Source organism: Microcaecilia unicolor, chromosome 8 (genome assembly GCF_901765095.1).
Source record: "Microcaecilia unicolor chromosome 8, aMicUni1.1, whole genome shotgun sequence".
In the NCBI taxonomy this organism is placed as follows: domain Eukaryota; kingdom Metazoa; phylum Chordata; class Amphibia; order Gymnophiona; family Siphonopidae; genus Microcaecilia; species Microcaecilia unicolor.
In genome coordinates, this window is record NC_044038.1 from 163,404,993 (window position 1) to 164,426,470 (window position 1,021,478).

The 1,021,478-nt window shown below is 44.4% G+C and overlaps 8 protein-coding genes across 17 annotated transcripts; 6 read left to right on the top strand and 2 right to left on the bottom strand.

The window, feature by feature from the left end:
- The first annotated feature begins 134,893 nt into the window (after positions 1-134,893).
- ADRA1B (adrenoceptor alpha 1B) lies at positions 134,894-177,870 on the top strand. The gene is given in 6 exon segments (XM_030213423.1): positions 134,894-134,915; positions 136,459-136,713; positions 136,716-137,065; positions 137,067-137,311; positions 137,313-137,407; positions 175,856-177,870. Coding segments are annotated over 6 exon segments (1,533 nt in total). The 3' UTR covers positions 176,422-177,870.
- A 12,112-nt stretch (positions 177,871-189,982) lies between these two features.
- On the top strand, positions 189,983-219,540 carry TTC1 (tetratricopeptide repeat domain 1). The gene is made up of 7 exons (XM_030212688.1): positions 189,983-190,517; positions 194,862-194,922; positions 198,938-199,050; positions 202,735-202,771; positions 207,637-207,785; positions 213,031-213,085; positions 219,281-219,540. Exons 1-7 carry the CDS (start codon positions 190,047-190,049, stop codon positions 219,415-219,417), a joined length of 1,023 nt encoding a protein of 340 aa, XP_030068548.1. The 5' UTR covers positions 189,983-190,046; the 3' UTR covers positions 219,418-219,540.
- Positions 219,541-228,707: 9,167 nt separating this feature from the next.
- PWWP2A (PWWP domain containing 2A) lies at positions 228,708-299,211 on the bottom strand. Of its 5 annotated transcripts, none has more exons than XM_030211498.1 (3): positions 298,293-299,211; positions 266,262-267,220; positions 228,708-230,042 (listed from the first exon to the last, which is right to left on the bottom strand). In XM_030211498.1, the coding sequence occupies exons 1-3, from the start codon at positions 299,159-299,161 to the stop codon at positions 230,029-230,031; spliced, it is 1,842 nt and encodes a 613-aa protein (XP_030067358.1). In that variant the 5' UTR covers positions 299,162-299,211; the 3' UTR covers positions 228,708-230,028. The 5 variants fall into 5 exon arrangements, with proteins under 5 accessions (XP_030067358.1, XP_030067355.1, XP_030067357.1 ...); XM_030211495.1 differs by having other exon boundaries at positions 265,533-267,220; XM_030211497.1 differs by lacking the exon at positions 228,708-230,042 and adding an exon at positions 261,873-262,121.
- A 49,737-nt stretch (positions 299,212-348,948) lies between these two features.
- On the top strand, positions 348,949-355,365 carry FABP6 (fatty acid binding protein 6). The gene is made up of 4 exons (XM_030212846.1): positions 348,949-349,078; positions 350,031-350,206; positions 352,550-352,639; positions 355,272-355,365. Exons 1-4 carry the CDS (start codon positions 349,012-349,014, stop codon positions 355,323-355,325), a joined length of 387 nt encoding a protein of 128 aa, XP_030068706.1. The 5' UTR covers positions 348,949-349,011; the 3' UTR covers positions 355,326-355,365.
- Positions 355,366-374,255: 18,890 nt separating this feature from the next.
- On the bottom strand, positions 374,256-442,442 carry CCNJL (cyclin J like). 4 transcript variants are annotated; one of them, XM_030213198.1, is made up of 7 exons: positions 442,356-442,442; positions 423,755-423,864; positions 423,337-423,434; positions 400,426-400,636; positions 383,594-383,893; positions 379,322-379,481; positions 374,256-376,202 (listed from the first exon to the last, which is right to left on the bottom strand). In XM_030213198.1, exons 3-7 carry the CDS (start codon positions 423,412-423,414, stop codon positions 375,761-375,763), a joined length of 1,191 nt encoding a protein of 396 aa, XP_030069058.1. In that variant the 5' UTR covers positions 423,415-423,434; positions 423,755-423,864; positions 442,356-442,442; the 3' UTR covers positions 374,256-375,760. The 4 variants fall into 4 exon arrangements, with proteins under 4 accessions (XP_030069058.1, XP_030069056.1, XP_030069060.1 ...); XM_030213196.1 differs by lacking the exon at positions 442,356-442,442 and adding an exon at positions 441,910-442,305; XM_030213200.1 differs by lacking the exon at positions 442,356-442,442 and adding an exon at positions 441,812-441,838.
- Positions 442,297-521,792, top strand: LOC115476681 (electrogenic sodium bicarbonate cotransporter 1-like). Of its 3 annotated transcripts, none has more exons than XM_030213193.1 (22): positions 442,297-442,615; positions 451,934-452,094; positions 454,321-454,470; positions 459,222-459,283; positions 459,784-459,941; positions 463,280-463,367; positions 467,694-467,848; positions 468,941-469,057; positions 470,125-470,299; positions 472,904-473,037; positions 476,919-477,190; positions 480,397-480,467; positions 486,868-487,059; positions 492,613-492,726; positions 493,379-493,540; positions 497,644-497,822; positions 500,166-500,238; positions 506,811-506,879; positions 512,094-512,267; positions 514,079-514,231; positions 516,794-516,881; positions 520,509-521,792. In XM_030213193.1, exons 1-21 carry the CDS (start codon positions 442,320-442,322, stop codon positions 516,845-516,847), a joined length of 3,009 nt encoding a protein of 1,002 aa, XP_030069053.1. In that variant the 5' UTR covers positions 442,297-442,319; the 3' UTR covers positions 516,848-516,881; positions 520,509-521,792. The 3 variants fall into 3 exon arrangements, with proteins under 3 accessions (XP_030069053.1, XP_030069054.1, XP_030069055.1); XM_030213194.1 differs by having other exon boundaries at positions 521,218-521,792; XM_030213195.1 differs by lacking the exons at positions 442,297-442,615; positions 451,934-452,094 and adding an exon at positions 453,334-453,471.
- Positions 521,793-530,095: 8,303 nt separating this feature from the next.
- LOC115476533 (ankyrin repeat and KH domain-containing protein 1-like) lies at positions 530,096-852,066 on the top strand. Its single transcript, XM_030212956.1, is given in 42 exon segments — positions 530,096-530,793; positions 541,991-542,144; positions 584,535-584,691; positions 587,059-587,206; positions 596,560-596,707; positions 603,951-604,184; positions 610,594-610,688; positions 616,222-616,459; positions 624,359-624,550; positions 641,096-641,205; positions 646,633-646,720; positions 660,349-660,476; positions 667,896-668,039; positions 670,031-670,133; positions 689,736-690,479; positions 725,165-725,310; positions 725,403-725,514; positions 727,343-727,488; positions 729,056-729,198; positions 735,801-736,014; positions 763,697-763,872; positions 765,405-765,567; positions 782,473-782,568; positions 783,263-783,379; positions 789,875-790,040; positions 790,222-790,681; positions 797,807-797,953; positions 813,232-813,302; positions 813,305-813,380; positions 815,686-815,735; positions 815,738-815,770; positions 815,773-815,859; positions 815,862-815,916; positions 815,918-816,402; positions 816,405-816,892; positions 816,894-817,035; positions 817,038-817,301; positions 840,225-840,383; positions 841,505-841,756; positions 842,709-842,884; positions 843,353-843,520; positions 851,521-852,066. Coding segments are annotated over 42 exon segments (7,590 nt in total). The 5' UTR covers positions 530,096-530,538; the 3' UTR covers positions 851,581-852,066.
- A 7,042-nt stretch (positions 852,067-859,108) lies between these two features.
- On the top strand, positions 859,109-883,025 carry LOC115476062 (eukaryotic translation initiation factor 4E-binding protein 3-like). The gene is made up of 3 exons (XM_030212191.1): positions 859,109-859,468; positions 875,788-875,961; positions 882,794-883,025. The coding sequence occupies exons 1-3, from the start codon at positions 859,333-859,335 to the stop codon at positions 882,823-882,825; spliced, it is 342 nt and encodes a 113-aa protein (XP_030068051.1). The 5' UTR covers positions 859,109-859,332; the 3' UTR covers positions 882,826-883,025.
- The last annotated feature ends 138,453 nt before the right edge of the window (positions 883,026-1,021,478 follow it).

Genomic DNA, 1,021,478 nt, shown 5'->3' on the forward strand with positions numbered 1-1,021,478 from the left:
AGAAAAGATCATTTTATTTTCATTATAGTGTTTGGAATATGTCCACTTTGAGAATCAGGTGCTCAACCCTCTTTTGGAGAGGGTGTAACACAGAATAAGTCTTTGGTAAAATAAGTTGTTTATATAACCTTGAATGAAACAATATAAGTTCATTATTTATATTTATTTACTTATTTAAGCATTTTATCCCACATTAAACATGAATTAGGGTGTTTTGTGGCTCTACATGAGAATTGTGATGATATGATCCCTTGTTTCATATTGTTGACGGTCTGCATTTTCCATATGGGTGGTATATTGGTGTATTAGGTTCTGCCCAGTGTAATATTTATGGTACAGTAAGGTTCTGAGTGTGGTTTTGCACAAAGTTGTGCATAGTGTTTTGCAGTTGAGCGATTGTGCTTAGAATATGCTTTGAGCAACCACTTTATTCTTTGACATATGATACATATTTAATATCTAAATTTAATAAAAGGTATTAATTGTGACTTTTACTTTTATTTATTTATTTTTTCTGTGTGTTATCAGACAACTATGGATTTAAGCGCCACCCCTGGCCCCACCCCTAAACCCCGCCCCCTTTAGCCTCCCCAAACAGTTGGGCCACCAACCGCCTATGCGCACACTAGGGCTGGAACTACTGTTGGGCCAGTTGCAGCTCCAGATCAGCGAGCGGTAACCCAAAGTTGGACTTACCACCTCTTTGTAAAAGGACCCCCCACAGAGCTCGCTCCTATTTTCTTTCCTACTACCTTCAGGTCTTCAAATTATTTTCCTGGAAGTACACAAAATATATGATGCCTCATCTTCAGTACAAGCAAAGAACTATTTGCAGTTCTTGACAAGTCAAAATGATTACTTGTGGGTGTGATATGTAGGGGTAATTTAGAGTATGCACACAGCCTCCTTCATTGTCGATTGATTGATTGGCTTTAATTCAAAACTGTGGTCAATTATTTGAGTTATCCAGGAGTCTTTTTACTAAGGTGTGCTGAAAAATGGCTTGCGGTAGTGTAGGCGCGGGTTTTAGGCGCGCGCTGATCCATTTTTCAGCGCACCTGTAAAAAAGGCCTTTTAAAAATTTTTGACAAAAATGGACATGCGGCAAAATCAAAATTGACGCCCGTCCATTTTGGGTCTGAGACCTTACCGCCAGCCATTGACCTAGCGGTAAATTCTCACATGGTAACCGGAAGGTAATGATCTAAGTGCGTCAAATGCCACGTGACACATGTCCGATATGCACGTCTGAAAATAATTATTTTTCGGATACGCACATCGGATGCGTGCCAAAACTTAAATTACCACAAGAGCCACATGGTAGCTGAGCGGTAACTTCATTTTGGTGTCTGAACTTAACTTCAAGTCGGTGTCAGAAGTGCTGAGATGTAATTTAATTTCTTGGGAAGCATCTTCCCCAGGGAATACAAAAATGTCATAATGAAAAAAACATATACATTTTAGAAAACGGTCATCTGCAGGAAGACCTTTCTTCAGATTCACACATTTGCCTCATCCTGTGTACAAAGACTGAATGCAACAGAAGAAAAACAATTTTGACTAGAACTGTCTAATAAAATGACCTGAGATTCGGTCTGCAGTTAAAAACGGAAAGGATGACTCAAAAGTATCTTGCATCTTTTCTCCAGTACTAAGAAAAAAGTAATAGAGAGGTTTTTCCAGAACAGATATATTTCAACCTTGTTTTACATCCCAACAGTAATGTGAAAGGCTTCAAAGAAGTTATTACTTTTCTTTCTATACACCTTTCAGTTCTGACATAATAATAAATAACAGCATTCAATTCAAGCCAAAAAAATGACCAGAATAATCTCGCTAACAGTTTTTGTTAGTGCAAGTCCAAATTCTCAGTTCATAAAACCATCAAGATGAAGCTTTGTTACACTACCGGCTACCTAGCACTATGTTGCAAAATTAGATTTCTGTTTAAAGAAAAAAAAAATTTTAAAAACTGGGGTGAATATCACCCCAGCCTTCGGTCATGGCAAATGTTGTTCTAGCAGTGCAGCAGACATGAAGAAAAGAAGACTGGACCAACGTATATGTTAAGTTTCCGACTCATGGGGGGGGGGGGAAGAGAGGAGAGGGAGGGAATGATGTGAAGGCAGTATGCAGTCTGGATAAAAGAAACTTGGGGGCCTTTTTACTAAGCCACTTGGACGCCTACGCACACCCAACGCGCGTCAGTTATGACCCATGAGGGAATTTAATTTGTGACGCGCGTCCTCTACGCCCACCTGAAAATAATTTTTATTTTTTTGGCACACGGTGAAAATCGGGCGGTAACTCCGACTTGATGTGTGTAGGCGATTACCGCACGGTTAACACAAGAGACCTTACCGCTAAGTCAATGGCTGGCAGTAAGGTCTCAGACCCAAAATGGACGCGCGCCAATTTTTATTTTGACACACGTCCATTTTTGGCAAAAATTTTACATGCGGCATTTTTTTATAGACGCACTGAAAAATGGATCTGCGAGTGCCCCAAACACTCGCCTACACTAGCGCAGGCCATTTATCAGCACACCTTAGTAAAAGGACCCCTTAATTTGTAGACCAAAGGGAACTAGAATTATGGAGCAGGGGGAGGGGGCAAGAAGGGCTAAATTAGGGAGCAGAATAACTACTCTCTGTTGTGCTCCAGGCTAACTCCCTCCCCTCCTCTTCCTTGCAGGCTGCCTGGAAGGAATGGGCTACAGCAGAACACCCCTTTTACTCTGGAGTCTGAAAAAACTGGTGGGATTTTGTTCCACGCCGTTCCCCCAGAAATTAAACCCTGTGTAATGGCCAGATTTTGAGCCCCGGATCACAGGGTGGTGCATTGCCCCAGTGACTGTTGCTGCAGTGGGTGACATAGAGCAGAGCAGAGCATAGGATAAGAAAACAGAGTGAAAAATCCCTGGGTACTTGACAACAAAAGCTTATTGTACCACTTCCAAGCTCTGGTTCCAGCTGAGCCAGAGGCCCATAAGAGCTCCAGGAAACAGTCAGCTCAAATAAACGAAAGAGTGTTCAGGGCCCTTTTTACTAAGCTGCGGTACAAGGGGCCCTGGGCTAGTGGCATCACTAGTTTTTGCTGTGCACAGAGTCACCTTTTACCGTAGCGGGTAAAAAGGTGGAAAAGAGAAATGGACGAGTGGTAAGTTCAAACTTGCCACACGGCCATTTTGGGGGGAGCATTACCGCCACCCATTGAGGCAGGCAGCATGTGGCACTGCCTGATTACCGTTGGGTAACCCCTGCACTAGAAAATCAGACTTGATTTTCTATAACGCCAGAAATGGCACACACTGAGGGTGAAACTACCCCAGCACACACATTAGTCCGGCAGTAAAAGGGTCCCTTAGTTATTTAGGTCCCCCACATGTTCACCCTACATTCATAATGCCATCTTCACTGTGATTAATGCTCTCAGACACTCCTCCATCCAGCGAGAATTACTATTGATATCCAAATACAGCTTATTTCCCTTATTCATTGACAGTCGACTTGATGGTCTGATGTTCTTGCAGTGACCTACTGCATGACACAGTCCATCAAAAACTAAAATATTTTTATTTTCAAATCATTATTAGCCATTTTGTTTTGGGTTAATGTGACTATTTTGGGAAGGATGATGTCAAATTTCCTCACATCACTATATTTATTTTTATTATTCTTCAATTTCATTTTAATTTCATGATTTATTGTTTTTCAGATAATCTGTTTAAGGCGGATTGTAATAATATAAATAAATGAAATGATTTGTTTTGTTTTGTAATCAGTGCATAAAATTCAATACAAATAATCACATGAAAACAATGTATAATTAAAACTGATCTAGCACCCACAAAAAAAAAACAAACCCAATAAAAGCCATAGCAACATAGAGTCAACAAGACAAAGAAGTTCAAAAAACATAGTTATAAAGCCATAAACAGCAAGAGAACAGCAAATACGCCAAAACCAATATCTGCCACCGCAGTTTCACAAGACCTAATAAACCTAATAGGATAGCAGCTCAGTCACAAAGTTTTACTGAATTTAGGGGATGTTTTACAAAAGTGCAGCAAGTTTTTGCACTTATCGTGCTTTCACACAGGGCCGCCGAGAAGGAGGGGGCAGGGGGAGGGCCAAAATTTCTCTGGCCTGGCCTCCAAGGATGGACCCGGTGCAAGCAAAGTTTCGAGGGATCCAAGGAGGGAGCACTAGAAGCTTCTTCCTGTCTGCCTCTCTCCCTGTTCCTGCATGCCAGGACCCGGGTTATGGAGTTAATGCAATCGTCTGGGTCCTGGCACACAGGAGCAGAAGATGACAGGCCGAGGGAGGAGCAGTAAGACAAAGGAAGGTAAGAGGGAGGGGGCGGCAGCTTGAGTGTGGGGAGGGTACGTGGCATGGTGCAGTGGTGGCTGAGGTGGAAGGGGATGGGGCCGTCCTGCCCTGGACCCAGCTGTGTCTCTCAGCGGCCCTGCTTTCACAGCAAAGATTATTGTACAGTAAGTACAAAGGCTGTGTGGTAATTGATGAGGGTTTGACTAGCATGTTTTTTGCAATGACCAAACTGAGGGCCCCTTTTACAAAGCAGTGTAGGCATCTATGCGTGCTGAACGCGCACCAAATTGGAGTTACCGCCTGGGTTACCACGTGGCCCTTGCGGTAATTTCAATTTTGGCACACATCCACTATACATGTCTGGAAAATATTTTTTTATTTTCTGGCGTGCGTAACCAAGTGGAATTTGATGCACGTAGGTCATTACCACCCAGATTCTTTACCACTAGGTCTATGGCTGGCGGTAAGGTCTCAGACCCAAAATGGACGCGCAGCAATTTTGATTTTGCTGCACGTACATTTTCAGCCAAAAAAAAAAGGCCTTTTTTACAGGCATGCTAAAAAATGGATCGGCGCACACCCAAAACCCACGCCTACACTCCCAGAAGCCATTTTTCAGCGCACCTTTGTAAAAGAACCCCTGAAAAGTTCATTAGCATGCTCAAAGACTGTTTGCAGTTAGGGCGGATGCACTTACTACCTTCTCTTGAGGAGGCATTGAGAAACCCTCATTAACTGCATAAGTGACAGTCAGGGCTGTGCCGATGCGGTAAGCGGGGTAAGCACCGCAGGGGGGCGCCCACGTCTGGAGGGCGCCACCGCGGTGCTTACCTTCGCCCCGCGCCGCCGAGGCCTTTAAATCTTTTACCTCGGTCGCAGCAGCGTCAGTGAAAGCGCTGCCGACGTCTCCCTTCCCTTGCACTCGTTGGTTCCCTCAGTGTCCCGCCTTCTTCTGACATCAGAAGAAGGTGGACACTGAGGGAACCAAGAGCGCGAAGGGAAGGGAGACGTCGGCAGCGCTTTCACTGACGCTGCTGCGACCGGAAGTAAAGATTTAATGGCCCCAGGGCGCGGAGGGAAGGGCAGAGAGGCATCGATGGGAGGGCAGGGCCCAGGGAGAGGACAAATTGCTGGAAGGGGAGGGGAGAGAGGATTGCTGGCTATGGATGGAGGAGGGAAGGGCAGAGAGGGACAAGGATGGACATGGGGGCCCAGGGAGAGGACAAATTGCTGGAAATGGAGGGGAGGGGAGAGAGGAGGATTGCTGGCTATGGATGGAGGAGGGAAGGGCAGAGAGGGACAAGGATGGACATGGGGGCCCAGGGAGAGGACAAATTGCTGAAAATGGAGGGGAGGGGAGAGAGGAGGATTGCTGGCTATGGATGGAGGAGGGAAGGGCAAAGAGGGACATGGATGGGAGGGCAGGGCCCAGGGAGAGGACAAATTGCTGAAAATGGAGGGGAGGGGAGAGAGGAGGATTGCTGGCTATGGATGGAGGAGGGAAGGGCAGAGAGGGACAAGAATGGACATGGATGGGAGGGCAGGACCCAGGGAGAGAGGAGAAATTGCTGGAAATGGATATAGAGCAAGAAATGAAGAAGAAAGGAGAAAAGTAAAGAAATAAATGGAAAGGAAGCCCTGGAAATGGAGTTAAGAGGACAGATAGCAGCAGAATCAGATACTGGACCAGCATGATCGGAAAAAGAAAGTCACCAGACAACAAAGGTAGAAAAAATCATTTTATTTTCATTTTAGCGTTTGGAATATGTCCACTTTGAGAATTTACATCTGCTATCTTATTTTGCAATGTATAGCAATTTGTTTCTAAGAATATTGCTGACAATTCCTTTCAGTGTGGCAAGTGGTGAGCAATCATTTTCATGGGGGGGGGGCGTGATCATTTTCACGGGGGGGGGGGGGGGCGGCGCCAACTGATAGTCTGCAGGGGGGTGCCAGAGACCCTAGGCACGGCCCTGGTGACAGTGGGCCTTTTTACAACACTGCAGAAAACTTTGGTCATAGCGCACCCTACAGGGCTCTTTCCTGTGTGATAAGGGCACTTCTTGCTGCTGCCAGAAAATGGCCAGTTTTCTATTTTCTGCATTAATGGCCATGCACTAATGTTGACAGCTCAAAAATACATATGTATAAGGGAAACAAACTGGTATAATGTCAATGCTACAAATCTAATACCAGCTTGAATACTGAGCAATTTATCTCACAGTTTCCATAAACTAATTTTTATTTTTTTGTTACATTTGTACCCCACGCTTTCTCACTCATGGCAGGCTCAATGCGGCTTACATGGGGCAATGGAGGGTTAAGTGACTTGCCCAGAGTCACAAGGAGCTCAATATATTAAATAAAGGAAACCTCAAAGCTTCCTAGTGAGACAATTCAGTAATGAATATCTGCACCCTCAATGGGTGAATCTCAACTATATTTGGAACAGAGTAATATCATTGGTCTCTATAACCAATGATGAAGGGAAAAAAACGAACCAATATAGAAAAAACTCTTTATACAGAGAAAAACCAATGGTTTCCCAAAAATCCCCCCTCGTTTCTCAATACTTAATTAGCAAAATGGAACTATGAGAGAAAGTGCTTAGTTATTCTAAAACTAGCAATCTAACTGTCCAAAATAATCAGCAGATTTATATTTCAAAAACAAAAACCCTGAGTGGTGCACCAATCAGTACTTATCCGAGAAGGGGATATGTAGATCAAAATCTCCTACTGTCTTCCAACGATTTTCCACAGTGTCACCATCCACCAGCCATCTCTTTTCCAAGCTGAAGAGCCCTAACCTTTTTAGTGCTCCTTTTACTAAGCGGCGGTAAGCCCAACACGGGCTTACAGCTCGCTATTTAGGAAGTACCGCCAGGCTACCGCAGCGGTACTTCCCACCCCTACCATGCTGTTTGTAGCACTGGATACTACCCAGTGGTAATCGGGCAGTGCCACTCGCTGCCCAGATACTGCCGGGTTAGCGCGGCAGTAAGGGCTCCACCCCAAAATGGCTGCACAGCAAGTGCTTTACTTGCCACTTGGCCATTTCCTGAAGGAAAGCGAGACCAGCCCTTTTACCAGACATGGTAAAAGGGGGCCTCGGCGCACGTGTAAAACATGTGCCGATGCCGACACAGGCCCCCTTTTGCCACAGCTTGGTAAAAGGGGTCCTTAGCCTTTCCTCATATGGGAGGAGTTTCATCCCCGTTATCATTTTGGTTGCTCTTTTTTGAACCTTTTCTAATTCTTCTATATCTTTTTTGAGGTACGGCAACCAGAATTGAAAGAAATACTCAAGGTAAGGTCTCACCATAGAGCAATACAGAGGCCTTATAATATTCTTGGTCTTATTTTGCATCCTTTTCCTAATAATTCCTAGCATCCTGCTTGCTTTTTTGGCTGACGCCACACATTGGGCAGAAGATTTCAGCGTATTGTTCACAATGACACCTAGATCATTTTCTTGAGTGCTGACTCCTAAGGTAGACCCTAGCATCAGTTAACCAAGAGCTAGTGTAACCATTTCAAAACATGTAACAATCACAGGAAGTACATTCTTTGTCCCTACATTATATGCATGAAATCCCTGGGGTAATTCTACAAAGTCCTTTTCTATGGAAAACACTTTATAAAATCATCCCTAAAAATAGTGGGGAAGTTAAAATTTATAGATAATTAACAGGAAGGTGAACAACTAGACCTCCATGTCCCATTCCTTCCACCAATTTGCACAAGACATCATCTCACTTAGCCAGGCCCAATCTTGGACACAAAGAGGGGCATAATCAAACAAGGCGCCCAAGTTTTCCTGAGAGCGTCCTCGCAGGAAGTCCCTGCGACGGGGTGGGGAAACCCGTATTATCGAAACAAGATGGGTGGCCATCTTTCACTTTGATAATACGTTCTGGGGCGCCCAAATCTCCACTTAGATTGACCTTAGAGATGGTCATCCCTAGAGATGGTCGTCCCCGATTTTCGGCGATAATGGAAACTGAGGACACCCATCTCAGAAACGACCAAATACAAGCCCTTTGGTTGTGGGAGGAGCCAGCATTCGTAGTGCACTGGTCCCCCTCACATGCCAGGACACCTACCAGGCGCCCTAGGGGGCACTGCAGTGGACTTCAGAAATTGTTCCCAGGTGCATAGCTCCCTTACCTTGGGTGCTGAGCCCCCCAAACCCCACTCCTCACAACTGTACACCACTACCATAGCCCTAAGGGGTGAAGGGGGCACCTACATGTGGGTACAGTGGGTTTTGGAGGGCTCCCATTTACCACCACAAGTGTAACAGGTAGGGGGGATGGGCCTGGGTCTGCCTGCCTTAAGTGCACTGCAGTACCCACTAAAACTGCTCCAGGGACCTGCATACTGCTGTGATGGAGCTGGGAATGATATTTGAGGCTGGCATAGAGGCTGGAAAAAATATTTTAACATTTTTTTAGGGTGGGAGGGGGTTAGTGACCACTGGGGGAGTAGGGGGAGGTCATCCCCCTCCGGTGGTCATCTGGGTCATTTAGGGCACATTTTTGTGGCTTGATCGTAAAAAAAAAAGGACCAAGTAAAGTCGGCCAAGTGTTCGTCAGGGACGCCCTTCTTTTTTCTATTATCGGCCGAGGACGCCCATGTATTAAATATGCCCCAGTCCCACCTTCGCTATGCTTCCAATACGCCCCTTGGAACTTTGGTCGTCCTCGCGACGGAAAGCAGTTGAGGGCACCCAAAATCGGCTTTCGATTATGCCGATTTGGGCGACCCTGGGAGAAGGACGCCCATCTCCCGATTTGTGTCGAAAGATGGGTGCCCTTCTCTTTCGAAAATGAACCCAAAAGTGAATATGAGCATCTTAGCATTAGATATGAAACCGGAATTTTGATCCTACCATTCGGAATTGCGTGCCACATTCCAGGGCCTCTCCTATTTCATTTACAGTTTAATAAGAACATTTCTGTAAGGGATACTCTCTCAGGAATTTTTTTGAAAAAATCCAAATATATACAGCACAGCACAATGTCCCTCGCAGTACAAACTGTCCCTTCTGCACAAGATATCTGTACGGGATTAGTTTACACCCCATGAATTAGGTCCACTGATTCTGCACATTAATTGGCAATTACTTACAATATAAACAGCTACACAATGTTCTCATCCATCACAGCAGTCAAACAAATTAGGTAAATCTGAACCTGACCATGAATATTTCATGCCCACTGTACCCAAACAAAGTGTTCACCCCTTCCACCTTGTAATAACAGATATTACAGAGTTTTCTTTTTTTTTTTTTTTTTTAAGTAAGCATTTCCATCTGAAGATGTCTCTGATTCATTAGCAGAAGGGTATAAGCTGTGTTGGGATAGGCATGTGACAGATTGTGAATGGGACTCCTTTCTTTATGCATTTCCAGATTCAGGTAACATTTAATTATTTATTTATTTATTTGTTACATTTATATCCCACATTTTCCCACCTATTTGCAGGCTCATTGTGGCTTACAAAGTATTGTAGTGGCGATTGCCATTACGGTTGATAACAAATACAAGGTTATGTTATGGTCACAGGTAGAAGTGTTTCAGGCATCATGGGGTCGAGGATGATAAATTGTCCAGTACGATCATAGACTATCTTGTGTTGCTGGGTGTGGGGATTTATGTTGGATCAGTGGGATAAGCTTTTTTGAAGAGGTGGGTTTTCAATGATTTCCTAAAGTTTAGGTGGTCATGTATTGTTTTCACTGCATGCGGGAGTCCATTCCATAGTTGTGCGCTTATGTAGGAGAAGTTAGATGCATGAGTTGTTTTGTATTTTAGCCCTTTACAGTTTGGGTAACATAGTAGATGACGGCAGATAAAGACCTGTACGGTCCATCCAGTCTGCACAACAAGATAAACTCATTACATGTGGTATGTGATACTTCATATGTATACCTGGTCTTGATTTGTCCTTGCCATTTTCAGAGCATAGATCATAGAAGTATGTTCAGTACTGCCCTTGTTCTAAACTTTTTGAAGTTAACATCGAAGCCCCTGAAAAGCTCCACTCCATCCTATTCAGCCATGATCAGGGCACAGACCGTAGAAGGCTGCCCAGCACTGTCCTTGTTCTCCAACTTCTGAAGCTGAAGCTGAATCTGTCCAGCCACAATCAGAGCACAGACCGTAAAAGTTTGTCCTGTACTAGCTTTGCTTCCCAATTACCGGTGTTGCTTCCTAATCTTCGTTAAGCTTCTTTAGATCCTTTCCTTCTAAACAGGATTCCTTTGAGTTTATCCCACACATTTTTGAATTCCGTTACCATTTTCATCTCCACCACCTCCCATGGGAGGGCATTCCAGGCATCCACCACCCTCTCCGTGAAAAAAATACTTCCTGACATTATTCCTGAGTAGGCACCTTTTCAACCTCAATTCATGTCCTCTAGTTCAACCACTTTCCCGTCTCTGGAAAAGGTTTGTTTGCGGAATAGTACCTTTCAAATATTTGAACGTCTGTATTATATCACCTCTGTTTCTCCTTTCCTCCAGGGCGTACATGTTCAGGTCAGTTAGTCTCTCCTCATACGTCTTGCAACGCAAATCCCATACCATTTTTGTCATTTTTCTTTGAACCGCTTCAAGTCTTTATATATTCTTAGTAAGATAGTAACTGAACACAATACTCTAAGTGGGGCCTCACCAACGACTTGTAGAGAGACCTCTGTAAGCCATTTAGAAGTTGCTAGTTCTTGGAGAAATTGTCGATTGGTTGAAGATGAATAAATTAGTGAAAATGTGAAGAAAACAGAAATAATGTTAATTGGAGAGATTTATAATGATATTGTTCCATCTACAATATGTTTGAATGATCAGGAAATACAGATATCAAGTCAAGTTCATAGTTTTGGTGCAGTTTTGGATTCATATTTGACCTTTCAATCACAAATTCTTCTAGTGATAAAAAATATTCATTTTTCAAATTTCAAATGCTAGGGAAATTGAAAATCTCAGTTATCAATATCAGATTTTCATTTAGTTCTTTAAAGTTTAATCTGAAAGGACTTGATTATTGCAATTTATTTTATTTAGGTTTGATGAATACTAAACTCCATGCATTACAAGTGATACAGAACTCTGTTGCCAGACTCATTTCTGGATATTCGCGCTTTCAACACATTAAACCAATTTTGTATGAATTGTCAATGAAAAAATATATTGTGGATACATAAGGCAATTAAAAATGAATCGGCATATTATCCGTCATCTGTTCTAAAGATATATGATCCAAATCATGCATTAAAATCTGAAACAGCTGCTCGTTTACACATTCCAGTATGAAGGAAAGTGGCAGAATGAAGAAACTCGCAGATGTTTTTTTTTTTTTTCAATTGTTGGTCCAGTATTATGGAATCAACGTCCACTGAATATACGAACAATTACAGACACAAAGCAATTTAAGAGACTTTTAAAATGCCATCTGCTTGCAAAGGACTATGGTGGCAGCACAAATTATCAAATGATGTAGCAGATAAAATAATTTGAAGATGAAAAAGTGCAGGAATTTGCTCGTGAAGACTTAAATTAGTGTATTATGGATGAAACATCAGTACTAAAAGAGAAAGGCAGATGCATAATGTTATTAGTATGGCGGCATTATTAAGGGCCCTGTGTACTACTACTACTACTACTTATCATACTAAGGTGAACTAGCGTTTTTAGCACACGCTATAATTAGCACTCACTAAACACTAGATGGTGTCTCTAGTTTTAACACAGCTTAGTAAAAAGGGCCCTCAGGGCACCTTTTACCAAGCTGCGGCAAAAGGGGGCTGGCGCTGGAGTTGGTGTGTGTTTTACATATGAGCTGAGGCCCCCTTTTACTGCAGCTGGTAAAAGAGAAGTCGCGTCTTCCTGCAGGAAATGACCGAGTGGCAAGTAAAGCACTTGCCATGCGACCATTTCAGGGGGGAGCCCTTACCGCCACTCATTGGCGGTAAGGGCTCCTGCATTAACCTGGCAGAATTGACGGTGCACTAGGGGTGGGAAGTACCACTGGGCTGCTGCAGTAGCCCAGCAGTACTTCCTGTATAGTGACTGGTAAGCTCGTGTTGGGCTTACCACCGCTTAGTAAAATGAGCCCTAAATGTGTAAATGTTTGATTTTTATACATTATCCCCCTAATTCTATATATAGCACTCAAAACTGCTCACATAAATATGGGCTTGCACCCAATTTGCATATGCAATTTAATTGATATATGAGCCAATTAGTGCTGATAATTGGGCACTAATAATCAATTGTTGGTGCTAATTGGCATTAATTTAAATTGTGCATGCATCTTTAGGCACCAGGATCCATGCATAGCCATGGGAGGGACATGGGCGGATCAGGGGTGTTCCTAGAATTTGCGTGCAGTTTTATAGAATAAGGGAGATCAACACTTAATTTAGGGGCATGAGCATTTATAGCAGGTTTCAGCTGGGTGCAGATCCCAGCATCAAACGCTATTCTATAAATGGTGCCGAACTCTAAGTGCCGTTGATAGAATAACTACTTAGTGAAAGCAATCCACCACGGACCCTGAAGAAGGTTCGAAACTTTGGCCATAGTTGGCTGTGATATAAAGATAACGCCGAGCAGCTGAGCAATGAGTACAGATAAGTTTTGCCACTAAAACATATACTAATTAAAATTGAGTTATAAGGAATAATTAAGGGTGGATGGAGGTTTTTGCCTACGATGAGTACGAAGGCTCCTTGATATAGAAGGCTTATTGCCACATCAAGTAGAAGCTTCCTCTTTGAGGCTTTTTCCTCCATTTTTTACATGTTCTTATCTCTCCATGTTGGATAAGAGCATGATGCATGAAGTTAGATAATTGAGTTGTGATTCTCTGAACAGGACTATATAATTGGACATTATAAGGTATATCCTCTCTAGCTCACATTATATGTCATATGTAAAGGATGCACACACATGGATATTTTATAAATGTGCAAATCGTAACTCTGCCCATGCTAAACCCAAACTCTGCCCCTGAATGGGTTGCGTTGAAATACAAGCCTTCTTGACACTGCACATACCTTAACACACAATCCCTGGAGAAATTTTATAAATGTCCTTTTACTCATGGAAAATTCTCTACAAAATGAAAGGACCAATGAAAGCACTGTATCTATGAGGTTAAACATACAGAAACCTAAAAAAGAACATGTCCATTGCAACTGAATTCTACTTTAATTAACAGGAAAAAAGAAAAGACCACTCAAACCCTACTTAATATCCTTCATCACGGCTTATCCAAAGCAGGGTCAATGCTTGGTTTGAGAAATGAGTCAGTGCTTTCTTCTCCCTATTCCTTTGATTATAGAAGACTAATCCAAAACATAATTGAAATCATTTTCACTCATCTCAGTTTTTTTTATCTTAAGCCTTTGAAAAAAAGGTCACTAATGAACTGGATTAGTCTCTAGGCTGCTCTTGCAATAAGAGAGTAAATGGTCTCCTCTGGGTCTGGCAGGGTGAAATCTGTAAAAGGAAAATAAAATTTAAAAACCCACTTAGCAACAGGGAAATAAAAACAAAGGTAAACTACAGCCACAGTGAAGCCTACTTTTCTCTGAAATATCAATGTTGCTATGGCAACTCCTTTATCACTTTGGGCCCGTTTACTAAACCGCGCTAGAGGCGGCGCGTTAGTGCTTTTAGCGCAAGCTAACCATTATCGTGCGCTAACTGTAAAGGTGCCCACACAGTGCGCGCTAATTTTGTGCATGTGCTAAAAATGCCAGCGCACCTTAGTAAACAGAGCAGCATCCCATAATGCAAAATTTAAATGTGATAAGAAAGTGGAATGGAAGATATCACACAGTTCCACCCAATTATTTATTAGTCTGACAAAAGGAACATCTCTACCAGAGCTGGTTTTGGTGCAGGTGGGCCCCCCTGGGTAGAAAAGTCCATGTTGCCACCCCCTACTGGTCTCTGCCCCCGAGGACAGGGGACATTTTTGTAACCCCATATGCTTTTAGCAATATAGTAAGTGATGGCAGAAAAAGACCTGCACGGTCCATCCAGTCTGCCCAACAAGATAAACTCATATGTGCTACTTTATAGGTATACCTGACCTTGATTTGTATCTGCCATTTTCAGGGCACAGACTGTAGAAGTCCGCCCAGCACTAGCCCCGCCTCCTAACCTCCAGTGCTGCCACCCAATCTCTGCTAAGCTTCTGAGGATCCATTTCTTCTGAACAGGATTCCTTTATGTTTATCCCCCGCTTTCTTGAATTCTGTTTCCGTTTTCATCTCCACCATCTCCCTCGGGAGGGCATTCCAAGTATCCACCACTCTCTCTATGAAAAAATACTTCCTGACATTTTTCTTGAGTCTGCCCCCCTTCAATCTCATTTCATGTCCTCTAGTTCTACCGCCTTCCCGTCTCCAGAAAAGGTTCATTTGCGGATTAATACCTTTCAAATATTTGAACGTCTGTATCATATCATCCCGTTTCTCCTTTCCTCCAGGGTGTACATGTTCAGGTCAGCAAGTCTCTCCTCATACGTCTTGTAACGCAAATCCCATACCATTTTTGTAGCTTTTCTTTGCACCACTTCAATTCTTTCTGAAGGATCAGGGGCAGCAGAGGCAAGTCAGGCGAGGCTATGGGGTATTTTGAGGTGAGCATTTATCTTACACTGACAGCAGGCAGGTGATTGGCGTGGTGTGACAGGAGGATTTCCTTTTCCATTTTTTTCAATTAATTTCGAACTTTATTCCTAACAAAAATTTTGTAACAGACAGAACATTTTTAGCACAGGCCCCATAAGTCTGGCAGCTGAATGTAACCAGTTAAACTTATCCAGATAAACATACTTGGCAACTATCTATATGGCTTAACTGAAACCACATCCCCAGAACACCCCAAACACCACCTCAAGATAACCAGATACATTTTATGGCTGGGGAAAATTGTAGGAAGACAATAGTTCATTTACCTTTCAAAATGCAAAAGCTATTTGATCCTTTTTGAGGTATTTAGCACTGCTTAAAGGAGGGCAATTTTCAAAGCAGTTTATGACGGTAAACTGCATTTTAATCACATTGATTAGCTGTCTGAAAATAGCCCTTTCAAAGTGCAGCTAAAAATATATAAACAGGATGGAGTTGGCCCAGAGGCTGGTTGCTAAAATGGTCGGTGAACTTCATCATAAAGAGTATGGGGACAGACTTAAAAATCTCAATATGTATACTTTGAAAGAAAGACGGGAGAAGGGAGACATGGTAGAGACATCTAAATACCTATGTGACATAAATGCACAGGAGCCAAGTACTTTCAATTGAAAGGAAACTCTGGAATGAGGGGGCATAGGATGAAGGTGAAAGAGGATAGACTCAGAAGTAACCTGAGGATATACTTCTTCACGGAACGGCTGGTGAATTTGTGGAAAGACCTCCCAGTGGAAGTGGTGGATATGGAAACAGTATCTGAATTCAAGAGCTTGGAACGAGTACATAGAATCTCTAAGGTAGTAATAAGGAAAGTAGATGGCATGGATGGACAGACTGGATAGGCCATATGGTCTTTACCTGCTTACATTTTTCCAGTGGAATACCGAGGGCAGGGCGGTGTGGGTGGTCCGCCCTGTGTGAACGCTGCAAGGGGGTGCAGTGAGCTGCCACGCAGCTGCCGGCTCCGCTGGTTCCCTGCTTCCCTCCGACGTTACTTCCTGTTCTGGGGTAGGGAGCTGACAACCGAGCGACTGCTCCCTGCACCCTCAGGAGGTGATGCTTGGGGGGGGGGGGGGTGGAGGTAAGACGCTGGGGGGTTTGAGGTGATGCGCCAGGAGGGTGATGCGCAGAGGATGGTATGCAGTAGCTACCTACTGCACCTGAATACATAAGAAACCTGCAAGCTTGAAGCAGTGTACATTGAAGTACAGTGGATATTTTCCGTCCCTGGAGGCCTCACAAATTTTAAAAAAACACACACACACAAAACTATTTGGGCTTATTGGGATTTGAGCCTGAGTCATTCCCCTCCTTCTCAGCCCACTGTTCTTTTAGGATAAAGGTGAGTTGGTTGATGTCGTGTATCTGGATTTTCAGAAAGCTTTTAACAAAGTTCCTCATGAGAGATTCCTGAGAAAATTAAAAAGTCATGGGATAGGAGACAAAGTCCCTCTGTGGATTAGGAATTGGTTATTGGACAGAAAACAGAGGGTAGGGTTAAATGGCCATTTTTCTCAACGAAGGAGGGTGAATAGTGGAGTGCCACAAGGATCAGTACGGGGACCGCTGCTATTCAATATATTTATAAATGATTTGGAAATCGGAATGACAAGTGAGGTGATTAAATTTGCAGATGACACAAAACTATTCAAAGTTGTCAAGACACATGTGGATTGTGAAAAATTGCAGGAAAACCTTAGAAAACTAGAAGACTAGGCATCCAAATGGCAGATGAAATTTAATGCAGACAAATACAAAGTGTTGCACATTGGGAAGAACAATCCAAATCAGAGTTACCCGATGCTGGGGTCCACCTTAGGAGTCAGCACTCAAGAAAATAATCGAGATGTCATTGTAGACAATATGCTGAAATCTTTTGCCCAGTGTGAGGCAGCAGCCAAAAAAGCAAACAGGATGCTAGAAATTATTAGGAAAGGGATGCAAAATAAGACCAAGAGTATTATAATGCCTCTGTATCGCTCCACGGTACAATCTCACCTTGAGTATTGCGTTCAATTCTGGTCGCTGTATCTCAAAAAAGACATAGCAGAATTAGAAAAGGTTTAAAGAAGCGTGACCAAAATGAAGGGATGGAACTCCTCTCATATGAGGAAAGGCTAAAGAGGTTAGGTCTCTTCAGGTTGGAAAAGAGACAGCTGAAGGGGGATACGATTGAGGTCTATAAAATCCTGAGTGGTGTAGAACGGGTAGAAGTGAATCAATTTTTCACTCTTGCAATCAGTACATAAATACTTAAGTATTGCCATACTGCGACAGACCGAATGTCCATCAAGCCCACCATCTTGTTTCCTACAGTGGCCAATCCAGGTCACAAGTACCTAGGAAGATCCCAAAGAAGTAGAATACATTTTATGCTGTTTATCCTAGAAATAAGACGAGGGGACACTCGATGAAATTACATGGAAATATTTTTAGAACAAATAGGAGGAATATTTTTTAAAGTCAAAGAATAGTTAAGCTCTGGAACTCGCTGCCGGGGGATGTGGTAACAGCAATTAGTGTATCTGGGTTTAAAAAAGGTCTGGACAAGTTCCTGGAGGAAAAGTCCATAGTCTGTTATTGAGATGGACATAGGGGAAGCCACTGCTTGCCCAGGATTGGTAGCATGGAGTGTTGCTATTCTTTGGGATTCCAGAATCTTGTTACTCTTTGGGATTCTGGAATGTTGCTACTATTTGGATTTCTTCCAGGTACTTGTGACCTGGACTGGCCACTGTTATAAGCAGGATACTGGGCTAGATGGACCATTGGTCTGATGCAGTATGGTTATTCTTATGTTCTTACTCCTCTACTTGGCAGGAGAGTCTATTTGGCCATGATATAATATGACAGCAGTCCAAAAGAATTCCTCTAATGACACAAATGATGATCAGCCATGGGGACAAAGTCAAGAAAACTTTATTGGAAGCACCAGCAATGTAGATCCAACACAGGCCGTGTTTTGGTGGGCACAGCCACCTGCATCAGGATTCACAAGTCTTATTCTGAATGTACAAAACAGAAAATATATCTGGTGCATAGAGTGAATAGAACTAATTGGCTGTATTGTGAACCAATTCACAGTGCTAATAGCAGGAGCAGTAGAGACGACGTCATGAAGCAGTATATAAAATGTTATAATATCGACAGTTCTGTGTTGCCACAAAAATGTACATGTCCCTTGTCTTGCTCCATTCATAGTCTGGACATTTCAGTTTGTAAAATGTATGCTTACACTAGACATATCCAGTACTTGGACGTCCATTTCTCATATATTTTAGAACTGGCTGTATGTCGGCAGATCCTGGACGTCCAAGTGGTGGATACATCTAGCCCAGTGGTTCCCAAACCTGGTCCTGGAAGCACCCCATCCAGTCAGGCTTTTAGGATATCTACAATGAATATTCATGAGATAAAGTTGCATACAGTAGAGGCAGTGCATGCAAATCTCTCTCATGAATATTCATTGTGAATATCCTGAAAACCTGACTGGCTGGGTTGCCTCCAGGACCAGGTTTGGGGACCACTGGCCTAGCCATATTCTGAGTTGGACATCCTTTCTAAAATGCCATTCCACATATACTGATGTCTATCTGTGCCTCTGTTTCTCTCAAGAATTAACAGATAAGGGCAATTCATCATGATAGAGAATGTTCATTCACATCTGTACACCCAAACAATAAAACCATTAGAGCAGATACGTTTTTCATTTTTGACCACCATTAACGCTAATACATGGACATTTAATGAAATGAAATCCCCTTTTCTGAAGTACTGTGTCTTGCAGCCAAGAAAAGTTGCATCTTGTCCAGATGTCTCAAATTTCCGTCATTAATTATTGACCTGCTTGGGGTGGGAAGGGACCAAGAGTCGTACTGTTATTTTCTCCACAGATCTGGCTTCATCCTCTCTCAGTTATTTCCATTAGTTAAATGCCTGCTCCCCTTTTTCTTCTCCCCGTCATGTAAAAAATATGAAAGGGGTGGCAGCTTCCAGAGCACAGGCAATGTCTGTCATCCTCGCAAATACAACCCAGCTGATTAGCAGAGTCCGTGGAAGGCCAAAACACTTTCCCACAGTCACATTTTTCACTCAGAGATATAGAAAACCGTGTATCATTTAATTTTAGACCATTATGTCTTTGATTGCCTCCTTTACCCTTCACTGCTTTTTCACATTTGTTATCGATTTACTGGAATAATTTAACGAGGCAAAACATCTCATCTTAATAAAGAAGCCAGGACAGCAGCAGGTGAATAAAATTGTGATTTTGCAAGAAAGCAGTATTTAAGGGCAAAGAGGGTGTGACAAACTGGTAAGAGAAAAACATTCTCCAAAACCTGCTAGAGCCTGGTTACTTCTCAACCCTACAGTGGTGATGGTCATTTGCATTCATATTGTATTTTCGCCCAGAAAGATCTGCAGAGCAATAATGTCTAAAGTGTAGAGATAGGGGATGGGATGGTATTACTCAAAGCTTGCAAACAATGGACTCTAGAAAGATTATCAATACTGCTATCAGATAAACTTGAGACCTAGAATGGAAGGGACTTTTCAAAGTCACACAAAAATGCTCAGTTTTATTTTGTGAAGGGGAAGGGGAAAGGGGATGGCATGAGATTTGATATACTGCCTTTCTGTGGTCACAATCAGTGGTTTACATATTATATACAGGTACTTATTTTGTACCTGGGGGTGGGCAATGGAGGGTTAAGTGACTTGCAAAACCACCAAGGTGAAAAAGAACGACGGTGTCCCACGATAATCACAAGAGCAAATAAAGGAGTGGGAACAGAACCAGGCTCTTCAGAAAACAGACCGGAGATGTCCAGTATTTGAAGTACCCTTTTTCAAAGAAGACTCAACAAGGTACCCTGTTTTGGCACTGGAGTGCCTTCCTCAGGAGTCTGGATACTTTGTCTTGAAAAGGGTATGGCTGCTATGTGCTGCTAGTTCACAGCGAACTAGCGGACGCATAGCAGCCATACCCTCTACAACAAAAGAAAAGTCTTTCTTAAGATCAACATGTTACTTACAAGAGACTTCATCCTTGTAAAATACTAGGACTAGGGGGCATGCAATGAAGCTACTAAGTAGTAAATTTAAAACAAATTGGAGAAAATATTTCTTCACTCAATGAGTAAGTAAACTCTGGAATTTGTTGCCAGAGAATATGGTAAAAGCAATTAGCTTAGTAAGGTATAAAAAATGTTTGGATAATTTCCTAAAGGAAAAGTTCATAAGCCATTATTAGGATGGACTTGGGAAAATCCACTGCTTATTTCTAGGATAAGCACCATAAAATGTATTATACTGATTTGGGATTTTGCCAGGTACTTGTGACCTGGATTGACCACTGTTAGAAACAGGATACTGGGCTTGATGGACCTTCAGTCTATCCCAGTATGGCAATGCTTATGTTCTTATGATTCCATGAAGAAGTATACAGCCCATGAGTTATAGAGGTTAGGGGGTCTTTCTTCAGCTCCAACTTTTCTGAGAGGGTGGCCAGGGCTCAGGAAGGAGTTCCTGCACCCTACAGGTAGAGAGAGTGTTAGTTCTGATGTGCCTAGGACTGGAATGAAGGGGTCCACTGAGGAGGCTGCATCCGGCCTCACATCCAGCTTCACTGAGGGGGCAGTCAGGGCTCTGGGAGGAGCCTGGACCCTGACCCCCCAGTCAAGAGGTCATTAGGCCTTGTGTACCTGCAACTGGAGGGAAGTGGATCCAGTACAGATGCACTAGAGAAGAGAGGTTGAACAGGGAAGGAATTAATCTGTGTTCCTACAGGTGTGAAGAAGAGCTGAAGAGGAATCAGCAGAAAAAAGAGGAAAGCTCTAGAAGCTGAAAAGGCAGGGAATCTAGGTTAAGAGTTGACTGATACTCTGAGTCAGTGAAGATGAAGAGGATTCCAGCTGCAGCCACAGTTTTTCCTTCTTTAAATTTTTTTTTTGTGTCTCTACCCCATGAGTTTTGGGCCTTTTCATAAGAAGAAATCACTCCAATAAACTGTGTTTTGATTCAGAATCTGGCCTGCACTTTGACCTCGCTGGACTGCCTCTTTTGGGTAAAAGGACTGCAAATGAGGAAGATGTCTCTTAGAAGTAGAAACTTGGGGTTTCATTCTCTCCAACCAACACAGCCCCAAGGGTCAGGAGCATAGAGTTATACCCTTGCCCAACACCATTCACCACCCAGACTGGGGGTGTAAGTCACTCTAGGGTCCTTTTACAAAGGCATGCTGAAAAATGGCTTGCGGTAGTATAGGTGCGGGTTTTGGGCGCACGCCAATCCATTTTTCAGCATGCCTGTAAAAAAGGGCTTTTTAAATTTTTGCCAAAAATGGATGCGCGGCAAAATCAAAATTGCTGCGCGTCCATTTCAGCCGTTGACCTAGTGGTAAAAACTCATGCAATAACCGGGCAGGAATGACCTATGCGCATCATGTGCCACTTGACGCATGTCCGATACTCACATCCGAAAATAATAATAATAATATCAGACGTGTGCCAAAAATGAAATTACCGCAAGAGCCACGTGGTAGTCATGCAGTAACTCCATTTTGGCATGTGTTGTGCACAAGTAGACGCTTACGCGGCTTATTAAAAGGGCCACTCTATGGATATAAATTGGTGTGGGATTTGAGATGTTCTCAGGGCGGGGCTAAAAGTTGTACACCTCCTTGGGTGAATCCATTCATAAAGGGGTCCTTTTACTAAGCTGCGCCAATGGATTTAGTGTGTGCCAACAAATTGCATTATCTGTTTAAAGTTATGCCGGCATTTTCAGCTTTCACACTTGAATGTATTAGTTCCACTGAATATTCACATAACTTTAAACAGATAACATATCTATTTAAAGTTATGAGTCGCCTGCCCCATTGACCTTCTAAATGTTAACATAACCTTTACTCCAGTGGATGACACTGCTTTTTAAGACAAATAATTCATGTGATATGTAAAATTTGGTCACTGACCCTGCAGTTATTTTTTTGGCAGTCTTACTAAAAAAAGCAAAGCATCCATCTCAAAAAACTACACTGGGAAATGTTCAGCAACAGAAGAGACTGACTGCATATCTCAAATTACCAAGAACAAAATTACCCCTGATAAAATACCTCAAAAGCAGAGGGTGAGCTTTGGAGAAGTAGGAAATAGAGAAACTAGGTAATAAAAGGATAGAACACTATCCTCTGTTCAGAATGGATGCTGGCAGTTGTCAAAGACATTATGGAATTAAGCAAAACGCAAGATAAACTGCATTCTTAAACTCAAATTTTATACCACATACATGCATATACATTCCATGGGCTTGCCGCACAGCAATTTGGCTTTACCAAGGGGCTCCTGGGGTAACCCAGCAGTAGTTCTGACCCCCCACTGGGCACCATTCCCGGCACTAGAAAATCTTTTTGCAATTTCTAGTGCCAGGGCATGCCCAAGGGTAATCAGGCAGCACCACACACTGCTCGGTTACAGTTAGGCTACCGTGAAAGTCCTTACCGCCTCCTAAATGTCCCAGGAAATAACTTAACGCATGGCCATTTCCTTCCTTTAAAACAAAAGTCTTTTACTGGCGGCAGTAAAAGGGGGCATCGGTGCTTGGAACACCCGTACACCGATGCCACCACAGGGCTCCTTTTACTAGTGCTTGGTAATAGGAGCCCTTACAGGGGTATTTACTAGGGATGGAAAGTCAGAAATTTTTTGTTTTGTGTCGTCTCCCATGCTGTTTAGGGGAATATTTATTTTGTTCTGGGGTCCCCTCTCCTTGTGTTGTCCCAAAAGATCATTAGGGAAGTAGGGCACCTGGACTGAGGTGGGGGGGGGGGGGGGGGACAAGAGGGGCTTTGGATCTTGGGGGAGGGGAGCTCTCATTTGCAAAACTGTCATAAGCAAATGAAAACCTGCTCATTGTAAATGACTGCTCATCCCTAGTAGTTACTAATATCAACTCTCTTTAAATTAGTCAAATCAATAGTGTCAGGTACTAAGCATCATGCAAATAAGAACAACAAACATACTCTGAAATGTCTATATGCAAATGCTAGGAGTCTAAGAAATAAGATGGGAGAGTTGGAATATATTGCACTAAACGAAAAATTGGATAAAATAGGCATTACTGAGACCTGGTGGAAGAAGGATAACCAGTGGGACACTGTCATACTGGGGTACAAAGTATATCGTAGTGATAGGGTGGACCGGACTGGTGGAGGGGTAGCATTGTATATTAACGAGAGCCTTGACTCAGATAGATTACAAATCCAGCAGGACACAAATCACACCTTTGAATCACTGTGGGTTGAAATTCCATGTATAAAAGGGAAAAAAACGGTGATAGGAGTGTACTACCGTCCACCTCGCCAGGATGAGCAGGTAGACACAGAAATGATAAAAGAAATCAGAGATGCGAACAAAATGGGCAATGTGATAATAATGGGTGACTTCAATTATCCAAATATAGACTGGGTAAATGTAACATCGGGACACGCTACAGAGATACAATTCCTTGATGAAATCAAGGACAGCTTTATGGAGCAACTGGTGCAGGAGCCGACGAGAGAAGGAAAAATTCTAGACTTGGTCCTTAGTGGAGCGCATGATCTGGTGAGGGACGTTATGGTACTGGGGCCGCTTGATAACAGTGACCATAATATGATCAGTTTTGATATCGACCTTGAAGTAACTGTACACAGAAAGTCAAATACGTTAGCGTTTAACTTTAAAAAAGGAGACTATGATAAAATGAGAAGAACGGTTAAAAAAAAAACTTAGGGGGGCAACTGAGAGAGTAAAAACTGTACAACAGGCGTAGACGCTGTTCAAAAATACCATCCTGGAGGCCCAGGCCATACATATTCCGCGAATTAGAAAAGAAAGACGGAACTCCAAAAGACAGCCGGCCTGGTTGAAAAGTGAGGTGAAGGAAGCTATTAGGGCTAAAAGAAACGCCTTCAGAAAATGGAAGAAGGAACCGTCTGAAAATAACAAGAAGCAGCATAAGGAGTGTCAAAGCAAATGCAAGGCGCAGATAAAGAAGGCCAAGAGGGATTACGAAAAAAAGATAGCATTAGAGGCAAAAAAAACATAGTAAAAAATTTTTTCGGTATATTAAAAGCAGGAAGCCGGCAAAAGACTCGGTTGGGCCGCTGGATGACCGAGGGGTAAAAGGGGCGATCAAGGAAGACAAAGACGTAGCGGAGAGACTGAATGAATTCTTTGCTTTGGTCTTCACCAAGGAAGATTTGGGTGGGATACCGGTGTCGGAAATGGTATTTCAAGCGGACGAGTCGGAGAAACTTACTGACTTCACAGTAAACCTGGAGGACGTAATGGGGCAGTTCGGCAAACTGAAGAGTAGCAAATCTCCTGGACCGGATGGTATTCGTCCTAGAGTACTGATAGAAATGAAAAATGAGCTTGCGGAGCTACTGCTAGTGATATGCAACTTATCCTTAAAATCGAGCGTAGTACCGGAAGATTGGAGGGTGGCCAATGTAACGCCCATTTTTTAAAAAGGCTCCAGGGGAGATCCGGGAAATTATAGACCGGTGAGTCTGACATCGGTGCCGGGGAAAATGGTAGAGGCTATTATTAAAAACAAAATTACAGAGCACATCCGAGGACATGGATTACTGAGACCGAGTCAGCACGGCTTTTGTGTGGGGAAATCTTGCCTGACCAATTTACTTCAATTCTTTGAAGGAGTAAACAAACATGTGGACAAAGGGGAGCCGGTTGATATTGTGTATCTGGATTTTCAAAAGGCGTTTGACAAGGTACCTCATGAAAGGCTACAGAGGAAATTGTAGGGTCATGGGATAGGAGGAAATGTCCTATTGTGGATTAAAAACTGGTTGAAGGATAGGAAACGGAGAGTGGGGTTAAATGGGCAGTATTCACAATGGAGAAGGGTAGTTAGTGGGGTTCCTCAGGGGTCTGTGCTAGGACCGCTGCTTTTTAATATATTTATAAATGATTTAGAGATGGGAGTAACTAGCGAGGTAATTAGATTTGCTGATGACACAAAGTTATTCAAAGTCGTTAACTCGCAAAAGGATTGTGAAAAATTACAAGAGGACCTTACGAGACTGGGAGACTAGGCGGCTAAATGGCAGATGACGTTTAATGTGAGCAAGTGCAAGGTGATGCATGTGAGAAAAAAGAACCCGAATTATAGCTACGTCATGCAAGGTTCCACGTTAGGAGTTACGGACCAAGAAAGGGATCTGGGTGTCGTCGTCGATAACACACTGAAACCTTCTGCTCAGTGTGCTGCTGCGGCTAGGAAAGCGAATAGAATGTTGGGTATTATTAGGAAAGGTATGGAAAACAGGTGTGAGGATGTTATAATGCCGTTGTATCGCTCCATGGTGCGACCGCACCTTGAGTATTGTGTTCAATTCTGGTCGCTGCATCTCAAGAAAGATATAGTAGAATTGGAAAAGGTGCAGCGAAGGGCGACTAAAATAATAGCGGGGATGGGACGACTTCCCTATGAAGAAAGACTAAGGAGGCTAGGGCTATTCAGCTTGGAGAAGAGACGGCTGAGGGGAGACATGATAGAGGTATATAAAATAATGAGTGGAGTGGAACAGGTGGATGTGAAGCGTCTGTTCACGCTTTCCAAAAATACTAGGACTAGGGGGCATGCGATTAAACTACAGTGTAGTAAATTTAAAACAAATCTGAGAAAATTTTTCTTCACCCAACGTGTAATTAAACTCTGGAATTCATTGCCGGAAAATGTGGTGAAGGCGGTTAGCTTAGCAGAGTTTAAAAAGGGGTTGGGCGGTTTCCTAAAGGACAAGTCCATAAACTGCTACTAAACGGACTTGGAAAAATCCAAAATCCCAGGAATAACATGTATAGAATGTTTGTGCGTTTGGGAAGCTTGCCAGGTGCCCTTGGCCTGGATTGGCCACTGTCATGGACAAGATGCTGGGCTCGATGGACCCTTGGTCTTTTCCCAGTATGGCATTACTTATGTACTTATTTTCTTACTCCTGTTACTCTATCTTATCTATCTGTGTTTGACGGGTCTGGGCTTTCGATAGCCCAGACCTGTCAATCAAGTGTGGGAGGCGCTCAGGCACAATCCTCCTGCACTTCCACCCCATGATCAGAGAGAATTGCATGCTTAAATTTACATGCAATTATCACTGATCATAGGTCCGGTAAAGCCCCACGCTGTTACAGCGCTATTTTTAGAGCGCTGTTTGGAACAGCGCGGGGCTTTCGATCATCTGCCAGATACTATGCTCCATCTTTGCTTACACCCTATGCTGTCTATTAAAATGTTTTATTGTGTATTGTGTTGACATTGTAAGTAGCATACTATCCACCTTATAACTGAAAGAGAAAAACGCCTAGATTTCGACCCAAATCGGGAGATAGACGTTTATCTCACAAAAATGAATAAATCGGTATAATGGAAAGCCGATTTTGGACGTTTTCAACTGCACTCCATCGCGGAAACGTACAAAGTTGACGGGGGCGTGTCGGAGGCGTGGCGAAGGTGGAACTGGGGCGTGGTTATCGGCCGAGGAGAGATGGGCGCCTTTCGCCGATAATGGAAAAAAAGTATGCGTTTGTAGCTAGAATTTAGGGCACTTTTCCTGGACCCTGTTTTTTCACGAATAAGGCCCCAAAAAGTGCCCTAAATGACCAGATTACCACCAGAGGGAATCGGGGATGACCTCCCCTGACTCCCCCAGTGGTCACTAACCCCCTCCCACCACAAAACATGATGTTTCACAACTTTTTATTTTCACCCTCAAATGTCATACCCACCTCCCTGGCAGCAGTATGCAGGTCCCTGGAGCAGTTGTTAGGGGGGTGCAGTGGACTTCAGGCAGGTGGACCCAGGCCCATCCCCTCCCCTACCTGTTACAATTGTGCTGCTTAATACTTAGTCGTCCAACCCCCCCAAACCCACTGTACCCACATGTAGGTGCCCCCCTTCACCCTTTAGGGCTATACTAATGATGTAGACTTGTGGGCAGTGGGTTTTGAGGGGGATTTGAGGGGCTCAACACACAAGGGAAGGGTGCTATGCACCTGGGAGCTCTTTTACCTTTTTTTTTGTTTTTGTAAAAGTGCCCCCTAGGGTGCCCGGTTGGTGTCCTGGCATGTGAGGGGACCAGTGCACTACGAATCCTGGCCCCTCCCACAAACAAATGCCTTTGATTTATTCGTTTTTGAGCTGGGCGCTTTCATTTTCCATTATCACTGAAAAACAAAAATGCCCAGCTCACAAATTGTCGAATAAAACATGGATGTCTATTTTTTTCGAAAATACGGTTTGGTCCGCCCCTTCACGGACCCGTTCTCGGAGATAAACGCCCATGGAGATAGACGTTTTCGTTCAATTATGCCCCTCGATGCCATACTTTGTATTATTGTTTGAATATTTTTACTGCTGTAATTGTATACTGCTTATGTTTGACTTATTCTTGCTGTACACCGCCTTGAGTGAATTCCTTCAAAAGGGCGGTAAATAAACCCTAATAAATAAATAATATGCATTAAGGGAATTGTATATGATTTGTGCCCCTTAATGCCCATTAAATGCAAGTTGTGTTATTCCCGGAAAAATAATGCCAGCTCCAAGCAGTCATTTTTCCTGTTTGGGAGCATCAAGCTGCTAACACATGGCCCGCAGCTCCCGGTCACCATCTTAAGGGGGCCGTAGCACTATCAATAGCCCCACCCCAACCCCAAAACACACCCTAAGGCATCCCACCATAACCCCCCCCCCCCCCCCCCCACACACACACACACACACACACACATTCCCTGAAGCACACTGCTAATATACAAGATGGACTGAAATAGCAGACAATATGAAGGTACAAGTTTATTTATATATATAAGGTCATATAAGGTCATATAAGGTCACAAGAAGCAGATATTTTCTATGGAAAGGAAAGTCTTATGGTTTGAAAACCCAGGGAAGGTAGACTCAGGAGTAACATCATTAAATAGGAATATACATTTGTTAGCATGCATTCAGTTCATTAGCATGACAATTTAGTGCATGCAAACTTGATTTACACGCATTAACCTACAAATTAACACACATTTAGTTGGTACACATGCATTAAAAATGTTCTAGAATATGTTACTTTTTAAAATTAATATTAAAATAAAAGGCGAAACAAAAATGAACAGAACATTTTTGCCCTTTCAGCATCCCTATCAAAAATATATTCTGTCAAAAAAAATTATTTGCAGAAAGGACAGTAAATACATGGAATGGCCTCCCAGTGCAGGCACAAACTAAGAAAATTCAGAAGGCCTGGGTAAGCACAGGGGATCCTAGTGGAGATGAAGTGGTTGGAAAGCCAGATGTCTGTGAGAAATTGGGTAGAGTTGATGGGACATTTGGACCTTAACTAGTACCTTCATATTCTCTGCTATTTCAGTCCATCTTGTACATTAGCAGTGTGCTTCAAGGAATGTGGGGAGGGGGATTATGGTGGGATGCCTTAAGGTATGCTTTGGGGCTATTGATAGCGTTCCAGCCCCTTTAAGATGGTAACCGGGAGCTGCGAGCCATGTGTTAGCAGCTTGATGCTCACAAACAGGAAAAATGACAGCTTGGAACTGGCATTATTTTTCCAGGAATAACACAGCTTGCATTTAATGGGCATTAAGGGGCACAAATCATATCAATTCTCTTAATGCATATTATTTTTTTATTAGGATGTATTTAACGCCTTTTTGAAGGAATTCACTCAAGGCAGTGTACCCTATATATATATATATATATATATATATATATATATATATATATCTCACACGTCAATATTTAGTATGATTTAACCGGCCAGAAACCACTCCTAGCTGGTTAAATCACATGTTTAGGGCTAACCACTAATTTTTAGTGGCACCAAACTGAAAACTGGCTATTTGGGGAGAGTTCTGGGGGTGGAGTCAGCACTGGGCTGGTTGAGTGCTGATATTCAGCACTTAACTGGCCAGAGTAACCGCATAAATAGGACCACATTAAAAGTCGGTCCTGTCTTTATGTGCTGCCCCATAGCCGGTTAAGTGTTGGATATTGCACTTAACTGGCTATGCGTTAGTGGGCTCTGCAAGCCTGGAAATTCAGTTCCAGTGCTCAGACATGACCTGGCATTGAATTTCCAGATTTAATGCAAGATGCTGATCACCGCTGGCTGAATATTGGGCTCATAAATGCCTAGATCTTGAAGTCTTATTTCCTAGAATTTGCAGTGGTGACCAAAATAAGATAAAGCTGTCTTCCAAATTTTCTAAGGCTTTGACTAGGAAAAGCAAAACATTTTTGTCCTCTGGTAGGAATTATCTTTGTACAGTTGAGTGGGAACATCAACGTAGACCAATGTCAAATTCCCGATGACTCAGCATCCCTAATAATAGTCTTACACATCACTGATATCTTTAGCAGTTGACTCATCTGAGTTTTGTTTGCCAGGTTTTGGAACGATACAGGATATGGATCATGTCATTTTTAATTTTCCTTTCCTCCTCATTTGAAACTCACATTAATGGGGCAATTGCATCCACCCATTGTATGGAAAAATGTAGCATGGGATGCTTTTCCAAGGGCTGATGGTGTCCATTTATCAAAGTGAAGAAGTGTCTTCAGGAGCAGACTGGCTAACCTACTGAAGAGGGCTTTAATTAGAATCATTGGGGCAGGGTGATCAAATCCCCCAGGTAAATACAAGCCCTCAGGCAAGTGAAGCATTAAATACCTCTACACAAATGGGGAAAAGGGACAACATCTGGAAAGCAGCATATACTAATGCCCGAAGTATGGGAAATAAGGTTTTAGATCTTGAGGCTATGATGAAGGGGCTGATTTGGATTTAGTGGCAATCACACAGACATGGTTCACAGAGAATGGGGTGACTGAGATCCTGCAACAAGATGCAGCCAGCTGCATGACAGTGCACGAGAAGTTTTTGGGACTGGGCACGCATAATGGCAAGGTCTATTTACTTGACATCCAGGGCAATGTGACCCAAAAGTTTGAAATTCAGTTTCAGTGTTGGTTTTTCATCTAATCCACAAGGCTATTTGACTTCAGACAACACTTGACCCCTGACGCAGGCCTCACGGCCGAAACACGTCACGTGTCGGGTCAGTTGTGCCATTGTGAATAAAGACCTTGTTCAGGAAGACACTCATTGTGAGAGGACTTTTTGTTGGATCCACTGTTTGTTTTACCCTATTGGTTTTCCTGTAGAGAGCTCACCTTCTGTGCTTCATTAAATATTAAATATAATATTAAAGCCACACAATTGCAGTACCTACAGGGTAAGGAAGAGGCACTATGGGTCAATTTGGAAAGAGGGAAAGGCAAATATATTTACATTGGTGTGATATACAAGCCTCCTTCATAGACAGAAAAAGTGGACAGAGATTTAATTAATTAGTGTTTTGATAGACATAATCTATTATCAGTAGGGACAACATATTTATTAATTTAAGCAATTATTTATTGCAGGGAAAAGTGAACAAAGACTGAACACAGCCTCTTACCCCTGGCTTTTCGAACTTCAGGCAGAAACATCATTCATATGTAGCAGGCAATTGTTGTGTTTTCTACTTTTGTTGGGAAACCTATTATGTCATTGATGGCCATTTAAGCCTTACGAGTTCTGACTAGCATACAAAGTGATTTCTGAATAGAATATTATCCTTTTATTATGCTGCCCTGGTATACCTTAATCCTTTCCAAGTCTCGCAGCTTGGCATTCATTCATAAGCAATCACTAGACATCCTTCCTATTCCCATGTTTCTTGTAGGCACAGATACATTAGCATACTTCCAATATATCCTTGATGTGTCACTATCTGAGCCCTTTCTATCCCCAAAGCAATATTAACATAAAGTAGTTTCGTGGGAACCGTAGTTTCTGCTGTATCTTCTGCCAGTGCTGACTTAAAAAAAATAATTTATTGCAGAGCAGATGTAGGCAAAACTAAAAGTACACACAGACACTTGTACCTGATTCTTTGCTAGAAAAGTTAGGGGTTGATTTGACTGGCAATTAACCAGAAGAGGTTCCTGGTCAGTGAAATCACTTGTGTGGGGCTATCCGGGGGTATTCAGTGACACTTGAACTGGTTAACACTGCTGAATATCAGTACTAACTGCTAAAGCCATAGCCAGCTATTTTAACGTGGTAACATAGTAAATGATGGCAGACAAAGATCTGTATGATCCATCCAGTCTGTCCAACAAGATAAGCTCATTTTACATGGTATGCAAGACTTTATATGTATACCTGAGTTTGATTTGTCCTTGCCATTCTCAGGGCACAGACCGTAGAAGTCTGCCCAGCACTCTTCTTGTACTAAAAGTTCTGAAGCTAACATCGAAGCCCCTTAAAATTTACACTCCAGTCCATCCCTATCTATACAGTTATGATCAGGGCGTAGACTGTAGAAGTCTGCCCAGCACTGGATTTGCTTCCCAATTACCAGTGTTGCCACTCAATCTCTGCTAAGATTTCGTAGATCCATTCCTTCTCAACAGGATTCCTTTGTGTTTATCCTACGCATTTTTGAATTCCATTACCATTTTCATCTCTACCACCTCCCGCAGGAGGGCATTCCACATATTACCACCCTTTCCATGAAAAATACTTCCTGACATTACTCCTGAGTCTGCCCCCCCCTTCAACCTCAATTCATATTCTCTAGTTCTACCGCCTTCCCATCTCTGGAAAAGGTTTGTTTGCGGATTAATACCTTTCAAATATTTGAACGTTTGTATCATGTTACCCCTGTTTCTCCTTTCCTTCAAGGTATACATGTGAGCAGTCCGGAGCAGTCTGGAGTTGTGAGCAGTCCAGAGTTGGCAGTTATGCGGTTAAGTGCCAATATTTAGCAATTAATCACCTAAGTTAACCAGACAAATCAGACTGCATAAAAGTCGGTCCTATCTTTGGTTTCATGTAAACGTTTACTTGCTGAATATCACACTTATCTGCACATAACCAGATAGTTAGTGGTGGTTGACTGACATGGCCCAGGATTGAACATCTGAGCATAACTTCAGTGACAGACAAGAAAATGCTGACCAATACCGGCTGAATATTTACCTTTAAGAGTATAGGCTTGAAAATGTCATCTGTGCATGAACTATTCCTCCCCTGTCCTGAACATAGCCACAGGAGCCCCTCATATGGTTGCCGTAATATCGACCCTTAGTTGTTGAATGGTTTAAGACTTGTCACGTGTCAACTGAGCTTGTAATCGCTTTCCTGAGGGGTAGAGACTGTTGGTGAGTTGGATGCTCACTGATACTCTGTTATGTTCAGCAGGTGGTAGCAAGGCATGCAAAAGAAAGACCCCAATTCACAATGGAGCCAATATTCAGAAGATTGATCTGGATAGGATCAGCACTTATCCAAACAATTCCCTGGATTTTCAGAAGCCCTTGCCCAGATAGTACCACTGAAAATCCGGGCAGACTGCTTCAGCACTAACTGAACAGCGCTGGGGCCATCTAGAGGCAGAGTCTGGGTGGAGCTGGGAGTCATGTAGTCAATATTCAACAACTTACTCGGATGCTACCTGTGTACTACCGTTGAAGGTTGGCGGTACCTGGATAAATTCCGGAGGCCATCCAGAACCCGGATTTTCAGTACGAGTAGCTGCATATGACCTGGCATTCAATATCCAAGGCTAAATCAGCCTGCAACAGCCAGTGTTTTAAAAAATGCTGACCGCTATGGGCTGAATATTGATCAGAAAGAAATTTTGAAAAAGTTATTTTGTCTTGGAGGTTATTTAGGGGCATAATTATCGATGTAGGCTACCTTTAAGATGTGTAATTTTACCACTATCTCATGCTATGTTAGCACAGGTCCCATTTTATGCAGTCAGAGCTAGAGACTAATAACTGGAGTTAACAGTAAAATAACACGTCTTAACGGTAGCCCATGCTTATGTTTATTTCGTACTTGATATACTGCTTTTACATAGGTGAGGTCAAAGCAGTTCTCAGTAATAATACATTTATAAAACAAGCAAAGTAGCAAAGGAACTCCATAAAATCATAGGAAAGTAAAACACTCACACTCAAGGAGTAGTCTAAGCAAAAAAAAACACACAACCACCCCCCCCCCCCCCAAACTCTTCACGTGTTAATCGCTGACAAGGCTAATCCAATGAAGCGCCAAATGCCATTCTGAAAAAAGGAGCCTTCAGAGAGGATTTACATTTAGGGAAATGCTTTGATGTTTCACTTATATATACTATATACTATATACTTATAAGTGCAGAACACAGTTCTTCAAAAAGTAAGTCAGAGTTTATCTGATTAAAGGAGGAAATCGCCTCAAGAATGAGCCCTTCCCAAAATTTTCAACATGGGATAAAGGCTACGACTTCATCATCATGGGCGTTTCAATAAACCTCCTCTTGTTCTATTCTTTTTTAACGTTTTTTGTCTCAGGGAGAGGTTCAGTGTTGGAACCACTATCTACATATGTGGATACTTATTTAAGACCTATGGTTCAAGAAGGAAAATCATACATAAAAGATTCTACACACTTTATGAATATTCTTAAAGATTGGGTAGGACCCTTAACAGATATACAATTGGTGACCCTTGATGTTGTTTCCCTTTACACTGTTATCCCACAGAAAGAAGCTTTAGCTGTGATCAATAGATTTCTTAGCCAAACTGCTATGTATAATGAACAATTAATTTCTTTCGTTACAGAGCTAGCCTCCATCGCAATGGAAAACAATTATTTCTGTTATGGGAATAGGATTTTTCAACAAACATCCGGGGTAGCCATGGGTGCTACCATGGCTCCCTCGATAGCCAATTTATTCATGAGAGAATTTGAAGATAGACATGTATATGAATGTGCATTTAAAGATAAGATAAAAATTTGGATACGTTTTATTGATGACGTTTTCCTTTTATGGCTAGGTGATCAAACAACACTAGATCAGTTTGTGACATATTTAAACACTTGTCATGCCAATATTAAATTCACTATGAATGCAGATTATGATCAGATCACATTTTTAGATGTAAAAATACAGAAACAAATTGATCATTTTGAGACTTCAGTGTTCAAAAAGAATACAGATAGAAATACACTGTTGCATTACACTAGTTGTCATCCAAAGCCCTTAAAGAATAATTTACCATTTGCTCAATTCTTAAGGTTTCGGAGAATCTGTTCCAGAAAAAGTGATTTCCGCTGTCAAGCGCGAAAATTACAGGAGAGCCTCCTTGAACGAGGGTACCCCAAAAAAGTAGTTAAATCTGCTTATAGAAGAGCAAAATACATTGACAGACAATTGCTATTACAGCCAGCAAAAAGGGAGAAGGATCAAGATGGGACTATACATACGTATGTTTTAAAGCATACTTCGCAAGCGCATTATGTCTCCAATATTATTAGGAGACATTGGAATATTGTTCAAACCTTGCCTCAATTTGCAAAATCTGCAGTGAGAATGGCATACAGTAGAGGGAACAATTTAAAGGAACTTTTATGTTCGTCAAAATCTGACCCTCAGAGAAGTATGATTTTCAATGGGCACAGTAAATGTGGAGAATGTTTGATGTGCCCCATCATGGTGGAGACAAGGGAATTTGTCAATCCCACTTCTGGACGAAAATATGTCCTATATGTTAACACTACATGTAAATCTATAGGAGTCGTCTATTGCATCCAGTGCCCATGTAATAAGATCTATGTGGGTCAAACTAGTAGACAACTATATGTCCGCCTCATAGAACACAGAAGTGTTATTTTAACTAAAAAAAACCACATCACCTTTGGCCATACATTGCAATGAAGTTTCTCATGGTTTTAACACGCTTAGGTGTTTAGTTTTACAACAAGTGGATAGGCGTGTACAGGGAGAAGACGCCCGTTTATGGCTTTTAAGAAAAGAACAATGGATTTTTCGTTTTAAAATCAATGAGCCCACTGGGTTTGAATGGAAAGATTGAATGGATGCATTTTCTTTGATAAATAAATGAACATGAAATAGATGTTCCTCTTTAAAAAAAGTGGGTTAGTTTTTTGTAATCTGAAGACTTGTGATTGGACACTGACGAGAGCGTGTGACGTCACAATTTGCATATATAGGACCGCCATGTTTTAAAAGTCTCTGCCCTTCATGCTACCGTCGGCAAGAATGAACGGATTGTAAGTAGAGGTAGAAGTAAACAGATTGTTTTATTAGGAAGTATATGAGGATTAAAAATGTTTCCTCCTTTCGTACAGGAAATGTGACCGGACAACCGGGTGATTATGCGGCTGTGGTCCTGAAGTAGCGGAATGTGAAACGGGACCGTTGACCACAGTTAAACCACGGTCTGAGAGGAGAAAGCTCACAGCCAGCCAAAGTTAAGTTAAGTGGAATAGTTGTATATAGTGCATTTGGCAGAGTGGCTGTTTTGGAGCATTTAGAAAAATAACTTTCAAAAAACGTTAAAAAAGAATAGAACAAGAGGAGGTTTATTGAAACGCCCATGATGATGAAGTCGTAGCCTTTATCCCATGTTGAAAATTTTGGGAAGGGCTCATTCTTGAGGCGATTTCCTCCTTTAATCAGATAAACTCTGACTTACTTTTTGAAGAACTGTGTTCTGCACTTATAAGTATATTGAAGAAGAATTGGAACCAGTCTCCCTGTGTTTATATCTTCACTTATATATACTGTCATCTACCAACATTTGCTTATTTCCGATCTGATGAAAGGGAAAGAGAAGGGAAATGGGACTTGATATACCGCCTTTCTGAGGTTTTTGCAACTACATTCAAAGCGGTTTACATATATTCAGGTACTTATTTTGTACCAGGGGCAATGGAGGGTTAAGTGACTTGCCCAGAGTCACAAGGAGCTGCAGTGGGAATCGAACTCAGTTCCCCAGGATCAAAGTCCACTGCACTAACCAATAGGCAACCTTCGAAAGCTAATCAAGAAATGTATTAAGTCATGTCCAATAAAAAAGGTATCATCTTATTTTCTTTTCCATGTTTTATTTTGTTTTATTTCTATTGATTACATTTAGGAAAAGAAAGTTCACACTAAAGAAAGGGGGGAAGGTCATTCCAGAGTTTGAGACCAAAAAGAAAAAGGCAGAAGACCGAGTAGCTTTGTAATGTGCAAACTGAGGAGGCGGAAGCACTAAAAGGTGACCATCTAGAGAGTGAAGGGAACAAGTAGGAGTGTAAGGAATGATAACAAATATGAGGGACTACCATGTTAATAACTTGCCCCCTTAATTAAAGAAAAAAGAAATGTCTCTAGAAATCAAAATCACTGCTATATGTAATAAAAGTGAGCCAAGTATAGGACAATCAAGCCATTGTGACATCACTGATGAGGTTGGCTCTTATTGGTGGAATGAGGCATTATGACATCACAATATCAGCTCTGGTTACCAGAGACAGAAACTTCATACTGAAGGGGGAACTTATCAATGTGAGCTATTGTTCAGATATTTTAGCACAGGTCCCATTTTATGCAATGAGACCTAGTTACTGGCACCTGGGGTTAACAGTAAAATAACACATCTTAATGGCAGCTCACGTTGACAACTTCCTCCTTAGTATTTTTAGTACTACCTGTACACGCATATACACAGAATACTTCAGCCTGGTGAATATTGAAGCCAAATAGCCTGAATGTTATTCAGGTGACAAATCAAGGAACTACTGCAGATTTGCTGTAGAAAGGATGTCAACTGGATCCAGATTTGCAGGACAGGGTTGATCTAGTCTGGGTCTGCCCCATTGCATGCTGGGACTTCTAGTTCTGATTTCCCCATTGCACGCCATAAGAAAAAGCAGGACTACAAGTCCCAGCATGAACTCTGGTAAACGTAGGACTGGATTAATCCTGTCCTGTGAATCTGGATCCAGTTGGCAGCCTTACGTTAAGGGCTCCAGGGTAAATAAAGCTGCTGTATGTCATTGTGTTGCTCACAGCTCAACCAGAACAGTTGCACTTGCATCTTATAAAACCATAAATCCTGTGTTTGGCAATCAGCATAGATATTTCTCTTATTCATGAAGCAGAGAGGTGTTCGAGCATATGTACAGCTGTCAAGAAATGTGAGCTCGAACTCATGCCAGCATTTCACCACACACCATGTTTCTTAAAGCTGCGAGCACACATGTAATATTTCATTTCATTTAGTAAAATGTATATGCCATATCTCACCGAAGTATACTATACAGCTCAAAGTTTACAGCAGATACCAATCAGACAATACACAGTTTTACAAACACCACACAATAAACTAAAATGCAGTTATAAACAAAAAACCACAAGAGACCCCACCATTCGCACCTCAAATTAAAATCCTTCCTTGTAAAAGTTGCTGATACATTACAGTCCTACTCTAATTTCTGTGCAAAAGCCTTTGCAAACTAAAAAAAAAAAAAACCTTCAATAACTTGTGGAACTTTAAGAGTGATTTACAATGTCCATAAGCTGGTAAAGTGTTCCAAAACATGGACTCTGCCCTAGAAAAAGTTGCTGCACAAAGACTGCATCACTGACAATGAAGGGATTTCTAGCCAGGGACCTAATCCCACCGGAATTCAAAGCTACTGAAGTGTTAAACATCTTTATTACACTCTTTTTTTCTTAGTTAATTCATGATTTCTGTTCAAAGTGTCCCACTTCAACCTCGATTCTTTTGACACCACTAAGCTGTTGGTTCAGTAGTAGCTCAAGGTGAGTTATATTTCGGTACACTGGATATTTCCCTGTCCCCAGAGGGCTCACAATCTAATTGTGTACCTGAGGCTATGGTGGGTTAACTAATTTGCCCAAAATTGCAAGGAGCAGCAGTGGGATTTGAGCTGGGCACCTCAGGATGTCAAGACTGTCACAAGGAGCAGCAGTGGGATTTCAACCAGGCACATCTGGATGTCAAGAATGGTGCTCTAACCACTAGACTACTCCTCCACTTCATTTAAGCATATTTGTGCACTCATACATGCATATATGCCACTTTTCTGGTTATTTACAGTGTACTTGGCACCTAACTAATTAAGTTGCACATGCAAATCCAGAATACCACTGGATTTGCACGCACAACTTAAGTCGCACTATATAGAATCTGGGGGAATACTTCTCATATTTCAGTACGCATGGGTCGCATATAATAACATGTCATCCGCAAACATACTGATATGATATTATTTGTTTCCCACTTTTATTCCCTCTAAGTGGGTATGATTTCTAATTTTCACCACCAAAGGCTCTAAGAATAGCAGGAACAAAAGGGGTGATGGGTGGGGGCATCCCTGCCTAGTTCCCCATATTAACTTGAAACTCCTAAAGACTAACTTGTTCGAAAAGGCATACTCAAATGACCCAACCTAAATGCCTTAACCATGCAAACACAACAATATAAATGTTCGTTTTGGACTTAACCTACTTTCCCCTTGACCCCCAATATGTCTGTCAATTCTGATCATTATCTGTCACTACTTCACTTTGTATTTGTTCATGCCGGTATTAGTGATTGGCACTATTGCACCACGTAAGCCACATTGAGCCTGCAAATAGGTGGGAAAATGTGGGATACAAATGCAAAAAAAAAAAATGTTAACACCTACTTTATAGAATTGCCCCCTAAATGAATTCCCCAGGGTAACTGTTCCATCAGAAACCAGAAAAATAATGCAAAGGTCAGTAGCCCAAATGGAGCACTGGATCACACCCAAATTCACACCCTAATTCATATCTGTTCATGTTGAGTTGGGCAAATGGTCAAAACTGTTAACTTTGTGCACAGAACATGAGGCTACACTTGCCAAGAATTTGTGTACAGACTACAAGGCTGTAGTTGCCAAGAATTTTTTCCCATAGACACCAATTAGGAGAAGCCCCTTAGAAGATCTTCTCTTTCACTTAAAGAAAAACCACACAGTCAAATGATTAAACTTCTACTAGTTAAACTAATATTCTCTTATTTTAATCCTACACATTTAATAGGCGTTCAGTGAAATTAGCACTAATAATTCTAGTCTGAATTCCAGAAGTTCAATAGAGGTGTTGGCATGGGGGTCCCATTCCCTGGCTGCAGTAATTCTAAAGCTCGTCTCTGACATTACGTGCAACTTTACCAAACAAATCCTGGCTGAGAGGGTACATTTCTCTGCTAGGACACAAAATGATATGGCGTACAATATCCAGATATGACAGACTCCTGGCTAATCGTTCTATTTGTCTTATCTCTCATAGACCCCAGGGTTAGCGTTCTGGAGTGTAGTGAAATCCTTCTGTGCTTTTGCATAAAACTGTTGTTATAGGGCTTTGCAATGTCACTCTTCAGGAATTGTGTCTGCCAGAACAATTTCTCCTATTTTGGCTTATGCTTTAGTTCTGTGTATTTTAGGGTTGCCAGGCATCTGTTACAAATCAGGCTGGTTGTTTGCCATGTGTCCGTGGGTTGGTTGGTTAGTCAGAGTCTGGCTTTGCCCTGAGTTGATGAGACTTACAGTTCAACCACAAACTTTTCAAATCTGCAGCATTACTGCATGGCCCTTAGGAACCATTTTGACAGGGCCAGCTCTTCCATTAGACAGATTAGATGCCTGCCTATGCCAGCAGCATTTGCAGGGAGGAAGGAAATAGCAGCAGTGCAGTGCCAGAAAATCCAACAAGACAAGCCAGAAAGCTACAGCACAGCAGCGGGCCTTTGAGTACCTGTGTTCTTAAGGATGGCCATGTCCTGCCCTACTCCTGCTGAAAGCTTGCATCAGAGGAGGCAGGACCCTGCAGGCCTGGAATGTGCACAGGTTCTCCAAGGCTTGGTGATGTGTTTCAGAGGGGAGTGGCAGCAGGAGGAGGAGATACTGGACACAGCAGGTGGGCAGGGGAGGAGAGATGTTGGACATGGCAGGGGGGGAGAGAAGGAAAGATGATGGACACAGTGGGAAAGAGGGGAGGGAAGAAGAGATACTGGATCCTGGAGGGAGTAGTACATGGCTAAAGGTTTGGCTAGGGCATTAGATACTTGGGCTGGTTAATCAAAATCTTCTTCTGCAACAAACGAACCAGGCAGAACTAAGGAAACCTCGAACTCAGGAAGCAATCCAAATGGTGTATGATGAAGGCTGCATTTAAATGGAACTCCTGAGTCCATAACTCTGTCCACACATCTTTCTACTTCATTCTGTCTGTTATGATGGGAAAATAATGGGAAAGGTTCAAATCCTATAGTTCTCACCGTCTCTACTAACTGGCCTTCTCCATGAAGCTGGTGGCATTGCATAGGAGACTTCAGTTACTTGGGTTGGTACACAGGCAGTCCCCCAATAGCAAAATAAAGCTTCTGGACCAATACAAGAGTTTCTGTGGGAACCTGCTCACACATTGACATGCATGGATGATGTGGATGTTGCCACACACCATGGCTATACACCATGAGTTTCTCCCTTATATGGTGTATAGCCCCACCCAGCGCATCCCAGGATACACTGGGCAGGGCTGGGCACCACCATTTTGCAGTATCGCAGGAAGAGGAGGGAGGCAGGCCACCCTCCCTCCTCCAACACACAAGGTAGGGGGGTAGGGGGGACTGGACCACCAGGGACCCCTTGCTGGGAGACTAGGGGGGTTGGAGACCCACCAGATCTCCAGCCCTCCCTGAACCTGGGTGGGGATCATCGGGGGGATCAGAGGTCAGCGGACCTCCAGCTCCCCTGTTGCTGGGGGGGGGGGGGTTGGTTGGTCGCCCACTAGGCCACCAGGGACCTTTTGCTGGGGGAGTTAGGGGGGCTGGAGACCCACCAGATCTCCAGCCCTCCCTGAACCTGGGAGGGGGATCATCGTGGGGACTGGAGGTCCACTGGACCTCCAGCCTCCTGTCGCTGGCAGGTTTGCTGTTGGAGGAATGGGAGTAGGGCCGGTCAAACCCGGTAAGCAGGGTAAGCACTGCAGGAGGGCGCCTGCCTCAAGGGCGTCACTTTGCAAGCAATCAAGCTCTGCTGAGTATCTAATCTCTTCTGCTCATCTCAGTCTGGCTCCAAAGCTGTCAGCTCTCTGTCCCGTCCCCTCCCCCTTCCCAAGCAGAGAAATATCCTCCTTGTGTTTGTCAGAGGACATCACTGCTCCAACTGAATCTGGCTCTGAAATAACTTGTGGGAGCTCAGCTAACCTCTGTCCTCTGCCCAGAGAGGGTTCAGACAGAGACAGCACAGCAGAGCCTGGACCCTTGTTTTGTCAGAGACTGCTGTTTAGTGCTGCACCTGACCCACCCTTTTCCATCCCCACCCCCACCCCCACCCCCAACACAGCAACTCACAGGACAGGAGTGCTAGATGCCTGCTTTCAATTCCTAACCATCACCTATCTCTCATTCCCACTTCAGTAACTCCTGTTAGTCTGTCCAACTCAGATTGTAGAATATGTTAGTTTATGTTGATTAAGTCTGTCCTAGCTAGATCCTAAGCTGTGCTCGATGGGAAGGCTATTGTGCTGCATGCAGAGTCTAACTTCTTAGGATTTCAGGTTAATTTTTGAAGAATTTGAAGAGGGGCTATCTCTGCTCTACATGTGTGACTGCAAGGTCAAGTGTCTGAATAGGGATCTGTTTGTTAGATTCTGAAATTTTGATAACACATTGTTTTTCAGAGTTGGCAAGACTGTCTGTTCTCCTAATTCCTGGTCTGTGTGCTAAGTTATTTTTCATCTATACTGGTGTAATATTTTCAATGATGCCATGGCTGGTAAAAGGGGTGTGTCTACTGTAGGGGCAGAGCCATAGTGATCCCGCCTCTGGATGGGTAGGGGCGCCGACTAATAGACTGCAAGAGGGCGCTAGAAACCCTAGGGCCGGCCCTGAATGGGAGCCTGCCAGTATGCAAATACATGCTAGACAGGGCTCACCATTCCTCCCCAATGATCTGCAAACACTAACGGCAACTCGGAGCTGATGTACGGTTTGCCGCGGCCAGCGACCCAATCTTTGGCGCACTGGCCGCTGATCATTGGGGATGAATATGTTTAGCCCTGTTTAGCATGCATTTGCTTGCTAGTTGCATTCAGAGCCCTTGAGCGTGTTGTTTCACGCACTCGAGGGCTCTGATCATGGGGCGTTAGCAAACGCCGGCGCTAGTATGGCGCTAACAGCTTCTAGCACCAGCGTTTGCTTCTGATCATCCCCCTGTAAATGAAGAAGTAACTTTTATAGCTGTGAGACAGCTCCAAATGTGGATGCTATTTTAATTTATATAATTCTCCTGTGTGCACTTTTTCTTTCCTATCGTATATTATATTTCCTTTGTTATGCTTTTGGTTTTTATTTGTTATCAATAGAAATCAAACAAAATAAAACATGGAAAAGAAAATAAGATGATACCTTTTTTATTGGACATAACTTAATATTTCTTGATTAGCTTTCGAAGGTTGCCCTTTCTATTGATAACCTTAAGAGTGGATTAACACGGCTACCACACTCCTCTACTTAAGATGGTTTTTATTTGTAAACCGCTGTGATCTGTCCTTCACATACAGCTGTATATCAAGTTTTGAATGAATAAATAAATAAACCAGTAAAGAGAGTGAAACTGATTTTGTGAATTTAGGTGTGGCCAAGCCAGCTGCACCCCTGGTTTTAATTCTGGCTCAAAGAGGGTTCATTCTGACAAGGACATTTTGTAAGTGATGACTACCATGATTCTGACTCATACTGAGATATTACTCAGTCTTGTTGTGGTTGCCTTCATACAGGGGATATAAACACACAAAAAAAACAAAAATTAAAAACATAAAAAATGAAACATACTGCTTCCAGAGTCTCACATTTGGCCTGGTTTTGGAGAAAATACAGTTTTATTTAGAGTACCAGACAACTAGCAACACTGCTCATTTTTTAAGGCTAACGACAATGAGTGCTTTTAACCAGTCATGTCTGTGAGGAGGGCGAGGCCACAGAGGAGAAACCTTTGGGACCAGGCCCTTGATTTGTCTGAGGGGAAGGAAGAGATTTTGGATTTAACTCTCATCTTTTTTCAATTGTAGCTCAAGGCACATTATATTCAGGTGCAGCAAGAATTTCCCTATCCTCAAAGAGTTTACATTCTAAGGGCCATGTTTACTAAAGCATGTTAGTGTTTTTAACATGCCTACAATTAGCATGTGCGCTAACCGTGTAGACGCCTATAGGGATATTGTAGATGCATACACAGTTAAGGCACCCTTGAAGCTCTCTGGTTGAGGGCATCCTATGCCATGGACCCAAGTCATGGATGCTCTGGCTCAGAATGCCCAGGCAGGAGTATCAGGGCCAAGAGAACCTGACCATGGGATCCCCATGGTCAGGCACTCTGAGCCTAGGCATTCCTAGCCCAGGCAATCCAAGTAAGACCCTTGAGCTAGAGCTTTCCTGACCTGGGAATTTCAGACTGGACACACCTGGCCAGGGCACCTTAGAAAAGAGAACCCATGACTTCTGGTCATGGGCCTCCCTGCCAGACAGCTTCAAAACCTCTGGAAAACTCCAATGGACCAATAATACTTACCTAGTCCCTGAGTCCTCATCTTCTCACTGCCACCATCTTGAAGCTCAACTGATGTCATTGAAATCAGCTGAATCATCACCATTTTCAAAGATGATTGCAGTAAGGAGGACATCAGATGATTTCATCCATCACTGATTTCCAGAGTTTTGGGGACTCTCTGGTCAAAGGCCTACCAAACCTGCACCAGGAGCCCAGGTCAGTGGTGCTTTGGGCCATGGGTTCCCTTGTCTAAAGTGTCCTGGCCAGGTGTGTCCTGGTTGGTTCTGGCTCAGAATACCTGACCTGGGTTGCCTGGGATATGAGTGCCTTGGCTTCATGTTCCTACAGTTCCATGGTCAGGTGCTCTTGTTTGAATTTAACATCTTGGGTTAAAATAAGAGATTAAGCATTGCTAGTTTAAATTAAAACTTTTATTTGTTATGAAGGTGGGGAGAGTTCACCGTGGGGGGAAAAAAAAGAATTGTTTCCCAACTAACATTTTAGACACATACGACTAGGTTGTATAAATGGCACCTACAAAATTGATGCTGAAAAATAGCTCTTAGTGCTATTCTATAAACCATACTTAGTTAGGCGCAGTTTATAGAATAGCACTTAGCACCAGGAACCATGACTACATTTAGGCGCAACCATTTAAACCAATGAAAACCTGTTGTAAATTCCCACGCATAAATTAGGCACAGGTCCCAATAATTCTATAACAATGCACATAAATTTTAGGAACATCCACAACCCGCCCATGCCTGTCTGATTGCCACACCCCCTTTTCGAATGCACACACTAGAATTTATGCACACCTCTTTATAGAATATGCCTAAGGTGTATAAATTCTAATTATTACCAATTAGTGCTGATAATTGCTTGTTATTACCCAATTATTGGAACTGATTGGCTCATTAATCAATTAAGTTGGCTGCATAAATTGGACGCATGTCCAAATGTGTGCGCAACTCAAAGCACCATATATAGAATCCTTGGGATAAGCTGTCCTTTTTCATTGAGCATTTCTGAATTCTTCTGAAAGTAGGTTCTTTGTCTCATTCCCAGAGCTTCAGTGGTAGATTTATTCTGAATGTCAACAAGCATATTTGTGATGAATTCTCTGTTCAATATAATCTTGGCTTCTTCTGAACACCAGAAGGAACTTTCAAGTTTAGTGTACTTAATGAAGCTTTCCATTGTGTGAACAACCTAGAATTGTTCTAGTCATCTCTGAATGCTTTGGGAGTTTGGATCAACTAAATTCCTAAACCCAGATCTGTCCAAAATTTAAAGCCTAGATGTTTTTCACAAAACTTATTTACTTATGATGGATGGAAAACATTTTGTCTTTGACCAAGAGACATTGAAAACAGTTATGCTGGGCTGGGATTATTTTCCATAAATAACTGAGGGCTCCTTTTGCAAAGCTGCGCTAGCAATTAGCGATGCGCTGAATGCGAAGAAGCTCATTCTATTCCTATGGGCTTCTTTGTATTCAGCTCTGCTACTCAGTAGCGCAGCTTTGTAAAAGGAGTCCTGAATTTTTTTTTCATTTTTTTTTAGACAGAAATGATTGTGCTTGTGTGTTTGTAAAGGGGATGTGAACTGCAGGTCAGCTTTACTTCAGCACAATCTCACATTGACTCTAGTTTTGGACTCCTGGTGAAGGCATAGGCCGAAACATTGACCGTGCTGAGTCCACTGCTAAGTGAAGCTTATAGCTTCTTTATTTGCTGTCTTCTAGCAAATGTGATACTTTATATATATATATCCAAGTTTCATTTGTTCTTGCCATTCTCAGGGCACAGACCATAGAAGTCTGCCCAGCACAGGGTTTGCTTCCCAATTACCGGCGTTGCCACCCAATCTCTGCTAAGATTCCATAGATCCATTCCAACCAAAGGAACTGCTGCACCAGTCCATATTAATAAGTTGTGCTCTTCAATTAGCAGAGAGGCATGTTAGCACTGAAGTTTAGTGACATCACAGCCACTGACCACTGCAGTCCTGCTTTTTTCTAGTATTCTCTGTCTCCAGCAAATTTCTCTAAGTAGGATTGGTCTAGCAAGGAAAAAAGGAAACAGGCATTTGACCATGGCAACTCTATTACTAGAGGCCTATGAACCCTCCAGTGGAACTCTAAAGACACAATGATGCCAGGCATAGGCGCTGACTCCATGGGTGCTGTGGGTGCTCGAGCACCCCCAATATTTGACCCGCCAGAAGTTCCCAGTCAGCCCGACCTGCTCACCCTCTTCTCCACCAACAGTCCTCCGCCCTCACCTTCCTGCGTGCCACCCAGAATTTAAAAGTCATCTTACCTCGGTGTCCTGGCGGCAGCTCTGAGAGAAGGGAAGACTGAAGCGCCGAGCCAGTTCGCCTTTCACTGCTGCCACCGGGACCCCAAGGTAAGATGACTTTTCAATTCTGAGCGGCACGCAGGAAGGCGAAGGAGGAGGACTGTTGGGGGAGAAGAGGTCGGGCTGGGGTCGGACTGGCACTCGCAGGAGAGGGGGGGCCTGGAACTCAGAGGAGAGGGAGGGGGGTCTGGAACTTGGAGGAGAGGGAAGGAGGGGGGCCTGGAACTCAGAGGAGAGGGAGGGGGCCTGGAACTCAGAGAGGGAGGGGGAGAGGAAGGAGGGGAGAGGAGGGGAGGGGGAGGAGGAGGAGGAGGGTGAGAGGGGAGGAGGAGGGGGAGGAGGGGGGGGATGCACCACCTGTAAAAAAAAAAATTTCAGCACCCCCAATCATTTTGAAAAGTTGGCTCCTATGATGCCAGGGACTGGATATATATAAGAATAAAAGATTTGTTCCTGTTAACCTGACTTGTTACACTGGTCATTCCCACCTTTTCTGGTCTACTTTTATTATTAAGAGAAACATAGGATCTGATGATAAGCACCATAAGCTCTATCTGGTCTGCTCAGTTTCATTCCTGGTCTAATGCCAGAGACCCCAGTTTTTCTCTCCCTTTCTTGCAGCTAGGGATCCTGGGTCTTTATTCCAGGCTTTGTTGAATTCCGTCACTGGGTTTTGCCTGCATCGCCTCTCTCCTGTGTGTTTCCTATTACTCACTGCGTTCCAGTGCAACTAAATGCAGTGGCTGCAAGATTCCAGTCAGGGAAGCAGAAAACACCACATGACAACCAAACAACAAAAACAATTTATTTTGGGAAGTGGCTTCTGAAAAATTCTTCAGTAGCTCAAAGCACTGTTCCGCTGCAGTTCTAATTTGTTACAACGGACTTTCAGCACCAGTAGTCAATTTCACAGGGAAGATTTCTGCCAGAAGCAGCTTCCAAAGGGTCAGAAATTCAGTGCAAAGAAAGGCCTCTCTATACATGCTACACATTTTGTTGTTCACAACCTCTTCAACTGCAAGCAATGCAAGAAGTACAGAAATGATGATTTCCTTGCAGTAGAAATACAGAAAGGAGTTGAATTTGCACAAGTTTGTAACCTGTGAGTGGTAACCCCAAGCTTCCACCCCTTGCAACTGCTCATCAGTGCTGATTCAATCCATTTCTCTATCTTTGCTAAGAAGAAACTGTCTTTATGGCATCTTGAATGCAAGCACTGTTGGGTGCCCTTTTCCATGTACAGAGAGAAGGCAAATGAAATCTACTCTTTCAATGATGCATTAGTAAAAATCCATCTCAGAGAAACACATTAATTCTGAATTTCTCTGTTTTTGCATTAGCCCATAACAATTAGTCTTAGCTGTTCAATGCCAGAAACATCACCAGTGACCACTGTTCATTGATTTGGATCTGGGGAAGGATATGCATGATGGAAAACAGGTCAATGATAGTCAAAAACTGCTTTCTTCAGTTGCTCTCTTCTGAGGACGTTTTGACATGAATTATGAGCGCCAGGTTGCCTTTTAGACGTTAAAAAGTCTTTTTCTCCTACTGGCTTGTACTATTGTAACACAAACAGCATTTTACAAGACTTATTCACTTTTGAGATGTACTTAAACTGGCACTTAAATGTTTGTCTCACATAAGTCTCCATTATACAAAGCTGTGATATGCATGCAAAAAGCAAGGGAGTGTGGTCTGTGTGTGTTTTGGGTGGGATGAGGGCATGGCTAGTCCATAGACATTTATTCCCTATTTCAGAAGGGGACAAAATATCTATGTCCTGAAAGATAGACATTGGGAGTTACTGTATACCTGCTGCTGCCAAGCATGTTTACAAGTTTGTAAACAGCTGCTATTGAGCAGCATTGCACCGGAGGGATATGAGGAGGCTGCTACCTTTATTCCCCAGTGTTTTTTTCTCCTCATATGCCAAACTGGCAACAGATAATAACCAGTTGTGTATCCAAGGTCAAAAAGAACTGATTACGAGCTAGCAAGTCTTTCAGGGCCCTTTTACCAAGCTGCGGGAAAAAGGGGCCGTCGCTGGTGCCCGTCGCATCTTTTACACGTACACCGAGGCATTGGAGCCGACTCTGTGGGTGCTGTGGGTCCTTGAGCACCCCCAATATTGGAAAAATTCCTTGTATATGACCAGGGAGGGAATATTTCCATTGGACTTAGCACCCCCAATAATTTTGAAAAGTTGGCTCCTATGCACCGAGGCCCTTTTTTGCCGCAGCTGGTAAAAGGGAAGTCTTGCTTTCCTACAGGAAATGGCCGGGTGGCAAGTAAAGCACATGCCGCGTGGCCATTTCGGGGAGAAGCCCTTACCACCACCCATCGAGGTGACAGTAAGAGCTCCCAGGTTACACTCGGGCGCTACAAAAATAAATACATTTTTATAGTGCTGGAAATGACGGTGTGGTAGGGGTAGGAAGTACAGCCGGGCTGCTGCGGGCTTGGGCGTTGGGCTTACTGCCACTTAGTAAAAGGAGTCCTCAATATTTTATCCCAGTATTCAGCCGGCAGCAAGCAGCATGGTTAGCTACTACCGCCGGTGTTGACCCTGGATATTCAACGCCAGACCATTTCCGGTGACCAGCATTGAATATCCAGGGGTTTATTTTGGCCGGCTCAAACTTAACCAACTATGAGAATGTTCAGTGCTGACCGGTTAATAGTGGGCAAAGAAAAGACTTCTATTTATGCAGTCCATTTTGCCTGCTAAATTTAACCGGCCAGAGCTTGATTATTCGTGGAAGCTGGCTAACAGGGGCATAATCGAAAGAGAAGGGCACCCATCTTTCGATACAAATCGGGAGATGGGTGTCCTTCTCTCAGGGTCACCAAAATCAGCATAACTGAGAGCCGATTTTGGGAGTCCTCAACTGCTTTCCATCATGGGGATGACCAAAGTTCACGGGGGTGTGTTGGCAGCGTAGCGAAGGCAGGACCGGGGCATGCTTAAGAGATGGGCGTCCTCAGCCGATAATGGAAAAAAGAAGGGCGTCCCTGACGAGCATTTGGCCGACTTTACTTGGTTCCTTTTTTTTCATGACCAAGCCTTGAAAAGGTGCCTGAACTGACCAGATGACCACCAGAGGGAATTGGGGATGACCTCCCCTTACTCCCCCAGTGGTCACCAACCCCCTCACACCCCCAAAAAAAATTTTTTTAACATTTTTTTCCAGCCTCTATGCCAGCCTCAAATGTCATACCCAGCTCCATCACAGCAGTATGCAGGTCCCTGGAGCAGGTTTTAGTGGGTGCAGTGCACTTCAGGCAGGCGGACCCAGGCCCACCCCCTTTCCACCTGTTACACTTGTGGTGGTAAATGTTGAGCCCTCCAAAACCCACTGTACCCACATGTAGGTGCCCCCCTTCACCCATAAGCAGGGGCATAGCCAGACACCCAATTTTGGGTGGGCCTGGGCCCAAGATGGGTGGGCAGAAGAACCCCACCCAGTCCTACAGGTGATTTGGTCTCTCCTTCTCTCACCTGCATGCCATATGGTCTCAAACATCCCCCCTCTCCCGCATACCTTTTAAATAGCAGATTTTCACTGGCAGTGAGAAGCAACTAATACACACTGGTCGTCATGGTGACCCTACAGCCTTCCCACTGCTGCAACTTCCTGTTTCCGCATAGCCGGGAATACGTCAGAGGGAAGGCTATGGGGCCGGTGTGAGCAGTATGTATCAGTCGCTGCTTGCTGCAGGTGAAGATCTGCTATTTACAAGGTATGCAGGAGGGACAGTTGTTGGGAGTTTTCAGCTAGTGGGGCCTCAGAATCCCTGCCAACCACATCATAGATGTGTTGCTACTGGGTGGGCCTGAGCCCAAAGTGGGTGGACCTGGGTCCACCTAGGCCCACCCTTGGCTACGCCACTGCCCCTAAGGGCTATGGTAATGGTGTACAGTTGTGGGGAGTGGGTTTGGGGGGGGCTCAGCACACAAGGGAAGGGAGCTATGGACCTGGGAGCAATTTAGGAAGTCCACTGCAGTGCCCCCTAGAGTACCCGGTTGGCGTCCTGGCATGTCAGGGCGACCAGTGCACTATGAATGCTGGCTCATCCCACAACCAAATGCCTTGGATTTGGTCATTTTTGAGATGGGCGTCCTCGGTTTCCATTATCGGCGAAAACCGAGGTTGCCCATCTCTAAGGTCGACCATCTCAACATTTAGGTCAACCATCTCTAAGATCGACCCAAATGTTGAGATTTGGGCATCCCTGACTGTATTATCAAAACGAAAGATGGATGCCCATCTTGCTTCGATAATACGGGATGCCCTGCCCATTCGCGGGACGTCCTCAGAGATGGGTGCCCTTAGAGATGGTCGTCCCTGTTCGATTATGCCCCTCCACATCACACAAAATAGTTGGTTATCGGCTAGCCACTAAGTGCTAATATTCAGCGGAGAAAACCGGTTATCTCATGCTGAATATTAGCGGTTAGCTGGGTAAGCGCTATTTATCCAACCAGGAAATCCAGGTGGATTCTATAGCACACACACACGTAACTTAATTGGCTCAAAAAGCTAATCAGCATTGTTAACAGCACTTCAGCAATAATAAGCACTAATTGGCATTAATTAGAATTTATGCACAGAAATTCCTAAGTGTATTCTATAATGCAGTGTGCCTAAATTTTAATGCACACAGGCAAAAAGGGGCATGGTTATGGGCGGGGAATGGGCATTTCGTGGGTGTTACAAAATTTACACACCTTGTTATAGAATATGACCCTGTGCATGTAAATCTACGCAAAGGGATTTACGCCAGGTTTTTGTGGGTGTAAATGGCTGCATGTAGGTTTAGTCACAGTGAGGTCCACCTAAGTGTATTCTATATACCGTGCATAAATGTAAGCGTTCCTTATAGAATATGCCTAGGTGAAAATGTTTACCATGTGGATTTTGTGGGCGCCATATATAGAATCCCCCTTATATATTTATTTATTTCTTTAATGGATGTTTATGCTGTATGCAGCTGGCACATAAACATCCATTTCTCCTCTATTTTATTATAGGTTCTACATCTGCAGATTCTGTTCTAAAATACTGATGAAATTTGAGACACACTAACCTGTACATCTCAATTCCTATTTCTACAACCTGTCTAAAATAGAGCTGAGATTGTCTCCATAGTGTAACTCAGTGAAAAAGAAAATGTTCAGCAGGACTAGGTTATGTAGCTCAATGGTAGCATCATCTAATTACTGGTACATAAGTACATAAGTACTGCCATACTGGGAAAAACCAAAGGTCCGTCAAGCCCAACATCCTGTTTCCAACAGTGGTCAATCCAGGTCACAAATACCTGGCAAGATCCCAAAAAAGTACAAAACATTTTATACTGCTTATCCCAGAAATAGTGGATTTTCCCCAAGTCCATTTAATAATGGTCTATGGACTTTTCCTTTAGGAAGCCGTCCAAACCTTTTTTAAACTCCACTAAGCTAACCGCCTTTACCACATTCTCTGGCAATGAATTCCAGAGTTTAATTACATGTTGAGTGAAGAAAAAGTTTCTCTGATTCGTTTTAAATTTACTACATTTTAGCTTCATTGCATGCCCCCTAGTCCTATTATTTTTGGAAAGTGTAAACAGACACTTCACATCTACCCGTTCAACTCCACTCATTATTTTAGAGACCTCTATCATATCTCCCCTCAGCCGCCTTTTCTCCAAGCTGAAGAGCCCTAGCTGCTCTAGCCTTTCCTCATAGGGAAGTCGTCCCATCCCCTTTATCATTTTCGTCGCCCTTCTCTGTACCTTTTCTAATACCACTATATCTTTTTTGAGATGCGGTGACCAGAATTGAACACAATATTCGAGGTGCGGTCACACCATGGAGCGATATAAAGGCATTATAACATCCTCATTTTTGTTTTCCATTCCTTTCCTAATAATACCTAACATTCTATTGCTTTCTTAGCCACAGCAGCACACTGAGCAGAAGGTTTCAACGTATCATCAACGATGACACCTAGATCCCTTTCTTGGTCTGTGACTCCTAATGTGGAACCTTGCATGACATAGCTATAATTCGGGTTCCTCTTTCCCACATGCATCACTTTCAGCTTTCAGCTCAACCCTTCAGAAGGTAAAAGATTTTTACATTTTGTTGGGTCAGTATTCAAAAGCACTTATCCAGAGAACAGCACTTTTATAAGCAGTTCAGGTAGAATGAGCAACCAGTGCAACCATGGCACGGAAGCGAGGATGCCTGTTTTCAGAAGTCTGAGCCAGAGCAGCTGCAAGGTGAGGACATACTCTGAACTTGCTGGGACCGGAGGAAGTAGGGAGAGGAGAAAAAGTGAGAGTGACCGTTACTGCTGCAGCCCAGGAAGTGGGGGTAGAGAGAGTGAAAGGGACTGCAGTGGTGGAGGAGAGGGGGAGAGGCTCCTTCACTGAATTACAAGAGACATTTCTCTTGAGTTAATAGTATAAACAGGAAGAGGAATGAGTGCTGTCATCATGTCTGTTTTCACATCATTTTACATAGAGATGAAGCAATATCACAGGATGAATCTCAAAACCGTTCAGCAAACGATTTTTGACTAATTCCATATGGAAGAAATAAGTCTGCAGAGAGTCTGAAAATACATTCGCTTGCATGGCTTCCTCGAAGCACTGAGTCGCTCATCTGAGACATATTGAACTAAGTATCTGGTAAGGATTATAGAAGAGTTATGTGCCATTTACATGTGCAAACAATGTGTATATTGGCATGATCATATAAGAACATTTTCATAAGTATAGAGATAAATTTAGAAAAGACATACAAATCAGAATTACATTACATATTGCATATATAACCCGCCATTTGAACAAACATCCAGTTCAGGATGTGTCAAGTATTACTAGTATTTTAGAACAGGATCTGCCAATGTAGAGCCTGCTCTAAAATACATGCAGGAATGAATGAATATTCGTTGGTCAAATGCAGTAGGAGCATCCATTTTACAAGCACTGATGTCTAAACTTTCAATGGGATCAGCAGGGAAACATAAATGATGTCTAAACTTTCAATGGGATCAGCAGGGAAACATAAACATGTACATTCTAGAGCATACACATATATGTCAGCCATTTTAGGCAGGGGCGTAGCCAGACACTCAATTTTGGGTGGGCCTGGGCCCAAGATGGGTGGGCAGAAGAACTCCACCCTATCCCACAGTAATTTGGTCTCTCCCTCTCTTGCCTGCATGCCATATGGTCTTGCAAACATCTCCCTCCCCCGCATACCTTTTAAATAGCAGATTTTCACCGGACCGAGCAGAAACTAATACACACTGCTCATGTTGGCCCCATAGCCTTCCCTCTGATGCAACTTCCTGTTTCTGCATAGGTGGGAATACATCAGAGGGAAGGCTGTGGGGCAAGTGCACAGTATGTATCAGTCGCTGCTCGATGCAGCCAAAGATCTGCTATTTACAAGGTATGCAGGAGGGACAGTTGTTGGGAGTTTTCAGCTGCTGTGGCTTGGGGATCCCTGCCTGCCAAATCATAGGTGTGCTGCTACTGGGTGGGCCTGAGCCCAAAGAGGGTGGGCCTGGGCCCACCTGAGCCCACCCTTGGCTACGCCACTGATTTTAGGAGGAAATTATCAATGTGGGCCATTAAGATGTGTTGTTTTACTGTTAACCCCTGTTATTAGTAACTAGGTCTCATTGCATAAAATGAGACCTGTGCTAAATAATAATCAATAATAGGATTTCTAACACACCGCTAGTCACTTGATATTCTGACTGTTTTCTTGTTTACTGAATTGATTATATCCACTATGTTACACTTGTTCTATAAGTAATTAATTGTATATCTACTCTTGAATGACGCTTGACATGATATAATATTGTAAGCCACATTGAGCCTGCAAATGGGTGGGAAAATGTTGGATACAAATGCAACAAATAAATAAAATAGCACGCCCTGTGGTAAAATAACACGTTTTAACAGTAGTCCATACTGATAAGTTCCCCCTTAGTGTGAAGAGTTTCAGTCTCTGGGAATCAGAGTTGATACTGTGATATCATAATGCCTCATTCCACCAATGCCTGAGCCATCCTCAACACTGATGTCACAATGGCTTGATTGCACTATATTTGACTCACTTCTGATATTGTGATGTCATATTGCCTCATTCCACCAATGCCTAAGAGCCAACCTCAACAGTGATGTTACAACAGCTTGATTGTCCTATACTTGCCTCACTTTATTATATACTAGTAAAAAAGGCCCGTTTCTGTAGGCAAGGAAACGGGCCTTAGGCAGGCAATCCCCCCCCCCCCCCCGTGCTACGGCCCCCTCGAACCCACCCCCTCCCGCGAACCTGTCGATCCCCCCCACTCCGGAACGCCGAAAACTGCCGCCACCGTCGTTGTTGTGCTACCTTCCCTTCACTTCCCGTAGGTTGTTCAATCATCTTCTTAGAAAGTTTAACTCCGTGCGTCTGACGTCAGACGCACGGAGTTAAACTTTCTAAGAAGATGATTGAACAACCTACGGGAAGGGAAGGTAGCACAACAACGGCGGCGGCAGTTTTCGGCATTCCGGCGGGGGGGGTTCGACAGGTTCGCGGGAGGGGGTGGGTTTCGAGGGGGCCATAGCGCGGGGGGGGGGGGTGACAGCTGATTCCGAGGCAGTAGGAGGAGTAGGAAAACACGCGCACTCCTCCCCTTGCCTTGCAATCAGCTGTATTGACGTCAGTGACGTCCTGCGTGTCTGCCTCGCAGACCACTTGCAGCCAGGGACCCACGGTCCCAACCATGGAACGTTGGAGGTGAGAATTATTATATAGGATAGCAGTGATTTTGATTTCTAGAGACATTTCTTTTTTCTTTAATTTAAGGAGGAAGTTATCAACATGGCCTATCTTTAGTATATTTATTTATTTATTTGGATTTATTTACCGCCTTTTTGAAGGAATTCACTCAAGGCGGTGTACCGTAAGAATAAATCAAACATAAGCAATAAATAATTACAGCAGTAAAAATATTTAAATAGCAATACAAAGTATGATGTCAACACAATACATAATAGAACATTTTAATTGATATGTTATTTTACTGTTAACCCCAGTTATTAGTAACTAGGTCTCATTGCATAAAATGGGACCTGTGGTAAAATAGCACGTTAGTGGTAAAATAACATGTCTTAATAGTAGCCCACGCTGATGACTACATCCCTTAATAACATATACATTTAGGTTTTCTGAAGCTATCATAGCACGCTATATCCTTTGCTAGTATCACTTTAAAGGGGGAGGGGATACTGGGAAATTATGGGAGAGACCATCCCTACTCCCTTCAGTGGAGTGCTGCATAAAACAAGAAACTGTCTAAAACCTAGATAACCTAGAAGCAGGTTTGCATAAACATTAATTCCCCTTCTGAAATGGGGAATGCATGTGTATCTTTTTTTACCCTCCCTAATCCCACCCAAAATATACTGGGATCACACTCCCTTGCCATCAGGGGAGTAGCTACAGGGGGCCACGGGGGTCTGGGCCCCCACAAATTATGTCCGAGCCCCTGGTTTGGCTGGTGGGGGTCCCCAACCCCCACCAGCCAAAGCTTTCTTCAGCACCGTCTCCGGCACAGCCGCGTTCCTGCCCTGCTCTTCTTGCTCCTCCTGTCCTGTGCACGCTGACACTCCTTTACGTGAAACTGAGAAGGAGCGTGAGCGTGCACAGGACAGGAGGAGCAAGAAGAGCAGGGCAGGAACGTGGCTGCGCCTGAGATGGCGCTGAAGGAAGGCTTCGGCTGGCAGGGGTTGGGGACCCCTGCCAGCAAAGGTATTTATGAGGCGAGGGGGGTGCAAGGAGGTGAGGGGGTGCGAGGAGGCGCGAGGTGGTGGCAGCAGAGGGAGAGGTGAGGTGAGGTGAAGCGAGGCATGGCGGTGGGGGGGGGGGGGGTGGCACTCAAAATGTGCCCCTAAACTCGCCCCCCCCCCCCCCCCACCATAAGGTCTGGCTACGCCCCTGCTTGCCATATGAACATAATCACATTTTTAAAATGTATATCCTAGATTTCTAAAATCAGGATTTATTTATTTAGATTTTGCTCACACCCTTTTCTGTAGTTGCTCAAGGGTTACATTCAAGTGCACTAGATATTTCCCTGTCTCTGGGGGCTCACAATCTAATTTTGTATTTGATGCAATGGAGGGTTAAGTGACTTGCCCAAGATCACAAGGAGTAGCAGTGGGATTTAAACCCACCATCTCTAGAGGTCAAGACTGGTGCTCTAACCACTAGGCCACTCCACATGAATGGAAGAGACACATCTAAATGCCAGTCTCTGCATGTCCAAAACACAAACAGGTCATCTCAAATGACCGCCATAACATGCCATTTCAGATAGCTTTCCATTTTTAAATTGTTTTTACATTTTGAAAGACATGCCTCTATTACAAATGTACATGATATGTAAGTGGATTGAAATGTTTTGTGTCACTTCTCCTGAAATGACTGTTAATATAAATCCTCCTCCACAGCTTTCAAGGCAGAACAAGCATGAGGTCTGATAACAGTTAAGCAAAAGAGCAACACCAGTATTTAAGATAAGACAGACACTTGGCTAAGGAGTGTTCATGTTAGTAATGAAGTCAGGCGGCTCCCTGACTGCACTCTGGTCATTGGAACAGATTTTTCCCCAGCATAGAATTCCTGATTCATGTAATCCTTCTGAAGTACAAAAATAACCCTCCTCTTCTAAAAACAGTCTTGCAAATACATCACAGGCCTGGCTTTCTCAACAGATTTTAAGATCATTACATGCTGGTTAGTAACTGAGCCGTGTGTTTTGTTCTTCCCGTTCGTGGGTCTATTTTGAATGCTTTTCGGTAGTACTCTGGGATGAAACACACAGACCCTATGAAACAAACAGATACTATCGCTGAAACAACGTGCTGAAAACTGCATGCGCATTTTTAGGAAATGTCATCTTTCACCCTATCCCAGTAAATCAAGTGTGTGTTCCAACCCCACGTACTTCTGGCTAATTAAGATTGGCTAGTAACTAACTTGTTAGTCTCACTCACACACACAAGGATTGGCTCGGGCAGCACATACTGCAGTGGGACATGTTTATCCACTCCTACCCTAGCTGAGATAATATTTAACCATCTCTCTGACCTCACATGCAACTTTCTTCAAATCAATCACCTTACTTTCTAATTCTTCCTACTTTCTTACTCATCTATATGTTACAACTTTGCCTTACCCCTCACTACCAATTATAATGTTCTAGTACATATTGTGTTGTCATTGCAAGTAGTATACCATGCCATACTTTGTATTGTTGTTCGAATATTTTTACTGCTCTAATTGCCTGTTGCTCATGTTTGATTTATTCTTACTATACACCGCCTTGAGTGAATTCCTTCAAAAAGGCGGTAAATAAATCCTAATAAATAGATAACTAAATAATAGTTGTCTTGAACAGAGACATTTCTTAACCAACTTTAAATAATAAATATTGCCAAACACAATTCTTTTCACAACAATATGGTAAATACTTAATATCAATGTAATTGTGTATTCTATATTCTCTTATGTATAACAATTCTTTAATAAAATAAATAAATAAATTCTTAATTTACTGCCTTTCTGAAGTACAACCAAAAGTCGTTTGCATATTACATACAGGTACTGTCTCTGTCCCTAGTGCAGGGGCATAGCCACCGTGGGGGGCCTCGGGGCCTGGGCCCCCCTACTTGAAGCTCAAGTCCCCTCCAAAATTGCAGCACCAGATATCTGACAGGGATGCTCAAGCGTTGCCAGCCAAAGATTCATTGCCAAAGCCTCTGCCTGTGCTGCCTAAGCAGCAGGAAGTTGGCGGGGTGCTCCAGAGGCTGATGCAGGCAGTTCTGCACATGCTCAGCTCATTGAACTTAGCAGGCACAGAAATGCTATCGTCGGAGGCTAGAGGGCTTAGACAGCACGGGTGGGGGCTTCAGCAGGGAATCTCTTTGACGGGTGTAGCTTGAGCATTCCCGCCAGCAAAGGTATGATTCAGCTAACAACATGTACTAATTCTCATGCTATCTGCTTAGGGCACTTCAGTAAAGAGACCTCTAAATGGAATATGACAAAACACAGCATATACTATTCAGCTAAGCAGAATTATGTACAACTCTTCTGCCAAGCTTAATATTCCAGTTCTTAAAGCGGTACAATTCCATTTCTTTCCATAGTATAAACATTACTGTAATTGAGTCAAGCTTTATTTACTGACAACACATTTTCATTGAAAAAGTTCAAGGATAATATGACAATAAGAAAGTGCTAGAGCAAGCAGACTATTTTATGGTTGTTCACTTAGTAGTACAGCTTTCGTTCATAAGTTTGCTTGTCTGTGATTGTGCTAGTAATGCACTCAACTTTCATTTGCTTGGAATGCCCTCCCATGGGAGGTGGTGGAAATGAAAACGGTAATGGAATTCAAACATGCGTGGGATAAGCATAAAGGAATCCTGTGCAGAAGGAATGGATCCTCAGGAGCTTAGTCGAGATCGGGAGACGGGGCTGGTGGTTGGGAGGCGGGGATAGTGCTGGGCAGACGTATACGGTCTATGCCAGAGCCGGTGGTGGGAGGCAGGGATAGTGCTGGGCAGACTTATACGGTCTGTGTCAGAGCCGGTGGTGGGAGGTGGGACTTGTGGTTGGGAGGCAGGGATAGTGCTGGGCAGACTTATACGGTCTGTGTCAGAGCCGGTGGTGGGAGGCGGGACTTGTGGTTGGGAGGCAGGGATAGTGCTGGGCAGATGTATATGGTCTATGCCAGAGCCGATGGTGGGAGGCGGGGATAGTGCTGGGCAGACTTATACGGTCTGTGCCAGAGCCGATGGTGGGAGGCGGGGATAGTGCTGGGCAGACTTATACGGTCTGTGCCCTGAAGAGCACAGGTACAAATCAAAGTAGGGTATACACAAAAAGTAGCACATATGAGTTGTCTTGTTGGGCAGACTGGATGGACCATACAGGTCTTTTTCTGCCATCATCTACTATGTATTTGAGGAATAGCCTTGTGGTTAGTGCAGCAGACTTTGATCCTGGGGAACTGGGTTCAATTCCCACTACAACTCCTTGTGACTCTGGACAAGTCCCTTAACCCTCCATTGCCCCAGGTACAAATAAGTAACTGTACATAATATGTAAACCTCTTTGAATGTAGTTGCAAAAACCACAGAAAGGCAGTAGATCAAGTCCCTTCCTCTTTCCTCTGTAAACACCTCTTCCAGAATTAGTTCTATTTGATATTTATACCCTACTTTTATAAAACTAAAATAATTCTTTTATACATACAATATAAACACAAAATATCATAATCATGTAATCCTTCTGAAGTACAAAAATAACCCTCCTCTTCTAAAAACAGTCTTGCAAATACATCACAGGCCTGGTTTTCTCAACAGATTTTAAGATCATTACATGCTGGTTAGTAACTGAGCCGTGTGTTTTGTTCTTCCCGTTCGTGGGTCTATTTTGAATGCTTTTCAGTAGTACTCTGGGATGAAACACACAGACCCTATGAAACAAACAGATACTATCGCTGAAACAACGTACTGAAAACTGCATGCGCATTTTTAGGAAATGCAATATCTTCATGTACCTTTGATTGTAATAACTTTTTGTATTTATCATTCCGTTAATGGTGACTACCATTGCGGCATAATGTAAGCCACATTGAGCCTGCAAATAGGTGGGGAAATGTGGGATACAAATGCAGCAAATAAATAAATAAATAATATTGCCAAGGTAACAATTCACAAAAATAAAGAATAAAGAAAACAAATATAAACAATTCACTTATGTAACCAGTGCCAACCAATTGAATTCCTTAAAGTATAAAACCTTAATGGCCCTGTTTACTAAGCAGTGCTAAGGGCATGTTAGTATTTTTAGCATGTGCTAATGATGAGGACATACTAAATGCTAAGTTGCCCATAGGAACTTATGGTGACTCGCGCTAAACAGGGCCCTAAATCAAATAAGCCCATATATAATTAAAATAGGGCTACCACCTAATAAAATTTGGGTCAATAAACTTTAAAATGAATTCACATCACCCTGTACTCATTAAAAAAAATAACATCAGCTACAATGAATGGAAATTCAACATTACCTGGACTGTAATTGGCATTAACCTACATGAAAAAACAGGTCTTTATTTTCTGACATCATAGTGCATTTTTCCAGTGCAATATTAAACAGATAGCTAAACAAGTCTAACATTCATGGAAAATACTCAGGGGGTCTTTTACAAAGGTACAGTAGTATTTTTAGTGTGTGCTAAATGCTAGAAACACCCATAGGAATATTTGGGCATCTCTAGCATTTAACACACACTTATTTTTAGCGCACGCTAAAAATGCTAGTGTGTCTTTGAAAAGGCCCACTCAGACTCTTAGGGGCCCTTTTACTAAAGCTTAGTGTGTGCTAAATATTAAGAAGTTCATCGGTATAAAATAGACTTCTTAGCATTTAGTGCATGTTAATTCTGTTAGCACGCGTAAAAGGGCCTCTTAGTTTCCAACAGCTTAATACAGATAAGTATGGACAAGAGACTTACTGCATGATGACTGTTGAAACCAGAGTGTGGCAGAGTCTGAATTGATTGTCCCAGTTCAACAGCCACTGACAGAACTGGCTATTAACTGGGTGAACAACCAGCATGGGAAATGAATGGAGATGAATGCAGTAGTTGATGAATGTCAAACCAGTAAAAAAGGGTGATGAATTAGCAAGGTAGGAAGTGAGGAGAAGGAGGCTTGTGACCTTGTCTAATTGTGCTGGAGCCAAGATGGAAATTTTTAATGTAGGGAGAGCGAGGCACAGAACTATCCAAGGTGCTAGAGGCTCTAGAACTGACCAGTAAAGTCAAAGGTTACACCTGGATGAGGTATGAGCAAAGCAGGTCTCAAGGAGACTAGAGAGAAGAGGTCACAAGCAAAATTTAACATATGAGGTAAAGGTTACAGAACCAAGCAGGAAGTATCTTTCAGTGCAATACAAATTGAATGTAAACATACACACACAGCAGTGGAGGTAGAACATTTTAAAGGACATCTACAACCCAGGTAACTTGTTACCTAGCAAAGGAGTCTTGGGATTTCATTTCACAGCTTCAAAATTATTCTTTGTTGTAAATAATCATATACTAGACAATTTAGTACAGCTTCCTGTTGGGATCTTTAAAGAAGGGAAGGCTGATACCAACTCAACTGAGTGTTTATACATTGAAAACCTCATCCTTGTTAGTGCTGTATGGGTTAGATCAAATTTCTCGAACTTAACCCATTGAGTCCCTGTTAGCCTATAGAGTTCCGGAATAATGGATTTGCTCTGACCCTCTTTTTTAACCCCTGTTGTGCCTATCCTAGCAGCAAAGATCCTTGGCCAAAGACCACTGCTCCCCATGAAACTGGTCAGTAGGTGTCACTGTTGAGCAATGACTGGGACACCATCCCATGAGTGGAATTCCACAATTTACCTCTATGGCATTCCCAATCCCCAGTCAGATCAGAGAGCCAAAGCCCAGCTCAGCAATGAAGCCTAGGTCTCAGCTTACTTGTACATAGCACTGCCATTGCTCTCCCATTTCAATATATTCATATCCTTCCATTTGCTTCCTTAGATCTTTTTATTATTATTATTATTATTTTATACTTCCTTCATTTTATTGTTTGTATTCATCCAGTGTTTTTTCTTCTGTTATAACACACTTTTGTCTGTCTTCTTTTCCATCAGTCCTTCTGATACTTCATACATTTCCCTATTCATGTTCTGCTATAATTACTTTCATCCATTACTCTCTCGCTCTTTGTTCTGGACAAGTACTTACTCCTGTCTTCCGGTTCAGTTAGAACCAATGCCAGTATCCTGACAGCAGGAGCCTCATTTAGAACTACCTGGGACTTTTTTTGCCCTATATTAATAGTCCCCTGTGCCTAGTCTGCTCATTACAACTTCCAGCCCTGTAACTGAGCCCCCAGCCCAGCCTCAGATATCCTTCTAATTATTCATCCTCCTAGTCAACCTTTATGTTTTAATTATCCACGCTCCTGCTTTATGAGTCACAATATTTCCAGTCTCCTCTTTCCCCACAGAAGAGACCACAGATTTATTAAGAATGTGCCCAGGATGCTTTGTGTTTCCGTGAAAATGAATTAAAAGTATGTGCTAGATATAATTGAGTCTATTTCATTTCTTCTACAGTCCATTTTAGCTGTTTTTTATTTAGTTATTTAAAAAGCTTTTATTTTATACATTTTAATACTCATTTTCAATGATTCTTCTTGCTAATATGTCAGTGACAAATAAGTGAGAAGTTCTGTTTCTCAGACATGGCTATTACACATTATTGCGGCTTTAGCCAATAAGCCTCTTTAATTGTTGGAGAAGTGCAATTAGCAGACTCTTGATTGTGTTCCTCAGTGGCAAAGGAGGTAAAGGGGTTACTGTTGTTCGTGCTGGTTGGAACCTTCTTGTTGTACTGTTGTAGACATCTCTTTTTTTTTTTTTTTCATTTCTCCACTGTGATCCTGACTAGATGTAGTTTTTCTAGAAGCCCAAATCATTTTGGTTCATCAAGATTCTCTTGGGAGTTTTTCAAGGCCATTCAAAAGCTGCTGATGCTGAAACCACAGTATCTACAAAGAAAAGAGCCAGAAGAGGAGGAACCTAGTCTGTCTTCCTTAAATCAGATGAAAGTGAACTAGGCAGAGGGAAAAAGTCATACTTGCACAAATAACTTACAGCCCAGAAAATGAAAATACTTAAAGAAACTCAGATAAGCACGTCTTCCACATCACCCAAAATCCAATAGCAGGGCTGGTGAATTGTTGTGGAAACTTGAGGGGGGGGGGGGGGGGGAGAATAAATTATTCTCAGCAAATCTAGCAAAGTATTTTCACATGGTGACCTCATTGTATAACATTTATAGCAAATCTCAGCCAAGCAACCACTACAATGGAAGTGTAAAGGGAAAGAATCAGAAATGCTTATTGGCTACATGTCACCCAGGGTAAAAAGGTGCCCTCCCTTAGCTTAAACACGAGGTTTAATAATAGTGGCAATGAGAGTTCAAACACTTCAGGAGAAATATATCCTTGTGCAGCTATAGGCCATGGTGAACCAATTCATGGACCCAGCAAGCAGAAGGTTCTGAGACTTTAGGAGCTGAGAACAGCGAACTGGAATCCCCCAGGAGAGTCCTGCATCAAAAGAGCAATGAGTGGATAAGTACATAAGTAATGCCATACTGGGACAGACCAAAGGTCCATCAAGCCCAGCATCCTCTTTCCAACAGTGGCCAATCCAGGTCACAAATACCTGGCAAGATCCCAAAACAGTACAAAACATTTTATGCTGCTTATCCCAGAAATGAGCAGTGGATTTCCCCTAAGTCCATTTTAACAATGGTCTATGGACTTTTCCTTTGGGAAGCCATCCAAAACTTTTTTAAACCCCGCAAGGCTAACCGCCTTTACCACATTCTCAGGCAACGAATTCTGATCTGATAAATGTACCAGTTCGCCTGAAATGCAACACAATCCATGGATATGGCCAGGCAGATGAGAGGAGAAACTGCTGAGATGAAGTAGAGCTATAGGTACCTTAGGAAACTTGTCTGGGACCTGTGGAAGTTCTGCTACCCTTGGTTTCACTACCAGTGATGTGTGAGGTAGAAGCAAAAAGAGAAGCATGGCTTTGCCATGAAATTTACCATCACGTGAAGCCCGATCCCCATGTATTCTGTCTTCAGTCAGTCCAGATGATCCGATCATCAAAGGTACCATTAGAAGCAGTTTCATGACTGGCAGATGGGGAGATCCATTTGAAAGCACTCAGTAATGGTAGTGGATCATTCAGGAAGAGCTAAACACTATGCCAGCTGATACTCAGCCAGCAGTGGTCAACATTTGCTGACTGTCACTGTCTAAATTAACCTCAGATATTCAATTGCAGGCCATGTCCTGGCATCAGCATTGAATATCCTGTGCTAATCTGGGGCTGTTTCAGGTGGAGGTGGAGGGGGATCAAAGAGGCTAAAGGATCCCACCCACTTTAGGAATTGCTTTGAACATCCCACAAGTAGTTAGTTAAATGTTCTAATGCATGCTTATTAGGTGTATCATTAGTATTATGCTAACACTGTATTATATCTCTGGTATTTGAATTCCAGTGCTCTTAAATGTGTATAGTTTTGACACTGTTTCACAGTAGTTCTATTATTAGGTTTCAATTTATCGTTTTCAAGTTTACCTCATTTATTGTATTTATGTTTATTCTTGGTTATTTTACTATTGCTATGCTAACAAAATTGTAAGTTTTATGTTAAACTGGACCTGCTGTACACTGCCTTGGGAGAACCTCTTCATAAAGGCAGTTAATAAATCCCAATAAACAAATAAATAAGAACTGCACACAGTATTTAAGGTACAGTTGCACCCATATATCCAGAGCCGGGCCATACTCAGAAACAAGCAATGAATATGCACTACTGGGAGTAACTGGGTACCACTGATATTCAGTGGCAGTAGTAATAGCTGTCTGATCAACTTAGAATAGCCCTCTTCCATTCTAAGTAACTGGATACCTATCCAGGCACCACTGCTGAGTATTGATGACACCTGGATATCTCTCAGTTCCACCTAGACTCTGCCCAGATAGTAATGTGGAGGGGCATAATCGAACAGGGCCGGCCATCTCCAGGGCTGGCTCCGTAAAGGGGCTGAACCAACCGTATTATCGAAAAAGATGGTCGGCCATCTATTCTTTCGATATTACGGTCGGTGCCGGCCAAATCTCAACATTTAGGTCAAATGTTGAGATCGCCGGATTTAGAGATGGCCGGCTTCGGTTTTCATCCATAATGGAAACCGGGCCCGGCCATCTCAAACCTGGCCAAATGCAAGCCCTTTGGTCGTGGGAGGAACCAGCATTTGTAGTGCACTGGTCCCCCTCACATGCCAGGTCACCAACCGGGCACCCTAGGGGGCACTGCAGTGGACTTCAAAAATTGCTCCCAGGTGCATAGCTCCCTTACCATGGGTGATGAGCCCCCTCAAATCCCCCCCCCAAACCCACTCCCCACAACTGTACACCACTACCATAGCCCTTAGGGATGAAGGGCGGCACCTACATGTGGGTACAGTGGGTTTGGGGGGGTTTGGAGGGCTCAACATTTAAAAGCACAAGTGTAACAGGTAGGGGGGGGATGGGCCTGGGTCCACCTGTCTGAAGTGCACTGCAGTACCCAATAAAACTGCTCCAGGGACCTGTATACTGCTGTCAGGGAGCTGGGTATGACATTTGAGGCTGGCATAGAGGCTGGCAAAAAAATACTTTTTTTTTGGGTGGGAGGGGGTTGGTGACCACTGGGGGAGTAAGGGGAGGTGATCATCTGGTCAGTTTGGGCACCTTTTTGAAGCTTGGTCCTGAAAAAAAAGGGACCAAGTGAAGCCGGCGAAATGCTCATCAGGGCCGGCTGTGTTTTTTCCATGATTGGGCAAAGCCGGCCATCTCATAACCACGCCCCCATCCCGCCTTGTGTACCCTACCAAAATGCCCCCTTGAAGTTTGGCCGGCTCTGCAACAGAAAGCAGTTGAACCCGGCCACAATCGGCTTTCGATTATACCGATTTAGCCGGGTTTAGGAGATGGCCGGCCATCTCCCGATTTGTGTCGGAAGATGGCCAGCCATCTCCTTCGAAAATAAGCAGGATAGTAACATAGTAAATGACGGCAGATAAAGAACTGTACAGTCCATCCAGTCTGCTCAACAAGATAAATTCATTTTACATGGTATGTGATACTTTATATGTATACCCGAGTTTGATTTATCCTTGCCATTCTCAGGGCACAGACCGTAGAAGTCATGCCCAGCACTGTTCTTGTACTGAAAGTTCTGAAGATTCTGGAATCCTAAAGAGTTACAAGATTCTGGAATCCCAATTAGTAGCAACATTCCATGTAGAACCCCAAAGAGTAACATAGTAAATGATGGCAGATAAAGATCTGGATGGTCTATCCAGTCTGCCCAACAAGATAAACTCATTTTACATGGTATGTGATACTTTATACCCGAGTTTGATTTATCCTTGCCATTCTCAAGGCACAGACCGTAGAAATCTGCCCAGCACTGTTCCTGTACTAACGTCGCAGCCCCTTAAAATTTACACTCCAGTCCATCCATATCTATTCAGCCACAATCAGGGCACAGACCATAGAAGTCTGCCCATCATTGGTTTTACTCTCCAATTACCGGCGTCGCCACCCAATCTCCACTAAGATTCCATGGAACCATTCCTTCTAAACAGGATTCCTTTGTGTTTATCCCACGCATGTTTGAATTCCGTTACCGTTTTCATCTCCACCACCTCCCGTGGCAGGTCATTCCACGTATCCACCACCCTAGTACCGAGGTGATCTCCCTGGCTTTTCAGTGGCACTATCTGAGATGTGGTAAGAGCAGTTAATAAGGTTGTGTTTAAAAACGAGTTAAACAAATTCCTGGATGTAAAGTCCTTAGGAGTAAGGAGTATGGATCATGCTACTTTTTGGGATTCTGCCAGATACTTGTGACCTTGATTGTCCACTGTTAGAAACAGGATACTGGGCTTTCATCTGACCCAGTATAATTCTTGTGTTCTTATCTGAGAGTTTGAGATCATGTCCAACATAACCTGGCGTAGGAATAAGGTTATTCCTGTCATGGTATGCACAAATGTTATTTGACGGCCTTAGAACAGCTCCCAAAAACATAAAAAATAAAATAAAATACAGGCAACAGTAATGTAGCCAAGACATACAGATTCAGAGCACAAAGCCAACGTGATGAGAATCACAGCCAGAAAACACCACACGCACCTTCCAGCTGCCCTCAGATAAGGTCACAATCTGTCACCAGAAATATTAAATAAGAACTTCAGCTTATTAGCTTCCCTGACACTCCCCTTCAGCATTTTCCCATAGACACAGAATGGTGGAAAGCCCATAGGACATTTGACCCCTGGGAAGTAATTTTCCCTACAGTAATTCTGGTCAAGATGAGAATAGCCATCGTTTTTTTCCAGAAGTATGAAAAAAGGTTTGCTCATAGTATAGTATTTCTCATAATTGAAGCTTCCTGCTGCAGTGTTTCTGTTGGTGTCCCTCACTGCCCTACCTCATATAGAGCCAGTGTCCCTTATCTGATCCTTGGCAGGCTAAGAGTCCACAGTCAGGAAGCCAAAGAGCAATATGGTTAGGAGAAAAACAGAGGAGATGCAAGCTGTATGGACAGAGAATAGTGCAATACAAAAAAAGAGAAAACAATCTAATTAAGAACAGCAAGTACAAGAATGCTGAACAGCACAACCTGAAAATACAAACAAAAGAAAACAGAAGAAAAAATATTACAACTATAGAATTATTATAAAGAGAAAAACAAGAAAGCAGAGAAAAAAAAAGGACAATAACGAGAGAAAGAGAGAGAGAACTAGTGTACGTATGACAGCACACAAAGAAAAGAATTCTGTAAATGGGGCCCACAGTTAGGTGCAGGAAAGAACACCGAGGTCCCACAGAAAAAAAAGTGAAGAGTGGAAACAGGATCAGGCTCTCCAAATCAGACCCAAGACACTCAAGATGAGTTATGGATGAGTCTTATCGATGATGACTCAACCAGTGGCGTACCAAGGGGGGGGGGCGGTCCGTCCCGGGTGCCAGTGGGTGGGGGGTGCTCCGCTCCCGCCGCCTTCCGTGGCCGTTCCCGTGGCGCCGCACATTTAAAAAACCGGCGAAGCAGCGTCGCAGCCAGGCAGCGCCTCGTGCCCTGCTTGTAAAAAAAAAAAAAATCAAATCTCCTTCCTCCTTCTCCTCCTCGTCTTGACGTCGACTCGGGCCTTCCAATCAATTTGATTGGAAGGCCCGAGTCGACGTCAAGACGAGGAGAAGGAAGGAGATTTGATTTTTTTTTACAAGCAGGGCACGAGGCTGGGGTCTCAGAGGGGAAAAGGGGAGGGGAGAAGGGGACTGGGGTGGGGATCTCAGACAGGGGAGGGGGAGGGGAGAAGGGGACTGGGGTGGGGATCTCAGAGGGGAGAAGGGGACTGGGGTGGGGATCTCAGAGGGGAGAAGGGAAGGGGGAGAGGAGAAGGGGACTGGGATGGGGGTGTTCAGAGGAGAGAAGGGGACTGGGGTAGGAGACAGGGGAGGGGGAGGGGAGAAGGGGACTGGGGTAGGGATCTCAGAGGGGAGAAGGGGACTGGGGTGGGGATAAGTACATAAGTAATGCCATACTGGGAAAAGACCAAGGGTCCATCGAGCCCAGCATCCTGTCCACGACAGCGGCCAATCCAGGCCAAGGGCACCTGGCAAGCTTCCCAAACGTACAAACATTCTATACATGCTATTCCTGGAATTTTGGAGTTTTCCAAGTCCGTTTAGTAGCGGTTTATGGACTTGTCCTTTAGGAAACCGTCCAACCCCTTTTTAAACTCTGCTAAGCTAACCGCCTTCACCACTTTCTCCGGCAACGAATTCCAGAGTTTAATTACACGTTGGGTGAAGAAAAATTTTCTCCGATTTGTTTTAAATTTACTACACTGTAGTTTCATCGCATGCCCCCTAGTCCTAGTATTTTTGGAAAGCGTGAACAGACGCTTCACATCCACCTGTTCCACTCCACTCATTATTTTATATACCTCTATCATGTCTCCCCTCAGCCGTCTCTTCTCCAAGCTGTATAGCCCTAGCCTCCTTAGTCTTTCTTCATAGGGAAGTCGTCCCATCCCCGCTATCATTTTAGTCGCCCTTCGCTGCACCTTTTCCAATTCTACTATATCTTTCTTGAGATGCGGCGACCAGAATTGAACACAATACTCAAGGTGCGGTCGCACCATGGAGCGATACAACGGCATTATAACATCCTCACACCTGTTTTCCATACCTTTCCTGATAATACCCAACATTCTATTCGCTTTCTTAGCCGCAGCAGCACACTGAGCAGAAGGTTTCAGTGTGTTATCGACGACACCCAGATCCCTTTCTTGGTCCGTAACTCCTAACGTGGAACCTTGCATGACGTAGCTATAATTCGGGTTCTTTTTTCCCACATGCATCACCTTGCACTTGCTCACATTAAACATCATCTGCCATTTAGCCGCCCAGTCTCCCAGTCTCGTAAGGTCCTCTTGTAATTTTTCACAATCCTGTCGTGATTTAACGACTTTGAATAACTTTGTGTCATCAGCAAATGTAATTACCTTGCTAGTTACTCCCATCTCTAAATCATTTATAAATATATTAAAAAGCAGCGGTCCTAGCACGGACCCCTGAGGAACCCCACTAACTACCCTTCTCCATTGTGAATACTGCCCATTTAACCCCACTCTCTGTTTCCTATCCTTCAACCAGTTTTTAATCCACAATAGGACATTTCCTCCTATCCCATGACCCTCCAATTTCCTCTGTAGCCTTTCATGAGGTACCTTGTCAAACGCCTTTTGAAAATCCAGATACACAATATCAACCGACTCCCCTTTGTCCACATGTTTGTTCACTCCTTCAAAGAATTGAAGTAAATTGGTCAGGCAAGATTTCCCCACACAAAAGCCATGCTGACTTGGTCTCAGTAATCCATGTCCTCGGATGTGCTCTGTAATTTTGTTTTTGATAATAGCCTCTACCATTTTCCCCGGCACCGACGTCAGACTCACCGGTCTATAATTTCCCGGATCTCCCCTGGAGCCTTTTTTAAAAATGGGCGTTACATTGGCCACCCTCCAATCTTCCGGTACCACGCTCGATTTTAAGGATAAGTTGCATATCACTAGCAGTAGCTCCGCAAGCTCGTTTTTCAGTTCTATCAGTACTCTAGGATGAATACCATCCGGTCCAGGAGATTTGCTACTCTTCAGTTTGCCGAACTGCCCATTTACGTCCTCCAGGTTTACCGTGAAGTCAGTAAGTTTCTCCGACTCGTCCGCTTGAAATACCATTTCCGACACCGGTATCCCACCCAAATCTTCCTCGGTGAAGACCGAAGCAAAGAATTCATTCAGTCTCTCCGCTACGTCTTTGTCTTCCTTGATCGCCCCTTTTACCCCTCGGTCATCCAGCGGCCCAACCGATTCTTTTGCCGGCTTCCTGCTTTTAATATACCGAAAAAATTTTTTACTATGTTTTTTTGCCTCTAATGCTATCTTTTTTTCATACTCCCTCTTGGCCTTCTTAATCTGCGCCTTGCATTTGCTTTGACACTCCTTATGCTGTTTCTTGTTATTTTCAGACGGTTCCTTCTTCCATTTTCTGAAGGCGTTTCTTTTAGCCCTAATAGCTTCCTTCACCTCACTTTTCAACCAGGCCGGGTGTCTTTTGGACTTCCGTCTTTCTTTTCTAATTCGCGGAATATGTATGGCCTGGGCCTCCAGGATGGTATTTTTGAACAGCGTCCACGCCTGTTGAACAGTTTTTACTCTCTCAGTTGCCCCCCTAAGTTTTTTTTTTTACCGTTCTTCTCATTTTATCATAGTCTCCTTTTTTAAAGTTAAACGCTAACGTATTTGACTTTCTGTGTACAGTTACTTCAAGGTTGATGTCAAAACTGATCATATTATGGTCACTGTTATCAAGCGGCCCCAGTACCATAACGTCCCTCACCAGATCATGCGCTCCACTAAGGACCAAGTCTAGAATTTTTCCTTCTCTCGTCGGCTCCTGCACCAGTTGCTCCATAAAGCTGTCCTTGATTTCATCAAGGAATTGTATCTCTGTAGCGTGTCCCGATGTTACATTTACCCAGTCTATATTTGGATAATTGAAGTCACCCATTATTATCACATTGCCCATTTTGTTCGCGTCTCTGATTTCTTTTATCATTTCTGTGTCTACCTGCTCATCCTGGCGAGGCGGACGGTAGTACACTCCTATCACCATTTTTTTCCCTTTTATACATGGAATTTCAACCCACAGTGATTCAAAGGTGTGATTTGTGTCCTGCTGAATTTGTAATCTATCTGAGTCAAGGCTCTCTTTAATATACAATGCTACCCCTCCACCAGTCCGGTCTACCCTATCATTACGATATACTTTGTACCCCGGTATGACAGTGTCCCACTGGTTATCCTCCTTCCACCAGGTCTCAGTAATGCCTATTATATCCAATTTTTCATTTAGTGCAATATATTCCAACTCTCCCATCTTATTTCTTAGACTCCTAGCATTTGCATATAGACATTTCAGAGTATGTTTGTTGTTCTTTTTTGCATGATGCTTAGTACCTGACACTATTGATTTGACATCTTTTGTCTGATCTTTAGTTGTATTTAAGGGCACCTGGCCTACCATGGTCTGTTGTGCAACCTCACTATCCAGAAACCCTATCTTCTCAGAGGGGAGAAGGGAAGGGGAGGGGAGAAGGGGACTGGGATGGGGGTGTTCAGAGGAGAGAAGGGGACTGGGGTGGGGGTCTCAGACAGGGGAGGGGAGAAGGGGACTGTGGTGGGGGTCTCAGACAGGAGAAGGGGAGGGGAGAAGGGGACTGGGGTGGGGCTGTTCAGAGGGGAGAAGGGGGCTGGAACTGGGGGCTGAAAAAAGGGGCAGAGAGAGAGAGGGGACAGATCCTAGATGGAAGGGGGAGCGAGAGGGAGGGCAGACCCTGGATGGATGGGAGAGGGAGGGCAAATGGTGGATTGAAGGGGCAGAGAGAAAGGGCAGGCAGTGGATGGAAGGGACGGCAGAGAGGGCAGACACTGGATGGCAGAGAGAGAGAGAGAGAGTGAAGACAGATGCTGGATGGAAGGAAGACGGTGAAAAGAAGATGAGGAAAGCAGAAACCAGAGACAACAAACTGTAAATAAAATATATTTTTTTATTTTTTTTGCTTTAGGATAAAGTATTGTAGATGTGTTAAATGTTTATAATAGAACATGTAAATAAGGTAATCTTTTTATTGGACTAATTTTAATACATTTTGACTAACTTTCGGAGAACAAAACCCCCTTCCTCAGGTCAGGATAGGATACTGTAATAGCACTATACTGTACTGACCCGAGGACGGAGGTTTTGGCCTCTGAAAGCTAAATGTATTAGTCCAATAAAATGGTATTATTTTACTTTCTATATTTGTTTTATTTCTATTTGTTAATTTGTAAAGTGGTGATTGGTACTTGTTAGGTTTTTTTTTTCAAATTTACATCTGCTGTCTTTATATTTTGCACAGTACTAGGGGACAGTTTCTGTTTCTGTGGTGTTGCATTGTATGTTCAGTTTAATTTTTGTCTAAATAGAAAGTTTATGATTACTTATTCTATAGTGGATTAGAGTGTATCTGTGTTTGTGAAAAAGACATGGCTTTCAGTTGGCATTGACTGTGCAGGATCTACGATCTGTACTATTCTGTCTGGTTTCGTTTTACAATAGGTGAATTGATGTTCTAGTGCTCACTGTAGTGTTTAAGATGCTTTCCTTTTCCTTGTGTGACTCGTAGAAATGACTGCTTATGGTATGGTAGAATTGCTCTATAGGTCCTGAGTGTTTTGTATTCTCGGCATGCCTAGTACTGGATTTGGGGGGGGGGGGTGTTAAAAAATGACCGGCCCCGGGTGTCAACTACCCTAGGTACGCCACTGGACTCAACACGATACCATGCTTCGGCATTCACCATGCCTCCTTCTGGAGTTTACAGAGGTATAAATAATTACTAAAATAAACATATAAATTGCTTAAAAACAAGTGATATACAGATAAAGAATCACTATGATATACTTATATATTCATTGAAAGGCTAAAAATGAGTTACAAAACAAAGACAAAAATTTAAAAAGTATGAAAGAAGACAAGCAAAATGTGCAAAGGACACCAGAATGCAACCTTGTTTGTAAAATAAAAATAAACTGGTCTTTAGAAAGACCGTTGCTGAAAATAAGTATGGCACATAAAATGCTCTGTTTCATCTCGTGGGACTTTTGTGTTCTTTCCACTTTTTGTGGTATTTTTTTTCCAGTATTTACGTCCTAACTCTAACCCAATTTAATTTATAATGACTTAAGCGCCCAATGTTGCCGTTCTAGAATACTTTCTATGCACTCAATTTTTTTACACCTAACCTTTGGTGCCCATTCTGGAATCTACCCCTTCCAGTTTATTTCCTGCATTATATCCTCCCATAAATGAAGATGACCAGTCGCAGGTGTATGTGTCCTTGACTTTGCAAACTGCGGGCATATTTCAGAATGCAATCTTTCAAGAAGAAGTTTGTGCATTTTTGCAAAATAGCAAAAGCTGCCATGTCTGCCTTGAAATGGAGCTATTTCATTCCTTCTTTCTTAAGTTATAAGATTGTCCCCTCTCCACCTTGTGACACTGTTGCAGTGTCATACCATGGGTTTCCCATGCTTGGGGGCTACTGTTTACATTGGTGCCACCCCCCCCCCCCCACCACCAAACACACACACACACCCCACATCACAAAGGCCCCACACTTTTGGGGGGGGGGGAGTTAACCTTCCAGCTTCTCCTGTAGCGCACCCCTCATGCTGGTAAACAGGGGTTATACCCCCCCCCCCCCACACACACACACACATCCTGTTGGTACGCCATGCTACAGCTGTCCTCTGGACTCATCTATCTTTTCTACTAACCTGCCTAGTTCCTGGTTTCAGACAGGAGGCTCTTGAGCTGTTTCCCAAATGTAGAGGCATAGACGGCTACAAGAAGAATGAGATAATGTGCCCTGGGGGGAGTTCAGTCAGTGAAAGAGGCTTTTTGAATAATCTGTACAATCTGCTCACTTTCTTGGCGTACTACTGTACGCCTAACAAAACAAAACATAGACTCAGCCCTGAACTGGATCAAGCCATTAAATTCTATTCTCTCCCAAATTCTGCCCAAATCTTCAAAAAACATCCTCCACATGTCAAGTAGATATTTACAAAAATATTTACAAGCAGAGTCCTGCGGAACATTCTGTGCTTGACTTGAGAGAGATGGTACACGTTAACCTTGATAATATTTGTGCCAAAAAACAGAGAAAATAAAATTGGTGTACATGAAACACCTATTCTACCTTATTTTTGTGAGTCTGAGCCATGTGGGACCTGTGTTCTCAGGCTGCTATCTCGGTCTTATGAGAATACTAGTAAAAAAGGCCCGTTTCTGGAACGAATGAAACGGGCGCTAGCAAGGTTTTCCTGGGAGTGTGTATGTTTGAGAGAGAGAGCCAGAGTGAATGTGCGGGTGTGTGACAGAGTGACTGTCTGTGTGACAGTGTGTGTGTGAGAATGAGAGCGTGTGACAGGGCCCCCTCCCCTGTTCCTAATGCCCCTCACCCCGTTCCCTCCCCTCCTTTTCCTCCTTTTCCTCCTCCTTCCCACACTTTGGGTTCCTTAAGGCTTTCAAAAGTCTATGTACCCCCGTGACCCTAATGCCCAGTATTCGGATACCCCACCGCTTTCCTCCTCACCCCTTCCCCAAGATGTAATACTTTCACGTCCTTCATTTTTTTAAAAAAGTGTCCTATCTACCCTATGTACAAATGCCCGGCATTCAGATTGTGTTCCTTTCTTTCTTTCATTCATTCAGAACTTGCCCCCCCCCCCCCCCCCACCTGAACACTTTTGGTTCCTTCAGTCTTTTAAAACTCTCCTATGTACCCTGTGTGCTAATGGCCAGCATTGAGATTGTTTTCCTGTCCCAAATTTGCATGTCTTTCAGTCATTCACAACTCCCCCCCCCCCCCCCTTCTCCAGTTTAACACTTTCGTTTCCTTCAGTCTTTTAAAACTCTCCTATCTACCCTGTGTCCTAATGGCCAGCATTCAGATTGTTTTCCTTTCCCAAATGTTCATGTCTTTCAGTCGTTCAGAACTCCCCCTCCCCCCATTTAACACTTTCGGTTCCTTCAGTCTTTTAAAACTCTCCTATCAACCCTGTGTCCTAATGGCCAGCACTCAGATTGTTTTGCTTTGCCAAATTGTCTATCACTGATGTCACTGAGGTCAGTGCATGCCTGCCTAGCAGACCACTTCCGACAGGCACGGTCCCAAGCACGTCCTGTTGGAGGTGAGAATTATTATATAGGATAGGCACCTGTGTAGCTCTGCCCAGAATCTGTCTATATGTACACTATCCAGCTTATTTTCGAAAGAGAAAGATGCCCATATTTCGACCCAAATCGGAAGATGGGCGTCTTTCTCCCATGGGCGACCAAATCGGTATAATCGAAAGCCGATTTTGGGCGTCTTCAACTGCACTCCATCGCAGGAATGACCAAAGTTGACGGGGGCGTGTCAGAGGCGTGGTAAAGGCGGGACTGGGGCATGGTTATCGGCCGAGGAGAGATGGCCGCCTTCGGCCGATAATCGAAAAAAGAAAGGCGGTTTTACAGCGATTTTGGGTCACTTTTTCTGGACCCTTTTTTTTCACGAACAAGTCCCAAAAAAGTGCCCCAACTGCCCAGATGACCACCGGAGGGATTTGGGGATGACCTCCCCGGACTCCCCCAGTGGTCACTAACCCCCTCCCACCAAAAAGAAAGAACTTGAAAAACCTTTTTTTCCAGCCTGTATGCCAGCCTCAGATGTCATACCCAGCTCCATGACAGCAGTATGCAGGTCCCTGGAGCAGTTGTTAGTGGGTGCAGTGGACTTCAGGCAGGTGGGCCCAGGCCCATCCCCCCTCATACCTGTTCGACTTGTGGTGGCAAATGGGAGCCCTCCAGACCGCCCCCAAAACCCACTGTGCCCACATGTAGGTGCCCCCTTCACCCCTTAGAGCTATGGTAATGGTGTAGAGTTGTGGGCAGTGGGTTTTGGGGGGGATTTGAGGGGCTCAGCACACAAGGAAAGGGAGCTATGCACCTGGGATAAATTTTTGAAGTCCACTGCAGTGCCCCCTAGGGTGCCCGGTTGGTGTCCTGGCATGTCAGGGGGGCCAGTGCACTACAAATGCTGGCTCCTCCCATGACCAAAAGGCTTGTATTTGGCCGGGTTTGAGATAGCTGGGCCCGATTTCCATTATGGCCAAAAAACGAATCCAGCCATCCAGCATCTGATCAATTGGGGCACTTTTTTGAGACTTGATCCTAAAAATAAATGGACCAAGTACAGCCGGCGAAATGCTCGTCTGAGCCGGCCATCTTTTTTCCATTATCAGGCGAAGACAGCCACCTCGTAAACATGCCCCTGCCCCGCCCCCGTCCTGCCTTCTATACCCTGCCTTGAAGATTGGCCGGCTCCGCGACAGAAAGCAGTTGGCGCCGGCCAAAATCAGCTTTCGATTATAACGATTTGGCCAGGTTCAGGAGATCGTCGGCCATCTCCAGATTTCTGTCAGAAGATGGCCTGCAATCTCTTTCAAAAATAAGCTGGATAGTTGAAAAGGGAGCATGACCATGGTCAGGTCATGGGCATTTCTCAAATCTATGCATATGGTTAGAGAATACACCCGGTCCGCACATAATTTAGGCATCAGCATTTACACCGTTTTACTTGGCATAACCGCCCACGACTGAATTTAGTCACATGGATGGCCACTCAGTGTAGTCTATAAATCATGCCAATATTTAAGCATATTTTATAAAGCACGCCTAAATCTAGGTGTACTTTATAGAATACGCTTATGCGTATTTTTTTGGGTGCTGAATTTTCAAGCACCGCATATAGAATCTAGTCCTATGCACATAACAAGCATGTAAAAGTCAGTGTCTACTTTATAAAATTACCCCCTTAATGCAAACAGATGTAAAACAACTGTTATTTATTCAGCAACAAGCTGACATGTTATTCTTCACAATCACATCCGCCTCTTTCCCCTTTCTGGCTGCTGCTCAGATTGCTTTTCTGACCTGAAACTACCCATTTGTTTAAACGATTGTGATTGGCTAAAGAGCACAAACGCTCAGTTCTGTTCAGTGCACTTTGTGACCTAGATTTTTGTGTGTGTGTACCTCTAGAGAGGCTTCACTGAAATCCAGCTGTCCCCAGACATAGATGTTGTGAAATGCTCTGACAGGCTTAACCCTGTCTCTTCTCTGAGACATTTCATATGAAATACAACAATTAAACTAGTAAACGGATAATATGGACAATACTCAATTCCTTGCCACAGATCCCACCCTTGCAGTCTGCATGGGACGAACCACCCCAAATCTAATTCATTGTACTAACCACTCTGTATTATTCACACCGGAGTCTGTAACCACCTCTCCGGAACTATGTAGGCCACACTGAGCTTACAAATAGGTGGGGAAATGTGGGATACAAATGTAACAAATAAAATATATACAATAAATAGCAAATCCTCACTGCTAAGATGGCACCATAAAAGAATACATTTAACCCAGCAGAACTATGTAGCTTTGCCTTCCATGTAGAGAGGGGGAAAGCATGAATTCATTTTGTAGTTCAAATAGATTTTATTGAAAGATTTGCATATTGAACAAACAAAAAAAATTATTTGCCACCAGCCTCTGCTCTCTATCTCTCATCCAGCATCTAATCCAGTCCTCCACAATATGACTCACACCCAGGCATTTCATTTACTTATGAGCTCCAAAGTGGGATAATGTCAAAAGCTTTGCCAAATAAGTAAATCACATCCAAATGCACATGTAGATCTCCATATGTGTCTGTAGGTTATGTTTCCATCATCAGTACTGTACACAAAAATATATTACATATAGAGTTTACAGACACAACAAGTTGTAGAATTAGCCCATGTTTGAAACTTGTGAGCAGTAGTAGCAGTGCTCAAGGCTTTTAGGGGTCCTTTTACAAAGGCGTGGGAGGGCTAATGCATGGGTAACACATGCCAAATTGGCTCTACTTCTGTGGTAGCGCATGCACCCGATAGTTTGGCACGCACCAAATCCCACAGCAGAAAATATTTGTCTATTTTGTACTGCGGGGGGGGGGGGGCGTTTCCAGTGGTAATCGGTCGCACGGCCACATTGGCACATGCTGCATGGTTACCGTGCAGGAGTGCATGAGCCCTTACCGTTAAGTCAATGGCTGGTGGTGAGGGCTCAGGCCATAAATAGGCATGCATTAGTTTTAATTTTTGCGCACGCCAATTTCCCGGCCCATTAAAAAAATGGCCTTTTTTCCCAGCCGTGGTAAAGAGTGGCCCATTGAATGCCCAAAAGATATGCTTGCACTACCGCAGGCTACTTTTTACTGTGGCTTTGTAATTTGGCAACTGTCCATTTACCATCTCTTGTCAACCTCTGGAGTTATGTGACTTATTTGGTTAGATGGAGTGTAGCCTGTCTTTTCATTGTGAATGTGGGGTGCTTTGAGTCATGCTTATAATTTGTGCTTATTAATGTGATTGTATTTTAGAGGTGTTTTTAAAGGTGGTATTACACTTTATTGATGTGTTAGATTATTATTATTATCCACAATTCACAAATAATTTGTCACAGTCAGTGTTAGCCTGTTCCCTTCATCATGATTCGAGCCTTGCCCAGGGGCTTGGGAATCATGAAGATAGTACCTAATGCTGCTATCTGTAGTTGGGCTTTTGTAATTTATTCCAATTTTAGACAGTCCAAATTTCTGCATCCTGATGGAATTGTTAGTGCCCTCATGACAACCACTGTTGCTTTCTTTTCCCAAGTGTTTGCAGTTTCAATTTGCACATCTTGAGATTTTGTGACTTTTGTGAATTCATTATCTTCCATACTATTGTCTCTTGCAATGGTTATATCAGTCAACCAAACATGGCTCTTTTCAAGGATATTAATGTCTGGGATGTTATATTCTAGTTGTTGGTCAGTCTGCATTTTGAAGTTATATAAAATTTTCCTTGATTATTTTCAGCAACTTCAGTTATGGTCTTGGTTCCAATGTTTCAGGTCTAGTTTCAATTTCTCATGTTTTGGGGCCTTGTTTACTAAGCCGTGCTATAGGTGCACTAACATTTTTAGTATACACAAAAAGTTAGTGTGTGCTAACACTAGAGACACCCATAAGAATATATGGGTATCTGTAGCATTAGCACACTAGCCCATGTTAAAAATGCCAGTATGTCTTAGTAAACAGGGCCCTAGAATGCATGGCATTTTAAGCTTTTTTAGAGTGTTTTTGGCATTTTTAGTGGCAATTTTCAGCAGTTTTTGGTGTTTTGAAGTGGGCAAGGCATGCTCTATATGATTTGACCATCATTTTTTATTTTTATAAAAAAAAAAATTTTAAGAGTCCCTGAGGAATTTAGTTGCAATATTTATAAGGTTTTAAATTATCTTCTTGGTCCTTTTGATGTAACTTCCTTACAACCAAAGAGAATTTCTGCAGATTTTTTAGCCTTTTTTAAGATTACTTTTTTTGGAGACTTGTGACCTCTCACCTGTTGCTCACACATATAAAAAGAAGCAAAAAGAGTGGGAAATTCCTTCCACAACAATCAAACAAACAGACAGGGTGGAGGGGCTTGGGGGGATTCCAAGATGGCCACATGCATTTAGGAGAGCTGTAGACCTCATTTCCTGATATTAAATATGCCGAAAAGAAGAGGCAAGACAGCGGCCCGAGCTTCCCCAACGCCTGCCCCAATACCTGCTGGTCCAATGGACCAATTTGTGAGGACTCCAGTGCAAGACAGGGAGATCGAAAGCGGTTCCTTAGAAAACGCCGGCATAATGGAGGAAGTATCGACATCTCCAGGACTCGATGTTACCCTGAGCCCCGATTTGAGAGCTCCGCCCTTGCAGCCAAAACGGACTAGCTCTCCCTCCGAGGGAGTGAGCAGCCTGGTGCCAAGGAGCGGAACGGGCCTGGTCTCGAGTGAAGCTCAAAGTAAGCATTTTGAGAGGGAGTTAGGGGGATGGATAGTACCCCCCAGAAGACAGCAGTCCGATGTCATCTGAAGCAGGTCAACGAGGCACAGAAAGTGGGAAGATTCCAGAATTTTCGATGAATATGCCTCCTGGGATTATGGAAAAACCAGCAGAGGTAACTTTGGATACTTTGTGGGATTTAGTGGCTCAAATGGTACAATCAGTGGTGTAGGAAGGGGGGCAGGATGGGCGGTCCACCCCGGGTGCATGCCGCTGGGGGGGGTGTCGGCTCCGCTGGTTCCCTGCTCCCTCTGCCCCGGAACAGGTTACTTCCTGTTCCGGGGCAGAGAGGGCAGGGAACCAGCGGAACCAACGCAGCTCCCAGCAAGTAAGAATGCACTCTGGGGGGGGGGGGGTTGATACGCCAGGAGGGGGGTTGATGCGTCGAGGGGGTGTCGTGCTGCACCCGGGAGGAGTGCGCAGCGGCGAACCGCCCCAGGTGGCAGCCACCCTTGCTACGCCACTGGGTACAATATTTATTGCAACAAACTAATGCTGTTTCTCAAAAAGTTAATGTGATTGAAAAAAGAGTGGAGAAAAATGAAACATAAAATCTCTCTCTGAACGGTTTGATATTATGGAAGAAAACGTTACAAATATAGGAAATATGGACATTTCAAACCTCAAGAGTAAAGAGGAATTATATGAAAACCACATGAGGAGATATAATCTTTTATTAATTTTCCAAGAGTAAAAATGGTAAGCCCATTAGAAATGTTAAAACGATATTTCAAAGAAGTGTTAGAGATAGCTGAGGCAAATTTACCACCAAGTGTATTATGTGCACAAAAAGAACAGGAGCAACCACAGCAACAAACATCTTTGGATGTTACAACTCTTTTGGAAACATCAGATACGGAGCAGGCCACCGCGGCAACTCTGGTAGCTGCGGTGGCTTTACTACCGGACAAACAATGGTTGTTCAGATTGTTCTTTAAACACAAAAACAAATTGTTTTGGGGCCTAAGGATACTCTTATTTCCAGGTTTCCAGGGACACACAAAAGAAACGAAAACAATTCCTGATATTGAAACCTGCTGTGTTACAACTAGGTGGCACATTTTATCTTAGATTTCCCTGTAAGTGTATTGTATGTTACAACACACAAAAGTATGTTTTTGTGGATCCATCTCACTTAACAATGTTTGTAGCCTCAAAAAGAGCAGAAGGAGTGTAATAGTATAAGTCTTGTTATTTTTTCCTAGATGCAAATTTGCTTTGAAAAAGTTTCCTTTTTCCTCCTATTTTAGAATCCTCCCCAACATAATGTGGACTTGAGTGTTGTTAATATGTGATATATATTTTTTTTTCTTTTTGTTAATTTAATACTTTCTAATCAAGTGTAATTCCTTGAATATAAGATGTAAATGTATAAAAATAAAATAAAAAAACAACAACAGACAGGGTGGAGGAATGTTGCAAAGAATGAACAGAAGTCAGCTAATCTTCCAAAAAGTTTATTCTCCTCGAGCAACCACATGTCGCCTGGACTCAATCGATTTTCCACTCATTCAAAAAGTACAAAGATCAGGGGGCGCTCAATGAAATTACAGGGAAATTCTTTTAAAACAAATAGAAGGAAATATTTTCACTCAAAGAATAGTTAAGCTCTGGAACTTGCTGCCAGAAGATGTGGTAGCAGTGGTTAGCGAATTCTGGGTTTAAGAAAGGTTTGGACAAGTTCTAGGAGGAAAAGTCCATAGTTTGTTATTGAGATGGACATGGAGGAAGTCACTGCTGGCCCTGGGATTGGTAGCATGAAATGGTGCTACTATCTGAGATTCTAAAATTTTGTTACTCTTTGGGATTCTGGAATCTTGTTACTTTTTCAGATTCTAAATGGAATGTTGCTACTATTTAGGTTTCTGCCAGGTACTTGTGACCTGGATTGTCCACTGTTGGAGGCAGGATACTGGGCTGGATTAACCATTGGTCTGACCCAGTATGGCTATTCTTATGTTCTTATCTACATGAGTTGGTCAGTTTGTGGTTTAATACATTCAGGCTTGAATTTCAATTCACACTGCATCTATACTCTTGAGGATGTATATGATAAAACAGCATTGAAATTCTAATGCTCCGATACTTATCCAGACCATTGGAAAGAAAAAGAAATTCATCAGTTTATTTTTTTATTACTAAGCAAAATCATGCAGTTCATCAAGAAGTTACAGTTTGATGAATGTCTGTGTTAGTGGTGTCAGCCCATTGCTATTACTTTAAAGCTCTGTAGCCATAGGCATGAATTTTATTATTTGTTAAGCATTACATGCTGCTAGAAAATGTTCAGATTGACTCTCACAGCATTTTATGACAAGAACTGGACACATCCCACTCCTCCAGGAACTCCTTGGATTTAACCCTGCCTATCATTTATCATGTCTAGATGTTGCATTTCGCCTACATTGACTATACGTGGACTAAGGAAATCTCTGCAATAGGAGTAAAAATTCAGGACTGACATATTCTGTATAATTTGAGTACCTTCTTTTATGTCCCCTTAATTCTTTTGACAACTAGTACTAGACCAGGCAGAATATTATCATGGACAAATACCTAAACAATTCCAGGAGCAATTAAATATATTGTAGAAATAGGAAAAGATATCTCTACTACATTCAGAGGGTCCGATATTCAGCTGGCGGCAGTAAGGAAAATGCTGACCCCCTTAAGACATAAGAATAGCCATACTGGGTCAGACCAATGGTCCATCTAGCCCAGTATCCTGTTTCCAATAGTGGCCAATCCAGGTCACAAGTACCTGGCAGAAACCCAAATAGTAGCAAGATTCCGGAATCCTAAATAGTAGTAACACTCCATGCTACCAATCCCAGGGCAAGCAGCAGCTTCCCCATGTCTGTCTCGATAACAGACTATGGACCTTTCCTCCAAGAACTTGTCTAAACCATTTTTAAACCCAGATACACTAACTGCTGTTACTACATCCTCCGGCAAACAGTTCCAGAGCTTAACTATTTGTTGAGTGAAAAAATATTTTCTTCTATTTGTTTTAAAAGTATTTCCATGTAACTTCACTGAGTATCCCCTAGTCTTTGCACTTTTTGAAAGAGTAAAAAAATCAATTCACTTCTACTCGTTATTCCCAAATATTCAAAGCCGGGACCTGTGAATATCCAGTTATTTTTAAGCTGGCTAACACATAGCTGCTTAAGTCAATATTTAGCACTTAAGTGGCCATGAGCTAAGGCATAAAAATAGGACAGACTTTTATGCGTCCCTTTATGCACTAAACCTGACCGCCTACGGGCTATCAGTTCTGCCCCCAGATTGCCCCAGCATAGCTGGCTTTGAGTTAGGCACTAACCATAGATTGCAGGGGCACTTAGCTGGTTAAGTGCCAATGAAAATTAGTGGCTAGCCCCAACCAACAATTTAACTGATATGGAGCCAGCTAAATTGCTTTGAATATTGGCCCCATAGTTTCCAACTTCTAATAACTGAGGGATTTCTTAATAGAATATGGCATAATTTCAGCTTGGTGTGATATGTGTGCACCAGAGGCATATCCAGCCTCAGATTTTTTGGGTTCTCAAAGGTGGACTGAAGGGACAATGTATACCCCCCTCCCCTGGCATGTTAAAAATAATATCTTTGCTGGCAGGGATGCCGAAGCCTCACCAGCCAAAGAAATTCCCTGCTGAGCCACTCCTCTCCTTCTTGCACTGCTGCAGTAACCTGTGAACTGAGCATGAGTGAAGAGTCCCAGCGTCCTTGGCTGGCGGCACCTCATCAGCTTCCGTGAGGAAGAGGGGAGCAGCTCGGTAGGGAATTTCTTTGGCTGGTAGGGCTTTGGCATCCCCATCAGCCATCTAATGGGTACAGTGCTGGTTTGGAGGGGGCCTGAGATGAAAGTGGTGGGGCTTAGCCCCCCCCCCCCCCCCCCATGGCTAAACCACTAGTGTGTGTCAATGAAGATTACAACTGAATGCAGAATATTTGGATGGTTTTACAGACAAGTTGTCTAACCCTCAATTTGCAGATTTGTGGATTTTTGGATCTTGTGCCTTAAGACATCAATATTTATCTAAGGACAAGTGGACTAAGTGAAAAGCTAATTAATGTCTCAGAGTTTTGCATGCTGAACCAGCTATTTCCGCTGGCCACATGGTCACCTGGGCAAACCACCTCAGGTGCAGAAATGGGCTAACCCACTTGTCCATACAACTATCCATTTAATACCCAAAGATGTTCCCTATTATTATCTTATTTTTAATGCAACACAGAAAATTCTTGGACTGAATAGTTCTTTTATTTCACTAGTCTCAGAAACCATTCATTAGTGATGATGCATGGCCCACCAGTGCAGAAATAATAATTCACAATGAAACCGGAAATTCAATGCAGATCACCGGATATGGCGTTGCATTGAATTTCCGGCTTTAGCACCAGCAGTGTACTAAAACTGTGTTGCTTACCGCCACCTGAAAATCAGCCCCTTCATTTCCAATTTATTATACCTGTGAAGTAACAGCATTAGCATATTTTATTCAGTGCTAATAAATACCTTTGCTTTACTTTCGTACCTTTGACTGCAGAGATGCCAAGTTATCCAGTTTTGAACGTCCATTCCAAAGCAGTGTGGGTTAGTAGTGCTTGATCCTGCCCATTGAAATCAGTGCTGCGAGTTCCATAATGCACCAGGATGGTGTGGTTAGAAATCCAGGACTGACCCAAAATCTCCAGCCTGGAACTGGGTAACTTGGCATCTCTGTGACTGGCTGTATCTGTGAAGGCCATGCTCAGCCCTTGCTCACATTATCATACCTGGAATCAGCAGGATTGCACAGGGACATCCCACTTTGCCTGAAGTTATGATTTTTTGAGGTGGAGAGGGATATACATGAAATAATATAGAATATAAACAGAGATGCCAAGTTACCCAGTTCCAGGCTGGAGATTTCGACCCAGTCCTGGTTTTCAACTTCCATTCCAAAGCAGTGTGGGATCTGCAGTGCCTGATCCTGCCCATTGAAATCAATGATGCAAGTTCCATAATGCACCAGGATGGGGTGATTAGAATTCCAGAACTGGTCCAAGCCTCCAGCCTGGAACTGGGTAGCTTGGCTTCTCTGTATAAACCATGGATAAAACTGCTACTTTTTCTGAAATGGCACATTATCCATTTCCAACTCTGAGTCAGCAGGAAAGCAGGAGTCATTCCTTTGCATGTAAGAATCACAGCTTATAAACAGAAGGAGATATAACCTGTTGTTTCAATATTTATGGGGCATCAATTTGCTGTATTGTTTGAGTTTCAACTTTGCCCTTTCTGCATGTCAGACAGATCCCAAAAAAGAATAGTGATCAAAAGAGTGACAAAGCTAGAAAACAGCTGGAATGGAATCCACACAAGATACCAAGGCAGAGAGTAATAGCTAAAATGGGATCTGGACTGGATAATACCCAAAAGCTAATGAAAAAAGGCAACGTGTGCTGGACCACAACCAATCTGGAGCAGGGAATTGAAATCTGACTGAAAACAACCAAAACAGACTGTTGAGCAGGAAGCCTAATGACCTAAAGTAGCTATTAAGGGAAGCAGATGTTCACTGACAGAGCCCTGTGTTTTTTTTTATCTATGCTTATTGCTGTCCGTACACCCTTTATCCTGAATTGTTTTCCAATGGATAATTACTCAGTTTGATCATGGAAGACATACCCGGGGCCAAGTCCATGTGCGTACCATGTGTAGGTTTGTAAAATAGGGCAGCTACATATGGACATCGTGGAATCACCACTTCCATTTGTAAGCGCCAACATCTCAACCTGGAAGCTGCTGGCTCCATGCAGTCATTGTTTTTCAATGACTGTAAAGCAGGGCCGCCGAGAGGGGGGACAAAATTCCCCGGGCCCGGCACCGGAGTCAGGCCGCTGGCGCTGCAGTCCCCGGTCTCACCTGCCTGCCCTCTGCTCCGTCCGCCACCAGGCCCCCTGCATTACAACTGGCAGCACCTCAGCTGAGCTCCGTTTGGAAAGGCAGATTACCTCCCTTCCCTTCGGGCCCTCCCTGTGTCCCGCCCTCGCGGAAATCGGAAGTTATATCAGACGAGGGCGGGAAACAGTGAGGGAAGGCCTGAAGGGAGGTGATCTGCCTTTCCAAAGAGCTCAGCTGAGGCACTGCCGATTTTAATGCAGGGGGCCCGGTGGCGGACGGAGTCGAGGGCAGGCAGGTGAGACCGGGGACTGCAGCAGTGGTGGGGGGGCTGCGAAGGCGGCAGCAGGGGGCGGCAGTGGGGCCTTGTCCCGGGCCCGGCTTAGTCTCTCAGCGGCCCTGCTGTAAAATGGATGCTCCTGCTGCCCCCCTGGCAAATACATGTGCTCTCCTGCAGGCATTTTAGGAGAGACTCTACACCAGCAGATCCTTTTCTAAAATGCCACTGCAATTGAGCACGTTCCAACCCAGTTTGTAAAATGGATGTTCATGCTGTATGTTGGCATGGACGTTCATATCTCATGTACAGAATTGGACATCCATATTCTAAATTGGATATCCTTTCGAAAAATTCCGCTTGTAATGCCTCGCACTTCGCTATGATTGTTCTTGCAACATAAAGGTTACTTTGAGTTTACCATTACAGCTTATTCCCTATGCTCAGTGGTGAACAGATGCACTGCTAATAAGATATCTGTAATCACAGCACATGGAAGCTGAGTAAATTGGAACTATTTGCTATGTCTGTGTTTGCATCCTCACTTATTTCAAAATGCTTTCCTTTGTATTCTTGCAAAGGTTTGTACTGTAAGTACTCAATGTCATAACGACTATAATCTAAGGCAAGCCTGGAGGCCCAATGGCAATGCATCTGGGAGGACCCTAGTTCAATTCTTAATCCAGGTCTTCTGCTACCTGGTTTAGGTGGAGCCAGGAATGCAGCAGAGACAGCTCCTGGGAAGGAGGCAGATATGGTAATTACTTAAACAAATTAGAGAACATATTTCTTCAATCATTGTGAAATTAAGCTTTAGAATTTATTGCAAGAGAAAGTGGTCTAAGCAGGGACATAGCTAGGTGGGGTCACGGGGGCATGGGCCCCCACAGATTTAGTCCAGGCCCTTGGTTTTGCTGGCGGGGGTCCCCAACCCCCTCCAGCCGAAGCCTTCTTCAGTGCCGGTCTCTGGCGCGTCGCATTTGTTGATTTGTGCTGCTTAGTTGAGTCCTGACGACCTGCACATTCTTTTAAGTGAAAGTGAGCATGCTCAGTTTCACTTAAAGGAACATGCAGGCGTGCCACGTTCACTGATCTGTCAGGACATCAGGAGGAAGAAAGCACAGATCAGCGAACGTGGCGTGCCTGCATGTTCCTTTAAGTGAAACTGAGCATGCTTACTTTGACTTAAAGAAAGTGCAGGAATTCAGGACTTAAGAAAGCTGCACAGATCAGCGAACGCAGTGCGCCAGAGACCGGCACTGAAGAAGGCTCCGGCTGGCGGGGGTTGGGGACCCCCGCCAGCAAAGATACCTTATGGTGGAGGCGGGGCGGCGGGGGTGGGATCAGAAGTGGCAGCGGAGGGGCAGTTGCGGGGGGCGGCTTGGAAGTGGTGGGGGAGGGGTGGCGGCTGGGGGAGGCGGGCCAAAATGTGCCCCCCCACCCTGGGCCCTGGACCCCCCTCCCACCGAGGTCTGGCTATGCCCCTGGGTCTGAGCACTTAGTTTACAAGGGTTTAAACAAGGTTTGGACACGTTCCTAAAAGAAAAGTCCATAAGTCATTATTAAGATGGACTTGGGAAAATCCACTACTTATTTCTAGGATAAACAGCATAAAATCTGTTTTACTCTTGTGGGATCTTACTAAGTACTTGTGACCTGGATTAGCCACTGTTGGAAACAGGATGCTGCCTTTGGTCTGTTCCATTATAGCAATGCTTATGTACTTATGGGCTTCTGTTCTTCAAAAGGAGGGGGGAGGGGAGAACTGCCTAGTCAAAAATAAAATAAGGACCATATTTTAATCAAGCCTCTGCATGCTTCTGGATCTTGAAGGCTCTGGAAGCTTCTCTGGTTTCTCCAGGACATTTATGGAAATTAGATGCTTTTCATTCCACAAGCATAGCCTTCATGATATGATTTTATTTCAATAATGATAATGTTCTCCCTTTCTCTATAAGTACACATTCCAAATGCATTTCTATCACAGAAGCTGATACAGTCCTTATCACAACTGGAAGCATTAACAAAGTGGACCAGAAGCACTTCTACAAATGAGATTCATTACTGCTCTACATTACTCCAGGGAAGGGGGAAAAGCAGATTTCAATTTACAGAAGTAAACAGACTGTTGAAACATTCTAGCAGCAGAATTAAATCTTGACAGTACATAATGTTTCCTTTTACTTGATATATATATAGTGTCTTTCAGCGAATTATAAATTGCTGAGGAAAGCATGGCGCACTGTATCTGCTTCAAAGCACAACTTATTAAACATAAAGAGAAAAAGTAAATTGTTTCAAGCTCAGATGTCTTAGGGTGTTGCAGAAGAGCAAATATCCTTCCACTGAGGACCCAACCTCAAAATCATTTCTCAGAAAATGAAACCCGAGGTCAGCTGTTTAAATGATAGGACAATGTGCTTCTTACAGAGGGTGCAGTTCAAGGATGTATAATCTTCTAGGATCTGTCTGAAGTACTACACCCACTTTTAATAAAAGTCAGTTAAAGAGGCATTTCTGCCTAGCCAGCTCAAAATAAAATGGTTGGACTGAAATGTTCCCTGGGGCTGTGCTTCTTACTTACTTTAATACAACACAATACAATACTGAAATGAGTATAATTGATGTAAAATGTTGCAGCTACAGAAGAATGCTTTTGGTTTATGTAAATTTGATAGGGTTACGCCTTTGTTAATTAGTCTTCATTGGCTTCCAACTGAAGCACAATGTTATGATATGTATGTTTATGATACTGTATTGTAAAATTGGATTTTTACAACAAATTACTTTCTTATGCATTAGTCTTTGTTATGTATTCTATACTGTTTATTGTAAGCCACAATGAACTCAGACTTGTTTGGGATAATGTGGGCTATAAATGTCACAAATAAATAATTAAAATACATTTCAAAATGTGAACTTTGGTTTCTAGGATTTTGTAGGGTCAAATATCAAGATATCTGATGCAGTTATTTGCACTGTCCTCCTCTACATTCAAATGATTTCTTGATGCTTCATTACCCTTTGACAAAACTGGTTTATAATATAAAAAGTTTCATGTTGCTATATTTACTTACCAAGTAGCAAGGTACTGGAATGCCTTCCCTTTACATGTTAGATCTGAGACTTATTTATTCATTGGGATTTATTAACCGCCTTTATGAAGAGACTAGTAAAAAAGGCCCGTTTCTGACACAAATGAAACGGGCGCTAGCAAGGTTTTCCTCGGAGTGTGTATGTTTGGGAGAGTGTATGTGAGAGTGACTGTTTGAGAGTCGGAGTGAAAGTGTGATTGTGTGAGAGAGAGCGTGAGTCTGGGTGTGAGTGTGTTTGTGAGAGAGTGTGTGTGTGAGAATGAGAGTGTGTGCAAGTGTGTATGTGAGACACAGTGTGAGTGAGAGTGTGTGTGTGTGGGAGAGAGAGAGAGTGTGTGTGAGACACAGATTCTCTGTTTGAGTGAGTGTATGAGACCAAGCGAGTGTGTGAGTGACTGTGTGGCACATAGAGAGTGAATGTGATACAGTGTGAGACAGAGTGTGTGAGAGTGAGAAAGACATTGTATATGAGAGAGAGAGTGTGAGCCGTGCCCTCCCAATCCATGGCCATCTGTCCCCTGCCCCCTCCATTCATCCTTTTCCAGCAATTCCCCTCTGTCCGTGAGCCCTGCTCTCCCAATCCATGGCCATCCATGTTTGTCTGTCACCTGCCCCCTCCATTCATCCCTATCCAGCATTTCCCCTCTCTGCTTGAGGCCTGCCCTGCAATCCATATCCATCCATGCCCATCTGTCCCTCCATTCATCCCTATGCAGCAATTCCCCTCTCCCTGAGTCCTGCCCTTCCAATCCATGCCCATCCATGCTCATCTGTCACCTGGCCCCTCCATTTTTCCCTATCCAGCATTTCCCCTCTCTGCCTGAGGCCTGCTCTGTAATCCATATCCATCCATGCCCATCTGTCCCCTCCATTCATCCCTATCCAGCAATTCCCCTCTCCCTGAGTCCTGCCCTTCCAATCCATGCCCATCCATGCTCATCTGTCACCTGGCCCCTCCATTTTTCCCTATCCAGCATTTCCCCTCTCTGCCTGAGGCCTGCCCTGCAATCCATATCCATCCATGCCCATCTGTCCCCTCCATTCATCCCTATCCAGCAATTCCCCTCTCCCTGAGTCCTGCCCTTCCAATCCATGCCCATCCATGCTCCTCTGTCACCTGGCCCCTCCATTTTTCCCTATCCAGCATTTCCCCTCTCTGCCTGAGGCCTGCCCTGCAATCCATATCCATCCATGCCCATCTGTCCCCTCCATTCATCCCTATCCAGCAATTCCCCTCTCCCTGAGTCCTGCCCTTCCAATCCATGCCCATCCATGCTCCTCTGTCACCTGGCCCCTCCATTTTTCCCTATCCAGCATTTCCCCTCTCTGCCTGAGGCCTGCTCTGTAATCCATATCCATCCATGCCCATCTGTCCCCTCCATTCATCCCTATCCAGCAATTCCCCTCTCCCTGAGTCCTGCCCTTCCAATCCATGCCCATCCATGCTCATCTGTCACCTGGCCCCTCCATTTTTCCCTATCCAGCATTTCCCCTCTCTGCCTGAGGCCTGCCCTGCAATCCATATCCATCCATGCCCATCTGTCCCCTCCATTCATCCCTATCCAGCAATTCCCCTCTCCCTGAGTCCTGCCCTTCCAATCCATGCCCATCCATGCTCATCTGTCACCTGCCCCCTCCATTCATCCCTATCCAGCATTTCCCCTCTCTGCCTGAGGCCTGCTCTGTAATCCATGCTCCTCTGTCCCCTGCCGCCTCCATTCATCCTTTTCCAGCAAGTCCCCTCTCGCCCTTCCATGACCCCCCCCCTCGCATCCATGCTACGCTCTCTCCCATGTCCCAGCCTGGCCCGCCCTCTTCTTTCCCCCCCCCCCCTTCGCATCCATGCCCCCCCCTCGCATCCATGCCCCCCCACCCCTTCGCATCCATGCCCCCCCACCCCTTCGCATCCATGCCCCCTCCTTCGCATCCATGCCTCGCATCCATGCCCCCCCACCCCTTCGCATCCATGCATCCCTTTTTTTTTTTTTTAATTCTTTTTAACTGTACCTCCGTGGCGGTTCGTGCAGCGAAGCGTCAGGGAAGGAGGCGGCGCTCCCGACGTCTAGCTTTCCCTTCGCTGTTTTCCGCCTTGTTTTGAAGGCGGAACACAGCGAAGGGAAGGCTAGACGTCGGGAGCGCCGCCTCCTTCCCTGACGTTTCGCTTCCGGATTTGTTTGTTTTGTCGCGAGGGCGGGGCAGAGAAGGCTGGCTGGCTTGAAGGCTTCACACCACGAATCCCCGAACCCTTCAGCCTCAGCCTGGGAGTGACGTCAGATGGCTTCAAGGCTTCAGGCTTCAGGCTTCAAGGCTTCAAGGCTTCAAGGCTTCAAGGCTTCAGACTTCCGGCTTCAAGCTTCCGGCTTCACAGAACGTTGTCCTGAGAGAACTTAGGCTTCCGGCTTCAAGCTTCCGGCTTCACAGAACGTTGTCTTCAGAACGTTCACGGTGCGTTTTATTATATTAGATTCACCCAAGGAGGTGTACAGCAGGTACAGTTTAACAATAGTAAAATAACCAAGAATAAAGTAAATACAATAAATGAGGTAAATTTGAAAACAGTAAATTGAAACCTAATAATAGAACTAGCTTTCTTATATTGTAATCCATACTGAACTGCTTTGGGTCTGCAACAGAATATAACTCCCCCTGTTTACAAAGCTGTGTGGCAATGCAAACACAGCCCATTCAATATGAATGGGCTGTGTTGGCATTAGCACACTGGCATTTCTGCTTAGCCAGCTCAAAGCTGAATTAAAATCCTGCCTGAGGCTGGGTTTTTTACTTAACTACAGATTAGTGTTTTGTACTTCCTTAAAATAATAAAATAACTATTAAATTGTTTGAATACAGATGGCTGCTCTGTATTGATAGGGGGGGAGAGGACCTACCACCTAGACCAGTTAATAGTGCAGGGTCCTGTGCATGAACAAACTGAGTGGCGCTATCACTAGTGCAGGGCTCTTTCACATGCTGAGACCTCTTTAAGAGGGTCTTTTACTAAAGTGCCTTCACGTTTTTAGCGCATCTCTAACATTTAGCGTGCCCACAATTTTAGCGTGTGCTAAAAACGTGAGAGCGCCTTAGTAAAAGATGCCCTTAGTGCAGTTATAAAATGGCCCCATTTTCCATTTTCTCTATAAATGGTCATGCACTAATTTCCCCATTTGCACATGGTCATTAGCCAGTGAGCACATACTGGCACTTAGTTTCTAGGTGGTAAGAACTCCTGCTCTAACTATGTGCTAATCGGTTGGCATGCGGCAATGTGGCTATGCTAACTGATTAGCGCAGAACACGCCTACACTCCACCCTGAATCAACAGCCAGCCCGCAGTACTGCTTTTTAACCTGCGGTAAGCACGCATCAGTGCTTACTGCAGCTTACTAAAAGGGCCCCTGAGTCTGTCAGGTTAAAATAGCCAGATAAACTCTAAGAACTACCAGGGCTTTAAAAATCACTTGCATTTATTATGTACTAGTAAAAGAGGCCCGTTTCCGACAGAAATGAAACGGGCGCTAGCAAGGTTCCACGCCCCCATCCCTACCTCCTTCCCTCCCTCTGTCTCTCTCCTCCAAGTTCCAGCCCCCCTCCCCTCCGAGTTCCATGCCCCCCTACCTCCCTCCTTATACCTGCTGCATCAAGAACTGATTTCCTTCTGTTCCCTCCACAAGCTCCAGTCAGGGCAGAGGAAACATTGTAGCAAACTGTAGCACTTCTGCATTAACATGACTAGAACTGATTTATTTCCTCTTGTCCAATCCTTGGAGAAAGGAAACCTCAGAGACACACATAGTCTGATTCAGAGAGTGAGAGACAGTTACAGAGGGCTGGGATACAGTGCCGGGCAGCTACAGACTGGGGCTATTTTGCTGGGAGGCGATGAGAGACAGACCCATGACAGATGGCTGAGGGGGGATATGATTGAGGTCTATAAAATCCTGAGTGGTGTAGAATAGATAGAAGTGAATTGATTTTTCACTCTTTCAAAAAGTACAAAGACCAGGGGACACTCAATGAAATTACATGAAAATACTTTTAAAACAAATAGGAGGAAATATTTTTTCACTCAAAGAATAGTTAAGCTCTGGAACTCACTGCTGGAGGATGTGGTAACAGCGGTTAGTATATCTGGGTTTTAAAAAAAGGTTTGGACAAGTTCGTGGAGTAAAAGCCATAATCTGCTATTAATATAGACATGGGGGAAGCCACTGCTTGCCCTGGGATTGGTAGCATAGAATGTTGTTACTCTTTGGGATTCTGGAATGTTGCTACTATTTGGGTTTCTGCCAGGTACTTGTAACCTGGATTGGCCACTGTTGGAAGCAGGATACTGGGCTAGATGGTCTGACCCAGTATGGCTATTTTTAAGTACTTATGAAGAACAGTAGAATATGTTGTTTGTGTTTTTAATCACCAGATGTGTGGCAGTGCTTTACTTGTGCTTGCTCTATGTCCTGCAAAAGCTTTTTTTTCAATTATTTTTTTTCCATTCCAACCCTGCCCAGTCCCACCCATCTCACAGAAGCTCACTATCCCCCTTCCTTAAGAGAGGTGCATTCCTGCTGTTTTGTTGTTCATTGTCAAACAAGATGTTGGTTCAGTGCCGCATCACACTTTAACCCACATGAAGTGCTGCTGAGCTGGCTCAGTATTGGGCTACATGGAAAGAGGTCATCACTTCTGCATGAAAAGGGTCTGAGGATCAGGGATGCCTTCAGGGTTAGTAGATTTCCAGGGGCTCACAGCATTCTTGTACTTCTGATAGAGGAGGGATGAGAACAGACCTATCATTTGTCATGGGGGTAGGATGAAGATCACCATCTGGGCAGGGTTTTCTTGTTGTTTTGGGGAAGGAATGGGAGATTGGACTCCAAGCAGATTTTTTGTTGTTTGTTGTGGTGGGAGTGGCAGGAGGATCAGTGTCTGGAAAGTATTATTTTCTGTTGGACGGGTGGCAGAAAGTGGTTGCCAAAGAGGCTAGTCTGCTGACCTGTAATGCAGACTTGGCACTCTAGCCCTTTTCAGACCTCCTCTGCTAGATGTTGTTAACATTCTGATGACTCTGATCATGATAAAGTTAACACACTTTTTTTTTAATCATAGGGAGATATAAGCTTGAAAGTTCATTATCCCCCCTCACTTAAATAATTAGCATGCACTTAATATGTTTCTAAACCATCATGGTAAGGATGTACTGATATTTTATTATAACAGGGATGGCAATGCATTTTGCTTCATTTCACATTGCATCTCATCTGAAATAACACAAAAATCCCCCAGACAAAATATGTTATTTTATTTCTGCCATTCAGCACATGCTAAATCACTTTAGTGCATGCTAAAATGATTTGGAGTGATATAAGGACAGAAATGAAACCAAATAAAATTTAATTAATTAATAAAAAACAAAACAAAATGAGAACCAAAAGGTTTTTTGTTTTTTTTCTATGTACCAATCGCATGGTAGAAATAACTTTCCTTGTGCACCACCCATGGCTTAGGAAGGAGCATATGTGGAAGGAAATTTTGACATTAAAAAATGAGTGTCATTTTCATCTTTTTGCTTACCCTCAGGGATCTTTGATTCAGCTAAATTAAAGGGTCTCTCTAATATTGCATAAGAAAGCAATAGCTGGGTGTTAAACAGCACGTCTAACAGCAAAATGCATCCAAGAAACATTTATCACTCCAAAACCTTCTAAAACAGTTCTGGCCACATCAAGAGAAAACATCATGCTTTTTCTCTAAATAGATTTCTCTGTGTTTACCTGATGGTAGCTTAATGAGAGTTTAATCCTGAGAAACTACTGCTGTGCACTTTAATCTGAAAAGAGTAACTAGTAGGATAAAGCGCCAAAGGTGATTTTTCTCTCTGCCAATGTGTCCTTATTTATTTGGATTAAGCTCACAACTTCTTCAGTAGCAGCTCAAGATGAGTTACATTCAGGAACTGTACGTATTTTCCTGCCCCTGGAGAGTTAAAATCAAAGAGGCACTTTTACTCAAGTGTGTTGAAATTTGGGCTTAATGTGTTCTAATGCCCAGATTTAATGTGACTCTTCTTAGGGCTTTTTACATTTTTTATTTGCAGGTCGTGTGCTAATGTTACCATTAGTGTGCAAGACCTGCAAAAAGTTAACATTTACTGCCTTCCATACAGGAGGCATTAAGTGCTCCCATGTTAAGTAAAGGGTTATGAATTTGATAAACCACCTTTCCATGGGTACAGTCAAAATGGTTTACTGTATATTATATGCAGGCACTTTCTCTGTCCCTAGTGGGCTCGCAATCTAAAGGTCCCTTTTAGGAAATGGCCATAAGCCCAATGCTGGCTTACCACTCACTAAAAGGGAAGTACCGCCGGGCTTCTGCAGCAGCCTGGTGGTAGTTCCCTCCCCCAGCATGTGCCATTTCTGGCACTGCAAAAATATTTAAATTTTTGTAGTGCCGGTGTGTACCCGGCAGTAATCGTGCAGTGCCATGCACTGCCTGGTTACCACCAGGTTAGCGTGGGACACCTTACTGCCACCCCAATTGGTGGTGGTAAGTGCTCCCCCTCGAAATGGCCACGCAGCAAGTGAAGCACAGCCATTTCTTAAAAAAAAATAAAGACCTGTCTTTTACCCGCTGCGGTAAAAGGGGGTCTCGTCGCACATCAAAAACACACACCGAAGCCAGCGCAGGTTCCCTTTTGCCACAACTTCATAAAAGGACCCCTAATGTTTTTGTACCTGAAGCAATGGAGGATTAAGTGATTTGCCCAGGGTCACAGGGAGCTGTGGTGGGATTTGAACCCAGTTCTCCAGGTTCTCAGCCCACTGGCCTAACCATTTGGTTGTTCTTCTGCTTTATCCAGTTAGAACATGCTAGTCAGAATGGCTAGTCACACCCTCTCTCTGCACCTCTATAAAAATATATTTTTGTAAATAGTTAATGTGCACTTAGTATACAAAAACAGGCAACATACTTTAGTGTTTTATGATAGCCTGTTTTCCTGTGCTAATGCCATGTTAAGGGTTTAGTTCTCTTTAGTAAAAGGTCCCTAATTTGTATCTGAGGCAATGGAGGGTTAGGAATGATGGTGGGAGTATGAACCTGACTCCCTTGGTGCTCAACCTGCTGCTCTAGGTTACACCTCCATCCTCCACCTTAGTTTATATGCTATTAATTTCTTACCAAGGAGTTCTTGCCTGTTCTGCTCTACTTGCTGAGACACCTTGGTTTCATAATGATTTAGCAAGAGATTGCCAAGATCCCCCTCGAGCACCTCAATGTGCTAATGTGGGTACTGGCTGGACAAGAATTTCAATTAGGAACTGGGAAAACTACTAGAAAGGGAACAAAGAAACAAAATGAAAATTAAATAAACACTTTCTGCTTGTACATTGCTACTTGGTTCTCTCCCTCAAAATCTGAAGGTTCAAACTAAAACAAAAACCCAGTCAGAGTGCTAGATGCATGCTCATTTCAGTTTTAAATTCTTTCTACAAGCTATCCTCTCCAGTGAAGTAAACCATAGGCAATTCAGGACTCCTATCAGGAGAGCAGTCACTGAGGTCCCGATGATCAAAATTCTGGCACTGTACAGATCAGTGCTGGAAAAACAAGGCTGGAACAGTGCAGCATAAGAGTTACCTAATTCTCAATGCTAATGGCATGCAAATATAGGCACACTTTTAGCCTAGAGCATTAGGAAGTAAGGAGGGGGAAATATTCCCAACTCATGCACAGTCTGACTGGGGAGCAGGGAGCCTTGGCCAGGGGGAGGAGATGAATGTGGACCACTTTTAAAATTCCTCCAGTCCTCAGGTCCTGCAGATGGGGAAAAAAAGCCTTCTGGCTCAGAAGGATACCTTTGGGAACATGCAAAGCTGCTGCCACCTCTCTCCCTCCCTCATCCCTGCAAACCAACCTGAAGCACAGAACCTGAGCACCGAAGCTGGCGGCAGATGCATTGGGTTAATAAGGCACCTTGTGGTGGTTTGGGCTGCCCTTGAGCGGATTTCGAGCAAAGTTTGGCTTCCAGATTCATACAGATGCAGGTTCCCTGACTGTATTTATATCCGTACAACTATGAAGAGTAGTGCCCGTGTCTATCTCTCTCTCTCAACCATTGTCCTCCAAGGAGGGAGGGAGAAAGGGAGAACTGTTTGCCACTAGACAGTGCAACCTTCACCACCCCACAGCCTTCTCACAGATCCCACACCTACTCCCAGTCTTCTGCTCCTGCTGCTGGTTTGTTGCTGTCCAGTCACCTAGCGCAGCTCTGAGCTGCCGTCATGTTTCGAGTGGTAAGGGCGCCCTTGTTTCCCATGCTGTTCTCTCAGCATTGTAGGGAGTAGGAAATTACCTCATTTTGACTACATTTACATGCAATTGCACTATCCTTTGGCTTGTTCACTGTTCCATGTGCTAGAGCCCTCTGTGCATTCTGCACTAGTAAATGCGAGAGCTAGTCCGGCGCTAATGGCCTCTAGCGCCCGCATTTGCTTCTGATCTATGAGTTATGACCTTTTTTTCATTACAATTGCTAATTATTTCTTTCTGGATCACAGTGCTGTGCTGCACTTATAGAATGACTTTCCTCCTCGGAGCTACAGTAGGTTATTAACTGAGCAGGTAGTGACATATTAATCAGCTATCAGCAGTACATAAGTATTGCCACATTGGGACAGACCAAAGGTCCATCAAGCCCAGTATCCTGTTTCCAACAGTGGCCAATCCAGGTCACAAATACCAGGCTAGATCCCAGAAAAGCTCAGTACATTTTATGATGCATATCCCAGAAATAAGCAGTGGATTTTCCCAAGTCAATTTAATAATGGTCTATGGACATTTCCTTTTGTAAGCTGGCCAGACCCTTTTTAAACCCCGCTAAGCTAACCACCTTTACCACATTCTCTGGCAATGAATTCCAGAGTTTAATTACGCGTTGAGTGAAGAAACATTTAAATTTACTACTTTGTAGCTTCGTCGCATGCCCCCTAGTCCTAGTATTTTTGGAAAGAGTAAACAAACAATTCACATTTACCCATTCTAATCCACTCATAATTACCAGTCTTTGCATCCAAAGATGTTCCTCCACAATCAGTCTATGAGGAGAAGAACCTGAATTTAACATCTCTTCTGAAAGACAGAGCTGCATAGGAGCCAGCTGTGTGGGTGCAGTGGGTGCTTCAGCAACCCTAATATGTCAGTGCTTATTAGCCCTCTCCTGGAGGCACACCTAGCCATCAGGAGCCTGATATTCTTCCTGAGAGAAGTTTTCAGCAACCTAATACAATCAATGGTAATGAGTCACGCAGACTACTGCAACAAAATATATGCGGGATGCAAAGAACAACTCATAAAGAAACTCCAGACAGCCCAAAACACGGCAGCCAGGTTGATCTTCGGTAAATCATGTTTCGAATCTGCCAAACCCTTCTGAGAAAAACTGCACTGGCTCCCTATCAAAGAACGTATCACCTTCAAAATCTGCACCTTGGTCCACAAGATTATCTATGGTGAAACCCCAGGATATATGGTCGACCTGATTGACATCCCAGACAGAAACAGAACTAGAGCATCACACACCTACTTAAATCTCCACTACCCGAGCTGCAAAGGTCTCAAATACAAACTAACCTATGCATCAAACTTCTCCTACATAAGCACACAATTATGGAATATACTCCCAAAGACTGTGAAATCAATTTACGACCATTTAGACTTCAGGAGATCATTAAAGACCCCTGTTTAGGAAAGCATTCCCCACCAATCTAACCTAGATGCCTCCAATGTGCAACACAGCAAACCACAAGCTGCACTGGACACTACATATTACCTCCTATCTTTGATCCCTAGGCACCTGAACATATTAGTTTTACTCGACCCTAATATCAAATTGTATCTGTTTCCATACTGTTCTAGGTGATCGCCTTGACCGGCAAGATGTAAGCCACATTGAGACTGCAAATAGGTGGGAAAATGTGGGATATAAATGCGACAAATAAATAAATATTCAAAAAAAGCTGAACTCCTAAGTTAGGCTTCTAAATGACTGCCCTATTTTCATTCAAAGTGCTGTGATAAGCAGCTAGCATGGGTTTTACTGAAATTAAGGGGTCCTTTTACTAAGGTGCACTGTAACCCCCTCCCAAAGTCACCAAATCCCTACTGTACTCACATATAGGTGCCCCCTTCACCCATAAGGGCTATTGTAATGGTGTACAGTGGGAGACAGTATGTTTTGGGTGGGTTTTGGAGGGCTCAGGGGACAAGATAAGGGAGCAAAGGTGAGATGTGCACCTGGGAGTATTTTCATGAAGTGCACAGATGTGCCCTCTAGGGTGCCCCATTGCTCTCCTGGGATGTCTAGGGGACCAGTCTACTAAAAATGCTGGTTCTTCCTACATCCCAATGGCATGAATCTCTACATTTTGCACTTAGCTTTTCTTTTTCAAAAATGAACCATAAAACAAAACGTCCAAAGCACAAAATCTTGCTCAAAACAGTATTGTCGAAAAAAAAATAAAAAGATGTTTTTCTTTTTCAAAAATGACCTTCTTTCCTATTCGGATTTTGGACTTTTTGTGCAAAACGTTCAAAGTTGGACTTAGACGTCATATCAAAAATGCCCCTCTGTGTTACACAGCTTGAGCCAATCAGACACCAATAATTGTAAATAACTGATAACACTCAAACATGGTGGCACTCAAGGGCTTCAAGAGAACTGTTGATATGATGCTTCTGTAATTTTAATTGTAATAACTTAAAAATCAAATTCCTAATTTGATGTATTGTGGATTTTACCTACTGAAATATTACACAATGTTTGATAACTATAGTGTCCTTTTTACAGACAGATCTGCAGTTAACCTTCAACATGCCATGGGACAACTCTTATCTTAACTGTAAACATACCAATAGAACATCATTTTCATAACTTCAACATAGCAAGGAGAAAGTGTTTCTTAACCTTGATTGTGTCATTTTGACGCCTACTATTAACCATAAACATGTCAAGAGACAACACGTCTATAGCTTCAGGATATAATTGAGAAACCCCTGCTCTTAACCACTCAAAGGTTATGGGACAAATCGACTATTAACCTTGCCATGGATTTGCTCACCTAGTAAATGTTGACTCAGAAGAGTTCAGGAAGTAGAGTGATTGTGAATACGTTATACCATTGCAATTGGGACCTGGATTTAGCTGTTTTTTCAAGCAAGAGTACAAGCTGACCAAAGGATGAGTCCACTGTCCAACACTGGAGAGAGTGCTTGAAAAACTCTTTATTACTGCTGATACAGAAGGACCCAACACGGTCCGTGTTTCGGTGTCACAAAACGCCTTCATCAGGGATCTCGTTAGTATTCAAAGATATATGTATGCTGTGTGAACAAAACTGCCCGAAGGCATCCACTCAAAAAAGATATACAGTGCAAATGAAACAACAGATACTTGTGGGCAGGTTTGTTCACACAGCATCTTTGAAAACTAACGAGACCCCTGACGCAGGCTTTTTGTGACACTGAAACACGGATTGTGTCAGGTCCTCCTGTATCAGCAGTAATAAAGAGTTTTTCAAGCACTATCTCCAGCGTTGGACTCGTCCTTTGGTCAGCCTCTACTCTTGCTTGATTGGACGATTTGACGTAGAGGTTCTTCCTGTTTTGTTGTTCCTGCTTTAGCTGTTTTTTGCCATAGAATAGCCATATTTGGAAGAATCTATTTTTGAAAGAGATGCCAGGTGGAGGTGAAGAAGAAGAAGTGAAATCAGCAGGAAATTTACATCACAATACAAAAACATTTACAGGATTACAGAGTCCTTGCAAGAACAAACCTGCTAGTGGAGGAGTAGCCTAGTGGTTAGTGCAGTGGACTTTTATCCTGGGGAACTGGGTTCAATTCCCACTGCAGCTCCTTGTGACTCTGGGCAAGTCACTTAACCTTCCATTGTCCCAGGTACAAAATAAGTACCTGTATATATGTAAACCATTTTGAATGTAGTTGCAAAATACCACAGAAAGGCAGTATATCAAGTCCCATTTCCCTTTCTGCCTTGCACCCTATCCTTTCTACTGTCATACATTAGGTCTACTTCCCCACCCTCAAGATTTTGAAAGTATTAAACTCAACAATCATGATCATCCCAGAACCAGTCTTGCCAGAACAATCCAGTAAAATGCATAATTGGATATCGTATTTTTAAATATAAGGACAATTTCCAAGTAAATGAGCCATTAAAATTGCCCCCTCCCTGCAGGTAAAAGCACACACTGATAGGTCTTTGAGTCCGTATGGTTGTCAGCATCTATTGTTTTTCTTTGACTACAGCAGCCTCTTGTTGCCCCCTGCCCAACCCCCTAGATAACAGCCTAGTGTGCATGATAGTTGTATCAGATTATTTGGGTTAAGGGTTGGTGAAGGGAAGCTCTACAAAGGTTATAAATCAGTTTGCACAAACACATGTGAATCAAAAGTCTCTTCCCACAGCTGTATCATCTCTGAGGCTATCAAGCCTGTGACACAACACAAAAGGTCTCTGAGTTATGAAACACGAAGCTCTTAACATGGTCTTGGACTGATGCATGTGTGCAATATAATGTTCTCTGGTGATACTCTACTTCTTCCTAGAATTCTCTCTCTTCAAACCAAAGATAAACATAAAATAGAATTCATTTGTTATTTGTAAATGTTTTCATTTTATTTAATTTATAGCTCGTCCCTTTCTCAGCTTCTGAGTCACAAAAAAATAAATAAATAAAAATTAATAAAAACAAATAGACCAAATAAAAACATTCTAAAACATTGAATTAAAATCATGCATGGCTAGGTGCTTGTTGGCCAACATTAGAAAGCCCAGAAGTGATAGATTAGGGGGCTCATTTCAAAACAGAAAAACATCCAAAAAGTGGCAGATAGATGCTTTTTTTTTTTTTGCCAAAACGCCCAAATCGCTATTTTTGAAACTTATTTTTAAGGCGGTTTTCTATGCAGTTGAAATGCAGTACATACAAATCACAAGGGGGCGAATTAGAAGCATGTTGGGGGATGGATTTGGACATTCCCAAAAACTGGATATTTTTCTACTATAATGGAATAAGGTAAAATCGCCAGGGGCTAAAAGTTTGACGTTTTGGTCTAGACCTGTTTCAATCACGACTAAGTCACAAAAAACTGCTCTAAATGATGAGATGACCACTGGAGGGATTAAGGTATGATACCCCTTTACTTCCCCAGTGGTCACTGACCTCCTCCCCCATCACCACCACCCCCAAAGATGTGAAAGAAGCAGTATATACCAACCTCTTTGACAGCTTCAGATGTTATGGTCAGTCCTATTAGAGCAGCAAGCAGGTCCCTGGTGTAGCCTAATGGTCAGTGCAGTGCACTGTAGAGAAGAGAACCCAACCCACATCCCACTCTAACTGGTACACTTGTGGTGGAATGTGTGAGCCCTTCAAACCCCACCAAAAACCTACTGTACCCACATATAAGTGGCACCTGCAGCCATAAGGGCTATTCTGGTGGTAGGAACTCTGATGCCCCTCCCTGCAATCTACCAGTAGGCACCACCCTCCACCCCCCATTCCAGTATTGCCTGTCTCTCTTCTACCGCCCCCATTCTCCCACTCTTCCCCTTTTTTCAAGCTGATTATTTCTTCCACTTCACCTCCCCCCACCCTCATTCCAGCATCTCCTCTCCTTGAACCCTTACCCCCCACCCCGGTCTGGCATCTCCTTCACCTGTATGGTCTAACTTAAAAATGTATTTTTCTAAGCAGAGGGTTTCCATTGCAGGAGTGATTCAAACATGCTGCCCCACCTCTGACACAACTTCTTTTTCTGCCTGGGTAGACCACGGCAGCAGAGGGAGAATGCCGAGGAGGCCAAAGGCAGCATGTTTGAATCACTCCCATTCCAGAAGCCCTCTGTTTAGAAAAAAACATTTTTAGGTTACACCAGGAAGATGAGGGAGCCGCTGGACAGGGGTAGAGAGAAGGGGAAGATATACCAGCCCAGCGTGTGCTGTTTCTGGTACTCCCAAATGTTGATGCCCCCCTGCCATGCATACCCTGCTCACTGTATTCCATTGGCTCTGCCCACTAGGGGGCCCCACTGCTCTGCTGGGATGTCTGTGTGAACAGTCTACTAAGAATGCTGGTCCCCCATACATCCCAATGGCTTTTTTTTGTGCATTTTTCCCTTGGACATTTTTTTTTTCCGAAAATGGTCTAAAAAGATAGAGAACCTGAGCGCAAAAACATCTACCAAATGGACATTTTCAAAACAAAAAGTTGGATCTTTCTCTGGTTTGAAAATGGCCATGTTCGCTACTGTACTTTTAGATGTTTTCCACAAAACATTCAAAATTGGATTTAGACGTCATATTGAAAATGCCCCTCCATGTGAGTTAGAGAAGAGTCTTAATTACCCACCACAAACAGCGCTAGAAAACGAGCATTTTTAGAAGAGAAACAACAAAATGGCAACATTTGGGTAAGACAGAGTCTGTTCCTGTTTTTTGTCTCAGCAATTTTGTTCTCCTTTAGGCTCCCCGCTCATGTGGAACCAAGGCTGGGAACCAGTGCTATGAGCTTTAATTTACAAATACTTGAGATCTGCCCTATTTGATGTTTTGGCATTCTTTCCTTTCTTTGATTTTAGTCTGTAAACCACTCCAGCCTGTTTCTAAGAGAGAGTGGTATAGAAAATATCTGAATAAAGTAATAAACATAAACTTTTATTTTTTTTTCCCAGTGTTTTCTCCCTTCCTAATTTACTTTAGGCCAATCAGTGCAGCAAACTCTCCAATTGCAGGCCATAAACCATAGGTGATGGCTTATGATTCCTTCCCCACTGTGAGAATTACCTCTGCAGCTGACTGAGAGCAGAAGACTTGAACTGGGAATTGAGCCCCTCAAGGCTGGACTGGAGTCTCCCAGAGCAGACAACTCTGTTGGACCTGGAAATCAGAGAGAATGTAGCTGGATGTGGTGTTAAGAACTAAAGGGGTTTTCAGGTAAGTCATGGAACAAAATGTACATACTGTATAGCAAAGAAAAATACACAATCCTGAATTCGCCAAGTCTAACTAAAAAATACAGAGAAACAGTTGTCATAAAGAATAAACACAGGGATCAAGAAAAGCTGCCACTAGACCAGTGTCCAAAATCCAAACCCATTTCTACTGCTTTATTATTATAAAACTGACTTTATGTTGTTGATAGTTATGATCAGTTGACTTTGTCACATGCCACAAACCTTTATGTAAGGAGAGTAAATAAAAGCAAGAGAAAAAGGAAACCGATATGGTTCTCCAAGCAAGTGGCTGAGAAAATAAAGGCTAAAGAGTTGGCGTTCCTGAAATACAGAAAGACTCAAGAAGAGGAACACGGAAAGGAATACCGGATGAAACTGAAAGAAGCCAAGAGAGAGATACGTCTGGCGAAAGTGAAGTGGAAGAACAAATGGCTAGAAAGGTAAGGAGGGGTGACAAAAATTTCTTCAGGTATATTAGTGAAAGGAGGAAGACTAAAATGGGAATTGTGAGACTGAAAGATGCTGTGAACCGCTATGTGCATAATGATGAAGAAAAAGCAAATTTGCTAAATAGATACTTTCGTTCTGTTTTCACAGAAGAAAATCCTGGAGAAGGACCACGATTGACTGGCAAAAGTACATATGAGAATGGAGTGGATATAGCACTGTTCACGGAAGAGAGTGTGTACGAACAACTTGAAAATCTAAAGGTGGACAAAGCCATGGGACCGGATGGGATCCACCCCAGGATATTGAGGGAGCTCAGAGAGGTTCTAGCGGGTCCTCTTAAAAATTTGTTTAATAAATCCTTTGAGACGGGAGAGGTTCTGTGGGATTGGAGAACAGCGGATGTAGTCCCTCTTCACAAAAGTGGTGATAGGGAAGAAGCTGGAAACTACAGGCCAGTAAGCCTCACTTTGATTATTGGAAGAGTAATGGAAGAGATGCTTAAGGAAAGGATAGTGAATTTCCTGGAAGCCAATAAGTTGTAAGATCCAAGACAACATGGTTTTACCAAAGGTAAATCGTGCCAAATGAATCTCATTGAATTCTTTGATTTGGTGACCGGAGAATTGAATCATGGACGTGCTGTAGACGTGGAGGGGCATAATTGAACGCGAACGCCTATCTCCATGGGTGTCTATGTCCGAAAACGGGTATGTGAAGAGGCGGGACAGACTGTATTTTTTAAAAAATGGACGTTTTTCAGCTGGGCGTTTGTTTTTTTAGCGATAATGGAAACTACAAACGCCCAGCTCAAAAACGTCCTAATCCGAGCCATTTGGTCGTGGGAGGGGCCATGATTCGTAGTACACTCGCTCCCCTGACATGCCAGGACACCAACTGGGCACCCTAGAGGTCAGTGCAGTGGACTTCAGACAGCACTCCCACATGCATAGCTCCCTTACCACGGGTGCTGAGCACCCAACCCCCCTCCCCCAAAACCCACTACCCACAAATGTACAATACTACCATAGCTCTTAGGGGTTAAGAGGGCACCTACATGTGGGTACAGTGGGTTTTGGAGGCCTCCCATTTACCAGCACAAGTGTTACAGGTAGGGGGGATGGGCCTGGGTCCACCTGGCTGAAGTGCACTGCGGTACCCACTAAAAGTGCTCCAGGGACCTGCACACACGCAGGCCTCTAGGACTTGTTGCTGCTATATACCAGTTGACACCTGAAGACTAATCTCTCCGAAAACGTCCTTTATTGGAATAAGCATGCTTACTCACAGTTAACTGCAGATCAGAGGTTGTGCCCCACTGGCAACGAGTCTCCCTGGTACTGAGATTAGCAGTAGGTCAGAGCTGGCAGAATGGTGTACAATGCCCTCTTTCAGCCACATTCAAGGCAAGATCTAAGTTCTGTAACGTGGCTAACACGTGAAAGGGATCTAAAACTGGCTTACAAAAATGGCCACTACCTCATGGACTACCGGAAACAAAACAGGGCACACTCTGACCCAGTAAGCAGGGGGAAAAGCACCATGGGAGTAGAGCCTACCAACTACCAACATCGTGAGCATTTGCCACAAGCTAGTGGAATCACGAAGCCCAATACCCTACACCCACCACAATGCATTGCTGATGTGACTCTGCAGTGCGCACAGAAAGGGTGTCACACTCACCCGAGAGCCACATCAGAACCAGGGAAAGGCTGTCACAGGATAGAACACATTCTGCTGTCATGGAGGTGGGTAAGGCATTTGAGGCTGGCATAGAGGCTGGAAAAAAAGTTTTTAAAGTGGTTTTTTTTGGTGGGAGGGAGTTAGTGACCACTGGGGGAGTCCGGGGAGGTCATCCCCAATTCCCTCCAGTGGTCATCTGGTCAGTTGTGGCACTTTTTTGGGACCTGTTCTTGAAAAAAAAGGGTCCAAAAAAAGTGACCCAAAATCGCGGTAAAAACGCCTTTTTTTTTTGATTATCAGCTAAAGACGCTCATCTCTCCTTGGCCGATAACCATACCCCAGTTCCACCTTCACCACGCCTCCGACATGCCCCCATCAACTTTACCCATTTCCGCGACGGATTGCAGTTGGAAACGCCCAAAATCGGCGTTTGATTATACTGATTTGGGCGCCCACGGGAGAAAGACGCCCATCTCCCGATTTGGGTCGCAATATAGGCGTTTTTCTCTTTCGATTATAAGCAGGATAATCTACTTAGATTTCAGCAAAGCTTTTGACACGGTTCCACACAGGAGGCTCTTGAATAAACTTGACAGGCTGAAGATAGGACCCGACGTGGTGAACTGGAATAGGAACTGGTTGACGGACAGAGGCTGGTGGTTAATGGAATTCGCTCGGATGAGGGAAAGATGAGTAGTGGAGTGCCTCAGGGATCGGTGCTGGGGCTGATTCTGTTCAATATATTTGTGAGTGACATTGCCGAAGGGTTAGAAGGTAAAGTTTGCCTTTTTGCGGATGATACTAAGATTTGTAACAGAGTGGACACCCAGGAGGGAGTGGAAAACATGAAAAATGATCTGCAGAAGCTAGAAGAATGGTCTAAGGTTTGTCAATTAAAATTCAATGCGAAGAAATGCAAAGTGATGCATTTAGGGAGTAGAAATTCATGGGAGACATATGTGTTAGGCAGTGAGGGTCTGATATGTACAGACGGGGAGATGGATCTTGGGGTGATAGTATATGAGGATCTGAAGGCGATGAAACAGTGTGACAGTGTGGTGGCCGTAGCTAGAAGGTTGCTAGGCTATATAGAGAGAGGTGTGACCAGCAGAAGAAAGGAGGTATTGATGCCCCTGTATAAGTCATTGGTGAGGCCCCATCTGGAGTATTGTGTTCAGTTTTGGAGGCCGTATCTTGCTAAGGATGTAAAAAGAATTGAAGCAGTGCAAAGAAAAGCTACTAGAATGGTATGGGATTTGCGTTACAAGACGTATGAGGAGAAACTTGCTGACCTGAACATGTATACCCTGGAGGAAAGGAGAAACAGGGGTGATATGATACAGACGTTCAAATATTTGAAAGGTATTAATACGCAAATGAACCTGTCCCATAGATGGGAAGGCGGTAGAACTAGAGGACATGAAATGAGATTGAAGGGGGGCAGACTCAAGAAAAATGTCAGGAAGTATTTTTTCACGGAGAGAGTGGTGGATACTTGGAATGCCTTCCTGTGGGAGGTGGTGGAGATGAAAACAGTAATGGAATTCAAAAATGCGTGAGATAAACATAAAGGAATCCTGTTCAGAAGGAAAGGATCCTCAGCAGCTTAGCTTCTACGGTCTGTGATCTGAAAATGGCAGATACAAATCAAGGTCAGGTATCCACATAAAGTAACACATATGAGTTTATCTTGTTGGGCAGACTGGGTGGACCGTACAGGTCTTTCTCTGCCATCATCTACTATGTTACTCACGTTACCTCCGAGCTATGCGATGATACCTTTCCCCCACTTTTGTCCAGAGTGCCTGCAGTTAGCTGCACACAAGCGAGGATACCTGGATCAAGTCATCCCTAAATTTAGATTTCTACAAGCGCAAGTTAAATCAACATTCTAATTAGGAAGGTTAAATGGTCAATGAACTTCATGTCTTCTTCCAGTCATATTTCTGTAACTACGGAAAAAAACAGTGTCTATGCACAGCTTGCTTCCTTCAGTCCAGATAAGTCAGGACAAACTATGATTTATTTCTGTCGGACCCATATGGTAAAATGTTCCTACACTGGACAAGTTTCATAATGCCATATAATTGTATTCATTTAATGTCAATAAATTATTTTTCAGGTCAACTTTTCATTAATGTAAAAGGAAATAAAGTCTTCCTTTCACTCCTATCCTCATCTATAATTGTTCAGCTGTTTTTCCTTGCTTCCTCCCTCCTCAAGTGTTACCCTTTCTCTCTGCCTTTTATTCCTGCTCCAGAGTTATCTCTATCAACATTATTCTTCCTTCCTTGTTGTTCTTTCTCCCTTCTGCTTTTTTACCCTATCATTTCTCCAATTCTGACTCTACTATCTTCTCCCTTCTACAATCTCTACTGTTACTGATGTTTCCCTGTCTGTATTCTGCATCTCCTAAATCCACATTGCACTCACTTCCTGATCCTTTGCAAACTATGAGTATCCACACGTTATGTTCTTAAACTCGAGTCTCCACCAATGATAGGGCAGAAGGAATGCATTTTTTTTTGTCCACAGATAAAATGCACTTCAACTCTGTGCTACACACCACGATAGCCAAAGATACTTCTTAAAAGTGTGTGTTACGAAGGCTGCAACATTTGTTAAATGTATTTTCACAGCAAAATGTAGTGGAGAAGTCCTCTGTGTTTGGTGCAGTAGGGTAGGTGGTTCCTCCTTAGTCAGTGAGCAGGGCCAGTCTTAGCAAGTGCGGGGCCCTATGCAGACCAATTTGGTGGGCCCCATCCTAGCCCCGCCCACCCTAGCCCTGCCCCCACCCTAGCTCCACCCCATTGATAAGATTATTCCATTTTTAGAACATTTTTTTATTTATGAAATTTCAAATAAAGACAAATGAAGCTAAACTTGTACAAAAAAACTGATTGAAATAATAAGCACAATGCTATCATGAAACCTCCCCTCCCCAGAAATTATTCAGTTCAAGTCCACTACAATTAGTAGTTCCAATTCTCATAACAAAGGAGAATAAAGGAAAAATATTAAGAAAAGATCCAGTACTTTCAAATTCCCCTATTACTCTGTAACCCATCAAACCAGAGAGGCAAGTAGCCATATTAGTTACTAAATACTTTGAACTGATTGTACCTACTTTATATCAGATTTTGCTACTTTATGATTTCCATTCTCAGATTTTAGCTTAGTAATCTTTTCTTCCTGTGATTGCAGTCTAGCTTCCAAATGACTAATTCGAGGTGTCATATCATTAATTACTGGACGGAGTGTTTTAGCTAAATCTGTTATTGCCATCCAAATTTTTATCAGGAGAAATATCTGCAGATCTACTGTATGTGAAAATAACCCAGATATGTTAGAAACAGCCTCTTCCAAGCCAGAAGATCTTACTTGCTCAGCTTCTCTAGCAACTAATGATGTTGGGACAAATCCCTCTCAGGGAGGCAGACATTTCCAACCCTTGCACCATCCGCAAGCATCGTTAGATGAGAGAGACACTTCTCCTGATCGCCTGCCTGCATGGAATCCGATTTCGATTTGGCATAAGTGCACAACTGTTGGCGTCAGCAACGATGGCTCACCTCACGTCCTCACCACCTCCGACCAGGCTCCAGCTTTTCCCGCTCAGTGACTCCCGCCCTCGCGTCCGGAAACAGGAAATAGATCAGAAGGCAGGACATTGAGCAGGAAGCTGGAGCCTGGAGGTGAGCTGTTGCGCTGCAACTGTCTGTCGTCGCCATCGGAGGCAGGGCCGTATCTGCCTGGGCTGGTTCGCTGGCATCGCTCAGTTAGTCGCCGGGGTCTGGGGACTCGGGAGCTGACAGCGGGCTCAGTGGGCCCAAGCCGGGGGTGGGTGCCTCACCGGTGGTGGCGGGAGTGGAGTGGCCGAGCCGCGGGAATGGGGATCATCTCAGGCGACTAAGGTGAGCAGCGGCGGAGGTCGAAGCAGAGGCACGAGCAAGGCAGAGTTGAGGCGCTGCGCAGGGCCCCCTTAGGCGCGCCGTGCGGGGTCCCCTTAGGCGCGGGGCCCTATGCGGTCGCCTTGGTCGCCTCTGCCTAAGACCGGCCCTGTCAGTGAGACCTAGATATGGGGGTTGGAAGTGAGTTAAGCTGCACGTTGTTGGGGGGGGGGGGGGTTATGCATTATATGGTTAATTATATTTTTGACAAATCTATGAGCTGAAAATTCCACTATATTTGTATACCTCTTATTTTTGAATCCAATTCAATGTTATGTTCAGATTCTTTTGAAAAGGTTGGCATCCCGTAGCCAGCAGGCACCATGTTTGAAGTCTGGCACAGACTAGAGCACAGTGAAGTGATATGAGCAGAGCATTTAGTCCCTGATGAAGCTTGATCAAATAGTGAAACAGGGAGCCCCATTGGGCACAAGAATTAAGCTAAGTATCTCTTTGCTTAAAGTTGCAATAGTTTATGAAGAACTGGAAAAGATACATTATATAAATACTTGAATTATAATGTTCAAAGACATTTGGAGAAGTTAAAGTGCACGATATATGTATAAAATGAAAAATTCACTATCTGAAGGTTTCTAAACCGATGAGAAGATTGGAGTCCAGTATGAGCTGGCACTATGACATTATACTTGCTGCCAAGTTGGAACAATTCAGGTCTTTTTCCTCCAATAGTCATGATGTTCAAAAGAATCTGAACATAACATTGAATTTGATTTAAAAATAAGAAGTATACAAATATAGTGGAATTTTCAGCTCATAGATTCATCATAAATACTTAGTTTTTGCTGAAATACTGTCTAAATATTATTTTGAACAATGGTTATTTTTTTTAGCATAATTACCACACTATCTCAAAGATGAATGACATGCAATGACATTTAAACACCAGCTGAAAAGATATTTGTTATGCCTGGAATATTATGCATTTGATGATACTTCTTTTTTGATTACTTAAGGGGCCTGGATGTTATCTTTAGTGTAGTCTGGTTTACTATGCTTTTGATAATACCTCTTTTTGTTTACCTAAAGGGCCTTGATGTTATTGTTTAGGATAATTGAGTACCATGTAACTGTATATTTTCTAGATTTTATTGCATGATTTTATGTATGTACTTTTGTTAGCCACCTTGGATAAAGGCGGGTTAAAAATAATAAATCCAACTCCAAACATCCATGTGTATTGTCCACATTTTATGCTATATTTGTCTTGCTTTTGTATCTATGTGCTATTATGGATTATGGATATTTTTATTGTGAGGCATCTATGACATGTTGGCTGGATTGAAAGGCATATAAATAGAAAAATGAAATGACATGTACAAAAATAGTATATTTCCTGGAGTCTATTTTGTTGCATATGGTAGGGAACATTAATGCCCCTTAGAGAATTAAGTAGCTTGAAATAAGTTGCTGACAGAATCCAGTTCTCTAGTCTGTGTTAAACTACCTTAGCTATAATCCATGACCTCAATATATATTTCTGAACTTCAGTTACAGACATCTACACAGCAATAAATAACAAGAAAAGCCAACCATAAATAAAACCACAGGAAGTGTTTCATGGGTTCCACAGCTAACCACTAACATACTTTCAGAAATCAAAACCAGTGATGACTTTAGGTGTAAGTAAACCATTTTGGCTTGGTAGACACAGTAAGTATTCATGTTTAATTTCTTAAGAGTCTTAAGCAAAACCTTTTATGTGGTTTGGGACCCAAGCGCTGATTGAAATGATATGGAGCAGACTGTTGGACAGACTGGATGGACCGTACAGGCCTTTATCTGCCGTCATTTACTATGTTACTATATGGAGCTTTAAATGAAGGTGAAATACCAAAAGCCCGGGTCAGACCAAGACAATCTGAACAAGTCTGGTTACTCAGAAGAAGCAGCCACTGTAAACAGAAGATTCAGTTCTGAGCAAGTTAAGTTTAAATATTTTCCATGTTCAAAATATTGCTCCCTTTTACTTTGTAAACATACTTGAATATTTTCCCGATAACAAACAAGGTTTGCCTCTTTGGGATCCTCATTCAGTCAGAAATTACAGCTTTCATATCACAATTCACAAATCAGCAGCACTGGGTATGTTATGACTAAACTGATTCAGCATATGAGGGACAAGAATTTAATAAAATGAATTCATTGTAGTGACCCCGTACCATCATATGAGCTAGGGACAGAGAAAGTACCCGTATGTAATACATAAACTGCAATGGCTGTACCACAGAAAGACAGTCTATATGTAATGAGGCTTATTTTCAAAGCACTTAGACTTACAAAGTTTCATAGGACTTCACATAAAAGGTCCCAGGTACACATGTAACTGTTACCCCCTTATATTGTATGGGGAGCCTTCCAAAACTTACCAAAGACCTTGTGTGCCCAACTATACACCACTATAATAGCCTTTATGCCTGAAAGTGTGACCTATATGTGGCTACAGTAGGTTTTTGGTGGGTTTTGGAGGGCTCACACATTCCACCACAAGTATATCAGTTAGAGTGGGATGTGAGCCTGGGTCTACTTCTCTACAGTGCACTTCACCAACCACTAGGCTACTCCAGGTACCCAGAAGTGTAGTCAGGTTGTGACCCCAAGGAGAGTGGAGAGCAGACTATGTACGCACGTGTGCACTACGTAGGCATGACAGACTGCTGAAAAATAGGCCCTGGCACCATCGGAATCCATGGCATTCCACCTAGCTGTGCCTCTGCAAGGACCTACTTGCTGCTCTAATAGGACTGGCCATAACATCTGAAGCTGTCATAGAGGCTGGTATGTACTGTTTCTTTCACACCTTTTGTGGGTGAGAGGGAATCAGTGACTACTGGAGGAGTAAGGGGTCATGCCTTAATCTATCCAGTGGTCCTCTGGCTTGTGACTTAGATGTTATACAAACAGGTCTAGCCTAGACCAAAACATCTAACTTTTAGCATTGGACATTTTTGCTTTGTTCCATTATTGCAGAAAAACATCTAAGTTTTGGGAATTCCCAAATCCCACCCCCAACACACCCCAACATGCCCCCTTGCGATTTGCACGCACTGCAGAGAAAAACCTCTCAAATCCAAGTTTCAAAAATCATGATTTGAGTGTTCTTCAGAGAAAAACATCCAAATGCCACTTTATGCTCTTATAGCGAATACCATGAGGGCAGCAATAATATAACAAAGATAAACAAGAGGTACAAGGAGTCCATGTGATATTGGGGAAAGAAAATAAAGATATTAAGTACTCTGGAAAAGATTATGCACGCTAGTTTTTTTTTTAATGCGGGCCTGGATTGGAAGCCAATAGAGATGAACCAATGATGAAGAGCCATGGTCAAACTTCTTAAGATGAAGGCTGCAGTATTCTGAAGAATTTGAACTTTTCACTGGAGTTTAAGTGTCATCAATGCACAAAGACTATTACAGTAATCTAATGAAGATAATATAAATGAACCAAAAAAGCAAAGTGTTCTTCAGAGAAAAATGAAAGAAGATGGTGGCATTGTCTTAACTTTAAAAAAAAATCAACCCGATAACATTATGTACTTGTGGTTCCAGAGAACTAGTAGTATCAAGAACAACACCTAGAAGTTCTTTCTATCTGCAAAGATAACCCATCTGTTAAAATGAAGTCCACCGGAATGGAATGGGATAGATAGTTTTTAACCATAAAAGCTTAGTCTTATTTCTGTCAAGCTGCAAACCATTTTCTTTACATCTGTCTTCTATCATAGCCATACAAGTTGATATGAGCGATCACAGTCTCTTGGAGTGACATTGCACACAGTGCTTTTTGCAGCCTACATTTAAATTAAGGTTTGCCAGAATCCTGAAGGTTTAGGCTGCTTTATTCTGATGGATTTCAGAAATGCATTTTTTAGTAACATCAACAAATGATCTTGCTCCAAATTTTTAAACAAAAAACCTTCAAAGGGTGCTGTTTCTTTTTTTTTCAGTGTTATCATAGACACAGAATTAAACAAAAACAGAGAATATTTTCTTGAAAATAAACTACTAAGACAATATTATTAATTTGGATTTTGCTCACATCTTTTTCAGTAGAAGCTCAAGGTGAGTTATATTCAGGTACACTGGATATTTCTCTGTCCCTGGAGGGCTGACAGTCTAAGTTGTACCTGAGGCAATGGAGGGTTAAGTGATTTGCCCAAGATCACAAGGAGCAGCAGTGGGATTTGAACTGGAGTTCAAGACTGGTGCCCTAACCACTAGGCCACTCCTCCACTCCTGTTAAATTATTCCCTGTTGTTAAAAACCATTGCACACAACCAGCATCAAATACTCTGACTTGACATCATTTTCGCTCATGTTCTTTCTCCTTATGCTAACTGTAATAACATATTAAGGTGTTATGGTACACAGTAGGATATCACCACACCCTGGGTGTTTTAGATACTTATCCATGCTTTGTGTCTCAACACAAAACTAGGGCATAGAATAAAACAGCATGTACACACACTATAATGTACACATGCTACAAACAAGACTTTAAATAGCAAATATTTTTGCAAGAAGCTTCCACCCTAGCCCCTCTCTTTTTAAAAGCTAAGTGTAACAACCATTAGTTGCAAAGTCAGGATCTGTTAGGCACACATTCCACAAGCCAAAGCGCCAGCTGTTGAAAATGTGTCCGTTTGTTTATCCAAATCCTTTTGGGAGGCCTTAGTTTAGAGAAACCTTTAGTGCAAACATACAGCAGAGTGGTGGCATCAGTGGTGTGCTGGAGCAGGCTCTCACAGGCTCGCAGAGCCGGTTGTTAAGTTTTTAAGAATTTTGGGAGCCGGTTGTTAAAGTAGGGCCCTCTATGGCTACTTTAACAACTGGCTTCCAAATGTGGCTTGGGCCCCCTGCTGAATTCCCTTTACTTTGCTGGTGGGGATGCTGAGCCCTGCCAGCCAAGTAAATAGACTGCTGCTGCTTCCTGCTCCTTGTTTCCAGCTCTGAGCAGCAGGCTGGGACTTCTCCAGCATGTGTGAGAAGTTTCAGCATGCTGCTCAGAGCAAGACGTTGGGAGTGGTGGCAGTCCATTTATTGGCTGCCAGCAAAGGTATGTCTAGCGTGCCCGCATGAAGGGAGGGAGGAGAGAGAGGCAAGTGTTGCCCCCCCCCCCCCCCACCCAGCCACCCCTAGCCCTTCCAACTGCAGAGCTGGCTACGTCCAGAGAAAGAGCCTGTTGTTAAAAATTTACCAGCACACCCCTGGGTGGCATTGAGCAGTGCAGCAGGTGGGAAGCCTGGAGTGAGGAAACACTGGGACTCTGAAAACAGCAGCCTAGAAGATGAGGAACCTAGGCCCCATCTGCTGAAGTGAGGAGATACTGGGACTCTGGAAAGAGCAGTCTGGAAGGTAGGGAGCCCAGGCCCAATCTGCTGAAGTGAGGAAATACTGGGACTCCAGAAAGAGCAGTCTGGAAGGTAGGGAGCCCAGGCCCAATCTGCTGAAGTGAAGAGAAACTCAAATTCTGAAAAGAGCAGCCTGGAAGGTGATTAACCAAGGCCCCATCTGCTGAGGTGAGGAGGCACTGGGCTCCTGAGAAGAGCAGCCTGGAAGGTGGGGAGCCCTCTGCTGAGGTGAGGAGGCACTGGGCTCCTGAGAAGAGCAGCCTGGAAGGTGGGGAGCCCAGGTCCCATCTGATGAAGCGAGGCAATGCCAGCAGCTTAATGTAGCATAGCATGAGTAACAATAAACATGGGGACAGGTGGAAAACCCAAGTCCTGCTTGGCAAAGTAAAGGAGGTGGAAGTTGTGTAGAAATGTAATGAGGAGAAAGAAATTAAAAAAGAAGAGGAGTGGATATGAGAAGGCTGGAGAAGGCAGGGTAGGGGGATAAGGGAAATAAATGTGTCAGGAAGAGACTGGGGAAAGGGTAAGCCAGAGACCATTGCATGTGGACAGTTCAAAAGAAAGAGTGGACCACACACAACTCATTCATCCACACAAATCACAACCCATTCATACATGCAACCACCCATCTACTCACACACCTCACCCCTTAACTACATCCCACCCTTCCCACACACTGTACTCAGTGCCTACAACGCTTACACACAAACATCATACCCCACAAAACCTTTCTGTTCTTCATGTGTCCTGTACCCACTGTCAACAAAACAGAACAACAGTAACCCTTGCAGTCACGCAAGTGAGTCAAACACAGCAAGGGTGACAAAAGAAAGAACAGTAGATGATGTCCAAATAATGTCTTTATTATAGCATCCAAGACGCCATGAGTTGTGTTTTGCCCTCAGATAGCCTTCCTCAGGAGTCTTCTAATGGATGTATGTTGATTATGAGCTAGTCTTAACGGAATACACATGATGTCTAAAATCTGTTGCTGCTATCTTCCAAATTTAAAAAGTGTGTGAACGTTCGGACTCTTCAGAGTACAAACTTGTGCATGTAAGATTATAGAATGCTTGCATTTTCATGGGTAAGTGCACACTTATGTGTGTAATGACTAGCAGGACAGAAGTGGCGTAGCGTGTAAATGCAAGAGTCCATACACGTGGATGGGCATGGACAGGGCTCCCACTTAGGCACATAACTTGAAGAATATTGTAAGTTACCTGCACCCTGCTGCATTTATGTGACCATAGGTAGGCTAGATATAGGCTGGTATAATTGCCAGAGCACAAATGTTAGACACACAGATACCAGGCTATGCCAGTATCCTAGAATGGAATCTGGGTGCCCAGATGCCATTGAATGGGGCTGTCACCGCACAGCACCAATGCACCTAAACATAGGCAGCCACTTATAGAATTGCCCTCTATTGCCCTGCCATCTATTAGCCAGGAATAATCCCCTTCCACCTTCCCTCTTGATAGTTGAATTCTCTACTTGTGATACATTTGTGGTTTGAAGGCTCTGTTGCTTTATTTTTCTAGTGCTATAATTAGTCATAAAAAAATAACATGTCACTCTGCCTGACGTTTTGTTTAGCATATTCAGTGATCTTTGTTAAGAAGAAAGCTGAATAAAATTAGTTGTATTCAGAAAATGCATTGGTGTCAGTATTCTTCCCTTTATGGAAATACGGCGGATAATGATGTTCTCATCGGAGTAGATTTATGGCAATTCAGACCATGAAAGTAATAATAATAAACTACTTTGACAAATACAAGGAACCTTTAAGATCTTGGCTCTTTTCAAATCTACTGATGCATTCTGGAGATTAAAAGAAAGTCTTAATGTAGAACCTTCAGGGAAATCAACATCCAACATTAATCCATAACCATGTTATCTCCGATTTAGATCTAATAATGCCATATTTCAGTTTAGAACAGGGGTTCTTACATAATCCTTGGGACACACCCAGCTGATCAGATATTCAGGATAGCTGCAATGCATATGTATAAGATAGATTTGCATACAATAGAGTGCATGCAAATTTATCTCATACATGTTCATTGTGGATATCTTCAAAACCAGACTGGCTTGATGCATCCCAAGGACTGGGTTGAGAGCCCCTGGTTTAGATCCACTAATGAAAGAGTTCTCAACCCAGTCCTTGGAACACACACAGTCATGTTTTTAGGATATCCACAATGAATATGCATGAGAGAGATTTGAATACCAAGGAAACAGTGCATGTAAATGTATCTCATGTATTTTCATTGTAGACATCCTGAAAACCTGACTGGCTGGATGTGCCCCAAGGACTAGGTTGAGAAGCACTGCACTAATGTGATGTGTTCAGAAGCAAAATAAATAAAAATGATGTTTTAGTAAAGAGACAAAAATAGTCAGATCCTCCAATTACAAGTTAAGATCTTTTCTAGATTCTGCAATTTATCCGAGAAGGAAAAGTGTACTGTGTAGAATGTATAACTGGTGCCTTTAAATGTTTTTTGATCGGAGAGGGTGTTACATAAGCTTTTACAAATAAAATATGCTTTTTATAATAGTGTTCAAAACAGTGCCTAGCTATTTAAGGAGCTGAATGAGACTGAGCTCCCATATTCTGCCAAGCTCTAGCGTACCTAGGGCAGGATGGTGGGGGCGGGCCACTCTGAATGCCAGCAACGATGGGGTGCGTGGAGCAGGTGAGCACTGTCAGTTCTGCTGGTCCCCTGCCCCAGAACAGGAAGTTGGCGTCTGAGGGGGCAGGGGACTGGCAGAGCCAACAGTGCATGCCTCCTCCGTGGACCCCCTCACTTGGAGGAGGAGGTGTGTGCTGCCTGGGGGTGGTGCATGCGCTCTGCACGGGGGAGGGTGCTATGCCCTGAGTGCCATATAAGGAAGGTACATCGCTGCTGCCAAGTGTATACATTGTAAACTATTTAAAAAATACCTTGCATATGTAGAAATTAATCTTCTAATGTTCACTTGAATATTATGGTCTAAACTAAGGGGCCCTTTGACTAAGCTGCGATAAGAACTAACATGTGCAGGTTAAAATTCACTACAGCGGGGTGCGCTCAGGCATCCCACAGTAGTTTTGTGTTTGGCACAGGCTACCCATGCACTAAAAAAAAAAACTTAGCACTGGGGGGGGGGGGGGGAGGGGGTGTTTGGGGCAGAGAGTAAGCATGCCCAGCACTAATCAAGAATGAGCTAAAAACAAGAAACTTACCTGAACCCAAGTAAAACCAAGCTTCTATGGGTTACATAAGTACATAAGTATTGCCATACTGGGACAGACCAAAGGTCCATCAAGCCCACCATCCTGTTTCCAACAGTGGCCAATCCAGGTCACAAATACCTGGCAAGATCCCCCAAAAGTACAAAACATTTATTCTGCTTATCCCAGAAATAGTGGATTTCCCCCAGTCCATTTAATAATGGTCTATGGACTTTTCCTTTAGGAAGCCGTCCAAACCTTTTTTTGAACTCTGCTAAGCTAACTGTCCCTACCACATTCTCTGGCAACGAATTAGAGTTTAATTACACGTTGAGTGAAGAAACACAAGTAGGCACATACCTGACATCAAAATTTCTTTTGGGAAATACGAACTCCCCCTAAAATCACAGGTCAGGAACCTTGGAATACAGTTAGATTCAACACTTACTCTGATTCCCCAAATCCAAGCAACCTTCAAGAGATGCTTCAATCACTTGCGACAACTACGCTGCCTCTCTCCTTACATCGAGAAGGAAACTCTTATCCCAGTTGTGCACGCCATGATAACATCAAGACTGGATTACTGTAATGATCTCTACACTGGTCTGACTACTAAGGGACTTCACTGCACCAGCTCCAATTGATTCAGAATGCTGCATCACACCATTTTTGCAAAACCTTCACTGGATACCAGTATAGTAACATAGTAACATAGTAGAATGATGGCAGATAAAAACCTTAACTGTCCATCCAGTCTGACCAACAAGATAAACTCATTTTACATGGTATCTAATACTTTATATGTATACCTGAGTTTGATTTGTCCCTGCCATTCTCAGGGCATAGCCCGTAAAAGTCTGCCCAGCACTATTCCTGTACTAAAAATTCTGAAGCTAATGTCGAAGCCCCTTAAAATTTACACTCAAGCCCATCCATATCTATTCAGTCACGATCAGGGCACAGACCATAGAAGTACACCCTGTACCAGTTTTACTCTCCAAATTCCGGTGTTGGCACCCAATCTCCGCTAAGATTCCATACAGCCATTCCTTCTAAACAGGATTCCTTTGTGTTTATCCCACACGTTTGAATTCCATTACCGTTTTCAACTCCACTACCTCCCACGGGAGGGCATTCCACGTATCTACCACCCTCTCTGTGAAAAAATACTTCCTGACATTACTCCTGAGTCTGCCCCCCTTCAACCTCAATTCATGTCCTCTAGTTCTACCACCTTCCCATCTCCGGAAAAGATTTGTTTGCGGATTAATAAATACAGGGCTAACTTTAAAACTCTACGTCTAATCTTCAAGGCCTTAAAGGAAATGGCCCCGAGTACCTGAAGAATAGGATGATCCTCTACATACCTCCAAGGACACTAAGGTCCTCTCAAGGACTATTACTAACCACATCCTCTCCAAGAGACATTACACGATGTGATTCTACGCAAGTGAGCCTTGTCCAGAGTAGCCACCACACTTTGGAATACATTGCCTGAAAGGTTCCACTTAACACAAGACTTTTCTCTTTATCCAGGCCTTTAATAGAAGAAGTAACTAACTTGCTAGTCGCACCCACACACATAGACACACACAAGGAGTGACATGGGTGTATTGCAGGATATGCTTATCCACTCCTACCCTAACTAAGATAATATTCAACCACCTTTCTGACCTCATGTGCAACTTTCTTAAATTAGTCTCCTTATTTTCACACCTATCTGTTCCATCTTTATTTACACCCTATGCTGTCTATTAAAATGTTTTATTATGTATTGTGTTGACATTGAAAGTAAGGGAAAGGGAATGGAACTTGATATACCACCTTTCTGTGGTTACAATCAAAGTGGTTTTCATAATCCTGGATTCTATATTTGGTGCTTGAAACTCCGCATGGAAACCGAAGTATATTCTATAACAATGCGCATAAAAAGCAATTATCAGCACTAAATGGCATTAATGGAGATTTACACACACAGCTCACTAACCCTCCTGTTTACTAAGCTGCGCTAGCGGCTACCGTGAGCTAATACCGACCGCATCTATGTGCATTATTATAGAATATTATAGAATACACCCGATCTGTGCCTAATTTAGATGTTGGGATTTATGCCAAGTAAAACATGGCATAAATGGATGCAACCAAATTTGGTTGTGTAATGAGCCGCTTGATGTATTCTATATACTGTGTGGAAATTTAAGACTATTCTATAGAATTTAGGTGTAATTTTTTTTCTGTGTGGATTTTTCAGGTGTTATATATAGAGTCTAGCCATAGGCGTAGACTGGGGGGGCGAGGGGGGGCAATGCCCCCCCAAACGACGAGGACGTGGACTGGCGCTAGAATGAAAAAAAAAAAAAAAAAACAAGCAGGCACGCGCTCGTCTCCGTCCGCTTCGCTGCTTCCCTGCCCTCTCTGTCTGCGTCCCGCCCGAAAGGAAATGACATCAGAGGAAGGCGGGACGCAGACAGAGAGGGCAGGGAAGCAGCGAAGCGGATGGAGACGAGCGTGTCTATCTATCCCCTCTCTTCCTACCCTCCGGCGCAGGCAGCACCAATCTTCTCTAAGCCTTTCTTGTTCCTGGCAGCGGTAGCGACGTACACGCTGCCTTCAGCTCTGCCCCGAAGCCTTCTCTTCAAGTTCCTGTTCCCGCATAGGTGGGAACAGGAACTTGAAGAGAAGGCTTCCTGGGCAGACCGAAGGCAGCGTGTACGTCGCTACCGCTGCCAGGAACACAGAAAGGCTGAAGAAGACTGCTGCCTGCACCGGAGGGAGGGAGGAAGAGAGGGGGTAAACGGAGTCACGATCGTGGACCTCGCGGGGGGGGGGGGGGGGGGGGGGGGGTGGGGGGGGCAGCAGAGGGAAGATGAATGGGACTGGGAGGGTGGAGAGCAGAGGGAAGGAGTAAGAGATGGATGGGACTGGGAGGGGTGGGTGGGTGGGTGGGGAGCAGAGGGAAGGAGCAGGAGATGGATGGGACTGGGGGGGGTGGGGTGGGGAGCAGAGGGAAGGACCAGGAATTGGATTGGACTGGACTGGGAAAGGAGGTCAGAGGGAAGGAGCAGGAGATGGATGGGACTGGGAGGGGTGGGAAGCAGAGGGAAGGAGCAAGAGATGGATGGGACTGGGAGGGGTGGGTGGGGAGCAGAGGGAAGGACCAGGAATTGGATTGGACTGGGAGAGGAGGGGAGCAGAGGGAAGGAGCAGGAGATGGATGGGACTGGGAGGGGTGGGAAGCAGAGGGAAGGAGCAAGAGATGGATGGGACTGGGAGGGGTGGGTGGGGAGCAGAGGGAAGGACCAGGAATTGGATTGGACGGGGAAAGGAGGTGAGCAGAGGGAAGGAGCAGGAGATGGATGGGACTGGGAGGGGTGGGAAGCAGAGGGAAGGAGCAAGAGATGGATGGGACTGGGAGGGGTGGGTGGGGAGCAGAGGGAAGGAGCAAGAGATGGATGGGACTGGGAGGGTGGGAAGCAGAGTGAAGGAGCAGGAGATGGATGGGACTGGGAGGGTGGGAAGCAGAGGGAAGGAGCAAGAGATGGATGGGACTGGGAGGGGTGGGTGGGGAGCAGAGGGAAGGACCAGGAATTGGATGGGACTGGGAGGGTGGGATGCAGAGTGAAGGAGCAGGAGATGGATGGGACTGGGAGGGTGGGAAGCAGAGGGAAGGAGCAAGAGATGGATGGGAGGGGTGGGTGGGGAGCAGAGGGAAGGACCAGGAATTGGATTGGACTGGACTGGGAAAGGAGGTCAGAGGGAAGGAGCAGGAGATGGATGGGACTGGGAGGGGTGGGAAGCAGAGGGAAGGAGCAAGAGATGGATGGGACTGGGAGGGGTGGGTGGGGAGCAGAGGGAAGGACCAGGAATTGGATTGGACTGGGAAAGGAGGTGAGCAGAGGGAAGGAGCAGGAGATGGATGGGACTGGGAGGGGTGGGAAGCAGAGGGAAGGAGCAAGAGATGGATGGGACTGGGGGGGGTGGGTGGGGAGCAGAGGAAAGGAGGCAAGAGATGGATGGGACTGGGAGGGTGGGAAGCAGAGTGAAGGAGCAGGAGATGGATGGGACTGGGAGGGTGGGAAGCAGAGGGAAGGAGCAAGAGATGGATGGGACTGGGAGGGGTGGGAGGGGAGCAGAGGGAAGGACCAGGAATTGGATGGGACTGGGAGGGTGGGAAGCAGAGTGAAGGAGCAGGAGATGGATGGGACTGGGAGGGTGGGAAGCAGAGGGAAGGAGCAAGAGATGGATGGGACTGGGAGGGGTGGTGGGGAGCAGAGGGAAGGACCAGGAATTGGATTGGACTGGGAAAGGAGGTGAGCAGAGGGAAGGAGCAGGAGATGGATGGGACTGGGAGGGGTGGGAAGCAGAGGGAAGGAGCAAGAGATGGATGGGACTGGGAGGGGTGGGTGGGGAGCAGAGGGAAGGAGCAAGAGATGGATGGGACTGGGAGGGTGGGAAGCAGAGGGAAGGAGCAAGAGATGGATGGGACTGGGAGGGGTGGGTGGGGAGCAGAGGGAAGGACCAGGAATTGGATGGGACTGGGAGGGTGGGAAGCAGAGGGAAGGAGCAGGAGATGGATGGGACTGGGAGGGTGGGAAGCAGAGGGAAGGAGCAAGAGATGGATGGGACTGGGAGGGGTGGGTGGGGAGCAGAGGGAAGGACCAGGAATTCGATTGGACTGGACTGGGAAAGGAGGTCAGAGGGAAGGAGCAGGAGATGGATGGGACTGGGAGGGGTGGGAAGCAGAGGGAAGGAGCAAGAGATGGATGGGACTGGGAGGGGTGGGTGGGGAGCAGAGGGAAGGACCAGGAATTGGATTGGACTGGGAAAGGAGGTGAGCAGAGGGAAGGAGCAGGAGATGGATGGGACTGGGAGGGGTGGGAAGCAGAGGGAAGGAGCAAGAGATGGATGGGACTGGGAGGGGTGGGTGGGGAGCAGAGGAAAGGAGCAAGAGATGGATGGGACTGGGAGGGTGGGAAGCAGAGTGAAGGAGCAGGAGATGGATGGGACTGGGAGGGTGGGAAGCAGAGGGAAGGAACAAGAGATGGATGGGACTGGGAGGGGTGGGTGGGGAGCAGAGGGAAGGACCAGGAATTGGATGGGACTGGGAAAGAGGTGAGCAGAGGGAAGGAACAGAAGATGGATGGGACTGCGAGGGGTGGGGAGCAGAGGGATGGACCAGGAGATGGATGGGATTTGGAGAGGTCAGGCACAGCAGAGGGAAGGAGCAAGAGATGGATGGGACGGAGGGATGGTGAGCAGAGGGAAGGAACAGAAGATGGATGGGACTGGAGGGGTGGGGAGCAGAGGGAAGGAGCAGGAGATGGATGGGACTGGGAGGGGTGGGGAGCAGAGGGAAGGAGCAAGAGATGGATGGGACTGGGAGGGGTGGGTGGGGAGCAGAGGGAAGGACCAGGAATTGGATTGGACTGGGAAAGGAGGTGAGCAGAGGGAAGGAGCAGGAGATGGATGGGACTGGGAGGGGTGGGAAGCAGAGGGAAGGAGCAAGAGATGGATGGGACTGGGAGGGGTGGGTGGGGAGCAGAGGGAAGGACCAGGAATTGGATTGGACTAGGAAAGGAGGTGAGCAGAGGGAAGGAACAGAAGATGGATGGGACTGCGAGGGGTGGGGAGCAGAGGGATGGACCAGGAGATGGATGGGATTGGGAGAGGTCAGGCACAGCAGAGGGAAGGAGCAGAAGATGAATGGGACGGAGGGATGGTGAGCAGAGGGAAGGAACAGAAGATGGATGGGACTGGGAGGGGTGGGGAGCAGAGGGAAGGAGCAAGAGATGGATGGGACTGGGAGGGTGGGGAGCAGAGGGAAGGAACAGAAGATGGATGGGACTGGGAGGGGTGGGGAGCAGCGGGAAGGAGCAAGAGATGGTTGGGACTGGGAGGGGGGGGGAGCAGAGGGAAGGAGCAAGAGATGGATGGGACTGGGAGGGTGGGGAGCAGAGGGAAGCCTACTGGAAAGAAGACACTGCATAAAACAGAAGACACTGGGATCAAAGCGAATAGAAAAACTAAATGATCAGACAACAAAGGTAAATAAAAGTTTATTTTATTCATAATTTATTAATTGAAATGTGTCAGCTTTTTGAAATGTGCATCTGTGATATTTTGCCTGTAAATTTCATTTCCTTCCTCCATATTAGCATATTCATTTGCATATGTATATATGCAAATGATATGCTAATATGCTCCGCCCATTTTTTTTTTTTTGCCCCCCCCCCCCCCAAATGAAACAGTCAAACTACGCCTATGAGTCTAGCCCTTATTACATACAGGGATTTCTTCTATACCTGGGGCAATAGAGGGTTAAGTGACTTGGCCAGAGTCACAAGAATCTGCAGTGGGAATTGAACGCAGTTCCCCAGAATCAAAGTCTGCTCCACAAACCACTAGGCTACTCCTCCACTAGCAACAGCAGGGGTGGTTTTTGCCTTGCACTGAGGCTCTTTTACCATAGCGGGTAAAAAGGCCGAAAAAAGACATGGCCATGTGGTAAATTACCACATGAGAACTTACCACCACCCATTTTGTAGGGGGAAAGGGCTCATGCAGCATTCCTGCATTAACCAGCCTACATTACCATAGTACAGGAACATCCCCTCAAAAATAGTTTTTTTTACTGCACGGCTAGCATGCACACATTTGGCAGTTACTGCAGCATACCTGAGCATGTTTCACAGTATTAGTCACAGATTAGCACCTAACACAGCTTAGTAAAAGGGCCTCTTTCTTGGAAATGGAAGGAAAAAGTATTAGTGAATCAGGCACTTGATTTTAGAACAGTACAATTATAAAGAATCATGGATATCCTATATAATAATTCTCACCTCCAACGTTCTATGCTTGGGACCGTGGCTCCCTGGCTGCAAGTGGTCTGCGAGGCAGACACGCACGGACGTCACTGACGTCAACACAGCTGATTCCAAGGCAAGGGCGCGTGTTTCCCTACTCCTCCTACTGCCTCGGAATCAGCTGTCACCCCCCCCCCCCCCCCGCGCGCTATGGCCCCCTCGAAACCCACCCCCTCCCGCGAACCTGTCGATCCTCCCCCCCCAGAACGCCGAAAAACCGCACCCCCCCTCCCGCCGCTGTTGTGCACTACCTTCGGGAGTTAAACTTTCTAAGAAGATGATTGAGGAACCTACGGGAAGGGAAGGTAGCACAACAACGGCGGCGGCGGTGGCAGCAGTTTTCGCTGGCACGGGGGGGGGGAACGACAGGTTCGCGGAAGGGGGGGTTCGAGGGGGCCGTAGCACGGGGGGGGGGGGGAATTGCCTGCCTAAGGCCCGTTTCCTTGCCTACAGAAACGGGCCTTTTTTACTAGTTACTATAGAATACTTCCAGAAAGTGGTGAGTATTATTAAAAAGGTTCCAGCAATTATGTCTGTCTGAGTCACTTGCACCCTCTTCCTGTCCATGCTTACACTTCTCTCTTTCTGCTGGTCTACCTCCTGGCCTTATTTTAAAGGATATTTAAGTGTATTTAGGAAGAAGTTCTCAAGGTGGGTTACTGTTAAGTCATATTATTTTACCACGTCAGGTTATTTTGGCTAAAGTTACCCGACTTGTGGTAAAATAACCCTTCTTAATGGAGCCCATGTTGATAACGTCCCCCCCCCCCCCTTTTAGCCTATGGGTGTCTCAAGGTTACCGCCAGCTGATTTCTACCACGACCTAAAAAAGCTACCACGGCTTAGTAAAAGTACCCCTTAGAGCCCCTTTCACAAAGTGGCAGTACCTATATCGCTGCTTTGCCATGCGTCGTCTCAGGACTACCGCTGGCCCACCACAGGAGCTGGCAGTACTGCCCCACCGTGCACCATTTCTGGCACGACGGATATTTTTTGTTTGGTACCAGGGGCTTACCCGGCGGTAATCAGGCAGCATTGCGTGCTGCCCAGTTAGTGCTGAGTTTGAGCGGGACCCCTTACCACCTCCTAAATAGGTGGCAATAAGGGTTCCTCCCTCCTCACGGAAATGCACAGCCATTTTATTTTTTGCCTTTTACCCACTACGGTTAAAGGGATCTTGGCACGAGGCAAATCCATACTCCGATACTATCACATGGCCCCTTGTACCGCAGCAAGATAAAGGGGGTTCTTACTAAGCCAATCTGAGTGAACATGTGCCAATTCACCCATGCAGATAAACAGCTTAGAGATAGTGAGACTTACCATTTACTCAGAGAAGATCCTTTGCCTAGATTGCAAAAAGAGATGCAAAATATAGTGGGTAATGCATTTCTTTCTAATATGCTTAATGTTTGAGAAATGGCTTTTTTGTGTAAGACTCATCCTAATACCCTGAAGATATACTTCATTGCAAAGATCCATAGATTACTGGAGGATCTGAAAGGGTGGTGGATACGTGGAATGCCCTCCCGCGGGAGGTGGTGGAGATGAAAATGGTAATGGAATTCAAACATGTGTGGGATTAACACAAAGGAATCCTGTTTAGAAGGAATGGATCCACGGAATCTTAGCGGAGATTGGGTGGCAACACCGGTAATTGGGAAGCAAAACCAATGCTGGGCAGACTTCTACGGTCTATGCCTTGATCATGATTGAATAGGTATGGATGGGCTAGAGCAGTGATGGCGAACCTTTCAGAGACCGAGTGCCCAAACAGCAATCCAAAATCGAATTATTTATCGCAAAGTGCCGGTACTCATTATGGGCGGGGTCACCACATATGACTCCACCCCTATGATAGCCACACCCTTTACACCAGCCATGGCGCATATAAACAGACATCATTGAAAATATTATACTAGTATAGGAGAAAAAATTAACATGATTTTCTTTCATTATAAATAATTTCTGTAAGCTTTTACAGCTCCAGTATACCCAGTGCAAAATAAGACAGCAGATGTAAATTCGCAAATTGGACATATTCCAAACATTAAAATGAAAATAAAATGATTTTTTCTACCTTTGTTGTCTGGTGACTTTGTTTTTCTGATCATGCTGGCCCAGTATCCGATTCTGCTGCTATCTGTCCTCTTAACTCCGTTTCCAGGGCTTCCTTTCCATTTATTTCTTTACTTTCCTCCTTTCTTCTTCACTTCTTGCCCTCCATCCATGTCCAGCAACCCTCCGCTCCCCTCCAGCCACAAATGTCCAGCCACCCTCCTCTCCCCTCCAGCCTCTCATGTCCAGCCACCCTCCTCTCCCCCTGCCCTCCCTCCCAGCACCAGGCAGCCCTCCCTCCCAGCACCCAGCATCAGGCCTTCCCAGCACCCAACATCAGGCCTCCCACCCTCCCACCCAGCACCCAACATCAGGCCTTCCTAGCACCCAGCACCCAACATCAGGCCTCCCTCCCTCCTACCAGCACCCAACATCAGAGCTCCCACCCAGCACCCAACATCAGGGCTCCCTCCCACCCAGCACCCCGCAGCACCCAGTAGCCTGCCCCCCTCCCACCCAGCACCACACAGCACAAAGCCTCCCACCCACCCAGCACCAGGCCTGCCTGCCTCCCTCCCTCCCAGCACCAGACCTCCCTCCCGCCCTCCCTCCAACCAAAGAAGCATCAGGCCGCGCCTGCCCATCCTCCCTCCCAGCACCAGAAACCCCCCTCCTCCTTTGAAATTTAAAAAGCGTACCGTCCTACTCCTCAGGGTTAAGGCAGCATGCGTCGGCAGTGAAGCGTGGTTCTTCGCTCGTGCGCCTTCGGTCTTCCCTCTGTCTCTCAAGCTCTGGTCCCGCCCCATAGGCGGGACCAGAGCTGAGAGACAGAAAGGAAGGCCGAAGGCACGCCGCACGAAGAACACGCGTTTTGCTGCTGCTGCCGGCGCACGCCGCCTTACCCCGAGGAGTAGGACGGTACACTTTTAAATTTCAAAGAAGGAGGGGGGTTCCTGGTGCTGGGAGGGTGGGCGGGCGGCCTGATGCTTCTTGGTTGGAGGGAGGGCGGGAGGGATGCCAAACTGGTGCTGGGAGGGAGGGAGAGTGGGCGGACCAGCGATGGCGCGGGTGCCAATGGAGAGAGCTCTGCGTGCCCTCTCTGGCACGCATGCCATAGGTTCGCCATCACTGGGCTAGAGTGTAAATTTTAAGGGGCTTTGGCGTTAGCCTCAGAACATTTAGTACAAGAACAGTGCTGGGCAGACTTCTATGATCTGTGCCCTGAGAATGGCAAGGACAAATCAAACTCGGGTATACATATAAAGTATCGCATACCATGTAAAATGAGTTTATCTTGTTGGGCAGACTGGATGGACCATAAAGGTCTTTATCTGTCATCATTTACTATGTATATACTATTGTATCTCTTTGTAATACAGTTTTAGAGCACTTGAGTAAATTTGTTGATATAGTGTTACAACCTAAGGCCAAATTAGTTCAGTCTTACATCCAAGACATTACACATTTTTTGAGAGAAATTAAGGGGGTACATTTATCCCCTAGTTCAGTATTTGTATCTCTAGATGTCATATCTCTATATACCAATATTCCCCAAAATTTAGCTTTATGTGTTATACAAAGGATTTTGGAATCTCGACCTTCCCCTCAGGGAATATCTATTACAGTCATCAGCAAAAATTATTTTTATTTTCAGGGACTATATTATGAAGAGCCTAAGGGCGTAGCAATGGCAGCTTCTTTAGCTCCTCAGTAGCCACCTTAGTACTGGCAGATTTTGAAGAAAGATATATTTTAATTATAATATTATTTTTATTATAAATATTAATTAAAATAAAAAATTTCTGAATGGAAGCTTTTTAAAGTGATGAGAAGATTGGAATCTGACAAAGGCTGGCACTAAGTTTTCTTTGCTTGCTTCCACACTGGGACATTTGAGGTCTTTTTTCCTCCTTTGTAAGATTTTCAAGATTTTTGAATGAAATACAGAATGTGGTTATCTGATATAAACATTACAAACGTGTATGAGCCTTCAGCTTCAAGGATTGTTTATACATTTGATTTTTGCTGAAGTGTTGCCAAGTTTTGGGTTGAATAAGAGCAGTTTTTAGAAGACCTTTTTTTGTTGGAGAGGGAGAAAGGGATCAGCTTCAATTGTTCTTGCAATGGTTAAACTCTTTATCTGGTACTTTGCAATTTACAGCTACCATTAATGAGCAGCAAATGGTATTCTTGGATGTACTTGTATATAGACAGGGTGTTGAGATTTTAACTACTTTACATCACAAGGCAGTTACTAAGAATACCTTATTACGGTTTGGTAGCTTTCATCCCTATGCTTTGCGATCTAATCTCCCTGTGAGTCAGTTTTTGAGAATTCGGAGGATCTGTTCCTCTTTAATGGAGTTTGGAGTACATACAATAGAAATCAAACAAAATAAAACATGGAAAAGAAAATAAGATGATACCTTTTTTATTGGACATAACTTAATACATTTCTTGATTAGCTTTCGAAGGTTGCCCTTCTTCGTCAGATCGGAAATAAGCAAATGTGCTAGCTGACAGTGTATATAAGTGAAAACATTCAAGCATTACTATGACAGTCTGACAGGGTGGGAGGATGGGGGTGGGTCGGAGGTATGCATGGGGACATCAAAGCATATCATTGATATTCTAACAGGATGGGTGTGGATAGGTGAGGGGTGGGGTGATCAACAGAGACATACAGCTTTATGGTTTATAATGGGCTAGGAACCCAGGTCCTTGTTAAGTCCTTTCTGTTGGGTGTTAAAATATTCAATCATTCTGACTTCAAAGGTCTTACGTTCTTGTATGGTTTTAAAGTTACCTTTCAGTATTCTCACTGTGAAATCACTGGTACAGTGTCCTGGTTCTGTGAAGTGCTGTCCCACCGGGGTAGGGGCCCTACTGGCTGTATTGTTCATGTGATGTCTATGTAAATTGAATCTTGTCTTAAGCATCTGGCCTGTTTCTCCAATATAGCATCCTTCGTTACATTTTTTACACTGAATGATATATACCACATTGGAATATGAGCAAGTGAAAGATCCCTTTATGTTGAATATCTTTCCTTTGTGGGTAACTGTGGGGTCCTGTGAAATATTTTGGCATAGTTTGCAACTGGATAAATTACAGGGACGTGTGCCCTTCTGTTCCTTTTCAGTCTGTGATGGAAGTTTACTTCTGATTAGCTTGTGTTTTAAGTTGGGTGGTTGTCGGAAGGCCAGTACTGGAGGGGATGGGAATATCTCTTTCAGTAATTCATCCTCCTGGAGTATAGGTTGTAGATCTCTTATGATTTCCTCAGTTTTTCCAGCTCTGGATTGTATGTCACTACAAGGGGGATTCTGTCTGTGGATTTTTCTCCTTGTACTGTAGCAGATTCTCCCTGGGTGTTTTGAGGGAGGAGGCAATATTCTTGGAGATTATTTTGGGGTTGTAGCCTTTCTGTTTGAAGGGATGCACTCAGGCTTTTAAGGTGTCTGTCTCTGTCCCCTGGGTCAGAGCAGATACGGTGGTATCGTGTGGCTCGGCTGTAAATGATGGATCTTTTTGTATGTGAAGGATGGAAGCTAGAGTTGTGGAGGTAGCTGCATCTGTCTGTGGGTTTCTTGTATATAGATGTTTGAATACAGCCATCACTGATTGAGACCGTGGTGTCCAAAAAATTGACTTTTTCTGGGGAGTAGTCAATTTTGAATCTGATTGTAGGATGGTATGTATTGAAGGCAGAATAAAATTGTTTCAGAGTTTCTTCATCCTCCGTCCAAATCATAAAAATGTCATCGATGTACCGGTAGTATTTTAGAGGTTTGGTCTGGTGTGTATTCAGAAATGTCTCTTCCAGCTCAGCCATCAAAAGGTTGGCATATTGGGGTGCTGTCCTGGTGCCCATCGCAGTGCCCATTATTTGCAGATAGATATCATTGTTAAAGCGGAAGTAGTTGTGAGTTAAAATGAATTTGATTAATTTTGTAATAGTTTCTGGTGAGTATTGATGGTCCAGTGTGGATTTTTTTAGGAGTCTTCCACATGCAGCTATGCCATCCGCATGTGGAATGTTGCTGTATAGTGATTCTACATCCATCGTGACCAGAAGGGTGTTAGGTGGTAGTTGCTTGATATTTTTCAATTTATTCAGAAAGTCTGTAGTGTCTTGTATGAAGCTGTTAGTTTTGTGTATGAGAGGTTTCAGAATTCCCTCTATGAATCCAGATATTTCTTCCGTGAGTGTGCCAATACCTGATATGATTGGTCTGCCAGGGTTTCCCAATCATATCACAACTCTAGCTTCCATCCTTCACATACAAAAAAAAGAGATCTACAACCTATACTCCAGAAGGATGAATTACTGAAAGAGATATTCCCATCCCCATCCCCACCAGTACTGGCCTTCCGACAACCACCCAACTTAAAACACAAGCTAATCAGAAGTAAACTTCCATCACAGACTGAAAAGGAACAGAAGGGCACACGTCCCTGTAATTTATCCAGTTGCAAACTATGCCAAAATATTTCACAGGACCCCACAGTTACCCACAAAGGAAAGATATTCAACATAAAGGGATCTTTCACTTGCTCATCTTCCAATGTGGTATATATCATTCAGTGTAAAAAATGTAACGAAGGATGCTATATTGGAGAAACAGGCCAGATGCTTAAGACAAGATTCAATTTACATAGACATCACATGACAATACAGCCAGTAGGGCCCCCACCCAGTGGGACAGCACTTCACAGAACCAGGACACTGTACCAGTGATTTCACAGTGAGAATACTGAAAGGTAATTTTAAAACCATACAAGAACGTAAGACCTTTGAAGTCAGAATGATTGAATATTTTAACACCCAACAGAAAGGACTTAACAAGGACCTGGGGTTCCTAGCCCATTATAAACCATAAAGCTATATGTCTCTGTTGATCACCCCACCCCCTCACCCTATCCACACCCATCCTGTTAGAATATCAATGATATGCTTTGATGTCCCCATGCATACCTCCGACCCACCCCCATCCTCCCACCCTGTCAGACTGTCATAGTAATGCTTGAATGTTTTCACTTATATACACTGTCAGCTAGCACATTTGCTTATTTCCAATCTGACGAAGAAGGGCAACCTTCGAAAGCTAATCAAGAAATGTATTAAGTTATGTCCAATAAAAAGGTATCATCTTATTTTCTTTTCCATGTTTATTTTGTTTGATTTCTATTGATAACCTTAAGAGTGGACTAACATGGCTACCACACTTCCTCTACTTAAGAGAGTACATACAAGAAAGTTAAGGGGGCCCTTTTACTAAGCTGCTTAAGTGCCTATCTGCGCCCAACGTGGGCCAATTCTGAGTTACCGCCCGGCCACCATGTGGCCCTTGCGGTAATTTCATTTTTGGCGCGTGTCCACTACTCACATCCGAAAATATTTTTTATTTTCTGGCACGTGTCAGCTACGCACGTCAACTGGCATTTGACACACGTATGTCATTACTGCGCGGTTACCACGTGGACTTTACTGATAGGTCAATGGCTGGTGGTAAGATCTCAGACCCAAAATAGACGCACGGCAGCTTTCATTTTGCCGCACATCCATTTTCAGCAAAATTTTAAAAAGGCATTTTTTACAGGTGCGCTAAAAAATGATTCTGTGCACGCCCAAAACACGTGTCTACACTACCTGCAGGCCATTTTCAGCACGCCTTTGTAAAAGGACCCCTAAGTGAATCATCTTAAGATGAGGGGTTATCCTGTATCCATTGTTTAGAAAAAGCTTATTATAGAGTGAAGTTGCTCCAAGGGAAAGCTCAAAGTTGCTCCAAGGGAGGAGTGGCCTAGTGGTTAGAGCACTGGTCTTGTAATCCAGAGGTGGCCAGTTCAAACCCCACTGTTGCTCTGTGTGATCTTGGGAAAGTCACTTAACCCTCCATTTTCTCAGGTACAAACTTAGATTGTGAGCTCTCCTGAGACAGAGAAATATCCAGCGTACCTGAATGTAACTCACCTTGAGCTACTACTGAAAAAGGTGTGAGCAAAATCTAAATAATAAATTGCTGCAGTGTCAGACTACTAGGGTGAATGATAGAATAGTAGCTGTATTCCCTTATACCACTTATATATTGGCCAATATTGAGTGTACATGAATGTTTTGCTGAAAACCTTTTAATTGCATATCAAAGGGGACATACGGTTGGGGGAAATACTTATAAGAGAATTGATTACACCCTCCTCCTTTCGGATCACATTCATGGCCATGGGGTGTGTGGCGACTGCCAGTGGTGTAATTCAGCAATGACAGGTTTAGAATGGTGCCCTCTTAATCAGAATAGATGCATCATGGCAAGAAACAATACTGATTGCAATTTGACAAATGTGGTCAATGTGATATAATGTCTGTATGGACTTTTGTACATAGGTTGTTCATCTAGGATGATTAAATTGCAGCTAATTGAACATAAATCCAGAATTGTCTGTAAAAACGCTCAGGCACCATTGGTATCACGCTGGTTAGAAAAGCGCCACACTTCCATGGATATTAAGTGGAGAGTGTTAGAGATAATACGCATGGGTTGGGAGGGAGGGGATATTGAGTGATTGCTTAATCTTCAGGAGTATTGGATTTTCTCATTGGGTACAGTTTCACCTAATGGGTTAAATTTGGAGATTGATTAGGCATCTCTGTTGTTAGCTGGCATTTTTGATTGGTGTACTGTAGGTTCCGGGAGGGGGGGGGGGGGTGCTGAGTATTTAAATGTGTCAATGTGCAATGAGAAATCTACGTCATGTTGTAATAGCAAGAGGTGTCTAAATGAAATGGTGTCTTTGTAATGGTAGGTGGTTTTTTCATGTGGATAGTTTTAGATTGGTTGTGCTTAATAGTAATAGTAATTATGCAGTGAAGAAATATTCTAGCTTAATGTATTTGTTGTGAATGGCTGTTTTAGTGTGTAGTGTATTGATCATCTTGCAGAATGTCTGTTTTAAGTTTGCCATGCTTTCCTATCAATTTGATGGAATTCTTTATGTTTTTTGTTTTTATATTATGATTTTTTATACTGATATTGTAAACCGTTCTGTTTTGTGCATACAATTTGTAACGGTATAGTAAATGAATAAACGATAAAAGTTTTCTTTTATAGGATCTTTCATCCTGACACAACGTAGTGAAACATGGCCCATGTTGGCATGGGTCTGACCTTTAAAAGATAAGTTCTAAAGATTGCTCTTAATGTTTGTATATGAGATTTTCTAAGAAACTAAAAAATGAAAAAGCATTATCGTGCAATTATGACACATGATGACGATGCAGGCAAGTCACAGAATATGCTCCTGTGTGAAACAAATTGCTGCTGAGGCTCTGTATAGTTGCTACCCACTTGTTCTAGGAAGTTTAGAAGTGAACTTTAAGTGCTGGGTTCCTATTACTTGAACCTTGTTTGCCCCTGCTGTGTTTGTTTTGTGTTCGACTGTTTATTTTTTATTTCACCCATGCTGCATAAAAGCTATTCAGGCTACATGAGAACATATTAGACTCTGTTCTAGAAAAATAACTCCTATGCATAAAGCCTGCATGCATATCTTCCTGTTGAACAAAATAGGGGATATAGCATCATTATGAAATGTCTGTGCCTCAGTTACCAGACCACTCCTCTTTAAACAAGAAGTGAGGACACTGCAGTTTACATAAAGGAAAAAGGGAAATAGGACTTGATATACCTTTCTGTGGTTTTTGCAACTACATTGAGGGGTCCTTTTACCAAGCTGCAGGAAAAGCTCTTATCCATGCAATGAGGAGCCCTTACTGATGCTCACTGAGAGGGTGCTAAGGGCATGCTGACTGCTCTGTAAAAAGGCCCCTCAAAGCAGTTTACATAGTATATACAGACCTGAGGCAATGCAGGGTTAAGTCAGCAGCTGTAGGGGGAATTAAACCCAGATTGCCAGGATCAAAGTCCGCAGCACTAACCACTAGGCTACTCCTCCACTCCAAATACTGCAAACCTTCAATTAATTTACAAATTTGGATTGCTATATAACATAAGACCTATAATATTTCATTAAAATGAAGAAAGAGTATTATTATAAGAACAAAGCAAGCATTTCCCAAATTCCAAGTGACTACACAGATATTAAATACTGTTCATTCTCCAAAATAATATCTGCTATATTTCCAGCCAGTGAATACGAAGATCTTTTTCCGATCAGCCTGGATCGTGTCATTACATTGTCGCGTTGAGCGGACCTTTTTGCCAAAAGCAGGGAATGAGATTTCTCCACAAATGTTTCCGATCCTGATTTCTGCGTCCGACCTGAAGACAGAAGCTTTCAGCAGTTGACAGTCGGAAGCCTTCGGCTGTTGTCCGTAGCTGCACTGCCCTCTAGCGCCTCCCGGGAAGATCGGGCTTTCGGTTTTCGGTGATGTCACACGCTGTCATCCAAAAGAAAGCAAAGGCAGCGGGACGCGGCTCCATGCAAAGTCGCCAAAGTGTTTACAGACTCTTCTTGGAGCAGCATGGTATCCCAACCAGGAAGGACAGACCTTCTACCAGAACTTCTGAGGATGGAGGCTACACAGAGCTCCATTCATTAACCAAAAGGGGGTCTCGACCCCAAACTCCTGCTTTTATTTGATTCTGCTAGACTTAACTCAGAAAGCGGTTATGCATGAGGATCTACTCTGAATACAGATGTGGGCAAAGTTCACCAAGCGGACACGTCAATGTTGTGCACCAGGCTTCCGAAATGGGTTTAGTAACTAACCCTGGACTTGATTTTACTGTTTTGATCATGAGGTAAGAAGACACTTTTGCTGCGGACTGGAGTGGTGCTTGCTATGGAGGATGTTTTTTAAGATGAGTCCTCCCTCCCGCTGAGAATTCCTCCTCCTCGGATTCTTGGAAACCTCGGTGCTCACCAACTGAGCGATGGAGAGAACTTCAACCAAACCGTGGGCAACGCCACCTCCCAGCCCCTGAAGCTCACCAGGGCTGTGACTGTTGGGATCATTCTAGGAGCCTTCATCGTCTTTGCAATAGTTGGGAACATCTTGGTCATCCTTTCCGTAGCCTGCCACAGGCACCTGAGAACTCCCACAAACTATTTTATCGTTACTTGGCAATTGCAGACCTACTGCTGAGCTTCACTGTCCTGCCCTTCTCTGCCACCAGAGAAATCCTGAACCACTGGGTGCTAGGCCAGGATCTTCTGTGACATTTGGCGGCCATGGACGTGCTCTGTTGCACGGCTTCCATCCTCAGTCTCTGCGTGATTTCCATAGACAGATACATCGGAGTACGCTACTCTCTTCAGTACCCCACAATTGTAACCAGAAAGAAAGCCATCCTAGCTCTGCTGGGCGTTTGGATTTTCTCCATGGTCATATCCATTGGACCTCTGCTCGGCTGGAAAGAGCCGGCACCCAGCGATGAAAAAGTGTGCAAAATCACGGAAGAACTGTTCTAACGCTGTCTTCTCCTCGTTGTTCTCCTTCTACATCCCTTTGATCGTCCTCTTGGTCATGTACTGCAGGGTCTACGTAGTTGCCAAAAGGATAACGAAAAATTTGGAGGCAGGAGAAATGAAAGAAGGGTCTGATTCCAAAGAATTGACTTTAAGGATCCATCATAAGAACATGCATGGAGATTCCTTTAACAGTTCCAAGGCCAGGGGACCCCATCCTCGGTGCTCCTTGTCTCTCAAACTGCTTAATTCTCTCGGGAAAGAAGGCAGCAAAGACCTTGGGTATTGTAGTCGGCTTCTTTGTCTTATGTTGGTTACCTTTCTTCCTAACTCTCCCTCTTGGTAAGTTTTGGTTGCAATGTTTATGAAATATCAAATTACTTCTTAATCTTACGGTTGCTAGCTAATAACGTACTCTCTGCTTATTCATTGTAGTCGGGTTCTTTGTCTTATGTTGGTTACCTTTCTTCTTAGCTCTTCTTCTTGGTAAGTTTTGGTTGCAATGTTTATGAAATATCAATAACCCGTTACTCTTACTGTTGCTAGCTGATCATTTGCTCTCTACTAGGCATTCATAACTAATCAGTTCTAATTGTTTACTCTGACATGCATTCCAAAATTAAGCAGCGTAGATAAAGTAGTTAAGCTTAAGTCCCAACTTTGGAAACTACTCGTTTGAGATCGTGACTGAGCTGGGATGCATTGCATGCCAAAAACAGCTTACACTTTTGTCAAAGATAAAACGGCCAGAATTTTAGGGTGATTATATGGGATGGATGAGATCTGTCTTTCCTCAGTTCTTCACAACTAGTCTGTATTGGTTTAAACATAGATCAAACCGGATAAATTTCTCAGCCCATCAGAACATCAGGAGTGGAACTCGATGCATTTTTTCCCCTGAATTGGAGTTTTAATAGCCTTGTGATCTTGGGCAGTCACTTAAACCCTCTATTGCCTTAGATTGTGAGTCTTCCTAGACAGAGAAATATCCAGAGTACCTGAATGTACTCACCTTGAGCTACTACTGAAAAAGGTGTGAGCAAAATCTAAATAAATAAATAAATTAAATTAAATAGAGGCGCAAAAGCTGCCCCCTTTCCGTCCTCCGGATTCACTTTTTCTTGATTAAGTTAAGCTTCACAGAAAACGGGTTCTAAGAAGTCCAGTTGATTTCCTTTAATATTCTAAAACTGCAACCGGGCACCAGAACCGCTTATTATTAAACTTTGGAACAAAAGAAAATGAATGGAAGATCTTTACAGAAACCTTCCCTAGATCATATAGTTTATCTCGATTATCATCTTTAGCTTTAAATTTTAGCACTGATCTGTAACTAACCTTTACAGATATGAAGATGTTCACAGGTTTAACCCCCTTGCAGCATGCAAAGAGTTTGGGGCATTAACTTTTTTTTTTTTTTTTTTTACTTTTTAGAGGTCTCTTTATTGATCGATACACAATAGAAAAGCAAAAGTTACAAATATGTACAGTCTCTATAAATACAGCACAGCTAAGCAATGAGTACCTATTTCTTTTTACAAGGTTCCCAAAGATGGATCCCCCCCACCCCCATTGTTAAGCATAAGGGGGCTGTCTCCTCACTCAGCACCTTGTATAACCCATATTTGGTGCATTAACATTTGCTGGACTCAGCAGCTGGGACTAAAGCAGAGCCGCCTTCTTGGCTTGACACTGAGTAGTCTGCACTGCAGCAGTTCTTACTGCACTAATCATTATATATTACTGTCACCAGATTATTTATGGACTATATTGGAAGACCACTGTATTCACTTTAGTAAACCCTCAACTATACCAAAACCAATACTTTCTTATATACCGCAATAGTCCCCAGAAAGGGTCCAGTGTGGTTTACATTATATAGGAAATAAAGATCATTACAATGTACCCAGAAATAAGACATAATGTATAATAATGACTGAAGAACCCGACTATATAAAATTGTTCATTCTATAGAACATTTTAAACAATTTTTTTTAAAAAGGACAACTAATTAATTTCAATCCTGATAGCAGTCGGGAGAGAATTCCAGTAAGGAATCACAAAAATAGAGAAAATAGTTTTAACTATACTAGAAAATCAAATTCCCTTTAAAGCCAAAGGTCATAAGATCAACAAATTATGCAACCGCATGGAAAATCTGCCCATAGGAATACAGACTAAATCAGTAATAAGGGGAAATGTGAGACCATAAATGGCCTGGAACACTATACAAGCTGATTTAAACAGAATTCTCTGTTGCATTGGAAGCCAGTATAAAGCTACCCTTTGAGATGAGACACAATCAAATTTTCTGAGATGAAAAATCAGCCTAATAGAGAAGTATGCTGAATGAGTTGTAATTTTCTTAACAGTTTGGCCGATAAACCGGAATAGAGAACGTTACAAGGACTAATCTGTGAACTAACAGAGAATAAGCAGATTGATCAACATATGACCTTACCAATCTTAGTTCTCTCAGTTTATAAATCGTCTTCCTCCAGAGCTGATTGACCTAGGGCTCAAAAGTCAGAGAAGAATCTAGAATCACTCCACGGACTCTAGATTTATCCTCAACTGGAAAGATCCTATCTTGTGCAACAACAATCTGCTTAGATATAGCAAAATCAGAGTTACTAAACCAAAGAATTTTAGTTTTATTGGAATTGAACTTCAGCATATTGTCTAAGGCCCAGTGTTGAATCCTTTCCATACAAGAAGATATTCAGTCAACAGTTTTATTCAGATCATCAAAGACTGGTGCCAGCATCAAAATATCATCTGCATAGGATAACAACATCTCATCTGAATTCAGCTGAATGTCACCTAAGGAAGCCATTAAAAAATGTAAAAATACGAGGGGACAGAGGGGAGCCCTGGGGCACCCCACAACCCAGAAACCAAAAATGGTTGAGAACATCATTCTTCTAAACACTATAACTCCAATTTATTAAAAACTCCTGAAACCACTTCAACCAGGTAAGAGCTGGGAGGTATATCACCCCAAGCTTGACAGAGCAGCCTGTATTTTCCACAACAGTCACGTGTTTCAATTGGGCTGAGGAGCGCAGAGACCAAGTATTTGAAATCCCTGTCATTTCCTCCTGTCCTTGCTTCACCCGAGCCCCAACCCTACATGTGGAGTGTTGCTTGCTCTCTTGCCCCTCCTGCTAGTTCTGATCACTGGGGGGCAGAAGATGAGTTTTAAAAATGGGACCACTAAAGGGTTGGGGGACATAGGAGAGGGGGGAAAAGAGAGGGTTGAACATAGGAGACAAGCTGGAGCTGGAGGGGTTTTGAGAGACAGAGAAATGGAATGGGCCTGAGTGTGAGTGAAAGAGAACTGACCCAGCTGCATCATCAGAGGGGCACCCTTCTGACCTGTGATGGTCTTTCTTGCACTGTGTCCACACACTGAGCCTCATCTGTGTTAGTAAACCATGGAATTATCTTTATCATTGTATTATAAGGTCATTATACTAAATTACTTTGAACTCTGGTGCTTCAAGTAGTCACACTAAAGCTTGTCTGGGTCTACAGTTTCTCATCGGTGCTGTCATGGGGTGCACTGGCTGCTTTTACTAGGACTTTACACGGAAGATTTAATAAAAGTACCTTTGCCAATATAACCGACGTGTAAACTGTATTCGACGTGTTTGAAGTTGTTGGAGGGTTTCACTATGGGTACAAAAAATTTTAGTATGATAATTTAATAAGCTAAATATATGTTTCCCTCAGAAAACAACCTAAAAATATATCTGTGTTAGCAGTGTCCCCCTGTCCCCCCCCCCCCCCCCAAGGTGGCTCTCATGCCTTCATTTCTCAGAGGACTCTTATCATAGGGTAGGGTACCTGCCTCATTTAGTAACAACACCTAAGGGATTTTCTGGATGTTACAAAGATCACCAGTGGTACTGGTGCGATCTGATGGCATTTAGATAGATTGTGGATTGTGCTTAAGTAAGGGCCTTGCCTTAGTAATGTTTTATTTTATTTACTTACTTATTTGTAACATTTGTATCCTGCATTTTCCCACATATTAGCAGGCTCAATGTGGCTTACAAAATACCGTAATGGTGTACGCCAAGTACAGTAGGTTTAAACAATACAAATTAGAAAAAGGGTCAGGTAAAGTAGGGGTAAAGGGATACAATAAGGGACAAGGAAATAAGAAATAAAATATTCATTGCAATGCATGTATAGAATTGAGGCATTTAAATAGATTCAATAGAATAGGCCTTGCAAAACAGATAGGTCTTTAAGTTCATTTGAAGATTTGATGGTCGTGCGTTGTTTTCACTCTCTTTCGGTTATGCATTCCACATTTGCATACCTAAGAAGAAAAATTGGAGGCATAAGTTGATTTGTATCTTAGTCCAATGCAGCTTGGATAGTGAAGGTTCAGATATGAACTGATTCTGTTTCTGGCTGGAAGATCTATTAAATCAATCATATATCCAGGGGCATCACCGTAGATTATCTTGTGGACCAGAGAGCAAATTTTGAAAGTAATGTGGTCCTTGATAGGGAGCCAGCGTAGTTTCAATCGAAGAGGTTTTGCGCTATCAAATCTTCTTTTGTTAAATATCAGTCTAGCAGCTGTGTTTTGGGCTGTCTGGAGTTTCTTCATAAGCTGCGCTTTACAACCTGCATATATTGCAGTGCAATAATCAGTGTGGCTCACTACTATTGATTGTGTCAAATTACGGAATATATCCCTTGGATAATTTGTATCTCTTAATTATTTTTTGTTATACCTCCCTCTTTTAGTGGTCTTAGAAGGGGTTTGATTGTTTCTAAGGGGGGTCTTTTACAAAGGCACGTTAGTGGTTTTAGTGTGCAGTAATGATTAACGCACGCTAAACACTAGAGATGCCCATAGGAATATATGGGTGTCTCTAGCATTTAGTGAATGCTTATTTTTAGCATGCGCTAAAAATGCTAGTGTGCCTTTGTGAAAGGACCCCTTAGTGATTCTTCTTCTCATTGTTATATAGCTCTGTGTTTCTTAAGCAAGTGTATACTTGTGAATTATAGTCATAAATTCAATAAATATAATATTTTAAAAAAAGGAAAGCACCCAAGCCTTTTTAGCTGGTAGTCCAACTGGATCCACTCCCTGCCTTGCACCAGCTAGGGAGGTTCTGCTGTAGCTCTCATGCACCTTGGCCCACCTTGCTGTCCTCTCCAGCAAGGCCATGTACTGCTCCAGTTTTCCAGCCATAGACCTTCACCCTCCCACACCTGCAATGCTCCAGCTAGGTGTAAGTCTGCATTTTTTCTTTCAGTGATCCATACACTGTTGTCTGGGTGCTGTTCCCATACAAATGCTTATCTGGGCTCAGGTGCCTCTACAGCTGTGACAAAGTATAACCATTGAACAATAGCTCGGATGAGCAGGGCTAGTTCTAACACAGATCCACTGACTCATAGCAGTGCAAAGTCTAGCACATACTGGCAAAAAGAAGAGGTGGGAAGCTTTTTGCTCACCAAGAGGGAGAACAGGAGATTCAAAATTACCTGGAGCCTGCCACAGGAGGGAGCTCTGCCCTCCAAGAGCCGGGCAGCCAATTGCTTTCGGGAACATCATTGTGATGTCAGCTGTGATGCCTACAGTGCACCACCCCTTTATCCTACCTTAGGGTAGCCAGTCCTGGCCTTGGAGGACAGAACCCTGGTCTGAGCATCAAGCATGGCAGCTGCCATGTAACTCGCCTGCCCTCGCGGATCTTAATTAACATTGGCAGGAACTTACATTGCATTCGCAGCACCTTCATGGTAAATGGCTGATTCTGTGGCTAGCATGATTTGTAGATGCAACATGTGTCCCCAGGACCAGTAGATCGATTATATGACCAGCAAGATTGCCAGCAAATATGGCTTTATGACTATTAGGTTGGGGGAACGGATTGGCTTTTATCACCTTACGGTAGTAATTTTGCAATTTTATGTGCTAGAAAATGAATACAGCCATGGGATGAAACTACAAGTTCTGAGGTGACAGTTTAGGAACCTAATATCAAACCTTAGATGCGACTATGAACCTCAAAGCTAAGTAGACACTATTGTAATTAAAATTAAAAATAATGAGCAAACCTATAAATGTTGGTTACAGATTTTCCATTCTCATGATTTGTTTTTCCTGGAAATTAAGTGCCTTCACTAAAATGAGTGTTGCCACAGAGCGCTAAAGGAACATTGACTAGAATCACATTGCAAGCTCCTCAAATTTATCTTCTTACAGTATAACTGAAAAGCTTAACCCATAATCCTGTAAGAGGCTTGCAAAAACAGTACAGTATTTCTAAAGGAAATACTGGAAAATATGCACGATAAATAAAACATCAAGCCACACGTTTAACACAAAGCCCGGCTAATCTTTTCTAGACAATTTGGACACCATGTGCCTTCTGTTTAATTAACATTTGGCAAGATCTGGAAATCTCATCGGTCAAAAACCTAACGGTGGAAACTGAGATGCTGACCTGATTTTAAAGAATTAAACCAACGCAATGAGAATAAATATATATTTAATTTTCAAAATCTAGTTCTGAGATTTAGGGATTAATTTCTTACTGATATTATAGTTTCACTGATAGAGTATTTGAAATCAAATGTGCTTGGTTACTATTCATAGCGTTAGGTGTATATATATTTTAGGAAATGGTTTGCTAAGGCTTTTGCATGAAGACAGAAATCTGTAAGGTTAGTTATTTAATGGCCTCTATGCTGAAGTTTACACACACAAACAAAGGGACAATCAATATCTAAAGTGAATTTTTACTCTTTTAATGGTACCTTATTTTTTGACTTCCCTTATCCAACACTAGAAAATATATCCACAGCATTCCTCACAAATAAAATAGCATAATTGTGACCATAAACAACCCCTAAGGGTAAAACCTTAAGGAGGGTTGAAACCTCCAAAAGAAAACACATATGTAACAAATCAAACTGTGGTGCACTCATATCCAAAGAATTCTTTATGCAGCTGCACTTACAAAAACATATCACTTTCTGTGAAAGTTTGTTCTTCCACTCTTCCTGAAAACAGATATTTCAGTTTGCAACATTTATTGTAGTTCAGGATCAGAGATGCCCTGCTTAGGTTTAGCTAACATAATCCCAATTGACAGAAGCAGATTTCAAATAGCCAGCCTGTACTTGCAACTCCAGACACCCTTTTAGATAGCATTATTCAAAAAGACAAGACCAAAATGTTTTTCTCTCTAATTAAAGAGGAGTTTATCGAAATCAGAAACTTTCACCTAGAACCGATCCTTGCATGAGAAGAAGCCACACCCCTGAGCTCACGAGGCTGTAAAAACTGGGCATGTGCTGTTTTTTCTGTCCTGGGTTTTCAGAATAGTACAATCACCCACATGTCCGCTGGTCGGTTTGGGGTTACCCCTTCCATTTCAAGGTATTAAAACTTTCAACTGTCTTCCTCTGTGCCAGAGGTTCCCAAACCTGGTCCTGGAGGGCCCCCAGCCAGTCAGGTTTTCAGGATACCCGCAATGAATATTCATGAGAGAGATTTGCGTGCACTGCCTCTACTGGGAGCTGGGGGGCCTCCAGGACCAGGTTTGGGAACTACTGCTGTATGCCTTCCTTTTTATGCTCGCTCTCTCTCTCTCTCTCTCTCTCTCTCTCTCTCTCTTGATCTCGATAGACCGATCTTAGGGGCCCTTTTACCAAACCATGTTAAGCGCTAAGCGAACCTTAATATGGGAAAAACTTGCTGCAAAATGTATTTATTTATTTATTTATTACATTTGTACCCCGCGCTTTCCCACTCATAGCAGGTTCAATGCGGCTTACATAGTGTAAGCTCTGTCGAGCAGGGACTGTCTCTTCTTGTTCAAGTGTACAGCGCTGCGTACATCTAGTGGCGCTATAGAAATGATAAGTAGTAATTGGGATTACAAAGTATTGGTGGAGAGAAATAAGTTGAGTATTATCGGAGTAATAAAAGAAATAAGAATGAAGAAATGCAGGGATGAGGGGAGTAGGAGGAGTATGAGCAAGGGTAAGTAAGCAATTGGAGGGGTAGATGAGGTGGAGGGGGTGAGCAAGAGTGAAGGGAGTAGGAGAGGTCTGAGTAAGGGTAGGTGAGCATTTGGGGAGGGGTCGATGAGGCGAAAGGGGATAGAACAAGGGATAAGCAGGGGGAAATGCATTAAAGCTTGTTTTGGTACTTTGTCAGTACATGCTAATTGCTCACTATTTTTTTTTAAATATTTTTTGGATGAGGAATGGGCATGTAAGGTTATCCAGCCAGCATGTTCCATTAGCATGCAATAACTGGATAACGCAGACTTAGCGAGGGAACACTTACTGCCTCCTGTTAGGAGGTGTTAAGTGCTCCCACCTTAATATTTTTGCAGGTCTCACCCACTAATGGAAAAATTAGCACAGGGCCTACAAAAAGAAAAAAAAAAAGTCCCATTTTAGGACCTGCTAGAAACGGGCTTAGCACAAGGGAAAGTCCTGTGTTTAAAAAAAGCTAAGCCCGTTGCATGGTGCATCTTAGTAAAAAAGCTCCTTAGTAACTCTTTCCCAGCACCTTGACATCTTTTCAAGGAATACTGAATTCTGATTTTTGTCTGCTCATCTTAAGATGTCCCCATGATCTACAATTGTGACATTAAACACCAGCCCCTTGGGGCATCAGTTACCAAATATTTGGCCTACAGAATAGGAGTAAGGCAGTTTTAGGAAGGAAACATTTTAAATTAAGAGCTATTCACCCAACCTTATTGGTCTTTGTAGGGAGGTGCAGACTCCTGTCTGAAGAAGGAGAACGCTCTGAGTGACTCACATTTATCATCAGAGATTGGGAGTTTTTTTTCTTTTATTTGAAGAGAAGTGGTGGTTACCAATTTACTAAGCTCTTTGAAAAGCAATAGCTTTGGTCTAAAAGGGTGGTTGAGAAGCTGGTGTTTTGCAGACAATAGAATGATTCACTGAAACAAGGTAGAAGGCGAGAAGAAGGAAAATCATGAGCATGCTTTGAGCAGAGAGAGACGGGCTGGAAAGATATGTTAGCTACAAGCTAGCAAAATATAATATGGGTACAATAATACAAACACCAGTCTACCTATTAGTGTAATAACTGTCCCTACGAAACACACCTTTGTTTGCTAATGTCCTGTACTGCTGTAGCACACAATATTTTTTCCAATAGTATCTTGGTCCTTATCAAACAAAATCAATTCTTGTATACCACTAATAACCCATTTCCAGGGTTCAGTGCAGTTTACATTCCAGGGGCCCTGTTTACTAAGGTGGGTTAGTGTTTTTAGCATGCCTACACAGCACACGCTAACCATGTAAGTGCCTATAGGGATATTGTAGGCACATACATGGTTAATGCACGTGCATGGTTAACGTGCGTTAAAAATGTTAAAGAGGCAATAACACTGCTTAGTAAACAGGGCCCTAATTGAGACAAAAGCTGATAATGTTCGTCTGAGGTATGAGAACAATTAGAGACCATTGATGTAATACATGAGACCAAAAACATTATAGGAAAGGATAATGGACGATACTAGGAGGTAGAAGTCAATGAATTGTTATGAAGCAAAAATGCCACAAAAATCATGAGGATTTATTTTAAACTGTGGATAAAGTAATGTGTTGTGTTAATCCCATAAAATGCACCTAAATGAAGTTTAACAAATAAAGGGACCTTTTTACTAATCAGCAATAGGGCTACCACCAGAGTAGCGCATGGCGAATCGGCTCTACCGCCAGGATCTCCCAGGAGCCCGGTGGTAGTTCTGGTTCTGCTGCACGCCATCTCCGGAGCTCAAAAATAGCTTTAATTTTGTAGCACTGGTGGGTGGGGAGTGGGCATGCCCTAATCATGCAGTGCTGCACACTGCCCAATTACCACCAGAGCCTACGGCAGTAAATGGCCACACACCAAATTTTTAAGTAGCGCACGGCCATTTACTGCCTCTATTTTACCCGCTTTGGTAAAAGGTGATCTCAGCACGTGGGATAGCCACGTGCTGAGGCCACCTTTTTCCGCCTCGTGGAAAAAGGGCCCCCAAAACAGAAAACAATAATACCGTAAGATGATACTGTTTTTTTCTGGACTAATTTAATTAATTTCTTGACCTGTTTTTAGGAGTTAAGGTCATATCAGCATAAAATGACATTAACAGGAAAACTTTGGGGCCCTTTTTACTAAAGCTTAGCACGTGCTAACGGACATTAGCATGCACTAAGTGCCTCGTGGCCCATAGGTATAAAATAGGGCATGCAGCATTTATTGCGCATTAATGTTAGCGCACTAAGGGGGTCTTTTACTAAAGCTTAGCTCAAGTCATCTGCAGCAGGACCCATTTTATTCCTACAGGCCCTGCTGCAGATAACTCGAGCTAAGCTTTAGTAAAAGACCCCCCTAAGGGGCCTTTTTACTAATGCGTTGCCGAGTGGCAAAAGGCTTGCCTCGCGGTAACCCGGGTCTACTGCTGACCCAACGCAGCTGTCGGCAGTAATTCTGCCTCGAGCGCATGCCATTTCAAGCACTATGGAAAATAATTTCAGTATTTCTAACATGGCGCTAACCCAGTGATAATTGGCGCTGCCCAGTTACTGCCAGGTTACTATGGGAGCCCTTACCACCACCTCAATGGGTGGCAGTGATTCCCACCCCCCCCCCCCCCCCCATGGCCATGCAGTAAGAATAATCTTACCGCATGGCCATGTCTTTTTTAGGGGCTTTTTACCTGCTGCGGAAAAAGGGCCCTGGCACCATAGCTGTCGAGAAGGGGAGAGGCAGGGGGGACAAAATTCCCTGGGCCCAGGCCTCCAAGGGGGGCCCAGCGCCGCAGTCCCACCCGCCCTCCGTTGTCGACCGTCTGCCTCCTGCATTGAAATCACAGTTTCACCTCCGTGAAAGCAGCGCTGCAGGCAGCAGAACCCCTCCCTTCAGCCCTCCTTCCCCCTGTGTCCCGCCCTCATCTGACGTAACATCCGCGAGGGCGGGACACGAGAGAAGGAGGGCCGAAGGGAGGCGTTCTGCTGCCTGCAGTGCTGCTTTCACAGGAGTTAGACTGCAATTTCAATGCAGGGGCCCTGGCCCGGTGGCGGACAGAGGAGAGGGAGAGGGAGCGATGGCGACCTCAGGAGGGGTGGAGGGGGGAGCTGCAGTGGCGGCGACCTCGGGGGTGGAGGGGGGAGCAGTGGCTGCAGCGATCTCAGGGGGGAGCGGTGGCGACCTAGGGGTGGAGGGGGGAGCGGCGGCAATGACCTTGGGGTGGGGCCCTGGGGGCGGCCTTGCCCCGGGCCCAGCCCAGTCTCTCGGCGGCCCTGCCTGGCACATGGCAAAAGCAGGCCCCGCCGCTACCACAGGACTCTTTTTACTGCAGCTTGGTAAAAGAACCTCGTTGCTTTAGTAAAAGGGCTCCTTTGTCTTTCCAGATGAATTTGCAGATATTCAGGGTAATGTTACTTGCCAGGATGTGGGCTTTTATTTACCTCATCCCCACAAAATGGAAGATCAGCCGTAGAGAAACAGGACCATTGTCAATTTTGCTTTGGAGGGAAGAAGTAGATGGTCATATAAGGCTAATGCACAATATTGATGCCCACCCCAAGAGGTTAAAGTCCTAAACTGTGTTCTGTTTTGTAAAGGTGAATAACAGAAAATAGAGTGTGTTATTCTATTTGTGAATTCTAAAGGGTACTGTTAACTATTTTACCATGTATAATTATGCATTTGTAAGAGCATTCTCAAAAATTATGCAACACTGCTATGAGCTGAAGGATCACATAAATCAACTCATTAGTTTTTATAATGAAAATCAATGTACATTGGCAATTTTCTGTAAAATGTAACTACACCTTGTAGGCCACAAGAAAATCAGTACAAAACTCATTTACATATTTATGGAGATGGCCTGGTAATGGTGAAATAATTTTATTACGGGTTGAGGGCATTACTGGGGAGGCAACCACAGGTTAGTAAAACAACCACTTAGGCAGGTATAAACACAGACACACAATTTACTCAGCTTGTTCCTTTTCAAACCTGCCTCTATCAAATTCTCGGTACCTTTTGTTTACATTTATTGGTCAGAGGCAAAGCCAGCCCTCTGATTCTTTTTTTTTTTGGGGGGGGGCCCAGGAGTTGACTGGGTGGGCAATGCATTTCTTCCCCCCACTTCTGCATTTTAAAATATTATCTTTGCTGGCAGGGATGCCAAAACCACGCAAGCCAAAGAAATTCACTGCCGAGCTACTCCCCGCCTCCTCATGTTGCTGCAATAAAGAACAAGTCGGTGGCATGCCTTCAGCTGCCAACACCAGGATTCCTTGCATATGCTTAATTCTTGCTTGAAATGAGCATGCATGAGGAGTCCTGGCATCAGTGGCTGAAGGAATATATGGGTGTCTTTAGCGTTAGTGCGTGCTAAAACTGGTAGCATGCCTTAGTAAACAGGGTCCAAAAATATTTGTTCACCTGCTTAAGGTGATCATCTATGCTGTGTCTGGCCAAAGACTGCTTTAAATCTACTTGTTATTGTTACTATGACTTCTGAACAATTCTTATGTATTTATTTATGCATTTGTTATCCAAAAACAAGTTTTGGTTCAACTCTTTGCAAAAGAAGGCAAATATTTCTGTCATTGTCTCTTTTTTATTTAAATGATATAAAATAGTAGCCTTGTAAAAGTGAAAGGGTTATTTTCTAAAGGTGTTTTTGCACATATAGAAAGGAAGGGAAGGGAATTTAGCTCACTCCCTTTCAGTAGTAAGTCAAAGTCCAGTATCCCCCAAATTCTATAGATAGTGCTAAAAATTGTGCGTGCAAATTTGGGCATGTGTCCAATTGGCATGTGGAATTTAATTGAATAACGAGCTAATTAGCACCAATAGTTGGGCCCTAACATTCAATTATCAGTGCTAATTGGCATTAATTTAAATTTATGTGTGCTGTAGACTGCTTTGAGAGCATCTATGAGGCTTGTAGGCAATATATAAGACTGTAACATATATAAATAAGTAAATAACTACTTGTATGCACAGGATAATTTTATAAGTGCATATTTACACGTCCGGATCTGCATGCAAATTTTACATGTGCCTCCAAAAAGGGGTGGGGCCATGGGACGAGCAGCCAAACAACCGCAGCTTCACCTCGGAGCGACCACCGTTCCCCAGGAGTTGAGCCCCCAGGTGCAGGTGGCCACCAGGATTTCTGGATACCAACAGGGTCCGGCGGCCAGGCAAAGATCAGTAGGTCCAAACCAAAAGTCAGGGCAGGCAGCACAGCAGAGAATGGTCAGGTTCAATCCAAGAGTCTGGACAGGCAGCAAAGCAGAGAATGGTCAGATTCAATCCGAGTGTCAGGGCAGGCAGCAAAGCAGAGAATGGTCAGGTTCAATCCAAAAGTCTGGACAGGCAGCAAAGCAGAGAATGGTCAGGTTCAATCCGAGTGTCAGGACAGGCAGCAAAGCACAGAATGGTCAGGTTCAATCCGAGTGTCAAGTCAAACAGGAAAGTAGACTGCAGAATGCTCAATACAAGCACCAGACCTCCACAACGATAGAAGCCGAAGCAAGGTATGAAGGGAACCACGGTTCTTAAATAGTCCCCTCGTCGACCGTAACCTCAGTCAGCTGGGGAGAGCAATCCTGGATTGGTAGGCTGCAAGAGTGGGGAGGAGCAGAGTGAGAGGTGGCCAAACCTGCACTACCGGCGAGATGAGAGACGCGCCGGAAGGAAGCCCCGCCTCACAGATGCTGACAGTCCACATGGCCGGCCTTCAGGGTGAATAGGAATGGCTGGCCATGCGACTGAAATGAGCTGACCGGTGTTGACTGCCAACATGGCCGGCCATCGCCCCGAGATAGCGACCGGAGGGCTGACCTTCAGGATCGAATAGATATGGCCGGCCACGTGACCAAAGCGGGCAAGGCTGACGCTGACCGCCAACATGGATCGCACCACAGGTGAGGAATGCAACAGGCACCCATTTGTAAAATAAGATTCAAATAAGTGCCTGCTGATTTCTTAATCTGGGCATCATGTTATAAAATTATTCTCAGATTGTATAGCAAACACCAGCTATATCAGGAACAAATTTCTGCCTGTGCAGAACCTAAAAAACTAAGGGTTAGATTCTGTAAATGACACCCACAGATAGGCCACAAAATGATGCTGCCCAGAGCAACCTTTACAGAAAACTAGCCTGGCGCACTTTTCAATGCTAACTTTGGGCGGGAACATTTATGCCTGCAAAAGGCTGGTGTAAATGCTCGTACCCAACTGATGGCAATTAGGCATGCAAATTCAGGTATTCTGTAACATCGCACCAAGGGGCCCTTTTACTAAGCTGTGGTAAAAAGTGGCCTGTGGTAGTGCAGGCACGTGGATTGGGCGTGCACTGGGCCAGTTTTTACTGCATCTGTAAAAAAGGACTTTTTTTAACGGGACGGGATAAGGGCCTGCGGTAAAAATTAAACCAATGCGTACCCAAAAGTGGCCTGAGCCCTTGACACCACCCATTGATCTAGCAGTAAAGGCTTGCGTGCTACACGCCCGGTGACCATTCAGTATGTGTCAAGTGCCGATTACCACCAGAATCACCAGAATAAATAAATAATCCAGGTGTTATGGGCGCATGCCAAATCTGAAATTAGTCTCATTTGGGCATGCGCGTAGAGCCTACTGCATCTTAGTAAAAGGGCCCCCTAATTTCTGTGAATGCCCTGACCCACCCATGCCCCTCCCAAGGCCACATCCCCTTTGGAGTTGCACACTGTGAAATTTAGGTGCACGTTACAGAATAGGGTGTAGGGCACATCTGCATGTAACTCCTAATTACTGCTAATTAAGTCCTTGTTAATACCAATAGCGGATTATTATTCCCTAATTAGCTAATTAGTTTGCATCTGGATCTGTGATGCACACCCAAAATTGCATGGCCAACTTTGGGCAACAAATTTAGAATCTGGGGGTAAGAGTCTTCAGTCATTCCAATGTCTATTCCTTTAACACAAATACTTAATCTTCATGTAATAGGATTCCAAAGGATGTTGTTATTATGCTGTTCATCATAATAAATGCTCATTTATTTAAGAAGCCAGTAATATAAAGCTCTTCAAGAGAAATATGTTATCTGCCTATCAGACAGCTATGGGAAACCAGCTGGAGACTGAGAGAGGAAACAGCATTTATGTTTTTATGAACCATATTATGGTACCATGTCTGTTAAATTTTGGTTTATAGCTTTATCAGGATAAAAATAGCACAGTTATTTAGCAGTGAGAGAGTAATGAATGAGACAGCCTGTGTGCACAGAATGCTAGTGCCTAGACAGGAGGAGAGCATTTAGAAAAGCTTGCATTCCAGAAATACCAACTCATACCATGTTTAACTGCCAGTGTGCAGCATGCAGTTAATGTTTGCAAGAAAATCCTACCCAGCAATGCAGGACCAATGCAGTCCAAGCATGAGAACTGCACACAGGGACTTAAAGAAGCATGCAGTAAATCTACCAGGAGCTTCCTCTATTCATTGCAACTTTCAGGACAACTGGAAAGATTTACATTATTTTCCTCTCCATGGTTTTGAGGGTAGCAGCTCAAATCCTGTAATGATAGGCTGCAACTGAGCAATAATGCACCAACTTTTCAGCGACTCTCTGAACTTGAAATGTGTCTGAAATCTTGCAGGACATCTATTTTCTTTTCTGCAGACATAAAAATGGAGATTCCAGCAAAATGTAGACCACATGAAATAAAAGTACTGGAGAGTAGCAATTTGTCGGTTATGTAATTATGACATGAAATACAGATATACATAATTCATAGTTACACTCAAGGGTGGACTGACCATTGGGACCCAAGGACCCACACCATCTAATCATTTTTGATAGGTGATTAGGAGCCCATGACCCTTATTGACCGGGAGCCTAGATCCCTGTCTGTCCACCCCTGTTACACCAATGCATCACTTACTGACAGCTGGGTCTAGAACTCCCAATCACGAGTGTCTGCATTACAACTGTATGTCCCTCACAAGAGACTTTCTTCCTTCAGATGGTTGTGATCTACTGTAGAAGTACGTTATCTAAAACAGGAATTGACTGGGCAAATCTCCATACATTTCCCATTACTTCCATTGTCAGAAGCTGTTTCTCCTTCAGGCTGCTGGCTCCGACTCAAACCTATTCCCCCTCCTTCCCCCTGTTCTCTCCTCCCCAACTCTTCCCTCCCCATTTTACCTTATGTCCCCCACCCACTCTGGGTCACCACCTGATCTAACAGTCCACGCTCAATGGGGCCCTTTTACTACAGCACACCAAAAAGAAGCATGCACTGGTGTAGGCATATGTTATGGATGCGTGCAGGTCTGTTTTTCAGCATGCTGCAGTAAAAAGGGCCCTGGTGCACGGCAAAAATGGCCACCTTTTTACCACAGCTTGGTAAAAGGACCCCTTTGTGTCACAATCTACTGGAGGTATTGGGGGAGGTCACCTCCTTAATCCCCCAGTGTTTTTGTCCCCTACCCCCTCCAAAAATAAATGATACTATAAGGCCCTGTGACAGTTGGGGGGAAAATAGATGTATAAGGGGGTCCTTTTACAAAGCTGTGGTAAAACGTGGTCTACAGTAGTGTGAGTGCATCTTTTGGGCATGTGTTGGGCCATTTTGTACTGAGGCGGGGAAAAAGGCCATTTTTTAATGGGCCGGGAGATGGGCATGCGCAAAAATTAAAACTAGTGTGCACCTGTTTATGGCCTGAGCCCTTACCGCCAGCCATCGACTTAGTGGTAATGGCTCATGCGCGCGCCAATGTGGCCATACTGCCAATTACTGCTGGGAATGCCCCCACGGTAGAAAACAGAAAAATATTTTCTACCACGGAATTCGGTGCGCCAAACTCAGAATTACCGCCAGGGCACATGCTACCCCAGCAGTAGTGCTGATTTGGCTAGCGCTACCCACGCTTTAGCCCTCCCGGGTCTTTCTAAAAGGGCACCTAGGTTTCTAAAATGCCTGTGTACCAACATGTAGACATGTATGTTCTAAATTATCAACACACATGTACATGTGCCAGCACATTGGCGTATATGTTGCAGAATTCCCTCCGTTGATATTGTAAAAATTGACATTTGCAAAATGGGTGCTACCATTGCATGTAGCCAGCTCATACACATCCATTCCTGCTTGCATTTTAGAAAAAGCTCTATATCAACAGATTCTTTTCTAAATTGCTAGTGGAATTTGAGACATCCCGACCCCAACATCTCAATTCCAATATCTAAGTTCTATCTGGAAATTCCACAGCTGACTGGTATCCACGTGGTCTTGTGCTGTTCTTAGAAATGTTCATTTACCCCCTTGTTTACTAAGCTGTGCTAGCAATTTGGGCTGTCTCTGCATTGCTGCATGGCAGCCACTAGCGCAGCTTAGTAAACAGGGGAGTTAAATAGAACTGATGATGTTTTTAATTGGAATGTTGGTCAGCAACTGAAAATCATTCCTTTCCCGCGTTAATCACTGCTGTTAGAACTCTCAACCTGCACAAGCATTGTGGTTTAATTCTGGCATGCAGAACTTCAGAAGACTAATCTGGGAATGTATTTTTAGTGCAGAGCAAGCATCTGGCTTTAAGTTTTGATTAGGAGTCACTCATCTGAGACTATACACCATGTCTTAAGCCAGAACCTGATAACAGCAGGTTCAAAAAGTCTAGCTAGTATTATAATCCTACTGTTTCATGAGTAAATCTTGAGCTTTGTTGTCAGAAAGTCCATTTTTTTGGGCACTATGTCAAGATGTTGTTGGAATAGTAAACTATCTTTTTAAGCAAAAGTGAAAGACACAGATGAAAGCATTTTGGAAATAATTGTACAACAGTTAGGTGCCATCAAGACAGAAAATGCTTCTCTTACATGAGTAAATCATCATTCACTTGTAAGTAGCAATTTTCAGAAAAGATACCTGTTATACTTCCATGCTTGTGACATGCAGAGATTTCAAGGAGGTATGTTTCAGGTGTGGTTTTTGGGTGAATCTTCAAGATATCCATGTATTCTGTATTTTATGATGGTGATACATGTATATTCCAGAAAATCTCCCTCTGCTTTACACCTGTTTTGAGTCCCACCTAACCACTGGCTAAGTTCTCATTTGGACTTGGGTTCCGGAATGGGAGAATTGTGCATACCTCTCTGGCATTCAAAACCACCTTGAATTGCCCAAAAATGAGTGTTCTGGAGGACAGCTCCTTAATGAGTTTCTTGCAGACATGCAGGTTTTCAAAATCCACTTCTTATATTACTATTATTATTATTATTTGTTACATTTGTATCCCACATTTTCCCACCATTTGCAGGCTCAATGTGGCTTACATATAACCGTTAACAGTGTTAGTCAATTACGGTTTGAACAAATATATAGTATGAATGAATACAAAGTGATATTGTGGTATAATGAGGTATATGTATGGTAGGAAACAGTTGGGGGGGAACTTAGAGAGGGAAAGGGGGAAGAAAAGTCAAGTAATGTCCATTGCAGTCTTTGGTTATGTTGTGTCGCAAGTGACCGGTATTTTTATGTTGGGTCAGTGGGGTATGCTCTTCTGGTCTGTCTTTAGTGCTTTCCAAAAATTTAGATGGTCGAGCGTACTTTTTACTGCTTTTGGCAATGAGTTCCATAGTTGTGCACTTAGGTAGGAAAAGCTGGTTGCATAGGTGGATTTGTATTTGAGTCCTTTGCTGCTTGGGCAGTGGAGGTTTAGATATGATCGTGCAGATTTTGTGGAGTTTCTGGTTGGCAGGTCGATGAGGTCTGTCATGTAGCCTGGTGCCTCGCCATATATAATTTTATGAACAGTCGTGCAGATTTTGAAAGTGATGCGTTCTTTGATTGGTAGCCAGTGCAATTTTTCTCTTAGTGGTTTGGCGTTGTCGAAACGTGTTTTTTCCAAATATAAGCCTGGCTGCTATATTTTGGGTGGTCTGAAGTTTCTTTATGATTTGATCCTTGCATCCCGCATAGATTCCATTACAGTAATCTGCATGGCTTAATACTGTGGACTGTACCAGGTTACGAAATATTTCCCTCGGGAAGAATGGTTTTACGCGTTTGAGTTTCCACAATGAGAAAAACATTTTCTTTATGGTGGATTTCGCTTGGGTCTCTAGTGATAGGTTATGGTCGATTGTTACTCCGAGAATTTTCAGGCTGTCTGAGACAGGGAAGGTGTATCCTGAGGTGTTAATGTTTGTGGGTTTGTATGTATTGTGTTGGGGTGAGATAATGAGGCAGTGTGTTTTTTCTGTCTTGAGTTTTAGTTGGAATGCATATGCCCATGAGTTCATGATGTTTAAGCTTAGTTTGATTTCGTTGGTGATTTCCGCCAGATCATGTTTGTATGGAATATATAATGTAACGTCATCAGTGTAGATAAATGGGTTGAGGCCTTGGGTGGATAGTGTCTTGGCCAGTGGTGTCATCATGAGGTTGAAGAGGATCGGTGATAGTGGTGATCCTTGCGGTACTCCGCAGCCTGGTTTCCATGCTGACAATATCCAGCTCATAATCAAAAGTGATCGCCGGCCATTTCCCGATACAAATCGGGAGATGGCCGGTGATCTGGGAAAAGCAGCAAAATCGGTATAATCGAAAGCTGCTTTTTTTGACAGCATCGCCGCTTTCCCGTCGCCTCGCCAGCGAAAGTTCAAAGGGGCGTGTCAGCGGAGAAGCGAAGGCGGGACATGGGCGGGTATGGGTGTGGCTACCAGATAGCCGGCTTTCGCCGATAATGGGAAAAAAAACTGCGTTAAGCAGTATTTCGCCGGGTTTACTTGGTCCTTTTATTTTCACAACCAAGCCTCAAAAAGGTGCCCAAACTGCCCACATGACCAGTGGAAGGAAGCGGAGATGACCTCCCCATACTCCCCCAGTGGTCACTAACCCCCTCCCACCAAAAAAACCCCCACTTTAAACACTTTTTTTCCAGCCTGTATGCCAGCCTCAAATGCCGTACCCACCTCCATGACAGCAGAATGTGTTCTGTCCTCCGACAGCCTTTTCCTGCTTCTGATGTGGCTCTGGGGTGAGTGTGACACCTTTTCTGTTATTTGCACTGCAGTCACATCAGCAATGCATTGTGGTGGGTGTAGGTATTGGTAGTTGGTAGGCTCTACTCCCCTGGTGCTTTCCCCCTGCTTACTGGGTCAGAGTGTGCCCTGTTTTGTTTCCTGTTGTAGTCCATGTGGTAGTGGCCACTTTTGTAAGCCAGTTTTAGTTCCCTTTCCTGTGTTACCCACGTTAGAGAACGTAGTTATTACCTTGAATGGTGCTCAAAGAGGGCATTGTACACCATTGTGCCAGCTCTGACCTACTGCTAATCTTAGTACCAGGGGACTCTTTGCCAGTAGGGCACAATCTCTGATCTGCAGTGAACTGTGAGTAAACGTGCATATTTCAAGAAAGGACTTTTTCAGAGAGATTAGTCTTCAGGTGTGAACTGGTGTGCCAAAGTTATACAGCAGCAATAAGTCCTGAAGGCTGTATGCAGGTCCCTGGAACAGTTTTAGTGGGTGCAGTACATTTGTGGGTAGTGGGTTTTGGGGAGGGTTGGGGGGCTCAGCTCCCAAAGTAAGGGAGCTATGCATGTGGGAGCTTTTCTGAAGTCCACCGCAGTGACCCCTAGGGAGCCCTGTTGGTGTCCTGCCATGTCAGGGGGGCCAGTGCACTAAAAATGCTGGCTCCTCCCACGGCCAAATGCCTTGGATTTGACCGGGGTTTGAGATGGCCGACATAACTTTCCATTATCGCTAAAAAACTAAGCCGGCCATCTCAAACCCCGGCCAAATCCAAGGCATTTGGCTGGCCAGAACCATATTATCGAAACAAAAGATGGCCGGCCATCTTTTTCGAAAATACGGGTCTGGCCAGCTGTTTGCGGCACCGCCGGCCATGTATTTCGCCGGCACCGTTCGATTATTCCCCTCTATGTTTGTTTTTGATTTCACTTGATATGTTCTTGTGGTTAGAAAGCCCTTAATCCAATTCAGAGTGCCACCACTGATTCCGAAGTATTCTAGGATTCCTAGCAGTATGTTATGGTTAACCATGTTGAATGCACTTGACATGTCAAATTGGAGGAGGAGAATGCTCTTGCCTATTGCTATTTCCTGCTTGAATTTGGTTATGAGAGTGAGTAGTACTGTTTCGGTGCTGTGTAGAGTTCGAAATCCTGATTATGACTCATGTAGTATAGTGACTTTGTTTATTTAGTCATTGAGTTGCTTGGTCACCAGTCTTTCCATGAGTTTGACTACTAATGGGATAGAAGCTACTGGGCGGTAGTTGGTAATATCATTTGTTTTTTTCTTACTGTCTTTCAGTATTGGGGTGAGAAGAATGTTGCCTTTTTCTTGAGGGTATATACCCTGTTGTAGCATGAAGTTTAAGTGGGATGTGAGATCTAGTATGAAGCGTTGGGGGGGCAGATCGTATAAGGTAGCTAGGGCAGGTGTCCAGTTGACAGTGGCTATTTGAGTATTGTTTAATCGCCTGGGTAACTGTGTCGGCAGTGAGTAGAACAAAATTGGACCATATTTGGTCAGCAGGGGTTGGGTCTAGACCATCAATGAAGTTTTCTGTGTTCATGTTGTTCTGAGGTAGGGTTTTGCATAGATTTATGATTTTTTCATTGAAATATTTAGCAAGGCTGTCTGCGGATGGGATGTCAGTATTGGTTGTTGTAACCGGTGTTGTGTCTAGTAGTTTGTTCACGAGATGGTATAGTTTCTTCGTGTCTTTATAGTCTGGCCCAATTTTAGTTTTGTAGTACGACCTTTTGGTCTGTTTTATTGCGTATTTATATTTCCTTTGTAGTTGTTTCCATGCGTTGAGTGTTTGTTTGTCTTTTATTTTTCTCCATGCGCGTTCCAGTTTCCTAGTTTGTGTTTTTAGTTTTTTCAATTCTTCATTGAACCACATATGTGTAAGTAGCAAACTTGCCACTGTTATGTGTCAATTGTGTTACATGGTTTCTTCTGATGTGTAGTGCCCTATAGGAAAGTTATTTATTTTCATTTAATTTCATAATGATTTCACATACGATACCCTAAGAGGGAACTATTCTTTTAGCTGGCAAATTCCACAGTCCCCACCAACCACAAAAAAATGTTATAATGGATCTGCCATCTTTTTTGTGGTTCTATTTCATTTGTAAATCAAAACAAGGTTTTGGAAATTATTCCTCTATTGCATCAGAGGAACACCTAGGTGAAGAAGGGAAGCCCCCTCTGAAAACATGCTGTGCCTGTGATAAAAGATGTGCTACTATTCCTCTCTTTCTATCCATCTCACTCTCTGCTCTCCCTCCCTCCTCATCTTTTTTTTTGTTACATTTGTACCCTGCGCTTTCCCACTCATGGCAGGCTCAATGTGGCTTACATGGGGCAATGGAGAGTTAAGTGACTTGCCCAGAGTCACAAGGAGCTGTCTGTGCCTGAAGTGGGAATTGAACTCAGTTCCTCAGTTCCCCAGGACCAAAGTCCACCACCCTAACCACTAGGCCACTCCTGCATTCCCCTCATTCTCTTTCCTCACTAGTGTCCCTATCTATCCACATCCCCCTTCTCTCGTCTCATGACCCCCACCTTGTGTGCATTCTCTGCACCCCCCCCCCTTTCCCCAGTGTCCCTCTTACTTTCTCCCCTGCTGCCCAGCAAACTGCAAATGCCCACTCTCCTTTCACCTCTGAGTGGTTTGCTCTAGCACAGTGACAGTGTTCCTTCTAGCAGGATATGGCAATGGAAGTGTCCCTTCCTTTGGCAACAGACACAGTTCTGACCCACAGCAGCTGTCCTTCCTTCATTAGCAATAATAGCTCCTCCTGCATGTAGACCCCACGTCTTTCGCAGTTACATTACACACAGCCACTGTGTCTTCTTTCGTTTATAACAGCATGTCTAAATGCCAGTTTATGCATATCCAAAACGTGAATTGGACCCTTTTACTAAAGTTTAGCATGTGCTAAATGCTAAGAAGCCTTTTGTGTGCTATGCTTTAGTAAAGGGCCCCTTTGTGTTTGAGGTTTTAGTTGTTTCTTTTTTATCTGTATTTATTTTGTAAATTTATTATTTTTGATTAGGTTGCAGGAATACATTTTGGGGAGGTTTATGTTGTATGTTTGGTATTGTGCCATTTTATTATTTCATAGGTTAAGCTATAAATTGCATAGAACTGTTTGGGGCCCTGTTACTAAAGGGTTGCCTCGTGGCAACCCAGACTACCACTGGCCCAATGTGGCTGCAGGCGGTAGTTCTGCCTGGAGCGTGCGCCATGCCCGGCGCTATGGAAAATAATTCCATCATTTCTAGGGCAGCGCTAACTTGGCTGTAAGGTTAGTGCTGGGTTACCATGGTAACCCTTACCACCACTTCAATGCTCCCTCCACGTGGCCACACGATAAGAATAATCTTATCGCATGGCCATATCTTTTTTTAGGGGCTTTTTACTCGCTGCAGTAAAACGGCCCCCCACTGTTACTGCAGAGTCCTTTTTACCGCCACTTGGTAAAAGGAACCCTTTGTGATCTGTGGTATACACGCGTTTCACATTCAAAAAATTAACTAACTAACCCCCTGTTTATTAAGCCATCCAAGTGGCTGCCGTGCGCTAATGCCAACACAGTCCATTCACTTTGAATGAGCTGTGTCAGCATTGCTGCAAGGCTTAGTAAACAGAGGGGGGGGGGGGACATTTCCCCTGAAATTCTAGGAATAGCTCAACCATAAGAGCAAAAGAGTAACAAATCACTTCATGCTTGCTGGATGTAATTAGTCGTTTTTTTCTTACAATGTCACATTACGTGATACACACTTCATAGACCAATGGCATTTAAGGTCACTTGTTGTAACAGTTTCCCAAACATGGCTACTCTGAGGAAACAGGGTAACTGTTCAGTTGCAACTTGCAGAACTTCTAAACGGCTGACTAACTGCTATGTTTAATTGCTAAGTGGTGAGTATTACTGCTTGCTCTGTGAGGTTCTAAAATAGGGAAGAATACAGAGTATGGATTCCTTCTAAAAGGGATAAATTGCTACATCCCAGATACTGTAACTCAAGATAAGATGAAACATTCCAGCAAGATCAGAAAAATTAACCCAACAGCAATAAATTAAATGTGCATTCCTAGAAAGATCTGTAGTCAAAACACATACTATGTACATTCCAAAATAAGACTGTAAGAACAGTACACACGCATAATGCATTCCAGAGACAGACAATTAACACAGCGCTCATAATATCTGCATTCCATGATCATATACACATGACAGTTCTTATTGTCAGCTTAATTTAACTACTAAATTCACCCCCCCCCCCCCTTTTACAAATCCGTGCTAGCAGCTGCCTCATGGTAATGCTGACACAGTCCATTCACCTATTCACTTTGAATGGGCTGTGTCAGCATTACCGCATGGCAGCCCCTACTGCAGCTTTGTAAAAGGGGGGCGGGTCAGTGCAGTCTCTGGTTAAGTCCTCATTCTACACTTAGGGGCCCTTTTACTAAAACTTAGTGTGTGTTGAATGCTAAGAAGCCTAAAATGGGCTTCTTAGCATTTATTGCACACTAATTCCATTAGCCTGCGCTAAGCTTTAGTAAACGGGCCCCTTAGTGCAGTCTCTGGTTGAACCCTAATCCCACGTTCAGTGCAGTCTCTGGTTTAGCCTTCATTTCACATTTGTTGCAGTTTTTGCTTGAGCCCTTACCCCAGGATTCTATATATGGCAAAGGCGTAGACAGACCTCAAGGTGGGAGGGGGCACATTTTGGTCACCACCCTGCCGCTGCCCCCCCCCCACTGCCACCGCCCCCCTCCGCTGCCTCGCCACCCACTGCCACCACTGTAACATCTTGGCTGAAGGGGGTCCTCAACCCCTGCCAGCTGAAGACTTCGTCCAGCACTGGTCTCCGGCGTCGCCACATTGCCTTCCCTGCTCTCTCTTCCTTTCACATCCAGCATGCTCCTTTTAATGAAACTGAGCATGCTCAATTTCACTAAAAGGAGCGTACTCAATGTGAGGGGAAGAGAGAGCAGGGCGGGCAATGCAACGGCGCCGCCACAGACCAGCGCTGGACAAAGTCTTCAGCTGGCGGGGGTTGGGGACCCCCGCCAGCCAACCAGGGACCCAGAGCAAATTTTGGGGGGCATGGCCCCACCTAGCTATGCCACTGATGTATGGCACCTTAATTTCCATGCAGAAATCAAAGCATATTCTATAACAATGTGCATAACTTAATTGGTTAACTAGCTAATCAGTGCTGTTAATTGGATGTTAACAAGCAATTATCAGAACTATTTGGCATCAATTAAAATTTATGTACACAATTCACTAAACGTATTCTGTAATGTGGTGCTCGTAAATTCTAAGTCACATAGTAGAAAAGGGAAGGTGGCCATGGGCAGGGTGTGGGCATTTCTAAAATCTATGCACGTTGTTATAGAATACATCCACTCTGCGCCTAATTTAGACATCAAGATTTATACCAGGTTTTAGTTAACATAATTGACTGCAACTAAATTTAGTCATAAGTACATAAGTAATGCCATACTGGGAAAAGACCAAGGGTTCATCGAGCTCAGCATCTTGTCCACGACAGCGGCCAATCCAGGCCAAGGGCACCTGGCAAGCTTCCCAAACGTACAAACATTCTATACATGTTATTCCTGGAATTTTGGATTTTTCCAAGTCCGTTTAGTAGCGGTTTATGGACTTGTCCTTTAGGAAACCGTCCAACTCCTTTTTAAACTCTGCTAAGCTAACTGCCTTCACCACATTTTCCGGCAATGAATTCCAGAGTTTAATTACACGTTGCGTGAAGAAAAAGTTTCTCCAATTTGTTTTAAATTTACTACACTGTAGTTTAATCGCATGCCCCCTAGTCCTAGTATTTTTGGAAAGCGTGATCAGACGCTTCACGTCCACCTGTTCCACTCCACTCATTATTTTATATACCTCTATCATGTCTCCCCTCAGCCGTCTCTTCTCCAAGCTGAATAGCCCTAGCCTCCTTAGTCTTTCTTCATAGGGAAGTCGTCCCATCCCCGCTATCATTTTAGTCGCCCTTCGCTGCACCTTTTCCAATTCTACTATATCTTTCTTGAGATGCGGCGACCAGAATTGAACACAATACTCAAGGTGCGGTCGCACCATGGAGCGATACAACGGCATTATAACATCCTCACACCTGTTTTCCATACCTTTCCTAATAATACCCAACATTCTATTCGCTTTCCTAGCCGCAGCAGCACACTGAGCAGAAGGTTTCAGTGTGTTATCGACGACGACACCCAGATCCCTTTCTTGGTCCGTAACTCCTAACGTGGAACCTTGCATGACGTAGCTATAATTCGGGTTCTTTTTTCCCACATGCATCACCTTGCACTTGCTCACATTAAACGTCATCTGCCATTTAGCCGCCCAGTCTCCCAGTCTCGTAAGGTCCTCTTGTAATTTTTCACAATCCTGTCGCGAGTTAACGACTTTGAATAACTTTGTGTCATCAGCAAATTTAATTACCTCGCTAGTTACTCCCATCTCTAAATAATTTATAAATATATTAAAAAGCAGCGGTCCTAGCACAGACCCCTGAGGAACCCCACTAACTACCCTTCTCCATTGTGAATACTGCCCATTTAACCCCACTCTCTGTTTCCTATCCTTTAACCAGTTTTTAATCCACAATAGGACATTTCCTCCTATCCCATGACCCTCCAATTTCCTCTGTAGCCTTTCATGAGGTACCTTGTCAAACGCCTTTTGAAAATCCAGATACACAATATCAACCGGCTCCCCTTTGTCCACATGTTTGTTTACTCCTTCAAAGAATTGAAGTAAATTGGTCAGGCAAGATTTCCCCACACAAAAGCCGTGCTGACTCGGTCTCAGTAATCCATGTCCTCGGATGTGCTCTGTAATTTTGTTTTTAATAATAGCCTCTACCATTTTCCCCGGCACCGACGTCAGACTCACCGGTCTATAATTTCCCGGATCTCCCCTCGAGCCTTTTTTAAAAATGGGCGTTACATTGGCCACCCTCCAATCTTCCGGTACCACGCTCGATTTTAAGGATAAGTTGCATATCACTAGCAGTAGCTCCGCAAGCTCATTTTTCAGTTCTATCAGTACTCTAGGGTGAATACCATCCGGTCCAGGAGATTTGCTACTCTTCAGTTTGCCGAACTGCCCCATTACGTCCTCCAGGTTTACCGTGAAGTCAGTAAGTTTCTCCGACTCGTCCGCTTGAAATACCATTTCCGACACCGGTATCCCACCCAAATCTTCCTCGGTGAAGACCGAAGCAAAGAATTCATTCAGTCTCTCCGCTATGTCTTTGTCTTCCTTGATCGCCCCTTTTACCCCTCGGTCATCCAGCGGCCCAACCGATTCTTTTGCCAGCTTCCTGCTTTTAATATACCGAAAAAAATTTTTACTATGTTTTTTTGCCTCTAATGCTATCTTTTTTTCATAATCCCTCTTGGCCTTCTTTATCTGCGCCTTGCATTTGCTTTGACACTCCTTATGCTGCTTCTTGTTATTTTCAGACGGTTCCTTCTTCCATTTTCTGAAGGCGTTTCTTTTAGCCCTAATAGCTTCCTTCACCTCACTTTTCAACCAGGCCGGCTGTCTTTTGGAGTTCCGTCTTTCTTTTCTAATTCGCGGAATATGTATGGCCTGGGCCTCCAGGATGAAATTTTTGAACAGCGTCCACGCCTGTTGTACAGTTTTTACTCTCTCAGTTGCCCCCCTATGTTTTTTTTTTTACCGTTCTTCTCATTTTATCATAGTCTCCTTTTTTAAAGTTAAACGCTAACGTATTTGACTTTCTGTGTACAGTTACTTCAAGGTCGATATCAAAACTGATCATATTATGGTCACTGTTATCAAGCGGCCCCAGTACCATAACGTCCCTCACCAGATCATGCAGACCAGCACTCAGCATATACTATAATATACACATAAATTAAAGCGTACTTTATAGAACATGCTTTCATTTCTGCACAGAAATTGAGGAGTGATATATAGAACCTAGCCCTTAGTCCACACTCAGTGCAGTTTCTAGCTGAATTGCCACTCCAAGATCAACACAGACCGTGGTTTATTTGTAACTCCTTGATCACAGTACCTTTAAAAAGCCCCAAGGTCATCTAAAATATAAATCAGATAAAATACACCCCAACATAAAATTGCATAAAACCAAAATAACCATAAATACTTCAATGCCTGACTCAAAAAAATAATGTTTTCAATGGCTTGTTAAACTGAGTATGTACATCCTTAGACATATTATTCCACTATAGACCCAGATCGCTTTTGAATATGGATTACAACATTTCTACTAAGGTTTTAAGTAAACAAATTGAATGGATTATTTCTCAAATTATACACCAAGACCGAATTGGTTTTATCAAGGAGTGAAACAGTTCTGATAACATTAGACATCTACTTAATATTATTTGGTTAGTGAGCTACAGGATGATTCAGTAGTTATTTCTTTGGATGTGGAGAGAGCTTTTGATAAAGTAGAGTGGCCCCATCTTTATCAAATTTTAGACAGCTTTGGTTTTGGCTCATGTTTTATTAGCTAGGTTCAAGCTATGTATTTGTTGTCAACTGTGGTGGTGAATGTTAATGGTGGATGTTAATGATTGGCCTTTTCCTGTCTTTAGGTTAGGATGTAGTACCTGGTAGGACTTGCCCCTCTCACCTGTTTGCCCTTATTGACCCTTTAGCTTTTTGTTTAAGGACAATGGATAAGGTGCAAGGAATTTGTGAAGGGGAGGTTCATACTATTTCTTTATAAACAGTTGATATTTTAGTGTATTTGATTGATCTTAATAAATCTCTCCCAGCATTACTCAATTTCTTTACAGATTTTGGGCTGCTGGTGGGTTGTGCAGTGTACTGTGAAGAAGGCGATCCAAGCCCATAATCCCCTCCCCAAAACCCACCAAAAACCTGCTGTATCCACATATAGGTGACACTTGCAGACATAAGAGATATTGCAGTGGTGTATAGTTGGAATGCCTGTGTGGCCAGTCTATTTAAAAAACAAAATAGACATTTTTCTGGTTTGAAAATCATTTTCAGTACTTGATTTTTGGACATTTTCAGTAAAACGTCCAAAGTTGGATTTAGACGTCATATCGGAAATGCCCAGTGCCGTAGCGAGGGCGGCTGACACCTGGGCAGTTCGCCGCTGCGCACCCCCCCCCCCCCGGGTGCACCTTAGTAAACAGGGTGCAATGTTTGTTTAGTTTTCCAGTGCAGTAGTAAGCAGATGCTCAAAAGCAAACACCAGCACTAGAGGCTGTTAGTGCCATTCTAGCGCCGGCGTTTGCTACCGCCCCATGATCAGAGCCTTCGAGCGCATGAAACAACGCGCTCGAGGGCTCTTAGCGCAAGTAGCTTGCAAATGCATGCCAATCAGTGCTTAACACATTCATCCCCAATGATCAGCGACCAGCGCGCCAAAGATTGGGTCGCTGGCCGCGACAAACCCTACGCCAGCTCCGAGCTGGGTTTGCAGATCATTGGGGAGGAATGGTGAGCCCTGTCCAGCATGCATTTGCCAGCGAGGGCAGTTGAGGACGTCCAAATTTTGGACGTTTCTGCAATGGGTAGTTAAGGACATCCAAAATTGGATGTTTCTATGAGAAAGACGTCTTTCTCAAAGAAACATCCAATTTTGGACGTCCTTAACTGCCCATTGCAAAAACGTCCCATCGCTATACCTTCGACACCCCCTTGAAATTTGGCCGTCCCTGCAACAGGGCAGTTGAGGACATCCATCTTCTGATTTAAAGATGGGCATCCTTCTCTTTTCATTGGTCTCCAGCCCAGACCTGTCAAACAAGTGCGGGAGGATTGTGCTGAGCGCATGCTCAGGCACAATTCTTCCGCACTTCTACCCCATGATCAGAGATAATTGTGCTGCTTAAATTTGCATGCATTATCTCTGATCATAGGTCTAATAGCGCCCCGCACTGTTCCAGCGCTATTTTAGAGCGCTGTTTGGAATAGCGCGGGGCTTTTGATCATCTGCCTGTAGGTGCACTGATATTTCAGCCCCCTCTGCAGTGTTTGCTTCAGTATCCCTGCCTGCAAAGGTATAATCACAGGGGTGGGGGTAATAGGTTGCCATCTCAGTCCACCTCTGGGCTTCTCCCCCCAAAAATTGGAGGGCTGGCTGTGCCCCTGCTGGAGGGGTAGTAGGCTACCTTAGCTGCAGAAAGTGTGGGATATAGCTGGGATGGAAAAGTTAACCTGTGTGTTAAAAAAAGAAGCCTGGGAAATTGTATAGGATATGGGAGCCTTTTATATAATTTGCTTTTAGAATTCTAGTCCAGTTTGCAATTGGTGGCTCTATGTATGCCGATGCTATTCTTTTTTTTTTTTGTAAGTTTTCTAAGAAATGCAGAGGTACTTTGCATTGTGTAGCACCAATATGCATGGGAGAGTTTCCATGGGCTCATTTTACTAAGCTGTGGTAAGCGCTAGCATGCACTTACCACAGTTTACAAGGACCAATCACATCACAGGACATGCTCAGGCATCCTGCAGTAATTCCCTGACCTTTGTATGCAAAACGTGCACTAAAAATCTTTATTTTATCATGGAGGGGGCATGACTGGGGGGGGGGGGGCAGAGAGTGAGAATTTCTGTGCTAATTAGCACAGCTACATTACTGCACACTAATTCATTAGCGCAGGGTTAGCACGTGATTCCTTGCTGCCTACTAAATAGATGCTAATAACAACATTAGTGCATGGCCATTAATAGGAGAAATAGAAAATCAGCCATTGTACTGCTGCGGTAAAAATGGCCTTGGCATGCGGGAAAAACCTGTGTAAACCCCATGTTTTCCTTTTCCCTTTTGTAATGCCTTCTCTATCCTTTGGTTGGAGTGTCTCTACTCCTTTTACATAGTAACATAGTAACAGTAAATGATGGCAGATAAAGACCTATACGGTCCAGCCAGTCTGCCCAACAAAATAAAGTCATTTTACATGGTATGCGATACTTTATACATATACCTGAGTTTGATTTGTCCTTGCCATTCTCAGGGCGCAGACAGTAGAAGTCTGCCCAGCACTGTTCTTGTACTAAAAGTTCTGAAGCTAACGTCGCAGCCCCTTAAAATTTACACTCCAGCCCATCCATATCTATTCAGTCACGATCAGGGCACAGACCATGGAAGTCTGCCCAGCACTGGTTTTGCTTCCCAATTACTGGTGTTGTCACGCAATCTCCGCTAAGATTCCGTGGATTCATTCCTTCTCAACAGGATTCCTTTGTATCTATCCCATGCATGTTTGAATTCCGTTACCATTTTCATCTCCACCACCTCCCACGGGAGGGCATTCCATGCATCCATCACCCTGTCCGTGAAAAAATACTTCCTTACATTACTCCCGAGTCTGCCCCCCTTCAACCTCAATTCATGTCCTACCGCCTTCCCGTCTCAGGAAAAGGTTTGTTTGCGGATTAATACCTTTCAAATATTTGAACGTCTGTATTATGTCACCCCTGTTTCTTTTGATTGTTTTCTCCCCCCCCCCCCCCATGCTTAAACAGTGGGTGGAGGAGAGGGGATGTCATTCTTGGAAGTATTGTTTGTGGAACTCTGCTGGTACAGAAACATTACAGGATTTACTGAGAATTGTGCATGATGGGACCCTTTTCCAAAGGTGTGATAGGCTCTATGCGCATGTGGCGCACACCAAAACGAGACTACTGCCAGGCTAGTGCACCCCCCTGGCAGTAATTTCAAATTTCATGCGCACCCACGCTACAGGGACAAATTATTTTTTTATTTCCTACTGCACACAGCATTTCCAGCGTTAATCAGCAGCTGGCGTGTGCCGACTGGTCACCATGCATATAGCAAGTCTGCCCTTATCGATAGTTCAATGGGTGGCGTTAAGGGCTCAGCCCATAAATAGGCCTGTGCTGTTTTCAATTTTACCGCAGGCCCTTTTCCCGGTACATTGAAAAAAAGCCCTTTTTCCCAGATGCGGTAAAAACCGGCCTGGCATGCGCCAAAAACACAGGCCCACACTATCGCAGGCTACTTTTTGCCATGGCTTAGTAAAAGGACCCCTCTGTCTGCGTTATTTCTTTGTTCTGTTCTGTGTTCATTTCAATATTTAAAAAGTAATAGAAAGAAAGAAAGAAAGAAAGAAAGAAAGAAAGAAAGAAAGAAAGAAAGAAAGAAAGAAAGAAAGAAAGAAAGAAAGAAAGAAAGAAAGAAAGAAAGAAAGATTTTTCCAAAATGTTACTGCTACATTCTGGCTCATTCTTCGTTCTGTGCTCAGTATAACCACTGACCGAACCATCCTTATTTGCTCTCTGTATTCGTTGCTTCCACGGTCATTCTGTGCTCAGCAGAATAAATATTTAAGCTCTCATCCTGTGGTTAGTTCACAGTAATGCCAGCATAGCTCAATGTCAGCAAAAGCTTTTCATCCAGAATTTTTTCTCAATTCCATTCCAAATACAATTTCAAGGACTATAAACACCAGGCTGCATTGGCATGGGACATGGTAATCCAGAATTAGATTACATGATCACATGGAGTTGGGTTGACAGCGCTGTAACCGCTGGTCGACATTCTACGTTCAGCGTAAGTGCTGACTAAGCTGTGTAAATAAAATATCCCTTTGTGAACTGCATGTCTTCTGCTTGTTGTCCCGTTTAACGAGTCCTAAAGCTGAGTGCTCTGGACAAAGTCATTCTGTTGGGGCCATTGCAACCACTGCTTATTTCTAGGATAAGCAGCATAAAATCTGTTCTACTCTTTTGGGATCTTGCCAGGAACTTGTGACCTTGATTGGCCACTGTTAGAAACAGGATACTGGGTTTGATGGACCTTTGGTCTGTCCCAGTGAGGCAACGCTATGTAAACAATACAGGCAAGAAAAGAAAGAAAAGGCATGAAGGGCAATTCTATAACTTGCAAATCAAGAAGCTAAGATTCTATAAATGGAGCCTAAAAAATCAGCACCGAAAAAAACCCGGCTTAAGGAGTATTCTATAAGCTGTGCCTAAAGTTAAGCAGAGAGGTTGCACATAAATTTAAGTGCCACTGTTTGCACCAATGAAAATATGCGGAGCACTCATTTTCTACAATTACATGTGTAACTCTAAACCACACCCCCAATCTGCCCCAAAATACCCATGACCCTCCTATTTCCATGCCCCCTTTTTGGGCCACATGTAAATATTAGGCACGGATCCTGTGCCTAAATTTACATGCATTAGTCCCAATTAAATCTAATTAGTGCCAATAATTGCTTGTTAAAAAGCCAATTATAAGCACTAATTGGCTTGTTATTCTATTAAATTGCGTGAGCAAATTGGAGCCGAGCCTAGATTTGCATGCGCAATTTTTGGTGACTTTTATAGAATTAAGGGTAATTGTGTGCCAGTGTTTACAGAATACTAGTAAGTACACACAGGACTGGTGCCTTAATTGACAAATATACGAAAATGTGCTAGGCGCTATTCTGTAAATATGGCGCACATGTCGCTTAGGGGTCCTTTTACTAAACTGCATTAAACACTAATGTGCGCTTACCCCCGGATTCTATATAGTGTGACCGAAATTACACATGCAAATTCAGTCATATTCTGGATTTGCATGTGCATTTTAATTACTTAAGGGAGGGTCCAAGAAAGCAAAAAGGCAGACGATCTGCAAACTCCAAGATGGAAAATCAACAGAGCAGATCGTTATGAGAAAAAATATAATTTATTAATGAACACTAAAAATGTATATACAAATCAGCCCGACACAGGCTGTGTTTCGCCCAGCAGGGCTGTTTCAGGGGCTACACAATGATCCTTTACTGTCAAAATATGGTAGATGTGCTGAAACCAAATGTACTGAAGACCGCGATCATAAATAGCGTTACCAGAATCAAGAGAGTGTCCGACGTATTTTATGTCAGCACTTTTTTCTGGTTTATTCGATTGAGCTGTTTTTTCAACATATACACTAGAAGATTTACGATCGCTGTTTTAATTACTTAAGCCAGTCAGCGCCAATAATTGCCACTTAACAAGCAATTATTGACACTAATTGGCATTAATTAGAATCTACACGCACAACTTGATAGGTGTATTCTGTAAAATGGTGCACATAAATTCTAATGTGTGCTGCCAAAAAGGGGGCGGAGCCATGGGTGTAGAATGGGCAGGCTGTGAGCATTCTGGAAAAAAATATGCCCAGGGTTATAGAATGCACCTGCTCTGCGCCTAATTTAGGTGCCAATATTTACACCATGTTTTAATTGGCGTAAATGGATATACCTAGAGTTAGATGCAGGCATAGCCGCTAGGCATGTTCTTTAAACCCACTAAATCTTGGCATATCTTACAGAATTTGCCTGTGAAAATATTTTTGGTGCCAATTTTTCAGGCACCACATATTATTTATTTATTTACTGCCTTTTGAAGGAATTCACTCAAGGTGGTGTACAGTAAGAATAAATCAAACGAGCAATAGACAATTACAGCAGTAAAATTATTCAAATAACAATACAAAGTATGGCATAGTATACTACTTACAAAGTCAACACATTACGTAATAGAACATTTTAATAGACAGCGTAGGGTATACGCAAAGATGGAACATATAGATAGGTAAGAGAGTAAGAGGAGTTAGAAAATAAGGTGACTAATTTAAAGAAAGGAGCACATGAGGAGGTCAGACAGATGGTTAAATATTATCTTAGCTAGGGTAGGCGTGGATAAACATATAAAATCTAATCCTTAATGTGAAAAATAGGCTTACCACAAAATGAGTTAAATGCCTGTCAGTGCATGCTAATCACATATTATATTTTTTCCAGAAGAGGGGGTGTCATGGGTATGGAAGTGTTATCCAGCTAGAGCACTAAAAGGAGCACTTAGGGCCAGATTCTATATATGGCACTTAAAAAATCTGAACAGAAAACATTTCCACCTAAGCTTATTTTATAAGGTTTAGGCAAGGTGTATAGAATACGCTTAGTTAATATCCCAGCACCTAAAACTATGCACCTCCATTTACAGCAATGAAAACATGGTGTTAATCCCTGTGAGTAGGTTTACACGCACTGGGCCATATTCTATAACAACACGTGTAAATTTGGGAATGCCCACGAAATGCCCATTTCCCCACCCATGGCCATGCCCTTTTGAACTGCATGCTGTAGAATTTAGGCACAGTATATGTCTAGCAAGTTACATGCGTAAATTCTAATTATTGCCAATTAGTGCTCATCATTGCTTGTTAAGTGCTGTTAAAAATGCTGACTGGCTTGTTAAGACAATTAACCACCTTATTTTCGAAGGAGATCGCCGGCGATCTCCTGAAGCCGGCCAAATCGATATAATCGAAAGCCAATTTTGGCCGGCACCAACTGCTGGCTGTCGCGGAGCCAGCCAAACTTCAAAGGGGCATTTCGGCAGGGTACAAAATGTGGGACAGGGGCGTGGTTAGGAAATGGCCGGCTTCACCCGATAATGGAAAAAAGATGGCCGGCTCTGATGAGCATTTCGCCGGCTTCACTTGGTCCATTTATTTTTAGGACCAAGCCTCGAAAAAGTGCCCCAATTGACCAGATCACCACCGAAGGGAATTGGGGATCACCTCCCCTTACTCCCCCAGTGGTCACCAACCCCCTCCCACCCAAAACATTTTTGTGCCAGCCTCTATGCCAGCCTGAAATGTCATACCCAGCTCCCTGACAGCAGTATGCAGGTACCTGGAGCAGTTTTTTATGGGTGCAGTGCACTTCAGGCAGGTGGACCCAGGCCCATCCCCCCCACCTGTTACACTTGTGGTGGTAAATGTTCAGCCCTCCAAAAAACCTCAAAACCCACTGTACCCACATGTAGGTGCCCCCCTTCATCCCTAAGGGCTATAGTAGTGGTGTAGAGTTGTGGGGAGTGGGATTTGGGGGGCTCAGCACACAAGGTAAGGGAGGTATGCACCTGGGAGCAATTTTTGAAGTCCACTGCAGTGCCCTCTAGGGTGCCCGGTTGGTGTCCTGGCATGTCAGGGGGGTCAGTGCACTACAAATGCTGGCTCCTCCCATGACCAAATGCCTTGCATTTGGCCGGGTTTGAGATCGCCAGCATTAGTTTCCATTATCGCCGGAAACCGATGCCGGCTACCTCTAAAGCCGGCCCAAATGCTGACATTTGGCCGGCTCCAACCGTATTACTGAAATGAAAGATAGTTGGCTATCTTTTTCGATAATACAATTCAGGCACCGCTTTACGGCGCCGGCCAAATAGATGGCCGGCGCCGTTCGATTATGCCCCTCTACATTACGCATGCTGTTTGGAAGGCCCCGGGCAGTAATTCCAAATTTGTCACACACCAAAAACAGGGCGCTTACCCAGCAGTAAACAGCAGTGGGCATGCGCTGCATGCTTACCGCCCGGGTAGCACGTGAGACCTTACCACTAAGTCAATGGGTCATCTTAATTGTGCTGGTTTTCATTTTGACGCTTGTCCATTTAATGTCCCTTAAAAAAAGGCCCTTTTTCCAGGATGCAGTGAAAACTGGTCCGGCGTGCACCCAAAAGACAAACTTGCACTGCTGCAGGCCACTTTTTGCCACGTCTTAGTAAAGGGTCCCACTATGAGTAGTGCCCAGTACAAGGCACACCACACCTGCCATTGAGAGGGCATAAGATATCAGCGCACCAAGGCCACTTCGCATTAGTATTCTATAATGGGTGGCACACCATAATGGCAATATAGAATTGGCACTATATATGCCCCTTGTGGCACCTACGTTTTGGTGTGACCTTATAGATGTGCCTAACAAACTTTCCACTTAGCTTATGAGGATGCACAGACTCTTCCTGTTGTCCACGGACGGCAATGGCCAATGTTTGAATGACTTCATCAGGGTCCGTGGCATACCAGCTCACAAGAGCCAAACAGCCATGGAGTGAAGTGAGCTGGTGTGCCACGGACCCTGCTGAAGTCATCGAAACTTTGCCCATTGTTAGCCGTGGACAGCAGAAAGAGTCTGTGCATCCTCAAAAGCTAAGCAGAAAGTTTGTTTGGACTTTGTTGAAATTAAATTTTGGGGAGGTTTTTCAGCCTATAATGACAGTAAGTACCCCTATGATTGATCGGCTCTGTTGCCAAGAAGGAGTCTGTTGAGGCTTTTCCTCCTTATTTTTAGAAAAATTGATAAAAATAGATAAAACATAAAAAATATGAATTCAGTAGTATTCATTGGAAGAGGACTATTTCTGAGTTGTTTATGAAAGTAGCTATCCTCGGAGACTCTCTAAAATTGTTTTATAGACGTGCAAGCATAACTCTGAAATGTTGACCATCTGGATCTTGGTTATATATATATGGCTTCTATGCTTAGATGATTACAAATTATACACTTATTTCTCCATTTTCCAACTAATTAGGAATTCTTTAAGGGTAAAAAAAAAATCAGCGTTTCCACTGATAATATTGCTGGGTACCTTTGCCAGTAGAATCAAATATGAACGTTTGAATCACTTAGAAGTCCTCAGCACAGAAAAGGTACAAAATCAAATTTGAGGAAAAAAGATGAGGCACTGCTACCCTTCAGTCTGGGGGTATAATTTCTGGGAACTGCTTTGTTGGGGATAAGGGGAGAGGAGAATAATACAAATGCAATGTTCTCAGCAAATGGAGTTCATGTTTTGGGCTCCCTGTTGGTGGGATCTGATGTGTTAAAATGTTTGTTGAAATAAAAATAAAATAAAATATAAGCCAAGGGAAGGATGATAGGAGAAATTGGGTCTTTCTGATGTTTAATAATTAATTTTTTGCATAGGGTGTTTTATCAGTGTTTATCGGTTAAGACCTAAAATTAGAAGCCCTAGTTATAAAGAACAGGTGATTCAGTCCTGAAATATCCAGATTGTTTTTAAAGTAGAGTTGAGAAATAGAGGACTGATCCACCTGTTCTTTATTACCCGAACCCTCAATGCAAGGGAACAAATGTAATGCTAAAGCTTCACTAAAGCTCACTCTATAATAGAATAAGTATGGGAGAATGAATAATCACATTAGATCTAAAATACAACAAACAATGAATCAAAAAAAGTGTGAAAGGAAGCCTGGGAGATGATAAATGCACCCTGTTTCCGAACCCCTTCATCAGAAGCAATCGAGTGCTATGGGTGAAGGGGCTCCAAAATAGAGCGCCTCATAAAGCAGAAGACATCAACATATGCACATCAGTTCCAACGTCCTATTTGTTTGACAATAGTGATATACTGCATCACAAAATTACAATGCTGGCATCTGAAAGTTTGATTGGGAGTACTACTGTTATTTTACTTTTATACTGTTTCCAGGAGAATTTGGTTTGAAGTATTGCACATGACTTATGATGCTTCACATTTAATTGCCCTGCACCAATAACCAGGAGATTTAGGTTGGCACTATGAGAATGAACAACTGCCAAAAATAATGGCAATTTCATTAATATTGCTCATTGAACCGATGGACTCAGTTCATACATTGAACATCTCCCAGGGTTCCCTTCACACTTTTGTGATTCATTATTTGTTGTATTTTAGATCTAGTGTGATTATTCATTCTCCTATATGTCTTCTATTATAGGGTGAACTTTAGTGAAGCTTTATTACCTGAAAGCAGGTGTTCAGCCTAAGACGATCTAATGAGAAACGCAGTCTGCTCTGACTTGTAAATTTTCAATTTTTCTTTTTCATTTCAGGGTCGATGTTCTCTGTGATGAAACCCCCCCAAACACTTGCCAAGATAATTTTCTGGCTTGGCTACTTCAACAGTTGCATCAATCCCATTATCTACCCATGTTTCAGTAAAGAGTTCAAGCGAGCATTTATTCGCATCCTTAAGTGTCAGTGCCATCGCAGAAAGCAGCCAGGGTGGTGGGCTTACCACTGCCGCAACTGGAACCATGTTTCTTTTGACCATTCCAGGAAAGACTCGTTGGATGACAGCGCAAACTATCAAAATGGAAGCCAGAGAACTTTGGCCTCAGGTACCTACAGCCCCGGCTACCTGAGTAAACTCACTCATCCCAAGGTGGAGATGGAGACGTTCCAAGACTGGGAACATTCAAATTCCATTAAAAGTCCACCTCTGCATTTGCACAGTCAGAAGGACAATGTCTTTACCTTTCGGATCATACCAGAGCACAATGGACATAGAACTGACCACCATAAATCTGACCAGAGGGTCTATGAAGCAAAGCATGACACAATAAATTATCAGACTCAAGTCAGAAAAAATAGTAGCTGTGGAACTAGCAAATTCTAAAGAACTATCCTTTGAAATACAACAAAAAGTATAGTGGGTTTAGACTTGAGACTTCATATAGGAAAGAAGAGATAAGCATAAAGAACATCTTCTACTATTGACACTGTTCTCTCCAGTACCATAAGGGAAGTCTCTTTACTCTGCTAAAAGACAATGTGGTGTGAAACTAGAAGGATGGTAAACCCTTGGACTCTAATGATAACAAGCATAAGACATAAGGAACATACAACTAAATACACAATACTGTATTACAGAGCATCAGGCAGCATTTAGTCAATCAGATTGTTTGAATGACCAGCAGTTGCCCTCACTTGAGTTTCTGAACCTGGTGCTGCCATACGCAATGGAACAGAATTTATACCACCACTGCACACAGTGGGAAAAACCCTTTCCTCAAAACTTTCTTTAACAAAAGAAACCCCCATAAAGATTACATAAAGCCCCTCCCTACACAAGAGAAGTGACAGGTGCTTTATAATAAGTTCACAGGTGTATCTTAATGCAGTAAGTGTTGGCTGCCAAAACTTGTCACCCCACGACATTGACCCCATGATCCTCTCACTGAAACCTACTACAATATGCATGCGCCACAGGCACCAACATTTCACATTGACTGGGGGTGCCAAACACAATACAAATTATCCCTCCCTGGACACGGTGAGGGAGCTGGTTCATTATTAGGGGTGCTCTTCAGAGCTGGCTCTTCACAACCTCAAGTAGCTTACACAGTCACATACAACACGGACAGAGAAATTGGAAATGACCCAAACCTCCTTCCTACCCTCCTCAACATGTGTACAATGTATGTGTGTACTCCCTGTATGTACTTTACTGTACATGTGTTCATGAAGATAGCTATGCAGTTTCAGGGGCAATTCTATAACTAGGCACATGCAGTTAAATGTGTTTTGAACTCCAAACAATATGATGTATCACTGTCCAATAGTCCAACAGTAGTATATGCACAGCGGGGGTAATACAAATCATTCAATAACAACCCTGCGCTTATAAATCACTTCAATCACATTTGTAAGAAGTAGGCAAATCCAGTTAAATAGGAGCCTCAGCAGCAACTCATTTCACTTCAGGAACACATCCTGTGACTTGCCTGCATCGTCATCACTTAAAAAAGATAAGTTTTAAAGATTATATGACATATAACATGTACAAGTAAAGTGCTGTGAAAATAAGAGTCATAATATATGGAAGCCGATGACGAAGCAGGCAAGTCACAGGACCTGTTCCTGTGTGAAACAAGTTGCTGCTGAGGCTCCTAGTTAATTGGATTTGCCTACTCCTTACAAGTGTGATTGAAGTGATTTATAAGCACAGAGTTCTTACATGTGTCTTGTGCACCTAAGCAGTGCACTAATTGGCACTCACATGTGCAAGTACACTACACACTATTCTATAAGGTAGTGCATAAGTGCTATGCTCTTGGATTCTATATATGGGGCCAAAAAGATCAGTGCTGAAAAAAGCGCTATTTATAAGCCGCGCTTAAAGTTAGAAGTGGATTATAGAATAGTGCTTATGCCTGGGAATCACACCTAACTTTAGGCGCATCCATTTGCACCAACTGAAACGTAGCGCAAATGTACATGCCTACATTAGGCACGTATCCCCCCTCATTCTATAACAACATGAGTAAATATTAGGAATGTCCCCATTCCGCCCATGACCCTCCCATTTCCACGCCCCCCAATTTAAACTCACATATATAATTTAGGTGTGGCTCCCTCACCTAAATTTACATGTGTAAATACCAATTAAATCTAATTAGTTCCAATAACTGCTTGTTAAAAACCCAATTATTGGCGATAATTACCTTGATATTCATTTAAATTGTGCATGCAAATTCAGCATGTGCCCAGATTTGCGCATGCAATTTTTAGCGACTTTTATAGAATTAGAGGGATGACACACAGATTTGTATGCCCAAATTTGGGCATGTTCCTGAGACGTGCACACAAATGAATTGAATAACAAACACAGAAACATCAAGAATTGGGTGCTAACAACCAATTATCAAGGTTAATTTGCATCAATTAGAATTTGTGTGCGCATCTGGATGCATGCTATTCTGTAAGGCAGGGTGCCTAACTCCCATAGCATGTATCTGAAAAGGGGGCGTGGCCATGAAAGAGGCATGGGTATGTGTCAGGGGCATTCCAGAAAATTATACGCATTGTTACAGAACACTGCCTCAGCGAGCCTAACTTGAACGCCAGCATTTACACCTGGTTTTGGCAAGTGTAAGTCTTGTGGAGTGGAGGAGTGGCCTAGTGGTTAGGGTGGTGGACTTTGGTCCTGGGGAACTGAGTTCAATTCCCACTTCAGGCACAGGCAGCTCCTTGTGACTCTGGGCAAGTCACTTAACCCTCCATTGCCCCGTGTAAGCCACATTAAGCCTGCCATGAGTGGGAAAGTGCGGGGTACAAATGTAACAAAAATAAAAAAATAAATGTTAGGTGCAGGAATTGGTGCTAAGTGTGATTCTATACAGCATTTGTGTCTTTTATAGAATCGCGCTTAGTGATGATTTTTTTCTGGTGCCAAATTCTGAGCCCCATTTATAGAATTCCTCCCAGAGTGTAACTGTAAGGGGGCACAGATATGGCTGAAGTATAAGTAATATGGGTATGTCACTAAGGGGTCCTTTTACAAAGCGCCCTTAGCAGGCTTACCACTCCCTAAAAGGGAAGTACCACCGGGCTACCAAAGCAGCCTGGCAGTAGTTCCCTCCCCCAGTGTGCACCATTTCCAGCACTGCAAAAATATTTCAATTTTTTTAGTGCCAGTGTCTACACGGCGGTAATCAGGCTGTGCCGCATGCTGTCCAGTTACTGCCAGACTAGCGTGGGAGCCCTTACCGCCACCTCAATGGATGGTGGTAAGTGCTTCCCCCCCCCCAAAAAAAAAATGGTGCACGGCAACTGCTTCACTTGCCGCACGGCCATTTCTTGAAAAAACAAAGACCTGCCTTTTACCTGCTGCGGTAACAGGGGGTCTCGGCGTGCATCTAAAACATGTGCCAACTCCAGTGCAGGCCCCCTTTTGCCACAGCTTCATAAAAGGACCCCCAAGTGAGCAAAAAATGAGCACCAAGAGCCTTCAAAACAGGGACAAATCTTGAATTCATGGACCCGACACGGGCTGTGTTTTGGTGCACAGCACCTATATCAGAGGTCATCTAAAAAAGCAAATATCAATCAAAGTTTTGGTACCTTGTAGCACTTCAGGTTGGCGTTGTTGGAAAGAATGGTGGCTTGCCACCATTTTTTCTAACAATGCCAACCCAGAGTGCTAAACGGTACCGCAACTTTGGTTTTTGCATCTGCTATCACCCTTAGATTGGGTTCATTGTAATTGATAATTGCCTTTTTAGGCAACTCCGAAACATGGTCTGTCAGGTCCATGAATAAAAGATTTCTCCTTGAAGGCTCCTGGTGCTTTTTTCGTTATATGGTTTGTGCTTTGACCTTCTCCGTTTTGCTGTATGTCACTCAGTGACACATGCACCTTACAGAATACTATCAATTACTTGCACTGTATGTCGCACTTAGGTGCACCAGCTTATATCAGCCATTGACCTGATGTAAGTGACCACACTTAAAAGTTTGGCATGTCAAAACAGCTTTCTGATTGTATCCTATAATGGCTTAGGTCTTCCCAGATGCTATTATAGAATCGGCACTCAGCATGCACCATTATGGCACCTAAATCAAGGCACAAGTTATAGAATTTCCCCTGTGTGCATTTCTACATGTGTATGGTGTGTATACAAAAATGACAGCAAATGGCTCGGGATGACCTGGGTTTCAAATGTTCATATATGAATACATTTGCATAGGAGTCTGTAGATATTTGAGTATGTGTTTTGTGTGTTGGTGGTGTATTTTTTCATTCCCTCTGTATTACACATGAACCTGAATGTGTACGAATGAGTAAGTCCTTCTGCAGGCATACATTAGATACACACAGGTACACAAAAAAGTCTGGTGCTTTTGGGTTTCTCTCATACCTCTCTGCTGGTCCATTTCCCTATGTTGCCTTTATAATGCATTGTCACTGTTACTTCACTGAACATTAGCACTTTAGAAATTGAAAGGAATGTCAAGTATTAATAAAACTAATTTACCATTTTATTTAAAACTCTTTTCTAATTGAATCCTTGTCGGTTGTTTTGGCTCTTATCAAACCCTGTCATAGGGTGTTTATCATTTCTCCCTCATTGCCGCATATTCTTGATAAAATCAATAGCTGTTGGATACAGTTGAGTTGGATTTGGCTTGTTTCTGTTCTCCTGTTCCTAGTTTAGCATTTATTGTCCAGTCACTGGCCAAGTAATTAGTAAATTGCACTGAGATTTTGATCTTGCGCTATGACCTAACTCAGAATCCTGCACCTTGGGCTTTCTGGAGTCAAGAGAACACAATATACAGCCTGGTGGTCACCGGGCAAGGTCACAGACATCAACATTTCAAAACGATCAGGGCTGCCAAATACAAATTACCCCTGCCTAGACACAGTGAAGGGGAAGTGGGGATCAAGAATACATCAGGTATTGGTCTGACAGAAGATAGCTAGGAATTACCTAGGTAACATTATTGGTTGAAAATGTTCCTGTCCCTCTGCAGGCAAAAGTATTCAAGCTGTTTCTCCTTGTGGTAATTCTGCCTCTCCATAAAAGGGAAGAGCTGAGAGTGAGGTAGGAGCATTGCACTCAAATAATGTATAAAAATTTCATTCTGGAATACGTGCACCTCCTTTATGTCAGTAACTTTGCGCCTGTTAATTATTATTATTTTACTATTTATATTCAGTTAGTCAAGACAGTAGAAATTTTATTGTGGTGAATGCACCTCTAAGACTCAACACGGTGCCATGTTTTGGCAATTCTGCCTGTGTCAGGAGTCTGTGAGTGTGCGGCCTCAAGTACATCTACTCAACAGGAGTTGCCCATTTGGTGCCACCGAGGTGCTGCTGTGGTGCAGGAAGTTATCACGTGATGGGGAAGAAGAACAAAGTCTGTCCACTTGTTTTCAGCATAGGCGTGACACAGGAACCCATGGATCACCATGTAAAGGTAATTCAGGAAGGGACCCAAACAAACAATAAAGCACAAATTAAGGAGGCTCCTTGAGCCCTGTATCTACGTCTCTTCTCCCTGCTTCTCTCCCACTACCTTACCAAATTTAAAAATTAAGGGGTCAACATTCAAAGTGATATAACTGCCCAGAAACTTTTCCTGGCCAGTTAAATCACTTGAGCAGAGCTAACTGGTCATATTTAGTGGCATTAACCAGATAGTACCACTAAGAATGCCTGGTTAGTGCCCATGCAGAAACCGGCTACTTGGGGGGGGGGAGCATTCTGTGGGGCAGAGTCAGCACTTGGGGGCCGATATTCAGCACAACAGGCCAAAGGAGCTGCATAAATAGGACCACATAAAACACAGTTCTGCCAGCTGACGACATTTGCAACCCACTGAACCCCCATCAGAAAACCACGCCAGTCAGCGGCAGTGCTCCAAACTGCCAACGCCAGCACCCCAAGTATGTTCAGTTGTCACTCATAAACTGAGCATGCAGTAGAAGTCAGCATGATGTTGTGATGATCTCCACATGTTGGAATGCTGCAGCTAACTGCCACGGTTTTCTGATGGGAGTTGGTGGGCTGCAGATGTCATCTTCGGGCAGACCTTTGAGATCTCTGCCAGCTAAATGAATGGGTGAGCCAAAGGGAAACATGAGCAAGCCCAGGCCCTTTCAGCCCCATGTGACTATGTCCCTGCTCCAAACTACGCCTATGGATGAGTGGCCAAGGACATGACGAAGAGAAATAAGATGAAGGAGAACCAAGGGCGAATCAGCCATTTCATTCATTTCAAATTATTTTACCTGGAAGCAGATTTCTTTCCGAACTCAGATCATTTGAGGTAAAATGACTCTAGTGTCTCTGCTCTCTTGCTATTGAAGTGACCCACTCTCTGTATGTGAAAGAAAAGTTCCTCATTGTTTCTCCCATTGACCTGACAAAGAGAGGATAACACTCAAAAGCTTGCCAAAGATGCATTAAGTTACTCCAATACAAAGGTATCACCTACATCTTGGTTGTTGACCCTTCTTTCCACATATCCAAGTGGACTAAAGTAGCTATCATAATTCCCTGATCAACCCCTTAGAAAAAAAAAACATAACAAGTATGGTACGTGAAGATCATTCTATTTAAGATGCAAGAATGCCACCCAGAGTCAAAGTAAGGTATTCCTCCAAATACACTTTTCAGGATATCCAGTGAATATTATGATGGGAATGGAACTTGATATACTGCCTTTCTGTGGTTTTTGCAACTACATTCAAAGAGGTTTACATATATTCACGTATTTATTTTGTACCAGGGGCAATGGAGGGTTAAGTGACTTGCCCAGAGTCACAAGAAGCTGCAGTGGGAATTGAACTCAGTTCCCCAGGATCAAAGTCCACTGCACTAACCACTAGGCTACTCCTCCACTAGCACTTGCAGATCACCAATGCGGCCGTGCAGGCTTCTGTTTCTGTGAGTCTGACGTCCTGCTCATATGTGCAGGACGTCAGACTCACAGAAACAGAAGCCTGCGCAGCCAAGTTGCTGATCTTTAAGGGCAGGCTTCTACATGGAATGTTGCTAGTGGAACAGCAACATTAACATTCCATGTAGAATCTCAAATAGTAGCAACAGAATCTCAATAGTAACAACATTCCATCTAGAATCTACAAATAGTTTCAACATTCCATGTAGAATCTCAAATGGGGAAAGGGAAATGGGAGTTGATATATCGCCTTTCTGAGGTTTTTGCAACTACATTCAAAGCGGTTTACATATATTCAGGTACTTATTTTGTACCAGGGGCAATGGAGGGTTAAGTGACTTGCCCAGAGTCACAAGGAGCTGCAGAGGGAATTGAACTCAGTTCCCCAGGATCAAAGTCAGCTACACTAACCACAAGGCTACTCCTCCACTCATTAGTGATGACTTTCTGCCAGGAACCTTTTTGAATCTCCTTACTTTTGACCACTGCAGCTGAGGTGGAAAGAGGAACCCACAGATTATCCTCATTTGTATAGTGCATACCAGATATATGCAGTACTGTACAGACACAGTCCTTGGAGTTTAAAATTTAATAATTTATTTGTTACATTTGTATCCCACATTTTCCCACCTAATTGCAGGCTCAATGTGGCTTACATAATGCCGGAGGGCATTTGCAGACTCCGGTGTGAACAAATACAAAGTTATGTTATGGTAAGATAAAGTTCATGTGGCACAGCCACATTAGGGAGTCGTTCAACAGTAGAGCTGTGTTATGTCCATCACGTAATTTGGTGTGTTACCGGGATCTGTCATTTAAGTTGGATCGGTAGGGTATGCCTTTTTAAACAGGTTAGTTTTTAGTGATTTCCGGAAGTTTAGGTGGTTGTATGTCGCTTTCAAGGCTTTAGGTAATGCGTTCCACAGTTGTGTGCATATGTAGGAAAAACTGGATGCATAGGTTGATTTGTATTTAAGTCCTTTGCAGCTTAGGTAGTGCAGGTTTAAATATGTTCGTGTTGAATCGGATGTGTTTCTGGTTGGTAAGTCGATCAAATCTGTCATGTATCCCGGGGCTTCGCCGTAGATGATTTTGTAGACCAGAATACAGATTTTGAAAGCAATGCATTCTTTGATTAGGAGCCAGTGTAGTTTTTTGCAGAGCGGTTTTGGGCTTTCAAATCGCGTTTTTCCAAATATAAACCTGGCTGCCGTGTTTTGAGCAGTCTGCTGTTTCTTTATGGTTTGCTCTTTGCATCCCGCATAAATTCCATTGCAGTAGTCTACATGGCTTAGTACCATTGATTGTATCAGGTTGCGGAAGGTTTCCCTCGGGAAGAATTGTTTCACGCATTTGAGTTTCCACATTGAGTGGCACATTTTCTTTGTAGTGGATGCCACTTGGCTCTCTAGCGTTAAGTTACAGTCCATTGTAACTCCGAGGATTTTCAGGCTGTCTGAGATAGGAAGGGTGACGTCTGGCGTGTTGATACTTCTGGGGATGTCCGCATTGTGTTCAGATGAGAGGAAGAGACAGTGTGTTTTTTCTTTATTGAGTTTTAGTTGAAATGCCTTTGCCCATGAGTCCATGATGTTGAAGCTGAGTTTGATTTCGTTGGTGACTTCTGTCAGTTTGGTTTTGTAAGGGTTTGGTTTTGTATGACATCGTCTGCATATATGGAAGGGTCAAGGCCTCAGCTGGATAAGGACTGAGCTAGTGGGGTCATCATTAGGTTGAAGAGGATCGGTGATAGCGGTGATACATACATAGTAACTTGTAGATGATGGCAGATAAAGAATCATGCCTTTAACTCTTTCACTGCCATCTCCCACATCCATTATCCTACTGCATTTCAATGTTTTTCTAAACATTATAACTATATATGATATTTTCTTTCATACAATAATGATACTTCTCTGCACTTATTCTACTAAAATCTATAAATCGTGCCTAAAATATTGGCACCAAAAAACCCACTTAAGTACTATTCTATAAGCTGTGCCTAAAGTGAGGCTTATAGAATAGTAAGTCCAAGGGGGTCCAAGGGGGTACTGGGGGTTATGTGTAAACTTAGGTGCAAATGCCCCTCATAAACAAGCACAGAATGCCCTTATTATATAATTGGACACATAACCAAAAACTATGCCCACAATCTGCCCCAAACTGCCCATGACCCTCCCATTTCCATGCCCCTTTTTTTGGACGTGCATAAAATTTAGATGTGGCTTACACACCTAAATTTACGTGCATAGATCTTAATTGATTCCAATTAGCACCAATAATTGCTTGTTAAAAAGCCAATTATTGGCACTAATTAGTTCATTATTCAATTGGCTGCACGCTTAAATTTATACATGCAATTTTAGCAACTTTTATAGAATTAGGGGGATTGAATCTTAATGTAATTTCTGTTAAGCAATGGAAGACTTATGGCTTATCTCATCGGGTATTATAACTATCTTATTTAACTAGAGGAAAGACTTCAGATGCTCGGCTTTCAACAGAGGTTTTTTGACTAGTGAGGAAGCTCGCCCGGCGTTCATCTCAAAAACTTGCACATATATAGAATTGAATGTACTCAGCAGCAAGTACCATTAAACAGAGTTAATCAATCATAGAATTGCATTTGGTAATTATTTTTCATGAGAGAAAAAAAAGTTCAAATTTTGATATATTGACACTTTCCCTGGTTGCACATATGGTTTACAGTGATCTAGCTTATAATAACTGCTAATTATACAGCTGTATTAACGGCTTAGATTTGAATTATGATGATCTCTCCTTTCTACATTTTACATGTATATTGCATGCAGTGGCATAGCTAGACCTGACATTTTGGGTGGGCCCAGAGCTAATATGGGTGGGCACTATGTATATATAGGTGTGAGTAATTTTGTGGGGGATCCTAAATAATTTTTAATAAACAGTCTGCCCAACAGCTGTCCTATAGCAACATAAACCACATACATATTCGGAACCTATGTTGCAAACCTTAAAACCACCATACCGAGAATAAAAAACACTGAGGACCTATAGAGCAATTCTACCATACCATAAGCAGTCATTTCTACGAGTCACACAAGGAAAAGGAAAGAATCTTAAACACTACAGTGAGCACTAGAACATCAATTCACCTATTGTAAAACGAAACCAGACAGAATAGTACAGATTGTCGATCCTGCACAGTCAATGCCAACTGAAAACCATGTCTTTTTCACAAACACAGATACACCCTAATCCACTATAAAATAAGTAATCATAAACTTTATATTTAGACAAAAATTAAACTGAACCCCCCAAGATGCCAGACTCTGCATACAATGCAACACCACAGAAACAGAAAATGTCCCCTAGTACTGTGCAAAATATAAAGACAGCAGATGTAAATTTGAAAAAAACTAACAAATACCAATCACCACTTTACAAATTAACAAATAGAAATAAAACAAATATAGAAAATAAAATAATACCATTTTATTAGACTAATACATTTAGCTGTCAGAGGCCAAAACCTTCTTCCTCAGGTCAATACAGTATAGTGCTGTTACAGTATCCTGACCTTAGGAAGGGGGCTTTGTTCTCCGAAAGTTTGTCAAAATGTATTAAAATTAGTCCAATAAAAAGATTACCTTATTTACATGTTCTATTATAAACATTTATTAACACAGCTACAATACTACTTTATCCTAAAGCAAAAAAATAAAAATATATATTTTATTTACAGTTTGTTGTCTCTGGTTTCTGCTTTCCTCATCTTCTTTTCACTATCTTCCTTCCATCCAGCATCTGTCTTCATTCTTTCTCTGCCATCCAGTGTTTGCCCTCTCTGCTGTCCCCTCCATTCAATGTCTGCCCTCTCTCCCTGCCCCTTCCATGCACATCTGCCCTCTATCTCTGCCCCTTCCATCCACCATCTGCCCGTCTGCCCTCCCTCTCTCCCCCTTCCATTCACTGTCTGCCCTTTCTATCCCTTCCATCCACTGTCTGCCCTTTCTCTCTGCCTCTTCAATCCACCATTTGCCCTCCCTCTCCCATCCATCCAGGGTATGCCCTCCCCCTTCCATCCAGGATCTTTCCCCTCTCTCTGCCCCAGCCCACATCTCCCACCTGCCCCCCTTTTCAGCCCCAAGTTTCAGCTCCACTATCCCACCAGTCCCCAGTTTCAGCCCCAGCCCTTTTCTCCCACCAGTCCCGAGATTCAGCCCCCAGCCACTTCTCCGTCCCCTTTTCAGCCCCCAGTTTCAATCCCAGCCCTTTTCTCTCACCAGTCCTGAGCTTCAGCCCCAGCCACTTCTCCGTCCCCTTTTCAGTCCCCAGTCTCCACAGTTTCAGCCCCTGCCCCTTTTCAGCCCTCAGTTCCAGTGCTAGCCCCCTTATCCCACCTACCCTCCTTTTCAGCCCCCAGTTCCAGTCCACTTCATCCACATGCCTTGCATTAGGGCCCCCCCCTTTTTAGCCCCAGACCCATTCTCCCACCTGCCCCAGGCATGCCCCATTTTCCCACCAGCCCCAGGCATGGCCCCTATTTTCCCTACTGGCCCCTTCTCCCATCTGAGACTCCCCTCCCCTCATCTGAGACCCCCTCCCCACCCCTTCCCTCCCCTTCTCCCATCTGAGAACCCCCTCCCCACCCCTCTTCCCATCTGAGACCCGCCACCCCAGTCCCCTTCTCCCACCTGAGACCCCCCCCCCCCCCCCGACCCAACCCGACCCGACTACCAGCTCCGTCAACATCCCTCTTGGTTCTCCTGCCACCACCCTGCCTTTGAACAAAAAATAATCTGTGAAGCCATTTCACAGGCAGCACTTCACGTCTGCCCTGCGTGCATTGCAAAAGAAGGAAATCGCCTTGTCGTCTTCGGGCCTTCCCTCACTGTGTCCCGAGGCGGGACACAGTGAGGGAAGGCCCGAAGATGACGAGGCGATTTCCTTCTTTTGCAATGCATGCAGGGCAGACACGAAGCACTGCCTGCGAAACGGCTTCGCAGATTTTTTTTTTAAATGCCCGATTTTCCGAGCGCTGACTGGGTGGGCCTGAGTTGTGGGCTACAGGCCCACCTGTAGCTATGCCCCTGATTGCATGTAAGTTAGATGCCAAGCATTGATAAAGAAGGCTAAAAGAGAATATGAAGAGAAACTTGCCACAGAGGCAAAAACTCACAGTTACAACTTTTTTAGGTACATCAGAAGCAGAAAGTCTGTGAGGGATTCCGTATGACCATTAGACCATGAAGGAGAAAAGGGGGCACTCAGGGGCCATTTTATAATGGCGTGTAAGGGCCTACACGTCCAGCATGCACCAAATCGGCATTACCGCCTGGCTATCGCATGCCCCGGGCAGTAATTCTGAATTTGGTACATACCAAAAACATAAGGTAAAAAATAATTTTTTATTTTCTACTGCGGAATCGCTCCTGGCAGTAATCGGCAGTTGGCACGCACTGGATGGTTAGCGCATGGATAACGTGTGAGCCATTACCACTAAGTCAATGGGTAGTGTTAAGGGCTAAGGCCATAAATAAATGTGTGCTGGTTTTCATTTTGCTAGACATCCATTTCCCGGCCCAATAGAAAAAAACTTTTTTTCCAGATGCGGTGGAGAAATGGTCCAGAGCGCATCCAATACATGCGCCCATACTACCGCAGGCCACTTTCTGGCACGATTTTGTAAAAGGGCCCCTCAGGGAAGACAAGGCCATAGAGGAGAAACTGAATTAATTCTTTGCTTTGGTCTTTACGGAAGAAGATGTAACAGATCTACCTGTACCATCTGGTTTTCAAGGGTGACAATACGGAAGAACTGAAAGAAATCTTAGTGAACCTGGAAGATGTACTGAGCCAAATCGACAAATTAAAGAGTAGCACATCACCTGAACTGCTGGCCCCCAGTTTCTATTTATGGCACTAAAAGATATATGCCGAATTTCGCACATGATTCTGAAATGCACGCTCATCTTAATTGCTTAATAAGCCATCTTAATAGCTGAATACTAACCATCAATTATTGGCATTAACTGGCCTCAGTTCGAAGTTGTGCATGCATCTTGCTGTGCACTGTAACACCGTGCGTACAAAACTTATGGCGAACAACTCAATAGGGGATGTGGCCATGGGTGGGGCATGGGCATTCTCGATGTAGGCAATGTTAAAGAATTCAGGAGATCCACGCCTAACTTACGAGCCAGGCTTTAGTTGGTGTAAATCCTCTTGACCAATGTTTGGCATGCAAATCAGCTCTAAATGCTATTCTACAAGCAGCAGCCAACTATGTGCACTGTTTATAGAATTGCACAATGCACCAAATTTTTTCAGCACCCTTACTGAATCTAGTCCTTTATCCATTGCTGTCCTGTTTTCAAGGGGTTATTAGTATTAAAAAAAAATAAAAGGAAAAATGCCACACCCACTATGTACACCCTCTTTGTACCTCTTCCCCCTCCCCCATAGTAACCTTTGGAGTCCGAGTATTCATCTCATCCATAAAATACTGTATGTGTACAACTCAGGTACAAACTTAGATTGTGAGCCATCCTGGGAAAGAGAAATATCCAGTGTACCTGAATGTAACTCACCTTGAGCTATTACTGAAAAAGGTGTGAGTAAAATCTAAATAAATAAATAAACCTTAGGCCCAAATCAAAGATGGCCGCCAGTATTCAAGTTGGTGGTCCTGTAAGTCGATTTAGTGCAGAATTAAGCTATAGAAAATAACGAAATATTTCTGCTGACAAATCTGGCATACAGTAAATGCACTGCTTAACTAAAATCTGCCTCTCTCTTTTTGCATTCAACGGGGGTTTTTTCTTTATTTATTTTCCTTGTACCAGACGTTCCTTACACGTTCAAATACCATTCAGTTGCCCGGACCAAAAATGGCTCCTACGTAGTACGTACTTCGGAGAGTGACGTTGGTTTCCAAACGAGTCGTGCTTTTTTTCTTTACGTGCGCATGCGCATTATAGTGTCTACGGAAGCCGTTGTGTGTCATTTTGACGACAATAGTCCTCCTCCTCAGACTGATAGTAGGTGTATTTCTGCTCGGCTGGTGTTAATGGCTTCTGTTTCAGTGGCTGAAGAGGAGGCGGTGCGGCCACGGCATTCCCCCGCAGCTAATGAAGTGTCTGTTGTCTCTGGATACCAGGGAGCCTCCGGGTTCCCTTTGGCGGTGGAGCAGGAAGAAGAGGATGACAGCTTTTATGATTGCAGCGAGATTCCGGAACATGGAGCTTCCAAGGAGGACTCGGTGGCAGGGGCTGATCCTTGGGATAAGGACTCCGGGGAGCCTCTGGGGTCCAGGACCGGACACGGGTTGGAAGATGTCACAGAGCGTGCGGGAGTTGAGCAGGAAGACTCGAAGGAACCGGCAGGGGCCAAGCCTGGGCAGGAAGTTTCCGGAAAGCACGAGACGACTGAACCCGGCCAGGAGGCCTCAGTAACTGGAGATTCGGGGCAAAATGAAACGGAGTTAGAGGAGGAATTCTTACTGGAGTTAGAGAAAGAGCTGACCGAGGAGGAGAGACAGGTGGGCTGGGGAAGGGGGAATAAGCACAAGAAGAAGAAAGGGGAGTGGCGTGAGAATGGTAAGGCCTATTAGGTAGCCAAGGATCTCTTACACTGATGGGACTCCAGCTTCAAGGGTTCTGCTGGAATCGCCATTATAATCTGCTACAGGGAGCATACTCAGATGTAACCGCATGGTTGTGTTAAGTGTCTAAGTGGTTGCCTAGAGTTCACCCTGTCACTGTTCTGCAGGGATGAGGGGCACATGCACTTATTTGTTGGTTGAGGGCCAGAGCTAGGACTGTAGGGCCAGTAGGTTGAACAAGCAAGGCCAGTGACTCGGTGTACACCAGAGTCTCTTGTCTGAACCAAACCTTTACTACTACTATTAATCATTTCTATAGCACTTCTAAACTTACGCAGCTCTGTACATATTATATGCAGGTACTTTCTCTCAAGGGCTCACAGTCTATGTTTTTATACTTTAATGTAATCCTCAACTGATAAGGTAACAGTTATGCTTCATATACTGAGTGGCCAACTATTTTTGTCTCTCCATTATTACAGGAAATATTTTCTTACTCCAATGTAAGTAGACCATCCCACCTAGGTGGTGAGGGTCACACACAGTTCTTCAGTGCTGTAATTAGTGCAGTATACACGATGTTAACACTTGGACCCCAGTGCACAAAATCTAATGCTGACACTTGGAACAATTAGCACCGGAACTGCAGGCATTTCCAAAAACACACCGCCAGGTCAGGGGTGGTATTCGGGTTTTGAGGAGAGGCTTTTGTCTATATTTTTCACATTAAGTTGTCCGGGTATTGGCTTCCTTTGAAACTTGTACAGCCTGTAGTGCTGATAGTGAGAAACAAAAAGCATGTCAACGAGTCCGAGTAAAGACAAGGTGAGAGCAGGCATCGGTGCCTGTTTTCCTGCATTTTAATGTAAGCCTCTCAGGCATTTAAACCGCATCGGGCCCTTAGAGTTGCAGACAGCTGGTGATAGACTTAGTGGCTATGCTAACAGATGTTACCTTTCACAACTGAGATCCTGCTGCTGGATATTTATTCTTCTGCTTAGGGCACCTGGTTGAAATGACAAAATATCTACAGAGGATTCCTCCTTCCCTGAAACAAGAGGGGTGTAGAAGTCCTTCACACTGAGCAAGCCAGCAGCTTTCTTCAAGTTCTGATGCCCTCAGTTGCTTTTATAAATTCTTTTACATACAGTTACCTTTTAGGTGCTAGCCTGTGAGGACTTAGCAAGGCTGAAAATTCCCTCTGAGTATTTGCTGCAGGCTTGGCAAAAAGGGTCAGTGGTGGGAGATGGAACCTATGACACATTTGCTGGCATGGGTTTCATTACAAAATTGGGGGGAGGGGCTTCTGCTGCCACACCATCCCACTGATTATCATAAACACTCCAGTCACCTTTGGTCTTTTGAACACATCATGTTAACCAGGTTTCCTAAAGGTTCTATGCTTTCTTCTTACACATTACTTTTGGGAGGGGATAATCAGCTTCACAGCTTCCAAGCACATGCTATGTTGTCTAATTACCAAAATAAACTGAAGATTACCAAAATAAACTTGCATCAGGCGTGGATGCTGTTTAAAAACACCATCCTGGAGGTTCAGGACAAATATATTCCACGTATTAGAAAAAAGGGAAAAAAGACTAAACGTCAGCCGGCGTGGCTAAACAGTAAGATAAAGGAAATCATTAGAGCCAAAAAAACAATCCTTCAGAAAGTGGAGAAGAGAACCAACTGAAAGTAACAGGATAGATCATAAGGAATGCCAAGCCAAATGCAAAGCGGAGATAAGGAGGGCAAAAAAGGACTTTGAGAAGAAATTAGCGTTGGAAGCAAAAATACATAGTAAAAATTTTTTTAGATACATTAAAAGCAGGAAACCAGCCAAAGAGTCGGTTGGGCCGCTGGACGAAAATGGTGTTAAAGGGGCGATCAAGGAGGACAAAGCCGTAGCGGAGAAATTAAATGAATTCTTTGCTTCGGTCTTCACCGAGGAGGATTTGGGGGGGACACCGGTGCCGGAAAGAATATTTGAAGCGGGGGAGTCGGAGAAACTAAACAAATTCTCTGTAACCTTGGAGGATGTAATGGGTCAGTTCAGCAAGCTGAAGAGTAGTAAATCACCGGGACCTGATGGTATTCATCCCAGAGTATTAATAGAACTAAAAAATGAACTTGCGGAGCTACTGTTAGAAATATGCAATCTGTCCCTAAAATCGAGTGTAGTACCGGAAGACTGGAGGGTAGCCAATGTTACTCCGATTTTTAAGAAGGGTTCCAGAGGAGATCCGGGAAATTATAGACCGGTGAGTCTGACGTCGGTGCCGGGCAAGATGGTGGAGGCTATTATTAAGAATAAAATTGCAGAGCATATACAAAAACATGGACTGATGAGACAAAGTCAGCACGGATTTAGTGAAGGGAAGTCTTGCCTCACCAATCTAATGCATTTTTTTGAGGGGGTAAGCAAACATGTGGACAATGGGGAGCCGGTTGATATTGTATATCTGGATTTTCAGAAGGCGTTTGACAAAGTGCCGCACGAAAGACTCCTGAAGAAATTGCAGAGTCATGGAATCGGAGGTAGGGTATTATTATGGATTAAGAACTGGTTGAAAGATAGGAAGCAGAGAGTAGGATTGCGTGGCCAGTATTCTCAGTGGAGGAGGGTAGTTAGTGGGGTCCCGCAGGGGTCTGTGCTGGGTCCGTTGCTTTTTAATGTATTTATAAATGACCTAGAGATGGGAATAACTAGTGAGGTAATTAAATTCGCCGATGACACAAAATTATTCAGGGTCGTCAAGTCGCAGGAGGAATGTGAACGATTACAGGAGGACCTTGCGAGACTGGGAGAATGGGCGTGCAAGTGGCAGATGAAGTTCAATGTTGACAAGTGCAAAGTGATGCATGTGGGTAAGAGGAACCCGAATTATAGCTACGTCTTGCAAGGTTCCGCGTTAGGAGTTACGGATCAAGAAAGGGATCTGGGTGTCGTCGTCGATGATACGCTGAAACCTTCTGCTCAGTGTGCTGCTGCGGCTAGGAAAGCGAATAGAATGTTGGGTGTTATTAGGAAGGGTATGGAGTCCAGGTGTGCGGATGTTATAATGCCGTTGTATCGCTCCATGGTGCGACCGCACCTGGAGTATTGTGTTCAGTACTGGTCTCCGTATCTCAAAAAAGATATAGTAGAATTGGAAAAGGTACAGCGAAGGGCGACGAAAATGATAGTGGGGATGGGACGACTTTCCTATGAAGAGAGGCTGAGAAGGCTAGGGCTTTTCAGCTTGGAGAAGAGACGGCTGAGGGGAGATATGATAGAAGTGTATAAAATAATGAGTGGAATGGATCGGGTGGATGTGAAGCGACTGTTCACGCTATCCAAAAATACTAGGACTAGAGGGCATGAGTTGAAGCTACAGTGTGGTAAATTTAAAACGAATCGGAGAAAATGTTTCTTCACCCAACGTGTAATTAGACTCTGGAATTCGTTGCCGGAGAACGTGGTACGGGCGGTTAGCTTGACGGAGTTTAAAAAGGGGTTAGATAGATTCCTAAAGGACAAGTCCATAGACCGCTATTAAATGGACTTGGGAAAATTCCGCATTTTTAGGTATAACTTGTCTGGAATGTTTTTACGTTTGGGGAGCGTGCCAGGTGCCCTTGACCTGGATTGGCCACTGTCGGTGACAGGATGCTGGGCTAGATGGACCTTTGGTCTTTCCCAGTATGGCACTACTTATGTACTTATGTACTTATCCATTTTTATTCTTTCCAGCTAGATGGAGTGTTGTAAATAAATCCATATATAAGGGGTTGGAAATGTGTGTGTAGCGGAGAAAAATAAGTCTATGAAAATGTACTGGAACATGACCAAATTTGGATTGGGGTCATGGGAACCAAGGAAAAAAGCATACTGTTTGAATATGGGCTAGGGTATTCCAGAGAAAAACAGATTGGACCATAGGGAGGCAGTTCTTCAACAGAGGAGCATCAATATATTGAAACATAGTGGTTAGGCTGTTTCTCCTTAAAACTGCCCCTCCTCTCTTTCCTTTCACAGTCATACATAGATTTACACAGACCTGCACACATAGGTACAAGCAGAGAGATTGGAAAGAATTCCATGAGCTAATTCTCCACATGCTTTCTCCTCTGTTTCTAAGTAGTTCAATTGCTAGGCTGTTACTGTCCCATTATGTATCATTTATCTGCTTATGAGGTAAACATTGTTTTTCTAAGGCACTTTGGGTAACTAACTTTTTACTTGCTGGTAAGTTCATTGCAATCCTTTGTAACAATGCAAAATATTCTTGTCTTTTACAGAGAAGACAAGAGGAAAGCACTACATTAAAAGGAAAAGGAAATGAGCAATTCAAAAAAGGAGGTAGGTTTTTGTTGGGAATGCCTAAAAATATGGGCCCTGTTTACTAAGCTGCTGTGTAGGCGTGCTAATTTTTAGCGAGTGCTAAAAAGTTAGCACATCTTAATAAACAGAGCCCTGTAGTCCAGGTAGGCTTGTTGAAGTTCAGTCCTTGAAGACCACAGATGGGTCAGGTTTTCAGAATATTCTAATGAATATGCTAATTTCTCTCATGCATATAGAGGCACTGAGTATGTAAATCTTTCATGCATATTCATTAGGAATATCCTGAAAACCTGACTCTTGTGGCCCTTGAGGACTGAACTTGGGCTAGCCTGGTGTAAGGGTTGGTAGACACTTCTTGTTTTTGTATAAATGTAATAGTCATGTCATTCTGATGTACCTCGGGGTTGCTGGGAAAACTGGCAGTGACCATGGAGCTGCAGCTGAAAAAGATTGATGTATAAATAATACAAGTTTGAAAGTGCATATTTTACAGTATGACGTGTGTTCCCTTCCTCTATTCACAAACTCGGGCAATTCTGTGTGGAGGACTCGGATGCCAGTGCAAGTGCAGTAAATTGCACTCAGGCTTTGTGCAGAGTTAGCATGGTTTTAGCATCCAATTTGTTGGTTCATGATACAAAACGAGATTTTGCACATAGGCTAACTTTATGCAAAGCTTTATCTTAGACACCAGCATACAGCATATTTAGAACCATGGGAATGAGGCTCATTCAGCACTGATGCAGAGAGATACACAGAAGACTTAAAGCCCCGGCATTGTGCTGAGCCTTTAACGCCAAGTCTGAGGAGGTATTGAAAGATTAGCTGGTGGTTCTTCAATGGTGTATTAGCATTTAATGGCTGCTCTTTTTCCTGCAAGCATTTGGCCCCCATAAAGAGCATAGGGAAAGTAGGATAGAGGGAAGTGTTGACAGTACTGTGCTAAGGGCAGTTACGCTGCACACAGGTCTGAGCAGAAAAGAAAAATTGTATCGGCACACATGCTGAAATGCTATTCTGTGCATCAGTATAAGCACTGCATATCTTTTATGCACAGAAAAGCATTCCAGTACATATGCAGGTTTGTACTAATACAATAGTTCCCATCCCTGGTCCTGGAGGCACGCCAGCCAGTCAGTTTTTCAGGATATCCACAATGAATATCCATGAGAGATTTGGAGGCAGTGGATACAAATCTGTCTCATGGATGTTCATTGTGGATATCCTGAAAACCTGACTGGCTGGAGTACCTCCTGGACCAGGGTTGGGTGCTATTGTTTTCTTGCACAGACATGTGCACTGCACTATTTGCCCTTAGCACAGAACCTTGTGCCCATGTGTCTGGTGTTCTCTTTCTGATTAGCACACAAGTTTGTGCATGTCCTAATTGCACGCAGTGGCATAGCCAAGGGTGGGCCCAGGCCCACCCAGTAGCAGTACTCCTATGATGTGGCTGGCAGGGATCCCCAAGACCCACCAGCCAAAAACTCCCAACAACTGTCCCTCCTACATACCTTGTAAATAGCAGCTCTTCGCCTTCAGTGAGCAGCAATTGATACATAGTGCTCGCACCGGCCCCACAGCTTTCCCTCTGCTGTATTCCCGCTTATGCAGAAACAGGAAGTTGCATCAGTGGAAAGGCTGTGGGGCCAACATGAGCAGTGTGTATTAGTTGCTGATTGCTGCTGGTGAAAATCTGCTCTTTAAAAGGTATGCAGGGGAAGGGGATGTTTGAGAGATCATATGGCATGCAGGCAAGAGAGGGAGAGACCAAAGCACTTGTGGGACGAGGCGGAGTTCTTCTGCCCACCCATTTTGGGACCAGGTCCACCCAAAATTGGGTGTCTGTCTATGTAATTTGTTTACTGCATCGGCATGCAAATATTAGACCTGTGTTATGCTTGTATTAGCTAGCTATGTGCTAAGCCATCAGCACATGGCTTTAATAAAAGCTTTCTTTCGGCCCATCAGTGTGTCTCTTTGGCTGGCAGAAGTTGTGTAGTTAATAGAAGTATGGGGTACATGTGTGTAAATGGTTTGGTATATGTATATTTGTATTGGAAGCCTATAGGTTTGTGTTCATGAATGTATAGTGTGAAAGGGAGTGTGGAGAATATATGGTGTGGTGGGGGGAGGATGAGGGGGTTTGTCAGTAGATAGGGGTGGGTAGTCACTGTCCTCAAGAGCCATAGCCCAGTCTGCTTTTCAAGATTTCCACAATGAATATCACAAGATCTATCTGCATACAATGGAAGCAGTACATACAAATAGATCTCGTTTATATTCATTGTGGAAATCTTGAAAATCCGACTGGGTTGTGGCCCTCAAGAACTATAGCAGTGGTTCCCAAACCTGGTCCTGGAGGCACCCTAGCGAGTCAGGTTTTCAGGATACCCATTTACCACTACACTCTGTCTCCCTCCGTTGAACCAATTTTTAACCCAGTCAGTTACTCAGGTTCCATACTAAGGGTACTCTGTGTATTTATGAGTCAACTGTGCAGAACGTTGTCGAAGGCTTTACTGAAATCTAAGTGAGCCACATCTAGTGTCCCTCCCACGTCCAACTGTTCGGTCACCCAGTCAAAGAAATCAATCATATTTGTCTGACACGACCTGCCTCTGGTGAAGCCATGCTGCCTCGGATCCTGCGTTCCATTCAGTTTGAGAAGCCTCGCAATCCTCCCCTTTAGAAGCATTTCCATTAGTTTACTCGCCACAGAGGTTCAGGAAAGCAATTCTGAGAGATCAGACCAGGTACTGGGAAGACTTAAGCAGGAATCTTGGTCAGTTGCACCAGATGGGAAAGGGAAATGGGACTTGATATACTGCCTTTCTGAGGTTTTTGCAACTACATTCAAAGCAGTTTACATATATTCAGGTACTTATTTTGTACCAGGGGCAGTGGAGGGTTAAGTGACTTGCCCAGAGTCACAAGGAGCTGCAGTGGGAATCGAACTCGGTTCCCCAGGATCAAAGTCCACTGCACTAACCTCTAGGCTACTAGATGGTGGAATATCCAGCAATCATTGTTCTTCAAACCAGTAAACTTTAAGCAATGTGCAAATATATGACTATAAAAAACCATAAACGATATATAGTGCTTCATTACTTCAAGCTCTGTAATGTCATGATTTTAAACTTAACGTGCCAAGAGATTGGAAGCCGGTGCGGAGTAAACAGTACTGGAGTGGTACACTCAATTCCAGTCCCAGCTAGTGGAGCTCTATTAGAAGGTATTGTAATATGTTTTGGTAAATGCCCGCCTAGTCTTGCTATTCACCTGAACCTTTTAGAACTCCATTATTATTGAACAATTCAGTTTTGGTAAAGTTTCTTGACCCAGAGTTAATACAATTTAAGGTAGAACTTGATGCATGAGAGCAGTGGTGACAAAGATCATAACTGAAATCAAATTTGATGTATAATCATTAGAGGGTCCCAGAAAAGCAGAAAGACAGCTGGTTCGCAAATGCCAGACTGGCAGACCAAGAGCAAACCAAAACAGTGACATAGTCCAATGAGGTTTTATTGTGGCAACAGGTGAGGGATCCAAACAGATGCCCAACTTGGCCAAGTTTCACCTTACCTAGGGCTGCCTCGGGAGCAATGATAACCAGATCAGTGTAGATTTCAGTAAACACCAACCTGATTTTAACTTTCTCTCACCTTCAGGGAAAGAGTGTTGGACAGCATGGGAGAAGGATTAAATATAAACAGAGATTCAGTTTTGGTGGTGGTTTTTTGTTCTTGTTGGGTTGGTTTTTTGTTTGTTTTTTTTATAAATGGCCAATAAATCTTGGTTTATATTTAAATATATACAGTACTCACAACCTCCTTACATATCACTGCCTCTACTCTTGCACTTCAAATGTGTATGTGTCTTTTATACACATTCAGTAGCACATCCAGTTTTTATAATCCTGTTGCTTGTTGAGTATGTTTATTTTTTTTTTACACATTGTATCCAAGGTAGTAAATATTGCAAATGAAGTGAGAAATAATTGGCTTTTCCCTTCATTTTCTATTTTCAGAATACACAGAGGCAGATGCCCTGTACACACAAGCTCTCCAGATTTGTCCAGCTTGCTTCAGAAAAGAAAGGTCCATTCTGTTCTCCAACAGAGGTGCTGCCAGGTTGAAACAGGTATAGTAGCTGGGTGAACGGTACAATAGATGAGAAAACATGCTGTGCTACTTGTTCCTTTAACAGAATAACACCTAGAATGTCTTTGGATAAATAATTTTGTACCCATTATAATCCTAAATTGGAAGGGTAAAGTTTCTGCTCCCCGGATCTGCTGCTGCTCCCCTGGAATATTCCATTGTTTTGGCTTAGAGGGCTTTAGCTACCTGATATATATGTCTACTGTGGAAAGTAATAGGAAGTTCTGTACTCTGGCTTCAGTAATAATACCCCAAAACCTAATTTATAAGAAATGTAAGCTAGCAGGGACTCGGATACTTGTCAGGATAAAAGGGGCAATGATTGGAGGAAAGTGCATAAAGAGAACCCGCTGCCTTGTTCAAGAAAGCTGAAATGAGAGTGGACGTTCAGCATGACAGTGACCTGAAGCCAAAACTCCAGTGGAATAGCTAAAGAACAAAAAAATTACATGTCTGGGCCTCAACCTCAATCCACTTAAATCTGTGGCATGACTTGAAAATTACTAGCAGTGCTCCATCAGGAACTTCACAGATCTTAAACAGTTTTATAAGGAAGCATATTGACAAAACTAGGTGTGCAAAGTTGGCAGACCACTGTTGCAACACTAAGTTGAAAATACCACAAAAATGCTTCCAAGTATCCACTTGGGAGTGGAGACTTAACTAAGTACTGCATTTTGGGTGTCTGTTTGGGGGGGGGGGGGGGGGGGAGGGGGTTGACGAGGGATATTTATTTATTTTAAAAACTCAGTCTACCTATAAGCCTAAGCGGATTACAATCAACACACACTTGGAGCCGTATTTTCAAAGTACCTAGACTTACAAAGTTCCATAGGTTACTATCACGCTTATTTTCGAAAGAGAAGGACGCCCATCTTTCGACACAAATCAGAAGATGGGTGTCCTTGCAAGGTCGTCCAAATCGGCATAATCGAAAGCCGATTTTTTTGACACCCTCGACTGCTTTCCGTCACGGGGACGACCAAAGTTCACGGGGGGCGTGTCGGCAGGGTAGCGAAGGCGGGACTGGGGCGTGATTAGGAGATAGTTGTCCTCGGCCGATAATAGAAAAAAGAAGGGCGTCCCTGACGAGCACTTGGCCGACTTTACTTGGTCCATGTTTTTTCACGGCCAGAGGGTTATGCCTGTTTAAAACTTTATTGTATAACTGGGATTAGTTAGAAATGTTCGTTAGTGAGGCATATTTTAAAACTATGTTTATTTGCCCTGCTGTAGCCTGCCTTGAATCTGTATAGGATAGAAGCAGGATATAAATTCCATTTTAAATTCAATTTAAACGTGAAGAGGTTCAAGAGGGGTATAACCTTTCTGCCAACTCTGGAACATTGCACACTGCTAAACACACAACTTTAAAAGGCACATCCGTTTTCACTAATAGTAGTTAAGAGTGCATTTTAAAGATTGTGTTACATAATAACATTTTCAATAAGCTTCCTAACAATTGCAGGGACCAATTCAAATCAATTCTTGTATACCACTAATATCCCCTTTCCAGGGTTCAGTGATGTTTACATTCTAGGTGAAAAAAAGCAAATAGTGTTAGTGTGAGGTTTGAGAAACATTAGCAACCATTGGATTAATGCATGAGACTAAAAACATTAAAGAAAGGATAATGGATGATAACTAGGAGGTGGAAGTCATGATTGTTATGAAGCAATCTTTGGGAAGAGAGAGGTTTTTAGCCTCATCCTAGAGTTAGCTGTTTTCTGTTCTGATGGGAATAGGTAAAGCGTTCCATATTTTAATTCCAAGTACAGTGAATAGAGAGATGAAAATCTTCTGATTTCGTATTGTCTTTTGGAACGGTGATGCTAGCATCTGTTGTTGTTTCAGTCTGTTACCAAGAAATAGAAGGTTACAGTAATCCAAGTGAGATAGGACTAACATTTGGACTAGTGCAAAGGCTTTTTGGTTGAAGAATGTTCTAACTAGACATTAGCTGTCTTCTTCCATAGCTGGTTAATATGGGAAGCGAAGGTGAGTGAAGAGTCAAATAAGACCCCTAGTACTCTAATCAAATAAGTACCCTAGTCAAATAAGTTCCCTAGTTTCAGATTTGACTGTAAAGATTTGACTATTGATCAAAGATATTGAAGATGGGATCTCGACTCCCTGATTTCTCAACCACAGGATGTGTTCTCATCGAGCTCCTACATTCCAGGATGAATAATACTCTTATTTGCTAATTTACTGCTCAAAGTTTACTTACTTTTGCTCAGTCTACATCGGGGAACCATTCCTGAGTGTTATTTATTTTACTTTGAGTTTCCTTTCTTCACTTGGTTAATTTCATTTGTTCTGTTTGGCTACGTGCAACTTCTTGCCTCCCTTGCTTGACTATCAACTAAATGGTGGTATTGTTAACAAGCACACAAGCATCTGTTTTAATGGGAATATATTCTTTCGTTGATGTGGGTTTTTGTGGAAAAATTAAATGCCAAAATTCTGCTATTGCTACATTTTAGATGTAATATGATAGTGACTTCAACAGAAAACTGTGAAGCATCCTTCTAAAAATGTACTTAATGTTTACTGTAGAGGGTAATTTTATAATAGAGCAATTGGTTCAAGGGGGCAGTTAGGTGTTTGCTTAAGCACTATTTTATAAAAAGATATAGGCATCTGTCGTTTTATTTTATTTTTTATCAAACACTAATGTGTGCAGCAGAAATCATGCCTACCTTGCAGACAGGAACACTTGTGCTTGTTCTTAGTAGATATAAATATCCACGCCTAGATTATTCAAGTACCCACGTAGATTGGCGTGTTTGTGAACTCAGCTCAAAGTGTACGCCGTTCTCATGGCATGTACTTTTTATACCAGTCAGTATTTTCTAAGAGGCTTTCATGTGTGTAAATTACTTTATAAAAGTGCATAATAGCATGTGTTTAATATGTGTTCCTGCATTGCTGTTCATTAAGAATACAATTCTTCTGGTCAATAGAGCATTATTGTACATATCCTATAGCATTTATTAAATAGCATCAAACATATAAACGGCGAGTGACCGTATTCACTCGCAAATGCGCAGTAGAGACCTTCTCTGCCCCGCCCCCACGTCAATACGTGATGACGGGGGGCGGAACACAGAGGGTCTGTACTGCGCATTGCTGAGGGAGGGACACCACCGTCTAACGCTCCCCCCACCCGAGTCACCGCCGCCACCCACCTTCTACCCGGTCGGGCCCTCGCTCCACTATTGAAACAGCGAGTGTCCGGGAACGCAGCACTGAGCTCTGCTGAGCTGCCGACATCGCCCTTCCTTCTTCTCTGCCTCTGTCCCGCCCTCGACGACATTATGTCACACGAGGGCGGGACAGGCAGAGAAGAAGAACGAAGGCCGACGTCAGCAGCTCAGCAGAGCTCAGTGCTGCGTTCCCGGACCCTCGCTGTTTCAATAGCGGAGCGAGGGCCCGGCCGGGTGGAAGGTGGGTGGTGACGGCTCGGTGGGGGGGCGCGAACTCGGAGGGGCAGCGGCGAACTCTGCGGTGGGGGCGGGCCTTTCAACCCCCCCTTCCTATAATAGCCCGTTTTTACGGGCTCAAAGGCTAGTTTATTAAATAGGTCGCACAAAATGAGTAGTATGAAGATATTTTGCTTACCTCAAGATGGTAAATACTAATCAAATTTTGTTTGTTTCAGGACAAGATGGATTCTGCTATAGCTGACTGTAGTAAAGGTAAGTGTTTGACATTTTGGATGATGCACTTTGATTTATACAAAAGCAGATATCTGTAAGGCACAGGAAGCAGAGTACACTATTTGTCCTACGCACTTTATTTGTATTATTCCAAAATGTAGTGTGCATAGATTATGGGCTGACTAATAATGTTTGTTAGCTTATGCTGGTCCTAGTCCTTGAAGTGCCAACAAGCCTAATGTGTATGCATGAGAGAAATAGGAAAGGGAAATAACACTTGATATACCACCTTTCTGTGATATTTGCAACTACATTCAAAGCGGTTTACATAGTATATACAGGTATTTATTTGTACCTGGGGCAATGGAGGGTTAAGTGAGTTGCCCAGAGTCACAAGGAGCTGCAGAGGGAATCAAACCCAGTTCCCCAGGATCAAAGTCCACTGCACTTACCACTAGGCTACTCCTCCACAAGCAACATTCCATGTAGAATCTCAAATAGTAGCAACATTCCATGTAGAATTTCAGATAATAGCAACATTCCATGTAGAATCTCCAGAAGCAGCAGCAGCAGCAGCAACATTCCATGTAGAATCTCCAGAAGCAGCAGCAGCAGCAGCAACATTCCATGTAGAATCTCAGATAGGGAAGGAAAATGAGGGAAATGGGGCTTGATATACTGCCTTTCTGTGGTTTTTGCAACTACATTCAAAGCAGTTTATGTATTATATACAGGTACTTATTTGTACCTGGGGCAATAGAAGGGTAAGTGATTTGCCCAGAGTCACAAGGAGCTGCAGTGGGAATCGAACCCAGTTCCCCAGGATCAAAGTCCGCTGCACTAACTACTAGTCTACTTATCCACAGTATATTTTCATAAACTAATTTTCACCTCACAGAATTTTGTAAATAGTATGCCATAGACCCAATATATTGCAGATGTTGGTGTCTCAAGATGTGTGACCATGTTATAGGTGAATGCATATTACACTAGGTCTACAGTGTATATATACCAGCAATTCTCAAACTGGGGGCAGTGAGGTCAAGTATATCTGTGCTGAAGAAAATTACCCCATCAACACTTGCTCAGAGCAAGTGGACTGTACATGAGTACTAGTGCTGTCCAATTCATGATTCGGATTGATTCATTTCGGAAAAAAATCAAGAGTCCTGATTTGAGATTTCCTCACCTCTCTCCCTCCTGCTGTCACCCAAGCCGAAGCTGCTGCTGCTTCCTTCCCACTGTCATCGAAGATGTTGCTGCCTGTCTCACTTTCTATTGGCGCAGGCTGCCGGCTCTGCCCTGGAACAGAAACTGACACCAGAGGGGTGGGACCGGCAGCCATGCCAAGCCGCCAATGCAAGGAGCAAGGAGGTTGGATGAAAACAGGAGACAGGATGACATCAAAGTTGAAGCCAATTGGGTTAGTCTCTCTTTCCCTTCCCCCGTGCAGCTGTCATCCCTGTATTTCAGCACTAAGCAAACAAGCATAGGAGCCAACTTTTCAAAATTATTGGGGGTGCTAAGCCCAATGGAAATAATCCCTCCCTGGACACATACAAAGAATTTTTCCAATATTGGGGGTGCTCAAGCACCCACAGCACCCACAAAGTCGGCTCCAGTGCAAACAAGCATACGAGCTGAGCTGCTGCACTTGTGTTGTTTTGGGGGGTTTTTTTTATTGCTGGTAACATTTTTATTTGATCCCACTTATATTTTCAAACATGCCAGCTTGTGCAGCATACAGATCAGGGCTTTTTTTGAGGGAGTACTTGGGGGTACTGAGTACCGGCACCTTTTCCATTGTTTCTAAAACTGACCCATGGACCCCAAGTTTTAATGAAAGAGCTCAAGCTCTACACATCAATTCTGCCTTGTCATAGATTCTGTGACTGGCCTGGAATAAAGTAAACATTTATATCCCACATCAAACATGAATTGGGTTGAATCCTGAGAGCATTTAAAATCGTTTTTTTCTGTGCCTAAATTAAAGGAGAAAGATGGTTTAAGGGAACTTGCTCTATTTGTTTTGTGGAATGCAGTGTTATATATTATAAAAATGCACTTAATATTTGTTTATTACTATTTATAAGAGAGATATTGAATAATGTATATAGATGTGTCCTGGAAAAAATGATGGCTAAGGGAAAGCAGTAGTAGAACAGTTGGAGCTGAATGGCAGTTATGTTTTTCCAAATGGTGATGCATAGCTTGATGGAATGTCCTTGTTGTAAGACCAAAGTAAATAATTTCTTAGCTTCTTGTTTAAAATCAAGGAGGAACAAATCTGGTGGAGGGAAAATGAGTCTGCTTTGGTTCCTACTGATCTGTACATCTGTCGTGTTATTTCAGTGGATGGAAACAGTCAGGTGGGCTTATAGGGAAGGAGCGGAGTACAGGAGGGGAAGGGTTCTTGGGGTGTGTTCTTGGTCTCCTCTGGCAATAGCTTTAGGATTATATTTTTATGAGAACATATATTTGAATTTGATATCGTGCCCTATTTATTCATGAAGGGCCCTTTTTTGTGGAGGTGGTGGTGGGGTATGTTTTGAACTTAATTTTAATTCTGAACAATAATTGTGGAGATAGTGTAGACATTTTACAGAAGTAGAGGCTGATGCAGTTTAACCTGTCAGCACAAATGCATTTTTCTGTGTTTAAAATGTTCAGTTGCTGCTGCCTGTTTGTGTTGTTTATTTATTTATTTTATTTATAGTACATTTCTACCCCACATTTTCCCACACATGCAGGCACAATGTGGCTTACATAGGATTAAGTAAAATAACAATACAGTAAGAGATATGGTAAGAGACATTAAGCAAGGAAAGGGGCATATCAGTATCAGGGAAAAGTAAGTGGGACTATTAATCGGTAAGAGTATAGGGGGAATAGGCCAATCCAAATAGGTGAGTTTTCAGCAGCTTCTTGAACAGTTGGTGATCCATTTGTAGTTTTAAGTATTTCGGCAAAACATTCCAATTCTTAGCACTGGAGTAGTGGAAAGACAAAGTGAAGATCGATTTGTATTTGGCGCCTTTACAATTTGGGAAGTGCAGGTTGAGATACGAGCGCGAGGTGGCTACTGCGTTTCTGGGTGGGAGGTCAATAAGGTGAAGCATGTACTCCGGAGCTTGCCCGTAAATGATTTTATGAGTTAGCGAGCAGATTTTAAAAGAGATATGTTCCCTCACGGGCAACCAGTGGAGAAGGAAACACAGACGTTGAGCATGTTCAAAACGTGATTTTCCCAGGATTAATCTCGCCGCAGTGTTTTGTGCGGTCTGGAACTTTTTCAAAAGATAATCATGGCAACCTGCGTAGATCCCGCTGCAATAGTCTAGGTGAGATAGCACTAACCAATGAACAAGGGTACGAAACAGTTCTCTAGTTAGACAGTATCTAATCTGCCGAAGCCTCCACATTGCATTGAACATTCTTTTAGTGACAACTCGTACATATGATAGTCCAGATGCAAATGCTTGTCCAAATTCACCCCAAAGAGCTTTAGACTACTAGAAATAGGGAGAACGTAGTCTTTTCCAGTGAGGGTATCTGTTGGGAGTGTATAGTAAGGGGAGTGGAGAATAAGGCACTGGGTTTTATCCTTATTTAACTTGAACCGAAACACCTTCGCCCAAAGTTCCATTGTAGAAAAGCTTGCAGCAATTAGATCTGAGATTTCAGCTACTGTGCTACAAAAAGGAATGTAGATGGTGACATCATCCGCATAAATGAACGGGTTTAGACCAAGGTTGCATAGGGCAGTAGCAAGTGGAATCAGCATGATATTGAACAATGTAGGTGACAGGGTTGAGCCGTGAGGCACCCCACAGGAGGCTCTCCAGGGAGCGGAAATGGTCGATTTCACTTTGACCTGGTAAGATCTAGACGACAGGAATCCCTTAATTCAGTGCAAAACAAAACCGCCCACTCCAAACGTATTTGTTATAATATTAGCATAGGTCTGAAGCTATGAGCCCCTATATTTCAGTTCAACTGAATCAAATCAAAAAAACAATTCATATGAGCGAATTGAATCAAAAACCTTTTGAGTGACTCACAGCACTAATGGGAACTGCTATTATTTGATGAGCCGGCTGGTCCCCTTAGTTGGGAGGACAGTGTGAGGAAGTATTGGGGATGCAGTACTGATATACATCAACATTATATCATGTTTACAATATATGTTGGGTTACAATCCTTGATCATGTTACAGTGTTACAAGCAATGCAGTGTTAAATTGTTTGTATCAGTCTACAGTGTATTATTAACATTATAGTGTAATATATTTTGCTTTGCTGTACTTATACAATACAGTAATTGAAATGCCTAATTCGTGCCTGTATAATGGTTGTTCATAAACAGTGTTTTCCAAGCTGTTTCTGGGGTACCCACAGCCTCTCTGTCAGGATATTCTCAAGGAATGTGAAAAATGTAGTTCTGTTTTGTATTGTCTACTCAGTTTTACCCCTCCCCCCCCCTTTCAATGCTTTTCATTGAACTTGTAAACTGCTTAGATTTATTTTTTTTTAATCTATTGGCGCTATATTAAATAAATTGAGCTTGATGGCATTGATCCACCATTGGGGTCACACGCTTTCTCTGACTCTGCAAGTGGGGTGACAGCCAAAGACAAGATTGCTAAGCACTGTTTAGGAGAGAACATTAGCACTCACTACTTCCAGTGCACGCTAAGGTCAATCTTGCTTATTTATTATGGATATCATGGCAAAAACAGCCAGCCAGGACTAGCTTGAGAAACACTGGTTTATCTTGCACTGCTTTGTGCTCTTCAGTCCAGTCCAATAATTTATAGCAGCCATACTGAGCATCAAACACACGCCTCATTGCCTGCTGTTTTGCTGAATGCTGTACTAGGGTGTTAAATGTTATTTCCTTTTCAGCAATTGAATTAAATCCTGATTACATCCGAGCTATACTGAGAAGAGCAGAACTGTATGAGAAAACAGAGAAACTGGATGAAGCCCTTGCAGACTATAAATCGGTGTTGGAGAGAGATCCCTCAGTTCCACAGGCCAGAGAAGCTTGCATGGTGAAGTTTCTTCCTCCTCCTAAAGCAGTTCTACTGCTCATGGCTTCCCATATGTGCATAGCGGCATAAAGGTTTTAATGGGCGAGAGATCAGAAGAGTTGGATGGGGTGTTTTGATGGAGGATAGGGGTGATGGATCTCTAGGCTTGCAGTCCAGTTGGACGTCAATCTGAGATCCAGCACCTTGAGTGTATATATACAATTAGCCTGCAGATTTAATTTAATTTTGTTCACCTTCCCAAGTCACCCAGCCCAGTTATCACTGCAACAGTCCTCAACTGGAGACCATACATCAGAGCTTTTGCCAGATCGCTGCAAATTACACTCCCTAATTCTGGGGCTATTAGGTGGTGGTTTTGAGTGATGATTGCTGTTCCCTCACCCCAGGAGCTGTAAAGGCTGTCTTCATAGTGTCGTCTCTTAACCCAGAGGGTAAAAGACCTGGGGCCAGATGCACTAAATCATTAAAGCACTTCCCTTACCGATTCCCTTAGCGAATCGGTAAGGAACGGGCATGCATTAAGGAAAGGGAATGCAAATGAGCTGCTCGTTGTAGCTCACTTGCATTCTCTATTCCATCGTTAAACAGTCGGCCAATCGGCCGGTCGAGCATGCGCAGAGCAGCCAAGCGTTATGCTGGCTGCTCTGCGCATGCCAAATACGCCTCCCTGTGCCGCCCGGATGCCACGCTGCTCACCCCCTCCGATGCGGCTCAATCCAGAGGACGCCCATCCAAAAAAAAAACGTGCATTTTGGCAGTCATTCTCCCCCCCCCCCCCCCCCCCCCCCCCCCCCGCAATAATAAAAACGTCTTTTTTTGGCAGTGCTTCACTCAGCTGAGAACTGGAAGTCCCTGAGCCAATCACAACGCGTTCAGCCGAGTTAAACACACTGTGATTGGCTCACAGACTTCCAGGTCTCTCAGCTGAGTGAAGCACTGCCAAAAAAGACGTTTTTATTATTTGGGGGGGGGGGGGGGGGGAATGAAGGCCAAAATGGACATTTTTCTTTTAACGGAGCCCTATTTTTTTTTTTGTTTGTTTTGTTGCAGTTTTTCAATCCCGCGCAGCCCCAACGAGAGGTACAGACCTCTCGTTAGATTTTCCAGCGTTAAGGCAATCGGAAAAGGTTAGTGCATCTCATTACAATAGGGTTTCTACACAGTTTGCTCATCTGCATTCCGTTTTCGTTAGCTGCTACCGTCGTCGGAAAAAAGTCTTTAGTGCATGTCAGGGTTTACTACTTGCTCGTTAAGTTTAGTGCATCTGGCCCCTGGTGTGGGTTTTTTGTTTTGTTTTGTTTTTTGGAGGAAATGAGGTGATTTAAAGCTATAGCCAAGTTTAAAGCTATAAAATGGATTCAGCTATAGCCAAGTTTAAATTTGAGTTCCATTTACCAAGACAAAAATCAAACGAGAAGACACACATAAGAAGGGTATGAGGCTAACACAACAATTGATACCTTAAGACTGACCAAAAAAACAAAAAGGAACACAACTGCTTACAAAACAGTAGATTAAAAAAACAACAAAGCAGTGGAATCAAATACATTTATTTGGAATAATACCCGACGTGGCCACGTTTCGCCCTTAGGCTGCGTCAGGGGTACAAACTATAAGAACAAAACACAAATATAAAAACATATATAACCATTTAACAATCTATATATATAAAAGGCACCTTCAACATTCCATGAAGCCTCAAGCCGGAAACTTGAGGCGCCAGAGATATCCGTTTTGGCAATGAGTGTCTGGCCCGCCCTCTCGAGGGCGGAGCATTCACACTCAGTGAAACGCCATCTCCCCCTGCCCCTCGGCGACCATTTCCCACCTCCGGAGGACTAACATCGCCCGAACAACGGCGGAGGGAGGGAGGCGGGCAGCGGCGACACGTGATCTCCCCCTGCCCCTCGGCGGCCAATTCCCGCATCCGCAGGACTCCCATCACCCCGCACAACCTCGGACTCGCGGACGGAGCCAGCCAGCCTGCCTGCCTCTCTGAACGTGCGAGGAAGGGAACCACCTTCAGCAGACGGAGCCAGCCTGCCTCCCTGAACCTGTGAAGAAGGGAACCAGCTTCACCGTCACAGTTTCACCCTGAAAGGCGGAGCGAGGGGGGGCACTCGACCCTGAAGCTGCGAGGGGGAAACGGGGAGGCCAGGAAGGGGAGGAGGGAAGACGGGGGAGAGGGACAAAGGGCGGAAGAAAGAGGGACCACCATCCTGAAAGGCTCGGGGGGGGGGGGGGGGCAACCCTGGAGCTGCGAGAGGGGAAGGGGGAAAAAGTCCGGGAGACGGACGGACCACCATCCTGAAAGGCCCAGGGAGGGGGGGGGGGAACTCCCTGAAGCTGGGATTCTCTCTCACACACACACTCTCTTTCTCGCACACACACTCGCGCATTCACTCTGTCTCTCACACACTTACTCTCAAACATACACACTACAATGCAGAAAAAAGGCCCCAGACGGAGGGGCCACGATCCTGAAAGCCAGACAGCGGGGGGGGGGGGGGGTCACAACCCTGAGGCGCTGTGGGGAGGACCACATGGGAAGGGGTGGAGAAGGAAACGGGAAAACGAAACACAGGGGGGAGCGGGAAGGACGCCAACAGACGGAGGGGGGGCCCCTGCAGCACACTCTCATTCTTAAACACACACTCTCACACACTCACTCTCTCACACACACACTCGCACATTCACTCTCTCTCTCTCTCTCTCTCTCTCTCTCTCTCTCTCTCTCTCTCTCTCTCTCTCTCTCTCTCTCACACACACACACACTCACTCTCAAACATACACACTACGATGAAAACCTTGCTAGCGCCCGTTTCATTGCTCTCAGAAACGGGCCTTTTTTACTAGTGTCATAATAATACGTCGGGTATTATTCCAAATAAATGCATTTGATTCCACTGCTTTGTTGTTTTTTATCTACCTTAAGACTGATAATTAATAAAAACCTCAGAAACAAAATCAGAAGAGAAAAAAAAACCAGACACATTCATCATCCTACATAAGTAAATTAGTATTGCCATACTGGGACAGACCGAAGGTCCATCAAGCCCAGAATCCTGTTTTCATCAGTGGCCAATCCAGGTTACAAGTACCTGGCAAGATCCTAAAATAGTACAATACATTTTATGTTGCTTATCCTAGAATTAAGCAGTGCATTTTCCCCAAGTCCATTTTAATAATGGCTTATGGCCTTTTCTTTTAGGAAGCTATCCAAACTTTTTTTTTTTTTTAAACCTTTCTAAGCTAACTGCTTTTACTACATTCTCTGGCAATGAATTCCAGAGTTTAATTACATGTTGAGTGAAGAAGTATTTTCTCCAATTCGTTTTAAAATTACTACTTTGTAGCTCCATTGCGTGCCCCCTAGTCCTAATATTTTTGGAAAGAGTAAGCAAGTGATTCACGTCTACCCGTTCCACTCCACTCATTATTTTATAGACCTCTATCATATCTCCTCTCAGCCATCTTTTCTCCAAGCTGAAGAGCCCTAGTTGCTTTAGCCTTTCCTCATAGGGAAGTCATCCCATCCCTTTTATCATTTTTGTCGCCCTTCTCTATACCTTTTCTAATTCCATTATATCTTTTTTGAGATGCGGTGACCAGAATACCACACTGTATTTGAGATGCGGTCGCACCATGGAGCGATACAAAGGCGTTAATAATGTCCTCATTTTTGTTTTCCATTTCTTTCCTAATAATACCTAACATTCTATTTACTTTCTTAGTTGCTGCTGTCATACACTGAGAAAAAGGTTTCAACGTATCATCAATGATGATGCCTAGATCCCTTTCCTGGTTGGTGACTCCTAATGTGGAACCTTATTACTTAGCTATAGTTTGGGTTCCTTTTTCCCCACATGCATCACTTTGCACTTGCTCACATTAAATGTCATCTGCCATTTGAATGCCCAGTTTCCCAGTCTCATGGGTCTTGTAATTTTTCACAGTCCTCTTGCGATTTAACAACTTTGAATAACTTTGTCTCGTCAGCAAATTTAATTACCTCACTATTTACTCCCATCTCTAGATCATTTATAAATATGTTAAAAAGCAGCAGTCCAGGCAGAGACCCCTGGGGAACCCCACTATCTGAGAATACTGACCATTTAACCCTACTCTCTGTTTTCTATCTTTTAACCAGTTTTTAATCCACAATAGAATACTACCACCTATCCCATGACTCTCCAATTTTCTCTGGAGTCTTTTGAGGTACTTTGTCAAATGACATTTGAAAATCCAGATACACAATATCGACCAGCTCACCTTTAGCCACATATTTGTTCACCCCTTCAAAGAAATGTAATAGATTGGTGAGGCAAGGTTTCCCTTCACTAAATCTATGTTGGCTTTGTCTCATTAATCCATGCTTTTGAATATGCTCTGTAATTTTGTTCTTTATAATAGTCTCTACCATTTTGCCCGGCACCAACGTCAGGCTCACTGGTCTATAATTTCCCGAATCACCTCTGGAACCTTTTTAAAAAATAGTCGTTACATTGGCCACCTTCCAATCTTCGGTACGACACTCGATTTAAAGATAAATTACATATTACTAACAGTAGTTCAGCAACTTCATTTTTCATCCTAGAGTACCAATGCCAAAATAATCAAACAAGTACTACTCAAAGGATTGCCTAAGTAGCCACATTTTCAGGGCTTTTTTAAACTTTAAAAGTTTTTGTTCTGTGCTTGTTTTACTCTCGTTAGAATGCCATTGAAAAAAGCAAAACAATTAGTTTCTCCTACAGGTCTCCAATGTTTTTTCTTCTACCTGCTGTGGCCTGATACAGTGTTTTTTCATTTGCATTATGTTGGTGTGTTGAGTGAGAACCCAATGCAATTCATGTAATACACTCAGATTGACGTCTGTGTTTCTGAAGTTAGGAATAAATAGCCCATCTGTAGAAATGACTAAAATTAACCGTTGCTGAAATACTTTGGGAAACCTTTGTGACTGAGAGAACAGGCTGCAGCTATTTCACCTTTGGACTTACGACAGTAATACTACATGAGAAAACTTCAAAAATGCAATGCATAGATATTTTTTGTTTATAGCTTCTAGCAGAACTGTTGGGATTAAAAATGGTTTTTATCTGAGTCCTGGGATGCAGCAGGATACAAAGAATATATGAAAAAGTGAAGCAATAGAACTACTTAGATTCAAGTAAAATAACCATATATATTTGGGAATGATTTGCTTTCATGAATTTTCTTTGTGTCCTTCCATATTTTGTAGCGATTGCCCAGACAGATTGAAGAGAGGAATGAAAGACTAAAGGAAGAAATGTTAGGTAAGTAAAAGCTACAGAGAATGTGCTATGCAATGAATACTGTAGGATAAAAACACGTCTGGGTTGATGTACATGGAATAGGTATCTCCATGCATACTGACCTGCCGGGACAGAGCTGTGTGGACCATCTGTGGCAGGATGTTTACATGACTGGGATGTATGAAGGCAGAGTTGCTGGAGGGATGCAGAGAAAGTGATGTAGTGATGGATCCAGTAGATAAGGCCCAGATGTATGTCAGGAGGAGCTGAAGATTGCAGAATGTCTCGTGGAAACATAAATAATAATGGTTCTGTGCATGTTGTCTGCTATGGACAGGGCAGCTTTTGAGTGAAGTGGGGGAAAAGTTTATTTGGACAGTTTATAAAGTAACAATATACATATGTAAAATTGCACACAGTAGTGTGAATATGCATACTTTTCCTACAGGGGACAGAGTCTAGGCAGTGTCAGTGTGTTGATTAGATAAATATGCTAATATACACATGGACAGTTACACCTACTTTCAGGCCAGTGTAATGTCTACACCTTCAGTTTAGACATGATTGCTGCAGCATTTGTGGTAGTATTTTATGGCACCTGTGTAGCTTTATAAATACAAAACTACCCTCATACCTATTGGTCTTGCCTGCAAGCAGCTCCCATACACCGCAGCTTGCTAAGCCATTGACTGGGGTTTGTTTTCTGGCTGTAGTAAGCCTTTCTGTGGGAGCGTGCTGGGATTTTCGTGTTTTATTGTACAGAGTTAGGTTGCATAACTGTTTCAGAAAATATTTAAAGCTTGGTGTTCCAGTTGATGCTTGGCTGTGCCCCAGAGAATACCATCCTGGCAACCATGGATGTTGAATCCCTTTACAGCAACATCCCCTATGAGGGTGAAATGCTGGTCATCAGGAACCTTGTCCTGGATCCTTCTACTGTTGGATCTGGCCGAGAAATTCTGCCACTTGGTCCTCACACACAACTATTTCAGATTTGAAAGAGGACTTGTACCTGCAAATCGGTGGCACTGCCATGGTACCCACATGACTCCAAAATATGCCAACATTTTCACTGCTGTCTAGAACACCTCTTCTTCAACTCCTGCACCCAGGCACCTCTATTTAAGATAGCATTGACGACATCTTCATCTAGACCCATAGAGTTGAAACCCTTATATTCCATCAGGAATTTAACAAACTCCATCCTACCATCAGTCTGAGCCTGGAACAGTCCACACAGCAGGTTCACTTTCTGGATACCACCATGCAATTACTTGAGGGACACACAAGAACTGCGTTATACCAGAAACCCACTAACACACACATCTACAAGCTTCCAGCTTCCACCCATCATGTACTACTAGTTCCATTGTATACAGCCAAGCCTTATACTACTATTCAGAATAGTGCTTGAGTTTTGAGCATCAGTTGGGGGGGGGGGGGAGGCTTAATTCCATCACTCTAGGCTTGAATAGTAATGTATTCATGGCACACTACAGGTGTGAATGGACTTAACTATGCTGAGATCATCCTTCTTTGTTCTCTCTCATCCATCACAACTATGCAGCCATTATCTCTCCCTTTGCACACTCTGCCCTGCATTTACAATCATTTATTTTTGTGTTCCTCTCCCTCCCCCATAGGTTTTCCTATATACCAGTTGTTTCCAACCTTTTTTCATGTAAAGGGCTGCAAAGTAGACAGGAGAAAGCTCCAGGGTCCACCAAAGGTTTTTAGGCTTACACATGTCATTTTTACTTTGGCTTATTAACAGTTGCAAAACTCATAAATGAGACTCCTGAATAACACACTTAAGAGATATCATTACATGTGCACAGAGGATCTGTGAGGGACGGGAAGGGATTGGAGAACTGAACAGCTAGTAAAGTACGAGTTTAAATGTACACTTTCCACCCATGAAGTTCCATTAAAGTTCATGAAATCTGATGAGGTTCACAATCACTAATAACGTTGCCAGCTCAATAGGTCATAATTGGACCTTTTGCCTAACTGGGAATGGAGGGGATTCAACTTGATGCCATCATACCAAAGTGTTTGATTTTAGCTGCATGTATGATGTGCCTTTGCATGGCTTGTAAAATCTGAGCCAAATGGGTGCTAACATTTATTCCTGCTCCTGACAACACTCACATTCCACACAAACTCCTCGCCGGAACATTCTTGCTCTACTAGTACACGCCTACAGCGCTGCATGTACTTTTAGGCACGACTGCAAATCATTCTACACACAGAAAAAGGTTTTTAAAATTGCCTCTTATATGGCTAATGGCAGAAAAATTAGCACACCTAAAGGATGCAGCACTGTTGGGGAAACGGGTAGAGAAAAGGCACTGCGAATCTCCATGACAAAAAGGCATGTAGTAGAGACTGGCTGAATTCCAGTTTTAGTGCCAAAACTGGCACTCCACCCTTCCCTGGGGGCCTACCTTTCAAATCCTCATGGTGTAGTGTTACCTCGGGGTAAGAATGATCCCCCAGTTGCTTCTGTCCACGCTGGCTCCAGTCTCAAAATGACTGCCACTACCTCCAGCAGCAGTCTCTTGAGGCTGCCATGGAAAGTCACAGCAGCCATTATGAATGCAGAGTCGGCATGGAGAGGAGTGATGAGGCCAATAGGGTGTGAAAAGTAGTCTCCGCGTTTTGGGGAGGGGGGAGGGCCTGTTTTTGTTTCAGGGGAGGAGGGAGTGAAAGGGGGGCCTGCCTGTTCCAGGTGGGGAGGGCATGCTAGTACCACTTTTTTTTTTTTTCTGTTTTGGCTTTACCTGTATCCATGCAGCAAATTTTGGCTGCAGATAAAAACAATTTCGGCAGAGTGCAGCTAGCATTGAAGCATTCTGTGTCCATACTTTACTCCTATACATTTGTATCTGTTCCTGAGCAGGTATGTTTATTTTTATTCAAGACAAGTAAGAACAGTCATATTACAGGTAAATTGCCTGTGAAAATGTCATTTTTATAATATATCCCAGCCAACCTATCCCCTCCAGATAACAGCTCTAGCAAATCAAGGGCCCTATTCTTAAGACCCTCAGCTAAATTATGCAAAACCAGATTTAAATATAAACACTTTTTAATTAACAATCCAAAGCCAACCCCTCCCCCCCCTTTCCACCTTACCCCTTGTCAATTACTAGGCCATCAGCATTTTGAACATAACAAGATCTAAAAGTTTAACAAATGGCTCCGGGTAGTCAGGGTCCCAAGCAGGTATAAATATAGACAGTTGCATTTTAGTTGTGATTGTGCAGGTTTTGTGAAACTATTTTACAAAGAAACACAATAGCCTCAGAATAGGCACCTTTTTGAACCTCCAATCCAGATGACCTGTTTTAAACTTACCCTCTGTATGTCTGATAAGGCTGGTGCATAGCATAATAATGCAGCTATTGTATTTGTGGCTCTGAACAGGATAGGCTTCACTGTGCATCTTTCACAGCACAATTTGCTGCTTTGTAACCAGCGCTGCACCCTTTGCTTCAGTTGTGAATAGTTCTGTTTGGTTTGTTTCTTAAGTAAGTTTGCTTACTACTACTACTTATCATTTCTATAGCGCTACTGGACATATGCAGCGCTTTACATTTGAACATGGAGATACAGTCCCTGCTCGACAGAGCTTACAATCTAATTAGGACAGACAGGACAGGTAAGGGATAAGGGTTAGGACAGACAGGACATATAAGGGATAAGAGACAGTTGAAGTGAGGATGATAAGGTGAGGGTTCTGAACGGGCGAGTGGGGGTTAGGAGTTAAAAGCAGCATCAAAAAGGTGGGTATTTAGCTTAGATTTGAAAATGGCCAGAGATGAGGCTTGACATACCGGCTCAGGAAGTCTATTCCAGGCATATGGTGCGGCAAGATAAAAGAAACAGAGTCTGGAGTTAGCGGTGGAGGAGAAGGGTGCAGATAAGAGAGATTTACCCAGTGAACGAAGTTCCCGGGGAGGAATGTAAGGAGAGATGAGTGTGGAGAGGTACTGAGGAGCTGCAGAGTGAATGCACTTATACGTCAATAAGAGGAATTTGAACTGCATGCGGAAACGGATAGGAAGCCAGTGAAGTGACTTGAGGAGAGGGCTAATATGAGCATAACGACACTGGCAGAATATTAGTCGTGTAGCAGAATTTTGAACAGATTGAAGAGGAGAGAGATGGCTAAGTGGGAGACCTGTGAGAAGCATGTCGCAGTAGTCTAAGCGGGAGGTGATGAAGAGTGTGGATGAGGGTTCTGGTTGTGTACTCAGAAAGGAAAGGGCCTTCTTGACTAGCCATTTGACAAGGCCTCTTTTTTTCATCCTCCGATTTAGGTGAATAGATCACTTAATATTTAGAGGACAGCTTCTAAAACGACCCGCCCAGGTACAAAATCCCATGGGTACTTTTGCACTTGTGGATTTTGTACACATTTTCAAAGGGAAAGTTTGCATAGGTATAACTGCCCAATAGCCTTTGCATCTGCATTTTGTTCATTTTGGCCTGGGTAACGGCACATGTCCACTGGATTTTCAAGCGTGTAAATGCTGTTTTCTAATCTTGCCCAAAACCCATACCTAGGAATAGCTCCCCTGAACACTGCAGGTCTTTCTCACTGGATTAAGGTTTTCTAACAGTTTTCACCTGGCTTTCAGAAAATTCTCGTATGTTTTGTATTTCTATTTTTTTTCCCTTCATTAAACTACCCAGTGATGATAAAGACGAAGCTCTGACAATGTCTTTGGAGCACTAAAAAGTTTGGTTACCACTGCACTTTGTCTCTAACCAATAGAGATGGGACATCATAAATAAATGTTGGTGTACAGTATAACAGATGTAAGCTCAGATGTCTGTTTTCCAGCCTAAAACTGTGCACTTGACCTAGACTCCTAGAGTTACCTGAAGTTTCACTTTAAACTTTGACACCTAAGTCTTAATACTGAAGCTTTATTTAAATTTACATCCGCTGCTTGTCCTTCTACACTTTAGATTTGTACAGTAGGCCCCTACTTTGAGCACTTACCTAACTAGCCCCGCCCTCTTTTAGGTGCTTAGCAGGGGCTTTGTTTTCATTTAAGACAGGTTAAAAGAACTTCAAGAAAACTAACTGCAAAAAGTGTACCCAACCATTTATCATTCATTACCCTGGTTATCAGTTTTTCATTGCATTCCACCTCAGAACTGATTTGTCAGTGCAAGCTACTTAGGGCAAGATAATGTAACAGTAGTAAATCAAGCTGATGTGCATCATGGAAATTAGCTTTATAGCGTTCAAATTGCTGCTTCCCATAAAACCAAATAGATATTTTTTCAGAAAAAATAATTGGAGTGGAGGAAGAGCAGCATGATGAGAAGCAGGGAAGCTATGTTCAAATCCCACTGCAGCTCCTTATGATCTTGGGCATGTCATTTAACCCTCCATTGTCTCTGGTCCAGTCTTACATTGTGAGCCTTCTGAAGACAGGAAAATACTTAGTGTTCCTGACTGTAACTCACCTTGAACTACTACTGAAAATGATGTGAGCTAAATCCAGAGGGCCTTCCCTCCATTGAAGTAGAAATTTTACTAGTTCCTTGGCATTATTAATTGAAGTCAGATAGGCCTACCACATATGAATTTGTGTGCCAGAATAGTGCGACAAGATTAAACTTGTGGCAGGGATATATAAACACAGTGAAGTAATCTTATCAATTTGGACCATTTACAAAGAGAATTTCAATGCTTTTTTGTTAAAGCAGCCTCAAAGAATTTCAAAGAAGATGAGAAAAAGATTCACTCTTTAAACATGAAATCCACGCCAAAAAGTAGAATTTTAAGGTCATAAAATACTAAGCTTAATCCAGGTGAGTTTTTTTTTTTTGTATGCCGTATAAAGACATCAAGCTCTTGAAATGAGTTTGGTATCTTGTAAGAAGGGTGCTGAAAAAAAAAACATTATGAAGTAGGGCAATATATTATTTTTTTTTTAGCTGTGGTCCTGCCTGTTCAAGACAAGTGAACATCAAATCTATTTGCCAAGTCCTTCTAAATGTGCCATTCAAACAGAACATGGGTCCTGTTAAATAAATCCCAAGGTTATTTAATGATCATTTTCAGACACTTAACAATCTCTGGTTGTAACTTGAATCTTGAAAGGCAGAATGGGATAGTGAACCTGGGCTTTACAGGGCAAATCTCGGACTTAAGGTAATTTGGTTGCATCTTTCTGGTTTGTTCTTCTCCAGGTAAACTGAAAGATCTTGGGAACCTGGTGCTCCGACCATTTGGATTGTCTACAGCAAACTTTCAGATCAATAAGGATTCCACAAGTGGTTCATATTCTGTCAATTTTGTGCAAAACCCCAACAATAACAACAGATAACAGGAGCTTGACTGAATTATAGTAGTGGAAAGAATTTGCAGTAACATTGCCTGCAGCACATAGAAAGCAAATTTTGTAGATGTTAAACCTGTGTAGGTATTTATGGCCAGAAAAAAAAAAAAAGACTGGTGATTACTTTTCATGCTGTCTTGAAACTGTACTATGGAGGAATGCTAGGACCTTCTGATGACTGGACCTGCCTTTGTGGTGATTGGAGGCTTTTTCATTTGTATGGTTTACGCTTATTCCTTGCCTCCTCGTGCTGCCATAACCAAGAAATGGGATAGAAAGGTTATGTTTGTTCATCAGCAGAGGAAGATGTTTCATTTATGATTGAGTTGGAATAAAATATTTAATGTCAAATGCAACAAGTGTTATGAGATCAGCAAAGCCACAGGATGAGAAGTGTTACATTTGTATTATCCTTGCACTAGATGTGATTAACTGCATGTATTTTATGCAATGATACTCTTAAACAAAAACCAAAAGTTCTGATGGCCTTTTCAGTACTTGTTCTTTGTAATAAAAGCTTTTTCTTGGTATGCATTGTGGTTTACCATAAAAGCCAGAAAAATGGCAGTGTTCTAAGATGTGTAAGAACCTAAATTACTGTAAACTAGTTCTTGCTAGTCTTGTGCCAATGGGCAGAGGCCCCTGGTTTGAGCAGACTGTTTTCTGCACATCTGCTTGGCTGGCAATGTTGCATTCACTGCTGTTTGATAAGGAGGAGGAGTCATAGGGTTATGTTTACTAAGGTGCCTGTAAATTTAAGGCAGGCTGATACTTTGGCCTGGATTCCTGCCGAAATTTCTGGTGTGGAGAGGTAGATCTTGGAGTCAACAGCATAAAGGTGATACGAAAAACCGTGGGATGAGATCAGAGCACCAAAGGAAGAAGTATAGATGGAGAAAAGAAGAGGTCCCAAGACAGAGCCCTGAGCTACACCAACTGATAGTGGGATAGAAGTGGAAGAGGATCCACCAAAGTACACATTAAAAGCTTCTACTTAGACCTGAGGTTCTTTAATTAGAGGCCCTTCTCTTCCTCAAATACCCTTGTAAATGTATTATTAAATATGCTTTCTTTGAACCTATTCAACTTTCTATTTTCATAAACTTCAAGAAAATGACATATGTGCTGCCAACTGAACTCACTGTATAGCTTTAACTGGATAATGTACATTTAGAGTGCTATTCTGTTTAGCCTTTTGTCTTATGGTCAGTTTATTGATCTCTTCCTATAATTTTCCTCCCCCCAAATTGTGGACTGGATACTAGATCACTTTCTTACCAATTATTTCATGTTCATGCACTTGGTTTTTCATGCCTTAGTGTAGCATATGTTGTGTTCAACAAAATGTTGGTTAACACTGGATCTGAGAGCGACCTCTGTGGAGCCCCACATGTACTAGGAAAGGTGATACAGAAAAAAAATGAATAAACTCAATATTCGTACCAGGTTGACACATAGACATTAATACCTGTTATGCACATTTGGTTTTCCAACCTCGTTGCACCTAATAGCAGTTTGTTTTTTAGTTTACCATTTTCTTTTCCCCTCCTTTTCTACCCACATATACAAGGAAGAGTTAGTTCAATGAAATTCCTTAATTTGTGTATTGTTTTCCTTTAGCAACTTATATCCACCTTACTAGGCCTGTTGTAGCTTTTTAGCCAGTGGTATTTGAAGTTCTGCCAGTGACCATGTAGAATTCCCGTTTCTGTTTCTACCTTGGCTTTTGAGGAGGGCAAGATAGATAGGAGGCTTTGTTTTATAGCTTATCTTGATGTCAGTATTGCGTTTAGGGGGTCTTCTAAAAGCATCTAGACACACAAATGGCAACTCACATAGCAATGTTAGAAAGTCGCACTTTCCCAGACATGGAGATTTAAAGTGGGGAATGTAAGTGTGTGGTATGGGTATGCCTGAAAAATAGACATGTCCTTTCCATTTTAACTCTCAATTTTTTTTTTAATTCACCTTGGCTTTTGCATCTGCCCCAGGGCATGCACACGTGCCAGTTCCCAGTTGGGGATCTGGGGCCTCATGCATAGGGCAGGTGCAAAAGCTGATACGCCCCACATAAGTACATAAGTAGTGCCATACTGGGAAAGACCAAAGGTCCATCTAGCCCAGCATCCTGTCACCGACAGTGGCCAATCCAGGTCAAGGGCACCTGGCACGCTCCCCAAACGTAAAAACATTCCAGACAAGTTATACCTAAAAATGCGGAATTTTTCCAAGTCCATTTAATAGCGGTCTATGGACTTGTCCTTTAGGAATCTATCTAACCCCTTTTTAAACTCCGTCAAGCTAACTGCCCGTACCACGTTCTCCGGCAACGAATTCCAGAGTCTAATTACACGTTGGGTGAAGAAAAATTTTCTCCGATTCGTTTTAAATTTACCACACTGTAGCTTCAACTCATGCCCTCTAGTCCTAGTATTTTTGGATAGCGTGAACAGTCGCTTCACATCCACCCGATCCATTCCACTCATTATTTTATACACTTCTATCATATCTCCCCTCAGCCGTCTCTTCTCCAAGCTGAAAAGCCCTAGCCTTCTCAGCCTCTCTTCATAGGAAAGTCGTCCCATCCCCACTATCATTTTCGTCGCCCTTCGCTGTACCTTTTCCAATTCTACTATATCTTTTTTGAGATACGGAGACCAGTACTGAACACAATACTCCAGGTGCGGTCGCACCATGGAGCGATACAACGGCATTATAACATCCGCACACCTGGACTCCATACCCTTCCTAATAACACCCAACATTCTATTCGCTTTCCTAGCCGCAGCAGCACACTGAGCAGAAGGTTTCAGCGTATCATCGACGACGACACCCAGATCCCTTTCTTGATCCGTAACTCCTAACGCGGAACCTTGCAAGACGTAGCTATAATTCGGGTTCCTCTTACCCACATGCATCACTTTGCACTTGTCAACATTGAACTTCATCTGCCACTTGCACGCCCATTCTCCCAGTCTCGCAAGGTCCTCCTGTAATCGTTCACATTCCTCCTGCGACTTGACGACCCTGAATAATTTTGTGTCATCGGCGAATTTAATTACCTCACTAGTTATTCCCATCTCTAGGTCATTTATAAATACATTAAAAGCAACGGACCCAGCACAGACCCCTGCGGGACCCCACTAACTACCCTCCTCCACTGAGAATACTGGCCACGCAATCCTACTCTCTGCTTCCTATCTTTCAACCAGTTCTTAATCCATAATAATACCCTACCTCCGATTCCATGACTCTGCAATTTCTTCAGGAGTCTTTCGTGCGGCACTTTGTCAAACGCCTTCTGAAAATCCAGATATACAATATCAACCGGCTCCCCATTGTCCACATGTTTGCTTACCCCCTCAAAAAAATGCATTAGATTGGTGAGGCAAGACTTCCCTTCACTAAATCCGTGCTGACTTTGTCTCATCAGTCCAAGCTTTTATTGGATTCCCCTGGGGGGGGGGGGGGGGCAGAGGTCATCCTCCAGTAACTCCTGTCTGTTGGATGCCTGGATCAAAATGGCACTTTTGACCTCCTTAGCAGAAGGGTCAAGCTGCCAATTAAGGAGCATCTAAGAATCACTCCTACCTCCCACTAGACAACAGGGACATCCTCATGAGAGCTGGGAAGGGGGTCTAGCGTTAACTTGCTTCACCCTTTTCACAACTGGTGGGCCTGCTGTCTAGTTGCTGCAGCCAGGCGTCCACAATGTTCCTGGCTGCAGCAAAACTAAATTTGAGCACATCAGATACTTTTAAAATCACTGCTCCCATTAGATGTGCTGGCAAATATGTCCTTGTATATGTTTTAACAAGAGGCTCTTCAGTTGGCAGAGCTTTTTACAAGAGGAACTGAGCATGGCCTGACCTGGCTGTCCAATGCAAGGTGTGACTTTTACAGTCCCTAAGGTCTTTTAGCTTCATCAAAGTGTTTTTTTTTAATTATTATTTATCCTTCAGTAGAGCTGGAAAAATCATAGAAGCCAGATACTGAAGACAAAAAAATAACATAAGAAAATAGAACAAAGTAAAAAGCAAAAAAAAAAAAATCCCTGTCTCCAAAATTAACAGGTGCCTAGATTGTCAATATAGGGCCCAGAGTATTGACAATGTGTGTATTGCTCAAGGGAAAATACATGCAAGTGTAAAATAAATTTCCCACAGTAGTATTAAAATAAGTCTTCAGTTTATTGCAGAATATCTTAGTCCTACTTTCTTCAGAATGACGGCAGAAAAAGACCTGCACGGTCCATCTAGTCTGCCTACGATAAACTCATATGTGTATACCTTACCTTGATTTGTACCTGTCTTTTTCAGGGCACAGACCGTATAAGTCTGTCCAGCAGTATTTCCCGCCTCCCATCACCGGCTCCGGCACAGACCCCGTATAAGTCTGCCCTCCCCCATCCTAGCCTCTCAACCACCAACCCCTCTTCCCCCCGCCACCCAATTTCAGCTAAGCTGTGGATCCATTCCTTCTGCACAGGATTCCTTTATGCCTGTCCCACGCATGTTTGAATTCCGTTACCGTTTTCATCTCCACCACCTCCCGCGGGAGGGCATTCCAAGCGTTCACCACCCTCTCTGTGAACAAATACTTCCTGACATCTTTCCTGAGTCTGCCCCCCTTCAATCTCATTTCATGTCCTCTCGTTCTACCGCCTTCCCATCTCCGGAAAAGATTTGTTTGCGGATTAATACCTTTCAAATATTTGAACGTCTGTATCATATCACCCCTGTTCCTCCTTTCCTCCAGAGTATACATGTTCAGGTCAGCAAGTCTCTCTTCATACGTCTTGGAACACAACTCCCATACCATCCTCGTAGCTTTTCTTTGCACCGCTTCCATTTTTTTAACATCCTTCGCAAGGTACGGCCTCCAAAACTGAACACAATACTCCAGGTGGGGCCTCACCAACGTCTTATACAGGGGCATTAAAACCTCCTTTCTTCTGCTGGTCACACCTCTCTCTATACAGCCTAGCAACCTTCTCGCTACGGCCACCGCCTTGTCGCACTGTTTCATCGCCTTCAGGTCCTCAGATACTATCACCCCAAGATCCCTCTCCCCGTCGGTGTCTATCAGGCTCTCCCCACCTAACACATACGCCTCCCTTGGATTTCTACTCCCTAAGTGCATCACTTTGCATTTCTTCGCATTGAATTTTAATTGCCAAACGTTAGACCATTTTTCCAGCTTCTTCAGATCTTTTTTCATGTTTTCCACTCCCTCCGGGGTGTCCACTCTGTTGCAAATCTTGGTGTCATCTGCAAAAAGGCAAACTTTACCTTGTAACCCTTCGGCAATGTCACTCACAAATATATTGAACAGAATGGGCCCCAACACCGATCCCTGAGGCACTCCACTACTCACCTTTCCCTCCTCCGAGCGAACTCCATTCACTACCACCCTCTGGCGTCTGCCCGTCAACCAGTTCCTAATCCAGTTCACCACTTCGGGTCCTATCTTCAGCCCTTCTAGTTTATTCAAGAGCCTCCTGTGGGGAACCGTGTCAAAAGCCTTGCTGAAATCTAAGTAGATGACGTCCATAGCACGTCCTTGATTTAATTCTCCTGTCACCCAGTCAAAGAATTCAATGAGATTCGTTTGGCACGATTTCCCTTTGGTGAAACCATGTTGTCTCGGATCTTGCAACTTATTGGCTTCCAGGAAATTCACTATCCTTTCCTTCAGCGTGGCTTCCATTACTTTTCCAATAACCGAAGTGAGGCTTACCGGCCTGTAGTTTCCAGCTTCTTCCCTATCCCCACTTTTGTGAAGAGGGACCACCTCCGCCGTTCTCCAATCCCTCGGAACCTCTCCCGTCTCCAAGGATTTATTAAACAAGTCTTTAAGAGGACCCGCCAGAACCTCTCTGAGCTCCCTCAGTATTCTGGGGTGGATCCCGTCCGGCCCCATGGCTTTGTCCACCTTTAGCTTTCCAAGTTGTTGATACACACTCTCTTCCGTGAACGGCGCTCTATCCACCTCATTTTCAGGTGTACTTTTGCCAGTCCCTCTCGGTCCTTCCCCAGGGTTTTCTTCAGTGAAAACAGAACAAAAGTATCTATTTAGCAAATTGGCTTTTTCTTCATTGTTTTCTACATAGCGTTTTGTTGTATCTTTTAGTCTCACAATTCCCTTTATAGACTTTCTCCTTTCACTAATATACCTGAAGAAGTTTTTGTCTCCTCTCCTTACATTTCTAGCCATTTGTTCTTCCGCTTGCGCCTTCGCCAGACGTACCTCTCTCTTGGCTTCTTTCAGTTTCATCCGGTATTCCTCCCCGTGTTCCTCCTCTTGAGATTTTCTATATTTCTGGAACGCTAACTCTTTAATCTTTATTTTCTCAGCCACTTGCTTTGAGAACCATATCGGTTTCCTTTTTCTCTTGCTTTTATTTACTCTCCTTACATAAAGGTCTGTGGCCCTGTTTATTACTTCTTTTAGCCTGGACCACTGTCCTTCCACTTCTCGTATGTCCTCCCAGCCCATCAGCTCCTTCCTCAGGTATTCTCCCATTTTGTTAAAGTCAGCTCGCTTGAAATCCAGGACTTTGAGTTTAGAGTGGCCGCCATCCACATGAGCCGTTACATCAAAACAAACCGTTTGATGGTCACTGTTTCCCAGGTGCAGTTTGTTTTGATGTAACGGCTCATGTGGATGGCGGCCACTCTAAACTCAAAGTCCTGGATTTCAAGCGAGCTGACTTTAACAAAATGGGAGAATACCTGAGGAAGGAGCTGATGGGCTGGGAGGACTTATGAGAAGTGGAAGGACAGTGGTCCAGGCTAAAAGAAGTAATAAACAGGGCCACAGACCTTTATGTAAGGAGAGTAAATAAAAGCAAGAGAAAAAGGAAACCGATATGGTTCTCAAAGCAAGTGGCTGAGAAAATAAAGATTAAAGAGTTAGCGTTCCAGAAATATAGAAAATCTCAAGAGGAACACGGGGAGGAATACCGGATGAAACTGAAAGAAGCCAAGAGAGAGGTACGTCTGGCGAGGTACATCAGATATTGGCTTTGGCCAGGTACATCAGATATTGGCTATCTTTTGCGTTTGTATGGTTTCCCCTTATGAGCAAGAACCAAGGCCACAAATATTGCTCTCGTGTGTACTTGTAAGTTGACCAATTCTCCCTCACCTTCCCTAAAAGGAAAAACTCCTGATACTTTTGAAATCAGTACTGACCTATGCATCAGCATGGAAGGGCTCTTTGGGTATATATACTCAACATAATCAAAATTTCAGTCATTGTTAGAGACGTTTAGAGAACAGCCACTATTGTTACCTGGCAGATCAAATGTCATAAGAGTCATGTATGTTGTTACTCACACACGTGTTTTGATTTTTATATTCAGCTTTCAGCTAGTTGGCTTGTAAGTATGAGGGGGGGGGGGGGGGGGAGAATGATAATTTATAATCTTACATGCACATTTGGTGGATGGAGGAGTGGCCTAGTGTTAGGGTGGTGGACTTTGGTCCTGAGGAACTGAGTTCAATTCCCACTTCAGGCACAGGCAGCTCCTTGTGACTCTGGGCAAGTCACATTGAGCCTGCCATGAGTGGGAAAGCACGGGGTACAAATGTAACAAAAATAAATATCATACCATATTTATTCCTTTTTATTAAAAAGATACGTGCTACTAGAGTGCCTAATAGCCAAAGCCTCTGTTTAATTCTGTTTGAGAGAGAGGACATCACATGGATTGCTATGAGGACATTGATCTCTTGCCATTTGCCCTCTGGACAAGTTAATGTAAATAGCCTCCTATGGCTAGAAACCAAAGACAAGTATTGATCTTGAGTATTGCTTTAAAATCCCTCACTGTTGGAAATGAGCATCCATAAGTAAGTATTGAATGATGTATTAGAGATTCACCAGCACATCAAGTCCCTCTTAGAAATAAAGCTTTGCATTCACAGTGAACACAATAGACAGTCCTGGATGGTTTCTGTTGTGAGCTGAGTCACACTGACTGCCTAAGCATTGTAGTATTGTTTTCCATGTGATCTGGAAGACAACTTAGTATTTAAAGATTGTGGGTGAATGTACTTAGTGTTCTATGGCAGGCTAAGGGAAGATCCACGAGAAGATACAACCATAATGTTTAAGAAAAATCAAGACTTTATTTGAATAAATGTTACACAACATTCTTCCACATTTAAACTCTTGAGCAAACCTGAAAGCTGAATCACAATTGTTTCATTCTTTTCAAGTCTATGAAATGAAGAAGGCAAAGTGGCTGTTCAAACTACTTAAAGGATGGGTGGAGCACAGCTTAAATATTAAGCAGCTAAAGCAAAAATACAGCACTGTAACATCTACATCGTTAAACATCCCTGACAACAAGTTTCATTAATTTAGCAAAAAAATTAAAATTAGAACAAAACTACAGTACTTTTCAGGGGAAAAAGTAGTGGATTTTCAGGTTGACATAATTTCCAAGTTGTTTTCTGATGCATTATCTCTCCCCACCTCCTTCCCCCCCCCCCCCCCCCCCCCCCCCCCCCCCCCCCCCCATGCCCATGCCTATCCCTTCCCCTTCTTAACCTCTCCCCACCCCCCACCCCATGAAAATTTGCCAAGCTATAAAACAATCATTACTTTATATTCCAGAATCCTAGGTCGCCTGCACCTCTGGGGCTACATGGGAGAAGGGCCAGCCCCACCCTCATCCTCCAATTAGGAGGAAAAAAGCTCAAAAGAATTTTATAGTCTTATGAAAACTCAAAATGTTGCATCTTACTCTGAAAAATAAAAGAAATAAGAAACCTGGTGTACAATAATTTAGTGTTTTCTAAAACTACACAGTCTTTCAACATTATAAATAAATTAAAATCTGCACCTACAATACCATACTGCATCCTTAAGCTTTTTCTCAACAGAACTTGTTATATGATTACCAAATCTGTCCTTTTCGGCACATTAGTGCGTTTTACCCTTTAAGTAAACAAGGTATATTGTGCTGAAAACAGGAAAAGGAATGAAACATGCTTCTCTTTTGTTCCTAGTCTAGCAACTCATTTTATTTGTGTTGGGCTTAGCCCTTCTTTTACAGGTGCAATATATTACAGGGAAGGGGAACCGGATGCATCTTGTCAGTCTGCAGAAGGTTAGTTGACTTATTTTTAGCGTCAAGAAATACTTGACTATGTAGTTTAAAAGCATATACCCCACTCACTGCATTGAGATAATTTTGTTATTGTTTGAAGAGCTGTTGGAGAATAAACTAGTACTGTATGAACAAAATGTTACTTACGAGTTGTTTATTAAGCTTTTTAAAGTGTGCCTCTCTCCATAATGGCCATTTCTTCTCCCTCTAAAGAAGAGAGAAGGCACCAATTTTTTTTTAAATAAATTTTCTGTCTCCTGTTTCTAAAGAAAATTGCATTATCATGCATCAAGATTGACAGGACCATGTATTCACAGCTGCAGAAGGAATGTAAATAAATCTGCCAATGGACTGCATGGGTGACACTCATAAAAATGAGTGACATCAAATCATGGAAAGGTCTTGCAAGTTTAAATAGGAGCCACCCTTACTACGTACTTGGTCAGAGTAGTTCCATCAATCCAACTTCTGTTGCCTCCTGCTGGATTCTGTTAGTCCAGATAATCTAATTCTCTACAAAGGGTAAGTATCAGGCAACCTGCCAGAACTCTTCATCCTGCTACTGCATGTCTTACTGTTAGAAAATAAAAAAAATTGCTGCCTTTTAGTGATGCAAATAACTAAAGTTTGAGTTATAATGAAAAACCTTTCATCACTAGTTGGATTTTTCTTTTTGAGCTATTGGGCTCCACAGTACCTTGCTGCTCAAAACAGCACGGTTATCTTCTCAGAGGAATTACATGCTGGAAAAGGCTGCAGAAATCAGTCGGGAGTGGATATTCCTATTTATGCAAGAGATAAAATGCCAGCCATGAGAAAGTATGAACTTGTCCCCATTTGCCTTCCATTGGGGGTGGCTCTTTTCTAGCACCATTCTTCTGTATACTCTGCTTGTTCTTCATATGGAAAAATGGTGGCCTTACAATGCATCTGCTTTAAAGGCATCAAGGGCAAGCTCTATTCACACAAGCAATAGGCACAGAATTAAACCTTTTAGTAAAATTTGGAAAACAAAAAAACTATACCACAAGAGAGAAAATATTAAGGTTCCAGATGTCCAGTCCTGTTACGCCATTTGGCTCCATCAAAGCGGAAACAGCAGAGTCATGACAAAACACGTGTGTGATTCCTGGTTCTGAGAATTCAAGGTCCTTTTGTAGGTTCACATCGGCCTGTCTTTTCCCATTTCATGCATTATTGCAAAAGATTTATAAAATATTTCCTAAAATGTCTTCTTAAGATTCAAAGCAGAAATGATTTACAATAGATAAACATCCTGACAATGGTGTTTCTGAAAGTTTGTTGGGGTTTTTTCACAGATTCTAGTCACTTCTTCATGATGGGATCCCAGAGGGGGAAAGTTAACACACTACATTTCAGTCCTGCCATTGTTTTTGCAAGCATGAGCTGAGCTGAGCTGTTATTGCTCCTCCTCCTCCTGGCAGTATAGGGAATTTCCAATACACAGAGCAATCCCCCTAATGTCTCTGAGCTAGAAAAAAAGAAAAAATAGTTTAGTACTTTACAGATGACGATCTTTAGGAAGGCTATAAAGTTCTTGGTCATAGTCCAAACAATTTAATAAGCATTGCAAAAGACTTTATTTGCCATAAAAGCCGATGTTAGTCAACTTGTTCATGGCCTTTCAGAGGAAAATAATTCCACTGTGCAACCCTATAAAATGTTTCATCAACCAAGCTTGGTATGTTGGTATCTATTAAACTCTTTGAGTCAGCCTCTCCAGCACAGGTGTAGCAGTCTACTATTTGATATACTTGGATTGTTTAGTCCGAGACTCAGATTGATTTCCTCCCCGCCCCCCCCCCCCCCCACCACCACCCCCATGGCGTGTCTGTGGGGGAAGTGACTTGTACATGTGGCCCACCATAGCAAGTGAAAAGGATCAGGGTAAGTTGGAATATTTTAAGTAGGAAGTTGCACAGTTATGGTTATACTTCAAGATCTGATATCAGTAAAGAACCATGTGTTGTTCTTTAAGCAGTTACTGGTATGTTAGTTATGGGCTCAATAACACTTCCATATTAAAATCTGTAAGTCTGCCTTAATGACTGTTGCACTGAGATCAGTGGTGTGCTGGAGCCGGCTCGCAAGAGCCGGTTGTTAACTTTGCTCAGCTCTTGCAAGCCGGTTGTTGAATTGCGTGAGCCGGCTCTCTTCCTCCCTCCCAATCCGGTCCCTTAAGTCAGCGACTTCACGAATTCCTCGAGGTCGCTGCAAGCGCTGACTCTCCCACGCTGGCGCTGCAGGTTCGCATTTTAAAAATGGCCACCGAGACTTCCAGAGGTGGCCTCGCGAGACTTCTGCCGAAGTCTTGGAGGCCACCCTTGTAAGTCTCGGTGGCCATTTTGAATCGCAAACCTGCAGCGCCAGCGGGGGAGAGTCAGCGCTTGCAGTGACCCCGAAGAATTTGTGAAGTTGCTGACGTAAGGGACCGGATCCGAAGGGAGGAGGGAAGGAGTTGAATTCGCCGAACTCGGGAGGGGGTGGCAGGGGAGAGAAGGGAGTCACTGGGCATTTGTGAATGGAATGGAGGGGAGGGGAGAGAAGGGTTGCTATAGATGCAGGGCAGGGGAGAGGAGGGTCACTGCTGGACATAGGTGGATGGAGGGCAGGGGAGAGGAGGGTCACTGCTGGACATGGGTGCATGCAGGGCGGGGGACAGGAGGGTCACTGGACATGGGTGGATGGAGGGCAGGGGAGAGAAGGGTCACTGCTGGACATGGGTGCATGCAGGGCAGGGGACAGGAGGATCGCTGGGTATAGGTCCATGCAGGGCAGGGGACAGGAGGGTCACTGTACATGGGTGGATGGAGGGCAGGGGAGAGGAGGGGAGAGAGAAGAAATGCTGGACATGGATGGAGGGGAGAGAAGAGTGAGGAAGGAGATGAGATGAGGGAAAAGGAAGAGAGGAGAAAAACTGCACATGGATGAAGAAAATAGGCAGAAGCTGAGGACCAGAAATGAAGAAGAAAGGAAGAAAGAAATAAATGGAAAGTAAGCCCTGGAAACGGAGTTAAGAGGACAGATAGCAACAGAATCGGATACTGGGCCAGCATGATCAGAAAAACAGTCACCAGACAACAAAGGTAGAAAAAAAAATCATTCTATTTTCATTATAGTGTTTGGAATATGTTCACTTTGAAAATCAGGTGCTCAACATTAAAAGTTTATATTTATTTACTTATTTATGGCATTTTATCCCATATTAAACATGAATTAGATTGGAACCTGCGATCATTTAATTTTTTTTTCCTGGAGAGAGTAATGCATTCCCCCCCCCCCCCCCCCCCCCGGCTATAGCCAGCTCTGCAATTTTTTTTGGGGGGGGGGCGCAGAGGTGGACGGGGGGGGGGGGGGGAGCCGAGGTGGACCGGGCAGAGAGCCTGTTGTTAAAAATTTACCAGCACACCACTGACTGAGATGCTGTTTTCTCTGAAAACTGGGTAAAATGGCTGTGAAATTTCATAACATTTACTTTGAGAGGTTTTAGAGACAGAAAAATCATTTAATTGTTTGTTGTGAATTTTTTTTATACCGCCTGTGAACGGCAATGCATGTCCAAGCGGTATACAATCTAAAAATGTAAACAACCAAGAAAAAAAGCTCCAAGAATTGGACAGGAAAGAGGACACCATTCGATCCAGATTAGGCATTCACTCGTATTAAACAACAGTAATGCTGTGTTGTATGAGTTATCTAATTCAAAACTCATGTCCATTTTAAAATCAGATTTTGCATCTGATTAGAGAACAGCCTGATGTTGCACTTTGGTGTTTAAAAAGCTCTTAAATTTGGATGTTTTGCAGAAATTTGTGAAATTAACTGCTTCTAACTGGGTTAAAACTCCAAAGTATTTGGAGGTCCTTTTACAAAGGTGTGCTAGCGTTATTAGCACGGGCTAAAAATAAGCACGCGCTAAACATTAGTCAGCCATATATTTCTATGGGCATCACTAGCATTTAGCATGTGTTAATGATTAGCGCGCCCTAAAACCACTAGTGCACCTTTGTTAAAGACCCCCTTGATTAGCAATTGTTACATGGCAAACAATGGCTTATAAGACAGATTGTCTTCCTCTACAATTTTCTACCATTTTAGGAAGAGCGGCTAAATTCAACTCTCAGTTCTACGCCTAGAATTACCCTCTACATATGACCTATTCATTGATGGATATGGTTATAGCAGTAGCTGCTTTCTGCAGGTTTCTCCAGCCTTCACAGCAGCCTGAAGCAATCGGCCACCACTCTCTGCATATAGCCTTGTATTTTTCACTTAGTAACCTTCTAAAGCAGTGCTTATTGATCATTTTGTGGTTGTGTCCTATGGTTACAGCCAAATAACCCCTTCCCCAAGGTGTAAAATGATAAAGACTCGGAGACGAAGGGGAGGAATATGTAGAAGCTGACAAAGATAAGGTGAAATATTAACAAATTATTTCTTCTATTCTGTGTTTACAGCTGAAGAGCCAGAAGCAAGACCACAGGAGACAAACACAAATAGGAATGGAGGTATGGTAGACCCTGAACAATTTTCAGAGGATTGTGTTCGTGAGGAGCTGGCAAAACTAAAGGTGGACAAAGCAATGGGGCCGGGTGGCATACATCTGAGGATACTGAAGAAACTTGGGGACGTTCTGGCAGCTCCACTGGCTGACTCTTTCAATGCTGAGTGGTTCCGGAGGACTAGAGAAGGGCAGATGTGGTCCCTCTCCACAAAAATGAAAGTAAGGACAAGTTTGGGAACTACAGGCACTGTAGAAGTTTTTGACTTCTGTGGTAAGTAAATTAATGAAAAGCTTTTAAAACAAAGAATAGAGAAGTTTCTGGAATCCAATGGATTACAGGGCCCAAGGCGGCATAGTTTCACTAGAGGCAGGTCTTGCCATTCAAATCTGATTAATTTCTTTGACTGGGTGACCAGAGAGAGATGGATCGAAGGAGACCGCTAGATGTGGTGTATTTAGATTTTAGCAAAGCTTTGGTAAATGGAGCTCACTCTGAGGAAAGGGATGTTATCAGTGTGTGCGGCAAGGTTTGATTCTTGGGCCGTTTTTTTTTTTTTTTTTACATTTTTTAAGTGATATTGCTAAAGGACTGTCTGGTAAGATTTGCCTCTTTGCAGATGATACTAAAACTAGCAATAGAGTGGACACCCCTGATGGTGTGGATAACATGAGGAAGGAACTAGCAAAGCTTGAAAAATTGTCCAGAAGTTAGCAGCTAAGATTTAGGGCCCTGTTTACAAAGACATGCTAGCATTCTTTAGCACACTCTGTGTAGACGCTCACAATATTCCTATATGTGCCTACACAGCGTGCGCTAATTTTTAGCACATGCAAAAGAATGCTAGCACGCCTTTATAAACATAGCCCTCAATGCTAAAAAATGCAGGGTCAAGCATTTGGGCAGCAAAAACTTGAGGGAATAGTACAGTTTAGGGAGTGAAGAACTTTGTGTATGAAAGAGAAGCGGGACTTGGGTGTGATTGTATGTGATGGTCATACAGGTAGAAAAGGTGAAGGCACATAGGGAGAGGAATGGCCAGTAGACAAAAAGAAAGAGGTAGAAATGCCTCTGTTTGATGAGACCTCATTTAGAATGTTGTGTACAATTCTGGAGACCATCCCATTTTGAAGGTGCAAAATTGCCCCAGAGGGCAGCTACTAAAATGGTCAGTGGTCTTCGTCATAAAGTATATGGGGACAAAGATCTGAACATGCATACTTTAGAAAAAAAAGGTGGGAGAGGAACATTTAAATACCTGCAAGGTATAAATTCACAGGAGGAGAGTCTTTCAATTGAAGGGAAGCTGTGGAACGAGGGGGCATAGGATGAAGGTAAAAGGGGAGAGACTAGGAAGTAACCTGAGGAAATATTTCTTCATAGATTCATGGAATGGCCTCCCAGTGGTGGTAGAGACAAACTATATCTGAATTCAAGAAAGCATGGGCCAAGTATATAGTATGTTTTAACGGAAAGGAAGGGTTTGTAGGTGCCTTGGATGGACAGATTGCAGAGGCTATATGATCTTTATCTGCCTTCATTTTTCTCTGTTTACCTATGGAAAGCCCATCCAGGTTGTGACCTCAAATGCAGGTTTTGTGACCCCACTTGGAGTTCCAGCCCACAGTTTGGGAAGCTGTGTTCTAAAGTTTCATAAGACTAAATATTCAAACCACTTCTTTCATTTCTTCTGCTGTTAATCTGCCCCCCCCCCCCCCCCTCCAGTCAAGCATGGAAATACATTTTTAACCAGATGAACAAGCAGCACTGTTTGTGCTGATCAGAGCACCACACTGGCAGTGCTACAAGTAACTCATAAATAAAATAAGGCCAGGCAATTTGCACTCTCTCCCCTGGCTAAAGGAGTTGGAGTCTTCCAACAAAAGTGAGAGACTTAGCTCTCCAACCAGTGCCCCGAGAGCTTGCCAACATTAGAAAGCTGATTAGGTTGTGAATGTTAATGTGGTGGTTATATTTGTAGTCTCAAAAAGATGGAAAAAGGAATCTGTCTCTGTAACAATGCTAAATCCCTAAGATCCCAATAAAAATAACAATTAAAGCTTCTCAATACATCTTAAACAATTCGTTTGATATAAGGGAAAATACCTCAGTGGCTCTCATGGCTCCAAATAAGGAGCCCATGGAAGAACCTCATAATCATACCACCATCATTGGTCATAAACCCTTACTTTGTATATGAACGGTGACACTCAAATTTGTATATAAACTTGTGACATATTCCAAATCTCAGTGCAAAACTACAATTACTTTACAATATCATTCATGTAGAAATACCCAAATGATCATGAACACTTAAAATATCTTAGAAAACAAATCTGATGCCTTTAAGTTCAGTGGAGTTGTCTGTTTCGCCGACTGAGGCTTCGTTGGGAGCAAAAACCATCACAGCTTATATAAGACAGGCAGAAAGACAGAAGAGCTGAAAACCAGCATAACCTTTTGCTGTCTAAGAACTAATATATATATATATATATATATATATATATATATATATATATATATATATATACAGTGCACTCCATTTAAATGCAGGTCGGATAAGCGCATGCTCTGTTTAACTGCATGCCGTACTTCAGTCCTGTTTTTTGCGCCATCAATTTCTATGGGGACAAACTTCGGTTTAGCGCACCACTGATAAGTGCAAGATTCGCTTATATACATGGTTTAAGACCGCTCCTTTGCAGGAAAGACTCCGCATAAGCGCACGCACGGAATATGGAAGCTGATTGGCACGTGACAAAGGGGAGGTAAATTTGAAATCTCGTTGGTTAACTGCCACAGGCAGAATAAGCAAAAGAATGTTGTTAGAGTGTACACTGGAGTCATCGTTGTGCAACTGTAAGACGTTAACACTGGCTGAACAAATAGAAGTTCTTAAAAAATTAGAAAACAAAGTCAAGCATCTATTGCTAAAGAATATGGTGTCAATACCAGTCAAATTTCACGTATCTTGAAGCAGAAAGACCAGCTTCTGGAAGACTGGCAAAACAATACGAATCCACACCGGAAACGTAAACGGGCGGGAAAAGCTGAGGATGTAGAAGATGCTCTTCTTCGGTGGTTTTCTCAAGTCAGGAGCAGACAGTTTCCTGTCAGTGGTCCACTGTTTATGGAGAAAGCTAATCAGCTAGCTGAAAGTCTTGGACTAACTGAATTCAAAGCCACTGTTGGATGGTTGGAAAGATGGAAGGAGAGGAACATAAAATTCAAGAAACAGCATGGTGAAAAACAAGACGCTGATGACTTTGGTGCTGAAAATTGGGTTGTTTCAGTTCTTCCTACCATCTTGAACGAGTTTGCACCTCATGACATTTTCAATGCTGACGAAAATGGTCTCTACTGGCAAGCGATTCCTGATGGAACACTTGCATTCAAACAAGCCAAAACTACAGGAAGTAAAACGTCGAAGGACCGAATGATGATCCTCCTTTGCTGCAATATGGATGGGAGTGAGAAGTTGGAACCACTCATCATTGGAAAGAGCAAACAGCCCCGTTGCTTCAAGAATGTTAAGCGACTTCCTGTGTCATACAAGGCTAATGCAAATTCATGGATGACTGGGGAAATTTGGAAGCAGTGGCTAAAGAAGTTAGACACTAAAATGCGGGCACAAAAGCATCAGATTTTGTTGCTTTATGATAATTGTGCTGCACACAGTGATGATGTCAGGCTGTCTAACGTCAAGATGGTCTTCCTGCCACCAAACACTAACTCTCTGATTCAACCTATGGATCAGGGTCTAATAGACAATTTCAAACAACATTATCAGGCTCTTGTGCTATGTTGTCTGATGAGCATTATGGATGACCAGACTGGCAAGGATAAACGTGCTGTTGAACTGGCTCGTAATCTATCACTGTTGGATTCCCTACATATGCAGAAAGAAGCCTGGAATCATGTTACACGGGCAAGCTTTGTTAAAGATGTGGAGAGGGATGAAACAGATGCAGCTGTTGCAAACACGTCAGATGAACAGGCTATTGACATCCCAGCCGGTGTTACTGAAGAGGAGTTTCATCACTACGTAGCTGTTGATTACGATCTACAAACAGCTGACGACAGCACTGATGTCAAGATATGCGCCTACGCGCAGGCAACGGCTGATGATGAAACAGATGATGAAATGATCAGCGAAGCACATGCTGACGAAATTCAACAACCTCCTGTCGTTTTTGCAAGAGCGCTGGATAGTCTCAACACCGTGCAGGCCTATCTGGAGGCCACTGGATGTCAGTGCTATGACAGTTTTTACCGTCTGGCAGACGTAGTCTATGGAACTCACAGACCCAATAGTGTACAGAGGACTATGACTGATTACTTCAAGTAAGCCTTACGTCAGTTAACAGAGACTGTATGCTGTATGTATAATAAACAGTACTGTGCATATGTTTATCAGATGTCAAGCTTCTTTGGGTCACAATGGTTAAGTGCACGCTTCGGTTAACTGCATGCATTTCTTTGGTCCAGACCCTTGCACTTAAGCGGATTGCACTGTATATATTAAAAGCTATCAAATGGTCATTACTTATATATATTTGTGTTTTAGATTTCATGAGCACATAATCATTGCGCTGGTTTACAGCGGTTTTCAGCTCTTCTATCAGCTTATATATGCTGTAACAGTTTTTGATCCTGAAGAAGCCTTGGTCGGCAAAACGAACAGCTCCACTGAGCTTAAGAGCATCAGATTTGTTTTCTAAGATAAGTGTTCATGATCATTTGGGTAATTCTACATGATATTGTAAAGTAACTGTGGTTTTGAAATGAGAATTGGAATATGTCACAAGTTTATATACAAATTTGAGTGTCACCATTCATATACAAAATAAGGGTTTTTGACCGATGATGGTGGTATGGTTGTGAGGTTCTTCCATGGGCTCCTTATTTGGAACCATGAGAGCCACTGAGGTCTTTTCCCTTATATCAAACAAATAGTTTAAGATTTATTGAGAAGATTTTTTATTGGGATTTTAGAGATTTAGTAGTTATATTTATAACTTTTAACCCTATTTAGGTTTATTACTTCTAGCTCTAGATCTGAGCAATTTACATGTATAAGATACATTTACCTATCACCATGAAGCTTCTTAATTCCAGAGCCTATAGCCTTGTTTCTACAATATGTACCTCAGAGCCTAGAAATAGCAATAGTAATATTTGTTTCATATTGCCCTGGAGCCATACTAAAATGTTAATGATAACAGCACTGTGATGTTTCAAAGGAGTAAACTGTCTCCCAAATACCACCAACTTCATTCAAAAATCACTGCATTAGAGGAACTAAAACTCAGAGCAAATATTGTAAGACTGCTGATTCACAGGGGCGGGGGGAACTGCAGTGCCACCCAGTGAAATCTGCCTAATTAGCTTCTGACACAAAGAATGTGCTTTGTTCTGCTGACTAAGAGATATCGGGGATCCCAGTGGTGTGTGGGAGAGGAAACTATAATCCTCACCAACCAAAGAGAAGGCAAAAGTGCAAGAGGTCAAACACCTTCGTAATAGTACTTAAAAGATCACCTTATTGCCACACCAACGCTACCACCAGCACTCCTTGAGAACTATAGGACTAGTGAATGCCAGATCAGCTGCAAAGAAATCCTTGGTGATCTATGATGTCATACATGAACAGCATCTTGACATCCTAGCAATAAGTGAAACCTGGCTAGATGAAAGTGGCTTCAATATCCAACATCAACCAAGACCAGGAAGACAGGGTTGGAGGTGTAGCAGTCTTGATTTGGGATACAATCAAACTGTGCAGAATCTCCATCCCCTAGCTAAATGAATCAAAATCTCTTTTAATAATCCATCTTGAAGAGGAGAAACCAATCTGGCTACTCATGGTATACCAAGCACCTCGTAACAACACATTATCTGTGCAAGAACTCCTAAACCTGATTACTCGTGACCCTGAATTACCCTAGGATGGTGATCACACAGGTATCAATTCTCCAACCCATGAAAAGGGTCACCTACTTGATTTGGTATTCTACAAAGGGGTTGACATCCCCTATCATGGTCAGATCATTTCCTAATTACATTTTCCCTAAGTGACCACCTGAAACAAATGGCACATCACAGAGTTTGGAAGGAGATCAGAGACAAAAAAAAAGAAAAGCTGACCACTGAGAATTTCCTAGAGACCGTGGATTATCCACAAGTGGATGAAAAGACAACTACAGTGTCGGAACAGGTTGACATTTGGAATACACACTTAGCCAAGACTTTAGGAAAAACGGCACCACTAAAGAAAAGGTCCTATGCCTCACTCACAAACACTCACCTTGGTTTTCTCCAGAAGGACGGATGAAGACAAGCTAAACTGTAGCAAGCACTCAACAAAGTATTGCCAAGCCTTAACAGCAACCAAAAAAAAAAACAATTATTTCTCTCAATGCATTGCACAGGCTGCCAATTCAACCAAGCAGCTGTTCAGTATAGTAAACAGCCTACTGCAACCCCCACAACAGAACAGCCTGCCCAGTAAAAACTGAACTGCAATGATTTTGCTGCATACTTTACCAACAAAATTAAAAGTCTCCGCCAGGATTTACAGGTAATCCCTCCCAGCCTCCAATCAGTTAACCATGCGTGCAAAAACTCGCCTCCTCCTGACAGCAACACTTTTAACCCAATAATAGAGGACAGCCTTGACAAAATCCTCTGACCTGCTCCCTCGACCCCTGCTCATCAAAGATAGTGCAGCAGGCAAGTATGGGCCTCATAGAAGGTGCCACTAAAATTGTGAACTCCTCTCTTTCTAATGGGCAACTACCAACAGCATTGAAAAGGGCAGTGGTTCACCCTTTGCTAAAGAAAAACAACCTTGACCATGAGAAACCTGAAAGTTACCGGCCAGTATCCAACATTCCATTTCTAGGAAAACATAGAACAAAGAATCTGTGTCAACTCAATAATTGGCTGGAAGAGAGAAACTGGCTAGATCCATGTCAGTCTGGATTCAGACCCAGTTATGGAACAGAAACATTCTTCATATCCCTACTACATGATCCTCAAAGAAACTGAGACGGCAGAAACAAGTATCAGTGGAACAGTGCTTGCATGGTTCAGATCCTATCTATCAGACAGGCAACAATCCACAATGTCTGACAGCACCTCATCGCCACCATGGCCACTGACCTGCGGGGTACCACAAGGATTGATACTGTCACCTATTCTATTCAATATCTACCTCAAGCCACTAGCCGAGCTGATTAGGTCAATAGACACTCAGTTCTACATCTACATGGATGATATGCAGCTTCTTATACCCATTGAACCTGACTTACCTACAGCCCTGAATAAACTGATTGTCTAACATCAATTCAAGTGTGGGCTAAGCACAACAAACTTTGCCTGAACACAAGTAAAAATGAGCTTCTCTGGGTCCCTAACACAAGTGGACACATACCTGACATCAAAATCTCTTTGGGGAAGTACAAACTCCCCTTCAAATCACAAGTCAGGAACCTTGGAATACAGTTAGATTCAACACTTACTTTGATTCCCCAAATCCAAGCAACCTTCAAAAGCTGCTTCTACTATTTACGACAACTATACTGCCTCTCTCCTTACATTAAGAAGGAAAATCTTATCCCCCTTGTGCATGCTACACATCAAGACTGGATTACTGTAATGCACTCTACAATGGTCTGACTACAAAGGTTCTGCACCAGCTCCAATTGATTCAGAATGCTGCAGCATGACTCACAGAAGGTTGCAAGTGACATGACCACATCATACCATTTTTGCAAAAACTTCATTGGCTACCAGTACAATGCAGGACTAAATTTAAAACTATGTCTGATCGTCAAGGCCCTTAAAGGAAATGGCACCGAGAACAAGATGAACCTCTACGCACCTCCGAGGACACTAAGGCCCTCCCAAGGGATATCCCTAATCACACCCTCTCCAAAAGACATTACACGATGTGATTTCCGCAAGCGAGCCTTCTCCAGAGTAGCCCACACACTCTGGAATACAGTCCCTGAACGGCTCTGCTTAACACAAAACTATCTGTACTTCAGGAAGGTGAAAACTTGGCTCTTCAACCAGGCCTTTAATGGAAGAAGTAGCGCACACACACACACGAAGTGACACAGGCTGCATATACTGAAGCAGGACATGTTTATCCACTCCTGCCCTAGCTAACATTTAATCATCTCTCTTAGCTCATGTGCAACTTTCTTTAGTCACCTTGTTTTCTAACTCCTCTTACCTATCTATATGTTCCATCTTTTCTTATACCCTACGCTGTCTATTAAAATGTTCTATTACATATTGTGTTGACGTTGTAAGTAGTATACTATGCCATACTTTGTATTATTTGAATATTTTTACTGCTGTAATTGTCTATTGCTTATGTTTATCCTAATTAATAAATAAAATACAAAGAAGTCAATCAACAAAGAACAAGAGCGTTGTAGTTATCCGGTTTACGCTGCATCTAGGTAAGTGAAACCAACATTTCAGCCACTGTGCTGTGGCTTTCTTCGGGGTGGGGTAAAGTCTGCAAGGACGGCTGGAGTGTAGGTTTCACTTACCTAAATGCGACACAACCCGATCAGCCACACTAGCCTAAGAGAACAAACAAGTGTTAGCTGCACTATTTATTAAGATTTATTAACCACCTTTGGGAAGAAAATTCACCAAAAGCAGTGTACAATGGGTGTGGCTTGGAGCTCACATTCATTTCCCAGTAGCTGGCAGAGCCAGCTTCCTTCTACTGCTGGTAATGTGGTTTCTGAATTGTAAACACTGAAGCAGTCTGCTGCTTCTAGCAATTTGCAGTCCCTGTTGCCTGCCAAAAATTACCCCCTGAAAACTGTATCTTGTCAATGTATTGTAATTTTTAAAGGCAAAATAGTAATAATAAAATTCTGTTATTCAATATTTCACAGACCTTGGTGTTTATCTTGAGAAAAGCATGTAAGCTCTTGTGCCGATGTAAGACTACAAAGGAGACCACTATATGTCTGAATTCTTAAACTTCTGTGTATCATGACAGAAGTAAGTGAGCAGACTAAATGGGCTTTATGGTCCTTAGCTGCCATCACACTATACCAACTATTAAAGAGTATTTTTGATTTGTGCTTCTCAAAGGGAACCAATGCATGGTTATTCTTTGCAGTGCAAATATTGCAGAATGGTGTTAAGTTTGAAAAATTCCATCAAAAATTTCACAATTAAAAAAAAATAGAGAAAAATTCTCATTTCTCTATTTCCTGCCGCCCCCCTCCCTCTTTGACCTTTGTTTTCAGGAGACAGGAAAGTCAGATTAGCAAAACTTGCTACCATTACAATCCGCATACATAGCGAGCTTGAACTGTTCCAGAGGCATGCAAGTTGTTGAGTACATAAAACATAAATCATCATGTACTCTGCAACCAGAAAAATACAAACATTTGCCAAAATAGTTTTCTGGCCCTTAATATTTCTTATTTTTATATTCTTGGGTTGGTGTACTGATAAGAGCAATGCATTTCCTTTTGTTTTTATGTATCTGCTCTTTCACACCCTAAATTGTGGTCAGTACATTAATAACAGATGTTGGTTTCTGCTGAGAAAAACAGCTGAAACTAGAGATTATAGTTTGGTTCATCTGCCTGCATGTACGGGCATGGTAATCTTGGTAAGTACTTGCCATTTACTCTTGGGAAGGTCACAAATAACAATGTCTTCGTACCCTGCATTTTTAACACATCTTTCGCCTGTGTATACAAAGGTGCACTATAGGCATGTTAGTGTTTTTAATGCGCGTTAAACGCTAACGCGCCTATAGGAATGTATTTAAAGGCGCGTTAAAAATGCTAATGTGCCTTAGTAAACATACTCCTTTGTGTTATGCTACTTTATGTAGGAATTTCACAAGTTCCTACATAAAGTAGCACAGCAGCAGTACCTTCCAGCATTTGTTCCTAAAATGCTTCATGTTGCCAGCTTTAGGCCCAGGTTTCCTGCTGCTCATCTGGATCTCTAGTTGAATTGGAACCAGACCTGGGGGTTTGACAGCATCGTTCTGTTCACAGCTACCCATGGCCTATACCCTGTTCCATATTCCTGTCCCCCTTCCTTCTCGTGGGATACCTTGTCTGGTCACTGCAGTGAGCAGTCCTTGGCCAGGGAACTAAGTACCAGGGTGCCTTCTGGAGTATGAACTACCCCAACATGATTCTGAATCCCTCAAAATGTAAAACAAGCTGGATCTCCATCTGCCTCCTCGTAATGTATCTCCATTAAGCCTTTTCAAATTCACTTAATGAATGCACCACCACCTCTGTTGCAAAATCACCAAAGAAGCCCCCCCCCCCCCCCCTAACCAGAAGTGGGTCTCTACAGCCTTTAGAATTCAATCTGAGATACCACTTCTGGTAGGTAGTTTTACATACTGGAATCCCTTTTTTTCTCTTTCTAACCTATCAACCCTATCAAACTGTTCTTGCACCACACCAGGGGCGTAGCCAAACAGCAGATTTTGGGTAGGCCTAGACAAGAAGTGGGTGGGCACAAGTGTTCTCCCCCCCTCCCCCACCAGCTTCAAAAAATATCTCAGCTGGCAGGAAAACACTGCTCTCTACCTTGGCAGCCTGCAGCAGGCATGCGCTGAAAACTGAGCAGGCGCAGTTGCCAGTATCGGCAGCTTAGGAAGCTGAGACTTCTGAAGTGGAGAGCAATGTTTTCAGCACCATCAGGAAGAGGTCTTCAGCTGGCGGAGCTTGGGGTCCCCACCAGCTACCACTAAATGTGTGCTGCTGCTGTTGGGTGGGCCTGAGCCCTAAGTGGGTGGGCCCAGGCCCACCTGTGGCTACGCCACTGCACCACACATTCCCAATATAGAAACCCTCTACTCATCACTTAGAATCAACCATAGTTGCCAAACCCCCCCCCCCCCCCCCCAAACTGGAACTCTCCCCCTAATTTAAGAGATGAATTGAACCACTGTCTGTCTAAAGCACCCTTAAAAATGCACCTCTCTTCCCTAGCTTGTAGACACTTGAGCGAATCCTGTTTGGTGAGTTCTGAGAACAGGATCAATTTCTGCTCTTTTCCATCCCATCACTAGAGTGACCTAATTCAGTGTATATTTATTTTCTTCCCTTAAATATTAAGTTGTAAACTTCTTTGCATCGTCCTCAAGAGCAAGAGAGTGTATGCCAAATGATAAACTAAACTGAATTTGTAATGTTGGACTCTGAATCCAGGCAACAGGAGTCTCCTTGAGTGGTGGCCAACTCTTTCCTGCCTGGGTGCTCTGTACCCTACCAACAAGGCTTCACCCACCCACCTCTGTCAAAAGAGTAGAAAACCTGACAAAGGGATTGAACTGGGACTTTCTATGCAGCATTGACCATGAGCCACCATGCTAGATCAGATAAAGGCTGGTTTTAATTTTTTCTTCTATATTTCATTTTCATCTTCAAGCTTTCTTTTTTTTTTTTTTAATCCTAACCAGTATCTCTGTAATATCCTGAAAAGTCTCTACTGGTCATGTCTATTTAGCCAATGGAAGTTATATTATACAATAAAAGCTATGACTGGAAAAACAAAAGTGATTTGACAACTGTATGATAAGTTGAAAACAGAATGATTAAATGTGTTTTTGCACGAATCACCCACTGTTGCTGGCAGGCCTGGATGCTACTAAGGCATTTGACCAAGTGAATTGGGACTACCTTTTTCAAATACTCAGATACGTGGGGCTGTCCGGGTGGTACTTGCATGCAATTGATACCTTATATACTGACCCTGGGGCCCGGGTCCTCGTGAACGGAATGTGCACTCCGCGTTTTTTGGTAAGACGGGGCACTAGACAGGGCTGCCCCCTATCCCCACTTTTATTTTTGATTTATCTAGAACCCCTGCTCCGTAGCATCATAAAAGATCCAGAGGTACAGGGAGTTCAGTTGCCACATCTCCAGATCAAAGTACTAGCCTACGCGGACGATATTCTTTTAGTGTTGACACACCCCCAAACATCGCTGCCAATAGCTTTAGACCACATAGCAGAGTTTGGATACTATTCGGGTTTTCAACTTAACTCACAGAAATCTGAGGCGCTGCCAATACCTCTTTTGGTGCGGGAGCGCTGGGAGGGAAGGTTCCCGTTGAAGTGGACCACGGATTATTTGGTCTATCTGGGGGTTAGAATACCAACTTCATTAACACAACTTTACAGAATTAATCTAGCCCCCTTGTGGAGGGAGACACAACACACCTTAGAAATGTGGCAGCGCCTCCCCTTGTCTTTGTGGGGACGGGTGGCTCTGTACAATATGATTTTGGTCCCTAAATGGCTATATGTGGTTCAGGTGTTGTCCCTTTTCTTCCTATATAAAGATGAACGGAAATTGCACAGACTACTTGCTAGATATCTCTGGAAAGGGAAAAGGCCCAGGGTCACACAAAAACAGACATATCTTCCAATACCTAAAGGAGGGCTTGGGGTTCATAGTATACAGCGTATGTCTGTGGCGGGTTGTATGAGACACATTACAGACTGGTTCAGGGGAACGTCCTATTTTTCATTTCCCATCACTGAAACCATAATGGTGAGCAGGTGCCATTTTAGTTATTGGCTACATGCGCCAGCAGGCAAAGCACCTACTGCTAAAGGATGTTCTCCTATCTTTATGCCACTAAGACGGACATGGCGATGGTTGTGCAAAGCTGGGGACTTTGAGTGCCACTCCTCCCCCTTCCTACCGATTGGAGGAAACGCAGATTTCCCAGCGGGCACGGATACTGTGACCTTCCGGAAATGGAGAGAGGGGGGGACAGTTTTTTTGTTCCAGGTGCTAACAAAAGAGGGAAAATGTAGGTCCTTTAAAGACTTATGTGAGACTGCTGGACTCCCGGTACGGGCCACTTTTTCTTATCTACAACTGAGTCATTACATTGCCTCCCTCCCTCGAGTCTCTTTGACCTCGCAGAGACGGAGGCAACTCACAGATTTGCTTGACCTGGAGGCGCAGCTTTTGGTTCCTCTTAAATTCTACCATTTTAAAATTAAAGAACTCTGCCCGGAGATAACATATGATCAGATTGCCAGGGCTTGGACTGGAGATTTGGGTTGTCCTATAACTGGTGCAATGGTACAAACTAATCTGGTTATCGGATATAGGACCTTCAGAGATGTGACACTACGGGAATCCCAGTATAAATTTACGATGAGGCTCTACATTTCACCACACAGAGCGTTCAGGGCTACCATGCGTCCCTTGGATGATTGCCCCAAGTGTGCGAGACCTGGAGCACACTTGGGACATATGTTCTGGTTGTGTCCCCCGGTCCGTGCTTTCTGGGTTCAACTCTGTGCCTTTGTCTCAACTGTTTGGGAGTTGACATGGTACCCCTTTCCCGCTTTATTGTTCGACAAATACAGAGTGAGGGGGAACCGGAGAAGGGGTATGCTACCTTTCCTCCGAAGGGCGGTTGCTATGGGAAAGAAAACGATCCTACTGAACTGGATTTCATCAGAGCCACCTTCTGTGTCAAGATGGCGATCCCTCATGATCTCCCTGGGTGCCCTGGAACGTAGGGAGGTGAATGACTTAGCATCCCCACGGGGAGATAGACTATTACAATGTTGGTTACTGTTCTGGGATACCTTGACCCCCACGGCTCGCAGTAGAATCCTGAATGGGTAATGCTCACGGGAGGGAGGGTGGGAGGGGGGTGGGAAGGAGGGGAGTTAGAAGGAATAAGGCGGGAAAGAACAAAATTATGGATGGCCAGTTTGAATAAGTTGGATGTTTGTTAAGTTGTTTGAAATATACTTGCAATGTAATGCATTTCTTCACTTCATTATCACTTGTAAACTTATGACCATCAATAAAAATGATATAAAAAAAAAAAAAAATGTGTTTTTGCTTATTCTGAGAGAGCACTGGTTGGATTACTTAACCAGTTAAACTTCTGTTATATAACCACAGTGACTTAATTTAAATTGAGCACTTGTGTTTCATCAGTGCTTTAACTTTTAAAGAATTGTAGTGATGCAACTGATACAGTATGAATAGCTTTACAGCACTAGAGTGCCAGGTGTGACAGAGAATTGAATGGTCAGGTCACTTTACATTGACATCACCCCAGGGCATAAACCAAACCTATGGCAGCCTAAAAATAAATACACCCTGCTCAACTGAATAAGGGTGGTGGAGGGGAAGAGGAGCCTAATGATAAAATCTAGGTACTCAAAAACTGGAGCTTAAATAATTTTATATCGCAGCTTTTAATAAGACTAATCGCACCAATGAACTTATAGTGAAAAGGAGTTGTAGGAAATTCATATGTTGTCATTAACGGGAGCTGCCACCATTGTTATTAAAGGTTGCACTAGTGGTAGCAGAGACTTCAGTACAGGATGATGTTTCATAGTATCCATCTTCATTTTAGTTGGAGTAATTGATAGCAAGGTCTCTTTTGTCCCCCCTGGTTTTTAAGTTTCTTCATGTACCCTCCAGAGCTATAGTGTTTATGTATGTGCTAGTATTTCAGTGTATGTTCTAATTTGGAAATCACGGCAGCCATTTTGACAGAAGACAGCATGGGCTACCAGGACTATACAGTAAGCAGGGGGGAGGCACTTTCGCAGTTTAGGAGGGGGGGGAAGTGGGTGCTCTTTTTGTTTATGGGGGGGAGGGGAAGAAAGAAATGCTTGAATATAAACTCTTGGTTTATATTTGAGTTAACCCCCCCTTTTTTTATAGGGGAAAAGTTATCTTCGATTATGTTTGAGTATATATGGTAGTAAAATATATAGGCTGGAGTCCCTACTTCCGTGAACATAAATATTGCCATGCTGGGACAAAACAAAGGTTCATCAAGCCCAATCCAGTTCCCAAGTACCTAGCAAGATCCCAGAACAGTAAAACAGATTTTATGCAGCTTATCCTAGACATAAGCATTGGATTTTCCCAATTCCCTCTTAATAACTGCTTATGGATTTTTTTTCCTTTAGGAAATTATCCAGACTTTTTTAAACCCTGTTAAACTAACTGCTTTTACCACATTCTCTGGCAACTAATTGAAGAGTTTAATTACACAATGAGAAGAAATATTTTCTCCGCTTTGTTTTAAATTTTAAATTTACTACTTAGTAGCTTCATTGTGTGCCCCCTAGTCCTACTAGGTTTGGAAAGAATAAACAAGCAATTCAAGTCTACCCCTTCCACTCCACTCAATATTTTATAGACTTCTATCATATCTACCCTCAGCCATCTCTTCTCCAAGCTGAAGAGCCCTAGCCTCTGTAGTCTTTCCTCATAGGGAAGATATCCTTCTTTGTACCTTTTCTAATTCTCCTATATAATGTTTGAGATGAGGTGACCAGAATTGCACACAGTATTCAAGGTGCAGACGCACCATGGAATGATAAAGTCATTGTTTCCGTTCCTTTCCTAGTAATTCCTAACATTATTTGCTTTCTTAGACGCAGCTGCAAACTGAGCAGAGAGTTTCAACTTAACGATGACACCTGGATCCTTTTCCTGGGCAGCGACTCCTAATTTGGAACCTCACATTATGTAGCTATAGGTTAGGTTCCTCTTCCCCACATGCCTCACTTTGCACTTGCTCACATTAAACAGCATCTGCCATGGTTCCAGGTAACATAAGCATAAGTACTAGCTCCATGGGTACTGCAGCCAGCCTTCCAGTGTTAAGTCCTGTTTTATCGTTTTAGTGTTTACTGGTAAACACCACAAAGGCAAGAATTAAATTTTTACAAATTTTGAAACTGTGATAGGTAAATGGAAGTAGAGTGACAGTTCTGACCCTAAAAATGTTACTGGGTGCCATGGATGGGCCATTTTGGTCTTTATAATCATCTGCTACGCTACCATCACAAGCCAAAGTATATGGAATGGGGCATGCCTTACTAAAAAAGGAGTGGCCTAGTGGTTAGGGTGGTGGACTCTGGTCCTGGGGAACTGAGTTTGATTCCCACTTCAGGCACAGGCAGCTCCTTGTGACTCTGGGCAAGTCACTTAACCCTCCATTGCCCCAGGTACAAATAAGTACCTGTATATGTAAGCCACATTGAGGCCGCCATGAGTGGGAAAGTGCGGGGTACAAATGTAACAAACAACAAAAAAAAAAGGCCTAACCTCCTGCGCATTATGTGAGGAAAGGAAAGGTGGACATAGCCTAGCAGGACAAGCACTACAGAATGCAGAGTCCAGCCTCTGTGCTGCCAAGCAACCCTGAACTGAGGGAAACCACTGGTGGGGGGGGGAACAGCACCACAAAAATCAACATTTTAAAACAAATACTGGTTGGAAATCAGCTGCAATTTGTTCATTTTTATTATTATTATTGTTGGTTATTTTTGGGTGGGTTGGTTGGTTGAATTCCATTCTTTACCAATGCTGCTCCTTAAGTAGTTTATGTGGGGAAAATATGAATCAGTAACTTAAAAGGGATATTTTATGTAAATTGTCTGCTAGAATATAATTACCCCCCCCCCCCCCCCCAAAAGGCCTAACCTACCTCCATGCCTTCATGGTGAAGCAGTCTACCCTTTTATTTTTATAGGAAGTACAATGGTACCTTACTCTATGGAAGAAATAATCTAAAGGGCCCCTTTCACCAAGCCGCACGCAGGTTTGCCACACACTAAGTCTGCCTTTTACCTTCGTCCAGTAAAAGGTTTTTCAGTAAAAGGAAATGGCTGTGCGTTAAGTTGAACACTTGCTGTGTGGCCATTTCCTGGGGGAGCCCTTACCACTTCCTATTACTGCTGGGCATGCCCCCACAATGCAACCCCCAAAAAATGGTGCACAGTGGGGGACCAGAACTACTGTCCTACACTGCATGCCATTTCCTGCCGGAACTATGTTTTTAGGATTGCGCCACACACTGCCTGGTTACCACTGCACTACCGCAGGTAACCGGAAATAGCTGTGGGGCAAGTGTTCAACTTACCAAACGGCCATTTCTTTTGAAAAAGAAAAAAAAAATCAACTTTTACTGGGTGGTGGTGGTAAAAGGGCACCTCAGCGCAAGGCAAACCCGCGCATCAATGCCAGCGCAGGGCCCCTTTTATTAGCGCTTGTTAAAAGGGGCCCTTAGTAAGAGAGCCATAAGTACATAAGTATTGCCATACTGAGACAGACAAAGCCCAGCACCCTGTTTCCAACAGTGGCCAATCCAGGTCACAAATACCTGGCAAGGTCCCAAAAAAGTACTAAACATTTTATACTGCTTATCCCAGAAATAGTGGATTTTTCCCAAGTCCAATTTAATAATGGTCTTTAGTTTGTAAGCCCTCTGGCGATAGGGAAATACCTACCACAGCCGATTGCAACTCACTTTGAGCTACCACTGGAAAGGTGTTAGTTAAATGCAACATTAAAAAAAAAAACACACACACACATGTCCCAGCACCAGGGAAATTTTTCAAAGCAACCTCCCTCCCCCCAACACAAATGATTTTTACTTGTATGGGACCTTACTTCTGGAATTCATGTAAAACAGGGATTATTATAGAAACATTTCATTGTTGGAAAACAAGAGACTGAAACTTAATCTAGTAGTTCCTAAGCCAAGCATGGAATTGGGTCACACATGCATGATAGCTGTTGAGGCATCAATTTTCTACGTTATAGTAGGATGAGCTGGTTGTGCTGTTTGACTCGTGGGTGTGTGTTAAAGATGGTGGAGAGAGCACCAAGTAAATCTTTCCTTATGGATTTTTAAAATAGGATTGTTCAAGTGTTTGTTGTTAATGACAGAATATAAAGATGTAGCTTAAATAGTATAAATTCCACAATGCTTAAACGTAGTAGATGATGGCAGAAAAAGACCTGCACGGTCCATCTAGTCTGCCCAACAATTTAAACTCATATGTGCTACTTTATGTGTATACCTGACCTTGATTTGTTTCTGCCATTTTCAGGGCACAGACCGTAAAAGTCTGCCCAGAACAAGGCCCACCTCCCAACCACCAGCCCCGCCTCCCCCCACCGGCTCTGCGATAGAGATAGGAGATAGATAATATAAAGAAACATTTCTTCAGAGAAAAGGTTTCAGGGGTACGGATCTATGAGATTCTGAAATGCACAAAGCAACAGCCAAGATCCTTACGTGAAGTGAAATGAGGCAGGCCAAGCAGATGGGTTTTATAATAGTTTTCCGCTATTAGTTGGGCTACAGGCACACTGTCTCACCACTATAAAAACTCTGTTAGTGAAATTTGGCTTATTAGGTTATTGATAAACAATTTTCCATGAAATCCAGGAGTAGGGAAAGAAGTTAGGAGTGTTCACAAGATATTCACACCTGTAATTCAATTGTGCTGTGATTTATTTATTGGGATTTATTAACCGCCTTTATGAAGAGATTCAACCAAGGCGGTGTGCCCATGACTGTAAAATAGGGGATACTATTTCATCATATTTGCAAGAGTTGTATGAAAGCAATTCCATTTCAGAGAGAAACCCTAAGGGTAAAAGAGGTTGTAAAAGGTTAAAATAGTTTATAAGTTTGAATAAGAACTATATTAGATCTTACTATTCTTAGAGGCAAAGAAGGCCTTCCTAATTATTCCTCTGCTTCCCTGTAACCTGCTGGAAGATGGTTGAGCTATCCATATCTGGGGAACAGGTGAAGAGCACTAGGGAGGCATAGCTAATGGAAAAATTCACACTGGAACTGAAAGACTGGTCCATGGAGAAAATTTGGGAGATGAGATGGAGTACCCCATTGCCTGTCAGGTTTTCAAGATATCCGGTGTTTCCCAAGTTGGTCCTGGAGTACCCCCTTGCCACTCAGGTTTTCAGGATATCTGCAATGAATATGCATGAAAGATTTGCATACAATAGAAGCAGTCTATGCAAATCAATCTCATGCTATTCATTGCAGATATCCTGAAAACCTGAGTGGCAAGGGGGTACTCCAGGACCAACTTGGGAAACACCGGAGTACACCACAGATTTAAGGATGACCTAAGACAAATAAAAATGTAGGGAAATGATTTGGAAAAAATGTTATCACAGACTATTGATAAACAATCATTTAGTGCACTGGACATGCTGCTCTCCAAACTCCTGTATGGACAGTGTAAATGAATAGAGGTGCATGAAATTGATGTAAAAGAAAAGGGGAACCTGTTTTTATCATTTTGAATTTACTCAGCTTTACTTTTTTTTTTCTCTTGCACTTTTTGTTCAGGACCATACTGGTATTCTCACCCTCCCCTGCAGCACAGCAGAGACTGTAATGGCACCTGGCACCACACCCATGTCAACACTGACTTTCCCCAAGAGCCTAGTGGGCACTGTGCCAGTATGCAGCTGCTGGGTGTAAGTCACACCCATGTCTCGCTGGAGGCCCAGCAGAAGCCACAATAGCTGGTCCCACACCAAAGCTGTATGCAGCTTGCCCAAATTTTTGCAGTCTGATGTTTCGGAAACCACTTTTTTATTGGAATCATTTCACCATAATGCCACATTTTTCAGTGGCTGATCAGATTACATCTTGCACTTAAACATCCCTAAGGGCCAGAAGCTCTACCCAAAACAAGCCTGTGGAATCCCTCCACTCATCTTCTATACACAACTGTCACCTTGATTGTACACATTTTGGTTTTTTTCTGAAATTAACAGGGCTTCTTGGCAGGTTTAGCTAACACACAATAACTGCATCCTGCAGATGTACAGAAATAAATGGCCAAGAGTTAATCTGACGGCAGTGGGGAATTAGAAAATGTAATAAAAATCCACAATGAAAAAAAAAAACTTAAGCCTAGAAGAATACAAAGAACAAAACCACCACACCGCAGCTGTTATGACCTGACGGTACAATCTCTTGGTAACCACACCTTCCACCATTAACATTCCTTTTCTAAAGATATCTAACCACAGCATCACATTATATACTTATAAATCAACAAACTGAATAGGCTTAAGACAGGCTACAAATTCAGGCAGTTGACCTTTTTAGATTTGTAGTCATCAAGATAGGGCTGTCATTGCATCACACTATACATCTTCAGATACGCGTCTCTTCCCTTCATATTATTTAAATTGAAAGATGCGTGTCTCTTCCCTTCATATTATTTAAATTGAAAGATGCGTGAAGAGAGACAGAAAGGTCTTAGAGGCTCTTTTACTAAGCAGCTTAGGTACCAACCCACACCTCCCGCAGCTAGAATGGCCTAAAGTGGCAATTGCCACTTCTACATTAGTTTTGTGATCTGCAAGCTAAGTGCACAATAATTTTTCTTTTGGAGGGAGAGTCAAGGCAGAACATTGGCATGGATGCGCTAACCAGCTAGATAGCTACAGAAGCCCTTAGCACCTCCTAAATAAGAGATGGAAGTGCTCCTGTGGTAACTTTTTTCAACATCCACATGCTAACGGCACTTGGAAACGTATTTTCAATGCTTTGAAAATGAGCCCCATAGCCATATATCCAAGCCCTTGTTGACAACCCTGCTAAAAATGGGGCTTAGTGTGTGAGGAAAGTCCCATTTAAAGGCTCCCTAAGCCCATTTCTTAGCACAGCTAAGTAAAAAGGCCCCTTACATCACATAGATTTGAAACTTGTGAATGGTAGCACTACTCATCAAGGTTGCAACCATCCAGATCTCCATTTTAAATACCTAGAAGTCCCTCTCTCCAACGTGGGAGTACTTCTTTCATTCTTCCACCTGATACTTAGGTTCAAAAGGACTGGGGATAGACTGTAAACTTCTAAGGAATTTCCTTGTAAAAATGTACACAACCTGATCAATGAAGCTTGAAGTAGAAATGTAGTAAGTTTTGAAGTGTCCCTTAAACAGGAGGAAAAAACTCCAACCTTTACAGACTTTATCTAACAAATGGAACCTCAAACCTCCAACAAGGGACCATACATAAGTACTTATAACACCTTGTATATACAGGAGTAGATTACTATCATAGGTTCCTACTAAGAAAGGAGAAGAGAAAAAAAGCCCAAACGAAAAAACTCATCTTAAATGAGAAAACCGTATGGGTTAAAAAACTGTCCTCCCCTCTTGTAAAAATTTAAAGACTCTGTAAAAGGAACACCAAAACCAAACCTACCTACGCTAACCTCAACCCAGAACCAGACTACCTATTAGGAGACCTCTCGGGAGAAGAGAGCCCCAAGAAAACTAACTCGGGCACTAAAGCAGTAGGAGAAAACCCAAACCTGCCCGGTCTTAAGTAAACTTAGAAGCCCCCCATGGCCAAGCATCCAAAGTGAAAAAAGTTTTTATACTTAGCTTTGTCCCAACATGGAAACTTCAAAAAGAACCTGCATAGTTGTTTTGTGAGGAATGCTGGCCACTAGCGATCTGCAATCCCCCAAGGGCTCCGGAGCCTTACAAGAAATATATTTGATTCGACGAAAAAACGCCGACCCTCCAACAAGAGCGCCTTGTTTCGCCACCCTCGTGGCTGCTTCAAGAAGGGCGCTTTAAATCCATCAGCTACTAAAAAACAACGCTGGAAACCAAGTCTCTGTCGTATAAGTGCCACAGATGGTGCCCTTCCTGTAGTAATTAGGGGGGGGGGGTGAGGCTAACATTACAAAATATAGTAGGAATGATGTATTACACTCATCCTGCTACCAACTTTACACTCTTCAAAGCTACATTCTTCTAATTTGACATCTAAAAGTAGACATTGCAATGGCCAGCAGTTGAGGACACCTCCATCGGGGATCTAGTTCCTTGGAGCTGTAAAAAGTATCCTCAGTAAATATACATATTCTGCATATGCACCAAGATGTCAATGAAGATACTCCTTTATAGATTTAAGGAAATGGATCCCCTGTGTGGGTGAGCTCACCTCTTGGCAATGTACCAGGAGTACTTTAATTACAGTCTAAGAGCTTAAAAAGAATTAAGCAAGCTTTGAACTTAATGAAGACAACAGCAGGATCAGTGCAATGCATCATTCCTGCTATAAATTACGTGTGTTTAGCCTCTGGCCCAAGTCATAAGTACCACCATGCTGGGACAGACCAAGGGTCCATCGAGCCCAGCACCCTGTCACCAACAGCGGCCAAAAGAACAATCAATTCATCCCGCCCATCCTAGAAATACTGCATTATTCCCTCATCTATTCAATAACATTCTGTGGCTTTTTCCTCCAGGAAGCCGTCCAACCCTTTTTTGAAGTCTGCTAAATTAACCGCCTTAACCACCTTTTCCGGTAGCGAATTCCAGAGTTTAACTACACATTGAGTGCAGAAAACTTTCCTCCGATTCGTTTTAAATTTACCACACTGCAGCTTCATCACATGCCCCCTTGTCCTAGTATTTTTGGAAAGCGTAAACAGACGCTCCACATCGACCCGTTCCATTATAGACCTCTATCATATCTCCCCTCAGCAGCCTTTTCTCCAAGCTGAAGAGCCCAGCCTCTTCAGCCTATCCTGATAGGGAAGTTGTCCCATCCCCTGTATCATCTTTGTCACCCTTCTCTGCACCCTTTCCAATTCGGCTATGCCTTTTTTGAGGTGCGGCGACCAGAATTGAACACAATACTCGAGGTGCGGTCACATCATGGAGCGATACAACGGCAGAATAATATCCTCATTTTTGTTTTCAATCCCTTTCCTAATGATACCCAACATTGTATTTGCTTTCCTAGCCGCAGCAGCACATTGAGCAGAAGTTTTCAACGAATCATCAATGATGACCCCTAGATCCCTTTCTCGGGACTCCCAACGCTGAACCTTGAATGATGTAGTTATAGTTTGGGTTCCTCTTTCCCATATGCATCACTTTGCACTTGTTCACATTAAATGTCATCTGCCATTTAGACGCCCAGTCTCCCAGTCTCGTAAGGTCCTCTTGTAGTTTTGCACAATCTTCCCGCTATTTGACTACTTTGAATAACTTTGTGTCATCGGCAAATTTGATTACCTCACTAGTTATCCCCATCTCTAGGTCATTTATGAATATGTTAAAAAGTAGAGGTCCCAACACCGATCCCTGAGGGACCCCGCTAACTTCCCTTCTCAATTGCAAATATTGACCTTTTAATCCTACTCTCTGTTTCCTATCTTTCAACCAGTTTTTAATCCACAGTAAAACACTACCTCCGATCCCATGTCCCTCTAATTTCCTCTGTAGTCTTTCATGAGGGACCTTATCAAATGCCTTCTGAAAATGTAGATACACAATATCAACCGGCTCACGTTTCTCCACGTTTGTTTACCCCTTCAAGAAATGCAGCAGATTAGTGAGGCAAGACTTCCCTTCACTAAATCCATGTTGACTTTGTCCCATTAATCTATGCTTTTGAATGTGCTCTGCAATTTTGTTCTTGATAATAGTGTCTACCATTTTGCCCGGCACCGATGTCAGTCTCACCGGTCTATAATTTCCTGGGTCTCCTCTGGAACCTTTTTTATGTTTAAATCATTTTTATTGAGTTACAAGCCAACAATAGTGCAACAGATTATCATGTTTCTATATAATCTTATTTAACTCTATCCTCTGTAGTCCCTCTCTTGCCCCTCCCTTCTCCTCCCCCCTCCCCCTCCCCCTCCCCCTCCCCAATTGGTAGTGCTTCAAAGTCTTATCTTGAGGTTAGATTCAAGTCTCGAAAAAGGAAACTCTGGAGAGTCAGTTAAGGAGCTTACTCCTTGCCGCTGGCTGCAAGGTATTCCAGAACCTTTCCCAGGTTTTCTGTAAAGATCTCCCAGCTTCAGAGTCAATATCCCTGATGTTACATCGTTCTAGCTTCAACAGTTCAATCATATGGTTCCGCCACAGTCCCACTGTTGGGGTCGTCAGATCCCTCCAGCAAAGAAGGATTGTCTTCTTACCAATCAACGCTGCCCGCTGCAGGAAGGATATAAAGCCCGGCGGTGCTGGCTTCGCATATGCAAAGATCCCAAACAGTAATAGTGGATGTTGTTGCACTGTATGACCCCAATACTTTTTAACCTCTGTCAGGATCTGTGACCAATATCCAATGATCCTCGGGCATGTCCATATCATATGTCCTAAATTCACTGGTTCGTGCTTGCATTTTAGGCACTCCCCTGTCTTTCCAAAACCTGCTTTATATGCTCTCTCTGGAGATATGTACATCCGCATCGCAAGTTTATATTGCAGTTCCCAGTTGCGTGCAAAGATAGAGCCTTTTCTGATTGATTGCAAGAAATCTTGAAACTCGCTGTCTTTGAGCTCTTTCCCTAACTCAAGGGACCAGACCTGTGCCCGATGCTTATAATCCAAGTCCTCCGTGGAGTCCTGCAAAAATCTGTGGTGGTATCTTAATGGGACTTGATTTTGTGATCCCAGCATCAGCGCATCATTTAGTGTGTCTTGTACATCTTCACTCAAATGTTCCCATCCCAATGCTATTAGATAATGTTGCAGCTGAGCATAGGCGAAAGTGTCCTTTGTATCCAATTTATAGTCAGTTTGTAGTTCCTCATACGATTTAAGTCGTCCATCATTAACTAGTTGATACACATACAGGCATATTTTCAAAGCACTTAGCCTTCCAAAGTTCCATAGGTTTCTATGGAACTTTGGAAGGCTAAGTGCTTTGAAAATATGCCTGTATAGTGTATTCCGTGCTTTCCCCACTGTCTAAACACTGGGGAAGTGGTGCCTGTTGGGAAATCTGGATTGTTGTATAATGGCAGATAAGGAGCCACTGCTGCTGAGAAACGGTGTCTCCTGCACAACCAGCGCCATGCCTCTCCGGCAGAAAGCACCAACGGATTTCTCCCAATTCTAGTTTCCTCTTGGATGTGTGTATCTGCCAGCCTAGGTGCGCTGCTGGGGAAGTCAATGCTTCCACCGGTGTCACCAAGAAGTACTGCTGTCCCCTTAGCCAGTCTCTAATATGTCGTAGGGCACAAGATATCGTCAAGTATCGTATACTTAAAAGCCCCATTCCCTAAATGTGAATGTAATTAAGTAAAATGATAAATAAAAAAAATTTAAAAAAAAAGCCCCATTCCCCCATGCTCCCTCGGCTTCTGTATCTCCTCTATAGAAAGTCTGGGGCGCCTCCCTCTTCATAGAAATTTCTGCATAAGTTGCTTAAGTATTCTCTCCTCCTTCTGTATCAGAAATAATGGCAGCATCTGAAATCGATACAGCCAACGAGGAGCCACTACCATGTTAAGCAATGCAATGCGCCCTGATAGGGAGAGAGGGCAAGCCTCCCAGAGTTGTAATGTGCGCTTGGTCTCAGACAACAGCGGGAGCACATTAGTCGTATACAACCTGGACATATCTGTTGTTATGTCCCAAATAGTGCAATTTGTCTGTTACCCATTGCAGGGGAAAGTGGCCACGCCATTCATCTTTTACCTCTGCTGTCTGTGGGAGCGCTATTGATTTTGTCAGGTTTAATTTGAAACCCCACAGCCTCCCGTATCATTCCAGTACTTGCAGAAGGCTATCTAATGACTCCTGTGGGTTGTCTAATACTAATAGTAAGTCATCCGCGTATGCTAAGACTTTAATGTGGTGTTCGCCTATCTGTGCTCCTTGTATCTCTGCCACAGCCCGTATCACGCACAGCAAAGGCTCTAAAGAGAGCAAGAACAGTGAAGGCGATAACGGGCAGCCTTGTCTGGTCCCTCTATTTATGGAAAACTCCCGTGTTCTTACCCCGTTAACCAGTAAACTAGCCCTTGGGTTTGTGTACAGCGTTTTAATTGCCTGAAGGTACCAGCCCTGTATTCCAACCCATTCTAAGGTTTCAAATAGGAATGGCCAAAGTACTCTATCAAATGCGCGTTCCGCATCTAAGCTTACTACCAGCCTTTTTGATGTTCCTACCGTGTTCTGCATGATTGCTACCAATAATTTCCATGTGTTAAGTACTGACTGTCTCCCCCGCACGACTGGAACCTTTTTTAAATATCGGCGTTACATTGGCCACCCTCCAATCTTCCAGTACCACGCTCGATTTTAAGGATAAATTACAAATCAATAACAGTAGCTCTGCCAGCTCATTTTTTAGTTCTATCAGTACCCTAGGGTGAATACCATCCGGTCCAGGAGATTTGCTACTCTTCAGTTTGCAGGACTGCTCCATTATGTCTTCCAGATTTACAGATATTTCAATAAGTTTTTCCGACTCTTCAGCTTCGAATACCCTGTCCGGCATCAGTATCCCACCCAAATCTTCCTCGGTGAAGACCGAAGCAAAGAACTCATTTAGTTTTTCTATTTCTTTGTCTTCCTTGATCGCCCCTTTTACACCCCAGTCATCCAGCGGGCCAAACGATTCTTTTGCCGGTTTCCTGCTTTTAATGTATCTAAAAAAACTTTTTCGTATCAGTTTTCGCCTCTTGCGCTATCTTTCTTTCAATATCCCTCTTTGTCCACTATTGATGGTTTGTAAGGTGTTTATTTATTTATTTATTTTCGGGGGGGGGGGGGGGGGTCAGGTCACCGATACAGAACTTTTTAAACATATTTTCTATTTGCCCATTGCAGCTGGGGTGGAAGCTCCTGTGGTCCCCTGGTAATGTTTCTTAAAATATACATCATTGCTTCAAGGCAGCACCCTAGCCACTTAATAAAACCCTCTCCCAACTCCTTTTCATCCGTGAGCAGTAACACTCTCCTACAAATCTGTTTAAAACTATTGGTATTTAAATTTAAAGTAAATTACTTTAGAAGTTGCAACCAATATGCCCAGATCCAAACATGAGAAGAGTGAATAGGAGCCCTACTCTGGCTTTGGCTGTGAGCAAGTGTGTGTGTGTATATATATATGTATAATCTTTTATGACAGATGCCTGAATGTACGGCACAATTTGGAACATAAGGACAGAGCCAGGCGGACTTCTATGGTCTATGTCCCAGAATCACCAAGTATATATATGTGTTCATTGTTGATTTAAATCTGTTACAGTGGCCAGGGTTGAGAGCCTGACAACTGCTGCTACTGCAGACAAGCTTTAAACTTAACCTATTTCAACATCTTTGTGTATTTTTTTTTAAATAAATGTAAAATTCTGAAGACCACAGCAAAAAGGGTAACTGGCAGAGTAGACTGATGAACCATGAACTCAGATTTGAATTCAAATCCTACCATTTGTGACTTTTGGCAAGTAACTCTGGCTTCCACTCAGATTATAAACCCTCTGGGGCAGTCACATATTTTACTTGTATAGTAATCTAAAGTTATAAATGCCAAAATATTAGCAATGACAGATGCCACTCAGCTACTAGACATTCAATTTAAAGTGGCACTACCAGCAACAAATTATAATAATGAATTTGGCAATTCAAATTACCACCACCCTTTTGTTGCTCCAATTCTCATTTGACTTCTGAACCGATAATTAGGATTTTTGAACATGCTTGTTTAATTAGCTACAAGCAGCAGCACTACTGCAAAATAATTAAATTTCAGCTTTGTTATGCCGATCCTTGTCAGAAGCCCAAGCAAGTGTCTCATAAATCATAGACAGCATGAATATAGCAGAGAGGAGAAAGATACATACGGGAGAGTTCTAGGCTGGAGAAATCACAGGAGTCAGGTTCCTTGAGTGCCTAAAAGTGGGCAAATGTACTAATAGCACTCAATAATGACATTATTGCATGTTTATCTGTCACAAGCAGGTATGACTAAAATGGGTCTTGCAACAGTAAATATGCAACAGTGGCATCATTATGCATTGTTAGTCACCAAGGGGTCATTTATTAATTAATAAAATCAAAATCCAGGGTGGGGGGGGGGGGGGCTAAAGAGCAAAAATGCTTTTTTTTTTTTTTTTTTTTTTTAATTCTCAAGGACAAATTTTCCCTAGAACCTCACCATTTTTGGACTGGCCCTTGACTTTTGAAAATATATTTCCACACCTGACCCAAAGTACAGCAAGTATAAATTTCATTTAACATAAATGAGAGAAAACATGAAGCCAGAAGGAAAGGTGTTCCATGAACAGAACTAAAACAAAGTTAGGAAACAAACTACTTTTAAGCAATTTAGTACAGCTGTTTAAAATGTTCTCCCATTCCAACAGCTGTTTAGCAAACAAAGGGAAATCTCTAAATTGAACAAGTTAAACAAAAAAATCATAAATCATACATGGCCATACCCCCCCCCCCCCCCTTTTCCAGGATCACAGAGCACAAAAACCCAGTCTGTTGATGGGTGTTCTCCACTGTAGGAAGCCCTGCCCTATACACCTCTCTAAACTGGGGGTTGGGATTCCAAATGGGGGTCACCAAAATCATATTTGAGGGTCACAACCTGGGTGGGTTCTCCATAGGTGCATCATTAGTCTGCAAAGTGTTGCACAAATTTCCTCTGGCCTCCATCATGCGAGGGCAGCCACAAAAAGAATGTTAAGCACTGCTCTAGGGAAACAAGAGGGGAAGTGGCAAAGCCTTGACCGAGAGCAGTCAGAGGCAGAGTTCCTTAGATGACACAACCCATTTAGTTTAAAATGCTTCATCTAAGTTCCACATTCAGGTACCAACAACTTTTACAGAAAAGAAAATGTAGAACGCTTCCTTAGGGGTCCTTTTAATAAGGTGCGTTGACAGCTTTAGCATGTGCCAACTGCTAAGTAAACCCATAGGTAAACTAAGGGCCCTGTTTACTAAGGTGCGTTAGTGTTTATAGCACGTCAACCATGTAGGCGCCTATAGGGATATTGTAGGCACATACATGGTTAACGCGCGTTTAAAACATTAATGCGCACCAACGCTGCTTAGTAAACAGGGCCCTTAATCCATTAGCACACCTTAGTAAAAAGGAGTCCTTGATGTTTACAATAAAAGGAGACAAGACTCAACAATTTGAACAAAATACTTTAATGTGTGTATAAATATTTTTAAAAGGGCAGTTAAAGCTACACTTAATTTAAGGGCATAATTACATATAAGTGAAAAGGGCTCAGTGATTCCATTTTTGGCATGAATAAATACAGTAGCTGGGACTTTAAAATTCCATTGATGTTTCATGTCCTACTTGGAGTGCCAGATGGCATTCGTTGCAATAGCTGGTATGAAAAAAAATCTACTGGAATGATGGCCGCTGGAAAAATACACAAAAGCAATTTGGGCTTCACATCTGAAGATTTAAAAAAAATAAAACAGTTGGCAATTTTGTGAATCAAAATTTTTAGGAAATATTTTTTGCATCCATTCTAAGCTGTCTGAACACATCTCCCCCTACATCCCTCTGTAAGAGAATGCAGAAAACTTCCCATCTGGTTACCACAGGATAGCAATGTAGAAAGGATTTCAGTGCAAGTCTTACTCTCATTAACTATCCTGCAGCTATGCAAAAAAAAATATATATATATATTCCCACACATTATGCACAGGAAACTTTGCACTAGGTCCCAGGTAATTTAGAGGAGTGGGTATCTAGAAGTACCTCCCCCTCACGCCAACCCCAGCACCCTGCCCCAAATTGCTTTCTGCACCAGCCCTAGCCTCCCTCTCACCAATCTAATCCTTCTCAACACTCTCCTCCCTTATTCCAAAGGTAAAACAAAATAGCTGATGGTCCCCCCATATCCGCACAAAAATCCCGTGAGGGGGTGTTCTAGTGGGCCCTTCTCTTCCTGCACCTCTGACTGTATAAGAAAACTCCCTGGTGTTTAGAGGCACTCCCCCCCAACCCTACCCCCCCCCCCCCCCCCACACACACACACACACATACACATCACCTATTTAGTTCAAGGCAGGAGCAATGCCGACTCGGCTGCTGCAAGTTGAATTTCTTCCTTACATGGTAAACTGGCCTGCCTAGTGCGTTCCAAGGTTGCTGCCATTTTGAATTTGAAGGCACCAGAGGCAGGAGTGAGTGAGTGAGCATTATTCCTGCCTTGAAGTACACCAGGAAGTTTGTTTTGCTTTTCCTCCTTTCAGGGTTCTAAGAAGGGATGGGGGCGCAGTAGACAACCAAGGATTTTGACGTGTTCATGTTAGGAGTGAGGGTAGGTTAAAATCTGGTCAGGTCAGGGAGCCTGAGGGAGGCCACTAGACTACCAAGGATAGGGGCCGTGCAGAAAGCTGTCAGGCTGCTGGCAGTCTGAGTTAATGTTCCTGTCGGTGCCTGAGCCAAGCACCGCTCAGGCACTGTCAGAAAAGGTGACATTTGGCAATAAAGCGCAAATTACTGCCAGGATTTTAACATGGCAGTAATCTGCATGCTGACATATTTTGCAGTAGATTGCAGGTTCCAGTAGAAGGCTTTCTTGCAGAAAAGTGCAATAAGGAAATGCTTACTTAATGGCATGAAAATAGATTTAATAGAATGGGGTAAGGTTTAAAACAAAAAAAAAAAAAACTTGTGAAAATAGATTTCTACAGAATGAAAAAAAGGAGAGTGATGACCAACCCCACCCCCTTCTTTCACCTTGTGTATTGCTTAAGGTCTTCTCTATCTACAATCCCCATTAGCACTACTTAATCCAATCCCATATGAAATGATACGAGATGTACAGTAACTTATCACCCCATTTGTGTGACTCCTCCTTCCACCCATCTGACTTAAAGGTCCAAATTTCAGGGTATTAGGACAATAAAATGTGTTTTGCAGCCTATTATTCACAAAAATACAAGTCACTGAGAGACAATTTCAAATTATGCAAATTGAGAAAAAAAATGTTTGGGTACTTTATCTGTGGAACTAGCTTCAGTCAGTCTAGGTACACATAACTCAGATACTCTTGGCTTTTGAGAAGTAGTTCCCAATCCTGGTCCTGGAGGAACCCCAGCCAGTCAGGTTTTTAGGTTATCCACAATGATTATTCATAATAGAGATTTGCATGCACTACCTCTATTGCATACAAATCTCTCATGAATATTCATTGTGGATATCCTGAAAACCTGACTGGCTGGAGTTCCTCCAGGATTGGGAACCACTGCTTTTGAGTGTACTGAGGGCACAAACAGCTGCAGGAGCTTCTCATGATATAGCATGTAGATTAGAAAACGCCTAACCATGGCTGAAGTAACGTTTGTAGCCGCAGTGAGGGCAATTTTCAGACATTGTACACAATTAAGAGGCTTTGAAAAGTTCTTCCCCGTCTAGTACAAGCCTAGAGCACGACATAGTACCGTGCGGTCTTTACAGATTTCACTGGAGCTTTAGGTAGTTCCAGAACCACACTAAATCACTTTAAGGGTGTTTGGTACAAACCCAGAAGAAAAGGGTAGTCCACGGGTCTCTTAGGAACTGCAACTTGATGCTAAACCTCTCCAGGGCCCTTAATTTACACGAGGAGCTCCCTGATTTAGTCAGAGGTTGAAACGTGGCACAGGGAATAAATCCTTTAACTTACAGAGCATTAACATTAAAAAAAATAGCCTTAAAGTTGTTTATTCAGTCTAAAGAGCATATGGGATTGTATCTCAAGTCGATCAGCTCACAGACATTTTGACCCCAAGTGATTTGGGGTCTGCTATTTGGAACTTTTACTTGGAGACTGCCAGGTATCTCAGGGCTATATCAAGTAACATAAGGAAGAGAGTATATACAGGTTGTTTTTCTGACTAGCTGCAAGAAAGATCTCCAGGGATCCCAACAATGGCCAAAAGGTTAAGTTATCTGAGAAACTCACAACAGATTCAGATTTTCTTCATTTTATTTACAGGTTTGTACATTTTCAGCACATTACACAGATACCTTAAACCGAGACTGGGGGGGGGAGAAATTAAATACATCCAAAAAGAAACAGTTACACAACTGACTATTCACGAAGTGTAATTTTCTGATCATATCTCTAAGAGTTCAGAAATAAGTAGTTAGAAGAGATCTGACCACGATCTAAGTTATTTACATATGCAAATCGTGTTTAAGAACCTGACTGTGCAAGACGCGAGTCCCAACACAGCATTATAAGCATTTGATTCCAAATATAGAGCTCCCCAGCCCTGTTTTCAAGTAACAAGACACCTCCCCTTGCTAGGCAGATAGATGTGTGTGCGCAACAACTACATAACAAATCCTCATGTTATCTCCTTACCTTCCCCTCACGAAGCCCTGAATTCTACCCTCCTCATCCAGGATTTATTGTAGCACTGATTGATCAAGCAACCTTAGCCACTCAAATAGCAGGACTCAAATATTTTCCTCTTTAAGTTTCTGTTATTTCAGAAATGTTACAGTACAGACATGGAGGGCTCTGAAAATCAACAGACTGCACATGCTCAAAAACTTTACAGCTCCGCTTTCCAATTAGTGTAAAACTGCACACTAGCAAGGTTAGTCCCCAGTTCCCTACTGCTGCTCTGCCTTTGTCAGACGATTGTGAAGAGTTGGGATATGTATGAATAAGGAATTACATTTAAATCCTTTAGTCTATCGTAACTTTCAAGTAGTAGTTGCAAAATAGAAAGGTTACTTTACTGCAAACAAAAAGTAGCCAATCTGAGTAAAACCTTCTCTTATTTGGCCAAGTTTTATGTTCTAGTGGTTATGTCTGACTAGGCTAGAGTGCTGTGAATCCTCCAAACTGGTCTTGCCTACCTTACTTTCCGGTTCACGTTTCAAACTGTGTCAGCAGGGCCCGCACTTCAGGGGTGAGCTGCTTAGCAGCCTTAGCTGCCTCTGTGATGGCCTTACGGTACAGGCCTTTTCTCTTCTTGTTAAAGCGCAATTGGAAGTTTTCTAAAAAGGGACACAACTGCGACAGAGCAAGGAAAGATGTTGTTGGGGACCCAAACCATGCAATGCGGGCCTCCTGTCGCACTAAAAGGCCGTTATCTTTCCGGCTTACAGTTATAGAAAGAATGCGGGCTGGCCACCAGGGGAAGCCGTAAATCTTTGCCCAAACAATGTCCCCTACACATATGGTCCTGCCATCTGGGGTCACGCACTTAGACACATTTTTGGAAAAGACTTTAATTTTCAAGGAATTACTCAGCTTTTTGTCTTCCTTAGAGGAGGAGGAAGAGGAGGAGGAGGAGGAGGAGGAAGAAGGCGCGTGCATATTGCCTGGGGGGAAATCAAAGTTTTCAGTAGAACTACACTCCGAGTGGGAGGATTTCAAATCGTCTGTGCTGTCGCTACTACATACGGAGGCACTGGAAGAATCGGGCTTCTTTTGTTTTAGGGTCATGTAAACTGTTATATTGCTTTTCCTGCCTCTCTTGCCCAGTGGCTGCTGTTCCTCCTGCTCAACAAGCGGTACACACACTTCGCTTGTGTCCTGAACCTCAATACTGGCCTCTTCAGGACCTTTTGAGGGGGCCTCACCTGCTGAGCGGGTAGAGGTGTAGCGAGGTTGGGGCTTGGCTGCCATCTTGCTGCTCTGCACTCTCTCAAGTCCAGTCTTGAGGGAGGAGTCATTTTCTTCATTCCTGTACCTTTGGGGTTTTAAGCGCAGCCGGGGTGGGAGGGTACCTGAGCTGGTGTTCTGACAGCGTCGTGTGAAGTGAACCTTGGGGTGTGCACTTTTGCAGGAGGATGTTTCCCGCTGTTTTCTCTGTGCCTTTTCTTTGGCCATTTTCAACACTTCTCGAGCCTTTATGTGATCCATATTCTTACTTTGGAGCACTTTCTTAGTGTGTAACTGAGCTTTAGAAGTGTTTGCTGGAGCAGAAACTCGCACCACTCTACCTCTGCTATGAGAAAGGGTGGGAACCTTGGCCACAACATTTCGTTTGTGGCTCTCGTTTTGACTTTTTCCATCCACTCTGTGATCAGTTTTCAGTTTTTTATTCACAGTAGCTACATTGTCGTGCCTTCGCTTTCTACTCTCCTCGTGTTTGGAAAAGTCACTGCTGCCTCTTTTAATTTCCTTCTTATCTGCCACAATACTGTTTTTACATTTGTCACATAAGACCTGCCTAGGTCGCAGTTTAATTGCGTTCATTATTGAAGGGGGTTCTTCCCTGTATATTTTCCGCTTGGGCCTCTTAATTTTCCGTGGAGGTGGCTGAGGTATTGACTGGTTATATGTGTCCCTGATAAATAAAGGAGGGGGATATGGAGCTCCTTCATGGAAAAGTGGAGGCGGTTTGGAAGTCCACTGGTTTTGTGCCAAACTGGACTCGGAAACCTGAACTGGAGGAATGTCCCCCAGAACAGTGCCTTCCTCGCACTTTGCTGCAGTGTCTTCTTGGAATGATTTACTTTGGAGCTGAATGGCTTCTGGTTTATCCTTGTATTCCCTTTTAGGAAATATGGTCACAGGGATTCCATGGGGTCCAAACCTACAAGACAAAATACAAATGTAAGTTAGCAGTTTCACAGTTAACGTGCAACCCATCTGTTAGATCAGAGCTCTCATGTCTTACAGCTTAAAATGATGAAAATAGATGCAGCCTTTACATTTCACTTTTCCTGTCCAGTAATTTATCAGCAATCCTCAACACTCACTAAAACATTAACTTCCAATAGAACCCCTCTAAGCATTAGGCTTCATCAATTCTAGCAAACCGAGATATGCCAGATAAACAGAATTCCAGATCAGCTCCCAACTCTGCAGAAAAGGCACTACTTAAAATCTTAACACCAATCTACTGAAACACAAAGTCCAATCATCAGTTTCCAAATAAGAATCTTTGCAGTACAAACATACTGTTCAATGGGAAGGTTCAAGAACCACAAACTTCTGCTACAATGGACAGAAAGCCCCAAAAAGAACAAAAATTTAAAAACAAAAACGTCAGTATCATCACTCCTCCCACATGAATGCAAATCGAGAATTGTGTGGTTTAATGCAGGGGTGGACAATCATGGTCTTCAAGGGCCACAACCCAGTCGGGTTTTCAAGATTTCCACAATGAATAAGCACGAGATCGATTTGCGTATACTGCTTTCATTGTATGTAGTTAGCTCTCATGCATATTCATTGTGGAAATCTTGAGAATCCAACTAGGTTGTGGTCCTTGAAGACCATGGTTGCCCACCCCTGATGAATGCATTAGCACTACACCACCAAATTTATAGGCCAATGTAATAAACTGTGCAAGGCTCAATGTAACTGTTTACTTCCAATTTAGCACTGGTTTTGTGCACTGTGACTTATGTAGCCAGGATTGTAGGGCACAAAAACGGTGCTAAATCAGAAGTAAATCACTAATCTTAGTGCAATTAGCACAGAAATGCATACTACTGAGCTGCCTAGGGATTTATTTCTGACCCAGCAAAATGCACTAAAGCATAAAGTTTGCTATTGGGGGAAATAAACATTTTTAACTTCCCACTGACCAGTTCAAATCAACAAAAATTAGTCAGCCAGTTCAGACATGGGATCCACTGACCGAAGCCCCACTCCCCCCCCCTCAAAGACACTCAGACCACCTGTCCCCTGTTTACCCCACCATTCGATGGTCCAGAAATAACTTCCTGGACCCAGAGATTTATCCATGCATCATTTTCTGACATTTGGAAAAATGGCAAGTACCTAGGGTCATCTGATGTCACAGCCTCAGCTAACCACCACCATGTTCCAACTTAGCAGAAAACATGCATAAACAATGTTTTCTCAAGTCCAGGAAAAGTATTGCCAGGAATGATTAATAGATGGGTTAGAGGATCTCCCTATATCAGGGATCCCAAGCCAGAGTGCCTCCAAAATTTACTTCTACTTAAGAATATTTGAGATTCCAAAAATAAGTGTTAAAGTGAAAAGTTCTTTTAATGAAGACTTCACGGCTGTAAAAAGCCATCAGAAGTAGAAAATTAACACAGAAGACAGACACACACTTAGGGCTTCTTTTACAAAGCCGCATTAGTAATTCCCATGCAGCTAATGAAAGGAAACTTGTAAGAATTGAATGGACTTCCTCTCATTTGCTGCACCAGGAATCACTAGCATGGTTTAGTAAAAGAGGCCCTTAAAAAACCTAACATGAATTTAGCATATTCTTGCTTCAATCAGCCTAAGTGATTCTCTATATAATTTTTCACTGTGGTACAAATAATCAAATACTTTCATCGTACTTATCACTAAGAAAACATTTATTCCCACCTTCTCTTTTGGACTTTCAACTCAATCAGAATCAGTTTTCATTGAGCAATGGACTTGAAGCCTTCCTTCATTACTAATCAAGGTTATTCTCTGATTTTTTATAAACTTCTTCCTAGTACAATTAATGAAGGAACATTCCTTAACCAGAAGGCACAATTTCCCTCAAAACGACACGTATGCCCAAGTTCCGTGACTGAGCAATGGTTGAAAGTCCTTTTCTCCAAGAGCTATGAAAGGTAACTTCACAGCATCCCCAGACAGCCCAGGGAGAAGGGGACCAATATCATATGGATCACAAGTAGTCTTACACTAGTGTTTTACATACTATTATTGCACTGCTTTATACCATTCACTAACAAATAATCTGAAAACTAACATTTAGAGAGGTTAGTACAGGGGTAGGCAACCTGCAACCCACAAGACCATGAGACATATGTATAGAAAATGTCATTAACCAGGGTTTTCGCAATTTTAAATACAGTATTTCACAACTATTTTTAGAATAGCCAGTCTAGCAGTTTGTTTCCATCAGGTCCAACATTATGTAACGCTGCAACCTGTTAAGGATAGTACTGCCATTCTTGCGGCCCTCTGTGTATAAAGGTTGCCCACCCCTGGATTAGCAACTCCAGTAAACACTAACCAACTAAAATCTGAAGGCCAACCATCAATTTCCAAATAAGACAGAAGAGACAAGACTACAACTTAAGTGTAACTTAGTAAAAATATGGAGATGTTTTCATCCCACTCTGAGAAGCTAACTGTTCTTTAATGTACCCCATAGCACTTACTAAATTCCATTGCATACCTAAATATGAGTATTTATCGTTCCTAAATTTATTTTGTCTTAATGATTTGCTATACTTATGTATTTGAAGTTGTATAAAAAAAGTAACATGTTTTAAAATATTCATTTTGTTTTCCATAATATGCTTTGAAGTGTGCTAAGTTCCAACTCGGTTTACAAAACTATCTGTACATGAACATTGTAAGATTAACACTGATAAATCCAATTTCATGTTAGTTGACGAGCAGGTTGGAAAAAAATCACATTCAGTGAGCTGCTTTTTATACAGGGCAGGATCATCTATCCTAAACTAGCTGAACCCTGTTCTTAAATTACCAGTACGTTCCTGTGCCATCTACACTCAGAGAGAGCTTGCACAAATGGCAAGGTTTATTTCTAAGTCAGTCAAACAGGATTCATACAATTCAGATAAATTGGTTCCATGTTCCCCTCTCTCTTCTATGCTCTTGAAGACCTCCTCATTCCTTCTCTGCTGCACTCAAGAAAATCATGCCTTTTTGTCCAGAAGACATAATGGAAAGCTAATGTTTAGGGATACACAAGGCAAAAACTTCAGTCCATTTAGAATTTTACACAAATTTTCAGGGATTTGTTTTCACTGTATTAAAATGAGTATCTGAAACAAAAAAGTTCTCATGAGCAAATTATGTGTGTTTATCCTACAAGTGCTCAGTAGTGTACCAAGGGCAGGGCAGTCCGCCCCGGGTGCAGGCAGCAAGGGATTGCACAGAGCAGTTGAGCAGCTTGTTGGCTCCGCAAGTTCCCTTCCCCCTCTGACATTACTTTCTGTTCCGGAACAAGGGACAGGCGGAGCCTACAGTTGCATGACTGCTCCACGCACCCCCAGGTGGTGAGGATGAAGCGCCTTGGAGAAGGGGTGATGTACTTCAGGGAAGGGGTAGCAGTGATCCGCCCCGAGTGGCAGCCAACCTTGGTACATCACTGCAAATGTTCAGACAAATAAGTTAATTAAAAGCAAGTTAAATGAACCAAGTATGTGCTAATGAAACAATATACCCACTAGTTTTGAACTATTAAGTAAACTGAGATAAGGAGTTGAGTGGCCTGGTATCACATTTCTTTGTGTGGCTTCTCTGCCTGGACTTTAGAAGAGTAGACTCTACAGCAAGGTATGCATGGGAACATTAGCTGGTCCTCATCTCCACCCACCCCCAGTCAATTCTTTTCCATCCCTGCACCATTCCCCCCCCCCCCCCCCCACCCCCCGTTTTCTTTCCCAGCTCCTTACCCAACCCATATTTAAAAGATCTGGTAAATTCAAAATAAACTGTTAAAAATGCAAGAAAAGCAAATGATTTATTTATGGATTGCAACAATTTCAAACTGTGTAAAAATAAACCATCTACACAGCCAGACCTTAGTTTCATTCTATGTTCCTTAATTGTTTGTCCTGCAACTGAAAAAGAATGTTCTGATGTGCTGGTGGCAGGAGTTCCAAGCAAGGAGCAGGCAACCTACTGGCAACATGGGACCCCTGTTGCCAGTAGGTAGTAAGATATGAGCAGAATTCCTTGTCAGAGCTCGTTATCTATGTATCCACTTTTATCAATCACTGAAGCTGTTTCCTGTCTCTTAAGTCTCAAAAACTCTGCCTTCGATTCTTCTCGTTTTGGACATTTTGTTGGCAGTTCGGTAACCTCAATTACAGCTTGATCTGCTATCAGTGCTTGTAGTCTAATTATAGCACTTTTATGCCCTTTTTCATCAGATCTAAATGACTTCAGCCTTGGATCCAACACTCCTGTCAAGTGTGTCTCTAACTATAAAATAGCAATCCAGGTGGTCTGCAAGATGATTCTTTAAGGATGCCATTGCATGGCTGAGTTTTGCAACTGTGAGGTGCCATGTCAACTGATATTTTGTTGGGACCACTAGATGTAGTGAAGGCTTAGTATCTGTCAACAGTTCTTTTGTAATCCTGTCAAATGGTTCCAACACCGTAACAACTTGTGCCAGCAAGGAGTCATCAACAGTGCACAATTTGGTCAATTTGTTTGCATCTGATTCACTGGCAATTGCTCAAAGCTCCTCCATATTCTCTGCCACAGATTTCAATGTCAGTAGAGCACTGTTCCACCGAGTTGACATGCACTGCTTGAGCATTTTTCTTCAGTGAATAATTAATTTTCATATGCTTATTAGTGAGTAACCACCTGCTTGCACGGTCTTATAAAGCTCGCTGTGGAGGTCATTCAAATCAACTTAAGCTTTTGATGGCTAGAGTCCATGAGATAATATGAGCTAGATCACAACCTATCCAGACCTCATCTCAAAATGCTGCTTCATATTAGCTACATTATCAGTCACATCGATGGACTAGCTCGATGGAGATTATACTCTGCCAAAATGCTCAAAACAAGTTGACAAATATCCTCAACAGCTATCAATGGTCTCTTGTTGCCAAAATTATCAAATACATGAGCTGCTCTTTTAGATTGTTTTTAAGCTGAGGTATTGGTGCCAAATCTCCAAGTCAAAAGATGTGCAAAAGGACATAATCTGGGCCCCATTCACTTTTCATCTGTCCCCTCCCATACTCATGGATTTCCCATTGTCCCCATCCCCGTGCACACTTCTACTCTAGAGAGAGATACTCTGCTTGGGGCAATATTCCACCAAGAGGGAACAGAACAGAGGGTTTGTGAGAGAAGCGAGAGTTGCATTGTATTTGCTCCTTTGATCACAGCCACTGAGGATCAGGTCGACAAATGTTCTGTAGGGGTCTTTTCCTGCTGTTTCTCCTTTGTGGTTAGGCCTGAACCATCTTTTCCTGAACCAAATATGGATTCTGCAGCTGGAGACCTGAATACACCATTTACCAGCTTTCTACAAAGGAAAGCTACTTCTTGGCATAGCTGTGCTAGCGACTTCCATCAAGGACATGTGTACATGCACTAGCCTTCCAGTTATCTCCTGGGAAGGTGTGAAGGAGCGTGCACGAGGCAGAGTCTCTGGGAACATCTGGGAACCATGGAGAGGAGTTTGCTACCATCAGGCTTGTGACTGATAAGATATTCTTGCTGGAAGCTCATAAGGCATCTTTATTATGACCGTGGGTACTGTGCTAGACAGAAGTATACAGTTTGTGTTTGGTCCATAGGTGCCACCTGGACCCAAAGGAATGCCAATGGTGGGAAAGAAAAGAAAAGAAAAGAAAAGAGAAAAGAAAAGAAAGAAGTTTTAGAGAAGAAAAGATTGCCTGGTCGATAGTTCTCTCTCGGAAGAGAGAATATTTTTCCCAAACAGTTGTGAACTGAACTCTGTGCTGTGCTGCACGAAGTACAGTTTACAAGCAGCTCTGTGGCTTTCTATGAACTGAGTAACCAGCTGCACAGAGCAGGGACTATGGACTTTTCATGATCTACAAGGGCTCACAGGTACACTCTGCTAGAGCCGGCAGAAATTCGATTCTGCACATCATCTGAACTCTGGGACCTATGGGTCCACAAGGGTGAGAGACGCAGGAATTTTCTTCTTAAAACTCAGGTTTTAGTTAGGTTTGGTTTTGCCTGTAACTGATTGGTTGTCAGTATCCTAATACTGCTGTTCTTGGTAATTTTTCTCAGGATATTATAGTTGTATAACTATATGGGTGGGGTTTTTTTCATATATCTATTGGTGTAATATAATCAGTATATTTTGGTAGTGTACAGAGTTTTGTAACTTTCTTTGCATTTTGCCATATTGTTATTTTTGTATCTATAATAAATAATATATTTCCACTTTGGCATTATTCCTTTCATTGGTGCAGCCTGTCAGCAGAGCCTATAGGCCAATTAGGTACACTCATATCCTTAGCAATCGAGTCCAGAATCATTGCAATTTAGTAATTCTCTGCCCACCTAAGTACCTCTACAATTCAAAGAAGAGCATATTATGTATCTATAATAAGTTAAAGCAGGAGTTCACAATCCAGTCCTGGGATACTCCCAATCAGGTTTTCAGGATATCCTCAATGAATATGCATGAGATAAATTTCTTATGCATGCTCACTGTGGATATCCTGAAAACTTGACTGGGTGTGGCCCAAGAGCTGGGTTAAGAAAACCCGATTTTACATGAGGATTTTTTGAATATTGATAGCTTTAACAAACGGTTTTCAATTTTTCATAATTTTTCCAGCTGCACATTTCTAATCAGCTGATGTCAAGGCACTTGATAACCCTCTGAATGGCTTTCCTTGACCCAGAAATTGTGTCTTGTACCTTTGAAATTTGAAACTGGCAAAGTTAATTGTGCACCACAGAATGCAATAATGCTTGAAGACAACCACAAGAAACCATTTTTGACTCGTCTATCCATAGAACATTATCACAAAAGGCTTAGGGATCATACAGGTGTGTTTTTGCAAATTTGAGACCAGCACCGATATTCTTGAATGGCAGCGGTTTCAACCTTGCTACTCTCCCTCTCCCACAAATCCCACCTTTGCCCACTGCCCTTAGCTGGCGAGACCTGCAATTCTTTGCATGTTGTTCTGGGATGTTTGGTAACTTCTCTGATGAGTTGCTGCACCCTTGTAATAGTTTTGGCAGGTTGGCCTTTTCTGGGAAGATTCAACATTGCTCCAAGTCTTCTCCAGTTGGAGATAATAGTTCTCACTGTGGTTCAGTGAAGCCCTAGAGCTTTTGAAATGGCTTTGTAACCCTTTCCAACCTGACATATTGCAACAACTTTAAATAATCTCTTCTGGAATTTCCTTTGATCATGGCATAGCATTCTTGTAGAAACTTTGTGGCGACTACTTCATTCTCATAGTTACGTTTCAATATATAGTGAGGTTTAGATTCAACAGGGCTGGCTGAAATCAAGCCTGGATGTGTTTGATCAACAGAATCTAAACATCAATTACATTTGTCAAAATGGTTGCTTGCTCCATTGGTTAGTTACTTTTTCACATGGGTGATATAGGTGTTGGATAACTTTGTTCCTTAAATAAATGAAGTTAGAATTTAAAGACTTATATGTTTAGTCAGCTTCCCTTTGTCTAATATCACATTTTGTTTAAATATCAAGAAGCATTCCGTTTTACAAATACAATAATAAGGAAATCAGGAGACGGGTAAATATTTTATAGTTTTGAGAAACTATCTAAACCACAAAAAGCACCAGTCAAGAAAACATCAAAATACAAAATCAGTTTTTCACTACACAAACAGGCTCATCTTCATATATTCTGCTTCCATAGTGCACTAAGTAGTCAAAAGATCATGTTAACTGTTAAACTAAATAAAATATGGAGCGGGCTAAGGCATTAACAGTGGCACAACAGTGGCCTTATGTATCAAAGAAACAAGCTCAGACTCAGAACTGCTTTTACTGTAGCAAGACCTAGCAGCCATAGAGCAGCATGACAGTCAAATAAAGACTTGCTTCAGCCCTCTGTCATATTATTTAAGGTTTGAGCACAATTTAAGTCAGGATGAATTTTTTTTTTAATGAATTAATCAGCTGATACACACTCTAGTTGGATACGTTTAGAAACTTAGAATTTGCTTGCTCTTTTTTAAGACAACCATACAAGACAAAATGATGGTCTGACTTCTAAAAAAAACATTACTCACGCACAGATAATGGATCAAGCCACTGTGCACATCCATCCAGTGCATGAAAACCTGTGCAGCCTTCCCCACCCCTTTTGAGAAGGCCAGAAGGCACACTTACCGATTCATATTAAAGGGTGACTAACTTATGCAAGAAAAACACTATATCCTCCAAAAACGAAAAGGTAAGGGTCACTGCAAGACAGTGCTTGTGACATTGGACACATTAAACATATCACTACCAGGAAGACCATCTTCAATGACAGATCCTTCAGAGATGAATTCCTGAGCGGCTCAAATAGCAGGCTCTCCAGGATCTTCAGCACAAACACCAGGTCCCACTACAGGACTAACAACCTCAGAGGAGGGGGAGGGGAAGACATATGACCTTTAATGCCCTGAACACCTCCATCTGGGTTGTCCCTCTTCCAGAACCATCTGTCTGAGGGATTTATGGAGCAGGACGACAATAAAGGCCTCCTTAAACCTTCCAGAATAGGATTCTTATTCCACAACTCCTCCACCAGCCAGGATGCCACTTTGGAAATAAGGGATGCCCTTCCCACAGGCACACTATATGGGATTCATCTGCCTTCAGAAAATGGATGAAGGAACCATCTGAAAATAACAAGAAGCAGCATAAGGAGTGTCAAAGCAAATGCAAGGTGCAGATGAAGGCCAAGAGGGATTACGAAAAAAAGATAGCATTAGAGGCAAAAAGCATAGTAAAAAATTTTTTGGGTATATTAAAAGCAGGAAGCCGGCAAAAGAATCGGTTGGGCCACTGGATGACCGAGGGGTAAAAGGGGCGATCAAGGAAGACAAAGACGTAGCGGAGAGATTGAATTAATTCTTTGCTACGGTCTTCACCGAGGAAGATTTGAGTGGGATACCGGTGTCGGAAATGATATTTCAAGCGGACGAGTTGGAGAAACTTACTGACTTCACGGTAAACCTGGAGGACATAATGGGGCAGTTCAGCAAACTGAAGAGTAGCAAATCTCCTGGACCGAATGGTATTCATCCTAGAGTACTGATAGAACTGAAAAATGAGCTTGCGGAGCTACTGCTAGTGATATGCAATTTATCCTTAAAATCAAGCGTGGTACCAGAAGATTGGAGGGTGGCCAATGTAATGCCCATTTTTAAAAAAGGTTCCAGGGGAGATCCGGGAAATTATAGACCGGTGAGTCTGACGTTGGTGCCGGGGAAAATGGTAGAGGCTATTATTAAAAACAAAATTACAGAGCACATCCGAGGACATGGATTACCGAGACCGAGTCAGCACGGCTTTTGTGTGGGGAAATCTTACCTGACCAAATTTACTTCAATTCTTTGAAGGAGTAAACAAACATGTAGACAAAGGGGAGCCGGTTGATATTGTGTATCTGGATTTTCAAAAGGCGTTTGACAAGGTACCTCATGAAAGGCTACAGAGGAAATAGGAGGGTCATGGGATAGGAGGAAAAGTCCTATTGTGGATTAAAAACTGGTTGAAGGATAGGAAACAGAGAGTAGGGTTAAATGTGCAGTATTCACAATGGAGAAGGGTAGTTAGTGGGGTTCCTCAGGGGTCTGTGCTAGGACCGCTGCTTTTTAATATATTTATAAATGATTTACAGATGGAGTAACTAGCGAGGTAATTAAATTTGCTGATGACACAAAGTTATTCAAAGTCGTTAACTCGCCACAAGATTGTGAAAAATTACAGAAGGACCTTACGAGACTGGGAGACTGGGCGGCTAAATGGCAGATGATGTTTAATGTGAGCAAGTGCAAGGTGATGCATGTGGGAAAAAAGAACCCGAAAGCGAATGCTACATACCTGTAGATGGTATTCTCCGAGGACAGCAGGCTGATTGTTCTCACAAATGGGTGACGTCCACGGCAGCCCCTCCGATCGGAGATCTTCCTAGCAACAGAGTTTGCTAGTTCTCGCGCGCGCCCGCGATGTGCGCATGCGCGGCCGTCTTCCCGCCCGAAATCGCTCGTGTTCGCTAGTCCCATACCAAGCAAAAACAAGACAAGGGATGACACAACTCCAAAGGGGAGGTGGGCAGGTAGGTGAGAACAATCAGCCTGCTGTCCTCGGAGAATACCTTCTACAGGTATGTAGCATTCGCTTTCTCCAAGGACAAGCAGGCTGCTTGTTCTCACAAATGGGGTATCCCTAGCCCCCAGGCTCACTCAAAACAAACATGGTCAATAGGGCCTCGCAACGGCGAGGACATAACTGAGATTGACCTAAACTTTTCCAACTAACTGAGAGTGCAGCCTGGAACAGAATAAAAATGGGCCTAGGGGGGGTAGAGTTGGATTCTAAACCCCAAACAGATTCTGCAGCACGGACTGCCCGAACCGACTGTCGCGTCGGGAATCCTGCTGAAGGCAGTAGTGAGATGTGAATGTGTGGACAGATGCAAATCTCTTCAATAGTGGCTGACTTCAAGTGGGCCACTGACGCCACCATGGCTCGAACACTATGAGCCGTGACATGACCCTCGAGAGTCAGCCCAGCCTGGGCGTAAGTGAAGGAAATGCAGTCTGCTAGCCAATTTGAAATGGTGCGTTTCCCCACAGCCACTCCCCTCCTGTTGGGATCAAAAGAAACAAAAAGTTGGGCGGACTGTCTGTGTGGGCTTGTCCGCTCCAGATAGAAGGCCAATGCTCTTTTGCAGTCCAATGTGTGCAGTTGACGTTCAGCAGGGCGGGTATGAGGACGGGGGAAGAATGTTGGCAAGACAATTGACTGGTTCAGATGGAACTCCGACACCACCTTCGGCAAGAACTTAGGGTGAGTGCGGAGGACTACTCTGTTATGATGAAATTTGGTATAGGGAGCATGAGCTACACCAAGGCTTGCAGCTCACTGACTCTGCGAGCTGAAGTAACTGCCACCAAGAAAATGACCTTCCAGGTCAAGTACTTCAGATGACAGGAATCCAGTGGCTCAAAAGGAGGTTTCATCAGCTGGGTGAGAACGACATTGAGATCCCATGACACTGTAGGAGGTTTGACTGGGGGCTTCGATAAAAGCAAACCTCTCATGAAGCGAACTAAAGGCTGTCCCGAGATTGACTTACCTTCCACATGGTAATGGTATGCACTAATCGCACTAAGATGAACCCTTACAGAGTTGGTTTTAAGACCAGACTCCGATAAATGTAGAAGGTATTCAAGCAGGGTCTGTGTAGGACAAGAACGAGGATCTAAGGCCTTGCCATCACACCACACCGCAAACCGTCGCCAGAGGAAAAAATAACTCCTCTTGGTAGAATCTTTCCTGGAAGCAAGCAAGACTCGGGAGACACCCTCTGACAGACCCAAGGAGGCGAAGTCTAAGCTCTCAACATCCAGGCTGTGAGGGCCAGAGACCGAAGGTTGGGATGGAGGAGCGCCCCCTCGTTCTGTGTGATGAGGGTCGGAAAGCAGTCCAATCTCCATGGTTCTTCGGAAGACAATTCCAGAAGAAGAGGGAACCAGATCTGACGAGGCCAAAAAGGAGCAATCAGAACCATGGTTCCCCTGTCTTGCTTGAGTTTCAGAAAAGTCCTCCCTATCAAAGGAATGGGAGGATACGCGTACAGGAGACCTTCCCCCCCAAAACAGAAGGAAAGCATCCGACGCTAGTCTGCCGTAGGCCTGCAGCCTGGAACAGAACTGAGGGACCTTGTGATTGGTCTGAGTGGCAAAGAGGTCCACCAAGGGGGTGCCCCACACTTGGAAGATCTCGCGAACCACTCTGGAACTGAGCAACCACTCGTGCGGTTGCATGGTCCTGCTCAATCTGTCGGCCAGACTGTTGTTTACGTCTGCCAGATACGTGGCCTGGAGCCACATGCCGAACCGGCGTGCCCAGTGCCACAAGCTGACGGCTTCCTGACACAGGGGGCGAGATCCGGTGCCCCCCTGCTTGTTGATGTAATACATAGCAACCTGGTTGTCTGTCTGAATTTGGATAGTTTGATGGGACAGCCAATCTCTGAAAGCCTTCAGAGCGTTCCATACTGCTCGCAACTCCAGGAGGTTGATCTGTAGACCTTGTTCCTGGACGGACCAAGTCCCCTGGGTGTGGAGCCCATCGACATGCGCTCCCCACCCCAGGAGTGACGCGTCCGTGGTCAGCACTTTTTCGGCTGAGGAATCTGGAAGGGACATCCCAGGGTCAAATTGGATCGAATTGTCCACCAATGAAGGGAGAGGAGAAACCTCGTGGACAGACGGACCACGTCCTCTAGGCTCCCAGCAGCTTGGCACCACTGAGAGGCTAGGGTCCATTGAGCAGATCTCATAAAAAGGCGGGCCATGTGGCCGAGCACTCTCAACATCTGCCGAGCTGTGATCTGCTGCGACGCCCGCACCGAGGAAACAAGGGTCAGCAGATTGTCGGCCCTGGTCTCTGGGAGGTAGCTCCTATGAATTCGAGTTTCTGAACTGGAAGAAGGTGGGACTTTGGATAATTTATCACAAACCCTAGCAGCTCCAGGAGTCGAATAGTCACCTGCATGGACTGCTGAGCTCCTGCCTCGGAGGTGTTCTTTACCAGCCAATCATCGAGGTAAGGGAACACATGCACTCCCAGCCTGCGCAGAGAAGCCGCTACTACGGCTAGGCATTTGGTGAATACCCTGGGCACGGAGGCGAGCCCAAAGGGTAGCACACAGTACTGAAAATGCCGTGTTCCCAGACGAAATCGAAGATACTGCCTGTGAGCTGGCAGAATCGGGATGTGTATAGGCATCCTTTAAGTCCAGAGAGCATAGCCAATCATCCTGTTAAATCATGGGAAGAAGGGTGACCAGGGAAAGCATCCTGAACTTTTCCTTGACCAGATATTTGTTCAGGGCGCTTAGGTCTAGGATGGGACGCATCCCCCCTGTTTTCTTTTCCACAAGGAAGTACCTGGAATAGAATCCCAGCCCTTCTTGCCCCGGTGGCACGGGCTCGACCGCATTGGCGCTGAGAAGGGCGGAGAGTTCCTCTGCAAGTACCTGTCTGTGCTGGAAGCTGAAAGATTGAGCTCCCGGTGGGCAATTTGGAGGCATTGAGGTCAAATTCAGAGAGTACCCTAGCCGGACTATTTTGAGAACCCACTGCTAGGAGGTTACAAGAGGCCACCTTTGGTGAAAAAATGTTAACCTCCCCCCAACCGGTAGGCCGTCCGGCACAGGCACTGGAACGTCGGCTATGCTCTGCAGGAGCCAGTCAAAAGCCCGCCCCTGACTTTTGCTGGGGAGCCGCAGGGGCCTGAGGCGCGCGCTGCTGACGAGAGCGAGCGCGCTGGGGTTTAGCCTGAGCAGCAGGCTGGCAGGAAGGAGGATTGTACCTACGCTTGCCGGAAGAATAGGGAACCGTCCTCCTTCCCCCATAAAAACGTCTACCCGAAGAGGTAGAGGCTGAAGGCGGCCGGCGGGAGAACTTGTCGAAAGTGGTATCCCGCTGGTGGAGCTGTTCAACCACCTGTTCGACCTTGTCCCCAAAAACATTGTACCCCCCCCCCCCCCCGGCAAGGGGCATCCGCAATCCGCTGCTGGATTCAATTTTCCAGGTCGGAGGCACGCAGCCATGTGAGCCTGCGCATCACCACACCCTGCGCAGCGGCCCTGGATGCAACATCAAAAGAGAAAGACCCCCCTGGCCAGGAATTTCCTACATGCCTTCAGCTGCCTGACCACCTGCTGAAAAGGCTTGGCCTGCTCAGAAGGGAGCTTGTCGACCAAGTCCGCCAACTGTCGCACATTGTTCCGCATGTGTATGCTCGTGTAGAGCTGGTAGGACTGAATCTTGGCGATGAGCATTGCAGAATGGTAGGCCTTCCGCTCAAAAGAGTCCAAGGTTCTAGAGTCTATGCCCGGGGGCGCCGAAGCATACTCTCTAGAGCTCTTGGCCTTGTTGAGGGCCAGATCCACCACACCAGAGTCGTGTGGCAACTGAGTCCGCATCAACTCCGGGTCCCCATGGATCCGATATTGAGATTCGATCTTCTTGGGGATGTGGGGCGTAGTTAAAGGTTTCGCCCAGTTCGCCAGCAACGTCTTTTTGAAGACATGATGCATGAGTACTGTGGACGATTCTTTAGGTGGCGAAGGATAGCCCAAGAGCTCCAACGTCTCAGCTCCCGGCTCATCCTCCGTGACCACGGGAAAGGGAATTGCCGCAGACATTTCCCGGACAAAGGCCGCGAAAGAGAGACTCTCCAGGGGAGAAAGCTGTCTTTCAGGCGAGGGAGTAGGATCAGAAGTAAGACCGTCAGACTCCTCGTCAGAGAAATATCTGACATCTTCCTCTGCTTCCCACGAGGCCTCCTCAGTATCGGACACCAGCTGGTGGACTTCGGTCCGAAGCTGCGCCCGCCTCGACTCCGTGGAAACACGGCCACGGTGGGAGCGTCGAGAAGAGGACTCCCGAGGCGGGGACGACGGAGCTCCCTCCATCGACATCGCCGGGGAGCCCTCCTGGGAGGCGGCCGGCACCGGCACCGCAAGCGGTACCGGGGCGGGCGCCCTCACCGCAGACGAGGGCCCAGCCATCGCCTCACTCGACGGCACCGGCGGCGCAAGCACCCCCGGTACTGGAGAAGGGCGAAACAGCTCTTCCAGGATCCCCGGAAGGACAGCCCTGAGGCTCTCGTTCAGAGAGGCTGTGGAGAAAGGCGGTGGGGCCAGTACCGGCGTCGAGCTGCGAACCTCTTCCGGGGATGGAGGCGGTACCGGGCTGTCCACAGGGGAACGCATCGACACCTCCTGAATGGAGGGTGAGCGGTCCTCCCGATGTCGACGCTTGGGTGCCGGTGGTACCGGCGACCCAGAGCTCTCGGTACCACGCTTGGAGGGTGACCAATGCCGGTGCTTCTTTGCCTTCGCACGACATCGGTACCCCCCGGTACCGAAGAGGAAGACGTCGAATCCAAACGCTTCCTCGGGTCCGGGTCCGAAGAGGGTCGATCCTGGGGGGGGGGGGGCTGTACCGCGGGAGCCCTCGAGACAGGCGGAGACCTGCTTATGGGCTCACCACCACCAGCAGGGGAATGGACAGCCCTCACCTGCACTCCAGACATCGAAGCACCCTCCGACGACATCCTCAGGAGGAACGATCCCGGTCTCGTAGCTGCACCCGACGATGACCTCGATACCGAAGGCCTCGATGTCGATGCCAGTACCGATGGACGCGGTACCGAAGTCAATGCTGGGCGCGGTACCGAAGGCTCCGATGCCGAGGACCGCGGGACTGAGGATGTCGACGCGCCGGATGAAGCCCCGAACAAACTGTTCCACTGGGCTAATCTCGCCGCCTAAGTTCTCCTCTTCAAAAGAAGACAGAGATTACAGGCCTGAGGACGGTGCCCAGCCCCCAGACACTGAAGGCAAGAAGCGTGCCTATCAGTGAGAGATTATCCGGCCGCACTGGGTGCACGGTTTGAAGCCGCTGGAAGGCTTCGATGACATGGGCGGAAAAATCGAAGTCTGCGATGGTGAAAAAAGGGGCACCAAAAGCTCACCAAAAAACGAACGAGTGGCGAAAAAAGCCGCAATCAACCACGAAAGAAAACTTACGGGCCAACACTAGAGATAAAGGAAAAAAAACCGCGAATCGCAAGGTATCTCCAAGGGGCGCGGAGCAACCGAAAAAACAGCCATCCCGAGCCGCGGAAAAAAGGAGACTAGCGAACACGAGCGATTTCGGCCGGGAAGACGGCCGCGGGCGCGCACTAGAACTACCAAACTCTGTTGCTAGGAAGATCTCCGATCGGAGGGGCTGCCGTGGACGTCACCCATTTGTGAGAACAAGCAGCCTGCTTGTCCTCGGAGAATTATAGCTACGTCATGCAAGGTTCCACGTTAGAAGTTACGGACCAAGAAAGGGATCTGGGTGTCGTTGTCGATAATACACTGAAAACTTCTGCTTAGTGTGCTGCTGCGGCTCGGAAAGCGAATAGAATGTTGGGTATTATTAGGAAAGGTATAGAAAACAGGTGTGAGGATATTATAATGCCGTTATATCGCTCCATGGTGCGACCGCACCTTGAGTATTGTGTTCAATTCTGGTCGCCGCATCTCAAGAAAGATATAGTGGAATTGGAAAAGGTGCAGCGAAGGGCGACTAAAATGATAGCGGGGATGGGACGACTTCCCTATGAAGAAAGACTAAGGAGGCTAGGGCTTTTCAGCCTGGAGAAGAGACGGCTGAGGGGAGACATGATAGAGGTATATAAAATAATGAGTGGAACAGGTGGATGTGAAGCGTCTGTTCATGCTTTCCAAAAATACTAGGACTAGGGGGCATGCGATGAAACTACAGTGTAGTAAATTTAAAACAAATCGGAGAAACTTTTTCTTCACCCAACGTGTAATTAAACTCTAGAAAATGTGGTGAAGGCGGTTAGCTTAGCAGAGTTTAAAAAGGGGTTGGACGGTTTCCTAAAGGACAAGTCCATAAACCGCTACTAAATGGACTTGGGAAAAATCCACAATTCTGGGAATAACATGTATAGAATGTTTGTATGTTTGGGAAGCTTGCCAGGTGCCCTTGGCCTGGATTGGCCGCTGTCGTGGACAGGATGCTGGGCTCGATGGACCCTTGGTCTTTTCCCAGTGTGGCATTACTTATGTACTTATGTCTATGAAGAGGAGAGTTCTCCCTTCTCCAGCAACAAGGTCTCCAAGGGCAAAAGGCACTTGATGTCTCTCAAGCACCATTCATCCATGTTATTTTATTCATTCATTCCATTATTTAGCCCGATCTCCCGATAGTGCCCAAAATGGGTTACAAAGTTACATACATAACACATCATAAAAATGAAATATAAAATTAAACATCTGTTCCAGCCTCATATTTTTCATTACAACTCCATTTGCTAAATTAAAACAGCCTTATAAAATCCTAAAAGATCATTAACAAATCTCACAGAGAGAGGAACCTTATTCCACAATCAGGTCATAAAATGAGTAAGCTAAAGAACGCGCACACTCAAACTAAAAAGACCTGGCCAAGAGGACTCCACCTGCCTTCTTGCAGTTCCAGGTCCATCCTGGATCTCTTCAGCTCACAGCCCCTGTCTCCCCTCCAAGCTCCTCAGCTTGAAAGACTAAGGACTTCAACACAGCAAGTAATGATTTCTTGTAACATCTACGGTCCCAGACTCAAAAAGCTGACCAAACCACCTTGGGTCAGTCCTTCCATATCTCCATCTTATAATGCTCAGGCTCCAGAGGTGTAATCCTACTTCAGGGATTGCTCTCCCTGCCAAAGTCCACACATTTGCAGAAGGGCTGACAGGTAAGATTTGTCTTTGTGGATGATATCACTCTGTAATAGGGTAGACACCCCTGATGGTGTGGATAGCATGAGGAGGATCTAGCAAAGCTAGAAGAATGGTCCAGAAATTAACAACTAAGATTTAAAAAAGAACATAGGATCATACACTTCGGCTACAGAAACGCAAGAGAGCTGTACCATTTACAAAGATCCCATTTTTTTTCTATGGATGTGAGAGCTGGGCCATCAAGAATGCATGACAAAGTCTCAAAGTAAAAAGCTTTTTTAAACTTCAATCTACAATAAAAAATGCTAACCTCTTGAATCCCACACATTATGGATTTTTAACCATTTTAAATGAGCTCAAATGAGAAAAAATTGGCCACCAGAAAGCAAGTATACAAGGACAGCAAAATAGCACCAGCTGTAGAAATAGATACTTGCTTCAATTGGAAGGCAGATATTTGAAGCATTTGGGATTTACTAGAAATGCTCCCCTTCCCTTATAGGTCTCACTTGGCCTACAGGAAAGCTCACAGAAAACTTAAATCACCCAAATACATGTCTCTAATGTTCACTATGGGACGTTTACTGAGAAATAGGCAAAGGGCAAAAATAGGTTTTTAAAACATAAAGTACCAGCTAAACGTTGGGGGAGCCAATGACATTTTTAATTTTTGTTTCTCCAGTGACCTGTAGGGGTTTTTACCTGAGATCTCACCTTTGCTGGTCTTGGATTTTAGCCTGAGCCTGTAACCATCAGAAACCAGCTTGGTTACAAAGGAAAATTACTGCTGAGCAATGCAAGATGACTTCATCCAAGGACATATTCTGTGTTGCAGACTTGCCTGCTGTCTCCTGGGAAGATTGGAGGAGAGAGTCACACATGGCTCCAGGAGTATCTGAGCAGACAGGGAGGTTTGCTTGCCATCGATAACAGAACAGTTTCATGGCTACATACAACAAAGGCTCGCTTCATGGCCGTGAAGCTGGCTGGACATTATGTCACCATATGTGATTGGTCCACAGGTATCATCTGACCCTTGGATACCAAAAAGTTTGGACTGAAGAGAAAGAAAGAGAAAAGGCGATGACCGGAGGATTTGCAGGTGAACAGAATGCTCAAAAGAGCCAGAGACTGATTTTCCTAACACCAGTGAACTGCGTGCCTTGTAACCAACTGACAAGGCCTGCTCAGCTACAATATCAGGCCTTATCTAAGACTGTACCATTTGCATCCAGAATTCAAATCTTGGACCATATTCCTGGACTGAGAGACTCGCTGAGAATTCAGCTTGAGTCGAGAGGAGAAATCCGCTTCGGAACTATTGGAAGTCTGCCACAGACTGCAGGGTGAGATCGGGATTTAGTCCTATGTCCAGGGGGATAATCAGTCCTTGTCTTCATTCTGAGACCATTGGGTTATGTCATGACTTATGGTCTGTGAATTTAGCTGCTACGATATTTTGCATAAGACGTGTGGTATAACTTCTGATGCTAATCATTAGGAATTCAGTACTGTATTTGGTTGTGTAATCACTCATTTAGTCCATTAGGATAATCATATGTCATTAGTTGTATTTTGGTTATAATCTCTTTGTATAGCAAGTTATTGTATTTTGCTTGGCATTTTGCTGCAGAACTATTTTTATACATATATTTTTCCTTAAATAATAAATAATATATTCTGTGGCATTGTTCCTTTTCCAGCACAGCTAGCTTGTCATTGGGATAAAGAAGTACACTTCCCTAGACACAAGTCCAGGATATTGCTACTTAGTAGTGTTCTGTCAGCCAAGTACCTCTTATATAGAACATACCCTACAGACCCCCATCTTGGAGGGGAGGAGTGATGGGGCTGTCTGTTCACAAGCTCTGTATAAAGTATAAAACCCCAGTTCCCATACACAGGTAAAATGATTTTTTTTTTCAGAAGTCCATCACTTTAAAAGGGAAATATGGAAATGGGAGAGCAACAAACTTGCAGAAAGAAAAGCTGCATCACCCAAATACTCCGATGGCCAGTGCTAGCAGCAGCAAAGGAGAAGATAATCACTGGATTAACAATAGCAGTTTCCAGTTAAGATCAAGTGAACTTTTAAGAGGGAAAATCTAGTACCTACTACTATGCAGGGTTGGATGAAAAGCAAGAATAGCAGTTATCTGCCTCCAGCATCATTACTGTTTTGGCACAGGACCAAACCGTACACTCAGTGGATTGTCAGCAGCAAGAAGGATGGGTCACTAGGGCAGTAACTTAAAACAGCGCAGCACTTCCTGATCAGAATTTTAAAAAAATCCTTCAAAAATATACTAATTCGTGTTTATGTCTTTAAGAGAAGAGGGCTATTTAGGAGTCTACTGGCTACATCATCTAATCTTTCTGCAGTTATCTGTGTGATAATTGTTAGGTAGCCACAGAGGTAGTGATTGATACTGCAGGGACTGAGAGTGACCCCAGTAAGAGCATGACATGCCTCATGCCGTTAGTTCCTCATTCACGTTCAACTCCCAACCCTAAAGGATCCACAGAAAGGAAGTCACAAAAAAGAAGAGGTGTGGACACATTAGTATCAGAAGATTTTGCACAATCCCTTCTCAATGAGGAAACCGCCTGCATAGATAGTGGGCCATCTTCAAACAGAGCTATGCAATATCATCAGTGACAATATCCATCAATCTTGGTTTCTAAGGAGGCTGGTCCTAGTCTGAAGACACCGTTCTCAGTTAAAGCAACAGCAGGAAATGGGAAACCCACCAAACTGACTCCACCCCCCACCCCCCCAAAGCCCTTTACCTAGTGGGGTGGCAAGCCAGCCTAATACCACCACAGAGCAGATAAGGCAATCTACATTGATATCCCACAGCAAGAAGCAACACGCACCGGTGAAATTATTGCCTTGGACACTGATGGTGAAAAATGTAAGATTTAAGCAGCTACTGCAATTAACTCCAAAATTACAAGATCTGCTCAACAGCTTCAGAAGACAGGAGTATTTCAGCCATGTGAATGGTGGACAAGTACAGGAGAAACAAGAGGCAGTGAGGACTCTTCTGAGGCACTTTATTCAAGATGAACGCACCGGGTGGGAATTCATCTACCTCGCGATATGGATGTTGGTAGAGCAGCATCAAGACTGGTTACATGATGCAGGCAGTGCACAGCTTGAGGCCCTGAGTAAGGTCATCCTCATGCTGCTTTATGGATATATTATTGTCAACCACTCCAATTAAAATGCATTTTTTAGATTAACAGGTTATAAAATGTTATAAAACAAGCTCCTGGAAGAAAAAAAAAAGTTGCAAATCCCTGTTCTCACAAGGAATCATGTAACTACAAAACTTTGCTCAAAAGCCCTCACCTAGCTGCATGCAACCCTGTGAGATCCATGGGAGAATGGTAGGCAATAATACATAATGCTCTGATTTTCTGGAAGAGGTATTGATGGCAACATTGCAGGAATATCAGCACAAGAGGCAGTGGGGAATGCAGCAGAGGAAAAAGGTAAGCAGCACAGAATCTTGCTACCTTTGGAATCCTGCCGCGTACTCTTGGTCCTTCCTAGCCTTGGGTGCCCGAAGGTACTGTCTTGCCTTGGACCCTGAACAGTACTTGTGACCTGGATTGTCCCATGCTAGAAACAGGATATTGGGTTCAAGAGACCTTTGATCTACCCAGTATGGCAAGTCTTATATCCATGTGAGTAGCTTCCCCTTGCAGTACTATCAGCACCCTATCAGCTAGCATTTCCTAAATTACCTCATAGCTAGAGTGAGTGTTCACATCAGCTTCACAGGTTAGGAAATAAGACCAATGCCAGGCAGATTTCTATGGTCTGGGTCACATAAATGGCAAAGAAACTAGGATCAAAGATGGAGCAGGCTTCAACATTAAATCCACAGTTAGGAAGTAGGCCAAGTGCCAGGCAGTCTTCTATGCTCTGTGCCCCAAAACTGGCAAAGAGAGATAGGAGATACAGAAACCTATGGAACTTTAAGTCTAAGTGCTTTGAAAATGAACCCTTAAGTATGCCAGATAAAACTGTGGCCACCTTGTTGGCCTGGGCAGGTCTTTTTCTGCTGACATTTACTATGTTCCTCATCACCCGAGGACAGAAATAAGCCATACTTTTACTAGTTGATAGCAGCTACCTGTATTCCTCACTCCCCTCCCCCACTCAAGGAGACCCTTGTACAAGGTCACAGCCACAGAACCCTTGGGCATCTAAGATTGTGGATCTGTGGAGGCCTTATTAAGGTCCCACAGCATTTCTTTCTTGCCCACCAACCACCTTGTATAGTGAATAGGTATTCTCCATGGTGAAGGAATATCTTGAGTCCCCTCAGAGCCAACACCAGAGTTGGTAGAAAAATTATTTTCCATTAAAACGTTCTTCCGCTGCATTTTCCTTCAGCATCATTACAACTCTAAACAAAGGCCCAGGGGAGTTACTAAGCTAGCTCTCTTGGTTCCAGAGGTTATCTGTCCAGAAATTAAAAAAAAAAAAAATACCCTTTTCCCTTACCCTTCTTATGGTGCCTTGAGATGTTCATGATGTTAGTTATTCTGCTTTGCACCCTTCTACCTGTATTTGTCATTATTCTCCAGCCAAGCAAACAGTGTGTGACCAGAGACCAACCACCATTTTAAGTTCCATTAACTGTTATAAACCAGGGGACTACAAGAGAACTTTTCCTCTTCTTTCAAAAAAAAAAAAAATCTTCCTTCATTCCAGTCCTCCAGCTCTCACTCTACAAAGCCCTGGAAACAGCAGCCAGCCTCTACGATATTAAATGACTGGAGTGTTGAAGCTCCACAACGTTGAATGCTAAAGAATGAAATGGAGTTGGCTCCTGGCTCTTGAGGGCCAATAATGAGAACTTGTCAAAGAGACTTCACCAGTTGCCATCCTGACTGCAAAATCCTAGATGACTGCCCACTTTGTGAGGACTGCTTCCACAAACAGCAACTGAAAAATGCAGTGTATTTGAAGCAGGTGCCAGAACTACCAGGAATGAAATTCATAGTCATGTCTTCACAACTGGCTTGGAACAAGCACATCACTGCAGGAGATTAATTGCACTGGATGGACCTCTCTCTAGTCATTAACACATATGCAGTGCCAGCCTATGTTTACAGGGAGCTGCCAGCCTATGTTTACAGGGAGCTGCCTTCCTTATCCAGGCCTGTGTGTGCCTTGCTTCAGTTTTTCCACAGGGAGAGATAAAATGGATCCACTCTTCTGGAAGGCCTCAGACTTCTACTATCTTGTTGGTACTATTTCACAGGACAGGCAGATGTGGAGGAAGGAACCAAGTTCAGCAGAAATAATGAATGGCTCCTCCTATGTGGGAAAGGCCAGTCCTCTGGGTGTGGCTGGTTAAGCTGAAAAAGTCAGGAGATCAATCTTGTCCAACTGGTCTTCATTATATAATCCAGTAAAAGTAAACATAGAAAAATGTAGGCAGGTGAAGACCATTTGGCCTATCGATTCTGCCCATTCATGCCATCTACTCTCCCCATCACTTCCTTAGAGATCCTATGTACTTGTCCCAAGTTCTCTTGAATTCAGAAACTGTTTTCATCTCCCCAAGAGATCATTCCATTAATTCACCACCCTTTTCGTGAAGAAATATTTCCTTGGGTTACTTCCAAGTCTCTCTTTTCACCTTCATCCTATGCTGTTCCAGAGCTTCCTTAAATTGAAAAAAAAAAAAAAAAACATCCTGTGCGTCTCTCTCCTCTCGCACCTTTCTTTCAAAGTATACATATTGAGATTTTATGTCTATCCCCATACGCTTTGTGACGAAGACTACTGACCATTTTACTGACCCTATAAACCAAATCCATCCTGTTTGTATCTTTTTGATGGTGCGGTCTCCAGAAGAACAGCCATACTGAGTCACACCAAAGCTCCATCTAGCCTAGTATCCTGCTTCCAGAAGTGGCAAATCCAAGTCACAAGCACCCCATAGAAACCAAATCAGTAGCACCATTCCATGCTACTAATCTCAGGGTAAGCAGTGGCTTTTCCCATGACCATCTCAACAACAGACTATGGGCTTTTCCTCCAGGAACTTGTCAAAACTTTTTTTAAACCCAGATTAACCGGTGTTACCACATCCTCTGGCAGCGAGTTCCAGAGCTTAACTATTTTTTGAGTAAAAAAATATTTCCTCCTACCTGTTTTAAAAGTATTTCCATGCAATTTCATTGAGTGTCCCGAGTTTACTTTTTGAATAAGTGAAACATCTATTCTCCTCCACTCAGGATTTTGTAGATCTGTCATATCCCCCCTCAGCCGTCTCTTTTCCAAGCTGAAGAGCCCTAACCTCTTTAGCCTTTCCTCACATAGAAGCAATTCCATCCCTTCTATTATTTTGGTTGCTCTTCTTTGAACTTTTTGTAATTCCACTATATGTTTTTTTAAGATACAATGACCAGAATTGAACCTTATCTAATTCTACTATATCTTTTTTGAGATACGGTGACCAGAATTGAATACAGTGAGGTGAGGTTGCACCATGGAAAGATATAGAGGCATTATAATCTTTTTGGTCTTATTTTGCCTACCTCTCCTAATAATTCCTAGCATCCTGTTTACTTTTTTGGCCGCCACCGGACATTGGGCAGAAAATTTCAGCGTATTGTCTATAATGACACCTACGTTTTTTTCTTGAATGCCGACTCCTAAAGTGAAGTCTAATATCAGATAACTAGGATTCGGATTATTCTTCCTAATGTGCATCACTTTGCATTTGTCTACATTAAATTTCATCTGCCATTTGGATGCCCAGTCTTCCGGTTTCCTAAGGTCTTCCTGCAATTTTTCACAATCCGAATGCTTTGACAACTTTGAATAGTTTTGTGCCATCTGCAAATTTAATCACCTCATTCCAGATCATTTATAAACATGTTAAATAGCATCGGTCCCAATACAGATCCCTGCAGCACTCCACTATTCACACTCTTCCATTGAGGAAAATGACCATTTAATCCCACCCTCTTTTCTGTTCAATAACCAATTCTTTATCCACAGAAGGACATTGCCTCCTATCCCATGACAACTGGCTCACCTTTATCGAAGGAATTTTGCTCAGAATTCAAATTACATAGAGAGTAACATGGACAATTTAACTGAACCCTTTGAGAGTGAAAAATTGATATAACAAATGATTCTACATGAGCAAGAAGTGGTTATGATTTTGAAAATGATATAATAGACCAGAAACTTTGAATAATAAAATGAATATTATTATAGATGATTAATATCGACATTATTATTTTTCCCAGAGTTCCGGTTATGACTCCTAAAGTTTTCCTCAGAAATATTTCCTCAATTATTACTTTAAAAGGAGTGAAGCCTGTGAAAACTGGGACTACTTTAATCAGTGGGATTTGAATTAGAGACTTAAGTATATGTATTGTTAAATAACTTCTGGTTTTTAAAAGAAAGAATGTAATCAGGTGTATTATTTCTAATATTGAACAATAAGTACGTTTTCAATGAAATGATTTGACTATACACCGTATTGGCCTTGAAGCTAACCAGATGATCAATGTGGAATAATGAATTAGATGAGTAATATCTGGGGATAATCAGGTTAATACCACTTTTTTTTTCTGTTTACTGTTTAATTGATCTCCTTATCTTGTTTCACTCTCCCTATTTAGTGGTCTAAGGAAGAGAATAGAATTACCTGACAAATAATTCCTATATATTACTTTGTCTGTATTTCTGGCAAGTTGTTTTATCACTTGTAAAAATTTAAATGGTTATAAATAAAAAAAAAATAAAAAGAATCCAAATTACAGAATCTTGCCAGCACTGGTAATCACAATATTCTAAATGAGTTCTCAGCAGAGTCTTATACAGAGGAATCATCACCTCCTTTTTCCTACTGGCCACTCCTCTCCCTATGCACCCAAGCATCCTTCTAGCTTTCACCGTCGCCTTTTCCACCTTAAGATCACCACATATGATCGCACCCAAGTCCTGGTTCTCTTTCGTGAACAAAAGTTCTTCACCCCATATGGAGTTGTATTGACTGGCTTAGAATAGATTGATGTTTTTCACTATTCATTAGATATTTCCACTATACCAGTTTACATTCCGATTTTGTATTTTGCCATATTTACCAGTACTGGCAAGACTCTATAAATTGGATTCTGAGCAAAACTTTTTCTTTTATGACGTTGGGAAATGTATTTTCCCTTTTAAATTATGCCCCTGGTTTGTCTGTTGTTTCAATAAAAGGATCATTTAAGTTCCCTTGATTTATTTGTACAGTTAAGTCTCCTATTACATACTTTTTTTTCTAATGGGATATGATCTGTACATTGCTTTCAGCTGCTCTAGGAGTAGGAGGTAAAGTAGCAATTTTGTTGGTGCCAAGGGGTCTTCTCTGGCAACTTTCCCCATATCACTGTGCCACAGTGTTCATGCCACTCTCCATGCCAGTTTACCCCAATCTGCCTCTGAGTTTCATAAACCTAAATGGAAATTCCCCAATGAGAGACAAAGCTAGAAAAAATAATCTGCAAAATGAAACAAAAATGGAAAAAAGGACAAAAAAAACATTTTTCCATGCGCATCTTTATTATACCACCTCATCCTATTCTGAGCTGTTCCCTTGCATTAATTATTGTATTCCCTCCTTAAAGCTATACGCCAAACTTTAAGGGCATACAAATCATTTTATATACATATGCATATCTCCAACTTACATCTCTATCAGACTACAGATCCCAAAACTGTCAGGTTAAGGCATATAGTAATGAAGACTGGTTGAGAATTCAGGTTCATACATACACACCCTGAGGCAGCGAGCGTTGTACCAGATGAATTGAAGGCTGGAAGCTAGAGAAGTTTTCCTTTTCTGAGATATTAATTTTTTGCACAATATCCGAGTTTGAAAATTTAATGAACTGGAAGTGAGTCATTTAAAGAGTCAAAATAAGAATATATGAATGCAGGGTTTTTTTTTTTTCTACCTGTGATGAATATAGCATGAATATATCAGCTCTATTATAGTTACTGAGGCTTGTTCCTCCATTATATAATATTCATGTGATCTTTTATTATTTTTTGAGCCTTGGAGTAATATTTACAAGGAACTAGACTATGTGTGATTTTTTAAATTTTATGTTCCCTTGTTCCCATTTAAGAGATATAGGGCTCCTATTTTACAAAGTCACGCTAGTGATTAGCGGCACGCCAAATGCGCCAAAACCCTTTCAATTCCTATGGGCCTCGTTGCATTTGGCACACGGTAATCACTACCGCAGCTTTATAAATGGCGCCCATAGTGATGTAGGCCTCAACAAATTTCATCACGATCTAGGAGACAGCAGCAGAAACCTCTTTTGCTGCGGCGCTCTCTCCCCCCCAACATTGTGCCTACTGAAGTTTAAGGATTGGGCGGGAGGTAGTAATCCATCACAAGGTCTGCCACAACTCTTAGAAACTGATTCACTAAGACTCTTCCCATTCTATGTCTATGAGGGGAAAAAAAGTTTAGTAAATCAGCCCCTTAATGCGCCACTTCATATTGCTGGCAGAGGCCAGCGGCCTCTGTTTACAAGGTGTGTTGTCAACTGGATTATGGCATCCCCTTAATATGTGAAGCAATTCCTCTTTGCTTTACCTATCACCATGGCCTAGGTCCCAACCAGTCTCTCTCTTTCACATCAACCCCCCCCCCCCCCCCCCAAGATAATCAACCAAGTAACCAACAGGATTGGTGCACCCTGCCACCTATTTTCTCACTAAAGGGGTCTTTTACTAAAGGTTAGCTTGAGTTATCTGCAGCAGGTCCCATTTTATTCCTATTGGCCTTGCTGCAGATAACACAAGCTAATCTTTAGTAAAAGACCCCCTCAGCTGTCTTCTGCTGCTTCTATCAGCACAGAAGACACCACAGTTCTCCTAAAGTCACACAGTGAAGGACAGTCAGCTGGTCTCATGGATCCTGAGTTTGAGATCTGAAACCACAAGAACAACCAGAAGCTCTGGTCCCACACAGCTCAAATTTACCTAACAGCATAAAGTGACTTTTAGGAGCAATGTCGTTTCTTACATATTTAAAGCTGCTTAAAATAATCAGGGGGTATGAAATCCCAGCTGCCAAGGTGCAATTTCCAGGCACCATGGTGACCTGGCACCTGGGATTTGTCAAGCCCTGCAATACTGGAATGCTACAATGGCAAACAGAACATTTTTAGATTTTCACTTTTTTTGTGTATTGTTTTAACATGTACTAAAACCAATTAATGCATGTTAAAACAATTTAATGTGTACTAAATGATAGTGCATCCCTACTGCAATCAGCCCTTCCCTCACTTCACCAAGTGAATGTTACAGCTGTCAAGATTTCTGGGTCCTACCATAAAGAACCATTTTAAAACATGGGCTCAATGTGAACATGAGTGGCTATGGGAGGCTTCTGCTTAGCAGGCGAGGATAAAAAGGAACTCGTGTGTACAGAGAGTGAAGTAAATATTTAAGTGATGTTTCTGCAGTGTCTAAGTATGATAATGGGCATCTCTTCTCACTCTGCTTATCTCTTTCCTCCAACCATCTGCTGACTCAGAAGAGCTAGTTCCACAAGCCAATAGAGCAATGTCAAGTTCAGCTTCCTAAAGAGTTGATGCAGACAGCCTGGGTTAAAGCCGCAGAAAGCATGGTTACTGACGCAAGCTTTCCGCAAAAAAGAAAAAAAAAACCTGCAGGATGCAGTATTCAACGTAACTCATTTAGAAACGTGTCCCTTTCTGTCAATGTGTGAGAAGTGATTGGCTCATGCACCAACAGGAATGGGGACATTTAAAAAAAGACCATATTTTTTTTTTTTTGGGGGGGGGGGGGGTTCCAGTTGAGGGGGGAGGGAGGCGCCTCTTATTACCTTTCTAAGCCACTTCAGACCTGGCAAATTTCTAACATTTTGCCTACCTGGCAGACATCAGCACACGCATATTAAAATATGTGGAAAGGAGGCCATTAGTTACACCATAGCAATGCAAAGCTATGCACCAATGTCTACCATGCAAAACTGTAGTGTTAAAACCCTTTCTGCACAACTCAACCAGTAAATGGTGTGCAAGACCTGTGCTTCTGCCCACGGTAGCTTTATGCATCAGCCCCCTTCTGCTGCAGATGCCTTACCAAACAGTATATTGTACATCAGAGTTGATCACTATTTTCCCAACCGATTCCCGTGTACTTGGTCTGCAAAAATTTTAAAGCAATGCAATATGCCTGAAATTAGCTTCTAGACCTTAGTCTGTTAAATTAAGAAGCAATTCATATATTCAAAAAGGAGAGGGGTCATGTGGAAAAAGAATTTCACAATAAAGAAGGTAGGAGAGGTTAAAAATTCATACAGTTTATTCAGTTTTCACCAAGAATTAAAGCCTTTTTTTTTTTTTTTAAATATACAAGATTTGAATATGCTAACAAAAAAAAAGCCTTCTGAAAAACTGTCTTAAATTAGGTGACTTGAATAGTGGAGAGGGAAGGGAAATTATTAGCTCAAGGTGAGTATTTAGCACAAAGAGAAGCAGCCTACTGGCTGACAATCGGAGTTCAAATGCTGCTTCTTTCACTGACCCTTTCTTGCAACCAAGGACGGTGAAGTAACTGCTAATGTTCTAGGGTAGGAAAATACCTACTGAACTTACCTTGACCTCAGATTTGGAAATGCAAGTAATTAAATCCAAATTCACAGACAGCCAGAACAGAGTCAGAAACCCCATAAATTCGTATTCTTCATTGCCAAGTCCTAAATATAGCTCTTTCACTATACCTACCCCAGCTGCCCAGTCTTGATACTGACACTACATCTGTATCAGTTTTGTTTGTTTGTTTTTACTTCCACCATTCAAACTCTGTATTGCCCAAACTCTTTTCCCTCTTATAAGACTAACAGCAGCATGGGAGATTGGATACCAAGCACTTCAAACTTGCTGAGAACCACATAATGCTAGAAGAAAACAGAATTGTTCCAAAGACAGCATTACCTACAAATGTGTGGATCAAATATAGGCCAACTTTTAAAAATGGGGAGGGGCCATCAGCTTGAAGGGGCTAAAAGTGGAAAAAGGATGGTGAAGGCTGACTAGTGGGCACTGGATGGGGACTGGGACCAGATGGAATATAGGTGGAGGACAGTGTGCTGGGAAACAGGGAGACAGTAATATACTATCACAATATACGTGGGGCCAGGTGGGCTTAGGAAAAATTAAAGTGTGTGAAGGAATAGACCTTATTCTATTTACATAAATTATTCCAAGTGTGATTGAGCAGCCAGGCCAACCATAATGGAAGGGGAACCACTCAAAACAACAGGGTCATTAAGAACACTGCCCCACCCGCAGCCCACTGTGCCATCCACATTCTCCACCAATGATCTTTATTCTCACACTGATGTTTTGTTTTGTTTATGCCAACACAGCGACCCCTATGAAAAAAAAAAAAGTGAAACCACTGATTTGGTGTATTTCAGAATCATGGAATATGCTTTTAGTATATACTAAAACTACCATATAGCGAGTATGCGGTTTACATTTTTTATAAAACACTTTAAAAATAACTAGAATAGATACACTCCACTGTGCTGAACAACTGTCTCATAGGGCCTCTGGAAGTCACAGGAGGCTGAATTAAAAGTTGCAGTGAGGTGGTTGTACAGACCAGATCAAAAGCACCCACTAACCGTAGGTCTGGACAACCCTACTTTACACATTCCTAACTCAAAAACCTAATAGTGGCTTTAGATATTTGGAATTGGGGGGGGGGGGGGGGGGGTAGGGGGAGTGAACTACAGTACCTAACTTAGGAGCCCTTTTATTAAGTTGCAGTCAAGGGGGCCCTGCACTAGTAGCAGCGGCCATTTTTGCAGTGCGTTGAGGCCCTTTTTACCGCAGTGGGTAAAAAAAGACAAAAAAAAAAAAAAAAGAAACAGCCATAAGGTAAGTTTGCACTTACCTTGCAGCCATTTCAGGGGGAGTACTTACTGCCGCCCACTGAGGTGGGAGTAAGGGTTCCCGCGCTAACCCGGCAGTAACCAGTAGCGCAGGAAATGCCACTAGAGGCTGCATTAGGCCTGCAGTAGTTCTCATTTGCCATGCGGCAACCCTTTAGTAAAAGGGCCCCTTGCCATTTCCAAATACAAAACTGCTAATAATCCTGTCGAAGTAGAAGTGCTATATGCAGAATTAACATTAATTTTAAATACTACAATAACAGATCAAGCACTTGAGTTTAAGAAATGCAGCATGTATTAGTATACAAGCTCATCCTTAAATGACCCCACGCCTAGTAATGCATTGACCTAGTTTTCCTTTATCCTTATTTGCAAGTAGTTTATTTGGTTGCCCCTGACCTCGAGGTACAACCCTGAGCCTTGCTCCCTGCTTCCTAGACCCCATTTAAAAAAAAAACAAAACCTCCCCCCCCCCCCCAGAAACTCTCTGCTTCCTACTAGGCCCTCCTTTAAGGTGTCCATTAGGCTTTACAGGTCAGGACTCACCGTGTCCCACAAAAGCATCTAATCTATACCCCAAATACCTAGAACTCAATATTGCCGTTTGCTCTTTGCATTCCAGCTCCAAATAAGCATCCTCGTCCCTTCCCGACACCCCAAATCACCTTGTGCCTCTTAAGAGTCCAGTTCAACCTCACCTTTTGGACAGGTCCATGAGAACCCCCGAGAAAATTCTCTCTCCGAGCTGGAAAGAAACCACTAGTGCGTCCTCTATGATGTGATCCAGAGTGACCCAGACCGCCGAGCCCGGGATCAGTTCCGCCACGGTCCCAGCCTGGGGCGGCTGAACCTCGGCCGCCGACTCCTGGGGCGGCAGGTCCGGCACGGGGGGCTCTGCGGCTGCGGACGGCTCTTCCATACGTAGAGGCTCGGGCGCATGACTGCAGAGAGGATCCGCTCCCCGGGGGAAGGTGCTGCCTATCGAGGCATCGGGCTCCTGGCCCCGGCCGGTGCTGCTGGGCTCGGGCTCCGGGGCACAGGCAAGCTCAGGCGGCTCGCACACCCTGCACGGCTCGGGGGCAGGATCGGCCTCGGAATCCACCGCCGGTGAACGGGGCTCTGGAGGCTGCAGCGGCTCCTCGTCCTTCGAGGCGCTCGACGTCCGCGCTCGCTGCCCGCACTTCCCGAGACCTTGTGCCGACACACCCTCGCGAGCCGCCGCCTCCCTCTCCCCAGCCCCGCTTCCTCTCGCGGGGTCCGGGCGCTCCGACTCACTCCGCTCCGCTGCCTCCGGGACGTCGGCCTGCGGGCTCTCGCGCTCCCCCGACCGGCTGAGCTCCGGAGCTCTCGTACCCACCGGAGCGGCTCTCAGCTGCTGCTGCCGTTGCGGCGGCAACTCCTCGGCCTTTGCAACTAACGGCTCGGAGGAGGCGACGGCAGGAGCGCTGCAGGGCACCAGATGGATAGCGCCGGCCTCCCTCCCGGGTATCGGTTCGGGCTCCGGCTCGGCCTCCCCACCGTCGCCCGAAGCCGTAGTCGCTGCAGCCTCCGCAGCCACGGCCGCCATTTTCTTTCTCGCTTCTCCTGCACGGGCGAATCGATGCTCGGCCTTCACCTTCTGCGGGATAAGCCCACCCACTAAATCCACAGCCACGTTTCAATTGGCTAGCCCGTCTTGAGTCCACTTTGCTATTGGAGAGAGTGAGTATAGCTCAGGCCAGTGCCCGCCACATAGAAACTTTCCGTTGGTCTGGGTTATTGTCAAACATTCGAACTAGATTTGGAACCCACAGGCTACCATGCTTACAGAGAGAAAGTTAAACTGCGATTGGATGAGTACATATTCATCTTACTTTCTATTGGTGAAGTTGGACATCGATCAAAGATTTTTTTTTTTTTGCATTTGCTTTTCATTGGTCACTGTTCCTATCAATTACTCTTGCTGCTGGCCTGGGTGTACTTGGGAAGAGTTGAGATGCTTGAAAGGGCTGATGATGATGAGAGCTATCCAACACTTTATTAGCTGTCCTTGATTGTACTATCCATATTTTAAGAGGAACTGCCAGTGAAAATATTTGATAGTGTGAAAAAAATACAATAAAATAGTGGACTTTTTGTTTAGAATGTTGCGTGTTAAGTAAAAAATACTAATGTTCTGCCACATTTATGGCCCCTACATAAGAATTTATTACCTATAACTATTTCTCCAATTTCGTGTAATTTAACATTAAAAATGAGTGGAGGAGGGTCAGCAGTTCTATGGGAGAAGTTATAAAACCCTTAGTGAGCACTCAATTCTATACTTATTTATTAGGATTCATTTATTTATTAAGACTTATTTTCCACCTTTTGGAAAGAATTCACTCAAGGTGGTGTACAGTAAGAATATATCAAACGTGCAATAGACAATTACAGCAGTAAAAATATTCAAATAACAATACAAAGTATGATGTGGAGGGGCATAATCGAACCCGCCCAAGTTTTCATGAAGGCGTCCTCGCAGATCCCGTGAAGGGGCAGGGAAACCCGTCTTATCGAAACAAGATGGGCGTCCATCTTTCGTTTCAATAATACGGTCGGGGACGCCCAAATCTCAACATTTAGGTCCACCTTAGAGATGGTTGTCCCCGGTTTTCAGCCATAATGGAAACCGAGGAAGCCCATCTCAAAAACAACCAAATCCAAGCCCTTTGGTCGTGGGAGGAGCCAGCATTCGTAGTGCACTGGTCCCCCTGACATGCTAGGTCACCAACCGGGCACCCTAGGGAGCACTGCAGTGGACTTCACAAATTGCTCCAAGGTGCATAGCTCCCTTACCTTGGGTGCTAAGCCCCCCCCCCAAAAAAAAAAAACCAACACCACTACCATAGCCCTAAGGGGTGAAGGGAGGCACCTACATGTGGGTACAGTGGGTTTCGGGTGGGTTTTGGAGGGCTCACATTTACCAGCACAAGTGTAACAAGTAGGGGGGGATGGGCCTGGGTCCAACTGCCTGAAGTGCACTGCACCCACTAAAACTGCTCCAGGGACTTGCATACTGCTGTCATGGAGCTGGGTATGACATTTGAGGCTGGCAAAACAAAAAATTGTTTTTTTTTAGGGTGGGAGGGGGGTTGGTGACCACTGGGGGGAGTAAGGGGAGGTCATCCCTGATACCCTCCAGTGGTCATCTGGTCAGTTTGGGCACCTTTTTGCAGGGCCGTGCCTAGGGTCTATGGCGCCCCCCTGCAGACTATCAGTTGGCGCCCCCCCCCCCCCCCGGACCTGCCTGGCAATGTGCTCCGCATCCGCTAGCGAGGCTCCAAGGCGTGTGGATGTTAAAGAATAAAGTGGTTGCTCAAAGCATATACTAACCACAATTTCTCAACTGCAAAACACTATACACAAACTTGTGCAAAAACACACTCATAACCTCACCAAACCATAACAGCACTAATTCCAAGGACAGAATGAGCTACAACCTTATGCATGGAAAGGCAGCACTGTAATTACACCGGGCTCTAAAACACCAGTACACAACCTAGTGGAAAAAAAAAAAACACCAAAAAGGGCTGAAAATACTACACGCTAGTTACCTCAAGAAGTCAGACTCAGCATGCAGCAATACTAGAAAAATTGAAACTTACATGCAAAATATCACAGATGCACATTTCCAAAAGCTGACATATTCCAGTTAATAAATTCTGAATAAAATACTTTTTTCTACCTTTGTTGTCTGATCCTTTAGTTTTTCTATTCGCTTTTCCAGTGTCTTCTGTTTTATGCAGTCTCTTCTTTCCATTTGATATTTTTTCTCTCACCATGTCCATCATCCTCCTGTGTCCTTATGCGTACTGCCTACCATCTGTAGCCCTGTCCCTATCCTTCAGTGTCCCGATCCAGCTCTTAAATTCAGCAGTTTCCCCTCCATCCATATCCAGCATTTCTCCTCACTCCCCTCCATCCATGTGCATATACTTCCCTACCCTCCATCCATGTCCAGCACCATCCCTCTTTCTCTCCTACCCTTCCATCCAGTGTCATCCCTCTTTCTCTCTCCATCCTTCCACCCATTACCCTCTCCCAATCCTTCCATCCATTGTCTCTCTCTATCTCGACCCTTTTCCATTCAGCATGTCCTCTCTCACCCCATCCTTCCAGTGTCTTTCCTCTTTCCCTACCTACCAGCATCTTCCCTCATTCTGCCCCCTCCTTCCAGCATTTTTCCTCTTTCTCCTTTCTTTCATCCAGCATTTCTCAGTCTGGCTGCTAGGTTCTCCCCCAGTTTCTCCCCAGCAGCTTCGCTCTCTCTCCTGCCCATGTCCCCTCTTTCTCTCTCCATCTTTAAACTCATCTCTCTCTCTCTCTCTGTACCCCTCTTCCATCCAGCATCTTCTCGCTGGCTCTCACCTGCTCTTTTCCATGTCCCCTCTTTCTCTCACCATCTCTCTCTAGCTCTCCCCTGTTCTTTCCATGGCCCCTCTTTCTCTCCCCATCTCTTTCTGGCTCTTCCCTGCTCTTTTCCATGTCCCCTCTTTCTCTCACCATCTCTCTCTAGCTGTCCCCTGCTCTTTTCCATGTCCCTGGCTCTCCCCTGTTCTTTTCCATGGCCCCTCTTTCTCTCCCCATCTCTTTCTGGCTCTCCCCTGCTCTTTTCCATGTCCCCTCTTTCTCTCCCTATCTCTCTCTGGCTCTCCCCTGTCTTCCCAATCCTGGGACCAGCATGTCTTCTTCTCTCTCCCTTCCCTCCCAGCTCCCACCCCTCTCTTTGGGAGTTCAGCAACTATTTGTCTTTCCTCTCTTCCTCCTGGGATCCAATAAATATCCATATCTCTTCTCTCTCTCCTGTTCCCACTTCCCCTCCTTCTGTGGGTCTAGTATGTCCCCTGCAGGTCCTAGCATCATTGCCCCCCCAGTCCAATAATCTCTCACTCTCTCTGCTGTGCACTGATCCAGTCATCTCACTCCCTCCCCCACTCAAAGCTTGCTTTAGATTAATGGCGGTGGCAGCACTCCACCCGGGCTGTCTCCGATTCTGCCCCCCAAAAAACAGGAAGTCACGTGGCAGTACCTGGCAGAGGAAGGCGCAGACATAAGAAGAAAAAGAAGCGCGGGGCCACCTGCAGCAGCCTTCAGACATGCGCTGTCGGCTCTGCCAGTCCTCTGCCCCCGGAACGGGAAATTGACATCAGGGGGCAGAGAACCGGCAGAGCCGACAGCGCATGTCTGAAGGCTGCTGCGGGCGGCTCCGCGCATCTTTTTCTTGTTATGCTGGCTGTGGAAAGAAGCGGCGCCGGCGGCAGCAGAGGTTCAGCGTAGGTCTTGTTTGTCGGGAGTCTAGTACAACACGGTAAGCGGGGTAAGCGCGACGCCCTTGAAGGCAGGCGCCCCCTGCGGTGCTTACCCCGCTTACCATGTTGGCACGGGCCTGCCTTTTTGTGGCTTGGTCGCAAGAAAAAATGGACCAAGTAAAGTCGACCAAGTGCTCGTCAGGGACACCCTTCTTTTTTCTATTATTGGCCGAGGATGCCCAAATCTTAATCACGCTCCAGTCCCGCTTCGCTACAGTGCCGACACGCCCCCTTGAACTTTGGTCGTCCCAGCGACGGGAAGCAGTTGGGCGACCCTAAGAGAAGGATGCCCATCTCCCGATTTGTGTTGGAAGATGGGCGCCCTTCTCTTTCGAAAATAAGCCTGATAGTATACTACGTACAGTGTCAACACAATACGTTAATAGACCATTTTAATTGACAGTGTAGGGTATAAGCAAAGGTGAAACACACAGATAGGTAAGAGAGTAAGAGGAGGGAATTATTTATTTTGGGAATGATTAAAGCAAACGTGAATAGGGGGTTAAGACTTAAAGCAGCTTCAAAAGGTGGGCTTTTAGCCTCGATATGAATAATGCCAGATACAAACAGGGTCATTTTCAAAAGAGAAGGATGTCCATCTTTCGACATAAATTGAAACATGGATGTCCATCTCCCAGAGAATTCCAAATCGGTATAATCGAAACCCGATTTTGAACGTCTCCAACTGAAGTCTGTCGCAAGGACATCCAAATTTCAAAGGGGCGGGTCAGAGGTGTAGTGAACGTGGGACTTGGGCGTGCCTAACACTTACTACTACTACTGCTACTTGACATTTCTAAAGCGCTACTAGGGTTATGCAGCGCTGTACAATTTAACATAGAAGGACAGTCCCTGCTCAAAGGAGCTTACAATCTAAAGGACAAATGTACAGTCAGTCAAATAGGGGCAGTCTAGATTTCCTGAAAGGTATAAAGGTTAGGTGCCGAAAGCAACATTGAAGAGGTGGGCTTTGAGCAAGGATTTGAAGATGGGTAGGGAGGGGGCTTGGCGTATGGGCTCAGGAAGTTGATTCCAAGCATAGGGTGAGGCGAGGCAGAATGAGCGGAGCCTGGAGTTGGCGGTGGTGGAGAAGGGTACTGAGAGGAGGGATAATCGAAAAAAGCAAGGACATCCATGACGAACACTTCGACGTTTTCACCCGGAAGTCTTTTTTTTATGAATAAGGCACAAAAAGGATTCCGAAATGACCAGATGACCATCAAAGGGAATCGGGGATGACCTCCCATTAATCCCTGAGTGGTCACTAACCCCCTCCCACCCTCAAAAAACATCTTTAAAAATATTTCGTGCCAGCTTCTATGACAGCCTTAGATGTCATACTCAGGTCCATGACAGCACATGAAGGTCCCAGGAGCAGTTTTAGTGGGTACTGCAGTGCACTTCAGACAGGCAGACCCAGGCCCATACCCCCCCCCCTACCTGTTACATTTGTGGAGGAAACAGCGATCTCTCCAAAACCCACAATAAACCCACTGTACCCACATATAGTTGCCCCCCTTCACCCATAAGGGCTATGGTAGTGGTGTACAGTTGTGGGTAGTGAGTTTGGGGGGGCTCAGCACACAAGGTAAGGGAGCTATGTTCCTGGAAGCATTTTATGAATTCCATTGCAATGCCCCCTAGAGTGCCCAGTTGGTGTCATGGCATGTCAGGGGGGCCCAATGCACTAGAAATACTGGCTCCTCCCACGTCCAAATGGCTTGCATTTGGACATTTTTGACTTGGACATCTTTGGTTTTGAAAATCATCGAAAGTAAAAGACGTCCAAATCTAGGGACGTCCAAATTTAAGGACGTCCTTGGATTTGGATGTCTTTGACAGTATTTTCAAAACATACAGTGCTGTGTATGTCTAGTAGTGCTATAGAAATGATTAGTAGTACTTTATTCACCATGATCTGCAAGCTGTTTATTCTGAACAAAGTGCATTCAACAGAGTTGAACAAAGGATGGCGCCATTAATTACTACTAGCAATCATTTCTATAGCGCTACTAAACGTACACATTATCTGCAGGTACTTTCTCTATCCCTAGAGGGCTCACAATCTAAGTTTTGGTACCTGGGCAATGGAGGGTTAAGTGACTTGCCCAAGGTCACAAGGAGCTTCCAGTTCACTACTGACACTGAACTGGAAGAAAATAATTTTAATTTCACTGGGAAGACATTTGGATGAACTTTGGACACAGGTGGTAGCTGACAATTATCCAACAGTTGCTGAATATATTGAACCAGTGAAATTGGAACTTGCGAAGCAAAATTTGTTGTCCCGAGATCAAAAATGGCGGGATATTCGTGTACGAAGTCACTGACTCACACTGTGAAATGTGACAAAAAGTGGTGCATGAAAGCAAACAGCTCATATTTCAATGCGATTACAGACAGATTCCACTTCCCTTACCTATCATAGTTCAAACTAGTGAAGAACTTAATGTTCCTGAATAAATGACGAATGGAACGGTGTGCAAGATTCCATCCCTCTTTCCAGCTTTGAGTTTAAAAGTCAACATCCTTCACCGTCCAGCTACAATATTTCACAATATTCTATATGGCCTATGATGTTCATCAGTCCAGTCTGTATTGAGTGGCAGGATGTGGAAACATGTCATCACTACTTGGTGTCTGTGGTGATGCTGCGAAACCACACTGCCACGCACAAAAATCAGTCTGTTCAATCTAAACTAATCAGATCTTTGAGAGTAGCTGCCCATCAGCAACGTGAAATGATGGTGGTTATAGCACATGCTGAGAATGGAGAGAGTGTGGAGTAGCATGATGAAGATGATCTGGATTTAAGTGGTCTACCTTTTCCAGAAAGCAAGTCTTCCTATTTGTACAATGACAGATCATTTTTCTTCATTGCGGCAAGACACATGAGTAATTAAGTCACAAAGCAATTCAGCATGCTCAGCATTATGTGGTGTTTGCAATGCTGTACTGATTACAGACTGACTTGATATAGTATCACTGTTTCCTGTAGGCCTAATTAAATTGAGTACATTGTTTATTACAATATTTTCCATTAGTAAACTAGAATAGACTGGTATTAAAGTGTTTTTGCTTTATTAAAACAGTGGCAACTACTTTCCGTATTCTTAACCATCACTAGTATATGTCTGCTTCTGAAAAAAAGACTGTCCACATATTTTTAAAGATCTGTTATACTATGAATGCAAAGATATTACTGTATGTGACATAGGTCACACAGAAAGTGGGATATGTAACTTCAGTGGGTCTTCAAGATTCACAGAAACATCTTCGATATACAGTGGGGGAAATAAGTATTTGATCCCTTGCTGATTTTGTAAGTTTGCCCACTGACAAAGACATGAGCAGCCCATAATTGAAGGGTAGGTTATTGGTAACAGTGAGAGATAGCACATCACAAATTAAATCCGGAAAATCACATTGTGGAAAGTATATGAATTTATTTGCATTCTGCAGAGGGAAATAAGTATTTGATCCCCCACCAACCAGTAAGAGATCTGGCCCCTACAGACCAGGTAGATGCTCCAAATCAACTCGTTACCTGCATGACAGACAGCTGTCGGCAATGGTCACCTGTATGAAAGACACCTGTCCACAGACTCAGTGAATCAGTCAGACTCTAACCTCTACAAAATGGCCAAGAGCAAGGAGCTGTCTAAGGATGTCAGGGACAAGATCATACACCTGCACAAGGCTGGAATGGGCTACAAAACCATCAGTAAGACGCTGGGCGAGAAGGAGACAACTGTTGGTGCCATAGCAAGAAAATGGAAGAAGTACAAAATGACTGTCAATCGACAAAGATCTGGGGCTCCACGCAAAATCTCACCTCGTGGGGTATCCTTGATCATGAAGAAGGTTAGAAATCAGCCTACAACTACAAGGGGGGAACTTGTCAATGATCTCAAGGCAGCTGGGACCACTGTCACCACGAAAACCATTGGTAACACATTACGACATAACGGATTGCAATCCTGCAGTGCCCGCAAGGTCCCCCTGCTCCGGAAGGCACATGTGACGGCCCGTCTGAAGTTTGCCAGTGAACACCTGGATGATGCCGAGAGTGATTGGGAGAAGGTGCTGTGGTCAGATGAGACAAAAATTGAGCTCTTTGGCATGAACTCAACTCGCCGTGTTTGGAGGAAGAGAAATGCTGCCTATGACCCAAAGAACACCGTCCCCACTGTCAAGCATGGAGGTGGAAATGTTATGTTTTGGGGGTGTTTCTCTGCTAAGGGCACAGGACTACTTCACCGCATCAATGGGAGAATGGATGGGGCCATGTACCGTACAATTCTGAGTGACAACCTCCTTCCCTCCGCCAGGGCCTTAAAAATGGGTCGTGGCTGGGTCTTCCAGCACGACAATGACCCAAAACATACAGCCAAGGCAACAAAGGAGTGGCTCAGGAAGAAGCACATTAGGGTCATGGAGTGGCCTAGCCAGTCACCAGACCTTAATCCCATTGAAAACTTATGGAGGGAGCTGAAGCTGCGAGTTGCCAAGCGACAGCCCAGAACTCTTAATGATTTAGAGATGATCTGCAAAGAGGAGTGGACCAAAATTCCTCCTGACATGTGTGCAAACCTCATCATCAACTACAGAAGACGTCTGACCGCTGTGCTTGCCAACAAGGGTTTTGCCACCAAGTATTAGGTCTTGTTTGCCAGAGGGATTAAATACTTATTTCCCTCTGCAGAATGCAAATAAATTCATATACTTTCCACAATGTGATTTTCCGGATTTAATTTGTGATGTGCTATCTCTCACTGTTACCAATAACCTACCCTTCAATTATGGGCTGCTCATGTCTTTGTCAGTGGGCAAACTTACAAAATCAGCAAGGGATCAAATACTTATTTCCCCCACTGTATACTACCAAAGCATCTACTGTCAACAGGCCTCTTAAAAGGTAACGTGCTCTAGACTGAGAAATGCATCCTAGTGTTATTTACTATATTAAAATGAGCTGCAGAGACTTGCTATTTTACATCATATATTCTGTAAAGCGGTCTAATGTGAAAAGCATGAGAAAGAAGTTGCACAGATTTCACACCCTTCAGGATATAGAATTCCCTCCGCACAAAGCCATCTGTAGCCTGTGCAGCTAAACAGAACCCTGTGATGGCTAACCACAATGGAAAGGATCATCGCTGCTTTTCACATGACATGTGATGTGACCCAAGGAATGATGAATGACAGACAGGTTTAGCACTCTTAATCCTTGCATCTGATATCTCTCTATGTATCTATATCTATATAGATCTGGGACTTAGCTAGGTGGGGCCACAGGGGCATGGGCCCCTGCAGATTTAGCCCTGGCCCCCTGCTTTCACCCCCTCCTGCCGCCGACCCTCCCCCGCCATATTCGACCCCCCCTCCCCCCGCCGCCAACCCTCCCCCGCCGCCACCATCAGGTACCTTTGCTGGCAGGGGTCCCCAACCCCCGCCAGCTGAAGTCCTCTTCAGCGCCAGTCTCCAGCGCGTTACTGATCTGGATTCTGTTTCTGTGAGACCTGACGTCCTGCATGTAGGAACGTGCAGGACGTCATAAGTGCATAAGTAATGCCATACTGGGAAAAGACCAAGGGTCCATCGAGCCCAGCATCTTGTCCACGACAGCGGCCAATCCAGGCCAAGGGCACCTGGCAAGCTTCCCAAACGTACAAACATTCTATTCATGTTATTCCTGGGATTTTGGATTTTTCCAAGTCCGTTTAGTAGCGGTTTATGGACTTGTCCTTTAGGAAACCGTCCAACCCCTTTTTAAACTCTGCTAAGCTAACCGCCTTCACCACATTTTCCGGCAATGAATTCCAGAGTTTAATTACACATTGGGTGAAGAAAAAGTTTCTCCGATTTGTTTTAAATTTACTACACTGTAGTTTCATCGCATGCCCCCTAGTCCTAGTATTTTTGGAAAGCGTGAACAGACGCTTCACATCCACCTGTTCCACTCCACTCATTATTTTATATACCTCTATCATGTCTCCCCTCAGCCGTCTCTTCTCCAAGCTGAATAGCCCTAGCCTCCTTAGTCTTTCTTCATAGGGAAGTCGTCCCATCCCCGCTATCATTTTAGTCGCCCTTCGCTGCACCTTTTCCAATTCTTCTATATCTTTCTTGAGATGCGGCGACCAGAATTGAACACAATACTCAAGGTGCGGTCGCACCATGGAGCGATACAACGGCATTATAACATCCTCACACCTGTTTTCCATACCTTTCCTAATAATACCCAACATTCTATTCACTTTCCTAGCCGCAGCAGTACACCTAGCAGAAGGTTTCAGCGTGTTATTGACGACGACACCCAGATCCCTTTCTTGGTCCGTGGAACCTTGCATGACGTGGAACCTTGCATGACGTAGCTATAATTCGGGTTCTTTTTTCCCACATGCATCACCTTGCACTTGCTCACATTAAATGTCATCTGCCATTTAGCCGCCCAGTCTCCCAGTCTCGTAAGGTCCTCTTGTAATTTTTCACAATCCTGTCGCGATTTAACAACTTTGAATAACTTTGTGTCATCAGCAAATTTAATTACCTCGCTAGTTACTCCTATCTCCAAATCATTTATAAATATATTAAAAAGCAGCAGTCCTAGCACAGACCCCTGAGGAACCCCACTAACTACCCTTCTCCATTGTGAATACTGCCCATTTAACCCCACTCTCTGTTTCCTATCCTTCAACCAGTTTTTAATCCACAATAGGACATTTCCTCCTATCCCATGACCCTCCAATTTCCTCTGTAGCCTTTCATGAGGTACCTTGTCAAACGCCTTTTGAAAATCCAGATACACAATATCAACCGGTTCCCCTTTGTCCACATGTTTGTTTACTCCTTCAAAGAATTGAAGTAAATTGGTCAGGCAAGATTTCCCCACACAAAAGCCGTGCTGACTCGGTCTCAGTAATCCATGTCCTCGGATGTGCTCTGTAATTTTGTTTTTAATAATAGCCTCTACCATTTTCCCCGGCACCAACGTCAGGACTCACAGAAACAGAATCCAGATCAGTGAACGCACCGGACTCGGAGACCAGCACTGAAGGGGACTTTGGCTGCCGGGGGTTGGGGACCCCCGCCAACAAAGGTACCTGGCGGTGGCGGGTTGGCAGCGGCGAGGGGGGGGAGGGTTGAAAGGGATGGGGGAGGGGTGCCGGGGGGGCTAAAATGTGCTCCTTCACCTCGGGCTCTGGACCCGCCGAAGTCTGGTTATGCCCCTGATATAGATGTAGAGTACATATTAAAGTGGTTTAAATGAACTAGAGCACTACCCATTTAAACCCCAATCAGCAGTCTGGGAGGGGATATTCCATGGTACTTAACTGTGTAGTGCCACTAAATATCCCCTTCTGACCAACACAACTTTATCTGGTTAGTGCCGGGGTGATCCATGGGTGGGCCCAGAAGAAATGCAGTCTCTGGCATATTCCCTGCTGGTGTCTATCTAAACTAAATTAATACAAAATCCTACAAAGGTCACACAGGATGTATAGAGTAAATGTACCATTCCATAACATCGCTAACTTCCAAAATTCAAACAAGCATCCAACCCAGGGGCGTATCTGTAATGGGGCCACGGGGGCCAGGGCCCCCTTAGATTTGGCCCTGGATCCCGCTACTGACGGCCCTTGCAACCCCCTCTCCTGCCGCCAACCTGCCGTCGCCTACCTTTGCTGGTGGGGGACCCCAACCCCTGCCAGCCGAAGATTATTGGAAAAGTAATGGAAGCGATGCTGAAGGAAAGGATAATGAATTTCCTAGAAGAAAATGAGTTGCAAGATCCGAGATAACATGGTTTTACCAAAGGGAAATCGTGCCAAACGAATCTCATTGAATTCTTTGATTGGGTGACCGGAGAATTGAACCGTGGATGTGCTATAGACGTAATCTACTTAGATTTCAGCAAGGCTTTTGACACGGTTCCCCACAGGAGGCTCTTAAATAAACTGGATGGGCTGAAGATAGGACCCAAAGTGGTGAACTGGATTAGGAACTGGTTGACGGACAGGCGCCAGAGGGTGGTGGTGAATGGAGTTCGCTCGGAGGAGGGAAAGGTGAGTAGTGGAGTGCCTCAGGGATCGGTGCTGGGGCCGATTCTGTTCAATATATTTGTGAGTGACATTGCCGAAGGGTTAGAAGGTAAAGTTTGCCTATTTGCGGATGATACTAAGATTTGTAAAACAGTGGACACCCCGGAGGGAGTGGAAAACATGAAAAAGGATCTGAAAAAGCTAGAAGAATGGTCTAAGGTTTGGCAATTAAAATTCAATGCGAAGAAATGCAAAGTGATGCACTTAGGGAGTAGAAATCCAAGAGAGGCGTATGTGTTAGGCGGTGAGAGTCTGCTAGGTATGGATGGGGAGAGGGATCTTGGGGTGATAGTATCTGAGGATCTGAAGGCGATGAAACAGTGTGACAGGGCGGTGGCCGTAGCTAAAAGGTTACTAGGCTTTATAGAGAGAGGTGTGACCAGCAGAAGAAAGGAGGTGTTGATGCCCCTGTACAAGTCGTTGGTGAGGCCCCACCTGGAGTATTGTGTTCAGTTTTGGAGGCCATATCTTGCTAAGGATGTAAAAAGAATTGAAGCAGTGCAAAGAAAAGCTACGAGGATGGTATGGGTTTTGCGTTACAAGATGTATGAGGAGAGACTTGCGGACCTGAACATGTATACCCTGGAGGAAAGGAGGAACAGGGGTGATATGATACAGACGTTCAAATATTTGAAAGATATCAATCCGCAAACGAACCTTTTCCGGAGATGGGAAGGCGGTAGAACGAGAGGGCATGAAATGAGATTGAAGGGGGGGCAGACTCAAGAAGAATGTCAGGAAGTATTTTTTCACGGAGAGGGTGGTGGATGCTTGGAATGCCCTCCCGCGGGAGGTGGTGGAGATGAAAACGGTAACGGAATTCAAACATGCGTGGGATAAACATAAAGGAATCCTGTGCAGAAGAAAGGGATCCTCAGGAGCTTAGCCTAGAATGGGTGGCAGAGCTGGTGGTTGGGAGGCAGGGCTAGTGTGGGCAGACATATACGGTCTGTGCTGGGGCTGGTGGTTGGGAGGCGGGACTAGTGCTGGGCAGACTTATACGGTCTGTGCCGGGGCTGGTGGTTAGGCGTCGGGGATAGTGCTGGGCAGACTTATACGGTCTGTGCCAGAGCCGGTGGTGGGTGGCAGGGATAGTGCTGGGCAGACTTATACGGTCTGTGCCAGAGCTGGTGGTTGGGAGGCGGGGTTGGTGGTTGGGAGGCGGGGATAGTGCTGGGCAGACTTATACGGTCTGTGCCAGAGCTGGTGGTTGGGAGGCGGGGTTGGTGGTTGGGAGGCGGGGATAGGGCTGGCCAGACTTATACGGTCTGTGCACTGAAGAGGACAGTACAAATAAAAAAAGTAGCACATATGAATTTATCTTCTTGGGCAGACTGGATGGACCATGCAGGTCTTTTTCTGCCGTCATCTACTATGTTACTAAGTTATTTGATTCTTCTTTCTGAGTCTGACTCTGACGTCCTGCACGTACACAATGTGCAGGTCTGACGTCCTGCACGTTGTGTACGTGCAGGACGTCAGAGTCAGACTCAGAAAGAAGAAACAATGAAGGAAGACCCCCCCGCCAGCAAAGGTAGGCAACAGCGGGCGGAGAGTTGGCGGCGGTCGAGACGGTCGTCGGGCGGGCCACAGAGGTGGTTCTGGCGGCAGCGGGGGGGCGGCAGCAATGGCGCCCGGGGGGGGGGGGTTGCCGGGGGGGGGGTTGCCAGGGGGGGGGCTAAAATGTGCCCCCTCACCTCAGCTCTGGACCCCCGTACCGGCGAAGTCCAGATACGCCCCTGATCCAACCTAGGAAAAGGTAGCACTGTGAATATTGCAGTTGGCCTGAGAACACAGATACCTATTGTGAAAACTAAACAAGCTGGATTACTACACATTTCTACACAATTATTCAGTGCTAACAGAACCTGGTCTCAGCTACACCCACTGAACACTTATTCTCACCCAGTAGAGTATAAGTAATCTCAAACTAAAAACAGAAACATGTAGACAAAAATTAAACTGAAACTTCAAGAAGCCAGACTCTGCATCAGTACAGCACCAAAGAAACAGAAATGGCAATGCATTTCTCCCTCTCCTGTGTAAAGTATAAAGTTAGCAAATGTACATTTCAAAAGCAGATATAATCCAAACACCAAATAGTAAATAAAATTATTTTTTTCTACCTTTGTTGTCTGACTATTTTATTTTTCTAATCATGTTGACTCCAGTCTCTGGTTTCTGCTTTCCTCTTCCTTCTCTTAACTCTCTCTTCATGGTCTCCTGTCCAATCTGCTATTTCTTTTCGTCCTGCCATCTTCATTATTTCCTACCCTATATCTCTGAGATTTTTTTCTTTTTAACTTTCTTCCATTTGTTTTTTGCCTCTCTGCTCATATTTCACGCCTCCTTACTAACCAGTCTTCAATCTCCCTCTTTTTATTGCATCTTCCTACAGCTTTCAATCTCCTTCTCTTACCTGGCCCTCCCATTCCCCATCCTCTTATTCTCCAGTCTTTCTCTAAGTCTGTTCTCCCCCCCCCCACCCCTGTCCTATCCAACAGCTTTTCTCCCCTCTCCTTACAGCATTTTGTCTCTGTATCCCCCTCCCCCCACTTTGTTTAGCATCTTCCCTTTCTCTTTCTCCTCCTCCTCCACCTTTTATCTAGCATCTCTCTGTCTATCTCCCTTCATTATCTCTCCTCTGTCTTTGTAGTCTCCTTCTACAGCATTACTCTTTTGTCTCTCCATTCCCTCTCCCATGTCCATCATTCCCCATGTTTTTATTTATTTATTACATTTGTACCCCGCGCTTTCCCGCTCATCGCAGGCTCAATGCGGCTTACATAGTAACAAGAGAATACAATCTGTAGTATCAGAATCAACAAAGGAGGTATATGATGGGACAAAACCCTCATCCACACCCTTGTCACCTCTCGTTTAGACTACTGCAATCTGCTTCTTGCTGGCCTCCCACTTAGTCACCTCTCCCCTCTCCAGTCAGTTCAAAACTCTGCTGCCCGTCTCATCTTCCGACAGGGTCGCTTTACTCATACTACCCCTCTCCTCAAGACCCTTCACTGGCTCCCTATCCGATTTCGCATCTTGTTCAAACTTCTTCTACTAACCTATAAATGTATTCACTCTGCTGCTCCCCAGTATCTCTCCACACTCGTCCTTCCCTACACCCCTTCCCGTGCACTCCGCTCCATGGATAAATCCTTCTTATCTGTTCCCTTCTCCACTACTGCCAACTCCAGACTTCGCGCCTTCTGTCTCGCTGCACCCTACGCCTGGAATAAACTTCCTGAGCCCCTACGTCTTGCCCCATCCTTGGCCACCTTTAAATCTAGACTGAAAACCCACCTCTTTAACATTGCTTTTGACTCGTAACCACTTGTAACCACTCGCCTCCACCTACCCTCCTCTCTTCCTTCCCGTTCACATTAATTGATTTGATTTGCTTACTTTATTTATTTTTTGTCTATTAGATTGTAAGCTCTTTGAGCAGGGACTGTCTTTCTTCTATGTTTGTGCAGCGCTGCGTATGCCTTGTAGCGCTATAGAAATGCTAAATAGTAGTAGTAGTAGTAGTAGTAGTAGGTGTGAGAGAAAGGATAGGGATAGGTAAGGAGGTGGGGCGATAAAGGAGAAGTTGGGACGAACATGGAGGGTAAGAAGGTTGGTAGGAGATGTTTTCTGAGTCATTGTTATTAATGATTAGTTGAACTGGTAAATAGATGTATTGCTTATGTTTGCTTATGGTATGTCAGGTCATTCGGGTATACCTGTTTGAATAGATGGGTTTTTAATAGTTTCCTAAAGGGAAGATTCACTAATTGACCGAAAGTATCTGGGTAGAGCATTCCAGAGTTGGGATCCCAGATAGGGGAAGTTAGATGCATGGTAAGTATTGTACTTTAGTCCTTTGCAATTGGGAAGGTGTAGGTTAAGGCATGATCGTGAAGATGTTGACATGTTTCTGGTCAGAAGCTTTAATAGATTGACCATGTAACTTGATGATACTCCATGGATGATCTTGTGGATTAGTGTGATGGCCTTAAAGTTGACTTGTTCTCTAATGTTACTATTACCTCACCCATTTCCAGCATGTTCCTTCTGTCATCCTACTCTCCCTTCTGTATTCCTATTCCCTCCCCAATTGCCCAGTGTCTCCTCTATCTTCCTACTTCCCCTCCCACATCCAGTATCTCTCATGTCTTCCGATTCCCCCCTATGTCCAACATCTTTATTAAAATTCTTATATACCACTATGTAACACAAATGTTTGTTCAAAGCTGCCACTTCCTGGGAGATGCAGCAGTAGCAGATGGGGCAATAGTAGTAGTGGGCAGGTGAGCTGACTGGGAGCCAAGTGAGGCTGACATGCAGGGACATTTTGGAGCACAATTTGTCACCACTAAAAATTTGCCACCTAAGGTGATTGCCTTACTTGCAGGCTGATTTACACATGCAACTTTAATTGCCATTTATAAGAAACCAGGAGAAAAGGGGTAATTTTATAACAGGCACAACATGGGTCAAAGTGAGGAAAGTTCCAAATAACCAAGGCAAACAAGAAGTAAGAGTATCCAAGAATGTATTTGGCCAAAGTCAACTGATCCAAGGAGACCCTACATGGGTCGTGTTTCAGCTAAACACCTTCCTCAGGGGTCATAGCGGTCCAGATTAGTCAGTTTCAGAGCATTTGTAAATGGAAAGAACCATTGGAGCATTGGAGCGATATGTTCTGCGTGATGTAACACATAGTTAACTCTCCGAGAATTGGAGAGTTAACTTGGATACTCTTAGATTTTGTTTGCCTTGGTTATTTGGAACTTTCCTCACTTTCACCCATGTTGTGCCTGTTATAAAATTAACCCTTATCTCCTGGTTTCTTATAAATGGCAATTAAAGTTGCGTGTGCAAATCAGTGTGCAGTGTGCTTAACAAGCTAATCAACACTGATAATTGGCCACTAACAAGCAATTATTGGAGCTAATTAGCACTAATTAGAATTTACAAGTGCAACTTTCTAAGTGTATTCTGTAAAGTGATGCATGTAAATTCTATTGCGTGGATCACGAAAGGGGGTATGGGCATGGGAGTGGCATGGGTAGGTCATGGACATTCATAAAAATTATGCACAATGTTATAGAATACTCTCAATCTGCGCCTAAATTAGGTGCGGGCATTTACACCAGGTTTTAGTTGGTGTAAATTTTAGTCACGGGATCAGTAGCTACACATATTCTATAAACTGCATCTAAATTTAGGCAAAGTTTATAGAATAGCACTAAGCATGTTTTTTGTCAGTGCCAATTTTTTAGGTGCGAATTATAGAATCTAGTGCTTTATGACCCTAGTCACCAACTAGCAGTAGCCTTAGAAACATCTGGCATTCATCAATTCTCAGCAAAACAATGTTACATATTTCCACTGGAGGTCTCTCTAGGTTGTAAAATTTACACATATTCTAAGTCCCATTACAGGAAACTGGACAGATTAGCACAAGGTAGAAATTTGTAAGCAGTAGCCCCTATCATTAAGGTTTCAAGCTTAGCTATCAAGGATTCACACATTTTCCACAAGCATTTGGAGGGCAATTTACATGAGTAAAAAGCATTTTACTCTTGCTAAATGATTGTCTGAAAATTGCCTTCTCTTATAATAGCTACAATTTCATGCATTTTTCCATAACATGGATCGTGCTAGCTGTATTGAGAGGAGATGTTCCTGAAGCTGTGTAGGTAGGTGGAAAATAGGGTATGTAGTTTGAACTCTCAAATCTACGCAGGGCTGATGCAGAGCATTGAACGCCCTATGCAAACCTTCAGACTTATGTGCCCCCCGATGCATTTTCAGATCCCATGCCCATGCCAGTCAGCTCCCTCTCCAAGGTTAAGATAAGTAACCTCTACAATCATGATCATCCTACACCAGTTCTATAAAAACACATAATTGCACATCGTGCTTTTAGATATTAATGTTTGGTTAGATAGATAGATAGATAGATAGATAGATAGATAGATAGATAGATAGATAGATAGATAGATAGATAGATAGATAGATAGATAGATAGATAGATAGATAGATAGATAGATAGATAGATAGATATAGGGTACATGTATTCCGCCAACTCCCAAATGATGGTTCAAAGCGGATCACAAAATACTGTGAATGACTCAAGAAAGATCACAATAAAAACTTTCTGAACAGATAAGTCTTTAAAGGCCTCTTTTACAAAGCCGTGCGTGGTAGTGATTCCTGCTTGGCAAATGCGACAAAGCCCATAGGAATTGAATAGGCTTCATTGCATTAGCCATGCTGAGAATCACTACCAGAGATTCTCAGCATGGCTAATGTAAGATACTATAGTTAAGTGATGCAAGGTTCCACATTAGAAGTCGCCGACCAGGAAAAGGATCTAGGTATCGTTGTTGATGATATGTTGAAACCCTCTGCTCAGTGTGCGGCGGTGGTTAAGAAAGCAAATAGAATATTAAGTATTATTAGGAAAGGAATGAAAAACAAAAATGAGGACGTTTATAATGCCTTTGTATTGCTCCATGGTGCAACTGGACCTCGAATACTGTGTGCAATTCTGGTCACTACATCTTAAAAAAGATATAGTGGAATTAGAAAAGGTACAGAGAAGGGCGATAAAAATAATAAAGGAGATGGGATGACTTCCTTATGATGAAAGGCTAAAGCGGCTAGGGCTGTTCAGCTTGGAGAAGAGACGGCTGAGGGGAGATATGATAGAGGTCTATAAAATAATGAGTGGAGTGGAATGGGTAGATGTGAATTGCTTGCTTGCTTTTTCCAAAAATAGTAGGACTAGGAGGCATGCAATGAAGGTACAAAGTAATAAATTTAAAACAAATCGGAGAAAATATTTCTTCACTTAACTTGTAATTAAAATCTGGAATTTGTTGCCAGAGAGTGTGGTAAAAGCAGTTAGCTTAGCGGATTTAAAAATGGTTTGGATAACTTCCTAAAAGTCCATAATCCATTATTAAGATGGACTTGGGTAAAATCCATTGCTTATTTCTAGGATAAGCAGCATAAAATGTATTGTATTGTTTTGGGATCTTGCCATGTACTTGTAACCTGGATTGATCACTGTTAGAAACAGGGTGCTGGGCTTGATGGACCTTCAGTCTGTTCCAGTATGGCAACACTTATGTACTTGGATGACTGGTTCACCAACCCTCTCCTTAGTCCCCTTTTTACCTGCCTGTAATTTCACTAATATAGGCATGTGACAGTGTACAAAATAAACCCTGTTCCCTTTAAGTACATTCCTTCACAGGACCACCTTAAGAAAGTTCTAGCTTTAGACTGCCTAGTCAGGATGGGGAAGTAAAAACCCTGAGCATGCATAGAACAGAGGCCCAAAGCAGGAAGAAACAGCCTTCAGAGTAGGTCTCCATGAGTTACGGACAAGTAACCAGAAGAGTGGCCAAGATAGGAGAATATTATGAACTGTAACCTCATGGATTGATAGAAGCCAGACCCTTTCTTGTCTGACGAACACTGACCTTTAAGATGATAGGAGTGGAGGAGTGGCCTAATGGTTAGGGTGGTGGACTTTGGTCCTGGGGAGCTGAGGAACTGAGTTTGATTCCCACTTCAGGCACAGGCAGCTCCTTGTGACTCTGGGCAAGTCACTTAACTCTCCATTGCCCCAGGTACAAATAAGTACCTGTATACAATATGTAAGCCGCATTGAGCCTGCCATGAGTGGGAAAGCGCGGGGTACAAATGTAACAAAAATAAATAACAAAAAAAAAATAAAATAAGAGGTTTGTAAAAGGAGCCCCACATTTCTCCTAAAGAAATAGTAGGAAGATGAAAGTTTCAAATCAGTTAAGAGAGACCTGTCATATCTGAACCACGTTATAAGAAAAGGAACCCTCCCGTATTGAACTCCCAATAAGGCAAACATGAAACATTTGCTCTTGAACATCTGCGACAAAGAGGGAATGACAGTGAATTATGTATAGAAGTATCCTAAAATAACTTGGGATCCTGTTTTGATCATATTGGTTTTTGGATAGGTTGGGTCCGAGCTAGGTCAGGTTTGCAGGTAATAGCAGACACTGTTGGCTCTTTGAGATACTGTGACATCTCAGCAGTGAATTTCTCTTGACTAGGGTTCAACTGTTATTAGTTAATTGTAAGTACTGAATGCTCTTGGTTTGGTAGTTGTCTTTCCTGTCATAATGAAATTCTTTTTTTCTGTGCTTTTTTTTTTGTAAACCGCTGTCATGTTACAAAGCTGGAACTGGAGCGGCAGTGGCAAGCAAAACCACCCCACACTTGAGACAGGACAGAACTCTGACAAACAGTTAGGCTTCACCTGCACCTGGCCACTTTTCACCAAGAGTTGAGCTCCAGGCTTCACGTGGCCGGCAGGACTTATGGGACAGGGCAGGACTGGATAACAGCTAGGCAGCAAAGGGGACAGCAAGGCAGGGAAAGGATAGGCTAAAGGACTGGACTGAAAGCTGCGAGCAGCCACTGAAACAGGGAACAAACACAGCTAGACAGGAGACTGAACTGAAAGCTGCAAGCAGCCACTGAAGCAGGGAACAAACACAGATAAACCCAGAACTAGACAAAGACATACAAACAAGACACAAGACTGGGAAACAAGTAATACAGTAAACAAGCAAGACCCTAAACTAAACATAGACTAACTAGAACAGGCAAGAATTCAGGCAAGAACAAGAGCAAAGAAACAAACTCAGGCTGAAGTGCAACAAGCACCAACATACCAGGGCCTTAGACGCAATGCAAAGGCAAAGCCAGAGAGTTTCAAAATGGCTGTAGCAATCACCAGGCAACTACGGGTGCTGTGTAGGTTCAAACAAAGCAAGCAAGTCTGGCAGTCTGGAAGATCTGGACCGGACTAGGCTGAAGTCTGGACCGGGTAGGAACAGCAAGACAGTCTATGGCAGTTCATAGCAGCCACCGGTTCTGGCCACCAGAAGGCGAGAGGAGCATAGACTTAACAACCACCCTAATCTGTTTGTTCAGAAAGGGTGGTATAGCAAATTTTAATAAACATAAATATCTTGTTTTGGTTTGGCTGCAGCTGCTTGACATTGTCCCCCCCCCCCCCTCCAAAAAACACACAATGGGGTAAATTCATCCAGCGGCACCAGATATTCAATGCTGGACCAGGTCTGAATATCTGGGTTTATGCGAACAGATGGCACTTATCCAATCAAGGAACAATTTTTAGCCCTTAACTGGATAATTATGTGAAACTGGACAAAGACAGGACTGTGTTTTATGTGATCCAATTTGTCTGGTTACCTTATCTGGTTAAGTACTGACTTCGTCCTGACTCTGTCCCCATTACTGCCTACAATATAGCAAGAACGTAGCCAGACCTGCCATTTTGGGTGGGCCCCGAGTTAACCTGGGTAGGCTCTTCCCACCTCAATACATACATACAATTTTTTTAAAACTTTCCCTCTGCCCCTGCTGTCATCATCTTTCTCCCCCCACCCCACTGAAGGGAATCAGGGATGACCTCCCTTTACTCCCCCAGTGGTCACTAACCCTTTCCCACACACACCCCCCCCACCTCCCAAAATGTGATTAAAAATACCAGCCTCAGATGTTATACTTGTTGGATTATTTGTAGTAAATAATTAGCAGATTTTAGTACACACAGCTTCAGCTTTAGAAATGTTAATTTCTTTCTTCATCTCTCTCTCATTCACCCCTGAATAATTCACTGCTGAGTCACTTTAAAGTTGAAGTAACAAAACATCTGTTTACTCACAGTTTGTAGTTAGATTATAATCAGACAGGCTTTTATATACATATTACTATACATTTGTATTATCAGCTCCTTCCATGTGCTTAGATGGTAATGGATGCTCACACCACCATAGATCCTCTCAGGTTAGGAGAGATCATGAGCTCCATGTGCTCCATGTGCTGCATCTGCTGCATCTGCTGAGTCTAACCCCCACAGGAAGTTGCATAGCTGTGTGACCTCTCTAAGTAATTCACATCAGAGGTCACAGAGTAATCACAGAGAAATAATAGGTGACAGGCAATGCATGTAAAATACAATTACATTCCAACAAACCCCTTCTCATGCATAACTGTCATGCAATTATTTATTCATACAAAGTCCAAGCTTTATACGCAGATTCACAAAATGTTCTCTGGGTAACGGTTTGGTCATGATGTCAGCTGTCATCTCACTGGTGTGACAATAGTGTAGACTGATGACCCCTTCTTTCGCCAACTCTCGCACGTTGTGGTATTTCGTTGCGATGTGCTTGGTGCGTGACTGAACCTTGTCATTCTGTGACAGTCGGATGCAGCTCTGATTATCTTCCATTATCTGGATTGGTCTCTGTTCAGCTATTCCAAAATCCAGCAAAAGTTTTTCAATCCACATCAGTTCTCTGCACGCTTCTGATACGGCCACGTATTCAGCTTCTGTAGAAGACAAACTCACAATACTTTGTTTATGACTGGCCCATGAAATTTGTACATTTCCATACATAAACACATATCCACTTGTGGATTTATAATCAGAATGATCCCCTGCCCAATCTGAATCACAGTAACATATTAGTTTTGGATTACTATTGGCTGAAATCTTTAATTTACAATCAATGGTACCCTTTAAATACCTTACCATCCTTTTAACTGCAGTCCAATCTGATTTGGTAGGTGAGCTGACCCTTCTGCTCAAAATTCCTACTGCATTTGCTATATCAGCCCTGTATGTGGTAGCTAGATATAAAAGCTTACCTATGGCTGATCTATATTGGATGTTATCTGGTAAAGGTTCTCTTACTGTTTCATCCTTCAGAAAATCAGTGATCATGGGAGTGCTTACAACTTGGGCATCTTGCATACCTAAACTTTCAATAAGCTCATTTATTTTCTGCTTCTGGCTTAGAAGATAAGAACCATCATTTTGTTTCTCAATTTCTATACCAAGATAGTATGACACATTACCAAGTTCTTTTATCTCAACATTGTGGTTTAAACACTTTACAATGTCCTTGTACTCTTGCTCACTTTTGCTTGCAATGAGCAGATCATCAACAAAAGCTAAAATGTATGCATATTGTCCATTTCTGCACCTAGTGTACAAGCATTTATCTGCTTCACCTTGCTTAAATCCTAAATTTGTCAATATTTCATGCAATTTTTCATTCCAACATTTTTCACTTTGCTTTAATCCATAAAGACCTTTGTTTAATTTACACACTAGCTGTCTTTGTTTTGTATTTATGAAACCTGTTGGCTGTTCCATGTACAAGTCTTCAGTTATATCTCCGTGAAGAAATGCTGTTTTCACATCAATGTGGTTGACTTGCATGCCTTTTGAGACTGCAATGCTCAGAAGTGTTCTAATTGTCGTGTGTTTCACTACAGGTGCAAACACTTCATCAAAATCTTCTCCATATTTTTGAAGATATCCCTTTGCCACTAGTCTGGCTTTATACCTTTCCACTTTTCCTTGTGCATTCCTTTTTAACTTGAATACCCATTTGCATCCTATAGCTTTCTTGCCAGGAGGTAATTTTGTAAGAATCCAAGTATTATTTTTATCCAATGCATCAATTTCTTCTTGTGCAGCTTTATGCCATTCAGCAGCTTCTTCTGCTGGCATTTTCTCAATCTCATCCCATGTTAAGGGCTCTTGAGCTTCTGCTGACTTTGTTAGGTAAGACAGTCTTGGGGGTGGAACACCTTTGTTTTCCCTGGATGAGCGTCTGACAACAGGTTGGTCTGACCTTTCCGCATCCTCTAAATCTGAGAGTCCTTCTCCAATTGATTCCCCTTCTCCAACTGTACTGTCTTCTTCAATGATCCTTTCTGTGTCTGCTTCCTCTGTCTGTTCCTCGTTAGATACAGATGAGTTGCTTTCAGACATCTGCCTTGGTATGGCATTTATATACACTGGCATGTCTATTATGGTTCTAGTTTCATATTCTGGATGATAAGGCTCATCTGGGATAATCCAGCCTTTATCAACCCTTTTGTTTTCATCAAAATATGTAACATGTCTTATGCCAACAATGCCAGTTTTCAGATTCAAAATTCTATATCCTTTGTGTCCTGGAGCATAGCCAACTAAAATGCCCCTTTCTGTTGTGGAATCCAGCTTATGCCTTCTTTGCTTTGGTACATGAGCATATGCTGTACTCCCAAATGTTCTTATGTGTGACAGGTTTGGCTTCCTACCATGCCATGTCTCATGTGGTGTGCGCTCAGCGCCTTTAGTTGGCATTCTGTTTTGTAGGTACACTGCTGTGAGAATGGCTTCTCCCCATAGTCTTTTAGGGAGATTGCTATCTGACAGCATACATCTGGTCATTTCCACAAGTGACCTAAATTTTCTCTCTGCAACAGAATTTTGCTCTGGTGTATAAGCTACTGTTGTGATATGCTGAATGCCTTCTTGTTCTAGAAATGTGCGCATGCTTTGTGAAGTGAACTCACCACCATTGTCGGTCTGAAGAACCTTTGGTTTTCTTTCAAATTTATTGCTCACCATGGCTACGTATTTCTTCAGCATGTCTGTGACTTGACTTTTTTCTTTCAGCAAATAGGCCACACAATATCTAGAGAAATCATCCAAGAATATTAGCACAAATCTGTTATTTCCCAATGATGGGATATTAAACGGTCCACATAAGTCACTGTGTATTAAGTCCAGTACTTTATTACTCCTATTTCCTGTGTATGCAGGAAATGAGGGTCTCACACCTTTTTGAGTAACACAGTCTATGCATTTCTCCATTTTACCAGCATCTGCACTTATCTGAATGCCGGTGGCCAGTTGCTTACTGTAAAGATCCTGGATCACCTTAGAATCACGATGTCCCAGGCGGCGGTGCCAGATTTCCAGACTACATTTACCATCATTCTTCCTTACTTGCGCCATATGTGAGGCTTCACCTGAAATGCTCAGTTTATAAACATCATTATGCATAAAAGCTTCAGCATACACTTCATCATTTTTAGAGATTGTGCACTTACTGTTTTCAAAATGAATCACAAATCCCTTCTTATCTAATGTAGATACACTAAGCATATTGCAAACTGCTTGGGGAATATACAAGACATCACTTACAGGAATTTCTTTAACTTCATTAGACACTTTGCATTTTAAGAATCCAATACCTTTTGCTTGGATCTTAGCAGTCCCTGCGTTTGCAGTTTTAAGAATACCTTCTTCTGGACACATTTCCTGAAAGAAATCTTTACAATTGGTTAAATGGCATGTGCTCCCCGAATCCAAAATCCAAGTACTTTCATTTGAATTATTATTTACCATAGTCAAAGATTTTTCTGCCATTAGAAAGCCCTTGTGTTTATCTTTGTCCTTCATACATTTCCTGGTTTGAAAATTCTTTAGTTCCATTGGCTTAGGTGAGCTAGAGGGAGTGTTTTGTGTTTCCTTACACCATTTAGATACATGTCCCTCCTTTCCACATGAGTAGCAAATCAGCTTGCCCTTGGGTGGAGTTTTCCCATAGCTCCGCCTTCCTCTGTTCTTTGCCAAGAAATTTGTTTCATTTCTCTCTGACTTGCTTTGAGAACACATCTCCTCAGAATCATTTATTATGCATTCCTGCCTTAGTTTTGATGTTGCCTGTTCAAAAGATTGCCCTTCAATGGCCTCATTTACAGACCTAAAAACATCAAACTTCTTTGATAGTGAGGTAAAAAGAAATGCTCTTTTCAATGCATCACACATGGGAATTCCAGAAAGTTCTAACTTTTGAAATGAAGACATAAGATGCATAATGTGATCATTACATTTACTTTTATCCCTTAATTTGGTTTCATTCAACTCTGCCAACCAAATTGGTTGCTGCTTTGCATATGTAGTTGCATACATAGTTCTCAGTTTATATAAAATGTCCTTTGGTGTATCTTTTCCCTCCACTAATATGGCTTGTTTCTCTGAGAGAGCTTCCAAAAGCATGCACTTCACATAATAGTTTGCATTGTCCCATTCAGCCATATTTTCAGCTGTTCTGTCTTGGTCTAAGCATATATTTAATCCTTTTGCTCGAAGGAGACATATGAATCTTAGTTCCCACTGCTGATAATTAAACTCAGTTAATCTAGGCACCTTGAGAGAATAGAACAATGGTGAATTTCTTCCCTCAGCCATTTTCTTAGCCTTCTGTCTGCTGTGTGGGGGGAGAGAGAGACAGACTGAATCTTTCCTTTAAAACTTAAGAGAAAAATGTGGCCTTTTTTTCTGCCTGGTAATATTTCTCTTCTTTTTCAATTCCTGGCCCTGGGCCCATAACCCTTTTGTTGGATTATTTGTAGTAAATAATTAGCAGATTTTAGTACACACAGCTTCAGCTTTAGAAATGTTAATTTCTTTCTTCATCTCTCTCTCATTCACCCCTGAATAATTCACTGCTGAGTCACTTTAAAGTTGAAGTAACAAAACATCTGTTTACTCACAGTTTGTAGTTAGATTATAATCAGACAGGCTTTTATATACATATTACTATACATTTGTATTATCAGCTCCTTCCATGTGCTTAGATGGTAATGGATGCTCACACCACCATAGATCCTCTCAGGTTAGGAGAGATCATGAGCTCCATGTGCTCCATGTGCTGCATCTGCTGCATCTGCTGAGTCTAACCCCCACAGGAAGTTGCATAGCTGTGTGACCTCTCTAAGTAATTCACATCAGAGGTCACAGAGTAATCACAGAGAAATAATAGGTGACAGGCAATGCATGTAAAATACAATTACATTCCAACAATACTCAGGTCCATAAGAGCAGCGTGCAGGTCCCTGGAGTAGTCTAGTGGTGGATGAAGTGCACTACAGACAGGTGGACCCAGGCCCATACCTACCCCTACCTGTTACACTTGCGATGGAAATTGTGAGCCCTCCAAAACTCACCAAAAACCCACTGTACCCACATATAGGTGCCCGCCCCCTTCAACCATAAGGGCTACTGTAGTGGTGTACAGTTGGGGGTAGTGGGCTTTGGGGGGGAGGGTGGGAGCCTCAACAGACAAGATAAGGGAGCAACGGTGAGATGTGTACCTGGGAGCATTTATTTGAAGTCCACTGCGGTGCCCCCTAGGGTGCCCCATTGCTCCCCGGGATGTTTGTGTGGCCAATCTAATAAAAATGCTGGTCCCTCCTACATCCCAATGGCTTGATTTTGTGCATTTTCACATGGATTGCACAAAAGCATCTAGCAAATAGCCATTTTTGGAAAAAAAAAAAAAAAAGATAGATGTTTTTCTGTTTTGAGAATGGCTATATTCTCCACTTGAATTTTGGACGTTTTTAGCAAAACGTCCAAAGTTGAACTTAGACGTCATATCAAAAATTCCCCTCTTTGTTTCATTGTAAGTCTAAGTGCTTTGGAAATATGCCTCTAAGTGCTAAGATTCTGTTATAGAATACTAGCATAAATCAGCATCAATGCACCAACATTTTGGCGCTGGACACGACTAAATGCAGCACTTTAGCACATAAACTTACCGTATTCTGTGAGTTATGCACATAAATGTTGGGCCTGCCCATGACCCACCCTTGCTCCTCCCCTGTAAATGCCCTCTTGCATTTATAGAATCACTCAGCAAGCATTTAGGCAAATCAGGGTACACCTACCTGTGCACGTGCTAGTGTTCTGTACATTTAAGTGTGCAATCATCATGTAAATTTAGGTACCAAGTTACAGAATAAAGGGGATATTGTGTTAGAAGAGAGTAGACTTCAGGCATTTGGCCTCATATCAGCTCAGGGAGATGGGAACATCAGTACCACTGCACACACTGGGCCAAAGACCATGCACTAGTGTTCAAAATGAAAAGCAAGTTCCTGCTTTCACATTTGAACCTTGCTACAAATACAAGGTAGGTGCAGACACTTGCAACAGATTTTAGCCATAAAAATGTACATGAAAGTTTGAAATCTATGTGTGTTTTATCCTTCCCTGACATACCATGTGTTTGGCAACACTCCCTTCTCAATTCAATTAAAGGTATGTACTGGATGGAACAAATTTCAGATACCACAGATATAATGCTTTTTACCCATATAGGTTTCTTTGATGATTGTCCTCACCAACCTCATAGGGCCATTTTCTAGGGTTGCCAACTAGATCCAGATTTGGTTGATAGGGTTGATCCAGTCCAAGTGAAGGAGTAGCCTAGTGGTCCGTATAGCAGACTGATCCTGTGGAACTGGGTTCAACTCCTACGGCAGCTCCTTGTGATTCTGGGCAAGTCACTTAACCCTTCATTGCCCCAGGTATAAATAAGTACCTGCATATACTATGTAAACCACTTTGAATGTAGTTGCAAAAACCACAGAAAGGCAGTAAATCCATTCCCTTTCCCTAACCTTACCTTACCTCTATGCTGGCCTCAGCCACCCATGCTTAAACACTGGTTGTCGTCTCCACCATGCCAACCGTAGAGGCAGCCAAACATGCATACTTTATCCCTGCTTTTTACATGGATAAAAGTTCTGTTGTATAACATGCATAGATTTGAAATTGCATGCTCTATAAACATTACTTTCCCATCCCACCTAAAACATGCTTCTGGGACTGAAAGTATACATGTCATAGAACCCTGTCCTGGGACAATGCTGGCAGCCTTTTATTTATGTAAATCAGTATTTAACTAGCTAAATGGCTCCTGAAAGCTGCAATTCATAGCAGATACATGGGTATTATGGATTAAGAGATGTGTGCACATACAGGCACACATTTAATCATACACAGTTACATACACCTGCAAGTACACATACACACGTAAGCTCAGTTTCTAAAAAGATTTCCAGTTTCCCTTAGCTCATGGAGGAAGCAGTGTTCACATACTGTCCTTATCTTGTGACTCCCTGTTTTACACTCCAATCAGAAATGGCAGCTTATTACTATGGTATAAAGTCCAGTTGACCAACTGTTTCAGTATTTACTTAAATGATTCATGAGGTGCCTTATTCATCTCTATGAACAATGAGTTTATTGTTTAAGCTATGGGGCTTAGTATTTATTATCATAATCTTTACCGCAGTCCCTGTTCCAGATCCCAAAAAAGTAACATTCAATTCTAGTATGCCACAATAAAATAGAAGGGCACGTACTTTCTCTTCACTGCCAACTATACCTACAATCTCTCTCAGTTTTCAGGTGAAAAATCTCTAGAAACTCCATAACGCATCGCATTATGCTAACAGTTCCCACTAGAAGTCAACGTCAACTAAAAATTGTTGATTCCTGATGAGCAGATGATCGAAGCTGTAGATTTCACCACCAGAGTTGTCAGTATTACCCTAGTTGGAAGTCAGTTACACACAGAAATGACTAGAACATCACCATTTACATGCTTTCCTGGCTTCTTATAGAATATACACGGCTACCACACCTGGCTTCTTATAGAATTACTTCCAATGTTGACATGCAAGAGTTACACACTCTAATCTGCACTCTTATTACTTTGCTGCTTGACTACTGCAGTTCGGTTTACTGTGGTATCTGAGCCTCTGACCTAAAGCATCTCAAGACATCTCCAAAATGCTGCGATCAGGTTGCTGTGTAACACTTCTAAATTTGATCATGTGACACCATTATTGCATCATAACCAATGGCTTCTTGTATCCTTTCAGCTCAAGTTTAAGATCCTTCTGCTTGGCCATAAAAGGTCAATTGTATAACTGAGTGCAACAGGCCTCGCGGTCCAGGCATCTAATCCCTTCTCCCCACCACAGTCCATCTCCTCCTCCCTTCCTGATCTTCTTTAAAAATGTATTTCCCTTTTCAGAGGGGCGCCGGCGTGGCAGCCATTCTCACAAGCTGCCTGCAGCTGTCCTGAAGCTTTCCCTCTGTGCCACAATCTGCCCCCCTTGTACGCAATTTCCTTTATCCTCCTGGGCAGCTTTGAAACAGGTAGAGGCAGCCTATGAGAATAGCTGCTGCACCAGGGCCCCTCTGAGAAGGGAAATAAAAATTTTAAAGAAGACTGCAAGGTGAGGAGAATGAAGGGAGACGGACTGTGGTGGGGATAAGAGGAAGAGATACCCAGACTACATAGTAGCAATGCAGGTGGGGAGATCGGGGGGAGGGGGGATCAGGGGCCCCCTTCCTTAATTTCTGCCCTGGGCCCCACTATATCTAAAACTCTCCCTGACCGAGTGCCTCCAATTAGGTGCCTAGAGGGTGCACAGTAGAATCCTTATTCTTTAGGTGCCTACTTTCCTTTATAGAATACTAGCATAATTTGATATCAATACTAGCATAAAGGGGCATCAACACCTCCTTTCTTCTGCTCGTACAGAGGGGCATAACCAGCAGAAGAAAGGAAATGTTGATGCCCCTCTACAAGTCATTACTGAGGCCCCACTTGGAGTATTGTGTTCAGTTTTGGAGGCCGTATCTTGCTAAAGATGTAAAAAGACTGGAAGCGGTGCAAAGAAAAACTACTAAAATGGTATGGGATTTGCGTTGCAAACCGTACGAGGAGAGACTTGCTGACCTGAACATGTACACCTTGGAGGAAAGGAGAAACAGGCATGATACAGACGCTCAAATATTTGAAAAGTATTAATCCGCAAATGAACCTTTTCCGGAGACAGGAAGGTGGTAGAACTAGAGGACATGAATTGAGGTTGAGGGGGGGCAGACTCAGGACTAATGTCAGGAAGTATTATTTCACGGAGAGGGTGGTGGATATGTGGAATGCTCTCCCGCGGGAGGTGGTGGAGATGAAAATGGTAATGGAATTCAAACATGCGTGGAATAAACACAAAGGAGTCCTGTTTAGAAGGAATGGCTCAGCGGAATCTTAGCAGAGATTAGGTGGCGACGCCGGTAATTGGGAAACAAAATGGGAGCTGGGCAGACTTCTACAGTCTATGCCCTGAATGTGACTGAATAGGGATGGACTGGAGTGTAAATTTTAAGGGGCTTCGACGTTAGCTCCAGAACTTAGTACAAGAACAGTGCTGGGTAGACTTCTACGGTTTGTGCCCTGAGAAAGGCAAGGACAAATCAAACTCGGGTATACATATAAAGTATCACATACCATGTAAATGAGTTTATCTTGTTGGGCAGACTGGATGGACCGTACAGGTCTTTATCTGCCATCATTTACTATGTTACCATCCAGCTTATTTTCGAAAGTGATCGCCGGCCATTTCCCGAACATAAATCGGGAGATGGCTGGCGACTTCTCAAAAGTGGCGAAATCAGTATAATTGAAAGCGGCATTTTTGACAGCATCACCGCTTTCCCGTCGCTTCGCCGGCGAAAGTTCAAGGGGGGCGTGTCGGTAGCTTAGTGAAGGTGGGACATGGGCGGGCATGGGTGTGGATACCAAATGGCCGGCTTTCGCCGATAATGGAACAAAAAAAAAAGTGGCGTTAAGCAGTATTTCGCCGGGTTTACTTGGTCCTTTTATTTTCACGACCAAGCCTCAAAAAGGTGCCCCAACTGACCAGATGACCACCGGAAGGAATCAGGGATGACCTCCCCATACTCCCCCAGTGGTCACCAACCCCCTCCCACCCTAAAAACACAATTATAAACATATTTTGCCAGCCTCTATGCCAGCCTCAAATGCCGTACCCGCTTCCATGACAGCACAATGTGTTCTATCCTCTGACAGCCTTTTCCTGGTTATGATGTGGCTCTCGGGTGAGTGTGACACCTTTTCTGTTAGGTGTACTGCAGAGTCACATCAGCAATGCATTGTGGTGGGTGTAGGGTAGTGGGCTCTACTCCCATGGTGCTTTTCCCCCTGCTAACTGGGTCAGAGTGTGCCCTATTTTGTATCCGGTAGTCCATGAGGAAGTGGCCATTTTTGAAAGCCAGTTTTAGATCCCTTTCTTGTGTTACCCACGTTCAGTGGCGATCCTAGCCAGCATGACACCCGGGGCGGATCGCCGATGCGCCCCCCCCCCCGGGTGCAGCGCCCCCCCCCCCCACAGCAAAATGACACCTCCCCCCAGCGAAATGACACCCCCCCCGGGTGCACGCCGCTGGGGGGGGGTGCTGCGGCGCGCGCCTGTCAGCTGAGTTCTCTAACTTCGCTAACTTCGCTGCAGCTCCCTCTGCCTCGAAGTAACCGCCCCCACCGCCCCCCCCCCTTGGTACGCCACTGCCCACGTTAGAGAACTTAGTTATTACCTTGAATGTAGCTGAAAGAGGGCATTGTACACCATTCTGCCAGCTCTGACCTACTGCTAATCTCAGTACCAGGGAGACTCTTTGCCAGTGGGGCACAACCTCTGATCTGCAGTTAACTGTGAGTAAACGTGCTTATTGAAATAAAGGACTTTTTCAAAGAGATTAGTCTTCAGGTGTCAACTGGTGTGCCAAGGTTATACAGCAGCAACAAGTCCTAGAGGCCTGCGTGTATGCAGGTCCCTGGAGCACTATTGGTGGGTACCGCAGTGCACTTAAGGCAGGCGCACCCATGCCCATCCCCCCCCACCTGTAACACTTGTGCTGGTAATGGGAGCCCTCCAAAACCCACTGTACCCACATGTAGTTGCCCTCTTCACTCCTAAGAGCTATGGTAGTGTTGTACATTTGTGGGTAGTGGGTTTTAGGGGGGTTTGGGGGGCTCAGCACCCAAAGTAAGGGAGCTATGCATGTGGGAGCTTTTTCTGAAGTCCACCGCACTGACCCCTAGGGTGCCCAGTTGGTGCCCTGGCATGTCAGGGGGGCCAGTGCACTACAAATGCTGGCTCCTCCCACGACCAAATGCCTTGGATGTCGCCGGGTTGGAGATGGCCAGCATTTTTTCCCATTATTGCGACGTTCGATTATGCCCCTCCACGTTACGTTACTATGTATTAATATATCCTGCCTATGTCCCACCCATACTTTGTCCCTGTGTACACCCCCATGCTAATACATGCTCGATCTATCCACTACCGCCAGCTCCTGACCTCCTGTTAAAATTTTCTTGTCAAAGGTAGGGGCTGCTTCTGATCTTCGCTCGGAAAACGGCTGTGCATCCCTTGGAATGCACCTTTGAATACTGATCAGCTCGTTTGCATGCGATTCCCATTGGCTGGTACCGGGGATGGAAAACAGTCCACAGAACCCCTTTGAGCATCGCCTGTTGAATACCGTGATCATTAAACCAGTTGGATCCAGTCAAAAACACACAATGCTGGCCTGGTAAGTATTGTGCATCCGGCCCTGCATCTAGTCCAGGCTGTATAGAATGCCGTTGAAAAATGTGCACTCCATGCAGTACACGTCTCTGATCTTGTTTGAATGTCCTTCAACCACTGATGAAACTCCCTGATAACAGAGTTCTAATCTTGCATCTCATATCACAAGATACCGTTTCAGAGATTAATTTAGGCTCTGTATGAGAATAGTTCTGCTGATATCAGTTATCTAAATCAAGTTGATATCATAAAGTTATAAAGTCTTAACTAGATCAGATGCTTTGATATTTATCTTTTTTCTCTCTCGAAAAGGAAGAGCCTGGACATTATCAACTTATCCAATTTCCCAGAAGACTTCATTAGAACAGAGTTATGAATTGCAGTGATTCATATTTCAGGTTTAGTAAGGGAGAAAGGGGGTGGGATTTGATTACAATCAAAGGGCCCTGTTTACTAAGCCATGCTGTAGGCATGCAAACATTTCAGCGCATGCTAAAAATTAGCACATGCTAACGCTAGAGACACCCATAGGGCCAAAACACAGCTGTGTCGAGTCGTGTTCATCAATCAATACATTTTTAATATATACATTTAAATGAGCACCATTTATAGAATTTTGGGGTAAGCCATTTTAGCACATAATTATGGAATAGCACATAGGTACTGTACTGCCATTTATGTGTGTCAGTGAACCCTTATACCCACATGGATGGTATCACGAACCTGGAATATCAAATGCGGAGCCTGATGTTTGTACCTGCGATGTACTTAATACCTTTCATCTGAGTATCACCAGTTTGAGCACGTCTACACTTTGGGCAAGCCTACTCTGATGTCAGACGCCTTCACTTTAAAACCAGGAATTTCACAGTACTTCATTGCCTCAGCTACTACCTTCTTGGAGTCTGGTGTGCTTTCAGTTGTTCCTTACCTGATCTGACCATTGCCTGGATCACTGCCTGCCCTGACTACTGCCTGGATCTGACCTCTGCTGGATCACTGCCTGCCCTGACTACTGCTTCGACCTGACCTCTGCTGGATCGCTGCCTGCCCTGACTGATGCCTGAAACCTGACCTCTGCTGGATCGCTGCCTGACTTGACCACTGCCTGGACCTGACCTCTGCTGGATCGCTGCCTGCCCTGACTACTGCTTGGACCTGACCTCTGCTGGATGGCTGCCTGCCCTGACTGCTGCCTGGATCTGACCTCTGCTGGATCGCTGCCTGACTTGACCACTGCCCGGACATGACCTCTGCTGGATCACTGCCTGCCTTGACTACTGCTTGGACCTGACCTCTGCTGGATCGCTGCCTGCCCTGACTGCTGCCTGGATCTGACCTCTGCTGGATCGCTGCCTGCTCTGACTGCTGCCTGGATCTGACCTCTGCTGGATCACTGCCTGACTTGACCACTGCCTGGACCTGACCTCTGCTGGATTGCTGCCTGCCCTGACTGCTGCCTGAAACCTGACCTCTGCTGGATCGCTGCCTGACTTGACCACTGCCTGGACCTGACCTCTGCTGGATCGCTGCCTGCCCTGACTACTGCTTGGACCTGACCTCTGCTGGATCGCTGCCTGCATTGACTGCTACCTGGATCTGACCTCTGCTGGATCGCTGCCTGCCCTGACTGTTGCCTGGATCTGACCTCTGCTGGATCGCTGCCTGACTTGACCACTGCCCGGACCTGACCTCTGGTGGATCACTGCCTGCCTTGACTACTGCTTGGACCTGACCTCTGCTGGATCGCTGTCTGCCCTGACTGCTGCCTGGATCTGACCTCTGCTGGATCGCTGTCTGCTCTGACTGCTGCCTGGATCTGACCTCTGCTGGATCGCTGCCTGACTTGACCACTGCCCGGACCTGACCTCTGCTGGATCGCTGCCTGCCCTGACTGCTGCCTGAAACCTGACCTCTGCTGGATCGCTGCCTGACTTGACCACTGCCTGGACCTGACCTCTGCTGGATCACTGCCTGCCCTGACTACTGCTTGGACCTGACCTCTGCTGGATGGCTGCCTGCCCTGACTGCTGCCTGGATCTGACCTCTGCTGGATCACTGCCTGCCCTGACTGCTGCCTGGATCTGACCTCTGCTGGATCGCTGCCTGACTTGACCACTGCCCGGACCTGACCTCTGGTGGATCACTGCCTGCCTTGACTACTGCTTGGACCTGACCTCTGCTGGATCGCTGCCTGCCCTGACTGCTGCCTGGATCTGACCTCTGCTGGATCGCTGTCTGCTCTGACTGCTGCCTGGATCTGACCTCTGCTGGATCGCTGCCTGACTTGACCACTGCCCGGACCTGACCTCTGCTGGATCGCTGCCTGCCCTGACTGCTGCCTGAAACCTGACCTCTGCTGGATCGCTGCCTGACTTGACCACTGCCTGGACCTGACCTCTGCTGGATCACTGCCTGCCCTGACTACTGCTTGGACCTGACCTCTGCTGGATGGCTGCCTGCCCTGACTGCTGCCTGGATCTGACCTCTGCTGGATCACTGCCTGCCCTGACTGCTGCCTGGATCTGACCTCTGCTGGATCGCTGCCTGACTTGACCACTGCCCGGACCTGACGTCTGCTGGATCGCTGCCTGCCCTGTCTACTGCTTGGACCTGACCTCTGCTGGATGGCTGCCTGACTTGACCACTGCCTGGACCTGACCTCTGCTGGATCGCTGCCTGACATGACCTCTGCCCACACCTGACCTCTGCTGGATCGCTGCCTGCCCTGACTACTGCCTGGACCTGACCTCAGCTGGATCGCTGCTTGACATGACCACTGCCCAGACCTGACCTCTGCTAGATTGCTGCCTGACTTGACCACTGCTTGGACCTGACCTCTGCTGGATCGTTGCCTGCTCTGACTACTGCTTGGACCTGACCTCTGCTGGATCGCTGCCTGCCCTGACTGCTGCCTGGACCTGACCTCTGCTAGATCGCTGCCTGCCCTGACTACTGCTTGGACCTGACCTCTGCTGGATCGCTGACTGACCTGACTACTGCCTGGACCTGACCTCTGCTGGATCGTTACCTGACTTGACTACTGCCTGGACCTGACCTCTGCTGGATCACTGCCTGACTTGACCACTGCCCGGACCTGACCTCTGCTGACTGCCGCCAGCCCTGACCACTGCCTGCACCTGACTTCTGCATAGATCTGTCCTTGCTTCCTTCTGTCTGAGCCCAAATCCTCTCTTTCGCCCGACTTCCTAAGTCCTGTTGGCCACCTGAACCCAGGGGCTCAACTGCTGGGGAACGGTGGTCGCCGCAGGTGAAGTGTTGTGCTTCTGATTGCTGGTCACTGGATCAGCACAAGGGCTCACTTCTATTCCTGATATCAGTGACAGATGGCAGTAGTCTATAAATTTAAGCAGGAAAATGACACTTGAATTTAGGTGCCTGATGTAGAATGAAGGGGCCAAATAGTCAGAAGACAGAGTTGAAAAAAATCAAGAAAACAAAACAGTTTAGTTCATTTGCTGGTATAAAAGTCACCTGCCCAATGTGACCACATTATGGTTTGCATCTGCTTGCTACAATATAAAACACACAAAAATGCATAATTAAAAAGTTCAAACATGGCATCTTACATGAATAAAAAATGTGTCAAATTTATAAGGAATACCACACTGCATTAAAGGCCTACTCTTACAAATTAATACATTGAAAACAAAACAAAGAATTTGTATTTGATATGATCAAATACTGGTACATATGAATATAATTTTATTTTTGTTGCTGGTTGATTGAAAGTACAATATCACTTTTAAAGACTTTTTTAATAAGAGATTTGCAGATCATGACTGGGATGTTGCTATACCTGGCTATAATCTATTCAGGAAGGACAGAGTAGGAAAAAGGGGTGGAGGTGTGGCATTATAAGCTAAGAACGATATCCAAGTGACAGAACTGCGGGACATGTGGGGTAGGGAAGAAGCACTGTGGGTTAAACTGGAAAGAGGGAAAGGAAAATGTATCTATATCGGAGTGATTTACAGACTTCCCTCACAATCGGAGGAAATGGACAGAGACTTAATTGAAGACACCTGCAAGATAGCTAGGAAAGGGGAAGTACTACTGATAGGTGACTTCAATATGCCGGATGTTGATTGGGGTGTCCAGGCTGCGGGGTCATCTAGAAGCAAAGAGATCTTAGATTCCTTACAGGAAGAATTGTTCCGGCAGTGGGTATCAGAACCAACGCAGGATGGAGCTGTTCTGGACTTGGTGCTTACGAATGGAGAGTACGTTTCTGACGTCAAAGTGGCGGACCATTTGGCATCTAGTGATCATCGTATGGTATGGTTCAATATTAAAACAGAAGAGAGGGATTGAAGGTCCTGGATTTCAAAGGAACTAACTTTGCCGAGATGGGGGAATTTCTCAAGGAACAGTTAGCGGGATGGGAACAGCTGAAGGATGTAGAACAGCAATGGACGAGACTGAAAGGAGCTATATTAAAGGCGACTAACCTTTATGAGAGAAAATTATATAAAAGTAAGAGGAAAAGAAGGCCTCTCTGGTACTCAAATGTAGTAGCTGAAAAGATAAGGGAAAGGAGGCTAGCCTTTGCATGTTATAAGACGACTCAGAAAGATGAAGACAGGAGAGAATACCTAAATAAGCAAAGCTGGAAAAGCTATCAGGAAAGTGAAGCGGCAAATGGAGGAAAAGACAGCTAATACGGTAAAATTGGGGGACAAGACCTTTTTCAGATATGTAAGTGACAAGAGGAAGTGACATAATAGCATTGTGAGGCTCAAAGCTGAGGGAGAGAAATATGTGGAAGATGATAAGGAAAAAGCTGAACTGCTTAACGATTATTTTAGCTCTGTGTTCACGAATGAAAGACTGGGGTAGGGCTGCAGAAAACAAAGGCTAAAGGGGATGGATATATGGTAGACGAAGACCCGTTTATGGAGGACTGTGTTTGTGAGGAGCTTGCCAAACTAAAAGTAGACAGAGCGATGGGGCCTGATGGGATACACCCGAGGGTGCTTAAGGAACTCGGAGAAGTTCTGTTGGCTCCACTGACTGACCTCTTCAATGCTTCCTTAGAAACTGGAGTGGTCCCGGTGGACTGGAGAAGGCCAGATGTGGTTCCTTTGCACAAGAGTGGAAGTAAGGAAGAGGTTCGGAATTAGAGACCTGTAAGTCTGACCTCGGTGGTGAGTAAGCTAATGGAAACGCTTCTGAAAAGGAAGATTGTGACATTTCTTGAACTACGTGGAATGCGAGACCCAAGGCAGCATGGCTTCACTAGTGGCAGGTCGTGTCAGACGAATCTGACTGTCTTCTTCGACTGGGTGACCAAACAGTTGAATGTGGGAGGAGCACTTGATGTGGTATACTTGGATTTCAGCAAAGCCTTTGACACGGTTCCGCACAGGCGACTGATAAATAAATTGAGTTCCCTCAGTGTGGGACCTAGAGTAACTGATTGGGTAAAAAATTGGTTGAATGGTAGGAGACAGAGAGAGGGTGGTGGTAAATGGAGCTTGCTCTGAAGAAAAGGAGGTCGTCAGTGGAGTACCGTAGAGATCGGTCCTAGGGCCAGCTCTTTTTAACGTCTTGTGAGCCGATATTGCGGAAGGGCTATCTGGTAAGGTTTGTCTCTTTGCGGATGATACTAAACTCTGCAACAGGGTGGACACCCTGGAGGGTGTGAATGACATGAGGAAGGACCTAGCGAAGCTAGAGGAATGGACAGATATTTGGCAACTAAGGTTTAATCCCAAAAAATACAGGGTCATGCACTTGGGTCACAAAAATACGAGGGAACGGTACTGTATAGGGGGTGTAGTGCTTCAGTGTGCAAAGGAAGAGCGGGACTTGAGGGTGATAGTGTCTGACAACCTTAAAGCTTTCAAACAGGTAGAAAAAGCAACTGCCAAAGCTAGAAGGATGCTTGGGTGCATAAAGAGAGGAATAACCAGCAGGAAAAAGGAGATGATAGTGCCATTGTATAAGTCTCTGGTGAGGCCTCATTTTGGAGTACTGCGAGCAGTTCTGGAGACCGCACCTACAGAAAGATATAAACAGGATGGAGTCGGTCCAGAGGGCAGCTACGAAATTAGTAAGCGGTCTTGAATGCAAAAATTATAGGGACAGGCTTATGAACCTCAACACGTATACGCTGGAAAAGAGGAGGGAGAGAGGAGACATGATAGAAACATTTAAATATCTCAAGTGCATTTATGTACAGGAAGAGAGCCTTTTTCAAATGAAGGAGAGCTCTGGAATGAGGGGGCATATGACAAAGTTAAGAGGGAACAGGCTTAGGAGTAACCTAAAGAAGTATTATTTCACAGAAAGGGTGGTGGAGGCGTGGAATAGCCTCCCAGTGGAGGTGATGGAGTCGAGGACTGTTCCAGAATTTAAAAAGGCATGGGATAAGCATGTGGGATCATTTAGGAACATGAAAAATTAGGGGTTACAGAGGATGGGCAGACTGGATGGGTCATGTGGCCTTTATCTGCCGTCATGTTTCTATATAACAAAAAAGAAATATATTAGATTTTTAGTTATTCAATATGAGTTTGTATTAAGGAACATATGATTTTATTGTAATTAACATATCCCATTAGCTTACATTTTTATTATACAAATATGTAAAAATAGTTGATCATGTCATTATACAAATTCTTTCTTCTGTTTTCAACTAAACATTATTGTAGACGTTTTACCATACTGTTTTGTTTTCTTGAATTTTTTCCAACTCTATCTTCTGACCGTGGACTGTGTGTTAGCTTTTTTTTTTTGCCTCTCTTTGATAGTTTTGAGAGTACACATATCCCTTCCTGCCTGCCCTAACTTAAACATATCCCTGGGAATACTTGCTCTTCATCTCAATGAAATTGTGCATATTGTGAAAGCAGATGTGCACGTTTTGCTGCTTCGAAGGAAACAGTGTTCGACAAGACAATCTACTGAGGTCAATGCCTTGGAAAACTGTTCTCACTTTTAAGAATGGTGAAAGGAGATAACACAACAACTTAGGAGTTTAGGGTAATAAAAACTATCAGCTTACTGTGCTGACATCTGTAGCTTTGATCCCAGCCTTTGGCTTACATTGGTATAGCCTGGCAAATGTTTTCCTCTTACTAGTGCTAAACTGGGCCTTCACCCAAAGAAGAAAGAAGAAGGGAAGAGTTTAAGAAGCAGAAACTGGTCCAGGTTCCTATCTGAGTAGCAGTGCTCTGTACCTCTGTGAAGGAAAGCTAAGTATGATACACAGTTTCCATTTCTCGGGTAGTTGTGGGCCAAGAAGGTTGCAGAGGGCGTTGGTTACATCCTTCTTAGCAGGAATAGAATCACAGGCATTGCATGATGACTGTTGTGCTTGGAGTTTGTGGGAGAGGTGATTCATTAAATATAAATAAAGACATACCTAATGGCCCTACTCAGAGTGCCTAGGTTCTGAAGGAATCCATCTATGCAAGTACTATCACTGCCATGGCTGGAGTAGATGGGAAGAGAGGCTTAAAGCCAGGGAAACCCTTACACCCACTGAGCAGTTGAAAATAAAGACTCATGACACCATATATCCAGTAGAGTCCAATTCTAATTCCAAAGAGCAGGAGGAGATTGCCGGGCTCAGATGAAAAAGTAAAAATTAGCTGGAGTAACACGGAAAAGTACTTCTCGAATGTTCTAATATTCTGAAACTAAATCAGTACCTTCAAGCAATTGGTTTTGTGATATGCAGATAGAGTAGAATGTCATCAGTAACCAGCAAAGACAGAGCTGTGATGGATAATTTCACAATCAAAAATATCTCCTCCAATTTTCCCACCAGTGGCAGTGCCTTAAAGGTTAAGAACCCTTCAAAATATTTATGAACGCTGGTTCACTTACAAATGGAATTGCTTTTCTTATCTTTGTCCTATCTCTATGTGTAGCTCATGCTTAAAAACACTGCAGAACGCTTCATCATAAAGTCATAAAATGAAGTCAGAGACATTCAAAGCTCTATTTACTTAAAATGAGGAGATCAGAACTGAGACATTCAGGTTGGGATGTGTAGAATTCCAGTAGCATTTAAGAGAAAGACCCGCTAATGTAGAGCCTTTTCTAAAATGCTTACTGGGGTGCAGGTGTATTTGTCACATGTGTAATGGGAGCATTACACATCTTTGGGATTCTGGAATGTTGCAACTTTTGGAGTTCTTGAATGTTGCTATTCTTTGGGATTCCGGAACCTTGCTACTCTTTGGGATTCCAGAATCTTGTTACTGTTTGGAGTTCTGGAATGTTGCTACTTTTTGGGTTTCTGCCAGGTACTTGTGACCTGGATTGGCCACTGTTGGAAAAAGAATACTGGGCTACCACTGGTCTGAACCTAGTATGGCTATTCTTATGTTCTTAAAGATATACACTGAAAAAATGAATGGCACAGACCACTTGGCACATATAAATGCCACCACTTCCATGTATAGTTGCCCCATGTCACAAACCTACACATGAATGTGCTGCCATTAAGTAGTGAAGCCACAGTTTTAATGTAGTTTCATTTTGGAGGTGGAGTACATTAGATTAAAGAGAACGACTCCCTTAATCCCTGGTATAAAGTCCTAGCTGAAACAACAGTTTTCAAACCTATGCATGTTGTTGAACAGTTGTAAATGCCAATGTGGAACGTTTTCCCTGTACACATGAATTCCCTTTGTGAAATGGGAAATATAGGTTTAGGCCTACTCAAGCCCCCCCCCCCCCCCCCCCCCCCCCACCCCCTTGAAATCTCTATATAGCAAGTGTGAGCAATCTCAGTCCTTGAGGGCCGCAACCCAGGATTTCCATAATAAATATGCAAGAGATCTATTTGCATACAATGGAGGCAGTGCATGGATTGGTCTTATGCATATTCATTGGAGAATCCCTGAAAACCCGATTGGATTGTGGCCTTCAAGGACCGAGGATGCCTGTCTATACTATATAGTATAGATTTCCATGTGTAAATAGCAGCTTTCTGAAATCATTTTTTTCATGTGTATGTGATGTAAATGTGTAAATGCCAGTATTTCCATGTGGAAATCATGAATAGAGCTTCTAAAATAACCCCCTCTTTGTGGAAATAGAAATACTTAAGTTATTGGTTTGTACTGAACAAAATGTTCCTTGATACTGAACCTCCAAGGCCCGATAATTACATCTTTCTGCCAAGTCAAACATCTATTCCAGTTTTTATTTTGATTTTCTGTTTTATTTTTAATGTGAACACAACACAATCAAAGCATCTACATTCTATGGTACAATACTGTCATTTGTGACGTGGCTCAAAAACTTGTTTAACATCTCACAATCCAAAACCCTACACATGATTTTAGGATTTTCTGTCGAGAAGGCTTTATTGGATTATGACCCAATGATAACAAATTGCAGGAAGACCTTGGGGAAATGGAAGACTGGGCATCCAAATTTATTGTGGACAAATGCAAAGTGATGCACATTGGGAAGAATAATCCAAATTATAATTATCTGATGCTAGGGTCCACCTTGGGAGTCAGCACCCAAGAAAAAGATTGAGGTATCATTGTAGGCAATATGTTGAAATCTTCTGCCCAGTGTGTGGTGGTGACCAGAAAAAGCAAACAGGATGCTAGGAATTATTAAGAAAGGGATGGCAAATAAGACCAAGAATGCTATAATGCCTCTGTATCGCTCTTTGAGATTCCGGAATCTTGCTACTCTTTGGGGTTCCGGAATATTGCTACTCTTTGGGTTTCTACCAGGTACTTGTGACCTGGATTGGCCACTGTTGGACACAGGATACTGGGCTAGATTGACCACTGGTCTGACCCAGTATGGCTGTTCTTGTGTTCTTAAAGATATACACTGAAAATAAGAATGGCACAGACCACTTGGCACATATAAATGCCACCACTTTGGCAGGCATAAGTGCTCGCACCCAAAGTTAGGTGTGAAATACACACTAAGCTAGTATTCCACACTGAGCACTCTTCACAGATTATTCGCTTAGCGCGGATTATTCCGGTGCTTAAATTTGGGCGTCATTTGCAGCATCTAGTCCTTTGCATTAGTTTTGGCATTGTGTGTATGCTAAGTGCACGGTAATTATATTTTCCTAAATTTTTTTGAGGGGTTAGGTCATGGGCATTCCTGCACTAAAAAGTTAGTACATCTACATTACTGGTTAGTGTACATTTAACGTGGGAGCCAACCGCATTAGAAATGGGCTTAGCGAGCAGGAAAGGACCATGGAAGGGTGCGCTAAACCCATTTTTTAGCACAGCTTAGTAAAAGGATCCCTTAATTATATATGCCTGAGGTTTATTGGATCACGTCATTTAATCTCAGTTTATGAGTTACTGAACTAAACATGATGGGTGGTGAAAACGCTTTGAAATGCTAACATAGATTAGAAATGGTATTAAAGCTGGAAACATAATAATAATTTGATATCTTTATAACTAAAATTTGCAGTTGTGATCCTCTATGTTCAACCTGATGTTATAAATATGTTAATAACAGGCAAAACTAATACCTGGGTGTACATATCAATGATGGACAATGCTGGCCCACATTTCCTGACGGGCTGGTCTCCTATATTCTCACCCTTTTAGAATCCCCAAAAAATAAAACTAAACATTTGAAAAATGTACGATATATTTGCTGAAGAACCTATCTCAAACCAGTTCTCGGGACACACCAAGTCAGTCAGGTTTTCAGGATATTCACAAGGAATGTGCATGAGATAGATTTGCATATAAAGGTAGGAATGCATGCAAATCTATCTCATGCATATTCATTGTGAATATCCTGAAAACCTGACTGATTGGGTGTGTCCCAAGGACTGGGTTGAGAACCCCTGGCACTGTGCTATGGTCTTAAACGAGACACCACTCATATCATCCACTGTTCCTCAACTTCACATCTCATAACACTAATCTTTATCTCTTACATCAAAGGTCAGTAGGAAGATTGTCATCCAGAAGTTTTAAGTACACAGAGGAGGTCATGGATTTGAGTTCATTTGCCTCGCTTCTCCGTGATTTAATTAGTGTGATTACTATGGGAGTCCACATGAAAAATGCACAGAAATATAGGTTAATATATATATATTTTTTTTTTAATGGGTGAGTGTTCAGCCCATGGCAGTCAGCATTTATCTTAAATACTAACAACCATGGGCTTTTTATACCTCAATATTCAGCACCAAGCCATATCCAGGTCCTGTCACTGAATATCCAGATACAATGTGGCCTCTGGAACCTAACCAATTACCAGAAATATTCAAACTGGTACCCAGAAAACTGCCCAAATAAAGGTGTGGTTGCCAGATTTTTGCCTTGCAAATCTGAGGCACCTGGGCGGGGTCAGGCAGGGCAGGGTGGGGTCAGGAGGGTGGAGTAGGGTAGGGTCTTCCCATGGCAATTTTCTACCATACAAATTGTAAATCTTCACCTCTCTATCTCCCCTTCCAAGTTAATCATCTCCACCTCTCTCTCCTCTTGCTTCCCCCTTCCAGCTCAGAATCTAGTTCTCTCTCCTTCCTCTACCCATCCCCCCACCCCGGCACTGCCCCTCACATGTCCCTTTATGGCTCATGGCACCTTTCCTCTGGTCACAATTAGAAAGTACAGCACTGAGATGCTATGGTTCTTCTTAACCTCACTGTGCTTCTCTACTGGTTACCTCCCCTCTGATATACACTTCCTGCTGCCGTGGAGGTGGGACCCAGCAGAGTCGCACAGCAGAAATTTAGGCTTATTCTATAAAGCAGACCTCAATTAAGGTGTACTTTATAGCATGTACTTAGTCAAATTTCATTTTGGCGTCAAATTTTTAGGTGTGATATATAGAATCTAGTCCTATCTGGCCAGTGCATTATGATTAGCGCGTACTAACCAGATAGCTTAGAGTTAATGTTGGAGTACTTACAGGCCAATGATGAAAAACAAACATGGGCGCTAGAGGCTATTAGCGCCATACTGGCGCCCGCATTTGCTACCACCCCATGATCAGAGCCCCCGAGCGTGTGAAACAATGCACTCACAGGCTCTGACCTCAAGTAACATAGTAGATGACGGCAGGAAAAGACCTGCACGGTCCATCCAGTCTGCCCAACAAGATAACTCATATTTGCTACTTTTTGTGTATACCCTACTTTGATTTGTACCTGTGCTCTTCAGGGCACAGACTGTATAAGTCTGCCCAGCACTATCCCCGCCTCCCAACCACCAGCCCCGCCTCCCAACCACCGGCTCTGGCACAGACCGTATAAGTCTGCCCAGCACTATCCTCGCCTCCCAACCACCAGTCCCGCTTCCCACCACCGGCTCTGGCACAGACCATATAAGTCTGCCCAGCACTATCCCCACCTCCCAACCACCAGCCCCGCCTCCCGATCTTGACTAAGCTCCTGAGGATCCATTCCTTCGGCACAGCATGCAAATGTATGCTAAACAGGTATTTTATTATTCCTCCCCAATGATCAGTGGGCAGAAGACCAAACAATGATGTGCTACCCATGGCAAACCCTACTCCAGCTTGGAGCTGGCATTATGGTTTGCAGAACATTGGAGAGGAATGATGTGCATTTGCATGTTAACAGGCCCCCATCCCCCAATGAAAACCTCCTCCCTGCAGGAGCCCCCGAGCCCCCCCCACAGGAACCCCAACCCCCCCCCCCCCCCCACCCCAAGCCAGCAACACAGGGGCTGGAGGTCCCCTTGACCCCACCAACATAAGTGGATCTCCAGCCCCCTAACCCCCCTTGCACCCCAATAAAAAAAAATCCTGATGGCCCAGTGGGCTGCAAACACAAGCCCCCGGCCCGGTGGTCTAGTGGTCCGCTTCCACACATCCCCTGTACCTGAGTAGCAGAGGAGGGAGTAGTTTTATTGCCACTCTGAAAGTGGTGGCACCCACCCCTGCCCAGTGCATCCTGGGATGCACTGGGTGGGGCTTCACCACCATATAAGGGACCTTGTGTTAGGGGTGTAGGGTTCTTTCCTGCCCCCGAAGAGACCACTAGACCACCAGGGCCCTTCAAGGTAGGAGTGGGGAGGGCGCACTACTGTGTGTAGAGGGGAGCAAGGCGGGGCAACAGTGTGCAGATGGGGAGGGCCCAGAGCACTGTCAGTCCACCCCTGATTAACACACTAATGTTTACGCCTGCCTTTTACAAGGTGTGATAGCATCTAACTGTTGGCAGCAAATGTTGACTTATGCTTTATTCTACAATGGAATCTGAACACACAGATGATCTTGTAGAATCCGCACTCTACACCCCACATTGTACCGTCTATATTGGGCAACCTTTATAAAGGCATTTCTATCAGGCACACCTAATGTAAGGCACCAAATTGAAAACCCTACATAGCAGTGGCATAGTTACATGGGGCCATGGGGGCCTGGGCCCCCCAAAAGAAATTCACACTGAGCCTCTAGTTGGTTGGTGGGGGTCCCCAACCCTCGCCAGCTGAAGACTTCATCCAGTGCTGGTCTGCGGTACTTTCACTAAAAGGAGCATGCTGGACGTGAGGGGAGGAAATGTGGCGGCACCAGAGACCAGCGCTGGACGAAGTCTTCAGCTGGTGGGGGTTGGGCCCCCTGCCAGCCAAGGTATTTGCAGCAGCGGTGCTTCAGCTGGTGGGGGTTGGGGACCCCCGCCAGCCAAGATGTACAGTGGTGGCAGTGGGGGGGGGGGTATGGCAGGGCGGCAAGGCGGTGGAAGGCGGCGGAGAGGGGGCAGCGGCAGGTCAGTGACCAAAATGTGCCCCCCAACCTTGGGCTCTGGCCCCTTCCCACCTCAAGGTCTGGCTACGCCCCTGCTACATAGGGCATCATCTTGATCTTTTCTGTAGAGTTCCTTCTTTGGTTTTTGTTGGTTTTTGTTTTTAACATCTGGCCTGTCTCATCGATGTAGCACCTCCTCATGCTACTCTTTTTGAGGAGGACTTAGAGAAGAATCCCCTTATGATGAATGCTTTTCCCAAGTGGGTGTCTGTGGAGTCCTCTGCTTTCTGCTGGCACAGTTGGCAGCACGGTATAACGCGAGAACCTTTGCCCTTCTCTTTTTGAGTTTTTGTTAGAAGCTTGCTTTTCACTCATTTTTATCTCAGATTAAGTGGTTATGGGAAGGCCAGTACTGATTGGGTTGGCCCTGCTTTTGAGCCAGAGAATATACAAAGCTATTTTGTGGCTTGCTTAAATATATACATTTTTTTGGAAGGTGGAATAATGGAAGTAGTTTCAGCCATCTACTGGTTTCCGGTATACAGATGTGGGTAGAAACAATGGTGGACTGAAGGATGGAATGCTGTAGAAAAGAGTTGTGAAACTAAGAATCTCTTCTTCCTCAGTCCGCAATGTGATGTCATCCCAGTGTCCATCCTCTGTAGACAAATGCCTATTGCAGTTGAAGCAAAAATCCTCATACCTACATTACAAAGATACACAGATACAGCCTACAGAACACATACTGGGGATTTCAGTTCACAGGCAAGGTAGGCAGTTGCTTTCAAAGGAGCCAACTTTTCAAAATTATTGGGGGTGCTAAGCCCAATGGAAATAATCCCTCCCTGGACACATACAAGGAAGTTTTCCAATATTGGGGGTGCTCAAGCACCCACAGCACCCACAGAGTCGGTTCCAATGGTTGCTTTGATTCATACAAGACACCATACAAGCTTCATACAAGCTTCATACAAGACACCACAGACTTTCTGAATAAATTGAAAAATATCAAGCAACTACCACCTAACACCCTTCTGGTCACGATGGATGTAGAATCACTATACAGCAACATTCCACATGCGGATGGCATAGCTGCATGTGGAAGACTCCTAAAAAAATCCACACTGGACCATCAATACTCACCAGAAACTATTACAAAATTAATCAAATTCATTTTAACTCACAACTACTTCCACTTTAACAATGATATCTATCTGCAAATAATGGGCACTGTGATGGGCACCAGGACAGCACCCCAATATGCCAACCTTTTTATGGCTGAGCTGGAAGAGACATTTCTGAATACACACCAGACCAAACCTCTAAAATACTACCAGTACATCGATGACATTTTTATGATTTGGACGGAGGGTGAAGAAACTCTGAAACAATTTTATTCTGCATTCAATACATACCATCCTACAATCAGATTCAAAATTGACTACTCCCCAGAAAAAGTCAATTTTTTGGACACCATGGTCTCAATCAGTGATGGCTGTATACAAACATCTATATACAAGAAACCCACAGACAGATGCAGCTACCTCCACAACTCCAGCTTCCATCCTTCACATACAAAAAGATCCATCATTTACAGCCAAGCCACAAGATACCACCGTATCTGCTCTGACCCAGGGGACAGAGACAGACACCTTAAAAGCCTGACTGAATCCTTCAAACAGAAGGGCTACAATCCCAAAATAATCTCCAAGAATATTGCCTCCTCCCTCAAAACACCCAGGGAGAATCGGCTACAGTACAAAAAGAAAAAATCCACAGACAGAATCCCGCTTGTAGTGACATACAATCCAGAGCTGGAAAAACTGAGGAAAATCATAAGAGATCTACAACCTATACTCCAGGAGGATGAATTACTGAAAGAGATATTCCCATCCCCACCAGTACTGGCCTTCCGACAGCCACCCAATTTAAAACACAAGCTAATCAGAAGTAAACTTCCATCACAGACTGAAAAGGAACAGAAGGGCACACTTCCCTGTAATTTATCCAGTTGCAAACTATGCCAAAATATTTCACAGGACCCCAAAGTCATTTACAAAGGAAAGATATTCAACATAAACGGATCTTTCACTTGCTCATCTTCCAATGTGGTATATATCATTCAGTGTAAAAAATGTAAGGAAGGATGCTATATTGGAGAAACAGGCCAGATGCTTAAGACAAGATTCAATTTACATAGACATCATATGAACAATACTGGTGCCAGCAGGGTTCCCACGCCTGTTGGTCAACATTTTACAGGACCAGGACACTGTACCAGTGACTTCACAGTGAGAATCCTGAAAGGTAATTTTAAAACCATACAAGAACGTAAGACCTTTGAAGTCAGAATGATTTAATATTTTAACACCCAACAGAAAGGACTTAACAAGGATCTGGGGTTCCTAGTCCATTATAAACCATAAAGCTGTATGTCTCTGTTGATCACGCTCCCCTCACCTATCCACACCCATCCTGTTAGAATATCAATGATATGCTTTGATGGCCCCATGCATACTTCCTACCCACCCCCCTCCTCCCACCCTGTCAGACTGTCATAGTAATGCTTGAATGTTTTCACTTATATACACTATCAGCTAGCACATTTGCTTATTTCCGATCTGAGGAAGAAGGGCAACCTTCGAAAGCTAATCAAGAAATGTATTAAGTTATGTCCAATAAAAAAGGTATCATCTTATTTTCTTTTCCATGTTTTATTTTGTTTGATTTCTATTGATAACCTTAAGAGTGGACTAACACGGCTACCACACTCCTCTACTTTGATTCACTGGAAATCCCCTAAATTAAAGACCAGGAAAGCACAGGAAGAATTAAACAGAACTTTCTCTATGGGTTCAGGCTCTTCAAGGATAAGAGTTCTCTCAGTCAAGGACAGAGAATTATTTATTGTGCTTGGCTCCTACACAAGGGTCAATAACACCCATGTTAGTGATTTACTACAATCTTCCATTCATACTGTGGAAGAGAAAAGGGAGGGGTGTGTTTCTTGGTCCAAAGATGATGAGATGATAGTTTTTTGGAGGTGGGATTTCTGAGTACAGTATGATTTATAAGAGAGCACATTTGAACAGCTAGCATCCAGGGATCAGTTGTTCTTCTGTTTCAAGCAGCCTACCCCTTTCCTCTTCTGCAGCGGCAGCATGTCTTTCACCGGCAAGTATGAGGTTGAAAATCAGGAGAACTATGAAGCATTTATGACTGCAATTGGTGAGTAGCACAACCATGTCTGATCTGTTCCTTCATTTTTCTGTTTTGTGCATTAATAGCCATGCACTAATGTTGCCATTTACATGCAGCCATTTTTTAAAATTACCATGTGATCACTTACCACCACCTGTTTTGTAAGCAGTAAGGGCTCATGCAGTAATCCTGTGCTACAGATCAAGAAAAATAATCCACCAAAGTGGAGAACTCTGAGATCCCACGAGATGCAACAGCAATAAAAAAGAGTGGGAAAACGACCATGGATTCCAGAGATGAGTTGGAGAGCCTGATTTTCTTAAAAGAACATTTATTGATAAAAAGATTTGACACGGCAACATGTTTCGGCCGATGGCCTGCCTCAGGAGTCTTTTGATGGAATTTCTCCAATGCATTGGTTCACGTGACCAGAGTAGATGATAGTAACATAGTAACATAGTAGATGACGGCAGAAAAAGACCTGCACGGTCCATCCAGTCTGCCCAACAAGATAACTCATATGTGCTACTTTTTGTGTATACCCTACTTTGATTTGTACCTGTGCTCTTCAGGGCACAGACCGTATAAGTCTGCCCAGCACTATCCCCGCCTCCCAACCACCGGCTCTGGCACAGACCGTATAAGTCTGCCCAGTGATGATGTTGAATGTGATCGTATGGTCTTTTTCAAGACCTCTACTTCATGTTTTTTTGCTATAAAATACCAACATTGAAGAAATTGTTTCTATTTTTCAGCATGTACATTCCCTGCTGTAAAAGTGCATTTGTTTATTCAAGATTGTGGTATACGTTTTTAATGCCCTGGTGAGGAGGGTAGAATGGCTGAAGTTTACTTCAGGAAAACAGTTTATAAGTTATAAATCGAACTACATGAGTCTAGTAAAAATTGCAATGTGTCATTAAAAACCACAGGGAAAAAAGTTAACAGCTCTGCTCCTCTCCGCTTTCCCTTCTTTTAGGTCTTCCCAGTGATGTCGTTGAGAAGGGGAAAACATTCAAATTTGTTACCGAAGTTGTCCAGAATGGCAATGAATTCTCTTGGTCTCAGATATACCCTGGGGGACACACCATGACAAATAAGTTCATTATTGATCAAGAATGTGAGATGGAGACAATGGCTGGGAAAAAATTCAAGGTAAGCAAGTTTAGGTCTGTTCTGCAAAAGCTGTTCTCTGATTGTTTCCCTGGAGGGATTAAAGGGCAGTCAGATAGGTTGCACTTGAGAGGTGTCTAAAAGAACAGGAAACCCCCTTTTATTATTTTTTTTCATTTTGCTGGGGAACATAATCAGGGGTTCATAAGTCAGCTTTTTCAGCAAAGTAGTTTGAATTCTGCTTTAAAACATGCTGCAGAGACTTTGCTCCAGTAATGGTGAGAGCTCATCTTCAGTTGGTTTAATTTTCAGGATAATGGAAACTTTTTCTGCATATCAGACAGAATTTATTTCCTTCACAAGGTTTTTTTTGTTGCTAAAAACAGAACATATGAATATGCCCGACACTGACCTTGTTTCGCCCACACAAGGGCTGCATCAGGGGCAATCCAAACAACAAACCGGTGTTATATATTAAAATCTCATCAGCCTTGTTCACAAGATGGCAGCTAAACACAGCAAATCAACTCAGGGGTCCTTTTACTAAGGTGCGCTGAAAAATGGGCTGCGGTAGTGTAAGCGAGTGTTGTGGACGCACGCAGATCCATTTTTCAGCACACCTGTAAAAATACCTTTTTAAAAATTTTGACCAAAAATGGACGTGCAGCAAAATGAAAATTGATGCGTGTCCATTTTGGGTCTGAGACCTTACCGCCAGCCATTGACTTAGCTGTAAGGTCTCACACATTAACCAGGCAGTAAGGGTCTATGAACGTCAAATGGCTTTTACCACCTGGTAGCGCCATGCGCCAGAAAATAAAAATTATTTTCTACGTGCACCAAAAATGAAATTACCGCCCGGCACATGCGGTAGCTGGGTGGTAACTCGGAATTGGCACACGTTGGGTGTGCGTAGGCCCTAACACAGCTTAGTAAAAGGACCCCTGTGACTGATCTGCTATTTTTTTCTACCACATTGGATCCTGAGGATCATCTACCTCGTTGCTTCTTTGGACCAATTTGATCTACAAATCCTTTGTGAATATGCAGAATCCCAGAGATGGTTTGTGCCACTTGAAGGCCTGAAATTTCGAACTCTCTCCTAGACAAAGTTAACATTTGCTCCATTCTTGCTCATTAAGTAAAATGCTATTTGGCATTACCTCTTAGCTGTTCTAAGGGAGCAATTATTTATTTCACCTATATTGTGGCTATCAGTGGCCTAACAAGTCCGAGCACCTATGTTAGCTCAATGGCCGGTGTAAACATTTGTATCTAACTGTAGGCAGTTACGCAGGGCTTTTTTGAGGGGGTATTTGGGGGTACTGAGTACCGGCACCTTTTCTATTGTCTGCTAAAATTGACCCCTGGTCACCAAGTTTTAATGAACAAGCTCAGGCTCTACACACCAACTCTGCCTTGTCATAGATTCTGTGACTGGTTGCAGAAGGCCTGGCTATTGTGAGGTGGGTCCCTCAGTGATCACCCCACCCCTGAAGGGTGGCCTGGCATTTGAGTACCGGCACCTTTTTCACTAGAAAAAATGCACTGGCAGTTAGGTGCATGACTATCAGCAATCTAAGACTTATGCGCACAAGTGCTGGGCACACCTCTAACCCTCCTATCAGGGGCAGCCCAAGGCATCTCCTCCCTTCCTCGAGTTTACCTTCTTTTTCCATTTTACAAAAGACAGCAGCGATTCCCATACGCTGCCCTGCCACCGGCACCGGCCTCTTCTCTATTGTGGCCCGCCTTTAAGGAAACAGGAAGTTACATCAGAGAGGCAGGCCACAGTAAACAGAAGAGACCGGTGATGCATAGCACTAACCCAGTGGTAATTGGGCAGCGCCATGCGCTACCCAGTTACTGCCGGGTTAGCGTGGGAGCCCTTACCACATGGTAAGATTAATCTTAGCCACATGGCCATGGCTATTTTCAGCCCTTTTTACCCACTGTGGTAAAACGGGCCACGGTGCACGGCAAAAATGGCCCCCACTGCTAGCGCAGGGCCCTTTTTACTGCAGCTTGATAAAAGTGTGTGTGTGTGTGTGATAGATATTTTGTTATCCACCTCAGACCCATTTTGGGATTTAGCAGTGTACAAGAACCCAGATTAGTTTAGATTAAAATGATAAATTTGATATTCAGTGATGGAAGAGAACACTGTAAATAAAACGTATGCCTGAGTGCCATAAATAACCTTATTATCACCATAATCAGAAACCACTAAAAGCCATTACCAAGCATGGCATACTGGAGATGTCTTTCTTGTGGGCTGATGAAACTCTCACTGTGGTTTGAATGCCGAAGTTTTTCTGTGCATGTATTTAATTTGCCATCATCAAGCAGCCCAAGGCCAGGTATAATGACTGGGTTTTGTTCTAGGCAACTGTTCGTATGGATGGCGGGAAAGTGGTCGTGGATTTTCCAAAATACCATCACAGCTCTGAGATTGTTGGGAACAAATTAGTGGAGGTAAAGACTGTGGGTTTTTTTTTGGGGGGGGGGGGTTTTGTGCCAATAATACAAATTAAGAGGTATGTTTACTAAGGCGCAATAGCATTTTTAACACGTTATTAAAGTTAAGGTGTATTAAACGCTAATGCGCCAATACATTCCTATGTGCCCCAGGGTCCCCCCCCCCCTTTTCTCCCATTCTGTTTAATATAATGATTGCCCCACTAGGTAGATTACTAGAATAAAGTGGCTTTAACACCTTTATTTACGCTGCTGATGTCACACTGTATATACCATTTCTAGACAACTTAGACAAAATGCTGTGTAGAATTAAATCAGTTTTGGATCTGATGGAATCTTGGGCTGCTTATTTTAATTTGAAATTAAATGAAGCTAAAACCAAGTTCCTAATCCTAACCAATTCTGCCCCCCCCCCCCCCCCCCCCAATGGCTAATATAAACTTCACTATTGACAGTGTGTCTTATCTTTTTCTACCACCTTGAAAATCATGGGAAAAACTATCGACCAAACCCTATCATTCGAGCCTCAGATTTCTGTGGTGATTTCTACTGTATTTAATTATCTGTGGAGATTGAAAAGACTGAGGCCTTTCTTTTCAAACTCACTAGTTCACTCTTTAGTACCATCTTTAGTGCTATCAACGTTTGATTACTGTAATGCTGTTTACTCAGGCTTAAAAGTCCCTCATCAATAATAGCTCAGAGCAGCCCATCCTGTATGTAATGCCCCTCGATTTACCAAGTCACCTCCTCTTTTCATCAAGTTGCAGTGGCTTCCAGTAAATGCAAGAGTCACCTTTAAATTATATGTACTTGTTTATCAAATTTTGTTTGGTCTTCTACCTGATTATATGCAACACTTGTTAGAATTACCTTTATGTAATGCTCATCCTTAGTCATGTGCACCTTTCTTTAAATCAGTCACCTTACTTTCTAACTCTTCTTACTCTCTTACCTATCTATATGTTCCATCTGTTACGTATTGTGTTGACATTGTACGTAGTATACTATCCAGCTTATTTTCGAAAGAGAAAGACGCTCATATTTCGACCCAAATCAGGAGATGGGCGTCTTTCTCTCATGGGCGCCCAAATTGGTATAATCGAAAGCTGATTTTGGGCGCCTCCAACTGCAGTCTGTCGCGGGAACGAACAAAGTAGACGGGGGCGTGTCGGAGGCTTGGTGAAGGCGGGACTGGGGCGTGTTTATCAGCCGAGGAGAGATGGGCGCGCTCGGCCAATAATGGAAAAAAGAAGGGCGGCAGTAGTGAGAATTTGGGCCACTTTTTTTGGACCCTTTTTTTTCACGAACAAGTTCCCAAAAAGTGCCCCAACTGCCCAGATGACCACCGGAGGGAATTGGGGATGACCTCCCCTGACTCCCCCAGTGGTCACTAACCCCCTCCGACCAAAAAAAAAGAACATTCAAAACTTTTTTTTCCCAACCTGTATGCCAGCAGTATGCAGGTCCCTGGAGCAGTTGTTAGTGGGTGCAGTGGACTTCAGGCAGGTGGACCCAGGCCCATCCCCCCCCCTACCTGTTACACTTGTGCTGGTAAATGGGAGCCCTCCAAACCGCCCCCCAAAACCCACTGTACCCACATCTAGGTGCCCCCCTTCACCCATAAGTGCTATGGTAATGGTGTAGAGTTGTGGGGAGTAGGTTTTGGGGGGGATTTGGGGGGCTCAGCACCCAAGGTAAGGGAGCTATGGACTTGGGAGGTATTTTAATTTTTTTACTTTTTACAAGTGCCCCCTAGGGTGTCCGGTTGGCGTCCTGGCATGTGAGGGTGACCAGTGCACTATGAATCCTGGCCCCTCCCATGACCAAATGCCTTGGAGTTGTTCGTTTTTGAGCTGGGCGCCTTCAGTTTCCATTATCGCTGAAAACCGATACCGCCCAGCTCAAATCCACCCAAATGCGATGCATTTGCCCAGCACCAACCGTATTATCGAAACAAAAGATGGACGCCCATCTTTTTCAAAAATACGGTCTGTCCCGCCCCTTCATGGACCCGTCCTCGGAGATAGTCGCCCATGGAGATGGGCATCTGCGTTCGATTATGCCCCTCTATCATACTTTGTATTGTTTTTTGAATATTTTTACTGCTGTAATTGTCTATTGCTCATGTTTGATTTATTCTTATTGTACACTGCCTTAAATGAATTCCTTCAAAAAGGCAGTAAATAAATCCTAATAAATAAATATTTAATTAATTTAGGGGCCCTTTTACTAAGCTGTTGTAAAAGAAGCCCTGTCCTAGTAGCAGTGGCTGTTTTTGCCACACACCAGGGCCCCTATTACTGCAGCAGGTAAAATGCCCCAAAAAAGAAATGTTTGCAGTAAGTTTGCACTTGCCATGTGACCATTTCGGAGGGAGCCGGTAACCCCCGGCAGAAACATTTTTCAAATAGTTCCGCTAACCCTGGAAATGCCGCCAGCACCTGCATTGGGCCAGCGATAGTTCCGGGTTGCCACGCAGTAACCCTTTAGTAAAAGAACCCCTTAGCCCATGAGATATTTTTTTCCTGCGCACAAAAACCATGTGTTTTTCCACCACAAAGATGTAAAAATCACTCAGAGCGTATGTCTTTTGCCTCAGTAACAGATGATTTGTCTTTTCTTGCAGACATCAGTGGCTGGCGGCATAACCTTTAAGAGAACCAGCAAACGGATTGCATAAAATGACAGCTGGTGTTCAGTGTGTAAACAAATAAACTGTTTCTGACTGTGTTTCCTGGTGTCTTTTTTTTTTTTTTTTTTTTTGCTGAGCACAGATGATCAAACACTAGAAGGCTTACTTAGAGGTTCTTAACTGCTGTCTTCTGTGGCTGTTGTTTGGTAACTTTTGATGGGTTTTGTACTGATACTCTGCCACAGGGCACTAGAAGGCATTGCTTTATAATATAGAAACATGACGAAAGATAAAGACCAAATGGCCCATCCAGTCTGCCCATCCTCTAACCCCTCTTGCTTTTCCTAAGCGATCCCATGTGCTTATCCCATGCCTTCTGAAATATAAGTTATATATATTAGTAATGAATTCTAGAACCTTAGTCAGCTGTGGTGACTTGTCTTTGACCAGCATGGGAAACAAAAAATCATAGTAGATAAGGGCTAAGAAAGCCTACGGGACCCTTTGTGCCAAACCCCTGCTCAAAGTACATTGAGATCCCATATGAAATGCTAATGATGGCAGCTCAAGACACCTCACAAGCAGGGTTGTTCCACTCATAGCATCCATGAGTAGGGGGAGAGGTGAAATCCCTCTACGTTGCCACCTATAGTGCTTGGGAGGTAGGACTGCTAATTTTTTGAAAGAGAAAACCTCACCACCTACCACTGCCTATGCTCCTCACCTGCCCCACTTCATGTCACAACCCCTATGCTATCCACCAAATAACTGAAATGACAAAGGCAGTGAAAGCTTTAGCCCCTGCAGGGTACATCAAAGGTACAAAAGATTACAGGTATACTCTTCAGCTCGCACTGAGCCACAATCAGTTCCTTAGATCACCAACGTTCATATGGTCCTTTGTACACACATAGGTAACAGTACAGGGTGACAATTGCCACCCCCCAAAATAGGTTGCCAGTCTAACCAACAAAGCAGTTTTTCCCTAAACCTGATCCTGGAGGCACCCCAGCCAGTCAGGTTTTCAGGATATCCGCAATGAATATTCATGAAAGATTTGCATGCACTGACTGCCTCCTTGGTGTACAAATCACTCATGAATGTTCATTGTGAATATCATGAAAACCTGACTGGCTGGGGTGCCTCCAGGACCAGGTTTGGAAACCACTACACTAAAACAACAGAATCGGGGGGGGGGGGGGGGGGGCAGTACTTACACAGTAGTCACAGGCATGACAAGTCACATCCCACTTCCTCTAACACAACTTCCTGTTTCTGCATGGGTGGGATGCAGAGGAAAGACCTTGGGTCCCACTAGAGGCAGCCCGTTTTAATCACTACCACTTCCAATGACAGGACAGAAGTTTGGAGAACCACAGGGGGAGGGAGGAAGAAATGATTATGATTCTAGGAAAGACTTGATCCAGTATCTCTAAGATTCCATATTTGACTGCTTTACCAATCCTGTGGACAGATAATTTCTCAATTTCTGTCCTCCATCACTCCTGTTCAGTTCACTTTTGGCACCAGGATTCCCTATGCTCTGGACTACCAGGTTAATCATTGCCCAAGTTCTCTGTCTTATTGCAAATACAGTACTGAAATAAAAAAAAAAATTAAAGCACAGGATAAAAGTCACCAATAAATGTGAATTATTAACTGCTTTTCTGAAGAGTCACCCAAGGCGGTGTACAACAGGTACAGCTTAACATAAGCAGCTTACATATATATCAATAGTACAATAGCCAAATGTAAGCACGAAATATAATCAGGCCCTGATGCTCGGAAGTAAACGTGGGTGCGCAATGCTCAGCGACTGAGAGCTCGGGAACCAATGAGTTAGGAAGGGCAGAGAGCTGAAGTTTGAATGGGCTGTGTTATAACAATAGTTACATGTACCTTAACATCTTTGTCATTGTCAGGTTGTAGGTGTAGCAACCTGAAGAATTCAGGAGTAAAGGTTTGCTTGAATCCTCTACCAATGGGAAAATACTCAAGAGCTGGCCTTATCTGTGGTCACTTTGCCACAAACCACAAAATGGAGGATTAACACAGGCGCACACTGGCGTCCCTGCGGAAGAGCTTTGAAACAGAAATTTCTGTAGGACGTGCCAAACCTCACAGTGAATAAGCAGTGCATATGCAGCTCGGATAAGTTGTCTCCTCTGGGGTTCTTTATTCCAGTGTCTAGTTTTGAGTTAAATAAGGTTTTGCTAATAGTACATGCATGGTATGTTCAGGGAGAACTTATATATTGATGATTGATTTTTCTCCATAAGGGTTCAGGCATTCACTTTATATATAAAAAAAATTGGAAAGAGGATAGATATCGGAGGATATGCTATGATATGCTTAGCCGGTGGTGGGAGGCAGGGCTGGTGGTTGGGAGGTGGGGATAGTGCTGGGCAGACTTATATGGTCTGTGCCAGAGCCAGTGGTGGGAGGTGGCACGGGTGGTTGGGGGGCGGGGATAGTGCTGGGCAGACATACAGTCTGTGCCAGAGCCGGTGGTGGGAGGCGGCACGGGTGGTTGGGGGGCGGGGATAGTGCTGGGCAGACTTATACGGTCTGTGCCCTGAAAAAGACAGGTACAAATCAAGGTAAGGTATACACAAAAAATGGAACATGTGAGTATCTTGTTGGGCAGACTGGATGGATCGTGCAGGTCTTTTTCTGCCGTCATCTACTATGTTACTATGTGTAGAGCTGTTCAGGTGAGCCACTTTTTAGCAGTATGACTCACTGAAATTTTGCTCGGCTGTATGTACAGCCTATACTGAATCCCCTTTCATCCCTCAATAATAATAAAAATAAAAGTAGAAGATATATCTTTAGAATGTTCTCCGTGTACTTCCTGTTTAACCCTTTGATGCTCACCAGTACATTTAGGGATTGACTCTTTTTTATTAGTACTCATCTGTGGTCAGGCAGACTGGTGTCCTACATGTAAACTTGTTTCCTTCTTGAGTTTACAGAAAAGGATAGAAGCTTCAGGAAGGAAGTAGAACAATAAATATAGTGGGAGGCTCTAGTGGCTGCAGAATCCTCCTCTGGCTATAAAGCAGAGACTCCCCCATGAAGCCATGTCTTAGGTTTTATATCTTCTGCCCTTTGACCTTCCATCTTCTAGGGAGAGCCTTCAAGCCAAGCCTTACCAATGCAGAGCTCAGAACTGCAGAGCCTAATACTGTACATAGGTTACTATCCAGCTTATAATCGAACGAGAAAAACGCCCAAGTTCCGACCTAAATCGGGAGATGGACGTTTATCTCACAAAAACGAATAAAGCGGTATAATCGAAAGCCGATTTTTGGGCGTTTTCAACTGCACTCCGTCGCGGATGCGGACAAAGTTTATGGGGGCGTGTCAGAGGTGTGGCGAAGGCGGAACTGGGGCGTGGTTATCTGCCGAACAAAGATGGGCGCATTTCACCGATAATGGGAAGAAAGTATGCGTTTTTACCTAGAATTTAGGACACTTTTCCTGGACCCTGTTTTTTCACGAATAAGGCCCCAAAAAGTGCCCTAAATGACCAGATGACCACTGGAGGGAATCGGGGATGACCTCCCCTGACTCCCCCAGTGGTCACTAACTCCCTCCCACCACAAAAAAATGATGTTTCACACATTTTCATTTTCACCCTCAAATGTCATACCCAGCTCCCTGGCAGCAGTATGCAGGTCACTGGAGGAGTTGTTAGGGGGTGCAGTGGACTTCAGGCAGGTGGACCCAGGCCCATCCCCCCCTACCTGTTACAATTGTGCTGCTTAATGCTTATTAGTCGTCCAACCCCCCCAAACCCACTGTACCCACATGTAGGTGCCCCCCTTCACCCCTTAGGGCTATAGTAATGGTGTAGACTTGTGGGCAGTGGGTTTTGAGGGGGATTTGGGGGGGCTCAACACACAAGGGAAGGGTGCTATGCACCTGGGAGCTCTTTGACCTTTTTATTTGTTTTTGTAAAAGTGCCCCCTAGGGTGCCCGGTTGGTGTCCTGGCATGTGAGGGGGACCAGTGCACTACGAATCCTGGCCCCTCCCACGAATAAATGTCTTGGATTTATTCGTTTTTGAGCTGGGCGCTTTCATTTTCTATTATCGCTGAAAAACAAAAACGCCCAGCTCACACATTGTTGAATAAAACATGGGCGTCTATTTTTTTCGAAAATACGGTTCGGTCCGCCCCTTCACTGACCCGTTCTCGGAGATAAACGCCCATGGAGATAGGCGTTTTCGTTCAATTATGCCCCTCTATGGGGCTCATTTTCAAAAGAGAAAAATGTTCAAGGGACATAGGATTTCTTGATGAAATCAAGGACAGCTTCATGGAACAGCTAGTTCAGGAGCCGACAAGAGAAGGAAAAATACTAGACTTAGTCCTTAGTGGTGCTCATGATCTAGTGCAGGGGGTAACGATACGAGGGCCGCTTGATAACAGTGATCATAATATGATCGGTTTTGATATTGGCATTGAAGGAAGTGAAACTAGGAAATCAAGTACGCTAGCGTTTAACTATAGAAAAGGTGATTACGACAAAATGAGAAAAATGGTGAAAAAAAGACTGAAAGGAGCAGCTCGCAGAGTAAAAAACTTGCATCAGGTGTGGATGCTGTTTAAAAACACCATCCTGGAGGTTCAGGACAAATATATTCCACGTATTAGAAAAAAGGGAAAAAAGACTAAACGTCAGCCGGCGTGGCTAAACAGTAAGATAAAGGAAATCATTAGAGCCAAAAAACAATCCTTCAGAAAGTGGAGAAGAGAACCAACTGAAAGTAACAGGATAGATCATAAGGAATGCCAAGCCAAATGCAAAGCGGAGATAAGGAGGGCAAAAAAGGACTTTGAGAAGAAATTAGCGTTGGAAGCAAAAATACATAGTAAAAATTTTTTTAGATACATTAAAAGCAGGAAACCGGCCAAAGAGTCGGTTGGGCCGCTGGACGAAAATGGTGTTAAAGGGGCGATCAAGGAGGACAAAGCCGTAGCGGAGAAATTAAATGAATTCTTTGCTTCGGTCTTCACCGAGGAGGATTTGGGGGGGACACCGGTGCCGGAAAGAATATTTGAAGCGGGGGAGTCGGAGAAACTAAACAAATTCTCTGTAACCTTGGAGGATGTAATGGGTCAGTTCAGCAAGCTGAAGAGTAGTAAATCACCGGGACCTGATGGTATTCATCCCAGAGTATTAATAGAACTAAAAAATGAACTTGCGGAGCTACTGTTAGAAATATGCAATCTGTCCCTAAAATCGAGTGTAGTACCGGAAGACTGGAGGGTAGCCAATGTTACTCCGATTTTTAAGAAGGGTTCCAGAGGAGATCCGGGAAATTATAGACCGGTGAGTCTGACGTCGGTGCCGGGCAAGATGGTGGAGGCTATTATTAAGAATAAAATTGCAGAGCATATACAAAAACATGGACTGATGAGACAAAGTCAGCACGGATTTAGTGAAGGGAAGTCTTGCCTCACCAATCTAATGCATTTTTTTGAGGGGGTAAGCAAACATGTGGACAATGGGGAGCCGGTTGATATTGTATATCTGGATTTTCAGAAGGCGTTTGACAAAGTGCCGCACGAAAGACTCCTGAAGAAATTGCAGAGTCATGGAATCGGAGGTAGGGTATTATTATGGATTAAGAACTGGTTGAAAGATAGGAAGCAGAGAGTAGGATTGCGTGGCCAGTATTCTCAGTGGAGGAGGGTAGTTAGTGGGGTCCCGCAGGGGTCTGTGCTGGGTCCGTTGCTTTTTAATGTATTTATAAATGACCTAGAGATGGGAATAACTAGTGAGGTAATTAAATTCGCCGATGACACAAAATTATTCAGGGTCGTCAAGTCGCAGGAGGAATGTGAACGATTACAGGAGGACCTTGCGAGACTGGGAGAATGGGCGTGCAAGTGGCAGATGAAGTTCAATGTTGACAAGTGCAAAGTGATGCATGTGGGTAAGAGGAACCCGAATTATAGCTACGTCTTGCAAGGTTCCGCGTTAGGAGTTACGGATCAAGAAAGGGATCTGGGTGTCGTCGTCGATGATACGCTGAAACCTTCTGCTCAGTGTGCTGCTGCGGCTAGGAAAGCGAATAGAATGTTGGGTGTTATTAGGAAGGGTATGGAGTCCAGGTGTGCGGATGTTATAATGCCGTTGTATCGCTCCATGGTGCGACCGCACCTGGAGTATTGTGTTCAGTACTGGTCTCCGTATCTCAAAAAAGATATAGTAGAATTGGAAAAGGTACAGCGAAGGGCGACGAAAATGATAGTGGGGATGGGACGGCTTTCCTATGAAGAGAGGCTGAGAAGGCTAGGGCTTTTCAGCTTGGAGAAGAGACGGCTGAGGGGAGATATGATAGAAGTGTATAAAATAATGAGTGGAATGGATCGGGTGGATGTGAAGCGACTGTTCACGCTATCCAAAAATACTAGGACTAGAGGGCATGAGTTGAAGCTACAGTGTGGTAAATTTAAAACGAATCGGAGAAAATTTTTCTTCACCCAACGTGTAATTAGACTCTGGAATTCGTTGCCGGAGAACGTGGTACGGGCGGTTAGCTTGACGGAGTTTAAAAAGGGGTTAGATAGATTCCTAAAGGACAAGTCCATAGACCGCTATTAAATGGACTTGGAAAAATTCCGCATTTTTAGGTATAACTTGTCTGGAATGTTTTTACGTTTGGGGAGCGTGCCAGGTGCCCTTGACCTGGATTGGCCACTGTCGGTGACAGGATGCTGGGCTAGATGGACCTTTGGTCTTTCCCAGTATGGCACTACATATGTACTTATGTAAGTGGCATAAATCTGCATTTGGATGTTTTTCTCACAAAAACATCCAAATTGGTATTTTCAAAACCAATTTTTTCTATGAGGTCCTTCAGAAGTGCATTCAAATCACAAGGGGGGGGGGCGTGTCAGGGGCATGTTAAGGGTGGAATATGGGTGTTCCTAACACTTGGATGTTTTTCTGCCATAATGAAATGAAACAAAACAAAATTATCCAGGGCTATAAGTTGGATGTTTTGGTCTAGACCTGTTATTAACAAATAAGCCACAAAAAAGTGCCCCAAATGACCACTGCGGGAATAAAGGAATGGCACCTCTTTACTCCTTCAGTGGTCACTGACCCCCCCCCCCCCCCCAAAGATGTAAATGAAACAGTACATACCAGTCTCTGTGACAGCCTCAGATGTTATAGCCAGTCCTATTAGTCCCTGGAATAGGCTAGTGGTGGGTGCAATGCACTGTGGAGATGACCTAGGCCCATAATCCACTCTATTACAATTGTGGTAGAAAGTGTCACCCCCCCCCCCCCCCAAATCCACTGTACCCACATATAGGTGACACCTGCAGCCATAAGGCCTACTGTAGTGCTGTATAGTTGGGTACAGTAGGTTTTTCATGGGTTTTGAAGAGCTCACCATACAATATAAGGGGGTAATGGTAAGATGTGTACCTAGGACCTTTTATGTGAAGTCCACTGCAGTGCCCCCTAGGGTGCCCCACTGCTCTCCTGGGATGCATATGTGACCAGTCTACTAGGAAAGCTGGCTCCTCCTCTGTCCCAATGACTTGATTTTGAGCATTTTTCACTTGGATGTGAGGTGTTGTTTTTTTTTTTTTTTTTTTTTTGGGGGGGGGGGGGGGAATGGTCCAAAGAGATAGATGTACTAAGAGCACATCATCATCTAGAAAATGGTCATCTTCAAAGAAAAACATCCAAAGCCAGATATAGTTATCATATTGAAAATGCCCCTCTTATGTAACTTTGTAAGCTATGTGCTTTGAAAAGTTACATAACAATAAGTTGACAGCCTCATTGAACCTGACCTATTGGGATAATGTGGGATATAAATGAAATAAATGTTATATAAATGTTTTACTGTGCTGTTTATGGCCCCTATTCACATTCTCTTCCTAGCTCTGTCCCTTCCTAATCTTTTCCCTCACCCCCTACCTCTCTCCGCTACAGGAACTCACTTCCCATCCATTGACTTCATCACCTCACCTTCTCTCCTACCCTCTTCCTCCCTCTTGGCTTTTAATCTCCGTCTCTTTCTTCCCTCCATCTTGCCTTCCCCATTCCACCTAAATACCTCTCGCCTTCGACGCCTTCGTGGCCACACCTCTCCTACTCTCCTCCGCTCTCTTTTACTCCTTCTCTTACTCTCAGCTGGTGACATCAATCCCAATCCTGGCCCTCCTCACCAACTATTATCCAAACTCTACAGATCTCACCGTGACCTCTCTAACCTCATCTCTATTCCTCTACTCCCCTCCTCTTCTCTGCCCTTCTCTTGCGCCCTATGGAATGCCCGCTCTATCTGTAACAAACTCCCCTATATCCAGGACCTCTTTATCTCGCGTCACCTCCATCTGCTCGCCATAACAGAAACCTGGCTCTGCCCTGATGACTCTGCTTCAGTCGCAGCCCTGTGCCATGGCGGTTATCTATTTTCACATACTCCTCGCCCTGCTGGCCGTGGGGGCGGTGTTGGACTACTTCTCTCTCCCTCCTCCAGATTTCAACCCCTTCTTCCACCTGAATCTCACTGTTTTTCCTCCTTTGAAGTCCACTCTATCCGCCTTTTCTCTCCTCTGCCTCTTCGAATAGCGGTCATTTATCGTCCCCCTGATAAGTCCCTTTCATCCTTTCTCAGTGACTTTGACGCCTGGCTTGCCTTCTTCCATGATCCTTCCTCCCCCTCTCTCATCCTTGGTGACTTTAATATTCCTGCTAATGATCCTTCCAACTCTTATATTTCCAAGTTACTCGCTTTAACGTCGTCCTTTAATCTCCAACTATGCTCCACCTCCCCCACTCATCAAAATGGTCACTGTCTTGATCTCATCTTCTCCTCCAACTGTTCACCTTCTAGTTTCCTTGCCTCTGATCATCCCTCCTCTGATCACCATTTTATAACTTTCACACTTAAATCTCCTCCCTCCCAGTCCCGTCCTATCCTATCTAATTTATCTAGGAATCTTCACGATATTGACCCTTCATCTCTATCCTCCCATGTTTCAAACCTCCTCTCTACTGTGGCACCATCCACGTCTGTCAACGAGGCTGTTTCTTCTTACAACAATACTCTATCCTCTGCCTTAGACACTCTTGCACCTTTGATGACCCACCCTGTAAGGCGTACAAAACCCCAACCTTGGCTGACTTCTAATATCCGCTACCTACGTTCCTGTACCCGCTCCGCCGAACGCCTCTGGCGGAAATCTCGGGCCCTTGCTGATTTCTTACACTTTAAGTTCATGCTGACCTCCTTCCAATCTGCTCTTTTACGTGCCAAACAGGATTATTATATCCAACTGACCAACTCTCTTGGCTCTAATCCTCGACTTCTCTTCACCACATTGAACTCTCTCCTCAAGGTGCCCCCTCCTCCAACTCCCCCCTCATTATCTCCTCAGACCCTTGCTGAATTCTTTCACAACAAGGTTCAAAAGATAAACCTTGCTTTCTCTACCTCACCAGCTCTCCCTCCACTAGTCCGTTCCCCTCATTCCCTTTCCTCCTTTTCTGAAGTTACTATTGAGGAAACTACACTTCTCCTTTCTTCCTCAAAATGTACCACCTGTTCCTCTGATCCCATTCCCACCCACCTTCTTAATGCCATCTCTCCTACTCTTATTCCTTTTATCTGTCACATTCTCAACCTCTCACTTTCCACTGCGACTGTCCCTGCTGCCTTTAAACATGCTGTGGTCACACCTCTCCTTAAGAAGCCTTCACTTGACCCTACTTGTCCCTCTAATTACCGACCCATCTCCCTCCTTCCTTTTCTCTCCAAATTACTTGAGCGTGCTGTTCACCGCCGCTGCCTTGATTTTCTCTCCTCACATGCTATTCTTGACCCACTACAATCTGGTTTTCGCCCTCTCCACTCAACCGAAACTGCGCTTAGTAAAGTCTCCAATGACCTATTACTGGCTAAATCCAGAGGTCAATATTCCATCCTCATTCTTCTTGATCTTTCCGCTGCTTTTGACACTGTCGATCACAGCATACTTCTCGATACCCTGTCCTCACTTGGATTCCAGGACTCTGTCCTTTCCTGGTTCTCTTCCTACCTCTCCCTCCGCACCTTTAGTGTTCACTCTGGTGGATCCTCTTCTACCTCTATCCCTCTGCCTGTCGGCGTACCTCAGGGTTCTGTTCTTGGTCCCCTCCTCTTTTCTATCTACACTTCTTCCCTTGGTTCATTAATCTCATCCCATGGCTTTTCCTACCACCTCTATGCTGATGACTCCCAAATCTACCTTTCTACCCCTGATATCTCACCTTGCATCCAAACCAAAGTTTCAGCGTGCTTGTCTGACATTGCTGCCTGGATGTCTCAACGCCACTTGAAATTAAATATGACCAAAACCGAGCTTCTCATTTTCCCCCCCAAACCCACCTCCCCGCTCCCCCCGTTTTCTATCTCTGTTGATGGCTCTCTCATTCTCCCTGTCTCCTCAGCTCGAAACCTTGGGGTCATCTTTGACTCTTCTCTCTCCTTCTCTGCTCATATCCAGCAGACCGCCAAGACCTGTCGTTTCTTTCTTTACAACATCCGTAAAATCCGCCCCTTTCTTTCCGAGCACTCTACCAAAACCCTCATCCACACCCTTGTCACCTCTCGTTTAGACTACTGCAATCTGCTTCTTGCTGGCCTCCCACTTAGTCACCTCTCCCCTCTCCAGTCGGTTCAAAACTCTGCTGCCCGTCTCATCTTCCGCCAGGGTCGCTTTACTCATACTACCCCTCTCCTCAAGACCCTTCACTGGCTCCCTATCCGTTTTCGCATCCTGTTCAAACTTCTTCTACTAACCTATAAATGTATTCACTCTGCTGCTCCCCAGTATCTCTCCACACTCGTCCTTCCCTACACCCCTTCCCGTGCACTCCGCTCCATGGATAAATCCTTCTTATCTGTTCCCTTCTCCACTACTGCCAACTCCAGACTTCGCGCCTTCTGTCTCGCTGCACCCTACGCCTGGAATAAACTTCCTGAGCCCCTACGTCTTGCCCCATCCTTGGCCACCTTTAAATCTAGACTGAAAGCCCACCTCTTTAACATTGCTTTTGACTCGTAACCACTCGCCTCCACCTACCCTCCTCTCTTCCTTCCCGATCACATTAATTGATTTGATGTGCTTACTTTATTTATTTTTTGTCTATTAGATTGTAAGCTCTTTGAGCAGGGACTGTCTTTCTTCTATGTTTGTGCAGCGCTGCGTATGCCTTGTAGCGCTATAGAAATGCTAAATAGTAGTAGTAGTAGTAGTAGTAATACACATTGCTATTACTAGGATTTAATGTGCCTGTCTCCAATTTACCTCATTGAGGGCCCGATGCTCAAAACTCTGGTGCTGAAATAGCACCAGAACCCTGTGGCAGAGCAACTCGCTAATGTACAGCGCTAATAGTATGCAAATATAGGCACACTATTGAGCATTAGGGAGGATTGTGCATGGTATATGCACTTAAGAGAGTTGTACATTAAGCACAGCTCTTGAGCACATGCTGAGTTAAACTGAGAAAACATCAGAGGGGAGAGGGGGAGGAGGAAGAGCTGCGGGTTGCCTGTCACCAAGCTTCTGAGGGCCACATGCACTAATCTTAACGAGCACTGGCATGCACTAAAGGCTTCTCCGGGCCATTTTCCAATGACAGTAGCAGCTAACAAAAATGGAATGCAGATGAGCAAATTGTGTAGAAACCCTATTGTAATGAGATGCACTACCGTTTTCCGATTGCCTTAATGCTGGAAAATCAAACAAGAGGTCTGTACCTCTCGTTGGGGCTGCGCGGGATTGAAAACGTCAATAAATGTAACAAAAGAAAATGGGGGGGGGGACGTCTAAGTACTCGTCAGGGACATCCTTTATCGACGTTCTTCACTCAAAAAAAAAAAAACACTACAAAACCCACCCTTAAGCTTTAGAGGTTATTATTAGCGCGCTGCTTCAAAAAAAAGACGTCCTTTTTGGATGTCCTTCCCCCGCAATAATAAAAACTTCCTTTTTGGATGTCCTTCACTCAGCTGAAGAGACCCGGAAGTCTCTGAGCCACGCTGTGATTGGCTGAGAGACTTATGGGTCTCTCAGCTGAGTGAAGAACATCCACAAAGGAAGTTTTTATTATTGCGGGGGGGGGGGGGGGGGGGAGGACGACATCCAAAAAGGACGTCTTTTTGGATGGACATCTTCAACTGCACTCTCTTTGGATCGAGCCGCATTGGAGCCTTCCTGCAGCAGGCCGTGGAGGGGGTGAGCGGCGCGGCGTCTTCCTTTTGGGCGGCACAGGGAGGCGTATTTGGCATGCGCAGAGCAGCCAGCATAATGCTTGGCTGGTCCGCGCATGCTCAACCGGCCGACTATTTAGCGATGGAATAGAGAATGCAAGTGAGCTACAACGAGCAGCTCATTTGCATTCCCTTTCCTTGATGCATTCCCGTTGCTTACCGATTCACTAAGGAATCGGTAAGCAATGGGCATTAACGATTGTTTTAGTGCATCGTGGCCAGAGTTTTAAGGCAGGGGTTCCCATTAAGCCCTAATTTCTATAGCAAAGGATTTTTCCCATTGATGAGTCCCATCAAGAGAAATGTTTCCAGCCTTGCTTCCTGGCTTGAGTTTAGGCTCAGAGAGCTTTGGCCTCAGGACAAGTTACAGGAGGTTTTCCCTCTACAGAAGTACCTATCATGCTTCCCCAATCTAAACATCCTATAGTGTATTTTTAATGCAGGCTTTTTGAAGTCACTCCACCCTAGCGTTTGTGATTTAAGGGCTGCCGTGACCACCGTGGTGTGAGAGGGAGTAACTTGCGGCGAGCAGCAGAGAAACAGGGGCAAAGGCCAGCCAGGCTGCTTCACACAACACCCTAATGCCAGCTCCGAGCTGGCATAGGGTTTCCGGCAGTAAGGGCGCCCTTGTTCACTGTGCTGTTCATTGAACATCAGGAGAGAATAAGAAATTACCTCATCTGCATTCATTTAGTTACATTTGCATGCTCATTATGCTGTTCTTCAGCAAGCTCAATGGTTCCTGTGTTCCCAGCCTCGGAGCATTGGCCAGTAAATGTGGACGCTAGTCCAGTGCTAAAGGCCTCCAGCACCCATGTTTACCTCTGAGCATTGGGGCCTGATTGTATTTCATGCTTACATTTGGTAATTGTACTATAGATACATTGTTAACACAATGTAAGTTACTTATGTTAAGCTGTAGCAGTTATACACCCCCTGAATCTTCGGAAAAGCAGTTAGTAAGTCCCATTTATTGCCTAAACTCTGCTTACCTTCGTTTCCAGACTTGTCTCTCCTTGAAGCACTTCACACCCCATCTCACCACTGTTCTTACCATTGCCTCTAAACTGATAATGATTTAAGAGCCTGTCTGTCTACTTCAGGCCAGGGTAAAGAAAGGTAATAGCCCATCACTACAAACTGCTGCACAAAAAAAAGTAGCAAGAAAGATGCAGAAGATACAAAAGCTGCAAAACTAAAGTCCTTTAATAAGGTGCAATGGCCCATGTCTCTAGGGTGACAAAGATAGCTGGAGGCAAGAGTTCAATCCTTTGCTTCTCTAGAGATAAGGCCTCCTGAGCAAGGAAATCACTGAAAATAATCTGGTTCAAGACATTAAGGAGATGGCAGGCACCAAGTCTCCCGCTTTAAGCCCAGATGCACTAAAAAAAAAAAAAAATCGTTAAAGCCCTTCCCTTACCGATTCCTTAGCGAATCAGTAAGAAACAGGCATGCATCAAGGAAATCGCATGCAAATGAGATGGTCGCTGCTAGCTCATTTGCATGGGATTTCCTTCCAAGTCAATGGGCCAGCTGAGCATGCACAGAGCAGCCAAGTGTTATGTTGGCTGCTCTGCACATGCCAAGGACGTCCTTTATGGACATCCTTCACTAGAGACATCAGGGAAGCGAGAAGCTGAGTAGGGGCGGAGTCTTGTGTCGCTGTAGTAAATAATTATAAACCAGGAAATCGCAAGGCGCGAATTGTCATTTGTTCACATCTGTCTAGTTGAAGCACATTCTTTTTATTATTATTATTGGAGAGTTTAAAGGGATCGCCTCCGTATTTTTCTTATTCTGCTTCTTTTTTTCTCTTTTCATTGTTGCTTTTAAAGTACACGCTTCGAGTGAAGCACTGCTAAACCCCTGGCCCGCACACGATTATTATGGTGACCATCGAGGAGATGGACTGCTGTGTCTTGAAGAGGCTGCTGAACCTGGAGGGCAGTAGGAGAGGCGAGTGCAGGGTGCCCGGGCAGTGCGCGGCGGCAGGGGGGCCGGGCCGGAAGGTGCCTGCTACTAGACTGCAGACCCTTCCTGACTTACAGTGCTGGCTCCATCCACAGCTCGGTCAACGTGCACTGCAACACCATCGTGCGGCAGCGGGCTAAGGGCTCGGTGAGCCTGGAGCAGATCTTGCCCAAGCAGGTGTGGAGCCAGCTACACGCCGGCCACTACTCAGCGGTGATCGTGTACGATGAGAAGAGCATGTGGGCAGAGTGTCTGCGGGAGGACAGCACCGTGTTGCTGGTGGTGCGGGCAGCGACTAAACGGACATCTGCCTGCTGAAAGGTGAGGGGGATGGATGGAACGCTCAACTTCCTAGCAATGGGCGCACACCTGTAGGGGTTCGCAGCTGTGCCCAACCCTAAAGCCCCCTTCCTGCAATTGTTTTTTTTTTTCTTTTATGGTTATAACAATAATTGGCTAGTCTTTAATAGCAATTCGAAAAGTTTGCAGCCTCCTTCCAGTTCCTAGAAATAAAGGACCTTGCCCTGTCAAGAAGGAAAGAGGCAAATCTCTCACCCTACTTGCAGGGTTTCTCTCCCCCCCCCCATTCCCTCACAGCAGCCCCAAGAGGTGCAGACCTCCCGTTAGGCTTTCCACGGTAAGGCAATCGGAAAACGGTAGTGCATCTCATTATAATACGAATTATACACATTATAATACTAATTTGCTCATCTGCATTCCATTTTCGTTAGCTGCTACCATGACAGGACAATGCCCTTTTGTGCATGTCCCTGTTTACTACTTGCACATTAAACTGGCTAGAACCAGTTAAAAACCCACCTTGCTGGCTCGTTAGTTTTAGTGCATGTAGCCCTTAGACAGGGAATCTCAGTGACTGATGATTTAACTAGTCTGGCCAGGAAAGAAAAGACAGCAGAGGGAAAAAAAAAAAAAAGCATTAGTGTTTATCAGGATCAGGATGTTTAATAATACCTATCACCCTGGTAGCACACCTTTTTCATTTCTGCCTATTTAACTTCATCAGCTCCACAAATATTATCTTATCCATAAAACAAGATTGCTCCCACCCATGCCTACTGGATTCTGTTCTATAATGTAGCCCTAAAAATGTGTTTAATGCCTTTAATGTTATTCTCACTTCTAAGGATTTTTACTGCTGTAGTCACTTCCTGCAATGACATATAGGCAATGCATTGTGTGTAATGGAGTCTCACATGTATTGCAACCACCCTTGCTTGTTTCTGTAAGTTCATTACTAGTGGTCTGCTCTACTGCAAAGTCCTCCTCCCTTTCTAAGCCTAGCTTTATTTATTTATTTTTGTCTACCTGGTGTTATTCCCTGATCCTCTCTACTATCTTTGTCCTGCTGGGTTAAGTAAGGGTATGACCTGTCTCTCCAATCAAGGACTGCTGTCTATGATCACCTCTGCTACTTGGCCTCAGGCTCTGTCCCTATGTCTCACCCTCCTGGTCTTGTAGGTTCTTCTTGACCTCTCTGTCCCCACAAGCCCAAAACATTCTCCATCTTGTTTCTGGATGCACATGTTCCTGCTTCCCTGAAGAGAACTTGTCTTTTTAACCTCATTCATTCTCTCTCTCAAGATAGTGCATGAATCAGCATCCCATCTCTGAACCACCTTCAGTCACCTGTCAGCTCTTCCATCTCTGTATTGATATTTTAAATAGTATACTATGCCTTACTTTGTATTGTTATTTGAATATTTTTACTGCTATAATTGTCTATTGCATATGATTTATTCTTACTGTACACCACCTTTAGTGAATTCCTTCACTCAAGGTGATCATACCAAGTAACAACTAAAACAGCAATATCAGACCCATGGATACCTGACTGCGGAGTTCCCCAAGGATCCCCCCTCTCACCAAACCTCTTTAACCTAATGATGATACCACTAGCCAAGCTATTATACAACCAAAACCTTAACCCATACATATATGCAGATGATGTCACAATCTATATCCCATTCAAACAAAACCTAAAGGAAACTCCAGATGGCCCAGAATACTGCAGCCAGACTCATATTTGGGAAAACCAAATATGAAAGTGCAAAACCCCTAAGAAAGAACCTACACTGGCTCCCACTGAAAGAACGTACCATGTTCAAGATATGCACGATTGTTCATAAAATCATTCATGGAAACGCCCCGACATACATGTTACACCTAGTGGACCTTCCACCCAGAAATGCTAAACGATCTTCCCGCACTTTTCTCAACCTACACTTCCCCAGCTGTAAAGGGGTCAAATACAAACTAACACATGCATCCAGCTTTTCCTACATGAGTACAAAGATGTGGAATGAACTACCAACTCACCTGAAAACAATCCACGAATTAAACAACTTCCGCAAAGCTTTGAAAACCTCTCTCTTTAACAAAGCCTACCACGAGAACCCTTAACTACTTCAACACAACTTTTATACTCCTTTACTCAGAATGTCTCACTGTACAGCTGCATAATCAGATCCTGTCTTCTTTTATCTCTCTGCCACAACAATTGTATTTCTTCCCTGTTATGGCACTGCCATAACAGAACGTTGTAAGCCACATTGAGCCTGCAAATAGGTGGGAAAATGTGGGATACAAGTACAATAAATAAATAAATAAATAAAGGCAGTTATTAAATCCAAATAAAGCAAGCTAGCTACCTTCACTTCCATCTCCACCCTGCAGCTCTCAGAACTATGAAGTCTCTTGCCTCGGGGGGGGGGGGGGGGGCCTGAAAAACCAGCTGGTAAAGGCTCAGGTTCCACCAAAACTGATAACAACAGTGTGTGAACTATCATGTGCTCTTTTCGCTTCCCCCTGGTTTTTCTTGCCCCCACACAGCCATCTGGTGAAACACGGCCGGCCCTGATGGGCAACACTGTTTGACACCTGGGTGTTTTAAAGAGCTACTCAAGACTTTTATTATAAGGTCTGCTTCTCTTTTGTTTCTGTCTTGGATATCATGGACACATCCCACCATTTTAGATGCATTCAGTGAGAATTAGGGGCTTTTCATTAAGTTGTGTTAGGCACCACGTCTGTGTACAAAGCTTTGTTCAGAGAAGGCTTTTATTAGCAACTTTTGAGTGTCATCTTTCTCATTCAATTAACATTTTGAAAAGATTATGAGCATGTGAATAGAATGTGAACAATCAGGAAATAACAAACAAAAAAAAACAAAAAACACAAAACATTCTTTTTGAGTGTATCTTCCATGATGAAGGTGCAAGTAATATCTCCATTCCAGAAATCTATCAGGAACACAAGCAAGAGAAAAGCTCATTAGTAATGGCTTGGGGATAAGTGGAACTTTTCTAACGAGGGAAACAATTTATAAAAATGACAGTCTGCTGGATTCTTGTACCATTTGCTCACTTTATTGAAAGACTGCACATTTTCAAAAGTTGGCACTAGTCACAGCACCGAGGGCTATGTATCGCCACTAATCCACGTGTGAAGATCACAATGCTTTTAATATTTTTACAGATACAAAAGGAACATTTCTCACATCTCTCAAGAGTATTACAAATTGGTACAGGCAGTCACATATCATAGGGGAGGTAGAAATAAAGTCACAAAATACAAAAAAAACCCAAAACCCATAGTTTAACCTTACACCCCCAAAGCCACTATCCTATACATTTCTAAATAACTCAACATAGAAGGCAAGGCCTTTTTACACAAAATCAGCAAGGTTTTCTTTGTCCTTTCTGATCTTATTTGTTTGTACAGAAGACTTTCACATATTAAAATAAAAGGCTGCAATATGCAACATTATCACAGTGACTAATAGTTACTGAAAACAAACATTAGCAAGACCGACAGATGAGCTTGAAATGTATCAGTTTCTAGTTAAAATAAAAATAAAAGACAGGCTATTCTCTAGCAGCTTGATCACAAGCATCTATGATCCTTTTCTATTAGTAGAGGACTTCTACTTCCAAGGCACCCTTCTCCCTTCAAAAAACAAAAAAGGAAAGAATGAATCTCCCTTCATGATCAGAGCCCAAAGTCAATATAAAAATATATATTGCACTTCTGATTATCAACAGACATCCTGAGAACAGTTATACTTTGGATCTTGTTTAAATACAATGACCTTTCTTTAAACTATATGAAAGAGGACTTCACGACCAACAGAAAACTCAAGAAACACATCATGTCAGCCCTGCTAAGTCAAGAGATGTCTCCACCATTGGCACAAATTCATCCAAGCAACCTCTGCAGGACAGGGGGCCCCATATCTAAGGAGGGCCCCCTCCTTCTTTAGGGGCCCTTTCCGATATTTATTTATGGGACCCTAACTTGAATTTCTGCCACTGGTGTGTACCAAAGTTCTATGTACTCATATGTTTACAGTGAACCACACGTGTTCCCAAACCTAAACACAGCAAATGAAGGGGCCCTTTTACTAAGCCGCGTAGAAACCTACACGCATCAATTTGGAGTTACCACCCGGCTACCGCGTGGCCTGTGTGGTGTTTTATTTTCTGGCACGTGGCAAAAATCGGCCAGTATCTCCGACTTGATGCACTTACCGCACAGTTAACGTGAGAGACCTTACCACCAAGTCAATGGCTGGCGGTAAGGTCTCAGACCCAAAATGGATGCGTGCCAATTTTTATTTTGCCTCACATCCATTTTCGGCAAAAATTTTAAAAAGGCCTTTTTTACAGGTGCCCTGAAAAATGGATCTGCGTGTGTCCAGAACACGCGCCAACACTACCGCAGCCCATTTTTCAGTGCACCTTAGCAAAAGGACCCCAAAAAGAGCAGCTGGCAGAATTATGCTTTAAGTAACAAGCTACATCCGTTACACCTGGCCAACATTTCAACATAAATCCTTTAAGCGGTGCTGAAAGATACATCTCTTCTACAGCTGAACCGTAATGGCTGTCTTTTTCCTTCTCTGCATCGATGTGTGACATCACAACTCGATTCAACGGTACAGATTCTGTCACGTCCAGATTGTGATATCACCACTTAGTAAATAAGAACTGCACACACTAAATAAGTTAAACAATGACAATAAAGAAAAAAAATTAATAACCATTAAATACAATGCATTTCAAAGACATTGACAAAATCTGTAGTGAATAATCATTTTAAATTATTAGCCACAAATCACACCTAAGCCTCCCTTTTTTATAATCCAGTCTTCCGGAAACCTGGAGACAGGCAGTACCTTATTTCCGTTCAAGGAATTTTGTTTCAAGTAGCAATACCAAATCCCTGATATAAATTGTAAACAAAAATGTCTCTAAAAGAAAAAGTCAGTTAAGGCAGCAGCTTATAAAAAACCAGAGTTGCTTCCAGACTTTCAGCATGATTTTTCCCATTTTAATCAACAGTTGAAGCGATGTTCCCAAATAAACTCTAAATGATTTAAAACAATAAACACAACATATTTTAAGGCAAGATCATGGTCCACTTTCAGGTTCTGAACTCCCAACAGGCAGCTGTGCAACTGGCAAAGCTTTTCTTGCTTTGAAGCTACGAGGTAAATTTCACAAGTCATACATTTACTGACGTGGAAGATATGGACAAAAAAAAATCTCAAATCCCACATATAGAGGTCTTCTTTTTCAAATAAGAGGATTCCAATCTTAAGTAAAATGTATTTTTTTAAATGCATATATCTTTGTAAAGGCTTTGAAAAAAATCATTTCAGATTGGAACTCTTCTTGTCTTCATGCTTCAATTAACCTTCAAAATTAGCTTCACCCAGAACCTGTATCCTTTATTTTGCCATTTTGCTGAGATGAATAAAGTTTGAAATGCATTAATTTTTTTATATATATAATTTTTTGCATTATTTTCACATTTTAATTAAATTTACCATCTGGAAGAGGAAGGCTTCACATCCCATAAATTATCTTGCACAAATGTTTCATCCCACTTTTCAAAAGTTGATCTATCAACACTAAAACTGAGGTATTTGTTATTGCTTTTCATGTTTGAACTCTTTTACAGCATCCTTGCCTAAAGACTCCTAATACCTGTGGTAAAAGCACTTAAAAATTAAAAAAAATATATTAACAAAAAAAAACTGCAGACAAATGTCTTAAAAAACAAAACAAAAAAACAAAAGAAATCTATGTCCTTCTGTTAATGGGAATAAGCACCTAGTTACCATCCTACGGCATCCCTTTTCCCCTCCCGATATCAACTCTAGAATAAATTCCATTTTGTTTTAATCATGTCGTCATCTGTCAAAACACCCTTCTGTGTAAGAATGGTGTCCACTTAAATAACTGCTGCCATAGGTTGTGGATATGCAATGCCGGGTCTCTGTTATAGCAACTTGCATGGTGACAGGTCTCTGGATGGGCAGCGTCTTCACAGCAGGTTGGAGGCCAGCATGCAGGCTCGAAGAAGGCTGAACGGAGCTGCTGGAACTGCCCGTCTGGATGCTGTTAGACCTACCATGGGCCTGCAAAGTGTCACGGTAAGCCGAGCACAAATCCTGAACAGGAGACTGGAACTGGGATGGCTGTGTGCTCATTAGGGGTTCGTAACTGGACTGCTGGAAGAGGAGTTGGGCTGGAGACTGGTGGGGACTTGGAAGCACCGCTTGCTGCTGTTCTGGCAATGTTGTTGATTGACTCTTCGCTTTACTAGCTTCTTTGGCATCATTATCATGAGCCCTGTCAAGGAAGACATGACGAGATAAGAGGACACATCAAAACTGCCTTGAGTTCAGTCTATCGATAGGTGGGGGGACATAACTAGGAAAGTAACTTTGTATACTACCTAAAAATAAAAAGCTTAGCTGTTTTAGCATGGCAAAATATTACAAGGCAAAGTAGGTATGAGCACCATCTATCCCACAGCCTTTGAATGCTAGAATGCTTCGAGAGGAAAATTAGAAAAGAAAAAGACATAGTAGTATAACACAGTAACATAGTAGATGACAGCCAATAAAGACCCATATAGTCCCATCCAGTCTGCCCAACAAGATAAACTTATAGCATATGGTGTGTTGCAATAGAACATATGCATACTTAATCTTGATTTGTCCTTGCCATTTTTAGGGACAACCCCTACATTTTCCCCTCGCCACACTCATTCTTTACTAAGGCAACAAAACAGATGACATCACGACAGACACATGGGCACCCCAAACCCCCATTCCCCACCCCCGAAGGAAATTGCCAACTTCTCAGAAGTCGTACGGTCCTGTAAATTAATATATCAAAGATCAAAAGCTCTGGCACTGAGTGTCTACAAATATCCTCAAATAATCCAGCATACCTCTATGACCTTAACTACACAGCCAAATTAGAAATGATCAGACAGAAATCAGATACACAGAAAACCCTCCAGTGACTTGGCTGGACCAACTGGTATCTAGGACAATAATTCCCATATTAATATACTTGTTCAATCAATCAATCAATAAATAAGACACCAAGATACCTATGGCCTTCTTTCTATAAATAAAGGGCTCAATATATAACCAGTTAAGACAGACAAGGACAAAATGAAAGCCATTCTGATGCTTTATTTATTAAAAAAAAAAAGGGGGGATGGCTTGGGGTATAGAGCCAAAAATATCAGTTTTGTTTAGTTTCCTGTATAGTTTTGGGGATTTTGTTTCATTCAGGGAATTTTTTTTTCCTTTTGTAAGCAACATCACCAATACAGCTATTGCACCCCAGTGAACCCTATTTAAGCAACAGTGCAAACTACTGATGACAGAAAAACAAAACAACCCATGAAACGAAACAAATGAATGCACATCCCTAATCTCAACCTCAAACTACAGTAAACAGTAACAATATGCAAAGCAATCAAATAGTACTACCACAACCCTAAACCAGCGTACTGGGGAGAAGCAGAAAATAGTTCCGGCAAATCAGTTCCCTTTCAGAGGTACTGTGGAAAAAAAATTGACGGGCAAAAAAAAAAAAAAAAGAAAAGAAGGACACACTTCTGAATATTATGGGACCAGCTCATAGTATAAAATTGTTTATTTTCTTAACTAAATTGAGATAATCCTATCCTGCTATAGCCAAATACTATATGAACAATTCATAGCTCTCAAGTATGAAGAATAGATGACCAAGTGGGTGGGTGTTTCTCGCCTTTTCCTCAGAGTTGGGAAGACATTCATTTGTGTCACTGCAACAAATATTAGACCTAGGCCCAGCACGCATGTCCTTTTGTTAATACTTTTAGATCCATGATTTAACAGAAGACAGACTCTAATCTTAAATCCCAAAGGAAAACATTTGAAATCAAAGCAGCATCCTTTAAGTGCCCAATATAAATAGAGCCATTGGACCGACTTGACAAACTAAACAGTGACAGGGAAAATTTCCCGTATATTAATAGATAGAAAAACTGGTTTAAGAGATCCCTAGATGAGGGCCAATGGATCCACACATTCATCCACAGATGTTCTTTTGCTACCAACTATATCAAAATACAAGACCCTCAATGAGAGCTTCTCTTAACCACAATTAAGATGCATAACCTTTAAAAGAATGTGGAAGGATACTGTTTTCACATGTGATAAAAATGCTCTGTGAACAGAGTCTACTAGCAAAAGAATAGGTTCACAGATAACCAAAATCATAGGTCTACAACCAAACCAAACCCAACCCCTGAGCTGCTCCCACTAGACCACCAATCTCGTAACAGGCAAGTAGCCCCAACACACACAACAGGTATTCAAGGAAGATAGGATGAAACTAGTTTAAAAATATAAGCTTAAATAGTGACTCAACACCCAAGAATGGATGGCAAAAAATTGGGAAACCTTTGGGCTATAATGTGTCATAAAAACAATTAGAAACAATATAAGAATCTTAAACCCAAACAGTCGAGAAACGGTCTACTAAATTTTCCCTCAGCCCATAACACAGCATACCTTTCTGCTCCCTCCTTTAACTTTTCCTTCAGTCTACTCTCCCCCACCCACTCTCCTTGACACTCAACACAATCTCAAATCCCCTTACCGACACATAACACCATCACCAAAACAATACCAACGCTGAGACAGCATATTGCTGAAAACAGATGTACTACACTGTAATGGGGGCCTTCATGCACAATTAGAATTTAAAAAAAAAAATTTATCTGAATGTTATGTCTACTGTAACGTGTAAGTTTTATAACTTAAAAATTATATTTTGGAAAAAATTGGGTTGAATATATGAGAAAATACAGAAAATCAAGTTGTAATTCTGAGAAAGTAAATTAATTAGGCCTATACTCAGAGTATCCAAGACCTGCTTCTATTTACATAGTCAAAGCAAAAGGAGAGTTCACACAGCTTCCGCTGAAAGATCAAAAGCACAAAACAGGGGTGGAAGGAAGAAAATGTTCCAAGACAAATGGGCAAAAATGAAGTCCAAGCTTCTAAAATAGTTTATTTGCCAAAATAAACAATGAGAAGATGACCCCATAGACCCTACATGGTTCGTTTTTCAGCATAAATCCTTCCTCAGGGGTCGTTGGAGCTTAAATAGTAAACTTCAAGCTGAAACACGGCCTGTGAAGGGTCTACTGGATCATCTTTCTCCCTTCCACCCCCGTTTTGTACTTTTTATTCATACAGTAACGCTCCTGAGCTTCATCGTTACAAAAGCCTGTTCAATCAATCTGATTTGACTGTCCAGTTCAGGCTATTTTCCAAATCGTGGATTTTGTAAAAGCTTCCAATCAGATATTTAAAGGTTTAACAAAACAACTAAATAAATACTTTTAATCTTGAAACCCAATGGGCCAGGTGGCAGAGAAGATGCTTGGATGTGCTTACATAAGCAGCAGGTCAATGCACACAGCGAGATGCTCCACAGAGTAGGCCGTTAAAAGTTGCAGTTGTGTGGTCCAGGACGGAGAAATATGCAGACAGATGCGAGAGGCACTAATACAAGCTGCAGCAACCATGGAAGGACGGAAACCAAGAAAGGCGTGGTCTTCATGAAGCAGGGGGGTTGGGAAATAAAACACAAACAGAAGGTCACACATACAAAAAATAAGAATCCTGAACCTCAAACACAATGTGTGTGATCATCATATAGAAAAGTGAAGCCACATTTTACAATTTTGTCATGTAGATGTCTTAAGAACAGGACTGAATAGTATTGCTGATCCTACAGATGAAGTTCTATTGGACATTAACAAACCCTTATACCTCAAACCCAACTTGATTGAATCTTATCTTCCCCTATCCCACTACAACATTTTGTACTTATCCCGTACCGGACTTGGCGAATGCCTTCACGGTATTATGTACGCCACATTCAGCCTGCAAATATGTGGGAAAATGTGGGATACAAATGTAACAAATAATAATAATAAATTATATTTATGTGTATGTTAACAAATGTGCAGAAAATCTATTTATCTGTAGCTATCAATTTCAATAACGTAAGCAAGCTTTACACAAATCCAGGGGTATTTTTTTTGTGGGGGAGAGGGGGTAAGAATTCAAAAAGGTATAAACACCAAGGATCCTGGCTAGAATCAAAGAAAAATTTAAATGACTAACATTTCAAAAGGGCATAGAGGGGGCGTAATCTATACAGAGCAGCAGGTACAACCCTAAACAAAGAGAAGGTTGTAGCCTGCACTTTACTCGGCAGACTAGATGGATCATAATGTTTTTTTATTTGCCCTCATTTACTAAGGTGCTTATTTTAGAAACTATTTGTGTTTTGGATGTCTAAAAACCAGCATTTAGACATCCATATTGCACAGACATCCAAATACGAGCGTCTAAATTGCTGTACATCTATTTGGCAAGGGGGCATAGTCTGTGTGCGCGATTTGGGCATGATTAGGGAGGAACCAAAAGATGGACGTCCAACTCCGATTGCAGAAGGAGAAGAGACATACATGTCTAAAAAGATGGACATCCATACACTCAACGTGTAATTAAACTCTTGAATTCGTTGTCAGAGAATGTGGTAAAGGCAGTTAGCTTAGCGGGGTTTAAAAAGTGTCTGGACGGCTTCCTAAAAGGAAAAGTCCATAGACCATTATTAAATTGACTTGGGAAAATCCACTGCTTATTTCTGGGATAAGCAGCATAAAATGTATTGAGCTTTTCTGGGATCATGCCAAGTATTTGTGACCTGGATTGGCCACTGTTGGAAACAGGATACTGGGCTTTGGTCTGTCCCAGTGTGGCAATACTTATGTACTTATGTAGAACTGGTACTTGGAAAGTACAGGTTACAGAAAGATGCTCCAATTGAGTTCTCCACTGAATGGAATAAGGGAAGTCACCGTTGGTATTTTCCTGTCCCTGGAGGGATCAAGTATTTAAAAATAATAATAATAATAATAAATTACAAAACTTGCAATGGGACTTGGAACAGGCAGTCTCTGGTTCTCTGCCCTGGTTCTTAGCAGGCTGTATATATCCATTAGATTACTCCTTTATACGGACATCTATGTGGCCATTTTATAGTCTAGATGTTCTGCTGTCACACAGATGTCCATGTCTCTTGCTTTGCCCCGTTCATAGTTTGGACGTTTCAGGTTGTAAAATGGATGTTCATGCTGGACGTAGTAGTCAGTGCTTGGTTGTCCACTTCTCATGTATTTTAGAAGAGGTTGTATGTCAGCGGATCCTATTCTAAAATACAACCATATTCTAGGTTGTGCCCTTTCTAAAAATGCAGCTCCATGTAAATATATTCTACTTTATATAAAAAGTATGTGAAAAATCCATAAGGGGGCACTGTCTCTTTGGAGCTTCTCAAGGATTTATCATCCCACAGGCATAGAAAGGAACAACAAAACCCTTCAGAAATCTGCCTTTTCTGTTTCAGCAAGTATATTCTTTAGAATGAGTTGGAATTTTATTGCACCGTGGTTGTGATGTAAAGGGAAGGGAAAGGACCTGATATACTGACTTTCTGTGGTTACAATCAAAGCATTTTACATAGTATATGCAGGCACTTGTTTGTACCTGGGGCAACGGAGGGTTAAGTGACTTGGCCAGAGTCACAAAGAGCTGCAGTGGGAATTGAACCCAGTTCCCCAGGATCAAAGTCCGCTGCACTAACCACTAGGCTACTCCTCCACTAGCAACATTCCGTGTAGAATCTCAGATAGGGAACGGGAAATGGGACTTTATATACTGCCTTTCTGTAGTTTTTGAAACTACATTCAAAGCAGTTTACATAGTATATACAGGTACTTATTTACATAGTATTATATTGTACCTGGAGCAATGGAGGGTTAAGTGACTTGCCCAGAGTCACAAGGAGCTGCAGTGGGAATTGAACACAGTTCCTCAGGTTCTCACCTGCTTAGATTTTTATAGATAATGCAAAATAGAAATTTGCTAAATAACTTATAAGGGTGCCAAATATACCCAATTTCTTGACGATGGAGTGAGCCAGGCCTGATTTTAACCCACTGTATGTGCGCATTTCATTCCTAAGAAAAGCGGAACTATGATAAGCTGACTGACTTATTTCTATAGTTCAAGTATACAGACAAGAACAAGGTTCCTACGATTAACGACTATGATCTAAGTTACATCTGACATCAGGGTTCTCTCTATACCTATTTACCTGAAAGTAACTAACAATAAAAAGGGATCAGCTAAACCGTTTAAAAAAAAATGCTAATTGGACAAGTCAGTGTAGCTCTCAGTGGAAAATTCTCAAGTAAAAATGGTCAATTTAATTATTTTGGCATTACAACTTCTAAGGATATATAAACAATGGGGTCAATATTGTGCAATGTAACTGGCTACAAGAGACTGTACTTTAGAAGCCCACAGCTTGACTGTTTTGTCCTGCCTAGTTTTGTTCAACCCATGCCGATTTATTGAAAATATTTGCCTATATATGAGTCAAACCTATTTCTTGGCTAGATTTTGTGACTCCTGAGGCAGGCGTTTACCACCAAACCACAGATCTGAGTTAAGGCTGGAATTACTTGTGTGTATTGCAAACTCCGTTCTGCAAGTGTGGAAATATTTTCATGCGTATTGGAAACTCCTTTTCATATGTAATACAATCAGGCACTTTTTATGTATTTTATTGGTTTTAGAAAATTTTACCATCACTGATTTTTTTTTTTGTCTACTAATAAACAGAATTTTATGCATGAATTAACTCATCTCTGTAGCTGGGTGGAATTTAATTGCTTCCCACTCCTGTTCTTTAGATTTGTATATATTCATAGGGGTTTATATCCCCCCCCCTTTTTTTTGCTCTCGATATGCCGCATGAATATCCATTTTAGAAAATAGACATTAAAAATATCAAGTAGGCAACAGAGGAGCATCTGGCAACTCATGTACATATGAACTAAAACAAGTTTATATCAGCTATTTTAGAAATGTAAACATCTCCCAAAGCAGTCAGTATCCCTTGCTAGTTTGGCTTTTTTTCCCCAAGGGGGTGGGGGGAACGATGACACACCAACCACTGGAGTATTAAGGAAATGCCGTTCCCTAATGCCCTCAAGAGCAGCAATGCTCAATATGAGCACTTTTCTGAAACCTGGACATCTAGGGTACCAGGACTAACTCCCGGCATCCATCTTTATGAACACAGAAGTTTTATTCTCCATTTCAGAAGGGGAATGAGCATCTATTTTTTGGGCCTGCCCTAGTCCCACCCAAAACATGGCCAGACTCTGCACCCTCTTGTCATTTGGCCTTTCTTTAGTTTCAGACGTCCATATCCCAGCTTTGTAAAAATTGGAACTTAAGATGTCTAGGCACCATAGACATCTAAATGCCAGCTTATAGACGTCCAAAACATGAATGGCACTTGTAAACTAAGCACCATAATGTACAATTATGAAGAGATAGGAATATATGAGTTGAATACTACATAAAACATGGAAGTCAGCACCAGAACTACCCTAATTAATGCTGGTGCTCCTGAAAAACACACATTTATTCACGGAAATTAAGAAACCTGGCTTGGCAAACTGAAAATAAAACCGGTAGGAATTTTTTGAAAGTGATGGAGAAAAGAAAGAAAAACATATCAAATACATAGGTACATGTCTTTTGAAGCCCTTCCCTCTCTCACTGCAAGACAACTTGATATACCTTGCAAAGAAACCTCCAGGAAGTAGTGGGTGTACTTCTCCATGAAGACTTTGATTTTGGCCAGGCAGGTGATTGGCCATCCGTTGTGCAGGTCATTACTTCCAACAGAGGCCAGGAGGTAGTAATCGATGTAGTGCGCCGGAGTGGGCAAACACAAGTTCCAGTTGAAACATTCCAAGACCAGAAGCTCCATCTTCAGCAACTCTTTTTTATCTATGACCAGGTTCAAGCTGCACATGAAGCCCAAGTTGTTCAAATGATCAAGCTTTGGTACTTTATCTTCTCTCTCTTCAAATTTGCCTAACATTAAAAGACAGAGTTGCAGAAATAAAAAAAGATTTGGATTTACCGCAAACCAAGATATCTTGAAAGTCGGACTATTCTAACCTTAAATCAACATTTCAGTACTGCACAAATACATTAAAAGTTCATTAACCAGGAACCCTAAACATGCGCTAGGATGGGTGGAGATCTTCAACAGGCACCTAGACTGCATCAGTATTCATCTGGTCCAAGTCAGGAACTCTACAAAGTACAATTCTACAAAAGTAGAAGCCAAGAAAAAAGTACTGACACAATGTAGCATGTTTTAAGAGTATCCTATGAAGTTATTAGCAATTACATGGTAAGAGATACACTTTAAAATATTTGATGAGAAGGAGCAGAGCAAAGGAACCTTTAACAGGAGTCTTCCCATGCCACTTACTGCCCAGATCACAGATGTTGATACTTAAAGACCAAACAAAAAAAACAGCACCACGGGCCTTTAAAAATGGAACAGTTCTTTAATGAATGAGCCTTGACAAAAAGACCCGACACGGGCCGTGTTTCGGTGACTAGCACCTGCATCAGGGGTCACAGTGATGACGTGGAAAACTTGGGGAATAACTCGAATATATTCCTCTACAATATATTATTCCTTACCCCACGTCTCATGTAGTAAGAGCTACAAAGCACCAAGGCACTTTCACTTTCTGTATCAAAATGGATGAATACAGAAAGTGAAAGTGCCTTGGTGCTTTGTAGCTCTTACTACATGAGACGTGGGGTAAGGAATAATATATTGTAGAGGAATATATTCGAGTTATTCCCCAAGTTTTCCACGTCATCACTGTGACCCCTGACGCAGGTGCTACTCACCGAAACACGGCCCGTGTCGGGTCTTTTTGTCAAGGCTCATTCATTAAAGAACTGTGTTCCATTTTTAAAGGCCCGTGGTGCTGTTTTTTTTGTTTGGACTTTAGTTTGTACTTTGTTCCCTCTCTTTTGATACTTAAAGACCACCACTAAATACTCCAGCCTACAATGTTTTAGTGGTCAGAGGTTAAACAGAATGTATTTTACAACAAAATTCACAGGGGACAGCTCCATCCTACCTTAACTGCCTCATCCATTACACTCATTTCTGTTGCCTGCACTCCACTGATCATAATCTCCTTACCTTCCCACTCCATCTCAAGCCTCATGCAACTCTGCTTTCAGATACATTGGGGTCTGGTCCCAAATTATAGAACAACCCCCCCCCCCCCCAATCTTATCAGGAACCAGCCAACTAGTTCTTCATTCAAGACAATAAAGACACCTCTTTTCAGAAGCTTTCCCTCCCTCTACCACTTAGCTATTTCATCTTACCACCTTGTTTTCCTCTATCAGCAGTACTAGGGCAGATTGTGACCAAAAATCAAATTAAAAAAAAGAAAATTCACTAACCTAAAGAAGAAATAATCCATACTTCTCTCTCTCAAATATGAAAATGAGAAATACTGTGGTAGGATTTAAGGTTCTCACATAAATTAGAAACACTGCAAAAACCATCAAGTGTCTATATGAAACCACACCCTCACTTAGAGGTCCCTGTCACTGAATTTATTATACAGATAAGTGATAGTATCATTTGATACTAGACTTTGCATGGAATCTAATACACATGTGGATGGACAAACAGTACTTTGCTACAAGGAGCTTAGAGTCGCTGAATAATTTAATGATTTTACAGTACTCATTGACTAACACAGCAGACTGAATATTTATGTTTGTATCAAACACTAGCTTTGTTATTGACACATTTTAGAGTGTGAATATACTGTGAATTGAGGACACATATCCACATGAGAACTGGGCAAACTGGTGATGTGACTTTTAGTGCATACAGAATTGCTGTGAAAAGTGTCACCAACTGGTTAAATGCACACGTATGGACAATGAATGGCCTCTAAGAGAGGATGTGGTTCGATTTAGACACTGAAGATTTTCCCAGTGTCTCAGGGCGGATAAGGTAAACTGAGGCAACACGCCCAAGCAGGGACATATATAGTGCACACTGCACATGCTCAGAGGGACCTGCTCAAAAGGTTCCTTTGAGCTCTGGGAGAGCAAATCCGTTTCCTGCTCGTTGGATGACATCACCAGTGTGTGGCTGACTGATCCTGCTTGTCCATGGAGAACCCCCGTTACAGGTAAATAACTTCACTTATGGGACTGTATATAATTGTAGTCGGATGTGGCTCAAGAAGAAGTTCTAAGAGTACTAACTGCATAGGAGCAACAACCCGTTGGAGACATTTGTGATTTCTGTGGAACTGTGAAAATTTATGAACATTTTAAAGTCTCTATAGTGGGCAGTTAGAGATAATATGTTAGTAAGGTAGTTTTGATTAAGGAAACTGTTTATACCTTGATAATGTGGTTGTGATATATTGTGGCAAGTAATGTAAGTATGTATGACGTTTGAATGGAGAGGGTATATAGTATATGATATCTGTATGAGAAAAATATTAAATTAGTAAAAACATTAAAAAATATCAAATAACAAAGTGGTCACTATACGGTACATAATCTATTTATACGAGAACTTTTGATCCTACCATAGTATTTATTTAAAAATCAGCCCAGGCCTAAAGATCCTGTTCAGCCCCTTCTCTCCCCTCAGTTTCTCTCCTACCTCCTTCCCATCTAACTTTGATGTGCGTCCTCTATTGTACCAGGCCATAGCTGCTATTGACTCACCATCACATGAACCGTGCCTGCAACCAATATAAAACTGCAACTGTGGTAAGGGCTCTCTGAATCGACCCCCTTAAAAGGCACAAGGGCTCATGGGCTGGCGGCTATTGCTATACTGCTGGCCTGCAAACTCCTGCATCTTTAAGAGGGCAGACTTGCTACAGTTTGTTTACATCAGCAACCCGCCAAAAAGGGCAACCTACTCTTCATCGGTAGCCATGACATAGCCAGTCTTCCTCTCAGGGGTACCACCGGCAATCAGAAATGTTCCCCACTAGAAACTCTCCACTTCCCCACTGCAATGCTCCAGTGTGAAGAGTTCCAAGTACCTACACAGGAGATGAGAAGAAACTGCACAAAGAGTTTTCGGTGGCTTAGGAGTGTGGTCTCATGGGTGCATGCACCCGTTTGCCTCTTACCCTCATGAAAATGGAGGGGCACAAGACACCGACTGCCCAGGCACAAATGGAGGCATCAAACAGAACACTGATATAATAAGCAAGGAACTGGGACAAAGTCACTGAAAACAGCATGAGGAGAAACTACCAGGCTGGCAGAATGCCATGTAACAAGATCTATCACAGCAGGATGAAGAGATGGTTGGGAGGGGGAGCTGCACAGGATTTGGGAAGATAAGAATAAAATGCTGGGGTGAGGAATAAAAAGGGGAAAACATGCTGGGGAGCAGATGCTGGAAAGCAGGGAAATTTACCAGGTGCTCTGGTAGGGTTGCCAACTCGGGAAAGAAAGCATTGAATATTCCTATACTTGAAACCATGCCTCCTGCTTTTCTCCAGTATTTCAAGATGACAGCGGGCAGGGGAAGGGTCTTTCCCCTTTACCACCATTCAGTATACTCAGAGAAACCCTCTCAATATCTTTAAATATTTTGAGGCCCTTCTCACATAACCCCTTGAAGGGTGGGGGATTCTTGACCTAGGAAATACATAGCATAACAAATCAGTCAGATAATTTGAGACCTAGTTTAAATATTTAAAATAAATACAATTTTAAATTTCATTCTGCATTGAACATGATTATTTTTTCCATGCACCAATAATCTGGTTGCAGGATCTTCAACCATCTTAAACTGCCTCATGAAAAGACCTTAATAGGTTAATTCAACTTGTAATGAGAAAATGATGAACAGGTGCCAGCTTCCTCTCAGACACTGGTACCAGCCGATCACTGAGCAGGCACCGCCATCATGTTCAGAGCCAGAATTATTCCAAAGGGAAGGTGGTATGTTTCATTTTCAAGTCTTTAATTAATGAAATGAATACTTTATCCTCAAAGCATTGCTCCCCCTGGAGGATTCTCCTCCTGTCTTCCTCAGGTTATCATGGCAGTGCGTGCGTGAGTTAAGATTCATAGCATGGCACTGCCAAGTGTTTATAGGTGGTTGGGTGGCCAGGGAAGGGGGTATGCTAGAACAGTTAAGAACACATTTGTGCAATCCCAAAGAGGGAGAGAAGTTCTGAGACCAGAGGACATTTCTCTGGGTAAGTGAACATTATTTTGCTCTTGTGTTTTGGTGATTTAAAGAATGTGGGGATAAGAGAGGAATTCTAGGTTTATTGATAAAGACAGTTTGAATTTAAGAAAAAAAAAAAAAAAGCAAAAGCTTTGTTAACTAGTTTCCATAGTTTTAAACTTGAACTTTCTGCCATAGCCTACAGCATTAATAGGTAGCCTCTAGAAGGCAAACGGGGCCTTGTCCAGTCTTCATGGGATAGGAGGCAATGCTCCGGTGTGGACTAGGAATTAGTTATTGGACAGAAACAGAGGGTAGGGTTAAATGGCCATTTTTCTCGGCGGAGGCTGGTGAATAGTGGAGTGCCACAGGGATCTGTACTGGGACCTGTGCTATTTAAAACATTTATAAATGATCTGGAATTCGGAACCAACGAGGTGATTACATTTGCATATGAAACAAAACTATTCAAAATTGTTAAATTCCCACTTCAGGCACAGGCAGCTCCTTGTGACTCTGGGCAAGTCACTTAACCCTCCATTGCCCCATGTAAGCCGCATTGAGCCTGCCATGAGTGGGAAAAGCGCGGGGTACAAATGTAACAAAAAAACAACAACACATGGGTGGACTGTGAAAAATTGCAGAAGGACCTTAGGAAATTGGAAGACTGGGCATTCAAATGGCAGATGAAATTTAATGTGGACAAATGCAAAGTGATGCACATTGGGAAGAATAATCCAACACACAGTTACCTGCTGCAAGGGTCCACTTTGGGAGTCAGCACCCAAGAAAAAGATCGTCAAATATGCTGAAATCTTCTACCCAGTGTGCAATAGGATGGTAGGAATTAGGAAAGGGATGGTAAATAATTCCAAAAATACTATAAAGCCTCTACTGCTCCACTGTGCGACCTCACCTTGAATACTACATTTAATTCTGGTCACCATATCTGAAAAAAGATACAGTGCAATTAAAAAAAAGGTTTAAAGAGTGACCAAAATGATAAAGGGAATGGAACTCCTTCTCATAAGAAAAATGCTAAAGAGGTTGGAAAAGACACAGCTGCGGAGAGATATGTTTGAGGTCTACAAAATCCTGAGTGCTGCAGAATGAGCAGAAGTGAATTGATTTTTTTACTCTTTCAAAAAGTACAAAGACTACGGGACACTTGAAGTTACATAGAAATATTTTTTCACTCAAATAGTTCAGCTCTGAAACTCGTTGCCAGAGGATGTGGTAACAGCAGTTAGCGTATCTTAAAAAAGGTTTGGACAAGTTCCTGGAGGAAAGGTCCTCAGTCTGCTATTGAGATAGACATGGGGAAGTCACTGCTTGCCCTGGGATTGGCAGCATGGAATGTTGCTACAATTTGGGTTTCTGCCATGTACCTGTTACCTGGATTGGCCACTGCTGGAAAAAGGGGATACTGGGCTAGATGCACCATTGGTCTGACCCAATATGGCTATTCTTATGTTTTAAAGTATAAAAACAAAGCACAATTTTGCCACATCAGATGCAGGTAGAAAAGGAATACAGGTAGCAGACAAAAAGGGGGGAGAGGGGGAAATCACACCCCAAGAACAAAAATGGGCAAACTGTATTTTCTGATATTATTGTAATTTTGTGGGATTATTTTAGGTATTGGTATTTATGAAATGTATTTTGATTTTCTTGTTTTCTGCCTAGAACTCTAAGTGGAATATAAATGTCTACATTAAAATTTCATCAGAAAAGGAAATGTGGACAAAAAAAAAAAAAAAAGATAGAAGTGTGGTCCAAGACAGTTTTAGTTAAGCTTTAATTACATCTTAAATTTAGAGATGCATTCTCCGAAGTCCGACATTACTATACCCTGAAAACAGCAATACCTATAGAACATGATGCTGTAAGCTAGACATCTGTCATTGAACAGAACATACACAGGTGACACAAGCAGGAAACTGAAATAATCGGCAAAGGGGGAGGTTTGAATAGCTCCAACTTGAAGCATCTCCCCCTCCCCCCTGATTCTACAAAGGTCACCAAAAAAACCTGCACCTGAAAAATTAGGTGTGTTCCCGATTTATGTGGGCAATTTAATACAATTAGTACCAATTTTTTTTAAACAAGCAATTGGCACTAATTTAATTGGGACTAACGCACAAAGCTTACGCGGAATCCGCACCTAAAATTTACACATGGTCCAAGGAAGGGGGCACAGAAATGGGAGGGTCATGGGCGCTTCGGGGGCGTGGTTTTGGATTATGCACGTAATTACAGACTACGGGTGGCTCCATGTGTAAATTTACACTCCCCGCTGAAGCAGTTATTCAAAAAACCTTACCAAACTTTAGCCGTGAATTATAGAATGCCTCTTACTCAGGTATTTTTCAGTGCCATATGCAGAATCTATCATTTTATGTTTCAGAAATATGCTTTGTTTAAAAAAAATATTTGCTCTGAAATTGGAAGTGTATGAGGCAGGAGGGTGAAGGAGACAGGTAGTATAAATTGACTTGCACAGAATTTGACTTCCAAGGCCATGTTTACAAAAGCACCTCTCTCTAATTGGTCTTCAATGGAAACGTTAAAGGGATTTATTGCTGGTTGATTCCAAGAAAGGGGAAGAAAATCAACTCGAACAGGGGAAGTGAAGCTTGGCCAAAACCCAAAATCCTTTGCCAGCCTAGAGCTTCTGCCCATTTGTTCAGGATCTTATGAAGAACAGATGCAGGAATCTCATTAGCATGTTGACGGGACTCTCAAGGTCAGTTCCTGAAGGCCCAAGACATGCAAATGCTTTCTGAAACAAGTGCATATTTCAATATGAAAAGAGAATCCATTCCTGTTGGATTATATGCAGCCTCCATAGTGTGAGAAATTCCAGACTGGCAGGAGCAGGCATGAGTGAGACATATGGACCAGGGAGTACCAGAATGAACATTGTTATAAAGAGGCACTGGTGCCAAGTTCCCAACTCAAGTATGCCTGATTGTTTTTTTTTTTTGGGGAGGGGGAGGAGTGGGGGGAAGAGGGAGACAATTATAGCTGGGTATTATAAATATGCTTCTCACTGTCAACCAATGCACGGCTCTAGCCGCCAACATTATGGAGCACTCATTCTCCCCCATTCAAGCTTTTAGGAAACATTTCCTCTTAAAACAAAAACATTAGTGGAGGAGTGGCCTAGTGGTTATAGTGGACTTTGGTCCTGGGGAACTGGGTTCAATTCCCACTGCAGGCACAGGCAGCTCCTTGTGACTCTGGGAAAGTCACTTAACCCTCCATTGCCCCAGGTACAAATAAGTATCTGTATATAATATGTAAGCTGCATTGAGCCTGCCATGAGTGGGAAAGCGCGGGGTACAAATGTAATTGAAAAAAAAATTACATTATATTTTGAGAAATGTTGAAGATCTGTTGCATGGAAAAGACTCCTCACCTAAGTGAAGTGCTTCCATGGCCCTTTCCAGTTTCTATTAATTTACATTCTGTTTTGGGTTTACTTCATGAGCATGTTTGCAGATAAAGAGTTATAATGGGTTCCATTATATATATATATATATATATATATATATATATATATATATATATATATATTGGAACCCATTATATACATTCAGGTACATTGGGTATTGCCCTGTCCCTGGAGGGCTCCCAATCTAAGTTTGTACCTGAGGCAATGGAGGGTTAAGTGACTTGCCCAAGATCACAAGGAGCAGCAGTGGGATTTGAACCGGCCACCTCTGGATTGCAAGACCAGTGCTCTAACCACTAAGCCAGTCCTCCACTGAAGCGTTCAGTGGAGGACTGGCTTAGTGGTTAGAGCACTGGTCTTGCAATCCAGAGGTGGCCGGTTCAAATCCCACTGCTGCTCCTTGTGATCTTGGGCAAGTCACTTAACCCTCCATTGCCTCAGGTACAAACTTAGATTGGGAGCCCTCCAGGGACAGGGCAATACCCAATGTACCTGAATGTAACTCACCTCAAGCTACTACTGAAAAAGGTGTGAGCAAAATCTAAATAAATAAATAATGTTGCTTCTTATAATCCGCAGCTACCTATGGAGCTCAGTGCAGATCACAAAAGGAAAACCAAGCAAACCATGGGAGTTAACAGCAATTCACAAAAACAATCAACAATTTGAATGCAATTAAACGCTCAATTACATGACACAAATTTCTTAAAAGAAAAAAGTGTTTAAAAGATTTCCTAAATTCAAGATAGTTTTGAATCTTGAGAATTCAATATTGCTGGAGCTTGGTATACAAGCCTAGCAGAGAAGAGTTTTAGATTTCAGTCTACTAGGATTAATGAAGCAGTAGATCAACACGAAGATCTTGCTGGAGCAACAATCTGAGCCCAGTTTGGCCAGTAAGCTGGAGCAGAATCTTGTAAACCATCATACAAACTTTAAACTGAACAGGTGATTCAGTAACCAATGTAAATTCACACTTAATATACCACCCCTGAAAAAAGATCTAAGGTGATGTACATTTTTGGTATGTTTTTGTATAGCAATAAGACAGTATGGGAGGGGGAGATCAATAAAACGAAAAAAAAATTTCAAACTTATACAGATTGCGCCAAACTTCTGCTGCTACATTTCAGCACATGCTCTATGACCCTCCTGCTTTTGATGCTTACTGGGAGAATGTCAGGGAAATTATACAGCACTCCGATATATACATATTATACCATGCTCAACCACCCTGCCTGATTTATGTGCTTTTGAAGCGAATATATTGCTAGATATCCTAATGCTGGTGGCTATTAAAGCTGTTTTAGCCAATCGAAAGAACCCCAGTTCAGCCCACGTGATATTTTGGCGGCTTAATTGCCAAATATAAATACTAAATAGCCGAGAAGAAAAAGACACTTAGACTGCAGTAGCTGACCTATGGATGCCTTTTCCGGACTTTGCTAGACCGTCAGACAGTACGACTTATGTATCTGCTTTGGTATTCTGTTTGAATTGTTTGTTACTTCTACAGTACCTTTGCCAGGCTTTATATGCCCTCTTCATGCATGTTACTTTGTTACTTTTTTTTTTTTTTGTTACATTTGTACCCCGTGCTTTCCCACTCATGGCAGGCTCAATGCGGCTTACATGGGGCAATGAAGGGTTAAGTGACTTACCCAGAGTCACAAGGAGCTGCTTGTGCCTGAAGTGGGAATCGAACCCAGTTCCTCAGGACCAGAGTCTACCACCCTAACCACTAGGCCACACCTCATTGTTTATAATGAGTTGATTTATCAACTTGTAAAACAAAAAAAACTTTAATTTGTCTCATACTTATCAGGAGGACAAGCTGTATCTACTGCTCTTTTACAGAATTATTTCTTTTCTTTTTTTTTAGAAGGACATTACGAGGATCTACTTGGAAAACATTTATGGTAGATTTATGTTAAGCCTGGGGGCTTTAGAGTGTAAGTCAACACCACTGAATTCACATCTTGTGGTGGGTCCTGGCCTCACTGCCCACCAAAGCAATGACCTACGTTGGCTTGGTTCCCTTCTAGGCTGACGGGACCTACGTTGTCTACCTGTGACTTAAGTGTAGATCACTCATACAGCACGAGCAACCGTGAAATGGACAAACAAGCTCCGGGCACATTGCCTTTTACGCATATGAAGTTGGGTTTAGATTTATTTGCTACTTTACTTGAAAAATAAAAAATGACTCTTCATACTATAACAGGTTGCCAAAAGTTGATCACCGTTATAGAAAACTAGGACTTCGCACACAAGACTGTTAGCTACGTGTGTAGACCTAGTGTGTGCTAAAGTCCTGCCCAACTGGCTTAGGATGTAAACACAAGGGGATATGGAGAGCAGGAGGCGCATGGGCGGGCATAGCCGCAGGGGGGGGCAGGGGGGACAAATTCCCCCCTCCAAGGGGGCCCGGCGCCGCAGTCCCACCCACCCTCTGTCGTCGACCATCTGCCACCGGGCCAGGCCCCCTGTATTGAAACCACAGCACCTCTCACCTCAGTGTGAAACCGCTGCAGGCAGCAGATTGCCCCCCTTCCGGCCTCCTTCCCTTCCTGAGTCCCGCCCTCGTCTGACGTAACTTCCACGAGGGCGGGACACAAGGAGGGAAGGATACCCAAAGGGAGGTGATCTGATGCCCTGCAGTGCTTTCACACAGAGGTGAGAGGCGCTGTGATTTCAATGCAGGGGGCCCAGCCCAGTGGCGGATGGAGGGGGCAGCAGCGGCGGCAACCTCGGGGGGGGGGGGGGGGGCGGCCTTGCCTCAGGCCCGGCTCAGTCTCTTGGCGGCCCTGTGGGTGGGTCCAACTTTTACACGCACAGCTTACAGAATATTGCTTGCTCTTGACATGGCATAAACGGGCACAGCTAAATGTCAACTTTTGCTAGTCTTCTAGAATGGAATCTGGGCACCCAAATGCCACTACAGAATTGGCACTTAAATTTATGGCGACCTCTATAGAAATGCCCTCTTAGAGTGGCTACAAAATATAAAATTCTAATTCTGACAATCAATATACCAAACAGAAGACACTGACGAGAACTGTGGTGCCTTTGAGTCCATCTGCTCTTTATGGCTCTTCCACCTCCCACTCATACGGCAACAGAAGTGTATATCAGAGAGATGGGAGGGTACAGCAGAACCTTCAAACAGCACACGGGTTCAAAGATTTTCTGGCATATGTTACTATTTCTTCTATCGCTATTGCCCACAGCAGGGAGGAGATTTGAGAGGGACAGGGGAAAGAGTATGTGCCTGGGTGGGAAGAGACCGCATACCTGGAGAGAAGAGAAAAAGAGAACGTGCCAGGAAGAGGCTGTGAAAGCAGAAAGAGTGCTCGGGTGGGGGAAAGTGAGATGGGGAAAAAAGAACAAGGAACAAAAGGTGATAGGGGAAGGAGTTAAGAGGGAAATGTTAGGGAGGAGAGGAAGAGCTGACAGAAGGGTGAGAAGGGAAAGAAGTGGAGAGAAAAGGAAGACAGGCAGGTGGCAGAGAGAGGAGGAAGGGAGAGTGGAGATAAGCAACTGGGGGCCAGATGCACTAAAGTTAACGAGCAAGTAGTAAACCCTGGCATGCACTAAATACTTTTTTCCGATGACGGTAGCAGCTAACGAAAATGGAATGCAAATGAGCAAATTGTGCAGAAACCATATTGTAATGAGATGCATTAACCTTTTCCGATTGCCTTAACGGTGGAAAACGCCGGAAAATCTAACGAGATGTTGTACCTCTCGTTGGGGCTGCGCTGGATTGAAAAACTGTGAAATGCGCATGTCATATACGTGGCCGAAGACGCCGTGCCGCTCACCCCCCCGTTTTTCAATCAGCTGATATCGGAGAGTGCAGTTGAAAGCTCCATCACAAGAATAGCCTTCCATTTTGGCCACCCAAATAATAAAAACATCCTTTTTGGCCATGTTTCAGTCAGCTGAGAGACCTGGAAGTCTCTGAGCCAATCACAGGTCTCTCAGCTGACTGAAGCACGGCAAAAAAAGACATTTTTATTATTTGGGTGTGAATAATGGCCAAAATGGAAGGCTATTTTTGTGATGGACGCTTTCAACTGCACTCTCCGATATCAGCTGATTGAAAAACGGGGAAGGGGGGGGGGGGGGGTGAACAGCGCCTTCGGGCAGCGTATTTGACATGTGCAGAGCAGACAGCATAACGCTTTGCTGCTCTGCGCATGCTCGACCGGCCAATTGGCCGACAGTTTTACGATGGAATAGAGAATGCAAGTGAGCTACAACGAGTAGCTCATTTGCATTCCCTTTCCTTGATGCATAGCCGTTCCCTACCGCTTCGCTGTGGAATTCGGTACGGAACGGCTCTATCGACGACTTTAGTGCATCTTGCCCTGTGTGTTTGAGTAGGAGGGAAAGGACAGTAGAATGGAAGAATACCGGCAAGAAAGAAAAAGAAACAAGATATAGTTCCATTTCTTTTGTTTCCCCTTTAACAAGCAAATGAAAGGATGAATGAAAGAGGCATGAAAAGAAATAGGAAAGGAAATGTGGGACAAGATTATTTTCAAAGCATATAAAAGTTACATATGTTACTATGTAAGCCTGTAAATCTATGTGATTTGAAAGTTAGCATCTAAATGAATAAGGAAAGGTGGGAATAATTCAAAATCTAATAAAAGAATTAAACAGAAGCAAAGATAAGAACAGAAGAAATGCAAAGGTTTGAAAATATTCTGCGTCATCCTGCTGGAGCTACAACTTGAAAGATGGGAAGGTTAACTTAAGACCGGTGGCAGCAGGTGTGGGAGAATGGGGTTAAGGTAGGTGTGTTGGGGGAGGGGGGAAGGACGGGTAAAGTCTCCCCCCTCTTTCCCAACACAAGAGCTTCTTACCCCTGGTCTCAAAGTTTATGGCGACAACAAGAAATGTAGTCTGTCTTTCCAGGAACTGAAACTTGCTCTCTGGGGAAACCCTGCTGCCCAAGTCTAATGAGCACTCTATTTTTAGAGACAGACTCCGTCTCCAGGCACTGCTTGTTTGGTTCAGCAGGCAGAGCTCAGCTCTTTAATTAGCCATGGGAAACACAAGTAAACCAGAAACTAGGGAGCCATGAACAGAGCTGGTGCTAATATCACCAGCCACCACTACTTTCTCTCACAAAGCCAAGCAAACTACATGTCCAGACTGCAAACTAATGGACCCTGCATCCGGCTGGGATCCTTCCTTTTATCATCTGGGAGGCTAGACACAACAGCTTCTGCAGAAAAAAAACAAAGCCATCAACAAAAGAATGTGGCCACTTTTTAATTTAGTCATGGGGACTTTTGTTTCTGTTAAGAAAACCAATTAACAGGACTACCTGGGGTAAAGCCTTACATCTGGCCCCTCCTGCCCTGTTTCAGCCTCTGGGTTAGAGAAGTTCTATTCCCAGATGATACTTGACTTTGTCTTCCCATAACTCTCCACAACGTACCCCATAATCGTACTGTGACCAATTGTATTTCGATCATTCACAATGTATTGTAAGCCACACTGAGCCCGCAAATAGGTGGGGAAATGTGGGATACAAATGCAATAAATAAATAAAGTGTGGTAGCCCTGTTAGTCCGGTAATCAATAGAAATAAAACAAAAGAAAATATGGAAAAGAAAATAAGATGATACCCCTTTTTCGTCAGATCGGAAATAAGCAAATGTTGGTAGATGACAGTATATATAGGTGAAACATCAAAGCATTTCAGTGACAGTCTAACAGGATGGGGGTGGATAGGTGACAGACAGAAAGAGTAGGGTGGATGAGGGGCAGGGAGATATGCATGGAGACAGGAGGGTGACAAAGCAGTACAATTTTATGGTTTATAATGGGCTAGAAAACCCAGATCTTTGTTAAGTCCTGTCTGGTGGGTGTCAACATTTTTTATCATTCTGACTTCAAAGGTCTTAGGTTCCTGTATTGTTTAAAAGTTCCCTTTCAAGATTCTTACCATGAAATCACTGGTACAGTGTTCTGCTTTTGTAAAGTGCTGCCCCACAGGCGTGACATCTTTATTGGTACTAGTATTTTTCATATGGTGTCTATGTAAATTAAATCTCTTCTTTAGCATCTGACTTGTTTCTCCAATGTAGCAGCCTTCCGTTGCATTTTTCACACTTGAATATTTTTCCTTTGTGAATGACCGTGCGGTCCTGTGAAATGTTTTGGCATAGTTTGCAGCTGGATATATTGCAAGGACATATTCCCATCCCCACCAGTGCTGGCCTTCCAACAACCACCCAACTTAAAACACAAGCTAACTAGACGTAAGCTCCCAACACAGACTAAAAAAGAAAAGAATGGCACACATCCTTCCTTCCTTCCTGCTGCGTCCAAAGAGGCTGTTTGGACGCGGCACGAAGGAAGTACTCTGCTCTGCGGCGCTGCTGTGCACAGGAACAGGAGAGTAATGCTAACGCCAGGCGGGCCCTGGGGAATTTTGCTCCCCCCTCTCAGCGGCCCTGGGCTGACCTTCTCATAATATATTACCCATACTTGGACAAAGTGAAGGCATTTTCACAATACTGGGTTTTCACAAAAGCTGGTTCCTCTGGCAGGCCCAACATTCCACCCCCCCCCCCCCCCCCCACCAAACCAATTGCTACAAACCTACATCAATGCCATCATGATACTTCCACCCAGTCTTGGAGAGTGGGGAGGGGGCAAGACTATACTCAAAACCCAGTAGTATGAAATTGGCCTGGTAAGCTGATCCGAGTTGTGTGGGAGCAACATGGTACAGGTTTACTGGCGAGCGGAATAAATCTTTCGACTCAGTCCTAGCGAAAAAGCAAATACATTAGGGTCTATATACAAAGCGATTTAAGCGGGCAACAGCCACTTAAATCACCTGTCACCGCCCAACCGCCAGTATTCAGTGGCATTAAAGTGGGGAGTGCCGCTGAATATTGCCTCCGATGGCCTCAAAAAAAAAGGGAGCCAGTCAGAGGTGGGACAAGGGGTGGTGCTGGGGAGGAGTCAGGGCTTATGCAGGCACCGGCAATATTCAACTGAAGACCACATTAAGTAAGGGGGTGAAGTTAGGACAGCTCAAAATCTGTCCTAAATTCACCCGCTTATCCTCATGCAGGTCCCTGCTGACCCACATTAAAAAAAGTTTCTTTATCCCCTCCTGCAGCCCCCAACATTCCCCAGGGGTGCCTCACCCCAACATCTCCGCTCCTACCCCTAGCAGCAGCTTCTTAAAAATGGCTGCTGTGACCTCTCAAAGTACTGCAAGGCTGCTGCGAAAGGTGGGGGTGGGATGGGGCTGCTGCCAGGGTGGAGCAGAGCAGAGATAATGTTCAGGAGGGACGCCCCGGAAGGCTGTTGTCAGGGGCTGCGGGGGGGGGGGGGGGGTGTGGAAATTAAACTTTTATTTTTGTTTAATGCGGGCCCTGGCCCGAAATTTAGCCGGGGCCCGCATGACTTTCTTATAAGGGCTCAGCTGAATATTGGCCAGGCCCACAAAAGCTCCAGCAGCCTGCCCGTCTAAAATTATCCCCCAATATTCAGCGCCAATGCCCAGCACTGAATATCGGGGGATAATTTAATTGGTGACGATCAGCATTTAAAAAACGCTGTCACCAACTAAGTATTGGGGGGGATTGTGCCGAGATTAATACAAAAAACAGCAATCTAGAGGTAAGAGAGAGCCATGACACCAAAACATTCAACATACCTCAGAACCAGAAACAGAACTCTATAGTGTGGGGGTGGGTATCTCAGGTAACGAGAGCTACAACCTAGCCATCTTTCAGCATTCTCAAAATATGCAGGAAATCTAGTTACCATACAAGGAAGGCAGCACATACAAATTGTCCTCATGCATATTCATCAAGGAAATCCTGAAAGCCCAACTGGGTTGTGGTCCTCGATAACACTGCCTCCTCTGCTAGAGAGACTTCAAAGCTAATTTCTCACCATTTTGGAGATGAAATATTGGTGTCATTTGCTTAATGTATTCAAGATTAAATTAAGGAAGGAGTTAAGAGTTATGGGCCCTATAAATTACAGTCAGTCAGATTTTCAGGATACCTAAAATAAATATTCATTACAATGTGGGATACAAATGTAACAAATAAATAAATAAATAAATAAATGTAATAGAGCACCAATGGAAACAAATTAATAGCATGCAAATATTTTATGGGTATCCCAAAAACCCAATTGCCTATGGGGCCCCTGGGACAGGTTTGGGAAATCCAGGATTACAAAACTGTTTAATGAAAAAAAAATGTTTTTCTCTGCATGTTCTTGGTAGTTCGGCTATTGCTGTAGAAGGGAACGGTTTGATGAGGGGGCACATTATACGAGCAGTACTGGCCATGGTTTGAGTTTGAATGCCGAGTATTCACGGAAGCGTTTGTTTTCTTTGTATGGTTTTCACTTAAACAAAAGGTTGAACTATAAACTTATGACACTAGTGGATAGGGGAGGAAGTAATTGTTCAAGGCTTGATGACTGTATGTATTGTTTTGTTTTTTACTGTGTGTATTTTGATATTGGAGTCTCTGTTTACTGATTGTTAGATTTGTTAGCTTTAATTTGTCATCAATAAAAAATTGTTGAAACATTAAAAAAAACAAAACATTTTTTAAGGAGGGGGGGCAGAAGGACCTCAAATGGTTGAGGATGTGGATGGATTAAATCAGATGAGGGAGGGCTTTATTTTAAACACATTGCTTTAACTGCAGTCTGTAAATGAATAAATTAAATTAGCTAAAAAAAAAAAATCAGTCAAATGCTACCTATCAAACTCCCTTAACACCTCCCCAAGACAAAATAATGCAACATATCAACATTACAGTAACTACCTCAGCCAGCAGAAATAGGTAGTAGACAGGACCCTAATATATTCACAAAAGGTAGAAGCTCACTTACTTGCCAGGAGGAGACAGGACAGCGCAATGACGTACAGCTGCTTGACCGCCACGTCATAATGGTCCATGAAAAGGTCCAACAGGTAGACAGCAAGATGCCGAGCTGTGGGGCAGAGCTGGTAGCGATTACAGAGAACAGCCAACAAATCAGCAAAATAGCGACGCAACCCAAGCTGTGGCGAATGAGCTCGGTACGCAGGCAGCTTCAGTTCCTATATATAAAAAGAGGTAAGAAATCATAAAGTGAGAATGTGTGGCAGGGCTGAAGTGCACAGGACTATCATTGGTCAATGTTTATTCACAGACTTAATATATCACATTTCAAACACAATGCAATGCAGTTTACAACACAAAACAAGACATTGGGTCAGTGCTTAGAAACCTGTGGCCTAATTCCTATCAGGCAGGCAAAGCTGGGACAGTGACCTGTGAACAGGCTTTTCAAAGTCAGTTTCATGTTCAAAACCCACCAGACTCCACCCTGGACAAAATAATGTTTATGTTACTCATTTTGAGTTTAAAAACATTACCTAACTAGAAAGCAAATAGCTGACACAAAGGAGCTGTGTTCTAAGCATTAGGTAGAATTTCCATTTTAACATTAAATGTGGGCTTCATGTAATTCTGTCCTTTTAAATCACCATGAATGAACTCAACCTTCAGGTGGACTGAAAGAGAATACAATAGCAAATAAAAGACAAGACATTTAAAAATACAACAATGTAAATTCTTCTTAAAGATTAATATTAAGCAGCTGGGCACGGCACAATCACATCTAAAATCAGCTATAATTTGTAATTATACTAACTCTAACATCTGACAGATGAAGTGTCTTCTGTAGCTCAGGAACTGCTGATCCTAATTAGGTTAGGTTACACATTTGCTCTACTGCTTTTCAGCAGAAAGGTCATAAGACCAGGACAACCTGCTTGAGAAAACACAGCCAAAACACAAGCTGCAAGTAGACACCAACTCTAAGGTTTTATAAATGTTGCATAAATTTACGCGTGTAAAATCCTGATAAGTATATGCGACTCAATTGGCTGAGCCAATTAGCACCAATATTAATTATTGGCATTAATTGGCAACAATTTGGATTTGCACGTGCATCTTGCTAAGCACTATTCTACACAAATCTATGCACAAACCTTATAGCACACAAGTCAAAATGGGGTGTGGCCATGGAAGGGGCATAGGCAGGTTAGCGTTCACTGAAGGTAGTATTACTGAATATTGGGGATCCACGCCTAACTGATGTGTCAAGATTTACAAACCGAAACAAACCACCCCGAGGGGGTGGAGGTACACTGGTTTCCTACGTAAAAAGTTGCAGAAGCAAGTAGGAAAGGTAGGCTCTTCTAAAAAACCGGAGGAGACGTCTGTAAAGAAACACTTCTTTATTGCAAGCAAAGGTGACAACAACTCAACACAGCTGTTTCGATTGCTACACTAAGGTGCATTTCCCTGCTCTGACAGCAGATGTTTTTATACCTTATGTGAAAGCTTTTTTTTTTAAAGAAACTATCAACTATACACAATCAGCTACACACCACAAGACTCCTGAAGAAAGCGCGTGTTTGCACTGAACCACAGCTGTGTTGAGTCGTTGTCACCTTTGCTTGCAATAAAGAAGTGTTTCTTTACAGACCTCTCTTCCGGGTTTTTTTTTTAGAAGTGTGAAGATTTACACCAGTTTTCAGATGGTACAGTGGTTCCCAAAACTGGTCCTGGAGGCACTCCAGCTAGTTGGGTTTTCAGAATATTCACAATGAATATGCATGAGAGAGATCTGCATGCAATGGAGGCAGTGTATGCAAATCTCTCTCATGAATATTCATTGTGGGTAGTCTGAAAACCTGAGTGGCTGAGGTGCCTCCAGGACCAGGGTTGGGGAACCACCAAGTTGATATAAATCCTCACGCCCAAAGTCTGGTGCGGAAATCGGCTCTAAGCACTAGTGCGTAAACCGCGCCCAACTCACAGAACCATCTACAAAGAGCACTCTACACGGATTTGCCAGTGCCATTTTTTCAGCGCTGTTTACAGAATCTAGTTCCGGGACTAGATTCTATATAAACGATACCAAAATAATCAGCACTGAAAAAATGTAAGCACTGAGCGCTATTCTATAAAGGATCCACACCCTATTATTGGAACTGATTGGCTCCATAATCAATTAAGTTGCACATGCAACTTTAGTCACCATATACAGAATCTGCCAATAGATGTCTTCTTGAAGTCAATACAACAGGGTCCTTAAGCAAGAGCCTCACATTGGCTGAAGTAGACCTGGTCAGAAGTACCCAAATTTCTGGAAGCCATTTACAGAAAGCGTTCCCTATATGCCTCTAGCACTGAAGTATGGACCACTGATAAAGGCATTATTTGTTGCAATACATGAGAGTCTTAAGTTAAAGCCTACAAGAGTACAATCTATTGCGAAGCCAAGGCTGTTCTGGTTCCAAGACTAAAAAAGCAAATTAACATGCAAATTCTGTTCAGTTCCTGTTCTTACCTGTTTCATAAACTCCACAGCTATAATATAATGGTGATGCCCAAGAGAAGGGCATACTGAGAGGGGTTACTTATCACCTAGGTCAGAAGGCCAAGCGTGTGCCTATTTTCAGTCTAACGGATACATAAGCACCTGTACGACTACAAAGTACCAGCACTAAAGCTGATGAAAATCATGGCTAAAATGCAGCTTCGTACCGGTTGAAGCACGTGTGTATTTTATAACACACTAGTAAAACATGCCCATTTCAGGCGCAAATGAAACAGGTGCTAGCAAGGTTTTCCTCCCGAACCCCCCCCCCCCCACCCCGCTCACCCCTTCGGCGTTGTGAAGGCACTGACCGCCATTGTTGCGGACCTCGTGAACGCACGGCAACGCCACCTTCAATGTGCTGAGTCGTTGGTTGTGAAGCCACTGACGCCATTGCTCCGCCCTCGATGTCATCACGTTTGACGCGGGGGGCGAGACCCCAACACAGTGATTTCGGTGGCTTCACCACCACGAACCCTTCGAACCGGAAGGAAGTGCCCGGAGGAACTAACAGTGACGTCACTGTCCTCAGAACGTTGAGGGTGAGTTTTATTATATAGGATGTGCCCCTAAACATGCCTATAGCCAAATCAAGTTAAGTATGTAGGAATGGGTACCCAGAAATATTTCTTTTGTGTTCATGGCTTTTTCAACTGGAAAGGAGTGTCCTTAAAGAGTTTGAATTATGTGCACACAGAACACACTTAGGTGTATGTTTAATAAGGAGCGTTAGCGTTTTTAACGCGCCTTTAAAGTTAAGGTGCATTAAATGCTAATGCACCTATAAATGCCTATGGGCACATTAGCGTTTAATGCATGTCAACCATTAACGAGCATTACAAACTCTAACGCGCCTAAGTAAACATACCCTTTAATGAGTGCACACTATTTGCACAGTGCACACTCTTTCCTGATATCTTGCATGTGTGAACCAGCGCACAGCACATCCTGTTTCAGAAGAGATCTTTTAGGCACATATGTGTGCAAAAAAAAAAAATCTCTTCATAAAATTACCTCTACTATGGCTGGCAGAAGTTTTAAAATCCAGCTCATTTATTTGGATTTATTAATTGTCTTTATGAAGAGATTCATCCAAGGCAGTGTACAGCAGTTTAACATACAATTTTGTTAATAACAATAGTAAAATGACCAAACATAAGCATAAAATACAACGAAGTCGACAGCCTGAGGTACATGTCCAGAAGTTACAGCATTGGGCTGAAAGTGATTTGTGTTGGATTGCCAGACCTCCAAGGCCTCTCAGTGGTTCTCTAGTGAGGCTCCGAGACATTCAAGGTTGCTCTGGTGCACAGGGCACCAGGAGGAGGAAATGAGGAAAAGCCTAGGTAATTATGCACTAGGCTTAAGAGTGCCATAGCCCATTCGATACAGGGGGGAGATGTGGGGTAGGAGCAGGTGCACGTGACAGGGCCAAAATAAACAAAACTAATAAATATTGGACGCACAGACACCAATTACAGATACACATTTTCAGGTCCAGATACTTTACCAGGTTACCCCCAACCCCCACCCCAAACAGTATCATAAAACTGCCCTGACCTTTCTCAAGTTCCCACTTTTTACATTAATTGCAATACCATTTTACCCTGCCTCCCCCACTGTAAAAGGTAAAAGGGTATAGCTCTCAATTAGAGGTCTGCACGGGAACGGGGTTTGTGGGAATCCCGCGGAATCCGCGGGAACCCCGCGGGTTTCCCCCCCTGGTCAGCGGGAGTGCCGCGGGAACGGAACCATTGTCAGCGGGAGTGCCGCGGGGACGGAACAAAACATGCAGGATTCCCGTGGGGATCGAGGCTGACCAAAAATTGCAGACGGCCAAAAAAAAAACGCCAAAAAATCGAGGCCAGCCAAAAAAAAAAAGCGGGATTCCCGTGGGGACACATCGCACACATACCTTTCTCATCAATCATCAACAATCCTGCAGGTTTCCTTTTCCGATGCTCCGTAATTTCTAACCCGGCAACAACTTTTCTTCCTGCTCTGCTGCGTCATGCCCAAGGAGGTTGGATCATCTGCCATACCAACCAATACTGTGCTTAGGGAGGCTTCCAATAAAAAGAGACTACTCGGAATTCTGGGATTTGTGGTTTCTGGGTCAGTGTACATTGTGCACAGTGCAAGGCAATGGACTGCAATCCCAGTGTCCTCCAAGAAGGGCTCGTTGTAACTCTTCCACTCATGCTCAGTAGGAGCATGTGAAAATAAAGAGCTCCTTCCTTGTTTCCTGTTAATGTGTTTGTGGAAATGGTAGGTGCTATTAATATTACTGTTTGGAGATGTGGTTTTTTTTTTTTTTTTTTACAACTGTTGAGATTTATTTTGCGAGTATTAGTATTTTCACTTCCACCTTATTTCAAAGCATCTGCTTAGGAAATACAGTGCCTAGAAAAAAAAAAGTTATTTTTAGCAGTGGATGAACCCTGTAACCCTGTAACTTGTACTTAATCCTGACCCGCTTTTTATGTTTATCAGCTTCTGCAAATCATCACACAGACACTGTTCAGATTTTGTGACCTGAATAGGCAGCTTTGTTTTGGCTCCTTAGTTTACATGTCCTTGTGGAGTGGCACATACGTAAATTAGGTCGGGTACCTAATGTGATTTTAATGTAGGTGTATAAAAGGGTAATGACTACATTTCACTTTTTTTGTTATTAATAACACCCCACCCCATTTACAAAGCAGCACTAGCTGCTGCTGGTGCTGTAATGCCAGCCCAGCCCATTTTGAATGGGCTGTCGGCATTGCCACACAGCTTTGTAAGCGGGCGGGGAAGGAAATGCTGTCTGTGATTTTATGTGATGTTTTGCTGGATGGTCTCCCTAATACCGCCAGTTTTGCAGTTTGCTTGCTGTGCTTCTCAAGTATAGTACGAATAATTATACCTTTGTGCTACCCTGATGTCCTATGTGTGCTATATTGTATATGATGAGAAACGTTGGGACTGTGATCAAGTTTAAGCAAAGAGACAATTTACACAGCAGTTATAAAACTTTGAGAAAGAAACAGAATTAAAAAAAATAGTTTCTTAGCTAGTCATAATTCAGAATCTGCTGTATAGACTAATTAACATTCAGAAATACATACTTCCTTTTTTTATGGGGACGGGCGGGAATGGAGAAGATCACTCACGGGGACGGGCGAGGACGGAGGAGATTACTCACGGGGACGGGTGGGGATGGGTTAGATTCTGGCGGGGATGAGCGGGGACGGGTTTGATTCCAGCGGGGACGGGCGGGGATGGGTTGCATTTCTGTCCCCGTGCAACTCTCTACTCTCAATCTCCTACTGTATAGGCTGATGAGGTCACCACTTTGAAGTTGGCAGTGATGTTCCTTCTAAGGTATACAGGCAATTGCCAACATGTTTCTCGGTGCCTGCTTTCACCTGCTTCCTGAAGTTGAGGTATACCTTGCCCCTCTGGGAGTAAATTCCAGAGCATGGAGGCTACTCCTGAGAAGGCTCGCTGGCAGGTATCACATCGTACAATTTCTTTTGACAAGGGTACAGATAGTGATGATTCCTTGTTCCGCATCTATAACCGTAACATAACAAGAAACAGACTGTTCTACTGAACTCAAAAGAAGATATCCCTTAAGGTAAATATCAATATTGTTTATTTCATTTTTCTAAATTAAGGCCTTAAACATCCTTGACTAAAAATGACTATTGCAATATGCTTACCCATATACACTCCCCACCTCCCCCAAAAGATGATTTAAAATAAAAAGGAAAACTAAGTAATGGATCAACCATTCAGTCAGCTGGTCTAGAGCCCAGCAGGATGAGTGACTTACTAGCCTCATTCCTTCCCAAGGTTGCTCAGCTGTTTTCCTAAATTGGTCTATGGAAATTCTTTAAGCTCCTGTTGTACTGATCCTTTTCACATATTTAAGAGAGCACATTACAGCTGGATGCTCAGCAGTAGGGATTACACAAGTGTCATCTTTCAACAACCCATCAACCAGATGTTGCAATGTCAGTAGCAGAACAGTGATTGGCTAGGAAAGGGCACTGGATCAAGAAGGCCTAATCTCATGAGACAGCTGGGTTGCACACACTCCCCCAGTACAAAATCTCGGGTTCACTGCTACACCCTATAGAAACATGCATACCAGCAAGCCAACTGCATGCTTTAAACAGATGTATAACCATACATTTTGTAGGACTGCAAAATGTCTCTCCAAAGTCCCCTGCCCTACAAAAACAAGCTCTTACATTAGCTAAGTGTAGGACTTGCTTTCTAACTACGGCAAAGAGCCATTCCAACCCTTTCCAATATCCACAAGTAATCATGAAAACCTACTTCCAGCACGGACATATGTCAATCACATTTAGGTCAGTAAGGAGCATGCCTTATGTGCAAGCCACAATAGCGGTTGCCATTTACAGTGTAGGGACTGCATAGCTATAGTTGTGTTACACTTCAGGTTGGGGTAGGGAGGTGGGGACTAGGGGGCACGCAATGAAGCTACAAAGTACTAAATTTAAAATGAATCGGAGAAAACTTTTCTTCACTCAACGTGTAATTAAACTCTAGAACTCGTTGCCAGAGAATGCAGTAAAAGCAGTTAGCTTAGCATGGTTTAAAAAAAGGTTTGGATGGCTTCCTAAACAAAAAGTCCATAGACCATTATTAAATTGGACTTGAGGAAAATCCACTGCTTATTTCTAGGATAAGCAGCACAAAATGTACTGTACTTTTTTGGGATCTTGCCAGGTACTTGTGACCTGGATTGGCCACTATTGGTAACAGGATGCTGGACATGATGAACCTTTGGTCTGTCCCAGTATGGCAATACTTACGTACTTATTTCTTTCCCTTCTCTCACCATAAACATGAAATGTAATTGCTGTACTAGTTTTTAACATCTTTATCAATATATTTCTGATACTGTATCAATTAGTCCCATTACTAGGTTTCAATTTGCTATTCTCCAGTTCACTTCATTTAACACATTTATATCCCACATTTTCCCACTTAGATGCAAGCTCAATGTGGCTTACACAATACCGGAGAGGCAGGCTTCCGGTTCGATAAAATACAAATACACAATATAGTAATCAACTTGAAAGAAACATAAATACAGAGCAAAAAAGAAATAAAGAGGGGGTGGTGACAGAAGTCCAATACGGGCCATAGTTTTTCTGTGTCGCAGGAAGTAGAAAGTTAATTTGGGTTAGGGGGGGTAGGCCTTCTTAAACAAGTTAGTTTTCAGTAATTTCCTGAAGTTGAGATGGTTATGAATAGAACTCAAGGTTTTGGGCAGAGCATTCCACAGTTGTGCAATTATGTAGGAAAAGCTGGATGCATAAGTTGATTTGTATCTAAGACCATTGCAGACTGGATAATGCAAATTTAAGTACGGGATACGCTGGCACTGTTTCTGGGAGGTAGATTTGAGGTTTAACATATATCCAGGAACTTCGCTGAAAATGGGACTAGTTCTGGGCAAGACTTCTACGGTCAGTGTCCTGAAAATGGCAGATACAAATCAAGGTAAGGTATACACAAGAAGTAGCACATATGAGTTTATCTTGTTGGGCAGACTAGATGGACCGTGCAGGTCTTTTTCTGCCGTCATCTACTATGTTACTATGTAAATAATCCTGTGGACCAGAGTGCAAACCTTGAAGGCAATACGTTCCTTGGTGGGAAGCAAAATGCAGTTTTTCATGAAGGGGTTTACATTAATTGTAGTTAGTCATTTTACTATATTAACAAAATTGTAAGTTTTATGTCAAGCTGTACATCGCCTTGGGTGAACCTTTTCATAAAGGTGGTTAATAAATCTCAATAAATAAAACAAAATACTGCACCCAAGAAATACATGCCTGAAAACTCTTGTGCCCAGCTTCTGGTGAAAAAAAATAGTTTGCTTCTTATAGTCCTTGATGGCTCTTCAGAACAGATTCTACAGCAAGGATTAGGGAATCCTTTAAGAAAAGCAATCCTGCAGCAGTCACATAAATAGCAAATACTGTTATTTTATTTCGTACATTCAAAAGGAGCTTCCCCCCTCCTTCCACACAGCCTCTTCCTCTCCACTTGAAAAAACTTGTTTTAAGCAACAGGAACAGAAAAGGGCCTATTTCATTCCTGAAGAAAACAATGTCTTAGAAAGCTTTTCCATTTTAAGACGATGCGACATCTTAAGAGAAGTCGTTCTAAAGAATTTGGCTTATGTCAAAGTGCCTTCCAGAACCTTGCTTGTGTCTTTGTGGCCTCTTGACTCCCTGCTGCGGAGCACAACTTCAGTATATGTTTTCTTTATCTAAAGGCAAAACTAGAAATTGGCTTCCACATACCACTGAAGCAGGACATTCTGTGAAAAGTCATTATTCCTTCCTGAGACAGACAGGATTGTTTTGTGTGTATGTGGGGAGGGGGAGGAGATAAGGTTTTCCTGATCCCATTAATGCCAGACCCACTTAACAAGCTTCTCCATCCTGTTCTCTGCTTGACCATTAAAGTACTAAACTTGTGAACTTTGTCATCCTATAGACTATAGACTGGTCCCATCTTAGAAAAGATTAAAAGGCTAATTACAAGACAGGGATTGTTAAAGTTAAGAACCATTACAGAGGCTAACCTGTAAGGGAAAGGGAGTTCAACTGGTTATAGCCAAAGCTTGTCATAAAATGGGATTCTTCTATATTTATTTATTCATTAGGATTTATCACCTTTTAGAAAGAATTCACTCAAGGTGGTGTACAGTAAGAATAGATCCAAAATGAGCAATACGCAATTACAGCAGTAAAAATATTCAAATAACTATATCAGCTACTGAATTCTTGAAGAAATATTTCTCTGATACTTTGCTAATACCTTCTGATAGCCACCTATTGGCGACTAAAATTATATTTCCTTTATAAATCTTCTTTATCAGAGAAAAGAGATGTAAGTTTAACCGACATTTTGGAAAATTCAGAAGTTATAGATAGAGTTATATTATTAGTGACTTTCGTCTTTGATTTAGATAGGAACAATGTTTTGAAATTGTATTTCCGATACATGGTTGATAGTTTTTTGGGTTGAAAGATGCATACATTTCCTGACATCAAGGGAATCGCAGACTGGGAGGTGTGAAGTCTTAGCTTTTAAGCCAGGAATCATTGCCCTAGGTGGGACCTTCCTAGCGCGATTCCCTTGTAAGTGTTTTATTTCCTTATTACTTATTTGTTTGAACCTAAGAAATTATAAGAGTTTATGGAAACAGATGAAGAATGCTCTGCAGCAACTTCCTTCAGTTACCACTGTACCGGCTGCAATGACCGATTAACCTTCCTCCCTCAGAAAATGTGAAGTGTAAGATTAACCATTTTGAGTTTTTCTTATTTTCTTTAAGATTGTTTTCCTGATCTTGGATCTTCCAATTGTGGACAATTATGTAAATATATATTGTTGAGAGAATGTTTTCCTTTTTATATTAATTTCTGTATTTCCTTACATTTATGTGATAAATGTGAATGTAATTAAGTAAAATGATAAATAAAAAAATATATATATATTCAAATAACAATACAAAGTATAGCGTGGAGGGGCATAATCGAAAGGGGCACCTAAGTTTTCCTGAGGACATCCTCTTTCGTTTCAATAATATGGTTGGGGATGCCCAAATCTTGAAATTTAGGTCCTCCCTAGTCTTGGTCGTTTCTAATTTTCAGCAATAAAGGAAACTAAAAACGCCCATCTCAGAAACGACCAAATGGAGGAGCCAGCATTCGTAGTGCACTGGTGTGTGTCCCCCCCCCCCCCCCCCCCGACATGCCAGGACACCAACCGTGCACTGCAGTGGACTTCAGAAAAAGCTCCCAGGTACATAGCTCCCTTACCTTGTGTGCTGAGCCCCCCAAAACCCACTCCCCACAACTGTACACCCACCACTACCATAGCCCTTATGGGTAAAGGGGGGCACCTAGATGTGGGTACAATGGGTTTCTGGTGGGTTTTGAAGGGCTCACATTTACCACCACAAGTGTAACAGGTAGGGGGGGGGGGTGGGCCTGGGTCCGCCTGTCTGAAGTGCACTGCACCCACTAAAAGTGCTCCAGGGACCTGCATACTGCTGTCATGGAGCTGGGTAAGATATTTGAGGCTGGCAAAAAATATTTAAAAAAAACATTTTTTTGAGGGTGGGAGGGGGTTAGTGACCACTGGGGGAGTAAGGGGAGGTCATCCCCGATTCCCTCCAGTGGTCATCTGGTCAGTTCAGGCACCTTTTTGTGGCTTGGTCATAAGAAAAAAGGACCAGGTAAAGTTGTCCAACTGTTCGTCAGGGACGCCCTTTTTTTCCATTGTGGGTTAAGGACGCCCATGTGTTAGGGATGCCCAAGTCCCGCCTTCGCTACGCCTCCAACACGCCCCTAGTAACTTTGGTCGTCCCCGCGACGGAAAGCAGTTGGGGACGCCCAAAATCAGCTTTCCATTATACCGATTTGGGCGACCCTGTGAGAAGGAAGCCCATCTTGTGATTTGTGTAGAAAGATGGGCGTCCTCTTTCGAAAATAAGCCTGATAGTATACTACTTACAATGTCAACACAGTACGTAATAGAACATTTTAATAGACAGCGTAGGGTGTAAGCAAAGATGGAACATACAGATAGGTAAGAGAGTAAGAGGTGTTAGAAAGTAAGGTGACTGACTTAAAGAAAGTTGCACGAGGTCAGAGAGATGGTTAAATATTATCTCAGCTAGGGTAGGGGTGGGTAAACATGTCCTGCTAGAGTCCCTGTCAATATTTAGTGCCATTTGGTCACCAAACCTAAGAAAATTAATCAGATTCATCTGACAAGACCTATCTCTAGTAAAACCACAAACGTTTTGGTTCACAAGCCCACAAAATTATGACATATGTTTAAATGAAACAACAGATGGTCACAACCTTCTGCAGAGACAGAGGGAGAAAGGTGACACCCGGTTTAGTGCACTTTTGATTCATTCTTGGCTCTCTTCTCTGCTTTCCACAGAACAGGGTTCATTTTTAATCGTGACCCAGACATAGGGTTTACCACCTCCTGCTTCTAAGAGTAGGTAAAGGGAAGGATTTCTCCTATTCGGGTCTGCTGGGCACTTCTTACTGTCCACCGTCAGAGATAGGATGCACAGCTTGAAGTGCCACGTCAAAGAATTACAAAAATGAGAATGAGAGGAAATCAAATGGAGCAAATTTGTTAGAGTTCCAATAAAAGCAGTGAAGACCAACTTTTGGCTTCTAAAGTAAAATATACCAGCAACATTTTGTGAAATATTCCTATTTAGCTCCTCCCACAATTAAAAATTTATGTATGGAACTGTTTGGTTGCTGAAACACTTCAGTTTTGATTTTCTTTGGCATTCAAGATTTGTGTGCGCTACTGGAAGATTCAATGACCGACCTTTCTGATCGAGGGACATTTGATTGTTTCATTCATTTTTGAGCAAGATCTTAATGCAGTGATGAGATTGTATTTTAGGAATTCTCAAGTACCCTTTTGTGGTCATAAAATCTGGATATATCCAGATGTAGCGAAGATTACAAAAGATAGGAGAAAGTTATTTTTGGTTCTTAAAGACGACACGAGGGCCCTTGGTGCATCTTTTTTTACTGGCATATCAACGTAAATATTTAGTTCAGTATCTAGGTATTAAGTAACAACTGAAAATGTTTTTGGATATGAAGAAACTTTCCAGTTGATCGAGGGAAACAACTGGTTAAAGCTATGAAGTATATGTGGGGTTAATTGGGTTAAGCCTTTTCTAAATATTGATCTTCTTATCTTTATTTCCCTCTTTAGTTGACGTCTAAGGAAGAAAGTATGAAGTTATTTTGAATAAACTTGGGTTTTTTCTTTTTTTTCCTCTCTATTTCTTTAAGCAAGTGTTAACTTGTAAGATGTTTCATATGTTATAAATAAAATAATAATTTTTTTTAACATGACAATGCATATTTTCAAAGCACTTAGACTTACAAAGTTACATAGAGGGGCATAATTGAACGAAAACGCCTATCTCCATGGGCGTTTATCTCCAAGAACGGGTCCGTGAAGGGGCGGACCGAACCGTATTTTGGGAAAAAATAGACGCCCATGTTTTATTCCACAATGTGTGAGCTGGGCGTTTTTGTTTTTCAGCGATAATGGAAAATGAAAGCGCCCAGCTCAAAAACGAATAAATCCAAGACATTTATTCGTGGGAGGGGCCAGGATTCGTAGTGCACTGGTCCCCCTCACATGCCAGGACATCAACCGGGCACCCTAGGGGGCACTTTTACAAAACCAAAAAAACAGGTAAAAGAGCTCCCAGGTGCATAGCACCCTTCCCTTGTGTGTTGAGCCCCCCAAATCCCCCTCAAAACCCACTGCCCACAAGTCTACACCATTACTATAGCCCTAAGGGGTGAAGGGGGGCACCTACATGTGGGTACAGTGGGTTTGGGGGGGTTGGACGACTAATAAGCATTAAGCAGCACAATTGTAACAGGTAGGGGGGATGGGCCTGGGTCCACCTGCCTGAAGTCCACTGCACCCCCTAACAACTCCTCCAGTGACCTGCATACTGCTGCCAGGGAGCTGGGTATGACATTTGAGGGTGAAAATAAAAATTTGTGAAACATCATTTTTTTGTGGTGGGAGGGGGTTAGGGACCACTGGGGGAGTCAGGGGAGGTCATCCCCGATTCCCTCCAGTGGTCATCTGGTCATTTAGGGCACTTTTTGGGGCCTTATTCGTGAAAAAACAGGGTCCAGGAAAAGTGTCCTAAATTCTAGCTAAAAACGCATACTTTTTTCCCATTATCGGTGAAATGCGCCCATCTTTGTTCGGCAGATAACCACGCCCCAGTTCCGCCTTCGCCACACCTCTGACACGCCCCCATCAACTTTGTCCGCATCCGCGACGGAGTGCAGTTGAAAACGTCCAAAAATCGGCTTTCGATTATACCGCTTTATTCGTTTTTGTGAGATAAACGTCCATCTCCCGATTTAGGTCGGAACTTGGGGGCGTTTTTCTCGTTCGATTATAAGCAGGACAGTAACCTATGGAACTTCGTAAGTCTAAGTGCTTTGAAAATGAGCCCCTAAAGTCACTGAACACCTCAGCATGTTGCACTACCTCATCAATTACTTTGGAAAATCTAGACACAAGGCTCCACCAAATTCTGCAGAGGTAGGACCTTAGAGGGACATCTGGCTTTTCACTCTTAAATGTTGGGCAGTGATTTGGGAGGAGGGTAAAAGTTACCAGTTTTCTCCGTGTATGTCCTCCCTTATAATCTGGAAAAAGATGCCCTTAGCTCTACCCGCCTAGATGTGAAGCTAAGTCTTGGGAAGACAGTAGTTTCAAAGGTGATGTGTGATTTGGCAAGGAACAGAAGGCGACAAAAGTTGGTACCTTTCCAAGGGGGAAAAAAAATAGGAAGGGGAACGAACTGAGGCTTTTTTTTTTTTTTAATTAGCTGCATAATACTGTTATTTTAAGCCCATTCTAATGCCTGCACTTAGTTTCCAGCTCAAGTCCAGCATGGTATCTGACAAAACCTTTTTAATTGTGGGTTAAAAACTAACTCTCCTCTTTCCTAAATATAATTTGTTCTACATTTGTTTTCCTGGATTGCGGAGCACAGTGTACAAGGGGGGGAAACACCCAACTTCCATCTACCAAGAGGACTGATCAAACGCCAGCAGAGAGGAAGTCTTTACTAAGTGCATCCAGATCCCCATTCTCCTACGTCTTAAGTGCTCCATCTCCAGTCCTCAATGCTTTCCTTCGGAGAATTAGTTTAACTTGAGGTATGCACCAAAACAGAACTCAAAGGGGGGGGGGGGGGCAAAAACAGATTTACAGAGAGCCAGAGAGGAGCTCCTGGCTGCAGTCATTTTACTATGGCTCAGAAGAAGCAAAAGCAAGTTCTGATGGAAATGAAAAATACTCCCTAGGGTGAGAAATCGCAACTCACTCAGGAAATATTAATTTCATGCAGGAAGCTAGTGTTCAACTATCCCCTTACATGCAAGGTCGTTAATTGTTATGAATGCCGTAACAAGGCAATCCACTCTCACTGGGGGCATAATCTAGATGCCCTCTTCTACCCAGAAAGAATAAGCTAGCATGAAGCACTCATCAGTGCCACATCACTACAGCAACAAACTCTTCAGCAGTATTGCCCCCTTCGCTCCCAATACCCAACTGACTGGAATTCAGACCCTTCAAGCAATCAGACAAGTACTTGCCTTTGAAAGATTAGCTTACATGGAAATATAAAAATATATATATTTAAACTGACCGTAATCCACCTTAAAGTACCACCAAAAAGGAATAAGCTAAAGCGCAAATCCCTTCCCTTCGTGCTCACAACAGACTACATGTTTTGCTACTATAGTTCTTTTTTTCTCCTTCCTCCAGAACTGAGATTTGCTTTCTCATTCTTTTTTTTTTTTTTTTGGGGGGGGGGGGGGGAGGTCAGATTTTGTTAGTTCAAAGGTAGCCATCCCTGCTACTTTTGTTTTTTTTCCCACAGTACAGGACCTGAACATGTATACCCTGGAGGAAAGAAGAAACAGGGGTCATATGATACAGACGTTCAAATATTTGAAAGGTATTAATCTTCAAACGAACCTATTTCAGAGACGGGAAGGTGGTAGAAGTAGAGGACATGAATTGACGGGGGGGGGGGGGGACTCAGGAATAATGTTGGGAAGTATTTTTTCACCGAGAGGGCGGCAGATACCTGGAATGCCCTCTCACAGGAGGTGGTGGTGGATGAAAACAGTAACGGAATTCAAAAATGTGTGGGATAAACACAAAATAATCCTGTTTAGAAGGAATGGATACAAAGAAGCTTAGCAGTTATTAGATGGCAACACCAGTAATTGGAAAGCAAAGCCAGTTCTGGGCAGACTTTTCGTGGTCTGTGCCGTGATCATGGCTGGACGGATTTTAGAACAAGAACAGTGCCGGACAGACTTCTATGGTCATACCTTATGCTATGAGTTTATCTTGTTGGGCAGACTGAATAGACCGTACAGATCTTTATCTGCCATCATCTACTATGTTACTATGACATGTATTTCTGTTTTTTTATTCCTCTGCTACTCCATTATATGCAGAATCTGGCTAGATTTCCAGCTCAGTTTCTCCCAGATTCTATATAGGTCACCCAAAGCTGGGTGTTGGAATTTGCACATAGATCCGAGATTCATGTGCGCAACTTAATAAGGAAATGGGCACTATTTGGCCGCTTGATCTCCCCTTGCATGCTATAAATTAGTGCCTAACTTTTCCCATGCACGACCCAAAAGGGGATGTGGTCATGGGAGTTCCGCCCCCCCCAACTTATACAATAGTGCTGATCCGCACCTATTGTCAGGAACTTGTGACCTGGAGTGGCCATTGTTGGAAACAGGATACTGGGCTTGATGGACCTTTAGTCTGACCCAGTATGGCTACTCTTATGTTCTTATCATAGTCTGCAATTGAGACAAACATGGAAAACAACAGCTTGCCCTGGGACTTGTAGTATGGAATGTTGCTACTCAGATTCCACATGGAATCTTGTCACTCTGTAGTATTCCAGAATTTTGCTATTCTTTGGGGTTCTACATAGAATGTTGCCACAATTTGGGTTTCTGCCAGATACTTGTGACCTGACTTGGCCACTGGAAAATGTGATACTGGGCTAGATGGACCATTGGTCTGACTCAGTATGGCTACTCTTAAGTTCTTAGTCTGTCCCAGTATGGCAAGGCTTATATTCTATTATTTATTTTTTTAATTTGTTTTTGGGTTTTTTTTTTTGGGGGGGGGGGGGGGTCCTACTCCTATTTCTCCTCCAGAGGGTCTCCATCAATAATACTTAAGTTCCTACTGTGGAATTTCCTGTCTTAAGTTATCTTGGGGCAAATGTTGTTCTTAATATAATCACTTTTAAATAAATGGTTAATAAGTACACAATGGAAACTGATAACATTGTAGTGATAATCATTCCATTTTGATGCAGCTGCCCTGTGGTAATGTTAACTTTGAGGCTAAATTACACTGACTGTAAAGTGCATGTCTTCAGACAATCATCCTCTACTTAATGTTATTAGAATTAAAGGCCCCAGGTTCCTTTGTCTATCTAGGGAGTACTTCACAGTACAATGCAAACGTCTGGGGCTCCCTGTGCCTCTCCTTTTCAAGGGTCTGATTGTTCACATTCCGCCCTGGTGTGATGCAGCTCCCCCGACCTTTTAAAGAGCTAACAAAGCAGCAGGTCAGGGGAGCTGCAGTTAGCTGGGCTGAAGTTGGTCAGATTGATATACTTCCCCCAAGTTGCAAGGAAATACAAGTGTAACACTATTTATCCTATCAAAAAAGAAAATAGAAAAGAAGAACTGTAAAGTTATTTTAAAAAGAAAAAGTAATTTGGGAGCTTGCTTCCAAGTACCTGGGATTCTTGTTATCTACATCCTCACCTGTCCTCCTTAAGGGGACGATTCTTAGAGGTCCTGTGCTGTAGGGAACAGCACAGTAAAACAGCTCCCCAATTCACAGCTCTAACGCTATGCAAATCATATGCACGCTGTGTAAGGGGGAGGAACGTGCCTGGCGCATGCACATGAAAGCTGTATGGTAAGCATTGCTCGTGTGCAAGCCCAATCAAACTGGGGTGCAGGAAGCCCAGGCAGAAGAAATAACCTGCGTTTTCCCTTTGTTTCTGGACTCACCTTCTTCATCTACTTCATTTAAAAGTGAACTGTCTCAGCTCCTCTCTTTGGACAGGCCACTTCCTTCAGGGTTACACAAGGGATGAACCTGAAAGGACACCTTAGCATGTTCCTTATTGCTGGAAAGGTGGCTAATTGTAAGACTGTGGGGTGGAAAAGAAAGCCCATAGCCAAGAAAGACTAGAAACACCCTATCAGCTTCAAGCCAGCGGTACGTTTTCAGCGTTATGGCAGGGGTCTGTTGTGTGCTGGTTCTCTGGGCATTGGGAGGTAATACCTAATGATCTCTAAAAGATTAGAGATTTAAATGTAGGCAAAACCTAATCTGTGGTAATCTTTCGTGCGCATGCTGTTTCCAGCGTCGGTACTCTCTGAACATCCTGCGCACTCCAACCCTGGTGCTAGTCCATACTAATTGCCTCTAGCATCAGCATTTGAGCATCGGTCCCTAAGAACGATTAGAAAAACAGAAACATGACGGCAGATAAAGGCCATATGACCCATCCAGTCTGCCCATCCTCTGTAACCCCTAATTCATCCTGTTCCTAAGCGATCCCACTTTTATCCCATGCCTTTTTAAATCCCGGAACAGTCCTCAAATCCACCACCTCCACCGGGAGGCCATTCCATGCCTCCACCACCCTTTCTGTGAAATACTTCCTTAGGTTAGTCCTAAGCCTGTTCCCTCTTAACTTTGTCAAATGCCTCCTCAGTAGCCTAGTGGTTAGTGCAGTGGACTTTGATCCAGGGGAACTGAATTCGATTCCCACTGCAGCTCCTTGTGACTCTGGGCAAGTCACTTAACCCCTTCATTGCCCCTGGTACAAAATAAGTACCTGAATATATGTAAACCGCTTTCAATGTAGTTGCAAAAACCTCAGAAAAGGCGGTATATCAAGTCCCATTTCCCTTTCCCTCATTCCAGAGCTCTCCCTCTAGACCGACTCCATCCTGTTTATATCTTTCCGTAGGTACGGTCTCCAGAACTGCACGCAGTACTCCAAATGAGGCCTCACCAGAGACTTATACAACGGCACTATCACCTCCTTTTTCCTGCTGGTCATGTCTCTCTTTATGCACCCAAGCATCCTTCTGGCTTAAAAGCAAGCATTTCCAAAAGTGTGCAGTATTATAGTTTTCTACATTCTTCCTCCATGCAAAAAAAACCAAAAAGTCAAATTCCTATAAGACAATGCTCCATCTCCCACATTCCAATTCTCTTACTAATAACGAAACTAAACTCAATTTAGATTAAAAACTTCTCTACCTCAGGTTCAGTTTCTCCAGTGACACTCAGTATAGCCCCCTTGAGATAAGAAAATATAAGGCTGCTGGAAAACCTCTTCCTGTATGCTCCTCCAAGACAAAAAGGAAAGAATAACATTTCTTACACTGAAAAAAGCAGCAAGCAAAAGAATTTTAATTAAAAAAAAAAAAGAAAAGAAAATGCATGAAGTATGCATTAGCACATGCAAAAATTAGACATCAGCCCGTTCTCTGTAATCATTTGCTATACCAGGTGTAGTATGTATGTACAAATTTTAGAAGCAAATATTGTTAAACAATTTTTTAAAATAATTACTTTAACTTCATTTCTTAAATCTGCAGACATCAGATAAGGATACTGTGTCTTGGTGATAAAGCAGTCTACCACCACCAAGAAAAATCCAATCAAGGGGTCAAACAGATAATCCTAAATATACTGATAAATATATGTTAATCATTGAAACATTTTATAGGGCTTGGCTCCATATATTTTGGTGATGGAGAGAGGGATGCTCTCTCTCCTTTTTTGTTTAAAACTCAAGATCCTTTATATGAAGAATAAATTGCAAAATACATTCTTTGCCGTGACTGGTTCTAAAAGTAAGTAGTACTGAATAGTTATCATTGCACACACACACACACACCCTTGTCTTTTTTCCTTCTCTCCTTCCCTTTCCTGCTATTGCTGCTTCCATTGCCTCAGGTATAAACTTGCATTGTAAGCCTTTTAGGGCTAGATGTACTAAAGTCCTTGGAAGAGCTGTTGCCTTACAGATTCCATAGCGAATAGGCAGGGAACGAGAATGCAGGGAACCGCCATGCATCAAGAAAATGGAATGCAAATGAGCTGCTCCTTGTAGCTCACTAGCATTCTCTATTTCCTCGGAAAACAGTCGGCCAGTTGAGCATGAGCAGAGCAGCCAAGCGTTATGCTGGCAGCTCTGCGCATGCCAAAGATGTCCAAAAAGGATATCCCTGACGAGCACTTGTTAGAGCCGCGGGCTAGAGCGCAAGCTGCAGGCGCCGGTACAGCCCATGATCCCTGCCGCCCCACTCTCGGAAGAAGGGGGTGGATTGCAGCTGACCGTGCAGACCCTCCTCCTCACAAACGCGTGGCTCTGGGGGGTGAGAGTTGCACCAAATTACCACCGCCAGCATCGGGACGTGCGAGGACGCCTAACATGGACGTCCTTCACTGAAACATTATAAAAAAGGATGGTCCTGACGAGCAATTGGACGTTTTTCCCCAGATTTTTTGTGATGGGTGTTCTTCTGCGATGACGTCCAAATAAAAAAACTATTTAGACGTCCCTTTCGATTATGCCACCCTCCAGGTCTCTCTCCACCAATCACAGCACGTTTAGTTCGGAGAAGCATTTAGTGCATGCCACGGTTTACTATTTGCTCATTAAGTTTAGTGCATCTGGCACTTGGTGACAGAATACCTACTGTTCCTGAATCTAACTCCCCTTACTACTACTATTTAACATTTCTAAAGCGTTACTAGGGTTACGCGGCGCTGTACAATTTAACATAGAAGGACAGTCCCTGCTCAAAGAGCTTATAATCTAAAGGACAAATGTACAGTCAGTCAAGTTGGGGCAGTCTAGATTTCCTGAAAGGTATAAAGGTTAGGTGCAGAAACCAACACTGAAGAGGTGGGCTTTGAGCAAGGATTTGAAGATGGGTAGGGAGGAGGTTTGGCGTAAGGGCTCAGGAAGTTTATTCCAAGCATAGGGTGAGGCGAGACAGAATGGGCGAAGCCTGGAGTTGGCTGTGGTGGAGAAGGGTGCTGAGAGGAGGGATTTGTCCTGTGAGCGGAGGTCTCAGGCGGGAACATAAGGGGAAATGAAAAGGTGTGAGCCAGGGGCATAGCCAGACCTCACAGTGGGAGGGGGCCAGAGCCCGGGTGGGGGGGCACATTTTGGTCTGCCGCCCCACCGCCACAGCAGCAAAGTACCTAGGCTGGTGGGGGTCCCCAACCCCTGCCAGCTGAAGTCTTCTCCAGCGCCGGTCTCCGGCACCGCCACCGCCATGTTGCCTGCTCTGCTCTCTCTTCCTCCTCACGTCCTGCACGCTCCTTTAAATAAAACTAAGCATGCTCAATTTCACGTGCAGGACGTGAGGGGGAAGAGAGAGCAGGGCCGGAGACCGGCGCTGGACAAGGCTTCAGCTGGCGGGGGTTGGGGACCCCCACCAGCAAAACCAGGGGCCCGGAGGAAATTTTTTTTTGGGGGGGGGGACCTAGGCCCCCGTGGCCCTACATAGCTATGCCACTGGTGTGAGCTGAACCCAAATTCAACTTTATGGCATTTTTCATACCTATGTACACATTAATACTCCAGAATTATATCACAAATACAACTTTTATTGCATCTATGTGTCTTTACAGAACTTCTGTGGTGTGGTTTCCAACCCTCGCTCATGCAAGTTCCCACCTGGCAAGCAGTCACTCAGAAGAATGACAGTGAAAAGATGATTCCTCCTGAGGAAGAGTATTGAAATGCGGTGCAGCATCGGGGGGGGGGGGGGGGGGGGGGGGGGAGAATTGTGGTGAATATGAAAAGTATCTGCCTTGAAGGTGGTTTTAGTCACCCTTCACCCGTGACCTGCAACTGGTTGTAAAAATTGAAAACTGGCAATGTACCATCCGAGTTCAGCAGATGTATTCATTTTGAGCGTTAATGAACGCAGCGGTTGATTTTCACTGCTGTGAGTCACACCGGCTGTGGAGCACAAGCAAGGATATGCTTTGTGCCGCCGCATAAACTCATGATCAGCGCTATTGAATGCGCTCACAGAAAGAACAGTACATAAGAAGATAAGCACCAGTTCATTTGTGATGGACATTTGCTGATGGATATTTGCGCACTGTAACAGCCATAGTACATGAATTGTATTTATGATGTTTAATTACATTTACTTTGTACTGGTTGAGTGAAGTGTGAATGGTGAATGAATGGTGGTGTATTTATATGTGTTTTGTAGATGTGTCATTTGGTTTGTAAAGACACACAGATGCAATAAAAGCTGTATTTGTGATATAATTTTAGAATCTTAATGTGTACATTTATGATATGACTCTGGTGGTTTAGCATTTCCCCTCATTTGTAAGCTTTATTTCTCATACCTAGTCAGGTTTCTACCATTCTGAAACCACTGTACACTAAATTCTGTTATCAAATCTTGCCATAATATATACCCTTGGAAATTTCATTTATTACCACTTATATACTGCTCTTATCCAAAGCAGAGTACAAAATACAAAAAAAATGAAACATCTCAATTACTAACAGCTACAAGAAAATAGCAAAAAACAATACAGATTCATCACTGCATTGCATCCTTGCTAAACACAACATCAACACATGCATGCAACATGTTGTGTTGTAGCAAAAATGTGTTTAAAAAAATATCAGAAATTAACATGTATTTACAGAACATATCCTGGAGAACAAAAAGCTTTGTTTTCACTATAGCTTACTTCTCACCCTATTTTCACACAGGAACAATCTCCTTACTAAGCAGCAGCTAATGCATTAGAATCACCCAGCACCAGCAAGGCTCATTTGCATTCTGACAATATAACAGGTTGTTAGTAAATTGATCCATTAGCCCTCTTCAATTCTACAGAAACCAAAGGAGAGCAAAACATTCCCCAAGTTCAACCATTACCTGAATTTTTAGTATGCACAAGCACACACATTTCTACTTAAAGCAAACTACAGATGTATCACATCTCAGCCAATTACTGATCCACCTTGCAGGCCATGCAGCTGGAGAAATTCCCCTTGAAGCAAATTTATCATAAAATACATAAAAGCCAATCCTGATTCTTAGTGTGCAAGTTAAAGACTGTCTGAACATTTTTAGGCTGTTGTTTGATATAGCCATCGGATAATTTAAATAAAAAAGAAAGAGATAAAGTATGTCTATCACACAGCTAGAACAGAGAAAGGGGTAAGGGGATTTGATTTAGCGCCTTTCTGTGGTTACAATCAAAGCGGTTTACATATTATATACAAGTACTTATTTTGTACATGGGGCAATGGAGGGTTAACTGACTTGCCCAGATTCACAAGGAGCTGCAGTGGGAATCGAACCCACTAACCCCATTCCATGTAGAACTTCAAATAGGGAAAGGGAAGTGGGATTTGATATCGGCAACTACATTCAAAGACGTCTGCATAGTATATACAGGTTCTTATGCAATGGAGGATTAAGTGACTTTGCCCAGAGTCACAAGGAGCTGCAGTGGGAATCGAACCCAGTTCTCCGCTGCACTAACCACTAGGCTACACATTCTGGTGCCCACACTGATGAAGCCAAGCAAGAAGCATCACACTATAACTTAAGACATACATGGCGAACAGAAAGAAACAGTTTAGCGAGTGACCTTTATTCTGAGAGCCTGATGGATGTCTGCTGCCAGCTGTCCTTTCCACCACTGCTCTCCCAACTCCATTCTTCCCATGCAGACAAAAGAAAACTATCCTAGAAAACGAAGAAAAAAAAAACAAAAAATTAACCTCTGCTGCCAAAGCAGCCAGAAAAACATGCCTGCATTCTCCTTCCCTCCCAGTCGCCAAATGCTTCAGTCTAATTAATCAGCCGCTGATAAGAGAAGTGAAACAATCGGTATTTTAAAATGCATTGTTGTGAGCTGGGTTGCACGGTAGGGCACGCGCAGATGCCAGCAGCACATTATGCCCAGACCAAAGTTTCCGAAAGAAATGCATTTTCGTTTTCTGCAAAATCATTTTCCTATATTACATTCTTGCTCACTTTGAATTAAAGTTTTTGCACATTAGTACCTCCAAACTTTTTTTTTTTTTTCGAATCCGGAATCTAGCAGATCCGATGCTTCATGGCAATTTTTCCGCTTTCAGCTTCACCGATGCACTCGGCATCCCCGGTCCGATCCCTGGCAAAGGAAAGCGGCAGATTTGTATTTTTAAAAGGGCGATCAGAGATCTCGTTCCCCACCCGCTTATCACCTCCTCCAGCCCTTGCAACTGATTGTGGAGTTTCATCAGGAACTCATTTCTCCCCGTCTCTCCAATCCCCCTCGCTCCCCCTAGGCGCCAACATTTCAAAATGGTCGGGGGGTACCAAACGCGATGTAGATCACCCCTCCCCAGACACAAATGAAGGAGCTTACTCAAAATTGGGGGTGCTCAGCACACACAGAACCATCTCTTATTATGCACCGCAGCCCCCTCCCCCAGAGACCCACGAGCCAAGCGCAGGTGGGAATCGGCTTCAGGTTACCTTGATCCTGCTCAGACGCTTTTGTCCCGTCCCAACATGCTGGTAGCGAGGAGGACATTAATCCCGAGGCCGAATCCCCATGGGTGGGCAGTTCATGCTTCCTCTCCCACAACCAGCAGAGTAAAAACCGAGGATCGGCGACGTGCACCCTTCCCCCACCCCCTCATCCCGATCTGGCGACTGGCGGCTACTATCGCTAAAGAGCCAGGGCGACTCAGTCAGCCGCTGCTGCTCAGCATGCCTGCGATTTGCAAACGCACCCGCCCAACAAGCACAGAAATCTGGGAAATGTAGTCCTCTGGGGAGCAGCCAATATGGACGCGTTTTCACTAATGAACGACTGGCCAGCGCCACCTACAGGTCGTGGGCGACTTTCTATCACGGTTCCCGCCTAAGGTTGCAATTAGCTCCAGATGGCCTGACAGGGTTGATCCACTGGGTTTACCTTACCCCACTGCACACAGGAATTTATAATCTTGCTTTTCTGCCAGAATGCAGTGGGGAAATCAGAACTACAAGTCCCAGCATGCAGTAGGGCAAAACCAGGACTGACTGAATCTGGCTCCAGCTGGCAACCTTATTATTCCCACTCCCAGTAAGCATTGGGGTGTGTCTCCTTAAAGGCACCATTTTCAGCCCGGCTTGTGGGTGATCTCTTGAGACTAGTTCCTCCTTTTTTGTTTAAGGCAGATCTTCCAAGATTTTAGGGCAGGTCCTAGATTTCTGCCAAACTCATCTGGTGCATTATAGGACCTGCAGCACTAGTTTCAATGGACAAGTTTCAGTAGAGAGGTGTGGTAGGCATGTTAGTCCACTCTTAAAGGTTATCAATAGAAATCAAACAAAATAAAACATGGAAAAGAAAATAAGATGATACCTTTTTTATTGGACATAACGTAATACATTTCTTGATTACCTTTCAAAGGTTGCCCTTCTTCCTCTGATTTCCGATCTGAGGAAGAAGGGCAACCTTCGAAAGCTAATCAAGAAATGTATTATGTCCAATAAAAAAGGTATCATCTTATTTTCTTTTCCGTGTTTTATTTTGTTTGATTTCTATTGATAACAATGGACAAGTCTTAAACCAGGACGCAGAGGCGTAGCCAGATGTTGAATACAATAGCACCTATGTGGATCAGCCCTTCAGCTTCACACTGATGCCTATTTTACAAAAGGTCTGCTCCCCTTGACATCAAAACCTGGCTACTCTTCTGCCAGGTCTGGCAAAAATGTCTCCCTTCTGAAACTGGATAACTGGGGGCTGCCCTGATGGACAGTATTTATAGTTTACGGTAGTAAATTTAGAACAAATCGGAGAAAATATTTCTCCACTCAACGTGATATTAAATGCTGGGATTTGTTGCCAGAGAATGTGGTAAAAGCAGTTAGCCTAGAAGGGTTTTAATAAAATTTGAATACTTTCTTAAAAGAAAAGTCCATAAGCCATAGTTAAGATGGACTGGGGAAAATCCAGTACTTTTTTTTTCTAGGATAAGCAGTATAAAATCTGTTTAGCTGTTTTAGTGTATTGCCAAGTACTTGTGACCTGGATTGGCCACTGTAAGGAAGAAGATACTGGACTTGATGGACCTTCAGTCTGTCCCAGTATGGCAACGCTTATGTTCTTATTGTTTATTAATTTATATTCTGCCTAAACCTAGCTGGATTACAAGTTGTACATACAAAATCATAACCCATAAAAGTATTAATGTTAAAATCATAAAACAATAATAAATAACAAACTAAGGAGAAAGTTATCAACATGGGCCACTGAAGAGTGTTATTTCACAATTAACCTCAGTTATTAGCAACTAGGTCTCAGGCCCTGATGTTCAAAAGTAAACGCTAGAGACAATTAGCGCCAGACTAACACCCACATTTACCTGCACAAAATGTTCAGAGGCCCAGAGTGTGGGAACAAACAAGCACGCAGATGAATAGCGCAAGAAATATGCTAATGTAGTCAAGCTCATGTAAATTAGGTCATTTTGTATTCTTCCCCAATGCTCAGAAAAGAGCGCCCAAAACAAAACTGCCTTACTGTTGCAAAAAAATAACACCAGCCTGCTTATTTTCAAAGGAGAAGGGCGGCCATCTTCCGACACAAATCGGGAGATGCCAGCCTTCTCCTAATGCCGGCCAAATCGGTATAATCGAAAGCTGATTTTGGCCGGGTTCAACTGCTTTCTGTCGCAGGGCCAGCCAAAGTTCAAGGGGGCATATCGGCAGTGTACTGAAGGCGGGATGGGGGCGTGGTTAAGAGATGGCCGGCCTCGGCCAATAATAGAAAAAAGAAGGCCGACCCTGATGAGCATTTGGCCGACTTTACTTGGTCCCTTTTTGTTCACGACCAAGCTTCAAAAAGGTGCCCGAACTGACCAGATGACCACCGGAGGGAATCCGGGATGACCTCCCCTTACTCCCCCAGTGGTCACCAACCCCCTCCCAACCTAAAAAAAAATTTAAAACACATTTTTTTGCCAGCCTCAAATGTCATACCCAGCTTCATCACAGCAGTATGCAGGTCCCTGGAGCAGTTTTTAGTGGGTGCAGTGCACTTCAGGCAGGCGGACCCAGGCCCATCCCCCCCTACCTGTTACACTTGTGGTGGTAAATGTTGAGCCCTCCAAAACCCACTGTACCCACATGTAGGTGCCCCCCTTCACCCCTTAGGGCTATGGTAGTGGTGTACAGTTGGGGGGAGTGGGCTTTGGGGGGGAGCTCAGCACCCAATTTAAGGGAGCTATGCACCTGGGAGCAATTTGTGAAATCCACTACAGTGCCCCCTAGGGTGCACAGTTGGTGTCCTGGCATGTGAGGGGGACCAGTGCACTACAAATGCTGGCTCCTCCCACGACCAAATGGCTTGGATTTGGCCGGGTTTGAGATGACTGCCATTAGTTTCCATTATCGGCGAAAACCATTGGCGGCCATCTCTAATGCCGGCGATCTCTAAGGGCGGCCCAAATGTTGAGATTTGGCTGGCCCCGAACGTATTATCGAAACGAAAGATGGCCGGCCATCTTGTTTTGATAATACAGTCGGGTACACCGCTTGACGGGGCCGTCCTTAGAGATGGCCGGCCCCATTCGATTATGCCCCTCCAGGTCGGAGCAGGCATTAGTGTGTTGAAAGAGAGGATTTTGCATGATTCTTTCTTAAAAATATGCTGGTTTTGATTGCTTTTGGAGGCAGAAGGAAGCCTGTGCAAGCCCTTAAGCGCTGGTCATGTGAAACAAATATTTGCATATCACAACAGACCCAAAAGTGAAAGCACACATTGGCGTCTGTTTCTTGCATTCAAATATAAGCGTCAAAGCTAAAAAAATAAAAATGAAATGCTTATATTTAGGACACAGAAAACAGAAACCAATGCATGCTTCACATTTGGGTTTTGCACCCGTGAGCCGAGCTTACTGCTGAACCCATCTACGCATGCACCAAGCACAATCCTGCTGAACTCCCTAATGCTCAATGCTATGAGCGCACCTATATTTGCATCTCATTAGCGCTGACCATTAGTTGTTCTTTTGTGCTTTTCCAGTGGTATTTTTATGGAGCTGTTTGGAACAGCGCTAGAGTTTTTGAGCATCTGCCTGTCAGTGGATAAAATGGGACCTATACTATAATGGACAAAGTTAATGGTAAAATAACAGGCCTTGCAAGTTGTATTATTGTATTCACATAGTAATGAGGTGTTTTTCATGCTTTGCATCTTTAAGACAGAGGATAGTGACGTTTCTGGAAGCCAGTGGATTGCGGGACCCAAGGCAGCATGAATTTACTAGAGTCAGACGTTCTTTACTCAGTCCTCGGGACATACCTAGCCAGTCAGCTTTTCAGGATACCCACAGGGAATATGCATGAGATAAATTTGCATGCACTGCCTCCATTCTATGCAGATCTGTCTCATGCATATTCATTGTGGGTTCCTGAAAACCCCAACTGGTTAGGTGTGTCCTGAAGACTGGATTGAGAACCTCTAATCTAAGGCAAGGGTTCTCAAACCAGTCATCGGGACACACCTAGCCAGTCAGGTTTTCAGGATATCCGCAATGGATATGCATGATATAGATTTGCATGCCCTACCTGCATGGTATGCAAATTTTTCTCATGCATGTTGTGGCCAGTTAAATCGCATTGAATATCCACTCCTTGGCTTTTTGCTAGAACATTTTTGTAATATATTGATGGTTTAACTATTAATGCTTTTACGTTTCCTGGTTTCCTTGTATGTGCATTTTCAATGTGGTCCGTGGGATTATGGTGTTGTTCTATCACCCCTCCTTTATTATTACAGTGTTTGTTTTTATTATTTTTGTTGCTTCTGTGTTGTTGCTTACAGTTAAATTAATTGATATTATTTTACGTAAACCACTATGAAGGTTCATGTGAATGGCGGTGTGTCAAATATTAAATAATGAAATCATATCCCCCCTCTCCTCCTTTCTTCCACAGTATACATATTGAGACCTTTAAGTCTGTCCCCAAACACTGTATGATGAAGACCACTGACCATTTTGGTAGCCACCTTCTGGACTAGATCCATCCTTTTTATATCTTTTTGAAGGTGTGGTCTTCCAAATGTATAGAGTACTGTAAAGGGACCCTTTTACAAATCAGTGGTAAGCACGAAATGGTATACTGTGGGGTATGCTGAGGCATCCTGAGGTGATTTTGCCACGTACGTGTGCTAACCACATGCTAAAAAATAAAATGTATTCTTTGGCGCAGGAGGTGGAGAGTGGGTGTGTTCTGCACTAATCATTAATGCAGCTATGTTGCTGCATTTGTAGAACGTAAGCTCTTACTGCCTACGTAATGGGTGACAGTAACAGCTCATGCGATAATCTGTTTTAATGGCCACGTGCTAATGGCAAAATTAGTAAGTGGCCACTAATACCAATTTTGGCCATTTTACCCTAGCGGAAAAAATGTCCTTAGCGTGCAGGAATGACCTTCGTAAGGGTGCGCTAAGGCCACTTTTTATGCTGTTGGGTAAAAATGAGGTCTTGCTGGAGAATGATACAGAAGCAATATCACCTCTTTTTTTTCGGCTGGCCATCCCTCTCCTTATGCACTCATCCTTCTGGCTTTTGCTATCACCTTTTCTACCTGTTTGGCCACCTTAAAATCATCAGAAGTACTTCACCCGCTAAACTGTACTGCTCCCTTGGGTTTTTGTAGCCCAAATGCATAATTCTGCATTTTTTTGCATTAAATCTTAGGTTCCCTCCTCCAGCACTGCATCAGATTTTGCTATCATCCACAAAGAGGCAAACCAGATGGCCCTTTCACAATAGTGTTTACAAAAATGTTACAAAAGACTGGACTAATAATTGATTCTTGTGGCACACATCACTGATTACATCCTTTTCCTCAAAATGAAATCTATTTACCACTATCCTCGGGTTTCTAACCCAGTCAGTCATTTTAGAGCGGGGTTCTCAACCCATTCCTCAGGAAAACACCTAGCCAATCGGGTTTTCAGGATGTCCACAATGAATATGCATGAGATAAATTTGCATGTGCTGCCTCCACTTTATGCAAATCTATCTCATGTATATTCATTGGGGGTATCCTGAAAACCTGACTGGATGGGTGTGTCCTGAGGAATGGATTCAGAATCCCTGGCTTAGATTAACCTTCATATGGTAATATATCAGACATTAATGCCCTTTAGCATGGGTTAAGGCAGGGGTAGGCAACTCCGGTCCTCAAGAGCTGCAGGCAGGTCAGATTTTCAGGATATCCACAATGAATATGCATGAACTTGATTTGCATACACTGCCTCCATGGTATGCAAATCTATCTCCTGCATATTCATTGTGGATATCCTGAAAACCTGACCTGCCTGCAGCTCTCGAGGACCGGAGTTGCCTACCTCTGGGTTAAGGGGCAAATATCACACACTAGGTCTATAATGCACCTTAATAATTACCCCCTCGATGTTTAATATTTGATATTTCCAGCCTGTAGCTGTTGTTGAAAAGAAGCTATGAAAGGTTACATCAGAATGTAATTCCGTGACCTGGAGTGGCTTTTGATTTGATCTTGCATTTTTGTTTTGGTTTGTGTTGATATGACCACTTATTCAGTGTGGGAAGCCTGGAATAGCAGAAGCATAGGATCAAACTCAGCATGGCTTTCTTACACTGTCTTGCAAGCCATATGTGTCCTAGTCATGTCTGAAATACTCATTTTGTTCAAAAAATATTAAAGGAAGCTAAAACAGCGCTCACAAAACAGAGACATCACTCTGAGATTCCTGCTGGCCATAAAGCTAAAAACATGGTGTTTGGACTATAAACAGAATGTACTTATTCATTTATTTTGATATCCCTTGAGGTATTTGCACAGTGGACACAGAGGCTGCATGTGTTTTATATTATTTTTAAGTTTGATATGAAGAAATACGTGACAAATAGTGTTTAGCTTGTGTATGGTTGAAAGACCTATGTTGTAACTGAATACAAAACTCTGAAATATGCTCTTTGGTAATATACGTTCACTGTTCTATTTTGTAGAAGGCTCTGGGTCAAAGAGCTTGGGAGCTGTGCCTAACAGGGCAAAGTGCTTCTGGCTCCTCCACTTTTCCTTCCTTCTTGGGTTTTCCCCAACAAAAGCATGAGCTGCGGTAGGAAACAAGTCGCGTCAAGGCTCATGAGGGTCTGAATTCCAGGTGGGCAGAGAAGAGAACTTAGAGACTTGGTCTTCCAGTCCTCGAGGACCACCAATGGGTCAGGTTTTCAGGATATTCCTACTGAATACGCATGAGAGAGATTCAAATACAATGGAGGTAGCAGGCATGCGAATCTCTCTCATGCATATTCAGTAGGGATATCCTGAAAACCTAACCCCCTGGCAGTCTTTGAGGATTGGGATTGAAAACCAAGGGCATCATATCCTCTGTTGCTACTACCGATTGGATGGTTTAGTAAGTTCCTTAGATTAACCCCATCGTACATGGCCGTCATGAAGCACTCTTTCTAGAAAAAGTAAAAATGATAATGAGATTTCCATAGCTAAACCCGCAAAAGAATCATAGTGGACTCATTGGCCACAAGAGCTACGTGGTGCATGCCACCCTTCCAGCTGTGTGCAGCTCACCTGTACCTGCGGTGCCATGCCTCCTCGCTTGCATGTGAGAGGGGCTGGTGCAGAGCGGTATGTGATCCACTTGCTCATCCACAATCCCCATCCTGGGCAAAAGAAAGTGCAGTGATTAGAAGAGCTCTCTCTCCTTATGTCAATTTTGTGGCCTGCAAACATCTCAGTTTCACAAACTATAATCATCAAACTCCCACTGACCCACCCACTCTTAAATAGTGTCAGGCCATAACATGTAGGTCAGAATATCCAGTTAGCCTCATTTTGTTAATAAGTGCAATAATCTAGTTATACAAGAGCTTGGAGTATGCACAATGATGGTTCTCTGTTTGGATTCCATCTGCACCACCTACATACGTAGGTTGATAATACATGCACCCAGGTATGCATTCTTCTGATTATACATCTTCTCATGTATGTGAACAGGTCAGAATGCACACATAGTCGGGGGTGATGTGTATTTAGGTACATGTACACCCTTGACCTGTGCCCCTAGATAGAGCAGTGTGTGCGTAGTTGGTGACGGAATGACAGAACCCACAATAACACACCCTACATTGATATTTCAACAGGTATTGCTCTCCTGCCCCCATCCCAACCACATCAGGTATTCTCTCCCCCTCTTCCTCCTCACACAGTCTCTTTCTCTCTGCTTCACTCTTTCCCCTCCCTCCTGCATTCTTTCTTGCTCCCTTCCTTTTTCTCCATTCTCTCTTTCTCCCCCTCCCTCCCTCCTTCCATTTCCTTCCCCCTCCATCCAAGCACTCTCTTTAACTCTCTTTCCCTTCTCCCCTCTGTCTCTGTTTCTCTCTCTTTTCTACCCCCTCCCCCCCAGCACTTTCCCACCTCTCCTCTTTTTTCTTTGGCCCTCATTGTGGCACAGCTCTTCAAATTCTGCAGCCATCAGTTCCTGCAGTCCATCAGCACCATGACTCGTCAGTTCCTTCAGTCCATCAGTGTCATGACTCATCAGTTCCTGCAGCCCAACATCATGACCAGTTGGGCTCAGGCCCCCTCCAGAACTGCAGCACCATTTTACCTTGCTGGCAGGGATGCCGAAGCCCCGCCAGCTAAATAAGTGCTGCCGCTCCCCTCCTCGCACTGCTTTCTGCCTTCAGCTGCCGATGCCGAGACTTCTCGCACATGCTCCAAGCATGCACAAGAAGTTCTGGTGTTGGCAGCTGAAGCCACGCTGTGACATTTCAGGCAGGAAGCAATGCAAGGAAAAGGGGAGTGGCCCAGGCACTGTATTTATTTGACTGGTGGGGCCTTGGCATCCCTGCAAGCAAAGGTATGATTAGCACGTATGGAGGGGGGGGGGGGGGGTGAAGAATGCATTGTCCTCCAGTCCACTCCTGGGCACTCCAAATATTGGAGGGCCATCTATGCCCCTGATCATGACTCATCACTTCCTGCAGTCCATCAACATCATGACATATCAATTGCTATCAGGGGTAGACTGAGAATGGTCTGGGCCCCCAGGCAATAAGGGTCATGGGCCCCTAATCATCTATCAAAAGTGAGTTCATTAAATGGAGGATAGGGAAGAGTGAGTCCCCTACTGCTGTGAGCACTCAGGAACTTCACTGTTGTCCCAATGGTCAGTCTACCCCTGGTTGCTGAAGTTTGTCAGCACCGTGACTCATCCGTTCCTTCAGTAGGACAGCATCATGATTCATCTGTTCCTTCAGTAGGACAGCATCATGACTCATCAGTTCCTGCGGTTCACGTGTTACATATATTCCTAAGATGAAGTTCTTCAGCTGCATTTGCCATGTGTCTCACTTGTGCCTCAGTGTTTCTATTTTTAATTTGCACAAGATACCTATATAATTTTGAGACCTTGGAGCAGATGCTCAAAGCTTACTAGGCTTGTTACACTCTGTTTTGACTGGTTTTAGCTGGTTTTGCACATACATGATTGTGCGACTAATGCCTAAAGTATTTTGGCGCTGCTTTTACCATTCGTGAAAACAGCGGCCGAAAACGAAAACTAGATGCAACTGTATTAAAATGAGCTCATTAGTATTAAAGCGAGCATACCATGCAATGCACAGAAGGGAGCGTCTCCTTGTAATGTTTAAACATTTCCAGCAGGTCCAAGGCGGCGTTGCATGTGAAAGGGCAGCTTCTCAGTGGAGTAGTATGCAGCATTTTTCATGTGTGGCATGTATCATATGCATGTGTGTACCCAGAACAGAAGTGAAATTTGGAAAAATAAAAAAGAAAATTGTTCTGGTTCTCATACACAAAATACAACAATCAAAAAAACAACAAGAAAACAGGTAACCAACAAGAATAGTCCATAAACATGCACATACGATGTCTGTCTATAATTCACATCCTATATAATAATTCTCACCTCCAACGTTCTGACTTGCCTGGGACCATGGCTCATTCTGAGTTGGTCTGCTAGGCTCCGTAGATCAGGCTGACATCACCGTAGCCATTATGATGTCAACTTCAGAACCCGGGGAAAATAAAACATGCCTCACAGCTGATCCATGTCCAGAGGGAGGGTCACTGGACATGGGTGGCTGGAGGGGGGGGCAGGGGAGAGAGGAGGGTCACTGGACATGGGTGGCTGGAGAGGGGGCAGGGGAGAGAGGAGGATCGCTGGACATGGGTGGCAGGAGGGGGGGCAAGAGAGAAAGGAGGTTCGCTGGACATGGGTGGCTGCAGTGGGCACAGGGGAGAGGAGGGTCGCTGGACATGGGTGGCTGCAGGGGGAGAGGAGGGTCGCTGGACATGGATGGCTACAGGGGAGCCGATGAAAACCTTGCTAGCGCCCGTTTCATTTGTGTCAGAAACGGGCCTTTTTTACTAGTATAGTAATAATTTGCTTTATGGTGGGTTCTATCATGAGGTTCCCAGACTACTGCAAAGACTGTCAGGATCGATTTCTCTCACAAAAGAGCAGTTATTGCCATTTTTCAAGCCTGGGCATGCGCAGAATATCGACACTTACCGCTAAATTGTTCTGCGCTTGTGCCGGGTGCTTTCCCTACCGAACTGCATGAGACCTTTCCGTGCGTCTCATTTGCATGAGATTTCCTTTGAGCATCGATCGCTATTCCTCATTTGGTAACTTTAGCCGCAGCTAAATGCACGTGGCTGTTACCGATGACATTTGAGCATCGGCCATCTTATTAGCTTTTCTGGACCTTATCATTTTCTTCAGAAGCCAAAAAACAACCACAAAACAGCTAAAGCTGTGTGATTTCAAAAGAGGAATAGTTAGAGGCAGACCAAAGGCAGTCTATAAAGTTATCAGGTCAATATTCAGCTGGCTTGGTGTGTGTTTCTAAATCACCAGCTTTGATGTTAAAAAAACACACACAAACATGTTCATTTAATGCCAGTAGCCAGACAGAATATACCTACAGATCGCTGACCACTGCCAACTCTAAGAATAACTCAGTGGTTTCATTTAGGACAATCTTTTTATGTATGAAATTAATCTGCACAGCTTTATGGATATCAGTTGAATATTGCTGCCATCTATTGAGATAAACAGATGGGGTAATTCTCAAAAGGTCGCCTAAAGTTAGGCTCCAGAATGATCTGCGCTAAGGGGGGGGGGATTCTGTATATGGAACCTAAAAAATCAGCGTGGAAAACATTTCCACCTAAGCGTATTCTATAAGTGACGCCTAGATTTAGGCGCAGTATATAGAATATGCTTAGGTGATATCCCAGTGCTTAAAACTACATGCATCCATTTACACCATTGAAAACCTAGCATAAATCCCAGAGCGTAGATTTAGGCGCAGAGGGCCACATTCTATAACAATGTGTAAATTTGAGAACGCCCACAAAATGCCCATTTCCCCACTACACTCCTTTTTGTCTGTACATGTTAGATTTTAGGTGCAGTGCATTACAGAAAATGCTTAGCAAGTTGTGCATGTAAATTCTAATTATTGCCAATTAGTACTCATTATTGCTTGTTAAGTGCTGTTATCAATGCTAATTAGACTTACATACTTACATGGGGGGCCCTTTTACTAATGCGCATAGACGCCTATGCGCATCCAGTGCGCACCAAATTGGAACTACTGCCCAGCTACTGCATGCCCCAGGCAGTAATTCCATTTTTGACACGCGCCCAAAACACACGGTAGAAAATATTTTCTATTTTCTACAGCGTAGCGCTTACATGTTGGTAATCAGCAGTTTATGCACGCTGGCTGCTTACCGCCCTGTTAATGCATGAGTCAATGGGTGGCGAAAATGGACACACACTAGTTATAATATTGCCCCATGTCCATTTTCGGCCACAAAAATGCCTTTTTTCCAGGCGCACTGAAAAATCGACCTGCATGTGCCCAAAACTCGCACCTACACCAACAACGCAGGCCACTTTTAGGCGCGCCTTAGTAAAAGGGCCCCATGCAGGTGAATTTTCAAAAGAGAAGGGTGCCCATCTTCTGACACAAATTGGGAGATGGGTGTCCTTCTCTCAGGGTCGCCCAAATCGGCATAATCGAAAGCCGATTTTGGGCGCCCTCAACTGCATTCCGTTGCGGGGACGACCAAAGTTCCTGGGGGCGTGTCGGCAGCGTACCAAAGGGTGGACGGGGGCGTACTTAAGAGATGGGCGTCCTCGACCAATAATGGAAAAAAGAAGGGCATCCCTGACGAGCATTTGGCTAACTTTACTTGGTCCATTTTTTTTTCACGAGCAAGTCTCGAAAAGGTGCCCGAACTGACTAGATGACCACTGGAGGGAATCCGGGATGACCTCCCCTTACTCCCCCAGTGGTCACAACCCCTTCCCACACACAAAAAAAATTTAAAAACATTTTTTTCCAGCCTCTATGCCAGCCTCAAATGTCAAACCCAGCTCCATCACAGCAGTATGCAGGTCCCTGGAGCAGTTTTTAGTGGGTGCAGTGCACTTCAGGCAGGCGGACCCAGGCCCATCCCCCCCTACCTGTTACACTTATGGTGGTAAATGTTGAGCCCTCCAAACCCCTCCAAAACCCACTGTACCCACACGTAGGTGCCCCCTTCACCCATAAGGACTATGGTAGTGGTGTACATTTGTGGGGAGTGGGTTTTGGGGGTATTTGGGGGGCTCAGCACAAGGGAAGGGAGCTATGGACTTGGGAGCAATTTGTGAAGTCCACTGCAGTGCCCCCTAGGGTGCCTAGTTGATGTCCTGGCATGTCAGGGGGACCAGTGCAGTACGAATGCTGGCTCCTCCCATGACCAAATGCCTTGGATTTGGTCGTTTTTGAGATAGGCGTCCTCGGTTTCCATTATCGGCAAAAACCGAGGTCACCCATCTCTAAGGTCGGCGATCTCAACATTTAGGTTGACCATCTCTAAGGTCGACCTAAATGTTGAGATTTGGGTGTCCCCAACCATGTTATCGAAACGAAAGATGGACGCCCATCTTGTTTCAATAATATGGGTTTCCCCACCCCTTCGCGGCACCCTTAGAGATGGGCGCCCTTAGAGATGGTTGTCCCCGTTCGATTATGCCCCTCATGGTGTTTCAAAACAACCTTGTGATGTGCATGCGATGTGTATGAAGGACTTTGTGAAGTATCTTATTGAAAATACATTCTTTTGTGCCTATGACAGTGGTTTTAGGACCTCATATAGACAGAAGTCTGGCAAAGAATTTATAGCATCCTGTACACAAGCCCAGCATTGGACAGTGAGGTTGCCGTTTTACAAAGCTGCAGTAAAATTTGTGCTTAGAGTGTCTTAATGTGGGGTTTTCCCGTTCAGTACGCCCAGATTTACCATAGCATATTTTTAAAGATTTTTTTTTTCAGGTCCCATGCTAATTTTCCCATTAGTGTGTGGGACTTCCACAAAATAACACGGAGTGCTTACTGCTGCGTTATCTAGTTAGCACACGCTAATCAGAGTGCGTTAGCTGGATAAGGCTTCCATGCCCATTCCCCACCTATGCCCCACCCCCTTCCAAAACTATTTTTAAAAGAATAGCGCATGATTAATGCACGCCGAGGCAAACGTCTTCAAATGCTTTAAGTGCATGTTAGTGCATAATATTCCCTATGAGGTAGATACTCTATGGCCCTTATTTATGTTAATAATTAATAATATCCTATTAAAAAGATCAAAGGTTCTTTTCCGCTTCCTCCCTCGTGATAGAAATCCTTCCTCTATCCATTTTGACTTGCTAAGAAGAACTTGGTATTCTTACCTAGCAGCTGCCGCATGGCTGAAATGCTTTGGACATTTCACTAGTGTTTCACTCTGATATAGCCTGACTGCTCCCTAGAGTAAGCGATGTTCCACCAACATTAGCTCTCTTCTAAGACTGTTCTGTTGTTACACAAACACCTAAGGCTCTAGCGACCAGGTTTTCACTAGTAAGGCCTGGTGCCCTCCAGTTTGTCTCTGTTTACTATAACAAACAGTTTCTGTACAGAGACGCTTGTGATCTTTAATACAGAGATAAGATAGTTCTGGAATTGTATTGCATAGTACAAACCGAAAGGGTGTTGGACACTTCTGTTTATTATTAAGCAACAATGTTTTAAAACTATACCAAAGATTTTGAGCTTTCTTTTAGTAACAGGGCCTTTTATTCAAGGGTGTTATGACCCTAATACGTGCTTAGCATGGGAAACACAGCCTACTGCAAAACATGTTAAGGTCTTTTGTGGTATTTTGCCTGTTAATGTGCGCTAACTTCGCACTAGCTATTGTTTAAAAATATTTTGGGGATGGGTGTGCCATGGGTGGAGCATGGACGTGGAAGCATTAACCAGCTAGAGAATTCACGTTAGCACATGCTAGCGTGGAGTTAACACAGGACATGTTTTTCCACTCCTACCCTAGCTAAGATAATGTTCAAGCAACTTTTTTAAAATTAGTCCCTTATTTTTTTACTCCTGTTACTCTTATCTTATCTATATGTTCTTTGTTTGCTTATACAGTATGCCATCTATTAAAATGTTTTATTGTGTTGACATTTATTTTGATTTTACTCACACCTTTTTCAGTAGTAGCTCAAGGTGAGTTACAATCAGGTACACTGGATATTTCTCTGTCTCAGAAGGGCTCACAATTTGTGTTTGTACTTGAGGCGATGGAGGGTTAAGTGACTTGCCCAAGATCACAAGGAGCAGCAGTGAGATTTGAACTGGCTACCTCTGGATTGTAAGACTGGTGCTCTAACCACTAGGCCACACCTCCACTACGTTGTAATGTAGTATACTATGCCATACTTTCTGTTGTTGTTTGAATACCGCAGGCGTGAACCTAAATGGAGACGGACCTCGATACAGCCCTATGGCAAAACATGAATTCATGTCAGTGTGATGGGTCCCCAGCTCTGAATTTTTATATATATAAAAATATATATCAAAATATTTTGAGAAGAAGAAAATAAATAAAAAAAGATAAGTATTGTTTATACTTTTTGATAACACTATGAAAATTATGCTGATGGATCAACGACGATTACATAATCACCCCATTTCTAAATGGCTGAATGGTTACCTGAGGGTTGAACTATGCGACTCTGATGGATCAAACAATATTTAATTGTATTTTCTAAACTATGCTTTAATTATTATGGGAGCAAGGTTTCAATATGTTATAAGACTATTACCTCCTATGTATTGAAGAAATATTTGTGTGTTTTGGGTTGAAATTATCTCAGACAGACGCCATGACTCTCCCATACTCCACCCATGTGTGCCCCTCCCCCTCACACTTAAGCACTAAGCAATTTTGTTGCATATGTTGTAGAAATAATGCCCGTGAAACCACACAAAAAAAATGATGATAATAATTAGAAGGGAAAATCACAACATTGTCATCAAAGAAAATCTCCCACACAGATATTGGAGCCATGAAATATGGAAAAAAGAGTCTTAAGTGCTAGTGAGAGGGAAAACAGCACCAACAGTGTCAGAAAAAACTTTAAGCATTTCTGTGAACCATTACAAATCATTGGTTGGATGAAGAGACCTTACATAACCCCTGGGTTTAAAAAAGGTTTAGACAAATTCCTGGAGGAAAAGTCCATAGTCTGCTATTGAGACAGACATTACGAAGCAACTGCTTGCCCTGGAATTTGTAGTATGGAGTGTTGCCACGATTTGGGGTTTTGCCAGGTACTTCTGACCTGGCTTAGCCACTGTTTGGAAAACAGGATACTGGACTAGATGGACCACTGGTCTGACCCAGTATGGCTACTCTTATGTTTTTATGTACAAAGCCATGCACTGCAATTCCAACATAGCCCATTCAAAGTGAATGGGCTGTCTCGGCATTACCACACTGGCAGCCACCAGCGCAGCTTTGTGGGGGGGTTACTTTGCTGCACCCTCTTTTTACATCTTATGTACATTATGCCAGTATATCTGCTTTTAATTTGCAAAGTTTGCAAACAATGCAAAACACAGTTATAAGGCTTTTGGGAAACTTAAAAAAGTTTAATCATATTACTCCTATGCTTTTGAAATTCCATTGGCTGCCGATAACATTTAGGATACAATTTAAATTGTTGATATTAACACATATAGAGCATATTATGATCAATTTACCTAGTTACTTACATTCTTCTGCAATTCCATACACACCTACTAGACAGCTGAGATCTCTGCAAGATTTTAGATTAGTCTCGCTGACTTTAATACTAGGTAAATGGGGATCAACCCATTCAAGAGCTTTTTATTGATTGGCTCCAAAACTGTGAAATAACCTTCCTAAAGAATTAAGAGCAAAAACAAGTTTTAGAAAGTTTAAGATACTGTTAAAACCCCACTTTATTTAGACAAGCATTTGGAGTTAATCTGGACCTGGGACTGAAATAAAATTGAAGTACTGGGTGAGGTATTAATTAAGGGGTCCTTTAACCAAACAGCAGTAAAGTGACCATAGTGCACCCTTTTGCAGGGGATTCCGGCACACTAAAGCCATTTTTGCCGCTGGAGTAAAATTGCCGAATTTCCTATTTTTTATATTAATGGCCACGCGCTAATTTTGCCATTAGTTCAACCATTAAAACAGATTAGCAGATGAGCCCTTACAGCTACCAGTTATGAAAGTGATAAGGGCTCACACGCTAAGTGCACGCTAATCAGTTAGGGGCCCTTTTACTAAAGGGTTTGCGTGCTGCAATAAGCTTGCCGCTCGCCAATCCAGAACCACCGCAGGAGCCCGGCAGCAGTTCCCACCCCCAACGTGCACCATTTCTGGCACTACAGTCATTTTTTAGATTTTTGTAGCACTGGAACTTAACTGGCAGTAATCGGATAGCTTCTTGCTGCCTGGTTACCACCGGGTTAGCTCAGGAGCCCTTACCGCCATCTGAATGGGTGGCGGAAAAGGCTCCCACCAAAATGGCCAGCCTTTTACCCACTGCAGTAAAAGGGGGGCCTCAGCATGCATCAAAAACACACACTGATGCTAACGCAGTCCCCCTTTTATTGCAGCTTAGTAAAAGGATCCCCTAGTGCACAGCAATGTAGCTTTGCTAACCAATTAGAGCAGAACACGCCCACTCTCCACCCCCAGACACACCCCTGCACCAAAAAATACAATTTTATTTTTTATGGGTAGCACGCACTCGGTAAAATTACCACGAGACGCCTGTGGTATGCCATTTTTGCTACTGTAAACATGTTAGTGCTTACCACAGCTTAATAAAACGGCCCCTAAGTGTAAAGAAAATGTATATCTGTTTTCAGATACAGAACATCCTCATTTTGTTCAGGAAAGTTCTGTGGGGCATTGTCTTGAAACTTTGCTTCAGTTTTGTCCCATTCCGTGAACAGAAGACACTTCAGTAGTGGCCCAATTCTTTTTTACTATTTTAAGGGCGACGAAAATGATAAAGGGAATGAGACGACTTTCCTGTGAAGAAAGGCTAAAGCGGCTAGGGCTCTTCAGCTTGGAGAAAAGATGACTGAGAGGAGATATGATAGAGGTCTATAAAACAATGAGTGGAATGGAACGGGTAGACATGAATCACTTATTTACTCTTTCCAAAAATACTAGGGGGCACGCAATAAAGCTAGAAAGCAGTAAATTTAAAATGAATCAGAGAAAATATTTCTTCACTCAAGTGTAATTCAACTCTGGAATTCATTGCCAGAGAATGTAGTAAAATGAGTTAGCTTAGCAGGGTTTAAAAAAAAGGCTTGGATGGCTTCCTAAAGGAAAAGTCTTTAGACCATCATTAAAATGGACTTGGGGAAACCCCACTGCTTATTTCTAGAATAAGCAGCATAAAATGTTTTGTACTGTTTTGGGATCTTGCCAGGTACTTGTGACCTGGATTGACCACTGTTGGAAACAGGATGCTGGGCTTGAGGGACCTTCGGTCAGTCCCGGTATGGCAATACTTATGTACTTAACTTTAGAGTGTTTTTCTTGTTGATGGCCCCTCAGATTACAAGGGCCTATGCTATTGTTAATATTATCCTTTAACCTATTCTCTCTTTTTTTAAAGTGGAATTTAAGAAGTACATTGTGGATATTTCTTTTCTTACCTGGTAATTGTCTCTTGTGACATTCATGTTGCTTGTAATAGTTTAAATACTCATAAAATAAAATGGAAGAAAATAATTCAGTATCTTAGAATGCTTACTTTAAAGCTCTACAAGTGCTCTTCTGATTCTGGATGTTTTTGTCAACAGATGTGTCTAGGATAATCGACAACAGTGTAAAAACAAGGGGCTGGTTATGATTAGGAATCCCATTTAGTACAGACTGAGCAAGTAATGTCCAGTATGTGCAAGTCTTTCTTTCTTTTTCTTTTTTTTTGTTAATAACATTTGTTTGGGTTGCACACAATATTGTGTACATGTGTGTGATGTTTCTGGCCTAAACAAGCTCCAGCCTTTTTAAAGGTGTTTGAGATTTTGTTGGCATTCTGCATGGGGATATAAGAACTGTGTCATTGTACAGAGGCAGAATCCAGTTTCACTCACAAGGAGAGGCAGTGGGTAGAAAGCCAAAGGAACTGTAGCCGTCTTCCATCTTTCTTTGCACTTAACAATGCGACTGGAAGAAAATGAAGGATTTCTCACTCACAGAGAGACCGCCATAAGCCTTGGCGATGACACCAACTTTGGCAGATCCGAGGGATTACGAAGCAGAAACTCGGTCATCATTTCTCAGGCTACCAACCGAAGCATCTTTAGCTCCAGAATCTCCCCAGCATCTGAGAAAGTCGGGTTTATCCTGGGGGAGGAGGAAGATAACAATGAGGAAACGAATCATCCTTTACTTTTTACCCAACTGAATGAACTTTTCATTGTTGACGAAGATGTGGAGTGGAGGGAAACTGCCAGGTGAGTTCCTTCACCCCTACCCCAAGTTCTTTTACTGCTAAACATAATTAGCTGGATTCACCAAAACTGACAGCAGTTTATTCTAAGATTATGGCTTATTATTCAGTGATAATTCTACTGAGAAACTTTACAAATATCTTGATGATAAAAATGTGGTTCTCCTTTGTTTACTAAAGATAATAATTTGACTTCATCCTCTCTTGAATGCATAACTGTGACACATCAAATATTTGCTCTTGATGGCTCTGATTTATAAATATATTTTATAGCTAAGTAGGTTTATGGATCTTCACCTTTGCAGGGCCTCTCTACAAGTATTTGTGTGTAAGCAACCAGTCTCAGCTGTGCTGACCATACTTTCTGTAAGCAGCTACGACTGACAACTGATGTACCAAGCATGTCTTCTTGCAGTGCCTCTCCACTTTTGTTGGTTGTGAAACAGTTTTTCAAGGCTGAACTCCTTGTACTGCAGGAGGAAGTGGTGTGTGATGCCAGTGTATGGGACCAGAAGTTATAGACATTGATCAATAACAACTTGTGCTGGTACACCACTGAAGTTTCTAATCAGAAATGACATTTATTTGATCTGATTATTGCTATTATTATGATTATTATTTTCACTGATGTTCCTGTTAAAAAAATAGATGATGGTGCCCAGGAAATTTAGTTGAGATTGAATAGCAATTTCTTTGATACTAGATCAATTTTAATTTGTTTTTTTTTGTTACATTTGTACCCCGCACTTTCCCACTCATGGCAGGCTCAATGCAGCTTACATATTGTATACAGGTACTTATTTGTACCTGGGGCAATGGAGGGTTGATTTTCCAGTCATTTTTTACTGTTAACCAGTGAAGTTTTTAATCAGAAATGACATTTATTTGATGCACAAGTCCTTATATATATCCGGTACTATTTTTGAATTTTTACTGTACATTATCCCCAGATTCTATATATGGTACCCAAATTTCAGCGCCAGAATTTCAGCGCGAAGTGAAGATGTGTGCACAAACAAATTGTTTAATGAGCATTAACTAACAATTAATTGATGTTTAATAGTCAATTATTGCAATTAATTGTCAATTCTTGGGGTTTCCACAGCTTCTGCCTGCACGCTATTCTATAAGATCAGATGCCTAAGGGGCCCTTTTACAAAGGTGCACTGAAGAATGGTCTGCGGTAGTGTAGATGTGTGTTTTGGGTTGCGTGCAGAATCATTTTTTAGCACACCTGTAAAAAATGTCTTTTTAAAAATTTTTTCCGAAAAAGGACATGCGGCAAAATGAAAATTGCCGCGTGTCCATTTTGAGTCTGAGACCTTACCGCCAGTCATTGACCTAGCGGTAAGGTCTCACGAGGTAACCAGGCGGTAATGATCTACATGCATAAAATGTCGATTACCACCCAATTACCGCTCGTGCACCAGAAAATAACAATATTTTCTGGCGCGTGTAATGGGCGTGTGTAAAAAATGAAATTACCGCACAGGCCATGAGGAAACTCAGAACTGCCACGCTTTGGGCTCGCATAGTACACGGCTTAGTAAAAGGGACCCCTAAATCCCCTTGTGCACAACTCAAAAGGGGGCGTGGCCAGATAGTTACATGTGGTTTTATAAAATAGTGCCATTTCCACACCCAAATGCAAAGAGTTGGCCACTGGCGTTTACACCAGGTTTCAGGTGGCATAAATACCGATGCCCAACTTTGAGTGCAGGAATCGACTCTAAGCGTTATTCTATAAAGAATGCTCAACCTGGCTCACCCTAGCTCTTAGTGCCAGCTTTTTAACACCATTTAAAGAATTCCCCCTATGCGTCTGCCCTGGGATGGCTTATCCAGAGCAGACAGAGCCCAATCTGAGTTAGTCAACAGAAGAAGTGTTTCTGGCACACAGTTTCCTTAAATATTTCATTCATTAATTCTAGTGACCCTTTTCTTCATTTTGCTTAAGGGGGTTCACTGTTCTGACTAAGTGTCGCGTTCTTGAGGGCCTTGGCATACTGTCAGGTCCTCAAGGCACAGTGCTTTTTTTGTGCCGGTACGCAACGGTACGGCGTACCGGCACCTTTTTTTTTTGCTCCCCCCGCCCCGTGCGTCCATGTCCCCCACGTAGTGCCAGCCCCCATTTCCGGCCGCTGCTGCTTCTCCTGTTGAGCAGCAGCGGCCGCTACACAAAGAAAAAGATTTTTTAAAAAAACTTCAAACCTGGCTGAAACGCGGCACCCCGGCACTGTAGACAGCCATTAGGCATTGGCTGTTGCCCCGCAGCCGCTCCTCCTCTTGCCTCTACGTCACTACGCTCCTCCGGGGTTTTCCTCCAGGGGCAGTGACGTAGAGGCAAGAGGAGGAGCGGCTGCGGGGCAACAGCCAATGCCTAATTGCTGTCTACAGTGCCGGGGTGCCGCGTTTCAGCCAGGTTTCAATTTTTTTTTTTAATCTTCTTTTTCTTTGTGTAGCGGCCGCTGCTGCTCAACAGGAGAAGCAGCAGCGGCCGGAAATAGGGGCTGGTGCCGCGTGCGTCGCGACTTCGCGCCGTTCGCGGGAAACTTGGCAGGGAGAGGGAATCCAACAGAGGGAAGGATTGGGGAGAGAGAGAAAGAGGGAAACCAACAGAGGGAAGGATTGGGGAGAGAGAGAAAGAGGGAAACCAACAGAGGGAAGGATTGGGGAGAGAGAGAGGGAAACCAACAGAGGGAAGGATGGGGAGAGAGAGGGAAAAACAGATGGAAGGATTGGGGAGAGAGGGGAAAAACAGATGGAAGGATGGGGAGAGAGAGGGAAAAACACAGATGTAAGGATTGGGGAGAGAGAGGGGAAAACAGATGGAAGGATGGGGAAAGAGAGAGGGAAAACAGATGGAAGGATGGGGAGAGAGAGGGAAAAACACAGATGGAAGGATTGGGGAGAGAGGGAAAAACAGATGGAAGGATGGGGAAAGAGAGGGAAAACAGATGGAAGGATGGGGAGAGAGAGAGGGAAAACGGAAGGATAGGGAGAGAAAGAGGGAAGACGCTGGATGGAAGAATGCAGAAAGAAATAGGGGAGACACTGGAAGGATGGGGAGAGAAAGCAGAGCTGCTGGATGGAAAAGGGGAATAGAGAAAGACTGGAGAATAAGAGGAAGGGGCATGGGGAGAATAAGGGTGAGGAAAAGATGAAAAGCCACAGGTAGATGAAGGAAATTAAAGAATGGATAGTAAGAATGAATTAAATCTGGTCAGAGAGAGAGCCTGAAAAATATTGAAGAAAGCAATGAAAAAGGAGACAAAAATGACAAATGGCACAGAAGAGTTAAGCGAAAACAAAGAAAGGAGAATCACAGACTGGGACCAATATGGAAAGAAAAACAGTCACCAGACAACAAAGGTAGAAAAAAATCATTTTATTTTCATTTTAGTGTTTGTAATATGTCCAATTTGAGAATTTACATTGGCTGTCTTATTTTGCACTGGGTATACTGGAGCTGTAAGAGCTTACAGAGATTATTTATAATGAAAAAAAATCACGTTATTTTTTTCTCCTATAGTACTGTAATATTTTCAATGATGTCTGTTTATATGCGCCATGGCTGGTATAGGGGGTGTGGTTAATGTGGGTGTGGCTATCATAGGGGTGGAGCCATGTGTGGTGACCCCGCCCATAATGAGTACCGGCACCTTTTTTTCTACAAAAAAAGCACTGTCAAGGCAGCACTGGGAATTGTGAGCCCTTGGGCCCCTGCCGCGGAGCGGCAGAGGCAGGCAAGACTGTCTTGGAACTGGACGTCCGAAAGGACCAGACCGGAACTCTGGACTGGAAGTAGGCAACTGAACCGGCAGAACAGGAACCGCTTCACATGTACTTAGCCACCTTTCCGCTAGAGTTGAGCTCTAGCGTGCGGGCGGCTGACAGGACTTGTAGGGCAAGGCCGGAACTGAAGATCCAGAGGACCCACCTCGGGTCTAGGAAACACGAGGGAACAATACTAGACTGCACTAAGCGCTGCACGCAGCCGCTAAGCCAGGCACACCAGACAGACTAGACAGACAGAAGCTTATCAGGAGCAGGGACTAGGGCAGACATGCAAGCAAGGAAGAAGGGGAGACTGGGAATGCCCCCAGGGCAAACCCACTAGCTAGGTCGAGGCAGGTAACAGGATAAATCCCCCAGAAGATACACACTAGCTAGACAGATACAGGAATCAGGATTCATAAGCAGGGATCCGGATAAGCACACAGGATATACAAGCAAGGCACAAGGTAGACACACGGGACAGAAGGTAGCTAGGCAGAGCGGGAAACCGGATAACACTAGCTAGCCAAAACCAGGACTCAGGACGAACAAGCAGGGACCAGGATGTGCACACAGGATATACAAGGTTCAGGATGTGCACACAGAATATACAAGCAAGGAGTAGGGCAGGCTGCAAACACAGACTAAAGGCAGAAGGCTAGCAGCCCACGCAGAAGGGCAAGCAGCCCACAGGTACTGGGAACCGAAGGGCACTAGCCCCACAGAAGGGCAAGAAGCCCACAGGTACTAAACAGAAGGGCAAGCCCACACAGAAGGGCAAGAAGCCCACACAGAAGACAGGCTTAGAAGCAGCGCAGCAACACACTAACTAACCTGTCGGCCTCTGGGCATGACACCAGACAATGACACCATGCGAAGGCACTGACTGCAAGCACAGGCCTTCCTTATAAAGGAACTCACTGATGAGTCACCACCAGCAGGACAGAAGCAGGAAGTTCCTTGCCTCCAAACAGAGGCTTGACACACAGAGGAAGTGAGCCCACAGGAAGGACAAGCAGGAGCCATCTTGGATACTGGCATAGAGGAGGCGGCAGCCATCTTGGAAGAGGCATAGCCCACACAGGTGAGGTCCAGTAAGGCAATCAGCACACAGAGCCAGAGAGAAACTAAGACAGAGACAGACACAGAGACAAGCAGAAGCCAGCACAGCCACTGACTCCCAGAAACAGGGTAAGTCTGAGGGTGGTCACGGCCACAGACGTGACACTAAGGAAGTGGCCATCAATACAATCACCTACTGTTGTACTTTCTAGCTTGCTGGTCTTCATCCAAGAATGTGGAGGGGTTTTCTAATTAATTACAAGAACTTCAAAATAAGGGGGTGGAACACAGCAAATAGGTGGCTATGTAGGAAAGGGAGTCCAAAAAGCACACAAGCAATAGCAAGCAGCCTAAAAGAGCACAAGGAGCCTTCAAGAGAGGGAGGGGCATCATACCAATACTTTATTGATAAGACCCGACATGGCCCATGTTTTGGCAAAACTGCCTGCATCAGGGGTCTGAGGGTGTAGGCCATCGACCGTTTGCTGCCTACCCGAAGGTGTAGACCGAGTATCCTCCACAGTCTGTCTGCCACCAATAATCCAGCCAAAAGGTTAATCCATGGTAATCCTCAGCAAAAGTTCTGTCCACGCCAATAAGCCAACACAAGGGTTAGTCTGTAGGAATCCTTAGCAAAAGGTCAGTCCACACCATAAGACCTCCAAGAAGGAAGAGATCACGGACCATGTCGGGTCTTATCAATAAAGTACCGCTCTGACACCCCCCTCTTGAAGGCTCCTTGTGCTTTGGAAATCTGTGGGCAATCTGTGAGTGCTGGGAGAAAATTCCATAGCTGTTTTTTTACTCTTCACTTTCATTCTTCTTGTTTTACGTTATGAAGGGATAGAATGCTTATGGGATGCATGCACATCTGTCCCTTCATAACGTAAAACAAGAAGAATTACTACTACTAGAAATGTTAGTAGTAGTAATTCTTCTTGTTTTACGTTATGAAGGGACAGAATGCTTATGGGATGCATGCACATGTGTGTGTGTCCCTAATAACTTTTGCGTTTGGTGTCTTAGTCATACCAAGGGACTCATTTTCAAAACCAAAAAGCATCCAAAAAGTCATAAAATGGCAGAAGGATGCTTTTCTCTCAAAATTGTCCAAGTTGCGATTTTCAACATTTTCCTCCACAGTTTGTTCAAATTGCAAGGGAGCGTGTTTTGGGCAGATATTGCCCAGCATTGAATATCCAGAAATAACGCCGGTGGCGGTCAGCAAAATGCTCACCACTGCCAGCTGAATATTTTTTCTTTAGTGCTTAAATGGATGTGCCATTGGTGCGCTATGATGTTGGAATAATGTTACATTCATGCACGTAAGTGCTAGGCGCGTGCCTAGCATTGTAGAGTGCAAGACACACAGGGGCCCTTTTACTAAACTATATTAAGCACTAACGCGTGCTTAATGTAGAAAACATAGCCTAAAGCAGGATGCAGTAAAGTGTTTTGCATTAATTTTGCCATTTGCACACGCTAACTGTGCAATATCTAATTTTGTTTTAAAAATTTTGGGAGGCGTGCCAAGAAGAATAAAGGCTGGATCTAAGGGAATAACTATCCAGACTAAATTGCAGATACATGTAATTATTATATTCCAAAAAGGTTGTTGAGTGTGTGGACGAGTGGAAGCAGTACTTGATTACAGAATTACTGCTAGTCACTAAGAGCCCTGTTTACTAAGATGCGCTACCGTTTTTAACACTCGCTAAACGCTAGAGACACCCATAGGAATATATGGATATCTTTAGCATTTAGTACATGCTAAAAACGTTAGAGTGCCCTTAGCAACGCTTAGTAAACAGGGCCCTTAGGTCTGTTTTGCACAAAAATGGAAAAATTCTATTTTACCCTCCTAACACTTTTGGCTGGATAAAGTTTAGCAGGTAGCTGGAATGGAAAGGCTAGTTTGGGAACAAAAACGTCAGCCTTGGAGATATACTTCCTTTTGGTCACCTCTTTCTCCGTCTTCTCCATCTTCTTGACTTAATTTACTTGTATGGTTTAATCCTTGCTACATTTATTATACGTACTCTTTCCCTATATAGTCACATAGTAAATGACGGCAGATAAAGACGTGTACGGTCCATCCAGTCTGCCCAACAAGATAAACTCATTTTACATGGTATGCGATATTTTATTTGTATACCTGAGTTTGATTTGTCCTTGCCATTCTCAGGGCACAGACCGTAGAAGTCTGCCCAGCACTGTTCTTGTACTAAAAGTTCTGAAGCTAATGTTGAAGCCCCTTAAAATTTACACTCCAGCCCATCCACATCTATTCAGTCATGATCAGTGAACAGACCGTAGACGTCTGCCCAGCACTGGTTTTGCTTCCCAATTACCAGTGTTGCCACCCAATCTCCGCTAAGATTCCGTGGAGCCATTCCTTATGCTATATTCCTTATGCTATATATAAACAGCTTGAACACTGGGAACTTAATGGATTGAGATAACACTTCCCTCCCTGATCTATTGGAAACTCTGTCTGGGATTTGTATTTTTTTTTTTTTTTTTGCCACTGGTTCATCTTTTCTTGATAGTCTCATTGTTGGTTCCTTTAAATATGGCAATGTTTGTTTTTTTATATTGCAGCCTTATTGCTTGACTTGTGTATATGACATACAAGGCTATTCAATTCCTGTATCAATATTCTGCTGTACTGTTCATTACTTTGTTATGTTTCTAAAAACAATTTAAAAAAATTATTTGAAATAAAAAAAAAAAATTGGGAAGGGGGGAAGGGCATGTGTCAGGGGTGGAGAATGGGCCTGAAAGCACTATTCAGCTAGCACGCTGATATTACGCATGCTGAGGGGCTCTTTTACTAAGGCACTCTGGCGTTTTTAGCACGTGCTAAAAATAGGCACGCGCTAAACCCTAAAGATGCCAATGTATTCCAATGGGCATCTTTAGCGTTTAGCGCATGCCTATTTTTAACCTGTGCCAAAAACGCCATCACACCTAAGTAAAAAAAAACCCTGAATAAAGCTGCAGGACCCTACGCGCCTCTGAAATGAGGCGATAAGTGCCCCCATGTTAATTTTTTCAGTGGCCACCAGGGGCAGACTGACCATTTGGGCAGTGGGGGGCCCAGTACTTCCCTCATCCCACTCTCCCCTTCATCCTTGGGTTCAGGACTAGAACCCTCAACTCTCTCCCCCTCCCACACTCCCATCTCCGAACCCCCACCCCCACCTGCAGCGAGAAAAGAGCTTCCAATCTAAGCGGTAATAAGAAGGGGAAGGAGAAGGGAAGGGGAAGCCGAGTCTGCACTTACTATCCTGAGGCCTGGGTACACTGACGCCAGAACTTCTCTCTGCCACGGCCCGCCCCCTTCTGACATAACTTCCTTCTTCCATAAGGGCGTACCACGGCAGAGGGAAGTTCAGGCGTCAGCGGACCAGGCCTCAGGATAGTAAGTGCTACTCAGCCTCTCCTTCCCCTTCTTCTTACTGCTTGGATTGGAACTTCTTTCCTCGTTCTTGTCACCTGCGCTGTTCTGCATTAAATAATGATTTGTAGGTGGATTTCAGTGAACATGTTTCCTCTTTTCTTCTGTGGGGTGGGGTTGCAGTTTTCTCAGTGTAATAATTGGCCTCTCCATCCTAGTTCTTAAAACTTTTCCCAATGGAACTGAGGTGGGGGTGGGGATGAATCCTTAAGAGCAGCAGAAATCTGCATAGTGGAATTGTGACAAGGAGAGGGCAGAAAAAGGCAGAAACAGTGTTGCTCTCCTAAAGGGAGAGAGAAGGGGGGTTCTGGAATCAGATGTTGGGAGATGGGGCACTGATTATTAACCGGTGCTTGGATCTGAGATAGCAGAAAGGGGCTGAAAGAGCACCAGTGATCTGAATGGGGTGGAATGGGATGACATGGGATGGAGAAGGCCTAATGATCCTTATTGCCCAGGGGCCCAGATCACTCTCAGTCTGCCCTTGGTGACCATACACTAATGCTAGAAAGATATAATTAAAAGACTGCACTAGAATGGGCTTAGCATGTGGAAAGTCCCGCACTAGGGCGCAGCAAGCCCATTTACTATCGTGGCTAGTAGAAAGGCCTCATAGTGCGTAAATGCAAGGGGGCATGGGCATGTGAAATATTTACGTGTGTGAGTTATAGAATACTTGCATTTACGCACTGAAGTGCTACATGTAAGAGCGTTCATTTTCGCCTGCTATCGATATGGCACAAGTGGGCAGCACCTAAATGTCAGCACATAAATACTGACACATTAGTATGCTATAATAAAATCTGGGTGCCCGGATGCCAATATAGAATTCACGCTCAGCACACTGCATTTTGGTGCCTAAATTATGGGGCATTTAATGGAATTGACCCCCGTGTGTCCTCCTTCTATATAGAGTTCATCATTCTATGGTGGTGGGGGAGATGTGGATTTTTCATGGAATCGCAGTCACTCAAAGTTACTCACAGTGCTTTATTGCTTGAATCGCACTGTTCATTCCTATAGGTGGATGAAATTCGAAGAGAAAGTGGAAGATGGAGGAGAAAGATGGAGTAAACCTCATGTCACCACGCTGTCCTTACACAGTTTATTTGAACTAAGAACTTGCATGGAAAAGGGGACAATCCTGTTGGATTTTGAAACCTGCAGTTTTAAGCACATTATAGGTACGTAAAACATAAGGCTGGAGAAAAACAGTAAGCCAGGTAAGTGAGGCAGGAAGTGTTGTTCGAGGAACATCACCCTTACCTGGCTTTCCATGGACTAAGCCCAGGTTCCAGCACTACTTGTCCTGCCCCTTCTTACAGGAAGTTATCAACATGGATGGGATTTAGCAGTGCTGGAATTTGGGCCTGGGGAAGTAGGCCTTGGTCAGTGCTGCAGCTGTGGTGGCAAAGGTCCCATGGGGTGAAAAGTGGCAATGACCACTGCAGCAATGGTGATGGAGCTGGGGGAGGGGCACTAGCGCATAGCTGCAGGGGTCGCCAGCAACCCTAGCTCTGGCTACATGCCTGGATCCTGGTGACACTTTCCAGTAAGCACACTACTCAGCCTGTGAAGCAGCTTCCCACAGAATCTACATCCTTAAAGGTGTAGAAAAGACAGCCACATTTGTATCCATGTAGATTCACTGCCAGCCTACATTAGCACCTTTAAGGGGGTAGGATCCACTGCTTAAGTTGAGCAAAACTTGACAGAGAGGGTCACCATGTGGAGGAGGCACCCCTTTCGCCTCAGATTGGGGAAGGGAAGCACCATGGGCCCTGTCCATTATGGAAATCCAGGATTACATTAGAAACAAATTCATAGTACAAAAAGTCAGATAAACTTTATTTTAAAACCGACACATCTGAAAAATTTCTCAATGGTATCATTTGAAAATAAGAATTTGGCCCCTTGTTTTAGGCCCTTCTGTGTGATAATGGTCTATGAACTAATACATATGTCCTAAGTCAGAGATGAGACTCGGCCGCCGAGAGACAAAGCCGGGCCCGGCGCAAGTCCAACACCCCCTTCGCGCCATTGCAGTTTGACTGTCACTTACTGCATCTGCTCTTTCTCCCTCAGTCTGTCTCTCTCCTGCTCCTGGGTGCCTGGACCTGGGATATCACATTAACGCAGCTCTGCCACCACAGATCCTTCTTGCCACGTCCCCTTCCGCCTATGTGGAAACAGGAAGTGCTTCACACAGGTGGAGGCAGGACGAGGCAGGAAGAAGGACCTGTGATGGCAGAGATCGTTAATCTTGTAGGAGCCCTACAACTGCTAGAAGTTGTGGCAGCCATTTTGTAGTAACTGCCACCAGTGTTCCCTCTAAGCTGAGCGGGAGTCCTCCACCTACAGTCCTGCCAGTAGGGGGTGCTGTTTCACTATCACATTACCTGCCAGTCCCTAGTGATGAAAAACACAATATTGAAGTACCACCCCCATTGGTAGGAATTCAGTTGGAGGACTCCCACTGAACTTAGAGGGAATAGTGGCTGCTGTGACAGGCAGGAGCGACTGAGCATCGTTTCTGCCCTCTGGACCTCCGGGCAGTTAAGGTAAGCCCGGGGGAACTTATGGGAGTGGGGGGTGGGCTGGGGACTCAGTCAGCCGTTATATACATCTAGGATGGAAGGGTGGAGGGACTTGGGTCATGAGAGAGGGAGGGGATAGCAGGAAAAGTGGTGCTTCAACCAGGAAGGTAATGAGGCACTGGCCAATATTCAGACTGGTGCCCATTTAGCTTTGTGGCTAAAGTTAGGACAGCTGTTTTGCTGTTCTAACTTCAGTCACTTAGCTAACCGGTTAGTGGTCTGAATATGGCCACTAACCAGTTAAGTCCTGACCCCTCCCATACGCCACCCAAGCTCCGCCCACAGACTGCCCAGGCATTAACTAGACAGTGCAGGGATGGTCGGTGGTGATATTCAGAGGCACTGTCGGGTTACATGGTGCTGAATATCACTACTTAGGTAGTCAGTAGCAATTTAACCATTCAGAAGTCTCTCCTGCCCTGTTAAATTGCTTTGAATATAGGGTGGAAAAGTTACACAGAAGAAAGTTTTTAAAATTCTTGGAAATATACTGGATTGTGGTGGACATCCTTGTGCCACACACAGACAGAGTTTTTAGTTGGCTCTTTGTAGAATAGTTAGGGTAATAGGTAGATGTAAAAAAAAATAACTTTTGCAAACCAGCATGTAACCTATATCAGAAATATCCCTACTACCTTTTGGGGTTGTTGTTTTTTTTGTTTGTTTGTTTTTTGTTTGTTTTTTACAATTTCCTTGTACGTTTAAATAGTGAACGTCAAAATGTCCAAACAGTGGTGTCATATGGGATGAAGTTACCTATCATTTTTAAATTCTATTTTTAAAAATTTTTAAATCAAACTTTTTTGATTCTAGAAACTGTAACCAGCCTTCAAATTGCCAACAACGACTTAAAAGCAGAGCTGAAAGACAAAATAATGTATGTTCTCCTCCGACGATACCTGCACCAAACTACAAAATCCCAGCGAAGAACTGTGGCTGATATGGGGAAAAACTGCTGCAGAGGTAGGATTTGTGAGCAAAAATATGGGTGGTATTTTACAGCCAATATAGGGGTCCTTAACGTGTAGTTAATACACATAGGGGCCCTTTCACTAAGGTTGCCAAAAAATGGCCTGCGCTGGTGAAGGTGTGTGTTTTGGACACCGGCTGCCTTTCAGGTGCTGTGGAGGACTTGCAGCTCATCTGCATATCCTTACAGCCTTCTCCGGGGTGACACCCAGGCCCACCCCGATCCACTCAGGGCCTCCGCTCTAGGTGCCCAGCGCTCCCACCAGGTGCTGTGGAGGACTTGCAGCCCTTCTGCATTTCCTCACAGCTGTATCCGGGGTGACTCCAGTTCCACCCCGATCTTCCCAGGGCCTTCTCTCCAAGTGCACAGAGTTTCCAGGTGCTTTTTGGCTAGGATCAGGCGACCCTCAGGGGGAGGAATGCTGGCTTCGGCTTCGGCCTAACCCCTGGTAAGCCTTTCCTCAGCTGAGAGGTACCCACCTCTACCACCGGCTGCCTTTCAGGTGCTGTGGAGGACTTGCAGCTCATTTTTCTCTTTGTATCTAATCTTTTTCCAGTTGCTAAAGTGCCTTAATTGTTTATGGCCCCTATTCACATTCTCTTCCTAGCTCTGTCCCTTCCTAATCTTTTCCCTCACCCCCTACCTCTCCCCGCTACAGGAACTCACTTCCCATCCATTGACTTCATCACCTCACCTTCTCTCCTACCCTCTTCCTCCCTCTTGGCTTTTAATCTCCGTCTCTTTCTTCCCTCCATTTTGCCTTCCCCATTCCACCTAAATACCTCTCGCCTTCGACGCCTTCGTGGTCACACCTCTCCTACTCTCCTCCGCTCTCTTTTACTCCTTCTCTTACTCTCAGCTGGTGACATCAATCCCAATCCTGGCCCTCCTCACCAACTATTATCCAAACTCTACAGATCTCACCGTGACCTCTCTAACCTCATCTCTATTCCTCTACTCCCCTCCTCTTCTCTGCCCTTCTCTTGTGCCCTATGGAATGCCCGCTCTATCTGTAACAAACTCCCCTATATCCAGGACCTCTTTATCTCGCGTCACCTCCATCTGCTCGCCATAACAGAAACCTGGCTCTGCCCTGATGACTCTGCTTCAGTCGCAGCCCTGTGCCATGGTGGTTATATATTTTCACATACTCCTCGCCCTGCTGGCCGTGGGGGCGGTGTTGGACTACTTCTCTCTCCCTCCTCTAGATTTCAACCCCTTCTTCCACCTCAATCTCACTGTTTTTCCTCCTTTGAAGTCCACTCTATCCGCCTTTTCTCTCCTCTGCCTCTTCGAATAGCGGTCATTTATCGTCCCCCTGATAAGTCCCTTTCATCCTTTCTCAGTGACTTTGACGCCTGGCTTGCCTTCTTCCATGATCCTTCCTCCCCCTCTCTCATCCTTGGTGACTTTAATATTCCTGCTAATGACTCTTCCAACTCTTATATTTCCAAGTTACTCGCTTTAATGTCGTCCTTTAATCTCCAACTATGCTCCACCTCCCCACTCATCAAAATGGTCACTGTCTTGATCTCATCTTCTCCTCCAACTGTTCACCTTCTAGTTTCCTTGCCTCTGATCATCCCTCCTCTGATCACCATCTTATAACTTTCACACTTAAATCTCCTCCCTCCCAGTCCCGTCCTATCCTATCTAATTTATCTAGGAATCTTCACGATATTGACTCTTCATCTCTATCCTCGCATGTTTCAAACCTCCTCTCTACTGTGGCACCATCCACGTCTGTCAACGAGGCTGTTTCTTCTTACAACAATACTCTATCCTCTGCCTTAGACACTCTTGCACCTTTGATGACCCGCCCTGTAAGGCATACAAAACCCCAACCTTGGCTGACTTCTAATATCCGCTACCTACGTTCCTGTACCCGCTCCGCCGAACGCCTCTGGCGGAAATCTCGGGCCCTTGCTGATTTCTTACACTTTAAGTTCATGCTGACCTCCTTCCAATCTGCTCTTTTACGTGCCAAACAGGATTATTATATCCAACTGACCAACTCTCTTGGCTCTAATCCTCGACTTCTCTTCACCACATTGAACTCTCTCCTCAAGGTGCCCCCTCCCCCAACTCCCCCTTCATTATCTCCTCAGACCCTTGCTGAATTCTTTCACAACAAGGTTCAAAAGATAAACCTTGCTTTCTCTACCTCACCAGCTCTCCCTCCACTAGTCCAGTTCCCCTCTCTCTCCTTCCCCTCATTCCCTTTCCTCCTTTCCTGAAGTTACTATTGAGGAAACTACACTTCTCCTTTCTTCCTCAAAATGTACCACCTGTTCCTCTGATCCCATTCCCACCCACCTTCTTAATGCCATCTCTCCTACTCTTATTCCTTTTATCTGTCACATGCTCAACCTCTCACTTTCCACTGCGACTGTCCCTGCTGCCTTTAAACATGCTGTGGTCACACCTCTCCTTAAGAAGCCTTCACTTGACCCTACCTGTCCCTCTAATTACCGACCCATCTCCCTCCTTCTTTTTCTCTCCAAATTACTTGAGCGTGCTGTTCACCGCCGCTGCCTTGATTTTCTCTCCTCACATGCTATTCTTGACCCATTACAATCTGGTTTTAGCCCTCTCCACTCAACCGAAACTGCGCTTACTAAAGTCTCCAATGACCTATTACTGGCTAAATCCAGAGGTCAATATTCCATCCTCATTCTTCTTGATCTTTCCGCTGCTTTTGACACTGTCGATCACAGCATACTTCTCGATACCCTGTCCTCACTTGCATTCCAGGGCTCTGTCCTTTCCTGGTTCTCTTCCTACCTCTCCCTCCGCACCTTTAGTGTTCACTCTGGTGGATCCTCTTCTACTTCTATCCCTCTGCCTGTCGGCGTACCTCAGGGTTCTGTTCTTGGTCCCCTCCTCTTTTCTATCTACACTTCTTCCCTTGGTTCATTAATCTCATCCCATGACTTTTCCTACCATCTCTATGCTGATGACTCCCAAATCTACCTTTCTACCCCTGATATCTCACCTTGCATCCAAACCAAAGTTTCAGCGTGCTTGTCTGACATTGCTGCCTGGATGTCTCAACGCCACCTGAAATTAAATATGACCAAAACCGAGCTTCTCATTTTCCCCCCCAAACCCACCTCCCCGCTCCCCCCGTTTTCTATTTCTGTTGATGGCTCTCTCATTCTCCCTGTCTCCTCAGCTCGAAACCTTGGGGTCATCTTTGACTCTTCTCTCTCCTTCTCTGCTCATATCCAGCAGACCGCCAAGACCTGTCAGTTTCTTTCTTTACAACATCTGTAAAATCCGCCCCTTTCTTTCCGAGCACTCTACCAAAACCCTCATCCACACCCTTGTCACCTCTCGTTTAGACTACTGCAATCTGCTTCTTGCTGGCCTCCCACTTAGTCACCTCTCCCCTCTCCAGTCGGTTCAAAACTCTGCTGCCCGTCTCATCTTCCGCCAGGGTCGCTTTACTCATACTACCCCTCTCCTCAAGACCCTTCACTGGCTCCCTATCCGTTTTCGCATCCTGTTCAAACTTCTTCTACTAACCTATAAATGTATTCACTCTGCTGCTCCCCAGTATCTCTCCACACTCGTCCTTCCCTACACCCCTTCCCGTGCACTCCGCTCCATGGATAAATCCTTCTTATCTGTTCCCTTCTCCACTACTGCCAACTCCAGACTTCGCGCCTTCTGTCTCGCTGCACCCTACGCCTGGAATAAACTTCCTGAGCCCCTATGTCTTGCCCCATCCTTGGCCACCTTTAAATCTAGACTGAAAGCCCACCTCTTTAACATTGCTTTTGACTCGTAACCACTTGTAACCACTCGCCTCCACCTACCCTCCTCTCTTCCTTCCCGTTCACATTAATTGATTTGATTTGCTTTCTTTATTTATTTTTTGTCTATTAGATTGTAAGCTCTTTGAGCAGGGACTGTCTTTCTTCTATGTTTGTGCAGCGCTGCGTATGCCTTGTAGCGCTATAGAAATGCTAAATAGTAGTAGTAGTAGTAGTAACCCACGGCTGGTTAAGTTCTGAGTATCGACCTAACCGGCTATGTGTTAGCCGGCACTGCAAAAGCCAGATAATCAATGCCAAGGCCTGGACATGGTCCGGCATTGAATATCCAGGAATAACACCGGTGGTTGTAAGCAAAACACTCACTGTCACCAGCTGAATATCTAAATTTAACCTCCTGTTTCTACATGTTAAACAGCACATTGCTGAGCGGGCATGGCATGGGCATGCAAGCACACTAGCTAGCGCGTTATACTTGCTGTGCGCTAATTGGCTAGCATATAATGAGGGGGCCCAGACCCCTGAGGCCCCCATATGGTTACGCCACTAAGGAAATTTATCTCAAGCACTTTTTTAAAAATCTGTGAGCGCCTATGTGCTGATGCAAAAGCTGGCAGGAAAAGTTTTACAGTAGAAATGTATTCCCAATGAAGGCATGTGTAAATATCAGCTTTCTGACATCGCCCTTTTCCTAAGGTCTGTGAAAGCAAAAAGTTTCAGCCTAATCATTAATATGTCAGAAAGGTGAAAGGTAGATTTGAGAGATCTTTTCCCCTGTTTCTGGACAGCAGTATTAAACATGAATGTTGAATAGAATTCTTCTCTTAACACGTAGGAGGAAGAGGACACGAACTAGTCACTGTAATTTTATTTGCCTAGAAAATTGCAATGGCAGTTTGTGATTGACTTTTCCTAGTTTAAGCACGTTCAGCTTTCTTCTTAATTGAAATTATTTCTCATTGCAGGTAAAAAAGCTCCCTCAAAAACTTCAGTGATTGAATTCTCAGATCAACCTCTGAAAGAGCAGGTACGGAAGAAGTTAGAATAGAAGGAGGGTAATTTAAAACAGTAGCGATAGGGGATAATATTCAGCATTTTTAAGCCACTGACCACCACAAAGTGAAATGAGGTCAGATTTTCTATGTTGGGCCATGTTTAGCACACACAGGGCCCCTTTACCAAGCTGCTGCAAAAGGGGGCCGGCGCTGGCCATTTTTTTTGGGGGGGGAGCCCTTACCGCCACCCACTGAGGTGGTGCTAAGGGGTACCGTGCTAAGCTGGCGGTAACCGGCAGCACACAGCTCTGCCCAGTTACCGCCGGGTACAGTCCGGGGCTACAAAAAGAAATACATTTTTGTAATGCCGGAAATAACGGTGCACTAGGGGTGGGAAGGACCACTAGGCTGCTGTGGTAGCCCGGCGGTACTTCCTGTATAGCGAGCGGTAAGCTGATAAGCTGATAGTGAGCAGTAAGTAGCTGATTATAATCTTGTACTCCAATATCAGTGTGATTTTTTGTTGTTTCAGCTAAAAAACAAATTTAAGAGGAAGATAGCTGAATGGACAGAAGTATCAAACATTCTTGTTGGTGAAGTTGACTTCCTTGATAAGCCGTTCATTGCATTCATCAGATTGAAGGAGGCAGTGATATTGGGAGCTTTAACTGAAGTAGTTCTTCCAAGCAGGTAAAATGCCATCAAAGGCCATTTTATAAACCCTGGAGCTCTTTTACGATGCTGCCTTAGGAGCTTATGTGTGCCTAACGCAGCTGAAAATAGCATACCGCGGAATGTGCTCAGGCATCCTGCAGTAACTTCCAAATTAGCATGTGCTAAAAAAACTTTTTTGAGGGGACATGTCAGGGGCCAGAGAGTGGGACTTCCTAAACTAAACTGTTACATTAACGCACACTAAGGGAGGGATTCTATATATGGTGCCTAAAAAGTCTGCACGGAAAACATGTCTGCCTAAGCGAATTCTGTAAGCGCATAGATTTAGGCGCAGTATTTATTTATTTATTTTTATTTATTTGTAACATTTGTATCCCGCATTTTCCCACATATTAGCTGGCTCAATGTGGCTTACAAAATAACCTAATGGTGGATGCCAAGTACGGTAGGTTTTAAACAAATACAATTAGAAAAAGGGTCAGTTAAGGTAGGGGTAAATGGATACAATAAGGGACAAGGAAATAAATAAAATATTCACTGCAATGTATGTATAGATGCATTGTAGAGTTGAGGCATTTAAGTAGAATCAATAGGGTAGGCCTTGCAAAACAGATAGGTCTTTAAAGTTCGCTTGAAGTTTTGATGGTCGTGCGTCGTTTTCACGCTCACGGTATACAAGAATTGATTTGATTTGCGCACTTAAGTAAGAAAAATTGGATGCATAGGTTGATTTGAATCTGAGTCCAATGCAGCTTGGATAGTGAAGGTTCAGAAAAGTACGTGATGAACTGATTCTGTTTCTGGCAGGAAGATCTATTAAATCAATCACATATCCTGGAGCTTCACCCTAGATTATCTTGTGGACCAGAGAGCAAATTTTGAAAGTAATGCGGTCCTTGATAGGGAGCCAGTGTAGATTCAATCAAAGAGGTTTAGCGCTATCAAATCTTTTTTTGTTGAATATCAGTCTGGCTGCTGTGTTTTGGGCTGTCTGGAGTTTTTTCATAAGCTGTACTTTACAACCCACATATATTCCATTGCAATAATCTGTGTGGCTCAATACCATTGATTGTGTCAAGTTACGGAATATATCCCTCGGAAAGTAGGGTCTTATACCTTTAAGTTTCCACATAGAATAAAACATCTTCTTTATACTGGCATAAACTTGGCTCTCTAGTGTAAGGTGCCTATCAATAATAACTCCTAAGATTTTCAGGCTATCAGAAATAGGGAGATAATAAGTAGGAGTGTTTAGGGTTGTAGGCTTGTAATTTTTGTATGGGGATGAGAGGATAAGACAATGTGTTTTTTTTCGGTGTTTAATTTCAGTTGAATTGAGTTAGCCCATGAATCCATAATGTATAAGTAATACACTTAGCTGACATCCTCGCAGCTAAATCTATGTGCCTTGTGATATCCCCTTCTCACTCAGGGTGACCTGGTTCTCAATATGCAGATCATATGCAAATTAGTGTGCTACCCCTTCTCGCTCAGGGTGACCTGATTCCCACTCAGCACATTAAACAGGTCTCACCAACTGCGTAGTTCTCAGGCAACTCTTTATTCCAGCCCCTGGGCACACTTCTTCTAGCTTAATACTTTATGCTTTCCTAGATCTTCACACTGAGCCTCCCCACACAGATACATGGGCTCAGTACTACACCAATACTTTGGGGACTCTCAACCCCAGGCTTTGCAGCCTGCTTCTCTCAGTACTTTGGACGCACAGTCCCCTCTTTGAACACACAGTTCTAGACACACAGTCTTTTCTTCTTTGGACACACAGTCCCTCCACTGAACACACAGTTCCTATAAGTACTGAGGACACCCAGTCAAATACTAATGCTTTAGGGACTTCTTACCCCAGGACTTTCAGCCTGCTGATCTCCTTTGGACACCCAGTCCACCCCAAGTCCATAAGATTAGCCAGTATCTTTCAGGGGCTCTCTTCTTCTGCTGCTAACTCACTTCCCTTCCTTTCACAACTCAGGTGGGGTATAAAGTGGTTAATTAGCTACACACAGGGTTGCCAGGTGGAAAATTTTTTTCCCACCCAATCTAGCCTAAAAACAGCCCAAAACCCGCCCAAACTCAAACCCCGCCCCTGACACCCCCACCCCTGCGTCATCACCCCCCGCCCCCGCCGTCATCAACCCCGCCCCCGCCGTCATCAACCCCGCCCCCGCCATCATCGGCCCCGCCTCCCCCGTCACTGGCCCCGCCTCCACCATCATCGGCCCCGCCTCCCCCATCATTGGCCCCGCCCAGAACGTCACTAACCCCGCCCAAAACATCACTAACCCCGCCCCCCGCGGCCGAAAAAACCGCCCGAAAAACCGCGGAAAAGAAAAAAAAGAAGCCCAAAAAACCGCGACCCGCCGCGGGCAAAAATTACCCGCGGCGGGTCGCGGAAAACTGCCCAATTGGGCAGTAAAACCGCCCACCTGGCAACACTGGCTACACAGGACCCAGCCCATAACCGCCTGCACCTGTGGACTTCCCAGGGCTCTCCCCGGTCCTAGCGACCTCCATCTATTCTCCTAGCGCCCTCTAGTGGCCTACACCATATAGGACACCCTCTTACTTATCACAGCCTCCATTTATACCAACAGAAACATGGCATAATTCCCAGCGCGTAGATTTAGGTGTAGAGGGCCATATTCTATAACAGTGTGCGTAAATTTTAGAATGCCCATGAAATGCCCATTTCCCTGCCCATACCATGCCCCTTTTTGCCTGCGTGCATTAAAATTTAGACACTGTGCATTATAGAATACACTTAATGATTTGCGTGCATAAATTCTAATTATTGTCAATTAGTGCTCATTATTGCTTGTTAATTTCTATTAACAATGCTGATTGGCTTGTTAAGCCAATTAAGTTGCGTGCTTTGTTATAGAATGTGCTTGAATTTCATCGTAGTACGCTAGGTGTGCTATAATAGATTCTGGGATAGGTGGTTACCACAAGATTACCATGAGCCCTTGCCACCTACAAACTGGTAATGGTCTGTGCTTACTCGGTAATTTTTTTTAATGGTCGCGTGCTAATGGCAACATTAGCACATGACCATTAATGCAAAAAATAAATAATCAGTTATATTTTGGCTGCAATAAAAATGTCCTTAGTATGCAGGAAGAACCTACACAAGGAAGCATAAAAGCTGCTTTTTGCGTTAGCTTAGTAAAAAGATCTCCCTCCTCATACTTATAATAAGCTGTATTTCCTGCAAACAATGTGTGGTGCTGTTTAATCTGGGCTCTGGGCCTACCCCCATTCACATTACCACAAGGCTGTATGTTGAAATCAAATAAAAAATAATCCTTACATTCATAAATGTTATTTCATTACAGATTTCTATTCATCCTTTTGGGTCCTAAGGCTAAATTGAAGGCTTATCATGAGATTGGGAGAGCCATTGCCACGCTGCTCACAGATGAGGTAAACTTACATACAATGGAAGCAGTATATGCAACTCGATCTCATGCATATTCATTATGGGAATCTTGAAAACCTGACTGGGTTGTGGCCCTCGAGGACCGTGGTTGCCCACCCCTGAGCTACATGTTATTCTGTAAACCGGCAACTAAATGCAATGATGCGCAGTTTGAAGATGGGAATACAGATGGGTGGAGTCTGGGTAGAGCATGAGTGACCAAAATACCTGATGAATCAAGGAAGGATTCCCTATGAGACGATACTAATCCAAGAAGTAGGGAAGGGATGTTAGGTAACCAATCCAAACAGGACTCCAGAGTAGGGTTATCATATTTTCCCCAATGAAAGAAGAGGACACATGCCCCACCCTATGCCACCCCACCCCGCCCCTGCACCACCTCTGCCACACCCACCACACCCCTAACCACACCCTACCCCACCCCCTGTAACTTTGACACTTCCCCCAAAGAAAGCCAGATTTTTTGTCTCTCCCCCCACGTTATCTCTTCCTCAGTTTTCCAGCCTCCCTCCCCTCCATCCACATGACTCCATTCATTACCCCTCTCCTCCCCTCCCTTCCTGTCCCTTACTGTAGTGCCCCAGTGGTCTAGCAGCCTCTTCAGGGCAGGAAAGAGCCCTCTCTTGCTCCCAGCGCCGATTCAAAATGGCTGCCGAGAGTTTGTAAGGCCGCCATTTGAACTCTCGGCAGCCATTTTGAATCAATGCCGGGAGCAAAAGAAGTCTGCAGCCACGCCGGGCAGGAAAGAGGGGGCTCTTTCCTGCCCCAAAGAGGTTGCTAGACCATCAGGGCACCACACTAAGGTAGGGGAGGGGAGGATAGGACACTCCTGAGGCCTGCCCACCCCCACCCCTGCCAGCCTGCCCATCTCCACCCCCACCAGCCTGCCCGTTCGTCCGCAAATCGGAACAAATGGGCAGGATGGCAAAACCTGCCCAGATACCCGGCCGTGTCCTCAAAAAGAGGACATGTCTGGGTAAATCCGGACGTGTGGTAAACCTGCTCCAGTGGTTAATGAAGAAAAAAATGTTTACTGCCACAAAAAGGTTCAATGGACTCGATACGGTCCTGTGTTTCAGCAGTAATATACCTGCTTCAGGAGTCAAAGTCTCTATATATACAAAAATACATTTACAAAATATAAATATGGTCATGTGCTTTGCTGATTACATGTGAGACTGTATACATTCACCTCTGAAGGCCTGTTTGGATTGGTTACCTAACGTCCTTTCCCTTCTTCTTGGATTATTAGAGCATTAGTGAGGCACACCTTAACTTCCGGAAATCACTAAAGACCAACCTGTTCGAAAAGGCATACCCTACCGACCCAACTTAAGTGCCTGAACCCTGCAACAGAACGAAACCAAAGCTCGTAAAGAACACTATCACATAACTCTTCTTCTCTACGATTCCCTAATGTGTCTGTAACACATGAATCTCATTCGACCATAACATCACTTTGTATTTGTTTCATCACCGGTGGTGGCTAACGGCTCACGGTACTATGTAAGCCACATTGAGCCTTCAAATAGGTGGGAAAATGTAGGGTACAAATGTAACAAATAAATAAATAAATTTGAGAATACTATCATTTATGTGTGCTTCTTAGTAATCTAAGCATGAGCTGGTGTAAGTGGTTGTGCCTAAAATCCAAACTGTAGCTACGTGATGCAAGGTTCTACATTAGGAGTCACAGCCCTGGAAAAGGATCTAGGTGTCATCGATATGTTGAAACCCTCTGCTCAGTGTGCAGTGGTAGCTAAGAAAGCAAATAGAACATTAGGGAAAGGGAAAGGGGACTTGATATACCACCTTTCTGAGGTTTTTGCAACTACATTCAAAGCAGTTTACATATATTCAGGTACTTATTTTGTACCAGGGGCAATGGAGGGTTAAGTGACTTGCCCAGAGTCACAAGGAGCTGCAGTGGGAATTGAACTCAGTTCCCCAGGATCAAAGTCCACTGCACTAACCACTAGGCTACTCCTTCTTAAGAAAAGAATAGAAAACAAAAATGAGAATATTAAAATGCTTTTGTATCGCTCCATAGTGCAACCGAACAGTGGCGTTCCTTGGGGGGCTGACATCCAGGGCGGATCGCCGATGCGTCCCGCCCCCTGGGTGCAGTGCGACCCTCCCCCCCCCGGCGAAAGGAAACCCCCCAGCGAAGGGAAAAAAACCCCGGGTGCATGCCGCTGGGGAGGGGGGTGTCGCGCGCCTGTCCGCTTAGTTTGTTTCCATGCTCCCTCTGCCCCGGAACAGGAAGTAACTTGTTCCGGGGCAGAGGGAGCACAGAACGAATGTAGCGGACAGGCGCGTGGCACCCCCCAGCGGTGTGCACCCAGGGCGGACCGCACCCACCGCCCCCCCTAGGAACGCCACTGCAACCGGACCTCGACTACTGTGTGCAATTCTGGTCACTGCATCTCAAAAAAAGAGATAGCGGAATTAGAAAAGGTACGGAGAAGGGCGACAAAAAAGATAAAGGGGATGGGATGACTTTCCTATGGCTAGGGTTCTTCAGCTTGGAGAAAATACGGCTGAGGGGAGATATGATAGAGGTCTATAAAACACTGAGTGGAGTGGAATAGTTAGATGTGAATCGTTTGTTACCATTTCCAAACATGCTAGGACTAGGGGACATGCAATGAAGCTACTAAGTAGTAAATTTAAAATAAACTGGAGAAAATATTTCTTCAGTCAATGTGTAATTAAACTCGGGAATTCGTTGCCACAAAATGTGGTAAAAGCAATTAGCTTACCAGAGTTTTAAAAAGCTTTGGATAATTTCCTAAAAGAAAAGTCCGTAAGCCATTATTAAGATTTACTTGGGGAAAATCCACTGTTTATTTCTAGGATAAGCAGCATAAACACTGATCTGAGATCTTGCAAGGTACTTGTAACTTAGATTGGCCACTGTTGGAAACAGGATACTGGGCTTGATGGACCTTTGGTCTGTAAGTAGACACATGGAGGGGCATAATGGAACAGAAACGCCTATCTCCATGGGCGTTAATCTCCGAGAACGGGTCCGTGAAGGGGCGGACCGAACCGTATTATCGATAAAAAATAGACGCCCATGTTTTATTCGCCAATGTGTGAGCTGGGCGTTTTTGCTTTTCAGCGATAATGGAAAAGGAAAGTGCCCAGCTCAAAAACGAATAAATCCAAGGCATTTGTTCGTGGGAGGGGCCAGGATTCGTAGTGCACTGGTCCCCCTCACATGCCAGGACACCAACCGGGCACCCTAGGGGCACTTTTACAAAAACAATAAAAAAGGTAAAAGAGCTCCCAGGTGCATAGCACCCTTCCCTTGTGTGTTGAGCCCCCCAAATGCCCCTCAAAACCCACTGCCCACAAGTCTACACCATTACTATAGCCCTAAGGGGTGAAGAGGGGCACCTACATGTGGGTACAGTGGGTTTGGGGGGGTTGGACGACTAATAAGCATTAAGCAGCACAATTGTAACAGGTAGGGGGGATGGGCCTGGGTCCACCTGCCTGACGTCCACTGCACCCCCTAACAACTGCTCCAGGGACCTGCATACTGCTGCCTGGGAGGAGGGTATGACATTTGAGGGTGAAAATAAAAAGTTGTGAAACATCATTTTTTTGTGGTGGGAGGGGGTTAGTGACCACTGGGGGAGTCAGGGGAGGTCATCCCCGATTCCCTCTGGGGGTAATCTGGTCATTTAGGGCACTTTTTGGGGCCTTATTCGTGAAAAAACAGGGTCCAGGAAAAGTGCCCTAAATTCTAGCTACAAACGCATCCATTATCGGCGAAGGGCGCCCATCTCTGTTCGGGTGATAACCACGTCCCAGTTCCGCCTTCGACACGCCTTCGACACGCCCCCGTCCACTTTGTCCGCATCCGCGACGGAGTGCAGTTGAAAGCGTCCCAAATTCGGCTTTTGATTATACCGCGTTATTCGTTTTTGTGAGATAAACGCCCATCTCCCGATTTAGGTCGGAACTTGGGCGTTTTTCTCGTTCGATTATAAGCTGGATACTGTCCTTGATAAAATAAGTGCCAAGTATGTACCTTCTTGGTGCCTGAAAATAGAAGCACTTATAGAATTATCCCCTATATGCACTGTCACTAGCCTCCTTTCTTTCTCATAGTCTTCTTTTGCACAGTACTCATGTACTTTCACCATGGATTTATCAGGAACTGGGTTTTCTTCCACAGCAGTGGGCAGTTGTAAGGTTGACATCATTGGCCTTCACCACAATTAATTAGCCTCGAGCAAAATTTCTACAAATTCTCAGTAGAAGCCATTGAAAGCTGGTTCAAAATATTTCTCTTTCAGCTATTTCAATGTGTTGCACGTAAAGCTATGAACAGAGAAGAGCTCATTGCAGGAATTGATGAGTTTTTAGATGAACTGACGGTACTGCCTCCTGGCAAATGGGACCCTACTGTACGGATTCAGCCTCCAAAATTTCTGCCTTCAACACAGAAAAGGTAATGAAGTGCAAAGAATTTGAGTAACAAACATGTGACACTCAGTTGGTGGCTTAGCCCATGGCAAGATACACAGAAGCAATTTAGAGGAAGTTTGAGTTATATATATATATAGCTAATCTTCAACACTTTCTTTTAGCCCATTTAAAGGAGGACTCTCTTTGTTTTATTTTTGTTAGTTTTTTTCTTACTTTTATAATAACTTGATTGAACCAGGGAAGAATGAGAAATGTCTCCAGCAGGTTCATGATATTGGAGGAAGTTCAGAGGAGCAGTAGGAAACTGGTAGAGTCAAAAACATAAATTAAAGAATTAACTCTGTTTTGTTTGTTTACCTGGAAGATTCTTCTGCTCCACTGGGTCCTCTAGTTTATTCAGAACCAACCCTGAAAGCTGGTGCCATGAGCCTTCTTTCGCAACAGTTCAGTGGATTTTATTTGCCTATTTAGATCCCTCTCTCCCCCTCCATTTAGCTATTCTGGCTATAGCAGTGATGGTCCTTGGCCAGGGGCCATGCATCAGAGCCTGTTTTGGAACCCTGGAATCATAGGTGTCTCCCTTGAATGATAGCCCAACTCCTTTCTCCCCCAGGGGGCTGAGAAAGCCGCCTCTGCAGTATTCCCATCCCCAGATGATTCAGGGAGCGGCAGACCCAACGCAGGGACTGAACTGGGAACTTTGCACATGGTCACTTCCAGTGAACCACCAGGCCAGTTCAGCCAGGGTCATTTTTAATTCAGGATGTTTGGCCTCTACAACACATCTTAGTGGATATGAAATGGTGCCATGGGTATGTTTAGATTGGGGGAGTCGAGTGCATTCAGATGATTTTCAATTGTATGTGTGCTATTTTGCAAACTTTCACTCCCCACCGTCCCTTCCCCCTTGACCTGTACAAAATCATGGGCAAAGCATACATACTCTTTTAATGATGCAGACTTTGCAGCTGCTAATTTTCAAAACGAAACAACATAGGTTGTTTGTCTACGTAAGCAGGCTTTTGGAAAAATGCTTAACCGGCCAAATAATTTTTTTTTTCACCAAAGAAACTTGAATTGAAAGCATTCTAAGGTGACCCTGTTTTTGCTTCAGGAAATCAATGTTGTTCCGTGAATCAAAACCCCACTGTAATGGGAATATGCAGCATCATGATGAAAGACTTGCACATGGCCATCCTCATGTTAGCGATGAACTGAAAAGAACTGGACGGTGAGTACTGCACGGGTAGAACTGTTACCATTTCTCTGCCTGTATATTTATTTATTAGGATTTATTTACTGCCTTTTTGAAGGAATTCACTCAAGGTGGTGTACAATAAGAATAGATCAAACATGAGCAATAGGCAATTACAGCAGTAAAAATATTAAAATAACAATACAAAGTATGGCATAGTATACTACTTACAATGTCAACACAGTATGTAATTGAACATTTTAATTGACAGTGTAGGGTATATGCAAAGATGGAACATATAGATAGGTAAGAGAGTAAGAGGAGTTAGAAAATAAGGTGACTAATTTAAAGAAAGTTGCACATGAGGTCAGAGAGATAAATGTTATCTCAGCTAGGGTAGGAGTGGCTAAACATGTCCTGCTGTGCAACCCGTGTCACTCCTTGAGTGGGTGAGATGAAAGAGTTAGTTACTACTTCCATTAAGGGCCTGGTTGAAGAACCAAGCTTTCACCTGCTTGCTGAAGTAGAGATAGTCTTGTGTTAAGTGGAGCCTTTCAGGCAGTGCATTCCAGAGTGTGGGGGCTACTCTGGAGAAGGCTCACTTGTGGGTATCACATTAGCCACACTATCCATTAGCACATACTAAATCCATTATCACACCCTAATAAAAGTACCCCCTAGTCTGCTTAATATTCTTTCACATCAGTGGCGATCCTAACCGGCATGACACCCGGGGTGGATCGCTGATGCGCCCCCCCCCCCCCCCCCCCCCGGCGAAATGACACCCCCCCCCGGGTGCACGCCGCTGGGGGGGGGGGGTGCCGCGCCGCGCGCCTGTCAGCTGAGTTCGCTGACTTCGCTGCAGCTCCCTCTGCCCCGGCCGGAACAGGAAGTAACCTGTTCCGGGGCAGAGGGAGCTGCAGCGAAGTTAGCGAACTCAGCTGACAGGCGCGTGCCACGGCACCCCCCCAGCGGCGTGCACCCAGGGCGGACCACCCCCACCACCGCCCCCCCCCTTGGTACGCCACTGTTTCACATACAACTGAATAAAATATGTGATGCTAGAATTTAACTAATTTAACTGTACTTTTCTGTGTGTGCAGGCTGTTTGGGGGGTTAGTGAATGATATCCGGAGAAAGGCTCGCTGGTATTGGAGTGATTTTTATGATGCCTTGCATATTCAGTGCCTGTCGGCCATTTTATTTATATACTTGGCAACAGTTACTAATGCAATTACATTTGGTGGCATGCTGGGAGATGCCACTGATAACATGCAGGTACGTGAGATTGTTCTACTTGATTGCCTCCCTTTATGTTAGTACATCTTTGCAGCTTTTAGGGCCCTGTTTACAAAGGTGCACTAGTGTTTTTAGCGTGCGCTAATCATGTAGATGCCCGTAGGAATATTATGGGCATCTACACAGTTAGTGCGCACTAAAAATGCTAGCGCGCATTTGTGAACAAGGCCCTTAATTTGCTTCAGCATGAAAGCATTAATATTTTGGGGGGGGAGGGGATCGTGGTGCATTTTTTCCTCCAGTTCAGTTAGAACCAGGGCAGAGAACTGACAGGCGCTGGAGATGCCTGTAAGGTGCACTGGGGAGGGACGGGGTTCACCGACGGGTGGGCAGATGCCGGGACGCTGCGGAGGAGAGATGTTGATGTGGAGTAGGTTAAAAAATACCTATAATTATTTTTATATCTCTGGGGGGGGGGGGGGGGGAAGGCCCATCTAAGTTAACTCTGGGCCCATCCATAATACTGGGTCTGGCTACGCCACTGTGTCTGTCACAAGCAGTGCTGGATTAATACTATATTGGGCTCTAGGCAAACATGTATCTATCAGGGGCATAGCTAGGTGGGGCCACGGTAGCCTGGGCCCCCAAAAATGTCATCTGGGCCCCTGATTTGACTGACAAGGGTCCCCAACCCCCGCCAGCTGAAGCCTTCTGCAGCGTTGGTCTCCAGCACAGCCGCGTTCTGCCCTGCTCTTTCTTCTTGCTGATGTCCTCTTGTGCATGCTCCTTTACATGAAATTCAGTTCATGTAAAGGAGCATGCACAGCAAGAAGAAAGAACAGGGCAGTGAATGCGGTTGCGCCAGAGACAGGCGCTGAAGAAGGCTTCGGCTGGCAGGGTTTGGGGACCCCCACCAGCAAAGGTATTTGTTTTGGGGGGGGGAGCGATGAGGCAGTGAGGGGGAATGACTCGGAGGAGGGGGGGAGTGGCGAGGTGCTGGGGGGGGGGACGAGGTGGCGCGGCAGCAGACTAAAATGTGCCCCCCACCTCAGGCTCTGGCCCCCTCCCACCACGAGGTCTAACTACGCCCCTGGTGTCTATGAGCCTCAATTTACTTTGTATCCCTCTCTCATTGGGATCTCTTTTCAGGACCTTTCTTCCCACCCTCCCAGGCTGTTCTTTCTCTTGGTGTGGCTTGGGAGAAACTGAAGGGACTGGTTCTGGGTGTGGCAGCATCTGTCAGAAGTTTGCCATTCCCAGGTGGGAGACTTGGCAGGTCTGCAGGTCCTTTCTTGAATTTAGGCCCTAGGCAAATGCTTACTTTGCTTGTGTATTTATCCCAACCTGGTCACAAGAGCTGTCCAGACTACAGTGCTTAATCACAGTAAAACGTGCTTTAATAAATCTCCCTCCTTGCCATTAAGGGATTTTGTAAAATTGTTTTTTTGGTTAAGAAACATATCACTGGAATACATGAACCTGTATTTCAGCAATGAATTCGTGAAGAATAAGCACAAAGATCCATATGCTGATTGTAAACATTTAGGGGTCCTTTTACAAAGGTGCGCTAAAAAATGGCTTGCAGTAGTGTATGCACGCGTTTTGGGCACGCGTCAATCCATTTTTCAGCGCACCTGCAAAAAATGTCTTTTTTTGCCGAAAATGGACATGCGGCAAAATCAAAATTGCCGCACGTCCATTTTGGGTCTCAGATCTTACCGCCAGCCATAGACCTAGCGGAAAAGAGTTTGGGCGGTAATGACTTATGCGCGTCAGATGCCACTTGGCACGCATCCGCTACGTGTGCCAGAAAATAAACAATAATTTTCAGACATGCATGGCGCCAAACTTGAAATTACCACAAGGGCCACACGGCAACCGGGCGGAAACTCCAATTTCGCTTGCGTTGGACGCGTGTAGGCATCTACGCAGCGTAGGAAAAGGGGTCATTATTTCCTCAAACACAAATATTATTTATCATTACAAAAAAAAAAGTAATAAGCCTATTGATTTTAGTCCTAAAAACAGAGCTGGCCCACAAAAAGATTATAATAGGTTTTCATTCTGCTTATAATAAAGGCAAATTTGAGAGGTATTTCTGCAGGTAAATAGGATATACCTATGGAAAATAGTCCATGACCTGCCATGGGTGAAAGGGGAAGGACTGGGGGTTCAGCAGAGCTAGGATGAGCCCAGAAAAGCAAGTGTCAAGATTTAATTTTCAAATCCCTATGCCTGTTTTCATAGATTCAACTCACATTTGCTGCACCTGCAGTGTACGGAGCTTAAATATTGTATTTTACTAGAGATGTGAAGATTTGGTGACCCCCCGCCCCAGAAAACATTGAATAAAGGGGGGTTTCATTTTATTCAGTTTTCTAAATATTCCAAAATGTCCCATTTTTTCGCTTCTGACTTTGGGAAACATTGTGTGTGTGGGGGGGGGGGAGCTGTTTTATTTCTGAATGTTTCTATTTTCTTCCGTGTTTTCACATCTCTAACTCCAACACAGACCTGCTGGTAGATTTTCAAAGGGAAATTCCAGGTGCCCACTGAAAATTGCCCTCCCCGCGTGTTTTTACTCTTTTGTTTAAATTTTATAAGTAAGTATAGTAACCTTTATGAGATCTTGCTATGTTTTAGGGAGTGATGGAGAGTTTCCTTGGAACAGCTATTGCTGGAGCAGTATTTTGCCTCTTTGCTGGCCAGCCTCTCACAATTCTCAGCAGTACAGGACCTGTGTTTGTTTTTGAAAGGCTTCTCTTTAGCTTTAGCAAGTAAGTAAATAAGAATTATTGAAAAGAAATTCACTTTCCTCTGTATCCTTTGTGTACCTCAGTAAGAATCACTTCAGCTAATGAATGGGGGTGGAGTAAATATAATAACTTGTTGCTCTCTCATTAGGCTTAATAGAAAAAAAAGGTATCTCTTCATCTTTGAAAAATATTTCAGAAAGCATTATGGACCAGATGTAAGCTTTAGGAAAATATCAGAGCAAAAAATAAAATCTCCATATTACTGTGTTTGCACAGTTTTTTAAAAGGTGCATATTTTGTCCAAGGTTTTAATATCCTGCTGTTAATCTAATCTAATATAATAAAACGCACCCTCAACGTTCTGAGGACAACGTTCTGAAGCCATCTGACGTCACTCCCAGGCTGAAGGGTTCGTGGATTCGTGGTGTGAAGCCTTCAAACCAGCCAGTCGTCTCTGCCCCGCCCTCGCGTCAAACGTCATGACGTCGAGGGCGGAAAAAAAAACAAACAATTCCGGCAGCGCAGCATCAGGGAAGGAGGCGGCGCTCCCAACGTCTCTAGCCTTCCCTTCGCTGTGTTCCGCCTTCTTCTGACGTCAAGGATGACGTCAGAAGAAGGCGGAACACAGCGAAGGGAAGGCTAGACATCGGGAGCGCCGCCTCCTTCCCTGACGCTGCGCTGCCGGAACCCGCCACGGAGGTAAATTTAAAAAGAAGAAGAAAAAAAAAAAAGGAAGGTTAGGGGGAGAGAAGAGGGTGGCCAGTAAAGTAGAACAATGGGAGCGGGAGGCCAGGGAAGAAACGACAGCATGGATGCGAAGAGGGGGGAGAAGAGGGCGGGCCAGGCTGGGACATGGGAGAGAGAGCAGCATGGATGCGAGGGGGGTCATGGAAGGGAGAGTGAGGACTTGCTGGAAAAGGAAGAATGGAGGCGGCAGGGGACAGAGGAGCATGGATGGGCATGGATTGGGAGGGCAGGGCTCAGGGAGAGAGGGGAATTGCTGGAAAGGGATGAATGGAGGGGGCAGGGGACAGAGGAGCATGGATGGGCATGGATTGGGAGGGCAGGGCTCAGGGAGAGAGGGGAATTGCTGGATAGGGATGAATGGAGGGGACAGATGGGCATGGATGGATATGGATTGCAGGGCAGGGCTCAGGGAGAGAGGGGAATTGCTGGATAGGGATGAATGGAGGGGGCAGGTGACAGAGGAGCATGGATGGGCATGGATTGGGAGGGCAGGGCTCAGGGAGAGGGGAATTGCTGGATAGGGATGAATGGAGGGGACAGATGGCCATGGATGGATATGGATTGCAGGCCAGGGCTCAGGGAGAGAGGGGAATTGCTGGATAGGGATGAATGGAGGGGACAGGTGACAGAGGAGCATGGATGAGCATGGATTGGGAGGGCAGGGCTCAGGGAGAGAGGGGAATTGCTGGAAAAGGAGGAATGGAGGGGGCAGGGGACAGATGGGCATGGATTGGGAGGGCAGGGCTCACACTCTCTCTCTCATATACAATGTCTTTCTGACTCTCACTCTCACACACTCTGTCTCACACTGTATCACATTCACTCTCTATGTGCCACACAGTCACTTACACACTCGCTTGGTCTCATACACTCACTCTCACAGAGAATCTGTGTCTCACACACACTCTCTCTCTCTCACCCACACACACACACTCTCTCTCACACTGTGTCTCACATACACACTTGCACACACTCTCATTCTCACACACACACTCTCACAAACACACTCACACCCAGACTCACTCTCTCTCTCACACACACACACTCACACTTTCACTCTGACTCTCAAACAGTGACTCTCACATACACTCTCCCAAACATACACACTCCGAGGAAAACCTTGCTAGCGCCCGTTTCATTTGTGTCAGAAACGGGCCTTTTTTACTAGTAATAAATAATAACAATAAAACTTTATTTATAACCTGCTATATCTGTAAAAGTCTAAGCGGGGAACAAATCACATACAAAGATATGAAAGGATAGAACAATAAAAATTATTTCTTTGTACAACAAACTATACAAAAATTACTATGTTACTCTAAAATTAAAACATACAACAGATTAAAATTTACAATAATATCATACATCAGAGGAACCAAAAGCCTGAAAAAATAAATGAGTTTTCAATGCTTTTTTAAACTGGTCCATATTTTGTATTGAATGAAGTTCAATGGGCAAAGCATTCCATAATTTCAGATCCTTGATGTAGAAAATAGATGATCTGCATTCTTCCAAATAAACCTGATGAAATGAAGGCACATCAAGTAGCTGTTTCTGAGATGATCTTAGAGAGCGAGTAGGTTGATAACATCTTAGAGTGGCACTAAGAGTTGGTGAAATATTACCGTTCCAATATTTTAAAAACTAGCAATAAAATTTTTAATTCAGTGCGAAGTTTTACAGGAAGCCAAATCAGCCAATGCTGTTAACAGAAAAGAGGAAATTTCTACAGGCAATGTGTAAGCAAAATTTTGCAAGAAAGACTGTAGACAGTTCCTTAGCTAAGGAATTTAGAGTGGCTGGTGAGGAGTACTATTGTGGAGGGGGGTTGATTGAGGGAGACCACAACAGGGGCTTTCTGAGGAGGGGGGAGCGCAGGAGACTACAATTTTACATGTTGCTGGCCCCTTTAAGAGAGGGCTTAGAAGCATCAGACTGTAGCTTGGTGGCCCGATTCTTCCAGGTGGCAAAATAACCCTAGCCTTTAGCTGATCTTATTTTACAGTCTATACCATGGCTTACGGTATGCACCTGGTACACACCGAAAGCCGTAGTATAGGCACTGTTCCTTCTAAGCCAGGGATTCTCAACCCAATCTTTGGGACACACCTAGCCAATCAGGTTTTCAGGATAACCACAGTGAATATGCATGAGATAAATTTGCAAACAGTGGAGGTAGAGCATGCAAATTTATCTCATGCATATTTATTGTGGTGTCCCGAAAACCTGCCTGGCTAGGTGTGTCCCAAGGACTGGGTTGAGAGAACCCCTGCTCTAAGCTCAGCAGAGTCCTCCACCTACAGTTCTGTCAATAGGTGGTGCTGTTTCACTACCACATTTTCAATAGTAAGGGACAGACAAGCTCTGCAGGACTCTAAGAATCTGTCTGTTTCTAGTGATTGAAATCATAATATTGAAGCACCCCCCCCCCCCCCCCCCCCCCACACACACACACACACACACTGGCAGCAATGCAGTTGGAGGATTCCCGCTCAGCTTAGAGGGAACAGTGGGTATAGGATTTACAATGTAATGAGCAGTTTTGTGTAAATGCTGATGCCTAACTTACAAGAAGACCGGGTGTATTCTATAACAATGTGCATAGATTTTAGAAACGCCCATGACCCACCCATTTCACACCCATGGCCACCCCCCTTTTCAATTGTGTGACTTAGAATTTATGTGCATTATGTTACAGAATATGCTTAGACAGTTCTGCGTGTAAATTCTAATTAATGCTAATTAGTGTCAGTAATTACCTGTTAAGTGACAATTATCAGTACTCGTGCTATATAGAATCCAGGGATCAATGTGTAATTAAACTCTGGAATTCGTTGCCAAAGAATGTGATGAAAGCAGTTAAAGTCTGGATAATTTCCTAAAAGAAAAGTCCATAAACCATTATTAAGATGGACTTGGGAAAATCCGTTGCTTATTTCTAGGATAAGCAGCATAAAATGTATTGTACTGTTTTGGGATCTTGCCAGGTACCTGTGACCTGGTTTGACCACTGTTGGAAACAGGATACTGGGCTTGATGGACCTTCGGTCTGTCCTAGTTTGGTAACGCTTATATTCTTATGTTCATTATTCATTTATCTTTTTTTATGCTTGGATATGAAGAATTATATTGTTATTTTTCCTATTTTCTGCCAGAGATAACGGTTTCAATTATTTGGAATTTCGATTATGGATTGGACTGTGGGTAGCATTTTTCTGCATTATTTTGGTTGCTACAGAGGCAAGTTACCTGGTGCAGTATTTTACCCGTTTCACTGAAGAAGGTTTCTGTGCACTCATAAGTTGTATATTCATCTATGATGCTTGTAAGAAGATGATAAACCTGGCTGATTACTTTCCAATCAACTGGGAGTACAGTAGGAATAACGTAACTCTCTATAGCTGTACCTGTGCAGCACCTAATGCAGGTAAGAACAGCCAATTCAGACTCAATACAATGTGTGCATTGCAGAATTAATTTAGGGAGCAGTGTTACAAGTGGATGCCCCCATTTAAGTTCCCTGATACCAGGCAGTGAAAGCCTATTCTATAATGGCATTTGGGTGCCCAGATTCCATTATAGAATAGTAATCCAGTTTTGCCACACCTTACATTTAGGCAGTGCATTTTATCTAGCAAAAAAGGTGCAGGTACTCAAATGCTAGGCCACCCTTCAGGGGTGAGGTGATCCCTGAAGGACCCACCCCACAATAGCCAGGGCCCCTGCAACCAGTCACAGAATCTATGACAAGGAAGAATTGGTGTATAGAGCCTGAGCTCTTTCATTAAAACTTGCAATCCATGGGTCAATTTTAGCAGACAATGAAAAAGGTGCCGGTACTCAGTACCCCCAAGTACCCCCTCAAAAAAAGCCCTGCATTTAGGTGTCAGCAGCTATAAGCCCGGTGGAACTGCAGACATCCAAATGCAGTGCGAGCGCACAAAATTAACTGAATTCTATAAATTGCGTGTCAGTCCCACCCATGCTCTTTCCTTGCTCCACTGATGTGCGTGCCTCCTTGTATTTAAGCGCTATTCCATTCAGGGCCGGCTCAAGGGATAATGGCACTCTGAGCCAACTTGCTTTGGCAGAGCCCCCCCCCCCCCCCATGGGTTCGGCATCTCTCTTTCCCTTGGGCTGGCATGTATCCCCTCAACCCCTCCAGTCAAGTTTCTCTTTCCCCACCCCCCTCCACATGGGTGGGCACTGCTCCCTCACCTCTCTCACTCCCCCCCCCCCCCCCCCCCCCCCCCCCCCCCGCAGCCATGTAAAGTTTGTCAGTTGCCAGTGGCAGCAGCAGCTTGACAGGCTGCCTTTGGCCAACCAGTGCTTTTCTTGCAAATTTTTTACTTTTGTATACTTTCCAGTGGATTATCTTCCCTTCCAATTATTAAGTAAAGATTTGCTATTTCATAATTGTGGAAGCAAACTATTGTAAGGGTTTTTGGCATCTAAGGGGGGAAGTTATCAACATGAGCTACTGTTTAGATGGGTTATTTTACCACGTCATGCTATTTTAGCGAGACTGCCATGGGAGGACGCGGCATCCATTTTGAGATTGGAGCCATCATGTGCACATCACCTTGAGCACACCGATCACTCCTGCTGTGATTAGGCTACTAGACCACCAGGGCTTCTAGGATAGGCCCGGGGAAGCAGAGAGTAGAAAGTGGTTGTGCTTTTTGACTGAGGGGGAGGGAATTTCAGTTTCAGCCAGAAATGCACTTGAATCAAAGCAGGTGCAAAATATGTAGGAACAGAGTATCAGCATTTCCTTACTGGCCTAAATTTTAAAAGGGAAACTCTACAGCTAGTATAAAAATTTCCCCCTAAATATGCAGAAATAATTCATAATGGATTAAAATACTCCTTATACCACCAGTCTTCATGGACAACAAATGGGTCTGGTTTTCAGGTAAACCAGCTGTAAAAATGAACTCCCTTCTCTGATCACATCTAAGGAATATTCATGACCTGCTGTATGCATAACCTTCACTGAGAGACTTCCCATCCCTTGAATTCTACTGTGTGAACAGATGTAGGCTGGATGACTGCATGGAAAAAACAATGGAAGATCCCCTGGGGTATAACAAGCAGACCTGCATTAATAGAGACAATTGGATTAGGCTGGTGGAATGTAAGAAATATGGCTCTCAGCCTACAGAAACATGGCTTTAGTGACAAAGGACTTTGTTCTATAAGCTCCTGTGTTTTCCTAATCATGGAGAATCATTTGGTTGAAGCAATTTTTATAATCACTCCTCATTTTGTTAACTTCTCTATACCTGATGCCTTTTTAATTATCACCTGTGTAAAGGTATACTTTCCACTCTCTTGCACTCTCTCTGTAATGCTTTTTTCAGGCCACTGTAAAGGACCACTCTTATAGTACCCCACTAGGCATCCTTCTCTCCTCACTGTGAAAACATTGACACCCCGTTCATGCATTGTCATGAAGCATACCTCCATTTGGGTGTTGCTTCAGAAACACCTCATTGGTGGCTTGGCTGATAAAGAGTGACACTGAGGCTCCGATGCTCAAAACTCCGGCGCTGTTCTGAATAGCACTGGAAAATATCGCCACAACAGAGCCGAGGAATTACTTCCCAATGCTCGACGCTAATAGTATGCAAATGATATGCACAGTATTAGCTTTGAGCATTAGGAAATAAAGCAAGAGGATGGTGCCCGGCGCTCAAGCAGTAATGTTGATATTGGTTTGGCAGCATCAGCAGGGTGCAAAGTTCCCCTGAAGAAGCCTGGGAGGTGAAATGGGTCCCCTTTGGGATCGCTCCTGTTGCTGAAGCTGGTTTTTTTCTGCTTTATATTGATTTATGAAGATGTTTGATAAGTATGATTAAGAATGATATATGATAAGAAATATTTGCTTGAATTGGAATTGAACTGTTTTGTATGAATGAGCACTAACATTGAAGCTTATTTGAAAGTTAAAAGGAGGTTTTTGACCAATGAATTACTGTGAGCTGTGTTAAAAAAACAGTGACTGCGTCCTATTGGAGGATCAGTGTTCTAGCTTCATGAGACGATCACAGCCAGCTAGGGTCTTTTTGCCTCCATTTTTGTGCCTCTTATGTATACATTTCTGTATATATATATACATATCTATAGATTAGATAGATAGATAGATAGATAGATAGATAGATAGATAGATAGGTTATAAGTTTTGGATATAGAAGGAGTAATCTTTTTTTGGCATTTGTGTGTTATAGTGGTTTTTTTTCTCTAATTTTGATTATTTTACTTTTTGTAACATTAGCACATGGCCATTAATTGAAGAAATAGGAAATTGGCCATTTCCAGCTGCAATAAAAATGGCCTTAATGCGTAAGGGCACACTAAGGCCACTTTCTACCACAGCTTAGTAAAAGGAACCCTTAGTTTATAACTTAAAAAAAAAATCCTCTTTCACTCTTGCATGGTTTTTTTAAAGGACCCTGAAGTCATTTTGCACATTATCACTATAAATTTATATTCTCCAGCCTGTAGCTGACCTACTGATTTTAAAGGACTTCCAAAGCTACAATGAAAGAAGAGTTAAAGTGGTTGTAAACTAGAACCTTAGTTATATGAAATAATGCAAACGATGCTATATGCTGGCTCTTCTTTTTACAGGTAACCATTCATTATTGAATGAGACAATATATGAAGTTTACAATAGTTCTATGAATTCTTCTGTTATCATGGTGAGTACCTTGAGCCCTGGACACAGCTCATCAGCAGTGGTGCGCAGCGCAGCAAATTGTAACTTGCTGGGTTGAAGGCTACAATTAATACAGAACATAGCCATAAAGTTGATCTCTGGGACAAAGAAATTTGATCATGTAACACCTCTCTTGAAAGCAACACACTGGTTACCATTGCCCCAAAACCATACTCCTGGTCTATAATAGCTAACTTTATGGCGAGCCCCCATACCTTTCCTGCTTACTCACTTCTTAGAGAACTCTTAAGATCCTCTTCTCAAAATCAATTAGCAGTACCCTCGTTCTGAGAAAATCTATCACAAGTATACCAGGAAAGCAGTTTTTGAAGTCCGAGGCCCAGAACTCTGGAACAGTGCTGCCAGATGGGAAGAAATTTCCCAGCCCAAAGGGAGCCCAAAAATAGCCCAAGCTGGCCAACTCCCCCCCCCCCCCCCCCCCACACCCCGCTCACCAATGTACTTTGCCTCTGTCCTCCGATGTCGCCACGTGCTTGCTCTCATCTCCTCTCGCTACTCCTCTCAGTGCGCTCGCTGCTCCAGTCCAGTCTCCATTGTGAAGTGATGAGTCATCATCAGCAGCTGATGACCTCATCACACACCTCACCTTCTATTGGTCAAATTTGGAGCTGGAATGAGGCCTCAGAGATAAACCGAGCCTCATTCCGGCTCCAAATTTGACCAATACGGTGGGCACTGAGCACTAGAGACAAAACCAACCAGCGTGGGCCATGTGGCCGCTGGATCATCTCAAAGCCACCCAGAAAATCACAACCCACAACTTGGGAAAAGTGCCCACGGTCAACTAGAAAAAGCTGCCCAACCCTGCGGGAAAAACGCGGATTTGGCATATTTGCTCTGGAACCAACTACTGCAGCCCCTCTGCCAACAGACGTCATTATCTGGATGCCTCACCATTCCTGAAATAGGCCTGAAGGACTCAGCCCCCTCCTTTCGTACAGCTCCTTGCTGTCCTATCAGAACTGTAATTCATCCCCCCACTACCTCTCTTGTTATGTCTTCTCCCTCTCTTCCCTTTTCTTTATAAATTTAGGGCTAGGTTTACTTAGCAGCGCTATGGGCTCGTTAGCGTTGTTAATGTGCATAAATGTTGTGTACACACATTAAACGCTAATGTGCCCATAGGAATGTATATGTGCATTAGTGTTTAACGCACCTAGAATTTACAGGCGCGTTAAAACTGTTTAACGTACCTTAGTAAACATAACCCTTAGATTGTAAGCTGCCTAGATGTTTTTCTGCGATGGGCAGGGTAGCAAATCCCCAATAAAGTTGAAGCTAAAAAACAATAATTACTTTTTGGTCTTGCCAGAGATTGGAAACTAAGAGGAAGTAGTTATTAACTGCTTCACAGCTATAATGTGCAATATTTGTCCCTTAACACATGTTAAAAGACATCTTTTTGAAAAAATGTACGGAAAGAGCCAAAACACATAAAGTCCACACTTACTGTTCATTAATGCATCATACATCCACTTCTGAACTCTCATCCCCCGTAATCTCACATCACTCATACCTTTTCTCACAGAAATATGTATACCATACAGTATGTCTTTTGCCTTATGATCGCCCTTTAAGCTCCCATTGTCTCCTTCCATCGTTTCAATGTTTGTGTTCCTTTGTTACTTTCCTTAACAACACTTCGATTGTCTCGCATTACTCTGCACAATGTAATCCATAACCAATTTGTAACAACTGTATTCCCATCATTCATCTCATATTGTAAGCCACACTGAATCCGCAAAAAGGTGGGAAAATGTGGGATACAAATGCAATAAATAAATAAATAAATATCAGACGTTCTGAAGCTCACTCCACCTGTCCTGAACTCCTGTCCTCCTGGTAGGCTAGGCTATTGGACTACTCACCCTCAGTCTCAGCCACACCCATCTGGGCCGTAGGCCACGCCCCATCTGCACATAAAAAGCACCCTCAACGTTCTAAAGCACACTCTGAGGCTTCAACAGTTCGTATGTTCGAAGCTCTGTAACCATTTTTAAGCACACTACATCTCTGCCCCGCCCTGACCTATCAGAGAAGGGAGGAGTGTCACAGCTGCACCGCTCTGACCTATCAAAGGGAACTGAAACAGGAAAAGGGAGGAGCGTCACACCGAATGACGGACCTATCAGAGGCAAGTCAAATAGAAGAAGGGAGGAGCGTCAGAGGCCAAGGGGACAGCCATATCTACGTCTCATAGGTTTCCTTGCTTTCTTTTCAGTGTATTGCAGCTGCAGCCACTTAGGTCTAAGTCTAGCAAGCCTGTCAGCTACTGAATACAGAAAGCAAAAGATAGCATGTGGGAACTTGCTCCATTTTGTTATCTGGAATGCAGTGATTATTATACAAATGGTCTTGCTTTCATTATTTTGGTAGGGGCTGCCTTCATGACTGTCCACAGTCCCCCCAGTCCTGACACCTGACAGGGGGGACAGGGAAGGACACTCACTGTCTCACATACGCACTCGCACACACTCATTCTCACATACACACACGCTCTCTCACAGACACACTCACACCCACTCTCTGTCACACACACACACTTGCACATTCTCACTCTCACACAGTCACTCTCACAGACACTCTCTCAAACATACACACTCCGCGCAAAACCTTGCTAGCGCCCGTTTCATTTCAGCCAGAAACGGGCCTTTTTTCTAGTATTATTATAAGACATGGTATTTTCAGTTGCCACAGGTTACAAACTAATGAGAGTCAAAACATGCAAATGCATGGACAGTAGCTCATTAGTTATTAAATGTAATAATACAGCCTACAGAGAAAACCACAAGCTACATTATTACTGGAAAAATAAACCAGCAAATACTGGGGTTAGTTTACTGTCCCAGAGCAACAGGCCACAAAGCTGCAGCTCGATGCTCCCAGCTGCCATCTTAAAGGGTCCATCTGTGCTGTCCAGTTCACTGGTTAAGACATCCCCCCCCCACACCTCTGTGAATCAGAATCTGCCCAATCAAGGACCTCCTTATCAAGCCCCCATGATCATGGCCCCCAAATCAGGCCCCTCCCAGAGACCCCCTCACCTTAAAGAGACCCCCGATCAGGCCCTTCGAAGCATTCCTCCCTTTTCTCCCACTCCTGAGCCCCCTAAACCCAACTTTACTTGTCCCTAGTGGTCCAAGGGGTCCTGCGTCAGGAGTGATTCTCATTTGCTCCTGCTCTTGTTGGTGCTGGGTTCAAAATGGTGCTGGTGACTTCTACCGGTAGATTCATATTGAGGGGACCAGGCTCAAAACAAAACAGCCATCAGCTCAAATGTCCTGAAACATGAGTAATAAGCTTGAAATCATTTTTTTTATTTTATTTTATTTATTTGTTGCATTTGTATCCCACATTTTCCCACCTTTTTGCAGGTTCAATGTGGCTTACATAATACTGTGAGGTGTTTGCCAACACCGGTAAAGAAACAAATACATTCAGGTGTTGTGGTTGAATAAAGTACATGTGTGCAGACACATTAAGGAATCATAAAGAGGAGCAGAAGGGTTAGTTTATGATCATTGGTTGCTTGGTTTCGTTGTGTCGCAGGATTTAGATATTTAAGTTGGGTCGGTGGGGTAAGCCTTTTTGAACATGTTGGTTTTTAGTAATTTTCGGAAGTTTAGGTAGTTATAAGTTGTTTACACATCTTTGGTAGTGTGTTCCACAGTTGTGTGCTTATATAGGAGAAGCTGGATGCATATGTTGATTTGTATTTTAGTCCTTTGCAGTTTGAGTAATGGAGGTTTAGGTATGCTCGTGTTGATCCGATTGTGTTTTTGGTTGGTAGGTCTGTGAGGTCAGTCATGTATTCTGGGGCTTCGCCGTAGATAATTCTGTGAACCAGAGTGCAGATTTTGAAAGCAATGCATTCTTTTATTGGGAGCCAGTGTAGTTTTTCTCGGAGGAGTTTGGCGCTTTCGAATCGTGTTTTTCCAAATATGAGCCTGGCTGCCGTGTTTTGAGTGGTTTGAAGTTTTTTTATGAGTTGATCTTTGCATCCTGCGTAGATTCCATTGCAGTAGTCAGCATGGCTTAGTATCATTAATTGTATCAAATTGTGAAATGTTTCCCTGGGGAAGAATGGTTTCACTCGTTTGAGTTTCCACATTGAGTGGAACATTTTCTTAGTTGTGGATTTCACTTGGCTCTCGAGTGTAAGGAATGCCTATTTGGCCTCTTGTGCTATCGATTGTATGTTCTTGTATGTGGTATGAACCCTTCTTCCTCCAGTTTAGGGATAGGTTTAATTTGTAGTGATCAGTCCATAGGGGTTCTGTCCAATTAACGTCTGTTATTATTAGGTTTTGGTCTGAAGACAAATTGTGTGAGATAAGGTCAAGTGTGTGCCCTTTGACGTGGGTTGCTTGCATGTGTGGCCATTTGAGATCCCATAAGTGGAGGAATTCAATACATTCTCGTGCATTAGTGGAGTTTGGGTCTTCTAGGTGGAGGTTAATATCTCCTAGTACTAGTATATTAGAGTTGGATACACAGGTGGTTGAGATGAAGTCCATGAAGTCTGATTGGCTTTTATTCCATTTACCTGGTGGTCTGTAAAACAAGACGCAGTTTAGATGATCATGCAGGGATTTGTCGTGGATTCTAATGCAGGTGATTTCGAGTTGGGTTGTTATAGATTTGGCAGTGGTTTCGACGGTAAAATGGGATTGGTAGATTAGCGCTATGCCTCTGCCTCTTTTTACCTTCCTGGTCCAGTGAATGATTTTGTATCCTGGAGGGCAGAGGTCAAGGATTATGGGGTCCTTTTGGTCATGGATCCATGTTTCAGTGATGAAAGTTAGGTGGAGGTTTTCTGACGTGATCCAGTCTGTTTTAATTGTTGTTTTATTAACTACAGATCTGGCGTTGATGTAACCCACTTTGATTATTTGGTAAGGGGCATCTACGTTTTGTATTTTGTGAATTTCTTTTAGATATCGATTCTTTGGTAGTGTGTGATTGTTGTTTCCTTTCTTTCCATCATCCCATTTAGAGTCCTCAGTACAGCACACAAGCAAAGTGGTATATGCCATCTCGATCTTTGCATTCTGAGCACCAGCATATGCTTATAATTCCTACCTTACAGCATGTACGTTTGGAACTTACAAAACTGGGTTGGCACGTGCTGAACGGTTACTGCGCAGGCAACGTGTGAGCCCTTACCACTAAGTCAATGGGTGGCGTTAAGGGCTCAGGCCATAAATAGATGCGCGCTGGTTTTAATTTTGCCACATGTCCATTTCCTAGCCCCCCCCCCCCCCCCACCCAAAAAAAACTTTTTTCCAGATGCAGTGGAGAAATGGTCCAGTGCGCATCCAATACACATGCCCAGACTACTGCAGGCCACTTTTTGGCATGCCTTTGTAAAAGGGCTCCATCCTGCACTAATTGGTCAGTGTGCAGCAATGTAGCTGCACACACCTACTCTCTACCCCCAGACATGCCCCCAGCGCTAAAAAAATGAATTCTGTTTTTTAGTGTGTGCTGAGATACCTGAGTAGTATGCCCTTCAGTAGTGCTTTTTACCCTGTGGGAAGCACATGTTAGCCCCTCCTGCAGCTTAATAAAATAATCCACATATATAAAAGTACAAAAACACATATTAGTTTTCCTTTAAATAATGTTTTATGGTTGGATTTTTAAAAACACTTTTTAAAATTTGCTTTATATAATTGAATATTCCACAGCTGGATTTCAGTTTATCTTTGTAATCATTCCGTAGGGTTGCCAGCTCACACTGAGTATGGGATAACACAGGGATTCTCATCCCAGTCCTCGGGACACACCAAGCCAGTCTGGTTTTCAAGATATCAATGATGAATATGCATGTGATAAATTTAAATGCATTGCCTCCATTGTATGCAAATCTATCTCTTGCATATTCATTGTGGGTATCCTGAAAACCTGACTGGCTAGGTATGTCCCGAGGACAGGGATGAGAACCCCTGGGATAACAGAAACAAAATGAACTGCATTTTTAGAGCTGTAGCTGCTAGCGATGAGCTTTTGTTAACATGCAATTCATTAGTGCACCTTAAAAATGTCAGTGTGTACAAAATCAACTTAACACACCTTTTAATGTACAGATTAACGTGTACAATTGATATGCACACATTACAAAGTTCCAATGCTTGATAATGAAAAAAGTATTAAAGCAAATTAATAACTGGAAGAAACTGAAAAAAAAAATAACATCCAAAAACCAGGGAACCAAGCCAAACGAACTGAAACATTTTGGTCTGTGCACATCCCTAGTAGATGCAACAACGGTATACACTACAGTGTGCATATGAATGTGTTGCTTAATTGTAATAATGCAAATAATTACAATATTTTTTAACTTTATTTTTGCCTATTAGATGGATCGAGAGTTTGTAAACTGGTCTCGGCTCACCCAGAAAGAATGCTTGAAGCTTGGAGGCCACCTAGAGGGAAACAGCTGTAACTATGTACCCGATGTCACTTTCATGTCCTTGATTCTCTTCTTTGGCACGTTTGCCTGCTCCACCTCACTAAAGTACTTCAAAACAAGCAGATATTTCCCTACTTCTGTAAGTGGTGGGTGCTGCATTTCTGTAGACACCTTGGAGTGGTATTTTAGAAAGCACATACAAACGGGAATTGAGAAGTCCAGACTGGGACATCTCATTTCCGCTAGTATTTTAGAACAGAATCTTCCAACGTAGAGCCTATTCTAAAATGCATGGAGGAAATGATTTTTGTGCACCAGTTCGACCAGAGCATCCATATTAGAGTCATATATGCAGTGCTTTTTTTGTAGAAAAAAAGGTGCCGGTACTCATTATGGGCGGGGTCACCACATATGGCTCCACCCCTATGATAGCCACACCCACATTAACCACACCCCCTATACCAGCCATGGCGCATATAAACAGACGTCATTGAAAATATTACAGTACTATAGGAGAAAAAAATAACGTGATTTGCTAAGTAGTAGTAGTAGTATACCCAGTGCAAAATAAGACAGCCAATGTAAATTCTCAAATTGGACATATTACAAACACTAAAATGAAAATAAAATGATTTTTTTCTACCTTTGTTGTCTGGTGACTGTTTTTCTTTCCATATTGGTCCCAGTCTGTGATTCTCCTTTCCTTTGTTTTCGCTTAACTCTTCTTTGCCATTTGTCATTTTTTGTCTCCATTTCCTTTGCTTTCTTCAATATTTTTCAGGCTCTCTCTCTGTCCAGATTTAATTCATTCTTACTATCCATTCTTTAATTTCCTTCATCTACCCGTGGCTTTTCATCTTTTCTCACCCTTGTTCTCCCCATGCCCCTTCCTCTTATTCTCGTCTTTCTCTATTCCCCTTTCCATCCAGCAGCTCTGCTTTCTCTCCCCATCCTTCCAGTGTCTCCCCTATTTCTTTCTGCATTCTTCCATCCAGCGTCTTCCCTCTTTCTCTCCCTATCCTTCCGTTTTCCCTCTCTCTCTCCCCATCCATCTGTTTTTCCCTCTCTCTCTCTCCCCATCCTTCCATCTGTTTTTCCCTCTCTCTCTCTCCCCATCCTTCCATCTGTTTTTCCCCTCTCTCTCCCCATCCTTCCATCTGTTTTCCCTCTCTCTTTCCCCATCTTTCCATCTGTTTTTCCCTCTCTCCCCAATCCTTCCATCTGTGTTTTTCCCTCTCTCTCCCCATCCTTCCATCTGTTTTTCCCCTCTCCCCAATCCTTCCATCTGTTTTTCCCTCTCTCTCCCCATCCTTCCATCTGTTTTCCCCTCTCTCCCCAATCCTTCCCTCTGTTGTTTTCCCTCTTTCTCTCTCTCCCCAATCCTTCCCTCTGTTGTTTTCCCTCTTTCTCTCTCTCTCCAATCCTTCCATCTGTTTTTCCCCTCTCTCCCCAATCCTTCCCTCTGTTGTTTTCCCTCTTTCTCTCTCTCCCCAATCCTTCCATCTGTGTTTTTCCCTCTCTCCCCATCCTTCCATCTGTTTTTCCCCCTCTCCCCAATCCTTCCATCTGTTTTTCCCTCTCTCCCCATCCTTCCATCTGTTTTCCCCTCTCTCTCCCCATCCTTCCATCTGTTTTCCCCTCTCTCTCCCCAATCCTTCCCTCTGTTGTTTTCCCTCTTTCTCTCTCTCCCCAATCCTTCCCTCTGTTGTTTTCCTTTTCTCTCTCCCCATCCTTCCATCTGTTTCCCCTCTCTCCCCAATCCTTCCATCTGTTTTTCCCCTCTCTCCCCAATCCTTCCATCTGTTTTTCCCTCTCTCCCCATCCTTCCATCTGTTTTTCCCTCTCTCTCCCCAATCCTTCCCTCTGTTGTTTTCCCTCTTTCTCTCTCTCCCCAATCCTTCCATCTGTGTTTTTCCCTCTCTCTCCCCATCCTTCCATCTGTTTTTCCCCTCTCCCCAATCCTTCCATCTGTTTTTTCCCTCTCTCTCCCCATCCTTCCATCTGTTTTCCCCACTCTCTCCCCATCCTTCCATCTGTTTTCCCCTCTCTCTCCCCAATCCTTCCCTCTGTTGTTTTCCCTCTTTCTCTCTCTCCCCAATCCTTCCCTCTGTTGTTTTCCCTCTTTCTCTCTCCCCATCCTTCCATCTGTTTTCCCCTCTCTCCCCAATCCTTCCATCTGTTTTTCCCCTCTCTCCCCAATCCTTCCATCTGTTTTCCCTCTCTCTCCCCAATCCTTCCCTCTGTTGGTTTCCCTCTTTCTCTCTCTTCCCAATCCTTCCCTCTGTTGGTTTCCCTCTCTCTCTCCCCAATCCTTCCCTCTGTTGTTTTCCCTCTCTCTCTCTCTCCCCAATCCTTCCCTCTGTTGGTTTCCCTCTTTCTCTCTCTCCCCAATCCTTCCCTCTGTTGGTTTCCCTCTCCCTGCCAAGTTTCCCGCGAACGGCGCGAAGTCGCGACGCACGCGGCACCAGCCCCTATTTCCGGCCGCTGCTGCTTCTCCTGTTGAGCAGCAGCGGCTGCTACACAAAGAAAAAGAAGATTTAAAAAAAAAAAATTTGAAACCTGGCTGAAACGCGGCACCCCGGCACTGTAGACAGCCATTAGGCATTGGCTGTTGCCCCGCAGCCGCTCCTCCTCTTGCCTTTACGTCACTGCCCTTGGATGAAGACCCCGGAGGAGCGCAGTGACGTAGAGGCAAGAGGAGGAGCGGCTGCGGGGCAACAGCCAATGCCTAATGGCTGTCTACAGTGCCGGGGTGCCGCGTTTCAGCCAGGTTTGAAGTTTTTTTTAATCTTTTTCTTTGTCTAGCGGCCGCTGCTGCTCAACAGAAGCAGCAACGGCCGGAAATGGGGGCTGGCACTGCCGTCCGTCACGGGGCGGGGGGAGCAAAAAAAAAAAGGTGCCGGTACGCCGTACCGTTGCGTACCGGCACAAAAAAAGCACTGCATATATGTCACAGGGGCGTAGCCAGACAACAGATTTTGGGTGGGCCTAGGCAAGAATTGGGTGGGCACCAAGTATTCTACCCCCCCCCCCCCCCAAAAAAAAATAAATTATCTCAGCTGGTGGAAAAACGCTTCTTTCCACCTTGGCAGCAGGCATGCACTGAAAATTGAGCATGCGCAGGTGCCTGTGTCATGGAGAGTAGCGTTTTCGTTACCATCAGGGGAAAATCTTCAGCTGGCGGAGCTTGGGATTCCCACCAGTTACCACTAAACATGTGCTACTGTTGGGTGGGCCTGAGCCATAAATGAGTGCGCCCTGGCCCACTTAAGCCCACCTGTGGCTACAACACTGGTCTAAAATATGATTGGGGCCACAATAGGCGCCACATAAGCCACTCGCTTTCCCTTTGGGTTCAGCCCTCTGGTACTCAGAAGCTGCCAGAATTTGAAGCACAGGAGTCCCAAGGAGGAAAGCATGGATAACAGATGTCAGGCAGAGGAGGAGGCTGGAGAGGTATCAGGTGAAAAGAAATCGTAGGTTTGTTCGTAATAGACTAGGCAAATTCAAACACACACACTCAGAGCTCCACAGGAGACCTATCTGAGGACAGAGAAAGCTGGGAGTTGTTTATACATAGGCAGTGGAATGGGGTGGGCTACAGGAGCCATGACCCCACCAGTATTTTGTCCAAAACAGCATCAGCAACTAGAGAGCTTGGAGGGGGACTAGAGATAGTTTTTTCTGGCCTCTCCAACCAAATATGTTCCACTGCAGAACCAATCAGTGGAGACCTTCTACAAGGACCAATCAGCCCACAAAATCTAGGAAGACATTAATTGGGTGGCGCAGCCTCATTGGGCAGAGACAGATAGTGGTATCAAAGCAGGAAGAAGCCTGAGCTCACCTTAAGTTAAGTACCAACAATTATTACAAGTCAATGGCAGTTGTAATCGTTGGCACTTTTACTGTGCCCTGAAGCATGCAAAACTTATAGGGGCCAATATTCAGACCAAGGAAGACAGCCCAGCTAACTCTCACAGTCGGCAGTGAGGCCGGATATTTAATACTGGGCTGTATCCAGTGACTGGCATTGAATATCTGGTTTATTTTGGCCAGTTTAAACTTAATTGGCCAAGCCAATATTCAGCGCTAGCCGGTTAAGTTTCTTATGGCCAAAGATAGGCCTGCTATTTCGGCAGCCCGATTTGGCCAACAAATTTAGCTGGCGATATGCTGAATATTAGCTGGTTATATCATGCAATATAACTGGTTAGTCGCTGGCCCCTGGATTCTTGATAGCATGACTTAAGCTGTGTGTGCAACTCAATTAACAAGCCAATCAGCACTGATAATTACCAATGAACAAGCAATTATTGATACTAATTGGCATTACTTAGAATTTATGCACAGAACTGAGCGTATTCTATAATGTGATGTGTGTAAATTCTAAGTTGCATATTTGAAAAGGGGGCATGGCCATGGGCATGGAATGGGCGGGTCATGTGCATTTCTAAAATCTATGTGCATAGTTATAGAATACCTCCAGTCTGCGCCTAATTTAGGCATTGGGATTTATATCAAGTTTTACTTGGCGTAACTGCCCATCACTAAATCTAGTCGAGCGGACAGGTGCTTGGCATATTCTATAAACCTCGCAGAAATGTAGGCTTATTCTATAGAGTACACTTAAATTAAGGTGTACTTTAAAGAATATGCTTGTGTGTATTTCATTTTGGTGCCAATTTTTAGGCGTGATATATAGAATCTAGTCCTAAGCACTGCTGAATATTTATGGATAGCTGTTTTAGCAGGAGCCATTCCTGACCAGTTAAATAGCGCTAAATATCAGGGGGAATAATATTCTATAAGATATGTGCATATTCCAGAGTCACACCCATGATCTGCCTATACTCTGCATAAAGCTGACCCGACATGGCCATGTTTCGGCACAAAGGCCTGCCTCAGGGGTCAAACCAATCTTTTGTACGGTGGTAACAAAACTTGGCTTAGAGAAAAAGTCAGAATTCTGGCTGCTAAAATGTTGTGCTGTCACAAATGAGGAGATCACTCTGAAAACCTAACAGCACCTCACCGGCGGAACCGGTGATGTAATCAATGCTTTTGCATTGATCTCCTCATTTGTGACCACACAATGTTTTAGCAGCCAGAATTCTGACTTTTTCTCTAAGTCAGGTTTTGTTACCACCGTACAAAAGATTGGTTTGACCCCTGGGGCAGGCCTTTATGCCGAAACACGGCCGTGTCGGGTCAGCTTTATACCTTGTTTTATAAAGATAGACTCTTATATTCTAAGGGTCGTTTTTATACCTTTTTATAATAAAGACTCTTATTATCTTATATATATATATATATATATATATATTTTTTTTTTTTATTTCCTCTTTCAGTCTGTCTCACTCTTTTGTTGCTCAAGTTTGCGTGAGGGATTTTTTCTCCTTTCCATTTTTTACTGCCTATACTCTGCCCATGTTTACGCTCCTTTGCACCTACATGCTAAATGATGTTGGCACATGTTACAGAATAGCGCCTAGCTCTTATGCATGTAATTGTCAATTAGTGGTGCCAGTCATAAGTTGCCATTATTCTGTAACTTACGCATAGTGCACCTGTCTTTGGACACCAGTGTATGGAATTGCCCTTAAAACTTGTAAAGTATTAACAATACAAGCTCTTCAGATGCTGGCAGATCACCTGTAAGTCTTTTTACACGATATCTTTTTTCCTATAGGTTCGGAAGCTGACAAGTGATTTTTCCATTATTTTGGCCATCCTCATTTTCTGTGGAATTGATGCCTTCTGTGGATTGGAAACACCCAAACTGATTGTTCCCAGCAAGTTTAAGGTTAGAATATTTTCCATTTTTAGGGATTCCCAAACCTGGCCTAGGCTCCCTACAGTCAGTTGGGATTTCAGGATAAACATAATGAATACGCATGAGATAGATCAGGATGTACTGCGGTATTGTATGCAAATTTATATCAAGCATATTCTTGGAGGATACTATGAAAATCTGAATGTCTATGTGGTCCCAGGACAAGTTTGGGAAGCCCGGTGCTAACAGAGCCAGGGGCCAGTACAGAAAGCCACTGCGAGCAGAAGCGTGCAGTTACCACAATGCACAAAGGTGTTCAGTGCAGTACATGTGGGTGCACAGTATATTAAAATGAATGGTTGAGGCCCTTAGGAATTCCTCTTCAATGCATAGAAGTAAATGGGGATTTTAATGCGCACAGCGCAAGAAATTCACCACTAAGTCCGAGCAGTAGCTTTTGTAAAATAGCTGTTCAGTTGTGCGTGGTATGAAATGTCTGTAGTTCTTTGGTGGGATTTGCAGATCTTAGAAAAGGCTCCACATTCACCAAGTCTATTCTAAAATATTATACAATGACCTATACAAAGTTATCCTCATAAACTCAGTAAAGTTGTGATTCTGTAGGAATTCATGGCACTCAAGATTTTAAATCATGATATTCTTTTATGGTGTTCTTGTAAAGCCAACCAACCCTAGCAGAGGATGGGTTGTGTTTCCGTTTGGAGAGAATCCATGGTGGATGTGTGTGGCCGCCGGCATTCCTGCTATTTTAGTCACTATCTTACTGTTCATGGACCAGCAGATCACGGCTGTCATCCTTAATCGTAAGGAATACAAGTTACAGGTCAGTTCCACTTCCTTTGGATTTCTGGATAATCAGGGATACTCTACTCAATGAAAGAGAGCTTGTTTTGCAGCTCCTCTAGTTCTTCTTCTTCAAGTCTTTGATCTTTATGAATTCTGAGTTCCTAATTTATGAGCTTAGAGAAAACTTACTGGGAAATTGCTCTGGTGCACTGATACACCTGAGCTAAATCTGCAATTGGGATGCAAAGCTTGAGCAAAAATAGCTAGAATGTTGCCACTTGGTTTTTCAAGCAGAAAGACAACAAAATCTTCCACAGAAAGTCCAACAAGGCAGTCATAGAAATGGAAGACCACCATGCATCAGGGTGATGTGAAACAAGGTTGCTTTTATTCGTCATCCAACTGTGCCGGCAGTATTATTAAGGAGCTGCAAGAGGCAACGTCTAAAGATCTTTTGGTATTCAGTTCATTCTTTCTATGGAGATATATTGCTTTAGAAGATTCAGCAGTGTACTCCTGATGGAGGCTGTATAGCCGAAACACAGCTATGTCGAGTTCACTCAGCTGGGACTTGTTACTGTTGAATGAAGAATACAAACAACCTTATGCCACTTGGTTTTTAACATGCCCAGTCTATTGGACTTTAATTCCTATTGTACTAAACTAATGAGATGCAGGACATGGTGGTGTTGAAATGATTTTATTAAACTGAAAACAGTCATATTCTGCTTCGTTCACTGCAGACTGTACGAACTGGTTGTAGAGGGCCTGATGCTCGCCAACACAGGGAGCTCTTCTTTCACACTACTCCAAAGATAAATATGAAGCCTCCAGGGGTCTCAAATTCCTCAAGAGCCACAAACCAGTTAAATTTTCAGGCTACTTTAATGAATATGCAGGAGAAAGATTTGCATATACTGAGAACAGTGAGCATGCAAATCTATCTCATACATATTCATTATCCTTAAAAAATGCTCAAAAACCAGACTGAACTGATTTTACCCCCATCCTGAGTGGTCTGTGGCCCTTGAGGACTGGAATTTGAGATCATTATGCCAGGGCCACGGGGGGGGGGGGGGGGGGGGGGGGGGACAAATTTTCCCCAGGCCTGGCCTGGCCTTCAAGGGGGGGCCTGGGCCTGGCGCCGGCAAGCTTCTTCTTGCTGCCTGTTTCCGGGTCTGTCCTCCCCTGCTCCTTCGTGGCAATGTAAGCCGCATTGAGCCTGCCATGAGTGGGAAAGCGCGGGGTACAAATGTAACTAAAAAAAAAAAAAAAGACCCGGATGATTGCATTAGTGTGATATCGCATTAATGCAGTCATCCAGGTCCTGACTCCCAGTATGGATGGGAGCAGGCATGCAGGAAGCAGCTTGCCAGCACAGGGCCCCCCTCCCCCTTGAAGGCAAAGAGGGGAGCAGTAGTGCGAGTAGGGAGTGTGAGTAGGTAGGGGGCGGAGACTTATGGCAGTCTGGTTCTGCCCTGGGCCCAGCTGTGTCTCTCAGTGGTCATGCGCCATGCTAACTGCTCCCACACTCCAAACTTTCAGGCATCCAAGTTATGGCATTGGGGTTCAGTGGCAGCATTCTTACCTCCCATGTCAGTCAATGCACTTCTTCCAAGCATCCAAGAGCCTTCAGACCCTGAAACATATAAGGGACTTCATGTTCCCTGCCCCATTCCTGCCAAACCAAAATGGTCTTTGGGTACTCCAGACTTCACTCAGATCTCCAAAACACCCCTTCAATCTTTGTTATATGAGTCAAAGTGTCAGCGATGCCTCAGAGGTTTCAGAAGCCTTTTCGGGGATATAATTAGGGTTTTGGAGGGTAGGGGTCTGCTCAGAGGTCTTTTTGGTGTTATATAGGGCTATAGAGAACCCCCAGGGCTCTTTTAGTGCTATACAAAATGACAGGATGCCCATATCCCACTGCATATGTTGCAAGGAGCGTGGAAAGGATAGTCTGTTGGGGACCGAAGAAGTGTTGGGCTCAGAGGACTGAATAATTTCAGGGGCCCTTTTACTAAGCTGCGTAAGCGTCTACGCATTCCCAACATGCGCCAAAATGGACTTACCACCTGACTTCTGCGTGGCTCTTGCGGTAATTTCATTTTTGGCGCGCATTCTCTTTGTGCGTCTGAAAAATATATATATTTTTTTTTTGGCAACTGTAGCGGGCGTGCGCAGGTCATTACTGCCCAAATTCTTTACCACCAGGTCTATGGCTTTCGGTAAGGTCTGAGACCCAAAATGGATGTGTGGCAGTTTTGATTTTGCTGTACATCCATATTTTGGGGGGAAAAAAAGAGGCCTTTTTTACAGGCGCGCTGAAAAATAATTCTGCGCACACCCAAAACCTGCGCCTACACTACCGCAGGGGACTTTTTACCGCGGCTTAGTAAAAGGACCCCTCATTTTGGATGTACAGAAGCATGTTAATACAGACCACCAGCAGGAAAGTTAACTGCGCCCTGCCTTAGGTGGCCTGCTTTAACCCTCATTAATATTAACAATAGAAAGTACATCCAGCGTTAATACCTAATGAAACTACCTAATGTGGGGTTTTTTTTGGCAGACTCATTTGCATGCACATTAGCATGTAAATAGCATGCATTAACATGTTTAGTACATGCTTTTTTTTTTTTTTTTAGCTAATATCCATTGCTCTTTTATATATTACCCTACAAATAATCTGCCCGATATTCAGCCCATGGTAGCAAGTGGTGTCTGAGCCATTCATAGCCAAAGGCTAAACTCACCCTGAATATTCAATACCAGGGCATGAACGACTCCCAGCATTGAATATCTGAGTCTCAGTGGTCACCTGGAAGTTAACCTGGCACCATTAAAGTTCCTGGTTAAAGTTAGAGCAGCCTTTTTTCTGTCCTAACATTATGCAGTTACTTAGCTGGTTACCAGACTGAAAATCCTCACTAACCAGCTAAAAAAAAAAAAAAGTAGGCACTCCACTCTCAGCCTGCCCCTAACCTAATCAGTTAGGAGATGACCTGTTAGCAGTGACATTAACCATTTAAGTGCTGCTGAATATCATGTGCCAGGTCGCTCAGCGGCATTTAACCAGGCAGGAATCTCTCCTGCCCAGTTAAACTCTTTTGAATATTAGGTGGAATGTTTACTCTGTTACATACCTCTCACTGGTCTGAGCCACAGTCTCAACAATTGTGTACCACAGTTCTGGGGTCTTATAGCAAGTTTAGGTGTCCATTACTCCCAGCAGCACACTATAGACTTTTTCATCTATACAGTTTCATTACATATCATCATGAGTGCAAGTTCTTTGGGTACTTGAGTATTTCTAGAATAAGATCTACTTCATGCATCACCTCTTCACTCTCTACCTTCCTTTCAGCTATCCTGAGTCTGGGTGAGTGAGAAGGTGCTACAGAAAGCAGATCTAATAATAGGAGTACTCAAGTACCCCTAGAGCTGACACCTGTGCCCAGGGCCACTGAGGGGAGGGGGGGGAGCAGGGGAAGCAAAATTCCCCAGGCCTGGGCCTCCAAGGGGGGCCTGGTGTTGGGGTCTCTCTCCCTCTCTTGCTCCTGATGGAACCCAGGTGATCATGTCCCGACAGGAGCAGGAGAGAGAAAACTCTGGCACTGGGCCCCCCCTTGGAAGCTGGACTTTGGGCCAGGGCCTCTGGTTTGGCTGGTGGGGGTCCCCCCAGGCCCCGCCAGCAGAAGAGGTCTTCCTTCCTCCAGCACTGCTCTTCTTCACTCTGCTGCCTTGCGTGCCGAGCAGCAGCTTTCCCCCTCAGGCCACACATGCATGGTTTTGAAACCGAGCACGCACAATGTGAGAGAAAAAGCAGCCGCAGGGGCAGGCTGTGCAACAGAGTGAAGAAGAGCAGCGCTGGAGAAATACCTCTAATGCTGGCGGAGCCTTGGGATCTCCGCCAGCCAAGGCAGTTGCAGTGGGCAGGGGGTGGCAGCGATAATCCTGAGGGGTGGCAGCAGTGGCAATAATCCTGGGAGGGGGTGGCCGTGCCCCGGGTCTGGCTCAGTCTCTCAGCGGCCCTGCCTGTGCCCACTGTACACCCCTGGCATCCTCTTTATGTTACACTTGTACTTAAGAGTGTGGAAAACTGATCTATAGAAATATTGAAGTTTGGTCTCTTTTCAGAAAGGGGCAGGTTTTCATCTGGATTTTTTCTGTGTGGCAGTCCTTCTCATCATCACTTCAGTGATGGGCCTTCCTTGGTATGTGTCGGCAACAGTTATCTCTTTAGCACACATGGAGAGCCTTAAAATGGAAACAACAACATCTGCTCCTGGGGAACAGCCTAAGTTCTTGGGAATCAGGTAAAAAAGTCAGAGAAACTCATATCTTGTCAGCCTGCTTTTCAATGGGAATAATGTAGAAAAAGATCCCTGTTCAGATATTGCTGCCTGTTAGGTTCAGTCTTCTGTCTGCTTTTCTAACCACCCCAGTGCACTAGCTTCTTGTCTTCCTCTTCTGATCCCTCCAGGCCAGCAGTGGGCAGTGTTTGAATACCATATTATCTTCCTTTACCAGCCAGGTTCAGTTTTGCAATCTGAATCATGTGATACTCCATAGTCTAGGTGACACCAAAAAAGGGAGCTAGATGATGTATAATACACACAGCAAATGGGCTCTTGTAGTTCAAACTTTCGCTGTGTTTTGCTTGCTTGTCTGAGCTGTGTAAGGGATTCTTGTTCTTCTGTTCCCGTCAATGCTCCATAATCTTGCAGAATTTGTTACCATAGTGAATTCAAATCTCAAGACTTTAGCAGTGGAGACGGCAAATAGAGGGATTTCTTATGCTAATATTGTGCTCACTAGGGTAATTTTATATAGGGGCATCTGGGTGGGGAAAAAAACCCCAAATAAACCTATTTTATAAAGGCAATATAGGCTCTCTCAGAACTAGCCTAAGGGGGCCAGTGCGTAATTGTTACAGGGATTAATTAGATTTTGACATAATATATCAAACTAATGTTTTGATTTATGGCAAGAATTTCCTTTTATTAATTTCAAAAGCAGTGTAGTTTGACAGCCTTTTATAAGTTATTATTGGTGAACAAGTGCTGCCCAGAAACAACGCATTATAATATACTAAAGAATATCAATCCCTATATAAATATGAAGTAATTATTAAAATCACAATTTCCATATGCTTTTGGCTATCTATATACAAGTGGCCAAACCAAAAGAAGAAAATAAATCCCCCATGAAGTCTTCTTGTAACTACAATAGTGAGGAAATGCATCAAAACAGACAAGGATCACAAATGCCCTTTATTTAAAGTGAATGACACAAGTAGATGGCACAGGGATCAGACGACATGGCTGTGTTTCAGCAATTATGCCTGCATCAAGAGTCAAAGATACAGAGTTGATAACCTTCTAAAGCAGATACACATGCAATATTGTAAACAACAATCCACAAAGAAACAGCATTCTTGTGTTTCTTTGAATACAAGTTGTCAGTGTAAACCAGTGGCATAGCTATGGGGGGGCCATGGGGGCGTGGGCCCCCCAAATTGGCTCTGGGGCCCCTGGTTTGAATGGCAGGGTTCCCTAACCCCTGTGCATCTTCCTCATGTGCACGTCACATCATTGATGCGTTTCACTAAAATGAGCATGCACGCGATGTGAGGGGAAGTGCAGGGTAGGCAATGTGGTGGAGACCAGCGCTGGACAAATGCTTCAGCTGGAAGGGGTTGGGGACTCCCGCCAGCTAAGATATGTGAGGTGGCAGTAGCACCGGGGGAGGGGAAGTTGTGGGGAGACAGGCCAAAATGTGCCCCCCCCCCCCCCCCACACACACTTTGGGCTCTAGACCCCCCCCCCCCCCCCCCCCCATGTCGAGGTCTGGCTATGCCACTGGAGTAAACGCCGAAGTGCTGCTTCGTCATGGATTGCTGTTTACAGTATTGCATGTGTATCTGCTTTAAACGGTTATCAACTGGATCTTTGACTCCTGACACGGTCATAATTGCTGAAACAAAGCTGTGTTGAGTCTGATCCCTGTGCTATCTTTATACATTCATATCTATTGGAATAATATAGAACACCTGGGAAACAGTGACTTTGTGGTCGCTGCTGGTACTGCAACTTCTCATAGATGATACTGACATCTTATGGCCAGTGCTGGAGGTACTACAGCTTCATGTGTTTCCCAGCCAGACAAAAACTGAGTATTACTGTAATGTCTGTTTTGAACATGCATATGATCTAGTGCCATGGGATGCATATGAGGAGACAGACTGAAACATTGTGCTGCCTCAGGCTGTGAGGTTTTGTCCACAGGGTGGGCCATATCAAATATAGGACTCCTAGTAATATAAAACGGGGTAAATGAATGATATTGAGATGGGCTACACCAGTTGTAGTGCCACAGAAGTAGGCTACATGGTGCCACAGTGGTAGTGAAGGCCTTGGTGTTGAGGTGGCAACAAAAATGAGAGCTATGGAATTGGCCACATTGGGCTTCAGGGACTGTGGTTAGTGTGCTACAGGGGTGGTGTCAGGCAGTCTACGAGAAGCATGAGCCATGGTTGTGGGGCAACAGAAAGAGGCATCATAAGAGGTTTATGTGCTAGAAACATAACTGTTAGGATAGAAGTTCAGTGGATGGGAAACTTATGGATTTTCTGCTTACTTTATATATGTTGTTTGTAGGGAGCAAAGAGTGACTGGTCTCTTTGTCTTTATCCTCACTGGTGTCTCAGTCTTCTTGTCACCTGTCCTCAAGGTAAAATATTTTATTTTTGTTTCATTCTTTATCAGCATTACAGTTTAAATTAAAGGAAATACATTGTATTCAAATCGATGTGTAGTACTGTTATTTACTTCAAAATAGTTTGCTAGACAATCCTAATGAATATGAAAATCTTGGGCCGGAATCAGTAAATGGCACCAACGTTAGGTCCTGTTAAAAATCTGCACTAAGTGCCAATTCTATACAGGACACTCAGCACTAAGCAACCTTTATAGAATGACGCTTAGAACGGATTCACACGCCCAGCTGTGGACACAAGGACTTATGTCTGCTGAAACCTGGTATAAATCCTACTATTACTATTATCATTTCTATAGCGCTACTAAATGCAGCGCTGATGGCAGCTGAGCGCAGAAATCCAAGGATTCTATTACCTAATTTCTGAGAATGCCCCTAACCCACCCATGCCCCTTTGATGGCCACGCTCCCTCAAGTCCACCGAGACACAGAGCCAGGCCCAGGGCAGGGTCACCACAGCTGCCGTGGCCACCGATACCCCCCCCCCCCCCCACACACACACACTCTTGATGCAGCTGCTGATTCCGCACCTCGCTCACTCAGGCCGCCCTTGCCCCCTACCTTCCTATATCAGTGCATCTGTTCCTCCCTCCTGCTCCTGTGTGCCACAGAGGCTAAAACTAGGCACCTTCTTACCCTGATATAAAGTTATTCTCAAACTGGTCTGACCCAATATGGTATTCTTACGTTCTTATGCTGTGTGAGGAGCTGGTGGGCTTGGGATAATTGTGAACAATATCGATACTTTCAAATTTCACTCAGTAAGTTACAGCTGCTAAAAATGCAAATATAATGTTTGGGACTTTTCAAAAAAGAATGAGTAGAGAGATGTGGTAGCCATGTTAGTCCACTTTTAAAGGTAAAATGTATGAAGTTAGTCCAATAAAAAAAGGTATCATCTTATTTTCTTTTCTATGTTTTATTTTATTCTATTTCTATTGATTACCTAAAAAAAGAATGGAGAACAAAATTTGAGAATAACATTTTGCCTCTGCATAGGTCAATGGTGTGACTTCATCTTGAAAACTGTGTGCACTTCTGATCATTCTCTATGAAAAAGGATATAACAGAACTAGAAAAGGTTCACAGAAAGGCAACAAAAATGATAAAGTGAAGAAAGGCTACAGGTTAGGGCTCTTCAGCCTGCAGAAAAAAAGTCTGTGACGCACATTGGGAAGAATAATCCTAATTATAGTTACTCGATACTAGGGTCCACCTTCGGAGCCGGCACCCAAGAAAAAGATCTAGGTGTAATCGTAGACAATATGCTGAAATCTTCTGTGTAGGGTGTGATGGCGGCCAAAAAAGTAAACAGAATGCTAGGAATTATTAGGAAAGGGATAGACATTAAGACAAAGAATATTATGATGCCTCTGTATCGCTCCATGGTGCGACTTCACCTTTAGTATTGTGTGCAATTCTGGTCACTGTATCTTAAAAAAGATACAGCAAATTAGAAAAGGTTCAAAGAAAGGCGACCAAAATGATAAAGGGGATGGAACTCCTCTTATATGATGAAAGGCTTAAGAGAGCTCTTCAGCTTGGACAAGAGATGGCTGAGGGGGATATGGTAGGGATTGACAAAATACTTAGTGGTGTAGATTGGTAAACATATATCAATTGTCTTACTCTTTCAAAAAGTACAAAGACGAAGAGACACTCAAGGAAGTTACATGCATAGGAGCCAACTTTGTGGGTGCTTGAGCACCCCCAATATTGAGAAAAAACCTTGTATGTGTCCAGGGAGGGGTTGTTTCCATTGGGCTTAGCACCACCAATAATTTTGAAAAGTTGGCTCCTATGGTTACATGGTACTACTTTTAAAACAAACAGGAGGAAATATTTTTTCACTTAACGAATAGTTAAGCTCTGGAACTCGTTGCCAGAAAATTTGGTATCAGCAGCTAGTGTATCTGGGTTTAAACAATGTTTGGACAAGTTCCTGGAGGAAAAGTCCATAGACTGCTATTGAGATAGACATGGGGGAAGTCACTGCTTTTCCCTGGGATCAGTATCATGAATCTTGCTACTATTTGGGATTCATCAGGTACTTGTGACCTGAATTGGCCACTGCTGGAAGCAGGATACTGGGCTAGATGGACTATTGGTCTGACCCAGTATGGCTATTCTTATGGTTTTATTCTTATGTTCTTCTAAATTTACCCCCATGTGACCAAAGTTATAGAATTCCCCTTTATAAGATTTTATCATCAATAGTAACATAGTAACATAGTAGATGACGGCAGAAAAAGACCTGCGCGGTCCATCCAGTCTGCCCAACAAGATAAACTCACATGTGCTACTTTTTGTGTATACCTTACCTTGATTTGTACCTGTCCTTTTCCGGGCACAGACCGTATAAGTCTGCCCAGCACTATCCCCGCCTCCCAACCACCAGCCCCGCCTCAATAGATGTAACCATGCATCTCCCATACGAACAGCCATCCGCAAAGTATGCGCCGTTGCATCCAGGGTAAGGAAATCAGAATAGCACTTAGGGTCCTGTTTACTAAGGCGCAATAGCATTTTTAACGCGCCTAAAATTAGCGCGTGTGCTAACCATGTAGGCGCCTATAGGGATATTGTAGTCGCATACATGGTTAACGCGCATATATGGTTAACATACTTTAAGGACATTAACGTGCCTATTACGCGACCTAGTAAACAGGGACCCTAGTCAGAAAATGATCATTTATGCCCCAATGTTTATTTGTTTATTTAAGAGATTTCTAACTCACTATTTTTAAAACTCAAAGCAAGTTACCACTAACATATGTAGTAATGCAAACATACACAAGTAAATGATAGTACAATGGCATTCATCCGCACTTTTACTGCCTTCATCTAGCTGGCTCCTTATAGAATTATCCCTGTATAAAATATAGATGTACATTTCACCTGTACCCCTGCTGTGTTGTGTAGTCCTTAGTGGTGCTCATGATCTAGTGCAGGGGGTAACGGTACGAGGGCCGCTTGATAACAGTGATCATAATATGATCGGTTTTGATATTGGCATTGAAGGAAGTGAAACTAGGAAATCAAGTACGCTAGCGTTTAACTATAGAAAAGGTGATTACGACAAAATGAGAAAAATGGTGAAAAAAAGACTGAAAGGAGCAGCTCGCAGAGTAAAAAACTTGCGTCAGGCGTGGATGCTGTTTAAAAACACCATCCTGGAGGTTCAGGACAAATATATTCCACGTATTAGAAAAAAGGGAAAAAAGACTAAACGTCAGCCGGCGTGGCTAAACAGTAAGATAAAGGAAGTCATTAGAGCCAAAAAACAATCCTTCAGAAAGTGGAGAAGAGAACCAACTGAAAGTAACAGGATAGATCATAAGGAATGCCAAGCCAAATGCAAAGCGGAGATAAGGAGGGCAAAAAAGGACTTTGAGAAGAAATTAGCGTTGGAAGCAAAAATACATAGTAAAAAATTTTTTAGATACATTAAAAGCAGGAAACCGGCCAAAGAGTCGGTTGGGCCGCTGGACGAAAATGGTGTTAAAGGGACGATCAGGGAGGACAAAGCCGTAGCGGAGAAATTAAATGAATTCTTTGCTTCGGTCTTCACCGAGGAGGATTTGGGGGGGACACCGGTGCCGGAAAGAATATTTGCAGCGGGGGAGTCGGAGAAACTAAACGAATTCTCTGTAACCTTGGAGGATGTAATGGGTCAGTTCAGCAAGCTGAAGAGTAGTAAATCACCGGGACCTGATGGTATTCATCCCAGAGTATTAATAGAACTAAAAAATGAACTTGCGGAGCTACTGTTAGAAATATGCAATCTGTCCCTAAAATCGAGTGTAGTACCGGAAGACTGGAGGGTAGCCAATGTTACTCCGATTTTTAAGAAGGGTTCCAGAGGAGATCCGGGAAATTATAGACCGGTGAGTCTGACGTCGGTGCCGGGCAAGATGGTGGAGGCTATTATTAAGAATAAAATTGCAGAGCATATACAAAAACATGGACTGATGAGACAAAGTCAGCACGGATTTAGTGAAGAGAAGTCTTGCCTCACCAATCTAATGCATTTTTTTGAGGGGGTAAGCAAACATGTGGACAATGGGGAGCCGGTTGATATTGTATATCTGGATTTTCAGAAGGCGTTTGACAAAGTGCCGCACAAAAGACTCCTGAAGAAATTGCAGAGTCATGGAATCGGAGGTAGGGTATTATTATGGATTAAGAACTGGTTGAAAGATAGGAAGCAGAGAGTAGGATTGCGTGGCCAGTATTCTCAGTGGAGGAGGGTAGTTAGTGGGGTCCCGCAGGGGTCTGTGCTGGGTCCGTTGCTTTTTAATGTATTTATAAATGACCTAGAGATGGGAATAACTAGTGAGGTAATTAAATTCGCCGATGACACAAAATTATTCAGGGTCGTCAAGTCGCAGGAGGAATGTGAACGATTACAGGAGGACCTTGCGAGACTGGGAGATTGGGCGTGCAAGTGGCAGATGAAGTTCAATGTTGACAAGTGCAAAGTGATGCATGTGGGTAAGAGGAACCCGAATTATAGCTACGTCTTGCAAGGTTCCGCGTTAGGAGTTACGGATCAAGAAAGGGATCTGGGTGTCGTCGTCGATGATACGCTGAAACCTTCTGCTCAGTGTGCTGCTGCGGCTAGGAAAGCGAATAGAATGTTGGGTGTTATTAGGAAGGGTATGGAGTCCAGGTGTGCGGATGTTATAATGCCGTTGTATCGCTCCATGGTGCGACCGCACCTGGAGTATTGTGTTCAGTACTGGTCTCCGTATCTCAAAAAAGATATAGTAGAATTGGAAAAGGTACAGCGAAGGGCGACGAAAATGATAGTGGGGATGGGACGACTTTCCTATGAAGAGAGGCTGAGAAGGCTAGGGCTTTTTAGCTTGGAGAAGAGACGGCTGAGGGGAGATATGATAGAAGTGTATAAAATAATGAGTGGAATGGATCGGGTGGATGTGAAGCGACTGTTCACGCTATCCAAAAATACTAGGACTAGAGGGCATGAGTTGAAGCTACAGTGTGGTAAATTTAAAACGAATCGGAGAAAATTTTTCTTCACCCAACGTGTAATTAGACTCTGGAATTCGTTGCCGGAGAACGTGGTACGGGCGGTTAGCTTGACGGAGTTTAAAAAGGGGTTAGATAGATTCCTAAAGGACAAGTCCATAGACCGCTATTAAATGGACTTGGAAAAATTCCGCATTTTTAGGTATAACTTGTCTGGAATGTTTTTACGTTTGGGGAGCGTGCCAGGTGCCCTTGACCTGGATTGGCCACTGTCGGTGACAGGATGCTGGGCTAGATGGACCTTTGGTCTTTCCCAGTATGGCACTACTTATGTACTTATGTACTAATGGGACAATGACGGGTTAAGTGACTTGCCCAGAGTCACAAGGAGCTGCAGCTGGAATCAAAACCAGCTCCTCTAGTTCTCAGGCCACTGCACTAAACATCTGTGGCGTAGGCAGAAATTGTTAATGGGGGGGTGCACCCCCAGCCCCAGCCCTTAAAATCACTTGCTCTGCTCCAGTTTTCGCCCAGGCCTGCGGCCTGCACTGGGAGTTTCTCTCTGAACCTTCCCCCACTTCTGACGCAACTTCCTGTTTTGTGAAGGGCGGGACAATTCACAGAGAAAGCCCCAGTGCAGGCCACAGGCAGCCTATGAGTGCCCCTCCCTGGGTGAAAACTGGAGCAGAGCAAGTGATTTTAAGGTGCTGGGGCTGGGGGCGCACCCCCTGTTAACAATTTCTGCCTATGCCACAGATGTTTAGTGCAGTGGCCTGAGAACTAGAGGAGCTGGTTTTGATTCCAACTGCAGCTCCTTGTGACTCTGGGCAAGTCACTTAACCCGTCATTGCCCCAGGAACAAACTACATACCTGAATATGATATTTAAAATGCTTTGATTGTAACCACAGAAAGGTGGTATATCAAATTCATATAAGTATATCCTATCATGTCGATACACATACTTGTATACGTGTACACTGCCGCAAAGTTTCATTCTGTGTGTAAAAAAGATCTTACATGTGGAAAAACCTTAATAAAATGACCTGTGTGTGTCTCTGTAGAATGCACTTTAGAAATCAAGATAATGATGGTAATAATAATATGCAAAACAGTAATTAACAAACAAGCTCACAGGCGTGAGGTTTATTTGGTGTCGTTATGTATGCTCTGTGGTTTACATTTAGGCCTGGCGTTTGGTTTTTATTGGATATTTTATTTTGTTATGAAAGTCACCTTGAGCCCTTTCTTGGATGGGCAGATAATAAATGTAATTAGTGAATAAATAAACATTGAGAAAAAAGGGCACGCAAAAGTTCACATATATGTAGAGAGCAGTGGGGTGAAAATAAAGCTCAGAGATGTTTGCATGCACTGCCTCCACTGTATGCAGATCTCTCTCATGAATATTCATTGTGGATATCCTGAAAACCTGACTGGCTAGGGTGTCTCCAGGACCAGGTTTGGGAACCACAGGCTTAGAGGATTTACTCAAAGAACAAAGCCTGTTTTAATGATTTTTTTTTCCATTGCCAGTACATTCCTATGCCTGTGCTGTATGGAATCTTTCTTTATATGGGTGTGGCCGCTCTTGGCAGTATACAAGTGAGTATCTATCTAAATAATCATGCAGACATGGCACTTGCTGTTTTAAGTATCTGTGGAAAGATTTCTCTCTTTGATCCTCACGTTCACTTTTGTAAAACCCACATGTAAATTAATGGGCATAGAGAAAATGCCTTGTGAATGTCTGGTTCTTCATTCTCTCTGTTTCATCCCTGGGTGTCACATCCAAAGTTGCACACTGATGGTCAGAGGAAGAGAAGGAGCAGGAGGGGGACAGCCAGTCATTTTCACATTTTCCAAAGGGCCCTCACGGTTCTATTACTTTGCTGCGGCAACATTAAATCTACTGAAGGCAAAACAGATTTTGCTTTGACTGAGAAACACGATTGATTTTCATGATGTGACTGGGTTGGTACGGAAGGAAAACTCACAGTTCTGTAGGGAAGAGAAAAAAAGAAAACGATTGTTCTTAAGGCAGCAAAACAGCACTGAAGCAAGAGCTCAGAACAGAAGAATACCTTGGTTCCTGATATAACAGGGAAGACAAATAAAGACTATGGGGGCAGATTCCATATATGGTGCCTGGAAAATCCACATGGAAATCATTTTCACCTAAGCATATTCTATAAGGTTTAGGCGCAGTACATAGATTATGCTTAGTTGATAATCCAGCACCTAAAACTATGAGCATCCAACGAAAATGTAGTGTAAATCCCTGTATGTAGATTTATGCAGACTGGGCCATATTCTATAACAATGCATGTAAATTTGGGAATGCCAATGAAACTCCCATAACCAAGCCCCTTTTTGGATGTATGCATTAGAATTTAGGTGCAGTGAGTTACAGCATACGCTTAGCGAGTTATGTGTGTAAATTCTAATTATTGCCAATTAATGCTCATTATTGCTTCTTAAATGCTGTTAACAATGCTGATAAGCTTGTTAAGCCAATTAAGTTAAGTGCATTGTTATAGAATACGCTTTGATTTAGGCGCGGAATGCTAGGCACGATATATAGAATCCGGCAGTATATGGCCTATCTGGTCTGTCCATCTACACCAACTACAAAGCTCTACAATTCCTTCCTCTCCCCCAGAGATCCTCTCTACTTACCCCAGGTTTCTTAACCTACTTTTTATCTGAGAAAAGAAGTGAGACAAAATGGATAACAGTGGAAGTTCATTGGGCTGTTAATAATCTTATTTGTCCACTGTATTTATATTGGATTTGATTTAATTTGAATGATTGTATATCTCTGTCATGTCATAAGGTACATAAGTAATGCCACACTGGGAAAAGACCAAGGGTCCATCGAGCCCAGCATCCTGTCCATGACAGCGACCAATCCAGGCCAAGGGCACCTGGCAAGCTTCCCAAACATACAAACATTCTATACATGTTATTCCTGGAATTGTGGATTTTTCCCAAATCCATTTAGTAGCGGTTTATGGACTTGTCTTTTAGGAAACTGTCTAACCCCTTTTTAAACTCTGCCAAGCTAACCGCCTTCACCACGTTCTCCGGCAACGAATTCCAGAGTTTAATTATGCGTTGGGTGAAGAAAAATTTTCTCCGATTTGTTTTAAATTTACTACACTGTAGTTTCATCGCATGCCCCCTAGTCCTAGTATTTTTGGAAAGCGTGAACAGACGCTTCACATCCACCTGTTCCACTCCACTCATTATTTTATATAACTCTATCATGTCTCCCCTCAGCCATCTCTTCTCCAAGCTGAAAAGCCCTAGCCTCCTTAGTCTTTCTTCATAGGGAAGTTGTCCGATCCCCGCTATCATTTTAGTCGCCCTTCGCTGCACCTTTTCCAATTCCACTATATCTTTTTTGAGATGCGGCGACCAGAATTGGACACAATACTCAAGGTGCGGTCACACCATGGAGCGATATAATGGCATTATAACATCCTCACGCCTGTTTTCCATACCTTTCCTAATAATACCCAACATTCTATTCGCTTTCCGAGCCGCAGCAGCACACTGAGCAGAAGGTTTCAGTGTATTATCGACGACGACACCCAGATCCCTTTCTTGGTCCGTAACTCCTAACATGGAACCTTGCATGACGTAGCTATAATTCGGGTTCTTTTTTCCCACATGCATCACCTTGCACTTGCTCACATTAAATGTCACCTGCCATTTAGCCTCCCAGTCTCGTAAGGTCCTTCTGTAATTTTTCACAATCCTGTGGCGAGTTAATGACTTTGAATAACTTTGTGTCATCAGCAAATTTAATTACCTCGCTAGTTACTCCCATCTCTAAATCATTTATAAATATATTAAAAAGCAGCGGTCCTAGCACAGACCCCTGAGGAACCCCACTAACTACCCTTCACCATTGTGAATACTGGCCATTTAACCCCACTCTCTGTTTCCTATCCTTCAACCAGTTTTTAATCCACAATAGGACTTTTCCTCCTATCCCATGACCCTCCAATTTCCTCTGTAGCCTTTCATGAGATACCTTGTCAAACACCTTTTGAAAATCCAGATACACAATATCAACCGGCTCCCCTTTGTCCACATGTTTGTTTACTCCTTCAAAGAATTGAAGTAAATTGGTCAGGCAAGGGGTTTAGATCTCTTTCAGAAATCGGTACTCCCACCTGGGGGATTGCTTGTCTTAAGACCTTTTCATTTTCTGTGTTGTGATGGTCAGGAACCTATAACACACGCTCCAGCAGGTCACATCAGATGAACCTTTTCGTTAGAAATCCCTAGTGGTCCAGTGGGCCCTGGACATCCCTCCCCTCATAAAAAATCACCCTGTTGGCCCAGTGGGCCCCAGACATCCCCCACATCTCTAGCAAGGATCTCCCTGGTGGTCCAGTAGGCCTTAGAGAACACTTACAACAATCTCCATGGTGGCCCAGTGGGCCATGGTCCCCAAAAGATGTCCTTGGTGGTCCAGTAGGCTTCAGACACCCCTTTCTTCCTCCATCCTCACACAAGGATTTCCTTGATGGCCCAGTGGTCACAGGACACTCCACTCCTCAACCTTCTCACCTCCTTGAGTTGAAAGGCAGGAGCAATGCCCATTTGTTCCTACCTCCAGTGCTGCCATCTTGAAAAATAACAGTGCCTGACTTCTAGCGGTACGTTAGGAAATTCTGCCAAGTAATGGAATGCTTTGGCAGACTGACCCATAGTGTGTATCTCAAAGTACCACTAGAGGTCAGGTGCCACCATTTTTTAAGATGGCGGCAGAAGGATGAGGATGCTGCTGGACACCTAGAACCAGATAAGTAGTATTGTCCACAGCAGTGGCCACAGCATCAGAGGCTCTTTGGTCGAGGACCTTCCTGTGCCAGATGCCCTGATCCAGAGTGTCCAGCCCATGGATGCCCTGGACAAGATAGATTCAGGGGAGAGGGGAGTTTTTTCTTTTTCTCCTCCTGTCAGTATATGAGCCAGTTCCTGCTGAAAAAAAGTCTTTTACTCCTGATGTGGTAAACCAGTGGCATACAAATTACCGCAGCGAAAAAAATAGCGCACATTGCCATTATTTACTTGCTAAACTACTATCATGTTTTATCATTATCATGTTACCCAAGATCCTTCTGCTATTACTAAATGTGTATTTTCTCATATATTTCCACTATTCATGATGTATTGTAAGCCACATTGAGCCTGCAAAGAGGTGGGAAAATGTGGGATACAAATGCAAAAAAATAAAATAAATGGTAGCGTGCCACCATTTTCTGCACTGGGTAGAAATTTTTTTTCTCCTTTCCTGTCAGTGTCTGAGCCAGTTCCCATTTGATTATCTCGTACACTGACAGGACTAGGACCTGCAGCACAGCTCTAAACTCAGGGGTAAAGATTCAGCTCGCAATGGTGAACATTTTTATGCCCAGATATTCAATGCTGGGCCATGTCCGGGCACTGGCATTGAATATCCAGGTTTGTGCAGCCGACTATCTCTTATGCGGTTAAGTACGATATTCAGCACTTAGGGGTCCTTTTACTAAGGTGTGCTGAAAAATGGCCTGTGGTAGTATAGATGTGTGTTTTGGGTGTGCGCAGAATTATTTTTCAGTGCACCTACAAAAAATACCCCCCCCCCCTTTTTTTTGCCGAAAATGGACGTGCAGCAAAATCAAAATGACCTAGTGGTAAAGAATTTGGGCGGTAATGACCTACATGTGTCAGATGCCATTTGGCGTGCGTCCGCTATGTGCGCCATAAAATTAAAAAATATTTTTCAGACGTTCCTATCGGACGCACACCAAAAATGAAATTACCGCAAGAGCCACGCGGTAGTCAGGTGGTAACTCCAATTTGGCATGCGTTGGGCGCGCGTAGGCGCCTACGTGGCTTAGTAAAAGGGGCCTTTTATGTATTAGGATTTATTTACCGCCTTTTGAAGGAAGGCGGTGTACAGCAAGAATAAGTCAAAATAAGAAACAGACAATTACAGCAATAAAAATATTCAAATAACAATACAAAGTATGGCACAGTATACTATATTACAATGTCAACACAATACACAATAACACATTTTAATAGACTGCATGGGGTGTAAGCAAAGATGGAACATATAGATAGATAAGACAGAGTAAGGAAATAAGAGATTAGTTAAAGAGAGTTGCAAAGGAGGTCAGAAAGGTGCAACTGGATAAAGACAGACCTGTGTTTTATGCAGTCCAATCTGTCTGGTTAACATAGGAGGTTAAGACTCAATATTGGCACTTAACCAGATAAGTGCCAACTCTACCCTCGGACCACCCACAAAATAGGCATCTTCGTGTTTGGTGGTCAGTGCTGATAATCAGCGGCATTAACCAGTTAAGTGCCACTGAATATCAGTGCATAGACCTGCACAAGCAATTTAACCGTCCAGAAGCCTCCCCTGCCCACTTAAATCACTTTGAATATTGATCATACATTGCTCTGAGAGTCCTACTTTGCCAGCTTTTGTGCCCGAGTTGGGAACATCTACCCCATCAAAATCAGCGATTGTTCTGTGAGATTCCACTTATGCTGATTGTTGAATGTTTGTATGGTCTGTTATTTGTTCATTATTGTTTGTTTATTGGGATGCCGTTTTATTGTATTATTTGCCTAGCTTGTTTAGTTTAATATTTATACTTGCTCTAGTCTTGCTCCTTGCCTTGAAAGATCAGTAAGAAATTGAAGAAATAAATATCTAACTTGCCTCTAACAAGCATTCAATAGGACTGATTGAGTTGTGAGCCTTGGAAGAAAAAAGGGTGACATCCTTGTAATATTTCATTACAGATCATGGAGAGACTGCAGCTGTTTCTCATCCCAGCAAAGCACCAACCTGATTATATTTATCTACGGCATGTGCCCCTCCGACGAGTTCATTTATTTACTTTGATTCAGCTCTTGTGTTTCGTTGTGCTCTGGATACTCAAATCAACGATTGCTGCAATTATCTTCCCTGTGATGGTAAATCCTTCCTTGCAAGCACAGCAGTTGTGTGTGAAAGTGATGCAGAGACAAGGAACCTGTTTATATTTTTATTAGTTACAGGTTTTTCATGGCTCCATTTGGTATTCAAGCAATTCTAATGATCTGAAGCTTACATCTTGTTCTAGCACACGGAAAGTGATACAGCCAAGCCCGGTGCAGGACTGCCCCCCTATCTGGGCAGCCACCCCCCCCCCCCACACACACACACACACACACACTCAGGCCACCGTCCCTGCCCCCTTACCTTCCTATGTCTGCTCCTCCCTCGGTCTCTCGTCTCCTGCTAGGGTGTTGCAGGACCCGGGTTATAGCGTTAACGCAATCATCTGGTACTGGCACACAGGAGCAGTAGAGAAACAGAACCAGAAGCCGGCAGGCAGGAAGAAGCTTCCACGCCCTTGAAACCTTGCCGACGCCAGGCTCTCTCTTGGAGGCTGGTTCTGGGGAATCTTGTCCCCTCTGCCCCCCCCCCCCTCTCGGTGGCCCTGAACAGGAGCTCCCATAAATTCATGTAGCATTCTTTGAAACCGGGTGTGTTCCGACAGCTTGGTAAACAAGTTATCATGTGTTTAGTTTCCTTCTTATTTGGTTGGCTCCAAGAGTCGAGAAGGGAATGGAAGTTGTTTATGAACATTTTAGGCTCACTGGAACACCAAATTTGGGGAGCTTGTTGCTCTGCACAAAATTACAAGGGAGGTCAGTTTCAAAGGTTCATTTTAAAAAGTTGGCCTGTATGAGCTCTCCCCACCCCCACTGCCAGGGCCGCCAACAGACCAAGCCGGTTCCAGGACAAACAACCTTGAGGGCAGACACCCCCCCCTTCAACCCCCATCTGGCAGTAACTTACTGTTTGCTTGGTCTGCTGTTCCTGTGTGCCAGGTTATTGCGCTAACTCTGCTCTGCCAGCCATGGGTCCTTCTTCCTACTGTGTCCCCTCCCTCCCACTTATACAATATAAGGGAGCAAGGGTGAAATGTGTACCTGGATGCTTTTATGTGAAGTCCACTGCAGTGCCCCCCATGGGTTGCCCCACTGCTCTGCTGGGATGTCTGTGTGGCCAGTCTACTAAGAATGCTGGTTCGTCCTACATCCCAATGGCTTCATTTTGTGCGTTTTTCACTTGGACTTTCTTTTTTTAAATAGTCCAAAAAGATAAACATACTGAGTACAGCAACGTCTAGATCAATGTTTCCCAAGTCGATCCTGGAGTAATACCTTGCCAGTTAGGTTTTCAGGATATCTAGAAGGAATATGCATGAATTGGATTTGCATGCAGTGCCTCCATTATATGCACATCTCTTTCATGCATATTCATTGTGGATATCCTGAAAACCTGACTGTCAAGGGAGAACTCCAGGACTGACTTAGGAAACACTGGTCTAGAAAAAGGCTATTTTCGAAACAAAAAGATAAACGTTTTTCGTTTTCAAAAATTTAGATTTGCCGCTTCAATTTTAGACGTTTTGAGAAAAATGCCCAAAGTTGAAAAATGCCCCTCCATGTAACTTTGAAAACATGCTTCTAAGTGTAGTGCTCTTACCTGCAACAAGCAAAGGTGTTCCCGGGGGCAGGCTTTAGATGCATGTCCCTCATTTTGTATTTTGAGTAGGATACGTATAAATGTTTTCAAAACTATTGTGTGCTGTAAATAGCAGATGCAAATGTGTTCATACTTTCCCTTTTAAAACTGGTGCAACGTACGCACATGCTTCCCACACAGGTTAGGCAGCCCTTCTACAAAAATAATCTTGCTAATAATGTTTTGATTTCTTGTTTGTGTGGTGCAGCTGCTGGCACTTGTGGGGATACGGAAAACACTAGAATATATTTTCTCACTCCATGATTTGAGCTGGCTGGATGATATCTTGCCAGAAAAAGAGAGAAAGGAGCAAGAGGATCAGCAGAAAAAGCAAGAAGTAGATACAAGCGACAGTGAAGACGTAAGCAAATCATTTACCCTCGTTTTTATTGTAGTTTTTGGGAAGGGATCTTCACTGAAACACCAGGAGGAACATCCGAGTATCCACATTTAGAATGAGAAGAGCACAGCAGTAGCGGTGGCTTTCAGATAATATTTATTACCTATATAAGAAGGAATATACACTAGATTTAGAGCTTCTGATTTTAGGTTTTAACCTGTAAACAGCTATGAAACACTGTGGGGTCCTTTTACTGAAGTGTGTTAAGCACCTAACATGCCGTTAATACTGCATTAATTCTAGCATAAAGATGCAATAAGGGGTTTTGCGGTATTTTCAAAATTAGTGTTCGGTAAACCAGGCGTTAAGTGCTTTTGGAGTCGGGGGCTAGGCATGGGTGGAGAGTGAGGGGTCCTTTTACTAAGCCGTGTAGGCGCCTACACCCGCCCAATGCACGTCAGTTTGGAGTTACCACTGGCCCTTGCAGTAATTTCATTTTTGACGCACGTCCATTATGCACGCCAGAAAATAATTTTTGTTTTCTAGTGCTACAAAACTGGGTGGTAATCGTCATTCTACGTGCATAGACAATTACCGCACAGTTAACGCTTGAGACCTTACCACTAAGTCAATGGCTGGCGGTAAGGTCTCAAGCCCAAAAGGGATGCGCGCCAATTTTTATTTTGCCGCATATCCATTTTTGGCAAAAATTTTAAAAAGGCCTTTTTTACAGGCACGCCGAAAAATGGATCTATGCGCGCCTACACTAGCGCAGCCCATTTTCCGGTGCACTTTAGTAAAAGGACCCCTGAGTGTGGAAGGCATTCAGCAGTTAATGCACTGTACTTAAAGGTGTAAAGGGTCATGAATTTGAAATGCCACCTCTCTATAGTAGAACCAAATCGCCTGCCAACTACAGCCAATCAAGTGGTTGTTAAATCCTATTACCCCCAATTCTATAAAAGTTGCCAAAAATTGTGTGCATAAATTTGAGCCCACATCCCCAATTTGCACGCACAATTTAATTGAATAACAATTTAATTGAATATTGCCAATAATTGACTTTTAACAAGCAATTATTGGCACTAAATAGATTTAATTAGCAGTTACACATGTAAATTTAGGTGCGGGATCTGCACCTAAAATTCACATGTGATCTAAAAAAGGGGGCACGGGAATGGGGGAGTCATGGGCGTAACGGGGGTGTTCCTAACATTTGTACATGTTATAGAATTAAGGGGATATGCGCCTAATTTAGGCATGTACATTTGCTCCACATTTCAGTTGGTGCAAATGGCCGCGCCTAAAGTTAGCCATGATTCCTGGCATAAGCGCTATTCTATAAACCGCACCTAACTTTAAGTGCAGCTTATAGAATAGTGCTTTTTTCCAGTGCCAATTTTTTTTGGCACTGTAAATAAAATCTAGCCCTTAGTCTCCAATCAAACAATTAAGGTAGGCACATAACAGACCTTATTCCATGCATTTTGAGCGCAACTTTGCACTCAAACCTCCAAATTCTATATATGGCGCTCAAAATTGTGCATGGAAATGTGGGCACGTGCCCAATCTGCACGCGCAATTTAATTGAACAACAAACCAATTGGCACCATTAATTGGGTGCCAACAATAAATTATTGGTGCTAATTGGCAAACTTAGAATTGTAGTTAGTATTCTATAAAGATGCACACGTAAATTTTTCCTTGTGGATCCGAAAAGGAGCGGGGCCATGGGAGGGGCATGAGCGGGTCAGCGGCATTCCTAGAATTTGTGCACAGTGTTATAGAATATGGCGGATCGATGCCTAATTTAGGTGCAAGGATTTATACCAGGTTTCAGTTGGTGTAAATCCTTGTATCCAAAACTGGGTGCGGATCCCAGCTCTAAGCGCGGTTCTAGGTCAGTTCCCACCTGGACAGTTCCCACTCACCAATTCCCATCTGGAAAATTGACATCTAGGACAATTACCACTTCTCCAGGGAGGACAATTCTCACCCTTAACAATCATGAAGCATCACAGTCTGAAATGTATCTCCTTGCCTTTCCCCTTCCAGATCATTTTGGGGGAGGATAATACCCCTCCCAACACACCCTCAAACATTACCTTTAACATGCCACACAACACACAAAAAATGTAAAATAAACCAAAATCCAAATTAATAAAGAGCATAAAATGTAATACATATATAAAAACTTACACAAAATATTACCGATACATCCATGCTACACAAAGACACTTCTCATAAAAAATTACGATGTAAGTCTAAGTGCTTTGAAACTACATTAACGTTATTTTATAAATGTTGACCAACTTAGAGTGCCCTTTGTAGAATAGCAGTTAGTGCTCATTTGGCAAATTTGGGCACCATTTACAGAATCTAGTCGTAAGCTTATAGTTGGGTGCCTAGCTTCATAGAGTTTGGGGGCATGTGTGTATTTTTAAAATGCCGCAGCCAGCATTAAAAAAGGCTGAATATTGACTTGTTTATGTCTAAGACTATCCCAAAGAAAAATGGGAAGTTCTGAATTTGTATATTAGACATTATAGTCATCTTTTCCTTTTTATTTTCTCTCTCTTCTAGTCAGAACTAATGTACCAAGAAAAAGGGCCAGAAATAAATATTTCAGTGAATTAGATATTTTTGGAAAAGCTGTTGTAATGAGAATGAGGTAAGCAAAGTTGCATGAAAACATGACAGGTTCTAATACTAGTAACAAAATGAATTGCCTTTCTTCATTCACTCACCAACCCTTGTTGAAAAGGCAGAACAGAATATGAACCATGTCGCAGAATACGAATCAAAAGTATGCACTTGCAAGTAGCGATGCAAGATATACATTTAGCAATTAAACAGAGTTGACTGTTGTTATTTTCTTTGCACCTTTCTCGTGAAAATCACACAGAGCTTTCTAACAGGCCGATGATCAGAAGCAAATGAGGGCGCTAGAGGCTATTAGCATCATACTAGCCCACATTTGCTACCGCCCCAAGATCAGAGTCCCAGAGCGCGTCAAATAATGCTCTGATCGCAAGTAGCATGCAAATGAATGCTAAACAGGAATTTTATTATTCCTTCCTAATGATCAGCGGGCAGTGCGCAAAACATTGGCATGCTGGCCACGGCAAACCCTACACCAGCTCGGAGCTGGCTTTAGGGTTTGCAGAACGTTGGGGCGGAATGTTGAGCCCTGTCCAGCATGCATTTGCTTGCTAGCAGGCCTCCTCACCCCCCCCCCATGGAACCCCCACCCCAAGACAGCAACATGAGGGCTGGAGGTCAGGCGGACCTCCAGTCCCCTCAACCTCCCCCCCAAAAAAAGGTTCTGGTGGCTCAGTGGGTCGTAAATGCAAGCCCCCCCAACCTGGTGGTCTAGTGGCCCCCTTCCTTGCCCCCCGTACCTTAATGGTGGAAGAGGGAGTAGTACACTCCCTCCTCATACAGTGCCTCCTTGAAAATGGCAGCACATAGCCCTTTCCAGGTCATCCTGGGATGTGCTGGGCAGGGCTTCACCACCATATAAAGTGTGGGGATGTCAGGGGGGATTGGAGGTCCACTGCAGGGGTCTGGGGGTCCCACGGACCTCCAGCCCCTGCTTTTGACAGCCCAGATCTATCAAACAATTGCAGGAGAACTTTACGAGACTGTGTGCAAGTAAGTGCAAACTAATGGATGTAAGTAAAAGGAACCCAAACTGTAGCTACATGATGCACAGTTCCACATTAGGAGTCATCACCCAGGAAAAGGATCTAGTTGTCATCATAGATACATTGAAACCCTCTGCTCAGTGTGCAACAGCGGCCAAGAAAGCAAATAGAAATGTTTGAATTCAGAAAGAAATGGAGAACAAAACTGAGAATATTAGTACAATACCTTTGCATCACTCAATAGTGTGACCACACTTTGAATACTGTATGCAATTTTGGTCACTGCATCTCAAAAAAGATATAAAGGAATTAGAAAAGTTCAAAGAAGGGGCGACCAAAATGATAACGGGGATGGAATGACTTCCCTATAAAGAAAGGCTAAAGAGGCTAGGGCTCTTCAGCTTGGAGAAGAGACAGCTAAGGGGAGATATGATAGAGGTCTATAAAATAATGAGTGGAATGGAACAGGTAGGCATAAATTGTTTACTGTTTCAAAAATACAATGATTAGGGGATATGCAATGAAGCTACTTAGTACAGTTAAAACAAATAGGAAAAAAATAATTTTTCATTCAACGTGTAATTAAGCTCTGGAATTTATTGCCAGAGAATGTGGTAAAAGCAGTTAGTGTAGCAGATTTTAAAAAAAGGTTTGGACAAGTTCCTACGAGAAAAGTTACTAAACCATTATTATGATGAGTTGGAAAAATCCACTACTTATTCCTGGGATAAGTGGCATGAAATCTATTTTACTCTTTTCGGATCCTGCCAGGTACTTCTGACCACTGTTGGAAATTGGGCTTGATGGACATTTGGTCTGTCATAGTAAGGCAATGCTTATATTTTTATACATGAAAACTGACCATGTGCAGGGCTGCTGCTTGTGGTGGCAGCAATGGCTCAGGGACATACTGCCAAGCTTAGTGGGTCTGGCTGCTGGAGAAGGAGGTCTTTACTGGTGGGGCTTGGGGATCTCTGCCAGCCAAGGTTGGGAGGATGGAGCAGGAGTGGAGGAAAGAGAGACATTTTCGTGCCCCCTCCCACTTTGCTCAGGACCACCCATAGTTGGCAGTCTGGCTACGCTACCGGCTCATCTCTTTTTCAGTAGTAGCTACATTTAGAGAATGACACGGGGACGGGGAACCGCAGTAACCGCGGGGATGGGGACAGAGCTCGTAGGGACGGGGCGGGGACAGATCCCATGGGGATGGGGCGGGGATGGGGACAGAGCCCACAGGGATGGGGACAGGGGACAAACTTTGTCCCCGTGTCATTTTCTACTTTGAAGCCTGTTAATGAACTGGACTGTTATTTATGTTTAAGTGATGCCTACAAAGATATTTTGATTTTTTGGAAAAACAAGCAAACATACTGGCCACAACTAGCAAAATTTGCATGGGAGATCCTGTACATCCTGCTACCAGCACATCTTCTAAGAAGACAACTTCTATTCCAGGAAGGACTGTGGAAGACAGGAGAGCTAGACTGAATCCTGAATTTGTTGATGATTTCTTATTTAGCCACAGATTTAAAAAAACATAAGTGCTTTATAGGGCATATTTTTCCCCTCTAGGGCATATAGAACGGGTTGTATTTTATACCCCTGGACATTTTAACAGTGTGAATTAGGATTCCTTGGTGTAGTAGAAATCACCTATTGTTGGGGTTGGAAGGGTAGTTGTTATAGCTGCTCATTGTTATTACTGTTCTCTATTTGTAATTTATACACAACAGTTGCACAGCATATTGTTCCTTTTTATATTCTAATAAAAAGATTTAAATATAAAATCATTAAGTGTTCGAGGCTTCTGCAGATGAGGACAGAGCCCACGGGGATGGGGTGAGGACAGAGACAGAACCCACGGGGACGGGGCGGGGACGGAGACAAACTTTGTCCCCGTGTCATTCTCTACCTACATTCAGGTACAGGATGTATTTCGCTGTTCCTTAAGGGCTCACAACCTAAAACCCCTGTTTACAAAGCTGAACTAGAAGCTGCCAGTGCGGTAATGCCAACACAGCCCATTCACTATGGGCTGTCGGCATTGCTGCGCAACTTTGTAAACAGGGGGGTGTTTGTACTTGAGGCAGTGGAGGGTTAAGTGACTTGCCCAAGGTCATAAGCAACTGTGGTGAGATTTCAGCCAGGCTTCCCTGGTTCTCAGCCACTGGGACTATCCACCAATATAATATTTTAAAAGGGACTGTAAACTGGATTGCTGACTCTAGACTTCAATTCTTTCTTGGTTACCAAAATAAATGATAATTTTGGAATGGGAATAGGAGGAGTTAAAATGTCCATGACTTACGATAGCTGATTTACAAAGAATTATCTTTAGAAATTTTCCTTTCTCCATTGCCAAAACTGTAGTTCATAAATCTAGTTGCAGCGATCATTCCCAGGAACAATGGAAAGCATGACTTTTGAATAAACATTAATACTGCCCATGTGCTTTCTGTGAATAAAACACTAGAGGACTTTTTTTCTGCAACTTTTCATTGACCTTTTTAGAAGAAAACTAGCGTGATCTATATTTAATGCTTTTGAATCAACAAAATTATATATGTTTGTATGTTAAAAATTAAATAACATACGCAGCTAGGCATATATTATATAACATAAATATTCTTGTACTATTCTGACATAAACAGGTTGAAATTTGGCTTAAGGAGCCTTATTCCACCTTGATGTATCCTGCTGCGTGCTGATGAAGGTCATTTGCATTCGGAAGAAGAAAGCAATCCTGGAGAGGCTGGACCAGTGGCTACTGGGTGACAGCAGGAAGATATTGAGGAATAGTCTCATAATTTTGTTTTCATGAATACATTTACTCCTGCAGGGGTCATTCCCCCTTGTGTTTTGGGTCTCCACTTGGTGAATACCAACTTTTGTAGAACATTGATTCTGGAAATAGTCACGGTTGACAAAATGATGCTCAAGGTGAGCAGCAGATGGTACACTCAGACGACATCTGACTACCATCCTGCTTTGTGCTTCTGAACTGGACCAGAAGGGATTGTTCCCCCCACCCCCACCCCACACTAATTATTCGGGTTTTATTTATCTCCAGGAGGACTGTGCTCCGAATAGACTTATAGTACTCCTGCCACATGCATCATGTTTAAGATGACTTCCCCTTTTACTGTCCAGCTCTCATTATATTTCATGGAAAAACATTTCTGTTATTTTCATATTCTTCTATAGAAGACTGGGAAGAACTGGCTTATGTCAACATCTATGCTTTTATTCTTTCATAATCCATTGTATAAAATACGATACAAGTATAAGGACAGAGAGTTCAACGTGAACCATTTCAGCTGCTTTAACAAGAGATGGACATAATACTGTTTTCTCCACCAGGAACCTCAGCTACGAAGGTGTTTGAGCCTCTTCAGCATCAAGTCAACCTCTTAGACCTGTACCAGCTAAGAAAAGAAGAGTGAAAAGATGGCACGAGGGACAAAACAAACAGTTATCTGATGTCAAGGGAGCTCAAGTGCCCAGAGCTGGCATCTATAGATTTCAGCACTTTTTAAACCACACATGTCCTTCCTGTTCATTTCATGCCTCCTATTCATTCCTTTTCTTTTGTCATATGGATAGAGTACTAGTATTTGCAGTATAGAAATGAAGCCTGCTCACTTCACAGCAATCATGTTCATGTGCCACCAAACTGTTCACAGGGCCGCCGAGAGACTGAACCTGGCTCAGGGCAGGGCCGCCGCCTCCCCCACGATCCTTGCCGATGTTGCCCCCCACCATGATCGTTGCTCGTTGCTGCTGCACCCCCCCCCCCCCCCAGATCGCTGCTGCAATTCAAAATTTCAAATACCTTGCCTGGCGGGGATCCCGAGGCCCCGCCAGCAGAAGACGTCTTCCTCCAGCGCTTACTCTTCACTCTGTCGATTGCCTGCCCCAGCAGCTGCTTTTTCTCTCAGGGCATGCTCGATTTCAAAACCGAGCATGCGCGTGAGAGGAAAAGCAGCCGCTCAGCAAGCTGTGGGCAGAAGAGCAGTGCTGTAGGAAGACCTGCAGTGTCTGCTCCTCCGGGTCCTCCCCAGCCTCCAAGGGGGGCCCGGTGCTGGAGTTTTCTCTCTCCTGGCCTGTCGGGATGCGATCACTTGGGTCCCATCAGGAGCAGGAGAGAGAGATCTCAGCACCGAGGCCCCCTTGGAGGCCCCGGGCCCAGGGAATTTTGCCTTCCTGCACTCCCCCCCCCCCCTCTCGGCGGCCCTGACTGTTCAGAAAAGATGCAGGAGACATTTTAAACCAAACTACAGATTTTACTGAAACTATTTAAAATTACAATTGGTCAATTTTCTGTACATATGTTGTCCGTTATTTTGTGCATTGAATAGCTATTTGTCTAATAATATGTATCATGTCTGTGTACTGCTAAAACATCAAGAATAGGGATGTACATTTGCTAGTGTGCATTCAGTTTGTCATCACACCTTAAAAAATGCAGTGCATGTTGAATCCATTTAACACACATTGATCTATAGATTAATGTATGTTAGTTGATTAGTGCAAGTTAAAAAGTTCTAACACACATTAAGAAAGTTTTATTCATTTAGATTCAGGGTTCTCAACCCAGACCTCGGGACACACCTAGCCAGTCAGGTTTTTAGGATACCTATAATGAATATGCATGAGATAAATTTGCATACAATGGATATCCTGAAAACCTAACTGGCTAGGCCTGTCCCGAGGTCTGGGTTGAGAACTCCTGATTTAGATGATTCCGCAACTCCTTTCAGTTCAGTCTTCCAACAGTTTTTTCATGAACTCAATTCATCTCAACCTCTTGACACTGCTATGCACTCTGCAGAACATACATTGGATATCATTGTGTTACTGGTGAACCAAACCTTTTCCTTGAGAGTCTCTATGCCCTTACCTCGACCTTGGACTGATCACTATCTTATCACAGCATGCTTTAAACATCCTTCCCCCTCTAAAATCTTAGTTAATCGGGGCAGCATTTCTAGGGATTTACGCAATCTGAAACATGACTGCTTTGTGTGCTACTTCCTACTTTCAAAGGATACTTTTTTGCTTCAGATGAGTTTCGCTTTAAAGGATGCTTACAATGCAAGATACTTATGAGCAGTGGCAAAGGCACAGGTGGGCCCAGACCACCCACTTTGGGCTCAGGCCTACCCAGTAGCAGCACACCTATGATGTGGCTGGTGGGGATCCCCAAGCCCCACCAGCCAAAATATCCCAATAACTTTCCCTCCCGCGTACCTTTTAAATAACAGATCTTCGCTTGCAGCGACTAATACACACTGCTCAGACCAGCCCCAAAGCCTTCTCTTTGATGTACTTCCACCTATGCAGAAACAGGAAGTTGCATCAGAGGGAAGGCTGTGAGGATGGCGCAAGCAGTGTGTGGCAGCCATTGCTCGCTGTCTGCGAAGATCTGCTATTTAAAAGGTACGGGGGGGGGGGGGGGGTTGTTGAGAAACCATATGGCATGTGGACAAGTGGGAGGAGAGACCGAATCACCTGTGTGGCAGGAGTGAGGCTGGGGGCAGGGCCGGGTGGGGTTCTTCTGCCCACCCACCTTGGGCTCAAGTCCACCCAGAATTGTGTGTCTGGCTACGCCTCTGCTTATATGACCCATGGCTAGTGGTAAAAGGGTTGAATGGTTTAATCACATTCTATTACTAAAAATAGAGCTTAGACATCAAGAATGCAAGTGAAGAAAGGCAAGAACTGGTGGAGCCCTAAGGCGATATAAGGCCACAGCCTGCTCTTATAAGAGGGCCATTCAAGATGCCATGTGCTAATATTATTCTGCTGAAATTGACAGAGCACCTTACTTGGCTAACTGTGTGGCATACTCCGTTTACTTACTACCCTACCCATAACTCTGCTTATTTTCCACATCTACTATTACTACCAATGAATGGGCTAGCTATTTTTCGGATAAAATCATTACGTTGCAATCAGCACTCAATTTCCTGTCTTCAAGAACATTTATGTTACTGCTGCTCACATCTACTAATCCTCTAGCTTGGGCTACCTTATGTAGTATTTTTTCAGCTTTTAATCTTCTATCCATCTCAGCTATAGATCAGACTCTAAAGACAATAAAAACTACTACTGCCTACTATAGTGATTCCCAAATCTGTCCCGAGGGTACCCCAGCCAGTCAGGTTTTCAGGATACCCACAATGAATAGTCATGAGATAGATTTGCATGCCATGGAATCAGTGCATGCAAATAACTCATGAATATTCATTGCGGATATCCTGAAAACTTGACTGACTGGAGTTCCCCTATCTTTTTTTATATAAAATGATTTGACACTCTTTTACACTGTATGATTTTGCCCATTCTGGAAAAGGGCATAGTTCCACCATTATGGAAGTCTGGTTGCATCTGCCCCAAATTAAAAGGTATTAGTATAGGTAATAACATCAATTTTTTGGCCTATTCCTAATCTGCCTTCTGTTTCCAAAATAACAGAAGCATACTGGAGTTCATGGACAGCTTCAAGATTATTTACACAAAACCAATGTTTTACACTCTAAACAGATGGGTTTTAGACAAATGTATTTGCACTGAATTAGCTCTCTTATTGGTGCAACTACATTTGTCCAACACCATATGGAGCAGGATATATAAGGTATATTGTCATTAGATCTCTTTGCTGTATTTGATCTTGCAGACCATAATCTGCTCCTACTTAGATTACAAGAGATTGGTTTTGCCAACACTGTTCTAGAATGGTTTTTCTCCTATCTGTCTGGACAAACATATACTTTTTCCTGTAAGAATATGCTCTCAGACAGGGATGCAGAGAGGGGGGGAGGAGGGGCAAGATTCCCTGGGCCCAGCCTCCAAGGAGGGCCTGGCACAGCAATCAAAAGAGACTGCTCTGCCAGCCACAGGCCCTTCTTCCTGCCATATCCTGCCTATGCAGAAATAGAAAGTTACTTCACAGGAGGCGGGACATGGCAGGAAGAAGGACAGAGCATTCTCTCTCATTCGCTGCTGCAGGAGGGGGGCGAAGTGGCAGCGGGGAGAGCAATGGCGGTGGAGGCGTTGTGGAACAGAGGAGGAGGGGAGAACCAAGGAATGCTTAAGGTCAGTTCTCTCCAAACACTTGACCTGCTCAGCTCTGCACTTATAACCATACTTCAAACAGCAAACAAAGGAAATCAACAACTCTATAACATGAGAGCTACACTGTGGCCTCTCGCCCAATATAAACTCTACTACTGTACGACTGACCTTGGAAGAATGGCAGCTTAAATGAGGAACCCTACCTAATTACAGTGAGTCACGGCGTCATTTTGAAGTCTGCCACACCATTACATCCACACCTCCCCCCCACCTTATGAGTTCCTGAGACACCATGACATCACCATCGGTAGTTTCTTTTTTATATTTTTCCTTTTTTATATAGAAAAGCTTATAAAACAACCTTCTCACAATGGTTGTTTGAAAATGATTCCATTAGAATAGGCTATGGCAGATTGATAAGGACCAGCCCTGGTACAGTTAGCGGAACATGGCCCATGTCAGACTGCTCCTTTACAGATAAGTGTCTGTTTTATAAGCTTTTCTACCTAAAAAAAGAAAAAACTCTTATAAATATTTGAAAAAATATATTTATACATTTATGTTTTCATTAAAATTATGAGACTGATGAGGGTATAAACGAGTCACTGGGCGAAGTCCTGGTGTGAAATGGTTGCGTCTGAGGTCTTTGAGCACAGCTTTTGGAAGTTTGATTTGAGCATTGGAATGGTCAATAAATATAGCCCCCATTCTGTTGAAAATAGCTGGTGGCTTTACTAAGCCTTATATTTGCTTTATGATGGCAGTGGCTGTGCTTGAAGCCTCCCCAGATCCAGAGCTAACTTAAGGGAATCTGATGCCTTAAGGAAACCTTCAGTCATATGCCCCTCCCACTCCCCCCCCACCCCTAGACTAACCAAAGCATCTTCTGCCTGAAGCAACAGATGAGATGGTGTCTCCTTCCAAGGCACCCAAAAGGAAGGGGACTCCAGAGGTCTGGTTAGAGAGTAGGGAAGGGAGGAGGGGCCCCTCACTCAGAACATTAGCCTTAAGAAAAAAAATAATCCAACTTATATTCTCAGGATATCTAATGACAAAATGAAAACTTTGCAATTGCTGGTTACACTCAGCAAAAATTGTCGCACTTAAATTATGCAGTGTAATATAAAAAAAATACCACCCTCCCTAATATTATCTCTTATTTGTCCTGTCTGTCCTAATTAGATTGTAAGCTCCATCGAGCAGGGACTGTCTCTTTATGTCTAGTGTACAGCGCTGCGTATGTCTAGTAGCGCTATACAAATGATAAGTAGTAGTAGTAGTAATATTTCACACTGCACTGCCATGGTATTTACTGTAAACAAAAAATGCATCTGCAGATGCCCCCCCCCCCCCCCCCCAACAATGGAGCAGTGTAGAATTAGGGCATGCCTGCTTTTGATTTCATCTCAGTAATAACATAGACCCTATCCTGTACCAAGCAAATTATGAAGAGATATACAACCCTACAAAAGTCAGTCAGGATCAGAACTCATGCCAGGCGCTCACCTAGAAAAGGGCAGCACTGTACATATTGCTATAGAGCATCAATACACTTACTAGGAAAACTGAACAAGCCAGATTACTACAGACCCATACATAGAATCTCCATGCTAACAGAGTACTTGGTCTTGATCACACACCTTGAACACAGATAGATCATCACCAAATATAGAACAAATGACCACAACCTAAAAATAGAAATATATAGACAAAAATCATGTACTTTTTTTCTGTTTGTCTATCTACTCAGATTTCATTCCTCCTTCTCACCATTCAGTCCCCAGACTCCTTTCTCTGCATCTATCTACAGCTTTCCATCTCTCCCTCATGCTAGCATTCCCAATCCCCATCTCTCTCTCTCCTTTCCCAATCTCTCACTAACCTTCTTCTTTCTCTGTAGCCATTTCATGCTCGGTGTCTAGCATCTCCACCTTTCTCTACTCCTATGCCTTACATCTAGCGTCTCCCTTTCTCTTTTCTTCCTCTCCCCCATAAGCCTACATCTTTCTTTCCTCTTCCCTACGTCCCCCTGTAGTCCTGGAGTTGGTGGTGTCCTCCAAGTATCTTTTCCTGGAGGTTTTGCATTACTTCACAGTATCTGGCAGTGAAGGGGTTGTGCTGCTGTTACTAAGATGACACCGGAATCTGAATATAGTTTTGTATGGTGGGTTTTACGGACAAATATTCCATCTGTGCTCTGCACCCCTAGGAGAATTTGAGGGTGCAGAGTATATTACCAAATTGAAATCATTAGGCTTCTATTACAATTCTATCCTATGCAAGCATAATGATCTTGTGGCAGTAACTGATAATCCCAAGCCAGCTCTTCAAAAGGTAGCAAATCAGCATCATCAAATAGTTGTCCCCAGGTAGTTAAATGATTCAATCTCAGCACCAAAAGATAGAAAGGGGTAATTTTATAAAGTTTTTTTCCACAATGCACTTTTATTTAATATGCCACAAATCATAACTAAGTAGGAAAAGGCTTTTATGCAATTGCACAGATGCATACATGATGCTGTTGATCACATTATGCCAGTGACTGTAAAATCCATGGACTGCTACTTGAACTAAAATTATACAATTTGTACAATGGACTGTGGACTTTGAATGTCTTCTCCCCCCCCCCCCACCCATTTATACATCACTATTGCTCAATATACTTCCTATGTCACAGCTTTTGTACAGTTCAAATAAAACAAAAATTAGAATTGTATTCTTCCTTGTATCGAATTGACTGCTTGTATTTTCTATAGCATTCCCGACTTGTGGTGTTTCTTCCAAGGTAACACTTGTCAGACTTACTAGACAGAATGCAGGCACATGAGGACACCTATCTCTGGAGGTGAGAGTACACCATGTGTCTTGGTTCTACCTCTGGGTGGGAACATAGGCCACTTGGCTCTGTCTCTGGGTGAGGTGGGAGAACAGGGCACCTGGGTGGTGTTGGGGTACACAAGGGAATCTGGTCATGGGTGAGATGGGGCACACTTGAGTCACCTGGTCCTGTCCCTGGGTGGGATGGGCACATGACTGTGCACATGGCCCTATCTCTAGATGCAAGGACACACCAACCCAACAGGCCCTATCTCTGTGTAGGCAAGAGACACTTCTGTGTGTTTCATGTCAACACCTGCACAGTGCTGTTCTTCAGCTTCTGCCCTGGGGTTAAGTAATGATTTCATGCTAAGCAAGAAGTAAACATCTGTACTAAAAGTTAACACTCTAGCTGCATCTGAAGTAAATTCTGTATGCTGGTCTTTTAACATACATTTCTTTGCTCATTGTGCTAAGATCACCACTAAGTGTTAACCTCCCACATAGAAGTTATCTTGGTGCACAAATAATCTTGTACTCAGCCTAAAGTAAGGTTAATGCAAGTTTCAGCTGACAGTGGCACAAGATAGTCATAAAACTAACAGTGAGACTAAAACCTTTATTTAATGTATTGACAGTCATTAAGTACTACCATTTGTTACATAGATAGAACTATGACTACTTATCATTTGTATAGCGCTACTAGACATACGCATCGCTGTACACTAGACCTAGAGACAGTCCCTGCTCGACAGAGCTTACAATCTAATTAGGACAGACAGGACAAATAAGAGATAAGGGAATTACTAAGGTGAAAATGATAAAACATGGGTACTGAACAAGTGAGAAAGGGTTAGGAGTTAAAAGCAGCATTAAAAAGTGGGGTTTTAGCCTAGATTTGAAGATGGCCAGAGATGGAGAACAAACCTTTCAGTACCTCTGGATCTATGCATTGTGTAAAAAAAAATATCTGGTATGTTTATTTAGAGATTATAGATGTTATTCATTGTATGATGGCTATAGTGTAATTTTTTTCCACAAGCTAAAAAATGTAATGTAAAAACACATTTACATATTCTTAGTTATTACACTTGCAGAAGTACTCCTTATGGTTGTTTCAATTTGCCTCTTTATATAGGTTTTATTTTAACTTTTTGTCATGGAACAGTGGTCCTCAAACCTGTCCTGGAGGACCCCAGCCAGTTCAGTTTTCAGAATATGCATAATGAATATATATGAGAGAAATCTGCATGTAACTGTGGCAGTGCATGAAAATTGCCCATATCCTATAAACGTGACTGGCTGGGAACTCCCCAGGACAGGTTTGGGAAACTTTATTGTAGAAAATTTCAATTAATTTTCACGTTTAGATATCAAATATGGATATTATAATGTTTTATCTGAGGCACTGTATATTGGCTGTTTTTCTGTTACTGTAATATTGACTGTTCGATTGACTGTAATTCTTCCATGATTGCCAGTGAAATATATTGGAAAAAATATGGCTGCTTCTATTTTAACTATAAACTGGGTCATTGCTACAGCTTGTAGTAAGTTCAGTATCATCTGACTTGAAAGTATCACATCACTGCATTACAATTTCCAGAGGGGTTGTTATATTCCTTATTTTCACTAAAAGTTCTTATCAAAGTGTATAAGTAAAATAACTTTGATCGTGGGACTGTAATTAATTTGACAGACAATCTGTAAGACAGAATTTAAATCATTATGACAATCTGTAAGGCAGAATTGGAATCATTAACCCTGTTTGCAAAAGACACTATTTTTTGTGCTAATTTAGCATTAAAAAAAACCCCAAACAAACACAACAACAAAACGCAGTACACAAGCAAGCTGAGGAGTCTCTGGAACTCGTGGTGTGACAGCTCTGATTCCCATGCTTACTTTGCACAGAAAACTCACAACCACCAACACGTCAGGAAACACCTTCTCTACGCCGACCTTTGCTACGAAGCCTATCGAGTTGCAGGAAAAAATATCAAGGAAACGTATGCCCTAAGCTGACCAACGTGATGACGTAGGCCGTCTCTTCTCCAGCAGGTTAGGATTCCTTGCGGCCCGGTCCAATTAAGGTGGGAAATCTGTGCAGGGCAGCTGATTGGCAGCGAGACGCGCCAATCGCCGGCCGGGATTTAATCCATGTAGAGACGGGAAGGTGGAAAATACGCAGCACTTTGCTCCAGAGACCATATTCTTCTGTTGAACTTATGCGGTGAAATGAGAACAAGTGACTGCGCGACCTTCTGCCGGAGCGCGAACAGTTATAGAGTATTGCTCACGACTGCTCAATAGGCATTTTTAAGGGGCGCAAGGCCGTGAAAGTTAATAAGCTAGAGGCGGGCGGGGAGAAGGGGGAGGCGGCCGCGGTGTGAGTGACGCGCTTCTCCGCCAATTCAACTCCTGGAAGTTGAGGAAGAGCGGGCGGAGGGTTGGGGTACGCGCTCGCCTCAACGTAGCTTGCCTAGGAAGGGCGCGTGATGGCGGCATGAGTGACGTCCGTTGGGGACCTATGCGGTGGCCGCGAGCCGTCTCTCCGGCAAATAACTGAACGCGGCCTGTCTTTTTTAGGCGGGGCCATTCACCAGCGCTAGGTTAGGTCATCCGAAGTTAATGGCTGGGGAAAGGTTTCTTCTGCTTTTCACTTTAGATATTTTTTCCAGGGAGGCTCTCTGAAGTCAAAAATAGATACACAGAGATAAAGAGAGACTTAAAGTTGGAGAAAGCGGAGTTTGAAGAGAAGCTTGTTCCTCCTTTCACCACGGAGCTATGCAGAATGCGATAGCCGAGACGGAAATGCTGACGGACGGCTTTGAGGATGAGATTGATTCCGTAACTCCGCGCTCCCCCGCCGTGGACTTAGGAGTGGGAACCGAGCCCGGGGCTGGCCTGGCTGGCAAGAAAGTACGACTGTTCGGTGATGCCGGAGGCGCTGGGAACGACAGACTGGATTTCAAGCTGGCGGCGGCCGCCGTGCTCTCCTCAGGCGCGGGCTCCGGCAGCGACGAGGACGAAGTGTCTGAGGTGAGTAACTGAAATCGTCCCCCACCCTTCCCGGCAGCCTGTTCCAACGCGAGACCCATTGTGGTGGCCAAACAGAGCTCAGGGCGGCGGCTTCCTCGCTAGGCCGCAGACGCGGGGGCTTTTCCATGCTCGTCTGTCGCTCTGCGGCGGCGGAAGCGTCTCTTGACATATTCCGAGGCCCAGCGCCGCGGCCTGCACGGCCCAGTGTAAAGCTATTTTAGAAACTCCCTGCTCTCAGGCACACATGGTGGAGCTGAACAGGTTTTGCGCAGTACACACCCCGGCTTAAAGAATCTTGATCCTGCTTTACTCGAGCTTTCCCTGTAACCACCCTGTTCTTCGTCGTTCTATACGTTTTTCACCGCAGGATGTCATATTTTTTTCCCCCATTTGAACATGTTCTCTCTTTATACCGGGTGTCTGCGCCGTCTGGACTCGCAGAAAAAAAAATCCGAGAGACTTGATTGTAGATTACAGCGGTGCTTGTTTTCCAAGCACGTTTACTAACATTTTAGTAGAATAGCAGCAGCTTGGAAGCGGGACAATTTTAAATACTGGAAATAGGTTTACAGAAATATAAATATAACTCGCTCTTTGATACCAGAGTGTTCTGCATAGGCGTGTGTTTTCCTTTGACATATTAGATTAAAACTTAGATTTGTCAAAGCCCCTATTTAAAAAGATTTGTCAAAGCCCCTATTAAAAAAAAAAATTCATCTGTTCATACTTTTGAATCATTTTTTTCTTTGAAAAAGCAGAGAGATGGTCGCCAAAACTGTGGAAAATAAGTATAAAAGCTAGTGCTGTCCTGTAAACCTATTTTTTTACATATTGAATGTGCACCCAACAGGTGGAATATTTTATAGCATTTTTAAGGTTTTGAAATATCTCCTAATTTGACCCCTTTATCTTATAAGATGTATTTGATTTCTGCTGGATGTTAATGTACCAATACAGCTATTTTTTTTAGCTTTGATTTTGGTGTATAGGGTTATTAAAGCATTATTATTTGTCAACATTGTGACATGAAAAATCACATTAAAATCTAGAACAAAAGAAATTCAAGAGATTTACACTTAAGAACATAAGAGTAGCCAGACCAATGGTTCATCAAGCCCAGCATCCTGTTTCCAACCGTGGCCAAGCCAGGTCACAAATACCTGGCAGAAACTCAAATCGTGGCATCACTCCATGCTACCAATCCCAGGGTAAGCTGTTACTTCCCCATGTCTGTCTCAATAGCAGACTATGGACTTTTTCTCCAGGATCTTGTCCAAATCTTTTTTAAACCCAGATACACTAACTGCTGTTAACTACATTCTCTGACAAAGCGTTCCAGAGCTTAACTGTTTGAGTGAAAAAATATTTTCTCCTATTTGTTTTAAAAGTATTTCCATGAAACTTCCTTGAGTGTCCCCTACCTAGTCTTTGTACTTTTGGAATGAGTAAACAAAAAATTGATTTACTTCTCATTCTACACAGGATTTTGTAGACCTCAATCATATCTTCCTCTCTCCCGTCTCTTTTCCAAGCTGAAGAACCATAACTTGTAATTTTGGTCACTCTTTTTTGGACCTTTTCTAATTCCAATATATTTTTTTTGAGATACAGCAACCCACTGAACGCAGTATTCAAGGTGAGGTTGCACCATGGCGCGAATACAGAGGCATTATAGTATTTTTGGTCTTACCATCCCTTTCCTAGTAATTTCTAGCATTCTGTTTGCTTTTTTTCACCGCCACATATTGAGCAGAAGATTTCAGTGTATTATCTACAATGAGGCATATTTTCAAAGCACTTTGGGAGGCTAAGTTCCATAGGTTTCTATGGAACTTTGGGAGGCTAAGTGCTTTGAAAATGAGCTTGAATGACACCTAGATCTTTTTCTTGGGTGCTGACCTCCAAGGTGGACCCTAGCATCAGTTAACTGTGATTTGGCTTATTCTTTCCAATGTGCATCACTTTGCATTTGTTCACCTTAAATTTCGTCTGCCATTTGGAGGCCCAGTCTTCCAATTTCCTAGTGTCTTCCTGTAATATTTCAGTCTGCAAATGATTTAACAACCTTGAGTAGTTTTGCATCATCTGCAAATTTAATTGTCTCGCTTGTTCCAATTTCCATATTTATAAATGTTAAATAGCACCAGTTCAGTACATTTTCCTGTGGCACTCCACCATTCAACCTCCGCCATTGAGAGAAATGACTATTGTAACGCTACCCTCTCTGTTTTGTCCAATAACTAATTCCTAATCCACACCAGAACATTGTATCCTATCCCATGACTCTTTTTTTTTTTTTTCAGGAGTACGAGAAAATTTATCAAACGCTTTCTGAAAAATCTAGATACACTACATCAACTGGCTCACCTTTATCCACATGTTTGTTCACGCCTTCAAAGAAATGAAGTAAATTGGGGAGGCAAGACTTCCCTCTGCTGAACCCATGCTGACTCTGTCCTATTAAACCGTGTTTGTCTGTGTTCTGTAATTTTATTCTTTATAATAGTTTCCGCTATTTTGCCCGGCACTGATGTCGGGCTTACCGGTCTGTAATTTCACAGATCACCCCTAGAATCCTTTTTAAAATCAGTATCACATTGGCCACCCTCCAATCTTCAGGTAGTTCGGACGATTTTGACAGGTTACATATTACTAACAGCAGATCAGCAATTCCATTTTTGATTTGGATGTATGCCATCCGGTCCAGGTTACTTACTACTCTTTAATTTGTCGATTTGGCTGGATAAATTTTTCAGGTTCACTGAGATTTTTTTTTTCAGTTTCTCTGCATCATCCTTGAAAATCATTTCCTGTACAGGCAGATTTCTTACATCATCTTCTGTAAAAACCGAAGCAAAGAAATCATTGTTTCTCCGCTATGGCCTTGTCCTCCATGAGTGCCACCTTTGCTCCTTTGTGATCTAACGGTCCCGCAGATTCCCTTGCAGGATTTCTGCTTCTGATATATACCTGAAAAAATTGTTACTGTGAGTTTTAGCCTGTGAGGCAAGTTTCTCTTATTCTTTTTTTAGCTTTCTTTATTAATTCTTTGTATCTGACTTGCCAGTGTTTGTTGCTTCTTTTTTTTCTTCATTTGGGTCCCTTTTTCCATTCTTTGAAGTACATTCTTTGGCTGTGATAGCCACTTTCACTTCACCTTTTAACCATGCTGACTGTCGTTTCCTCTTCTTTCCACCTTTGCAAATACATGGATTGCATCTTGTCTGGGCTTACGAGATAATTTTGACTAATGTCAATGCCTGATTTAGTGTCCTAACTGTTGCAGCTGATTCTTTTAGCTTTGTTTTAACCATTTTTCTAATTTCATTATAGTCCTTTTGAAAATTAAATGCATCTACAGTAGATTTCCTTTGTGGGTTCGTCCCAGGTAGTAGCTCAAACTCGATCATGCTATTAGCCCTGTTGCCCAGGGGACCCAACACCACCACCTCTTGGCACTATGCCCTGCATACCACCAAGGATCAGATCCAAAATGGTTCCCCCTCTCGTTGGTTCCTCGACCAGTTGATCTAAGAAGCAGTTGTTTATTACATCTAGAAATTTTATCTCCCTGGCACTCCCTGATGTATTGGGGTAATTGAAGTCACCAATTATTGTAGCGTTGCCCAATTTGCCAACTTTCCTAATTTCTGTAAACATTTCTTCATCTGTTTGTCTTCGTTCTGTCCTGGCAGACGGTAGTACAGCCCTACAAGAATACTCCTTTCCTTCACACATGGAATTTCTATCCATAATAATTCCACGCTGCTATCTGTTTCATGTGGGATGTTTAATTTATTTGACTCCATTCCTTCTTTAACATATAGCGCAACTTCCCTCCAATTTGATCCTTTCAGTTATTGTGATATAATTTGTAGCCTGTTCCCATTGATTGTCCTCTTTCCACCAAGTCTCTGAGATGCCTACTATATCTACCTCATTTAGTGCTATATACTCTTAACTCTCCCATCTTATTTTTTAGGCTTCTAGTATTCTTTTTTTTTTTTTTTTTTCTCTCCCTTGGATCTACAAACTGCTTAGAAGTTGACATATGCATCCTTTATCCAGCACTTTTATTAAGCACATCTGCCTTGCTTTTAGCATTGTTGAAACATCTCTATACTTGGATTCTCTAAATGTCCTGTGTCAATAGTATCCTTCAAGAATACTCTACACTGAACCATGCACTCCTGGGTGACTGTTGCCCCCCCCCCCCCCCCCCCCCCAATTCTAGTTTAAAAGCTGCTCTTTTTTTTTTTTTTTTTTATAATTTAAATTAGTTCCAGCAGCCTGGCTCCATACCGGTCAAGGTGGAGCGCATCCTTTCGGAACAGTCTCTTCCTTTCCCAGAATATTGTCCAGGTCCTAACATCTAAATCCATTATTATCCCTGCACCTTCGTCTGAACCATACATTGAGACTTCAGAGCTCTGCCTTTTGGGTCCTGTGCGTGGAACGGGAAACATTTCTGAAAATGCTACCCTGTAGGATCTGAACATCCTCTTTCTGCCTAAGAGCTTTAAACTTGGCTTCCAGAACCGTACCAAGACAACCGGCTCCTCCCCAGCACTTTCTAAGATCTAGGTGGCGCGTGAGGTCAGACACCTTCACACCAGGCAGGCACTACTTTCTTACAAATTCCTTGTAATTGTATTAATGAAAATGTACTTTATATTAGACTTGTCTGAAAGATGTATAGGACTTTTTTTAATCAACAAATCTTCCAATGGCACCTTTTTACTATAGAAATTAAACCAACTCTATCAATTCACAAGCCATGAAAACTTTGAAGATGTGAGAATTGCCCACCTACCTTGTCATAGGTTTAACAGATATTAATTTTATAGAAAATGTATTTTCAATTAAATTATATGAATAAATATATACTGTAGCATGTACCCATCTTTAAATTTCAAGTGTATATTTTGTGGGAGGGTTAATCATCCTGTCAGGGTCCAAACAATTGTCCTGTATGAGGGTAAGGTACTAGAATGTTAATCTTTATTATACAGACACTTGATCTCCAACAATAAAAACAGTAAGGGATGACCCTTTCATTGTGACTTAAACCTTAAATTTGCTTTCAGCAAAAAGCAGAGTTGCTTAGCTAATAATATTGACCAGAGTATGCTGCTTTTAAATAGGTAATACAACTTTTACGTTTTGAATTTTAGTTGGATACATCAACACTAGTATTTAATTTTCTCGGTCTGCAAAAAGGACACGTTCACTAAAGGACTGATTTTTACCCACAACCTTTGGATCTTGGGGGGGGGGGGGGGATGGGGGTGGCATTTTAAGGTGATTATTGAAAGGTGATATCTGAATAAACTGTTCTGAAGAAAAAGACAAAGGATTTTAGCCCAAATATAAGTATATTGTATGTTCAGAAGGCACCAGATATATAATGCTCACCTCAGGTCAGTCTCATAAATGCTGATTAATCCAAATTCATCTACACTTGTTTTTGCTAGTCTTTGCCCCAGAGGCTTGTGGAAGCAATTCAGACATGTTTTAAAACTTGAGTTACGTAAAACTAGGAAAACCTTGTTCTCCCCAGAAAGTTTTGCCAGCTGAGTAGGGGTGGGAAGCATTTTGCAGTATTATAAAATTTTCTGTTGTTAGCTTGGGCGGTCAGTAAAATCAGATGGGTGGAGCACACATTCAGAAGGTCCTGAGAAGGACACTGCACTGTATCCAGTTGATTCCACAAAAATTGTACCTACCTTCTGTTTAAAACAATTGTTAAATGTCTCCAAGCAAAAGCATTCTTTAATGTCTAGTTCTTCCCCCCCCCCCCCACACCCCCACCAGATAGTATGTTCCTTGCCATTTATAAACCACTTAGGGTGGGCCCAGTTTTTACAGGGCCTAATGTGACCACATTTTGTCATATATTACTCACACCTATGTGCTATCCACATTCATCATATATACAACTTAACATTTTTTTTATTTTAATGACTTTACCCGATGATGTGACCTTGCTGCAATCTAAAATTCTAACTTCTATTAAGATAGATTTTGGACCTGCGGTACCGCCAGTAATTCATTTGCATAATGGTCTGACTATTGATCACTCTTAATATTGGGTTTCATATTACATTTTTCTCTTTAATGTTTGAAGCCCAAATTAACAATTTATATAAGAAATACTTTTTTAAAGTTAAAACAGTTGACACTTAATCTTAATTTTATGAAAGCCAGTTTGCAGTATTCAGGCTTCAGTTTATCTCAGCTGGATTATTCCAATTGGATTATATGCTGAGATTTCAGATTCTCTTATGAAAAACTACAGCTTTTACAGAATACTGCAGTTAGATTGATTTTTCAGAAAAAGAGGTTCGCGCGTGCTTTCCCCTCTATTGATTGTTTTCTGTTGACTTTCTGTTCAAGTCCGAGTGGCTTTTAAAATGGCTTGCTTTGTGTTTAAAAGTTTTCTAGGGCCAGATCTCGGCTAATGGCACTTCCCTCAGATTTAAATGTCAGATCATTTTATGATTTTTTTTTAAGTCCAAGAATTTTATTGGTTTTAGAAAAAGACAAACAATTTATCAATCAATAACATCAACTGTAACACAGAATTCAAACGAGAGAGAGAAAAAAAAGTTACCTAAAGTTATAAGATTTCAGATAATTATCCATAATTAGCAGTAAAACATCTCACCCGTTGTCTACAACAGAGGTTTCAAATTTATGAATCTGTAAAATTGAATGCCACCAAAAAGTAGGATTGAGATTAGAATTATCTTTCCAATGCATAAGAACCAGTTTTAGCACAGCAACCGCTGAAATGTTTTTTTTTTCTAATTTTAAGGTCTGATAAAATGTTGGAATTAGTCATTTTCCGACAAAGCTGTTGAGACCTGGAATAATGTCATTTATTCTTTTTGTAAATGTCTCAAGACATACTTTTTCAAAAACTTTTGAAGAAATGCTAAATTCTGTTTTGGATTTTTGTTTTCAAATTTTTAATGATTTTATTATATACCACTTTCTCCTTGAACAAGGGTCCAGAGAGCAGTTTACAAGTGCTAGATTAGAGTTTATATCCATGTACATGCAATAGGAATCTATAAACTTACAGGATTTTATTAAGATGAGCTTATTAATGGTTCTAATGCTAGTTGCAAGATTCGTAGGCAAAAATGCTTTTCTCAGATTCTTCTACCCATGACCTGTTGATGCTAGGCATGAATGGTCGTAGCCAATTGTTCATAAAAGGATTTGGGAGCAATGCTCGAGAAAAGTATTTAAGCCTTTCTTCCTCTTTTTATACCTCAAACTATATTACCTGTGTTGTATAGGGCAAGCAGAGCGAAGATGATATAGGGAGAAGGGTGAGTATGAGTGTATTTTTGGCTAGTGCAATTGCATGTTAGGTTTTATTCCCCATTGAGTTCTGAATTCTTTTCTTGGGGGCAATATTTCCAAACGGATTAGTTTTGCACATACCATGACAGTTAACTGCTAATGCTGTCTTCTATAAGGAAAACTTCAAAACTCTATACCCCAGTAAAATAGCTTGAATAGAAAGTTTTCTGAATTATACTTGGAGAAAAATAATTTTGAAGAGTACAAAATATGTATAGCAAATTTCACTTTATGTGCACTGTTTACCTCGTGGAGTATAGGGAGAATTGGAATTAGAGTAAGAAAATACAAAGAACATAACTCTGGGACAAAATTACTGCTCGAAAACTGGGTCTATCTAGGTCTCAAAGCTTATTTAGTGATTTTTGAAGTTTCAGCAAGTTGTCTTTTGACAAGGCCCCAGTACATGTACTTGTACTAAATACCCTGTCTAGAAGTTGTTACCTCATTGTGAAGATTTACTGGTTTTCTTTTTTCATATTAGTTCAGTATTTTAGTTCTTGGATTTATTTCAACAACTCATCATACCATTGCTACTCTGGCCTCCAACCTTTTCATGTAAAGGGCTGCAAAGTGGACTGGAGAGCTCTGGGGGCCACCAAAAGATTTTAGGCTTACACATGTAAATTTAAGAACAAAAGCATTGCCCTACTGGGACAGACCAAAAGTTTATAAAGCCCAATATCCTGTTTCCAGCAGTGGCCAATGCATGTCACAAGTACCTGGCAAGATCCCAGAACAGGAAAACAGATTTTATGCTGCTTACCCTAGAAATAAGCAGTGGATTTTCCTAATAATGGCTTATGGACTTTTAGGACGTTATCCAAACTTTTTTTTTTTAAACCCTTCTAAGCTAACTGCTTTTACCACATTTTCTGGCAACAAATTCCAGAGTTTAATTACATGTTTTAAATGTACTACTTACTATTCATTGCATGCCCTTAGTCTTAGTATTTTTGGAAAGAGTAAATAAGTGATTCACATCTACTATTATTTTACAGACCTTTATCATATCTCCCCTCAGCCGTCTCATTTCCAAGTTGAAGAGCCCTAGCCACTTTAGCCTTTCCTCATATTTACGTGTACTATGTCACAATCTATATCCCTTTCAAGACTGGTCTTTTCAGAAGTCTAAGATCAGGCTTGGTCTGGTTTTGTTGGAATCCTGGGCTTCTGAATTTGTTAGAAGACTAAATTTCTTGTGGTAACCAACCACATATAATTTACTATTGTTGTGTCATGCCCCCTAGATTTTGTGCTTAGGGTACTGGGGGTATTTGACAGTTTCCATAGTAGTGAAAAAAAAATCCTTCAGGATGCTGAGGAGAATCAGATCCTATTTCTTGCCAGACATCTTTAGAGTGCTAGTTCAATCCTTGGTTTTAACTCTGTTCGATTACTGTAATTCCATCTATGCTGGATATAAGGAGGGTGTCCTAAAAAGGCTACAAATGGCCCAAAGTACTGCAGCTAGGCTTGTCCTCAAGGTATCATGTTTTGAAAAAGCCAATCCATTGTTATGCAAGCTGCACTGGTTGCCCATTAAAGCCAGGATTATTTTTAAATTTTGCATTTCTTTTTCAAATATTGTATGGCATGACACCAGATTATATGCAGCCTTTAACTATAACTGTTCTCCTACACAATATAACCTCTGGTTCTAGGGACTAACTTAGACTTCATCTTCTAGATTGTAAGAGAGTATATTATGTCTGTTTACTCTGCTGACTTTAGATACCAGGGTGCAAGTAGTGTCCACAGGAGGCACAGTGGTCCATCAGTTGCCTGGAGACTCAGGCCAGCTGTTTGGCTCTCAGGCATTTTCTTCCAAGCCTGGTGAGATAGGCAGTCCAGGTAATGCAATAGCTGTGGCTTACATCAATGAGTAGGAAGGGACCAGGAGTGTGGTGGGGGCCCGGGAAGCAGCATGGCTTTGTCAGTGAGCAATAGACAAGCTATCTGCCCTCTCTACTCGCATTGCAAGCTCAGAATAAGTAGGCAGCTTCTTCAGTTCTTTGGGTCTGGGGATGGGGGAATGGAAGCTGAGCCCAGAAGTGTTCAGTCTCCATTGTGAATCGTTGAGGGACTCCTGGTTTAAATCTGGTCTCAAGACAAAATGTGCAGTGTGAGTTATTCTTCAGCTGTAAGGAGGAGCTCTTCATCTGTAAGGGGGAATCTGGGGCCATGAATCGACACCTTGCTACAAAAGTGTGCATTGAGCCCATATGTGTTTCTCCCTTAGCCTCTGGTGATTCTTGTGACACTGGATTTAAGCATTCATGGTATGTGGATCTCCAGTGTCTACTGGTGGGCTCCCCTCTTCCTCCACTGAGGGAGCTGGAGCTTCTCTTGTAGAGTTTCATCATGATGGAGGTCCCAGCTCCCTTCTTGATTATGGTTTGGTCCTTTGAAAGGAGTCAACAGACATCCAAAGGTTTAAATGCCCAGCATTCACTTCTATGGCTTACATGCAAGTATGAAAACTTTTTGACTTGGTTTGAGACGGACTGCGCCGTGGAAGGCACCTAAGCCCACTATTTTGGTCTTTCTAGAGCAGAATTTCTTTTTAACTTCTTGAGAGTTCAGCAGATGACTCTGTCATGTTTTGAGAGGAATGTTTAGATTTCCTCCTTGGCAGCCCACCCCAATGTAGTCGGACATCTCGCAAGAAGCTGACATCTTTAATCTCCCATGAGGGTTGCTATTCCCCAGTGGGACCTTAATTTGGTTCTCAAAGTCTTGAGGGGACCTTCCTTTGAGCCTTTGAATCATGGTACCCTGAAGGATCATACTCTGAAAGCGATATTTGTCTAGTGGTGGTCTGTTGGGCCAGACAAGTTTTTTGAGTTGTAGGCTTTGTCCTGTAGGAATCCTTACCTCTTCATTTTGGAGCATTTGGCTACGGTCAGGACAGTTCCATCCTCTTTATTTTTTTAATTTTTTTTTATTTTGCTGAAGGTGGCTTTTCCCCTTTCCATATTGATCATGAAATGTTTTTGCCAGACTTCAAGCAGAGCAATCGATTTGACTCCTTCAAAGTCCATAAGTTAGATGTGAGGAGGGTGTTAATTCACTAATTGAAGGTGACAAATCCCTTTTGCAGGTCCACCAGGCATTGTCCTGTTTCAAGAGCCATGCAAAGGGGAAGTGGCCCCCATAGCATATTGACTAAAGCTGGCCATTGAAGCAGCCTACATAGTGAGGCACAAGGTTGTTTTCAGAAGGGCTTTGATCTCCTTCAACCTAGGTGTAGGCAGCATCCTGGGTGGAGGCTTGGGCCATACTTTTGGAAGATATCTGCTGTGTGGCACATGGTCATCACATTGAGGTTTTTTCTTTTAATCATTGGCTCCTCTTTCCAAGTCTAGGGGTTTAGTTTTCATCTCCCTGCCCCAGTGGCCACCCCTTCCAGCCCTACTACCTTTTTTGGGCTCCCAAACCAGATATTCTTCCATTGTTCTCTTCAGGCTGCTTTCTGGCCCAGATGTTTTACTTCTCCCTGGACCTGGATCCTTTTGCAAAGTTTCAAATGTCTTACCTGGTGTAAACTTTTTTAGGCCTGCACTCCCTGGTAGATTTTCTTTTATCACAATGCTGCTACAGCTATTGGTTCCTTGTTGTTTTTTCTTCCGCTTTACTGACTACAGTTATTTCTCATTTGGATAAAAACGTAGAGGGGGGTGAGAAGAAGTAAACTGAGACTTTAGTTACTCTTGTTTCCTTTCTTTTCCTTGCTTTTGGAATATTCTGTATGGCTGCATTCTTTGACGAGTTACACTTGCTGGTTATAAAGTGAAACTTACTACCTTAATTTTTAAAACAGGTTGAATCATTTATTTTGGACCAAGAAGATTTGGACAACCCAGTACTTAAAACAGCATCTGAATTATTCTTATCAAGTGCTGCAGAAGGAGCAGACTTAAGAACAGTTGATCCAGAGACACAAGCAAGACTTGAAGCCTTGCTAGAAGCAGCAGGTACTCTTTTTGCTGTAAAATTCTTAACTTTCAAAATATGTAAATGTTTGCTTTTCAGATTGTATTCATGGATTTTTGAGGCATCAGTGGCTTTTAGTGTTGTATCTTCTCCTCTATATGTGTGTGTATTAGGTTAGAAAATGTATAAATTCTCTGCCTGGGCAGCAGAGCATTTGTAAATGGACTTAAAAAATCAAATATTTTAGTGGAATGAAATTAGTCAGATGCTAGCTGTGGCTGTCATGTGCTTGCTTCAGGGAATCTGTAATCTAGAATTAGAGTTTGGCCGCTGAGATTTAATGCTAAAAAATAAAAATTGGATTGTGCATTTGGGCTGTAGAAATGCAAAGGAGCTGTATTGTATAGGGGGACAAAGAGTGGGATTTAGGGGTTTGACTGCATCTGATAAGTAGAAAACATGATGTCCAAAAGCTAGAAGGATACTTGGACGCATAGGAAGAATAGCCAGCAGGAAAAAAAGATATTAGTGCCTCTATACAAGTGTCTAGTGAGACTGCATTTTAGACTCTGTACTAGACTGTGCACAATTATGGGTACTCCCTTGAAAAAGATACAAATGGGTTGGAGTTGTCCAGAGGGCAGCTACTGAAGTGGTCTATGGCCTTAGTCATAGAGTTTATGGCACTGTTCTTTTAATGCAAGGCCTGCAAGTCGGGGGTGGACCTCAATCCGCCTCCTATCGACTCCCAGGCCACTCTGACTGCCCTGCATATTATCTTGACATACCAATGACATCTCAAAACCCACCTGCTTCTAAAAGCAGGAATGATCCTTGATTGACCCCCAGCAGTGCATGCAAATGCAGTGCCAGGAGTCGGATAATGCTGAAGGCAGAGGCAGTCTGCCAGATAAGTCAATGTCTGATGCATTGCCTTATTTGGCATACTGACACCCAGTGGTGTACTGGAATGGTGTCAGGCATTGCAACTTTGAAAGATGGCGCTGGAGACTGGAGTGATCAGGCATGGAGAAGGGTGTCTGATGAGGGAGGGAGAAAGTCTGAACCTGGTAGAGTGGGAAGAAGAGGAGAAGGGTTGGTATGGGGGCGGGGGAATTTGAGAGAGAAAAAGATTTACGGGAATGAATGTCAGCACATTTCGGTCGATGTTGTGGCCCTGTGTGGGAAGATATTCATCTGCAAGTTTGAATCCGAACTAGCTCCAACTTTTAGCGAAAGCCACTGGCACACGGGGACATCTGTATTAAAATTAGGTATACTTTGGAGGAAAGGTGGGGAGAGAGAGATACTATAGGGACAAATACCTCCATGGCATAAATGCACAGTAGGTGGGCCTTTTTCAGTTGAAAGGAAGCTCTCTAAAATGAGGGGACATAGGATGAAGGTGAAAAGGGGTAGACTTGGGAGTAATGCAAGGAAATACTACTTTACAGAAATGATGGTGGATATGTGGAATGGCCTCCCAATGAAGTTGGTGGAAACTAAGACTATATATGAATTCAGGAACACATGGGACAAGCAGAGGATCTCTAAAGATTAGTGGATGCTATGGATGGGCAGCCTGAACAGGCCATCTACTTCATGTTGTTTCTACTGTGTGTTGCTGTTTTTGAATTCTCATAGAAACATGTCAGGAGATCAGCCAAATGGCCCATCCAGCAACCACCCTCTCCTTCTTTCCCTAAGAGATCCCATGTGCCCATCTTAAATTCAGACACAATCCTTGTCTCCTCTACTGGGAGGCAATTCCATGCACCCACCACCTTTTCCGTGAAAAAGTATTCACCACCCTATCCGTGATACTGCAGTTTGTGTCCACACTGATCACTCTGTAAAGGTTTTTATGAAATTCAGAAGAGTGCCGAAGAATAAATCTGAGACATAACTGAGCAATGCAGAATGTTTCTGCAAAGTGAAGAAAAGCTATCAGATAAGTATCTCTAGATACTCATGGGCTGATGATAAGAAACCCCGTTCTGCTCCAAACTGTGCTCTAAAAATAGCGCCAGAACAGTGCAGGGCTATAACGCCCTGTGATCAAAGCTAATAGCATGCAAATTTATGTTCTGTTAGCTCTGATCATAGGGGTACTTCTGTGAGAGGATTGTGCCTTGGCTTTCACCCAAGGCACAATCCTCCTGCAGAAGTTCTTTTGGCAGGACTGGGCTGTCAAAAATCTGAACCTGTCAAACCTAATGGCCCCCCCCCCCCCCCCCCCCCCAAAAAAAAAAAACCAAACAAACAAGACCTGGTAGTCCAGTGGACTTCCAGACCCCCCCCCCCCCCCCCCCCCCCAAAGCACAAAAACCCCCCTCTTTACACCCCCAGCGGCCTACCTCTCCATAGTGGTGGCAGTAGTTGGAGGAAGGGGAGGGACTGGTACTCCCTTCTTCCTCTACGGGGGCCTTCCCAAAATGGTGGCGTCCCGCCCTGCCTTGTGTTTGCTGGGTGGGGCTTAACTTCCATATATGTTAAGCCCTGCCTGGCACATCCCAGGATGCACCAGGCAGGATGGAATACTGCCATTTTGGGAAGGTGCCCGAATAGGAGGGAGGGAGGGGAGTGCTAGTCCCTCCCTCTGCCTACCACCACTACAGAGAGTTAGGCGCTGGGGGTGGAGGGGGGCAGATAGAGGTCCCACTGGACCACCAGGGTTTTTGTTCTTTAGGGTGGGGGGCCAGGTCTTTTTTTTGGGGTGGGAGGGCAGGCTTAGGTTCAACAGGTCTGGGAGAAAATACCAGACCTGCCATACCTCTTCAGTGGGTCTGGTCTTCCACATTCCTTGCTAGCAAACCCTAACGCCAGCTCAGAGCTGGCGTAATGTTTGCAGCAGTAGTAACACCCTTGTTTGGCATGCTGCCCCAACTGATCATGAGGTATGAAAGCGGGAGACCCTTGTTTGCATGCATTTGCATGCAATTAGCGTTCAGAGCCGGCAAGCGCATTATTACATGTGCTCACCGGCTCTGATCATCGGGCGGGAGCAAACAGACGCTAGTATGGCGCCATTGGCCTCTAGCACCCGTGTTTGCTTCTGATCGGCCCATCAGTGATTTTTGCATGGCTTGAATTTTGAACAGTCCTACCTGAAAATGTGTTCCGAAAGTGGTCTTGTAGTGCAAAAGTTTAACAGTGTTTACTGTTTTATGAGCAGTTTGTTTCAACACTGCATATGTGACACACACACTATTGGCCAATTAGAAGTTGAAGGTTAAGAAAATGATTATATGCCACGGAAGTAATGCTCCTTCCATTACATCCCAAGCATTAATCCAGACTTGTGGGCTATACCCATCTACCAGCAGGTGGAGATAGACAATACTGGCAGAGAGCAGATGCACAGTAGCCTTTTAAGGCAGATATCCGCCACACTCTTATCTCCAGCAAGCAGGTAGAGTTATCCTGTGCAGCTGTGTGACCTTATACTGGTGACTTGCTTCTGGTTTACTAAATTGGGCCAGCTGAGCTGGGGATTGAAGTTCTACTGCTAAGCAATTTTGGGTGCAAACCTGGTGGTGTCAAGTCCCTCCCTCGCCACATTCTGCTGCCTCCTTAACTGTGGAGGGGGGAGGGGAGAAGCTCTTGCCATACCAACACCTATGTTCAATGGGTAAGTTGTTTTTGACGTATTAGTCACTTAGGGCTAGGACATATGGAGACTTTTTCGACTTCAGTGGGGAACAGCAAGTGAGTACTGGTAGTTTTTCCTCTACGGCGGCCAAGTCAGCAAAACACTGTTGACAGTGTGTTGGAGCTACTGAACAGCGTTGGGTAAGTGTACTAAGTGTTCACAAGTTTGCATGGGTCAGGATTTTACCGCTACTGATGCTTTGTCAGGCCCAAGTGCGCAGTATGAAGGGTAGTAATGGGAGGAAGTTTGGTGAGCTCTGCTTGCACGGGTTCTGACCATGCTCACACAGATGAAATTCCTGTGGCACCATCGGGCTCTTCCCAGCCCATTTCTACTCCTACTGTCTTCTCCCAATGTTTAGCAATGGTACAAGGAGCCAAGAGAACCCTATTTTCACCTGAGTTTTTATTGCATCAAGCCAACTTGAAGCTTCAGTCTGCTAGTGACAGTTCTCCCTCGGCTTCCCTCAGAGGAGGTATCTCTTCTAAGAAAAGGAGACTAGATCAAGTGAGGGATCTAGTTGAGCTGTCTGTAGCTTCTGACTGTCATGACATTGCCCTGTCAGTGGCCTCTAATCATTTCTTATCTGGAGCTTGTATAGAGGGAGATGTGGCCTTTTCTGAAGGGGATGATCTACAGTAGCCAAGCTTTCACAAGGAGGACTTTACTGTGCTTATCACTAAGGCTGTAGAAATTTTGAATATCTCCTCTCCTTCAGCTCGGTCACATCCATCTTCTATTACTATTATGTTAGCGACAAAGAAGCCTCTCAAACCCTCCATATAGATGAAACTATGCAGGAACTAATTTCAGCACAGTGGGACACGCCAGATTAAAGTCTAAAGGTGTGTTAGGCTATGTCTAGTCTTTCTCCCCTATCCTCTCAGATGAAATGGGTCTAAACTACTTAGAGTAGATGCCCTGATCATGGTGATCACTAAAATTCTGGTAGAAGGGGGTACCACTCGGATGTCCATGATCACAGTGGAGTATTTCTTAAAGCTCAACTTTGAGGTAGTTGCCCTCTGTCTGTAAGCTACTATTTGCGGTTACTACAACTTCAAATCATTTTTGTAGTGCTACTAGATGTACACAGCGCTATACACTTGAACATGAAGCAACAGTCCCTGTTTGACAGAGCTGACCACCTAATTAGGATAGACACTGGACAAATAAGAGAATTACTAAGGTGGGGATGGTAAAGCAGACATTGGTACTGAACAAATGAATAGGAGTTAGTAGTTAAAAGCAGCATCAAAAAGGTGGGATTTTAGCCCAGTTTTGAAGACAGCCAGAGATGGAACTTGCGGTAGTGGTTCAGGAAGTTTATTCCAGGCATATGGTGCAGCAAGATAAAAGGAACAGAGTCTGGAGTTAGCAGTGGAGGAGAAGGGTACAGATAAGAGATTTAGCCAATGGGAGGAGTGTACGGAGAGATGAGCGTAGAGAGGTACCGAGGAACTGCAGAGTGAATGCACTTGTAAGTCAGTAAGAAGAGTTTGAACTGTATGCGGAAATGGATATGGAGCCAACGAAGTGACTTGAGGAAACGGATAATATGAGCATAGCAACACTGGCAGAATATGTCGTGCAGCAGAATTTTGAACAAATTGGAGAGGGCATAGTGGGAGACCTGTGAGAAGCAAGTTGCAATAGTCTGAGAGGAGATAAGGGTTTTGGTAGTGTGCTCAGAAAGGAAAGAAATTTTACTGATATTATGTAGAGAGAAATGACCAGGTTTTTAGCAGTCTGATGAATATGTGCAGAGAAAGAGAGTCAGATGATCCGAAGGTTACGAGCTGATGAGACGGGAAAGATGAAAATGTTATTCAAAGAGACAGAGAATGGGGAAGAGGAGAGGTTGGTTTATGGGGAAAGATAAGAAGTTCAGTCTTGGTCATGTTTAGTTTCAGATGGCAGTGAGACATCAGGCAGCAATGTCAGATAGGTAGGCCAATACTTGGGCCTGGATTCCTGCTGGAATTTCTGATGTGGAGAGGTAGATCTTGCAGTTATCAGCATATAGGTGCTACTGAAAACCATGGGATGAGATCAGAGCACTAAGGGAAGAAGTATAGATGGAGAAAAGATGTCTCAAGACAGAGCCATGAGGTACACCAACTGGTAGGATAGAAGTGGAGGAGGATCCACCAGTGTATTCACTAAAAGTGTGATAGGAGAGATGAGGAGAAAACCAGGAAAGGAGAGCCCTGAAATCCAAGTGAGGACAGCATATCAAGGAGTAGGTGGTGATCAACAGTGTCAAAACCAGCAGATTGAGAAGGATGAGAATAGAGATCTTTGGATCTGGCTAAGAACAGGTCATTGGAGAGTTTAGCAAGTGCTGTTTCAGATGAATGAAGAGGGTGAAAGCCAGATTGAATTGGCTCAAGAAAAGCTTGAGATGAAAAAGTCAAGACAACGGTGGTGAACAGCACGTTCAAGTATCTTGGATAAGAAAGGGAGATGGGGTGATAGCTGGAAGGACAGGTAGGTCCGATAAAGGTTTTTAGAGGAGTGGTGTAACTACGGCATGTTTGAAGGCATCAGGAACAGGTCCAATGTAAAGTGACAGATTGAGGATATAAACAGGTAGTAGGTGAGAGAGTGTTAAGTGGATGGGTGAGATGCTTATGTGGTTAGAGCATGTCTTTCCTGGTTACAGCACTTTCCTCTTCAGTGGAGTGAATGTTTAGTTTTCTTCCCTGGAATTGGATATTTCATATCTAGCGGATTTATTAAATAACTGCTCAGAGCATCTGCTAAGCAGATGCCTTTAGCAGTTTCAGCAAGACAGTGGTTATAGCTCAGATTGTAGGCAGCTGATGTGCAATTTAAGTACAGGTTAGCAACACCAAAGCTCTCCTTTTTGGAGTAGATTATTGTTTGGAGAGGACTTTGGAAAAATTGGTTAAGGATCTGTGTGATTTTAAGACTAGGTATTTGAGGACAGGTCTAAAGGCCCTTTAGGTCTTCTCAGTTTCTTCTGATTTTGGGAGGCCAAGCTGTTGCATAATGCCTGAGTGCTACCCCTAACGGCCATTTCAGGATGGAGACTCTGCAATCTCTCAAGCTCTGTTCAGTCCACAGAATTTTAGATCTCGGAAACTTACTGCCACTTTGCTGTTTGGTAGCTTCATCAGTGTTTTCTGTTTGTTCCCCCCCCCCCCCCCCCCCCTTCGGGCTCACTACCAATTCAGAGCAATGCCCTTCAAACTCTCCATAGTACCAAGGACTTTCTCCAAGGTAATGGTGGTAGCCTTTTTCAGGCGGCAAGGTATTTGAGTCCATCCTTACAAGGACTGGTTAATCAGAGCAAATCATCAGGAAAGCTTTCAGGTCTCCTCCAGAGTGGTAGATCATCTTAGCTCCCTAGGCTAGGTAGTCAACATGGTCAAGAAACAGCTCACTCCCACTGAATCTCTGGAGTTATCTGGGTGTCCTCTTCAACACCAAGGAGAGGAAGATTCTCCCCATCATCTCAAGTCAAGATTCGATCTTGGATACAGGCCCTCCTTCGTTTTCAGCTCCCATGCATATGGGTTTATGTTCAAGCATTGGGGACCCTGGCTTCCACCTTGGAGATCCTTCCTTTGGCCAAAATGCAGGCCACACTAGTTGTCAGTGCTTTCTCGCTAGTCTCCAGTTCTTGGAAAAATTAGTGTTAGTCTCCTTGGTCACTTCATGTGAGGCGCAGTTTGCAGTGATGGTTTTCTCTGGCCAATCTTCAGAACATAAGAATAGCCATAGGATCATTCCATGTAAAGTGGTCTGATTTCAGAGAAGTGCCCTGCTCGACAATCACAGATTTCGATGAAATTTTCTGTGAACATTCATACATGTCCCCAATGAACATTGGTAAAGTTTTACGTTTGCCGATGCAATACTTGCTGAGATATAGCAATCTGTTTGACCCCATACTGCAGCCTTCTATGGTATGACTCCGAGATTTCGGCAACTTTGAGACACTGTTGAGAGAAACAAAACTTGGCCATCTTGTACAACTTTTTGCGCTCTATTAAAATAATAAAAAAATCTTCATGAGCGATTTCCATGAAGAACACTTGGAGCAAACTTGGTCTGGAAAATTTGCGGCATGAAAAAATTGTAAAGTTTGGCTTTTTATATCTCTGGAATTAAAGGTGTGATAAACGTGAAACTTTGCATACAACAACTTAACAACACAAGGTTTTCGAATATAAAATTTCATTCTCCTAATATTTTCCATTAGTTCATAAATTGAGTGTAAAGTTGATGATTTTTGCAAAAACGCCAAAAATAGGGTATTTTTAGCCCACTTTTACAAAAAAAAAAAAAAAAAAAAAAGACTTTCTGGAAACTCTTTAATCATTTTCATTAGAGCATGTTTCAAACCCCTTAAAGTAGGGTTGGTTTTTCATCGCTGGCATATAAGGCCCTAGAAATAGGGACAAAGTTGAGGACGTTGCTATCGCATGCTGCTATCGCAACATCACATGCATTCAATTATTTTTGTTTTATATAGACGTTATTAGTACCTAAATTGCGTTGGTCCATGGTGACAGTCACTACCAGTTCAGGAACTTGAACCAGTAACCCCATCGCCATATGGGTCGCGCCCGATAGCTGTGCAATACCAGCCACGGGTGGGTTTCTTGGATGAGGATCCCAAGCTTCTAGTTTGGTTTCTTCATCAAGGTTCCAAAGCCTTGTGTGGGTATCTGTCCGGTTCCCAAGCCGACGATTGGGCAGCTTATCCTAGGTTCCTAAGCCTAAAGTGGGTATCTTAAATGGTTCCAAGCCGAAGTCCGTAATCTTTGTATGAACTGCCAAATTCCAACGATTGCTTATTTATTACTGAATTTAAGAACCACTTTCTTTAGTGTCACTTCTGGGAATTGATACTGGCGGCCTGACAACGTAACTGATGGCGCTGGAAGCACACAAATAAGATGTTGTGCTGGAACCCAACAAACATATTTTCTTTCAGGCCAATAAAATGAATGAGCTGGGCCTGGTGGATGCATAAATGTTACCAATGCATTATTTTGTTCGCTGGAAATTTCTACAGCGTTGCCTACCCACCACTTATTGTCATAAATGGAGGCAACATACCAACCAGGCAATAGTTTGGCCAATTTTAAATTAGGATCGACGATATTGGAAATTTTGGCCACAAAGTTAATCATGTCATTTGAAACTTTGCTGACAGAAATCGAATTAGAATCAACTGGAACAAACTGGTGATATGTCTTGTGCCAGCTATTGTGCAGTTACCTTTCCATCTTTCTTCTTGCAGCATCCTGTTCTTCAGTCGGAACATACATATATTTAATTCCATTAATGTTTTTGTCACAAAAGTTAAACAGATCTATTGGTTGTCAGTATTTGGTCGGTTAATGGTCGCTGGAGGCTGGCTCGAGCAGCCAAACGTTTAGTCGTGCCACCAACTCATCACATGGTGACTTGCCATGACTCGTGCCAAAAAAAGTTCCATTCGGCCTCAATTTCAAAATCATTCTTGTGATTGCACAAATTGACGAAATTTTTGTAATTTTTGTATTGTGCTGCTGAACCGTCACTAAAGTAGTATATTCTTGTAATCTTCGTTTTATTTGTCAAAAACTCAATCAACTTCCGAATGAACATGTGCACGGAAACCGTATCGTGTTGCATATGATCAGAAATTATGCAGCAGTTGACAATTTGCAGCACGCCATCTTTATTGATATAATAAGCGACGAATGGATGCACTGTGCATTGTGAATTCTCCCAGTGAAAGCCTTGAGCAGCGTCTTGGACAACAAATGAGTAATTGTGCGCAAAATCCATCAGTACGATAAGTTCGGTTTCTTTTAGGCCAGCTTTTAATGACTTCAAATATTCACTTTGATGTTTTGAAATGAAGTGGTGGCCAGTCAGTTTCCAAATTTTGCTAGCGAGTTTTTCAATAAAGTTGTCAACAGTGAGAACATGTTTCGAGCGTTTCACGGTCAGTATGAACCCATTGTCAGTGCCTCTTCACCAGGACAGTTTTGGCATCGCTGCAACATACAATCTTTGGCGTCCAGATCGCAAACTGCCTTTCCCATGAGCATCTTGTAGTCTTCTTTAATGTTGGCACCTTGTAGCATATGCTTAACATTCTGATGGATGGTGCAGACACAGACGGATTGTGTGCCTGAGGCACCGACAGTAACACACCACTTTGGTCTGAGCTCACAGAATTTGAAAAAACAATTTCAGCACCATATTTGTTTCGATATGCTACATACAGTTCTTTCAGATTGCACAGTAGCAACCGCTTTTGTTTTTGAACCTTGATGCCATCAAGCCGAACAGAAACAATCTTTTTTACCAGGGCACATCCTGCTAAATTCATCATCCTCGTAGAAATCTCGAACTTTGTCGGCGATTGCCTTTGGTAGCAGTTTGCCAACTTTTGCATCTGGTAGTGCACATACGCCTCTCTCTTGCTTTAATTTTTGCGCTGTTTTAACCATACGTTCTGAAATGCTAAACACTTTTTTCGTCACTGGTATTGACCAACTCTTTGGGGCCAAAGTCAGTAATTGAATTTTCATGGATCTATTGGATATTTTAATTTTCGTTTTCACATCTTCGATTAGGTCAGTGTAATCTTGGCATGACAGGCATTCCTTAGCAGCCGACTTGCTAGTTTGTCCAATATCTTCGGCTGATACTGCAGCGGCTACTATTATTTTTTCTGCTACCACTTTCTTCACGCGTTCAATTTTTCATTACACATATCCAGTTTTATCCCTACTGGCCAACCTCCGAATTTTTAATGGAGAAGTCCCCAAATCAGTCAAACTTTGATCAAGAGTATCTGAAATGTCCATATCGTAATTTTCTGATGACGATGTCTCTGCCTTGCTTTCGACCGTAGAAACATATTTGGCTTTACACTTAGAGCACAATTTTTGGCCCGGCTTCACATTTGTTTTCAATTTTTTCAAATCATCGGACATGGCTAGATCGACTTTCAACAGTCCATGTTTAACTGTGATTTTGTTTGTCGAATGGGTTGCAGCATGACTTTTGCTTCATTTCATACTTTTCCAAATACATATCTTTGTGATGCAGGCAGATTTGGTCATCGTCTGTGAACTCAACCTCCGATCGTCGAGTAATGAGCATTTTTTTTATTGGCGGACAAGCTGTGCACATAATGCAGCCCAATTTCTTTAGAATAAAATGAACCATGGTGGCAAGTTGATGACACTTTTTTCCAACAACGCAAATGGGATATGTAAAAATTTCCTTGTTTATGCAGAGTATTATATCAAGCCAAATCATTTCAGTTTTTTGATCCTAAACAGAGGAGTTTTTAGTTTCAAACGAGGGTGTGAATGTAGTAGGATTACCAGACCATACTGTATGATATGCTTAGGGAAGGTTTACTTGGTAACAACAACCCCACTGTAAAAACTTTGTCCTTTTTTTTTTCTTCCTGTTCTCTTCTTGGATCCTATTACTTTATATTTCTGGTCGAAAGTAGAGTGTAAACATTTCAATTGTAATAGATATTAGAGATATTGTAATCTTCTCTTATGAGTTAAATTTGGATGAAAATTATAAATAAAATATAAAAAAAAAACGCAAATGGGTAAAGTGGGATTGTCAGTTGACTCTTTGACATTCATTTTTTGAATATTAAGCAAAATCGCAATAATTAATATGAAGTGTATTAAATTAATGCGAATCTGAAAAAGAGAAGTTATAAAGATTCTTATGTTATGACAGAAACATACAACTACACCTGCACAGTACAGAATCCTATAGCCGAAACATGCTAATGCGCGGCATCAATAAGGTACTTACAGAATATTAACCAATGTCGTCAGTGTAGAAGCACCGCTAGTAGACTAACAGATTTATATAGCATACAAAAATATGAATTATACACTTTAAACTTCAGCAGAAATGGAAAGAAAATGACACAATATAGAAAAATGCATGTTGGAAGTATATGGCGTTGCGATAGCAACGTCCTCAACTTTGTCCCTATTTCTAGGGCCTTATATGCCAGCGATGAAAAACCAACCCTACTTTTTTAAGGGGTTTGAAACATGCTCTTTCTAATGAAAATGATTAAAAAGAGTTTCCAGAAGGTCGTCTTTTTTTTTTTTTTTTGTAAAAGTGGGCTAAAAATACCCTATTTTTGGCGTTTTTGCAAAAATCAACTTTACACTCAGTTTGTGAACTAATGGAAAATATTAGGAGAATGAAATTTTATATTCGCGAAAACCTTGTGTTAAGTTGTTGTGTGCAAAGTTTCACGTTTATCACACCTTTAATTCCAGAGATATAAAAAGCCAAACGTTACAATTTTTTTGTGCTGCAAATTTTTCAGACCAAGTTTGCTCCAACTTTTCTTCATGGAAATCGCTCATGAAGATTTTTTTATTTTGTTTAATAGAGCGCAAAATGTTGTACAAGATGGCCAAGTTTTGTTTCTCTCAACAAAATATTGCCGGAGATAGTGTCTCAAAGTTGCCGAAATCTCGGAGTCATACCATAGAAGGTTGCAGTATGGGGTTAAACAGATTACTATATCTCAGCAAGTATTGTATCGGCGAATGTAAAACGTTACCAATGTTCATTGGGAACATGTATAAATGTTCACAGAAAATTTCATCGAAATCAGTGATGGTCACGCAGGGACCACTTGACATGGAATGACCTCATATTGGAAGAGACCAATGGTCCATCTAGCCTAATATCCTGCTTCCAAGAGTGGCCAATCCAGGTGACATGTACCTGGTAGAAACTCCAATTAGTAGCAGCGTTCCATGCTACCAATCCCAGGGCAGACAGAAGGGGCTTCTTGTAGCATCACCGGAGTAGATGTTGGACAGTTCAGATGCAGGCTGGAGGGCTCGCTGTCTTCATCTAATGGCTCAGGGTTGCTGGTCAGTGACGGAAGCCTCTTGGTCAGTAAACCATCTGGATCTCTGAGCAATTGGAAAGTGTTGCTTTCCTTTCAGCAGGTTCTGAAGGGAAGCCAGTGAGGATTCTGTATGACAGCAGTGGTCTATCAACTGGCAAGGGGACACAGGGCTCATCTAGCCATGGAGGCTGTTGTCTTATTGCAGTGGGTGGAGATTCATGTTCTTATTTTGGCAGCTCATATCGCTGGAGAATGGAGTACTCATGCAGATTTCCTCAGCAGAAATGCTCTGGATTCAGGAAAGTAGAAATTCTCATTTGAAAGCATTCCAGCTCATAACTTCAAGGTGTGTGTGTGTGGGGGGGGGGGGGGGGGGGGGGGGGGGGGGGGGGGGGGTTCTAATCCTGGACCTCATGGCAACCAAATACAGTGCTCATGTTCGCCAGTTCTACAGTCACTATGTGAACACTGAGTCGGAGGGTCTAGGTTCTCTGATTCAGAGGTGACCGACCATCAGTCTTTGTTTTTCCTCTGTGACCAATGGTGAGCAGAGTATTTAGTATATCGCTCATTACCTGGACCCAGTAGTAATTGTGACTCTGTATTGGCCCAGAAGACCCTTGTACACAGACTTGATTTGGCTTCAGATAATGGTTTGTTCGACTTCCGCCTCAGGTTGCTTATCTGAGTCCCATAACAATGGAAGATCCCTCCCCCTTTGGTCTTATGGCCTGGCTCTTGAAACGTCAAGGTTAAGAAGAAAAGGTTATTCAGAGGAGGTGACTTAATTTCTGACAGCTTGCGCACATGCTTTGTGCTGATATGAGGGAAGATTTTGCTGACAACTGAGTGTGCCTACAAGACCTGGACACAACCTACTCAGCTCCACACAGACCCTTAGGTATTCAGTTCTCCATTATGGTAGACTTAATTTTAATGTTGGATAAAATTCCATTACTGCCTATATCTGATGATTCATATTAACTATGACTGCACTGGGTGTTGGCTGGTTCATACAGCAACACATGAAAAGGGTCTATATTGATTTGATATTTACACCATCTCATTTTTTGTCATTGTTTCTCCTTTATCGGTGGATCCAGTAACCTGGTTTCATCACTTTACCTGCAGAAGTAATTTTTCTTTGGAGTATTGTTTCCTCAATCACCGTAGAGAGGAGGGAGTTTGGGTTCGCATTCATGAACTGGTTGATACTCAGGTTTTTGCAATTCATGGGTTTGTAAGGAAGGTGGATTAGAGGGAAAGGATGTTAAGACATGACTCGAGTATACCACTTCTTCTCCTGTTACCTCATCCCTTATTCTCCACACAGAACCCTACATTCCTCTCACTCTAATCTTAGTCCCATCTCTTCAACAAGTATGCTTTGAGACTATTCGTTCTAAAATCTTTAGTATTGTAGGCCCCTCTTTGGAATGCTTGCCTTCCTCACTTAAATTTGACTCCCCACACTGATTTTTGCTCTGCTCTCAAAACTTTTTATTTAAAGACACCTATTGCCCCTGATTCCAGTAACCACCTGTCTACTTTATTGCAGATTTTACTTGATCACAGCTACAATGGGTTCTGCAGAGACTTCATATTGCAGCTTTACTGTTTTTTCTGTATGTATGCTATACTGTTTTCCTCTTTCCTTTAATGACATGGAGTTCCACTTTTCCTCTTCACTTTATTCTCTATTCTCTATCTTTTTTACTTTTATGTATAATTAGATTTTATGCATAGATTTTTATCTTTTGTATTGTAAACTGCTCTGAAGTCCCCCAGCTGAGGGCGGTAGATCAAATTTTTTAATGAAACTTGTCTATGAATCCAATTGACATTTTTAGGTGTTATGATCTACTTTTAGTCAAATGGCACTCTAGTTTTTATTGTCTTTGAAAGAGAAGGTATTACCAGACTAAATGGTGAAGACTAAATGGTGAATAAAGAGAAGAAAAATTACAAAATGATCCTGTTTGTTGCCTGTGTGTACTGTTTTAACAATTAAACATTGTTTCCATACCCACAGAAGACTCATCTCATAGCAGATCTACAGTTTTTGGACTACTTTGATAAGAATACAAGATATCTACTATAAAATAAACATACCAAATATTACTCAAAACTGCTTAAAAAAAAAAGCACATTTAAAAACTACTAATAAAATGCCAAATGATGTAAATGGTGGTAGTTATTCTTTTTATTTATTGGTTTTAATCTATAAAGTTGAATGGTACCAAAAAAATCCTCTTAAACTGTTCAATCATTTACACTAATATTTTCTTCAAATAGTACATCAGACTATAAATGACGACCACTGCAGATGAACCAGACAGTAAAGTAAAACTCTGATCAGCTTGTTGATTTAAAACCATGTGGAACAAGTATTGAACTTTAAAAATAAACTGAAGTTCATCAATGATGTTCTCTCCCAGATGGTCTAGAAGAGAACACTGCACCACACTAAACTAGAATAGGACACACCAGAAATCTTCCAAAGAGCATTGCTTCTTGACGTTGTTCTACAAGTAGTTTCTCTGAGAGCAGCTTTGAAATCCTGTTCTCAATTTTTAGTCTGGCATTTTAGTTTTTTCCACACATAAATTGCCTGGAGAAATTGCTAAGTAGACCACCTTTACAATTTGATAAATGTATGAACTCAGATTTGGATGTGTGACTTTTTTTTTTTTAATAGTGAGGTTAACGTTAGAACAGCCGCCACATTTATAATAATTGCATGGGGACAAAAATTTCACCCTCCCCCACTGGAATCTAATCTATCCTTCCCATCCCCTGTACTAAAATAACCCAACAACAGTAGCCCATGTTGATAACGTCACCTCTCAGTGCTTACAGGGATTTCAATACTATCAACCATATCAATTCACTTTTTTTCTTGTGCTATTAAAATTAATAAACTAGAAACACAAGGAAAGGATAAGTAGGGTCACCTGGCACTACACTTACACGGGATCCCTGCAGACCTGGAGAGGGGTTCCTTGTGGGATTCCTGCTAACCCCCATTCCTTTGCAGTTCTCTATAGCGTCCCTCAGGATTGGCCCTGCTGAACTGATGGGTTGTTCATGCCTTCCAGTAGGTGGAGACGGAGAACAATGATTCTTGAGAGAGCCAATCAGACCCCAGCCTAGCCCTGTCAATTCTCAGTCTTCAGCAGGTGGATGTGGTGAGCCCTTCAGTCTCAATTTTCTTTCCTTGGTACTTGCCTGTTCCCCAAGGCATTAAAGCACACATCGCCTTAAAAAAAAAAGAAGGTCTTAGTTGAAGCATCGCGCTGTGTCAGCGCTGGGGTGTCTGGGATGACGGGGTTTGTAAAATCTGTACCTCTTGAGCGTCCACCAGTGTTTTTGGTTGTGAGCATGAGCGCCTACGGTTCTTCTGTTTCTTTGGAGTCAGGAGCAGTCTTGGCGGCATTGCCCATTTTGGCAGGAACACCCGCCATTTTAGATTCCTTTTCCTCTTCAGAGCAGCTCTCTGCGTGTGGCAAGGCACAGATGCAGTTAGGGCCTGATTTGGCGGGGCAGCAGAAAGAAACCCCTGCACAGGGTTTTCTCTCAATTTTTGTTTTAGCCATGTATAGAGCTTATTCAATGCACAATTCCTCTTCTCAGCCCCCCTCTTTATCTGTGCACCCAGTGCAGGGAACTTTCTCTTCTGCCAAAAGGTTTAGGGTCTCTTGGAGGATAAAGAGACTGTGGATCCCCTAAGCTCTGCAACCCTGGGAGAGGGGGATCAGTTTGAGACTATAGATGTCTGACGAGGAAGAGGATTCTTTCCCCTCTGCTGAAGTTTTGCCCCGGGGAAGGATTCCTCAGTGGCACATATTTTTCACAAAGGGGACTTGCAAGAGTTGATTTCTCTGGTAGCTACTATGTTAAAATTTGAGGGGACTTGAGAGATGCGGCTCTCTGTATCATGGACCCTTTTAGTTAAGGGAGTCTATAAGTCTGCTAAATCTTTCCCTGTGCCTCAAGATATATATGGGATATTGTCCAAGCGCAGTGAGATGTTCCCGACTCACCTTTTACACTTGCGTGCTCCATGGTTCATCTCTATCCTTTTCCAGAACAGGACGGGGATTGGCTTGAGTCTCTTGTGGTGGATGCTACGGTGTCGGCAGTGGCCAAGAAGAACACTGCCCCTTTGGATAGGGGTACGGGTCTGAATGATCCTCAGGACCGTTGCCTGGAGACTTTTTTTTTTTTTTTAAGAATGCCTTTGATGCGGCTTTGGCTATTCAGGCAGTGATATCTGGAGCATTAGTAACCTGAGCGTCTTTGCTGTGGTTGGAACTTGTGCTGCATAGAGAAGTGGATGATTTCACTTTAATCGGTCAAGAAGTTGCCAAAATTGGGATCTGCTTTTCTTTCAGATACTCTGTATGGTTTACGTAGGGCTTCAGCTAAGTCCATGGCTTTGGGAGTCTCTGCTCAGCAAACTCTTTGGCTCAGAGGATGGTCAGCGAATGCTGCTTCTAAGTCAAAATTGAGTAAGTTTTCCTTTCAGGAATCTATTGTGTTTTTAGAGATGAATTGGACAAGCTGGTCAAGAGTTTAGGCGATAACCAAAGTCCCTTGACTTCCGGAAGACCGACTGTGGGTCGTTGGCCTGGGTTTTGTTGCAGCTAGAGGTTGGGGATGAGAGGTTTGGAGGTTTCACCTGGGCAGAGGCGCCTCTTTTCAACGGTCTTGATATTTTCAGCATTCAGTCCTTTTGTGGTGGCCGAAAAGGTGGCAGAGACGGTTCTTTCCCTTCATAATCTTCGTCGTATATCCCAAAGGAAAGTTTGCGGGTCCATTCTTCAGTTCCCATCAGAGGTTACTTGACTCAGTTTTTTCTGGCGATGGGCCCAGATTACTTGAGATCAATGGGTTCTGGGCATTATTTGGGACGGTTACATTCTTGAATTTGTGCACACGTTGCCGGATTACTTTCTGGAATCTCCATGTCAGTCCTGGGTAAAGGCTCGGGCAGACGGAGACAGTTTAGCCAGATTAGCCGCCTTAAGAGCGGTTTGCCTGTTCCATTGGAGTAACAGGGTTCCGGCAGATATTCCATCTGTTTTGTGGTACCAAAGAAGAAAGGTTCCTTTTGTCCTATCCTGGATCTCAAACAAGTCAACCGGGCTCTTCAGGTGGCTCTGTTATGTATGGAAACGCTAAAGTGGCCGTTTGGCAGAATTTCTCATGGCTTTCAACCATACGCATATCTTTACATTCTCATCAGTCAAGCACATCATCGTTTCCTACAGTTCGCTGTATTGAGCAAACATTTTTCAGTTTTGTGCCCTGCCTTTCAGGCTGGCAACAGCTCCACGAATCATTACCAAGGTCATGGTGGTGGTAGCGATGGCTTTGTGGCAACACGGCGTCTTAGTGCATCCATACGTAGATTGGTTAATCCGAACAAAGTCATTTCACAAGAGTTGTCAGATGACAGCGCAAGTTGTTCAGTTTTTGGAATCCCTAGTTTCGGTGATCAATCTTGTCAAGAGCCAGTTTCTAACTTCACAGACCCTAGATTATCTTGTAGTCACTTTCAACATGCTTCATGGAAAGGTTTTTCTTTTAGAGCAGTGCATTCTCAAGCTGCAGTAGCAAGTCCGGGATCTCCACTCGCAGGTGATACCATGTGTCTTACTTTATCTTCGGGTTCTATGGCAGCAACCATAGAGGCAATACAGTGGGCCAGAGCCCATATGAGAAGTCTCCAGAATTCTCTTCTTTCCAGGTGGTCCTCCAGACAGGTTCCCCTTGCCTTTGGACCGGCAATCTGTTGAAGGGTCATTCATAGCAGTCCCCTTAGTAGATAGAAGTGACCACGGATGCCAGTCTTTGAGGCTGGGGAGACCTTTGATTGGTTCTTCCAAGGTCTCTGGTCAGTAGCAGAGATGAATTGCTCCATCAACCTCTTAGAGACCAGTGCCAATCGTGTGACACTATTCCACTTTGTCTTCTGGAGAACAAGGCGGTGCAAATGTTATTGAACAATGCGACGGGAGTAGCATACATCAGTTGGCAAGGCGGTACCAGGACTCGTCTATTAGCACAGGAGACCAAGAAGATAATGCAGTGGGCGGAGACACCTGCTAGACCTGTCGGCCTCTCACGTAGCAAGAGTACTCAATATTCAGGTTGATTTTCTCGGTTGTCAGTCCCTGGATCCCGGAGAATGGTTTCTCAGCTCTCTGGCTTTTGAAACGATAGTTCGGATGTGGGGTCCTCTGGTGATGGACTTGATGGCAACTCTGCTCAATGTCAAGGGGGTAGTCAATGATTAAAGACTGTTATGGCTGACAGACAAGAGCACTTTGTCATACATACAGCCAAATGATAACATATGAGACATCCCCAAGATTCAATTTGTATAGTACTGGGTGACACTCATTTCTCTACTTTTTATTTTTGCATATGTTTGCTGAGTTTTGAGAACACAATAAGTAGAACGCCTAATTTTTTGACAATGTCAAGGTTCAGCATTTCTTCAGCCGCAGGAAGGAACACGGATTGGAAGGTTTGGATGAGCTCCGCCATTGGCCTCTGGGTCTGTATGTATTTCTTCTCTGGCTATTGATCAGGGGAGTCCTTCAAAAGATAGAGCATGTGGGCCTGGTAGTTCTGGTAACTCCCAATTGGCCGAGGCCTTGGTATGCAGAATAAAGCTGAAGAGAAACATACCTTTAAAATGTATTTTCCCTTTTTAATTCTATCAGGTTTTTCTGTAATGCCAGTGGGTTTTTTTTTTTGTTTTCAGTACTTACTACATCTTTGGACAGATCTGTGAATGGTAGAGAGCACATTACTTTCTCTTCATAAGTGTCATGGGAATTTAAAGGGTACTCCTTTCTACAGTTACTGCTGTCATATCTATTCTGATGTACTGGTTCAGATAACCACTGCCTGTGAACCTCTCCTACGTTGTTGGAGCATAATCTCTGGATTTCTCAAAACTGACTATAAGGCAAATTAGACTTCAACAACCTATTGTGCAGCTTGAGAAATTTGTTTACATCTGAGTTTCCAGCACACATTTTGTTACAAAGTGTCCTGTATCATGCTTTATCAGAATTAAATTATTCCTTATTTAGACAGTGTTGTAATTCATTTGAAACTTTAAATTAGGGGTTCTCTGTTCAGTCAAGAGTGAAATTCATTTAATTTGTCAATTTCTTGCCATAACCTAAGAACATCAATGCGTTGGTACCACATAGTGGTTTCTTTGAGAAGATGGTCACTTTGCGACATATAAATTTCCATTAGAGGGGGGACCATGATGGCCTCACTCATGGGTGCCCTTTGTTTACAGAAGGTGTTCTCAAAACAGATTTTTTTTCTTAAGGCCAATGTTGCCAATTCTACAATGAATTCTTGAACTGTTTGTGTTTCTCATATATCAGTGTGCTACAGGACAAAGCTATTAATATATAGGGAATCCACAACTAACATCACTAATAGTGTTCACCTGCATGTGGTAAGCTGTTCACAATATTAATCATATTGAATTCCTCATATAAGAAGGAATCTTTTGTGCAGGCAATCTAAGGAACTTGTCAACAAATTTAGATTTTGCTCACACCTTTTTCAGTAGTAGCTCAAGGTGAGTTATTCAGGTACACTGGATATTTCTCTGTCCCAGGAGGGCTCACAATCTGTTTGTACCTGAGGCAATGGAGGGTTAAGTGACTTGCCCAAGATATAGAAAGGGGTTAAAAAAAAAAAAGAACCAATTGTTGAAATAATTGTTCTACCAGAGTGTGAAGGGAGGGATTTTTTTTTTAAATTTCAGAAGAATGTTTCTTCGAGCACAAGCAGGCTGCTTGTTCTCACTGATGGGTGATGTCCGCGGCAGCCCCTCCAATCGGAGATCTTCCCTAGCAAAGACGTTTGCTAGGCCTCGCGCACGCACACCACGCATGCGCGACCGTCTTCCTGCCCGAACTCGCTCGTGTTCGTCAGACTTCTTTTTTCCGTGCTCGGGACGGCTGTGTTTACCGTCATTCTGTGCCCTGAGGAGACCCTCGTGCTTTTCTTGCGTCCTTCCGTTTCGGAAGTCTTCTTTTTTGTTCTACTTCGCGTGTTCTTAGAAAATTTTTCCTTTATTTTCAAGTTCTTTTTCCCGTGTAAGCTTCCTTTCACTTTCGATAGCGGCCCTGTTGGCCGCTCGTACGGGTTTTTCTCCCTTTTATTTTTGGTGCCTTTGCCATCATCACGAATTTTGATTTTGCTGGCGTGATTTTTCTGCCCATGTCATCGAAGCCTCCCAGCGGCTTCAAGAAGTGCAACCGGATTATCTCGCTCACTGATAGGCATGCTTCGTGTCTGGGGGCTGGGCACCGTCCTCAGGCCTGTACTCTCTGTTGTTTGTTAAAAAAGAGAACTCAGGCGGCGAGATTGGCCCAGTGGAACGTTCTGTTCGGGGCCTTGCCTGGTGCTTTGACGGACTCAGCATCGAGGTCATCGGCCGATGCATCGACGTTGGCGGTACTGAGGTCATCGACCGGTGCTCCAGTGTCTACGGTACCGAGATCATTGTTGGTACTGATGTCGTCGGAGGGTGCTTCTTCGTCCGGAGTGCAGGTGAGGGCTGTCCATTCCCCTGCTGGTGGCAGTGAGCCCTCGAGTAGGTCTCCCCCTGCCTCGAGGGCTCCTGTGGTACAGACCCCCACCCCCCCCCCCCCGGGCTCAACCTTCTTCGGACCAGGCCCCGAGGAAGAGGCGCTTGGATTCGACGTCCTCGGTACCGGGAGGTTCCGGTGACATGCTTCGTGTGAAGTCAAAGAAGCATCGGCACTGGTCACCTTCCCGTCATGGTACCGAGAGCTCTGGGTCGCTGAGGGAGTCGGCACCCACTAGGCATCGAGGTCGGGAGGACCGCTCACCCTCTATTCAGGAGGTGTCGATGCGCTGTACCTTGGACAGCCCGGTACCACCTCCGCGCCCCGAGCAGATTCTCAGTTCGTCGCCTGCACCGGACTCCCAGCCTTCCTCAACAGCTGCTGTAAGTGAGAGCCTCAGGGCCATCCTTCCAGGGATCCTGGAAGAGCTGTTGCGCCCTTCTCCGACCCCCGGTACCGTCGAGTGAGGCGAGGGCTGGCCCCTTGCCCGTCGTGAGGTCTCCGATACCAGTACCGCTTGCGGTACCTGCTTCGGCTGCCTCCCAGGCAGACTCCCTGACGACATCGATGAAGCCCGACGACATCGATGGAGGGAGCTTCATCGCCGCCGATGCAGGAGTCTGCTTCTCGACGTTCCCACCGTGGCCGTGTGTCTGAGTCGAGGCGGGCACGGCTTCGGACAGAGGTTCATCAACTAGTGTCTGACACCGATGGTGAGGCCTCGTGGGAAGCAGAGGAATACGTCAGATATTTCTTAGATGAGTCTGACGGTCTTCCTTCTGATCCCACTCCCTCCCCTGAAAGACAGCTTTCTCCTCTTGAGTCTATCTTTTGCGGCCTTTGTCCGGGAAATGTCTACGGGAATTCCCTTTCCTGTGGTTATGGAGGATGAGCCAAGGGCGGAAATGTTTGAGCTTTTGGACTATCCTTTGCCACCTAAGGAATCGTCCACAGTACCCATGCATCATGTCGTTCAAGAAGACACTGCTGGAGAACTGGGCGAAGCCACTAACTAATCCCCACATCCCCAAGAAGATCGAATACCAGTATTGGATCCATGGGGACCCTGAGTTGATGCGGACTCAGTTGCCTCACGACTCTGGGGTTGTGGATCTGGCCCTTAAGAAGGTCAAGAGTTCTAGAGAATATGCTTCGGTGCCTCCGGGCAGAGACTCTAAAACCTTGGATTCTTTTGGGGGGAAAGCCTACCATTCTTCAATGCTCGTAGCCAAAATCCAGTCTTACCAGCTCTACACGAGCATTCATATGCGGAACAATGTGCGGCAGTTGGCGGACTTGGTGGATAAGCTCCCTTCTGAGCAAGCCAAGCCTTTTCAGCAGGTGGTCAGGCAGCTGAAGGCGTGTCGTAAATTCCTGGCCAGGGGTGTGTTTATGACACTTTTGATGTCGCGTCCAGGGCCGCTGCTCAAGGTGTGGTGATGCGCAGGCTCTCGTGGCTGCGTGCCTCCGACCTGGAGAATAGGATTCAGCAGCGGATTGCGAATTCTTCTTGCCGGGGGGATAATAATTTTGGTGAAAATGTCGAACAGGTGGTAGAGCAGCTCCACCAGCGGGATACCGCTTTCGACAAATTCTCCCGCCGGGCGCCTTCAGCATCTACCTCAACTGGTAGACGTTTTTATGGTGGAAGGACTGTTGCTTATCCTTCTAATAGGCGTAGGTACAATCCTCCCTCTCGCCAGCCTGCTGCCCAGGCCAAGCCCCAGCGCGCACGCTCTCAGCAGCATGCGACTCAGCAAGCCCCTGCGGCTCCCCAGCAAAAGCAAGGGACGGGCTTTAGACTGGCTCCAGCAGAGCATAGCCGAAGCCAAAGTGTCTGTGTCGGACGATCTGCCGGTCGGGGGGAGGTAAAAATGTTTTCACCAAAGGTGGCCTCTTATAACCTCCGATCAGTGGGTTCTCCAAATAGTTCGGCTAGGATACTCCCTCAATTTGGTTTCAAAGCCTCCAAATTGCCCACCGGGAGCTCAATCCTTCAGCTTCCAGCACAAACAGGTACTTGCAGAGGAACTCTCCGGCCTTCTCAGCGCCAATGCGGTCGAGCCCGTGCCACTGCGGCAAGAAGGGCTGGGATTCTATTCCAGGTATTTCCTTGTGGAAAAGAAAACAGGGGGGATGCGTTCCATCGTAGACCTAAGGGCCCTGAACAAATATCTGGTCCGAGAAAAGTTCAGGATGCTTTCCCTGGGCACCCTTCTTCCCATGGTCTCGCATAACTTGTACAATGTAACCCATAACCAAGTTGTAACAAATGTACTTCCATTATTCATATCTTATTGTAAGCCACACTGAGCCCGCAAAGAGGTGGGAAAATGTGGGATACAAATGCAATAAATAATAATAATAATGATTCAGGAAAACGATAGGCTATGCTCTCTGGACTTAAAGGATGCTTATACTCGCATCCCGATACTGCCAGCTCACAGACAGTATCTCCGATTTCATCTGGGAACACGGCAGTTTCAGTATTGTGTGCTACCCTTTGGTCTCGCCTCCGCGCCCAGGGTTTTCACAAAGTGCCTGGCTGTGGTAGCGGCGTCTCTACGCAGACTGGGAGTGCATGTGTTCCCTTACCTCGACGATTGGCTGATGATGAACACCTCCAAGGCAGGAGCTCTACAGTCCATGCAGATGACTATTCGACTCCTGGAGCTACTAGGGTTTGTGATAAATTATCCAAAGTCCCACCTTCTTCCTGTTCAGAAACTCGAATTCATAGGGGATCTGCTGGATTCTCAGACAGCTCGTGCCTACCTTCCGGAAGCGAGGGCCGACAATATTCTGTCCCTTGTTTCCTGGGTACGAGCGTCCCAGCAGATCACAGCTCGGCAGATGTTGAGATTGCTCGGCCACATGGCCTCCACAGTGCATGTGACTCCCATGGCCCGCCTCCACATGAGATCAGCTCAATGGACCCTAGCGTCTCAGTGGTATCAAGCTGCTGGGGACCTAGAGGACGTAATCATGCAGTCCACGAGTTTTCTTCAGTCCCTCCATTGGAGGACAATTCAGTCCAATTTGACTCTGGGACGTCCTTTCCAAATTCCTCAGCCACAAAAGGTGCTGACGGATGCGTCTTTCCTGGGGTGGGGAGCTCATGTAGATGGGCTTCACACCCAAGGGAGTTGGTCCCTCCCGGAACAAGATCTACAGATCAACCTCCTGGAGTTACGAGCGGTCTGGAACGCTCTAAAAGCCTTCAGAGATCGGCTGTCCCATCAAATTATTCAAATTCAGACGGAGAATCAGGTTGCCATGTACTACATCAACAAGCAGGGGGCACTGGATCTCACCCCCTGTGTCAGGAGGCTGTCAGAATGTGGCTTTGAACTCGCCGGAATGGCATGTTTCTTCAAGCCACGTATCTGGCAGGCATAAATAGTCTGGCCGACAGATTGAGCAGGATCATGCAACCTCACGAGTGATCACTCAATTCCCGAGTGGTACGTGAGATCTTTCAAGTGTGGGGCACCCCCTTGGTGGATCTCTTCGCCGCTCAAAACAATCACAAGGTCCCTCAGTTCTGTTCCAGACTTCAGGCCCACGGCAGACTAGCGTCGGATGCCTTCCTCCTGCATTGGGGGAAGGCCTCCAGTATGCCTATCCTCCCATACCTTTGGTGGGGAAGACTTTGCTGAAACTCAAGCAGGATCGAGGCACCATGATTCTGATTGCTCCCTTTTGGCCGCGTCAGATATGGTTCCCTCTTCTTCTGGAATTGTCTTCCGAAGAACCGTGGAAATTGGAGTGTTTTCCGACCCTCATCACTCAGAACAAGGGGGGGTTTCTGCATCCCAACCTCCAGTCCCTGGCTCTCACGGCCTGGATGTTGAGAGCGTAGATTTTGCCTCCTTGGTTCTCTCAGAGGGTGTCTCCAGAGTCTTGCTTGCTTCCAGGAAAGATTCCACTAAGAAGAGTTACTTCTTTCTATGGCGGAGGTTTGCCATCTGGTGTGACAGCAAGGCCCTAGATCCTCGCTCTTGTCCTGCACAGACCCTGCTTGAATACCTTCTGCACTTGTCCGAGTCTGGTCTTAAGACCAACTCTGTAAGAGTTCATCTTAGTGCGATTAGTGCATACCATTACCGTGTGGAAGGTAAGCCGATCTCGAGACAGCCTTTAGTTCGGTTCATGAGAGGTTTGCTTTTATCAAAGCCCCCCGTCAAACCTCCTACAGTGTCATGAGATCTCAATGTCGTTCTCACCCAGCTGATGAAACCCCCTTTCGAGCCACTGGATTCCTGTCATCTGAAGCACGTGACCTGGAAGGTCATTTTCTTGGTGGCAGTCACTTCAGCTCGCAGAGTCAGTGAGCTTCAAGCCCTAGTAGCTCATGCTCCTTATACCAAATTTCATCATAATAGAGTAGTCCTCCGCACTCACCCTAAGTTTTTGCCAAAGGTGGTGTCGGAGTTCCATCTGAACCAGTCAATTGTCTTGCCAACATTCTTCCCCTGTCCGCATACCTGCCCTGCTGAACATCAACTGCACACATTGGACTGCAAGAGAGCATTGGCCTTCTATCTGGAGCGGACACAGCCCCACAGACAGTCCGCCCAATTGTTTGTTTTCTTTTGATCCCAACAGGAGGGGAGTGGCTGTCGGGAAATGCACCATTTCTAATTGGCTAGCAGATTGCATCATCTTCGCTTATGCCCAGTCTGGGCTGACTCTTGAGGGTCATGTCACGGCTCATAGTGTTAGGGCCATGGCAGCGTCAGTGGCCCACTTAAACTCAGCCACTATTGAAGAGATTTGCAAGGCTGCGACGTGGTCATCTGTCCACACATCGCATTACTGCCTACAGCAGGATACCCGACGCGACAGTCGGTTCGGGCAGTCGGTGCTGCAGAATCTGTTTGGGGTCTAGAATCCAACTCCATCCCCCTAGGCCCATTTTTATTCTGTTCCAGGCTGCACTCTGTTAGTTGAATAAGTTTAGGTCAATCTCTGTTATGTCCTCGCCGTTGCGAGGCCCAATTGACCAATGTTTGTTGTTTTGAGTGAGCCTGGGGGCTAGAGATACCCCACCCCATCAGTGAGAACAAGCAGCCTGCTTGTCCTCTGAGAAAGCAAAAGCTACATACCTGTAGAAGATATTCTCTGAGGCCAGCAGGCTGATTGTTCTCACAAACCCGCCCACCTCCCCTTTGGAGTTGTGTCTTCCCTTGTCTTTGCTATTTACTGGACTGACGAACACGAGCAACTTCGGACGAGAAGACGGTCGCGCATGCGCGAGGCCTAGCAAACGTCTTTGCTAGGGAAGATCTCCGATTGGAGGGGCTGCCGTGGACGTCACCCATCAGTGAGAACAATCAGCCTGCTGTCCTCAGAGAATACCTTCTACAGGTATGTAGCTTTCGCTATATTGGTAGGTGTTGCTGGATGAACTATGGTTTAAAATAAGTTTTTGAGCCGTCATCTCTTGCAATGGGTTTTGGTTTGTTTGTTTTTTTTTCCCTTTATTATCCAGCTGTCTCTTTTTCTGCCATTCTCCCCCTGTGGCATTAGAGCAGGGTCCCTTGTTTTGAGTCCTTTTGAATCTTTCTGGTGCTGGAAGGTAGTAGGATGTCTCGCAGTAGAGAAGGGTGTGCCCCAGGGGTCAGCGCTTTCCCTGATATTTTAAGGGCAGCTTATCATTGTGGGCCTGCCTTATGTAGCTTTGCATGATATTTTGGTGTTATGCAGATGTGTGTACACTGTCCTTTGCATTAAGGAATTGCAAGCTTTGAACAATACTTTTGCCTAGCATGTTGTTTATCTGTTTAGCCAAACTGAAGCTGCAATTTGTCATATGGCAAACCTTAGGTAATGTGACAGTTCTAGCTTATTCAGGTCCATTACTTTGGGAATCATGTTTTGACTCTAGCCTTATTGTGAGACTGCATATTTGAATGATGAAGATTTTTAAAGCGTCTGCTTTGAGAAAATAAGGTGTGTAGTTTTACATCAGATTTTGAATGGTTCTCCAGGCAGTGTTTTTTGTGTAACCTGGATTACTATAGTTCTTTGGAGCTGCCAGCAGTTGTTAAAAGGTATGACATGTCAATTTTGAGATAAGGTTGGTGATGAGGTGTAAGGTGAAGGGGCATGTAACCTCATGTTTATTTTCCTGCATTGACTCCCAGTTGTTGGGCTAGATTATAAGCTGCTTATAGTGACTTATGTGGTAAAAACCTTTAACAGGTGTCAACACTGTTCTGTACCAGCTGACATGGACACTGTGATCTGAAAAGCAAAACTTTCCTGCACTAGCCTCCTGTGAAAGTGATAGATAAAATTGCAACATGAGCTCTCCTTTACCATATTTTAGGACCTATAGTAGGAATGTGCTGTTAGCCTTATGATTAGAAATAGATCTATGACTATTTAAAATAGTTATGTTTGCTATGGCCTTTCTCTCTGGCGGTACTTAAATTGACGTTTCAAGAGCAGTTAGGGATGTATAGTTATCTTTGTTCTAATGGATTTGGATTTAGTTAACACCCTTTCTTAGTACATTCAGATACAGAGGTACTGTCATTGGAAGGCTTACAGTTTGTACCTGAGGCAATGGAGGGTTAAGTGACTTGCCCAAGACCACAAGGAGTTGGATTTGAACCTGACTTCTGGTTCTCAGCCTGCTGCTCTAATCACTAGACTACTTCTATGTTCCTTACTAATTTAACTATTATGATTTTAATGTTCTGTATGTTTTGTGTTTGTTGTAAACCACTCAGGATGGTGTCAGGTGGACTGTCTATAAATAATGAAATGAAACTGGAAGAAAAGCCTTGCAGCAGAGTTCTGCTGTTCTGGAGGCCTGAGTTCAATTTTTGGGCTAGCAGGTACTGGGAATGGAACGAAGATGTGGGTGTATGGCCTTTGAGAGAGAGTCCAGCCATATTTACTAGCTTAATTCGTTTATGCTGGAAGTGCATTACTGCAGTGGTTGGTCTGGATGAGAAGGAGAAACACTGTTTTGTATAAAAGGCTCATAGTCCCAGCAAAAGCTGTCTGAGCTGGAAGCCAACAAAACAGGAGGAAACGGGGATGGGCAGTATCATTTCAAACCAGTGTCATTCACAAGTCAGTGTGCCTACTATATGCACATAGTGCACGCGTACATAATGGTTCACACACTCACACCGTATTGGAGGAGAGTGGACTATGTGCAAAATGCAAATTTCTGTGTACTATTAGTTTTGATAATCGGGGGAAATCTGTGGGAGGCTTGTTCGTTGGCGTGCACCCAAGGCACAGTACTCCTGCAGAAGTTGTTTCAGGGCCAGGCTGTAAAAAAAAAAAAACAACAAAACCTGCACCTATCAAACGGGAGGTTTCCACCCCCCCCCCCCTTACCCCCACTTACCCTGGTGGCTTAGTGCCCCCGGTAACTTTTTGAAGGGAGGAGAGAGTAGCACTCCTTTCTCCTTCCAGCATCGCCTCCAGCTATCCTGGGATGCACTGGCCAGGGTGCCACCATTTTGGAGGCAGTGCTGGAAGGATGGAGTGGTATTCTCCTCCCTTTAAAAGGTACTGGGTGGGGGTATAGTTGCCTACTGGAACCACCAGGTCTGTGCCGTTGGGGGTGGGGTTAGGGGGGCTGAAGGTCCACTATACCTCCAACTCTTTCTGTCAGGGGTCCACTGGACCCTCAGGACTGCAGTTTAGGCTGCCTGGTGGGAGGAGGAAGAAGGGAGCCTTAACCCTATGCCAACTTCAAGCTGTGCTCTGATCGTAAGAGCGGAATACCGCAGACCTTATTTATCATTTAAATCAGGTCTGTAGTATTCCCTGGCTCTGGTGGTGGTTGCCGCATCAGACCTCTCTGATCATTGTGCGCTGGTAAATGTGGGCGCTAGTGTCCTCTAGCCCCCGCATTTACCTTTGGTCATCGGGGCCTTGGTACTTGAAATTGCTGGCTGAAATTGAAGCTGATCTGTTTAAAATGTAGATATGCAATATGTTTTTCTTTGAAATAGTATGTAATTAATATAACGTCACTAAGTGGCCATTTACTAATGGTTGTATAGGAGTAATTCTGTTCCCTCTGTTATCTGAAGTTTTCTCAATGAATGCTTTTTTTCATATATAATGGACCCTGTGGCAGATAAAGCAAAAATAAGTTAGTAAATGACTCCCTAAATTATCAAAATATCATTTGATATTAACTCGGCTGCACGAGTTAATACCATTCTTAATTCAGTAGAATGTTTATATCCAATTCAAACACCATCACTATGGAAAGCAGACTGGAGTACTGCAAGGATCGCCGCTATCACTGATCCTATTCAACTAAATGATGACCCCACTTGCCAAGTCTTATCCAACCATGGCCTTAACCCTTTCATATATACAGACGATGTCACAATATACATTCCTTACAAAACCAAACTGACAGAAATCACCAATGAAATCAAGCTCGGCCTGAACATCATGGATTCATGGGCAAATGCATTTCAACTAAAACTCAATAAAGAAAAAACTCATTGTCTCATCCTCTGATCCCAACACAGTGCGGACAACCCCACAAGTATCAACACCCCAGATCACACCCTTCCTATCTCAGACAGCTTGAAAATCCTTGGCGTTACAATAGACCGTAACTTAACATTAGAGAGCCAAGTGGCATCCACAACAAAGAAAATGTTCCAGTCAATGTGGAAACTCAAACGCGTAAAGCAATTCTTAGAGGGAAACATTTCGCAACCTGATACAATCAATGGTACTAAGCCACTTAGATTACTGCAATGAAGTTAATGCGGGATGTAAAGAGCAAACCTTAAAGAAACTTCAGACCACTCAAAACATGGCAGCTAGGCTTATATTTGGTAAAACACGATTTGAAAGCGCAAAACCCCTCTGTGAAAAACTACACTGGTTCCCAATCAAAGAATGCATCGCCTTCAAAATCTGCACCTTGGTTCACAAAATCTATGAAGAATCCCCGAGTTACATGAGACTTGATCGACTTGCCAATTAGAAATACATCTGAATCAACACGATCTTATCTAAATCTGCACTACCCAAGCTGCAAAGGACTTAAATACAAAACTTACGCATCTAGTTTTTCCTACATAAGCACACAACTGTGGAATTCACTACCAAAGCCTTGAAAACGACCCACGACTACCTAAACTTCCGGAAATCACTAAAAACCAACCTGTTTAAAAAGGCATACCCTACCGATCCAACTTAAATGCCTAATCTCTGCAACACAACCAAACTAAAGCACGTAATGGGCATAACACAACTCTTCTGTTTTCCGATTCCCTAATGTGGCTGTGCCACATGAACTTGAACTTCAACATCACCCTGTATTCGCACCAGAGCCTGCAAAGGCCTCTCCGGTACTATGTTAGCCACATTGAGCCTACAAATAGGTGGGAAAATGTGGGATACAAATGTAACAAAAATAAATACAGTATCAGTTTCTTATTCCATAGTGTCCGCAGATCAATTCAGAGACTTGTGGGTTATGTCCCTCTGCCAGCAGGTGGAGATAACTTCTGAGGCTCACTATGTGTGGTCATACGTCGCCACCTAAACCTCAGTTTCCTTAATGTCTCTCTGGACTGGCCCAGAATGTGCCTGATGGGTTATACACGCCTTCCAGCAGGTGGGGACTGAGAACTCTGAATCTGAAGAGATCCAATAAGAGCCCTGGCCAGCTAGCCCCAGATCCAGTATTCTGTCTCCAGCAGGTGGAAGGTGGTGAGCCCTTCAGTCTCTTCGGACTTTTTCTTTAATATTTCATATTTAGTTGTTTCCGTTTACTAGTGGTTCTGCTCTGAGTTGTAGGTGGAAGGTCATATCCTGCAGCTCTGCATTGATAGGCACCTAGTCAGTTTCCTGGGCGGAGTTGAGCTTTGTTGAGGGCTCCTTGTTTGGTGAGAAGGGCACACCTGGTGGTGCCAGGTCCTTCCCCACTGCCCCCCCCCCCCACCCCTCTGGTGCTTGCCTGCAGTGTTACTAAGGGCTCTACTGTGGTTTTTGTTTTTCCCCCCCTGCTGTTCTCTTCTGCCTCCAGCCAACAGTGTTCCAAAAAAAGAAAAAAGCCCCACAAAAAACAAAAAAACCCCACTGTCACGGTCTCAGACTCTCGGACACTGGCACCACATGAGCCCTTGGACCGCTGCCAACAAACGGCAGCAGTAGGCAAGACCCTCAACCAGGACTGGGTAAACAGGCAAGGCAGGAGAAGCTGTAGACAGGCAAAGCTGGAACAACCGAACTGGATCCACAGGACTGGAACTACAGCAGTAGGCAAGCAGGGAATAAGGACAGAGCAACCGGTCTTCACCTGCGCTTGACCACCATTCCCCAGGGGTTGAGCCCCCAGGTGCAGGCGGCCTGCAGGACTTACTGGACCTAGCTTGCAGACAGACTAGACCAACAGGATTCTAAACAAGCTTGACTAACATAGGGTTCGGGACTACTGAGGATTCGGGATTCTCAGACAGGGAATAAGATACAGAACAAGCTTGACAGAAACAGGGTTAGGGTTCAAAACAGGAGTGCCCACAGGTACCCAGACAAGAACAAGGCATACAGGTAAGACACAAGACAAGTCAGAAGTGCTCCTAACAGCACCAAAAGGGTAAGGAGGGAAGCTCAAAAGGTAAAGAAGCTCAAACACGCAAGACAGAAGTGCTCCTAACAGCACAAGAAGACAGAAGTGCTCCTATCAGCACCAAACACTAACCTGGACCTTTGGCGTTTGCGAAGGCAAACTAGAAAGTTTCCAGGTGGCTAATAAGCCCATCAGCAGCTGAGCTCAGCTGCAGCAAACTCAAGGCAGCTAAGGGTGAGGCTAGCTGCCAAACTTCCAAGCAAGACTGGAGGGCTAAAATATCTGAACCGGACTGAAAAGAGAGTCTGGAAGGTCTGACAGCCACCGGTTCTGGCCACCAGAGGTTGAGAGGAGCACAAACCAAGAAAAAGTCACAATCGTGACATCCACAAGGACATGGGCATGGAGAATACGCCATTCTCTCCTGAATTTCTGTTACTGATGCACAAGTCATTCTTATTGAAGTGGCCAGGAGGGCTTCGGACCTGTTATGGCTCTAGAGCATCAGGATATCCTGGCCCTAATGCTGCTGCTGTGGACTAAACGGTCACTGGTGGAGATCCTGCGGCTCCTGGAGGAGGCCTCTGTGGTCTCTGGAGACAAGGACTGATTTTTTTTTTTTTTTGTGGGCCCTGTTGAACTCCCTGAAAGAGTAGAATTTTTGAACATCTCTCTTCCTGACTCTTGCTGTGCCTGCTCCATCAATTATGTCGGGGACTAAGCGACCACCCAGAACGTTTGTCACGAGACTATGAAGGTCCTCATTGCGGCATAGTGGGATATGCCAGATGGCTGGATTGCATGTGGCGGGGGCTGTCTCTCACCTTGATCCGCTCCTTGCAGGTGAATTGGAGTCATTACAGTTGCCCACCATGGACTCCTTAATTACAGCAGTTACTAAAAAGACCCCCTTGCCGGTGGAGAGTGGCACAACCCTGTAGTATCCCCATAAAATGTCCTTTAAGTTGGCAGCCCTGTGCGTGCAGGCGTCTGTATCCAGGTCATATGCAGCCTGGGCATGCCTTTCCTGGGTTCAGAAGGCAGCCTCGCCAGAGGATCTGGTCAGCTCTTTGCCTTCTCTAGAGGCTGGTCTTGCGTATCTGGCATATTTGCTGTATGCCAGGCTGACAATTTGTGCTTTGCACACCATTGCTCAGACACAACATACGCAGATATATACCAAGGATGTAGAACTGTGGACCTTCAAAGTAGCTGTAACTGACGCAGAGTATCCCTTGTGCCTCAACTGTTTCCTCTCAAGGGCCAAGCCAGGCTGGTCTCTGCCTCAGAAGACCTAAACCCTTCAGCAACAGTCTGGACTGGTCTAGCAGGCATCAAGGAAAACAGTTCGTTCATTTCAGTATACTGCTTAGACCTAAGGTCACGTGGTGGTCTGAGGGAGGAAGTCGTGTCTTCCATCTCTCCGGGACAGCCCCTCTCCCCTCGCGATTAAAACAGCGGAAAAACTCCGTGGAACCTCACCCACGCCGGCACATACTGCGGGGGAAAGTCTATGTATCATTTTGTTACCCGCGAAATGAGGGAGACGCCAAGCAGAATGACAAAAAAAAGCGCAGAAAAGCAGCACGGGCCCGAAAACAAGATGGCGCCGGGCCCGGCCCCAGGCCCGCCTTCGCAGTTCCACCCGCTGCAGCTCACCCAGTTGATTGAGGCGGTGAAGACCGCGCTTGAACCCCAATTTAAAAAATTGTCGGATCAGATGGCAGGAATCGAGACTCTCCTCGGCGAAACGACACGCAGAACAGGGGAGCTGGAGGTCCGAGTGGCTGAGCTGGAGGACTCTGGAGCAACCAAGGACGTGATAATAAAAGACTTGTGGAAAGAGCTGCAGAAACACACACAGCACTTAGATGACATGGAGAATCGGTCGAGAAGATCGAATTTGTGCTTGATTGGCATACCCGAATCGATCCCGGACAGGTCCCTAGCAATGCAATTGGAGCGCTGGCTGAAAACGGAACTAGCGCTCTCAGACAGTTTTGGAACATTGTGCCTGGAAAGAGCACACCGGTTGGGGCGGAAAACAGCAGGGGGAAATAGACCCCGAGCGCTTATAATTAAAGTGCACAATTTTCTCCACAAAGAAGAAATCCTGAGGGGTGCCAGAGCAAAATGGGACACCCTGGCATACGACGGCGCGGGAGTGAAAATATTTCAAGATTATTCCTCAGCATTACAAGAGCGCAGAAAGGCCTTCGCTCCCATGTGCCGCCACCTGGCTCAGAGACAACAAAGATTCATGCTCCTTTACCCAGCCCAGCTGAAAGTGTTACAAGAGGGTGGATGGCAGACCTATCGAACCCCAGAGGAAGCACAAGATTTACTTAAAAAAGAACCATCTTTGGGAGTGGACCAGAGTAATTGAAGGCGACACGGTCCAGGTAGCACGGCAATAAACCAGATGGCACACGCTCCCAGGATTGGTGAGGAACACAGCCGTTTGGCTTTTGAGGTGGGAACTATTGAACAATAAAATAAGAACTGTTAGGAGAATTAAGTTGTTGTGTGAAAGGTTGAGGTGACTGAGAGTGGAAACGGAAAGGGGGAAGTAATCAAGGGATTTTAGGAGTGAATGGAAATTACTATAATAAGAGATGGTTCAGGGGTGGGACATGATATCAGATAGAACAAGAGACAGGAGTATGACACAAGAGAGAGAGTGGCCTGGAATCACAGATACCACAACTGGGAGATGAGGTTTTAGGGAAAACACGATCCAAGAGGGGGGAGGGGGGATCCGAAATCACGAGGCCAACACCCCCTATTAGTGGGAGACACTTAGGAAATGGCATGGGGCAGAGAGGGAGGGATGGTAAGGGAGAGAAAACAGGGAGGGAGAGGGATGGGGGGGGAGGGAGGTTGCACAACGCAGCTTTCCACAGCTACATGCTCACACAGGTCAAAGGGGTGGCGGGCGAGGCTGGGTGCCCGTGCCCCGTGCGTATATAATAACAGTACAGCAACGAAGGTTCAAAATATTAAGCAGCAATGGCTAAGGCAATTCGTTTAGTTTCTTGGAATGTAGGGGGCATAGCAACACCAGTGAAAAGATCAAAAATGTTACAGGCGTTGCAGAGGCACAGGGCGGATGTGGCTTGCCTCCAGGAAACCCGACTCTCGGAGGAAGAACACACTAAATTGAAACGGTCGAGGGTGGGGGAAGTCTTCTCAGCCCCGGCTGGCGGCAGATCACGGGGAGTAGCTATTTTAATCAGGAAAGGCATTGCGGCAAAAGCAGAACTGATCACCGCAGATCCCCAGGGAAGATATGTCTTGGTACATTTGTGGCTCCAGGGCAAGGAGTACCTGGTGGTTTCCCTGTATGGCCCTAATACCTACACCCCAACCTTTTTTCTGGCTATAGTAAAACAGTGTACCCCATACCCATCGCTGAAACTATTGGTGTGTGGAGACTTTAATTTAGTGGCAAACCCTGGGATAGACACCACAAACCCATGGGAAGCGCCGCAGCGAGGGAGAAGGAGAGGGGCCCTCCAGGCGTTTATGAACACTTTAAATCTGGCGGATGCCTGGAGGGCCTTGCATCCAGAAACAAAAGATTATACCCACTTATCTAGGGCACACGGCACCAGCTCGAGGATAGATTATATAATGATAGACGGGCATTTCCATGGGTGCGGAGTGCAGGAATCGGTCCCACAGAGATATCGGACCACGCGATTGTGTAGTTGGAAATAGAGGCCCCATCAACAGGCAAAGGGCTGGAGATTCCCGGGGCACCTGCTTAGGGATAGGGAATTCGCAAATTACTTAAACACTAAATGGGAGGAATATGAGAGGTTTAACAAACAGCATGCGACAAACCCAAAGCTTTACTGGATGGCCTCAAAAGCGGTCATAAGAGGTGAAATAGCATTTACCCAAGCGCGTAAGAAAAAGCAGGCTAGAGCAATCTTGCAATTGGAATCCCAACTTCAGAAGGCTAAAAGAATATATATGAGAGCCCCGACCACGATAAATAAGGAACAGTACTTAGCCGCCCAGGTGACTCTTAACACCCTTATCCATAGCCAAACTACGAGAACTTTAACGTACTATAAATGCAGGTTACAACGGTTTGGCAATAAAACTGGCACTATGTTAGCGAGACTGATTAAAACAGGGGGATCAGGAAGAGCGACACTGGCAATACAGGATCACAAGGGGGTGTTAAAGCACAAAAGCGAGGACATAGGGCGGGTATTCTATGATTACTTTAGTATGCTCTATGAGGGGGTGCGAGGAAGGAACATAGAAACTTTAACAGCCTATTTAAAACGGGTAGGCTTGCCTAGGCTCCAGACGCAGAACATAGAACTGCTAAATAGCCCTATCACTGGAAAGGAATTGCAGGATACCATCAAAGAGTTGGCCCTAAGTTCAGCTCCGGGACCGGATGGTTTCATGGGAGAATACTATAAAATCTTACCAAAACCAGGGTTGGAGGCGATGGGGCAATACCTGGAGCAAGTAATTGAGGACAAAGAATTCCCGCTATATGCGAATGAAGCCCTAGTTACCTTGATACCTAAGCCGGGGAAAGATGGGACACTCCCCGGGTCACATAGACCTATTTCTTTGATTAATGTTGATGTAAAAATCTTGGCCCACATACTCGCCACATGCCTGGGCAACTGCTCCCTGATCTTATAGGGGAAGAGCAAGTGGGTTTTGTGAGGAATAGGCAAGCAGGAAGCAATGTCAGACGCCTCTTGATGGTGATGGCAAAGTGCCAGAACGGGAGCCAGCATTGATCATCAGTCTGGACGCCGAGCAGGCGTTTGACAAGGTGGACTGGAGGTATATGTTCGGGCTCCTCACCTACATGGGAATACAGGGGTGGTTTGGGGATGCATTGCGGGCGCTGTATAATAACCCCCGGGCAGCAGTACTGGTGAACGGAGTGAGGGGGGAGTCCTTTGAGATCTGACAAGGAACCAGGCAGGGATGCCCCCTTTCGCCCCTCCTTTTTGTGTTGGCAATGGAGCCATTACTCTGCGAATTGCGGTTGGATGGAGGGGGGTACCACTGGAGGGTGGTACAGTTAAAGCTCTGGCGTTTGCTGCTGATTTACTTGTGATCACACAGCACCCGGAACAGTCAGTAGCTAGGATATTACAGGTGGTGGAAGAATTTGGGGCCCGATCGGGTTACACACTGAATATTCGAAAGTCAAGGGCAATGGAGGTGCTGCAAGAAGATACGATTAGGCAAAGACTAAAGTTACCTATGGAATGGGAGACAGAGGCCATTAAGTACTTAGGAGTTAAGATACCCCAAAAGCTCCCCCAAATGTATGAATGGAATGTGAGAAAGTTGTTGAATGACACAAGATTGAGCCTGCAGATGTGGCAGGGATTCCCCATCTCGCTCCTGGGCAGGATAGCTCTCTATAATATGGTGATAGTGCCCAGGTGGCTGTATGTGTTCCAGACGCTACCCCTATATTTGGCCAAAGCCGATGAAAAGAGACTTAACAAAACTCTGCAGACTTTCCTGTGGGCGAAGAAAAGCCAAGAACTGCACTGTCGATGCTGCACCTGCCGGTGGAATTCGGAGGCTTGGGACTGTTGAACTTGCGTCACATGACTATTGCTAGCGGACTGAGACACCTAAACGACTGGCTGAGACATACCCAATACTTTACCCCAACCAATTTGGAGCTGGAGGAGGTGAAACAACGGCACATTAGTTACTTGCTGCATAGGAAGAGTAAAAGAGAGACTAGCTTGTTGGCCACGGCTCAGCTGCTGCCGGCGGCACAAGCAATGTGGAGCTGGCTCTGCCGGCATCACAGATTTTCAGCTCGAACGACCCCTTACCTTCCAATATGGAGCAATTTGGAATTTCCGCCAGGACAGACATATGCAGCTTTTAAACATTGGAAGGACAATGGGCTGGAGTTCCTCCTGCAAGCCATAGATGAGGAGGGGAAAATCAAACCATGGGTGGACCTTCGGGATCAGTTTGCTTCGAGATCCTCAGACTGGTTCCACTATTATCAGTTAAAACATTATATTGCAAGTCTCCCACAAGAAGCATTGACAGAGGACGTGCAGGAAGAGCTGAGATCGGCACTTTCACTAGGAGCACAGCAGAAAGTCCCACTAACGTACTACCATAGGCACTTAAAAGATATGACAACAGAGCCAGACTTTAAGACACTGTCAAGCAGATGGAGCACAGAATTGGGAGCGGAAATCACAGCAGCCTTGGTGCAGGAGCACTTATTAAGAACACAGATCAAACATACTATTGGGAACTCCAATTCAAGTTCACAATGAGAGCATACATACCCCCGAGACGAGCGTTCCACATGGGACTGTCGCTGGATGGAGCGTGCCCCAAATGCAAAGCTGAAGGGGCGACCTTGGGCCATATGTTTTGGAGATGTCCACATGTGAGACTTTTCTGGAAAACACTAACACAGCAGACTGCCGCCCTTTGGTCTATACGTTGGCAAATGGAAGCTCAGCTGTTGTTTGGACAACCCTGGTTGATAGGACACCTGCCAAAGGGTTGCCGGGCGTTTGTATCTAGAACTATAATGGTGGCAAAGAGGACAATCCTACTGGCATGGCTGTCCACAGAGGGCCCTGCAGTTCCCCAGTGGAGGGGACAGATGATCCACCTGCTGCGCACAGAGAGAACAGCCTTGGGAGCTAAGGAGCCTAAGCTCAGGAAAAACTTTTGGCACTGTTGGACTCCATTCTGGTTGACTTTGACGGCCCAAGCCAGAGGGCAGATAATGAACGTGATTGAGAGGGAAGTCATGTGGCTAAAGCGTGAAGGTTGCGGATCATAACTGTGCGAATTCCCGGGGGGGGGGAGTTGGGGGAGGGGATGGGAGGGGGGGAGAAAATTGTAAAAAGTTATTGGAGAGTGAGCAGCAATGAGGTAAAAGTAGAGTGAGCGGCAGAGAACATAGAAGGGCTATTTGGCAGGCAATGTGTTCAAATGACTTAGATGCTGTCAGGACTTATGTCAGATAAGCAAAATTGTACATGATCCTCAACAAATGTTGTCTTGTGATTCTCCAATAAAAATTATTGAACCATACTGCTTAGACCTAAGCGGGTCGCAATTTTTCATTTTACAAGCACTAACTAGGCCTGTCCCTAGTGGGCTCACAATCTAAGTAGTACATTGTATTACTGTTGTACCTGGGGCAGCAGAGGGATAAGTGACTCGCCCAGGGTCACGTGGATTTGCAGAGGGAATTGAACCTGGTTCTCCAGGATCTCAACCCTTGCCGACAATTAGGCAGCAGCGGGAATCAAATCCAGTTCTCCAGGTCTGCAACCTGCTTCACTAACCATTAGGCCACTCTTAGAGGGACAAAAGACAGTGGGATATGATAACCTCAAACTTAAAAATAAGACAAATGAAGCAAACAATTTTCAACTTTATCAGTGTTCTTCATCCACAATGGTCAGACTTCTGTCCTGGTTAAGGCATGGAGACCACATTGACGAACGAGAGAAAAGCATACTTCTGGGAAAATTCAGTGCACATTATTTTAAAACTATGCAAAATTCTGTATGCTTATATGTATTTGGTCAGCATTTCGGTAAAGGTATTTTATTTCCCATTGCAGCTTGTGACTCTGGGCAGTCGCTTAACTCTCCATTGTCCCAGGTACAAAATAAGTACCTGTATATAATATGTAAATCGCTTTGATATGCTGCCTTTGTGGTTACAAATTCCATCCCCCTTTCTTTCCCTAAAAGACTAATAATCTCTCTCCCACCCTATGATCAAACATCTCTCCCTTTCTCTTCCTTCCCTGCCTCTCCTCTTCCTCCAGTTACATTATCCTTTCCCTGTAATCCATTCTCTTCCTCTTCTTCGTCCCTCCCTCCCCCATGAGTAGTGTCACAAACTTGGTGAGAAGCATAAAACTGCTCTTATGGTTGCTAGAGTTCACTGCCTCGGCCATAGCTTCCACCGGTGGCCCCTCCACTTCTGCTTGCGGGACTCTAGCTTGCTCCCCTCCCTCCCACACGGGGTTCAGCATCTACCTGTTCTCAATCACTCCTCCCCTGTGGGTCTACCTCTTAAGGGTAGCCTTCTGTTAGTAGGCAAGTGTGTGTTGGAGGAGGGGGATGAGGTGATGAATCATGGGTGGGAAGAAATGCTGGATTGCATCAAGGACAGGGATTGGGAGTAGAAGAGAGAAGAAGAGATGTTTGAAGGAGACAGGAGATGCTGTAATGTGATTTAATTTTTTTAAAATTGCAATTAATAGTGCATTAATCAGTCAACTGTGATTAACTTGCCCTAGTATTTATTAATACAAGACTATTGAGTAGTAATTTAAACTTACAAAGTGCTTAGTCAAAAAAGCAAGTTTTTAGCGCTTGATGCAGATTTCCCCCAGAAGTACACTAATAGAGCACCATAGGTGGAGCTTCTTGCTTTCAACAACTTTTATTTCAGCAGTCCACCAACTCCAAGGGAGCTTCGAGTTTCAGGAAGTACCAACTTCTTGCTACAGCAGTGTTCATCCACAGTAGAAAAAATGTGGTGCTACCTGCAGATCGTCCCCCTGGCTTACCACCCTTCAAAACCCCTTGAGCTCATCTTCTCCTCCTATGCCCCTTTCCATACATAGACCTTTACTTCACCCAATTCTTCTGCACCCTACAGGATTGCCCCCTTATCCAGTTTTTTTTTACCCCGTCATCTTCCCTCCTCACTCATCTCCTTACCCTGTCTTCCAGCTATTTTCTCTTTCCACATATCCCTTTATTTGCTGTTGTCCTCATTCTCTCCCCCCTTGCCCTGCACACACACATCATTACCTCTTCCACACATGTCCCTGATGTTCCCAGCTATCCCCTATCCTTTCTCCTTCCAGTTCCCCTCTTGCCCATAGGGCCTTTATCCTCCCACCCACCACTCATGTTCTCTTAGCCCAGGCTTGTTCAAGTTCAGTCTTTGAGGGCTGTAAGCAGGCCAGGTTTTCAGTATATTCCTAATTAATGTGCATATGAGATTGGTATACAATGGATGTAGGGGACATGCACATTTGTCTCTTGCATATTCATTACTAAACTTAAATTAACCACTATCCACTCTTAGAATGCTATTCAGAAAAACTTTATCACTACTAAAGCGCTGTAGTACAAAATACAAATCCCTTTATAAAACCCAATACTCTCCCCACTGTTCTCACATACCATTCAAATCACATTCATACACTATAACACAACACACAGCTCAGGATAATTAGTACTCCAGCATGTGGATATTTAGCTGCAAAACTGTAGCCATCAGCTCAACATAGAATCATAACTCAGGAGAATGCAGAGATAACCCTACTGCAAATCATTCATCAAATCTTCAACGCTTCAACTGATGATCACATGTTAATACATAGAGTTGAAGGACCCCGGTTCTGACTGTAGAGAGAGCCTGCTGTAATTAGTGCCAGCAGGAACAGAGAGAGAAAAACTAGGTTAGGTGATGCTGGGAGGGATTTTAAGGTGGCACTTGCCACCCTATAGTGATGCCTATGCCCACGGGATTCCTGCGGACTCCTTGGCACACCGGTTGAAAAATGCTGCTTTAGACTATTACAGTAATGTGCAGGGTGCACCTTCAGACCCTGCAAAATATGGCTATCAAATTGTCTTCACTGGTGTCTAGTATTGTCACTCCCCATCCTGAACATTCCTTTTTGTTCATTTTTTTTTTACTTTATGGCTTCAAACAGTCTTAACTCCTCATACAAACAATTAGTAGAGATAAGAACTTCAACTTAAAATAACAAAACTCCCCCGCCCCCATGTTCTCAATCGAACAATTTGTCATCCTTCCAGTCCTTTAAACATGATTGAACTCAACCATACATTTGTCTTTCGGGGGGGGGGGGGGGGGGGGGGGGGTTGTGCCTTTCCTCTGGAATTCTCTCTGGGATGTTTAAGGAAAAGGGACTTCTTACAATAAATTCAAAACAAATCTCTAACTTTGTGGTACTGAGCATGTGGCTGGGGACACCTGTGCACAGATAGAATGGATGGTAGATGAGCATAATCAGTGACATATACTGTTTTAAGTCTCTGTTCACCTTTCATGATTACTACTTAATTTCCTGTCTTTTTTTTTTTTTTTTTTTTTTTTTTTATAAATATGAAGTTCTGATATACCTCTGGCAAGATGTGGTACAGAAAATTTAATAAACATAATCGTTCAAGCATAAACATTGGAAAAGTATTAAGATTCAGGAGTGGCATCATAAAATATTTTCCCATGATAAGATGGTAGATAATATGAAATGGCCTTCCAAAGAAGGTAAGGAGGCAAAAAACATTAACAATTCAAGGAAGCACTGGATAAACACAGGGTATTTCCATTGGCAAAGTAATGAAAAGAAAAACTAATTGGGCTGTGATATGTATGAGATGAGTAGGCCAGATTAGATGAGCCCTGCACAAATGTGAAAGCAAATAAAGGGCTTTTTTTACCTTGTCAGTTTTACTAACAGTTCTCAAATTTTCTCAGGTGTTAACTACTTGATACTGGTTTTAATATATTCTAGAATGTTAACAAATATTGTCTATTGACTAGCAATACATGCAGCTCAAATCTTAAATTTCTGCTTTGTGGTTTTTTTTCCCCTTACTTACCTGATTTCAACATGCATTGAAGGAATTGGTAAACTATCCACTGCTGATGGTAAAGCCTTCGCAGATCCTGAGGTGCTCAGAAGACTGACATCCTCCGTCAGCTGCGCATTGGATGAAGCTGCGGCTGCACTGACTCGAATGAGGGCAGAAAACAACCTTAATGCAGGACAAGTAGACAAGTATGCATTTTTATATTTGTGCTTTTGCATTTTATGCTAGTAAAGTTTCCAGTGCATTTTAAAAGGCCATAGTATACAGTTACAATTTAAATTTAATCTCTTAACTGTAACACATGAGTACGGTTTTACCTGCTGAGATGAGGACAAATTTTTGTGAACTTTAAAGCTCCTGTCTCCTCAAAGGATGTTACTTTATTCCCAGTATTGGTCTTAATAGCTGTTCCAAGAAGTAGATGCCACTTCTATGTACTTCTCAGCTACTCGGCCAAGTCTTCAGCTGCTTTTTGTGATGGTTCTCTGCAACAGTAGTTCTCAAACATGTTCTCATGAACTTGTATGAGGGAGATTTGCATGTGCAAACTAAAATGGTCAACCTAACCCTTCCTTCCTGGGCAGAAGCCCCCTGGAGAGACATCCTTGATATAAGAGTTTATTGCACCCCCTGGAAGGTTACAGGGATACTTTCTGCCATACCAAGATGATGCTCTTCTCCAAGGCAGTACAGAGGCTGCCAGACTGGCAGTAGACCCTCTCTACTTTTATATAGAGAACTTCAGAGATACATCTGTCCTTCTCAGCTCCTCCAAGTCTGCTATTCTAGCCTATAGAGCTTGAAATTGCTCTCTGAGAGCCAGGAGTGCTGTGCACAGAGTATATACACATGACCTCACCAACTCCGCAACACAACATAATTAAAGTACGTAATGGACATACACAACTCTTCCGTTGACCGTGCCACATGAACTTTGTCTTACCACAACATCACAACGCCTCTCCGGTACCATGTAAGCCACATTGAGCCTGCAAATAGGTGGGAAAATGCGGGATACAAATGGAACAAAGTAACCTGGGAGATAATCATATATTTGACGCTCAGTGCAAAAGACTGGCTAGCCCCATCTCATTGCTGGACTGTCTGCATCTTAGTATTAGGGAGTTCAGTTATTTGAAGTTGCTAAGGTAATATGGTTTCATATGCTACTTTAACTACTTTAAAGGAGACCTAGTATATTTTATGCTACTGTGTTTTGTTTGCTTCTCAATGCCGCTATTGCTTCTGGGTTATGGAAGGACATACATATTTAGGAGTTAATGTGATAAGATATATGTTAAAATGGTGTACAGTGCAGTGTTCTAATTCACTTGCTAAACAAAATTTTTACTGGTGTGCTAATTACGATGGCATAAAGAAACCCACAGAACCACCATGCACTGACAGGAAGGGAGATGTTTAAAAAAAAAAAAAAAAAAAATCAGGAGGAGAAAATGGTTAGACTACCCCCCCAACCCCCTGGTATTTGGTCCAAGGCATCCTAGGTCAAAGAGGTTCTTAACCATACACACTCTATGCCGTTGCTAGGCCCTCCAGACCAATGTTTCTTACCTAGTCTGGGGATGTATCCATCTGTTGCTGCCATCTTGAAAAGTGATATAACCGGACCCCTAGTGGTGTGTTGGGATACACTGCTAGTGGTCAGGTGTAGCTGCTGTTGGAAAATGGTTCCAGATCAGGAATGAGTGGGCATTGCTCCTTCCTCATCTGGCAGCTAGGTTTCTGTTACTCACTGGGTCCCATTGGGAAATTGGGGGTATGAGGGAAGAGGAGGATCTGGGGGGGACCACCAGGGAAATTAACCAAAAAGGGTCATTTAATGTGAAGTTTGGCACTTCACCGCAGATGATTTTGCTCCTACACTGCATCTGTACACATTTCAATCCTTTCTAGAAATTTAGTGAGAGCTAAATAGAGGAGAGATATGATAGTGGTCTGAGGCAGCTGAGGGGAGATATGATAAAGGTCTATAAAATGAGTGGAGTTGAATGAGTAGATGTGAAGTGTCTGTTTACGCTTTCCAAAAATACTAGGACTAGGGGGCATGCGGTGAAGCTACAATGTAGTAAATTTAAAACGAATCGGAGAAAATGTTTCTTCACTCAACGTGTAAACTCTGGAATTTGTTGCCAGAGAATGTGGTAAAGGTTGGCTAGCTTAGCGTAGTTTAAAAAAGGTTTGGACTGCTTCCTAAAGGAAAAGTCCATAGACCATTATTAAATGGACTTGGGGAAAATCCACTATTTCTGGGATAAGCAGTATAAAATGTTTTGTACTTTTTTGGGATCTTGCCAGGTATTTGTGACCTGGATTGGCCACTGTTGGAAACAGGATACGGGGCTTGATGGACCTTTGGTCTTTCCCAGTATGGCAATACTTATGATTTTGTGTTCACAGCTCATGTTCTAATGGTTAGCATCTTCATATCGTATGCTGGCATGATCATATCTGGTCATATAGAAAAAGTGTTTACAACTTAACTGTTGCTAATTTATAGAATTCATTCATTTTATGTTCAATGATTCTGCTTCCAGTCGCAGTTTGGCAGAAGCATGTTCAGATGGAGATGTGAATGCTGTCCGCAAACTGCTAGATGAAGGAAGAAGTGTAAATGAGCATACAGAGGAAGGAGAGAGCCTTCTTTGCTTGGCATGTTCAGCTGGTTACTATGAATTGGCCCAAGTAAGTAGCATGCAAGTTATGCACACATTTTAAAAGAAACCTTTGACCTGTTTGGGGAGTTTTTTCCCCTTCTCATAGATCTTGCTCTCTCATCCTCTCTCGCTACATCTGCATACGTACAATAGTATGAAAAAGTGTTTGCCCTATCCTGAGTTCATCTATTATTGCATATGTTGCACTGAATGGTCTAATATTGCAACAAAATGCAATATTAGACAAAGGTAGCCTGAGTATACACAATATGGTTTTTAAATTGATGCCATTTATTTAAGGAACAAAATTTTCCAATACCTATATCACCCATGTTAAAAAGTAACTGTCCATTTACTCAACTAATTGACCAAATTTAATTAATAATTAGATTGAAGCCAACCCTTTGGTGTCCTGTACCATCCTGCTTAGTAGGTTGTATTCCTCGCCTACCAGCAGATGGAGGTAAAGAAATGGACTTTCCATAGCATCGTTTCATATTATTCCAGAACTTGTGGGTAGTTGTGCCCATTGACCTGCAGGTGGAGATGTACAGAATTTTGAGATATAAACTCTGTGAGGCTCCATAGCTCTTCAGTATTTTCTGTTTCCAGCAGGTGTATGGCCATATCTTCCATGATTTCTCAGAGGAGTTTCTCCTGATCCAGGTGGTCATCTAACTCCCAGTTGAGCACTGTGAGTGGCTAATTGCTAAGAGCTCATAACTGGTGGTGTCAAAACCCTGTCTTCCTGGACCTGTCCTTTCCCTATGTATCCTCTTGTGAATGTCTGGCTCAATATCCTAGAACTTAGAGGATTGAGAGGGATGCAGTTGTGGGGGGGGGGGGGGGGGGGGGGGGGGGGGTACCTGGCAACGGCTCCTTGCATTGCTGCAGGATGAGTGGTGCTTGTCTTGCTATTCCTTGGCATGGATGCAGTGTAGAAGGGATCAGCTGGTCAGCGAGGGTAAGTCTGACCTTTTTTTCTTTTTGTTTCCTCCGTTGATGTTGGCAGGGCTCAGCTGTCAAAGGAGATACGTTTCAGAGGATTCCTGGCACTGTAATGGTGGCACACTCGGAGGCAGTTAAGAGGCGCTTCCTCTGCAGAGTGCGGCACAAATCTTCGGGTGGTATATGACCTGCAAATCAGGGAGATCTCAGGACATAACTGGTGGCTCCAGTGAAGGCGCGTGGGAGTTTCCACAGCCAAGCTTGCCACAGCAGTCAGGTTTGCCAGTTCCTCTCAGCGGAGCATAAGAATGAGGGCCATTTAGCTGATGCAGGGTGATGAGGACAGTGCTTTGGTGGTTCCCTTGCTTCAGCCTAGGCCTGATCTGGCACCTCAGGAGCAAGCTAGGGCTGCTCAGCCCTTTGGGGGGGGGGGGGGCAGGGAGGAAGATATATTTTCAACAGAATTCATTCTGCTACACCATCGGGCATTTCTTTTGAAAACAAGATCAATGAAATCCAGCACAGTCTGTTCTTCCTATTTAGCCAGCTCCTTATAAGCGGGCATGTTTAGAGAATTTGAATGGGACTGGCTCTCACTCTCCACCCTTGTCAGGTGACTTCGGTGGAGTCAGGGGAATCTTTCCTGGGAGATCTCCCTTCTGAGGAGGGAGATGACTGAAAGGTACTGCATCTTTCACAGAGAGGAGCACAAAGAACTTATAGGAGAGATGTTGGGGGTGCTGTCTGTTGAAGACGCCTTTGCTTCATATTCTGAGGCTTCTAGCTTGTCAGGTGTTTTTGTTTTGTTTGTTTTGTGTTCCCTGCCCTCCTCTGTAGGGACAAGAAGGTACTTGATTTACTTCATTATGCCAAAGGAGGATGGTACCTTCCAGCTGATATTGAACTTCAGAGGCCTGAATTGTTTTCACATGTTGCATTTTTGCATGGAGAACTTGTGCTCTGCCATTGCTTCCATGCAGGGGAAGAGTATCTTACCTCCCTGAATGTAAGAATCATATTTTCATGTTCCCATTGGTGGTCCTTGCCAACGATACCTGAGGTTTGCAATTTTGTGACATTTTCAGTTCAGAGCCATGCCATTTAGGTTGGTGACAGCCCTGAGGACCTTCTCCAAGATTATGGTGGTAGTCGCTGTTTACTTGAGGAAACAAGGCTTCGGCATTCATTTTATACCTCAGCGATTGGGCTCATTCTGGTTGCTTCTTTTCTGGACAGTGAATCCGTGATAGCCTTAGTCACTTGTCTCCTACAGCCCTTTGGATAGAGTATCTGGGGGTAATCTTCCACACAGACCAAGAGAAACTTCCCCCACCAGAGCGCAGACATGGAGTTGCCAGTTGGTGGTGGAAGTTTCCCTGCTCGTGTGCTGGGCGGAGAAGAATCTTCTGTACTTGTCTGCAGTTCACATTGCAGGCAGCTTAGCTAAGCGTTAATCTGGTGAATGTGATGGCTTGTTCTGCAGCAGTTTTCAGAACTGCAGTGCCAGATTTCCTCCTGTATTAGGGATTGCTTTTGGGTATCCTATAAGTTCTGAAATAGCGTGAAGCAGGCGTGTAGCTGGACCTCAGATTTGTTTGTTTTTTTGGGTTTGTTTGTTTTTTTTTTGGGGGGGGGGGGGTGCTGAGTCCAAAGTGGGGAGGCACATTTTATCCCACCTCCCCGCTGCAATACCACATACTGGGGCTGGTGGGTGTCCCCAAGTCTTCCTCCAGCAATGTTCACATCTGCCCTGTTCTCCCACTGCGCGCATATGCATGCTCAATTTCACTGAAACTTGATACATGCGTTGGGGGGGGGGGGGGGCATGATGACAAACATCACTGGAGGAAGGTGTCTTCTGGTGGAGCCTGGGGATCCCTGCTAGCCAACCAGCAGACTTTGGGGCCCCCCCTCCGGTTATGCCGTAGGTGTGAAGCAATGCTATGGAGTTGTTTTACCTGATAGATTCCAGAACTTGAGTAGTCATTCACATTGACCAGCAAGTGGAGATAGAAAATACAGAACTAAGCTGTGAGATACAAGCTTTATGTTGCTCTGTAGCTTTTCAGTATTTACATAAACAAGCAGTGAGGGAAAAGGCTCAGCTCAGCAACCCTGAAAAACAACAAAAGGTACTTGGAAATTCTTAAATGACAATAGCAGCTATGTATACAACGCTTGAAGAGGCTCTAAAGACAGCTAAAAATTGAGAAACCCAGACAACAGGAACATGCCAACTCACATACTAGAAGACATACAACACATGGTCAAGCTTTAGGAATAGTGTGAAGGACTAATGGAAAGAAAATTATCAGGTGAGGCATAATTTCTCCTTTCCCAGTGACCTCACCGGTATAATGGCTGGTGCTTTATGGAAAATTCCTAGTGTATTATTTCTACTGGCAGGCTGGTGCACCTGGTTCCTGATTCACAGACAAACTAGGTAGAGCACAGAGCATGACTCCGCAGCCCCAAGTCATTGCCCACGGGAGGTTCTCGGCTTGGTAGCCTTTCTACAGGGACAGTAGGTCCCCATCCCCTCTTTCCTCCTGCACCTTTTATGGGTGCTACTCTCCCCTAGCTCCCTGCAGCCAAAGTGGCCCTTGGGGGGGAGGCCGCAAAAGAAAAAGAGCCTAGCATGCTTTCTTCAGTTCATGTAAGCATTCCTGAACCATGTTGGGGAAGAGGACAGGGGTTTGGAGATTCTAGTCTAAGGGGGTCCCTTGTCAGGGGTTCCTGGACCAGAGCTCACCAGTGTCTCAATGTAAAGGAAAGTGATGATTAACTTTTTAAATTTGTCCATCTTAATGCTGAAGTTAAAATAAAAGTAAAGTTTCCATAGCATCCCTCTGGACCAGTGCAAATGAGTTATGCACTCCTACCAGCAGATGGAGACTGAGAACAAACTGAACTTCAAGTAATCCTATAAGTGGGCTGTGCAGTCCCAGGATGTGACCAAATTCTCCCCACCCCCAAAAAAGGAAAAAAAAAAACCCCCCAAAACCTCTGCAGCGTTGCAAGTTGATCTTGCCTTTCTCTACCTTGTGCAGTCTGCTTCTTGCTGCCCCGGCGTTTCTTTGTGTGAATCTCTGTGGGGTGCTGCGGAGTTGCAGTAGCTCAAGCGCTGCGCTGTTTGTCAGCACCGGGGGGGTGGATTTGGCAGTGGTTTTTGTGCAGCTCCTGAGCAGTCTGAGTTGGGGAGTGTGGAGACAGGTCAGGCAGTAGCGCTGGTTTCGGTATCCGGGGCCTTGGTAGAACCGACCGTTTCGGGTGAGCAAGTTTGGGCAGTAGCCTTTTTTCAGTGGGAGCCACTGCTATTTTGTTTAGTGCGTTGGGCTCTGTCAGGCTGGTTGTGCTGGGTTCCTCAGGAGTTGATTTTCCTCATGAAATTTGTTCTGGCCATTTACAAGGCCTTTTGTTTGAAGCAAATGGGGGCTGCACTGCAAGAGGGGGCTGCACTGCAGGGAGAACCCTCTTCCTTGCCTCCATCTAAGCACCATCAGGGGGCTTAGAAGGACGAGGAGGACCTCATGGAGTCTGCGTTTCCTGTGTCTCTGAGGCTTTGCCGGCCTGGTCTGAGGATGTGGATCAGGAGCTCAATCTGTGAGGGACAAGACCTGGCAGAGGGAGCTTACATGGGGGGGGGGGGGGGGGGGTGGACCACTTGGTGCATATTTTTCATTGTGAGGAGCTCATTCCTTAGCGTCCCTCTGGACCAGCCCAGAATTTGACTGATGGCTTGTGCATACCTTCCAGCAGGTAGAGACTGAAAAAAAAATAAACTGTGACTCTAGCGAGCCAATAAGAGCCCTTGCCAGCTAGAGAGAGATCCAGTAATCTCAGTCTCCAGCAGGTGGAAGGTGGTGAGCCCTTCAGTCTCATACTTGATTTCTATTCTGTAATTCTTGTCTGATCTTGTGCATTTAAAACAAAAACCTGGTTTTCAGAGGCAGAGGTCTGTAGGGGTCTTTTGGTGCCTCGGGGGTGTTACATTCGGGAGGCCGAGTCTCTCCCCCCATTCCCTCCCTGAACCTTGTTGCTGCTTACTGCCTTACTTATTAGTGTTCTTATTAAAAAAAAAAAAGAGAGGATCGATTCCTCAAGCTCTTCAAGGGAAGAGCTTTTGAGGTGGGGAGAGGCAGCCATTAAGGGTAAAGACAAGGGGACCAGCCGGCCTGCTGTTGCTTTGCTGTGCCGTGCTGTGATCTGTTCCTTTAAAACGAGCAGTGCAGCTCCTTTTCTCACTCGCATCTTTGCTTTTGGTTTGTAGATCAGCTGTTAGCGATGTTGGAGAAACTCCGCCGCTGCTCCGTCTGTCGGCGGTAGGGGCTGGGTGTGACTGGAGTCTATAAGTACTGCACCGCTGCGGAGGAGCAGGGTGCAGGAGCTGGGAAATCGTTGGTAGCGGGGGGGGGGGGGGGGTCGCATCTCCCTCGCTCCCGGTGCCATTTTCGGTGGGAAACTCCGCCATGTTGGATGCCTCGCTGCCGGCTGCTTCTTTAGGCTTCTCTCGTTGCTGGGCCTACTTCTGCTAGTCTTTCGCCCGTTTTGGCATCGGGTGAAGGAGGTTTTCCTCCGGAGTTTGTGGTACCAAGCTTTTCTGCTACACAAAGCTGCTCCTGTGGATTTTCCAGGGAAAAGATCTCTGGAGGGTGCCTCTGTGGTCAGAAAACGGCCTAGACACCCTGAGGAGGCAGAGCAAGATTTTTTTTTTCTCCTGATTAGGAGTTGCCAGCCTTAGAAGAGGAGGCATGGTTCCCTGAGGAGCATTTTGCTGAGGAGCTGGATCAAGCAGCGGATGGTGAGGAATCTCTGCCTGTGGGATCCTTCGGTGGTAAGGATTTTTCATAAAGATGACCTTCAGGAGCTTATCTCTCAGGTTTCTTCTACTTTGCATTTTGATGACCAGGATACCCAGGTGGCTGAGCCTAGAAAGGTGGATTTGTTAAGGGCATTCTTTGAGCAGGTAATCCTATGCATCAGGATATTAGAGATATTATCCAGGCTCAGTGGGAAGTTTCTGATTCTGCTTTTAGGCTTGCGAGATCTGTGGTCAGTCTTTATCCGGTTCCTGACTTGGATAAAGATCTTTTGCGCACCCCAGTAGTGGATGCGATGGTTTCTGTGGTTACCAAGTGAAACACTGTCCCTGTAGATGGTGGCACGGCTCTTTGAGATCCCCAGGATCGCCATATTGAATACTTGCTAAATAATTCCTTTGATTCTGCTCTGACAGTGCAGGCTGCAATTTGTGGGTCCTTGGTAGCGAGAGCTTGTTTCCGCTGGTCCGAGAGAGTGTTGGACCATTCTTCAGATGATCTTTCAGCTATTGATAATGAAGTGGCAAAGTTGGAAATGGGTTCGGCCTTTTTGGCAGATGCTCTTTATGGTTTGCTTTGGGCTTCTTCTAAGTCCATGGCTCTGTGTCGCGGCCCGTCATACGCTTTGGCTGCGTGGTTGGTCTGCGGATGCGGCTTCTAAGTTCAAGCTTAGTAAATTTCCCTTTAAGGGTTCTTTTCTGTTTGGAGAAGAATTAGACAAGCTCGTGCATAGCCTGGTTGAGGTTAAAGTTCCTGGGCTGCTGGAGGATCGTCCAAGAGGGTCTGGTCGTGGCAATTTCTCAGGTCGTGGTAGAGGCAGTGATTGTCGTTTTCGGTCTGGCAATGTTTTTCAAGGACAATGCTCTAGATTTTTCCAAGGACTCAGTCCTTTCAAGGAGGTCGAGAGGCAGGGAGTTCTTTCCTCCTCCCGTCCTCAACAATGAAGGTTTGCGGGCCCAGCCTCTAGTCCAAGTGGGTGCTCGGCGCAATTTCAAGAGAGGTGGGCCCAGATTACTTCAGACCAGTGGGTATTAGAGGTTATTCGAGATGGGTACGCATTAGAGTTTGCTCATCCTTTGTCAGATGCTTTTCTGGAATCCCCTTGTTCTCGCCTCAAGGCCGGTGCCATCAGAGATACTCTCAGCAGACTTCTGTATCTTCGAGCAATTTGTCCAGTCCCTCTGGCAGAGCAACGTCAAGGCTGTTACTCCATTTATTTTCTGGTACCCAAGAAGGGAGGGCTCCTTTCGACCAATTTTAGATCTCAAGGTGCCCTCGTTTCGTATGGAGACTTTGCAGTCCGTCATTGTTGCAATACGGTCCGGGGAGGTTCTGACATCTCTCAATCTTACAGAAGCCTATTTCCACATTCCTATTCGTCCTGTACATTGTTTCCTTCGTTTTGCAGTTCTTGGTCACCATTTTCAGTTTCAGGCTCTTCCCTTTGTTCTTGCGACTGCTCCTCGTACGTTTACCAAGGTTATGTTAGTTGTACTGCGGCTCTCAGAATGGAAGGTATTCTAGTCCATCCTTACTTAGACGATTGGTTGATCGGGACAAAGTCTTACCTCGAGAGTTTTTCGGGTGACAGCTCGAGTGGTGGAATTTTTACAGTCCATAGGTTGGGTAGTCAATATGCAGAAGAGCCATCTTCAGCCTTCTCAGTTGTTGGAGTATCTGGGGGTTTCGTCAGTTCTTACAGAAGTCCAGTCCGTCGGCAAGGGACTATCTTCAGGTTTTGGGATCCATGGCAGCAACAATCAAAGTGGTGCCCTGGGCCAGGGCTCATATGAGGCCTCTTCAAAGGTCACTTCTGTCGAGGTGGTCGTCCAGTCGGATTCTCTTCATCTAAGATTGCCACTCTCGCTCCACAAAGATTGCCACTCTCGCTCCAAGTGAAGACCAGTCTGCGATGGTGGCTTTGAGAAGCCAATGTGTCCAAAGGTATGCCTCTAGATTAGCCCAGCTGGACAGTGGTGACGGCAGATGGGGAGCTCACTGTCGGGGGCAGTTTGCTCAGGGTCTCTGGTATGATCAGGAGACGTGTTTCTCAATCAACCTGTTAGAGACCAGGGCGATTTGTCTGGCGCTCCAGAGGTTTTGGCATCTTCTGACAGGCCGGGCAGTCCGAGTAATGTCGGACAATGCCACAGCGGTAGCATATATCAATCGGCAAGGAGGGACGAGGAGCCTGCCGTTGGAACGAGAGGCATCACGGCTACTTCAGTTGGTGGAGGTCCATCTGGTAGCTCTATCAGCGGTTCATGTGGCAGGGGCTCTAAATGTTCAGGCAGATTTTCTCAGTCGTCACTGGCTCGATCCCGGGGAGTGGTCGCTAAGCAAAGTGGTGTTTCGGCTTCTGGTCAATCGTTGGGGGTCTCTCAGGATGGATCTGTTCGCCTCCGCCACCAATGCAAAATTTCCTCTTCAGTCGTCGCAAGGATCCCAAAGCGCAGGGCGTGAACGCTATTCTTCAGTCCTGGCCAACCGGTCTAATGTATGCTTTTCCTCCATGGCCTCTGATAGGGCTCGGTTATTCTGGTCATGCAGCCCTGAGAGTTTGTCTTCATTGGATCCGGCAGGTGTACCTTTATATCCCTATTAGCCCAGCTCATCAGCGTTTCCTTCACTTGGCAGTTTTGGGGAGGCATGATCAATTCTGTGCACTCCCTTTTGGTTTGGCCACGACTCATTGCACATTCTCCAAGGTGATGGTGGTGGTGGCAGCTGCTCTGCACAAGGAGGGCATTTTGGTGTATCTGGACGATTGGCTCATTTGAGCGAAGTTGTACCAGGAGAGTGTCGGGGCTACTGCTAGAGTGGTGCATATGCTGCAGTCCTCCCAGGTAGTTGTGTATTTTGTGTTTGCTGGGTCTGGGCAGCGAGAGGCCAATTGTGCTGGTCTTTTTTTTTCTTCTGAAACTCATATGCAGCATTTTGGGGTTCCTAATTCCGGGTATAAAAAAAATGAATGTAGTAAATCCAAACCTACTTTTTTATTCAGGTCTCTAGTTTTCGTACCAGCTTTCTTGCAAGGAGCAAATTAGCAAGTAAGACCTAATTTCTCCTTACTTGAAAGTTAAAAAAAATTTTTTTTTACATTTGTTTTAAGGTGAATTTTTATTTTGCTGCTTTGTGTATAGTGCTACATTAGAAATAAAGTGAAATGAAGAAAAATTAATGGCTTGAGACATATTTTGATAAGTTCGTTATCTCAGCAGCAACACTGTTGTAACAACTGCTGGCCATAAAGAAAATCTCACTTTATATCTCTTTATACAAGCCGCTGTCAGTTTGGTTTACCATTTAGTTTCCTTGGGGCCAGGTTTTCAATTACCTTCTGATTTGATAAGATGCAATAGGTAAGTTGACTCTGAAGCCATTTCAGTTGATCAGTTTTCAGAAAATGTATTAAATTTCAGTTTAGTTTTCAGAAAATTATTTGATAGGAGATATGTAAAGTCTTTCACCATGTAACATTTTTTCATTCGTACACGTTCCCACAAATTATTTTGGGGCATAGTATGCTTGAATATGGTGAGAACATTGTCATTTCAGAATTTTGAAGTAATTATTGAAAATGTGTGTTTTTGCTTATTTACTTTCTCTTCAGGTGTTACTTGCTATGCACGCCAATGTTGAAGACCGTGGGAATAAAGGCGACATAACTCCATTAATGGCAGCAGCTAGTGGGGGCTATGTAGACATTGTGAAACTGCTACTTGTTCACTGTGCTGATGTCAATGCTCAGTCTTCAACAGGTATTTGTGATTAGCATTTTACAGTTTTTAACATCATGAAGTGAGGGGAATGAATACCTGGGGTAGAAGGTATTACACTAGAAATTAAATTGGGCAGACTAGATGGGCCATCATCTGTGTTCAGTACTTTATTTTATTTCCTTTGTGTCTGTAACATGACATTCTTCAGCATGGTTTTATCACAGAGAAGAAAATAGCTTAGTATTTGACCATATTTGTCCAAGTTGAAATACTCAAGAGGAGGTGGATGTTCAACTTCACCCTCATGTAATTGTTCTTACTGCAGTGATATCCATACTGGGTTGGGGAACTCAGGAGCCATGGATGTGGAGTCCATTTGGATGATGTGTCCAGGAGAGGCTCCACATACAACTTTCTGGAGTTGAGGGCAATGCATTATGCTCTAAAAGTTTTTAGAAATTGAGAGGCCAAGCGGTGTGGCCTCATTTAGATTGGCAGTCAGGTGGCCATGTACAGCCTCAATAGCTAGATGAATACTTGAGCTTTACTATGCGGGGACACTGTCAGACAGAAGAGAAACATTTCAGACATTACTGCTCTTACCTGTCAGAGATGAAAAAAATCATTGACATGCAGACTGAGTCACTAAGTGGACCCTCTTGACAGGTTGCTGAGTTAGAGTAAATGGTACCCTTTACCATGAGAAACTCCTGAGCGAGAACTGTTTGTAGTATCTCTGAACAGGAGGCTCCAGCAGAGACTGCTTGTGGGAAAATTCTTTACAACTGTGAGGTATAGAATTTGTGCAGAATTTCCTATGTCTGCAGTATTCAGCACAGGCAGCAGCAGCAGCAGCTGTTCTTACACTATACTCCTCCCCACTTGGATTGTGCAGCAAGAGGAGGATGAGAAGGTGAACAGCTGCACTTGCTTTCTCCTCCTGTGCTGGCCTACCTAACTGTTTGAACTGTGTGATACTACAGGGGCCGGCACAGTTCATATGAACAGTTGGGCCTAGGAAGCATAGGAAAAGGTGGTGGCCTGATGTGCAGCCATTCACGTCCTCCTCCTCTTCTCACACAGTCTAAGGGGAGGGGGAGAGAAAGTGAGATGAGCAGCTGCTGTTGGTGGCTGAGTGTGCCTTTGGGGGTGGGGGACAGCGCAAACTGAGCATGTGCCATTGGTGTGGGGAAGGGATAGAATGAGAGGCGGTGGAATTGCTTGCCAGAGGAAACCTTGGCAGCAGACAGAATTAGTGGTCTTCATGGGAGTTGGAAAGAACTTCTGTTGGAATGAGAGAAGGAATTGTAGAGGCAGGAGTCTGAGAGAAGGAAAACACAGGAAGGGATTTCAGGCCTTATGAGAGAATTCAGTGCAAAAACACTACAAATAAACTATGCAGAATTTTAAAGTATTGTGTACAGGTTTTAAACTTTTTGTGCAAAATTATACCAGGAATTCCCCAGGAAGAAGGGTTTTCTATATGGTTTTCTGATACAACTGGTGGCAAAAACCATTAGCATAATTCAAACTGGGAGCTATGATTTTTTTTTTTTTTGTTTTTTAACTGTCCTATGGCTGACAGATTTCCGGTGTGTTGAGCTTTATTCATAGGAACAAAAATAGACCTTTTTCAGGTATTAGTATAGCAGAGTTAGGGAATGTTTGCCTCTTCCTTGTAGCTTGCATGATGAATGATGAGATATCCTGTGGTCACCCCAGTAATCTGTCAACTAAGGTGATCTACAAATGAGTGGCTAGCAAGTCTCTAGATCTGGGATGGTAATCATGGTCTTTGAGGGCCACAACCTAGTTGGGTTTTCCAGTTTACCATATTGATTGTTCATGAGATCTAGTTTGCATGTACTGCTTCCATTGTATGCAGATGTCATGTATGTTCATTGTGGAAATCTTGAAAAACAAGACTTGCAAAACCATTTCCTATGCATCAAGATATTGGAGATCTCATCCAAACACAGTGGGACATACCAAATGTGCCATGTAAGCTTTCAAGATATGTGATTCGTCTCTATCCAGTTCCTGAACAGGACAAAACTCTTCTTAAGCCTCCAGTGGTGGATGCGGTTGTCTCTGCAGTTACCAAGAGGAATACCGTACCTGTGGATGGCGGCACGGCTTTTAAGGACGTTCAGGATAGGTGTATGGAGTTTGTTAAAGTCTAGCTTTGATGTCTGCTCTGGCGGTACAGGCAGCCATTTTTGTGGGTCCCTGGTAGCCAGGGCTTGTTTTTGTGGTCCGAAAGTGTTCGATCAGTCTTTGGATGAGTTTTCATTAATAGATGAGGAATTGGTGAAACTTAAGATGGGTTCTGTGTTTTTAGCAAATACCTTGTAAGATTTGCTGGAAGTCTGGCAGTAAGTGTTGCCAAGTGTTGATCCCTGTGGCTTCATAGTTGGTTAGCTGATGCAGTGCCTAAGCATAGTAAGTTTCCTTTTCGAGGATCTTTTCTTTTGGTGAAGAGCTTGATAAATTAGTCAAGAGTCTAGGAGACACTTAAGGTCCCTCACCTACCTGAGGATTGTCTGAGGTCCACTGGTTCGGTTTCCTTTCAAGTTGGGGTCAAGGCTGAGATTTTCTTTGGTTCAGATCTGGCAGAGTAACTGCTGCCCAGAGATCTCAATTCTTTCAGAGATTTTAGTCCTTTCATAGTGCCTGGTAGGGTGACAGAGATTTGGGTACTTCATTCCAGTCCCTGGCTAGTCCTTTCCTTTCCAATGAAGGTCTCTGGGCCCAACCTCTAATTCCTGTAAGAACTCGTTTGGCTTAGTTTTATTGGAGGTGGGCCCAGATTACCTCAGATCAATGAGTTTCGAGGTTATTTGCGACAGGTATGCCTTAAGAGTTTGCATGGCAGCTGCCAGGTGCCTTCCTAGAGTCTCCCTGCTGGTCATGTCTCAAAGCGGGAGCCATCAGGGATATTTTACAGAGGCTTCTTGTGTTGCAGGCTGTTTTCCTAGTTCCACCTTCAGAGATCAGAATAGGGTGCTATTGTATTTATTTTGTGGTTCCGAAGAAAGAAGGGTCCTTCCAGTCGATTTTAGATCTCAAAGCAGTCAACCAAATGCTCAAGGTCTCCAGTTCTCATGTGGAAACTCTTCGATCTGTCATAGTCGCCATTCACTCAGGGAAGTTTTTAACAGCTCTGGACTTGCACTCGGGTGAGTTTTTAACAGCTCTGGAATTAAGAGGCCTATCGGCACATCCCAATTCAGCCTTTCCACCAGTGGTTTCTTGGCTTTGCGGTTTTGGGCAAGCATAATCAGTTTTGGGCTTTGCCTTTCGGCCTTGCTGCGGCTCCTCAGACATTCACGAAAGTCATGGTGGTGGTAGCTGTGGCTCTCAGGAAAGAGAGGGCATTCTAGTTCATCCTAACCTGGACGATTGATGGTTGAGAGCAAAGTCCTGCCAGGAAAGTCTGCAAGTCACAGCTCAAGTTGTCCACCTTCAGTACCTTGGATGGGTGGTAAACCCTCACAAGAGTTGTTTGATGCTGTCTCAGACCCTCAGTTATCTCTGAGTCTTCTTCGATACTCTTCAAGGGTGAGTGTTTCTCCCACAGAACAGAATTGTCAAACTTCAGGATCAGATTTGTTCTCTCCTTCACAAACTGGTGCTGTGTGCAAGAGACTACCTTCAGATCTTAGGCTGCATAGCAGTGACAGTAGAGGTAGTGCCTTGGGCCAGAGCACATAGGACCTCTACATAAGCCTGTCTTGTCCCTTTAGTGTCCGCAAACAGATCTGCTGACAGACTGCTGCTCAGAACTTTCGAGAGGGGGAGTCGCCGTTGGTGGCTTCGGACTCAAAATATGATCAAGGGAGTTCCTTTGGATCCACCTCCGGTGGATAATAAGAACCAATGCCAGTCTCGGTCTAGGGAGCTCACTGTAATGGGGCATCTTGCTCAGGGCCTTTGGTCCCAGAAGGAAGCATGTTACTTGATCAACCTGCTGGCAACATGAGCAATTCATTTGGCCCTGCAGGCTTTTCATCATCTAGTTGAAAACAGCCCCCTGTGAGCTCGCTTGGACAACCTGATGACAGTGGCTTATGTCAGTCAGCAAGGAGGGACGAGGAGTAGGCTGTTAGACTAGGAAATGGCTCTTCTAATGGATTGGGCAGAACATCATCTTTTGGAGCTGTCAGAGTCTCATGTAGCAGGGACAACGAATGTTCAAGCAGATTTTTTCAGTCGAGACACTCTAGACCCTGGAGAATGGGGACTCAGTGTGGACACATTTCAAGCCGTTTTCCAAAGTTGGGGTCTTCCCGTCATGGATCTGATGGCAACAAATCTAAATTCCCAAGGTGGTGTGATTCTTCAGTCGCAGGAAGGATTACAAAGTGGAGGGCATAGATGGTCTTTTCAGATCTGGCCGTCAGAGCTTCTTTATGCATTTTCTCTATGGCCTCTTCTAGGGAAACTCATTTAAAGGATCAAGGCCTACAACGGACTCGTAAACCTGATAGCGCCGGATTGACCTCACATGCCTTGGTATGCCGATCTCGTGCGCCTTCTGGTGGACTCTGTTGAAGCTTCCGGAGTCTCCTGGCCTTCTCATCCAGGGGCTATAGGTTCATCCAGATTGGCTCAATTTTGTCTTACGGCTTGGCTCTTGAATGGGCACAGGTGATGAAGAGTGGTCATTCTTCCAATGTGATTGTCACGATCCTTCGTTCTCAACATCATTCGACGTCTCTGAATTATATTCATAATTGGCGCATTTTTGAGTCTTGATGTTACGATTTGAGCAATTTCTCCATTTCAAGCTTCAGTAGTGTAGTTTTTAGATTTTTGCAGGATGGTTTTGATAAAGGTTTGGTGCTTGCTTCTCTAAAGGTGCAAATGGCAGCATTGGCTTGTTTCTATGGTCGTATCAAGGGAAGAAATTTTGCTAGCCATCCAGGTGTCTGTTTCCTTCAGGGAGTGAATTTAATTCCTTCGTCCTCCCTAGATCCTTTGGGGTTTTTTTTTTTCCCTACTTGGGACATCAATTTGGTTCTCTCAGTTATTACTAGATCTCCTTTTGAGCCTTTGACAGCTTGCTCTTTAAGGGTTTGACGCTGAAGATGGTAGTTTTGGTGGCCGTTGCTTCCGCTAGATGCGTTTTGGAATGGCAGTCACTTTCCTGTTGCGCTCCTTTTTTTTTTTTTTTTTTTTGGCGTTTTCTGAGAAACATGGTTTTGCGCCTCATTTTTTTTCTTTTTTTCTTTCACAATATTTGCAATCTACAGAGGAGTTTAGACAATCAGATCGTCTTTTTCTACTGATTGGAGGTTCCTGCAAAGGGCTGGTGGCATCTAAACCTACCATTTCTAGATGGCTTAAAAGGTGATTGCTTCCGCTTACCTTCTTTCTGGAAAACCAAGTCTGGAGGGAGTAAAAGCCCGTTCTACCGGGGGCAAGCGGTGTTATGGGCCAAGTGTTTTTTGGTGCCTTATTTGGAAATATGTAAGGCAGCGACATGGTCTTCCTTGCATTCATTTATGAAACATTACAGACTGGATGTTCAGTGTCAAGATGCAGTTTTTGGGGCAAGTGTGCTTACAGCAAGATTGTTAGGGTCCCTTCCATGAATGTACTACTACTGTTACTTCCCTTCAGTCGCTTTCTGGGCCGTTCCGGAGGGACATTAAGGAAGGAAAAATTAGATCTTATCTGCTAATTTGCTTTCCTTTAGTCCCTCCGGACCGGCCCAGCCCAGATCCCTTCCAGTGCTGCTGTTTTTTCAAGTACCTTACTTCCACTTCTTTATGAGTAAGTTAGTTTACAGATTCTTTAGATTGCTTTACCGGTTCTTTAGGTTCTGGGTTAGAGCTGCTTTGACTGTCATTTGTGATGAGTTAAAATAAAAAAATAATGCAATTGAGCATAAACTGAGCAACTACATGCCTTTATCCTGTATGCTCATAGTGACTGTTAAGTTCTCCAGTTGCACAGAAGTTCCTTTCTTTTTCTCTCCTTCTTTGTAAAGATATTACTGAATCCTCCTCTAGCTAGCCAGGGCTCTTATGGGCTCTCCTGAGTCAGAGTTCAGTCTCCACCTTCTGGAAGGCGTGCAAACCCATTGATCACTTTCTCAGCCGGTCCAGAGGGACTAAAGGCAAGCAAATTAGCAGGTAAGATCTAATTTCTCCATTTCTACCTTAAAACAGTTGTCATTCCAGTATTTTTTCCAAGGCTGTATTGCTTTAAAAATGAATGAACCCTGTACATTCCAGTTTAATTTATTAACAATATCTGTCACCAGATATAGGATGTTCAAATGTTTTGGTTTTTAAATTAGCATGATGCATTCAAAAGATACAGAAATGTAAAGGATATTTTAGCTTCATTAGCTCTGCCACAGCCAGTGACAAAAGACTAATGGCATTTTTGGGCATTATCCATGTCATAACTGCTGTCGAAAAGCCTATATCTGGTGACAGTTCAAATTGAGGCAGTTACAATGTGGTTTATGTGGTTATTTGCCCTTGCAAGCTGTTGTATATTAGAAAAAACAATGAGCATTTAATAAAAGAATCCATATAACATAGGAGTGCAGTTAAAAAGGAAGGTCATGAAGAAACCATTAGTAGAACACATGGTGTCCTATGACATGATTTTTAATGTTACACTTTCTAGTGTTATGCAAAGTTGAGATCTATTGGAGAGGAGATGTTAGGACTGTTATTACAAGAGTAAAAATTTATATTCAGATATAATACGGCAACTTCAAGTGATCTGAATTTAGAATCAGAAATCTCTGTATTCATGCAATAACACTCGGACACTGATAATTGTGAGATGACATGGTATAATTCATTATTGTATAGATGCATAACTTGATTTTTACCATCTTTTTATAAGGACAGTTGGTTTTATTCAGATATGTATGTAGTAATTCATCTGGTTTATATATATATATATATATATATATATATATATATATATATATATATATATATATATATATAATATAATTTTTTTTTTTTAATGGAATTTTAGTATTCATATATGTGATTGTTTTATTAGCCCATAAGGTCATTTCTTGTCTGTTTTTATGTATTTTAAACCAGTTTTACTTTTCACCACATCCCACACTAGTTTTATTCCATTTGTTGTGACCTTTTGCATCCAATGACATCTTTGGAACGCAAGAAATATGGCTGCTGAAACTCAGATTAAGTGATTTTTTTGTGTCTAAGCAATCATATATACCTCTTGTCTTGGGTCTTTCTTATTTTACTAGATTGCTTCTAACTTCATTTTTGTCTTTCAGGGAACACTGCTCTCACATATGCCTGCGCTGGAGGATTTGTTGATGTTGTAAAAGTTCTGCTCAAAGAAGGGGCTAATATTGAAGATCATAATGAAAATGGACACACACCATTAATGGAAGCAGCCAGTGCAGGCCATGTAGAGGTTGCACGAGTACTGCTAGAGCATGGTGCAGGCATCAACACACATTCTAATGAGTTCAAAGAAAGTGCACTTACTTTGGCATGCTATAAAGGTACTATATTTGAATAAAGGTTTTTAAGTGTATTTTATCACTTTCATATGATCTAGTTTTGCAGTTCTTATGAGTACGTGGTTTAGTATTAAAAAAATAAAATTTGACAAAATATATTTTAATTGAACAACCTTCTCAGATCTCTAAAGAAATGATTTGTAGTAGTAGTAGTAGTACTTTCACTTTAGAAAAGATAATTTGTATTCTCCGAGGACAAGCAAGCTACTTGTTGTCACTGATGGGTCGGCGTCCATGGTGGTCCAGGAACGGAGATTTTTCCAGCAAAAATCAACAAACTTTGTAACAGCTTCCGGAGCGCTGGAAAGACGCACTGCGCATGCGCGGCCATCTTCCTGCGCGCGTCCGTTCCCGCCTCAGTTTTTCTTTTTCCGCGGAGGAGAGTGGCTGTGTGTCGGTCTCTCTCCCTCAGGCCCAGAGAGAGACTGGCGTTTTTGCGCTGTTAATTCGCGCTTGCTTTTTGTTTTTCATTGCCTCCTTTTGTCGTCTTCTTTTCTAGTAAAAAAAAAAAAAAAAAAATCCTTATTTTCTTAGTTTTTTTTCCTGCTCATGTCATTGAAGCCTCCTAGCAGCTTCAAAAAGTGTGCTCGGTGCCAGCAGTCGATCTCAGGCACTGACTTGCACGCGTGGTGCATTCAGTGCCTTGGGCCTGACCATCGCCCAGACACCTGTAAGTTGTGTCTGAGCTTGAAAAAGCGGACACAGGCGTCGAAGAGCTCTTCGGGACCGTCTTTTCGGAGCTGTGACTGATTCCTCGACATCGGCACCGGGGATGGCCTCGACATAGGGAGAGAAGGTAATGGCTGTCTGGACTTCACCACTAGCTGGGAGTAGTGAGCCATCGAGTGGGTCTCCTCCTGTCTCGAGAGCTCCTGCTGTGGACCCGACCCCGAGGAGGCGTGTGGATTCCACATCCTCGCCGGTAATGAGGAGTGCCGGTGACGGGCTTCGAGCGAAGGTGAAGAAGCATCGTCATCTGTCTCCAAGTCTGGAGCGTCGAAGGATTCGGCACCCGAGAAGCGTCGACGCCGGGAGGAGCGCTCACCCTCCATACAAGAGGTGTCGGTGCATAGGTCTTCAGACAGCCCGGTACCGCCTCCCAGGCCTCCACAGACTCTGACGCCGACTTCTGCACCGGCCCCACAGCCTTCCTCGACAACGGCTCTAGACGAGCGCATCCGAGGCATTCTTCCAGGCCTCCTGGAAGAGCTGTTGCGTCAGTCTGTCTCGGTACCGGGGGTGCTTGCGCCCTCGGTACCGTCGATGGAAGCGGCAGCTGGCTCTGTGCCTGTGGTGCGGTCCCCGACGCTGGTACCGCTTGCGGCCCGGTTTTGGACTGCAGTTAGAGAACTCTTGTCCGATACTGAGGAGGATGCCTCATGGGATGAAGGGGAAGACCCCAGGTATTTCTCTTCTGAGGAGTCTTGTGGTCTTCCTTCTGATCCAACTCCTTCACCTGAGAGGCAGCTTTCTCCACCGGAGAGTCTCTCCTTCTCATCATTTGTCTGGGAAATGTCTGTGGGCATTCCCTTCCCGGTGGTAACTGAGGAGGAGCCTAGGACTGAGATGCTTCACCACCTGAGTCGTCCACTGCCCCTTTGCATAATGTCCTTAAAGAGACATTGCTTAGGAACTGGACAAAACCACTCAGTAATCCCACCATTCCCAAGAAAGCTGAGTCCCAATATTGAATTCACGGAGAACCTGAGTTGATGAGGTCCCAGTTACCTCACGACTCTGGTTGTGGATTCCGCTCTCAAGACAGGAGTACAAGGGATTTTGCCTGGGCGTCCCCGGGGCGAGAGTCTAGGACTCTGGACTCTTTTGGGAGGAAGGCCTATCAGTCCTCTATGCTCGTGTCCAAGATCCAATCATACCAGCTCTACACAAGCATCCATATGCGGAACAATGTTAAGCAACTGGCAGACTTGGTGGCTAAGCTCCCTCTGGAGCACGCCAGGCCTTTTCAGGAGGTGGTCAGGCAGCTGAAGGTGTGTCGTAAATTCCTGTCCAGGGGTGCTTACAACACTTTTGATGTTGCATCCAGATCCGCTGCTCAAGCTATAGTGAAGCGCGGACTCTCCTGGCTTGCGTGCCTCTGACCTGGATAATCGAACCCAGCAGCGGCTTGCGGATGTCCCTTGCCGGGGGGATAATACTTTTGGCAAGAAAGTCGAGCAGGTGGTAGAGCAGCTCCAGCAGTGTGAAACCGTCCTCGACAAGCTCTCCCACCGGGCGCCTTCAGCATCTACCTCAACAGGTAGATGGTTTTTTCGGGGAAGGAGGCCTGCTCTCTATGCTTACAGTAAGCGTAGGTTCAATCCACCTTCCCGACAGCCTTTGCAGGCTCAGCCCCAGTGCACTCGTTCACATAAACAGCGTGCGCCCAGACAGGCCCCCGCAGCTCCCCAGCAAAAGCAAGGGACGGGCTTTTGACTGGCTCCAGCTGAGCATGGCCGCCATAAACGTACCTGTGCTGGACAATCTACCTGTCGGGGGAGGGGGGGGTTACAATTTTTTCACCAAAGGTGGCCTCTCATAACCTCCGACCGGTGGGTTCTTCAAATAGTTCGGTTAGGGTACTCCCTCAATTTGATCTCCAGACCTCTAAATTGCCCACCGGGAGCTCAGTCCTTCAGCTTCCAGCACAGACAGGTACTTGCAGTGGAACTCTCCGCCCTTCTCAGCGCCAGTGCGGTCGAGCCTGTTCCACCCGGGCACTAAGGGCTGGGATTCTATTCCAGGTACTTTCTTGTCCAAAAGAAAGCAGGGGATGCGTCCCATCCTAGACCTAAGGGCCCTGAACAAATTCCTGGTCCGAGAAAAGTTCAGGGTGTTTTCCCTGGGCACCCTTCTTCCCATGATTCAGAAAAACGATTGGCTATGCTCTCTGGACTTAAAGGATGCTTATACACACATCCCGATACTTCCTGCTCACAGGAAGTCTCTTCGATTCCGTCTTGGAGCGCAGCATTTTCAGTATTGTGTGCTGCCCTTTGGTCTCGCATTTGCGCCCAGGGTGTTTACAAAATGCCTAGTGGTGGTTGCAGCGTCGCTACGCAGACTGGGAGTGCATGTGTTCCCTTATCTCAACGATAGGCTGGTGAAGAACACCTTGGGGGTTTGTAATTACCCGAAGTCCCACCTTCTTCCAGTTCGAAAAGTAGAATTTATAGGCGCTCTGCTGAACTCCCAGACGGCTCATGCCTATCTCCCCGAGGCGAGGGCAGACAACCTTCTGTCTCTTGTTTCCATGGCCAGAGCGTCTCAGCAGATCACAGCTCGGCAGATGTTGAGACTTCTGGGCCACATGGCCTCCACAGTTCGTGACGCCCATGGCCCGCCTTCACATGAGATCTGCTGAATGGACCCTAGCTTCCCAGTGGTATCAAGCTGCATGGAATCTAGAGGATGTGATCCAGCTGTCCACCGATTTTCCCAATTCCCTTCAGTGGTGGACAGTTCGATCCAATTTGACTTTGGGACGCCCCTTCCAAATTCCTCAGCCTCTGAAGGTTCTGACCATGAATGCATCTCTCCTGGGCTGGGGAGCGCATGTAGATGGGCTCCACACTCAAGGAGCTTGGTCCCTCCGGGAATCAGGTCTTCAGATCAATCTCCTGGAGTTGCGAGCGGTCTGGAACGCTCTAAAGGCTTTCAGAGATCGGCTGCCCAATCAAATTACTCAAATTCAGACAATCAGGTTGCCATGTACTACATCAAGAAGCAGGGGGGCACTGGATCTCGCCCCCTTTGTCGGGAAGTCGTTCAGATGTGGCTTTGGGCTCACCGTCAAGGCATGTTTCTCCATGCCAAGTATCTGGCAGGTGTAAACAGTCTGGCCGACAGGTTGAGCAGGATTATGCAACCTCACGGTGGATCTTTTTGCCACTCAGATCAATCACATGGTCCCTCAGATCTGTTCCGGACTTCAGGCCTATGACAGACTAGCATCAGATGCCTTTCTCCTTCATTGGGGAAGGGCCTTCTGTATGCATATCCTCCATACCTCTGGTGGGGAAGACTCTGCTGAAACTCAAGCAAGACCATGGAACCATGATTCTGATTGCGCCCTTTTGGCCGCGTCAGGTTTGGTTCCCTCTTCTTCTGGAGTTGTCCTCCGAAGAACCGTGTAGATTGCAATGGTTTCCAACCCTCATCACTCAGAACAAGGGGGCACTTTTGCATCCCAACCTAGACTCTCTGGCTCTCTCAGCCTGGATGTTGAGAGCGTAGAATTCGTCTCCTTGGGTCTTTCTTTTTTTTTTTTACCATTTATTGTATTATTTTCATGTACAAACATGGCAACAAGGAAAACATTTCTAATACAACCAAATCACTAACCAAAAATTTTTTCCATAACTGTTTCCCCCTCACCATGTCCGAACGTGTTCTTTTAGTCTCCTTGGGTTTTTCTGAGGGTGTCTTCCGAGTCTTGCTTCCAGGAAAGATTCCACGAAGAGGTGTTTTCTTTTTTTTAAATGGAGGAGGTTTGCCGTCTGGTGTGACAGCAAGGCCCTAGTTCATTGCTCTTGTCCTACACAGACCCTGCTTGAATACCTTCTACACTTGTCAGTCTGATCTCAAGACCAACTCCATAAGAGTTCATCTTAGTGCGATTAGTGCTTTTCATTCTTGTGTGGAAGGTAAGCCGATCTCTAGACAGCCTTTAGTTCACTTCATGAGACATTTGCTTTTGTCAAAGCCCCCTGTCAAACTTCCGGTGTCATGGGATCTCAGTGTGGTCCTCACTCAGCTGATGAAACCTCCTTTTGAGCCACTGAATTCCTGCCATCTGAAGTACTTGATCTGGAAGGTCATTTTCTTGGTGGCTGTTACTTCAGCTCGTAGAGTCAGTGAGCCTTAGTAGTGCGTGCTCCTTATCTCAGATTTCATCATAACAGAGTAGTTCTCCGCACGCACCCTAAGTTCTTGCCGAAGGTGGCGTCTGAGTTCCATCTGAACCAGTCAATTGTTTTGCCAACAATTTTTTTTCCCCATCCTCGTACCCGCCCTGCTGAACGTCAGTTGCACACATTGGACTGCAAGAGAGCATTGGCCTTCTATGTGGAGCAGACAAGCCCCTTCAAGACAGTCCGCGCAAATGTTTGTTTCCTTCACCTATGCCTAAGCTGGGCTGACTTGAGGGTCATGTCACGGCTCATAGTGCTAGAGCCATGGCAGCGTCGGTGGCCCACTTTAAGTCAGCCACTATAGAAGAGATTTGCAAGGCTGCGATGTGGTCTTCAATCCACACATTCACATCTCACTACTGCCTTCAGCAGGATACCCGACGCAACAGTCGGTTTGGGCAGTTGGTGCTGCAGAATCTGTTTGGGGTTTAGAATCCAACTCCACCCCCCCAGGCCCATTTTTATTCTGTTCCAGGCTGCACTCTCAGATGTTTCTCCTTAGGTCAATCTTTATGTCCTCGCCGTTGCGAGGCCCAATTGACCTTTTGTTTTGAGTGAGCCTGGGGGCTAGGGATACCCCTTCAGTGAGAACAAGCAGCCTGCTTGTCCTCAGAGAAAGCGAAGATACTTACCTGTAGCAGGTATTTTCCGAGGACAGCAGGCTGGTTGTTCTCACCAACCCGCCCACCTCCCCTTTGGAGGAGGATTTTTTATTTGCTTTTTGATATAACTGAGGTGGGAACGGACGTGCGCGGGAAGGTGGCCACGCATGCGCAGTGCGTCTGTCCCGCGCTCCAGAAGCTGTCACAAAGTTTGATTTTTGCTGGAAGAATCTCCCTTCTTGGGCCGCCGTGGACGCCGACCCATCAGTGAGATCAGCCTGCTGTCCTTGGAAAATATCTGCTACAGGTAAGTATCTTCGCTTTAGTCTGTCTGCACTAATTTGCAGACCTGTAAAATTTCAGGTTTCGAAGGTCCAGCATTAGCATTGTGGTGGTCTGTGAGTCGAGCCAATTTTGCATGTGTGAGGTTTTGGTGGAGCTTCATCATTTTGGCCCTTTATTGCCAGTAACTAAAAACTTGGTAGTTTTCATGGTGACTAAGGTTTGCAAGACTTAGGTTGGATTTTAGTTTTGATTTCCCAGCTTTCAAAATTCAAGCTCAGTTTGTAATTTCTCTTATCTTTTATGTTCACAATCTTAATTGGGAAGGCTTCATCATCATTATTATTATTTTTTTTTTTATGTGTATCAAAGGCAATGGAGGTTGAAGTGAATAGGCCAAGGGTGACCTTTGAACCCTGACTTTCTGGTTTTTAGCGTGCTGCTCCTAGAGAAAAGTCTTGTATTTGGGGAGGTAGAACCTCCAGTATTCAGTTCTCACTTTTTTAAATATTGCAGCAATATTAACTGTTTGTGCATATATAAGTATGTGTAAAAATATACTAATTAGTATTTAATACTGTATTATGTCTGTAGGTCACTTAGATATGGTTCGTTTTTTGCTTGAAGCTGGAGCAGACCAAGAACATAAAACAGATGAAATGCACACAGCTTTAATGGAAGCTTGCATGGTAGGTCACACCCATTCACTCCACATTTTCTCCTGAAACCTTTTACTATTTAAAAAGCTCTCTCTTCCCCTCCCCCCCCCTCCCCCAAGAAAAAAAAAACCATGATTTGAAACTGAATTTCTCTGAGAGCAAGCAGACTGTATTCTTACTGAAGTGCAACTCTACTCTGTGACTCTAGGGAAGCTTCCTTCTCTGATGTAGAGGGTGATACTACATCAGTACTTAGTACTACATTAGTACTTAGTCCAAGAACAGTACTGGGCAGACCTCTATGGTCTGTGCCCTGAGAAAGGCAAGGACAAATCAAACTCGGGTATATATATATATAAAGTATCACATACCATGTAAAATGAGTTTATCTTGTTGGGCAAACTGGATGGACCATACAGGTCTTTATCTGCCATCATTTACTATGATACTGTGATACTACATGGGTTGATGACACCCAAGATGCCGATCGCTCCACAGGCAGACTAGGGGCCTCAGAAAGGAGTTGACTGAGCTGGTTAGCGCAAGCGCTCTTAATGCCTGAGCGGCAGGGGCGTAGCCAGACTTTGGTGGGAGGGGGGTCCAGAGCCCAAGGTGAGGGGGCACATTTTAGTCCCCCACCACCATTGGCGACCCCACCGCCGCCACCAACTTTGACGACCCTCTCGACTCCCCTCCTCCCGCCGCCAACCCTCCCCCGCTGCCGCCTACCTTTGCTGGCGGGGGACCCCAATCCCCGCCAGCTGAGGAGGACCTCTTCTTCCCACGAAGGCTTTGTTCTGTTTCTGACGTCCTGCACATTGTACATGCTGGATGTCAGACTCACAGAAACAGAACAAAGCCTGGCTGATCTGCAAGGCTTTGTTCTGTTTCTGTGAGTCTGACATCCAGCATGTACAATGTGCAGGATGTCAGAAACAGAACGAAGCCTTTGCGGGAAGAAGAGGACCTCAGCTGGTGGGGATTGGTGTCCCCCGCTAACCAAGGTAGGCGATGGCGGGGGAGGGTTGGTAGCGGGAGGGGGGTCGAGAGGGTCGTCAGCAGGGGGGGAGGGTCCAGGGCCAAATCTACGGGGGATGCCTTTCCCCTTCATTGGGGGTGGGGGGGTGGGGGAAGAAGGTCTTCTGTGTGTGTATCCTCCAATACCTCTGAGAGAGAAGAACATTTTGCTGAAACTCGGGCAAGATCCGGGGTATGATTTCTTAGCCACTCCATTCTGGCCGACACAGATCTTCTGGAGTTGTCCTCCAAATAGCCATGGAGATGATTATTATGAAATTTGTATCCCTTATTTATTTATTTATTTGACATTTATATCCCACAGTATTCCCACCCAAGGGCAGGCTCAATGTGGCATACAGTAGTTAATAAGCAAACAGTACAAAATACAGGTCACAAGAGGGAGAAATAACTGAGGAGGAAAGGAAGAGAGGGGAGGTGAAAAATTATCACAGAGAGAGCTGTGGGTTAAAAGGGCGGGGCACTGGAAGGGCTAACACCATATGCTCTGCCAAAAAGGAAAGTCTTGAGTTGCTTCTTAAAGGTCGGGTGATCAGGAGTGAATTTGACCTCACGAGGCAGCCTGTTCCACATTTGAGTGCTGAGATAAGGGAAAGAGGAACCATAGACGGTCTAATATTTGAGGCCACAAGGAACTGGGTAGTGGAGGTTTAGGTACGAGCAGGCCGACCGTCAGAAATTCCTAGGCGGCAGGTTGAGTGTCCATATACGAAGGGGCTTCTCCATAGATGATTTTGTGCACCAATGCGCAGATCTTGAACGCAATGCGGTCCTTCACAGGAAGCCAATGCAGCCGCTCACGTAGTGGTCTCAAACTTTCAAATCTCGATATGCCGAAGATGAGTCGAGCTGCTGTATTCTGAGCAGTTTGCAATTTTTTTAGGAGCAGGTTTGTACATCCCCCGTAGATACTGTTGCAGTAATCAAGACAGCTAATTACCAGGGATTGGACTAGATTGCGGAATACATCTCGAGGGAAGTAAGGCATGATACGCTTAAGCCTCCAAAAAGAGTAGAACATTTGCTTGACTGTAGAGTTCACATGCTGCTCCAATGTCAGAGTTCTGTCAACCAGGACTTCCAAGATTTTTAGGGATGCCGAGATAGGCAGGACTAGCCCAGGAGTAATTAATGTAGGAGGCCTGAGTTTGCTATAGGGGGAGGAGAGGATCAAACAGTGCGTTTTCTCAGCGTTGTTTAAATGGAAAAGAATTGGCCCAGTCAAGCATGGTTTTAAAGCCTTGCCGAATCCTACAGGTAATATCAGTGAGGTCTTGTTCAAAACGGATGAAGATAGTGATGTGATATCTGCATAGATAAACGGGTTTAATCCCAGTTTAGAGAGAGAGCCGTTGCTAGAGGGATCAACATTACATTGAAGAGGGTAGGAGATAGCGGGGAGCCCTGTGGCACACCGCAGTCTGCATTCCAGTGAGATGAAAGGGTAGAGTTGGCGTATACCTGGTAGGATCTGGATGTGAGAACCTCTCAGCCAGGCCAGTACGTTACCACTTGTGCCAAAATAGTCAAGGAGCCACAAAAGTATACCGAACAACTCAGGTTCAATGTGAATTGGAGTGTTTACTAGGAAAGTGATAGTACTATAATGGCTCTATCGCTCCATGGTTTGACCTCATCTTGAGTATTGCGTTCAGTTCTGGTCGCTGTATCTCAAAAAAACACTTAGTGGAATTAGAAAAGGTTCAAGGAAGAGCGACCATAGTGATAAAGGGGCTGGAACTCCTCTCATATGAGGAAAGGCTAAACAGGTTAGGGCTCTTTAACATAGAAAAGAGACAGATGAGGGGAAATATGATTTGAGGTCTACAATATCCTGAGTGTGTAGAATGAGAAATAGTAAATCGATTCTTTTTTACTTGTTCCAAAAGTACAAAAACTAGGGGACACTCTCTCAAGGAAGTTACATGGAAATACTTTTAAAACAGGATGAAATATTTTTCCACTCAAGCGAATAGTTAAGCTCTGAAACTCTTGCTGGAGGATGTAGTAACAGTGGTTAGCATATCTGGGTTTAAAAAAAGGTTTTGGAAGAGTTCATAGTCTATTTAAACACCGGGAAGCTACTGCTTGCCCTGAGATTGGTAGCGTGGAATGTTGCCAGCACTTGAGTTTCTACCTTGTTCTTTTGACCTGGCTTTTGGACACTGTTGGAAACAGGATACTGGGCTAGATGAACCATTGGTCTGACCCAGTATGGCTATTATGGTCTTATGACCCTCATAATGTAGAACGAGGGGTCTCCCTGCATCCCAGTCTCCAGTCTCTTGCCCTCACGGCCTGGATTTTGAAAGTTTCAATCCTTAAATTAACTTGAGGGTGTTTCCAAAATTTTGCTTCCAGAAAAGATTCCACTAAGAGGCTATTCTTTTAAATGGAGAAGGTTTGCCACCTGATGTGAGGGCAGGGCCCTAGATTCTCTTGCCCTACACAAAAACTACTTGAATACCTGCTGCACTTCTGAGACTGGTTTGAAAATCAACTCTGTAAAGGTACATCTTGGTACAATCAGTGCTTACCAGTGCTTTTGTATAGGGAGTATGTCCATCTCTGTGCAGCCTCTAGTTCGATTCATGAGAGGTTTACTGTTGACAAAGCCCCTGTTCAAATCTCCCATGTCATGGGATCTCATAGTCATTCTCACCCAGCTGATGAAAGCCCCCTTTGAGCCGCTTGACTCCTGTCATCTGAAGTATTTGACCCGCAAAGTTGCATTTTTGGTGTCAGTCACTTCAACTCGCAGAGTCTGTGAGCTTCAGGCCCTAGTAGCTGATCCACCTTATACGAAGTTTCATTACAGCACAGTTTTCACACATGCCCTTCCTAAGAGTTCCATCTTAACCATTCCATTGTTCTGCCAACATTTTTCACAAAGCCACATGACACATGTACTGCATACCTTAGACTGCATGCAAGCCTTAGCCTTCTGACTGGAGTGGACTAAAGCCCTAGACAGTTCATCCAGCTTTATTTTTCTTTTGATTCAAACAAGATGGAGGTAGCCATCGGCAAATGCGCTTTCCAGTTGGCTAGCAGATTGCATCACCTTCACTTATGCCCAGGCTGGGCTGACTCTAGAGGGTCATGTCAAGGCTCATAATGTCAGAGCCATGGCTCTGTAGATAGCCCACTTGAAGTCAGCCTCCATTGAGGAGGTTTGCAAGACTATGATGTGGTCTTGGGTCCACAAATTGACATCTCACTACTACCGTGATGTGACAGCCAGTTCAGTCACAGTTCTGCAGAATTTGTTTGGTGTCTAGAATCAACTCCACTTTTTAAGCCTATTTTGTTCTGTTCCAGTTTTTATATAGTTTAAGGTTGACTTCAAAGCCTTGACGTTAAGTACATAAGTGTTGCCGTACTGAGACAGACCGAAGGTCCATCAAGCCCAGAATCCTATTTTCCAACGGTGGCCAATCCAGGTTACAAGTACCTGGCAAGATCCCAAAACAATACAATACATTTTATGCTGCTTATCCTAGAAATCAGCAGTGGATTTTAAGTCCCATCTTAATAATGGCTTATGGACTTTTCTTTTAGGAAGCTTTCAAAACCTTTTTTAAACCACACAAAGCTAACTGCTTTTACCACATTCTGTGGGAACAAATTCCAGAGTTTAATTACATGCTGAGTGAAGAAAAATTTCTTCAATGTGTTTTAAATTTACTGCTTTGTAGCGTCATTGCATACCCCCTAGTCCTAGTATTTTTGGAAAGAATAAACAAGCGATTCATGTCTACCCATTCCACTCCATTATTTTATAGACCTCTATCATCTCTTCTCATCTGTCTTTTCTCCAAGTTGCCTTATTGTCCCTATTGTCCTTGTAGTATTGTTTTTGGTGAGCCTGGTTGCTAGGGTTCCCAGAGGTGAGAATACTGACAGCCTGCTTGTCCTTGGAGAAAGTGCTCACCTATAGCAGGTGTTCTGTGAGGACAACAGGCTGAGTATTATCACATACTCTCCCACCTCACCTAGGAGTTGTATTCCTTCAGCTATGTTATCCTAATGAGGAACCTGCGCTCATGCGTTGGGCGAGATGGCACCCTTGCGTGTGCAGTGGGACGCTGCTAGAATTTTCTGATAGCTATATATGCTGGACTGCGTCCACACTGGGCTCTGAAAGATGTCATGTAGATTTCAGAATATTCTGCCTGCTGTCCTTGAACACCTGCTACAGGTGAGTAACTTTGCTTTTAGGAAGTGTTGATTATATTACTAAAATCTTTAAACAAGACACAGTAGTGTGAATGAATTTCCATTTTAGGATCTGTGGTTCTTTTTAAATTTGGTATTAGAGCTGGCAATGTTAATAAAACAATATAGTTTTTCTTATAAACGAAAATATTCTAAGTTAAAAATGTTTTAAGTTCAGAAGCATAAAAATCTAATGTTTCCATTTAGAATAGTTTCACACTTTCCCTGCTAAATTTAGCACTGGAAGAATTAATAATCTTGTTCATAATAGCTTTTTGTTTTTTCTCGTGTTTAAAAATTTTAATAGGATGGACATGTGGAGGTGGCTCGTTTGCTTTTAGACAGTGGTGCCCAGGTAAACATGCCTGCGGATTCCTTTGAATCTCCTCTCACATTGGCTGCATGTGGTGGACATGTTGAGCTAGCAGCCTTATTGATAGAGAGAGGAGCAAATCTAGAAGAAGTTAATGATGAAGGTTATACACCATTAATGGAGGCTGCGCGAGAAGGACATGAGGAAATGGTTGCTCTACTGCTGGCACAAGGTATGGAGAGCTGTGAATTCCAGCTTTATGCTAATAGGTTCATGCTCGTCTTTTAGATTTAATGATTTGATGTTGCTGTTGGCTTGTTTGTCTTTCAGACATCAGTGTGTAACAAGATGTACTGTATTTATAAACCTATTTTCATAATAGTTTGAGGACAAGCAGAATATAAAGGTCTCACTGATGGGTGATGTAATCTGACAGAGCCCAGTGCAGTGTGATGTAAATGAGTAACTACTACTTGTTGAGAGCTTCTAGCCAACCATGCATGTGCAGGAGTTCCCACTTTATTACTGTCATACGGTACCACATGGTGTTAAAATTTTTACTACTTCTAATGTCATGCTCATTTTTGAAGCACTATTGTGAATGTCCTCACCAGAGAGGGCACTGCCTTTGGGGCAGCAGTACTTAAGGCAGAGTTAGCCTGATCCCAACCAGTATAATGGGGAGTTTTGTTTTATCCCTTTTATTCTGGACATTTTTGTGGTTGATAAGGTAGGACAAGTTTTTAGCTGCTAATTTTCTTGAGTCCTATCAGACGAATCCTGAATATTGCCCTGATGTAAGTTTTGCCTGATCTCTGGGAGCTAATTCTGTTTGTAGTTTTTGTGTGTTTTTGGGCCTTCCAGTATCTCATCTTTTGGGTGGTCAGATGATCATTCTTGGGATCATTCTTAGACAGATGATCGAAGGCCCCATGCTTTTCCAAATAGTGCTCTAAAAAGAGTGCTGGAACAGTACGGGGTACCACAGGGATTACTAGTATCACCAATACTATTCAATGTAATGATGGTGCCACTGGGGGGGGGGGGGGGGGGGAAATGGACAAAATAAAAAAAAGCATTGGACCTCATGGAAGAATGGGCGACAACTTTCAAACTCAAACTAAACAGAGACAAAACCAAATTCCTAGTACTATCCAGCCATATCCTACCAAGAATTCATAATCAACCAACAAACATCACATCAAAACACAACTTAAAATACTAGGAATCATTGTCGACAAACACCTAACACTGGACAATCAAATTTCAGCAGTAACATCAAAATGCTTCGGAATACTATGGAACCTGAGAATGAGACTATTTCCCTAGACAATCTTTCCAAATTCTGGTCCAATCAACGACACTATCGCAACTGGACTACTGCACTCTAAAATTGCTGCAAGCAGTGCAAAACACAGCAGCAAAACTGATTTTCAAGAAACCAAAATAAGAAAGAGCAATACTACTACTTGAAACACTAAAATGCCAGCCCAGAAAACAAACTACCTACTCCTATATCTACCCAACTGCAAAAACACCATCTACAAAACTATCTACACAGCAGGATTTAGCTATCTGGGTTCCAAATAGTGGAGCTTGAAACCAAAAACCATAAGCAGCATCACAATTCTCCTCTAGTTCAAAAAAGAAATGAAAACCTATGTCTTCAAAAAAAAATTCTACAGCTAATCACAAAGATATTGTCGCCTTCCTTTCAAATCTACCGCTTCAAAAACTATATGAATAAATATCTCCAAAACTTTACAATGGAGCACAAAAGCTACCACTACTGTTTCCACTTCAAATCTAGCTCTTCAAAAACTCTTAACTGTAGATGCCCTCTCAACATTGCACAACACTGTTGTAACTCTACCAGAATGTAAATTGTAAGCCGCTTTGAACCAAAACCTTTTGAGCAATAGTGGGATACAAGAATGCATAAATAACTCTCTAATAATATAGATTCTGACTCTGCCTGTAACCATGTCTCCACAATAATAATACCCATATCAGATTCACCAATCATATTCCGAATAAGCATAGTCTTATAATAGACTGATCTAGCATTCGTGTAACAGCATGGAATATGAGTTAGTCATGTCAGCATATAAGGAGTTCAAAGTTACCCTTTTTTAAATGTTTCCTATCTGTCCTTATCCTTTCATTAAAACTGGTCTTTCTCCACCACTTCAATAGAATGCGGCATCCTCTCTGAACAATCTATCACACATCTGTCTTGGCATGTATTTAAAAAAGCATATCTAGGTTTTCTCAAACTAGAAACAAATCTTCTCGTGTTTCACTACCAACCAGGCACCTAATGGCTAAAAGCAATACACAGAACGTTAAAGCTCACTTCACTTTTCACCTATTAGTAACCCCAGGTACTGTTGTAGCTAATAAGAGCACAAATATAACCATTATAACTTGTTAAGAACCCCCCCCCCCCCCACCACACACACACACAAAAAAATCCTTCTCAATAAAAAATGGAAACGCAGATAAAAATAGTCAAAACCAAGATGCTAGTCACTCCTCTAGGCACCACACGAAGGAGAATTCCTTTGGCTTGTAGCTTAGGTGTTGCACCAAATGATAATCCACCATTAGGTGCCGTGATTAAATCCCCCATGGCGTCTTGACGTAGGTGCTGGTGAGCGGAGCTTGTTCCCACATCCTAGCTGGATGTCTGAAGCAGGAACAGAATGTGGACCCACGCCCACAAAATGGAACAGGTAGGGTTATGAGCGCAGTCAGGTGCTTCAGATAGCAAGGATCTTCCTAAGTACTAAAATAACATTATTCTCTTCCAAGTAAAAACATATAGAATAACAAAATATACATGTGGCATGCAAATGTTAGCCATTGGAAGCCTTGAGCAACCAGGTTTTAATAGGTCCCTTACATTTTTTTTGCGGCAGCTGTCCACGAATAGGCAGTGGTAAACTGTTCCAAGTAAATGGGGTTAAGTAGTAGAAGGCAGAATTCCTTGTAAATTCAGATTGGGCAAGTTCCAGTCTAGGCAGAATTAATCTTTGATCATTCAAAGAGTGAAGAATACAAGTTGGTAACATATAGATTTATAAAATAATTTAAATAAGGTGGGGTACCCATCCAAAATGCCTTAAAAGTGAGTAGTAAAACCTTAAATTTGTTTCTAAATTCTATGGAAAGCCAAGACATTTGAGTCTTGGAGAGACTAATATAATGCCACATCTTAAAAAGGGTTTCAAGGATTATGTGAAAAGATATAGGCACTCAGCCTGACATTTTGTGCTGAGCAAAAGTGGTTGTAACTATAGAAAAACAAATTACCATATAGATAGTTTAATGGAAATTGAGTCGGTATGAGCTCAGCAAAGGGCAGCCTTACCAATTTTAGATTTTTCTTTCTAAAGGTGTGAAAGTGTATAATGGTGAACCAGTTGATAGTCCCTCATGAGATTCTTTAGAAAATGTAGTCATGGGATAGGAGGCCATGCCCTTTTTGTATATTGCAAACTGACTGTAATGGGAAACGAGAGTAGGACTAAATAATTAGAAACATAGGAAAGGGGTTAGTAGTGGAGTGTTTCAAGGATCTGCAATGGAACTTTTGCTGTTTTGTTCATAAAATTATCTGGATATAGGAATATTAAGTGAGGTGATCAAATTTCTGGATAGCATAATTATAGTTGGGGGAGACGAATCAAGATGGCGGCGTAACAGGTAGTGCGGAGAAGCGGCTCGAGGAACCGAAATAGGGAGAAACTCTCCGACAGAATGCCCCATACGAAACGGAAGGGGTCAATGAGGATAGTACCCCCACCTTACCTCGACTCCTTCGTCCCAGACGGGACTTGAACGCTTCTTCTCACCGAGGTGGAAAAGCGCCCTACCGGAAGTGTAGCGAGTGGAATCCACAGTGAGGGTCGGGAAGCGTTGCAAAAGATGCTGAGAGTACAGAGGCTGGAGCCCCTGCAGGAGGTAAATCTTGAAATGATTTGGGCAAAGCTGAACAAGATGGATAAAACTTTACAACAAACATTGGGAGAAGTTAGTAACTTTGAGAATAAATTTCAGGAGATAAATTTGAAAGTAGACCAGTTAAAAGAAGAAATAGCTGGAAAAGTGACTAATTCAAAAGAAAGTAGATTCTTTTCAAGAATTTAGAATAAATGTGGTGAAAGATAATGAGCTTCGGAGAAGAATGGAACAAATAGAAAATTTTAATAGAAGGTTAAACTTACGTCTCTTGAACTTTCCCAAACTCTCAGGTGTTACTTCGTTAGATTTATTCAAAAGATATTTGAATGAGGTATTGAAAATGCCTCTAAGCTATGCCACCAGTAAATAAAATATACTATATTCCTGCTTCTAAAGGAGAGAATGGGAAAACTCAAGAAACTAATCTAGATCTTGATAACATCTCAGCTATACTTAAACTTTGGACAAAAGAATAGAAAGGACTACATTGATAGTGTCTTAATATTCGAACAGGACTTTAATAACATAATGAAACAGTATTTTAAGAATTTAAAAATCTGTTTTGGGGGATCAAGGTACAAATTTTTCCCGATGTTACGAAATCGACCCTACAAAGGAGGAAAGCTTTCTTAGCATTGAAAGCAAGAACTATTGAGATAGGAGGGATGTTTTTCCTTGCCTATCCGTGTAAATGCATTGTTAGATTGGGTCAGGTTAAATATACATTTTTTTCACCTGATAGCCTAAAATCTTTTCTTGATTCTAAACAACTGTAAAGTAGAAATGGGAAAATTTACGCCACCTGTTGTGTTAAATCATTGTTATAATTTCTCCTAACTCTATTCGTCTCCTCAATCAATGAGGTCTAAGGAAGTAAACATTTATTTTTTAAAGAATTGAGATTAGCTTCTGAACTATTTAATGTAATTTTCTTTCTAAATTTCTTTATTGAATTGTATTATGGTTGTATTTCAATAACAAGGGTATTCTTGTTAAAAAAGTTTAAAATTAATAAAATTGAAACAGCATAATTAAAGTTGTTGAAATGGTAGAGGATTGAGATATTGAAATGGAATCTTGAGACAGGAGACTGGACATCTAAAAGTGATGTACATAGGGAGAAAATCCCTATGTAGGAAAAGATTTTAGGTGCTAATTTTCTTTCCTTGAGTCCTATCAGACCAATCCAGAGTAGTGTCTAGTCTTCCCCTTTAGTGGAACTAGAAAAGGTTCAGAGAAGTGCAGCAAAAATGATAAAGGGGATAAAAACGTCTTAAGAGAGGCTGAAGAGTTTGGGTTCTTTTGGAGAAAAGGCAACAGAGGAAGTATGATAGCTTATAAAATCACGAGTGACATGTAACAATGGTTTAACCTGTCCAAACACAAAACATGAAAACAATCCATGAAACACAACAGGTAATTAAGCTGTGGAATCTGTCGCCAGAGGTTGTAGTCAAGTAAGCTTAACATAGTAGGATTTGAGAGATTTGGACAAGTTACTGGCAGAAAAATCCATTAAAAAATTATTAACCATACAGTCTTGGAGAGCCATTGTTCATGTCTGGCAATGTTATAAGAAAGATATACTTTTCCGAATCTACTGGTACTTGTGATGTGGACTAGTCACTGTCTGAGATAGGAAGCTGGGCTCTACAGACCTTGATCTGACCCAGCATGGTCGTTCTTATATTGGGTTCATATAATGCTTTTCAAAGCAGCTTCATGTTCTATATATATTGACGTGCTCAGTTTGCAGGACTCAAGCCTGATGCATATTTGCAATTCTATTCTGAATATCCTGTGCAGTGAAGAGGCTGACTGGGGAGAAAAAAAAATCAGTGAAGCACTTAATTTTATCAAGGACTCCACGGACTTCACTGTTCTACACATCACTCCTTGCTGTCACTTATGAACCAAACTCAATATCAAGAAGTGTACCACAGAGGAAACTTCTTAGTAAAAATTATTTCCACTCATCATCACTCCACTGTGGGGAGACGGCAGCCTCTGCTCCAGGTGATCTAATGTCACTATTCCTTGGCGGTGTTGTTGCCGGGCCCGTTGGCATCCTGGGCCCCGCCTTCTTTGAGTGCAATCAGCTGTGCGGCCGAGCATTGACAGTCTCCAGCTGTTGCCGTTTGCCTCTGGTTCCCTCTTCTACTCTCCAGGCCGCTTACTGCCGCATTTTGGTTGCAACAGGCACTCAGCCTGCTGCCCGTTCGCTCCAGTCCCGTTCTTCAACCGTTAATCGTTGCGGCTGGGCCGTTAGGCCTTTTAGATCTACGACACCTGGTTGCTGCAGTCATCGTCTGGGGAGCTGGTGTGGTCGGTTGAAGAGCAGCTTTCGACTCCTTCTGCAGCCTGCTATTTCGACTTGGCCTGTTCGGTAGCTCTCGTTTCATCCTGCCTAACACAATGAGTCAAAACCTTCTCAATGTCTGAGTTTGCACAGGCAGCCATAGAGATTCAGCCTACTCCAAGGCTTCAACATATCGCCTGAAGTCCTTCCTACCAACATATTTGCAGAACATCTTTAAATTCTTTTCACCTTTCAACTTATCTATTTTCTCTGTTTCTTTGATCTATTTGATTCTAATTTAATTGTAACTGTATCACCTCTGATCTGGCAATAGCCTATTAGTGCATTGTAAGCCACTTTGAGCCTGCAAAACTGTGGGAAAAACGTGGGGTATAAATGTACAAATAAAAATCAGTAATGGGGCTAAAGGCTTTCCTAATATCGTAATAACTCAAAACCCATTCAAGAAACCAAAGCAGTAAGTTTTTGACTAAGTCCTAGCACTCCACTTGAATTGTAGTCTATGTACAAGTCTTTTTTTCCTCTTAGAAGCAGACTGATAACAGAACTTCATTTCTGTTTATAGCCCAAATTGGTTAAATCAGTTTTACTGCTTTAAATTGCATGAGGATTTTACTTTCTGGTTGCAAGCTATAAACACATTAAAAAAAGGGGGGGGAGGGGGAGAGGATAACAGGAGGAATAAGGACCTGGAAATCAGTTGAATTGGGAAGTTCAAGGCTGAAGGTTTTCCTAGGGTGCTTCCTACTCGTGCACCAGCCCTAGACCTGTTCTGTTAGACTGGACTGCCTTCTTTAATAAAAGATGTGTGTTTAAAAAAAAAAAAGTACAACAGTGAAGGTAAGGTTTTCACTCATTTCTGTTTGAAGGTAAGGTTTTCACTCATTTCTGTTTTTTTCCCTTTTTGTTGAATATCGGTCAAGATTTCCCACATAGTGGGTTATCCTGCTTTATTTTGGAGAAAGCAAAGCTTATTTGTAGTAGGTCTTCTCAGAAAAGAATGATTAGAGTCTCTTTCCTTTGCTGCTGGAGTTTAGTTGCAAGTTTTGTTGTGTTGGAAGGATCTTAACATTTTCCTCCTGCTTCTTTTGACTTCTGGCTCAATCAGACCTTGTGTTTGGAATCTAACCCCATGAGTTCACGGCTGTGTGAGAATTTTCTCTTCCATCCTCTCTCAACTCATTACAGTGAAAGTTAGGGGGCCAGGCACACAGGTTCCTTGTGGAACCCTGCATTGATGGGGCTCTAAATCTGGCCACTCTCACTGTTTGGTCCCTGGAGCTTCCTACACAAGAATCTGAATTCTGCCTTCGTAGTATTCCTAGCCAGCCTGGGCAGCAGGACCCAAGAATCATATAAAAGTCTTCCATATGACAGCACATAGGACTGCTAATAAGACTTGGTAGGTAGGGGAAGGGGGTGGAAATAGTGATGCAGCAGCTACACAGGTATGTTCATACATGTCTGGCAAAGCTTTTCTAAACTTTGCTGGAAGACTGATGCTATATGCGGGACTTCTGTCTTTGAAGATGACCTATTGGAAAATAAGCAGTTTGGTCCTTCAGTAGGATTGCTGACTCAGAAAGAAACCTCTATCAAATTTTGGTCAGTTCTGTCCATGAAGAAAGCCTCTGTTACCATATCTGTACAACTGCCCATCTGCAAGTAACAGTAAAACTGACTTTCCACTAATGGAAATACATTAGGCTTTGTGGTTTCTTTGTATTCTACTGTCAATAAAAATGTTTTAAATTAGTCATATCACAGCTAAGTAAATTATTGTATAGATATAGACAAAATGCTCAACATTTATACAGCAGAATGACTTATACAATATCTCTTTAGGTGCTAACATAAATGCACAAACGGAAGAAACACAAGAAACGGCTCTTACTTTAGCTTGCTGTGGAGGATTTTCAGAGGTGGCAGACTTTCTCATTAAGGCAGGAGCTGATATAGAACTTGGATGTTCTACACCTTTAATGGAAGCCGCTCAAGAAGGACACCTTGAACTGGTTAAATATTTGCTGGCAGCAGGTGTGTTGAAGTGAAAACTGAAAGTATATGTTTCTGTGAACATTGAAACTGGTTGTGTAATTTGTGAGATGCTGTAAATTGCTAGTTTGAAGAACTTGTTTTTTTCCACTTTCAATTCGTGTACAGTGTCCAAAAGCTATAAACTGAATCATACAGGTGACTGTGGACCTACCAGGTTTGTCATAGTAATTTGGACTACATTATAGTTCAAGGAGTTCCACACCTATAAATAAAATGAATATGCCAGATGTTGTATAAAGTATTAACTTGTGCTGTACAATGAGTAAAAATTCTTACAAGAGCCAAAAGGTTTTAGTACCATGAGATAATCCTAAAACAACTCAAAATGGTGCAAGAAGTAGACTGTGTGTGGTATGGATGGGCAGACTGGATAGGCCATACAGTCATTATCTGCAGTCACTTTCTCTGTATCTGTGTGTTTATGATTAAATGTGGAGGAGTGGCCTAGTGGTTAGGGTGGTGGAATTTGGTCCTGGGGAACTGAGTTCAATTCCCACTTCAGGCACAGGCAGCTCCTTGTGACTCTGGGCAAGTCACTTAACCCTCCATTGCCCCATGTAAGCCGCATTGAGCCTGCCATGAGTGGGAAAGCGCGGGGTACAAATGTAACAAAAAAAAAATATATGGGTTCAGAATAATGTGCTGATGATCTTTTGCCTTTCTGCTTATTACTGGAAAAAGAGTGCCATGACGGCAGTCATGTAACCTGAGGCAATGTGCCCGTTCACATGCTTCTACGTGAATTTGTTATAATGCCAGATAGGTATTTTTGCCCCACACATTGCATCTTACCTTATTCCCCCTTTAGGCATTTGTGGTCAAAATACCAGTAAGGACCAAGGAAGCCAGATCTGCTCCCAAATATTTTGAGTGGAATCTTCTCCCACCTCTTGCCCCAATACCACCATAAAGCAGGGATACTGCAGCTTGGGTTTCTTTTTCCAAACTTAAGGCTGTATAGTGGTTATGCCAGGAAAGCAGAAACCATTGAGGGGGAGATGCACTAAAAAATCGTTAAAGCCCTTCCCTTACCGATTCCATTAGCGAGTCGGTAAGGAACGGGCATGCATCAAGGAAAAGGAATGCAAATGAGCTGCTCGTTGTAGCTCACTTGCATTCTCTATTCCATCGGTAAACAGTCGGCCGGTCGAGCATGCACAGAGCAGCCAAGCGTTATGCTGGCTGCTGTGCGCATGCCAAGGACGTCCTTTATGGACGTCCACTCGAAAAAAAAAAAAAAGTTAGCACGTCCGGTCCCGCTGCACAAGGGCTTAGCTGCCCCCCCCAGCACCGTCTCTGGTTTCCTACCTGTGCATCTCTGTGACTACTCCTTGCCCCGCTCCCTCCCCGTCTGTGACGATCTCTTTCTCTCGCTTGATCCCTCCCTTCCTCCTGCCCCCGGTGTCCTGGCTCGCTCCCTCCCTGTGTGTGATCCAGTCAGCTGCCCAGAACTTACAGCCTATCAGCGGCTGCTGTAACAGGAGAGATCGCTCTAGTCCAGGATCCAAGAAGAAGGCACATCTCCCTCCTCCAGGTCTCAGCCAATCACAGCGTATTTAGCTGTCACTGGTGTCACTGTGATTGGCTGAGAGAGACCTGGAGGAGGGGCATAATTGAGCACCCTTGAAAAATAGCCCGTCCTCGTCAGGGACGTCTTTCTAAAGTGCCTAGCAAGGACGTCCCTGACGAGCACCCCCGGAGGTCCATAGCAGAAAACCCTCCAATGCTGATCCAGCAGTAGTGCAGAGCGACCACAAACCCCCCCTGTTTTATGACTGTGATGAAGCGCCCCCTCCCCTCCCCCTGCTGTGTGTGTGTGTATACAGGAGATTAGTGCTGTGTTAGGGCTCTGCTGCTGCTGTCCTCCTGAGCTGTAAAGGACGTCCAAAAAGAACGTCTTTGGAGTGTTTTTTTTTTTAAATAGGTGGACGTCCAAAAAGAGCGTCCCTGATGGCACTTTTTTTTTTCTCTTCTGATTCTTTCCTTTTCCCCAACGAGAGGTGTAGACCTCCCGTTAGGTTTTCCACGGTAAGGGGATCGGAAAACAGTAGTGCATCTCATTATAATAGCCTTGCAATTGCCTTTGGATCATCTGCATTCTGTTTTCGTTAGCTGCTACCATGATCGGAAAATGGCTTGGAGAAGCCTTTAGGGCATGCCACGGTTTACTACTTGCTCGTTAAGTTTAGTGCATCCCCCCCTGAGTTTGGAATGTGGGCTTCACACTTTACCTGATAATTCATAATCTTTACTGAGTCAAATTAGCTAGCTGTGCATATGGTTAGAAGACTGGTTAGTATGTCTGTAATCCACCTATCTAATAATCCCAGGTGAATGACCACCAATCATTTGAAACATTCCAGTCATACAAAATCTTACAGCATACTGCTAAGATGCTGTTCACTAGAGTTCAGAATGATGATCGGTAGTTACTAATTACTTTGCCCTATCACTTTTGTTAACTGGAAAAGATAAGGCTCATTTTTTCTGCTTCATTACTCCTCCCCCCCCCCCCCCCCACAAGTTTCTTCTAGTTGTAGGCACTAAAACTCAGACACCTCTTGTGGCTGAATCCTGAAATTCAACTTGTACAATAAATAACCTTTGCCACCTTTTGCAGTGACCATTACCCTTTGCCTGCCTTGGGTCTGAACATCTTACCTCTGCGGTGGTCCTGCATCTTGCCAGCAGTCCAGTTTTGGTAGATAAAATCAAAAAAAGTTTTCCATCCCAGTTTTTTTAAATACTTGGTGAATTATATATATTTGAAAGTTAACTTGTGCAAAAAATAGGGATGTGCATTTAATTAACGTACATTTTTGTTTACTACAATTAAATTTAATGCATAGTAATCAATTTAACACATTAAATGTATTAGTATGAGTTATAATGAGTGAAATTTTTTAATTTACGTCTTGACAGTTTTTTTTATTAATGACGTAACAAATGTAGCTTACCAGGCAATAAAATATACAGTGTCCATTGTCAAGACATGCATAGTAATAACATGATACTATGTCATCAATCTTTTCCCAAAACTGGCCCCTCAACCCCTGCCCATCACATACTCCTCCTTTTCTTCAGTTTTAATTCCAACATATTTCAAAGAGGATACAGCAATGAACCAGGTCTTCAAGTGTTGTATTCAACAGACTAGGTGGCAGGAAATGTTAAAGTTATAAGAGGATGGGGTCCCGGAGATTTGTTTTCCCTCCCCCCCCCCCCCCCCAGCTGTTCATACCTCCCTTCCCTCCCCTCTAGTTAGGGGGGGGAGGGGGACATCCGTCAAATAGACTACTGTGATTTCCAATAGTCTTAACGAGCTATACCTCTGTGAGCTTCAACCATATCAGATCCATGAGAGAGAAACTATTGTAAATCTACATTGTAGGTGGGACCACTCTCCTTTGTACCCCTACCTGCCCAATGCTGAATACATATCCCTGCCCCCAACTGCCCCTTCCCTTGTGTGCTGTGCCTGATTCCCAGCCATCTGAGGCCTTCTTCAGTGCCCCAGTGAAAATCTATTCAAAATCTGTCTACGCGCCAGTGGTGAAATCTTGTTTAAGTGGACCTCCCATATCGCTGTCTTAAAGACCTTTCTTTTGCTGATACTTTTCATTAGCCTTGTTTATTCTAGTCTCTTGGTGCACTGGTTGTGAGCATCTGCCATACAGCTTCCACCTCGTGTGTTACTTTCTGTCCTATTCAGAATTTTGTAGTTTCTCTTTTCCTTTTCAATTGAACTGTTCTCCCCTTTATTGGTCTGATAGGCAGGGTAGAAAGCACTCAACAAACTTTGAACATGTAAGTATTAAACACTCAGTGATAGAACTTGAAATGTCTTGGCTAATTGTAGTTTCACGTTTTTCCAGGTAGAGAGCACAAAGCTTGTTAGAGCAAGTTCAGGTATACAACTGAACACAGTGCAGTAAATATAATTAAAAAGTCTTATTTGATTTAGGGTGGTGGGGGTGTTGCAGAGTGGGAGAAAACTTAGAATTGTGGCAAAAACAGTACTTCCATATCATCAAGCTGATCAATCCATAGACTGGTGGGTTGTGTCCATCTACCAGCAGGTGGAGATAGAGAGCAAACTTTTGCCTCCCTATATGTGGTCATGTGCTGCCGGAAACTCCTCAGTATGTTCTCTATCTCAGCAGGTGGTGGTCACACATCAGCAGCAGCTCTGGCTAGGCCTCCAAGCCTAATTTTTAGGTTTTGTTGAGTGCCTGGGGTTGAGGGCTCTTTTGAGCAAGTGCAAACCTGGTGGTGCCAGGTCCCTCCTTTTCTCCCCCCTCCCGCTGGCTCCGTTAAAAAAAAAAAAAAAAAAAAAAAAATTTTGAACGGCCTTAAAGGCGTTTATTTCGACGTTTATTTAAGCGTCTATTGCAGCTACTCACTGAGACACCAGGTCGTTACGACTCGGAGCGGACAGCAGGTAATTTTACCTTTTTATAGCGGGCGGGGGTTCCCCGAGTCTTCTCCTCGTGGCACATGGCGTCGGAGGGCGAGGGCGCAAAGGGTCGCTCCCCGGGTCGCTCGAGCGCTTCTAGAGGGGATGCGGGGGTCTTCAAGCCGGATTCGCCCTTGGTGGGTGACAGTTTCGCGACCGATGCATGTCCCGGTCCTTCCTCCGGCGTGGCGGTTTTTCCCGCCATAAACGCCCATCCCCCGCTCCTCGCCTCCGCCATCTTGGCCGGCCACGCGGCTCGGACGGCTTCTTCTTGGGCCGCCCTTGAGGTTGGAGACATTAATGCCATGAACGCCCTTAATTTGGGCGACGGCACAGAAGCGGCTAAAGTTAAGAGCCGTTCTTCCCGCGCGGCTCCTTCGCGGAGTTTCGCGCCGGACGCCATTTTGGATGCGCAGCATGTCTCTCCCCCGCTGTTGCGAGCGCCGGTTGAGAGAGCGCCTAGGGCTGTTGCCCAGGCTGCGGAAGTGCACAGTCTGGGGGGTTTCTCCCCCGAATTTGTTTTGCTGCTGCATCGGGCCTTCCTCATGCACAACGCTGCCCCCGCTCCCTCCTCTGGTAAAGAGGTTGAGGTTCCCAGAGGTAAACGCCCTCGGGTTGATTCCCAGGCCTTGGAGGAATTTGTCTCCTCCGATGTAGATGAGGGCAGCGTGTCTGGGGTCTCCCAACGGTCCTTTGAGGATTCCTTGGAGGAGACGGATCCCCGCTCGGATGGAGCGGATGACCCCTCTGCAGCGCGGCTTTTTCACCCGGAGGATTTGCCCAACCTGTTGTTACAGGCCATGGACACTTTGAAGATATCCTCTCCGGAGGACGTCTTTCCCTCAGCCCCTGTTGGCTCTGCCATTATGCTGGGGACTAAGCGCCCGCCTAGAACCTTCCACGTGCATGATGCCATGCACACCTTAATTTCGGCTCAATGGGATGTCCCAGAAGCGAGCCTTAAAGTGGCTAGGGCTATGTCCCGCCTCTATCCTTTGGCTGTGAGTGAACGTGAGGCCTATCTGTGGCCTACCGTGGATTCTTTAATCACTGCGGTGACTAAGAAAACGGCATTGCCGGTGGAAGGTGGCACGGCCCTAAAGGACGCCCAAGACAGGAGATTGGAGGCGGCCTTAAGGTCGTCCTTTGAGGCGGCTGCTTTAAGTTTGCAGGCCTCAGTTTGCGGCTCCTATGTGGCCAGGGCGTGCCTGACTATGGTTCAGCGGGCTTTCCCCTCGGATCATTCCTTGAGGGATGATTGGCCAGCCCTGGAATCGGGCCTGGCCTATTTGGCAGACTTGCTGTATGATGTCTTGAGAGCCTCAGCTAAAGGCATGGCTCAGTCTGTCTCTGCGCGGCGGTGGCTTTGGCTGAAACATTGGTCTGCTGACCACGCCTCAAAATCCCGCCTGGCTAGATTGCCTTTTAAAGGCAAGCTGCTCTTTGGGGTCGAGCTGGACAAAATCGTGACTGATCTCGGCACGTCTAAGGGCAAGAAGTTACCGGAGGTCAGGGCTCGGGCTAGTGCTCGTCCCGGTACCTCCAGAGGACGGTTTCAGGAAGCCCGTCGGTACCGCCCGGGCAGGTCGGGTGCTTCTGCCCCTTCTTCCTTTAAGAGGAAGTTCTCCCCCAAGCAGCATTCCTTTCGCAGAGACCGCCGTCCCGGAGGTGCTCCCTCCGGTCCTCCCCCAGGGTCTCGTACCCAATGACGGGGTATTGGTCCACGCCCCAGTGCAGATTGGAGGACGGCTGTCCTCGTTTCTGGGCGAGTGGACCGCAATAACTTCAGACGCTTGGGTGCTGGAAGTCATCAGAGACGGCTACAAGCTAGAGTTCTGCCGACCCTTAAGAGACGGGTTTGTACTCTCTCCCTGCAAGTCTCCGGTCAAAGCTGTGGCAGTGCAGCAGACTTTGGACAATCTGATCCGCCTGGGTGCGGTCGTTCCGGTGCCAGAAAGTCAGCTTGGCAAGGGGCGTTACTCCATTTACTTTGTGGTACCAAAGAAAGGAGGTTCTGTCCGGCCTATCCTCGACCTCAAAGGGGTCAATCGGGCCTTGAAAGTGCGGCACTTTCGCATGGAGACTCTCCGCTCTGTTATAGCGGCAGTGAAGGCAGGGGAGTACCTGGCATCCTTGGACATCAAGGAAGCGTACCTGCATATTCCCATCTGGCCTCCTCATCAACGCTTCCTGCGTTTTGCAGTCCTGGGCCGACACTTCCAGTTCAGAGCCCTCCCGTTCGGGTTGGCTACTGCTCCGCGGACCTTTTCCAAGGTAATGGTGGTCATAGCGGCCTTCCTGCGAAAGGAAGGAGTACAAGTCCATCCTTATCTGGACGACTGGTTGATCCGAGCCCCCTCTTATGCAGAGTGCGGCAAAGCTGTGGACCGGGTAGTTGCTCTTTTGAGCTCCCTGGGATGGATCATCAACTGGGAGAAGAGCCAGCTGCGCCCGACTCAGTCCCTGGAGTATCTGGGAGTTCGATTCGACACCCAAGTGGGCAGAGTGTTCCTGCCAGACAATCGGATTGTCAAGCTTCAGGCTCAGGTGGACCAGTTCCTAGTAGCCTCTCCTCTTCGGGCTTGGGACTATGTGCAGCTGTTGGGCTCTATGACGGCCACGATGGAAGTAGTGCCCTGGGCCAGGGCTCATATGAGACCACTACAACACTCTCTGCTGCAGCGCTGGACTCCGATGTCGGAGGATTATGCGGTGCGTCTTCCCTTGGATCCAGCAGTGCGCAAGGCGCTGAGCTGGTGGATGCAGACAGACTAGTTGTCTGCGGGAATGCCTCTGGTGTCCCCAGAGTGGATTGTCGTCACGACGGACGCCTCGTTATCGGGCTGGGGAGCCCACTGCTTGGGAAGGACAGCGCAGGGGCTCTGGTCTCCTGCAGAGACAAAGTGGTCTATCAACCTCCTGGAACTCAGAGCCATTCGGTTGGCGCTTTTGGAGTTCATCCCGGTACTGGTGTTGAAGCCTGTACGGGTCCTGTCGGACAATGCCACGGCTGTGGCCTATGTCAACCGCCAGGGAGGTACCAAGAGCGCCCCTCTAGCCAAGGAAGCTATGAGTCTATGCCAGTGGGCGGAAGCGAACCTGGAACAGCTGTCAGCGGCCCACATTGCCGGAGTCATGAATGTCAAGGCGGACTTTCTCAGTCGCCATACCTTGGAGCCCGGAGAGTGGCAGCTATCTGCTCAGGCGTTCTTGGACATCACGAAGCGCTGGGGCCAGCCGAGCCTAGATCTGATGGCGTCATCGGCCAATTGCCAAGTGCCGCGCTTCTTCAGCAGAGGACGGGACCCTCGATCCCTGGGAGTAGATGCTCTTCTCCAACAATGGCCGACACAAGAGCTTCTCTATGTGTTCCCGCCCTGGCCCATGTTGGGCAGGGTACTAGACCGGGTGGCAAAGCATCCCGGCAGGATAATCCTGGTGGGTCCGGATTGGCCCAGGCGTCCCTGGTATGCGGACTTGATCAGGCTCTCAGTCGACGATCCTCTGCGGCTGCCAGTGGAGCAGGGCCTGTTACATCAGGGTCCCGTGGTGATGGAGGATCCCTCCCCCTTTGGTCTTACGGCCTGGCTATTGAGCGGCAGCGTCTGAGGAAGAAGGGCTTCTCAGACAAGGTCATCGCCACTATGCTGAGAGCGAGGAAACGCTCTACTTCTACTGCTTACGCCAGGGTTTGGCATATCTTTGCAGCGTGGTGTGAAGCAGGCTCTCTTTCTCCTTTCACTGCTCCAATTTCTTCAGTGTTGGCGTTCCTGCAAGAAGGTCTGGACAAAGGCCTGTCGCTCAGTTCCCTTAAGGTCCAGGTAGCGGCTCTGGCTTGCTTCAGGGGCCGCCTGAAGGGTGCTTCCCTGGCTTCGCAGCCAGATGTGGTGCGCTTTCTCAAGGGGGTTAATCACCTGCGCCCTCCTCTGCACTCAGTGGTGCCTGCGTGGAATCTCAACCTGGTGCTAAGAGCATTGCAGAAGCCGCCGTTTGAACCCTTGTCAAGGGCATCTCTGAAAGACCTGACGTTGAAAGCAGTCTTTTTGGTGGCTATCTCTTCAGCCAGAAGAGTTTCCGAGCTCCAGGCGCTCTCGTGTCGAGAGCCTTTTCTACAGTTCACTGAGGCAGGAGTGACTTTTCGCACAGTGCCTTCCTTCCTGCCCAAGATTGTTTCTCGCTTCCATGTGAATCAGCAGCTATGTCTCCCTTCCTTTCGTAGGGAGGACTACCCAGAGGAGTACTCTGCTCTTAAATATCTGGATGTGAGACGAGTCATCATCAGATACTTGGAAGTGACCAATGATTTCCGGAAATCGGATCATCTGTTTGTCCTGTATACAGGTCCTCGTAGGGGTCTGCAGGCTGCTAAGCCTACAGTGGCAAGATGGGTCAAGGAAGCCATTGCAGCGGCTTATGTGGCCGCGGGGAAGGTGCCGCCTATCCAGCTGAAGGCTCACTCTACAAGAGCTCAGGCGGCCTCGATGGCAGAGGCCGGTTCCGTCTCCTTGGAAGAGATATGCAAGGCGGCAACTTGGGCTTCGGCCCATACATTCTCCAAGCATTACCGCTTGACTGTGGCTGCTCGGGCGGAGGCCCGGTTTGGAGCTTCAGTGTTGCGGTCAGGGATTTCTATGTCCCGCCCTGGGTGAGTACTGCTTCGGTACATCCCACCAGTCTATGGATTGATCAGCTTGATGATATGGAAGGTAAAATTATGTATAATCATACCTGATAATTTTCTTTCCATTAATCATAGCTGATCAATCCATAGCCCCTCCCAGATATCTGTATTGTTTTTATTCTGGTTGCATTTCAGGTTCAAGTTTAGTCTTCAGTTACTTCAGAAAGACTTCGTGTTCAAGTTTTTTCACTTGGATTCTTCAAGAGTTAAGACGAGTTTGTGTTACAGTGAGCTGCTGCATTCCTCTCCCCTCCGTTTTACGGGGCTGGATTGAGACTTAAAATTCTGCCGGCACTCCCTCCCGCTTCGTGCGGCTGTAGGGCAGTTTTGTACCCCTCCCGCTTCGGCGGTGTTAGGGTCAGTCAGCTCCTCCCGCGGTTGCGGTTGCAGGATAAGCCAGATCCCCCCGCATCGGCGGGTGTGGTGTCCCTCCCCCGCTCCGCGGGGATGAGCTGGACGGATTCCCCTCCCCCACTTGTGTGGGGATGAGCTGGGTTAATTCCCCTCCCCCGTTTCGGCGGTGGTGAGCTGGGCAGAGTGTCCCTTCGTGGGTGTAATTCTCTAAGTGCTGAGTCCTGTGGATGGAGCTTTGATATCGACATACTGAGGAGTTTCCGGCAGCACATGACCACATATAGGGAGGCAAAAGTTTGCTCTCTATCTCCACCTGCTGGTAGATGGACACAACCCACCAGTCTATGGATTGATCAGCTATGATTAATGGAAAGAAAATTATCAGGTATGATTATACATAATTTTACCATAACCACATTTTATAATCCTTTTGGTTGTACATCAGATTGCATTTTGTACTTTCATTTCTCCGAGGACAAGCAGGCTGCTTGTTCACGACTGGGTTGACGTCCATGGCAGCCCCCACCAACCGGAACAAAACTTTGCGGGCGGTCCCGCACGCAGGGCACGCCCACCGCGCATGCGCGGCCGTCTTCCCGCCCGTGCGCGACCGTTCCCGCTCAGTCTTTTCTTTTCCGCACTGGAGAGAGCCGTGTTCGTCTCTCTTTCTGTCAGCCCCGGAAACCGGATCGCGCCCTTGACGCAAGTTTTTTTTCTCTGTTTTTTTTTAATTGTTTTCTTTTCTTCTGTTAAAAAAAAGAAAAACTTTGTTTCCCCTCATACTTTTAGCGGGGGCGCCTCGTTGCGGCCTTGTGGCCGCGCGGTCGATTTATTTTTCGAGGTGTAATTTTTACCGCCACCATCGACTTTGACTTCGCTGACGCGATTTTTCCGTCGATGTCCTCGAAGGTCCCGTGTGGATTTAAGAAGTGTGGTCGGTGCAGCCGGCATATCTCGCAGACCGACACTCACGCTTGGTGCCTCCAGTGCTTCGGGCCGGAGCACGATACCAAGACGTGCACCTTGTGTCTCGGTTTACATAAATGGACACAGGTGACGAGGCAAGTTCTTCGGGACCGTCTTTTCGGAACTTGCGCCGGCCCCTCGACGTCAACTTCGACGGCATGGGTGTCGACGACCGCATCTTTGGTACCGGTACCGATGTCCACGAAATCGGCACCGACGGCATCGACCCCAGGAGCACAGGTCCCGTTGGCCCGCCGGTCCTCCGGAGATGGCAGGGGTGAGCGGCCGCGTGGGCAATCGGCCCCGGTCACTCTCTCTACCCAGGCCCTCAGGACCGAACCCTGTCGGACCCGATCCCTCGAGGCCGAGGGGGATCTACCTCCTCCTCTTCGGTACCACCAAGCGCCGATGACGGGCACCGGAAGAAGGCTAAAAAGCACCGTCATCGGTCGCCCATGGCGCATGTGGCTATCGGCGCCAGAGATGACTCGACGCCGAGGAAGCGGCAGCGCCGGGAGGAGCGTTCCCCCTCTGTGGTAGAGGTATCGCTACGTCAGGGCACCAGCACTTCGGTGCCGTCTCCTGGACCCGAGCAGATTCCGGCACTGGCACCTCTACCGGCCCCCTCGCCTTTCCCGACAGCGGGCCTTGACGAGTGCCTCCGAGCCATCCTTCAGGGGATTCTGGAAGGGCTGATGCGCCAGACTGTGCCGGCGCCGGGGGTGCTTGCTCCCCCGGCGCCGTTGATGGAGGCGCCGGCGTGCTCTAGCCCGGTGCCGAGGCCTTCGACGCCAGCGCCGCTTGCGGTGCCGGTCTCGACCGCCACGCAGGTGGAGTCCCCGTTGACGTCGATGGAGGGAGCTTCATCCCCGCTGGCGCGGGAGTCCACCGCTCGACGACGCCAACGAGGACTCGGTGCCTCGAAGTCGAGCCGGGCCCAGTTGAGGTCTGAGCTACAGGAGCTCATGTCCGACACCGAGGAAGAGGCCTCGTGGGGGGGGGGGGGGGGGGGGGGAGGAGGAGGACCCCAGATATTTCTCCTCAGAGGAGTCTGTGGGCCTTCCCTCCAACCCCACTCCACCGGAGAGGAAGCTCTCGCCACCTGAGAGCCTCTCCTTTGCCTCCTTCGTCAGGGATATGTCTATTTGCATTCCCTTCCCCGTGGTCTCTGTGGATGAGCCGAGGGCCAAGATGCTCGAGGTCCTCAACTATCCATCACCACCTAGAGAGTCCTCCACGGTACCGTTGCACAATGTCCTCAAAGAGACACTGCTTCGGAACTGGTTGAGACCTTTATCTAACCCCACCATCCCCAAGAAAGCGGAGTCCCAATACAGGATCCACTCGGACCCAGAGTTAATGCGGCCTCAATTGCCTCATGACTCGGCGGTCGTGGACTCTGCTCTCAAGAGGGCACGGAGTTCGAGGGATACCGCCTCGGCACCCCCGGGGCGGGAGTCTTGCACTCTGGACTTGTTTGGGAGGAAGGCCTACCAATCTTCAATGCTCGTGACCCGCATCCAATCCTACCAGCTCTACACGAGCATACACATGCGGAATAATGTGAAGCAACTGGCGGACCTGGTCGACAAGCTCCCCCCGGAGCAGTCCAGGCCTTTTCAGGAGGTGGTCAGGCAGCTGAAGGCGTGCAGAAAGTTCCTGTCCAGGGGTATATTATGACACCTGTGATGTGGCATCTCGAGCTGCGGACCAAGGTATAGTGATGCGCAGGCTCTCATGGCTGCGTGCCTCTGACCTGGACAACTGCACCCAACAGCGGCTGGCTGATGTCCCTTGCCGGGGGGATAATATTTTTGGTGAGAAGGTCGAGCAGTTGGTGGACCAACTACACCAGCGGGAAACCGCACTCGACAAGCTCTCCCACCGGGCGCCTTCAGCATCCACCTCAGCAGGTGGACGTTTTTCCCGGGCCAGGCAGGCTGCGCCCTACGCCTACAACAAGCGTAGGTACACCCAGCCGGCCCGAAGGCCTCATCAGGCACAGGGACAGTCCCAGCGCGCTCGTTCCCGTCAACAGCGTGCGCCTAAACAGCCCCCGGCGCCTCCACAGCAAAAACCGGGGACGGGTTTTTGACTGGATCCATGGGAACACAGCCGCCATCAAAGTGTCCGTACCGGACGATCTGCCAGTTGGGGGGAGGTTAAAACTTTTTCACCAAAGGTGGCCTCTAATAACCTCCGACCAGTGGGTTCTCCAAATAGTGCGGTGCGGATACGCCCTGAATTTGGCCTCCACTCCACCAAATTGTCCTCCGGGAGCCCAATCCTTCAGCTTCCATCACAAGCAGGTACTTGCAGAGGAACTCTCCGCCCTTCTCAGCGCCAATGCGGTCGAGCCCATGCCACCCGGGCAGGAAGGGCAGGGATTCTATTCCAGGTACTTCCTTGTGGAAAAGAAAACGGGGGATGCGCCCCATCCTAGACCTGAGAGGCCTGAACAAATACCTGGTCAAAGAGAAGTTCAGGATGCTTTCCTTGGGCACCCTTCTACCAATGATTCAGAAAAACGATTGGCTATGTTCCCTGGATTTAAAGGACGCATACTCTCACATCCCGATGCTGCCAGCTCACAGACAGTATCTCAGATTCCGCCTGGGGACGCGGCACTTTCAGTATTGTGTGCTGCCCTTTGGGCTCGCCTCTGCCCCACGGGTGTTCACGAAGTGCCTCGTGGTGGTCGCGGCGTATCTGCGCAAGCTGGGAGTGCACGTGTTCCCATATCTCGACGATTGGCTGGTCAAGAACACCTCGGAGGCAGGAGCTCTCCGGTCCATGCAGTGCACTATTCACCTCCTGGAGCTGCTGGGGTTTGTGATAAATTACCCAAAGTCCCATCTCCAGCCAGTCCAATCTCTGGAATTCATAGGAGCTTTGCTGAATTCAAAGACAGCTCAGGCCTTTCTCCCCGAAGCGAGGGCCCACAACATCCTGTCCCTCGCTTCCCAGACCAGAGCGTCTCAGCAGGTCACAGTTCGGCAGATGTTGAGACTCCTAGGTCATATGGCCTCCACAGTTCATGTGACTCCCATGGCTCGTCTTCACATGAGATCTGTTCAATGGACCCTAGCTTCCCAGTGGTGCCAGGCCACCGGGAATCTAGAAGATGTCATCCGCCTGTCCCTCAGTTGCCGCAATTCACTGCACTGGTGGACACTTCGGACCAATTTGTCCCTGGGACGCCCATTCCAAATTCCGCAGCCCTCGAAAGTGCTGACGACGGATGCATCTCACCTGGGGTGGGGAGCTCATGTCGATGGGCTTCACACCCAGGGACTGTGGTCCCTCCAGGAAAAAGATCTTCAGATCAACCTCCTGGAGCTCCGAGCGGTCTGGAACGCACTGAAGGCCTTCAGAGATCGGCTGTCCTATCAAATTATCCAAATTCGGACAGACAATCAGGTTGCGATGTATTACATCAACAAGCAGGGGGGCACCGGATCTCGCCCCCTGTGTCAGGAAGCCATCGGGATGTGGCGTTGGGCCTGCCAGTTCGGCATGCTTTTTCAAGCCACATACCTGGCAGGTGTAAACAGTCTGGCCGACAGACTGAGCAGAGTCATGCAACCGCACAAGTGGTCGCTCCATTCCAGAGTGGTACACAAGATCTTCCGAGAGTGGGGCACTCCCTCGGTGGACCTTTTCACCTCTCAGACCAACCACAAGCTTCCTCTGTTCTGTTCCAGGCTACAGGGACACGGCAGACTAGCGTCGGATGCCTTTCTCCTCCATTGGGGAACCGGCCTCCTGTATGCTTATCCTCCCATACCTTTGGTGGGGAAGACCTTACTGAAGCTCAAGCAAGAACACGGCACCATGATTCTGATAGCGCCTTTTTGGCCCCGCCAGATCTGGTTCCCTCTTCTTCTGGAGTTGTCCTCAGAAGAACTGTGGAGATTGGAGTGTTTTCCGACTCTCATTTCGCAGAACGACGGAGCGCTTCTGCACCCCAACCTTCAGTCTCTGGCTCTCACGGCCTGGATGTTGAGGGCATAGACTTTGCTTCGTTGGGTCTGTCTGAGGGTGTCTCCCGTGTCTTGCTTGCCTCTAGAAAGGATTCCACTAAAAAGAGTTACTTTTTCAAGTGGAGGAGGTTTGTCGTTTGGTGTGAGAGCAAGGCCCTAGAACCTCGTTCTTGTCCTGCACAGAACCTGCTTGAATACCTTCTGCACTTATCAGAGTCTGGCCTCAAGACCAACTCAGTAAGGAATCACCTTAGTGCGATTAGTGCTTACCATCATCGTGTAGAGGGTAAAGCCATTTCTGCAGAGCCTTTAGTCGTTTGATTCATGAGAGGCTTGCTTTTGTCAAAGCCCCCTGTCAAGCCTCCTGCAGTGTCATGGGATCTCAACGTCGTCCTCACCCAGCTGATGAAACCTCCTTTTGAGCCACTGAATTCATGCCATCTGAAGTACTTGTCCTGGAAGGTCATTTTCTTGGTGGCAGTTACTTCAGCTCATAGAGTCAGTGAGCTTCAAGCCCTGGTAGCTCATGCTCCGTATACTAAATTTCATCATAACAGAGTAGTGCTCCGCACTCACCCTAAGTTCCTGCCAAAGGTGGTGTCGGAGTTCCATCTTAACCAGTCAATTGTCTTGCCAACATTCTTTCCCAGACCGCATACCCGCCCTGCTGAATGTCAGTTGCACACATTGGACTGCAAGCGAGCTTTGGCCTTCTATCTGGAGCGGACACAGCCCCACAGACAGTCCGCCCAATTGTTTATTTTTTTCGACCCCAATAGGAAAGGGGTCGCTGTCGGGGAAACGCACCATCTCCAATTGGCTAGCAGATTGCATTTCCTTCACTTACGCCCAGGCTGGGCTGACTCTTGAGGGTCATGTCACGGCTCATAGTGTCAGAGCCATGGCAGCGTCGGTGGCCCACTTGAAGTCAGCCACTATTGAAGAGATTTGCAAAGCTGCGACGTGATCTGTCCACACATTCACATCTCATTACTGCCTCCAGCAGGATACCCGACGCGACAGTCGGTTCGGGCAGTCGGTGCTGCAGAATCTGTTTGGGGTTTAAATCCAACTCCACCCTCCAGGACCCGAATTTATTCTGGTCAGGCTGCACTCTGTTAGTTGTTCTTCGTAGGTCAATTTCTGTTATGCCCTCGCCGTTGCGAGGTTCAATTGACCTGGGTTCTTGTTTTGAGTGAGCCTGAGAGCTAGGGATACCCCAGTCGTGAGAACAAGCAGCCTGCTTGTCCTCGGAGAAAGCGAATGATACATACCTGTAGCAGGTGTTCTCCGAGGACAGCAGGCTGATTGTTCTCACCTACCCTCCCTCCTCCCCTTTGGAGTTGCGTTTTTACTCATTTCTTTCTTGTCATTCAACTGAGCGGGAACGGTCGCGCATGGGTGGAAGACGGCCACGCATGCGCGGTGGGTGTGCCCTGCGTGCGGGACCGCCCGCAAAGTTTTGTGCCGGTTGGTGGGGGCTGCTGTGGACGTCAACCCAGTCGTGAGAACAATCAGCCTGCTGTCCTCGGAGAACACCGGCTATAGGTATGTATCATTCGCTATAATCGCCATGTACTGAATTCTAGTTGTTTTTTTAGAGTAACATTGCTTATCAGAGCTATTCTTAGCACAGAATTGCTCTGTCTTTGAACATATCCCTGTTATCTTTATCACCTCCTTTTCAATTTTAAACTGCTTGAGAGAGCATGGCTGCTCAACCCAGTAGGATATCGGTGAATGCCTTTTTTTTTTTCTTTTTCCTACCTACACTGTATTCATGTTTATCTAATATACACTTACTATGGCTATCCTGAAAATGACTGGCTGGATGTGTCTTGAGGATTGGCTTGCCAACCATTGAGCGAGAAAATATTTTTGTAGCAAAGTAGTGTGAAATATTTGAATCATTTACTGTACACTGGTACTGATTTGTATGTATAGCTCATAGAGTATATAAAAAAAAGACGGTTCTTAATTTGTGTGATTACCTTTTTTTAAAACTAGTGTGTAAATCTAGATAAGTGCTTTGGAGAAGAAAGAGCAAGTCATGTTGCTATTTTTTTTTTAATGTTTTCTAATAGGCGCAAATGTCCATGCTACAACTGCTACAGGAGACACAGCTTTGACATATGCATGTGAAAATGGACATACTGATGTTGCAGATGTATTGCTCCAAACTGGGGCTGACCTGGTAAATTCTTTTTTTTTTTTTTTTTTTAACTAAAATTGCACATCTTGCATCTAAACATTAATCGGAATTCTTTTGAGTATGTGTGTGAAAATGGTATAAAATTTTGAATGTTGATTTTTTTCATCCATGTTTCAAAAACTTTATATGGATTAGTTTTATTTTGTATATGTAATTGTATATAATATATATGTAAATCTGTGCAGCAAAGTTAACATTTCACCTGATGCTTTTTTTTGTCTAATTTGTTTTTCTCATGAACATTTGTTATAAAATGCTGGCAACTGGAGTTTGGTAATATGGTGGTGTAATAGCAGTTCCTTAGCAGCAGCAGATGAATCCATTAACTGATGGGTTGTATCCGCCTACCAGCAGGTGGAGATAGAGAAATACTGAAGGCAGTTGGGGCTAGCCGTCCTAGAGGCACTATGGTCTTTCAGTGTTCTCTATCTCCCAGCATGTGTGGACGTAGCTTGATCAGCTCCTGGATTTCAGACTGCCTGGGGTGGCTCCTGTGCTTTGCCAGTTGAGCAGGGGTGTTGTGGCTGGTGGTGCCCACTTTAAAGGCATATAGGTTCGCCCTTTCCCTGCCTTACCCATTCCCCCCGCCTCCCGGAGTCACTCTGTTGCTGCCTGCCTCCAACTTTCCTCACAGTGTTTAAAAAAAGAAAAAAAAAAAAGCGCGCTTTTACTGCGTGGCTGTTCTGAGGCTTTTTCCAGTGATTCTGGTTCTGTGCAGCTTGACCGGAGCTCGTAGACTTGGTCCTCTGAGGTGAGAGTGGTGCCCTGCTCCTCCGGGGAGGTCCCGCGGACGCTGTTCCGATCGGGGTAAGTTTTGGTGCGAAGCTGCCATTTTATTGCTATATTCCCGTCCTGTCGGACGATGGCTGCTGAAGAAGGTAAGCACTGCTCCCGTTGTGGTGTAAACAGATCAGCAGCGGAGCTGTGTAAAACGTGCTCCTTAGACGCTCACACTGGTATGAGCATGGCGAGCGATGTTTCTTCCCGCTCGATGGAGCTGGCAGTGGGCGCCATTTTGGAAGCGCTGCATATCTGGACCCTCGCGGTTGTGGAGTCTGAGTGCAGGAGGACGCCTCGTTTAGAGGCTGCCAGAGGAGCTAATACATCTGTTTCTCTTAATTCGGAGGCGGAGGGTCAGGATGAGTTTTTCTCCCCTGAGTTTGTGCTATTAATGCATAAGGCTTTCATGCTGAAAAGAACTCTGCCGCAGGTGTCTGACACTGCATTGCATCTTGGCTTACCTCCGGGTGTTGATGCCCCGTGGATGACTTCAGAGGTTATTTCCTACCCCGAACGTTGGAAACACGCTAAACGGATGGGTAAATTCCCCATCTGAAAGTGGCGCATATCTCCCCCCCCCCCCCCCCCCCCCCCCACCCAGTGGTCTGGCTGTGGAGAGTCTGAGGGATCTGGCAGGCCCTCAGGGATGGATGATCCAGAGGAGGGTGCCTGTTTGCCACTGGATTTGGATGATCCCAGTGCGGTCCGGATTTTCCACCACGACGAGCTGCCAGCTCTTATTACTGACGCCTTGCAGGCCCTCTCGATTGATCCTGCTGAAGGCGAGGCCGCCTCTGTTAATCTTAGGATGGCGAGTACTAAGAAGTCTTCTCGGGCCTTTCCGATGCATGACTCCATCCAAGAGCTTATTTCTGCTCAATGGTCTGACCCCGATGAGCCTTTGAAAGTGGCCAGGGCTATGGGTCAGCTTTACCCTCTGCGTGAGGAGCACTTGGCCCCTTTGGGGATGCCTAAAGTGGATGCATTGCCCGGGGCGCTCTGCTGGGTTTTCTCAACGTGCCCGTTTTCAGCAGAGGAACTCCTTTCACTCGGATAAACGTTCCGCAGGGGCCAGTTCAGGGGCGTCCTCCACTCGGATAAACGTTCCACAGGGGCCGGCTCAGGGGCGTTCTCCACGCCGGTCCACTCCTTTTTGCCTGCAATAGGAGGACGTCTTTCCCTCTTTCTAGAGGAGTGGACCAAGATTACCTCAGATCAGTGGGTCCTGGACCTGATCAGAGAAGGTTACCGACTGGAATTCGGTGCCCCGGTGAGAGACATGTTTGTGGAGTCCCGATGCGGCACTGCCGTAAAACGGGCGGTGGTAAAGGAGATCTTGCAAGTCTTGCACCTCGGAGCGGTGATCCCGGTGCCTCCCGCCGAATGCGGCTTTTGCCGCTATTCCATTTATTTTGTCATGCCTCAAAGGCGGGTCTTTCAGACCGATCCTCGACTTACGAAGAGTCAACGAGGCTCTGAGTACGACATTTTCACATGGAAACCCTGCGCTCCGTCATTGCGGCGGTACAGCCAGGAGAGTTTCTCACGTCTCTGGACCTAAAAGAAGCTTATTTGCACATTCCTATCTGGCCTCCACACCAGCGGTTCCACCGCTTTGCGGTGTTAGGAAAGCATTTCCAGTTTCAGGCCTTGCCTTTCGGCCTAGCCACAGCTCCCCGTACCTTTTCCAAGGTAATGGTGGTAGTAGCTGCCTGTCTCAGGCAAGAGGGTATCAGAGTTCACCCTTATCTCAACGACTGGCTCATCAGAGCGGAGTCGGCAACCGAGAGTAGTCTTACCACAGCCAGAGTGGTGGCGGTCCTGCAGGCGCTAGGCTGGGTGGTCAATATACCCAAAAGTCACCTGACCCCCTCTGTCTCTCGAGTATTTGGGGGTCTGGTTCGATGCGGCATCAGGGTTTGTCTTTCTCCCCGACCAAAGGCGGTGCAAGCTTCAGAATCAGGTCCGTCTGCTCCTGCGGATGTCTTGCCTGCGAGCTTGGGACTTTGTCCAGCTGCTGGGGTCGATGGCGGCCACCTTGGAGGTGGTGCCTTGGGCGAGAGTGCATATGAGACCTCTGCAGATTGCCCTGCTTCAACAATGGTCTCTGATGTCCCAGGAATAACACAGACTAACGTTGCTCCCTGTGGCCCGGCTCAGTTTGGAGTGATAGCTCTCCGACAGGATGCTGCGCCAAGGAATGCCTCTGGCGCTTTTCCTGGTGCCTGGTGATAACAGATACCAGCCTTCTAGGCTTGGGGGGGGGGGGGGGGGGGGCGCGTTGCCAAGGAAGCTATGCTCAGGGTCTGTGGACACCCGTGAAAGCGGGGTGGTCCATCGCTTGGAACCGAGTGCGATATTCCAGGCTCTTATGCCTTTCAAAAGACTCTGAAGGGGCTTGCTGTCCGGGTTCTGTCAGACAACACGACAGAGGTGGCATACATAAATTGTCAGGGCGGCACTCAGTGCAGAGCCCTGGCCGTGGAGGCCGCTCAAATTTGCCACTGGGCCGAGCTCCATCTGCAGCTTCTGTCGGGCAGCTCACATAGCAGGTCAGAGCAACGTGCAAGCCGATTTTCTCAGCAGGCATCAAATCGACCCGGCGGAATGGGAACTGGCAGAAGTTTTTCTTTAGATTTGTGCCAAATGGGGGACTCCTGATATGGATCTAATGGCGTCAAGTGCAAACGCCATAGTGCCTCACTCGGCAGGGTTGGATGCTCTGGCTCAACCCTTGCTCTCGGGCCTTCTGTATGTGTTCCCTCCTTGGCCCTTGATAGGTCGAGTCCTACTACGGATTTGACAGCACCGAGGTCTGGTGATTCTCATCGCTCCAGATTGGCCAAGGCGTCCGTGGTATGCGGATCTCCGCCAGATGTTGGTGGACGCTCCGGTGCATTTACCCCTGGTGTCAAACCTGTTGGTTCAGGGTCCGGTGTCTATGGAGGATCCCTGCCGATTTGGTCTTACGGCCTGGCTATTGAGAGGGCGCAATTGAGAGACAAGGGCTACTCTAATTAGGTCATCTCCACTCTCTTGTAGGCCCGCAAGCGGTCCACCTCCGCAGCTTATGCTCGGATCTGGCGCAAATTTGAGGTGGGTGTTTCAAAGGCGATCACACCCACGGGAGCTACAGTCTCAACTGTGCTGGACTTTTGCAGGAGGGCTTACAAAAAGGCCTGGCTTACAGTTCCCTGCGGGTGCAAGTGGCAGCATTATCATCCTATCGAGGGAGGGTCGCTGGCTTGTCCCTTGCTGCTCATTCGGACATTGCCAGATTTCTCAGAGGGGTGCTTAGGCTCCGTCCTCCTGTCCAGTTGCCCTGTCCGGCCTGGAACCTGGGGCTAGTGTTGAAGGCTCTCCAGGGTTCACCCTTCGAGCCGCTTAAGCGAGCTTTGGAGAAGGATGTGACTCTCAAGACAGTCTTTTTGGTGGCCATTACATTGGCTAGACGCATGTCTGAGCTGCAGGCGCTGTCCTGTCGGGACCCTTTTCTGCAATTCTCAGAGTCCGGAGTAACGGTATGTACAGTGCCTTCCTTCCTGCCTCAGGTGGTTTCAGCATTTCACCTGAACCAGCCCATTTTTCTTCCTTCCTTTTCTAGGGAAGAGTTCCCGGACTCCTTTGGGCAGTTACATCTTTTGGATGTGCGCAGGGTGCTGTTGCAGTATCTACAAATGTCAAATGACTTCAGGACTTCTGATCACTTTTTTGTCTTGTCAGGTCCGCGGCGCGGAGGCCCGGCGTCTAAGGCCACTATAGCCCATTAGCTCAAGGAAGTCATTTTTGCTGCGTATCTGCTTTCAGGTCAGTCTCCGCCTGAAGTGTTTAAGGCGCATTTCACGAGAGCCATTTCCTCCTCGTGGGCTGAAACTGGTGCACTCTCTCTTCAAGAGATCTGTAGTGCAGCTACTTGGGCTTCTCAGCTCTCTTTTGCCCCGCATTACAGGCTGGATGTTGCAGCGAAGCAGGACACTGTTTTTGGAGCTCAAGTATTGGCTCGTGGTGTGGTGTGGCCTGTTGTAGGAATTGCTTTTGTACATCCCATCAGTTAATGGATTCATCTGCTGCTGATAAGGGAAAATTAGGTTCTTATCTTGGTAATTTTCTTTCCTTTAGTCACAGCAGATGAATCCATGATCCCTCCCTGTCTTACTTTGTTGTTTGTTCAGATGTTTTATGCAGATGCGCTATAGAAGTGATTTGTAGTAGTAGAAGATATAAATCTCATTGGGAGACGTTGGAAAACAGTTATCAGAATTTCTACATAATGTTCTGCTACAGGAGGTTGAGAACCTAATTTTCCCTTTTATGCACTAAACTAAAAGTATGTCACTTTCATGTTTGGTTCTTAATACCTGTTCAGAAGGTCAGAATACCTTTTAAGCAACAAAAAACATTTATTGTTGATACATTATGGAAAAAAGTGTTTTATGAAGAAATTTTGATTGAGGTAGTAGTTCTTAAATTTTTCTTTTCAGCATGCTCCTGTTCTATTTGCAGTTGTCTTATTTTTGCTCTTGTTTCAAGTTTAGTCCAATTCATATGTTAAAATCTGAGAATCTATGAATATTAAATACATTTTATGCATATCTTGTTTTCTCATGCCTTTCGTTAACTTTCTGACAGGAACATGAATCTGAAGGTGGAAGAACGCCTTTAATGAAAGCTGCAAGAGCTGGCCATTTGTGCACTGTACAGTTTCTTATTAGTAAAGGTAATTTTGTCACACTGTTACATATTTTTTTTTTTCAAATTTCTGTATTAATCTTTTTTTTCATCCTTTAAAAAGAAACAGCAGAATTAAAATGTTTTCAAAGTGATGGTCACCTGTTTAAAGTGCTCTAAATCTTGACACAAGTTGCTATCTAGGCTCACTGTCATGTTTGAGTTCAATTTTTTGTGGATCTAGGATCTTTGAGCTGGATGCTCAGACACAGGATACTGTGTGTGTGGGAGGACTAGATCAATCAGAACTGGTCTCCTTTGGGCTTTGGTGCCATGAGCTTTAATTTGCAATTAGTGTTGATTTCTCCTCTACCTTATCCCCCCTCCCCCAGCTCATTTAACTTGCTTCATTGCTTCAACAGTCTCAACCAAGGCTCCTGCATTACACGCCCTAAATTGAGGAGCACTTTTCCAAAACTCACTCAGTCCATTTTTTGGTCAGTTTTGAGCTGTGATTAACTCATCAAATCAAGATTCATTTACTGTAGCTTATTCTTGTGCTGAAACTCATTGTTGTATAAATGAGTCCCTTTAATGAATGTAAAGTTAATATAAATTCTTTTTGCCCTGATTCAAGAAAATGTTTAATACCAACAAGAATGTTATTAGGAGGAATAGGATATCTCTTGATTTTTTTATTTTTTTTATTTTTTATGATTTGAGTCAGGTTATAAAGGAGCATTCCTCCACAACCCTCTAGACCAGTCAAGACGTGTGGGTTATGTACTCCTACCAGCAGAAGGAGACTGAGAAAACACTGAGCTTTTGAATACTGTATATATATATCCTGTGCAGTGAGACCTCAGCAGAGGTAGAAGGACGGCCTGTGCAGTCTTCAATAGTCTGGTGAGGTAGTTTTGCTAATAGGTCACGGGGAGCATTGGGCTTCCTGCCAAATCTTGAATACCCTGTACTTGTGTTTAAAAAAAAAAAAGTGCTTTGGGGCCCTGGGTCCAGTGGGACCCAGTTTTTCCCCTTGGGGGTGTCACACCTGTTTCGGGTCCCTCCCCCTGTGCTGCTCTCTATTGTTGGGCTTGTGGCAGCTTTGTGCCTCGGCTGCTTTCCTTGTTCTGTAGCCTTGAGTGCCTCACACTTCTCAGCTGCCAATTATGTTGCTGCTGCTTTAAGAGCATATATATTTATTTTACACAGAACGAACGGAAGATTCAGTTCCTTGTTATAGCGGGAGAGCAGTGCGAGTGCATTGTGCGAGTGAGATATTTTAGAGCCGTTTCGCGCAGCATTGTTTTGGCTTCTGATATGGCAGGCAAACTTAGGCGCGTGCTCGCGCCGCGGTGTAGAGATGCTGGGAGGGCAGTGTCGTCTTTGTGGCGAACCGAAGCAGTCGGCGTCAGCTCCCCCCGAGCTAACTGCGGAGGGACCAACGGTTTTGGGATTTGTTGGGACAGCGGGAGCTCCGGCAGGGTCAGCGTTGGCGGTTTTAGTTTTGGCGGGAACGACCACCATTTTGAATTCTTCGCGACCCGCAGAGTCAGCTGTTTTTGGGCCTTCTGCCCCCGTTATAAAGCTTCGAATGAGGGTCCAGGAGGGGTTGGTTTTCCCTCAGATTTTGTTTGGACCCTCTATCAAGCCTGGAAGTCGTGACCCCCCCAATTGGAGGAGGGGGCTAGTTCCACGCTGGCTAAGAGGCCACAGTTAGAGTGGTCAGACGACGGGGAGTGTTTCTCTCCTGTTGGTTCAGAAGGTGCACTTAGCTGGGGGACCCAGAGGGGTTTGAAGGCTCTCAGGATCCGGATTTCTTACTTCCTGGAGAGGATCCTTCCATAGTTAGGATTTTCCATAGGGATGAGCTTGCGGAGCTCATGGATCAGGTAACGTCCACCCTTAAGATTGAACAGCCAGAGGTGGCTTTGGGGGAGGTTAGGTGGATCCCTTGGTTAAGAGTATTCAGCAGAAAGCTCAGTCCTTTCCCGTGAACAAGGATATCCAGGATATGGTATTTCAGGAGTGGAATTCGCCGGATTCGCCATTTAAGGTTTCTAAGGCAATGGCAAGACTTTATCCTCTCCCGCAGGAGGATAAAGATTCTTTTAAGGCTCCCACTGTAGATGCTGTGGTGACGGCAGTTACTAAAGCCACGGCTATCCCGGTGGACTGCGGTACCGCTCTCCGTGACCCTCAGGTTTGGAGGCTGGAATCTTTTCTCAAGCGTAGGTTCGATTTGTCGGCTCTCGCTCTGCAGGCCTCGGTTTGTGGGAGTCTGGTAGCTCAGGCGTGTTTTTTTCTGGGCCAAGAAGCTTCTTGATGATTCGGTGGATGTTGGATCCTCGGGGGTTCATGAGTTAGCCAAATTGGAGATGGGATCGTCCTTTTTGTCTGATGTGCTTTATGATTTGTTGCGTGCGTCAGCCAAAAATATGGCTATGATTGTGGAGGCGCGTAGGGCCCTATGGTTGCAAGGTTGGGTCGCGGATGCGGCCTCTAAGGCAAAGTTGTGTTCTCTTCCCTTTAAGGGGTCTATGCTGTTTGGAGAGGATTTGGATAAATTAGTGCGAGGTCTCAGTGATGCCAAGGCCCATCAGCTGCCGGATTTTCGGCCCAAGGCCCAAGGGGTGCTTCCTCTCGAGGTCGGTTTAGGGAGGCTTGTCGGTATAGGCCAGGGAGGTCTAGTGGGATTTCTAGAGGTCGGTTCTTTCAGCACACCCAGTCCTTTCGAGGGAATCGTCACAGAGGGCGTGACTTCCGCAGGAGGACAGGTTTCGGGACGCAATTCACAATGAAGGTGTGCGGGTCCAGGCTCTGGTTAGTGTAGGGGCTCGGCTGAGTCTTTTACCAGAGCTGGGCCAGGATCACTTCGGATCAGTGGGTTCTCGAGTTGGTGAGAGACTGGTATGCACTGGAGTTCGACAGTTCGCCTCCCGAAGTGTTCCTTGAGTCCCCTTGTCGTTCAAGGCTCAAGAGAGCAGCAGTGCGGGACACTTTATGTCGCCTACTCAAACTGGGAGCAGTGGTACCTGTTCCCCCCGCTCAGCAACGCTCGGGATGCTATTTGATCTATTTTGTGGTTCCAAAGAAGGAGGATTCCTTCCGGCCTATTTTAGATCTAAAGAGAGTCAATGCAGCGCTCAAGGTTCCCTCCTTTTGCATGGAGATGTTGCGGTCGGTCATTGTCGCGGTTCAGAAGGGGGAGTTCCTAACTTCGCTGGATTTGACAGAAGCTTATCTTCACATCCCCATTCGTGCGGCTCATCAACGATTTCTTCCCTTCGCGGTCTTAGGGAAGCATTTTCAGGTCTGTGCCCTGCCTTTCGGCCTAGCGACAGCTCCCCGAACCTTTTCCAAGGTTATAGTTGTGGTGGTGGCGGCCTTGCGGAGACGGGGGATTTTGGTACACCTGTATCTGGACGATTGGCTGATTCGGGCCGAGTCCAGGACGGAAAGCGAGGTGGCTACTTCTCGAGTGGTACATTTTCTTCAGTCCCTGGGCTGGGTAGTGAATTTCAGCAAGTCATCTGGTTTCGTCGCAGTCTCTGGAGTATCTGGGGGTTCTCTTCGATACAAGGAAGGGTCGAGTATTCTTGCCGTGTCACCGGATTCGCAAGTTGCAGGGGCAGTTTTATCGGTTTTTGGCGGAATCTGCGCCGACGGCCCGGGCATACCTCCAAGTTCTGGGGATGATGGCTGCCACCATAAAGGTAGTTCCGTGGGCCCGGGCACACATGCGTCAGGTGCAGTCAGCTCTTCTCAGCCGTTGGGCACCTCTGTCGCAGGAGTTGGACATGCGACTTCAGCTGTCGGCAATCCCTCGTCTCAGTCTCCGTTGATGGCTCGATCCGGGCAATCTGGAGAAGGGAATGCCGTTGGAGCCCCCGCAGTGGGTGGCTCTCGTTACAGCCGTCAGTCTGCAAGGCTGGGGAGCTCATTGTCTCAGGTAGCTCAAGGCCAGTGGTCTCGGTTAGATGCTCAGTGGTCCATCAACCGGTTGGAAACTCGGGCCATTCGGTTGGCGCTTCAGGCCTTTCAGACTCTTCTGTTCCGCAAAGCAGTCAGGGTGCTTTGTGACAACGCCACCGCCGTAGCTTATGTCAACCGTCAGGGGGGCACAAAGAGTCAGGCGGTCGCGGAGGAGGCGGCGCAGTTGTGCCAATGGGCGGAAATTCATCTTCAGGCGCTCTCCGCGGCAGTGGCTGGATTGGACAATGTGGATGCAAACTACCTGAGCAGACATACTCTAGACCCCGGAGAGTGGTCTCTGCATCGGTCGGTGTTCAATCGCATTGTGTCGATCTGGGGACCCCCAGTGGTGGATCTGATGGCAACGGCCCGCAATGCACAAGTTCAGAGGTTTTTCAGGCACCAGAGAGATCCTCGAGCGGAGGGGATCGACGCTCTTCTGTTGCCCTGGCCGCCGGAGTTGCTGTATGTTTTTACTTCTTGGCCGTTAGTCGCACGCGTAGTTCAGCGCATCGCACGGCACTCCGGACAGGTGATATTGATAGCTTCAAACTGGCCGCGTCTGCCGTGGTATGGAGATCTAATGTGGCTGGCAGTAGCGGAGCCTCTCCCGTTGTCAGATTCAGTGGTGCTATGTCAGGGTCCGATAATTGATGCCAGATCCGGTTCTCGCTTATGGCTTGGCTCTTGAGAGGTACAGGTTGAAGAGGTTTTTCGTCCAGAGTCATCGCTACGATGTTGTGTTCGCATAGGAAATCCACTTCCTTGGCGTATGTCCGGGTCTGGAGACTCTTTGAGAATTGGTGCACAGGCTGACAGGTTCTGCCTTTTCGTGCGTCGGTGGCGGACGTATTGGAGTTTTTGCAGGATGGTATGGACAGGGGTCTGGCCTTGTTCTCTTTGAAAGTACAAGTGGCAGCTTTGTCCTGTTTTTGTGGAAAGGTTCATTGGAAGTCTTTAGCTTCTATCCCTGAAGTTGTTCGTTTTTTGAAGGGCGTTAAGTTGCGACCTTGTCGGCGGATGGTGCCTTCGTGGGATTTGAATCTCTTTTTGGATGCTTTAGTTAGGCCTCAGTTTGAGCCTTTGGTTTCGGTCTCGGATAAGGACCTCTCCTTAAAGACGGTTTTCAGCACGGAGGGTATTGGAGCGTCATGCTTTGTCTTGTAGAGAACCATTTTTGTCTTTTTCCAAGGAAAAGGTTTCGTTGCGGCCGGTGCCCTCCTTTTTGCCCAAGGTGGTTTCAAAGTTTCATGTTAAGTCATTTCTTTGCCAGTTTTGGGTGACTTAGCGGGGGATGCAGAGCAGCGTCGTCTTGCAAAGTTAGATTTCTGGAGAGTTTTGCATTGTTATATCTCCAGAACTCGGGAGTTCAGAGCCTCTGATCATTTGTTCGTCCTTCATGGTGGTGCTAAAAAGGGCGCAGCGGCTTCCAAGGCGACGATAGCAAGGTGGTTGAAGGAGGTGATTGCATCTGCTTACTTGCTAAAGGGTCGCGTGGTTCCTAAGGGGTTTTCAGCTCATTCCACCAGGGGAATGGCGGCCTCTTGGGCGGAGAATAGCATGATTTCTCCGTTAGATATTTGTCAGGCGGCGGTTTGGTCTTCGTTGCATTCTTTTGTTAAACATTATAGGATTGATGTGCATGCAAAGGAAGAGGCACGCTTTGGGGCTGCCGTTTTGACCTCTGGCCTTCGTGGATCCCGCCCGTAAGGTAATTACTGCTTTGGTATGTCCCACGCATCTTGACCGGTCTGGAGGGTCGTGGAGGAAGGTGAAATTAGATCTTACCTGCTAATTTTCTTTCCTCTAGACCCTCCAGACCGGTCAAGGCCCTGCCCTGTCTGTATTGTAGGCCAGGAGGTATGCTTTGTCTGTTGATATTTCTTGGCAGCTGTGGATTGTTGTGTCTATGGTTTCAGACTCTGTTTTACCAGTTTTTGTTGGTATGAGTCTGGAGCAGGTGTGACCGTGGTTTGGTAGTCCACCTGTGGAAGCACATAAGACAAAAGGCACAGTAAAAGAAACGAAGAAAGTTTCCAGTTGGCAGTGACCACATACAGGGTTGCTGGTTTCAGTTGATGTTTGGGTTCCAGTTAGTGTTATTTGTTCTCTGCTTTGTTAGTTTTATACTGGCTAGTGGGTGTACTGCACAGGATATATATACAGTATTCAAAAGCTCAGTGTTTTCTCAGTCTCCCTCTGCTGGTAGAAGTACATAACCCACGCGTCTTGACCGGTCTGGAGGGTCTAGAGGAAAGAAAATAGCACGTAAGATCTAATTTCACCTTTACACACCAACTCGGGAAGTCTGTTTCAGACATATAGTACTTGTTCATTAAGTGAGGAACAGAAACCCTGATTCAAGAAGTGATGGCAATTCTTTTCTTTTAACAGTGTACAGTACTGCCACCGAGCCATTAGGCTGATTCCTTTTTATCCAGTTTTGAGGGCAAGATCAAAGCAACTTGATTATCTTGCCCACATTGACAGAGGCTTTCCTGTTTCTTGAAAGCTTGAGACAAATCTTGCATACAGAGGTATTGCCTACTTTCAGATATCTTGTGTGCCTCCATTGTGCCATATGTAATATGCACAACTTGTCCATTGTATGAAAGGAAGCTAGATCAGTTAATGATACAGAAAAAAATGGACAATGTCGGTGTACCTCGGAGCAAACAGTTGATGAAAATTCCATGCAGCAACTAATAGAACATTTATGTGAAGAAAATATAAGACAAAATATCCAAACTGGGTCAGATGAAAAATAAGTCTTTATGACAGAAGAGGGAATGAGGAAGACACTATATTTCCAAACGTGCTTTTTCTGGGTTCTGGATATTGTAACAGTAGGTTACAAGTTCTCTCACCAGTCACATCTCTCTTCTTTGTCTCCTTGTTGAAAGGGAGTCAAGGTTCAGGCCACCGTAGATTCCTTGCTGGCACTCCGGACCATTGTTCCAGTTCCCCAAGCCAAATAAGAACAAGGCAGATACTCTATTTCATTGTCCCAAAGAAGGAAGGCACCTTTCATCTGGTCACACTAAGAGCAATCTCTTAGTTCAAGTGGGAGAATTTCTTACCTCCCTCAATCTCAAGGAGGCATACTTGCAAATACCCATATAGCCTAGCCGCCACATCAGAGGTTTCTACTTTTTGTGGTGCTGGGCTGTCTCTTCTAGTTCAAGACTTTGCCTGTAGCAGCCATCAGGGCAGGACCCACAGCCATCTGATGACAATGGAGGAGGCCTCCTGTATGACTTAAGTGGAGAAAATCTCTGCTTGTCAGCAGCTCACATTGTTGCATCTTTTAAATGTGGAGGTGAACTTTCTCAGCAGGCACTCGGACCTGGGAGAATGGGGACTATCCAGCCAGGAGTTTCAGCTGATAATGGACTGATGAGTTCTCCACTTTGGACGATGGTGATTCAACCATCGAAAGAACGGCTCAATTGGGGATTGATACTCTACTGAAACCCTGGCAGGAGACGCATCTACTTACGTCTTCATTACTTGGCCCATGGTAGACCATGTGTTGAAAGGGATCGCATTGCAGCAGGGTCGAATAATTCTTGTAGCCCAGATTGGCCGTGGGCGCTGTGATATGCAGACTAGATTCAGCTGCTGGACAGGGATTCTCTGTCTTCTGCGGGTACACAGCCTACTGAGTTAAGGTCCAGTGTTCATGGAGAATCTGTGCCCCTTTGGTCTTATGGCTTGGCTATTCATAGGGCTCAGTTGAGATGAATAGGTTTTTCTGATTTAGAAATTACCTTGATTCAGGTTCAGAAACACACTACATCCATGATGTATGTGAGGGAGTGGAGGATGTTCAAGGGCTGGTGTTTGGTGTCCAGAATTTCTCCTTTTTCTGCTCATATCACAAATCGTGTTTCTCCAGGCACATCTTCAGAAAAGATTGGCATTGGGTTCTCTTAAAGTTCTGGTTGTGACTTTGACCTGTTTCAGGGACTGACTACTGAAGTCATCTCTTGTGGCTAACCTGGATATCGTTCAGTGCTTATGGGTCTCCCTTTTGTACATCACGTTCAGAGTGGAATCTTAACTTAGTCTTTTGGGCTTTTCAGAAGCCTCCTTTTGAGCCACTCCGGAAGGCCGCCTTGAAAGATACTGTGCTAGAGACAGCGGTATTGGTGGCTGTTGCGTTGACACTCAGGGTTTTGGAGTTTCAGGCTCTTGTTGGGGTCCCTGTCTTGCCTTTTTGGAGGCAGGGGTCTCCGTGTGCACCATTCCTTTCTTCCAAAAGTGGTATCCAAGTTTAATGTATCTAGGCGGCTTACAATCTAATAAAGGAAAATGTGGTGAAGACCAGACATGACATGAAGGATGGTAGGGATGAACTAAAATTTCAGTTGGATAGAGTAGTATGAGTTAGTTACAAAGGAAGGTGAAATAGAAGTTATTCAGGCTTATCTTGGAAATGGAAAGCACTTGGTAGCAGAACCATAGGCATCTGTAAATAAGTTTTCAATTCAGATTTAAAGATTTCTAGTGATGTCCGATGACAGAGTGATTGTGGTAGTTTATACGAATGTATTAGGCCTTGGGCGGAGAATATTACGCTCCTGTTAGGTTTATGAAAGATTTTCCGAAATGATGGTACTACCGATTGATTTTGAGTTGAATGTGTTAAAACTCCATTTTGTCCATTTTGATGAATCAAATACCAGAAATAGTCTTATAGATGATGCGGTGGGGCAGTGGTAACCAATGAGCCGATTTCAAGAGGGGTATGACATGGTGAAATTTTCTTGCCCCAGTGATAACTTTTATGGCTGTTTTGCATTAGTTGTAACCTACATTTGTCTTTTTTTTTTTTTTTTGTCCTGAGACCTGCATAAAGTGATTTACAATAGTCTAATTTGGGTAATGATGAAGGAATGATTCAGTTTTGTGTAGAGACAGAGGATGGAGTAAGGATTTAACTGATTTAATCTGTCGGCGCCTTAAAAAAAAAAAAGCATTTCCTAACTACTGCAGAGATTTGTGGTTGGAAGGAGTAGGGTGTTATAGGATGACACCTAGAATCTTATTACTTGTTTGAGGCGTAATGGGTATGGAGCAAAGGATAGGCAGGGATAAAGTGGTGGGTTACATATTGGAAAAGATAAGATGTGATTTATCTGGGTTAAGAATTAGTCTGTTCTCTTGGACCCAGTTGGTAAGTTGTCAAAGCTATGATTTTATGTGGTGAATCATGTGAGTCATTTGGGTCGAGCATGAAGGATCTGGATATTATCCACGTGGACAAATGCTGTGAAGTCTAAAGATTGTGCAAGGGTTAATAGAGGTGCTAAAAAATATTGAAGAGTGTAGGTGATAAGATGGATCCCTTCAGGAACCCTAGTTTTAATGGGAATGGTGCTCACCTGGTGTTTTGAAAGTGAACAGTATGGGATTGATTAGAAAGGTATGCCTGAAACCATTCTAAAGTGGTCTCTTATACCAATCTGGTAGAGTCTGTCTAGTAGAATGTTGTGGTGACTATATTGAAGGCTGCTGATCCAGTGATATTAAAAGTACTGATTTGTTTTTGTCCAAATGAAAACGTGTATAGGTGGTAATGCCTAAAAGGGCAGTCTCAGTGCTATGTGTTTTCTAAATCCTGTCTTATTTGGGTGTAATGCGTTTGGTTTTTAAAAGGAAGTCTTGGATTTGTAAGTGAACTGTTATTCAGCAATCTTGCCTAAAAGTGGTATGTTGGTAATAGGACAATAGTTGCTGCTTTCTGAGGAAGGTTTAATCAACTCTTTCAACTTTGGTCTTAGGGCGTGTTTCCAAGAGTTTGGAACAAAACCAGAAGAAAGCGAAGTGGTGATCATTGATGAGATGAATGTAGCTTCACACTTTTCAATAATGTTTGTTGTGAGAGGAGGGATGTTGAAGTAGGTGAGCTAGTGGATAGCACATTCTGAATAATAGATGTGAAGTATGTATGTACAGAAGCTGATGAGAGAGTATTTGTTAAGGTAGAGATTTTCTTATTAAAGTAGGCTGCAATACTTTGGGCAGTAGATAGTGAATCTGTCATTTGCAGATGATGATGTAGTCAATGTTGTTTTTAAAATTTGAAAAAGCACAGCAGTGCTTTGCCTCAGGTACAAGCTTAGATTGTGAGCCCTCCTGGGACAGAGAAATAGCCAGTGTACCTGGATAAACAGAGAAATACAACTTTATGGTTTATAATGGGCTAGAAAACTCAGATCCTTGTTAAGTCCTGTCTGTTAGGTGTCAAAATATTCAATCATTCTGACTTCAAAGGTCTTACGTTCCTGTATTGTTTTAAAGTTACCCTTCAGTATTCTTACTGTGAAATCACTGGTGCAGTGTCCTGGTCCTGTAAAGTGTTGGCCCACAGGGGTGGGAATCTGGCACCAGCTTTCTTCATGTTGTGTCTATGTAAATTGAATCTTGTCTTAAGCATCTGGCCTGTTTCTCCAATATAGCATCCTTCGTTACATTTTTTACACTGAGTGATATATACCACATTGGAAGATGTGCATGTGAAAGATTCCTTTATGTTGATTGTTTTTCCTTTGTGAATGACTGTGGGGTCTTGTGAAATGTTTTGGCATAGCTTGCAGCTGGATATGTTACAGGGAAACATGCCCTTTTCTTTTTCAGTCTGTGTTGGGAGTTTACTTCTGTTTAAGCAACTGGATATCAGAAGTGTACCTGGGATCACTATTGAATTTTGAACTTTTGTGTGTTATGAAGTGTTCCATGTTTGAGCTTGCTCTTCTTAGTGGCAGGATGCTGAAGGATTCAAGGCTCAATTGAGAATTTTGTATCGGTGTGATTTTACTAAGATCTCTGGTCTTAGATTGTCTTCTGATGGTTTTAATAGGGATGGTTATAGGTGTGAGGGAAAAGGTTGAGTGAGTGGTCTTCAGGGGAAAAAAAACTAAATTTTTAGGAGGAGGAGAGAAGACCAAGTCTAGAGTATGACCACTGACGTGTAGGTTTGGTTATGTGCTGAATGAGATCTGAATCTGAAAATAAGGAAGAAACGTACTGCAGGTACATCAAGATGAAAGTTAAAATCACCCAAAGTGATTCGAGAGTCAGAATTAATTCAGTGGTCAGTTAGTATTGCCTGACATACTTGAAATGAATGAGAAGAGGGAGGGAGTGGGTGATAAGGAGGAAATATATTGGAGAAGCTGATTTAAGTTGGAAGCTCAGGAACTCTGTTGGTGGGTGTGAACTAGATCAAAAATCTTAGAGGTAATTGCCACCACCACAGCGATAACCCTGTTGCAAATGAAGTAAGAGTAGCCCAGGAGTATGGCTTGTTTAAGGTATGTTCAATCCACGTTTGTAAGCCATGTCTCTGTGAGACAGAGGAATTGTAGTCTATGGGCAAAAATCAAGTGCTTGTCCCTGACTAAGCGTGTATTCAGAAGACCCATTGCAAGAGGAAGTAGTGTGGGAAAAGGTGTATTATCGGAAAGTAAGTGTTCAGACGGTACATAGCTAAAATGTCTTACACTACACTCCAACCAGACACAGGTAAGTCAGCTGGGGTGATGGCACTAACCCCACCCCCCCCCCCCCCCCTCCCCAGTATACTCTGAAGTAAGCACATGGAGAAAAGGATTGTAAAAATCAGAGGGCAGAAAAAGGCTTTCAAATAAGTATGTCATGATATTGAAAAGTGCTGGTGTGCATGAAGGAGTACACAAAAAAGCAAGTCCTGTTTCCTATGCACGCTCCTTTGGCATGTGCATATGGTGTGCACCGCTAGAGAGCTTGACTTTCAAGGGGTATACCAGTGATGTCACTTCAGGGAGGCACGGATTGTCAGACTGACCTGGAGTGCAGTTCTGTCGAAGAGCCCAGAAGACTGTTAGTCACAATCAGTAACACTTAGCCGAACAGCATCAAAAACAAAGCAAAAACAGCGTGCACCACTAGGGAGCTTGGCTTCATGAGAAATGCTGGTGAAGGCACTTCCAGGAGGCACGGATCGTCAGCAAGGGGGATTGCCACATTTGCAGTGTACCTGGTGCTCAGTACTACTGAGAAGAACTTTAAAATCTTTTTGTTAGGATTTATATTGATATGGACATTTCTGTAGTTCTTCAAGAACATTCTGCAGGTCTTTAATATTTCTTTTACTTTGGTCAGCTGCAATATCCAAAATCTGTGGATCCAGTGAAGATCTATACCTCTCTGGAAGTCCTCCAACAGCACCTCTTCTGGACTCTGCATTTCATCTCCTCATCCAATCTGTGGAGCTTCCTTCCTTTCGCAGAGAGGACTAAGAGGCTCAGTATCTTCTCAATGTGCGTAGAGTCCTCATTAGATATAAGTTTTGCAAATTGGACTGTGCTTTTTGGTAAACATAGGCTTTGCCTCATGGCTTCAAAGCCCCCAATTGCTAGATGGCTGAAGGAGACTCACCTTATTTGCTTGTGCGCAAGCAGGTTCCGCAGACCTTTCGGGCTCATTCTACAATGTGTACAGTAATAACCCGGGTGGAGACTGCCTTACTGTCTCTGGCAAATATTTGCAAGATGGCGACGTGGTGAATGCTGCATACCTTTGCCAAGCATTTCAGGATGGACGTTGTGAAACGCTTGGAAGCAAGTTTTGGGGCTTTGGTTCTTGGGGTGTCGGTGGCAGGTTCCCAACCACTGTAGGGATTGGTTTTGAACATCCCACAGGTTCTGATACAGTGGGAAGCTTCCTAATGGAAGGAGAAGTTAGGTCTTACCTGATCATTTCTTTCCATTAGCCCTTCCCACTATTCCAGAGGCCTGCCTGAGGTTTGAGATGTTTAGTTGGTGTGAACTAATGGGTCAAATAACTGTCGCCTTGCATGGTGCTTCATGCGTATCCCTTGTTCTCTACAAGTTGTCCAGAGATGAGGTCCACACATTTGCTCATCTGGTTAGTGTTAGGTTAGCAAGTTGTTTAAGGTGGTTGTATTTATTCTGAGTTGTTCCTTACTGCTTGTCTATGTAAATACTGAGGAGCTGGACTGAATGCCAAGAGATGTCTTAGCTTAATTTTCAGTTCTCTATCTCCACCTGCTGGTTAATGGACACATCTATCCCACAGGTATTGGAATAGTGGGAAGGACTAATAGGAAAGAGAATTATCAGGTAAGACCTAATGTATCCTTCACCTCCAAGGCTGCTCATGCTTCAGCCAAGATCCCAAGAAGGCCTGTGTTGACAGAAGGAATTTCTTTTTAGTATTTACTTGGAATTTGAGGATTAAATGACACTGACAGCAATAAGTTTTTAAGCAGCAGTTGTATGGAACTTAAAGCATACAGAAGTTTTTCATGCCTCTCGATGCATTAAATACTCCTTCCTTAAAGTCCCCCCTCCCCCCCAATGCTGTCTGTACTAATTCATATTCAGTGCTCAGTTTGTCAACACAGGTGGATACTTGTAATTTTAAATGCAATTAAATTACCAGATTGACAGATTTTGATAATCTAATGGCCCCAGAAACATATTGATTTTTAAGACCTTACACTGATGTGGTAGAATTAATTGTTTAAAATTCTTAAGGATCCCTTGTTCAGCACTGTTACTTTAGTGCACCCTGGGCACAGCACAGTATAAAAACATTAAAACAGACAAATTTAAAGAGAGCTTTACTACTAGAAAAAAAATCTTAATTTAAAAATACAAAACTGCTACATAATTGATTTTTGATATTTTTCAGGTGCTAATATTAACAGGGCTACAGCTAATAATGATCACACAGTTGTGTCACTGGCATGTGCAGGTGGTCACCTTGCAGTTGTTGAACTGCTTTTGGCACATGGAGCTGACCCTACTCATAGGCTGAAGGTAGTATGCAGTTATATTTGTTATATATTGTGGTTTTTATTTAGGTTAATGTTTTCTTTATTTCTTCCAAATTTATTCATAAACATTGAGCTATGTATTGTTTGTTCTCCGAGGACAAGCAGGCTGCTTGTTCTCACTGATGGGTGACGTCCTCGGCAGCCCCTCCAATCGGAATCTTCCTAGCAAAGTCCTTTGCTAGCTCTCGCGCGCCCGCGCGGCCGTCTTCCCGCCCGAAACCGGCTCGAGCCGGCCAGTCTTCTTTCGTCCGCACTCGGTACGGCTGTGTTTTTTGCCGTGTTGAGCCCCGGAGAGTCGACCTCGCGCGTCCGTTATCTAATCGACGTGTTTTTTCTTCGGAAAACTTCTTTTCGTTCGGAAAGTGCTCCGGAAACCCCCTTGGGTTTCGTTTGCCCCTTCCCTTATTTCCAGTTTTTGCCCCGGTAAGTTTTCTTTCGTTGTCGGGGTAGGCCTCTTTTCGGCCTCGGTCAAGATTTTTCTCCCTTAAAGTTTTGGTGCTCCAAATTCGTCATTTCGGATTTTGACTTCGCCGGCGTGATTTTTCCGCCCATGACATCGAAGCCTTCCAGCGGCTTCAAGAAGTGCACCCAGTGCGCCCGGGTAATCTCGCTCACTGATAGGCACTCTTCGTGTCTTCAGTGTCTGGGGGCCGAGCACCGTCCCCAGAACTGTAGTCTGTGTTCCCTGTTACAAAGGCGGACTCAAGTAGCGAGATTGGCCCAGTGGAACGTTTTGTTCTCGGGCTCTTCGTCGGCATCGGCACCGGGGTCATCGTGTGCATCGACGTCATCAGCGTCCAGACCTTCTTCCTTTGCTGCCAGTGCATCGAGTGCATCGAGGCATCGGCCCTCTGCATCGGCGCCGAGACATCGGATAACTGCATCGACGTCGGTGGTACCGGGACCTCGTCTCCTGATGTCGTCGGACGGTGGTGCATCGAGTGGAGTGCAGGTGAGGGCTGTCCATTCCCCTGCTGGTGGCGGTGAGCCCTCGGGTGGGTCTCCTCCTACCCTGAGGGCTCCTGCGGTACAGCCCCCCCGAGACCGACCTCCTTCGGCCTCGGCCCCGAGGAAGCGACGGCTGGATTCTACGTCCTCCTCGTCGGTGCCGGGGAGCTCCGGTGACATGCTTCGGAAGAAGTCGAAGAAGCATCGACACCGGTCCCCTCCCCGCGTCGGCACCGAGAGCTCTGGGTCGCCGAGGGAGTCGGCACCCAGCAGGCATCGGCACCGAGAGGACCGCTCACCCTCTGTTCAGGAGGTGTCGATGCGCTCCACTCTGGACAGCCCGGAACAGCCTCCACGCCCGGAACAGGTTCTGACGTCGACGCCTGCATCGACCTCCATGCCTTTCTCTGCAGCCGCTCTGAACGAGAGCCTCCGGGCCGTTCTCCCAGAGATTCTGGGAGAGCTGTTGCGCCCTACCCCTCCGGTACCGGCGGTGCTTGCGCCTCCGGTACCGTCGAGCGTGGCGCCGGCTGGCCCATCGCCCGGGGTGAGGTCCCCGACGTCGGTACCGCGTGCGGTGCCGACTGCGGCCACCTCCCAGGAGGGCTCCCCGACTACGTCGGCGGAGGGAGCTTCGCCGATGCGGGCGAGGGAGTCTACCTCTCGACGCCCCCATCGTGGACGTGGCTCCACGGAGTCGAGCCGGGCACGGTTGCAGACGCAGGTCCGTGAACTTGTCTGACACCGAGGGTGAGGCCTCGTGGGAGGAGGAAGAAGACCCCAGATATTTCTCTGACGAGGAGTCTGAGGGTCTACCTTCTGATCCCACTCCCTCTCCTGAGAGACAGCTTTCTCCTCCCGAGAGTCTGTCTTTTGCTTCCTTTGTCCGGGAGATGTCTACGGCCATCCCCTTCCCGGTGGTTGTGGAGGACGAGCCCAGGGCTGAAATGTTTGAGCTCCTGGACTATCCTTCTCCACCTAAGGAAGCGTCCACTGTTCCCCTTGCACCATGTCCTGCAAAAAGACATTGCTTGCGAACTGGACCAAGCCACTTAAGTAATCCCCACATCCCCAAGAAGATCGAGTCCCAGTACCGGATCCATGGGGACCCAGAGCTGATGCGCACCCAGTTGCCTCACGACTCTGGAGTTGTGGATCTGGCCCTAAAGAAGGCTAAGAGTTCTAGGGAGCATGCTTCGGCGCCCCCGGGCAAAGACTCTAGAACCTTAGACTCCTTTGGGAGGAAGGCCTACCATTCCTCTATGCTCGTGGCCAAAATTCAGTCTTACCAGCTCTACACGAGCATACACATGCGGAATAATGTGCGACAGTTGGCGGGCTTGGTTGATGCTCTTCCCCCCTGAGCAAGCCAAGCCTTTTCAGGAGGTGGTCAGGCAGCTGAAGGCGTACAGAAAATTCCTGGCCAGAGGAGTTTGACACTTTTGATGTTGCGTCCAGGGCCGCTGCTCAAGGTGTGGTGATGCGCAGGCTCTCATGGCTGCGTGCCGCCGACCTGGAGAATAGAATCCAGCAGCGGATTGCGGACTCGCCTTGCCGTGCGGACAACATTTTTGGAGAAAAAGTCGAGCAGGTGGTAGAGTCTCTCCACCAGCGGGACACCGCATTCGACAAGTTCTCCCGCCGGCAGCCTTCAGCTTCTACCTCTACAGGTAGACGATTTTTCGGGGGAAGGAAGACTGTTCCCTATACTTCTGGTAAGCGTAGGTACAATCCTCCTTCCCGACAGCCTGCGGCCCAGGCTAAGCCCCAGCGCGCTCGCTCTCGTCAGCAGCGTGCGCCTCAGCAAGGCCCCGCGGCTCCCCAGCAAAAGCAAGGGGCGAGCTTTTGACTGGCTCCAGCAGAGCATAGCCGACATCCAAGTGTCAGTGTCGGGCGACCTGCCAGTCGGAGGGAGGTTGAAAGCTTTTCACCAAAGGTGGCCTCTCATAACCTCCGATCAGTGGGTTCTGCAAATAGTCCGGCAAGGATACACCCTCAATTTGGCCTCCAAACCTCCAAATTGTCCACCGGGAGCTCAGTCTTACAGCTTCCAGCACAAGCAGGTACTTGCAGAGGAACTCTCCGCCCTTCTCAGCGCCAATGCGGTCGAGCCCGTGCCATCCGGGCAAGAAGGGCTGGGATTCTATTCCAGGTACTTCCTTGTGGAAAAGAAAACAGGGGGGATGCGTCCCATCCTAGACCTAAGGGCCCTGAACAAATATCTCGTAAAAGAAAAGTTCAGGATGCTTTCCCTGGGCACCCTTCTCCCCATGATTCAGCAAAACGATTGGCTATGCTCTCTGGACTTGAAGGATGCCTACACACACATCCCGATACTGCCAGCTCACAGACAGTATCTGCGATTTCAGTTGGGCACACGCCACTTCCAGTACTGTGTGCTACCCTTTGGGCTCGCCTCTGCGCCCAGGGTGTTCACAAAGTGCCTAGCTGTAGTAGCAGCGGCACTTCGCAGGCTGGGGGTGTATGTGTTCCCATATCTCGACGATTGGCTGGTGAAGAACACATCCGAGGCAGGAGCCCTGCAGTCCATGCAGATGACTATTCGCCTCCTGGAGCTACTGGGGTTTGTGATAAATTATCCAAAGTCCCATCTTCTCCCAGTGCAGAAGCTCGAATTCATAGGAGCTCTGCTGGATTCTCGGACGGCTCGCGCCTATCTCCCAGAGGCGAGGGCCAACAACTTGACATGAGATCTGCTCAATGGACCCTAGCCTCCCAGTGGTTTCAGGCTGCTGGGGGTTTAGAAGACGTGATCCACCTGTCCACGAGTTTTCTCGAATCCCTGTATTGGTGGACAATCTGGTCCAATTTGACTCTGGGACGTCCTTTCCAAATTCCTCAGCCACAAAAAGTGCTGACAACGGATGCGTCTCTCCTGGGATGGGGAGCTCATGTCGATGGGCTTCACACCCAAGGACGCTGGTCCCTCCAGGAACGCGGTCTACAGATCAATCTCCTGGAGTTGCGAGCGATCTGGAACGCTCTGAAGGCTTTCAGAGATCGGCTGTCCCATCAAATTATCCAAATTCAGACAGACAACCAGGTTGCCATGTACTATGTCAACAAGCAGGGGGGCACCGGATCTCGCCCCCTGTGTCAGGAAGCCGTCAGCATGTGGCTCTGGGCTCGCCGTCTCGGCATGGTGCTCCAAGCCACATATCTGGCAGGCGTAAACAACAGTCTGGCCGACAGATTGAGCAGGATTATGCAACCTCACGAGTGGTCGCTCAACTCCCTAGTGGTGCGCCAGATCTTCCAAGCGTGGGGCACCCCCTTGGTGGATCTCTTCGCATCTCGAGTGAACCACAAAGTCCCTCGGTTCTGTTCCAGGCTTCAGGCCCCCGGCAGACTGGCATCGGATGCCTTCCTCCTGGATTGGGGGGAAGGCCTGCTGTATGCTTATCCTCCCATTCCTCTGGTGGGGAAGACTTTGTTGAAACTCAAACAAGACCGAGGCACCATGATTCTGATTGCTCCTTTTTGGCCGCGTCAGATCTGGTTCCCTCTTCTTCTGGAGTTATCCTCCGAAGAACCGTGGAGATTGGAGTGTTTTCCGACCCTCATCACGCAGAACGAAGGGGCTCTTCTGCATCCCAGCCTCCGGTCCCTGGCTCTCACGGCCTGGATGTTGAGAGCGTAGACTTTGCCTCTTTGGGTCTGTCAGAGGGTGTCTCCCGCGTCTTGCTTCCAGGAAAGATTCCACCAAGAGGAGTTACTTCTTTCTGTGGAGGAGGTTTGCCGTCTGGTGTGACAGCAAGGCCCTAGCTCCTCGCTCTTGTCCTACACAGACCCTGCTTGAATACCTTCTGCACTTGTCTGAGTCTGGTCTCAAGACCAACTCTGTAAGAGTTCACCTTAGCGCAATCAGTGCATACCATTACCATGTGGAAGGTAAGCCGATCTCGGGACAGCCTTTAGTTGTTCGCTTCATGAGAGGTTTGCTTTTGTCAAAGCCCCCTGTCAAGCCTCCTACAGTGTCATGGGATCTCAATGTCGTTCTCTCCCAGCTGATGAAACCTCCTTTTGAGCCACTGAATTCCTGCCATCTGAAGTACTTGACCTGGAAGGTCATTTTCTTGGTGGCAGTTACTTCAGCTCGTAGGGTCAGTGAGCTTCAGGCCCTGGTAGCCCAGGCCCCTTACACCAAATTTCATCATAACAGAGTAGTCCTCCGCACTCACCCTAAGTTCTTGCCAAAGGTCGTGTCGGAGTTCCATCTGAACCAGTCAATTGTCTTGCCAACATTCTTTCCCCGTCCTCATTCCTGCCCTGCTGAACGTCAGCTGCACACATTGGCCTGCAAGAGAGCATTGGCCTTCTACCTGGAGCGGACACAGCCCCACAGACAGTCCGCCCAATTGTTTGTTTCTTTTGATCCCAATAGGAGGGGAGTGGCTGTAGGGAAACGCACCATATCCAATTGGCTAGCAGATTGCATTTCCTTCACTTACGCCCAGGCGGGGCTGGCTCTTGAGGGTCATGTCACGGCTCATAATGTTAGAGCCATGGCTGCGTCGGTAGCCCACTTGAAGTCAGCCTCCATTGAAGAAATTTGCAAAGCTGCGACGTGGTCTTCTGTCCACACATTCACATCTCATTACTGCCTGCAGCAGGATACCCGACGCGACAGTCGGTTCGGGCAGTCAGTTCTTCAGAACCTGTTTGGGCTTTAGGATCCAACTCCACCCCCCGAGGGCCCTGTTTGTTCTGTTCCAGGCTGCACTCTCAGTTAGTTGGTAAATTTTTTAGGTCAATCTCAGTTATGTTCTCGCCGTTGCGAGGTCCAATTGACCATGGTTGTTGTTTTGAGTGAGCCTGGGGGCTAGGGATACCCCATCAGTGAGAACAAGCAGCCTGCTTGTCCTCGGAGAAAGCGAATGCTACATACCTGTAGAAGGTATTCTCCGAGGACAGCAGGCTGATTGTTCTCACAAACCCGCCCGCCTCCCCTTTGGAGTTGTGTCTTCCCTTGAACTGTATTGTCTTGCTACATACTGAACTGGCCGGCTCGAGCCGGTTTCGGGCGGGAAGACGGCCGCGCATGCGCGGTGCGCGCGGGCGCGCGAGAGCTAGCAAAGGACTTTGCTAGGAAGATTCCGATTGGAGGGGCTGCCGAGGACGTCACCCATCAGTGAGAACAATCAGCCTGCTGTCCTCGGAGAATACCTTCTACAGGTATGTAGCATTCGCTTTATGCACAAACAATTGAATTTGTTAGTTTAGCTGCAGTATGCACGGAAGGCATCCTGGGTGGTACATTGTCTTGTTTCTATGTATTAGCTTGCTAGTATAAGAATATTTTAATAGTGAATTCGTATTCAGTTCTTGTATGTCTTTTGGTGCAAGCACCATATCATTCTTGTCACCTTCCTCTAGACTGCTTCGTCTCCTTACATCTTCAGCAAGATACAACCTCACCTATAGTATTGTGTTCAGGTTTGGAGGTCGTTCCTTACTAAAGATGTAAGGAGACTTGAAGCAGTTTAGAGGAAGGTGACAAGAATGATAAGGTGCTTGCACCAAAAGACATATGAGAAGAGACTGGAAGACCTGAATATGTATACCCTAGAGGAGAGGAGGAACAGGAGAAATATGATAGACTTTTAAATACTTGAAAGGTATTAATCTAGAAACAAATATTTTCCAGAGAAGGGAAAGTGGTAAAACTAGAGGACATGAATTGAAGTTGTGGGTGGTAGACTTAGGAATAATGTTGAATTCCTTGTTGCGGGGTGGTAGACTTAGGAGTAATGTCAGAAAATTCTTTTTCACGGTGAGTGTGATGGATTCCTGGAATGACCTCCCAAGGGAGGTGGGAACCCCTCCCCCCCAAAAAAAAACAAAACTGTGGTTGTATTCAGAAAGGTGTGGGATGAAGACAGAACATATTTAATTAGAAAATAAATGATATAATAAACAAAACAAAGGGTTGCATATATGTTTGCATGTCAAGTGGTGCTTAGATGGCAACTCTGGCTGCATCAGCTAAGGCCGGTACCTGGCTGGCTTGTACAGTCTGATTCCTGCATATGACGATCCGGTTTAGGGTGGGCTGGAGAGAGCTTTGATGAAAACTCCAGTGGTTTGGAACCTGAGGACAGTGCTGGGCAGACTTTTACAGTCTTTGTCCCGCAAATGACAAGATGGATTTGGATAGGCTGGAGTGGGCTTTGACGGTAACTCCAGTAGTTGGAATATAAGGACAGAGCCAGGCAAACTTTTACGGTCTGTCCCAGAAACACCAAAGAAAAGACCATGATCAAGTAAATATCACTTTCATTGTTGATTTGAATCTTGATAATGTGACTGTTGGGCAGACTGGATGGACCATTCAGGTCTTTATCTGCTGTCACTTACTAGGTTATAGGGTTGGATGACATAGATTCATTGGTTATCACAGTATTACTTTTTCTGTTTCCCCATTCTTAATTAGGATGGCTCCACAATGCTTATTGAAGCAGCAAAGGGTGGTCACACTAATGTTGTTTCGTACTTATTGGATTATCCAAACAATGTTTTGCCAGTTCCAACCGCAGACATGTCTCAGCTTACGCCACCCTCTCATGATCAATCTCAGGTAAGAAAAATTGATTGCAAAATTGGGAAAGACAAACATAGTATTGAAAAGCAAGGTATTAACAGATTGTATTAAAAGAGTAAAGCACATACAAAGTTGAGAGATCCTTTAACTATGTATATTTGTATTGGTAGAGCGAGTTGCTATGTTGAGAACTTGAATTATTGGAGAAACACTGTACTTTATTACCAAAAGTGGAGAAAATTTTCAAAAATACTCAGTTTTCAAAGTTTGCACTTGGTGCAGTAATATATTTTTCTTTCTGAAACAAGTGTGCTTAACTAAGGTCAATGGTTCCCAAACTTTTGGCAGCCAAGTTATAGCTAATTGTTTCATGTGGGGAAAGGGAGGGGGGAGGTGGCAGGGGCAGGTTACAGGTAAAGTGATGTTGGCAATGGCTGAAGTATTTAAGTTAATCTATTTATCCCATTCTTTCCTTCTCCCCCTCCCCCCTCACTTACTGGTTTTCTTTTCCTCTCCCCTTCCCAAACTTCATGTTCCTTTCTTTTCATTCCCACCCCGTTCTTTATATCTCCCTTCCACTCCAGCTTTGGTATCTAAAGCACTGTTAATGCAATTCGTTCCCACTCTCCCCCACTAAAATCATAATAGAGATAGTTCATGCCAGACAATTTGAAAGGTGAGACAAGCCAGTGGCTTGGTTCAGAGCCAGGCATCACTTTTATTAGCAGGTGGTAAAGCAGTAAGTGTCAGATTTAACTGCTTTATAAGTCTTATAGTGGCTTAGGTTTGATTTAGTCTCTGCTTGTGTTCTTGTCCTAGATTTATCCATCTCTGATCTGTTTTGTCAAACTTTGCTTATCATCCTATCTTCCATTTCATATTTGGTCATCGCTTTATTCCTTTTTTTTCTCTTCCATCTCTTCCTCACTTTTATTTCCAACCTAATATATATCCCTTTATCTTTGCCCTCTCCCCATCAGCCTGCCCTTCCTTCCCTTTCTACCAATTCAGTTCATTTTCATCTCTTTTCTCCAAGTGTGGTCAGTCCTTTTTGTTAAGAAACAAAATATGGGAAGGAGGAATTGTGCATTTCCCATTATACCAGGCTGCTGTTTCTCCAGTCCTGTATGAAGGAGTGCAGGCATGAGATTCCGTGTTCTGGAGCCTGTGATACTTTACTGTTACGTACCTTAGGGCTAAATCTAGATCTAAATGAAGCGTTCTCTTAACTAATATATTTATTTACATCTTTATAAGTACTAAAGCTCTTAACTAATATTTACTTACATCTTTATAGGTACTAAACCTTGGCTCATAACTTTAAAAGGTTTTTAAGTTCTTTTTTTTATTTTTGTTATATATATATATATATATATATATATATATATATATATATATATATATATATATATATAGTCTTTCCATATCATTTGCTCTAAAATTGATTGACATTGCTTAGAGGAACGTTTTCTCCAATTTGAATCCTTTTGGCCATTAAGTTGTAGGATTTTTTTTGGTTTGGGTTTTTTTTGGGGGAGGGGGTTTAAAACAACCTAGTGAGTTTCAACTTCTTGCTGCTTTTAGCTCCTGTAGCACCCAACCACTGAAGGTTTTGGCTACTCAGTTTCTGGGGGTCTCCGCAATTTTTGTATCAGTGGCCTGTCCACAATAATGACACTCTTATATAGAGGCAGAGATTGGCTAACTTTTGAAATTCAATACAAGTACAGTTGGCGAGCATCTAGATGTCTCTGTGCTATGGTTAGGGCAGCCTCTTTTCAAGCAGTTGTGAACACCATCTCTCTCCTGTTCTAGCCCTAGCTAGTCGTACATGAGCAGGGTTTGTGACTTGAATTTGGACCTTAATGGCAGCACAAAACTACTGCTTGTGTCATTTTCTTCCTGGTGGATATGTTAAGGGATGAGTTTTAGAACATGTTCTGAGCTGTCAATTAGTATATTATCCATACGTTTGTAATAAAACGTTGAGTGGCTTTTCTAAAATCCAGTTAAAATGAATTTTGTAGGTTCCACGGGTACCTGTCCATACTCTTGCCATGGTTGTACCTCCCCAAGAACCTGACAGAGCTCCTCAAGAAGATACAACTGCCCTCCCAGCAGCTGAAAAAGGTTAGTATGTAGGTAATTTTATCAAATAAGTTATTAGGAAAGTATTTCTCTTGTATTTGGGTCATAGATATGACAGTGTAGATTTTAAAACATTGTGCTAAATTTTTATAAATTTACACTTTCATTATTTGATGTTGAATTTGACAAATGTAGGGAATACTTTTAAAACCCATTTTTTTGTAGGTCATCCAGGTATGAAAACGGACATCCAAATTAAGGTGTTCACAATTTGCAGTAAAAGGCTTGTTGAATGATGATTCTTTTGTAAGATAGGTTTAAGGCTGTGGAAGAAGCATGTAGTTGGCTGCATGTACAGTGGAAATATCCACTTTACAAAAATAAGTCCAAAGAGCTGCATCTTTGGGGCTCTGTATGTATGAAGTGGTGGATTATTGCATCCCAGGGGAGCCAATTAAGGAGCCTAACTCCAAAAAATCAAGTTTATTGAATTTTGAAGGTATATTAAATGAGAGGTAATTCCAAGTCCAAACAAGCACTAGTTAACTTATCCCTGAGAGCAGGTGTACATGCTGATGGGGAAGTTTGGGGTATATGTGCCCAAAAATTTTCAAGTTGTGCCCCCTTTAAATCAGTAGATATGGCAGGTTGTGTGTATATAAATAGCTGTTTTTCTAAAATCATTACTTTACACACTATGAACACACATGAAGGGCCATAGAGTGTAATCATACCTAACCCTTTTGAAATGACCTCCATGCATTAGATGAGGATGTCCTAAATGAATGTGCTTAGTTTATATGAGCTTGATATTTAGTTGCCCCTTTGTATTGATGCTCTAAACTTCCATGTTTTTTTTTTAAGATTGAAAAAGCTGTAAAGCTTTGCTTTTGTGATGTACTGAATATATAATGGTTTCATGATGACAAATAGGGACATAGTAAGATGGCTGGCTGATAAAACATGCAGAGGTCTTGAGTATATTTTTTCAATCTACACAGGTTACTTTCCTTCATCTTTTATACCACTTCATCCTAGTTATTACCTTTTATTTAGCTTAAGATGACTATAGTATATAAACAGCTAAATATTTTATTAAAATACATATAGCCTGTCCATCCACAGTTCAAGGCAAATAAAATATACACAATAACCTGCTGCCACTAAAACAATAACCTTTTTACACCCACGTTCCATTAACCTCAGGTTGGTTGTATGGTGCAATCCTGCCATTAATTGGAGGGACTGTACACTTAACAATAAAAATGCCTTATCTTCTTGAATGATGTAAGGTAAATCATCAGTCTGAGATCTGTTGATAGTTTGTTCCAGTTGGCTGATCCAGCAACTGAAGATATTCTAGTTTTAGCCAAATGCAGCAGTTGTCTGAAGGAATATGGAGCAAATGAACACTCAGACCTCGGAGAACAGAATGGCTATAAGGACAGTATTAATATACCGAGGGGCATCTCCATCTTAATGCTTGATGGGTTAAAGTGAAAATTTACTTATAAGGGGGTGTTTTACAAAGCTGCGCTAGCGTTTTTAGCTGGTGGTAACAGAGATGCCCACTATGGACTTGACATTTACCACCAACTGATTTTTCCTGCGAGCTAAAAACGCTAGCGCAGCTTTGTAAAAGGCCCCCTTATTCTGTAATGCACAGGGAGCCAGTATAAATCGCCAGACAAGATATGATAGGTGCAAAACATGATGTCCCAGTAGAGAAGTGGGCACCTGCATTTTATACAATTTTAAAATATTATTGTTATATGGAAGGCCCCAGATATATAATGCATTAAATAGCCTGAGTGTGGCAAAGCAAACTTGTGATGTCCGGAAGTCATCCAGGGAGAATCAGACTTCAGTACATACAACAGTCTGAGGCAGCACATAGTATTCACTGTTGAGCCTTCATAGGCATTCATTCTCTCTTCTGTTATAATGGCAGGAGAGTTTGGTGTTTGGTTTCTAATCCCTTTAAAGCAGTTCTGTTGTCCTGGTACTTTTTGCCTTGTAAAGAAAAGACAAGGTGAGGGGACCAGAGACTTGCAGTTATTTTGAAAATGTTTGCAATTGTGTGAAATTCTGTTCTGGATCCCAGTCTCCTAAATATTGCTCAGCAGAGATTTTTTTCTTTATAAAATTTTTTCTCCAAGGACAAGCAGACTGCTTGTTCTCACATGTGGGTCGACGTCCGCGGCGGCCCAGGAATCGGAAATTTTGCAAGCAAAATAAAAAGGTTTTGCCAGAGTTCTGGTGCGCGCATGTGCGGATGACTTCCCGCCCGTCGCACGAGCGTGTACCTCAGTTCTTTTTTCTTCGCGGTTAGGTGCGGCAGTGTTTCCTCTGTGCTCCGTCAGGCCCAGGAAAAGAACTACTCTTTGCGACTGAGTTTCGCTTTATTTTCGCTTTTATTTTCTTTTTTTTAAAGAATCTTTTAAAAAAGTAGTTTTCTTGTTTTTTGTCCACCTTTAGTTTCCTTTCTTTTTCGACGCGACCGGCCTTTGGGCTGCGCGGTCGGGTTTATTCCCTTTTTTGTGCCTTCTTTTTTGGCACGATTGCATCATTTGATTTCGCCGAGGCCGTTTTTCCTTCCATGTCATCGAAGACACCCAGCGGCTTCAAATGTTGTACTCGGTGCAACCGGACCATCTCAGGTACTGATACCCACGCCTGGTGTATCCAGTGCCTTGGGCCCGACCATAGCCCAGCCACTTGTAGTCTGTGTCTTTGTATGAAGAAATGGACCCAAGTGTCTCGAGAAGCCCGAGAGAAACTTTTTGGGGCTCAGTCTGGTCCTTCGACATCGGTACTGAGGTCGTCGTCGGCGACATCGACAGGAGCATCGACATCAGGAGCAAAGGTAATGGCTGCTGAGAGACCAGTTCGCCCTGGGAGCAGTGAGGTGTCGAGTGGGTCTCCACCTGCCTCGAGGCCTCCTGTTATGCAGGACCCCCGGGACTGCCCTTCGTTGGACCTGGCCCTGAGGAGACGTGAGGATTCCACGTCTTCCTCATCGGTACCGAGGAGTCTCGATGACGGGCGTCGAGCAAAGGCGAAGAAGCACCGTCATCGTTCTCCTTCGACACAGGGTACCGGGAGCTCTGGGGCATTGAGAGTCGGCACCTGAGAAGAGTCGGCACCTGAGAAGACCACTCCCCCTCGATACAGGAGGTGCCGATGCGCCGGTCTCCTAGCAGCCCGGTACCTGCTCCTGAACCTCCACCGCCTATTCCACCGACCCTGCAGCTTTCTCTGATGGTGGCTCTCGACGAGCGCATCCAGGCCTTGTTTCCAGAACTTCTGGAGGGACTTCTACGTCAGTCAGTTTCGGTGTTGGAAGTGTTTGCGCCTTCTGTACCATCTTCTGCAGTGGTGTCAGGCCCTTCTCCTGCAGTGAGGTCTCTGACTGTGGTGCCACCTGTGGCATCGGTGTCAGCTGCCACCCAGGTTGACTCCCCTTCGACATCGGTGGAGGGAGCTTTGCCGCAGTCGGATCGGGCGTCGACTTCTCAACATCGCCATAGAGGACATCGTTCCTCTGTGTCGAGGCAGGTCCAGTGTCGAAGCACCTTAACTCAAGCTTTACCCGACACTGAGTAGGAGCGTTTGTGGGAGTCAGAAGAAGATCCCAGATACTTCTCTTCTGATTAGTCATTTGGGATTGATCCTTCCCCTCCACCTGAAAGGAGACTTTCTCCACCGGAGAGTCTGTCCTTCTCTTTTGTCTGGGAAATGGCTAAGGCCATTCCCTTCCCTGTGGAGGTTGAGAATGAGCCTAGGACTGAGATGCTCGAGGTCCTTGATTATTCTTCTCCACTTAGAGGCAGTGACAGTTCCTCTGCATAAGGTACTGAAGAAAGTGGTCGGCCCCTCTGTCTGGCCCCGTGATCCTGAAAAAAGCTGAGTCCCAGTATCTGATCCACGATGAACCTGGGTTGATGAGGTCTGTTACCCCACAATTCCATGGTGGTGGACGTCGCCCTCAAGAGAGCCAGGAGTTCTAGAGACTATGCTTCGGCGCCCTCAGGCAGAGAGGCTGGGACTCTTGACTCATTTGGGAGGAAGATGTATCAGGCCACTATGCTTGCCGCCAAGATTCAATCATACCAGCTCTTCACGAGCATGCACTTGCGAGACTCAATACATCAACTGTCGGGCTTGGTTGAGGCACTCCCTTCGGAGTTGGCCGATCCTTTTCGCCAGGTGGTCAGGGAGCAGAAGGCATGTCGCAAGTTCCTGGCCAGGGGTACTTTTGACACTTTTGACGTGGCATCCAGGATCGCTGCTCAAGGTATAGTGATGCACAGACTCTCATGGCTGCATGTCTCTGACCTGGATCATTCTGTCCAGCGAATGGCGGATGTTCCTTGGGGGGGGGGAACAATCTCAGTGAAAAAGTAGAGGATCAAGAAGCACAATGAAATGGATTCTCCCACTGGGCGCCTTCTGCTACTGCCTCCTCATCTAGGGTTTTTTTTGGCGGGAAAAGGAGTGCTCCCTACTCCTATTCTAGGCGTAGGTACACTCCTGCTTCTCGGCAGCCTGCCCAGGCTCATTCCCAGCGCGCTCGTTCTCGTCAACAGCGTGTGACTAAGGCCCATTCTGCTCCCCAGCAAAAGCAAGGGACAGGCTTTTGACTGGCCCCAGTTCAGCATAGCCTTAATAAAAGTGTCTGTGCCGGACGACTTGCCGGTTGGGGGGAGGTTGATCTTTTTTTTCACCTAAAGTGGCCTCTCATAACCTCCGACTGGTGGGTTCTTCAAATAGTCCGGTTAGGATACACCCTCAATCTGGAAACTAAGCCTCTAAATTGCCCACGGGAGCTCAATCTTACAGCTCCCAGCACAAGCAGGTACTTGCAGAGGAAGTCTCCGCCCTTCTAAAGGCCAATGCAGTCGAACAGGTTCCACCAGGGGAAGAAGGGCTGGGATTCTATTTCAGGTACTTTCTTGTGCAAAAGAAAACAGGGGGGATGTGTCCCATCCTAGACCTAAGGGCCTTGAAAAATTTCTAGTCCGGGAAATGTTCAGGATGGTTTCCCTAGGCACCCTTCTTCCCATGATTCAAGAAGGCGACTGGCTATGTTCCCTGGACTTAAAGGATGCTTACACACACATCTCGATACTCCCAGCTCACAGGAAGTATCTTCGATTTCGGCTGGGAACTCGGCACTTTCAGTACTGTGTTCTGCCCTTTGGTCTGGCATCTGCGCCCAGAGTGTTCACGAAGTGCCTGGCGGTAGTCGCAGCATCGCTTCGCAGACTGGGTGTGCATGTGTTCCCTTATCTCGACGATTGGCTGTTGGAGAGCACCTCGGAGGCAGGCACTCTACAGTCCATGCGGATGACTATTCAGGTGCTAGAGCTACTGGGGTTCGTGATCAATTACTCCATCTCACCCCCAGTTCAAAAGTTGGAATTCATTGGGGCTCTGTTGAACACAGCTCGAGCTTATCTTCCCGAGGCACAGACAGACAACCTCCTGTCCCTAGTGTCTTTAGTGTGAGCGTCTCAGCAGATCACGGCTCGGCAGATGTTGAGACTCCTGGGGCACATGGCCTCCACAGTTCATGTAACTCCCATGGCACGCCTTCACATGAGATCAGCTCAATGGACCCTAGCCTCCTAGTGGTGTCAAGCTACGGGAGATCTAGAGGATATGACCCAACTGTCCACCGACTTTCGGAATTCTCTGCAGTGGTGGACGATTCGATCCAATTTGACCTTGAGACGTCCATTCCAAATTCCTCAGCCACAAAAAGTGCTGATGACGGATGCATCCCTACTGGGGTGGGGAGCTCATGTAGATGGGCTTCACACTCAAGGAGCCTGGTCCTATCAGGAAACAGGTCTTCAGATCAATCTCCTAGAATTGAGAGCGATCTGGAACGCTCTAAAGGCTTTCAGAGACCGGCTGTCCAACCAAACCATTTTGATTCAAACAGACAAGTTGCCATGTATTACACCAACAAGTAGGGGGGCACCGGATCTCACCCTCTGTGTCAGGAAGCCGTCCAAATGTGGCTTTGGGCACGTCATCACTACTACTACTACTACTTAACATTTCTAGAGCGCTACTAGGGTTACGCAGCGCTGTACAGTTTAACAAAGGACAGTCCCTGCTCAAAGGAGCTTACAATCTAAAGGACGAAATGTCAAGTTGAGGCAGTCTAGATTTCCTGAATAGAGGTATAGTGGTTAGGTGCCGAAGGCGACATTGAAGAGGTGGACTTTGAGCAAGGTTTTGAAGATGGGCAGGGAGGGGGCCTGACGTATGGGCTCAGGGAGTTTGCTCCAGGCGTGGGGTGAGGCGAAGCAGAAAGAGCGGAGCCTGCAGTTGGCGATGGTGGAGAAGGGTACTGAAAGGTGGGATTTGTCTTGAGAGCGGAGGTTGTGGGTAGGGCCGTAAGGGGAGATGAGGGTAGAGAGGTAAAGAGGGGCTGCAGATCGAGTTCATTTGTAGGTTAGTAGGAGAAGCTTGAACTGTATGCAGTACCTGATCGGAAGCCAGTGAAGTGACATCATCACTGCTTGTTTCTCCAAGCCACTTATCTGGCAGTTGTAAACAGTCTGGCTGACAGGCTGAGCAGAGTAATGCAACCTCACGAGTGGTCACTGAACATGGGCGTAGTCCGCAAGGTCTTCCGAGCGTGGGGCACCCCCTCGGTGGATCTTTTTGCCACTCAGATCAATCACAAGGTCCCTCAGTTTTGTTCCAGGCTTCAGGCCCACGACAGACTAGCGTCAGATGCCTTTCTCCTGCATTGGGGAACAGGCCTGCTGTATGCGTATCCTCCCATACCTCTGGTGGGGAAGACTTTGCTGAAACTCAAGCAAGACCGTGGAACCATGATCCTGATTGCACCCTTCTGACCGCGTTAGATTTGGTTTCCTCTTTTGGAGTTGTCCTCCGAGAAACCGTGGAGATTGGAGTGTTTTCCAATCTTCATTACCCAGAACGAGGGGTCGCTTCTACATCCCAACCTCCACTCTCTGGCTTTCACGGCCTGGATGTTGAGAGCTTAGAATTTGCCACCTTGGGTCTTTCAGAGGGTGTCTCCCGAGTCTTGCTTGCTTCCAGGAAAGATTCCACCAAGAGGTGTTACTGTTTCAAATGGAGGAGGTTTGCCCTCTGGTGTGACAGCAAGGCCCTAGATCCTTTTTCTTGTCCTACACAGACCCTGCTTGAAGACCTTCTACATTTGTCAGAGTCTGGTCTCAAGACCAACTCCGTAAGAGTTCACCTTAGTGCGATTAGTGCCTATCATCTCCGTGTAGAGGGTATGCCTATCTCTGGACAGCCTTTAGTTGTTCGCTTCATGAGAGGTTTGCTTTTGTCAAAGCCCTCTGTCAAACCTCCAAGAGATCTCAAAGTCATTCTCACCCAGCTGATGAAAGCTCCTTTTGAGCCACTGAATTCCTGCCATCTGAAGTATTTGACCTGGAAGGTCATTTTCTTGGTGGCTGTTGCTTCAGCTCGTAGAGTCAGTGAGCTTCAGGCCTTAGTAGTGCATGCACCTTATATCAAATTTCATCACAACAGAGTAGTCCTCCGCACTCACTCTTGAGTTCCATCTGAACCAGTCAATTGTCTTGCCAGCATTCTTTCCCCGTCCTCATACCCGCCCTGGTGAAAGCAGTTTGCATACCCTGGATTGCAAGAGAGCATTGGCCTTTTACGTGGAGCGGACAAAGCCCTTCAGACAGTCTGCCCAGTTGTTTCTTTCAATCCCAACAGGAGGGGAGTCGGCATCAGAAAACGCACAGTCTCCAATTGGCTAGCAGATTGCATTTCCTTCACTTATGCCCAAGCTGGGCTGTCTTTAGAGGGCTGTGTCATGGCTCATAATGTTAGAACCATGTCTGCGTCAATGGCTCACTTAGCCTCCATTGAAGAGATTTGCAAGGCTGCAACGTGGTTATCAGTCCACACATTCACATCTCTACTGCCTTCAGCAGGATACCCAACGCGACAGTCGGTTTGGGCAGTCGGTGCTGCAGAATCTGTTTGGGGTTTAGAATCCAACTCCATCCCCCCAGACCCTTTTTTATTCTGTTCCAGGCTGCACTCTTAGTTGTTTATGGTTTCAGGTCAATCTATGTTATGTCTTCGCCGTTGCGAGGCCCAATTGACAATGTTCATTGTTTTGAGTGAGTCTGGTTGCTAGGGATACCCCACATGTGACTTGTTCTCGGAGAAGGCGAAGATACTTACCTGTAGCATGTATTCTCTTGAGTACAGCAGGCTGATTGTTCTCACAGACCCGCCCACCTCCCCTTTGGAGTTGTTGTTTGCTTATTTTTATGCTTTTTCATTAAATTGAGGTACACACTCGTGCGACGGGCAGGAAGTCGTCCGCGCGGTTCGCACGCCAGTACTCTGGCAAAACCTTTTATTTTACTTGCAAAATTTCCGATTCCTGGGCTGCCGTGTACGTCGACCCACATGTGAGAACAATCAGCCTGCTGTCCTCGGACAATACCTGCTACAGGTAAGAATCTTCGCTGTTTCTTAAATACCACTAATACAAGATAATTACTTGTTCAAAATGGGGGGAAGGGGAGTAAAGTATAACTAAATCTTTATCCAATACGGACCCTGTTATTACATTTCATTGTGTGAAAATATACTTGTTTCCTAATTGTACTTTATAAAATTTGCTCTTTGAACTCTAGAAGGCATTTGTTTTGTTCAAAACAAGAACAAGCTACTAATTCTAGACATCTGTGATAGTGCACGTCGCCAATGTAGTTGACTTCCCAATACAAAACCCTTTCTTTCCTTGTGTATTTTCATGGTAGTTCAGCCAAATGGAAGTAAATTATGCAACAAAAGCTTATGGCCCAGAAAAACTCTGATTTGGAAGAACTCTTTAAACTGCCACTCTGTTCCCACATCTGGTTTATATTCATTTCTGCTCTAAAGCAATGGCTAGATAAATCTGGCTGTTACTTATGGGTTCTTTAAATTAAACCTTTTCCAAGTCAAATTTTATCTTTTAGGAATGAGTCACTAGAATGCAGTTGATACATTTAATTAGCTTGTTTTGCAAGCATAGTTCAATCTGAATATACAACTAAGCTTTATAAGTGTAACAGGAGTAAGTCAGTCTACAGCTTAAAAAGAAAAACACAAAAGGCAACAGTCTACTTGCTACATAAAAGTCTGTTATAAAAAGTAGACCGATACACATATATAAAAACAAAGAAATAATTTATTCAAACCAAGATAAAAGCAGTACCCGACGTGGCCACGTTTCGCCCTCAGGCTGCGCCAGGGGTAAAACTAAAAATCAGGGGTGATCAACATACCCCTTCAAAAAAAGCCTTTAACTCAAGCTTAGCTTCATTCTCACAATAGCACAATGTGGTCATTACACATTGTGCTTTTATCTTGGTTTGAATAAATTATTTCTTTGTTTTTATATATGTGTATCAGTCTACAGCTTAGGCAGCATTACTCTGATAAAGCGGGTATAACTTGTTGGTCTTCTAATTATATATATCTTGTGGACCAAAGTTAGCTAACACTACTTTACAATTCTGTGTGTGCATATGAATGAGTTATTTTTGAATATTTGATAAAACTATTCTCACCCATGCCAAACTAGTCTAGATAAATGGGGTTATATTCCCTTGCTGACAGATGGAAAAAAGCTCAGAGCTGACCTCACTCCCATTTTATAAAGGGCTGTGTGCTTTCAGTTCTTTAGTATTTTTCTGTTCTGTATTTAATGACCCAATAAAGTGTCACAAAAACAGTATTACATATAATACCTTTGGGTTTTTTTTTTTTAAGTGTTATCGAGGAATTCTAAAGAATTACCTATTTGTTGGTACCAGTTATAAGAGCACTGAAAGACTAGTGCCATACCTTAAGTAAAATATTGATTTTCAAGGTTTTATGCTTATTTTCATTTTCCATTGGATTCTTAAAAAATTTGCGGCAATTAGTGATGGGAGTAGGGAGGAATTTATACAATGAGATTCTACCTATATAAAAAGTTGGAAAATGGGAAATGACACAAGAAAATGTGTGCATATAATAGGCACATTAAAAAAAAAAAAGGGGGAGGGGTTGATTAGACAAGTTTGAATTAAATTAGTAGCACAAATTGGCTTCAGTAGTATGCCACTTTTGTCATTGATTACCAGTGAATAACACTCATAAGTTAAATTTGCAGAAAATATTAAACATTCACAACAAAATATTCCCATACTGCTACTAGTGCTTATTTCTATAGTACTACTAGATGTACGCAGCGCTGTACATTTGAACATGAAGAGACAGTCCCTGCTCGACAGAGCTTACAATCTAATTAGGACAGACAAATAGGACAAATAAGGGAATTACTAAGCTGGGAATGATAAAATATGGGTACTGATCAAGTGAGTAAGGGTTAGGAGTTAAAAGCAGCATCAAAAAGGTGGGCTTAGCCTAGATTTGTAGATGGCCAGAGATGGAGCTTGACGTACCGGCTCAGGAAGTCTATTCCAGGCATATGGTGCAGCAAGATAAAAGGAACGGAGTCTGGAGTTAGCGATAGAGGAGAAGGGTGCTAGTAAGAGATTTACCCTGTGAACGGAGTTCCTGGGGAGGAGTGTAGGGAAAGATAAGAGTGGAGAGGTACTGAGGAGCTGCAGAGTGAATGCACTTGTAAGTCAATAAGAGGAGTTTGAACTGTATGTGGAAATGGATAGGGAGCCAGTGAAGTGACTTGAGGAGAGGGCTAATATGAGCATACTGGGTAGAACAAAATTCCTAAAGGGTTAAAGATAACTGGGACACCTAATTCTATTATTTACTATAGGATAGTCCTAAGAATTTTCTGGCTGGTCTTGTTTGAGAATTTGGTGTCTGTTTTGACGTAGTGTTTGAGTTCAGTAAATGGACTGTACAGACTGCCCAGCAGAGATTGGTCTACTTTATTTATTCATGACATTGATACCCCACATTAGCCTGAAATATACTCAAGTTCAATGTGGCTTACAAACAAAATGAATAAAACATAATGTACAGAATATAACACAAATTACAATAAGTTCAAGAAGCAAATTAATACATGTGCAGCAAAGTGCCAGGGATATATATTATCTCAAGGAGAAACAAATAAGGGTGGATAGGTGAGAGCAGGACTAAATGGGAAACGAGATTAAGAGAAAGGTGTGGGTAAAATTCAAATAGAGTTCTTTGTATTCAGAAAGGCCAGACTGAAGAAATGTGTTTTTTTTAGAAGACTTATAAAAGTTAGGTAATCACCTGTAAACTTGATTGGTTTAGGAAGAGCATTCCAAATCTGAGTAGATGCACATACAAATTTACATATGGAACATAACATAAAGACCTGTTTCCCCCCATGTTCCTCATATAAGCTGTTGAACTGGTACCATTGCCTTTCAGGGTTGCGACTACTGCTCTGTGCAAGTTCCACCAGTTCTTCGTTACTGCCCTCTTTACACCAGAGATCTGTTTTGTTTTTACAGATTCATTGGGGGTGATGGGATGACCATCACAAGTTTATCAATCTTGAAGGCTAGCTAGGGTCCTGAGAGCTAATAGGGAAGGGGGTATGTGGCTGAAGGCTTGCCTAGTGCATCTAATGCCCTTGCACTGTCCCTGCTGTGATAAAAAGGCCTTTTTTGTTTCACTTCAGTGCAGTGTGTTGATAAGCTGAAAACCGTAGTTACTTATTCACCTTATACAAAATGTTATCATAATTTTGCCACGTCATCTTAAATTCTGCACAGGAATAGTATCATATTGACACTTTAATCATCCAGTAGTTCAGCCTCCATTTTTCTTCTTAGGCTACATGCTGACATAGGTGAACTAGCCTTGTACCCTTAGAATTCACACAGCTTGTTTTTCGATCTAAAAATGCTTGAACTTGCTGTACTGCAGTGAACCCTCGCTAATTGGTAGCAAATTTATATTGGATTGTTTTACCCAAGCAGGTGCATCTTTAGATGTGCATGTCAAGGCACATAAGCAATTGATAAAGCCACAGCTCTGACATTATCAAAAATCTTCTGTTGATCTGCAAAGCTGGGATGTGAACTTTCATTTACTTTTTTTTTTGTCTTTATATTCACACTGTGCTGTAGGTTTGGCCAATCTGTCCTTGGGTGTATGTTTAATTCAACTTCAGGTCCCCCTCTCCATGACTCTTTGTTTAAGGAAACAAAATGTTGACTTCCTGTTAGCTGTCGAAATTGACAGAGGCATATAGTTTGAGGCACAAGCTTTTGAGGACCAAAATCTGTCAGTTGACGTGTTCTGGTCCTTGAAAACTCATGCGTCATACTGGTTAGTTTATAAGATGCCACCTGCGTCTGTCAATTTTGTTACAACATACCAACCTTTAAGTTGTTAGCCATGATTTATTTTCTCCTTGTTTAAATGCAATTCTCCGAGGACAAGCAGGCTGCTTGTTCTCACTGATGGGTGACGTCCTCGGCAGCCCCTCCAATCGGAATCTTCCTAGCAAAGTCCTTTGCTAGCTCTCGCGCGCCCGCGCGCACCGCGCATGCGCGGCCGTCTTCCCGCCGGAAACCGGCTCGAGCCGGCCAGTCTTCTTTCGTCCGCACTCGGTACGGCTGTGTTTTTTGTCGTGTCGAGCCCCGGAGAGTCGACCTCGCGCGTCCGTTTTATATTGACGTGTTTTTCTTCGGAAAAGTTCTGTGAATTTGTCGGGAAGTGCTCCGAAAACCCCCTTGGGTCTCGTTTTCCCTTCCCGTATTTCCAGTTTTTGCCCCGGTAAGTTTTCTTTCGTCTTCGGGGTAGGCCTTCTTTCGGCCTCGGTCGAGATTTTTTCTCCCTTAAAGTTTTGGTGCTCCAAATTCGTCATTTCGGATTTTGACTTCGCCGGCGTGATTTTTCCGCCCATGACATCGAAGCCTTCCAGCGGCTTCAAGAAGTGCACCCAGTGCGCCCGGGTAATCTCGCTCACTGATAGGCACTCTTCGTGTCTTCAGTGTCTGGGGGCCGAGCACCGTCCCCAGAACTGTAGTCTGTGTTCCCTGTTACAAAGGCGGACTCAAGTAGCGAGATTAGCCCAGTGGAACGTTTTGTTCTCGGGCTCTTCGTCGGCATCGGCACCGGGGTCATCGTGTGCATCGACGTCATCAGCGTCCAGACCTTCACCCTTGGCTGCCAGTGCATCGAGTGCATCGAGGCATCGGCCCTCTGCATCGGCGCCGAGACATCGGATAGCTGCATCGACGTCGGTGGTACCGGGACCTCGTCTCCTGATGTCGTCGGACGGTGGTGCATCGAGTGGAGTGCAGGTGAGGGCTGTCCATTCCCCTGCTGGTGGCGGTGAGCCCTCGGGTGGGTCTCCTCCTACCCTGAGGGCTCCTGCGGTACAGCCCCCCCCCCCCGAGATCGACCCTCTTCGGTCTCGGCCCCGAAGAAGCGACGGATGGATTCTACGTCCTCCTCGTCGGTGCCGGGGAGCTCCGGTGACATGCTTCGGAAGAAGTCGAAGAAGCATCGACACCGGTCCCCTCCCCGTGTCGGCACCGAGAGCTCTGGGTCGCCGAGGGAGTCGGCACCCAGCAGGCATCGGCACCGAGAGGACCGCTCACCCTCTGTTCAGGAGGTGTCGATGCGCTCCACTCTGGACAGCCCGGAACAGCCTCCACGCCCGGAACAGGTTCTGACGTCGACGCCTGCATCGACCTCCATGCCTTTCTCTGCAGCCGCTCTGAACGAGAGCCTCCGGGCCGTTCTCCCAGAGATTCTGGGAGAGCTGTTGCGCCCTACCCCTCCGGTACCGGCGGTGCTTGCGCCTCCGGTACCGTCGAGCGTGGCGCCGGCTGGCCCATCGCCCGGGGTGAGGTCCCCGACGTCGGTACCGCGTGCGGTGCCGACTGCGGCCACCTCCCAGGAGGGCTCCCCGACTACGTCGGCGGAGGGAGCTTCGCCGATGCGGGCGAGGGAGTCTACCTCTCGACGCCCCCATCGTGGACGTGGCTCCACAGAGTCGAGCTGGGCGCGGTTGCAGACGCAGGTCCGTGAACTTGTGTCTGACACCGAGGGTGAGGCCTCGTGGGAAGAAGAAGAAGACCCCAGATATTTCTCTGACGAGGAGTCTGAGGGTCTTCCTTCTGATCCCACTCCCTCTCCTGAAAGACAGCTTTCTCCTCCCGAGAGTCTGTCTTTTGCTTCCTTTGTCCGGGAGATGTCTACGGCCATCCCCTTCCCGGTGGTTGTGGAGGACGAGCCCAGGGCTGAAATGTTTGAGCTCCTGGACTATCCTTCTCCACCTAAGGAAGCGTCCACTGTTCCCTTGCACCATGTCCTGAAAAAGACATTGCTTGCGAACTGGACCAAGCCACTAAGTAATCCCCACATCCCCAAGAAGATCGAGTCCCAGTACCGGATCCATGGGGACCCAGAGCTGATGCGCACCCAGTTGCCTCACGACTCTGGAGTTGTGGATCTGGCCCTAAAGAAGGCTAAGAGTTCTAGGGAGCATGCTTCGGCGCCCCCGGGCAAAGACTCTAGAACCTTAGACTCCTTTGGGAGGAAGGCCTACCATTCCTCTATGCTCGTGGCCAAGATTGTCTTACCAGCTCTACACGAGCATACACATGCGGAATAATGTGCGGCAGTTGGCGGGCTTGGTTGATGCTCTTCCCCCCGAGCAAGCCAAGCCTTTTCAGGAGGTGGTCAGGCAGCTGAAGGCGTGCAGAAAATTCCTGGCCAGAGGAGTGTATGACACTTTTGATGTTGCGTCCAGGGCCGCTGCTCAAGGTGTGGTGATGCGCAGGCTCTCATGGCTGCGTGCCGCCGACCTGGAGAATAGACTCCAGCAGCGGATTGCGGACTCGCCTTGCCGTGCGGACAATATTTTTGGAGAGAAAGTCGAACAGGTGGTAGAGTCTCTCCACCAGCGGGACACTGCATTCGACAAGTTCTCCCGCCGGCAGCCTTCAGCTTCTACCTCTACAGGTAGACGATTTTTCGGGGGAAGGAAGACTGTTCCCTATACTTCTGGTAAGCGTAGGTACAATCCTCCTTCCTGACAGCCTGCGGCCCAGGCTAAGCCCCAGCGCGCTCGCTCTCGTCAGCAGCGTGCGACTCGGCAAGGCCCTGCGGCTCCCCAGCAAAAGCAAGGGGCGAGCTTTTGACTGGCTCCAGCAGAGCATAGCCGACATCCAAGTGTCAGTGCCGGGCGACCTGCCAGTCGGAGGGAGGTTGAAAGCTTTTCACCAAAGGTGGCCTCTCATAACCTCCGATCAGTGGGTTCTGCAAATAGTCCGGCAAGGATACACCCTCAATTTGGCCTCCAAACCTCCAAATTGTCCACCGGGAGCTCAGTCTTACAGCTTCCAGCACAAGCAGGTACTTGCAGAGGAACTCTCCGCCCTTCTCAGCGCCAATGCGGTCGAGCCCGTGCCATCCGGGCAAGAAGGGCTGGGATTCTATTCCAGGTACTTCCTTGTGGAAAAGAAAACAGGGGGGATGCGTCCCATCCTAGACCTAAGGGCCCTGAACAAATATCTCGTAAAAGAAAAGTTCAGGATGCTTTCCCTGGGCACCCTTCTCCCCATGATTCAGCAAAACGATTGGCTATGCTCTCTGGACTTGAAGGATGCCTACACACACATCCCGATACTGCCAGCTCACAGACAGTATCTGCGATTTCAGTTGGGCACACGCCACTTCCAGTACTGTGTGCTACCCTTTGGGCTCGCCTCTGCGCCCAGGGTGTTCACAAAGTGCCTAGCTGTAGTAGCAGCGGCACTTCGCAGGCTGGGGGTGCATGTGTTCCCATATCTCGACGATTGGCTGGTGAAGAACACATCCGAGGCAGGAGCCCTGCAGTCCATGCAGATGACTATTCGCCTCCTGGAGCTACTGGGGTTTGTGATAAATTATCCAAAGTCCCATCTTCTCCCAGTGCAGAAACTCGAATTCATAGGAGCTCTGCTGGATTCTCGGACGGCTCGCGCCTATCTCCCAGAGGCGAGGGCCAACAACTTGTTGTCCCTCGTCTCGCGGGTGCGAGCGTCCCAGCAGATCACAGCTCGGCAGATGTTGAGATTGCTGGGCCACATGGCCTCCACAGTTCATGTGACTCCCATGGCCCGTCTTCACATGAGATCTGCTCAATGGACCCTAGCCTCCCAGTGGTATCAGGCTGCTGGGGGTCTAGAAGACGTGATCCACCTGTCCACGAGTTTTCTCGAATCCCTCTATTGGTGGACAATCTGGTCCAATTTGACTCTGGGACGTCCTTTCCAAATTCCTCAGCCACAAAAAGTGCTGACAACGGATGCGTCTCTCCTGGGATGGGGAGCTCATGTCGATGGGCTTCACACCCAAGGAAGCTGGTCCCTCCAGGAACGCGGTCTACAGATCAACCTCCTGGAGTTACGAGCGATCTGGAACGCTCTGAAGGCTTTCAGAGATCGGCTGTCCCATCAAATTATCCAAATTCAGACAGACAACCAAATTCAGACATGTACTATGTCAACAAGCAGGGGGGCACCGGATCCCGCCCCCTGTGTCAGGAAGCCGTCAGCATGTGGCTCTGGGCTCGCCGTCTCGGCATGGTGCTCCAAGCCACATATCTGGCAGGCGTAAACAACAGTCTGGCCGACAGACTGAGCAGGATTATGCAACCTCACGAGTGGTCGCTCAACTCCAGAGTGGTGCGCCAGATCTTCCAAGCGTGGGGCACCCCCTTGGTGGATCTCTTCGCATCTCGAGTGAACCAGAAAGTCCCTCAGTTCTGTTCCAGGCTTCAGGCCCACGGCAGACTGGCATCGGATGCCTTCCTCCTGGATTGGGGGGAGGGCCTGCTGTATGCTTATCCTCCCATTCCTCTGGTGGGGAAGACTTTGTTGAAACTCAAGCAAGACCGAGGCACCATGATTCTGATTGCTCCTTTTTGGCCGCGTCAAATCTGTTTCCCTCTTCTTCTGGAGTTATCCTCCGAAGAACCGTGGAGATTGGAGTGTTTTCCGACCCTCATCACGCAGGACGAAGGGGCTCTTCTGCATCCCAGCCTCCGGTCCCTGGCTCTCACGGCCTGGATGTTGAGAGCGTAGACTTTGCCTCTTTGGGTCTGTCAGAGGGTGTCTCCCGCGTCTTGCTTGCTTCCAGGAAAGATTCCACTAAGAGGAGTTACTTCTTTCTGTGGAGGAGGTTTGCCGTCTGGTGTGACAGCAAGGCCCTAGCTCCTCGCTCTTGTCCTACACAGACCCTGCTTGAATACCTTCTGCACTTGTCTGAGTCTGGTCTCAAGACCAACTCTGTAAGAGTTCACCTTAGCGCAATCAGTGCATACCATTACCATGTGGAAGGTAAGCCGATCTCAGGACAGCCTTTAGTTGTTCGCTTCATGAGAGGTTTGCTTTTGTCAAAGCCCCCTGTCAAGCCTCCTACAGTGTCATGGGATCTCAATGTCGTTCTCACCCAGCTGATGAAACCTCCTTTTGAGCCACTGAATTCATGCTATCTGAGGTACTTGACCTGGAAGGTCATTTTCTTGGTGGCAGTTACTTCAGCTCGTAGAGTCAGTGAGCTTCAGGCCCTGGTAGTCCAGGCCCCTTACACCAAATTTCATCATAACAGAGTAGTCCTCCGCACTCACCCTAAGTTCTTGCCAAAGGTCGTGTCGGAGTTCCATCTGAACCAGTCAATTGTCTTGCCAACATTCTTTCCCCGTCCTCATTCCTGCCCTGCTGAACGTCAGCTGCACACATTGGACTGCAAGAGAGCATTGGCCTTCTACCTGGAGCGGACACAGCCCCACAGACAGTCCGCCCAATTGTTTGTTTCTTTTGACCCCAATAGGAGGGGAGTGGCTGTAGGGAAACGCACCATATCCAATTGGCTAGCAGATTGCATTTCCTTCACTTACGCCCAGGCGGGGCTGGCTCTTGAGGGTCATGTCACGGCTCATAATGTCAGAGCCATGGCTGCGTCGGTAGCCCACTTGAAGTCAGCCTCCATTGAAGAAATTTGCAAAGCTGCGACGTGGTCATCTGTCCACACATTCACATCTCATTACTGCCTGCAGCAGGATTCCCGACGCGACAGTCGGTTCGGGCAGTCAGTTCTTCAGAACCTGTTTGGGCTTTAGGATCCAACTCCACCCCCCGAGGGCCCTGTTTGTTCTGTTCCAGGCTGCACTCTCAGTCAGTTGGTAAATTTTTTAGGTCAATCTCAGTTATGTCCTCGCCGTTGCGAGGCCCAATTGACCATGGTTGTTGTTTTGAGTGAGCCTGGGGGCTAGGGATACCCCATCAGTGAGAACAAGCAGCCTGCTTGTCCTCGGAGAAAGCGAACGCTACATACGTGTATAAGGTATTCTCCGAGGACAGCAGGCTGATTGTTCTCACAAACCCGCCCGCCTCCCCTTTGGAGTTGTGTCTTCCCTTGAAGTGTATTGTCTTGCTACATACTGGACTGGCCGGCTCGAGCCGGTTTCCGGCGGGAAGACGGCTGCGCATGCGCGGTGCGCGCGGGCGCGCGAGAGCTAGCAAAGGACTTTGCTAGGAAGATTCCGATTGGAGGGGCTGCCGAGGACGTCACCCATCAGTGAGAACAATCAGCCTGCTGTCCTCGGAGAATACCTTCTACAGGTATGTAGCGTTCGCTTTCTTGCTTGTGTGACTTTCCCTGCTTGTCAGTGGAGAAGACCTAAATTTTTCATAGACTAGATAATAAATTGCACAACAACCCTCCTTCCCTTCTGGAGTTTAGCTTAGCTATAAGACTGAAGGTGCTCACTTGGAGACAGCTATACAAGAACGTCCACAAATGCTTAGAAAACTTCTAAGCTTTTCTGGGCTTTAAGTGCTCTGAATGTCACCTGCTTGTCTGACTTATTATCCTGCTGAGTATGGAGAACTGCTGTTGTAGGTAACTAAGTTGGTACTAAGCAATATTGACAAACTTTAATTCATCATGCTAAGCACATAGTATTTAACATTTGGAATCTAATTTTATTTAGATCTCGTTAGTCTCTTTGCAGTTCTAATCACAGAAAGTTGAATTGAAAGAGTACTAATTTGAAAATTCATTGGTGCCAGAGGTATTGCTGGTCTAGGTACTTTGATTTTAAAAGTAATGTTTAGTTTTGTTCTACTTTACCTAATGTTGATTTTGTGTACCTTTTAGCAGGACTAAAGGATTTCTCTTTACAGTTACAGAGCTTATAGTCCACTATTATCAAATGTAGTTCAAAGCAGATAAGAGAAACTACACCAAACATCTAAGAACGTACTTTGAATTATCAACAGAATTATAACTAATTTACTGTATTCAAAACATTTCCTAAAAAAATAAGTTTTGAGCATCTTCTTAAAGCTAACAAAACTGGGCAAAGGTTTTGTGATTTTAAATTAATCTTCAGTGGATGGTTAGATTTTTCATTATTTTGAAATTAAAGAAATGTTTGTTACTGATAGTACCCGTAAGTCAGTTTTCATAGCAGGTTTAAAATTTTGTTGGATTTTAGGTCAGCTACTAATGTGGTAGTCTGGGCAATATTTAGAAGAAATTTGAAGGGTGGTTCTAGAGTGGGTGGCGGTAAAGTGGGGTAACCTTTTTCTTTTTTTTCTTTTTTTTTCCTTTTCCCTTTGGCATGGCACTTCTTTCAAAAATTTTTCATGTGCTTAGGTACATCCAAGCAGAAGCCAAGTTCCCAGCAGGTACCAGATCAGGACCTACTGTCACCATTTCACCCATACCAGCCTTTGGAATGCATAGTAGAAGAGACAGAGGGCAAGCTTAATGAACTTGGACAGAGAATAAGTGCCATTGAGAAAGCGCAACTTAAGTCATTGGAGTTGATTCAAGGTGAACCCTTAAACAAAGATAAGATTGAAGAACTGAAAAAAAACAGAGAGGAGCAAGTCCAAAAGAAAAAGAAAATATTGAAAGAGCTGCAGAAGGTGGAGAGGCAGTTACAGATGAAAACTCAGCAGCAGTTTACCAAAGAATATTTGGAGACCAAAGGTCAGAAGGATGTTCCACCACTTTTGCAGCAGCAGTGTCCACATAGAGGTGTTTTCCCACAAGTGGAAGCGGAAGAATGTCCACCAGAGGAGAACTTTTCAAAGTTGCCTCAGGTAGACACTGTCTTGCCTACAGATAGTCAACAGCAACTACAAGCACCCACAGAACAAATGGGCTGTGCACCCGTCCAACCTTTACCAGCTCCACTTCCTAATCTCTCCAGTAATTTAGGGTGTACAGCAGCCATTTCTGTTGAACTGGAGAAAGTATTGGGTAATCAGCCAATCGTAGAACAGCAACAAATTGCTGGACATGGGCAGGGGCTGTTAGTTCAAGCACCAGATGGATTAATGGTTGCAACTCCAGCACAGACACTTACAGACACCCTTGATGACATAATGGCAGGTAGGTTAAGAAATAAGTGTGCTCTTTTTGTGTGCAGTATTTTTTCTCTGAATTTGTGTGGTTTAAAAACATTCTTTTAAAAAGAAAAGGAGAAAGCAAGTGTGCTTCCTTTAAAAGTGCAGTGGATTCAGTTTCAGTTCAAATTGTGCCAGTTAGAAGAACTGTCAAGAACTTGAATTGGCGTGGAGATGGCAGTCACAGCTCTAGGGAAGAGAGTTCAAAAAAATCATGTAGTAGCTACTGCAGGCCACAGGTTTCCTGAGGTTTTAGGAGAATTACTATCTGGTGCTCTACTTATCCCTTTTATCATAAATTATCATGAGTGAGGGTAGAGCAAGTTCAGTATGGGAACTAGCCAGGACAAAAAAAGTCAGTCTGTTGAGGTCAGAATTTATAGTTACATATTCGGCTAACCTACCAGTATCTTAGATATTTGGCAATTTTGGCACTATTTCATTTAAACTACTAATTAGCCTCCCGTTAAAAAATAAATATATGCCCCTGTAATCAAATTGTTGTATGATATTCAAGATTTGTAGTTGCCTGTGACTGATATTTGTGTTACTATTAAAAGATGAGCTTCATTAATTTGGAGTCTGGGATGGTGAAGGATGTGATCATTTTAAGTGTCATATTTACTCCAGTGTACAAAATTAGATCTCATTTGCAGGTAGATTTCCTAAATTAGAGGGGGGTTTAAGATTTCACTTTTTTTTTTTTTTTAATTTTTAACCTGTCGCTCTTTGGACTGTTACTTTTTCATTGGCTAGCTATGTAGATGACGGGTGAAAGTTCCGTTGTCCACCAGAAGACCTGAATCTGTACCTAGCTGTATTCCGAAGTGGCTTGTCATGCTCAGAATGTAGTATTATGAAATAGAACTACTTGCTGATACTTAATTCTTCTGACTTTCATGTAGTAACCCCTAGTCATTGCATATTGTTCTTAGAAAAAGAAAATTTGTCATGGCTGACAGTGTCTTCAGTGCTAAACTAGACTAAAGGATGCACTGGTAGACTCTTTGGGGAAGCTGGTACATTGATGGTACTGTACTTAGTTTTAGCCAGTGGTGTTCATACCTGACTCATGAGTAAGTGTGCCACCAGAAAAGCAAAAAATAGAACAGGATCCTCAGATACAAATGGAAGTATAGTGATGTCAAGCAAAAAGACCGGAGCCCAGCAAATATAAATGAGTATTAAGTGTACAATACAGGTAAGTTATTACATCTGTAAATTCATTCTTTATATTGAAACATTGTAGAGGGATAAACATGCAAGGGGATGAAACTGGGGATAATAAGCTGCCCACATAGTATACAGTTTGTACATGCAAGCTTTGCACCAATAATCAAATCAAAATGAAAGTGATGTATTTAGTTTTGCTTTGATTATTGCCCTAGGAAATGGTACCCAAAGATTTGCACCTACTCTTTCTGTGGGTTCTTTTCCTGAGTAAATCAATGCACATAGCCTTTGAAATGCCAGACTCTGTGCATTTTTTTTCCTCAGGTGACCTACCACCAACTGCAGAAATGACTCCAAATAGTACATACTGTAAAACATAATTTCACCCAGAATGAGGATGGGAGCATGTTTCTGTAGATACATTGCTGTTCTACCCAGCACAGATTGCGTATTGCTGTCACTGGTTTGAGGTTTGTGGAGCTAGAATCCTGTCCTTGTATTACACTTCTCATAACCTTTACAGATGGTCTTGAGTTGCATTTAAACTTTTAGCAAACGTAGACACCTTTTTAATATGGAACAAAATAGTTGGAGTAGTTCTTAACTATGACTGTCATATTGGAGTTCTTTTTTTTTAACTTCCTTTATATCCAAAGATTTTTCCTTAAAATTATGAATATTCATCAAGTCCAAAACATCCTAGTCTACAAATTTTATTTTGCCTAGGATGGTTTTTCCTTCCTTTCAAGATAAAGGCCTGTCATCTCTGCGTACCATTAATCTACACTTGGGTGGGGGGGGGGGGGGGGGGGGGAGGATGAATCAAAGGCAGAAATAAAGCTTTCTAACGCAGAAAGAAGCCCTGAAGGGTAGCCTGGAAAACTCCTTTTGATATTGGAGATAGTAATCTGTTAGAAAAAGGGACAGTTCTTTGGATAAGAAGCATTGGTGTTGAGCATAGATGGGAAGTTGGTCAAACCCAGATCCAGCGCAAGTGTGTTAGGTATCCTAGGTGAACATTCAGCCTTGTACCTCTCCTACCTACCTACACCACATATATAATTGACTTTAGAAAATTATTAGGCACGTGTATGAATGCTTTCTGCATTTATGCTAAGGATTATTTTTATGAGAGAATATAACTGGATATTTAAAAATAGAAAACAGACATTCAAAGTACAGCAGTCTGAGCATAAGCTACTATGAAATCTGTATTAAATTCAAAACGTATACAGAAAATATGCCATAGCAAAGCAGCTTAACTCAGGATTTAAGAAGCATTGTGGAGGCTGTACTGTAGATATATTGGGCCCTAGTCCATCAGTGCAATTCATACTGGGAAAGCAGAACATGCCAGACAGCAACAGATCACTTCTTATAAACTAAAGGTTTAATCTTTCACCAGGGCGCACATACTAACAGACCCCACCAAATATAAAATAAAGGACCACACCTTACAAATGTGCAGACAGAATCTGAACTTAAAAACACTAAGGCCATGCTTCTGGAACAACAGTATGCCCGATTAACATTTAAACGAAAGAAGCTATTCTTGCTAACCTGGGACAAATACATTCAATCCTTGTCTCATAGAGCTCGCAGCCTAGTGCTCAACATGTTCCCTTGAAAGGACGAACTAAGCAGCACTGAGGATTGCTGAAAAGGATACGAGGGGTGATTTCAGTCAGGGATATCTAAGAGGCTTTAACATCAATGAGATGGGACCACACTGAGTCGGATAAGGGAGGGTTGGAGGAGGGAGGGGGGTAGGAGAGGAGAGACAAGGGTTGTTAAAGTTATCATACAGTTTGATGAAAGTTTAATAGATATAGAGATTTAATTGCATAACAGTACACCACCAAGGATGGAGGGGACATTGATCATTGAAAGACCAGAACCGTTAAGGTCCGGAAGATGAATGAGCAGACAGAACCTCTATCTTATTACTACCAGCTAATTAAGGCTGTGACGGAATATTATAGGGGGAAAAGGGGGGAGGATTTAATGGCAAGATTCCTAGTATTAGATAGATCAGTACAGATAAGATCCTGGAGTTTAACGGCAATTAAGAGGGATGAAGTAAGGGGTTGGGAGGAAGGGAGAAAATGTTAAAAATATATGAAAAGGTTTATGTATCAGATGACATCTTTTTTTTCAATTTTTGATTTTTATTAAACAGCCAAAATAACAGTTTGAGTCCGCAGACTCCAATTCTATCCATCAATCCAACTTAAACAACACATTACATCCTTGCATTTTCTCCCGTACATCAATCCCCTTGTATCCTCCCCCTCCCTTTACCCACCCCCCTACCTCCCCCCAACCTCCCCCCCTTTCCCCACTCCTCAATTTTCTACAGTCCATATTCCTATACTTTTCCCATTACTCCATCCAAATGTATCCATTCCTCTGCTGAAGGGCGATATCGCCCTCTGCGCCTATCTGTTAATTTCTCCATTGTGACCACCATTTTAAGTCTCTCTATCCAATCCTGCCCCACCGGGCCCTTTGTTTCCATTTCAAGGCTATAGTAGATTTTGCCGCAGCCAGACCCATTCTCTTAATACGTCATTGCCACTTCTTCCCTCCCTTGTTCCCCAAACCCAATAAACACCAGGTAGGATCGCACGGAAATAGTTGCCCCACCGCTTTAGTTAAAGAATTCGTTACCTCCTCCCAATAGACTCTTATTACCGGGCAGTCCCACCATATGTGAATGAATGTGCCCTTCTCCCTCTCACACCGCCAGCAGAGATCAGATGAGTGAGGGTACATAGCTTTTACTTGATCCGGCGTATAGTATCAGCGACTTAATATTTTATATGCGTTTTCTTTGAGTAACACACACAAAGAAGCTTTTTTCACCTCAAGGCATACCTTCTTCCAATCTGCCTCACTAAGTACTTTATTGAGATCCCGCTCCCAGGTTTTCATATACGCTAATTTTACGAAGTCCCTACCCCTAATATCATACAATTTTGAAATCCCTTTCCCTCCCACGTCTATCTCCCCCCATAAGTTTTCAAGTTTTTCACTTTCCTTTGGGCTTTCCTTTAACCACCTTTCTTTCAGAATATAATTTTTAATTTGGAGATATGCATATAGATCTGTGTCTGGCAAATCATACTCGTTTTGAAGTACTTCAAAGCTTTTAATGGTTCCTCCATCCATACATTCTCTAAACCGAATCAATCCTTTTTGGAACCAAGATTTGAATACCTTATTCTCCCCACCCCCTGGGAACCCCGGTTCTTGAGTGATCCAAGCATATGAGGATCGGTTCTGTGTGCCCCTTAGCTTCTGTTTAAGTATGCCCCACAAAGTGAGTAGATGAGATACAAATGGATTTACTGACACGCTTGTAATTGGTCTCTATAGTGGAACCCCACAACAGTGCATCCAGCCTCCCCTCCTGGACAAAAATCTGTTCCAACCGTGTCACATGAGAATAATCCACTTTACTCCACAACCCAATCTGTTTAAGTTGGGCTGCCCAATAGTACCAAGTTATATTTGGCATACCCCGCCCACCTTGTTCTACGGCCCTCCACATAACCTGCCTAGATAATCTCGCTGTTTGTCCCCCCCAAACAAACTGCCCCAACTCAGCTTGAATTTTTAATAGCTCCCCCTTTGGAATAGGAATTGGTAGCATTTGAAATAGGAATAGCAACCTGGGAAGAATGTTCATCTTTACAACTGCTATTTTCCCCCACCATGACAGCCAACCTGTCCTCCATCTGTTTAAATCCCTCCTTATTTCTCTAATGAGTGGTACATAATTCAGCTGGTACAAAATACTGAGGTCTCGAGGTATGTGGATTCCCAAATAGCGAAAGCTGGTATCCACTATACGAAATGAGAAAGTCCTCCCCAATTGCTGCAGTTCTTGACTCGTTTCTGTTATCCCCATTAGTTCCGATTTATCAAAATTCACTCGGAACCCTGACAGCTTACCAAAGGAGTTAAGTTCCCTTACAAGAACCGGTAATGTCATCAGCGGGGACCCCACATAGAATAGAATGTCATCAGCGAATAGTGCCATTTTGTGCTCCCTACCCCCTATCCTAACCCCTTTAATATCCTTTAGCAACCGGATCCGCTGGGCTAATGGCTCTATTGATATAGCAAACAATAATGGGGAAAGGGGGCAACCCTGCCTGGTTCCCCTTCGAATACTAAATTGATCCGATCACCCCCCATTAACCTTAATACGTGCTACCGGATCCGCATATAGCCCCTTCACCCAACCTACAAAGGGCCTCCCCATTCCCTGCTCTAACATAACCTCCCACAAATAGTCCCACTCCACCCTGTCGAATGTCTTCTCTGCGTCGACCGTTAGGAGGGTTAGTGAGTCCCCTCGCCTCTGTGCTCCCCAAGAAATATTTAAAGTGCGCCTTATATTGTCGGCCACCTGACGTTGTGCTATGAAGCCTGACTGGTCTTCATGTATAAGGGATGGCAATATCGATTTTAATCTATTTGCCATAATTTTGGCTAAGATTTTGACATCAATGTTTAACAGCGATATCGGGCGGTAAGACCCACAAACCGTCGGATCCCTCCCTGGTTTTAACAATATTGATATTCCCGCTTCTTGCATACTAGGAGGTAAACCTTTTTCCATAAAGCAGGCATTTCCTATCCGCACTAACAAGGGTCCCAGCTCTTGTTGGAAAATTTTGTAAAATTTAGCTGTGTACCCATCAAGCCCAGGAGATTTCCCCCCCGGTAATCATCTTATAACTCCTAAAACCTCCTTCAAAGAAATCGGGGCTTCCAGCTCCCATCTTTGCTTGGCCGTGACCCGTTGCAATTCTAAATCTCGTAAAAAGTTTCGAGTCTCCTCCCTAGGAGCTACTGATTCTGAGGAATACAATTTTTTATAGTATTCCACAAATTGTTCTCTGATCTCCTCATCCTGGTGATACATTGTATCTTTTGGGCCTTTTATTTTTATAATGGTATTTTTTATCCTTCTCTCCCTGAGCCCCCTGGCCAACATACTTCCCGCTTTATTACTAAACTCATAGAATTTCTGCTGCATTAAACTTCTGTGGAACTCCATCCGCTTCACCTGTATCTGTTGTAAAGCGGCTCTCCACTTTTTAAGCTCCTGTAGATGTAATGTTCCTCCCTCTCTTTGGTGTAAGGCTTCCATTCGAACTAGTTGCCTTCGAACCTCTAACTCATGGGCTTCCCTCTCCTTTTTCTTTTGTGCCCCCTTTTGTATAAGCTTACCCCTTATAACTGCCTTCATAGCATCCCACAGGATCCCCTCTGTGACTTCCCCGTTGTCATTTAAGGCCAAATAATCTTTTTTGGATCCCCGGATTTCCTGGCAATCAGCCTCACTATCAAGAAGTGATTCATTAAGTCTCCATACTACTCCCATTCTTCTTTTCCCCACCCCCCGCATGGAAATCCATACCGAGGAATGGTCTGATGCATGCATACTTTCAATCTCTGCTTTATGAATTTCACCCCACCATGTTCTGCTGCACCAGATAGCATCGATTCTTGCGTACGTTCCCTGTGTGTGGGAGTAGTGAGTATATTGTTTTTGATTCAGATGCTGCAACCGCCACACATCTATCAGATCTAATTCCCTCATCAATCTAAGTAGCAGCCTCCTAGGGTACCCTCCCCCTCCCGTCCTTCCTTTGGAATGGTCTATCTCCCCCATTGGGTAATTAAAATCTCCCCCCAATACTACCATCCCACCCACAAAAGGAATCAATTTTGCCCTAATCTTGTCATAAAACCTGCCTTGCCCGACATTGGGGGCATATATGTTAACTAGTGTGATTAACTGATTGTTTATCCTACCCTTAATCGCCAGGCATCTACCATCGTCCTCACAATATTGGGCCTCGCAGGTGAATTGCAGATTTTCTTTCACATAGATTATCAGCCCTCCCGTTTTACTTCCCTTAGGGTCCGCTAATGCATAGCCTTCTCCAAGACCCTTATTCAGGATTAATGATACTTCACGTTTCCGAACATGGGTCTCCTGGAGCATTACAATGTCCCAGTTCATTCTGCGCAGTTCTTTGAAGATAATACTTCTCTTACCCGGACTGTTTAACCCATTAACGTTCCATGATCCCACCCTCAGCCCCCCCCCCTCCCCCCCCAATGCATTCCCCCCTCCATCCCCCCTTTTCCCCCCAAACCTCCCTTGCAACTGGCTTGCTCCTTTTCCTGCCAGTTTGCCCCTAAGGAAGTACGCCCTCCCCAGAATCAAGCTAAACAAGCCTTTAACTTTAAATTTAACTCTCCCCTTTTCAACCCTCCTTAAACATTTTCCCAAAACATTCACCAGTTTAAACATACAACAATTTTCCTTCTTTCACCCTCATCCCTCTGATCAATATGCAGTATTTACTCAGTCCAAATCAGGTTGCATCTCCATTCTCTGACCCAGGTCTCGCTGCACGAGGGGATATGTGGCCTTTCCCCCTTTCTACTTTCTTCCAGCCATTCTGATTCTTCCTTCCCGGACTTCGCTGAGGAAGCTGAGTCTCGTTGCCTTCTCTTGGAACATCGGTACATCCCATTTCACGCAGGACCTTCCAGGCTCCCTGGTGTGAATTGAGCTTGCGCGTTGTGTTACCCACTGTTATTTGTATTCCAAATGGATGGAGCCACCTATAGCGAAGCCCCGCCTTTTGAAGATAGGTAGTAATTTCCTTAAAGTCTCTCCTTCTTTGTAGCGTCTTTCTGGCAAGATCTTGGAATATTTTAATTTTGCCAGATTTCCATTCAATGTCACCCAAGGTTCTTGCTTTTTTCCACACCTTTTCCTTTATGGTATATTTGTGAAAACACGCCACTATATCTCTGGGCACTCCTCCCCGCTGTGGTCCCAGGCTTCTGTGTGCCCTTTCGAGTTCTATCAGATCCATTGTAATTTGCTCTCCTTCACTCTGATCTTGCTGAAGCAAATGAGCACAGATCTCCTGCACTGTTTTCACTGAGTCCTTATACTCCTCCTCCTCGGGGATCCCCTTAAAACGCAAATTGCATCGACGGGAGCAATTCTCCAAATCTTCCATCATCAGGTCCATTTCTATTTTCGCTTGCTGTTCCGTTTTGAGGGCTGCCCTGAGGTCCCGCACTTCCTCCGTTATCCCCTCAGTCTTTTCTTCAGCTTCCGTGAGCCGGTTACCAATTTCCCTCATTTCATCATGTAATTCCGCCACCGCAGTGTGGATGCTACGCCTGGTCGCCACCATCTCTGCCTTCAGTTCCTTAAACCATCGAGCGAGATCATTTTTACTTATCTCCGCATCGCTGCCAACGGGCTCCTCGGGGTCCGGGTCGGATTCAGTTTCTTCGGCGGCCATTTTGGTGCCTTGTGTCACCGCCCGATGTCCCGATCCCTGGCCCTTGCTCGCGGCATCTGATGTAAATTTAAATTTGGCCAGCTTCTTCCTAGCTGCCATCTGCACTTTTGGGAGTGTTTGGGAGAAAAAATCGCTCGATTTAAACGGAAAGAGTTCTTATTTTCGCTCCGGAGCTAGCTGAGCTCTAGCATTAAGCAGCCATCTCCCGGAGCTGACGTCACTTCCTCCCCATCAGATGACATCTTGTTTATCTGTTGTTTTGTACTCCTTAATTCTCTTGATAAACCTGTCTACTGTTTTTACCAATTAAAAAAAGATTTAAACATAAAACACTAAGGCCAGACTTACAGATTCTTACACACACAACATGCCAGAATATTGTGAATAATGCAGTTCTGTAGAAATAAAGGTATTCCTGAAGCTGACATTCCATTACTATGGTGTTAGAGATTTTCAAAATGCTGTAATTGTACTTTACTCTCTGCCCCTGCCCCCAGCCAAAAAAACCCATAAAACATTGGGCTGTTCCTTTTGCTCTTTGTTCATGCTTTCCTAAGTCCTTTGCTAAGGGTTTCCTTTTCTCCCCCTCTGGTAGTGATCATTCTTTTTTTTTTTTTTTTTACTCCTTCCCCTGTCTTCAATTTCCCTTTAACTTCTCACCTACTTACAGCTTTTCTGTACTACTCACCTCTCCAGTTCATTCCTTCCTCTGCTGTCATCTTTCCTTCATCTTAAATCCCTCTCTATCACCCCTCCTTTTTCTCTCCCCTGCCTATCCTTATCACCCCCAGTTCCCACCATCGCTCATTCTCTCTTCTGCCTTCAGCCCTCTTCTTTCACTTTCTCCATTTCTACCCTTGGTCCCTTCACAGACCCATCCTTTCCTTCTGTCTCTCGCACTCTTCTCAACAGTCCCCTGCTTTCTTTTACTGCCTCTAAACCTTTACTAGTCTCTCAAGCCACATCTCCATGTTTCTTTACTCCTGTATCCCACAGTACATCTAAAACACCTGTATCCTCACTCGTTACCACTGTCCTCATAATCAGATTCGCCACTATGCCCTCACCTAATCCCTGGGACTCCTCACTTTTCCCATTCTTGGTCAGTTTGACTTTGTACTCTTTTCTCCTACCTATATCCCCCTACTCACTCAGTCTATGTGCTTAGCAAAGATGGGGATGATGGTAATCTGCTCTTCCCTGTTTCCTAGTCCCCTTCCTCAGAATGGTCCCATCTTGTTTCCCCCCTCCCCCCCAGTATCGGTTGCCCCATCGGTCATCTGCTTCTTGCCTCTTTTCTAAGCATACATTATTTTCTCACTCAGCATCTCTGTGCCTCTCTCCCTATGATCCTTTAGATTAATTAGGGAGCTGGAACAGCCATGGGAGTCAGTCCCTCTGTTCCTTAACAGTTACACTGTTAAACTAAAGGCACCACAAATTGCAAACACTATTATACTCATGGGCAGGACTTTTATTGTGAGATCAGCAATAGGAAGGAAGTACCACCGTGAGTTTGGGAATTGTTCATGGTGTGTAGTTAAATCAGACCTGAGCCCTAGGGAGGCTAGGGACTGACTCCTGCGGTGGAGAGGCACAGAAACAAGGTGGAAGGCAACTGTATTGATTTCCATTCCCCAGTTGATTGTGCTGCTAATGTCCCTGGTCAAACCAGATTGTATCAATTTCTTTGCTATTGAAAATAGTTTGTTCATTCAGATACTTTCTATTATTTCATAAATTTATTTCATAAGTCATGTGTTTAGGCTTTTAAAAATCTATTAATTTCCAAATATGCAAACATTGCAGCTTTATAAGTTTTCTGTTTGAGCTGGTAAAATGAGAATCTTCAGCTGTCGACTAAACAAAATATTACTGCTTAAATCAAGAATCTGAGCAGTTTTTAAAGGATGTTTTGCCTTTGCTTTAATAATTTCCATTCTCCGAGGACAAGCAGGCTGCTTGTTCTCACTGATGGGTGACGTCCACGGCAGCCCCTCCAATCGGAATCTTCACTAGCAAAAACCTTTGCTAGCCCTCGCGCGCCGATGCGCACCGCGCATGCGCGGCCGTCTTCCCGCCCGAAACCGGCTCGTGCCGGCCAGTCTTCTTTTGTCTGCGCTCGGTAAGGTCGTGTTACGCCATTTGCGCCCCTTAAGTTGACCTCGCGCGTCTCTTTTGACTTCGCTAAGAAAAAAAAAAAAAGGATTTCGGAAGAAGACCTTTTCGGTCTTTTTCCCTTTCCTCTATTTCCAGTTTTTGCCCCGGTAAGTTTCTTTTTGTCTTCGGGGTAGGCCCCTTTTGAGGCCTCGGGTCGAATTTTTTCTCCCCCTCTTTTTGGTGCCTTACGCAATCACGAGTTGTGATCTCGCCGGCGTGATTTTTCCGCCCATGTCATCGAAGTCTCCCAGCAGCTTCAAGAAGTGCACCCAGTGCGCCCGGGTAATCTCGCTCACTGACAGGCACGCGTCGTGTCTTCAGTGTCTGGGGGCTGGGCACCGCCCGCAGGCCTGTAGTCTGTGCGCCCTTTTACAAAAGCGGACCCAGGTAGCGAGATTGGCCCAGTGGAACGTTTTGTTCTCGGGCTCTTCGTCGGCATCGGCACCGGGAGTATCGAGTGCATTGACGTTGACAGCGTCCAGACCTCCGTCCTCGGCCGTGACTGCATCGAGTGCATCGAGGCATCGACCCTCTGCATCGGGGCTGAGACATCGGAAGGCGGCGTCGGTGGTACCGGGACCTCCACTTCTGCTGATGTCGTCGGACGGTGGTGCTTCGACTGGAGTGCAGGTGAGGGCTGTCCATTCCCCTGCTGGTGGCGGTGAGCCTTCGGGTGGGTCTCCCCCTACCCTGAGGGCTCCTGCGGTACAGCCCCCCTGAGACTGACCTTCGGCCTCGGCCCCGAGGAAGCGACGGCTGGATTCTACGTCCTCGTCGGTGCCGGGAAGCTCCGGTAACATGCTTCGTTCCAAAAAGTCGAAGAAGCATCGACACCGGTCCCCTTCCCGTATCCGGCACCCAGTAGGCATCGGCACCGAGAGGACCGCTCACCCTATGTTCAAGAGGTGTCGATGCGCTCCACTATGGACAGCCCGGAACAGCCTCCACGCCCGGAACAGACTCTGACATCGATGCCTGCATCGGCTTCCACGTCTTTCTCCACAGCCGCTCTGCACGAGAGTCTTCGGGCCGTCCTCCCAGAGATCCTGGGAGAGCTGTTGTGCCCTTCCCCTCCGGTACCGGGGGTGCTTGCGCCTCCGGTACCGTCGAGTGAGGCGCCGGCTGGCCCCTTGCCCGGGGTGAGGTCTCCGACATCGGTGCCGCTTGCGGTACCGACTGCGGGCCCCTCCCAGGAAGGCTCCCCGACGACGTCGGCGGAGGGAGCTTCGCCGGTGCGGGCGAGGGAGTCTACCTCTCGACGCTCCCACCGTGGCCGTGGTTCCACGGAGTCGAGCCGGGCACGGCTTCAGACACAGGTCCGTGAACTTGTGTCTGATACCGATGGTGAGGCCTCGTGGGAGGAGGAGGAGGACATCAGATATTTCTCTGACGAGGAGTCTGATGGCCTACCTTCTGATCCCACTCCCTCCCCTGAAAGGCAGCTTTCTCCTCCCGAGAGTCTGTCTTTTGCGGCCTTTGTCCGGGAGATGTCTACGGCCATCCCCTTCCCGGTGGTTGTGGAGGACGAGCCCAGGGCTGAAATGTTTGAGCTCCTGGACTATCCTTCTCCACCTAAGGAAGCGTCCACAGTACCCATACATCATGTCCTCAAAAAGACATTGCTGGCAAACTGGACCAAGCCATTAAGTAATCCCCACATTCCCAAGAAGATCGAGTCCCAGTACCGGATCCATGGGGACCCAGAGCTGATGCGCACTCAGTTGCCTCACGACTCTGGAGTTGTGGATTTGGCCCTAAAGAAGGCTGAGTTCTAGGGAAAATGCTTCGGCGCCCCCGGGCAAGGACTCTAGAACCTTAGACTCCTTTGGGAGGAAGGCCTACCATTCTTCTATGCTCGTGGCCAAAATCCAGTCTTACCAGCTCTACACGAGCATACACATGCGGAACAATGTGCGGCAGTTGGCGGGCTTGGTGGACAAGCTCCCCCCTGAGCAAGGCAAGCCATTTCAGGAGGTGGTCAGGCAGCTGAAGGCGTGTAGAAAATTCCTGGCCAGAGGGGTGTATGACACCTTTGATGTTGCGTCCAGGGCCGCTGCTCAAGGTGTGGTGATGCGCAGACTCATGGCTGCGTGCCTCCGACCTGGAGAATAGGATCCAGCAGCGGATTGCGGACTCGCCTTGGAGAGAAAGTCGAACAGGTGGTAGAGCAGCTCCACCAACGGGACACCGGGTTCGACAAGTTCTCCCGCCGGCAGCCTTCAGCTTCTACCTCTACAGGTAGACGATTTTTGGGGGGAAGGAAGACTGTTCCCTACTCTTCTGGTAAGCGTAGGTACAATCCTCCTTCTCGACAGCCTGCGGCCCAGGCTAAGCCCCAGCGCGCTTGCTCTCGTCAGCAGCGTGCTCCTCAACAAGGCCCCTCGGCTCCCCAGCAAAAGCAAGGGACGAGCTTTTGACTGGCTCCAGCAGAGCATAGCCGACATCCAAGTGTCAGTGCCGGGCGACCTGCCGGTCGGAGGGAGGTTGAAAGTTTTTCACCAAAGGTGGCCTCTCATAACCTCCGATCAGTGGGTTCTCCAAATAGTCCGGCAAGGATACACCCTCAATTTGGCCTCCAAACCTCCAAATTGTCCACCGGGAGCTCAGTCTTACAGCTTCCAGCACAAGCAGGTACTTGCAGAGGAACTCTCCGCCCTTCTCAGCGCCAATGCGGTCGAGCCCGTGCCATCCAGGCAGGAAGGGCTGGGATTCTATTCCAGGTACTTCCTTGTGGAAAAGAAAACGGGGGGGATGTGTCCCATCCTAGACCTAAGGGCCCTGAACAAATATCTGGTCAAAGAAAAGTTCAGGATGCTTTTCCTGGGCACCCTTCTCCCCATGATTCAGGAAAACGATTGGCTATGCTCTCTGGACTTGAAGGGCGCCTACACGCACATCCCGATACTGCCAGCTCACAGACAATATCTGCGATTTCAGCTGGGCACACGTCACTTCCAGTACTGTGTGCTACCCTTTGGGCTCGCCTCTGCGCCCAGTGTGTTCACGAAGTGCTTGGCTGTGGTAGCAGCGGCACTTCGCAGACTGGGAGTGCATGTGTTCCCTTATCTCGACGATTGGCTGGTAAAGAACACATCCGAGGCAGGAGCTCTGCAGTCCATGCAGATGACTATTCGCCTCCTGGAGCTATTGGGGTTTGTGATAAATTATCCAAAGTCCCATCTTCTCCCAGTGCAGAGACTCGAATTCATAGGAGCTCTGCTGGATTCTCGGACGGCTCGTGCCTATCTCCCAGAGGCGAGAGCCAACAACTTGTTGTCCCTCGTCTCGCGGGTGCGAGCGTCCCAGCAGATCACAGCTCGGCAGATGTTGAGATTGCTGGGCCACTTGGCCTCCACAGTTCATGTGACTCCCATGGCCCGCCTTCGCATGAGATCTGCTCAATGGACCCTAGCTTCCCAGTGGTTTCAGGCTGCTGGGGATCTAGAAGACGTGATCCACCTGTCCACGAGTTTTCTCAAATCCCTGTATTGGTGGACGATTTGGTCCAATTTGACTCTGGGACGTCCTTTCCAAATTCCTCAGCCACAAAAAGTGCTGACTACGGATGCGTCTCTCCTGGGGTGGGGAGCTCATGTCGATGGGCTTCACACCCAAGGAAGCTGGTCCCTCCAGGAACGCGATCTGCAGATCAATCTTCTGGAGTTACGAGCGGTCTGGAATGCTCTGAAGGCTTTCAGAGATCGGCTGTCCCACCAAATTATCCAAATTCAGACAGACAACCAGGTTGCCATGTATTACATCAACAAGCAGGGGGGCACCGGATCTCACCCCCTGTGTCAGGAAGCCGTCAGCATGTGGCTCTGGGCTCGCTGTCACGGCATGGTGCTCCAAGCCACATACCTGGCAGGCGTAAACAACAGTCTGGCCGACAGGTTGAGCAGGATCATGCAACCTCACGAGTGGTCGCTCAACTCCCGAGTGGTGCGACAGATCTTCCAAGCGTGGGGCACCCCCTTGGTAGATCTCTTCGCATCTCGAGCAACCACAAGGTCCCTCAGTTCTGTTCCAGGCTTCAGGCCCACGGCAGACTGGCATCGGATGCCTTCCTCCTGGACTGGGGGGAAGGTCTACTGTATGCTTATCCTCCCATACCTCTGGTCAGGAAGACTTTGTAGAAACTCAAGCAAGACCGAGGCACCATGATTCTGATTGCTCCCTTTTGGCCGCGTCAGATCTGGTTCCCTCTTCTTCTGGAGTTATCCTCCGAAGAACCGTGGAGATTGGAGTGTTTTCCGACCCTCATCACACAGAACGATGGGGCGCTTCTGCATCCCAGCCTCCGGTCCCTGGCTCTCACGGCCTGGATGTTGAGAGCGTAGACTTTGCCTCTTTGGGTCTGTCAGAGGGTGTCTCCCGTGTCTTGCTTGCTTCCAGAAAAGATTCCACTAAGAGGAGTTACTTCTTTTTATGGAGGAAGTTTGCCGTCTGGTGTGACAGCAAGGCCTTAGATCCTCGCTCCTGTCCTACACAGACCCTGCTTGAATACCTTCTGCACTTGTCTGAGTCTGGTCTCAAGACCAACTCTGTAAGGGTTCACCTTAGCGCAATCAGTGCATACCATTACCGTGTGGAAGGTAAGCCGATCTCAGGACAGCCTTTAGTTGTTCGCTTCATGAGAGGTTTGCTTTTGTCAAAGCCCCCCGTCAAACCTCCTACAGTGTCATGGGATCTCAATGTCGTTCTCACCCAGCTGATGAAACCTCCTTTTGAGCCACTGGACTCCTGCCATCTGAAGTACTTGACCTGGAAGGTCATTTTCTTGGTGGCAGTTACTTCAGCTCGTAGAGTCAGTGAGCTTCAGGCCCTGGTAGCCCAAGCCCCTTACACCAAATTTCATCATAACAGAGTAGTCCTCCGCACTCACCCTAAGTTCTTGCCAAAGGTTGTGTCGGAGTTCCATCTTAACCAGTCAATTGTCTTGCCAACATTCTTTCCCTCGTCCTCATTCCTGCCCTGCTGAACGTCAGCTGCACACATTGGACTGCAAAAGAGCATTGGCCTTCTATCTGGAGCGGACACGGCCCAACAGACAGTCCGCCCAATTATTTGTTTCTTTTGATCCCAACAGGAGGGGAGTGGCTGTGGGGAAACGCACCATATCCAATTGGCTAGCAGATTGCATTTCCTTCACTTACGCCCAGGCTGGGCTGGCTCTTGAGGGTCATGTCACGGCTCATAATGTTAGAGCCATGGCAGCGTCGGTAGCCCACTTGAAGTCAGCCACTATTGGAGATTTGCAAAGCTGCGACGTGGTCATCTGTCCATACATTCACATCTCATTACTGCTTGCAGCAGGATACCTGACGCGACAGTCGGTTCGGGCAGTCAGTGCTTCAGAATCTGTTCGGGGTTTAGAATCCAACTCCACCCCCCTAGGCCTATGTTTATTCTGTTCCAGGCTGCACTCTCAGTTAGTTGGATAAATTGTTAGGTCAATCTCAGTTATGTCCTCGCCGTTGCGAGGCCCAATTGACCATGGTTGTTGTTTTGAGTGAGCCTGGGGGCTAGGGATACCCCATCAGTGAGAACAAGCAGCCTGCTTGTCCTCGGAGAAAGCGAATGCTACATACCTGTAGAAGGTATTCTCAGAGGACAGCAGGCTGATAGTTCTCACAAACCCGCCCGCCTCCCCTTTTGGAGTTGTGTCTTCCCTTCTCTTTGTCTTGCTACATATGAGACTGGCCGGCACGAGCCGGTTTCGGGCGGGAAGACGGCCGTGCATGCGCGGTGCGCATCGGCGCGCGAGGGCTAGCAAAGGTTTTTGCTAGTGAAAATTCCGATTGGAGGGGCTACCGTGGACGTCACCCATCAGTGAGAACAATCAGCCTGCTGTCCTCGGAGAATACCTTCTACAGGTATGTAGCATTTGCTTTATGTCCTGAAACAGCTTGTTCAGATGCTGTTATAGCAACAAAGTCCTTGTTAAAGAAGATACCCAATTTTTTTTTTTGGGGGGGGGGGGGTGGTGGTGGAATCAACTAGTTTTAAATTGTACCTGGCAAACACGTTGGCCTCTATGGAATATTCAAACTCCTCTGGTCCTAAGTATCTCTCAAAATACAGATAATTTAACTTCTCACCTCTGCTCACTGTGCAGATACACTGATGCTGGCCCCTGGAATGTGACTTCTGTATACCATGAGCCTCAATCAAATGCAGTACTCTCAAGCATGTGGTACACTGAGTGCCACAGTTTTGGTATACCCATATAAACCTAAAATCTCCCATACATGGGAAAAAATATGCATCTCAATATCATGTATCTGTATAACTCACAACTGAAGAGGTATTAAAGATCTATAAAATAGTTATAATGACCACTTAGATAAGAAAGGAAGGATATAAAAGTCTGAGAGAAACAATGCATGTTTGAGGTTCCTGTAGTAATGCATCCTAGACTCCATTGTGAAATACAAAGAAAAACAAGTTCAGCTAATCTGCCATGGTAATTAACACATTGTACTGGTATTATATAGTACATTTGTTACGTCTCTGCCCCTCTATTCCGTTCATAACCCATCTGCTGGCTTAAGCAAATAACCCGTTTTCATGAAGTCTTCTTCCTCGGAGGATCCACTCTTCTGTTCAGTGTCTATATTGGTCTGCTGGCATGTAGATGGTGCAGTCCTTTATTCTGTGAGCTAAATGGGCATATGATTCCAGTGGTACAACTGAGGCTTATTTGAAGAGCCAGGAGACTGCATGTACCATCTCAGGCCCAATCTAACCACAAGTGTTGCTGTAGTGCAATAGCAGGTGATGACTTACTGGGTCACCCAGGATCACATTCCATGGGCAAATACCATGGAAGAGCATGAGAGAGTATATCCAGTGCCAAATTAAGCTGTGATAGCTGCAGCAGATAAGTACTAACCTGTATTTTCATCATTTCCTTCATGCGCTAGCCACTCAAAGCAAGCTAAAACAAAAGATCTTGTTTAAAGAAAAAAAAAAGTATCCAAACCATCCTCATTCCATAATTTTAAGTGCGGCTTGTTTTTTCATAGAAAAATTAATAATTTAAAGTTCATCCCTATCTGGGTTGGAGTGAACAAATGAATCTGACCTCGGATCTATAATAGGGTGGATTGAGAGTAAGAGGGCAGGAACAGGCTGATATGGATGAGGTGGTAGGGATACCAAAAACATTTTTCTTTAGTGAACATAAGCATTGCCATACTGGGACAGATCAAAGGTCCATCAATCCTAGTATCAAGTACCTGGCAAGATCCCAGAACAGTAAAACAGATTTTATGCTGTTTATCCTAGAAATAAGCAGTGGATTTTCCCAAATCCATCTTAATAGCTTATGAACTCTTCTTTTAGGAAATTATCTAAACCTTTTTTTTTTTAACCTTTCCTTTCCTTTTTTTTTTTTTTTTTTTTTTTAATAATCCTGCTAAGCTAACTGCCTTTATATTCTCAGGCAATGAATTCCACAATTTAATTACTCATTGAATAAAGAAATATTTTCTTTGGTTTATTTTAAATTTACTACCTAGTGGCTTCATTGTGCGCCCCCTCCCCCCACCCAAGTCCTAGTATTATTGGAAAGCGTAAAGAAGCATTCGTTAGCATCCCTCCAAACTAGTCAAGATGCTTGGGTAATACATGCCTACCAGCAGAGGGAGACTTGAGGACACATGCCTTTAAAAACTATATATCCTCCTTGTTCAGACCCCAGCCAGCCAGTATTTCTCGGTCTCCCAGCAGAGGTGGATGTGCAGCCTCTGCAGTCTTGCTGGTCTGGTAGGCCCTGGGGGGGTTGTTTGGGGTTTATTCCTGGTTTTCAACTGTGCCCATGTACTGAAGAGCTAAAAACGAAAAACAATTCAAAAACCAGAGACTTCTGGTTTTTACTGTGCTTCATAAGTGTTGGTCTGCAGGGACCACACTACCCCTTGGGGTGTCACACCCAGGTGTCTGGTACATATTCCTCTTCTGCCCTCCCTTCTGGAGTGGGCTTCTATGTGCCTCAGCTACCGAGTCTCCGGGAGCCTTGAGTGCCCTGTAGCTGGTGAACTGCTTATAGCAACTCTGGTTCAAAAGAAAAACTCTGAAGAAAATCTTAATAGCTTCTTTCACCTTACTTTTTAACCATACTAGTTGTCATTTGGCTTGTCTTCCTCCTTTTTTTTTTTTTTTTTTTAATACATAGAATATATCTGATATGGACTTTCAGGGTGGTATTTTTGAATAGCATCATGTCAGATGCAAATTTTTGACCTTTGCAGCTGTTCCCTTTTTTTTTTTTCTTAACCATCCTCATTTTATTATAGTGTCATTTTTGAAAGTTTAATGGTAATGTATTGAATTTCCTGTGTGTACTTCAGATATTATATCAAATCTGATCATGTTATGATCACTGTTATCAAGTGGCCCCGGTACCATTGCTTCCTGCACCAGATCATGTACTCCACTGAGTTCTAGGTATAAAATTGTAGGTTCCTGAACTAGATGCTTCATAAAGCAGTCCTTGATTTCATCAGGCAACCTTACTCCCTGATGTGCCCTGATGTTAGCAGTATCGGGTTAATTGAAATCGCCCATTATTGTTACTCAGTTTGTTAGCCTTCCTAACTTCTGTTAACATATCTGCATTATTGGAATGCTTCCTTATCTGTGGGTAAGAACATAATAACCACACTGGGTCAGACCAATGGTCCATCTAGTCCAGTATCCTGCTTCCAACAGTGGCCAATCCAGGTCACGAGTATCTGGCAGAAGCTCAGTTAGTAGCAACATTGCATGCTACCAACCCAGGGCAAGCAGTGGCTTCCCCATGTCCATATTAATAAGACTAAGGATTTCGTCCAGGAACTTGTCCAAACCTTTTTTTAAACTCTGATAGCTGACCGCTGTTACCATATCCTCTGGCAGCAAGTTTCAGAGCTTTTAACTGTTCTTTGAGTGAAAAAATTTCCTCCTATTTGTATTTCCATGTCATTTCAAGTGTCTCCTGGTCTTTGAACTTTTTGAAAGAATGAAAAATCTATTCACTCTTAACCTGTTCTACACCACTCAGGATTTTAACTTCTTTAGCCTTTGGAATTCCATCCCCTTTATTATTTTGGTCGTTCTGCAAGTTTAATCACCTCTCATCCATATCATTTATAAACGTTAAATAGTCCCTGGCCGGATGGGTTTCCCGCCAGAATTTATTTGGACTTTATTCCAGGCCTGGCAGGCGGGGCCGTCGCAAGCGCAGCCCCCTAGTCTTGGGAGGGGGCGGGCTAGTGCTAAGAGACCACGTGTAGAGTGGTCTGAAGACTGTTTTTTCTCCTCCGGAGTCAGAGGGCTATTATAGTCCCCTGGAGGAGTAGGAGGGGTCGTTGGCTGGATATGATAAAGAGCTTGCTTTGCCGGGGTAGGACCCTTCGGTGGTTCGCATTTTTCACCGGGATGAGTTGTCTGATCTTATTGAACAGGTGTTGGCGACTCTCAAGTTTAAGGCGACAGCTCCGGTGTCGGACGAGAAGCAGGATCCGTTGGTTAAGGGGATTAGGCTTACTTTCCCTATGAACGTGGATCTGCGAGAAATGATTACTCAGGAGTGGCATTCACCAGAAGCTCAGTGTAAGGTGGCTCGGGCCATGGCTAAGCTCTACCTGCTTCCGCAGGAGGATAGAGATTCCTTCAGGCCTCCAACCGTGGATGCTGTGGTGACGGCAGTGACTAAGGCTACAGCTATTCCTGTGGATGGGGGGGGCTGCGTTGCAGGATCCTCAGGAAATTGGAGACGTTTCTCAAGTGGAGTTTTGATTTGTCTGCCTTGGCGTTACAGGCGTCAGTTTGTGGAGGTCTGGTGGCTCGGGTGTGTTTCCGCTGGGCTGAGCGGCTTTTAGATAGTCCGCAGGCTGATAGGGCCTCCTTGGTTGAAGATTTGGCAAAGTTGGAGATGGGGTCGTCCTTCATGGCTGATGCGCTGTACGATTTGTTGCGGGCTTCGGCTAAGAACATGACCCTAGCAGTGTCAGCTCGTCGGGCCCTGTGGTTGCGGGGCTGGGTGGCTGATGCTGCTTCTAAGGCAAAGCTGTGTTCGCTTCCGTTTAAAGGTTCTTTGCTTTTTGGGGAAGAGTTGGATAAGTTGGTGAGGGGTCTTGGTGATGCTAAGGCTCCTCGCTTTCCAGAGCTTTGTCCTAAGGCTGCTAGGGGATCCGCGGTGCACGGCCAGTTTCAGGAAGCTCGGCGATACCGACCTGGTAGGTCCTTTGGTGGGACTAGGGGTCGTTTTTTCCAGAGAACTCAGTCCTTTCGAGGTGGTCGCTGTGGAGGGTGAGGTTCCTCTACGGGAACGACCGGTGCGTCCCGTGTTTCGCAATGATGGCTTGGGGACCCAGTCTCTGGTTCGCGTGGGGGCTCATTTACGCTTGTTTTACCAGAGGTGGGTCCAGATCACGTCAGATCAGTGGATGCTGCAGATTGTGCGAGACGGATATGCGCTAGAGTTCGACGGTCCTCTGTCCGACTTTTTCCTCGTGTCTCCTTGTCATTCAAGGCACAAGGCGAGAGCAGTGCAAGAGACTGTCGCATCTGGTCAATTTAGGAGCTGTAGTACCGGTTCCTCCAGGAGAGTGCGGAAAGGGTGGTTGTTCCATTTACTTCGTGTTTCCCAAAAAGGAGGATTCCTTTCGGCCCATTTTGGACCTCAAGAAGGTCAGTGCGGCTCTGAAGGTTCCTTCCTTTCGAATGGAGACGTTACGCTCAGTCATTGTAGCGGTTCAGGAAGGAGAGTTTCTGACGTCTTTAGATCTGATGGAGGCTTACTTGCACATTCCCATCCTAGAGGCACACCAGCGTTTTCTTTGCTTTGTGGTGTTAGGGAGACACTTTCAGTTTTGTTCTCTTCCGTTTGGCCTGGCAACAGCTCCTCGCACCTTTTCCAAGGTCATGGTAGTGGTGGCGGCTGCGTTGCGTTTGCAGGGTATTTTGGTTCATCCGTACCTAGACGACTGGTTGATTCGGGCCAAGTCAAAGTCAGAGAGCGAGGAGGTCACCGGCCAGGTGGTGACTTTTTTGCAGTCACTCGGCTGGGTGGTCAATCTGGCCAAGAGTCACCTTGTTCTGTCGCAGTCCCTAGAGTATCTGGGAGTCCATTTCGACACAAAGAGAGGCCGGGTGTTTTTGACAGCTCCTCGCATTTCCAAGCTACAGTCTCAGATCCGGCAGCTCTGAGCTCAGAGGGCGCCTTCGGCGCGGGAGTATCTTCAGGTTTTGGGTCTGATGACAGCATCAATAGAGGTAGTGCTCTGGGACAGAGCCCACATGAGACCGTTGCAGGGAGCGTTGTTGTCTCGTTGGTCCTCTCAGTTCCAGAGTTTGGAGGAGAGGCTCTCGCTGCCGGAGGTTGCTCATCGCAGTCTTCGCTGGTGGCTCCACTCTCCGAATCTAGCGAAGGGCATGCTGCTGGACACTCCAGACTGGGTGGTGCTGACCACGGATGCGAGTCTGACAGGCTTGGGGGGCGCATTGTCTGGGTCAGGTGGCCCAAGGGCATTGGACGTTGGAGGAGGCGAGTTGGTCCATCAATCGCCTGGAGACGCGAGCTATTCGGTTGACTCTTCGGTCCTTTCAGAGTCTTCTAGACGGCAAGGCAGTCAGGGTTCTTTCCGACAATGCCACGGCCGTCACGTACGTAAATCGACAGGGGAACGAAGAGTCCAGGGTTAGCTGTAGAGGCGGCGGAGTTGCTGTCGTGGGCAGAAGTTCATCTGCAGAGTCTCTTGGCGGGACACGTGGCAGGGGTGGAGAACGTGAGTGCGGATTATCTGAGCAGGCACACGTTGGATCCCGGAGAGTGGGCTCTCCATCCCTCCGTGTTCGAACGGATAGTGTTGCAGTGGGGTCGGCCGGTGTTGGATCTTATGGCGTCGACCACCAATGTGCATGTCTTTCGGTTCTTCAGTCGTCGAAGGGATGCTCGAGCCGAGGGCATCGACGTGTTGGTTCTTCCGTGGCCAACTCAGCAGTTGCTCTACGTGTTTCCGCTGTGGCAGCTGGTGGGCCGCGTGGTGCAGCGGATCGGTCGTCACTCGAGATTAGTGGTTCTGATAGCGCCCAATTGGCCTTGTTGTCCGTGGTACGGAGATCTGATGCGGTTGCTGGTGCAGGATCCAATTCCCCTGGGGCCTCGGGTGAGACTGGTTCAGGGGCCGATCGAAATGGCCGACCCCTCTCCGTTCTTGTTTACGGCTTGGCTCTTGAGAGGCACCGGTTGAGAAAGAAAGGTTTCTCGGCCAGGGTGATTGATACGATGTTGAGGTCTCACAAGAAGTCTACTTCCTTGGCGTATGTGCGGGTGTGGCACATCTTTGAGAATTGGTGTCAAGAGCGGGACTATGTCCCTTTGCGTGCTTCGGTGGTGGAAGTGTTGGACTTTCTACAGGATGGTTTGGATAGGGGGCTGTCGCTCTCTTCTCTGAAGGTGCAGGTTTCTGCTTTATCTTGTTTTAGAGGTAAGATTCGGGGAGTATCTCCGGACATGGGACAGTTCCTGAAGGCAATGAAGTTGCTTCGGCCGCCTCGTCGTCCGATGGTTCCACCTTGGGATTTAAATTTGGTCTTGGAGGCGCTGGTGGCACCTCCGTTTGAGCCCTTGACATCCATCACATGTAAGGATCTTACTTTGAAGACGGTTTTTCTGGTGGCCATTTCTTCAGCGCGTAGGATTTCGGAGCTTCAGGCTTTGTCTTGCAGGGAGCTTTTTCTGTCTTTTGCTAAAGAGAAAGTGACTTTACGGACAGTTCCTTCCTTTGTTCCTAAGGTGGTGTCTTCCTTTCATGTAATTTCGTTGCCTGTGTTGGGTGATCGCGCTGGGGATCTCACGCAACGTCGTTTGGCTGAGTTGGATGTGTGGCGCATTTTGCGGTCGTATTTGTGCAGAACTAAGGATTTTCGAGCTTAGGATAGGTTGTTCGTGTTGTTTGGAGGTCCCAAGAAAGGTGCAGCGGCTTCCAAGGCTACTCTAACTAGATGGTTGAAGGAGACTATTGCTTCGGCTTACTTGTTGAAGCGCCGTACCATGCCCTCGTTGCTTAAGGCTCATTCTATGCGGGGGGTAGCTGCTTCTTGGGCGGAGAGTAGTTTTATTCCTCCGCAGGATATTTGTCAGGCAGCGGCGTGGTCTTCCATCCATTCCTTTGTGAAGCATTACAGACTTGATGTTCGGGCAAAAGAGGATGCTCGGTTTGGAGCTGCTGTTTTGTCTTCTGCTTTTCGAGGGTCCCACCCAGTGGTGTGCTGGAGCAGGCTCTCACAGGCTCGCAAGAGCCGGTTGTTAAGTTTTTAAGAATTTTGGGAGCCGGTTGTTAAAGTAGGGCCCTCCATGGCTACTTTAACAACTGGCTCCCAAAATGTGGGCTTGGGCCCCCTGCTGAATTATCTTTTACTTTGCTGGTGGGGATGCTGAGCCCTGCCAGCCAAGTAAATAGACTACTGCTGCTTCCCGCTCCTTGTTTCCAGCTCTGGGCAGCAGGCTGGGACTTCTCGAGCATGTGAGAGAAGTTCCAGCATGCTGCTCAGATCAAGACTTTGGGAGTGGTGGCAGTCCATTTATTGGCTGCCAGCAAAGGTATGCCTAGCGTGCCCGTACGAAGGGAGGGAGGAGAGAGAGGCAAGTGTTGGTTCCCCCCCCCCCCCCCCCCCCCCCCCGGCCACCCCTGGCCCTTCCAACTGCAGAGCTGGCTACGTCCGGAGAAAGAGCCTGTTGTTAAAAATTTACCAGCACACCCCTGGTCCCACCCTTAATTTGATACTGCTTTGGTACTTCCCAAGCGTCTTGACCGGTCTGGAGGGTTGATGAGGAAGGTGAAATTAGGCCTTACTGCTAATTTTCTTTCCTCTAGACCCTCCAGACCGGTCAAGAGCCCGCCCTGGTTATTATCTGAAGTATTTTTGAGCCATGTTCTGCTATGTTCTTGTACAAGTTACTGTGGTCGGAGAAAGTTTCTTTGACTCTAATCTTAAAGTACAGAGCGGGGCGCTTTGACGTTCCGTCTGTTTTCTGCACACTATTGGTGTTTGGCTATTGGTTTTCCAGGTACAGGGGTTTCTAGTTTCAGGTTTTGGTTTTCTCTGCTTTGCTAAGCGTATACTGACAATAGATGGCTAGGCACAGGTTATATGTACATAGTTTAAAGTTAGTGTTCTCAGTCTCCCTCTGCTGGTAGGCGAGCATAACCCAAGCGTCTTGACCGGTCTGGAGGGTTTAGGGGAAAGAAAATTAGCAGGTAAGGCCTAATTTCACCTTCATTCTCCTCCATTGAGGGAAAAAGGCCGTTTAACCCTACCTTTTTCTGGCCAATAGCAAATTTCTGATCCACAGAAGGACACTGCCTCCTATCCCTGACTTTAATTTTCGCAGGAGTCTCTTATGTATCTCATGAGGATCTCAAAAGCTCTCTGAAAATCTAGATACAGTATGTCAACCGGCTCACCTTTATCTGTGTTTGTTCACACCTTCAAAAAAATGAAGCAAATTGGTGAGACAAGAATTCCCTTGGCTGAACCCATGCTGACTGTCCCATTAAACCCTGTTTGTCTATGTGTTTCGTAATTTTATTTTGCCCAGCACGAAAGTCAGAAAGCTTTTTGGTCTATAATTTCCCGGATCGCCCCCTGGACCTTATTTTAAAAATCGGCGTTTGGCTATTCTCCAATCTTCAGGTACTACAGATGATTTTAACAGGTTACAGATCACCAGCATCAGATCAGCAATTTCATGTTTTTCAGTAACCTGGGGTATATACCAGGTGATTTATCACTGTTTAACTTGTCGATTTGGCTCAGTATATCTTCAGGTTCATCAAGATTTCTTTTAGTTCTTCCGCATCGTCACCATTGAAAACCATTACCGGTACAGGTAGATCTCTTACATCTTCTTCCATAAAGACTGAAGTAAAGAATTCAATATCTCTGCTATAGCCTTATCCTCCATGAGTGCTCTTTCCTGATCTAATGGTCCCAACGATTCCCTCACAGGCTTTCTGCTTCTGATGTACCTGAAAAAGTGAGTGGAGGAGTGGCCTAGTGGTTAGGGTGGTGGACTTTGGTCCTGGGGAACTGAGGAACTGAGTTCGATTCCCACTTCAGGCACAGGCAGCTCCTTGTGACTCTGGGCAAGTCACTTAACCCTCCATTGCCCCATGTAAGCCGCATTGAGCCTGCCATGAGTGGGAAAGCGCGGGGTACAAATGTAACAAAAAAAAAGGTGTTACTATGAGTTTTTGTCTGCGCAACAAGTTTTTCTTATCTTTTAGCCGCTTTTTTCAATGTTTTACATCTAGCTTGACAATGCTTATTTTGCTGCTTTCTTCATTTGAATCCTTTTTCCATTCTTTGAAGGATGTTCTTTTGGCTCTAATGGCCTTTCTCACTTCATCTTTTAACCGTGCTGGCTGTCATTTGCTCTTCTTTCCACCTTTGTTAATGCATGGAATACATCTGGTCTGGGCTTCCTCGATGGTATTTTTAAACAGCGTCCATGCCTGATTTAAGGTCTTAACCTTTTCAGCTGACCCTATTAGGTTTTTTTTTTTTTTAAACTGTTTTTTCCTCATTTTGTCGTAATTGCCCTTTTGAAAATTAAATGCTGGACTAGATGTAAAATAGCTGCCCCTCTTGTTTCTTGGACCAGTTGCTCCAAGAATTTATTAAATCTAAGAATTTTACCTACCTAGACCTCCCTGATGTAACATTTATCCAATCAATATTGGTGTAATTGAAATATATACAAAATAGTTCTACCTAGAAACATGAACTGAAGTGGATATGGAAAAGTATCTAAAAATGAAAAAAATGTGGAGAAAAAAGACCTCTGTGAAAAATGAGACTAACCCCACGGGCAGCCATTTTCTGTCCACTTCAGTTCATGTTTCTAAGTAGAAATGTGTTGTATATATTGAACATAATATTCTACCTGTTCCTGCTATGGTGTGATTTACATCCGGTAATTATATCTACCTCTTTATTTAGTGCTATATACTCCAATTCTTACATCTCATTTTTTAGGCCTGTAGCATTTGTATATAGACACTTCAAATTGTGTTTTTTCCTTGCATGTGCAAGCTGTTCAGAAGTTGACTTAGATAATATGCATCCTTTACTCTGTTCTCCCATTAAACACTCCCGGCTTTTTCACCATTAATGAAACCTCTCTATTGGGATTCCCTGAAGATCCTGTTTCAATAGTATCCTTCCAAGGATATTCCACACCGAACCATGTGCTTCTGGGTGACTGTGTTCTAACCCCTTACTCCCCCTTCCCCCTAAAAAAAAAAATTTAGTTTACAAGCTGCTCCATCTTTTTTTTTTTTTTTTTTTTTTTTAAGTGTTAGTGCCAGCAGCCTGGTTCCATTCCTGTTAAGGTGGAGCCCATCCTTTTGTAACAGGCTCCCCCTTTCCCAGAATGTTGCCCAGTTCCTAACAAATCTAAAGCCCTCAACCATGTATTGAAGCTGTGGCGCTCTGCCTGCCTCTTAGGTGCTGCACATGGAATGGGGAGCATTTCTGAAAATGCTAGGATCTGGATTTCAGTTCTAAGAGCCTAAATTTGGCTTCCAGAACCTCTCTTCCACATTTTTCTATGTCATTTGGTACCCACATGTACCAAGACAGCAGGATGCTCCCCAGCACTATCTAAAATCCTATCTAGGTGACACGTGAGGTCTGCCACCTTCGCACCAGGCAGGCAAGGGGCCAGGTGATCCTCAACACCACCCTGCTATCTGCATGCCTAATTATAGAATCACCAACTATAACAGCTGTCCTAACCCTGATGCACCAGTGTTTTGGAAGGGAATGTCACTGTCGTGGATGAGGTCAGAAGCTAAATGGATTGACTTCCCTATGAGGAAAGGCTGAAGTGGCTAGGGCTGTTCAGCTTGAAGAAAAGACGGCTGGGGGGAGGTATATAAAATGAGTGGAGTGGAAAGGGTAGATGTGAATTGCTTAGTTTACTCTTCCCAAAAATACTAGGACTAGGGGGCATGCAATGAAGCTACAAAGTAAAAAAATTTAAAAGAAATCAGAGAAACTATTTCTTCACCTAACCTGTAATTAAATGCTGGAATTTGTTGCCAGAGAATGTGGTAAAAGCAGCTAGCGGGGTTTAAAAAAGGTTTGGCTATCTTCCTAAAAGAAAAGTCCATAAGCCGTTAAGATAGACTTGGGAAAATCCACTGCTTATTTGTAGGATAAGTGGCATAAAATGTACTGTTTTGGCATCTTGCCAGGTAAAGTTGTAAGCTGGGTTGGCCACTGTTGGCTTGATGGACCTTTGGTCTGTCCCAGTATGGCAATGCTTGTGTTAATATTCCTTTAAGTTGGGTGTGAATGAGGGGTAAGGCTCATTCCTCTTTTTGGCTGCTAGCAACAGCTCTGTAACAGATCTGGAACATCCCCTTTTCTCTCAACCTTTTCTCTGGTTTCAGCAGTCTTTTATAAAAGTGAGAAAAACATTATGGAGACAACAGGATAAAACATTATTATTATTTTTTTTTCTGGGGGGGGGGGGGGGGGGGTTCTGAATTATTTAAGGGCACTTTTATAACCCAGCATAATGTGGAAAAGCAATGGCAAGGCAAATATCTTGCTAATAGTATTTTCAATTAGGCATTGTCTCCAATGTAGAAAATTATTCATAATACTTGAAGTCCTTCGGGATGTAAAGATTTTGCTCAGGGCTTAAAAACCTAATCTGGTCATATAGTGCTGCTTTGAAATATGGGCAGCCCACCCATTTCAGTACCAAGTTCTGTGGGCATCATCCCTCAGTTCTTGGGAAGGAAGCTTTGATGTTAGTCTCTTGTGCTGAGATCCAGCATTCTATCAGCTCTTCATGGCCACATACTTGTGCAACATTGTGTACAGTATAGCAGTGTTTGCTGATACCTTCCCTATGGAGAAGGCCTAAGAACCTCTTTGGACAAGTAGCCAAAGGGAATTAGTGTGGGGAAATGCATGATCCATGTGACCTTTTCAGTACAGCATTAGACTTTTGCTGTGGCTATTGGTGCATACAGACTTTCCTGGCTGAGGGCTTCAAACTTAAGGTTTGATAGCCAGGAAAAGTTCCCTGACATACTGTGCTGTGAAAACAATCTCTTTGGAGATGAGGTGCAGGAGATCATTACTGTCATTACACAGCATTGAAACACCCTTAAAACCTTTCCTAGGCCCACTTCCAACCTAGCTCTGCATCCAGGAGTTATCGGTGATGGGCAGTGGATGTTCTACAACTGGGCTAACATTTTTTGCAAACTGATGGCCCCTTGTAATCTTGGGTAATGGGATCTCAAAGTAATCTGGATAGGTTACAGTCTCTTCCTCCAAACTGCCCACTGAACATCAAAATCAATCTCTTGGTAAAATACCAAGGAACTCTTATCTCTAACCAGCCAATGTGGTTGAACTCATTGCACCAGGGAAAGAGGGCAGGGATTTCTTCTGATCACAAAAAAATGGAATGATTCCACCCCATCTTAGACCTGAGCATCCTGAATAAATATCTCACCAAAAGTTCAGCATGGTTTCCCTAGGCTCCTTCCTCCAGAGAGACTATTTCTGTGGACTTGAAGAATGCTTATACCCACATTTTACTTGATATACCGCACATCACCAATTGGCATCACATACAGGTATACCAAGTCTCTCATGAAGTATTTTGAGGTTTGCCATAGAGAAAACACCAGTGCAGTATTTTGTTCTGCCTTTTAACTCTTACATCAGCTCCTTGGGTGTTCACAAAAAGCCTGATGGTTGTAGCAGCATAGCTACATAAACTGGGGATGAATGAGTTTCCCTATTTGGGTAATTGACTGGTAAAGCACACATCTTGAAGGAGCAGAAAAATTGGTGTGCTTAATCATTCTGGTGTAGGAATTGTTTGGGTTAGTCATAAATATATCCCAAGTCTCAGCTCAACAATTGGAGCTTATGGGAGCCTTGGTAGACATAACTCAAGCTCCTGTGTGCCTTCACAAAGGATCACAATACTGATATCCATTGTGGAAAGAATTTAGCAGTTAACCAATGTCAGCTGGATATTGGGCCACCTGGTTTCCACAGCACATGTAAAACCCTTCAGTTGAGGTTGTAAATGATTACTCCATTTTGGAGGCAGTGCATCAGAATTTCTTTTCCCTATTATCTGATGAAAATGGTAGAGTAAAAAAAAAAAAAAGCTCGTTGACTTTGGAGTGGCTGATATTAACCTTAATGGACCTCCAAGGAAAGTGTTGCTAGGAAACACTTTCAGAATTCTCACATCATATGATTATCTAAGTACTAGTCTTTTATTTGAATATATGGAATTTTTCTGATTGTACTATACACTACGAGGTCCAGGCTTACAAAGAATAAGGTAAGAGAAATTTCTGTTCAAATCTAGTAAGTACAGACATGTTGAAACCCAATAGTTGTAGGCTGTCTATATTATAATACAATTCAAATTAGTACTAATTTTTTCCTAGAATGACTGTTTCCCATACCTAGTTTTGAACTTTCAATCAGATTATTCAGATTATTATGAGAGCGCCAGATGGACAAGATTACATAAATGTTTCACTTTCATCTTACTCAGTTTTAGTAAATCTCACACTTCTACACACAGTAATTGCAGTTTTAAAAATAGCTTATGATAATTTCCTTCTTTATTGCCAAATGTCTAAGAGGTATTTAGATTATGGGCAAAAGAAATAGCATGGCCCCCTTTGTCTAAATTAAAGCCCTGAAACTGCAAATGTACATGCTTTTTTTTTTCTTGAAGAATAAATAGTCTTAGTGAAAAGGAAACATACCATGTATGGTGTGTGCAAAAAAAATTTTTTTTTTCTTTTGTTTTGGAGAACAGATAGCTGTTATAATTTTGAGAAAACCAATGGGCTGTTCATGTTCATGAATTAACTCAGCAGTCATCTGCTCTGTTTTCTAGACTTCACTATGCAGCAAAAGTTTGGAGATCAGGAATTTCCTTTCCAAGCGGAAAGGTATTCATTTATTTGCAGCCATATTAAAGATATTTAAGTATTTTCTAGGTAATTTTGCAGTGTGTTAAAACATAGCATATCTATGCATTCCTTTATGAGAAATGATCACAACAAGGGTGACAAAGGAAAGGGCAGCAGATGATGTCCAAAATAACACCTTTATTGAAACATCCAGAGACTCGACACAAGTCGTGTTTCGGCCCACAAAGGCCTTCCTCAGGCGTCTTTAGTTGGATGTATTTTGATATAAAGCTACGTCTAAAATGATACTGGTGATATTCGTTATCTTTCTGTTTTTTTCCAATAAACACTCCATGGAACATTTGCAATATTTTGTTAGTAACTTGCATTGCGTTCTCCGACCAGCATGATTGACTTGGCCACATAAGTGGGTGATATGACTCCAGGATGAAATGGCTTTCCCAGAGCTCAGATGTGAAGTGAAGAATTGAGCATGAGCAGTCCTGTCTATTCTGATTTTTACCGCTTTGCTAAATAATGAAACAGCTCTGTCAAACTTTTCAAGAGTATTTTCTTCAGGTTACTGACACGCCATTACTTTTCTTATTTTTAACAATGCTGACCTACATAAATATTTTGTGGTAAAGCAGTGTACGTTGCCTAACCCACTGTGGCAAAAAAAAACAATAGACATGAGATTAGTCATCTGCCTGGTACCTACATGGCAGCAAGACAATTGCTACCAATGTGGAAGAATGTCCCCCAGAGCCAGAAAGCATCTCTTGTGGCTTCATGACCACTGAGGCTGAGGAGTGCCTCCTAAAGATTGTCATCCTATGCACAGCCTCAGCAGATCCTATTCCTTGGAAGTTGCCTTTTGCCTTCCTACATGTTGTCTAAAAGGGTCTTGCCATGGAAAAGGGGAGCACACAACCTCTTTTGAGCAGATATCTGCTGAGACTTTGACTCAAAGTGTATGGTTCCTTTCCACTGGTATATCAGTCTGAGCAAGACAGTACATTAAAGTACATAGGTCCAGGGAGATCACCAAGTACTGTTCCTTCAGTACAAAGACCTAAGTCATGGCATTACTCCAGTGAAAAAATTCTCTTTTGCACTGATTTTGTGCTGAAGTTCAACTCTATAGCTCTTGCATGAACTCTAAATGTTCTTATGTTAAGTCTGTGCTTCTGCACTATCAAATTTTGGCATAACGACTCTGTAGCGTGGAATATGTGCAGATGTCCTTTTTGTCTCCTTATCCTTATTGTATTCTGATCTCCAAGGGGACCATTCCTTCTGCATATTACAATTATTTTTTAAGATTATTCAGATCCACATTCTTCAGCCTCATAACGCCTTCCCCTGAAAATTACCTATCTCCAAGAAACTAGAGAATGATTTGGGGACAGATTTTGGCACCGTCCCTGTGGGCTCTGTCCTCATCTGCAGAAGCCTCAAACACTTATGGGTTTATATTTAAATCTTTTAAAGTATAAAAAGGAAGGGGCAGTGGGGAAAAGGGGGGGGGGACGAGAGGGAGGGATTGGGTAGTTTTTCTTTCTGTTAAAAAGCAACAAAAATGTAATTTTGGTTGATTCTTTGTATGCACTGTGCCTACTTAATAAAAATGTTTAAACATAAAAGTATAAAAAGGAACAAAATTCTATGCAACTGTTTATAAATCACAAACAATAATGAGCAACTATAATAACCCTCCCTACTCTTCCAACCCCCAACAATAGCTGACTTCTACTATCCCAAGGAACCCTAATGCGCCTTGTTAAAATGACCAGGAGTATAAAACAGCCCGCTCTGTATGTCCTAGTAGGGGAGAAATATGCCCTACAAAGCACGGTTAGGATTTTTTAATCTGTGGATGAATAAAGTCATCAAGAATCTCAGGATTCAGTCTAGCTCTCCTGTCTTCCACAGTCCTTCCTGCAATAAAAAAAAAATGTCGTCTCAGAAGATGTGCTGGTAGCAGGAATGCACGTGATCCCTATGCAAATTTTGCCAGTTGTGTCCAGCACTTTTGCTTGTTTTTCTAAAAAATCAAAACATTGTCGTCTGCATCACTCAAACATAAATAATTGTCCAGTTCATTAACAGCCTTCAAAGTAGAGAATGACATAGGGACAGAGTTTGTCCCCATCCCTCTGTCATTCCCTACAAGAAATGCATCAAGATATCTCTTAATGCAGATTCATGCAAAAGATGGCAAAGTACCATTTCTATTCTAACAAGAAGCTAAGCACAGAATCAGATATTTTGTTTGCTGACATTCCAGAGGATACATTGGTGGGGAAAATTTTCCCCTACTTTTATTGCTGCATATATGTCACACTGAATAGTTCTTGATATTTAAACAGAATGTTATTAGACAAATGGAACCTTGATTAAAAACAATTTTTTTAATTTGATGACTTATTTAAGGAACAGTTATATCAGCACCTGTATTACCTAAACTTAACTGGGTTGGCAGTATTGTTTCTGTGGTGGTTTAAGGACAGATTTAAAATGGGAACTTTAACTGAGCCAAGCCCCAGACCATTCCAGTTTTCCTTTTAAGGGTCTGTCTGTTTGAAAACAGATATGCTTGAAGGTATTCCTATATGTGCAGAAGTACTTATGGTTTTATAAAATTCTTGTATTCACTACCTCTGCAGAATTTATAAGGAAAATACTGCATATTCTAAACTAAACATTGAGTTGTCAAAGTAGGTGTAAATGTGTGCATGGCTTTTAATAAGTTGGATTAAATGGAATGGGACTTGATATAATCCTCCTGTGGTTTTGCAACTACATTCAAGACAGGTTATTAATTGTACCTGGGGCAATGGAGGGTTAGGAACTGCAGTGGGAATTGAACCCAGTTCCCCAGGATCAAAGTCTGGTGCACTAAGCACTAGGCTACTCCTCCAGTTATAGTAACAGTAACCTAGCTGATAAAAACTCAGTGACATGCTCACCAGTGAGTTTATATTGCTAGGTATCTTCCAGAAGAGTGTTGAGATTATTGGTTTTAGAGTTTGACATTACTCTGGATCATTGTGCTGGGCAGACTTCTACGGTCTATGCCCTGATTTGTGACTGAATAGATATGGATGGGATGGAGTGTAAATTTTAAGGGGCTTTGACGTTAGCTTTAGAATTTTTTGTACAAGAACAGTGCTGGGCAGACTTCTGTGATCTGTGCCATGAGAATGACAAGGACAAATCAAACTCTGGTATACATATAAAGTATCATATACCATGTAAAATGAGTTTCTTGTTAGGCAGACTGAATGGATCGTACAGGTCTTTATCTGCCATCATTTACTATGTTACTTTAAACTAGTACCTGTTAAGCAGCTGGTCCTAGAGAGGGTCTAGTAAGTCAGCCTCACAGTGGAAGGAACAAGGTTCTACTAACAGTGCATGTCAACCCACATAATAGTTAATAACCTGTTTTTTTTCAGTTGATATTTAGGTACGCATGATTGTAGGTTGGCTATCCTTTCAGTGTAACACACATTAATATGGAAGTCATTACTTGATTCAACCATAACCAATTCTTAAACAGGTTTCAAAATTTTTGTGGCTAAGTTTAATCATTACTCAGAAATCCATTTTTGTTAAGTTTAATCATTACTCAGAAATCCATTTTTGTTAATTGTACCTAAGTCTTGATTCTTAAGCGCACTTTCAAAAATTGATGACAAATACTTAAGTGGAACCTAATTCATAAGATCACTTCTGGCACACCTTGGAGGTCTTTGTGTTGTGTAGGGCTGCATCAGAGTTATGTACATTAAAAAAAGAAAAGGAACAAGCAATTAATGACACTTGAGTACATCTCCAAAACTTACTGAGCTTATCAACAATTGAAAGAAATTCCAGTAGGTAAGGGATCAAATATTAAGCACATCAGCTGGAAGCAAGCTGATGTTACCTAGGTTGTAATTTTGATACCTAACTTGTCATTTTCACTAAACAAATAATTTAAACGGCTATTTTATGACATTGATATTTTTCAGCAGTGAGTAGCAGAGTGCCTACAGTCTCCAGTGACTCCTCACACACTACAGTATCTCCTACACCACAGCCTTGTTCTCAGACTCCAAGCAGTGCAGCCTCTCAGTCTGTGCTACCTACTTACCCTTCAGTGGATATTGATGCCCATGTAAGTTGTGATACTCTGTATAGTTTTACCCCTCCAGCATGAATTGGTGTGTTACCAAAAAAATAAATTTATTTACAAAATTGTATTTCCAGACGGAGAGTAATCATGATACTGCATTAACCCTGGCATGTGCCGGTGGTCATGAAGAGTTGGTGTCTGTGCTGATTGCTCGTGGTGCTAACATTGAACACAGGGACAAGAAAGGTAAACTATAAAAATTACTGAAAGTCTCATTTTGCCTTTACATTTGTAGCTAGTTTTTATTAATATATAGTGTTATGTGATTATTTTAACGCACAGAGTTTCATTTTAGGGGTGTAGATGGAGCATAGTTTGACAGGGATGGGGAGCTTTTTTGAAGTACGAAGGGCTAAGTTATCTGTGAGGCCGTTGAATTAGGGGACCCCTTCCACAGAAATTTTCATAGGTTTCTTTTATGCTTTCTTACCTTTTTCTTTTCATCATAAAGGACTGTAACCTTCACAGACCAGCAGGTTCAACTGAGGTAGCCTTATTATACAGACTGGATGACCATGTAGGTCTTTATCTGCTGTCATTTTACATATTGAAATTTATTAACCATCTTTATAAAGAGATTAACCTAAGATGGTGCCCAGTAGATACAGTTTTAACATAACTTACAATCTTATTGAAAATAATAGTAAAGTAACCAAGAATAAACATAAATACAATAAATGAAGTAAACTTGAAAATAGTAATGTTACTATGTAAAATTAGAAGGACCCCTTCTGCATTGTAATGACTGTTGTTACTAATATGCATTGCTGTGAAAAGATAGTCCTTGCTGTATGCAGCTTACGATTTAATCAATTTAAATAGAAAAAATATTTGTGAATTTTTATTAAAGGAATGGTTTAAACCAGGCTTTGAGGAGAACCAGAGGTTTAGATTTAAAAGCAGCATGAGAAGGGTGGACTTTTAGTAAGGCTGTTGGATGATTAAAATATTTAATTGCAATTTCACAATTTAAAAAAAAAAAATTCATCTTGAGGTAACTGTACCTCCAACACCTCTGTCCTCTCCCCCCCCCCCCCCCCCAAAGCACAGTTTGACATATGTCTCTCCTGCCCTTCCCTATCCCGCACTCACAAAAACAGGAAGTTGCAGCAGAAAGAAGGTAAGACATACCTGTAGAAGGACTCTTGGGGCTGGTGGAGGTAGCCTGTTGCATTGCAGACACTGTCTGTAACCCAGGTAAGTTGAGAAAACAGCCAGGGTGGAAGGGAGAGAGGACTGCTGGGGTTGGGGAAGAGGGTGAGAGGTAGCAGGAGGAGCAGTGCTGGCCTGGCTGTTGATATCAGTTATCTGTGTGAAAAAATGTTAATCGTGTTAACGTGATTAGTCTTTAAACAACATCTGAATAAGCCCAAAGAGAGCCTTAATACAAACTACCTATTTTAAATAGTGCAGTTCCTTCTCCCTTCTCTTCAAAAGCAGTTCAGTGAAAGGCCCGCTGTGTCACCCATGCCAAAGCTTCTCTGTAACAGGAAGTTATGCATCCTCTGACAAGTTCCTGCTTCAGAGAAGCTTGGAGCCTGGTGACACGCGGCGTGCTTTGAGTGCAGTGGCCAGTAGGAACAGGGAGAAGGAGGCAGGATAGTACCAGAAAGTAAGAAGTGTGGGCAGAACAATGCTGGATGTTTGTGGATTGGGGAGAGATGCATTAACTTGCGTTAATTTTAACAAGAGTTAAAAATTCATGCGTTAAACGTGCAGCCGATTCCCACTTCAGGCACAGGCAGCTCCTTGTGTCTCTGGGCAAGTCACTTAACCCTCCATTGCCCCATGTAAGCCGCATTGAGCCTGCCATGAGTGGGGAAAGCGCGGGGTACAAATGTAACAAAAAAAAAAGTGCTAAAATACTAGATTTAACATCCAGACATTTAAAATTGTTAGCTAACAAAGAGAAAAGATTGCCCTTATCACCTGTTTTTATTCTTCTCGATTTGCATTGATTTGAATGAAACATTTGTAGTTAAATGTTAGTAATTTAAAATACCTCTTAAATTAGGTTTCACACCACTTATTTTGGCTGCTACTGCTGGGCATGTTGGAGTGGTAGAAATTCTTCTAGACAAAGGTGGCGATATAGAAGCACAGTCTGAACGTACCAAGGACACCCCTCTTTCACTTGCCTGTTCTGGTGGGCGTCAAGAGGTATGTGTAATTGCCTCGTTTTGTTATGCTGTATGATCTTCATTTCAAGAGGACTGGCTTAAGTCAGCCAAAATTCACTGCTGTTGCCTTCTCTGTCCCACTAGAAACAGAGAAGGCTACAGCAGCATAATAAGAACAAAACACATCTTGAGGAAAGTCATTTTCTACATGGAAGCATAGAAAATGATAGTTTAAAAAACAAAACCCCTCTCTAGTCTGCCTATCCATACCAACTAAGACTGTACAATCCCTCATTATCCCATTATTTCTTGAATTCAGTCTGACTTCCTCATCCTTAAGACCCTTTGCTCCTAATCTTTTTAATTGAAAGACTTGCCATCTGTGTATTCATACCACAGAGGTGTCTAAATGTCATCATTTTGCTTCTCCCACTTTTCTTTCAAAGTATACATGTTGAGATCTGTCCTCATTTTTATGACAGACCAACCATTCTAGAAGTTGCTCTCTGGAATGACTCCGTTCTGTTTGTATCCTTTTGAAGTTGCTTTCTCCAGAATTGTACAAAGTACTTCAAATGAGATCTCATCAAGGGCTTATATAGAGACAGTACCACCACCTTTTCCCTGCTAGCCATTCTTTCCCTCTGCTTCCAAGCACACTTCTGGTTTTTGCTGTTGCCTCTTTTACCTGTTTGGCTACCTTAAGATCTTCTGATACAATTACTCTCCGGTTGTATCTGTTAGAAAGCTACATTAAACATTGGGTTTGATGTTGTTGGCATTCTATCTTTGTTTCAGAAATTAGTTCTGCTTTTCATATTAGTCATTGGGATTGTTTTGCTGACTTTGTATTCTAATCCTGCTTTGTCCAAGATGGAACATTATTCTTTAGATGTTAGGAAAGCTTTAAAGTTTTTCTTACAAAGAATCCAAACTTTTACAAACCCTAATCAATTAATTCTCTTTACAAGTAGTGTTGTAGCCATCAATTTTAGAGGTATATAATGGTCCATTAAGCCTGTTCTTGAAATCTTCTAGAAGATTGGTTACATTTTTTATGCAAAAGAAAAAAAAAAGTACTAAAGCATTATGGAATGGATACATGATCACTTATGGGTGTCAAGTTGTTGCTGCCTTATAATTAAGTCCCTTAGCACAGATGTGAGATTGAAAGGGAAAAGGAACTTTGTCCTGCCATCAGTTAATAATCCATTACCTCCTACATTTTGCACCATCCCTCCCATATTCCAGATATGACTGACCATGTCAGCTGCTACATTCTTTGATAATGTGCAACAATTATTGTGGTGGTTCAATTTTCTTAACATTTTTTAGACCAAATTAGTGAAGTACTGTCCAACAGTGCAGGGGATCATGATTAGCCAGCTATCAATGGCCAGCTGTGCTTAAGTCAACTGGTAGAAAGGTCTCAGGCTGATAAGAGAGAGACCCTCTGTCTCACATTAGAACAACCTGTAACTAACCATTGGTGCAGATTCTGTGAATTACTGAAATGGTAATTGATGACAAAACTGTTCTTAGTTCTTCCTTTTGCCTAGTTAAATGCATAAGATTACTGGAGAAAATTTAACTGTGTTTTGGTTCAGGTGGTTGATTTGCTGCTGGCGCGAGGTGCCAACAAAGAGCATAGGAATGTATCTGACTATACACCGTTAAGTCTTGCTGCTTCTGGGGGTTATGTCAACATCATTAAGATTCTCCTAAATGCTGGTGCAGAAATTAACTCAAGGTATAGTAACTTTAAAGATTTTTTTTTTTAAATGACATCTACTGTAGGTGCAGTCATGTTTTTGTAATCATTAATAGTAATCAAATTGAAAAACTTTCCATCTAGCTACTTGGTGGCTTTTTGTAGTATCTCTTGATCCTATGTTCTCTGTGTCTTCCATCATTGGCAATCTTGACAATGCTGCAGTCTTGCACAACTGTTGTACTGTAATGCAAACTTGTAGCATAAGGACACAACTCTGAAGATTTTTTTTTGTTGGGGATACAACCTAAATTCTGCTGTACAGTAGATGGAAAGCGTACTGAAGATATAGATTATATAGATGTATCCATTTATGAGGTTCTCAAATGTTTCAATGTATAGCTATTTTCTCCGAGGACAAGCAGGCTGATTGTTCTCACGACTGGGTGACGTCCGCGGCAGCCCCCACCAACCGGAAGACGCTTCGCGGGCGGTCCGCGCGCAGGGCACGCCCACCGTCCATGCGCGGCCGTCTTCCCGCCCGTGCGCGACCGTTCCCGCCAGTCCTTTCTTTTCCGCGCCTGGAGAGAATCGTGCGACTGCCCCGGAAAACCGTCGCGTTCTTCGCGAATTCGTTTATTTTTTTTTGTTTCTGTTGCCGCGCGCTCCAGTTTTTCCTTTTTTCCTTTAAAAAAAAAAAAAGAGAGCACGCGCTTTATTTTCCCTCGTTTTCTAGCGAGGGCGTTGCGGCCTTGTGGCCACGCGGTCGATTATTTTTCGAGGTGTGATTTACCGCCACCATCGATGACTTTAACTTCGCCGACGCGATTTTTCCGTCGATGTCCTCGAAGGTCCCGAGTGGATTTAAGAAGTGTGGTCGGTGCGGCCAGCCGATCTCGCAGACCGACACCCACGCTTGGTGACTCCAGTGCCTCGGGCCGGAGCACAATATCAAGTCGTGTTCTTTGTGTCTTGGTCTCCGGAAACGGACTCAGGTTGCGAGGCAAGTTCTGCGGGACCGTCTTTTTGGAACTTGCGCCGGCCCCTCGACGTCGACCTCGACGGCATCGGTATCGACGGCCGGTTCTTCGGTACCGGTATCGAGGCCCGAGAAATCGGCACCGATGGCATCGACCCCAGGAGCACAGGTCCCGTCGGCCCGCCATTCCTCCGGTGAGGGTAGGGGTGAGAGGCCGCGTGGGCAATCGGCCCCGGTCACTCCCTCGGCCCATGGCCCTCGGGACCGAACCCTGTCTGACCCGGTTCCTCGAGACCGAGGGGGGATCGACCTCCTCCTCCTCCATTCCACCTGGCACCGATGACGGGCACCGCAAGAAATCCAAGAAGCACCGTCATCGGTCGCCTTCGATGCACCCGGCGCTAGGTACCGGCGAGGAGTCGACGCCGAAGCGTCCGCGTCGAGAGGAGAGATCCCCTTCGGTAGTGGAGGTACCGACGCGTCAGGGTCCCAGCACTTCGGTGCAGTCTCCTGGACTCGAGCAGCTTCCGGCACCGACACCTCTACCGGCCCCCCCGCCTTTCCCGGCAGCGGGCCTGGACGAGTGCCTCCGAGCCATCCTTCCGGGGATCCTGGAAGGGCTGATGCGCCAGGCTGTGCCGGCGCCGTTGACTGTGGCGCCGGCGAGCTCTAGCCCGGTGCCAAGCTCGTCGACACCGCCGCCGCTTGCGGCGCCGGTCTCGACCGCCACGCAGGTGGAGTCCCCGTCGACGTCGATGGAGGGAGCTTCGTCCCCGCCGGCGCGGGAGTCCACCGCTTGACGACACCGAGGCCTCGGTGCCTCGACGTCGAGCCGGGCCCGGTTAAGGACTCAGCTACATGAGCTTATGTCCGATACCGAGGAAGAGGCCTCGTGGGGGGAAGAGGAAGACCCCAGATATTTCTCCTCAGAGGAGTCTGCGGGTCTTCCCTCGGACCCCACGCCTTCACCAGAGAGGAAGCTCTCGCCTCCTGAGAGCCTCTCCTTTGCCCCCTTTGTAAGGGATATGTCTATTTGCATTCCCTTCCCTGTGGTCTCTGTGGATGAGCCGAGGGCTGAGATGCTCGAGGTCCTCGACTATCCATCACCACCTAGAGAGTCCTCCACGGTGCCGTTGCACAATGTCCTCAAAGAGACACTGCTTCGGAACTGGATGAGACCGCTATCTAATCCCATCATTCCCAAGAAAGCAGAGTCCCAGTACAGAATCCACTCGGACCCAGAGTTAATGCGGCCCCAATTGCCCCATGACTCGGCGGTCGTGGATTCTGCTCTCAAGAGGGCACGGAGTTCGAGGGATACCGCCTCGGCGCCCCCGGGGCGGGAGTCTCGCACTCTGGACTCGTTTGGGAGGAAGGCCTACCAATCCTCCATGCTCGTGACCTGCATCCAGTCGTACCAGCTCTATACGAGTATCCACATGCGGAACAATGTGAAGCAACTGGCGGACCTGGTCGATAAGCTCCCGCCGGAGCAGTCCAGGCCTTATCAGAAGGTGGTCAGGCAGCTGAAGGCGTGCAGAAAGTTCCTATCCAGGGGTATCTATGACACCTGTGACGTGGCATCTCGTGCTGCGGCCCAAGGTATAGTGATGCGCAGGCTCTCATGGCTGCGTGCCTCTGACCTGGACAACCGCACCCAGCAGAGACTGGCCGACGTCCCTTGCCGGGAGGATAATATTTTTGGTGAGAAGGTCGAGCAGCTGGTGGACCAACTGCATCAGCGGGAAACCGCCCTCGACAAGCTCTCCCACCGGGCGCCTTCAGCATCCACCTCAGCAGGTGGACGTTTTTCCCAGGCCCGGCAGGCTGCGCCCTATTCTTTTGCAAAGCGTAGGTACACCCAGCCGGCCCGAAGGCCTCGTCAGGCACAGGGACAGCCCCAGCGCGCTCGTTCTCGTCAACAGCGTGCGCCTAAGCAGCCCCCTGCGCCTCCACAGCAAAAGTCGGGGACGGGCTTTTGACTGGATCCACGGGAACATAGCCGCCCTCAAAGTGTCCGTACCGGACGATCTGCCGGTCGGGGGGAGGTTAAAAATTTTTTCACCAAAGGTGGCCTCTCATAACCTCCGACCAGTGGGTTCTCCAAATAGTGCGGTGCGGATACGCCCTGAATTTGGCCTCCCTGCCACCAAATTGTCCTCCGGGAGCTCAATCCTTCAGCTCCCATCACAAGCAGGTACTTGCAGAGGAACTCTCCGCCCTTCTCAGTGCCAATGCGGTAGAGCCCGTACCACCCGGGCAAGAAGGGCAGGGATTCTATTCCAGGTACTTCCTTGTGGAAAAGAAAACAGGGGGGATGCGTCCCATCCTAGACCTGAGAGGCCTGAACAAATTCCTGGTCAAAGAAAAGTTCAGGATGCTTTCCTTGGGCACCCTTCTGCCAATGATTCAGAAAAACGATTGGCTATGTTCCCTGGATTTAAAGGATGCATACACTCACATCCCGATACTGCCAGCTCACAGACAGTATCTCAGATTCCGCCTGGGCGCATGGCACTTTCAGTATTGTGTGCTGCCGTTTGGGCTCGCCTCTGCCCCACGAATGTTTACAAAGTGCCTCGTGGTGGTAGCGGCGTATCTACGCAAGCTGGGAGTGCACGTGTTCCCATATCTCGACGATTGGCTGGTCAAGAGCACCTCGGAGGCAGGAGCCCTCCGGTCTATGCAGTGCATTACTCAACTTCTGGAGCTGCTGGGGTTTGTGATAAATTACCCAAAGTCCCATCTCCAGCCAACACAGTCTCTGGAATTCATAGGAGCTCTGCTGAATACCCAGACGGCTCGGGCCTTCCTTCCCGAAGCGAGGTACAACAACCTCCTGTCCCTGGCTTCGCAGACCAGAGCGTCTCAGCAGGTCACAGCTCGGCAGATGTTGAGACTTCTGGGTCATATGGCCTCCACAGTTCATGTGACTCCCATGGCTCGTCTTCACATGAGATCTGCTCAATGGACCCTAGCTTCCCAGTGGTTTCAGGCCACCGGGAATCTAGAAGATGTCATCCGCCTCTCCACCAGCTGCCGCACTTCACTGCTCTGGTGGACCATCCGGACCAATTTGACCCTGGGACGTCCATTCCAAATTCCGCAGCCCACGAAAGTGCTGACGACGGATGCATCTCGCCTGGGGTGGGGAGCTCATGTCGATGGGCTTCACACCCAGGGTCTGTGGTCTCTCCAGGAAAAGGATCTGCAGATCAACCTTCTGGAGCTCCGAGCGATCTGGAACGCACTGAAGGCTTTCAGAGATCGGATGTCCTACCAAATTATCCAAATTCGGACAGACAATCAGGTTGCAATGTATTACACCAACAAGCAGGAGGGCACCGGATCTCGCCCCTTGTGTCAGGAAGCCGTCGGGATGTGGCGTTGGGCTTGCCAGTTCGGCATGCTCCTCCAAGCCACATACCTGGCAGGTGTAAACAACAGTCTGGCCGACAGACTGAGCAGAGTCATGCAACCGCACGAGTGGTCGCTTCATTCCAGAGTGGTACGCAAGATCTTCCGAGAGTGGGGCACCCCCTCGGTGGACCTTTTCGCCTCTCAGACCAACCACAAGCTGCCTCTGTTCTGTTCCAGACTACAGGCACACAGCAGGCTAGCGTCGGATGCCTTTCTCCTCCATTGGGGGACCGGCCTCCTGTATGCTTATCCTCCCATACCTTTGGTGGGGAAGACCTTACTGAAGCTCAAGCAAGACCACGGCACCATGATTCTGATAGCGCCCTTTTGGCCCCGTCAGATCTGGTTCCCTCTTCTTCTGGAGTTGTCCTCAGAAGAACCGTGGCGATTGGAGTGTTTTCCGACTCTCATCTCGCAGAACGACGGAGCGTTGCTGCACCCCAACCTTCAGTCCCTGGCTCTCATGGCCTGTCCACACATTCACATCACATTACTGCCTCCAGCAGGATACCCGACGCGACAGTCGGTTCGGGCAGTCGGTGCTGCAGAATCTGTTTGGGGTGTAAATCCAACTCCACCCTCCAGGACCCGAATTATTCTGGTCAGGCTGCACTCTCAGTTAGTTGTTCTTCGTAGGTCAATTTCTGTTATGTCCTCGCCGTTGCGAGGTTCCATTGACCTGGGTTCTTGTTTTGAGTGAGCCTGAGAGCTAGGGATACCCCAGTCATGAGAACAAGCAGCCTGCTTGTCCTCGGAGAAAGTGAATGATACATACCTGTAGCAGGTGTTCTCCGAGGACAGCAGGCTGATTGTTCTCACCTACCCTCCCTCCTCCCCTTTGGAGTTGCGTTTTCATCTTTTGCTTGTCATTCAACTGGCGGGAACGGTCGCGCACGGGCGGGAAGACGGCCGCGCATGCGCGGTGGGCGTGCCCTGCGTGCGGACCGCCCGCGAAGCTTCTTCCGGTTGGTGGGGGCTGCCGCGGACGTCACCCTGTCGTGAGAACAATCAGCCTGCTGTCCTCGGAGAACACCTGCTACAGGTATGTATCATTCACTATTTTGCAAATTCTGAAACCAATGGTGGTGCTGAACATTAGAAGTTTGAATTTGCAATTCCATCCCCAGAAGTAGGGAAGAATTAAGATGACAGGTGTTGATTTAAGTGTAGTAACCTATGTGCATCGGCTTGCAAAGGTAAAGGACTAAAATGGGGATACTACACAGTGATTAGTATTTAGCTCACACTTTTCTCAGTAAAGTGAGTTATTCAGGTACGGTAGGTATTTTCCTATCCCATAGGGCTGACTATCTGTACCTGAGTCAGTGGAAGGTAGTGATTTGCCAAGATTACAAGGAGCTGCAGTGGGATTAAAAACCTGGCTTCTCTATTCTTAGCCCTGTGCACTAATAGGCTATAGGCTACTCCACAACACAACCAACTTGAACAAAGCATCAGTGTTCTAGATGTTGAACTCTAAGTGAAAAGTGGCAGTCAACAAGTAAAGAGGGGTGGGGAACCCCTAGAATGCTGTTAATTGCAATTGAAGGGAGTTGACAGGTCATCTGGCATGAGCAGCAAGTTGATTTGGTGCCCTTAAATGAATAACGTAAGTCACTTGAACTGGAAGATATCCTTAGCAAAGTTGGGGGGTGAGGGCAAGATATTATTTTTGTGGTATACTTTTATGACTGACAGCTGTGAGGTAGCCTTAGATAAAGGTGTGTGGGCAGAGCTATTAGGCAGTGAGTGGGCCAAATGGAAGGGTGCTTACATCCATTGCTTGCAAGGTAGAATAATTATATATGTTCGTGCAGCACCGAATGTCTGATTTATATGTTATATAGTTTAAATGAGCAGTACTATAGGAAATGTACACCTTGAATCTTAGTGGCAAGGAGGCTCATTTTCAAAGCACTTAGACTTAGTTCCATATGGTTACTATGTAACCTTGTAAGTCTAAGTGCTTTGAAAATACACCTCAAGATGTGTTTCTTTACAAGAGAAACACATTTCAGCAGAAAATATCCTAAATTGTAATATTTTTCTATCTCTAAGCAAAAAATCCAGAATGTGGTTTCTAGAAAAATATCCTCCAGGCTTTTAAATTTTGAGCTGAATGATCCAGCCATGTCATTAATACTAATGTGGAGAGTCATGTTGATGTGTGTTGTGTGTGATGATCACATTCTCTGTCATTTATCTTTAACTTGGGTTAAGTGTATCAACTTTTTCTCTTTAGGACTGGGAGTAAACTGGGAATATCCCCTTTAATGTTGGCTGCTATGAATGGGCATGTTCCTGCAGTAAAACTGTTGCTTGATATGGGTTCAGACATCAACGCTCAGATTGAGACCAATCGTAATACTGCCCTCACATTAGCTTGTTTCCAGGGTCGGGCAGAAGTTGTGAGTCTTCTTTTGGACAGAAAAGCAAACGTGGAACACAGAGCCAAAGTATGTACAGATGAGCATAATCTGATTAAATTTTTTTAAATTAACATTTTTTTTAGTTGCAAAATATGTTTTTTCTCTTCTGCAAATTGTGAGAAGTAGCAAGCCTTTGATTATACTTGATTATGCATTAGTTTGTATGTATACCTCCTCTTTGTGCTTTAAATCTTTTAGGTTCTGTGCATTTTGACATTTCTATTTTAGGCTTGTATAATTATGGCTTTTTTATGACAATGCATTACTGGAGTCTATAAAAGAGGGGGCTCACTTAAAAAAAAAAAAGTCACAAGTACTTATGTCCAACTCAGCAGTTTCTTTATCAAGAAATTTATATCCATTTGCTTTTCTGTTGGATTATGGTTTTGAGATGAATTAACATTTTAGCATCATATAACTGTGGTAAAAAGAGCTTTTTGGGTTTTTTTTTAAGGTTGGAAAACAAGCATTTATTGCTTTATTACACAAGGCAGCTAAGTTAAATGCATTTATTTGTTGATTAAAAGATCACCCTCAACCAACAAACATGTTTAGTTCTGTATTTAGAACCAGAGCCTTGTAGGCTGCTTAGAATTGTTTAATGTTTCAGGTCTTCATGGCCTGGCAGTTTCTTCCTGCTCCTTGAATTTCACCTTAATCAGAATCTGCCTCTATTGGGCTATGATTCCATGTGAACCTCAAGTGTTGTGAGGAGGTGTCACCATTAAATAATTGACACCCCCACCCCAATCTTCAGGCACCGTGAATGCAACCTCTACAACACCTTCAGCCCCAACTAGCCCAGGAAATAAGAGAGTGGACCCAAGAGTTGAATCCAGATCTTTGGAATGGCAAAGCACAACTCAGCCTCTCAACCTCAAAGCAGAGTGGTGAACCTGGGAGACAAATGTTTTGTTGATAGAAATAATTTGTAAATAAAAATTCCATATCATCATGCTGATCAATCCATAGACTGGTGGGTTGTGTCCATCTACCAGCAGGTGGAGATAGAGAGCAATCCTTTTGCCTCCCTATATGTGGTCATGTGCTGCCGGAAACTCCTCAGTATGTTCTCTATCTCAGCAGGTGGTGGTCACACACAGCAGCAGCTCTGGCTAGGTCTCCAAGCCTAATTTTTAGGTTTTGTTGAGTACCTGGGGTTGAGGGCTCTTCTTGAGCAAGTGCAAACCTGGTGGCGCCAGGTCCCTCCTTTTCTCCCCCCTCCCGCTGGCTCCGTTAAAAAAAAAAAAAAAAAAAAAAAAAATGTTGGACGTCCTTAAAGGCGTTTATTTCGACGTTTATTTAAACGTTTATTTAAACGTTTATTCTCCGAGGACAAGCAGGCTGCTTGTTCTCACGACTGGGTGACGTCCGCGGCAACCCCCACCAACCGGAAAAGCTTCGCGGGACGGTCGGCACGCAGGGCACGCCCACCGCGCATGCGCGGCCGTCTTCCCGCCCGTGCGCGACCGCTCCCGCCAGTTCCTTTTTTTCCGCGTCTGGAGAGAGTCGTGCCTTTGCCGCTCTCTCTGTTTCAGCCGCCGGAAAGCCGATCGCGTTTACGCGGATCGTTTTTTCTATTTAGTTTTTGTACACCGCGTCCTCCGGTTTTTCTTTCTTAAAAAAAAAAAAACAAACTGAACGTGTGGAGCACGCGCTCCCTTTTTCCCTCGCTTCTAGCGGGGACGCTGCGTTGCGGCCTAGTGGCCGCACGGTCGTTTTCCTTTTTCGAGGTGTGATTTCCGCCACCATCGACGACTTTAACTTCGCCGACGCGATTTTTCCGTCGATGTCCTCGAAGGTCCCGAGTGGATTTAAAAAGTGTGGTCGGTGCGGCCGGCCAATCTCGCAGACCGACACCCACGCTTGGTGCCTCCAGTGCCTCGGGCCGGAGCACAATCTCAAGTCGTGTCCCCTGTGTCTCGGTCTCCGGAAACAGACTCAGGTTGCGAGGCAAGTTCTGCGGGACCGTCTTTTTGGAACTTGCGCCGGCCCCTCGACGTCGACCTCGACGGCATCGGTATCGACGCCCGGTCCTTCGGTACCGGTATCGATGCCCGAGACATCGGCACCGATGGCATCGACCCCAGGAGAACAGGTCCCGTCGGCCCGCCGGTCCTCCGGTGAGGGTAGGGGTGAGAGGCCGCGTGGGCAGTCGGCCCCGGTCACTCCCTCAGCCCGTGGCCCACGGGACCGAACCCTGTCTGACCCGGTTCCTCGTGACCGAGGGGGATCGTCCTCCTCCTCCTCCATACCTCCCGGCGCCGGTGACGTGCATCGCAAGAAGAATAAGAAGCGTCGTCACCGGTCGCCCTCGCATCGGGACATCGGAGAGGAGGCGACGCCGAAGCGTCCACGTCGAGAGGAGAGGTCCCCGTCGGTAGTGGAGGTACCGACGCGACAGGGTCCCGGCACTTCGGTGCCGTCTCCTGGCCCCCACCAGATTCTGGCACCGACACCCCTACCGGCCCCACCGCCTTTCCCGGCAGCGGGCCTGGACGAGTGCCTCAGAGCCATCCTTCCAGGGATCCTGGAAGGGCTGATGCGCCAGGCTGTGCCCCTCGGCGCCGATGACTGTGGCGCCGGCGAGCTCTAGCCCGGCGCCGGGGCCGTCGACACCGCCGCCGCTTGCGGCGCCGGTCTCGACCGCCACGCAGGTGGAGTCCCCGTCGACGTCGATGGAGGGAGCTTCGTCCCTGCCGGCGCGGGAGTCCACCGCTCGACGACACCAAGGCCTCGGTGCCTCGACGTCGAGCCGGGCCCGGTTCAGGACTCAGCTACATGAGCTTATGTCCGATACCGAGGATGAGGCCTCGTGGGGGGGAAGAGGAGGACCCTAGATATTTCTCCTCAGAGGAGTCTACGGGCCTTCCCTCGGACCCCACGCCTTCACCGGAGAGGAAGCTCTCACCTCCTGAGAGTCTCTCCTTTGCCTCCTTTGTGCGGGATATGTCTATCAGCATTCCCTTCCCCGTGGTCTCTGTGGAAGAGCCGAGATGCTCGAGGTCCTCGACTATCCATCACCACCTAGAGAGTCCTCCACGGTACCGCTGCACAATGTCCTCAAGGAGACACTGCTTCGGAACTGGATGCGACCGTTAACTAATCCCACCATTCCCAAGAAAGCAGAGTCCCAGTACAGGATCCACTCTGACCCAGAGTTAATGCGGCCACAATTGCCCCATGACTCGGCGGTCGTGGATTCTGCTCTCAAGAGGGCACGGAGTTCGAGGGATACCGCCTCGGCGCCCCCGGGGTGGGAGTCTCGCACTCTGGACTCGTTTGGGAGGAAGGCCTACCAATCCTCCATGCTCGTGACCCGCATCCAGTCATACCAGCTCTATATGAGCATCCACATGCGGAATAATGTGAAGCAACTGGCGGACCTGGTCGATAAGCTCCCGCCGGAGCAGTCCAGGCCTTATCAGGAGGTGGTCAGGCAGCTGAAGGCGTGCAGAAAGTTCCTGTCCAGGGGTATCTATGACACCTGTGACGTGGCATCTCGTGCTGCGGCCCAAGGTATAGTGATGCGCAGGCTCTCATGGCTGCGCGCCTCTGACCTGGACAACCGCACCCAGCAGAGACTGGCCGACGTCCCTTGCCGGGGGGATAACATTTTTGGTGAGAAGGTCGAGCAGCTGGTGGACCAACTGCATCAGCGGGAAACCGCCCTCGACAAGCTCTCCCACCGGGCGCCTTCAGCATCCACCTGAACAGGTGGACGTTTTTCCCGGGCCCGGCAGGCTGCACCCTATTCTTTTGCAAGGCGTAGGTACAACCAGCCGGCCCGAAGGCCTCGTCAGGCACAGGGACAGACCCAGCGCGCTCGTTCTCGTCAACAGCGTGCGCCTAAGCAGCCCCCTGCGCCTCCACAGCAAAAGCCGGGGACGGGCTTTTGACTGGATCCACGGGAACATAGCCGCCCTCAAAGTGTCCGTACCGGACGATCTGCTGGTCGGGGGGAGGTTAAAATTTTTTCACCAAAGGTGGCCTCTCATAACCTCCGACCAGTGGGTTCTCCAAATAGTGCGGTGCGGATACGCCCTGAATTTGGCCTCCCTGCCACCAAATTGTCCTCCGGGAGCTCAATCCTTCAGCTCCCATCACAAGCAGGTGCTTGCAGAGGAACTGTCCGCCCTTCTCAGCGCCAATGCGGTCGAGCCCGTACCACCCGGGCAGGAAGGGCAGGGATTCTATTCCAGGTACTTCCTTGTGGAAAAGAAAACAGGGGGGATGCGTCCCATCCTAGACCTGAGAGGCCTGAACAAATTCCTGGTCAAAGAAAAGTTCAGGATGCTTTCCTTGGGCACCCTTCTGCCAATGATTCAGAAAAACGATTGGCTATGTTCCCTGGATTTAAAGGACGCATATACTCACATCCCGATACTGCCAGCTCACAGACAGTATCTCAGATTCCGCCTGGGCGCACGGCACTTTCAGTATTGTGTGCTGCCCTTTGGGCTCGCCTCTGCCCCACGAGTGTTTACAAAGTGCCTCGTGGTGGTAGCGGCGTACCTTCGCAAGCTGGGAGTGCACGTGTTCCCATATCTCGACGATTGGCTGGTCAAGAACACCTCGGAGGCAGGAGCCCTCCGGTCCATGAAGTGCACTACTCAACTCCTGGAGCTGCTGGGGTTTGTGATAAATTACCCAAAGTCCCATCTCCAGCCAACTCAGTCTCTGGAATTCATAGGAGCTCTGCTGAATACCCAGACGGCTCAGGCCTTCCTTCCCGAAGCGAGGGCCAACAATCTCCTGTCCCTGGCTTCCCAGACCAGAGCGTCTCAGCAGGTCACAGCTCGGCAGATGTTGAGACTTCTGGGTCATATGGCCTCCACAGTTCATGTGACTCCCATGGCTCGTCTTCACATGAGATCTGCTCAATGGACCCTAGCTTCCCAGTGGTTTCAGGCCACTGGGAATCTAGAAGATGTCATCCGCCTCTCCACCAGTTGCCGCACTTCACTGCTCTGGTGGACCATCCGGACCAATTTGACCCTGGGACGTCCATTCCAAATTCCGCAGCCCACGAAAGTGCTGACGACGGATGCATCTCGCCTGGGGTGGGGAGCTCATGTCGATGGGCTTCACACCCAGGGTCTGTGGTCCCTCCAGGAAAAGGATCTGCAGATCAACCTCCTGGAGCTCCGAGCGATCTGGAACGCACTGAAGGCTTTCAGAGATCGGCTGTCCTGCCAAATTATCCAAATTCGGACAGACAATCAGGTTGCAATGTATTACACCAACAAGCAGGGGGGCACCGGATCTCGCCCCTTGTCAGGAAGCCATGGGCATGTGGCGCTGGGCTTGCCAGTTCGGCATGCTCCTTCAAGCCACGTACCTGGCAGGTGTAAACAACAGTCTGGCCGACAGACTGAGCAGAGTCATGCAACCGCACGAGTGGTCGCTCCATTCCAGAGTGGTACGCAAGATCTTCCGAGAGTGGGGCACCCCCTCGGTGGACCGTTTCGCCTCTCAGACCAACCACAAGCTGCCTCTGTTCTGTTCCAGACTTCGGGCACACGGCAGACTGGCGTCGGATGCCTTTCTCCTCCATTGGGGGACCGGCCTCCTGTATGCTTACCCTCCCATACCTTTGGTGGGGAAGACCTTACTGAAGCTCAAGCAAGACCACGGCACCATGATTCTGATCGCGCCCTTTTGGCCCCGTCAGATCTGGTTCCCTCTCCTTCTGGAATTGTCCTCAGAAGAACCGTGAAGATTGGGGTGTTTTCCAACTCTCATCTCGCAGAACGACGGAGCGTTGCTGCACCCCAACCTTCAGTCCCTGGCTCTCACAGCCTGGATGTTGAGGGCGTAGACTTCACTGCGTTGGGTCTGTCTGAGGGTGTCTCCCGTGTCTTGCTTGCCTCTAGGAAGGATTCCACTAAAAAGAGTTACTTTTTCAAGTGGAGGAGGTTTGTCGTTTGGTGTGAGAGCAAGGCCCTAGAACCTCGTTTTTGCCCTGCACAGAACCTGCTTGAATACCTTCTGCACTTATCGGAGTCTGGCCTCAAGACCAACTCAGTAAGGAATCACCTTAGTGCGATTAGTGCTTACCATTATCGTGTGGAAGGTAAAGCCATCTCTGCAGAGCCTTTAGTCGTTCGATTCATGAGAGGCTTGCTTTTGTCAAAGCCCCCTATCAAGCCTCCTACAGTGTCATGGGATCTCAACGTCGTCCTCACCCAGCTGATGAAACCTCCTTTTGAGCCACTGAATACCTGCCATCTGAAGTATTTGACCTGGAAGGTCATTTTCTTGGTGGCAGTTACTTCAGCTCGTAGGGTCAGTGAGCTTCAAGCCCTAGTAGCTCATGCTCCATATACCAAATTTCATCACAACAGAGTAGTGCTCCGCACCCACCCAAAGTTCCTGCCGAAGGTGGTGTCGGAGTTCCATCTTAACCAGTCAATTGTCTTGCCAACATTCTTCCCCAGGCCGCATACCCGCCCTGCTGAACGTCAGTTGCACACATTGGACTGCAAGAGAGCATTGGCCTTCTACTTGGAGCGGACACAGCCCCACAGTCCGCCCAATTGTTTATTTCTTTCGACCCTAACAGGCTAGGGGTCGCTGTCGGGAAACGCACCATCTCTAATTGGCTAGCAGATTGCATTTCCTTCACTTACGCCCAGGCTGGGCTGGCTCTTGAGGGTCATGTCACGGCTCATAGTGTTAGAGCCATGGCAGCGTCAGTGGCCCACTTGAAGTCAGCCACTATTGAAGAGATTTGCAAGGCTGCGACGTGGTCATCTGTCCACACATTCACATCTCATTACTGCCTCCAGCAGGATACCCGACGCGACAGTCGGTTCGGGCAGTCGGTGCTGCAGAATCTGTTTGGGGTGTAAATCCAACTCCACCCTCCAGGACCCGCATTTATTCTGGTCAGGCTGCACTCTCAGTTAGTTGTTCTTCGTAGGTCAATTTCTGTTGTATCCTCGCCGTTGCGAGGTTCAATTGACCTGGGTTCTTGTTTTGAGTGAGCCTGAGAGCTAGGGATACCCCAGTCGTGAGAACAAGCAGCCTGCTTGTCCTCGGAGAAAGTGAATGATACATACCTGTAGCAGGTGTTCTCCGAGGACAGCAGGCTGATAGTTCTCACCTACCCTCCCTCCTCCCCTTTGGAGTTGCGTTTTCTTCATTTTTGCTAGTCATTCAACTGGCGGGAGCGGTCGCGCACGGGCGGGAAGACGGCCGCGCATGCGCGGTGGGCGAGCCCTGCGTGCCGACCGTCCCGCGAAGCTTTTCCGGTTGGTGGGGGCTGCCGCGGACGTCACCCAGTCGTGAGAACAATCAGCCTGCTGTCCTCGGAGAACACCTGCTACAGGTATGTATCATTCACTTTGCAGCTACTCACTGGGACACCAGGTCGTTACAGCTCGGAGCGAGAAGCAGGTAATTTTTACCTTTTTATAGCGGGCAGGGGGTTCCCCGATTGATCTCCACGTGGCCTATGGCGTCGGAGGGCGAGGGCGCGAAGAATCGCTCCCCGGACCGCGTGTGCGCTTCTAGCGGGGATGCGGGGGTCTTAAAGTCTGATTCGCCCTTGTTGGGTGTCAGTTCAGAGGCTGGTCAGTGTCCCGGGTCTTCCTCCGGTGCGGCGGTTTTTCCCGCCATAAACGCCCTTCCCCCGCTGCTCGCCTCCGCCATCTTGGCCGGCCACTCTGCTCGGACGGCTTCTTCTTGGGCCGCCCTTGAGCTGGGAGACGTTAATGCCATGGCCGCCCTTGATTTGGGCGACGGCAAAAAAGCGGCTAAAGTTAAGCGCCGTTCTTCCCGCGCGGCTCCTTCGCGGAGTGTCACGCCGGACGCCATCTTGGATGCGCAGCATGTTTCTCCCCCGCTCTTGCGAGCGCAGGTTGAGGGTGTGTCTAGGGCTGTGGCCCAGGCTGCTGAAGTGCACAGTCTGGGGGGGTTTCTCCCCCGAGTTTATTTTGCTGCTGGATCAGGCCTTCCTTATGCAAAGCGCTGCTCCTTCTCCCTTGTCCGATAAAGGGGTTGAGGCCCCCGGAAGTAAACGCCCTAGGGTGGATTCCCAGGCCTTAGAGGACTTTGTTTCCTCTGATGTAGATGAGGGCAGCGTATCTGAGTTCTCCCAACGGTCCTTTGGGGATTCCTTGGAGGAGACAGATTCCCGCTCGGCTGGAGCGGATGACCCCTCTGCAGCGCGGATCTTTCGCTCAGAGGATTTGCCCAACCTGTTAGTGCAGGCCATGAGCATTTTGAAGATTTCCTCTCCAGAGGACGTCTCTCCCTCAGCCCCTGTTGGCTCCGCCATTATGCTAGGGACGAAGCGCCCGCCTAGAACCTTCCACGTGCATAATGCCATGCACACCTTAATTTCGGCTCAATGGGATGTCTCGGAAGCGAGCCTCAAAGTGGCTAGGGCTATGTCCCGCCTCTATCCTTTGCCTGAAAGTGAACGGGAGGCCTTTCTTTGGCCTACCGTGGATTCTTTAATCACTGCGGTGACTAAGAAAACGGCGTTGCCGGTGGAAGGTGGCACGGCCCTAAAGGACGCCCAAGACAGAAGATTGGAAGCGGCCTTAAGGTCGTCCTTCGAGGCGGCTGCCTTAAGTTTGCAGGCCTCAGTTTGTGGCTCCTACGTGGCCAGGGCGTGCCTGACGATTGTGCAGCGGGCTTCCCCCTCGGATCCTTCCTTGAGGGCTGATTGGCCGGCCCTGGAATCGGGCTTGGCTTATTTGGCAGACTTGCTGTATGATGTCTTGAGAGCCTCGGCTAAAGGTATGGCTCAGACAGTCTCTGCGCGGCGGTGGCTTTGGCTGAAACATTGGTCTGCGGACCACCCTGGCTAAGTTGCCTTTTAAAGGCAAGCTGCTCTTTGGGGTCGAGCTGGACAAAATTGTGACCGATCTCGGCACGTCTAAGGGCAAGAGGTTACCAGAGGTCAGGGCTCGGGCCAGTGCTCGCCCCGGTATCTCCAGAGGACGGTTTCAGGAAGCCCGTCGGTACCGCCCGGGCAAGTCGGGCTCCTCTGCCCCCTCTTCCTTCAAGAGGAACTTCTCCCCCAAGCAGCATTCCTTTCGCAGAGACCGCCGTCCTGGAGGTGCGTCCTCCGGTCCTCCCCCAGGGTCTCGTACCCAATGACGGGGCCTTGGTCCACACCCCAGTGCAGATTGGAGGACGGCTGTCCTCGTTTCTGGGCGAGTTGACCACAATAACTTCAGACGCTTGGGTGCTGGAAGTCATCAAAGACGGCTACAAGCTAGAGTTCTGCCGACCCTTAAGAGACGGGTTTGTACTCTCTCCCTGCAAGTCTCCGGTCAAAGCTGTGGCAGTGCAGCAGACCTTGGACAATCTGATCCGCCTGGGTGCGGTCGTTCCGGTGCCAGAAAATCAGCTTGGCAAGGGACGTTACTCCATTTACTTTGTGGTACCAAAGAAAGGAGGTTCTGTACGGCCTATCCTCGACCTCAAAGGGGTCAATCGGGCCTTGAAAGTTCGGCACTTTCGCATGGAGACTCTCCGCTCTGTTATCGCGGCAGTGAAGGCAGGGGAGTTCCTGGCATCCTTGGACATCAAGGAAGCGTACTTGCATATTCCCATCTGGCCTCCTCATCAACGCTTTCTGCGTTTTGCAGTCCTGGGCCGACACTTCCAGTTCAGAGCCCTCCCGTTCGGGTTGGCTACTGCTCCGCGGACCTTCTCCAAAGTAATGGTGGTCATCGCGGCCTTCCTGCGAAAGGAAGGAGTACAAGTCCATCTTTATCTGGACGACTGGTTGATCCGAGCCCCCTCATATGCAGAGTGCGGCAAAGCTGTGGACCGGGTGATTGCTCTTTTGAGCTCCCTGGGATGGATCATCAACTGGGAGAAAAGCCAGCTGCGCCCGACTCAGTCCCTGGAGTATCTGGGAGTTCGATTCGACACCCAAGTAGGCAGAGTGTTCCTGCCGGACAATCGGATTGTCAAACTTCAGGCTCAGGTGGACCAGTTCCTAGTAGCCTCTCCGCTTCGGGCTTGGGACTATGTGCAGCTGTTGGGTTCTATGACGGCCACGATGGAAGTAGTGCCCTGGGCCAGGGCTCATATGAGACCACTACAACACTCTCTGCTGCAGCGCTGGACTCCGGTGTCGGAGGATTATGCTGTGCGCCTTCCCTTGGACCCAGCAGTGCGCAAGGTGCTGAGCTGGTGGCTGAAGACAGACAAGTTGTCTGCAGGGATGCCTCTTGTGACCCCGGAGTGGATTGTCGTCACGACGGACGCCTCTTTGACGGGCTGGGGAGCCCACTGCTTGGGAAGGACAGCGCAGGGGCTCTGGTCTCCTGCAGAGGCAAAGTGGTCTATCAACCTCCTGGAACTCAGAGCCATTCGGTTGGCGCTTTTGGAGTTCCTCCCGGTACTGGCGTTGAAGCCAGTACGGGTCCTGTCGGACAATGCCACAGCTGTGGCCTATGTCAACCGCCAGGGAGGTACCAAGAGCGTCCCTCTAGCCAAGGAAGCCATGAATCTATGCCAGTGGGCGGAAGCGAACCTGGAACAGCTGTCAGCGGCCCACATTGCCGGAGTCATGAATGTCAAGGCGGACTTTCTCAGTCGCCATACCTTGGATCCCGGAGAGTGGCAGTTATCGGCTCAGGTGTTCTTGGACATCACAAAGCGCTGGGGTCAGCCGAGCCTAGATCTGATGGCGTCATCGGCCAATTGCCAAGTGCCGCGCTTTTTCAGCAGAGGACGGGACCCTCGATCTCTGGGAGTAGATGCTCTTCTCCAACAGTGGCCGACACAGGAGCTTCTCTATGTGTTCCCGCCCTGGCCCATGTTGGGCAGGGTGCTAGATCGGGTGGCAAAGCATCCGGGCCGAATAATCCTGGTGGGTCCGGACTGGCCCAGACGTCCCTGGTATGCGGACTTGATCAGGCTCTCAGTGGACGACCCTCTGCGGCTGCCAGTGGAGCAGGGCCTGTTGCATCAGGGTCCCGTGGTGATGGAGGATCCCTCCCCCTTTGGTCTTACGGCCTGGCTATTGAGCGGCAGCGTCTGAGGAAGAAGGGCTTCTCAGACAAGGTCATCGCCACTATGCTGAGAGCGAGGAAGCGCTCTACTTCTACTGCTTACGCCAGGGTTTGGCGTACCTTTGCAGCGTGGTGTGAAGCAGGCTCACTTTCTCCCTTCACTGCTCCAATTTCTTCAGTGCTGGCGTTCCTGCAAGAAGGTCTGGAGAAAGGCCTGTCGCTCAGTTCCCTTAAAGTCCAGGTAGCGGCTCTGGCTTGCTTCAGGGGCCGCCTGAAGGGTGCTTCCCTGGCTTCGCAGCCAGATGTGGTACGTTTCCTCAAGGGAGTTAATCACCTGCGCCCTCCTCTGCACTCAGTGGTGCCTGCGTGGAATCTCAACCTGGTGCTAAGAGCCTTGCAGAAGCCGCCTTTTGAACCCTTGTCGAGGGCATCTCTGAAAGACCTGACGTTGAAAGCAGTCTTTTTGGTGGCTATCACTTCAGCTAGAAGAGTTTCCGAGCTCCAGGCACTCTCGTGTCGAGAGCCTTTTCTGCAGTTCACTGAGGCAGGAGTGACTATTCGCACAGTGCCTTCCTTCCTGCCCAAGATTGTTTCTCGCTTCCATGTGAATCAGCAGCTCTGTCTCCCTTCCTTTCGTAGGGAGGACTACCCAGAGGAATACTCTGCTCTCAAATTTCTGGATGTGAGACGAGTCATCATCAGATACTTGGAAGTGACCAATGATTTCCGGAAATCGGATCATCTGTTTGTCCTGTTTGCAGATCCTCGTAAGGGTCTGCAGGCTGCTAAGCCTACAGTGGCAAGATGGGTCAAGGAAGCCATTGCAGCGGCTTATGTGGCCGCGGGGAAGGTGCCGCCTATTCAGCTGAAGGCTCACTCCACTAGAGCTCAGGCGGCCTCGATGACAGAGGCCGAGTCCGTCTCCCTGGAAGAGATTTGCAAGGCGGCAACTTGGGCATCGGCCCATACCTTCTCCAGGCATTACCGCTTGACTGTGGCTGCTCGGGCGGAGGCCTGGTTTGGAGCTTCAGTGTTGCGGTCAGGGATTTCAATGTCCCGCCCTGGGTGAGTACTGCTTCGGTATATCCCACCAGTCTATGGATTGATCAGCATGATGATATGGAAGGTAAAATTATGTATCATACCTGATAATTTTCTTTCCATTAATCATAGCTGATTAATCCATAGCCCCTCCCAGATATCTGTACTGTTTATATTCTGGTTGTATTTCAGATTCAAGTTTAGTCTTCAGTTCCTGTTCAGGAGGACTTCGTGTTCAAGTTTTTTCAATGGATTCTTCAAGAGTTGAGACGAGTTTGTGTTACAGTGAGCTGCTGCATTCCTCTCCCCTCCGTTTTACGGGGCTGGATTGAGACATAAATTCGGCCGGCGCTCCCTCCCGCTTCGTGCGGCTGTAGGGCAGCTTTGTACCCCTCCCGCTTCGGCGGTGTTAGGGTCAGTCAGCTCCTCCCGCGGTTGCAGGATAAGCCAGATCCCCCCGCCTCAGCGTTGTCCCTCCCCCGCTCCACGGGGATGAGCTGGACGGATTCCCCTCCCCCACTTGTGTGGGGATGAGCTGGGTTAATTCCCCTCCCCCGTTTCGGCGGTGGTGAGCTGGGCAGAGTGTCCCTTTGTGGGTGTAATTCTCTAAGTGCTGAGTCCTGCGGATGGAGCTTGGATATCGACATACTGAGGAGTTTCCGGCAGCACATGACCACATATAGGGAGGCAAAAGGATTGCTCTCTATCTCCACCTGCTGGTAGATGGACACAACACACCAGCTATGATTTATGGAAAGAAAATTATCAGGTATGATACATAATTTTACCTTAGTGCTTCCTCCACGACCCTCCAGACCGGTCAAGACGCGTGGGTTATGTCCTCCTACCAGCGGAGGGAGACTGAGAAACACTGAGCTTTTGAATACTGTATATATAACCTGTGCAGTACATCCACTAGCCAGTATTTTCTTAGTCTCAGCAGAGGTAGAAGGACAGCCTGTGCAGTCTTCAATAGTCTGGTGAGGTAGTTTGACTATTCGGTTAAGGGGATTTTACTCTTCTTGCCAATTTATTGGTTTTTGACTATTCCCTGTACGTGTTGAAAAAAAAAAAAAGTGCTTCGGGGCCCTGGGTCCGGTGGGGCCCAGTTTTTCCTCCTGGGGTGTCACACCTGGTTTCAGGTCCCTCCCCCTGTGCTCTCTATGGAGATTCTGGCAGCTTTGTGCCTCGGCTGCTTTTATAATATTGTAGCCTCCCACTTCTCAGCTGCCAATTTGTGTTGCTATCTCTTTAAGAGCTATCTGGGCCTGTATCTGACTAGGAACGGACGGCAGGTTCGATTCCTGTTTATAGCGAGAGAGCAGTGCGAGTGATTGTTGTGGGAAAGCGGTGAGTGAGAATGGCGCCGCTTCGCACAGCGTGTTGTGAGCTTCAGAGTTATGGCAGGCAAACTCCTCCAGTGCCGCGCGTGTTCGCGCCAAGGAGTAGAATCTCCGGGAGGACAGTGCCGGCTGTGCGGCGAACCGAAGCAGGCCTCGTCGAAGGCGGCGCCCCCGGTGTTAATTGCGGAGGTTCCAGCTAATTCGGGGGTGTCGGGGGCAGCGGGAGCTCCGGCAGGAACGGCGTCAGCGAGTTTAGTTTTGGCGGGAATGCCCGCCATTTTGGATACCGCGCGTCCCGCGGAATCAGCTGTTTTTGGCCCTGCTGCTCCTGGGTCGCCTCCGAAAGTGGTACCGGAGGGTCCAGGAGGCGTTGGTTTTCCTCCGGAGTTTGTTTGGACCCTCTATCAAGCCTGGAAGTCGGGACCCCCGCCTTTAGGGGAGGGGACTAGTTCAGCACTGGCTAAGAGGCCTCAGTTTGAGTGGGACGACGAGGAGGGATTCTCTCCTGTAGGGTCCGAAGGGGCTCTTAGTGAAATAGGGGATTCTGAGGGGTTTGAGGGCTCTCTGGATCCGGATTTGGTGGTGCCTGGAGAGGATCCTTCTGTAGTGAGGATTTTTCATAGGGAGGAGCTTGCGGAACTCATTGAGCAGGTCTCTTCCACCCTTAAGCTTGAACAGCCAGAGGCGGCTTTGGGGGAGGCTAGACAGGTAGATCCCTTGGTTAAGGGTATTCGGCGGCAGGCTAGGTCCTTTCCCATTAATAAGGATCTGCGGGATATGGTGTTTCAAGAGTGGCATTCGCCGGACTCTCCCTGTAAAGTTTCTAAAGCGATGACAAGACTTTATCCGCTTCCACAGGAAGGTAGAGATTCCTTTAAGGCACCCACAGTAGATGCTGTGGTGACAGCAGTTACAAAAGCCACGGCTATTCCGGTAGACGGTGGGACCGCTCTCCGTGATCCCCAGGATAGGAGGCTTGAGTCCTTTCTCAAGCTGAGTTTTCGATTTGTCGGCCCTGGCTCTGCAGGCCTCGGTTTGTGGGGGGCTGGTTGCGCGGGCGTGTTTCCGTTGGGCCGAGAAGCTTCTTGATGATTCGGTGGAGGTTGGGACCTCGGGTGCAGGAGTTAGCCAAATTGGAGATGGGATCATCCTTTTTGTCTGATGCGCTTTATGATTTGCTCCGTGCCTCAGCCAAGAATATGGCTCTGCTGGTGAGGGCACGTAGGGCCCTTTGGTTGCGAGGTTGGGTCGCGGACGCGGCCTCTAAAGCTAAGCTGTGTTCGCTTCCCTTTAAGGGGCCCATGCTTTTTGGTGAGGATTTGGATAAGTTGGTGCACGGTCTCAGCGATGCCAAGGCCCCTCGCCTTCCGGATTTTCGTCCCAAGGCGGCTACCAGGGGTACTTCCTCCCGAGGTCGGTTTAAGGAAGCTCGTCGGTATAGGCCCGGGAGGACTAGTGGGTCCTATAGAGGTCGGTTTTTCCAGCGCACCCAGTCCTTTCGTGGGAATCGGCGCGGAGGACGGGATTTTTCCCCGGGAGGGCAGGTTTCGGGGCGTAATTCGCAATGAAGGTGTGCGGGCTCTGGTTCGGGTAGGGGCTCGGCTGAGTCTGTTTTACCAGAACTGGGCCCAAATCACAACGGATCAGTGGGTTCTCGAGGTGGTGCGAGACGGATATGCACTGGAGTTCGACAGCTCGCCTCCCGAAAGGTTCCTGGAGTCCCCTTGTGATTCGAGGCTTAAGCGGGCAGCAGTGCGGGACACTTTGGCTTGCCTGATCAGTCTGGGGGCGGTGGTACCTGTGCCCGCCGCTCAGCACCGCTTGGGCTATTCGATCTATTTTGTGGTCCCAAAGAAGGAGGATGCCTTTCGGTCTATCTTAGATCTGAAGACAGTCAATGCAGCTCTCAGGGTTCCCTCTTTTCGCATGGAAACATTGAGGTCGGTCATTGTCGCGGTGCAGGAAGGGGAGTTTCTCACGTCTTCGGATTTGAAGGAGGCTTATCTGCATATCCCCATTCGTGCCGCTCATCAGCGATTTCTGCGCTTTGCAGTTTTAGGGAAGCATTTTCAGTTTTGTGCTCTGCCTTTCGGATTAGCAATGGCTCCTCGAACATTTTCCAAGATTATGGTTGTAGTGACGGCGGCCTTGCGGAAGGAAGCAGGGTATTCTGGTGCACCCGTACCTGGACGATTGGTTGATTTGGACCAAGTCCCAGTCAGAGAGCGAGGTGGCTACTGCTCGAGTGGTTTCTTCAGTCTCTGGGCTGGGTAGTGAACTTCGGCAAGAGTCACCTGGTGCCGTCGCAGTCGCTGGAGTATCTGGGGGTTCTTTTCGATACCAGGAACGGTCGAGTCTTCCTGCCGGGCCTCCGGATTCGCAAGTTGCAGGGTCAGATTCGTCTATTTCTGGCGGAATCGGCTCCGACGGCCCGCGAGTATCTGCAAGTCCTGGGGTTAATGGTGGCCACCATAGAGGTAGTTCCGTGGGCTCGGGCGCACATGCAGCAGTTGCAGTCAGCTCTTCTCAGTCAGTGATCACCTCTGTCTCAGGAGTTGGACATGCACCTTCAGCTGTCGGTAATCCCGCGCCTCAGTCTCCGGTGGTGGCTAGACCCATGCAATCTGGAAAAGGGAATGCCGTTGGAGGCCCCGCAGTGGGTGGTCCTCGTCACAGACGCCAGTCTCCAGGGCTGGGGAGCTCATTGTGTCGGGCAGGTAGCTCAAGGCCAGTGGTCTCGGTTAGATGCTCAGTGGTCCATCAACCGGTTGGAAACTCGGGCCATTCGGTTGGCGCTTCAGGCCTTTCAGACTCTTCTGTTCCGCAAAGCAGTCAGGGAGCTTTGCGACAACGCCACCGCCGTAGCTTATGTCAACCGTCAGGGGGGCACAAAGAGTCAGGCGGTCGCGGAGGAGGCGGCACTGTTGTGCCAATGGGCGGAGGTTCATCTTCTAGCGCTCTCCGCGGCACATGTGGCTGGAGTAGACAACGTGGAGGCAGATTACCTAAGCAGGCATTCTCTAGACCCCGGAGAGTGGTCTCTTCATCGGTCAAGCACATTGTGTCGGTCTGGGGAATTCCCGTGATGCATCTCATGGCAACGGCCCGCAATGCTCAGGTTCAGAGGTTTTTCAGTCGACGGATCCTCGAGCGGAAGGCATAGATGCGCTCCTGATGCCTTGGCCTCAGGAGTTGCTGTATGTTTTTCCTCCATGGCCGTTAGTCGGTCGCGTGGTTCAGCGCATCGCTCGGCACCCCGGACAAGTGATTTTGATAGCCCCGAATTGGCCGCGTCGGCCGTGGTACGGGGATCTAGTTCGGCTGGCAGTAGCGGATCCTCTGCCGTTGTCAGATTCAGTGGTGTTGTGTCAGGAACTGATAGTTATGCCAGATCCGGATCGGTTCTCGCTTACGGCCTGGCTCTTGAGAGGCACAGGTTAAGGAAGAAAGGTTTTTCGTCCAGAGTTATCGATACGATGTTGAGTTCGCGTAGGCAGTCCACTTCGTTGGCGTATGTCCGGGTCTGGAGAGTCTTTGAGCATTGGTGCGCAGGTAGACAGGTTCTTCCCTTTCGAGCGTCAGTGACGGATGTATTGGAGTTTTTGCAGGATGGTATGGACAGGGGTCTGGCCTTGTCTTCCTTGAAGGTACAGGTGGCGGCTTTGTCGTGTTTTCGTGGGAAGATCCAGGGGAAGTCGTTAGCTTCTAGTCCTGATGTTGTTCGTTTTTTGAAGGGTGTTAAGTTACTGCGACCGCCCCGGCGTCGGATGGTGCCTCCGTGGGAATTGAATTTCGTTTTGGATGCTTTGGTGAGGCCGCCGTTTGAGCCCTTGGTTTCTGTTTCGGATAAGGATCTTTCCCTAAAGACGGTGTTCTTGGTGGCTATTACTTCAGCTCGGAGGGTGTCGGAACTTCAGGCTTTGTCTTGTAGAGAACCCTTTTTGTCTTTTTCCAAGGAGAAGGTTTCATTGCGCCCGGTGCCGTCCTTTTTGCCCAAGGTGGTTTCAGAGTTCCATGTGAATCAAGTTATTTCCTTGCCAGTTTTGGGTGACGACGGGGGATGCGGAGCAGCGTCGACTGGCCAAGTTAGATGTGCGAAGAGTCTTACGCTGTTAAATTTCCAGAACTCGGCACTATAGACTTTCTGATCGTTTGTTCGTTCTTCATGGTGGTGCAAGAAAGGGCGTGGCAGCTTCCAAAGCTACGATAGCTAGATGGTTGAAGGAGTCTTGCTTCTGCTTATTTGCTGAAGGGCCGCGTGGTCCCTAAGGAGTTTTCGGCTCATTCTACCAGGGGAATGGCGACCTCCTGGGCGGAGAGTAGTATGATTCCTCCGTTAGATATTTGTCGAGCGGCGGTTTGGTCATCATTGCATTCCTTTGTTAAACATTATAGGATTGATGTGCATGCCAAGGAAGAGGCAGGCTTTGGGGCTGCAGTGTTGACCTCTGGCCTTCGTGGATCCCGCCCTTAGGATTTTTACTGCTTTGGTACGTCCCACACATCTTGACCGGTCTGGAGGGTCGTGGAGGAAGGTGAAATTAGATTTTACCTGCTAATTTTCTTTCCTCTAGACCCTCCAGACCGGTCAAGGCCCGCTCTGTCTGTACTTTAGGCCAGGAGGTCTGCTTGGTCTGTTTTGTCTGTTGTTCTCTCTTGGCAGCTGTTGTGTGGTTTCTGTGGTTTCAGACTCTGGTGTTACCAGTTTTGTTGGTATGAGTCTGGTCAGGTGTGACAGTGTTTGATAGTCCACCTGTGGAAGCACACACGATAAAGGGACACAGTGAAAAATGAAGAAAGTGTCCAGTTGGCAGTGACCACGTACAGGGTTGTTCGTTGTAGTTGGTGTTTTTGTTTTCTCAGCTTTGTCAGGGTTATACTGGCTAGTGGATGTACTGCACAGGTTATATATACAGTATTCAAAAGCTCAGTGTTTCTCAGTCTCCCTCTGCTGGTAGGAGGACATAACCCACGCGTCTTGACCGGTCTGGAGGGTCTAGAGGAAAGAAAATTAGCAGGTAAGATCTAATTTCACCTTGGTGTTATGTAACAAGAATTGATTATTTTTCTTTTTATATATTTTTTTATAATTAAATAATACATTCAAGAATAACTCAAATTAGGTACCAGTGCTATAATCAAAATAGAACCCAGCAAATGTAAATAACCTACAAGAAAAGGAAACGGGTCCTTAGGAAAGATCAAATGTTAAATTCACCAATAAGAAGGAAAAGAAATGTGGTGCAAGGAGACTTCTTTCAGGATAGACTTATTGTGTTCGGGGGACTTGGGCCTCGCGCGCCTACATATGGAATGGCAGTGTGCACATCTCCCTCTTTTTTTTTTTTTTTTTCTCTGAGTTTGGTAGGGGCTGTTAAGTATGTTAAAGGTGGCTGGTTACTTCGTTTTCAGGGTGGTCTAGAGAGGATGGGGGAGAGGGCTGTAGGGGGTGTTTCACTCGTACAATACTAGGGGATATTTCTGTTCTGGCTAATTTTAAGGTTCTCTTAGTGCTTGGGTCAATCCTACAAATTTGCATATTTTTAAATACTGTACAAGGGGCTGGGGTATGGGGGTGTGTGAAATGTGTTAAAACCTTTGACATAGTCCTTTACATAGTAACATAGTAGATGACGGCAGAAAAAGACCTGCACGGTCCATCCAGTCTGCCCAACAAGATATACTCACATGTGCTACTTTTTGTGCATACCTTACCTTGATTTGTACCTGTCCTTTTCAGGGCACAGACTGTATAAGTCTGCCCGCATTATCCCCGCCTCCCACCACCGGTTCTGGCACAGACTGTATAAGTCTGCCTAGCTGTTAACTTAAGCTCTGGAAGTTGTTGCCAGAGAATGTGGTAACAGCAGTTAGAGTACCTGGGTTTAAAAAAAGATTTCGACAAATTCCTGGAGGAAAAGTCCATAAACTGCTAGTAAGCTGGACACTACTTATAACCAAAAACAGAAACTATGGTTCCACATTAAACATTAAAGCCATTACTTATCCCGGGGGTTGGCAAGACGGAATCTTGTTACTAGTTGGGATTCTTCTAGGTACTCGTGACCAGAATTGGCCCATGTTGGAGACAGGTTACTGGGCTAGATGGACTGTCTGCCCCAGTATGGCTTTTCTTATGTAAAGCAGAAAAAGAGCATTTCGCCAGGAACTCACCATACAAAAAAAACAAAAATTTTGATTTTGGTGTCTTCTCAGTAAACCATAAACCCTCTCCAGTTCCAAGGTTATTGTGAAGTACCTGTAATATAAAACCTACAAAAATTACCCAGGACCTATAGAGCTAATTTATTGTAGCATAACACCACTAATTAACAGAAGTAGCACAAAGACTCTACCTAGGAACGCTCAACATAGTAAATATTGCAGTGGAACCTAGAACATCAATATGCCTATTGTGGAACTGAACAAGCTGAAATATTACGGATGCTTAAATAGAAACTCCATGCAGTACCTGGCCTCGGTCACAATTATTGAACACAAATAGATCCTTTCCAAGTGCAGAATAAGTGACCACAACGTTTAAATATGGACATGTAGAAAAAAATTAAATATAACCCCTAAGAAGCCACACTCTGCACACAGAGCAACACTAGAGAAATGCAAACAGCACCCTACATTCTATAAAATATTAAAAAATCAGTGTAAATTTCTTTTAACTCTGACATTTTCCATTCACTAAATTCAAAATAAAATTCTTTTCTACCTTTGCTGTCTGGTTGTTTTGTTTTTCTTATCATGTTTGTCAAAAAATACAAGCAGTGGGAATCAAGTATCAAAAAAACCTCCCCAAAAGTCAAACAAGTACTAAATTACAATGAAGCAGTTTTAAACTTAAAATAAGTATAATGATGATAGATTCAAAAAACTAAAACAAAAAAAAAAATCAAAATATCATATCACAATATCAAAAAATGGTAAACGCCAGATTCAATCAGTACACCAAACCCTAGTGAAACAAGTCCACTTAATAACGTTGAAAAACAAATCCTAGAAAAAGACTTATCTGTATTCCAGGAATCGAGTGCTAAATCTTCAGTACGGAGGACAAGTTTCCAAAATAGTGTCTAGGGTTTGCTGTAGTCAATTCACAGCTGGTTGGTCATGCATTAGAAGAGTGTCTGTAAATCCATGCTTATAAAACACAGTCCACAAGAACTGGCAATCTGGCATTTCTCATCTCTGCCGCAATCTAGCATTTTTTTCCCCACCTCCATCTCCAGTGCGGTTTCTCTCTCCCTTCCCTTCTCCTCAGTCTGATGTCATTTTCCTTGCTTTTTCACTGCTCCCTGCCCCCTCCTGCTGCAGTTCTCAGATCTTCTACCAGCATTAACTCTCCTCTCAAGACAGCCTCGCTCTTTGCCAGCCCTAAAAGCTTTCTCACTGCACAGCACAACTTCCTGTTCCCGCGTAGGTGGGATGCTGCGGAAAGCTTCCAGAGCAAGCAAGAGGCGAGGGTGAGGCTGCCAGAAGTTTGGAGGACTATAGTGGTGGCACAGTGCAAGGTGGAGAGGGAAGTGAAATAGACGTCAAACCGCAGGGAGGAGAGAAGGGTGCAACTTGCAAGACACCAAGACCGCACATAATGTGAGGTGGGGGGGGGGGCCTGGGGCCGTGCCTTCGTCCCTGGCTGTAGGAGGAGGGAGAGAGGAGGAGAAAAAAGATGCTTGTGTGCTGGCTGCCTGACTCCAACAACCGGCTCGCAAAAATCAGTAAAATGTAACAGGCTCTTGCGAGCCGGCGCCAGCACACCACTGCTCTACTATAATCCCAATTAACTCTACAAATAACTCATTCTCAAATCAACATCACTGTTAAAAAAATATATATATATATAGAATGTTTAGACAATTATATAGCCAAATGGTATTGGTGTAATTTGAGAGCACCTGTTAGTATGTACGTAAGTTTTTTTTTTTTTTTTTTTTTTAAATTGAAACTTTGGATCTAGTTTTTTCCCCCAGTTTTTTTTTTTAATTACATTAATACTAATGGCTTGTATAATAAAGCATTTATCAAATCTTTTTTTTTTTTTAAATTTTGCCCATGTATTGTAAATTTTTTTCTGATTGAGATTATTTGTAATTTTGTAATCCGCTTTGCACTGTTCAATTAAAAGCAGAATAGAAATCATGAAATATACAACGGAATGAAAACTTCAGAAACTTGGTTTTGCTTGATAAGTAGTGCTTTATATATTTGATGTTTTCCTTTGATTTTTTTTTTTCAGTTGAGGCAAGGTGCAGGGAGTGTGGGTTCCCATTCAGATTTAGTTTGCTCCCTTCAGGGGGGTATACATATCTGTCCCCCAAAGCATCTGACATTTTCCCAGTAGGACATCAACTTGGTTTTGAGGGATCTAACTAGCCCCATCTTTAAATCCATTATGGAGGGCTTTGGTGCATGATCTCTCATTGAGTGGTGTAGTGATTTGTTCAGTTCAGGTCTCAGCTCTGCAAATCTTTTTGTGTCTGGATCCTTTCTTACTTTTTCATTCAAACGGTTCTGTCCTTATTGCCAAAGGTGGTGTTATCTTTCCGTTTGAATCACTGTTTTCCAGAATTGTAAGTGGACAAAGAGTACTGGGAAAGTATGCTAGAATATTAATAGATTTGTTAGGCTGAAATCCTACAATATGTTGCTGTTAAAGTCCACTTATGCAGGTCACTTGAAACTTGCAAACTTCCTCAGCAATCTTCCAGACCGTTCAAGACGCTTGGGTTTGCACTCCTACCAGCAGAGGGAGACTGAGAACACTTATACAAGTAGCCTGTGCAGACCTTCTACTAACCAGTATTTTCTCAGTCTCAGCAGAGGGTAGATGTGTGCAGCCTGTGCAGTGTACTCAGTCTGGTAGTCCCGTTTGGGGTTTCTAGGTTGGGTTGTAAATGTTAGAGAACCCACACTTGGATCTCTATTACAGGGTATAAGTCCTATGGGGCTTCTTATTCCCTGTGGGGTGTCACACCCGGGTGGCCGGGTCCCTCCCCCTGTGCTCTTCCTCTGGAGGACTGCTTGACCTCGGCTACAGACCTCGTTCTGTACCCTTGAGATGTTTAGGCATCAGCAACGAGGTTTAAAAATTAAAAAAATAAATAAACGTTTTTAAAAGGCGGCTATTTTGGCCATTCTTGTGGCACTCCAGAGATAAAACGTCTTCAAGGGCGTTCTTGCCTTAGGTGGTTTTGCCTATTAGTCTGTCAGAGCACAAAACAACTGTTTGTTTTTATTGTGTTCGCGGCCATTATGTGTAAGCTGGTGAGGTGTCGGTTTTGCACGAAGCGCGGCGTTAAAGTGAAAGGTGGCCAATGTAAATTTTGTGAGGAGCCTACATTGTCAGCACTCTTGCCCCCCCGTGCTTTCCCCTGAGTCAGCGGAGGTGTTGGGCGGCGATTTGACCGCACATTCCAGGCCGGCAACGGTGGGGCCGGTTTTGGCGGGAAACATGGCCATTTTGGCTGCGCATCCCATGCCGGCCTTGACAGAGCCAGTTTTGGCAGGAAGCGCGGCTCTTTTGGCCGCACATTCCATACCAGCGCCGGGGGGCCTAGTTTAGCTGCGGATCATGCAATGGACCTGCTGCCTCGGGAGAAGTGTTGTTGGGGCTTCAGCAGTGTTGGGGGGGGGGGGTGTCTGGCTTCCCCCCTGAGTTTGTTTGGTCTCTATATAATGCCTGGAGAGCTGGCTCCTCTCAGGCTGTTTGTTCCCCGGAGGCTGCTAGCTCAGTGGGAGTTAAGCGCCCACAGGTGGATATTTCGGAGCCTATGGAGATACTTTCTCTGCCTGGGTCGGACGTTTGGAGTGACCCAGGAGAGGAGGATCTCTTAGATGTGTCTGAGGATCAGGATGGGCTAAGGCCTGGGGAAGATTCTTCAGTGGTTCGCATTTTTCATAAGGAGGAGTTGTTAGAGCTCATTGATCAGGTGATCTCTACTTTGAAGTTTACTCCGGCGGCCACTCCCTCTGCGGAGGGACCCCAGGTAGATCCCTTGGTTAAGGGGATTCGGAGAGCCCTCCCGTTCCTTTCCCATGAATTCAGACATCAGGGTCATGGTTTTTCAGGAATGGTCTGTGCCGGAGGCTGCTTGTAAGGTGTCTAGGGCTATGGCGTGACTGTATCCCTTGCCTCCGGAAGATTTGGCCCTGCTGAAACCACCTACTGTGGATGCGGTGGTTACGACGGTTACTAAGGCTACGGCCATTCTGGTAGTTAGCGGTACAGCCTTACGGGATCCTCAGGATAGGAAGCTAGAGTCCTTTCTGAAGCGCAGCTTTGATTTGTCGGCTTTGGCCTTGCAAACCTCTGTGTGTGGGGGCTTGGTAGCCAGAGCTTGTTTCTATTGGGCGGAGAAGCTCTTGGATGAGCCTGCGTTAGATAGGACTGGTTTGGTTCAGGACCTGGCCAAATTGGAGATGGGGGTCTTCGTTTTTGGCAGACACTCTTTATGATTTGCTAAGGGCTTCGGCTAAGAATATGGCTCTGGCAGTGACGGCTCGCAGGTCTCTTTGGCTTAGGGGCTGGTTGGCAGATGTGGCCTCTAAAGCAAAGTTGTGTTCTCTACCTTTCAAAGGTTCTATGTTGTTTGGAGAGGACTTGGATAAACTGATGAGTGGTCTTGGGGATACCAAGGTCTCACGGTTGCCGGAGTTACGGCCTAAGGCGGCTAGTCGAGGTGGTTCGGCTAGAGGTCGGTTTAAGGACGCGAGGCGGTATAGGCTGGGCAGATTTGTGTCGCCTTCTAAAAGCCGGTTTTTCCAGCGGACGCAGTCCTTTCGAGGGGGTCGTCGAGGAGGTTGGGACTCCTCCAGAGGTGCCGGAAATGGTAATAAGTCCTCCTTATGAAGGTGTGCGGGTCCAGCCTCTGGTGAAGGTCGGGGCGCGACTTCGTCTGTTTTATCAGAGGTGGACCCAAATTACTTCAGATCAGTGGGTGCTGGAGGTCGTTCACGACGGTTATGCGCTCTGGTTCCAGCACCCGCTGCCGGATCTGTTTCTTCCCTCTCCTTGTCACTCTCGAGTCAAGTTAAAGGCTATTCAAGAGACTCTGGGTCACTTAATCCAGTTGGGAGCTGTGGTACCCGTTCCTCGGCACGAGCTGGGAGTGGGTGGTTGTTCTATTTACTTTGTGGTGCCGAAGAAGGAGGACCAATTTCGACCTATTTTAGATCTCAAGAGGGTCAATGGGGCACTCAAGGTGCCATCCTTCTGCATGGAGACTCTGCGCTCAGTCATAGTGGCTGTTCGTCAGGGAGAATTTTTCACGTCACTGGATCTCACGGAAGCGTATCTGCACGTGCCGATTCGAGAGGCCCATCAGCGTTTCCTTCATTTTGCTGTTTTAGGGAGGCACTTTCAGTTCTGTGCTCTGCCTTTTGGTCTGGCAACGGGTCCACGCACCTTCTCCAAGATAATGGTGGTGGTGGTAGCAGCGGCTTTGCGGAGGCAGGGAATTTTGGTGCATCCGTATCTGGACGACTGGTTGATCCGGGCGGTCTCGGGCTCACAGTGTGGAGGCGACGGCTCAGGTGGTCGCGTTTCTGGAATCGCTCGGATGGGTAGTGAATGTAGTCAAAAGTCAGTTGATCCCATCGCAGAGTCTGGAGTACTTGGGAGTGCAGTTCGACACGGCAGTGGGTCATGTTTTTCTGCCGGATTCTCGGATCGCCATTCTTCAGCAACAGGTCCGGCTGTTAATGTCCGTTCAGAGTCCCAATGGTTCGAATGTACCTTCGGGTTCTGGGCCTCATGGCAGTGACAATAGAGGTAGTACCATGGGCCAGGGTGCATATGCGTCAGCTTCAGGCTGCTCTGTTGTCCTGGTGGTCTCAGGTACACAGTTTGGCGTTGCGGTTGCCATTGAGGGGAGCTCCTCGGCGCAGTCTCCAGTGGTGGCTGTGCTTGGCCCATCTGAAAAAGGGCATGCCTTTGGAACCTCCTCAGTGGGTGATTCTGGTAACGGATGCCAGTCTGCTGGGCTGGGGAGCTCAGTGTCTCGGTCGGTCCGCGCAGGGGCGGTGGTCGACGGAGGAAGCTCAGTGGTCTATCAACCGGTTGGAGACGAGGGTGATTAGTCTAGCTGTGTTGGTGTTTCGCTCAAGTGTGGTCGGAAAGGCGGTAAGAGTCATGTCTGACAACGCGACAGCGGTAGCGTATGTCAACCGGCAGGGCGGTACAAAGAGTCCGCGGTTGGCAATCGAGACGGCTCTACTCATGAGTTGGGCGGAAAGGCATCTAGTGCAGATTTCAGCGGCGCACGTGGCCGGGGTGGACAACGTGAATGCGGATTTTCTAAGCAGACACATGTTGGACCCTGGAAAATGGTCTCTGCACCGGTTGGTGTTTGACCAGATAGTTCTAAAGTGGGGAATGCCAGTAGTGGTTCTTATGGCGTCGGCACAGAATGCTCAGGTTCCTCGGTATTTCAGTCGGCGTCGGGATCCGCGAGTGGAAGGGATCAATGTGTTGGTCCTTCCATGGCCTCAGCAGGTATTGCTGTACGTGTTTCCCCCATGGCCCTTGATAGGTCGAGTCCTACAGTGGGTAGAATGTCATGCGGGTCCGATGTTGGTGGCTCCGAATTGGCCGTGGTTCAGGGAACTGATGCGCTTGTTAGAAGGTGAGCCTCTGCGGCTGGGGGGCTCGGTGCTGATGTGTCAGGGTCCAATTGTCATGCCGGATCCGGATCGGTTCTCTCTTAGGTGTGGCCCTTGAGAGGGAACGGTTGAGAAGGAAAGGGCTTTCCCCTCAGGTGGTTCAGACGATGCTACAGTCTCGCAAACGTTCGACGTCTTTGGCCTATGTGCGTGTGTGGCGCATATTTGAAGATTGGTGTGGGGACTGGGCGTATGTCCTTTCGACAGCTTCTGTGTCGTGCATTTTAGATTTCTTGCAGGATGGTTTTGAGAAGGGCCTTTCATTGTCATCTTTGAAGGTGCAGCTGGCTGCTTTGGCTTGTTTTTGGGATAAGGTGCAGGGCAGGTCGGTTGCGTCTTCCCCGGATGTGGTCGTTTTTGAGGGGGGTGAAGTTGCTTCGTCCTCCTCAGTGGCCGGTAGTTCCTCAGTGGGATCTTAATATCGTTCTTGACTCTTTGGCAGGTTCTCCTTCTGAGCCCTTTGGAGTCTTGTTCGATAAAAGACCTTATTATGAAGGTGGTCTTTTTGGTAGCTATATCGTCGGCTCGCCGGATTTCGGAACTTCAGGCTCTTTCATGTAGGCCTCCGTTTCTGTGGTTTTCTAAGGAAAAGGTTTTGTTGCGTCCAGTGCCTTCGTTTTTGCCTAAGGTGGTATCCTCCTCTCATGTCAATCAGGTGATTTCATTGCCGGTCTTGGGGGACCGGAAGGGGGAAGCTTCTCAGCGTCGTTAGGCGAAATTGGATGTGCGCAGAGTGTTGAAGGTTTACTTGCGCAGGTCAGAGGAATTCAGGTCTTCGGACAGGTTATTTGTCCTTCATGGGGGGCCCAAGAAGGGAGCGGCTGCTTCTAAGGCATCTATAGCTCAGTGGTTGAAGGATGCCATCTCTTCGGCTTACATATTGCATGGCCGTACAGTGCCGGTGGGGCTCAAAGCACATTCCACTAGGGGGATGGCGGCTTCTTGGGCAGAGAGTAGTTTTGTTCCACCGGTGGCCATTTGTAGAGCGGCGGTGTGGTCCTCCCTGCATTCTTTTGTCAAACATTAGTGTGGATGTACAGGCAAGGGAGGATGCCAGTTTTGGAGCTGCAGTCCTGTCCTCTGGGCTTCGCAGGTCCCACCCTTAGATGTGTTTACTGCTTTGGTACGTCCCAAGCGTCTTGAATGGTGTGGAGGATTGCTGAGGAAGGTGAAATTAGGCCTTACCTGCTAATTTTCTTTCCTCTAGATCCTCCAGACCGTTCAAGAGCCCACACAGTGTATCGGACAGTTCAGTATGATTTCTTTAGACTTCAGTTGCTGATATATTTCTAGTAGATCCTGTGATTTGGGTCCTGGAGTTTTTCTGAGGGCAGGTTGTGGTACCGTGTGTGCCCATCTGCAGTTGAATTCCCCTATCTTAAGGGGAAGGAGATCTGAGTGTGGATTCAGTGGTTTTGTTTAGGTGGAGGTGTTTTGTTCCTCTGCTTTGTTACTGTTTTACTGGTTAGTAGAAGGTCTGCACAGGCTTCTTGTATAAGAGGTTTTAGTGTTCCATCTCCCTCGGCTGGTAGGAGTGCATAACCCAAGCGTCTTGAACGGTCTGGCAGATCTAGAGGAAAGAAAATTAGCAGGTAAGGCCTAATTTCACCTTTACAGTTACTGCTTTTGTCCAGAATTGTTAAAAAATACTTTTTGTTTTTTGCTTAGACTGGTCTCACACCTTTGATGGAAGCTGCCTCAGGAGGTTATGCGGAAGTTGGAAGGGTGCTGCTTGATAAAGGAGCAGATGTGAATGCTCCACCAGTGCCTTCTTCAAGAGATACTGCTTTAACAATTGCAGCAGACAAAGGGCATTATAAGTTTTGTGAGCTGCTGATTAATAGGTAAGGCATTATTTCCAGGAGAGAGTTCTCGAATCACCTTTTTGAGGTTTATATAGAACAAGTTTGTACACAGCTTAATGCAGAAGAGGATGCATTTTAAGAGATCTACTCATCTGGGTTAGGCCCATTAAACTATAGTATTTTGTTCAAAAAGGATCAAGTACACTGAGCTTTTCATAAAATATGCAGAGCACTGCTAAAGTAACACATTTGGTGTCAAGTGCAACAGAAAAACCCTTTCTCTAAAGGAAGCTGCTCAAAGAGCAGCTTCACCAGGGATATATACTTACAAATAGCACTACATACAGAAGACATAATTTTGGAACATATACATGTAATTTACAAATTTTATTAAGTTTCCCATCCACAAAATGCAGATTAGGGAACCTTCCTCTGCAACTCACTTGTTGCAGAGGAGATTGATCTTGAGTGCTAGAGGTGTGAGCGCAGTCTCCTGCCCTGTCCTTAACATATATCCAAACAAGAAGTTAACTGGAGGTTATACATGGCTCAAATGCTTTCTGGGATGTGTATCATTGTTATAAAATAGGTCAATACACACTGTGGGGGGCAGTTCTACAACTGAGCTGTGCTACAGAATACTAGCGTAACCCTCTTATGAGCTTGTTTAATGTTTATGCCCCTGTAGTTGCTCCAGCCATAGAGCTGGTGTAAGTCTGGGCACCTAAATGTGGCAGGGATGTGTTTAACGTACATTATTTTATAAGTTAGACACATTTAAGTGGGAGCCACACGTTTAAATGCTCACTTGCAAATACGCACTACATAAGTTAAGCAGGTATTTGTAGAATAGTGTTTGAGCCTTTCTAGCTCTTATACACAGATGTGTGCACACATGCGCATGCAAGTAGTAGTATTCTAGATATGTGCACTCACCTAGGGGTGTGTAAATATGGGCTTTAGATTACAGAATTGCCCCCAGGGCATGCCACCTTTAAATCTCCATTACTACATCTATATGTGTAAGTAGTGCTTTTTCCTAAAACTATCAGTTATAAATTTGTATATGTGACACTCTGGGAAAAGGGGACTAGAGTAGTGGATCCTAAGTGTTGAGTGGCTGATTTTTTCCACGTCATGGGTCACAATCTGCAAAAGTTACATATTCGAACTTCTGTGACTTTGTTTTACATATAGAAGATGGAGTTTGGACTGTTGCATTACAAATTGCTTGCTCTAACAGAATTCATTAAAACCTTTTTTTTTTTTTCTGGTGACTTTAGTTATCTTTTCCCTGAGATGGTCCCATATGTAAATGACCCCTTAAGCTTCTAAAAGTCACTCCTTTGTGTCTGTGTGAGACTTGTGATCCATCAGGAGTGCTTTTTATTTTTGCATGTATTTTGTAGGTAATTGCTGGTGCTGGTACTTATGCGCTAATTATGAAAGCCTACATGCATTAACACACATGCAAAATATTTTCTCTAACTGAAAACATTTTTCTCTAACTGAACTTGGAACTCATTCATCTGTTTATGCACTGTGATGTAAGTTGAATCTGTATTTTATAGAGGAGCACACATTGATGTTCGTAACAAGAAAGGAAACACTCCACTATGGTTGGCAGCAAATGGTGGTCACATTGATGTAGTGCAGTTGCTCGTACAAGCTGGAGCTGATGTGGATGCAGCAGATAACCGGAAAATTACACCCCTTATGTCAGCATTTCGCAAGGTAAATTTCAAGAAAGCGCATAGCAAATTGATATATATGCCGATATAGTTTCTTTAACATCTGTAAGATTTCTTCTATATAGTGGATAAACCAGCATTACCTACAGTATATCACACTTAGCAAGGGAAGGGATTTGGATTTGGCTCACACCCTTTTCAGTAGTGTATCAGGGCAAGTTAAATTGAGATATGGTAGGTAATTTCCTGTTCTGAGAGCTTGCTCTGTTGGTACTCAAAGCAATGGAGGATTAAGTGACTTGCTCAAGATCACAACAAATGACAGTGAGATTTGAACCTTGACTTCCATAGTTCTCAGCCTGCTGCTCTAACCAATATGTAGCATTCTTAACATGTTTTATTGAGATGTGAAGACTGCATATCTTTTCCTCTTGACAAATTAGTAGCACAAGTAGATGACACCACCTGATAAAGACCAAGCAGTACATCTGGTGCGTGCAAAGGGTTCTGTTGTATCAATACTGGTATTGTGGCATGATAGCATCGGCATAGGTCCTCAGTGCATGGTGGTGGGAACAGGGGTGATTGTGACAGCCATCCCAAGGCGTCCCTGCAGAGAAGACTGGTCATTCTCAAGCAGATCTGGAAACAAAGATGGAAGCCTTGTATTTCATGGCTCCACCTGTGCAGCAAAAGTTTGATTACTTGGATGATCAGATTGATTATTTGAAACTCCAGGCTTAAGGCATGTCTAGACGCTATTCTGCTGTCCATCCCACACCCCTACTAATACATACAATCAATGGTCATATAAAAGTGCTGTCTTACAAAACTAAAAGAAAAGAAAGTTGAGAGGAGCTAGCATAAGAATAAATTCTCAAGATAATCACTTATTGAGTGACACTTATAAATTGGGTGTGAAGCAGGCTGTCCTTATTGCACTAATCTAATTAAAAGCAGTGCCAGACATAGGAAATGCTTCTTGCTACTATGTTGGCTTTCTGCATCTTGTTCAAGTTCTAGTCAGCCACTTCCTGATCAGCCAACAGTTACTCAACAATTAGCTACTCACTCACCCCTTGATACCGATCCAGTGGCAGTCAGTATTTTTGAACACTAGGTGCCTCAGGTAGAAAAATCCAGACACTGCATTATATCCCTTACTAGCTTCAGGATTTTGATCTTGGCCTCTTGTCTTTTGTGCTCAGTGATTAATCAGTCTGCTTGTTGGCTATGTTCCAGGTCCCCTGAAGCAGTCACTGTTCAACTGATCTTGAAGTCCAACTTGAATATCTCCATAGCTTCTAGTTAACAACCAGTATCTAATTTGCCTTACCTTTCCAAATCAATTGAAGGAGCTGTTTTTCATTCAGCTTTGTGACTATGTGGATAAATCGCATTTCCATTATGGTGGGAGGCGGGGTTGGGGGGCGGGGATAGTGCTGGGCAGACTTATACGGTCTGTGCCCTGAAAAAGACAGGTACAAATCAAGGTAAGGTATACACAAAAAGTGGCGCACATGAGTTTATCTTGTTGGGCAGACTGGATGGACTGTGCAGGTCTTTTTCTGCCGTCATCTACCATGTTACTATGTAGCTTCCCACTATTGCAGAACCCGCGGGATAGTTGTGTCCATCGTCTTCAGGAGTTTCGGGAGGTGTGGGCTAAAATCACATCAAACCAAGTAGGTTCTGGGTATTATAACAGAAGGTTGCAAATTGGAGTTGTTCTGCCTGGGCGCTCCTTTCTTCTTAGTCCCCTTGTTGAAAAGAAACCAAGGTAGTCAAGGTTCAGGCCACTGTAGATTCCTTGCTGGTGCTTCAGTTCCCCAGGCCGAAAAGGGACAAGGCAGATACTCAGTCTATTCATTGTCCCAAGGAAGGAAGGCATCTTTCATCTGATCTTAGATCTCAAAGGTCTAAACCGCTGCCTCTGAGTGTCTCGCTTTTGCATGGAAATGTTAAGAGCAGTCATAGCCTCTGTTCAAGTGGGGAATTTCTCACCACCCTCGATCACAAGGAGATATATTAGCATGTACCCATATGGCCGCCACATCAGAGGTTTCTGTGTTTTGCGGTGCTGGGCTGTCGCCTCCATTTCAGGGCTTTGTCCTTTGGTCTTGCCATGGCACCAAGAACTTAAAATGTTGTGGTGGTTATTGTGGCCTTCGGTGCCTGGTTATCAGTTCCCCTGTGTCTCGACTGGCTCATCCTGAAACCTTTTACCAGTCAAAAAGCTCTCCCTCCCCCTCCCCCCCCAAAAAAAAAAAAAAAACCATGATCTGAAACTGAATTTTAAGATTTGTTTAATAAATCCTTGGAGACAGGACAGGTTCCGTGGGATTGGAGAACGGCAGAGGTGGTCCCTCTTCACAAAAGTGGTGATAGGGAAGAAGTCGGAAACTACAGGCTGGTAATCCTCACTTCGATTATTGGAAAAGTAATGGAAGCGATGCTGAAGGAAAGGATAGTGAATTTCCTAGAAGCAAATAAGTTGCAAGATCCGAGACAACATGGTTTCACCAAAGAGAAATTGTGCCAAACGAATCTCATTGAATTCTTTGACTGGGTGACCAGAGAATTAAATCAAGGACGTGCTATGGACGTAATCTACTTAGATGTCAGCCAAGCTTTTGACACAGTTCCCCACAGGAAGCTCTTGAATAAACTAGACAGGCTAAAGATAGGACCCGAAGTGGTGAACTGGTTAACGGGCAGACGCCAGAGGGTGGTGGTAAATGGAGTTCGCTCGGAGGAGGGAAAGGGGGAGTAGTGGAGTGCCTCAGGGATCAGTGCTGGGGCCGATTCTATTCAATATATTTCTGAGTGACATTGCCGAAGGGTTACAAGGTAAAGTTTGCTTTTTTGCGGATGACACCAAGATTTGCAACAGAGTGGACACCCCAAAGGGAGTGGAAAACATGAAAAAAGATCTGCGGAAGCTAGAAGAATGGTCTAACGTTTGGCAATTAAAATTCAATGCGAAGAAATGCAAATTGATGCATTGAGGGAGTAGAAATCCAAGGGAGACGTATGTGTTAGGCGGGGAGAGTCTGATAGGTACGAACGGGGAGAGGGATCTTGGGGTGATAGTATCTGAGGACCTGAAGGCGACGAAACAGTGTGACAAAGCGGTGGCCGTAGCTAGAAGATTGCTAGGCTATAAAGAGAGAGGTGTGACCAGCAGAAGAAAAGAGGTTTCAATACCCCTGTATAAGACGTTGGTGAGGCCCCACCTGGAGTATTGTGTTCAGTTTTGGAGGCCGTATCTTGCGAAGGATGTTTAAAAAAAAAAAATGGAAGCGGTGCTAAGAAAAGCTACAAGAATGGTATGGGATTTGCGTTACAAAGTGTATGAGGAGACTTGTTGACCTGAACATGCTGATTGGGAGCCGACTAATAACACATCGGAGGACCGGGAGGATCTGAGCTCCAGCGCGAACCGAAGTGGACCGCAGTTATCGGCTTGCCTTGTGGCAACGGCGGGTCACGAATCAGACGAGGCCAAGCTGTGCCGGGATCGACCAGCTGACGACCTTCGCGGGAGATCGATACAAGGCCAGACCTCCCTGGGTCCAAATCGGAATGCAGCGAAGTGACCCCGGAGCCACGTAAGCGCTCGAGAGGTGCGTGACGCGACCAACAGAGGATTGCAGCGGACAGCCGGAGAGCTGCAGAGTGAACGGCGCTGCCTTGCATATAGCGCGAAGGACGACAAGACCCAAGACTGTCCACGGACATACGAACGGGGACGGTGAGCAGAGGCGTTAGGCCCATAGCTGAAAGAGACTAGAGTTGACCAGGAGCGGCAGACAGCGGACCGCCGAGGCGACACCTGTGTGGCCGGATGACCTCTTGCTACCAACCAAACACCACTGCGTCCAGCCAAGCCATCAGAGCCACCGAAAAGGCAACACACCAATCCAGTGGAAACAAACGAGCCGACCATGCGGGCTAGGCACTCAGCCCAGTATAGGAGCTTAAGCTGAACTGTTAAGAAGAAAGAGCTGAAGGACGACTAAACCTAACTTGGAGGGTAACCAAAATCGCTATACAAGTTAACTCCTTTGTTTAGCTACATGCTTTGCTGCATATTGAATAGCTACTTGAAATAGCAGTCTAGATCAGTATTTTTCCTAATTTACTAGGGTACAAGAATTGAATTACTCAATATTTTCTAGCCCAGTATTTCTCTTTCCTAACTTATGTAGATTACAATTTCCCATCAATCTGCACCGCTTATTGTCTAAGCTGCACTACTTATACTATACTGCGCATACTGTACTGCTCACTGAGTACGTTGCATTAATAACACTGCACTGCATATACTGTACTGCTTATATTGCACTGCATTTACTGACTGCACTATGTATTGCTTACTGTTTAAGTTGTACTGCTTATAATGCACTGCTGATACTGTACTGGTTACACTAAACCGCATACTGCACACACATCAGAACCACTGTATTGCTTAAATTGTACCGCGTATACTATACTGCCTACTGTTTAAGCTGCATTGTTCATACTGCACTGTTTGGACCATATCGCTCATACCGCACTGTGCATACTGTATTGTTTACTGTCAAAACTGCACACAAATCACAACCAACATGAATACCAAAAAACTATTCATGATATATTTCCTCCCCCTAATCTACCATGCTTGGACCACCCCCAACTTAAATAACCTACCCACAATACACAAACCCTATAGACAACCCACTTACAACTCACCAGAACAAAAGAATAACAACCAACTAAATGGAAAAACAAATACATACGGAAATAATCAACAGAAAGGGAAGAAAGGAAACAACAAAACCAAAAACCAAGAAAACAGGCAATTAATAAAAATCAACACATCTATGACCCAGACCGAACCGTACCATCCAATCCAACTGGGATACGTTAACGCCTGGTCAGTAGTAAACAAAACAGATATTATAACAGACTGGATCACCACAGACAAACTTGACTTCCTATTCATCACTGAAACCTGGATCCACGACCTTAAGGATCCCATAATCCTAGACTTATGCCCACCAGGATACAAAATTACCCACTGGACAAGAAACAGGAAAAGAGGAGGTGGTATAGCCATTATATACAAATCCGAATTCACTATTACAACCACAGCTGAATCCATCCTACCTCAACTCGAAATTGCATCGGTAAGAATCAATCACCCAAACCTGCAGGAATACCTTAACGCAATCCTACTCTACAAGGCCGCCAGGTAGCTGGCAAGACACTCAAACACACATTATGGACTTCATCTCGAACACATGCATCTCTACTTCAAACCTTATCATAATAGGCGATATCAACCTGCACTTGGAAGATCTTACCTTAACAAGCACCCAAGAATGCAAGGAATTCCTACAATTATGGGATCTTCACGTACCAAATGCACAACCGACACACATCAAAGGACACACACTAAATGTTATCGCATACAAATTCAATCCAGACCTAAACCTTATACTAGCAGATACAAAATGGATACTCACACTATGGTCAGACCAGTACAAAGCATACATCTCCCTCCAATGGAGAACGAAAAACCTACACCACCAGAGGAAAAATAGATCGGTAATATTCTGGCAACAGATCTATGATAACGAATGGACAACAAAGACAGACACAATCAAATTCCTCCAAGAGTGGGACAAAAGATGCAGAACAATATTAGACAACATCGCCCCAATTCAAATCAGAACCTCGCACAGAAAGAACTCAATACTGTGGTTCAACAAAGAATTTAAAAAACTCAAAACACAAGTTAGAACGCACATGGAATAAAAAGAAAGACGATCCCACACTCAATGCCTGGAAACAAATCCGAAGAAAATACAAATACACCATAAGACAAACCAAAAGATTATACTACAAAACCGAAATTGGACCAAATTACAAGGACACACACAAACTCTTCCAACTTGTGAACAAACTAATAGACACCACATCAGTCACGAACAACAGCAAAGACATACCAGGAGCCGATGACCTCGCAAAGTACTTCAAAGAGAAAATAGTACAACTGCGACTAAAAATACCTGCCAGCCCCGTCGAATACACTGCACTCCTAGACTGTCTGGACCCAGACCCTGGAGTATACCCAGCAGACAGGATCTGGACCGAATTCGAGCCACTATCGGAAGATCTCATCTCCCAAACGCTTAAAAGATTCGCCAAATCTCATTGCAAACTAGACATCTGCCTAAATAACCTTATGAAATCGGCCCCCCCCCCCCCCCAACACTTTATAACAGATCTAACGAAACGTGAATTTCATGCTACAAAATGGACTCTTCCCAAAGGAGAAAGGAAACATCCTACTCACCCCCATACCCAAAGATGCAAAGAAAAATGCGAGTGAATTAACCAACTATAGACCAGTAGCATCCATCCCCTAATAACCAAAATAACAGAAGGGATGGTCACCAAACAACTCACAGACTATCTAAACAAGTTCTCAGTACTACAAGAGTCCCAGTCAGGATTTTGTTCTAATCACAGTACTGAAACAGTACTAGTTACGCTCATGAATAAATTCAAACAAACGATTGCAACCGGCAAGAATATATTACTTCTACAATTCGACATGTCAAGTGCCTTCGACATGATTCATCATGGAATCCTACTACACATCCTTGAATACTTCGGTATCGGAGGCAACGTTCTTAATTGGTTTAAAGGATTCCTAACTACACGCTCATATCAAGTGACATCAAATTCAACTACATCAGCCACATGGACACCTGAATGTGGAGTTCCACAGGGATCTCCCCTCTCACCGACTATATTCAACCTAATGATGACACCCTTGGCCAAACTACTATCAAAGCAAAACCTCAACCCATACATTTACGCTGATTATGTAACGATTTACATCCCATTCAAACAAGACCTAAAAGAAATTTCCAATGAAATCAATCAAAGTCTACATATCATGCACTCCTGGGCAGAAAAAACCCAATGCCTAATACCTCCCAACACAACACGAGCAAATTTACCACCATCAACACCCCAAACTAAATCTACCAATTTCAGAAACCCTGAAAATTCTTGGAGTCACCATTGACTGGCACATAACACTTGAGAATCACGCGAAAATCACAACCAAAAAGATGTTCCATTCAATGTGGAAATTAAAAAAAGTAAAACCATTCTTCCCAAGAACCGTTTTCCGGAATCTGGTACAATCATTAGTACTCAGTCACCTATACTACTGCAACTCACTCTACGCTGGCTGCAAAGAGCAAATACTCAAAAAAAAAAAAAAAAAAAACAACTCCAGACAGCCCAGAACACAGCAGCCAGACTCATATTTGGAAAACCAAAATACGAAAGTGCAAAGCCCCTACGAGAGAAGCTACACTGGTTACCACTCAAAAAATGTATCACGTTCAAAGTATGTACCCTAGTACATAAAATCATCCACGGCGAGGAACCAGCTTACATGTCTGACCTGATTGACCTACCACCCAGGAATGTTAAAAGATCATCTCGCACATTCCTTAATCTTCATTTCCCCAACTGCAAAGGCCTAAAATATAAACTAATGCACACATCAACCTTTTCCTATAAGAATATGCAATTCTGGAACGCATTGCCACGCAACCTAAAAGCGATCTATGAACTGACCAACTTCCGCAAACTGCTGAAGACCCATCTCTTCGACAAGACATACCACAAAGACCAAAACATGTGAAATCCCCACATATATCTAATAATGTTAAGAATGCCTTACATTATATCATTATCATGTTTTCCATTACCATGCAACCCAAAATACTTCTGTAACACTAAATGTCAATTCTCCTTTCATTTCCACTATCCATGATATATTGTAAGCCACATTGAGCCTGCAAAGAGGTGGGATAATGTGGGATACAAATGCATTAAATAATAATAGTATACCCTGGAGGAAAGGAGAAACAGGGGTGATATGATACAGATGTTCAAATATCTGAAAGGTATTAATCCGCAAACGAACCTTTTCCGGAGATGGGAAGTCAGTAGAACGAGAGGACATGAAATGAGATTGAAGGTGGGCAGACTCAAGAAAAATGTCAGGAAGTATTTCTTCACGGAGAGAGTGGTGGATGCTTGGAATGCCCTCCCGCGGGAGGTGGTGGGAATGAAAACGGTAACGGAATTCAAACATGCGTGGGATAAACATAAAGGAATCCTGTTCAGAAGGAATGGATCCTCAGGAGCTTAGCCAAGAAGCAGCATAAGGAGTGTCAAAGCAAATGCAAGGCGCAGATAAAGAAGGCCAAGAGGGATTACGAAAAAAAGATAGCATTAGAGGCAAAAAAACATAGTAAAAAAATTTTTCGGTATATTAAAAGCAGGAAGCCGGCAAAAGAATTGGTTGGGCCGCTGGATGACCGAGGGGTAAAAGGGGCGATCAAGGAAGACAGACGTAGCGGAGAGACTGAATGAATTCTTTGCTTCGGTCTTCGAGGAAGATTTGGGTGGGATACCGGTGTCGGAAATGGTATTTCAAGCGGACGAGTCGGAGAAACTTACTGACTTCACGGTAAACCTGGAGGACGTAATGGGGCAGTTCGGCAAACTGAAGAGTAGCAAATCTCCTGGACCGGATGGTATTCATCCTAGAGTACTGATAGAACTGAAAAATGAGCTTGCGGAGCTACTGCTAGTGATTTGCAACTTATCCTTAAAATCGAGCGTGGTACCGGAAGATTGGAGGGTGACCAATGTAACGCCCATTTTTAAAAAAGGCTCCAGGGGAGATCCGGGAAATTATAGACCGGTGAGTCTGACGTTGGTGCTGGGGAAAATGGTAGAGGCTATTATTAAAAACAAAATTACAGAGCACATCCGAGGACATGGATTACTGAGACCGAGTCAGCACGGCTTTTGTGTGGGAAAATCTTGCCTGACCAATTTTACTTCAATTCTTTGAAGGAGTAAACAAACATGTGGACAAAGGGGAGCCGGTTGATATTGTGTATCTGGATTTTCAAAAGGCGTTTGACAAGGTACCTCATGAAAGGCTACAGAGGAAATTGGAGGGTCATGGGATAGGAGGAAATGTCCTACTGTGGATTAAAAACTGGTTGAAGGACAGGAAACAGAGAGTGGGGTTAAATGGGCAGTATTCACAATGGAGAAGGGTAGTTAGTGGGGTTCCTCAGGGGTCTGTGCTAGGACCGCTGCTTTTTTATATATTTATAAATGATTTAGAGATGGGAGTAACTAGCGAGGTAATTAAATTTGCTGATGACACAAAGTTATTCAAAGTCGTTAACTCGCGACAGGATTGTGAAAAATTACAAGAGGACCTTACGAGACTGGGAGACTGGGCGGCTAAATGGCAGATGACGTTTAATGTGAGCAAGTGCAAGGTGAAGCATGTGGGAAAAAAGAACCCGAATTATAGCTACGTCATGCAAGGTTCCACGTTAGGAGTTACGGACCAAGAAAGGGATCTGGGTGTCGTCGTCGATAATACACTGAAACCTTCTGCTCAGTGTGCTGCTGCGGCTAGGAAAGCGAATAGAATGTTGGGTATTAGGAAAGGTATGGAAAACAGGTGTGAGGATGTTATAATGCCGTTGTATCGCTCCATGGTGCGACCGCACCTTGAGTATTGTGTTCAATTCTGGTCGCCGCATCTCAAGAAAGATATAGTAGAATTGGAAAAGGTGCAGCGAAGGGCGACTAAAATGATAGTGGGGATGGGACGACTTCCCTATGAAGAAAGACTAAGGAGGCTAGGGCTATTCAGCTTGGAGAAGAGACGGCTGAGGGGAGACATGATAGAGGTATATAAAATAATGAGTGGAGTGGAACAGGTGGAGGTGAAGCGTCTGTTCACGCTTTCCAAAAATACTAGGACTAGGGGGCATGCGATTAAACTACAGTGTAGTAAATTTAAAACAAATCGGAGAATTTTTCTTCACCCAACGTGTAATTAAACTCTGGAATTCATTGCCGGAAAATGTGGTGAAGGCGGTTAGCTTAGCAGAGTTAAAAAGGGGTTGGACGGTTTCCTAAAGGACAAGTCCATAAACCGCTACTAAACGGACTTGGAAAAATCCAAAATCCCAGGAATAACATGTATAGAATGTTTGTACATTTGGGAAGCTTGCCAGGTGCCCTTGGCCTGGATTGGCCGCTGTCGTGGACAAGATGCTGGGCTCGATCCCAGTATGGCATTACTTATGTACTTATTGGGTGGCAGAGCCAGTGGTGGGAGGCGGGGATAGTGCTGGGCAGACTTATACGGTCTGTGCCGGGGCTGGAGGTTGGTAGGCGGGGAAAATGCTGGGCAGACTTATACGGTCTGTGCCCTGAAGAGGACAGGTACAAATCAAGGTAGGGTATACACAAAAAGTAGCACATATGAGTTTATCTTGTTGGGCAGACTGGATGGACTGTGCAGGTCTTTTTCTGCTGTCATTTACTATGTTACTATGAATTTCTCCGAGAGCTAGCAGACTGTATTCTCACTGCCCTCCTCTGGAGCCCAGTGTGGGCGCTGTCCACGCCCTGGAGGGCATGGAAGTGCAACCGTACCCTAAGACTCTGGGGAAGCTTCCTCCTCTGATATAGAGGGTGATACTACATCAGTACTTAGTACTACATTAGTACTTAGTAAAAGAACAGTACTGGGCAGACTTCTACGGTCTGTGCCCTGAGAAAGGCAAGGACAAATCAAACTCGGGTATACATATAAAGTATCACATACCATGTAAAATGAGTTTATCTTGTTGGGCAGACTGGATGGACCGTACAGGTCTTTATCTGCCATCATTTACTATGTATTTGTGCATCCGTCCTATTCGTACAGCATGGCGGTGACACAGTTGTCCATCTTCTGCAGTTGTGGGTTGGGTGATCAATCTTGGGAAGAGCTGTAAGATCATTAAATCCTTCAGGTTTTAGAACCATAGCTCAAGCCATTTTGACCCCTCACTTGGATTATTGTACCTTTCTGTATTTTATTACATCAAAAATATGACGTAAATTGCTATTGCTGCAAAACACTTTTGCAAGGTTAATTTTCATGGTAGGAAAGTTTCATGAAGCAACTCCGCTTTTGAACAAATTACATTGGCTCAAAGTGGAATCACACCTTCATTTGTCAAAATACAGCAGCCAGATTGATATATGGTAAAACACGATTCGAAAGTGCTAAACCCCTATGAGAAAAACTCCACTGGCTCTCAATCAAAGAATGGACCATTTTCAAAATCTGCACCTTGGTACACAAAATCATCTACGGCGTAGTACCAGGATACATGACAGACCTAATAGATCTCCCAACCAAAAACAGAATCAGATCATCACGATCGTACCTAAACCTACATTATCCAAATTGTAAAGAACTAAAATACAAAACGGCATCCAGCTTCTCCTACATAAGCGCACAACTATAGGATGGACTCCCAAATGCTGTGAGAACAATCTGTGACCACTTAAACTTCAGGAAATCACTCATAACTCACCTTTTCAAAAAGCCTATCCCACCGATCCAACGTAAATCCCAGCACCCAGCAACGCAGCATAACGATCATACTGGACAATTTATAATCTTCACTTCCTTTGACCCCTTGATGCCTGATCCACAACTACTACTTCTGACCACAATATAACTTTGTATCTGTTATCAACCGAATCGGCTAATGCCTCTACGGTACTATGTAAGCCACATTGAGCCTGCAAATAGGTGGGAAAATGTGGGGTACAAATGTAACAAATAAATTTTTAGTTTCTATGACTTATAAAAACTTTTACAGTCTTTGGAAAATATAATTCAACTTTTAAAATTTCCCATTAATGGGTCGAACCTGAGAAGCATTCAGAGATTGAACTTCGATTTTCCATCCGTGAAAAAGAAAAGTCAAAATTCAATTTGGGAAGAATCTTTTGTATATCAAAATGCCAAAATTTGGAAGAATAATCCTTACCAGATTCGTCAAATTTCATCTTATTTCAGAAGGCACTTACAAGTTGCTGATTTGGAAATAGGTAAGTTTTAAGTCTTATTTATTTTTAATAAAGGAGATTTCTGTACATCCCTTCATACATGAAGTTTTTTCTTTCTTGTAATCCACTTTGCATCCTTAAGGTTAAAGGCAGAATATAAATTGCACAATACAATACTAACTTTGTCACAGACGCTGGAATATATGAGATTGAGAGAATTGTCCTCATAGAATGCAGAAGATCAAAGCAGGTTCAACAGATCGTCCTAGTCAGGCCCAGTGTCTGGGACTATGTCCAGGTTCTGGGGTCAATGATGGCGGCAGTCGAAGTGTTGCCAGGGGCAAGGGATCATATGTGGCCTTTACAGGAGTCTCTCCTCAGCCACTGGTGTCGCAGAAATACAACCTTTATCTTCTTTGGACGCTGGTTGCCAGATGAAGTATGCACTAGTGGTTGTCACCCAGGATTTTGACCACTGGAGCTCGTTTCTGATAAGACCGTGGGAGGTTATGACAATGGATGCAAGAAAGTTTGGGTTGGGGAGCTCATAATCTGGCACAGGTCATGTGGACAGAACAGGAGTCTCGGTGGTCGATAAATCAGTTGGAGCTCAGGGCAGTGCAGAATGCCTTGCAGACTTTGCTCCCTTTCTGGCAGGGGCCTTGATCCTTGTTATCCGACAATGTGATGGCAGTGGCTTATATCAGCCAGCAAGGCAGGACCTGTAGCTGTCTGATGACAATGGAGGCGGCCTCCCTCTTAAGTTGGGTGGAGAAAAATCTCTGCTTGTTGGCAACCCACATCACTGGATCCTTGAATATAGAGGCAGACTTTCTCAGCAGGCACTCCTTGGACCCCAGAGAATGGAACTATCCTGATAGGGTTTTCAGCTCTTAGACAAATGGGGTACTATAGAGCAGCGGTGCTGGCAGCTCTAAAAGACCACTACGCTCCTGGCCTTGATAAATTGCGGTTGTCACTCGAATAGGCACACATCACTCCATGAGCCCCTTTCTATAAATATGTGCACCAAATATCGAGGTGGGAGGGGCAGGTACAGGCCCAAATGCCTCCCCCACGTATTTTTGGACTCACTACTACAATGGAAGGAGGCACAGACTCAGATATGGGTAGGGGTTTTCTTTCATCCATACAGCTTGTTGAGAGACTGTCCCCCCTTTCACACTGGATACTTAGGTCCAATACGGCGAGGATTAGAGTCTCTGGGTATATATTATTGCAAGGAGTTAACTCAAGGGATGCTTTTGAATGTCACATCTTCAAGAGCTTGTGAACTTTAAAATCCCCTTTTTTCAATACTTTCAAATGCAAGATCTGCTTCAAAACACAATGGAGGGTCCTCATCTTCATAGACAACCCACAGACTTAGAAATTGTGTTATTTTAAAACTGGGCCATCAAAGAAACTTCTTTCTAAAGGTGTTGGGGGCACCATCTGTAGATGTCACTCCAATACACGAACTCAGTTGGGAATGGTGGTTGGGTGCGGTCATTAGATTCAGTGGAGTGGGCAAACATAATATCAGACGATGCTCAAGTGTTTCCAATTATCAACAAGTTCAGTTCATGTTAATCTTACGAATGTATTGGTACCCATCAAAAGTGAACTGTGCCACACTAGGGCAGTCACCAATGGAAGCTGTTGAAGGGGATGTGGAATGGAAGGTACGTATGAACACGTGGTGGGATTGCCCACTAAGTCAAAAGTTTTGGAAACAGGTCAGGTCTAAATTGAACCTCTGCAATTCTGCTTTATGGGAATTTGGTCGTGAGACCTGTTTGTTGGGGAATGTCCCAGATTACAGGCATCTATCAGAGTCTCGTCTGGGATAGGCTATACTATTAGGAGCAAAGTTGGCTTTTGCTCGTTCTTGGAAGACTGCTTCAGGCCCAACTGTGGATCTCTGGTTCAGGATATGTTCAGAAATGAGAGAATATAAGACAATAACAATTGCGTTACAAGGCCGGAAGAAATTGTGGACACACAAATGGGCTAAAGTAACATTCTGTTGACTTTTACTTCTCAATAGCTTTAAGATTATTTACAACAAGGCAGAAATGGTCAAACATTCTGCTTTAAGTATGATTTAGTCTTTTCCAAGCTGTGGGGGGAAGGGGAGGGTGGGGGGAAATACAATGATAAAAATTGGTTACTTGCACATAGGCTTTTGTACAGTTCTCGTATAGAAAAATTGAACTATTTTTTTTTTATTCGATGTGGTAAACTGTACTTTGAATTATTGTACTGCTCAGTAGGATGCAATATGTTGCAACTTTCAACCCAATAAACGAATGATTAAAAAACATAGTGGACAAATGGACTTCTCACATGGACTTGATGGTGATGAAATGGAATGCCAAAGTTTTTCAACCATCGAAAAGAACTGGGCTAGATGGGGATCCAATGCCTTACTGCAGCCCTGGCTGGAGACATATCTACTGTATGTCTTCCCTTCTTGGCCTATGGTATGCTGTGTGTCAAAGGATTGTATTGTACCGGAGTTGAATAATACTCGTAGCCTGGATTAGCCGCGAAGGTCATGGTACACAGACCTGATTAGACTGCTGAATAGGGATCTTCTGGTACATGGCCTACTGAAGTAAGGTCTAGTGCTCGTGGAAGATCTGTGTCTCTTTGGTCTTGCAGCTTGGTCGTTGAAAGGGCTTGGTTGAGACAAAAAGTTATTCTGGTCATTGCTACCTTCAGGCTCGGAAACTCTCTACATTATTGGAACCCGGTTTTAAGGCTTCGGTTCTCGGGGCAGTGGCACCAGGAACCTACCCACTTTAGGGATTACCTTTTATGCAGCCCACAGGTTCTGGAATAGTGGGAAGCTTTGTAATAGGAGAAATTTATTTTTTACCTGATAATTTTCTTTCCATTTGTCCTTTCCACTATTTCAGAGGCCCACCCAAGGTTTCTGAGATGTTTAGTCAGTGCAAAGTAATGGGCCAAATAATGACAGTCACCTTGCATGGTGCTTCTGCATATATCTTGTTCTCTACAAGTTATCCAGAGATGAGGTCCATTCATATTTGCTCATCTCGTTAGTTTTAGGTTAACAAGGTGGTTGGTTCTGAGTATTATACTTACTGATTGTCTACATAAATATGGAAGAGCTGGACTGGATGCCAAGAGATATCTCTGCTCAGTTTGGAGTTCTCTATCTCCATCTTTTGGTTGATGGACACAACTATCCAGAGGTCTGGGTTTGGGTTTGTCATAGTACTGAAACAGTAATCAACGCATTGCTCGGTGAAATTCATTATTTCCTGGATACAGGCCATGTAGCCCTTATATGTCGGGATCTTTCTAAAGGATTTGTGGTGGATCACACCTCTGTATCATTTGGTTAAGCTTGGTGGCCAGGTACTGAATTGGTTTGCTGCTTTCCTTCAGGGCACTTTTTCAGGGTTTCACTGGTCCAGGCTTGGTTCCACTGCTTTTTAATATTTCGCTCTCTTCTGCTTTTGATACCCTGCTTGTAGCATATACTGACCTGTCTTCCTTTAGTCTTACACTCTTGAACTGCTATTTAGATGCATCGCCTGAATCCATACAAATCATGGCTATCTGGGTCGCAGGTAGGCCATCTCGCCCAACAATTTCTCCCCTGCTTTAGAGTTCACTTATTGCACTTGAAGATTCTCTCCTTCATCTAAAAGTTATCTTAGCTAACTTCTAAGACTTGGGTCACAGCTACTGTTAAGCACTATGAATGTGCTAGTCCAGCATACACTAGTTCATGCCCTAGTTCTCATGCCTTGAGTTCTGCAGTTTTGTCTGTCATTGTATCAGTGTCTCAGACTTTTGAGGCATCTCCAGATTGGAATGCTGGTAATAGGCTCCTATGTAATGTGACTAAGTATAACCATGTTGGACCTTTTATTGTATCTTCATTGGTTGCCTGTTTCATATCAGGTTTACCTTAAAGTCCTCTTGTTTTTGACCATAAAGGGTTCAACACTAAATCTCCACTTACCTGTCTTTAATTTTAATCCTGTATGTTCCTTCCTGTACTTTCTAATTTCAGAAGATGAGAATCTGTTGACCATACCACTGGTTTCTGATTCTAGACTAGATTCTACCAGCTGTTCAGTTTATTAATATTTGGCTCACTCTTTGAACTTGCTACCTATTCCATTTACAGAGAGTATTCCTATGCAGTTTAAAATTGCTTTAAAAATCCATTTCCTTAATTCCACTTTTGGTTTCAAGTTTAATAAATAGTAGAATTGGTCTGGGTTGTCAAAGCGGGGAGGCAGCTAGAGTAGGCATATTATCTTCCCTGCATTTTTCTTTACCTACCTCTTGTTTTGTCTCATTAGTCTCCATTTGATAAGTTCTTCTGCACTTCTACCTTTTAACAAGTTGTAAACCAATTTGGTGTCTTAGCTGTAAAAGTTAGTATAACAAGTATCTAATAAACTTAGTCTTCAAGGATCTATCTAGAGATCCAGATACCTCAGGTGATTCAGAAGGATATCACCTCTCCTCCTGCACCACAGGCATCATTAGTGTCTGTAGTCTGAGTTGATGGTGCGGTCCAGTCTCCTGAATCGTCAAGATTGTTACATTGACATCAACTGTAAAAACCAATGCTTTGTATGGAAATGAGGTGACTCTATATACTGACATGGGAAATCCCACATGTGAGATGCAGTAGTTCAGAAGACTCTAAAAGCTTTATTTAGATAAGCCAGGCACAGGCTCTATCAGATGACATCATCCACTTGAGTGCAGTCCTCTAATCATACTATCTCTGCTTCACGTGGTGAGAGACCCTATTTTAATAAAGGGCCCTTTAGGGCATTTTTCTCATTATGCTTTTATTCTGTCAATTTTGTCTGAATGAGAGTTGAGCTAATCTATATAAATGTAGCAGTTTTTCTGACTCGTTTTCTTGATGTGCTTTGTTTTTAAACATTCAAATTACTGATTTATGATGGTTATTTTTCAGGGCCATATAAAAGTAGTTCAGTACTTGGTGAAGGAAGTGAATCAGTTTCCTTCTGACATTGAATGTATGAGATACATAGCAACAATTACAGACAAGGTAGGTTAAATTGTGTAATATACTTGTGTTTAAAATGTTGAGTAATGAAACAGTACCAACACATTGATGTACACTAGTATGTGTCTTGAAATAAATGTTTGAATTTGAAATCTTTAGTGATATCAGAATACAGTATGCAGTCATAAACTGGTAAGCTGTTTAACACCTGAATATTCATTTAAATTTGGTCTTTAGAGGAACATAAGAGAATGCACACAGAGAGAATATTCCACGTATCCTGGCTTAGTAATGAGGTTCATTCATAACGTAAGCCTTGCCATACTGGGACAGACTGAAGGTCCATCAAGACCAGTATTCTGTTTCCAACAGTGGCCAATCCAGGTCTCCAGTACCTGACAAAATCCCAAAGAGTACAAAAACATACTGTATGCTGTTTATCCTAGAAATAAGCAGTGGATTATGGACGACTTGGCATAGTATGCAAAAACTATGAAGAAATTGCCCCCAAGAGAATAAATGATCAAAGGCAAATATCTTGTGATGTATGTTTCATGCTTGCCTCATCAAGAGTTTAATACATTTAACTGGTTCTTAGTTGGATTCTGATTCCAGCATGTAGCACCAGAAGAAAATTGCAGCCCTATTCAGCTGTAGATTGGACGATTCTTTGCAGGCACAGCTATGGTATTCTTGTTTTGAGGGTTTTGTTCAAACTTCTTTGTGTGTGTGTTAGGACCTATTGAAAAAATGTCACCAGTGCATGGAAACAATCGTGAAAGCAAAAGATCAGCAAGCTGCAGAAGCTAACAAGAATGCAAGCATCTTGTTAAAGGAGCTAGATATGGAAAAGGTAAATCTTAATTCTATGCCTTTTTATCTGAAATGGAAAAGGAAGCATATTAACATGAAAACAAAAAAAATTTTTTTTTTTTTTTTTTTACATTTTCACTTACCTCCTTACACTCGTCAATTCTTACATTATTGAAGTAGGAGCGACACATGGGATATAAACCTCGTATATCTTTATAAAGCAGTCTTTTATGGGGTCTTGCAGAAAGCTTGTCTTAGCAATAATATGGGTTTCCTTAGGAAAATTAAACTTGCTACAAAATAGTTGTTTATAACCAAAATTTTTATTTTTGTTTGTTTTTGTTTAAAAAGCCCATCTTTTTCTGTAGACATGGATGCGCAGTGGATTATTTTGTATCTTTCTCCGAAGACAAGCGGGCTGCTTGTTCTCACTGATGGGTGACGTCCAACGGCAGCCCAGGACCGGAAAATCTTCCCTAGCAACAAAAGTTTGCTAGCCTCGCGCTTCCGTGCGCACCGCGCATGCGTGGCCGTCTTCCCGCCCGAACGCGAGCGTGCTCGTCAGTCTTCTTTTTCCCGCGGTTCGGGAACGCTGCTTTGCCGCTTCTCTGCCCAGGATCCCTCTTGCACTTCTTGTTTTTCTTCAGCCGTTTTCGGCGATTTTTCCTTTTTGAGTCTTTGACTCTTCTTTTGTTTTTTTCTGTTAAAAAAAAAAAAAACTAAAAAAACCCCTTAGTTTTCTTAGTTTTTCCCCTTAAATTTCCTTTCTTTTTTTGCTCGCGGTCATTTTGGGCCGCCCGTGCGGGTCTTTCTCTTTTTTGGTGTCGTCTTTTCAGGCACCATCACATTCGACCTCGCCGGCGCGATTTTTCCACCCATGTCCTCGAAGCCTACCAGCGGATTCAAAAGGTGCACGCGGTGCAGCCGGACCATCTCCCTTACTGACAGACATGCTTCGTGTCTTCGGTACCTAGGTGAGAGTCATCGACCTGACGCCTGTCTTCAGTGTCTCCAGTTGAAGAAGCGGACTCAGGCGGTGCGTTTGGCTCAGTGGAACGTCTTGTTTGGAGCCCGGTCCGGTCCTTCGACGTCGACGGAGCCAGAGGTACCGAGGTCATCGCAGGTATCGATGTCTGCATCGGAGGGTGCATCGTTCTCCAGAGCCCAGGTAATGGCTGTCCAGAGACCCCATGCTGGTAGCAGTGAGCCATCGAGTGGGTCTCCACCTGCCTCGAGGACTCCTGCTGCGCAGGCCCACCGGGAACGACCTTCTTCGGACCCGGCCCCAAGGAGTCGTTTGGATTCGACGTCGTCCTCTTCGGCACTGGGAGGTACCGGTACCGAGCTTCGAGCTAAGGCCAAGAAGCATCGGTCACCGTCCCGACACGGCGCCGAGAGCTCCGGGGCGCCGAAAGAATCAGAACCCGAGAAGCGCCGATGCCAGAGGGACCGCTCGCCCTCTATTCAGGAGGTGTCAGTGCGCTCATCTCCGGACAGCCAGGTACTGCCTCCGCGCTCAAGACAGGTTCTTACATCTTCTGTACCGGCGCCTTTGCCTTTTTCTACAGCCACTCTCAACGAGAGCCTCCGAGCCGTTCTCCCAGAGATTCTGGGGGAGCTGTTGCGCCCATCTCCGGTACCTTTGGTGCTTGCGCCGCCTGTACCGTCTTTTTCGACACCGTCGGTGCATGCGCCGGCTGGCTCATCGCCCATGGTGCGGTACCACTTGCGGTGCCGGGGACGAGTGCCACCCAGGCTGATTCCCCGCAGTCATCGATGGAGGGAGCTTCATCGCCTCCGGCGCGGGAGTCTTCCTCTCGACGACACCACGATGGACATCGGTCCTCGGAGTCGAGACGGGCTAGGCTTCGGACTGAAGTTCATGAACTCATGTCCGACTCCGCAGAGGAGGGCTCGTGGGAAGCAGAGGCGGATACCAGGTACTTCTTGGACGAGGAGTCTTGTGGTCTGCCCTCTGACCCTACTCCTTCACACCAGAGGAAGCTTTCTCCCCTGGAGAGCCTTTCCTTTTCATCTTTTGTCCGGGAAATGTCTACTGCCATTCCCTTCCCGGTGGAGACTGTGGATGAGTCCAGGGCTGAGATGTTCGAGGTCCTGGACTATCCATCCCCTCCTAAGGAATCGTCCACTGTTCCTCTGCATAATGTCCTGAAGCAGACATTGTTGACGAACTGGATGCATACATTAACTAATTCCCACATTCCCAAGAAGATTGAGTCCCAGTACCGAATCCACGGGGATCCGGAGTTGATGAAGATTCAGTTGCCTCATGACTCTGGAGTTGTGGATTTGGCCCTTAAGAAGGCCAAGAGTTCTAGGGATTACGTTTCGGCGCCCCCGGGGCGTGAATCTAGAACTATGGATTCTTTTGGGAGGAAAGCTTATCATTCTGCTATGCTCGTGTCCAAGATTCAGTCTTACCAGCTCTACACGTGCATCCACTTGCGGAATAATGTGAGGCAGTTGGCGGGTTTGGTTTATCAGCTCCCGCAGGAGCAGGCCAAGCCATTTCAGGAGGTGGTCAGGCAACTGAAGGCGTGTCGTAAATTCCTGTCCAGGGTTGCTTACGATACTTTTGATGTTGCATCCAGGGCTGCCGCTCAAGGTATAGTGATGCACAGACTCTCATGGCTGCGTGCCACTGACCTAGACGGTAGAGTCCAAAAGCGTGTTACGGATGCTCCTTGCTGAGGAGATAATATTTTTGGTGAGAGTCGAACGGGTGGTAGATCAGCTCCACCAGCGGGATACCGCTTACGACAAGCTCTTCCACCGGGCACCTTCAGCATCTACCTCAACTGGTAAGACGTTTTTTCGGGGGTAGGAGGACTGCTCCCTACGCTTATAATAAGCGCAGGTACAATCCACCTTCCCGACAGCCTGCTCAGGCTAAGCCCCAGCATGCTCGTTCACGTCCAGCCCAGCAAGGGACGGGCTTTTGACTGGCTCCAGCAGAGCATAGCCAAGATAACAGTATCTGTGTCGGACGATCTGCCGGTCGGAGGGAGGTTAAAAGTTTTTTCACCGAAGGTGGCCTCTTGTAACCTCCAATCGGTGGGTTCTTCAAATAGTCCGGCTGCAATACTCCCTCAATTTGATATTAAAACCTCCAAATCGCCCACCGGGAGCTCAATCTTTCAGCTTCCAGCACAAGCAGGTACTTGCAGAGGAACTCTCCGCCCTTCTCAGCGCCAATGCGGTCCAGCCCTTGCCACCGGGGCAAGAAGAGCTGGGATTCTATTCCAGGTACTTCCTTGTGGAAAAGAAAACGGGGGATGCATCCCATCCTAGGCCTAAGAGCCCTGAACAAATATCTGGTCCGAGAAAAGTTCAGGATGCTTTCCCTGGGCACCCTTCTTCCCATGATTCAGGAAAACGATTGGCTATGCTCTCTGGACTTAAAGGACGCCTACACTCACATCCCGATATTGCCAGCTCACAGGCAGTATCTGCAATTCCGTCTGGGAACACGGCACTTTCAGTATTGTGTGCTACCCTTTGGTCTCGCCTCTGCGCCCAGAGTGTTCACGAAATGCCTGGCTGTAGTAGCAGCGGCTCTTCGCAGACTGGGAGTGCATGTGTTCCCTTATCTTGATGATTGGTTGGTGAAGAACACCTCAGAGGCAGGAGCTGTACAGTCAATGCAGATTATTCAACTCCTGGAGCTGCTAGGGTTTGTGATAAATTATCCAAAGTCCCACCTTCTTCCAGTTCAAAGACTAGAATTCATAGGAGCTCTGCTAGACTCCCAGATGGCTTGTGCCTACTTTCCCGAGCCGAGAGCCAACAATCTTTTAGCTCTTGGCTCTTGGGTACGGGCATCTCAGCAGATCACAGCTCGGCAGATGTTGAGATTGCTCGGCCGCATGGCCTCCACAGTTCATGTGACTCCCATGGCCCATCTTCACATGAGATCAGCTCAATGGACCCTAGCTTCCCAGTGGTTTCAGGCCATGGGGGATCTAGAGGATGTCATCCTACTGTCCATAGAATTTCTCAAATCCCTGCATTGGTGGACAATTTGATCCAATTTGACCCTGGGACGTCCCTTCCAAATTTCTCAGCCACAAAAAGTGCTGACGACGGATGCATCTCTCCTGGGTTGGGGAGCTCATGTCGATGGGCTTCACACCCAAGGGAGTTGGTCCCTCCAGGAAACCGGTTTTCAGATCAAACTCCTGGAGTTACGAGCGGTCTGGAACGCTCTAAAGGCTTTCAAGAATCGGTTGTGCAATCAAATTATTCAAATTCAAACAGACAATCAGGTTGCCATGTATTATATCAACAAGCAGGGGGGCACCGGTTCTCGCCCCCTGTGTCAGGAGGCCGTCAGAATGTGGCTTTGGGCTCGCCGGAACAGCATGTTTCTTCAAGCCACGTATCTGGCAGGCGTAAACAGTCTGGCCGACAGGTTGAGCAGGATCATGCAACCTCACGAGTGGTCTCTCAACTCGAGAGTAGTACGCAAGATCTTTCAAGCGTGGGGCACCCCCTTGATAGATCTTTTTGCCACTCAGATCAATCACAAGGTCCCTCAGTTCTGTTCCAGACTTCAGGCCCATGGCAGACTAGCGTCGGATGCCTTTCTCCTTCATTGGGGGGAGGGCCTCCTGTATGCGTATCCTCCCATACCTTTGGTGGGGAAGACTTTGCTGAAACTCAAGCAGGACCGCGGAACCATGATTCTGATTGCTCCTTTTTGGCCCCGTCAGATTTGGTTCCCTCTTATTCTGGAGTTGTCCTCCGAAGAACCGTGGAGATTGGACTGTTTTCCAACCCTCATCACTCAGAACGAGGGGGCACTTCTGCATCCCAACCTCCAGTCCCGGGCCCTCACGGCTTGGATGTTGAGGGCGTAGACTTTGCCTCCTTGGGTCTTTCGGAGGGTGTCTCCCGAGTCTTGCTTGCTTCTAGGAAAGATTCCACTAAAAAGAGTTACTTCTTTCTATGGAGGAGGTTTACCGTCTGGTGTGACAGCAAGGCCCTAGATCCTCGCTCTTGTCCTACACAGACCCTGCTTGAATACCTTCTACACTTATGCGAGTCTGGTGTTAAGACCAACTCCTTAAGGGTTCATCTTAGTGCTATCGGTGCTTATCATTACCATGTAGAGGGTAAGCCGATTTCTGGACAGCCTTTAGTTCGCTTTATGAGAGGTTTGCTTTTGTCAAAGCCCCCTATCAAACCTCCTACTGTGTCATGGGATCTCAACGTCGTTCTCACCCAGCTGATGAAACCTCCTTTTGAGCCACTGAATTCCTGCCATCTGAAGTGCTTGACCTGGAAGGTCATTTTCTTGGTGGCAGTTACTTCAGCATGCAGAGTCAGTGAGCTTCAAGCCTTAGTAGCTCATGCTCCTTATACCAAATTTCATCATAACAGAGTAGTCCTTCGCACTCACCCTAAGTTCTTGCCAAAGGTGGTGTCGGAGTTCCATCTGAACCAGTCAGTTGTCTTGCCAACATTCTTTCCCCATCCTCATACCCGCCCTGCTGAGCGTCAGCTGCACACATTGGACTGCAAAAGAGCATTGGCCTTCTATCTGGAGCGGACAAGCCCCCACAGACAGTCCGCCCAATTGTTTCTTTTGATCCCAACAAGAGGGGTGTGGCTGTAGGGAAATGCACCATATCTAATTGGCTAGCAGATTGCATTTCCTTCACTTACGCCCAGGCTGGGCTGACTCTGGAGGGTCATGTCACGGCTCATAATGTTGGAGCCATGGCTGCGTCAGTGGCTCACTTGAACTCAGCCACTATTGAAGAGATTTGCAAAGCTGCGATGTGGTCTTCTGTCCACACATTCACATCTCATTACTGCCTTCAGCAGGATACCCGACGCGACAGTCGGTTTGGGCAGTCGGTGTTGCAGAACCTGTTTGGAGTTTAGAATCCAACTCCTCCCCCCAGGCCCATTTTTATTCTGTTCCAGGCTGCACTCTGTTAGTTGTTAGGTCAATCTCAGTTATGTCCTCGCCGTTGCGAGGCCCAATTGACCATGGTTGTTGTTTTGAGTGAGCCTGGGGGCTAGGGATACCCCATCAGTGAGAACAAGCAGCCTGCTTGTCCTCGGAGAAAGCGAAAGCTACATACCTGTAGAAGGTATTCTCCGAGGACAGCAGGCTGATTGTTCTCTCAATCCCGCCCACCTCCCCTTCGGAGTTGTGTCTTCCCTTACCTTAGCTATGTACTGGACTGACGAGCACGCTCACGTTCGGGAGGGAAGACGGCCGCGCATGCGCGGTGCGCACGGAAGCACGAGGCTAGCAAACTTTTGTTGCTAGGGAAGATTTTCCGGTCCTGGGCTGCCGTTGGACGTCACCCATCAATGAGAACAATCAGCCTGCTGTCCTCGGAGAATACCTTCTACAGGTATGTAGCTTTCGCTTTCTCTACTTGGTAAATTGTGTTGTAAAACAACTTCCAGACATAGTATTGGTTATTGTAATAAAAATATTTTGATTATTGAATATTCTATTTCTTCCCCCCCCCCCCCCCCCCCCCCCCCCCAACAGTCACGGGAGGAAAGTAGAAAACAAGCTCTTGCAGCTAAGAGAGAAAAAAGAAAGGAGAAGCGGAAGAAGAAAAAGGAGGAGCAGAAAAGAAAACAAGATGATGAGGAAAATAAGCCAGCGGAAACCTTTGAGCTACAAGAAGAAGAAGAAACAAATGATGTAGATGGTGAGAAACAGGAGAGAACAGACTTAGATCTGAATTCATAATGTAGAAAATGTTCTTAGTATACAATGAATAATTTTCTAACAGCTTTGTAAATATAATAAAATTATAGATTGGAAAATAAGTTGGAAACAAAAATATTTTACTTTTCATTTAATTACTGGGTGAAATTTCTTTTCTTTAGTGGAGGAAGATGTTCCCATAGAGCCTCCAAGTGCAACTACAACTACCACGATTGGTATCTCAGCAACATCCACTACTTTTACTAATGTGTTTGGGAAAAAAAGGGCCAATGTGGTAACTACACCCAGCACGAACCGGAAGAATAAGAAGAACAAAACTAAAGACACATCTCAGAATGCCCAAATAATAATGCAAGATCAGCACATGTCTATAGCACAACAAAGGGCAGATAAAAATAAAATAAATGGTGAGCCTCGAGGTGGTGGTAACTGCACCAGTGGAAACAGTGATTCAGATAACTTGGATAGCACAGATTGCAATAGCGAGAGCAGCAGCGGCGGTAGGAGTCAGGAGTTAAATTTCACTGTGGATCTCAGCTCATCTGGTGACAGGAGATATTCCTCACTGCTGCTCCACCCTCATGATAAGCCCAACGTTCTGACGCCCAAAATTCAGACGAGGTATAATTTTTTGATTGTACATATGTATAATTTTGGAATTATTTGTTGTACGCTTGACTATCTTATTGCTTGTAGAACTTCTTGTGTTTAATATTGCTCTAGAAATGACAAGTACTAAAACTGCTTTTCCCTTAAGAATTGGCTAGGTTTTGCTTGTCTCCATATATTCTGCAAGTAAGAAATGCAGTGCTTTGCTGCATTGGAAACACTTGACTAGAAAACAAATCCTGAAATAGTTGGGGGTTTTAAGGGAGGGGGTTGCACATTGTTTTATTGATGACTTGGCAGAATAAATATATTCAGCTCTCTGTACGAAAGATCAAATAACAGACTAAAAAGAAATATAAGAATAAAAACAAGTTTATAACCGATTTCTTCCTATCCTGTCCCCTACCTCTCCCCCACACCACCTATATATATATATATATATATATATATATATATATATATATATATATATATAGATATATAGATAGATAGATAGATAGATAGATAGATAGATAGAACAACTTGGTGGTGAAGGAGTGTGAAAAGCTAAAGCAAGACAAACTTTTGTGCAAACTACACCAAAAAAAAAAAAATTAATCCAATCTTGAAAAACAGCACTTTAAGTAAGGACATAAACAGATAACATTCCCTCCTTACTATCCAACCCTCTAAGACTCCTCACTCAACCTAACCACTACAAAAAATCCCCAGCCACCACAGAAACAGAATCTAAGAGACTTGGGTTGCTTCTAGTCTCCCGGATCCTCCAAAGCTCAGATGGGGGCCCCAAGCTGAACACCCAATCCCTTCACCGTCCCTCCCCCAGGATACCCCAACCCATACCCACCAGACCCTCTCCACTGACCACTCAAGAGTGTAACATTTCACACAAAGATAAGAATCCCAAATAAGCAAAAATCTGTGTGCACTTAGAAAAGGGAGGCATCCCGAGCATCCCACAGGACTAGTTCATGTACCTGGTTCCGCCATCCCCCAAAAGAAGGCACGGCCTTAGAGACCCAGACCTATAATACACAAGGGCCACCCACCTCAACTTCCCTCCCAAAGCCCTAACATCCACAGCACCCAATAAGTAGGTCTGTGGAGTCAGAGGAACTGACAAGTAGAAGACAGAAGTAAAAAATTGGCTTAATTCTCCCCAAAAAGTCTGAACCTTCATACAGCTCCAGAAAAAAAATGATTGTTCCTCTATGAAACATTTAAGGCATTGCACAGAAGCGACTAAGAAAGCAAATAGAATTTTAGGAATTCTTAGGAATGGAATGGAAAACAAAACTGAGAATGTTATAATGCCTTTGTGTATCACGCCATGGTGTGACCGCACCTCAAATAGTATGTGTAGTTCTGGTCACCACGTATCAAAAAAGGTATAGTGGAATTAGAAAAGGTACAGAGAAGGGCGGCTAAAATGATAAAGGGGATGGGACAACTTCCCTATGAGGAAAGGCTAAAGTAGCCGCGGAGGAGGCGTCGGGTTACTACTCTCGCCCTCCTGTAGTTTCCAACCCCTCCTCCTACCACAGTCTCAATGCTTCTCATCCTTTGAAGTCCACTCCATCCGTCTATTCTACCCGTTGCCACTCAGAGTGGCAGTCATTTACCGCCCCCCTGATAAATCCCTCTCTTCCTTCCTCACCGACTTCGATGCCTGGCTTTCTGTTTTTCTTGAACCCTCATCTCCATCCCTCATTCTCGGAGACTTTAACATACACGTTGATGACCCGTCCAACTCTCACGCTTCTCAGTTCCTCACTCTAACATCCTCCTTCAACCTCCAGCTATGTTCCACCACCCCTACTCATCGTGATGGCCATTGCCTTAACCTCGTCCTCTCCTCTTCCGGCTCATCCTCCAATTTCCACACCTCAGCTCTTCCTGTCTCTGATCATCACCTGATCACCTTCACACTTCTTCACCCTCCCCCTCAGCCCCGCCCAACATTAACCACTACTTCCAGGAATCTCCAGGCTATTGACCCTCCCACCTTATCTAGTATTTCTAATCTCCTCCCCTCCATCATGTCCTCCGAGTCTGTCGACGAGGCTGTCTCTGCTTACAATGCCACTCTCTCCTCTGCTCTGGTCACCCTTGCACCATCCACCTCCCGTCCCACAAGGCGTACTAATCCCCAGCCCTGGCTGACCCCTTGCATCCGTTACCTTCGCTCCTGCGCCCGATCTGCTGAACGCCTCTGGAGGAAGTCTCGCACCCATTCAGATTTCCTTCACTACAAATTCATGCTATCCTCCTTCCAGTCCTCACTATTCCTTGCCAAACAGGACTATTACACCCAATTGACTAATTCTCTCAGCTCTAACCCTCATCGTCTCTTCGCCACCCTTAACTCCCTCCTCAAAGTGCCCTCCGCTCCCACCCCCCACCCCCTCACTCCTCAATCACTGGCTGACTACTTCCACGACAAGGTGCAAAAGATCAACCTTGAGTTCACTACCAAGCCACCTCCTCCTCTTCACCCTTCAACCCTCTCCCTCAACCAACCAACCCAGACCTCCTTCTCCTCCTTTCCTGATATCTCCGAGGAGGAAACCGCCCGCCTTCTTTCCTCCTCAAAATGCACCACTTGTTCCTCTGATCCCATCCCCACCAACTTACTTAACACCATCTCTCCTACTATCACCCCCTCCATCTGTCATATCCTCAACCTCTCTCTCTCCACTGCAACTGTCCCCGACACCTTCAAGCATGCCGTAGTCACGCCACTCCTCAAAAAACCATCACTAGACCCTACCTGTCTCTCCAACTACCGCCCCATCTCCCTCCTACCCTTCCTCTCCAAGATACTTGAGCGCGCAGTCCACAGCCGCTGCCTTGATTTTCTCTCTTCTCATGCCATTCTCGATCCGCTTCAATCCGGTTTTCGCCCTCTTCACTTGACAGAAACAGCACTCTCTAAAGTCTGTAATGACCTGTTCCTTGCCAAATCCAGAGGCCACTACTCCATCCTCATCCTCCTGGATCTATCCGCCGCTTTTGACACTGTCAATCATGACTTACTTCTTGCCACACTGTCCTCATTTGGGTTCCAGGGCTCTGTCCTCTCCTGGTTCTCCTCCTATCTCTTCCACCGCACCTTCAAAGTTCACTCTCATGGATCTTCCTCCACCCCCATCCCCTTATCTGTTGGTGTTCCCCAGGGATCGGTCCTTGGACCCCTTCTCTTCTCAATCTACACCTCTTCCCTGGGCTCCCTGATCTCATCTCATGGTTTCCAGTATCATCTCTATGCTATGACACCCAACTGTATCTCTCCACACCAGACATCACCGCGGAGACCCAGGCAAAGGTATCGGCCTGCTTATCCGACATTGCTGCCTGGATGTCCAACCGCCACCTGAAACTGAACATGTCCAAGACCAAGCTTATCGTCTTTCCACCAAAACCCACTTCTCTTCCTCCACTTTCTATCTCAGTTGATAACACCTTCATCCTCCCAGTCTCATCTGCCCGCAACCTCGGAGTCATCTTTGACTCCTCTCTCTCCTTCTCTGCGCATATCCAGCAGATAGCCAAGACCTGTCGCTTCTTCCTCTTTAACATCAGCAAAATTCGCCCTTTCCTCTCTGAACACACCACCCGAACTCTCGTCCACGCTCTCATTACCTCTCACCTGGACTACTGCAACTTACTCCTCACCAGCCTCCCACTTAGCCATCTATCCCCCCTTCAATCTGTTCAGAGCTCTGCTGCACGTCTCATATTCCGCCAGAACCGATATACTCATATCACCCCTCTCCTCAGGTCACTTCACTGGCTTCCGATCAGATACTGCATTCAATTCAAGCTTCTCCTTCTTACCTACAAATGCACTCAGTCTGCTGCTGCCCCTCACTATCTTTCTACCCTCATCTCCCCTTACGTTCCCGCCCGTAACCTCCATTCACAGGATAAATCCCTCCTCTCAGTACCCTTCTCCACCACCGCCAACTCCAGGCTCCGCTCATTCTGCCTCGCCTCACCCTATGCTTGGAACAACCTTCCTGAACCCTTACGCCAAGCCCCCTCCCTGCCCGTCTTCAAGTCTTTGCTTAAAGCCCACCTCTTCAATGCTGCGTTCGGCACCTAACCCTTACCGTTCAGTGAATCCAGACTGCCCCAATTTGACTGCCCCTATCGGACCGACCATTCACTTGTCTATTAGATTGTAAGCTCTTTGAGCAGGGACTCTCTCTCTCTTTGTTAAATTGTACAGCGCTGCGTAACCCTAGTAGCGCTCTAGAAATGTTAAGTAGTAGTAGTAGCTAGGGCTTCAGCTTGGAGAAAAGACAGCTGAGGAGAGATAATAGGGGCATATAAAATACTGAGTGGAGTGGAACAGGTAGATGTGGATCACTTGTTTACTCTTTCCAAAAATACTAGTACTAGGGGACACGCAATGAAGCTACTAAGTAGTAAATTTAAAACGAATTGGAGCAAATATTTCTTCACTGAACGAGTAATTAAACTCTGGAATTTGTTGCCAGAGAATGTGGTAAAAGCAGTTAGCTTAGGGTTTAAAAAAAGGTTTGGATAGTTTCCTAAAAAAGTCCATAAGCCATTATTAAGATGGACTTAGGAAAATCCACTGCATATTGCAACATAAAGTCTGCAAGGGGGGGGGGGGGGTCCCCAAGATCCTGTTCCCATCTTTACCTCTCAGCCATCCCAAGTCCTTCCCTGCCACTCGCTTGCTAAGCACACTATGAAGGCCAGCAACAGACTGCTTCTCTTCAGATGTGGCAGTAAAAAAGTGCTCTGTTTTCCCTCCCAGGCTAGAAAACATTGCTACGAAGGGGCAGTTAGTCTGTTGCCCCCAGATTCGCCTCCCCCCCCCCCCCCCCCAAAAAAAAAAAAAAAGTAAAAATTTTTGTTTCCCGTGAAGGACGGAGAAGCACACTTTGACCCCAGGGATGTGGGAGTGCCCAATATGGTGCCTGTAACAAGGAAAGAAAATGATAGTGAAAATAAAGCTCTCATAAGAAAGAGGGGTATCATCTTGACCCCCAGAAATCCAGTCATGCAAATGTTGTAGCAAACCGGCCTGATTGTAAAGCCTAATAGGGACACCCAGTCCACCTGTAGCCCAGTTACTTACCAACCAGTGATATCTGATTTTAGTCGTCTTACCCACCCAACAAAATCTGGAAAGCAGACAAAAAAGACGAGGAAGATCCATATTTAACAATCTGAAGGGGAGAGTTTGAAGAAGGTAAAGCCATTTAGTGAACAAAATCATCTTAAACTTATCTGACTCATCATGGACAAAGGCAGCAAATGCCAGGCCTCCAGTTGATGATGCATCTCCTCCAAAAGTTTAGGGAAATTCACATGGTATAATGCACCAGAATAGGAATGGCCTAGTGGTTAGGGTGGTGGACTTTGGTCCTGGGGAACTGAGGAACTGAGTTTGATTCCCACCTCAGGCACAGGTAGCTCCTTGTGACTCTGGGCAAGTCACTTAACCCTCCATTGCCCCATGTAAGCCGCATTGAGCCTGCCATGAGTGGGAAAGCGCGGGGTACAAATGTAACAAAAAAAAAAATAAAAATATATCCCCAGCTGTATACCAAGATATTGAAATGTAGCTGTCGTCCATTGGAGGGAAAATGACCCCCTCCCCCAAGACGCTTAACAGCATCATCCGAGGGCAGTGTCTGACTTATGGAAATAAAGCCTAAAACCTGCAAAATCTCCATATTTGGAGAAGCACTCCCAACAAGGACAGTCAAGGAATTATGTGGGTTCAGCAAATGAACTAGTATATCTGTGAAAGCAGCAAGCTTGAAATGTGCTCCCCGATATACCCCCTTAATCTCCAGATTAGTGTTAGACATCCCGAATCAAAGAATCTAAAATAAGTATAAAATAAGGAGAAAGCATGCACCCCTGGCGAGAATAGGGAGGCCTCTGAGAAAATCCCATTGACTGCTATCTTAGCCTTAGGGCCAGTGTAGAGAAGCTGAACAAAACATATGAAACAATTCCCCAAACCATACATCTTCAGAATGGAAAATAAAGTCCAATCGAACCCTGTTGAAGGTCTTGGCATCAAAGCTCACTGATAATCCACCCACTCCCAGTGTTCCAGGGAAGCAAGTATTCTACGCATATTTTTAACTATAGACTGCCCCTTGACAAACCCCACCTGACCCTCGTAATAAAGTGGGCAAAAGCCGCGCCAGTAATTTGATCTCCACACCTTGTTCCTGTGATGATAAAGGCAATATTTATAAGCACACTCAACACAAAGTAGACTTAGTGTTCACACAGAAATGTTTTAATGGGGGGAAAAGGGTCTCATTTGTCATTGGGATACGCTGCCATATAGCAACACCAAAGCATGAATAAATCCCACTCGTGACTAGAATAATGATTGACCAAAAAAAAAAACCCTCCTATCTAAATCAGTGCTTTGTGACTTATTAGACTTAACTTTTTTAGTTTAGTTTTAACAATTATGGTGTATCTTTTCATAACATTGACACTCTGAAAAACTGTGGCAGAATGACCGGCAGTTTGGCATAAAGTTATCAAATGCAGTATCACGTATCTGAAAGCTCGGCTGATCCCCTATTTATAAGCATCCAAGGATTGTCGTCTGTTGAAATAAGTTCATTTAACTCAATTTGAAGTTCCAATAAGTGTTGCTTATCTGCCCCACTGGCAGTCGCATTATAACACAGATATGCCAAATGAACTTGCCGCTCCAACCGAACAGTTTCTCGATCCCATGCTCTACTCGTGACTTAACATAATTTATAATTTCACAACACAGTGTTTTTTTCCCACTACTTCCCAATACAAAACAGGGAAAATAAAGTAGGGTAAAGCAAATGGTGGGGGGGGGGGGGGGGGGGGGGGAGGGCAATCTTGCTCTGCCAACTATGTGTGATCTGAAATATCAAAATAATGGCACACCAGAGAAACTTGCCCCAAGGGCCTCACCAGATGTGCAGGCTGCCTTAGCTTTCTTGCCAGTTTTAACGAAGAGAATCTAAGTGGACGTTCCTTATGGGCAAAAGTTTACTATCCTTTTTTGAGTCTATAAAATCTTTCAAAAAGACAGAGCTTTTACATTGTTTCCTCCATTTTGTATAAAATGTACCTTTTTGTTTACAGGATTGAAAGTGATATGAATCCAAGTTCTTTACCAGTAAGTTACAAATCTATGTCGCTGCCATTGACATCTTCAAATGGGAAGCTGAACCTCACCAGTCCGAAGAGAGGACAGAAAAGAGAAGATGGATGGAAAGAAGTTGTTAGAAGGTGGGCAAGATCAGTTATATTTCACAGAGCTATAATTTTGACTTCAATAGTTTGAAATCAATTGAGCCATTCAATCTGCCATTCTTAGCCATGTATTAAAGTAAGTGCTGACTTTGTGGTATTGTTGCTGCTACATTTTGTACAATATCATAAAATGAATTATACTTACTTGACAGAGCTATATTGGAGAGGAGGAGTAGCCTAATGGTTACAGCAGTGGCTGTGTGGTTCAAATCACAGCTCCTTGTGATTTTGGGCAAGTCACTCCTCTGTTGTCTCAGGTAGTGACTTAAATTGAGCAGAAATGGACAGAAAAGTACCTATGCTACCTGAATGTTCACCACTTTGCTAGCTTGCAGGTGGTATATAAGAAATTTTGACTTTTTGTAACATTTGTAAATGATACTGAAAAATGTACACTTGTCAACTTACTAGAATAAGGCTTCTAACATGATTACTGTGTACATCTGTTACATGCTAGCCAATTGGGAAAGAGGGCAAACAGTGGATATATAGTAGTAGAAAAAAGGCCAGAGGTGTTTGCTATCCCCTGTCATATTCTGCACTTCTATATAACTGAAGCAGTCTGGTCACTTGTTTACACGGCTGAATATGATTATCTTAATCTGAATCAATTAAAGATCACTGATACTAATACCTGTTTCCACAGAGGGGATATTTAGCCATATTTTTTCTCTTGAGTTAAGCTGAGCTAAAATTCATAGTAGTCTCAATTATCTGATGTAAATGGGTCCGACAGGCGGTTGGATAATCAACAAGTTGGCTAATACAGAAAAAGTGGATAAGGGTTAAAGTAGAAGTATATTGAATGCATGTTTCAAAAGAGGAAGCAGTAAATAGTTTAAAATTTAATGTGCCCAAGAATCTTACCTAACACTGTTGCTTTTTAACTAAACATGATGCTGGGAAAGAGAAACCGATGCGTATCTCAATGACAATGCTGTGATATCGCAGGTATGTCAGAAAAGCGAGAGTCTGTTGTAGTTAGTAAATTTCCAAAAATACAGACCATTTTGTGTTCAAAATCAGTTTTCTGTCTCTCATTTTAAAAATTAGCTTTCTGGGTTTTTTTTTCTGGATTTTTGTGAGTAGGGGAGTAGCTTATGTGCTTCTAATCCTGTGCATTGTGTTCCACTTAATTTATTCTTCTGGCAGTTTTGCATGCAGGGTAGCTGTCTATTTCCCTATAGAGAAGGCATTGTGAATAAAGTTTACAGATGCCTAGTTGCACAGGACTTGATGTTGAATACTTGCAATGAAAGTTCTATAGAGCCCTGAGGTTGCAGCAGAAATGGATTAAAAAAAGGAAAATAAACAGGATTATTACATAAACTTGTATGGTGAAATCTGTTGGAAAAACTGCTAGAAAATTCTTCATGGTTTGAGTAGATAATGTTTAGACAATTTAATAGGGAACAGTTTTTTTCCAACTTATGGATCTGGTTTTTCTACTCATCGAATCAAGACAGATTTACACTCCCCAATACAATTATCCTATATAATAATTTCCACCTCCAGCGTTCTGAAGCTGACTCCCGTGGCACTGAAGGGTTCGTGGGGTTCGTGCTGCCTGTAACCGTGTCTCACTGTCCCGCCCTCGCGTCAAAACGTTATGACGTCGAGGGCTGAACACTGAGAGGGAAGGGGACGCGCTGCTCCCGAGCCCCTCCCGAGTCGCCGCTGGAACCCGTACCCTGCCCAGAGCCGCACTCACCTCTCTCCCCTGCCCCCCCTCTAGCCAGCCAGCGATTCTCCTCTTTCTCCTGCCCCCTCTCCAGCCACCCAGCGATTGTCCTCGCTCCCCTGATTACCTCCGTCGAAGCGGCCGGTTATTGAATGCCCTGCCGTCTCTAGCCTTCCCTTCGAGTTTGTTCCCTCAGAGTCCCACCCTCGCTGAAAGTGGAAATGAAGTCAGAAGGTGGGACTCTCTCCCCTGCCCCCCCCCCCAGCCTGTCCTCGCCCCCCTGATTACCTCGTCGAAGCGGCCGTGTTAGTGAATGCCCTGCCCGTCTCTAGCCTTCCCTTCGAGTTTGTTCCCTCAGAGTCCCGCCCTCGCCGAAAGAGGAAATGAAGTCAGAAGGCGGGACTCTGAGGGAACGAACTCGAAGGGAAGGCTGGAGACGGACAGGACTTTAACGTGGCCGCTTCAACGGAGGTAATCGGGAGCGAGGAGAATCGCTGGGTGGCTGTAGGGGGAGGCAGGGGAGAGAGAATCGCTGGGTGGCTGGAGGGGGGGCAGGGGAGAGAGGAGAATGGCTGAGGGGGCAGGAGAGAGAGGAGAATCGCTGGGTGGCTGGAGGGGGGGTGCAGGGGAGAGGAGAATCACTGGGTGGCTGGAGGGGGGCAGGGGAGAGAGGAGAATCATTGGGTAGGGTGGAGGGGGGCAGGGGAGAGAGGAGAGTGGCTGGGGGGGGCAGGGGAGAATCTGCTGCGTGGCTGGGGGGAGCAGGGGAGAGAGGAGAATCACACACTCTCTCTGTCACACACAGACACACACACTTGCACGGTGCTGCCAACCACGCGGGGGGGGGGGGGGGGGTTAGGGGCAGGGGGTCCTGAGACCAGAGGGGAGAGGAACGCAGAGAGGGGGAGGGAGTCCTGAGACCAGAGGGGAGTGGGGGAGGTATCTGTCACACACACACTCTCTCTCTGTCCGTGTCTTGCTCTCACTCTCACACACTCTGTCTCACACTGTATCACATTCACTCTGTCACACAGTCACTCTCACACACTTGATCTCAGAGTCTGTGTATCACATATACACTCTCTCACACACACTATATCTGTGAAACACTCTCACACTCAGTGTCTCACATACGCGCTCACACACACTCATTTTATTTGTGTCAGAAACGGGCCTTTACTAGTGAGATATATTTATTTATACCCCACATTATCCCAGACTGGCTTGGGTTCAATGTGGCTTACAAGCAATAAACAACATTGACAAGAGCAGGGTATAAATGCTACAAATAAATATGAAAAAGCTTCCTACCCTTAAAACAATAAGTTAGAACAAGTTGAAAAGTGTGTACTTAGTATAATATAATGGTGCATTTCCCCTTCCTTCATTTGTAAACTCATGCATGTTTGTTCAGGGACTGGGTATGAAAAAACCTGGTATAGTCTGTGTCAGGGAGTTAAAGGAGCTATGAGAGGCATATTTTTGTCTGTATCTTTGTGCCTATATGCACTGATGAACTGACACACCTGAAACAAAAAAAAGTTAAAAAAAAATTTTTTCTCAAGAAACATAACTTGTTCCCAATTGCTGTGGCTATCTAATGATCCACTGCAATTCCTGTTCCTCCAGCCCTACCACAGAATGAAAAGTAATGATAGGCATAGAGGGGGCAGGGAGGTTTGAAGAAGCGCTTGCATTAATTCTGCAAATATTGTCCGATTTGTTGTGGTCCACATTAATACACAAATGATATGAGATGTTCAGTTTTCCTAAAGTAATTACTTATCAGGCTATATATATATTTTTTTTTGTTACATTTGTACCCCACACTTTCCCACTCATGGCAGGCTCAATGCGGCTTGCATGGGGCAATGGAGGGTTAGGTGACTTGCCCAGAGTCACAAGGAGCTGCCTGTGCCTGAAGTGGGAATTGAACTCAGTTCCCCAGGACCAAAGTCCACCACCCTAACCACTAGACCACTTCTCCACTCCACTATTTACATGTATTTGACATTGGAAACTGTTCCAGACGTGCTATTTTAGTTTGATGTTTGTTTTATTGTTGCATTTGCTGTACCATCTTTCAAAATAACATCAAGGTGGTTTACAGTAATCCAGGTATAAAAAAAACAGGAAAAGAGATTAAATGAACATAAAGATCCTTAAACATTCAAGGACAAGGAAATATATAAGGAAGGGAAAATAAAGTACAACAATGTATGATTTTTTTTGACTGTTCAGATTGAACTTCCCTGCTTGGTGCTGAAATCTTAAGTGAGCTGTAGCCCTGAATCAACTTAATGTTGTTAGTATTACCTGTTGAATGTTGCATTGGAAGCTCTTTTGTAGTGATGTGTTAACTGCACTAAATTCATTCCGTTTTTTTATCCCAAAGTGTGCTGATTTTGAAAATATTAACATTTAACACAATTACAATCCATTTATTATATATACTAATAAACTAAGGTCTCCAAAATATATTCTGTCTCTTTACACTAAGTATACAGCAGTGGGATTTACATTCTCCTGAATGGAGTTACTAAACCAACCAGTATTAACCTTGGCAGTGGTAATTAGCTCACCACATTATTAATGCCAAAATGTAAGCTTGTTCCTCCTATTTTATCTGTGAAGTGAGCTTAGAAAAGGTCTTCCTAAAAGCCATAGAGAAGGATACTCTACCTCTCCTACCTTGCCCTCTTTTTTTTTTTCTAAAAGTGCAGTAGTCCCTTTGCATGTAAGGAGCTAAACAAGAAATTCTCTAGAATCTGTGCATTAAACAGACCTTCCTACTGGTTCTCCATGGACAGTGTGTTCATCTAGCCACACAGCTGAAGTGATGTCACAGCTGCGTTACTGACCCAACCTTTCTAAAGTCAATTGGAAAGAGGGTAAAGGAGCACACCAAAAGGTAAATAGAAAAACAAAAGCACATGTTGACCTCCAGAAACAAGACAATGAAGAGTTCTCTATTGGAAAGACCAGACATGGGCCGTGTTTCGGCAACCATGCGCCTGCATCAGGGGTCACTGAAATTGCAGAACTCTTAAATGATAATCTTCTGTGAAGTCTGTGCAGTTGTTTCCTCCTGAGCACCGACGGCGTTTCACCTGATGATACCTGCAGCAGCTTTGACTTCTTTATTTTTTTTCCAACCTTTCTAAAGCACAAAAAAGTTCATGTCCCTGTATTCCTGGCACTGACAGTTACTGTATATAGTGCTCATTCCCACTTCCCGCCTCACCTTTTATTTGTTCAGAATAGACCCGTTCAGCCTTTAGGTCCCTTCACGCACTACATACCACATTATCTTCCTTTTTCTAATTATCTAATTCCTCAGCGACCCTCCAGACCTGTCAAGACGCTTGGGTTATGCACGCCTACCAGCAGAGAGAGACTGAGAACACTAAAACTTAAACCAGTATAAGCTAGCAGCCAACCTTCAAGCAGCCAGTAAATCTCAGTCTGCAGCAGAGGGTAGACATGCAGCCTGAGTAGTCAGTCTGGTCTGGTAGGATTAGATTTTCTTAATTAATACCCTGTACTTGGAGTTATTTTTGGTTAAGTGCTTCAAGAAAAGCGGGTCCAGTGGGATTCACTTTTCTCTGTGGAATTTAGCCGGTGTGTGGCTTATTCCCCGGCTGGCCTTTGGTTAGGCAGCCATGTGCCTCGGCTCCTGTTGTGACAGAAACTTTGAGAGCCATAACTTCTGGCAGTTTGTAGCTTTGAAATCCTCTTTCTGAACTTTCTGCCTGTTGCCTCGGCTCCTGCTATGGCAGGAACCTTGAGTGCTTAGTCCCTGTCAGCTCTTAGCAACTGGGCTTTTGTTGTGAGTGTAAAAAAAAAAAAAAGAGAAAAAGAAACAGTGTTTGGCTGCTTGGCAGTGCTTGACTGTGTTGTTTGGGAAGCTGACAGGCCTGGGGATTTTGAGCAACTTTGAGAGAGCTGGGGCGTTAGGGTGTACCGCTTTAAATTCGTGATGTCGGTGGGAAAGCTGTCGTGCTGCCGTTCTTGTGCGCGAAGGGGGATAGACGCACCAGGAGCTCAATGCAGGTTCTGTGGGGAGTCTAAACAGCCTGATTCTTCGCCTCCGGTACTAGCTGCGGAGGGTTCAGGTAGCGGTAAAGGTTTGCCCGGCTCTGACTTGTCCTCTGGGCCCATAGCGGCGGTTCTGATTTTGGCGGGAACCGCCGCCATCTTGGATTCGGGTGCCACGGGGGTGGCTGCTCGCCCGCTGTTGGAAGGTCCGGGGCAGAGTGCTTCCAGGCTTCCGGAAGGTGCAGGGGCCATGGGGTTTCCTCCGGATTTATTTGGGCCATGTTTCAGGCCTGGCAGTCAGGCCCTAATCAGTTAGAGCCTCTGAAGGGAGCAGGGCCTCTGGTTGCTAAGCGACAGCGTTTAGATAGGTCTGAAGAGCCAGATTTGTTTTCCTTACCTCCCTCAGATGACGAGGGTAGTCTGCTGGGGGATGAGTTCCTAGGGGACAAGGTTTCTGAGGAGGAGGGGCCTTTGCCAGGTGAAGACCCCTCGGTGGTGCGCATTTTCCCTAGGGATGAGCTTTCTGAGCTGATTGAGCAGGTAGTGTCTACGCTTAGGTTTGATTCGCCTGAGCCGGTGGTAGCGGACGCTAAGCAGCTTGACCCCTTAGTTAAGGGAATTCCAGGAGTGGTCCTCCCCAGATTCTCCTTGTAGGGTGAGCAGAGCTATGGCGAGACTGTACCCTATTCCACAAGGGGATAAGGACTCCTTTAAGTCGCCGACAGTGGATGCGGTGGTGACCGCGGTTACCAAGGCTACGGCTATTCCGGTTGATGGGGGGGGGGCTGCTCTCAGAGATCCGCAGGATAGAAGATAAGTCTTTCATTCGACGCAATTTTGATCTCTCGGCATTGTCACTTCAGGCCGCTCTGTGCGGGGGCCTAGTAGCCAGGGCGTGTTTCCGTTGGGCTGAAAGTCTTTTGGATGGCCCGGCCTTAGATAGAGCTTCCTTGGTGCAAGAGCTAGCCAAGTTAGAGATGGGCTCTTCTTTTTTGGCAGATTCTAGTTATGTTCTGCTGAGAGCTGCTTCTAAGAATATGGCATTGGTGGTTGGAGCTTGTTGGGCTCTTTGGCTTCGTGGTTAGACGGCGGATGCGGCGTTTAAGTCCAAGTTATGTTCTCTCCCCTTCAAGGGGACTTTGCTGTTTGGAGAAGAGTTGGATAAGTTGGTTCGATTTTTTTTCAGCTTACTCAGCCCTTTCGCAGAGGTCGGCGAGGAGGCCGAGACGCGCTGGGGGGAGTTCTGTCCTCCGGGCGTGCTTCACAATGAAGGTGTGCGGGTCCAGCCTCTGGTAAGGGTAGGGGCTCGTTTAAGTCAATTCTGTCAGAGGTGGACCCATATCATGTCAGATCAGTGGGTACTCGAGGTGATGCGAGACGGGTACGCGCTAGAATTTGAGACTTTCCTTCCAGATTTTTTTCCTCACCTCTCCGTGCCGCTCTCGGGTCAAGGCCAGGGCGATTCGGCAGACGCTTCGTCGGCTGATAGATCTGGGGGCGGTCGTTCCCGTGCCGGTTTCAGAAAGGGGGGCAGGTTGTTCGATTTATTTTGTGGTCCCCAAAAAGGAAGGTTCCTCTCGGCCTATTCTAGATCTCAAAAGGGTCAACGAGGCTTTGTAAGTTCCCTCCTTTCGCATGGAAACGTTGCGCTCGGTCATAGTAGCGGTGCAGAAGGGGGAGTTTCTCACATTTTTGGATCTGTCAGAAGCCTATCTTCATATTCCCATTCGGGCAGCGCATCATCGGTTTCTCCGTTTTGCGGTTCTGGGACAGCATTTTCAATTCTGTGCGCTGCCATTCAGTCTGGCTATGGCGCCTCATACCTTTTCCAAGGTTATGGTGGTCGTGGCGGCGGCTTTGAGGAAACAAGGAGTGTTGGTACACCTGTATCTCGACGATTGGCTCATTCGCGCCAAGTCTCTTCAGGAGAGTGTGGATGTGACGGCGAAGGTGGTAGCTTTCTTGGAGTCGCTTGGCTGGGTGGTGAACTTGGTCAAGTCACCTGGAACCAACTCAGTCCCTGGAATATCTGGGGGTTCGCTTCGATACGGCGAAGGGCCGGGTGTTTTTACCAGCAGTTCGAATTGCCAAGATACAGTTATTGATTTGCCAGTTTTGTGCCAAACGGTTCCCGTCTGCTCACTCTTACCTTCAGATTTTGGGACTCATGGCGGCATCGATAGAGGTAGTGCCCTGGGCCAGGGCTCACATGAGGTGGCTGCAGGCGGCACTGTTGGAGCGGTGGTCTCTTCAGACTCAGAGCTTGGAGAAAAGACTGCGCTTGCTGGATCCGGTTCGTCTCAGCTGCGATGGTGGCTTCACACGCCGAATCTGGAAAAAGGCATGCCCTTGGATCCTCCGGAGTGGATGGTGCTAACGACTGATGCCAGTCTAGCAGGTTGGGGGGGGGCGCATTGTCTCGGAGAGGTAGCTCAGGGTCGGAGGAGGAGGCCTTGTGGGGTCCATAAATCAGTTGGCAACTCGGGCAATAAGGTTGGCACTGCAGTCCCTTCAGTATCTTCTCGAAGGCAAGGCAGTTCGAGTACTGTCCGACAATGCCACAGCGGTGGCGTATTTAAATCAGGGGGGTACCAAGAGTCGAGAGGTGTCAGAGGAGACAGTGGAGTTAATGCGTTGGGCAGAACTTCATCTTCAGAGTCTCTCGGCAAGTCATGTAGCCGAAGTAGACAACGTCAATGCGGATTTTCTGAGCAGGCACACGTTGGATCCAGGAGAGTGGTCGCTACATCGTCCATTGTTCCGTCGCCTCGTGAAGGAGTGGGGTCTGCCGTTGATAGATCTCATGGCCTCGTCAGACAATGCTCAAGTACCCAGGTTTTTCAGCCGGCGGCGAGGTCCGAGGGGATCGATGCTTTGGTGCTCGCGTGGCCCTTGATAGGACGGATAGTTCAAAGAATAGAGCAGTACACCGGGACAGTAATTCTTGTGGCTCCAAATTGACCTCGTCGACCTTGGTTTGCTGATCTAATACGTCTGGCGATAGGCGGGCCACTCGCGCTGGCGGAGTCGGTGGTGTTGGTGCAAGGTCCGTTCGTGATGCCTGACCCGTCTCCGTTCTCGCTTACGGCCTGGCTCTTGAAAGGGACAGGCTGAAAGGTTTTTCAACTAAGGTGATTGATACTATGTTGCAGTCCCATAAACGTTCCTCGTCCTTTGCTTATGTTAGGGTGTAACGATCGTTCTTGTTCGCCTTGGACCGCTTCCATTCCGGAGGTGTTAGAGTTTTTACAGGATGGTGTAGACAGAGGTCTTGCTCTTTCCTCTTTGAAGGTGCAGATTGAGGCTCTGTCCTATTTTCGGGGAAGGATACGGGGAGTCTCCTTGGCGTCTTCCCCAGATGTGGTTCGGTTTTTACGTGCTGTAAAGCTGATTAGTACTCCTCGGCGGCCGGTTGTACCGACGTGGGATTTGAACTTGGTGTTGGAAGTCTTGGTAGGGCCTCCCTTTGAGCCTTTTGGGTCGAGTACTCTTAAAGATCTTACTTTGAAGTCAGTGTTTTTGGTGACTATTACTTCGGCGCGGTGAGTTTGAGTTGCAGGCTTTGTCTTGTCTTGTGCGCCTTTCCTGGCTTTCTCGAAGGAAAAGGTCTCTTTGAAGCCTGTTCCATCGTTTTTATCCAAGGTAGTGTCGTCTTTCCACGTAAATCAGGACATTTCTTTGCCAGTGCTGGGAGATAAGTTGGGAGATGCGTCTCAACGCCGTTTAGCCAAGCTGGATGTTCGGCGAGTCTTGAGGGTTTATTTATCCAGGACTCGGGAGTTTCGGTCTTCAGATAGGTTGGTTGTGTTGTACGGCGGTCCAAAGAAGGGAGCTGCAGCTTCTAAGGTTTCCTCGGCATATTTTATCAAGGGACGTAGAGTGCCTGACCAACTGAAGGCGCATTCGACCAGGGGAGTAGCTTTCTCCTGGGCGGAGAGTGGTCTGGTTCCACCTCAAGATATTTGCAGGGCGGCGGTCTGATCCTTGTTGCATTCGTTGGTGAAACATTATAGACTGGATGTGCAGGCTAGGGAGGATGCCAGTTTTGGTGCGGCAGTGTTGACTTCTGGGATGCAAGGTTTACGCCCTTAGGAGTTGTACTGCTTTGGTACTTCCCAAGCGTCTTGACCGGTCTGGAGGGTCGCTGAGGAAGGTGAAATTAGGTCTTACCTGCTAACTTTCTTTCCTCTAGACCCTCCAGACTGATCAAGAACCCTCCTGTTGTGTACATGTTTCTTTGTGGTGAGTATGATTGGCAGAGTTCAGGTGTTCTTATGGTCTATGTTGCTATGGCTGAAAGGTATCTAAATTTCAAGTCTTGCTATACATATGTTTCTTTGTGGTGAGTATGATTGGCAGAGTTCAGGTGTTCTTATGGTCTATGTTGCTATGGCTGAAAGGTATCTAAATTTCAAGTCTTGCTATACATATATTTCCTCTGCATTTCAGAGAGGGACCGTAGCGCTGTGGCGTTCGATCAGTTGAAGCATGTGTTTCATGTTTTTTGTTTCTGAGTATAGGGTTCTTTGACCTTTCGGGGTTGTAATTGTTTATTGGTTTCATTTGTTTTCTGCTTTAAGGATTTACTGGCTGCTTGGGGGTTGGCTGCTAGCTTATACTGGTTTAAGTTTGTGTTCTCAGTCTCCCTCTACTGGTAGGCATGCATAACCCAAGCGTCTTGACCGGTCTGGTGGGTCTAGAGGAAAGAAAATTAGCAGGTAAGACCTAATTTCACCTTTTCTTTCATCATTAACCAAATTTGATTTTGCATCATTTCTGATGTCACAGAAGCCTGGTTTCAAAGACTGTGTCTTGTAACAGAAAGATGTCAGCTACTCAGTGTCTCCGGTGTTTGGGCAGCAACATATGTCTGACAAATGCCCAGAATGGTTAAAAAAAAAAACAAAACAAAACTGTTGACTCTGGAAATTAGGACTCAAACTGCAACCTGATAACATCTAAAGTTTTCAGCCACATCTAAGAGGAAAGCAAAGGCGTCTAATCTAGTTAAACCGATGGAGATAGTGGTAGTTGAGGAAGGACTACTATTGGCTACTGATTCTGTTGACCCTTCTGTAATGCCGGTGGGGGGGGGGGGGGGTGGTCATGATCAGGTTATCCTGGCAGTGCAGGGCATGGCCGTTGGCATCCTCAACATCAAGCTAACTGGAGATGCACAGGACATTTGCCCTGCTCCAGAGGAGCCTGCTACATTCAGGGCAGATATCACCACGACACCAACATCAGCTTTGCAGCAACAAAGGCATCAATTTTCTGGGTCGAGCAGAGAAGTGATGAGTGTATCCTCTTCTTCATCAGGCTCCATTTTTCTGAATCTCCAGAATCGATCTGATTCCCTGTGTTCAGTAAGGCACTGGTACCGCTCTTCTGTGTCAACCTGTACTTTTTCTTGCAGTGGATCTCTGTCGCAGTGCCGCTACAGGAGCTGTTCTCCTCGGCACCAACATAGACATAAGTGAAAATCTCCGCGCCATAGACATCGGTCTGACTCCTCATAGCAAGTCTCCCAGGACCACACGCTCGACTAGATCAGACAAATCTCTGCACACTCCCATTACTTCGGTTTCACCTCCTCTGCACTCACAGCAAGCAAACGCGATACAGAAGCACTCAGTGGCAGACCTGTTTACTACAGGATTTTTCCATTTTCTAATTTTTCCAACACCACATTTTGCCAGAACAGCAAACTTCTCATGCACCATCTGCAGGTCAGCAGCCAGCCTCTCGTCAACCGTTCGTTCTCTCCACATCAAGTACCACAACTTGACAATCTAGGAAGTGTCCTTAGGCATGCATACTTCCAGGCTCCCCTCTTTTTCTCCAATTCCACTCTTTAAGCATTGTCAGAGATCGTGTCATCCACCTCAACCCAGTCCGTCTGACAAATACAGAATCCCAGATTTTAGGATGTTTCTTCCTATCCTAAATTCTGAAGATGGCTTAGGCTTTAGACTTGCCATTACTGTCACACACTTCCTCAGTGACCACTTCCAAGAGGTCAGTTTTGAGTTACCTTAACCTGAATAAGAATACTGTCCTACTTTCTTTAGATACCATTTTGCAGGATCAACATAAACAGATTTGGGCGAGACTGTGTTCAATTTGCCCAACCAAGAGAAATCTGGATACCAAATATAGAACTCAAGAGGTATTGGGTCACAGACTTCAACAACCTCCTTGCACACCTGAGGTGGTTAAATCTGCGATGCGTAAGCACAAGATGGGCAAGGAAAGCAAGTCTCATCCTCCAGCTAAAGATCTTAAAGCCATGGATATAATGGGAAAAAGGCTTACCAAAATGCCATGCTTCAAGCCAGGATAGCGGTGCACAACTACCACTATGTGCAATACATTTATACAATCACAGATGACCTTACTAAATTAGAGGACAGTTTATCTCCCAACAAGATGATGTTGCTGTGTACAGTCATGTCTAACTTAGAACACTGCTCACAGCATATGATTCAGGCAGCTTTCAATGGCCAAAACCCACTCTTAGCTTGTGATGATTATGCCCAGCAGATTCCTGTTGGGCAACTGTCTCATTTTTATGAAGCATAACACTCATGGGTAGTACATCAATTCTCTGTTCAGATCTACTTCAATTGGAAATCAGCAGATTAACAACTCAAGTGATAGAATTTGTTGCAGCAACCCAAAAAGGCAGCAGATTTTAGTCAAGACATTTAATACCAAGAAAAAAACGGAGGACTGAGAGCCATACTAGACCTCAGAGGTTCATAGACCATTTTAATAATGGTCTATGGACTTTTTCTTCAGGAAGCCGTCCAAACCTTTTTTTAAACCCCACTAAGCCAACTGCCTCTACCACATTCTCCGGCAACAAATTCTAGAGCCGAGCCACATGTTGAGCAAAGAAAAATTTTCTCCAATTGTTTTAAATTTACTACTCTAGCTTCATTGAATGCACCCTAGTCCTAGTATTTTTGGAAAGAGTAAACAGACACTTCACATCTACTCTTTCCACTCCACACATTTTATAGATCTCTATCATATCTCCCCTCAGCCGTCTTTTCTCCAAGCTGAAGAGCCCTAGCTGCTTTAGCCTTTCCAGAATTGAACACAATATTTGAGGTGCAGTTGCACCATGGAGCAGTACAAAGGCATTATAATGTCCTCAAGAAGGAACAGTTTCACATGACTATTCTAGCTGCCATACTTCCTTTTCTTCAGCAGGGGGGTGCACTGTGTGTGTGGGGGGGGGGTGGTTAGCATCCCTGGACCTTCAAGATGCTTACCTACATATACCCATTCATCTTTCATCCAGACAGTATCTCTGGTTCACCATGAATGGCAATCAGTATCAGTCTCTTCTGCACCTCGTGTGTTTAGCAAATGTGTGATGGCAATCATCACTTGCCTCCCTTGGTAAAGTATAATCACTTTCCCTTATTTTGACGATTGGCGGATAGTGGGATCCACACCTCATACAGTCAAGCAGTGAAAACAGTTGCCCTTCTAGAAACCCGGGGTTTTCTCATATATTCAGAAAAGTCTCATTTACAGTACACTGGCATTCAAATTCTGACTCGTTAGCCCTAGCATAACTTCCATAGTCCAGACTACAATTAAGTTAGTCCACAAGATTCAACGTGCCAGCTTCGCAACAGCCAGAACCCTTCTCACTTTGCTAGGCCATGTGGGAGCAACTTTGAGTGTTATACCCCTCACACGCATCCCTTGGTACCTCAGGAACTGCTGGTCTCAGTACAGCCAACCACATTCTACAAACATTGCTCTGGTACAAGTGTGTGGTCAACTGGTGGACAGTTCTACAACATCTCCACATGGGCTCACCACTCTAGCCTCCATCTCCGACTGTACATCTCAACAGATGCTTCATAGAAGGGCTGGGGAACCCATTGGCTTCAGTGTTCAACACAAGGAAATTGGTCTTCCAAGGACCAGAGACGCAGTATCAGTTTCCTAGAGCTCAGAGTGATTCAGCTGGCCATTGTAATTTGTCAGTACATCCTAACCACACAGATCATCCAGATTCAAACAGACAATTGAGTGGCTATGTATTATGTGAGCAAACAAGGAGGTGTGGGCTCTTGCTTTCTTGGTCACAAAGTGGTCCAGCCATGAAATCTTGTACTGAGTGGGGTCAACTGTGGAGGCTTCCTATCTACCAGGTTGTCTAAATACTTTTGCAAACTCCTTAAGCAGACAATTACACCCACACAAATGATCACTCAAGACTACAATTACACTATCCCTGTTCAAAAAGTGGTGGTTCATTCTTGCTTAGATCTCTTTGCATCCCTACTGAATGCAGTGTCGCAAATACTGCTCAAGGTGGTCCAGTCGGAAACAGGTAGCTTTGGATGCATTCCATCTGCAGTGAGATCATGTCCTTCTACATGCATACCCTCTAGTTCCTCTCATTGCAAAAAACTCTTCAGAAGGTCATCAAAACTCAGCATATATGATTCTCATTACCCCTTATTGGTCGCATCAATGTGGTTCCCAATCCTCCTCTCCCTGTCTGTCATCCATCCATTTGGCACTTATCCCAGATCTCATTACTCAGAACCAGGAGAGTCTACAGCATCCTGATCTCTGTACACCAAAACCTCACAGCGTGGTTCATCAGGCAGACCTGTAATGGTAGTTCTCCTTGGACAGTTGGTCTAGCCATACATACCCACCCTTCCACCTGGACTTGATGCCAGCTTCTGATGAACCGAGGTGGGAAGGGGGAGTGAGCACCATATACAGCAACTGTCAGTGGCGGGAATATAGGGACATGCGCAGAGAGCTCTTTGAGTTTTTCTGTGCTTTAGAAAGGCCGGGTCAATAATGTAGCATAACTGTGATGTCACTTCAACCGTGTGGCTAGACAACTATCCAAGGAAACTGCTGTTACAGGTAAGCAACTGCTTTTCTCATTTGGATCATCAGATTGAGAGGGAGCTCTCAAGAGTTCCCTCAGCAGATCTGAGGGAACTTACTGGAATATAACTTAATGAGTAGCTATTCAATTAATGTGGACTCTTAACTTACTGAGCCTAGTCCAAATGGACAATAAGTATTTTCCACATGAACAAACAGGGAAACAGGAATTTTACTTTCTTGTGGTAGGAGATCAGGATGTGAACTGTGCCCTCTCACCTTGGAGCTGTTTCCTGCTGGTCAAATTGAGCTGTGTCCTACAACTGTATAAATTGCAGGAGAAACATGGTCCCAGAGGTGAAAGCCAAATGTACTGTAGTACTGGATTCTAAAAGGATAGCTCAGAATTATGTGACTCTGGACCTGATTCACAAACATGTGCCTGCAAGAAGTATGGCCAGTTCTTCACTATCATTTGTGCTTAATTTTTGATGGGTCATTTAGTCAGCAATTTTACAAAGGGCAAGTAGGTTTTTGTTTTGCTTCCCTTCCCTTGAATCCATTCTTTCATATTGCTGTTTATAGTTCCCCTGTAGTATTGGTTTTCAGGTAATTAAAGCAATTCCTCTCTAATCTTGGAATCATTTGCATATTACAGGTCAAAAAAATTGTCTGTGCCTGCTTCTGTTGTATCCAGAATAATGGGAAGAGGTGGTTGTAACATAACAGCAATCAGGATGTTACTGGTGCTCATATTGATGTTGACAAACAAAAAGACAAAAATGGGGAGAGGATGATCACAATAAGGTATGTGACTGGAAAATCAAGTGTTCAATTTGTGAATGTATCCAAAAAGTTAAATACAGGTATTCCTCTTTATCTTTCTGAATCAAAACTGATTGTAATGTACATGGTATCTACCAAATAATGTGCCTCTAACATACATTAATATAGCAGACACTATTCTGACTTTGTATGTGGTTATCAGAACTGAACGCTTATAGTGATATATTGCCTGAGAGCTTAAGAACAAGAAATAGAAGGAATCAAACTGAGATTTATAAACATCCTGTGCCAGCATCAAGGAATGGCTAAAGTGCACTGTACAACAAAAATCACATACAGGAAGCATAGTTCAAATTACTTATGACTTGGTTGTAGTAGTAAATGGTTTATTTTATTAAATAGTAAATGACAGCATATAAAGACTGTCATGAAACGCCTAGCCACCCGCCTGGGGTTACCTAATAGGTGACTTAGAGGGTCCTATCCCGAGCATAGCTCAGGTCTGCCTGCACCTGTCACTTGTGCTCTACACTAGCACCCTCCTCCCCACCAACTGGGTCCCAACCACCTCTGGGCAGTCTCCTGCTCTCAATTATCCCCAGTAATTTGTAAGTTACTAGGGCCACACTCCCAGTGGTTCCCCAGTTCCCAGAAAGCACTCACAGACCCAACACACAAACCACCAGGATTCTGTCAGTCCAGACAGGCAGAGTCAACAACTGAAAATTGTTTGTCAGAACAGTGGACAGGACATATAATTGTTCACCAAGCCTCAGCAAAGAGATCTCTCTCTTTTCTCCCTGACTAAGAGTAGAGCAAAAAGCCAGTACACCTCTAAATGAAAATGAGCTCCTGGGCCAAATTGGAGGCCAGAACAACAAGATTTCAAAAATATACTGCTTCTTACTTCCTATCTGTATGCTAAGAACATTAATTTCTCCGTAACAGTTTTACGCAAAGAACGCCACCCTGCTGGCCAATAGGAGAAAGACCTTGAAGCCATAATGTGGGAAAATATCTAGTACATTTTACAGGCTTAAAACACACTGTTTCTTCACAAAGACTGTGTTTAAAGGTCAGAAAGTCATATAGTTGGAGGGGTACAAATATCAGTATTCAAGAGCCCCCACTGTCATTAGCTTCTAACACTTCATCAAATCACTTAAATAAAAGATCACTTGTATAGCATTTTCTCACACTTTTTTTGTGGACCCATCAGAATTCTTTTAATTCTGGCATCCATGCATTTGAGCTTGAAAGAGGCTGTTTGCCCATAGCAGAAGCCAAAATATATCTGTGTTGCAATAGTGTCTCCATAACACTCTTAAGAATAAGCTTATTATAAATTTTATTTAAAAATTGTTGAGATTAAAATGTATAAATTTGGACCAATAAGTGAATACTGGTTGCTATTCCCTCTTTTGTGAAGCCAGAAATTGAGAGAATTCTGAGGGTTCCACCAAAAAGGGGGGAGGGAATGGGACTTGATATACCGCCTTTCTGTGGTTTTGTAACTACATTCAAAGCGGGTTTACATAGTATATACAGGTACTTATTTGTACCTGGGGCAATGAAGGGTTAGGTGACTTGCCCAGAGTCACAAGGGGCTTCAGTGGGAATCGAACCCAGTGTCCCTAGGATCAGAGTCCGCTGCACTAACCACTAGGCTACTCCTATAGAGAGAATGCTATATGCTGTATAAGTGATCTATTTGAGTGGTTTGATGAAGTGTTTAGAAGCTGTTGACAGTGTGGAGCATATAAAGACCAGCATGGTCCTTTCAGTCTGTCTAGAAAAAGATGGCCAGGATTGTACCTGCTGCTCTGTGCAGATTATCCCTCTGTCCTTTTTTTTCCTTTTTTTCCCTTGTGCGAGTCATTTGTTTTATTCCACCTTCTTCCCAATAATCACATAGTATTAGTATAGATGAAAACCAAAAATCTTTGAAGAAAGTATAAATATCAAACACAACCCCCCCCCCAAGAAAAAAAAAATCCTCTCAAATGTATGATGTGAACATATTTTGTGCTCATGTTATGGTGAGACTACATGACATCTGCAATTGTCAGTCAGATCTCTAGTTCTAATCATCATAATTTTTAAAATATAAATATTTTAATTGTGTAATCAAATTACTAATCTTTATTTTTAGCAGAAACCTGATTTTGACAATTGCAGATGTCATGTAGTTTCGCCATAATGAGCACTAAATATATTTGGGAGCACATAAAGACCAACATTAAGAATTCTGTATTTGTTACACAGCTCTGTCTTGACCATAGATTTATATTTTACAGGGATTTATGTGTATGTATTTATATTTCAGGGGTGGTACTGAATCAACTAGATACGCAGTGCAGCTCATCAATGCACTTATTCAGATCCTGCCAAGGAACTAGAAGATTTAATTCCTAAAATCATATCCGAACTCCTACTGCCAATAAAATTACGTCTGTCGGTGCAAATTCATCTGGAGCTAGTATTGCAGCTGCTTCAAATAAACTTTTCCTTTAGGGACACCACCTATGACATCTTCACAATCTGCAACCCTGTCTACTTCCAGCCTACAACAGACCTAACAAGAATGTTTCAACAATGTGCGGTCTCCCTTTCCCGGTGTCTCTTCCATTGGCTTATTCCCACCCCCATTTTGCCTTGCTGGCTGCACAAACTATGCAACAGATTCGGCATCCTCGCTTACCTATGGCTCAGTTTGGAGGAAACTTTACTCCTTCTCCCAGCACTTGGGGACCATTTCCTGTGAGGCCAGTAGCCCGGGCCAGCACAAATAGTTCTCCAAAGCATAATGGTACAAATCGCCCAGGTAACCAAAGTGGAAGTATATTACCGCACGAGTGTACCAGCTCAGCCACTGCTAATTGTCCAATCACTGTGTCCTCCATAGCTCCTGTTGCTCCACCACTGTGTGTGACACATAGTCCTGCTTCGTCTGTCAGAAAGCAGCTGTTTGCCTGTATTCCTAAGACAAATACTTTGGCAACAGTGACCTCAACTGCAACCAGCACCTGCACCACTATGCCTCAGGTTCTTCTGCACCTACAAACAGTGGACAAATTTCCACAGCACTTCTGCCTTCCAATGCTCCGCAAACACAGCAGCATCCTGCGCATAAAAGTGAATCCTTCCTGACTAAAGAGAAGGTATCCATGCCGGAGCAATCGGGCAATCTGTGTGCACAAGCCTCTGCTGCAAGCAGTTTGAATATGTCTGCCAGCAACAACCCTGAAGTCATAGAAACACGGTCATCAGTCAGTCCTCCTTCAGTAAATATTTTGCAAGAAGAAGTGTTATCACCCAGCATTTCAGATATTAGTCCACCTTTGTCCATGCCTTTTGTGTCAAATTCAGAACCTGCTCCCACAAGTTTAGCATCAGCTAGACAAGCTACTGTAACTTCAGGGACAGATACACAAGACAACTGTAACTTACCTCAGCAAGCTGCTCCAACACCTCGAGTTTCTCATAGAATTCAGCCAAGAGGTCCGTTTTATTCAGTGATACCAAATGCAGCCCCCACATCAAGATCCTCAGCCTGTTTTTGTTACAAATCCAGTTCTTTAACACCTCAAGATTCACCTTAAACAGGGTCCACCTACCGCAGTGCATCTTTCGTCCGTCATGAATATTATGAACAGTTCCCAAATGCACATTAACCCAGCAACAAACCATTGCTTCCTAATCATGGATCTACAACACTTTTTAATCACTTCAGCAGTCTCTTTGATAATCAGGTGCCAGCACATCAAGGCTGGGGAAACTGTCCACTCTCTTCAAGAACAGCAGCAGATCAAGCTTTCAATGTTCAGTCTGCATTTCTTGGCAGCTCTGTGCTTGGGCATTTAGAGAATGTACATCCTTGTGATAGTTCCAAGGCTCCTGGATTCAGACCACCATCCCAAAGAGTTTCCACTAGCCCAGTAGGTAAGGCACTGAAGTTTTAAAAGAAAAATACTTAAATTCTGCTATAAAATTTGTATTTCTTGGTAATGTGGCACATTGGCAGGAAAAGATAAGTGGTAGTCCCTGTACTACTACTACTGCTCAAGTTTGTTGCAGTTACTTGTTTGAAGTAGAGTTGCCAACTCAGTAATCCAGGGGGGAAAAAAAGGAAATTTACTTTTGGGGCTCTGATCTTTGTCTACCTGGTGAAACTCAAAGCTAGGTAGCAAAAAATACTGCAAAGAAAAGTACTAAAATGAAACCATAAAATTATTTTGTATTTACAGTATACCATAGTAAAAAAACGACACAAGGTGGTTCATTCAGTCTGCCCTGGTCTAGATTCTGCCTCTGGGTTTTTGCTTGTGGTTTTGTTGTGCTTTTTTTGTTTTGTTTTTTGTACAGTTTTAGGTATATAAATACAAAATCACAAGCTTAAACCAGCATACACCCCTTACCCCCCATGTCTTACACTCAGCCATGGTTTTTACTACTGCTTTCCAAATTTTTTTATGTACAAAGTTTCTTAATGGCAGGCTCCATTGATAGGATATTTCAGGTTTATAGTCTTCCACTTTGATTCTTACAAGATCAGAATTAAAATTCTGGCTTTTTCCCAGAGTTTTTGACACCAAGGTTTGTAATAAATCACACTGCTACTAAGACTTGTGAGGCTGTTGTCCAGAAATGTCTGATGTCCCCCGTGCTTACTGATTGGTTTTAACCATGGTTACTCCATGCAGGCTGCCCCAGCCTCCCTGGAGGCCTGATAGTTCTATCACTGCTGTTAAGTTTGCAGTGTAGCTTACCCCAGTGCTAGGCTTGTAACTGAATCCTAATGCAGCTGCACTGCTACTGCTTGGCTTGAAAACCTAATGAGTCACTTGTACTGCCACACTGTGCTCATTAGCTTATTTTCCTCCCTTGATTCTGTGCAGTGTCATATTAATAAACGCTCAAGCACACTTTGTGTCTGTCACCTTCATCTACCCCCTACCACTTTGCTGAATCTGTCCGCATGTTTAATTCTGTCACTACCTTATCCTATTCCAGGCATTCATGGTGTTCTCAGTAAAGAAATACATTCTCATATTTTCTTTGTATTTTTTTATGCCATTTTATATCATGTCCCCTGACCTTCTTGCTTCCAGGTGCTGCAATATAGATATATAATTAGCATTTCCATAGTTGTCTACCTCCTCCCCCTTTCTACTTGTATAGCAGTACTGCATCTGTTTCTGTCCCTTGAAACCTCCATCTTCAGAAACAAGTTGAAATAAAGTTGAGGTAATTTGTCAAAATAACTTGTATAAGGCTCTACTGTTTGTTGTCTTATCCTGTTCTCTCCCTTTATTATTTTATTTATCTCATTTATACCCCACATTTTCTCAACAGCGTCAGGCTCAATGTGGCTTACAGCGCACCGCAGAGGCAGACGCCAGTGCAGTAAAATTAAGCTAATACAACAGAGAACCTACATAAGAAATAATGAGGAGGATAGGGAAGGGATGGAAGGAGCAGGGAAACCAGGGAGAGGAGGAAAGGTGGATGTGTCCAAAATTGTCACTAGATTGATGTGTATCAAGCAGAGGGGAGACATGCTGAGTCCTTGGGATATGCTTGTCCAAATAGCATGATCTTAAGTGATTTCCTGAAATTTAGATGGTTGTAGATGGTTTTTATAGTTTTTGGCAAAGAAATCCATAGTTGCGAGCTGATGAAAGAGAAGGATGAAGCATATGTGGATTTGTACTTAAGTCTGGTGCAATTTGGGTAATGAAAGTTTAGGTATGAACGGGATAGTCTTAATGCATTCCTGGGCAGTAGGGTGATCAGATTAATCATGTAGCCAGGGACTTCACCATATAGAATTTTGTGAACTAGGGAGCAGATTTTAAAGGTGATTTGATCCTTGACAGGAAGCCAATGTAATTTCTCTCGGAGGGGGCTTGGCACTTTCAAATTCGGATTTTCCATAAATCTGGCTGCTGTGTTTTGGGCCATCTGCAGTTTCTTAATTAGTTGCTCTTTACATCCTGCGTATACTCCGTTACAATAAGCCAGATGACATAAAACGATGGACTGTATTAGGTGACGAAATACCTCTCTCGGGGAAAAAAAGGTTTTATTCGTTTTAGTTTCCACAGCAAGTAGAACATCTTCTTTGTGGTGGAGTTTATTTGGCTTTCTAGGGAAAGGTTGCAGTCAGTGGTGACAATATTTTAAGCTTTCTAAGATGGGAAGGTTAAGGGTGGGGGTGATTAAGCATACCTATTCTACTTTTCACCCCTCTGTTGTAAGACATAAGCATCGCCACACTGGGACAGACCAAAGGTCCATCTAGCCCAGCACCCTGTCTCGGACAGTGGCCCATCCAGGTCACAATCACCCAACAAGATCCACGGAGCAAAGCATTTTGTATTGCTTGTCCCAGGAATAGTGGATTTTTCCCTACGTCCATTTATAACATTCAATGGCCTTTTCCTTCAGGATGCCGTCCAAATCTTTCTTAAACTCTGCTAAGCTAACCGCTTTAACCACATTCTCTGGCAACGAATTCCAGAGTTGAATTACGTGCTGAGTAAAGAAAAATGTCCTCTTATTTGTTTTAACTTACTGTACTCCAGCTTCATCGCATGCCCCCATGTCCTAGTATTTTTGGAAAGCATAAACAGACGCTCCACATCTATCTGTTCACTCCACTCATTTTTTTTTTTTTTTTTTTATTTGTATGAAGTCTTTATTGTTCATTGAAACAACACAAAGAATGCAAGTTACAATCCATCAAACACATTTTCCTATGACTAATACAATATCGCTAATGCTTCATACAGTATAACTCATCGTAGTTTCAACTTCCAATATCAACATCACTGAACTTCAAAATTTTTTCAACTTTTTAATAAAGCAAAGATTACCCTCCCTCCCACCCCCTACCCCACCCCACCCCGAGAACACCACTGAGCACTACCTTTTTTTTTTTTTTTTTTTTTTTAATATAAACACTCTCTTTACAGACATACTAGTTCATCAGTGTGCTATAGGAATGTACTTCCAGACAGAATGCCATTTCCCTATTTGTTGTGTATGCTCAGCCACCAGTCTCTCCATTTCACGCACATACCTCAACTTTTTAAGCCACTTAGCTAGCGGGGGAACTCCCTCCCTCCTCCATTGTGAAGCTACAACCACCCTTGCTGTGCCAACCACATGCTTAGCCAAAGTTTGTTGACAGGACAATAGACCTGCGATCCTAGCAGAAAACAGGAACACCTCGGGGGCCCAGGGCACTGTGCACCCTATCCAGGCCTGCAACCTATAGTGTACCGCCTTCCAAAAGGCACGAATTTTAACACAATTCCACCATATGTGCCCCATGGTGCCCTCTTGGCCGCATCTTCTCCAACACATGCCCGAGGCAGTCGGAAAGATCCGCCACAGTCGAGCAGGCGTAAGGTACCAACGATATAATACTTTCACAGCATTCTCCTGCAGGGGTACATGGGTCGATACCTTCACAGCTGCTTTTTCTATACTCTCCCACCCAGGGTCTCCCAAGCTCACCCCAGCTCTCGTTCCCAGCTTCTCCTATGTACCCCGTACCGGGCGCCTGTTTGCTTATATTATGGTACAGGGAACCTATCAGTCCCTAGAGGAAGCATGTCGCTCACATATCTCCTCCAGTTCTAATTTCTCACGCTGCATCACCTCCCTCACCGCCTTACTTTAAGGAGAGATACCAATTGACAATAGGCAAAATCACCTCCCTCCACCCCTGGGTATCTGTCCAGCAATATGTCAAAAGGTACCAGGGAGTCAGCTTCAAATAATTGGCCCCAGGTTCTCACCCCTATCTCGTACCATTTAGTGAAAATCCCCGTTACCGTCCCAGGTAAAAGTAAAGGATTAAAGGCTATTGGAGTATACCGGCTCAATATACATTGTCTCTTAGGGAACAGACTATCCCAGTAATGGAGTGTTACAGCTATGGAGGGACAAGCTCTTTCATTCATACTTCTAAAAGACTTTGGCAACCACATTAGTGCACTCAATGGTTTGTCATCCACCGAATGTTGTTCTATATGCACCCATTGGCGATCCGGGTATTCTTGATACCATTCAAGTGCTGCTTTCCCCTGCGCTGCCCTATAATACCATGCGAGATTGGGTACCCCAAGTCCTCCCCTTTTCCTTTTCTTATATAGGAGCGATCTCGCTAGCCTAGGACGTTTTCCTGCCCAGACGAATCGCACCAGTTTATCTTGTAAATTAGCTAAAAATCGCCTGGGCATTATCACAGGCAGCACCTGAAAAAGGTATAACAGTCGTGGCAAGACATTCATTTTAAGAATGGCTATTCTGCCAAACCATGATGTTCCCAAATCTCCCCACCTCTCTAGATCTTCCATAATAATTTTACCCAGCCCCTTATAATTTGCATTAAAGAGCTCCGAAGGTTCCCTAGTCAGATTCACCCCCAAGTATTTTAAATGTTTGGGAGCCCACCGAAAGGGAGAGGAAATCTTTAAGGACTCCACCACGTCCTCCGGAATTGTCACGTTCAGGGCCTCAGATTTTGCCATGTTGACCCTAAATCCGGACACTGCAGAGTACTGCTGTATCATTTGTTCTAGGTGCGGGAAGGTGGTCAAGGGTCGAGTGACAAACAGCAGTACATCATCTGCGAATAAGGCCATTTTATGAGTTCTATCTGCTATCTTAGCTCCCGAGATATCAGGATCAGACCGCACACGGGCTGCAAAAGGCTCCATCACCATCGCAAATAATAAGGGAGACAAGGGGCAGCCCTGCCTAGTACCTCTATGTAGAGTGAATAATTCTGAATTTCCACCATTGACCCGGACACAGGCCTTGGGGAACTCATAGAAGGCCCGAATCCAGCTACGAAACTGTATTCCAAACCCCATATTTTCCATCACCCTATACATGAAGGGCCAGTGAACCCGGTCAAAGGCTTTTTCCGCGTCAAGGCTTAAAAGACATAACGGCTTCTGGTTGTTTTTTGCCAAGTTCATTATATCCACCGCCCTTCTAATATTATCCATCGCCTTTCGATACTGTACAAAGCCCACTTGATCTGGATGAATAAGTACTGGTAGAATAGGGGCCAAACGATTTGCCAGTACCTTAGCCAATATTTTGACATCTGCATTAAGCACAGATATAGGTCTGTAGGATCCACATTCAGAGTGATCTTTACCTGGTTTAGGCAGGACCGCTATCCATGCCTCCATCATTGACTGAGGTAATGACCCCCCTCTCCCCACCTGATTAAACAGATCTGCTAGGAGCGGAGCTATCTCAGGGGCAAACTTCCTATAGAACTCATTGGGCAATCCGTCGAGCCCGGGCGATTTATGTGAGGGGAGACTACTAATTGCCTCCTGGATTTCCCCAGGGGTGATTGGCTCATCTAACATTGTCTGCTGCTGGTGACTCAGAGAGGTAAGCTCACTATCCTGTAAGTAATGATCTATCAGGTCCATCGAAGGGCTGACCTCCTGGGCATACAGATTTTTATAAAATTCCCCAAATCTGTTTCGTATTTGCTCGGACATACTTAAGGTACCTCCTCCAGCATCTCGTATCTTTATGATGTTCCGCTCAACTTTTTGCCTGCGCAGCTTTATGGCGAGAAGGCGCCCTATTTTGTTAGCGTATGCATAGGAGCTCAACCTATTCTTTGCCTGTAGCATGCTTAGGTGCTCCGAATATATGGAGTCAAGGCGCATTCTCTGGAAACTAAGTTCTCTCAGAACCCTAGCTGAACCATTGGCCTTATGCTGTTCCTCTAGTAAGCGAATGTTTTCCAGACAATTCGCGATCTGCGCCCTACGGGCTTTCGATTGTCTACTGGCCAGTTGTAGAAAATATCCCCGGGTCACCGCCTTCATAGCATCCCATATTGTGCTAAGCGAGGGCCCTGAACCTAAATTAAATTCAAGGTACTCTTTCAACATTTGTTTATAGCCATCTACCACTGCCCCCTCCCGCAGAAGACCAACATTCAGTGTCCATCTTTTATTTTTTTTCTCGGCCCTAATATTTGGTAGAGTCACCCATATTGGAGCATGATCCGACAGAGTCACATTACCTATCCCTGCTTCAGGACCGTGCTCCACCAGGGTTGCATCCACAAATATGTAGTCAATGCGTGAATAAGAATTATGTACTGCAGAGTAAAATGTATAATCTCGTACCCTCTGGTGTTTCACCCTCCACAGGTCCACTGTGCCCAGTGAAAGCGCCAAAGACCTCAAAGCCAAAGAGTCCCTCTGACCCTCGCCTCTGGGGAGCCCTGAACGATCTAGGCCTGGGTTCATCACTGTATTAAAGTCCCCTCCTATTACAAGTGAGCCCTGCGCAAAAGTGGCCAAGGAGTTTCTAACTTTCTCCAGGAACCCAGCCTGTCCTGTGTTAGGCGCATATATAGAGGCCAGGGTTAGATCCACATTGTCAATCGTGATATGCATAAAAATATATCGTCCACCCATGTCCCGCTTTACCTTTAGAACCTGCACCCCAACCGCAGCATGAATCAAGATCGCAACTCCTCCTTTCTTTGACCCAGCTGCTGATGCAAAATACACCACTGGGTACTCTGGGTGAGAAAGAAGCCTTTCATGCCTACCCACCAAGTGCGTCTCCTGCAGGAGAACCACATGCGGTCTATGCTGCTTTATTTCCTTATAAAACTTTTGCCTCTTCTGGGGCATGTTCAGGCCCTTTACATTATACGAGAGAATTTTTAAGTCTGTATTCATCTCCATAGAGTGTAATAAAGCTGTTCTATCGCACCCCTTCGTGGTATCTCTATACAGTGCCATAGTGCAAAGTGTGCGCCCTTCATACCCGGCAGTGCCCCGCTCTCTCCCCTATTTCCCCACATCCCACTATCCCCCCTCCCTCCCTCCCAACCCCTCCCACCCCCTCCATTCACACCAATTGAAAGACCAATGTCCTCCAAGTGGGTCTTTAGGAAGTTATCCACCCACCACACAGTGCCCAAACCCACATCTATCCCTCCCCATCCATATCAGCTTACACACGATCCCACATACACCTATCCCTTACATGCTTCATTACTATTCCCTCCCTTCAGTTTATCGTTTCAACACTCTTCAAAGCCCTATAGTATTGGGCCGTTGTCAACCCTAACATCAGTGTTCAAAGTCAAATGGCAAATGCAGCTATGCCTACCCATCAAGGTAATCTCCTGGGAGCATAGCCCCAGTATCCCGATCCAACCTGATTCAGCGCTTCTGGTTGTTGTTGTGCTTTGCGGGTCCCGGGGTTCTCTGCCATCGCTGAAGCCTCGTCTTAGTAGCTGGCGCCACCACTCCAGGTGCAGTCTTTGCGGACACCATTTCAACCGCGTGCAAGGCTTCCCACGCCTCTTGAAGAGTTTGCATCCGATATTTGGTGCCCTTCAGGGTGAAGTTTAATGAGAAGGGGAAGCCCCATCTATATTGTATCTGCTGTTTGCTCAAGACTTCCAGCGCCGGTCTCATCTGCCGCCTCATCTGGAGCGTATATAGCGAGAGGTCCTGATAGACCTGAACCGGGGCTCCACCGTACTCCAGGCTCTTTGTCTTCCTAGCTGAAACTAGAACTCTCTCCTTGTTCTCATATTTGTGAAATCTCACAATGATGTCCCGTGTCTGCTGCTCCTTTCGCGCTCCAAGAGCTCTGTGCGCTCTATCCAACTCACATCTCAGTTCATCTGCCTCAGGGCCCAACAAGGTAGAACATAATGTGTGCACAATCTCTGCCACGTTCTCCGTGTCTCCGCCCTCAGGAACTCCTCGGAAACGGAGATTATTTCTCCGTCCCCTGTTTTCAAGATCATCTAATTTGTATTGCAGGAGCTCATGTTTTTGTTCCATCGTCTGCAACAGGTTAGTATGCTTTTCTAGCAGTTCGGCGTGCTCATCTATTTTTAATTCTGCCTCCTCCACTCTGCCGCCCAGTTCTCTGAGATCCGCACTGAGCGTATCCATCCGCTCTAAAATTTCGTCTTTTGACTGCTTAATCTCCGACTGGATCGTAGCAGATAACTTGCGGAGCTCAACGGACAATCCTTTCTTGGAAGGAGGGGCTCGCGCCTCAGACATAGCGCTGAATCTGAGTCCGACGGAGACCCGCGCTCCGGGGACTCACGGTGTCTGGAGGCCTTACTCGCCGTGCTTTTCTCCGTTTTTTCCATCTCTTTTTTCCGGGTCGAGGCCGCTTTACTCATGGCGTCTGTATGTTAGGAGGTAAATTCTTACACTTTCGCGATGTTTATCGCCATTTGGATCGGAGTGTTTCCAAATTTTGCAGCGTTGGGAGAGGGAGCTATGAATTCAGGCTGCCATGCTGTCGGCTGACGTCACTTCCTCTCTCCACTCATTATTTTATATACCTCTATCATATCACCCCTCAGCCGCCTTTTCTCCAAGCTGAAGAGCCCCAGCCGCTTTAGCCTTTCCTCATAGGAAAGTCGTCCCATCCCCTTAATCATCTTCGTCGCCCTTCTCTGCAGCTTTTCTAAATCTACATGGTGTACGGGGGAAAAGGGAACCCCGCACATGTTAAATCATAACATGAGCATGGTGTACAGGGGGGGAAAAAGAGAACCTGCACATGTTGTCATAACATGAGTCACTGTGCACCTATGAGTCAAATTTTCAATAAATGGGCAGAAATGTATTGAAAAAGCAATAACGGTATACATTACCACCCCCTAATGCTGTTGTCAATACTTTATTGCAATAGTGACCCCCATATCTGTGCCCTTTGATAAAATATATCCTGAAATTTGAAATAATTTTTCATTAAAGCAACCCTAGCTAACTCAGAGATAGTCATACCTGTTTTGCTTAGTACCTTTTTAATAACATCTAGAATCCTCTTGAGGAAAGTTGGTGTAAAGGGCTTCAATATCCAATGTGACCGGTATCACATTGATGGTATCTACTTTAATTTCATCAAAAATAGTAATAACATGATGGATCTCATAAGTTTTGGGAATTAAAGAGGGTACAAATATATATGTGCAATGGTTTCAAGATGGACCCAATTGCAGAAACAATGGGGTGACCTGAAAATTTTTGAAGAGACTTAAGTTTTTGGAAGAACATAAAAGCTAGGAATGGTAGAGTATTTCAACTTCGTCTGTCTCAAGTAAAAAAAAAAAAAAAAAATTATATATACACACACACACACACACTGCAATCCGCTTAAGTGCAAGGGTCTGGGACCAAAGAAATACATGCAGTTAACCGGAGCGAGCAGTTAACCGTTGTGACCCAAAGAAGCTTGACATCTGATAAACATATCTACAGTACTGTTAGTACTTGAAGTAATCAGTCAGTCCTCTGTACACTCTTGTGTCTGTGAGTTCCATAGACTGCGTGTGCCAGACGGTAAAAATGTCATAGCACTGACATCCAGTGGCCTCCAGATAGGCCCTCACGGTGTTGAGACTCTCCAGCGCTCTTGCAAAAGTGACAGGAGGTTGTTGAATTTCGTCAGCATGTGCCTCATTGCTCATTTCATCATCTGTTTTATCATCAGCCATTGCCTGTGTGTAGGTGCATATCTGGACATCAGTGCTGTCATCTGCTGTTTGTAGATCATAATCAACAGCTACATAGTGATGAAACTCATCTTCAGTAACACCGGCTGGGATGTCAATAAGCCTGTTCATCTGACTTGTTTGCAACAGCTGCATCTGTTTTGTCCCTCTCCACATCCTTAACAAAGCTTGCCCACTTGTAGCAGTTCACAATGGTTGCCTGTGTAACATGATTCCAGGCTTCTTTCTGCTTATGTAGGGAATCCAACAGTGATAGATTACAAACCAGTTCAACAGCACGTTTATCTTTGCCAGTCTGGTCATCCATAACGCTCATCAGACGACGTAGCACAAGAGCCCGATAATGTTGTTTGAAATTGGCTATCATGCCCTGATCCATAGGTTGGATCAGAGAGGTAGTGTTTGGTGGCAGGAAGACCACCTTGACATTAGACAGCCTGACATTATCGCTGTGTGCAGCACAATTATCACAAAGCAACAAAATCTGACGCTTTTGTGCCTGCGTTCTAGTGTCTAACTTCTTTAGCCACTGCTTCCAAATTTCCCCAGTCATCCATGAATTTGCGTTAGCCTCGTATGACACAGGAAGTCGCTTAACATTCTTGAAGCAATGGGGCTGTTTGCTCTTTCCAATGACGAGGGGTTCCAACTTCACTCCCATCCATATTGCAGCCAAGGAGGATAGTCAGTCGGTCCTTTGATGTTTTACCTCACCAATCTGCTGCATTTCTTTGAAGGGGTAAACAAATATATGGACAAAGGTGAGCCGGTTGATATTGTGTATCTAGATTTTCAGAAGGCTTTTGATAAGGTCCCTCATGAAAGACTACAGAGGAAATTAGAGGGACATGGGATCAGAGGTAGTGTCTTACTGTGGATTAAAAACTGGTTGAAAGATAGGAAACAGAGTAGGATTAAAAGGTCAATATTCGCAATGGAGAAGGGTAGTTAGCGGGGTGCCTCAGGGATCGATGCTGGGACCTCTGCTTTTTAACATATTCATGTATGACCTAGAGATGGGGGTAACTAGTGAGGTAATCAAATTTGCCGATGACACAAAGTTATTCTAAGTAGTCAAATCGTGGGAAGATTGTGAAAAACTATAAGAGGACCTTACGAGACTGGGAGACTGGGCGTCTAAATGGCAGATGACGTTTAATGTAAACAAGTGCAAAGTGATGCATGTGGGAAAGAGGAGCCCAAACTATAACTACGCCATGCAAGGTTCAGCGTTGGGAGTCACGGACCGAGAAAGGGATCTAAGTGTCATCATTGATACGTTGAAAACTTCTGTTCAATGTGCTGCTGTGGCTAGGAAAGCAAATAGAATGTTGGGTATTATTAGGAAGGGATTGAAAACAAAAATAAGGATATTGTTCTGCCGTTGTATCGCTCCATGGTGCGACCTCACCTCGAGTATTGTGTTCAATTCTGGTCGCCGCACCTCAAGAAAGACATAGTGGAATTGGAAAAGGTGCAGAGAAGGGCGACAAAGATGATACAGGGGATGGGATTACTTCCCTATCTGGATAGGCTGAAGTGGCTTGGGCTCTTCAGCTTGGAGAAAAGGCGGCTGAGGGGAGATATGATAGAGGTCTGTAAGATAATGAGTGGAATGGAACGGGTCGATGTGGAGCGTCTGTTTACGCTTTCCAAAAATACTAGGACAAGGGGGCATGCGATGAAGCTTCAGTGTGGTAAATTTAAAACTAATCTGAGGAAATTTTTCTTCACTCAACGCGTAGTTAAACTTTGGAATTCGCTGCTGGAAAAGGTGGTTAAGGCGGTTAACTTAGCGGACTTCAAAAAAGGGTTGGACGGCTTCCTGGAGGAAAAAGCCATAGAATGTTATTGAATGGATGAGGGAATATATACAGTATTTATAGCATGGGCGGGACAAATTGCTTGTTCTTTTGACCGCTGTCGGTGACAGGGTGCTGGGCTCGATGGACCCTTGGTCTGTCTCAGCATGGCGATGCTTTTGTACTTCCTGTAGTTTCGGCTTGTTTGAATGCAAGTATTCCATCAGGAATCGCTCGCCAGTAGACACCGTTTTCATCAGCATTGAAAATGTCACGAGGTGCAAACTCGTTCAAGATGGTAGGAAGAACTGAAACAACCCAATTTTCAGTACCAAAGTCATCAACGTCTTGTTTTTCACCATGCTGTTTCTTGAATTTTATGTTCCTCTCCTTCCATCTTTCCAATAATCCAGCAGTGGCTTTGAATTCAGTTAGTCCAAGACTTTAAGCTAGCTGATTAGCTTTCTCCATAAGCAGTGGACCACTGACAGGAAATTGTCTGCGCCTGACTTGAGAAAACCACCGAAGAAGAGCATCTTCTACATCCTCAGCTTTTCCCGCCCGTTTACGTTTCCGGTGTGGATTTGTATTGTTTTGCCAGTCTTCCAGAAGCTGGTCTTTCTGCTTCAAGATACGTGAAATTTGGCTGGGATTGACATCATATTCTTTAGCAATAGATGCTTGACTTTGTTTTCTAATTTTTTTAAGAACTTCTATTCGTTCAGCCAGTGTTAGTCTTACAGTTGTGCGGCGACAACGACCCCATTGTAGACTCTAACAACATTCTTTCGCTTATTCTGCCTGTGGCAGTTAAAGGGGCGGTAAATTTGAATCTCTCTAGTTGTCACGTGCCATTCGGCTTCCGTATTCCGTGTGCGCGCTTATGCGGAGTCTTTCCTGCAGAGGAGCGGTCTTAAACCATGCATATAAGCGAATCTTGCACTTATCAGTGATGCGCTAAACCAAAGTTTGTCCCCATAGAAATTGATGACGCCAAAAACGGGACTGAAGTACGGCACGCAGTTAGAGCATGCGCTTATCCAACGTGCACTTAAATGGAGTGCACTGTGTATGTGTGTGTATATTGCGTCACCTAGTTTAACATGGCTGTCTCTGCATGCAAACCTGGTATAGGATCTGTAGATGGATCTTTCTATATCCCCCGTAACTAGCCTATTTGTTATGTAGTCTTTCTTCAGTATCGGTACCGCCCCTCCCTTACCTGCAAATTTAAAAACAATCTTTTTTTTTTTTTTTTTTTTTTTTTTTAAAGTTCTGTTAGTACTGCATTCTTCTCCCTGGACAGGTTATAGAAAATATAACCTGTGTAAACTGCTGTGATCACTGAAAGCCAGGCAGTATAGCCAGTATAAATACAGTAAGATTTTTTTTCTTTTCCTCTAATGCCTCAATATCCTTTTAAAACAGATTCCTAGTAGGTATGAATGAGTGGGTCTAGGGGTCCAACAGGAATCATTTCTGATAACAGGAGTTGATTTTGAAAAGAAATGTTGAATAAATAACTTTCTAGTGAACTTAAAAAAGTGAACTCTTGTTTGGAATGTATTATATTTACTTAGGTACAAAGGAAAGACCCTTATCTAATACCTTCCTCTTTGTTAGTCCATGGAGAATCAGAAAGATTCATCACTGAAGATTGTCTGAGGGTACCCCTTTTTGCATAACCTCTTCCTCTGCCTGTGTGAGGAATTCTGTGTGTAGATTTGTTGGATCCCTGTTCTTCATATTTGTCTGGTTGTATAAAAAAAAACGTATGCTGGCTAAGAGGGCATAGTGTGGGGTCTGGTGTGCTAGTTAAGGGAGACACTACTTCCAAACTCTTAATCCACTTCTATGTTCACCACCTTCCTCATCCTTCTTGCTTTAGCAGATTTTGAAGAGGCCAGCCTCAAAATAAAATTGACTTGTCTCGGGTGTTGGGACTTCAGCCTATCCCATGGATAAATTGACCCTTTAATATATAGTCTGGTTCATAAAATCTGAATGTCAAACTTAAAACTTTAATTCCCCTTTTGAATACTCCTAATGTACTGTTAATTTCCATGATAAATATATCCTAGTCAGAAAAGTGATGGTTCTTTTTTTTTTTTCTGTTCCTGTTTTCATCCTGTTATGATTTCTTTTTTCATATCAGCAAAATCACAAGATCCAATGAGCATCTGAGTATGACATTCCAATTTTTGATAAATTTTCTATTATCCTCAAATTTGGGTTCTTTGAATATGTCCCGTCCGTGGCCGTGACAACCCTCAGACTTACCCTGTTTCTGGGAGTCAGTGTCTGTGCTGGCTTCTGCTTGTCTCTGTGTCTGTCTTAGGTTCTCTCTGGCTCTGTGTGCTGATTGCCCTACTGAACCTCACCTGTGTGGGCTTTGCCTCTTCCAAGATGGCTGCCGCCTCCTCCTCTTTGCCAGTATCCAAGATGGCTTCCGCTGTTCCTTCCTATGGGCTGACTGCTCTGTGTGTCAAGCCTCTGTTTGGTTGCAAGGTGATTGCTGCAGCTGTGGCTCTGGTGTTGAAGGGCTTTATTAATCACTTAGAGACTAGAGTCCTGGCCTTTGCATCTCATCTAAAGGTCCTGGTGTATAGAGTGCTCTGTACACGGTTTCAGTGTTTGCTCTGTGTGAGTGTTCTATGTTTGTTTAGACTAGCTAGCTTAGGCACCGTGTGGCTTGTAGCCTGTACATAGCTCTGCTAGTTCTCTGTGTTTGTTTCCAGTGCATGACTAGCTAGCTTAGGCACCGTGTGGCTTGTAGCCTGTGCATAGCTCTGCTAGTTCTCTGTGTTTGTTTCCAGTGCATGACTAGCTAGCTTAGGCACCGTGTGGCTTGTAGCCTGTGCATAGCTCTGCTAGTTCTCTGTGTTTGTTCCTAGTGTTAGACTAGCCGCCCTTGCTAGCCACTATCCCGAGTCTGTATTTGTTCCTAGTGTTAGACTAGCCGCCCTTGCTAGCCACTATCCCAAGACTGTGATTGTTCCTAGTGTAGACTAGCCAGCTTAGGCACCGTCTGGCTTGTAGCCTGTGCATAGCTCCGCTAGTTCTCTGTGATTGTTCCTAGTGTAGACTAGCCAGCTTAGGCACCGTCTGGCTTGTAGCCTGTGCATAGCTCTGCTAGTTCTCTGTGTTTGTTCCTAGTGATAGACTAGCCAGCTTAGGCACCGTCTGGCTTGTAGCCTGTGCATAGCTCTGCTAGTTCTCTGTGTTTGTTCCTAGTGATAGACTAGCCAGCTTAGGCACCGTGTGGCTTGTAGCCTGTGTATAGCTTTGCTAGTTCCCTGGGTTTGTTCCTAATACTTGACTAGCCAGCTTAGGCACCGTGTGGCTTGTAGCCTGTGTAAAGCTTTGCTAGTGTTCTGTGTTGTTTCCAGTGCATGACTTGTTAGCTTGGGCACAGCTTAGTTGTTAGCTGGTGATTAGCCTTCCAAGTCTCCTGAGTTTGCTCTGTGTATGTTCCTGTGTATGACTGGTTTGCCTGGGTATAGCGTTCCTATTAGCCTGGGTACAGTTTACTAGTCATTGTGTTGAATCCTGCCGACTGCCAGAACCCGGACAGTCCCTGCTTGTCTGCCTTGCCTTCGCCTAGGTGCCAGGGGGCACTCCTGGATCTTCATTCCTGCTGTTCCTGTAAGTCCTACCGGCTGCCAGAACCTGAGGGCTCAACCCTCGGGGAAAGGCAGTCAAGTGTAGGTGAAGCCTAGGTCCAGGGTGTTCCAGTTCCGCGGGTTCCGCTCCAGTGTGTTCCAGTCCAGCGGGTTTCACTCCTGTATGTTCCAGTCCAGTGGGGCCACTCCAGTGTGTCCAGTCCAGCGGGCCCCACTCCAGTGCGCACCCGTCCGGTGCGTTCCAGTTCCGAGTGTTCCGGTGTAGCACTCCAGTCCGGAGTTCCGGTCCAGTCTTGTTTCCTCTCTACCTGGAAGGTGATTTTGCCTGCCACTGCCGCTCCACGGTAGTGGCCTATGGACTCACAAACCCCACGCTCCCGGGGAAGAAGCCTGAAGGTATGCCAAGGTCCTCGAGAGCGCGGCAAGCGCGAGAGACGCGACAGAATACTTGTAAGCCACATGGTATCCTCTTTACTTGACAGTATTCAAGGCGGTGTAATGCAGGTCCATACAAATAGCTCTCTTCCTCTGTCATGCCAAATCCATCCATTGCTCCAGATCACGGTCATTTTGCATATTGTAAAACAGAAAAAGTTTTTGTAATAAGTTATCTAACCAGTTCTCTTTAAAACCTAAAACATTCTCAAGGTTCAAAATCTATAATACACCCCTAAGGTTGTGAAAAGCAACAAACAAAGGGGGACCTAGTTACAAAAAAAAGTCCAAGTACAGAGTAAAATCAGGAAATCGTCTTTCAAATTTTTGCAAATGTTAGACTTTTATTAGAAAATTCAAACTATATAATACAGTGGATTGCTACAGAGAGCAGTGCTTTCACAAGATACAACAAACTGAAAGTGGACATTTTCTCTACTTCCATCATTATCACTTGCCCAATGTGTTCCAGCAGAATGCCTGCTTTAAGGGTCTTTTAAAGCAGAATGCTATCAATATCATGGGGAGAATGAACCCAAAAAAGTAACCAAATATGAACAAACGCAAACCAACAAAGAAAAATAATTGGAGGTTGTCTTACAACATGATGTACATTGCCACCAAATTCTGTCAGGAAGGACACCAGTGTCGGACACACATAGAAGCAGTTTCTGAGAACATAAATTGTATATTAAAAAATATATATATATGTATATATACACACACACACAAACACATGAGTATAACTATTTTAGGAAATTCTAGGCTAACATACCCCAACTCATAGATCAGACTATGCTTTAGACTGCACCAGTTGCTTTTTATACCATACTAGTAAGAAATGCCCGTTTCGGGGGAAAATGAAACGGGCGCTAGCAGGGTAATCCCCCCCCCCCCCACCGTCCTCCCTCCCTCCCGAGTTCCAGACACCCCCTCCGTGCCTCCCTTCCGAGTTCCACACCTCTCCTCTCCCTCCCTCCATCCCTCAGTGACGTGGTTGCGAGTTTGCGAAGTTCGGTGCACTCTCCCAGCAGCTGTCAGAGAATGTATGGAAGTTGTCCGTTGTATGTTTGCCGCCCCGCCCTCTGCGTCATCGCATGTTGACGCGAGGGCGTAGGTACACTGACTGCAGGGCCGCCCCGCCCTGAACGTCATAGCGTTTTGACACGAGGGCGGAGCTACAGTGACTGCAGCCTGCAGTCCAAACCGGATATCTCGGGCGCCTCAAGTTTCCGGCTTGAGGCTTCAATGGAACGTTGGAGGTGCCTTTTATATATATAGATTATCCAGGCTAATTAGGGTCATCATAAGAATAGCCATACTGGGCCTGACCAGTAGTACATCCTAGCCCAGTATCCTGCTTCCAGCAGTGTCCAATTAAGATCACAAGTTACCTGACAGAATCTCAAATAGTAGCAAGACTGATCCCAAGGACAAGCAATGACTTCCCCCATGTCTACCTCAATAGCAGACTGGACTTTTCCTTCAGGAACTTGTCCAAATCTTTTTTTTTTTTTTTTTTAACCCTGATAAACTAACTTCTGATACCACATCCTCTGGCAACGAGTTCCAGAGCTTAACTATTCATTGAGTGAAAAAAATATTTCTTCCTGTTACTTTTAAAAGTAGTAACATGTGAGTGACCTCTAGTCTGTATAGTTTTTGAAAAAGTTAAAATAAAATAAAACTTGCACGATTGTTGAAACCTTTCTATTGGGATTCCCTACATGTCCTGTTTCAGTAATATCCCTCAAGGATACTCCACACTGAACCATGCGCTCCTGGGTGATACTTTGCTTCTCCCCCCCACCCCCACCCCCCCCCCCCCCCCCCCCCAAAAAAAAAATTTAGTTTAAAAACTGCTGTATCTCCTTATTAAATGTTAGTTCTAACAGCCTGGTTCCATCCCGGTTAAGGGTGGAGTCCATCCTTTTGGAATAGTCTCCCCCTTTCCCAGAATGTTACACAGTTTTATCAGATCTCTGCCCCATCTTGAAAAGGTAGCTGGCTATTAGATGTTTCAACAAGTGGATTTAAGAGAAACCAATTATTCTGTGATGCAACATGGTGCTATGTTGGATTAGTTTCTGTGAAGCGCGTCTACCAGAAGTGCAGTTATTTGAAGCTGAAGATTTTACAAGTTTTGATATAAGTACTTATTTGAGTGAAGAATAATTTATGAACATTGAAGTTGACACATCAAGAAGTTTTCTTAAAAAATCAAATAAAAGCTTAAAAATATGGACCGATGAGGACAAATGGTGCGTGTGGTAGCTTATATATGTATTTGTATAGGACAAATTGGAAAAAGCCCACCTGATGCAAAAAAATATTTAGTAAATTCTGTTTTATATTGGGATCCTTTCTATAATTGGGACTTTGGTTTGGGACCCTTTGGAGTTAAGTTGACCAAACATGGTGTAGTTATTTGAAACATATAGCTTCTGATTACTTATCAGTCAGTTTTCTCTTCCATTTAAAACCTTTGTATTGTTAACTACTCCGTCCTCGTCTCGTGATAGATAATTCAGCTTTTGTGGTTTAATTGGTCGTCTTTATTACTTTGTCTTCCTAACACAGATTTGTTGTCTTCTCCCTTTTACTTCTGACCAAAGCTTTTTGGAATCCTATTTGGGCTTATTCAGCATAATCACTTACAATGGAAGAAGTTCTGAAAACCTAGGCCCTATCCTTAGCATGGCTTAGCTCAGGTTTAATATTGAACTACGCAGTACAATAATTAGACCCGACGTTTTCCCCTACCATGAGGTTAGTGACAGTCTCCGTTTGTTAGCACCAGATCCAGCATAGCTTCACCTCTAGTAGGCTCAGTAATTAGTTTACTGAGAAATGCTACTTATTGAGTATCTGGGATTTCTCTACCAGCTGACATCACTTCAGTCCACATCCAGATTGAAGTCACCACTTGACTGCCAGCATGGGAAGTAATTTGGGCTGCTTCACAAGCAAAGGGTGAAAGGAGTATTTAGGGAAGATAAATTGAGGTAGAGAATTTTTCTGCTATGAGGATGTTATAGATAGTACCCCACACTAAAAATCACCTTTTGACTATGATAGATTGGAGCAATTAAAGCAAACTGCTGAAAAACCAGACGATGTAATAGTGAAAATTAACATACTAAAGTGTAATCACTATCAGAACAAGATATATTCACTTCATCGTTCTCAAATCAAACTTGAAACAGGTTATAGATTACTAACCTGTAATTACCAATCATAACAGCCATATTGCTAATGTGTAAAGCCAATTTTTGAAAAGGGCTCCAAAGGAGTGCCATCTCTCTGCCAGGCAAAATTATATATGTGATTAAAAAAATACCATATAAATAAATTGGATTGTGTGCATGGATTTAGCAAAGTCAAGTCTTGCCTTTCCAATATTTTTGAATGTGTAAACAAATATGGATAAAGTGAGCCAGTTAATACAGTATGTTTGGGTTTTTAGAAAGCATTATAGAAAACTCTCAAAATTAGTGTCATAGGATGCCAAAGGAGGTAATGGCCTATTGTGGATTTGAAACTGAATATGAACAGAGTAGGACTACTATATTGGGACCTTTGCTGTTTGACATAGTCATAAGTGATCTGGAAAAGGCTGCAGTAAGGTGATAATATATAGATGATACAGTTTGGTTATTAAAGCAGCAGAGGAATGAGAGGAGTTGCAGAAGGATATTGTGAAACTAGATGTCACGAAATGCCTGGGCCTAACCCTGTGGCCACTTAGAGGATCTATCCCCAGCACAGCTCAAGTCCGCCTACACCTGGGCATATGTACCTGGGCATATGTTGTATACTAGCACCCTCCTTCCATCGACTGGGTCCCAACTGCCTCTGGGCGAGTCTCCTGCTCTCAAGTTATCCCTGGTGATTTCTAGGTTACTGGGGCCACACTCCAGTAGTCCCACAGTTCCTAGAAAGCACTCACAGACCCAACACACAAACCACCAAGATTCTTAGTCCAGACAGGCAGAGTCAGTAAACTAAAAAAGGTTTATTGTCATAAATATTGAACAGTGAACTTTAAAAACAGATGGAAAACAGGCAAATAACAGGTAACTGACTAAGGATCAATTATAAAACTAAACATTTTAGTCACTACCTGGATAGTGCCTGGGAAGTACAGGAAATATATCTGCTAACAGGTTACAGAATATAACTACTCACAGGGTCTCAGTAAAGAGGTCTTTCTCTCTCTCTACTTCCAAACTGAGACCAGGTTAAAAACCAGTACATCCTGGCTGTAGTTGAGCTCCTGGGCCAATCATAGTCCAGAAAAACTTTTTTTTTATTTTATTTTTTTTAAGTAGCTGGCCACATTACTGCATGTTCCCTCCTCTCAAAGGAACAGTCATTTCTCTGTAGCAACTTTAAACATAAAACATGTACCACTGGGTTTAAGTAGTATAAACTCAGCTAGGTTTTAGTTTGTCTACTTACCTTAGTAAACTCAAAGAAAAGGGGGTGAGGGAATAGATAGGTTTGAGACCAAAGCTATATTAATGGATGACAAAGCCAATGTCTAAGTCCTTTTGTGTCAATCTGATCCAGTTTCCAAAGTTTTCTGTTCTGCATGCTCCTAAAGTTTCTTTAAGCACCTTTTATTCGACAATAAATTGTTCTCACACTTGGGTCGATTTTTCAAAGCAAAAATCAACAAAGTTTTGCCAGAACCTTCTGGTGCACGGGGCGTGCGCATCGCGCATGTGCGGCTGTCTTCCCACCTGTCACATGAGTGCTCCCGCTTAGTTCCTTTTTTCCCCGCGGTAGAGAGCGGCTGCATTTGTGGTCTCTCTCTTCAACTCTTGGAACGAGCCTTCGCCAGTTTTGGAAGTTTTACTTCGTTTTTTTTCTTCTTTTATTTCTTTTACCCTGTTCCCTTTATTAAAACAAAAAATTTCCTTTACCTCTTAGTTTTTGGCCTGGTTAAGTTTCCGTTCGCTGCCATTGTAGGCCTCTTAGGCTGCGCGTACGCGTTTTCTCCTTTTTGTGTGCTTTCTTAGCCACAATCGTGGATTTTGATTTTGCCACCGCTATCTTTTCGTCCATGTCATCGAGGACTCCCAGCGGCTTCAAGAAGTGTACTTGGTGCAGCCGGTCGATCTCAGGTCCCGATCCCCACATGTGGTGTCTTCAGTGCCTTGGGGCCTGACCATCGCTCAGACACATGTAAGTTGTGTCTTAGCCTGAAAAAGCGGACACAAGCGTCGAGAAAAGCTCTTTGAGACCAACTTTTCAGAGCCTCGACCGGTATGTCGACATCGGCACCGGGGATGGCATCAACTTCAGGAGCGCAGGTAATGGCTGTCCGGAGACCACCACACGCTGGGAGCGGTGAGGCGTCGAGTGGGTCTCCACCTGTCTCGAAGCCTCCTGTTGTACAGGCCCCACGGGACTGACCAGATTCGGACCCGACCCCGAGGAGGCATGTGGATTCCACATCCTCGTCGGTACCGAGGAGTCTGCATGACATGCATCGAGCGAAGGCGAAGAAGCATTGTCATCGATTTCCTCCCAAGCATGGTACCGAGAGCTCCGGGGCGTCGAAAGATTTGGCACCCGTGAAGCGCCGACACCGGGAGGAACGCTCACCCTCCATTCAAGAGGTGTCTGTCTTCGGGCAGCGCGGTACCACCTCCTCATCCTCCACAGATTCTGACGCCTATTCCTGTACCGACCCCACAGCCTTGCTCGACGGCGACTCTAGATGAGCGCATCCGAGCCCTTCTTCCAGGTCTTCTGGAGGGGTTGCTGTGTCAGTCTGCTCCGGTGCCGGGGGTGCTTGCGCCCTCTGTACCGTTGGTGGAAGCGGCAGCTGGTTCTATACCTGTGGTGAGGTCCCCAACGCCGGTACCGCCTGCGGCATCGGCTGCCACCCAGGTCGATTCTCCGTCGACATCGATGGAGGGAGCTTTATCGCCGCCAGCACGGGAGTCGACCTCTCGACATCGCCATCGAGGACATCAGTTCTTTATGGTTTCAGGTCAATCTATGTTATGTCCTTGCCGTTGCAAGGCCCAATTGACCTTTCTTTGTTGTTTTGAGTGAGCCTGGTTGCTAGGGGTACGCCAACTGTGAGAACAAGCAGGAGGCTCTGAGGACAGCAGGCTGATTGTTCTCACAAACCCACCCATCTCTCCTTTGGAGTTGTTGTTACTTGCATTCGGATATAACTAAGCAGGAGCACTCGCGCGACGGGCGGGAAGATGGGTGCGCATGCGCGCTGCGTGCACCAGAAGGCTCTAGCAAACCTTTGTTGATTTTTGCTTTTTAAAATTGCCGTTCCTGGGGCCGCCGTGGATGTCGACCCAAGTGTGAGAACAATCAGCCTGCTGTTCTCTGAGAACACCTGCTACAGGTATGTATCTTCGCTTTTTGGACTAATGTGCAGTGGCTGCTGAAAAAATTAAATAGAATATTAGGGATTATTTGAAAAGGATGAAAAACAAAACTGAGCATATTTCTCTTATATAAATGCATGGTTTGACCACACCTTGAGTATTGTGTACCATTCTGGTTACTTCAAAGGATATTTCGGAGCTGGTAAAGATTCAGAGGACAACAAAAATAAAGTAGGAAACATAGAAACACAGTAAATGATAGCCAGTATGGCCATTCAGTGTGTCAGTATGTCTGGATTGTGATTTTGGTAGGTTACCTCCCGTATTAAATGCAAAAATGAGTGCTTTGTCGGCATTGCTGTGCCGGGAATAGCTAGCATGGTTTGGCAAATTAGCAAAAAGGAGCAGATTCAAAAAGCAGAGAACAGACAGTCAACCTATTTTAATAACCAAAACACATAGCTAATCTGATACATCCAATTATTTTGCAGGTCACAGGAAGCATAAATACCCTTATCCAGGGGCGTAGCCAGCCTTCCGTGGGAGAGGGGTCCAGAGCCCGGGGGGAGGGGGCACATTTTAGCCCTCCCCCCGGCGCCGCCCCCCCCCCTCCCGCCGCCGCTGCCGCCTACCTTTACTTTTGCTGGCGGGGGATCCCACTCCCCGCCAGCCGACGTCTTCTTCTTAGTCGCTTCCCGCTCTTCAATTTGTTTGCTGACGTCCTGCACGTTGTACGTGCAGGACGTCAGACTCAGAGAACACTGTTCTCTGAGTCTGACGTCCTGCACGTACAATTACGTGCAGGACGTCAGCAAACAAATTGAAGTGCAGGAAGGACTGAGAAGACGTCGGCTGGCGGGGAGTGGGATCCCCCGCCAGCAAAAGTAAAGGTAGGCGGGGGCGGGTTCGCAGGGAGGGGGGTCCTGGGGTGAATCTGCGGGGGCCCCGGCCCCCTCAGGCCCCACGTAGCTACGCCACTGCCCTTATCTATTTCAAAACAAGAGTTATTTACCAGCTTGTTTCCTGTTAGTAGCAAATATTGCAGATTTTGAAATTTGAATAATTCTGTTACTTCTTTTTAGATGCTTCTGGTGCCTCTACATCTTCAGCTTCTCTGGCAAACTTTTCTGCAAATATGCAAGGAACACAGGTCTACCTGCAAGGACCTACACCCGTTGGGACCCCTAGCTTCAATAGACAGCATTTTTCACCACATCCTTGGACAAACCCTGCAAACTCATGTATGTCTCTCATTGGTAGTAATTTATCTGTTGTGTCTATACAGGTGTTGACTATGTGTTAGTCTGAAAATTATTCTATTAAACTTTCCCTTATGGTTTTATGGTGTTTATCGAGTTTTACTTTAATTTGATTTTTGAAGATAAACATTTTGTGTGCATTAATGCTATTAAAATAATGTAGCTATTTAAAAAAAATCCTGCTTATTAATCCAGTGTGTGTTACATTGCTTCATTTTCAAAACACTTAAGTTGACATAGGTTATATAAACACATTAAATTTTTTGCTAAATTCGTACTGTGGGAACATGCTGCCATTATCTAACTGAATAAAACGAACCACCATTAGTTTAGGCAGTGGATATACCTTGTCTGAGTGAGGGTTTAGGTCTTTCATATGAAGTACTTTGGCAGCTTGACAAAATATTTTCTTCCAGAGACCCAGAGATATAAATCTGTAGTTCAACAGTTGTATTCCCTTAAGGGTAAGATATGTTGCTTATATGCAGAATATATCCATTTAACGTTAAATTCCATAAGGATGATGTCGGGAAAAGCTATTTTCTTAAGATGTTTTTTTTTTATATTTTTTGTTTCCAGGTACTTAAGCTATATTTTGTAGACTTGTCTCCTTGGAGCATATTCCTAAGAATTTTATTAAACTTGGTCAGAATTAAAATTTCAAATATTTTTGAAGTAGCCTGCTCTAGAAGCATTTTTATGATATTGCTCAGTTTTCAAGGGCTTGGCCATGTAAACTCTGAGCCACACAAATATTAGTCTCGGATGCCGTAAACGGCCAAGCTGTAGCTCTTCAATAATAGCAAAACTTATTTAGGAAGAAAGACTTGTATAACACTAGAAAAGAAGTTGAATAATCCTGAAAAGTAATGTGTATTCTTTCTCACAAAAACGTTTCAAAATATAAGGATATGTTCTTGGAGGAAAAAATAAATGTAGCAATATAATTAAGAGAAACTGAGTTAAAAATCCAGACAGGGCAGTATTTATGGCTTTACAACTTTTAATGCTTTGCAGTAAACTTAGATTCACATTATTCTTACTGATCAAATAAGTACCTTATTTTGATAGTGTAATATAAGGTTTAAAAAATGTATCTCTAGGTGAATCCCCTGTTCCATCTGTGTCATCTGGATCATCTTCACCTCTGTCAGCTGGTTCTGCACCTCCTTCCTTGGGCCAGCCAAAATCGAGCAATATGAACCATGATCGAAAGGTACCGCCTCCCATTGGAACAGAAAGGCTTGCTCGTATTCGACAAGGTGGTTCTGTAACTCCTACTCCCTTAGGCACCAACTTCACAGCTCCTGTTGGACATGGTGGTATTTGGTCCTTCGGAGTAAGCAGCACATCAGGTAAGTGTGGAGCACTGTTAAGTGCCTAGTTTTTATTTTTGTTTGACAAACTAGTCATTTTGACATAGCTGACTCCAGCTGGCTGGGCTCACATAGCTCTTGAAATATAGCACACTGCACCTTCAGGATGAAACTTTCTCCTCTGAAGTACAGGGCATAGCATATTTATTGGCATATCAGCATTTCACATGTGAACCTGACAGGAGTTTCCTGAAAAGCTCTACCAGGGATTGAAAGGCAGCTATATCAATGACATAATCAACTGGATGATTGCTTTCTGCTTAATTTGTTTTCCCGATACTGTGTTATGCTGGAATCTAAACTGAAGCGCATCTGCAGAAAAAAATGTCTAGTGTGGCTAGAAATATGCTGCTGTATAAATTTGCACTTGTATTTCATTGTCGTCAGAACTGAATAGAGCGTTTTTTATTGCTCTTAACTGGCTTGAGCTGGTTATGGGATATCCATTTAAATGCATAAAAAGTTTTGCAGCAATTGAGATTTTCAGTCCTTTTGCTTTTATTTTTAGAAGGACGCCACTGGGCATCCCTAATGACTTTTGCACTGTACAGCTGTTTCCATTCCCACCTTAAAAAAGCTGTTCTACTTTTACCAGTATCCAAGAAAAATAATTTGGTTGCATTTTTGTCTTCCTTGGTGACATTTGTGTTGGGAAGTTTATTCTCGAGCTCTCAAAGCAGAAGCTTATGTTCTCTTTCATATTTATATTGGGCAGTGGCAGAAAAGCTTGATGCAGTATTGTGAAAATCATTTTCTTTGTCCTTAAACTATGGAGAAATGTTTGTTAGATTGATATAACATTATTCAGTGCTCTATTACGTGGGATTTCATTACGATCATAAAACTTTTGCCAACATCTGTTAGTGTTACTAGGCTCAGTTTTTTTTTATGAACTATCCAAAAGTAGTAATATCTTAACTCTTGTTTCTAGAAGGTCTGTCAGGTTGGTCCCAGCCAGTGATGGGTAGTCATCCAGTACATGAACAGTTATCAGATCCTGGCACATTTTCACAGCATCAACCAATGGAAAGAGATGACTCTGGAATGATAGCGCCATCTAACATTTTCCACCAGCCAATGCCAAGTAGCTTTGTGGACTTTTCAAAGGTAAATATAATGTGTTTACAGTTTGGAATCAAAATGTTGACTCTTATCTATCTTTTAGTAAAAGTACTTTTGGTTATTAGTGCCTGGCCTTTCACCCATTTTTTTGCTGTCATATTCGAGTTCCCTGTCTTGCCCGTGCATTTGATGATTTAAAAAATAGTACATATTGGTAGTGTATGAGGAAAACTTGTCAATAGATGATTGTGTGTCTGGATGGGTTCTCTTATGTACCCTCCAGTATTACTGTGAGATATTTGTGCTTTAACTCCAGAAATATGCTTTCTTTTTTGTATTGCCTTTTTAGTGATGTACTGTTCTGGTATATATCTTGTATAAACCATACTTTTGGCTATTGAGTAGGAAGTTATGGATCTATATCCATTATGCATTGTGTTACTACGTGGAGTCTTTTGAGTTGCATTGGAGTTACCAGTTTATTAAATAAATGTTCTGATATTCTATTTCTAGGGACTACCAATTTCCATGTATGGAGGTACTGTAATACCATCACATCCTCAGTTGGCCGATGGTTCAGGAGGTCCTCCCTTGTTTAATGGGCTACATGCACCAGATCCAGCTTGGAGCCCCATGATAAAAGTTGTCCCAAATTCAGCCGATTGTACGGATCCCCAGCAGGTAAATAAATCAAATAAAAATTAAAAAAAAATCCAAAGGCTAGCATTACCTAACTTTTTTTTTTTTTTAAGTCATTTTTCATTGCCATCTAAATTCAAACTGTGTGGTCTCATTGTTTTATATTCACTTTTATTGTATTAGGACAAATATTTATTCTCCGAGGACAAGCAGGCTGCTTGTTCTCACGACTGGGTTGACGTCCACGGCAGGCCCACAAACGGAAATCTTCCATAGCAACAAAAATTTTTGCCACAACCTTCCAGCAGGTGCGTGCACCGCACATGCGCGGCCGTCTTCCTGCCTGTCACGTGAGAGTCCCGCTCAGTTGTTTCTTTTCTACATTTAGGGAGTGACTGCTTGTCGGGTCTCTCTCTGTTTGGCCCGAAAAGAGCCTTCGTTTTTCGAGGTTTTCCTCCTTTCTCTCTTTTTTTTTTTTTTTTTTTCTTTTGTTTCCCTGTTCCCTTCAAATTTTACAAACAAAAAAAAAAAAACCCTTTCCAAGATTTGTCCTTAAGTTTTCTTTCGCTTCCGTTGCGGCGTCTCATTTTGTGCCCCTTACTTTTGGCACAATCGAGAATTTTGACTTCGCCGCCACTATTTTTCCGTCCATGTCATCGAGGACTCCCAGCGGCTTCAAGAAGTGTACTCGGTGCAACCGGGCAATCTCAGGTACCGACCCCTATGCGTGGTGTCTTCAGTGCCTTGGGCCCGACCATCGCCCAGATGCCTGTAAGTTGTGTCTCCGCCTTGAAAAGCTCTTCAGGATCGTCTTTTTGGAGCTTCGCCCGGTACTTCGGCGTCTGTCAGCACCGGAGTTGGCATCGACTTCAGGAGCGCAGGTAATGGCTGTTCGAAGAGCACCACACGCTGGGAGCAGTGAGCCATTGAGTGGGTCTCCACCTGCCTCGAAGACTCCTGCTGTGCAGGCCCACTGGGACTGACCACTCTTGGACCCACCCCCTAGGAGGCATGTGGATTCCACGTCTTCCTTATCGATGACGTGCATCGAGCAAAGGCTAAGAAGCACCATCATCGGTCTCCTCCTAAGCACGGTACCAAGAGCTCCGGGATGTCGAGGGATTCGGCACCAGTGAAGCGTCGACGCCAGGAGGAGTGCTCACCCTCCATCCAAGAGGTGTCTGTCTTCGGGCAGCCCGGTGCTGCTTCCTCAACCTCTACAGATTCTGCTGCAGATTCCTGCACCGACCCCGCAGCTTTCCTCGACAGCGACTCTGGACGAGCGCATCCAAACCATTCTTCCAGGTCTTCTGGAAGGGTTGCTGCGTCAGTCTGCTCCGGTGCCGGGGGTGCTTGTGCCCTCCATACCGTCAATGGAAGCGGCAGCTGGTTTGCCGCTTGTGGTGAGGTCTTCGGTGCCGCCTGCGGCATCGGCCTCTACTGCCACCCAGGTCAACTCCCAGTCGACATCACTGGAGAGAGCTTCATCGCCGCCGGCATGGGAGTCGACTTCTTGACATCACCATTGAAGACATGGTTCCTCGGCATCGAGACAGGCCCGGTTTTGGACTGCAGTTAAGGAGCTCTTGTCCGATACCGATGATGATGCCTCGTGGGATGAAGGGCAAGATCCCAGGTATTTCTTTTCTAAGGAGTCTTGTGGTCTTCCCTCTGATTCTACTCCTTCTCCAGAAAGAAAGCTTTCTTCCCCGGAAAGTCGTCCTTTCTCTTCATTTGGCCGGGAAATGTGTGTGGCCATTCCCTTCCCAGTGGTATCTGGGGATTAGCCCAGGACACAGATGCTCGAGGTCCTGGACTATCTTGGCCACCTAAGGAGCCATGCACGGTTCCTTTGCATAATGTGCTCAAGGAGACACGCGGAACTGGAGGAAACCATTAAGTAATCCCACCATTCCCAAGAAAGCTGAGTCCCACGACTCTATGGTTGTGGATTCCGCTCTCAAGAGAGCCAGGAGTTCTAGAGACTTTGCCTTGGCGCCCCCGGGGAGAGAATCTAGAACCCTGGACTCTTTTGGCAGGAAGGCGTATTGGGCCTCTATGCTCGCGGCCAAAATTCAATCCTACCAGCTCTACACGAGCATTCACTTGAGGAACACAGTGAAGCAACTGGCGGACTTGGTTGATAAGCTCCCTCCGGAGCAGGCCAAGCCTTTTCAGGAAGTGGTCAGGCAGCAGAAGGCGTGTCGTAAATTCCTGTCCAGGGGTGCTTACGATACTTTTGATGTTGCATCCAGAATCGCTGCCCAAGGTATAGTGATGCGCAGACTCTCATGGCTGTGTTCCTCTGACCTGGACAATCGAGTCCAGCAGCAGATTGCGGATGTCCCTTGCCGGGGGATAACATTTTTGGTGAGAAGATCGAGCAAGTGGTTGATCAGATCACGCAGCGGGAAACCGCTATAGACAATATCTCCTGCCGGTTGCCTTTTGCTTCTACCTCATCTGGTAGACTATTTTTCCGGGGAAGGAAGAATGCTCCCTACGCCTATAACAAGTGTAGGTACAATCCTCCTTCTCGAAAGCCTTCTCAGGCTCATCCCCAGCGCGCTCTTTCTCGTCAACAGCGTGCGCCAAGGCAGGCCCCTGTGGCTCCCCAGCAAAAGCAAGGAACGGGCTTTTGACTGGCTCCAGCTGAGCATAGCCACTGTAAAAGTGTCCGTGCTGGACGGCTTGCCAGTCGGAGGGAGGTTAAAGTTTTTTCACCAAAGGTGGCCTCTCATAACATCCTACCGGTGGGTTCTTCAAATAGTCTGGTTAGGATACTCTCTCAATTTCATATCCAAACCTCCAGATTGCCCCCCGGGAGCTCAGTCCTTCAGCTTCCAGCGGAACTCTCCGCCCTTCTCAGCGCCAATGCGGTCGAGCTCGTTCCACCAGGGCAAGAAGGGCTGGAGTTCTATTCCAGGTACTTGTGCAAAAGAAAACGGGGGCTGCGTCCCATCCTAGACGTAAGGGCCCTGAACAAATTCCTAGTCCGAGAAAAGTTCAGGATGGTTTCCCTGGGCACCCTTCTTCCCATGGTTCAGGAAAACGATTGGCTATGCTCTCTGGACTTAAAGGATGCTTATACACACATTCCGATACTTCCATCTCACAGGAGGTATCTTCGATTCCGTCTGGGAGCGCAGCACTTTCAGTATTGTGTGATGCTCTTTGGTCTGGCGTCTGTCCCAGGGTCTTCACAAAATGCCTGGCAGTAGTTGCAGTGTCGCTACGCAGACTGGGAGTACATGTGTTCCCTTATCTCGACGATTGGCTGGTGAAGAACACCTCAGAGTCCATGCAGATGACTATTCAACTTCTGGAGCTACTCGGGTTTCTTATAAATTACCCCAAGTCCCATCTTTTCCCTGTTCAGCAACTAGAATTTATAGGAGCTCTGCTGGACTCGCAGACGACTAGCGCCTATCTTCTCAAGGCGAGAGCAGACAATCTTCTGTCTCTATTTTCCATTTCCAGAGCGTCTCAGCGGATCACAGCTCGGCAGATGTTGACTTGTAGGCCATATGGCCTCCACAGTTCATGTGACTCCCATGGTGCGTCTTCACATGAGATCAGCTCAATGGACCTTAGCTTCCCAGTGGTATCAAGCTGCGGGGGATCTAGAAGATGCAATCCAGCTGTCCGCCGATTTTCAGAATTCCCTTCAGTGGTGGACAATTCGATCCAATTTGACCTTGGGACATCCCTTTCAAATCCCTCAGCCACAAAAAGTGCTGAGAACAGATGCATCTCTCCTGGGGTGGGGAGCTCATGGGGCTTCACACTCAAGGTTCCTCCAGGAAAAGAATCTTCAGATCAATCTCCTGGAGTTGCGAGCGGTCTGGAACGCTCTAAAGGCTTTGAGATCAGCTGTCCAACCAAATTATCCAAATTCAGACAGACAATTAGGTTGCTATGTACTACATCAACAAACAGGGGGTACCGGATCTCGCCCCCTGTGTCGGGAAGCCGTCAGGATGTGGCTTTGGGCTCGCCGTTACGGCATGTTTCTCCAAGCCACTTATCTGGCAGGCATAAACAGTCTGGCCGAAAGATTGAGCAGGATAATGCAACCTCACGCGTGGTCGCTCAATGCGGGCATCATACGCAAGATCTTCTGAGAGTGGGGCACCCCCTCGGTGGATATTTTTGCCACTCAGGTCAATCACAAAGTCCCTCTATTTTGTTCCAGACTTCAGGCCCACGACAGACTAGCGTCGGATGCCTTTCTCCTTCATTGGGGGAAGGGCCTTCTGTACGCATATCCTCCCATACCTCTGGTGGGGAAGACTTTGCTGAAACTCAAGCAGGACTGTGGAACCATGTTTCTGGTTGCTCCTTTCTGGCCACGTCAGATTTGGTTCCCTCTTCTTCTGGAGTTGTCCTCCAAAGAACCGTGGAGATTGGAGTGTTTTTCAACTCTCATTACTCAGAACGAGGGGGCGCTTCTGCATACCAACCTCCAGTCTCTGGCTCTCGCGGCCTGGATGTTGAGAACGTAGAATTCGCTTCCTTGGGTCTCTCTGAGGGTGTCTCCCGGATCTTGCTTGCTTCCAGGAAAGATTCCACGAAGAGGTGCTACTTTTTCAAATGGAGGTTTGCCATCTGGTGTGATAGCAAGGCCCTAGATCCTCGCTCTCATCCTACACAGACCCTGCTTGAATACCTTTTACACTTGTCAGAGTCTAGTCTCAAGACCAACTCTGTAAGAGTTCACCTTAGTGCGATTAGTGTTTTTCATTAACGTGTAGATAAGCCTAAGTTCGCTTCATGAGAGGTTTGCTTTTGTCAAAGCCCCCTGCCAAACCTCCGCCAGTGTCATGGGATCTCAACGTCGTTCTCACCCAGCTGATGAAGCCTCCTTTTGAGCCACTGAATTCCTGCCATCTGAAGTACTTGACCTAGAAGGTCATTTTCTTGTGGCTGTTACTTCAGCTCGTAGAGTCAGTGAGCTTTCAAGCCTTATCTTAAGTTTCATCACAACAGAGTAGTCCTCCACACGCACCCTAAGTTCTTGCCAAAGGTGGTGTCGGAGTTCCATCTGAACCAGTCAATTGTCTTGCCAACATTTTTTCTCATACCCGCCCTGCTGAACGTCAGTTGCACACCTTGGACTGCAAGAGAGCATCCGCCTTTTACGTGGAGCGGACAAGCCCCTTCAGACAGTCTGCCCAAATGTTTCTTTTGATCCCAACAGAAGGGGAGTCGCAGTTGGGAAACGCATCATTTCCAATTGGCTAGCAGATTGCATTTCCTTCACTTTTGCCCAAGCTGGGCTGACTCTTGAGGGTCATGTCACGGCTCATAGTGTTAGAGCCATGGCAGCCTCGGTGGCCCACTTTAAGTCAGCCACTATAGAAGAGATTTGCAAGGCTGCAACGTGGTCTTCAATGCACACATTCACATCTCACTACCTCCTTCAGCAGGATACCCGACGTGACAGTTGGTTTGGGCAGTCGGTGCGGCAGAATTTGTTCGGGGTTTAGAATCCAACTCCACCCCCCTAGGCCCATTTTTACTCTTCCAGGCTGCACTCTCAGATGTTCTAGTTCGTAGGTCAATTCTTATGTCCTCTCTGTTGCGAGGCTCAATTGACCTTTGTTGTTTTGCGTGAGCCTGGGTGCTAGGGATACCCCAGTCATGAGAACAAGCAGCCTGCTTGTCCTCTGAGAAAGCAAAGATACATACCTGTAACAGGTATTCTCCAAGGACAGCAGGCTGTTCTCACAAACCCACCCACCTCCCCTTTGGAGTTGTCCTTTCCTTGTTAATTGCTTTTTGATCTGAGCGGGACGATAGCCGCGCGTTGGAAGGCTCTGGCAAAAAATTTTTGTTGCTGTGGAAGATTTCCGTTTGTGAGCCCACCGTGAACGTCGACCCAGTCGTGAGAACAATCAGCCTGCTGTCCCCGGAGAATACCTGCTTTACAGGTATGTATCTTCGCTTTTCCTTAGCATCCTTACCAGCCCTAGACCTTTGGGTGGTGCCTCTCATCCATCAGATGGAGACAGATTAAAGACTTATGAGGTCTGCCCTACAAGGGCACTGTGCAGCCTGAGATCTTTGATATTTCTCTGACTTCAGCAGATGGTGATGGGTGGACCGTGCAGCTCCTGAACTTGGAACAGAGGGAAGCTCCTGGTCCAGTTTGAACTAGTAATCAGTGAGGATAAGGGAACTCTATTGTTTGGGTAGAGGGGGAGACAGTTTTGCCTGGAACCTGGGGACATCTTGGAGTTAGAGCATAATTTAAAACGCCAGAACCATCTTTGCCCTGATATCTTTCCAATGAGTACAAGGATCTGTTCTTAAGGGTTATTAGGGAGATGCTCTTGTAAAGATAGGGTAAGTTATTTGATATAGTTACTGCCATCATCCCTAAGTAAGTGCGGGCTGCTGACCAAGTTTGCAGGCAGTTTTAACCGCAGCCTTACTTCTGAATTGACTACAGTGCCAACCTTGAGTGTGCGTCCGGCAATAACGCTTGAGAAGAATTCTAATTCCTGCTATCAAACGTGCACTAAGTACTGCTGGTGCTGTGGGGGATGGAGCATGGCAGCTGGTGACTGCGCATCCTGTGTGTAGCTGATCTGGAGCAGGGAGGAAGCCCAATACTGGGAACAAGTTTCCTTGGGTCAAAACTCCATTCTGGTTTCTGCAGCAGGGCAATCCTGCCTCAGTTCCTTACTGAAGGTGGAGCAGCCATTTTGTCTCACTCCACCTCCATATTTTACTGTGGCTAAACTTCCATTGTTTGATGTAGCCATGCCCATGATGCTTCTGGCCATCATGAGGACCCTCCTTTGCTTCTACAAATTTCTGCTCATTCTTCAAGATTACCTAGATATTTGGAGGAGGATCGGGGACCAGGGTTAACTTCTACCCCAGAATTTGTGGTGTTGCTCCATGAGGCTTTTTTTTATTAAAGCTCTCAGGGGGACTTGTCACACCATCTGAAGCTGCTTCAGCATCAAAGTGAAGACCGTTATAGGAGCTAGAGAAGTGGAACGTCTTCTATGCTTTCTGCAGCTGTTTCAGACGGGGTACAGACAAACAGAACTGAAGTGTGTTCTCTGCTTAGTATTTGGTTCTCATGATGATAGATTTTCTTCTGTTTTCAGTTTGCTGTTTTTAGGGCTAAGGAATATTCAGTTTAAAGGGGATAATCATACTTTACGGTTCTTTTGTATTTCGAATGACAAAGATCTGACTGCGTGGTGCCCTTATAGGGCAGAGCCCGTATGTTAGTCTGGCTCTACAACCGCTGGCAGACAGGTGCAACCCACGGGTCCTGGACTAATCTGTTAGAATTAATGAAAGAAAATTAACAGATATGAACAACTTCTCTATCGTCAGCTGTTTGCCATCCAGTTCATTAAAAATCAAAAACAAAATTTGATTCATATGAATTAACGTTCTTCTGTCTCAGCAGTTCTGTTTTTGGCATGTGACACCCCCCTCCCTTTATCAGTGGATAATGCTATTGCTACTTTTAATCCCAATTTAGAAGATTAATAAGTTAAAGGTGCTGTTCTGTCTGTATAGAGCTATATAAATACTAAGAAATCTTTATACACAATTTAATAAGCAAGCATGTTTACTGATTTTTGTAGGGCTGGTATCATTGTAGGGGCTTTGTACTTGAGATGCTGACATGTTTCTTCATAGCAGCAGGTCCTTTTAACAGTTTGGGGTGGCGACTTCTGGTATACATTTTTATATTTTATGGCTGGATGGTTCTTAACTTTTAACACATGGGTATCAAAAATTGGTGAGATGTCCAAATACTCTCTCTTATCCTTAAAATACCTGTGGGCACCTCAAAAAAATGATATGCACCCAAAGTTGCCTCTGAAAGGTATATTATAGTATTTTAAAATTGTGATGGAAGGTGGTCATAAAAGGTGGCTAAGTTTTTTTGTTTTTTTTTATTTTGAAGTATACTTGGCGTGAGTAGAAATTTACAGCTACTATGCAACTGAGATCTATAACATTAATCTTTTCATTGAAAGACTTTTATTTTTTTTTTTACCCCATAGATTTGGCCTGGAACATGGGCACCACATATTGGAAACATGCATCTAAAATACGTCAACTAAAATCTGGAAAATCACTCATTCAGCCCTGTTTTGAAAACCTTTGATCTTGGAAGAACCCTTTAAGGATTTTTTTCTTTTTTTTTTTTTTTCTTTTTTAATTTTACCTTCCTTAATTTTGATGTGCCTAACTAAACAATTTTCTGAGTGGGCTGTTACAATGGAAACTTGATCTACCACTCTTTAAGAACAAATTTGATTCCCATGTACCACAGGTTCTATATTCCTTTTAGTTTTAGTCATTTTGAACTTCAAAATCAGATGAACTGTTGCAGTGTTTCTGGCTAAACCTTACTGAAATCTACTTGTATGCAGCAGAAAACTAAATTACATGATTTCAGCCTTTTAGGTGGTAAAAACATGTATATTTGTTTACAAACTTACAAAAAAAGTTGGAGTAAATTTCATGTCGTATAGTGGCTCTACTTTATGTAGCCTGTATTAATGTGAAATATTTACCGGATTATTCAATAAAAAAGATGAACAGTGCTTCTGTGTACTTCTTTCATTTTGTGGATGAAGTGTTTTCCACACATTGTTCTATCAGTAAATCACATAACACATGCACACAAGATTGTCGGAAGCAACACGTGTGTTAAATTATTCAAAATGATGGACATGCTGCAAAACTAATATGCATAAATATTTAAGGTAATTCTGCAAATACAGATAATTTGTATTTGACTCATTAATGTGTTGAAAATATACATGGCCTGCAAGAAGTGTTCCTATTCTTAGAGGCCCAAACAAGGAGAAGAAAAATCCCACAAGTCACAACAGCAGAAAAACAGTAGTAATGTGTACAAAAATGTCCATGATTATGATTTGTATAAATCTATGAAGGTTAAGTGCATATGGACTCAACATGGACTGTATATAGAAACATGACGGCAGATAAGGGCCAGATGGCCCATCCAGTCTGCCCTTTCATAGTAACCGCTAACTCCTCCTTTTCCTAAGCGATCCCACATGCCTGTCCCATGCTTAGTCTTTGTCTCCACGACCTCCACTGGGAGGCCATTTCCACGCATCCACCACCCTTTCCAAGAAAGAATATTTTCTTAGATTCTTCCTGTCTATTTCCTCTTAACTTCATCCTATGCCCTTTCATTCCAGAGTTTTCCTTCATTTGAAAAACGCTCACCTCCTGTACATTAATGCCACTGAGGTATTTAAATGTCTCTATCATATCTTCTCTCTACCACCTCTCTTCCAGCATATACAGTTCATGAGCCTATCATTGTTTTATGACCGAGACCACTTACCAATTTGATAGCCGCCCTCTGGACTGACTGTCCTGTTTATATCTTTCCTAGGTGCTGTCTCCAGAATTGCATGCCTGTGGGGCCTCACCAGAGACTTATACAAAGGCATTATCACCTTTTTTTTTTTTCCTGCTACTCATCCCTTTCCTTATGCACCCGAGCATCCTTCTGGCTTTGATGTCGCCTTTTCTTCCTGTTTGGCCACCTTAAGGTCATCAGACACAATCACCCCCCAAGTCCCACTCTTCTTTTGTACACAGGAGCACTTCACCCCCATATTGTATTGTGTTCTTGAATTCTTGTAACCCAAGTGCAAGACCCTGCATTTTTAGCATTAAATGTTAGTTGCCAATTTTCAGACCATTCGTCAAGCTTCATTGGATCATTCTTCATGCTATCCACTCTCTCCGAGGTGTCCACCCTATTAGAGTTTGGTATCATCCACAAAGAGACAAACCTTACCAGACAGCCCTTCCACAATATCACTCATAAAGATGTTAGAGCTGGCCTTAGGACTGATCCCTTCGGTATACCACTGATAACATCCCTTTCCTCGGAGCAAGCCCCATTTACCACTACCCTCTGTCTCCTATTTAACCAGTTTTTAACCCAGTCGGTCACTTTAGGTCCCATACCGAGGGCATTCCGTTTATTAATCAGTCACTTATGCTGAACTGTGTCAAAGGCTTGCTAAAATCCAAGTATACCACATATAGTGCCCCTCCCACATCCAGTTGTTTGGTCAGCTTGTCAAAGAAGCCAATTGGATTCGTCTGAAATGACGTGCTTCTAGTGAAGCCATGCTGCTTTGGGTCCTGCAGGCCATTTGATTTGAGAAACCTCGCAATCCTCCGCTTTAGAAGTTTCCATTAGTTTACTCACCACCCTATTACTTGCATCAGGAGTCCACGGACACTGAAAAAGTATAAGGTAAGACGTATGCAATCTTCCTGTATGGTAATGTGGCATATTTGTAGTGTAAATAAAGATAAGTCTGAAACAAATGACACTGGTAGCTTGATAGATGTTTCGCCTGTGAAAAGTCTTACATGAATGGACTTTCTGTAGGCTTCAGTCCACTCCAGATAGGCCAAAGTGCTCTTGCAGACCGAAGTGTGCAGTGTGCTTTCACTTTTATGGGCATGGGGCTTTTGTAAAAATGTTGGCATAATGATCATTTTAAGATTAAACTTTGATACTACTTTAGGAAGTAACGGGATAGGTGCATAGAACCCTTTCGTTGTAGAAACTTGAATAACGTGGATCTACTACTAGGGCCTGCAGTTCATTGACTGGGCTGAAGTGACCCAAAAACAAGATCTTCCAGGTCATGTACTTCAGGTAGCAGGTATCTAGTGACTCAAAAGGAGCTTTCATCAGCTGGGTAAGGATAACATTGAGATCCCATGACAGCACTGGGGGTTGATGGGAGTTTTTAGTAAAATCAAGCCCTTGCTGAAGCAAACAAAGGCTGAGCAGAGATGGGCTCACCTTCTACATGGGGGTGAGCTCCAGTTGTACTGAGTTTTTGTGTAGGACATGAGAAGGGGTCTAGCGCCTTTCCCTCGCACCAGAAGTCAAACCTCTTCCACTTGAAACCATATGACCTCTTAGTGAAATCTCTGTCCTGGAAGCAAGCAGAACTTGAGATAACCCTCCAGAAGGTTCATGGAATCTAAACTTGCGCTGCATGCTAATCGCTAGTAACGCATCAATCATTAATCACAATTTTAAAAATTTAAAATGTTAATGAAATGCAGCCCTACTTCTAATGTCTTAACATCCAAGCCATGAAGGCCAGAGATTGGATATCAGGATGTAAAACATCTCATTTTGGATGAGGGTCACATTCTAGTCTCCATGGGTCTTCGGAGGCTAGAACCAGATCTGGTGTGACCAGTATGGGTGATGTGTCCCAGGATCCCTTGTCCTGCTCAAGTTTCAGGAGAGTTTTCACTGAGAGGTGTTGGTGGATAGGCATACAGAACACTTTCCCCCCAGTCTAGGGGAAAAGCATCTGAGGCTGAACTGCCATGTGATCTAGGCTGGAACAGAACTGAGGGACTTTGTCATTAAGATGAATGGTAAAAAGATCCAATAGGGGGTGCCCCACTCAGAAAATCTTCAGGTAATGCCCACATTTAAGGACCATGTGAGTGGTTGTGGTTGCATGACCCAGCTCAGTCTGTCTTCTAGACAGCTCTTCCCTGCTAGATAAGTGACTTTGGCTTTGAGCATCATCCTGTGAGAGATGGCCCATCGCCACATCCTAACTTCTTCCTAACATAGGAGGTATGAACCTGTGCCTTCCTGCTTGTTGACCGTAGTGCATCACAGCCTGATTGTGTGTATTAAAAATTTTGGTTTTCCAGCCCATCTGTGAAAGCCTTCAGATCATTCCAGGTGGCTGTTAGGCTCCACACCCAAGGTCAGTAGTTTGCTCAGGAGATGAACCACCAGATAAATCTAGAGCTATCTACATGAGCTCCCCTACCCTAGGTTGGATGCATCTATAAGTCTTCTGCTGGAAATTTTTGAATGGAAGTCCCCTTGTCTGCTTAAACAGGTTTTTTATTTCTTCAGTTTTCTCTCTCCAGGCAGCAGTATATAGAGGCCACATCACTCTTCTTGAGCGGGTTCAGCAATGAGGTTCTCTTTCAGATAAATATATAATGCAGTTGGATATTTTGAGCTATATATCTAGATAAAATATGGCATATTTCAAGAAGATGTCCATATATTTTGTGACCAGAAGACATTAATTTATCTCTTAGTGGAGAAGGTTAGAAGTTGCTCTTGGCGGAAACATCAGATGAGCTTTCTTTAAAATATATATATATTTTTTTTTCTTTAACAAAAAAACTCATCAAATGCTGTTACTTTGCAAGTTGCCAATTGATTTGTTTATCCATAGGGCCTTTAATGGAGTAGATGACTTTTTTTGTTTTGTTTTTGTTTTTTTAAATGTTCCTCTTGCCCATATTCAGAATGTAAAAAGCAGCACTGGCATCCCTGAAGATTGTTTGAAACAGAAATTTCTGTAGGACATGGGAATCTTTCAGTGAAATAGGGACTAAATTTCTTATTCAGATAAGTCTTCTGTCGGCTTTAAATCTCTCCAGTGCATAGTCTATTAGCTACTTTCATTAAGTGGTTATAGTTGAATTTTTGCTTAGTCAGGGGTAGATGTTTCTCCCCCTAGAATAGTGGGTCCTGGTGTGTATATGAATACCAAAAAATATATATATATGTACTTTCACTAAATTTGATGTATTGGTTATTGTAGCAGGTGTATTTTCACAGAACAAGGGCTACACTTAGAGAGTATAACATGATGTATAGAACCTTTTAGTGAGCCACATTGTGGCTAGACTCACTGAAATTTATGCTTGGCTGTGGGAACAGCCTATACTGAACTCTCTGTGAGCCCTTATCAAAATTATAGAGCACTTACAGGCAAGCGTGTTCTTTTTGGTAGATATCTTATTAGTTTAGGGGCTTGACTGTCTTTGGACATTGATATTGTTAGTGTCTCGGGGCTTTCATTTTTGTAAAGATCATAGCTGAGCATCCTCACCTACCCAGATTCCTGCATTCCTGTCAGATATGCAGCTTAGCTCACCCACAGCTCTCCAGACCACAGGATCCCAGATTCTGGCAATAGCCTAAACTAGCCCTAAGGTTGCCACCCTTCCCTGCCCTGAAACTGGGGCAAAATCCTTCACTGCTGAACCAAGGTTACTTCCATCTATCTAGAAATCTCTGGCCCCCAGGACCTTAGCAATAAGCCAAGTCCAACACTGGGCAATCTTAAACCTCTATACATAAGGTTTATACATTGAAATAACCAAAAGTGATCATGCCGCCTCTTAATACTCATGGAAGGGCATCTCCTGTGCCTGGACGTATCTGCCAGTTGTCCATGACCCATCAAAGATGAAGATTTTTCTTTAGGCCTTTTGTGGGTTTATGCCCTTGCCCTTTGGCTTAGGAAATTGTACAAGTAGAGTCAAATTAGCAATGGATTGTGTCTGTGTACATAGATATGTATATTAAAGGGGGAAAAGCCATTGCTTAACCCCTTGTTAGTCTGTTAATCTACCTAACCTATGGGTCCTGACAGACACTTGTGACATATGATACTGAGCCTGATGAACTCTTGATATGAAAACAGGAATGCAGGTGTCATGCTGTAACAAGGGTAACCTTCAAATAAGCCTCAGAAGTACTTCCCTGTGGATTAGTAGCATGTGCTCTGCTGGGAAGCCCACCAGGCAGGCAATGTGGGAAGCATGGTACTGGGCTTAATGGACCTTGCACTGGCCCCAGTTTGACAATGCTCAGGGCATAATTCCTGTGCTCTACTTTAGTAATGTTACATGCTCCCATGATTCTGAACTTACATCACTCTTCAACAATGGAAAAATGAAGGGCTTTGATCAGTCCCTATGCTCCCTTGAGCAAGATTGCTCCTCTTGTCTCACTTGCCAGCCACCAAAAACCCTACTCCTTCCAATGAGCCTTCATTAACACAAAGGAGGCACAAACAGGCTAGGACGTACACATGTCCTACACACCTGGTGATGCTGGTTTTCAACAGATTACAGGTACCATGTCTGCTTCCCATATGCTCCTGGTCAAAAATGAAACACAAACTCCCCTAATTCCTGTGTAGGATTTCACCTACAAAAATGGTATGGGATTTGCGTTGCAAACCATATGAGAGACTTGCTGACCTGAACATGTATACCCTGGAGGAAAGGAGAAATGGGAGTGACATGATCCAGGCGTTCAAATATTTGAAAAGTATTGATCTGCTAACAAACCTTTTCCAGAGACGGGAAGGCGGTAGAGGATATGAATTGAGGTTGTAGTGGGGCAGACTCAGGAGTAATGTAGGGAAGTATTTTTTCATGGAGAGGGTGGTGGATATATGGAATGCCCTCATGCAGGAGGTGGTGATGAAAACGGTAATGGAATGCAAACGTGTGGCATAAACACAAAGGAATCCTTTTTAGAAGGAATGGATCTATGGAATCTTAGCGGAGATTGGGTGGCAATGCCGGTAATTGAGAAGTGAAACCGGTGCAGGGCAGACTTCTATGGTCTACGCCCTGATTGTGACTGAATAGATATGGATGGGCTTGAGTGTAAATTTTAAGGGGCTGCGACATTAGCTTCAGAACTCTTAGTACAAGAAGCGTGCTGGGCAGAGTTTATCTTGTTGGGCAGACTGGATGGACCGTACAGGTCGTTATCTGCTGTCATTTACTATGTTATATTCAGGTACACTACATAGTAAAGTGCCTTGAGCTACTACTAAAAAAGGTGTAAGCAAAATCCAAATAAATATGTGGTGCCTTTTCCTAACTTTCTTGTCCTGGCTTACAACCTCTTTTAGACCTCAGTCCGGTTGTGCCTCCTTGTGGTCTGTGTTGGCCTTGATAACCATCAGGCATCTTCACCGTACTTACCTAAGCTGTGTGAACTCATGTCTGCATAACACCCCTTCACCGCCTTCAGCTTGGGAGTGACCCATGTGTGACTGATTCAGCTTGTCCATTGAGGAAAGGAAATTACCTGTAAAAAGGGTTCTCTCGCCAGCAGCGTAAGTCATCCACAGAAATCCATGTACCATCAATGAACCTGCCTATAACTGGAGGACAAATTAGGAAATGAAAGGGGATGATTGTTGAGGGTGGCCTACCTATGCTCAGAAGGGCTTGGAAAAAAAAAAAAAAAAGTCTTGCTCTTCCCTAGCTTTGAGAGCTAATCTCTTCATAGGGCTTTCAGATAATGCCAGTTCGATGTGACTGACTTGTCCTGGCCATGGAGAATCCCTGTTTACAATAAGTAAACTTGCTTTTCCTAACACAACTCCTTTCGCTGGAAGTAAACCATGTTTCTGCTTGTGTTACCTGTGGAAACTGGCTTATAGATGCATTTTTGGGCATGCCGGGCGAGGAAAGTGGAAAAAGTTTTGCAGTGCGTTGTTAACTAGGTCAATGAACAAAGCTGTAGCGCCTGCCTTTTTAAATTAAGATTCAAACCGCAGTCATTTATAGAGCTCTGTTCTTTTCACAGCCTGGTGCTGTGTGCAAATGGTCGTGTTCGCAACGTGTTAGCTTGCAAGCTTCTTGTTTTCTGCGAACACGATCACGCTGAATCAGCAATAGCTTCCGAACCCAACAACCCTGTTTCTGCCTCCCCGTTAAGACCGTGTTTATCCCTGCACACCCCGCCCCCTCTCGCACCCTGTCAGAGCTGTTGCCTGCGCGAGCTCGGGCTGTGTGGGCGGCGCACGTGCAGCAGCTGCTCCGAGTCCGGCGGACCAGGGGAGGTGGAGCGCCTTGTGCTCTGGTGGGGTTGAGTGAGCGGAGCTGAACTTCGCTCTCAAGAAGAGGGGGAAAAAAAAATAAAACGAAGCAAACAAGCGGCTACTGAGCGTGCGAGAAACTTTAAAGCGAAGCGAAGGACGGGCTGCAGAAAAATGTCGACGACCAAATGCCAGCAGAGCAAAAGCCGCCCCATCCCCACCAAAGTCTTCTTCCTGAAGGATTTGTCGCAGCTGCCGGACTGTTACAGTAGCACGCCCGGCGGGACCCTCTTTTCCACTACCCCCGGAGGTAGGTGACCAGGGTTTTCCCTTTTTGGGGGGTGGGGGGAGGGAAAGGAAGGTCCCATTTCGCCTTTCCCCTGCTGCCACCTCCCCGATAGGAGAAACGAGGCCTTTCAAACGTTGCTCTGGCGTTTACGTGTTGACAGCTGTTCAGGTGTTGTCGGGGACCCACCGGCGGTCTGTGACATTCAGGTTTAAGTTTGCAGACATTCCAGTGCAGTGAGGTTAGGGGAGGTTACAGTACTGCTCGGTCGCGACTTACATCGGCTACGAGCGAAACGGTGGTGGTGAAGTGAACTCCTGTTTGCACGACTTTACCTCGTGGGTGGTGGTTGTGTATATTTGTATTGTCGCACACACCTTTTTGAGTAGCAGATTGTGGTGTTATACTTTAGTATATTAGGTATTTCCCCCCCCCCCCCCCTGTATTGAACATATAGTTTTAGTGTGTGTCCAATGAGGAGCAATATATTTTGAGTTTTAGCACCCCCTGATGATTTTGAAAAGTTGGTCCCTGTATCCGGAGGGCATAGTCGTGTACCCGAGCTACGGAGGGTTAAGTGACTTTGCCCCAAATCACAAGGAGCAGTAATGAGAGATTTGAACTGGTGTTCCCTGGTTGGCAGCCTGTTCTGTTTCTCCACTCAGTGTATACTGAATATGTATGTCTTAATTATAGTTTTACTGTAATCTGTTTTCGCTTTCTTAATCCTGCCAATGTTTACGCTTTTACTGTCCTCTGTTCAGTTACCTCTTGTGACTTCTTGCACGTTGCCTCAATATCCGGTTTATTTTGCTCTTCCTCTGGGAGCTTATATATCACTTTGTTGTACACAATTTCTATTGTCTCCAGTTTGTAGTTTTCCTGCTGTAGTATCACCATCATGCCTGGTTGAAGAACAGGAATGCGTAGTGGGGTTTTTTCTTGTCTGTTTGGTCTTAGTAAATGTTGGTTCTTTGCTTCCTAATAAAAGTTTAGCAGGCTTATTACTATTCTTGAAGTTCTTAGAGAGCACTTTCAGACAGACACTAGAGTCTCAAAAATGAATTTCTAAATTTAGATAACCTGTGTTTGTGTTTTTGTTTTGTGTGTGTTTTTGCTTTGTTTTAACCAGGTGTTGAAAAATGGGCTGGTTTAGGTGGGAGGAAGGCATGTTAGTTGCCTTTATTTTCTGTATGTATGTAAGCTAGACACTCATATTTAGTACCCAAAATTAGGCAACCAAATAGTAGGTCTACATCTAGGAGCCTCTGTTAAGGAGATTTAATTTGACTGAAAATAGTTTCCTAACTTAAGCACCACAGGCCAATGATCAGAAGTGAGTGCAGACACTAGAAGCCATTAGCGCCAGACTAGCTCCTGCGTTAGTGAACACAGAATGCTCAGAGGCTCTAGCGTGGGAGACGAGTGCACAGTGGCGTACCAAGGGGGGGGCGGTCGGCCCCGGGTGCACGCCGCTGGGGGGGGGGGGTGCCGCGTGCGCGCCTGTCAGCGTCGTTCGTTTCCATGCTCCCTCTGCCCCAGAACAGGAAGTAACCTGTTCCGGGGCAGAGGGAGCATGGAAACGAACAACGCTGACCGGCGTGCACCCTGGGGGAGGGGGTTCTTTCGCCGGGGGGGGGGGGGGTCGCGCTGTACGGGGGGGGGACGCATCAGCGATCCGCCCCGGGTGTCAGCGCCCCTAGGAACGCCACTGCAAGTGCACCAAAGATGATCACAGATAGCATGCTAATACAGTCAAATAGATGTTAATGAGGTCATTTCCTATTCCTTCCCAATGCTTAGAGAAGAATGCACAAAACAAAGCTGCCCTTACCACTATAAAAATAACACAAACTCAGAGCAGGCATTAGGGTGTTTGAAGAGAGGATTTCTCATGATTCTTTCTCAAAAATCTGCCAGTTTTTATATAATTTGGAAGCGGAAGGAAGCCCGTGCAGGACCCTAAGCAATGGTAGTGAGAAGCAAATGTGCGCAAGTCCGAGCAAATCCGAAAGTGAAAGCACAAATTGGCACCTGATTCCTGCATTTAAATATAAGTGTTCTAAATTTAAAAGAAAATTGAAATGCTTATATTTAAAGGTATAGAAAACAGATACAAATGTGTACTTCACTGTCGGGTTTGCTAGGCGCATGCACACAGGAGCTGTACATTTAATTTTTGATATGATTTATTGACTTGGTATACCACATTACACAAAAATGCATCAAAGTGGTTTACAGAATTAATAAAAATACATAAAAACAATCAAAATTAATAAATATAAAAGAATAAAATATCAAAATAAATCCATAAAACATAATACAATAACATTCGGATTGCAAAAATATTCCAACATTATCCCCTATTCACATTTTTATGTCTTGCTTTCATCAGTCCCCTCTCTCTCTCTCCATCTGTTCCCCACCGGCCCTTTGCTTTGCCACTTTACCTCCCCTAGGCCTTTTCAAGCCTCTTATATATCTGCCTCCTTCAGTTAACCTGAGTATTGTAAAGCTGTCCTGCTTCTGCCTCTCTCTCTCCACCGTCTCTGCGGTAAAGCAAGCATGTTCAAACTCTATGGACTTGTAAGACTGACAATCCGGATAGCCAATGGATAAGATGAGGAGTCGGGAAGTGCTGCCCCCCCCCCCCCCCCTCCAAAAAAAAAGTTTTGAACTTGCTTGTGGCGTTGCCACAGACTGCAAGGCCAATGCAGAAACTAGCGTGAGATGATGGCACGCAGTTCTCATGGGGTGTATGTGTGTGTTACTGGCCGCACAGTGCAAAGAGGGTCTGAGTGTTGGAATTAGTTCATGCAGTACACATAGGCACACACTGCATTAAAATATATGCTAACGAGTCTATGCACAGAAGAAAACAGCCTGGCAAGACATTTTTATGAGGCTAATATTTATGTTGGACAACAGGCATGAAAGTTCTGTGCACTCAAAATTAGCATATCATTAGCTTTTTGCATCACACGGTTTTAGGTTGCTCTAGAACTTATGTGCTTAGTTATCTGTGAGCGGCTGTACTGTGTGGCTTTCTGCATAGACTCCTGAGTGGGTTCAGCACCTGCTGAAGGGGCTTCCATTGCTCCTCCTGCCTGGTTCTGCACAGCCACCTACACACACCTTTTATTTTTTTATTATTATTATTTATTTATTATTAAGCTTTTGACACAGTTCCCCACAGGAGGCTCTTAAATAAACTGGAAGGGCTGAAGATAGGACCCGAAGTGGTGAACTGGATTAGGAACTGGTTGACGGACAGAAGCCGTGGTAGTGAATGGAATTCGCTCGGAGGAGGGAAGGGTGAGTAGTGGTGTGCCTCAGGGATCGGTGCTGGGACCGATTCTGTTCAATATATTTGTGAGTGACATTGCCGAAGGGTTAGAAGGTAAAGTTTGCCTATTTGCGGATGATATTAAGATCTGCAACAGAGTAGACACCCGGGAGGGAATGGAAAACATGAAAAAGGATCTGAGGAAGCTAGAAGAATGGTCTAAGGTTTGGCAATTAAAATTCAATGCGAAGAAATGCAAAGTGATGCACTTAGGGAATAGAAACCCTCGGGAGATGTATGTGTTAGGCGGGGAGAATCTGATAGGTACGGACGGGGAGAGGGATCTTGGGGTGATAGTATCTGAGGATCTGAAGGCGACAAAACAGTGTGACAAGGCGGTGGCCGTAGCTAGAAGGTTGTTAGGCTGTATAGAGAGAGGTGTGACCAGCAGAAGAAAGGAGGTGTTGATGCCCCTGTATAAGTCGTTGTTGAGGTCCCACCTAGAGTGTTGTGTTCAGTTTTGGAGGCCGTGCCTTGCAAAGGATGTAAAAAGAATTGAAGCGGTGCAAAGAAAAGCTATGAGAATGGTAAGGGATTTGCGTTACAAGACGTATGAGGAGAGACTTGATGACCTGAACATGTACACTCTGGAAGAAAAGAGAAACAGGGGTGATATGATACAGACGTTCAAATATTTGAAAAGTATTAATCCGCAAACAAACCTTTTCCGGAGGTGCGAAGGCGGTAAAACGAGAGGACATGAAATGAGATTGAAGGGGGGGCAGACTCAAGAAAAATGTCAGGAAGTATTTTTTCACGGAGAGAGTAGTGGATGCTTGGAATGCCCTCCCGCGGGAGGTGGTGGAAATGAAAACGGTAACAGAATTCAAACACACGTGGGATAAACATAAAGGAATCCTGTTCAGAAGGAATGGATCCTAAGGAGCTTAGCCGAGATTGGGTGGCAGAGCCAGCCGGTGGTGGGAGGCGAGGATAGTGCTGGGCAGACTTATACGGTCTGTGCCAGAGCCAGTGGTGGGAGGCGGGGCTGGTGGTTGGGAGGCGGGGATAGTGCTGGGCAGACTTATACGGTCTGTGCCCTGAAGAGGACAGGTACAAATCAAAGTAGGGTATACACAAAAAGTAGCACATATGAGTTTGTCTTGTTGGGCAGACTGGATGGACCATGCAGGTCTTTTTCTGCCGTCATTTACTATGTTACTATGTTATTTATTGGAATTTATTAACCGCTTTCATAAAGAGATTCACCCAAGGCGGTGTACAGCAGGTACAATTTAACATCAATCTTGCAATTTTGTTAACAGTATAACAGTAGTAAAATGACAAAATATAAACATGAACACAATCAGTGAGGTAAACTTGGAAACAGAAAATTGAAACCTAGTAATAGGACTAACATGAAACAGTATCAGAAATGTACACATGTAACAGCACTGCAGAACAGTCATATCACAGAAAAATGATATAAACAATACCGTAATAGACAGCATGGAAGCATAATACAATGTAAGTGTAATACCAATGAAACACCTAATAAGCATGCATTAGAACATTCAAACAGCATAGATATGATGTTAATGCTATTCTTTCAATACAATGAAACATCTTGCTATGTAGCCGAGGGGCCAAATGCAGATAAATAGACGAGGTGAAGATGGCTGGTACAGAGTCAGCTAGGATAAATAGATGGGTGGCTAAACTCAAAGCAAGTTCTTTGTACAGTTAAGAACATCTTGGAGGGGTAACTGTGATCCAATGTTCATGTATTTGTGGGCTGTGCTTATGTACAAGGCACACTTAAATTATAACTTAGTATAAAACCGTCTCATCCAGCATAAGCAGCTGTTGAAAACAGGAGACTTGGTGGAACATTCTGTTGCTGCAATATCAAATCACGTAGCTGGAATTCTAGGAAATGGGGCGAGTATCCAGTTGTCTGCAATTGGCTTGCCATGGTGGCTTACATAAATCACAAAGAAACTGGCATAAAACCATAGAGCTTAAAAAAGATACACTAGTGCATAAAGTGAAATGTAAACCAAGCCGTGTAAGGTAATTTATATGTTACACAGATGTGAGAAAAACAAATGTAGGTTTATAATTTGAGAAATTAGCAGCATAAGGGAAAAATGTAGCAGAATTTCAGTGCTATACAATTCTGAAATTTATTTGCTTTTTACCTGCCTAATGATTACTTCATGCATATTTGGTACTACAACAATTTTTTATTTTTATTTCTAGTCATCAGTTTTGCTTTGGTCTAGTTTCTTCAGTTTTTGGTGGCTGACCTGACTGGGTGCCATATAGAGGACCAGGATCCCCAGACTGACCAGCCAGAGCAGGAGATGCTTCAGGACCTGCATTCACAGCTGCCCTAAGGAGGGAGTCCTGCTCGTTATGCAATGACATCACCTAGTAGCCAGTGTTAAGACCTGCATTGCAGGGTTCTGAAAAGAGCCCTGCCTAATGGCTCCTGGCTAAGTGAATTGAAGGGAACATAGAAATAAATGGAAAAAATGCCTGGATAGATACAGATGTATGCTCATAGTGCCATGTGCAGGCTTCTGTTTTTATTGAACTGAAATCCCAAAGGAACAGGAGGAAAGTGATTTTTTTCCCCCACTACTCAATATCTAATACAAAAAATAAATTCAATTATGGGAAGACTTGTGTTAACCATTTGCTTATTTTATGATACAACAAGCTGTAAAGCCCGTTAAAATGTGCGACATTTTTGTTGTGAAAAATGTAATAGCCAAAGCAAGAAATGAGTGGATGTGTACAGTACACTTTTATATACTTCGACCCTCCTCTCTCCCCTGTCCCCCCTCCAGCCACCCATGTCCAGCGACTCTCCTCTCTCCCCTGCCCCCTTCCAGCGACCCTCCCCCCCCCCTGCCCCCCCTCCAGCCACCCATATCCAGCTATTCTCCTCTCTCCCCTGCCCCCCCTCCAGCCACCCAGGTTGTCCAGCGAATTCTTCAGGGCAGGCAGGAAAGATCCCCAGTCTTGCCTGCCTGCCCACTGCCAGCGCTGACTCTCCCTCGCTGCCGGATCGCTCTTCAAAATGGCCACCGAGACTTCCAGCGGCGGCTTCGCGAGACTTCTGCTGAAGTCTCGGCTTCCATTTTGAAGAGCGATCCGGCATCGGGGGAGAGTCAGCGCTGGCAGCGGCAGGCAGGCAAGACTGGGGATCTTTCCTGCCTGCCATGAAGAATTCGCTGGACAACCTGGGTGGCTGGAGGGGGTGCAGGGGAGAGAGGAGAATCGCTGGACATGGGAGGCTGGAGGGGGGGCAGGGGGAGAGGAGGGTCACTGTACAGTGCTGCGTACATTTAGTATAGCGCTTTAGAAATGATAAGTAGTAGTAGGTGTTGCGGTTATGATCAGCTGATGTCAGGAGAGACCTGTGACATGCTGCGCATGCGCAGAACAGCTGCTCTCTACTGTGCATTTGCGGGTGAGTCGGTCACCTCTCATTTATATAGTTAGAAGATAGTGAGCAGTAGACTTCATTTCTAGAATTAAGCATGCGTGATCTGAGACTACTTGAGGATAGTGGTGTTTATTGTGTGAAACAGAACCTACCAGAAGGTTGGTCATTCTTTCAGCAGCAAGTTCCCCCAGAAATCCAAAGATGTCCTGACAAAGAGCTGGATGAAAGATTTGTAGTACACAGCATTGATTGGGTCAGAACAAGATCCATTCATACATAGAGTAGGTCGCCCTTTAACACAAGTGTTTTATCTTAGAGAATGGAAGAAATGCACGTTTATTTGAACAGAGAAAAGCCACCCAGTCAGTAAACATTAACATGACCTGTGCTATTGGTATTTATGAACCATAGGACAAGCATCAATAGCCTGTAAAGTTCAGGAAATATGTTGGGCTCTAGATCAGGGATAGGCAGCACCAGTTTGCAAGTACTTTAAGCTAGTTGGATTTTCAGGATATTCCCACCGAATAAGCCATTGGTTCCCAAACCTGGTCCTGGAGGCACCCCATCCAGTCAGGTTTTCAGGATATCCACCATGAATATTCATGAGATTTGCATGCACTGCCTCCACTGAATGCAAATATCTCATGAATATTCATGGTGGCTAACCCAAAAACCTGGCTGGGGTGCCTCCAGGATCAGGTTTGGGAACCACTGGAATAAGCATTGGATTTGTTTGTGTAGATGGAAGCAGTGTATACTCGGTGGGGATATTGTGAAAACCTAACTGGCATGTGACACCTGAGGACCAGCATGTCCTGCCCTGTGGTCTACAGCAGTGGTTCTCAAACCTGTCCTGGGGGAACCACCAGCGGTTGAGTTTTCAGGATATCACTAATGAATATGCATATGAGAGTGGTATGCCTACTTGCCTCCATTAGAGGCAAATTTCTCTTATGCATATTTATTTATTTATTTATTTATTTATTTATTTATTTATTTGTTGCATTTGTATCCCACATTTTCCCACCACTTTACTGATATCCTAAAAACCCAACTGATGGTTCCCCCAGAACAGCTTTAAGAACCACTGGTCTGGAGCAGGGTTTCTCAACCTAGTCCTCATAACATAAATTTGCATGAACTACCCACCCCTTGCATATTTATTGTGGGTATCCTGAAAACCTGACTGGCTACGCGTGTCCGAGAGCCATTGGTCTGGAATCTTAGAATCAACACTTTGTAGATTATGCAGAATTATATTAATTTCTAATACCTAGTGCTGCTTCTGTTTATGTGGTGAGCAGCTGGTCCACTCTTATTTTTCAGTAGTCTCTGGGCTTGGTGCTAATATTTATGAGCTCATTGTGTGGCTAAATACTAGCATATATGCACATCGGTGTACACTTAGCATGCTAGCATATAAATGCATAAGTGCTGTACTCTAAATACTCGCATAGCGTGAATTATGCAAGGAGGTATGCACGTAGGTGGGACTTCTGCTTAATGTCCACGACTTACAAAATACCGCTAGGGAAAGGGGATGGGGTTTGATATACCGCCTTTTTATGATTACAGTCAAAGCGGTTTACATATTTATATACAGGTACTTATTTTGAACCCGAGGCAGTGGAGGCTTGTGACTTGCCCAGCAAGGAGCTGCAGTGGGAATTAAGCTCAAGCAACTGCACTAGCCCTTAGGCTACTCCACTGTGCTATGCATGTCCCTGCTACACTTATGCACCTGTGGATGCCTAAACGTTAGGTGTGCTAATACCGGGTTTCTAAACCTAGGCCTTGAGGCGCCCAGTTGCAGAATTATGTACCAAAGTGATTCTAATTTGACTATTCTGTTTGAGTTTGTAGAAATCAGATTTTGAAGATGCCTGCAAGCGTGTTTTGATTGTCTAAAGAAATAAAAGCTGTTTCCATTTTACTATTTATTACAAAGCCTAGAAAGACAGGATCTAATATTGCATATGAAAACTTTCTAGTGGATTGTATGGGTACTGCAAGTTAAAATTTAATAAACCGGGGGGGGGGGGGGGCTGTTCTGGGAATTCTTAATATCCTGCAGTGCTATATTTCCCATTTATTCAAGGCTCCGCTTTCGTTCCATTCACTTTTGGAGGAGTATGATCCTGCCTTGGTGCTGCCCTGGTTAATCCTGCAGCTTTATTTTGGCCTTCTTTTAAATCTGCTATTGTACACTAAGAAGCACAAGTTGGTACTGGTTCGGAATCTCAAGAGGCACCAGCCAGATTGTGAAATCTAAAAACACACAGTACTCTGAATTATTTCTCTGTGTTCCTGTGTGTTTTTGTATATATGTATTTAACATACAATATAATTTCATATTCCAGTTCAGTATGTCTTTATGTATTGTGGGGTAGATTTGGGGGGTTTTGTGTGAATTCATAAAGGGTTATGAATTGTTTACATAACAAGGAAATTTCACTTTAAAACAATTTCTCAGTGTAGTCCTTTCCTAAATTGAGTTTATAATAGCTTTGCAATAGTTTTCCCAGGTTTTGCTGTTCAACTGTGTAGGGAGCTTATGCATTTCTTTTCACTATTTACTTTGTCTAAAGTGTGTTTGAAATGCAACTTGAAATGCATTCCAGACTCCCATGAGGGGGAGAGTTAAATGACTATACATGAGTGATTTTATAGTCTTATGTAAATACTCAAAATATTATAGTACTAGGCACATATTCTGTGTGATCTGTTGCATGCATTTTGTGTTAACTTTTTTGTAATGGAGTATTGGGTAAGAAACAGAGAAGAATGAAGGGAGATTAAGACCATATGTCATGCCCAACCATGCCATCTCTTCCCGAGAGATCCTATGTGCTTGTCCCACACTTTCTTGATTTCAGGTAGTCTTCGTCTCCACCGAGAGGCTTCTCCATGCATCTAGCACCCTTTCTGTAAAGAAGCATTCCTTAGATCACTCCTGAATCTGACTCCTTCACCTTCATCTTATGCCCCCTCATTCCACAGCTTCCGTTCAGTTGAAAGAGATTTGCCTCCTGTGCGTTTTTATACCACAGAGGTATTTAAATATCTCTATCATATCTCCCCTCTCTGCCTTCCTTCCAAAGTTTGGTGGTGTGGTAGCTGTTAGTCCACTTTTAAAAGCAATAAATAGAAACAAAGTCAAACAGAGAAAAGGAAAATAAGATGATACCTTTTTTATTGGAGTAACTTAATACATCTTTTGATTAGCTTTCAAAGGTAACCTTTCTTCCGATATGAAGAAGGGTTACCTTCGAAAGCTAATCAAAAGATGTATTGAGTTATGTTTTGATTTATTTCTATTTATTACCTTCCAAAGTATATAATTTTCAGTGCTGGCAGGAAAGTTTATAGTGTTTTCCTACACTTGCTTAAACTGGGTTGCTTAGGTGGTAATATGAATTCAGGTGCAGTGCATAGATTTCAGCAGCAACAGATAATTGCTGCCCTGTAGCTGTAGGATGCTGTGCCAGATTGCAGTCATGTGAATTGTTTGCTTGTTCAGTCACGCCAGCATAATTTTTAATTTTTGGCAAGTAAAGCTAGCACTTACTGTCCTGAAGAAAAAGGTAATAGTCCTGCAATACATATGACACTGTAGAACAGTGAATCACTGTGGGACTCCATTATTATTTCTGCTTTTATTTAATGTTTTTATGGATGATTATTTTAATTTGAAGCAAGCACAAGTTGTGTACAGTGCTTTAAGCACAGAGAAAGAAATGGCAAAGGCCTTTAAGGAGATACGAAATAAATATCTCCATGCATATCTCCCTGTCCTTCATCCACCCAGCTCTCCCCTGTCTCTCACCTAACCCACCCTCATCCTGTTAGGCTGTCACTGAATGCTTTGATGTTTCACATATATATACTGTCATCTACCAACATTTGCTTATTTCTGATCTGACGAAGAAGGGCTACCTTCGAAAGCTAATCAAAAAATGTATTATGTCCAATAAAAAAAGGTAGTATCTTTATTATTTATTTAGATTTTGCTCACACCTTTTTCAGTAGTAACTCAAGGTGAGTTACATTCAGGTACACTGGATATTTCTCTGTCCCACGAGGGCTCACAATCTAAGTTTGTACCTGAGGCAATGGAGGGTTAAGTGACTTGCCCAAGATCACAAGGAGCAGCAGTGGGATTTGAACCGGCCACCTCTGGATTGCAAGACCGGTGCTCTAACCACTAGGCCACTCCTCCACTCTTATTTTCTTTTCCATGTTTTATTTTGTTTTATTTCTATTGATTAGAAATAAATGATGGACTCGCAAGTGTAATTTCAAATGATGGCCCAGGAAGCCCTGCTTTGAGCTTTAACACAGAGCCCTAGTACATGACTTTCTGTATCGACCCTCCCAATTCCCATTTATCAGGGCATGAATTTGTTTGTGTTTTTTGTTGGAGGGTTTATGTGGCGGTTTCCAAAAATGTAATAGAATGGGTTGCAACATAATGAAAGATGAGTTTCTTCAATTTTATATGTCAACGGGTGGGGTGTGAAAAATAAAAGCTGAATTGATTTTGCTGCTCATATGACTTTGCTGAGTGCCACCAAAGTAAACAAATCTTCCTTTGAGTATGTGTGTGCAAACAGTTATAGATATTATGCAATATGTAAGGTTAGTTGCACTTCCTTTTTTGTTCTCTGTGAAGAATATGTGGCTCACATGTTTGTTTGTTTTTTTTTGGGAAGTACCATATAGAGAGCTGCTTTGGACCATGGAACGTTGTCATGCAGGTGATGGCGGATTTGGCTCTGCTAGTGTGGTATAATAGGCTTGTTTTGCTGTGGCCCCTCAGGACAGAGACCAGATTGTTACATAGAATTGCTCCCTATATCTTAAGGAAATGTGAGCAACAGGAAAGCAAGGAACAGTGGATAGATGTAACAATCTGATCTTTCCACTGTTCCTTGCTCTCCTGTTGCTCACATTTCCTTAAGATATAGGGGGCAATTCTATGTTTGTTTGTTGTTTTGTTTAATATACAGCAGCCAGGTTATTGGCTGGGGTGCCGCAGTTTGAACATGTATCACCAGTTCTTCAGTCTTTGCACTGGCTGCCAATCACTTCTCGAGTTTAGTATAAGATTTCAGGATTGATTCACTCTGTGTTGTACTTGATGTCTGTTCCATGGTATTTAAAGCAGATCATCAATGTATTCCACCCACGGAGGGCTTTGCGATCAGAAAAATCTGTTACTTGAAAGGTGAGGTATGCTATATCGCAAGCATCTTTTTTTGATTGCTGGTCCACAAATTTTGGAATGCTGTACCAGATTATTTAAGACTGTGTAACGGTTTCAAACAGTTTTGCAAACCTCTTTGTGAAGGCATAGGATTGATACCTTTGTGATGAACTGGGCAGGATCAGTGTCTTTTGTATGTGATTTTATGATTGTGTACGTTTTATTTTTGTACTCCGCCTAGTTGTAGGCTGATTAGAAATTTTTAAATAAATACCACCACACCTAAATAAAAAGTCACAACTATTCACAAAACACATAAATAATAATAAAATAGAAAAAGGAACATAAGATACGCAGGACAGACTCAATCATCCAGTAACACCTTACAGCAACAAAGCTTGAAACACTGTTTCCTCACAGGGAAACCAAGCATCCACCGTTAGGTCGCCAGAGGCAAGAAGCTGAAAGCCAGAGTGAAAAAAGTGGGTTTTAAGAAGGGACTTAAAATGCAAAAATGAGAGTTCAGAGCAAGGAACAGGGGAAAGGTCATTCCGTAGTTTAGGCGCCAAAAAGTAAAAAGCTGGGTGACGGTAGCTTCATGGGCTTGCTTAGGGAAGGAGAACTGGGCAGTGAGAATCAAGGGAGCAGAGGGTGCAGGTGGGAGTATAGAAGATTACAAATGAGGAGAGGTAGGGTGGCGAGCCAGAGGGTGGGGCTTTGTGCATGATGCAAAGAATTTTGAACCATTAACGAAATGTCACAGGGAGGCAGTGGAGGGGAGGTCGAGTGGAGTAATGGAATCGAATCTGCGGGCTTCGCAAAGGAAGCAGATGGCAGTATTCTGGAGGGTCTGTAATCTATGAAGTTGGGAGGCAGGGAGACCAGCAAAACCACATTGCAGTAGTCAAAGTGTGAATATGACGAACACGTGAATTAAGGTATGTAACATGGAGAAATCCAGACATTTAGAGAGAGCCACGCTGAAGAACCAAGGAGACCCAAGAATTAAAGGAAAGAGCAGAGTCCAGGACAACACCCAGGTAGCCGACAGAGTCCACTGTGGAAATTGGTGAGTCGAACATAAAAGAAATCAGAGGGTTTGGAAAAGGGGTACCTAAGCCGTTACGTCCTTCTGCAATCTCAGGACAGTATAAGTCCATTCTGGCTGATGTGAAAAAATAGAAAATGCAGGTTTTACTTGGTTTCTCTGTTTACTGCTTTTCGCCTCTGAAATACTGGGGATCCTGAAGGGACTATGCAGAAGTCCAGTGTACATAATAATGGGGACAGCATAAGTGGACTTACTTTCTTCTGCCATTGGAGGGCAGTATAGAACACTGGTGTAAAGCACTTTGGCACACCCACTTACACTAAGTCAATGGCTAGTGCTCTATGCAATGTATGTAACTGATAGTATTCGATAAGTTGTGTGTGTCACTTGACAACATTACCATGCTCCGCCCACATGTAGACTCCTCTTGCAGTTAGTACTTAGTGTACATATGCACCAATAATTTTCAGTTGCACATGTAAGTCTAGGTGCCTGTTGATAGAATTGTCCTAACACCATTTTCTGTGCTTCACATGTTTATGATAGAATGTTTGTATTGAAGTAGTTGCTAGTTACTTCAATATGTTAGGTCTCCCCATTAATTGTACTTTATAGGTTTAAAAATTTCTAATTTTAGTGGTTCTTGTGCACCCGTGGACTGGACTATAAACAAACGCTTAGTAATTTTTCTGATTTGACACCTCGCTGAACAGCCTTTTTCCCCTGTTTTATTCCCCCAAACAAATCTTGTTTTTAATATAGGTTTGACAGCGCAAGGACATGATGCGAACACTGGACGTAGCTCCCGATTTGACCCGTGAAGTTAGCGATGATGGTTTCCTCCAACACAAATGGCTTTCCTTGCAACAGCACTCTACCTTCTTTATTTCAAGAGTGTTCAGAACTGGCCTGCCAGGAGTCCTTTGGTCTGCCTATTAGATCTGACCCTTAGGAAGTGGGATCAGTGTGTCGTTTAAGCACATGTTTGCCAATACATAGAAACAAGATTGCAGCAAATCTGGAGCCTAAGTTATTTTCAGATTGCTTCCTGTTGCAGTTTCTAGATGTTTTTGTGATGTGCTTTTACCTAATGCTTCATAAATTTATTAGCTTTTGCTTCCACTGCAGAGTAGGATGACTGAAATTCTAGTTGGTGATCATAGGACTGTCACTGAACCTATGTGATAGAGAATCCAAGTGGCCATGTCGCATGGGGAATGCTAGGTAGATGATATAAATATAAAATCATGTTAGACCTGTCCTAGCCAAGAGGAGAAAAGCTTTGTAGAGCTGAAACTGAGAAATACGAGCTAGCCAGAGAGCTGGCAACTACGTAAAAATGCTTAAAATACACAAGAAAGCCAAATTTTGGTATGTAGGATGGACAGACAATATAAAAAAATCAAAATGTGAACAGAAATGGAAAGATCAAATGTGTGAAATGGAAGCTGAGAACACTAGCAAGATGGGGCAGAAATGCAGAGGTGAAAGTTAAGCATTCAGACCAGAGGCTACTTTTTGGGTGGTAGCATGGAATGTTGCTACTTTTTGGGTTTCTGTCAGGTACTTGTGACCTGGATTGCCACTGTTGGAAACAGGATACTGGGATAGATGGACCATTGGTCTGACCCAGTATGGTTATTTCTCCGTTCATAACTAGTTTTTTTTTTTTAATTATTATTATTTATTAAAAAACTTTTAATGAGAAGGGGCACCCATCAACAATCCTTAAGCAGCTTTTCAGACGAGAGGCAGATTGCAACATTTTGCAGCTGGTTTTGAGGGTCTTTTATACAGCACCATATGTTCCTTAGAAATAAAATAACTTTACTGTATTCCACCCCCCCCCCCTTGTTTTGAGGAGGCTTCAGATCTCAGAGAACCAGTACTGTGCCCCTCTGTTCTTAAGTATGAGCATGTGTGAAAAATGTTGAATTTTCCTGAGTTGATCTGTAAATGTTTGCAGGTTTTTTAATTTTGTTTTGTTTTTTTTCTGTTCTGAATAGTTATTTTTTGGAGGATATTTTCCCCTGTCCTGATTTCAAATTGAATAATTCAATGAATTGCTTTAAGACGTTTATCTAGAAGCAGGGCCGGTCTTAGCAAGTGCGGGGCCCTATGGAGACCAATGTGATGGGGCCCCACCCTTGCTCCAGGGCCGGCCACCCCTCCCTCCAAGCTCCAAGGCCCCCAGCTCCAGGGTTTGTCGATCCTGCACAGTCAATGCCAACTGAAAGCCATGTCTTTTTCACAAACACAGATACACCGTAATCCATAGTCTGACATCTCTCCTCTCTCTCATGCCCCCTCCTCCACAGGTCCAGCATCTCTCCTTCTCAGCCCCCCTCATATGTCCAGTACCTTCTATCTTTTTCCCTCAGCCCCCAAAGACCTCTCCCTCTTCTTCTCTTATCCCTCCTCCATGATGAGTCTAGCACTTTCCCTCTTCTCCCCTCAGCCCCCAGACCTCTTGCTCTTCTCCCCTCAGCCAACCCCTGATGAGTGAGTCCAGTATGTCTTCTCCCCCCAGCCACCCCTCTCCTCAGAGCTCTTGCTCTTCTCCCCCCAGCTACCCCTCCTATGATTACAGCATTTTTCCTCTTCTCCCCCACCCTCCCTCCCACCCACGTGTGCAGCACTTCTCCTTCATCCTTCCCCAACCTGGTCCAACAAACCTCATTTCTTTGCCAGCAGCAGCAGCCAGCACAAGCTGTCCAAGACGGCAAGAACATTCCTCTGCCGCGCCGGAGTGTGGCAGGGCAGCGCCTCGCGTCTGCCCTCCCTGCTAGTAAAAATCTCCTCGGCGGCGTCGGGCCTTCCCACACTGAGTCCCGCCCACCCTCGCGGTAATAGGATGTTACCTCAGAGGAGGGTGGGACTCAATGTGGGAAGGCCCGACGACTTTGAGGAGATTTTTACTAGCAGGGAGGGCAGACGCAAGGCACTGCCTGCCACTCCGGCGCTTGACAAATTTTTTTTTAAAAGACAGGACAGGGTGGGAGCAGGGCAGCGGTCTGACCGTCAGGTGGGAGCAGCGGTTGGGGCGGGGCGACTTCAGGGCACGGGGCTCCCTTGAGCGTGGGGCCCTATGCGGTCGCCTCGCCCTAAGACCGGCCCTGTCCTAGAAGCGTTAGAAAAAGAGCAGTTGTTGAGCCTTTTGCTTATTTCAAGTGAAACAGGGCTGCAGTATTTAGTTTATATTATGTTGGTCTTGTAATTTTTTTTTAATTCGCATTGCCTCTAGTCCAGCATTTTATTAGAAATATTAGAAATAGAATCAATATGACATTGAAGTGGGCTGTGTGAATTTGAATTAATATTGCCTGTTGTTTATTTGCAGGTACAAGAATAATCTATGACCGCAAGTTCCTCTTGGAATGCAGAAATTCCCCCATCGCCAGAACCCCTCCTTGCTATCTTCCTGAGATCCCAGGAGTCACTTTAGGGCACCAATCCTCTGTATCCAAATTAGAGGATCTGAAAGAGCAAGTGGAGGCAGAAAAAGAAACCTCAGGTGAAAAGACCTATCTCTGGTGCCCCGTTGCTTCTGGTCACTTCCTATTCTTTCCCCACACAGTGCTCATCACCCCCTGTGCCTTTTTGCTCAAATTGTCGAGTCCTCTGCTGCAAAGCTTTGCAGTAGGCTTTGCTCATCAAGTTTGGTGAATCTTTTGGATGCACATTTTTCAATAATACACAAGCAATATAACTGGCTTCAAAACTGCTGGCTGCAAATGGCAATCCCAAGACAAGGGCATTCTTAGGTTCTTGCACATATAGATAATTTGATCAGGAATTTCCTCTGGGTCAGTTGCTAATCTGAGAACACACATGCTTTCCAGGATCCAGGGGCAGCCGTTTTGTTTACCAGACCCTGACAGTTAATTAGTAGATAAAGGCTGCGAGTATGTCCTTTAGCAAACCTCAAATTGGGTGTGTAAAGAAGTACAGTATTATAGGAAGACGAGATAAAACCAAAATGACCCGCCCAGCCTGCCCAGCAGCAAATTTTTACTTTGGTAAATGTATATACAAAGTTTCATATGGAACCCAATTCCCTTCCCCTCTGCCCCTCACCCAACCTTTCAAAGTACCACTATTGCCGGCTCTTCTGTACAAGTTAACTTAGTGCTTCATTTCCATTCTTTTGCCATTGGAAATTCTCTGCTTGTTCATTAGTTTTTTCTGTCATCCCCAGGAGAGAGCGTTCTGGCCATCCACCTGCTTTTCTGTGAAATAATATTCTTGGACATTGTTCCCGAGTCTGGCCTCTTGGAGTTCCATATTATGATTCCATAGTTGTAGAACTTCTTTCCATTGTCAAAGGTTTGCTCTTGAGCATTATCAAAGAACTTTGAATAATTGGAAGGTAGTATCATATCCTGATTTTTTTTTTATATGACTTCTTACTAGGCTCACACAATGCAGTATGAAAATAATTACAGGTATATATCAATATGTGTACTTAAGTAAATGGACTGAAAAGAAAAATAAGCAAATTTTAGAAGTAGTAAATACAAGGAAAACTGCCATATAATCCTACTATATCTGTAGGCCCCATACTGTCCAAACTCTAATATTGCTAAACTTCTCTTGTTCACAGATAAGGCTACTAGCTGGCCCTCTTGTATGATGTAATTTCTTAAGTAGGTGTTAAGTCGGGTTATTTTATCACAGGGTCTCATTGTGATAAAATAACTCAACCTTATCAGTGTGGGCTACCCTTAACTTCCTAACCGTGAGCAGGGAAAAGTTTCCAGTTTGCCTACCTAAAACAGCCCCCTTGCTGCTGGAGAATTTGCTTCTGTAGCCAGTGAGACTGGAAGAGGAGGGCAGAAAAGAAGCTGTGGAGGAAGAGTGAATTTAAGGCTGGAGAGAGGGCAAGGGGGGAAAAATGCACAAATGAGAACCAAGAAAAAGCAGTGCATGCAGGTGAGGAGAGGGGACAACCACATAGTAACACTACAACACTTGGAGGCAAACTAGAAATCACAACCTGGTATGGCCACATTTCATCCCAACATATAGGGCTGCATCAGGGATATGTTACCAGTCTGTGGGAATAATACAGCATTCCTGCAATATTCAGTCTCTTGTTGATGTCATTTTTTTCCTTCTTTCATTCATGCTATGGTTTTGGATCTGCTCTTTCCTTTTTTTTTTCTTGCGTGTGTGTTTTCTGTATTATCACATATTGTAGTTCTTTTCTACCTTTTGATTTCTAATTTTATTTGTACACCGCTCAGTTTTACTAGTTAGTTTGGGCGATATAGAAAGTTTAAATAAGCCATAAACCGTAATCCACTGCAATGATAAAGAATAATTCAGAACAGTTCAGCCTGTCTTCTCAAGCGCACAGTGTTGGAGCTACAACACTTGGGAGCTCATTTTCAAAGCACTTAGCATTCCCAAATTGGGCAGAGCAAAGGTTCATCAACCCAGTATCCTGTTTCCAACAGTGACCAATGCAGGTCAACAAGTACCTGGCAAGATCCTGGAACATTTTATGCTGCTTATCCTATAAATAAGCAGTGGATTTTCCCAAGTCCATCTTAATAATGGCTTGAGAAATAATCGCAGTGGAAATCAAACGCACTTCCCCTGCAATGAGAGCCCACAGCCTTAAATCCCTACTCCAATTTCCAAACCTTTCCTAGAGGATCCAGCTAGTTGGGTTTTCAGGATATCCACAATGAATGTACATGAGAGAGATTTGCATGGATTGCTTCCATTGCGTGCAGATGTGTCTCATGAGTATTAAGTGCAAGTATCCTGAAAACTTGACTGACTTGGGGGTAGGTGATGGGTACAGATGCTAATCTGCTTCTTTTTGTGACTCGGTTGCTTTCTTTGCAGTGAGGGAGATGGTCAAAGGTAAATGCGGGGGCTAGAGGCCACTAGCGTCAAATTAGGGCCTGTACTTCCCTGCGCAGAATGATCAGAGGGCTCTAGCGCAGCAAACAACAAGCACGCCAGGGAATACCGCAGGGTTCATTTACATTACATTTAAATGAGCTCATTGGTATCTCCCCCCCCCCCCCCACCCCCAATCCCATGATCAGAAAACTACGCTCTGGATCAGCGGTGCTTCTACCGCCTTAACCCTATGCCAGCTCAGAGCTGAGTTAAGGAGAGAACCTCCCCCTTGTTCTGACAAGTCAGCCCCAGGGGTCCAGTGAACCCCTGGACCCCGCATGTTAAAAAAACCCCCAAAAAACAGCCTGATAGTCTAGTGAGACCTCTGTCCTCACTCTCCCCTCCCCCTGCCGCAGGTTCAGTGTGACCCGCGACAGGGGGCCCGACTTGATCCTCCCCCCACTGCAAAGCTTTCCCTGGTGGGCTAGTGGTGGAGGGATCCACCAACTCAACCCCCTCTCTTGTACCTTAGAAAGAGGAGGGACTAGCACCCTCTCCTCCTCTCTGGCACCACCTCATAGTGGTGGCACTCTGCCCGGTGCATTATGTAATGAGTTTGTCTTGTTGGGCAGACTGGATGGGCCCGTACAGGTCAACTGCTATGTTATTTGTAAGCATTTGCCATTGAGTGGTCACAGGTACTTATACATGCGTAGACCACTGTCCATTTATTATGAAAGGTTTTTCCCATATGTAAAACAAACTTTAGACACTGAAAATCTTTCAGTGGGCAAGTCACTTAACCCTCCACTGCCCCAAACTTCCCCCCCTCTTGTTTACTAAGCCACGCAGCAATGCCGACACAGCCCATTCAAAGTGAATGGGCTGAGTCGGCATTAGCACCCGGCAGCCGCTAGCATGGTTTAGTAAACAGAAGGGTTAGATTGTGAGTTCACCAGGGACAAAGAAAGCATCTGCATGTTCTATTAAATCTGTGATCCTTTACTATTCATGTTTTAATTTTCCTGTAGTGGAAAAATTGAGGACTTAAGATTTTGAAAGATGGTATTACCGGCAGATTTAGAGAGGGATTTGGGGACTCTGGAGCTCAATAGGATTGGCAACAGCTTTAATTACTGTAGACTGGCTCAAATGTATGTACTGAGTAGCAGGCTGTGATTTCTCTGTTCTTTAAGCCAATTTTATCACTTCTTTTGTTTGTTTACTGATTTAATAAAAACAAAAATTCCATTACATAGCTTCCCACTATTCCAGAACCTGTAGGATAGTTGTGTTCATCAACCAGCAGGTGGAAATAGAGAACTGAAAACTAAGCTCAGACATATCTCTTGGCATCCAGTCCAGCAACTCAGTGTTTTCTATCTCCAGCAGGTGGATGGACACAGTTTTCAGCTTTAGATTGGGAGTGATTTGCTCCTCATTCAATTGGTCAATTAGTCACCAGTTGAGCTTTGCGGATGGCTTGAGTCTGCAGAGTCATATCTGGAGGTCTGCAGATCCCTACCTTTGGTATCCTGTGAATTTACTTCGTCCCTCTTTTCACCTCTCCCCTGTTTCCTATGGAACTTTCCTTTTCCAGAATAACAACCTTAAAAAAAAGAGATTTGCTGGAGAGCATGGGACAGAGTATCAGTCCTGAGCCTTTCTCATCTGTGGTAAGACTTGTGGACTGTGAGCTTGGAATGTTTGGGGGGAAACAGCTAGCAGTGATAAGTTGGACTAAAGTTTGACCCAGAACCACTTGGAGGGCTGCAAGTTCTGCTTAGTGCAGTGGAGGGATCCTGACACTTTGTGCTGCGCTGGTGACAGTTGGGGTGCGACTCCCGCAGAGGCAGTTAAGCAGTGTTCCCGCTGTGGGACTCACCTGCCAGCATCGGGGCATAGCAGTGCGTGCAAACCAGGAATCCCATGGGATGCAAAGGAAATGGTCAGCGGCAGCACATCTTTGGATCGGCGCAGTATCCAAATAAGCTGGGGTCTTCTGGCTCTCCAGCAGAGCTGGTGTGCAGTTTGATGCAGGAGAGTGTAGGAACGGGCGCCATTGTGTTGGGGCCGACTAGCAGTGAGGAGCAGCCTCTAGCTGACCCTGTGTGGAGAATGCCCACCATTTTACGGACTCAAGGCCCGACAGAGCATTCAGCTGCATCGGAATTTTTGTTTTCTCTGGAGTTTATATTGCTCTTACACCAGGTCTATTTACTGAAGCAGGGACAGTCAGAGTTGCTGCAGGGTGCTTCAGTTTCTTGCCCTGCTGCCCCATGGCTCCTAAAAGATGTCATTTAGACCTCTCTGCTTCTTATCTGATGTAGCCTTGGTCTGTTCAGAAGAGCCATCATTGAAGGAGCTGTTAGAATCTAGAGCTCCCTCTTGAGGAGTACTAAGGTGGTTTCATAAAGAGGAGTTCAGTACTCTTATTTCTGAGGCACTGGCAATGCTTTCAATTGAGGAGCCTTCTTCAGCGTTAGGAGTTCTGTCTTTGTCACCTTGCATTAGGGGGCTTAGAGGCCTTTCTAAGGCCTTCCTGATGCATCCAGACATTCAGGACCTGATTACAGCAGAATGGGTCTCACCGGATACGGGGCTGAGAGTGGGACATGCCATGGCTTACCTCATTAGTTCTGGAGGAGAAAAATACATTGCAGCTTCCCAGGGTGGGCTCCTTCGTTATGGCAATGACTAAGAAGACCACCTTGCCAGTGGAAGAGGGTTATTGCCCTAAAGGACGTATAGGATAGGAAGCTAGAGGGCTCACTGAAACGAGCCTATGAAGCGGCCTCTTTGTGCCTTCAAGTGACAGTGTGCAACTCGTTTGTTTCAAGAGCATTCCTGAAGTATGTAAAAATAAAAAAAAATTAAAGAATGCGACACAGCAACAACTGTCTAACATCTATTGCATTTTCTCCATTTTAACACACTGCATAACTTATTTATCACATTGATCCCTTGTTGTCTCTCTTTAATTCTTAACAGATGTTCAACTTGTTAACCTAACACACATTTGGAAAACAGTGGTGCTGTTCCCAGTGGACAGGTCTTGTTTAGACACTTTCTAAGCTGTGAGATGCTCAGACTTGTACTTCTACAAATAGCACATACAACATGAGACAGAACACTTATCATGGTGACAACTGGACCCCACGCATGGCTGCTGGTTGAGACTATGCTAGTGCAAGGAATTTCTCAAAATAGGCCATGGCATGAGCATGTGATGGTAGTGTGATGCCTGTTTATGCTTTGCAGCTAGATAGGGTTATATGCGCAGTGCTTAGCAAGTCTGCTTGGGTGACAGACATTTCAAGGGTGGTGGTTCTACCCTGCATGCATTTCAGAATATGCAAACATGGTACTAAAAGCTAGCAGCAATCAGTTTTCCAATCTATTTAGATTCACACTCAGGAAAACTTGAATGTAAAATATGTGAGCAGCCTGTTTTTACCTTTCCAGTAATTTATTAGCCCCCAAAATAAGGAGTTACTTTGCCAACATGGGCCCTGCTCAGTAAGGAGTGTAACCTACCTGCCCTGTCTGTGTGACACGTGCACTGGTTCATCAAAAACTAAACTGGCTTATTGAAGAATTAAAAAAAAAATTTCTCCCACTGTGTGGCCTAAGGGGCTGGGCAAAGTGCAAGGGAGGAGACATTAACGATGTAAGTTGCATTGTCTGGAAGAATAAATATGCAAATATTGACATAACATTTGTTCTGGAATATTGAATCGGGTAATCAAATCCCCTCTAAATGTGCAGAATTAATTTAGAAGGCAGGATTATAAAGCGACCAGAGTATATATGCATATATCTTGGGTAAATGATGCACAAACATTGAACGTTTGTTAGAGAGAGGAATGTTCTAGACAATGAGGTGATAATATGAAGCCCAAATGGGGGACAGACTCGGGCGTATCTTATGGAAGTATTTCATACAGAACAGAAGAAATGTTACATTCTACGTCTTCTAATTCTGCTTTATCCTTTTTAAGGTTCAACAACCGGGGCCTGTACAGGATACTCCTAGTTTTCTTTTATATTCATGTTTGACTGATAGTTAATGTTCTATTTGCTTCTTATGGCTGCTTCGGTCCACTGCGCTGAGTGCTTCAATGTGTTTTCTCCACAGTGGCTGTAAAGTCTTTTTCCAGGTCGTTCTCGTAATATGGAGCTCAGCGTTGTGTATGCATAGAATTATTTTTCCTTGTGCCTCCTGTTTTATAATTGTCTATCTTCTATTTTTTTCTGACCTCTTATGTGCCCATTTCCTCAATCCTGAGCATAAATTTAAGAACTGAGCCATCTTAAATTGCCAGAGAGGCCAGTGTAGGATCCTAACTTGATTAGGAGTTTAAACCCTTTGAAAATTGGCCCCTTGCTTTTTGTTAAGGTGTGGTTAGTTTATGTTAAAAGTATAAGACAGGAAATCGGACAAGGTGCTTCCTAATTTTTAATTCTTAACTTTTCCTCCTTTCTGATAGGTGATGATTCTCAGTTTGAAATGGATATGTGAACAGCCAGCCTGATTTGGATGGACAACTTTTTATTTAGTATCCAGAAACTTTACAAGTTGCTCCACATTTAGATTCTCCTTTGCTACAGTCAAGGCAACAACAAAGAGATTTTGTTGATTGGAGTTGGTGGGGAATGTAAAGTTGATCTCTTCTTGTAGGTGATTTTTATTTCTTTTTAGTTCTTGGGAAAATGTGATTTTCCAAAAAAAAAAAAAAAAATTGGTGATTGGTACGCTTTGGAGAGATGGTCATCTCCCTAGACTTTGTTAAATAAAAGGCATTTCTTTATGTAAGCTGCAATTCTTTTTGGAAGTAGCAGCTGCCAGGCATAGAGGGAAGGTGCTACTTTTTACAGCTGTTGAATAAAATTCTCAAACACTTGTCCTGAATGTTCTTTGATACAGTGCTCCTAGCCATTGGTTTATTATCTTATGTTTGTTAGGGAAATGAGTGCTATTGATGGATAGAAGGGTTGCTGTCCTCAAAATGTCCAGCATAAGCAAAGAGGGAAAGTCTAGATGGTTGTAATTGTAACAGGTAGTGTTAAAGAGAAGTAGCTTTGTTTCAAGTAGTGGGATGAGAACTAGGGCAACAGGTTCAAATCTTACTATTGTTCCTTGTGCAAGTCCCTTAACCCTCCATTATCTCAGGTTCAAACCTAGATTTTAAGCCCTTCAGGGCCTGGGAAATACCTATTGTACCTGATTGTACTTTGCTTTGTAGTTACCAGTAACAAACCATGAGCTAAATTTAAAACCCCCTTGATCTAAGACATTTTGGAGGTAATTCTATATTGTGTGTGAAAGTTTGTGGTGCTCAAATGGCAGTTAATAGAAGTTAGGGTGCCTGAAGGCTGTCCCTTTTGATGCTAAAGTGCACTTTGATGCCAAGTTACAGAAGAGTGTCTAAGAGGTGTATTTTCAAAGCAGATAGACTTACAAAGTTAAATAGGGGCATATTGCTAAGCCTTACAAAGTTGGAACTGAGCCCCCTAACTGTTCTAGCATGTAATGACAAAGAGGGTGTTCATATAGGTGTTTTTTAAAATTTGCTTTTTATGAAATATACGTTTCCTCACATGCACCAAAGGAAAATAAGACGTATCTCTATTAAAGAGCAATAAGCAGCCTAAATCAGAACAACATCAATCAATAACAACCCACCTCAAGGGTGAAGTGAGATATAGAAAGAAAGGAAACAGCAAAACAAAAATTTTAAGAGCATAGCTTTAGCATTTAAATTCAAATGCTATGAACCTGGCAGAAGGAACTAATTACCATGCTCTTGCAAAACATTTCTCAAGATGGGAAAAGTTATAGGGGCTGATATTCAGATCATGGGTGTTAAACTGGCTAACTCCCCCGCTTGGTGCTAAACCCAGATATTTAAGGCTGGGCAGTTTCTGGTTATTTTTGTGCGGTTTAAAGCTAACCAGCTAAGTTGATAATCACACTCAGCCAGTTATCTTTAAATGGGCCAAAGATATAACACACTTTCATGTGGCCAAATATGTCCACTAAACTGGGTTTAAAAATCAGCGGTGGTCTGGTTCTATTGGCTGATATAACAGGGTATCTGCTAGCCACTAACCAGGGGATATTCAGCAGGGGATAGTCGGTTACCCCCACTGAATATCGGCAGATAGCTGGTTAAGCACTATTTAACCGGTCAGCAGCCATTCTGGCTAAATAGCACTGAATGGGGAGGGGGGGGGGGGGAACAGTATCTCCCCTGTAATTTGCTATATTAGTTACAGGGCAATCGATAAAAAAAAGTAGCCCTAATAGCTAACACCTGGCTCTTTAAAGCCAAAAAGGCTTCCCTTAACAATTGTCTGTTCAGAGAAACGTGGGACAACATTTGAATGGTCTTCCTGCAACATGTCATAGCTTTCTTTTTAAAGTAAGCTCTGTAACACAGCTAATTTGTTCCCCTCCTTAAGAAACGTGACCGGAAGAATAGTTCTAGTACTTTGCCACAAAAGCAGTCTTTTTTGCACTCTGAAGAATCCAAAACTGTGTATTTGTTTTCCTGATCAACGGCAGAGGCCCCAATCCGCACAGATGGCCGTGGTGGAGTTCTTTTGAGGGAGCTAAAAGAAGTGCCCTCAGGTGGCGGATTATTTGATGTAATCCTGGATTTAGATTCTGACAAAATATGTTTGTCAATAGGACCCTTAACAGATGTGGATGGTCCAGCTGTCTTCTTCCTCCTCCTCCTCCTCCTCCTAGTAGATATGGAATTCACTACCCGCCACAATCTAGTTAACAAGCAATCTTGCCCAGATTAATGTTCTCAATAATCCTGAATGCTCCAAGAGGGCTGGTGTGCCCCTTTTGGTATGTCCTGTGGCTGCATTATATGGGGAAAGGTAGGATATCAAAGGATGATGTCAGATGCTGTGGGAGAGTGCCAGCCAACTGGTAGGAAGTATGTGATGACAGTACTTTCTAAGGAATCTCACCACCTGCTGCAGGTCTCTAGATATATCCCTTTCTCCAACTCGCTGCACTAGCTGCTGGGTTTTAAGGTGGGTTGATCTGCATGCACTTTGTTAAATACTACCAGATTCCTAACTGCTGCATTTAGGCGGTCACATTTACATCTGCCATAGAGCAAGGTGATGCCTACATAACAAGAGAAAAGAGACTAATAAATTGAACACATTCACAGTAATATTAGGCTCATTCTGTACCCGCCACCCAATTTATCACCACCTATGAGCCTAAGCAAATTTTCAAATTTGTTTCAAAATATCATCTTGTGAGAGGAAGAGGGTCTGTTCCAGAGTACTACACTAAAAAGAAAATGCACTAGCTCATACTATTAATGAGCTTAGGATCTTGGTAGAAAGGAAGACTAAAAAAGTTATGAACTTGACCTTGTAAAATACATTTTTGTCTAAATGTCTATAATAATTTCGGTATTTTGGTCCTTGTTGGTCTAATACCTTGAATTCTCTAGAGTCAGGATCTTAAACCGAGAGCGGTCAAGAGTGGATAACCAACGCAGAAGCCTTCTCTCTAAAACCAACCTTAACTAAGTGTTTGGCAGCTACATTTTGAATTTTGTTCTTCAGTAATGTAGTGACATTCATAGTTGATATTAGCGTCATCTCTTTAGCCCCTAAAACTCCACCCCGCAAGCCCATATTATCTCCAGCTTCCCCTTCAAGAACTGATGTCATGTCCTGGCTGTAAAGAAACCATTTTTATTTATTTACCACCTTTTTGAAGGAATTCACTCAAGGCAATGTACAGTAAAAATAAGTCAAACATAAGCAATAGACAATTACAGCAGTAAAAATATTTACAACAATACAAAGTATGGCACAGTATGCTACATTACAATGTCACCACAATCCCCAAAGCAAAGATGGAGCATATAGATAGATATGATAGAATAACAGGAGTAAGAAAATAAGGGACTTGTTAAAGAGAGTTGACATGAGGTCAGAAAGGTGCTTGAACATTAGCTAGGGTAGGAGTGGATAAACATGTCCTGCTATAATATGTGCAACTGGTGTCATTTACATCTTCTGTTAAAGGCCTGGTTGACAAGCCAAGCTTTCACCTGCTTCCTGAAGTAGAAATAGTCATGTGTTAAGCGAAGCCTTTCAGGAAGTGCATTCCAGAGCTTAGAGGCTACTCCAGAGAAGCCTGACTTGTGGGTATCACATTGCGTGATGTCCTTTGGAGGGGGGTGTGGTTACGGAAACTCCTTGGGAGGACCTCATATCTCTCAAAAGTCCAGAGATCCTTGGACATGCTGGGCCCAATATTCAGTTCTACTTCAAGAGGTAGGAAAGGCTCCTGTGCAATTGAGTAGCACTGACAAGTCATAACCTGGATGTTCAGTGGCACATAAATCATATAGTAGTGCTACTGAAAATCCAGGCAAGAACACCATAATACTATCTGGTTAGTGCCAGGTGGAGTCTGGGTGAAGTTAGGCATTACCTAGGCACAGCCAATATTCAGTGTTGGTGCCTGGATAAGTATCTGGTTAACTTAGGACAGGAAAAAAAGCTGGAAGGGTGAGAAGCAATTTTGTTGCTAGCCAAATAATCTGAAAGTATGTCTGGCACTATTGGTTCCTGTTCTGCTTCAACATAAATTCAAGACGATGTATTTTCCCATAATGGGTGTGCACAATTCTTTAACAGTTTAACTCATTTGGTATGTACCTGTAGGCTTGTTATAAGCAAGTAGTTAAATAGCAATGGAAATATGATGAATAATTATTAACCTCTCTCTCTCTCTCTCTATATATATATATATATATATAATATTTGGTCCTGCTCCCTCTCAAAAAAATTCCACACCCCTCCCACTTGCTGCAGTGACTTTTACATTCTGTTGGTAGGGGTTAGTGCAGTGCATAGCCTCAAATCAGAACTAAATCAGTATCCATGGAGTAGTAATTTTTACCTTTGAAAAAGAGCTGTAAAATCGCCCCATAGACATGTGATGACATGAAAGTGCAGATTTTTATATGACCCAGGTGTAAGTTGATGGAGTGTGGGCAGTGTCACAACATACACAGTTTATAACATACAGCTCTATATGCACACTTCTGTGTACATTCACATCTACTCCCGAGCAGATGTGTGTATAAATACAGTGCATTTCTGTAGGTTTTGTGAGGCTACTTTATACACACATTGAAGTTATCAAACATATAAATGGCAAGAGGCGTACTCACTCGCAAATGCGCAGTAGAGACCCTCTCTGTCCCGCCCCCGCGTCAATACATGATGACGGGGGCGTGACAGAGAGGGAACCTGTGCACCTGCGAGTGAGGGAACCGCCGTCGCCACCGCTCCCACCACCCACCTGGAGTCGCCGCTGCCACCCACCCTCCACCCGGCCCGGGTACCTGGGTTCACTATTCAAAACGCTGGAACGCAGCACACAGCTCATCTGAGCTGCCGTTGGCCTTCCTTACCTGCCTGTGTCCTGCCCTCGCCGACGTTACGTCACACGAGGGTGGAACACACGCAGAGAAGAAGGAAGGCCGACGGCAGCTCAGATGAGCTGTGTGCTGCGTTCCGGCGGTTTGAATAGTGAAGCCAGGTACCCGGCCCGGGTGGAGGGGTGGTGGAGGGGACTCCGGGGGGGGGGCGGCGGCAACTTATCCGGGGGGGCCTTTCAACTCCCCCCCCCCTTCCTTTACTAGCCCGTTTTTATGGACTCAACGGCTAGTCAAACATATAAATGACAAGTGACCAACTCACCTGCAAATGCGCAGTAGAGACCGAAAGTTGAGAGTGCAGAAGTCCAAGCCCCGCCTCCACCAGCAGTACAGCCCAATAGGGAGGAGGGCTTGGACATGGGCGTGGAAATCAGAGGAGGAGGGAGCAGGGAGGGAAGGAGGGGGCGGAACTGATGGAAACAGACGCAGCGATGGAGGAGAACTGACGACACGACAGGAGGAATCACGGGAGGTAACGAAAGCAGCTGGAGGACACAACGACGGTGGAAAGAGGCGGGGTGACGCCGGGGGGGGTCAAAGGTGGTGGGGGTGAAATGGCGGCGGAGGGGACGGCAGGGCAGAGGAGGTCACAATCGCAGTACACTTAGGAGATGGGTGGACACGGATGGGAGCCCGAGGATGGAGGGTAGGGGAGAGAACAGTTGATGGACGCGGGTGGATGGAGCGGATGGGAGGGGGGATAGGAGGGTTGCTGGACATGGGGGGAGGGCAGCGGAGAGAGCAGGGTTGGTGGACGGGGGGAGGCCATAGGAAAACAAAAAACTCACCCGTTGTTACGGGCTTAACGGCTAGTTTTATAATAATACACAAGCACCTACATAGGTGCCACCTTATGCTTCCAGCCTTTGTCACCTTTAATAAAATTGACACCTTATAGATACTAAAAGGGAGGTGACTTTATTATTCCCGAGATCTTTAAGTCTGTGAGCACAATTTCTCCCCACTGGGGTCAATGCAGTAATCTTCCGTTCATTTTCCGCACCGGTAATTGCTAGCACAGCTTAGTAAAAGATGCCCTAAGATTTCTAAATATTTGTCCTTTAGTCACAGAATACGTTCATAAACATATACAACATATTATGCACATCTCCCTGCTCTTGTATAATAACATACATTAGTTTCATCAGTGGAAAAACCAATCCATGAATTTCTTGGGAAAGAGAAATATTTCTGTAAACCTTTTCATATTCATTGGTGGACTTGGCAGTGCAGGTTGCTGGGTTTTTATACTGTGTCCATTGTTTTCAAAAATGTTTTCCAATAGAAGCAAAAGGGAATTGGCCTTAGACAAGTTTAGACTCTGACATCTTTGGGACCAGATAATTTCAGTTTGAATTGAGAAAGTTTCATTGCAAGTCAGCTCTGACATCCAGCGACTGTAAGCTTGGGATCAAAAGCCAAAGGTTAGCTGTGAGGGCTGCTTTAGCATGAGAAATATTTCTGCACATCTGTCTATTCCCCAAACAGCAAAGCAGAGATGATGTTCTTATAGCTTTTTCCTCAGGACATTTTAAACCAGGGTTTACAATCTTGTACCTTAGGCAATGGAGGAATAAGTGACTTGCCCAAGATCACAAGAAGCAGCATCAGGATTTAAACAAGGCTTTTCTAGTTCTCAGCCAAGTGTAATCACTAGGCTTCACTCCAGGTACGATGGAAGGAAGGTTAAAGGAGGACAGTATTGCAATATAAGTCTCCTCTTTCATTGAATCTGACTCAGATCATACCTGTCAAATTGAAAATGGTTGTAAAAATGATTCATGGTTCGCATCAGGCTGAGCCATCACTTGACAGGAAGTCCAGGCTCATATCCAAGCTGAAAGGAATTCATACACAAGTTTGCCCTTGAAATCGGTTTTCCTAAGTATGTGGAGACCCTGGAGAAAATTTCAATACAGCAAAGATCCAGTATGTACATTTTCTTTCTGTATCTATGTACAGCCTGCCTGATTTGGATGGACAAATTTATTTAGCATCCAGAAACTTTACAAGTTGCTCCATATTTACATTCTCCTTTGCTACAGGCCAAGGCAACAACAAAGAAATTGTATTGACTTGAGTTGATGGGCAATGTAAAGTAGATTTTTTTTTTTTTTTTAGGCACTTGTTAGTGCTTGGGAAAATGTGTTTTGCAAAAAAAAAAAAAAGATTATGTTAATGGGTGACTGGTGAGCTTTGGAGAGATGGTCATCTCCCTAGATCATGTTACATAAGCTTTTATGCAGCCAGTGGCAGTACCCTTGTTCTCATAGGGCTGGGTTCAAGGCCTACATTTTCTTTATCTCCTCTCTTTGTTAAATTGTTTCTTCTAAATTACAACATATAAAAAGCATTGACATCACATTTAAAATTGTAGGGAAAATGTAAAATGTTACTTTTACAAAATCTGCTAATGATAAATATATGAAACACTGTAAACAGACATTTGAAAAAAATCAGCATTTTAAAAATTGCTAAAAAAATATTTTTCAAAGGGCGCTGTTTGCAATGGCATGCTAATGTTTTTAGCGCGTGCTAACCGTGTAGATGCTTATAATATTCCTATGGGCATCTACACAGTTCGCGCATGCTAAAAATACTAGCACGCTTTGTAAACAGGGCCCACAGTAGTAAGCCTTGAAATTCATGCATACAATTTTTGAAAACCCGTATTACATTTCTTTAGGCAGGAAATTCTTTAAAATGAGGGTTGCATAAGAAAATGTGGACTTTCTAGTATTACTTATAGATGTACAGTGGCACAATTAAGGAACAATCCCATGCAGAATGAAAAACTTATGATGTAGTTATAATGTACTAGAAGATTTCTTTTAATTGATCTGGACAGTATTACATAAAGTTCTAAAAGCACCTTAACTTCAGTCTTCAGACCCTCCAGTGCCAGGAACTGTTCAGCTTTAATTAATGGGACATTCTCATAAAATATTTGCTTAATTTTATTTTTGGATAGGGGTCTCCTAAAATAATTGCTTTGGTTTTTTTTTTAAGATTATCCAGGTATAGATACATTTAAAAACAAAAAAACAATATATTCAACTATCAAGTTTTGAAAATGTGAAATAGCAGGGTCCTGGTGAATTTAGGTGCAATCAGAGGGTAACAAATCTGGGCATTAGAAGTCTCTTCTCAGTACACATTCTAAGAATGTGACCTATAGTTGAATAAAGCTTTTCAGTGGTGTTTAATGCAGTTTCTTAATCCTAATAAGCAACCAAAGATCCACCATTCCCTCAGGATTCTTTGATTTTTCATATTCATTCCAAGTCAACATTGTTACTGAACCTTCAGCCTCATCCTTTAAATTGATTTTCCTTACTGATCCCTTCAGGGGTCTACTGCCCAGGCTGGTTGCAAAGGAGAAGCACAAGTTTCAAAATGATCTTGTTCAGTCAACTTTGTCAAGGATTCCAGCAGAGGTCTTAGACCACTTCACAGCTCTCCCTCTGCAGCAGATCTCTAACAAAGAACTGATAGCAGTTTTCAACAGTGGTAGCAAAGCAGGACTCTCCTGGGCAGTGGCGTTCCTAGGGGGGCGGACACCCGGGGCGGCGCCCCGCCCCCCCGGGTGCAGCACCCCCCCGATGCAGCGCGGACCCCCCCAGGTGCACGCCGCTGGGGGGGGGGGGTGCCGCAGTGCACACCTGCTCAGAGTTCCCTGACTTTGTGCGTTCGCTGCAGCTCCCTCTGACCCGGAACAGGAAGTAACCTGTTCCAGGGCAGAGGGAGCTGCAGCAAACTCGCGAAGTCAGCAAACTCAGAGCAGGCACGCGCCGCGGCACCCCCCAGCGGCGTGCACCTGGGGCGGACCGCCCCCACCGCCCCCCCTTGGTACGCCACTGCTCCTGGGGCATGACATCACCCTCCAACTCAGCACACAGCAGCAGAGCCCCCACTCTTTGGACCTGGCTGTTCCAGTGGTTCTCCAAGAACTTGCAGTTCCTTCCAAAAATTAGAAGACCAGCCCACTGAGTCATTTTGACTCCTCCCACTGGTGATGTACCTCTTCAAGTCTGAGGAACCTAGTCTATAATGCCTTCCAAGTTTTAAAGGCAGGAGAGGCGTAGTTATCAACATAGGCTACTGTTAAGTTGTCCTATTTTAGCACAGGACCTATTTTATGTAATTACTAATAACCGTGGTTAACAATAAAATAACACGTATTAATGGTGGCCCATGTTAATACCTCCCCCGCCCCCCCAAGGTACCAATTTAGGCATTGATACATATATTTTCATCACAAATAGCTTGAAAGCCCTGTGAACACCAGGACAGTTTGGGGTAACCCAGCACAGATTCAGTCAGACTGTTAGGACTGTAACTTGAGTTCTGGAGTGCTATGGTTTTCTTGTGATATGATTTTGTTATTATTTTGTTTTTTGTATTAGACTATTCTTAAGGTCTGTTTTTCCTCAGCAAGTCTCCAGACTGGTGAAGATACTTGGGTTATGCACGCCTACCAGCAGAGGGAGACTGAGAAAATAGTGCTGGTAGGCGTGCATAACCCAAGCGTCTTGACCAGTCTGGAGGGTCTAGAGGAAAGAAAATTAGCAGGTAATGCCTAATTTCACCTATGTACCCTCCCATGACTTATAATAAATAAAATGAAAGAAACGTCACTGTTAGTTTAAACCAGTTAGAGTATGGACAAGGGTATCATATTGGAACCAGCAGTAGTACACAATTAATTCTTGCAATGTTTTCCTATAATTCCTCTCACCCTGAGCCACTGTAACAACTCATATCTCATGCTTACACCAGGAACCTGAGCTAGTAAAAGAGTCTGGGTAGTGTTTTCTCATCACTTTTCAGGTTTGTGCTGGAGAATTCACCTGCTAATTAAGAGGCCCTTTTACTAACCTGCGTAAGCATCTACGTATGCCCAATGCGCGCCCAAATGGAGTTACCACCTGGCTACTGCATGGCTTTTGCGGTAATGTCATTTTTGGTGTGCGTCCAATACACGTGTCTGTATTTTCAGATGCGCGTATTGGATGCATGCCAAGTGACAGTTGATGTGTGTAGGTCATTTTCGCCCGGTTACTGCGTGAGACTTTACTGCTAGGTCAGTGGCTGGCAGTAAGGTCTCAGACCCAAAATGGATGTGTGGCAATTTTCATTTTGCCGCATGTCCATTTTTGGCAAAAATTTTTAAAAAGGCATTTTTTGCAGGTGCGCTGAAAAATGATTCTGTGCACGGCCAAAACACGCATCTACACTACCGCAAGCCATTTTTCAGCATGCCTTTGTAAAAGGGCCCCTCAGAGAGGGTGGGGTATCTATTCTCATGCATTTTTCTGCATTCTCTTGAGCATATAGATCCAGTAGGTGGTGCTAAAGTCTTAAACATTTTCTTTTTTTTATGTATATTTATTTATTACATTTTTCTTTAACACAAAAAGGTATTAACAACTTTCTGTGGCGAAAAAAAGTCATATCAACCGCAAAAAAAACCCAAAAAACAAATGATATAACACATTATGAAAAACTGAACTTAAACGTGTGATTCTTCAAACTTTCACTGTGTGAGTTTTCATCTGAAGTTAAAAAGGAGACCTCCGTACAATAATTAACTGGTTACCAATATAATTTTGTAAAATGATGTTAGTTTGGATGCATACAGGTCCCATGGAGTGGCACCCAGAGTTCCATGCACATACATCCACACATGTGCTGGAATGTCATTCTGTGCATATAATTTTGTAATACTCTTATTTATGCAAAGAATATCATTCTAGATGCATATGCATTCAAGTTGAAGTGCTGATACATAATTTTTGCAAAAACCTTGTCAACAGCCCAGCGTTTCTTTGTTCCAGCACACATCCCCTCTCAGCTTCTCTTCAAAGAAGCCAGAAAAGTTCCAGGTCCTGTATGCATATGGTAAAGAGAAGGAACAGGTGTAAAATCCTCATGCTGACTGCAGAACAATGAGGTAACCCATTCCTGCTCCTCAGATTTTGCATTAAAACCCCAGCATTAAGAAACCCTGCACTTAGGGGTCCTTTTACAAAGCCATGGTAAAAGGTAGCCTAGGGTAGTGTGGGTGTGTGTTTTAGGCGCTCACCGGGCTATTTTTTTTTACTGCGGCTGGGTAAAAAGCTATTTTTAATGGGCCTGTGCTAATATTAAAACTAGCACGCGTCTATTTACGGCCTGATCCATTACCACCACCCATTGACCTAGTGGTGAGGGCTCATGCACAACCCATGGCATGTGCCAACAAAGGCATGAACACCCCCCCCCCCCCCATGCCAAACTCGGAATTACCGCTGGGCACACGTGCTACCCCGGTGGTAGTGCCGATTAGGTAGCCCTCCCACCCCTTTGTAAAAGAGCCCCTTAGCCTTTGGGTATTCTGTGCATTTCTCTTCATCTGCAGTGAATAGCTAATATCCTCATTAGCATGGGCATTAAATGTGCTGTGTGCTAATGTCTACCGAAGGCTTTGTGCACAGTGGGGTAAATTCAATGAATGGTGTCAAATTTTATGTGCTGGGATGATGTGCACGCTGAGTGGAAATTCCATAACGGCCGTTCCGTGCAGATTTGCCATCATAGAATAGTAGCTTGTTTTCAGTTTTGTGCTTAATTGTTGGCAGATAGGGTCATAACCTCTAGCATTCTATAACCTGCACATATAACTCATAGGTGGGCTCTTTCCACAGCCACGCCCCCTAGAAGTTGCACATGACAGAAATTGTGTGCACAGCTTCTAGACTAATGGCTATGGGCAGTTGTGCGTGCAACTGCCAATTAATGGCAATTAACACCAATTTAAACTAATAACTGCTGTTAACACCAATTAACAGACAATTATTAAATTAAGTTGTGCACGTAAGTGACCTTATGCTATAAACTGATGTCCAACTTTGTACGCTAAGGGCTAGATTCTCTATATGGCACCTAAAAAATCAGCACAGAACCCCCCCCCCCCCCCCCGCTTAAATGGTATTCTGTAAGCTGCGCCTAAAGTTCGGCATGGTTTGTAGAATTAATGCTTAAGCGGAGAGGTCCCGTGTAAATTTAGGCACCGCCATTTGCACCAATGAAAACAAGGTGCAAATGTCTGTGCTTAAATTTACGCATGGAGCACCATTATTCTGCAATTATGTGTATAACTCAAAACCACGCCCCTAATCTGACCCAAAACGCTCATGATTCTTCCATTACCACACCCCCCTTTTTTTTGGGCACACCTTAGTAAAAGACTTCTTAAGTTTGTACCTGAAGCAAGGGGAGAGTTAAGTTACTTGCTCAAGGTCACCAGTAGACACAGTGGGAGTTTGAACCAGGCTCCCTTGGTTCTCAGCCCACTGCTCTAACCATTAGGCTATCCCTCCACTAGGTTGTGCTGTTGGCAAGACTTTACCCTTCTGCAGAAACTTATTTCTTGTCAAAGGATCTGATCAATTCAGGAGATTAGAAACAGTACAGCAGTCAGCTTAAAAAAAAACACAGGGAAAATGAAATAAATTGCGTGTCAAGTCCTATTGTACTTTGAGTGATCACGTCTTCTAAGCTGATGTGTTATGGAAATACTATACTTGTGCAAGATTACAGACCACATTAGGTGGACGATTTTTTAAGATCATGAAAAATAATATTGAAATTGTGTGTTCTTATTGGCTGGTAGTTATCTAGTTCTGTCTGATGTTTTTGCAAGTGAAACTCTGTCGTCGTTCCCCCCACCCCCCTTTCCCCCACTTCATTTTCTCTTCCAGCACAGTATGAATGATGTTATTCATACCATTGATTATATCATTAGTGACTATGCTCGTGTGTTCCTATTGGTAGATTTATGATGCTATGCAAATTTTACTTTAGAAGAAAAGGCAAATCTGTGTCTGTAACCCAAGTACAAGTCTTTAACTGTCCCTAACCCTCATTATTACATAACTCCTACGAGCAACATCATTTTGTGATTATGTATGAAATTCATCAGAATAATGGTATGTGTGCACATGCTCACAAAAACACCAAAATTCTGCCGAAATGCTATTCTGTAAATTCACACATATCTGGATGTACACATACAGTGGGGGAAATAAGTATTTGATCCCTTGCTGATTTTGTAAGTTTGCCCACTGACAAAGACATGAGCAGCCCATAATTGAAGGGTAGGTTATTGGTAACAGTGAGAGATAGCACATCACAAATTAAATCCGGAAAATCACATTGTGGAAAGTATATGAATTTATTTGCATTCTGCAGAGGGAAATAAGTATTTAATCCCTCTGGCAAACAAGACCTAATACTTGGTGGCAAAACCCTTGTTGGCAAGCACAGCGGTCAGACGTCTTCTGTAGTTGATGATGAGGTTTGCACACATGTCAGGAGGAATTTTGGTCCACTCCTCTTTGCAGATCATCTCTAAATCATTAAGAGTTCTGGGCTGTCGCTTGGCAACTCGCAGCTTCAGCTCCCTCCATAAGTTTTCAATGGGATTAAGGTCTGGTGACTGGCTAGGCCACTCCATGACCCTAATGTGCTTCTTCCTGAGCCACTCCTTTGTTGCCTTGGCTGTATGTTTTGGGTCATTGTCGTGCTGGAAGACCCAGCCACGACCCATTTTTAAGGCCCTGGCGGAGGGAAGGAGGTTGTCACTCAGAATTGTACGGTACATGGCCCCATCCATTCTCCCATTGATGCGGTGAAGTAGTCCTGTGCCCTTAGCAGAGAAACACCCCCAAAACATAACATTTCCACCTCCATGCTTGACAGTGGGGACGGTGTTCTTTGGGTCATAGGCAGCATTTCTCTTCCTCCAAACACGGCGAGTTGAGTTCATGCCAAAGAGCTCAATTTTTGTCTCATCTGACCACAGCACCTTCTCCCAATCACTCTCGGCATCATCCAGGTGTTCACTGGCAAACTTCAGACGGGCCGTCACATGTGCCTTCCGGAGCAGGGGGACCTTGCGGGCACTGCAGGATTGCAATCCGTTATGTCGTAATGTGTTACCAATGGTTTTCGTGGTGACAGTGGTCCCAGCTGCCTTGAGATCATTGACAAGTTCCCCCCTTGTAGTTGTAGGCTGATTTCTAACCTTCCTCATGATCAAGGATACCCCACGAGGTGAGATTTTGCGTGGAGCCCCAGATCTTTGTCGATTGACAGTCATTTTGTACTTCTTCCATTTTCTTACTATGGCACCAACAGTTGTCTCCTTCTCGCCCAGCGTCTTACTGATGGTTTTGTAGCCCATTCCAGCCTTGTGCAGGTGTATGATCTTGTCCCTGACATCCTTAGACAGCTCCTTGCTCTTGGCCATTTTGTAGAGGTTAGAGTCTGACTGATTCACTGAGTCTGTGGACAGGTGTCTTTCATACAGGTGACCATTGCCAACAGCTGTCTGTCATGCAGGTAACGAGTTGATTTGGAGCATCTACCTGGTCTGTAGGGGCCAGATCTCTTACTGGTTGGTGGGGGATCAAATACTTATTTCCCTCTGCAGAATGCAAATAAATTCATATACTTTCCACAATGTGATTTTCCGGATTTAATTTGTGATGTGCTATCTCTCACTGTTACCAATAACCTACCCTTCAATTATGGGCTGCTCATGTCTTTGTCAGTGGGCAAACTTACAAAATCAGCAAGGGATCAAATACTTATTTCCCCCACTGTAGGTGGAACATGGGCAGGACCAGGGCTTTTTTGCATGACATACCGGCACCTTTTTTTACCTGCTCCCCATTGGCATCACTACAGGACTGATCCCATTTCCCTCCCGCTGCCTGCCTCTGAGAGTTCGGCCCGACAGTAATCAGACAGTACAAGGCCTGGCTAACTCGAATGCTGAGGAGCCTTCACCCCATGTGCTCAGGAAGTCTCTGTTAGTAGTGCCCTTCTGATGCATATGTTACAGAGAGGGTGGAACCAACAGGGCCTTTCCGAGCATGTGGATGTGAAGGCTCCCCAGTGTTCGAGTTAGCGCTGGTTCTGGGCCTTGTACTGTCTGATTACTGCCAGGGCCGGACTCTCAGAGGCAGGCAGGAGGAAGGCTCAAGGAAAGAGAGGAGAAAAACTGCACATGGATGCAGAAAATAGACAAAAACTGGATCCTCTCTATACATCCTCGAGTCAAGTCCATGGAGGATCCCAGCTTTTACTTATGGACGTAAGGCAGGAAGTCAAGAAGAAAGAAAGAGAGTAAAGAAATAAATGGACAGGGAGGTCCTGGAAACGGAATTAGGAGAACAGATAGCAGCAAAACCAGAGACTGGAACCAACATGATTAGAAAAACAAAGTCACCAGACAAAAAAAGGTAGAAAAAAAATCATTTTATTTTAATTTTAGTGTTTGGAATTTGTCCAATTTGCATCTGCTGTCTTATTTTGCCCTGTACAGGAGGAAAGGTGTGCTTTTCTGTTTTCCTGGAATTGTTCTGCATGCAGAATCTAGCTTCTTAGGATTTCAGGTTAGTTTTTGAAGAATTTGAAGAGGGGCTATATCTGTTCTGTATGTGTGACTGCAAGGCCAAGTGTCTGAAGAGGGATCTGTTTGTTAGGTTCAGAGATTTTGATAACATATTGTGTTTCAGATTTGGCAAGACTGTTCTAATTCCTGGTTTGTGTCATTTTGGGTGTAATGAGCCTGTAACAGCTTACAGAATTTATTTATAATGAAAAATAATCAAAAGTTATTTTTCTTCTCCTGTACTGGTGTAATATTTTCAATGATCCTTTCTATATGCTCCATGGCTGGTAAAGGGGTGTGACTACTGTAGGGGCAGATCCATAGATAGTGACCCCGCCTCTAAGGTTGTCCATAATGAATACCGGTACCTTCTTTCCTGCAAAAACAGCACTGGGCAAGACTCACACTTACATGCGCAGCTTATATAATACAAGCCGTAAAGCCCATTAAAACTGGCAACATTTTTGTTGTGAAAAATGTAATGAAATAGCCAAAGCAAGAAATGAGAGTGGATGTCTACAGTACACTTTTATATACTATGACTCTCCTCTCTCCCCTGCCCCCCTCCAGCCACCCATGTCCAGCGACCCTCCTCTATCCCCTGCCCCCTCCAGCCACCCGTGTCCAGCGACTCTCCTCTCTTCCTTGCCCCCCTCCAGCCACCCATGTCCAGCGACTCTCCTCTCTTCCTTGCCCCCCTCCAGCCACCCATGTCCAGCGACTCTCCTCTCTCCCCTGCCCCCCCCTCCAGCCACCCATGTCCAGCGACCCTCCTCTCTCCCCTGCCCCCCTCCAGCCACCCATGTCCAGCGACCCTCCTCTCTCCCCTGCCCCCTCCAGCCACCCGTGTCCAGCGACTCTCCTCTCTTCCTTGCCCCCCTCCAGCCACCCATGTCCAGCGACTCTCCTCTCTCCCCTGCCCCCCCTCCAGCCACCCATGTCCAGCGACCCTCCTCTCTCCCCTGCCCCCCTCCAGCCACCCATGTCCAGCGACCCTCCTCTCTCCCCTGCCCCCTCCAGCCACCCGTGTCCAGCGACTCTCCTCTCTTCCTTGCCCCCCTCCAGCCACCCATGTCTAGCGACCCTCCTCTCCCCCTGCCCCCCCTCCAGCCACCCATGTCCAGCGACTCTCCTCTCTCCCCTGCCCACCCCCGGCAGCGGGGGAGAGTCAGCGTCGGCAGTGGGCAGGCAGGCAAGACTGGGGTTCTTTTCTGCCCGCCCCGAAGAATTCACTGGACAACCTGGGTGGCTGGAGGGGGGGCAGGGGAGAGAGGAGAGTCACTGGACATGGGTAGCTGGAGGGGGGCAGGGGGAGAGGAGGGTCGCTGGACATGGGTGGCTGGAGGGCAGGGGAGAGAGGAGAGTTGCTGGACATGGGTGGCTGGAGGGGGGCAGGGGGAGAGGAGGGCCGCTGGACATGGGGGGCTGGAGGGGGTAGGGGAGAGAGGAGGGTCGCTGTATAGTGCTGCGTACGTTTAGTATAGTGCTTTAGAAATGATAAGTAGTAGTAGGTGTTGCGGTTATGATCAGCTGACGTCGGGAGAGACCTGTGACTTGCCGCGCATGCACAGAACAGCTGCTCTCTACTGCGCATTTGCAGGTGAGTCGGTCACCTCTCATTTATATAGTTAGATTATAAGTCGTGAGCAGATCTTCAACACATTGGTGCACACATGCCAGCTCTATGGTGCTAGTATTCCATAAAGGAAAGGGGGAGCCTATGTTCCTTTTTAAGATAGGATCTTACCAGGCACCCAGTTATAGACTCGTTCTCAAAGGGGCCATTTCAGAAAGCAGGCCACGCCCCGTGCATCCCCAGGACACATCACGTATTTTCCAAGATGGTGGCTCCAGAGGCAGGAGCAACTGGGCATCAGTCCTATCTGTTCTCTAAGATACGGTGGGGAGGGGTCGGCTGAGGGAGGGATTGGGGATAGGAGGGTGCCACTAGACACCAGGTATTTAATTTTTTTGGAGTTCACTTAGAGGAAAAGGATGTTACCAGTGGTATACCGCAGGGATTGGTCTTTGGCCTGGTTCTTTTTAACATCTTTCTGGGTGATATTACAGAAGGGCTGTCAGGTAAAATTTGCCTCTTTGCAGATGATACAAAACTCTGTAATAGGTTAGACACCCCTGTTGGTGTAGAAAGCATGAGGAGGGATTTAGCTAAACTAGAAGAATGGTTCAGAAATTGGCAACTAAAATTTAATGTTCAAAAATGCAGGGTCATGAACTTGGGCTACAGAAACCTGAGGGAACAGTACCATTTAGGAGAAGTATTTCTGTGCTTTAACGAAGAATGAGACTTGGGGGCGATCATTTCTGATGATTTTAAGATAGCTGAACAGGTAGAAAGAGTGACGGTCAAATCTTTCAAAAAGTACAAAGACCAGAGGACACTCGATGAAGTTACATGGAAATACTTATAAAACAAATAGGAGGAAATATTTTTTCACTCAACAAATAGTTAAGCTCTGGAACTCGCTGCCAAAGGATGTGGTAAAAGTGGTTAGTGTACCTGGATTAAAAAAAGTTTGGACAAGTTCCTGGAGGAAAAGTTCATAGTGTGCTATTAAAATAGACAGGAGGTGGGGGGGGGGGGGGGAAGGAAAGCCACTGCTTGCCCTGGGATTGGTAGCATAGAATGTTGCTACTATTTAGGATTTCGGAATCTTATTACTCTTTGGAATTCTGGAATGTTGCTACTATCTAGTTTTCTTCCAGGTACTTGTGACCTGGATTGGCCACTGTTGGAAGCAGGATACTGGGCTAGGACGGACCATTGGTCTGACCCGGTATGGCTATTCTTATATTCATATGATATAACCAGGGTGGAGTCAGTCTAGAGGGTGGCTTCTAAAATGATTAGTGGTCTTCATCATAAAGCATATAAAGAAAGACTCTTGGACCTCAATATGTATACCATGGAAGAAAGACGAGAGAGAGGAGATATGATTGAAATATTTAAACAGATGGTATATACATTTTAAAATTAAAAAAAAATTCTATGTTAAGAAAAGGGGTTTGAGTCTGGGGGAGGGGGTGTGTCACTAGACTACCAGGGATATTTTTTAACTGTGTGTGTGTGGGGAGGGGGGCACTAGACCACCAGGGAGAACTAAGCCCGTGGGAAGTTTTCTGCACCAGGCCCAAAATGTAGAAATATATTCCTTGACCAAAACCGTAGAACCAGATTTTTCTGCATGACTATGGCAGCGAAGGGGTAAGAAGGCAGATGCAGCTTGCTACTGTGTAAATGAGAATTGATCTTTTGAGGTTTGTTGGCATGAGCTAAATCTCAGCCATACACTTCAGTCTTTTGCCATGTCTCTCTTGAGTCAGCTTTTCATTTTGACGCACACTGCACTATTGGGTAATCACTGTATGTAGCTAATTTTGCAGTGATAATTACACATTCGTAGTAAACCACAGAAAGCCAAAGCAATTCGTAATCTGTTTGGGTTAAAAGATATTACCATAAGTAATTCAATCAATGTTCCTCCGATTTAAGGTTAGATAAGACGCAAAACATCACAGCTGCCTGGGTGACTGAATTTATCATTTGGGGGGGGGGGGGGGGGAGAACTGGAAGATTCCTCCCTTTTTCTGTGGGCTCCTAGCTCAGTCAGAATCAGAACTTATGTCTGGTGCCATAAGCCTTCATGCATAGCTAATTGGGTTTTTTTTGTTACCATTAATATTTAAATCCCTCCCTGCTCTGCAGCTTTTAATGCAGTATTTAAATGGCAAAATGATTGCCTCCCTTTCCCCAGGTGAATGTGGTAATGCACAGCTGTTCTATTGGTTACCACCTTGGTTTGACACTTAGCCCAGACTAATTCATATGTTAACCCTTATTTATTTATTTGTATGTTGTGAGCACTCTGGAGGGCGGGTACAAGGGAGAGGGGATAGTGGTTCTTTCAGCCGGCATCATCCCCGGTCATTCAGCCCAGCTAGGAGAGCAGGGCACCCTCTAGGGATCAAACTGCCAGGGAAAGCTGTAATGCAGGAAAAGAACTACACTCCCCAGAAGCCAGTGCAGGGTCAGCTGAACTCTCAGGAGGGGGAGGGTGGAATGACTGATTGGGAGATGAGGTCTGATCCTGGAGATGGGGAACAGCTGGTGGAGCTTGGGGAGGAGGAGGAGATGGAGTGGAATAAAGCAGAGGTAGAAGGAGAAGGTAAGGAGGAGTGCATGGAGGTTGGAAGGTTTGCTCAAACTTCCTCAGGAAAGGTAAAGGCTTTGGTGGCGGGAGTGTGGCCCAAGCTGTGCATACTTGGAGAGGATAAAATAATCCAGTGGGGAAGCCACTGGTGGAAGAAGCTAACCCATAAACTATCTAAGGGTAGAAGATAGTGCTGATGAGGGAAGGCTACAATTGGGAGCAAGACAAAGGTTTGCTGGGGGGTGATATTCTGAGTTAAGATTGGACTGTGTTAATAAGCTGAATGTGGAAAGACTGAACTGACTCTTGCATTCTTGAGGAAGAAACTGCTTGAAGATTAAAGCTGTATTAAAAGATGCTGAGAGAATAAAGACCTGTGGTTTTCAAGAACTATAAGACTGCTGAAGTTAGTGTGTCCCAGTTGTGAGCTGATCCTGGGCGCAGGTCAGCTGGGCAGCAGTTAAACTAGGCTAGAAGCAGTGCAGCAAGGCGGTGGTTGCAGCTCGTACTGGGGAAAAGCTAACCAAGCTAAGCAGGGTCGACCCCGGCTCTCACCTGGAAGGGTGACCTGGTTACAGATTGGTGGCAGTGGTGGGATTGTCTGAACAACCCGCCGGTGAAAGAAGCGTGCATTGCTCCGAGTTCTGGTAAGCATATACGGGACTCGGGTAACCAGGAGGAGGGGGATATAGAGGGCCGGAGCTGTGTAATACCGCACTTGGAGAGTGTTCTTTGTTGTTCCCTTTCTCTCAGGTACCGGTGGCGAAGGCGACATGGAGTCGAAGGAGCTGCTGTCTTTTATGGCCCACCAGTTCCAAAAGCAGCAGGAAATGGCTCAGAGACTTCTAGAGGATTCCTTGGCTGCTTCTCGAGCACAGATACAACCGGTGCTGGAGGTGGTGCAGGAATTGTTACGGGCAGTACCCCTACCGAGGAAAGAGAGCACCTCATTGGAGGCTACAGCCACGGGAGCTGTGCCTGGAAGCCTGGAGCCTGGACGGGTTAATTGGCTGCCGTGGGGCAAATTAACAGAGCAGGACGACATTGAGGATTATCTGGGGACTTTTGAGCGGGTAGCATTGGCGGCTGCCTGGCCTCAAGAACAATGGACCATCAGACTGGCTCCCGCCCTGTCCGGGGAAGCCCTGGCAGCTTTTCGGAGCCTGTTGCCAGGGGACGTGGTGGATTATCAAAAGCTGAAAACGGCTATTTTGGACCGGTATGGGGTAAGCAGACAAACTTATCGCCAGCGCTTTCGGGGTTGGAGGTGGAGGGAGGGGGAGACTCCGAAGGCCTTGGCTCAGAAGCTGATGGACTTGGCTACCAAATGGCTAGAACCTGATAAGAGGGCAGTGACTCAGTTGATGCAGGATCTGGTGCTGGAGCAGTTTTTAGAGGCTCTACCGGACAGTATCAGGGTTAATTTGATCAGGAAGGGATGTGAGACTCTGGAAGAAGCTATCAAAGGCTTTGAATACTTTCTGGAGTCACAATACTCTGAGGGGGGAGAGGGGGTCTGGCGGGGTGGTCGGGGTAAAATGTTCAAAGGATCTGGGTGGAGGGAGGAAAGTCCTAAGGAGGATGATAGAATGTGCTACCGATGTGGGAAGTCGGGACATGTGAGGAGGGATTGTAGGGCCAAGTTGGGGCTCATATCTCAGGTAACCCCCTCTAAGGAACCCCAGTTTACGCATTGGGTTAAGATAGGAGGGGTCCCGGTGGAAGGACTTTTAGACTCAGGAGCAGACCAGACAATGTGCTCCCAGAAGTTGTGGGGGCAGATTGCCCGGAAAGGGGGGCAGCAGGGTAGGAAGAGAGACCGGTCCGTGGCTATTCAGTGCATACACGGGGCCTCCTCAAGGTATCCGGTCCGGCTAGTAGACATACAGGACCAGGAGGGCCTTCAGTGGGTGTGGGTGGCTGTACTTCCTAGGCTACCTCAGGATCTCATTTTAGGAAGGGATTGGGCTCCATTCACATACTGCCTTGGTGGTAAGCAAGCCTTGGTATCTACCCGGGCCCAGGAGAGGCAGGAGAAGGAGCAGGAACTGTCCCTGGCACAAGTATTTCCATTCCAGGGAGAGGTTATGGGGCGGCCGGGGAAGACAAGGAAAGGCTCTCAGCAAAAGAAACGAGGTCAGGAGCAAAGGCGGCAGCATTGTCAAGAGCTCCTTCATCAGGGGAGGTTCCCAGGGGATACGGAACAGGTGTTAGAGAGATTCCCGGATTTTTCCAAAGAGCAAAAAGATGACCAGACCTTGCAGTATGCGTGGGAGCGGGTAGATCAAGAGGGAGAAACCAGCTTCCCTCGGTTTGTTAGTGACAAGGGGTTGCTATATCGGCTGTCCTGTAAAGCAGGGGGGAAGGAACCTCAGAAACAGTTAGTAGTACCGAGGGGGTTTAGGGACCTGGTGTTACGGGTATCTCATGATCATATCTTAGGGGGTCACAAGGGGGCTCAGAATACTCTCCGGCAGGTATTAAACAGATTTTACTGGCCCGGGGTGTATAAAGAGGTGGAACAATTTTGCAGCTCCTGTAGTCAGTGTCAGAGGGTATCAGAGCAACACCGAACAGAGTGCCCCTACGACCCCTTCCCCGTATAGGGACTCCTATTACCCGTATGGCAATGGATATGATCGGGCCCATTGAGAAGTCCCGAAGGGGGTATTCCTATATTCTAGTGATCATGGATATGGCCACAAGGTATCCCTGGGCCGTGCCGCTTCGTACCACCTCAGCGAAAGTTATTGCGGCCCAGCTAATTCGGATCTTTTGTGAGGTGGGGTTTCCTAGGGAAATGATTACCGACCGGGGGACCAATTTCATGTCACGAACCCTGGCCCAGGTGTGGGAGGCTTTCGGAGTACAGCATATTCGGACCGCAGCTTACCACCCTCAGACTAACGGCCTGGTGGAGAGATTCAATAAAACCTTGAAAATGTTGTTGAGGAAAGGGTTAGGTTCCTCCCATGAGGAATGGGATCTTTTGTTACCATTTGTTTTGTATGTGTGTAGGGAGAATGTTCAGGCCTCTCTGGGCGTATCACCATTTGAATTGATGTATGGGAGATCACCCCGGGGAGTGTTGGATGTGTTAAGGGAGCAGTGGGTTCCTCCGGAAGAGGAGGATCGGGATGTAGTGAACTATCTAGTGAAGCTGAAGGAACGGTTGCATAAATTGAGCCGCGGGGCTCAGCAACAGTGGGAGAGGAGTCAGGATTATCAGAAAGCCTATTATGACCAGAAAGGGGTGGAGAGGGCATTGGAGGTGGGGGACAAAGTCTTGATCATGGTTTCAGACTCACCTCATAAGTTCACGGGACGCTGGAGGGGTCCTGCTGTCATAGAAAAGAAGTTAGGTCCAGTCACCTACTTAGTAAGGAATGAGCAAGGCCGGGAGCAGACCTATCATATTAATGTGCTTAAACCTTGGCAGGAGAGAAGGGGATTATTTGGTCAGTCTAGGATAGAAGCTGAGGAAGAATTAGGACCACAGATCACGGAGATATTCAAGGCAGGAGAACCGCAGATTGCGGCTACATTGCCAGGGAGTCAGCAGAAAGAGGTTCAGGCACTGGTGGAGGAGTTTCGGGATGTCCTGACTCCTTGCCCAGGGGAAACCCACCTTATCAGGCATGATATCATCTCGGAGCCGGGCCGGGTGGTCAGACAGAGACCTTACCGTCTCTCACCCCCAAAGAAACAAGAGGTGGTCCGACAGGTACAGGAGATGCTGGATTTTGGGGTCATTGAGGAATCTGTCAGTCCATGGTCGAGTCCTGTGGTGTTAGTGCCCAAGTCCGATGGTACGTGGCGGTTTTGCATCGACTTTAGACGAGTTAATGCACTGTCAGATTCCGATGCCTATCCGATGCCACGTATCGATGAACTATTGGATCGGTTGGGTACTGCCCGATATCTGTCCACCCTGGACTTGACCAAAGGGTATTGGCAGATCCCTCTGACTCAGGAGGCCAAGCCTAAGACAGCCTTTTCTACACCCATGGGGCTCTATCAATTTAAACGCATGCCATTTGGTCTTAATTCCGCAGCAGCTTCCTGCCAGCGGTTGTTAGATCAGGTTTTAAGACCACATCAGCAATATGCGGCGGCTTACCTGGACGATGTTATCATTCAGAGTGAGGATTGGCCCTCTCATATGATAAGAGTGAGGGCAGTATTAGAGGCTTTCCGTCAAGCAGGTTTGACTTTGAACCCTCAAAAATGTTGTTTTGGGCAGGAGAAGGTTAAATATCTGGGATACCGGGTGGGGAATGGTCAGATAACTCCGCTCTGGGATAAGGTAGCGAGTATCCGGGACTTTCCCTGCCCCAAAAATAAGAAACAGTTAAGGAGCTTTTTGGGCCTAGTGGGGTACTATAGGAGGTTCATACCCCACTTTGCCTCCATTGCTACACCCCTCACTAATAAACTTCAGAAGGGGTCCCCCAACAGTCTACGATGGGAGGAGGGAGGGCTTCGGGTGTTCAATGAATTGAGATTGGCCCTGTGTCAGGAACCCCTGCTGAGAGCCGTGGATTTTGATAAGCCCTTTGTACTGCAAGCTGATGCCTCGGGGGTAGGGTTGGGGGCTGTGTTGTCTCAGGTACACGAGGGACAGGAACATCCCCTGATGTATCTGAGCCGGAAACTGCTCCCCCATGAGGTCCGGTACTCGACCATCGAGAGAGAATGTTTAGCGATAAAATGGGCAGTGCAGATGTGCCATTACTATTTAGATGGGCGTAAATTTACCCTGGTTACTGATCATGCGCCTTTGAGGTGGTTAGGCCAGATGAAAAATAGTAATGGTCGTCTCACAAGGTGGTATCTGGCTTTACAGCCCTATCAATTCAAGGTGGAGCATAGATCAGGCAAATTTCTGACAAACGCGGATGTTCTTTCTCGGATTGCCAGTGCAGGACAGGAGAAGACTGGCAATCGTTTGAGCCGGGGGGTGTGTGAGCACTCTGGAGGGCGGGTACAAGGGAGAGGGGATAGTGGTTCTTTCAGCCGGCATCATCCCCGGTCATTCAGCCCAGCTAGGAGAGCAGGGCACCCTCTAGGGATCAAACTGCCAGGGAAAGCTGTAATGCAGGAAAAGAACTACACTCCCCAGAAGCCAGTGCAGGGTCAGCTGAACTCTCAGGAGGGGGAGGGTGGAATGACTGATTGGGAGATGAGGTCTGATCCTGGAGATGGGGAACAGCTGGTGGAGCTTGGGGAGGAGGAGGAGATGGAGTGGAATAAAGCAGAGGTAGAAGGAGAAGGTAAGGAGGAGTGCATGGAGGTTGGAAGGTTTGCTCAAACTTCCTCAGGAAAGGTAAAGGCTTTGGTGGCGGGAGTGTGGCCCAAGCTGTGCATACTTGGAGAGGATAAAATAATCCAGTGGGGAAGCCACTGGTGGAAGAAGCTAACCCATAAACTATCTAAGGGTAGAAGATAGTGCTGATGAGGGAAGGCTACAATTGGGAGCAAGACAAAGGTTTGCTGGGGGGTGATATTCTGAGTTAAGATTGGACTGTGTTAATAAGCTGAATGTGGAAAGACTGAACTGACTCTTGCATTCTTGAGGAAGAAACTGCTTGAAGATTAAAGCTGTATTAAAAGATGCTGAGAGAATAAAGACCTGTGGTTTTCAAGAACTATAAGACTGCTGAAGTTAGTGTGTCCCAGTTGTGAGCTGATCCTGGGCGCAGGTCAGCTGGGCAGCAGTTAAACTAGGCTAGAAGCAGTGCAGCAAGGCGGTGGTTGCAGCTCGTACTGGGGAAAAGCTAACCAAGCTAAGCAGGGTCGACCCCGGCTCTCACCTGGAAGGGTGACCTGGTTACAATGTGTATTGGATTCTATATATCATGGCTTAAGTTGCACATGCAAATCCAATCTTATTCTAGATTTGCATACACAATTTAATTAGTTAACAAGCCAATCAGCGCTGATAATTGCCAAGTAACAAGCAATTATTGACACTAATTGACATTAATTAGAATTTACACGCACAGTTGTCTACACCTTATTCTGTAACATAATGCGCATAAATTCTAAGTCACACAGTTGAAAAAGGGGTGTAGCCATGAGCATGGAATGGGTGGGTCATGGACGTTTCACAAATCTATGTGCATGGTTATAGAATACGCCTGGTCTGCTCCTAATTTAGGCGTCAGCATTTACACCATGTTTTACTTGTAACTGCCCATGACTAAATTTAGTCACGGGGAGGGGTGCTCAGCATATTCTATAATCCGCGTGGACATTTAGGCTTATTCTATAAAGTATGCCTAGATTTAGGCGTACTCGGCAGGACCACCAGGGACTGCGACTTGCCTGCTCCCTGGTCAGACAAGTGTCCCACTGGGATTTTCCCCAGCTGCTAGACTATGTGCAGAACCAGACCTCTTCGTCCATCCTTTCTCTCCCAGAGATGTGATTTCACTCAGATGTATCCCTGTTCTGCTCACGGAAAGGGGAGTATTCTCTCTCTGTCCTCCCCGGAGCCCTCCAGATCACCAACTCTGTTATCTCCAGCAGCGTCTACCTCATCACAGCAGCCCCTGTTTATTATGCCATGCAGGATATCCCCTCACTCCACAGGTCCTGGCGGGAATGTGGGCAACCAGAGATCCCATGCACCCAAAACAGACACTTTCATTTCCTCCTTACACCCCCCAATGACATCCCATGTCAATCATTACAGCAATAATATTTCCTACTCACATCAGTACACCCAGTTATGTTATTTAAGCCACTCCCACTACTCCCAGCCCCTGGCTACTCACATCAATACACCCAGTTATATTATTTAAGCCACTCCCACTACTCCTCCCAGCTCCTGGCCAGGAGCCAGGCACATTTACTAATCCCTTGGTGGACTCACCCAGATTCCACTCTGATATTCCAGGGATTACACTCAATACCACCTCAATAGTTGATGTTAAATGAATCCATGTTATCTGTCAATCACTTGATATGTGGTATAGCATTTTCATCTGCATGGCCAAATGTTAGGAACACCCCTAAAAGTTAATGCAGAGGTTTTGCCGTTACAGCTTATTAATTTTTGCAACTGATTGATGACTGCAAATTTTTACCACACTTTAATAAATGCGCCATATGTTTGTCCGCAGCTGTGATCGCTGTTAATAGTCCAAGAAGTTTTTATCTACATATTTAAATTTCTTATATGATCCTGCAAATGAATGTGATGATTTTATGTATGTTTTGATGTAACCCCCTTTGGTTTAAGGTGGGACATAAATATGAAAATAAAAATAAAAGCTATTGAAGCAGTGTACATTCAGGTACAGTAGGTATTTTTCTGTCCCCTGGAGGGTTCACAATCTGAGTTTTGTACCTGAGGCAATGGAGGGTTAAGTGATTTGCCCAATATCACAAGGAGCAGCAATGGGAGTTGAACCAGGCTTGCCTGTTCTCAGCTGCTGCTTTAACCATTAGGCTCAGTTTTAGTTCATATGGATTTAGCTTCCAAACTTTGCCAGTTAAGTTACTCTTGCATAATTACATTAGCAGACTCCAGGCTTATAAAACCTCAGTAATTACAGCACTGCTTGGGTAATGATTCATTAGTATTCAGCCCTCTACTATTAGTGGCAAATACATTCAGTACCTTGGAGGTGTGCATACAGCAACCGTTAGGCCATTTTTGCATTCGCAAAACCTGATGACATTTTCTATCTCATATTAATAAATATCACATATCCTAGGTGGATTGATTTGCTCAGCTTTGCATAAGTAATATCACAACCCAGAGTGTGTTTAACAGACCCATCTGGTTATAACATTCTTTTTATCCTCTCGGCTCTTTTCCATGGAGATCTGTTCTTGGCAGGATTATTTCTAATTAGCTCCTTCCCTGAGCTGCTCTTAGGAGGGGCAGGCAATGTGGGTAAATTCTACTTTTGATGTCTGCACTGAGGTGCTGCAAGCTTCTGCAAAGACGTTGTGCATGGTTTTCTTTTTTAAATCACAAAACAGGAGAAATCTCTCAGGGCTTGATTCTGCAAAATGTGGAGGTCTCTGAAAAGTCACATATAGAGATACTTGGAATGACCTGAGAAGTGTTTTGCATTTTCAGTTTAACAGGAAGGCCAGGAAGAAGCCGTTTTAGGAAAGTAAGATTCTTACTGGCTCTCAGCTCCCTCCTGCTCAGGGCTGGATGGTGAGGATGTAGGGTAGCATGCTCAGCCTAGTTTATGTAGGTGATCTAAATAAATGGACCAACAACTAATTATGCAATTATATTTATTTATTTATAATTTATTAATTGAAATACATAAACTATAATTTCCATTAAACAATGCACAAAATGATGACGGAATAATGGAATGACTTAGTAGTCAGAACCAAAAGCATAGCCAGGTTGAGGCCACAGGGGGGAGTGGAGAGCGGACTGCCAATGGTGCCGGCACATATTTTAAACGTGACATCACATCAAAATTAGGCGCCGGCACTGTCGGAAGTACATTTGGGGGAGCGGCCGCTCCCCTGGCAACCCACTTAGCTACGCCTCTGTTCAGAACCGTGGACTGAGAACCAGGGCTCAATCTCACTCCTTGTAGTGAAGTAGCCAGGAATTTGTTTTTTTTACAGGAAGTGCATCTCCCCCCCCCCCCCCCCGCCCCCCTGTGCCACCCCGCTGAACTGTTGCCCTCCCCATACCTTAAAATCCTATCTGCTTGGGCAGTGGCAGTCATAGGCTACTTGCGGCCTGCACAAGGTTTTCCTCCTTGAACTGTTCCATCCTTCACAAAACAGGAAGTTACATCAGAAGGGACAGGACGGTTCAGGGAGGAAGTCCTGGTGCAGGTCACAGGCAGCCTATGACTGCCATTGCCACTGCCCGGGTGAAGACTACAGCAGAGAGGATGTTAAGTAGGGGTGAGGCAGGGGCCGGGTCTGACAGAGGGTGTGCACGCCACTGATGGACCTAGTTTAAATACACCACTTTGACAAGTCACTGGTGCCCTTTTACTAAAGTGCAATAAAATCTGGGCTTGCTGCATTTTAATGCAGTACTTTCCTGCGCGCTTAGCCCAGATTTAACATAGCAGTCTTTTAGGGCTATTTAAAATTTGTAGGTTGTACACTAATGTTCTTATTAGCAAGCGAGTCTTGGAAATATTTAACTTAGGAGCACTTACTGCCTCCTTTTTAGGAGGCACTAGGTGCTCCCATGTTAATTCCGTGTTATCCAGTTAGCATGCACTAATCATAACATGCTAGCTGGACAATGCAGGAATGTCTACTCTCCACCCATGTCACACCTCCTCAAAAAATATTTAAAAAAAATCACTAATGCAGGATTTACTCTGTGAAAACAGGTAAAATACCACAGAACACTTTAGTGCGTTTTGCAGTAACCTGTTCTTGCATGCTAACCACACAATAAGGGCTTAGCACCTTTTAGTCAAAGGACCCTTTTATTTGGATTTTTGATTTCTCACTTTTTCCAAATGTGAGCTCAAACTGAGTTATTTCCCTGCTCAGACTGGCTTACAATCTAGTTGTAAACGGAGGAGATGGAGGGTAAAGTGGCTTGTTCAAGGTTACCATCAGTGTTATTATTATTATTATTATTTATTGCATTTGTATCCCACATTTTCCCACCTATTTGCAGGCTCAATGTGACTTACATAACTTTGTTATGACATTAACATTCCAGGATATCAGATACATTTAGTAATGTGCAGAGATTGAGTAAGGGAAGAAAGAAGGAAGTGGTTAGGCGGGTAAGTATAGAAAGTGGACTTTCATGGCTGATGGGTTGGTAAAGTGGATTAGTAGAGCTATTGGTTCTCTTTGTAGGCCTTGTTGAAGAAGTATGTCTTCAGAGATTTGCGAAAGTTATTTATATCATCAATTGATTTCAAGGCTGTAGGTAATGCATTCAATAGCTGCGTGCTCGTGTAAGAGAAGGTGGTGGCATGCATCAGCTTGTATTTTATGTATTGTATGTTAGGGGGAAAGCGGAAGATGAACCCTTGTTTTGTCATGACTGCCGCTGTGCTCTGATCCTCCTGACTCACCCGGCCCCTCCCGCGATGTCTTTGGGGTCTACAGGAGCCGCCTCCTGAGCCCCCGAGGTGCTCCTTGATCCAACACCTGGCCCACCCTACCATGCTGACGGGAGCTGGCTTCCATGTGCACGTGCCAAAGAGGCACTTTTAGCACCAGTGACCTACCTAACCAAGTCCTGCCTTGTGTCCAGCCTGGCCGAGTCTTGTCTGGTCTCTTGACTTGCCAAGTTCTCCAGTTCCAGTGTTCCAACTCTTAGCTCTGCTCTTCCTGCCTCTGGTTCCAGTACCCTGTCTCCAGCTTCAGTGTTACGATCCACTCCCTGTGTTCCAGCTCTCAGCTCCAGTGTTCCTGTCTTCAGTTCCAGCATTCACTAGTTTCCTCAACTTTATTTATTTATTTATCGCCTTTTTGAAGGAATTCACTCAAGGCAGTGTACAGCAAGAATAGATCAAACATGAGCAATAGGCAATTACAGCAGTAAAATATTCAAATAACAATACAAAGTATGGCATTGTATACTACTTACAATGTCAACACAATACGTAATAGAACATTATAATTGATAGTGAAGGGTAAGGCAAAGTTGTAACATATAGATAGGTAAGAAAGTAAAAAGAGTTAGAGTGACTCATCTGCCGCCTGTCAAGATCCTCCTGACCTCCGGGTTTGGAACCCAGCAACAGTCCAAGGAATCGCCAAACAGAACTGTTGACAGGTTTTCCTGGTTTGCAACCCCATAGTCAAATCATTAAGGGTTCCTTTTACTAAGCTGCAATAAGCACTAGCACATGCTTACCACAGCTTAAAATGGCTTACTGCGGGATGCGCTCATACATCCTGTGGTAAGTTTGAAATCGACGTATGGTAACCATGCACAATTTTTTAAAATTTATGCATTATCAATAGAAATCAAACAAAATAAAACATGGAAAAGAAAATAAGATGATACCTTTTTTATTGGACATAACTTAATACATTTCTTGATTAGTTTTCGAAGGTTGTCCTTCTTCGTCAGATCGGAAATAAGCAAATGTGGTAGCTGATAGTATATATAAGTGAAACATCCAAGCATTTCATTGACAGTCTAGCAGGATGGGGGTGTTTGATTTCTATTGATAACCTTTAAGAGTGAACTAACATGGCTACCACACCTCTCTACTTAAAATTTATGCACAGAGGGCACATGTCTGGAACGGAGAGTGGGCATTTCTGCACTAATCAGTGCAGCTGCATTACTGTGCGCTAACTGATTAGCGCAGGATTACCACGTGAGCCCTCATCACCTACAAAATAGGTTCCAGTAAGTGCTAACACAGAAATGTTTTTTAATGATGGTGTGCTAATGGCGGCATTAGCGCATGACCCTTAATGCAAAAAAGGGAAAATTAGCCATTTTCCTGCTGCAGTAAAAATGGCCTTAGCATACGGGAAAAACCCACGTAAGGGCATGCTAAGGTCACTTTATACTGCAGCCTAGTTAAAGGGCCCCTAAGCTACCTTTTCCATTGTCAAAACTAGTTTAACCATAGATCAGATCCCAGAGACCTGAAGGCAGGCCATCATTTCCACTTTTCTCAAGAAACATAACCTTGATCCAAAGTTGTCATGTAGCTATCGTCGATCTTGAGAAGGTAGTCCTGTTGCAGTTATCAAGCGTTATGGAACAGTCTACCCCATGGTATCAGAACTGAATCTTTTTTGAAGAAGTTCAAATCTAGCCTTGAAGCCTACTATGTGGCCAGGTATGGCTATCACTGCCTCTTGGATTAGCCCAATTTAAGGTAGGCAGCAGTATCCTGTCATTCCTACTCTATTGTTTGTTTTAGAGATTATGAATTGTTAACCTTAAATTCCTTCTGTCTGCTTTCTTTGTCTCTGTTTCTTCCAGAGTTGCTGTTATATAGACCCCCCTGATTTTCTATTGTAAATTGTACAGTGCTTAGATTTCTGTAACAATGAAACATTAAATCTCATTGTTCTTCACCCTAGACGGTCTGGGTTTTGATTGGGCTTTAGCACTGAATGATTTTGACGGTATTAAGAATGAGATCCACAGTTAGATTGATGGTGGGAGATTTGCCATTGTGGTATTTGTCATCAGCGTTTGATTTGGTAGATCTTCAACATTTACTGGTGTAGTTTGTTGATATTGGCATTGGAGTTAGAGATTTGAAGTGGTTCACATCATGTATCTCTTTCTTCTGATTTTTTTTAATTCTCATTCATCATATCATCATGTGGTGTGCCTCAGGGGTCAATTCTGACCATCGGTTCTCTTTAATATCTTACTACTACTACTTATCATTTCTGTAACACTACTAGACATAAAAGATAATCCCTGCTTGACAAAGCAGACAAACAAACAAACAAAACAAACAAGGGATTTGGAAGTTATATTTATTATGAAAATGATTAAAACAAAATGGGTATTGAACAGATGAATAGGACCTTTCGCCTGGATTTGAATAGGGCCAGAGACAGCATGACTAACCGACTCAGGAAGTCTATTCCAGGCATACGATGCAGCAAAATAAAAGAAATGGAGTCTGGAGTGAGCAGTGGAGGAGAAAAGTACACATAAGTGACACTTACCTGATGAATGGAGTTCCCAAGGAAGGGTATAGGGAGAGATACTGAGGATCTACAGAATGAATGCACTTGTAAGCCAATAACAGAAGTTTGAATGGTATATGGAAATGAACAGGGAGCCAATGGAGTGACTTGAGGAGAGGGGTTATGTGACTTTAACGACTGGCAGAAGATAAGTTGTGCAGTAGGCATAGCACATTAGCTACTGTAGTTCAGAGTCTGGGGATCAGTGGTTACTATTTTGCTGATGACATACTGTTGTTTCATATATTGACTGTTGACCCTGATCTTTCACCTCTTAATAACTACTTTACAGCAATGGCAATTAGCTTGCTGTTAATTGTGTAAAACTGAACTCCTCAAAATATCAGGCTGTTTGACTCATAGCAGATCGCCTCAGAGCTAGAAAACACTATCTATTCACCGCGCGTACCTGCTCTTCAAAAAAAGTGATGATGGGTCAACAATGCAACCCAAAATCCTAATAGGATCTACCAAGGAGATCAGGACACCTAGGAGAGCAAAAAGGCTACCCTAACTTTATCCGGGTTTGAGTCTGGTACCAGTACCAGGTATTGCTGGTATGTGCATAAGTGCCGGCAGCTACTTTATATCCGGATATTCAGCGCTGATATCTGGGTACAGGCTGGTGCTGAACATCCAGGTATAGAAACCCCATGGCAGCCAGCATTAAAAAAAAAAAAGCATTGATGGTTGCAGTCTCGGTATTACCTTATCATTTTTAGTTCACAGGGTGATATACACTGGATTGCCTAGATATTTATTGGACTGACTCATATACACCTGCCTGGACCTTACAATTGTGATAAAGTACTTTCCCTTCATTATTGTACTCCAGGTGGGATTGTACAGGGGATGGGACGACTTCTCTATGAGGAAAGGCTGAAACGGCTTGGGCTCTTCAGCTTGGAGAAAAGAAGACTGAGGGGAAATATGATAGAGGTCTATAAAATAATGAGTGGAGTGGAACGGGTAGAAGTGAATCGCTTTTTTACTCTTTCAAAAAATACTAGGACTAGGAGGCACAAAATGAAGCTACAAAGTAGTAAATTTTAAACAAATCTGAGAAAAAATATTTCTTCACTCAATGGAATTCGTTGCCAGAGAATGTGGTAAAAGCAGTTAGTGTAGTGGGGTTTAAAAAAGTTTGGATGGCTTCCTAAAAGAAAAGTTCATAAGCCATTATTAAGATGGACTGCTTATTTCTAGGAAATCTGTTTTACTGTTCTGGAATTTTGTCAGGTACTTGTGACCTGGATTGGCCACTGTTGGAAATAGGATACTGAGCTTGATGGACCTTTGGTCTAAGTTAGGCCAGCAAAAAGGCTGTCCTAACAATCCAGACGCTTATCCAGTACTGGTGTGGATATCAGCCGATGGCCAAACATACCCATATATTCAACATCAATATCCAGATATGCGCTGGCATTGAATATCCAGGTATAAAGTGCTTACATGGCCAGCATTTTTTTTTTAAATGCTGCCCAACTGTGGGCTGAATATTGATCCAAATAATATAGATTTGCTGAAAATATCAGAATTCAAAATAGAAGCATCTGTGACAATGAAATAAAATGTTCACAGATGAAGGGCTAGGTGTAGGACTGTACAAGACAGACACAAATAGGAATGGAAGTGTGGTAGACATTGAACTATTTTCAGAGGGCTGTGCTTATTTATTTTATGTATTTATTGGGATTTATTAACCGCCTGTATGAAGAAATTCACCCAAGGTGGTGTACTGCAGGCACAGTTTAACATAAAACCTTTTGTTAATAGCATAGAGAACAGTGTTAGAGAGGAGCTAGCTAAACTAAAGGTAGACAAAGCGACGGGGCCAGATGGCATACATCCAAGGGCACTGAAGGAACATAAGGAAGTTCTGGTGGCGCCAGTGTCTGACCATTCAATGCTTTGTTTTAGAGTTAGGAGTAGTCGTAGAGGACTGGAGAAGAGCAGATGTGGTCCCTCACCTCAAAAGCAGAAATAAAGAGGAAGCTTGGAACTACAGGACGGTTAGTCTGACCTCTATGATAGTAAATTAATAGAAATGCTTCTACAACAGATTTATAGGGAAGTTTCTGGAATCCAATGGATTGCAGGACCAGAGGCAACATGATGTTACTAGAGGTAGGTCTTGTCAGACAAATTTGGTTAATTTCTTTGACTGGTGACCAGATAGTTAGATTAAGGCAAAACGGTAAATGTAGTGTACTTAGATTGTAGCAAAGTGTTTTACACAGTTCCACATAAATAACCTGAGTGCCCTCAGTATGGGCCCTAAAGTGACTGACTAAGAAACTGGTTGAGTGAAAGATGACAAAGGGTAGTTTAATAAATAGAGTTCATGTTGAGGAAAGGGCACTACCAGTGATGTGCTGCAAGGATCGTTTCTTGGTTCTGTTCTTTTTAACATTTTTGTAAGTGATATTGAGGAAGGGCTGCCTGATAAGATTTACTCCTTAGTGGATGATAACAAAATCTGCAATAGGGTAGATATCCCTAATGTTGTGGATAATCTATGAAGGATCTATCAAAGCTTGAAGAATTGTGTAGAATTTGGCATTTAAGATTTATTTATTTATTTGTTAAAATTTATACCTGTTCAAACCTAAATGGTTTACCATTTAAAAAAACAACAACATACATAAGCAATAACACATATTAACATATAACATAATTTCACACTGCTGCAATATACTACTCATCAAATTAATTAATCTGCTCCATCTCATCAATGGCACAAAACTGCATGTGACATTACTTATGAAAAGGTTTGAACAAAAAATATGTCTTCAGTGCTTTTTTAAACTGCTGCATTAATGTACAGTGGTTAGTGCAGTGGACTTTGATCGGGGAACTGGGTTCAATTCCCACTGCAGCTCCTTGTGACTGTGGGCAAGTCACTTAACCCTCCATTGCCCCAGGTACAAAATAAGTACATGTATATATATAAACCGCTTTGAATGTAGTTGCAAAATACCACAGAAAGGTGGTATATCAAGTCTCATTTCCCTTCCCTACTTAACCAAAGATATCCAGGTAATTTATTCCATAATACTTGTCCTTGAATTGAAGATGCAGCGGCCCTTGTCTCTGCATAGTGAATACTTGCCAATGATGGTAGAACATTGATAAACATATTTCATCTTTCTGGTCCAATGATATATAAATATGTGATACTTAAAGACCAATGTTTTAGTGACACTTTAAAGGATAATGAATGTTTTCTTGTTAATACCATGTTAACTTTAGCCTTGAAAGTAGTTTTCTCACATTGGAAGTCCCTATACCAAGCCACCTACCAAGAATGGTGGAATTTACTTTTTCAAACATACCAATACGAAACTTATTATGCTAAAAAATTAATGTGTTTTGCTTTATATAAGAAAAAATAGTCTACACTTGAATTATATCTAATTAACTTTCTTACCGATTCTTACTTGTGAAATATGCATGATTTACATTATGTTCCATGTCCTCTTTTTCTCTCTCTCTCTCTCTCTCTCTTTATACTCTTAAAGATTTGCTTAAGTTCTATGTTGTTGACACTTGTATTGCTGTTTTTCTTATAACAAAATTTAATAAAAATACTAAGACTAAAAAAAAAAAGCAGCCACACCCCATCAGATCTTAATACTCTCGGTGATTTATATAACTAAACAACCTGCAATAAACATAACGGTATGGATGAAAAAATTTACCTTATACACCAATGTCAAAATCTTATAAACAATCATGTTAATGCTAAAAAATGCAGGGTCATGCACTTGAACTGCAAAAACTCAAGGGAGCGTTACATGCAGGTGTCCTCAAATCCAGTCATCGAAGTCCACAGCCCAGCCTGGTTTTCACGATTTCCATAATGAATAGGTATGAGATCTATTTACATCTCATAGAGATGTAAATCAACAGCCTGGCCAATTTGCTGCACGTTGTCCGATTACCTCACAAGTAGCGCACGAGCCCTTACTGCCTACTAAATGGTGGTGGTAAGGGCTCATGTGTTTCTGTAAAGCAAAAATAGAATGCAGGTTCAACAGCTGGAAAGAAAAGGTACTGCGTGGCCATAAAAGATATTGATGGAAAATGTTACAAAAGCCTATCATGGAACACATGAAACAGAAACTGAAGAAATGATCTTAGCAGTCAAAGTACAAGCATTATAATATAAACAAATGTTATGAAAGCTAAGATTGAAAAAGTTTAAGTTGACAGCAAATGCCAATTACACAAAACCAAAAGATGAAACCGTAGACTTTTAAATTTGTGCCAAACTGACTATAAACAACAGCATGATTGACAGGCTACATTAATCCATTGGAATCTCTGCAAAAAGTGTGGTTTCTCTGTAGCAAAAACTATAGAAAATCAGCAAGTCTAGTTCTTGTGGGACTTTAAAACAAAAACTGACAAGCACTAATAAGCATCATGATCATAGAAAAGAAAATGTTTGGTTTATAGATGTGGCAATATCGATCATAGTAGAATTGAGGAAGAACTCCTGGAAAACATAACGAAATACCATGATTTTCAAATTGAAGTGGAAAGCCTGGAGAAAAAATACCAATTGTGATGGGAGCTATTAGAGCAATACACATTGGACTCCCAAAATACTTGAAAATTTTACATTTAAAAGACATATCCTAGTCCAAAATGATAATTCTTTAGGTGCAGGCAGGGGAGTTTTTAAATGCAAAATGAGCAAAATGACTGATACTTGTACATTATTCAGTGTAAATGTTACTGGATTCTTGGATAAATCTGTAGCTTGCAAAAGGAACGAGAGAGAGACACACACAGAATACAGTAAGTTAGGACCTTCCTCTGACTCTTTCAGTAAGCTGTGCTTACGTGGCGTGGATGGCAGGATGCCAATAAACCACAAACAGATGTGCTCAATTGACAAAATATTTGTTCTCCAGCTGCAGAGGTTACAAGAAACGCCCAGCCCCAACCTATTGCATCATTTTATCCATAAACGATGCTTATAACAACAGTCATCAAACATTGGTGAAAATGGAAGAGCTTTATCCAGAAGAATATACACATTCAGAACTGATTAGATGATTGTTTCAATAACAGAAGACATGTTCTCATGCCAAAATTAACTACAGGGTCAACAAGAAGGTACAGAACAAAAACTTCATTATACTGTGCAACAGAGAAACAAGAAGTCCTCAGATTGTTGAGATGTACTTGAAGGACAAAGGTCACTCATGTCTTGCACCTCTTATACTGCAATGCTGATTGTATATTAGAATTGTTTACATAGGATAGATTATACAGAGCAATCTAGCAGAAAAGGAGGAATGAGATTGGGGAAAAGGAAGATGCTCACGTGTCTTACACAGCAAAGACACCCTCAGGCTTAAACAGTTCACAGCCTGAAATACACCACAATACAGGAGATGCATTGTTGTACAACTGCACAACGCATTCACTCTGTACCAAGAGGGCTTTAAAAATGTTAATTTTCCTGTAAATAAATTTTATGTTTAGTATATTTCCTGGCAGTATGCTACATTTGTATGAAGAAATAAATGCGCAAAAATTTCCACCTCCTTCTCCCAACATGTTTGGAATAATAGCAGCAGGCAGCTTGTTTCTAGAAAACTGAAGAAAAAGTCTGTGAAAGAAATACAAAACTCAACACACAAGTCAACAGACTGTAAAACTAGTGGAGCAAACACGCAAACATAACCAAAAGAACACCAGCAAGATAAAATAGTGGAAAAATGTGGATTCATCTGATGCAGGCTACAACCACCACAACAGAACTCATAGCAGCTAATATAATCATCTTTCTGAAAAAAAGGTACAAGAATAACCTTAGTATGAATTCTGACTTGACAAATTCTCTACTAACGGTTGTTAAAATAACAGGGCTTGATGGTGGCTAAATATTACCACTATCCAGATAATGTTTTGGCCCTTCCTGACCTAACCAAGCTGTGAGGGGGTTTATAGAACTCTGCCCCTCACCCTTAAGAACAGTCCCTTAGACAGCCTGAGCCACCTTAAGAGCACTAGTCCTGCCAAGGAGGAAGTGAGTCATGAGGAGGGGTGGAGCCTAAACCAGGAAGTACATAAGACAGGGCCTGACTGAAGTTAAGCAGGCCCAAAGAGAAGAAGGAATTAAAGTCCCAGTGTACGCCACCACCACCTGTGGTTAAGAATTGTGACCTGGCTGAGGTAAGCCGCTTTTGCTTCTTGTTTGAGACTGATAAGCCTTGCTCTGAGGTCTGGCTGGAGCCAGACCCTAGTACTTAGAGAAGAACCAAGAAAGATTCACAGGTTGTGTTTGGGGCGGGACCGCCCTACCAGCCACAGACAGTGTTCAGGTCTTGCCAGCCTGAGGCCTGCTTAAGACTGCTTATTGAATTACAGAGGCGTTCTATCTTTTGTTCCTGGTCTTGTGACGTAACAGGCCTCAGGATTAAATTAAATAAACACTTTTTTTCATTTAGATCCCTTTGTCCAACTGTGTTATTTCACAGGCCCACCCTCAACCCTCACTTGGGCCCACAAAAATATGACTGTTTAGCGATATAAATGGCCCAATATCGTCTGTATATATATATTTTTAAATAAACGGATAAGGGAGTTTTGTATTGGCGTCTCAGTACCCAATAGTAACTCCCTTTGAATATCATCCTAAGAGTTCATAAGGACCACTACATTCTCCTTGTGAAATTCTTCCATTGATTCTTCCACACATTATTATCATCTGTGTTGCACGCAGCGCTTTAGAGAAAGATATAGGAGCTTACAATCTAGTCAAGATAGACAGAAATACAATGTAAAATAAATTAGAGGCTTTGCGTTTTCTTTCAAGAAGAAAACCTCAAGTCAGAAAGCAAGAGTATGAAAAGTACAGGCGGAGCGTGTCAAGCAGAAAGTGGAGAAAAGATAGGAAGCAAGAGAAGCACCTTAAAAACTATACAAGCAAAAGAAAAGATAAACATAAAATATTAAGCAAGAAGACCAAAAGAAGACAATCAAATTTAGGGGCCCTATTATGAAAGTGTGGTAAGCCTACATGCCAAGGGGCTTGACATGTGGCCATTTGGCTATATTTCCAGGCTCCTGGGGGAGCCCAGCGGTAGTTCCAACCCCCCACTGTGTGCCATTCCCAGCACTAGAAAATATTTTTGTATTTTCTAGTGCCAGGGCGTGCCCGGCGGTAATCGGTGCTGCTCGGTTACCATTGAGCTCCCCCAGGAAATGGTCGCTTGGCAAGTGTTTAACTTGCCACATGGCCATTTCCTTTTTTTTAAAAAAAGAAGCCTTCTACCGGTGGCCTCAGTGTGCGCTGTGTGTGTCCTTTTTACAGCTGTTTGGTAAAAGGGTCTTTTAAACTTATAAACATAGTAACATAGTAATTGATGGCATAGTAATTGTCCATCCAGTCTGCCCAACAAGAACTTAAGCTTACCTTATGTATCTACTTCAAGTATCTACTTGAAGTAGAGTATCTACTTTCCAAAAATATAGCAAAATGCATAATTTATGTGTCTAATCTTCAATTCTGTATCCTTATTTTATGTCTTAAATTTTTTATTTATAACCATTTAAATTTTTACAGGCCTTGCCGGAAATACAGAGAAAGTAATATATAGGAATTATTTCAGTCAGGTAATTCTCTTCCTTAGAACACTAACTTATGTCTTAATCAGCAACAAAGTACAATAATATTTGTATCAATCTGGTGGGTTTTTTGTTTTTGTTTTGCTTTTTAACTGCAGTTTCTCATTTGAGAGTATAGAAGCATAAAACAGCTATGTATTTGGATGTGGAATTTTTATGACTTTATAAAATAAACACGGCATCTACTAGTGTGTTCTCCTACTTCTACAAACACATTTGCTTTTATTCCATTCCCCAGCAGCTTTCCAAATTGGTTCCAGTTGCTCAGCTACTTTTATGTGTTTTCTGAATCTCGTCTGCTTCCTCACTACATATCCCAGACTGCCTGTGTCAAATATGAGTTCACTTCATTCCAGCTGAGGACCCCAGTGAACTATATTTCCCACCATTGCCATGAGCTCAGTTCCTTTCAGTGCTGTCAGGCTCTGAGGTGCCTTTGTTGATGAACTGCTGCCTAGTGGTTCACAGGACCATATGAGAAAGATACCAGTTTAGAGAATAACTTTGTATTAGTCGTGTAGGTAGCAAAGCAGATATTAGATCTACCTATGTAAAACTAAATCCATATTTTATAAATGGCTCAGTGAGCTCTGGGTCTTTTATAAAGGGGTCCTTTTACTAAGCTGTGGCAAAAAGTGGGCTGCAGTAGCATAGGTGCGTGTATTGGGCACGCGCTCGGACAGTTTTTACCGCATCTACAAAAAAATGGCGCTTTTTTAATGTGACGGGAAAAAGGCCTGCGATAAAAATGAAACCAGTGCGCATCCAAAACCGGCCTGAGCCCTTAACACCACCCATTGACCTGGTGGTAAAGGCTGATGTGCTACATGCGTGATGACCGGTCAGTGCGCGCCAAGAGCCGATTACCGCCGGAACTGGGGCGCGTAGGAGGAAATCCTACATAATAATTCTCACCTCCAACATTCTAACGCTGCCTGGGACCGTGGATCCCTCGGAGGTGGTCTGCTTCCATCGGTAGATCAGCTTGACGTCATGCTGAACACACAGCTGACAGAATCAAAAGAACTGGTACGCGCAAAACAAGGAAAATAAAACTGACTGAACACACAGCTGAAAGAACTGGCAAGCGCAAAAACAAGAAAAACAAAATGGCTGCCTCACTCACGAACCTGCCACGTGAACCTGGCACGCACACCAACCGCCCTAAAAAAAACCCAGCTGACCAGAGTACCGCGCCAACAGCCCTGCCGCCCTCCAAAAAACATCAACTATGCAGTTAACATCCCACGATGCATCCATCATTAGAGATGCACAAATAATTATCTGGGTTCAATCAACTATGGCACCCAGTATGGCTCTAGATGCTGTAGATAGATTACTAAAAGAAATAATGAACAACCAAAGACCATTTGGGGGAAAAGTAGTACTGCTTGGTGGAGACTTCCAACAAACTTTACCAGTGGTACCTCATGGGCAGCCTGCAAGCATTATTGAAGCAAGCATTAAATTTAACAAACTTTGGAAACAATTTAAAATACTTAAAGTAGAAAAAAATGTTCGCTCAGTAGACCACGACTATAACAAATGGCTTATTACTTTAGCACAAGGAAATCTTCCATGTCCAAACGGTTACAAAGATGTTATTGAAATACCACAAAAACATCTTTGTGAAGACAATATAGTTAATGCCATTTATGGACATAAACTTACACCAGATTCTGTTGCAAACTTTGCAAAAAAGGCAATCCTATGCCCGAAAAATTCACACTTAGACACCATAAATGAGTCTGAACTAAATATTTTAGACGGACAAACAATCACTTATTTAAGTACAGAGACTCTATTCAAGATTCAAATGAGGAGGAACATCAGTTATATCCTATAGAGTTCCTAAATGAGCAAACACCAAGTGGCATGCCTACCCATAAACTGCAGTTAAAAATTGGAGCAATAATTATCGTACTACGAAACTTAAACACAAAACAAGGTTTATGCAATGGGACTCGCTTGATAGTAAAAGACTTGAAAAGAAATCTAATAATTAGCTAAATAATCACAGGATCAACAGCAGGAGCAATTGTCTTTATACCACGCATACAACTAGCACCATCCAACACTGACCTGCCTTTCACATTACTAAGAAAACAGTTTCCTGTTAAACTAGCTTTTGCCATGACTACAAACAAAGTACAAGGACAAACTTTTGACAAAGTCGGAATTTATCTACCAGAACCTGTGTTTACACATGGGCAACTTTATGTTGCATTCTCAAGAGTCAAAACATCTGCAGATGCAATTGTGAAAGTCATTAATGGACCTGAACAAGGACAGCTTTTCAAAAACTGTACAAAAGTTTACACAAAAAACATTGCATATAAAGACATTTTAAAAATGTAAATAAACATTAAACATGTTTGGTTATCAAAAAAAAACTTCGTAATGTAAACTTACACAAGTTTCATGTCTTACAAACACGGACATTTCAAAATATCTCTCTGAAACAGACACACACTCTCACATTCACTCTGTCTCTCTCACACAGTCACTCTCACACACACTCTATCAAACATACACTGCACATAGGAAGACAGTTACTGCACATGGTGGTACAACACGGCAACAAATGATTTACAAATTTATCAAGTATTCCTTCAGGTTATAATACTTCTCTAACAACTGTATGTTTACAAAAAAAAAAAAACATTGCTAGCGCTATGTTTCCTTTAAAACAGAAATGGGCCTTTTTTACTAGTAAATAAATAATTCATCCACGCGTTATGGGCGCGTACCAAATCTCAGGAGGGTGTGCTGACCTGGCGGTAGTCTCATTTTGGCACGCGCGTAGAGCCTACCGCAGCTTAGTAAAAGAGCCCCAAAATATGTACGGTACCACCAAAGATAGATGTAGAAATGGGCTCGAACAATGGGACTATTTTAAGAATGTATGTTTTCAAAAAGAAAAAAGCTACATCACAAGGGTTGATATATGAATAATTGAATATATGTATTCCCTACATCCCTGCCCACTCCCTATGCTCAGCCCATCATAATCTTCTTGTTATAACTTTATCATTTTACAATTACATTTAACACAACCCATTCCTCTTGTTTCAAAGTACAGTAGTTGCACTTACACTCTAGAATTGGCTTTCTCCAATTTGAAACCTCTTTTGAAAGAGGATATGAAAGTCAGTGTTTTTTTGCCATTCTTCCCCACTGTTTTAGCAGTTGAGATTTTTATGATCTAATTAAACTGCCCCCCCCCCCCCCCCCCCCGGAAAAATGCTGGATTTAAATACAGGGCTCTGGATTGTAATCTTTGATCATACTATTTTGGCCTATCTCTGTTAATCAATGATGTGTAGCTGTGACTCACGTGAGATGGATATTTTTCTTGTCACAGTTTTCCAGTGAACCTCTCACACAAGGCTGCTTGTTTAACCATGTGAGGCAACCTTCAGTAGCTGTTGTATATTGTTCCAAGGAGTTTCCTCAGTAACCTGTAGTAGGCCTGATTTACCAAGGACTTACTGATCGTTACTTATTATCATTGGCGTAATTGTTCAAGGTGTGTGTGTTGCCTACGCACCCCCTTATTACATCCAGCCTTCCCACCCGTGCTTTTAAATCATCTCTGCTCCAGTCTTTGCCTGGGCAGCATCAGCGGCACTCATAGGCTGCCTGTGGCCTGCACTGGGACTTTCCCTCTGAACCATCCTGCCCCTTTTACCCAGTGGCGTACCTAGGGTAGTTGACACCCGGGGCCGGTCATTTTTTTAACCCCCCCCCCCCCCAAATCCAGTACTAGGCATGCCGAGAATACAAAACACTCAGGACCTATAGAGCAATTCTACCATACCATAAGCAGTCATTTCTACGAGTCACACAAGGAAAAGGAAAGCATCTTAAACACTACAGTGAGCACTAGAACATCAATTCACCTATTGTAAAACGAAACCAGACAGAATAGTACAGATCATAGATCCTGCACAGTCAATGCCAACTGAAAGCCATGTCTTTTCACAAACACAGATACACCCTAATCCACTATAGAATAAGTAATCATAAACTTTCTATTTAGACAAAAATTAAACTGAACCCCCAATGCCAGACTCTGCATACAATGCAACACCACAGAAACAGAAACTGTCCCCTAGTACTGTGCAAAATATAAAGACAGCAGATGTAAATTTGAAAAAAAAAACCTAACAAGTACCAATCACCACTTTACAAATTAACAAATAGAAATAAAACAAATATAGAAAGTAAAATAATACCATTTTATTGGACTAATACATTTAGCTTTCAGAGGCCAAAACCTCCGTCCTCGGGTCAGTACAGTATAGTGCTGTTACAGTTTCCTATCCTGACCTGAGGAAGGGGGTTTTGTTCTCCGAAAGTTAGTCAAAATGTATTAAAATTAGTCCAATAAAAAGATTACCTTATTTACATGTTCTATTATAAACATTTAACACATCTACAATACTTTATCCTAAAGCAAAAAAAATAAAAAAATATATTTTATTTACAGTTTGTTGTCTCTGGTTTCTGCTTTCCTCATCTTCTTTTCACCGTCTTCCTTCCATCCAGCATCTGTCTTCACTCTCTGTCTCTCTCTCTGCCATCCAGTGTCTGCCCTCTGTGCCGTCCCTTCCATCCACTGCCTGCCCTTTCTCTCTGCCCCTTCAATCCACCATTTGCCCTCCCTCTCCCATCCATCCAGGGTCTGCCCTCCCTCTCGCTCCCCCTTCCATCTAGGATCTGTCCCCTCTCTCTCTCTGCCCCTTTTTTCAGCCCCCAGTTCCAGCCCCCTTCTCCCCTCTGAACACCCCCACCCCAGTCCCCTTCTCCCCTCCCCTTCTCCTGTCTGAGACCCCCACCACAGTCCCCTTCTCCCCTCCCCTGTCTGAGACCCCCACCCCAGTCCCCTTCTCTCCTCTGAACACCCCCATCCCAGTCCCCTTCTCCCCTCCCCTTTTCCCCTCTGAGACCCCCACCCCAGTCCCCTTCTCCCCTCTGAACACCCCCACCCCAGTCCCCTTCTCCCCTCCCCTTCCCCCATCTGAGACCCCCACCCCAGTCCCCTTCTCCCCTCTGAGATCCCCTGTCTGAGATCCCCACCCCAGTCCCCTTCTCCCCTCCCCTTTTCCCCTCTGAGACCCCCACCCCAATCCCCTTCTCCCCTCTGAACACCCCCACCCCAGTCCCCTCCCCTTTTCCCCTCTGAGACCCCCACCCCAGTCCCCTTCTCCCCTCTGAACACCCCCACCCCAGTCCCCTTCTCCCCTCCCCTTCCCCCGTCTGAGACCCCCACCCCAGTCCCCTTCTCCCCTCCCCTTTTCCCCTCTGAGATCCCCACCCCAGTCCCCTTCTCCCCTCCCCTGTCTGAGACCCCTACCCCAGTCCCCTTCTCCCCTCTGAACACCCCCACCCGAGTCCCTTTCGCCCCTCTCCTTCCCCACCTCAGTCCCATTAAAACCGGCGAAGCAGCGTCGCAGGCAGCGCCTCGTGCCCTGCTTGTAAAAAAAAAAAATCAAATCTCCTTCCTTCTCCTCGTCTTGACGTCTTGACGTCGACTCGGGCCTTCCAATCAAATTGATTGGAAGGCCCGAGTCGACGTCAAGACGTCAAGACGAGGAGAAGGAAAGGAGATTTGATTTTTTTTTACAAGCAGGGCACGAGGCGCTGCCTGCGACACTGCTTCGCCGGTTTTTTAAATGTGCGGCGCCGCGGGAACGGCCACGGGAGGCGGCGGGAGCGGAGCACCCCCCACCCACTGGCACCTGGGGCGGACCGCCCCCACCACCCCCCCCCCTTGGTACGCCACTGCTTTTACCACAACTTCCTGTTTTGTGAAGGGTGGGATAGTTCAGAGAGAAAGTCCCGGTGCAAATCGCAGGCAGCCTATAAGTGCCACTGCCTGGGCAAAGACTAGAGCAGAGGTGATTTTAAGATACTGGGGGGGGGGGGGGGGGATGACATAGGGTGTGGGAGACGCACCCCCTGTTAAAATTTCCTAGCTATATCACTGCTTATTATGTTTGAACTATGAATTAAATTCAAGAAATATGTCTCTACATGTATTGCACCGGAGCATCTCAGGACATACTTTTTCTCTGTCTACATTACAGCAGAATCTGTGTGGCCTTTGGTTTTGGGCAATAGCCAGACAAAATAATGCCTGCACTGTCCTAACATTTAGTCATAGAATAAAAGGGAACAGGCACAAAGGTTAAAAGCAGCAAGACTCATGCATATCTATTTTTCCAGCGCTGATTTGTCAGTGGTGATCTGTGATAATTAACTCATGTTTACTAGGCTTCAAATTGCTAAGTATATTTTATTTATTTGTTTATTTATTTATGGCATTTATATCCTGCATTAGCCCAAGTAGAACTCAGGTTCAATGTGGCTTACATAACAATTAAAAAAGCATAAGAACATAAGAGTAGCCATACTGGGTCAGACCATTGGTCCATCTAGCCCAGTATCGTTTCCAACAGTGGCCAAGCCAGGTCACAACTACCTGGCAGAAACCCAATTCGTGGCAACACTCCATACTACAAATCCCAGGAAAAGCAGTAGCTTCCCCATGTTTGTCTCAATAGCAGACTTTAGACTTTTCCTTCAGGAACTTGTCCAAACCTTTTTTAAACTCAGATATGCAAACAGCTGTTACCACATCCTCTGACACTGAGTTCCAGAGCTTAACTATTCCTCTTATTTGTCTTAAAAGTATTTCCATGTAACTTCCTTGAGTGTCCACTAGCCTTTGTACTTTTTGAACGAGCATGAATATGTTCAAAATATATAAACAGAAAGTAAAATACATCATATAATGTTAGACCAGTAAAACTTGAGTTAGGAACAGATGTAATTAAATATGTAGGGGTCCTTTTACAAAGCTGAGGTAAAAAGTGGCCTGTGGTAGTGCGAGCGCATCTTTTGGGCACACACTAGGCCAATTTTTACCGCATCTAGGAAAAAGGGCCTTTTTTAAGGGGCTGGAAAATGGATGTGCGCTAAAATTGAAACTAGAGCGTGCCCGTCCATTTTCGGCCTGAGACCTAGCCACCCATTGACCTAACATAGAGGGGCATAATCGAACGGTGCCATCAAAATCGATGGCTGGCCATCTTCGGGGCCGGCGCCGTAAGCGGGTGGAGCCAAGCGAATTTTCAAAATACGCTTAGCACCAGCCAAATTGCTTGCTGGGTTTACAACAGGATCGCCGGCTGATTGTCGTGTTTATATGAGATGGCTGGCTTCAGTTTTCAGCCATAATGGAAACCGGGCCTGGCCATCTCAAACCCGGCGAAATGCAAGGCATTTGGGCGTGGGAGGAGCCAGCATTTGTAGTGCACTGGCCCCCCTCACATGCCAGGACACCAACTGGGCACCCTAGGGGGCACTTACAAAAAAAATAGCTTCCAGGTGCATTGCACCCTTCCCTTGTGTGCTTAGCCCCCCAAATCCCCCCCAAAACCCACTTGCCACAACTCTACACCATTACCATAGCCCTAAGGGGTGAAGGGGGGCACTTACATGTGGGTACAGTGGATTTTGGGGGGGGGTTTGGAGGGCTCTACATTAACCACCACAACTGTAACCGGTAGGGGGGGGATGAGCCTGGGTCCACCTCCCTGAAGTGCACTGCACCCACTAAAAACTGCTCTAGGGACCTGCATACTGCTGTCAAGGAGCTGGGTATGACATTTCAGGCTAACATACAGGGTGGGAGGGGGTTGGTGACCACTGGGGGAGTAAGTGGAGGTGATCCCCGCTTCCCTCCGGTGGTCATCTGGTCAGTTGGGGCACTTTTTCCAAACTTGGTCCTAAAAATAAATGGACCAAGTCCGGCCGGCGAAATGCTCATTCGAGCCAGCCTCTTTTTTTCCATTATAAGGCAAAGCTGGCCATCTTGTACCCACGCCCCCATCCTGCCCCCCGTCCCGCCTTCACAACCCTCCCAACACGCCCCCTTGAAGGTTGGCCGGCGCCACGACGAAACAGCAGTTGAAGCTGGCCAAAATCGGCTTTCGATAATACCGATTAGGCCGGGATCAGGAGATCGCCGGCCATCTCCCGATTTATGTCGGAAGATCGCTGGCGATCCCTTTCGAAAATAAGCCTGATAGTAACATAGTAGATGATGGCAGAGAAAGACCTGTACAGTCCATCTAGTCTGCCCAACAAGATAAACTCATATGTGCTACTTTATGTGTATACCTGACTTTGATTTGTATCTGCCATTTTCAGGGCACAGACCGTAGAAGTCTGCCCAGCGCTAGCCCCGCCTCCCAACCACTAGCCCCGCCTCCCACCACCGGCTCTGCCACCCAATCTTCACTAAGCTTCTGAGATCCATTCCTTCTGAACAGGATTCCTTTATGTTTATCCCACGCATTCTTGAATTCCGTTACCTAGCGGTAAGGTTTCACACGCTACCTATTTTCTACCGTGGGATTTGGCGTACGCCAAATTTGGAATTACCGCCTGGCTCACTCACTAGTCAAGTGGTAGTGCCGATTTGGAGCACACTGTATGCTCATAGGCTCTACTGCACCTTTGCAAAAGGGCCTCTAGTGATTTAAACTAGATAATTGAAATATGGAGGAAAAAAGTTAAAGGGCTTGGATTAGCTGGGATAGGCAGGAATAGTGGGAGGTGGGATGGGATAAAAATTAATGCCATGAGTTTGTTTGAGAAGAGTGCTTATTTCCTTAAAGACTAAACGGAAGAAATGAGTTCTCAATATACTTTGGAATAACACATAATCATCGGTGCATTCGATGGTTTTAGGTAAGGTTTTAGTGCCTTGATATGAAAAGTTAGCAGTATGGATTGTTTTGTAGGTTATTTTCTTACAATTTGGTAGCAACTTATTATAGAATTGTCTTCAATATTATCACTTTTTTCTTAGAGTAAAAATACTGATGCATCTTTCAGTTGAGAGCATCCCGGGAGCTGAATTTTGTTAGAATTCATTTCCCAGTCAGCACTGGGAATGATGAGAACCAACAAGTTAAATCCTACTGCTATCAGAAATAAATTGCATATTGGAAATATACCTGCCTTCTACACCTAATCCATTCTGTAGTGTTTCATCAGATTCTACTTCTCTTTGTGCAGAAACCTTTTGGCTAATCATTTTCATCTCTTTGTGTCAATAAATCATGCATCTCCAGGGTAATGACTTTTACTCAGCAAATGTTAAGCAGCAATAAAACTGCACGGAACTGTCAAGGAATTAGAATTTCAATAAGAATTTAGCAATATATTGATCCGCGTCTCCCATCTCCTGACTTTTCATTATTATATCACTTTCACCTTCGCTGTTCAATACGATAAAAAGGTAAAGCAGCTATTTCATAGAAAGCTTTTAGGGTACAGTATCGGTTTCAAATAACAAAAATAAAATATTGACTTTAAACATCTGATAATGACCTTGTAGAAAAACTAAAGGGGGAATGGCATTCTCCTGAGAAGTGCTAACATTCTAGTCTAGAGTCCTGATTCTATCAATGTAATAACTAGACTGCAAAGGCACCGGAATATAATCATACCAGAAAAATACTTGCACTTGCACTTCTGTTCATTCAGGACTTGACCAACTTGACCAGAGAATATGTGGCTTAGCTTGGCATGGGAAAGGCAATATGTACTGCCAATAGCATCAGGGAATAGGTGTGTGTTGAGTAATACACAAAAGATTTTGAACTTTCAATATATAAATTGCATGGTGGAAGGCGGTGGTGACTCTGTAGGGGAAGTAATGGAGGGAAAAAGGAGAAATCATAGAAAGCGTGGGTGTTCACAATGATATGCCTCCAAAAAATGCCTTGAGATTCAATTTTCTATTGAATAAGTGGCATCTGAGTAAGGAGTGGAGGAGTGGCCTAATGGTTAGCACACTGGGCTGGGAACCAGGTTCAATTCCCACTATGGCAACTTGTGACCCTGGGCAAATCACCTAGCCCTCCATTGCCCCAGGCAAAAAAGTTTAGTTTGAGAACACATTATTGACAGGGAAGGTACCCTCATGTAATATGTAAACCACTTGGCTTGTATCACAGAAAGGTGATATGTCAAGAATCTAATAATAAAAAAATATAATAATAACAATAGAAAACTGTGTAAATTCATATAGTCCAGGGTTCCTCAAATCTGGTCCACAACCCAGCCTGGTTTTCAGGTGTTTCATAATGAGTATGTATGAGATCTATTTGCATGCAGTGGAAGCCATTCATTGTGGAAATCCTGAAAACCAGACTGCGTTGTGAACCTCAAGGACTGGAGTTTTGGACCCCTGACATAGTCTGATTGATTGTATTGATCTTCTAAAGGCTGAGATGGCTCATATTAACCTAGAATATTAAGACTAAAGGAAGGCTGGTTCTCTGTGTGTCATTACCCAAATACCACTTGACAACTGATAAAATTATCTCATGCCTGTCCATTGGTAAGGCAAATTATACTCATATACAATAGGTATTTCCCCTGTCAAAAGGGGGGGGGGTTATAATCTATGGCCCTCATATAGGGCCCTATTTATCAAAGTGTGCGAAGTGATTAACACAAAAATTAGTGCTTGCTTAGCAGTTACCATGAACCCAAGCGAACAGTATGGAAGCTTGACAACACACTGAGGGGCATTATCGAACGGCGCCGGCCAAATAGATGGCCGGCCATCGCTATGGCCGGCTCCACGAAACAGAGGAGCAAACTGTATTTTCGAATGAGATGGCCGGCCATAAGGGCGGCCATAGATATACCATTATCGCAGTAGAAGCCAGCCAAATTAAATCCGGCTAAAGCATAGCAAAAAGGCAGCCATTAAACATTCCATTACTGCGGTTCAAACCGGCCAAATCAGGGACGGCCAAAGTATACGAAGAATACGGTAGTGGTGACAAATAATACGTTACTGTACTTGATAGTTTTCACTGTTCCTTAAATGTTCCCTCTATCTGGATGTTCGCAACTACATGCAGTGTGCTTGCAGAACATGCAGGTACGGGAAATATATTGTGGATGAAGTTCGCATATTTGATAATGATCCATAAATGAAAAATCCCATATAAGGAAAACTCCACACGTAGGCCCCGCACGCATGACGGCCATGCATCACAGCCGGCCATGCGGACGTGCACATACTAACCTATCCATATATGGAATGACGAACCATATATGAAGCCTAAGGCCGGCCATCACGGCATGGCCGGCCATATAAGGTGAGGCACGTTTTCCTGTATTCAATTAAAAATATGGCGATGAGAAGGGAGCCCAACTTCTCTGTGGCAGAAAACCTGCTATTGGTGACCCTGTGCCTAAGGCACAGGCGTGTTCTTTTCCCCAGGCACCATCATCTGCCCCCCAGGAATCGGTGCATACAAACCTGGGGTTACATCAGAGACCAGATAGAGAGGTAGGTGTCCCCCCCCCCTCCCTCCTGCAGCTATACATCTAAGAGCTCCCTCAGCAGTGTAACCACAAACTCTAGTCTGCATTCAAGGGTCATCACTGATATGTATACATGCCCATTCATTAATAGAATCCAGGTAGTAGAAATAAACAACATTCCCACATCCCTACAATACTACACACAAAAATTTCTCTGTCCTCACGTCCACCTGTATGACATCATCTCTACCAATGTTATGCCCCCCCCCCCCCCCAAGAAGTGTTCAGAATGTCTTCTATTTGATGTACAAATGATTATTTGTGTGCTGAAGGCAAGAAGGCCCATCCCCTAACACCTGGTTTACAAACTTATATCTTGCAGAAGATTTGGCATCAGGAGGGACTTGGAGTCCCTCCGCCGTAGGTTCCGCTGCATCCGGCTGCAAAGGCCCGACATGATCTGGGCCATGAGACGGCGGATCAGAGATTAGCGTAAGTATTATAAACAGGGCACCTGTACTCATTTCTAAATGACTTCATAATGCATATGTCCTGTACAATATCACGTTCCAAGTGGCTAATAGGCAACTAGTAGGTCAAAACACCTCTGTCCCAGATCAAGGCCTGAGGTTGCCGCTACCCTCCCGTGAGTGTGACTGCAACTTCCAACTCACCTGTTCTGAGATGAGATGAATGAGATGACGTGCCTCACTTCTGTATCCCCCTTTCTGGGGTGGATACTCGTTCATGGTAGTGCTGCCTCTGGTCCTACTCTTACTGGATGTCATTGCCTCATATTAAAGTGATGCGCTTCCCCCCCCCCCCCCCCCAAACAAAAATAAAGGAAACCACAAAATGGTCAGCCAAGCAGAATCACAAATCATTATGCAAACATGCTGCTCAGCGATGAGTGTGGTCTGCCTGTGTAGTCTGAGTCAGACCAGCATCCACGGTTCCCTGTCATCTCATCTCATGCATCTCACACCCCATCCCCTGCCTCAGGCCAGCCAGCTCCTCAGGCCAGCTACGTAAGCTATGTTGGATGTGCTGATCTCAAACACAATCCTGTTACATACACAGGGCGGCAGCAGGAGGAAGGCCAGGAGCAGGTGGAGGGCCAGGAGACAGAGGAGGAGGCCCAGGAGGAGGAGGGCCAGGAGATGGAGGAGGAGGCCCAGGAGGAGGAGGCCCTGGAGATGCAGGAGGAGGGCCAGGAGGAGGAGGGCCAGGAGATGAAGGAGGAGGGCCAGGTGGAGGATGCCTGGGCAGACATGCCTCCCCTTGAGGGGGATGATGAGGGGCCCACCCCCCCCCCTGCAGTCTCCACTCCATCCCCACCCCCATTCCTACCCCCATCCCTAGCCCCATCCCCATCCCTACCCCCATCCCCAGCCCCATCCCTTGCCCCAGTACTGCACCTCCTGCAGCAACTGGTTGATGGCCAAACCCAGTTGCTGCAGGAGGTGTCAGCAATGAGGCAGGAGATGGGGGCAATGCAGCAGGCTAATGAGCAGCACCTTAGCGCAGTGAGAGTGCTCCTGGTGCTGCTCATTAGCCTGCTGTGCACGGCCATTGCGGGTGGACGACGTGGGCACCATTGAGGGACATTTGGGGGGGAGGGAGGGGGGGAAATATTGTACAGTTTGATTGCATTGTTACATTTGAATACACATTTGATACTTTTGATATAGCAGGGTGTGTGTCTCTCTTTGTGCACTACATATTTTCAAATGCTGGGGTTGATGTGAGAGGAGGCAGCAATATGAATTGCATGACAGGTGACCTGTGACAGATAAACGTTGGTACATAGGTGTGATGTGTGGCCATACAGAAGGCCACCTGATCTAACCAAACTGCATGGCTGTATGGTAAGGGGGGAGGCTGGGTGGGCGTTTCTGTTGAAGAACACAAATGCCCATCCAGACTCTCCCCCCCCCCCCCCTTACCATAAAGCCCCACAGCACAGAGTTGGGTAAATAATAGGTATGTTGTCTAGCACTAGTGATCTGCCAATTAGAAACTAGCAGATACCCATAGGTAGCACATAGACGATGTTTGCTCTGTGATCGCCAGACACCCTTACCCACAACCAATCCTCATTGGTGAGGGCAAGGAAGGAGCTACAAACAGCTGGGTCATCTTTTCACATTGAGCAATGGTATATAGTGCTGAGGAGAAAAGGGAAAACAATGGTAAAAGCATTAGATGGATGTTTACTTCATCACAATTGCAATAAAATACAACAGGTACAGAAGGCCACATAAATATGCATTTTTTATTTTGATGACAGCTTTTTCAGTAGTAGCTCACAGTGAGTTATATTCAGGTACTCTGCATGTTTCTCAGTGCCAGGAAGGCTTTGAGTTTGCATCTGAGGTAATGGTGGGTTAAGTGACTTGTCTAAGGTCACTAGGAACAGATGGGATTTGAACCCACAATCTCTGGATTATAAGACCAGTGCTCTAACCACTAGGCCACTCCAGCCACCAGGTTGTAGCCACCTGCAGGTAATTTGGAGTAGGAACTGTAACAATAAACCCTTTCTCTCACTATGACTTAAGGGCTCAGTAGGCACCTACCTGTGGCCACCTTGAAATTAGTTTGTAGGCTAGAATGTAGAAATGTTGTTGTTCCATACTTATGGAGGATTGTAGGACTGTGTTGAATAATGTGGAAAAGACATTCAGGGCATATGTATTGCTGAGAAGTGGCCTAGTGGCTAGGGTGCTGGACTGTGGTCCTGGGGATCTGCGTTCAATTCTGACTGCAGGCAAAGGGAAGTCACTTAATCCTCCATTGTCACAGGTACAAATAAGTACCTGTATATAATATGTAAGCTGCATCAAACCTGCCATGAGTGGGAAAGGCAGAGGTACAAAAGTACCAAACATAATGTATTTATTTGTAGCATTTTCCCACTGGATGCAGGTTCAATGTAGCTTACATGCCTCCCCTTGAGGGGGATGATGAGGGGCCCACCCCCCCTACAGTCTCCACCCCCATCCCTAGCCCCATGGTTTTCATGAGGTAATCCAAGAATACTGTATTACTGACATAATAAAACAATGCAAGCAGTGGAAGAAGAAAGAACATATACTGATATATATTGAAATGGGTTGGCGGCCATCTATTTTAGGCGCAGCACTAAAGCTGGCCGGAACTGTATTATCGAAAACGATAGCCGGCCATCGTTTTCGATAATACTGTTTTAACCGGCCAAATGCATTGGATTTGGCCGGGGTTTGAGATGGCTGGTTTCTTTTTTTAGCGATAATGAAAAGTTATGTCGGCCATCTCAAAGCCGGCCAAATTCAAGGCATTTGGCCATGGGAGGAGCTAGTATTTTCAGTGCAATGGCCCCCCTGACATGCCAGGACAGCAACCGGCCACCCTAGGGGTCACTGCGGTGGCCTTCAGAAAGCTCCCACGTGCATAGCTCCTTTACTTTGGGAGCTGACCCCCCCCCAACCCCCCCCCCCCCCCCCGAAAAGCCCATACAACACATTCTGCTCTCATGGCTGGCATATAGGCTGGCAAAAAAGGTTTATGTTTTTATATTTTTAGTATGGGAGGGGATTGGTGACCACAGGGGGAATATGGCCAGGTGATCCCCGATTCCCTCCAGTGGTCATCTGGTCATTTAGGGCACTTTTTTGGGACTTGGTCGTGAAAAAAAAAGGTCCAAAGAAAGTGACCTAAATGTTCGCTAAACACGGCTAATTTGTTTCGATTATCGACGAAAGCCGGCCATTTCTGTCCAGCCCATAACCACGCCCCAGTTCCGCCTTCACTACTCCTCCGACACGGCCTCGTCAATTTTGGCCGGCTCCGCGACGGAGTGCAGTTAAACGCGGCCAAAAATCAGCTTTCGATTATACCGATTTGGCCGCTTTTAGAAGATGGCCGGCCATCCCCCGATTTGTGTCGGAAGATGGCCGGCCATCACTTTCGAAAATAAGGCGGACTATCTCCCAAATCCTATTAAAAACTGAGTGCACCCCAAATTTGCATGTGCAATTTAATTGCATAATAAGCCAATTAGTGCTAATAATTGGCTTTTTTAACAAGCAGTTATTGGCACTAATTAGATTTAATTAGAACTTATGTGCCTAAATTTTACATGCAGCCCAAAAAAGGGAGTGTGGATATGGGAAGTTCATGGGCGTTTTGGGATGGATCAGGGGCATGGTTTTGAGTTATGCACATAATTATAGAATATGGGGGGGGGGGCTCAGCAAATAAATTTAGGTGTGGGGTGTGGAATGGGGTGAGGAATGGCAGACTGTGCCTTAAGGATAACGGAGAGGTGTCCGCAATGAATTGGAAGGGTAAATCTATATCATGGGCACCTACCAAAGTTGCTGCTTATGCCACGTATTTTAAGCCTAGTCTATAAAGAAAACCAGGGAATCCTTTTACCAAGCTGCAGTAAAAAGGGCCCTACAGTAGCGGCGGGGGATGTTTTTCCCATGCACCAGGGCCCTTTTTATCACAGCAGGTAAAAAGCCCCTAAAAATAAAATGGCCGTGTGGTAAGATTACTCTTACCTCATGGCCATGCGGCAGGGAGCACTTACCACCACCCATTGAGGTGGCGGTAAGGGCTCTCGTGGTAACCCATTACCACCAGGTTAGTGTCACAGTAAAAATAAAAATATTTTCCAGCACACTAGAAATGGCGCACACTCAAGGCAGAACTACCACCGGTGGCTGCGTTGGTCAGCGGTAGTTCTGTATTGCCACATGGCAACTGTTTTGTAGAAGGTCCACTAGGTGCCTAATATCTTAATAGAATACTAGTACAAGTGGCCGAAATGTGTGTACTTTTAAGGTGCAGGTACTTACATCAGCCCTATACCTGGAGTAAACGTTCCCAGCTAGGAGTGCGTTGGAACATTCTGAAACTATAGTGTTCTGTAATTTATGTGTGTGCTTTTGCACACTGCCTGAATTTCACCCATGCGCATGTCTACTGGAAAGAATGCCCCATGGCACACACTTTTCTGTTAGTTGGTCATTGCAGTGACTCTCAATCCTGTCCTTGGGAATGGTGCAACCAGTCTGCTTTTAAGAAAACCCACAATGAATATGCATGAGGTAAATACACACCTGCAGGGTCTTAAAAAAAACCAAATAACTCCAACAGAAGGTAACCTCTCCACTGAAGATCGATGCCAAGCAAATAAGTGGAGAAAAACAACCTCTCTCAGATGGTGTTCTCAACAAGCTCTTTATTCAAAAACAGTAAGCATAAATCGTGTTTTGGCCCTACTGGCCTGCTTCAGGGGTCTACAAACAAATACATAAATAAAACAATCAACACAAATCATAAAAGTATAAAAGATCATAATCATAAATAAAAGAATATATTAATAAAGTAACAAATAAGGCATAGTTTTCTTAAATGTAATTCCGCTTCCCAATCAAGAGATTCTTTTTCTAACGTTTCCCTTGTACCTCATTGTTTTCGCTCAATGCTCTGGCGTACAAGCTTGTCCACCTGCCAAAGCTTGTTAAAAGCTCATCTTTGCTGCTCTCCCTTTAGAAAAGAAAAATGCTGCTTTGGAGTGGAGGAGCCTTCCCCTCGGTTGAATTTTAAAAGTTACACCATCAACTCGAGCAATCTCTTTCACAGGACAGTTATGTGATCTCTCGCCAATGCTTATTTTTATAACCCACTGTGAATTTTGACAGGTTTGCCTACTGTGGCTGGGGAATGGCTAATTTGAAACTAGGGCTGGGATTCTGATACTGTGAGTCTTCATTTACAGTTGCCTAGGGGTCCTTCCTTTTTTGAATAGACACCCCTTCCCACTGGTCCTAGTCAAGGAAGTTTTATGACAGGAGACGCCCTGACATCAAAATGTTTTAGCCATCTCCCCTGCGCAGCCGCCATATTGTGTGCCCCCAATCATTCACAGACACTATTGAAAACAATAACAAACTTGTGATGTTTATGACTGACAGCTTTTACTATTTATTTGAAAGCTTCCCATATGTATCCCAAGATTTGTTTTAAACCTCGGGAGGGTCCTGGGGGTCAGTCACAGTCCCGCTGTGGGTACGGGCGCTCTGGGGCAGCAGACTTGTTTTTGGAGCTCGAGTTTTATAGGGGATAGCTTTAAGAAAGGCCCCGGCTCTGCCTGAGCCTTGGAGCTGAGTTGTGAGGACTCCTGAGGCTCCAAAAATCAAGTCTTCTGCTTCAGAGCTCCCACACTCGAGGTGGGTCTGCGGCTCACCCCAAGGACCCTCCCCACAGATATTTAAAAAACTTGGGTTACATATGGGAAGCTTTCAAATAAATAAAAAAGCTGTCAAATGAAAAAAAAACATGGAGGGGCATTTTCAACCGGGAACGCCCATCTCTAAGGGCACCCATCTCCGAGGATGGCGCCGCGAAGGGGAGGGGCCGACCATATTTTCGAACGAGATGGCCGGCCATCTTTCGTTTCGATAATACGGTTGGGGCTGGCCAAATGTCAGAGATGGCCGGCCTCGGTTTTTGCCGATAATGGAAACCGAGGCCGGCCATCTCAAACCCAGCCAAATCCAAGGCATTTAGTTGTGGGAGGAGCCAGCATTTGTAGTGCACTGGTCCCCCTGACATGCCAAGACACCAACCGGGCACCCTAGGCGGCACTTCTAAAAAAAAAAAAAAAATTTTAAATAGCTCCCAGGTGCATAGCTCCCTTACCTTGGGTGCTGAGCCCCCCAAATCCCCCCAAAACCTACTCCCCACAACTATATACCACTACCATAGCCCTAAGGGGTGAAGTGGGGCACCTAGATGTGGGTACAGTGGGTTTTGGGTGGGTTTGGAGTGCTCACATTTTCCACCACAAGTGTAACAGGTAGGGGGGGATGGGCCTGGGTCCGCCTGCCTGAAGTCCACTGCACCCACTAAAACTGCTCCAGGGACCTGTATACTGCTGCGATAGACCTGAGTATGACATTTGAGGCTGGCATAGAGGCTGGCAAAAAAAGTTTTTAAAGTTGTTTTTTTGAGGGTGGGAGGGTTAGTGACCACTGGGGGAGTCAGGGGAGGTGATCCCCGATTCCCTCCGGTGGTCATCTGGTCAGTTCGGGCACTTTTTTGAGACTTGGACCTGAAAAAAAGGGACCAAATAAAGAGGACCAAATTCTCGCCAGGGACGCCCTTCTTTTTTCCATTATCGGGTGTAGCCGGCCATCTCAAAGCATGCCCCCGTCCCACCTTCGCTACCCTACCAAAACGCCCCCTTGAAGTTTGGTCGGCTCCATAACAGAAAGCAGTTGGCATCTGCCAAAATCGGCTTTCAATTATACCGATTTGGCCGGCTTTAGGAGATCGCCGGCCATCTCCCGATTTGTGTCGGAAGATGGCCGACGATCTCCTTAAAAAATAAGCTGGATAGGCTGACAAACTTCACAAGTTTGCTATTGTTTTCAATAGAGTCTTTGAATATTTGGGGGTCACACGATATGGCGGCAAGCTCTACCCACTGGCTTCAGCCCACAGAATGGGCCAGGTAGGCTCATGCTGTCTCCTGTCATAAAATCTCCTTGGTCCTAGTCTGGTCACTGCAATAGTGGTCATATGCTGGGATGCACCAGGGCTTTCTACAAAATCCCATATTATGGGCTCTAAATCTGCCCTTCAGATGCCCATCATGTTGATTATGATTCCAGGGGCTCTAAAAGCTATTTCTGTAGCATCCCCAGCCTCAGCCAACCAGGCTAAGGGGAGACCAGATCCAGGAACAGAAGCAGGGATCAACCTCATAGCAGCAGTCAATGCTTTTGCTGAGCCACCAGGCTAGCCCTGATCTAAGCAAGTCAATTTCTTCTAATCTTTTAAACAGGGAAAAGGCATTGTGGGAAATCAGTTTGATATTAGATAGAAACAGGGCTGGTTTTACATATAAGATAGACAAGCTATAGCTTAGGGCCTCACGTTACAAATGGCTTCATTATTATAATGTATTACTTTAATCTTTAATAAAACTGTTTTGCATGTAATGTAGCAATTAATGTATACTTGTTGACAAGCATGGAACACTATTAAACCTAAAATTTACTTCCTACTTATTCAAGGGAGGCCTCTTAAATGTTATAGCATAGGGGTCATAATATACATAATCCAGCCTCAAATGGAAATTTTCTTTTATGTGAATGGAAAACGTTGATTGATCAAATACCAGCTCAGTTCTGGTTCTGATTTTCACTGTTCTGATATTTCACTTTTCTGTCATTTCAATATATATATTGTCAGATTTGTTATACATTTTGTGCATGTTGGCTCAATGTGAGATACATAAAGGTTTTAAACATCATACTTGGATACATGAAAATATAAGTTCTATAAAACTAAGCAAGCTAAAAATCTAAAATATGTATACATACTTTGTAAATATGAAAATCAAATAGAACAATCCTAAAATCAATGAAAGAGCCAAGTAACTGGACTATTATGGCCTGGCAATAATCACAATATGGGGCCTTAACTGCTAGCACACAACCATACACAGTTAGGGTGGTGGTAGCGATGGCAGGGAGGATGGTAGCAAAGATGTTGGACAAAGCAGGGGAAAAGAAGGAGAGATCGTGGAGGAGGGAAGCAGAGATGAAAAGAAGAGATGCTGGACACAGCAGGGGGAGAGCAGTGGCGTTCCTAGGGGGGGCGGTGGGTGCAGTCCTCCCCGAGTGCACGCCGCTGGGGGGGGGTGCCGTGCGCCTGTCTGCTATGTTCGTTCTGTGCTCCCTCTGCCCCGGAACAGGTTACTTCCTGTTCCAGGGCAGAGGGAGCATGGAAACGAACAAAGCGGACTGGCGCGGCACCCCCAGCCCCAGCGGCGTGCACCCGGGGGGTTCCTTCGCTGGGGGGGGGGGTCCTTTCGCCGGGGTGGGAGGGTCACACTGCACCCAGGGGGTGGGGCACATCGGCGATCCGCCCCGGGTGTCAGCCCCCCTAGGAACGCCACTGGGGGAGAGAGGTTGGACAGGATGGGGAAAGGAGAGATGCTGGGCACAGTGGGAGGGGGAAAGGAGAGATACTGGACATAGTAGGAAGGAGGAAGAAGAGATATTGGATAGGATAGCAGAAAGAGAGATGCTGGACATAGCTGGGGGGTGGTCTGGAAGGGGAGTTACTGGCCTAGAGGAGAGGGAATGAGAGAAGCTGGACTATGGAGGGGAGGGGAGTATGCATGGTTGAAGTTTTGCCTAGAGCATTAAATACCCTTGGGCCAGCCTTCAGCACTTACAAAAATGCTGAAAAGAACCAGATCATGATATGGATGAATGCTATTGCTGATTCAATGTATTATATTTCCTGGATTTTTCCACTGCTGTTTTTGTGGTTATTGTATCATTCATTGTTGAATTTATTTCAAATATAATAAAAACAAAATTTAAAAAAGAAAGAAAAAAACCATAGAAAAATGTAGGCAGATAAAGACCAAATGACCCATCCAGTCTGCCCATCCATGCCATCTACTCTCCCGTCACTCCCTTAGAGATCCTATATACTTGTCCCAAGCTCCATTGAATTTAGGTACTGTTTTTGTTTCCACCACTTCCACCGGGAGGCCGTTCCACAAGTTCACCACCCTTTCCTTGAAGAAGTATTTCCTCAGGTTACTTCTGAGTCTATCCCCTTTCACCTTCATCCTGTGCCTCCTCGTTCTAGAGCTTCCTTCCAATTGAAGTAGATTTGCCTCCTATGCATTTATGTCACATAGGTATTTAAACGTCTCTATCATATCTCCCTTCTCCCATCTTTTTTCCAAAGGCACAGCACTGGTAATTTCTTCAGCATGAACTCCAGTTACCACTACCTTTGTTATCTTCTACTCAACCAATATCTAACCAAGTCAATCGCATTAGGGTCTATACCAAGGACACATAACATGCATATTTTCAAAGCACTTAGCCTCCCAAAGTTCCATAGAAACCTATGGAACTTAGCCTCCCAATATGCTTTGAAAATAAGCCTGTCAGTTTATTTATATGTCAATTATTCAGAACCATGTAGAAATAATGAAATTTGATATCCCTGTTTCTCTGTGACCAATATAACATACACGGAAGTGCTAAAATCTGTGGCGAGGAGAGCAGAAAAGGGTTCAGCACATGTTCTTCATGTGCCTCTCACAGATAAGTGATTTAATGTTTCACCAAGAATAAATGCCAATAACAAGTTTTGGTGCTTTTGTCATTGTGACTGCCGTGATTGCTGGGTTACTTTGGCAGCGGTAGTTGAGATCTGGACTTTTGTTAATTCGTCATAGCTTAATACAGTATGCACCACTAAAAATGTTTTTGAAAAATTAGAATAAAAAATGATAAAAGACATTAAATAGGAAGGGGTTTTTTTGCTGATAATGAAGAGAACATTCTTCGACCTGTTCAGGTTTGTAAATCGCTATGATTTTTTAGCTCTTTGAGGCTTTTTCCTTCCTTATATGAACATTTTCATATTGTGGATTTTTGTTGATTTTTTTGTCTAGTATATACAATTAGACAGAGAGATTTGAGACATTGTATGAACAATGAATAATTATAGGTAGATCAAATATCTTATAAATCCCTTATATACTGTTGAACTTTGGCATGAATGCAGTGGTATGTATATAACCACCTCCAGGTGATTATAAAATTAAGATTCAGAACCAGTCAGTCTGATGGTGACAGCCACTGAATATGGAACTCAGCTGAGAAGGTGCTTCAGGTTGATCTATTCATCAGCAATCTGAGAGTTTGATCAAGTGTATTTTAAGTCACTGGGAAAAAAATAAATCAAAATGATAAATGCAGCTCCTCAAATCAGTGTCAGAACGCATGTCGGGTGAAAAATGTAAAAGCAGAAATAAAAGTAAACTGGAAAAAGTTAAGACACCGAAAAAATAACCTCTACATTTTTTCACACTGATGCATCAATAATATATGTCTGGAGCTGGGTATGATTATGATTCAAATTCCCAATAAGATAGAGGCTATATGAGATTCTGAAAGTCCAGCAAGGATCAAAAGATAGTATGATGGTTAGTTGTTTTATAGTGCAGAAGGATTTGAATGGTTTCTTTATTTATTGTATGGATGAGGGAATGCACCTGTATTTTTTATTTATTGTATAGATGAAGATATAATAGACTTGTTTTATGCTGGAGTGTTGGAAGTTAACTTTTAACAAAGGGTTTCTTTAAAAAGCTATGCTACCATTAGTGGCATGCTGAATGTGAAGAAGCCCATGGGAATCAAATGGGCTTCTTTGCATTTATCGTGCCACTAATTGGTAGCGCAGCTTTTTAAAAGGAGTCCAAAGTGTTTTGTAGAGATGGTCAATCATTTCAAAAGAATGTAACACATTGATCAGAGTGCACTGGGAGCATGTTTGGAGGTGGAGAGTTGATGTGCCCTGCATTAATTGTGTAGCACAAGAAAATCACCACATGCTGCCCAGGTGATGATAAGGGCACTAATTGGGAAATAAGCACGTAGCCATTAATTGGAAACTAGGAATTGTGGCCAATTTACAGCCACACTAAAATTGGCCTCAGAGTGCAGGAAACCCAAAAGCCAAAAATAGCGTAGGCCACATTTTAGCACCACTTTCTAAAAGGGTTCCTTGGACTGTAAAGAGGATTGTTAACTCACCCCATCCCCTGAACAGGATAATCCAGTCCTGCTTTTTCCCCATTGCATGCCTGGAGTTGTCATCACTGAATAACCCATTGACTTCCCTGAGATAATCAAAGCTAAAGCTTCATGTATGCAGTGGAGAAAAGTGAAGTCAGGGGCAGCCCAGGGTGAACCTGGGGTGAATTGACAGCCTTAACTGTAAGCTCCCCAGGGCAAGAAGTGTTGTTCTTGATCCCAATTTGCTGAAAAGCTTTCTAATGTGGGACATTACACAAATGCAAGAATAATTTTTAAAATAAGATAATGTAGGGATTTTTTTTTTTATGGCAAATAATTCTGCGTTCACTTGCCAGAATAAGGTTTAGACATTCACAGGTCCCACAGTACAAATGTATGCTTGCCCAGGTAGGTGAAATCCAAACTGGAAAATGGAAATCTCAGATATGCAAAGATTTTTAGTATCATATCTGCAGCAGAGTTGTGTATTTATATGATTCAGAACGGAAGCATGAGGCTCTCTGGTTCATGTCCCCCAGGGGGTTGAAGTTCCTTAGACATCTGAGTATGAGGCAGTAAATCTCAGTAACAAAAAATGAATACATGCATAAAATGTCTGGACATTTGTCTTTGGGAAAAATGTGAGATCAAAAGAGCGACCCTGAATGCAAAGCAGATGCTGAATAAAACTGATCTCTGCTCTCTGTACACTTTTACTTTCAGGATGAATAGAAAAATATGTACTAACCAGATTTTGTAATACAGTCGTTGACCCCAGTGGGACCTGAGGTGAGTTGATACCTTGGTCATTCCATCTCCAAATGCTATATAATTTGTTGTACTTTTGTAACCAAGCCAAGATGCAAGGTCATTTACCTTGACTGTTGTGAACATCCTTTTTAGAAACAGATATTTGGCCTAGTTACATACAGTCAGACAGGTCAACAGTTGTATAACCCAATGGCCATGAATCTGCAACACAATACCAGGGTGGACTTGAGAATATGTGGTCTGTCTATTTCCCTTGTGTCTCCTTTTCTACTGAAATAAATTGTAATTTTTTCCCATTCTTGCTATTTTAAGGGCTTTTTTTTTTTTTTTTTTTTTACTAAACACTGCTAGTAGGTGGGCTTAGCACCCCCTAATGTGGGACTTTCCTGTGCACTAACCCCCTAACTCTATATATGTCACCTCATGTTGTGTGGGCTAATTTGGCTGCATGGCCAAATTGCATGCACAACTTGATTTACAAGCCAATCAGCACTGGAAATTGGTACTTAACAACCAATTAGCAGCACTAATTGGTTTTAATTAGAATTGATGTGGACAACAAGGTGCACATAAATTCTAATGTCTATAGTCAAAAAGGGGGCATTGCCATGGGTGTGGAATGGGCTGGTTGAGGTGTTTCATAAAACTGGGTGCACTATTAAGGAATATGGTCTGCACGAGCGCAGAGGAAATACTGCAGGGCTCATTTAAAATATATTTAAATGTAGCTCCTCGGCATTCCACCCGTATGATCAGAGCACTGTGCTCTGATGTTACTGATCAAATAGTGCCTTAACTTTATGCCAGCTCGGAGCTAGCATTAGGGTTAAGGTTCTTCCACCCCCCCCCCCCCCCATTCATGCGAGTGAACCCCCAGATCCCCAATGGCTGAGTCCCTGGTGGCCTAGTGCCCCCTTAAGCCCCCACCCCCCCTGACATGAGGGCACAGGGAGTTGGAGGTCCGGTGGACCTCTAGGCCCCCTAACGATCCTGACATAAAAAAGAATTCCCTACATAACCCCACCTCCCATCTGCTCTGGTAGTCTAGCGGCCCCTCACCTCCTGTACCTTCAAGTAAGTAGTAACGAGGAGGGAATAGCACTCCCTCGTCCTTCCATCACCGCATCCAAAATGGCAGCACCCTGTCCAGTGCATCCTGGGATGCACTGGGTGGGGCTTCCCTACCATATAACGGTGAAACACTGGGTAGGGCTTCCATTTTGGAGGTGGTACTGGAAGCAGGAGGCTACTCCCTCTTCATCACTACTTACTACAAGGTATGAGGGAGTGAGGGGCTGCTAGACTACCAGAGCGGATGGGGGTGGTGGTATGTAGCCCACTGGGCCACCAGGGAATTACTTTTTGTGTCAAGGGGATTAGGGGGCTTAGATGTCCACTAGACTTCCAGCCCCCCGTGCCCTCATTTTGGGATTAGGGGGCCTAGAGGTCCGCCAGACCTCCAGCCCCCCCCCCCTTGTCGCTGTCCAGACACTAAGCCACCAGGGCCATGCCTTTGGGGAGGACATGGGGGTCCCACAGGCCTCTAGCTCCTGTGTTTGACAGGTCTAGGCTTTTGACAGCCTGAACCCGTGAAACCAGTGTGGGAGGATTTTGCCCGAGTGTATGCCCAGGCATGGTTCTCCCGCACTTTTCCCCGATGATCAACTCTAATAATGCGCCTAAATTTGCATGTTATTAATTTTGATCATTAGGGAGTTAATTCTCTGTGCTGTTCTCCTGTGCTGTTTCGAAACAGCACGGGGAATTGATCATTGGAGTGTGAGACAAATAGCAGTAAAGATAATGGAATATATGATGTTAAGAGGTGCCAGAAAGTCAGTGCCGTACCAAGGGCTGTACAAGTGGTGGAGATGCATGTGGAGGGACCCAAAAGTATCCACCGTTAAGAGCTGTGCTTCATTACTAGAATAACCCCCGGGAGTTCATCGACCTTGTGCAGGTGAGGTCTTTACTAGTAAGTGCATCTGTTTCAAGGCAGTGCAGCCACCAAGATAGTAACAGACTCAGTTTGTTGCCAGACATAATTACAGTTGTTGCAAAACAAGTTATGCCTTCCATTTCTGAAGGCCTTATTTTTACACAAATTACAAACTAAGCCAATATAATTACAGAACAACTTGCCGGAAAATGTTCAGCACACCAATAATGTTGATGCTTTTTATAATTTTAGAAAACCGAACGCTCTTTTTCTATAGAGAAATTAACCTCAATTAGAAACTCAAATTCTGAGCGAGATGACCAAGAATGAAATGTTAATTTAACTGCACTTGTGTGTGAGCATGTGGTAGGGTGAGGGGAACTAGAGAAGCATTACAAGAAATGACAAAATGGAACATCAAAACTTTGGACTTGTGTATCAAAAGATACCCCTGTAGGAACACAAGGATTTGTTTATTGAATTCAACCCTGTGTATCAGCACTTCCTAGACTTTTAGCCATATGGTCCCATTTTAACATTTGAAAATTCACATGATTCCAGATGCAGACTAAAATTAAATAGCAGACCTCCCTTCATTTTCTCTCAACAGACCTCTTCCCCTCCATTCCCTCACCTTTCCTTCTCTTCCCCTTCTCACTAAAGCTGCGTTTTTCAATCGGTGTGCTGCAGATGCTTCCCCTTGAGAGTTGGGCTAGCTTAATTTGTGCCAGAACAGAGTAAGTTTCCTTGTCTCTAGTAGACAGTGTCAGTGAGCAGCAATGCATACAGCCTGCTTGTGCCAACCTTGGAGCTTCTCTCTGATGTAACTTCCTGCCTCCGCATAGGTAGGAAGTGTCAAAGGCTTCTCACCATCGTCGACCGCTAGAGATAAAAAAGCTTTTAAAAGGTACACGGGGGGGGGGGGGGGGGGGGACAAGAGAGACAAGGGGAGATGCCTGGTCACTGGATGGAGAGGGTACAAGAGGGAAAGATACTGGACTATTTGCGGGGGTAGGGAGAAGAGGTAAATGCTGTAGATTACTTGTGAGGGTGGGGGGAGGAGAAGGTAAATGCTGGACTATTTCTGAGGGGAGAAGAGAAGATAAATACTGGACTATTTGTGGGGGGAGGGGGGAGAAGGTAAAATGTTGGACCATGTATGGGGTGTGGGGGTGGTGGAGAAGGTAAAATGCTGGGACATGTATGGGGGAGAAGGTAACATGCTGGACTATGTGTGGGAGTGGGAGTGGCGGGGGAGAAGGTAAAATGCTGGACCATGTTTGGGAGTGGGAGTGGGGGGGGGGGGGCGGGGAGAAGGTGAAATGCTGGACCATGTGTGGGGGTGTGTCTTGACAATTTTAGCACCATGTAAGTGTGCTGTTAGATGAAATAGGATGAAAATCTGTGCTCTACATAGATTTCCATTTCAATAGGAAGCCTGTGCAGAGATGAACTGACTTCCAGAATGGCAGTCTGGAGAGAGGGGGATGCGGAGGTCAGTGTGAGGAGAGAAACCCTGTTTCTTGTGTTCCCCATCCTTTGACTTTGTGATCCTAATTGGGGCCAAAATCCATAAGTTGGGAACAGCTATAGTGTGCAATTCATGTTAGATGTTACAATGTTTTATTACGGTTTTTCCCAGTCAGGATCCTTCACTTACCCCTTGAGCTTCAATTTCTAACATAGACCTGATGAAGGCTCTTTGCTTCTTCCAACCAGTGCTATGTTTTGTGGATTAGCAAGTGATGGCAAGGGAAGAGACAAGGGCATTTCATCATCTTCACATGCGACATCTGATCTTTTCCTTCTGAAGACTCCATCTGTTTTCTTCCCTATCTCCAGAAAATTCCAGGCCTCTGTGCCGTTCTGGTTCAATGTACGGTTTTGCATTTGTGGGTTATAAAGAGTGTAAATAAATAAATAATTACACCCAGTACCTAATTTCAGTTCCCTGTAATGACACCTGAACTGCCCTTCCTTGAAGGCAGTGAGATTTCCAAGTTTTCTCTAGTTCACAAAGCAGAGACTCATCAAAGGAACTAGAAGACCATTTGCAAGGTAGTAGGTCATACCTTTGTCTGTTCAACCAGACCTTTAATGGAAGAAGTAACTAACTTGTTAGTCTCATTCATACACACAAGGAGTTACACAGGCTGCACATACTGCAGCAGGACATGTTTATCCATTTCTACCTTAGCTAAGATAGTATTTAACCATCTCTCTGACCTCATGTGCAACTTTCTTTAAATTAGTCACCTTACTTTCTAACTCTTTTTACTCGGTTACCTGTCTATATGTTACATATTTTCTTATACCGTTCACTATCAATTAAAATGTTCTATTACGTATTATGTTGACAATGTAAGTAGTATACTATGCCATACTTTGTATTGTTATTTGAATATTTTTACTGCTGTAATTGCCTATTGCTCGTTTGATTTATTTTTACTGTACACCACCTTGAGTGAATTCCTTCAAAAAGGCGGTAAATAAATCTTAATAACTAACTAACTAAATACCTATTGTGGTTCATCAGATTAGCTACAATTTTACTGGCAATTCTTTGAAAGGTATTATTTGATAGCCAGCGGTATTTCATTCATGTTTGTGAAACTCTACTCAGGGATCTTAAAAACAAAAGGTTATTTTTATCTTGGATTAGCAAGGACAATGTGAAAACACTGACTATTAAAATACTAGGAAAAAATGCCCGTTTCTGAGCAGAATGAAACGGGCGCTAGCAAGGGGCCCCCTCCCTCCGTCCCTCGAAGCTGCTTGCCTTGTTCGCTGTGGGCCGTTTCGGCCCTCGAGTGTCAATAGCTCCGCCCTCGATGTCATGACGTTTTGATGCGTCATGACGTTTTGACGCGAGGGCGGTGCAGACACTCCAGGGCACACCGGATATCTTGGGCGCCTCAACTTCCGTGGAGGCTTCAGAACGTTGGGGTTGCCTTTTATATATATAGATGATCTTCAAGACTGCTGTTTAGCTCATGTAAGAGCAGATCCTTACCCTCTTCTACTGATTATCTAAACGAGGCAAGAATGAGCACTAATTAATGCAACCTTAGGATCTCGTAGTGGTAACATTTCATACTGCTCTGCAGAATAACACTAGCACATCTATTGGGTTTTATTAGAATTCATCCTGAAAGCCCTGAAGTAAACCCCCTAATACTGCTCGTTATAGTTTTCCTGCCATTGCTAAGCTCCAGCCTGCAGCTTGTTGCTCTCTTTATATCGAGGTGTGCTGTTGCTCAGCAACTCAAGGTTTGCTCTTTAACAGGGTTCAAAGTTTCAGCTACATACTCACTGGGAAATGGCTGCATTAGGTCCGAAAGTTTAGGAATAATCATAACAGAAGAAGCTGGCAGTTAAATAAGTGCATAGCGTAGAATACCATTTTCACATGGTAAGACTGTGCTTTTTTCGTTGCTGCTCCTTGTTTATGGAACTCTCTGTCTCTATTCATTCGAGCTGAATCATCGATGGCAAAATTTAAAACTGCTTTAAAAACTTGGCTTTTCCATCTTGTGTGTTCGACCCCACCTAGGTGGGCTGTAGCTTGTCTGTCACTGGGATTGACTTTATTCTCTTTCTCTATATCTTGCTTCATTCTTCCTTTACTGTCATTTTGCTGTTCCTGCTAGACTTGAATGACTGTATGTATGACTGTTGATTCCTGTCCAGTTTTTGTAGTTCTTTTTCATTTCACTTTCTTGGTTTTTAGATTGCAAACCGCCTCGATCAGCGAGTTAGCGAAGGCGGTATAGCAAATGTAATAAACTAAACTACCTATGTGTTTGTCTATGTGTTCTGAAATTTTATTCTTTATAATAGTTTCCACTATTTTGCCCTGCACTGAAGCCAGTCTTACCAGATCACCCGGAACCCTTTTTAAAAATTGGCGTTACATTGACCACCCTCCGATCTTCAGGTACTACGGAAGGAAGAAAAAGGCCACATTATGATGTAAGACCTGAAACTGCCACGAAAATGCTTGATAAGATTACCCTAGGGTGTGTAGTCACACTGTGTATGCTTATGGTTCTAGAATAATCCCCAAGTAGAACTAAACTATGGAGGTGTGCAAATAGAGGGGGTTTCAAAAACAAAAACTAATCCTTTCAAATTAATGAGTCAGTATGAAATGAATTAGTAAATCAACACATACCAAACATCCTGCTCCTGCCAACAATCACCTGTGTAAGCTGGAAAAACTTTAAACCATAATTCTATGGCTTTGACATTTAGCTTCAGTACAACCAAGAGAGAAGTACTGAGTCTAAATCTTCTAACTGCAAGAAATAGTGATTGTTCACATTCTTGGATATTGTTTTCACTGTCTTAAAGTAAGACATATTTTCTACATTTACGATGCTTTCCATTCTGCATGTTAATACAGCTGACTTCAATGCTGGAACAGAGAACCCTTCCAACTCTCAATTATTGCTTGAATGAACCCTAATATAATTGACTAGAATTATCTATGGCTCATTAATACTCACTGTTACATGTACAGCTTCAGGTTTATTACTTAATAATTACAGTTTTTGCTTTCTAACTGGCCCATAATACGCTTGGTTCAAGGATAAATGCCTATCTGATAGGTTGGCATCACTAAGACACCCATTTATCAAGCTTCTCTGTTTTAATTGGGTCTATTGAGAATATTATAGCATAACTTAATTCATCAGTAACAAATTCACCTTTGAAGATGAGTATACCATGTCAGCCATATGTAATATTTTACCTTTAGGCTAAAAGAGATTTCTCAACGATACATTCTTCCTTGTGTTAACAAAGCCAAGTTTATCAGCCATAAGTTTATTTAGAAACTGGTAGTTCAATATGTTGGTGGCAGGTCCTGAAACCTTTGTGGGAGCAAAAGGGTACAGTATAGACTAAATCTACTGAGAGCTGCAGCTGTATGAGATGAAGTCTTGTCAATGCATGGAAGCTCTCTTGGCCTGTTGTTATGAAAACACTTTAATGCAGTTTAATAAAGTGTATGTTAAGTGGTTGCTATATGCTTCAGAGGGAAAGTACTTATGAAAAAAAATACTCACATAATGAAGATGCAAATAGTAAAAAATTGCAGGAAGACCTTAGGAAACTGGAAGACTGGGCATCCAAATGGCGGATGAAATTTAATATAGACAAATGCAGAGTGATGCACATTGCGAAGAATAATCTGAACCATAGCTATCTGATGTTAGGGTATCATTGTAGACAATACATTGAAATCTTCTGTTCAGTGCACTGCGGCAGCCGAAAAAGCAAACAGGATGCTAGGAATTATTAGGAGATGGATGCAAAATAAGACCAAAAATATTATAATGCCTCTATATTACTCCATGGTATGACCTCACCTTGAGTATTATGTGCAATTCTGGTTGCCCTATCTCAAAAAAAATATATAGCGAAATTAGAAAATGTTCAAAGAAGACTGGCCAAAATGATAGAGGGGATGCAACTGCTCTCATATGAGGGAAGGCTAAAGGGGTTAGACCTCTTCAGCTTGGAAAAGAGATAGCTGAAGGGGGATATGATTGAGGGCTATAAAATCCTGAGTGGTGTGGAATGGGTGGACGTGAATCAATTTTTCACTTACTTCTTCAAACTTCACAGTCTCTGCTCATTCTCAGGCTACTCGTACCCCCCACCTCCTTCCAATCCACTTACAGTTGAGCTGGGGTAGGTCAATGATCTGGAATAGCGATCTGGGAATTTGGAAGACACTCTTCCTGGGGTGGGTTCCACTTGCTCTTCAGTCCAGGACCCACACAACACTCCATATGGCTTGATAGCAGCTTCAATTCTATCTATTATAACTTCCCCAAGTTGCAATTTCAAGTGATTCTTCCCCTCAGTCACTTAAATAGACTCATTCAAATTAACATCAAACTTCTGCTGTTCTTGGGGGGGGGGGGGGGGGAACAATCCTACCCACTTTCCTTACGAGTTTATTTACAAAGAATTTCTGTCCAATTATTCACTTATTCACAAGTACTTCTGTCCATGCCTATCCTGCCAACCAGAGGTAACCCCAGGGCTGTTCTCTTCACCAATTCACTCCGCTACAACCAAGCACAAGCCCTTATGGCTGTCCTTCAGCAGATGTACCTCACAGCCTTGAGCAGGCTTCTTCCTGCCCTAAACCCTGCTTACGGTCTGGACTCCCCAATCTGCCTGAAGCTACGACTGTTTCACCAATGATTGCATGTGTGACAACTGCTCCTCAATTTTAGCTCAAGCTAAGGTGGCACTTCAGGATCCACCTTCTACTTCGGGTCACTTGGCAGGGGCTTGCAGGCAACCAAAGACCCTATCCTGCTCTTCTTTTTCCTTTTTATCTCCCAACTCCTCCCAGAACTGTCACTGTCCCTCAACATGGACACTATCTTTCTGCATTTTATTCCAAAACTACTTCCCTCGGGCTGGGCCTCCTCCCACCCAGGTACCTCCCAGTGACTCTCCACAGGGACTCTATCTTCTGCAGTAATCCCTATATGATAGAGGATTGCAGTTGCATACATCAGATCAAGCAGAATGAGACAATTGATTTTCTCTTCATAAGGGAACACAAGGTACATGTTGGTAATACAGCATCCTCTTGGAAGAAACACGTCTCTGTGGTCCTGCAAGGATCTTTACTCTCTGCTATCTTGTTCAATGTTTATGTCCAACCACTGGTGAAAGGATGCAGAGTTTGGATGCATGTAGAGAACACTGAAATCTTTATACCTGTGGAGAAGGCAACGTGGTAAGTGGTCAGGTTGCTGCAAGTTTAGATCAGGTGAATACTTGGATGATTTCTAATAGGCTTGTATGAAATGTGAAAAAACCTGTGCTTCTTTAGATTGATCATAATACTATGAATATTGAACTTAGGCAGGCCTCAGTTTCGTAAGGTGGTTAAAATGATCAGTTATAAGTTGGGGCTGGAGGCTGGATTCACATCTCCTAGGTGTTAATCAAATTCATGCTGTTATTTCTGCTGCCTTCTTCAAAATGCATTTAGTACAGAAGCTTTGTTATTTTTAGAACTTCTATTGTTAGGTGTTTATAAATTATTAAATTTAAGTGTTTAATTTTCCATTTAATTAGGGGTTCTTTGAGGATGCAAAAATTCTGTGTTTATCAGTGTTTTTGCCTCACGGGTGGTATTACAATGTACCTTTTTCTGGTGGAAATAAATGCCTTGGTGGTGTCATTTGAGGTTGCCAGCACAGAAAAGTTACAAAAACTGAATGGAAAATAGAAAACAAGCAAATGAGGTGTGAGAAAGTACTAGGGGAAATTGTGTTTTTATAGTGTTTATCCAATAAACAACTTTTTACATCTTTTTATGTCAGAGTTGTTTTATCAGTTATGGTTTATGGCTTATTAATGTTTGATATACTGTTCTCATTAACATGTCAGAACAGTTTACAAACAATAAAACATTTAAAAGAGAGTTCAAACTGCTACCTTAATAGTAGATTTTGTCCTACAACCAGATCGTGATTGGGTTCTAAAGACTTTTTTTTGTCATAGACAAGAACTTTTTTTGAATCATAAAATTAGATTCTTTCCTGATGCATCTAGACAAACTAAAAAAAAAAAGCACCAATCTTTTTTTGGAATTACATTCACGTGTCCTCCTGTTGGGGGGAACCTTCTAGCTTAATTTCCCATGTAAATGTGTCATGAAATCACAGTCAGTTAAATATGTTTTTGTTTGAAACTGATCATTTGGTATCTTTTCTGGACTCCAAACAGATCCTGGTATCACCCCCTCTGTTATCAGCTCCTGTAATATCTAATCCGTAATATTTATAAAGCCTGGGCTGTTCGTCCTTCATTTCTTTTTTGATATGGTTCCTTGAATTGTGCCTTGCCTCTCTCAAATATGTGGACTTGAGATATAATCAGTGCTTTTTTGGTGCTGGTATGCGCTGGTACAGCGTACCTACACCTTTTTTTCCTAGGCTCACCTACCCGCCCTTAGCTCACAGGAAGGCAGGGCACTGAGAGGGAACAAATGGAAGGCAGGAGGAGGCAAGCCTGGTCCTCTCACTAACGCCAGCGCTGCAACTTCACGCAAAAAAAAAAAAATAAAAGATTTAAACGCGTCGTGGGGGGGGGGGGTGGAACAGAAAGCAGGGCTGTTGAGAAGCTAAGGGTGGGCAGGTGGGGCTGGGGAGCTGGAACTCGACAGGGGCTTAAAAGGGGGGGCAGGTGGAGGCCTGGGCCGAGTTACTGGGCATGGAGGGGAGGATAGGGGGCAAAGGAGAATTGCTGGTCAGGGAGGGGAGGGCAGTGGAGAATCGCTGGACACGAAGGGCAGAGGAGAGAGGAGAATTGCTGGACATGGATGGGAGGGGAGGGCAGGGGAGAGAAGAGAGGAGAAATCACTGGACATAGATGGGAGGGGAGGGTAGAGGAGAATCGCTGGACATGGAGGGCAGGGGAGAGAGGAGAATCGCTGGACACAGATGGGAGGGCAGAGGAGAATCTGAACATGGATGGGAAGAGAGGGCAGGGGAGACAGCAGAGTTTCTGGACATGGATGGATGGAGGGAAGGGCAGGAGAAATGCTGGACATGGATGGAGTGGAGGGAAGACAGGAAGGAGATGCACATGGATGGAGGGGAGAGAGGAGAAATGCTGGACATGGATGGAGTGGAGGGCAGGGAAGAGAGGAGAAATGTTGGAGAGAAGGAAGGAGATGCACACAGTTGGAGGGGAAGGGAGAGAGGAGAAATACTGGACATTGATGGAGGGGAGGGAAGACAGAGGATGTAGATGCACATGGATGGAGTGGAGGGGGAGAGGAGAAATGCTGGACATGGATGGAAGGGAGGGAAGACAGAGGAGGAGATGCACATGGATTTAGGGGAAAGGGGAGAAATTAGGGACATGGATGGAGGGGAGGAGAGAGGAGAAATGCTGGACATGATGGAGGGGAAGAGAAAAAATGCTGGACGTGATGGAGAGAGAAAGGAGATGCATACTGACAAGATGAGGGAAAGGGAAAAGAGGAGAAAATCTACACATGGATGATAGGCAAAAGCTGGATCCACTCTATACTTCCTCCAATCAAGTCCGCAGAGGATCCAGCTTTTACCTATGGATGTAGGGCAAGAAATGAAGGAGGAAAGTAAAGAAATAAATGGAAAGGAAGCCCTGGAAACGGAGTTAAGGGATCAGATAAAGAGCCTCAGAAACAGAGACTGGGACCAACATGTTCAGAAAAACAGTCACCAGACAACAAAGGTAGAAAAAAATCATTTTATTTTCATTTTAGTGTTTGGAAGATGTCCAATTTGAGAATTTACATCTGTTGTCTTATTTTGCACTGGGTATACTAGAGCTGTAACAGCTTATAGAAATTATTTATAATGATAAAAAATCACAAGTTATTTTTTGCTCCTATACTGGTATAGTATTTTTAATGATACTGCTTATATGCGCCACGGCTGATATAAGGGGTGTGGCTACTGTGGGTGTGGCTACCATAGGGGGTGGAGCCATAGATGGTGACCCCACCCATAATGAGTACCGGTACCTTTTTTCCTACTAAAAAAGCACTGGATATAATTGTCACTCATAAGAAATTGTACATGGAATGCTCTCCCGCGGGAGGTGGTGGAAATGAAAATGGTAACGGAATTCAAACATGCGTGGGATAAGCATAAAGGAATCCTGTGCAGAAGGAATGGATCCTCAGGAGCTTAGTCAAGATCGGGAGGCGGGGCTGGTGGTTGGGGGGTGGGGATAGTGCTGGGCAGACTTGTACGGTCTGTGCCAGAGCCGGTGGTGGGAGGTGGGGCTGGTGGTTGGGAGGCGGGGATAGTGCTGGGCAGACTTATACAGTCTGTGCCCTGAAGAACACAGGTACAAATCAAAGTAGGGTATACACAAAAATTAGCACATATGAGTTATCTTGTTGGGCAGACTGGATGGACCGTGCAGGTCTTTTTCTGCCGTCATCTACTATGTTACTATGTATGTATGTAATAATTTTTCTTTTATTGATTTGTGACATTGTTCTTTTCTGTTCAAGAATTTTTTCTTGTGGAATGTATTGAAACTTTTGTAAAAAACAAAAAAACATTTAAAAGAAAGGAAAAGAACTGTGTTTTTAGTCAGCTAAAGACCTAAAATTTATACCAAAGTGCACTTTCATAGTCAATCATAATTCAGAAACAGATCATAAACACATCTTGCATCTAGCAATCACACACTCAACCGGGAAGTGCATTGGTTCACTCATAACATAGATGTCATGTCCACATTGTTGTATGACAGACCTTCGTCCTTCGATATTGGTAGGCCAAAAGCCTGTGTGTAAAAATGTGCTTTTAAAAGGGGCCCCCAAAAACCTAAAATCAGAAACCCAAGTTATGTTCTGATGCCGTCTCAATTTCATTGTGTTGCAAGCATTATTTTTATTTTATTTTATTGCTCAGTCCAGCTAGGCTGCCCAACAAGGTGTCCAGAGTTGTATCTGGCACTCTGTACAGGTTATACTTCTTCATAAACACTGGCATCGTTAACAGAGCAGTCAGCAACTTGCCTTTCCAACCTCATATGGGCATTATAAGATGCAATCTTGGAACATATCATTGTTTTCAACCCCACGAATGTCTTCCCCCTCCCACTACTGACAAGCCTCATTTATTTGCAAGTTATCAAATTTATGATTCTACCCCTCCCCCCACAGAGATACATTAGAACCTGCAATCATACTTTGAATGTGATGTGATATGCGCATACTTAATCTCTATCCTGTCAATTTTGGGGCACAGACTGTAGAAGTCTGCCTGGCACCGGTTCTACCTCATACATACTGGAGTTGCCTTCGAAGTCCATTCCAACTTTGACCATGATTCTACAGCTATATCGAATAGCATATTTTACTATCTGGCCAAATACGAATACCGAATATGAATAATGGGCATTGCACTTTAACATAACAAATAACAAAAGAAGCAATGTGAAATCAGAGATCAAGTTTTTATTTCACTAGGATTTAGCACAGTAGGGCCCCTGATTATTTGTGTTTGAATTTAAATAACTATAAATAATGTATTTGGGGCCAATTCAGATCAAATACTAATATTCAGTACAGCCCTATTGTGATCTGTCTTTGCTGTTTACAGGACCCAGCCCATAGAAGTCTGTGCATTGGTCTTACTTTCTAACCTCTAAAGCTGCCATCAAAGCTCACTCCAGCTATGAGGTCATTTAAGTTTTGCTGTAATTGGATTTCATGCTTTTTCTATCTAGGGATCCTTTGTCCAATGTTCGTTCCTACCCACATCATGAATTCACTCATACTCATCACCTTTTTATCAACTTTATCACCTTGTAATAAACTAAAAACTATCAGTATTTCAAAATTCAAACGTCACTAAAACAAATTCTAACTAAAGTGGGGCTTCTCAGCTCAGGTCCTCTTAAACCACAACAGAGATTTCTAGAATATTTGCAAGGAATAGTCATCATATGCCTCTGCATACCCCTGACCTAAGATATGGCTTTAGTGGTCTGTTATGGTTATCCTGATTGTGGACCTTAAGCACCAGAATCAAGAACAACTGATTTCAAATCCGTCTCAGCTGATTTATGAGCTAACCTGACAGGATCATCCTTCTCCCACAGGCACAAACTTGCATGTGTTATGCTTCATCCCTTTGGAATGAGCATCCGTAGCCAAGCAGGAAAATAAATGGGACCCAGAATATGAAAGTTTTCTCAGCATTTGCAATTGGAAGCATTACCCTAATCTGACTCAGAAAAAAAAACCCCAAAGAATTTGAAAAATCATAATAAATAGACAGTGAAACAGATAGCCATTTTAGAAGAGTCAGCTTCACAACAGTCTTGCAAGGATACAGCCTTTTCTTTTTTGTATCATTTTAAATTCAAACGAGGTTTGCCAACATGTAAAGCCAACAGTGAAATGTCACCTTGTGAGTTCTGGAAACATCTGAAATTGGCCCAAGAAATCCATATGTCTGATCGGGAAAAGGAGGATTTTTTTTGGACCAATAGCCTTCTCCTGTTGTTTTTGGTTTCCAGCTTAGTTGGAACCAGGACTGGGATCTGACATCATAAGCCTTTAATTTTATCTACCTGGAGATTTTCCTCCTCTGCCTTAGAAGGGTCCTGACAGATCCGTTGCTTAAAGGCACAGGAACGGGCTGTGGTGTTGGTATTTTGTGGAATTGGTACTGGGCCTCCCCTGTGGTGTAGCCATGGGTAGGCAAGGGAGGGCAAGGGTCCACCCTGTTTGGGGTCAGGCCCATCCAGTGGCAACACACCCTTGGTATGGCTGGCAGGGATCCCCATCTCCACCACCTGAAGACTCCTGGCATCTTTTTCTCTTCCTTGCCCCTGCCAATGATCCAGAATCTCCCATGGTCTCTCAACCCTCCCCATGTACGTTCTAAAGCTTCTCCTCTACGGAAACTGGAAGTTATATCAGAAGGAAGTCTCTAGGCTTGGCACAAGCAGCATGTGTAAATCATTGCTCACTGTCTGCGTCCTCTGGAAGGGAAGTGACATTTTAAAAGGTACATGGGGGAGGGGTTGAGAGAAGGAGAGAGATGACAGATCACCAGCAGGAGAGGGGAGGAAAGGGAAAGAGAGATGAGGAGTGGAAGATGCCAGACCATAAAGGGTGGGGGTTGAAAGTGGAGAGAAAATTTTGTGCCCACCCATCTTGAGCTTAGGCCCATCTGAAATTGGCCACCTGGTTATGCCACTGGCCCTCCCCATGCCTTTGAGTACAGGTCTGACAAGATGAGGATGCAGCTGCTAAGACTGAATGGTGCTGAAGATTGAGGAAAAATAAAGGAGTAGGATGTCTGATGGTACTACCAACCCAACGAATAAAAGAATAGTCAATTCAATTCCAATTCAGTGAAGAGTTTATTGTAGTAAAAACACCTCTAAGACTTGACACGGTGCTGTATTTCTGCATTTTCACCTGCACCAGAAGTCTATAAAAATATACAATTATATTAATATTCTACATTGAAAAAAAACACATATGTAGACTCATAGAGATAACAATAAAACATATACACTGTACAGTATTGTATGTGTGTCTACAGAGGGAGGAATATAAAGTACAGGGAAATAAATAAGCATAAACCATTAAAACAATAATAACAATGCAAGTGTAAATTCCCATAAAGAGCAAATAAATAAATCAATAAACCAAAAAAAGGAAATACATATTAGAAAGGACTAATGGTAAAAACACAATGCTTGTTAACTACATTTAGAAGGAACATATACAACCTTTTTAATTGGTCAGTCCTAAGGAGGTAAATTAGAATGGAAAATGCTTGCAGAAAACACATTGATATTAGAGAAGATGGTGAGATAATCAAAATGTATACCAGGGAAAATATGGTTGCAGTACGAGTGAGAAAAACAGGACTAACCTGTGAGTGTATGGTTTCCAATTATCTGATGGTAAACAAAACCCTGTAGGATTCCCAGCGTATAAACTAGGTACTTATGCCTAAATAAAGGAGAGAAAATAATCATGTAAACAAAAGAACATGATGAGAATGCTACAGTGCTTTAGAAAAATGAAAAACAACAGTGTCGTGAGGGAAGACCGAGGAAGTATTAAAAACGGGAAACTAGCAGTGTCATAAAAATGAGAACAACAAAGGAGCACAGAGGCATAGTGAAACGAAAAACAGTAAAATGTAAGACTTGAAGCAGTGAAAGCTAGGAACCAACAGTGTCATAAAGAGAAGGCAGAGAATATTTAAACAAAACAAGAACAAAGGAGGAGGAAGCCTCACATAACCATGAGCAGTGAAACAAAAAAGTGAGGTGAGTCCAAAGAGGATATTGAAGAATCTTTATTGTAAATAAAGCTGAAAAACGACCTGACACAGCCGTGTTTCGGCACAAAGGCCTGCTTCAGGGGTCTGATCAATCTATATGAAGCATAGGCATGAAACAACAGTCAAAAGGGATATATAGACTTACAATAAATGAATATTTAAATAATAAAATAATACATTAAATAAAAGATTGGTGTATAAAATAAAGTTAAAAGACACTTGAATGAAATTAAACTGAAATAAAATGCAATGGAAACAATGCTATAAAAGCATACATTAAAACTCAAAATAAAAATTTGTTAAAAATAAATTTTTGTGGTAATGCATATTAATGTATGGACGAGAAAACTGAGTATAAAATAAAATAAAACTTGTATGGAAAATGTAAAAGTTGTACCTCTAATGATATGACAAAACATCTAACAATATTGTCAATATCCAGTCTGTTGAATCTAGATGAAAACATAAAAGTGACAACATAAAATAGCATTCAGACAAAGCATATGGGTTATACCCAAAAATGACATTTACAATGAAAAAAACTCATCTCAAAACGATGTGAAAGACATAATAATGCACAATTTCTACCATAATGATATGTGTGAAACAAAATTGAAGCTTAAACATAACTCATAGTAATACAGGCTTTGGCTACAGTGTAGGACATCATTTGTATAAGAAAGCATGATATCAGGTAATGTTTTGGCTAAAGCATATGTTAAAAAGAGACAAATGTATGAAAATGAAATGGCCAAGTGGCGCATATGTGTGCAATCACAAAGACGGGGGGGGGGGGGGGGGGGGGGGAGGTGCTGTGAAATGTGGAAAGTGAATGTGAGAAAATGTCTTATTACAAAGCACAATGGATGGGAGGTGTGAGGCGTAGTATGGCACCGTCATAAGATTTAAAACATGGCGCCAAAAAGCGGGCCAACAAAACATGTACACTGCAATGTATGTAATCTCTGGACCATCACGTGTGCTTAAATAATGTCTTTCCATAAGTGGGAAGGTCTGAGTAAATAAACTTTACAGAATGAACTATGCCGCACAGCCATTTCCTCAAAAAAAGAAAGACCTACCTTTTACCCACTGCAGTAAAAGGGGAACATGGCGTACATCAAAAGCACATGCTGATGCCAGCACAGGACCCCTTTTGCCACAGCTTGGTTAAAGGACCCTAAGTGCTTTGGAAGTGAGCCCCTAAAGATATAAAATAGGACACTCGGCACTTATCCTCGGGATTCTATATATCGCGCTTCAATTTCCATGTGGAAATCAAAGCATATTCCATAACAATGCCCATAACTTAATTAGTTAACAAGCTAATCAGCGCTGATAATTGGATGTTAACAAGTAATTATCAGCACTAATTGGCATTAATTAGAATTTATGCGCAGTACTTGCTAAGTGTATTCTATAATGTGGTGCACGTAAATTCTAAGCTGCATAGTTGAAAAGTGGGTGTGGTCATGGGAGTGGAATGGGCGGGTCATGGGCATTTCTAAAATCTATGCATGTTGTTATAGAATACACCTGCTCCGCAACTAATTTAAGCGTTGGGATTTATCCCAGGTTTTAGTTGGCATAATCGGCCGCAATTAAATTTAGTCACATGGAGCAGCACTTGGCATATTCTATTACATATGCCTAAATTGAAGTGTACTTTATAGAATACAGTTTGATTTCCGTGCAGAATTAGAGGCGCAATGTATAGAATCTAGCCCTTAATGTGTTCTAAGCTTTTGTAATAGAGCCCCTTAATTTCTAAAGTGCACTCAGCATTCAAAGTTACCAGGCAGTAATAGCCAAAATTAAGAGGTGGTACATGCAAAATCCCTGCATTAACCGTTGGGGGACATTTTTGTGAGGGCTGGTGTGCAGGTAATAGAGAGAATGTGCTACCACTTATTAAAGACACAACCAGTAACGCACACTGTGCATCTTTTGAGGTGCTGCTATAGCTGCCCTGCATTATCTGCCATATTAATGGTTAACATGTGGCAATTATCTGCCCATTCTCCAATTAGCATGTGTTAATGTTAACACTTTGCGCTGCTCTGTTAGGCTGGGCTAAAAGCCATGTTAAACAGCTACCACAACTTAGTAAATAGGCCCCTAACTGTTTTACATCAATCTCTTTTTCATAATATCATGCTCTGTATTTTTAGGAGTCCTTACACTTCGTTCCAAGCAGTGTTCCCTTCATAAACTGTCTGAGGGTCAGCAAAGGCTTTTTAACACCTGCTCATAAAATAAAGCACCAAATAAGTTTCAGCACAGGTGGCCACCGCTGATCAAGTACCCAAGTTTTGTTGATTTTACAACAACTGGACAGCACTCTTTCATCTCTTGGTTTTTCAGTTCTTAGAATCCATTAATCATACTTCAATGCATTTTCATGAAAAAGGGAAGTTAAGAATTTAAGGGTGTATGTTTTTCATAGTATAAAAATAGCCTGTATGATTTCTACTATATTTTGCATCCTACATGGAACTTTGGGGGTAGGGAGGATGTTTGAAAGGTAAACAACAACAAAAAGAAAATGCCTTGTTACCATGATTCCTCATAATTTGCTTTGAACACAAATGAGCCGTCTGCAAACATTTTAGTGAATTTTGACACAGTTGCACAAAAGGTTTATCCTTCCATTCTGCAAGTGTGGAGATGCCTGATGAACCTCAGCATGATGATACATTCGTTATAAGCACTCCCATTAATTAGGTCCTCACAACCTGGTGAAGAAAGCCACCATGTCTGACTGGAATGGCTGATGAATGAGCTTTATAAGGGGCAATCTTATAAAATGGGCACTAACATAAAATAATAGAATACCAACGTATACACACATATGTGTTTAAAAAAAATTTGGACAAGTCCTGGAGGAAAAGTCCATAGTCTGTTATTGAGATGGACATGGGGAAAGCCACTGCTTGCCCTGGCATTAGTAGCATGGAATCTTGCTGTTCTTTGGGATTCCGGAATGTTGCTACTCTTTGGGTTTCTGCCAGGTATTTGTGACTTGGATTGGCCACTGTTGGAAGCAGGATACTGGGCTAGATGGACCATTGGTCTGACCCAGTATAGCTATTCTTATGTATGTGGGTAAATGCAGAAAATCTGCTTATGTTCTATTCTGTAAATACATGCATATCTTACATACTGTGCACTTGATAGAAGGGTGGGACTCACACTTACACGTGTAAGTTATAGCGTACTATCCGCCTTATTTTCAAAAGAGAAAGACGCCCATATTTCGACCCAAATTGGGAGATGGGCGTCTTTCTCCCGTGGGCGGCCAAATCGGTATAATCGAAAGCCGATTTTGGGTGTCTTCAACTGCAATCTGTTGCAGAAACGGCCAAAGTTGATGGGGCGTGTCGGAGGCGTGGTGAAGGCGTGACTGGGGGGTGTTTGTCGGCCAAGTAGAGATGGGTGTCCTCAGCCAATAATCAAAAAAAGAAAGGCGTTTTTAGCGCGAATTTGGGTCACTTTTTTTTGGACCCTTTTTTTTCATAAACTAGTCCAAAAAAAGTGCCCTAAATGACCATATGACCACTGGAGGGAATCGGGGATGACCAGCCCTGACTCCCCCAGTGGTCACTAACCCCCTCCCACCCAAAAAAAACAACTTTAAAAACTTTTTTTTCCAGCCTGTATGCCAGCCTCAAATGTCATACCCGGCTCCATCACAGCAGTATGCAGGTCCCTGGAGCAGTTGTTAGTGGGGGCAGTGGACTTCAGCCAGGTGGACCCAGGCCCACCCCCCCCCCCACCTGTTACATTTGTGGTGGTAAATGGGAGCCCTCCAAACCGCCTCCAAAACCCACTGTACCCACATCTAGGTGCCCCCCTTCAGCCATAAATGCTATGGTAATGGTGTAGAGTTGTGGGGAGTGGGTTTTGGGGGGAATTTGGGGGGGCTCAGCACCCAAGTGAAGGGAGCTATGGACTTCAGAGGTAGTTTGCTTTGTTTTTTTAATTGTTACAAGTGCCCCCTAGGGTGCCCGGTTGGTGTCCTGGCATGTCAGGGGGACCAGTGCACTACGAATCCTGGCCCCTCCCACAACCCAATGCCTTGGATTTGGTCGTTTTTGAGCCGGGCACCTTTGGTTTCCATTATCACTGAAAAACGATACCACCCAGCTCAAATCCGCACAAATCTGATGCATTTGCTGGGCACAAACCGTATTATCGGAAAAAAGATGGACGCCCATTTTTTTCGAAAATACGGTTTGTCCCGCCCCTTCACGTACCCGTTCTCAGAGATAGATGCCCATGGAGATGGGCGTTCGTGTTCGATTATGCCCCTCCAAGTTATGCGTGTACCCCCTACATTGAGGTCCAAGCATTTACATCAGTTGTATGGCTGACTTACGTTCTTGTGCCTAACCACATTCGTGTGTATATATCTAGTTATGTTAATTATCACGCACTACCTACCCGAAGGTGTGGGCCAAGTGCCTAACTCACTGCATCATCCACCCAAAGGTGTGGGCTGAGTGTCCAACTCACTGCACTGCCTACCTGAAGGTATGGGCCAAGTATCTATGAATTCCACAGCAAAACGATAATCCGAGGTCAAAGAAGGTCCACAAACCCTTGGCAAAAGTCCAAAAGCAAAAGGATGTACCTTAAACAAAACAGTAATCTAAAAAGAGGTCTATCCACAATCTGCTGCAGCAATCCTGGTTTCCTTCTTGCAAAAGATTCTCTCACCCTTTGCAAAGGAAAGAATGGTCTCTAACTCTGCAGGTTCACCAGCCACAGGGTCCTGACTTGGTTCCCCTCCTTTAGCTCAGGGTGAATTTACAACTCCACCACAGTAGAATTGCACATGGAAAAAACTCTCGCATCTACTTTAATTTGTTTTCATTCATTTTGGAGGGTTTTTTTTTTTTTGTAACCTTCTGCAGTTTTAGTACATGCAAAACCCACGTAGCACACACTAAAGGGAACAGAAATAACAACAAAAGATATTTAATGCTTTTTGGGTTGTTTTAGATAAGAAATGACACCAACCAAAATGTCATTGTAATTTCCCTGTCTCGAAATGACACCATGTCCCTCCAGTGCACTCTAGGCTGTCAAACCCTTCCAGGTTTCTCTCAATGAACCACAGATGGCCAAGGGAAACTTCTTCTTTTTGTTTTGTATGACACTAACTGCCAATTTCCATGGCAATCTGGAACCTTTTATAGCGGCCTGCTGCAAATACATGTTTTTATTCAACTGGCTCATTTCATTCATGTTGAGCGTATCTTATCTGTATGCATACTGAATTACTGTGATATTGTTTATTAATGCTTTAATTCTAGTTTTTAAGAATTCCACCTAACACAGCAATTGTACCGGGTGTTGCCCTTCTTAGCTTTATCCAAAGAAAGTATTACATGTTCATTCCATCTAGAAACTGAATGGCAGCTGATATTATTTTCAGAATTGCACATCAATGCCATATATCATGCCAGTTCTGTAAAGAAAATGAGATGTGCCCTTCTGCATATGGCAACCCCCTGCAAGCATGTCTACTCTGGTCGCCACATCTCAAAAAAGATATAGTGGAATTAGAAAAGGTACAGAGAAGGGCGACGAAAATGATAAAGGGTGTGAGACGACTTCCCTATGAGGAAAGGCTGAAACGCCTAGAGCTCTTCAGCTTGGAGAAAAGATGACTGAGGGGAGATATGATAGAGGTCTATAAAATAATGAGTGGAGTGGAACGGGTAGACGTGAATTGTTTGTTTACTCTTTCCAAAAATACTAGGGGGCATGCGATGAAGCTACAAAGTAGTAAATTTAATACGAATCAGAGAAAATGTTTCTTCACAATGTGTAATTAAACTCTGCAATCTGTTGCCAGAGAATGTGGTAAAGGTGGTTAGCTTAGCAGGGTTTAAAAAGGGTATGGGCAGCTTCCTAAAGGAAAAGTCCATAGACCATTATTAAATTGACTTGGGGAAAATCCACTGCTTATTTCTGGGATAAGCAGCATAAAATGTATTGAGTTTTCTGGGATCTTGCCAGGTATTTGTGACCTGGATTGGCCAGTGTTGCAAACAGGATGCTGGACTTAATTGACCTTTGGTCTGTCCCAGTGTGGCAATACTTATGTACTTATGCTCTGCTGATATGGGAACTAGGCTTGACACAAGGAGAGGAGCAGGGGTGCTCTAGACTGTACCATCATAAAACAGCAGCCAGGGAGACAATACCTAAATGAACATATTTAAAAATCATAACAGATGGCATGAACAGCCCAAGGTACAAGGAAAGGGGCAAAACAGCAACATACATTGGCAAGAAGACCCCAAAGCACCAAAAGAAGGTTAAAATGGTACTAACATTGGCAGTGTTTATTTCAGTTTATTTTCTATTGAGCTTATCCCTGTGAAGTCTCTCTGCTCTGCACCACAGAGCCTGACTTTTGCCTGACATATAAACTCATTCAGTGCCTAGCTCCTATGTACCTGAGCCCCGTGTGTGCTTTTGCTTTCTCTCTTTCTCTAAGCCTCATCATTTTCATCCCTTTTCCATCTGAAGATTACACAACTTCCTAACACAAGCTTCTTTCCCTTTGAAATCCGTCAGAGAAATCGCAAGGACATAGTGCTGGTCTCAAATTCATAATGATATCATCAGCCATGGGATTTGGAAGTGAGGCTAGTGTAGACATGTTTGGCTGCTTGTCAAAAACTGTTAACATGGTGGATGGAGTGATTCTTGCTTCTTTTTTCCTTTCCAGAGAGGCTCCATACTGTCTAGTTATCAGGCTCACCAAGGACTAAACCTATCACCCTCAGGAGCAGGGTAAGGTAGAAGTCAGTGAATATTTATCCTCTAGGCAGCAGAAGGCAAGACACCTCTCAAAGAAGCCCTCTGGACAGGGTTAGGCTGAGTCCTTGATTAGGGATCAAATGCTGGTCCAATGGTCTGCTCCAGGGGTTTGGCTCACCTTTTCCTACCCATTGGATAAATAAGCACTGGCTTCTACTTTGACTATCACGCTTATTTTCGAAAGAGAAGGACGCCCATCTCACAAGGTCGTCCAAATCGGCATAATCGAAAGCCGATTTTTTGACACCCTCGACTGCTTTCTGTTGCAGGGACGACCAAAGTTCACGGGGGGGGGGGGGGGTGTCGGCAGGGTAGTGAAGGCGGGACTGGGCGTGATTAGGAGATGGTCGTCCTCGGCCGATAATAGAAAAAAGAAGGGCGTCCCTGACGAGCACTTGGGCGACTTTACTTGGTCCATTTATTTTCATGACCAAGCCTCAAAAAGGTGCCCCAACTGACCAGATGACCACCGGAGGGAATCGGGGATGACCTCCACTTACTCCCCCAGTGGTCACTAACCCCCTCCCACCATAAAAAACAAGTTTATAAATACTTTTTTGACAGCCTCTGTGCCAGCCTCAAATGCCATACTCAGGTCCATCACAGTAGTATACAGGTCCCTGGAGCAGTTGTAGTGGGTGCAGTGTACTTCAGGCAGGCGAACCTGGGGGGGGGGGGGTTGGGGGGCTCAGCACCCAAGGTAAAGGAGCTATGCACCTGGGGGCAATTTCTGAAGTCCACTGCAGTGCCCTCTAGGGTGCCCGGTTGGTGTTCTGGCATGTGAGGGGGACCAGTGCACTACAAATGCTGGCTCCTCCCATGACCAAAAGGCTTGGATTTGGACGTTTTTGAGATAGACGTCTTTAGTTTCCATTATCGCCAAAAACCGAGGACGACCATCTCTAAGGTTGACCTAAATGTCAAGATTTGGCGTCCATGACCGTATTATCGAAACAAAAGATGGACGTCCATCTTGTTTCGATAATACGCGTTGCCCCACCCCTTCGCGGCACCGTCCTTAGAGTTGGGCGCCCTTAAAGATGGTCATCCCCGTTCGAAAATGCCCCTCTATGTAGCTCTTATGGCTTTAATTGTGTGTTTCTAGCCTTTGCTCCATTGGGTCATTGGTTTAATCCACAGTGAATCACATACTAACCAAGGTTTGGAAACGTTCTTGGAGGAAGAGTCCATAGTCTGCTATTGAGACAGACATGGGGAAGCCACTATTTGCCCTGAGATTGGTAGCATAGAATGTTGCTACTCTTTGGGATTCCAGAATCTTGTTACTCTTTGGGATTCCAGAATGTTGCTACTATTTGGGTTTCTGCCAGGTACTTGTGACCTAGATTGGCAATCAGTCTAACCCAGTATGGCTATTCTTATGTTCAGAACTGAAAAAGTAGTGGGAAGTGGACCACAAACTCAACAGACTGGGATGATAATCATAAGTCTCAGAAAATTGATTGATCAAAGACTTGATACAGTACCATGTTTTGGTCACTGGCCGGCCTCAGGAGTCTTTTTTACATAAGTGTATATCAAAATCTCCAGTATCGAATCTTTCTTGTGTAATGGTAAAAAAGATTGGTCTTGAGAAAGATCTTTGTGAAAATATAAGAAATCGGTGCAAATTCTGATCGCTCAAGGAATAGCAAAAAAAAATAAAGAGGCATAATTGAAAGAGACGCCCAAGTTTTGCTGAGGATGTCCTCGCAAAACGTCCCAGTGGAGGGGCGGGGAAACCCGTATTATCGAAACAAGATGGACATCCATCTTTCATTTCGATAATACTGTCGGGGATGCCCAAATCTTGAAATTTAGGTCGTCCTTAGAGATGGTCATCCCTAGACTTGGTCGTTTCTGATTTTCGGTGATAATGGAAACCAAGGACACCCATCTCAGAAACAACCAAATGCCAGCCCTTTGGGAGGAGCCAGCATTCGAAGTGCACTGGTCCCCCTGACATGCCAGGACACCAACCGGGCACCCTAGGGGGCACTGCAGTGGACTTCAGAAATTGCTCCCAGGTACATAGCTCCCTTACCTTGTGTGCTGAGCCACCCAACCCCCCCCCCAAAAAAAAAAAGCACTACCCACAACTGTACACCACTACCATAGCCCTTATAGGTGAAGGGGGCACCTAGATGTGGGTACAGTGAGTTTGTGGTTGGTTTTGGAGGGCTCACATTTACCACCACAAACGTAACAGGTAGGGAGGATGGGCCTGGGTCCGCCTGCCTGAAGTGCACTACACCCACTAAAACTGCTCCAGGGAACTGCATACTGCTGTGATGGACCTGAGTATGACATTTGAGGCTGGCATAGAGGCTGGAAAAAATATTTTTAAAGATATTTTTGAGGGTGGGAGGGGGTTAGTGACCACTGGGGGAGTAAGGGGAGGTCGTCCCCGATTCTCTCCGGTGGTCATCTGTTCAGTTTGGGCATGTTTTTGTGCCTTGGTCGTAAGAAAAACAGGACCAAGTAAAGTCGTCCAAGTGCTCGTCAGGGACGCCCTTTTTTTCCATTATGGATTGCAAGACCAGTACTCTAACCACTAGGCCACTCCTCCACTCCACTCCCTTGAAATTTGGCCATCCCTGTGGGGGGGGGGGGGGGCAGTTGAGGACGTCCAAAATGTTTGAAAGAAGGATGTCCACGCCTTCGTTATGCCTCCGCTGACACACACATACCTCCCCCCCCCCCCAGGGACCTGCATACTGCTCCTCCCCTACAGGGACAGCCAAATTTCAAGGGCGTGGAAAGGAGTGGCCTAGTGGCTAGAGCACTGGTCTTGCAATCTAGAGGTGACTGGTTCAAATCCCACTGCTGCTACTTGTGATCCAACATCCAAATAAATAAAGGGGGTGTCAGAGACATAGCCGGCATGGACATCATTCTCAAAGAAACATCCACATTTTGGACGTCCTCTCCTCAACTGCCGTCGCAGGGACAGAAGCATAGCGAAGGACATCCTTCACTCATACTCAAAAAAAAAAGACAAAAGTTTTTAAAGTTGTTTTTTTTTCAGGGTGGGAAGTGGTTAGTGACCACTGGGGGAGTCAGGGGAGTTCATCCCCGATTCCCTCCAGTAGTCATCTGGTCATTTAGGGCATATTTTTGTGGCTTGGTCGTAAAAAAAAAGGACCAAGTAAAGTCAGCCAAGTGTTCGACAGGGACGCCCTTCTTTTTTCCATTATCGCTTGAGGATGCCCATCTGTTAGGCATGCCCCAGTCCCGCCTTCGCTACATCTCCGACATGCCCCCAGGAACTTCGGTCATTCCCACGACAGGAAGCAATTGTGGACGCTCAAAATCGGCTTTCGATTATGCCAATTTGAGCGACCCTGAGAGAAGGACGCCCATCTCCTGATTTGTGTCGAAAGATGGGCGCCCTTCTCTTTCGAAAATAAGTCTGATAGCATACTACATACAATGTCAATACAATACATAATAGAACATTTTAATTGATAGTGAATGGTAGAGAAAAGATGTAACATATAGATAGGTACGAAAGTAGGAAGAGTTAGAAAGTAAGGTGACTGATTTAAAGGAAATTGCACATGAGGTCAGAGAGATGGTTAAATATTATCACAGCTAGGGTAGGAGTGGAACAAGTTCTAAATAGCTCCTTCTTTTAAGATTGCCTGCTTGGAAGATACTGAGGTGATTCTAGATTAATGGCATAGTTAGAATGTGAAGTGGGAGCACTACTGATGATGTTGATTTAGTGATAAGAAAAAGATTACATTTATAGAATGTGAAAATGTGATACCCAGTATTTTGAGGAAGAGAGAGAGAGACAGCAAATTACATGCGTGAAATAATGCACAGGACATGTAACTCATCAAAAAATATCTGATGGGGATACCACAGACAAGCTGAAGGATGATGTCTTCTGTAATTTTTCTGGAAAGAAAGAAAATTGAACAACATGCTATCAAAACACAAGGGAATGAAAAATGCACTGAATGAGAATAATGTATTGGATGAGGATAAGGAACACAATTGCTTAGTCAATAAAGTGATTAAGAGCAAGACAAGTTACTAGGAAGATTCATTGCTGCAAATACATGTAACTAATTCACTTTCACTTTTGATGGGAACTAAAGAAATGCACTCACATTGGCCAAGATGTGTATTGAGTCTAAGCTGTTAGAAAGTAGAATTATGAATTTTTAATCATTTTGGGGTGCTTTTACTAAGGTGCGCAGCCTGCGTTGTTGTAGACGCGTGCATTGGACGCATGCAGGTCCATTTTTCAGCGCGCCTGCAAAAAAGGCCTTTTTTTTATAGCAGAAAATGGACATGCAGCAAAATGAAAATTGGCACGTGTCCATTTTGGGCCTGAGACCATACCGCTACTCATTCACTTAGCGGTAAGGTCTCACGCATTAACTGGGTGGTAATCGTCAGCGCACGTACAATGCTGATTACTGCCTGATTAGCGCCACGCGCCGGAAAATAAAATATATTTTTTGGCATGCTTAGTGGATGTGAGTAAAAAATGAAATTACTGCCTGGGCCATGCGGCAGCTGGGCAGTAGTTCTGAACTGGCATGCATTGGGCATGCATAGGCACCTGCGTGGCTTAGTAAAAAGGCCCCTTTATCTTATCTTAAAATAAATTACAAATAAAAGGAAGTTAGCTGGCAGTTTGCCTCACCTAGAATGTAAACCACACTAAACCCTGGAAAGGGGATATTAGCAGTATACAAGAATTGATTTGATTTGATTAGCAAGGACCTTATTAAAGTAGTTTACATTTTTTAAAAATTATACTTCTCTGAAAGGGGCCCTTTTACAAAGATGCAGTAAGCACCAATACGTGCTTACTGCAGCAAACAATGCCTTACCGCAGGGCACATTCAAGTGTCTCACAGTAATTTTGGGATCAGCGCACATATTTGGGAAGACAGTAGGTGTGTTCTGCACTAATTAGCACTTGGGCATTGCTCTATGCTGATTAGCGCAGGTTTAGCGCATGAGTTCCTACCGTCTACACAATGGGTAGCAGCAGGGGCTCACATGCTAATGGCCATGTGCTAATGGAAACATTAATAGGAAAAATAGAAAAATTGGCCATTTTACCCCAGCGGAAAAAATGGCCTTAGTTTGCAGGAATGACCACTTTTTATCACAGCTTGGTAAAATGGCTTCAAATTTTTATACCTGGGGCAATGGAGGCTTAGGTGGCTTGCCTAGAGTCACAAGGAGCTGTAGTGGGAATTGAATCCAGTTCCCCAGGATCAAAGTCCACTGCCCTAACCACTAGGCTACTCCTCCAATAGCAACAGTCCATGTAGAATCTCAAATAGTAGCAATAGAATCTCAAATAATAGCAACATTCCATTTAGAATCTCAAATAGTAGCAACATTCCATGTAGAATCTCAAACAGGGAAAGGGAAATGGGACTTGACATATTGCCTTTCTGTGTGTGTGTGTGTGGGGGGGGGGGGGGGGTTGCAACTACATTCAAAGCACTTTCTATAGTATGTACAGGTACTTATTTGTCCCTTTTACCCCAGCGGAAAAAATGGCCTTAGTTTGCAGAAATGACCACTTTTTATCGCAGCTTGGCTTCAAATTTTTATACCTGGGGCAGTGGAGGGTTAGGTAAGTTGCCCAGAGTCACAAGGAGCTACAGTGGGAATTGAACCCAGCTCCCCAGGACCAAAGTCACTACACTAACCACTAGGCTACTCCTCCATTAGCAACATTCTATGTAGACTTGCAAATAGGGAAAGGGAAATGGGATGTGATATACCTTCTTTCTGTGGTTTTTGCAACTACATTCAGAGCGGTTTACATAGTATATACAGGTACTTATTTGTACCTGGGGCAATGGAGGCTTAGTTGACTTGCCTAGAGTCACAAGGAACTGCAGTGGGAATCAAACCCAGATCCCCAGGTTCTCAGTCTACTGCACTAACCATCGGGCTATTCCCCCACTGTGCATGCTGATTTCCTCGCAAAGAAAAATTTAAAACTTATGTGCATTCCAAAAAGAACAAACCTTTCCAAACTTGTTTTTTAATAAAACGCTGAAGTTGAGGATAGATGTGCTCTGTGATTTATTATTTGGACAGAATTAAATTCTGGGTGGCGTCATGTGATGAACTGAAGTGGATCGGATGACTACACACACAGCTCTAGGTCCTGAGCCTAGAAAATAAAATACTTTAGGCAAGAACAGATCTGAAATCTGCCAAAATATTCATGCTTCAAGACCCCTGGAGCACTTGGAGAGTAAAATGGAATATGAAACTAACAGCTGAGTGCGTTACTATGTTGCTTATAGCACAAAGGCAGATCAGAGGAGAAAAGTATGCGAATCGTTGAGTTTTAGTAGTCATTCATCACACTGTAAGGAAAAGCTATCGGGATGCTCACATGGAATTTAACAGTGTTAACACAGGAGAAGTCATGTAAGTTGAAATCTTTCTTCGGTGAGATTGAAGATGACTTGAAGGGCAAAAAATACAACAACCTGAAAATGGCACATTAAGGGGTCCTTTTACCAAGATGCGCCGAAAAATGGCCTGCGCTGTTGTAGGTGCATGTATTGGGCGCGTGCAGGTCCATTTTTCAGCACAACTGCCAAAAAGGCCTCTATTTTTGGCCAAAATTGGACGTGTTGCAAAATAAAAATTGCCATGCATCTATTTTGGGCCTGAGACCTGACCGCCACCCATTGACTTAGTGGTAAGGTCTCATGCATTAACTGTGCAGTAATCATCAGCGCGTGTACACTGCCGATTACCACCCGGTTAGTGCCACATGTAAAAAAATGGAATTATCGCCTGAGGCACATGGTATCCGGGTAGTAGTTCCAAATTAATGCGCGTTGGAAGCACGTAGGTGACATATGCGCCTTAGTAAAAGGGCCCCTAAGACAGGAAGATATAGATGCATATGTGGTCAACTTAGATTCAGAAGAAGAAGCTCTTGGAACCTAGGATCAAGAAATTTGAGAAAGGAGGTTGGTTGCCTGTTGGAGTTTGTGAACTGAAATGACTTCAAAATATACCACGAACTTCCACAAAAAAACTGAATTTAAAATCTTCAAAATATCTATATTGTGGATTATAACACTCAGTGCTTTACACATCTCCTCAATCACAAATTCAGTCTTGTCATATTTTATAATGGAGGAAAAGACCTCAAAAAGGTCTGAGGTACTGATCAAAATTTCACCGATACAGAGTATCAAACAGAATAGCAAGTCATCACCGGTCAAAAAACCTCCAAATTATTTTAATTCATCCATACAAATTTTTGATGCTATTTTTCTTGTTCAATGCTCATCATTCCCCTTGATCATTATTCATACAAACTGCTTCATTGCAAGATATATTTCAATGCAGGAATATACTTCAAACATCAAACGCACTTATCTTTTCAATCCCTTCGGGGTCCTGTGTTGCCCATGGCAAGGGATTTAATGTGCTTCACTGTCATTTGCGTTCCTGCTGCTCACTGTCTTCTAAAAACAAATGCATGAAGTTACAGTTCGTCATCACATGAGTGTTGGATGGCTTAATGCGTAAAACAAAAAAAACAAACATCTTTACTGGATCTCATCCATACGTTATTAAAAATTGTCAAAATTGCTTTCCAGGATTACAAACATTGTATAAGTTCTCCGAGGACAAGCAGGCTGCTTGTTCTCACTGATGGGTGACGTCCATGGCAGCCCCTCCAATCGGAACACTTTACTAGCAAAGGCCTTTGCTAGTCCTCGCGCGCTCATGCGCACCGCGCATGTGCGGCCGTCTTCCCGCCCGAACTGGCTCGTGTTCGTCAGTCTTCTTTTGTCCGCGCTCGGTACGGTCGTGTTTTCACCGTGTCGTGCCCCGCAAAGTCGACCTCGCGCGTTCTTCGTGTTGTTTTCAAAAAAAAAAAAAAAAACCATTCTGTGTGTGGAAAGAGACTCTTCAGTCTCTTTTCCCCCCGCTATTTCCAGCTTTTTCGCCCCGGTAAGTTTTCTTTCGTCGTCTGGGTAGGCCGCTTTTAGGCCTCGGGTCAAAGTTTTCTTCCCCTTGTTTTTCGGGTGCCTTTTCCGCCATTTCGACTTTTGATCTCGCCGGCGTGATTTTTCCGCCCATGACATCGAAGTCTCCCAGCGGCTTCAAGAAGTGCACCCAGTGCGCCCGGGTCATCTCGCTCACTGACAGGCACGCGTCGTGTCTTCAGTGCTTGGGGGCTGGGCACCGCCCGCAGGCCTGTAGTCTGTGTTCCCTTTTGCAAAAGCGGACTCAGGTAGCGAGATTGGCCCAGTGGAACGTTTTGTTCTCGGGCTCTTCGTCGACATCGGCACCGGGGGTATCGAGTGCATCGACGTCTTCAGCGTCCAGAACTTCATCCTCGGCCGCCAGTGCATCGAGGCATCGGCCCTCTGCATCGGCGCTGAGACATCGGACAGCTGCATCGACGTCGGTGGTACCGGGACCTCGTCGGCTGATGTCGTCGGACGGTGGTGCTTCGTCTGGAGTGCAGGTGAGGGCTGTCCATTCCCCTGCTGGTGGCGGTGAGCCTTCGGGTGGGTCTCCCCCTACCCTGAGGGCTCCTGCGGTACAGCCCCCCCGAGACCAACCTCCTTCGGCCTCGGCCCCGAGGAAGCGACGGTTGGATTCTACGTCCTCCTCGTCGGTGCCGGGAAGCTCCGGTGACATGCTTCGTTCCAAGAAGTCGAAGAAGCATCGTCATCGGTCTCCCTCCCGTGTCAGCACCGAGAGCTCTGGGTCGCCGAGGGAGTCGGCACCCAGTAGGCATCGACACCGAGAGGACCGCTCACCCTCTGTCCAGGAGGTGTCGATGCGCTCCGCTCTGGACAGCCCAGAACAGCCTCCACGCCCGGAACAGGTTCTGACGTCGACGCCTGCATCGACATCCATGCCTTTCTCTGCAGCCGCTCTGAACGAGAGCCTCCGGGCCGTTCTCCCAGAGATTCTGGGAGAGCTGTTGCGCCCTACCCCTCTGGTACCGGCGGTGCTTGCGCCACCGGTACCGTCGAGCGTGGCGCCGGCTGGTCCATCGCCCGAGGTGAGGTCTCCGGCGTCGGTGCCGCGTGCGGTACCGGCTGCCATCGCCTCCCAGGAAGGCTCCCCGACTACGTCGGCGGAGGGAGCTTCGCCGATGCGGGCGAGGGAGTCTACCTCTCGATGCCCCCATCGTGGACGTGGCTCCACGGAGTCGAGTCGGGCGAGGTTGCAGACACAGGTCCGTGAACTTGTGTCTGACACCGAGGGTGAGGCCTCGTGGGAAGCGGAAGAAGACCCCAGATATTTCTCTGACGAGGAGTCTGAAGGTCTTCCTTCCGATCCCACTCCCTCTCCTGAGAGACAGCTTTCTCCTCCCGAGAGTCTGTCTTTTGCTTCCTTTGTCCGGGAGATGTCTACGGCCATCCCCTTCCCGGTGGTTGTGGAGGACGAGCCCAGGGCTGAAATGTTTGAGCTCCTGGACTATCCTTCTCCACCTAAGGAAGCGCCCACTGTACCCATGCACCATGTCCTAAAAAAGACATTGCTGGCGAACTGGACCAAGCCTCTAATTAATCCCCACATTCCCAAGAAGATCGAGTCCCAGTACCGGATCCATGGGGACCCAGAGCTGATGCGCACTCAGTTGCCTCATGACTCTGGAGTTGTGGATTTGGCCCTAAAGAAGGCTAAGAGTTCTAGGGAGCATGCTTCGGCGCCCCCGGGCAAGGACTCTAGAACCTTAGACTCCTTTGGGAGGAAGGCCTACCATTCTTCTATGCTCGTGGCCAAAATTCAGTCCTACCAGCTCTACACGAGCATACACATGCGGAACAATGTGCGGCAGTTGGCGGGCTTGGTGGATGCGCTCCCCCCTGAGCAAGCCAAGCCTTTTCAGGAGGTGGTCAGGCAGCTGAAGGCGTGCAGAAAATTCCTGGCCAGAGGGGTGTATGACACCTTTGATGTTGCGTCCAGGGCCGCTGCTCAAGGTGTGGTGATGCGCAGACTCTCATGGCTGCGTGCCTCCGACCTGGAGAATAGAATCCAGCAGCTGATTGCGGACTCGCCTTGCCGTGCAGATAATATTTTTGGAGAGAAAGTCGAACAGGTGGTAGAGCAGCTCCACCAGCGGGACACCGCATTCGACAAGTTCTCCCGCCGGCAGCCTTCAGCATCTACCTCTACAGGTAGATTTTTCAGGGGAAGGAAGACTGTTCCCTACTCTTCTGGCAAGCGTAGGTACAATCCTCCTTCTCGACAGCCTGCGGCCCAGGCTAAGCCCCAGCGCGCTCGCTCTCGTCAGCAGCGTGCGCCTCAGCAAGGCCCCTCGGCTCCCCAGCAAAAGCAAGGGACGAGCTTTTGACTGGCTCCAGCAGAGCATAGCCGACATCAAGTGTCAGTGCCAGGCGACCTGCCAGTCGGAGGGAGGTTGAAAGCTTTTCACCAAAGGTGGCCTCTCATAACCTCCGATCAGTGGGTTCTCCAAATAGTCCGGCAAGGATACACCCTCAATTTGGCCTCAAAACCTCCAAATTGTCCACCGGGAGCTCAGTCTTACAGCTTCCAGCACAAGCAGGTACTTGCAGAGGAACTCTCCGCCCTTCTCAGCGCCAATGCGGTCGAGCCCGTGCCATCCGGGCAAGAAGGGCTGGGATTCTATTCCACGTACTTCCTTGTGGAAAAGAAAACAGGGGGGATGCGTCCCATCCTAGACCTAAGGGCCCTGAACAAATATCTGGTCAAAGAAAAGTTCAGGATGCTTTCCCTGGGCACCCTTCTTCCCATGATTCAGGAAAACGATTGGCTATGCTCTCTGGACTTAAAGGATGCCTACAGACACATCCCGATACTGCCAGCTCACAGGCAGTATCTGCGATTTCAGCTGGGCACACGTCACTTCCAGTACTGTGTGCTACCCTTTGGGCTCGCCTCTGCGCCCAGGGTGTTCACAAAGTGCTTGGCTGTAGTAGCAGCGGCACTTCGCAGGCTGGGGGTGCACGTGTTCCCATATCTCGACGATTGGCTGGTGAAGAACACATCCGAGGCAGGAGCCCTGCAGTCCATGCAGATGACTATTCGCCTCCTGGAGCTACTGGGGTTTGTGATAAATTATCCAAAGTCCCATCTTCTCCCAGTGCAGAAACTCGAATTCATAGGAGCTCTGCTGGATTCTCGGACGGCTCGTGCCTATCTTCCAGAGGCGAGAGCCAACAACTTGTTGTCCCTCGTCTCGCGGGTGCGAGCGTCACAGCAGATCACAGCTCGGCAGATGTTGAGATTGCTGGGCCACATGGCCTCCACAGTCCATGTGACTCCCATGGCCCGCCTTCACATGAGATCTGCTCAATGGACCCTAGCTTCCCAGTGGTTTCAGGCTGCTGGGGATCTAGAAGACGTGATCCACCTGTCCACGAGTTTTCTCAAATCCCTGTATTGGTGGACGATTTGGTCCAATTTGACTCTGGGACGTCCTTTCCAAATTCCTCAGCCACAAAAAGTGCTGACCACGGATGCGTCTCTCCTGGGATGGGGAGCTCATGTCGATGGGCTTCACACCCAAGGAAGCTAGTCCCTCCAGGAACGCGATCTGCAGATCAATCTTCTGGAGTTGCGAGCGATCTGGAACGCTCTGAAGGCTTTCAGAGATCGGCTGTCCCACCAAATTATCCAAATTCAGACAGACAACCAGGTTGCCATGTACTATGTCAGGAAGCCGTCAGCATGTGGCTGTGGGCTCGCTGTCACGGCATGGTGCTCCAAGTCACATATCTGGCAGGCGTAAACAACAGTCTGGCCGACAGGTTGAGCAGGATTATGCAACCTCACGAGTGGTCACTCAATTCCCGTGTAGTGCGACAGATCTTCCAGGTGTGGGGCACCCCCTTGGTAGATCTCTTCGCATCTCGAGCCAACCACAAAGTTCCTCAGTTCTGTTCCAGGCTTCAGGCCCACGGCAGACTGGCATCGGATGCCTTCCTCCTGGACTGGGGGGAGGGTCTGCTGTATGCTTATCCTCCCATACCTCTGGTGGGGAAGACTTTGTTGAAACTCAAGCAAGACCGAGGCACCATGATTCTGATTGCTCCTTTTTGGCCGCGTCAGATCTGGTTCCCTCTTCTTCTGGAGTTGTCCTCCGAAGAACCGTGGAGATTGGAGTGTTTTCCGACCCTCATCACGCAGGACGAAGGGGCGCTTCTGCATCCCAACCTCCAGTCTCTGGCTCTCACGGCCTGGATGTTGAGAGCATAGACTTTGCCTCTTTGGGTCTGGCAGAGGGTGTCTCCCGCATCTTGCTTGCTTCCAGGAAAGATTCCACTAAGAGGAGTTACTTCTTTCTATGGAGGAGGTTTGCCGTCTGGTGTGACAGCAAGGCCCTAGATCCTCGCTCTTGTCCTACACAGACCCTGCTTGAATACCTTCTGCACTTGTCTGAGTCTGGTCTCAAGACCAACTCTGTAAGGGTTCACCTTAGTGCAATCAGTGCATACCATTATCGTGTGGAAGGTAAGCTGATCTCAGGACAGCCTTTAGTTGTTCGCTTCATGAGAGGTTTGCTTTTGTCAAAGCCCCCTGTCAAGCCTCCTACAGTGTCATGGGATCTCAATGTCGTTCTCACCCAGCTGATGAAACCTCCTTTTGAGCCACTGAATTCCTGCCATCTGAAGTACTTGAACTGGAAGGTCATTTTCTTGGTGGCAGTTACTTCAGCTCGTAGAGTCAGTGAGCTTCAGGCCCTGGTAGCCCAGGCCCCTTACACCAAATTTCATCATAACAGAGTAGTCCTCCGCACTCACCCTAAGTTCTTGCCAAAGGTTGTGTTGGAGTTCCATCTGAACCAGTCAATTGTCTTGCCAACATTCTTTCCCCGTCCTCATTCCTGCCCTGCTGAACGTCAGCTGCACACATTGGACTGCAAGAGAGCATTGGCCTTCTACCTGGAGCGGACACAGCCCAACAGACAGTCCGCCCAATTGTTTGTTTCTTTTGATCCCAATAGGAGGGGAGTGGCTGTGGGGAAACGCACCATATCCAATTGGCTAGCAGATTGCATTTCCTTCACTTACGCCCAGGCTGGGCTGGCTCTTGAGGGTCATGTCACGGCTCTTAATGTTAGAGCCATGGCAGCGTCGGTAGCCCACTTGAAGTCAGCCTCTATTGAAGAAATTTGCAAAGCTGCGACGTGGTCATCTGTCCACACATTCACATCTCATTACTGCCTGCAGCAGGATAACCGACGCGACAGTCGGTTCGGGCAGTCAGTTCTTCAGAACCTGTTTGGGCTTTAGGATCCAACTCCACCCCCCGAGGGCCCTGTTTGTTCTGTTGCAGGCTGCACTCTCAATTAGTTGGTAAATTTTTTTAGGTCAATCTCAGTTATGTCCTCGCCGTTGCGAGGCCCAATTGACCATGGTTGTTGTTTGAGTGAGCCTGAGGGCTAGGGATACCCCATCAGTGAGAACAAGCAGCCTGCTTGTCCTCGGAGAAAGCGAATGCTACATACCTGTAGAAGGTATTCTCCGAGGACAGCAGGCTGATTGTTCTCACAAACCCGCCCGCCTCCCCTTTGGAGTTGTGTCTTCCCTTGCTTTGTTTTGCTACTTATGGGACTGACGAACACGAGCCGGTTCGGGCGGGAAGACGGCCGTGCATGCGCGGTGCGCATGAGCGCGCGAGGACTAGCAAAGGCCTTTGCTAGTAAAGTGTTCCGATTGGAGGGGCTGCCGTGGACGTCACCCATCAGTGAGAACAATCAGCCTGCTGTTCTCGGAGAATACCTTCTACAGGTATGTAGCATTCGCTTTACGTGCATAACTAATCACCCTGCCTAAACTCTACCTACATGTACCCTCACCTCATTTTGGGAGTCTTTTACAAAGCCATGGTAGCATTTTTAGCGCACACTAATCTAGAGACACCATTGGAATATATGGGCATCTCTAGTGCTTAGTGCACATTTATTTTTAGCGCACACTAAAAACACTAGCACACTTTTGTAAAAGGACCTCATTATGCACTATCAAAGATACATGCATGTTTATAGCATAGCGTGTAGGCACATATTTGTCACATGCACACAGATATGCCAGTATTCTAATGGTTTGCATGCACCGTCTTTATAGAATTACCCACAAATTAGGCACCCAGATGTAGCACACTGAATGATAGTTCTATAATGACATCTGGGCACCAAGATTCCATTGTAGAACTCTAGTGTAACTGACATCTATGCACCTACGTTTAGGTGCACTCACTTATGCCATTTCAATAGTAGACATAAATGCATGCGCTTAAGTGTGGCACTTTAGCATATGACCTATGCATTCTTTATGCACATAAATGTTGGCCTTGCACTGTGAACACTACCTTGCATTGAAGTGCTAAGCAAGTTGCGTACATTGACGTTTGTAGAATAACGTTAAGCATGTACCCAGCACATACTTGCACAAGTGAACGCTTACCGACAGATGTGCTAACATTCTACAATACAAATATGCAAATGGTGCTTAAATTTAGATACCAAGGACTAAACTTTATAAATGGCACTTAAAGTTAGGTGCTGTAATGCCGGGACTACATGTAGATTTGACCATTTTCACCAACAAAACCTTGGTGTAAATCCCCATTATTTTATAAACAACACGCATAACTTGTGGGATTGCCCTGATCCACCCATGGCCCTCTCATGGCCATGCCTCTTTTTGGACCCACATGTAAAACTTACACGTGGATCCCATGCGTAAATTTACTTGCGTAGATTTTAATTAAATCCAATTAGCACCAATAATTGTTTGTTGAGAAGCCAATTATCAGTGTTAATTGGCTCACTATTCAATTAAATTGCATGCATGGTTTTTAGCAATTTGTATAGGATTTGGGGGCAAGTTATTGTCAGGTTTTCAAGGCAGGAACTAGGTTTGTGAGCCCTTGGGTCACTGCCGAGGAGCGGCAGCAGCAGGCAAAACCACCCCACACAGGGATAAGACAGAACTCTGACAGGGACGGCTAGTCTTCACCTGCACTTGACCACCGTTCCTCAGGAGTTGAGCCCCTGGGTGCAGGTGGCCGGCAGTACTTACGGGACAGGGCAGGAACTGGATACCCACTAGGCAGGAAGTGGACAGGCAAAAGGGCCGGGAACTGAAAACTGCAGAGCATCCACTAAAACAGGGTACAAATACTGACAGACAAGAGACAAGACTGAAAGCTGCAAAGCAGCCACTAAAACAGGGAACAAATACTGACAGACAAAAGACAAGACTGAAAGCTGCCAGGGCACCCACTAAAACAGGGAACAAATACTGACAGACAAGAGATAAGACTGAAAGCTGCCAGGCAGCCACTAAACCAGGGAACAAGTACTGACAGACAAGAGACAAGACTGAAAGCTGCCAGGCAGCCACTAAACAAGAAACACAGACAACCAAGAACTAGACAGAGAAATACAAACAAGAAACAAGACTGGGAACAAGCAATACAGTACAAGATAAACTACACAAAGACTATACTAGAAACAGACAAGAATCTCAGACAATAAACTGGACTAGGCAGAAGTGCACAGCGCACACCAGCATACCAGGGACCTTAGGCGATGCAAAGGCAAACACAGAAGTTTTCAAATGGCTAATAAGCCCAGCAGCAGCTGAGACTCAGCTGCAGCAATCACAAGGCAGCTACGGGTGCTGTGCAGGCACAAACAAGAAAGACAAGTCTGGCAGCCTGGAAGATCCGGACCGGACTGAGCTGAAGCCTGGAACGGGTAGGGACAGCAAGACAGTCTATGGCAGCCACTGGTTCTGGCCACCAGAGGGTGAGGGGAGCACAAACCAAGACACAGGCAGAAAGCATACTGAAGCACAGAGAGGCCCAACACACACAGGCGCAGTGCAGCGGAGAAATCAGAGCCACGCTGGAAGCAGCCAGCACACAGAGACAAAGACAGAGCCAACTCAGAAAGACCAGACAGAAGCCAGCTTAGAAGCTGACTGCCAGAAATAAGGTAAGCCTGAGAGGGGTCACGACCACAGACGTGACAGTTATAGAACGAGGGGATACAGGTGGTCCTGCCACCTATATCTCAATTCATATATTCAGTGCCAGTCAACACACACGATAAAAAGTGGTCCCTATGTTTCCAAAACTGAGAAGTCTATGATCTCAGCTCATTCTCCACTTAGTATAATGCTGACGTTTTAGAAATCTAGTAAAAGGTTAGGGATTTAGTTTTTGCCTTTTAAGTAGTAGCTTGAGGAAAGTCACTTTCAGTTAACGGTAGGTACTGCTCTCTCTCTAGAGGGCCCTTTTACTAAAGCTTAGCATGTGCTATCAGACAATTGTGTGTACTAAATGCTGTGCTTCCTATTTTATACTTATGGGCCACATGCTAAAACAACCCCTACCTGAGGCAGTGGAAGGTAAAATAATTTGCCCCAAGATCACAAGGAGCAGCAGGTGGGATTTGAACTCCAGCATCCTTGATTCTCAACCCACTGCTCTCACCATTAACCTAGTCCTCTATTTGTCAGGGTTTATTTGGAAATTCCATAGATTTTTAAGCATATGAATTAAGCAGCAATGGGGAAGTAAGTTCCTTAACCTCTGGGGAGGCTATGAAAACAATATTGAGAGGACAAATTTATCACATAGCAGAAACAGAAAAGCAGAGAGATAGAGAACTCTTGAAGCTGACCAAAGAACTGTAGCAGCATCAAAGAACACGTGTCTCATCTCACTTGACAACTGAAAACTAAACAATACATGTTAGTTACAAGGAAATGAACTGTTGAACCAAAGAGCAATGACTAACATCTTCATTTCTGTGGGGGTATTATCCACAGCTTTTTCTGCATGTAAGGTCTGTTGAACTTGGAAAAGAAAAACAAGACAGCAGATCAGTAGTGGATATACACAAACTTTAATAGTAGAGTTGCAAACTAGAATGTTGCCTGACACATTATCAGCTGATTCTATAGTTGTATTGTTTTATTATACAATTTTTATGTTTTTTTATTTGTAATTTTATTTATTATTTTGTAGACCCTGCCACAGCCCTGCTGGGCAAAACATGGCCTGTGTGCGCATAGTTTTTTGAAATGTCCAAAACCCGCCCAGTCGACGCCCATGGCCCTGCCCCCTTTTTGACTGTGCAGATTAGAATTTACACATACTAGTTATAGAATACGCCTAGAAAGTTGTGTGCATAAATTATAGTTAAAGCCAATTAGTGCCACTAATTGGTTAAGTGCCAATTATTGGCATTGATTGGCTTGTTAATTAAGGTGTACTCACAATTTGGCCATGTGGCCAAATTAGCGCATATAACTTAAGGTGCAATATATAGGATTTGGGGGTATATGTGCAACATGCAGAGAAGATGCACAGATTTACACCTTTTTCAGAGCAGGTTAAGTTTGGTCACTGGCATTTGTGCATTATTGGGGCTGGATTTTAGGACCTATTTTATGAAGATACTCAGGTGCATATGTTGCCTAGATAAAATTAGCTTAAAGTAGCACCTTTTGGAATTCTTGCATCAGTATCTCATTATAATATTACTTGCCATAGTGTATAGATTGGGGGAAAAAACTGAAAGGTTACTAGCAAAGCTGATTAAGCCTAGTAATATTAGACTGGAGGGGCATTTTTGATATGACGTCTAAGTCCAACTTCAGATGTTTTACTCAAAACGTCCAGAATCCGAGTGGTAAATATAGTGATTTTCAAAACAGCAAAACATCTATCTGTTTCCAAAATGGTCACTTCCTAGATGTTTTTGTTCTCTGTGCGTTTATCATTTTGGTTCATTTCTGGGGAAAAAATGTCCAAGTGAAAAATGCACAAACTCAAGCCATTGGGATGTAGGAACCAGCATTCTTAGTAGACTGGCCACACAGACATCACAGCAGAGCAGTGGAGCATCCTAGGGGGCACTACAATGGACTTCACATAAAAGCTCCCAAGTACACATCTCACTGTTACCCTCTTATATTGCATATTGAGCCATCCAAAACCCATCAAAAATCTACTGTACCCAACTATACACCACTACAATAGCCCTTATGGCTGCAGGTGTCACCTATGTGTGGATACAGTAGGTTTCTGGTGGGTTTTGGAGGGCTCAAACATTCTACCACAAGTGTACCAGTTAGAGTGGGATGTGGGTTGGGTTCTCTTCTCCACAGTGCACTGAACCAACCACTAGGCTACTCCAGGGACCTGCTTGCTGCTCTAATAGGACCAGCCATAACACCTGACGCTGTCATACAGCCTGATATGTACTGTGTCTTTTACATCTTTGGAGGGTGGGAGGGGGGGGGGAGTCAGTGACCACTGGGGGAGTAAGGGGGAGGGGGTAATTCCTTTATTCCTGTGGCTTAGTCATTATTAAAAAACAGGTCTAGCTCAAAACGTCTTAGTTTTAGTCCTGGACGTTTTTGTTTTATTCCATTATGGCAGAAAAACAAACAAGTGTTAGGAACGCCCTAATCCCGCCCTTAACACACCTGACACACCCCTTTATTATTTGGACACATTGCAGATGAAATGCATAAAACAAACGTATGGAAAATAGGATTCAAATATAGAGATTTGAATGTTTTGGCAAGCAAAATGTCCAAATGCTGCTTTATGCCACTTTTTAAACTTTTTTTCTCTTTTGAAAATATACCCATAGTATTCTAAATATAATAAAAAGTAGAGAAGGGGCAACACTGCAGAAATATTTCTTAAGTATTATAAGAACTTATATGCAGAAGGACCCAATGATAGCAAATTCAGGCAGCATTTCTTTCAGAATCTAGGCCCAAATACAGTGGATGAGAGTAACTCACACATCCTTAACTAATCCATTACTCAATAAGAAATAAAACATGTTATTGGATCAGTAAAATTGGCTAAATCACCAGACCCTGCTGGCCTAAGAGCTGAGTTTTATAAGATAGCAGTAGACCTAAAAACAAATCCTGTGCATGAAATGTTTGAAGATGCTCTTAAAGAACGGACAGACTGGGAAACTAATAAAATTAGGCACATATAATTGCCTAAGCCTAGAAAGGATATAAACTTAGGCCCCTATATACTTAAGTGTGCTGGAGGTTAATACACATTAATGGTGTTAATGTGCATTATGAGTAAATAGGTCCCATTTAATAAAATAGACCTATGCTAAATGAATGCATGCTAATGCCATAACACACTAGAAAATTGAGGCCTTCATGGGATCCTGAAGACTAATCTACTTATTAAATCGTCCTAAAGAGGGTAATTTTAAACAGTATGCCTAAGGGAGAAGTAAAAAAATAAAGGAGACTATTTTAAGCCTAGTTTATTAAAGCAACATAAGCATCTATGTGCCCTATAGCATGGGAAACTTTAAAAAAAGACAGTACTATGCTCAGTTGAGACCTGAATCCTAAATAGTATTTCATATGATTTACTTACTTATTTATTTATTGCATTTGTATCCCACAATTTCCCACCTATTTGCAGACTCAATGTGGCTTACAATAATACATCCTAACATCGTCAATCAAGAGTAGATAAAACAATTAGTTACATAAAGATCAAGTGTAACCCGATGGATATAATCAGTTCAATAAATCAGAAAACAGACTGATTCTCTAGTAAGTAGTGATGTGTTAGAGTTCCTGTTATTAATTATTATGGTAAGTCTTGGTAAAAAGGTAGATCTTTAGTGATTTCGAAAGTTGGTAAGGTCATGAATATTTTTTACGTTAAGTGGTAGTGTATTTCACAGTTGCGTGCTAATATAAGAAAAGCAGGATGCATGAACTAGTTTGTATTTTAAACCTTTACAACTAGGGAAGTGGAGTCCCAAGAATGTACGTGCTGATTTTTTAGCGTTCCTGGGAGGTAAATCAGTAAGATCTGACATGTATGCCGGAGCATTTCCATGAATGATTTTATGGACCAACGTGCAAACTTTGAACACAGAACGTTCCTTAACTGGGAGCCAATGGAGCTTCTCTCTTAGGGGTTTTGCACTTTCGTATTTTGACTATTTTGATCATGTTATGCATGTATTTTTTGTAATCCACATATATATGAGGCTCATTTTCAAAGCACTTAGACTTACAAAGTTCCATAGGTTACTATTGGGCTCATTTTCAAAACAGAAAAACATCTAAAAAGTGGCATAAAGCAGCATTTGGATGTTTTTCTCACAAAAACATCCAAACCAGTATTTTTGAAACCTATTTTTAGACGTTTTTCTATGAAGTCCATCAGAAGTGCGTCCAAATCTCAAGGGAGCGTGTCAGGGGCGTGTTCAGGCCAGGACTTGGTGTTTCTAAGACTTAGATGTTTTTCAGACATAATGGAACAAAACAAAATCGTCCAGGACTAAATCTTAGCTTGAGCTAGACCTGTTTTTATAACAAATAAGGCACAAAAAGGTGCCCTAAATAACCAGATGACCTCCCCTTATTCCCCCAATGGTCACTAACCCCTTCCCACCCCCCAAAAATGTGATGAAAAACATTACTTGCCAGTCTCTATGCCAGCTTCAGATGTTATACTCAGGTCCATTAGAACAGCATGCAGGTCCCTGGAGTAGTCTAGTGGTTGGTGCAGTGCACTGCAGACAGGTGGACCCAGGCTCCTACCTCCCCTACCTGTTACACCTGTGGATGAAACTTTAAGCCCTCCAAAACTCACCAGAAACCCACTGTACCCACATATAGGTGCCCCCTTCACCTGTAAGAGCTATGGTAGTGGTGTATAGTTGGGGGTAATGGGTTTTGGGTGGGTTTAGGGGGGGCTCAGGACACAAGGTATGGGAGCAATGGTGAGATGTGTACCTGGGAGCATTTTATGAAGTCCACTGCAGTGCCCCCTAGGGTGCCCTATTGCTTTCCCGGGATGTCAGGGGGGGCCAGTGTACTAAAAATGCTGGCTCCTCCTACATCCCAATGGCTTGATTTTGTGCGTTTTGCACTTGGATGTTGTTTTCTTTTTTTTTCATGGATCAAAAAACAAAATGTTCCAATCAAAAAACCTTGTTCAAAATGATATTTTCGAAAAAAAAGATAGACATTTTAATTTTTTTGAAAATGACCACCTTATTTATTTAGATTTTGGACGTTTTTTGCAAAAAGTCCAAAGTCGGACTTAGATGTCATATTGAAAATGCCCTTCCATGTAACTTTGTAAGTCTAAGTGCTTTAAAAATATACCTCGGCACGTTACTTTCTAAGTCTAAGTGCTTTGAAAATACACCTCATAGTATTTCAGGAGGACTATAAGTGGTTAAATAAATAAATAAATAAATAAATAAAATGTTATTTTTGAAATAAATTTGTACACAATTAAAAAGCATAATTTTTCCATTTAAGAACCAGATGAAGCAGAATGTGTCACAGTAGCACACACTTTGTATTGTCTTCACCAGAATAAATACACGATGATTTATTGATGCTTCTTTTCCAACCATTAACCTCAAATACAATAAAGAGGCAGCCAAACCGCAGCTTTGAAATTATTATTAATTTCATATGATGTCACCTGTGGTCACCAAATACCATATTGAATCTCTGTATCTAGTGAGATTTCACTCTAAATATTGATGATGAGGACTGTGATTCTTTCTCCTACTCTGATTCCTGTTCAGAGAAACATAGGGAAAGGGATATGGGACTTGATATACTGCCTTTCTGAGGTTTTTTGCAACTACATTCAAAGTGGTTTACATATATTCAGGTACTTATTTTGTACCAGGGGCAATGGAGGGTTAAGTGACTTGCCCAGAGTCACAAGGAGCTGCAGGGGGAATTGAACTCAGTTCCCCAGGATCAAAGTCCACTGCACATAGAACATGAGGACAGATAAAGACCATATGGCTTATTCTGTTTGCCCATCCACACAAACTACTAAGCTCTGTAATCCTTTCCTCTTCATTAGGAGGTCATAAGTACATAAGTATTGCCATACTGGGACAGACCAAAGGTCCATCAAACCCAGCATCCTCTTTCGAACAGTGGCCATTCCAGGTCAGAAGTACTTGGCAAGATCCCAAAAAAGTACAATACATTTTATGCTGCTTATCCTGGAAATAAGCAGCGGATTTTCCCCAAGTCCATTTTAATAATGGTCTATGGACTTTTCCTTTAGGAAGCCATCCAAAACCTTTTAAAACCCCACTAAGCTAACTGCTTTTACTACATTCTCTGGCAATGAATTTCAGAGTTTAATTACACATTGAATGAAGAAATATTTTCTCCAATTTGTTTTAAATTTGCTACTTTGTAGCTTCATTGCATGCCCCATAGTCCTCTGTACGTATCACTTCCTTTCTTGAATTCAGATGTAGTCTTTGGTCCCAATGGTAGGCCCTGCCATTCTCACCTAAAATTGTAGTCAAAGTTATCTTCTGTTGTGCTGTCTTATTAAAGAAATGTTGACTTTTGATCACACAGAACATCTAGAAAAGTTCAAATGTGCCCTCTAGTTTACATTTTGCCATACAGTTTGGTTTTTGATATATTGCAGAAGTTGCTAACTACTTGTTGAACAAATGCACCTATGCTATCTTAGTCTATTTGCAACTCAATGTTTTGACTGTTTTGTGAGGATTGTGTATTCTCTTGATTATCAAGAATTCTTCTTTTCAAAAGGAGTTGAAAACATATCTGTTTAGACAATATTTTCTGTAAGTTATTTCTTTGGTATTTATATTATCGTTTTTTTTTCCAATTTCTAATCCGCTTTGGACCTTAATGGGAGCTGGTGGACTATAAATGATCCATTGAATTACAATAAAATATATATTAAAAAAAAAAAAAAAGAAAGAAAGAAAGTGCATTATGAGCGGTTTGAGAAATAAGAAATCCTGAGTGGTGTAGAGTAGGTAGAAGTGAATCGATTTTTCACTCTTTAAAAAAGTACAAAGATCAGGGGACACTTGATGAAATTACATGGAAATAGTTTTAAAACAAATAGGAGGAAATATTTTTTCACTCAAAGAATAGTTAAGCTCTGGAACTTGTTGCCAGAGGATGTGGTAACAGTTTTAAAAATGTTTGGACAAGTTCCTGGAGGAAAAGTCCATAGTCTGCTATTGAGACAGACATGGGGAAGCCACTGCTGATTGGTAGCACAGAATGTTGCTACTATTTGTGATTCCAGAATCTTGCTACTCTTAGGAATTCTGGAATGTTGCTACTATTTGTGATTCCAGAATCTTGCTACTCTTAGGGATTCTGGAATGTTCCTATTATTTGTGATTCCAGAATCTTGTTACTCTTTGGGGTTCTTGAATTCTGCTACTGTTTGGGATTCTGCCAGGTACTTGTGACCTGGATAGTCACTGTTGGAAGCAGGATACTAGGCTAGATGACCATTCGTCTGTCCCAGTATGGCTATTCTTATGTTCTTAAGAAATAAAAGCAAAAATTGTTGTGTCAGTGTTCAAAAGCACTTAAATGTTTAGCAGTGGCCAAGAAAGAGAGAATTCAATAATTGGCCCCCAAAAAATTCAGCACTAAGCACTATTCTATAAAGGATGCATGCCATATATAGAATAGTGTTTAGGCATGGATTTCATGCCTAACATTTGGACAGTGGACTTACGTCTGTTGAAACCTGGTGTAAATGCCGGTGCCTAAGTTAGATATGCTTTGGCCAAATACTGTGGTTCTGCGTGCAACTTTTTGAATGCCCCCAAAACAACCCTGGTCACGCGTCCTTTTCAGATACGCACAAGAAAAGTTGGGCGCTGATCCATATAGAATAACATGCAGCCAGATTCGAGTGCAACTTCTAGTCAAAGCCAATTAACTACAATAATTGGTTGTTAGCATCCAATTATTGCTAGTTAAGGTCAATTTTGGGCAGGGATATATAGAATCCTGGAGTAAACATAAGTGCTGTACTCGTGAATTGAAAACTCTTACAGATCATCCTGGCCCCATCCAGATAGTGCTGGGACAGAGCAAGGGTGGATAATGGACATTTTGCCCAGCTATTCAGACAGTCAGCAATATGGAGCCTCTATCTAGTTGGCTGAATGGATTAAATGTAGGACAGCAAAGAGTAAAGGTTTTTTGAACAGTGGCGTAACCACAGCATGTTTGAAAGTGTCAGAAACAGTCGCAATGGAAAGTGGTAAATTGATGGTTTTGGTCCCTGAAACAGAACTGCAAAACACCTCGGACAAGCTGGGAAGCAATTCACAGTTAACAATTGAATTAACATGTTTAAAAGATAAACCCCCTGATTCTATGAAAGTCACCAGAAATTGCATGTGCAAATTTAGATGCATTCCTGAATTGCATGCAATTTAATAATGAGCCAATTAGTGCCAATAATTGGCTTTTTAACAAGATTTAGATGTGGGATCCATGCCCAAAAATTACGTGTGGACAAGGGGGGTGCGGTAATGCGACAGTCATGGGCGTTTCGGGGTGGATCAGGGGTGTGGATTTTGAGTTAGCACGTAATTATAGAATAATGGTGCTCCAATCATAAATTTAGGTGCAAGCATTTGCACCACATTTTCATTGGTGCAAATGCTACACCAATGAGGAGGAGGAGGAGGAGCAAGAGAGAATGGCGAAAAGAAGGGGAGGCATGACAACAGTGATAAAGATGAGATGTGGTCAGAAAACAGAGCTGAGTGAAAGGAAGAAAAATTTGAAGAGAAGTTAGAACACAAAATGGCTGGTGGAGTGATGAAACGGTGTGCTCTTGAGGTATGTAGTGGTTTGAGCAGGGCTGCCGAGGGGGGGGGGGGGCAAAATTCCCCAGGCACGGCCTCCAAGGGGAGCCCAATGCCAGAGTCTCTCTCTCTCTCCTGCTCCTGATGGGCCCCAGTGATGACATCCTGACAGGAGCAGGAGAGACAAAACTCTGGCGCTGGGCCCCCCCTCCAGCACTGCTCTTCACTTGCCTCTACCACCGTGCTGAGCGACTACTTTTCCCCTCAGAGAAAAAAGCAGCCGCAGGTGCAGGGCAGGCATGGAGTGAGGAGCATTGGTGGAGTCTTCTGCTGTTGGAGCCTGGGGATCCTGGGGGGAGGGGGAGGCAGCGGCAACGATCTGGGGAGAGTGGCGACGATCTGGGGTGGTGGTGGTCACAATCCGGGAGGGAAGTGGTGGTAGTGTCCCTGCCTCAGGCCCGGCTCAGTCTCTCAGCAGCCCTGGGTTTGAGATGGGGAATAAGATTGGGAAGAGTTAGCATCAGAAAGAGAAAGGTGTAGTGAAGCCATAAGAAATAGAGAAAGAAGGAAAAATAAACATATGGAGATAAAATATGGCACAGACCATCAGGTACGCACCACCTGGAGGGCAGCCAGATGATTCGAAGGAGGGAATTGAGGACATATAAGCAAAGAAAACTTCTAGGCCTTCATGCTGTCCTCTTTCCCCATCCACATGCCAGCTGGTTAGTGGGTATTGCAGCTCTGTATTATGGAAATGGATAGGAAAGAATAAATACAAATATGATTAACTCAAAGTATTAAATGTTTCATTTTCGAGGAATTGGAATTTAATTCAAAATGTAGTTATGATGAATTCCTCAGGAAGTTTCCAGTGATAAATAACAAAGGTTCCATAAGTTTGTGCTTATTGTTTTAATAATCTGTTAAACAACATTTCAAAAATCCTTGCAAAGCTTTTATGTTGTAGATTTTACTTGGCTTGGGCTGGTTTTTGAGCAGTGATTAAAAGTCAAATTCCACAGCTGCTCATCAGCTGTCACTAGGCAAAAGAAATAGTTCCCAGTTTGTAACATATTCATCCCAAAATGGCTTATGTCCATTGCATAGTTTAACTTTATGACTAACATCTAGGTTTGATAATTTAGAGCCAAAGTTAAGAATCAGGCACGAGTCCCATAATGCTGTTTACACAAAATTTTGCTTGCATAGAGATTTTTTTTTGTACAAATTAAGCCTAAGCTAAAAATCGAAGGCCTGCAGTAAATCAGCATAGTTGTAAAAGGGTGCTGGTAAAATTATTTTCACATTTTGGGGGACTTTTGCTCGAGTATAATTATTTAAAGGTGTTTGGGTTTTATGGATGCATATTGATGGAGGTGAAGTTCAGATCTTATTCCAGTGCAATCTCTATTTTCATAACCCCAGTTCTGAAAAAAAACAAGCAGGGAAAGCATCCAGAGACTTGACTTTGAGAATGCTTTCCAACCCAGAGTTCAAGAAGGGGTGTGGGGTTCTCACATATTGAGTTCAACATGTTCAAACTTTTCTGATGATAAAGTAAAACCTGCTGGAAAAGAGGAGACAGGGCTATTTCAGAATAAAACATTTTATTTAAGAATCTTAATGTGTCTGTGTGTGTCAGTGCATTCCTGTGTCTGGGTGTAGTTGTGAATCTGGTTGTGTGAGGACTTAGATAGGATTGTGGGGCTTATGAGAGGTAGTTAGAGGCAGTGGAATGTTGGAGTCAGCTACCAGAGAATGTGATCAGGATATAACTTAGCTGAGTTGAAGAAAGGCTTGGATTTCAAGATGTTTCAGTTCATTTGAGTGCAGATTCACATTTTTAACATGCACTAAAGTTGGTGTACATAGAAAGGATAATTTTCAAAGTCATTTTTGCAGGCAAAACAAAGCTCTACCCACAGAAATGGGCTTTAACAAAACTGCCTACCTGCTCTGCTGGTGAAAGTCTGTGTGCACTTTCACTGTCAGCAAGCAGAGGTGTAATCACAGGCAGGGGTGGAGAGGGGCTTGCACTTAACCTACATACTTTTCAAAATTCAAATGCATGCAAGTAATGTTTTACAGAAGAATTATGTGTATCAATTGGCAGGTGCAAATATGTATGCAAAATTGTTCTGAGATTATTATTAAACTGCATAGTTTTGCTTTGAAAATCTGGCAAAGTTTACATAACGGAAACCACATGCATACTTTTTCACTAAGGCAGACATTTATAAAATTATAATCTAAAGAAGTAACTTTTGCCACATGTAGGAAAGCCTGTTATGAAATTGCATGGGGATATATGCACATCAGGGCTGGGGAAAAAGTACTGGTTGCCCTACACAAACCTTCAGCCTTTGCCCCTACCCCCCAATTCAATTAATTTTTAAGCCCTCAATCTCCCCCGCCCCCTACGACAGCATGCTTTTAATGTAAACCACCTTTGTACTTAGGCTTACTGTCTAAGATGATTTTCAAAATTCAAATGATACAACATTCAGCTGTGAGGATGATATTTTGAAAATCACGAGTGGATCATGATACTCCTTTATTGACAGCATTACATTGGTTGTCAGTATAAGCCTGGGTTGATTTTAAAGTGCTATGTCTGTTTTTTTTAAATTTTAGATGGTACCTGTCCAGAAGGAAGTTACCAGTTAAATTCTAAAACAACTTCTAGGGGCTGTACATTTTTATTATTAGTTTTTCCCTCAACTAAAAACATGAAGCTTTATTTTCTCATTCTTTGTTCTTTTTGGCTACTTGATTATGGAACAATCTTCCTTTGGAATTACACTCAGTAAGAAACTATTATTCATTCTGTAAAGCTTTAAAAACTCATTTGTATACTAAATTATGAATGCTGATTTGGACGTTTCTGTGATAATTTGGACGTTTTTCTCAAAATGAGCCCAATAGTAACATAGTAGATGATGGCAGATAAAGATCTGTATGATCCAGTTCAACAAGGTAAACTCATTACTTATGGTATGATGTGATACTTCATATGTATACCTGGCCTTGAATTGTCCTTGCCATTTTCAGGGCAAAGGCCATAGAAGTCTGCCTGGCACTGGCCTTATTCTAAATTTCTGAAGTTGTCGAACCCCTGAAAAGCTCCACTGCAGCCCATCCAAATTCACCCACGATCAGGGCACAGACCATAGACGTCTTGCTCAGCACTGGCTTTGCTTCCCAATTAGCAGTGTTGCTAACTAATCTCCGTTAATCTTCTGTAGATCTATTCCTGCCTATCAGGATTCCTTTGTGTTTATCCCGCACATCTTTGAATTCTGTTACAGTTTTTCATCTCCACTACCTCCCACGGAAGGGCAGTTCAGATACCTACCACCCTCTAAGTGAAAAAATACTTCCTGACATTATTCCTGAGTTGGCTTCTTTTCAACCTCAGGTCATGTCCTCTAGTTCTACCACCTTCCTGATTAATGCAGGATTACCACCAGAGCCATTACTGCCTACAAAATAGGTGTTGGTAACTTCTCCCATGGCAATATCTTTTAATGGCAACACTAGCACATTGTTATTAATGGAAGAAATGGAAAAACTAGCCATTTTACTACTGTGGTAAAAATGACCCTTGGCACCTGGGAAAAACCCAGGTAAAGGTGCTAGGACTCCTATATGATTTAATATAACAAGAATAAAGGCAAGCATCTATCATATCATCACAGAATAACAAGCTTTCCATTCCCCCCACCCTTCGTCTTCCCCTTTATCACCCTAGTCCCCCCTTCCTTGATTAAACTTTTAACACATTAAGGAGAATACTGCGAAAATGTGTTGTTAAGGTTCTAAATATCTAAAAGTCTCTATATCCTTCTCTCTTGTTTGTAAGGCAGTTAATCACTCCACCCTTCTTGCATTGATGGTTCTTTCAGTTTTTGTGGCTGTGTCAGGATCTAGTGTTTTGCTGCAGCTGCTCTTTCTGCCCCAGGCAGCAGCCTAGTCTTACTTAGTGGCCGGGCCGGCCCTGACGCACATACAAGTACATATGCTGACAACAGCACACAGTTTCTGCAGACCATGACTAGCCTTTTCAGAGGCATAGAGGGGTCATTTTCGATATGATGTGTAAGTCCAACTTTGGATGTCTTGCTAAATATGTCCAGAAGTCAAATGGGAAATATAGCCATTTACAAAACAGAAAAAATGTCTTTTTTTTTTTTTTTCAAAAATGGCTATTTGCTAGATGGTTTTGTGCTCTGTGCATTTATCTTTTTGGTCCATTTTTGAAAAAATAAAAAAATAAAAAAGTCCAAGTGAAAAACGCACAAAATCAAGCCATTGTAATGTAGGAGAAGCCAGCATTCTTAGACTGGCCACACAGACATGTGCTATATGCGTGGTGACTGGTTAGTGCACGCCAACTGCCGATTAACGCCGGAAACACCGTGTGCAGTAGGAAATTAAAAAAATAATTTGTCCCGGTGGTATGGGCGTGCGCCAAATCCAAAATTACCACCAGGGTGGCGTGCCAGCCTGGTGGTAGTGTTGTTTTGGTGCGTGGTGCACATGCATAGAGCCTACCATGTCTTTGAAAAAGGGCCTCCCAACCCTCTATTACTGAGCCCTCTACAGGCAGAAAAAGCACCTGCATATAATGTGTACAGCACTGCATATGTCTAGTAGTGTCATAGAAAAGATTAGTAAAAGTAGTAGTAAATCACATAAATGAATTAGCTATTGACCCGTCGTGCACACCAGCCAGTTTCACATTCCTGGGTCTTACTGAGGGTGGGGCTGGGGAGGAGCTTGTATTTACATGCATAATTCTGGAACAGCCTGCATGAATTTATCTTGGAAAACTTATGTGCACCAAATAGCAGGGTGTAAAAGTACATGCATCATTTTTTCATGGAGAATTTTCATTGTGAAAGCACTGATGTATTTTTCACTAATATGGGCAGTTTATAAAATTACTCCCAAAATGTACACGCAAGAATTGTTTTACAGTAACATGTTAGCAAGGTATTCAGTTTAATATACAAGGTATCTCTGGGGTGAGATAAACAATCTTCCTCCTCTCCCTCTTTTCCCTCTCCCCTGGAGCTACCTGGCAGAGCTGTTATATCCATATTTTGCTGTTCTGGCACTCCCCCCCCCCCCCCCCCCCAATATGGTGCTTCTTCAAGTGATTGATAAGACATGCTGATTCAGCTCAGAGAGAGCTCTTTAACTCTGCAAATGAATAATGTGCAAAGTAAAGTGATGCACACTTTAACCGAAAGTACTCTGTGCTGCCATTTGAGAGATGACGAGGGTCAGTACAAATTCTAATTGATATAAGGTTAAGGCCCTTATTTTAGAAGCAACCCCACCTATAAATAGCAACATTTACATATGCAGATTTGTGTACACATATAAAATCTATTTTAGCAAGGGGAATATTTACATGTGATGACACCATGTTTACCTTGCCATGAGGCATGGTAGGGTCATGGAGAGGGATTGGCCAAGGTAGGCCTAACATATCAACGTGGATTCCCCATCTTACAAGGAGAATGCATGTAGATAGGAAAAATAAACTCTTTACAGATGCCCCAGCCAGGGATGTGCTGGTAAATTTTTAACAATGGGCTCTTTCTCCAGGCATAGCCAGCCCTGCAATTTGGAGGAGGAGGGCAGGGGTAGACTGGTGGGGGCAATGCATGCCTCTCTCTCTCTCCCCCTCATGCGGGCACACTAGGCATACCTTTGCTGGCAGGGATGCCAAGCCCCACCATCCAATAAATGGACTGTCACCACTCCCCACTGCTTGTTTCTGGCTCTGAGCAGCATGAGGGGACTTCTCTTACATGCATGAGAAGGGTATAAGCAAAGATGGAACATATAGATAGGTAAGAGAGTAAGAGGAGTTAGAAAATAAGGTGACTAATTTAAAGAAAGTTGAACATGAAGTCAGAGAGGTGATTAAATATTATCTCAGCTAGGGTAGGACGTGCCACTCCTTAGGTGTGTGAGTGTGAGACTAACAAGTTAGTATGACTTCCATATGCAACCAAATCACCAACAACCCCTCCACTGACCTCTCAACCTTCCCTCCACCTCTATCTTCCATATTTATCCCAACCATGCCCAGAATCGACTATACAGATGTCTATCATTTTCCCTTGTGGAACACTTGCTATCTTTCTCTACAATTCTTGCAAGACCACCACTAAATCTATGTGAGGTTTATGGGGTATGTTCGAGGAGGAGTGGAGGTAAGTGTGAGAAGATGCATGTGTGATACTAATGTGTGAAGAGTATGAGTAATGTATATGCCGGTGTATGTGTCAAGCTACTTGGGTGTTTTTTTGTGTGTGTGGGCAGTGCATGTGTGGAGGAGAGTGTATATGGGATTTGCTTTGTCTGAGAGGTGTTATGTGTTTGTTGATGTGCCATGGATTACGTGTATGGGGATTGGAGGGGGGGTGCATGGAGGGAGTGCAGAGGACACATTCTTTTTATTTTGCACTCTACTGGATGTTATCTCCATTTCTGATTCTACCTCTTCTTTTTCCTTTCCCTCTATTCCCTCTGCCTCCTTTTTCTTCTTCCTCCACTCTCCCTGCCACCTTTTCTCCCTTCCCTCCAATCTCTTCCCCTTCCTCCAGCTTCTCACTAAATCCTGTGCTAGTTCATAGCCACTCTTTCAACAGTACTAAGACCAGCGGACACTCCATTTACAACAAATACGAGAAAGTATTTTTTTTCAATCAACACAAAATTAAGCTGTGAACTTTGTTGCCAAAGGATGTGGTTGAATCATCTAGTTTCTAGAGAAACTGTCCAGAAACAATTATTTGTCATGAAGACTTGGGAAAGCCACCAGTAGCCTCTAAGTGTGAGCAATATGGAATGAATTTACTCTTTGGGATCCTACTGGGTGAAATTCCCCTACTGGCTCCAATTGGTCACAGTCACAGAAAGGCCCTCTCATTCTAAGACATCGTACCTTAGGGGGTCTTTTACTAAGGCGTGATCACGTCTTTGGCACGCGCTAAAATTGGGTGCACGCTAAATGTTAGAGATGCCCATAGGAATGCATTGGCATCTGTAACATTTAGCATATGCCCAAAACGTGAGCGCATCTTAGTAAAAGACCCCCCTAATTATGCACCAGTTGTGCACATAAATTAATAGAATAGTAGAACTTAAGTGCTTAAGTGCTAGCTGAGCACTAACCCCCTAATTCCATGTCGCCAAAAATTGTGCATACAAATGTGGGTGCATGCCCACTTTGCGTGCACAATTTAATTAAATAATGAGCTAATAACAAGCAATTATTGGCACTAATTAGAATTAGAATGTAAGCATAAATATAAAAAAGGGGCATGGAAATGGGAGGCCCATGGGCAGAAGGGGGGTGTTCCTAGCATTTACGCGCACAGTTATAGAATAAGGGGGGATACCTGCCTAATTTAGGGACATACATTTACACCACATTTCTATAAGTGACCCATGCTTAGCACGAGTAGATGTAAGGGAGAAATTTGCAGGGGAGGAGCGAGGGAAGGGTGCCTGGGTGGGACCTGCATTAATGTGTGCATCTTACAGTATACTGTAAGTTACATGTTAAATTCATATTAAATTGCCACATTTGCCCCAGATTCTATATAGTGCGCTTAGATTTAGGCACCAAAATTGGCGCAGATTCTATAACACCACGCGTAACTTAATTGTCTTAACAAACTAATGAGCACTGATGACAGCACTTAATAATGTGCACTAATTGGCACTGATTAGAATTTAGGCGCACAACTCACTAAGAGTATTCTGTAATGCTTCATGCTGAACTTCTAATGCACGGTGGCAAAAAGGGGCATGGTTATGGGCGTTCCAAAATTTAGGCTCCTAGTTAGAGAATACGGCCCAGTGCGCCTAATTCTAGGTACCAATTATAGAATAGTCGGCACTAATTTCAGCGCCGATTTTTTAGGCACCATATATAGAATCTCCTCCTTAGTATCAGGGGCATAGCTATGGGGGGCACGGGGGCCTGGGCCCCCGCAAATTTCATCCGGACCACTGGTCTGGCTGGCGGGGGTCCCCAACCCCCGCCAGCCGAAGCCTTCTTCAGCGCGGTCTCTGGCACAGCCGCGTTCACAGCCTGCCCCCTGTTCATCTTTCTCCTTGCTCCTCTTGTGCATGCTGAGCAAGAAGAAAGAACAGCAGGGGGAGGCAGCGAACGCGGCTGAGGCGGAGACCATGCTGAAGAAGGCTTCGGCTGGCGGGGATTGGGGACCCCCGCCGGCAAAGGTATTTGTTTGTGAGGGGGCGCGGCACGGTGGGGGGGGGGGCAGCACTCAAAATGTGCCCCAACCTCAGACTCTGGCCCCCTCCCACCATAAGGTCTGGCTGCGCCCCTGTTTAGTATAGAGGGCATCCAAAACTGGGATTCTTGGTTTCAACCAAAACCGAACCAGCAGCCGAAATCAAAACCAAACACCTCCCGTGATCACTCTCAGTGCCTCCTCCCTCTGTCTACCCCCCTCGCGATCACTCTCGGTGCCTGCGCCCACCCACCACCACCCTCTATCCAAAGGCCCTCACAGGACCTACCTTTAAATCTCCTGGTGGTCTAGTGGCTGTTCAAAGGAACAGTGATCCCCAGTTGCTCTTACTCCCACCAGTTTCACATTGCCAATTTAAGTGAAAAGGCCTTTGTTTTTTAGAGCAGAGAATTAATTTGCTTTATCCAAAAACACTTCATAGAACAGTAAGGAAACAGCATAACAGCGGTGTTACATAACCAGTGTCTGACAATTAAAATGACTAAGTGTCTGCTTCTGTGAAAATAATTCATTATAACAGGCCAAGTATTTTATAGCAAATCTGTAATAGACTCTAAATAGAAGTTTTAACATACAGTACGAGAATAACAGTATTCGCAAATAAAGAGGCCCTGATGCTTAAAAACTAACGTTAGCGCTAATGGCAATTAGCACTGGAATAGCGCTGGCATTAGCATGTTCTGAATGTTCTAATGGTTTCACGCGGGCACTTAATCACATTAGCACAGACTGCAATTAAAAGCAGTCATTAAAAACCCCGTATCAATGATTTTTTTTTAAAAAGGCACTCAGGGTTGTTTAGCGCCCGAAACCTAGCCAGATCAGGAGCAGTGCTGGAAGGGTTGGTCGAGAGAAGAGGTGCCTAGCAGTACCCCTTCCCCCCCAACCACCCTAACCAATCTTTCCTGGACAGGCTTTCCCCACCCCCAAAATATTCCCTGGTGGTCAATGGCCCCCGACCCCTCCAACACTAAAAAAAAAAAAAGATCCCTGTGGTCCCCCAACCACCTTGGTGCCCCGACCCCTGATAAAACTGAAATGAAAACCTGGTGGTCCAGTGGGAACCCCTGACTAGGTTCAGGCCAGGCCCAACCCACCCAGAGGCCTGCCTGGCCTGGCCCCTGACTTAGGGCTGCCTGGTGGTCTAGTAGCGAGCAATGCCCATTTGCTCCTGCTTCTAAGGCCACCATTTTGAAAATGGTGGCACCCTGCCCAGTGCAGTGCATTCTGGAATAGAGAGTTGCACGGGGACAGAAATCTGACCCATCCCCGCTCATCCCTGCTGGAATCTTACCCATCCCCGCAAAAATGTAACCCATCCCCGCAAGAATTTAACCCATCCCCACCCATCCCCATAAGAATTTAATGGTACATAAAAGAAAATTCCGGTCAGCTCCCTCAGTCTCTCTCTGGATTTGAGCCACAGCACTGTAGGCAAGGAAGGAATGGAAGTTGAAACTTGGAACACTCTGGTGTGCATATCTAAGATTTGTCTCTGATTTACTGGCACTGTGTGCTGAGAGGTCACCACATGCACGTGCTAGTAGGTCAGGTGATATCCGATGCTCATGCCTGTGTCAGAGCTGAGGTCTGTGCATCAGCCCGGGAGCAAAGAGGATTAATTGTAACATAGTAAATGACAGCAAATAAAGACCTGAATGGTCCATCCAGTCTGCCCAATAGTCACAATCATTATCAATTCATGATTAAATCAACGAGTGTGATATTATATACTTGATTATAGTCTTTTGTGTTTCTGGAACATAGATCATAGAAGTCTATCTGGCCCTATCCTTATGTTCCAACTGCTGGAGTTGCCGTTGAAGCCCTCTCCAGTCTATTTGTCTTCTCATTTGTGGGGCACTGTAAAAATCTGTCCAGCACTGTCCTTATGTTCCAGCCACTGAAGTTACTATCTAAGCCCTTTCTAGCCCATCCTAAACCAGATTGCCATATATGAGACACAGACCATATAAGTCTGCTCGGTATCAGCCCTAGTTCATCACAGCCAGAGTCGCCATCTAAGCGTCAACACATCCACACACATGCAACCATTTAAGGTTAGGTTTTTTATAACTTCTATTTTCTAATTAGAGATCTTCTGTGTTCATTCCACGCCTTTTTGAATTCCATCATCATTTGTGTCTCTATCATCTCCTTAATGGAAGACTTTCAACATTTGTGCTGTCAAAGCAAGGAAGAAGAGGAGGAGGAGGAGACAGCATTCAAAGAACTTCGTACTCGGTAGATGAGAGGCTGGTGCAGGTGCAGTTTACACTTCCATGGGAACCCCGCAGAACTGCTTCCATCACCGCGGGAACCCCGCAGGAACTGCTTCCGTACCCGTGCAGCTCTCTATTCTGGAATGCACTGGATGGGGCCTAACTGCCATATAAGGAAGTTTAGGGTTGGGTCGGGCCTGGCTCACCCTTGACGGGTGGGGGGTGTCCAGTTAGACTAGCCATGTTTTTGTTTTAGTTTTATCGGGGGTTGGAGTACAGAGAGGATCAGGGGACCACTGACCACCAAGGCCTTTTTATAGTTTTGAGGGTGCTGGAGAGGGCACTGATAGGAAAGTTAGCGCAGAGTATTGAGCAGCTAATTAATGCTGCGATTTTAACACAGCAATAATTTGCATGCCCATTACTGTGAACATGCTGTGGTGATTTTTCTGTGTTAGATTTGCGGTACAGTTTCTCTGCCACAAATTGTTGAGTATTGGGCCCTTGGTCTTGCTAGTTTCTTCTGCTGTTGTGTCAGTGCAAACACATTTTGATCTCTGGTCCTTTCCCACTGCAGGGGGGCAAAGGAATTAACTGTTGGGGACATTCCCAGTATTTTTGGGAGGGCTGCCAAGCAGTCAATGAAGACATAAAAACTAATGTTTGTTAACTGCATTGTGATGCACTTAAGCTACACTTTGGCATCATCTCTTGCATTAACAGTTAAAGTGTGGTGTACATAATATGATTTTCTTTTTTATGACTATTTTGCTATACTTCTATTGTTTGTTTTATATGTGTGAATGTTTACTTGTACTAGGTAATTAGGTGAATTAAAAATGTTTTAAATAACTTAAGGCCTGCTATTGCAGACTCGGATCTAGAAGCAGAACAAAGGGGGGGGGGGAGCGGGAAGATGTTGAATAATGTGGGGAGGGGATGGAAGAGAGCAAGATACTGGATAGTGCTGCAGCTTCCTCTTTTATTGTGGGGTGGTGTGGGGGGAAGGCGATAGATGCTGGAAACCTGAGGGGGGGGGGGGTTAGGGAACAGAAGGAGATATGCTGGATTATGGGCATCAGATACCATTGGTCTGGCCCTGATGTGCAGTAACAAACTCTGCATTCAATGCAAGGTGCAGTCCCTGCACATCCCCTGCCCCCAAATGGCATTCTCTGCAATAGCTGTTTAATGCTGAAAGTACTGTATGTTAATAGTTAATGCAGTGCTCAGACTATTAGGGTAGGCTGGTGCTGTTACTGGATGGTAATTCCCACAGTTAACAACTAAACAGCAGGTCAGTAAACAACTCCTTAAACTAAGCTATTATTATCCCATTGTGCCTGAATACTGATACTGCTGGAAGCTGTCTTCAGCATCATTTGAAAAACCAGGATTCAAATCCAAGATAACTTGTAGTAAGCCTTGCACTGTTTTGGTAGTTCTCCTCTGGTTAGCCTCTCCATGCCGTACAACGTGGCACACTGCAGAACCAAGGTTTGCATATATGAATTCTGTATTATTATTATTATTACATTCTTAGTCTGAGATCAAAGACAATCCTGATTAATGCAAAACATGAAGTATAGGTGCCAACATTTCAAGATGATTGGGAGTAGTAAACACAATACAAATGACCCCTCCCTGGATACAAGGAAGACCTTGCTCAATATTGAGCACCCACAGAGCTGGCTCTATGACATGAAGGATCGGTAACGTCTGAGCTGAAGGGACTGAAATGCATGCTATGTGCTTAATTGCTTACCCCTATGAACTGTACAGCTATTTTTACAAACACACAGATGTTTCTGCTTTATGGAGGCTCTATCAGATATTTTCAAAGGAAGATATCTCCTTTTAGTCTCAATATATATAATCTTTCTAAAATATACATTTATGGATCACAGCCTTACGCTTATTGTGCAAAGGAAAAATTATTATGCTAAACGTCGTGGTCTCAAAGAGCCTCCCCTTAGTACCACATTTCCATAAATATTACATAAAGCTATAGAGCTTGGTAAAATGGAAACTTGAATCTGTCTCCAAAGAAAGCTGGCTTTCCTCAATATTACTTGTCACCACTTTTTAGTTATTTTGCATTTTTTAGCCATTTGACTGTTTTGGGGGGTTTATATTTGAAAAGGAAAATGCCTTAGGGCTACACCATAGTGGCTGGTGTTTCTGCGTAGCTCTCTTGCAGCAGAAAAGCCCAACAGGGACTGGTCCAATAAGAAGAGTAAAATGCTACAGTTTCTATTTACATATCTTTGCTGCAATGTCACAGTTCTGATTCAGTGTTGAACATTTTTGTCAGGGTTGTAAATAGCCCATTTAACTTCTTTTAAAAATGTTTATTTCTTATCAAACATACAGGTAAAACATCCATGCAAATGGCACCTCTAATTTGGTCACAGTGGAGGAGCAGGCTAGTGCTTAGGGCAGTGGGCTGAGAACCAGAACTGGGTTTTATTCCTTGTGACCCTGGGCAAGTTACTTAATCCTCCATTGTCCCAGGTACAAAAAACTTAGATTGTGAGCCCACTAGGGACAGAGAAAGTACCTGTATATAATATGTAAATCACTTTGGTAGTACCACAGAAAGACAATATATTAAATACATTACCCTTACTTTGGGACATAACTTGTATATGTTGCTTCAGACAAGGTCCCCTGCATGCCTATTACTACCACGCTGCAGAGTAGCAAGAGAGGCTGGTCACACTAAAGATGATTAAAGTCAGAGATGACAAGTCACAGGAGAGAATGAACAAAACCCAACACCAGTTTGGTAATGGCAGCTTTATTGATGAAATAAATATCAGACACAAGACCCGATGCAGCCATGTTTCGGCATCCTCCTGCATCAGGGGTAAGACAACATCTGCAACAAATATAAATATGTTAAAAAATTGTTATAAAAATAATAATGAAACAAATGACCAAATTTGTTTTATAATTCTAACATATGCAATGAATTATACTGGTGATTAATAGCATTGTGCACGGAATCTTGCTACTCTTTGGGTTTCTGGAATGTTGCTACTATTTAGGATTCCGGAATCTTGCTACTCTTTGGGTTTCTGGAATGTTGCTACTATTTGGGTTTCTGCCAGGTACTTGTGACCTGGATTGGCTACTGTTGGAAGCAAGATACTGGGCTAGATGGACCATTGGTCTGACCCAGTATGGCTATTCTTATGTTATTAAATCTTTCCAGAAAATCTTGTGTAAATCCACATTGAGTCTTGTGTCTGAGAACTATTTCATCCATAAAATCACTTCTGCCATACTGGTGTTCTGTTTTCTTCATCGAGCGTTTTTGTGTAGGCTATATTCTTCTGTAAGAGCCTCCATTTTGATATTTTCTAGTGTTTTTGAGTAGGTGAATTTAAATATTTTGGGAGGAAATGAGTTAGAATTTCAGGTTGATGCTGCACTTAAGTTCATGTGGTAATATTTAATTTTGTATAAAAATACAATTGTGGAGTGGAGTTTATAAAACATATACAAAAACACAAAATCCACTAATATAAAAAATGACTTGATGTAAAGGGAAAAATGCCTCAAAGAGCTCCTCGATCAGATGTAATCTTACGGAGCTAAAACAGACCAGTGTGGTCTTCTCTTCATCATAGGCAAAAAAATCCTTTAATACCACAGATACAAACTTTCTACGGTGTCTGTGGTCGCAAATTTTTACATATATATGTACTGCAGATATAAATCACTTCACATTACTTATAATACTTTCCATTGTACACAATTGCACTTATCTTAATAAAAGTGGTGCATAATGGAGGTTGCCACGTTCTGGTATTGTGCTGTGTAGTCCTTCTCTTCCTACTCTGAGCCGACGGTGGCCAGCGTTTCGCTGCTTCCTCAGGGTCTCGGACTGAGAATGGATCACATGCACAGCTCTCCAGGGTAACTGTTTTAGCTCCGTAAGATTACATCTGATCGAGGAGCTCTTTGAGGCATTTTTCCCTTTACATCAAGTCATTTTTTGTATTAGTGGATTTTGTGTTTTTGTAAATATTTAATTTTGCCCATCACTGTTCTGTAAAATCATCCATCCTAATCTGATGTAAGTATGTATTAAATGCTGTATTTAGACATATTGTATTTTCTGTGATTCTCTAAATAGCTTGTATTTTTTGAAAATTATGCCTTGATTGTGGTATAAACTATATATTAGTTATACTTTGTAATGGGCTTTATACTGTCTGTTGGATATCTTGGTATCTTTATATTTACATTGAATTTATATGTAAATTTGCTGAAAATGTACGTTTTGTGTGTCTAAGGGAATTGAAGCATTTATACTGTGTAACTGTGATTTTGTTTGGAAACCTGTGTGGTAATGTCTGGACATATTCTTTTTATGTGTATGTGTATGTGTTTATATGCAGTTGTAGACCCTTGGTGAAGGTTTGTCCGAAACTTGGCTAAGTTGGATCTTGTTTCCAATAAAGACTTGTTTGGATGAACCCTGGTCTACTCGTCCTTCCCTAGATCACTGCTGCTGTTGTGCTGCATGATGAACTGACTCAGGCTTACAGTGCAGCAAGATGGAAAGAATGGAATAACGGTGGAAGAGAAAGGTACAGATGAGATGGACCCTTTTACAAAGGCTCGCTAGCGTTTTTAACGCATGCTAAAAATAAGCATGCACTAAATGCTAGAGATGCCCATATATTCCTATGAGCCTCTCTAGAATTTAGTGTGTGCTAATCATTAGCGTGTGCTAAAAACGTTAGCACGCCTTTGTAGAAGACCCCCAAGAGTGACTTACCTGATGAACAGAGTTCCTGGGGAGGGGTGTAGAGAGAGATGAGAGGAGAGAAACAGAGGATCTGCAGAATGAATGCACTTGTAAGTCAGTAAGAGCCAGTGCCGTAGCGAGGGCGGCTGACACCTGGGGCGGGTCACTGCTGCGCACCCCCCCTAGGTGCAGCACGGTGTACCCCCTCCTCGGCATGCACACCCCCCAGAGCACTTACCACTACCATAGAAAACGGGGCAGGCGGGCGGGAGGGCCATTCCGCCCAGAGTGCACGTCGCTGGGAGCTGCGTTGGCTCCGCTGGTTCCCTGCTCTCTCTGCCCCTGAACAGGAAGTAACCTGTTCCGGGGCAGAGGGAGCAGGGAACCAGCGGAGCCGACACCAATCCAGTGGCATGCACCCGGGGCAGACCGCCCCACTGCCCCCCTTCCTACGCCACTGGTAAGAGCGGTTTGAACTGTATTTGGAAATGGATGGGGAGCCAAGGAAGTGACTTCAGGAGAGGGGTTATGCGAGCGTAGTAACACTGGTGAAAGATAAGTTGTGCAGAGTATTTTGAACAGATTGAAAGGGAGAGAGATGGTTTAACAGGAGACCTGTAAGGACCAAGTTGCAGTAGTCTAAATGGGAGATGATGAGAACATAGATAAAGATTTCGGTAGAGTGCTCAGAAAGGAAGGAAGGGATACATTTTGGTGATGCTATAGCTGGCTGTTATCCGGGGACTGGCTTTAAGCTTGCATACTTTGCTGGTTTTATTAGGTCCATAAGAACATAAGAGTAGCTATACTGGGTCAGACCAGTGGTCCATCTAGCCCAGTATCATGCTTCCAACAGTGACCAATCCAAGTCACAAGTACCTGGCAGAAACCCAATTAGTAGCAAAATTCCATACTACCAATCCTGGGGCAAGTAGTGGCTTTCCCCAAGTCTATCTCAACAACGGACTATGGACTTTTTCTCTAGGAACTTGTCTAAACCTTTTTTAAACCCAGATATGCTAACCGCTGTTAACACATCCTCTGGCAGCAAGTCCAAGAGCTTAACTATTCTTTGAGTGAAACAATATTTCCTCCTATTTGTTTTAAAAGTATTTCCATGTAACTTCATTGAGTGTCACCTGGTCCTTGCACTTTTTGAAAGAGTGGAAAATTGATTCACTTCTACCTGTTCTACACCACTCAGGATTTTATAGACCTCAATCATATCCCCACTCAAGCTGTCTCTTTTCCAAGCTGAAGAGCCCTAACCTCTTTTGGCTTTCCTCATATGGGAGGAGTTCCATTCCCTTTATCATTTTGGTTGCTCTTCTTAGAGCCTTTTCTAATTCCACTATATCTTCTTTGAGATATGGCAACCAGAATCTGATTTTTTATGTGGAAGACTTGGAGGTGTGGCCTAAAGAACTGGCTGGAATAGAGGGACAGCTGTTGTAAGCATGTTCCTTTTTCCAGATATTTGATGTATATGCAAATTCTGTTATTACTGTGTTAATGAGGTCAGTTGTTAGTGAAAGCATCTCACAGATTTTCTGAAAAGCAGACTTGCTTCTAGCTTTCAAACATCAAAGACTTCTGACTTGTATAAGAACGAGTATGATTCTAAGGAAGACACTCTTAGACCCTGGTGGGTGGTGGATGTGGTTACTGTATCTTGATGAAACTTTTTAGTTTGGAAACAAAGAACAAGATGCACTAAGCATGTTCTCATAGATACATACTGAGATAAACCTTTTAGTTAGTACATCTGACCAAAAGTGAATTAAAAATATTTTTTAAAAAGCAATAATTTCTGAGGACAATTTTTAGAGAAATTTCTTCCTATCATCATTTCCCAACTTGTGTACTGTAATATATTCCTGCAGGCCCATGAATTATAATTGAGGAAGGGATCCTGGTGGTCTAAAATGTTCATGTAAGGCATCCTTGGAAAGTAATAGTCATCACAACTGGTAAAATCCATTTTTTTCTGAGATTGATACAGTTGTTGAATTTTTGTATGTCAAATGTGATGAGAAAGATGAATTCCCAAATTCGTTCTTGCCTCAGTTGCCACCTCTACAAAAATGGTGCCAGTCAACACCTAGTGATTGACTCCTAGCCATAGTACTGTTTATCTTACTCTCAGAAAATGAAAATATACAAAAAGAAAAGAAACATACAGTGGGGGAAATAAGTATTTGATCCCTTGCTGATTTTGTAAGTTTGCCCACTGACAAAGACATGAGCAGCCCATAATTGAAGGGTAGGTTATTGGTAACAGTGAGAGACAGCACATCACAAATTAAATCCGGAAAATCACATTGTGGAAAGTATATGAATTTATTTGCATTCTGCAGAGGGAAATAAGTATTTGATCCCTCTGGCAAACAAGACCTAATACTTGGTGGCAAAACCCTTGTTGGCAAGCACAGCGGTCAGACGTCTTCTGTAGTTGATGATGAGGTTTGCACACATGTCAGGAGGAATTTTGGTCCACTCCTCTTTGCAGATCATCTCTAAATCATTAAGAGTTCTGGGCTGTCACTTGGCAACTCGCAGCTTCAGCTCCCTCCATAAGTTTTCAATGGGATTAAGGTCTGGTGACTGGCTAGGCCACTCCATGACCCTAATGTGCTTCTTCCTGAGCCACTCCTTTGTTGCCTTGGCTGTATGTTTTGGGTCATTGTCGTGCTGGAAGACCCAGCCACGACCCATTTTTAAGGCCCTGGCGGAGGGAAGGAGGTTGTCACTCAGAATTGTACGGTACATGGCCCCATCCATTCTCCCATTGATGCGGTGAAGTAGTCCTGTGCCCTTAGCAGAGAAACACCCCCAAAACATAACATTTCCACCTCCATGCTTGACAGTGGGGACGGTGTTCTTTGGGTCATAGGCAGCATTTCTCTTCCTCCAAACACGGCGAGTTGAGTTCTTGCCAAAGAGCTCAATTTTTGTCTCATCTGACCACAGCACCTTCTCCCAATCACTCTCGGCATCATCCAGGTGTTCACTGGCAAACTTCAGACGGGCCGTCACATGTGCCTTCCGGAGCAGGGGGACCTTGCGGGCACTGCAGGATTGCAATCCGTTATGTCGTAATGTGTTACCAATGGTTTTCGTGGTGACAGTGGTCCCAGCTGCCTTGAGATCATTGACAAGTTCCCCCCTTGTAGTTGTAGGCTGATTTCTAACCTTCCTCATGATCAAGGATACCCCACGAGGTGAGATTTTGCGTGGAGCCCCAGATCTTTGTCGATTGACAGTCATTTTGTACTTCTTCCATTTTCTTACTATGGCACCAACAGTTGTCTCCTTCTCGCCCAGCGTCTTACTGATGGTTTTGTAGCCCATTCCAGCCTTGTGCAGGTGTATGATCTTGTCCCTGACATCCTTAGACAGCTCCTTGCTCTTGGCCATTTTGTAGAGGTTAGAGTCTGACTGATTCACTGAGTCTGTGGACAGGTGTCTTTCATACAGGTGACCATTGCCGACAGCTGTCTGTCATGCAGGTAACGAGTTGATTTGGAGCATCTACCTGGTCTGTAGGGGCCAGATCTCTTACTGGTTGGTGGGGGATCAAATACTTATTTCCCTCTGCAGAATGCAAATAAATTCATATACTTTCCACAATGTGATTTTCCGGATTTAATTTGTGATGTGCTATCTCTCACTGTTACCAATAACCTACCCTTCAATTATGGGCTGCTCATGTCTTTGTCAGTGGGCAAACTTACAAAATCAGCAAGGGATCAAATACTTATTTCCCCCACTGTAGGAATGAGACCAGAAGGTGGCAAAATTGTGCTAAGATGATATTTGGAAAAATATAGTTTAGGCAGACTGGGTGGGTCAATAGCCCTTTTCTACTATCATCTACTATGTCACATCGACAGTTTGACAAACATGGTGGGGGGGGGGGGGGGAGGAGACAGTTTTGCTTTAGCAAAATCTGGAGGAGTAGCCTAGTGGTTAGTGCAGTGGACTTTGATCCTGGGGAACTGAGTTTGAATCCCACTGTAGCTCCTTGTGACTCTGGGCAAGTCACTTAACCCTCCTTTGCCCCTGGTACAAAATAAGTACCTGAATATATGTAAACCACTTTGAATGTAGTTGCAAAAACCTCAGAAAGGCAGTATATCAAGTCCCATTTCCCTTTATGTAACATTTTGGTATTGGCATTCAACTCTTATTTGTAAGGCATCTAGGGTTAAGTCTCATAAAAGTGGATGAGGACTTTGGAGTGCCCTCACTCAGGAAGAAACAGATTTACCTAAGAATTATTTGTGTGATTATAATAGATACTAACAGTAGTATTTCCCAGGACCACCATATATATGTTGAAGAATGGAAATGCCTCTGTGCCATGCAGATGAACTGGAGGTGGACATACCTTGCCCAAGGATACCAAATGAATATGGTCCATCCTGTAGGACTCGGATCAAACACAATGGTGGTAATGGTTGCTGAGGTTCCCAGAAACTCCATGAGGGTCTCAGGCATTTCAGTTTCGAGTGTGGTAGAAAGAGCAAATAAACCCAGTAAGGATGGAAAACCATTTCCAAGAGAGGGCTACAGCACTACCTGTCTGAGGAAAGGTGCTACTGGTTCAATAACAGCATGAAAATCAGACTCAAATGCCTCAAAAAAGGTAATGAGGAAGAGGTTAGGAAAGCTGACAACCTTTTGATTATTTTCACCCTACACCAGTGGTCTGTGGTCCTTGACTCCAGTCCTTGGGAATCTTCTGGCTAACCTGGTTTTCAGGATATGCTAGCATCACCATTTCAAAAGACAATTTGAAATCAGAAGAATTTTATACCTATTCCGATCAGAACAGAAAACAGCTACCTCATCTTCAGGAAGAGGCTAAAATCCTTTGTCTTCGCAAAGACTGCTTCAAAATAATCCATCATGACTTCTACTTCCAAGTATCATCCATTATCCTTTCCTTTAATGTTTTTAGTCTCATGCATTACACCAATGTTTCTCATACCTCACACTAACACTATCTGCTTTTATCTCACCTAGAATGTTAACCCCACTAATCCCTGGAAAGGAGACATTAGTGGTATACAAGACTTGAATTGAATTACATATTCACAGTGCATACCCACAAGATATATTTCTAGCATTGTCTTCATTTTAGGCAGATATATCTCATGCACATACATTGTGAATATCCTGAAAGCCAGACTGGTTGGGGAAACCCCGTGGACTGGCTGGAGGGCCAGGGTCCTAGAGAAAGATTTGAGAGTGAACAATACAGGTTCTGAATATGTGCAGCCAGAAGAAATCATTGCAGACACAAGATTATAGCTGCTTTCACATGCAAAGAAAAATGAGTAAGTCTGAGAGGAAATTTCATGTCTATATTTATGCATGGACTACATGGACTTCGCAAAGCGACTGAAGGCCTGTGTTATAAAGCTGGGGGTAGACACTTTGAGCATTCACAGTGACTGTGAAATTCCAACACATTGTTAATTGTATCATTTGAATGATGTTATTTTATAACTGGTTAGCACATGGCTAGCACGTAAACCCTTGCTGCCTACAAAATGAGCAGTGGGAAGTGCACACACAGTAATTTGACAAAATGGCTGCTTGCTAATTACAACATTAGTACACGGCCATTAATACAAAAAAATAGGAAAAAGGCATTTTTATGGCTGCAGTAAAAAAAGACCTTAGCATATGGGAACATCCACATAAGGGCACACTAAAACCATTTTTTTACTGCAATAAAATGACCCCTTAATTTGTAAATCTCTATTTTGTTAATTTTTTTCGCAGCTGTTTTTCATCAGTTCTACTATTACTGGATATTGCCACAACTATAAACGCAGACATTTTTTTTTTCTATGACTGTAATGTCAGGGGTGTTGTTCTCCAAGAGACTGTCAGTTCGAATTCTAACATCCCACAAGATCTTGACCTGCTCATTTTCTGTAACCTTTTCAATGGTATGATCCATGGTTCTTTGCTATAGTAAAACCAAAACCATACTTTTTGCAGAGGTTCCAAGGAATAATTTAGCTACTCGATCCTGGAGTTGTTTATAGTCAGTTTAGGCTATATTGCTACTGGCACTGATTAGATGGTCTACAGTTTCATCTTTGTCTATGCATAATCTGCATGTACTGTCCTTTGAAATTTTTGAATCTTAGCATTCATAATTGCAATCCATGGTCTTGAGCTGCTAAGATCATTACTTCAGTTTCTTTTAAAAGTGCTCCAATTTTCAGCCATTACCATGATAGGTTTTTGTCACATTTTCCATCTATAGCATTTATGTATTGGGCATGCAGTGGCTTGTCTTTCCAGTTGTTCAACTTGCATTTTATATTTGCTTTTTAATATGCAAAAAAAATCAGATTCATAAATACAATAATTTCCTTGCAAACTTCAATTAATTTGGGCACTTTAAACAGTTTGCTTTGTTTGTAAAAAGCTTCTGCCTCTTGATTCTTGGCATATGTGAAAAATGATTTTAAGGAAAGAATGTAAAATCTAAAATGAAGAAGTCCCAGTTGAGACAGCTCTTTGTAGGGTGCTGAGCACTCCCAATATTGAGTATTGTGTCCAGGGAGGGGGCAATTTGTATTGTGTTTGGCATCCCCAGTTATTTTGAAATGTTGGAACCTATGTCAATGCCTGCTAGTATTTTAGAAAAGGATCTATCAATACAGAGGCTTTTTCAAAATACACATCCATTCCTGAATGTATGTGCTGACAATATGCAGCAGCATCCATTTTGCAACGGACAGCATCTAAAATATCATAGGTTCAATACGTGTCTGCTGATATTTCAGAATACAAACTATGGTGGAGAGGCCCCACCTGGAGTATTGTGTTCAGTTTTGGAGGCCGTATCTTGCTAAGGATGTAAAAAGAAGTGAAGCGGTGCAAAGAAAAACTACGAGGGTGGTATGGGATTTGCGTTACAAGACGTATGAGGAGAGACTTGCTGACCTGAACATGAATACCCTGGAGGAAAGGAGAAACAGGGGTGATATGATACAGACGTTCAAATATTTGAAAGGTATTAATCCGCAAACAAACCTTTTCCGGAGATGGGAAGGTGGCAGAACTAGAGGGCATGAAATGAGATTGAAGGGGGGCAGACTAAAAAAAAATGTCAGGAAGTATTTTTTCACGGAGAGAGTGGTGGATGCTTGGAATGCCCTCCTGCGGGAGGTGGTGGAGAGGAAAACGGTAACGGAATTCAAACATGCGTGGGATAAACATAAAGGAATCCTGTTCAGAAGAAATGGATCCTCAGGAGCTTAGCCGAGATTGGGTGGCAGAGCTGGTGGTGGGAGGCGGGGATGGTGGTTGGGAGGGGGGGATAGTGCTGGCCAGACTTATATGGTCTGTGCCAGAGCCGGTGGTGGGAGGCGGGGCTGGTGGTTGGGAGGCGGGGATAGTGCTTGGCAGACTTGTACGGTCTGTGCCCTGAAAATGACAGTTACAAATCAAGGTAAGATATACACAAAAACTAGCACATATGAGTTTGTCTTGTTGGGCAGACTGGATGGACCGTGCAGGTCTTTTTCTGCCGTCATCTACTATGTTACTATGTTACAATCACATGTTCTAAAAAATAAGGAGGAAAAGACCTCATCAAGACCAAGATCAACAATATCGGGGCTCAAATCCAATGTAGCCACCTCACAATGTGATTGGTCAAAACATCATCATCGGTCTAGAAAAACCTCCAAAAATTGTTAGATCTAATAAGTATCAAAGCTTTAATTATCATTCATAATGTCTGCCAAACAAAAGAAACATGAAAAAGTAATAAAAAAATAATTGAAAATAACACTTAGCTTAGGGCGCACAGCAACATAGCATCGCTGTATGTGGGTTAATCTGTTCCATGGGATCAGAGTCTGTAGAGAACCTGGTCTTCAGGCATTTTCAGGCAGTTCATTGTATAGCGCCAAAACTCTCTCATTTATCATAGTTTGTATTTAGAAGTGCTCTGTTCTTTACATGATATCTTGATCCTTCTTTCTTTTTGATGTTTCAGAATATACATGTAGTTGCCAACATATATGCTTGTATGTCAGCCATTTTAAAAACATACACATCCAAGTTTCCTAAAGCTGTTTTAGTGCCCAATATCATTTGCCAGTATTGTTTCAGAAGGGACAAAAACCAGTGGGGGGTAGAAGAGGCACCTCCCCTTAATCTCTCCAATGGTGCTATATCCATGTACATCCTGGCGTTCTAAAATCAGGAGACATGTATGTGATAATGCCAGGCTATGCACATGTCACTTTGTGGGTGTAGGGCATTATTTAGTGTCATCAATTTCCTGACTCTTTGATCAAGTTTATCTAAGTCAGCTTGTGTTCAGTCTATAATTCTTGCAATATCTGATGATTGAATTTGTCCAGGTATTAATAGCTTTAAATTACTTTACATATGCTTGACTTAGACTTTAGAATTGTCTGAACGTTTTTGATATAGTTTGAGCTAGTGTTCTTTTTGGACTTGTCATGACGCCAATCTCAGGCTTTTAATAATCTTAGAATCTTCCATCCTTCTGGTGCCAATTGTTTAGTGAGACTTCTATTCTTTAGCTGTAAGCCATCTTCATCTATAATTTTGCCTCCTTTCACTGTCGATGTTGTACATTTCTTCACTAAAGATGCAAACAGTTTTTTTACTAGTAGCTCAAGATGAGTTACATTCAGGTACACTGAGTACTTCCCTGTCCCTGGAGGGCTCACAATCTAATTTTGTACCTGAGGCAATGGATGGTTAAGTGAATTGGCCAAGATCACAAGGAGCAGCAGTGGGATTTGAACCGGACAACTGTGGATGCTAAGACTGGTGCTCTAACCTACTCCTCCACTCCACAGTTTTAGATCATCCATATAGAGTAAAGGGGTTATTTCTTTTCATTTGTATTATGATATGCTCTCATCGAGCCAGGACTTCTCATTTCAGTGTCACAACCCTTCCTTTGTGGGATTCTCTACCGCTTACCATGTACAAATCTGGAACTACCACCCCTAGCCATTCCAGCGCTACAAAAATATTTCCTATTTTTGTAGTGCTGGAACTTAATCGGCAGTAACTGAGTAGCATGCCGGGTTAGAGCAGGAGCCCTTACCATCATCTCAATGGGTGGCGGTAAGGGCTCCTCCCCAAAATGGCCACACGATAAGTGTTTCACTTACCGCACGGCCATTTCTTTTCCTCAAAGACAGCCTTTTACCCACTGTGGTAAAAGGGAGCCTCAGCAAGCATCAAAAACACATGCTGATGCTAGCACAAGCCTCCTTTCAGCATAGCTTAGTAAAAGGGTCCCTAAACACAGACCAGGGAAATTTGAGTCCAGGTTGTCAGCTCCCTGAGCTTGTTGGCTTAGTAGCTTAAGAAAAGAAAGAAGGAGGAAGAGTAGATATTCAGCATTAAGGGGAAATTACCATGGTAACTACAGACAGCTGGCCATCTATTTCTTTCTAAGGGCACTGGGAGAGGTTGTCTGTTCCGATGCTGCCAATGAATGGCCTCTGGAGTTCCTCAGTTTTCAGTGACTTTTCTGGGCCCTGCCTCCTGGATTTGATAGCCATCCTAATTTTTCTTGATCTGTGATGAAGTTTTCAGTTAGTCATAAGTTACTTAGTTGTAGAGATCATTTAAGCACTTCAGTACATGAGGTGTGTTGTAGCACAGCTGGAACTTTAGTGGAAGCATAAAAAGCAGGAATAAGAAGCAAAGGGGGAAATTATAATTCTGTGTTAGGGCCTTAAGTCATGTTATTTTCCGCTTACCATGACTTAGAGGGCTCTAACTCGGGTTGTCTTTCCCTAATGCATTGATATTTAAGTACCCATGGGATTACATAGTAATCAGATGCAAAACATTCAGATGCATGTAAAGCAGCTCATAAACACTGGGTACACACTGTAAGTCACGTTATGGCCATAAAATGATCATAATAAAATAACCCCAGCCATAATCTGGTTGCAGTGTCCCGTGGCACACCTTTTACTGCACCTTCATAACCTCTTCCCTAAAGGTGGCAAGTTTCCAATTCTGTGATTATGAGGGTGAGTTAATCCTGGACTCAGAGTCTATTATTCTGTATGGTTCTGCTGTATGTTTTTTTTTTTTTTTTTTTATTCAATTTTTAAATATTACAAGTATACAAACACTTGATTAGGCAAAATTGGATAGAGGAGGAAACATTAATAAAGCAGAAAAATTATCTACATATATAATTTCCTACACTCCAATGAAAGTCCACTATTTGGAGTTCAAAAATATACAATAAGTTGAAGAAAAATAGCAAGCAAGCTAAGGTTCTGCTGTATGTTTTACTGTGATTTGCTTTATCTCTATGTTCTTGGAGGAGGAGAGTCTAAGACATTCTAAATGAATAAACAGCAGCAGTTCTGAGGTTGGCACACTCAATTTACTGAGAGCTGACAACTTATTGGCAGACACCAGAGAGATGAATTCCTGATACGATTACTATATGATATGCAAATTGGTTAAAGAGGTTTTGCACTGGTATGTCTGAAACACAGGCCAACATTACTGTATTCTTATTACAGTAAAAATAATGTACTTACATTTTTCACATGGAAAACAAACTTTATTGTAACCGAGGCAGTTATTATCTACCATAAGAAATTTGCTTTACTTTACTATATAAAATAAAACCATGTCATCATTGATACATAAGTGATAACGCAAAATCTACTTAAATCTAATATTGTAAACCCATTTTATAATTTCAGAACTTGAGACACTTTTTGCCCAGTTACCGCGTGAGACTTTACTGCTAGGACATTGGCTGGCAGTAAGGTTGCAAACCCAAAATGGATGCAAGGCAATTTTGATTTTGCCACACATCCATTTTCAGCAAAATTTTTTTAAAAAGTCCTTTTTTACAGGCACGCTGATAAATGGATCAGCGCACACCCAAAACCCACGCCTACACTAACACAAGCCATTTTTCAGTGTGCCTTTGTAAAAGGACCCCTTTATAAAACATCTGGATTATCATGTATAACTCTCCCATGAAATTTATAGCTACTGATTACAATAAACTAAAATGGGGTATAGATTATTCCTTTGAACATTTGCAGATATTTTTTCCGAATTTTTTAATGCAATGTAAAATATGTGTCCATTAAGGGTAGGCACATGAGACTTCCTTTCACCCTTATATAATAACTTACTTTACTTCAGATGAGTCAGTCCAAGGGAAATATTCCAGCTTTGCTCTTAGGGTAAGCAAAATTTTGGATTCCCCAAATTCTTTGTTATAATGATAAGTGGAACTCCCCTTATGATGATTGATTGGCTATTTTGAACTACAAATTGTTAAAAAAAATCATATGATTGGATATGATATTTTAATTACCTACAGTTTGTAATTTTATTTTAACTATTTGGAGGGGGAAATAATGATGTAGGATTATGGAGAAATACCCCCTTTATTGCTCCTGTAAAGGGCTGGCTGAAACGAGCAATTTAAAAAAAAAAATACATGTTTATCAGCAGGTGCAAATCCTGATGTGTGATTTTTTTCCCACATAAACGCATAGGAAGAAATTCAATAAACAGCACTGACAGGTGCCGAAAAATTCAGCGCTAAGCACTGTTCTATAAAGGGCACATGCCTTATCAGCACAGATTCCATGCCAGATTTATGCCTTCAGAAACCAAATGCAGACATCCAAATTAGGTGAGGTTAAGTAGTATTCTGTAATTCCATGCACAACTTTTCAGAATGTCCCCGACAAGCCCATGACCACGCCCCCTTTTGAGATTCATGCCATGGGAGTTAGGCACCGTTCCTTATAGAATAGCATGCATCCAGATGCAAATTTTAATGTGTCAATTAACATCAATAACTGTTGTTAGCACCCAATTATTGATGTTTCAGAGCTCATTATCCAATTTATTTGTGTGTGCGTCTCAGACAAGCCCAATTTTGGGCACCATATATAGAATTCGAGAGAAATTCCTGTTCTGAAATAGGAAACACATGTCTATTTTAGTTCCACCCAAATCACACCCCCTTGAACGATCTTTGGGCTACAGATTTGCATGTGTAAATCCCAGCTTTCTGAAAAGAAATTTTACATGTGTACACAATATACCTGTGTAAATGCTTGGATTTACACATGAAAATCATGAATACACCTTCTAAAATATGGTTTAATTATTGTATTAATTGTGTAGCTTTATTGAGATCCCACAAACGTTCATATACCTATATTACCCCACATTTGTGTTTTGGCACTGAAGCAAACCTGATGCAGGAGTACCACGTCTCACGATGGATTTGAATTTTGGATGACCACCTGGGGCCTGTCTGATCTAGATAGGCTTCTTCATGAGTCAAAAAAAAAAAAAGTGAAAGGACAACTCTTCAAGTTATTTATTTATTTATTTTTCTTACATTTGTA

Excerpts from the sequence above, each read along its gene's own strand:
- TTC1 (XM_030212688.1), top strand. The coding sequence starts at position 190,047 with ATGGCTTCTGTTTCAGTGGCTGAAGAGGAGGCGGTGCGGCCACGGCAT. Across the intron at positions 190,518-194,861 it reads TGACCGAGGAGGAGAGACAG|AGAAGACAAGAGGAAAGCAC; the intron begins GTGGGCTGGGGA and ends TGTCTTTTACAG. Across the intron at positions 207,786-213,030 it reads AGGCCAGAGAAGCTTGCATG|CGATTGCCCAGACAGATTGA; the intron begins GTGAAGTTTCTT and ends CATATTTTGTAG.
- PWWP2A (XM_030211495.1), bottom strand. The coding sequence starts at position 299,161 with ATGGCGGCCGTGGCTGCGGAGGCTGCAGCGACTACGGCTTCGGGCGAC. Across the intron at positions 267,221-298,292 it reads CTCATGGACCTGTCCAAAAG|GTTTGGACCCCATGGAATCC; the intron begins GTGAGGTTGAAC and ends TTTGTCTTGTAG.
- FABP6 (XM_030212846.1), top strand. The coding sequence starts at position 349,012 with ATGTCTTTCACCGGCAAGTATGAGGTTGAAAATCAGGAGAACTATGAA. Across the intron at positions 349,079-350,030 it reads AGCATTTATGACTGCAATTG|GTCTTCCCAGTGATGTCGTT; the intron begins GTGAGTAGCACA and ends CCCTTCTTTTAG. Across the intron at positions 352,640-355,271 it reads TTGGGAACAAATTAGTGGAG|ACATCAGTGGCTGGCGGCAT; the intron begins GTAAAGACTGTG and ends CTTTTCTTGCAG.
- CCNJL (XM_030213198.1), bottom strand. The coding sequence starts at position 423,414 with ATGGGAAGAATGGAGTTGGGAGAGCAGTGGTGGAAAGGACAGCTGGCA. Across the intron at positions 400,637-423,336 it reads ATCAGGCTCTCAGAATAAAG|GAACTGAAGCTGCCTGCGTA; the intron begins GTCACTCGCTAA and ends TTTTATATATAG. Across the intron at positions 383,894-400,425 it reads GTCCTGTCTCCTCCTGGCAA|GCAAATTTGAAGAGAGAGAA; the intron begins GTAAGTGAGCTT and ends TTTTAATGTTAG.
- LOC115476681 (XM_030213193.1), top strand. The coding sequence starts at position 442,320 with ATGCGACTGGAAGAAAATGAAGGATTTCTCACTCACAGAGAGACCGCC. Across the intron at positions 452,095-454,320 it reads CAGTTTTAAGCACATTATAG|AAACTGTAACCAGCCTTCAA; the intron begins GTACGTAAAACA and ends TTTTGATTCTAG. Across the intron at positions 454,471-459,221 it reads GGGGAAAAACTGCTGCAGAG|GTAAAAAAGCTCCCTCAAAA; the intron begins GTAGGATTTGTG and ends TTCTCATTGCAG.
- LOC115476062 (XM_030212191.1), top strand. The coding sequence starts at position 859,333 with ATGTCGACGACCAAATGCCAGCAGAGCAAAAGCCGCCCCATCCCCACC. Across the intron at positions 859,469-875,787 it reads CTTTTCCACTACCCCCGGAG|GTACAAGAATAATCTATGAC; the intron begins GTAGGTGACCAG and ends GTTTATTTGCAG. Across the intron at positions 875,962-882,793 it reads GGCAGAAAAAGAAACCTCAG|GTGATGATTCTCAGTTTGAA; the intron begins GTGAAAAGACCT and ends CCTTTCTGATAG.